General features: G+C 37.5%; 23 protein-coding genes, 12 long non-coding RNA genes and 1 pseudogene across 60 annotated transcripts in view; 20 read left to right on the top strand and 16 right to left on the bottom strand.

Annotated features, from left to right (window-relative positions):
- The first annotated feature begins 3,913 nt into the window (after positions 1 to 3,913).
- Positions 3,914 to 14,205, top strand: LOC139114836 (uncharacterized). Its single transcript, XR_011547961.1, has 4 exons — positions 3,914 to 4,311; positions 4,825 to 5,097; positions 5,807 to 5,867; positions 6,591 to 14,205. It is a non-coding gene; the product is annotated as an uncharacterized lncRNA (long non-coding RNA).
- Positions 14,206 to 34,580: 20,375 nt separating this feature from the next.
- On the top strand, positions 34,581 to 35,399 carry LOC139114835 (uncharacterized). The gene is made up of 2 exons (XR_011547960.1): positions 34,581 to 34,720; positions 35,189 to 35,399. It is a non-coding gene; the product is annotated as an uncharacterized lncRNA (long non-coding RNA).
- Positions 35,400 to 54,871: 19,472 nt separating this feature from the next.
- On the top strand, positions 54,872 to 100,482 carry LOC139114844 (uncharacterized). Its single transcript, XR_011547974.1, has 7 exons — positions 54,872 to 55,190; positions 84,699 to 84,882; positions 85,233 to 85,389; positions 95,922 to 96,084; positions 96,477 to 96,644; positions 99,685 to 99,866; positions 100,387 to 100,482. It is a non-coding gene; the product is annotated as an uncharacterized lncRNA (long non-coding RNA).
- On the bottom strand, positions 87,048 to 90,870 carry LOC139114833 (uncharacterized). 4 transcript variants are annotated; one of them, XR_011547956.1, is made up of 3 exons: positions 89,944 to 90,659; positions 89,324 to 89,430; positions 87,048 to 88,505 (listed from the first exon to the last, which is right to left on the bottom strand). XR_011547956.1 is itself a non-coding variant. In XM_070676780.1 (3 exons), exons 1-3 carry the CDS (start codon positions 90,862 to 90,864, stop codon positions 88,197 to 88,199), a joined length of 453 nt encoding a protein of 150 aa, XP_070532881.1. In that variant the 5' UTR covers positions 90,865 to 90,870; the 3' UTR covers positions 87,048 to 88,196. The 4 variants fall into 4 exon arrangements, 2 of the variants coding, with proteins under 2 accessions (XP_070532881.1, XP_070532882.1); XR_011547957.1 differs by having other exon boundaries at positions 90,168 to 90,659; XM_070676780.1 differs by lacking the exon at positions 89,944 to 90,659 and adding an exon at positions 90,828 to 90,870.
- LOC139114834 (uncharacterized) lies at positions 88,374 to 94,305 on the top strand. 2 transcript variants are annotated; one of them, XR_011547958.1, is made up of 4 exons: positions 88,374 to 88,516; positions 90,845 to 90,952; positions 91,535 to 91,639; positions 93,800 to 94,305. It is a non-coding gene; the product is annotated as an uncharacterized lncRNA (long non-coding RNA). The 2 variants fall into 2 exon arrangements; XR_011547959.1 differs by lacking the exon at positions 88,374 to 88,516 and adding an exon at positions 89,784 to 90,027.
- A 10,031-nt stretch (positions 100,483 to 110,513) lies between the features above and the next one.
- Positions 110,514 to 202,406, top strand: LOC139114841 (RNA polymerase-associated protein CTR9 homolog; annotated as a pseudogene).
- Positions 111,629 to 119,230, top strand: LOC139114840 (uncharacterized). The gene is made up of 8 exons (XM_070676787.1): positions 111,629 to 111,932; positions 112,441 to 112,620; positions 112,991 to 113,841; positions 114,200 to 114,437; positions 114,917 to 115,013; positions 115,270 to 115,580; positions 117,167 to 117,421; positions 118,030 to 119,230. The coding sequence occupies exons 3-8, from the start codon at positions 113,408 to 113,410 to the stop codon at positions 118,582 to 118,584; spliced, it is 1,890 nt and encodes a 629-aa protein (XP_070532888.1). The 5' UTR covers positions 111,629 to 111,932; positions 112,441 to 112,620; positions 112,991 to 113,407; the 3' UTR covers positions 118,585 to 119,230.
- LOC139114839 (uncharacterized) lies at positions 119,497 to 126,598 on the bottom strand. Of its 2 annotated transcripts, none has more exons than XM_070676785.1 (4): positions 125,907 to 126,598; positions 122,982 to 124,115; positions 122,117 to 122,299; positions 119,497 to 121,154 (listed from the first exon to the last, which is right to left on the bottom strand). In XM_070676785.1, the coding sequence occupies exons 2-4, from the start codon at positions 123,028 to 123,030 to the stop codon at positions 119,497 to 119,499; spliced, it is 1,890 nt and encodes a 629-aa protein (XP_070532886.1). In that variant the 5' UTR covers positions 123,031 to 124,115; positions 125,907 to 126,598. The 2 variants fall into 2 exon arrangements, with proteins under 2 accessions (XP_070532886.1, XP_070532887.1); XM_070676786.1 differs by having other exon boundaries at positions 119,497 to 121,151; positions 125,907 to 126,398.
- Positions 202,407 to 262,583: 60,177 nt separating the features above from the next.
- On the top strand, positions 262,584 to 268,892 carry LOC139115043 (uncharacterized). The gene is made up of 3 exons (XR_011548024.1): positions 262,584 to 262,692; positions 266,008 to 266,970; positions 267,354 to 268,892. It is a non-coding gene; the product is annotated as an uncharacterized lncRNA (long non-coding RNA).
- Positions 268,893 to 277,386: 8,494 nt separating this feature from the next.
- On the bottom strand, positions 277,387 to 285,889 carry LOC139115042 (uncharacterized). Its single transcript, XR_011548023.1, has 5 exons — positions 285,770 to 285,889; positions 283,940 to 284,167; positions 281,716 to 281,785; positions 280,464 to 280,600; positions 277,387 to 279,190 (listed from the first exon to the last, which is right to left on the bottom strand). It is a non-coding gene; the product is annotated as an uncharacterized lncRNA (long non-coding RNA).
- An 11,799-nt stretch (positions 285,890 to 297,688) lies between these two features.
- LOC139114017 (uncharacterized) lies at positions 297,689 to 298,846 on the bottom strand. Its single transcript, XM_070675491.1, has one exon. The coding sequence runs from the start codon at positions 298,844 to 298,846 to the stop codon at positions 297,689 to 297,691; it is 1,158 nt and encodes a 385-aa protein (XP_070531592.1).
- Positions 298,847 to 310,344: 11,498 nt separating this feature from the next.
- On the top strand, positions 310,345 to 311,884 carry LOC139114832 (uncharacterized). Its single transcript, XR_011547955.1, has 3 exons — positions 310,345 to 310,502; positions 311,325 to 311,464; positions 311,665 to 311,884. It is a non-coding gene; the product is annotated as an uncharacterized lncRNA (long non-coding RNA).
- A 19,463-nt stretch (positions 311,885 to 331,347) lies between these two features.
- Positions 331,348 to 344,629, top strand: LOC139114830 (uncharacterized). Of its 2 annotated transcripts, XM_070676777.1 has the most exons (11): positions 331,350 to 331,796; positions 337,445 to 337,476; positions 338,279 to 338,345; positions 338,469 to 338,558; positions 338,786 to 339,558; positions 340,057 to 340,139; positions 340,502 to 340,609; positions 341,503 to 341,713; positions 342,066 to 342,134; positions 342,810 to 342,905; positions 343,719 to 344,629. In XM_070676777.1, exons 1-8 carry the CDS (start codon positions 331,414 to 331,416, stop codon positions 341,623 to 341,625), a joined length of 1,659 nt encoding a protein of 552 aa, XP_070532878.1. In that variant the 5' UTR covers positions 331,350 to 331,413; the 3' UTR covers positions 341,626 to 341,713; positions 342,066 to 342,134; positions 342,810 to 342,905; positions 343,719 to 344,629. The 2 variants fall into 2 exon arrangements, with proteins under 2 accessions (XP_070532879.1, XP_070532878.1); XM_070676778.1 differs by lacking the exon at positions 338,469 to 338,558 and having other exon boundaries at positions 331,348 to 331,796.
- Positions 344,630 to 344,728: 99 nt separating this feature from the next.
- LOC139114831 (uncharacterized) lies at positions 344,729 to 347,771 on the bottom strand. 2 transcript variants are annotated; one of them, XR_011547954.1, is made up of 3 exons: positions 347,501 to 347,771; positions 346,423 to 346,551; positions 344,729 to 345,959 (listed from the first exon to the last, which is right to left on the bottom strand). XR_011547954.1 is itself a non-coding variant. In XM_070676779.1 (3 exons), the coding sequence occupies exons 1-3, from the start codon at positions 347,703 to 347,705 to the stop codon at positions 345,453 to 345,455; spliced, it is 837 nt and encodes a 278-aa protein (XP_070532880.1). In that variant the 5' UTR covers positions 347,706 to 347,771; the 3' UTR covers positions 344,729 to 345,452. The 2 variants fall into 2 exon arrangements, 1 of the variants encoding a protein (XP_070532880.1); XM_070676779.1 differs by having other exon boundaries at positions 347,505 to 347,771.
- A 32,586-nt stretch (positions 347,772 to 380,357) lies between these two features.
- On the top strand, positions 380,358 to 381,239 carry LOC139114016 (uncharacterized). Its single transcript, XM_070675490.1, has one exon. The coding sequence runs from the start codon at positions 380,358 to 380,360 to the stop codon at positions 381,237 to 381,239; it is 882 nt and encodes a 293-aa protein (XP_070531591.1).
- A 9,184-nt stretch (positions 381,240 to 390,423) lies between these two features.
- LOC139114828 (uncharacterized) lies at positions 390,424 to 395,357 on the top strand. Of its 2 annotated transcripts, XM_070676776.1 has the most exons (5): positions 390,424 to 391,922; positions 392,998 to 393,562; positions 393,924 to 394,061; positions 394,426 to 394,470; positions 394,909 to 395,357. In XM_070676776.1, exons 2-5 carry the CDS (start codon positions 393,175 to 393,177, stop codon positions 395,355 to 395,357), a joined length of 1,020 nt encoding a protein of 339 aa, XP_070532877.1. In that variant the 5' UTR covers positions 390,424 to 391,922; positions 392,998 to 393,174. The 2 variants fall into 2 exon arrangements, with proteins under 2 accessions (XP_070532877.1, XP_070532876.1); XM_070676775.1 differs by lacking the exon at positions 390,424 to 391,922 and having other exon boundaries at positions 392,050 to 393,562.
- A 302-nt stretch (positions 395,358 to 395,659) lies between these two features.
- LOC139114015 (uncharacterized) lies at positions 395,660 to 399,151 on the bottom strand. Its single transcript, XM_070675489.1, has 4 exons — positions 398,706 to 399,151; positions 397,942 to 398,208; positions 397,447 to 397,512; positions 395,660 to 395,858 (listed from the first exon to the last, which is right to left on the bottom strand). The coding sequence occupies exons 1-4, from the start codon at positions 399,149 to 399,151 to the stop codon at positions 395,660 to 395,662; spliced, it is 978 nt and encodes a 325-aa protein (XP_070531590.1).
- A 7,115-nt stretch (positions 399,152 to 406,266) lies between these two features.
- On the bottom strand, positions 406,267 to 413,382 carry LOC139114827 (uncharacterized). Of its 3 annotated transcripts, none has more exons than XM_070676773.1 (5): positions 412,496 to 412,783; positions 411,129 to 411,532; positions 409,750 to 410,262; positions 408,466 to 408,631; positions 406,267 to 408,069 (listed from the first exon to the last, which is right to left on the bottom strand). In XM_070676773.1, exons 1-5 carry the CDS (start codon positions 412,615 to 412,617, stop codon positions 407,547 to 407,549), a joined length of 1,728 nt encoding a protein of 575 aa, XP_070532874.1. In that variant the 5' UTR covers positions 412,618 to 412,783; the 3' UTR covers positions 406,267 to 407,546. The 3 variants fall into 3 exon arrangements, with proteins under 3 accessions (XP_070532874.1, XP_070532873.1, XP_070532875.1); XM_070676772.1 differs by lacking the exon at positions 412,496 to 412,783 and adding an exon at positions 412,999 to 413,382 and having other exon boundaries at positions 406,269 to 408,069; XM_070676774.1 differs by having other exon boundaries at positions 406,269 to 408,069; positions 412,492 to 412,629.
- A 110,201-nt stretch (positions 413,383 to 523,583) lies between these two features.
- On the top strand, positions 523,584 to 525,678 carry LOC139114014 (melatonin receptor type 1A-like). Its single transcript, XM_070675488.1, has 3 exons — positions 523,584 to 523,779; positions 523,959 to 524,252; positions 525,644 to 525,678. The coding sequence occupies exons 1-3, from the start codon at positions 523,584 to 523,586 to the stop codon at positions 525,676 to 525,678; spliced, it is 525 nt and encodes a 174-aa protein (XP_070531589.1).
- Positions 525,679 to 547,237: 21,559 nt separating this feature from the next.
- LOC139114825 (uncharacterized) lies at positions 547,238 to 1,061,372 on the top strand. 3 transcript variants are annotated; one of them, XR_011547951.1, is made up of 9 exons: positions 547,238 to 547,397; positions 1,012,316 to 1,012,336; positions 1,014,525 to 1,014,629; positions 1,028,303 to 1,028,584; positions 1,031,461 to 1,032,396; positions 1,033,358 to 1,033,464; positions 1,034,399 to 1,034,463; positions 1,035,044 to 1,035,207; positions 1,042,980 to 1,043,114. XR_011547951.1 is itself a non-coding variant. In XM_070676769.1 (8 exons), exons 1-8 carry the CDS (start codon positions 1,035,188 to 1,035,190, stop codon positions 1,058,816 to 1,058,818), a joined length of 1,665 nt encoding a protein of 554 aa, XP_070532870.1. In that variant the 5' UTR covers positions 1,035,054 to 1,035,187; the 3' UTR covers positions 1,058,819 to 1,061,372. The 3 variants fall into 3 exon arrangements, 1 of the variants encoding a protein (XP_070532870.1); XR_011547952.1 differs by lacking the exons at positions 547,238 to 547,397; positions 1,012,316 to 1,012,336 and adding an exon at positions 1,012,367 to 1,013,210; XM_070676769.1 differs by lacking the exons at positions 547,238 to 547,397; positions 1,012,316 to 1,012,336; positions 1,014,525 to 1,014,629; ... (2 more) ...; positions 1,033,358 to 1,033,464; positions 1,034,399 to 1,034,463 and adding exons at positions 1,047,129 to 1,047,259; positions 1,050,749 to 1,050,874; positions 1,052,588 to 1,052,681; ... (1 more) ...; positions 1,056,410 to 1,056,527; positions 1,057,981 to 1,061,372 and having other exon boundaries at positions 1,035,054 to 1,035,207; positions 1,042,980 to 1,043,188.
- Positions 570,412 to 571,889, top strand: LOC139115041 (uncharacterized). Its single transcript, XR_011548022.1, has 3 exons — positions 570,412 to 570,654; positions 571,218 to 571,383; positions 571,757 to 571,889. It is a non-coding gene; the product is annotated as an uncharacterized lncRNA (long non-coding RNA).
- Positions 615,080 to 625,669, bottom strand: LOC139115040 (uncharacterized). Its single transcript, XR_011548021.1, has 3 exons — positions 625,394 to 625,669; positions 616,599 to 616,754; positions 615,080 to 615,832 (listed from the first exon to the last, which is right to left on the bottom strand). It is a non-coding gene; the product is annotated as an uncharacterized lncRNA (long non-coding RNA).
- LOC139114822 (uncharacterized) lies at positions 627,691 to 682,147 on the top strand. 2 transcript variants are annotated; one of them, XR_011547949.1, is made up of 3 exons: positions 627,691 to 627,804; positions 681,578 to 681,711; positions 682,061 to 682,147. It is a non-coding gene; the product is annotated as an uncharacterized lncRNA (long non-coding RNA). The 2 variants fall into 2 exon arrangements; XR_011547950.1 differs by lacking the exon at positions 627,691 to 627,804 and adding an exon at positions 680,626 to 680,715.
- On the top strand, positions 668,988 to 672,661 carry LOC139114820 (uncharacterized). Its single transcript, XR_011547947.1, has 3 exons — positions 668,988 to 669,174; positions 670,464 to 670,671; positions 671,632 to 672,661. It is a non-coding gene; the product is annotated as an uncharacterized lncRNA (long non-coding RNA).
- Positions 678,394 to 680,538, bottom strand: LOC139114821 (uncharacterized). Its single transcript, XR_011547948.1, has 2 exons — positions 680,348 to 680,538; positions 678,394 to 678,803 (listed from the first exon to the last, which is right to left on the bottom strand). It is a non-coding gene; the product is annotated as an uncharacterized lncRNA (long non-coding RNA).
- Positions 709,420 to 735,437, top strand: LOC139114826 (uncharacterized). 2 transcript variants are annotated; one of them, XM_070676771.1, is made up of 12 exons: positions 709,420 to 710,706; positions 711,895 to 712,439; positions 712,808 to 712,929; positions 713,298 to 713,626; positions 719,098 to 719,883; positions 720,855 to 721,041; positions 721,600 to 721,857; positions 722,274 to 722,445; positions 727,041 to 727,188; positions 730,539 to 730,610; positions 731,856 to 731,983; positions 734,203 to 735,437. In XM_070676771.1, exons 5-7 carry the CDS (start codon positions 719,464 to 719,466, stop codon positions 721,827 to 721,829), a joined length of 837 nt encoding a protein of 278 aa, XP_070532872.1. In that variant the 5' UTR covers positions 709,420 to 710,706; positions 711,895 to 712,439; positions 712,808 to 712,929; positions 713,298 to 713,626; positions 719,098 to 719,463; the 3' UTR covers positions 721,830 to 721,857; positions 722,274 to 722,445; positions 727,041 to 727,188; positions 730,539 to 730,610; positions 731,856 to 731,983; positions 734,203 to 735,437. The 2 variants fall into 2 exon arrangements, with proteins under 2 accessions (XP_070532872.1, XP_070532871.1); XM_070676770.1 differs by having other exon boundaries at positions 713,295 to 713,626.
- On the bottom strand, positions 910,087 to 917,684 carry LOC139114817 (cation-dependent mannose-6-phosphate receptor-like). 3 transcript variants are annotated; one of them, XM_070676762.1, is made up of 3 exons: positions 916,928 to 917,684; positions 911,524 to 911,766; positions 910,087 to 911,107 (listed from the first exon to the last, which is right to left on the bottom strand). In XM_070676762.1, exons 1-3 carry the CDS (start codon positions 917,034 to 917,036, stop codon positions 910,950 to 910,952), a joined length of 510 nt encoding a protein of 169 aa, XP_070532863.1. In that variant the 5' UTR covers positions 917,037 to 917,684; the 3' UTR covers positions 910,087 to 910,949. The 3 variants fall into 3 exon arrangements, with proteins under 3 accessions (XP_070532863.1, XP_070532864.1, XP_070532862.1); XM_070676763.1 differs by having other exon boundaries at positions 917,549 to 917,679; XM_070676761.1 differs by having other exon boundaries at positions 917,080 to 917,667.
- On the top strand, positions 917,812 to 931,260 carry LOC139114819 (dolichol phosphate-mannose biosynthesis regulatory protein-like). The gene is made up of 4 exons (XM_070676764.1): positions 917,812 to 917,957; positions 918,357 to 918,446; positions 929,736 to 929,838; positions 930,614 to 931,260. The coding sequence occupies exons 1-4, from the start codon at positions 917,955 to 917,957 to the stop codon at positions 930,661 to 930,663; spliced, it is 246 nt and encodes an 81-aa protein (XP_070532865.1). The 5' UTR covers positions 917,812 to 917,954; the 3' UTR covers positions 930,664 to 931,260.
- Positions 935,965 to 944,663, bottom strand: LOC139114816 (uncharacterized). 3 transcript variants are annotated; one of them, XM_070676760.1, is made up of 4 exons: positions 944,538 to 944,663; positions 938,450 to 938,767; positions 937,571 to 937,669; positions 935,965 to 937,051 (listed from the first exon to the last, which is right to left on the bottom strand). In XM_070676760.1, exons 2-4 carry the CDS (start codon positions 938,745 to 938,747, stop codon positions 936,855 to 936,857), a joined length of 594 nt encoding a protein of 197 aa, XP_070532861.1. In that variant the 5' UTR covers positions 938,748 to 938,767; positions 944,538 to 944,663; the 3' UTR covers positions 935,965 to 936,854. The 3 variants fall into 3 exon arrangements, with proteins under 3 accessions (XP_070532861.1, XP_070532860.1, XP_070532859.1); XM_070676759.1 differs by having other exon boundaries at positions 944,542 to 944,644; XM_070676758.1 differs by lacking the exon at positions 944,538 to 944,663 and adding an exon at positions 943,623 to 943,884.
- On the bottom strand, positions 947,141 to 951,692 carry LOC139114814 (myeloid differentiation primary response protein MyD88-like). Of its 3 annotated transcripts, none has more exons than XM_070676753.1 (5): positions 951,483 to 951,692; positions 949,601 to 949,780; positions 948,826 to 948,879; positions 948,388 to 948,480; positions 947,141 to 947,759 (listed from the first exon to the last, which is right to left on the bottom strand). In XM_070676753.1, exons 2-5 carry the CDS (start codon positions 949,617 to 949,619, stop codon positions 947,563 to 947,565), a joined length of 363 nt encoding a protein of 120 aa, XP_070532854.1. In that variant the 5' UTR covers positions 949,620 to 949,780; positions 951,483 to 951,692; the 3' UTR covers positions 947,141 to 947,562. The 3 variants fall into 3 exon arrangements, with proteins under 3 accessions (XP_070532854.1, XP_070532853.1, XP_070532855.1); XM_070676752.1 differs by having other exon boundaries at positions 949,601 to 949,739; XM_070676754.1 differs by having other exon boundaries at positions 949,601 to 949,706.
- Positions 953,220 to 980,870, bottom strand: LOC139114815 (uncharacterized). 2 transcript variants are annotated; one of them, XM_070676757.1, is made up of 9 exons: positions 980,706 to 980,870; positions 980,130 to 980,243; positions 975,090 to 975,218; positions 973,400 to 973,680; positions 973,082 to 973,129; positions 972,147 to 972,262; positions 971,848 to 971,998; positions 954,498 to 954,596; positions 953,220 to 953,981 (listed from the first exon to the last, which is right to left on the bottom strand). In XM_070676757.1, the coding sequence occupies exons 5-9, from the start codon at positions 973,107 to 973,109 to the stop codon at positions 953,791 to 953,793; spliced, it is 585 nt and encodes a 194-aa protein (XP_070532858.1). In that variant the 5' UTR covers positions 973,110 to 973,129; positions 973,400 to 973,680; positions 975,090 to 975,218; positions 980,130 to 980,243; positions 980,706 to 980,870; the 3' UTR covers positions 953,220 to 953,790. The 2 variants fall into 2 exon arrangements, with proteins under 2 accessions (XP_070532858.1, XP_070532857.1); XM_070676756.1 differs by lacking the exon at positions 980,130 to 980,243.
- LOC139115039 (uncharacterized) lies at positions 999,286 to 1,003,222 on the bottom strand. The gene is made up of 7 exons (XM_070676946.1): positions 1,003,114 to 1,003,222; positions 1,002,793 to 1,002,940; positions 1,001,805 to 1,001,878; positions 1,000,901 to 1,001,194; positions 1,000,645 to 1,000,695; positions 1,000,142 to 1,000,168; positions 999,286 to 999,680 (listed from the first exon to the last, which is right to left on the bottom strand). The coding sequence occupies exons 3-7, from the start codon at positions 1,001,818 to 1,001,820 to the stop codon at positions 999,643 to 999,645; spliced, it is 426 nt and encodes a 141-aa protein (XP_070533047.1). The 5' UTR covers positions 1,001,821 to 1,001,878; positions 1,002,793 to 1,002,940; positions 1,003,114 to 1,003,222; the 3' UTR covers positions 999,286 to 999,642.
- On the top strand, positions 1,021,220 to 1,025,507 carry LOC139114813 (uncharacterized). Its single transcript, XM_070676751.1, has 4 exons — positions 1,021,220 to 1,022,531; positions 1,022,686 to 1,022,945; positions 1,023,332 to 1,023,426; positions 1,023,547 to 1,025,507. The coding sequence occupies exons 1-2, from the start codon at positions 1,021,247 to 1,021,249 to the stop codon at positions 1,022,886 to 1,022,888; spliced, it is 1,488 nt and encodes a 495-aa protein (XP_070532852.1). The 5' UTR covers positions 1,021,220 to 1,021,246; the 3' UTR covers positions 1,022,889 to 1,022,945; positions 1,023,332 to 1,023,426; positions 1,023,547 to 1,025,507.
- A 5,450-nt stretch (positions 1,061,373 to 1,066,822) lies between the features above and the next one.
- LOC139114824 (uncharacterized) lies at positions 1,066,823 to 1,092,013 on the bottom strand. 2 transcript variants are annotated; one of them, XM_070676768.1, is made up of 8 exons: positions 1,091,788 to 1,092,013; positions 1,085,578 to 1,085,803; positions 1,082,995 to 1,083,276; positions 1,082,324 to 1,082,386; positions 1,081,414 to 1,082,042; positions 1,079,382 to 1,079,532; positions 1,076,279 to 1,076,371; positions 1,066,823 to 1,069,404 (listed from the first exon to the last, which is right to left on the bottom strand). In XM_070676768.1, the coding sequence occupies exons 1-8, from the start codon at positions 1,091,896 to 1,091,898 to the stop codon at positions 1,069,214 to 1,069,216; spliced, it is 1,746 nt and encodes a 581-aa protein (XP_070532869.1). In that variant the 5' UTR covers positions 1,091,899 to 1,092,013; the 3' UTR covers positions 1,066,823 to 1,069,213. The 2 variants fall into 2 exon arrangements, with proteins under 2 accessions (XP_070532869.1, XP_070532868.1); XM_070676767.1 differs by having other exon boundaries at positions 1,082,995 to 1,083,280; positions 1,085,579 to 1,085,803; positions 1,091,788 to 1,091,985.
- Positions 1,092,014 to 1,092,210: 197 nt separating this feature from the next.
- Positions 1,092,211 to 1,118,190, top strand: LOC139114811 (uncharacterized). 4 transcript variants are annotated; one of them, XM_070676747.1, is made up of 15 exons: positions 1,092,211 to 1,092,440; positions 1,093,119 to 1,093,204; positions 1,094,408 to 1,094,540; positions 1,100,268 to 1,100,294; positions 1,105,702 to 1,105,811; positions 1,106,215 to 1,106,306; positions 1,106,875 to 1,107,007; positions 1,108,521 to 1,108,602; positions 1,109,502 to 1,109,705; positions 1,109,981 to 1,110,044; positions 1,110,726 to 1,110,969; positions 1,111,636 to 1,111,765; positions 1,112,018 to 1,112,162; positions 1,113,071 to 1,113,154; positions 1,115,684 to 1,118,190. In XM_070676747.1, the coding sequence occupies exons 1-15, from the start codon at positions 1,092,343 to 1,092,345 to the stop codon at positions 1,115,834 to 1,115,836; spliced, it is 1,785 nt and encodes a 594-aa protein (XP_070532848.1). In that variant the 5' UTR covers positions 1,092,211 to 1,092,342; the 3' UTR covers positions 1,115,837 to 1,118,190. The 4 variants fall into 4 exon arrangements, with proteins under 4 accessions (XP_070532848.1, XP_070532847.1, XP_070532850.1 ...); XM_070676746.1 differs by having other exon boundaries at positions 1,093,095 to 1,093,204; XM_070676749.1 differs by lacking the exon at positions 1,092,211 to 1,092,440 and adding an exon at positions 1,092,684 to 1,092,784.
- A 15,785-nt stretch (positions 1,118,191 to 1,133,975) lies between these two features.
- The window catches only part of LOC139114823 (CUB and sushi domain-containing protein 1-like), a 74,701-nt gene continuing 55,243 nt past the window's right edge, over positions 1,133,976 to 1,153,433 (bottom strand). The window contains exons 9-10 of the mRNA XM_070676766.1: positions 1,136,341 to 1,136,475; positions 1,133,976 to 1,135,496 (exon numbers count right to left, since the gene is read on the bottom strand). Coding sequence (XP_070532867.1) covers positions 1,135,489 to 1,135,496; positions 1,136,341 to 1,136,475 — 143 coding nt within the window. The 3' untranslated portion in view covers positions 1,133,976 to 1,135,488. The remainder of the gene's footprint in view (positions 1,135,497 to 1,136,340; positions 1,136,476 to 1,153,433) is intronic.

The raw sequence follows: 1,153,433 nt of genomic DNA, 5'->3' as shown, positions 1-1,153,433 counted from the left end.
AGACAGTCAAGATACTTTGGCAGAGTATAGATGTTAGTCCCTTTCATTGGTGGTGTTGGAAAATTGTTCGGTGAGAATTAGTTTATTCTTATGCCATTTTATTTACACATATACCATCCGCTGTTTGAAGACACTATATTTCACAAGTTTAATAGGGCATAGACCTTCGTTTTTCTCGAGGGTGTATGCTTAAACAGCGTCATGCCTAATCAGTTTTAGGGATGAGACCCAGTAAGTATGTTGTATCATTTTCATTGCGAAGAAATTACAGCCATTGACAGTATGATGTCATATTAGTGCAGGAAGTAAATGGAAGTTTTAATTTATTTCGATATCATACTTTCACGGGACCAGCCTATGTGTTGGATGTCAGGGCTACTCATTTTGATGGGTGTTTCTTTGATATTGGTACAACAGTCAAATACATGTACTTCATGATTTTCCTTTGTGTATTTTTCAGTTAATCATATGGTACCGTATCGTGACGTATTGTGTCAGATGGTCGATGCGCGTTAAAGACAATATATTCCTGAACATTGAGCCTCCATGCTTTCATTGTGGTGAAAGGAACGCACAAGCATCATGATGGGCTATTGTCGGCGGCTCCTGCATGTATACAAACTCGAAGGCAAGTATAGATTTAAATATAAGTGTGTCAGTGTGTGTGTGTATTTTGTCCTTAATTGCTGCTACCGTAATTATTTTTTCTGGTCAAATTGATAGGGTTTTTATGCTATATTGTCTGTACAGTATCATGAATTTAAAATTTAGTTCTATGGATGCTGGACAAAATTACCTGTGTTTGGTCTGAGTGTTTCGTTTACAGCGGTTAGCTCATGTACCATGTACAACATACTCAATACCCTTGTCTTTGTCAGAAATGCACTTTGTTGCCGTTGGCCGACCTACCTGACAAGTGAATTAACTGGCTTCACTTTGGTTGCCTTCCAATAAAATCAGTCTGTTTGCATAGTCAACTGATTTGGCTTGGATAATCAACTGGTAGGGGTTGTAAGGAAGACATTATTCAAACTTTAATGGTTTCAAAACAACTGTTAGGGGTTGAAAGGACGGCTTTATTCAAAATTTGATGATTTCAAAACAATGCATCCACTTGTTGTTCAGAAATTGCCATGAACATGTTCTAGTTTGGCGATCATTTTTAGAAGTGTTTTCCGAGTTGAGTTTGTCGAAAATTATTGAAAACAACTCCACATGACAGTATTATCTTACTTTCTAGCCATTCCTTGAAGTTGCAGTGGTGTAAGTACTAAATGAATGAAAAATCGCAATTCTAAAGTCTCACAGTAGCATGGCGACTATTTTCACTTTACCGAACTTTGAAGTCTGACATTGAAAATGAGGTCGCATGACTATATGTATGGCACAAAAAGTTTTCAAGTACAATATTCTCAGCACCTAAATTCAATCATGAAATTTATGTACTGATGTTTCATCAGGTTTGGTACATTTTCAACATTTTGAAATTAAACTCATCAAAGATAATAACAAAATTGTTTACGGAATGCAAGCAATATAAACCATAACCCTTGAACTTTGAATTAATTGTGTTTTATTTTGATAAATTCCACAAGAGAAAAGCATTAGAGTCCATACATAAAGATTTCATACATGACACCTTGTATGCAAAGTTTCTGTTACAGTACGTCCTTCAATCAAGATATATAACACATAGATGTTTGTAAAATTTTGATTTCTGTGAAGATTATTGCCAATTCTATCTTAAGCAACATATGCATGCAATTCCAATTACTTTTTAATTATCGATAACTGAGGAAAATTAACTAATATGCTTGTTATTTTCATATAAGATTGTCAGGAATGAAAATGTGAGAAGAATGATGCTTGGTGACCATCAGCTTATGTTAATTTATGTTAATTTATGTTAATTTTATGTAATTGTATGCAAACCATGACTCTTTCCCCAAATCCAGGCAGAACACTGGCCGTAACCTTTTATGATATTTTTCAGAATGAGTTTTGTACCCAAATCAACTAAAGTTTTATGTTCTACTTTTCACATGCTTGTTGAAATGGCCAGTATTTGGTTTGCCACCACAGCCAAAGTGTACTCGTGCAAAACATTTTTCAAGTATATTCATGTAGCATTTTTTTTAACTCGCCCAAGGCAATGTTTTTTTCGCTTTTTAAAGCTCAGAAAAGCTCAGTTCTGTGTTTATGTCACTGACATCCAATAAATATGCAAATAGATATTTCATCAGGACATATTTTAAAGCATTGTAACAAATTGCTTATGTAGAAATGACAAATGTGGGATTTGTTTTCTACCAATGTGTAGAAAAATCCTTGAAAAGCAAATAAAAACAGCTCCAGAAAGAAGCTGCAACCATCACAGATTGAACACAGACATAATTTGTCTGAATTTCTTGCTCTGTTGATCCTGAATATACAGTATATTCCTATACCGGTATTTGAAAACAACCCTACAATTGTGAATATTATCATCAAGATGTTATTTTATTTAAACTCAAAAGGCTTCAGATTTGGTGCATCTAAGCAAATGTCATTTGTTAAAGGCACATGAGCTGTAACTTTTGACATTATTTTCATGATTTTATATTTAGATTACAATTAGTTAATAGAAATGTTCTCAATCAGAGATGTATACTCAAGTATAATTATCCACAGAGTGGGACTGCATGGAGAGGTTTCAGAAAGACAAATAATAAAGGAGTGCTGCACCCAAATATAGATACCTCCATACAAGTACATGATAAACAGCGGAAATGGTGCATATACACATTTGAATCTTTACAAATACAACATGGTACAACCCATTGAAAGGACAGAAAAGGGATTCACTCCTCTTTGACAAAAAATTCTGTTTTTCAAATAAAATGGCGAGACATTGAAAATGGCGGGAAATTTAAAACGAACGAAGGACTTTTCAATTTCTTGCCTATTCTGCCACGAGCAAATATTTTTGAGGCACCATAGTTAATGACTATATCGTTAAAGGGACATAAGCTGTATATTGTGGCAAGTTTTTAAGTATTCTGCTTCTGTATATTAACTACCGTGTCTGACCCTAATCTGTTTTTCAGGCTGAAATTTCGAGTATTCTTTTTGTCAACAGAGCTTGTATGTGTGTAGTGATCATTGTCTATTGTTTACAAATGAATTCTAGTCCGGACTTGAATACAATTTTCAACAATAACAATGGAGGTTATACTCATATAGGTTGTGTTGATATGCTAAATACTTGGCATTAAATTATAATTCAGGGATTCAATTCAGAAAGTATAGGGAAACCACAAAACAAAAGTTCTGAAAAAATAGCCACAAGATACAGCTTATGGAGCTTCAAATTTGCAGATTGCAATGAATATCTCAGGAAATTGGAAATACTTTGAAGTTGGACAAAATTTGCAGAGTTGCAGTTAATGAGCCTTTAAAAGGGAGAGTAGCTGTAAGTTGTAAGGATATTTTTACTATTTTTGTTCTGTGTGTCAACTACAATGTCTTGTTCTACTCGTGTTGAAATGTTCTATATTCATCTTGTGAACAAGCTCATGCAGACAACATTGTTATTATTGACAAGTGAATTTCAGTCCAGACTACAATTCAATTGTAAACAATGACAATGCAACTTACACATATACAATGTATAGACTATTTGGACAGGCTGAATTTGAACATGCTGTCGGGAGTGAAACAAGAAATTGTAGTGTAGCTGATACATGGCTATACAAAAAAATTGAAAAATTATTGAAGAAACATGCAGCTACTGCCCCTAGCACTTTGGTAAAAGATAAAAACAAGTCACAATATTAAAAATAAGTCTATTCTAACTATTGGTCTTCATTGATGAATACAGTATCATAAAGTGAAATAATTATTGTAACTTTTCTTTCTGTTCTATCAGGGCATTCACAGAAACAGTCGTCTATCGATATGTACAGGACAACCTTTACCATTACACTAGCTTTAAGGCTTGCTTGGAACTTTTTCATAAGCTTACTCGACATACCGGTAAACTGGAAGGCTTAAATGTCTTTCTTCTGTCAGAAGTGTGGTGATTGTCCAGAAGTTGTTGTGTGTGATAGAACAACTGTGGGTATGAACAAGCAACTCCTCAAGGCCTTTCCTGATTGTGACAGCTAGTGTTGATCATCTCCCACCAATAGCCGGAACAAAGCATGAGGATTCGAATATCTACCACCTACAAGTGAAGAACTGTTTAAAGCTTTGAGCTTCTTTCCAAACCTTCCAGGACTTCATGGGAAAAGGAGTAAAAGGGGCATATTTCTTGACATGGCACACCTATTGGTCTGTTTGTGTACTCTTTCTATTAACAACTTGTGACATGTTTTCAAATTTTCATCGCATGAAACAATTTGTTGTCTTATTAATCTCATCAGGAATATGCCTCTTAAATTAAGAATAATTGCAATATTATAGTGTTAAACAGTTATTAGTTCCCCATCAAGACAAAATCCATATTTTATAGTCATTTCTATATAATTCTGTGTAAGCCTATGTATAGGCATGCACAAATGACATGAAAAATTGGACCAAAATGTGAAATTCAGGAAGTCAAATACCCAGACTAACTCGATATTTATTTTTCAAATCACTTGATGACCAGTAGAGAAATTTGTTGGTTTTTAACCAACAAAACCAGAGTTTCATTTAACAAACTGGCAGACCATATCTGTGAATAGAAGATACCATGCATAATTTACAAGCATAATTGCAGAGTCATTGCTCCAATACTTGCTAGAAATTGAATATTGATCAATATGACTAATTGTATTTATCCTTATTTATTTATGTGCTCAGGAAAGGTAACTATGTATGTGATCAAATGACAACCCAAGCATGCAGATGAGTGGCAGATTCTTGCAACAAGCTGTCAAATGGTCACCCTTCACTATAACCAGGAATATTTACCGTCTACTGTGAGCACAAAGTCTGCCTTGGATTTGAGGTTATGAAGACCCATGAGTCACCAGCTGTTCCAAACACAATCCTCAAGCAGTGATTCAGAAGAGCACCTAGAATAGCTACAGTGTATGATAATGCCTGTAGATTGCACCAGTATTGCTCTAACAGGTATAAAGTGTTGTGTGGTTAACCAGAAAAATTGAAAAGTGACCTTTAAGTGCTGCACCAAATTTGGTGAAACTTCAATGTTGGTGATGTTGATCATGCAAAGATCTAACACTAGAGAAAAGACATTTAGTAGTATCATGTCAATTGCTAATTATGGTCATGGTTGTTGTGGTTTTTTTTTTTGGGGGGGGGGGGGGGGTGTTTGTTATATGTGCCCAATAGTTATTTTCAGCTCTCTGTTATAACTGACCAGGTGGCAATATAAAGAAGCTGTGACTTTTTGCCTCAATCTATTTTACAGAAATCATTGTGATTTATGGTTGGTGAAAACGACTTTTCCTGACTAACCAAACCTAAAGGAAATGCATATGACAATATCAGCCATGCTAACCTTTTTCAGACACACTTGGTTACATTATTGTGAAATCTACAATGTTGTACAGTTTAGAAAAGGTTTTCCATTTTGTGTCCAAAATCCTCTTCTTCAAAGTCACCCACTGGTCAGACAGCTTTAATATTTGTTACATGGAGATTTCCAGTTCTCTTACACAGCCATGCCATGTCAAATACAGTATTACAGTAGAGCTGCATCGGTCACTTGTTCACAAATGAAATGATATGCAGTATGCTTGACAATGAGTATTTTTCATTTGTATATTAAAACATTTATGATAATTTAATTACTCCATTTATCATCTCTTTCTTACAGAGAGCCAGAGTTCTTTCGAAACACACTCTTTCTAATTGATGCACTGGTGCAATCATACTGGGTAAGTTATATTTTTGGTCATGAAATTTGAAAAAGATGATGTAGATTTTCCTAGGGATAACCTAGTATTGATTTGTTGAAATTAAAGCTCCATTAAAAGTAACTTGGGGTATTTTTTTCAGTATTTTTGTTCCATGTGGCAACTGCAGTTTCTGATTCAAATCCTTAAAGCATGATGAAATACACAGTATTTAGCTTATGAACACAACCTGTATATGTACATTCAACATTGTTATTATTGAACACTTAATTCAAGCCCGGACTAGAATTCATTCGTCAATAATAATGGCCATTATACATATAGAGGCTGTGTTGACATTGGACCACAAGGAATTTGCATCTTGATAATGAGATCATACCATTCAATGTAAGGGGTACCATGGCATTGCCTCGTTGCACAGTGCCGGCAGCTTGACAACCTACCACCCCTTGCACTGAATGGTACAGTCTCAAAATCAAGATCTTGGGACGTGAAGAGTTACACGTCTGCCAAGTATACTGCATAATCTAAGTGTCAACTTAGGTTGTTCGGGAAAACATTGTATTCAACAATGTAGTCATAATAGTATTAAACTTTTAAAAAGATAAGCGTTGCCATAATTACCAATGACTTTGCAGGTTACACAGGCAGTAGCAGGTATACGGCTACAGGAGTTCGACAACTTGCAGATAAGCATGTAAGAAAACAATTATTAATCCAGTCTATTTTTTCTCTGTCTTGTAGATACTCGACTGGGTACAACATGAACACATACTCAACCAATGAAGAACTAGTCAAGCTTAACCTTTTGAGTGCTGTAATTTTTCCCATCAAAATTGTAGTGCAACATTTTACCAATTTTTATGAACTTTTGCTGTAATTTTCTTGATAAGTTTTTACCAAATAGACATCACACTTTATTTGCTACAGTTTTTAGTCCCCATGGACACCGTCCGGGGGGACTTATAGTAGTTTGGTCATGTCCGTCCATCCGTCCGTCCGTTCACGCAGATATCTCAGAGATGCCTGGAGCGATTTCATTCAAACTTGGTACAAGGATTACTTCATATGTCATACAGATGCACGTCAATTTGTTTTCTAATACAATCCAATATGGCCGCCAGGCGGCCATTTTATTACAATTTTTTCATGTACAGAGCCATAACTCAGACATGTTTCAACCGATTTTATTCAAAGTTGGTACAAGGACATTGACCAATGTCATAGATATGCACGTCAATTTGTTTTGTGATAGGATCCAATATGGCCACAAGGCGGCCATCTTTTTACGATTTTTTTCATGTACAGAACCATAACTCAGGCATATCTCAACCGATTTCATTCAAAGTTGGTACAAGGACATTGACCAATGTCATACATATGCACATTGATTTGTTTTGTGATAAGATCCAATATGGCCACCAGGCGGCCATCTTGTTACGATTTTTTCATGTACAGAGCTATAACTCAGGCATATCTCAACTGATTTTATTCAAAGTTGGTACAAGGACATTGACCAATGTCATAGATATGCACATCAATTTGTTTTGTGATATGATCCAATATGGCTGCTGTGCGGCCATTTTGTTACGATTTTTTCGTGTACAGAGCTATAACTCGGCATGTTTGAACTGATTTTAATCAAAGTTGGTACAAGGACATTGACCTATTTCATAGATATGCACATTGATTTGTTTGTGATACAATCCAATATGGCCACCGTGTGGCCCTTGTTTTTCAATTTTCCATGTCCTGAACCATAACTCAGACATGTATCAAGCAAATTTATTCAAAGTTGGTACAAGGACATTGACTTATAGTATACATATGTACTTCGATTTGTTTCTCGATATGGTCCGATATGGCCACATGGTGGCAACTTTGTTATGGTTTTTTTCATGTCGTGAGCCATAACTCTGGCAAGTCTCAACTGATTTTATTCAAAGTTTGTACCTTGACATTGACTTATGTCATACATATACCTAGTACGTGTTGATTTTTTAAACAGTAAGATCAAATATCGCTGTGTGGCGGCGATTTTGTTACGATTTTCTCATGTACTGAGCCATAACTCAGACATATTTCCACCAGTATCATTCAAAGTTGGTACAAGGACATTGGCCTATTTCATACATGCTCGTCAATTAGTTTCACGTCATGTAGCAGTATCATGTCAATTATTGAAGTTTCATAATTAGGCTGATATGTCAAGAAATACTGCATCAAATTTCATGAAACTTTGAACAGATGTTAAGCTCACATTGCTTTAACAGTGAAAAAGACATTTATCAGTGTCATTTTAATTAATTTGTAATTGCATATGTAATGAACTTTCCTAAGTAGAGTGATCTATCCACAAATACAACGTCAAATTTGATGAAACTTGATACAGATGCTGATCTCATAGTGTTGTAAATCTAGCATTAAACTTTATGAAATATGGTACCGGTGATAATCTATTAGTGTTAGGATAGTATGAAAAAATGTTTCGCAACATCCTGTCAACTAATTCCCAGTTGACTCATTTAATGACCTTTAGAATAGTGGCCTACATTGGTTTTATGTTTTCATTACCATGGAACTCATTCTTGGCCATTGAGTGCCATCTGTATCAAAGTACTTTTATCACAGACCTAATGAAGAGGACTCTATCCTCTCTGAGGACCTGTAATCAAAGTACCCATTTACAAGTGGGGACTGTGTCATGAACGATGACTTGTTCATAAAATTTTTGGAAAATTTGACAAAAATTGACAGGACTATAGTTTGTATGGATGACAAAAATTGACTTTGGCGCTCAAAGAGTTAATTCACAGATATGTGAACAGACTTAGGGAATGCTACAATGTCCAGAATGAAGGCACAGCTATCCTATATGCTTCCTTACAACTTAAAAGTTTGTTTTTTCATATTGCTCTTTATCTCAGTTTTAAAAATAGGAAGGTTCTAGGATCATTTATTAGACAGTACACTCAGTGTGAGTTTTCAGACAGGCTAGTGAATTTTGCCCAGAGCAGTTTCATAAATGACCAGCACTACAAAATCTTATACCTTTCGATACTTTATTGTATTTATCCTCAAACTGTTAACAGGATGGAAGTGGTATTTAGGGGTCAAAGTTGCCAAATTTTCTACCCCATGTGGAGTGCGTACTAGTATTTGGACTAGCCGTAGTATCTAAGTATCATAGTAATCGGACATCATATTTGGAATGTGATTAGGAGCTAAAAATTGATAATTTAGAAAACTAATAGATACATATTTGGAATGTGATTAGGAGCTAAATATTGATAATTTAGAACACTATACAATGTCATTTCGTGATAATTACCACGTTTAATCCATGGACAACGCAACAATATTTTGACATATGTGACGCTTACCTACCGTACATGGGTTGTCTCCGTCTGTTGCTTTTGGCACCTCGTATTATATGGTCTGGCTTACTTAGCCAAGTTTGTAGTGCCTTCAATAGCTTCTAACAAATAAAAAATACCCAAAACGAGACAACAGCATCACCTAACTTAATATGTGGTCACACGACTTGTAAAACGCTATCAATACGGAGCAAAGTGAGTACAAGGAACAGCATGTCATTAAATGTCTGAAAACGTACGACATGGTCTGGAAACTATCACACTGAGTGTAGTAAAATCTGAACACAGTCTGTGACATCAGCACAGAGTAACAAGTGTTAACATTTGTTGCCAGTAGCTGGAGTTTGTTCACTACACTAGGTGTTTATGAAGCTATTACATATAGGGGTTTTGATTGACACATATATAACTAACAAATATGGTATACCTGTTTGAAGACACTGAAAATATGAGAGAGCATACAACAAAGAAAGAAGTTTGTATTGTATAATTATGTAGTAACTCTTATGTGGGATTAGATTAGCTATTAACAGATGTGGACAGACTGTTAGGGGTTGAGAAAATAGAGCATATTCCTTTAAGCCAGATGTTAAAAACTTTATTTCATTCATCACCGAAGTACTGCACAATATAGTCAGGTCACTCCATGACAAGCAGAATATGCACAATTACAACAATACATTGTTGATTGATTGTTCATTCATTTATCACAACAAAAAATTCTATTTGAGGCAAGGTGGCTCCACAGATTTCTGTACACACTTTTACATAGTTATGAGTCATTTTCAAATGCAATCTGGGGTTCCTTTTTGTGTTACTAGATCTAGAGTTGTCCTTATACACAGCCACAAGTTATATACACTGAACAATCCACTTTAAAGTCTCCTGTAACCGAGCTATGTGACTGGCATCCTTCACTAACTCTATACAGTGAGTTGTATCCTTCACTAACTCTATACAGTGAGTTGCTCAAAACTGAAAGACAGTGTTAATATTATCCTCATCTAAATCTAGAACGGCGGTGAATTTCTCATACTTTTTCGGGTGTTGGTAATGAAATCGCAGAATGTCAAGAGGATGGGTAATTTGTCTGGTATGCAGATGTGGAAGTTCTCTGATAAATCTATCCAGTTCACCACACTGCTTCATCGTCTGCAGTTTCCTTCTTTTCAGCTTGGTAGTTTGGTATTGCTTACTTTTCACACTCTGGATGCTTTTCTTTGAGACTGTCTCACTTGCAGTAGTAGAAAAACAAGAGTTTAGTGTACTAGTGGACTTACAACATTTTATGTTTACAGGCTTGACATCACTAAGCCGGACAGCAAACTAGCTAATCACCCAGCCATTGGACTGACTTAGACTGTATTTAGTAATTACCTGCACAGTTGTTCACTTACAAGGGGAAACCAAATCTGGATGGGTGGTAATATGTTTTACGCACAATCCCTCACAAACCATTGGGATTTTATGTCTAAGGAGGTAAATTACTGGGAAAAGTCTCAACATATTCAGCCATATGGTTGGGTAATTAGCTAGGTTGCTGTCCAGTTTAATGATGCCAAGTCTGATATTATAGTTTTTGTTTTGCAATGCAATGAAAAAAATTTCTGCAGTTGTGTAAATTTTGCACAAAATCAACAAAAAAAATCGTCACAAATTACAAACTACTCTTCCTTTAATTTAGGTGTAGAGGCTCCTTGGATCGTTATATTTTGATCAAATTTACTTTCCTTTGTTAAGTATATTGGGGAGAAAACCCCCAAAAATGGTGTATTTATTTGTTCATGATGAATTGTGCAGTACAAGAACAGTGACCAAAACAATCAGACTACTCCTGAAATTAATCAGTTTTTTAAAAAGACAAGACTTTCAGAGCTTGCTTAGCAAATTATGATTTATGTGACCTCAGGTTCAAATTTAGGTTCAATCCTTGAAAGTAGACATGAAAGTTGAAATTATACTGCTGTGACTTTGGAGGTTTCCCACATCAACTTGACCTGTGAAAACATTGAACTCACCTCTACTTTCCATTCTTATCTCCTGTCCATGATGTGGAAATTTCATCTTGCTGTGACTGATGATATGAAAGATAGTGGAATTGGTTCTACTGTTGAAGAGTTTGGAGTGCTTTGAACATTGCAATCTGATGAAATAAAAGGAAAGGGGATTGCTGTTAAAGATTGATACCATGTTGCTGTGAAAGTTCTCTATAATGATCATACTTGTGCAAACGTGACCGTTGTAGCAAAGAAGCAGGGAATTTTGACAAACTGGAAAATTCATGATGTCACATGTAATTTCTGTCTTTATATATTTTCTATGTGTGAAAATTGACAATATTGCTAATGATTTTAGTTTACCATTATAAGAGTGCACCCCCAGACAGGATTTAAACCTGCATTGACTGTACAAATATATGCAGCTTGTCTTTAAAGGGAGTCAGATATTTGCCACACAATGCATGTGTATTTGCCAAGACCAGATAGATTAATTGTCTGTAAATAAATTGTTGTAGCTGATACTGTGGCTGATATGCTGTGGTGTACCTCTGCTGATTTGACAACCCATTGCTGAAGACATGCTCTGGTCAGTCATTGTTAGTGGTATGCTCTGACTTCAACAAAAATAACAACACATGAGAGATATGATAACTTGTAATATTTTTTGTTATTTAATATTTATTGTATTTGAATGGACAGCAACTCTAATTTTGTATAATTGTTTCTGCTTGTATTTTGTCCTCCTAGATTTTCTTGTTCTCTCTAAACCATGTTGAAATACACATTATATTACCATGCCCTACCCGACGCATTTTTGATTGGTGGAGCTGAACCACATTTCTGACCACAAATACACAGTAATGGTTTGTTTACATGCCCTTGAATATGAATAATAAGATTGACAACTCATAAGTATCATAACTTTACAGCTCAAACATAAATCATAATCAATCACAAAATAAAATGGAGCACTTGTAGGTCAAGTTGAGATACTCTTTTCTGAAAACATCTCCGGGTTTGCCATTTTTTACAGCGTGCTTGGCAGTTTGTATTTGTCGTGTATTGCTCAGTTTCTGGGGCCCAGTTGTCGTTCGCTCCTGAAATTTTCGGAAATTTTGACGGTTTTCTTGGGTTCGCTGATAATATAATGGAAATAACAGACTCCGCTCTGACCATTAACGTTTATTTGTGGGCACGGGCTCAAGGAATGCCAAATTAACGGGCTCGGCAAGCCTCGCCATTAATTTTTGGCTTTCCTCTCGCCCTTGCCCACAAATAAACGTTAATGGTCAGCGCGTCACCCGTTATTAGCTCCGCTGTCAGCGACGCGGAGCTTATCAAATAGGTTGATTTTCCTCCGTCGTCCGTCGTCCGTCAACAATTGCCTTCTCCTCTGAAACCGCAAGTCCAATTGCTTTGAAATTTTATATGCAGCTCACTTGGGGTGACCTCACTTCAGTTTGTTCAAATCGGGGTGAAATTTGCATATTTGTATTTTTGGGGTATTTTTTGGTGTTTTTGGTAAAAAATCTTCTTCTCTGAAACCGCTCGTCCGATTGCTTTTAAATTTGACATGCAGTTTACTAGGGTGACTTCAGTCAGATTTGTTCAAATCGTGGTGAAATTTGCATTTTTGTATTTTTAAGGCAATTTTTGTCATTTTTGGTAAAAAAATCTTTAAAAATCTTCTTCTTCAAAAGTACCAGTCAGATAGCTTTGATATTTGGTACATATGTCCCTAGAGATGATCTATTTCAGATTTGTTCAAATTGTGCAGAAATATGTAAATTTGCATTTTTAAGGCAATTTTTGCCATTTTTGGTCAAAAAATGTATTTCTCTAAAAGTACTGGTCTGATAGTTTTGAAATTTGGTATACAGGTTTCTATAGATGAACTAAGTAATATATATTGAATTTCTCATGAAATCTGCAATTTTGTATTTTTGGGGCAATTTTTGCCATTTTTGGTCAAAAAATGTGTATTTCCAAAAGTACTGATCTGATAGCTTTGAAACTTGGTATATAGGGTTCCTACAGATGAACAAAATAATATTTATTGAAATTATGCTGAAATCTGCAATTTTGTATTTTTGGGGCAATTTTTGCCACTTTTGGTCAAAAAATGTGTATTTCCAAAACTACTCATCTGATAGCTTTGCAATTTGGTATACAGGTTCCTACAGATCACCTTAATGATATTTATTGAAATTATGATGAAATCAGCAATTTTGAATTTTTTGGTCAATATTTTCCATTTTTGGTTAAAAAATATGTGTTTCTCAAAAAATACTGTTCCAGCAGCTTTGAAATTTGGTAAACAGGTTTCTATAGATGAACTAAATTTGATCTTTTGAAATTATGATGAAATCTGCAATTTTTATTTTTGGGGGCAATTGTTGCCATTTTTGGTCAGAAAATTTTATTCTCAAAAAACTACTCATCAGATAGCTTTGGTTGACATGTTCTTAGGGATGATCCGATGTGATATATGCAAAGTATGATGAAATCTTCAATTGTTTATTTTTGCAGCTATTTTAGCCACTTTTTTCTGGCCACTGCATTGAGCTATCAAAGATTTCCACCTCCTTCATCAACATGTGTCAAAAATAGTTATTCTCTACATAAACACAGCGGAGCTATATCGGCCGCTAGGTCGCTTGTTTTTATAGTACTCGGCCATTGAGTGTACACTTATGTTCAGCATGCTTTACAACAAACTCATTGATATGCAGGATGAAAATCATCAAAAGTTAAAGCTGTACTGTCCTTTTAAAGCAAAAAAAATCTGTTTTAAAAGTGTATTATTTTCTGATTTATTTTAAAATCAGTTTTGTCATGTACATTTATCTTTCCTATTTTTCCAGTAGAATGATATACTTTCCAATTGAATTTTGTTGGAATATGACCACAAGACCAAAATTAAGTGTGCTGTCACTACATCATGAAAATGGCACTGAATAAAAGTTTTCATTCTTACCAGTATTGATGGTTTTGTTTGTTATGTGTTCTACTCCTGCAGTTGTGAATGTACAGTTGGGGACCAATCCATTTGAAATGTCGGAAACAAATAGCTGAAAAGAATCCATAAGTGAGTCACAACAGAATGGCTAAGATATGACCTTTTGTGTTCTGTGATATCAAATAGCAAGCCAATAAATTTCATTAGCTATGCAAATATTGTGTTATCATTGTTATCAAATCAGATAATTTCTGGTACAAATCAGTTGAAGATATATTACTGAGATATGGTTACTGTGTTTGCAACAGGACACAGGTGGAACTTGGATGTGATTATCTGTTTACCCTTTGAGTGCCAAAGTCAACTTCAGTTGTCTTTATAGAATGCAACATAGCCAGCAACTCTTTTTAGATCTAGAAGATTTTTTCAGACTTTTCCCAAAATTTTGGTCAAAAATTTTAGCCATGGAAAGTTTGTGTCCATTTGGTCCAAAACTATCAAAAAATTACAGATTCTGAAAGTGTTATGAATTATTCTGAATAATTCATAACACTTGGTAAAATGTTGCACCCCTTACGACTTCCTCAGTACTCGTACAATCTTCAAGACATTATTTCCGACCACAAACCCTAATTCATTGTAATCAGGTAAATGTATGGTTGATTTATGAGTCTGCCTCCAAACTTGAACAATACTCCTTTGCCGATGAAGCTGAAGGGCTGTTGATGTTGGTGGTATTTCATTCTCTGAATGTATTCTGACATGTATTAATTGTATCTCTTATTTGATCTAGCCATTTGCAATGTAATTCAGTTTCATTTGAACATACTCTGTAGTATTTAATGCACTTAAATAGGTCAGCAGGACTTGTATTCTCAGATGCAAATTTTGCATTATGGTTTTTTGTAGTATATAATGATTCAATCAGTAGGTAGAATGGTAAGAGACCAGTTTCACCACTGTCATCAGTCAGACCACCTTATAAAAGGATGCATGTTGGTAAAAGGTGTTAGAAGAAATGATGCCTTTCTAACCCCTAGACAAATGACATGTAGTCACACCCTGATGATATGTAAATAGCCTTCGCGATACTGAGGGTTGGACCATTTGATATCTTGGGGGGGGGGTCTGGAAGATTTAAGAGGTTGCATTTTTTCATGCCTGATCCACTGTTAAATTTTTTTTTTCACTCTCTGATTACCGGTAACTATTTTCTCGCACTCCTCATTTGGATATTTATTATTCCCGACAACAAATGGTACAGTCAACTACTGTGCGGGGTAAAATGTTGATGCATGCAACAAAGGTTAACCAAGAGGTGAAATATAAATTCATAATTCTGTATATATATATATATATATATATATATATATATATATATATATATATATATATATATATATATATATATATTATATATAATATATATATATATATATATATATATATATACAAAATGTATACAATGTGCCCTCCCGGTTATCACCATAATTGCTTTATGGCAACCTCTGAACTTGGGCACAGAGCATATATATATATATATATATATATATATATATATATATATATATATATATATATATATATATATATATATATATATATATATATATATATATATATATATATATATATATATTTATATTATATACAGAATTATGAATTTATATTTCATAATATATATATATATATATATATATATATATATATATATATATATATATATTATATATATATATATATATAATATTATTATATAATATATATATATATATATATATATATATATATATATATATATATATATATATATATCAGGGCTCGAAATAATACCTGTCTGCCTGTCCCGGACAAGTGAAATTTGGCCTGGGACAAGTAGTTTTGAAAAGTACTTGTCCAAGTTAACAGGTAGATTTTTTCAGCCTGCAACCAGTATTTCAACCTATTGACTACAGCAAATATTCATAGGTTTAAATTTATGTATCTTTTAAAATTTTGAAAATCATTATTTGGATATTTACCTGTCAGAAAAAAGTAAAAGAAAGTTTGATAATATATAACCACTGTTTACAGGAGGCAGCCATGTTGATTTATCTAAGGTCAAGTCTCAATTCTCTTAGATTGGGAGATTCTCAGAGCCATCTCGACACCGATGGCGCAATTACGCCATTTTGCATACAATACAGACGTGAGTTTGTTGAATTTTCCCAGATTCACTCACTGTGTTCTGTCAAAAACTTCCTATCAAACTAATGACATTCAATTTCTCTGGACATTGTCTCAGGTGAGTTGAAATTGGTATAGTTTCTTAAAATAAATTATGCCATTTTGGACAGGTACTTTTCTCACTGGGACAGGCACTTTTTATTTTGACTTGTCCAGTGGACAGGTGGTTGAAAAAAAGTATTTCGAGCCCTTTATATTTATATATATATATATATATATATATATATATATATATATATATATATATATATATATATATATATATATATATATATATATATATATATATATATATTATTTTTGGGTTATATTTTAATTATTCAGTCATTCTGTGTGTTAATGAAAGTGTTGTCATGTCAGTTGTAAAATAGGAACTTAAAAATGTCAATTCTCAGTGTCAATTACAGTATTTTGAATGAGCTGTAAATGTATTCCGCACTTTGTATGCATAACCAGATGTCCAGAACTGTGTAAGAAAAATGTCATTGTGAAATATTAGTGCATGTTGCTTTCTGATACTGAATGCTCATTGAGGAAACAGAAAAGTATCAGGAACTTGTCATGCTTTTCATATGAACTGCAAATTTCATAATGTTTAATACACATTGCAAAAGCCAAAACAGACATTCAATTTACAAACATCAAGATATTTCTTACATAAGCTTACCGGTATATCTCTGTTATATTAAAGTATTGCCCCTGAAGGGCGCGACGAAAATATTAAACATCCTGATATGTCTTATGTATTTCTGATATATGAAAGTCATGCGGCTGAAGGGCATGCTGAAAAATATGTTTGATATTTTAAAGTACTGCGCCCGAAGGGCGCTCCGAAAAATTTTAAGAGGGACTGTGTCATGCACGGTCCGGACCGTGTGTCATGATATACTGTCAAATCACACGGAACTCTGCCGTCCTTGTTTGTTTATTTGTATTTGTTGACTTGTGATTTATACAATACGAAATCAATAAAATCTGTGATCACATAGTTGAAGTGGCCACTGAAAAGCAATCCCAACATAGGTAAACAGATTGTCCCTGTACAGAGCACGCCCTTTGTCAACCATGCGTTGAATTTACACATTGTGTATTGTCACCAGACCAACAGAATAATACTCAACTTCACACTTTGTCAGAGGAAATAGCCCACTGAAACCATGAACAGGTGTTATTCTGGTTCAACCCGTTCACACATCTTTTACTACAAAGACTTCACGAAACTTTCATTGTACAATCATGGAGGTATAACAAAGTACATGGTAGTACAACAATTTTTCAAGCTTCTGCCCATGAAGTGAATGTGTTAGTCGAGGATCTTTCGTTGTCATGGCAAAATCCAAAAACAGAATGCGACTTATTCTGAGACTCTCAGTTCATAAAAGAGTCAAAATGCTACCACGTTTGCGATTACTGTACTTGAGATTGGCAATTAGATGGGAGGATACATATCAGTGAGTGATTTTGAGACCGCGTCCGAAACTCTTAAACGGCAAATATAAATGGACAGTTCTTGCGACTGACATGTGACTGATTCCCTGACGTGACGAATGCACATGTAAAAATTACAACAGAAAACACATTAAAAGTGAGTGTAGAAGTGTGGGTTTTAGTCAATGTGCTCACGTTCTGCAAACATTTAGGCTTTTTGTAAAATCTCCAGTCGAAACTGCTAGACTTATACATTGTAAACGACAAAAGCCTCATTGTACGGTAAAATACTCGACAAATACTCGAACTTCAATCCATTGTACGTTCATGAGTGTACAGAGGAAAGACGAGTTGATATTATTCAATAGAAAACAATATTCATCACAGTACCCATTCTAAAAGTTCCCCCACAAACGTGCTAGGCAGGCCTGCATGTAGCTCTGCGTAGCAGGGCTGTGTGTTACCGGCGTTATACGGCCTCCCCACCACTTAACGCCGGTAACACACAGCCCTGCTACGCAGAGCTAGCCTGCATGACCAGAATATGAAGAAATTAATAATTTTCTCTGAAATGGCGTCGCTTGAAGGATATGTAAATATGGTTTCCCTGAATACTTGTTCATCAAATGTTTGTTAATGTAATGTTAATGTATAGTATAAACGTTCACAAAAGGTGAAACAGCCTTGAAAAAAACTGTGGCTAAATTTAATGAGTAGCCGCGCTGACCATGGATCATGGACCATGGATCGATGTTCCAAAATATTAAAATTGAAATGATATAGATTGCCGTCGGCAAATTGTCGATTTATATTTTGATTATTCGAAAATTAGCTGGCCATGTGAATGGCTAAAAAAAACCATCGTCGTAAACCACATGCTTCTTTACGGCAACAGCTCAGTTTGCCTAGGTCAGCGGAGCGGAAATTATTGCTCTGGCTCGCGAGAATGAAAAAAACACCCCGCCCGTAAACTATTCCCCAAGTCATGAAGTTTCTAGTTTCGCTGGATCTTTGAGCTGACGGACCGGCTTGCCATTTTATGTGCCCGTGTCAATTCGGCAAAATATTGAGCTAGCTTCAAGGGCAGATCGATTGCTCAGAATTCACTTGACCTCAACATGGGGTCATAGCGGTTAAAGTCTTTCCACTACGCGAAAACTGATACCCCATAAAATGATTGTAGCCACGGCAACCACAAGAGTACTGCCATCTGATCTATGCGCCAAATTTGAGACACAATAAACACGCGACATCTAAAAATAGATTACAGCCACGGTCCCTAGGGACCATGTCACAGCACCCTTACGGAAAACCTATGTCCACAGTAGATGAGAGTAGATCTACGGACCGTCTGCAGTAGACTTTATGTAGATCTACATCAGGGTTTTGTAGATGAACAGCCACAGCAGTTTGTCTACATGAAGCTTTGTCTACAGATATTGTCCACACCAGACATGACTATGTCTACATTTCGCACTAACTTCATCTGCGCTTGATCTACACTGATCTACCATCCAATCTAAGGGAGTTTCATCTACAAAATTCACAAAGACTCATCTACTTCTACTTCAAAAATCACCATCTTGTCTACATTTAATCTAATGTACTGTTTCTTGCTGTATACTATGTCCAACAATCCAATCCCTTCAAATTCTATGATTGGCAAACTGCAGGCTCCATGCGAGAAGGCATCAGTAAAAGACAAGACATTTTACCTTACATTTGAATATAACACGATTGGAACTAATTTGGGATAATTGGATGGTGAAGTAATGTCTATTTTATCTGCAAATGTAAGCTCATCTGCTTTTTTTTTAAGTTACACATTTGTTTTTATGAGTAATTTGTAATATTGCAACATTCAGCTATAGGGCACCTAACATTTTGAGAAATTTGAAAAATATGAAAATCCAATTATCCCAATTAGTTCCAATCGTATTATATATACTGTACAACAAGGGAGAAGAAATTAGTGAATTAATTTTCTTTTCATCCTAAGGCACTCCTGTTTAACTCGAGGAACACAAATGCAAAATATCACAGGGATCAAACTACAATTTTGTGGTAAAGTTAAATATGTAAAAATTATCCAGTAATTAATTTTTCAAAAAGTGACTTTAAAGTGAATCTAATAAAAAAATCAATGTTTTCATTGATACTTTCTTCAGATGGGTCAATACAGTAGCATCTAACCAAGGGCCGGACCCTGATCTAATTTGTAAGTTTTGTTTTTGGAGTTATGTGACTAATTACAAAACTTCATAAATATGCAAGTGAGCTATTTGTTAACTAATAACTTTATTTCCTCAGCTTCATATCCAACAAACAATCAAACGAACCTGTTTGATATCCCAGCTGCTTTTAATTGTAAAAAATAAAATCAAAACTATCCTCGTATAAAACTTTCTGAGTATCATTGAGTCACTTCTGAATCGTGTGAAAATCAGCAGCCACGGCCCTATCTCTCAGTCAACTTACAAATAATTGTATTGACATTGTTATCATTGCCACATACGTAACAGATAAGACTACATTACAGTGTTATTTTGGGAATGGCATTTCAGTACACATGCATAACACGAGTTAGCATTAAAATTACCAGTACTGCTTTAAAGTCCCAGTATTTGTAACTTTTAACAATTTTTTTCATATTTTTGATTAAAGTGACATCCTCAGTATGTGAAAGTAGATCATAATTAATACTGAATCGCATGGTTTGCATGCCAAGCCCGCCTCACGATTAACAGTAAAAGGAGTGAAAAATGACTTCTTGTCCGGACCAGAAGTCAGCTTTGTTGACACACGAAACGAAACGTAATCACACCACCGCGCATGCTCAACCACATCTACGCAAGTTTTACTGTGGCGTCCGTAGAAACCATACGCTCTTCGAAAAGGTCTGGTCACAGTCCCTCTATCCACTGTGGTCTGGTCCATCGAAACTGGAGACTCAGCTAAAAACGCGCGAAAGTTGGGTGAAATACCGGAAAGATATAAATATGTAAGTGTTTACAGATTGTTCCGACTATAATGAGCCGTGCAAACAAACGTCTTGAACAGCTAAACTAACGACGGAGGCAGTCGATTGTAAGCTTCATGCAAGGCACTGCACGTTGTGACCGATGGTACGGAGATCAAGTTTGCTGAATGAATTGAGAGAGAAAAACATATATGAATAAAAATTCAGCACTTCACCATTGTAATCATTGAACTAGTCGTTTCTTCCATTATGGAGTATAATGAAAATTTCGTTGAAAATAAATGACGGGACCACAGTCCCTCTATCCACTGTGACGGGACTGATTCTGCTCCGTCTGCTCAAACGAAGTTTTGGCCGGCTACGCTGCAGGAAACACAGCCTATAAACTTCGCATATCGTTGCCGTATGGCGTGATTGAAAACGCTCAGAAAGGAAAAATTATATCTTGAATGCAGTACAAAAGTCTTACTTATTAAATTTAAAAGTATTTCAAAATAATATCGAACGTAACGGGTATATAATCCTCACAAGGACTACAGTAGTACAACAAGTATCGGCTAGCTGCGATGCGATGGAAGTTCAAACACAAGAGAGAGCCCGGCCTCACTGCAAAGTCGTCCCCTGCGCACCCGGCCCGACAGCAAACTAACCTCTTGGTTTTTTTCTGTTGTTTATATTTTTGTATAAAATTCATGATACATATCTGACTTTCACAACTGTACAATTTGCTCAGGCTGTAGTCTACAGACGATCGGAGGGAGCTAAGGCAGGCCCCAAATTTGCATGGACAATGCCGGGACAATATAGACGCAGCTCGATGAGAAAGTCATTCACATAAACCTAAATGAAGTGATCAATACAAAACTTTTAAACATCACTGGTTCTGAAAATTTATGATCAACGGTTCTGACCTACGGAATTTACACTGCGACGTTGTTTTTTGTGTGTTTGGCCAGCTACTAGACCTGTAAGGCTGTACTACATGGAGGTAGTGGACTGCACAAGTGCAGCGGGGCCGGGCCGAGATTGGTGTGGGGCCTGCAGCAAGGTAAAATTGACAGCGTCCATTGCAGAATGCCTGCGTGTTATCCTTTGTCGTTTGGGAGGAAATTTACCGCTGTATTCAGAATGCCTTTTTACCAGACTGTATAAAAGCTCAGTAACTGATGCATCAAGAGCCAAGAGTCTGTAAATTTCTTAGCAGTAGCTCCATTGTTTTTTTCTAAATTTTCGCTGAGATACAGCAGTGCGTATACTGGTCCCGATCGTTCTGACTCAGGCGTTCACAGCTGTTTAGGGAGTCGTCATTATTTACGATCTGGGGGTCGTAGGAATTACATTAGAAACTCCGAAATTTTGAGTTGCGCCCCTGCCAACCATGATGACTTTGAGTAACCCCCTCTCTAACAGAAAGTTTGGCTTACCTGAGCCCATGTAATAATATGTAGATATAAAAGCTCACCTAATAAACAGTCTCTGACCATATAGTATTGTTAAATTTGGATGGGTAGCATGTCATTATGGTATGGTTAAATGTCCAAATGGTTGTTGAACTCAAGTCAAATAAAATATACATTTCTATGATAATATAAAGGATGATTCACGACAGTTCAGTTTTGTCCTAGATCCAGTGCACTTATAGTGATATCTGTCGAGAACATTTCTCCATGACCCAGCCTCTCCTTCCAACCCTGGTAACGACTGCAGAAAACTACTGTGTGACATCATCATCACCACTGTTTATCCTCATCTTTAATGTCGCTCGTGCCATTGCGTACATGAACAACGATATCATTCTCATCGTCACTATCTTCTCTTTCATAATAAGTATTGCTAGTAGTAGCACCTACTTGTAGTTTTTTGCCTTGCTTCATCTAGTTGATATTTATTTGTACTGTGAGAGTATTTATTTTCTTTTTATTTAATATGTATCAGAGTAAAATATATATAATCAACTAATCATTATGTCATTGAGGACAGAGTAAGACAAAGAAAAAACATTTTGAGCACCCCCTTATAACTTTCAATTTTTGAATGACCCCCAGGTCGTAAATACTGACGGTTCCCTTACTTGCTGCCAAAGGCCATCGCGTTCACTGCATTCGACAGCCTACCATACATTGCCAAACTATGTTGCTTCGATTTCGCAATCATCTTGCCGCTAAAGCGACAATCAGCTGAAATTTATTACTTCAAGTTACTCAATTTTGATAGCTATTTGCCTACAGAAGTGAGCCAAGTGTATGTAGTGTCGTCTTGATTTTACATCGGTACCCGGAGTTCTAAGTGACCAACTGCAGGGTGCGCATCGGTGCACTGCCGACTGCAGTTTGAATAATCCGTATATAACGCACACGGTACCAGAATAGAATGTTAGCCTCCTCTGCCAAAGTTCTGTATCCTCTGAAACACAGTAGCAGTACGTATTTGAACGGAGAAGAACAAAATAAAACCATTCGCAGGTCATTCAGCCGGCGACCATGGGCGATTACCCTGGCACTGGCGTGGCATGGCAAGGCCCCAGGAGTGTTGCAGGCTTGATGATGTCATCAGTATCGGCGTTCTCGATCACGTGCACAGCCTACAAATTGTCAACAAACCCGCGCGGCAATCCAACTCGATCGGGCAATATTTAGCGTTTGTATGTCACTACAGGAGCACAAATTTGGCTTATTTCTTTACTGAACAACATTTCACGATGGATGTAAGAGAATAATATGTAATTTCGAACATAAAAAAAGGTTAAAAGTTACAAATACTGGGGCTTTAAGTAGTTTCTTCACCTGAGCGACGTATTTTCTTGCATTTTCATGGAGAGTTCGCGCATGGACTGATCTCCCCACCACCTTTCAGCCTCCACCTCTTGCTCTTTTAGAGCAAATGACCTTGTAACTGGCTTCGATTTCCGGGTCAACTGTGAGAGTTGACCTTATGCGCATGCGCAATCAGAAGGCGCCATGTTTTCAACGGTTCAGCATATCAATGCATATCGGGGAGAGAAGCCAGCCTGCTCACCATTCGTACTTCAACAAATCTTATTTTTCAAGCACATTTTCGTCATCTGTACACCTTGGAAACAATGTGACATCAATTCTGATATGCATAGAAAGTGTTCCGATCGAGAATTACATCGGGTTGAGACATAGGTTGGCATCGATAACTTGACGATGGCAGTGCCTCTACACTGCCAGTATACAGCTGTACTGGTACTGCGGTAATGCAACTTGTAAGGTAGGCCCGTGAGGTAGGGAAGGTTTGTTGATCGCCTGTTTTAATACCACGACCATATGAATTTTGATTGTGTAACATGTAGAATATTTCAGTTCTAAATTTTTTAATAAAGCGTCGTTGAATGTACTGAAATGCTTTGTATGCAGTTTGTTCTGTTAATCATGTAATGATGTATGTACAGTTGAGAAAGATTTGAAAAATTTGAGTAGGCCTAAGCATGCACAATGTTCTACTCTCTATTTCGACCTGAATACCACTCATGATCGGTCATTGAATGATTGATTTTTCCAGCGTGAGATATCTCATGTTATGCAAAGGTCCATTGATACCATGGTGCTCAGTGAAGTTGCCGGCAAATTACATCAAGAGGACGTTGTTGTGATATGCAATATTGTGATACTCATCATGAACTGCAGCCCTAGCCTGTGCTACACCATGGCCATCGGTCAATTTTTAAAGTCTAAAAATTGATTGACATGTTAACATACTTACATTTTCATTTTCAACACTTTTGCAAGATCTTCATGCCTCACTAATTTCTTGTTCTTTGTCTAAGCTACATCTTTTAGTAATTTATTCCATCTACATCTTGTCTGCCTTTCATCTACATTTTATCTACTCTCTAAACTATGACCTGATGATTAATATGCACAAAAGTAGACGAAGCAATAGATCTACATCTTGTCTACATTTCATCTACCTGAGATCTAAATTTCGTCTAATTTTTCATCCACATTTTGTCTACATTTCATCTACTCTCTGAACTATGACCTCATTAGTATGCACAAAAGTAGATGAAGCAGTTCATCTACTGCCCAATTAAAATAAAGTCTACTGTAGATCTAATGTGGACTAGATGTAGATCTCAATTTTCCGTAAGGGCACAGACCCCCTGCACACTCATTGCGGCACATGTAAACTGGAGTGCCAAAAAAACAGAAGAGACAATTTGGCAAGCTTGCCAAAGGTTTTCCTTTCGGCAGAGCCCCTCGACTTGCTACGCCGACCTAACCAAGCCATGTGGATACTGGACGATGCAGTAATTTCTCGAAGTAAACAAGATATACGGATGGCATTTACTTGCTCCGCAAATAAAGGCATGCAGTTTTTGTATGCACTTTTTAACGATTTAGATACTTGGCTTTCCAAGCTGAAGGTGCATGAACATCTCCCTTTGAATTGAGTATACATAAGCTTATACCTTTCTCGCCTTTTAACACCTTTTGGAAGTCAATTCTTCCTGACTCCCCGTCTGCATTTTGCGGGTATCATCAAGGGCTCGAAATTAACTTTTTCCCTGGTAGTCCACTTAGGCTACCATTTTCTGAAGTTGGAAGCCCAGTGACAATGGCTGGTAGCCCATGCATATTTTAGTTCAGGGGTATCTTTATTACGTGAAGTAGACAAGAACAAGCTTTTTTCAAGATTCTGCCGGTGAAGTGAATTTTCTAGTCATTTGATGTGAATACTGCAAGGAAACAGGCATAGTGGGCGATAGTAATACTCAAAAGTTTGGTAACCTGTTGACACCCACTTTCACTCTCAGAGTTTTATGCAAATTTGGATAGTCGTCATGACAACAACACAACCTTCTCCGCACTGAGACATACTGTAGAAAGGGTAAAAATAGACCATGGGCTTCAGTAGGGAGGAAACATATTTTCGTGTGATTGTAATCGATAAAATTATGATCAAAATCACGGTCCCTGGCGAAATGCAATGAAAATGCGTTTCCATTGGCCATCATTTCCTGTGCCTGTCATTCAAGTACGTCAGAGTTCAGATACTAAAACTTGGTTGCAAAGTTCCAACACATGGCCGGTCGTCTTCGTAGTTTGCATAGCCAACTGAAGTCATGCCCTTTCTGTGTCCAGGTGGATTTGACTGCATTTAGCTCGTCCCGAAATGACGGAACGGACATGGCATGCCAAGTACTGACTGAATTTCATGTCCCAGGCTTTGGTAGTCCGTGTGGGCTACCATTTCATGGATTTTGGTAGCCCAAGAGAAAAGTTGGTAGTCTGTGGATGCGGGACTACCGCTAATTTCGAGCCCTGTACAGTTCTGTGTTTTTGCAGTACTTCTAATGTGTAATGGTATTCCTTGTAACATTTGAATGAAGTACACTATGTATAGATGTACAGACTTATTTGATTGATATTAATTTTAAAGATTATGTCGTCCTTACCCACCACTTAAATCACATGGAACTCAGGTTATGTGAAATGTAAAAATTGTACCGACTATTAAAGCAACAAAATATAAGGAAATGTGTCGAAGCCAATAATCAAAACTGAACAAAGTTGTATTTTCTTTGTATCGTGTAGTTTTCCAAAAAAGCGATGGGTTTCTCTTCACTTTGCGAAAACAGGTATATTTCAGTGAATTCGTGTTTACATAGGACGGTGAAGTAAACAAAAAAATCGTATGCTTTCGATCTTTCCAATGAGTCCCTTCAACGAGAAGACGAGAAAATTCGGAATATTGTAGATATTCTAATCAAAATCTTTTGCCCGAAATTTGCATTGTGACGCGCAAACATTGTCGGAGTGATTCAATCTCTAGTCCTGATTGGCTGCTAAAGATTGTCGCCTCAATCTAGTAAAAGTAGCCTCACTCTGATTGGTCGACGAAGATAATTGCCTCGGCAACAAAGCTCTTTGTACTGTAAGTACTCGAGAATTAGAAACAAGACTGTCTGTAAAGACTTTGGAAGAACATGCCTAACCTGCAATTGAAACGACACACACTCCCTCTCTCTCTCTCTCTCTCTCTTAGCTGCAGTACTGTAGTTCGAGGTTTTGCCTGGGTATTTGGGTCGGACCCAAATACCCAGGCAAAACCTCGAGCTACTGTACTGCAGCTCTCTCTCTCTCTCTCTCTCTCTCTCTCTCGTAATAGTTATTATGCAAATATATTAAAATCAGATATGCGCAAGCGCACTGTCAGCTGAAAGAATTTTCTGTTGAGTCCGGTCGATGGGCGCCAATTTTATGGAAATCCGGTCACGACATGCGACATGCGACTTCAAAACTGCGACCTGCGTCCTGCGCGTTTGAAACATGCGACCTGCGACTTCGGCATTTAGACGTAGGTGTAACCTGCGACTTCACAACAGCGACCTGCGTCCTGCGTATTTGTCAAACTGCGACCTGCGACTTCACAACTGCGGGTTTAACAACGGGGAATCTGATTTTTTAAAAAATTGTCTCCATTTTATGCCACAACTTATCGTATAAAACCGTGCCCCCCCCCCCGGCCGAAGAAACTGACCAGTCCCTTAGTACAACATTTACAGTCAACCTAACCAGCACTAGCAACGCTCAAAATATGCCCTCAAACAAAAATCCTCATAAGCGTCCAGAAACTCCGGTCGATGCTGGGTCATGTTGACACCACACACCGGATCGCTCACTATAGAGTCAGTCAATAGTGACTAACTCTCTCAATAACAAATCTGGCTTCTCCTCTTCGAGGACGAAGATGACTTCATCACACAACCAAACGGATGGGATACAAAACAAGAGAGCGACTGATGAAGGAACCCCATTTTTGGTTCCGAAACACCGTTAAGACGAATCACTCAATCAACAAACCGGTTTACCGGGGACCCAGATAACATGACTAGGGTCAAAGCACTATCGATTCACCGGTGTCTCGCCATGTATTCCACACAAAATAAATGCAATGATCCTTTTATTCACCATTTCGTAATATTAAACAAATTGGTAGAGCCGATGTGTGGAGTTGCCCTCATTTTCCTTTACATTTATAAAGTCTAGGGCTGGGTGGGGTGCATGGTCACTTAGGGATGGACCATTAGACCTTGGGAGGGGGGGTGGTCACAATGAAATTGTGAAAATTTTTTTTTTACTATTGTAAATTTCTGAAATTTTTTTTTTCCAATTGAGATTAGCTGTGCAATTTTTTTTTTTCAGAGTAAATTTTCAGATTTATAATTTTTTTTTAGTTCGTCACTGTCTGAAGATAAAGCGGCCACGCAAGCGGTCAGGGGGGGGGGGTTCAGGAGAGCGGTGTCTCCCTGCTGCTGTTGGAGCTTTTTTAAAAAAATAGAGATTAAAATGGTGTTATTTGGTGGCACTTGGGGAGTATTTTTGTGGGGGGTGGTCAGGAGGGGGTGTCCCCCTCCTGCCGTTGGAGCTTTTGAAAAAAAGAGATTAAAATGGTGTTATTTGGTGGTACTTTGGGAGTATTTTTGCGAGGGGAGCTCAGGAGGGGGGTGTCCCCCCTCCTACTGTTTGAGCTTTTGAAAAATAGAGATTAAAATGGTGTTATTTGGTGGCACTTGGGGATATTTTTGCGGGGGGTGGTGGTCAGGAGGGGGTGTCCCCCTCCTGCCATTGGAGCTTTTGAAAAATAGAGATTAAAATGGTGTTATTTGGTGGCACTTGGGGAGTATTTTTGCGGGGGGTGGTCAGGAGGGGGGTGTCCCCCCTCCTGCTGTTGGAGCTTTTGAAAAATAGAGATAAAAATGGTGTTATTTGGTGGCACTTTGAGAGCATTTTTTCGGATTACACATCTTCCTCTGAAACATGGTCTTCTTGCTCCTCAGTAGCTTCCTATAGTTTTGAAAATTGACTATTTTGGTTTCCCTGGCTTCCTTTCTACTGCGTGGTAAAATGGCTACATTCACCCCACCAAACATCATGCATATCTCATGATTTACAATTGATTTTGACAAGCTGAGAAGCTAAAATAAGCTAAATAATATAGTTAAATTTGTATATTTGTGTTTTTAGAGCAATTTTTGCTCTTTTTTGATCAAAACATCTATTTCTCTGTAGCAGTATGTCCAAATTGATTGGATGTGTATAGATGTGTTGAAATTTCAATATTTGTCTTTTTAGGGCAATTTATGCCATTCATGGTCAAAAAATCTGTATTCTCTGAAAGGGCTTGTCCAATTTCTTTGAAATTTGCTACACAAAAACGATTATTCATGCAGATTTATTCAGTATTTGCTATCGAGAAACTTATAAAGTTCAACCCCTTTTGTGTGTTTTTGTGTTGGGATTTGTTGGATAGTGGCATTCTACGTAGTGTATTGTTGAATGTTAAAACATGTGTTGCTGTTGTTTTTTGAGGCTGTTTTTTGAGAAAAAAAGAATTGAAAATGCCTTTTTAAAAGCAAAATAATACATAATGACTTGATATGTTGTTTTATCATAATTGACGTGTTTCTACTTGTTCACCCATTCTTGCATTCATCATTGCAATAAAATGCTGTGAAAAAATGAAACTGATGTGGCCTGCATCTGTTTACCTTGATCTTAAAAGGCAAATACATTTTTCTGTCTTGACAACCATACCATAGTTTCAATGTTTTACCTAGTGTACCTGCTTGGTTTGTACGCAGGAAACAAGTAGAAAACAGGTTCTATAATTTCATAATTTTCAAGTGATCAGAATACAAAAGTCCTGAAAAGATAAGATAATCACAACTTCCAGTATAAGGGATACAGTCACTCTAAATGTATAAATTAAAATTAAAAATGTGCCGGGAGGATGTACTAAAAAATACAGAAAGTTGCTTTCTGTCGGTAAAATCTAAAAAAAAATCAAAATTTTAAAGACTTTTGCAGATTTTTTTTTTTACGCCTTTGTCTTCTTATTATTTTTTTTTTATTTTGCAAACTAGTTTGAAGATTTTTTTTTTCCTAACTTTCTGCTCTGAATTTTTTTTTTTCTGTTTTTGACCACCCCCCTCCCAAGATCTAATGGTGCGTCCCTTAATAATAATAATAATGTTTATTGCGCAACAACACACTTAAGAAGTGTGGTAAGGCAAAAATACCTGTACAGTTCAACGAAGTGTGGTAAGGCAAAAATACCTTTACAGTTCAACAATACAAGGATTAACAAACACTGGTTGTAGCTGCTGCTGGGGGAGAAAGTAAGGTACTTGAAATATACTTAACAAGGGGTAATTTATCTGACTGACTAAAGATGTAAATGAACTTCTCTTTCTGGTCTAAGTCAACGAAACCAGGACTGCACATAGTTATTGAGGAAAATAACATCTCTCTGTAAGTGCTATATTTTGGACAGATCATTACACAATGGAATTCATCCTCTACTGAAGATTTACAATACTTACAAAATCTCTCATTTGCAGGGACTTTTGGGATTGATCTCCGACCTAATTCAATTTGTAAGTTGTGATCAGAGATTCGAAGTTTTGTAAGCCACTTCCTATAAGTAAAATTTCTTATATCCAATAAATAATTTTCAAAGTGAAAAGAAGTTTTAAATTCTCTATATGTTCTGAGTTTATTTTTCCTGAACCCGGGTTTCGTGAATCATTATGCAAATTTCTGAGCCAAGTCTGATGATAACTCTTACATAAATTATCAACAACAACACTTACTGTGGAATTGATATTACATACGGAAGTCCATACATTACTTTCACTGTAAGAATTCAAAATGTTATACACAAAATCAGACCATTTTGAATTAAACCTCGATGATATGTATGCAGACTTAAGTAAAATGTCATCGGTCAAAACCAGTCTATGCCAGTACTTGAGCATGTGTTTTTATTACTTGGATATCTACCAAGCTCTCCAATAACACCAGCATTTGAGGCATGTTTAGAAACTCCTAGAATGAATTTATAGAAAGAGATACTGACATCATCAAGAAAATTAACTTTGTCATTAATTTCATGCCCCATATTTCACAGCCATAAGTCATAATAGGTACAATTAATGTATCAAAAAGTGCTAATGCAACTTTTACAGAGAGTGAACTATTCTGAAATAGACCCTTACGAAGGCTAAAAAGTGCTTTCATTTGCCTTCAATTTAAGATTACGAAAATTACCTTTGAATTTACCATTTGGAGTAATGACAAAACCAAAGTAACAGTATTCTTTCACTAAGTCAAGTGCTATTCCATTGTAAGTAAGGGTAACTCCTTTTACAAGATGATTACTTTTGTTAATACAATTACTTTTGTCTTCTTTATGTTAATAGATAATTTCCAATTACAGCAAAAATCACGCAGCTTATCAAGACATCTTTGCAAGCCAGCTCTAGTTTCTGACATCAACAGGAGATCATCAGCATACATCAGACAATTTATATGGAGTGAATTCAAATTAATAGGACAGTCCTCATCATCACCAAAAATGCAAGGAAGATCATTTACAAAAACATTAAATAAAGTTGGACTTAAATTACAACCTTGCTTGACACCTATTTTGGACTCAAAATCACCAGTAAGACAATTATTGCTTTTCACACAATATTGAACATTACTATACATTGACTTGATAATGTTATAAAAATTGCCATCAATTCCATATTTCTTCAATTCCAAAGTAAACCTGTACGCCAAACTCTATCAAACGCCTTCTGAAAATCTACAAAACAACAGTAAAGATATCTCTGACTGGGATTACTGCTCGAATGACAGGATTTAGAATATACCTGCCTTTCGATAGCAGAACGTAACACAAAGAGATTGTCAGCAGTTCTCCTCTTTGATCTGAAACCAGACTGGAAAGGTGAAAGAGAGTTATTTTTGCTTAAGTAATCGATAAGCCTATTATTCAACACTGAAGTAAAAAGTTTTGCCAAACAACTATTGACAGATATCCCTCTATAGTTAGATGGATCACTTGTATCTCCAGATTTGAAAATTGGGACCAAAATTGCCCTTTTCCAAGCATTAGGAAATCTACCTGATCTGAGAATGGTATTAAAGAGTATGCAAAGTGGAGTAAGTAAACAAGAACCCCCATATTTTAACATTTCATTTAAAATTCCATCTGTACCTGGAGACTTCCCAGATTTTAGTTTACGTAAGGCTTTCAAGATCTCTGAATCATTAATAACAGAATTAAGAATAACATTTTCATTTTCTTCATTAGCTGCCTCCATATTATGCAAGTCTTTACAGATATGGCTAGAAAAATTGTCGTTTTCTTCCATAGAAAAGTCTCCCAATTGCTTAAAGTGAGCAAACCATTCGCTTGGAGAAATAGAGGAGTCAATTTTCATCTCACTTTTTGTACCTGAAATATCTTTCCACAATTTCCAATATTGATCACTGTTCTCAGAATGAGCATTTTCTAATTTGGCAAGTTGATCACGTTTAAAAATAGCTTTTTTATATTTCAACAATTTTTTATAATTTTTCTTCAGTGTGAAACATCTCCCTCTAATAAACGGGTCATTTGGATAGCGGCCTAGCAATTTACAGCAATCCTTAAAATCTTTACGAAGTGAAAAACATGATTTATCAAACCATGGCTGTGTAATACGCCTTGACTTCTTAATTTTCACTTTGGGAGTAACTTTACGTAAACAACAATTTGAAACTTTGTGAATGATACCCTCAAACCTTTCCAGAATGTCATCACAAGTTTGAGACGTAGAACAATTATTGTGAAACATTCTAAATTCTTCTTGAATAGATGAACTTTGAAGAGTTTCTAGAAATTTTTGTTTGGCAGAATCATTCCAAATGTATTTGCTAGGACATGGTTTACACTCAACATCTATTGTAGGCTTTACAATATTTCTTACATTTATAGAAAAACCTACCGGGCAGTGATCAGAGTAATGTGTGAAATCATAAACTTTAAAATAATCAATAAGGTCAGTGAGATTCTTTGTAACAATACCATAATCTACCGTGCTAAACCCTGTTCTTTTGTAACAGGTTGGTTTACCATACAGATCACCTGTAGTTCTGCCATTTAAAATAAGAAGACCATTTTGAATACAAAAATTAATAAGGTGTCTGCCGAAAGAATTGACACTACATGTACCATCATCTCTAGAAATTCTATCCTTTATGAAGTCAGGCAAATAGTCACTTGGTGTAGGACAGTGGTTAATATCATCATATTGAATATAATCTGGCAAATTACCTGTTCTAGCATTGAAATCTCCTACAAGAATTATGTCGCCTGAACACGAAAAGTTAAGAATTTCCGATTGTAGAGTTTCAAAATAATCATTATGTATATGCATGACAGATCCTTGTGGAGGTAAGTATACACAACATATGAAAATATCTCTTCTGAATGAGAAAAAATCCTTATCAAGTTTAAACCAGAGAAAGTCAGAAATATTTGACTTCAGATTTGTAATTCCAGCCTTTAGGCTTGATTTAAAATAAACAACTGATCCCCCAGCAGCACGCTTACTTCGCTTATGTTGAAAATTTCTATCAGATCTGAAATAACAATAGCCATCTAGGGCAACATTCTGTGACTTCGAAAGCCATGTTTCTTGTATACACATAACATCAAACTTATTAATAACTGAAATGAAATCATCATCTCTGCATTTGTTTGATAAACCCCCTTGAATATTCCAACTTCCAATAAGTAAAGACAAATTCTTTGAGTCTTTTCTTAATACAACACTATCAACAGTATTATGCCTTTGAGTAGTAAAACACATGGCACCAACGAAAACGAAGTGTCAGTTTGTAGCCAAATAGAGATGTAGTAGTAACACTATACCGCTCAATAGAAATTCGGCAAAAGTTTAACAATAGGACAAAAAGCAGTTTATCAAAGAGTAACTCCAACACTTTCACACCATAGTGGCTTTTATCAAAAACAGTTCCAGGACAAAAACATAAACAACCTGGAAAGAAAGAAGTGCTGTAACTACGTACAACAGGTTTTAATGCAGTTAATTCAGTTAAGTAATGCAGTTAATATCTGTATTATATTTTGACAACATTACCAATCACGAAAATTCTCATTGCGCCAGTAATCGAGCTATGTGAGAGGTCTGAAATCGGCAGTCTGCGCCCCCAAACTGCGCTAGCGCATTTCAATTTGCGCTATCAATCTGCGCTCCCATTCTGCGCTATCGATCTGCGCCCCTGTTCTCCAAACCATATGTGCTGTGAAAACGACCCAACTAGCACAAGAACGTACTACGTCGATCATGATTTTACTATTTCCATCATTTGATTTTTTGATATGACATTGGATCGAGATATGGTGCTGCAGGCCGTTTAGGGAGCTGCATTTAAGACCCTGGTAGCGAGTCCTGTATCATCGATGGCTGCCAGACCTGCGTGGAGATAGAGTTGACCTTTCAAAATTCTGCCTTCTCGACATACACCTACGTACTTTTTTGACTTTCCAAACATGTAAACTACATGTATGAGTGTGATAGAAACGACACATGTGCAACCACTTAACTTAACCAAGTCTCCGCGGTGTGAAACAGTCCCGACATTTACGTCCCTCGGACTGGCACTGTCGCTCTACAAACCCTCGCCCCGTCCGGCTCATTCATTGATTCGGATGTGATACATTGTGAATGAAAACTCAATTTTATGAAATATAAATATTGTAGAATCAGTAGACAGTCCCCTGTAAATCAAATAGGTGTGTACATACAGGTTCAGTAAGGTTGTACTTTCACTCGGCCGCTAGTTGACAGGTTCACAATCGATGTGATTGTGAGTGCACTGAACAGCTAGCAGTCTGAAAGCTAGGGGTGCAATTTGCATATGCAAATGCCATTTCCTTTCGAACGGCACTCAGCAACTCAGTCTACACTGTGACCGTTGGCTGGCTAACACAGTTTTTCAGTCGCTCCCAAATCCTCATTTTTTCGCCGATAATTATCATTGGAGACCAACTTCATCTCTTCAATTGGATTTTCTGAGAAGGTAAGTGACTTTTCGGGGCTCTGTTTGAAAAATTAAAGTGAATTTTGCGATTTCAGCGATTTTTCATAGTACGATGTTATATGTCGAGCGCGGACTTGTGTTGCTGTACCAACTACGGTAGCATGAAATTATGGCCCAAAATCAAGCATAGTTCGTGGAATTATACTATAAATTAGCTTTTACCGCAGAATTTTGTCTGTTCATGCCAGGAATTTGATGTTGGGCGGCAAAGTTCGCCGCTGTGTTTTGCCGCTAAAATCCAATATGGCGCCAAATCAACATTAGTGTACTGTACGTTTACACGTACACTGTGTACTCGCATACGCTCATAGTGAAATAAATCCCAAAATGTGCGTATTTTTAGGTCAAATGTTACTTTACAAACTATCATAAAGTGACACTTTTAGGTTGTAATACGTAAAATTCGTGTCACAGTTGTTTTTAATTATTTTCGTCTTTTTTTTTCAGGGTCATCACAGTCCGAGGATGGCTTCGAAGCTTCCAGCCGGGGCTTCCCATAGAAAAACTTGTGCATGTGACCTCATGGTTGTTCACTTTTAACTTTTTTGACGTAATTTTCGTGTCTGATTTGTCTCAGTTTGTTGCAGTCAAGTCTCTGAGGCTTAAGTATTGATCAAACTTCAGGTTTATTTAGAATAAAGCTGTTGTCTTTGCAGTATATTGAATTCAGAACTTATTAATTTTCTTTTTAATTTAACCAACACAAACCAACCGACACGTTCCAATATTTATTGAGAAATTCGTGTCACCGAGCGGCACTTTCAAAGGCTTCATTAAAGGTGAACTTCTCTGATATGCTTGCACATGCAACAACGACATGGACTTCATTGAAAAGGTCAACTTTCTCACACGCAAACTTCAACAACAAGATTATAGAAAAAAAAGATATATTCTCGTATAAAGAAAGATGTTAATCTCACCAACCATCGACGATACCTCACCGATAAAGATAAGAGGAATATGACATAAGAACAAAACTGGTTTACACAACGACCTTCAGTCCATTCATCAAAACCAGGCAAATCAAACAATGTCTAACAAAAAATTGGAAAATAATAGAAGCCGATCAAACACTGGTCAAAGTTTTTCCAGAAAAACCTATCATAGCATACAAAGGAATAAAAACTTAAGAGACATCCTCGTTCAGGCACAAATCAAGCACGAGGATAAAATAAACACGAACGGTCAGACCAACAAACCACTCAAAGTTCAGACCACAACATATCCATACTAGCATCTCTAGTTGATGAACAATCGCTACTATCAAATTAACATGTGGGATAAATAGCTCCAACACATAATCGGTTCTTTCCCGGGGACCCAGATCACATGACCAGGGTCAAAGCACTATCGATTCACCGGTGTCTCGCCATGTTTCTCCATATCAGTAAACCACATTGATCGAATCAATATACCGCATCACTATCAAAGGTAGAAAACGATGTGTAAAGTTGCTCTCATTTTCCTATATATAGAAACAGACTTCAAGATACATAAAACAATTTATAAATTCTAAAATTCTGAGAAAAAAATATACTTAAGAACTGTAGTTGTAGTTAACATAAAATTATTCTCGTTTGTAGAGGCCATCTAATCTGTGGTGAATGTATAATGCCCACTGTAACAAGTACTAGAAAACGGCATTCATAGGTGAAATTTTTAGACGAAGTTTCGCCAAGGGTCTATTGAAAAGTGTACCATTTCCAGTAAAATAGCTCTGTGAAGTTAAAAATTGGTATACACAATCAATTGTTACTGAAAAAGACACTGCTGAAATTTGATCGGTGTTCAAGACCCGGAAGACCATTTACTAGCCCCGTTTCTCCTTCATAGACAGACCCAAATCGTGTTATGCAACAGAAACTACTCAGTATACACATCGACAATCTTTGAAGGTAGGTTTATTTTTACATGACAAACTGTTTATATCAGAAACAAATTCCTAAAAAACACATATTACCTATAACATTCACTCAGGTCCGCGGTATAGCGTGAATATAGGCATGTTTAGGCGACCCATGCTTGTGTGACCCCTGCGTACTACTGCGACCGTTGTTTTGAAATGAAAACGAGGCTATTTTTCTGAGGGCGCTGTTCAAATTACACCCCCAGCATTCAGACTGCTAGGACGTATGTGTTGTCATGCTGAACTGTGGCCCACGGTTAGTGGTTTTCAATGTTAAAACTCGTTGAAGTGCAAATATGTGCATAAAACTAGCCGTTAAAGGATGACCGGTCGATGAAAATACGAAAAGTTTCCATGCAATATGCATTATTCACACCGACACGGCTTCATCAACTGTCCCCGTACTAAAGGAAGATGACACGCGTATTTTATTCAACATATTCGGTCACCTATTCGGTAATGACGATCTCCTTCAAATGTTTTACCAGCCAAGCCTTTTTAATGAGCTTACTGTTCTGACTGAGAATTCAAAATAAGTTCGAACTAAATTTAACTTATTCCAACTTAAAGTCGACCGTACATCGGTAGATCCTGCACGCTTGGCTGACGGATATTGATCGGAGTGCAAGGGGGTGGGGGGGGGGGGGGGGGTGTGGCCCTATATACCGGAAGGAATGAAGTAAACCAGTTCAAGTGACCTGAAAATGTACTTCCAGATGATTACAAGACGCTTGCGACGCTTGATCTCGACCAACATGCCACGATTTTCGTTGCTCGATAATCCGGTCCTACATTCTCTCCAAAACAAAGGACGAAAACTGCCAGGACTTTCTTTTGGGGAAAAGTGTTGGGTCACATCGTACCGGGAAATTCCTGAAATATTACTAAAATGGCAAACTATCAGCTAAAATCGGTACTACAAGAACACATATAATTAAAGTTTGAAAAAATAATACGAGTCAATCTCTCCCGTTGTAGGAAAGGGCGACAGGTTTGCAGCGCGGTGCAAAAGCTATTAATTATAAGAAAATACAACACACATTTTATATTGTCAAGAGTTAGATGTGTTCGTTCCATCTTGAGGTAGGAAAAATACAACCGATGTTGGCGCTGACATGAACTTGACAGTCATTTTTCACAAAGAACATGCATAAATTGCCGCGCGAGACAGGAAGTAGACAACGTGAGTCAAGAACAAGTGAATGTCCAACGCGATTGCGCGACGACAGCACACAGGTCTCGATCGGATAGCCTTTTTTACACAAGTTTCGACATCTTCATCTTGACTGTGAACTCTGGTAACCAGATTGTAACTGTTGAGACAACAGTATACAGTTAATCTACTAGTTAAACATTCGAAAATTGGATTTAAACCAGGTTTAGCAAAGATGTGGTTGCGGTTTTAAATTGCCGTCTCCGGTATAGAAATAAACACATGCACCACGGTGTTTGGGTCAAGTAGGGGTAACTTTATTACTACTAGTCAAAAGTCTATATTCCACAGAGTGCCGTGACCACCCCGAAAAATGCTAGCAAGTGGCGAGATTACAGAGTTGTGGCTGCCGGGGTGGCCACTGGCACTACCATTATGTATTAAATGTTTCTAATAACTATATTGCTGAAAACGTCACGGTTATCTTCCATTCCGACGTCTTGTACTGTTACCAGATTTCAGGTAACACTGTTTACCACACGATGGATCTTTATTGGCTATTGACAAAGGTTGAGACGACCCATAACTAGCCAAAATTAGCCAAACCACCATAAACCACCATAAACGACCCATATCATCAAGTAAACGACCTAAAATAAGCACAGGGATGAAATATGTCTCAGATTTCTGGAGAAACCGCCCCAAAAACGGCGAAAACCAGCCGGCATTTTCGATCATTGCAAATTCCTATACATGCCATCAACGAGTTAAGGGGTTCGGTTTGTTTCTTCAATAGAGGGCGCTGTGCAAGATTGTTACTGCTTTTACAACGTAAAGTGTAGCACAGGGAATTTCCCCGTTGTCGTGTTTAGTGGCTTACCAAGGAATGAGATCAAAGTTTTTAGTTTATTACATTTTTACAGCTCATTCACATTTTTTTGATACCAACATTAATTTATTTGAATAAATTCTACAAACCAAATATTAAGATAACATGTGCCGTGGCCCTGGTTCCATACATGTACATACACATACCTGCATATATGTGCATGCATGCATGCATGCACACAAACATATATATGCGTGCATGCAGGTTACCATGGAAAGTTGAAGATCTAGCAAATAACAGATTAAGTGGGTGGTCGCTTTAAAAAAACAGCGCCCTCACATGGCCATATTGATACAAGGGCATATTAGGGACGATTCAGAATTTACTTCCAGGGGGAGGGTGGAGGATTTTCTATTTTCTCGGTGATTTTTTTCCATGGCCCCCCCTAGTAAATTATAGAAAAAATCTATGGCCCCCCCTCATCTTTCCTGTTTTTTTTCCATGGCCCCCCCTAATATATACATGCATGCTTATACATTATAGACATATCCAGTCTAACAAGTTGCAGGAACTGTAGTGGACATTTAATCGATGATATAACAAATCATTTCAGGGTTATGTGACTATAAAAAGAAAGATTTGCAGGGACTGCAAGTGGCACACTTTTGGAAAGGGTAGCAATAAACATATCTGGTTGTAAATTTCTGAAGAAAAGTTAATTACTAAATATGAATACTTTTTTCGTTATGTCTCACTGATACATATGATGCACACAAAGACAAGCAAAGATGTCAGTTAGAAATGGTGAACAGAAAATCAGAGGAGCAGATAATTGGCAAAGTGATATATATCTTGACGTTTAATGGTACATCTCATTTGCAGATATCCAGATATTTCTGGAAAGTGAGATGTACATGTACATGCACAGGCGTTCAGCATACATTTTCATTTGATGATGCTGAATATTTGCAGACTCACGTGTGAAAGTTTTAAACATTAGGAATTAAAATTGGTGAAAGCCAACTTGCTTTTAATTTTCTCTTTTTTCTAATTTGGTTGTCATAAAACCAAGTAGCTGCCACTGAAAGCAACAATGCTGAGGAATATTTTAGAACATTTCTTGAACAAAACACCTTATCCAAACATGAATTCACATGTTATTCTGCTCATTCCATTCACAATCCAATGTTCATATTAAAATGCAGATAACCCTGTGTAAGTCAAAGTTCACATTTTGTCAGCAGTATTTTTCAAAATTGACAGAGCATTCATATTTCAAATTTTTTAACAAACTTTAATTTTAAAATAGTCATGATGCGCATGTTTTCAGATGACACGAAACAATACATGTTAATTTGTTTTTTTGCCTTTTCTGCCAGCCGCCACTGAGAAATCTTTGATTATACATATCAGAATGAATGGGACACAAAAGTATTAGCATCAATACACAATGTGTAAGCCTATCCACATTTCTCCTAGCCTCATACACACTGAGATCACTTCTTGGACTACAGCAAATTACTTGTGTACACAACATTTCAACAATCCGACACCATAGCATTGGTGCAGTGCCACATGATCTTCTGGATGCACATACAGGATTATTGGAAAATCAACCCTTTTGTAAATTTTCACCATATATTTTGAGAGTAATACATAATATTTTATTTTCAACATTAAAACCTATTCGCTGAAAAGCACCTTGAAGATGAGACGGCCATAAATTTATTTTCAAAAAAGTTTATAGTAGATGTAAGCACTGTAAAAAGTTATGTAGAACATTAAAAAATTTAGAAAGGGTAAAATTGATGAGAATGAAACATAGAAAAAAGGAGCAGAAAAGAAGAGTAGCAGTAGCAGTAGTTTACTCAAAGGATGAAATGGGTGTATATTTGGGGTAAAAAACCTCAATTTTTGTATTAATGATAAAAATTGATTTAAGTCGAAAACTAGACAGTATTTTCTGAAATGTAATATTTCACTTGAAAGGAAAGTATTCATGTAGAAAAAAACAACTATTTATTTGGCATTATCCATCTTCATAATTGTAGGGTTTAAAGACTGACACTCTAATAATTGATTAAAATCATGATCAGCAAAATTAAAATGCCTCCTATTCAAAATGCCTCATATTAAAAATGTAAGAGCTTTATTGCCAAACAAAACCAATTGATAGTTGTTGTGTTATATAGCATTTAAAAAACATAATGTGAAATTTCAGAAAATTTGACCCAGCTGGAGTGGAGTTAAATTCGTTGGAAATTTTGAAATTGGGAGGCAAAAGAAGCCAAGAAATCAGGTGATTTGCATACATTTGCATAAATTAACACTTCTTTATCATGCAACTTTCAACTGCTTTACAAGCTACAAGGTAAACCCAACCTTAAAAAGACATTTGCTGTAATTTTTAGCATTTGTTCAATGTTCATCTCTGTGTATCAGTATTTGTTTGTTATTCTATCACTACATAGAACACCCAATGCTGTATTTAGCAACATACCAGTGTGAACATAAATGACCATTGTTATTGTTGATAAATGAATTCTAGTCTGGACTTGAGATCTCTTTTCAACAAAAACAACCCTGACTGTTCACTGTATGGTTTGTATTGACATGCTAAATACTGGACATTTCATAACGCTTCAGGGAGGAGAACAAGATACTGCAGTAGATGCATAAAACAAACCACTGTGAATATTACCGAATTTGGCAGCTAAAGGAGTTTAACTAAACATGTTGAGTTTATCTGTCACCCAGGTAGCGTCTATGGTGCTCTTTTGTAGAGATCAGAAATTCTGGGCAAATATTGAATTGATGTTTTTTTTCCTTGGCCCCCCTAAAAGATTGTGGTATTTTTGTCTGGCCCCCCTAAATTTTCTTGGGAAAAATGGGTGGCCCCCCCCTGAAAATCCTCCACCCCCCCCCCTGGAAGTAAATTCTGAATCGTCCCTTACAGGAAACATGCATGTCTACATTTATATGTGGAGATCCGACACACACACATACATACATACATACATACATACATACATACATACATACATACATACATACACATATACATGCATGCATGCATATACACACACATACATACATACATACATACATACATACATACATACATACATACATACATAGGCAGGCTGACAGATAATGAATGTAGACTCGGACTCTAAGCACGTGGCATTATCAACATCACGCAGGACTTTCAACTGCATAAAGGTTTTAATTTCAAAAGTTTGAAGCTTTAATTTTTTTCACAAACAAGTCATCATCAATAATACAGCTGCATCCACCTGATAGAGGTGTTTGAATTATCATGGTGACTGAATAACACATGTAGTAGACTTGTGCTTCAAAATACATGAAACAATAAAAAAAATTCTTCATTCACTTGGCTGGATGTACTCAAAGTGGATCCATTTTTCAATTACACATATTACCCACAGCAGACATGGCATTAAATGGCAAGATAGAACTGCTTTGAAAAAGCTCCCTCCTTCGGTGAGCCCAGTTACGATGCTGAAGTTATTTTCGTTTTCAGTTGTGTCATCGAAATGAGCCCCACAACTTGGTAATTGATAGTACCAACAACATGGCTGCCCGCAATTCTGTCGACGGTTTCTCCAGAAGGTGGAGTTTTATTGTATCCCTGAATACCTAGAATGTTTGTTTTAGGTCGTTTACTTGATGATATGGGTCGTTTTTGGTGGTTTATGCTGGTTTGGCTAATTTTGGCTAGTTTGGGTCGTCTCAACCTTTGTCAATAGCCTTATTGATTTAATAAAGTAACCTATAGAGATAGCTGATTGACATCGTATATAAGACAGGTGCCTCTACGGCGGTAAAACTAATAGTTTATCCCTATTGTAAATCCGGTCCCCCGAGAGTTGAAATGTCCGACTTCTGCATGGTCACCGCGCCGTGCAGTGTAGCGACAATGATATGATTGCAATTTCGTTTGAAGTTCTTTTACATGTATGTTAACGCAAATAAGGTGAAAAATATCAATGTTTTGCCAGTATCTTGTTATACGGGACGAGATTGTGCTGCTCTTGTACTACATGAACTTTGATCGAAGTGCGTTGGCCGTCTTTTGATTTTGAATGTCGAAAATTGCATATGTTACCTCTCCTAAAGCCTTGTGAACTGCGATTTGTTTGCATTTTTTCACGATTTTACTTTCTAACAAAAATAAGTTCACGTAAAATGTACTGATAGATGCGTAGGGAAGTTTTATTAGTCACAAAATTTGTACTGTGTGTACAAGTTTGAACAATTATTATAAATAATGAACGGTTGCTGCTCTCATAAAATTGCCGCTGCTTGGACGTGCATCTATAACCTTCCAAGAAACAAACATGATGTAATTTACTGACATGAGTAACACTGGATTCCCTTGTAGCTGATTTCCTTGATGTTCTGGTTGTAAGCTTTACTCTCTCCCTTACATGGCTAGTTTTTGAAAATGTCGGGAAATCAAAGACGATGTAAAAACTGCTCAATTCACTTGCTCATTCCGACATAAACAACAGTGTACTAGTTTATCAACATATCATGTAGTGAGTAGAATTCAAAGAATATCCAAATGTCGAAACATTAAAATGAACACAATATCAGAAGATTCCTTTCACAAAAAGATCAACTTCAAGTGATACTTTTGAAGATTTGAAACCGAGTACGTATACCCTACTTCACACCTTGTCAGTCTTACGTCATCGACAAGTCACCCACTGGGTCGGCAGGCTTGACGTCATGGACGTAGACTTGTCAATCATCACGGAAGTCGCGAACATGTATGATCTGTCGGGTTCAAACGTTTCTGTGAACATGAACAGAAATTCTCAGTATCGACAAAGAAATCGTCAAAAAAGAAGTTGAAAATCGTGATGCTAACGTAAACATAATTTTGTATCCACTTGTGCCATTCCATGTTGCAGGGTTGCGTCGCCAGCCCTGCCACTCACTCTGCTGTGCATTGTTGGACTCGGGGAAATAGTCGCCGTCGACTAACAGCAACGTCTAACCATGGGGATACTAATATAATTTTAGTCAGAACTTGACTTTGAGCTTTAAACTACTTGATAACTTCCCGAACTCCTTATACGAGAAAGAAAATCATCTAATTTTTACTACTTCACATATCTTTTGTGTCGGATCCACTGTCCACAGAATGTATGTATGTCGTGATTGTACCGGAAATATATTCGATCTTACATTACTCATAACCAGTCGTCCTGACAATACTGACATACGTCAAAGTTTTTAAAAATACATTACGAAAATGCTGAAAAGTTTTCTAATATTATGAAAAATAGTGTTGCAAAGTGTTGGCAATGGCATGATGGTGGGAGGCAACCGACAGCTATAAAGTTACAAGTAAATACAAATATATTTCGACACTGATATGTCCTACGATCTGGCTGGCAGCTTTGTCAATCTGTGGCAAAGTGCCACGGATTTATATCGCGTTAGTTTCGTAAATGTCGCAGCTACAAAACTAAACTTACAACATTCCATAGATAGCGCAGAATGTGGGCGCAGATCGATAGCGCAGAATGGGAGCGCAGTTTGATAGCGCAAATTGAAATGCGCTAGCGCAGTTTAGGGGCGCAGACTGCCGATTTCAGACCTCTCACATATAGTAATCAGTATGAATATAATTGCCATAGATGTATGGCCTGTTACGGTATGGTTTATACATCTGGTTATCACGAACATCAACTGGTCTGAAATGTGATGTGGATCTATACCTATGGGAAGGGGAGGCGTAATCACCTCTATGAAATGCTCTTACACACTGTTTGATGTCACCCACCAAGAGACTAGTGCCTCGTGAATTTATGTGGATTCCATCCCTGTGATACATATCACTATTATTACCCAATCTGTAGTGTTCAACAAAAACACATTTGTCAATATTGGAACATGCATTCTTGACCTTTCCATTAATAACCTTGATTTGATCATTCAATAACTCATATTTACCATGAAAAGGTAAAATACCTGACACTACAATAAGTGCCTTGGGGCAGAAATATTTAATTTCATTACACAATGAAACAAGACCATCAACTATCATATCATCACGCATGCTACCAACATCGTTTGATCCTACATGCAATATTACAATCTCCGCATCAACATTTCTCATGTTTCTAATACGCGCATGGGCTTCATCAATATTTGAGACTCTCAATTTAAGAGACTGCTTATCTTTATACAACAAACGAGTGTTAATGTATTTAGTGATAGAGTCTCCAAGTACAAGAACGCCACAGTTACTCTTTGCCCCGAATCGCGAATGACGTGGACTCGATCTGACGAACTGAGCGTGACGATCTGTGGCACTGTGCACAAAATTACCTTCAACGTCGTAGTTTTGCTCTATACGCGTATGACTCGGTCTGGTTGAAGTTGAGGGCTCATGGCGCTGACTATCGCTGATATTGGTTAGACTTGATGGAATGGAGGGCACAGTCCCATACATTGGTTTCGCTGGACCCTGATTCAATGTGGTATTCAACGCGACCGCGGGAGGCAGAGGACACACAGTCTTGTTATCGGGTGTATTTGCCGTGGTTGGAGAATTACCCTTCATACTGTAGCGACGATCAGCGGTAGGTGATGGCGGGTCTCGAGTTACACAAGCATGACCAGCTGCTTGACTGCCGTCTACACTTAATCGAAGTACAACAACCACAGAATACTTCTTTAGGCCTAAACGGCTATTGACAAAGGTTGAGACGACCCAAACTAGCCAAAATTAGCCAAACCACCATAAACCACCATAAACGACCCATATCATCAAGTAAACGACCTAAAATAAGCACAGGGATGAAATATGTCTCAGATTTCTGGAGAAACCGCCCCAAAAACGGCGAAAACCAGCCGGCATTTTCGATCATTGCAAATTCCTATACATGCCATCAACGAGTTAAGGGGTTCGGTTTGTTTCTTCAATAGAGGGCGCTGTGCAAGATTGTTACTGCTTTTACAACGTAAAGTGTAGCACAGGGAATTTCCCCGTTGTCGTGTTTAGTGGCTTACCAAGGAATGAGATCAAAGTTTTTAGTTTATTACATTTTTACAGCTCATTCACATTTTTTTTGATACCAACATTAATTTATTAACTTTCTTTTGCAGGTGGATTCCGGGCATGTAAACCACTGAAAATGTCAGATTCGGTACAATTACCTTCAAACCTACACATGAGTCATTGGTCATGTTGGTTACTGCATCACAGGTCCATTAGGCATAGGATTTGTGATAATTTTTTCCTATAATTATCATAAAAAATAATTATGAATATTAATAAATTATTAATATGAATGTTACAGAATATTAAAACTTTTTTACACACAATGTCGTCTACTTTGTGTAAATGCCATCTGGACACTCCATTGTTGTGATAATTATGATTATGAATAAATTATGATTATGATTAATAAAGTCATATTTTATACATTGTAATGTGAACAACCCTCTGGGAACCCTCATACAGTTTCACAATCTATGCCAAAATATACAAGTCACAACATTGCCCAGGTTCAGTCTACGGCGAGAGTTACCATTGCCCAGGTTCAGTCACGGTCTACGGCGAGAGTTACTACACAGTGTATATAATGAGAAGGTAGCCAGCTCCACTCGACAGTAAACTGACATACCCATGAATTACCTCCGTTTTCTTCACTTCTGCATGTTGATTCTCAAAATTTCTCCCGGTGTTGGCAAGTCCATAAATCAGCCATCAAATCTACCCAGTTTTAGCCACTTAGACGGAAAATTTGTGAAGTTTGAGGCTTCGAGAAGGTATATATCGCCAATGAAATGATGCTGCCTTAGCGGAATCGACAGCATCCGGATCTTTTAGGGCCGTTTGCGAAATTTGAATGTAGCCGCCAAGCGGGGCCGAGGGCGGAGCCATGATTTAACGTTATTAGATATGCTGACATAATTGATCGTACGGCCAATGAACGCTCGTGACCTTTTTTACACATGAAAGTTACACTTACACTGTACGATTACTTTATGGTCTGTCCAAGGATGGAGATGCCTCAAGTCAACGGTCCAAGCTATGTATGTGTGATTACAAACGGATGACGGGTTGCAGATGCGTTTGTTTATGATAGATACCCGGTTGACATTGTGAAAATATGTTAAGTTCAGCGACTTGGCGAGGAGACCTCAAAACAGCGTACGTACGTACAAATACGCAGTCACCTTCCAATTGAACTTGTGATTTTCAGAGATTTACAATGAAAATACAGGCAGCGTTGACTGTCGTCTATTTTGCTGCCCAACAAAATATTAAAAACGCAGTCACGGACGTGTTTTACAGACAAAGCACAATGTACCTTGAAATCGATATCTTTTTTATTGAAAAGGCGTGCGCGTGCTGGCGTTACGAGGACCTGTTACTTTTTTATGAATATGTTAGACAAATATATCCATGTCTTGCAAAAAATACTGAGAAAAATTGAAATTTTAATAATATTATCAATAGTTTATTACAGAGCTTCCGTTAACGCAAAATCCTGCGTATTTCAAGCATGTTATTACTTTGAAGTACGCAAAGTAAAATGACGTGTGCGTAATCCGATACGCATTAAAAAGCGCAGTCTCTGTAACAAAGACATGAGCACACGTAGTTTCCCTTCAATGTGAAGTTTATCCAGGACGAAAAATAAATTGTTTGCTGATAAAAATGTTCATAATTTAGCAATATTTTGTCCTACATCCTGTCAATCACGTTTTCCTTCAAGTCTGTACCAATAAAAATGTAACAAGTTCAATAGAGTTCCGAGTCGTCGTTATTGCAAAAAAATGTGTTTTTTTTTCCGCTGCGCCCAATGCATACTTGTAAATCCTGAAGATCTCCTAGTCGAATATCAAGTTTAAGTTAATGCTACGCAGACTTAAAAATAATAGTTTTATGCCGGTCTGCAAACTTATTCCAGAATATTGCAAAATTGGCCATAATTGCAGCCGTGATTCCAGTCTCATCTGTCCCGTGTGAGCGCGTGGGTTCAGTACCCAAAACAGGATTACAAAATGGAAACGTAGCTGTCTAAGTGACTATGCCTGATCTAAATGATCTGATGGCGATAACCATGGAAGGCCCGAGACTAAGTGAATTTGACTTCAGAGCAGCGATGATAGGTCAAGCAGCGAAGGCAATAGTGGGAAGTTGTAGTCTAAATAATTAGTAAGAAATGAAAATCGTCGACAGAAAATAGAACAGAACAAATTGTGAAACTAATATCAAAGAAAAAACATTGTCACTGATGCATGATGTTGTTTATTGAACACTTTATTCATTGACTTTGAACCGGTTTTCGATATCGCGTAGACAGTTGTTATATATAGGTACTTACATGTAGTCATGTTGTACGCATTTTTGGTACATTTTACGCAAATAGAAAAACAATTTGCGAACAGCCTTACGCAGATTTGGAAATCCTAACCGAAGCTCTGCAGTTTTATCACACTCAGAAACTGAAGCGAGGACTTTCTGTGTCTTTGGAAAAAAACAATTGACGCTACACACGGAAAAAAACACTAAAATTTTGAAACGAGAACGGGCAAGAAAATGTCAGCACGTTTGTAAGCCTGAAGTGTTAGTCGTGTTCCTTGCTATTCAAGGTATTTGTGGGTACGATGTGCACATGGCGGAGGTTCTTCGGAATAGGTGGATACCGTGGAAACCTAACTGTGATATCGCAGCGGCGAACTCGTTCAAATCAAAGGTCACCGCCACGGTCAAATATCACAGCTAATGGAAACATTTTAATTGCTACGGATTAGTCGCTGATGTGTTTGGCGGAGGAGGGGCAGAGGAGTCGGTCACAGTTGATGACGGTGTGCTCACTGTCGTCGGAATTTGATCATCTGGACGTTTGTAATGGACGTACGTGATGACGGTGTCATCAAATAATATGGATAAGGTGTATATAATGCTGGCAAACACGATCGCAGCAATCTATTGAGCTGCCTACTGCGGTGTTTGTTCAGTTGATGCTGTCCTCGTTTCGCTGAAGCTACCACCTCCATTGATCGCATACCCAGTAAGCTGCTTTGGAGCAACCTTACAACTGCCAGAAAGTTCGAAAAATACATCGTCCAACTAGAGAAATGAAACTCATTCCACGTTTTGATGTTGATCAGACACATGTACATTCGGGTCAACTGATGAGAGGTCTAATCAAAGGTCACGAGCGTTCATTGGCCGTACGATCAATTATGTCAGCATATCTAATAACGTTAAATCATGGCTCCGCCCTCGGCCCCGCTTGGCGGCTACATTCAAATTTCGCAAACGGCCCTAAAAGATCCCGGATGCTGTCGATTCCGCTAAGGCAGCATCATTTCATTGGCGATATATACCTTCTCGAAGCCTCAAACTTCACAAATTTCCCGTCTAAGTGGCTAAAACTGGGTAGATTTGATGGCTGATTTATGGACTTGCCAACACCGGGAGAAATTTTGAGAATCAACATGCAGAAGTGAAGAAAACGGAGGTAATTCATGGGTATGTCAGTTTACTGTCGAGTGGAGCTGGCTACCTTCTCATTATATACACTGTGTAGTAACTCTCGCCGTAGACTGAACCTGGGCAATGGTAACTCTCGCCGTAGACTGAACCTGGGCAATGTTGTGACTTGTATATTTTGGCATAGATTGTGAAACTGTATGAGGGTTCCCAGAGGGTTGTTCACATTACAATGTATAAAATATGACTTTATTAATCATAATCATAATTTATTCATAATCATAATTATCACAACAATGGAGTGTCCAGATGGCATTTACACAAAGTAGACGACATTGTGTGTAAAAAGTTTTAATATTCTGTAACATTCATATTAATAATTTATTAATATTCATAATTATTTTTTATGATAATTATAGGAAAAAATTATCACAAATCCTATGCCTAATGGACCTGTGACTGCATGAAAACATTTACAATATGTAACACCCTCCCCCCCCCCCAAAAAAAAAAAGTTTCGAGAAACAATTTCGATGAGATTTAGAAAACTACAACGAGTACTCTGTCAAGTCAAGAGAATTGTCTTGAAATATCATTCTGATGGTGTCAAATAACGTTTGGTTGTTCTCTCAACAAGACAACACAGTTGGATGACTTCCGGTAAGTTCTGACAGAATAGATGGCATTGATGGAAATCATTAAAGAGTCTCTCTTGGAGCAAAAAAAAGCGCAAAATCTTCCAAAACATAGTTAAACACTAAAAATCGTAGAACTTAACCTTTTTTTCACTCACCTGCACATTATTGGCCGTGTGAATGAGAGTCTGGAGACCACATGTTTTCGAAAATTCGTCAATTATGCCCCCACTAGCACTGCACTGCACAAAGTTTGAAAAGCGCCCTCCTTCGGTGAGCCCAGTTACGATGCTGAAGTTATTTTCGTTTTCAGTTGTGTCATCGAAATGAGCCCCACAACTTGGTAATTGATAGTACCAACAACATGGCTGCCCGCAATTCTGTCGACGGTTTCTCCAGAAGGTGGAGTTTTATTGTATCCCTGAATACCTAGAATGTTTGTTTTAGGTCGTTTACTTGATGATATGGGTCGTTTTTGGTGGTTTATGCTGGTTTGGCTAATTTTGGCTAGTTTGGGTCGTCTCAACCTTTGTCAATAGCCGGCCTAAACTAGGTCATTTCGATCTGTGAAATAGCCACCACTTTAGGAAACACCATATAAAACAACATGCTTGTTAAAGTAGGCTTATCAAAACAAATTTTATTCATGAAAATCGGTGATCAGTTGAGCATTGTCCCATTGAAACCGGACTTTGAAAGCAACCGAACAACAAGTAGGCCAACACAGCTGTGTCATCGAAGCTCATCTCTTTCCTAAATGACACCACCTATCACTGATATTACTTGTGACTGCTTTTCATAATTTCAATAAACACCAAATACCTAAAATCATGGATCAGGTCGTGATCTCGCAGATCGCAGTTTCAAACTCGCAGGTGGCAGCTAGGCCAGAGCACCCGGAAGTCGCAGGTTGCAGTTTGACAAACACGCAGGAAATCGCAGGTCGCATGTCGCGACCGGATTTCCATACAATTTCTACCGCTCGCCGGCCTATTTTCGTGAGCAGCGCAGCCAGCGGTAGAAATTGGGCAGGGGCCAACCTACCCTCTGGTTACGGTTGCGTACTTACGGGCTTGCATCGCACAAAAAACCACGTCGGTGATTGGTCAGTGAATCACACAAAAGAATCATACAATGAGATAAATGTGCAAATCGTATGTCATTGTATGATTGTATTGTATGATTCATGAAAGATATACAAATACAAATACATATACATATCCGAATCGTGAAGATTTGTATTTGAGGCATTCTAAATCTTTATCACGATTTGTATTTGTATCTCATTTGTATGATTCTTTTGTGTGATTTGACCAATCATCAACGTTGTTTCTAGTCTGGTACTACAAGCCTGAAGAGCGACATTTACCTCACAACAGGCTCTCTGGTTGTTTGTTTGTTTCTTTGTTTGTTTGTCTGTCTGTTTATCCGTGCTTTTATATTTGTTACGTATGATTATTGTCATATACAATAACGCACAAATAAAGAGTTGTATTTGTGTTCATATTTGTCATCAAAGAATGTTTATTTGTTTGTTTGTTCACAAATATAGCCAATAAATGATACTTTAGAAAGTTTCTCATACAATCCCACATATGAAATAAAGCACTTCCCACCTTTGCCATGAGGAGTCAGCACTCATGTGTGTCCACCACTCTCTCTAAATACTCACCTAAGTTATAGAAAGGGTGAGTATTCAGAGAGAGTGGTGGACATACATGAGTGCTTACACCTCATGGCAAGGGTGTAATATGCTTTATTCCATATTTTGGATTGAGTCTCTGACTGTTGTGACTGTTACATGTAAGAGAGGCTGTCTAGGCAGTACCGTTACGTGCTTGACCGACCGACAAGTTACTGTGCAGCCGTAAGGCTGCCCTCACAAATAATGGTGGGGGGGGGGGCTTTAGGAATATATTGAGATTGGAATTTAATATTTTGACCCCCCCCCCCGATACCCTAATATATTTTCAAGTTCTCCCGTCTATATGATAAAACAATTTCAAGCCCCCTCCCCCCAATTATCATATAGCCGTATATTTATTAGGGATGCATGCAAAGAAAAAATAAATATGATTTTAGCAGTTCTGCTCGCAGATGTTCAGCACTACCTGTTATTAGCAGTAATTCCATTTAGTCACATTTTTTTCATTTCATTTTAATTTAAGTCTTAACTGTACAAAGTTTTACTCGTGTGTTATACTACAATGAGAATGTGAACATTTAGTGATAATTCTCATATGCCAGAATTCAAAAATCCTTGAATACTTTCAAGTCTCCTGGTCTTCCATGTGTTGCTGTCTGGCCTGATCTTGTGTACGAGTATGTTTCTCTGTCATGGGCGTCACATGACCCGAACTCTGCTTCAGCTACTTCATAGTCAGAGTTATCTCTGTCACTGTTGGTATGCAGTGACAGTCACACTGCCAGTAGGCAATAGCAGGGCAGTAGCTGTATTAACTTTGATAATTTTGACGATTTTATTTTGTTCAGTTTTCAGTTTTGCCAACACAGCCTGTGAGTATGTACCCCGCTTTTGTATCATTGACAAATGACTCCAATTCAGTTATCATCCATATGCAGGCTTTTGTCGACAAACTGAATATTGTGTGTTTCAGCAACCTGTAGGGAGACAGCAAGAAACTATTTTGGTAAACTGCATAGATATATTGAAAATATTATCAACAATTGCAGCCGTTGCCCCTATACTCGTTGCCTCCTTGGGGTTTTTAACGAAAATTCGTACGTTTAGATTTTTGCGAGACAAAAGTAATGAAATGTGACAATGGTTCTAGATCTTGTTTAATTATTACTAACATTGGAACAATTGGATGATATTAAAATGTTATTAAATTTTCATTAAATTACCCACCAAACCTTTGAATCGTAAAACAAGGAAACAAAAAAACTTTCAAGTACCCCCTCTACTACCTCCAGAACTTTTTAACCCCCTCAATTCCTCCAGTCCTCCTGTTTTTTGTAAACTCAGCCTAACTATATTGACTTAATTTTTCGGGTTCTGTAATACAACCTGCATGAATTTTGCATATGCATAAATACTTATCATCATTTACAGACTCCAGTGTAGACTTGCTTCAAGTCTGTGGGCATATTAATTTAGGGAGCCGTCATTATTTACGGCCTGGGAGGGGGGGGGTGGAGGAATTGCTTTCGAAACTCCAAAATTTCGAGTAACCCCCCCCCTGCCAACCATGACGTGTTTGAGTAACCCCCCTCTCTGCTACAGAAAATTTGAGTGACCCCCCCTCCCCCCCAAAAAAATTGGGAAAGTTAAATATCTATACAGTAAAATGGATTGCTGCTGCGACAGGCCCTGTACAGACCCTGATTAAACGCTGTGGTATAGGTCTTTGTCGGAAGGAGGTTCCAATTGCTGTGGCAGGGGCTGATGTACAGGTCTGTATCCAGTGCTCTGGTGACATGCAGTTATTCTGTAGGATTTTTTTTCAAGAGGGGGGAAGATGTGGTGCGAAAGCACCACAAGAGACCGCATAAGCGGTTGCGGGGGGAGGTCAGGAGGGGGGTGTCCCCCTCCTGCCATTGGAGCTTATGAAAAATAGAGATTAAAATGGTGTTATTTGGTGGCACTTGGGGAGTATATTTTTCGTATAAAAAACTCAAAGGAAAATAAATCTGAGACAGTATTCCAAAACTTATATTTCAGTTCACAGAATTCAACTATATTTTTTGAAACCGAAAAAATAGCGACAGACATACATTTATTCACATTTATTATTTATTATTATTTTCCTGCAATGAAAGATGGCTTTGTTGTCAAGGCATTCAACTGGTTTTAAACTTTATAGCATCAGAATAAGCTTGCTTTACACATTTTCCCCTATCGGTAACCTATACAATGTAGAATATAGAAAGCAGACGTTTCTCATTAATGATCAGGCAAGTATATCAATCTTTAATCAGGAAATACTGAAAAATGTACTCAGTACTAGCCTCTAACATAAGGCTTGCCACGTCGAATAGCTGATCATTCTCGTCTGAAGATCACAATAACGTGAAACACATAGTGTAATGAGATTTTAGTTTCTACTTGAAACCACCTATATTATGATTTATATATATATATATATATATATATATATATATATATATATATATATATATATATATATATATATATATATATATATATATATCATGTGTGTGTGTGTGTGTGTGTGTGTACACAAATACCGGGTATGAATATACATATCTTTACTATTATTGTTGTATTAATTCGTAACTCCACTAAATGCTTCAATACATGTCAACAAAATTGAGTAGCCCCCCCTTTCTTGTTCTCCACTTTTGAGCAACCCCCCCTTGTAGCTTTTGATTTTTTGAGTGACCCCCCTCAGATTCCTCCGACCCCCAGGCCATAAATAATGACGGCTCCCTTATCAAAAAAAGAAAAATTGAAGAACTTTACGTCAGCAGACTGTCGCATAGCTGTGAAACGCAGCTAACTGTCTGTCTACAAACCCCGCCACGGATTTCCGTAGCGGGGTTGACCTTTTGATGAACCGCATAGACGCACGCTACCCCGCCAAGGATAGCTGAGTTTCCACAGCTAACTGTCGCACTAAGTGTTAGGCTGTTTTATATATCGTGGGATGAACGCCTTGGCCCTGCCAGTAACTCAGCTGCCGAGAAAAGCCAGGCGACTGGGGGCCAGTCCAACATCGCGAAAGATAGGAAAGGTTACTTATCTCTCGCGATGTTGACCAATCCTAAAAGCCCTGATAAGTCCACGGATTATCATTATTAGTTGTGTTGACTAACTATTATAGATGTGTATATGAGAGATAAACGTCCTTGTAATGGGGTGTAAATTAAATAAAGAGTCAAGAGGCTAGGTAATGTTATATAACCATTTATTTTATTTACTCCCATCAGTCAGAGCATGAAGACACAGTCGCTCTATCCATTGAGGGACTGTGATGAAGAAAAGAAGAGAAAATGATAGAGGGAACAATGAGAAAAACTCAATAATAAGCTTAAATAGTGTCTGGGCCGCCTGTGGTCTGAATGACAAAGAGTTTCGAGGCGGACAATTGGCGCATGCGCATTAGGAGCAATTTACATTTTGCACTGAGATGACTCGCACGCACAAAAAAGAAACTGGTGCATGGTGCATGGTGCTGCTGCGTTCCAATCATTGTCGTTTCGTCTTTTAGAAAACAAAAGGTGTGAATAATTTCAGCTCTCCTCATTTACACCCTGTCGCCAGGCGACACCAAGACCAACAATCAAAGCTGCGGTTTAGCCACAGCGGGGAAAAATCAGACATGCACTATGAATGATGCAGCGATTCTCGGACGTAAAGTCGTAAGTTCCTGTAGTATAGTGGTAAGGCCAACTCAACGTCGCGAAGCGTCATCAACTTTCCAGGCAACGTTTCATCTCCCATTTTTAGGTGAGTGTAAACTTACATGCTATGACTTTCTTCAGTTAAATCTCTTTTTTATGAAGCTACAGTCAAACTTGACTGTGATGCGGTCGTTTGGCGATTCCAAATCTCCGTCGATGTGCTTACAAGTTTCAATCCTGCGATTCTAAGACGCGGGGTCAGCAACATGAAATGGTCCTAATTGTCGGAGGGGATCTTATAATCAAGCCTCACCGTGTTTTCCACCAACAAATTTGAACATCACGTGACAGTATACCTTTAAAGGTAGTTGGAGAATAAGATAAACAGCTTCTTGAGCACTTATTTCACCACTACTCAAGAGACAATTTTTGATATGACTGACTTGCTGTTCAATATCCATATTTAATCCCTTTCCTGGCGTCTTTACATGCCCTGTCCATCAATGCACTCATTCCTCTCTCAGCTTTACTCATGTATGAGACAATATACATTGCACAGGCATATGGATCAAGGATATATTGAATATCATGGTTAGCTCTCCATGCTGGTAGCAAAGCTTTCGTGTACGCATTCATTCTTATTTCTGATTACCTTCTGAAGGAACATTGTTGCTGCAGACAGTGAACTTTGATTTGAATAGCTTTGATAGTCATCATTCATGGGATATGTTTAAGTCAACAAGGAACTGATCAAATGTTATCTTTGCCTTCTTTCATGTCATTAATTAAGCACCATTTTTATTTTGTCATACCGTTTTTTTCACATTTGTCATGTTCATCTGCATCTGGTTCTAGTAGATACAAAATAACAGTTTCAGACATTAGTGGAATTGGATAGCCAAAATCAACAAACTGCTTTACCCTTCTGTTGACAAGTTTTGAGTGTCTGTGCAATTGGAATTTGAGTAGATCAGACTGGTCATGAGGTATATTAGCAGAACAAGACACATACCGGGGTACTTGTCAGTGAATTCTGTAATTTGTTCATTTGATTGATCATTATGTTTAGGAGCATTTTCCATCCAGACAACCATATGGATGTGTGGGGAACTTCTTTGTTGAAATTCAACCCATAACACTTTGACATGATCAGTGGGAGCATGATGACTTTTCAGAACTGTATTTATGACTTTTCAGAACTGTATTTATGAATTCTTATACTCCATGATCAAAAAATCTTGCACATGTCACAGGGTCAGACTGAAGTAATCTAGTTTTAGTTTTCCAATCCACAGAGTCAGGTTGTTCATCACTGTAGTCTTTCTTGTCAATTAATTTACCAAGAATCTAACCCTTTACCTGCTGAACTTCCCCATGGGAATACATGTTATACCGGTACACTGAATAGCCTGGTAAATTTAATGTGGTAAGGGTGTACAGAATTGAAGGCATGCATGTACATCATTTCTTTCAAATAATGTCATCATATTATACATCAAATTGAAGCTCAGAAATTTTCAATTCCACTACGATGTCATTTTATTTCAACAATGTAACATTAATCATAAATTTCAAGGATTTTGACCCAAAGTCTCGAAAAATTGTATAATTTTACAACTGGCAGTTACATAATCAATGGGCACTCACTCACTGGGGCACTCACACGGTAAAATTTGGAAGTCCAATCACATGAACACATTAGCTGTGAATTTTGGGGTAAATTCTGCATTTTTCCCTCTAAAAGTTAGCTTTTAAAATGCCAGTTTTGGTAAAAAAATATCATGTTGAATTTTAAAGATTCTTGTACATGAGTTCTTTCAAATAATGTCATCATATTGTGCATCAAATCGAAGCTCAGAAAATTTCTAATTTCAATATGATGTCAAATTATTTCATCATTGTAACATTAATCATAATTTTTAAGGATTTTGACCCAAAGTCCGTAAAATTGTATAATTTTACAACTGGCAGTTACATAATCAATGGACACTCACTTGCAGGGGTACTCACATGCTAAAATTTGGAAGTCCAATCACATGAACACATTAGATGTGAATTTTGGGGTAAATTCTGCATTTTTCCCTCTAAAAGTTAGCTTTTAAAATGCCAGTTTTGGTAAAAAAATATCATGTTGAATTTTAAAGATTCTTGTACATGAGTTCTTTCAAATAATGTCATCATATTGTGCATCAAATCGAAGCTCAGAAAATTTCTAATTTCAATATGATGTCAAATTATTTCATCATTGTAACATTAATCATAATTTTTAAGGATTTTGACCCAAAGTCCCGAAAAATTGTATAATTTTACAACTGGCAGTTACATAATCAATGGACACTCACTTGCAGGGGTACTCACATGCTAAAATTTGGAAGTCCAATCACATGAACACATTAGATGTGAATTTTGGGGTAAATTCTGCATTTTTCCCTCTAAAAGTAAGCTTTTAAAAATGCCAGTTTTGGTCAAAAAATATCATGTACTGACATTTATGTTCAACATATAGATATCAAATTCAAAAGATTCATGTACATCAGTTCTTTAAAATTATGTCATCACATTATACATCAAATCGAAGGTCAGAAAACTTTCAATTTCAATATGACACTAAATTATTTCATCATTGTAACATTAATCATAATTTCCAAGGATTTTGACCCAAAGTCCCGAAAAATTGTATAATCTTACAACTGCAGTTACATAATCAATGGACACTCACTTGCAGGGGTACTCACATGCTAAAATTTGGAAGTCCAATCACATGAACACATTAGATGTGAATTTTGGGGTAAATTCTGCATTTTCCCTCTAAAAGTAAGTTTTTAAAAATGCCAGTTTTGGTCAAAAAATATTACGTATTGACCTTTATGTTCTACATATGAATATCGAAATTAAAAGATTCATGTACATCATTTCTTTCAAATAATGTCATCATATTATGCATCAAATTGAAGCTCAGAAAATTTTCGATTTCAATATGATGTCAAATTATTTCCACATTGTAACATTAATCATCATTTTAAAGGATTTTGACCCAAAGTCCCTACAAATGTATATTTTCCAAGACTTGGAGCCACATTATCACTTATTCTAGAACCCATGGGTTAAAATTTTGAAGTACATTCACTTTAACACATATGTTTTGATGTGCATTCTGGGGTAAATTATTTTTGACAATTTCTTTTATCTTAAGGGCTCTCTATATTTGTCAACATGTGGCTAGAATGTTGTCAGATGTATAAGACAGTTGGGCAGTGCTGTTCTGTTCAGGGTTGTAAATTTCTCAAGGGTTCCCAAGTCACATGACTAGGCTTCCCTCTCTCATTAGCATATCAATGAAATCATCTCAGGAGACAAAAGAATTGATATATATATATATATATATATATATTTGGGTTCTAAATTTATGCCTTGAGGGCTAGTTTTAGTGATCAAATTGTAAAGAGAAACACTTGCAGGTTTGTAATTTGTAGTAGGGCTGTCTTTGCATGAGGATTGGTCAGGCCATCGACTGCAAAAAGAGACTGGCCAGCAGTACTAAACCTTGTGTCTGAAGATATGTGTCTTGTCAATTGAACCAGCACAATATGTAGTGCTTGCAAAGCATTTTTGGGAATTCAATTAGCCTGTGACATATATATCAAGCTGTTGAAAACTATAGCAACACTGCATGTACCCAGTACACTGACATCATCAAAATATCATGTCCATTGTCCTGTAATCTTGGCAACATCAAACTGCTTTGTGGTTTCTGCATTAACCAGGGCTCGAAATTAGCGGTAGTCTCGCGTCCACAGACTACCAACTTTTCCCTGGGGCTACCAAAGTCCATGAAATGGTAGCCCACATGGACTACCAAATCCTGGGACATGAAATACTTGGCGTACGTGCAATGTCCATCGCTTTCGGACGAGCTGAATGCAGTCAACATGCAGTTTCATTTGTTTGAAGCAATTGTCCTTTCATCTGTGAAGAGTTTTTTCTGGTGACTATTACAATTTTCACTGCTATGTTGTTGTTTTTACAAGATGCAGAGCGTTTGATACTAGAATGTTGAGTTGCTTTTCCGTGCTCAGTCTTTGCAAGTCAGTTCACACTATTGATCGGCAGCATACAAGACGCACTTGTGTCAAGTTTTGGGGTTTTGATGTTGAAATTTCACTCAAAATTCCATTGAATATAGCATACTCAGGAAGAGAGCACAAATTTCATTGCATAATTACCTCAACTGTTACAGTCAATTATTAAAAATCTTATTACAATAATTGCCCTTTGAAAATCTTTATATTTGGACCAGTTGCCATCATGTAAAACAAATGTTATATCATTTTTGGCAGTCAACGTAGCAATCCTACGTGTATACATGTATGGAAATCACTTCTAGCTTGCTCAATAATTAATGTCAAGTCTCACCAACATATTGCCTATTCGAAAATCATTGTACATTTTGTAAAAGTTTCTGAAGCAAGAGTTCATGATCAGATGTTTTTTCATCAGAAATTCCAGCATTTTGTGCTATGATATTATCCATCTACTGTTGGTTTATGAGGAGAATTGGAATGCCATGGAGCTTAGACAATTCTAATGTTAGGGACTGGTCAGTTTCTTCGCCCGGGGGGGGGGGGGGGGTCACCCTGTTATTGACTTTGGTGATAGGGGTCACCATGTTTTCGAAATGCCCAATAGGGGCAGTGTGTTTTTGAATTTCGACACCGGCTCATACTTGCCTGAAGTGCACCGTGCCAGCCACAAATTTCATTCAGTTGCATTTTTTGATGCACCCTTTGGGCGCGTAACTTTAATAATAAAAAGACATATTTTTCAGAGCTCCCTCAAAGTGCGAAACTTAAATATATAAGACAATATCTCAGAGATAGCTGTATGTGTAAAATTTTTCGGCATGTCCTTCGAGCGCGAAACTTTAAAATATCAAACATATTTTTTAGCATGCCCTTCTGCCACATAACTTTCATACATCAGACATGTATGTATATCAGAGATATCTGGATGTTTAATATTTTTTGGTAGCCTTTTGGGCGTAGTACTGTAATATATGTCAGAAATAATTTGATGTCTGCAGAAGTTGAAAGTCTGTTTTGCAAAGTGTACTAATCATTATGAAATCTGCGGTTCATATGAAAACCATGACCAGTTCCTAATACTTTTCTGTTTCCTCTATTAGAATTCTGTATCAGAAAGCAACATGCACTAATATTTCACAATCACTGAATCACATTTTTTCTTACAACAGTTCTGGACATGTGGGTTATGCATACAAAGTGTGGAATACATTTACAGCTCATTCAAAATACTGTATTCAAACTTTAGAATTGTTCCTATCTTACTTACAACTGACATGACATACAAAATAACTGAATGTTTAAATTTACCCCCAAAATTATATATATATATATATATATATATATATATATATATATATATATATATATATATATATATATATATATATATATATATATATATATATATATACCGTATATATATATAATTTATATATATACCGTATATATACTATATATGTACTGTATATATATATATATATATATATATATATATATATATATATATATATATATATATATATATACGGTATATATATATACCGGTATATATATATATATATATATATATATATATATATATATATATATATATATATATATATATATATATATATATATATATATATATATATATATATATATATATATATATATATATATATATATATATATATTAGAAACTGGATGGATTGAAACACTTCCACGCTGGGTTGTTCAGATCATGATGTCTTTATTGTACCTCCTCAAAACACAATGTTTTGTTCTAAAGTTAGAGCTTCGTCAGGTGTATACTGAAAATGGAATATACAGAAATGAAGTTGAGATAAGTACACCTTACAAAGATGGGATTGTGTGATGCGATACTAACTAACTTGTTTGTCTGAAAATATACATGAGTAAAGAGTGTAAAGGGACTGACCTGGAGGTTACAAGGAAAAACGACACTTGTTGGTCAGACACCTATAGGGATGGAAAGTGGCCTGCAGATGTGTTAGCGTACATGCTTTTATACACTAACCCTGATGTGTGGTGGCGCTGTTTGAAGCTCATTTGAATATTGGGTAGACATTCATGCCGGTAGGAAACAGTGTGTCTAGTTTTTTGATCCACAGTGATTCAATTCGTTTTCTTAATTTGTCATCTTATTTGTTTACTTGTATGATTTCTATGATTGTAATATCATTTATGTCGTGTTCGCTGGAATTGAAATGAATGGCTACTGGAGTGTCTCTTTTCAGATGATGAATTGAGGATAGGTGATTGTTGAAACGGAGACGGAGTGATGTTTTTGATTCTCCCACATATTGTTTAAGGCAGCATTTGCATGTCAGTAGGTAAACAATACCTTTGGAAGTGCAGCTAATGTTGTTTCTTATTTCGTAAGTGTTGTTGTTTACTGTGCTGTGGAATTGTGTTGTGTCTGATGTGTGTTTGCAGATGTTATATCCCCTGGTGGATTGACACTTACAGAGAACACCACATTAACCCGTCAAGCCATTTTGCAAAATGCCTAGTGAGACAGGGAGTCATTTGGCCAGATAACAAATAAATTGGCGATCAACTTCACTGGTTGGGTACAGCAATTGCAAACACTAAAATCAGCGGGTAATCTCAATCCGTGTCAATAGACCTTATTCTTAAATGGCGGACGAGATCTCGTTTAGCCCGAGAAAGCGCGTGAGTTGTGCTTTGGGGGGCAACTTTACTTCCGGTTTACAAGTCATGCATGGCATACGACAGTGATGAGCAGAACACAGCCAATCTTTAAAAAGTGTATACTCTGACCTCCAAAATACTGAAACGGTGGAAGGCGTCTGAGCTGAAAGCATTTCTAAAGGATCGCAATATATATCTCTCTATGGTTCGATCAATTTCAAGAGGACTGGACGAGAGACCTTAAGCTTAAATGTATTCCTAGTGATTTTGGCATGGAGAAAATGAAAGAATGGTGACTCCATGCGGCAATACAAAACTCTGCGATCCTATCGACTGTTCCATGCAGGCTATGTACAAAACATAGAAGCTAACAATCAAACTAGATTTTGATGTAATAAAGGGAAAGCGGCTCCCCACATCGCCTACACTATTTTTATGTTCTCTGTTTTCATGTTTGATTTTGTGTGTTCGGCTATTGGTGTAGATATAAGCCATGGCTAGACGTAGCCGTAATCGGGCTGTCAAATGACAGTGTGATCATTTGACGCTACGTTTCGAAACAAAATATTTCTGTCATACATAACAATCTATATATCGGGTATAATATTGATACTAGACAACACAGGAAAGACTTGCTTTGTGTCGTGGCACGCCAGATTTGTGAAATTGCCGATTTACCTCAGGCTGGGACTCTAATAATCTATACTAGACAATTCCAAAATGACTTTGCCTTGCGTCTAGACACACCCGATCTGTGAAATCACAGATATTTACTTCATCTTTATCGGCAATTGGGACTCTAATATCGATACTAGAATGACTTGCCTTGTGTCTCTGGCACGTCTGGTCTATGTAAAATTGCCGATGAATATTAAAAAGTTTATGAATCGGTGAAATGACATATAAGACTAATCTCTTCTTTGAAAGTAGCCATATGCGCTACAGGAATCGTGTCCACCCATGACTTCCATATGCACTGTACGCACGCATGGCTTCCCGGAAGTAACGTTGCCCCCCAAAGCAAAACTCACGCGCTTTCTCGGGCTAAACGAGATCTTGTCTGCCATTTAAGAATAAGGTCTATTGTGAATTATTCTTCATTCGATACAGTTTATTTTCTAAGATACACCATGAGAGAAATGGTTTGTACCACTGTGTGATGTTTACGCAGCCTGTAGTATCAGTATCCATTTATAGCCAGAGTTGGGCTTGAACCTGCTGACTTTTGTATAACAATCACTGTACCAGACCACTGAAGTTGACCGCCAATTTACTTGTTATCTGGCCAAATGACTCTCTGCTTTACAAGGCATTTTGCTAAATGGCTTGACGGTTTAATGTGTCGTTCTCTGTAAAGAAACCGGCCGATTACCTGTGTTGGCGTCGGTAATATCTGATCAAACCAACAGGTCCCAGAGATTTACATTACGTCGATATAAAATTATCGGTTTGTTAGGTATGGCTTGTTTGCATTTGGCTGACTTGTGTAATATGTGGAAATTGGAGTTCATGATGTGACGCAAATTAGGGTTGCAGGGATTGAAAGTGGTGACAAAGGGGAAACGGGAGTCTCTTTTTAGTTTATGATATTGGAGTAGAGTCGATCTGGGGATAGATCTGGCACGATTTATTTGTTCGGTGGGTAGGTTTTCAGGGTAAGCCCGTTCCATTAATGCTTGTTTAAGTGTGACAAGGCGTACATTTCTCCATGCTAACTCTGAGCAAATGCGACAAATGTGTATAGCAAGCCCATATGGAACGCCGAGTTTTATATGCCTAGGGTGGGATGATATGAAATGTAAGTATTGATTTGTGTGGGTGGGGTTTTTCATACAAGTCTGTCATTATTCTACCATTTTTGTTGGCATGAACTTTAAAATCAAGAAAAGGAATGGACGTTTGTGAATGCTTCATCTTGAATTTTATGGTATGATGAAACGAATTAATGTATCTGTAAAAATCCATGATGGCATTTAAGTTGACAGTGAATAAGCTGAATACATCGTCAATGAATCTGTACCAGAGAGAGAGGGGTACATGTACTCGGCACCTCCATAAGGAGTTTGCTTTCCAGATCTCCCATGAAAATAATGGCATACATGTAACTTGGGGCCATTTTCTGGCCCATTGCTGTACCATGAATTTGTAAATAGTGCTCATTGTTAAAAACAAAGTTGCTGTTGTATAGAACTAATTTGAGGAAACGTATCATTGTAGAGGTTGGTGGGTTTTGAATGATTCTTTGATCGAGGGCTTTCTGACAAGCCTCGATGCCTTCTTCGATGGGTATACAGGGCTCGAAATAATACCTGTCTGCCTGTCCCGGACAAGTGAACTTTGGTCTGGGACAAGTAGTTTTGAAAAGTACTTGTCCAAGTGGACAGGTAGCTTTTATCAGCCTGCAACCAGTATTTCAACCTACTGACTACAGCAAATATTCATAAGTTTAAATTTATGTACCTTTTAAAATTTTGAAAAGCATTATTTGGATATTTACCTGTCAGAAAAAAGTAAAAGAAAGTTTGATAATATCTAATCACTGTTTACAGGAGGCAGCCATGTTGATTTATCTAAGGTCACGTCTCAAATCTCGTAGATTTGAGTTTGAGTTTGAGTTGAGTTTACTTCATCAGATGAAAATACTATACATAACAAGAAAAGAGGAATGTTTACATAAACTTCAATCTAATGGGGTCACGGAAATAGTTCAATCAGAACTAGTCTCAACCGTGACCAGTGTAGCTATGATTATCTGTTGAAATTAATACAAGGACGTGACTGTGTACATATTATAAAGAATACAAATCTGGGTAGAAAGAAGTTAATTGATTATACATAAAATCTGTTAATGGACATTATATTACCATGCCCTGCTCGTCGCATCTTGATTGGTCGAGCTGAACCACGTGACTGACCACAAATACACAGTAATGGTTTGTTTATATGCCCGTGAATATGAATAATAAGATTAACAACTCAAAGTATTGTAACTTTACAGCTCAAACGTAAATCATAATCAATCAAAAAATAAAATGGAGCACTTGTAGGTCAAGTTGAGATACTTTTTTCTGAAAACATCTCCGGATTTGCCAATTTTTACAGCGCGCGTGACAGTGCGTCGCGTATTGCTCAGTTTCTGGGGCCCAGTTGTCGTTCGCTCCTGAAATTTTCGGAAATTTTGACGGTTTTCTTGGGTTCGCTGATAATATAATGGAAATAACAGACTCCGCTCTGACCATTAACATTTATTTGTGGGCGCGGGCTCGAGGAAAGCCAAATTAACGGGCTCGGCAAGCCTCGCCCGTTAATTTTTGGCTTTCCTCTCGCCCTTGCCCACAAATAAACGTTAATGGTCAGCGCGTCGTCCGTTATTTCTATAATATTCGTGTACAAATAAACTAGCTGATATAAATAAATAAATTGTATCAGTAAAATGGTAAACCAGAAACAGGAGGTTTAATGGTCAATACATGTAGTGGAAGATCATGCATGATCCACTAATGATGAAGTAGATGGACTTTCAAAGTTTGTTTAAATGTATGTCTACAATTTATACGTTTAATCACAGGCGACCCGATAAGTTCTGAGTTTTTCACACTGTTTTCTCTATCATTTTCACTTCTTTCTTCATGCTCTGAATGATCGGAATATATAAAATAAATGGTTTATATAACCTAACCTAGCCTCTGTGACTCTTTATTTATTTTACACTCCATTACAAGGACGTATATCTCTCATACACGCATGCTGTAATTAATTAGTCAACACAACTAATTATGCTAAACCGTGGACTTATCAGAGGTTGGTCAACATCGGAAAGATAGTGATGTTAATGAAAAAGGAGAAGGTATGAAGATCTTGGGAAACATGTCCCGAGGACGTCCGTAAACCTAGTGGACGCTTATATATTCATGATATGCGCAAACAAACACTGCTCATTATTCAAAAATAAACGGGAAGTTAGATCGAAAGGAACGCTGGAAACGCGCATGCTTTTCGTTGCCAAGCGCCAAATTCTAACATAACTAATTATGGTCCTGCTCCATGTAACAAATGCCACCCAGAAAGTATCGACCGACCAAGCAGAAAAAGATCACCGGAGTGGCCGTTTCATGAGTTTTTCAACAAAATTATATAGATGTATGTTTCACGTCGTCGTTTTCTGGGAGTGTATATACCAAGTATAATTTACAAACCGCGTCGTGATTCAAGGCACAATGGTGACACATTAGCAACAGCACGCACTGGAGAATTTTTGCCAGCACTGAATTTTTTAAACCAGTCACCTTCATTTCTCTGCACTCGCTATTAACTCCATGTCTACCGGTAACATATCGTTATTTACTGTCTCAAAGTACGTACCAGCAACAGGCCTTTGACGTCAAAGTCGGTTGTTTTCTGGTATACGGTAGCAACCAAGCTCATGACTAGAATGACTCTACGGCGTCAAAGAGTTAATCTCGCCGGTTACTTTTTTCGCCTAATAAAAGAGGGTTGGTCGCTACGGAGCTAGTTTCTAGCTCCATGGTTGCTACTAGTCTAAGGAATTCATCGATTTTCAATCGCGCCTTATGCTGTTAGTGCACAAAATTCCCGAAAGAAGCGGCGCACGGGCTATAAAACTTCTTTTGTACTGTTAGGCTAGCTTTGGGTCCATAGCTGTGGTGTTTTCGGACGGGATTTACGGTCAAGTGGGAACGTCCATGTTCTGCCCAACAGCACGCTTGTCGCAACTTTGTTTGTCGATATTTCGAAAATTTTCCACCCAAATTGCCAACACTCATCGACAACATGGTTATTAGGGGCCTACCACTACCAGGAATCCGCTCAAAAATCACCAAACTATCGCCGTTTTCCAGCTTTTTCCGACATGACTACTCGCAGACCGTTCTTTTTCTGGCGTACAAGCGATTGACGAGGCTCAGTGCAGCCCGTCACTAAAGTCACGTCAGCTGTGACCTCGCAACATCGAAACACAAACTGACATCACCGATGATGTCGGCCACTACGTTAAGAAGCCTGTGAGAATTTTTACCAGCTCTGTGAATTTTTTAAACCAGTCACCGTCATTTCTATTCACTCGCTATTATCTCCATGTCTGCCGGTAACATATCGTTATGGAGAAGTTTAGTTACACGTAATTACGTTCCATCATCAGCTGATCAGTGATAACCATACGTCGCGTACGTGTAGAACATAAGTTCGGAACGGCAAACAACACCTCTACACATACAAAATGTCACAATTACGTGTAGTATTTTTTAGATATTCTTGATTATTTCCGCGAATTTAGACAAGAAACCTTGTAAACTATCATGGAAAACATCTTTGATATCATAATATTTCGTAGAGTTTGCACCAGCGTAAGAAGTACTTGCTATATGATTTCCTTACATGGACGAAATGTTGTTGTCTCATTCCACTTGTTATCTGACGCCGCCCCAAAGAGTTCTCCAAACCATATAAAAAACTGTATAAAAGAAAATCGGCTGATTTAATTCGAGGATACGAGCTAGAATATTCCTCATATAAAAATTAATGTTTCTTAAAACCATGTCAAAACTTAAACGAATTTCCAATGTTTGTGAGAAAAAATACAGCAAAATTATTATTAAGGCAGACCACCGTCCCTCCACCCACGGACGGTGGGCAGACAAAACCTTAGCAACACCACCCGATTGAGAGAACCACGTACACGAACTTTGACCCTATTCAAAATCAGACTTGTCCCTGGGAAATATGTTTACAAGTTTGCCCACATATAAACGTAAAGGTCAAAGGTTTCAACTTCCGACTTCCTGCTTTACGGACGTCCTCATGCCATGAACTGCAGGCAAGGCACTGGCAGGGTTTGCACTGTTCGCGACCATTTAAACGTTTGAAATTAGAGTAGCTGACTCTCCTCGGCCATCGAAATACATTGGCTGCAGTAGATTGTGGATAAATGGTCATGACTGGCTGCAATTTGGTAATTTCTGGACACATTTCAGGAGAGCTTCTTACCTTCCCGTTTGAGTAACCATTCCTATCTTTCGCGATGTTGACCAACCCGTGAAATCCCTGATAAGTCCACGAATTAGCATAATTAGTTGTGTTGACTAATTAATTACAGCATGTGTGTATGAGAGATATACGTCCTTGTAATGGAGTGTAAAATAAATAAAGAGTCTCAGGTTAGGTTAGGTTAGGTTATATAAACCATTTATTTTATTTATTCCGATCATTCAGAGCATGAAGAAAGAAGAGAAAATGATAGAGAAAACAGTGTGAAAAACTCAGAACTTATTGGGTCGCCTGTGGTTTAATATGAGTGGAGAGTGAATTCCAAAAACTTGTTGCTGCATACCTAATTTGGTGTTTACTTAGTGAGGTTGATCTGTGGTTGGTAAAAGTTGTCTTGAGTAGAAAAACGGGTAGGATAGTCATGGGGAATTGTGTTGACGTAACGACCTTTGACGTAACGACCTTTGTCTTGGGCATAGTGAGACTCTCAGAGCTATCTCGACACCGAGGGCGCTGTCATGGCATTTTGCATACGATACAGACATGAGTTTGTTGAATTTCCCCGGATTCACTGATTGTGTTCTGTCAAAAACTTCCTATCAAACTAATTAAAAATGAAATTAAATTTCTCTGGACATTATGTCTCAGGTGAGTTGAATTAGTATAGTTTCTTAGAATAAATTACGCCATTTTGGACAGGTACTTTTCTCACTGGGACAGGCACTTTTTATTTTGACTTGTCCAGTGGACAGGTGGTTGAAAAAAAGTATTTCGAGCCCTGGTATATTAGGGTAAAGTGAGATGACATCAAATGTAACCATTGTACTGTTTGGAGGAAAATGCTTGAGTTCTTTGAGTAACTGTAAAAAGTGAGTCGTGTCTTTAACATATGAAGGCAACTTGGCAGCTAAAGGCTTAAGATGGTAGTTGATGAATTCAGAAATGCCTTGCGTGGGATGATTGATGGTAGAAATTATTGGTCAAAATGGAATCCGTTGTTTGTGAATTTTCGGTAACATGTAAAATTTGCCTGGTTGGGAATTGTTACAGATGAGAAAATCACGTGTTTCACTGCGGGTTTTTTGACAGCTGATTTGTTCCGTGCATAGTCGTCCTAATGAATTATTTATGAGCTCTCCTTACAGCACTGGCGCCATATTTAAAATTCGCTTAGGAGCTCCGTAAATATTGTCACACCACACACGAGAAACATAGCTACGGTAAGAAATTATACCATAGATATAATGTTAAACAATTGAAGTATATGTTTAAGAGAGCCTTTTCTTATGTCACACACTTGTGAAGCTTTTTGCCGTTACTGCATTGGCTGTGTACATTGCTCAGCTGTACACCAGGCATCGCTAATTACGTAGGCATCGATAATCAAGAAAGTTATTTTCAATCGAAATAAACCAAAAGTGAAAAATATAAAACGATACGATTTTTAGCTCACATTTGGTTTTACCAATGTGAGTTTATCGTATAGGCTAAAGTTGATGGCGTCTGTATGTATGTGTGTATGTATGTATGTATGTATGTATGTATGTACGTACAGTATGTCCGTCAACATCAAAAACACACAAACCGCTGCACGTTTCAGCTTGGTATTTGGTGTGTGGATGCATCCTGGGCTATAGATAAGATTTTGTTAAAATGAAGTCTGCATTGCCAAAATTATGCAAATGAGCTTACAAAATGTGAAAATGGTTAAGAATTAATAACTCAAGAACTGCTTTTTTGAATGCTTTGAAAACTTGTGTGCAAGTACCTTAGGTGAACCTTATACAGTTTTATGAATATTGTGAAGATATCCTTAATTTTGTATTTTTGCTGAATTTTTTTGTGATTTTTCTCATTTTCAGTAAAAATTCTTCTTCTCTGAAATCGCCAGCCCAATCGCTCTCAAATTTGGGTTGTCACTTTGCAAGGGTGTTACTCTTCTAATTTGTTGAAATTATGACAAAATTAGGAAAATTACTATTTTGGAACAATTTTGTCATTTTTGGTCAAAAAATTTTAGACAGTATTTCCTTTTTAAAACCCCTGGACAGACAGCTTTCATATTTGGTACACAGATGTACAGAGATGACAATAGTTAGGTATGTGGAAATTGTCCTGAAATATAAAAAATTGTATTTTTAAGACAATATTGTCATTTTTGGTCAAGAAAACTTTATCTCAACATTACTTGTTTGATAGCTTTGTAATTTGGTATAAAGTCCTCAAAAGATGTTATTAGATAAATTTCCTACTCAAAGTGTTGGGAAACCCCAAAATTTGTATATTTTTGTTACTTTTCTCAGTTTGTGACCTTAAATGACCTACACCAACCCAGGGTATGTTGTGAGACAATTTTGAAGGCTGTGAACATAATTTTGTCATATTTGGTACCAATGTGTAGGAAAATTTGATCCAGAAAACAAAGCTGAGGTGATATTTTTCATTTTGGACCAATTTTTGCAACTTTTCTATGTAAGACATACAAGAACTGATGAGAAATTTGGATCCAGGATAATTCCAGATGTTGTAATCACCACCCACAGTGGAAGGCATTTCACTATCTGTAACTAACTTAAGTGCTGTGTACATTAGAATGATAACACTCATGGCATTAATTAAAAATCTCCAAGGTTGTAAATGTACTTCCTGTCATTTGGTCTTATGTAATACCAAGGGGTGGAACATTTGATATTCAGGAGGGGGTAGGGTCTAGAAGATCGATGATGTAGCATTACTTTTTTACCAGATCCCTTGTGCATTTTTTGCCCGCTCCCACCTTTTCTTTTTATCAAGCCTTCTCTGTTTTTTGTTGTTGACATTTGCTTATGTATTTAGGATCTGCTTCTCGCATTGCTATAGAAGTTGATATATGCATGTTCCTAAAGATGACCTCCAGTACCTAAGTTGGAGACCTTATTTGCTTTTGTCATTCTTGTTTTTCCTGGTTTAAATATTTCTCGAATGGACCAATTCAAACCAAATGTGAGCACATAGTGTCCGTGACGGTATTTTTGTTATGATTGTCATGAATGTGCTGTGCAAGTTTGGTTGCAAAACTTGGCGAAATAAAAAATTTCAACCGGCGAGTTTTCAGTAATATTGGTTGAGCGCGAGTGCCAGCGATCGCACCACAGTAAACAACGGGAACGGCAGAGTAAATTCGACGCAGAAATCTCCTTGTTTCATTTTCCACAATTTTTAATATGTGGTTTTAAGGTTCGATACACGCTATCTTATGATGATTTTGAACAATCGTATCGTTTTAGATTTTTGAAAATGGTGGTTTTTATTTCATAATGTGATCGTTAAATTACGATGATAGCGGCAGCTCGAACACGTAACTGTGGCGACCATAGTAAACAATGGGAAATCTAACAACGGCAGAGTCAATTCGACGCAAATAATCTCCTTGCTTCAATTCCACAATTTTTGATCTGTGGTTTTAAGGTTCAATACACGCTATCTTATGATGATTTCCAACAATCGTATCGTTTTAGATTTTTGAAAGTGTCTTTTTTTATTTCATAATTTGCATGTTCAATTATCGTGTGAGCGCCGGGTCATCCCAGCATCTAAGTAACCCAGAAGTAACGATAACAACTCGGCTAAACATAATTTCATAACTCTAAAGGACCCCTACCAACCTCAAAGCCATGTGTAACCGTTTAGAATAACATTCAAAAACAACCATTCATAAACTATTTCATTGGTTTTTGTTAGGTAGACTAAGGGTTAGACATGTTGACAGCCTGTCTACGAGCCTTGAGAATTAGGATGCCCCAGCCATTAAAGCGAGCTCAGCACTTTAACATTGGACAGTTTGCTGTAGAAAAGAAAAAAATACGTCAAGCATGTGAACAACAGGCACATTATGAAACAGAGAGCAATAAAAGCATCACTAGAAAGAAAAGGTTCAGTATAGGAGAATGGGCCAAAAAGCGAAATATAGTAGCTGGTGCACAAGAGAAAAAAAGAAGCATAGATAGTCGTATCCAAGTTTCTAAGAAAATGCTAAAGCAAGCCAAGCAAAGACTTGTTAAACTGAATAGAAAGATGGTTAATGTAAGACAGACAGAGACTAAGAACGTGAGAGTTGTGGGCAATTAAAGTGTAAATATTTATACATACACATGTGTGTATGTATGTATATTGTACATACTAATACATAGAATTATTTAATATAATATTAAAATGTATAATGTGATATACTATTACACACACACACACACACACACACATACCGGTATATATATATATATATATATTATATATATATATATATACCATACATATATATCATATATATATATATATATATATATATATATATATATATATGTATGTACTATAGATAACATATATATATGTATGTACTATAGATAATATATATATATATATATATATATATATATATATATATATATATATATATATATATATATATATATATATATATATATATATATATATATATATATATATATATATATATATAATGCTGACACCAGTTCAACATGCATATTGCCCTAATTGAAATTCAAGTGTCTTACCAATTATATTGATGGCCATTTTTTGTTAAAATTATTTATCTAAACAACAATTGTTTGAATACAATCTTAAGTGGCCTCTATCATGCATGTAGACATATTGATTGTTATCGTTTAAAGTAAGTTTAAAAAGGATGCAATTAAATGACAGCAGGTAGTGAGGATGTTTATTTGAAATTTTCAGATGAAATGTTTTGAAGAGGAAATCAGTGGTTTGTATGAATAAGTGTCACGTGACAGCAAACTTAAACCTGGAAATAGTGAACAATTAAATCTGAGCAGAACCAAGCAGTATAAGCGACGGAGACTGACTCTTCAGTGTGCAGAAAAAATTCATTCTTCTGAATCAGTGTGCTCTTCTCAAGGTCAAAGTTCATCCAAAGCTTCTGATGCTGCTTTGCATGGTCTTTGGCATTCACTGATCACTACAGCTTCACCAAGTCAACTACAACCCTATTTGTCTAATTCATCCAAAGTGATAAATTATGTTCTTCCCTCTGTTCTCAAACCATCAAGCAGAGATTTACAGAATGATGAGGGTAATATGATTAGAAGTTTGAAGTGTCTGTACAGAAATACATTGCCATAAGGAGAGCCGAATTGGATTATATACCGGTAATGCAGAAATATAAAAAAAAACTGACTCCATACAAGAAAGTGATATCCTTCATTACAAGCCTAGATATAGGTGATCTAATTCCGGTTGTAGTTGAAGGCAAAGCTGTTGGTCTTAAACGTCCAATAATGCCAATGCTTTTGAAATTAGCATAGTTATATTTAAAAATGGAGGAAAATAATAAATGTGACCTGTGTTGGTTTAGGCAACCCAATTGTTTCCAAAGTGCTCTGTGGTCAGATGCAGCTCCCTTTGGCAAGCGCATAATCAGGCCACAGCCTGGCTAATTAGCTTTCTTAATGTTTATACCCATAGGCTTGCTAGTCCTGATCATAACTTTTTACTACTTTGGGCAAACCTCAAAGAAGATGATGAGTACTAGTACATGAGAAATTATGCTGAGAGTATTACCTCTGAGTTACAAGCCATCATTACTGAGAAATATGACATTTTGCAGCACAAGGTGTCATTCAGAGTTTCCCTTCTACCATTTGACATGAAGGGATTGGCCTTTAATGCTTCAGGGGAGTTTAGCAATTCTGCAAAGTATTTCTCATCTTTTGCAAACGTTTCCATGAGTACACTAAATGCCTCATTGGGTCCAAACAGTAAATGGCATAAATGGGATTATGAAAAATGAATTCTTGATGCAGCAGCTGTCAGTAAAATGAAGAGTACTCAAAACAAATCTATCAAACCCAAAACAGCAAGGGCAAAAATAACAGACTTCATTGCAAAACGCTAGACAGGAATTTGTACCACCCCTTGGACAATTTATCAATTGTGCTAAAATTGAGCCGCTTCATTGCAAGAATAATATCTGTGGCAACAATTAATACTTCTGCATTTTACTGACAGATGCTGTATCAAGAAGTAACAAGGAATTTTTGTGTGGGGGTGTGAATCTGAAAACACTGCCAAGCAACTGTACAGTGTACAAGTTCTTGGAAGTGCTGAAGTTTAAAGTAAGAGCTGTACAATAAAATAGTAAAGATGTACAAAGATGATTCAAATGCATCAGTTGCGAAATTTGACTTTAGATTCACTGGAGAGGAATCTAAAAAGCTATGTAGAAATTACATACATTTGGTGTTCACTTTGTGTAGCAGTCAAGATAGTGACAAAAGAAAGTTCCGCCAATCAGTGTTGGTGTTTATTGATATGCTGTTGAGAGACATGACCTCTCCCATCTGCAGGTTCAATATTATCAGAAATAATGCGATGGCATTGGGAAGGAAATTACACTGATTTTCAATGCATACTATCTATTTTTGAATATAAATTCAACTGTTTGGCACATAGGTCACATAGTCCCTTTACACACTGAAGAAATTCTGGAAGAATTTGGTCATGGCCTTGCATTGAATACAATGGAGGGCCGTGAGTCAAAACATCAGCGATTAGCTCTGTATGCAAAGAAGTCAACCGCTCAGAACAGATGGCAACTAGTCTTTCGCCATGAGTACATTATCTTATACTGGCTTAGGTTTAATGACATGTCTAACACATACAGAAGACGCCGCAAAGCCATGATGAAACCAAAGAGAAAGACAATTACATTCCAAAAGAATGTCTTAATTGAAAACAAAACTGTTTGCATTTGTGGTAACAAAAAGGAGCTGACGGAAAATAAAGTGTGCCATCTGTTCTGTGTGGATCATGAATGATATTGTAAAGTCATGTGAGAAAGGACTCATCACAGCTAGGCTAAAGAAAGTGTGTGGGTAATAATAATGTACACATGCACACTTGTGTAGAAGCAGACTGTATCATGTATTTAGGCCAGAGAAAAAAAAAATCTTGTTCATCGGATTTTTTGGACCAAGTCCCAGGAGCGGCGAGCGAAAATTTTTTTTTTATTTTTTTTTTAGGCCGAAGGTAAACGCGGTTCTCTGGCATTTTTGCACTGATGCAGACAAGGCAAAATTATTGTTTCCCTTTTTACCAGAAATATCTCAGACAAGAAACACTGATACTGGTAACTGAATTCAATACTATATTTCCCAACAATAACATAGGCCATTACATTCACAGTTAGTGTTTGCACAACATATTCTTAGCATTTCAACATTCTCTCAGAATAAAACTGAAATGTACAGCAAATCACTGAAATCCAACAATTCAGTATTGTCCTTTAATATTGTCCTGGTGGGACCTAGCATCTGAGTTTTTTTCATTTTACTTTGGCCCCATGTTTTGGCCTCTTTACCACTGTCTCTACACATTTTACACAATGGTCTAACAACATTGTATAGTCATCATTCAGATTGTACTTTAACATCGACGCAACCATGTGTTTTGTCATTGCCGTAAATTTTTATACTTTAGATGCAATTTTCATTCAATCGGATGCACCGTTTATCTGCTGTCACGATCTTGTTGAACAAATCGCCGAACGTAATATCAGGACAAACACTGCACTGAATAGCGTCTCTGGAACTAACTGTTGGCCATCACGTCAAATGTTGGCGATCAAATTAATACTCATGATGTGACATGTACTAACCTTTACAAAACGAGCAAATTTCTGGCCAAATCGACCCACTTTGCGTCATGATTCGCCAAATTCAGACGTAACAACAACGTGTTGGCAGTCAACTAAGTCCGAACACGAATGAAGTCTCATTCAAAATCCCGTGCCAGCGAAAACCCGACACAGTGTACGGCGCCACCAGCGGCAGTACTAAAAATATTTGTAATGCGGAAGTAAGAATTTGCCGCGATCAAAAAAAATTCCAAATATGCCAAAGTACAAGCGGCGATTCCGATGAACAATTTATTTTTTCTTCCTGGCCTTATCACTTAAAATATACTGTAAAATAAATGTTACAATTTTCACTGTAGTCAATGCATGCCCATGATCAAACTCTTTCAGAATTTCCTGTTCTTTGAATTTATTATGTACGCTAGTACATAACTATATTTCTAAGGAAATTAATGTTTTCAGAATGTTTGAAACTTCATTAAAAACATGGCAGAGTGAATAAACTCTGTAACTGAATTAGGTGAGTTGAATAAAACTTGAAAAAATTTTTAATTACATATTGGATAGAAATAATTTTTTAAAGTTCTGTGAGTGAATAAACTCTGTAATTGAGTGGAATAAAATTTTGAAAAAATGTTTAATTACATGTTTGATAGAAATGAATTTTTAAATTTCTGTGATTGAATAAACTGTGTAATTGAGTTGAATAAAATTTTGAAAAAATGTTTAATTACATGTTGGATAGAAATAAATTTTTAAAGTTCTGAGAGTGAATAAACTCTGAAATTGACTTAAATAAAATTTGAAAAAATATTTAATCACATGTTGTATAGAAATGAATTTTTAATTTTCTGTGAGTGAATAAACTCTGTAATTGAGTTGAATACAATTTCGAAGAAAAGTGGAACTACATGTTGAATAGAAATAAATTTTTAAAGTTCTGTGAGTGAATATACTCTGTAATTGAGTTGAATAAAATTTGAAAACAATGTTTTATGACACATGTTGGATAGAAATAGATTTTTGAAGTTCTGTGAATAAATAAACTCTGAGATAAAATAAGGTAAGTCAAATAATATTTGAAAAAAATGTTAAATTAATTTTGGATAAGAAATAAAATTCCATGGTCCCACATTCAACAGATAATTCTTGTACACTCTTGATTTTTTTGTAGACTCTTCACACACTAAATGGAACAATTCAACGATTTAAACTCAGTGGCCATAGAACAGTTAGCCACATAACACTATAGAAATAAATAAACGCTGAATCCTGAAATTTACTGGCAGTGTCTCAGTATTCATGAGTCCAACTGTAATCCAAAAATTCCTGTCACTGCAAGTGCAATTACTGTCCATGTTGAGGGACCCCGTGAGCGTTTCAGTGACCATAGTGGAAGCTAATACTGGCAACTTCTCTGGTGCAGGAATATTTAATTACAAATGGCTGGTTCATATCCGCAACAAGCCTTTCACCCCAGATTATCTTCTTCATCACATCATCTGAACTGATCTGTTCCCCCTCAAGTCTAGCTCTCGTTATCAGGTACTTGGCCTTAGTCACCATAGTCATTTTCAGAGTGATGGATGCTGATGATGTGTGCTTTTCAATGCCCATGCTGTTACGGGTCGCATACCTATCAACCATGCAAAACACTTCCTTTGGGAGATTGCAAGTGAAGGTATTTTGCCAGGGTGATCGCACAGACGGGTTGAGACGCAATCTGCTACAAATAGCCATATTCCAATGAATCATATCTCTCGAGCGAAGATTGGGTGGGTACGTGTTCGCCAATGTAACTCTTGCCTGGTGCCTAGATTCTTTTCTACAACACTCTGGGCTAAATCTCGCAATTCCGAAAACAAATTCAGTACAGCGTCATACTCTGTCATACTCAAACGTTCCTTCCTGGTCTCCCTTTCTGCATTTTTTTAGAGCGCTGACTACATTTGACAAAACAGCTCTGGGCGCTGCCATGTTGGTTGCGCTTGCCATCGCTCAACCGATGGTGGCGCTGTACTGAACAAATAGCGTGTGTTTTTCCCCGTAGTGTTTGTTTGGATATATTACCTTGGTGGAACTTGTCATTGATAGCTGCTTTAATGGAAGTGTTGATACGATTCGTTGGATCAAATTTGAGTCTTTTATAGTGTTTGTGATTGTTCAAAATACTGTTTGCTTCTGCAATGGAGTGGGTTTTATCCATGATGACTATAGGGGATCCCTTATCAGCAGGGTTTTATGACCCAGTCTTTCCTGCCTGTGATGGATGTAAGTGCGATTCGTTCTTCACTGGTGAGATTGTCTCTAACTTATTGAAGATGGAGTGGTCTCTAATGTCGTTATTGGTTTCTGTGATGAACATTTCGAGATACTGGTCACGGTTAGGTGGTGGAGGCAACAAGCTTTTCTAACGAAATATGTATATATATATATATATATATATATATATATATATATATATATATATATATATATATATATATATATATATATATATATATATATATATATATATATATATATACGCACACACACGCACACACACACACTGAATTATTGACTTTATATTGCACCTTTTGTTTTACCTATATATATATATATATATATATATATATATACACACACACACACACACACACACACACACACACACACACACTGAATTATTGACTTTATATTGCACCTTTTGTTTTACCTTTGTTGCACACAGGGGGAGTCACCCTGTTTTCAAAAGTTGGAATAGGGGGCCACCCTGTTTTCGAAAGTTGGAATAGGGGGGTCAGCCACTTTTTGACATCGGCAAAAAATAATCCAAGGTTGTCTTCATTGGAACACCAAGCAGATAAAACATCCATATGAGCAAATTATTCTGTCACTGTCACAGAACGTCTGCAATACTCTCACTCGTACTTCATGTGTCAAAACTTACTGTTCAGTACTGCCACGCACATCATTGCTGTCATAGTGAACACAAATACAACACAATCCTGCAACGAATGTACACAGAATGGCAACAGAAATAGTCTTTTAATGGAAAGATCTCTATAGACGGGTAAAGATCCAGTTTGGAAATTTGAATGAAGGGCTGTCCTTAAGGTCTCTTGAAGGACAAGATTCACTGTGTCTTAAATTTTATAGTCTGCTGCAGTCAAACTATATATTTACACACTGTTGTTTATTTTTTCACTATTGTAGCTTTCTTAAAGGTTTTTAATATCTGAAAAATTCAAGGAATTGAACCAATATCTCTAAATGGTCATTTAAGTTACAGGCTGTCTGAAAAAAAATTGATTTTTAAAACAGTTGACTGCTGTGTTTCACATATGTAAAATTGAGAATGAATCTGAGCCAATTATAGTACATGAGGTATGAATTAGGTTTACATGTATTGCCTCCACAGTAAAATTGTCTGTATGTTCTGGCCAGAGTCATGTGATACATATATTTTGTGTGAGTAGAAACATAAAACATTGTAACCATTATGGGCGCAATGTGTGTGTATGCATTTCAACCATGCTTTATGCCTGCATATATCATTCCCTCCAAACCATTGATCAAATAACAAAACAGTCTTTCCAGATCTCTTGGGAATTTCACCAACATGTAGCTATTTCACCGCATGCTTGCCAAGACTCTGATAAGTCGTTGCAAGTGCCACATACATGTGTTTAGAGCATGTTTACAATCATACTTAGTTACCATGGCAACCTGATGTATCTTCAAGAATAAAGAGATCTCAGCAGATGAACAAATAGAATGAGAAAGTGTAGCATACATAGTGCATTCATCTGACATGCCAACACATTTCCATTTTGACCCATTTCTCACAAACCGCTGTCAAGGCTCAGCCATCCCTAGCTACCGGTAGCTATAGCCAATCAGAAAAAGATTTGAATATCATATTAGAATACTCTGATGTGAATGACAATCTTAAGTTGTGGCAGACAGTGGTTTATGAATATAATATAATAATATCTATTTGTGATGACCTCATGTATCAGTGTTACAGGCAGAGCTGTAACATGTATGTCTCTTGCTGACAAGATGAAATTTTGAGCATGCCTAGAGAATTACATGTTGTTGTGCATCTAAATTTATTCAGGCAATGAACAATGTGCTTCAACTGTATCGAGCATAAACATTTACCAGCCGTTTGAATGAGAAAATATGATGAGATACCTTGCTAAGATCATTTGATTTATCCTAATGCATTTAAAAAACAAGATTGGACCAAAATGTGGCCACCTTGATTTAATTGCAAAGGTATTACACTGATTGGAAGCAATTAAATTCTAGGTGTTGGTTTCATTCAAACTGATGACACAATGTCCGAGCTAATATCTGAAAGACCAACATTTATTATGGATTATCCATGGAATGGAAAGTCAATATCCTCAAATAATTTAAATGGACAAAGGAATTATTCAATATTTTGAGTGAGAGTAATCACATCTTTTGGACCAATGAGATGGATCCGATAGTCAGCACAATCTGGTAACTTGGTATCAATATCGTAATTTAGAACAAAGAAATATTGGATTTTTACGTATCAACTTTACTGTCAAGTGTTGCTGTTTGTTACTTCAGGTGCCGCCAACTGGTAAATTTCATGAATTTCTCAAAATCATCACAAAACATGTTTTGAAGGCTGATATACTGATTTTTCTTATTTTTGACCTTGACCCAAAATTTGGAGGGGAAAGTAGAGCTGTTCGTTACTGCCCTCCCACTGGCATACACGGAAAATATGCCCTCCCACTGAATTTTGATGCCCACTGCCCTCCGGTATCTACAGTCTGCCCGCTCCCCACTCCCCACAACAATTCAAGCTCCCCGCTGCCCTCTCCCCACTACCAAAATTCTCCATTGCCAACTATATGCCGACTAGGCAACCTAGATTAACACAAAACCATGCCAGTAGTTAGCAGTATACTTGGAATATTGCTCCCCTCTAAGTTAGGCGCTTAATTTCTGCTCAAGTTCTATCAACCGCGCCGCTTTCCCCTCCCTCTACGTATTTTCCGGTGCCCACTGTCAAAAGTTTTCTCCCCGCCCGCTGAAAGTAATGAAATTTCTTCCCCGCCCACAGTAAATATCGATATTTTCTCCCCGCCCGCTGATTAGTTTTGTAATTTGCCCGCCCGCTGAAGAACTTCGCACGAACACCTTTTTGCACGAACAGCTTAGTTGGCGGCACCTGTTACTTTGTCTGATATTGTATTCAGAATTTTATGTATCCAAGGTCAAATACCCAGTATTTCAAAGTGTTCCCAGTACACTGTTCTGAGTCATCTTCTGTCAAGAGATTTGCAGTTCTGGACATGAGAAATGATGGACAGGCATGTGATTAATCAGCTTGGTGGAGGATGCGTGAGAGATGCTGTTTATTTGAGTGGCAATACCATGTGAAGATAGGACCAATTATTGACAAACCAATAGCTGACAAAAAAACACAGTAACTTGTGATCTTCAACTGAAAGACTCAGTTCCATGGTTTAATAACGCCATGGTTTTTTGCTCACGTGTTCACACAGGTGAGCATATGGTTTAGCCATGTCTGTCTGTGTGTGTGTCTGTGTGTGTGTGTGTGTGTGTGTGTGTGTGTGTGTGTCCGTGTGTCTGTATCCCCATTATCTCAAAAACGGCTGAACGTATTTCAGTCAAATTTGGTAGACATCTTCAGAATTTAAATGGCTAGAACTGACAAGGTTTTGGTTGGCTTGGCTTGAATATTAATGAAGTTATCACAGTTTTAATTTTTCTGATACATGGTAGTCTATGGGAAGCATGATGACCATGGTTTCTGTACATCTCGACCCCTAACCAACTCGACCCCAGTCAACTCGACCCGCTACCAACCTAACCCTGGAATTGGTATATAGGGATAACTTAGCATAACAATTTTTTTGACAAAATGTCATGTGACCACGATGACCTTTGACGTTGAATATACGTATATGTCCATAACTAAGTAACCACAAGTGCTACACCCTTCATATTTGGTATGATGGGACACCTTATGACATCACATCCTGTACCTTATTAATTATGTGCATATCTAATTCTGAGCCAGCCAATAGAGCTGGAGGTCTGATTTTTGGTATATAGGGATAGCTTAGCAATACAATTTTTTTGACAAAATGTCACGTGACCTCGATGACCTTTGACCTTGAATATACGTATATATCCATAACTCAGTAACCACAAGTGCTACACACTTCATATTTGGTATGATGGGAGACCTTATGACACCACATCCTGTACCTCATTAATTATGTGCATATCTAATTCTGAGCCAGCCAATAGAGCTAGAGGTCTGATTTTTGGTATATAGGGATAACTTACAAATACAATTTTTTTTTGGACAAAATGTCATGTGACCTCGATGACCTTTGACCTTGAATATACGTATGTGTCCATAAATCAGTAACTACAAGTGCTACACCCTTCATATTTGGTATGATGGGAGACCTTATGACACCACATCCTGTACCTCATTAATTATGCACATATCTAATTCTGAGCCAGCCAATAGAGCTAGAGGTCTGATTTTTGGTATATAGGGATAGCTTAGCAATACAATTTTTTTGACAAAATGTCACGTGACCTCGATGACCTTTGACCTTGAATATACGTATATATCCATAACTCAGTAACCACAAGTGCTACACGCTTCATATTTGGTATGATGGGAGACCTTATGACACCACATCCTGTACCTCATTAATTATGCACATATCTAATTCTGAGCCAGCCAATAGAGCTAGAGGTCTGATTTTTGGTATATAGGGATAGATTAGCATTACAATTATTTTGACAAAATGTCATGTGACCTTGATGACCTTTGACCTTGAATATACGTATATATCCATAACTCAGTAACCACAAATGCTACACGCTTCATATTTGGTATGATGGGAGACCTTATGACATCATATTCTGTACCTCATTAATTATATGCATATCTAATTCTGAGCCAGCCAATAGAGCTAGAGGTCTGATATTTGGTACACTGGCATAAGTATTTGATAGAAGTTTTATGCAAAACTACCAGGTTGAAAGGATGACTTTTGTTGATCATAATGCTTTCAATGGAGTTGCAAACATGTGGCAAAGGTTCAAGTTTACACATAACTGCAATATATAATGAAACACGTGAGCATTTTCAGTTCATATCTGGTCACAGTCTGACTTAGTTTCACTGTTGTATGAAGACAATACCGGTATTATATCTATACAAGTTTTATTATATTGTAAGGAAAATTGAAAAGGACACAAATTTTCACTTGTGGATTTGCTAATAGATGTTAAAATGCTATGCAAAATTTGCCCACAGTCAAATATCCCACCTTGGAAATAGACTCGCCAATAATAATTACACTGCAATATTCCGATCTACTGTCATTTGTCATCTTCAATACATGCAGCAATTTCATTTTGTCATATGGCATGACCCTGTCAGCCAATGAGACATGTGAATCAATACATGCACCAATTTCATTTTGTCATATGGCAAGACCCTGTCAGCCAATATGAGAGACGTGAATCAATACATGCACCAATTTTATTTTGTCATATGGCAAGACCCTGTCAGCCAATGAGAGACCTATAGCTGAATTAATACATGCACCAATTTCATTTTGTCATGGCAAGACCCTGTCAGCCAATGAGAGACGTGAATCAATACATGCACCAATTTCATTTTTCATGGCAAGACCCTGTCAGCCAATGAGAGACGTGAATCAATACATGCACCAATTTCATTTTGTCATGGCAAGACCCTGTCAGCCAATGAGAGAATAGATTCAATACATGCACCAATTTCATTTTGTCATGGCAAGACCCTGTCAGCCAATGAGAGACGTGAATCAATACATGCACCAATTTTATTTTGTCATGGCAAGACCCTGTCAGCCAATGAGAGATGTGAATCAATACATGCACCAATTTTATTTTGTCATATGGCAAGACCCTGTCAGCCAATGAGAGACGTGAATCAATACATGCACCAATTTTATTTTGTCATATGGCAAGACCCTGTCAGCCAATGAGAGAATAGAATCAATACATGCACCAATTTCATTTTGTCATGGCAAGACCCTGTCAGCCAATGAGAGACGTGAATCAATACATGCACCAATGTCATTTTGTCATGGCAAGACCCTGTCAGCCAATGAGAGATGTGAATTAATACATGCACCAATTTCATTTTGTCATGGCAAGACCCTGTCAGCCAATGAGAGACGTGAATCAATTTCATTTTGTCATATGGCAAGACCCTGTCAGCCAATCTTCAGTTTTGAGTTATAGCCATGATCCACGGCACGATCCTTGCTTCTGATTGGTTGACAGGATGCTGCCACCTGAAAGGATGGCATGCCGCAGACTACTATGTATTCATACCAATCCAAATTTAATTCAAACGGCACATCTTCAACTTGCAATTTATACAACATTGGAAATCAAAAGTCATCGTCATTTTCTTCCATGATTGCTCTGGAACAACAATGTGCAGAATGTTTTCACGAGTCAGGGGCTTTGCTTGTCTCTTTTGAGTAAGACCAGTTTCCTTTTCTTCATTTTCCGAGAGTACTATTTGTTGTTTTGGTTGAGCAATGGGCATTTGAAAATTTTTGAAAATTGTCTTCTGATGACAGTATGTACCGGTAGCTTCTGACTGCCGTCAATGGGTGGCAGCTTCTCCCGGTTATCGATTGTTCATCAAATCCCCATTTACATACCGGTACTACACTATAGTCTCAACATGTAATTTTACTGCTTTAATTTGTGATGTTCGTGTTTGAGCCTCGTAGTCAGTGACTTGTGATGAAGTACTCAAGAAAGTCATGCTGTTGCCATGATTAAATTAATCGGTTTACCCCATAATGGAAAGTGAATTTTGAAAAAAGTAAAAAAGTCCAAGCAATTATTGAAAAAAATTTTCAAATCAGAGTAAGTTAATATGAGAAGAATATTGTAAGGTTTATATGAATTGTTAATGTTATTAATGATTACAGTGACAAAAACAATGTCAACTTTTTTCTTATATAAACAATTTTTGTTATTATTTCTATTATATGTATCATGGTGACAGACAGCTCATGTCAAGTAATTGACATAGTAATCTATTACACCTGGTTAAAGATGATAAATGTGCATGTACTACCTTTGTGCACTGACAAGACCATCCTGTTGACAATGTACCTTTTGACCTTTCCAGGTTGGGTGCCAGGGACAACTGATGCCAACCAGTGGGTGCTTGTCAACATGGATGAACCTCACTTATTGATTGGTATTGTGACCCAAAGCAATCTGGATAAGATTTCTGGGTGAAGGCGTACAAAGTTTTGTACAGTGGCAATAATTCCACCTGGGTGACCGTGCAGAATGGTGGTTCTGATGCTGTAAGTCAAGTGTCAATATTCTAAGTTCCTGTCTTAGAGAAAGATAATATTGGAATTACATAACAAATTTAACAGATTTTGCAAATCTCTGAATTTTAAAACAACTTTCATTGAAGAACAGATTTTTTCTTAAAAACGAAATTGGCGATAAGTAAACAAAAGTTGTTTTGAGAATGTGCTTGAGATGTTCATTTGTGGCATGAACATAGTAAAGATGAAACATTGGAAAATGAAAAAATAAAACTCATACTTTTACAATATAGTAGACAATTGAAATAAAATACAAGACCAGTAAAACAATTTATATTCTTCAAAATTGTTATACTTGTTATTTTTAATTTCTTCTGTAGAATTTTACCGGAAACACACATGCCAATGGATACAAGAGAAATCTCTTTGATTCTCCTGTGTCCGCACAGTACATTTGTGTCAAATCCACAAACGTGGGAAAAAGGCAGTGGCTGGAGGTTTGAATTCTTGGATGCACTCCAGCCAGGCGACTGCTGCGTAAGTTCCCCAATGTTAAAATCAGGTCATGTTCTTGTACAGAAACTAATTACCACGTCAGTGTAAGTCATTGAATTTGTAGAAAGTTTATTTATTCCTTCCTGTAAAATAGAAGACGTACAGTTTGTGAGAGGGTGATTTTTCGTACTCCACAAAAAAGCAAGATTGTCATGCATTAAACAGGGTGAAATAACAAACTTAGGCTGTGCAGATTTATAACTTTACCACACTACAGTTGAAATGTTCAGTTTTTTCAGAGATATTTTATGTATATAAAGTTATTACAACTTAAAAATTCTCGAGTACGTTAATGCAGGGGCGGCGCTTTGCAATATTAATTATTTATGAGCATATATTAACTATTCATGAGCTACGAACAGTAGGTTATGAATATTAATTTATCACTTGACCTCTGCACCTTGTACTGTAAGTAACTTATGTCAACATTGCACACGCCAGCGTACTTGAGAACTGCACAACTTGAGCACTTTTCCAAGAAAAACACCAATTACCCAGGTATTTTGTCTTATCAAGATGCCTGATACAACAAAGAAGAAGGTGCTTGCTTTCAAGGTAAGTTTAGTATGAAGTTCTTCGTTATCTTGTTCCGGGTAGTCGCATGCTCTCTGTGGTTTCTCTGGATCAACTAACCAATTTTTTCGTCATCGGGTAGCCCCCTCCTGAGCCTGTTGGTGGAAGATTCCGCTTGTGAATTTATTCATACACGTATCCATGGTCTACATGATATGCAGCAAGAAGTGCCCGACTGCTGAAAGCAGTGACGTTTGTGCAAAGCAAAGCTTGCCAAAGTATCATTTGCAGTGTATGGCCATGTACTTGTGACCGAGCTGCTAGCCCTCATCGATGGTGGTATGAGCTCCTGTACCCCCCTCCTCAACACTCATACACACACACACACACACACACACACACACAAATCTATTAATTCTGCCCTAGAGGTGCTTTGATGAGTAGGCTCAACCATGATCCATCTATTATTTAGGCTCAACCATGATCCAGCTATTAGTTAGGCTCAACCATGATCCATCTATTAGTTTAATAGGTTCAACCATGATCCATCTATTAGTTAGGCATAACCATGATCCATCTATTAGTTTAATAGGTTCAACCATGATCCATCTATTAGTTAGGCACAACCATGATCCATCTATTAGTTAGGCACAACCATGATCCATCTATTAGTTAGGCTCAACCATGATCCATCTATTAGTTAGGCTCAACCATGATCCATCTATTAGTTAGGCACAACCATGATCCATCTATTAGTTAGGCACAACCATGATCCATCTATTAGTTAGGCTCAACCATGATCCATCTATTAGTTAGGCTCAACCATGATCCATCTATTAGTTTCCCACCTTTTGTCCTTTTCTTCATAATTCTGTATGTCATCATTAGCAAAATCCACACAGCATTATCATAACAATGTGAAGTTCAATATTGTACACCCAAACCATGATAGCTGACAAGAGACAACTTCAGACAGTCATCAACGTACATGTTACATTTTGCCAGCATATTCTTCTAAATTGCTGAGTGGTAATTTGTGAGTGTGTTGTGTGTGTGTGTGTGTGTGATGGTCCCCAAGCCTTTGAAAAAGTGTTTGGCTCAAGTAATAACAAGTGCATACAGCTCGATTTTCAATACAATTTCACTTACTTTTTATTTGATGTTTTCTACAGAAAGTGTTCTCTCAGGAGCTTAAGAAGTACAAATGTACAACTCATAATCAACATGTCACTATGACTACCATGAAAAGGTATGTGTACATATTATCAATTTATTATTTAGTTCAATCAATGAGAGTCATATTCAATGATACCTTTCATGAGATTTACACATATCAAACACAAAGATGTTTTCATACATCTTGCCAACACAATGAATTGACTTGTCTCAGAAGTAAATTTATATTACAAGGAGGAAGGGAAGGTACTGTAATTATACAGTGAATAATCAAAAGTATTTAATTCAATTCTGGTTTGAAAACCAACTGGCAGCCTGAAAAATTCCCACTCTTAGAGTCTACTTAGATATCTTAAGTGTGAAAATACACAGAAATAGTATAGACAATGATAAGAAATATGTACATTCCTTAGTACCATTACTATTATATGTAGCTTAGGTTCAGATCTATTGACTTGGACCAGGTCAGTCCTCTGACAACATTCAACAGCTCAAACCCTACAGTCAGACCAACACAAGGTGTCAATCCCTCTGACCTACCCCAACAAAATTAAGATTCAAGGCTGTCTGTCATAATTTTTCATATAAAACAAGTGATTTACCATCAACTGATAACAAAGACTCAGACACTTGTTTATGCAAATGCATACATAAGTAATCACCCATTGACACAACTGGCGGAGTCTACGCTCCTCTACCCTCATTTCACATTGGCACACAACTTGTTTAACTCAAGTGTGAATAACTCAAGTCACACTAGATTAATTTGAGTCAGCTCAGAGCTGACAGTGTCTACTACAGGAATTATGACAATTACAATACCAGTAGTATACAAAACCCTATTCACAGGGTATAACTTTTGTTAATTCTGATCAATATTTTATTTCCCAATGCTGAAGAAATTTTGATGCAATTTCCCTTTTCTGGTGTATGTCATATATTTCTTTATTTTGTTTGTAGTTAACAATACTTGGTAGCTGTCCACTGTGATCTACTCAAAACTGGTGCTCCCATTTTGTAATTTTCTGAGAAGCTTCTCTGTGATATTTGAGTAATTTAGTAACAATGACTGCTTTAGCTGTTTTGTATTCCTTATACATTTAATCATTGCAAGTATCAACTTTGTTTCTACACTTCGTAAAGTGTTCAACCTCTGTGATGTTTCCCAGTATAGACTGAAGATATTCAACAGTTTTGCTTGTTTTGCTCACTGTATCTTGCCTTTTGTTTTCAGGTAACACTGACGATAGCTGTGTTGCATCAGGTGTTCTTGCATTCACAGTGCTGGGTGCTGTTAATGTGCCTGGAGGTGACAGGTCATCATCACAAGTACCATCATCACCATCATCATCATCATCATCATCATTATCATCATCATTAATTGGTCCAACAGTATCTTCTGTAGTAATCTACATGTAAGGTAAGTGTTTTTCTTTTGGTTATTCTTAAAATAATGGGTGTAAATTCTGAGACCTTTTCAGTAGTTTTGTTCAATAAGACTGTTCTTGAACATGACAAAAAAATCAGTTTGACTTGTCAACATTGTTTATGTGTAGCTGACATTGTTATTATTGCTAAAGGAATTCAGGTCTGGAAATGACTATGTATGTTACAGCTTCACATGTGTTGGCACTACCACAATAATACATTTTCTAGAGACACAAAGAATTGTATGGGACAAAAGTAAAAGTAAAAATGCACATTAAAGCTCAAATATCTGTATGTTTTGAATATTTTTCAGTATTACTCATATTTCTTGTTGGCTCTTAAAGCGGTATTAAATGTAGTAGCCTTCAAGTATAGCCCAAGTGCTCAAAATTAACATTTTTACTGCTCAAAGCATTGTAATTGTATTCGAGTCAGGACTTGAATTCATTTGTGAATAACAATGGTCAGTAAACATACATATGTGTCGTTGACAAGCATAAAACTTGAATTATACTTCTAGGATTTTGTAGATAGAACTACAGGAACTGTAGTTTATTTACACAAAACTCTGAAACATCCAAGTTACAGATAGTTGCCCTTTAACTACCTCCCCTTTCTTGGGGGGTGGGGGGAGGGGGGGTCTGCTATTTGTATGACATATGCATCACACAGGCTAGTGTACATATAGCCAAAAGTCAATTTGATAGTAAAGTAATGTACAAAGAATGATATACCAGTACTGTGTTCAGTTGTTTTGAGTATGGAGCAAAATAATAATGGACATTGTGAAGAAATTTACCTCTGTCATTATACCATACGGCTCATTGTCACTAGTAGTTGTTCTGTAACTTTCTTCTGCTGTGTCATCTGTTGCTACAGGAAGTTCATCCTGTTCTTCATGGCATTCTAGAAGTATGTCAAAATTTAAAATTATACAGTTATATTTTAATAACTCTGCAGAGAATTATAATGAATACTAAATTCAATGGACAAAATCTAATGGGAATCTCTCTGGCATTCTTCAATTTTATATCATACTTGAACCATTTTTGTTTAAACTTTACACAAGGTCATGTCCCTTGGTGTTTTCTTGTTCAGAGTGATAACTCGATCAGACAAACAATTGTTTTATAGTCCGTGGAGGTCAGAAGCAGAGTGTGTGGGAATGGAGGCCAATTTAAATTAGCAAAGTTTTGTGCTTGTATAACCAATTCATTAACAGTATTATACAGTACTGACAAAGTATTGTTCTATTTTGTCATAATTTTGAGTTTAACTTAGACAATGCACAGTATATCAGATTTTATCACATGCACAAGCCAAGTTTGTCGTCTCCGAACAAAAAATACGGGATTTATTCTCTGGTCGTTCTACGTCACGACAACCCGCGTCTATGTCATCAATTTTGGTGCGTCGGACCTTTTTTTGTCGATCTTCGGTGTGCTCGTAAATATGTAAACAAACAACATGGCGGCCGATGTTTCTCCCACGATCAAAAGTCATGTAATGAAATCGATATTTTCACAGACTACGACATTACTAATCCGAACAATGTAAACACAAGAGTGTACTGCCTGTATATTCCGAAGGAACTACGCGAATAATTTGCGGAAACAACGAACTCGAAGCTGGTCGCGTATAACCTGTATACCGTGGGTTCCGGGTTCCGTACGCATTTCAAACAGGGTCAGGCGCGACGTTTACTGTGTTTGAGCCGTCGAGATTCAGTCGATATTTGTTCCCGAAAAATAGCGTATCTTCGTCTGTGATAAATTTCTAGGACTATGCTATCTTTGAAATAGAGTATAACTTTGCGTGTAGACCGAGAGCTGTCATTTGCTCCACACATGAACGAACGTGAGCGCTAACGCACACGACGAACGACTGGAAATGATTGACAACTTGTGTACGGCGTACTGATATTTATTCCTAAAGTAGTTCAAAAGTTTAAACGCGGAATCGTCATGGAAAACTTATTTTATTTTGCAAAAAATAACGAATTCTTGGCTTGTGCATGTGATAAGTATATTATTCCCTAATATTTTTCTTCGTTCAGCTCGGAAAATACTCGTGACGTAATGACCGTGTCACCACTCGTCTTCGACTCGTGGTGACACGGTCATTACGTCACTCGTATTTTCCTTCGCTGAACGAAGAAAAATATTAGGGAATAATATCTAAGTATATTGTAGATTACCAACCACCATGTACATGTGTGAGGTCAAGAGTTTCAACCAGTCTGTCATTAGAATATACCCTGACACGTCTAAGTGGTATGGTTATTTGCCCTTTCTTCACCTTACCTGTGATTTCATTCCAGGTCAGCTTCACAGAGGTCATGACATCACTGAGAGTGGATGACCTGAAGTGTTTGAGTATTGGACCCTCCTGCAAATTATTGTGGATGAATGCAGTATTACTTAACCAGGTAAGTATATTTGTGATGTTTGTCAATTATTTTCAATACCATTGAATCTGACACATCTACATGTATGTACATGAAACAGCAAAGTATTTCATTGTAATGATTTTTATCATGATTTCTTTACAGTCATGGTCAACCAAGTCCGTTTTGTGCTGAACAACTGCTTTCTAATTAGTTTGCTTTTCAAATGTTCATGACACATTAAAGGACTGATCATTACATATGTATATTTCTGAATGTGATTTAATTTCCAAATTTCTGATAAGCAGATCAAATTTCTCCAGCAGTTGATTGTGATACTCACTGGTTTACTGTCTTGTTTGTTAGTCCCATCAAAGAATTCAACTACATCATCTCTCTGGCTCCACCAAATGTCTGCTCCTCTAATGATGTAGTCACTAATTCTCTCCATGTGAGCTTGTATCAAGGCATGCCTTCTCATCAAGTTCAATGGAAAGATTGTATTTCCACCAAAGGAAAGAGACTTGCCCAGTTTTGAAATTTCAGAATCAAGTGTGGGAGATGGAAGTCTTGCTTATTCTTCTGCATGTAATCTGATGAAGACATTTCCAATAATTTCTCCAGGCCGTTTTGAAGACGTTGATTTGGTAATCCTGCGGATGGTATTGAAAACCCTTTCCTGGCTTTCAGTGTTGGAGGAATGAAGGGAAATGATCCTGTACTGCTCTGGTAAGTGAACAACCACATTATGATAATATCTTCCTGAGAAATTTTCTCTGTGTCATGGTCTTTGGTTTACTTATTAATTTGATGCACAGAAGTCCATGTAAGAATGTGATGTTGTACAGGTGCAGGACAAGTTTTGGGCATCTGTACACGTCATGCAGGTAGGAGATGTGACTTACTTCAATCAGAGTTTTCATTAAGGTTGATATATCTTTACTTACTTTGCCTCTTACTTGTTTGTCTTCTATATACTTGGTAACTAGAATAACTGCTTTTCTTATGTCAGATCCCCGTACTTCATCTGCATTGCCTAATGCTGCCTGAATAAACTTCTCCAACTCATCTCTTTCCACTTTACTGACAAGATGTGGTAATTCATCAAGGATGTTCTTGGCATTACCTTTGATGTCGTGTAGTGGTTCGGTCTTTAGAGTCTCATAGTTTTTGTAGTTATATTGCTTAATTCCTCATCTTCATTCTTGTAGAGAAGTGCATGAATCAACTCTCTGCATACCATGGAGTACCTTGTCCAGTTTTTCTTTGAGCTCATCTTTCAGTGCTGTCTCTTCATACTCCTGACCTGACTTGAGAGTTCTTTTCTCAGTGAATCAACCTTCAGGTTTTGGTATGGCTTTACTTTTCCTGGGTTTTTTGTCTTCCAGGTGTGACCACTGGTGACCAGTTCCTTTTTTTCTGACATTGAGAGGTGTTGAATTCTAAATGCATGCACAAGATCATTATTCCGACGTACATCAATACCACACACACACACATTGATAATGGCCACCTTTCTGTTGACCCTCTTCAAACTCTTGTGCCGGACCATCTCCATGGAAAAACCTGTCGATGTCATCAAATTTCACACGAATTTCATAAGTGGACACTGGTGTTGTTGAAGTTTTCAAGTCCTCTATACGGTTGTCAATGTATCCAAGTTGTTCTTCATCTGTTGGACCTGATCTTTCCATGATATAAAGATGGGGTTTTTTTAACAATGGCTTGAACATCAACATCTGTACCATGGATCTGCTTACTGCACGGGTGTAGAATGTGGCTGGGTCATACAGCCAGGTGACCATGAATACAATGTGTGAGTGGTTTGCTATGCTGCCATGATCATGCCACCTCTTGAAATGACGTCTCCGCTGCAATGTTTTTAGCTTTTCTCTTAATTGGGTTGTATTATAACTGTTGTCATATTCATTTATATCCACAAGCCGCTATTTCAGTTCCTCCTCTTCCAGATGGTCAAAATAATCATCATTATTATACACCTACTGCCGTAACCTATGGGAGTTTGACCGTCCAATAACTTTCCGTATTTTGTATAGTACGCGGAGTCCCGAATACGGAGACGCGCGACGCGCACATTTTCAGGGGTTTGTAGCAATTTTATTTCAACAATCGCGCGCGTTCCACTCATATCGCGCGTGCCGCATCCCTCAAAATTTACCATAGAATTAGTTTATACGGACGATTAATGGAGGGAGGTGTATAGTAATAGGGTTATACACAAAATACGGCCCTGTATGGACTCGGGCTCAGTGAGTGACGTATTGGACTCGCCTCCGGCTCGTCCAATACGTCACTCACTGAGCCCTCGTCCATACAGGGCCGTATTTTGTGAATAACCCTATAGTATTTGCCCGCAACACACCAAGTTTCTCCTGCCTCTTCAATTCTGTTGTTTGTATCTTCCTTAATGGTGTTTTCCTTGCAAATACCGTGAAGGTTTCTTCCTTCAGGTGGCCATCTTTATCAATTGTTTCTTTTAGAAATGTTTTTGGTGCCACCAGTTCACCTATTTCAACCTCACCATTGAGGATTTTCATTTTCAGGGTTTCCTGCAGTGTTTTAGCACTCCTTGGTTGGGGTACGGTCACCTCTCCCCCTGGTCCCGTCAACTTTTTTCTTCTTACTCTCCTTTCATATTCTCTGCTGTGGACTTCCTTTGTTGTTTTAAATTTGTTTACATCAATACCCTGTGACTCTGCATATGCCTTTAAGATTTGACCAGCATTATGAGCAATTTTGGTTGGATTGCCAAGACAGCTAGGTCACATTGTATTTTCTTCTCAGGGCTGACCAGTTGACATCTGCTCCCTCTTTATATTCAGACATTTCTTTCATGAATAATGCTTTATCCCATCATCTTTTTTCCAGATGCCCAACCGCGTTGCGAGGAGACTTCTTGCCCAGTTTTTCCAGCTAATGTGTATTAAATACTCTATCAGTAGCATCATCAAGACACTCATAATGGTTTGCAAGACGAGTAGGGTCATAACTGGAAAATTACTGACCAGATGCAAGAACATTTTGCAGATCTTTATCATTTCCGTTAGTTTATCTTCTATTTCTTGTTTGTACAGTCTCTTTCTTTTTCTGTTGAGGTCTTTTATCTGATTTGGTGTTTTTCTCTTTTGAAGTTGTGCTGAGTGTACCTTTGTTAAAGCCTTATTAAACTCAATATTGTAATTTTGCTGAAATGCACTGTTCAGTTTGTCATATATATATCCCGCTACCCTAGCTACTTCTTTCTGCATAACTTTTGGTGATTTTTCATTCATTTTGGGTGATGTCATGGTGGTTGATGATAAGGCAGCAGTGTCTTCACTTATCACTGGAACAACTACTTTTTTCCAAAAAAAAAGACGTTAAGTCTGTAAACATCAGCCTCTGTTGTCTTGCAAGCAGTGCAATCAAAAGCAGTGTGTCTTCGCTTCCTGTAATCTGGCAAGCCTTGCCATGCACTCAATGAAAAATGTGTCAGAAAACGTTGTTTTTCTCCACTTGCATTGTACTTTTCCCAATTGCCTTTTACTGACAGCATTTTTTCAAAAGTTGGAATTTGCCGCCGAAATTTGTCCCTGCTAACTAATGTACTGTGATGAATATGCATTGTCTTACAATATCGTCCATACCTTTCCTGCATGCTGATATTTTTAGATGGTTGACACACCATAGACTTCTTACTTGTCATGACTTCCTTTGTACTTCGTGCAGCAATGACAATAAAGAATCCACAACACACCATCATGACCAAAATATCCAGAAATTTACATCAAAATGCCAACGGAAAAACACTCTGTAGCAGACAGCTTTTTATTAGCAGCAGACAGCTTTTTGAAAAAGTCCGCCAAAATTCTAGCAAATCTTGTACTTTATGCAAATGGTATGTGTAAAATAGTATGCAAAATAGCCATACGCTTGCATTGTGATGTCATGCATTGACCAGAATTTTTGACGAAAATCGTATATTTTGTGTTTTTCATGATGATTTGAGTTTGAAAATAACCATCACAACACCCATTGTACGTGTAAATGACCAGTTATTTTATTGCAGATTTAAAAAATGAGCGAGAACATTGCTAAAATATACTATACCTATTTCGTAGTTTTTGTTAATTTGCAAATAATTCCACTGAAATCGCCTGGCTACGCAGAAACATTACCCGTAAGGGTATATCGAAAGGGAAATCACTGGGCGCAGCCATTTTTGTTTTGGCTTTCTTAGACACAGAGCATGCGTACTGTGTAGCCTTGTTACCAAGGAATTCGGTCGTACGATCGCTAAAATCTCCAGGTCAGAAGTCTACACGTTTTCATGAATTCCAACTGCAAAACAACATTTTGAAGAAACATATTTTCCATTTAGGTTTCTAGGGGAATCTTTTATGGAAAAATGTACTGGCAATGTGAGGCACGCATTATTGTTGTTTGAAAATCAACCCGTAAAATGGAGATACCGCGAATACTTCAAATCGTAAGGAAATAATCTACATTTGAGAGGTATTAATCATAAATGCTCAAGTGCCATACAAAAAGCGAACAGAATACATTCGTCTGTACTCAAAAAATCAACTGTTCAATGGAATATATTTCATTTCACAGTTGGAATTTGAGGTATAATAGCGTTCACGAAATGTCTCATTTTCGGGGGCAATTTCAAGTCACGTGACAACATAACGATGACATGCCATCAAACCAATCGTTAAAGCAACTAATATCCTACATGCATGGGAAATTTGGTGAAGATTGGCCCAATGAATTGTGAAAAAACCCACAATTTTCGTATGTGGGTGTTAATGCACAGTGTCCGTTGCCATCGTTCGACGTTCAGTGCCCATCCCATGCATTAACGTACTCAAGTTTGAGGTTTGTTCAGATGCAGTCATTTAACAACTACATCTCGGTCAACAATAGTATATTGTGATATAGAGTACAGCAGTACAATTTTCTCTCCACAGGCAATGACAATAAATGGTACCCCATTTTGACCTTGCAGATGACACTGAGTGTGTGAGTTGTGAGACCGCGTACTACTGTCTTGGAGATGGTATACAGCGTCCCTGTGGTCAATGTGACCCCCTGACAACAACTGTGACAGATCACCAAGTGAACATTCCTTTGGGCATCCGTCAGAATGTGTCTCATGTCCCGTTGGTTGGGTAAGCATCTTGGTGAAATCACTTTTAAACAGAACTGAAAAATGGATAGAACGGCAACTGCTTTGTATGAGACAAAGTTGAAGCAATAGTTTGTAAGCTGCTTTACTCAATTTTTAGAAAGATGATCATACATTTGTAACTGCACCAATTTGACCAGCAGACTTTGACAATTTTGCAGAATTTGAGAAAAAAAATCACCAAAAATGACAAAGAAGGATGAGTTTTCTTGTCTTTCTTTATTCACTTGTTACTGAAAGTACAATTTTATTATATACCAGTACTGCAATGGACATTTTGTCTTGGACTTTTCTAGTATTCATCTCATGAACTGATTCTCTAAACAACTAAAAGGTATATCTTTTGACAGAATCTCTTTGTCTGAATATTCACAGTTGTGTGTGGATGGATATGCCACCAAGTGCCCAACCTACCACCATGCCCACTGCAATGAAACATCTGTATGCCCATCGACATGTACACTGTGTGACCAGGTACAGCTTGTTTCAGTGGTGTACTGACAGTGTGCGGACAGGGTACCTACTCAAAGGGTTACGACACAGGTATGGATAGTACAAGATAGATAACACGTATTATGAAAGATTGTGAGAACAACAGCTTCTTGACATGCAGCTTAAGACACTACCAGTACATACCAGTAGCATTTTGCAGTGCATTTCATGTTATTCCTAGATTATGGAAAATAATCTGAAGTTGTTTTCATGATCTTTTTTTCTTCCTTTGTGAAATCAACAAAGGTGTTCATGCTAAAAACAGAAAAGAAAATGAAAAGAAGATGTATGACTTTCCAGAAAGTTAGTCCTGACAATGCCATCTAGACATATGGAGATGCGGAGATGACATTGTTCAAAAAAAAAGAACCACATTGAAAATATCACAAAACCAATCAACTCAAACCTGCAATTACAAAATGTTATTAGAATAATTATAAGATTGATTACCATAGTTACAGTGCAAAGAATGATAGGGCCTCCACTTTAGCCAGATGTGCCCTACCATTAGCATTTCTTTATGAGCAAGGGCAAGAAAGAAACCAGAAATTAATGGACGAGGCTTGCCAAGCCCGTTAGTTTGGCTTTTCTCTCGCTCATGCCCATAAACAAACTTTAATGGTTAGGGCACATTTCCATTAATTTGTCAACAAACCCAAGAAAACCACCAAAATTTATGAAAATTTCCTACGCAAAAGACAACTGAGCCCCAGAGCTTGTATTACACAAATGTTGTTATGCATGCTGTAAAAATTTCATTAATTCGTAGATTTTTAGTCCCCACGGACACAGTCCGGGGGTACTTATAGGTTTGGTCATGTCCGTGCGTGTGTGTGTGCGTCCGTGCGTGCGTGCGCCCGTGCGTGCGTGCGTCCGTCCGTCCGTTCACGCAGATATCTCAGAGATGCCTGGAGCGATTTCATTCAAACTTGGTACAAGGATTACTTCGTATGTCATACAGATGCACGTCAATTTGTTTTGTGATACGATCCAATATGGCGGCCATTTTATTACGATTTTTTCATGTACAGAGCCATAATTCAGGCATATCTCAACCGATTTTATTCAAACTTGGTACAAGGACATTGACCAATGTCATAGCTATGCACATCAATTTGTTTTGTGATACGATCCAGTATGGCCGCCAGGCAGCCATTTTATTACGATTTTTTCATGTACAGAGCCATTACTCAGGCATGTTTCAACCTATTTTATTCAAACTTGGTACAAGGACATTGACCAATGTCATAGCTATGCACATCAATTTGTTTTGTGATACGACACAATATGGCCGCTGTGCGGTCATTTTGTTACGATTTTTTCATGTACAGAGCCATAACTCAGGCATATCTCAACCAATTTTATTCAAACTTGGTACAAGGATATCGACCTATGTCATACACATGCACATTGATTTGTTTTGTGAAACGATCCAATATGGCCACCTTGTGGCCATTTTATTACGTTTTTTCGTGTCCAGAACCATAACTCAGACATGTATCAAGCAAATTTATTCAAAGTTGGTACAAGGAGATTGACCAATGTCATACTTATGCATGTTAATTTGTTTTGTGATACGATCCAATATGGCTGCTGTGCGGCCATTTTGTTATGATTTTTTCATGTACAAAGCTATAACTCAGGCATATTTCAACCGATTTTAATCAAAGTTGGTACAAGGACATTGACCTATGTCATACATATGCACATTGATTTGTTTTGTGATTCGATCGAATATGGCCACCATGTGGCCTTTTTATTACGATTTTTTCATGTCCTGAACTACAACTCAGACATGTATCAAGCAAATTTATTCAAAAGTATTTTTATCACAGACCTAATGAAGAGGACTCTATCCTCTCTGAGGACCTATAATCAAAGCACCCATTAACAAGTGGGGACTGTGTCATCAACGATGACTTTTTTTCGGACAAAAGTGTCCAAACTTGATCCACAAGTGACAGGTGTCCCACTTTATTTTTTGCTTGCTTAAGATCTTTGTAAAAATCACAATTTACATTTTAGCTGCAAAGTTACAATGTTTACGATACTGTGAGTTCTTAATATCATTACCAGTCCGGGTTATGTTCATAGAGAGGATATTACGATTGACCAATCAGCGAACCTGCCGCTGCCAACGTCATGAATAATTAACCATGCAATCCTTGGCTCGCAGATTGTAATGAGTTCGAAACTTTCGGCCAGATTTCACCCTTTATTTTTAGCACTGGGTAGTTTTTAGATGTAGACGTTATGCACAATGTTCAGTACGGTCGAGATGGCGACTGACACTGATGGTTATTACATCAAATATTACTTCTTTGGATGATTTTCCTGGCCAGGTACCGCTCCTAGAAATCAGGATTTGACCCTTGTAAATTTACAGCAAGTTATTTGTCGCCAAATATCGCCTAATTTTGGTCAAATTTAATTTAACCTTTCCATCTGTAGCATGGAGAATGTTTCAAGCTTTGCAACGATGGGTCAACTGTTCTTGTCAATGATCGGAGCACGATGGAGCATGATTTTTTCGATCACCATGCATTTCCCTGTACAATTGACCCTTCGCTCAGAAAAACGTGTGCAGAATCAATCACCGAGAAGTTAACCAGAAGCTGGTAAAGAGTACGAAAAACGTCCAATAACTCTTTGTCGAACATGGTCTAGGGTAAAGAAACTCAGAAAACTATTCCTGAAGAAATCCTTACAATTTTTAACACGGTAGAACGTCGCAAATTGACTCGACACCTCCGGGTAGCCAACATTCTCATTCGATTGGTCACGGTGGATCTGTCAGGTCAGATCGCGATCTCAGCATAACATTTCAAAGTGAACCCACTTAACCTTTAACCGTCATTACATATACAGTACGTGATTGGTTCTTGCCTTAACCTCATTACATATAAGGTACGCCATTGGCTTTTCCCAACTATCCTCTATGTGGACATAACCCGGACTGATTACCAGTACTATGAATTTTTAGTCAGTCACATGGTTTAGCTAGACCAATTATAATTCGACGGACATGGCATGGTAATATAAAAGTCATTCTAATTTAGATTGCATATTTTCTCTTTTTGTGTGGTGATAGAACACTGTATTCTATGTGAACCAGGCTCTTACAACAACCTGACTGCCCAGGCAGAGTGCCAATGTTGTCCATCTGGTTATACCAGCACCAGGGCCAAGGTGAAGTGCGCCCCCTGTGAGCCACATGAGTGGTCAGCTGGAGATTGCACACTTTGTAGATCATGTAGCTGTCTGTCTCACAGTGTTAGTTATTCCCCACTTCAGTATCCTCCCATCACATGACCATGTAGATGTAGATGCCCCAACTGTAGTACAGGAAGCAATGGGTTGAATCACTTTGTTAATGAGGTCTGAGAAGTAACACACTATTGTTTGTTAATTGTCTTATGATTACCAATATATATACTAATAATGTGTGCCAATTATTTGATAAGTTTACTACCATTTTAATCTGTAAATAAAATGGAAAAATTTCAAGTAATGTGAATTTATAGTGCACATGGCAATTAATTCAACTAAAATATTCCAGCTGGTGAATACTTTTATCTGAATTTTTGTTGATTTGCAATTTATGGTTTTGACAAATGTTTATGTATTCTTTGCATTGCTGCTTTCGGCATTGCTAAACTTTCGATAAGCATGGCCTGTTTATTCAAGATAAGTATGATGTGAGACTGCTATTGTTAAAGTATAATTAATTTCAATAAAACAAGCTCAATAGCAGCAAACTTCTATACATGTACTCTTTGCTGTGTCTATATAGGCCCATGCCTGGCAGACCCTGGTCCCTGCTTTGATGAGACTGTTGTCTGTGTGAACACTGGCGTGGAACACACCTCTGTGAATGGATTTACTGGTGATGGTGTCAATTGTAATGACATAGATGAGGTAAGGAAATCAGAGAGAGAGACAGAAACAGAGACAGACGAGATAGACAAACAGAGAGGGAGAGGAGGGAGATGAAGGAGAGAGGAGGGGGGCATTGGGATGGATGTGGGCATGGGTGGGGAGGGAGACCAATAACTGACAGAGGAGTGAGAGGTAAATTTTTCCACATTTTTACAGTTTGTTTCACATGTTTGATGTGTTATGTGATTGTTGATCATAATATCCCCTGGATGCTGTATATTAGTCTGACCGTACATACCATGATGACCAAGAGAGCCAGATAAAATGATGGTTGTAACTGGGTCTTAAATCCCAAATTGGTCCAGTGTATTTTTGGGGAATGTACGCTTAAATTTACTGTATTTTGTATTTACCCAGTGTGCTCATCACAAGCCATGCTGGGATCCATCCACATGTCTCAACTTTGCTCCAGGATTTGAATGTGCTGGATGCGCTGATGGCTATGAAGGCTACACCCCTCATGGTATTGGATATGAAGATGTAACAGCTGGTGACCAGGTAAAGTAACCAAAAATCTTAGGATGCACTTTAAATCTAATGAGAAATCGTGAGTTATGTCACTGAATCCTTCTAAGATGTTGTAAAAGCATATTGTCCATATCTGGAACTTTTAACGTGATTGGAAATGGTTTCATGTAATAGGTACTCTGCTACACGTTACTGTTTTCGTCATCTTCATGTGAAGTTTTAGAAATTTATCTTCTGTACTTCCAATAGCTAGAATAACAGTATTTTTGTGATCTATGCATTTGCATTGTGTAAATTATATCCAGCTTTTCAGCTCCACTGTCAGCGACACAGAGCTTATCAAATAGGTTGATCTTCCGTCGTTGTCCGTTGTCGTCGTCCATCGTTTGTCAACAATTGCCTTCTCCTCTGAAAGTCTGATTGCTTTGAAATTTTATATGCAGTTCACTTGGGGTGGCCTCACCTAAGTTTGTACAAATCTTGGTGAAATTTGCATATTTGTATTTTTGGGGCATTTATTGCTGTTTTTGGTAAAAAAATCTCCTTCTCTGAAACTGCTTGTCTGATTGTTTTGAAATTTGATATGCAATTTACTTAGGGTGATTTCAGTCAGATTTGTTCAAATTGGGGTGAAATTTGCATATTTGTATTCTAAGGCAATTTTTGTTGTTTTTGGTAAAAAAATCTTTAAAAATCTTCTTCTTCAAAACTAACAATCAGACAGCTTTGATATTTGGGACAGATCCCAAGGGATGATCTATTCCATATTTGTTCAAATTGTGCAGAAATATGCAAATTTGCATTTTGTAAGGCAATTTTTGCCATTTTGGGTCAAAAAATGTCTTTCTCAAAAAGTGCTGGTCTGATAGCTTTGAAATTTGGTATACAGGTTTCTATAGATGCACCAAGTGATATATATTGAATTTCTGATGAAATCTGTAATTTTGTATATTGGGGGCAATTTTTGCCATTTTTGGTCAAAAAATGTGCACTGCGGGACGAACGTATGCCTGAATGTTTCGTATTCCGCGAAGCATATATTCCACCTGAGAGCGCTTTCGGCCGGTTGCTGGTGACGATAGCGAACATTGTATCAATTTATTTTCAATAGAATATCGATCGAAATCTGCTGGCGTACGGGCTCATGTGTCGAGGTCAAATCATTAATATGTCCACATAACCCGTATATATTGACTTAGATAGCATAAAATCAACGTATCTGTTGGTTTCTTGTACTTAGATTGAATCGTCGACACTTTTTTACAGTTTGGGCGATGCGTTCACATTTTGGCGCTCTTTGCAAGTTTGGCGCCATTGTGAGCTGAATATGATCTGCGAGTGAGCACGACAACAATGTATCAATTTCCGATAAAAGGATATCGATCAATAACGTTCACTGCACGATTACAGTGGAGATTCTGCGCCCGTTCTCCTCCGTTCTGTGTAATTTTTCAAATTTACTGGAATTTTCATCGTTGATTTTCGCCAAAATTTGGTATAAATTACAACAACATGACATGCATTTGGTCTGTACAACTTACGAGACGCATACTGATAAAAATGCGTCAATTTAAGGCCCGTGTTCTGCATATGTACACGCCGTCAGCTCGCCAAATCATTGACGGCAACAGTATATTTCAGTGATCGGAATAAATAAAATTCAAATAAAACAATTTTCGTGAAAAAATTCAAAAATCTAAAACGATAGGAATTTTGTATATTAATCAAAGGATCACCATGTCAATTTTCATCATTATTCGTTCAAAATTGAGGAATTTGAACCGATGAGAAGTGTGCAATCTGTTCGGTATATTACACGCCATTGTTTTCTTCGGGAAATAAAGCTTATTCGCCGCATCGTAAAATGAAAAATCTATCTGAAAAAACCCATTGGTTTAACTTTTTCATTTCGCTGTAATTTCTTACGATATTTAAAATAGCACATCTCATGAAGGTTAACTAAAACTCTATCGTTTTACTTTTTTGAGTTTCCCTCTTATTTTTATGAAATGACGAGTTAGCGATCGTTTGGCTGTTGACTGTGTTTTCACCTATTTTTGCATATGAATAATTATCACATTTGTATTTTCATAATTCCTTCATGAAATTATTGCCAAAACATCATAATGGAAAGGTCAACATATGAGGAAATTGAATCTGCAACTCTTCCATCAATATTAAGCTGTGCAGCTTGGAAATTTGGCGAAATTTAATACATAGCGTCAAAGGCGGATTTGACTCACTGTACGCGTACACGACGTATGTGTGGCGAAAAAGTGACACGCTAATATGAAACAAAATGGGGGGCCTTTGGCCCCGCAGTGGTGTATTTCCAAAAATACTCATCTGATAGCTTTTGAATTTGGTATACAGGTTCCTACAGATAAACTAAATGATATTTATTGAAATTATGATGAAATCTGTAATTTTGTAATTTTGGGGCAATTTTTTAGCTCACATTTGGTATACCAATGTGAGGTAATCGTATAAGCTGAATCAGTTCATTTGCATCCGATTTGCATGTCTGTATGTATGTATGTATGTATGTATGTATGTATGTATGTATGTATGTATGTCCGTCCACATCAAAAACACCTAAACCGCAGCACCTACTGTCTTAGTATTTGGTGTACAGGTGCACCTAGGGGTGTAGATGTGAATTTGTTCAAATGAACTTGTCAGTGTCAAAAATATGCGAAAAGAGGGGAAAAAAGGAAAAACCCTGCAAATTGCTATAACTCTGTAACCGTTGGTCAGATAGGGTTGAAACTTGGTGTGCAGGTTCCTTTAGGTATTCTAAATTAGGTGTTTAAAATTTGGGATGAAATTTGGATGTTTCTATTTTTGGGGTAATTTTTTCAGTTTTTAGTCAAAAAAATGTTTTTCTCTGAAACCACTCGTCTGATTGCTTTGAAAGTTGGTATACATGTTCCTCAGGATGACCTTAGTCAAGTTTATACAAATTGAATTGAAGTTTTCATATTTGTAATTTTGGGGCAATTTTCCGAATTTTTGGTCAAAAATTTTTTTATTCAAAAACTACTTGTCTGATAGCTTTGATATTTGGTATACAGGTTCATAAGGTTGATCAAAATCAGTTTTATGAATATCGTGAAGATATCTCAAATTTTGTATTTTTGCTGAATAATTTGGTTAATTTTCTCATTTTAAGTAAAATTTCTTCTTCTCTGAAACTGCTAGCCCAATTGCTCTCAAATTTGGATTGGGTGTTTGCAAGGGTGTTACCCTTCTAATTGTTGAAAGTACGACAAAATATTACTGTTTTGGAGCAATTTTTGTCATTTTTGGTCAGAAAATCTTAAAAAATATTTACTTCTTAAAGCCCGTGAACAGACAGCTTTTATATTTGGTGTACAGATGTCCAGGGATGACAATATTTAGGTATGTGGAAATTGTCCTGAAATATACAAATTTGTATTTTTAAGACAATTTTGTCATTTTCGTCAAGAAAACTTGTTCTCAAAATGACTTGTCTGATAGCTTTGTAATTTGCTACAAAAGTCCAGAGGGATGTTATTAGATAGATTTTCTGCTGAAAGTGTTGGGAAACCCCCAAATTTTTATATTTTAGGTAATTTTCTCAGTTTGTGACCTTAAATGACCTACACCAACCCAGGATATGTTGTGAGACAGTTTCAAAGGCTGTGAACATAATTTTGTCATATTATTCTTGTTTTTCTGGTTTAAATATTTCTTGATTTTACCAATTCAAACCGAATGTGAGCACACTGTCCTGACGGTATTTTTCCATTTTTGGTCAAAAGAAGTGTATTTCCAAAACTACTCATCTGATAGCTTTGAAATTTGGTATACAGGTTCCTACAGATGAACTAAATATTTACTGAAAATATGATGAAATCTGTCATTTTGTATTGTTGGGGCAAATTTTGCCATTTTTGGTCAAAAAATGTGTTTCTCAAAAAGTACTGGTCTGATAGCTTTGATATTTGGTATACAGGTTTCTACAGATGAACTTAGTAATATTTATTGAATTGCTGATGAAATCTGTAATTTTGTATTTTTGGGGCAGTTTTTACCATTTTTGGTCAAAAAATTCACACTATGTTTTCATCCATGCCAAAATGTCGCAATTAGTTTGGGTTTTTAGCTACTATAGACTATAGTCTATAGAAGCTATTGGGATGGGTATCCGTCCGGCGTCCGTCGTCAGTCTGTATGTATGTATGTATGTATGTCCGTTTATGAGGCGTCCGTCCACTCAAATATCTTGAGAACCGCAGTACTTACTGATTTGATATTTCTTGTGTAGATGAAAAATATGATTTTGAGAAACTATTTTTTTTAATTTTTTGATATTGTTGAAAATAGGCAAATTAATGCCAAAAAAGGTGTTTTTGGTAAAAAATCTTCTTCTTCATAACCGCTGGTCAGACAGCTTTGTTATTTGGTATACAGGTCCCTAGGGATAACCCAACTTAGATTTGTTCAAATTGTGATGAAATATGCAAATGTGTATTTTTAAGGAATATTTTTGTCATTTTTGGTCAAAGTTTGACTTACATTGTATGTAATTCTTGTACTGTATAAACCCTATCAATTCACCCAGAAAAAAATAATGAATATGATTTTAAGTAATTGAACTAATTAGGAAATCATCAAAGCCAAAATAATTATAGTGTGGAATTATCAGAAAGTTCAACTTTTTTTGACAGTTCATAGTGAATTGAGGATTAAAACATGTAAAGGCAACTTTCCTGAATCCCAACTTTGATATATTCTGAACCACCATTTATGTTATCCTAAAGAAATTGCTCATAATAGTTTGTCATGATAGGGTGGTCAAATAAATAGAGACAGAGAAAGTTCTAATTTCCATTTATGGTGACTTGGTAAGGATAAAATAAGATTACTTTTTGAGGAAAAAAATAGAGTGGTCAATTAAAAGATTGGTCAAAGTGATAGGGTTTTTATGGTAAAGCTGGGCTGTAAGATTCCTCATGTGCTATTTATAGCAGTTATGCAATCTGTGTAAACAGTGCAATGAAAGTGTAACATGATTCCTTATAATGCTTTTGATGACCTTGAACTTCTTAAGTTTCAAACATTTGTCTCTTCAGTGTGCTTTCTCTGAGTACGTACAGTCTCAACTTATTCAACAGAACTTACTTACAATGTTAATTTGAAAGTTAAAATGTGCTTGGTTAATAGGATGAAAATACTGATATTAAAAAGATAACCAGCTCAAGATTCTTTATAACCTGACAGATATGCTGTTTTTTTATGACGTAAATCTTGATTTAAGCAAGTCTTGTTTACTTTAATTAGAATGTAATTAACTCTCGTTTATTTGCTATTATAGACTAATATAGTCTGATGAAATATGCAAATCTGTATTTTTACGGAATTTTTCCATTTTTGGTCAGGCCATCCTGAAATGAGCTATCAAAGATATCCACCTTCTTCATCAATACATGTGTCACAAAAGGTTATTCTCTGCATAACACAGCAGAGCTCTGTCAACTGTTGAGCCGCTTGTTTTTTCAAAACTGCTGGTCAGACAGCTTTAATATTTGGTTTACATGTCCCTAGGATGACCGTAGTGAGATAATTTCATACAGTCAGGAAATACTTAATTTTGTATCCATGTCTATAGTAGCTTCAGGGACAATGGCCCTATGTTTTGCTAATGAGTTTTTCCGCCGTAAGACAATGCGTGTACCTTCAGTGTTCCTTCATTCAGGCCGTAGGATCAACGACATGATAACCCAAAATTTAGCAGCAGAAAAATACCACCAGTAAAAAAATTTTGGTGGCAGATTGGCATATTTTGGTGGCAAATGCTGCCATTGCCACCGATTATTTCGAACATTGCAGTAATCACCAGGGATACAGCCGATGTAACCGTTGCCTAGATATCCATAGCGACACGTACCGCATGTGTTACTGCCCTGTTAATCAGAAAAGGATGGAAAAGATTGGAAAAGCATTCATGCATGCCAGAAAAAATTATCAGATAGATGACCAATATTTTGTCTGTCAGATAAATTGTCATCTATGGTAACATCCATTAATCTGATGGATGTAAGAGTTTACTTTCTATCCTGTTTGTATTCTCTAAAGCTATATACACTCCACAAGGAACAGCTACAGTTACCATCTTTTGTCAAACTATCTTCTCCTACATAATTAGATATTATTCCCTAATATTTTCTTCATTCGGCTGGGGGAAATATGAGTGACATAATGACCGTGTCACACTTTTCTTCGACTCGTAGTGACAAGTTGTAAAATTGAGAAATGAAACTGATGTTGATAAATGACGACTTACAATGGTATTGGTAAAGATAGATAATCCATCACAGGCACTGTTTCCACTAGTACAGGCATCAATATCAGAACAGTTCTGTCGGAGGGAACAAAAACACAGCAATCATTGATATAATCACAATATGCATTTCAACATCACAAAATTGTTCTTGCTGTTGTAAAACACAAAAAGTCGTAAAAATAGAGTTTTGCGACATGTTCTCTCTGACGTACACAGAGTGAACTCACTGTTTTCTATGTGTGCCGAAAAGTGGTATGCCCTTGACAGTGATTGCCATTCTCTTTGTGCAGTGTATGACGGTTGATCGGCTTCATGCGATAGTGTAATTGCACTATGTGCTTGGTAAATGAATGTAAACTTATTTAGAGCCATGGATCTCTGCAATGCTTACTGTTCAATTAATTAATCAACCCTCGGTTGAAAAAGTACAAGTTTACATCGTAGTCGAAATGGGCTCAGTCGACCAAGGAGGCCACATATTGCCGTAGCTCTGCATGGCATGGCTGTGTGTTACCGGCGTTATACGGCCTCTCACCATATATAACGCCGGTAACACACAGCCCTGCCATGCAGAGCTAATATTGCAGCTGCATAGTGCATGAGATGCAGACAGTTTCAAATTACGTGACCTTGGTTGTTAGGGATCAGCTCTCACTTACAGAAAACAAATCTGCACTGAAGAGTAACAAAAACGTAACTTGAATCTGCTTTCTTCAAAAATACATTTATCAAAATAAAACTTTGAAAGGCTGTGCTCAGTGAGTAAACATGTAAACAGGTTGCAAGTGCGTATGCATTGGCAGATAAACACTAGCAGAGCAGTTGTTTGTGATCTCAGCTTGATAATAAAGAGCAGCAGCCAGCCATGCACATTGTAAATTAAAGACATTATTTAATGGAGAAAATCTGAAAGTCACACAATCTTATAGATCTTATGTAAATATTTTAATTTGGATTAGGTTGTGGAAAAATTCCATATTCAAAGATGTTTTCTAGATGACAAGTCTATAGAAAAGACTAAAGTATTCTCACATTTCTTCTGCTACATTTCAGATTTGATAATAGTCCTTCATTTTAACAAGATGTAGTTCATGTTTGAATCTGCTTTTTCCCTCTTTGAATTCACTTAATATGCCCAAAACTCTTGCTGGCATGCACCATTTTACAAGTGGTATACCTACAAACTGATGACGTCAAATCGCCATGCACGATACACAGTGGCATAATTACAAGGCATCTGTGTTTTGTGTACGGCGATTTGACGTCATCAGTATGTGGCTATACCACTTGTAAAATGGTGCCCTCTTGCTCTCTGTTACAAATTACTAGTACAGTTATTAGAAATTTAGGGCAAGTAATTCTTCCTCTCGGGCAAAAAATCATTTGTCCCACGGCTAGTAAGTTTGAAAAATTTTTTTGAGGCCTGCAGTATCGGTTGACTTTTTGTGACGTGTACTAACCATATTTTTAGCTCACATTTGGTATACCAATGTGAAGTTTTCGTATAAGCTGAAGTCGGTGGTGTTTGTATGTATGTACCGGGGGTATGTACGTACGTATGTACAGTATGTCCGTCAACATCAAAAACATGCGAACCGCTGCACGTTTCAGCTTGGTATTTGGTGTGTGGATGCATCCTTGGCTATAGACAGGATTTTGTTCAAATGAAGTCTGCTTTGCCAAAATTATGCAAATGAGATTACAAAATGTGAAAATGGTCAAAAATTAAGAACCACTGTTTTGATTGCTTTGAAAATTAGTGGGCAAGTACCTTAGGTGAACCTTATACAGTTATATGTATATTGTGAAGATATCTTGAATTTTGTATTTTTGCTGAATGTTTTGGTGATTTTTCTCATATTAAGTAAAAGTTCTTCTTCTCTGAAACTGCCAGCCCAATCGCTCTCAAATTTTGGTTGGATGTTTCCAAGGGTGTTACTCTTCTAATTTGTTGAAATTATGACAAAATTGGGAACATTACTATTTTGGGGCAATTTTTGTCAGTTTTGGTCAAAAAATCTTAAAAAATATATTCTTTTTAAAGCCCCTGGACGGACAACTTTTATATTTGGTATACAGATTTCCAGAGATGACAATAGTTAGATATGTGGAAATTGTCCTGAAGTATACAAATTTGCATTTTTATGACAATTTTATCATTTTTGGTCGTTCTCAAAATTACTTGTCTGATAGCTTTGTAATTTGGTATAAAAGTCCCAAGGGATGTTATTAAATAAATTTTCTGCTCAAAGTGTTGGGAAACCCCCAAATTTGTATATTTTAGGTAATTTTCTCAGTTTGTGACCTTAAATGACCTACACCAACCCATATGTTGTGAGATAGTCTTGAAGGCTGTGAACAAAATTTTGTCATATTTGGTATCAATTTGTAGGAAAATTTGATCCAGAAAACAAAGCTGAGGTGTATTTTTTCATTGCGGACCAATTTTTACAACTTTTCCATGTAAGACACACAAGAACTGTTGAGAAATTTGGATCTAGGATAATTCCAGATGTCATTATCACCCCCACAGTGGAAGGCATTTCACAATTTGTAACTAACTTAAGTGCCTTTTAACATTCAAATGATAGCACTCATAGCATTAATTAAAAAATCCCTAAGGTTGTAAATACATTTCCTGCCATCTGGCCTTATGTAATACCAAGGGGTGGAACATTTGATATTCAGAAGGGGGTAGGGTCTAGAAGATTGATGAGGTAGCATTACTTTTTTACCAGATCCCTTGTACATTTTTTTCCCCACTCCAACCTTTTCTTTTTATCAAGCCTTCTCTGGCTATTTTTTGTTGTTGACATTTGCTTATAATATGTATTTAGGCTTGTCCCATTGCTATAAAAGTTGATATGCATGTTCCTTAAGATGACCTCCAGTACCTAAGTTGGAGACCTTATTTGCTTTTGTCATTTTTGTTATGTTATGGTAGAATGCCTCTGTCTACATCAGGAAATTAAGACACGAAAAGGAATTTTAAAGGTTGAACTTATTGATAACATTGAAACAAAATGTTTCAATCATTGTGCTTCCAAGTTTGATAATGGAAATAACATTTGTGCATCAAAATTTGGTGCATGTTTTACTCATCACCGTAATCTTATTCTTACTATTGAAAATCAGTTATTTTGCCATTGTTGATATTGCAAGAACATGATTTCAATATTTGTGTTCATACAGGACTATAGCAAATGCAGCACTTGGCTCTGCATGCCTTCCATGGCACTGAGAATGAAGGCATCCAAGCAGAGAGTTGTTATCAACTGGCCAGGTCATTCCATGTACAGGTAGGCAATATACAGAATTATTATATTGACCAGATAGCTATTATGTGCATTTGTATCACAGTTTATCAATTTGCCAGATCATGTCATATACAGTGTTCCCTCTAAGGTTTTGAGTGGGTGAGCAACTTGTTGCCTGAAGGGCATGGCGGCCGCCCTAGCGGCCGCGGGCGGATTGTCCAGAAGGGGGTGTCCCCCTTGTGGCCAAAGGCAGGAAGCAAAAATTTACATTCGTGTGTGCTTTGATTTAAACCCCTTTTTTTTGCTTTTAGAGAAAGGAAAGGACACTTCACAACCTTCTGTTTATTACTAATCCAACACAGCCAAACTGAATTTAATGGACTTAAGGTTCCAAGACAAGAAATTGACCATTTTAAACTAACAATTCTCTAGTGTTTAATAAGCTCAGAACCTCCGTAAATTGTATATTTTCGGAAAGCCTAGATATAGGGGAACATTTTGGTTACCATAGTGTCACCATTGTTTACATAACTATCACGTGACAGGTAATTTGCATAACCTTTCAAAAATCGGTTTTCCCTATGTTTTGTTTCAATGCTTTGAGATATGTGGCTGAAATTCATGTGAGTGCAAGCTATCCTACAGGTCTTCAAAAGTATGTCTCAGAATTCTTTTAAACCTCCTTAAACAGTTTTTATGCCAGAAAAACTTCCAGAGCAGTGAATTTTACCATAGTTGATTTCTTTAAAATTGTGCTCCAAGAAAACTAAGCAAGATATAAAAAATCCGAGACACACTTTGAAAGAGCATTGTGACAGCTTGCATTCCAGCAAGTTTGAGTCAGATATTTTGAAGTATTGAGACAAAACACAGGGGCTCATAAGTGGCTATATAAGTCAATATTACAGCGTTTTTCTTTCTTTTTCAATGTTAAAAATAAACTAGCTGAAGAGCACAACACTTGTGTAGCTGTCTTTTGTGTAGCTTGTATTGGCATGTATAGTGCGCCCTCAACAGGGAGTGTGATCATATGTAAATGCGACCTTTAGTTCCGTGACCTCTAGCCATGCCTACTTCCTGTCCTCGCTATGCTTACTGTACTAATTTCCCAAGGGGAGCAGCTCTTCGCCAAGCCAAGACCGTCTGCGCCGCTAAGTACCTGGTTACTTAAAATGCATCATAAATATTCATATATTTATGTGGGCGAGTCTGCATTAATGAGCGTCAAAATGCACCAGGGTTACCGGCGACCTCAAGCATGGAGCAACATGATACGGCTCTGGCGACTATTGTTGTTGGCAAAAACTCAGAGCAAAGAAAGTCCGGTAGAGTATTTACGGAAAGAGTATCAAAGGCGATAAGATGGTAAGTGGCATTTGATGCTTGTACCATGCCATGTACAGCACTGTTTTACCCATTTAAACATGCAGGAAGTGTCACAATTGAGCGACCGAGCCCGGCTAATTATTTCAGTGTAATTCAAACGGGGGTTCCCATTTCATCAAATGAAAACAAAATTCAATTACTCACTGGGGTCATATTTTGAATGGGGATGTGGCGGAACCGAGTACCTGCATTAGCAGTGCATGTCTGTTTCACCAGGAGCATCTGATAACAACAACATCATATGTAAAGGTACCACATCCCTAAAATAGATTTTCTATATCCGGTTAACAATAAATATACTTTAGTTACAGAAGAAAAGAGTATTGTAAAAAAGTGTCCAGTGGATAAAATATCTTTGACTTTAGATGTATGTTTTTAAATGACAGCAGAAAGCAGTGTGAATTTATTTATTTGTAACAGTATTGAGGACCAAGTGAGAGAAGTGAAAATATTTCCACTTCAATATTTTTTATTATTGTCCATATAGGATCTATGAAAACTATGAGTGTGGCAGTGAGCAGTCTCCAACAAATGAGTTGTATAAATGTTATGTACAACACACTGAAGATCCTGAGAATGTGGTACCTAATGTTACCTTTGGAAGTTTGCTTCGAAGAATTCTCCCTGGAGTTAAAAATGAAGTATGTCAACAAGGTGGCAAACGCATGTATCCTTTTAAGTTTAAAGTGCACTTAGAAAAATTGTGTACATGAAGTAATTTTGCCTGAATTTGTGACAGACACACTGTACTAATCACCAACAGAGTTTCATCCCTGTAACAATGATGGGAACTATAGTCATATTGGCAATATGGAAGTTCACAGCTAAAATTTGAGCAGCAAATTAAAAAAAGAGAGAGACAAATGTACTATTTTTGTTACGTGTACATGTATTAGCAATGTATTACAAATGTACACATGCATGTTGAGGATACCTAGGCTATAGTCAATAAGTTTCAACTTGTATTAAATTTTCTTGTATATATTCTTCATGTATAAATTTTATAAGTGTTCAACCTTGACTTCTGTAACAATTAGACATTTTTACAAGAACATCACCAGGAGGACAGAAAGGAAGAGTGATGACATAACATGGCAGCATTTACTGCAGTTCAAACCAAAACATGGCTGGGCAAACCACTCACAAGGGACCAAAGCAGAATTCATTCTCTTGGACAAAGACCAATGCAATGGTCAAAGGGTGATGAGGCAAATCACTGTAGATGAAGACTGGAGTTGGTCATTGAAAATTCTCAATCAACAGATTCGTATTGAGAATTTAAAGCTTCCTTTGTCATGGCCAAGCTGTTTGAATGAAATTGAATTCATGTTTTTGGTAATGGCAAATGTGGATCTCTGCTCGGGCTTCAAAACACTTTCAGCAAAAGAAACAAAAACACAGCAGGAGATGTCACAGGAAGACCAGAGCAGTGGCTGACAGTCCAAGGCCATGAGATGAAACACCGGTCAGTTGGTTGCAGCATGATCTTATCCATGGGTGTCAACAATAAAATGTGCAAAGAATGTGCAACTCTTAAACACAACTCTGGTAGGTCTCTCAGTAAACCTACTAAAGAAGTGTCACTGAACTCATTGAAACACAAGAGAGAATCATACATGAACAGAGAGGAACTCCTTGCCAAACTTGATCAGGAAAGGAAAAGCAAAAAGAATGCAAAACGAAGAGAGGAAACTCTTCGTATGAAGCTACAGTCAGAATTTCAGAAGTTTAGTATAGAGGATGACCGAGACTTTCGCATAATCTTTGATGCCGTCAGTTCTGATATCACAGATAAGTGGAAAGATCAAGAAGACATGATGATTCTATGGGACAGCCAGAGAAAGGCGCTGCAGTCTAAGGGACCTTCAGGCCGTCGTTGGCATCCAAAGTAAGTTATGATTAAAATGAAAGGTTTAAAACGAACGATATTAGATTACATTGTAGGTGAGAAAATAAAACTAATATGTGTAACAGTATCATAGCCTCATGTGCACAATGTTCAAAATGTTTTCAAATAATATGCAGCAAATTGTTACTAATAAGGAAGCGCTGGAATTCACAGGAGTTATATCCCTATTCATCAAAAACTTTTGATGGGGAAAATGGGCGGCCATGATCAGTGAATAGCAGCAAGTCAATTTGGCCTGTGGCTAGCTATTAAGAATGAGTCCATCATCAGATTGTTCCAGTCCTAGTCAAAATAAGCAGTGCAAGTTTTAATGATTTTTCTCCCTCTACATTTTCAGGGTGATACGAGTATGCTTGTCTACGTGGACACGTAGTCCAAAGGCATACGAGACGCTAAGGAAATCAGGCATGCTTATACTTCCATCTGGAAGGCTCTTGAAAATGTATAAGAACAGTGTATCGCAGAAAGCTGGCTTTAATGATGATGTTCTAGAGTGGATGGTGGCAGAAGCCAAGAAGACATTAGGCCCTGAAGGATATGATGGTGGAATCATTTTTGACGAAATGCAAATTCAAGTGAGCGTAAAAAGTAGTCCCCACATCACCCTCACCCATAAACTGTAAATGGTATGTGTGTATATGTGTCTCTCCCCCTCCCCCAAATTAAGTGATGGAATGTCACATACAGACCATTTACAACAAAATTTTACTGATGGAATTCGACCCTTAAGATACAAGTACTGGTATACCAGCACCAGTCACTTCTATTGCCATGTGAAGAAGGTCAATATCAATTCTTCATCTGAAGGGTAAATTATTTTGATTTGAGTGAGGATGGGTTTTGGAGGGGTATCCCCTTCCCACTGCGTAACATTGTGTGTTGTGTGGGTCAAAATATTGGCTTCTTCTAAGACAAATGTTAAGTTAAATTTTTTAAAAATTCGAAACTGCCTATTGTAAAAATATTTCCACCCAAAACCGTTTTTGGTGATGTGAAACAAAAACTTAGGTATCCCTACAGTCTACAATAGATATCTTTCTGTTTGTTTGCTCAGGAAGATTTGCAGCTCCAGCATGAAGGTGATGAAACCAAACTTATTGGCCTTGTTGATCTTGGTGATGAGAGTGATCATATGAAAACAGTTATAGCAGGCAGGTACAGTACACTATTACCTTGTTCTTATAAGTATATTACCAAGTAAACTCCAGTACAGTAATAGAAAAGTGCATATTTTCCAGAGATGTTCAATCCAAGTCTCTTTTAACATGGTAAATTATACCAAGGGACTTTGACAGACAGACAGACAGAGTGATTGGTTTTGATAGGTTTCACTGTCAGGAGTATTGCAGGAGACTGTGAAATATTGTTTTTCATCCTCTAACTTATAACTCATTCTGTTTCTCTTAGGAATTGACAAAGCCCAAATTGCAAGCCATGTGCTGCAAATGGTGTTTCTCGGTAATTCAGGATTTCGATTTCCATTTGCACATTTCCCAACTCATGAGGTGGATGCACCATCACTCTACATTGTATTCTGGCAAGCTGTCAAGTGGCTTAAAAGAGGTGGTTTCCATGCTTTATATGCTTGCTGTGATGGTGGACAAGCTAACAGAAGCTTCATCCGCATGCACTTCAAAGAGAAAGATCCCATCAAAGAACAATTCACAACAAGAAATCTAGTTACCAGAGAACCATTTGTTTTCTTTATGGATCCCTGGGTAAGTTCCTTTGGTGGAATATTAATTCTAATCAGTGTTGATTTATGAATTTATAAGAATGCACTTGCAAGTGCTAGAGATTCTGTGTTTAATGTATTTATCATTATTTTAAGGTGGTTGGAAAGGCTAGAGCGTCAGTTATAAATTTCAACAAAACTATTAAAATATAAAAGTAGTCAACATTCTCTGTGGAATAAAAAAAACTAGACATTTGGGCACAAAGGCATTGCAGAGTTATAGCCTGTTAAAACTTCTGAAAAACTGACCAAATAATAAGAAGTTGGGGAGTCCTTAGTGTATTAACTATGGTAGAGGTCCCCTAGCTTTTAATAAAATGTTTGAAAAGGGAAAGTCATTATTTGCTGTTTTTCAGGAAAGTTTGACAAGGCGGTGCTGGCATTCAGAGTGAGTGACTGCTATTGTAAATGCATTTTTAGATTCTTTGAGTGTCAAAGAGGTGTCAAAAGAGAGATTAACCAAAAAGACTGCTCTATGACTTCAAAAGAGGGGTGCAAATATGGCTTGTTTTCAACATTTTTGACAGAATAACAGTTTTCCTACATAATTGTATACCAAATTAATCCAACTTTGAAATGAGATATGGACATGGAATTTTTACAGCCTATTAACAAGGTTACAGATAAGATTTGCACGGCACAATTTTCCTGTATTTGAAGTACTTTTTGAAAAATCACATTTTGAAATTTGAAAGAATTTTTAATAATTTTTTGATATATAAACCCATGTAAAATCATAAAAACAAATTTTATTTACAAATCCTGCCGTACAAATCTTACAATAAAAAGTGTCAACATATTTATAACTAATTTGGAAATATTAATACTATCCAATTATTATTAAATTCAAATATGTAAAAAATATAAGAAAAATTAAATTTTAATATTTACTGGTGTCATATTTCAAAATCATGGCTGCAAATATACAATTTTTATATTCTTTGGAGAAAATATTAACTAAGGGAGTTATCCTGAAAATTTGAACTAAATATCTGGATTCTAACACTTGAAACTTGACATTAACTCTGAGAAAAGAATTTGTGCAAAAATAGCCTTTCCAACCACCTTAAGTGGTCACATGATGTCGTTTGTTTAACCCTTTCACCCCCAGTTCCCTGTATACAGGTCCAACTTTACCACAGAAAACGATGGATTTGGGAAAAACCATAGCGGTGAAAGGGTTAACATGTCAATTTCCTTTCTTATCCTCTTTTATCTTAACAACTTTTTGAAAATTTACTATCCCATTATATCCTTGATGGCTAATTTTTGTGATCATATTTAAAAAGTAGCTATGTACATACAGATAGAATAATAATTGACATACACATATTGATAGTTACAATCAGTCACTCTTTACTAAAACTGACACTTGAGTGTATATAAGTTACATTTACAGTAAAGTGAAATGATAGAAAAGACCACTATTACTAGCTGAAAAATATTGTATATTTCATCTGTATATAAGTCAACATGCCATTGTTTGATATTATATCAGCAGTTACATAATTCCATTGTTCATAGAGTTGGCTTGAATACTAAATCCTTTTTATTTTGTCTGTACTTTAGCATAACTTCAAGAAACTGCGCAATGGTATAGAGAAGAGTTCGGTCAGTGATAGAAGCACTCGCTATCTGAAACTTGGTGACGGTCACATCTTATGGTCCACATGGAAAGCAGCATACCATTTTGACCAGAACACACACTCACTGCCCATTCACCAACGCCTGAAACCAGAACATCTGGATTTAACACCAGCACTGAGAATGAGAAATCATCTAGCAACTGACTTACTTGATAAGACTATGCTATACCTAATGACGGTAAGGAATTTTCTTACAAAGAGTGATTCTTAGTGGATTATGTTGCATCATAACAGGGCAGAGGAGGAAAGGTGACATATTGAGAAGGTTTTAATCTATGCATGATAGAACTTAGACAATTGAACTTGTCTTGTATTATTTCTATTGTCTTAAAAAATACACTCGGTATGGTCATGATATGATTCCTCTGTTTTGCTCAATAAACCAGCACCACCTATCTCAGTAGTAGTTAAAAGCAATACTGTTAACTACTGATGCTCTAAACAGCTTAGTACTCTAAGACTTAGTTGGAGAGTTGTGATACAGGATTACATCTTAAACCACACTTTTGATGATTTCTCATAGCAGGCGTGACCTTTCTCACCCCTACAAGGCGTGAGTTTTGTCTAATCTGACTGGATGACTGAGTCTGTTAAGGGCTCACTTAATTGGTAGGCATTTGCTATGTGGGTGATTGTCATATTTGGCCTAGTTGTTCCCATTTGCACATTTTTGTCACATATAGAAATTTAAGGTAAGTTGTCTGAAAACAAAGTCTATCAACAATTTGTAATAGTGATTTATCAAATTTTACATGAAATATTGACAACAATTTTCTTCCCATTCAGGCATATCAACATCATATATCAATCAGTGGTGCTTCAGCCGGCCACCTGGAAAACGTCAAAGCAGCAGCAGAATTTCTGACTCATACCAGCACAATGGTTGAAACTTTCAGTGACCCGAGACGATTTGTATCAGTGACAGATGAGAGACTCATGGCCAATGACAGATGTCTTGAGTGGTTATTGCAATGGGAAAGGAATGTCAAAGAAAGTAACCCCCAGCTCAACAGTGCAGCAGTGAACAGAATGCTCCTCTCAGACAAAACCAGGTTTGACTTGTGTTCAATGCTTGTGGGATTCAAACAAATCGTAAAGATATCCCTCGACAGACATGTCCGGGCCTCTGTCAGTGCTCTGAGAACAAACAGCAACTTGGTGGAAAACATCTTCTGTCAGCAACGTGGGATGAATGGCCAGAATGACAACCCAAGATATACACAATACGGACCAGCCATAAATGCAATATGCCTAGGACAGACAACTGTTACTTCAAAAAATAACACTGGCTATATTGATCAATTACCGTTTTTCAAACCAGGAAGACTCTGTCCAAAATAAAAAGACTTCAGTTGCTGATAGGGCAAGCAATGAAATAAACACAAAATAGAAGGTAGCGCCAGAAGATGTGGAGCTACATAAAATGATACTACCCATCAACGATAAAACCATAATTGAGGATTTTGAAAAGTCCTAATTATTAACCATGAGAATGGGTTTTACATTCGTACCATCAATGGTTCAATTAATATTTGGTTTTAACTGGAATTATCTTTGGGTACTGGAAGCCCCATTGTACAGAACTATTTATTTATCTGATCAACTGTGTACTCATATGTTCCCTTCAGTGTTTGTTAACCAGCTTACTGTCGTCCCTCAGTAAGCATGACATTGTTTTGCTTTGAATGAAAGTCATGAAAAAATGCTACAAAATTCTGTACACAGGGACTTTAATTTTTTAGCAATTCAGAGTAAGATTTTGTAAATTGAATGAATTTCATTGAATGGTGAAAAACCTCAGTTGCTTTAGCTGTGAATTTTTAAAGCACAGAAAAAGTCGGGCCAAAGTAAGTAAATTCTCTGTTTTTTGTCTTGACAGTAGCTGGCAGAATATCACATATTGCACAACATGGATGTAAAATGAAGTTTCTACTTCGTTCATGAATAGGCACTCACATTACATGGAAATACTGAAGTAAATTTAAAACGTGCAAGTGTCTTATTTGCTTGAACTGCTTATCTGCATTGGATGCAAAAGAAAGAATTTAATTTCTCTAGCCAAAATATATGGACTCTGTAAATATCTCACCCCATCAAATATATTGAAATCAAAAGCAAAATGGCTGAAATTATCAATCAACAAGGGTAGGCATAATAGCAAGAATATAACACTTTCAAGTTAATTCAAAGTATAAAATTGTTGAGAAAAAGCCCTGCGGGAACAAAGTACACTTCATTTACAACCCTGGTTGTTTAGTTAAAGCGTGGTCGCTTTTCAAGTGGCCCCAGACCATCTAGATACTGCTGTAGTGCCGCAGTGTTTAATATGCACTGACTTTCTTTTATTCTATTCACAAGCTTGCTATTCATGGTGCTCTTAGTGTGACTTCGGACATAGGTCAAATTGTACAGAAGAAAGAACAGCTTCAACTCTTGTTTTGTGTATATTCTTTCTTCAAAGAATTTTGGATTTGCTGTTACTCTAGACTGCAGCAATGTATGTGAAAACATTTTGTTATCACTACTGTCTGAGATGAACTGTACAACACCTATTTTGTTCAATTTGGTCAGTGAAGATTGTTCTCTTTGCATTACTCTCTTTCGGTGGGCAGTTGTCTTCTGTACTTTAAAATCTCGGCGATGGTCGCGCAGGAACTGACCAGTCCCCATATTGAAGTAACGCTTGACCACATCAGAGAACAGGGCATAAGCACAAGACTCAGCTTCTGATGTCAGTGTTGCATCATGGGATGTATGTACATCTTTAGCTAGCATCTCCTCAGGGATCTCCAATGCCTTAATAAACTCTGCTTGCATACTCTTGTCATTAAGGACACTTGTGACTGTGTTGTTTATGAGGTTTTCTTTATGCCTATCTAAGTTACTTTGTGTTAAGCATACATTCCTCATGTCCTCTACACGTAGAAAGAACATAAAGGCCTTGTCTGTGATATGAGTGAGCCCATTTCTCCTGTTTTGTTTGTGCTGCGTGAATGAGAGTGTCTCTGGGTAAGCTGTATTGGTGGCGATTGCTGCTGCTGGAACCGTCACACTATCAAGCAGCACTTTCTTTGTGTATGCTCTTCGAAGATTTCTTCTCACCTCAGCATCAGTCGAGCCTATGTTTCCTTTCAGATACCTTCTGTTTTTCTCTCGTTCCTTTGCTACCGTCCATCCACCCACAAATCTCACTTTACCTTTACCTTCATTTGTCATGTTTTCTGAACTGTTCCTGTGGTCTGTTGAGGTGGTCCTTCCTGCTGACATCTTAAGCCTGACTGCTGTGGCAAGTTTCTCCACAAGTTGATTTCTCAAGCTTATGCAGATGTCTGCTAAGCATTCATAATGGGTATCGGTTAAGGTCAGTGTTCCACACAGTTGCTTAAACTCACATTCAAGGTTTTCATTGGTTGTCACATACTCATGAAAATCACTGAGATATGAGACAAATGTTTTCTTGTTGGCTTTTTCCACTGATTCTGACTCGCTGTTTCCTTTTATGAGATGGTAAATTCTCGACCACTGGAGGGAGAGAAACGCTCTACTGTGATGCTTATCTGCATTCTGCAAGCTTTGCAAGAGACAATTTAGGTTGTGTGGGGATGATCCAGGTATACTGGCAAAAGACGAATGGTCTTCAAGAGTGTTGAAGAATTCCTCCACTGAAAAATCCTGCGGTAAACTTGAAAGTTCACTGTCATCCTTGAGTAACTCTGCAGCTGCTTGTAGGTCTGTAGTTTCTCCATGATCATCATTACAGTGACTGGTGTGATTCGGAAGTTCATTGAAAACTTGTGTCACAAGGACATTGTCTTCGTCACATTCACTATCACTGTCACCAAGAGAATTGGACGCACTGGGAAGGAGTTCATCCACTTGTTGAACTGGCTGTTGCTCACCTGCGCAATCTACTGCAATGGAAGAAAAATTCAAGCTTATTATTTTGTAACTTCAAAGTAATAAAAACAATTTTATTGCACAGCAATACAAAATGAATGAACATGGTTCAAAATCATTTTTCACGTCCCATCTGACTATTTTGGACAATTTCATGTTCATTGGTATCAATCTCATTGATTTTTGAACAACGACTGTATTGTATTCAATATGCGCCCTGTACCTGCGACATACCAACACAGAAACAGTTTGTAAATGCCTGTCATTATCCATAGTGCATCAATATATCTTGTTTTACATATCAGTATATATATTTCAATATAAATGTTCATATAGGCATGTAAGAGGTAGTAGCCGCCAAGATCACTGTGACCTGCTTACTTTCTCAAAATTTTCAGCACTGTATCGGGTAGTGCCTAATTTAAAGGGACATGAGCTGTAACTTTGGCCATTTTTTTCAGTTTTCTGGTTCTATGTATCTCAACTACAGTTTATATTCAATTTCCTCTAGCATGATGAAATACCCAATATTTTACTTGTCAACACAACCTATATGTTCGCAATGGCCATTGTTATTGTTGACAAATGAATTATATTCCGGACTGTACACACATAGGCTCTGTTCAAAAGTTGAAAACTTGGTATTACATCATGCTTGAATGGTTCACACCAGAAATGTAGTCGATACACATATACAAAAGTACCAGAAAAATTCTCAAAAGTTACAGCTCATGGAGCTTTAAGTACTATTCCATGAAAATGAATTGTTTTGAAACCTTCCATGTACTTCACAAGTTCATTGTGTAGGGCTGACACACAATCATTGCTGAAATGTATTAAATTGACACAATTTCCAGACGTAGTGTTTGCTCGAGGGAATGCTGATGATGGCACTTAAGGAATAAAACAAAACACTAATACTCATGCCTTGTATAACAGTCAGCAAAAGATGTATATGTTCATATAAAGTACACACCTTGTTCCTGGTTTATCTTTCTACAGCATTGTAGAGAAGGATCAGCTGGTTCATTGCTTTCAGTGGCATCCGTCATGAATCTAATCACCTCAGCATTTGGTTTAATGAGGTATTCTGGTTTAAACCCAACCACTCTAAGGCCTTCTGTTGACTTCAGTCTGGAAAGAGCAGTGTACAGTTGACCTGTGAATAAATACAACAGATATTAGATTAACCAGAGATTTTGTACCAACTATCCGATAACTTTAGGTCAGGTTTAATCACAGAAGTTTGAGAATTCCCATTTGAGTAATGGCTACTGTATGGCCATGTATTAAAGGGACAGTTACTGTAACTTTTGAGGATTTTTTTATTTTGTACATTGTATATCAACTACAGTTTCTTGTTGTACTCTTTAAAGCATGTTGAAACACAGTATTCAGGTTGTCAACTCAGTGTGTATATATTATTGTTGACAACTTAATTTAGTCAAGACTAAAATTACTGTCACGACTATTCACTTGTCAACAATAACAATACAGTCAATACATGTACAGGCTGTGATGACAAGCTGAATTGTGGGTGTTTCAGTATACTTTAGGGAATATAACAAGAAACTGCCATTGACATGCAAAACAACATGAAAAAATCCTCAAAAGATACAGCTAGTGTCCCTTTAATGCAAGATAAATCAGAATAATGGCTACTTTGCAATCGAAATTTTTTTTTGCATATATGTTATATTGCAAACCAAGGCTTGTCTTGCTGAAGCATTACAATATAACCAGCAAATACACTGAAGTCATCCCCCCACTCGATGACTAGAGATAGCTCTGTCATTAGTGTAAAACTACAAAACTGCAAATTTTAAGTGAAGTAATTTTACCTGGGCTAAAAATCCCACGACAGTGAACTTCAGCTGCCTTGAGTGTCATCCCTTGAGACTTATGCACTGTAAAGGCCCAACTTAATTTCAGGGGCACTTGTCTCCGCGATGCCAAGTACCTTATTCGTATTATCAGGGCTTGGCACTGTCCATAATCGAGGTGATATAACTTCTTCAGTGCCGACTTGAGGAAAATGAACAACTGGGTACCCACTGTCACTAAATCCAGTGACAGTCCCTGTCATCCCATTTTTCAGGCTATCAGTTAAGTTATATAGCAGCATGACGGGTGCATTGACTTTGAGGTACAAGTGTTCTTGCACAACAAGACTTTCATTCAACAACTTCTTACTACCCGAATCTTCAGCTTTGTAGTGTTTCATACGTGTATGTCCATCAAGGTGGTGGAGTTTATCCATGTTATAATAATCGACATCCAGGTTCTGAGCATAAATTCGTGGGATATACTGGAGTCCATGATCAGCTGGGTTAAGGGGTGTTGTAAGTTGAGATAACTGTTCAACTGTCCCGCCAGACAAGTCCCCCCAGGCAACACAATGTAGTGTATCTACAAATGCTTGATCTCTTGACGAAAGACTTCATCCAAGACTACTGTATGAGGAAACACGGTATTCCATAGTGGTGATGTGAAGCAAAAGTCCCCATTGTCATAGTGACTGGGTACTGGAGGTAACTGGAGGAAATCACCACACCCAATCACTTGAAGACCTCCAAAAGGACTGGCATTGTTTCTCATCTTCTGGCCAACAAAATTGAGCAGCTCAAATGTCCTTCTGCTTAGCATAGACATCTCGTCGATAATTAAAGTGTCAGTTTCTCGCCATCTTGCCACCACACTTGACTGCTCAGAAATATGCTCTAGAATAGCCTCTGGGTTTCCTCTTGCATCTCTTATACCTGCAAAACTGTGTATTGTTTTACTGTTCTCATAAAGAGATGATGAAATTCCTGTTGTTGATGTGACAGCCGTTTTCTGAGTTAACAGGGAACTTAACTTCTTAACCAATGTTGTTTTGCCTGTTCCGGCAGCACCCGTAAAGAAAACATTGTGGCCACCAATAGCCAGAGATGCCACTTTGTCCTGAGCTGAGATTTCCATTGCGGACACCAAAGCTTCAGTGAGGAAAAAATAGAATAATTTTAGTTTGGACAAAGACACTTTGAATAATGTTCATCATGACTGAATAAATGTACAGTATGCACTAGCATTACAAGACAATGTAACTAATAATGTGTTACAACAAAATCTTAATTATTACAGCATACTCATACACACGAGGTGTTGTCAGTACAGGAGCTGTTTTTAATGAATTGCAGCTAAAATTATGGCAGTGGTCAACAACAATCAATACTACCAGTATGCAGCTCCACTATTAGACAGGTGACAGACATCAGTGTTTGAAATAGCACCTGTTCGGCAGTCAGAGATGGTTGTTTCCCCACAGGACTGGTGAAACTCAAAAGTAACCAGCCTGGTGGATGGATTGAAATGAGCGGATCAGGGTCACTAGTTTTGGTTTGGTTCAGTCAAAGATTTAACAGGCCAATTGATAGAACACAATATAGAATACAATAAAGATGTACAGTATATATTGTAAAATTGACAGTTAGTTTACATTTGATGGATGGAAAGATGACTTCCCCATTCCAATTTCTTTTCCTCTAATGTTTATTACTGTATATAGTTGTATTTTATTATGTTGAATTGCAGGGTACATACATTTAATATCAGGACAGGCAAGTTTTTACCAGGACAGGCAGCTTTATAAATTTACCAGTCCTTGTGACTAGTACTTATTTCTATGAATTTCAAACACTGAAGACATTATAAATTAAACACATTTATGTTCATTTCTAATTAAAATGATATTTGCGAGATGCCCTATCACATGATCACATGATCACACATCATATTTGTGATTAAATCCTTGAAAAGCAAGCACACCGGTGTAAAACTAAAATCACACATTTGACGTGTATTTTTATAACAGTATAGATTTCAATACATTATCAGACTAAATAGGAATATATTAGGTATAAACTAGGCTATGAATATACCCGTGAACACACAATATTAGAACATTTGCTATTAATCTCTATTGAAAAGCATTGAAAATAAAATTCACCTATTATAGGTAAATTGTATGTCTAGTGCACTGAGGTAAAATGTTTTTTATTTACCCCATACTCAGCGCAAATAACTAATTAAACACTAATACTTTTGCCTGTGATATTTGGAAGAATATTTGTGACAGAAATGTAAGAAGTGGATGCAAGCTTCTGCAAGGTATTGTTGCATACATATGAACTTTGACCTTTACAGACAGCCGGCACAATACTAGTTTTTTTTTCTGTTGGGTAATTTTTTAGGATTTCAAAAAAATTGGACAATGTTGAGAGTGGTGTTTCAAAGTTTTACCTGGTATGGGAGAGAGAGGGGGAGTACTTAGAAAAGCGACATCATGAAAAGTGGATGGCCCGGTCAGATCTTCACCCAACCATACCAGCACCAACCCATTTGTGAACTCAACACTCTATGTATAAAACTATAAAAGTTACTAGTACTTTTATTTAGTATGCAGCTTAATCTGAACAACATATATATGCATTATTGGATAAGAGGTTGAATGGGCCACAGTGTGTGGAAGGACTGTAACTGGGTAACCGTTCAGTTCATAATGTACCATGGAGGTAGTAGCAGACTACCTCCATGCTTATACTATGCATGCATACACAACGGGCAACACGACTCAATCAAATCCCGTGCACTTTTCCTAGTGTTTGACCGTTGCTGCTGTTTTAAACAGAGTTTGAGAAGTACTGGTGTTAGGTGATAACGCAATCTCGACTGGCTTTTTAGCCTCCCGGCGATAAAATGGGAACAAAATAGGCATACAAACTTACCTGTTGCTGTACCACTGAGGTGATCTGCCGGCTGTGTCACGTACGGGCCATGTGCAATACATCGTGTTTGTAAATATGTTTATTTCCTGTTTATTTCTTGCATAAGGCACGCCCCACCACTCTTGAACGAGCCGTCACTCACCAGATTACGTCCTCATTATAAAGTATAATCAAGTTGCCCGCACATGTACTTCACGGCGCACATGGGTCGCTTCGGACATGGTGCTGACAGCGTCCAATTTTCTTCACATTCTACATTCACGAAGGTTCATTTTTAGACTTGAGTGACATTGTCAGATCGGTGTGCCAAAACAATGGCCGTGTCCGTGAAAAAAAATTACCAAGATTTCATGTTTTCGGAGATTCACCATAACAATCATACTGCGGATATGGCCGGATCTGCCTCCCTTGGGAAATTAGTACAGTAAACACACCGACGTCAGTAAACACAGCGACGTCTGTACGCATGGCCGGCCATATGGAGAGGGAAGTAGGCATGGCTAGAGGTCACGGAACTAAAGGTCACATTTACATATGATCACACTCCCTGTTGAGGGCGCACTATACATGCCAATACAAGCTACACAAAAGACAGCTACACAAGTGTTGTGCTCTTCAGCTAGTTTATTTTTAACATTGAAAAAGAAAGAAAAACGCTGTAATATTGACTTATATAGCCACTTATGAGCCCCTGTGGACAAAACATAGGGAAAACCGATTTTTGAAAGGTTATGCAAATTATCTTGTCACGTGATAGTTATGTAAATAATGGTGACACTGTGGTTACCAAAATGTTCCCATATATGTAGGCTTTCAGAAAATGTATACTTTACGGGGGTTCTGAGTTTAATAATCGTTAGAGAATTGTTAGATTAAAAAGGTCACATTTCTTGTCTTGGAACCTTAAGTTGTCTACAACAATGTTAACAATGCACTTGAGAGTGATTGTCTCATATTCAATCTGAATATTGAGTGTTTGAACATACCTGAGAAGAACCTGTGGTTGATACACAGATGAAAAACAATTAAAGTATTATCAGAAGTTACAGCTACTGTCCCTTTAATATAAGTTTATTTTCAATTTCAAAATGCTACAGATGCAGACACACACAGTAACAGTATCAGCAACATGTGTATCTTTCCTATGATGTCGCTTGAGGTACTCCTTCAGTAGGGAAGCCAACTGAAATTTTGAAATGTTCAATCTGCATTTTAATTAATGTAGTTTTTTAGATTTCAATGAGAGAAGCTAAACATTTTTTTAATTTTCGAAATTGGATGAACGGTTACAATTTTATAGCTTTTTAAAACATTCACTTTTACTCTTTCTGTAGAAAGACAATACATATAATAACAATGGGAACAATTGGACAAAAATGAAGGAGTTTTAGCTGAAATTTACAGTAAATTTGCTGTAACTTTGTTAATAAAACATCTTTTTGTACCAAATTTGGCATGGAGATAGATTTCAATGGCACACACAAATGTATCCTAAAATTACGCGATTACGATGGTGGCCATATTGGATTTATCCATGGCAACGGATGAACGACACTTAACGAGAAATGACAAAATGAAAATATTGAGCTCAAATGGCATAAGTGATATATCAAATTGAAGGTCTTTTGAGCTGATGACACTTTTGAATAGCTCTACTGCATTAAAACTACCTACAAAAAGTATTTTATCCAAATAAAGGCTTTCAAAACATCACCACTGGGCCATGTGGAGTTTTGACATTATTTGGTAAAGGCTTCTTCAATTTTATCAGTTTCTGAACAATTTGAAACTTAGAATTTAATTTAAGGATTATTGGTTAAAACTATGTTCCAAAATTATTGATCATCTTTAAAATTCAGGAGTAAATTGAATGAGAAATCGATGTTTGGAGGTGCTAAAAATTGCATACTTGTCATGGTAAAGTTATCAGCAACTAAGATGGTCTCATCATACCACCTGTCAGACATGCAAATTTCCTTTGTTACAAACATTTAAAAAATCAATACCCTTTCTTTTGCCAACACAGATGCAACTTATTCCCTTAGTTTCCTTGAAAATATTGTGTATGGCTGTCAAAAATCTATGTCGACAAAATCACAAAATTGCTATCTCCTCTGCGCAAAAGGGATTGATCTTCTCATTATTCACCGTGAGAAATTAGAGAATTATGATTATCAAAACTATGGTCCCAGAATTTTGATATATGGACCGAGCTGTTCTGTGTACAGAAGAAATTTGCTCCAGTTCAATGAGTGATCTCCGTGTGTACGGATCATGGAGAATTGTGGGTAGCCTCACTTACTGTGAAGCGTGGTCAATATCTCCGTCAATAAATACGTGAGCTGTTCAAAATTTCTCATTTTTCTAGCAAAAATTCAAAAGAAATAATGATAAACTGCGTACTAGAGGACGTTTCACTGAGAGTTGGTCGGGTTAGGTCTCGGAAAAATCGCTCTCAATTTTTTGTCTCGGATTTGGTCATATACACTGCCCTATGTGGTGAAGAACCTTATATCGCGAGAAAGAGCGAGATCTGGGCTTTCAAATGAGTATTCGATGTAAGGGATGTTTTGATTGGCTCACCTTCAAAAATGCGTTTCAAAATCAGCGATGTAAATATTAGGTGCTGCCATGTTTCAGATCGCCGTTCCCGGTACCGTTTCTAGCTCAATTTTGCAGTTTATTCAAAAAGTAAGTAGTTCATATAAAGAAATAAAAAACATATGAGAGAATAGCTGCATTTTTAATTTTTAGCCTCATGTATTTTTTTCCACAATTTTCTTTCCCGTTATCGATGTTTTTCAATTTTGAACATGACTAAGTCACTGGTGATTGAGTGTCAATTCAGCACGTCCTGGGTGACCTGCTGGCCTCCCTACGTCCTTCCATCCTTTGTCTGGACATTTTTTCCAACAGCAATCATCATCTTTGGCACTAGATCTTCTACCGGTTCTACAATTAAACTGATCAATCAGAAATGACATTGGCACAATAAGGGACTGGACACAAATTACAGGGGGGGGTGTGGGCCGGTGTTTTTTGGGGGTGGGTCGCCATTTTTCGCGCAAGCATTTTTGAAGGGTCATAAAATTTTGTGCAAGCCTATGGGGGAGGGTCACCTTTTTCATGCATCAAAGCAGAAATTGCATGTGCACGTTATGGAATACTGAAAAAAGAAAAAATACCTCCTGGCACTTTCATTTTCTGCCATTACCATTTTCGGCGCGCCCTTCGGGCGCAAATTTCAGGTATAATAAACAATGTATTGATGATCCAAGCAGCCACATTGATTTAAGTTGTTATGATTTCTACTTATTCAACACTATTTTGCATAACTGTCACCTATAATGACTCTTTCAATAACAATTTGGGAGATTACTTATTTGACATCATTCTCCCATTGACAATACATTGGGTATAGGTCGGTGTCAAACGTTCATGTCGCTGTATGTACATTTTTTAATTTTTTTAGGACATTGACAGAATACAAACTGTTCAAAATAGTGCATAGTGTCATCAATAACAACTGGAAGCTTCAGGTCGAACAACTTTTGAATAACAATTTAGGATCAGATAACCTATGAGTTATTTGTAGTTTCCTCATAGCCTACAATGTATAGTGAATCAACATTTTGGTGAAATTCCAAAATTAAATTTCTTGCACAACCATTGACTTGAAACCACTTTAGTCTAATCATGAATATTAATACTAATAATTAGGTGTACATAAATGCACAGGTTTACCAAGTTTTGTATTGGAAAAAAATTATTCATAGTTTCATCATAGACTGCCATGTATAGTGAATGGACATTTCAGTGAAATTCCAAAATCAAATTTCTTGCACACCCATTGACTTGAAACTACTCTAGTCTAATCAAGAACATAAATATCAATAATCAAGCATACATAAATACACAGATTTGCCAAGTTTTGTATTTAAAAAAAAATTATTCATAGTTTCTTCATAGACTACAATGTATAATGCACGGTACGTGAAAGTACCCATGATGCACTGCGATTTGTACACACGGAGATCGGCCTGCCCGTCACACATGCATGCGTTATCCCCATTGCGCGTATGCACCCATAGAAACACGATACATTACACATGCAGCTACAGTCATCAGCACGTTGCGATCGCCTCGAAAATATTTAGACTGACAGTGGAAAGTTTTTCTTGTATGCACGTATATGTATTTATCATCGGTCAGAGACATGTACGACACGGTTTTTGTGGTTTCAGTAGATATAAGGATGCAACTTTTGGCACAAATGCGGCGATGTCTTATACATTGATAGCATGCATTACCGAGTTACTTGTCAGCTCTGCGGCTACGCGGTGACAGAAAGAGAAACACATTTCGGCGAACGCAAGCTGCACTGAATCGACACCCCTTCCAAACCAGCAAAGCTGTTGACGCCGGTTGTGAACGTTTAATGGACCGCAATTTTCATCAAGCGATCGTTAAAGTTCTGTAAACACTTCAGTATCCTGTGAGCGTGCAGTAACATGTATACTGATAGCGTATTGCGTAGCGCCTTTGTACTATTGTAGTTTTACGTACGACCAGTGTTGTTTACATCAGCCGGTCCCCGGCGCGGCAGAAGACCGGTCCCCGGCGCGGCAGAAGACCGGCAACCCTATAAACGCGTCGTATTACGACGACAAAAATGTGTTGTCAACAGTTGGCAATGCAAAGCCACGTTCCTATCTGTTCTAGTCTCTACAGTTCAAGGACCGTTCAAAAATGAACACTGATTCATATCGAGATCGATCGAGAAATTACATACCGGTACACAATACACAGATACAGCCATGTCATTTGTATTTGTTTCAGCGCCGTGTCTCGTACGATTTTAATCCCGGCACAAGCGAGCGTAAGCCTGAGTACATACAGTGCATGTGCATACAAAAGCAAAATTATCACATGGCAAAGTACATTTTTCATTCCGATGTGACTGTCCGTTGCCAAACTCTATCTCCTCCCTCGATTTTGGGGTCAACATAGGCAAGCAGTATATCGTTGGAATCGTATTTAGTTGCACAACAATCCAATGTTGATCATTTTTCAAAATCCACGTTTGTAATCGAGAAATAGCCAAAATTCCGTTAAAAATCTCATTTTTCACCGAATATTTGCGCTGAAATTTCCAAATATCGGTCAAATAAAAATCTGAGAACATAATTTTACTCGGAGCAAGCATGGCAATGGCGTATGCACTCTTCCAGGCATCATTGATAAAAAACCAGAGAAGAGATAGCTAAAAATAACCCCAAAAAGGCAAAAAAATGAAAACTCAACGACAATTTTCTATGATATGGATCTTTGGATAGAAAAATGCTATAAAGATCCGGAAAAAAACTGAAAAATGTACGTCTTTCGGTCTATCACATTGACGTAACTGCGAACGAGGATAAAAGTCATGTGTACGCATTCGACCTCAATTTCCAGCTGGGGGCTATTTTTGGACAGCTTTAGTCATAATTATAATGGCGCCCTCGGTGGTAGAATGGTGATCTCTGTGTGTACGAATCGAGTTGCATCATGGGATAAACCACGTACTGTGTAATGGATCCACATTTCATGCGAAATTCCAAAAACAAAGTTATTGTACACAGATGCACGTGTTACCACCCTCTTCTAATCAAACACAATTATGTCAATTATTCAGGGTCATATATACACAAATAGTGCATATTTTTTAATTCTGAAATTTTTTTTTTACAGTCTTGTCATAGACTCCCATGTATAGTGGATCAACATTTTATGCGAAATTTCAAAAACAAAGTTATTGTACACAGATGCACATTTTACCACCCTCTTCTAATCAAGCACAATTATGTCAATTATTCAGGTCCATATATGCACAAATAGTGCAACTTTTTAATTCTGAAAATTTTTTGACAGTTTTGTCATAGACTCCCATGTATAGTTTTGTCATAGACTCCCATGTATAGTGGATCAACATTTTGAGAGAAATTCCAAAATCAAATATCTTGTTCACATGTGCACTTGTAAACAACCCATGCTAATTAAGTATATCTATATCAGTTATTAAACATCTGTATATGAACAGATATAGCTAGTTTTATACTGGAAAATACACATTCGTAGTTTTCTTATAGTCGACTACATGTATAGTGAATCAACATTATCGATAAAATCTAAAAATTACATTTTTTGTACAGGCATGCACTTTTTACCTGCCACTTCAAGCAAAGTACATTTACATGAATTATCACACACATATGATTTGATATTTTTTGGACAACGCGTTATATCAGCCACATTTTGCCTTCCTTTCGGGAGGGCGACTTAAAAAGTATAGCAAGTCAGAAGGGGGTCTTTAACACATTGCGGGTTTTTTTGGGGGGTATTGAGTAACAGGGGAGGGTCACTTATTTTCATGCACGGATAAGGGGGAGGGTCACTAATTTTTGTGCATGAACTTTTGAAGGGTCACTATTTTTTACGCAGCGGTTTTTCGAAAGACACCGCCCCCCCCCCCCCTGTAATTTATGTCCAGTCCCTAAGATAGAGTGATTAAAAAACAACACAAGCAGAGCTAAAACAGCCACTCAAACCCTAGTTACTCTATGCAACAACAAAACAAAATCTTTGGGTAAGAAAATTATGGTAAAGGGCGACGAATTCGGACGCGCACACGCTTTAGAACGTTTCTGCTCCAGCCTGTCGCAAATGGGTTACTTTGTAGTGCATGTAATTAACATCACCTGTCATTGTTGAAATTGCGCTTTTACCTAATTTTTTGACCCAGTCTCTTAGAAATACATGTGACCTATAACCTTGTCATATTTTGACCCCCTAGGAAGCTGAATGAGCGAAAAATTAACATTTCTCTCCCATTTACATGGCGCATATTACCCATTCACCTGGAGATATTGTAAAAAGTAGCGTGATGACACCCTTTTATTAAAAGTGTAAACTAAATGGTATTATGTCAGGAGTTTATTCGCCAAGTTTGGTCAAAATGACACCATTCAAAGCAACAGGACGAAAGTTCGAAAATTATGTAGTGATTTAATTTCGATATCGTCATTTTGTAATCGATACTTATGTAAAAATTTCTTTACAAACATCATGAAAACTATACATTCGATAGATATGGATCTTAAGTCTTGGTATTTATTAAAATTAACTCATTTGCTAAGCTTTTTAGTCCCCACGGACACCGTCCGGGGGGACTTATAGGTTTGGTCGTGTCCGTGCGTGTGTGCGTGCGTGCGTGCGTGCGTGTGTCCGTGCGTGCGTCCGTCCGTTCACGCAGATATCTCAGAGATGCCCGAAGCGATTTCATTCAAACTTGGTACAAGGATTACTTCATATGTCATACAGATGCACGTCGATTTGTTTTGTGATACGATCCAATATGGCTGCCAGGCGGCCATTTTATTACGATTTTTTCATGTACAGAGCCATAATTCAGGCATGTTTCAACTGATTTTATTCAAAGTTGGTACAAGGACATTGACCAATGTCATAGATATGCACTTCAATTCTTTTGTGATACGATCCAAAATGGCCGCCGTGCGGCCATTTTGTAACGATTTTTTCATGTACAGAGCCATAACTCAGGCATATCTCAACCGATTATATTCAAACTTGGTACAAGGACATTGACCTATGTCATACATATGCACATCAATTTGTTTTGTGATACGATCCAATATGGCCGCCAGGCGGCCATTTTATTACAATTTTTTCATGTACAGAGCCATAACTCAGGCATGTTTCTACAGATTTTATTCAAAGTTGGTTCAAGGACATTGACCAATGTCATAGCTATGCACATCAATTTTTTTTGTGATACGATCCAATATGGCCGCCGTGCGGCCATTTTGTTACGATTTTTTCATGTACAGAGCCATAACTCACGCATATCTCAACCAATTTTATTCAAAGTTTGTACAAGGACATCAACCTATGTCATACACATGCACATTGACTTGTTTTGTGACACGATCCAATTTGGCCGCCGTGTGGCCATTTTATTACGTTTTTTCATGTCCAGAACCATAACTCAGACATGTATCAAGCAAATTTATTCAAAGTTGGTACAAGGAGATTGACCAATGTCATACATATGCATGTTAATTTGTTTTGTGATACGATCCAATATGGCTGCTGTGCGGCCATTTTGTTATGATTTTTTCATGTACAAAGCCATAACTCAGTCATATTTCAACCAATTTTAATCAAAGTTGGTACAAGGACATTGACCTACCGTATGTCATACATATGCACATTGATTTGTTCTGTGATTCGATCCATTATGGCCACCATGTGGCCATTTTATTACGATATTTTCATGTCCTGAACTACAACTCAGACATGTATCAAGCGAATTTATTCAAAAGTATTTTTTTCACAGACCTAATGAAGAGGACTCTATCCTCTCTGAGGACCTGTAATCAAAGCACCCATTAACAAGTGGGGACTGTGTCATCAACGATGACTTGTACAAGTTATAAACTTGTCAGTGTATGTTTCATGTACGGCCATGCATGTCAATAGTTACTAGCTTTCATATGAAATTGAAAAAAAGAAAAGTTTCAGATGCATATTCATGCAACTTTTGCCTAATAACTGCAAGGTGTTCTGTAATTTCAACGTTACTGTTTTACCCCTTGTCGTGTTACTGTGTAGATTATTTCAATATCATAATAATAAAAATATTAGTAATCATCATCATTGAGATAGCATTTTGCTGTTTTGTGACAAACTGTTAGCCGATATAGCCATCCATGTACAATAAAAGCAACAATGGAAAACAAGCATATGTCCACATTTGAATCTTCTGTAAAATGCATATTACAGAGTGGGATAAACGTCAGTTAGGGCGAGTGAAAATCCCAGGAGACTGTGATACCGTATCAGGTAATCCGTCATGAAAATTACTGAATTGTCACATGAGGCTGATATCGTAACAGGTCATATTGTGTGTAAAAGTTATTCATTTAATCCTTCTATTCATGTTACTCATGCTTAAAACTGCGATTTTTCCAATGTGTCATGAAGGCTGTATATGGAAACAGAGATTTGTATTACTAGTCGTGTGGGTGAGATGATCTTTTGATAAGACTGTTCAGGGAAGCCCCACAATGCCAAAGTTTACTTGATAGGCCTGATATACATTGTGACTTTTTCAGTGCCCCAAAGAATGAAAGATTAAAGCTGCTCATTTTTATTGGACACCGTGGTGCGAAGCACCAAAGGTGTCCTATGTCGCCACAATGTCTGTGTGTGTGTCCGTCTGTCCGTCCGTCCGTAGACAGATTTTGTTCCACTCATAACTTAAGAACCCTTAGGTCCAAAGTCAGCAATTTGGTATTTGGTATTATCATGATGAGACTTAGATCTGATTAGATTTTGGTGGGTGTGGCTTATTAATTAATTGCTCATTTGCATATTTTATGAATTTTTTCGTTCATGCAGATATCTCAGAGACGCCTGGAGCGATTTCGTTCAAACTTGGTAAAAGGATAGTACTCTACCTCATACAGATGCATGTTGATTTGTTTCACAATGCGATCAAATTTGGCCGTGTTAGAGGACTTTTTAGTTTTCACCTCCATAGACTCCCATGTATAAGGCAGTCCATAGACTCCCATGTATAAGGAAGTCCATAGACTCCCATGTATAAGGCAGTCCATAGACTCCCATGTATAAGGCAGTCCATAGACTCCCATGTATAAGGCCAAGAAAAATAAAAATTTAGTTTCTCATCGTATTCATATTGCAAAAAGGATGCAGTGACACAGTTTTTAGTCCCCACAGATAAAGTCCAGGGGGCTCATAGATTGGGTCATGTCAGTCCGTTAGTCCATCCATGTGAGTCCATCCGTTCACGCAGATATCTCAGACGCTTTGACAAAATGTCACGTGACCTTTGACCTCAAATATACATATTTGTCCATAACTCGGTAACCACAAGTGCTAAACCGTTCATATATGGTATGATGGGACACCCTATGATGCCACATATTGTACCTCATTAATTATGTGCATATCTAATTTTGAGCAAGCCAATAGAGCTAGAGGTCTGATTTTTGGTATATAGGGATAACTTAGCAATACAATTTTTTTGACAAAATGTCATGTGACCTTGGTGACCTTTGACCTCAAATATACATATTTGTCCATAACTCAGTAATCACTAATGCTACACCCTTCATATTTGGTATGATGGGACACCTTATGACGCCACATATTGTTCCTCATTAATTATGTGCATATCTAATTTTGAGCGAGCCAATAGAGCCAGAGGTCTGATTTTTGGTATGTACGGATAACTTAGCAATGCTATTTTTTTTGACAAAATGTCACGTGACCTCAATACCTTTGACCTCAAATATACATATTTGTGCATAACTCAGTAACCACAAGTGCTACACTCTTCCTATTTGGTATGATGGGACACCTTATGACGCCACATATTGTTCCTCATTAATTATGCACATATCTAATTTTGAGCGAGCCAATAGAGCTAGAGGTCTGATTTTTGGTATATAGGGATAACTTAGCAATACAATTATTTTGACAAAATGTCACGTGACCTCGGTGACCTTTGACCTCAAATATACATATTTGTCCAAAACTCAGTAACCACAAGTGCTACACCCTTCATATTTGGTATGATGGGACACCTTATGACGCCACATATTGTACCTCATTAATTATGCACATATCTAATTTTGAGCGAGCCAATAGAGCTAGAGGTCTGATTTTTGGTATGTAGGGATAACTAAGCAATACAATTTGTTTGAAAAAATGTCACGTGACCTCAATGACCTTTGACCTCAAATATACATATTTGTCCATAACTCAGGAACCACAAGTGCTACACCCTTCATATTTGGTATGATGGGACACCTTATGACGCCACATATTGTACCTCATTAATTATGTGCATATCTAATTTTGAGCAAGCCAATAGAGGTAAATGTATGATTTTTAGTATATAGGGACAGACTATAGGATAGAAATTTTTTGACAAAATGTCATGTGACCTTGATAACCTTTTACCTAAAATACACAATTATGTCAATAAATAAGTAACCACAAGTGCTATGTCCTTTATATTTAGTAGGATGGGAGACCTTATGACAACACATGCTTTACCTCGTTAATTATGCCCATATATAATTGTGGGCAAGCCAATAGAGCTAGAGGTCTGAATTTTGGCATATATGGATTAATTAGCAATACAATGGGGTTTTTTTTCAAAATGTCACATGACCTTGATGACCTTTGACCTTGAAAATGCATATATATGCATAACTCAGTAACCACAAGTTCTTTACGCTTCAATTTTGATAGGATAGTAGACCTTAAGATGTCACATCTTGTACCTCATTTATTATGCACATATATGTATTTCTTGGCAGGCCAATACAGCTAGAGGTCTGATCTTTTTTCCCGATTTAGAACCAGAACTTAGACATGCCTCTTGTTTCAAAATGGGAACAATGACATAGACCTATGTGTCCATAGATCTGAACATATACACTCCAGTGATACTTCTTAATGACCTCATTTCCCTGCCCCATCAAGACTAATACTCCTATTACAAGTGGGGACTATGTCATTGTCAATGACTTGTTACTTCTAGAATATACAGAATATTATCTCACATAGTGAGTGTCTGAATATTATTCTGAATTGTATTCCAAAGCACATTCTGAAAGGACTCTTCTGGAATATACAGAATATTATCTCACATAGTGAGTGTCTGAATGTTATTCTGAATTGTATTCCTAAGCACATTCTGAAAGTAACTCTTCTGAAAATTTCACATTCTTTGCCACTGCACCATCTCCCTAATACATACTGATGACCCACGGTGTCCACTCAAGTCTCACTTTGATCTGTTATGTCAATAATAAAAGTAGATGAGTATTGAGCGACTCAAGACTGTGTTAGCCTCACAGATAAGAGACTACCTTGGTGGGCAAGATACAAGGTTGGCTACAGTACATGACATCTGATACTACTGATCCAATGAGTTCACATCCTATTTTAACCTGTTCCCTTCTCTGCCATGGTGGTTTTTAATGGCATATTAAACTGTTGTAAGTTTATTGAAGTGAAAGTGAAATTCTACCAGTCATACATTATGCATCATAATCATGAAAGTTGTGAACACTTAAACTGCAAATTGTGTACAATGTGTATTTGCCACTGATTTTATCAGTAGTTAAAGAGTATTGCCACCTTTCAAGTGTTCATTAAAATATGGGGAAAATTGCTGTTTTTACCATAATTTTATTTTTGGCAAGAAATGTCATTACTGTGCATGTACATGATGAAAATCAAACAAAAGTATAAATTACACTATGGACATTCAAATAGATAATCTAGAACAATATTTAAAAGTCATGTAAAAATATTTTGATCATATTTGTTATGACACTGGAACTGCAATGCTAATCGTGTAACTTTCCTACAGTTTGTGCAGTGCTCAGTATGTTTTCTGTCATGGGCAAAATGCAAGGTCAGATACATGTAAGCCATGTCAGCGATATCTCCCTCACAGTTGTTGTGAAGCTCTTGTTGACACTAGTACCAGATAGGACAAGCAAGGTCAGATATGATTGGACTCCAATAATTTTATAGATGACAACTTTTTGATCTAGTGTCAGCTGGCTTCTGTAAATGTTCAGCAATGGATTCCTAATGTACATCTGTTCCAGCCATACTATCTGTCATGTTGCAGCTTCTAATGGCATAAACACTGATTACTCCGACATAAAAATAGATGTCTTTTTATTCCATCATTTGTGATCTATTATTTTATATTGACATGGATGATATCAATGCCCATGCTTTGCAAAAATCGACTACTGGTGGGTCATTCTCTGTGGCATAATTGGAACTCCAATTTTCTCAAATGCTTTTTTCTTCCATCAGCAGGTTTTATTTTGTTAATTTTTTTCCTATTCTGGATGAAGGTTTGTATTGTAACTGTCTGAGCCAAATTTGTGTGATTTAACCTCACGGCATTTATCCTAATGTTACAATATATCACTGCAAAACCACTGAAGTGTAGTAATCTTCTAACCTGTACAAATTGAAGAAGGAAATTTTTCCTGTACAGCGATTTGATTTTCAATGTGTTGTCAAATGAATTACAGTGGAATTGAAATTTTCATCTATTGGGGCAGGGAACTCACTCCGCTGTCTGGAACATGTTTATTTCCCATGCTACTTTGAACTCTATGTCAGGTCAAGTTGTTCATACATTCTCCAAATCAGGCCAAGACAAGACTGATTGTGACTATCTGCCATATTTGGTAATCTTTTGAGACAAAATTGACCATATTCATCACAATTAAACTTGTATTGTTGCAAATTCATCAGCAAAGCCATAGATTGAAGTAATCTAATCAATAGTATGTAATGTTCTGTGTTGTCATAAATGTGTAAAATGTTATCATGATGCTCTCAGGTAGAAAATGTCATGGTAACCAGGAAGTGATGTACATGTACATGTAGTACAAACCAACGTTAGCATTGCTTGTTAGTTTCAGTCATTGCTGTGTGAAATGTCTGAAAGTCAAAGTCAAATGAACATTTCTACAGTGGTAAAAAGTCCTAAGTTAGGTATATATTGAAATAAATAGTATGAAAGTTGTTTTAGGTTAAACAGAAAGATAAATACAGTAGAGTGTATGGTAGTGCACAACACTCCTCTGGTTAAACTTTTTTGTTTTTACAGTCCATCAGTTTTTACCTTCTCGTGTCTATTTATAGACAGAAAAGGTATTAGAGTTGATTTGTATTTGTGAAACATTTCTAAAATTATTGATGTCTGAAACAATTGTCGGGTAAATTTTCAGAAAATATCACAAAGACTAAAAAAAGAAGTCAAAAATACCTAAGTCTGAAACAAATATTAGGTCACTAGTTATTTAAAAAATACCATAACAACCGACAGAAATGTCAGTTTTTTGCTGTTTATTCAGTCAGGAGCTTACCTAGTTTCTATACAACTTGTAAGGTTTGATGTTATCATTTATGCATAGTGTAAAAAAGTTTATTTCTTTCAGTGTTCTGATTCCAATATATTTCATGTATATTGGTGTGTTTATACAGGGTAAGTACTGAACAGCAACAACATTTGTGATAAATTTTGGTGAGAAGTTGATATCTCAGCATTTTCAAATCGTGGAAGCCAACTCAAAAACAGTCTTACTGCCATAAGCGAAAAGCTTTAACAATGCAAAGAAAAAAACTTTTGCCTCAACAGATTGAACCAAAAAAGAAGCAATTGTTTAGAAATACGAGAAAGAAATTCAAAATATTGATTTAATCTTGCAGACATATGTAGTTTTCAATTGGTATGGGGACAGGCATGAAAAGATGACCTCTTATGTACCGGTATTTACGTGAAAATTGGATCAATCAGCAATTTTCAGCCAATGGTGACTAGGTGATTATCCCGCCACTGAGGGGAAGTTAGAGAAATTGCCACCTACAGCTACCATTAGACTGTAAACTAATACGCCTTCACTGATCAGCTGAAAGCTCTCACAGAAAAATTGCTGGAATCTTGGGTTAATGCCTGCATTGCGGGTGAAAGTGGGACAATATGGTAGAAGGGACTTTCTCTTAAATTTCAGAGCCTTTTCAATTTACGTCCATTTTAGTATATAGCAAGTCGGGAACTTTTGTCAATGGCATCAAGGTACAGGCACACTGAAATCAGGGAATCAAGAACAATGAGACCTTAAAGCCATGGAAAAATGATAAACTCACATCTGTACCACTATCAATTTGTAGATCATTGAACCAAACTTCTTCTCAAATATCAAACTTTTATGTATCGTCTTTGATGACATGTTAATATTGTTACCATATTTAAAAAAGTAATCCAGCTGGAAGGTTTCATATGCATATAACTTATTAAATTCATATCAGCTATGTAAGATAATCCTTACTACAAAGCACATGTAGAGTATTGAGTGGTATGTTCTGATACTCTTGTCATATTTTAAGTTTTCAGTTGTATCAGCCTAGCCATGCAGACATGTCTATTTTTCAGCTTGGCTGATATCAGAGAAAACTTCTGCCCAAGGCTAAGTGCAGATCTATTTTTCAGCCTCGGGTGATGTTTCTGAACCTCTCTGCCCCCTTATCAGTGTTCTGCCAAGCTTTTGCATCAGTGGGGTCTGAGGGCCCATGGAAGCTCAAAAAGTGGGTCGCTGTTGCAAAAAGGGGGTCATTCTCAAGACAGTTATACACTTTATTACGTGCCATACCCGTGTTGTTGTTTCGAAGTTCGAACTCGCAGATTCCATGAGTGCTGCGGTTTTATGGTCCTACCTACAGTCTACAAGGCGAGTAAGTGTACTCGTTCGGAAATTCATGTTGTCTCGGGTCATCGTATTTCGTTTATTATTATGCTTTATGCATACTTTGCAAGTCATTTGGTTGTTTTTGGCATCGAAGTGGAGCAAGCTGAAATCACTTAACCATTTTTCATGAAGACGTCGAACATGCCTGCGTGACAATTTCAAAACTTGCGTATGATATTACGCAACTGAGTTTTTATTTGCGTAAAATGTATTCAAAATGCGTACGGCTAAGGAATCAGTATCTGAAGTGAGTTGAGCAGTCTTTTCTGTAGAACTTGGAGGGTTTCTTGTAATGCGCATGCTCTATTAATAAAAAACAACAACCTGGGGGGCTTCAAGGTGTAGCTGAACGCTTGCCATGCCGTGATGCAAGTCCCGTATATGATCGTTGAGCAGCCCAATGAGTTCATGTTCAAAGGAAAGACCTTCTGACTGTGAAATTAGTGTTTTCAAAGGGCTAACAAAAAGCAGATACTGTTCAAAGTCCAGCGGGACCTCTCAAGAATGCAACCCGACAGATTTTAAATGGTCATCCGTAAACACTTTCCAAATAACATGCGACGTAATGACCATTAACTGTATTGTGTTACCAGCAACATAGACTCGATCGACTCTAGAATTTCTTGCATCTGTAGTGCCATTGTCTGTACAGAACTGATTGACGTGACGTTTTATGATGATGAAATACAATGTTGCATAAAGTGCTGCGGTCTGCTAAAATCTAAAATGTTGCAATATCATGATAAATGTCACTTGCAAGCAGGTGCATATGTTCTTAATTTTTGTCCTGCATTGAACCACATTCAGGCAATACAATGCAATACATGCAGTGCGGCAAGTACGTCGTGTCATGGGGCGGCATTTCTCAATGCGTATTACTTTACGCAGTCATGATTTTTTTTGCGTATTTCAGAACAATTTTGCGTAAAATACGCAGGATTTTGCGTTAACAGAAACACTGGCCTGCCTCAATGAAGGCTGAGTTTCCGATGCATGGCTGCTCAATGTTTTGAGACTGCTCTGTTTCTGACTGATGCGTTTCCAATGTGGATGGCAGCGGCGTGCATTGGTTTTCAGTTTCCGAGGATATAAACAGCTGAGACACGATGTCATGTTCGATCGTATTGTCTTCACTCGTCCGGTTGTTGGATTTGCCTTTTTAGGGCGGAATTGGTCCAAAGAAACTAAGAATTGTTCTGCCTCGGTGTTTTGATTTATTCACGGAAGCAATTTTCCTTTCCAGAAAGTACTGTGAGGCATTGAATTTAACAGAGACACTGACTGGCTGACTTGAATCTAGCCAATGAAAACCTAGTTCACGATTATGCAAATAAAAAATCACTGAAGGTTGCTATGGAAGCAACACGTCTCATGTTCTCACGAGCAGCATGCACGCATGAGCAGCGTGGAATGTCTACTTCCCCGTTTGGCCTTTCGCGTATAGTACGTAAATAAGTGTATTTTTTTTACCAAAAGTTTAGAGGGACTGATGGCGCGCTGCGCCTTGCGGACCCGATGATTGATTTTTTTGGGGTCTTCAATTTTATTTTTGCGGCAATGGCGCAAGGCCGCGGCCTCGGCAGAACACTGCTTATGGTCAGTTTACCTCCAGTTTGAATGGCTACTTCACTTTTTCAATTTGCTGTCTGGGAGCAGTATAACACGCTGACAACAGAACCTTTGTTGTTTTCATGCTTCAAATTTTAGACTAATTAGTGTATGATTGTGTTTTTTCCCAGCCTGAGTTGTGTAAAAATGTACTCAAGTGTGTAAGCTCTTTGAGTCTCTTGAAGTTAGTCAATATGAATTTAATAATGTCTAGAAATGTTCTTCCTATGAGAATATGGTATGTTTCAAATGCCATCTGTTACAGTGGTTTGCTTTGAAGCATTGGCATTTTCTAAATTGAGGTGTAAAACATGCATCATAGAGAGTCAAGGTGCATATTTGGTGACATAGAAATACATGTAGATTTATGGTGCCTAGTGAATGTTGATTGCTCAATATAAAAGTACCGTATAGTGCAAGTACATTTGATGATATACATACTATACAATGCAGTTTTGTAAGTCATTTGATTTTGCTGTTTGAAAATTCAGGATTGCTATTTTCTATCTCTCAGGCAGCCAAACTGACAAATATGGTATAGACATCCATGCACATACAGAAACACATACCTTTCATGTTAATGGATTAAAGAGGCAGTATAGCTGTAAGCTTTGATAATATTCATAATGCTTTGTTCAATTAAACAAATAAATTTTCTTATTATTCTCCCAAAAATTTGTTGAAATATCAGGTATTAGTCTTGCCAGCACAATTCATTATATACAATATACGACACAATACTGTTGACAAATGAATTCTAGGCCATACTAAAATCAGTTATCAAAAATAACATGAACAAACACGTCTTGCCTTACAAGTCGAACACTATGTGTTTCAATATGATTTTGGGAATAGAGCGAGAAACTATTTTACGGACAGAACAAAAATCCCAGCAAATACATTAAACAGTTCTGCTAATAGAGCTTTAATCCTGTCAGTGAAGAATGAATATGTCAGATTACACATTGAAGGGTGTAAATTGTAATTATGTAGACCAATGTAGATGTTTTGTTTACAATATTAAAATATGTACATAACTGATAAGGAAGCTAACAATGTGAACTTTATCAGACGGATGCAGGTCAGAGAAAAAGGCAATTCCTCACAGGAAAACACAAAGTTGTGAGTGCATGGCTTTGTAAGTTGTGATAGTTGTGTCTCTCATTTCATCAGTTATTCATTGAAATCCAATTACTGTCACTGCCAAGACTTAACTAACTCCATCAATCTTCAAACTGATCTCAGCTGATGTTTATCATTTTTTTTTATGATTCTCAAATCTCCTGACATCAGTGAATTTTCATGTAAGGATATCTTGGCTCTTTTTAATGTGTTACCAGACTTGCTCCAAGTCTGGGGACATATACCGGTGAATATCAAAACAGAATAAATTGAAGGGATAAACTTTAGCAGACTTTTTGGATGGTGGAATGTGCCAGGCCAGCCAGTAACTGCTGCCGAGAAAAGCCAAGCAACTGGGGACCAGTCTAAAGTGTTACCATAGCATCACAGTTATTTTTTAATGCCAACATTTGCGTAAAGCATGAACATGTATATAAATTATCTGACCTCTTTCTTGCATCAATGGCCACGATTGTACAGGTTACTCTGTGTTTACAATTCCGTAGTCATGATGTGTGAATTTGTTTGTAATTGTGACAAAACTTTTGAGTGAAAAGTTTTGTTGGGTTGAGAGTAGCATTATAGACTGCATTCCCACATGTCAGATGACTACCCTGCATGGAAGAGTTATTTCCAAGACTAATCATGTGCTTCACTGGTCAACATTGACAAAATATAGTCTTCGGCTTTGAGTTGAAATGATTCATGCTGACAGAATGAAATAGAATGAATTGCTGAAATACCTCGAGAACATTATTTATGGAGTTGAAGATAATGGATGTTCCTGAAAGTGAGAACACTATTTGATTTCAAATTTGTAGTGCTGGGGTTTCATATTAGCTGTGATCCCATTGACTCTGCTAATACAGCCATACATGTGAACTGAGACTTGGTTGGATGGTGAGGCACTCCTTCATCAGAACTTGCATGGTATACACTTCCACCAATATCTTAGATGGTATTTGTGATTGGCAAATCTTTGGTAATGAGACATCAATTCTTGTGAGCATTGCTTCAGAGCTTCTACTTTGTTGCGAAACTATGCAAAACATTTGATAAGTCCCTGTTGACTAGACCCTATTGCTAAAGTTTTGGAAGTTCTGCATGGCTATCGATACACAGATTTACATCGCAAAAGTAATAATTGTATACATATAAATGCTGTCATAATATTCAGTCTTGGGAAATATGAGTTCAGAATGTAGCTGTGCATTTCAAGTTGTATTGTAAGTAGTTCCTTAGATGAGAAATATTTGAGAGTGATGTAAAGGATCCAAAAAATCATCAGTAGTCTATTAATCAAAGGTTTTCACCTACATGTACTTTACATCACAGTAACAATAAAAGATACACACTTTTGACTTCTTTGCACTTTAAGTATCTCAAACTTGCTCTGTCATTATCAAGGGCACTATACACAAGACAGAAATGTTCAACTTCTGGGTAAATCACTGTCATGCTAAATGTTTATATTTTTATACCAGTATTCCTGTATTAAACCATTGTTGAATTCTCAAATTTTTAGGATTATTTTGGGAATGACCAACAAAACAGGAAACTTTAATCCCAGAAGAAATAAAATACCACTTGACAAAAACCACATTGATCAAGTACCAAGTACGGTATTCATAACAATTATTGTGAAGCACAAAAGAACACTATTTGTCCAATTACAGAGTGTTTATTTTGATGGCCATGGACCGGTACATGCATATACCAGTAAATCAAATACAGTTATCAACGCTGGCTCTGATATCATCGTATGCAGAGATTGTTGTTGATTTAGCATAGTACACCCATCCATGGTATCATGATCAAGTTTGTTCTCAGTAACCATTAAACAAGAATCAAGAGGGATATTATATAAATATTATATGCAGTAAGGTTTAAGTCAATGAAAAAACATGGCATTTGAACCAATAAACAACAGTTCATACTGTTTTGCTGTAACACAGATCCAGCATGATGCCTTACAACCATTGAAAACATTGTGGTTCAAACCATGATAGTGAGAGCATAAACATTTTCTAAACTTTTTGTTCATGATCACTGTACTGCCATGGCTGGTATTAAATGGTAGTCAAAATGACCCCTCTGTGACACTGATGATAGTCATAGCCTTCCAGTGCCGGAGATTCTTAGGAGCTGATGTGATGATGTGGTCTCTACTTTGAGATTGATAAACATCATCGGGTTGTTTCCATTTGAATGAGACACCACCTGATACTGATTCTTTATGATCAGTTATCAAAGGTTGTGGTACACTCTTTTTAATCATTTCAGCTGAAAATGTATTGAAACAGATGCTAGGTAAAATTCCTGTTTTTGTACATGTTGCCCGTATCCATGGCAACTTGTCTAAGCTGATTCTAAAATTGCCACCGGCACAATAAATATTCTGTAACTGCTTCTGTTGTGAGAGTACATAACATCTATCACACTGGTTTTTGTTCTGTTTTATCGGTATTGGTACATCAAGTCATGATTAAACTTGCTCAAAGAGATGCAGACATGTGTACTATATATGGTAGTGCAGTGGCTACCATTGTTTGTGAAAAATAGTTCATCTTTGCCTGCGGCTTCCAGTGCTTAAGTTTGCATGCGTCTGTCAGTAGATGAGAAAAACACTTAAATAAAATAAATTCCTAGGTGATGTTGCAGAATTTCAGAAAATGAAACAGATGTTCTTCATATGCACAGTGTCATCCCATGTGTTTCACTTCTCCAGTAAATTTATAGGTTTCGGAAAGACAATTTGCCTTCTGCCACTGTTGCTGTAAATATACCCTTAATGGTCTAATTTTACAGAACAGTATGTTTTCTGCATGTCAAAAGCAATGAATTGTGTCCTGATGCCTGAAGTCAGACATTACTGTGAAGAAGAAAAAGAGCGAAGTAAGGTTCCAGTAGAATAGCAGGAGTTGGACGCCAGCCACGCCAGAATTCCAAATTAAAGCCAGTTTTTGTCAGCAGACTTCCAAATTAAAGCCAGTTTTTGTCAGCAGGGTTTTACTCCAGTGGAGTAATGTTATTATTCCCGGCAAACATTTGCTATTCTGCAGTTAATGGTCTAATACACAAAAGCAATACACATTGCCGGCTCTCAGTCTGAACAGTATAATGTGGTAGCAGTCAGCAATAGAGTCAATGCAATGACCCATGGTGTGAAATTGTAGTAGACAAGGACTGTTCTGTTACTATTCGGTATTGTAGGCATATCTGGACATGTACACCTTGTCTGGTTCAACAGTCCTTCTGAAGAGAATTTGTTACCGTTGTGTGCTCTTTCCTGCCTGAATTGTGTCCTGAAAACAAAAAATTATTATTTTTCTAGGAGGAGGGGGCAGATATTCTCAACTGCTTGATGGAAGGATGTTAGCTGATGATGTCATGCATGACAACGTTGGTAAACTGATGATTTCACAAATGTATTGATGGACTTCTACAAACTGGGGTCCAATCAAAATTAATAAATTTACATGAATAGAAGTTGTTCCCATGGCTCAATCACAAGTACAGAATAATGAGCTATGAATACTTAGCTTCACAGGAACACAGATCACCAAAAGCTCATTTACTCTGAAATTTGTTAAATGCTTTTCAGATTTACCACTTGGGCTCATTTTAAACCTTTTGGAGTTTTCACTGTCTTAGTTTTTTGAAAATTTAAAAACATTTATTTTTCTCTTTAGGGTTAACTCAGAGATGGTGGCCATTTTGAATTTAAAATGTTGGTAAGTGTCAGATAATTTTTTTCTCGATTATCAAAACTTGCTTGGTGACCCCCGATTTTGATTCTTTTTTTTTTTTGAAGAGAATGGTTGAAAGTTGCCTGAGGCAAGTTTGAGCAAAAGTTTAAGTCTGACAGTTTGGAGGTGCATAATACCTTAATGCATTATTTATGGAATTGTTGAAGAGATAAATTTTCTAAAGCAATTGACATTTTAGAAGACAACATGCATTTATTTGAATTCTAAAGCACTTTTTATCACGTCTTTATAGAACAATAAAAAAGTGGTTAGGGTAACAGTCTCACTATCAGAGGATGGTGAGTTCGAGACCGGGTTCAAGACCTGGTAGGTCCAGAGTAATGGACTCGCTGTCGGAGGATGGTGAGTTCAAGACTCCAGCATGGTGTTGTGCCCCTGAGCAAGGCACTTTACTCCTCTGTGCTCCATCGGGGATTAGTGGGTTATGCATACCTCATCCTGTAATTGGGTTAACGCCCGTTGGATGATGGACTGATAAAAAAAAAGAAAGAAATAACATCAATGGTAAAGTTTGAATGATTCACATGTAATACGTGCAATCTAAAACTTGCAGTTGACTGGAGGAATGATGTACCACACCAACTAACATTGCTCATTCAGATAACTGCAAGAAGGTGATTGGTTAAAATGATTGAAATTCAAAGGATGTCAGTCACTCTAGCATCTAAATTAATCACATTATGAGAGAGAAAATAAAAGCCGCAAAATGAAGAATGAAAATGAAGAATATAATAAACTTGAAGACTGACAGACATTTTCAAGAAATTGAACAGTTAATTGCTTGGCATTACTTTTGCCCATTGTGGACTTCTCTGACATTATCATGAATATTGTCATGTGACATTTCAAGCACCTCTTTGCAACATGTTAGTGAAGTACATACAAATTAAGCGATTACACATATCTACGCCAGAATCTCATAAATGAAATTGTAATTCACTGAAGTGAATGATTGCACACGGATCATAAAATGTCATTAGTGACTCTAAAGCGAAGTAACACTCCTTCATGATTTGTGGCTAAAGACATCATAGTATGTATGGAGAGCTCCATGATATTAAGTCTTATGAAAAAATCTGAGATAGAAATGTTTACTCAGACATGATAAAAATTGGTATGTTTCCATTGGGTCAAATTTTGCATTAAAGTTTGGAAACATTTCTGCCATATTTTCTACATCAAAGTAGAATTGCATTAATTTCTACCATTCATCAAAATAGTAAAAATTAATTTTATGGTATTTAATTATTCTATTGATCAAGTGAAAATATTCCAAAAAAGTTGGAATGTTTTGTGAATTAGATGCATTCAAACCAAATTAATATATATATATATATATATATATATATATATATATATATATATATATATATATATATATATATATATATATATATATTATATATATATATATATATATATATACAGGGTTCGAAATTTATTTTTTTGTTTGGTGGTCAAGTTTGACCACCAGATTCAAATTTTGGTGGTCAATTGCAAAATTTGGTGGTCAAAAAAATTGATCATATCAGAGTAAATCTTGTGGAGGTTGGGGTCCATGGGGTTGAATAGTGGGGTGTACATGCTGTTTTGAAACCATTTCACCATGCTGCTACACATGTTAAGTTGGTTTACATGTATGTTGGATGCCCAGTAAATCCACTGGAAAATTTTCAGTCATTTACAGATCAACTTGACTGCTGCATGAGTGACTGACTGACTGGTTATATGCAAAGGACTTGAGTTACAGATTTTAAGTTTTGACAGAATTACTGTGTAATAAAGAATGACAATTACTGCTGATAACATGACAATTATTGCATTTTTTTGGATTATTATGAAGTTTTGTAAGAGTTTTGTACATTGATCTGTGTCACTTTAATGACTAGACGAAATTTGCTAGGAGATGTTATTCAACGTTTGCAGACTTTATCACAATAATCATAGCAGTAAACAGTAAAACAAAGAGAGACATTGTCTATCCAAAGGAACACTCAGTTGAGTAGTGGAGTGGGGTTGAAGGACTGACATTGAACCACAATGTAGGGACTGTGATTGAACAGACAAGACATGTACTGCAGTGTTTCATCTAGGATGCTACACCAGGGGGGGACTGGTCCCCCTCTGCAGGAATTTTTGAGGGGGATTTTAAAATTTTGGGGGGGGATTTAACTAAAACATATAATCACGGCTTTACACGTAAGTTTTAATGTTGCAATGATGTCACTTGTGATGCCCATACTACAAGCCATAAATCACTTGCTTACACAATCCAAGATGCTGGCTGCAAAAACCATCCTATATAAGATGTTTTCAAAAGTCAACAAATTTGAGTATCTCTGTTGTGAATGTATGTAGAGCTTAGAAGAGTGGCGGTTGGCTCATTAATATTAATAAGCATTAATATTCCTGGAAAAAATTGTAGCGTAATTTGTACCGGTATGCTACAATATTCTGTATGTTTGTTAACAGCCAGCCATTTCCACTGTATATGAACCTTCAAGGGATTTTTTCATTTTTAAATGATTATGAACTGTGTGCACTTACACAAAGCAAGAAAAAATCTTTAGTAGTTATAAAGGAATGTTTTCCTATCTTCTGAAAAAATAACATATATTTGTTTGTCACGTTTTTACTGTGCTTATATCATCCCTAACCACCGTAGAGTTTGGATCAAGATTGCCCTATACAAACCAGTTAGCTGCATTTTCTAGTGACCTAGCTGGTCCTGTAGTCTTGTGCGCAGACTCAGTAGAGTTAAAACGAACAACTTAGGAGGTCTCTGTCTGCCGTGTTCTGAATGTGGAGTTTCTCGATGTCAGATTCGCTCCAATTGCTTTTTGTCAGTCATTTTAAAGTACGAAAATAACAAACAGAAAGGTTGGTTGTCACCAACAGTTAACTTTAGGGTTTATTTGCCCGAAAAGTAAGTCAATGTATGTTCACTGAATTCAAAAACCGGCCCCATTGACACTACAGCTTGCTTGTGACTCTTATTGCATGCAATCCCATCACAGTGCCAATGCCATCACTGAACTGAAAACATTTCTGTAACAGTAAAGTCCAATTTCCGAGTCAATTTTTGCTACCAGAATTATGTTCATAGTGTTACAGACATTCATACTATGCACAAAAACTTCAGTTTGTCTCCTGTTCTCGATCGTACTGAGGTAATGAGACAAGGGCAATGAACTTTTGTGAACGTAACTCTCAATGGGCTGACAGGCTTTCATATGCAAAATCAGTATACGGAAAGTACAAAAAGTATCAAAATCGAACTAAAATTAGTTCCTTTCATGTAAATGTTCTTGCTACACTATACAATGCCTGTTGCCAAAGTATTAACAGGTGCTGATAATGGGTCAAAAGTATCGAAGTGTGACACCCATGATATTTGATATGCCATTCCAGCCAGCTCAGTGCAGTGCGCGATGGGTCGCCCCTTCTACGTACAATTGGCGGCGCGCAGCACACGAAAGAGGGGGAATCGCGCAATCGCGCAGCCTAGATGAAACACTGATGTACTACTTAAACTGCTAAAATATCTATCTCTGGGGACAATATATTGTTTCTGGATACTCCTAGCAATAAACTGTGAGAGGCATGTAAGATTTACAGCTCTGCAGTGCACTATTGTGACCTCCAAAAACTTGGTGGTCAAGATTGACCACCCAAAATAGAATCTGGTGGTCCAAATGAGATAATTGGTGGTCTTTTGACGCATGACCACCGGGTATTTCGAACCCTGATATATATATATATATATATATATATATATATATGTATACATGTATACACCTTTCTCTGTCCAATATTTGATGATGTACATTCTCTTCAGTGGTCATCTTGTAAACTTTCAGTCATAAATCTAAAATTCTATCTATGTGTCCCTGGATACCTATAACCGTACTCTTACACCCTTCAGTCATGCAGTGTACTGTACATTCACTGTACACATACCCCTCTCAGTCCAACGTTATACCCCCATCTGTAGCCGTACCATACACATATAAAATTACAAACTTGTCCACATGTTACAGGGCTGGCTTTTCACCCTACCAATGATGCAAAACACACATATCCATTGTGGTGTGTCACATATGCCATGTACCCACACGTAAAGATGTACAATCCCATTTATATGTTTCTAACTATGATGTACATACAGTTCCAGTAAACCTACCAACATAATTAAAGTCAATCTAAATTGATATCTCGTAGGTGTAACCTTCTCTCATATTCCCTTTGATCATTTTCCATATTTCCTCTGTGTCAATGGCTTATCATTACATGTAATCCACAGTGGTACAATGACACGTAATGTGCATCATATACAGTATGTGGGTTAAGCTATTAAAACTGCCCACAGCTCTGTCTGTTCCAGATACACTCATAGTAGCACGTCTGGTCACGTTTCAGACTTTCTGCTCATTTATAATTGAAGATCTGCATCATCTGAAGTACTGTGGTAGACATCAGATCACAGTATAGAACAGTTTTGTTCCAGCTGTTTGCTTCAAGTTTTTCTATCATTTCAAAATGTGTGGAATTTTTAAAAATAATTGTGACTGAGAATAAAAACTGAATCATATTCATATATCAAAGGATGGTGTAATGAAGAGTGTCATTTTCAATGAAACTTCCCTTTTTCAAATTAAATAGTAGAAATCTTTAATATTCTGATTCCTGTTGCCTTTCAGAATGATACTCTATTTATGATATTGTCTTTACTTTCATTTGTTATTTCAGTGAAATCATGATTATTTACATTATTCATTATCAAAGTACCCCAGTAATCTAGTGTATAGCTGGTATAGGAATACATGTATTTTGTGGTTCCATAGACAGTAGAAGTCTTGCTGCTACTCTCTATGCTAGTTCCATATGTGTACAAGAAAAGAGAACATACAATTTCAGTGAAAGCGATTACTAAATAACATAAAAACAAATAAAACCGGATGATCATAGCATGTTTTGATGATAAAAGTCGGAGTCAATATCAGTTTTGTCAGCAACGTTCTCAGTACAATCACATAAAACGTACTCTACAATAACACATATGGTGGTTTATTGTACAGTTATCTGCAGCAGTGATCAGCGTTGTCCTGACAACTCATAAAGTCTCTAGTGTTGAGATGGCTAAGATACTGAAAATCACCAAATCTACTCGGCGTACTCCCTGGCATATGGTCTTGAGACATTGGATATCTTTTGAAGCAGTGATGCCGCTGCGCTATTTATTATTAATAATGCAAAAACCAGTAGTGTCAGAATTCGAATATCTTGAGATTCTTGATATCAGCAACTCAATGAACATAGTATGGGTAATTAGTCCCCACGGACACCGTCCGGGGGGACTTATAGGTTTGGTCATGTCCGTGCGTGCGTGCGTGCGTGTGTGCGTCCGTCCGTGCGTCCGTCCGTTCACGCAGATATCTCAGAGATGCCCAGGTCAATTTCTTTCAAACTTTGCACAAGGATAGTACCCTACCCCATACAGATGCACGTCGATTTGTTTCACAATGCGATCAAATTTGGCCGTGTTAGAGGACTTTTTAGTTTTCACCTCCATAGACTCCCATGTATAAGGCAGTGTCCATAGACTCCCATGTATAAGGCAGTCCATAGACTCCCATGTATAAGGCAGTCCATAGACTCCCATGTATAAGGCAGTCCATAGACTCCCATGTATAAGGCCGAGAAAAATAAAAATTTAGTTTCTCATCGTATTCATATTGCAAAAAGGATGCAGTGACACAGTTTTCAGTCCCAACGGATGAAGTCCAGGGGGCTAATAGATTGGGTCATGTCCGTCCATGAGTCCATCCGTGAGTCCATCCTTTCACGCAGATATCTCAGATATTTTGACAAAATGTCACGTGACCTCGGTGACCTTTGACCTCAAATATACATATTTGTCCATAACTCACGAACCACAAGTGGTACACCCTTCATATATGGTATGATGGCACAGCTTATGACGCCACATATTGTACCTCATTAATTATGCGCATATCTAATTTTGAGCAAGCCAATAGAGCTAGAGGTCTGATTTTTGGTATGTAGGGATAACTTAGCAATAAAATTTTTTTGACAAAATGTCACGTGACCTCGGTGACCTTTGACCTCAAATATACATATTTGTCCATAACTCAGTAACCACAAGTGCTACACCCTTCATGTATGGTATGATGGGACACTTTATGATGCCACATATTGTACATCATTAATTATGTGCATATCTAATTTTGAGCGAGCCAATAGAGCTAGAGGTCTGATTTTTGGTATATAGGGATAACTTAGCACTACAATTTTTTTGACAAAATGTCATGTGACCTCGGTGACCTTTGACCTCAAATATACATATTTGTCCATAACTCAGTAACCAACCACAAGTGCTACACCCTTCATATATGGTATGATGGGACAGCTTATGACGCCACATATTGTACCTCATTAGTTATGTGCATATCTAATTTTGAGCAAGTCAATAGAGCTAGAGGTCTGATTTTTTGTATATAGGGATAACTTAGCAATAAAATTATTGTGACAAAATGTCACATGACCTCGATGACCTTTGACCTCAAATATACATATTTGTCCATAACTCAGTAACCACAAGTGGTACACCCTTCATATATGGTATGATGGGAGACCTTATGATGCTTCATACTGTACCTCATTAATTATGCATATATCTAATTCTGAGCAAACCCATAGAGCTGGATGTCTGTCATACATATGCACATAGATTTGTTCTGTGATAGGATCCAATAAGGCCGCCATGTGGCCATTTTATTACGATTCTTTCATGTCCTGAACTACAGCTCAGACATGTATTAAGCAAATTTATTCAAAAGTATTTTTGTCACAGACCTAATGAAGAGGCCTCTATCCTCTCTGAGGACCTGTAATCAAAGTACCCATTAACAAGTGGGGACTGTGTCATCGACGATGACTTGTTATAATTGCTTTCATTAGTTTAAGTGAATTATATCATTTTTATTTATTTCTAACGATGCCATTTTAACGTCCGTTTCCATGGAAACGAGCGTGGTGACCCCCATTTTTTATTTTATTTTTGCACTTGCACAACTTCCAAGAATATTTGTGCAAAGTTTCAAGAAAATGACACCACAACTTAATTTTGACGTAATTCGTAGTACTTCACCTTAACATTCTGCATGCGATAGAAATTTTGTTTGACAACTACTTGTCCATCACAAGCTGGTGGCCTCCAGCTGGTGGACTATGCCAAACTAACAGTAACGTCACTACATAGGTATGTTCGATACTACTACAAACTGCTTGACTGAATTCTAGCATATGATGTGCCACTATATGCTATGAGAGGTGCAAATCAACTACTACTAAACGATCTTAAACATGTAAATTTGGCAAGAATAATGAATGACATATCTCGCAAAAAATTCAGTGAATATATCGATACTCACTTGCAAGTTACCGTGTTGCGATGTCGCTGACTTTGTCCTAAATGAAATGTTCCAACTGTCATCTACCATGAAGTGAAAAAACATCCCCAGCTACCATGCCAGCTCTTCATTTAGCAGTGGGTCCGAAATCACTTAATTATCTGTCGCGACACTTTGAACTTTATCTTGGTCATTTGAAGGCCTCATGATGAGACATGCCTGATTGCCTCACAGGGGCAGCCATGTCCGTATATGTATATGCTAATTTATTGAGGTACGTAGTCACAACGTACAACAAACGTTGGTGGCAATTGCGCTGCCAACGGGCGCTAAACTCGAAAGGCAGAAGTAAAATCTGTGCTGAGATCACACATTTCCCGAGTTATCGTTTCCGAAACTAATACCGATCGAAGTGACCGAGACTAAAGTTGCGCAAAACATGAAATTTCACTGCAAAAGCAGTCGAAGACACTGTGCAACTAGCTTGCAAATAAGCCTTAGTGGGAACACTGTACGAGGAATGGCAATATGTAGAATATATTGCCCTGATAGGTATATGCTACGCACTTTATCTGCTTGCTAAGTCATTCCATATACAGATAAGCAATATAACAATAATTTGCGCTATAAGGGTGAATATTCCCTGCTCGTATGAATTATCAGCAAGCTTGGTCATCCTATATACAGGTAGACAATGTAAGTGGTATGTTGCCCTGACATGGTGAATATTGCCTACTTGTATGAATTATCAGCAAGCTAGGTCATTCTATGTACAGGTAGACAGTGTAAGTGGTATGTTGCCCTGACATGGTGAATATTGCCCACTCATATGATTTATCATCTAGCTATGTAACTCTATGTATATGTACGTAATGCAAGGATGTTACATCACACATGATTGAGTTTTATGAAGTTTTATTTAGTGGCAATTAAGTTCTTCCTTTCCAGATCTCTCAAAACCTCTTTGTCTCACAGAAAACATAAAAATGAATGAATGGCATAGAAGGGGAAAGGAAAGGAAGATCACAGCTTGAAAATGTTGGTAATTAAAGGTTGTATACAAACTTGAAAATTTGAAATTTCATCTTGTGTAATGTTTTTCCTACAGGATGATTAAGACAAAGCATTCCAATACTACTACCAAGCCACACAGTTTGCCTCGTCACAATTTGTACTGCCATTCTTTGGACTGGGACAGATGTACATTTACAGAGGAGACACTGAAAATGTGAGTATATTGGTGAAAACGGTTGGACTGGTTCCTGTAATGAGTTGACCGTATTCCAAAATGACACTGAATGCCTGTCATTACGTTCTGTGAAGAATCATGAAATTTCATCTTCAAATTTTACCACGAAATCTGACAGGATTCAAATCAAATACAGTGTTGGAGCCTACCGTACAATGTGACCTGCCCACAGAAACAATGATTTTGCTCAGAAATGCAGTGATTCTGTGAAGGCTAGTACCTAAGATAATTTTACTAAGGCCTCCTTTAGAATATCAATACGATTACATTGGAGGTCAGCAGAAATGATATTAGGGTTCCAACATCAATTACATGTACTTTATCAAAAATTCTTTACTAATGATAGCTATACCCTAGGAGATAGGTGGCTTTAATCAGAATTTTAGGTGAGGAAGGTTTGAAAAGTCCATTCTATGTAAAAAAGGGCGCTGATTCCAAAAAAAGCAGTCTTTTGACCCCACTCAAGACAAAATGCCATTTTGGCCACTTTTTTCCTCAAAAAATGGTCATTTTTGGTCAAAAACTGAAAATCATTTGATTTTTTCACATTTGGAGATCAAATGATGTATGAAAAGTTCATTCCATGTAAAAATGGGTGCTGATCTCAAAAAAAGCAGTCTTATTGACCAAACTCCAGACAAAATTGCCATTTTGGCCACTTTTACCTCAAAAAATAGTCATTTTTAGACAAAAATAACTTAAAACGATTCGTTTTCTTCGCAATGATAGATAAAACGATGTGTGGAAAGTTCATTCCATGTAAAAATGGGTGCTAATTTCACAAAAAGTAGTCTTATTTACCAAACTCAAGACAAAATTGCCATTTTGGCCGATTTTCCCTCAAAAAATGGTCATTTTTGGACAAAAACGGAAAACCTATTGTTTTCTTCACATTCGGAGATCAAATGATGTATGAAAAGTTCATTCCGTGTAAAAATGGGTGCTGATTTCACAAAAAGTAGTCTTATTTACCTAACTCAAGACAAAATTGCCATTTTGGCCACTTTTCCCTCAAAAAATAGTTATTTTTAGACAAAAAAACTAAAAACGATTCGTTTTCTTCACGTTTGAGATAAAACCATGTCTGGAAACTCTGTTCCATGTAAAATCGGTGCTGATTTCAAAACAGACAGTCTTATCGACCTCACTTAAGACAAAATTGCCATTTTGGCCACTTTTCCCTCAAAAATGGTCAATTTTAGACAAAAATAACTTTACATGATTTCGTTTTTTCACATTTGGAAATAAAATGATGCATGGAAAGTCCCTTCCATGTAAAAATTGGTGCTGATTTCAAAGAAGGCGGTCTTATTGACCCCACTCAATAAAAAATTGCCATTTTGGGTACTTTCCCGTCAAAAACGCCTTTTTAGTAAAAAAAATAGCCACATCTTCATGATCTGTATTTGTGACTGTTAGTTTCGTTCCTTTCAAAATAAATGGCAAGCAATCGTCACCAGAAATTAAAACTTCTCCTTTCCCGTTACATTATCTGTCTGTCATCTTCATTTTTCTCATTGTTAATATGATCACTCATCATCATCATCATCATCATCATCATCATCATCGTTGTTGTTGCTGTGGTCATCATTGTCGTTGTCATTGTTGTCGTCATCGTCATCTTCATTAGTGATATCTTGTGGTTGAATGATCTGAGCAAGAATGGTTGGCATTTGATTACCAGTAAACCAGACTGGTAGAAAAACTCCATCAACCTCTTTCCAGCCATGATCTGTAGGCTCAATGTTTTCAAGAGGATCTCGTAGATGTGCATGCTTCCATAGATATGCCACATAATTGCATCGTTTTAATTTTTGTTCAAGAACATCTTTGCATGGTGGCAGCATACTTGCATCAATTCCCTTTATTTTCCCCAGTGGACTTTCTGGATTGGTTGGTTTATATTTCATGAGAAAGATTTTCAATCTCGCCTCATTCACAGATGATAATGTTCCCTGACCATAGAGTGAACATACATATCGCTCTATCAGGTTATCGTCATCGGCAAAGTTTATATTCTCTCCAAGAATGCCGAGTCCTTCAAGACAGAGAGGATTCTTTGCTGCTTTCTTCCATGGGTTCACCTTTCCCTGCCTGAAGAAGGGTGATGTGTAGTCACATCCTGTCAGAGCATGGTAGCCCGGTAAAGCCTTGCAAAGAACTGGGCCAATGTGATTTCCCAGTGCTGTAATATTGACATACCTTCTAGTGTTATCACTTGAATGTCCAAGATCCATCCACAGATTGGCATTGAGTTGTCTGGCATGGAACAGCAGGTTGACCATAATATCAGTGTCTGTTGCCCGGACGACAACATTCTGTCCTGGTATTGCTCTCGATAATATGTTGAGATGGTACACTAGGCGGGTATCGGCCTCCACATGTGAACATATATATTCAGGTGCCTCAGTTTGTTCAACCATATCTGTCAAAGTAGCTGTATATTGGATGCAGTGTCCCTCATGTGCAACGATAACTCTCTTTTGCTTTATGATAGATGCATAACTGTTATTCTTCCATTCTTCAATGAAGAACTTGAGAAGAGCAGTTTTAAAATTTGCTGATCTCAGTGCATATCTGAAATCTTTCGGACGTAACTGATCTGCACCAGTGATGTGAAATGATGCATCATTTGCACCTCTCATATTTTGCTCAGCATTCTTTATACTTTTCACATAACTGTCACAGACAAAGTGAACTTCACCTGCTTGTACACTGCATATGATCCGCAGGACCAGCTCAGCCACTTTTCCAAAATTCAATGGCAGATCAGAAGGTAATGACTGGATTATAAACATTGCGTCATAGAGAATCGTGTCAACTCTTGTTGGCTGTGTGTGTCGAATCATACCTTCAAGATGTTTGGAAAGTTTATACTTTGGTGTCTTCTTCATTGTGCCATAAATGCTGGCCAAAGAGAGAGGAACTGGGGTTAGTGGAAAAGGAAATACTTTCTCAAGCTCAATCTTACTTGTACAAGCAAGGTAAACCAACCTGCCAAGCAAATCCCGTGTTGTCTTCAATTCTACAACCTTTTCATCTTTACCTCGTACGTTACTCTTGGCAGCCGCACTTGCAAAGTTTCTCACTTTCTGTCTTGGCAGTGGTCTCTCAAATCTTGAAGGATCTTTTAAGTATCCTTGAAGAAAATCTTCTTTCCACTTTTTCCCAAACACAAAGAGATTTAACATGTCATCTTTTACATAATCTGGCATCTTTTTGCCATCTGCCAAACAATACAGATTGCTGTCTTCAATCAAGGACTCAACAAAAGGATTCATAGTTGTCTCGATCATTTTTGAAATACATTCCAAATCTTTGTGGAATTTACTCACTTTTGACTTCCGTGTTTCATGGGAGGACTAAAATCTTTCTTTATGGCAGCTTTTCAAAAAGATATCCTACAATGGTACTTCTGGCCGATCTAGTAACTGTCCATCGTATGGTTGCTCCTTGACTTTGATGGAATGCAGAGATTCCAGTCTGTCGTGATGCTGCATCAGCATTTATCGTGCTCTCTAGCACTTGATCCACTGGTTGTCTTGCAAATGAATTGGATGACAACCTCACAGATAAACCACCCCTTTCAAGTTGTTCTCTAATGCCAGGGTGTGTGGTATCCATATTCAAGAGCCTTAGATAGTACAAACACATATAGCGTGCATAGTTATGGCGATTTGCTGCGAAGAAAATGTCAATCATTTCCCCAAGCATGAAGCAGAAAAGATCAACATCATTTGTTCGTACAGCTCTACTGAACAACATGTAGATATCAACCATATCAATATAATTTCTCCAAAACTGAGCATTAACACCATGTTTTCAGCTCTGGTAGCATCACAGAATCTGTCATACCTCCTCATGAATGCTATGTACTCATCTGTTTCCTCCAAACCTTTCATTTTCTCAGGGGATGGTGACGATTGAACAACCTTTAGACCTTCAACCAACTGCCCATAACTATCATTGCTTCTTCCAGTTGTAAAAACAAATCTAGATGCTTGCTCGCCATCGCATTTGAAAGGAGAACATGCATTCTTCTTGTCTGATTATAGTGCTTTCCTGATTGAAATGCATTCAGAGAAACCCTTTGTAAGGGCACCACTCTCGATAAAAATGTGGGCTGCACCTGACCAATCCATCAGGTACCCCACTGCTGACAGATAGCGAAGCATTATATGAAATGCCCCAAAACAGACAAAAATATTGTCATACTTAGGTCTCATGCTGTCCTGCAATTGTGAAGCAGATTTGGCGATAGCTAAGTCATATGTTGTTGCAATGTAATCTTCCTTACACTCTTCTGCAACGGTTACATTTCTTTGCATAGTTTCATTCACAACGTCATGCCTTGTAGGCGGGGCTCCGATATTTGCCAAATAGCCTATTTTTTGAGTTGGTAGATCATCTTTGGTTATTGTAGAGTTCCAGCCAGACCACATTGGTACTTTTTTGTTTGTTTTGCAAGATATTATCCATGCAACATCTCTTGAAAAACAGGAATGGTAGTTTACAGGCCTGTCCACTGTAACTATACCAACTGATAGTGTGATATCATAATTTTTTTTCTTACTGGTTCGAGCAATGTATTTGGAATGTCAAGGCTTCTTTTACTTTTCCTGCTCACAGAAGGAACTGTATCCATGGTGCATTTGAAGGTGTCGATGAATGACCTGATGATGGTGGTGAGTTAGTGATGGAGGTTGTGGTTGTTGTATTGGATGGTGGCAAAACAACGGGAACTTTATTTTGGATACAGATGCCATGTGTGTCATGATACGTTGATTGGTCGTAGTTGTCCCATGCTGTTATTGTGCTTAGCCCCTTTTTTGCTTCTAAGCCGTCAGGAAGAATACAATTCTTCTCAATAATTGTTGCTGCAATCTGAGTCTCATATTCTTCTGCAGTATGATATCCTATACAGTGGCCAAGTGATTAACAATTTCTTGCACCTTTTGGAACCAGTAATACTTCTCAAGCCCATGCCCAGAAGTATGTGTTTAGCTGGTTTCACTGTTCCACGAGTTACTTTGTAAATATCATCTTCAGCTGATGATTCAATATACCTCTCAACTCTCTGACCGGCTTCGTCTTTTGAGCCAGTGTACAGAATCCTATAAAACTGCAATAGTTCAGCAGGTATATCTGTACACTGGCCATTGTGAATTGCTTCCACTGTAATGGGATTTGGGAGTTCATTCTCACAGAGTTTCTGGATCTTTTCTCTGAGGAACAAAGCAACATTTTGTATTTCATTTTCCACAGCATCCTTTGCAAAAGAGAGATATGTACCCTGCTTCTTACTTTCTTGATCAAGTCGAAGCTTGCTTCCATAGAATTCTTTAATTTTGGACAAAAGATGGTATGGTTCTGGGTTAGGCTCAACTAATCCTTCTTCTTTGAGGAATTCAATGTAGGTTTCATTGACATTAACCAATTTCATTCGTGAGTCTTTCAAAAAAATTTCACAGTTTATATATGACAATAACTTTAGAAAAGCATTTTCCCGTCTATTTGTATTTGTTGTGCCCATCTCGTTTTCTTCTAATTTAGTTGCTTTTGAAATATACCTTCTTCTGCATGTATTGTGATATTTGACTTCTTTAGCTATGAAATCAATATTTCCAAATTCACGGAGGAAAGGCTCATCTTTTAGTTGCCTCGCTGCATTTAAAATGCTGTCTTGTCCTGGTCTAGTCACACATTCAGATAGTGTTTCAAAACCACCGGGAAAATGCTTGCGATCTAGGCCATTGCAGAAAATACACTTGCTTTGAAGCACTCCGGTAGTTGTAGTAGTTCCCACTGTTGATTTCTCCACCCTAGATCTAGTTTCCACAACATCAGAAAAAGTTTTTCTTTCTTTTGAATGTACCTGATATGATGTAAAGTTACTGTAACAACTACTGTGAAAACATAATGTGGCAATGGTTCAACTTCAAAGTTAATAGAATCACATAAAACAAGGTACTTTGATCTCTTCTGATATGCTTTCCGTAATTGAGCTATCTCGCCTGCTGTCTCCCATGTCTGTTTTGTAAAATGAGTTAATGCCTCATTTAAATGTTCTCTATCACCACGCACATGCAGCACACACTGCAAAGGCAACTCTAGATTATCATTCATCTTATTAAAAGACAGGAAGGCTGTTTAATAAAGAGAATATAGTATGGAGGGATAGACTTGAAAGTAGACACCTACTTGATTTCTTTTTACAAAGGTACTCAAATATCGATCCACTGTATTTTGTTTTTCAATTCAATCAGTTAACAAATTGTACTGTATACTCTGAAGATTTTTTTATATCTCGGAGCCACAAAGAGTTACTAGTAACTTGTTACTTCATTTAATAGCTGTAGATTGTTCTGATACAGGATTTTAGAGAAATTATCTGTAATTAAACTTTTATGGAAGCACAAGTGTACAATACGCCTATTATATCAGCACAGATGATGAAAGCTTTTCTCTCAGCTCTGCTTCATCAAAGCCAACACGAGTAACTTAAACGAGAAGAACATGAATATCTCGTAAAAATCTCTTGAACCTTATTAGCATTCAAATGTACTTGTAATTTTTCGTATAATGTGAATGTTGCTATACCTTTCTTTACTTTTTAGGAATAATGAAACAACACCAAAATCCGAACCACATGGCAAAGAAATCAATCTTTCATCACAAAAACTGCTAACATTTGGCGAACAACGTCATTCTATGTTCTAAATATAACCTATCTGATGTGATATATTACTTTTTTAATTAATATCGGTCACCGACCGGTCTTGATCCGACACTGATTTTCGGCACCAATTCGCCTCGCAAATAGTCGCACATAGACAAACCTAATACGCCTCACTGACGTCACCAAAGTGAACTCAGTGGCGCACTGTTAGAGATGTTGCTATCCATATGAGAGTCTATTTACGCAAGGGGATAATTCACACTTACGCAACACACACGAACAGAAAGCACAAAACAATCATACAAAACCAGAAACAGTGGGTTTACGCCAAACATCGGGGAGCTTTTTAGTCCACCATGACAGAAATGATAGTGGTCAAACACACGATTTAATATGCATCAATAGATCTCCAATTGTGAAAAAAAATATTTTTTTCCTTAATTTCTTCTAAAATGATCTTTTTTAACAAAGAATTGGTAAAAATGGCAAGTAATAAGACTGCTTTTTTTTGAATCAGCACTATCTTTTACATTGAATGGAATTTCCATACATCATCTGCTCACAAAATTTGAATAAAACATTTTTTTCAGTTTTTTTCTAAAAATGACAAGTTTTTTGAAGAAAAAGTGGCGAAAATGGTAATTTTGTCTTGAGTGGAGCAAATAAGACTGTTTTTTTTCAATCAACACCAATGTTTACATTTGAATGGATGTTCCATACATCATTTGATCTCCAAATGTGAAGAAAACAATAGGTTTTCCGTTTTTGTCCAAAAATGACCATTTTTTGAGGGAAAATCGGCCAAAATGGCAATTTTTGTCTTGAGTTGGTAAATAAGACTACTTTTTGTGAAATTAGCACCCATTTTTACATGGAATGAACTTTCCACACATCGTTTTATCTATTATTGCGAAGAAAACGAATCGTTTTAAGTTATTTTTGTCTAAAAATGACTATTTTTTGAGGTAAAAGTGGCCAAAATGGCAATTTTGTCTGGAGTTAGGTAAATAAGACTGCTTTTTGTGAAATCAGCACCCATTTTTACATGGAATGAACTTTTCATACATCATTTGATCTCCAAATGTGAAAAAAAACAATTGATTTTCAGTTTTTGACCAAAAATGACCATTTTTTGAGGAAAAAGTGGCCAAAATGGCAATTTTGTCTTGAGTGGGGTCAATAAGACTGCTTTTTTTGGAATCAGCGCCGTTTTTTACATAGAATGGACTTTTCAAACCTTCCTCACCTAAAATTCTGATTAAAGCCACCTATCTCCTAGGGTACTAGTCTCTCGTCTATAGCAATATCCCATTGCTCCCCTCTTGTAATGTACAGTAACCAAAGTGTCAACACCCCAGAGGATGTAAAATAAGGATGCTGGTCACTCATGTCTTTGCAGGCTGCTCAGTGTTTTGAGAAAGTTTTGAAGTCACAACCAGGGAACTATGAAACCATGAAGATTCTTGGATCTCTGTATGCAAGCTCACCAGACCAGGAGAAGAGGGAGATCGCTAAAGGTCACCTACAGAAGGTTGTGGAACAGTTCCCTGATGATGTAGAAGCCTGGATTGAATTATCACAGATACTTGGACAAAGTGATGTACAGGTGAGATTTCGAATTGATTCATTCAGTACAGTGGTACAACATGTGTCCCATCAGCATATTTCATAGGTATTATCAGTGTGTAAAGGGTTTGTATTGGATGTTTTTGTAAATCTGTGTACACACTGTTGGCTTGTATAAGTTTGCTTTGGGTCTAATCAACATAAACTGGGTGTACTGTATAGGTCAGTAGTGGTGTATATTTAGTTATGGCTGTGTTCATGTATAGTTTGATGCAGTCACTAAGGGATAATAGATATTGTTTCCCTATGTCTGTCTTTATTTACATATAGTAATACGTCTTTTTACCAAATATTTTATTATAGCAATGTTTACACATACCAAGGGGTGACAAGTTGATAATTTAGGAGACTATCTGGGGTTTACTGTTCACTGAAGTTGACAAGAATTGTCTTGATGAAATCAACATTTTGGCATTTTAGTGAAATCCTGAGTGTAATAATCATATATCAATTATTTTGAGTCAGTATTAAATTCAAAGAACTTTTATGATATTTATATTCAGCAAGCACAATTAAAGTCAGTGGCTTTGGACAGCAATGCATCTGAAGGAACAAAACACGGGAGTTGATAGGGTAAGGGTAAGCCTAGGGGTGCATACATGTTGCATGTTACATAAACTAGAGGCTGAAGGGAAAACCCCTGAAGCCATGGGTAAATTTACCAATGACATTGTCCCAGATGTTGTTGTATCAGCAGTATAGATCAGACACTTTGGTCGTAAATGATTTCAACTTGCTTCAAACTTTGCTAACAAGCGACAAGTATTCAAAAGATTTGTGTCCACTATGATCTCCTTTTTGAACCTTAGGTGCCTGTGTTTCTGATCCACCCAGGGTGCTCTCTCTGCCCACAGTACTGCCACCAGAATCCTCAAAGAGAAAGTCCAAGCCAATATCGACGTGCCTCCTGAGATTCTTAACAACGTAGGGGCCCTGCATTTCAGACTGGGAAACCTCAAAGAAGCCCAGAGGTACTATGGAGCTGCCCTGGAAAGATCCAAGAGCAAGGCGCAGCATGATGAGACGTACTACAGCGCCATCTCTGTTATAACGTCTTACAACCTGGCTAGACTTCATAAGGCCACGTATGCATTTGATAAAGCAGAGAGACTCTACAAGAATGTCCTTAGAGAACATCCCAACTATGTTGATTGTGAGTAATGCTATACACTGACATTTTCCAAACATATGTGTTGTTTTGTTGATCAGCCATTACACTATGTACATTCTTCTTACTCCATCTAAAGTTTTGTGAATGTCAGATTTTGGTATTTTGGAAATATTATTTTATGAAGTAAAATGGCAGCTTATGTGAGACAGGTTAGTCTTTTCTGTTTAAAAAAACCCAGAAGTATGTGTTAGAATAATCTCATATTCAAGGTTCTTTGTTGCCAGAAAAAAAATCATAGCAAGTCTTGTTGTTATAGGCAATACCCTTACCGAAAATTATTTCTACTGCAAATTTGCCGTAAGTTTGCTGCAAATATGCAGCAAGCATATAGCTTGCAGGAAGGAGTTGCAGAAGTTTGCAGCTAGCTGTGACCCTCCTGCAAACCCTTACATCATTTTGCAGCAAATTTGCGGTAAACAACTAAGTTGCTGCAAATTTGCGGCAAACAAGTACATTGCTGCAAATATGCAGCAACACATGATTGACATATTGCCCACTATTTCATTGCCAGGGAGTACACGCTACACACTGTGTACAGTTGCACTTCGTTACCAGTCATATGTAAGCAACACAAAATTGATCTTTCATTTATATTTCATGTTCATTTATTTCATAACAGACAATCCACTTTTTAAATTATAATAACTGGTAATGCTAGATAATGAACAGCTTCAGTTAAGCTGGTGAAAGCATTGCATGGATATAAGAGTGCATCTATAGTATATACTGTAGTGACACAATGTAATAAAAGTACCCTTTGACAATCCGGTTGGTTAAATTATGGTTGGATCAAAAACTGAATTTTTAGGGAAACAAATTTTTTAAAACAGGGACTTGTCTGTCTTGCAAGTTACACCCTGTATTTTCTGCGAATGATACCAAAATGCAATCAGTTTGGAACGAAATGCGCATCTGATTATGGTCTGTAAGGACACGTCGTAGACTTTTGTTACTGCAAATCTGTACCTAATGACCCGCTACTACCTCCGAGCAGAGTAGTGGCTGTGCTCCAAGCTATATCCCATCAATAGTATACGGTACGTACAATGCACTGCAGCTTACAGTCTGTGTCCTATCGATGCCGCTAACAAAATATCGCCTTCTGATAACATAGGTCGAGGTATAAAGGCTTGTGTCCATGTTTTCAGCGTTAGAGTTATATTGTCGAGCACAAATTTGAGGTTAATTTGCAGCAAATGTGCAGTAACATGCAAAATAATTTGCTGTATTATTTTCAGTAACATTCAAATTAATTTGCCGCCAGTTTGCTGCAAGGATTGTGCCGCAAATTTGCTGCAAAGAGTTTGCAGCAACGTTGCGGCAGGGACTTTGCTGCATATTTGCAGCAAGTTCACAAGAAACCTAATTTGCATCTGAAAAATGAACCACCCGCATATTTGCGGCAAATAGTTTGCTGCAAATTTACTGCAAAGCTTGCTGCAAATTTGCAGTAACAGTTTGCGGGAGGCCTAAAATTTCGGTAAGGGATCCTGTGCCTGTGAAAAACACACATTGCTTTTGAAAGTTTGAATTTTACATAGATGAAAACACTGTAAATGTTTCAATTAAACTTCTGTGATAGTCTGCCTACACATTCTTATTTCCGATCATATGGTTTGTGTATTAAGAAAGTTGCATCAACTGTCACTATAATAAACTCATTTATTCATAACTTATGCCATTGTCTTGTGATTGTAGGTTATCTGAGACTGGGATGCATGACCAGGGACAGAGGTCAAATCTTTGAGGATTCTGATTGGTTCAAAGAAACACTACAGCTTAATCAGGTAATTTGGAGTGGCGGTCAGTCCCAGTGTTTTTTAAATTCAGTATGATTCCACTTGTGATATCATATCACAAAACTGTCACTGTATGGAGTACATGTACATCATTATAGCTCAAAAAGTCCCTTGAAACCTTTGGAGAATCTTTAGACTGCCCTCTGGAGGTGTAATAAGCAAGTATGCCAGCCAGCAATCTATTAGGGTTTCAAATAATTTGTAGCTTTTCATGCTTAGTTTAGCGTTACGTAGACACTCAGTTTTTAGGCCTTTTTGTATCAGTCTTATCTTCAATTTCACAATTCACATGAGCACTTTTCGAAAATCAGGTTACATTAAAGTTAATTGTCACTGATAGCCCGACAATTTTCCATTCGTGTTTGTGTTTCAACAATTAAATTTTAAAAAAATAAACCAGCGAAAGCTTTATTTACTCACAGTCCCTCTATCCACCGGTCTGGAAATGTGGCTGGTTTCTTTGTGACACTCCATGATATGAACAAACACACGATTCACACCTTAAACAAAGGACACCGACAATGTTCAACTGGCAGTTATATCAATGTCGCTACCCCACGATCCTATGACAGCCGCAATGTGATCGTTCAAAAACATGACGTTTGTGGGTTGTTATTTTCAGAATATCACAAAACATTACAACTTGTTCACTTTAGAAACACTAAACAATTTATTTTTTCATTAAATGGGTAACGTTGCCCCTCTAGATAAAGCTTGAAAGGGACCACACATTATGATGGCATTATGATCACCATCGAAAAACAAAATGGCGATGTACTGTTCGCAAGTGTCATGACGGTCGGCCAAGATCAAGAAGACAGGCAAAATCAACTGAATATTAACATTGACAGTGGAGAAGTTCATTACCAAACCTGTTATTGTGTCGACATATTATATATTATAGCCCAAACATGGGACTATGTGCCCGAGGGTAGGTGACCATTTGCCCGACGTAAGGAGGGCAAATGGTCTCCTGCCCTGAGGGTACATAGTCCCTTGTTTGGGCTATAATGTTTTTATTACATGCCTCTCTTACTCAGTTTGCACCAAAAATATTTACGTTTATTGGCAAATTATAGTCAAATGCTTTATTTTCATTTTAGACGAAAAACAGTTAAAAATAGAACGATTTTCATCATCGAATGGCGCATTGATATATTTAAACTACTGTTATGCGGTTTATCAATATTTTTATGCGAAATTTTTCCAAAAACCGGATTTTCTGTGCAAAACATGAAATTTCAAGACTTTTACATCCGAAAGTTTTCAAGTTGAAAATAGTTCCGGTTCACTTTCAGTCCAGTGATGACTATGCGGCCCGCGACGTCATCGGCGAGTTACCATTGAATCCTATGGAGCGCGCGACGTTCGATATACGAGGCATGTAATAAAGTATTTTGAGTGATATATTTCCACATTTATGCACTGTTAAAAGGCATATTGATGCCATATGGGAAATATGCGACTAAAATCTACATGCATTCCTGCAGTTGTCGTTCCTATTCTACTCAGTTAAAAGACATGATTCCACAGAATATAGCACAATATCACAATATTTAGATCATATTTGGGGGCACTGACTTGTAGCATTGCAAGAGAAAGGGAGGACAAATTTTCCGGTGTGATTCCAGCCGTTGCTTGTGCTTTGTCAACACACTTGAAGCGATCAACCCCAGAAATTATGGCTCACTATCATCATTTACGATGGGAGAAGGATCACAAAAAAACACACAGCAGTTTCAGGATATGGTTATTTCTGTCTTGGTGTTGTAGATAGATGCAGAGAACACTTTATAGTGCCAAAAACATTTCAAGTTATTTCCGGCCATGAAGCAATAATTTGATTTCTTAAAAAGAAACAAATAACTCCTGTAGATATAAATATTTTCCATTATACTGACAAAATTCTATTTTAAAAGACAACTAGACTTTCGTGATAATGTCATATCTCACAATCAAATTGTCAATGCTGCTTATGGGCATTGTCTAAATTTTAACAAGTCCATTGGGAAATATGAATATTGTTAACTTTTCAACAATTCCTACATCTTGCTTCAGGATTATCCAGATGCCTGATCCTTGATCGGCAATCTTCATCTGGCTAAGCAGGAATGGGGACCTGGCCAGAAGAAGTTTGAAAGAATCTTGAAACAGCCAGCTACATCGAGTGATGCGTATTCCCTGTTAGCTCTGGGTTACAGACTCTGTACCAGCCGACAAGAGACAAGGAAAAGGTTTGTACTGTACCCTATCATAACAGTACTGAATTAACTCTGTTACTACAATGGTTTGACCCAAACTCATAGTTATCATTAGTGAGTTTGGACCTATTAAAGGGCATTTGGGGGTGAACAGGTTAAATCTGTCTCCGGTTTGATATTAGATTCTACTCAGTCATTTTGCCATACTTAGGCTGTTCAGCATGAGTGTAACATTCGACAAAAACATGGCACACCATACCGTCAGACACAAACAACAGAAAGTCTCATTAGATGTGAAAATTCATAAATACAGTGCATGCTGTCTACGTGTACCCTTCATAATAAAAGTAGTTAGCTTGACACTTGAATAGAGCCAGTGTCATGTGAGGACATTTACAGGAAAGTGGCGTGAAGTCATGTTACATCTCACCACAATGTACAGTATCCCATGGGTGTGTACAAAGTGTACATATTCACATCATGCCCTTATTTCAGGCAAGAATCAGTTGACATAAATGCTACTTATTGATTGACTGATTTATATATTTTTTTTTTCACTCACAGGAAAAGAGGCATCTAGACAGGGCCCTGGCCATGTACAAGCAGGTGTTACGAAATGATGGAAAGAATTTATACGCTGCCAATGGCATTGGATGTGTTCTGGCACAGAAGGGATTTGTCAGGAAATCCAGAGATGTCTTCTCACAGGTACAGCGTGATAAAAAAAAGTATGATTGAACATTTTAGACATTGTTGGAACCACTTTTACAATCCCAAACTTTTATTTTTGACTGGACACAGTTGCATTCAGTGGGCATTAATTGTGCCAGTGTGTGTACTAGTTGTATTCATTATTGCTGGCACTTTTGGCATTAAATTACTCATGTTGGTTGTGAATTTCTTCCCTTCCTTGGCCACATACCTATGACAGTTTACCCTTGACATCCTCAGATCTATGCCTTTTGTTTCCTCATGAGTTTGTTACTGGCATGTGGTATGAGAATTTTGATATGCTTCATGTCATCGAGTTCAAAATAAGTTCGCTACAAAAGCGGGATGTGTCTCAAATTATTTCATGTCTACCTGTAGGTGAGAGAAGCCACAGCTGATATGTGTGACGTCTGGCTAAACCTGGCCCATATCTACGGTACGTGGAACAGAAGCAGTACATCAGTGCTATCCAAATGGTAAGATGTCAAAGAATTCAAATTTCTTCATTAGATTTTGTCCAATGGATCATGATTATTCATGTTAAATGTGATTGTATGATGCAATGAATTTGGACATTGTCATGTTTTTCAAAATCTATTAGCGTTGGTTAAATATGCAGGTAGCCAATACTGGTTCACTCATTTATGACGTGTCCTCGTTATTATTTGGACATATTTCTTGTGATGCCAACAAACAGTAATTTTAGAACCACTGGTTTCCAACTGCCTCCACCATTAAAATAACTTTGTATGAAGTGTTCATGATTGACCCTTCTCTTCCAGTATGAGAATGCTCTGAAGAAGTTCTACAAATATCACAACACAGAAGTCATGTTGTATCTGGCCAGAGCGTACTTCAGAGCCGGCAAGTTAATGGAATGTAAGAAAGTACTACTACAGGTGAGAACACAGCACCCTTTCTCTCTGTGTGTGTTAACAGAGTTAGAAAGTTAAACAGGAAGTTACAGGACCGTGGGCATGGGATTACTGATAACAGCCTTTTGCATACACTGGGCGGGAGTTTTTGAATTCTCATAGTATTGCTTTGACCGGGTGATAAATTTGAATAATCATGATGGGCACTTTCATGACATGTGCAGAGAGGGGTCAAATGGTTGTACAGGGAACACATTTTGAAACATATGCTTCCCTGACAAAAAAACGGTACAATGTTTCAGTTCTTTTTCGGCTCAAGTTTAGTCGCTATATATTCACAGACGTCATCTGCAAGATTTAATGACAATGCATCACCTGAAATATGGCAAAATTATGGGATTCACGGCACGTCCGATCAGTAGCGTGGCTTTTTCACATTTGCAGATTTACGGTAATCCGGTTTTTATAGGGGAAGTTCCTGTTGAAGACAGTTTAATACCAGGATCAGTCTATTTGTATATGTGTTGCTTTATAACGTGTCATGTTATTGTACAGATTTCATCAAAACAGGGCAAACATTACCCCCACAAACTGAGTGCAAACACTGATCCAAGGATTTCATGTAAATACCTTGATTGGAAGAGACATCTCTCAGACAAGTTCTGTTCATTGATTCGAACTGGTGTCAACATTTTGTAAATATCAAACTGCATGATTCTTTTCCTGATTTCTTTTTAACTTCCATTATAGTGAAACTTTCAGTGCATTGTATGTTGCTTATGCTGTATTTGAATTAATATTCATAATCTATTTACAAAATTATCCATGCACTCTGTATTTAATCGGAGAGATTGTGGACAAAAGTCAAGATCACATAAACTCATTAGCTAATACAAATTTTGACTCATATCCAATTAATTCTTCTACCGGTAAATATCTGAAATCTTATGCCTGTAGACTCGTCGTGTGGCACCCAATGACACTGTGATTTTGTACAATGTTTATCTGGTAATGCAAAAATTGGCAATGGGTGTCTTGAAAGATAAGACGAGTAACCTGAAAACTGTACTCAATGCTGTCGGGGAGCTGGAGTCATCTCATTGCTATTTCAGTCATCTCAGCAAGGTTGGAGACCGAATGAAATTTGATTTGAACCAAGCCAACGTTGAAGCAAGGTACGTTGAATTTCTGTTCGACTTAAAAACCTTTTTGGTTCTTTCTTATATCTGTGTCAAAAATCAATGGCTCTTTTCTTACATGCTCTAACTCATAGTTGCTGTTAAGGTGAATTTGTCTAATGGTCTAATCCAATATGGCTAACTTATGAATCTTGCAGGAAAGCTCTTACACATAGCTGTTGCTAATGTGAATTTGTTTTGTGATCTAATCCAATATGGCTAACTTGTGACTCTTGCAAGAAAATTAAAAGATATGTTTATATCTGTATAGTTATATGTTGTGGGCTAATCCACATCCATGTATAGTGGTTATTGGTGCTGTTTTAAGATTAAAAATTCAGCATAACACAGAATGTCAAATAGTAATGCCAAGTTCTTCAACGTAAATTCAAACTTGACAATCATTTGTATCAAGTGTCTTGTGTGTACCTTTGATGTCAGGATGCATAACAAGTAATGATAGATTTCAATCAGAAGACAATTTCAGGTCTGCAAGCTTGTCTCTTTATGCCATTCCTTTTGTAAAAAAGACAGCATTGCAGGAGATTTATTTCATCCTCTCCATTGTCATTTTGTTTTTCTCAATTGACAGGCAGTGTAATGATTTGCTGAGCCAAGCACAGTACCACGTTGCCAGGGCTAGCAGACAAGACGAAGAAGAGAGCCATCAGAGCACAACAAGAAGCTGAGAAGGAATAATTGAGAAAGAAACAGCTTGAAGAGAAGGTGAGAACATCAAATTGCTCTCTTATACACCACATTAACCCGTCAAGCCATTTAGCAAAATGCCTAGTGAGACAGGGAGTCATTTGGCCAGATAACAAATAAATTGGCGATCAACTTCACTGGTTTGGTACTGTTACAGCAATTGCAAACACTAAAATCAGCGGGTAATCTCAATCGGTGTCAATCGGGAATTATACTTCATTCAATTCAGTTTATTTTCTAAGATACACCATGAGAGAAATGGTTTGTACCACTGTGCGATGTTTACGCAGCCTGTAGTATCACTATCAATTTTATGGCCAGTGTTGGGCTTCCTGCTGACTTTTGTATTACAATCACTGTACCAGACCACTGAAGTTGACCGTCAATTTACTTGCTATCTGGCCAAATGACTCTGTTTTACAAGGCATTTTGCTAAATGGCTTGACAGTTTAATGTGGCGTTCTCTGTAACTGCTGTGAGATCCAAAATATCAGTGAACTTGACAGCTCCATTACCTCTTAGGAATTATAGAGTTTGTTGAACTACTGTTTCTGAGAAATATGTAAATATTTTACAATAGTAACAGGTGTGTATTAGCTACTGAAAATTGTGGATTCAATAAATTTGAAAAGCCAGGTAGAGACTCTGCCCTGATGGTTGTAAGAAGTTTCAGAGGACATGGGTACTTAGAGTATTTAATATTGAGTAATTGCTCAAATATAGAGGGTTTGATAACTGTGTGAGTGAAAAGACTGGTGTGTTTATATAAATCAGAACTATTACACACAAGTGTGTTGTCATAGAAATTTGAACAAAAGGAGAAAAACAGGCTTTGTGATTGGTTTGTGTGGATGAGAGTAAGTCAGCGTCTTGTCAACATTCTATCTGTATCATTGCACAGCTTGCCAAGGAACATCAGAGGGAACAGCAGACCCAGGAACTGCTGGAGAAACGTCAGCAGTTTGTAGAGAAGACCAAGGCAGCCTTGGTCTTGCCAGATGTGGAGGAAGAAAAGGGCAGAGGCGGCGGAAGACGAAGGGTGAGTCTTGATAACATGAAGACAGTTTTTTTGTTGCTTTGCGTTTTTTTGTTACAACATTTTTAATGCATTGAAAAAAGCAAAATAGAAAGGAGCAAGAAACATCACACAAAGAAACTAATGAGAAAGAAAAAGGACAAAGATAGGAGAGAAGGAACATAGACAGTTTAATCAACTGTTCTATTTTTAGCTCATATTTGGTATTTATATAAATACCCAAAAGAGCTTATATGGTGAGTCGGTGGCGTCTGTATATGTCTGTCTGTATGTATGTATGTATGTATTTATGTATGTGCGGATGTACCGGTATATCTGTCACACGCAAAAGATCCCAAACCGCAGCACCTAACATCACAGTATTTGTACAGGTAGACCCAGGGGTTGAGATGTGACGTTGTTCAAATGAACATGTCAGTGTCAAAAATATGCACATGAGGTAAGAAAAAGGGGAAATCCTACAAACGTGCGGGAGTGGTGGCATTAACTGAAACAGCCCTCACATCTGAGTTGGAGATTCTTTTATCTCTAACCTATTTGTATGCAGTGTACCTATTACCGGTATGTGTAGGAATGGTGGCAGTGACTGAAACAGGCTACTCCACTGACCTTTAGTCATTTCCTGTCATTGTTCATGAACTGATACAAATTGGCAGACCTGCTGAAACCATGAAGGACTGTGTTGAAACATTCCTCTGCTAAGCCTGTTCCTAAAGTTGACCTCCAGTACCTAAAGTTTCAGAACTATTTACTTTTGTCATTCTTATTTTTCTGGTATAATATTTCTTGCATGGACCAATTTAAACCAAATGTGAGCACACTGTCCTTGACGGTAATTTTATAAATTAGAATGAGTATGTGGCAATGACAAAATGTTTTATTATACCAATCACATGATGTGTTAAACTGCCACCAGATTTTCCATAATTGCCACCTGATTTCATATCTGGTGGCAAGCTTTTGCCACAAGAAATAAAAAAGCATTTCTATCCTTGTACTGTGAGTTTGGTCAACGTAACTGTGATGTCTATGCTACTTGCATATCAACAAGGCCTGGCACATTTGTTTGTGAGGTATGTCTGTCTATAGTGACATACATTCTATTCTTGTATTACTGCCACACAAAATTGTTGGTTTTCTGTCTTATGTAATTTTAATAAATATATTTATAAAGATATTGCATATTTTTTATCGTTATCTTTGTCACTGCTCTTAATTTTAGTATTTTATGTAATCTTTACAAAATACTCTAGTGAGAGCATTGTGCCAACATGATCATGTGTGTGTGTTCAACAACGTAGGTAATACGTTACTTTTGACTTCTTGTTCAAGAATTCCTACACTCCAAGGTCACTATTTCAATGATTGGAAAGTTATCTTTTTCTGAATCCAACATTTTCAGTATTTATTAACTCATGAGTCACTTATCAAGAATTGCCAGTTCATTGAAGGATAGGCAAGGGAAAGTTACATATTTCTTTCAAGCATTAAGTCAGAAAACCCAGTTTTACACACTTTGCAGTGCTATGAATCAAATGTAACAATTACAGGTCAAACTTGAGTTTTAGGATGAAAAGTTATAGTAGAAGAGAAAAATCTCCTATCTGGGATATAAACTTGACAGTTAGTTCAGATGAGGTCACCCGCAACCTTTAAAGGCTTTGCTGAAAGTGTCATCTAGTTGTGAATACTAACAATGACTTTCATGAACCGATCATTTGATTGTCAGTCAGTGATATGTGCTGATTTCAACTTCTTAATAATCTTTTCCAGAGTAATGATGGCTATGCCAGTAACGGAGTCTACTGTAAGCTGGACACAGACAGTGATGGGTATCCGGATGAAGCTGTGCTCTGTAACGATGAAGGATGCCAAGCTGACAACTGTGGAGTCATTCCAAACAGTGGACAGGAAGATAATGACAATGACAAGAGGGGTGACATCTGTGACATTGATGATGATGGGGATGGTAGATTTGACATTGCTGTAAGTGGACTGCTGTCAAATTTGTATAAAGAATATTTTGAATTCCATGTTGTAATAATACTATGTCTCTTATCTTTTGCACCCCCATTTCACTGTCTAGAAGTCCAATTTTACATAGAAAACAATGGGATTGGTTCAAACCACGGTGGTGAAAGGGTTAATAAAGCTTGTTTCTAGGCTTTGCATGATAAAGCTGCATGCTTTCCCAACCAGCCTGGGCCTGCCTTATATTTCTGAACTCTTTTGGCCAGTTAAGGACTTAGAAGTTTCTGTGCATCAGGGTTGTACCAGTAGATGCAATGTGTAAAATTTCCTTGCATCAGTGAGATCATTCTTGAGTCAGTAGCAAGTCATGTTAGTTAAGCTTTAACAATACGCACTGTATGTTTTTACTAATCACTATACGTGGTTTCACTTTCACCTTGATCAGGACAATTGCCAGTTTGTGAAGAATTTCGACCAGACTGACACAGATGAAGACAGTGTAGGTGATGCTTGCGATAACTGTCCAAATGATGAAAACCCGACTAACTGGACACAGATGGTGATGGAGATGGTGATGAGTGTGATACTGACGATTACAATGATGGTAGGTAGTGTTCAATCTTAGATGTCAAAACAGGGGGCCACTCTTGACCCCTACTCCTGTCCCAAGGGGGTCATTTTAGGAAATTGGGGGCCATCATCAACACATGTAAACCCTTGAATTTTCTGCAGAAAACACTATAGTCTATCAAGTCAAGAAAAGGAGAATAATCTGTTGCTTGTATTTCTACTTCCAATGACAGCATTGTGCATAGGCTGTTGTGTTTGCTGTCTTTGGTGAAGGCAAGTGAAGTTTAGTGACACAGACAGTATTGTGCATCTCTCCTAGTACCCAGGGTTTCATTAGGGTCAGGGTCAAGGACAGTACATATCTAGAGACCCCTCAGGAAACGTTGTATTAATTCACATCCACAGATAAATAACCACTTTTATTACATGCCTCATATAGTATATAGTAACTCGTTGATGACATCGCGGGTCACATAGTCATCATTTGACTGAAAGTGTGTGGGAACTATTTTCAACTTGACAACTTTGGGATTTAATAATATTCAAATTACGTGTTCTATATAGGATATTTGATTTTTAGAAAGTTATGCATGAAGAAATTGATAAACTGCATAACACTGATTTAAGTGTATAATGTTCCATTTGACAATGAAAGTCGTTCCATTTTTTTTACAGATTTTTGTCTGACATGGACATAAAACAATCTGATTTTCATTTACAAATAAACCCAAACATTTTGAGTAGGTATTTCTTAGAGTGTATAGATGACGGCCTGAAAATTTTCCTTTTTTCCACTGGTCCCAGGACCAGTAACCTGTATTTTTTTACTGGTCCTAAGGTAAAATCCAATGGTCCACAAAAATTTGCATAACAATACGAAAATGATTCATTTCTCTTACTCGTGTCATATTTGCTTTATTCTATCTGATTTTCTTGGGATGCACATGCAGCAAAGACTTTGTCAATCTTTGAAATACAGACATATTGCATCTACATCTACATTGACTTGGCAGATTTCTCAAGTTATTGTTCAGTAATTTCATCTGTCCCTTTTTACTGGTCCATGGACTTTTGAGGGGTAATTTTCTACTGGTCCTGGACCTCTGACCAGTGCCATTTTCAGGTCCTGTAGGTATGATGAAATTTTGTTGTTTCTGGCAAAATACAATGGCCTTCACAGGGTTCGATACTTGTGTAAAATACACACTATCTCACAGGACCAGCAAAAATTTTTATGTAGTGGTCCTGCCAGAAATTTGGTAGTCCTTTCTGATAGTGTAGCAAGTGCTGCTCTACTGTCCTATGACAATCAAGCATGGGAAGTCTAAGCAATCAAGCTTATTGGGGTGAGGAGAGGAGTTTCGAGAACTACAGCATCCAGGCACGTAATGAAAAAAGGAATTCAAAGTACTGTAGTGTTCTCTCATGCAATTTAATCACAATTTTGACAGCAATACTGCTGAATAAAACACCAAATTCAGAAAAAGGGAATATTGAAAACATAATACTTGACCAAACATGATTCTTGTGGATTGTAGTAGTTGTACCCCTTAAATTTTTAATATTTATTAGGCCTCGGTATATGCAGAACACAACACATTACAAGCAATCTGTGAATGTACAAATTCGTGTTCAGAAAACAATAGACAAATTTCTTCAATATTGGGCTCCCATGGGTGTGAAATTCAGAAATTCCCTTCCAAAAGCAAACATAATAAAGTACACAGGAACTGAATTACAGTATGGCAATAAACAATTTTATTCAATAAGTTCACCATGTCAAACATGCACAACTGCTGTTTGTACCACACCTACTCCACTTTTTAGCTCCGCTGTCAGAGACGCGGAGCTTATCCGATAGGCTGATTGTCCGTCGTCCGTCCGTCCGTCAACAATGGTCTTCTTCTCTGAAACCGCAAGTCAGATTTCTTTGAAATTTAGTATGGAGGTTCATAGGAGTGACCTCACTCAAGTTTGTTCAAATTGTGGTGAAATTTGCATAATTGTATTTTTGGGGCATTTTTTGGTGTTTTTGGTAAAAAAATCTTCTTCGCTTGTCCGATTGCTTTGAAATTTGATATGAAGTTTCCTTAGGGTGACTTCAGTCAGATTTATTCAAATTGTGGTGAAATTTGCATATTTGTATTTTTAAGGCAATTTTTGTCATTTTTCGGTAAAAAATTCTTTAAAATTCTTCTTCTTCAAAACTACCTGTCAGATAGCTTTAATATTTGGTACATAGGTCCCTAGGGATGATCTATTTCAGATTTGTTCAAATTGTGCAGAAATATGCTAATTTGCATTTTTAAGGCAAATTTTGCCATTTTTGGTCAAAAAATGTATTTCTCAAAAAGTACTGGTCTGATAGTTTTGAAATTTGGTATACAGGTTTCTATCGATGAACTTAGTAATATGTATTGAATTTCTGATGTAATCTGTAATTTTGTATTTTGGGGGCAATTTTTGCCATTTTTGGTCAAAAAATGTGTATTTCCAAAACTACTCATCTGATAGCTTTGAAATTTGGTGTACAGGTTTCTACAGATGAACTAAATGATATTTGTTGAAATTATGATGAAATCTACAATTTTGTAATTTTGGGGCAATTTTTGCCATTTTTGGTCAAAACATGTGTTTCTCTAAAAGTACTGGTCTGATAGCTTTGCAATTTGGTATACAGGTTTCTACAGATGAGCTTAGTAATATATATTGAATTTCTGATGAAATCTGTCATTTTGTATTTTTGGGGCAACATTTGCCATTTTTGGTCAAAAAATGTGTATTTCCAAAACTACTCATCTGATAGCTTTGAAATTTGGTGTACAGGTTTCTACAAATGAACTAAATGATAGTTATTGAAATTATGATGAAATCTGCAATTTTGTAATTTTGGGGCAATTTTTGCCATTTTTGGTCTAAACATGTGTTTCTCAAAACGTACCGGTCTGATAGCTTTGAAATTTGGTATACAGGTTTCTACAGATGAGCTAAGTAATATATATTGAATTCCTGATGAACTAAATGATATTTATTGAAATAATGATGAAATATGCAATTTTGAATTTTTGGGGCAATTTTTCCCATTTTTGGTCAAAAAATGCATTTCTCAAAAAGTACTTGTCTAACAGCCTTGAAATTTGGTATACAGGTTTCTATAGATGAACTAAATTTGATCTTTTGAAATTATGATGAAATCTGCAATTTTTATTTTTGGGGGCAATTGTTGCCATTTTTGGTCAAAACATTTACCGTATTCTCAAAAATTACTCATCAGATAGCTTTGGTTGACATGTTCTTGGGGATGATCCTATGTGATACATTCAAAGTATGATGAAATCTTCAATTGTGTATTTTTGCAGCTTATTTTAGCCATTTTTTCTGGCCACTGCATTGAGCTATCAAAGATTTCCACCTTCTTCATCAACATGTGTCAAAAATAGATATTCTCTATAAAATACAGCGGAGCTATATCGGCCACTAGGTCGCTTGTTAACACTAGTCCTCTGACACAGAAATTTTCTGAAATGTTACGTGCTTTCTGTTCATAGTTAATTCTGTAGTTAATATCATCATCTGATTCATCACAATAGAAAGCATCTACAGCACCAGAATCACGATCATCATCGTTAACATCGTATTTCCCTGTTAGCTAAAACTGCTCACTCGTGGCTACCAATTCCTGTACCTGATCATGCTCCTTATCACCCCACTCCACAACATCATCAATAACATTGCTGGGACTTGGCTTTTTTGTATCACTTTCATTAATACAAGGCTTTCTTCTCCCTTTGAACCAAATGTTGATTGATTTACATGGATCAAACGTTTGAATACTCTCACTCTCAAGCTGCACCATCATGAGATCTGACAGGATGGTGTCTATCAATCGACTTCTCCAGTCTGTTTTGACCATCTTCACAAGGGAAGCCCCCTTTCAGCTTCTGCTGAACTTGCAGGTATGGATAAAACCAGCCAAAGTGCAGTTGATCTGTTGTCAAGTCACAACAGAGACATTGCTGAATCTGTTCAAAATAAAACAAAAAAATAAGCTGCAGATGTAAGAAACAATTTCAAATAGAGTTTGCCCATAAAGTAAAATCCTGTTTAGTCACATTGTTGGATGATTTGACAAGATTAGCACATATCTGGCATGTAGAAAGTGTTTAAATCTTGTCCAGTCAGGAAGCAAACTATCTCCACCCTCCTGTGGCAAAGAAGGCCCAAACTGTTCTGTCAGTAGTGTCAATAAGTGGTTACCAAAGTCTACAAAGTAAGCATTTAACATGATAAGCACTCAAAATATTTAATACCATTAATGACAGAATTTGTAGATTTGAAGACTTATGCCTACCTGATATAAACAACAGATGGTCACTGAAAAGCATAATCTAACAGTCATCACACTGTCACATGGTAATATATCTGTTATGTAATTTTTTGAAATTAGTGTTCACAGTACAAAAATAGCAAGTTTTGGTAGGGCGCACAAAATGAATTTAAATCACTTTTTATTGAACTGCCATTGACAAGAAAACTGTCCATGTGTTATTATTTGTTTACTTACTAGGAAATGAATTCAATTCACCTTGTCAGTAGAGTATTGGGAAACCAAACATACTGATAGAACACTTCATGTAAAGTCATGCCATGCAAAATTATACAGTATAATAACACATTGACAAATTTTACCTGGTTCATCTTGGTGAGAAGAGGCCATGCATGCAAATCAGCAATGGATGTTGTATTTAAGATTTCCTCATCTACCTCAAAATGATCAGAGAGTCTTTCTATCAACTTGTGAAGCAGACTTTTTCTAGCTCTTGTGAAACTAACTACATTCCCTGAGAGCATCTGGCCACTAAACTTTCTACCTATCACCTGCATAAGTTTCAGACCATCACTAGGGTATGAGAAACTGGTGAGTGAATAATTATAAAATCTAATCTTGCCAAGACCTTGTAGCTGAAGTGATAACAGCTGTATCTTTCTTTATCAACAATTACTTCTGACACTTGTATACAACACATATACACATCAACAACCATTTGAACACATATGGTGCAATTTGTAGCAAGCGAACATGATCAATTAGTACAATACTGGTAGCTAGGTAATTACTCATCTCTCCTTGTAAGATTCTAAAATTGCCTCAGCTGAATTCAGCTCACCAAGGATGGACCCAACTGTTGTTGTTCTGTCTTGGAAAACCAGTGATAACATTGACAAGCACATGGTTATATCCCATAGTAAAAACAGAAAGTATATTCCATTTTTAGCTCCCATAGCCATATGTATATATGGCAATGGAAGCTATTCTTATAGGCTAGGGAAATGTCTGTATGTATGTATGTCTGTATGTCTGTGTGTCTGTATGTCTGTATGTCTGTATGTCTGTCCGTCAACATCAAAAACTCCAAAACCGCTGTACATTTCATCTTGATATTTGGTGTGTACATGGATGATGGGCTGTAGATGAGATTTTGTTCAAATGAAGTTGTCATTGCCAAAAATATGCAAATTAAGTGAAAAAATGTAAAAACAGTCAAAATTGAAAAAACTCAATAACCACTGAGCAGATTACATGAAAAATTAGCATTAAGTACTTTGGGCTGACATGAAATGATTGTGCACATCTTGGGTCAGTATCTTGGACTTGCTATTTTTCATGAATTTTTTTGTAATTTTCTCCCATTTTTGGTCGAAAAATCTCCTGCTCTGAAACCACAAGTCCGATTGATTTGAAACTTGGTATGGAAGTGCATAGGAGTGACCTTTCCCAAATTTGGGCAAATCGTGGTGAAATTTGCATATTTTTAGTTTACACGTCCATAGACTCCCATGTATAAGGCAGATCTCCATAGACTCCCATGTATAAGGCCACGAAAAGTAAAAATTTAGTTTCTCATCGTATTCATATTGCAAAAAGGATGCAGTGACACAATTTTTAGTCCCCACGGATGAAGTCCAGTGAGCTTATAGATTGGGTCATGTCCGTCTGTTCGTCCATCCGTGAGTCCATCCGTTCACGCATATATCTCGGATATTTTGACAAAATGTCATGTGACCTTGATGACCTTTGATCTCAAATATACATATTTGTCCATAACTCAGTAACCACAAGTGCTACCACCCTTCATATATGGTATGATGGGACAGCTTATGACGCCACATACTGTACCTCATTAATTATGCACATATCTAATTTTGAGCGAGCCAATAGAGCTAGAGGTCTGATTTTTGGTATATAGGGATAACTTAGCAAAACAATTTTTTTGACAAAATGTCACGTGACCTCGGTGACCTTTGACCTCAAATATACATATTTGTCCATAACTCAGTAACCACAAGTGCTACAGCCTTCATGTATGGTATGATGGAACACCTTATGACGCCACATACTGTACCTCATTAATTATGCACATATCTAATTTTGAGCGAGCCAATAGAGCTAGAGGTCTGATTTTTGGTATATAGGGATAACTTAGCAAAACAATTTTTTTGACAAAATGTCACGTGACCTTGGTGACCTTTGACTTCAAATATACATATTTGTCCATAACTCAGTAACCACAAGTGCTACAGCCTTCATGTATGGTATGATGGGACACCTTATGACGCCACATATTGTACCTCATTAATTATGCACATATCTAATTTTGAGCGAGCCAATAGAGCTAGAGGTCTGATTTTTGGTATATAGGGATAACTTAGCAATACAATTTTTTTGACAAAATGTCACGTGACCTCGGTGACCTTTGACCTCAAATATACATATTTGTCCATAACTCGGTAACCACAAGTGCTACAGCCTTCATGTATGGTATGATGGGACACCTTATGACGCGACATATTGTACCTCATTAATTATGCGCATATCTAATTTTGAGCGAGCCAATAGAGCTAGAGGTCTGATTTTTGGTATATAGGGATAACTTAGCAATACAATTTTTGACAAAATGTCACGTGACCTCGGTGACCTTTGACCTCAAATATACATATTTGTCCATAACTCGGTAACCACAAGTGCTACACCCTTCATGTTTGGTATGATTGGACACCTTATGACGCCACATACTGTACCTCAATAATTATGCGCATATCTCATTCTGAGCGAGCCAATAGAGCTGGATGTCTGATTTTTGGTATATAGGGATAACTATAGGAGAGAAATTTTTTGACCAAATGTCATGTGACCTCGATAACCTTTTACCTAAAATATATGTTTATGTCAATAAATAAGTAACCACAAGTGCTATGTCCTTTGTATTTAGTTGGATGGGAGACCTTATGACAACACACGCTTTACCTCATTAATTATGTACACATCTAATTCTGGGCAAGCGAATAGAGCTAGAGATCTGATTTTTTGGCATATAGGGATTAATTAGCAATATAATTTTTTTTTCAAAATGTCATGTGACCTCGATGACCTTTGACCTTGATTATACATATATATGCATATTTCAGTAACCACAAGTTCTATACCCTCCAATTTTGATAGGATATTAGACCTTAAGATGTCACATCTTGTACCTCATTTATAATGCGCATATGTATTTCTTGGCTGGCCAATACTGCTAGAGGTCTGATCTTTTTTCCCGATTTAGAACCATAACTTAGACATGCCTCATGTGTTTCAAATTGGGAACAACGACATAGACCTATGTGCCCATAGATCTCAACATATACACTCCAGTGATACTTCTTAATGACCACATTTTCCTGCCCCATCAAGACTAATACTCCTATTACAAGTGGGGACTATGTCATTGTAAATGACTTGTTGAGATAATGGTTGTATCACAGTATTCGATATATCTAATTCTGTATTTTTTCCATTTTATATTCTGAATAATTACATTAAACATATTTCACTGTCTCCAGTACATTTCATTTAAGTATTTTCACTTCATGCACTTTATCCCTTTCACACATGTTCAAATATCTGACCAGAGAACAAACACTAAATAGTCCAGGATGGGAGCTACAGTGTCATTGACGCTATTTTTACTTGTCAGTAACTGAAGAAAATTCCTGGCTCCAGCTGCAGAGTCTTTCCTACTGGCTGCATCACTGATATTATGGATCTGCAAAATAAAAATACATCCCCACTACATTACAGTTGACTCACTACATAAAAAAACCCCAATGGAACAAGCACTGATACGGTGCCTTTTTCCAAATTATCACTATCATACTTTGATGGATCACAGAAAGGCCCGTACTGATATGTCCTTCAGGGGGCCAGGTTTATGTGAGAATGTTTGGATCATGATTAAATTTCAGGAAATATATTGCCACAAGAAACTGAAACTTATTCACCTTCCTCCTTGTGTACTTTTTTGTAAATTATTAACTGTGATAATAACAAATTTTAATAAACAGTCATTTTAATGAACAACTTATAAAGATATTTCATTCAACTGTTCTGTTAAATTGTAACAGTTACTGTAAATCACAAATTAGGGCAATTTAATTGTAACAACCTGTTGAAGATGAGTAACAATCAGTCCATATCCATCAAGGAGGTTACGTATGGGTCTCTTTGTGCGGGGCAACCAACGTGTACCAGACACTCAAGTTGGCATCAAGGGTTTTTTGCCATGTGCTTCAAATGCCACTATAAGGTTGCTCCTGTTTAGACTGCTGTTTCTATAAAAGTAGTACAGATTGGTCATCAAGCCATCAATTTTGTAATACAGTGGTATTGATTTGCAGGCATCTTTTATAGGCCAGCTCTAGGTGGTGTGCAGAAATATGCATGACAAGTATGAATGGTCAATGCATGTAGATCATCCTGGAATTTCTTCACCACCCTGCCTTTTTTGCCCACCATAATACTGGCTCCATCTGACCCAAAGCCTATGACCTTCTTTTTCCAAGTTTCATCTCCCAGTGTTGTTGATAGTAACTGTGATATTGCATTGGCTTTTGGGATATTTCTGATGCCAATAAATTTGGTGGACACAACACCCAAATGGCACGACCTTATATACCACACTTCGGCTTCTCTGTGTTAGCTATCAGTTGAACCGTCGAATATTATTGACAAGTATCTAGCATCACTAAGAACTGAGGACAGTGTGCGCCATTCCCTATCAGCAATAACACCAACAAATTCTCATGCTCTTATGTCATTTCTGTGAGTAGAACCAATATTCAATCCTTTGGCTTCATCTAAGTCACACAGCCGTGAGAAATCAGAAAATTGACGGCCATGTTTGGCAAGAACATGCGAGCTTTTGAACATGATAACAAGTCTGTTAAGCACGTCTTTGTTCAAGGAGATGAGTACCTTCTCCATCACAGTCTCACCTGATTTAGCCTATTGAGCTTTGAATCTGCCGACATTCTTCTTGTGACAAGAAGAATTATCATATGCCTTTATGGAGTTCAATTTGAAGTTAGTACATCCAGACACAAATGTGCCAACTGCTTTGTATTTCCTACAAACTTGACAGTACATTTTCTTTACTGTTGTTAACAAAATATGCAAGCCATGCATATTTCTATTTCCATGCTGGTTGAAATTCACAAACTCTGACAGTTGAATCATACGCTTAGTTTTTACTGCAGAACTTATAGTCCATTTTTTTTGCCTGCAGGAGGAGTGTATCCCATCAAAAACGTTCCATGATTAAAAATCGTCGGCATTTAACATACGCTCAAAAAACAACACCATGCATGACATGTGCATGACGCCATTTACGACCAGTGCACATCTAGAAATGCATATCTAGAAGAGCGCCACCATAGGCGTAGCAGTCCTTCAATACTGCGCTAACAATTGCTAGCGATTGGCTGATTACCTTTATTTGTTGTTAAAAACTTTGCTGAAAACATCACTATCCCATCAGACTACCCATAAAAACATTTTACTGGTCCTGGACTCGGGATAGTGGGCCAGCGTGAATTCTAACTCTGGTTCATGTGAGTCTTATAACTCTGATATGGCAATTGCTACGGATGAATTTGAGGTGATGATTTTCTGATTATGATATATAATATATTGATATCATTCAACTGTTAGATGGCCCAGGTTGTATAGGAAAGTGCTAAACACCATGGCTTTCTGTTGATTTACATGGCTTACAAGTCATGGTTCAAGAAATATTGAAAGGATTGGATCCAGAATGTAGTGACCTACAGAGAACACATTGTCTGAATTGGAGGAATTACATGTGACCCAGGCCCAACTAACTGTGTGTAGCATATAGATGGGTATGACAAGCTGTAGCCACATGATTTCCCAGTACATGGGTGTGTTGCAGGGAAATTTTGTGGTTCAATGTCACACTCTACTGGGGGTTTCCCATATGTCATCATGATTTGTACTCAGAGAGTCCTCAGTGAAATCTACCACGTCTCTTATGTGTACACATATTTTCAGACTTGTTTTACAAATTCTGAAAACATACTTTTAAAGACACCATTCTTCTCAATTCTCTCCCATTTCAAATAATTTAGAAAAGTACACTTGATTGAGAGAGACGATAGCATTTTTGTAAAATTTTCCACTGATTGTCTTCAGCCAGACAGTACTGTAGATTTCACGTAATTCATTATGATTTGTATCCTCATAGATTCCCTGGAGAAGTCTACCAGGTCTCCCATGTGTAGACAAATTCATAGACTACGGTAGTAGTAAACATCTGAAAACGTACTTTTTAAAGGGACAAAGTTGGCCATTTTTCATGAATTTTGTGTGATGCAAGATAATTCTTATATTGTTTGACTTGTTGAAAGATACTGAATAAATGGGTGACCTTGCATATATTTGACCCTGGTTTTAGACACATTAAATGAAACCATAGCGAAAATGGATTAATGGTCATGACCATTAATTCATTTTCGCGATGGTTTCATGTATTGTGTCTAAATCCCGGGTCAAATATATGCATGGTCACCCATTCATTCAGTATCTTTCAACATGTCAAACAAAATAAGTAGTATCTCCTATCAAACAAAATTCATGAAAAATGGCCAACTTTTTCCTGTAAGTACACCAAATTCTCGATGTTCATTTTAAATGATTTGGAAAATTATGCAAGATTGAAAGAGGAGATGTCATTTTTGTAAAGTTTTCCACTTATTGTGTCTTCAGCCATACAGAATAATGTAATGCAAAGTAGGGAGACTACTTGCACCTTCTTTTTGAAATAAAAGGATATTGATTATTTCCCAGTGGAAATGATAAAAGAATATTGCATGCTAAGTTTTCTCAGAGAATGACCCCTTCAGTTTGTCATGACTTGCTGCCTAAAAAGTATGGCATTTGTACTATCTACAGAATATGACTTATGGTTGTTCAATTGTTATTTGGAAACTTTCACTGAAATATCTAAACATACTTTTGTTAGTTATCATTTAACAATTATTCTGATGCTGCACATTATTGCTTGCATACAGAACTGAAAAAGTTATAGGAAAAGTTACCTTCAAGGATACAAATCAAGGAGAATTGTGGGTAATTCATTGTACTGAGCTATACAGAATAAAATGATGAAGAGTAGGGAGACTAGTTGCACCTGTTTTATGAAAGAAAAGGATATTGATTTTTCCAAATGGAAATAACAATAGGATTTTATATTCCAATTTTCACAGAGAATGACCCCTTCAGTTTATGATAGCTTGCTTCCCAAAAGTATAGCCTTTGTAGTACCTGCAGAATGCGACTCAATGGTTATGGAATGTTTTATTTTGGAATTTTTCTGAAATATCTTAACGTACTTTATTAGATATAACTAATCAATTATCTAAAGGTTTATATTGTTGCTTTCAGGCAGAACTGAAAGAGTTATAAAAACTCTAACATTGTGTGTACAAATCGAACTGAATTGTGGGTAATTTATTGTGCTGTATGATGTCACATGCTACAATAATTTGCATGAAACTGTTGCTGCATACTTGTGTCAGAAACCTGCAGAAAACATTGCTCGAGGACAAATTATCTGATTCAACTAATTTTTGGTAGATTGTTTCTAAATAGTAAGACTTGAGTGGTACTTAGTGTTTAGCTTGCACAGTTTATGCTAATTTTCATGATTTATGATTGCAAAAATCAGATATTCTGACAATGACTGTGTAAGATATGATAGGTCTTTGTAGAGATATTTATCATAACATCATATGATGGTATTGATGGATATACATGTACAGTAAGCAGTGCTGTGTCCATTTATTGCTAATATATGCATCATTAGTTCAAGTCCCTAATTTGCATGTTATCTGATGACTGTGTGCAGGTGTACATGTACACAGGTGGTTGGTGTGTATGTAAATTCACTGTACATGCATGCCTCAGCTTTATTATTCAAACCTTTCATTCCTGTTCACATGCTGTCAGTACTTTGGTGGAGCATGACCAACTTTGTGGCTGTCCTTCTGTGTTACCTGAATTACCATCCTAGTAAAGGCCTGTATTTGTTATTGACAAGGAAGATATGAGTGAAGCAGTTTCCTGTAAATCTGCAATAATTGCAATAATTAGGGATACTCAGTGTGGCCAAAAGTGGGACCCAATATGGTTAAAATGGCTGAAAGATGACAAACTGTACAATGAGTCCAGTGAAAAATGCATTTAGTTTCCAAATTCTTTCCATGAGAATATTGTAATGAGGTATACTCAGTGTGGCCAAAATTGGGACCCAATATGGTTAAAATGGCTGAAAGATGACAAACTGTACAATGAGTCCAGTGAAAAATGCATTTAGTTTCCAAATTCTTTCCATGAGAATATTGTAATGAGGTATACTCAGTGTGGCCAAAATTGGGACCCAATATGGTTAAAATGGCTGAAAGATGACAAACTGTACAATGAGTCCAGTGAAAAATGCATTTAGTTTCCAAATTCTTTCCATGAGAATATCGTAATGAGGTATACTCAGTGTGGCCAAAATTGGGACCCAATATGGTTAAAGTGGCTGAAAGATGACTAACTGTACAAGGAGTCCAGTGAAAAGTGCATTTAGTTTCCAAATTCTTTCCATGAGAACATTGAATATTCTGGTCAGTGACAGTGTGCACTGGTAAAACCATATTGATCAAGTATGGCACTATTGCAACCCATATACTTCCTGCTTTGGGAAATCTGTCGGCACTAATTTGCTCTGTATAGCTGAGTCTGTTCATAGCACAGAACCATATATATATATATATATATATATATATATATATATATATATATATATATATATATATATATATATCTCTAAGTATACAGATGTCCTTGAGGGAAATTACAGTGCTCAATGCAAAAAGCAGAGCGTTATAAATAAACAGATTACTTCAAGTACAAAGTAATGAAATCTATTACTTAAGTTTCATGCATCTTGCAATCCTCAGATAGAGGATTCTATCTGAGGATTGCAAGATGCATGAAACTTTAGTAATAGATTTCATTACTTTGTACTTGAAGTAATCTGTTTATTTATATATATATATATATATATATATATATATATATATATATATATATATCACATTAACTAGGAAGTTTCATATTGTTTTATCAATTATTTTACTCAATTAAGGATGCAAGTTTGAACAGATGTTGATCTCCAAAGATTTGATTCCACAGAAACTATAAAGTTTGTCACAACAAGTACCATATCAAATTTCGTCTCACTTTTACTAAATGTATCTGATTAATCACACCCCTCCCTGCAAATTTTGTTAAACTTCTAAAGTTGCTACTTTTATAATAAGGCAGCTTATAACCATTCATTTTCACCAACAAGAACAAAATTTACTGCACTCAGTTTTACCTTAGAATAACAGTCAGTACAATAAATTCACTCAGTACAACACAAGTACCAATCAAGGTTGCCATTCTAAAAATTTCTCTGCTCTACATATTGGCAGTATTATGAAGCATCTCAATTGTTTAATTATATCTGGTAAAAATAAATAATCCAAAAAAATCAGGCTGCAGGTGTACATCATAGTTTGTAGGAAACCTGTCAAACTGAAAGGGGCATTCTCTGAGAAGTTACAAAATAAATTTGTCATTTTTATTAGGGGAAATACGTATTTTCTGGTTTCATAAAAAGATTTGACTATGGTAGTACCCTGCTGTCCCATTACAGTTACACTATTCTTACTGGACAAGGACTATCTGTGGAAAATTATACAAAAATGCTTTTTCTCTCATTCAAACGTAACTTTCCAAATAGTATACATTGTCAGAATCTATAAATCTAAATTTGTCCCTGAACTTGTCTACCCATGGTAGGCATGCTAGACTTTCCAGAGGAATTGGAGGGTACAAATCAATGAATCATGGGATATCTTTAGTACAATACTTTGTAACAAATAATCAATCCATGTAATGTGACACACTTCTCCTTGGTTTATGTACTCAGACATCTACTATAGACTTGTTCAATTTCATTAATATCTGAACAAATTAAAACTTGAAAAAGTTTGTTCACAGATTATGGATTGTGTGACAATTTCTGGAGTAAGTTGGATAAATTGCCAGTGTTTGTAGGTGCTAAAATTGACATACTTCTCCAGGCACACAGCAACAAAGATGGTCTCATCATACCATTTCTGTCATGGACATTCAAAATAATGTGCAAACATATGTTCAACATCTTGCCTTGCTCACCTTGATAAAGTCATTTACGACTGTTAAAAATGATTGTTGACAAAATCACAGTGCCGTAGAAAAGGGATTGATCTTCTCATCACTCAAAGTGGGAAATTAGAAAGAAATGAAAATCATAACCATTCTGTTTGTTTTTTGAAATATGGATAAAAAAGATTTTGTGCAATAAGTGATCTCATTGTGTACATGTCAAGGAGCATTGTTTACTTGATGTACCTGTGCTGCACAGTGTAACAAACTTGAAAACATGCTCCACCCAGAGTTAACCCTTTGAGTGTTGTAATTTTTCCAACCAAAACTTTAGTGTAACATTTTGTCAATTTTTATGAATTTTTCTGTAAGTTTTTTGATAATTTTGGACCAAATGGACATCACATGTCTTTGACTACAGCTTCTTATCAAGAGTTTGGGAAAAATCTAAAAAAATGAGTTGGGTATATTTTATAAAGGTGGCAAAAACTGACTGGTGCTCAAAAGATTCAATGATAGGTGACTAGATTTGGTTTAGTGTGTTGTGCCTTGCCCAGCATGCATGTCATGACACCAGCAAAATTGTGAAAAATTATCTCCAGTAAGGATTTCAAATTCTGTTTTCCCAAAACTTTACCCCATGGAGTGCAAATACATTTCGTACTGTCAAAATTCAGCATACCAATTTAGTGTGACCACATATGGTCATATAGGGCAAGGTTATGCAGTGGAGATTACATGTAGTATGACTCTTTAGTATGAAAAATGCAAAAAAGATTGAGTTGGGGAGGGAAAAAAGCATGCCAAGTGTGAATATGCTTACTATCAACACAACTACTGTGGTATGAATTGGGCAGGTGTCATAGTTTTACTAATTACAACAGACTACCATAACAATCTAACACTTGTCTGCATTTTCATTCAATCAGACACTATTCTCACTAAAAATTCTTCAAATCTAAGCTTAGAATGGAGCTTTACAATTTATTGTAAATAGCTTGTAAGTCAAGGGTTAGGGACAAGGAAGAGAATGAAATCACAAATACCTGAAGTATTTACAATGTTAAGATACTTAAAAAAAGAGTACAAATTTGCACATGAATTGGAAAGGTAAAGTCGTCAGCATGCTTTTGTAGAATGGATTGGAAACCTTGGACAGAATTTGTAGAAAATGAATAAACATATCCCTTTCAGTGATATTGCAAGCTAAAAATAGAGCAAACCAGTCTGTTTTTAAGTTGAGTGCTGCAAACATAAACTCAAAAATGAATTTTCAGTCTCCCCTACAGTTTTGTGTATGCATGCTTTTTAGTCCCCACGGACACCGTCCGGGGGGACTTATAGGTTTGGTCATGTCCGTGCGTGTGTGCGTCCGTGCGTGTGTGCGTCCGTGCGTGCGTCCGTCCGTTCACGCAGATATCTTAGAGATGCAAGAAGCGATTTCATTCAAACTTGGTACAAGGATTACTTCATATGTCATACAGATGCACATCAATTTGTTTTGTGATACGATCCAATATGGCCGCCAGGCGGCCATTTTATTACGATTTTTTCATGTACAGAGCCATAACTCAGACATGTTTCAACCGATTTTATTCAAAGTTGGTACAAGGACATTGACCAATGTCATAGATATGCACGTCATTTTGTTTTGTGATACGATCCAATATGGCCGCCAGGCGGCCATTTTATTACGATTTTTTCATGTACAGAGCCATAACTCAGACATGTTTCAACCGATTTTATTCAAAGTTGGTACAAGGACATTGACCAATGTCATAGATATGCACATCAATTTGTTTTGTGATACGATCCAATATGGCCGCCAGGCGGCCATTTTATTACGATTTTTTCATGTACAGAGCCATAACTCAGACATTGTTGCAACCGATTTTATCAAGCGTTGGTACAAGGACATTGACCAATGTCATAGATATGCACATCAATTTGTTTTGTGATACGATCCAATATGGCCGCCAGGCAGCCATTTTATTACAATATTTTCATATGCAGAGGCATAACTCAGGCATATCTTAACCGATTTTATTCAAAGTTGGTACAAGGACATTGACCTATGTCTTACATATGTACGTCGATTTGTTATGTGATACGATCCAATATGGCCGCTAGATAGGCAGCCATTTATTACGATGTTTTCATGTACAGAGCAATAACTCAGACATGTTTCAACGGATTTTATTCAAAGTTGGTACAAGGAGATTGACTAATGTCATACATATGCATGTCAATGTGTTATGTGATACGATTGAATATGGCTGCCTTGCGGCCATTTTGTTACGATTTTTTCATGTCAAGGGCCATATTACTCTAAGGCATATCTTAACCGATTTTATTCAAAGTTGGTACAAGGACATTAACCTATGTCATACATATGTATGTCAATTTGTTTCTTGATATGATCCAATATGGCTGCATGGCAGCCATTTTGTTACAATTTTTTCGTGTCCTTAGCCAAAACTTGGGCATGTCTTAACTAATTTTATTCACCGATTTTATTCAAACTTAGTACAAGGACATTGACCTATGTCATACATATGCACATTGATTTGTTTTATGATACAATCCAATATGGCCGCCGTGTGGCCATTTTTTTCCGATTTTTTCATGTCCGGAACCATAACTCAGACATGTATCAAGCAAATTTATTCAAAGTTGGTACAAGGACATTGACTTATTTATACATATGTACGTCGATTGGTTTCACGAGATGGTCCTATATGGCCACATGGTAGCAATTTTGTTATGGTTGTTTCATGTCGAGAGCCATAACTCTGGCAAGTCTCAACTGATCTTATTCAAAGTTGGTACATGTACATTGACTTACGTCATACATATCCATGTTGATTTTTTAAACAGTAAGATCAAATATCGCTGCATGGCGGTGATTTTGTTACAATTTTCAGATGTACAGAGCCATAATTCAGACTTATTTCCACCAGTATCATTCAAAGTTGGTACAAGGACATTGACCTATTTCATACATATGCTCGTCAATTTGTTTCACGTCATGTAGCAGCAACATGTCAATTATTGAAGTTTCGTAAGTAGGCTGATATGTCAAGAAATACGTACTGCATCAAATTCATGAAACTTTATACAGATGTTAACTGATGTTAAGGTCACATTGCTTTAACATTGAAAAAGACATTTATCAGTGTCATTTTAATTAATTTGTAATTGCATAAGTAATGAACTTTCCTAATTAGGATGATATAGCCACAAATTAATACAGCGTCAAATGTGATGAAACTTGATACAGATGTTGATCTCATAGTGTTGTAAATACTGCATCAAACTTTATGAAATATGGTACCAGTGATAATCTGTCAAGTGTTAGAATTGTATGCAAAAATGTTTTGCAACATCCTGTTGATTAATTCCTAGCTGACTCATTTTATGAACTTTAGGATGGTGGCCTACATTGGTTTTATGTTTTCATCACCATGGAACTCATTCTTGGCCATTGAGCGCCATCTGTATCAAAGTATTTTTAACACAGACCTAATTAATGAAGAGGACTCTATCCTCTTAGGACATGTAATCAAAGTACCCATTAACAAGTGGGGACTGTGTCATCAACGATGACTTGTTTGATGTACAGTTAACAAAAGTGAAATAATATCTTTTTAATCGTTTACTGCAACCAAAACAGCTTTGTAATGGCTATGACTACATGTAGGGTGTCCAAACTATTTTTAAAAAATGTTTTAACAAAACAATGATTGTATTTGATTAAGGTCCTGGTGTGAAGTCAATTTCTGGCTAAAAATCTGGACTACATAACATAACCACAATTTGACAGTCATTAGAAATGCTACTTTTCAGAATTCTTTCCGAAGAATTTGCAAATGAGAAATAGAGAGCCATCAGTCCTAAAATTTCAACTAACAAGGGTTCTAAGGACGAAATGATACTTCACTGTTAAGAAATTTGAGAAAAGAACTGCAAAAAATAAGTCTGTGGTCAAATAAACACTCTTACCAGTAGGTAAACATTGAACCCACTACGGTGAAACAAGATTTTCCTCACGCTGACCTTTGTGTTTATCGTATCATGGATACAAACCATTGTTTCATTCATTAATGACAGGTGTTCACCTGTAACCGCGTGGTGATCAAGAGAGGTACTGACGTACCCTTACTTCCTGTCACCTAAAATTCCTTGGAGCTAATTTATGCTGGATAGGTGAGCTCTTTCCCCATCGAGAAACTATAGAATTCAGTGTAAACAACACTTTGCCAGCAAGGCCATCTTTGCCTCTCGCTTGCAAACTCATAATTGTTTAAAGAGTCAATTTCACCAGCTGTTCAACAAAAGAAAAATGGGTTTTTACCGAAAATTTTGTCACCAACATTTACTTTACTGTTAGGACAATGTTCACTGTGAAAGCAAACAATTTCTGTCAGGGCGATCTCTCACAGCCGAAATACGCGAATGATGGCAATGGCCAAGATGGCGTCCGTCGTCGGAGTGTTGATGAAGTGGCTTTGTAAACTTTGGAGTTCTTTTGTCGTTGTCTTGTTCATAGACATAAATTAGCATGGCCGTGGCATAGTTTGAAGTAATTTCTACAAGTAGTGATTAGTTCTATGTAACTTCATGCTGTGGATTTCAAATATGTTCATTCAAGATTTGTCGTGTTGCCCCATTGTTAAGGAATAGGAAGACCTCTCAATTTGACACCCTACTACATGAACAAGATCAGTATTCTGCACTGATATCAAAAACTTGACAAGCACTCAGAAAACATTTTTACCAAGGTGATTTAACTTGTTGCCTTTTTAGATTGGTGACTTGCAACTGTAATCCTGTGTCCAGTAGCTTGTTTGTTGTACACAAATTCTTTTCTTAAAGAGAGAGTCAAATTTGCATATGTAAATTCCAGACATGAGAAAGAAGCCTAAATTGTCTGTTGTCACAATGTCTGTGTGTATGTGTATTATTCTACCCATCCATTGAAGGTTGTTGTTCCAGTCATAACTTAGAAACCATCAAAATGTCATACAAATTGTTACATAGTGCAATCACTGGAAGATCTGCCGGTAGATCTGATGAGATTTTGGTGGGTGCAGTCTGCAAAATTTAACAGTTATATCTACATGAATGACTTTGCATATCTTGGTACACTTCAAGAATCACTCAACCAAATTAATGTGAGTTTGCAGTTTACTTAAATTTTTTTATGAGCTAACTGTGACAGTGGTGAAAGTCAAGTGGACATATGTATCACTCACAGATCACAAGTTCATTTGCATATTTAATGACTTTCTGTAAATTTGGTCCTCATACTGAATGTACTGATTCTACATTTTTGAAAGGATATTTTGGTATTTCTAAGAGTGCCATTGTTTAATTTCTTTAAAAATGTTTATGAAATGCAGAGGTTTGTATATTATCAATTTGTCTGGAAATTGAGAGGCATTCCTTGTAAAACGCAGTGCTGCCAACCTAATTTGAATTTTGTCCTCTGCTCTTGAGTAATTTTAACTTGACAAACAAAATGTAGTCAGCGAAGGTGGTTTGGATCCACTAAAACCAAATATTTGTGAGTTGCCTCATTGTGGAGCAATTGCTATGCAAATGGTGGCTTTGCCATGGATTTAGACTGGCCAGCTGTAGGACTTGCTGTGTGTCTACATGTGACATCAATGTTGGTTTGAGACTGTAATACAAAAGAAAATATTTACAGTTTACCTTTCATTGTGATACGCAATGATATCTGTAGTGAAAAATAATTTTGAAGAGACAAACATACAATTTGTAGAGTTTGATTTGCTTTCTCAATATGCCATTATTCATGCAAAGTTTTCAAGTTTTTATACCGTTGAATGAGGATAAAGATGACATTCCATATGTCTAGTATGCGAGTGCAATGAGGCTTGAGGTTTATATACTGGTATTGAACTCTGTTAACCTTCATTGACATTATATGTGGCTTCACTTACTGTATACACACTTAGGCAAGTCACTTCCTGCATTTATATCATACTCCTTGATTCTCTTTTGAGAATTTCATTCAAGTAATACTGGTAGGACTTGAAGGCGTTTCCAAAATTTACTAAATTGTTTGTGTGATTGCAACAAATTTTAATTTCAAGGTTGCAGAGAGTCTAGTAACCGCAATTTTTTATGTAACTGTAAAAATGGGATTTCTTTTCTTAGAACGTCTCGGAAGTAATGTGTCCTGGTTCACATGATTTTCCAAAAAGCAACAAATTGTGTAATTTCATCGTTAAAATGATTTGTGATTTTTTTTGTGAAAATCACGTAAGTGTTTATACGGGACTCTTGATATTTTTATTGCATTATTCTTATCTTGGCAAACTGCCAACAAGACAAACCATTCGTATAGATTTATAGGAGTGACTTTATTCAGATCTGATTACAGAATTTGCATTTAAATTTTTTTTCCAGGGAGATGGGGATGGTAACTTATTTTCTGACCAAATTTAGTTTTCTGATAAGCATTTGATAACACAACGGGTGTTTAGCATCAAACTTCACTATATTTTTCATTCAGAATGCTGTATGTGATTTTTTTGGTCACTGTTCAAAGATATAACATAATTACAACCTCCCATCGTTGTTACTTCTTGAACAAACCTAACAAGAACACTTCAGCTCCAACTACAAGTGTCAAGTGATGGGACATATGTGATAGGTGTTCTGTATATGCACACTAAATCAGCCACTACATTTCTTGAAAGTTTTTGAGAGATATTCCCACTGAAAAGGGACTTTTTGATCAGTGAGATGCATTGTTTCCATATTTGTCTGTTTGTATTACATTAGAACCCAGAGGGGTTACAACATTAAAGAATATCATGATTGTCCTGTAAATTACACCATGTATCTGAGAAAAATTAGTGTTCCTGGCCTTTTGAGATATGTCGCATAGAAAAAAATCTTATCCTAGGATTCATTTTTGCGTAAAATACCAGCCTTTGCAGAAGTAGGAAGCTGATTGCAATTGAAACATTGTCATGCCCTTTCAGAGTAGATTTTCAAAACAAAGATACAAATGAGTTGCTGACCGCTGACCAGGCGGTGAATGATTACTTGAGGATTTTTAATAAATACTCTGGAGTGCATATTTGTTTTGCAGTTTCCTTTGCAAAGAAAAAGAATTACTTCATTACATCTGGCACAGCAAAACCACAGTTTTGAAATACATTTTTGTACAGAATGGTTTTAGATATTCTTTCATTAAAATTTTGAAATAAATTTTCTTTCATTTTAACACCCAAGTCAATAGAACTGCCAGACCCTACACTGCCCATTGTCAAGCTTGTACTTCTGATACCACAGAGGGCGCTTCCCCAACTACCGAACATCAACCAAACCCTTTTGATTTACTGTACCTGGTTTGTTGAGCCATTCACAAGAACTGTCATTGCATGTGGATAAAGTATGACCACACTACACTCTCACCCAGCGATCTATTTTGATCATGTATTCTGTAACAGGTCAAAGAATGCCTCTGTAAATAAAACTGGTGGTAAAAGTGGCAATGCTAAATTCTTATAGTTCTCACATTAGTGCATATTGACATTGAATGTATGTGATGTGAATTCTTTATTCTCCTTTGGAAGTTGTTCAGTTGTGCAATTTGTTCAGAGATTAATTCGACAAACCTGTACCTTTAAGTTAGCATTGCTCAAAACACAGCATATTTTGCTAAGTCGTTCAATTTTCATTTAATTGTGAATCAAAGATTAAAATATCAGTTCACCTTTTAGCATGACAAGCAGTGAAAGAAGTGTGAGTGTATGCAAATTGTCCAATTTCATGCGTTTTACTCCTGTTAAGATTTCAAAAAGAATTCACTCCACTCTGGCCAGGTCAACTTTTATGAAATTTTCACACTACGTTCCATATACAATATAACAAAATGATAATTTTGTTTAACAATAAAGTTCTTCCATTTTGAATAAGGTCATTTTAATTACGATTTAAATCATCGCTATTTAAGAATGAGAATAGGTTGTGAAAAACAAAATTGTCAGATTTTTTCCTGCATATACCAGTATACTACTTCAGTTTCAAATAAGATATCGAATTTCATTAACTGGGATGGAGTTTTTGGACTTAATGTTGGTCATTAATACCAAAATAGGTTTTCTACTGCAAATGTATTCTCCCTTCATCGTTAATGTTAATTATTACTATCATACAAAATTTGAAATTCATTTCATCTTTGACAAGAAATATTGCTTTTGAAAAAAGTAAGTGCAATGCCACCTTAAATGAGTTGCACAAAGCATTTCAGGCACTGAACTGAAAGTTTTGATTTTATTTTTATTTCCCCTGTATACTGATGATTGTTGCATTGCCATCATTTCAAACTGCATATCCCTGATAAAGCAGAGTTGTAATCATTTTAGTGTTTGAATTTGTGGATAGTTGACATTCTATATTGAAAAATGTGGCATGTTGATTGACAAGAGATCATGAAAGTGCTGGATGCTGTATTTATTGGAAAAATGTGTGTTCCTTTATTGACATTAAGATTTACTCTTCTTTTTGTTGTGCGTAACAAAAAAACCGGTAAAGTTAAAATATAAACAGTTAAACGCATGAAATTTCTGATCCATTGTTGAAATTAGTTTATGTTAATACTAGTGTTCTTTAAGAACAGCACAGAATGAGATCTCATGCAAAGTCAGAGTTCATTTATAAATTTTATTTTTCACAACAGGAGAAACCAATTGAAAGTATTCATGGAGTAGTATATGCTGCAATATCACGACTGACACAGGACACAAATGGACACCTGCAGACTACAGTCGGAGCCTGTCTGTACCAGTTACTTCAATTTGGTTTTACTGACACATTCAATGTACAGTGTTTGAGATCAGAAAAAGTGATAAATCACTGAACATCAACAGTTTTTGACTGAATTGGTTGATTATGCAGTGTTCAAATAAAAATTTACAGGTCAAGACGTTTCATTTAAACAAATCAGAAAAGTTTAAAATAAGAAATTACTGAGACACTCTGAGGTGACTAAAAGCCCCAGACGAGAAGTGGTTGTTTGTATGCTAGACTATTTTTTTTTGAAATTCAGTTTTTCAGATAGCAATGACTTTTAAACATTTCAATAGTCATTAGTTTGACATGGTTTCTTTCCCTTTAAGAACAAGAGAGACGCCTGTATCATACTGAAGAATGCAAATGTTCAAATTACGGTAGAATGCACCCATTGCCTCAGGGACAGATATTTGTATTGTCAAACTTTTTCAATTCTTTTCTGATCTACCACTTGTGCGGGCTCATTTCTAAGCTCAGGGTAAGAAAAACTTTCACCTTCTTAGTTCTTGAAAATAAAGTTTTCTCCATGGAGTTAACACAAGGATGGCGGCCATTTTGAATTTCAAATATCGGTAAGTCCTGGGCAATTTGTTTTTCTAGTTCCAATATTTGGATGGTGACTCTTGATTTTAAAAGTGTATGGTCCAATATTCCTAGATGAAAATATTAGTCTTTTACTTTTGAGGTGCTTAATACCTTGAACTGCATATTGGCAAATTTTTTAGAGTTCACTCAAATCTGCCAAGTTTTACTAGCTGAAGTCAGTTCATATAAACCTCCAAGAACAGTCAGTGTGAAGTTTACCCAGTTCATTTGGTCAAAATACAAGATTAGTAGCGGCAAATTATTTGATTTCAATGACAAATACTGGTTCCAACATGTGTATAGTATTCTTGCTTTTCATGAGTATTCTATGTAAGTATAAAGTTTGCTTTTACTACCATTGGACACTGTAGTGGAGAAAAGACTGTCTTCAGATCATTTTTTAATTAGAAATATCCTGAATTTTGCTTCACTAAAAGCAAGGTATTTACATTCTGTAAACATTTAATAGACTGCAGTGTTGGCCTTTTGTGCTTTCATGACAAATTTTACTTCAGTTTTTTTTTTGTGTGGGGCGAATTGCCTAGAATAAAATTATTTTCAGTCAGTACAGATGACGGTGAAACTTCCCTTTTCAGGACATGATACCGTTGCTGTACAAACTTGATTTTCAAACTTGGAGAATGTAAATTTGGAATTAAAGTGTGCAATTTTGTGGGGTACAATCCTTTTCAGACAAAGATCAGAAAAATTCAGATCAGTTGTAAACGATATCAAGTCTGAAATTAAGTCTTAATTTCAAAGGACTTCTTCCTAAAGTAATTCCAAAGTCAGTGCAATATAACTTACCATACTCGCATGTTAAAAGCCCCTGCTCAATTATCAGATTTATCTAATATAAATATTTACTTGATGAAATATTCAATGGCAAACAAAAGAATGACAAACTGTTAATGGGTTGACACATTTGCTTATGCAAGAGCCTGGGATTGAGAAGTCTGTTTACCATGTCAACTTGTATTTCTTGTAAGTCAGGATTTATGGAAAATACCATTTGTTAGTGCATTCAGATGCTTTACCAATCCCTGAATTAACATTACAGACAATTCCAAACTTGGCAACACCAAGTTCAACCTGACTATGGATCTGCTCAACTTCTCAGTAAAACCTGAGAATCAAAACTGCTTGTTTGATGAATAAATTTGTTACTCTGATGATAAATATCAGTTACTGAATGAAAATGCAAAAATGTTTGTCTAACAGAATTTGTCGCATGAAGTTGGTTTTCCATCTTGAAAATAAGAATGGCAAGTTTAAATACACAGGAAAAATTTTGTAAATCATCATAATTGTACTCTGCAGCTTGACCAGTGGTGTATTTTCTGTTCATCTCAATATCTTCATTGTTTAGAGACCTGTAATGTTTAAAGAAATCATCATTAAACTACAACTTTATAAAAACACTTGAGGTAGTCGTGATTGTTGTCATGACGATGTGACAGGGGGTCATGCAGAAGTGATTGTAAAGTAAATACAAGCAAAATTGTGTCAGTGATGTAGGAATGAGAAAGGAAATCTCAGAACTTTGATTGCTCTTTAAATTAGACCTGTTATCGAAATACTTTTTTTCCAAAAGCTATCAAAAAAATGACAAAGCAAGTGAAACTGTTCATATTTTATGTAAGACTGCAGCAATTTGGCAGATTTGACTGTTCTACATATTACATTACAATTTTTTTGACAAGATGAAAAGTCACCAAATCAAATCTGAGCAATTGTACATGTCCTGTCTCTTCCCTCATGAATTGAAGCATAAAACACACCACTCTTGGTAAAACCAAGTGACGTGTTCTTCAAAGTGTATGATTCTATGATTGGAGTGGTATAACAACTGAAAGATTTAAACTAACAAGCGATCTCAGCCAAAGTAGTCATGGAATAGTGTATGCTGTAAAGTAAGAAAACTGGAAACTCTACAAAATGTTAAAGTCTGTGGATGGCACCTGTAATCCCCCCTCCAGGTGCCATCATTTTTTATTCAAAAACGTGTACACAAAGATTTTGGTGGGCAACATCTTAGAAATCATGTCAGGATATGTTCTAACATGTTATCTGTACATGCTGTAACAATTCACAACTATGTCAATGCTATTCTAAGATGGAGTCAGAGACAGCTAATAGAAAAACACTTGAAGTACTGTATGATTTATAGCTGGCCTGTCACAGAGTCTCACAACAAATCATATATGGAGACCATGTCAGACAACATCCATTGTGGATGTATAGGAAGGGGTTACACAGCCACAGTGTCTATCAGGACTAACAGATGCCAATCAGGACAAGCAGATACCAATCAGTCTTGAAACTTAAACACATGCATTTGGTTTCATGGCTTTGCTAGAGAATACTGCGAATAATTGTGTGTAGATTTTACGCATACATTTCTTGGATGAGAGGGTCACTCTGAATTACTTTTGTTAAACTGCTTTTGTGTCTTTTGTTCAGTATTTGAATATTATGATAGTTCCAATCAGCAGTAGCATTCTTCCTTTCAATCTTCCAACCCATCAGTAGTATTAACAAAGATTAATCAAACCTTTACCAAAACCATGGACATAGCAATGGAAAATGTATATATTTTTCCCTTGGTTCCCGGGAAGCCCTAAAAGCCAAATTTGATGTGCACAGTGTCTGAGAGGACCTTTTTTATTATTGAAACCATACAAGCACAGCTAAAAATGAGGAAAACTAGTTTTTGTTAATTATCATTTCACTGGTGCAAAAACACCTTTTATTTGAAAACCTGTGACAGGAAGGAAAATAGATGTGCCAATCAGTGCATGCTGCTTTCTCATACAGAGTTCTCATTGAGAAAACAGTAAAGGATCAGGTTTTTGCCATGCTTTGTGTGTGAACTGCAGATTTCATAATGATTAGTACGCTTTGCAAAACAGACTTTCAATTTGCAAACATCCAGATATCTCTGATATGTATCTCTGTATACCCCTACATATTAACTTCAACTGAAAGATGCAATTGAACAACATCACGACCAATAAACATTAACAACAATACAAACAACAACAACCAGATTTCTGGGTTCACTATGGTATGAGCCCATTCCAATTCAAAAACACACTGACTCTCCCTACTGAACATTTCAAAAGCATGGTAACCCTCCCCCATCACCAAAGTTAAAACCAGGGTGACCCCCCCCCCCCCGACAATCAACAACCCCACCCCGGCTGAAGAAAGTGACCAGTCCATAACTATCAAGGGCAAAATGTCATAGCTACGATCATTCGACATTCAACTGGAAACCATACTGTGAAGATCCCCTCTACATGACACTGGTACCAACTCCCTACCCATATGAACTGTACTGTGCGTTATCGACGGGAGCCGGCATTGGCAACAATTTTAATAGAATAAAAAACGCTGCATTTCGTCGCAGTCTGCAAAGTTGCTGTCAAAATACCATCAAGAACCATTGCTTTCATGTAAATCATTTGCAAGAGAACGCAAGTCGACTTTCTTAGCGAAGCAGTAAAAATATCGGAGAAAAGTGCCAAAATGTTGCCTCGTTGCCGAAACCGCCGTAACGGTCAAAATTGAGCTGTAGTGAAGGGACGATGAAACTTTGAAAATTTTCGTGTGGGTTAGGGAGCCGTCATTATTTACGGCCTGGGGAGGTCGGAGGAATTGCTTTAGAAACTCCAAAATTTCGAGTACCCCCCCCCCCCTGCCAACCATGATGTGTTTGAGTAACCCTCCTCTCTGCTACGGAAATTTTGAGTGACACCCCCCCCAAAAAAAAAGAAAAAAAATTGGGAAAGTTAAATATCTATACAGTAAAATGGATTGCTGCTGCGACAGGCCCTGTACTGACCCTGATTAAACCCTGTGGTATATGTCTGTGTCGGAAAGGGGTTCCATTGCTGTGACAGGGGCTGATGTACTGGTCTGTGTCCAGTGCTCTGATGACATGCAGTGTTCCCCGTAGGTTTTTTTACAAGACGATGAAGCACCACAAGCGACCGCACAAGCGGTCGCGGGGGGAGGTCAGGAGGGGGATGTCCCCCCTCCTCCCCTTGGAGCTTTTGAAAAATAGAGATTAAAATGGTGTTATTTGGTGGCACTTGGGGAGTATTTTTTCAGATTTTTTTTGTATACAAAACTCAAAGGAACAGAAATCTGAGACAGTATTCCAAAACTTATATTCCAGTTCACTGATTTCAATGAAGATTACATTTTTTGAAAACGAAAAAATAGCGACAGACATACATTTATTCCCATTTATTTATTATTATTTTCCTGCAATAAAAGATGGGTTTGTTGTCAAGGCATTCCACTGGTTTTAAACTTTATAGAATCAGAATTAGCTTGCTTTACACATTTTCTCCTATCGGTAAATTGCGTAGCCTCCCTTCTTGTTGTCCACTTTTGAGCAACCCCCCTTGTAGCTTTCGATTCTTTGAATGACCCCCCTCAGATTCCTCCGACCCCGCAGGCCATAAACAATGACGGCTCCCTTACGCGTAAACGATAGAGTATTTGAAGGAGGGCCACAACTCTGTATGCTGTCACCAATACTCCATGTCATGCGTCATACGAAATAGTTAGGCCCCGAGGACATGATACTTGTGATTTACTGTAAAACCATTTAGTTTATCGTCAATCATAGAGTTCGTGAATTTCAAAGAACAAAATGACGTTTGATCTGGAGCGTGAGGTGACGCTTTGGTAGCTGCATTAATTACAGCCCTAGAGCTAGCTGTGATATTGCGATTAAGATGCGCAATTGTGTCTGTGATGCTTTTCTAAATTCCGCATCTTGACTATGGTAGCAAATCTAGATATAAAGGTGGCTAAACACTGCTAAACAACTACCTAATTATAATTCTAAACCTTATAAACTGCCATTTTAAACTTTATGAATTTAGGGCATCTAATTATCGTTCTAAACTTCAAAACTTCGCCGCTCTTAAGCTCTGGCTCTCTGGCGGACCTAGAAAAAATATTTGGATGATATATTCAATATCGTACTGTTCTAATTTTTATAAATTTGCCGCTATCTAGCTCTGGCTTTCTGGCGGATCTAGAAAAACGTTTTGTATAGACATGTCCGACATTTAACGCGTCTAATTATCGTTCTAAACCTTATAAATCTATCTCTGGCTCTCTGGCGGACCTAGAAAAATTTTTTGGAAGCTATATGTAATTGTTTTGTTGAACGAACCCCAATAAATATCTCTTTTGGAAGACGATGGAATGTCAAGGTGATAAAACGGCGTGGGGTGCTATCAGAAATACGAGACAGTACTGAAGAAAAAACATATGTTGAACCCGGAAATCATATATTCTGAAAGTGATGGAATGTTGTTCTCCAATGGTGATCATTGTTTTATGGGAGTCTTAACAATGAAATAATTTTCTGTAGAACATAGAAATTAATATCTTATTATTGAACGCGATGGGATGTTGTTCAGAAATGGTGAGGGGTTTCCTGGAATTAAGACTTGTAGAACAAAGAAAATGATATGAGATATTAGTAAGGCAACAAAATGGACTTAATGCAATGATATACACGTTTTTGATTGATTGATATATAAAAATCGACGATTTTGCCAGACCTACTGCTACCAACCGCAAACTGAAAATGTAAAAATCGACAAAATCGGTGAAAATCAACAATTGACACTAACAATAATACACAACACATAGCTATCTCCCGCCATGGCGAGTTCTGGTTGCTCAGGAGAAAGCACGTTATTTGATGTTCTGCTGATGACACAAGAATGGAAACAACAAGGCAATGTCAAAGGTCAAGTCATAACCGAATATTCCGAGAACAGTGACTAAAAAATAGTATATGGCGTATAGTATGCCTGAACTACAAACATCGTCATTTATCATTAAAATGATACAGCTTCTATTGTTTGCCTGTAAACTGACCCAAACCATCAAATATAAAGCATAGCCATGACAGGAGAAGATGACGTCACTGATGACGTAAAATGCATGTCGACGTCTCAGAAAGAAGGGCCTGAAGTGCAAAAAGTTTTCCAAGAACATGTCGGATAAAAACGTTGGTACATCATTTTGTTGTTATCTGCTTCCCCCCAAGTGTTTTTAAGTAAAAAGTGTTAGCTTGTAGGAGCAGTCTTGCAGAACCAGGAAAATACTATCAGTTTCCATAATAGGCAAGTTTTAAAATCCAAAGCTCACTTGTCCCATTGACCTCCGAGAATAGTACCTCGACTCCATTGCAACGGGGAAGAAGTTGACCCGGGGAAGTTGAATGTCACAAAGTAGAGAAATGTGGCAGTGAGCAAGCATTAAAAAAAATCTTTGCTATCGAAAAATTGTGAATGTTTTTTGACCATCAAAAACAAAGACTGTCAAACAGCCACCGCAAGTGTTTATGACAAATAAACTAGATATGTGACATGAAAAGACGAATGTAGATAAATGTAACCATACTGCCACATTTCAAATGACCAAGGAGCCCCGACGATCGCGTCTATTTGTGCGGATTATGCAGTGGTGTGCATGGTAATGCTAATAGCCTTTATCAAACGTGGGATAATTTGGAAAGTTTAGAAAGATAATTAGATCGGCTTAATATCGGATATATCCCCGAGTAAAAGTTTGGCTTGGGAGGTCCGATCTAAACTCCAGCTACATGTGGGCTAACTTAGAAAGTTTAGAACGATTTTTAGATCTGCTAAATATCGGATACTTGGGCTAATCTTAGTAAATTTAGATTCAGATTTAGACAAATCTAAATTAGCTTTCTGAACTTCAAGCTCAACTTTAAAAAAGATAAAACACAAATATCGCAGTGTCACAGCTACCCTGGCATGGCATAGAGCGTGCCGTGCGCTGCAGCTGCTCTATCTCGCGTGAGCTGTTGTTGCATAGCAACAATTAACGCACTGACAGCAACAGCCAACACGAAAGAAACCACAGCCCCATGCTAAAATTTTTGCAGTGACATCGATGGTAGTAGGACCAGTAGGGATGGGGAGAGAGAGCAACAAAATGTGAGAGAGGGGGATGGATGCGCTAGCGTCAGTACGTGCGGTTGGGCGTGTGTGTACGCACAAGTGTGGCCTATCTTCCATATTGTGTACACGCATGTGTGGCCAATCTAACTATGGACGTTACGTCCATGATCCGACATATCGTGTGCACAACCATAGACAGTAAAGGGGGAACCCTCTACTGTCTATGGCACAACTAGAGTAGATTACATAGCACACGTGTAATTTTTATTTCAATGGAGAGTCTAGCAGTTTTTCTACATTCCGAATAGAAATGCCAATTATCTGCTTTTGAACAGAGTCTGTAAAATGTATGTACAGTCAGTCAACATTTAGCAATTTACATTAAAACATGCAGCCCCTGCTCTTAAACCAAGAGAACTAGGTACAGGCCACTTATCGGATAGAAACAAAGTTAATGATTTTCTTTCAAATTTCTATAAGTTTGGTTTTACGACTCTATATGTGACAGAAGATGTTTATGAAAAATGTATTAAATATTATATTTATAATTCGAAAAGTCATATCTATATAACATATCATCATATATATTTATTATATATAACCTTAGATATAATTTGAACTGTTATACAGAGGATGTATTCGACAGTACAGGTAAAATCAAAACCACAGAGCAATAATTCATGGGGAGAATCCATAATTTTCTTTACACAGAGGTCCTTGATTCTTTGCATTCACATTTCAGTGCAGTGGGGTTTTAATGGTTGCTGATCTTCAAGCCTACCACATCCATGCACAAAAATTGATGACCCCCTTTATTCATGTACAACGTAAAATTACCCTCCTTTAAAATGCCGCATGTAGCCTAATGATGACGTCCCCCCGTCCTAATTACACAGACCCCTCCTAGTAAATTATGTACAGGCCCTAAGTCGAAATGAAATCCGATGAACTGGAGCGTTTGCGTGACATTTTATGAACTCGATTACAAATCACAACCTCGTGTAATTATAGATAGCGTTCAAAATTTTCGGCGGCATATTATGTAAATTAGTATACAACACACAGGTGGTATGACTGAGGTATTAAACATGGCGATAATGACCGATATTATGTAACTCCTATGTCAATAAAAGATGCACATGTCAGTCTGACAAACTTGTGTGCTGGTAAAAAAAACGGAACTTCGCCGTCGTGACAGGGTTTTTCAAGGCCTGGTCATGACGTCATCGTACCTCATGAATATATGATATTGACAGGATTCTTGCCCGTAGCCAGGCAGCGCACAGCCGATTTCGCGCACACATTACCTAACAGCTCTTGCGAAACATACATTCGGTTATTTTGAGAGTGTAATTAAGATGATCCCGGTGTTATATCGAACTTTGGCCGACAATTCTTTAAGAAGTTCTTGATATCGGTTTGAATTTTGAACAGTGAAAAGGACAGATATTGAATTGATAGTGCTTCCTGGATCTTTATGCCAGTACAGGGCAGATTAAATCTATCTTATGTATGTTCCAATTTTCATCAATAAGCTTACCGGATGTGATTAGTGGAAAACGGACCTTGAAGAAGCTATGAAATCACCTCACGATATAGGACTAAAAGCATGCATGAATGCATATAGGGCCTACCTGTAGTTCTATTTACTTCTGCACGTCGTAGTACACTACCGTTGTCCATTCCAATTCCAAGTTTAACCCATTGGCATATCATTTGTGAATAAATTCATCTGTTCATAACCCATTATTGCTTCTGACTATCTGGATTTAAACTTCTTTTATAGATATAAAATTTTCTTTCTAAAAAGGTCCCTTTATAACATTTCCTTTGGATTTGACCAAAATTGTTTAATCCTCATTGCATTCTAACTACGCTGATTATGATCACCAAAATAAACAATTTCCGCAAGATATCCTCATAGCAACACATCTGACTGAAATCGACATAGGGAACATCACTAATCAATTGCATCAAGTCCTTCTACCTTTGAAAGAGTTTACGGTGAGGGTCAAGGCTAGACTTGATTTGAACCAGTAAAATATAAAACAGAAATCGCTTAGAACAACCTATCATACGTCTTTTATAATTTCACCCGTGGCCTTTCGACTTTGCAAGTCAGGACATCGTCGGATTATTGAAATCGATTATGGCAAACGCATCGAAATAGAGTCTGCGCAGAGTCTCCTAATCGGTTGGCTGAAACTCAAATCTTCTTGTCGCATCATTACCAAACAGCCAATCAGGTAAAAGACTTGCCTTGTTGTGTCAGATTCTTTGAATTGATGTTATCTCACGAAAACACTGAAGGATGGAGTGTGGCGTAAGATAAACTTCGAATGTGTCTTGAGGACAGATGTTCAGACTAACATGCTTATGATACTTTGCCTCTCGTGTCTGCTCGATTTGAAAAAGCTCTTGAAGTAAAAAAAATGTCCAGTATTATTTTTTTGATTACATAAATTTCCTTGTTAACATCGGGATGGCGGCATTTTTGCTCGGTAAATTTAAGGCCATTCGTTTCTCTGGTAAAACAATTTGCACGCCAACTCCCAGATTTTTACTCTTATTTGAAACAGAGTGGTCGTAAGTTTCCTTGAAAGTTTGAGCCCCTTTCACCACAATGAAAACATGGAGGCTCAACGTCAGGGATATATTGTCTTTAATGCGCATCGACCATCTAACACAATACGTCACGATACAGTACGATACGATTAACTGAAAATACACAAAAGAAAAATCACTAAGTATGTGTACCTGACTGTTATACCAATATCATAGAAATACCCATCAAAAGCAGCCTTCACAACCACCTCACAGTGTGGTCCGCCCGAAGTATGTCATACCGAAATAAATCAAAACTTCAACCTACTTCATACACTAGTATGATATCATCCTTATAGCTTACTGTCTATGGCTTTCTTTGCATTGAAAATAATAAAATACATTAAATCTGGTGCTTTCATAATGCGTTCTTACTGGGTCTACTTGTCCTCTGAACTGATTAAGCATGACCCTGTTTAACTTGTAAAGCAGTGTCCTCAGACTATACTATGAAACAGAGTGATATATGTATAACAAATGACATAAGAATAAACTAATTCTCACCGAAACAATTTCCTAACACCACCAATCAAAGGGACTAACATCTATACTCTGCCAAAGTATCTCGACCGTCTTATACACACTGGAAAAGTAAATAATCAAAAGTGGCTTATAAATCAAATACACACAAGTAGTGGCAAGGCATTTACATACGGCAAATACACCAATTTCAGCATGTGAAACTTTCAAGCAGAGCTTGGGTAATGCAGACACAGTAACAAATTTGCCGCACAAACTTGTACTAAAATGCCTGATGGGTTGCACAACGCGAAACCCATACTCATATACGTAATTTTGAATGTCTTTTAGCGTAGAATGTAAACACATAAATCATCCGTGAAACTGCCATGAGCTGACCGGAGCTAGTCACATGGCCGGACCCAATACACAGAAAAAATCGCCCAGAGACAGTATCGTCACATGTACTCTCAAAAACACATCATAGTAAACACCGTTGAATATTAGACTATTACATACCATTACTGTATCTTGAAACCTTTAACTTGATGCATCAAACCATCAAGTTTACAAGTCGAAGAAACAAATCTGTTTCACTTCACACAAAAACAAAGAAAGCATGGCGCGCTGACCAGGGGTCAAAGGTCAGCACAAACCAAAAAGCATTGAAAGTTATAGAGAAAAGAGGGCGCTATACTACAAAACTTTACTTTGAAATTTGGCCTCAACACTCCCGCCCCTGAATTGCGACTCTAGCAATTCCAAATATACAAAGAGACCAAATTTTTGGCTGTCAATAGTCAGATGTTCAAATATATCACACAATCCGAAGGTATTTATTTCATCTCTGCCTCAACGAGAATGCACAATTTTGCGACTGGTCTTTCTAGAGTTGATGTCCTTGTCTTCACTCTGCATGACCTCACATCTCCTTTCTTGTCTTTGAAAGTCATCTCAACTACTCCCATCAGCCAACTATTTCGGGGCACGGACTTGTCAACAATGAGCACAATATCTCCAACTTCCACATTGCGTCTTTGTTTTTGCCACTTGGATCTCTGCTGTAGAGTAACCAAATACTCCTTTCTCCAGCGGAACCAAAATACATCCACCAAGTATTGAGCTTGACGCCAGCGCTTTCTTGCATAAATGTCATTCTTCTCAAACACTCCCGGCGAACTAAGTACTTTCGCTTGTGGGTGTATTAGCATGTTAGGTGTCAGCGGCAACAAATCATTAGGATCTGATGATGTTGTAGTCAATGGTCTATTGTTGATTATGTTCTCAGCCTCACAGAATACAGTACTGAGCGTCTCATCATCTACTATACGGGGTTGTTCTCTAAACAGACTGAACAAGATCTTCCTGGTCGTGCGGATCATCCTCTCCCACACTCACCAAAGTGTGAGGCTGTAGGGGGGTTGAAATGCCACTCAACTCCTTCTACGCACAAACACATCATTCATCTTGGACTGGTCTAACCTTTCAAGCATCTGTCTCAGCTCCTTCTCTGACCCTACTAGATTTGTGCCGTTGTCAGAACGGATACTCCTGACAGGACCTCTTCTTGCCACAAATCTACGAATTGCATTAATGCACGCATCAGTCTCCAATGAATGGCAACTTCTAAGTGTACAGCTCTCGAAGATAAGCAGGTAAATATAACACCATACCGCTTCACCTCAGATCTTCCTCTGCGCACCATTATAGGACCAAAATAGTCCATACCACAGAACGTAAATGGTGATACCTCCGCCTCAACTCTATCTGCTGGCAAGTCGGCCATCATCTGTTCACAAGGCACTGCTTGATATCGCCGGCATGTGACACAATTCCTAACAACTCTCTTCGCCAACTGGCTCGCTCCATAAATCCAGTACCTCTCCCTCACCTTTGCCAATATGGCATTTCTTCCCAAATGGCCAACAGTGGAATGGGCATCTTTGACAATCATGACTGATACCTTTGCGTGCTTTGGTAATACTAATGGATGCTTTGTCTCATAGGGTAGGTCTGCTTTATTGAGTCTACCACCAACACGGATAAGACCCTCATCAGTCAACAAAGGATGGTATTTGAAAAGCGGACTTCTCTTAGAGACTGTCTTGCCCTTGGACAGAGCTTCCATCTCTTCAGTATAAGCCTCATTTGAATGGCCTTCACTACAGCTACTTCACTCTCATTTAACATCTTTGGAGTCAAGCGCAGAAACAGATTCTTCAACTTTCTCTTCTAATCTCCCAATCAACTTCAAAAACTTCTTCTTAGCCAAGATGACCCAGGACATCACTCTCTTTAACTTCCACCAACCAGAGATTCTTGTCACCAAAGAATCAATGACTGAAGTATCATCAGACTGAATGGTCACACAGCTAGTCTTTACTTCTGGATCATTCTCCTCCATCTGCATGGAAATCACTTGCTCCGGCCATTCATCTTCCTTCTGCCACAGATAGTCTGGTCCGCAAAGCCAATCACTGTCATTCAGCTCTCTGGTCGTCTTAACACCTCTTGATGCCAAGTCCGCAGGATTCACCTTGGTATCCACATAGTGCCACTGCTCAGGAACTGAAGCTTCTCTGATGATCTGCACACGGTTTGCAACAAAGGTGTGGTACCTTGCTTTATCATTCATGATATATCTCAGAACTGCTGTGCTGTCTGTCCAGTACAGAGTCTTGTCAATCTGAAAGTCTAACTCTCTTTGAACTATAGCGACCATTCTCACTGCTAATGTCGCAGCCGTAAGTTCCAATCGTGGTATAGTGACCTTCTTCAAAGGAGTCACTCTTGCCTTGGCAAAGACAAATGAACAATGTATGTCTCCATTTGCATTGACCTGTCTGATGTAGATAACACAACCATATCCGATTTCGCTGGCATCAGCAAAGGCATGCAACTCCCTGTGTATCACCTTTCCGAATTCTGCTGGCACATAGCATCGAGGAATCTTTACTTCTTCCAAGTCTTGGATGCTCATTTTCCAGGCCTGCCACTTTCTAAATATATCATGACTTGGTTCGTCATCCCATCCAGCTTCTTGTTTGCACATCTCTTGAAGTACAGTCTTTGCAGGAATGAGGAGGGGTGCTATAAATCCAAGAGGATCATAGATCGAGCTTAATAAAGACAGCATGGCCCTTCTTGTCCCCTCTGTTTTCCTTATTTGGCACCTAAATTGGAACTCATCCGTCTCTGCATTCCATAACACTCCAGTGTTCTCTCATAGGAAGCTGCGATGATTCCAGGTCTAGGTCCATCAGCTCTTTAGCTCGATCCATCACTGGGATTTCCTTCAACACCTCTCTCTTATTACTCGACCACTTGGTTAGGTTAAAGCCGCCTTCCTTGCACAAAGTCTTCAGTTCACTTACCAAGTGAATGGCTCTTTCAACATCTGCAACTGACTTAAGTCCATCATCCATGTAGAAATTATTATGTAGAGTGTTGACTGCCTCTGGACTGGCATTACATTTGTTGTCTGTACCAGTTCTTCTGAGGCTATAATTACAGCATGATGGTGCAGATACCGCTCCAAACAGATGCACACCCATACGGTACACCTTAGGCTTCTGACTCATATCGCCCTTTGGCCACCATAAAAATCTCAGCAGGTCTCGTTGACTCTCAGGCACCTTTCACTTGATAGAACATGCACTCAATGTCACTCGAGAAGGCTACTGGATACTCACTAAATCTCTCATCAGCACTCCCTGAAAATCATTCATCAGATTTGGACCAGGAAGCAGAACATCATTCAGGGATATCCCACTGCACTTTGCCGCGCAATCAAACACAACTCTGATCTTATCCGGCTTTCTTGGGTGGTACACCCCATGATGTGGTATATACCATTCTCTTCCCTCCTTTGGTTTCTCTCCATCTGATACTTCTTCTGCATATCCACTGGCAATTACTTTCTCCATAAAGTCTATGTAATCTGCTTTGAATTGGGGATTCTTACCCATTTTCACTTGCAGACCTTTCAACCGTTGTTCTGCCATCTGTCGGTTATTGGGTAATCTTACATTTTGATCCCTGAGAGGAAGATCCACCTGGTAATGACCATTAACTGTCTTGCAAGAACTATCCATCACCTCCATAAAACGCTTGTCTTCCCAGGACATCTCTCTTCTATCATCTACTCTTCTCTCTGGGAAGTCATAGTTCAGACTTTGTTTATACAACTTCTCAAGACTACTGTCAGCAAGGACAAAATTACTACAATTCTTCTCCTTTCCAGTCTTCTTAACGCCCCATGCAACCCATCCTAGAGGAGTCTTTGTAGCATAAGGACTTCCTGGTGGGCCTGTCTTCACATCTATAGGTGCATAGGCTGCTGGAACATTGTTGCCAATAAGCAGATCAATATTGCTGTTGATCTTCAGTCTAGGGAGGTCTATATTGCTGAGGTGTTCCCAGGTTGAAATATCCCTCTGTGAAGGTATGTGCCATTCCTCAATGGGTAAACTTGCCTTTGTAAATATAGGAGGCAGTTGCACTGGAACCCCTTCACCATTGATGGCCTCTATCTTCATACCAGATATCACTCGTGTTGGAATTTCACATGGAGCACCCATTGTCCTCATGGTAAGAGTCATCCTGTTACCAGCTGCCTGCAACTTCTGCGCTAAACCTTCAGTGCAGAACGATACATTGCTCCCAGGATCTAAAAATGCATTACATCTTTCTGTCTTAGACCCTAAAATCACCTTCACTGGAACAATTGGCATAGTACAACCAGCACCACTTGCAGCATGAGCACTCATTGGCTGATCAGCAGTCATTGCACTTTTGGTAGGTTGGTTGTCACTCTTCTGCTCCTTTTGTTGATTGAAGTCATGTAAAACTTTGTGGTGATTACCATTACACACTTCACAAGTTATCTTTGATTTGCATCTAGTTGCAACATGTCCCTTTCTGAAACACTTGAAACACACTTTCAATTTTCTCACCAGGTCTCTCCTGTCTTTCAGGGTCATCGTCTCAAGTTTTGAACAGCTGGCTAGGCAATGTGGTCCATCACAACACCAACACTTCAGACCACCATTCTCAACATTTGTTGCAGCAACAACCTTGCGCTGTGTGCGGTCCCTTTTCTGTCTTTTGTCCGAAACCAAGTTATCTCTCCCATAAATTGGATCATTAAGCTTGGTGCTTCTAACTGGAAGAACTTTACAAGGTCATTGAAACCAATTCTCTTGCTTCTCACGGAGACTGTGGACAACACTTCTCCACCGATCATGCATGTGGATAGGCAACTTTTGAACAATGTGCTTCAAGTTCTCTGAATAGTCAAGCACACCAAAACTGCCAACACAACGGGTAGCAGCTTCACATTCTTTCAAAAACACTGTAAACTCATCAAGGGCTTTTGGATCGTCTGCTCGAATAGGTGGCCAGGATAACACCTTCTTCACATATGAATTAGCAATTATCTCAGGATCACCATATCTTCTATTCAGCTCTTTCATTGCAGCTGGGTAGCCGATATCAGCATCAAGGTATGAGAAACCAACCACAATACGATGAGCTTCACCTGTAGTGAATTGCTCTAGATAAGCTATCTTCTCATCATTTGAGCATAGTCCCTCTATCCTAAATTTAAATTGACGCATGAACTTGTTGTAGGTTAAACAGTCACCGTCAAACTTTGTTATTTCAAGTTTTGGCTTCTGTATTTCAATCAAAACATCGCTGAGCACCTTGTCAGAGACCTTTGATTTCTTAGGCATCACTTCAACCTTTGACATTGTCTTTTTTCCATACGGTCATTCTGATGACGCTGGTTTGAAGGCTCATGCTTTTCACTTGTAACATTGTTCTCACTGTTTTCACTGCCAACAGACTGGCTGTCAATATCACTTTCAATTTCGTCTAGCAGCTGACTTTTAGCTCTAGACACTGCTAACTTTGTCTGAACCTCATGTGACTCTGCTTGGTGCTGTAGTTCTATTTCCAACAACTTCAACTTCCTTTCCAGAGCTTGCTTATCTTTTATTAATTTCTCTCTTTCTTGTAACTCTAACTCTTTAGCCTTTTCTGCTAACTTCACTGAAGACATCTTGCTTTTCATTGATGTTTTAGAATTTGCCAAAGATCCTGCCTTGGTGACTGAGGACCCTGCTGGTCTGATAGCTTGTTGCTCCTCTGACTTACTTGAAAACCAGTTCTCTATTTTGGATTTCACATTTGTTATCCAAACATCCTTTTCTTCATACCAATGTTCAAAGTGTTCAGCACAAGCATCTTCCTGCAACAACGCACAATACTTATCATTGGCATTCAAAAATTGCTCATATTTATCCATCCACTTAGTGTAAGAGTCCTTGGCACTTTCTATTGGCGGATTTTCTGCTATCAGAGATTTTATCTCCTCTGATACAGACTTCAGACTTCTCCATGCTTCTCCAAGAGCCTTGTACTTTACCTCTTTGGCATACTCTTGCCCCTTGGGAGTTAGCGTCCTAGATCTTTTCTCCTCTTCCATTTTGAAGAATATCCCTCCAACAGAATTGTTTCGTTAATGAAGATGTACGCCCCTTTCACCACAATGAAAACATGGAGGCTCAACGTCAGGGATATATTGTCTTTAATGCGCATCGACCATCTAACACAATACGTCACGATACAGTACGATACGATTAACTGAAAAATACACAAAAGAAAAATCACTAAGTATGTGTACCTGACTGTTATACCAATATCATAGAAATACCCATCAAAAAGCAGCCTTCACAACCACCTCACAGGGTGGTCCGCCCGAAGTATGTCATACCGAAATAAATCAAAACTTCAACCTACTTCATACACTAGTATGATATCATCCCCACAGCTATTGTCTATGGCTTTCTTTGCATTGAAAATAATAAAATACATTAAATCTGGTGCTTTCATAATGCATTCTTACTGGGTCTACTTGTCCTCTGAACTGATTAAGCATGACCCTGTTTAACTTGTAAAGCAGTGTCCTCAGACTATACTATGAAACAGAGTGATATATGTATAACAAATGACATAAGAATAAACTAATTCTCACCGAAACAATTTCCCAACACCGCCAATCAAAGGGACTAACATCTATACTCTGCCAAAGTATCTTGACTGTCTTATACATACTGGGAAAGTAAAATAATCAAAAGTGGCTTATAAATCAAATACACACAAGTAGTGGCAAGGCATTTACATACGGCAAATACACCAATTTCAGCATGTGAAACTTCAAGCAGAGCTTGGGTAATGCAGACACAGTAACAAATTTGCCGCACAAACTTGTACTAAAATGCCTGATGGGTTGCACAACGCGAAACCCATACTCATATACGTAATTTTGAATGTCTTTTAGCGTAGAATGTAAACACATAAATCATCCGTGAAACTGCCATGAGCTGACCGGAGCTAGTCACATGGCCGGACCCAATACACAGAAAAAATCGCCCAGAGACAGTATCGTCACATGTACTCTCAAAAACACATCATAGTAAACACCGTTGAATATTAGACTATTACATACCATTACTGTATCTTGAAACCTTAACTTGATGCATCAAACCATCAAGTTTACAAGTCGAAGAAACAAATCTGTTTCACTTCACACAAAAACAAAGAAAGCATGGCGCGCTGACCAGGGGTCAAAGGTCAGCACAAACCAAAAGCATTGAAAGTTATAGAGAAAAGAGGGCGCTATACTACAAAACTTTACTTTGAAATTTGGCCTCAACAGAAAGTTTGAGCAACGTTAGTTTTTTCACTGAAGAAGCGCATACTACCTATTGTAAAGTCAGTCCTTCCCCGTTCATATTTCTTTATTTTCTGTAGTAATTCTTTTTCTTGTCCCGAAACACCTGATAGACGGACCATGACCTCATGATGTTCATTTGCTGTTAGAACTTGATATATGCATTCTACAGTATCGCGTAATAATGATTTTGTCGGCTACACAAGTCAAATTACTGACTGTGAGGGTCAGAGGCATATCTATTGGAAGTCGACATAGTGGAGTGTGTGAAATGTACTACACTGCTGGTTGCATGTTGAATGACAAACACGTTTGAACCGACGCCATACTGACTACAACGGTTATCTCATGTTTCACCAAACTCTTAAAAAGCAGTGGACTTGTCTCTCTTACCTGTGAAATTTACAGTCGCCAGTAGTTTCTTCAATACTTGAAATGACACAATGTTCTTTCTGTCTGTTGGTCTCTTACTGAAAGTCCGTGGGCGCAATAACATTACAGGACGACTTTCGCCGAACTGGCGCTTGTTAAGACGACACGTGGCAAGTGTGTATGGAATTGATGTGCATGTACTCAAGCCCTAATTAGCATTTTAAGGATGCTGAGTCATCAATTAGCTAATCACCGGTGGAACTGATGCTCCTAAATAATTGACCAATCACAGGCGCCTATGCCACGTCCATTAATCGCATGCAGTTACCATAGTCGACCATAATTCAATACATTTATATGTGCTGTGTTTTATATTCAAATCATTACATTGCATGGCAACCTGTTCCAACACAAGATTTCCATTCTAATTGATCTATGAAAATTCTATTTCTTATCCCAAACGCCAAATTTGTTTGATAAAGGAAAGGAAAACAGTAACGTTAGTTACGGGTGACAGGTTTTGATTCGAATTCTCCCAGAAGATCTAAAGTACGACGTTTCACGATTTTATCGTGACGCTGAGATTATGTTAACTTTAATAATATGATTTTATCAGTTGTTTTAGGAATGTTCACTAACAACAGCTACAGAGCCAAAACCTGACAACGGTAACACTAAGTCAACTGAGCAGTAAGATACTTATTGAAATCCGGTCACGACATGCGACATGCGACCTGCGACTTCAAAACTGCGACCTGCGTCCTGCGAGTTTGAAACATGCGACCTGCGACTTCGGCATTTAGACCTATAGGTGTAACCTGCGACTTCACAACAGCGACCTGCGTCCTGCGTGTTTGTCAAACTGCGACCTGCGACTTCACAACTGCGATGTAAATAGTAATAAAGGGAAAGTGGCTTCACACATCAGCCATCTCGTCTTGTATGTGCTTTGGTGTGTTTAGTGTCTGAGTTGTGTTTTGGCTGTTAGTGTGAAAATTAACAAACGAGTCGTTAATTTTAAAATAAGCCATGGCGAGACGTGGGCGTAGTCGAGTGTGTCTTAGACAACCGTGATCCTTTGACCCCACGTTTCGAAACCAGTTCGGTCTCTTCCTCAGTCGCCTATGTATATCTCTTTCTTATTTTTATATATGATGTTGATCTCTTGTTTTTCTAGCCGCGAAATTAGATATTAAGCTTATGTTTGGATCGTTATGTGTATATTTGTTTCTTGCCTTGTTTGAAATGCCGTGGACTTTGGCCTGTACCAGTATATCGCTAATCATTTCTTTTGTATGCGATGATCGGTTGTTGTGGAAATATTTCATTCAGGCTATAGTGTTTCGTCCTTGTCTATGTGTTCCCAGTTTTCGCACATTGCTGTTTTTATAGCTTGTGTTCTTATATATATTGTTGCTATAGTTTTCGTTGTGAAGACTAGTGTTTCTTTGTTTCTTCGTTTGTTCGCTTGTGTTCTAGTTGCGTAATTCGTGCGGCGAACTGTGCTTGCGATGTGACTGGACATTTCCTGTTGTTTTAGCCACGTTCGATTAATCTTGCATTAAGGCTGGGTGGGGTGCATGGTCACCGAATCGAAGTACAACAACCACAGAATACTTCTTTAGGCCTAAACTAGGTCATTTCGATCTGTGAAATAGCACCACTTTAGGAAACAACATATATAACAACATGCTTGTTGAAGTAGGCCTATCGAAACAAATTTTATTCATGAAAATTGGTGATCAGTTGAGCATTGTCCCTTTGAAACCGGACTTTGAAAGCAACCGAACAACACATATCAGCTGTGTCATCGAAGCTCATCTCTTTCCTAAATGACACCACCTATCACTGATATTACTTGTGACTGCTTTTCATACTCTCAATAAACACCAAATACCTAAAATCATGGATCAGGTCGTGATCTCGCAGGTCGCAGTTTCAAACTCGCAGGTGGCAGCTAGGCCAGAGCACCCGGAAGTCGCAGGTTGCAGTTTGACAAACACGTAGGACGCAGGTCGCAGTTTTGAAGTCGCAGGTCGCATGTCGCATGTCGTGACCGGATTTCCATTGAGCAGTAAGATACTCCATATTGATAAAAATGTTCGCATTTATGCTGTTTATATTACCCGAGAGAGGGCGAAAACGCTCTACAGTGTCCGATGTCCAGTGATGCTATGTTGGTTGTCAAAATTCTCATCGGGAGCACATGCCATCAGAGAATTAGATGTTAAAATTTAAAGCCTCGCATGTTGTTAATACACATGTTTAAAGGCAAAAGGAACTTAAGTTACGTTAATTCTGTTTTATACAAATTGTGAGCAACAAAATAAGAAAAGGTGTAGAGGCCAATGATCAAAACTGCTTCTGAACAAAGTTTTTTTCTTCGTATCATGTATCACGGCTCTTTGTACTCTATGTACTCGAAAATTAGAAACAAGCCTGTCTATAAAGATTGTAGACAATGGGATGAACGTACCGATTCAACAGGCATTGGAAACACCTCTCTCTCTCTCTCTCTCTCTCTCTCTCTCTCTCTCTCTCTCTCTCTCTCTCTCTCCTATTGTTAATGTATTAACATATATTAAAGTAAGTTGCGCACAAGCGCACTGTCACTAAAAGAACTTGTGCCAGGGCCGGCCAGGGATCGACCTGACTGAACAGCAAGTTAATACCGATCCATAACCTGTGTTTCAAATTAGTACTCATTGTAAACTATTGGCAGTTCTTTGTAGGGCTTCTTCAACATCCTGATATCTCTGATATATGTCTTGTATATTAAAGTCATGCACCAGAAGGGCATGCTGAAAAATGTCTGATATATTAAAGTAATGTACTCGAAGAGCACACTGAAAAATATTGAACATAAAGATATCTCTGATATATGTATGCCTGATATGTTAAAGTCCAGCGTGCTGAAAAATATGTCTGATTATTAAAGTTAGGCGCCCGAAGGGCGCGCCGAAAAATGCAACTGAATGATGAAATTTGTGGCTGACACGATGCATTTTAGGCAATAATGAGCCTTTGTCAAAATTCAAAAACACACTGACCCCCCCCCCCTATTAGGCATTTCAAAGACATGTTGACCCCCCCCCCCCTTATCACCAAAGTCAAGAACAGGGTGAAACCCCCCCATGAATCCACCCCCCCCCGCCGAAGAAACTGACCAGCCCCTTAGTCAATGTGCTCAGAGATAAAGCTGATAAAGCTGATATCCACGCTTACCTGCTTACTAATACTACCGCCAGACAGACAACTTCACTGTACTTCTGCTCAGATTTCAGAGAAATAAGCCGCTTACGACATGGCAATGGCTGGGTAGAGCCGCTGGCATGCATTATATGCTTGGCGCGGGGCGGCGCGGGGCTGTATGTAGTGAGTAACGTGCTTAGTTAAGTTCATCTCAGGTCAACGAACGTCTCCTCACATCAGACTGGCACGCGACGCACTTCAACGGCAACTGCGCCACGCGACCATCGTTTCCGCATCGCAACTATCCCCTTGGCAACTCGCCCGCTTGCTTCCCGATCACAGGCGTTATGTTGACTTGGTAGTTTGTAAAAGTGTCGTTAATGCTACGTTCCGACGTTCCGTTCTGTAACCTTATAAGGCTACAGAACGTCGGAACGTAGCATCAACTACACTTTTACAAACTACCCAGTCAACATAACGCCTGTGTTTCCACTTCTCTCATTGAAAACACATGCATCTCGATACAGTTTTTTGGGGGCATTTAAATTTTACAATCAACAGTTTGGGGGTCAAATTTTACAAAAGTTTGTATGGAATAATGGCAAAAAAACAGACTTTACCGAAAATATGAATATGGCTTTATTCTGTCTGAACAGGCAATAACAAGTAAAAATGAACTTTTGTTCACAAAAATAAAATTTTCAAAATGAGTGTCATGGCAATTAATGTTCATGATATAACTTTTATGATACTTTGAAAACTGGAAAAAATAGCCCAATTTTTTTGAAAATATGGTGTAATATGGAGTGTTTGCTGAGATTTTTTAGACTTTGTAATTACACACATTTGAACAAACTGGATTAACAAACATACATACTAGTAAGAACATCAATGGGACAAGTGTTTTTTTTATAATTTATTCAGACAATCTTGGACTGTCAAATTCACCGAGGTAAACTGCATTTTTCACACTACTCTGTTCTAATGAGTCACTTTGACTGATGGATAGTAAGCCAGTATATTTTCTGTCGACTATTCATTCACTAGTCAGAGGACAATGGAATGGTGTGTCATTGACTGTGTATCAGTATCAGATGAGATATTGTGAAAATGTACATGCTCCTACTTTTGTCTCCAAGAATAAAGTAGAGGGATTCATTAGGAAATGTAAAAAGGGGTTTACACATAACACTTTGAAACAATATACTGCTGACATTTTTATTTCATTTTCTTCAGAGTAACTTGTTTGATAGTAAAAAACGCAAGTGAAGACAGAATGAGCTTTATTGTATGTGATTTGTAATTGAGAAACAAAAAAGGAAAGATAACTGGTATTAATACAGTACTTTGAAAACACATATACTGCCTGCAGGCTTTCTTCAAATGACGCAAATTATGCCTGGTATAAAGACTAGTTTCAGAATGGACAGGCATGCACCAAGTTAGCTATCAAAATAAGCCTATAATTCCATACAACGTTGCTCTAAAAGGAGACTATTGCAGATGAAATCAACCGCGGTATGAAAGATTAAATTCATAACTTTATTAAAGAATTTTAACTTAATTGGTTAGAAGACTGAAACCTCAGTTTGTCTTCAATATATTGAAACAGCTAGAAAAATTGAAAACAACATTCAGGTGAAGCTTTTCACTCAATGATTTTCCCTATCATCTAGTACTGCAGACATATCTGAAGATCCACATGGACGAGGCACCATGGAAGTGCTCCTATTGTCAATTTAAGGCATTCCAGGAAAAGCTAATCACCACACTAATGGAAAGCCTTTTAGAATTGCATTTATTTTGGAGTTTTTGTTTTCTGTATGAATAAGTAACCACTGTATCTCTTTTTCTCTGTTGAAAAATACAAATTTCATAAAAACAAGCATTGAGCATCAGCATGTTGCAATTTTTAAATTACAAAATCACTGAGGACATTTGTGTGATCCATTTTGAAAGGCTGCAACATCAATCATAAACAAGACAAATGACACTCTGTGTTGCAGCAACACTTCTGATGCAGCTACTTATAATGAATGATAACTTCTGGTGGTGAAGCAACACACCAGGTGATGAACATGATAAAGTTCATCATGCTTCCCTGATCACAGTTCAATTTTGACATTCAACTTGCAAAACTTTTGGCTGAAAATTTACCTTATGAAACACTGTAAATAGTATGTAAGGCATTGTGTAAATTAGTCAAAATAGAGGTCCTCTCTTTCACCATCCTGTAAGGCATCATACATATATCATTTCATTGGGCAAGGGGCTGTCACCTTGCAGTAGGCAAGTTCAGTTGTGCTGTTGACAATATATGTAGAGTTGGGACGGCTTCTCTCTGACGCTCCTGATACATTATAACACATTGGATTTACATTTGCCACTGGTGTTTCCTGGTTTCTGCTCATTCATCAATTCATTCTGTGCTCTTCATGGTACAGAGGTAACTGAATTCTGACTTAATTACTAGCCACAGCACAGCCATTTTGTGAGTTTTTGTCCGTTCTGAACGTATCAATACAAATTGTCCATGGTGATAAGATACTTGTGTCCAACTGGCATTTTGCACATCTTGATGTGTTGACTTGCATATTGCCTGATGGGTAAATATATGGGAGTTCTTTCAGATGGCCTGATGTGCATATTGTCATCATAATTAATGGAAGCAAATCAGATCTTGACTGCTGAACATCTTCAAAATATTCATTCTCTTGATGAAGCACAAATTTGTCTACTTCAACTTGGCTTATTATGAATTGCCAGGAATAGCAACTGAAACTTTACTTTGATGAACTTTAACCTTTCTCAGAAACTGACTTTTCCTACAGAGAATGAACTCAAATTGGCAGTAACAACTTCGTTTTTCTTCTGACACAATATAGTGCTCTACATTCTGTTCCCTCATTTTCTGTTTCAATCCCCTCTTCTGGTAATTTTCTCTCAGCTAGTTGCAGAAAGGAGTCAGGAATAGTTTCAGTTTGGACAACTGCGGGGGCGCTGTCACTACAGCAGACATAAACCTGGTGAAAACAAAGATGGTTTATCTGCTGGTTTTCTGTGGCTGATCAATGCCTATATACAGTATAATTCACTATTTGGATAGTAAAATTCATCAACCGGAAACTTAAGAAATTCTTTCATGAGGCACAGTCAACTGCGACTTTGCTCTTCAGCAAAGTGGACAAGATGAAAAATATATATGGTCATGAATGATAAAAGTGTTGTCACAATACACACACAGTTTTATTTACAGTTTTGGTAAATCTGTGTTTGTACTTACGTGCAATGAAAATGACAGCAAACAAAATTTTGACCATACATATATACAATGTTTATGAGTGTCAAACGTTCTATCTACCCAGCTGTATTATTTATGTATAAATATCAACATGTAGTATACCTGACTGAAATTAGTTCCTGTTTCAGAGAAAATATAATTCATATTTTAATGTGTTAAGATACAGGTTCATACAAGTACTTTCTGAACAATAGGAGAATGGCAATACAGACATAACATGTATGGTAATAATGCAATATTATATGCATCATCCAGTCTTCATCATCTGCTGTGGACAGGAACAGACTACCCACCTTTCCAGAATGTGTCAGTGTTGATACACAAATTGACAGAGAGCTAGCACTGCCAATGCAAAAACATCTACATCGTACCAGACAAAGTGTCGTTCAGTGCCAGTATTTTGGATGTATTTTATTATCATTCAATTGAGTTGTATTCATTAGAATGCATTGGTGTTTGAAACCAACATAGTGAGTCCATCACTTACTGGGTACTATTTCACTGAGCACACTCATAAATGAGCCTCATTGTAAGTACAGGTAGCCACTGTTAAATGTGCAGTACTGATTTCTTACACTGCAGACTGAGAATTTACAATTCACACACTGCTAGTAATTTCCTGTTTGCCAAATATGTGATGACAGTGAAATTTTAACCAATTACAACTCACCGGATTTTGTATTGTTGAGGAAACCCATCATTGTATGCCGGTAACCATGACACCAAGGCTGTATAGATACCTGCTCTTGTTGTGGTATTTGTAGTTGCATATGGTGTGATACCTACGGTGGCCCTTACACGCCACGGAACTCTATTACTTTTGAATATAAACTCTAATTTTTCTTGACAATATCTTTAATATTTGTAAGAGATTTTATTTCTCCACCGCAAACTTTTAATTTGTACGGGCAACTTTATCTTAACATTATCTTAACTTTAACTTCTCGAAAGTATTTTTAGTTTTAACAATAAAGAAAATATGTTTCTCAAAAGTATTTTTTATTTTGTAAAACAAACGTAAAATTTTTTCAAGATAACAGAACTCCCCTACACGTCATGGAAATTTATTACTTTTGAACATAAACTCATATTTCTTGGCAATATATTTAATATTTGTAAGAAATTTTATTTCTCCACAGCAAACTTTTATTTCTGAACAGGGAAACTTTATTTTTGGGGTAAACTGTTTTTAAAAACTTTTAACAAAAACACTTTAACTTTTAAAAAATAACTTTAACTTTGAACAAAATATTTGTTTCTCAAAATGTTTTTTATTTCGAAAAGAAGTAAAAATTGTTCACAGCAAGAGTTTAAGATTTTTGCTGAGCGCGAACTGAGTTACTTAAATGACATAACCTTATGTTTTTAGAGCAGAAAACTTAAATTCTTAAAGAAAAGTTTTATTTTTCAAGAGTAAAATTAATTTCTTTATGGAAAAAAGATTTTCTCAGAGCAGCAAATTGAAATATAGTGAATAAAACTTTTTTCTCAATGGAGAGAAATTATTTTCTGAAGACAACAAAACTAATTCCTTTAAGATATATTTTCTACATATGAGTGTGGTTTAAGAATTTGGTAAAACTGAACTGAGAAAGAACGAAAAAGGGATGAAAAAGTCAAACTTACTTTTCTTCAGAGCGAAATTTATTTCTAAGAGGAGAAATATTTCATGTGAGGGCGCAATTACCTATAATGCATAGCAAACTCTTTCTAGTGAGAGTAAACATATTTTTGAGAGGAGTAAAACATTTTTCCGACGAGCAAAACTATTTTAACGGCGGCGGAAGTTAAAGTATCCCACCATGCAACACCCAAGTTTGATGACCCAGAGTCTCCGAGTTGGTAGCCGGTATCAGACAGTTCGTGTTCGTGTCGGCTACATGGACGATCTGCTCTCCGAGACAACCATGACTGACTTCATCGGCTATACGGGCAGGCCAGCCCGGCCCTACCCTGCCTGCGTACGATGCTGTGTGTTGGGGCCGTATAACGCCGGGAACTCACAACATCGTACACAGGGCTACGGGCACGCGGGTCAGTTGCCACTTGTCTGAGTCCCCGAAGAACGGTTTTATGTTTGAGTGATTCGTCCTGACGGCAGACGGTGTGCGACGGGACCGCATTGGGGTCTTCACTGCATGGCATAGCCCTGTGTACAGGTCTGTGTGTTCCACAGACCTGTACGCAGGGCTATGCATGGCAGGGCTGTGTGTTACCGGCGTTATACAATGTGTGTGATATTCATCTTTTCTAAGAGGAGAAGCCAGATTCGTAATTTATAGAAACTGAAACTGACCGAGCCCGCCAGATTTGACCACAGTCGCGGACTGGTTTTGACTTTCACGTGTGGTTGCGGGGTCAAAAACGTGAAAGTCAACCAGCCCGTAAAAGGCATATCCCGTCCGAAAACACCACAGCTGTGGACCCACAACTACTGTATTGAACCACGCTCGACTGTGGTCAAATCTGGCGGGCCAGGTTCAGTTTCAGTCGAAGACTCTATCATTACGAATCTGGCTTATAGAAAAGATGACTATCACACAACATAACATTAACAACACAGCAACTGATGAAGGAATAGCTCTGCATGGCAGGGCTGTATGTTACCGGCGTTATGTGGTGGGAGGCCGTATAACGCTGGTAACACGCAGCCCATGCAGAGCTAATGAAGGAACCCAATGCGGTCCATCCCGTCGCACAACGTCTGTCTGCAGTCAGGACGAATCACTCAAACACAAAACCGTTCTTCGGGGACTCAGACAAGTGGCAACTGTTGAACTGACTCGTTTGCGTGCCCGTGCCCATAGCCCTGCGTACGATGCTGTGTATTCCTGGCGTTATACGGCCCCAACACACAGCATCGTACGCAGGCAGGGTAGGGCCGGGCTAGCTGCAGTACAGTACGGCAAACCGTCCGACCCAAAAACCTCGAGGTACTGTACTGCAGCTAGGGCCGGACTAGCGTGCCTGTATCGCCGATGAAGTCAGTCATGGTTGTCTCGGAGACTCTGGGTCATCAAACTTGGGTGTTGCATGGTGGGATACTTTAACTTCCGCCGCCGTTAAAATAAAGTTTTGCTCGTCAGAAAAATGTTTTACTCTTCCCCAAAATATGTTTACTCTCGCTAGAAAGAGTTTGCTATGCATTATAGGTAATTGCGCCCTCACATGAAATATTTCTCCTCTCAGAAATAAATTTCGCTCTGAAGAAAAGTAAGTTTGACTTTTTCATCTTTCCTTTTTCGTTCTTTCTCAGTTCAGTTTTACCAAATTCTTAAACACACTCATATGTAGAAAATATATCTTGAAAGAATTAGTTTTGTTGTCTTCAGAAAATAATTTCTCGCCATTGAGAAAAAGTTTTATTCTCTGTATTTCAATTTGCTGCTCTGAGAAAATCTTTTTTCCATAAAGAAATTAATTTTACTCTTGGAAAAATAAAACTTTTCTTTAAGAATTTAAGTTTTCTGCTCTAAAGACATAAGGTTATGTCATTTAAGTAACTCAGTTCGCGCTTAGCAAAAATCTTAAACTCTTGCTGTGAACAATTTTTACTTCTTTTCGAATAAAAACTGCTTTTGAGAAACAAATATTTTGTTCAAAGTTAAAGTTATTTTTTTAAAAGTTAAAGTTTTTTTTAGTTAAAAGTTTTTAAAAAGTTTCCCCGTTCAGAAAAAAAGTTTGCTGTGGAGAAATAAAATTTCTTACAAATATTAAATATATTGCCAAGAAATATGAGTTTATGTTCAAAAGTAATAAATTTCCATGACGTGTAGGGGAGTTCTGTTATCTTGAAAAAATTTTACGTTTGTTTTACAAAATAAAAAATACTTTTGAGAAACATATTTTGTTTATGGTCAAACTAAAAATACTTTCGAGAAGTTAAAGTTAAGATAATGTTAAGATAAAGTTGCCCGTACAAAATTAAAAGTTTGCGGTGGAGAAATAAAATCTCTTACAAATATTAAAGATATTGTCAAGAAAAATTAGAGTTTATATTCATAAGTAATAGAGTTCCGTGGCGTGTAGGGGCCATGGTATGATACCTGTATGGATGCAAGAAGAGAGATTCTGTAAAGTACTATTATAGTGTGTGTAAATATGGAAAGTTTGTGGAAATATTTTCCTGTTACCGAATGTAACTTTCAACTGAAACCTTACCACTCACATTTACTCTCTACAACAGCAACAATCACAGTATCACTTCAGAATTACAAAGTAATTTCTTGAAAGGAGCAATATTCAAACACAGAAACATGACAGCTAAACTTGCTGATTTTCCCACAAGTGCGCCCTCTACAGAACTGTTTAGGCAATTTTTACTGAGAGCTGGAAATGTTGGAATATATTTGCATCATCAAATTCCATTGTAGAATAGTTGGATTAAAATGCATGATTGCCTCACAATACTTCAATCAATTCTCTATACACTATCCACTTAATATGAAATAAACTCCTGAACTATTCCATCTAAATGGCCTGTTATGAGGAACATTACTTGGACAAAACAAGAATCAACTTTACATACCCATAATTTTAATAATAAGTTCTATGGCAGGAACATTACAGCGGTAACCACATTGACAGCTAGACTCTCAGTGTTAACCATGATCCTCCTTACACAGACAGAATATCGTCCAGCAAACATCATTCTGGCGAGTGTAATCAACAGGCTCTGTATCCATCAGCCTGCTTGGTTTAAAAAAATTACAGGTGTGTAAAGGACAAAAGGTGAATTACTGAATCCATGAGAACTTTGTGAAAGATTCATTAAAAGAGATCTGAAGTTTCATAAAGTGCAAAAGAAGATGATTCATTCTTAAAGAGGCATCTGTGACATTTGATCTTCTGCTGTGGAAAAAGCCAATTTTTATATTCATTGAAATGCTAAAAATATGCTAATCGCATTGTAATGACATTTTGCAATATTGTGAAGTATAATTATGTGTACATACTTAAAAATTAGGTTATCTTCAGAAAAGCAGAACAAGAAACCTTGATTAAAATACAGCTCCCTTTTCATTTTTGCATAAAGGTAGAATGCATCTCAGAGACAGATATTTAAACTCTAAAACTTTTTACAATACTTTGTTGGTCCACCACTTGCCAGGGCTCATTTTGAGGCTCATTGATTGTGTAAGGTTTTCATCAGAAATTGAAAATTGTAAATTTTATTTTTCCCCAAAGAGTTAACACAAGAAGGGTAGCCATTTTGAATTTCAAGTGACTGTATGGATTGACAACAACAAACTACAGTAATCTTTGGAGAAAATTACATAATGTGCTGAGAGTGGAATTTATTATCAAATCTTTGATTTTGAAATATCCAGAGCTTGGACATGGCAGCTGATTAATAATGGAAAATGTTTTATCATAATCTGGACTTTTTTCACTATCTTCACTTGATTCCTATTTCTGCTAAAAACACAATTGGAACTATTTTGAGATAATTGGATGGTGAAGTAATGTCGATTTGATCTGCAAATGTAACCTCATCTACCGCACTTTCTTTTAAAGTTACATACTTGTTTTGATAAGTAATTTATAATATTGCAATATTCAGCTCTAGGCCACCTAACACATTTGAGAAATTTGAAAATATGAAGATCCAATTATCCTAAATTAGTTCCAATCGTGTTTAAAATGAAATTTGAGCAGAAATTTTCTATGGTTAAATGCTTAATAAGGGAGAATTCTTTATCTTCAGCTGAATTATCATGCTGTATCACAGGGTTTCTTTCTTTTCACCCATAAATTAAATGAAGATATCAGGCAATCTATTGTCTCTTATCAAGTTTGTGGATGACATGGCGTTAGCTGCCGGAGTTTTGGTATTGAAAAGTTAGTGAATATATGTAACAGTTATTCTTGGAGATTGGTGAATGAATACAGAGGTCACTGAAGACATTTTGTACACATTTCACTTTCTTACGTTTTCATTGATATAATTTGACCAAAACCAAATAATTTCAATTGCAAAACGTGAACTCAGTTGGAAGGGAACAGTTTCAAGGCATGTTGTTTTTATCATATTTGTCAGTCACAAAATTTATACATATTGACAACTTGAAGCAATCTACTTTCTACTTATCAACTGAACCAAGCAAAATAATCTGGGATTAAAAAAGATGCTTATTACATACATGTGCCAGAGTCCTGAACAAGTCTTTCAACTCCAACATGTTGCACACTGTACAACTCAATGATGACATGATAGGTTTGTAGTAAACAGTGTTCTGACATGGCTTTGGGAAATAAGAGTTTATTTCAGTTTAAATAAAAAACAGAAGAATAATATGATGGCGTAAATTGCTCAGTATTGGCACTTTGATCTGTTCAAGTTTGGTTCTCAGTTTCATTCACAATGTTGGCTTTTTTAATAAGCTAACACTTGCATCAAATACTTCTGAAAAAATATTGACTTGATGTTGCTTGTTGTGACAGTTACTGGTATTGCAATTTGATAAACTTTAACGCAAGGAATTGTACAATGGTTCATATTTTGAAAGGACTGTACAAAAACTTGCATATTTATAATACAGTTAACCTCAAAATGCATATGAATGAAAAGTCTGACTTTACAAAATGAAAGAAATATTTGTTAGTAATATGAAATGCAACGTCTGTGGAAAACAGGGCCATTGCTGGGGATGCACTGAGAAAAGAGAATAGGATATGAATGGAGGCCCTCGACCAATTTGTTTTCAAAAGGTGTAGTGATGTGTTGAAAGGATGAGAACAATAATTGTAAACTGAAAAAAATATCTGAAAAAGTGTTATATTTAAAGTTGAATGTTGAAATGTGTAAAATTTAAAAAAATATCTAATGTAATATTTTGTATGTATTTATGAAGTTCGATTAAAGTATTTTTGCATAATAATGATGTGTCGTTTCTTTTACCAGCTGTATGCTGCTTTGGTGTAGTGTATCTGACTCATGGGTAGAAAAACGCTTCTTTCTCAAAACTATTTTATAATCACTTGATATAATGATATCTGCAATTTATGGAAAAATCATGCTTGCTCCAATGAAGGAAAAAGCAGTGGCCTTTTCTTTTGACCTATTTCCGGCAATAAAAAGAAACTAGTGAACAATTTTTTTACCACAGCGCAGAGTTTTGAGAACAACCACACCTTGGTAATTTTTAACATGACACCTGTTAAGTCTTTGTTCTTGCAGCCAACTCCTCTTTGACTATTACCCTGGTACTCTTAGACAGGGGGACCTCTGAGTTCCCTCACCTTCTTGGCGGCTTGCCTTTTGCATGGTCCTGTCTGGGGGTGCCCCACCCTTTCTTTTTATCACCCATGAATATTCTGACTGGATAGGTGTAAAAAGTGAAATTATTTTGAAAAGTATTTTGTCATGTATCTCGACAAATTACCCAGCAATGGGAGTGTGAATATCCTGCGGATATAAATAGACAACCAAGAGGAGGCTACACCTGGATATCGCTTGGGGGCACCCCTGGACAGGTGCAACCTAGTTCAAATCTCCAACAACTTCATAGAGTTACAGAGGGTGCTTATAAAGCTTTGCCATTCCACCTATATGTTAGAAATCCAGATAAGTTTATTGAAAGTGAACTGCACAATCACATTGATGAATGGGATAAAATCTCTGAAACTGCTGACAATAGACAAGAAATTCTAGATTGGTTATCACATGGTGTAAAGATTTCAGATTATTTTCAACATTTTGAAAGGACTTATAAGGGGAAGGAATATGATCATCCTTTCCCACCGCCAAGGTAGTTTGCCAATTACCCTGAGAGCAGAAATTTCAGAAAATTCATCGCAAAACCTATATTGGACAGATTAGAAACTGGTGCAATTTCCTTCTGGGCTAAACTAGGACATGACTCTCCACCTCATATCATGATGCCGATAGTGGTTGAACCAGAAAAGCCTAGAATGTGTATAGACCTGCATTTCCTGAACCTCTAGATAAAAGATATCCAATTTAAGCTTGATAAATTAACAGATTTTCCTGGTTATCTGAATCAGAATGATCAAATTTGATTCAAATTTGATGATAACAGTGGATATGATCATATCCTAGCCGCAAAACAAGCTAGATCTACAACACACATGAAATTAGAGATCTTTACTGACGCTGGTTCTTATAAGTGGGGAGCGTTACTTAATCCTTGGCCTAATGTCCAAAATGATGTTCCTGTAGAGATTCATGACATGTGGGATGAGCAATAGAGAAAAGATTGTATTAATTTGAAAGAGGCAGAAGCCCTTCATCACACTGTGGTAGCTTAATTGGGAAAGGAAAATTAAAAATACCAGACTAGGCGTGTACTGGTATCATCAATACCAGACCATACCTTTTTCAAAACCTCTCTAAACACTCAGAAGAATTGCAAAAAATTTGGTGCTTTTTATGGTGAGTAAATCCTAACACGGCCCTAAAATAACGTTGAATTGTGGGAAAGCATGGGTTCAGATTCTTCACTCTTGCTCAAAAGGGTTGAAAAGAATCTTAATTACAAAACAGTGACCAGATGACTACGGTAGCTTGGCAATCATGAATTGTGAACAGCTGGGTTTTTCATGATCTAAAATTGTTGAACTTTTATGCACTTTTTACATGCAAAATAAGCAATTGAGCAAGATGATGAATGACCATGGAGGTGAATGCAAATCAGTTGAAGATAACAACTTCTACAATGTATGTCCAAAATCTGAAAACAAAACAAGACAGATGAGTGGACTGAACAGCTCACATAAGCTACAGTGGGGTAACCTATCTTCATACTGATCTTGTTCCTTTGCTGAAATTTTCAATCCAAGAGAAGACAGCTGGCAGTAGAAGCTCACTTCTAGTTTAAAGCAAATTGTTGTACTAAGTTGTAGAGTCAAAAGGCATACAACCAGTACATACAGAAGGGTATGAAGGTGACAATTTCTCATCTACTGCCATGCAGCTTACCCCCAGACCAGCACAAGGAAATGGAAGATCAAGTTAGTAGGATCAAAGCCAATTTTGTTAAGGAAGCCACTGAAGCGTCAAGCCAAACTGTTCATACACTAACAACAAGTGGACTAACTACAGCTGTGAGACAACCCCAGCTGAGTCCGATCCTGAACCTGAAAATATTGAAAGTGAAAGAGAGAGTACTGAAAGTATTGCTGACAGTGCTGAAACTGAAACACTAGACGATGAATTAAGTTACAATAGAAGCCATTGAAAGTAACATTGTATACAAACAAGGAGACACAGTCATCACAGCGTATGAAGACAACTGATATCCAGGCAGCACATGTATAATTTGTGTGTATCCTGATAACACAATGGACATCATATACATGAAACAACAAGGAACTGCATTTTCATGGCCTGTTACTGAAGACATCCAAAGGACCCACCCAAAATTTATTATCTGGTCATTTAAGTGGTCATATATCCACAAAATTACAGCCGGAGATTTTTTTCTGTCAAAGAATCCAAACATATTGGTCAGCAATATAACAAATATTACAACAGGTACTCTGTACCATTGCAGCATCCAAAGATAGGTTGAGGAGAATTATAACTCTCACAGCAGGAATTGACTGCATCCAATATGACTCACCCTCAACATGTACAGAAAATATGTGTGTTATGTAAGGTAGACCCATTTCATCAAGTTGCTTTATGTGTTACCTGCTGAGTGATATGCAAAAGCACTGTCAAATATTTATCTGACTTCAGCATGATGTATTACAAGAATTCTCACCATTTCCCTTGAAAGGCTATAGATTAATTTCAAAATAGTGAATGTAAGTACTATAAATATTGTGATTTGAAATTTCACATCACTGCTTTTGCAGTGATGTGAAATCTATCAGATTAGTAGCTTTTGGATGATAAAAATTTTGACCAAAAATTGGGAAAATTGCCCAAAACTACAAATATGAAGATTTCACCAAAAAGACTGAACTGACATCATGGGAGGTTTTTTCGAAAAAATTGGTCAAGAAATTAGGAAATGGCAGTAAAAACATCCACCTGAATCAGCTAATTTAAACCTGTAAATAACTTTTTATTGAAAAAGTGATTATCGTACATGCTATATCACCGGATTTTTGAGGGATTGACTTCACATAGCCTGTGCAGAAGGCCCGATCTCAAAATGGTACCGTCAAGAGTTGTTTACATCTGGGGAATTAGTGTCATCTGATATTCTTGAACTTGACTGTGTTCTGCTAGGGTGGAACATGTATGGCTCATCGAAGATGGAACTGCAAGGAGGCGTTTTTGAGAGTATGTAATTTCGGAAAACAGTGAATAATAATCATTGTTTGTTTAAAAGAGTTCACAGAGTGTAATTTACGGTCACAAAGTAGGCATTGCTTGAGTCTGAGAGAGAAATTTGATCCAAAAAGACAAATGATAGCCGGCTTTGTGCAGGGTGATGGACATCGCCAGATTTTTACAACATAACAACGTTTAGCGATTAAATTGAAATGTAATTGAGTTTTTCACGTGACTTTGCCATAAACATCAGTAAGTACAAGGTTCCATTCATTAAAATTTAGCAACATACGCGAGACTTAGTGAGAGTAGTTTTCTGCAAGAATATAAATACTGCCATAGAGGCATTACCCCAGGTTATTGTATTGGAGTATCATAGGTTTAATTGAAACAGTTAACTTAATATCACATTATCAGTTCATTTTGAAAAAATATTTGAGTGTGGGGAGAAAATAATCAAAATTCAAACGTAAGCTTAAATATCAGTTCATTTGGAAAATTTGAATTTCAAGAACAAATAATTTCCAACAAGGATATTAGTTCATTTCTAAGGAAAAATAACAATAACTTTTAGCAAGTTTTCAGAAATTTTGCTTTATGGATTATTTTTCTTTACATTTAATTTACAACTGATTTTTTTTCTCTCTCTACAACCAGCCTTCAGTATGGCTGAGCAATCCGGTGTATTCACTCAAAATGGTGTAGTATTGTCCAATGCAAAAAGGATAAACAATTTTCTACGAGAGGAGTTGGGGAACGCCTCTGTGAAAAATTACCTGCCATAAAAGAAGCTGGTTTGACTGATGCAAATTTATATGCCAGGTGCAAAATTTTTGCATGACAAGATCACTAAGATGAACAGTAACAGACAGCATGCAACAAAACAAGAATTTATGAAGACTACTTTTTCTGTGAAAACGTTAACAGCAAACCATGCACCCCTACCCACAGATGTGGCCACTACTGCTGCTGAAAATCAAAGTTTGAAACGATCACTGGATGTTGGAGAGAGACCTAGCGTGGTGTCATTAAAGCTGAATATGAGCACTTGCTACAGATACTAAATTCTCTCACAAACCAGCTGTTTGCTCTTCACCCGGACAGGCAGGATTTATCTGAAGAAGTCAGTAGATTGCAACACCTGTACCAAAAGAATGCTGAAACACTTGAACAGATACAGGTGAGGTTGATTGCCATCAAAACTAAACAGAGTTTGACAAACACATAACATGTAAACAAAAAACTTAAACGATGCAATGATAAAATAGCAAGCCTGAAGGAAGAAAATGAACATCAAAAAGATGAAGTGCAAGGCTTACAACAGATGTTAAGTGATGACAGAAACCAGATTATGGAAATTAACCAATCACTTGACATAAAATGTAAAGAGCTTGACACAGTAAACAGGAAGTTGAGAAACTGAAAGCAGAAAGACAAAAGCTTCAACATAGAATATGCTACAACAAAAGAAGAGAATGAATGACAATGATGATTTACTTGTGAATGACCTCCAACAAAAAATTACGTGGTTACAGAAAGAAACTGTTGAACTTGAACAGCTAGCTGAAGTTTTACTGCACAAGGACATTGTAACATTTTGTGATGGCAAATACGTGCCACAAATATGTTAAGTGGTGATGGAGCTACTGTCGTTAAATGTAAGCATGAGTAATATAAATGAATGACCACTGTGTTCAAAAAAAGTTGTAAAATATAGACATTTGAAGGCTTCCGAGTAATGCTCTCAAGTCAACACTGTTGGTAGAAACAAGCACATTGCAGCAAACCAAGTTGCTGAGGCATTGTCCCAAAACCTGCTTGCACCAGGATGGAACTAGAAAATTCCACAGACACTACCAAGGATACCAAGTCACCCTATCTAGTGGATGAACAATGACGCTTGGCATGCACCTAGATGGGAGACAGTATAACAGATGATGTGATGCAGTCCTTTGAAGATGCAATTAGTGACCTTGATGATACTATTTCTATGGATTCTGATAAGGAAGCTAACATAGCTGAACTGGTAACTTCTATTAGGCTCAGTGCCATGTCTGACCAGGGACCGACATCAGGAACTTTTAACAGGGAGCCTGGCACTCTGAGAGAAGTTGCTGTCAAAAGTAACACAAGATTGGGATGCACTGTCCGCATCTTAGCAGGGCTGAGATGACAAAGTTTTTAGTTTTTTCTGTAAAGTTCATGTGCTACCAAAACTTGCTGCTGAATCAAACAAAGTGCTCAAGATTTGTGAGAGTATTACCCTTGATGACTACAAGCCCAAACATGCGATAGTAACAAGTGAGTGTGGAGCTGCCAGACTCATACGTACAGCTGTCAAAGCATTCCATCTGAGGGGATGTGAAGAAGCGGGTGTTGCTGCACATTTTGCCGTGCACCTTGCATCTCTGAATGAAAAGATGCAGATGATACCATAAAAGGGCAACTACTTTAATGTACTGTACTGCAAAGCAGCAGCTGTCTACTACCATGCAGACCATTTTCTCCAGTTTGTGGCATATTGGCCAAATCCAGATAGATTACTGTCTGCTGTGGCTGAAGATCTACCGGTACATGTGAAAGTATTCAAGCAGAGATCCATGCACTGGACCCTATTGGAGATAACTTGAAAAAGTAGACAGTATCCTTGACTTAAATGTACATCTTTTCCAGATGAAACTTTGCCTGGAAAGGTGGACCAAAGATTCAAGTTCTATTCTGGATGGGGAAACTTTGTTTTCTCCAGAGGTTTCTCCCATCCATAAGGATTCTCTGTATGAGAAACTGATGGAGGAAAGAGGTGACACAGAATTAGATTCCATGACAGTCCATGCAGACTTTAGCATTACTTATGCACTCATTGCTGATCATTTTGGAACGACAGAGCAAGGATCAATTACCCAGAGGAAAATATCTTCACAGAGGAGAAAGATCGTGTCGCAGCTGTACCAACCACCTATGTAGCTGGGGAAAGGGACTTTGTGATCTTGCACTTGTTAGTCCGCATAAAGCCAGCAGCAAGTACTTTGTGCAACAAAGTGATGGTGATGTGGGCCAACAACAAAACTGGAACAGTGGAAGCTGGCTTGATGCCATGGACAGTGAAAAGAAAGAGCTACTGTTAGAAAATGCAAGGAAGGGTGTACACACTATAAACAACCAGATATGAACTGAAAATGCTCACGTGTTTCATTATATACTGCAGTTATGTGTGAATTTGAACCTTTGCCACATGTTTGCAACTTCACTGAAAGTATTATGACCAACATAATGACCGATAATCACCACATTAATTCTAAAAGGCCATGAAGTATACAAATATGTAATTAGCTCACATAAAAATATTAAATTTCTTTGACTGCTGTCATTGTATCACCACTTTATATAGCAAGTGTAATTACCTTTGGCCAAGTCCTTCAAGCCATATATGCCGAGCTGTGAAAGCTCATTAGATATGCAAATTATAAATTAGCTGACATGAAAATGTGAAATGACTTTCAATATTGTTTTAACCTGGTATAATCATCAATGTATATGGCATGTTTTGCCAACTTTGATCAAGTAAATCCCAGTATATATCTGTAATTAGAAAAGATCATTGAAAATGCAAATAAGGAATTGGCTGAAAAACAAATGCTTAATGACTTTCAATAATGTTGTATCATAGTATCGTTAATGTATATAGCAAGTTGCGTCAACTTTGGTCTTGTCAATTCAGATGAATATCCCTAATTAAGAAAGTTCATTACATATGCAAATAAGGAATAGGTTGAAGTAAAAATGCTTAATGATTTTCAATAATGTTGCATCATAGTATCTTCAATATATGTAGCAAGTTTTGTCAACTTTGGTCAAGTCAATTCAGATATATATCCCTAATTAGCAAATTTTATTAAATATGCAAATTAGGAATTGACTGAAGCTAAAATGCTTAATGACTTTCAATAATGTTGTATCATAGTATCTTCAATATACATGACACGTTTCATCAACTTTGGTCAAGTTAATTCAGGTATGTATCACTAATTAACAAAGTTCATTAAATATGCAAATTAGGAATTTGCTGAAGAGAAAATGCTAAATAACTTTTAATAATATTGTATTATAGTTATAGTGTCTTTAATGTACATGACAAGTTTCATCAATTTTGATCAAGTCAATTCAAATATATATCCCTAATTAGGAAAACTCATTTAATATGCAAATTAAAAATTGGATGAAGTAAAAATGCTTAATGACTTTTAATAATGTTTAATCATAGTATCTTCAAAATACATACCCAGTTTGGTCAATTTTGATCAGGTCAAATCAGATATATATCCCTAATTAGGAAAGTTCATTAAATATGCAAATTAGCAACTATCTTTCATGTCACCCCTTAATGCTTCCCACTGCTAATATATCTTGGTGTGATCAACATTTGAAGCAAGTCTCATCAAATTGTGTGCAGTCGTTCTCAATGTATAGCCGTTGTTTCTAAAATCATTAATTATGCAAATGAGCAAAAAGTAAGCAAGCCACACCCAACAAAACTTATACGTTCTTGCCATTTGCAAACTGAATCTATGTACCAAATTTGATTTTGATCTGATGAGCTGTTTTTGAGATATCGAGTGCACAGACTGACAGACAGACAGACAACGCTGCGACACACACGTGAGCAAAAAATATGATCAGCATATAGAAACACTTAAAACCAGGAAACTATATACTCAAGTCGAGAAGCAAGTAGAAAAAGAAAAGACCGAAGAGAAACAATATGCAAAGAAAGTTGTGCTCACAAATAAAAGAGACTATGGACATCTGTTGAAGATCACCTTGTAAATATGTTTGACAAGGAGCAGCATTCATCAGCCATAAATTTACGACTCAATTTTCACAAATCAGTGCTGAAGTCCAATGGACTTAAACAGCTTTTCTAGCAATCCCACAAGGGTGTCCAGTAGTACTCAATGCAACAGTTGGTGAGTAATTTGGAAACTGTAATAAAATTAAATCAAGCACTTAATTCTATATTAGAATTTGGTAGCGCCAATGGCAGCACCCAGAACGTTTGCTCTCTGGATATTGCAAATTTTCACTATATTGTGGCCAGCCAGTAGTGTGAATTGTTGCAGTCCACTCCATGAATGTCCAAGGAACATATTGAGACCTCTAGGTGAATATAATCTCGACTCTTCATCGACTTATTCCAAGAAACTTCTGGTAGGATTTTGTTCACAGAAGCCATTGCCTGGACCTGACCCAACAACTTCACCTCTACCACCTGTTATCTTCTTGTACCCGCATTCTTCCACACCCGATGACATGATGCCAATTCTGAAGTATACTCGTGCAATGCTGCTAGCGATGAAGCCTCAAACCAAGGTATTTCAACCTATCCAACCACAGGTGATGTCTGTTTTGAGACAATTGAGAATTAATCGAATTCCTAGTACAAAAAGAGGCTGCAAAGCAGGTGTCAATCACCAAAGACCTATAAGATCAGTCATTGGCCAGCGTCCTTTGATTAATAATGCAACATCTGGTGTAAATTCACAAAACCTCTTTGAAGTTCCAACTAGCAGATGGGATTTGCCGACATTGCTGAATACTAACGTGCGATGCCTGACAAACAAACTTGACGAACTACAGGTGACCCTGCAAACTAATGCAGTTGATCTGGCCTGCATAACAGAGTCTTGGTGCACAGAATTGATTCCTGATGAAGCACTAACAATACCCGGGTACACTTTGGTAAGACACGATCGAAAAGAGCGGCGTGGAGGTGGCATTGTTATCTATGTGAGGTCTCACATCCCCTTTAAATTTGGTCCAACCTGGAAACAGACAATATCGAGTCTCTGTGGATTACTATGAGACCAAAACGGCTACCTCGTCAATATTCGAATATAAACTGTCGGATCTATCTACCACCCACCAGGTGATAGTCATAAACACATGAATAAGCATATCATTGACTCTTTGGATCATGTCCTTTCCAAGCACCCGACCAGTGGTATTATTGTACTCGGAGACTTTAACAAACTGCCAGAAAGTACTATCAAACGGGCTCACCAACTCAAACAAATTGTTGCTCACCCAACCAGAGAACAAGCAATACTTGATAAAATTTTCACAAATATGGAAATGTTGTATAAGTGCCCAGAAATTCTCCCTCCTCTTGGTAAGTCTGACCACAACACAGTGTTACGTGCAGAGAAAACGAACAAAAGGGTGAACTCAGCAGTTAACGTTTAGAGCAAAATTTATTACGAAAATAAAACTAATTGCTAAGTCAGGGATAGAGTACAAGCTTTAAAAGTGTACAGACTACTTATCTCAGCTGGGACGGCAAAGCTCCAGTCTCAGAGTTGTAACAGTCAGTTGGATGAATGAACAGTCCTTGCAGGCTTGAAGCTGCACAAAGTCCACAGTATAAATCCAGCGTTGGCAGTGAAGGTCTTGAAAGGTCTTGAGAATGACTACTGCTGGAGTTTAGTAACACACAAGAGACACGATCCCAAAAGTCTGACTGGAAGCTGTGCACGTCCCTTTTATAAAGGCATGTAAGAACAATCTAGAACTTTTATTGACATGCTAATTACTGTTCTAAAATTATCTCCCTTACACAACTAATCAACTTTCCAGAACATTCCAAACATGACTAATTGAATTCAAGGTTGTGAGGTCATCAAGGGCAGTGACCTTGGGAATGTTCTAGACTAATTGAACTCAGGTCATGATGAGTGTGGGGGAAATGACCTACATAACACACCCCCTCTTCAAAAAAAAAGAAAATTTTTCAAAGAAAAATCTTTCTTTTGCAAATGTACTCTTGAAAAGGATTTAAGTACTCACATTTTGTTTTACTCTAAAGTAAAATTTCTTGAAAGTGAACAACAATAAACTCTAAATACGAGAGAGACAGTCTGCAATTAAATTGTCTCTGCCTTTGATATGTCTAATGTCAAGATTAAACTCCTGTAACATTAAACTCCATCTTAGCAATCTCTGATTTTTGCCTTTAAATTTCTGCAGAAAAACAAGAGGGTTGTGATCAATATAAACCACTATTGGCTGATTTGAAGAAGTAACATAAACTTCAAAATGCTGTAAAGCTAATATCAAAGATAAACACTCTTTTCAATTGTAGAGTAGTTTTCTCTGAGATTTGTTAAATTTGCGTGAAAAATAGCAAACAGGATGATCTATACCATGACTATCCTCTTGCAATAAAACAGCACCAGCAGCCGTATCACTAGCATCCACAGCTAATTTGAATGGCAAAGTGAAATCTGGTGCAGACAACACTGGAGCACTTTGCAGTATGGCTTTAAGTGTATCAAATGCCTGTTGGCATTGCTCTGACCAAACGAACTTTACTTTCTTTTTAAGTAAGTTAGTCAAAGGCTCAGTAATTGTGGAGAAATTTGGACAGAATTTTCTGTAGTAACCAGCCATACCAAGAAAGCGCATCAGTTGTCGTTTGCAGTTTGGTATGGGAAAACTTGAAATGGCACTGATTTTGGCATCAACAGGTTTTACCTCACCCTGTCCTACAGTATGTCCGAGGTAAGTTACCCTTGCCCAACCAAACTCAGATTTGGCAAGGTTGACAGTCAACATTGCTTTACTCAGTCTCTCGAAGAACTCCGCATGAGCTTAATGTGTTCCTCCCAGGTGTCACTATACAGGATGACGTCGTCAACGTAAGCTGCACACCCGTCTAGCCCGGATATGACGTCGTTGATCATCCGTTGGAACGTTGCCGGAGAGTTCTTCATTCCGAATGGCATCACCTTGTACTGGAACAATCCGTCTGGTGTAACAAAGGCGGATATTTCACGAGCACGATCCGTCAGAGGGACTTGCCAAAATCCCTTCAGTAGGTCAAATTTTGTCACATACTTGGCTTTTCCCACTCGGTCGATGCAGTCATCAATCCTCGGGATTGGGAAAGTGTCTGTCTTTGTTAAAGTGTTGACCTTCTAAAGTCCGTGCACATACGATAACTGTGGTCTGATTTGGGAACAAGTATGCACGGCGAACTCCAGTTACTTTTACTGGGTTCAATAAAGTCATTGTCCAGCAGGTATTTGACTTCTTCCTGGAGATATTTTGCTTTTGTTGGATTCAGTCTGTATGGATGTTGTTTTACAGGCTTACTGTCCCCAACATCAACGTCGTGATAGATGACGTTTGTCCTCGTTGGAACATCTTGAAACAGGTGTTTATATTCGTGGAGCAGTTCTTTCACCTGTTGTTGTTGTTCTGGCTGGAGGTGTGCCAACTTTGTAGACTCCAGCTTCTCCAGGATTTCTGAGTTCTGAAGCTTGACCGAGCCCAGCTTTGAGTTTAGAGTATTTTCACTCAAGTCAGTTTCAGTATCACTATCTTCATAATGGTTTGAACTGACTGCACTGACAGGCTGAGTTATAGTAGGATTATCCCTATCCAAATATGGCTTAAGCATATTTATGTGACATAGCTGTTTTTGTTTTCGCCTGTCAGGTGTTATTTGATGTAATTTAAATCACTCAATTTCTTATCAATTAGGTATGGCCCAAAGTAACGAGCATGGAGTGGTTTGCCAGGAATTGGAAGTAGAACAAGAACCTTTTGACCTGGTTCAAACTTCCGTTTTGAGGTGCTTTTATCATATTTGATTTTCATTGACTGCTGAGATGACTCAAGATTTTCTCTGGCTAATTCACATGCTTTAGAGAGTTTTGTACGAAAATCTGACACATATTGCAAAATATTCAGACAATCATCATCGTCTGATAGGAATTTCTCTTTAACGAGCTTAAGTGGGCCACGGACTGTATGTCCAAATACAAGCTCAAATGGGCTAAAACCAAGAGACTCTTGAATTGACTCTCTAACAGCAAAGAGCAGAAAATGAATTCCTTCATCCCACTGTCTCTCTGTGTCAAAACAGTAGGTCCTAATCATGTTTTTCAAAGTTTGATGAAATCGCTCAAGAGCACCCTGACTTTCTGGATGATAGGCGGATGACCTATACTGTTTAATGCCTAGCTGATCCATTACTTGTTGAAAAATACCAGACATAAAGTTGGAGCCTTGATCGGACTGGACACATTTAGGGAGGCCAAATAAAGTGAAAATTTAACTAAAGCTTTCACTATAGTCTTTGTCTTTATATTTCTCAGTGGTATGGCTTCTGGGAACCGAGTTGATGTACACATTATTGTCAGCATGTACTCATTTCCTGATCTTGTTTTTGGTAGGGCCCAACACAGTCTATTAGTATCCTACTAAATGGTTCTTGAAATGCAGGAATTGGCTGTAAAGGGCCTTTGGAATGGTCTGATTTGTTTTCCTACCATTTGACATGTGTGACAAGTTTTACAGAAATGTGCTACATCCTGCCTAAGATTAGGCCAATAAAAGTGACTGAGAATTTTATGATAAGTTTTCCTTACTCCCAAATGACCAGCCCAGGGCGTTTCATGGGCCAGGCGCAATATTTCAGCACGGTAGGGCTTTGGAACCACAATTTGATGTTTTATAGCCCAATCGTCATCAACCAAAACATCTGGAGGTCTCCATTTACGCATGAGAATACCAGATTTTGTATAATAGGAAACAGAGCTATCTGAAGTTTTATCTTCATCATCTACCCTGTCAAACAAAGACAAAATATCTGGGTCTTTGTGTTGTTCTGCAATGAGATTTGATCTAGAAAATGTCTGACTTTGGTCAGCAGAAGTTTTACTGGAAGTTTCAAATCCAGGAGGGATAACGGAATGATCCGTGTCAAACACCTGACTGAGAAGGTGTCATTTAAGTCAACATCTGTGACATTATTTTTGAGAGTATTTTGATTCTCGGAAGTTTTCTTTGACATGGCTCGAGTAATGGCACACGAAGGAAATAAATCGGGTATCTCTTGTTCAATTGGCTCTGGATCTTGATCTAAACTAGGATTATCAGTCACAAGTGGATTAGTAATGACCTTGTCCCCAGCAAGGTCGTTCCGAGAAGAAGGTGAATCCCTTCAAAAGGCAAAAAAGGCCTAATACCTAAAGTCACAGGTCCAGAAACAAAGTCCGAAGACAAATAGACATTATGGAGAGGAACAGGAATGTAGTCATTACAATCTACCCCCTTAATAAGAACTTTAGAACCTGAAAATGACTTTTCAGAAAACGGCAGGGTATCTGCCAACAAAAGAGACTGGGAAGCCCCGGTATCTCTTAAAATTTTGACAGGGGTAGCGGAAGAGAAATCACTAGAAAGTGATATAAAACCATCATGAATAAATGGTTCGAAAATACCCATAATGCTATCTTGAGAAGAATTGACCTTGACCTCATTAATTGGGGATAAGAGGGTTTAACCTCAGAAAATGTGTTGCACACATTATTAGACTCTAATTGAGTTGATGAAGAAATAAAGCCGGTTGGCTTAGATCCACTTTGACCACTTTGACCTTCACGTTTTCTTTTCAATTTGAAACACTCTGACATTAAATGGCCGTCTTTCTTACAATAATTACAAGAAAGTGTACCGAACTGTTTGTCAGAAGGAGATTGAGACTTGGGATCTGATGATGTGGGAGTGTTACTTGAATTTTGTGAACTGTTGTCATTTGATTTTCTACTGTCCTTTGAAAAATTCTTGGATGAAAAGGAGGAGTTAAATTTACCTGCATTGTTTCTGTATGAAAAGGACTGGGATGGTTTGCTGAGAAATGAAGATTTTGGGTCAATGAATAATCATCGGCCAAACGTGCAGCAACCTCTAATGTATCTGCCTTTTGTTCATTGATAAACGTCTTGATGTCACTCCGGATGCACCTTTTAAATTCCTCAATCAAAACAAGTTGTCGTAATTTGTCATAATTCTGACTGACCTTTTCCGAAGAACACCAACGATCAAACAGTTGTTCTTTTGTTCGAGCAAATTCAACATAAGTTTGATCCTTCACCTTCTCACAATCCCTAAATTTCTGACGGTAAGCTCAGGCACCAACTCATAACCCTTGAGAATTAATTCCTTCACAGAATCATAATCTGAAGCCTGCTCTACTGACAACTGAATGTAAATTTCTCTGGCTTTACCCACCAAAGCACTCTGCAAAAGCATAGACCAGGACTCCTTAGGCCAATCCAGACTCTGAGCAATTTTCTCAAAATGAAGGAAATATTTATCAACATCCTTTTCTTGGAAAGGGGGAACTAACCTGAAATGCTTAGTGATGTCAAAATTGTCTGAAGGGAAGAATTTTCCTGACTTTCCAAGCTCTAAACGTCTCATTTCTAACTGCAGTCGGTGTTCAGCTAATTCTCTTTCCTTTTCTTTTTCCTCTCTTTCTTTCTCCTTTGTCTTTCTTCCATTTGCAATTCTTTTTCTTTCATTTCCAATTCCCTCTCTTTCTGTCTTTCTTCCATTTCTAATCTTTCCTGCCTTTCTTTTTCTTTCTGTCTTTCTTCCATTTGCAATTCTTTTTCTTTCATTTGTAATTGCATTTGTATTTTTTCTTTTTCTAATGCCAATTTTTTAAGCTCCAAATCTGCCTGATTTCTAATTCTAATTTTTTGAGTTCGAAGGAAGACTCAGGCTCATAATCTTTTAAGGCAGACTCTTCAAAATGGCCAGAATTAACTAAATGTTTTGCAATCTTGAATTGAATTTCTCGCTTGCGCATAGATCTTTTGACATCTACTTTAAGGAAATTGGCCAGTGCTATGAGGTTGTCTTTTCTGAGGGAATTAAATGTGTCCTGATCAAGGTCATCCATAAATTCGTCTGGCTTAAATTCCGCCATGATTAAATTTCGCTGAGTTCACAGTATATAGTAGTTTTGAAAAGGCTGTCAAAATGTGTCAAACGGCTCAAAATATTCGTCTCCCGGACGAGCCCCCAATTTTGTTACGTGCAGAGAAAACGAACAAAAGGGTGAACTCAGCAGTTAACGTTTAGAGCAAAATTTATTACGAAAATAAAACTAATTGCTAAGTCAGGGATAGAGTACAAGCTTTAAAAGTGTACAGACTACTTATCTCAGCTGGGACGGCAAAGCTCCAGTCTCAGAGTTGTAACAGTCAGTTGGATGAATGAACAGTCCTTGCAGGCTTGAAGCTGCACAAAGTCCACAGTATAAATCCAGCGTTGGCAGTGAAGGTCTTGAAAGGTCTTGAGAATGACTACTGCTGGAGTTTAGTAACACACAAGAGACACGATCCCAAAAGTCTGACTGGAAGCTGTGCACGTCCCTTTTATAAAGGCATATAAGAACAATCTAGAACTTTTATTGACATGCTAATTACTGTTCTAAAATTATCTCCCTTACACAACTAATCAACTTTCCAGAACATTCCAAACATGACTAATTGAATTCAAGGTTGTGAGGTCATCAAGGGCAGTGACCTTGGGAATGTTCTAGACTAATTGAACTCAGGTCATGATGAGTGTGGGGAAATGACCTACATAACAACAGTCATATGTCTACCTGAACCACAAGTAAATTTCAAACCTGGGAAGGTGGTTCGAATGATGGTAAGATCCAACGATCCCAATGGTAAAGCTATATTTGCACATAAATTACAACAAGTGAATTGGACTCCTCTTTATCATTTAGAAACATGTCAACAACAGTTTGATTATTTTTACCACACTATTAACTCCCTTATGGATGCGCATCTGCCTAACCGACAGGTTAAGAGATGCACTACCGATAAGCCATGGATCACTGATAAATACAGAGATCTCATTTTACAGAGACAAGCAGCATGGAAAGTAAACGATAGCATCAGATTTAAACAATGTAGAAACAAAATTAACCGTTTATCAAGATATCTGAAATCAAAATACTATCATAACCAGGTAGAAGATCTCCACATGACTAATCCTAGCCAGTGGTGGAGAAAGACAAAAGAAATCATCGGAAAAGGGAAAAGAGGGGACAACAATTTGCAGTCCCTGGCAAATGATATATGTAATGGAGATACTAAACAACTAGCAACAAAGATCAACTCATTCTTCCAAACCGTAAGTGCACATCTCTCACCACTAAGCTTTTCAAAGGTGGCTAAACATGAAGGTCAAATCCCAAATAAATTCATTATTTCAGTGTATGAAGTTGAGAAAAAATTGTCAGAGATCAAAGTTAACAAATCTATGGGACCAGATATGATTCCAAATTGGATATTAAGAGACTTTGTTGATTCCCTTGCCAAGCCCATATGTGCCATTTTCAATAGTTCAATTCGTGAGGGATATGTACCAACGGTGTGGAAGTCTGCAAATGTCTGTCCCATCCCTAAAGTTAATCCCACGTACCCTTTCTAAAGACTTACGTCCCATAGCTTTGACACCTGTATTGTGTAAAGTACTTGAGTCATTTATTGGTAGATGGCTTCTTGAAGTGGTTGAAGACAAAATTGACCCAAAGCAATTTGGTGCAGTTAAGGGCACTTCAACAACACATTGCTTGATAGATATGTTCCATCAGTGGTACCTAGCTGCTGAACAAGGCAAAACAACACATGTTGTTCTCTTAGACTACTCAAAAGCTTTCGATCTTATTGATCACAATATCTTGATCAAAAAAATAGAAGATATGCATGTCCTGCAATTTTGGTTCAGTGGATCGCTGCTTTCCTTTGTGATAGGCAACAGCGTGTTATACTTGGAAGGGAGGTCTCTGACTGGATAAAAATTCATGGAGCTGTACCACAGGGGTCGTGGCTGGGTCCCTTATTATTTATCATAATGATAAGCGATTTGAAACCACAAGCCCTGACTTACAAATTTATGGATGATACTAGTATGTCAGAGTCATTTCTTTATCAAAGCTCCATGCAGGAGGCTGTAAATTATACAGCTAAATGGTCTAAGGAAAACAATATGAAACTGAACCCTGATAAAACAAAAGATTTGTTAATCTGCTTTAAGAAGAACAAACCAGACATTCCCCAAATTTTAATAAATGGTACAATCATAGAAAGAGTAAGGGTCCAAAAACTTCTTGGGGTTATGATAAATAATACACTTTCATGGTCTGACCACATTGATTACATCTACAGCAAAGCGTCCAAACGCTTGTACTTTCTCACCCTTCTTAAAAGATCTGGGTTGAGCACCAAACACCTGTTAACATACTATACCTCAATTATACGTCCTGTAGTTGAATATGCATGTCCATTATGGCACAATGGTCTTACATTAGACCAGTCAAATGTTCTTGAATCAATACAAAAGAGAGCATTTAGAATTATATTTCCACAGAAGTCTTCTCAAGAATCTGTTCAAACTAGTGTCAACACTCTTCAGCACAGAAGAGACATGTTATGTAAATCTTTCTTTCAGAAAATTTGTACTGATGGTGATAGATTGAACTACTTGATGAACCCTGGTACTACCAGAAGGACTCGCCACTCAAAACAATATGCTACTTTTAGATGCCGCACACAAAGATTTCAAAATAGTTTTATTCCATATGCTCTCAGTAACTATCAGAAATAATTTTTTTTGTCAGCTCGTAGTTTTGGTGTTACCACTTTCTTCCTCATCACACATATTTGCAAAGTGTTGCAATTTTTAATCAACCATGAGTAAATGACCAACAAGTGATTTTTATGCTTATGGTTCGCTAGTTTTACAATTTTTTATAATGCTCACATTTTTAACTTTCTTACTCCAGTTTTATATTGTAGTTTTTTTGTGATTTTTGATTTATTTTATATCATTGTAACAATTCAACCTGTCTGTACTTGTTATGGTATTTTGGTTGCAAAGTCTAATAAATAATAATAATAATAATAATAATAATTCTGTGCAGACCACAGTGCCAGATTCTGCAATGAGGCCAGCTGACATCAAAGCAGAACACTTTCAGGTTGAAAAAGTAAATCAAGTAAATCATTAGTCACTTTTAAAGAAGTTGATTTCTCGTAAAGTACCAATCTTTATTGTGAGATTTCTCCTTGTTTGGTATAGGACTCAGTGTATATTGTTACGTGCAGAGAAAACGAACAAAAGGGTGAACTCAGCAAATAACGTTTAAACAAAATTTATTACGAAAATAAAACTAATTGCTAAGTCAGGGATAGAGTACAAGCTTTAAAAGTGTACAGACTACTTATCTCAGCTGGGACGGCAAAGCTCCAGTCTCAGAGTTGTAACAGTCAGTCTGATGAATGAACAGTCCTTCGGCTTGCAGGCTTGCAGTTGCACAAAGTCCACAGTATAAATCCAGTGTTGACAGTGAAGGTCTTGAAAAGTCTTGAGAATGACTACTGCTGGAGTTTAGTAACACACAAGAGACACGATCCCAAAAGTCTGACTGGAAGCTGGCACGTCCCTTTTATAAAGGCATATAAGAACAATCTAGAACTTTTATTGACATGCTAATTACTGTTCTAAAATTATCTCCCTTACACAACTAATCAACTTTCCAGAACATTCCAAACATGACTAATTGAATTCAAGGTTGTGAGGTCATCAAGGGCAGTGACCTTGGAATGTTCTAGACTAATTGAACTCAGGTCATGATGAGTGTGGGGGAAATGACCTACATAACAATATTTATTCGTTGGGGCGACAGTGTTTCATCTGGATTCACAGTTTCTAACGGTGTGAAAGGGGGAGTTTTATCACCTCAACTCTTTAATGTTTATGTTGATCAGTTAGGTATTCTTTAACAGGGTGTTATATAGGGGGTACATGTTGCTTCATAAACCACCTCATGTATGCTGACGATATTTGTTTGTTAAGTCCCTCTGTCAAAGGGACACATACGCTATATACGCTATATAGGGTATGAAGTAATTATGGTGATATGTACGACATTACTTTTAATACTGAAAAGACTGAATGTTTATGTGTCACTACTGACAAGTCAAGTACTGTTCGTTTGCCCACGGTGTATCTTAATGGTGTTAAACTTGTTTTCGTAGAGAACAAAAAATATCTTGGTTATATATTAACAACCCACTTCAGAGACAATGCTGACATTGAACGACAGAAAAGATCGTTCTACGTTTCATTTCAGCTAATATGCATCTCAGAAAATTCTCCTCAATGTTCTTTCTATGTTAAATGTACGATATTTAAGATTTATTGTCATCAATTGTATGGGGCACACCTCTGGTTCAACCATACTGCCAGAGCCCTAATAAGTTGAGGGTTGCCTACAAATATATATATATATATATATATATATATATATATATATATATATATATATATATATATATATATATATATATATATATATATATATATATATATATATATATATATATATATATATAAGAGTGTGAGTATGTGTGAGTATGTTTCTGGAAGTGAAGTTTAGATTTTACCCTGCAAGAGAATTGCACCAACAAGCATTTCTCACAGGAATGCATGACATGTTCAATGCATCATGGTTAATTTCTCTCAATATGACAGAAAACTGTGTATTCAGGCACAGAAAGTTCAGCTTTGTGTCACTTTTTTCTTCTTAGGACTATAGAATGGTATATGTTCACAGAGAACGTCTGTATATGTATATTAAAGTCATATTATTACAGCCTTTGAAACAGTCTCTCAACATATCCCAGGTTGGTATAGGTCATTTAAAATAAACAAATTTGGGGGTTTCCCAAAACTGTGAGCAGAAATTTATCTGATAACATCCCTCAGAACTGTTATACCAAATTACAAAGCTATCAGACAAGTAATTTTGAGAATAAGTTTTCTTGACCAAAAATGACAAAATTGTCTTAAAAATACAAATTTATATACTTGAGGACAATTTCCACATATCTCACTATTGTCATCCCTTGACATCTGCATACCAAATATAAAAGCTGTGTGTCCCGTGGCTTTAAAAAGAAAATTTTTTTAAAGACTTTTTTGACCAAAAATATCAACAATTTTTCCAATTTTGTCGTAATTTCAACAATTTAGAAGGGTAACACCCATGCAAACATCCAACCCAAATTTGAGAGCAATTGGGCTGGTGCTTTCAGAGAAGAATAATTTTTAACATAAAGTCAGAAAAATAACAAAAACATTCAGCAAAAATACAAAATTCAAGATATCTTCACAATATTCTCAAAACTGCAGCTGTACAACGTTTATCTAAGGTACTTGCACACAAATTTTCAAAACAATCAAAACAGTGGTTTTTGAGTTATTAATTCTTGACCAATTTTCACATTTTTAAGCCTATTTGCATAATTTTGGCAATGCAAACTTCATTGGAAAAAAATCCCATCTATAGCCCAGGATGCATCCACACACCAAATACAAAGCTAAAAAGTGCAGCAGTTTGGGAGTTTTTGATGTTGACGGACATACTGTACGTACACACACATACATACAGACGCCACTGACTTCAGCTTATGCAATAACCTCACATTGGTATATCAAATAGGAGCTAAAGATCACAAAAAATTCATTAAAAATTTGCAATTGCAGACTTCATCAGATTTCATCACAATATTGATATGTTTGACTCATACCATTACAAGGTACCTGTATGCCAAATGTCAAAGAAATCCCATAGGTAGTTCCTGAGTTTTTGGTTTTACAATTTTCAATGTTTTTGGGCTCATTTGCATTATTTTGAAGCACGCAAACTCATCTGAACAGATTCCCCCATGTTCAGGCCATAGTGTATCTACATACCGATTATGATACCAACATGACAGACCCAGTGATTCGCGAGATATTTGAGTGGACGGACAGACAGACACAAACATACATACAGACACATACATACATACATACATACATACATACATCCATACATACAGCCATACATACACATGAATCGTCATACAGAAGGAACATTTTAAGGTGCAATATGCTATTACAAACAGTAACCGATCAAAAACTGCTCAGCTTTATCCTGATTTCGATCGTCGTACGGCACGGAGCTCACGCGGAGAGGACGCCATTTTGTTAGTATATCCCTAGAGTAGCCATGTCAACAGTTGTCGCGCGCGCGACATCGCTGTCCCGCCACGCGCCACTACCTGTTCGGTGGAGACTGTGCACAGTGCCGGCGCCGTGCGAACGGCAGAATGTTTGCTAGAACTTGACCAAAAAAAATACCATGGGAAAAAATTATAAGACTCAACGTGATATTTTCGTATTTTGCAACCAGAAATACCCGTGTTCCTCGAAGCCCTTCAAGTTTTTACGTCGGCAAGGCGGGGAGCGGCAGCCATTTTGTTGTTTACGTTGTTTACCAACAAACTGCTAATGTAGTTTGGGAAAACTCTAAAACTGATGACGTTCATCGTGCATATCTCGACGTTTACCGTGAAATATCACGGCTGATATTTTACGGTGAACGTCACTAGGATGTAGCAATATGGACATTGGTATATGATAATATCTCTATGCGCTTACCACGGTTGACAATTGTTTACTGAGCACAATGTAATGCAGCAGTCATTGTAATCCCTGAGGAGCCCCACCTTGGGCAATACAGGACAAATGTGAGGGATTAGACCATGTTTGTCATGAAACTACGCGCAGCAAAGCCAGTGCATAGGTAACTGATTGTAATACAAACACTGATAGTAATTAATATGTAGTCTAACTGCGCCTTGTTTATCTATACTTTGTCGCTGTCAGTAAGAAATCTCAGCAGGGTGGCGTTAAATGGTACTGTCTTCAGGAAGTCCATGCCAAGTTGATTTCTTATGTTTGGCAAGGAGACTTCTCATATCTAAACCAAGCATCCCGTGGTTTATTAGCTCTTTATCAGTAAAATAAAGATGCCGCTTCTATACTTTAAGGTTTTCTAGCCTACTTGTTGCTATTGTAGTTTCTGTTTGTATTACAATCAGTTATCTATGCACTGGCTTTGCCGCGGTTGTATGCCAAAGGGGGGTGGGCAACTGCCTATTGATCCCCCTGGACAAGCACAGAATTTATGAATGCCCCATCCCTTGGGATGGGGCAAATGAGGGATATTTACTAGTTTTAGGTGGGGATTTTTGGAGTGTCTCGCCCTAGGGGATGGGGCATTTGACAAATTTCATAAGACCAATTTTCAAATGCCCACAATGCCCCGAGGTGGGGAGGGTTGTGACATTGACTGCAGCATAATTAGTGTTCGCGGTGACTTTTACTCCTCGCGTACGGCATACGCATTAGTCTGCTAAAATTGCGTAATGGCTGTATTTGTGAGTGCGTAATTTCACTTCCGCACTCGATTGATGGAAAAAAACTGACTACAAAATACAATGTGCCGTTCAATAAACCTACACTCATATTCGGCTTGTGCGATGTAAGATTTATTTTAATGAAAACAGTTTAACGAACAACTTGAACAACTGGGCATTGTTTCAAACATGCTGAAGCGTAACAGCACAGGGTATTTTTTGGTAACCGGTGCATCATCATCACGGCTCAGGGCTTCACTGTGGCGCTGATCCCCTGTTGTTGTATCGGGACAGTATGTCGTGGATTCCGAGATGGGTTCAACTTCACTGCACTTCTCCGTGTTCTCCATGTTGGGTTGCCAGGTAGTGTCTTTCGAATGACCCTTTGAATCATTTTTTTTTTCACGGACTTGTAGAGCAAAGTTGAAAGAAAATAAAGTTGTCTGCCCCGACGCCATGCTGCATGTGTGCTTTGATCAAATTTGGGGACAGTGAGATGCGATGAGAGTGCACAGTTGGCATTTAATTTGTTGCAACATTTCTGTCAATCACTCATTTTATGTTATAATTTTCAGAAACTATCGCTCGCTTGAAAATTAGCGACGTAATTCATAGGCACAGCTGACATGATAACGTGCCTTTGAACTAGGATGCCGATTCTTCAGACCACGCCCAAAAAATCCGAAACTTTCCACACAAAATGAGTGATTGACAGAAAGTGTTGCAACAAATTTAATGTCAAGCGGGCACTCTTCTCGTCTGGTTATCGCTTAAGCTCCGTTGCGGGGGGTGCTTTCGGAAACATTTTACTGTTATCCTTTGCGTATGGAAAACGCATAACAATGGAAAAAATGCGTAGAGGGTCAATTTCAATGTGTAAATACGCATGATTTTTGCGTAAACGCGAACTCTGATAATGATGTGAAAATCACATGTAAATCTTGATTTGCCCAGACAAGAAAGTGGGGTTTCCCATGATGAAATATGTAGCATTGACCGGACCTGATTTTCACAATGAATAGAATAAATATTTGACAAACAAACTTGCTGCTTAGCATGTTGTCATTTTGTAGATAATGTATTGACTGATTGAATGAAATGGCAATGTTAATTGCATTATAATTTCATAAAGCTATGAATTAAGGTACGACAGTAGCAGAAAACTCGTTTCAAATAGGATCAGGAACATTCTGTATGAAAATCAGGAAGCTTAAAAGTTTAGGTAATCCTATTTACACTGAAGCCCTTTTGCCCTTGGAGGCCACAAAGAGTCTATACACTGCTAGATTTTACTATCATTCCTAGAATAATGTAACCCCCTTTGCAGCCAAGACAAGGACAGAATGTGCATTTGATATGGATTTGTATTAGAATTCATCATCAATTATTTTCACCACAGAAAAACTTGCTAAACTTTGACAAAAACATTGACTCATAGTGTCAAAAATGCAATAAAATATTCTTTGATATGCGAAGTAAAAAATATCACCTTCAAAACAGTGAAACCTTTTCAACACATTTCCTGTTTGATTTCAAATCCTTTGTTGGGTGATTATAATGCATCAACTTTGTCACCTCTACATCTATAACATGTAATTATAACTTTAAAAAAATTCAAAATTTGAAGTCTGTTTAATTAAAGGGGTAGGTTGTTTATCAACTCTCATAATCTATAACTATGAACTGATTAACTTGATAAAAATTTCAATAGAAAACAAAAAACTGGTAACATTTAAATACTCAATGTCAGCAGAGCTTATCCGAGAATCAGGGATTGTCAACTTTCCCTTTACAGAAAACTGGCATCCAGTGTTCGATATTTTATACTAACCTCATGCAAAACATGTCAATGTTGTAAATCAACATGTAAAAATGAGAATTAAATGACATGCTCCAGTAAGGTTTTGATTGTTGTTTATCCCTGTCACAATGAAACAATTGGCTTTTCCAGATCAGTGATCATGATGGAGAGACTATAATACTCGATGGCCATAGCTTATTATTACGCGAAAGATGGTTCAGACCAACAGTAGAATGTTGATGCCTCTTCGATAGGAATGACCCTCTGGGTGGTAACACATCCCCTCGATCATGGCTTTCCAACAATTACATTTATGCTTTCGCCTAAAAGTTATCGTAGCCAGAACATTTCAAGCACAACTTCAAACTTAGGCGTTCTTTTATTTGACGTACGATACTATGAAGCACCTTGTTCACCTTATCTGATCACAGTCACCTGTGGTCTATTCCACTCTGCGTCTATATATGCGCCCCGTAGACGTGTGTACATAAGCCTGAGAATAACACACGTCTATATGGGGAGCATATATAGACGCAGAGCGGAATAGGTGATTGTGCATCTGATCAAATAAATCACAATTTGAATTTGAATGTACTGTTTGCCATTCCCGCTAGGCACTACCACAGGCGTGATGTTTTCCGGGTAGTTTCTATAAGTGTAGTTTATACGTTTTGACGTTCTCTGTAGCCTAATCACGGTGATTAGGCTACGGAAGAGAACGTCGAAACGTATAAAATATAATTTCTGGAAACTACCCAGAAAACGTCACGCCTGTGGGCACTACTTAGACATGTTAGAGGCAGGCGAAGATAGGGAACTCACCGATGAATAATTGTGACCCCCCAGTAAGGTCATGATTGAACAAACTTGCTTTGATGTCGGAATGAATATAGCCAGAGTGAGATATGGATATTAAAGTCACGTAACAAATGTAGAAATTCCATGGCAGATTCAAGACAGACCCATGCACTTCTTGGCACTAAGGTCACAGGAAAACAATTACATGTAACCATAACATATCCTATATTGAGATGACCTCTAAAGTCTAGATCTGTGCTTGTATTGTTTACTACTGCAGTCCTCAGCTTGAATGAACATTTTCGAACAGTTCAGCGTTGTAAAATTACTATTAAGACCATTTTGAATACACCAAGTCACAAGATGTCTACCGTAGCTTATAGTTTCAATCGTAGCACACCCAAAACAGCAAACCATTGATTGACTCATAAATATATACCATAGACCCTCCAGAAATTTCTCGAGGGTCTATGATGTAACACAATTGCGTAACATAACATCTACTCACATAGACTGGCGTCGCAAGAGAGGTCCTCACTCAGTGCTGCGCTTCTGGTTGTAGGTGAAAATTACATGAACATTCATGACTTGGTCTCATCATGGTCATCCGCTGTGTCGGGGAGGGGGGGGGGCAATGTCTCGTCCCTTTTCTTCAGTGGCCTAGCGATTGAAAAAAACCGCAACACAACAAACAAAAATGTAAATACAGCAGTAAAGCCGTACTTAGTTTTTCTTGGAATCTGTTTACAATTTTAAGGACTAGTGTTTTGGAATTACGTTTTCTATGAGTACAAGCGGAAGTATTTCAGACAGTCACTAAAAATCCCTGCTAAAAAACCAATCCCAGTATTATTACTAGTGACTACTAGTAATGTGACGGTATGATGCCTTCAGCTCGGGCGTCATCAATATTACCGTCATGAGCACCATCCCTTGGGCGGGCAACAAATCGTGATCTTGCCCTTGCTGGCGTGTGTTATTATTTAATTATGTATTGGGGGATAATTTAATTAGAGTCCAGACTGACAGTCAGCTGTGAGTAATACAACTGCATGGGCACAGGGTGTGTCAGCAAGCTGGATACTGGACAGTTCAACCACAGGCATGATGTTTTCTGGGTAGTTTCTATGAGTGTAGTTTATGCTACGTTCCGACGTACCCTTCCGTAGCCAAATCACGATTAGGTGATTAGGCTACGGAAGAGAACGACGGAACGTAGCATAAACTACACTCATAGAAACTACCCAGAAAACATCACGCCTGTGAGTTCAACATGCTGCAGGGAGTAGAACACAGTTGTATAAACTGAACAAAAATATTGTCAAAATTATCAAAGTTAATACAGCTACCCCCCCCCCCCTGCGGGCAGTGTCACTATCAGGTACTGCCCTGCTACTGCAGTGTCACTATCACTGCATACCTGATCTGTAATAGAGATAACTCTGACAGTGATGTACATGTTAGTTGAAGAAGAGTTTCGGTCAAATGACACTAATGACAGTGAAACATACTTGTTCACAAGATCAGGCCAGAGAGCAACATATGGAAGACCTGCAGGAGACTTTTAAAGTTATCGGGGATTTGGAATTCTGGCATATGAGAATAAAGAAAAAAGATAGGGTCACAGTTTCACATTCTCATCATAAAATAATACCAAAGCAAAACTTTGAACAGTAAAGACTAAATGTAAAAATATTTGACTAAATGAAATTATTTATTTTTCAACCAACCAAATTTGCCATAATTACACTCAAAATTTCAGAGATGAAAACATTCAATTGATGGAATATTTTAACCTTCCAGTATTGTCAATTTAAGTTGAGTAGCACCTAATTCATATTTGTTTTGTACTTTTGAATCAAATTTTGGTAGGTCACCGTGCTAATGTTTTTACAATATGACAGTTAGCCAGACTTCATGATTTGCCCATTCTCTCATGATCGTCATTTTGTGTGCTCTTCGGCAGGAGCGATCGACCTGGCCAGAGTTGGATTAACTCATGTTGGCTTAGACTGATAAATCAAAAAGTTCACTGATGCGTTTAAAATGAATCAATTTAAGAACTTGCCTTAGGAATATGACTTTACACAAACTGCTAATAACAGGTAGTGTTGAACACCTGCGAGCAGAACTGCGTGATACATGTGGATTTTTTCTGCGCGCACATCCTTTACTGATAGATATCCGGGCTTGTGACAGTGGAGGGGCCTTGAAAAGTTTTGATCTTATAGGGGGGATTTGGAATTTTCTAGGGTATTGAGGAGGATCTGAAAAAAATAAGATTTCAATCGCGATTCGATTATTTGTTAAGGCAGCCTAAATTAGTTGATGGCTTCACAAGTCAGTTGCAAAATATGACATACGCCTTCTTTCAGTACTTCGACTTGAAGTAATTGTGCACAACAAACAAAGTACAACTCCTACGTAAAGTATGTAAAATATTCTTATTTCTGACTGAAGATATTTCACAATCTCAAATATGGATATTTTACTTCTGGTGCACATGATAAGTTCACCGAGTGCAGTTGGAGATGAGCGGGTAACTCACGGCCACAGGCGTTATGTGGGCCGGGCAGTTTGTAAAAGTGTAGTTTATGCACAGGGGGCAGATGAAAGTCCCCTGGGGTGGGGAGGAGGTTTTCTTTGTTCAACGGTTTACCTTTAATATTTGATTTTATTAATTTTGACTGTGATATTTCAAATAAAGCTTTCGACTCCAAACTGTCTGACTGTGTTTCCAATTCCTTATCTCCTCTTCAACCAGTGCACATACCACTCTAATTGCTGCGCAAACATTGCCAACTTGTTAATGACTGAGCGTATCAGCGGATTAGCTTATTAAGTCAACACCACAGCCGTCCCACACGTAGTGAAATAAGGATTTTAATGCGTGTGGGACGGCTGTGGTGTTGACTCAATCACTTAATCTGCTGATACCGACAGCGGATTAGCAAGTTGGCAATGTTTTCGGAGCAATTACAGTGGCGTATACACAAGTTGGAGAGGAGATAAGGACTTGTCGGTAATATATAAAGCAGTCAGACGATGTGGAGTCGAAATCTGTATTTGAAATACCACAGTAAAATTAATAAAATTACTTGTAGTAATAAAGAAAGCAGTCAGACGGTTTGGACTTGAACTTTATTTGAAATATCACAGTCAAAATTAATAAAATAAAATAAGGTAAACCGTTGCACAAAGAAACTCCCTCCCACCCCAGGCTGTCAGGGGACTGATTTCTTTCCCCTATGGTTTATGCTACGTTCCGACGTTCTGATACGTAGCCTATAGCACTTACTTAGGTGGCTACGTATCAGTATGTCGGAACGGTAGCATAAACTCACAGCATAAACTACACTTTTACAAACTACCTGATCCACATAACGCCTGTGCTCTGGTCTGGTTCCCTGACCCATTTCCCCGGTAGAGGGCGTGGGGAAATATAGGTTCCCCACGCCCTCTACCGGGAAATGGGTCAGGGAACCAGACTAGCCTGTGCTCACGTCGCATTCATTTACATACGTGCGATGATCACCATGGGAAGCTAGCTTTTCCTTCTTGTTGAGGAAAATCGTCTCCACTATTTGCTTTTGTTGTTTTGGTTTGCTTTTTGTATTTTTCTAATGCGTGACCCATCAAAACGCAGGTGTTACTGACTGTAATCACAGAGTAACAGAGTGGCAACAGCTAGAAGCGGTTACGTAAGCAATCCATGTTTGCCTCGCCTCACGAAGCTTTTGGCTCTCTTTTCCGAAGAGTGCCGACCATGCACCTTCGGTAATTTTCGGATTTTCACCAATGGTTCTACTCCGGAATAAAAAGGACGCGATGCGTTCTACAGACTCAGTACGCCCAAATAATCACGTGATGCCGGTACAAACAAACCCACATGTGTACTAACGCGTATGGAAATACACGTACGTCAAAGCGCGTTTGCGCACATGGCTTTGTTTGTAACGTGGGCGAATCGAATTCCGGGTTTGACCTATTGTTAAGCGAAAGTATGTTCGACAAAGTTTGTGTTGTTGTTGTCGTGTGGTGCTGATCGGAATTGATGTGCTGGCAAAAACGGGAGTGTTTTTTAGCTTCAGGAAAGTGGGTTTTACCGTTTTAAAAATTCCTCTCATATTTTTATGAATATATAATGAGTGTGTTTGACCCAAATTTGAAAGTCTTTTATCGATACTGTCTGGTTTTACTCAATGGTTTACGGTCAGTCATACCGTCTTTTACACGTGCGTCAAGAAAGGACATGTTTATGAAACTGCTGGCGTGTTATGTTTTGATTGGCGTGAAGCAGTGTTTCTGGCCTGAGAGCTCACAAAGTAACTATGGTTGCTACGCGACTGGCACTACGATGCCATCTCGTCGTATGTTTCGCATAATCTCGTGTAATTATCAACCACAAACAAAGCCTCCAAAAAGTTTAACACCTTTGAAGCTCATTTTAATATGAAAAGCCAACAGTCTACCGAGACGACCATGGAACAAAAGGCATGCAAGTGCTGCCACTCTGTGCTGTAATGCATTGCATGAGTAAGCCGGGCGGCTAGCGGCTGGGCATCCGTGTAATCACAGTCGCTCGAGAGCTATTCAGCTCTGGGACTATTCGCCCCATAGACGAGTGTACATACGCGAGTTTCTCGCTTATGTACACTCGTCTATGGGGCGAATAGTCCCAGAGCTGAATAGCTCTCGAGCGACTGTGGTGTAATCGTAAAACTGAGAACTCTGTACACGATGGGTGTGCTTGCACCTGATTGAACACAATATGACATTTTTAATTCCCATTTTCACAATTAAGTATAAATATAGTCAAATCGTTACGATAAGATGAGAGCCGAGCTGGCCAAGCGCTGCAGGCCATGATCAAAACAAAGGAAACGACGAACCTTTAGTGTAACGCTGTTTTATTGGCTGTACCAGTCAGACCCAGGTCAATGGGTGGTACACTCCTTCTGATTGGCCAAAAAAGTTCATCGTCAAGAGCTACAGGTTTTGTTGTCATTTCTGATCACTGATTCTTTGCGGCGCGGCGACGGCAACAGCGTGATCTGAGAGTCTCCACGTTTATCATCAAAGAATCCACCACCTCGTTTAAAAGGTAAGTGAAACGGTCAGATTGAGAACGTGAAAACGATATGTCTTATTCCGCGTTATTCGGGAACTGCTCCTTGCATATGTTTTGCGTCAAAACTCACAATTTTGAAATTTCCGCTTGGAAATCTGCAACAACAGCTAATTCTCGTAACGAGGCATGCGGTTCTGCTGGCCGTGACAGAAATAGTGGTCCATCATACGAAATAAGGGAGCATTCGTTATTTACGGGGAGGGGGGGTTGGTGGAAATCAGGGGGGGGTTGACTTTTACAAAACCGCTTTTTAGGGGGGTCAAATTTTACAATCAATGATTGAAGGGGGGGTCAAATTTTACAAAGGTTTGTATTGAGTTATGGAGAACAAAATTGACTTTGGAATTTCACTGAAATGTTGCTTGTGTAACCGATGTTTCGAGACGGCAGAATAATAACCGACCGAAGCTCAGCCAAATTTATTTCTCTAGCAGGGCCAACAAGTCCGAGACTGGCGTTAACCTCTCTAGAGCAGCAACAAGCATGTATCCTGAGTACAGGTCTGTACGTGTGTTCCTGGCGTATACGGCCTCCACCACAGCCCTGCAACGGTCTGTGGAGATAACTGGGGTCTCTGCAGCGAGATTCAAAATGGGATCTCCATGGGTAAACAACTTGTCGAGTATGTTATGTTTCAGAAAATGAGTGGTTTTGGACGTTAGGAGAAGTCAATCGCATCTTTTCTGGGATTGGTTAGGAGGTAAAGGTAGGCAGGGAAAGGATTTTGCCCCAATAGAGCAGAATTTCGGCCAAAAAGACCGTTTAGTCTTCATTGCGGTCCAGATCCAGGCCGCAGAGACCTCAAGTCTGTTCAAAGACCATTGCAGGGCTTTGGTAGAGGCCATATAATGCTGGGAACACACGTGCACACACCTGTACGCAGGGCTACACAGCAATGGGCATGAAATGAGGACCAACACACAGTCATAATGTAACAAACAACTTCTGTATTACTATATTGTGTCAAATATCGGGGTGTACATAAAAATAGTAAAACCGTACTTCAAAACTATAAATATTACTCCATGGTAACAGTAACCGTACTGATCGACCTCCCGACGGCAGAGTCACACTTTCAGAACAAAAACTCTGTTCAAACCATTTCTAAATGCTTAACAATTCTATGGAAAACAACCGCAGAGGTACCTCAGACTTGACCACGCGGCTGGGAAACACAAATAGTTCACACGCGACTTTAACTAATGTTCGATGATGAGCACAATTGTAAGTCCCGTGTAATGTCTGCACATGAAAGTCGGCGACAACACACGCAATTCACTGCTAAGCAGCGTCCAGTTCAGCTACCACGGGAGCAGCCATCTTAGAAGTTAGATCTTTGTTTACACTCCGGTCGGGACATGCCGAACTAATCTGAAGTCTTCCTCTGCTAACTCCGCACATCGACAAAAGTTCAGTGGAACGATCATAAATAATGTTATCATGACAATCTCAGACATCTGACTGAACTCATAAACGGAATAAAGTTCACAGTTAACACACAATTTGCTGCAGAAAGATCAGCTTTCAACTTGTGGTGATATTATCATCTTAGCGTGCAGTGCGTATATTGCAAATATACGGCACGGCTTTCACTTGTGTGAGCAATGTTCGTTCCATCAACTAAAGTAGAGGATGGCGTAGGGTTTAAATAAACAGTCCGATCCGCATAAAATTCGATCTCTGCCACTCACCGTTTTCTTTACATATCTGCTGACTTGAGTAAGACTCAAAATAGAGAAATATCTGACTTAAAAAAGCACACGCTGACACTCAAACCTTCCAGTGCCAGTGCAGCATGCAACGTAAAACACTCTCTGAAAAGTTCCCGTCTTGGACTCCCTAGGTATACAGTGATAACACACAAGAACTCCCAGGCAAAATAGAAAATACACAGGTCCTCCATACATAATCTATGAGAAGCTATGAATAATTTCTTTTAAATACAAACTAGCTAAATCTGTGTATTTATAGACTCTTGATTATTGATATTAATGTACTTGATAATACTAGGGTAGTTACCAGTGCATGTGTGGGCAAGAAATTTGATTTTGGAATTTCACCGAATTGTTAAGTCACTATCTTGTCAGAGGAAACTATGAATAATTTTTTTCCAATAAAAACTAGTTAAATCTGTGTATTTATGTACGCTTGATTATTGATATTAATTTACTTGATTAGACTAGGGTGGTAACAAGTGGATGTTTGTGCAAGAAATTTGATTTTCGAATGTCACCGAAATGTTGATTCACTATCTTGTCTATATGGAAACTATGAATAATATTTTTCCAATATAAAACTAGGTAAATCTGTATATTTATCAACTCTTGATTATTGATATTAGTGTACTTGATTAGACTAGAGCGATTACAAGTTCATGTGTGTGCAAAAATTTGATTTTGGCATTTCACCAAAAATGTTGATTCTCTAGTATGTGAGGAAACTTTTTCAGCCCGGGGCCCCAGGGTGCGAAGGGTCAATGAATCAAATCTGATGAAATTTTTTTTTCATGGGGGGGGGGGGGTCACATTTTACAATTGATGAATTGAGGGGGGGTCAAATTTTAGAAATCTGATTTGGAGGGGGGGTCGCTTTTTACGTTTCATTTGTCGCTCAAATTCCCACCACCCCCCCCTCCCCGTAAATAACGAATGCTCCCTAATCGAAGCTTCGTGAACGGTCGATGACAGCAATCACATATTAAATATATCTTGATTAACGTGCACATTCGTTCATACCGGTATGTAAAAGGTGCGAACATGTGATACTGGGGCCTTTTATTCTTCATCATGGTTTCGATATAAAAATAGCCGCGTAGGCTAAAAGTGTAATCATGGCCGCCGTTGGCCGCATCCTATCACGCGCACTTGTTTCTGTCCACGACAAATAGAAATACAGTAACATGGTAAAATGCATTCGAGTGGAAGCTTATGAGTCATAAAATCAGACTTTTTACTACAAAATGAATAATATTTTCTTTCGCGTTGTTAAGATAACACTGCGTCACTTTGATATTTTACAATACCTGAAGAAAAGTTCGAAATGCGACGACGCATACACAGCGGGGTGGACGATTATACCATTGCCGGTTCGGCCGTAATCTCGCAAAAAAAAAAAGAAACCTAGTAAACCATGGATGTGTTTCTTTACATATCACTCTACGTGGAAATTTGGCCTCTCTGTCTTTATTTTAGTTGGCAGTGTGAAAAGTTCCCTTGTGAATGTTCATTTTGCAATGTAACATTCTATGGTTTTAAAATTTCCTTCTTTTTCTTCTCCTTTTTTCAACAGCCGAGCATGGAAAACCTACTGAAAAAATCTTACTTTTCAGCGTTTGTCAAATTTAGAATTCCAGACAGATTGGTCACTTTTGGGTCTTTTGTCAGGTGTGTAAATATCATTTGTAGTCTTTTTTCCATACGTCCTTACAATTAACACAAAAATCTAACCCTTATTTCATTATTTTAATTCAATTAGTCACTGAGTAATTCTGTGATCAAATTAAATCTTTATGATAAATTTTGGCATAAAAATAGCATGACAGTTTTATATCAAATTTTAATTTACCTAAAATATTGGTATGCTTAGATTTTACTGTCAATTTATTTTGTTCCAAGCAACTACAGCATGCTTTCATTTACAATAAAATATTTTGTTGTGCATAGTTGTCTTGATATATACATGAAATATCATTAACCATCATTGTATATAATATTCATCTGCAAGCAAATTTGACAGTGAAGAAAACTTGATTATTAACAAGAACTTACCATGATTCAAATTTAGTTTTCAAAATATTCTGAGCATGAGATTTGCAATGCTGAGAATACAAATGAATAAACTTTCTCTATGTGATATCACTATTTACAGTTTGATTTAGTTCTTTTCCTTTTTTATAAAGTAGATGCTAAAAATAGAACAATTACAGAATAAAACCTTTCCATATTCAAAATGTGGCAAATCAATCAGTTTGAAACCGTGTATGGCAAAGGACCCTAAAGTGACCAGTATGGAAACAAAAATTAGCAATTTGCAATGTTGCTGTTGCTGTTGCCATAGCGGCACAGTCAAAACAAATAAGCATAGTCACCTTTCAAAACAAACCTACAGAAGTTCTGAGTAAAGTTACACTCCCCTGAACCCACCACCAGGGATACAACAATTCATGCACTTGACTTGCATCCAGACATCCATACAGCTGTGTCAACTTACACAGGCCTAGGGGGTCTGCTGTCCTCAAGACAAACAGAAATGGTGAGTTTATGGTATTTTATCCATTTATTTACTCATTTTGCTTATTATGATGCCAAACGTATTATGCAGTAAATATTCCCATATTTTCCTATCATTTCATTTATCTCTAATTATAATCTGTTCCGTGTAAAGCTTAGGATGAACATTTTCAATTCTTAAAAATGTTTTGTCAGTAATTCATGCAAAGAGCTTTGTGTTATAAATTCAGGGTGATAATCTGATTTTATTCAAAGTGTTTTAAAATGAAGTGAAGCTAACCTAGCCCTCGATTCATTATTCTTGTTTTGAATGAATAAGGTCATAGAGTTTCAGAAATAATACATCCAAGAAAAGATGAGTTTGATGAATTTTTTAATGGCAGATCTTTTGTTTTTTTGTTTCAGGAAACCTTCAATGAAATGTGAAGTTTCTGTAAGTCTTGAAATTTGTGAGTAAAGATTGAAAGGTTAACATATTGTCCTGAGTTGTTAAGAGAGGATACAAGATATTGCTCAAATTTTATCAGTATTGATATCCACAAAACTGACATTCAGAATTTTTATCCTATAAAATTTATTGCATGTTGGAGCAGCAAAGTAAGAAAAATTAGGAGATACTCTCAAAATTAAATGTCAGAAGTTCAAAGTATTCAGCAATTGGGAATTGGCTAACTTCAACACTGTGCAGAGGACACTTTGAACTTTTGTTTTTTAGTTAACATATCCAAGTTATAGAATCACAGCTGTTCATTGTATCCCAACTTTTTAGTAACTTATCAGCTGCCATATTATAGTTTGGTATGTGCACAAATATAGCAATCAAAATAATGTCATTTCAAAAAGGATGTTACCAGAATTTAATGAAATGAGGACCTAATGTTTTAATGAGCAGTTTAATTGATAAAATTATGATCAATTTTCCCACAAGGGATTTCAGAAAATGTCACAAATATGTGAATGAATGTAAGAATGAATGTTTTAAACCAAGGGACGGAGTAATGGCTACTGTCTGATGCATGGTATCTGATGCACATGCAAAACAGATATGGTATTGCTAAAAATGAGATTAGTTTTACATTTCTGACATATTAGTGAAAAGACAAACACACATCACTATATATACACTCACTGTGCACTGTGAATCAGGTGATATTTATACATACTACCGATGGTAGACAGTAAAAATTGCTTCATTCAGGGTGCACTTCAAAGCCAGTTAACTCAGCCTGATTCTAGAATCTGTTTTGTATCTTTTCCAACATTAGGGGAAGGCTCCATTAACTTTGATGGTACCTGAAACCCGAGTTGCTGCCTGCCAACTCGGGTGACAAACAGAAGACTTTTAATCCCCAAGGTGTTTATTTTCCATTGTTGCGATTATCTAATCGAGCTGGTGCTCTGATAGGAACGTCAGGGCTGTAACGACTCACTCAATACCACGGGCACACACATATGCTTGCACATGGAACTATGTTGACAGGAAAAAGTGAACTGCCCTCTTTTCAATGCAAGTAATCTAGTTTCTTCTTTAATTTAGGCTCTAAACTAAGTTTTAGAAATATGGTGAAACAAAATATCGTTCTTCGTTCATTTTCATTTAAGTTTCCTATTTTCGGACGCTTCACTTCAGTAACGCGCATTGATCATATCTGCAAATGTGATCAGAACAGCATGGAACGTTCTTTCCACGTGGCGAGATTTTTCTTGCACTTGCAAACAACGTAACGAGTGAGTAAGGACTCCAAGAGCTGCGCGTATCCTGTGACATTACATCTCCTATAGAGCGAATTTAAGTCAATGAATTGCTAGCCGGATCCGTCTGTAAACAGTATGGCCATTTGTACATATTATAAGAAAGGAGAAATAGCAGTTGACGAGGCCGGTCGGTGGACGGCACAATTTTCAGTGATTTAATTCGCGGTATTAATTTCACAATAAAACGAATTCGCGAGCTACTATTGATTTTTGGTGATGTTGAATATAATTGAAAGAGAGAGTTAAATTGCAGTGTTCAAGTTTGATAAAATTCCAAATTGACGACACCCAACGTCAACCTGTACGACACCGTGTGTGTACAACACACCTGCAGTCGACTAGTCGATTGTGACACAGTAAGCTTACACACAATGCAATATCGGTCGACCCACAGTCCCTCTATCCATGCATTTCTGCAGTTGTCTTTCCTATTCTGCTCAGTTAACAGACATGATTTCACAGAATATTACACAGAAAACATAATTGGAGGCACTGAATACTAACATTGCAAGAGAAAGGGACGACAAATTTTCCGGTGTGATTCCAGCCGTTGCTTGTGCTACGTCAACACACTCGCAGCGATCAACCCCAGAAATTATCGCACACTATCATCATTTACGAAGGGAGAAGGATCACGAAAAACAAACACCGGTTTCAGGATACAGTCGTAGATAGACGCAGAGAACACTTAAAAGAGCCAAAAACAGCGAAAATTCGAGAAAAGCGTACACACAATCGGGGGGACTGTGGCATGCAGGACAAACCCAAGCTACCCATTATCACTTGACTGCCCCTCGTATCGCGGTTTGGCTGTGCGGTCCAGGTGATTGACACCTTTTACAATAGGCGTTTCCAGACCGGTGGATAGAGGGACTGTGGTCGACCTGAAATTTGACACTGTGATCGACGTAGCGTTTCAAAAGTACGCAAAATGAGACCAAGTAATTTTGTTTGTTTATTTAGATTTGATCTAAAACCTCCGGCAACCAACAGACAAAGTCCTACTCTTACGCAGAAAATCAAAGTTTTCAAGCGTAGACTCCCGCGTAGACTTTTCCTTCCGCTTAACCACGGCCCCTCCACAAAACGCGATGTCGATCTATGATCGACTATGGATGGATTGACGTGGCGTTTAAAAAGTATGAAAAATGAGACTCAGTAACTTTTGGTCGCTTTACATTTGATCAAAAACCTACCCATCAGACATGGCCATACTCTTAAGCAGAAAACAAAAGTTCTGAAGCGTCGACTTTCTCTTCCGCGTTTGAGACTTTCTTCTCTTTCGCGTTTGAGAGAAACAAACGTCGGCTTTATTCGGAAATGGCCGGCTATTGGTGGGCGTAACGTCAGTCCAATGGTAAGCTGCACCCGATGTGAACGTCGGAATAATTCGGGCTGTAGTCGGGAAAGCAAGGATGACCTCGAGAGCGATTCCCAGTACAGTACACGTTCGCAGATCGCGGTACTACAGGCTGATACTAGATAGCAACAAGTTCACCGCGTAAATTGCTAGACTACATATAGCCACATAGGCACTTCTGAAATGTTATCTCCGGCTTGCAAGACAACAAATATCAAAATATTATTATCAAAACCAGAATTTCGGGGCTAGAGAGCGAAACATTGCTGAAAAGTAGCAGGCCAAAATACGGAAGTAGCCGGTCAATTTGGCCGGCATCCGGCTAAAAATGAACACGCGGATTCAAACAGAGAGGCTTGTTGCGATGGACAAGTAGCCTTTGGCTTTTGACCAGAAAAATAAGTGAGTGTTCATTGATAATTCAAAGACTGGATCCGTTGACACAAAAGTTTGCTCGTGACTTTCATTGCATTGCATGCACCTTTCCGCAATATGAGTCTGAACTGAAATTGAAAGAGTACGTTTTAGTAAAAGTCCTGTTTTGTTTATGCTGATTTTCGCTACCGTACTTTCTTTTATAGAGGTATAAACATTCATACAAAAATAGCTTTTCGTATGCAAAATCAGCGTACGTTAATTAACTGCTAGTATTGTTTTAAACAGCATTTTATTTGAAAGGGATCTATAGTACCATCGTTTTTGTAAACTCTTCATGCAATTTTATGAACTAAATGATGACTTCAAAGTAACAGCAAGTGCTGGACGGCACTTTTAACGCTGGTCGGAAATCATGAGTGCCGGACAAGAGCCGTCACGGCGTGGGCCATGCTAAAAGTAGTTCCGGCAGTGTTAATGTTTTGTTTACACTAAAAGATAATCTGTTCGCATATAATGACATAGAGATTAATCCTCTGATAACCAACTCGGGTTACTCGGGTACGTCCAAGTTAATGGAGCGTTCCCCTCATGAAAGATTTTCCTGTCAAGGGTATGATTTCAAAAGCAATCAGAAAGAGATTGAGATTGAGAGTTCAAATAATTCCTCTAACTTTTGAAACTACACAGAACAGGACAGCTGGTAAAACATCTCAATGAAAATAGTCACAATATTACATTTTCAATAATTTCATTATCTATCCATCCATCCATCCATGTCAGTATTTCTCATGGCCATTGTTGATGCGGATTCATGAATCAAGTTAACACATACAATACACCTTTATTTTTACAACTTTTCCACATAAAGAAATAGATATCCTTGTTTTGAAAAGATATTTTGTTAAATGACTGAAAAAAAATAAATTCTTTGTGAATTTATGTTCAGATCATCAAAAATTCAAAACTTCTTTCAAAATCATCACTTATACAGCCATCAGCTGATGTTTTCTGAATTTCATAGTTCATTTTCTCAAATTAATGTCACATAATTTTCACATGTCTGTCACTCTGCAAGCTTCCCTATGTTGACATTTGTATTTTCCTCTGTGAGATTTCTCACTTTGTGACATTAAAAAATATCAAATTGTTCAAAATGTGAACATGTTTTGGAATATGCCAAAGTTGATACCTACACTTTTATTCAAATTTGTTTACTTATCTAATAGTAACAGACAAACACAGTGACAAATGTACTTACTTTTCGTTTGTTCAGTTTTAGGGAGGTATATTACATTTTACTTTTACTGGATGTACAAATTTCATCTTCATAGGAATGGAAAAGTAATTTTGATTCAGCATTTATGTTTGTAAAATATGTTAAAAGAAATGTTTTAATTATCACTGAGATAGAAAAATGCCATTTGGGTTTAACGAATTTAACATTTAATGTTTATAAAATCTCTCACCATGAATCATTTCATTTTCAATTTGATTTTATTCTTCCAAGTAGGAAAAAAATGTAATTACCCTCCCATCCCCAAATTACCTTTCAATCTTTATCACAATTAATATTAATACTCAGGGCCCTGTATTGCCAAATTCTCCCATACTGCTCTCTATTAAGACTTATCAAAATGGTATTATTATACAAGCCATTTGAAAATCTGCATTACTTGTCTGTGATGTGTTGGAGAAGTGTATGTAGACCAATCCCTGAGGTAGTGAAGGAAGCTCAGCTCTGACTATGCATCATACATATATTCAGCATGGAAATATGTTTAGAGAGTCTATTGATTTGAATGGATTTTCTGTGGAAGACTATCCCAGTGGAATACTATCCCAGTGGAATACCATCCCAGTGGAATACTATCCCAGTGGAAGAAGAGCTGAAGGATTGGTTACACCTGAAACGACCAGGACCAATAAGTGTAAGCTGATTGAATGAAACCTGGCTGATGTATGATATTGTCAACTCATCGACAGCCAGATGGAGATTGGATCATGGATACATCAATTGTGTCATGGAAAAGATTTAATAGAGATTTGGTCCATTTAGGAATTAAGAGAAGGATTACCGTGGCAACAGTGTTGTGATTCATTTTCTTTAGGGTAAGGTGGTAAAGACCTTTCCCCAACGGTGGGTCAAGTGCTGGTAACCTCTGACCCCATAAATATGTGTTACTTTTTACAGAAACAGTGAACCATGATGTCATTGGAATCTAATGGCTATTCAGATGATAAGTCATGATTTGAGAACCAATGGGTACGTGGTAAAGATCTACCCCAACGGTGGGTCAAGTGCTGGTAACCTTTGACCCCATTAATATCTGTGTAAATATTGAAATGCATGGTGTGCTATAAATACTTCCTGGAGATCTGTTTTTGTGAATGTTCATGATCATGGAATTTCAGCTCTCTTTCTTTGGACATTGAAAGGGTGAGTAAACACCCTATTGCTGGTCAGAGCCTTGGTCAAATCCTACCTCCCTGCCTTCAGAATATTTCAATGTTTGGCACGAAGGAAGGGTTGGGTAGCCCGCTCCCAGCACAAATTTTGAAACTTTTATATAGGAATAAAGAGAGTGCCATCAAATAAATTTACATAATATATTATTATATAATAAATCATATTATTTCATTGAAATTGTTAATTTATTGTTAGAGTTTATTTATTTAGTGTTTGATTATTTCATGAAAGGAATAAATTTCTCTTATGAATATGAACACAAAGTTGTGTCTTCTTTGGAATTTGTTTTAAAAATAATGCCTTTCTGTCATGCAAATGAGAAAAAACTTATGGTGGTTGCTTGTGTGGTGGAGGAGCCCTAAGTGTAAGCTTATTAGTCCCCAAGACGAAGTCCAGGGGGACTTATGGTTTAGGTTCCGTTGGTCTGTCCGTCTACGCAGATATCTCAGACATGTCTGGGCCAATGCCTTTCAAATTTGGTACAAGGATAATACACTATGGCACACATATGCATGCTCATTGTTTTTGGTGTGACACGCATAATTAGTGCTAATTTACATAATTTATGATCTTTGGAAATAGCTCTAAGAGACTGCACAAAGTTTGATGACACTTTGTACACATATTGGTCATACACAACCCTAATAGCACACAAAGACATTTCTCAATATTATGTCCATTAATTGCTAATTTGCATATTGTTTTGAATTTTCATAATTCTGCTTATATTTCAAAAAATTCTGACTCAAATTTGATGAAACATTTTACAGATGTATACATACCAGAGCTGTAACTTTGAGTGAAGGCATTTATCAGGATCATGTCAATTAATAGCTAATTTGCATATTTGATGCAAATTAGCTATTAATTGCTATTTCTTCGGCTCAGGCATCATCAATATTACTGTCATGAGCACCATCCCTTGGGTGGGCAACTAATCGTGATCTTGCCCTTGCTGGCATGTGTTATTATTTAAATAATGACGTTTATCAGCATCATGTTAATTTATTTCTAATTTGCATATTTAATGAAGTTTCCAAATTAGGGTGATACATCCAGAAATCCTGCAACAAATTTTATGAAACATGGTACAGATGTTGATCTTTCAGGAGTGTAAAGTGAATAGTGACATCCTGTTGATAAATTATCTATTGACTTAATTTTTAATGACTTTTTTGTGATTAGGGTGGTAGCCCACATTGGCTGAACAGGAAACAATTTAATGAGAGATCTATATTCTGATTGACTGCACTAAATCTGTGATGACACTTGCCATAGATGTTGATCATACAAAGATATACCAGTCAAGAAATGCGTTTTAATTTTAGCAGTATCAATAACTAATTGTAGAAGTCTCTTCTTTACTGAACATGAGGACATTTTTATTCACATCTGGCATGCTGACTTTTTTTATGTCAAGAGCCATTACTCAGACATGCCTGGACCGGTTTCTTGCATATTAGTTGAATTTTGACATTTAAAAAGCCAGGGCATGACATACCTAATTCTGTCCAACTTGGTAAAAGGACATAACCGTATGCCATTTATACTATTACTGATGTCTACTTGTTTACAATCCAATCCAATATGGGCATCAGTCACAGACATGGCTTTGGTACCCGCATCCCTTTCTTCGTGTGCATCATATTGACTCCAATTTTTAGTCACTTCTAGTCACAAATTCCCAATTACAAGGGGGACTATGTCATTGTCAATGACTTGTTAGTTCCAGAGACCAGCTCTGGAACTGTTAGTTTTTGCTCACTTTCCTTCTTTCTTTCTTTCTTTCTTTCTCTATTTCCGGTATTACTACCATAGAACATGCTATACACAAATTTTACCTTAATTACGTGTCATCGCTCAGCTCGGACGGGTTTCACGGGCATTTCTTGTTTGTTTTTTATTTATTTTTATTTTGCATTGCACAAATATCATATTGCGTTCAGCTATAAGAAAAAGTTCCCAAAACAAAGGCACTAGACCTGTCAGCTTTTAAAGCTCCATAAGCTGTATCTTTTGGCTATTTCTTTTCAGAACTTTTGTTCTGTGGTTTCCCTACACTTTCTGCATTGAATCCCTAAACTGTAATTTAATGCCAAGTATTTAGCATATCAACACAACCTGTATGAGTATCATCTCCACTGTTATTGTTGAAAATTGTATTCAAGTCCGGACTAGAATTCATTTGTAAACAATAAACAATGGTCACTACACATTTACAAGCTATGTTGACAAAAAGAATACTTGAAATTTCAGCATGACAAATGGATTAGGGTCAGACACGGTGGTTTATTATATAAGCAGAATACTGAAAAACTTGCCACAAATTACAGCTTATGTCCCTTTAGGTATATGTTCATATATTCTGGATACATTTTCTGACGAAAGAGAACACTTTAATCTCGATAAAAGGCTGTATCATATTCTGGGTACATTTTGTGACGAAAGAGTTCACTTTCATATCGATAAAAAGGCTAGAAATCAGGTCAATTTTATGAAGTTTGTTGCTTAGGAATGTATGTTAAAGAAAATGTAATTAAGCACAATTGTAATACAATTATTGCTGAGCAGATGATGCTTTTCTCTTAAAAGTGACCCATGGCAACTTTCTCTCCAAAAACCTTTTCACCAGTCCGATTGATGTCAAGTTGGACCGTTAGTGGAATGAAAGACTTTAGAAAGACTGAAACACCGCTGGGAACTTCAAAGCTACTAAGCGTACAATTTTAAGGACTTTTAGATTGGCTCTAGTAGAATTCTGAACAGAAATCGGCAAAATTTGGTGATAATTTTCAAAAAAATGCTGCCAAAATTTTCATGTTGAGGGCACACTTTACTCTGCTTGGTGCTGAGTCAGGTGCTGAGCCACGAGCCCAGTCAATCAAACTAGAAGTATCACTTCTGGCTGATTTGGACCATACCTACATGTTTTAATGGGTTAAATAATAAACGGGGCCGCACTCACACCTACAGAAAAGTACAAAAAGCAGTATTTCCTGGACATTCATGTTGTGATCATAAAAGAACTAGCAGGATGCCATTTACATGAATGCACAGCACACAGTGGTCAACATTTTGTTGTAGTAATCTTTATTTTCTTTGTCACATGATTAGTTTTTGAAAATGGCGGGAAATCTAAAATGATGTTTAACATTTCAATTTACATGCCACTTTCAACACTTACGACAGTGTTACACACTTATTCAGTCTTTAATGGGTCTTATTCAAAGAGAACTCTTAGAAAACGGGATATTTTGAGATCAGTCTATTACCATTTGCAGCTACAGGGGCTTTAACAACAAGATAGTTTCTCTAAAATCAGAAATAATCTAGAGACTTGGAGACTCGGTTCAAGTCTGTGATTTAGAATGTGCTCACGTGGTTCTCAATAGTGCATTCGATCTTAATTTTGTCGCATTTTGGCGATATGTGTTCCAACTCATGATCAGATATTTCATAGCAAATAATTTTCATACCAAATTTCATAGCAATAGAAAAGTGCTTCTTTGGAAGATTCAAATATAACTTCAAAGTCATTACATTGCGATTTTGTCGTAATTTCCAGTAATCAATTTGCAAACATCCCAAGGGGACTGTAAACAAAATATCATTGCAAGTTTGATGTGTTATGATATTTTTGTAAAAACATGACAGAAGTTAAAGAAATTTCAGACAACAAAAGGACACAAAAGTAAAAATTAGCTAAACAGCGTCAGCATCACTTGATTCGAGTGGATGATGAGCAGAATATCAACAAAAATTCAAATAAGTGACTGGCTGATATAGCTATGCTGTTAGTGTTTGCTTTAATCAATATTATTATTTTATAAGGTAATGAACTTTGCGCTAAAAAAGCAGCAATTTACACTTTCTCATGCCAAATAATAATAGGGCTGGGATTATTACTGTAAGATTAATGAGGATACTGTGGAAAAGATACACAATGAGTTTAAAAGTGTAAGGCCAATTGTATCAGAAGAAAGAATGCTTTGATATAACATGAGAAATTTACTTATGCAAATTCCATCATCATTTAAACAATGTGGAAAGAAGTAATCCCTGGAAATTTACTAGCCAAATTTGATTTCCATTGGATGAACAATTTGAAGGAAACAACCATATGAATAAAATTTAGTGGAAAAAGAGAAAATTCTAAAACCGAAATATTTTATTGGCTGAACAATTTCAAGAAAACAACCATATTGGATGAAAAATTTAAAGGAAACAAATATATAATAAAATTGAGTGGAAAAAAATTCTAAAACTTAAATATTTTAGGTAGTTTGGTAGAAACAAGAGGTTTGGTAGAAAAAATTCTTGATTAAAATGACAAAAATTGCTGTAACAATACAAATTTACATATTTCATCATATTTCATCACATTTTGAACAAATCCGAAGGAATTCATCCCTAGGGACCTGTATATTATATGTTACAGCTGTCAGACCAACCATTTATAAAGAAGATTTTTGCCTAAAATTAGCCTCCAAAATATAAATTTGCATATTTCATCACAATCTGAAGGAATTCATCACTGTGGACCTGTACATTAAATATTAGAGCTGTCCGACAACCATTAATAAATATTTTTGCCCAAAATTAGCTGCCAAAATATAAATTTGCATGATAAGCTCTAAGCTGACAGTGAAGCTTTAAAAGCTGGGGTACTCTGATTTGCATGATTTGAGACTGCAGATGAAGCTTGGCGTCTTTATCATTGTAGATAAATTCTTAGATTTGTTAGGTGATTCCTGAAAATATACCTTCAAGCATGTTCTAATTTTTGAGTTGTTTTGAAACTCATGCTTGGTTGAGAGATGAGTTTAATTGAGAGAAGAGATAGCAAATCAGCAAACTTTTCAAAATACAGCATAGCTTGCCAAACAGAACAATGATAAAAATCTGATGTATGAAACAAAAAAGTATTTATTTTTCCAAACTTTACATGATATCATTTCAATGAAGGATGACTTCCACTATTCATTATTGACTACCCACACTTTGATATTTGTCAGACCTCCTGAACTTGATTTCTGTGTTTTTTTAATTTCCATGCTCTCACTCAAAGTCAAAATATACTTTCTCTACATACTGTGAAAAGTCAATTTCTGTATTTATAGCGAATAAAGGATCAAGTAGCCAATCTGATATGGTATGATGAGATACACAGGGACTTGGACAATTTCCATATTTGGTTAACATAGAAAATTTTAAAATACTGAATATTTATACCTAAGGACATGATATACAGTGTCATGTGATATCTGTGTTGAATATGACATGTACAATTGGTAAAAGACACATGAGGATGAATAATATTATAAAATACAATTTACTAGAACAGTTACTGCTGGTACTTTGTTGGTAATCTTAAACTGACATACCATGGAGGATAATAACTCTGGTTGAGAATAGCCATTATCTATGAGTACAAAAGATAGCCTTTCTTGATATCATCACTGTAATTATGCAAGAATTTGCAGTTTGAAATCTCTCTCTGAAAATTTAGATGACCAATGTTTAATTTCTTAACAGTAACTCATCAAGTATTTATAAAATGATAATTAATCATACTCACACAGATTTATAAATAATGGTGTTCATATGCAAGCAGCTTCAAGGTCAAAAGTACAGGTCAATTAAAGGTTACATGTACCTGTTGCATGACTACAGAGCTACTTTGTTTCATTTCAAAAAAATTCACCAACTAATGCTTCTTTGTGTAATCATAATTGTACTTTGTTTGTTTTGAAAATCATTATCCAATACAATAGACTGATGATTTTTATGATGAATGAATAAATCCATGAAGGATTTACACAGTGTTATTGATATGTAGATCTTTGTTTCATTGAATATTTGCAACAAACTGAATGGATGCTGTTTTTCAGACACTGACAAGGCTTAATGATGTGTCATCAATAGATACATTGATCAGAGGATCTGGGTGAACAGTACTGAGTGTGACAGGAGTTACAGGGAGATGATGGATTTCAAGACAAAAATCAACATGGTTACAATGGCAAGTCCAGCTGTATTGTAATATTCAGTCTGAGACAAAGAAGAATTTTGCAAGGTGTTCCATTCCAGATTGGCCTATCAATGTTTGATGTGAAATGTCCAGTATCAGGTCTGATCTACCATCCATAACACCGAGTCCATGGTAAAACATCACTGTATACAGAATTTATCATTCTTAAAACCATCATTGTCTCTGAAAGTAATGTGTTGCTGTCCCTTTGATACATTCTAGTTTTCACTCTGTACAGTTTTCAACCATCTCTGAAAAATAAGAATAAGAACTAGTTATTGGATTCACTTTCAGGGAAATGTTTGACACATCAAATGCTTCCATCATATTGGCTATTACTAGTCTCCCCAACATTACTTAGTTGCATTGAGTTGAGGAATAAATGGCTGTTGTAACCAGGTTGACAATGATATTGTCAACCACTTGCCAACATGGCAGTGTGTTGAGGCAATCTTCTGCTGATGTGCAGAGTTGAATAAGCTGTTTCTCTGATTGGCCCATTGTCACTATTCACATCGACTTAGGGAGGCTATTTGTATTGTTTTAATTATATTGGTAAGATTCAGCTATCCAATTGGGATAAGAGCTTATTCAATGCTGCACATTAGCCCGCAATCTTGGTATTCAAATCATTGGATGGATCATGTATGAGAGAATGAGGAAGAGTGCTATTAATCTGAGATGCCACTGTGTTCACCACAAAGCACTGAATTAACTCATTCATAGCAGCAGGACAGATATATATGGTTTCATGAATAATAATGATGTATTGTTGTGCAATATTTCTATAATTTGCTGGTGTTGGGGAGTCACTAGTACATTGCTAGCAGTGCAAGAAACCCATTCAGAAAAGTCAAAATTCAAGCCAACATAATACACTGCTATATTAGTGAAGTACATGATAGTACACTGCCATTAAGTTCAGGCATAGAAATCTGGGTAAATACACCACCACCATAGTGGTTAAAACGTGACATGTGTGTTTTTCTGACAGAGGTGTACATTGGGTCACTGCAGTCATTTCACAATCACTACCTTATATCAGATATCCACTTTGATAAACTGATGCTACTGAAATGTTAAGCTCCGGCTTATTATCTTCACTGCACATTTACTCTGACCATACAAATTATGGATAAAATGACATGAAAGTACATGGGTATTATTATTACAGTAAAGCAATTGATGGTAGTTGTGATGGATGGACTCGGGACACTATGTTGTCTGTCCCAGAAGTGAGTGAGAACTGCAACTGTTTATTTCTCAAAGTGAACATAGAGGGCGGTATTACGGAAATAGCAATGCACAAGTATTTAGGTACATACATTACAGGAGTGACACCCTTTAGTTTCATGTTGCTGTGGTTACTGTTGCCATGGTATGAGTCTTTATCTTTTAAGCTGCATTGATTATATCTTCATTTGTAATGAAGAGCACTCTATACAATAGTCCTCCAGCCTGTTTGTCACTTTAATATTCTCACAGAAATCATGTCCTCTCATAACTCTGAATCACAGTTGTTACCTGTAGCTGGTTTACATTCACATCCTATGAATCCATTATGACCAAGACTTTCTAATAAATCCAGGATGTACTTCAAATTGATTTTCACCAGCACTGTCTGGTTCACCTCTGTCAGGTACTTGAGATATGTATGTGTCCTGTAAATAAACATTTAATGTAATCTTTCTTGTCATCTGTTGTACCCAGAGGATGAAGGAGATCCATTGATTGAGGCAATGTATCATCAGACTTGGATTCACAATGTCACTGTGAGGTTGCCTTTTCAATTCTGTACAATTCAAGTTTTGTTCTCCATCAATCTGCATGTACAATATTGCAAGTAGTGCTAATTACTTTGACTGTCTGCTCTTTGTACTTTTTCAAGAATAATTTCTAGCAAATTGCACTGCCACGACAATCATATTCTGATGCACCATGGGAAGAAGTCTGAGTCAAGTTCTGTCTGTACAATCATGAACATTGCATAAATCTTCATATGAATTATAAATCTATGCAGTAATGAAGAAAATTGGCACAAAGTTTACTGTGCTCTCAGATGGGAATTTCCCCCTTCTTAGGCTCCGTAACTTGCATTAATCACCATCATACAGTATCTCTGTCCAATGTCATTATTTTCTGAAGGGTTAAAGCAGTGACTGTGAAATGAATCACTTACTGATTCCATGCCAACAACAATAACTACAAAACAGAAACATGGCAACTCCACATACGGAGAATTGTTGCAATTTGAAATCATGTAACTGACAAGTCGCTTGCTTCACTGCACATCACATGAATTGTGCTATAGGGCCAATACGGTGAATGAACAAAGATTTAACAGTAGACTATACTATCAATGGGTAGAGATATACGGATACTAAAGTGTACAGGATCAATAGAAATTATAAAGCCATGATTTCCCATCAGAGAATAAAATGGACAAATTTAAGCATTCAGCACAACATCAAAGTATCAAAAATATCTATTTTTAAAGATATGTGTTTAACAGATGAAACCTTGAGGAAGATAGCTTGCAAATAGAAAGTGTTTCAATCAAATATTATTCTTCAATAATATCTGATCTTGTCAATATTGTATGAACTCAGCATAAACTATTGAGAATGAAATGAATTTTACATACAAATGATAGGTAGATATTCTCTAAATGAAATGAATATTACATACCAATGACAGGTAGATATTCTCTAAATGAAATGAATATTACATACCAATGACAGGTAGATATTCTCTAAATGAAATGAATATTACATACCAATCACAGATAGATATTCTCTCATCAAAGCAGTGAGATTACCAGCCATCTATTGGGCATAATACAATTCCTGTCAAGAGAAAATTCATAAATACATTATTCATGTGCCATAACAAATATTTTCCAAAAAAATCATAGTCTTGTTATTATTCATATTCTGATACCGGTATAGTCTTTATTCAATCACTGATAGAATACAGAATATCTACAGACCTTCAAATTCATTTTGTAATTGTTTTGCAATTTCACACTAACAAATTTGTGATCTTCAAAAGTTCATTGTTATTCAGAGGTGCAGGTTATGCAAGTGTAGCTGACATTTTCAAGAACAGTTTCTACTGTTGCTTATTGGTCTTGTACTCATTTCTACCAAAGACCTAAACTATCTGAAGTTTAAGATGCAGTGCAACTTTATAGGTGAATAAGTCAGACCAAAGACATCTGCTAGGCAGGGCAGAGAGGGAGCCCCAAGTCTTCATGACAACCAAAACCTTGAAAAGCAAAAATTTAAAAAAAATACTACTAATTCTCAGAAGTTCCTCCCTGACAATTGATTTGACTTAAAGGGTCAGTAACTCAATTTTGATGACTTTTTTGCAAGTTTCATTTTTTACATCAACTACATGTACAGTGTCTTGTTCTTCTCACCAAAGCATGGTACATGTGTAAACTGTATTGTTATTGTTGACAAGTGAATTCTGGTCCATGCTAGAATTCAAATGTAAACAACAACATTACATTGTATATTGACAAGTAAAATAGTGGATGTTTCAACATGCTTTGGGGAGTAGAGCAAGAACTTGTAATTGACATACAAAACAAAATGGAGAAAAATTATCAAAATATACAGCCACAGTCACTTTAAAGAGAGAAACCTATGTGTAAGGCAAGGCGTACCAAGATAGATCCACTGTATCTGTCTGTATAAGAAGTGTACAGTGTGGTGTGTGCAAGCTTTCAGGCAGAAACTATGGTTGAAGTTTAAAAAGAAAATGAATAAGGATAATCAAAAGTTAAAGCTACTGGCATTACAAAATAATGCTGATCCATGTATTTCATGCCACCAATAAAATTACAAATAAAATCTTACAGAAATTGTCTCTAGGAATCACACAGTAGTATCAACTTTTCTTTACCACTTAAAACAAAATGATAAGTCAGAAGTATGGCCAAAACCAATGACAAGGAAAGCAAGAGTTGAATGAATTGATATACTGTAGTGTCTTATAATCAATTTACACTTTAGTTTGTTGCCATAGAGATTGGGGGGGGGGGCGGGCTGGGGGGCTTGCACCGGCTATTTTGCTAAGAATTACTTGGAGTGCCAGGTAGCTTTTTCTGGTGTGGTTTTCAGTTTTTTACCATTCATTTTACAATTTTTCAATTCATTTTACAATTCATTTAATACAATAGAGGTGCAATTGTTAATTGAGTGTTTGTCTTTCCAAACACTCAAATCACACAGACACACATATCATGCAGTAGTGGTGGTGAGGTCATTCCTTTCAAAAGCCTTGCCATCAAAATAGTTCAGGAGAATTACATGAAGGGCATCAGCTGGGCATGTCAGCAAATATTTGTCTATGAGTGCATTCCTTCACCAATGTACCGGTAGAGTTCATTCAAGTTTTTGACTGGCTGTGTTTTAATACCATTCATCATACAATCATTCTGTTCTGCATTAGGGGTTAAAGTCTGCATTGATGTACACAGAGTAAAATCATGATAGTTTTGAAACTTTAAAGTCAAAGCAGCTTTGTCATTACATGAAGCACTTTTATCAGATGAGAATGGTCCAATTTCTGAACATTTCTTGTTTTTTTTGTCACAGACATGCCATAGATGTTCAAAACTAACGAGGAAAAAACCATAAACTTGGTCAGAACTGTATATTTCATAAAATATCTGAAACCTTATCATGACAATTGTCAACCAATAAAAGTTCCATACCATTTATTATGTGTTCATTTTTCAATCATAGCCAGAAATAAACTTGCCTAACAGGCAGAATTTTAAGGAAGTTCTTCTCTGATACTTTGTAGACTGCTAACACTGAAGGATAAGATCTTGAAGCAGACACAAAATGACATCATTCTCTAAAATCAGTGGATCCAGTTACATTTATACAATGTCATACAATTGCTTGAGTTTGGTATTGTCTTTGACTTTTTCATTCACCCACGGTGAATTTGCCAGATGATAACAAGGATTACCGTCAACCTACCTGGAAAATCATTACCAGGTAATTTCCATGGACAGCCAATCTCCAGGCAGCCCTTCACCATTCCATGTCAGCTGATGACTCTCCCTGCTCAGAAATTTCTGCATTTCAATCTTAGTCAGCAAGGTGAATTCCATCCACTAGGCTGTCTTGCTGTCTTCTGATTCAGACAAAAGATGCAATGAGTGCAAGTTTCCATAAAATTTTCCACTCTTCCATAAATTCTTTGACCTGCAAACAAAGAAAATACAGCTTCATAATCACAATTATGCAATATCTAAGGCTTGACCTTGCATATAAAGGTATTAAATGCATTAATTTGCACACTCTAGCCTGGTTCTCCAATTTTCAGAAACACAACTTATAGCACCTTGAACAAAAACTACTCATGGGAAGTACATTTCAAAACCAAACGTGCAAACGTGTCATCTAAAATTGTCTAGGATTGTGCTAACTGGTTAAATATCAAAATCTGTGACAGCATGAATCAAGTCTACTTTCATATATAATGAGAACAGATATTAGACATCAAGAAAAAACTTTTTGATTGTAAAAGAGTGTTTCTACATTCTCAGGTTACATAACAACTTTACCTTTTCATTGTCATCTCATAGAGGACCAAATCCTGATGACACCACAATACGATTATTAATATGCAAAAATAAATATTTGTCCAAAATTTTGATATGAATTTGGTACTCTAAAAGGAATGTTTTAATTGGTACACTGTCGTCAGTGATATTGTTGTTGAGACTAGAAAAGTACATGTCAAATGATCTGCCCATAAGTTAGAAGTACATAAAGACAGGTGCATGAAAACAAAATATGTTTGAATTTCTGTCAGTAGCAATCAATGTGTCACACTCAATTATATCATACCAGTATATTGATGGTGCAAATACTGCGATCTGATTGATCGAGACGCAAAAAGAACCATGGTATATTGGTGATATACCACGGCTAGCAAACGTATGAGCTCTAAGCTTGAGCAAAAATCCACTTGTGATGTTCCATGCCAGAATTTCAATATACTGTCATGATATAATAGCAATAAATCACACCCAGAGACAGTATACAACTCAATTTTGACCAGTTCACGACATATACCGGTATGCACTCGCTATCGCTTGTGCATATATGTCGTGAACTGGTCAAATCTCGTACTGTCGCTGGGTGTGCTTTATTGCTTAATAAATAAATCTATGACTGTGTCCAGCACTATCACTATAAGTTACAGCTTTGCCATAGAAAACAAAACATGGGCCAATAAAACTATTTGATGACAGAACGGTAAGAAACACCAAATCTCAGCGATGCAAAAACACACATATTGTATTTTTCAACTCTTTCGTTGTTTCTAGAAACTTGATTTTTCTGAACAAAAGCAACCTGATGAAGGGCAGGATGACCGAATACGACTTTTATGAAAACACTTGCCCCAAATGTAACATTCATCTGTTGTAACAATTATGACCACAGCACAATTGTCTTGTACAATTCTAATGATATTACGCTCAGGAACACTTTTAGACACACTGGTAGGATGTGACAGTATGCTGATGACACATCAACTTTAAATCATTTTTATAAAGTCATGCCAAAATGTTATTTAATGTGGAGTAATAAAATCTGTGGACATTTTGCAGAATGCAGAGCCATTCAATGATTTTGTGCTTTGTTCATATGTTTTTGAGTCTTGTAGAATTTATGAAGATCTTTGATTATCACCTTAAATACTCATGAATACACTTTGCATACATAAATATCACTGTGTTGCACTTGAAGCATTATTAGACATATCTGATTGATGCATGGCACATTCCAGATACTGACCTTGTCCTGGAAAGATCTTCATTCTTGTGGAAAAGTTCTTCCACTCCATCTTTGATATTAGGTGTAATTTTTCAGTATACATGATGAAATCTATTCCTTTACACCACTCTTTGCCTTTTGATTCCTGCAAAAGAAATGAGACTTTATTCAATTTGGGAAAGACTAGTCTGCAATCACAACAGATTCATTTATTCATCATTCATTCTTCTATAAATCACAGATCTGTTTCAACTGAGCAGAAAACCTTTGTATATGTCAGTTTATCACTTTGTCATAGAAAAATGACTGGGACCATTCTGAAGTTGCTGTTCCAAGGGGCTGTAGATAATTAAAATATGCACATGGTAACTGCAACTTCTGTGTTTAGGGAGGGGCTAAGGCTGTATTTTGATTACAAACATGGGGCCCGGGGGCACCAATGTCCTGTGTACCTCCTTAGTGTTTATTATTTGCCATAAATGTGAAATTGTCAAAAAGTCAAATTTTTTGGACATAAATGAAAGTTATTTGAACTGGTTGGTTACTGCTCCAGCATAAGTTCAAGCGTGGAATCTAAATATCAACATCTTTGATACAGTGTTTAAACTCATGCAAAATCGCTACTGGCCAAGCGGGCCAGTAACTTATAAATTCACTGGCCCGAAAGGAAATCAACTGGTCCTGGGCATAATACGGAATTTTTATTTGAAGGAAATACAGGGCCCTGCTGTAGGTGGCTCAATATTCAAATACCTGTACATCTTTCTCGCTACTGATATTCACCCACGAGGCGAGGTTCATCAAAACGATGCTGCCATTTTGACTAAACGAAATCTCGAACCTACCCCAACGTGACCCCAACGCGTAACAAATGGAAGATGTTGAGTAGCGCCATCTATCTCGTAAGTCGCGAGAAATGCGTAGCTGTAAGGCTTTCGCTAAGTAATTTCACCGTTCGATCTTTTGAGATTTTACCTGCCAATTTTTTCCTAAATTTTGATTTTCCTAAATTTTGATTACTTGAGAATTTAACAGAATAGGGTAAGAGTATTAAAAATTGCTGACCCCCTTCTTTATTTAGAGCAGGACACTCGGGTCTGCTTCTTTCACAACTTACTGGCCCGGCATGAAAACAGCTGGTCTGGGCTAGCGGGTTAGCGTGATTTCGAACGCTGCTTTGATATGTGTGAAAGTGAATTAAGAATAAGAGATGGGACTCAATAGGATCAACAATATCTAAAACGGGAAATAGTGAACTTATATAATGCAGAAGGGGAGAAAAATTTAGCCACAAACTATTGTACCATAATGGACAATGCCTAATCTAAACCAAATTGAATTTAGCATGATGATTTTTTAAATGCTACAAAAGTTTATCAAAACTTTAATTGTTTCCGAAGTTCGTTTCGTAGTGTAGCCACAGGTCTATGAATAGGGGTCCCCCCCAACGGTATTTATTAAGCATGGATCACCAAACTTCATCTTAATGAAATTTTTGTTTATCGACACCACTATTGTTTTTTGTTTTATGTCATTTTCAAATTGCAATTAGCATGATGATATTTTAAATGCTACAAAAGTTTATCAAAACTTCAATTATTTCAATTTCAATTTCAATTATACTTTGAGGTATTCATAGTATTAGAGTCCACTACATTCAAGCATAGTGATGTTGACAATTACATGCATGCCAGTGCACAATTTCAAGTAGCCACAAGGAAATTCTGATGGTCTTTTAGTGGAAATATATGTAACAACAGTGAAACAACAACATTACTTATTGTGACCGAGCTAAAGTGCAATCTTAGATCATGTATGATCACGCCAAATTGCCATGTCGGATCATGCCATGATTCTGAAATACACGTACATCCTAAGTAAATCAATCAACATATAAGCACACACTGTGTTTAGCGATCAAAGTCAACAATGATGTCAAAATCAACACACAACTGACGAAATTACCTAAAATAAGCAGCAGAAAATTCAAAAGTTATCGCTGTGTAAAAAGGACTGCCACATCCTCAACAGCAAAAACGACGCCAACTAGTTATAAGCGCATACTAAGCGTGGCCTCGCTCTGACTCAGCTGTATACTATGGGCCGATGGATTGTCTTCCTCGGTAGAACTGATATGCTACCGCAAAAGAAATGGATTCGCCAGTACAGGGTGAGTACCTTGTACGGAGGCCATCATTCTTCAGTCGATCAAGGAGCCTTTCATTTTCATTCAGCCAACAAGCTATCTCTATGGTAACCAGCATCAGCTAAGATTGACTAAGACATCCTCTCTGCAAAATTTAAAGCATTCAATTAGTGGCTGTGAAATGCTCTCTTTATCAGTTATCAGTTCTGTTGTTTTATTGACACAAAGAATGGTTGCTATCTTCAAACACATTCATTTGAATCGTGTCTAGATACATGAATCTTGTTTGATGGCTGCATTTGCTTTGAATATCAATCACTCTCAATGGACTCACATAGATATTGATACCATTCTACAAGTAAATGTACAACAATGAATGTTTCTCATACAGGAAAAAAATGAAGGGACATTTTGAGTTGAGTGGTAATATTTTCTGTAATTTTGCAATTTTGAGTGATGGCATCGTTAAACTCATAGGATTGTGAAGTTTTTCATTTCATTAAAAAACATCAATTTAAGGAAAGAGAATCAATTCTTTGCACTTTTGGAGAAATAAAACCCTTCAAAGGTCGAGCACAATTCTACCTAAAAGATGACATCTATGTCAGGGGTTGAAAAGCAGTTTGCAAAAATATTGCAAAACCACACAGATATAGGTTACCTGTCCATGGTAGTTAAGCCCTCCAAATTGTCACTGAACAGGGCGCCCTCTCTGGCACTGACATCCACATTAATAGAGGTGCCACTGAAGAACATTCTCAGCAATACTAGTGATACAGAAACAGTGTCTTTGTTCAACCTGAAAATGACATATATGAGATTAATTCTTACTGACTCTGTGAAACCTTGTATAGAACAATCCTGCATGAATTTATTTAATCATATATTTCTATAATTTCTGAAGATCTTTTAATCAAAGGCAATTCAAAAGGTTTGACAATGAGACATCGAAATGTGGTTGACATGTACTGAAATAAGTATTTTGGGAAAACATCTGAAATCAAATAGGGCGATAAAATTCTTTGGCCCAAGTAAATAGCAACAGTGTTGAATGTAATGCAGATAATATATCAAATTGGATCAGAAAAGACAAACACATCAAGTGTACAGTATGTGAGTGCTTGATAACGAAAATCAATATCCACCTCTTGAGAGTAAGTTTCAGTCCATCTGTGATGTTTTATGAAAATCTCTACATCATCAGGATGAGCTGGGGCCACAAAATGACCTAACAAAACCTCTCATCAACTGTCTGAGCTATATGGCATACCGTATATTACGGTGTCTGGTATGCAGCCTGTAAGAGTTGTGTTGATCCATCTACTGTTGAACATGATCTCTCATTCATTCTTTTGTACAAAGCTTTGAGTACCGGTACAACACTTTGCCTACTAACTACATGCTCTGGTTTTTTTTTAAGATGATAAAAATTCAATACGTGGTATGTTTCCATAACTGCATGTTACAGTACAAGCATTATTCAATGAGATATTTGTTGTCTTCTATCAAAGATAGAGGAGACTCATTTATTTCTTACAAGAAATTTGAAACTCAAAATTCAGTCACAATGTCTACAGTACTGCTTTTGTCTCCCTCAAAGCAAATCCTTGCATGTGGTCCAAATCAGGGAACTATCTACCAACACACACCACATCAAGTATTTAAAGCAATAAAGCATATCCAGCAATGGCATAACAAGAGCTTTTGACCAATTCATGACATATATGCAAGAGTGACGATTGAGTGCATATAAAAAGTGAACTGGTCAAAATCGAATGGTATACATGTACAGTCACTGGGTGTGATTTATCGCTATTATATCATAACAATTATTCAGGCATGGAACGTCAAAAAGGATTTTTGATTAAGCCGAGAGTTTGCACCTGTGCCAGCCATGATATATTGCAAATATACCACTGTTCTTTTCACCTTTCGACCAATCAGATTGCTGAATTTGCACTATCAATTTATTGGTGTGATTAATTTCTAATATTTTGTGTACATTATTCTATTCACTTTATTTATCAGCTGGCAATTTCCCAAATTCTTAGGTGAAAGCACAGTCCCTTGTGGTTCAATACACGGCCAGGGCTGCTGTATGCATTAGAAAAGTAGGAAGTTGGGAATAAATTTCTTACAACAGTTGTGGTACATTTGAAAGTAGCAGTGCTGGTATAAGCCATCTACTGTCAGTCTGCGATTGCTTGAAACATTTAAATTATGGTATTCTGATTGAGCAAATGAGTGTATGGCAGTTGTTGTTAGAAAGGGTAATTGCCATACTGGCACTCAGTGTACGTAATATTTCATTACCCACTATAACAGCTATACTGGCACTCTGTGTGAGTAATATTTCATTACCTACTGAGATGGATTGAATGGTGCTGGCTTGTACACCATGGTGCTGTCAGTTCTGCACAATAACAGCAGAGCTGGGGGTACTCTAAACTTCCTAGCTGTGAGAGATTCTGCATTTTGGGTGAATAGTCCATACTCCTGGTCCAGTGCTTTGGTGATCAGATCCACCATTGCTTCCTCTGCAAAGAATACAAACAACAACATTAAAAGTTACAGCTGATCAATGAGACTTTTATAAAAATGCGATCTAAAGTTTGGGCTACTTTTTCAAGACAAAAGGAGGTTGTTCAAAAAATAAGCACCTGAATAAGACAGACTATTCCTCATGATTTCTGTCCTAATTTTTCACAAATACAAATTGTTTATCGAAGTTGAGTGCATTGACCATGACGAATGGACGTTTGCAGGTTGAAAAAGATTCTGCAGATATTTGGGAAACGTGTCATTGACAATTTGGAACATCTGGACACCTTTGTGATATTTTAAGCGATTACTTAGTGGAAGCAGTCCAAATCTTTTGAACAATGGACTGGTTTCTTGGTCCCATTTGGGCCCACATACCAAACAAATGGCTTGTTTTTGTAACTTTCGACTGGTTACATTTCCCCAAACAACAGAGCAATATTCCAAAGGTGATTCAACATAACATGTATAGAATGTATAAAAATGCCCATTTCTAATTCCAGAAAAGCTAACCTTTAGTTTAACCTTAAAAATCAGAAAGAGAAAGTTCGGTTTTGGTGGCCTTGTAGTAACAGAAAAATTCTGCTGTGCATGTGCATGTCTGTAACTTCAAATACCATTTATGGATATCATTCAAGGCAAGAGTCAACATATCCACTTGGTGAAACAATAACATTATGTTGAGTTCACATCGTCTGTACAACCAACTTCAAACTTTTGAAGATAGTTCAAAACCAGCTTTCAATTCCTTTGTCAAATTATCCATGGCTATGCTCATCCACTGAGGTCTATCTTTATTAACAAAGAATAATGGGCGTTGAACTAAACTTTGAGGAATATTGGGAAAGAGGGTGCTTGAAAGCAAAACACTAAGCTTTCATAAAGATAATGGACATGGACACAGTAAAATACTATTTTACTACACAATGTATTTGCTGACTTAAACATCGTTGGGAATAGGGAATCTGATATTGTGTTTGGGCAAAGATGCTGACATGCAGTAATTTTCAATTCCAGAACATTCACTCACCTGTAGAGTACAATGGGCTGTAGATCATTAGATGTGGCATGTCTCCGTATGACATCAAAGCTTTCTGACAATAGAACAGTGATTAGTACAGCAGATTCTTGTTGCACTGATTGTCCAACTCCTAAATGCTCTCAGTGTATGACCCTGGAATCAACCTGTAATATATTGGGATATATTACTAAAGATTGGTTCATCCAAGAACTACTAGACAGACACGATGCTCTGGTAAACTGAATGTTCCCGGGCTAGGAACTGTTTTATTGAACTGTACTGCGCATGCTCGCAGGCTCGTGCAAGAACTCAAAGCAGAATACATCCAATTACATATTCAAAATACTACACTGCTTTCCCCTCAAACATTTGGCTGTTCAGTAGTGTAATACAAAACCTCACAGATCAAGTCTGATGACGGGCTTTCTCACCCTTTGAGATCTCCTAACAGGTACACAATGAAATGGAGACTTTACAACACTTGGACTGACTTGATCTGGTTTGTAACTCTGAATAATGCTTTCTGTCTGCTTTGATTTATCAGCACCTGAACTAGTAACACTTGTCTTTGTTTGTGTTACCTCTTGGTCAATGAACTCAGGTATAACAATTTCTGGTTCAACAACATCTGACACATCATCATGTGCTTTGATCAAATGATCAATATGAACATATCTCTTTGAATGGCCAATTTGCACAATGTAACTCCTTGGACCACATACTTTTACAATAGTACCAGGAATCCACTTTTCCAAATAGGAATTTGGTCTTTTGTTACGTACTCTTACTCTATCATACAACTCAAAAACCCTATCTTTTGTAGACTTATCATGATAGAATTTCTGTTTCTCTTGTTTATGTTCGACAAATTTGGCAAGATCTGGCTTTACCAAACTCAACCTTGTTCGCAATTGTCTTTTCATCATTAACTCAGCTGGTGATACACCCGTAACACTATGTGGTGTTGTACGATATCTCAACAAAAAATTTGCCAATCTGTGTTTTATAGACATACACTTGATACCTTGAAAAACCTGTTTGAGCAATGCATTTTTGACTGTTTTCACTGATCTTTCAGCTGCACCATTTGACTGAGGATGGTAAGGAGGAACCAAAGTATGTTTAATACCATTTAACTCCATGAACCTCTTAAACTCAGCGGAAGTAAATTGTGGGCCGTTGTCAGAAACGACTTCCTCAGGCAAACCATGGTCAGCAAAAATCAGGCGTAATTCATCAATTGTACGTTGACTCGTAGTGGAGGTCATATGCTTTGCCTCAATCCACTTTGAATGACTATCAACTAGTATTAGAAAGAAATCTGTACCCTTCTGACAAAAATCAATATGTACACGCTGAAATGGTCGTGTTGGCCACTTCCATGGTATTAAAGGAGCACTAGATGGGGAATTTCTCACACTCTGACAAACAGTGCATTCATTCACCATTTCATCTATTTGCTTATCCATGTTGGGCCACCATACACAAGTACGTGCTATAGCTTTGGTACCGCACACACCTGGATGCTCCCAGTGCAATTCCTTCAACATTTTCTGTCTGAAAACCGAAGGAATTATAACTCTGCTTCCCCATAAAATGCAGCCTTGCTCAATAGACAACTCAAATCTACGTGTATGATATGGCTTGAGACTTTCCTCAATACCGCTGTCTGACCATCCGGTCTGTACAAACTGATACACTCTACTCAGAACTGGGTCTGTACTGGTAGCTTTCACTATATCAGTAGCTGTTATTGGGAAATTTTCATCTACAACATTTATGTGGTATATCTTGCTCTCACTTGCTAGATCAGAATTCTCATGTGGTAACCTTGAGAGTGCATCACAATTAGAATGATCTTCAGACTTTCTATACTGTATCTCATAATCATATGCAGACAATATTAATGCCCATCTTTGCATACGAGCTGCTGCCAATGTTGGAATGGCTGATTTTGGACCCAGTATTGCCAACAATGGCTTGTGGTCAGTAATTAATGTAAATTTTCGACCATATAAGAATTGGTGAAACTTTCTCACTCCAAACACAATCGACAATGCCTCACGTTCAATTTGTGCATAATTTTTCTCACTTTTGTTTAACGTACGGGACGCATACGCAATCGGTCTCTCTTGACCGTTATCCATGACATGGCTAATGACAGCTCCTACGCCATAGCTACTAGCATCGCATGCTAGTCTAAGCTCACGCTTTGTATCATAATGTACTAACAATGCATCACTGGTAAGAGCAGTCTTACAAGCATTGTATGCTCTTTGGCATTCTGGTGTCCATTTCCACTGAACACCTTTTTTTAACAACTCATGAAGTGGTGCTAATATAGTTGCCAATCCTGGCAGAAACGAGTGATAATACTGAACCATACCAAGGAAAGACCTTAGTTCCTGAAAATTGCTTGGAACTGGTGCCTTTTTGATGGCATCAACCTTTTCATCAACAGGATGTAGCCCCTCAGCATTTATCCTAAGTCCAAGGTATACAACCTCTGATTGCAGAAATTTGCATATATCAAGCTTGAGATGAATGTTATGATAATGTAACCTCTCTAGAACCTGATCAAGGATATTTAGATTTTCTTTCCAGTTACTTCCACCAATCAGTATATCATCCTGTTTACAAACACACCTGAATACCCTGCAAATTTGATCCATTTTGGCCTGAAACAATTTTGGCGCAGACTTAACACCATAAGGCAATTTTGTATATTTATACAATCCTTTATGAGTATTTATAGTCAAATACTCTTGACTTTCTTTACCAACACTTAACTGTGCATACGCATGAGACATATCAAGTTTTGTAAAAACTTTAGAACCAGTAAATTCAGTATACAAGTCTTGTGCAGTTGGAAGTGGATATTGCTCATCCTCAACAGCTTGGTTAATAGTTACTTTATAGTCTCCACATATTCTCACAGACTTGTCTGCTTTTGGGACAACCACAATCGGACTGGCCCACTCAGATCTCTCTGTTTTGACAATTACACCATGTCTCTCAAGTTTGTCTAACTCTTTTTCAACTTGATCTTTGAGTGCATATGGAACTCGACGTGGCTTGATGAAAACTGGTTTGGCATCATCACGAATGGTAATGTGTGCTTCAAACCCCTTCATGCCTTCATAACTATCATCAAACAATGATTTATGTTTGGCCAAAAGCTCGTCAAGTTGTTCTTTTGCATTTTGGTTGGTGTAAGTCATAGTATTTCTTGCAGTAACACTGAAAATTTTACTGGGTGATTATGGCTTTGCTATAATCATTGTTAACGTCTGGGAGGACACGGGGAAAGGGTTTAGACTTTGACATGTGTGGGTCACCATGCGCCACCTTTTACCACTGGCTGGATGCACTTGTGACGTAACCTTATCTACCAACTGCCCCCTTTACCGTTATCTAAACAATTTGCGTCACCCTCTCCACGTCACTATCCATGGCGCATATCAGTATGAGCAAAGCCATAGCTCGTCCATTTCAACTTCTGCCACGCTCAAGTTCACACCACAAAATTCACCATGCCAAAAATGAAGAAGAGCAGGGGCCGCGCCCGAGCGGCCACCCGTACACCGACGAGGTCGAAGAGACGCCCAGCGCACCTCGACGAACAGCTACTCCAGCCAGTACCGATGGAAACCACCCCAACCAACCCTGCCGGCGTCGTGCCGACTACCGCCACAGCGGCAGCCGACCCAGGCATACCAGACCACGTACGTCGCCAAACTAATAGAAACCAGCATTGCAAGCGCCATTGACTCAATCCGACGCGAACTACGGCAACCAACTACAAACACTATCCCACCGCCCGACCTGCAAGTCCAGCCAACTGATACAGCCGTTGGTGCACTATCATCCGCTTCAGTCATCGTCGCAGGACCGACGACGCTCGCCGCTCCATCCTGCTCCGTGGTTACTCAAGTCCACCCAGGTAATCATCCCGCTAATCACGCTAATGGATATCAACCCGCCATTACAGCTGCCCCACCCAACTCGACCACCGCTGCTGGCGCTACGCACATCCGGGACTACCCTACCGATGTGGCGCACCTCATAACAACAATCCCGGCAATATGGCTGCGCCCTACGTTCAACCCGTCCAGCGAGCTGGCCTCAACGCACCGCCATGGCGCCCACCTACTAGAACAGGGCCAACTGGCAAATCTTCTGCAGCAATACCCCAGCCGACCTACTACTGCCATATGTCGACCAATCAACACTCAACGCCTTGGCTAACCTCGGTAAATTCATCGAACTTGGTGACTTGCATCCTGATGCCCTAGCTCCCAACTCAACCTAGGCTACCAAGACACAAGTAGCTTTCGATCCGGACAACCTCGGCGTAGCCACGTTCACAACCGAGGTGAAGCGGAAAATTATCGACAACTTTGACACCTGGCTACAGTGCTTCCTCGTCTTTTTCTCATCGAACATTCTACTACCCACATCTAGCGATCCCCATGGTCACCTACCTTCGTTTCATCGCCTCCAAAGCTGCCGCCTACAAGCCGGAGGCCTGGCTCGCGTACGACAAATTCTTCCACCTGAACGCTGCCCGCTACCCAGACAGGGCCAACTGGAGCAAACCAAACCCAGACCTCAATTCCAGCACTTCATAAACCAGCCACACCTCCTGCGTCCTTCCTGCTTCTCCTGTGGCCAACATGGTCATTTGAAGACTGACTGCCCAAACCTACGCAGCAGCGACACCAACCCATTCTACTGGGAGAACCCAGCGAACAAGAAACAGTATGACCAACCTCAGCTATGTCGATCTTTCAACCGAGGCTCATGCAAGACCCCCTGCCACTATGGCAGGATACACAAGTGCTCTGTGTGCAACGCAGCCGACCATAATGCTCTGCACCACCACCAAAGCGACTATCAAGAGACCCCTCAGCCCGTCCAAGGGAGCGACCAGCCACACAGTGACAATCGCAATGCTACAGCCGACAACGCCAATCAATCTCACTAAACTCTCAGCTGGCCTGCGCGACCCGTGATAGTCGCCGGTTTTAATTTGGGGGGCATAGCTTCTGCAGTGACGCCGCCACAACCACTGCCGAAGCCAGCTTACCTGACTGGCTCAAAAGACACTGAGCAGATGGAGGAGCGACGCGTACCAGATCTACATCAAGACACCACGGGAGACCCTCTACGTAACACCGAAGGTACTCGCGGCTGGCTAACATTTGACGCAGGACTCTGTTCTCGCTGGACAATTCCAATGATGGAATGGCCCTACACGAACTATAGAGACATGAAACACTAAGAACAATGAACACATACTATGAGACATTTCCCAGTGGCGCATGGTCACCAGGGGGGGGGGCTGTGTTACTGCCGCACCGCAGCCATACATGCCCGCGGTTTGGCCATAATTTGGGGGGTACTGTCATGGGTCTGCTGTGGGCGACCGGTAACACGTTGCCCGATGCACGGTACCCAGAGCACGGTACCGCCATCCAGGCCGCTATGACGCCTCGTCGCCCCTGCCATGGCAGTGCATGCATAACCCCGGATTTCGGCCAAACACTTGTCTCCGTGTCATTCCTTTGCGTTAATGGGTGATTATGGCTTTGCTATAATCATTGTTAACGTCTGGGAGGACACGGGGAAAAGGGTTTAGACCTTGACATGTGTGGGTCACCATGCGCCACCTACTACCACTGGCTGGATGCACTTGTGACGTAACCTTATCTACCAACTGCCCCCTTTACCGTTATCTAAACAATTTGCGTCACCCTCTCCACGTCACTATCCATGCGCATATCAGTATGAGCAAAGCCATAGCTCGTCCATTTCAACTTCTGCCACGCTCAAGTTCACACCACAAAATTCCCGCCCACCCTCCGCAAAAGAAAAAATAAATAAATAAAGCCTCGCTGCAGGCTAGCAGCTCACAATAAAAGATATTGTACGTCTATATACTGCTTACTCTATACAATAAAGTTCCAGGGGGGTACTGTCATGGGTCTGCTGTGGGCGACCGGTAACACGTTGCCCGATGCACGGTACCCAGAGCACGGTACCGCCATCCAGGCCGCTATGACGCCTCGTCGCCCCTGCCATGGCAGTGCATGCATAACCCCGGATTTCGGCCAAACACTTGTCTCCGTGTCATTCCTTTGCTTTAACCAATTTAACTTGACTTTTTGTAACCAATTTCTACCCAAAAGTGTAGGTTTATTGTCATGATTTGCTACTATCATGAGCAATGTCATCTTTTGACCCTGGTATCCACATTACAGCTCATCTCACCAACAATGTCGAGCATTTTGCCCGTATAAGTTTTCAGTTCCTTCCTTGAGGGTGAAAGAGGCACATGTCTAAATTTCTCATTGTACACATTTTTGCTCATGATCGAGAAATCAGCAGCTGTATCTATCTGCATTAGACATGGTACCTTATTTACACACACTTCCACAGTGTAACCTTTCTCTCTTGTAGGTTTACCTGTGTTCATAGAGTACAATGAATATAAACCAGCATTGTTCTCATCATCACTGTTACCCGTACAATTTTGTACTTTCCCTTTTGGTTTGCTTTTCTCATGTATGTGGGATTTTACATGTTTCCCATTTGTATTCGCACGGCTACGACACACAGATGCAATGTGACCAATTTTCTCACATTTGTAACACTTGGACGTTTTAAATTTACATGTATGTGGAGCATGATTGCCTCCGCATCTATAACACACTATTTGTTCATTAGTCTTAGAGTTATTGACCCTTGAAGTTTCCAGCTTGCTGACGGTACCGCTGTCTTTGTCTGGGTTGCCACGTACATTACTGCTGGCAGGACGAAATTCCCTAGTTTTCCTTTCTGCCATCTCCATCGCCGTTGCAATTTGGCAAGCACGGGTAAACGTAAGGTCAACTGTGTTCAACAGCTTGTTTTGAATCCTCTCATCGATTAACCCACAGACGAATCTGTCTCTCAGTGCTCTGTTCAGAAAATCGCCATAGTTGCAATGCAGCGAAAGTTTTTTCAAGGCAACAATATAGTCGCTTATCGACTCACCCTCTCTCTGGTTGCGTGTACCAAAATGAAAACTCTCAGCTATCTCCAGTGGTGCTGGGTTATAATGGGTCTCAAGAGCTCGCACAATTTCATCAAGTGACTTGTCTTTTGGCTTTGACGGCGACAGTAAATTCTTTAACGTGGAATACACTTCCGGTCCGATTTCTGTTAGGAAGATTGCTCGTTTTCTATCTCTAACAGTCTCATTATTGTCATCGTGACCCTCACCTGGCTTTTCCACGATACCATTGGCAACAAAAAACATTTCCATCCGTTCGACATACGAACTAAATGTCTCTCTCTCTGGCAAAAATTCGCCGAGTTTACCAATGAGACCAGTCACTCCCGCCATTTCTACGCAATGTAACCAGTTGCTGCCCACTCGTGCCGTCGTTGGGAAAATTTACCAAGTCTTTCTCCAACGAAAAATCTAGTGTAACGTCCTGGAATTTCCTCGTGTTACTCACTACACGTAGAAAGTCCCCATCCTCGTCGCCAATGTAATATATTGGGATATATTACTAAAGATTGGTTCATCCAAGAACTACTAGACAGACACGATGCTCTGCCGGTAAACTGAATGTTCCCGGGCTAGGAACTGTTTTATTGAACTGTACTGCGCATGCTCGCAGGCTCGTGCAAGAACTCAAAGCAGAATACATCCAATTACATATTCAAAATACTACACAACCACACCCTAAAATGGACAACAATGATCAGATTGTAATCATTATTATTAACTTCTATACACCTGTCACAGAGAAAGTCAAGTTTTCTCACACCTAGAGAAAATATATTCCACACAACATGTTTACAATGACAGCAAATGCTATGTAAATGTAGATTTCAGATCAGGTTATTGAACATGTAAGCTAACACCAACACACAGCGCCACTTGGTTAATGGTGAGTGTTCAAAGTAATGTAAGATAGCAGTTTGACATTTGTGAATACAAGTCATAGTACATTGTTAGAGCAGGACAAGTCATCGTTGATGACACAGTCCCCACTTGTTAATGGGTACTTTATATTACAGGTCCTCAGAGAGGATAGAGTCTTCTTCATTAGGTCTGTGATAAAAATACTTTTGAATAAATTCGCTTGATACATGTCTGAGTTACCATTCAGGACATGAAAAAATCGTAATAAAATGGCCACACGGCGGCCATATTGGATTGTATCACAAAACAAATTGACATGCATATGTATGACATTGGTCAATCTCCTTGTACCAACTTTTAAAAAATTCGCTTGATACATGTCTGAGTTATGGTGCTGGACATGAAAAAAACATAATAAAATGGCCACACGGCAGCCATATTGGATCGTATCACAAAACAAATCAATGTGCATGTGTATGACATAGGTCAATGTCCTTGTACCAACTTTGAATAAAATCGGTTGAGATATGCTGGAGTTATGGCTCTGTACATGAAAAAATCATAACAAAATGGCCGCACGGCGGCCATATTGGATCGTATCATAAAACAAATTGATGTGCATAGGCCATGACATTGGTCAATGTCCTTGTACCAACTTTGAATAAAATCGGTTGAAACATGCGTGAGTAATGGCTCTGTACATGAAAAAATCGTAATAAAATGGCCGCCTGGCGGCCATATTTGATCATATCACAAAACAAATTGACGTGCATATGTATGACATAGGTCAATGTCCTTGTACCAAGTTTGAATAAAATCAGTTGAGATATGCCTGAGTTATGGCTCTGTACATGAAAAAATCGTAACAAAATGGCCGCCTGGCGGCCATATTGGATCGTATCACAAAACAAATTGACGTGCATATCTATGACATAGGTCAATGTCCTTGTACCAACTTTGAATAAAATCGGTTGAAACATGCCCGAGTTATGGCTCTGTACATGAAAAAATCGTAATAAAATGGCCGCCTGGCAGCCATATTGGATCGTATCACAAAACAAATTGACGTGCATCTGTATGACATATGAAGTAATCCTTGTACCAAGTTTGAATGAAATCGCTCTAGGCATGTCTGAGATATCTGCGTGAACGGACGGACGGACGCACGGATGCACGCACTGACGCACGCACAGACACACGCACGCACGGACATGACCAAACCTATAAGTCCCCCCGGACGGTGTCCGTGGGGACTAAAATACAAAAAAGAAATTTAGGCATTTTTTACACACCCATGGAATAGTCACCAACGGCAAGATATGCTAACTTCTTTGCCAGACTTAGTTTTCTTGGACTTCTGTGCACCAATGTCAGGTATCATGGCCACCAGTTTTAAGTATGCATGATGATACATAAAAACCATTGTGAACAACACCAGCACTTTCATCACCTTCTCTGTGGATGCCTCCTTTTACTCTGTGTCAGCAACCTGGTAATCTTGGTTGAGTTCCTGATGGTACCAAGCAGCATGTTGAATTACATGAGGTCAACCAATACATGAATGGAATTTCCCTTGTAAAATTATGAAAATGATGAGTGTTCGCTTTGAAATGTATGGTAGTGACAGTCAAAAATATGAAACGTAAGACCTTCCATTAATAATATTATTTGCTGCCGGCAATGCACACGTTTGCCATATACATGATCTCCATGTAGAAATTACTAATGTAGGAACGAGGTTATAAATAAATACAATAAATGGAACGTATATAATCAATATAATTTCAAAATTGGAAATATTCTACATATACAATATATTTGGTTATCACATTCTGACTCAATCTTAAGGTAGTTGCATCTCAAAAGTAAATGATTTGAACTTTTGCTCAAACTTTCCTTAAGGAATCTTTCAACCATTCATTTCAAAATCAATAATTAAAATTGGGGGTCACTGTGCAAATTTTGGTACTAGAGAAACAAATAACTCAAAGATTTACTGATATTTGAAATTCAAAATGGCCGCCATCACTGTGTTAACTCTATGCAGAAAAATAAAATTTTTCGAATTCGAAAAAACTATGCCAGTAAAAAGTTTCCTTACACGAAGATCTTTAAAATTAACTCCAACAAGTGGTAGATCAGAATAGAATTGAAAAAGTTTGAGAGTCCAAATATATGTCCTTGAGGTGCATTCTACCTTAAACTAGGCATCTTTCTCTCTGCCCTATATATTGTTGATTTACCTTCATGTTGCTGACGTCTGCTATGGACTTCCCATCAGTCGGTGCAATTGCCTGTCTGGCATCAGAGATGTCCTGCAAGGCTCTGTCCAAAATATCTCTGGCCAACAACAGCTGATATTTGGCATTCTGTTAAAGAATGGTTGATGAGTAGACTGAAGTGGGTGCCTTGGCAACTTCACTTGTGATGCTCTTGGTGGGAGATTTACAGCCTGTAGAATCTGAGGAAAAAAACTTTTTTAAGATAAAAAATAAAAAAGCAGCAACTCAGTTTAGGTTATTTCCTCACTTTGACAATCATGCAATAAAAAGACATCTGAGATTGTGCCAATAATGGAACTAATCTGTTGATACGTTACTCTGTAATGAATTTTACAAGTGTAACACAAAGCACCTTGCAAACCTCTGTTTAATGTCTTCCCCTGAAACCATGAGCAGTTTGTTGAACAGGACTTATATCAGCAGTATGACTGAACCAATGAAGCGCGACTATCAACTTTAATAGACAAACAAAACATTCTGTTAAGACTCCACCACACAGGTATCTATCTCACCTTTTGCCATTCCAGATGACACAGACTGCTCCTTGATAACAGTTGACATGTGGCCTGTAACTGATCCTGTATCTACAACTGGTGGACCAGGCTTTCCATTTTCCTTGCCTGACAACAAGATCACACAATGCATTTTATAGACATGGTACCATTCCATGCACTATACATGTACTCATTGTATCCATTGCAATCACAGAAACATGAATTAGATGGTACTCTCTTGCTTATTCTTGATAAACAAGTTGATTTTTCTCAACTCTAATCCATTCATTTACTCAAATCTGCCTAAGTCACCTAATATAATCTATGAACTGAGGTGAATGATATTATCAGCTGTGAGATTTTTGACAGGTAATGAAAGAGCTATTAAACAGTATCATCAATATAAACATAGCACATGTGATATGACTGTGATATTGTCTGTTACAGATTACAAGCATCAACTTCCAGCAATATTGTTTTACAGTAGAGATCTGGATATGTCGTTGAAACTTTTAAAGACCTAACTATGCAATCACACTATAAGGATCCCCTGAAAACTTACATTGGTCCTGATACATCAATGACATACACATACCACTGTCAATACCATGTCAGTTTTATCTTAAAGTTACAATGGTATTTGTCAGAATATGCTGTAGTACTTGTAGTAACATCATTAATTAAAATTATACCACAATGATGTAACAGTATCATAGAAAAGATAATGAATAGATTATGATCATGTCGTAATGTCAGCCATTCAAAGTACAGAGAAATTCACGATGGTGGCAGAAATGTTTTTAATCCAAGGTAGTCAAGGAGTGCATGAATACTACAGTCAGTTTACAATAACAACTACAGTATATCACACATTTCATTTTCTCCTACCTTTCCTGGGTTTTCCGTTCTCTGCAAGTATTTGTCACTATCAGCCAAACCAGTCTGAAATTTCTGGAATGTATTTTACACTTGTTTCACAGGAAGAGGGCAGCATCAACAACCATGTCTCTGTCTACTTGTACCTTCAATTCAGAACAACATACCACTTGCTGTAACTGCTTTTTGTGATGTATAGGATAAAGCCCGAGTACGAGGGCTCTTCTGGTATATAAAGTCCAACCCAACGATAAATTGTCGAGGCCGCAGGCCAAGACATTTTATCGTAGGGTTGGACTTTATATACCAGAAGAGCCCGAGTACGAGGGCTTTATCCGACTTAAAAACTATCGCCCCTAACTGATATATTTTCGTTTTCAATGTGTTTACGTCAACCGTCCCCTTTGTCAATGTAACATGTTTAGGATATGAATTAAAACTTTTATTTGTGAAATAGCCTTCCAATGTAATGGAACATCCTATAAATGCCCTAGGGCACATTATATAAATGCCCTAGGGCACAGCAGATTTTGTGTTGCAGCTGATTTCCGCTGTGTTACCAAATTTGAATATTAAAACGTACCAGATGTCTACAGAATATGACATGTTCACTTTTGATTGGACAGTACTTTAAGGTAGCTACATACCTTTTAGACACTTTCAGATTTTTATTTTTTTCTCAATTGAACACGTCCCAAACCCCAATAAAGTATACATTTTCTGAAAGCCCTAATATAGAGCTATCCGATTAAGCACAGTACACGGTCATTATTTGCATAAGAGTCACGTGACAAGCGTTTTGCTGAAGCTTCAAAAAACCGTTTTTTCCCGCCTTATGCAAACACGCTGCAAGATTTCCGGTTAGAATTTCTTCATTGACAAGCCTTGACAATATCCTTCAAAACGGTGTCTGCGATTTTTTCCCGGAGGCTCCATTCAAATTATATGGCGTGATAATTAAAATTCCTTGAAAAGCACCTTCATCTAAAACCTTTAAGAGCGCATTAAAAAAAACCAAAGGCATATAAAGAAAATCCCAGACACGGTTTTGAAGGATATTGTCAAGGCTTGTCAATGAAGAAATTCCAACTGGAAATCTTGCAGCGTGTTTGCATAAGGCGGGAAAAACCGGTTTTTGGAAGGTTCAGCAAAACGCTTGTCACGTGACTCCTATGCAAATAATGACCGTGCACTGTGCTTGGTCGGATAGCTCTATATCAGGGCTTTCAGAAAATGTATACTTTATTGGGGTTTGGGACGTGTTCAATTGATAAAAAAATAAAAATCTGAAAGTGTCTAAAAGGTATGTAGCTACCTTAATACGGCGCTGTCATTCGTTTCTGGAATTTGGTGACCAAGGCTTTACGAGTAAATAAAACACCCTGAATTGAGTACTCTGATTGGTCAATCAACAGTAGATAGTTTTTATGTACAAAATAAAACACAATGCTTTTTCTAATTCTTCTTGGTATTTCTGAAATATCAAATCCTTATCTAAATCAATGCTAACCCTCTGTGCTGTTGTAGAGTCTTTGCATGATAACTTACTCCATCGGGTTATCTGGTACAACTGAGTACAGTTACTATGAGCAAGATTGATCTCATGTTGTCATGGTGACTCAGTGCTGCTCCAGACCTCTGAGATGATGTTCAGTAACAAAGTAAACACAAAAAATTATCATTGGTGTCTGAAACCCTGCCTTTCCAAGAAAGTGAGACAAAGATTCACTTATAGTCCATCAAATATAGGCACTGTGATTTACTGTACACATTATCTTTTGATAACTGCAATCAAAACAAAAGTAGTCTTAAAGAAGTACTGGATTTCTACAAACATTAAAATATGGCACGTAATCACCACTGTGATTCCCAAGCTTTTCCTTATTTGAATCCAACAATTTGATAGAAACATGGTGTTTTTGGTTCAATGATTGAGTCACAAAGCTTGCTTTCAATGTTTGAATCAAAATGGCAGACAATTGACAAACATAGACGAGAACGAACTGGAGCTGTAGTTACAACCTCCAGATGGAAAATTATAATGGTCATTCCTTCATAGTATTGAGTCTAGAGGAAATTTAACAGTGTTTTCTAGGGGTTTGTTTTGTACCTTGTCTGAAATGGTCTAGAGCAATAGCATTATGCCAACCCGTACGAAACAGATTTTTTGCGGTAAGCATACTGCAAACACTCTATTCATCCTGCGCCGATAGTCACCACTAGTGGTGCACTTGTGGTGATTAGCAATCTTTCTCTTGGTATGTCTACCACAAAAATAAAGTAAACAAAGTTGCAGATTGCTTTGTGGTATGTTTGCCATGAAAGGCTTACGTAAATACAATGGTCACAGCACTGTACAGAATGGCCTAAGAATTAAAGGCTGCACGGTTAGGCCTACAGGGTAAAGTTAACTTGTGCAGCCAAATGACATCTACGAACGTGTGCCCAGCTGGCTTCTGCAGATGTATATCATATGCATGAATAAAGATATACATGTTTGCACTCTAATTTGATAAAAAAATAGTATATTTATTGATTTTTCAAAACTGGGGATGTTAAAACGTGTATAGGCTACACATTTGTAAGACAAATCTTAGTCAGTTTCCAAGAAATTAGGAAATTCACATACAAAAGTACCGGACTCTCTAAATGATACTTCTATACACAGTGACAAGATTTTACGAATCCAGATTACATCAACAATAGCACATAAAGGTGCGGGATCGCTGGATTGCCAAAATAGCTTAATTTGAGCTATTTAGCAGCTAATAATATTGTGTGATCGAGGCGAGAAAAGTGACGAAGTTGATATAAGACGGGTATTCTGTTGATAACAATGTTGTTTCATACTTAGGCCTAAACTGTAGGCAGCCACAAAAAAATTCCATGAAACCATTTTCCCTGTCCATTGGGTAACGTTTTGAGCCAATGATCTGCACGAATCATGGCAGCAACGAAAATCTCTCGAAAATCGGCCGTAATCCACGAAGGAAAAGAACTTTGCCACAGTTTGGGTAATATAATAAGCGGACAGGGCATGTCAGTCACCGCGGTCCGAGAAAACTCTCATTCTATTTTTGTCTTTCGACAATTATTTTCCGAAGCCATCATATGATCAGTTTAGTTACTCAATCGCCGACTTAGAAAGACGAGGGAATTATTAGTCGTATTGCCATCCACTTTACAAATGATTGACATCTAAACCTGCCGATGGACGTGTACACGTACGTACGTCTCTCCAGAGAAACGCGCCCGAACAAAAATCTAAGAAATTGTTGACTGGTATGTTGGATTTTTTGTATCTTACGCCTGTCGTATAGAACACAGTTTTCATCAAAATTGAAGTCCCGTATCTCTGGGAAGAAGGCACACTATAAAATAGTTCTAGTATAGTGCCATGCCTATGAGTTTCAAGTTTGCACGGTTAGCCCCACAGCGCCACTGCTGTGCTAACTGCTAGTAGAACATAGTGTGGGGATATGTCGGGTCATAGCCACTGGTGCTCTCAATACACTTTTGCTTGGATAGTCCGTCGAAAGCTGCAACTTTTCAATGAATTACTTTTCAATGAATTACTTTTAAAAAAACTTACGTACGCGCGCGTACAGCGATCGCGATTGCGAGGACTTTGTACCGGAAGTAATAGTATCACGCCTGATGACATCATAGATCATGTGAAGACTTCGTTGTGATGGTCAGATCAGCGGCAAATCTGATATCAGAACGGCAGTTACGACACAGTTACGAGTGGAGTGATACGTACCGGCCGCCGCGTACTATGCATATAAGAAGGGAAGTTGGGAAACGGAATGGCCGTTTTACGCACCCCTCGCCGAGTTTGGAGGCCGATTTCCCTCACAATAAGCCTCAACTATATACTAAACCAGCATCGATGGCCTCCAATACATCTTAGAATTCATACCTACAAGCCTCTTTGCGTCAAAAACGACCTTCTGTCCGTTTTTGGGTGCGATTTCCGTGTTTTTTGACGTGATCGCACACTTTCATTCTACAGCTGTGGGCGGGGTCAGACCAGCCGCGCTGTGATTGGCTAATTTTTTTCCGATCGACCCATGATGACCTCTCTTGTTTTGATCGCTCGTTTGAGGCATAAATACGGCCCGGTGGTTTTGACGGGTTCGAACTCATGAAGGCTACTTCACATCTGCTCTACCAAAGTTGTTTTATATTACGATATGGTGAATAACAGGATCATTGTAGTTATTTTGTTTGGAATAAATGGCGAGACACTGGCGAATCGATAGTGCTATGACCCTGTATAGTAAAAGGAAAGCAAATCCACACGTACACATCGTCCGCGTCCATAGATTGGTGGTTTGCGTTTAATGTATAAATGTGTAATTTTTGTTTCACTGTCTTGTATATAGAGCCGATTTCAGCATTTTTAATAATCCCAAGCGCGCCGTCCTCCCTGTCACAACGCTTGTCCCACTGCGAAACACACATCCTGTGTAGAAAAAAAACACCAACAAAACACTGCAGACTCACTAGAATGCTTGTACAAAACAGACAGCCGAGAGACACCGAACGAAGTTGATACATCAACACAGATGAGCGGCAACTTAACCACACAGTTGGAAGTCTCAAGTAAAAAACAGTTGGTGAAATCATGTACCTTCACGTCTCAGAACTCGACATCACAGTACATTCGCGCGCGCAGTGAGCACCGTACATGATTCAGTGTCTTCACCACACATCATAACGGGCACATCACAGACAGTCAAATCCGCCTTCAACTCTATGTTTAAAATTTCGCCAAATTTTCTCCCTGCACAGTTTAATATTGATGAAAGCGTTGCAGATTCAATTCCTTATATGTTGACCTTTCAATTATGACATTTTGGCATCTGAAAATAGCTATGCGATAATTAATTATTCATATACACAATAGGTGAAAAACACAGTCAACAGCCAAACGATCGTTAACTTGTCATTTCATAAAATAAGAGGGAAACTCAAAAAAATAAAACGAAAGTTTCATCAGCTGTGTTATCTCAAACACTTTAAGAATTAAAGCGAAATGAAAAATTAGATTAATGTTTTTTGGGTTTTTTTCAGATATATTTTTCATTTTACAACGCGGCAAATAGGCTTGATTTCCCATAGAAAACAATGACGTATAATACACCGAACAGACTGCACACTTCTCGCCGGTGCAAATTCCTCAATTTTGAACGAATAATGATGAAATTGAATGAATAATGATGAATTTCTCCATGAAAATGTTTTATTTGCATTTTTTATTCCGATCACTGAAATATACGGACTGTTGCCGTTGAATTTGGCGATCTTACGGCGTGTACATATGCAGAACAAGGGTCTTAAATTGACGCATTTTAGACCAGTATGCGTCTCATAAGTTGTACAGCCTAAATATCTGTCATTTTGTTGTAATATAGACCAAATTTGGGCGAATATCAACGATAAAATTCCAGTAAATTTGAAAAAATAAAACAGAACGGAGGCAAACAGGCGCAAAGTGTCCACTGTCATCGAGCGGTGAACGTTATCGATCGATATTGTTTATTGGAAATTGATACTATGTTGTGTTGCTCACTCGCATGACCTTCCCAGCCAAAATGGCGCAAAACTTGGCCAATGTGCACCAAAATGTGCTGAAACATAAACACATCACAAAAACTGTAAAGAGTGTCGACGATTCAATTTAAGTTCAAGAAACCAACAGATACGTTGGTACTATGGTATGCAAGTCAATATATACGGGTTATTGTGGACATATTCATGACGTGACCTGAACGCATGAGCCGATACGCCAGCAGATTTCGATCGATATTCTATCGAAAATAAATTGATACAATGTGTTCGCTGTCGTCACTAGCAACCGGCCAAAAAGTGCTCCGAGGTAAAATATGCTTCGCAGAATATGAGACACTCGGGCATAGTTTCGCCCCGCAGTGGTTGTAGCTTTTGAGTAACGGTGTAACAGTCTTCTCGAATAGGCCTATCAGCAATCCCTTTCTATAGCCTAATTTTAATGTCTCCGCTAGGTGACAAGATACCATACGTTGTGAGTTCGAACCAGATTGAAACCACCGGGCAGTGAGCGATCTAAACAAGAGAGGTCATCATGGGGTCGATCGGAAAAATTAGCCAATCACAGCGCGGCTGGTCTGACCCCGCCCACAGCTGTAGAATGAAAGTGTGCGATCGCGTCAAAAAACACGGAAATCGCACCCAAAAACGGACAGAAGTCGTTTTGACGCAAAGAGGCTTGTAGGTATGAATTCTAAGATGTATTGGAGGCCATCGATGCTGGTTTAGTATATAGTTGAGGCTTATTGTGAGGAAATCGGCCTCCAAACTCGGCGAGGGGTGCGTAAAACGGCCATTCCGTTTCCCAACTTCCCCTTCTTATATGCATAGTACGCGGCGGCCGGTACGTATCACTTCACTCGTAACTGTGAGTTACGACCCTTCTGAATTGCTGAGTGCATTGTCGCTGTTTTTTCACTCTATTTTTGACAAAATTTCACTGAAATTTGCCATCGGACATCGCCGTGACAGCTTCATATACGCTAGCTATGAATGTACAACCTATAGGCAATGTAGTCTGGTTCCCTGACCCATTTCCCCGGTAGAGGGCGTGGGGAAATATAGGGTCAGGTACCGGGTAGCCATCTTGAACAGAATTTTGTTCAAGATGGCGGAGGTTAGTCACCTGACAGAACATGCTACAACATATATGGCTGCTACCATGAAAACGCCGGTCAAAATTCGACTGGATCAGAATTATGTTCGAACACTGGTACCCGAACCAAAAACATTGGCACACGAGACGGGAAGCATAAACTGAAAGGATTAATCCATAAGTACGGGGAAATAGAGGTGATTGAAGGCTGGCTGTGATATCGCAGCAGTACTGTGTCGTGACCCCAATGACCAGAGCACGTTCGATACATGCCACAAGTACTGCTGCGATATCACTGCTAATTGAAAGCAAACTTTGTTGGAACTGTGAACGACCATTGATTTCGAACGATAGAATGGTGTCCGAATTTCGTGAAAAATGCCAGGCATCATGTCGACGTTCGTGTGCTAAATCATAGTGGCTAAATCATGGAGGTAAAAAGTCTTTCTTTCTACCCCTCCACGGCTTTGTGGTACAAACAAGAAGTTGGTGTCAAGTGAGCCTGAAAGTGCGAAACCCAAGAAACATGAGAAAAAGTTAAAAGTGTTACTTTCATCCAATCACAGCTTGTTTTATTTTAACCCAATAGTGTCCATGTTTACATTAGCCGGTACCTGACCCTAATTTCCCCACGCCCTCTACCGGGGAAATGGGTCAGGGAACCAGACTATAGGCAATGTTCAAGACGCGTTAATTTTCATGTCACCGTCGTCACAATCAGCGTGTGGAGATCCGCACTGAACAATGGTCACCATTTATAATATACTAGTAACACCCTGAGGATCAAGGCGATCGTTTGAATTTCGGTAAGTAAATTTTCGATTATCCTTCTCTGCAACGTAACGACGAATTTTATCTGTTTTTGTTCTGTGCAATTCTCGAGTAACACTGTCCAATTGTCTGAATAACTCCCAAGGTTGAACGTTGGTTAACAGTGTATACAATTACAAAGCAGTGGCCTTCATCTGTTCATGCCGATAACATGTATTGATAGTTTCTATGTCTGAGGAATACATACTTTGAGACACTCTCTTGCTTTGGCGAGGGCACAGTCTCTAGGGGACTGTGGCCAGGGTGAAACTTTTGCTTATATGTATACAAATTTCCCTCGATGTACGATATAAAACAATGAAAAAACAATATATTTAGGAATTGTTGGGTAAGAATTAAGTTCTTAAACTCTGACCTAGTATTGTTTGTACATGTGTTTGATGTCATGAAATTTAGTATACGTCTATTTATAAGATCATGCTGGACGTCTCTGTCTTTGACACTTAAGTTTCTTTTTTTGAAGTCTTCATTGATGTATTTTGACATTTGTTCAACGTTACCTGTTAATATTTTGCTGGCATTATATTGTAAGGCGAAATCCGAATCAATGATTGATTTACGATATTTCATTCAAGTTCTACATGAAATCTTACAACACAAAACATGCATACAATATTTTCAGTCCTATCTTTCTGTAGCTGTGGGTCACTGGTAGTGTCTTCCTCCCCATCTAAAAGTAATTTAGATATAGTAGTACACTAGTTTTCATGTCACATGTAGTCAAAATCACCAAACATAATCGCTTGGACTTTTTCCTTTACATTCCTTTTTATGCCATTGCATTTTCTTATTTGTAGCTGGAAGTGATGACATGTCTTTGTGGCAACGGATGCTGAGAAAAAGCAATGCTGATGACAACTCTACATCACCAATCTCATAAACCCACATTGGTCCCAAAAGAGTAACCAAAATTGCCAAGGCCTGCAACTATATAAGTGTAAGTACCATTTGAAATATCTTAGTGACCTGGACTCCATTTCATGATATGTGCAAGACTCATTGTGAAAGGTATGTCAAGGCAGTTGCAATTACATACTGACTGGCAGATTGTTCTCTTGGCATTTTGTCTACTGTACTGTGCTAGTATATGTGATTACATTAATGTTTCTTTTCTTGTTTTTCTTTTTTTTGTTTTAGCCCTTTCTGTAGTCTACGGAAAGTAAACCAAGACACTGAACAATCAACTGGATCAAAAGTAACTTCCCAATATATGGTTGGATATGCCAACACAAGATGCCATGGACTAAGGGAGATATCCTGTGAAAGAACTGTTGATGAACTTCTGATTTCTTTTGTTTTGTGTCATTTGTTAGCATTTCCATCTGCAATAAATGTAAGGTAGGAATTCAATGAAAAACCTGGTAAGATTTTCTTTTTTTTGTGAATGTGTGTGAGTGTTTGTACCTGTGGCTACATTCTGAAAACTTACATGAGCACAAGAATGAATAGCTAGAGTGTGAGTGGTCGTGGCAAAGTGTGGGTAGGGGTATGCTACTGGGGGGGCCTACCCATGGGGTCAGCTTCAATAGCGGTATGTATACCGTAAATCCTGTTTGTGGCAAGTATACCGCAAAAAAAATTCTGCAAAGCCTAAACTTTTGTGGCAAACATACCAGGACATGCATGAGTGTCGTGGTAAGCATACCACAATATGTGCGCCGCAAAATCCATCAACATGCGAAAATCTCAAGCTATGCGTAAGTTTACCACAACTTGTTGTGGTAAACTTACCAGGCAATTATGAAGACTTTACCAGAACTGTTCGCTGCAAGGCTTTAATTTTCGTAAGGGAATGGGCAGCAAGTGAATTTTAATGTAATTTGCCTCAATTTTTTTAACCAATAATCAATGAATTGTTTTAACTTCTTTCAGCCTCATTTTTTAAACATAGGGCCAAAGTCCCTGAAGCTACTATAGACATGGATACAAATTAAGTATTTCCTGCCTGTATGAAATTATCTCACCTAGGTCATCCTAGGGACTTGTAAACCAAACATGGGGCCCGGGGGCACCGACGTCCTTTGTACCTCCTTACTGTTTATTATTTGCCATAAATGTGAAATTTGGCAAAAAGTCAAATTGTTTGGACATAAATGAAAGTTATTTGAACTGGTTGGTTACTGCTCCAGCATAAGTTCAAGTGTGGATTCTAAGTATCAACAACCCTGATATGAATGTGAATTAAGAATTAGAGATGGGACTCTGAGGATCAACAATATCTAAAACAGGAAACGGTGAACTTATAGAAGGGGAGAAAATTTAGCCAATGGCTAATCTAAACCAATTACTTAAACTGGACTGTTGGCATTGATTACACATGTATTTATTGTCCATCATATAGAAAATAAATTTGGGCCATTGACTAAAAACATTTGCTTGTTACACTCACCACACTTGTACTTAGTACTTGGAGTGTACACCTATCTACAATACAATGATAAAAAGTTTGGACTCTGTATGTCAACAGTGCATCTTTAATGTATGAGACTAAATAAGCTTACCCCTCAAGTATGTATAGGCCAAAAACAATATTTAATTTTGAATTATGTAGTGCAGGGAAGGACATACAATATGGTGAAAAGCAAATTAAATATAAAAACTGAATATACAATTATATGGAAATGTTGTTTTACAGTCATGAGTATCTGGTGTGTGCCGAGAGACAAATATTAAAATTGGACAGTTTCATCCTGACCACAGTTTGTCTGACTGGTTGTTTCCTTCTGATTTTCTGACACGGTGATAGGTACAAAATATTATGCTATTCACAATAGTTATACAACATAGCTTGCATTTTGTTCACAGTAGAACTGAGTTTTACATCCCAAGATAACTTTCTCGTAAACCGTAAATTCTGGCTTCTGGCAGCTCAAACGTCGCAATACTACACTTTTTTGATATGATATGGAGTGACTTGCACACATATGCAATATGCAGTGACTATATTCATAGTAAGAGTCTACTACCGGTACATTCAAGCATAGTGATGTTGACAACTACATGCATGCCAGTGCACGATTTCAAAGTAGCCAGGAGGAAATTCTAATGGTCTTTTAGTGGAAATATAGGTATCAAACGACAGTGAAACAAACAACATTAGTTATCGTGACCTTGCTAAAGTGCAATCTCGGATCATGTATGATCTGATGATCATGCCAAATTTATACCATGTCGGATTATGCCGTGATTCTGAAGTGCGCGTACTTCCTTAGTAAATCGGTCAACATAAGCATGCACACACTGTCTTTAGCAATCGAAGTCAACAATGATGTCAAAATCAATGCACAAATGTCGACATTACCCAAAATAAGCAACAGAAAACTAAAAGTTATCGCTGTGTCGAAAGAACAGTACATCAACATAAAACGACGCTAGTTTGTTATGACATGGAGGTAGAAGGACAGAGCGTTCCCTCGCTCTCACCCAGCTATTAGTACGGGCCGCCGGTGGGATTGCCTCGCTAAAGCAATGGATTCGCCGGTACTGGGGAGTACCGAGTACGGAGGCAATCATTCTTCAGTCTATCGAAGGAGCGTTTCGTGCCAAAAATACATGACAGCAACAAAAGTACCATCACTGTGAACTTCATATTTACAAAACATCATCAAATACATGCTAAAAACCCCAAAACGTCAAAATTCGCACCAACAAGATGGCGTCGGTTTGATTTTTCAAAGTCCTTGCAAAACAACGTTAACTTGTTATATGCGCATGCGCATATTAAGGGGAGACCCATTTGATTTCGGGGGGTATGCAGGAAGTGGGTATAGGAAAGTTTTTTGTCAGAGAGACAGCATTTTTTTATTTCTACTGTCAGACCTGCATCAATTTTTTTTCAAATGGAGTAGCAGTGAATTTTCAAATTTAAGCCAGTGTTTCACATATCACAGGATGGTTTTATGTATTCATTTTACATTCCAACAAATGAAAAAAATACCGTCAATGACGCTGTACCTTCTCTAATGTGTGGCCAGGTCAGGTAATTGGTTGTTGGCATGGAGTTGTTGGTAAATAGTTGATGATGTAGGGGCATGAGGTGGGATATGGACCCAAAGAACCCAAAAGATGATTAAATACATCAATCAAAAAAATTCTAAGCTACTGTATAAACTGCCTAAAGATAGTTCAATGTGGAAAAAAGTTAAACAATTCAGAAATAAGAATTAACAGTCCAAAATAGTAATGACGCACTTCCTTACTGACCTGAGTGCATGTGAAATACACAACCTGGCATCTGTAAATTAAATGTATACCAAGTGATCATTTTAAGTCACTTTTAACTGTTTTTAATGGATTTTCCAAAGAGTCCTGTGGAAATTATGAAAAACGCTTATCTGGTCTTGTGTTTGTATAACCTCATGGCTGATAATTGTCATAGTATTGAAAAAAAATTGAAAGTGAAGAAATTACTGTTTTTAATAGGCATATTTTCCTTGAAATACATGACCGTGTAAAGAATATATGCTAAAAGTGTTTAAGAGTAAATTTCTTTTCAAAAAATAATTTAATTTGTGACCAAAGGATTTTTATTCTTTGAGTTTACAAATTTAAACATTGCAATTTGTTCAATCATCTTGTGCAGTGCAAAATTTATAAAATGACTGAAAAACAAAAACCAGATATGAACTGAAAATGCTCACGTGTTTCATACAGTTATGTGTAAATTTGAACCTTTGCCACATGTTTGCAACTTCATTGAAAGTATTATGATCAACATAATGAACAATAATCACCGCCGAATAATTCTCAAAGGTCATGAAGTATACAAATATGTAATTAGCTGAAATAAAAATATTAAAGTTCTTTGACTGCTGTCATTGTATCACCATTTTATATAGCAAGTGTAATTACCGTTGGCCAAGTCCTTCAAGCCATATATGCCGAGCTGTGAAAGCTCATTAGATATGCAAATTGTAAATTAGCTGACATGAAAATGTGAAATGACTTTCGATATTGTTTTAACCAGGTATAATCATCAATGTTGTCATGTTTTGCCAACTTTGATCAAGTAAATCCCAGTATATATCCCTAATAAGCAAAGTTCATTAAATATGTAAATTAGGAATTGACTTAAGTAAAATGCTTAATGATTGTCAATAATGTTGTATCATGGTATCTGCAATATATGTAGCAAGTTTTGTCAACTTTGGTCAAGTCAATTCAGATATATATCTCTAATTAGGAAAGTTCATTAAACATGCAAATTAGGAATTGGCTGAAGAGAAAATGCTTAATGACTTTCAATAATATTGTATTACAGTGTCTGAAATGTACATAGCAAGTAACATCAATTTTGATCAAGTCAATTCAGATGAATATCCCTAAGTAAGAAAATTCATTTAATATGCAAATAAGGAATTGGCTGAAGTAAAAATGTCTTTTGACTTTCAATAATGTTATATCACAGTATCTTTGATGTATATAGCAAGTTTCAATGACTAAAATCAAGTTAAATTGTATTGCTAAGTTATCCCTATATACCAAAAATCAGACCTCTAGCTCTATTGGCTGGCTCAGAATTAGATATGCACATAATTAATTAGGTACAGATGTGATGTCATAAGGTCACCCATCATACCAAATATGAAGGGTGTAGCACTTGGGTTTACTTAGTGATGGCCATATATGTATATTTGAGGTCAAAGGTCATTGGGGTCACATGACATTTTGTCAAAAAAATTGTATTGCTAAGTTATCCCTATATACCAAAAATCAGACCTCTAGCTCTATTGGCTGGCTCAGAATTAGATATGCGCATAATTAATGAGGTACAAGATGTGATGTCATAAGGTTTCCCATCATAACAAACATGAAGGGTGTAGCACTTGTGGTTACTTAGTTATGGCCATATATGTATATTTGAGGTCAAAGGTCATCGGGATCACATGACATTTTGTCAAAAAAATTGTATTGCTAAGTTATACCTATATACCAAAAATCAGACCTCTAGCTCTATTGGCTGGCTCAGAATTAGATATGTGCATAATTAATAAGGTACAGGATGTGATGTCATAAGGTCTCCCATCATACCAAATATGAAGGGTGTAGCACTTGTGGTTACTTAGTTATGGCCATATATGTATATTTGAGGTCAAAGGTCATCGGGGTCACATGACATTTTGTCAAAAAATGGTATTGCTAAGTTATCCCTATATACAAAAATCAGACCTCTAGCTCTATTGGCTGGCTCAGAATTAGATATGTGCATAATTAATAAGGTACAGGATGTGATGTCATAAGGTCTCCCATCATACCATATATGAAGGGTGTAGCACTTGTGGTTACTTAGTTATGGCCATATATGTATATTTGAGGTCAAAGGTCATCGGGGTCACATGACATTTTGTCAAAAAATGGTATTGCTAAGTTATCCCTATATACCAAAAATCAGACCTCTAGCTCTATTGGCTGGCTCAGAATTAGATATGTGCATAATTAATGAGGTACAGGATGTGATGTCATAAGGTCTCCCATCATACTAAATATGAAGGCTGTAGCACTTGTGGTTACTGAGTTATGGCCATATATGTATATTGAGGTCAAAGGTCATCGAGATCACATGACATTTTGTCAAAAAATTTGTATTGCTAAGTTATCCCTATATACCAAAAATCAGACCTCCAGCTCTATTGGCTAGCTCAGAATTAGAAATGCACATAATAAATGAGTTGCAGGAAGATGCTAAGGTCAAAGGTCAAGTGGAATCCCCAAAATTGTGGAGAGCAATTTGGTCCCCTACTGGCCATTGTCCAATAGACGCTGGCTGTCTTGGACTTTAACATAGGCCAGAATAAGCCATTGCCATAGCTTAGCTGCATAGGTATAGGGGAGGTCAAAGGTCATAGAAAAATCAGAAAAATAATACTTTAAAAAGCTTCTTCTGAAAATTGGCAATACCTGTGACTTTGATATTTGGCATGAAGGAGCAAGGCTATATTAGGTCTAACCAGGATTAGGTTGGTAGCGGGTCGAGATGACTGGGGTCGAGTTGGTTAGGGGTCGAGATGTCCAGAAACCATGGTCATCATGCTTCCCATAGACTACCATGTATCACAAAAATTAAAACTGTGATAACTTCATTAATATGCAAGCCACGCCCACCAAACCTTTTCAGTTCTAGCCATTTGAATTCTGAAGATGTCTACCAAATTTGACTGAAATGAGTTCAGCCGTTTTTGAGATAATGGGGATACAGACACACAGACAGACACACACACACACAGACATGGCTAAACCATATGCTCACGTGTGTGAACACGTGAGCAAAAAATTGGCAGAATTACAGTCTTTGTGATGTAAAATTATGGGTTGACATCACGATAACTGTTAATCTGTTTGAACTACTAATATACTATAATTTAAAAAAGAAAAGTTCATGCAGAAACGGTAAAATATATTGTCAGCAATGTAGTGTTAATTTGACTTTACATCAAAATATGCCTTTGCTGGATACCAATATATAGGGCGAAATATCAGCCATGTTCAGCAAAATCCACACAACAGCATTGATCCTTTTCTAATTTGATTTGATTTGCTTATGTTATCCTTGTATGACAGTCAGTACAATATGGAACTTGAACACAACACAGTGAATAAGTATGCTGTAAATGAAATGGTGTGGCTGCATCCACATGCAGCAAAGGAGTGCCTTTGTCTCTCACCCCTCATTTCCAACCTGTCCCATCCCTGAAAAAATAGTTTGGTCTTATATTTATAATGTTAATAATTTCTGTATTTGTTAAAATGTGCGCATCTCAAAAACTTTTGATCATAAACATTTTCATTGTTTTTTATAGCTGACCAATCAGTTAACCTGTTTATTTTGAATATTTGCGCATTTTTCCTCAGTATTTGACATTTTCTGAATACCTTCTTATTCAGTTTGGTTTGTCATTTTCTAAAAGTTTAAATGCTCCATTGTGTGGTCAAGCTTTCCACAAGCATCAAATGTGGTACTTCATATAGGAGGGTCTGCCTCTAGAGGGCGGGCATCATGAACAGTGTTTGTTAGTTAATTCCTCCACGTAAACTTCTGATTGTACTGTAAACATTGAACATGGCCGACGTCCGATTTTCCTGTCTAAAACTTTCACTCATTTTCGTTCATATGACTCTGAAACTCCAGGAAACGATTGGGAAGAAAGGGTTATCTTGAAATATTGAGGTACTCGCCGATATTTTGCAAAATTAAATGAGAAAAAATGCAAGGAAAATGCCGACAGGCTTACACAATGACAGTTTTCAGACTCGGAGGCATATGATCATCTCTGCAGATTATGCAACAGGCCCAGATCACATGAGGCCATGAGGGGATATCCACGCAACTCAGTACCAAACACTAGCGCTCACAGAGTGAGCAAACACAAAGTGAGTACCCCTAACGTCAGCTCAGTAGTCTGTAATAGATTATAGTCAACTAAGAAACCTTGGAGAAAGGCTTAACACTGTGGCTATGCCGCTAAGTCCCTTTTGATTTTTGTCATAGCTCAAAATCGTTCTCCCACACCTCAACCTGAGCCATGAACACCCCCACCAGTTTATGATATGACCCATCACAATGGCATGACGTCCACGGATCTTGACAGATGGAAGTCTTGACAGACGGAAGTTCTTGACAGCAGCATATTGGTTTTCAACTCTAATACCTTCTCTGTCTATAAATAGACACGAGAAGGTAACAAAATGGAAAGTCTAGTATATATACAACTTTAAATTGTAGAACACTTTTTTGGCAAATCAACTGTGATCAGTACTATACCTGCTTTTCTTTAAAACAGTCAATTCCTTTTAAGTTCTCAGGGGGGATGTTATCTTTTGTGGTCAGAGAAACAAGGCTCACACATTGTATTTCATTATATTTGTTGTTCCTCAATTTTTCATTGTCAACTTGTAATCTTTCTAACATATTTATATTGAGAGAATAATGTATTGGTTTTAACACTAGTTTATTGACTCCTGTCTTGTGTTTTAAATTTTCACAATTTACAGGAGTCAAATAGTCCCATCTAGATATTGCCTATACCATTGAGATATTGCAACAGAAATCCTGAAATATGATTTCTTGGGTCAGAAAAGGGAAGGAAAACATCGAGTGCACTGAGGTGTAAAGTAGTAAATGCTTATATCGTAAGCGCTGAAAAAAACACATAAGAATTGCTTGTGGTAGAAACATTTGCGCTGCCTATGGCAGCATGCCAGCAAAGAATACATGAGGATGAAGTTTCTAAATTTTGCTCATTTCAACTGCATTGTGACAATTGCTTTTTTATTTCTGTCTGTTATGAGAATTTTTTTTTCTCAAGCCATTACAGGCTTAGTTTTTTTCTTTATTTCACCTGGTGACATTTTTTTTCTCAAAATCGTCCATACCCCCCCAGAAATCAAGTGGTTCTCCCCTAAGTGAGCCCCTGACCTATACGGGCCAGTGGATTGCTTCCTCAGTAGAACTGATATGCCTGCCGGTACCGGTGTTTATCGCCTACGGAGGCCATCATTCTTCAGTCGATCAAAGGCGCCTTTCGTACCAAAAAATACACGACAGCCGCAAAAGTGCATCACTGTCAACTTCGTAACTATAGAACATATTGAAATATACAGTGAAACGTTCCTAACGTAAAAAATGTGCCCCGACCGAGAAACAAGATGGCGTCCACCGATTCTTCAACTCAGATTTTGTCCTACAGTTGTGCGCATGCGCAGAAGGTAGCTTTAGCGAAAGTGAGTCAAAATCAAGTAAATATAAAATAAAAATGGATAAAAATATTGTTTAAAAATAATGCAAGGCATGTATCACCGAATTTTGAACATTTCTGACGGCATTTCAACTATACGAACACCTATGCCAAATATCACAATAATCACATCAGTGGTTTTGAGGAAAAATTGAAAATAGTGGTTTTCACAAAAAAGCTAAAAACGTGACTTTAAAATGATTCAATCAAAAAAAGAAATAAGACCATTTGAGATACATGCCTAATTGACCACTAGACCAAATTTCAGATAAAGTTACTGAAGCGTTTCTGAGATACCTGCGTCCACAGCATACGGCCCACTGTATGCGACAACAGAGGCCGCATCATCACATTAGTATTTTGTGCCCACAGGGCACAAAGGACTAATATTAAAGCTGTCTGACCAGCGGTTTTGAAAGAACAAGCAACTCAACAGTTGACAGAGCTCTGCTGTGTTATGTAGAGAATAACCTTTTGTGACACATGTATTGATGAAGAAGTTGGATATCTTTGATTAACATTGTAAGTGAGTTCTGTTGAATAAGTTGAGACTGTACATACTCAGAGAAAGCACACTGAAGAGACAAATGTTTGAAACTTAAGAAGTTCAAGGTCATCAAAAGCATTATAAGGAATCATGTAACTTTCATTGCACTGTTTACACAGATTGCATAATTGCTATAAATAGCACATGAGGAATCTTACAGCCCAGCTTTACCATAAAAACCCTATCACTTTCACCACTCTTTTAATTGACCACTTTTTTTTTTTCCCTCAAAAAGTAATTTTATTTTATCCTTACCAAGTCAACCATAAATGGAAATTAGAACTTTCTCTATCTCTATCTCTATTGACTATTTTGAGCAATTTCTTTTAGATAACATACAGGGCACAATAAATGACGGTTCAGAATATGTCAAAGTTGGGATTCAGGAAAGTTGCCTTTACATGTTTTAATCCTCCAAGATGGTAAGCATTTCACTATGAACTGTCAAAAAAGTTGAACTTTCTGATAATTCTACACTAAAATTATTTTGGCTTTGATGATTTCTTAATTAATTCAATTATTTAAAATCATATTAATTATTTTTTTCTGGGTGAATTGATAGGGTTTATACAGTACAAGAATTACATACAATGTAAGTAAAATTTTGACCAAAAATGACAAAAAAATTCCTTAAAAATACACATTTGCATATTTCATCACAATTTGAACAAATCTAAGTTGGGTTACCCCTAGGGACCTGTATACCAAATAACAAAGCTGTCTGACCAGCGGTTATGAAGAAGAAGATTTTTTACCAAAAACACCTTTTTTGGCATTAATTTGCCTATTTTCAACAATATCAAAAAATTGAAAAAAATGGTTTCTCAAAATCATATTTTTCATCTACACAACAAATATCAAATCAGTAAGCACTGCGGTTCTCGAGATATTTGAGTGGACGGACGCCTCACAAACGGACATACATACATACATACATACATACATACATACATACATACATACATACATACAGACTGACGCCGGACGGATACCCATCCCAATAGCTTCTATAGACTATAGTCTATAGTAGCTAAAAATTAAAATTATTTTTCTGTTTAATTATTGGAGTGATTAAGGTAGACTATAGATCGACATAAGACACAAATTTCAAACATAGGGCCAAAGTCCCTGAAGCTACAATAGACATGGATACAAAATTAAGTATTTCCTGACTGTATGAAATTATCTCACTAAGGTCATCCTAGGGACTTGTAAACCAAATGTTAAAGCTGTCTGACCAGCGGTTTTGAAAAAACAGCAACTCAACAGTTGACAGAGCTCTGCTGTGTAATATGTAGAGAATAACCTTTTGTGACACATGTATTGATGAAGAAGGTGGATATCTTTCATTAACATTGTAAGTGAGTTCTGTTGAATAAGTTGAGACTGTACATACTCAGAGAAAGCACACTGAAGAGACAAATGTTTGAAACTTAAGAAGTTCAAGGTCATCAAAAGCATTATAAGGAATCATGTAACTTTCATTGCACTGTTTACACAGATCGCACAATTGCTATAAATAGCACATGAGGAATCTTACAGCCAGCTTTACCATAAAAACCCTATCACTTTGACCACTCTTTTAATTGACCACTCGATTTTTTTTTCCTCAAAAAGTAATTTTATTTTATCCTTACCAAGTCAACCATAAATGGAAATTAGAACTTTCTCTATCTCTATCTCTATTGACTATTTTGAGCAATTTCTTTTAGATAACATACAGGGCACAATAAATGACGGTTCAGAATATGTCAAAGTTGGGATTCAGGAAAGTTGCCTTTACATGTTTTAATCCTCCAAGATGGTAAGCATTTCACTATGAACTGTCAAAAAGGTTGAACTGTCTGATAATTCTACATAAAAATTATTTTGGCTTTGATGATTTCCTAATTAATTCAATTATTTAAAATCATATTAATTATTTTTTTCTGGGTGAATTGATAGGGTTTATACAGTACAAGAATTACATACAATGCAAGTCAAATTTTGACCAAAAATGTCTGGATTTAACACATTTGTAGTCACGTGAGAAAAGAATCTCATGCCCCAAGGACCTGGGGTCACATTTCTCACACGCATTGGGGATATTTTGTCTCACACTTGCCTGCGGCTCGTGTGAGACAAACTAAGGTTCACCTAAGGTACTTGCACACAAATTTTCAAAGCAATCAACACAGCGGTTCTTGAGTTATTAATGCTCGACCATTTTCACATTTTTTAAGCTCATTTGCATAATTTTGGCAATGCAGACTTCATTTGATCAAAATCCCATCTATAGCCCAGGAGGATGCATCAACACACCAAATACCAAGCTGAAAAGTGCAGCTGTTCGCAAGGTTTTTGATGATGACAGACATACTATACGTACACACATACATACATACATACATACATGCGGTACATCATAGACCTTAAAAACGGAAGGACAGGCAACTAGCTATTTTCTTTCATGTAATCCTGGTTATAATCCGTGAAAAACTTGAACACTCATTATCATAAACAAACGTAACTGTTTATCTCTCGTATCGCAAGCTCACGGAAATTCCCGTGATTTGAGAGACTTGTCAGACGCGAGATTATGTTAATCACTACAACATTGCGATCAGCGCAAGCTCAAGCTTTCGTGTCTAATTTCATGTAAACAACAATGGCTGATTGAGTCGGAGACGCGTGAATTTAGTCCTAGTTTTACAAATGTACGTATGACTTCCTCCCAAAAATACTAGTTCAATCCACGAAATATTATAAGACACGTAGAAATGTACATTAGCACTGTCATGCACTATTATTACAACAGAGAAACATGAGACGGCAAGAAAAATACTCAGAGGAAACGCACAAAATGTCGTGTTGTAAACAACAATGGCCGATTGAGTCGGTGACGCGTGAATTTAGTCCTAGTTTTACAAATGTACGTATGACTTCCTCCTAAAAATACTAGTTCAATCCACGAAATAAGACACGTAGAAACGTACATTAGCACTGTCATGCATTATTATTACAACAGAGAAACATGAGACGGTACGAAAAATTACTCAGAGGAAACGCACAAAATGTCGTGTTGTAAACAACAATGGCCGACTGAGTCGGAGACGCGTGAATTTAGTCCTAGTTTTACAAATGTACGTATGACTTCCTCCTAAAAATACTAGTTCAATCCACGAAATAAGACACGTAGAAACGTACATTAGCACTGTCATGCATTATTAAGAGGGTAAAAAAATTACTTAGTTGAAACGCACAAAAAGATCGTCCATCAACAGCAATCATGATGGCCGATCGAGCTGGAGATGCCTGCACGTGAATTTGGTACAAATTTGGTGAATTTGGTACAAGTTTTACAATGTAAACATGATTTGCCCCGCAAAATACTAGTCAGTTGACGAAATACCTAACGTTGAAACGTTTACTATCATTGACATGCATTATCATTACAGCAGAGAAATATGACAGGGTATGAAATTTTCAGTTGAAACATGAAGTCGCTTCGTAAACAACAATGGCCGATCGGGCTGAAGACGCACGAGTTTTTAAAAATACTACAGTGCCGAAGTGCAAGAAGTACATAATAAAGTAAAAGAAAGTTTACAGCATTACACATGAATCAGAAATAAACGGAAGAGTTATCAGGGGTGTACAATGATTAGATTGCAAAATTAACTTTGCCGACTCGATCATGAATTGACGGGAATTACAAAAACAACAACAATAATATACCTAACAGTGACTCATCTGTCGAAAATGGTAGCAAAATTGTCTGTAAAAATCAATGGGTAATACAATGCTTGAAAACAACGTGAACTAGACCCCGGAACAGAACGCGACTTGACTCGACAGCACAGGTATAGCGTCCAATTCTGTGTAGCTCCAGTGCTGCCAAGACGTCACTGTGTCATCACGTGACGTGTTTTGCGTTTACATAACTGCGCAGAGGATTATAACCCAGATCGTACGGGTAAACATGCAAGTTTCTTTGTCTTTTCTGGCAGTTGCCTGTCCTTCCGTTTTTAAGGTCTATGGGTACATGTACATCACACACACACACACACACACACCACACACACACATACAGACGCCGCCGGCTTCAGCTTATATGACAACCTCACATTGGTATACCAAATGTGAGCTAAAAAATCATAATGGGCACTTTTGTGACATATGCAAAGAGGGGCAAATAGTCATACAGGGAACACATTTTGAAACATGTGTTCTCCTACAAAAAAGGAACATTTTTTCAGTTTATTTTCAATTTTCAAGTTTAGTCACTGTATATTCAGAGATATGATAAATATGCAAGATTCAATGACAATGAATGCCTTAAATATGGCCAAATTATGGGATTCTGGGAGTAAACACGGAACATCTGAACAGCAGCGTGGCTATTTCACATTTGCATAGATTTACGATATCTAGCTTTTATAGGGGAAGTTTCTGTTTAACATTGCAGTTGTTTCCTCTTTATTGGATAACTTTACAGTGAATGTTGTCAAAATAATGCTGTCTAATGAAGTATGAAAATCATTGAAACATTTGGAAAATTTCTAATATGTAGTGTAAACTATGGTTAATGCATTTTGTATTATTTTTGTAGTTTGTAAACATGTCAAAAGAGATCTTTAAGTCATTTAATAAACAAGAAATAAACACTTTGAAAAGATAGACAGGCCAAAGGTTCAAAACAAGGACATGCATTAAGGAAGAACACACCTTGGGGACAGATATTCGGACTTTCAAATTTCTACAATTCTTTTCTGATCTAGCACATGTTGGGCATCATTTTAAAGCTCTTGGAGAAGAAAACTTTCACAATCTAAGCATTTTGAAATCGTAAATTTTATTTTTACTCCACGGAGTTAACACTTGGATGGCCGCCATGTTGAATTTCAAATATCGCAAATGTTCAGTAATTTTTATCGCTAGTTCCAAACTTTGCACGGCGACCCCTGCTTTTTATTGTTGATTTGGGAAGAGAATGGTTGGAAGTTTCAAGTTTGAGCAAAAGTTAAGTCTCTCACTTTCAAGGCCCATACTACCTTAAAGAAACTGATATAAGGATTTATCCCGGTGAAGATGTTTGGCTTTTACGGTAGCAGTAAACATATAATTACCTTGATATGTTCTAGTATTACTTCCACCAAAGCATCAATGGTTTCCCCCTGTTCATAGTTTATGTCCACTTCACAAATTTCACCATTGAACTCTGTGACATGTCAGCATCTTCTACTCTGGTTGCCATGCCAATAAGCGTTCTGCTCTGCATGAGCAACTCCAGACAGGCTTGCCTCAGATGATTGTTGATGACTGTGAGGTGTACGTGTGTCCACAACCACCACCTTATAAAAGAAATAACAGATACAGGCTGTTTTTCTGACACATTCTTACAAACCTAGTCTTTTTTCAGTATAAATACCGGGATACAGCAACTTTAGCAAAAGAAGGAAAACTTAGATATATTGCTGTTCTTAATGCTCTGCTTCCTGAACTGTATGACAGTCCTTTGTCAAGATGACAAATCTTCCACCTTGGTCAAACCCTTATAGGACATGATTATCAATCCAAAATATCCTTTGTCCCCTCTTTTACTATCCCTCTATCCAAACAAGATTGACGAAAGGATCTTTCACCCACTCTGATCAGAATTTCCATGGATCACACTAACATCAACAACACCTTTGACTGACTGACTACTGTAATTCACAATGTCAGACACTTGTAACAACATAAAGTCACAACTTTGATTGCAGTGTGAAGTACAACAGCTATTATATGTACAGTCACCATCTGTTCATAAGCTGACAGTCTCAGAAAATTATTTGTGACATAATATAGTTTTTGTACAGTTTGATATACTTTGCAAGAGATTAAAATGAAGGGTACTTTCATTTGTACAATTGCCATCTATGAATGGATGAAATTTCCATGAGATTTCAATTATTAATTTTCATGATGACACAAAGATCAAATGAAAGTCTGAATTCAAGGCAGTTTTTGTAAATAGTGAACAAGATTCTTACATTATGTCATCCTGAAGATTCATAAGAAAAACGGTTTGGTGATTCAAAATGATAATTATTGATCAAACCATTATGGGTAGATCAACAATTACCACAAACTAAATCATATATATATATATATTGATATAGCAGGGTTTTCTCTCAACTGCACAATTGCAAAAATTGCACATTTCAAGCCAATATCTGCCCTTTAAAGTTACTGACAGTGCAAAAATCACACACAAAACACAGGAAGCAAATACGCTCATATAATGGTGACCCAAGCGCACTGTGTAGTGACCTGTGAATTTGGTGTTGTTTCTGCCCCCCTAAATGGCAGGTCTGCCCCCTAATTTTGATGACTTGGGCAGAAATCGCCTGCTTCAGTGAGCATGCAGAGAAAACACTGATATAGAAATAGCAATGTCAATTATGAAGAAGTATTAAAGATCAGACCTGTTAAAACAACAAAGTAAATTGTTCCATGCATTTAATTTGCCTTGTTCAACTATTACTGTCAACAAACTTTGCAATATTTACCAGACACATGTGCAATGAGTGTTTAGTAATGTGTACCTGTACTGATATAACTGTAATATTTCAAGTCCATTTTCTCAACAAAAAACAAATAAAAACAAGTGCATTTATAAACTGTGCCTGTAATGAGTATAAAATATTTTTAAAATTAGACACAGTACAGTATGCAAGAATCACTTATGGTAGTGTAACTGCTTTAGCACATGCAATGGTTATGATACATAGAACTCTTAATTTGACAACAAGCTTTACAATGAATAAGAATTTAACTTTCATTGATAATGCAATTTATTATCAGAAAAACATGCAGGTTCAGGGTACTCCAAAGTAAAATACTTTTACTAGTTCTCAGATCATAGTATCTTTGCAAATATACTGTGCAGCACAAAAATACACAAACACTATTCCTACTGTGCCAGCATGACACAGTCCTATACTGTCCATTTTACTGTCATGCTGATAATTCCACCATTCTATGGTAAATACTAACAGACTGATAATTCCACCATTCTATGGTAAATACTTACACACTGATAATTCCACCATTCTATGGTAAATACTTACAGACTGATAATTCCACCAATCTATGGTAAATACTTACAGACTGTAATCCCACCATTCTATGGTAAATACTTACAGACTGTAATTCCACCATTCTACGGTAAATACTTACAGACTGATAATTCCACCATTCTATGGTAAATACTTACAGACTGATAATTCCACCATTCTATGGTAAATACTTACAGACTGTAATTCCACCATTCTATGGTAAATACTTACAGACTGATAATTCCACCATTCTATGGTAAATACTTACAGACTGATAATTCCACCATTCTATGGTAAATACTTACAGACTGATAATTCCACCATTCTATGGTAAATACGTACAGTGCATCTTTAAGATTACTCATTGTCTTTGGCTGCAGGAACTCTTTTGGTTTCTTCCTGGTTTTAAACACTGCCGTGTTGTACACCATATCACCAACCTAAAATGAAAATATTGATTATCAATATGATATAATATTTCTTATTTTTTTTAATGTCCATTAGGTTTGTGAGTAAAACTGATGTTGATGTGAAATGGTATCAACATACAGATAATCATTTACAAAACTAAATACTCTAATACTGTACATGTATGCAGGTATGCATGTCTACAATGAAATCTTTCCTTACTGACAGGGATTTTTCATGCTGGAAGTTACTAGTTGGATAGAATATTACCTGTTTAGTAAGAACATGTCTATAAGATTTTTGAGATATCCTTGAATGTACTCAAATGACAGATTTCATTGTACCTTTTCATTTGACAAGTTTTTAACATGTGTCACACAGCAGGATAAGGCAGTTCCTATTGACTTACACACCGGGCAACTCATAACTGCACTTTAGTACATTGTTTTTCAAAAGGAAAAGTATTCTGATCGGCACTCATTCACTTCAAGGAAATTGATATAGAATAGTTTCAAGTGACATTCCATTGAACGGTTGCTAAAAATGTTTCTTGACGGAAACCCTGTCAAAATTCAAAATGCATATACCGGTACAGCCATGCATGGAATGGTAGAGTTGTGAGGAAGTTTCTAAATGTCAAATCAACACATTATTTCAAGAGCTGTTGACAATAATGAAATGGCAAACAAGCTTTCACATAATTTCATTAGTTGTGTCCTCACAATACAGTAGTTGCTAGGCATGTATACAGCTCTGCTTGCAATGTACCAAAATCAGTAGGTAACATCAAACCATGGATGTTATGTCTAATGTAGAGGAGTGACAATTATATCTGCTGTGATTCTTCTAGACATACCTTGACAGCAGCTTGTCTCAAGACAGCTTGAAGTTTCAAACAAAGCTGATGCTGAACTCATTTTTTCAAGCTGACTCAGTTCATTTACTTTCCCAAGTGCACTTCTGGCAAACACCTGAAGTTGAAAAAATTAAAATGATAAAAAAATGTGGATAAAACACAAGGTTAGCTGTTAAAATGACATGGTATTATTTACTCTGACAAAAAATACATGTTATCTTGTAGCAAGTTGCAAATTTCATCTTCCTATCTCTGCTTTGCCCTATACACAGACCACATTCAGTTAGAAAAACAGGAAGTGACAGTCTTTCACAATGAGTATCCTACCAAAGACAGTACCGGTATATGAAAGAAATGTTTTGATGTATGTAGAAAATATTAATTACTTCATAATTCAGTTTTGTAGCATTTACTTGTGGAATGTACTTGTATACTAATACTTTCACATTGAAGTTCTTCACAGAACTGAACAAACATTTCATTCTACAGCTGCAGACATTGAAAATATTGGAGAGAATGGAAATGCATACTAAAAACAGAGAGCAATCAATTATTAGTAATCCCTTACAAAATATCTAATAGTAACCAAACGGGGCAAAAGTCACAAAGGAATCAAATGGGATGATGTATTTGCAGCATTTTGGTAGAAATTGTAAACATAGTCCCATATATGCATGTTTATTATCTTGTACAATTGTATGCCAACCCTGTGGGACAGTTTAAGTCTGTAGTCTCATAGGATTCCTATGGGTTATTTTTGTATGGGGCAAGGAGCACAATGTAGTTTTTCCTTACTCTTATTGAAACGTAAAGGCTGTACTATGGTCAAAATGACCTCACCTAGGCATGATGAGCAGCTTTGGTGTCACTGTAACATTGACATACCGGTACAGCAGTGGACAGTGTAGTTCCCCATAGCAAATACTTGACATCCATCAAAGGTATGGATGCCTCCATGCACATGCAAGCCCAGAGTAAGTATTCTAAAACCTGTAATGTGATGAAAAAAATGTTATCAACCTAAATGACAATACACTTTTCCTTCCAAATCTATTTTATCTAAATTAAAGACAGTAATGGAATACATGAAAATTGTCCAAACAATTTTACAAATTAAAAACATTTAGCATTTAAAGCTGCAAGCAGCATTACTGGGTCCCAAGAAATTACGCAGTGATTGTGATGTACATGTATTGTTGAACATTAAAGCTTATTTTAAGTTTTGGCACAATGCAACATGGCCCATAAACCAATGAATGACCCTAAAGCTTTATGTAAATATGAAAGTACACACAATAATGATACGAGTAAGATTTCAGTCCAAATGGTACATTGGTTCTGGAGAAAAAGATTTTTTGAACATTATTCACTGGTAATTATATGTTTTAAGCAAAAACCATATGGCTGCTAAACAACATGACTGATCCACATTTGCTTGGTACACTACATGTCCACACACCAGTGATGATATCAGTGAAATTTCAGTTCAGATGGTGAATCTGTGGTGAAATGATTTTGGAAAAAAACCGAGACAGCCACCAAAACACGACTGCAATGCAAATGCCTTTCACAAACTTGGTAGTGCTCACACTAGTAAATGACATGAGTAAAATTTCAATTCAAATGGTCTGTTGGTTCTTGAGTAATAAGATTTTTATAGATTAAATCAAATTTTTGAAAATCCAATACGGCGGCCAAGGTCACATGACTGCACACAATTTTATTAGCAAATATTAAAGAACAAAGGAAATGCATGCCAAACACTAGATTTCAAATTGACCTAACCTCTAGGTCATCAAGAGAAGGCATTTTAGGTTTTGGAAAAATCTAATAGTCTGGGTCATTTCCAAAATTGGCGACGCCATACCATATATTTTTTTTTTCCTTTCATTAGCCAATCAGCGGCCAGCACACAATCAGTGAAAATTGTATTTCCTGGCAACCTCCACATGCGCCCATAGTTATGTACGCCATACTGTGTTGAACTCTATCTTGCTATATACTCCTCTGCTTCACCATTCATATAACTTTTTCGTGTATTATCATTGATCCGTGTCAAAAATATTGTCAGTTGTGAAAGAGGGGTTTTGCCAAAACACTAAGGATTGCACATTTCATGGGAATATCCAATGTTATTTGTGAAATAACAATTAAAGGGATATAATCGTCACGTTTGCGGCTGTGTGATATGGGTCCCATACTACGGCGCCGTTGATAAGGTAACAGCTCCCAGCATGCCTCGCGCTTATCCTAACTTTTAAAATGGCGGCTTACCCATCCCGTCCAGTGTTCAAACCACCGAAACTGGTGACAGAGGCCGAAGCGAAAGCCTACAAAACGAGGGACGCAACAAAAGTGTATCTGGGAAGATCTTACCCCAAGTGGATAGATGCGAAATCCTTGAACTATAACCAAGAATCTAACGCTGTGTTTTCATTACATTTACTCGAAATTCATCGCCTATTTTGCCGAGAATGTAATCCTTTACCACATAGTGAACGGGAATGTACATGTTTACCGAGAAGTACGGGCAGGAGATCCATAGGAGAAAACTGGGAAGAAGGTCTCCAATCAACGACATTGATAGCAGCAGGACTAGGACAAGGAATCCAACGTGCAGGAAGTAATATTTCCAACACAGAAAGGTGAGTCTTTCCTGGGACGGTAGCTCTGCGTTTCAGGGCTGTGTGTAGCCATGGATGTAAAAAATAGATGGTGTAGCTGCAGTGTACAGTAGCTCGAGGTTTTGCCATGGTATTTGGGTCGTCCGACCCAAATACCCTGGCAAAACCTCGAGCTACTGTACTGCAGCTAGGATGTGTGTTACCGGCGTTATACGGCCTCCTACCACCGAGGAGCTACCTGCGGTTTTGTCTATGGCAATCTGCAGGGTTTTGGTGGGGTGGGAGGACGTATAACGCCGGTAACACACAGCCCTGCTATGCAGAGCTACTGGGACGGCATGTTCACCGTGTACGCGTACACAGACTGTCACAGTGTGTGCGATATTTCTGTGTTCTCCCTCGCTTATGTTGTCGCTCGTAGTTGTTGTGTGACATGGACCCGGCATGGATTGCCATGGAACATTGGCTTTGACTGTTCCTTTTTCAATTCTCCACCACAAAAACCACTTCGATACATTTCAACAGGCTATAATTGTACAACTTGTGCAGCTAGCCGGACGATTTGGCAGACGGCGCTGCCATAGCCGGGCACCGTCACACGCAATATACGCGAAACTTTACATGACTGTTGACACTTTGTGAAATTTACGTGTCAAGAATCCATGTGTATGGCGATGTGGTAATAATCTAATGAAGTACCAGTGCGGACGCACATAGGCGATTTTTCCGTTGTTGCTAGGCGTGTCTATTCCAGATTCTGTCGTCGTTAAGGCGAGACGACGGGCGCCACCGAGTAGAAGCTGACTGACAGGGCGACACATCAGGTAAGCTGAGCTCTCCAAATTCATTAAATTTTGACCGTTAAATTAGATAAATAGGTTTTAAGTGCATTGGTTCTAGTAGATTGATGGTCCGACAGTTGTTTGATGGCTTTTCCCTAGAAATTTGACATTTTTTTTTCGGAAATACGGCATAAACTTTCAATGTCCATTGTGGATGGGTTATGACATATCTGGCAGAAACTTGCGAAATTAATACCGTCGTTTGAGAAGTTAACATTTCCGTCTCATGGGTTTAATTTCTAAAGTTTTAGTAAATTTATTATCCTTACTCATCATTTAATGTGCTGAAGCAAAATCGGACTTGGGGAAGATCAGATGGCATTCTGAGAGCGATTTATTTTCAGCTATGTACGAACCGGAAGTGAAAACAAAGCAACCAAGGAGGCCGTACAACATGTCTGGTAATCGATTGCAACTAAAATAATATTGTATGGTTTAACGGAACTGTTATTTTGCAGAACATCTCTTTGGGATAAGCGGAAAATCTTCCTCCGTATCTGACAGTTTCATTAGTTTCCATTGCAACATTCTGTGTAGAGAAATAACATTCCTTCCCTTTCATAAAAAATATTTTTACACAGATCTGATGGCCCTGTTTGATATGCTAAAAGCTGCATTCTAAAATATAAAAGCATCTTTTTATGTGTAGGATAAAAATACTTGTGTCAATAATGTGTACATGCATAAAACTCGTAAGGCTGCGTTCACAAAAAACGGTTAGGGGGCTGGAGGAATTCGGGGGGGATTCGAAAATTTTGGGGTAGTAGAGGGGGGACTTGAAAATTTTGCTCTACCTGTAGGGGGGACTTGAAAATTTTTTGGTTCCCTTTTATGTTTCACATTTTCCAATTCAAAGTTTTTGTAGGTAATTCAATGAAAAATGAATACCATTTTTATGTCATCGAATTGTTGTAATGTTGGTAATAATTTACAAAATCTAGACCCATTTTGTTAAATTTCATGACTTTTATCTCGAAAATATCTAAACATGCGCGATTTGTCGTAAAAAGCCAAATGAGCCTAGTTATACAGGGCAGAAGCTGCAAATGTTGATGATTTTTGCGATATTTCTATGCAATATATCAACTACAGTTTCTTGCTGTCTCCCTACAGCATGCTCAAACACACAATATTCAGTTTGTCGACAAAGCCTGTATATAAAAATATGTATTTGGTGACAATTTAATTACAGTTCAGACTGACAGTCAGTGATACAAATGCATGTACACATACACAGGCTGTGATAGCAAGCTGAATACTGGACAGTTCAAGATGCCATAGGGTGTAGAACAAGAACTCGGTTGTATAAAGAACAACAATATTGTCAAAATTATCAAAGTATCACTATCAGATTCTGCTCTGCTACTGTAGTGTCAATGTTACTGCATACCTGAGCATGCAGAGATAGCTCTTGACTCTGATGTACACGGTAGTTGAAGAAGAGTTTCGGTCAAATGACGATCATGACAGTGAAACATAAAGGCCAGAGAGCAACATATGGAAGACCAGGAGACTTGAAAAGTTATCGCGAATTTTCGAATTGTGGCATATGAGAATAATCAAACATTAAAGAAAAAAGATGGGGTCACCATGCTTGATTTTCTATATTTTCACATTCTTGTCATAAAATAATACAAAAGTAAAACTTTGAACAGTGAGGACTTAATGAAAAAATATGTGACTAAATGGAATTATTTATTTTTTAGCCAAATTTGCCATTATTACACCCAAAATTTCAGAGATTAAAACATTTATTTGATGGAATTTTTTAGCCAACAGTATTGTTAATTTTAAGTAGCACTAATCATATATGTCTTGTACTTTTGAAACAAATTTCTGGTAGGTGACTGTGCTCAGTTTTTGACAATATGGCAATGAGCCAGAATTCATAATTTGCCTACTCTCTCATGATCGTCATTTTGTGTGCTCTTCGGCAGCAACAATTGACCTTGCCAGAGTTGGATGACAAATTCAAAAGTTCACTGATGCCTTTAAGATGAATCAATTTAAGAACTTGTCTCAGGAATATGACTTTATAAAGTGCTAATAGTAGGTAGTGTTGAACACCTGTGAGCGGAACGCCGCAATACGTGATTTTTTCTGCATATCCTTTACAAACATGTGGGATTGTGATAGTTGGGGGAACTTGAAAAATTTTGATCATATAGAGGGGGCATTTGAAAATTATTTAGGGTGTTGAGGGGGATCTGAAAAAAATAAGATTATTATCGTGATTCCTCCAGCCCCCCCCCCCCCCTCAAATCGTTATTTGTGAACGCAGCCTAAGTCTCAAGCTACCAGAGTAAATGACTAGGTGTTGGAACAGTTGATGATGTGAGAGCTCTATGTGATCTATGCAGTGACAGTTACACATGTATCTAATGACTAAATATCGGTAGGTTAGTAGACCTGACTGTGTTGTGCTCAGGGATATTAGCTGAGAAAAGTCTAATACACCCGGGAGGATAACCACTGAGTAGGCAGACGACCTGATTGTGTTGTGTTCAGGGATAGTAACTGAGAAAAATCTAGTACACCCGGCAGTATAACCACTAAGTAGGCAGATGACCTGACTGTATTGTGCTCAGGGATATTAAAGGTATACTGTCACCTGTTCCAATGTTGCCAAAGTTACCATGGAAAGAGAAAATCTAACCAATCACAGATTTTAAGCGGGTGGCCGCTTTTAAAAACAGAGCCCCCACACGGGCATTTTGAATACCAAGGAACGCCCCTTTGAACATATATGGGCATATTTAGATTACGGGTGACCGTAAACCTTTAACTGAGAAAAGTCTAGTACACCAGGCAGGATAACCACTAAGTAGGCAGATGATCTGGCAGTCTAACAGTATAGTGTATACAGAAATCTTGGCCTTGAATACAGGAATACTGCTAGGTAGGTGAGAAGTGACTTAAACAGATGCAGGGATGTTGTATATTATTGATACACAATAGAAAGAGAAAGTAGAGTAGTAGATAACGAACAATATCATTATATTAGGAAATCACTAATAGCAGGGAGAACTTACAAGTACCTATGAAGTGAATAGGGTATTCAGGGGAAGGTATGCTCATTTACATAATCATATTACATGTATAGCAAGAAAATAATTGATTCAGTTGATACTAATGTAATTTACCACGTTAATATGCATTTACATTAAGAAGACCCAAGGTGTATTTTTTTTAATTGGATACATACCTAAAAATGTTATTTATACTTCCCATTAAAAGTATTGTCATAACATTTGTTTTCTACTTGCAGATCACGGCACATCTATACAGTGAAAGAACTGACACAGCAAGTGCAAGAAGAATGTTTTGCTTTTTTAATTTAATTTTGCAATAAATGTTAACCTTAACAATATTCTTGACTGTCCTGCAATTTTATTTAGTTGTGGCAATATGGAAGCTTGGAATAAGTGTTGTATGTGTTTCAAAAAATGTCTGGGTGTAGTACCCTTTGATAAATTACAAAATGCATGACACAGAAATATTTTATTCTATCTGAAATGAATACCAAGATGACTAAACCAAAGTCTCAGCAGTCCTGCAATCATTTTTGAAGGCAATATATGTCTGATGTGTGCTCAGACGTAAGAGCAAATAATACCTGAAATATACAGTAAAGCCACATTAGCTGTATCTTTTCTACACATGCACTTTGCAATGCTCACCGAAGTATATTATCTGATTTTCAAAGATAGCTTTTGCATTCCCTGTCATTACTTGAATCCATATTTGGAAGCCAAAATTATTGTATTGTTACAAATCTAAATTGTACATTCTTCACCAAATTTAAAAACTTTTTCATCACATTTTGGGAAGAACTTTGGCTTTAGTTACTTTTGATTGTAAATCATATGTAAAATAATCCTAAAATACAGCTAATGTGCCTTAAAACAAAACAAATTTTTCCTTAAAAAAGTATGTAGGTTGTTTTACAATGATCAGACGTAAGCTTACTTTGTTAAAAGAAAGGAAAAAATCATTTATAACAAGTTACAAAATGGATACGAAGCATCATTTCTGAACTAAAAGGCAATGATGATGAAAATGAAATTCTAAAAAAACGACAGAGATGGCAAAGGTTATCGGTAGAGGGCGGCTTTATTTACTCGCTAGGTCATGGTCGATGATGTTTTGGGCACAGTTTAAGTTAACATTTCCGTCTCACGGCTTTAATACAAAAACCGAATACGTAGTCTCACAGCTTAGGATCTGCGCTATCGATCACTGGCCAAATCTAACTTGGGGACGACAAGGTGACGGAGTAAAACGCTAAAATTTAGGGCGGTGTGAGTAATTTTGAGGGTAGGAACGCACGCGACGACTTTGTTTTTCACCATATTTTTTCACAAAATGGACAATTTTGTGTCGAAAGTCTGTACCGCCCTAAAGGTTACGTAGACATCTTTCATAGTATTCAGTTTTTACGGCTGACGGAACACAGGTAGACAGACCCTAAGCGAAAAATATCAATGGTTTCAATTGCAGAATGCGGCGATATAAATTTGAATTTTTTCGTTCCATACCCCCCACGTAGAGAAGTTCGATTTGGTGCGTTCCGACTATGTGCGTCGCCACTGTACATAATTTCCAAGTTGATTTTGAACAAATCGATCAATCAATCAAAACGTGTCCCAAAAAGTTGGACTCAGTCCATTTATATTTCATTTGTTGATTTGTTGTTGTTGTTGTTGTTGTTGTTGTTGTTTGACATTATTGGAAATTACTTTGTGCAAGTAAGCTTATATTGTAGAAAAGTGTCTCCGTGTTCAACAGATTACAAAATGACCAGTTATTGTTGACTATTTTTTGTAGTTTTCCTACACCAATTAAAAGCAGGGAATCAGGTATTGTATGTGCAAAACAGTGTGTGTGTGTGTGTGTGTGTGTGTGTGTGTGTTGTGTGTGTGTGTGTGTATATATATATATATATATATATATATATATATATATATAGTTATATATAGTTATATATTTATATATATAGTTGTAATGTACATTTACATTTGTTTGGAAACAGAGCTCAAATAAAGACTATAAAATTGCCCAGGATAACTCAATTTTGATAATCTACTGTTAGCAATTTTACATATGTTTTGGCAAGTAAAATGTGAGCTTACCAAAATGGCATTTGCAAGAGTCAAATTTGAGCCACACAAGAAAATATATAAGAACACATGTAGATAAAAATAAGTTGCATATTTTGACTAGCCTATTGATTAGAAAACCAATTTTCATGGCTTTGTAAACAGTAAATGAATACTAAAATTTTTTTTAAACTTTAAAATCTGGATGGTATACATGTATAAATTTATCCTTTTCAATGGAGGATTAATTTGCATGTATTTCGTATATCAGAACTGTTAGCATGCTGTGTAGATCATTTTGATTTTTATGTTTAAAATTTTACAATAATTTCAATCAATTATTTTACCTTTTTTATGGGTATGTACTATACATTCCTGTTTTTTTAATCATAAATAGCACTTTATATTATTAATTAATAATCTAATAATTTGCTTATACTTTTATGGGCAGACTATCAATGTACCATTGAAAGAGAATTATGGTACTACACATACAACAATGAAATACAATAGAATACTTTGTGTATATTGAACGAATGTCAAATTTTGTTTGTAATTTCAGATTCAAGCTTTCTTCCTCTTGCATCGTCTACTCCTATGCAAGTAAAATCATGTGGACAATCTGTGAGGTACAATACTTGATTTTTTCACTGAAATAAATGTTGCGTTGATATTTCACAGTGATATCATTAGCATCTACTCTTAAATTTCCACTGATATTATAATGTATTATAATATTTTACTTGTACCAGAATTGGCTGTGACAGTGAATCTGAAGACACACATACTGCCAGTGAAGATGAAGACGAAAGAGAGTTTGCTGTCTCTTTCAGAACTCTAGGGTTAGTTACCCTCCTTTGGGTGCTGATACATTTTATTATCTTTTTTTTTCCCTGGACGTAATGTAAGATAGCTACTCAATGTCAACTTTCCAGGCAAAAATGTTGATTGATCTCTCTGAGTTCCTTTGTAGTCTTTTGAACTTAAAAATGCACGCTATACTAATTTGCAGTTGTTGTTGTTGATATTGGCTATTAGTAAATTCATACTTATTCAATCATTTCTTCAGAAATGACAAGAACATGTCGCTTGAGGAAGTTGTCTTTGATACAGAACAGTATGGAACAGATGACAATGGTGCTGCAGAAGCTGGAGATGATGTGACCAATGCCATGGATGTAATTATTGCAAAGAAGTGCCTGGCTTTTGTTCCAGCAATACTTAACTTGCTGAAACGTGCCTATGGGGATATGTGTGCTCGGCAGGGATGTCAAAGGAGACTTTTATACAGTACAACAACAGTAGGCACTGCACTTACTGTTGTTTGGAGTTGTTCTGCAGGTCATCTTGGTGGAAGATGGCAGTCTCAACCTCGTTTTGATGGCATCTTTGCTGGCAACCTACAAACTGCTGCCTGTATCTTACTGTCTGGGAATAGCTTCAGGAAGATTGAACTGCTCTTTAGGTTTGCCAATATAGCTTGTATCTCTGCCAGTACATTTTTACGGGTACAAAAACTGTATGCAGCTCCCGCCATTCAGAAGTACTGGGAAGCCATGCAGTTGGAGTCAACAGGATCTTTTCATGGACAGAAGGTGGTTCTGTGTGGAGATGGTCGTAATGACTCACCAGGACACTCAGCCCAGTATCTGTCATATAATGTGGGTGACACATCCAAGCAGGTTATTCTCCACACAGAGACTGTTGATGTGCGAGAAGTTAATGGAAAAAGTCCAAATATGGAACGTTTGGGCTTTGACAGATCTATGGATAAGTTGCCAGGAATGCTGGACATTGGAGAAATGATAACTGACGCTCATACACAGATAGCAGCAGCCATGCGTAAGTTGTGGTCAATATGTATATTGTTAGTTTGTGACTGCTTTATTTGAAACACCAATTTTCACTGTATAAAGGGAACTATGAGCACACTTTTTATTTGACTGAACACCACACTGTAGTATACACTGTTAGTGTGTGCTCCACATGTCACCTAAATTTCAGTGTAGTGGTGTATGCACACAACCAAACACAAACTTTCTGTAAATGTGTACAAAGTACAAGAATGGTACAAATGGTAATGGACAGATTTCTCTAAACTCTAATCATACAATCTTTGTCTCTGTATTGCTGTGTAGCTGTTATGCAATAGTCTTCAGACAATTCTGTTTGCAATTATTATGAGCAAAGTGTGTAATTTGATTATCTGCCTAGGGTGTCATAATTCTGGTCTTCAAAATACATGTATTACTTATAGTGTTATACAATAACAGCATTTGTTCATCCACTGAATTATATATGTTATGTTATGTTGACTAAGCATTTTTTACCAAATTTCAGGACACTGTGAAAAATATTCAGAAATCAAGCATTCTTGGGACATATGGCATGGGGGCAAAAATATTCACAAGAAAATCTTAGAGGTGAGATAGTGTTAGATTTTATTTACATGATAGTGCATTGCAAACCTACTGGTAATATTGTTCATCAGATGAGTTTATTTTCAGTATTTGATTATCAAATTTAAGTGTAATGTGAAAGAAAACTTGTTACACTTTTAACTTGCAGTATTTGTTAGTTTTATAGTATTTGCTAATGAAAGTTGACATTCTGAATGGAAAGTTTCATTTATTACAGCAATAGACTGCTAATAGGTGCAAATAGTCATGAAACTTTTCATTGTAATTTTAAAAATGTAAATGAAAATATTTTTGAAAACCAGACTCTTTCTTTCCAAAGTAAAACAAGAAACAAAACTCTTTAACATTGTCTAATTTTTTGGCAGGCATCCAAACAAAGAGCTTGCAAGGATCTACTACCCTGGGCAAATGCATTGAGGAATCATTTTTGGTATGCCGCAAAGGAATGCAATGGCAGTGAGAGAAAGATGAAGGTATGTTGTTTAATGCTGATTTTATTTCCTGCAATGACAGGGCTCGAAATTAGCGGTAGTCTCGCGTCCACAGACTACCAACTTTTCTCTGGGGCTACCAAAATCCATTAAATGGTAGCCCAAAGGGACTAACAAAGCCTGGGACATAAAATTCAGTCAGTATTTGGCGTGCCGTGTCCGGTCTGTCACTTTAGGACCAGCTAAATGCAGTCAAACCCAGCTGGACACAGAAAGGCCTGAAGAAGACGACCGTGCGGCGGAACTTTACAACAAAGTTTCTATATCTGTACTGCCATACTTGAATGACAGGCACAGGAAGTGATAGCCAATGAAAATGCATTTTGATCATAATATATCAATCACAATTACACAGAAATTATATGTCTCCTCCCTACAGACAGCCCATTGGCTATTTTTAGACCTGCTACAATATGTCTCAGTGCTGAGAAGGTCGAATCATTGTCATGACGACTATCAGAATTTGCATACAACTCTGAGAGTGAATTTTGAGTTGTCAATAGGTCACCAAACTTTTGAGTATCACTAACGTCCATTATACCTGTTTCCTTGGGTATTAAAGGTGTGCAACATTCATAGCAAATGACTAGAAAATTCACTTTATGGGCAGAATCTTGAATAGCTTTTTCTTGTCTGTGGTTAATGAAAAAAGATATCCCTGAACTAAAGTATGCATGGGCTACCAACCATTGTCACTGGACTACCAACTTCAGAAAATGGTTGTCCACGTGAACTACCAGGGAAAAAAAGTTAATTGCGAGCCCTGAATGATACCCTGCAACAGATACACAGATACCCTGCAACTGGCAGTCCTCAATTTATGTTAATCTTTATAATACTTATGCAAGTTTGCATTTCTTTGTATATTCTTTCAGGCCATTTGGTTTGGCATACTTCACCATGTAGTTGATGAACATGAGTGGATTCTCGATCATGATGGACATATGGAAAGTGTGGACATGGTCCGCTCAGTGATGGTGAACGAATACCATGGTTGATAAAAGGGTCACCGTCACATGTAGCACTGCGAAAGATTGTAGAAGACAAGCGTCTAATGAAAAATATCCCTTACTATGTCAACTTTCGGTAAAAGTTTATATTTGTAGTAATGAAAATTTTGTCTATCACTGCAATGAAAATTTTCGAAGTTCAGAACATACATGCCACTTATGCAAGTGTCAAATTAGTATGCTAAGAAATTTATTTGTTGTGATTTTGCTGTGAAATCAGTATTTGTCATTCCATATCACCAGTATCCATAACAAGCCTGTATCACTTTACCACACAGCTTGATTTACATATACATTTACACAGAAACAGCATTTCATTCAAAAATATACAAGTGAAAAACGATCTTGCTTGTTTTGGTCTAGGATGCGTATGATATTTAGCATTATTACTGCATGCAAATTTTAAATGTATCCTTTTTTTATTTCAGACATACTGGATTCTTAGAATCCTTCCACAGCCATCTTTTGATGTATGCACCAAAGCGCCTTTCATATTCGTAAGTGTTTATTGCTTGTTTCCTCAAAATTTTAAGTCCAAACTGTTACATTACACTGAAATGTAGCGTTCACAGGGTTTAAGCTGTATTGCATGGAACATACTGTTGTTCAGTGGGATATGTCAGTATTGTCAGATGACACAAGATAGTACAAATAATCTTTGGTGAATCATATTACTTTGAATTGCATAGTTATAGAATCTCATGGAAAACACATTCTACCAATACAAGTAAATTCTTTGTTCTGTGTCAAATCAAAATTATGAAAGGTATATGGCCCAGAAGATCAAAGCATACTCTTACAGTTCACAATATTTGACAAAGGTTTTAGTTAAGGAATAAAGCTAAGCTGTACTTCCCTATCAAAATTCAGTGTGTGTGGTCATTCTTGGCAGCATAAAAATGTACCTACTTCAGTATTATACACTTTCTACTGTAGTGTGCATGAACACCATTCCACTAGTATATGTGGATCATTCCTTTTGATCATGAATTCCGGAAATGTTTTCTACGTATGTTTTTCGGAGACGATGACATTTCCAATGACCTATTGATGGAAATATCATTTATAAGTGGAGATGTTATTTCTATTCTCTTACCACTGTAAGTCTTATTATTGTAATCTCGTATCAGGAATGTAGTATTCACCAATATCCATCTTTACAAATGTTTCAGTTTTGTTGGCTACAAAGCACGGACAGTGTTGGCTGCTATAGACTTCAACAAACATGCAAATCGGCAGAAAGAAGTTGCAGTAGATGGACAACAAAGGTAATGTACCTGTACACTGTCATTTTCAAGGTTGCCAAAGTTTTTAAAGCTGTAGTGTCTTTGAGTCTTCCAACAAACCCAACTTAGAATGTATTTGTTTACTGCTCTTGCTGAGTTTGGACATTTTCACATCTGAAAATGAACTCATTCTTCAGCAGTAAACCATGTTCATTGTACATGCATGAGTTTGTTGACAGCTGAATACTATGCACTTTATCTAAGTGTATTGATTGGAAGCAGAAACAACACTCAACACGTGTCTTTTCATTATATGTGTGTTTATGACTTTTTTCGTTTGTGAATTCATTTACATGTTTGTGTTTGGTCATGTATGTGTATGTTTTTCTGGTATTGTGTTCAAGATATGCATTCAGGTTTGTGCATGATGTGTAATTTTCCTATGACAATTGCTAGCCACTATTGAACCCTCAGGGATGGGGGGTGGGGGCACTCTTGATATTTTCATATGGGGTTGTGCCACCTGAGTTCAATACATATACCCATGTATATTCAAAAAATATGACCCATTGTTGTTAGGAATTTCTTTGATAAATTTGGGTAATTTTCACCTTTCTTCTGTTACATGTTAAGGTTTGCCTTTTTATCAAACAATGTTTAGGGGTTTTTGTATGAAAAATCAACCCATAATTAGAGATTTTTTCAGAAAAATTGACCCATGTTTAGGGATTTTTTCATGAAAAAGTTACCCATTTGGGTGGCACATACACATACACCTTTTTTATGGGAGTACCCCCCCTCCCTGAATAGAACCAAGGTCAAATCACTGATAAATATCATTACATTCTTTTGCAGGTACTATTGCAAGTATTCAAAGATGTCAAAGAGGTTTTATCCAGTACCTGTGGTAGCCAAAAAGAAGTATGACTACATAAATGACATTCAGCAGCAGATTTTTGAAATGCGCCTTGGAGTAGAAGGTCATTTATCTCAATATGTTCCACCAGCTGAAAATGATCCCTGTCATCTACATACCAGACTGTCAATGATGAACCCTCCAAATATTGCTGACTTAGTAGAGGCTCATAAGAGCAGGTTTGCGAAGTCCACAACATCAGAAGAGTCCGTCTAAAGGAGATCTATCTCAGATACGAAGGAACATCTTGCCTTATACATTGGACATTGGACACTCTCAATAAACACAGATTCAGCAGTTTACGTACATTTGTGAAAATGACAACTCACACTTTTGTGCACTAGCAAGGATGCACATGTTGTATAATAGTTTGTGTGACAGTTTCTGTAGGAAATATTCTATTTTCTTGTCAAGACATTGTCAAAGTTTCTCATCCTGTGTGTTGTTCCTGAACAACAAAAGACAACATAGACAAATAGACAAATGTCAATCTATCATAAAACATGATTTATTCTCATGCATTTGAACATTGCAGCAGATACACATGCTACATGTTCTTTTCAAAAGGAGTAAAATTCACCAAAATAAACTCAATGTGTTGGCATCATCTGATAATTTCTGTGTTTGATATGACATTGAAACAGTGTTTTGTCAAAAGGACAAAACAGAATGTCAGAATTTTCACAAGTCCATACTAAATGCAGCCAAGTGTTATAGCATGATCTTTTAACAAAACGAAAATCTCTATATGGTATTGAAATACCCTGTTCTTGATCTGTATATGCAACTATATTGGCTATGGAATTTGTTAGTGTTAATTCACTGGTTTGAATAAAAACTAAAAATCTAACTGTTTGTTCACTAATGTCATGGATTTATTACAACAGTGTATCAAAAGCAACATTTATCTTTTTGCACCATAATGTTGATTTTGAACAACCATGTATGACCAGAAGTACCAGGATGTAAGATCAAGAGTGGTTCATGAAATCAAAAGTGGCACTCAACCCTAACTGTCACTAAGAGACGTATAACGAAGTACAAAAAGAAAATAAAACAAAATATAATTTTACAACAGCATAGAACTTCCGTTATATATGGCAGCAATGACAATTTTTTTAAGGAGAAATGTTGCATACACGGCAGGCAATTGTGCATACATGTATCACTGAAAAATAGCTGTAAACATTTTACTCACAAAATATAAAGTGGTAATGGTATAAAGTAAACATTCATTTCAAAATGTCACCACTTTTTGATAAGAAATTTCCAAACAAGCAGTTTTGGAAAGATGAATTTTGATGTACACAGAGTTTACATGTGTCATGAATATGTAGGGACTGCTATCATGTTCTGGGGAATACAAAACTTTAGAGTTGGTGATTTTTTGCCGTGCATGCATGCATGCATATGTACACTGCCACATGTATACATCTTTACATCATACAAATATGCCTGTATCATGCATGTATGCACACATACATGCATGTATGTGTGTAAGTAAATATGTATGAATGTGGCAGTGTATATACATATGTATGGTGTGTGTACATACATACAACACACACACACAAATATATGCATTCTAATCCTGTACAAACAACTGTTGCAATTTGTAGAATCTGATATAAACACCCTTTCTTGAAACTCAATGGTCAGTTAATAAATTTGCCCTAGTCTTGTATTTCTCCATCCCTATAGCCAACATATATGTTATTTGGACTTGGAAATTTTCTTCTGATCGCCCAAACACAACATGAAGGGACAACACGGCGGTTCCCAGCACCCAGCCTGCCATGTTGCCAGTAAATATACTGTCGATATGCAAAGTGACGAAAACAGGCGTTGTCTCTCTGATGTTCCTCAGCATATGTGTCTGCATTCCAACGCATTGCCAGTTCCAAGACATTTGCGTCAAGGACAAGGTAGTTGAACAAGCCTTTGTTAGTGATGCATCCTTGACTTTGACGTGTAGCGCAGCATTTTTTCTCTGCCTGTGTGGGCATATCCTGACACTGACCACACTTGCACCATGGAGGACTGGAGCCGGGGTTAGGTCCAGGTTGAGGAGCCGGGTAAGGTAATTGCTGCTGCAAATCAGCCCATGCTCCAGGCTGTCGCCTTAGCAGTTCTAATGTCAAACATTCCAATTCTTCTTTGGTTTTTTGCTGTACAAATTCCTGAAAGTTTGTAAAATCAAAAAGTTTAACTAAAAAATTTGCCAAATATCAAGATACACTATTGTTTTGATGATTAATGTACATTTTGGTGTGTCATGTTCCAAGTTTAAAAGATTTCCAATCCTTTACCAAAGTGGCATGGGCATATATTTGAAACTCACATTTTGCAGACAAATTTGTTTTTCTGAGCAAGCAACAAATCAACATTGACACACTTTGCTCTGTCAAGTCTGGGCAAAACTGCTCTGTTTATTGAGTAACTTGAAATAGTGCTAATACATTTGATAGATGGTTATCAAGGAAAGCAGGCATTTTATCAGGAAATCACAAAATGTAAGAACAAATTATAAAATTCATGAGCACTCTATAATGTGACAAAATTTACACAATGTTGCAAAAATTCAAATTCATATCAAGTATATCAAGCAGTGTTTTATATATATATCAATAATAGGTCAAACACCTTCATTTGTCTTTCATTTTCTTCCATCATTTCTTCTGCTGTTAGATGGTGAGACTCATGACTTTCCCTAGACCTTTTCCGTGATGTGTCAGCTGATCTGTCCTCCTCATCTTCTTCTGATGTTGAGTCCTGCACAAACAATATCATCACAGACTGCATGTAAATGTCATAAAACATGTCATTCAGAAAAAAATCATGGGTACATCTGCTGACATTACTTTTAAAATTATAGTAAAGGGCTCATATTTTATTCCTAACTTTGTATTACTTTCATTGGGAGAAATATCTCCTACGCGAGGGTTGGTTGTGTTGTTGTTCTTGAAATGGTGTTCCCTCCATGAGATACCACTTCTGATGAACAGTTAGCATTGACTTTCACTTACATGTATTCAATTTCTCATTGATCAAGTCCCTAAAAGTACTGATTTTTATGCATGTGTCCAGTTGTAGCGTATCTGCCATTAGTCTGTCTGTACAAAACTCAGAAAATTACAGAACAAATACAGACATGTTTGCTTTTGCGTCCCAAACACTGGTAGCCACAGGCTCTTGACTCAATGCAGGCGAACCGCTAGCCGTCACTGATGCAATAAAATACAAATCAGTGACGACTAGCGGTTCGCCTGCATTGAGTCAAGAGCCTGTGCTGGTAGCAATGGCGCGAGTTTTGTGAAGGGCAATATACCACACAGAACAGCACGGGTCTATAGCTCTGTACTTATCTGGCACATAATCCTACATGATGTTCAAACCCTCTACCTTATTTTCGCTGCACAAATGCAACATCGTGATATGTAAATACAGTCGCTTTCAGGCTGCAAGTCTCCTCTGCCAGCTAGCATACGCACCACACGCTACCACGGTTTCTGCATTCATTCTCGATCTCATAGACAGTTTCAAAGTGGTATAAGAAAGCGCGTACGTACGCACAGAGGCTTGTAGCCTACCAAACAACTGCATTTTCAGATCTTAGTGCACCCTTTCTAAATAAACAAGCAAGTTTAGGATCAGGACCCCATAAGAATATAGTGTGCAGACAATAAAAGACACTGAAACAGCAGTGAACTCTAATACTTACTTACGGGCAGTCTATTCACACATGCACGTTTTTTTCCGCAAGTGCAAGCTCTATTGCAGTATTCATCCATGCTTTTGCATGGACATGCACCCCGTCCCCGTTTCCGAGCGCACACTCCTGAACAGTTGCACGACCTTGGCTCATTTACTCTAAGAAGGGCTTCTTCCACCTCTGTCAGTGCGAAGCTTCCATCGGCCGTCGCCATGTTTTGGGGAAATTAATGTTTGTAAACATCAATATACGCGCAGCCGCAAACGTGACGACTATATCCCTTTAATCGCGCCGTATTCTACCATAATGTCAAACAGTTGTGTTGAAACTCTCTCAACAGTCCCATTTTTAGTCTGGCTTGGTCAACCAACCCATATACATATACCGGGGTATTGCTGTGATCCCCGGACTCTGGCCTGAATTCCTGCAAAATATACGGTACATCATGTACCTAGGCTTTACAGATCTTTCAGAAAACTCCATTTCTATCGGAGATGGCAGCGATCAAAATTCTACCTATTCTGTTGAAATGTCAAACAGTTGTGTGGCCACTCTGTCAACACACATTTTCAAAATAATGTACCATTTTCAGTCTGGCTTAGACAACCATCAACTTCATATATGGCTATGATCCCTGGACTCTGGCCTGAAGTCCTTCATGCCGGTACTGGTACATGTAATATAAATCGTGCACCTACACAGATCATTCAGAAAGCCCCATTTGTATCGGAGATGGCAGCGATCAAAAATTCTACCGTATTTTCTCATAATGTCGAACAGTTGTGTGGCCTCTCTGCATACCATTTTAAGTCTGTGTCAGACAATACTACCACAACATAGGTATCATTTTAAAGCTCTGACATTGCTCTTACTTCTTGTAAAATGCCATATGCGTACCTACACAAATAACCCTGAAAATAGTATTTCATAGAGATGACGAACCTCTACAAAATGATTCTAGGCACTAGAGAGAAATCAATAAACTTGGGGTAGAAATGAATTGTAAATATTTTGATTATTTTTTCACTTATTGGACTCACTGTTGCTATGATCTTCTGCAGAACACATGGATTATGTTGACAATCGAAATTTGTCGATATTCATGAGACAGAGGCTTACGGTAATATTAAGGGGCAAAAATTTGCCGATCCTACATGTACTTGGTGCGAATGTCTCTCATAAGTTAGAGAATTTCTGTCTCAAACTTGCCTCCGCTCGTATGAAAAAGAAATTCCCTAACAAGTGTGAGACACTCCATGTTATCCCATTGGGGTGTGGAATTACCTTTCTCACAGACCTTCAATACTTGAGAAAACTGCAGTTATTTTCAGAAATCACCACTGTCATCAATAACTTTTTCTGATACACAAGGAACCAGGATAAACAAACAAACAGATAAACAAATCACTGAAAAACAACCAAACCAACAAAACACAAGTAAAAATAACTAAATAAATAATTAATATACATGTACAAAACCAAAACAAATAAATACATAAATTAACTAAGTCATTAATTACTCAATAAATATAAGAGAAAACAATATATTCAATAGGAAATGAAATAATTAACCAAACAACACATACAACACATGCAAAATTTTAAGTCTGTAATACTACCCACTATACTCCCATGCCCATACCATGCCATGGTCAATGATATAATTTTTTCCTACAACAAATCAATTTACCGTCTCACTACGGATGAGAAAAAATCCAGTCAGGAAGAATATGATATGGGGCTATACTGTATTTAGGGACTGGTCAGTTTCTTCAGCCTGTGGGGGGGGGCCGTTGGATTCATGGGGGGGGGGGGTCACCCTGTTTTTGACTTGGTGATAGGGGGGGGTCACCATGTTTTTGAAATGCCCAATGGGGGGGTCAGTGTGTTTTTGAATTTTGAAACAGGCTCATCATTGCCTGAAATGCTAGTGTCAGCCACAAATTTCATCATTCAGTTGTATTTTTTTCGGCGCGCCCTTGTGGCGCGTAACCTTAATAATCATTCATATTTTTCAGCACACCCAACTTTAACATATCGAGCATACATACATCAGAGATATCTGCATGTTCAATATTTTTTAGCGTGCTCTTCAAGCTCATTACTTTAATATATCAGACATTTTTCAGCATGCCCTTCAGGTACATGACTTTAATATACGAGGCATATATATCAGAGATCTCAGGATGTTTCATATTTTTCGGCGCGCCCTTCGGCGCCATACTTTAATAAATCAGAGATATCTTGATGTTTGCTAAGTGAAAGTGTACCATTATGAAATCTGCACAGTTTCACAGTGTTTCAGCCAGCGTGCGGCATTGCGACATTTGACGCAATTTTTTTTGTTTTGTCCCGATAAAATAACCGTTGTGGGTCACCATGACGCAATCTGAGTAGGCCATATTTTTGTGGCTATTGAATTTTTAGACAGTGCCTCCTGGACAGAAAACTACAGCTAACAATAAAATGTTGTAAGATGTTGAAACAGTTTACCCTCCTTCCTACAAAGTTGCAATGTATTGAAACAGTTTACTCTCCTTTCTACAAAGTTACAAATTCCCTGGTACGTAAAACATTGTTGCTGTTCGATACTACAATACATCACCGATGTACAACTTCGCGTCCATGAATACACTGAGGCTTGGTTTTGCATAGATGAGTACTGCGTACCGGTCGTCCTTGAGTTCAAGTTTTACCTACATTGCTTGCATCAAAATTTGGCTTGCAGCAACTCAGTTTGATAGTAAAAACCATAATTTCTGAGGAAACTTTCACAAACAGAGTCATTGTACAAGTAACCAGATATGAACTGAATGGCCCTCGCGTGCACATTTTGTAAAGTACTTCTTGGGGTATTGGCTTTTATGAAGAAGGAAAATGTGTCAATAGATGACAAAATTTGTTCCCGAATTTCTCAAAATTAGAATAGTTGGACGATAAAATCACTTGCACAGTCTTTAGATGGTTGTAAGGTTGCTGTGAACTGTGCCTATGACAAAGATAAAATAATGATGGCGTAAATAAAACATACATACAGACATACATACATACATACAGATGACGGACGCCGTGTCATACTATAAGCACACATTGGTATACCAAATGTATGCCAAAAAAAATAAATAAAAGCAAAATCAGCTTATAAACATTGGAAAATTTACAGAATTAAAACTTTTACAAATCATTTACATTACATCGTTTTTATTCCCGAAATTAATCCAATCTATCTAAATTGACATTATCCCCACTGTATTACGCAATGAAAAAAAAAGAAAAGAAACCATTTGAAAAATTATGATCCAACAATATCTGTCGATGCAAGTGCAAATGGCTGAGCAGGCTCTTGACTGGCAGAGGTCGCGTTTGCGTATAAATTCTGCATATTTCACATAAAATTGCCATGTAGAACGAGTTGACCTACTTCACAGTATCTCAATGCGCCCAAAAACGATACAATCATCTGTGCCGCGCCGTGTAGCAGCAAAATGAGTTCGTGACCTTTGAAGTACGCGTTTCAAAAAATAAATACCCATGGGAACCTGCTCACCACGCCCACGCAACTCATGTACAGCTGACTATGGTGCACTTGTCAGGCGATGGTCGATGATTCTGGTTATTGCCTATATTGTCAAGTTCAATGCCTAATTTACGGAAACATGAACTCTGTCTAGTGTATTCGAAGCTCTGCGTACAGGTTGTGCACACGGCCTCTACCACGTGGTGTCCTGTGGACAGTGTGGTACAAGCCGTCGGCCTACCACCGTACCGCCGGGAAACGCAGACCTATTGTACGCAGGAGCTAGCCTACTGCTGCTGATTTAACATCAATGCCAACATGGAAATCTCATGAAAAATTTGTCATTGTTGGTTCTGTAGCTAATACAATCTTGAAAAGCAACTTAAAAGACACAGACTGTCAATACGTCGCCATAATATTATGCTGACCTCAGGGGAACCATGCCGGAATATAAATTCGCTGACACACACACAAGATTGAAAAGTGTCACTCTACATCTCATTCTCAGAGAAAAATGCATTGATCAAATATTATGACGCTTACCTTCGATAATCTAGCTTTTGGTTCGCTATGTCCAGAGTAACCCACACGATTCTTAAAGTCAAACATCGACACGATGACATCAACAGTCAAAACTCAAGATTAGCGATCAGCGCGGCCGAGTGACTGAATTCAGAAATCACTTTGTGTAAAATGTTTTAGTATAGCGCCCTCAAACATACTTATTTAGCGTCCCATAGACTTATACAGGCCACAAATTTTCTTTACTCATAACTTGATAAATTCGCAAAGCACAACCACCAAAAACTAATCAGTTCTTGCAAATTTGAAGAACAAATTGTGTGCGAAATGTGATTGGAATCTGCCAAGCCGTTTTGAGATATCGTGCTAACAGACAGACAGACACACACACAGAAACGCCTAAACCATAACCTCGCTGTGCGCATGCGCACGCGAGGTAAAAAGGAGACAAAATGAGGTTTTCTGAAAGGTCAAATCTGGGTCATTTCACGTGATGTCATGAATGACGACCCCTTAAGTACACAATTATGGTTCAAAAGAAACCACCTAGGGAGGGCAATAGGTACAATCTTATGTAAAAGAGAAATTTCTTGGTGCCTTCCAATTTAAATGGCATTTAGCTTGACTGTCAGTTTTAAATTCTACTTTATTAAGAGTCATGGCAAAGGGAGATTGTCAACAGTACTTGCAGTAAGCATATTCATTTTCAAATCTTCACATTTGAGAGCTGCAATTTTGCATGGTAACTTAACATCAAAGCAACAATTCAAAAGTAGTCTTCGAGCTATTAAAATTGTCAATTTGGCATATTTCAAACTGCTATAACTTATACAAGAAATGGTGTGATTCTGAATGATTTTAATATTTCTGCAGATTCCACCAGTTTAATGATATAATAGTGAACATCACTAGACATTTCTTGATGATATCAAAATATAAATGAAAATATTTCTGGGCTAAAATGTATCATAATCTTTGAAACAACGATTACTCTAAAACATTGGAAATTAAATGAACAATATCATTGTGTATTGTTTTACAGGATTTGGGTTTGGCCAAACCTTTTTTGTCTCAAGAAAAATACTTATGCTTAAGATGCTATTGAGCCTGCTTGATCACAACTATGACACAACACCAGGGCCTTAAACACCACAATAATTGTATCTACATTGCCACTATGCTACCCAATGCTTTCTTCTGCTTAGAAAAATTTTATCTGTGTGGCTCACAAAATTTTCGTCATGACTTAAAAACTGCATAAATTTGCCACATTAGGAGCTTGTATTAAGTTGTCATTCTGTGAACACTGACAGAATGCTGCAGAAATATTCTGTATCTTTGGTAATATACACTTCACATTGCCACCTTATTTTATTTCTGGTGGTAAAAGTACCTATCACTTTAATGTCATAAAAACACAGATAATTAATGCAATAAAAACTGAACAAATATTTCTTTAATGTAAAATACCCGGTACAAAACATCTTCATTTGAAAAATGAAGAACTCCTGAATACCAAGAAAGTTGTTGCCACACTTGAGATCATAAACTGCCCAAAATTTGTTCAAAGTGGCTACAAGATTTTGATTTGGCTAATGAGTTGGCTAATCATCTTGGTGACTCAGGGGGAGCCCTACAGTTTATGTGCATACCACGTGGTAGCAGTAAACTTAATGATACTGCACGTTTCATGTTGGCACAATTTTGCACAACACCATTGGCCTACTATATATACTTACCGTTAATGCACTCACCTGACTTGCCTATTGAACACCAAATATAGTACCAGGTCATAATGACACATAATGACACTGTACTGTTGTTTTATTGAAATACATTACATGTCCCCCAAAAATTTCATTTGTCCCCCATTCAGACCTACTATGGGTCACTGTGTCCCCATGCAAGCAAAAGCTGGCTGAAACACTGATTTCATATGAAAAGGATGACAAATTCCTGATACGTTTCTGTTCTCTCTATGAAAATTCAGTATGAGAAAGCAACATGCACAAATATTTCACAATATATATTTGATACAAGACTTATTTTAGAGATAGAAAAATAGTGTAAATGACACTGTGCTCCCATTTTACAGAAATACTAAGTACTAGTACACACATGACATTGCATTCTTACAGGTTGATTACTAAGAAAATTCCATTGTAAGTCCAAATTAATCTAATACCCCAGCAATATGAAATGCTCCATCTCATAATGACTTTTACATATCTGAACAGAAAACAACCCTAGGATCAAGACTACTATGTTTTAAAGCAATCCAACAAATACTTTTGGGGAAAATGAGTTTTCGACAAAATATGGGAAAAATTGCCCAAACAATACAAATATAAAAATTTCACCACAATTTGAACGAATCTGACAAAGGCAAACCCTGGGATAATACATACAAGTTTTCAAGGCAATGGGATGGGAGCTTTCAGAAAATAAGATTTTTTGACCAAAAATGGGAAAATCGCCCCAAAAATACAACTGTCAACATTTCACCACAATTTGGAGAAATGTAACTAAAGTCACTATAAAGAGCCTGCATACCATGTTTTGACCAAATCTGGTCAGTGGTTACAGTTTTAGCAATTTGCAGGATTCCCCCCCCCCCCCCCCCCCCCCCCACCCCCCCCCCACATTTGCATATTTTGACTTTGGCATATTCATTTGAACAAATTCACATCTCCATCCCTGGGTGCAACCTGTCCACCAAATACTAAGATGGTAGGTGCTGTGGTTTAGGAGTTTTTAATGTGGATGGACATACATCCGCACATACTAACATACATACATACATACATACATACATACATACATACATACATACATACATACATACATGTATGCATGCATGCATGCATGCATACATACATACATACAGACAGACAGACAGACAGACAGACAGATAGACATGCATGCATACATTTATTTTTACAGGTTTTAACCTCTCACAGCCGCCAAACCTATCAATATCAGCTTGTTCAACTTGATAGCTGGTACTACTGCTTATAATAATATAAACAAGAGTTAATTACATTCTAATTAAAGTAAACACGCCTTGCTTATCAAGATTATTTTTAAAAAAAAACAGAATATCTGTCAGGTTATAAAGAATCTTCAGCTGGTTATCTTTATCAGTTTTTTCATCCTATTAACCAATCACATTTTAACTCTCAAATCAACACTGCAAGTAAGTTCTGTTGAATAAGTTGAGACTGTATGTACTCAGAGAAAGCACACTGAAGAGACAAATGTTTGCAACTTAAGAAGTTCAAGGTCATCAAAAGCATTATAAGGAATCATGTACCTCTTTCATTGCACTGTTTACACAGATTGCATAATTGCTATAAATAGAACATGAGGAATCTTATAGCCCAGCTTTACCATAAAAACCCTATCACTTTGACCACTCTTTTAATTGACCACTCTATTTTTTTCCTCAAAATGTAATTTTATTTAATCCTTATCAAGTTGACCACAACTGGAAATCGGAACTTTCTCTATCTCTCTTTATTTGGCCAACCTATCATGACAAACTATTATGAGCAATTTCTTTTAGATAACATACAGAGAACAATACATGACGGTACAGAATATGTCAAAGTTGGGATTCAGGAAAGTTGCCTTTACATGTTTTAATCATCCAAAATGGTAAACATTTCACTATGAACTGTCAAAAATGTTGAACTTTCTAATAATTCTACACTAAAATTATTTTGGCTTTGTTGATTTCCTAATTAATTCAATTATTTAAAATCATATTAATTATTTTTTTCTGGGTGAATTGATAGGGTTTATACAGTACAAGAGTTACATACAATGTAAGTCAAATTCAGTTAAATATCAATTACAGTCTAACATTGCATCATTCCTATAAATAACACCTCAGCCTGGAACAGCACAATCATAATCTGCTCATTCACACAGGCAGTACTTGTCTTTAAATGAATGACCTACTACATTTCACCTGTGTACCAAATTTGAAAGCATGGCAAAAAGTACAACAAAATTTGCAAATTTCGCCTTTAGTTCACTGAGTCATCTTCAGGTCACTCCTAGGAACCTGCACACCCAATTAGAAAGTAATGGCATACACAGTTTCAAAGAAGATTTTTTTGACCAAAAATTGCAAAAATTGCCCAAAAATGCAAATATGCAAATTTTGCCATAATTTCAATGAATCTTATTTTGGGTCATCACAAGAAACCTGCAAACCAAATTTTAAAGCGAACAGACCATTGGTGTCAGAGGAAACAATTTTTTACTGAAATGGCAAAAAAATAGAGAAAAAAATTCATTAAAAATAGAGAGCAGCCAATATTGACACCAACTCCATATGTTTGAATGAGTGGGGCCCAAGGTACCTAAAAACCAAATATGACAATGATCGGAAGAGTAGTTCCTGAGTTATTGATTTTTGACCATTTTCGCCCTTTTTTCTACCTCATTTGCATATCCATGAGACTAACAAGTTCATTTTAACAACAGCACATCTAGACCACATATGGCATCACTACACCAAAAATCAGCTTTATACGTGCAGCAGTTTGGAGTTTTTGTGTTGGACGGACAGACATCCATACATACATACATACATACATACATACATACAGACAGACATCTCACATACAGACTTTTTTCAACCATATAACCTCCCAATTGCCATATATGTATGGCAAATGGGAGCTAAAAATGACAAGATATCTTTCCTTCTCATTGATGCAATTATTTTCCTTTGTGTCACAGGTTTTCTGTAGAAAGATGCTTTTTTATGAACAAAATAACAGTTAAAAAAGGCAGCTTTTGTCATTATTAGCTGTGCTTTTATGGTTTCAATGTTACAAGAAAAGGTCCTCTCAGTCACTGTTCACATCAGATTTGGCTAAAAAAGCTCTCTATGGCTCCTCAGGAGATTTAATTGGATGGTTGGCAAGTCTTAACACCAATCAAAGTTTTTGATTCACTGCTTTTTCCTCTTTGATATTGATGATTGACATCCATTTCTGTACAACAGTTCAGGACATCTGGTTAAGCATAGAAAGTGTGAAATACATTCACAGCTCATTCAAAATACAGCTCATTCAAAATGTACTGTATTCAAACTTTAAGATTGACACTTTGAAATTCCTATCTTACAACTGACATGTCAACAATTCTTTAAAACATAGAATGACTATTTAAAATATAAATATATGTAAAATGTAAAATATAATATAGGAGGGTTTATTGCAAAAAGGATAACGGAAACGCCAACAAAGTATAGAATAAAGCACAAAATGAAACGGCAAATATAAAGCAGTAAAGGGCATATAACTAGTGCCCTCGCAGATCTCAAACTAAGTACTATCAAAACTTACAATACAAAGCAGTCAAAATAGAAGTAGCAAACTAACCTACGAAAATTATGAGCAAAATATATGGGAGAGGGCCCCTTCAGTCAAGCAACCGAGCAACGGTCATTGGTGACCTTGGGGTCAAGGTCTGAATGACCTTGAGATGAATCCATCCTGAGAGGCCGCAAATGTGGGAAAGGAGTGGAATTCCCGAGAAAAGGGGGTCAGGATGGAATCCAAAGCCCAAACGAAGGAAGTATGACTGAAGTGACCCCCAAAAGGAGGGAAGATATGGAGAATGATGTTAGTAAAGGGGGTTCTCGCACCCAGGGGAACACCGCAGTGGTGATACGGCCTGGGGGGGAGGGGGTCCTGGGGGACAGGTAAACTCTACGAGCCCAGGTGGAAGCATGATGAGACGGAGACGAGGTTCTCGCACCCAAGGGATCACCGGGGTGGTGATACGGTTTGGGGGGGGGGGGGTCCCGGGGACAGGTAAACTGTGCGAGCCCGGGTGGAAACATGGAACGAAGACAAGGTTCTCGCGCCCAAGGGAACATCATGGTGGTGATACGGCTTGGGGGAGGGGTCCTGGGGACAGGGTAAACTGTACGAGCCCAGGTGGAAACATGGATTGAACAAGACAAGGTTCTCGCACCCAAGGGATCACCGTGGTGGTGATACGGCTTGGGGGAGGGGGGTCCCGGGGACAGGTAAACTGTGCGAGCCCGGGTGGAGACATGGAATGAAGACGAGGTTCTCGCACCCAAGGGATCACCGCGGTGGTGATACGGCTTGGGGGAGGGGGTCCCGGGGGACAGGTAAACTGTGCGAGCCCGGGTGGAAACATGGAACGAAGACAAGGTTCTCGCGCCCAAGGGATCACCGTGGTGGTGATACGGCTTGGGGGGAGGGGGTCCTGGGGGACAGGGTAAACTGTACGAGCCCAGGTGGAAACATGGATTGAACAAGACAAGGTTCTTGCACCCAAGGGATCACCGTGGTGATGATACGGCTTGGGGGGAGGGGGTCCTGGGGGACAGGTAAACTGTGCGAGCCCAGGTGGAAACGACGTACATGTAGGAACGTTTGGTGACAGAACACAGACGTGAAACACGACGAGACATGTGACGTGTGAGTCATAATGCAATAAACGAGGCTGACTTGCAATGACGGATAGACAGCCGTTAAAAAATGTTTGAGTGTTCGCAGAGTGAGTCCAGAAATAAACGGGGTGGCGCCATGAGAATTAGGAGGCTAGCCGTCGGAAAGCATGACGCAAGGAAGTTTCTGATATTCTTATGTAAAGTCGGTAGCAGTTGCTGGACCATCTGCCCAATGTCTGGATCAGGTGGTCTGGGATTTGTGATGCTGCGGCTGAAGTGGCTGCCCCAATGCGGAAGGAATGGCCAGCGAAGAAATCCGGTCGAAGGCCGATACGTGATAAAACAGTCCGCAGAAATGTTGTGAACGTGTTGCGGTCTAATGGTGTTCTTTCTGGCAGGAGGAAAAAAGGTTCGAATGCACTGGGAGACATAGCTTGACGGACAGACATGAAACGGAGTAGTGTGGAAACAGGACAGATCGCGGTACCCGTGGGGAAGAGGCGCAGGTTGAAGCCGCGGCGAAATTGGTCAGTTTTTGATGACTTCAGTCGTACTGACAGACAGGAGACTCGTCCGTTTGATGCAGTGGTGGTGACGTCCCCGAAGCAGAGGTTACGCTGAGGGTCAAACTTATGGGTGGTGGATGTGAACTCGCTACAGCGTAGAAACCTGAAGAAGGCAAGGAGGAATGCCGATTGCAACAGAAGGTCTACGTATGGCCGAATACTCCTTCGTTGAGGATGTTGCACATGCGCCGTAGAATGTCGGTCGTAATGGGGAGGCGTGGTCTTGTGCTTGAGCCTTTGTACACGATGGATATTTTGTAATCTATTGACATTTGCGCCAAACACTGTGACAATGATCACTGTGAAAATATTTCCACACTCAGTACATCAGTTCTTTCAAAATGAATCCAGATGACAATTGTGAGGGCTTAGCAACAGTGTAATGTTACAGTTGACAGTATTAATTCGAAACTACTGGTCAAATTTCCTTCAACAAACCCTTCAACATGTGAGAGTACAGACTGTGTCAGATGAAAATTAAGCTAGATTATATCTGCTAAAATACCCTGCCACACTGACTGCATTAAAGTTCCCCACATAAATCTGAAAAAATGCAAAAATAGTGACAAAACCATCAAAAGTTACTGTAAAGGTGCAAATTTTAGTAAATAATTGAATAGAATACAGCAGACACATTGTCGAATCTCTGATTCATCTGTATGGCATGTTTAAGTCTTCTTCTTCAAAAAAATCATTGTCCATCCTGAGATGATCATGACCCTCCTAGCTGAAAAGCTCCATTTATATGAAACACTTCATCTGTGTGGCGTGATTAAATATCTTTCTTCAAAGTGGTTACAAGTGGAATAATATGAAACACCAGAAGTACAAACAAATCACTGTCACTTTTGCTGTAATTTTATCAGAGATGACAAGTCTGCCAGAATGATCTTTTCCAATGGCTGCCAAAGTTACGAAAGCCCAATAAAACTAACAAAAACAAAATAATACAAGACTGAACAGCTTCAACTACCCTTGTTTTAATCATTGCCATTGGCTATATTTTAACTCAAAAACTTTCAATTAGGAGGGAAAGGGGTTTTTCTCAGCTATATATCTCTGAGCAAATTGACAAACTGTAGACAACTTTAAATTGTAAACAAAGGAACAAAAGTGCATCAGTGCATGACCTCATTCACTGATTCAGTGAGCAATATTTTCTTGTCTTGTAATTGACCTGATTAACCCAAAACAAACGACATCCAAGGTTGTTGTACGAAATTAACAATATTTCTTGAGAAAAAGTTGAGACATACATTTTCTGATTTTTTTTGAAAATGCCTCTTTCCAAATGGGTAACCTGCGTTAAGTTTTACTTTGAAAGTTTGAGTGCTGTAGGCCAGGTCAAGTGGGCAATAACCGTGTTTTTTAGTTCAACTCTTTGTAGTCATCAATTCCCGCTCTCTGAACAACAATTGAATGGATGGAATATTCAGAAAAAGAAACGAAAAGTTTAAGGCAAAAAGTTTGCATTATTATACGGTAGAGCCAATGAACCTGCTCCAACCGTGCACAGTGTGCACAGCAAGCCAATACTTTGTAGGCGCATATCCGGTACAGCATAGGCTCAACACTCTCAACAAGTTGATCAGTCATGTGGCCATGGTAACGGTCCTGTGGGACACTGTTTCTTGTAAGCAGGGTTATTTTTAGCACTGACGGAACAAAAGACTCAAGTTTTATAGCCACTCATTTCCGGCAATAGCTGGACCCAGTGCAAGTCCCTATTTCGGACGTATATCATGCGAAAGTATCATGTCAGAAAAATGAGAATACAGAAATAGAGAGGGTGTACTGACATGGCAAAACAAGAAATCAGAAAACGAAGGAGATATACAAGTTGCTTGTAGATGGTAAAATATAATGAAAGTTGTAAATAACGAATGACCATCACAGAGCGAGCGGCAGCGGTGAGAACAAACCCCTTGAGTGTTGTAATTTTTCCCAACAAATTTTACTGCAACATCAGTTGGTGAGACCAAAACTTATCCAGACGCCGTTTAAAGGAATAGATTGATGGTGCTGTGACGTGACAATATGTTCAGTTAGTGGGTTCGATCCAAACGTCAACTATGCGATTTGTGAAGAAGTAGTTATTGGTGTCAAGATTGAAATGCTGCTTAAGGATGTACGATCGGAAAAAGTAAAAGTAATGTCATTTTTTTCAAATGAGGTTTTTTGAATACCTACATATGAGAGTAGTCCAAAACTTGGAAAAAAAGATGGGGTCACCGCGCTTGTTTTTTTACAAAATGACAGTAAAAATTCGCAGTTTTTCACAAAATCACTAAAATCAATAAAACAGGTCATCATTTTCATATTTATATCATAATTGCATTTTCATGTTTACACTTTAAAAGAATAAAGAAATTATAAACTTAAGCTACTTTGAAGATTTTACTTACATTAAAATTGAGTTAATTAGTCATGATATTTATTTTTTAACCAAAATTGCAACAAATATGCCCCAAATTTTAGACATGGGAGAGGGTAATTTATTAATTATTGATAGTTTCTACTAATGTCAATTTCTCAAACATTGCCAAATAATAGCTCTTTTTGTGAATTTTTCAAAACCACATTTTTTTTAGTAGGTCACCGAGCTCGATTTTCATAATTTTGCAAAATCTAACTAGGATTTATAGGTTCTGGCGATAAACAATGCTCTCCCGGATTCGTCGCGCGAGGGCGCTCTTCAAATGCTGCTGACCTGCAATGGCTACCTGCAGTGGCCTTGTCCAGGCATGGTCATGATTCAAGCCTACCTGTAAACTTTAATGAGAGGGAAATGATAGAACAAAGCAAAGACTTTTAGGTTCTTCAATTTTAGAGTCTATATATCAATACAGCACACAAAAAATCACGTAATATTTATTGACGTGACGCTTATCGGTGGGGATTAGGCTGACTTCGCTGCAGGCTAAGTTTTCACACACTACGTGGAGCCAGGAGCCGAGGCCGTACGCGTGAACTTGGCGTTTCCCTATACACGATGACAATCGTAAAGGCAAGCCCACAACTGACACAAGTGTCAAGATTTTCGTCTAGTACACTCAAATCGACAATGCGACGGCCATTCTTCCATTCTCCGGTAGGTCTACTAGCGACATGCTATCATTGGGATTATAACCACTACCTTATCTTGTATAGCGAATCAGACGTCACACTTCTGACTTACGCTGTACACGCTACGGTCATGTTGCATTTTTTTTATCTCTTTGCTGAATTCTCGTACCTTCCAGCGTGTTTTGAGGGCAAGCTGAACATTTTCTCGTCGCGATTTTCCTTCAACTGCAGACGACATTTTGTACAACGCAAAAACGTTCGGAACGTCACTATGCGCGCGTGGTTACTATGGATACATTTCTGCGCGGAAATCGGCGCAGTACGCTAATATTTTTCCGATCGTACATCCTTAAAAGTAACTTGAGTGGATAGCCACGGGTTCTTTCTGCAGTATTACGTGGTCATATTTCCACATGTGAAGGTCATATTCATACATGTATGCTCTTGAATAAGCCCCCCCTACTGATCCAAGATACCTGTAACCATGGATGTAAAAAAAGACATCCATGCTGTAACTGTGTGCGTGTGCTTGTTGTTTGATCAGTGATCCCCCTCTTTCGCTATACTCGGCCATACTTCCTCCGGCGCAACTAGGAAATTGAATGATGGTAAAGGGACCCTTGAAAGTTTATCTCTCGCTTCACGGCGTTGCATGGCGTCGGAAAGATCGTGCCTGCACCGTGTTCATATTCAAAGCACAGTCCGGCGGTGATTCAAGAGACTCACGTGATCTGTCAGATTCGACCACGGTCCTTCCACTAAAAGAGGTGCCGTGATTCACCATGCAAGCGTATTTGACGGGGATTTGGTTACACGAGGGTTAGATCTAGACACGGTCCGGTCCCGGACCGTGTCCAGAGTAACTGTGGTGGGGAACACAACACGTAGCGTCAGTTCACAGTCAAGCTTGACTGTCAAGCTTGACTCCTGCAGTACAGTAGCTCGAGGTTTTGGCTGGTTTTGGGCCGTCCGACCCAAATACCCAGGCTAGGCAAAATCTCGAGCTACTGTACTGCAGCTAGACTGCATAAAACGTACACTCACCTAAAATGGGTGCCTGTTGCCTCAAGAAGTATTGCCTGAGATGTCCATCAACCTCCGAGAATCATCGCATGTCTATATTTTCCAGTGTTGAAGCGCAGTGGCTAATCCGTGGCTTGTTGTTAGCAACACAACATGTGACAAGGTGTGAATGACGAGAGTCAAAGGTGTCAATAGCTACGACAACATGAACTTGTTCTCCACGCTTGTTCTCATTCTCTGAGCGTCCGAGTACCCAGCATGCAATTATTTAGTTTCCTGCCCCCTTTCTACCGCTGCTGGCGCTACACTCGCGTAGCCGGGTAAATTCGTATACCATACCGGCATTTGTATTTCAAAATTCTCGCCCCATTCCTGAATAACTTTAGAGGGAAAAATAAAATAAAATGTTAGATTTTCACGTTGGCAGCTTCAATTACTCAAAGAACTTAATAATGAGTCACAAAAACCAGTAAAGTAGGAAATTATAGTAAAACTTTGAGGCGCATACTCACAGCGCCCTATCTACTAATGTCTAAAAGCGCTGCCAACTATTGAATTGCCTGTGCTTTAATGTACATGTTGCATGTTGAAGGGATTTTTATTGTCATCGCCTACATCTCTTGAAGTTGTATTGGGAGAACTTCGCATTTGTTGAGCTCGAGAAAATCCTTTCTATAGGGCAATTGTAAAATCCATAAACTTTATAGTGATTCTGCTGGTGAAGTGAAAGTTATGGAAAATTGTCCTGTATGCTGATCTTTTTAGGGCAACCCCATTATGTTGTGCAAAGCACAGACGAGTGTGTTTCATTTAATTTATGAATATGAATTCAAATTTTTGCATATTAAAGAGATGATAAAACGTGATAATCTACATATCAGAGAAATAAATATTATCTATTTGGTGTACTTTATTCAAGTGTGACAAGGAAAATCCGTTATACTTGAACTGCAAAATTAGAGAACACCTCGGAAATGGATACACTATTCACCTCTTTCTGAGGTGTCTGTGAGACTCTTTGTCTCTGTTTGTCTATCTGTCTTTCTGTCTGTTTTCCCCTCTCGCTCTATCATATCCATCGAACATACGTGGACTAAATAAATTCTCTATCCCTGTCAAAGCCGGGAATGCTGTCGTTAATCTTTTGAGTGACTGAGGTGTCATATTTGGCCACAATTTCGTCATATCGACCGTAGAACTTTTTGAAAGTCCTAACGAAACTAAAACTGGGTAAAAACTGGGTTATAAATTTAAATCTATGGTAAAACATTCTTCTAATCCATATCCCCAAAGAACAGTCTGCTTCGGTATGTTGTCACTGTACGGCCAGATCTGGTCACTGCTAATGGTTGTAAATCATCCTCAGAATCAGTGCTTTCTCTGGACCCATCAGATGAAAATGAATCTGATGTTGAAGACTCTGAAAATCAGCAATTACATCCTCATTGTCATTGTCATCACTGTCTTGATCAGTAGTCCGCCTCCTCATGCTGACTTGTATCATTGTCCTCAATGTAAGACTTTGCAATATTGGCTTTAATCAGTCTAACTTTATCTGCCTTAGCAAACCTTATGAATTCAGCCTGTGGTGCTGAACATACTTGTCTAGGACAGAGACTTTCTGTTTAGCGATTGTGTCATTCTCATACATCTCATGCCAGTCAAAGTCTTCATATACCTTCCTACTGTCTTGTGCACTTTGTTGTTGTCTTTCCTGTGCCCGTTTCTCTCTTTTTAGTTCATGTACTCAAGATGCTGAGTATAACTCTTGACTAGAGAGATTGGAGTAATATACTTCACAGAAAATGCATCAATGGCATCTGTATTCCCAGAAGATATTTCCCCTGAAAAATAGTACAGTTGATACTACTTAAATATAACAATGCACAAGATAAACTAGATTAATACATGTATATATAGTATGGAAAGCCGTCACTGTCTTAGGGAGGTGTTTCCAACTCAATAATGTGCATTGGCATCGTTATTATACCATTAACATTATGATGATGTTCATTTACTCTATTGTGATGCCGATTTACAAAATAGTGATGTCCATTTACATCTTGATGATGTCAATTTACATTATGATGATGTCCATTTACATTATGATGATACCCATTTACATTATGATGATGTCCGTTTTCATTATGATGATGTCCATTTACATTATGGTGATGTCCATTTACATTATGATGATACCCCCTTACATTATGATGATACCCATTCACATCGTGATGATGTCCATTTTCATTATGATGATGTCCATTTACATTATGATGATGGGCATTTACATTTTGATGATGTCCATTTACATTATGATGATGTCTATTTACACCATTGTGATGTCCATTTATATCATGATGATGTCCATTTACATTATGATGATGCCAATTTACATTATGATGATGTTCATTTACATTATGATGATGGGCATTTACGTTATGGTGATGTCCATTTACATCATGAATATGTCCATTTACATTATGATGATGTTCATTTACATTATGATGATACCCATTTACATTATAATGATGGTAATTTACATTTTGATTATGTCCATTTATATTATGATGATGTCCATTTACATTATGATGATGTTCATTTACATTATGATGATGTCCATTTACATTATAATGATGGTCATTTACATTTTGATGATGTCCATTTACATTATGATGATGTCCATTTACATTATGATGATGTTCATTTACATGATCATGATAACCATTTACATATGATGATGCTCATTTACATTATGATGATGCTCATTAACTTTATGGTGATACCCTTTTACATCATGATTTTACCCATTAACATAATGATGATGGGCATTTACATCATGATGATACCCATTTACATCATGGTGATGGGCATTTACATTATGATGATACCCGTTTACATTATAATGATGCCCATTTAAATTATGTCGACGCCCATTTATATTATGATGATGCTCATTAACTTTATGGTAGTGGCTATTTGCATACCATTATAATTATTGACATTATGTTTATTCTAAATTTCAATATAAAGGAAAATGAGGGCAACTCACACATCGGCTCTACCGAGTTTGTTTAATATTACGATATGGTGAATAAAAGGATCATTGCATTTATTTTGTGTTGAATACATGGCGAGAAATCGGTGAATCGATAGTGCTTTGTGATCTTGGTCCCCGGTAAACCGGTTTGTTGATTGAGTGATTCGTCTTAACGGTGTTTCAGAACCAAAAATGGGGTTCCTTTATCAGTCGCTCTCTTGTTTTGTATCCCCTCCGCTTGGTTGTGTGATGAAGTCATCTTCGTCCTCCAGGAGAAGCCAGATTCGTTATTGAGAGAGTTAGCCACTATTGACTGACTCTATAGTGAGCGATCGGGTGTGTGGTGTCATATTATAATTAACATGGCCCAGCATCGACCTGAGTTCCTGGACGCTCATAAGGATTTTTGTTTTAGGGCATATTTTGAGCGTTGCTAGTGCTCGTTATGTTAACAGTAAATGTACTAATTTGACAACGATTAGTTTATTTTAGGCAATTAAATCGATCATCCGAACTTTTGGTTTTGTGTCAATTTTTCCACAGGGGACTCGTGCTTGTTGTTTATTTGTGTCTGTTTGTTTGTGTGTATGTGTATGTGTTTGTGTTTGTTTATTTGTTATTTTTAATAAAACAACAGCGAAAAGCTGTTTTGTTAATATTGGTCAATAAAGAGTAGTTTACTTATTTGTTTGTTTATTTATTTGTTTGTTTGTTTGTTGATACGTATTTCCGATGGTTAGGGTTAGGGTTAGGCTTAAGTTAGGGTTAGGGTTAGGGTTAGGGTTAGGCTTAAGTTAGGGTTAGGGTTAGGGTTAGGCTTAAGTTAGGGTTAGGGTTAGGCTTATTCACTCCCTCAATATATAGAGGGAGTGAATAAGCCTAACCCTAACCCTAACCCTAACTTAAGCCTAACCCTAACCCTAACCCTAACCCTAACCCTAACCCTAACCCTAACTTAAGCCTAACCCTAACCCTAACCATCGGAAATACGTATCAACAAACAAACAAACAAACAAACAAATAAATAAACAAACAAATAAGTAAACTGCTCTTTATTGACAAATATTAACAAAACAGCTTTTCGCTGTTATTTTATTAAAAATAACAAATAAACAAACACAAACACATACACATACACACAAACAAACAGACACAAATAAACAACAAGCACGAGTCCCCTGTGATTTTTCATGGACTTTGTAATAGATTTCGGGTCGATATTGGTGCATGTTTTCCGGTGTTTGAAAAGCATGTTGTGAAAGGCTGTTTCGAGAAATAAATCTTATTTCTCTGTGTTTAGCCATTCCCAGGTTTCATGGTTTCGTTAACAATATTTGCTGTAAACGGCCTTTGAAATCGGTTTGGTCTGAGGAGAGTATTGGTTTATTTAATTCATGCCACCAACTTTGATTACTTTAATATGGCAGCTTTCTCAGTTTTTGATTTTCTTTGCCAGATGCTGTTTTTTGTATTGATCAGCAATCTTTTTAGCTTGGTTGATTGCAGTACCAATTCGATTACAGATTGCATCTTGGTTTTATACGATAAGTTGTGGCATAAAATGGAGACAAAAAAAATCAGATTCCCCGTGCTATCGTGAAACCTTTTAACTGTTTGAGTGATATGGGCAAAGTGTGTTTGAATTAACTCACCGGACTTTTCGGTTGTCGTTCCGGATATCGACGGAATGCTTACTCCTTCACATGTTGGTCAAAGTTACATAACGAGCTATGATTTTGTAAGAAAGATTTGTTTTAGATGCTCGTTTTATAGACCATGAGGAGTGTCGTTAGAAAACGACTCGAGGGTTGATCCCAGAAGTAAGCTCAGCTGCAGTGATTTTCAGTTCACTCTCCTGTGTTGATAGAGTCCTCCCTTATGTGCTCAGTTTAAGCGAGTAGGCCGTACATACGGAGACATCGCTATCTGTGCTCGTCTCAAACTGTTTGAGCTTGTTCTATTTGTAGCAAGGGAGGATGTGATTACTGGTTTGAGTATATTTACATTACGTCAACGTCAAAGTGGACCGTTATCTGATAGGTTAATTGGTTTCAGCCACTAAACTTTGATGAAGTTTATTTTGTCCCAATGATTTCCGTGTAAGAGCCATGGTTAAAATATGAATATATTTTTACACAAAGATAATGGTTGAAATCACAGTTACGAGTGTAGTGATACATAGCGGCCGCCGCGTAATGCATAGAATAATTCTATGCATTACGCGGCGGCCGCTATGTATCACTACACTCGTAACTGTGGTTGAAATGATCCATGTATTTCCTGTTTTTTTTACTACGTTACATATGAGGTAGTCGATGGATACCCCGGAGGGTATTCTCGTGTTTGCTAGCCCTCGACTTAGATCACAAACGATCTTTTCATAAAACGGAGTGTCCGTGCTTGTAAAGTTACCTAAGAAAGCAATCAATAGCGGCAATGACGCTATTTCCAGGGCGCCGGAGGGCTAGCGCCTACTACTAATGTTGGGGGCTTTTGGCGGAAATCGGCTCATAGCCAGTCAACATGGGAATAAAGTTGTTGACCTTGACCCCCAACACTTGTGTCTGCCTGTATGTTATCAGTATAGGAACAATAATACTTGTTTTATTGTAGTTTAAATGGGCCGGGTTCGAGGCTGTGAGTAGGACGGTCTACGGACGAGGCTAGCTAATAGTTAATCAGAACTGGCTTCAACCCCAGAGCGTTCCCCACCCTCCCTCCCTACCCTAATAGCTTGCAATTGATTGATTCTCTCTCTCTCTCTCTCTCTCTCTCTCTCTCTCTCTCTCTCTCTCTCTCTCTTTCCTTTCGGCTTGTCGTCTTTAGAGTATGTATCTCATTACGCGTAGAGTGGAGTCAATGTCATTGTCGCTAAATGAGTCCATCACTCCATAGTCGTCGGACCGCCATATCTCCTTCTCCGATTGCGGTTTTTCTCTGTCACAGTGAAACAGGACCTGCCTCTGTTGTTGGAATCTTGGCGTAAGTGTTTGCAGAGATAACTCTCTCAAGATACTATCCATTCTTACTGGATACTGTGTTGAGTATTACTCTCGATCTCCGACAAAAGTTTCAGCTAGTTTAAACGAATGCGCATGTCTAAGATTTCGCATGGGGTTCTGGGAAATTTGACCATCATAACGAAGTAAATGGCCCACATAACGAAGTAGATGGCCCCCATAACGATGTGATAGAGCATCACCACAAATTGTACGGACATCATCATAAAGTTATGAGCACTATCATAATGTAAATAGGTATCATCATGACACAAATATGGATCATCATGATATAAATGGACATCACAAACATGTTAATGGCCGTCATCATAATGTAAATGGACATCAACACCATGTAAATGCCCATAATCATAATGTCATTTGGTATCATCAAGATGAAAATGCCCATCATCACGATGTAAATAGACATCATCATAATTTGAATGGACATCATTATATTGCAAATGGGCATCATCATAATGCAAATGGGCATCATCATAATGTAAATGGACATCATCATGATATAAATGGACATCATCATGATATAAATGGACATCACCATGATATAAATGGACATCATCATTATGTAAATGGACATCATCATTATGTAAATGGACATCATCATAATGTAAATGGACATCATCATTATATAAATGGACATCATCATCATGTAAATGGACATCATCATGATATAAATGGACATCATCATTATATAAATGGACATCATCATTATGTAAATGGACATCATCATAATGTAAATGGACATCATCATGATATAAATGGGCATCATCATTATGTAAATGGACATCATTATAATGTACAAGGGTGTCATCATAATGTAAATGCCCATCACAATAATGTAAATGGGCATCATCATAATGTAAATGGACATCATCATAATGTAAATGGACATCATCATAATGTAAAAGAGTATCAGCATAATGTAAATGGACATCATCATAATGTAAATGGACATCATTATAATGTAAATGGACATCATCATAATGTAAATGGACATCATTATAATGTACAAGGGTGTCATCATAATGTAAATGCCCATCACAATAATGTGAATGGACATCATCATAATGTAAATGGACATCATCATAATGTAAAAGAGTATCAGCATAATGTAAATGGACATCATCATAATGTAAATGGACATCATCACGATGTAAATGGACATCACTATTGTGTAAATCGGCATCACAATAGAGTAAATGAACATCATCATAATGTTAATGGTATAATCATAATGCCAATGCACATTGTTGAGTTGGAAACAGCTGCCTAAGACAGTGACGGCTTTCCATACATGTACCATTTCAAACAGTTACAAATAGTGATTAAATTATGTGTAATATGTAATTGAGTATTAAAGCCACTCAAAACCTTTTCAAAAGAGTCTTTTTAACGGAACTCTTGGATGAAATTCATCTATTCCGAAGAGTGTTCCCTCATCATTGCAATTTGGGGTTTCACTAGGTGATAAGTAGTGGAATCAAGGTTTCTTTGCCCTATCTGGCACTGATGTGTGAACTCTTTCTATGTTTGTAATGCTATATTCTGCATGTTCACTCATTTCACCTATAACACAATGAGAAGAAAAACCTAAAAATGTGTAGTTTTCACAAACATCTCTCATCAGAGTTGATACTGTAAGTCCGTCATGATAATTGATATTGTGAATCATGCACAGCCTTACCTCAAGTCAACTGCCAGGAATCTAATTTTATATAAACTGCCATGGATAGACAACACAATTTGGTTTTTGATGACTGAGAGTGAAAGCAATAATGAAAAAAAATTATGTTTAATACATGTCATTTATTGATCATATTTATAACTTCTAGACGCATATTGCATGCAGTACCCTGTGCCCAGCCCTGCGTACGATGCTTGTGTTCCCGGAGTATAGCGGAGGCCATATAACGCCGGGGGTTCCCAGACACTTCGCACCAAAACCACTTCGCACCATACCATCTCGTCCCATACCATTTCGCACCAAAACCACTTCGCACCAAACCAACCTCGTACCAAAACCACTTCGCTTCAAAAGTCATGTCGCCCCAAACCATTTCGCCCCCAAAACAATGTCACTTTGCCCCAAACTTATCGCCAACCGGTGAAGCTGAAAATAACCAACCACTTTCATCGAAGTTTTCATCACCTTTCTATCATCCTGGGACTGAAATCTTGAAATTGTACACATTTCGAGAAAATGACATCGTGCAATTCCGCGCGCGGCACCTGAGTTGTAGCATTGAGTAGTTTACATGTTTCTTTTTTCTAATTTCACCGTTTATGGTTTCATGCAAGAATAAATGGTTCGTGGTAGCCAAAATGTCCTGAAACATTAATGCTTCCAAGTTGCAGGTAAAAACAAGATTATAATACATCGTGGCATCGTTATTTTAGAACGAGTTGATGGTACTATACTTTGGGCGAAGTGATTTTAGTACGAGGTACTTGGGGCGAAGTGGTGTTGGACGAGGTAGTACTTGGGACGAGGTGGTTTTGGTACGAAGTTGTGTGGGGCGAACTGGTTTTGGTGCGAAGTGTCTGGATCCCACGCCGGGAACACACAGGATCGTAACAGGGCTACACTTCGCCCCAAACTTATCGCCAACCTGTAAAGCTGAAAATAACCAACCGCTACCATCGAAGTTTTCATCACCTTTTTATCATCCCAGAACGGCAATCTTGAAGTGTAAACATTTCCAGAAAACAATGATGACATCGTGCAATTCCACGCTTGTCACTTGAGTTGTAGCATTTCGTAGTTTGCGTTTTTATTTTTCTAATATACCTACCGTCTATGGTTTCATGCAACATTAAATTGTTCGTGGTAGCCAAAATGTCCTGACACATTAATGCTTCCAAGTTGCAGGTAAAAACAACGTTATGATACACCCTGGACGAGTTGCTTTGGGCAAAGTGGTTTTACTACGAGGTGGTATACATACTTGGGGCGAAATGGCGTTGGACGAGGTAGTACTTGGGATTAGGTGGTTTTGGTACGAAATGGTTTTGGGACGGAGTTGTGTGGGGCGAACCCCACTGACGAAGAGTATTCATGATAGACTGTCTATGCAAATAGTCACAGCTGTAATACACAGTCTGTTGTTCTGACATGAATGAAGTGTGAAGTACAGTACAATAAAAAAGAAAATATATATAGACTCTCTTTCAAGACCTCGTCACTTCGCTGACATGATGTAATGGCCATGATAAAGCATAGACAGTAGAGGGCCTAGGGTATGTCTTGTCCCCCCTACTGTGTATTGGGTGCGCTGTTGTCAGTAAGGAAGACTTGGCGAGGAGTGAAGTGTGAATCGCTATGCGACTATCTGCGCATTTTGCATGGTTATTTTGCACATGCGAATCGACGAAATCTGGAGGGTGAGACTACAGAAAAAGACGACTGGACCCACAAGAAGGCTTTTCTCGGTCGTATACTGTAGTTTCTGGCAATGTGGGTTTCATTGCTTCAATTTTGCCATTACCTCACCCATCAACGCAACAGAAGTTTATTCCTTCAATTTACTATGTTTTGATATCTATATGCCCGAAAACTTCGGGCAAGTTTACAAAAATTGCATACATACAATTTATAGTAATATGAATAAACCCACCGATTTTCAGCAAATCTACTCTAAAAGCACACAAGGTAGAGGGACTGTGCTATAAGTGTTCGTTTCATGACTAGATGCATGTATATTACTATGAGTGTCGGACGATTGAAACACAGCTAGATACTGATTACAACCACTGCACTGACACGGTTACTAAGTTTTCTACATGGTTTACATGCGTCTATGTGAGTACAAATCAGTGCATTTATTGGAATAGGAACATCCGAGGAGTTAGCGGGCCACGTGAACGATGTACTGACCGGTTTCCATAGTAACCCGGTCCGATGAAGCCCTTCGACGTTTTCGACGTCAAGGGTAGGTGTATATCCATGCACGCAAGCGAAAAGGCTGTGCGCATTTCTATCAACGACCTCCCGCTCCTGTAGTAGTACAAGCTGCTGATCTTCTTGATGATTTCTGTGAACAAAGCCAGCCAGTGAAGTAATGTACTGTGATTGAACCGGATGATAATACACTTTACTTCAAAGGAAACCGGTATTGCTATGTAGTGCAGATAAAAAGGCCATTCTGAATTTTACAGAACTGACATTTTCCGATGCTAACGGCATTCACCCAACGCATACGTATAACTTTCAAATATTTTATACCAGGCAGGACAGAGAATGCTCTATTTGTCGAGAATTTGGTCATAAGCCACCAGTATGTCCTCTTAAACCACCTCCGTTCTGTTTGGGTTGCAGGAAGCTGGCCAATGAGTTTCGAAGTGCCCTTTAAAGGGAAAGTAATGCTATCACTGTAGGAAATTTGGACACATAGCTAAGTAGAGCTTGTCGACCGTTTTGATGAATCATTTTCAAGTAATGCAAAAGAAGCCAAGAAGCTTATAGACAAGGCTTTACATAAGAAAGGAAAGACAAGTTCACCGCAGTTACAAGAGCAGAGAAGCGAAATGGTTCAAGTAACAGCGGACTTACACGGTGATGCGTAAACAGTTCCTCCACAAACGCAAGTGATGACTCGCGATAAAACAGTGTAGATCTCCGGAGACATGCAGGAAAGGTTAAGAAAAAAAGACAGGTCTTAAGAAATATTTTACTGTGAGTAGGTTTTTCAGAAAGAGAGTGAAATCTTCAAGCACACTAGAATCTCCGTCACCGTCTCAACCTGCTTACAAAAGGAAGGGGAAAATGTGTCCACAACAACGACTGGTTCTTCTTTCAGTAAAAAAAGTGTATCAATGTGGAAAGCTGCATTTTGTTGTGATATTTTGGTGTGTTTCTTTATACCTTATATTTTTTTTTTCATTTTTTTAAAATTTTGTTCGCTTCTTAAATGAATACTTTTATTTCTGCAATAAACGTAAGAGGCCTTAGAGAAAACAAACAAAACCATCTATTGTTTTTAACTGGTTAAAGAAAAGTAAATTTCATGTTGTGTTTTTACAAGAAGTTTACAGTTCAGTAAAAGATTAAAATCCATGGGAGAAAGAATTGAGAAACGGGAATGTTTGGAGTCACATCCCAATGTAAATCCCCATGAAACTACTCAATATTACTCCAAATTAGACAAGTCAGTTTGAAAAATACATGTATTTAATTATGAGAATTGTCAATAGATTCCGAATCGATAACAGTGAATTCTCTGCTGTGCCAAGTCCACAGGCGCTCCTTAGCTGGGTAGTCTGCTAAGTAGATCGATTTCCGGATCGATCTATTGATCCCGTAGTCGATATGCCCGCCACTGCAACCTAAATACTCACGGCCAGTTGACAAATCGGGTGTGTGGTTTTTTGAGTGATTCTGTTGCACACCTTGTGAGTATTTAGGTTGCAGTGGCAGGCATATCGACTACGGGATCAATAGATCGATCCGAAAATCGATCTACTTAGCAGACTACCCAGTTAAGGAGCGCCTGTGGCCAAGTCCCTGGCCTTGAAGAATACGTTTTACATGTTTACAAATTCCTGCAATGTTTTGACTTCAATCAATATTGTACAACCAACGCATTACAAAACCAACTCCGGGGAATGAAAAACTGGAATTTGCATTGTAACGCTTGACAGCGTTCCTCTGTAGCTGTACATGCAGCGGAACCCCAGCCTCACTTTCAGATTTTGACCTATTGTCATGGTTACCAGTGGTGTTAGTGGCTGTCGCTGGAACTCTACCGATTTCCTCAAGGTTTTGGGTTTCTTCATCCATCCGAGGTGACTGCGCGTCAATGCCATGGTGATTTCAGGCCTTTGCGTACCGGTACATTTCCACAAGTTTCTCAACCTTTGATAGAAGTTGTCCCTTGGTTGTCAGTTCCACTTCGCGATACTCAGTTCGTATCTTTGTCATGTCACCTTTCAAACGGTCACATCGGGCAGAAGCGCGGGCTACGCTTTTGTCCAGTATTTGCATATGGCAAGCAAGTTCTTCGTCTTGCTTGAAGATTTCAGGTTGGCTACTGCCAACAAAAGATTGCATCTCCTTGACTTTGTCTGTTTGATCGGCGACTTTAGAATCCACTTTGGCCAGCCTGTCCTTAAAACCACTGATTTTGTCAATGACTGTACGTCGACAGTTGTACATCCTCTGACAACTGACGTAGGTCTCTTGGAGGCGATGATAATAACCCACTACATTGGAGGGAAGTCTGAGTATCGTGTCAAATAATTTGAGAATGTATACTAGCGTTTTCAAAAGTCTCACACCATAGCTTTCAGTGGAACTAGTAGACGATTCGTCATCACGGCAGAGTTCGGATTGGTCGTCGTATCTTGTTTCTCTTTCGGCATCGTTTTGTTCTTTCACAATATCACCGGTCGTCGGTTTACCATTTGACACTTCTCCACGTGCGAGAAGGTTGGAGGGAGAGTTGTTGATGTCATCAGAAATCGTATTTACTTCTGTCTTAACGTGTTCTAGTGTGGTTTCGATAGCTCTTACAATGCTGTCTGGAATATTCACGAGACCCAAAACAATTTCCTCCGGTGAGACAAACATTGGACCAATCATGAGCAAGTTGTGGGCGATAAGGCTCAACAATGCTATTGGTCCAATATTCACGTGTTCATTTGCAAAATCTCCCATCGCTATGGTGATTGTTGCAAACAGCAGTCGAGTCATAATCCACATCGGAACGTAAACCGGTAAGAACGTCAGTAAGACGCATCCTGAGAAGACACGGAAACCAAAGTTGCAGACATCTCTAACGACGCGCGCCACAAACAACAGAAAAATCAAATACAGCAGAGAAATCCTACCAAAAATGTTCACAAATACCCCCACTACTGGCATGTGATTTAGGACAGGGTATACTGTATTCCTAAAGTATATCACGACAAGGACCAATAGTTTCATCGGTTCAATGGCATGCATTTCAGTTTTTTGACGCGTTATGTATGAACGATAACGTGTCTGAATTGTCTTCTCGAAAAATTGTGAACTGATCCATAGAATTCTTTCGTCATGGAGAAATGGAATCATCATTGTCATGGTTGCGGCCAATGAGTGAACGGCGACATGAAAACGCGCGCTTCGGGGAAAACATGACGACACATTCGCGCCTAAACTGCTGTATTTGGTAAAATAAGTGAAACTTAGGAGGTAAGACGAAGACTGATGTGAATCACAGTTACATGGGATAGAGTAACCGTGTGTGATTGTTTTATCACGGTAAAACATTTAAGAAAGACTCCAGGAAAATCTTCTAAAGTGAAAAGCGCAGGAAAATCGCCACAGCGTTGCTTAAGGTAGAACGCACTTCGGGGACAGACATTCGGACTCTCAAACTTTTACAATCCCTTCTGATTTACCACATGTGGGGGTTCATTTTAAAGCTCTTGGTGTAAGAAAACTTTTCACCGGCTTAGTTTTTCGAAATTCGAAAATCTTTATTTTTCTCCATAGAGTTGACACAGGGATGGCGGCCATAGAGTTGACACAGGGATGGCGGCCATTTTGAATTTTAAATATCCCTAAATCTTGGGTTATTTGTTTCTCTAGTACCAAAATTTGCACAGTGACCCCCGATTTTGAAAGAGAATGGTTTGAAAGATTCCTTAATGAACGTTTGAGCAAAAGTTTAAGTCTTTCACTTTCGAGGCGCATACTACCTTAAGGTTGGCATCACCACAGCCGCTTGCACGCACGAAAAAATCGCACGTACTAGTTGAGCTAAATAACTTGTTCGCTTAGACTTTGAATGTGTATAATACTATGGGTTATCAGCGTGAGTGTTTGGAAAAGAAAAGCGGTCATCTCAAATTTTATGATATAATCAAGATACGACCACGATTCTAAGTGTGCACGCCGTGCAATAGAGTAGATATCAATTTTGGATTTTCAAAAAGTAATAGATAAAGAAAAAAATCATTTTCTCCTCAAGTTTCAGTATGAGTCCTTACAAGCTGGCGATTACTGTGACGATTTGTGATATTTTGATATTCCACCTCTGGACATCACCCGTACAGTGAAATCGTGCGACTAAACTAACCCATGAACTTGTAGTCAAACTACCAGTATATGATATAAACGTACGAGAATACAGTATATAAACACCAGTTTACTTTTTATTGTGCATATGTTTAAATAGTAAAACATAAATTGTTACGTTGTTGAGACTGCGTATAGGGTTTCATTTGCCGGACTGGTTTGTTAACAAACAGGGTGCCGGATTGTACCAGTAATGTGCATTTTCATCGGGATTGTGCTAACAGCCAGTCTCAATTTTGAGCTAGAAAAACTCTTTTCAGCAAAATTATGAATGGTAGACAGGAATTTTAGATCAACAACAATGACGTTTAAAATATTTTCAATCAGTTTTTTTTTTTTATAAAACTAGTCTATTTTCTATATTATTCGCCTTTTAACGTACGTCGCAGCACAGTGTATAAACGTCTTTCTGACTCAATGATGCTTTTTTTTTTTGGAAATCAATCTCCCAGTCCGGACTTAAATTCAGTTGTTCTCTGTAAAACACTATTACCTGACCACGAGGAAGGCTATGATGCTCAAAAACATTTTATTAACCTAAGGCAATTGCGCCGGTTTATTACCCCGAGAGGCCGTGTGTTACCGCAAAGACATCGCTTGTCCCCGAGGCCGAACGAGGGGGGTATAGCGATGTGTTTCTGGTAACGCTCGGCCACAAGGGGTAATAAACGTTTGGTATAGCCCGAAAAAAGACCAGGTTATAATTGCTTTATAACACACCACATGTTCATGTTAATTTATGAATAGTTTTTATGTGTTTTGATATCACGCTCTGCAACAATCCATTGTCACAAGTTTACTTGGCGATTTCTCAACAGCGGTAACAGTTATACCATTTTTTTTTCACAAAGTATCCTAAGCATACCTAGCAACTTCCTTGGTTGTACTCGAATCTCTAGATCTGTCTTCGATGAGCTATTCAAGTTCCAACACTGTTAGAAATGAATATATTACTGTTTAGAGAGAGGCTCGTCGCGCATCCCATGTCAGGGCTCGGAATTAACTTTTCTCCCTGGTAGTCCCATTGGGCTACCATTCTGAAGATGGTAGTCCAGCGACAAGGTCTGGTAGCCCATGCATGAATGAAGAGGTTTCTTTTTGTAAAGGATATTTTTATTTATTCTAGACAATGAACGATTTATTTTGCATGATTCTATCCAGGAAGTGAATTTTCTAGTCATTGACATCAATACCTGCAGACCATAGCCTCAGGAGAACGGTTATAGCATGTGCAGTTGACAACGGTGACGCCACAAAGTTTCACGAATGATTCACACACACCCAGAGCTTATATGCAAATTTTAATGTTCGCAATGACAACGACTTTTCTTGAACTTTTAAGTAACTTTAACTAGAGCAGTCTCTGTATTGTGAAACTTTCTATGTTTAGATTACAAAATTTCCAGTAGCAACTTGGAAGTGAGGACTGACAGTATTTGCCGTTATTTTATGAAAAATAACAAATCTCATACGACATCTTTTTAGGCTATTGCTTACTTGAATAACGTAACAAAGGTACTTTTCCAGACTGTAGGGAGCGATTAACGGTTTGTGTACAGAATTAAATTATTAAAGAATTTCTTCAGGAAGGCTGTGGGAAGGGGATCAAGAAGCTTGTTTGACTTTATGATGAGAGATAGTTCTTCGGCTCTGGTCGAATGGAAAAACAAGAAACTGGATTTACCAACGATATGAACATTTAAGAACTAAGAATCTAGTCTGTACAAGGATTTATATTCTTGCACACTACAAAGATGGAGGTACAAGCGAGATTACTGTATTTTCTTGTTAAGAGTTTCACTTTTTGTCGTTGTTTTGCTCATTTTAACACTTCCTTTGTTGTGTTTCGCACCTCCTGCACCCTTTTGTTCTCCTGTGTACATACCTTTTTACAGTGAATAATTATGTGGGTACGTTTGTTTTGGGCCACAGTCCTGTGATTCAGTTTTTGCACGGAGCACGGTTACCGTACCCAAACGTGCATGGGGATACAAGCAAGATGGTCTTTGCTTAGATTTCTAGTTTTCGAAAACTGATACTATATACCACTGATCGAATTTAGGAAGACAATCTATTGCTGTAATGTTTACCATTGAAGATCGAAACGGCGGCTACCGTCTTGCAGTACCGACACTGATAGTTGCAAAGGCGCCTGATATATTCATGAAAGCAATAATACATTACATTTTATGCAACAACTTCTCTAAGGCTCAATGTGTTCAACTTGAATTGTGATAAATCAAAGACTTTTCCATCTTAATACCGTATGGTTGGAATAATGGAATCAAATGTAAGCATTAATTTGTCAAAATTGGTTAAATTGTGAATGATCAAGGGTGGAGGTGGGCTGAACCATCGTGGCGCAGTGGTAGAGTCCAAGCCTTTGGAACCATAGTTCCATGAATTAGAGTTCAATACCTGCACAGGCCCACCTTGATGCAGAGACACCTGGCGCACCTCTACTTATACAAGCTACCAAAGACAGAGCAAGACGAAAACCTGGCCCGAATACGGCCCCGAGCCCCAGGTTTCCATGGTTGGTATAGTTTTTTTTCTTTAAAATATAACTTTAATAAAAACTTTTGCTTTTATTCTTTGGAGGTAGTAAGTTATAATATATACTTTGTTCTGCTTTCATGACCCATTATCATTATCACTTTGAAAATGTGATGGAAAAAATGTGTGCAAAAGTTGGAACAACCAGGAAAACTCTTTCCATGTAGGATATCCCTATCTAGGCTAGCTATTGATTAAGCAAGAAAGTACCGTTACTGTATTACTGACATCAAAGACATATTTTCAAAAAAAAAAAAAACATTTGAAAATATGACCAAAAAATAAACCAACATCACTGTTGGAAAATATATTGTTCATGGTTCCAAGAATCAAAGGAGATAGTGAAATATAGTCACTTTGGAACGGTCTTTTTGAAACAGTTGCGACGTTTCGATCCGACTACAACGGAGCTTGATCACGCAATGATGTTAATTATTCAGCGTTAATATGTCTCTGTAGCTGGCGGAATAATATGTCCGTAAATTGATGGTAATTGATAACACCAGCGTGAACACAGATAGATGGGTTGTCAATCTAAGCAACAGACAGCTAAATGCTAGTGAAATTTCTATTTTAAAAAAGGACTGAACTTTGCTATAACACCAACCAAGGTGCCAGTTGCTGAGATCATCGCTGGTACAGAGTCAGTATGTAGTAAACTCTCAGAAACCAAAGCGGCTGAGTTAAGAAGTGAAGTGGTACGAGTTGTAAAGCGGGCTAAAATACCCAAATCTAACATCACGAAAGAAGAGCGTCAAGCCTTGCAAACCTTACGTAAAGACGAGTCCATCATTGTACTACCAGCTGACAAAGGCAGGGCAACAGTGTTAATGAACATAGCTGACTATAAAACAAAATCAATACCCTATTGTCTGATAATAACACCTATAAGACACTGAAGAAAGACCCCACTTCCAAATACAAGACCGGATTAGTAAACATCTTGAGAGACATAAGGAAAGAAGGAAACATTAGCGACAAACTTTACTGGCAATTGTATCCCGGTTCTGAAGAAGCACCCAAACTATACGGAACACCAAAAATACACAAACAAAATGCACCACTCAGACCCATTGTGTCTACCTGTGGCAGCATTACCTACAACGTTGCCCGCCACACCACTTGTCGGCAACACAGTACACAGTGTTAAAAATAGTAAAGAACTGGTGGACAAACTGAAAGATCTACGAATTTCACCCGGTCAAAAACTGGTTTCTTATGATGTCACAGCCTTGTTCACTAGTGTCCCAGTCGAACAAGCACTAGAAGTTACTAAAAACAAGCTGGAGGCAGACAACGCCCTCGCCGACAGATCAGAACTCACCGTAGAACAAATAATCAAGCTATTGGAGTTCTGTCTGAAAACCACGTATTTTGTGTACGATGGGACATTCTACCAACAAACCCATGGAGCCGCCATGGGGTCACCTGTGTCGCCTATTGTAGCGAATTTATACATGGAGTATTTCGAAGACCGTGCTATCTCTACAGCTCCCTACCCTCCATCATTGTGGCTGCGATACGTGGACGACACATTTGTGAACACAGAAGAAACAGCTGTAGACTCACTGACACAACATATAAACAGCATAGATCCACATATTCAATTCACCATAGAGCCGGAATCAGACCACAAACTTCCTTTCCTCGACCTCTGTATTAATGTAAATGATGACACTTCCACCAAAATTACGATATACAGAAAACCAACCCACACCGACCAATATTTGAACTTTCAGTCCCATCATCCCCTGATCCACAAGAGATCTGTGGTCCGCACGCTGACCAACCGCGCACTCCAGTACGTCACTACATCTGACGATAAAAGAGCTGAATTGCAACATATCCATGACGCTCTGAGAGCCAATGGTACGAGGAGTGGGCACTTGACATACCTACTAATAAGAACAGAACTCCAGCTAAGAATTCAAATATAAACCGTGATGGCAATCCAGCTACCCGCATCTCAGTTGGCCTACCATACCTAAGTGGGTTATCGGAACATCTGTTCAGGCTATTCCAGTCATATGGCGTTAACTTGTACCACCAACCTAGCAATACCATGCGCAGTATCCTGGTGCATCCCAAAGACAAAACACCGAAGGAAATACTATGTGGTACAATATACCACATCACCTGTGACCAGGACAGTAGTCACACATACATTGGAGAGTCAAAACGTCCATTGTGTGTCCGCTTTAAAGAACACACCAACAGGGAAAAGACTACTGGAATTGGGGAGCACTGAAACGCCACTGGTCATAGCGTTTCCTGGCATAATACCAAGGTCCTAGCCAGGGAACAGGACTGGTTGAAACGTAAAGTAAAAGAAGCCATCTACATAAAACAACGGAGGCCAATCATGAATAGAGACCAAGGATATCAATTACCATCAATTTACGGACATATTATTCCGCCAGCTACAGAGACATATTAACGCTGAATAATTAACATCATTGCGTGATCAAGCTCCGTTGTAGTCGGATCGAAACGTCGCAACTGTTTCAAAAAGACCGTTCCAAAGTGACTATATTTCAACATCACTGTTGTGTAAATCAAAGTCTTGAAATGTAACAAATAAGTCTACTTCTATGACTTCAACAGAACTGTCTGTACATTAATTGCCGTGCCTGTTAACTGAACTAAAAGCGATATATGTGGAGAGTGAAAACATTTCATGATACAAGATACCAGGGCTACAGTTAAACTTGGGAAAAAGTCTCTGCGATAGTGTAGTCCAGGCATGCAGTGAAACAGAAAGTGTGACACGGTGATATATTCAATTACATCATATGCCATCATCAGTTCGTATAGAACTTGAAGATGAATTCCAACCTATGATTCGGTTGGCCCTGTTACCATGTCCTAATATCTATCCAACAGTATTAACAAAAATGAATAAAGATAGAAACATCAAAGTAAGACTAAATTAAGCTTCATTAAACCAAGGTAAGTTTACTTCAAGTTGAGATCGATGCAGTCGTTGAAAGTAATGCTTGAGTCAAGGACGATGTTAAAATCTCTGATAAGTTAAGCGTCTAATTTTCGTTGTCATTTCTGTTAATTGCCCTCCCTGATCCCCTTCATTAATTTGTCCTACCGATCACCGATGCGGGGGCATATAGCCTTGACCAAATAACTCGTTAGCAGCTCTTATGATATGCTAACGAGATATTTGGTCAGGGCGATAAGCCCCCGCGTTAATGAAGGGGAACAGGAAGGATATAAACTGTTTTCTTTGAAATACTATGACGAGTTAGCGATGGTAAAGTAATAGGTACACACGTGACACAGGTAAGGCTTATATAATGAAAAAAGGTCAAATACACGACATTTATTGATCATATTCATGACTTCTAGACGAATAATGCCTGCAGTACCCTGTGGTCTATGTGAGTGTTTTGCTTACGCCGCTGGCGTACGTAAGGGAATCATACACAAGTAAACTTAGTTTGACTTTTGACCATATGTTGATCATTTATGTAAGGGTATGGAGGTCGTACACTGTACTAGCTCCATGGGTAGCTATACATATCTTACACCGCAAACTTGATAGACTCGGGATTGGTCCCATTGCATTTCTTAGATGTAAGTGTAACCTTTCTGAAAGAACATAGTGCAACTAAATATTCTTGTTAAAAGTGTTTGCACTGTGACCAAAAGGTGATAACCCTCGGTCAGTCTGCACACGGTCCCTGGTGGAGGGACTGTGGTCTGCACAATTCAGCGTCCGACGGCTTAAATGACGCTTCCAACGACGTGTAAAAGTTGACGTCATTTGTCAGCCGTCGCAAGTGACGCTTTGATAGGGATGCAGAAACGATATCCATGAGACGTATAGTGCATTTACACTACAACAACATGTATAAAATAAAAGTAACATTAACGATCGTAATACGTTGTTTCAAAATATTATTTTTACAAAATACTATTCACTGCGATATTTTTTCCATGGATGAACCTACTATACCAGTAGGTTCATACTTTAGATTAAAACTTGCAGACCTGACATCAGAACAGTAACTGAACACTTTTGATTTTGATCAGGGTATGTCAAAAAACATAAGTCAACTTCTCATTTGCAATCAATTTCAAAACTGTATGATGATATTGTTGAAGCTTTGAGGGATGCTGGTTTGCAAAGCAATCCTTCTAATATCCAGTGTAATAATGGGGCTAAATCAATTCCAGGTTGGAATCAACATGTTAAAGATTATCATGCCATTGCTCGTGATGCTTTCCTGTTGTGGCGGGACTCTGGCAGTCTCAGACAAGGTCCGATTTTTGATCTCATGAAGACATCACGTGCTAAGTTTAAGTATGTTTTTAAGATTTGTAAAAAATAGCGAGTCTTAAATGAGAGCTAACGCCTTGGCGGACAACCCCTGTAATAATAATAATAACAAGCGGGTTTGGAAGCGTGTTAAAAGTAAAAAGAAGTCTCCTTTATCATCAACCATTGATGGCTGTAATGGGCAACATGACATTGCTAATTTGTGACGTGACCACTTTGCAAGTCTGCTTTCCTCTGTCACCAACAACAGTAATGAGTGTTTTGTGAAAGATATTACTTCGATTCTTTCATTCGATGAGGATATGATTGTCACTCAAACTGCCATTAGAAATTCCATTGCAAAATTGGCCAGTGTTAAATCTGCTGGTCCAGATGGCATTACAGCTGAGCATCTAAAAGTTTGCGCATTCACGCCCGCATATTCTTCTCTCAATGATGTTTACTGCAGCGCATATTCATAGTTACTTGCCATCTTGCATGATGGACACCACTTTGGTTCCACTTGTAAAGAATAAAAATGGTGATGTTACTAATTCTGGGAATTATCGCCCAATTGCTATTGCCACTGCCATTTCTAAGATTATGAATTATTCATTCTTGATAAGTGTGATAGTCTACTGTACACAAGTGATCATCAATTTGGTTTTAAAGAAAGTCACTGAACTGATATGTGTGTATTTATTAAAAGAAATAATTGATTTTTATAAACGTCATAATTTTCCTTTGTTTTCTTGATGAGACAAAAGCCTTCGATAAAGTGAATCACTGGACACTATTTCGCAAATTGATTGATAGAGGTTTGGGTTATCGATCTGCGCATAATGAGATCTGCATAATGATCTGCACTCCCATTCTGCACTGTCTATCTTTCTACACTATAGGAAAAAATTGCGGCTGACTCGCAGCGTGTTTGCAAGGTTATATCTGATTGGTCGATTGTCACTATTCACAGCAACTTAGGGAGTTTATTTGTATTGTTTTAATTATATTGGTAAGATTCAGCCAACCAATAGGATAACAGCTTCGAAATCACTGCAAGTCGGCCCAAAAATTGCGAGACTGGAGCGAGAAAATGACGCTTTCTCGCAATTGGTGAGAATCTCTTGTCATTCTCACTGCAGTGAGAAATGCACTGCTTGGTGAGAATGGAAATTCTCACCAAGCACTGTGAGATTGGTGATTTTCATGGTGAGAATATAAGAATTCACCGGTGAGAATCAACCAGACTCGTTGTTCAGGGGCCGTCATTGATACATTATGATCAAAATGCAATGAAAATGCATTTCCATTGACCATCATTTCCAGTGCCTGTCATTCAAGTACGTCAGTTCAGATATTTGACATTGCACGCCAAGTACTGACCGAATTTTATGTCCCGGTCTTTGGAAGTCTGTGTGGGCTACCATTTCATGGATTTTCGTAGCCACAGGGAAAAGTTGGTAGTCTGTGGACGCGGGACTACCGCTAATTTCGAGCCTAGATTAAAGGGATATAGTCGTCGGAACTGCGCTCAAAGGTCGTATGGGTCCCATACGACCCATGGCAAGAAGATATCCAAGGCACAATGGTGATTGAAGATAATTAAAACATGTCTGTCATCGTATAATTTAAATGTTGCAGCTATGATGATGAGGTCCATCTTGATATCGTGCACGAAATACATTGTTTGTAAACAAGAAACTTGCACAGGCGCAGTTCCGACGACTATATCCCTTTAAGCTTATCCAACCAACGCTTTACGCACGTTCCTGTGTGTAAAATCATCATGCTGACGTCACTGATTAATTCCATTTGGCATAAGAACTTTCTAGTTTGAGTTGGGGGGGGAGGGGGAGGGGGATTCCCACAGAGAATCAACACATTACGCGCATTTGTCATGTGTCAGCTTTACATGTAATTTTCGACGGCTCCAATAGCTTTGGCTTCATGCTGAGTGATATGGCTCAGTTAATGAACAATACAGTGGTAAAACCGAAAACAAACTGCGAATTCAACATTATACCATTGTACATTGAAGTTTCCTTGCAAGCATGAAGATGCTAAACACAATCGACATTCGTCTTAAAGGTTGGTTTTCCTGTTAAAGGGGTCTATTTTATTACGCCTCGCGCATTGTTATCACAAACTTCATGTAAACAGGTTTCATTCATAAAGTCAATTAAGTCGCGTGCAAGACCGTAAATTCTTGTTACCATGGGTGTGGCACTGACTGCACTGTCCGCTGCCACGCGAGTGGTAATAGACACTTCCGCTATTGCCACGCGCACATTGCAATGGACACACCACAGTCACTCGTGATCAGTCTATTCCGCTCGGCGTCTATGCCCCCATAGACGCGTGTATATATGCCTGACTCGTGATCAGTCTATTCCGCTCGGCGTCTATGCCCCCATAGACGCGTGTATATATGCCTGACTCGTGATCAGTCTATTCCGCTCGGCGTCTATGTCCCCATAGACGTGTGTAAATATGCCTGAGTTTTCTCAGGCATATATACACACGTCTATGGGGGCATAGACGCCGAGCGGAATAGACTGATCACGAGTGACTGGGGACACACTAGTACACTCCGTTTCTACCCAACATGATGGTGGTTAGGGACTGGTCAGTTTCTTCGGCTGGGGGGGGACTATTTTTTGCCGACGTCAAAAAGTGGCTGACCCCCTATTCCAACTCGAAACAGGCTGACCCCCCCTATTCCAGCTTTCGAAATCGGGTGACCCCCCCCCCCCGACAAGGTAAAACAAAAGGTGGAATATAAATTGAATAATATATATATATATATATATATATATATATATATATATATATATATATATATATATATATATAATTTAAACATTCAGTCATTCTGTGTTTTAATGAAATTGTTGTCATGTCAGTTGTAAGATGTAGGAACTTAACAGTGTCAATTCTAAAGTTTGAATACAGTTTTTTGAATGAGCTGTGAATGTATTCCACTCTTTTTATGCATAAAGCAGATGTCCAGAACTGTTGTAAGAAAAATGTGATTGTGAAATATTAGTGCATGTTGCTTTCTAACACTGAATTCTCATAGAGGAAACAGAAAAGTATCAGGAAGTATATCATACAAGTATGTCAGATATATATATATATATATATATATATATATATATATATATATATAATATATATATATATATATATATATATTATATGTGTGTGTGTGTGTGTGTGTGTGTGTGGTCTGATATATCAAAGTTTTGCACTAGGGTGGGGTTCTGAAAAGTGTCTTATTATTATTAAAGTTATGCCCCCCGAAGGGCGCGCTGAAAAATGCAACTGAATGATGAAATTTGTGGCTGGCACAATGCATTTTCACAAGTATGAGCCATGTTGAAATTTTACTCCACTGAGAAGCTCAATACTGTTTGGCAGTAAATATTCATCTAGAATGTAACAGAAATTTCAGCGCCTTTTTAAAACATTAAAAAAATATAAAAATTTTATTGTCAATTTTTTGGAAAATTATCTTTCGCTTCACCAAAAACACCTTACACATCACAACATTAAGTGTTAAATATAAAATATGAAAGTGTCAATCGCCTTAAAAAACAATGAGATCTGTCTCCTGTGGACAAAGGTCTGTATTCAGTATAGTTACAATAGCTATAAGCAATATTTTGAAAAGGTTCTTTTGAATTACAATTACTCTGTATTGCCGTTCAGATGGCATCTTCTCAAAATGTAAAAGGTGAGAAGTGTCACTGACAATTGCATTGACTTTTCTATGAATGGTGATTATACAGATCACAGAGTTGATTTGTTTCTTGTATATTGTTTTTCCTGCAATGTTTATGACACGTGTTAGTTTATTTCTATTGCTGACACTCAAATTACCATACCACTCTGTAATGTTACAAGTGAGAACACTCTCTTCAAGGCTTTCATAGACCTTTTCCACCACTCTGACAAACCTCAAAACTTTTCAATCTCCTCAAAGAAAACACATGCTGCATAGTCTTCTTGACTATGTACCAATAAGTATTTTCTCTGAAATTCAACCATTCATCTATCTGTGATTGAAAGCATTTAAAACACTCAAGAATTTCAACAGACTTTCCATTCACTACAACCGGTTCAAAAGTAGAACCCTAGAGTACTGGTACTTTTATCTATGATTAGCTCCATAGTTTTACGAACATTTATTTCCAGTAAACTTGACTTACACGAAGGTCGCTACATAGTCGAAATAAATCTGTTTGTTTGGTGACCATTCTTTCAAAAGGATTCCTACTAGTGCCATGTCTCCAGTGCATTTAAACAAATTTACAAATGAAGTTTACTTTACCACGTTTCATTGATAACATGCAACTGTGAGGAGCACCTGTATTCAAAACAAGTGTTTTTGAGATCATGCAATCAATCAACACCCTTTATGGTCTATCATGAAGAAAATCTCAAATCCACAGGATAATATATTCATTCACATTTACATCAAGCAGACGTTGCAGACAAATGTGAGGTTGCATTGTATTGAATAATTGAGCTAAAATCAATGAATAAAATACGCACCTATGATTTCAAGGATTGCAGGTGATTTGCAACAATATTGAATAATATAATCGTAGCATCTTCAGTCCCCCTTTAGCTTTACATGAAAACTGCAAAGGATCTAACCAATCTGAGACTGATGATACCAGATGTTCACTGACTACTCTTTCTATACACTTAGCTGGCAGAGAGACGAGGGCAACGGTGAAGTCATTGAGTGAGTTTTTTATTTCGGTACAGCAATTACAGTCGACATGTTACATGTATTCAGGACAATGCAACGATTAAAACAAATGCTGGAAAAGCATTTTCATAACTTGTTTCAGTTGCATTGCGCACGTTTTCAACACTTTACCACGTAAACCATCAGGTTCAGGTGCCTTGTTCGGACGAATATTTGCAAGGCATTTGAACTACCTCATCCTCTGTCAACTGTACACGATTGATGTAATGGAATATTTCACATATCCTGTCACACTCTCTGCTGAAATCCTTTGTGTCAAATCTATTATAAAAAACATTCAAAATCATTTGATTAAGTTTGACTGTTCGAATAAGTTTGACTGTTCGAACAATTTGTGGGTTGCTTTTTCTTTGCCTTCCCATCATGATGTTAACTTCAAAAGCCTGTTTTGCATTTCTGCTGATAAAATCACTCCTCAATCATATCCTCGTATTGCAGTTTAGCTTTCTGCATTTTTTGTCCAAATTCAATCATCTTTTCTCGAAAGGCCTGCAAGCCGCCTGTGAGAAACTCAAATTTTTTGTCATTCAGACAAACTTTAAGATCTTTAGTTTGCCACGGTCTGCTGTTTGGAAAAACTTAACTGATTTTGAATTAATGATATAATTTTTACAAAAATTGAAATATAGGAAAGTGCAGTATATATCAATTCATGGATATCAACACAAGAGTAAAAGAATAATTGCCAGTCTATTGATTCAAAACAATATCTTCATTCACCTATACTTTTCTCCATCTACATTGACACTGACTTTGATCAGGCTTTTCGACATTTCAGTTTTTGTTTGTATTTTGGTAACAGATATATGACATTGTGGTCCGCTTTCCCAGCTTCATAAGTATTGTCGATGTTACCATGACAACAACTGAGAATTATAGTGGGATCCATTATGTAAGAGTACCTCAAAATGCTATCTGCGACTGGAAAGTGCGAGTCGCAATATTGTAGCAAACTACTATCTGCGACCGTCGCATTTACTATCTGCTACCGGTCGCACATGCTATCCGCGATCGTCGCAGATACTATCAAAATACAGTCTGCGACATGTGCACGAAAACGAGCGACCGATCTGAGAGTCGAGGGTTTTACGGGTATAACCATTGCCTAGCTATCCAGCCAGGGCCGCCATGACGTTGGATATCGTTGGATCATCGGCAGAGTTACTTTCCTTTTTATTCAATACGCTCAGTAGTGGAGACTTGGGCGGTAATAAAGATTTATCTGACACATAACTATACGTCTGGAGTGTTATTTTTTGTTGTAGAAAGTTGCATTTCTATATACTTAAGCTCTCGAGCCCTCGTGCCAAATGAAAACGATCATAAATTGTCACTTTTGACGAGCCATAGACCACGGGCCCGGGTCGGGCGGCACGGTTGGATCATTACTGTGTACGTATATTCACACTCAGTTGAGACTTCAGCGGTAGTAAATATTTTTCTGACTCATTACTATCAGTTGGGCGTTTTATTTTCTTGTGGAAGTTAGATTTCCATTCCTCGGCCCTGGCCCTCACGTCAAGTGCAAACGAAAATAAAGTATGGCTTGTCCCCGTTTTAGTTCCAGTGCGTAACCATTACGTATTTTAGCCGGGCCGTCGCGTTGGCCGTCGCGTTGGATCATTTGCCCCACCCGACTCGCATGACAGGGTACTTATCAGTACGCTCAGTCGAGACTTGGCCAATTATAAATATTTATCTGACTTGGTTATATCTGTACGTTTGGTGTCTTTTTTATTGTAGAACATTTCATTTCTGTCTCCTAGAGACAAGTGCGCAAACGAACTTGTATGGCTTCCTTCCACGAACGTTTACGGTCTACGTCTCCTTCATGAATTCATTGACCTGGTTTGTTTTAAGCCAACGTGCCATTTACGGGGTGCGCAAATAGAATTCGAGAGCAGGGCTTATCAAAATTTAGATTAAAACGAATTTCAACAGTACATACTTGGGGTATCGAAATATTCGATCTTTTTCCCTGAAACTGATGGCCGCCGCGCCGGCCGCTGTTGTGTTGATACTAACTATGGACTATGGTAGTTTCCAACTTCGATTGAATGCATGCATTCCCGCTGCCGCGCGAAAGTTTTTACTTGGCTACGATTGTGGGATTTCTACGGTACAACGCCCAAAGAGTGGAATCATTCACACTTGCAAGAGTCTTTCAAATTACGACGACTTTGCGTTTTTAGACCGTCTTTTTGTTACCGACGGGAGCGGGGCGGGAGCTTTTAGCAGCTGTGTATTTCATTAACACGTCTTCATCAGGTCATACGTCATGGGCATTATCGCGGGCAGAATACTGTCAATCAATACCCGCTCACTTCTGATTGGTTGCCGACATTCATTATTTTATTGTTTTCGGGTTACTATTTACACTTCATGTGGTACTCGTATCGTGTCAAATTTTATGATTCTATCACAAATGTTTGTATTTCCATTCATTTTTTATGTTTTCGTAGAGAAATCAGTTTTAGTTACTTGTCTCGTGTGTCCGATTTCCTGACATGACCTTGACGTCGCAAAACGACAAGTCCTGGCGCTTATTTTTTTTTTTTTTACGGTGCCGTACTATTTGTTCAAGGAGTGGTCGGCGCGCATCTCGGCCCGTTACATTTGGAAATTAAATAAACCAACTGTAAGAAATGGATATAAGTATTATGACCATATCTACGTGAAAAATGGGTGAAGAATTCATTTTATTTTCTCTTGTGCAACTTTGAAGGCGGCACTCTTCTGCGGAATAGTGCGTATATTAGTAGCGTTGCGCGCGCTGCGGATGACCGAGCATCACATAAAATAAAGTTCGATGAAGTGTTAATTTTAGATTCCGTTGTTGCGATCACGGAGTCGATGGCAAATCGCAAGTCTAAATCAATCGTTTGCTAGTTCTTGGAACATGTTCAGAAACTCTGCTCCCCACTTTTTATCATTTTATTTCAAAGGAAATAAACGCAAATAATTGTGCATGTAGAAACTAAAATTGTTTGTCCTTAATGGTTAGCCGAGTAAAATCCTACTACCACGAAAACGATTACAAACGACCGTCGGGACATATTACTATGAAACTTTAATGATTCTTTTAGTGATATAGCGGTACCACTCTTTGAGATTGGGGTGTTAATTGACTTCGCGTGAGATGTGAAAAGTATTATTAGCGCACAGTCCCTCCACAAGGAGAAGGACTGTGATTAGCGGTAACCGTCACTACTGAAAGCCGGCATATCTATCACAGACAATTACAGAAGAACCGCCTTTTCTTTGTTTGACAACAGGTTTACAACTTCCCTTCAAGTGCGGCTTGAATCTCGCGAATGTAAACAATGCATTAATTGATTAAGTTGACAACTTTCATCACGGGTGTCAGGGTTCTTTAGCTGTTAACATGTTTCATTGTTTTTCTTGCTGAACGAAGTTTGAAAAAGTGTATAAATACCCATGTCACCCATAAGCTGGATATCATTCTGCTTTAAGATTTGATGTTGTAAACAGCGTTTTGAAGAGTTACCACTAGTATTCCTTTCCAGACCACAAGACTAGTATTCCTTTCCAGACCACAAAGACAAGGTAAGTTTCACTGAACATTATTTAAGGGTACTCGCATTGATCAGGGATGGGGTTGGGGTAGTGGAAAGGAGGTTAACAGTAACTTAATTTCCAGTTAAAGTAAGAATTTTTAACAAAAATGTTGCTGTAAGCACTTTATTCATCTTTGCTGGGTGGTGTAATTTTGATATGATACATTGATGATAGTTGACATCGTTTGATGAAAAGCTAATATGCTTCGTTTTTGAACTTGACCTTTCACTTAACCTCTTTCGGCTTTGTAATGGACCCATTTTAAAAACTTCAAAAGAATTTAGCTCAAAAACATGCCAGTAGAATTGCATCAAGTTTTCACAAGCAGTTCTCCAGATATCGTACTCTAAAACGGTATTTTGCTTTGTCGTTAAACCATTAATATCGGCAACAGGGGTTGAAACAATCATAGTTGGAAATGTTTGCATTTTTGAAAAACGATGTTGTTAGATTGTATTAATCGAAAACGGGAGCAGATAGCGAAAAACAAAAAGACCACTTTTCGTTAGGTTAACTTTTCTTTTTGAGTAAACAGCCTTGGAAATCGGACATCGCCTGCCCAAGTAAGGAACGGACCATTTGATCTTGGGAGGGGTGGTCACGATCGGATTCTGATTTTTTTTACGTCTGAAAATTTCATTTTTTTTCCAACTGAGGATAGATTTGCAATTATGTTCTGAATAATTTGTTTTCATTTTGGAAAGAAGTCTGAATTTTATTTCCCTCAACTTTTCTGTTTTGAAATATTTTTTCCCATTTCTGACCACCCCCTCCCAAAGTCTAATGGTTCGTCCCTGTCAACACTGAAAATGGCGTTTTTAAAGAAAAATTGGTTTTTATTTGCAGTATACAAGAAAAAATAGTATAAAATAAGAAATTAAGATACTCAGCTTTCTGAAAATATATGGTATGTGGGAGTTTTGCAGGGTCAATTGATACATAATGTACTTTTGAAAAAATAAGCTATAGTCTGGGTTACTTGCTACCTTAGGTATAATTGTTAAACGAAACTGTGTTCTTCTTTCTATTCTGACATTTTCATGTTTATTTTTTCTCTCTCTAGAATTCTCATCATGCCAAGCCTTACCAAAAAGCAGACTGAAAGCTGGCAAACACTAGTGAGACAAACAGATTCATATGTGAAGAAGACATGCTTAGAGGTGTGTGTGGTGACAACATATTTTGATAAAATTACAAGAAAAAAGCAGTTGTTGGTGCATGGACTGATGGTTTCCAGCAAATGGTCAGGGACAACTTGACAGAAGTGTTTGGTTTGCGATCACCTGAACAGCAACCAGTCTCCAGATGTAGCAGCTCTCAACCACCACTTGATCCATCGCCTGTTTCCAAGCCAGACCTTCCTGACATTCGTCATACACAGCATGGTTGTCTCAGCAAGCTGCCATATTCAGCCCTACGACTACTGGTGCCGACGTTGGTGGTGAACACAGTGAACCGAATGCAGCCTTTGTGGGGAAAGCCTGACATGTCACCACCGTGGTGGCCTGAAAGTGTTCCCTATTGTAATCCATCGAAACGACCTAGAGAGATTGAGGGGAGCTGGACAGAGATGTTGCGCCTGGTTGCAGAACACTGCTATGATTTCTACAATATGCAAGACTTTACAGGTGAGTAGTTAATTTATAAGTATATCTTAGGAAGAGTTATCATGCTTTTGAGTGTTTATGGCTTCTAAAAAATTATTTTTGAGTTGCCATTTAAATAGACTTAATTTTCCATTTTAAACTTGCCAGGCTTCCCACAATAGAGTAATAATAAATTCCAAGAATTATCATATACTGTGAGGGCACACTTGGGCACAAAAAGGTGTCATTAACAGGTCAAATTCTATTGAATATGCAACTCAATCAAATGTGTCCTGATTAGAGAGAAGAAAGGTGTCCATAAAGACATTTTTTTGTATTTTACAAAATAAGATTTGGAGAATGTTATAGCAATAGTTCAAAATATCATTAACATCTATTGCAGGTAATACCAGTTCACCAGTTGCAGCTCAACCAAATTCTGACAACAGTCCTCAGCAGTCTCATCTTTCATCTAGCCCACAGCAAACTGCCTTGCAGTTAATACAGTGCTATGACTCAACATTGAACCAAACAGACCCAGGTAAGCAGATAACTTTCTTTGAAGTTTTTGTTTGTTTGTATGTAGTATGTACGTTGAGGTCTTAACTTATATTTTTTTTGAATATTAAAAACATTTTCTAATTTTTTTTATGGATTTTTTTGCTGAGAAACCCCCTTGTCTGATATTTTACAACAGGGATGTTTTTATCAGTTCTTGTTCAATTTCCATTTTTTTGTAACAAAGCTTATCTCGGGTCAAAGGTGAAGTAACAGTGCTAACTAGTAAAATGCTGTACAATTAAACTTGTCATTTCAAGGGTTAACTTGGTGCAGTTTACTGGTACATAACACCTTACGTTGTACATTCATTCATTCCACTGTTGTTCTTACTTTGTCTCTTACAGATTCACTCCCGTTGTACGAGACCACTCTCAACCAGAATGACCTTGGTGAGGAAACTTCTTGACTTATTAAAAGTTTATTTCAGAGAAGAACAATGACCACCATAAAATACAAAATTTCACATAAAACAATACTGAAAAAAAACTTAATATTTACATAAACAATAATGAAAGAACATAATATTTACAAAGTATGGGCAAAAGTTTCATCAATGGTATAGTTTCTTTACAAGCAAAAATAGTATACAATGTAAATTCCTTATCCAGTTTTTTTATCATTTCATGCACAGGAAATGATTAGTTCATTAAACAAAAAATTACAATGTTCTTGCACCTCTCTAATACCACAGCTTTTTGAAAAGAAATGTTACATGGGTTGTTCACAGTCAAGTCTTCATTTGAAAAAATTGGTTTCCTATCATGGTTAATTTTGTGTCTTTTAGCTAATGAAATTATATATTACTCACTAAAAACATTTTCTTGCAGATTTACTTGACTTCCACTCAACACCACAAACACCGTCAGATGTACGGAACACCCTGCCAAGTATTGATATCAGCTACGATACCAGTATTGACACCAATGCATCACTTCTTCAAGCATCAAACCAACTACAAGCACTACAAGTACAACCATCAGCACACCTCAACATACAACCACATCACACCGAGAGAGAGCCGACACCAGCTACACTCCCAACAGAACCACCAACGCTGCATACAGAAGAATCACCAGTAACAACACATGCAGAAACAGATGACACACTACCACACCTAGATGCAGACTCTGTACAGCCAACACCAGAATCATCACAACCACCACCCTCACAGCAACCTCCGCAACAACACACATCAGTTCTTCGGAGAAGTAGACGAGACTGTAGGAAAACTGCAAAGGGTATGGGGTATGCTGATTGGCTCGGGAACCGAAGATGACAACTGTTACAACTTTATAGTCAATTTTCATTACGGTATCTACAGTGAATCATACAACATGTGTTTTATTTTATATCTTTGAATGTGAACAATGAGTTGCTCAAAGCTCTACATGATTGTAATTTTGAATTTAGTGCTTCCTTTCATGTTTTGAATTACATGTACTAGTCTTTTTAAATGATTAATAAAACAAAAATCTTAACCCTTGCTGTACACTTGCAATTATTTTGATGTGGAAAATTGACAATTGAGATATACATGCTGATTGCATTGGTATGCAAACACACTGAAGAGATTACCAACTATCCACTGAGTTCAACTTTCCTGTTAATAATACTGAGAAAAAGGGCAGCATGAAAAACAAAATTATCAGGCAACATGTATGCAAGCTGTGACTTGATTCTGGATATAGATGCATTCATCTGTTCACATATCTGTGAGTTCAGTTCAACAATCTCCTTGTTATCCCTGTATGTCTTCATGTTGTACCCTGAAGAACATCTGATGGAAAAGAGCAAAGACACAAACATGTAAGAACAAGTAACCGTCGGTGACACAGTCCCCGCTCGTCTATTTTTTTTATCTTCATTTGGTGTTCAGTTTGATGTGCAATGTGTTGATGCATCTTGCATGTGGTATATGAATGCGAAAGGAAACTGCTTTGTGGTGTCATCAATAAATGACCTATGTTTGTTAGTACTTGGGGAATGATCACTGTCAATGTATGACACAGATCTATGCCCTTGTAACCAATTTGAATGAAATCAGTATAGAAATGTCTGAGTTAAAAACATGAAAAAATCATAACGAAATGGCCACCACGTTGCCATATTGGATGGCATCACAACAGAAATCAAGATGCATAATGTATGACATAAATCAATGCCCTTGTACCCAATTTGAAAGAAATCGGTGGAGACAAGCCTCAGTTATGGCTTAAAACACAAAAAAAAAAACGTAACAAAATGGCTGCCTGGCGGCCATCTTAGAGCGTACCACGTAATCAATCGACGTGCATCTCTATGGGGTAGGGTACTATCCTTGTGCAAAGTTTGAAAGAAATTGACCAGGGCATATATGCATAAATGGTCGTACAGACGTACGCATGGATGGATTGACATGACCCAATCAATAAGTCCCCACAGACGAATATAAAACTGTCACTGCATCATGAGAAACTAAATTTTTATTTTTCTTCGCCTTATATCGAGTCCATGGACAACTTCCTCATACATACAAGTCTATGGAGTAATTGCTTAACCATTGTAGTCTATGGAGAGTGAAACTAAAAAGTCCTCTAACACGGCCAAATTTAATTGCATTGTGGAACAAATCAACGTATATCTGTACTGGGTAGGGTACTATCCTTGTGCAAAGTTTGAAGGAAATTGACCAAGGCATGTCTGAGATATCTGTATGAACTTGCTTATACATTGAAGTCTATGGAGCAATTGTTTAACCATTGTAGTCTATGGAGAGTGAAACTAAAAAGTCCTCTAACACGGCCAAATTTGATCGCATCGTGAAAAAAATCGACGTGCATCTGTATGGCGTAGTGCATTGCCTTTGTGCCAAGTTTGAACAAAATCACTTCAGAGGTGTCTGAGAAACGGCTGAGGACGGACGGACGGACGGACGGACGACGACGGGACCCATTCTATAAGTTCCCGCCGGACTTCGTCCGCGGGGACTAAAAAAGGCTTAGATGGTTTCAGAGATACATTTCACATCTGACCACATTTCAAAATCATGTAAAAAATGAATCGTAAAAAAATTGGTTCCACACACATGCCCTTTCCAAATAAACAGTTCCTTGTTCAAACAGATCTATTATTTTGAACAATAGATGTGCCCATGTCCAAAATGTTGTCCCTTTAAAGGGGCACTATCTGTAACTTTTGGCAATTTTTCAATATTTTTGTTCTCTGTAGTTGACCACAGAATCCTAAAATACCCAGTATATTGTTTGTAAACATAGCCTGTATATGATTAGTGACCATTGTTTTTGTTGACAAATGAATTCAAGCCCAGACTAGAATTTAAAATACAACTTTGAGAAACAGGGCAAAAGTACAAGTTTATAGCTTACCCAGTATGATTACACCAATGTAGTCTATCTACCAGGAACATGGTATTCTTGAAAAATGCTGGTTCCCTGAGGATGTAAAAAAAGCAAAATTAGATAAAATCTACTGTGATAATGTGTCTTATCTTACGGGTAAAAACACCGAAGGCCTTTTGACATTTAAACAACCAAATGCCAAAAAAACAAACTGAAGACAAGTCGTATTGACCGTAATGTGTATTAAACTGATGCTCAAAGCAAACAAAAGATATAAAATACACAGTTGGTTGTTGAAAAAACTTATTTTGGGTAACCAACACCCCTAGAGGACATTTAGACAAAAATTTCTTGGACCAAACTCTACCTTTAAAGGACTGGATTTACTTGTCATACCCTAGTGCACTGCAGAATATTTCTTAAACAGGTAAATATTGATTTCTGCCAATCTTTTCAAACATTGGCCCCCTTATGTAAACATTGAATGAATAGCAATGCATTTTCTATTGTCAGGAAACATACCTATTTAAACAGTACTGAAGTTTACAAGCATTATCATAAATGACAATCTTTGGTGCCTTGGAAAGTCTTCGTTTGAGGATCCTGAATGCTACCGCTGGTGATTCATGCTGTTTCATGACTTCAAAACCCAAACAGATTTTATGTTGACAATAAACTGTAAATATTCCAGGCGACAATGTTGGATGACCCTTGGCAAATTTGTTGCATGTGTATGTAGATCGACATGGTTGGTAGTTGGTATTTGCATCAGCTGAGTAGTTACCAGGTCTACAATAGGGGATAAAAAAGTACATAATATGATATGTATCACATTGATTGAAATTATGACAATCAGTTGTTCACATTTTTCTGCAGAATACTAAAATACAGATTGTTGAACTTGTCAACGTAGGCAATGAGTAATGAGATATTTTCAATCTGTGCGATGCCCACCTATCAATTTCTAATTAAATATACAAACAATAATAAACTGAGTTATTTTAGGGTAAAATTAATATTTTTGATGACTTATTATGCTAGCTACCTGTATTTCATTGAACTCTACATGTAAGACAAATACATTAATTAGCAACTTACGTTGAGACTGGGCTAAGACTTCATGCAAATTTGCCCATTTTGTGTGAATATCTACCATTTTCTGTTTTAAGAAAATTTGTGTAAACCAGTATTCAGTATTCTTCAAAACTACTTGTCTGAAATCTCATCAAAGTTAAAGGACTGACTTCGGATATGGCGGTTATGATTTTGAATATGTTGACACTTACCCATGCAACTGACGTGCATTCGGGAAAAAGCTCAATCCTTGGAAGAGGTCTGGTTCAGTTACAGGAAGATACGGATTGTCCAGGGGCACAGACTCTGGTACCTTGCACCGTCGCAAGACATCTTGAAGAAGGCGGCGGATGTCATTTGGTATATGACCATCAATACGGGTATCTTGTATGAAGTTCAGAAGGATCGGTGCTTCACACCCGAGGAGCTGCAGTTTCTCACGTTGATGGCTTTGGAATACATCTAGTCCCTGGATAATAACCTCTTTGATGATATGTCTGGCCCGTGAAGTTTCATTGAGTTGGAGAAGTGCAGTAGCTGGTGTATTTCGAGAGAGATCTAGGAGGAATGAGCGGTACTGATCTGGTGCAGTAAGGGACGATTCAGAATTTACTTCCAGGGGGGGGGGGTGGAGGATTTTCAGGGGGGGGCCACCCATTTTTCCCAAGAAAATTTAGGGGGGGGCCAGACAAAAATACCACAATCTTTTAGGGGGGGCCAAGGAAAAAAATCATCAATTCAATATTTGCCCAGAATTTCTGATCTCTACAAAAGAGAACCATAGATGCTACCTGGGTGACAGATAAACTCAACGTGTTTAGTTAAACTCCTTTAGCTGCCAAATTCGGTAATATTCACAGTGGTTTGTTTTATGCATCTACTGCAGTATCTTGTTCTCCTCCCTGAAGCGTCATGAAATGTCCAGTATTTAGCATGTCAACACAAACCATACAGTAAACAGTCGGGGTTGTTTTTGTTGAAAAGAGATCTCGAATCAAGTCCAGGCTAGAATTCATTTATCAACAATAACAATGGTCATTTATGTTCACACTGGTATGTTGCTAAATACAGCATTGGGTGTTCTATGTAGTGATAGAATAACAAACAAATGCTGATACACAGAGATGAACATTGAACAAATGCTAAAAATTACAGCAAATATCTAGCATCATCAGGTTGGGTTTACCTTGTAGCTTGTAAAGCAGTGTAAAGTTGCATGATAAAGAAGTGTTAATTTGTGCAAATGTATGCAAATCACCCGATTTCTTGGCTTCTTTTGCCTCCCAATTTCAAAATTTCCGAAGAATACAACTCCACTCCGACTGGGTCAAATTTCTGAAATTTCACATTATGTTTTTTAAATGCTATATAACAAAACGATTATCAATTGGTTTTGTTTGGCAATAAAGCTCTTACATTTTAAAAAGAGGCATTTTGAATAAGAGGCATTTTAATTTTGCTGATCATGATTTTAATCAATTATTAGAGTGTCAGTCTTTAAACCCCTACAATTTTAAATGAGGATGGATAATGCCAAATAAAATAGTCATTTTATTCTACATATACTCTCCTTTCAAGTGAAATATTACATTTCAGAAAATACTGTCTAGTTTTTGACTTAAATTATTTTTATCATTAATACCAAATTGAGGTTTTTTACCCCAAATATACACCCACTTCATCCTTTGAGTAACTACTGCTACCATACTAAACTTTAGAGTCTCTGCTTTTTGAAAATATATGGTATGAGGGGGTTTCCTTGTCATCTTTGATGAGAAATATGCTTTGAAAAAAACTGTGTTGGCAACATGCAGCTCCACCTTAATTCAAAACAAAACGACTTGCTACTCTGCCACTTCTTAAAGTAACATGGTCACGTTGGTTCTCTGGGATTTCGTCAGTTCAGTGTCTGTGTCACTATTATATTCAGAACCAACACCATCATCATCACTCTCAATGACTCCATTGACAGAGATTTCCAATTCAGAGTCACTGCTATCTGACTCTGACTCATCTGTGACATAAGTTGTTACATCTTTCCCTGACAGTTTTCTTAAATTGAATGAAGGTTGTGCATGTATATGTGCGTTATTATTTGAACTTTTTCAGCTTTCAATTTTTTTTGTTTTGGTAATTTATGTTTATCAAGGTATTTATCTAATTCTTTTACGTTTAAATTTAGTGAAGGTTCCCACTCAAGAGCAACTTTAACCAGTCATAGTCCTCGTATTTTTTATCCTCTCTTCTTTTCTGCTCCTTTTTCTATGTTTCATTCTCATCAATTTTACCCTTTCTAAATTTTTTAAATGTTCTACATAACTTTTTACAGTGCTTACATTTACTATAAACTTTTTTGAAAATAAATTTATGGCCATCTCATCTTCAAGTTGCTTTTCAACGAATAGTTTTTTAATGTTGAAAATAAAAATATTATGTATTACTGTCAAAAATATATGGTGAAAAATTTACAAAAGGGTTGATTTCCCAATAATCCTGTATGTGCATGCAGAAGATCATGTGGCTCTGCATCAATGCTATGGTGTCTGATTGTTGAAATATTGTATACACAAGAAATTTGCTGTAGTCCAAGAAGTGATCTCAGTGTGTATGAGGCTAGGAGAAATATGGATAGGCTTACACATTGTGTATTGATGCTAATACTTTTGTGTCCCATTCATTCTGATATGTATAATCAAAGATTTCTCAGTGGCGGCTGGCAGAAAAGGCAAAAAAACAAATTAACATGTATTGTTTCATGTCATCTGAAAACATGCGCATCATGACTATTTTAAGATTAAAGTTTGTTAAAAAAATTTGAAATATGAATGCTCTGTCAATTTTGAAAAATACTGCTGACAAAATGTGAACTTTGACTTACACAGGGTTATCTGCATTTTAATATGAACATTGGATTGTTGATGGAATGAGCAGAATAACATGTGAATTCATGTTTTTGATAAGGTGTTTTGTTCAAGAAATGATCTAAAATATTCCTCAGCATTGTTGCTTTCCGTGGCAGCTACGTGGTTTTATGACAACCAAATTAGAAAAAAAGAGAAAATTAAAAACAAGTTGGCTTTCACCAATTTTAATTACTAATGTTTAAAACTTTCACCGTGAGTCTGCATTCAGCATCATCAAATGAAAATGTATGCTGAACTTGTGCATGTACCGGTACATGTACATCTTACTTTCCAGAAATATCTGGATATCTGCAAATGATGTACAATTAAACTTCTAGATATATATCACTTTGCCAATTATCTGCTCCTCTAATTTCCTGTTCACCATTTCTAACTGACATCTTTGCTTGTCTTTGTGTGCATCATATGTATCAGTCAGACATAACGAAAAACGTATTCATATTTAGTAATTAACTTTCTTCAGAAATTTACAACCAGATATGTTTATTGCTACCCTTTCCAAAAGTGTGCCACTTGCAGTCCCTGCAAATCATTCTTTTTATAGTCACATAACCCTGAATGATTTGTTATTGTTACGTGCAGAGAAAACGAACAAAAGGGTGAACTCAGCAGTTAACGTTTAAACAAAATTTATTACGAAAATAAAACTAATTGCTAAGTCAGGGATAGAGTACAAGCTTTAAAAGTGTACAGACTACTTATCTCAGCTGGGACGGCAAAGCTCCAGTCTCAGAGTTGTAACAGTCAGTTGGATGAATGAACAGTCCTTGCAGGCTTGAAGCTGCACAAAGTTCACAGTATAAATCCAGCGTTGGCAGTGAAGGTCTTGAAAAGTCTTGAGAATGACTACTGCTGGAGTTTAGTAACACACAAGAGACACGATCCCAAAAGTCTGACTGCAAGCTGTGCACGTCCTTTTATAAAGGCATGTAAGAACAATCTAGAACTTTTATTGACATGCTAATTACTGTTCTAAAATTATCTCTCTTACACAACTAATCAACTTTCCAGAACATTCCAAACATGACTAATTGAATTCAAGGTGTGAGGTCATTAAGGGCAGTGACCTTGAGAATGTTCTAGACTAATTGAACTCAGGTCATGATGAGTGTGGGGGAAATGACCTACATAACACACCCCCTCTTCAAAAAAAGAAAATTTTTCAAAGAAAAATCTTTCTTTTACAAATGTAATCTTGAAAAGGATTTAAGTACTCAATTTTTGTAACTTTACTCTAAAGTAAAATTTCTTGAAAGTGAACAACAATAAACTCTAAATACGAGAGAGACAGTCTGCAATTAAATTGTCTCTGCCTTTGATATGTCTAATGTCAAGATTAAACTCCTGTAACATTAAACTCCATCTTAGCAATCTCTGATTTTTGCCTTTAAATTCTGTAGAAATACAAGAGGGTTGTGATCAATATAAACCACTATTGGCTGATTTGAAGAAGTAACATAAACTTCAAAATGCTGTAAAGCTAATATCAAAGATAAACACTCTTTTCAATTGTAGAGTAGTTTCTCTGGGATTAGTTTCTCTGGGATTTGTTAAATTTGCTAAATTTGTAAAAAATAGCAAACAGGATGATCTGTCCCATGACTATCCTCTTGCAATTTGGTATTGGAAAACTTGAAATGGCACTGAATTTGGCATAAAGTATGCATGGCAAAGTCCGGTTATTTGTATTGAGTTCTATAAAGTCATTGTTCGGCAAATACTTGGCTTCCTCCTGGAGATATTCCGCTTTCGCAGGATTCAGTCTGTCTGGATGTTGTTCCACTGGATTACTGTCGCAGACATCTTCGTTATGATAGATGATGTTTGTCCTTGTTGGAAATATTTTGGAACAAATGTTCATATTCGTGGAGCAGTTCTTTCACCTGTTGTTGTTGTGACGGCTGGAGGTGTGCCAACTTTGTAGACTCCAGCTTCTCCAGGATTTCTGAGTTCTGAAGCTTGACTGAGCCCAGCTTTGAGTTTAGAGTATTTTCACTCAAGTCAGTTTCAGTATCACTATCTTCATAATGGCCAGAACTGACGGTACTGACAGGCTGAGTTATAGTAGGATTATCCCTATCCAAATATGGCTTAAGCATATTTATGTGACATAGCTGTTTTTGTTTTCGCCTGTCAGGTGTTATTATGATGTATTTAAATCACTCAATTTCTTATCAATTAGATATGGCCCAAAGTAACGAGCATGGAATGGTTTTCCAGGAATTGGAAGTAGAACAAGAACCTTTTGACCTGGTTCAAACTTCCGTTTTGAGGTGTTTTTATCGTATTTGATTTCATTGACTGCTGAGATGACTCAAGATTTTCTCTGGCTAATTCACATGCTTTAGAGAGTTTTGTACGAAAATCTGACACATATTGCAAAATATTCAGACAATCATCATCGTCTGATAGGAATTTCTCTTTAACGAGCTTGAGTGGGCCACGGACTGTATGTCCAAATACAAGCTCAAATGGGCTAAAACCAAGAGACTCTTGAATTGACTCTCTAACAGCAAAGAGCAGAAAATGAATTCCTTCATCCCACTGCTTCTCTGTGTCAAAACAGTAGGTCCTAATCATGTTTTTCAAAGTTTGATGAAATCGCTCAAGAGCACCCTGACTTTCTGGATGATAGGCGGATGACGTATACTGTTTAATGCCTAGCTGATCCATTACTTGTTGAAAAATACCAGACATAAAGTTGGAGCCTTGATCGGACTGGACACATTTAGGAGGCCAAATAAAGTGAAAAATTTGACTAAAGCTCTCACTATAGTCTTTGTCTTTATGTTTCTCAGTGGTATGGCTTCTGGGAACCGAGTTGATGTACACATAATTGTCAACATGTACTCATTTCCTGATCTTGTTTTTGGTAGGGGCCCAACACAGTCTATTAGTATCCTACTAAATGGTTCTTGAAATGCAGGAATTGACTGTAAAGGGGCCTTTGGAATGGTCTGATTTGGCTTTCCTACCATTTGACATGTGTGACAAGTTTTACAGAAATGTGTTACATCCTGCCTGAGATTAGGCCAATAAAAGTGACTGAGAATTTTGTGATACTGAGTTTTCCTTACTCCCAAATGACCAGCCCAGGGCGTTTCATGGGCCAGGCGCAATATTTCAGCACGATAGGGCTTTGGAACCACAATTTGATGTTTTATAGCCCAGTCGTCATCAACCAAGACATCTGGAGGTCTCCATTTACGTATGAGAATACCAGATTTTGTATAATAAGAAACAGAGCTATCTGAAGTTTTACCTTCATCATCTACCCTGTCAAACAAAGACAAAATATCTGGGTCTTTGTGTTGTTCTGCAATGAGATTTGATCTAGAAAATGTCTGACTTTGGTCAGCAGAAGTTTTACTGGAAGTTTCAAATCCACGAGGGATAACGGAATGATCCGTGTCAAACACCTGACTGAGAAAGGTGTCATTTAAGTCAACATCTGTGACATTATTTTTGAGAGTATTTGATTCTCAGAAGTTTTCTTGGACATGGCTCGAGTAATAGCACATGAAGGAAATAAATCGGGTATCTCTTGTTCAATTGGCTCTGGATCCTGATCTAAACTAGGATTATCAGTCACAAGTGGATTAGTAATGACCTTGTCCCCAGCAAGGTCGTTTCCAAGAAGAAGGTGAATCCCTTCGAAAGGCAAAAAGGGCCTAATACCTAAAGTCACAGGTCCAGAAACAAAGTCCGAAGACAAATAGACATTATGGAGAGGAACAGGAATGTAGTCATAACAATCTACCCCTTAATAAGAACTTTAGAACCTGAAAATGACTTTTCAGAAAACGGCAGGGTATCTGCCAACAAAAGAGACTGGGAAGCCCCGGTATCTCTTAAAATTTTGACAGGGGTAGCGGAAGAGAAATCACTAGAAAGTGATATAAAACCATCATGAATAAATGGTTCGAAAATACCCATAATGCTATCTTGTGAAGAATTGACCTTGACCTCATTAATTGGGGATAAGAGGGGTTTAACCTCAGAAAATGTGTTACACACATTATTAGACTCTAATTGAGTTGATGAAGAAATAAAGCCGGTGGGCTTAGATCCACTTTGACCACTTTGACCTTCACGTTTTCTTTTCAACTTGAAACAATCTGACATTAAATGGCCGTCTTTCTTGCAATAATTACAAGAAAGTGTACCGAACTGTTTGTCAGAAGGAGATTGAGACTTGGGATCTAATGATGTGGAAGTGTTACTTGAACTCTGTGAACTGTTGTCATTTGATTTTCTACTGTCCTTTGAAAATTCTTGGATGAAAAGGACGAGTTAAATTTACCTGCATTGTTTCTGTATGAAAAGGACTGGGATGGTTTGCTGAGAAATGAAGATTTGTGGGTCAATGAATAATCATCGGCCAAACGTGCAGCAACCTCTAATGTATCTGCCTTTTGTTCATTGATAAACGTCTTGATGTCACTCCAGATGCACCTTTTAAATTCCTCAATCAAAACGAGCTGTCGTAATTTGTCATAATTCTGACTGACCTTTTCAGAAGAACACCAACGATCAAACAGTTGTTCTTTTGTTCGAGCAAATTCAACATAAGTTTGATCCTTCACCTTCTCACAATCCCTAAATTTCTGACGGTAAGCTTCAGGCACCAACTCATAGCCCTTGAGAATTAATTCCTTCACAGAATCATAATTTGAAGCCTGCTCTACTGACAATGAATGTAAATTTCTCTGGCTTTACCCACCAAAGCACTCTGCAAAAGCATAGACCAGGACTCCTTAGGCCAATTCAGACTCTGAGCAATTTTCTCAAAATGAAGGAAATATTTATCAACATCCTTTTCTTGGAAAGGGGAACTAACCTGAAATGCTTAGTGATGTCAAACTTGTCTGAAGGGAAGAATTTTCCTGACTGTCCAAGCTCTAAACGTTTTATTTCTACCTGTAATCGCTGTTCTTCTAATCGCAATTCTTTTTCTCTCTGTCTTTCTTCCATTTCTAATCTTTCCTGCCTTTCTTTTTCTTTCATTTGTAATTCCATTTTCTTAATTTCCAAATCTGCCTGTATTTCTAGTTTTCTTAGTTCAAAAGTAGACTCGGGCTCATAATCTTTCAAGGTGGATTCCTCAAATTGGCCTAAATCAACTAAATGTTTTGCAATGTGGTACTGTATTTCCCGCTTGCGCATAGATCTTTTGACATCTACTTTAAGGAAATTGGCCAGTGCAATGAGGTTGTCTTTTTTGAGGGAATCAAATGCGTCCTGATCAAGGTCATCCATAAATTCGTCTGGCTTGAATTCCGCCATGATTGAATTTTGCTGAGTTCACAGTATACAGTAGTTTTGAAAAGGCAGACAAAATGTTGTCAAACGGCTCAAAATATTCGTATCCCGGACAAGCCCCCAATTTGTTACGTGCAGAGAAAACGAACAAAAGGGTGAACTCAGCAGTTAACGTTTAAACAAAATTTATTACGAAAATAAAACTAATTGCTAAGTCAGGGATAGAGTACAAGCTTTAAAAGTGTACAGACTACTTATCTCAGCTGGGACGGCAAAGCTCCAGTCTCAGAGTTGTAACAGTCAGTTGGATGAATGAACAGTCCTTGCAGGCTTGAAGCTGCACAAAGTTCACAGTATAAATCCAGCGTTGGCAGTGAAGGTCTTGAAAAGTCTTGAGAATGACTACTGCTGGAGTTTAGTAACACACAAGAGACACGATCCCAAAAGTCTGACTGCAAGCTGTGCACGTCCCTTTTATAAAGGCATGTAAGAACAATCTAGAACTTTTATTGACATGCTAATTACTGTTCTAAAATTATCTCTCTTACACAACTAATCAACTTTCCAGAACATTCCAAACATGACTAATTGAATTCAAGGTTGTGAGGTCATTAAGGGCAGTGACCTTGAGAATGTTCTAGACTAATTGAACTCAGGTCATGATGAGTGTGGGGGAAATGACCTACATAACATTATATCATCGATTAAATGTCCACTACAGTTCCTGCAACTTGTTAGACTGGATATGTCTATAGTGTATAAGCATGCATGTATATATTAGGGGGGGCCATGGAAAAAAAAACAGGAAAGATGAGGGGGGGCCATAGATTTTTTCTATAATTTACTTGGGGGGGCCGTGGAAAAAAATCACCCAGAAAATAGAAAATCCTCCACCCTCCCCCTGGAAGTAAATTCTGAATCGTCCCTAAGTTCATTTCCATTGTTGCTTATTCTTTCAATGACATCTGCCAGAGACTGCAGGTGGCTAAACTTTCTGAGAAGTGTTATCAGGTGTATATACTGTTCTCTGTTCAGTGGAGTTGGTGAAAGATTTGACAGATTTCTTTGCTGATGGAGGCCTGAAAACTGATGTAGAAGTTTCCTTGCTTTGCTGCTTGGGATGTACACCCGGTCAGTATGCTTGCTCCCTTGGATCACAGGTAGAATGTTGACATCTTCTTCATTGAAACCTTGTAATAGCTGTTTGTGAAGACCAAGTGAAGTGCCATCACAAATAACAACATCAGGATCACTGCCACAAAGTCCACAGGCAAACGATTCAGTCCAGTTGATAGCAAGGAGTCTCGCATAACCATTCCATCCAAGGCGTAATTTGTGAAGGGGTAACAATTGCGTAGATGACAGCTGTGAGTGCTTGTGTGTGTAAGCTCTGAAATATTGCACAGACAATACAATGTTACTTTTATTTTCTTCTTCCAAAGGCCTATTTTTCTCATCAAAGACAAAGTGGAAAAACAATAAACTGTATATCTTTTAAAAGTTGCAAATGTAAAATCTAAATGTGACTTTCGGTATGGAGGTTTTACTTGTCAATCATTCAAGCAAGCAATATTTGTGTAACCTGAGATGTTGGTTTATTTTGCCGTTTGACAGTACAAAAACATTGGTCAACACTAATTTTCTTGTTGTGGAATTAAGACTAAAAGCCCAATGATAGCTAAGGCCAAAAAAAAAAATAATTGTGTGTTTCCTGTAACATGCTCTGAAAAAGGTGATAAAATGTTGTAAGGTGTCACAAAGAATTACAAGGTTAGAGAAAGCTTACCGATGGAAAGCAGCCAGTGGATTTCTTCCTTCCACCATCAGGTGAAGGTAACTCAGTAATAAACCATAGTGGATAAAGTCACGGTTATTGAGGTTAAATAAAAGATCTTCTCCACCATCATAAAATAGCTTGCAGCCACACCCACCAACACTTGGCCGATAACACACTGTAAATGAGAATTAGAGGTAATTAGAATGGTTATAGTCCCATTTGATAAATAACTGAAATGGTGACATGTCTAACTGTCATCATACCTTGCTATCTAGGCTTTACAGATTATTCACAATATCCCTAAGGGGCCGTCGATAATAAAAGCTGACGCACGAGAAACGTAATTCTTTCCTTTACGGGGGGAGGGGGAGAGAGCTCATTTCGTTTTGCGTGCGTCAAAATCGCATAAGGATTTTCGTCTGTTGATTTCTACATCATGACCACTTGTGCTTGTTGCAAAAATCATGCGGAGCTGAATTTAAAAAGCGAAAAAAAAGTTTAAAAAATCAAACTTGTATTACAACAGAGACACTGTCGTAATCTTAGTTTTTGAATTGAAAATTGATACTTTTCTGTATGGAGCTATGCAGTGCAGTGACAGGTGCGATGCGCGGTGCAGTCAGACGACATTTTGAGCGTGCGTCACCCACGTGAGACTGAAAGGACAAACTACCCTGTTCGGAACTCAAGTCTTTCAGCTGTTTGACAGAAGAAAGTGTGACTTTGCAGAACGCAATACTACCTTCGCGTTGACAATAAAATACGGAGACAAAAAAGACAACGAAAAGACACATAACGTGAAATAAAAACTTGTATGCTTTCTCAACGTGTACGTTTAAACATTTTGCTATGTGCGAAATACATTAAAATGTTCTGTATCTTTGAATGCGAATCGCGTATTAGTAGAGGTTTCTTATGTACTTACGGTATTTTTGCATGGGCCTGCCGATCGGAGAGGTGCGTGTGGGTTTGTCAGAAACGGCGTAAATATGAAACTGATTTCGCATAAGAACTTTCGTTTTGAGGGGGGAGGGAGGGGGTTTGGGGTAAAACGAAGGAATTACGTTTCTCGTGCGTCAGCTTTTATTATCGACGGCCCCTAACTGTGCTTTACCAAAGCTTAACAGTATTATTACCCAACCCTAATAGCATTGAGAACAAGTGTCATTTATACACAACAATCTGAAATTTGTGAAACAACAATAGTTTGTATGATAAAGTATTTTGACGGAATTTTGAATGAAATACCCATATGAACAATACACGCCACTTTACGCAGGGGATCAAACTGACCTTTTATGTTTTCAAGTTTGCCATCAGAGTAGACACTTGTTACAGTGCAATTTTCCTTGAATATGACTGCTTCACCAATACACCATCCATTTGCTACAGGGTCATCCTCATCCCAGGCACACCCGTGAGAACAGAGATGAAACTCTTCACCAGAGGGTGGAATAGATGGAACTAAATATTGGGGAAAGGGCATCTGTCCTGATTCTTGCAGATCATACACCAGTTTCATCTCACTCGGTAGAGGATGTGGTATTTGACGATAGGAAATGAACTCAAAGTTGCTACTTCTGTGTCCCTCTGTGTCAGTCTCAGGCGATTCTTTGTCTTGATCTCTAACCCAATGTCTGTAAACTTCGACATGTTCACAGTCTCGTGTGCCATATTTACATGTCATACATGCTAGCTTCTTCCCAGCTGCAGTTTTCTTGAGATTCACAAGATGAGTATCTTGCAGTGTAACAGCTGCTAAGAGTGGTTCATCTTGTAAAAGCTCAACAGTGCTGGAGACAGAGTCTGAAATGCCAACAAAATTACAATATTTATTAATCTTGTGGGTGTTAATTGGTTTATGATTTTGTTCCATATCAAGCAAGAGATGTACCTTTTAATCCTATATTAGAAGATTTAACCCTATGACTTATGTGGCCAATGTATTCCTATTTATCGGGCCCCCTTATTTAAGGTTGAGATCTACATTCAAGGGACAATTCTTGCAAATTACAATTTTTGGCAGCTATTGATTTGACAAAATGTGATCTACACTACGGTAAAAAGCAAACTGCTATAACACAAGCATTAAATTGTGCTAGTCAGCAAATAACAATTGCATCAAAAGCTGAAACTTTAGGGTGATTTTAATTAAAATTTACTTAGAAAATAAAAAACAAACAAACAAGACAAATACTTGCAATACAAATCAAACAAATTGATCAGGATGAAACTATTAAACAAAACACCTGCACTAACTCTTTAATGTCCCGTTGAGAAATGTAACACAAGAGAAACTACAGTTTGATAATTCAAATGCCAAGCTCTATATTTTCATCTATTTTTCCTTACATTTAGGAAAAAATAGATGAAAATGTTGCTGCCCTCACATTTGAAGAATGACTAGTGATTGGGCACAATGACGCCAAGACTTTTTGAATTCACTTTTCAATGACAACAATGGTGCTTATATAATTTCCATTGAAAATTCAAATTTCCTACAAAGCCTCATGTCACAACACCCCATGCAAAATATCTGATTAGTTACTAGAAATATAAATTTTCTTCAGACTCTGAATCAGACTTATGTAAGTTAGCAAATGTAATATTTGCATTTACAGTGCTAATACAGCTACATGTGACAAACAAAAATAGGATAAATGCAGGCTTACCATGTGTCAAGTTCTGCAAGGAATTTCCCAAGGATGAGTCTGGAAATAGTACATTAATAGCATATGAATGCCTACAGTACTTTGTTACTTCAGAAGACACAAAATCCAGAAAATTTTCTTGGATACTTGGATTGGTACTCTGCAAACGCTTTTGATGAATGATGCCATCATCACAGTTGCAAGATAGTAATGCAGCAGTCTGTCTTCTGTCAGGGCTGTGAAAGACCAAGTTCCTTTTGACAAGATGGTACTTTCCCTTGAGTAGTACACCAGTGGACACATCACAGTCTGCAATAACATACTCATTGCCACTGGCCAACTCCCATTTTTTATTGAAAATCAGAAGCTGATGAACATATTCTTCCTTGGGACTCAGGGAGTATGAATCTTGACTACTTGTCATTCTGTGGAAATTGTAAGCAAAGAAATGCAATTCTTTTAAAACAATGCTAAAAAGTGTTCATACTAGGTACACATACAAATCTAACCCTAAAATTTAACTAACACACACAGCATGTTTTTAAATTTATTTATTTATTACCTTATTTATATTTCACTGTAAATCCTGTAGAAAGTTGATCCTAGATGCATTAGGTTTATATTGCTGATTTGAGTGCAAAAAGTGAAAAGGCTCATGAAAACAGATGTACTCCAGAATTTTAGAGCTGTTATACTAATAATATTTATTTTATTGCTTGCTGTATATAATTATAAGAGGAAATATACATTTATACTCACACTCATGTAAAGTGGAATGTTGAAAATCATGGTGTATAGGGGATTGGAACATTTATTATAAATGAGTACATAATAATTAAACTATTGAAATATAAGTACAGTTCTGTGTGGAGACCAGACTTGAGTGCATACTATTTTTAACTTTTCATGACTACAAAATGATTATAAACTTGCAGATTTTATTTTGCTTTAATATTTACAGGAAGCTAAATGAAAATTTTGTTCAAATAAATATGACAGATTTGAGAGTCACATTATTGCTTTTAGAATGTTGTTTAGGCATACACTACTATATTACCAAATAAATATTGATTGACTTGATTTTACACAAACCAGCTCCTTGCACATACACATGTACTGAGAGATAAGAGAAATTAACCTCTACATGTACAAAGAGGAGCCAGGTTGGATCTAACTACCCAAGACGCCCGAGGCATGCACGGCGCAGCTGCTATGACATATCAACCTAAAAACTCACAGTTTGATAGATCGAGCCGAAAAACGAGCTTGGCAGACTACCAAGCTAATAAAATTAAAAAGCATGAATTTAAATAATACAGCATCGTCGGCCTTTGCATTGAAATGAATCAGACTTTTCCAATTCGAAGGACGAAAACGTACTTACTCACGATAGAATTTTTATCAGCAGCGAGCGATTGTTAATGTCTGCCATGGGGTACGATCGTGGTATAACTAGTTGTTGGCGCTGCGATCGATCGCCGATCGCCAGACACGAGAAAGTCACCGCCATATTTACTCAATGAAAAGAATGACCTTGGGGTCAGCAAGTTACATTTCCGGTTTACCGGTAAAACTTTGCCAAGTAAACTGATCGATATGCCTTATCAGACAGTGAATTCCGCGACCAAAATACACATTTAATTGAAAAAAATAAAAGTATACAAAAAAAGTACAATTCGAAAAGTAGATTACGTTTCAAAAGACATGCAACTCCGCGCGCTCTATGGTGACCTTTGTGTCAGCAAGATGGCGACGCTGTATGTTATACAATGCGATGCTGACATTTCCACCGCGAACGAAAACGTTTTGGGATCAACAAGAATGCAAGATTACCACTACAAGCCGAAAGTCGGTGAATTAATATTTCAAGTAAATAACCTGAAAGGCTTACCTCATAGGTCGTTTTCGTGCAGGTCCGGGTTGCTTTTCTTCAACTGTCGACGACTTGCGTTTTCGTCCGAGAAGCGTTACTGTTGATGACATCGCCGTGTACTGGTCGACAAAAGATTGCTTTTTACGAAGAGGAGTTGACATGACGGAAGACATTGCGAAGTACAAGGCAAAATGGACAATGTGACCCGTTGATCTTTATTTATAAGTATTCAAAACTGCAGTAAACGGTCCACCAATCAAAATGTATACGGACGTACTGAATAATTGTTTTCGTGTCGCAGACTGTATTTTGATAGTATCTGCGACGATCGCGGATAGCATGTGCGACCGGTAGCAGATATTAAATGCGACGGTCGCAGATAGCAGTTTGCTACAATATTGCGACTCGCACTTCCTAGTCGCAGATAGCATTTTGAGGTACTCTTACATACCTTGGATATCCCGGGTAGGCTAAACTGGCCGTTTTGTTTATCGCTATTATTGCCTACTCCCACCGTACCGCCCATCGTCTGTAACTTGCACGCGATGTTTGCACACGAACGAACGCCCAATGCCAGTCACTCAGAGTCGTCGGTTTTCTTGCTACCCAAGTTGAAATATATGCAATTATGAATGTCATTTTTGAAAATTCACTAATGCATGCAATACCAATTACGATGAACCCACAATTTATTGTTGTTGACATTTGTCAACAGTGTTATAAATATAGTGCTGCAAAGTCAGTAGTAGGGCCTACCCACGTGAAAGACGTTTTGAACTCGTTCCCGTACTTGCTATATTCAAGCTGAAATCAGTCAAGTCATTACGTGTTTATTTCGCATATTTGCTATATTTTAGCACCCGTACTCAGAACCCCTCTTTGACATTCTGTTTGGCATGTTTCTACGTTCATTTCGAATCCTATTTTGTCTTTTTTTTTCAACGCTCAGTTCGACGCTGTTTTTGTTTTTCCACGCTCAGCTTGACGCTCACTTTGTCGATTTTGGGACCTACATTACGTCACTCGTACTTTGAAAGTACGGCACATTACGTCACTCGTACTTCGCTCGTACGAGCTCGTAGGTCTGCTCGTAGTTCGTCCGTTTTGAGACGATTAGATAAATGCCAAAAGACAGAAAACCCGGAGATGATTTCTAAACTTTAAAACTGACACAATATTGCACAACCCTGTTTCAAATCAAACTGATCATACAATCCCTGGATGTATACAGAAGTGACATTTTGGTGATATTTCTGCATGAATTATATCTTGAAATATAAAGTAAACTTGAAACAAAGACGTTATGTATGCTGCTGATCAACAACATAGTGTAAACTGTGAACCAGTATGTATTGGATGGCCATAAAAGCAATTAACTCAACATTCTGATATCAAACACTCTGCATCTCATGAAAACAACAATATAGCAGTGTAAATATTAATTCAGTCACCAATATCAACTCTTTACTGAATGAAGGATAATTGCTTCAAATAACTGTAATTTCAGTTTTACAGTACGCAACCCAACATCATGAACGAGAATGAAAATAAACATTGGCAGATGTGAATTTGGAGTTGGACTATACTATTTAGGTAATGGGGGATGGAGGTTCACAAAATTTTCCATTTTCCGTATATGATGCTGTCATTGTTTATCAACATGAAGCATGTTTTAATGTAAGTGTAACTGCTGTACAAAGATATCATCAGATAGCTGTACTCATAAAACTAATACCATAACCTAAGTATGATCAATGGTAAGCAGGGTTCTGGTCAAATTTGGTGCATTCTTGTGTTGATATACAACCCCATTACATGAATTCATTAAATATACCAATGTGTTTAAAATCTGTAAGTCAAGCTCACCAAAATGTTAGAATAGTAAACCAACAAAACAATGTACCTCCTAGTACCTGGTTACATCAAGTTTTGTTATTCTTGAGATATAGTCTAGTAAAAAATAGTGACAATGTCACTGTTTGCTCCCATATAGTTATCAAAACAAGCCAACAATTGTATGAAACATGGACATACATACAGACAGACTGACATACACAGACTGGCACAGAATGATGACATTGGCCCCCAAGTATGCCTTGGCCCATGGAGTGTGATGAAGATATAACAAACAGCTGAATGTAATGATGAAATAGTTAAATATAGGCCTATACCGGTAGACACTCAGGGTGAATATGTTACATCAATTTGATTAGTTTCTTTAAATTTCCTTTTCTACTTCTGTGATAATTTTTAAGACAATCAATTGCAAGTCAGTTTATGTATTGACAAATATGTTATCTTTTATAAGCACACGGCCAACTTTTCTTGATTTTTATTGTCAACCTTGTGGAAGATTGGCCTTATTAGCTGAACAAGTTCTCAACAGTAAATAAAGTTTAACTGCATAATAACTTTGCTTGATTTGTTATGACATTAAAAAATTGCATTATAATCACGCATATCCCCAGAAACGTCTTCATACGCTCATGACAATTTATTTATCATAGAGTATCTAGTTTCTCTTACACTGAGACACCCAAGAAATTGTTGCAAAGTGTGTTCACATATATGTATCATACAAGTGATAGCTGGAACAAAACAACTTAATCTGCCACACTGTCACAATAAATGTCTCAATTACATCTCACGAAAATGTATTTTGATTGGAAATATAAAATTCCTGGCTGTATGTTATAAAGATATTATCTCCCAGTATTTTGTAATGAGTGTTATGTCATCAAAGAACACAGTTTCCCCTAACATAGTGGCAGCATCCCTCTGAGCCAGTAGTTGAGGGTCAGTCAAGATAGGAAGTAAAGAACATGGTGTGACGGAAAGTAATGCATCACGGCTAGTGTACATATTTTTTCTTTATTATCCAGACAACTATTAACAAGAGACAAAGTTTACCTTTATATCTACAAGAAACTTTTAGTTGGATAACTATACACAGGGCTCGAAATTAGCTGTAGTCCCGCGTCCACAGACTATCAACCTTTCTCCTGGGCTACCAAAATTCATGGAACGGTAGTCCACACGGACTACCAAAGCTTGGGACCTGAAATTCAGTCAGTATTTGGCAATCCATGTCTGGTCTGTCACTTTGGGACGAGCAAGATAAATGCAGTCAAACCCAGCTGGGCACAGTAATTGGCCGTAATATGACTTTGTTATGGAAATTACAAAGACGGCCGGCCGTATGTGCGGTGGAAGTTTATGACAAAGTTTCAATATCTGAACTGACGTACTTGAATGACAGGCACAGGAAACGATGGCCAATAAAAATGGATTCTCGTTGCATTTTGATCAATTATGTATCAATTACAATGACACGGAAATTATGCCTCCTCCCTACAGAAGGGCCATGGTCTATTTTTAGCCCTGCTACAGTATGTCTTAGTGCTGAAAAGCCGTGTTGTTGTCATGTTGTCATGGTGACTTTTAAAATTTGCGTACAACTCTGACAGTGAAACAGGTTATTAATAGTATAGGTCACAAAACTTTTGAGTCCAACTATCGTCCAATATACCTATTTCAAAAGACTAGAAAATTCACTTCATGGGCAGAATCTTGTAAAATAGCCTTTTCTTGTCTGGTTAACTAAAAAGATACCCTGATCTAAAATATTCATGGGCTACCAGCCACTGTCACCGGGCTACAAACTTCAGAAAATGGTAGCCCAAGTGGACTACCAGGGAAAAAAGTTTATTTCGAGCCCTGTATGCATCAGTAAAAGTATTATTAATTTTAATATTAAAGACAGCTAACAAGGAATGTAATTTGTAAAATAGGTATTTGTATTTACTTTGTGAAATTTACTTGTAGAATGATATCATAAGTTTGGATTTCTCTCCAGCTCACATTCCCATGTGACAAATTTCAGTTTCCCAGTGGCTATTTTATAGGGCTGGCTGAGTGTAAGAGGTTGCTATCAGTTTATCTAATTTGGTGATTTCTAACTCAAATTCAAACTCACAATGTACTGCCTTGTCACATATTGAACAAGTCAGAGTCAATACCACTTTGCTAAATCCCCACCCTGAAAATAAGAGTGATCAACAACAAGAGCTAAGTTTTTACAATTTCTGACTGCAAGCCGTCCACACTGTATAGTTCATGAAGCACTCACGCACAAATATTTAGTATCAAACTTCAGACATAAACTCCATGTATGTTGAGATTTAGTACTGGACCAGAGCTTGACGACTGATGGTAACACAGTCATGTTTATTTGTACTAAAAGTAAGACAAACAGTATAAAAACACTTGCCTGTGCTTCCCTAGCAACAGTTCAAAGAGAAGGAAACAATGCATCAAGGGCTGGTAGGTCTTTCTGCATATTACTCCGTCCAGTTATTATTTACACCAGCTATGGTCAGTTACATTGGTCAAGACTTTCACCAGTAGTTGAATGATGATCCGGAAATGCTCTTGCTTGTTGTCACGTCTCATCTAAATTACCTGCATGAAAATTGAGTACACAGCAACAAATAAAATACCTATTCCTTTTCTGTACCATACATATTCTGAAATTTGATTTTAAATTGTGTTTATCATGATCTTTTGCACAATAGCCATTTTGCTAACACAAACCAATACATTTAAATTCAGAAATATTTTTCATATAACAGTATAAGAAAAGTGACATATTAAGCAACGTAAGTAAATTAATTAGTTACCTTTGTTTTTTGTTTGTACAGTGCTGCCATACACTTGATCAGTTATGAAGATATGAGCAACGTTTCAGTTCAAATGGTGCATTTGTTCTTGAGAAGAAGATTTTTGAACATTATTTGCTGGTTATCATAGCTTTCTCGCAAAAACCGAAATAACTGCCAAACCATGTGATAGATCCATATGCCTTTTGCAAACTTGATAGCACTTACACAAGTGATGACATGAGTAAAATTGCAGTTCAAAAGGTGTTTTGGTTCTGGATTTTAAGATTTTTGTAGATTAAATTGGATTTTATGAAAAATCCAATATGGCGGCCATGTGACTCATTTTTTAGCCTTTCGCAAAAAATGATAGTACCGGTACTCACTGTAGTGATGACATGAGCAACGAAATTTCAGTTCAAATGGTGTGTAGGTTCAAGAGCTTAAGATTTAAATTTGAATTTACAAAAAAATCCAATATGGCGGCCAAACCACTTGACCCATCCAAAAGCCTTTCGCAAACTTGATAGTACTCACTTATATAATGACATGTTTAAAATTTCAATTCAAAAGGTCTGTCGGTTCTGGAGTTCAAGATTTGTAAAGATGAAGTTGGTATTTTTTGAAAATCCAATATGGTAGCCAAGTTCACGTGACTGCTAAAAATTTTATTTGCAAATTGTCAAAAAGAGAGGGCATTCTTGCTACATACCAAATTTCAAATTGACAAACCCCCCAGGTTACCAGGGATAGCCACTTTTAGGTTTTCATAAATCCAATATTACCACCGGGTAAGGTGACTAATAAAAAATTCAGGGGTTAGGTGCACCACTTCTTGTTGGCCCTGATTACTGTACCAAGTTTGAGAAGTGAACATGCAGCGGTTTTTCAGATATAGGCTGGCAAAGAATTGACAGAAGAAGAAGCAAGAAGAAAGAAAAAGCAGCAATACCACAGTAAAACCAGTTGATAAGCTTGGGCCCCTAATAACTCCAATGAAAAATAATAGGGGCCCAGCTGATATGCTTGGACCCTAAATACCCAAATGAAACCTATAGGGGCCCAATCAGAGGTCAAAGTGCAAGTTTAGGACAAGAAAGAAAAATTAACCAAGTTTTCAAATATACTAAGATGTGCAGTTTTCTTATGCCAGAGTTTTAAAATGAACCCCCACAAGTGGTAGATCAGAAAAGAATTGTAAAAGCTTGAGAGTCAGCATATCTGTCCCCAAAGCACATTCTAGTCCTTAAATTGTTTTTATTATGATATTTTGCATAATTGCCATTGTATAAACACAAACCCATATATTTTTAGACAGAAATATGTTCATATAACAGTAAGAAATGCAGTCTGTCAAAACAATGTTAGTACATTTAATACTTAGCTTTGCTCTTTTGTAGAAGAATGCCGTACCCTTGACGACCATGGATGAGTCAGTCTGCCGGTTGCTTGTCAGATTGTTGGTCTCCCACCTAAAAAAATGCAAAAAAATGGATTTTTGTCACTGTCAATTTGCAATAAAAGTGCTTTGGGTTGAACTGTGGTTACACTGCAAGAGGTGTTGAAAACAAAGTAAATTGTGATAGTCAGCAGAGCCCTGATTGCAATCATTTCAAAAAATCAAGTCTGTGCAAGTTGTAATATTGTATGCATGATATTATGTGAAAACACCAAATGCCAAAAACACACTATCTCTTCACTTATGAACCCTTTGCACCCTGAGCCCCTGGTACTCTGTGATGTCATCGGACATTTCTGTCCGAGCCAGGTTCAAAGGGTTAAAATTACATGTTTTGACCAAATGATATATGGCCATATGATTTATATATTGGTAAATCAACATACTGGTATCTCAGCAATAATCTAATTTCCAATTGGATTTTTACACTTGCATTTTTGGTTTATCACTATATATACTGATGTATCAGTATACCATATGATGATTGACATATTGGACATTCTTGGTCATCATGTGTTTCTAATTTGCAAGCCAAACTCCATAAAGCTAATTTTCTGAATTAACAGCATGTACAGTACCGTAAATTCTTGCAGCAATCAAATTATTTGAATATGAAACCTGATAATTCTTATTTTAAGTAATCTTGGAAATGTGATTCAGTAAACTGCAAACAAATGAAACATACCTTTGTGTTCCTATATATTCTGAAATTCTATTTAAGGTAGTATGTGCCTTGAGAGTAAAAGACTTAAACTTTTGCTAAAATTCCTCAAGGAGTATGTTAATAATTCTCTTTCAAAATCAAGAATAAAAATCAGGGGGCACCGTGCAATGTTTGGGACTTGAGAGACAAATTAACAAAGATTTACCAGTATTCTAAATTCAAAATGGTCACCATCCCTGTGTTAACTCTATGGAAAAAATACAATTTTCAATTTTCAAAAAACTAAGACAGTGACGTTTTCTTGCGCCAAGAGCTTTAAAATGAACCATCACCAGTGGTAGGTCAGAAAAGAATTGTAAAAGTTTGAGAGTCAGAATATCTGTCCCGAAAGCACATTCTACCTTAAAGTGTTTTTATTATGATATTTTGCATAATTGACATTGTATAAAGAATAGACACAAACTCGTACATTTTAAAGAGGCACTCCCACTTGGTAACATTTTTAAAACACATTTTTTTAATACCAACGGTCGATATTTGACGTGGCAACTGCACGCGGATCGCGAGATATCAATAAAAACATGTCATTTACCAAGCGTATTTTTCACATCCCGAAGTTTCTGATTATGACCTGAAATCCCCCAAAGGTTTGTTGTTGTGCTGATGGACGATATTCTAGGGAGTCCAAAAACATTTGAATGACGCTCACTGTGAAGGCTTTATATAATTATAAGCTTACATCATTATGCCTTTACCTCAGGGAATGTTTTTTAAAACTTCACCTTAGTTTTTGTCGTTTTCATTATTCTTAATCAGCTGTATTATATTTTTAACCAATACCACATATATATCAGTTTTTACATGTAAAGTATTAGCCGCCTGTGATGACTACATTTTGTCATCTGCCACACAGTTACTCGTGGTTCGATACATAGCGGCCGCCACATGGTATGCGTCTGCATACCACACGGCAGCTGCTATGTATCAACCAAACGTAACTGTGCTGGTCACCTATGCGAATTCTGGTAGAATAAGCAAACTTTGTTTTTCGGTTTTTTGCTGAGTCAGTGAGACTCGGCTTTCTTCCACGGGACATGACTGATCACCAACGCGAGGGGTACTGTGGCGTACAGAAAGCAGCGTAAGCGTAGACTCGTACCGAATAGCTTAGATGACAATGGCCCCAGTGCCGAACGTTCGATGTTCGGAAGCTGAATTTAGATGGGCCACTGGAATTCAAACTTTTACTTTTTTGAGGACATGTTTTTATAGATATCTCGCGATCCGCGTGCAGTTGCCACGTCAAATATCGACCGTTGGTATTAAAAAAATGTTTTTTAAAAATGTTACCAAGTGGGAGTGCCACTTTAAGACAGAAATATGTTCATATAACAGTAAGAAATGCGGTCTGTCAAAACAATATAAGTTAATACTAAGCTTTGCTCTTTTGTAGATGACTGCTGCAAACTTGAATACCATTGATGAGTTAGTCAGATTCTTGCTAACCTAGTTCCAACCTAAAAGAATGCAAACAAGTGGATTTTGTCACTGTCAATTAGCAATAAAAGTGCTTTGTGTTGAACTGTGGTTATACTTGGAGGAGGAGTTGACAACAAAGTCAATTGTAACCGTCAGCAAAGCCATGATTGCAATTACTTACAAAATCAACTCTGTGTAATTTGCAACATTTTTATGGATGATATTAGGCTAAACAAGTCATCGCTGATGAGACACAGTCCCCGCTCGCACCATTAGTTGATATGCACATGCACACAGCAATACAATGTCTGTGTGCTAAGTTTGAATGAAATCTGTGCAGGATAGTTAAGTTGTTATTCAAAGACATGAAAAAATCGCAACAAAATGGCTGCCCAGCAACCATATTGGATTGTATCGGAAAATAAATTAAGGTGCATATGTATGTCACAGTACTTTATTGGTGTACCATCATTGAATGAAATGGGTTCAGGGAGAGTTGAGTTATGGTTCAAAACCATGAAAAAAATCGCAACAAAATGGCCGCCTGGCGGCCATGTTGGATGGTATCACAAGATAAGTTGACGTGCATATGTATGGCATAGTACTCTATCTGTGTACCAACATTGAACAAAATCAGTTCAGGGATAGTTGAGTTATGGTTCAAAAAAGTGAAAAAATTTCAACAAAATTGCCGCCTGGCGGCCATATTGGATGGTATCACAAGATAAGTTGACGTGTATATGTATGGCTTACCTGTGTACCAACATTGAACGAAATGGGTTCAGGGATAGTTGAGCTATGGTTCAAAAAAGTGAAAAAATTGCAACAAAATGGCCGCCCGGCCGCCATATTGGATCGTATCACATGATAAGTTGATATGCGTATGTATGGCATAGTACTTTATCTGTGTACCGACACTGAACAAAATCAGTTCAGGGATAGTTGAGTTGTGGTTCAAAAAACATGATTTGATTGTATCACAAAACAAATCAATGTGGATGCATGACATAGGTCAATGTCCTTGTACCAAATTTGAATAAAATCGGTTGAGACGTGCCTGAGTTATGGCTAAGGACATGAAGAAACTGTATCAAAATGTCTGCCATGTGGCCATATTGGATCACATCATGAAACAAATTTCATGCATATGTATGATATAGGTCAATATCCTTGTACCAACTTTGAATGAATCTGTTGAGCTGTGCCTGAGGTATGGCTCTGAAAAAAATGAAACAAAATGGCCGCCATGCAGCCATATTGGATCATATCGTGAAACAAATTGACATGCATATGTATGATATACCGGTAGGTCAATGCCTTTGTACCAACTTTGAATAAAATCGGTTGAGATGTGCCTGAGTTATGGCTCCCTACATGAAAAAATCGTAACAAAATGGCCGCATGGCGGCCATATTGGATTGTACCACAAAAGAAATCGGCGTGCATATATGACATTTGAAGTAATCCTTGTACCAAGTTTGAATGAAATTGCTTCAGGCATTTCTGAGATATCTGCGTGAACAGACGGACGGACGCACGGAAGGACACACGGACATGACCAAACCTATAAGTCCCCCCAGACGGTGTCCATGGGGACCAAAAAATCAACTCTGTGCAAGTTGCAACATTTTGTGGATGATATTGAAAGAGGTAAAGTAAATGAAAACAAAACAATTTCATATGCACCCGCTCACTTGCCCTGTCCAAAATGCATTCACCAGTTACAAAGTTAAAACATATTTTTGACATGGGCTTTAAACTTGACAATTTTGTAAATGTTGCACAAAACCCATACACACAAGCATACACATGCATTGATAGTAAATAGGATTGAAGAGTGTGAGTGTTTTCTGACTGTGGGGTGTGAATATTTTCCCTGGCTGTGAGATGTGAATGTTCTCTGGCTGTGAGGTGTGATGACTGTACCCTGACAGTGAGGTATGAGTGTATTTTGAGAAGAAGGAATGAGTGTACTCAGAGAGGGATATTTGATTCTACTCAGTGAGATGTTAGTGTATACTTGGAGGGTAAGATGTGAGTGTTGACTTACATCACTACCTTGCTGATGGTTACACCTGATAGTGTTGTTATCTCCTCATTTAAGTCATAATACATTAAGTTCATGGTATATCCACACAGTTCAGCACAAAACACTGAATTTCAATATACAGTTATGATATAGTAAAAATAAAGCACTTCAGCAACAGATAATTACAACTTGACCACTTCACTTCATACATGCACTTGCTATCACTCATGCATATATGTTGTGAACTTGTCGTAATCTTAGGGTATACCATTGGTGGGTGTGGTTTAAAGGAGAAAAAGTGGCATCTTGTAATCCCAATTGATTCAATAGTCTACTTGTACTCTTCTGCAAAGGAATGTCAGAAAGTGTTGTTGGCAGCAGATCAAGGAAATCTGCACACTGTTTATGATGGGATTATAAAACTACATAAGAAAGACTTTCAATCAGGGGGTTATAAGGACTAGCCTATAGCTAGTTGTGACTCTAACTGTGAGCTACCTTGGTCTAAAATCCTAAAATTAAGTCTCAACAGAGAGTTTGCGAGGAGACAGTAAGAGCAATAATTGTGACTCTGTCTATTGTAACTGCCACGCTCTAATATGAAATGCAATCAGGATCTTAAATAAAGGATGACAATATTACATAATATAATGGAAGAATCAGTCTGCTTCCTATCAGAATTAATTGATCTAAGAGTGTATTTGGTGATATTATCACATCATCAACTTCTGGTACACATCAAAGCAGTATTTATCACATACTCAGAAATGAGATGCAGAAAACTTAACACAGTTTTGGACAGACTTGTCCTTGTTCAACGAATTTCTGCTGAAGGTCACAGGAACATGAACCACACTATACATTAAAGATGAAAACACCTACCAGTATTGGAAGTAACGGATATTAACATTTTAATAAGCATAAATGCATGGCCAAAATAGGTTCTGATTTACTTATGTGACAGCTCAAATAGATACTTTAAATAAAATTAAATGTCTTTGACAATAATTATCACAAAGCAATAATTATAACCAGAAATTGAAGAAATTGCATTTTGAACAGCAACACTTTGGAAGAAAGATGATTGATGAGAACAGATTTTTTAGTTTTCCTATGACAATTTATTACTTTCACCACACTGTATTTATATTATATCCTTTTCTACTTTTCAAGCATTATCAACTACTGTAGCCCCAAAAGGAGGCAGTCTGTGTATCCCTAAAATGATTAAATATGTAAATACAATTCTCCAAGATGGGCACCCCAGTCAAGCAAACTTATTCTGTACCATTATTAGCAATATTTAAGCCCGGTTAAGCACACTTACCCTGTACCCTTTCTTCTTATTATTATTATCTATTTATCTATTTATTAACCCATTTATCTATTTAGTATTTTTATTATTAACAATAATATCCAAACTAAACTGTCCTAGAGAAAGTTGAAATCTGCAGCATGTACACCTTACTTGAACAGAGATTTATGCATTGGCTGAGTCATGATATGGGAATGGCCGGATCTCCAAGGATCTTCTTTATGGAGAACTTGTACAAGGAAAACTTTCTGCAGGCAGGTAATAAGATGTCTACACAAAAGAGACCTGACGTCCATTGGCATTTATCTGAACACCTAGGAAGCTATACCTCCAGAACGATTGGCTTGGAGATAAACGGTGCAAAAAGGTCTCTCGAAATTTGAAGAGAAACTTGCTCAACAAACTGAGGCAACAAGACTGAGGAGAAAGGCCCAAAGACCAGACAGACAGACCAAGTTAGCCTTCAACTGCACTGAATATTGATGCTGGTGAAGGATAATCAGGATTTCAAGGTAGTAGCATAAAACAAATTATTTTGTTATGAGTCAGATTGGAAGGAGGGGGGGGGGGGTAAAAGGGAATACTTCCAACAGATCATTGATCACAATAAGTTACTGTATTTTGACCACTTTTTCATATGAGACTGCAACACTTTAGGAGAAAAAAAAATTGTCAAGGGTCATGTTAAAAGACATAGAAAGGAAAACAGATTGACTCAAGGAGTGGCTGGACTATCTCCTGAAGAAGCTAAGTGTCTTGCTTAGGATAGCTGACGTTGGAATGACAACTTTAATGGATCACAAACAAGAAAGACATGACTTACAGGTCAAAAACATATAATTAATGTTATCTTTATATTTCATATTTATCATTATTGTTAGCTATTATTATATTATATTCATAAGAGCTATTATTATTATTATCATTATTATTAAGGTGCAAAGACTTCATCTTGACATGACACAAATTATACAGGCACAAGGAGGATGTGAAATGGACAATGTTACTACACTCTATTACACAGTCAAATGTGGCAGTAAGGGTATATTATAGCAACGCATAATATATTTGAATGTCAATTTGTATCAAAATAAATGCCCAGGATCATAATATAGAAACGTCTCAACTGATTATCTTTGTTCAAACTTTACATAAGTATACACATGTGAATGACTAGAGTACAGATATTGCTAAGGTAACACAATGAGAACATTAAAAAAATAAAAATTAGTTTAAAATTTTCACTACAAAGAAATACTGACAGCTTGCATACACATTATACAAACATGTAATAAAAAACCAAAACCTGAACAAGAATAACTGATAGATTATGAAAAAACTAAATGTATTGGTATATGTGTTTCACATATTCTTTTAAGGTGTCCCCACTTAAGAATAGTCTGTCATCCAATATTAGCTTTAAGGTCATCCAGGCAGCACAAGCCCTAGAAGAGTTTCTTGCAGTGTGATAGTTTAGTAAGAATCCTGGAATTTTAAAGTCAACTTAAGTTTACAATCTTGATTGTTTTTACACAAAGGTGAAGAGCCTTTGCTATCATCGAATGCCTGAAAATCACTAAAATCCTTCATTGAAGGGACTTTGAATGTTTTCTGTACATAATGCTATACAAGGGAGTTGACAAATTTCTGCAGGGCTGTAGCCCATCTTAAATAATCGTACATTATTTATCCACATTTCCTAACCCTTCTTTAGTACATTTTGAGAATGCAACTAGTCTGTAGAGTTTCTATCAGATTCACATTTACCACCCATGGTAATATTAGTCAGAAAGTACAGCAAAGTTCTGGACCACGGTCATTCTGTTTCAAACTCACTTCTGCATATATATATATATATATATATATATATATATATATATATATATATATATATATATATATATATATATATATATATATATATATATATATATATATATATATACCGGTAAAAATATATAGGTAGGTTAAGTTGTACTCGCTGGTTGAGAAAGTGCTTGATGCGATCATTCCACAGAGCGATTTGTACTTCAGGGATGACTGGAGTTACAAGGTAACTGAGTTGTGACTCTGACTAGGACAGAATCAACATTAGGACAGAATCAACATTCAAAAGCCGTTACACCAACCACAGAACAACCACAAGAAACAGGCTCACAGCACCGAAATTTCAAAGCACATATGGAAGCTAAAACAAGGAGGACGACCATTCACTATCAGCTGGTCCATCGTCACCAGGGCAACCGCATATACCAACGAAAAAAACGCTGCAACTTGTGCCTCGCAGAAAAACTCTGCATAATCAACGCGGACAAGAACAGTCTACTCAACAAAAGGTCAGAACTTGTCTCCAAATGTCGTCATGAAAAACAAATTTTACTTAATGAACTATTCCTGTAATCCAACGTAGAAAATGGAACTGCCAACTACATATCAACACCTTCGAATTCGTCACCTGCAAGCCAACGAACTTATGTACGCCAGGAGCTATAGGATTGTTCAGTTGTCTGATGACCACATAGAGCGTGAAACTCAGAGTCACAACTCAGTTACCTTGTCACTCCAGTCAACCCTAAAGTGTGTGTGTCTATATATATATATATATATATATATATATATATATATATATATATATATATATATATATATATATATATATATATATATACACACACATCCAAAGTATACAGATATCAGTATGTCAATAAAATAAAAGCTTTACTGTCCACAGTTGAACATCTAAAAAAGAATGGAATTTATTCTCCTTGAACAATGCTTTAAGGTGAAGGGCGACGAATTCGGACGCGCACATGCTTTAGAACGTTTCTGCGCAGATTTAACTCTAGCCTGCCGCAAATGGGTTATTTTGTAGCACATATATTTAACATCACCTGTCATTGTTGAAATTTGCGCTTTTACCTAATTTTTTGACCCAGTGTCTTAGAAATACATGTGACCTATAACCTTGTCATATTTTGACCCCCTAGGAAGCTGGTTTTTATTCAATATGAGCGAAAAATTAACATTTCTCTCCCATTTATGTGGCGCAAATTACCCATTCACCTGGAGATATTGTAAAAAGTAGCCTGGTGACACCCTTTTATTAAAAGTGTAAACTAAATGGTATTATGTCAGGAGTTTATTTGCCAAGTTTGGTCAAAATGACACCATTCAGAGCGACAGGAAGAAAGTTCGAAAATTATGTAGTGATATAATTTTGATATCGTCATTTTGTAATCGATAGTTATGTTAAAATTTCTTCACAAACATCATGAAAACTATATCGGTACATTCGATAGATATGGATCTTAAGTCTTTGTATTTATTAAAATTAACTCATTTGCTAAGCGTTTTATAATTGCTTTCTTTAGTTTAAGTGAATTATATCATTTTTATTTATTTCTAACGATGCAATTTTAACGTCTGTTTCCATGGAAACGAGCATGGTGACCCCCTTTTTTTATTTCATTTTTGCACTTGCACAACTTCCAAGAATATTTGTGCAAAGTTTCAAGAAAATGACACCACAACTTAGTTTTGACGTAATTCGTAGTACTTCATCTTAAGCTTTATTGTATTTTGTATGGAATCAATCATATATTGCTTTGGAACTGCATGCCAATTTCGACACTGATCTACAGAGATCCCGTGAGGAGTACGGTGCCCAGAGTATCAGAAATTCGCTATGCAGTTAACATAATGTCCCCATGCTGGCAGAATATTGATAGAGAAATACACTTAACTGAGTTTTAGTTTTCAGGAATTTTTTTTTACTTTTTTTTTTTTAAAAGAATTTTATCCTAATTACTATCAAACTAAATTTAATGGACAAGTCCTGCTTACAATATATTGTCATGCTGGTGAAAGCAAGTTGTAATTGGCATTTTGGTTTAAATATCTCTTCTACTGAAAATGACTTTGAATGACTTCTTTTAGTAGAAAATTCAAACAAAATAATAGGCAGATATGACATTATTTCACTGACATGGTGACATTGTGCAGCGTGGGGACTTTGAGATACAGCAGGTAGTATATACATTGGAAAGACAGTGGTTGATGTCTGAAAATGTTTTTTCTAAAAAACCTCATGTAAGTTTCTACCATTTGTGAACAAATCTTAAACAAGGATGATGCCAAAGTACTTTTACTGTGAAGAATTGAAATGGAGTCTATATAAGACTTAAACTGATCCAGGAGTGGACAGTTCAAACATAATAACTGAATAACAGTATCTATGTGTAATTAAAATAACAAGTTGTGTAAATGAAAAACATTTGACTTGTTATTGAATCAATTATATTAAGGATTTCATTTGTCAATCTGTAACCCTAATTCAGCATGATTTAAAGTTGGTAAAACCAGTATCGCCTCTGAAAACACTTCTTATAATGAACTGTACAATTAACAGTAGTAGTACAGTAACGTTCCTTTTCTACACTGTAATATGACTTTTAACTGGTCCAATAATCATTTCCATTTACGGTAATATGCTTATGGTCAGCAAATGTTAGTCAATTGTTGTGGTAATTATTGCAGTAAAAAAAATCAATATTTTTAATGAGAAAAAGACAGTGTGTATGTTAATTCAACCTTGTATTTGGAAACTCAAATCAGCTCCAATTTATCTAAATGTAGATTACTGACTTATGTTAATGTTTACAAATACCTTTGTCACTTAATATCTTGTGAACATAAAGATAATGACGATATTCTGGCACAGACCCGATTCTTATACGCTGGAGGTAATGCTATCATTCCCGATTTTAAATTTGCTTCTTTGTTGGTTAAGTGTCATTTATTTTCTGTTTTTTGTGATATTCCGTACAGTTCTTACTTATAGTGTAATTTTTCTATAAAAATGTTTAATAATGCTGGGAGAGCATATTCTCAGATATTTTGTAAACTAACGAGTTTCAATATAATAGTCATGTTCAAAGTAATACTCTTTTACTTGTTAATCTCCATGTTTTAACCTTTGATGAAATACTTGGGAACAAGTACAGTTTTCTGAGCAGATTGCATCTCTCTAGTAATGTGATTGTGTCCTCTGTGCTAATGTCAATTTTTTTCAGATAGTTTGTTATGATATGTTCGGCGTCAAAGACTATTATAACTTGTAGCTTTTTTTTCCTTACATACTATGGATTATTTTTTATTCAAAATAAACAATGATAATAATAACATATTACCAGGTCCATGGGACGTTTGTGATTAACAAAGTTAAGTAGGACCATCCTGAACCACAAACAGTTACATGTAGTGGTGGTACCTGGGGCATTTCTCTGGTAATGTGATTGTGTCTTCTGTACTCATGTCAATTTTTTTCAAATAGTTTGTTATGGAATGTTTGGTGTCAAAGACTATTATAACTTGTAGCTTTTTTTCCCCTTACATACTATGGATTATTTTTATCCAAAACAAACAATGATAATATTACCAGGTCCACGGGACGTTTGTGATTAACAGAGTTAAGTAGTACCATCCTGAACCACTAACAGTTAGTGGTTACTAGGGCCCACCATGGGTAAGTCCAACCTGATAGCATTCTATACCCATCAGAATTGATCCCAAAATGTCTAAATCAGCTGCAATGATACAGTATAAGAATAACTATAATAAGTCAAAGTTTTATGGCACTTTCAAAGGTTTAAAAATAACACTTGCTGTATCTTTATGAAATTTACTATTGTCATTAAAACAACATGCTTCAAGATTTGTCCAATTTACTTAACATTATGTCTGTAAGGATGGTATACTGTTTCTTCTCATGTCGAGACTGCCTGTACACCAAGTGGCATGGATGAGTTGCAAATTCAACATTATACTTCTGCCAGGTCTATCACGTACCCGTTTGATATATACATTGAATATTAAGACTTAAACTCATCCAGGTGTGGACACTTCAAATATAATAACTGAATAACAGTAACTTTGTGTTATTGAAATAATAAGTTGTGCAAATGAAAAATATTTGACTAATTATTGAATCGATGATATCCACGATTTCATTTGACAATCTCTAACCCTTATTCTGTAATGGTAATCTATCACCATGATTTAAAGTTTGTTAAGCCAGTATGGCCTCTGAAAACATACTTCTTATGATTCTTATTTAAAATGTATAAAAATAGCTTTTGCCGTTTCCTTATAAAACTTTACCATGGTTGAAAAGAACCTGCATCAAGGTTGCCTAATTTACATAACGTTATGTCGGTGAGCATGGCATTCTGTTTCTTCTGTTATCAAGATTTCCAATATACATAATTATGAAATGTTACTTCTTCACAAAGACAATTTTCACTGAAATTACATGAAGTTATATATGTTAAAGCTGTACAGCAATATGCTGTTGTAACTAAGACCAATTAATCTACCAAATCCAGAGACAAAGTAGGCTTGTGCACTGTAACCGTATGTTGTTGTTTATGGTTTCAATAACACACAAAGCATCTCTCGTCATACAAAGACAAACTTTGTTGAAGTATGTATCACACTCATACATTTTTATATAATTACAACATACAGACGTCTTTCACAACGTCATCAATAATTTGTAGCCATTTATAAGAGATACAAAACACACATACACACAAAAACGAACTGGTAAGAGTTGAAATCTTTAAACACAGACATACACTGGCTACATAATTTAATCAATGACATTGCAATGCATACTCATATACACAGACTCACCCAAAACATACATCCACACAGTAGTGTGTCCATTCATTGCAAAAACATGCAAGTTTATGTAAACTTTTGCACTCTATAGCATACACACTCATCTTACACACTTCTATCAAAGAAGCACACTTCCCCTCATCAACACCTTGGAGACAGACACAGACTCACAAAGGCACAGAAACATACATACATACATACATACACACTGAGATTCAAGTTACTTTACAAAGCATCCAGCAAAGAAAACATTTGTTTTTCACATTCAGCTAGGAAATGCCACATACACGTCAGACACACCAAGCAAAGATGTCAGTTCATTGTAACACTTACACACTCATGAGCAATCTCACTTTTACAAACACCTCTTCTCTTCTCTTTGGCAAACATATTTTACACACAGTCAAATACACAACCCACACACACACTTGTATACAACCCACACACACTAATATATTGTTCAAACAAATGCAGATATTACACTAAGAGAAATACTTGTTGAAAAGGACTTGCAAAAAGTTAGTTTGAATATGATCTATGGGGACAAATATGTCCCAAAAACAATGCTGAATATGGCAGAACCTATTGGTATCTGTACTTGTGACATATTGGTATCAAGATAATTATTATTAAGTATATTCTTTTGCCTTATTCAAAATGTACTTCAAATTTAAAGTCCAGCTGTATGTGAGTTTCTACCCTGAACAATATCTGTAGGTGAAACAGGTAGAAGTGAACTATGGTAATCAAGGCAAATTGTCATCAATATGAAGTATCATCTTGAGGAATTGTTGGCAACAATCAATATCTATTATGACAAAAGATGTCAATTAACCTGGCTTATGTTGAAACTTTCTTATGGATTTAAGCCAGGTTAACTTGACCACTTATTTTTTTTAAGGGATCCCTGTGAAATCTAGGACCCATATTTCTTTTAAATTGCAGCAGTCATCTCTGACGTTCATGAAGCTGTATGAGAAATTTGACAGCAATATCTGTACATAGCAACAGGAGTCACTACCACAGACAAAGCTCTGATTAAATTTTTATCCTTCAAATTTAGAGGTAATTTTGTATCATATCTGACATAGCTCTGCAGTCCTTATTTGCTCTGGCTCAGACACATTACAACAGAAGTATGCATCTCTGTGATCATTCTTCTCCATTGGGACTGGAGCAATTTACGTTGTATCCTTCCTCTGTTAAAGGCGTCCTGCTATCAAGAACATATACAGCTGGTTTCATTGTCAGAATATTTCTTGTAATTTGTTGAGCTTAATCAGTACACTCAGCAGTGCATACTGGTTACTGGGCCCCAGCAGAAGATTGGTACTCAGCACATAATGGTGCAGGACTTTTCAAGGAAAGTCAACTGATTGACTTAATGCATTCTAAGTCAGTCTCCTCAAAGAAGTTGCCAATGCTTGTTTTAAACATAATACAAGCTCTTCAGATCTTCTTGTTAACATCATCAACTAGTGTTCTCTCCTTTGTCCAATTTGGTTTCAGCAGTTCAAGCACATGTGTCCACAGGTTGGAAATACATTCCGGTGTCCTGCATATGCTGCATGCATATCCTGTCCACTTGGTTGGTTTCTTGATATGCTCCAATTGAATAGTCTCACTGGTTTGACTTCATATCTTTTGGATGATAGTAATTCCATGGGTTTCATCACGATTTTGTGTTTCACAGTTATATCATTTTGTAATGTTGGTGAAATGAAGGTCTACGTCAGATATTCAAACATTATGTTGTTAGCCAATTCCATTACCAATGTAAATAGCCTAATCGCCCAGATATTGCACTTGTAGTCTTTAGACGTCATTGTGTCATCACAGGGTCATGTTTCTGTACTTCATCCAACTGTAATTTTAACGTTTGATTTTAGGCTTGTCCAAGCTGTGACCATTTGGTTCTAACTTACATTGCTGATATCCATTACGATACATGTTCTCTTGATAAAGCTCATCAAATCTGCGGTGAACTCAGTCCATTCTAGGGATTGATATAATCGACTTCAGTGTCACTGCAATGTGTATTTTTCTTCATACCATTTCTAAGGTCTTTTGATTACTCATAGATATTGGCAACAAGAGCTGGAAACCCGTTGTTATCACAGTAGATGCTTTACCTCTGCTGCCATCACAAATACAGGAGCCGGTACACCATCTGGCAGAATATCTCCATGATGAGTCATGTTGACCTTGTACTTGAGCAATGTCAGATTTTTTGTGGCCTTTAAAGCACAATTTGTTGTAACCAGATCTAAGACAAAGCGATTTTTTGGTAAATTTCAAAGGTGTTCATGAATTACTCAGAGAGCTGCTTGATACATTCAGCGGAGGCCATAATAAGCATCCATACAATTCCTTACACACAAACACATACATGTACCGTACATGCATACACAAACAACAGACACATACATATATCATAGGCATATATATAACACAGACACATACACACCTACATACACACATATATTAGTACATATATTTATGCATGCATGCATGCATACATACACACACATACATACTTACATACACACATACATGCAAATGTGCACACATGCACATATTCACACAAGTACATGCATACCTGAACATACACTTCCTATCTATGCACAACAGATATATAGCAAAAAATAAAATTATGCATAGAGTTGCCCATTCATACAATCCAATAACATACAAAAATACACTCATAGATTGTAGATTGAAACACATACACAAAAATATAGATACACACACATACTGACGTATGGTCCACACATATAAAACCCCACACACACACAGTTCCATAGGATACAAATGCACAAGTAAACCCATGCTTGTCTCTGAATTGGTAAACTGAACATCCACATTGTAAGCCAATTAGAGGACAGCATATCATATTTTGAATTTGTTATTTTCAGCCTGGCATATAAATTATGGTAATCCTGATGCTTCATGATTTCTAATCTACAGATGTAGAAAAAGACTGAATGGTATCAAAGATTCCATGTAGAAAATGTTTAACACTTGTTAAAGCACAGGTCATGTGTCACCAAGAGGGCAAGTTGGTTAAATTATTGTGGCATAGCATCTACTATAATGACAGAACCCCATGACCTGTGAGTGCAAGAGCGCCGTACTAGCGGTAATTGCATGAGTGCTGAGGTGTATTCGGCAGCAGTCCTTTCACGAGCGAAGCTCATGAAAGGACAGCCAAATACCGCTAGTATGGCAAGCTTGCACTCACAGGTCACTGGGTTCTGTTATTTTTACATATGTTATATCTTTTACTTGCATCATTCATCGAGAGAATTGACAATTTGTTGTGCGTACTACTTGTCTGTCAAAGCTCTAGCTTGACCCTGTGGAGTTATATAACATTGACATCACTGTAATGAGGCATCAAATCAGCTTTCACTTTTCATTGGTCAACGCAGCCACATCCTCTATTTTGATTGGCTTAACTATTGTTTACTTGTTTATCAAGGATGACGTCAAAGGAACGTCGGAGAGCTTGAACTCTGCTTGTGATTGCTCACACATTTGTGATTGTTCAAACAAAGAGAACTTTGAAAATTGAACGCTTTTATTACATTTTGAGCTTGAAATTCTTCTAAATGGTCGATACAAATAACATTTCAAAGATTTTTACGGGAATTGGAAGGGTAAGATACGGCAAACGTAACTAGTCAAATGATCACACAGTTGCGTGTGGTTCGATACATGATGGCCGCTGCGGCCGTGCATGGCCATGGCGGCCACCGTGTATCGAACCACACGTAACTATGGCTTTGCCGACATTGCCCGTTGTTAATGTTTTTGCTTTGCTGACCAAAAACTGCTCTTCCAGATAACAAAATTCATCCTCACACTACGGTAAGTACATTCAATTTTCTTGGTCGTAGTTTTTTATCGGTACATGTCATCCATTTTACAAATAACTAGCATTGAACCGAAGTGAAATGAATTCTTGTAGACCACAATTTTGTGTTTACAAACAAAAATAATTCTGGGTCAAAATTGGTAAATATTTAAAATAAAGAAGTGGCATAATGTTTTTGGTATTGCACTGCAGTGCAAATACAAGTAGTACGCTCGCATTGATGCAAGTAAACTGTGGTACATATGTAAATGTATCATACCATACCAAGTAGGCAAAAATATTCATAAATCTTGGCTGCATACCACTTTTACTAACTTTGCATATAGTAAGCAAAAGACGTGGCAGTAAAAGGTTTAAATTGCAACTCCTCCTAGAATTTAACAAGAGTAAGCGTACAGGCAATTTTCTTATGAGAGAAATAATATGACATGTTGTAAATAACATAGCTATCACAGACATTGTTAAGGATCAACGATGCCAAATCCTTCATTATTTTTAGCAAAGAGTGAAGCAAACCAGGATGTAATGATGCAAATGTTCCCTCTACTACTTTGTAATGGTAAAAATTGAGTGAAGTCCTTTTGCAGCTATTGAGTTCATGATAAGAATGACGTGATCTGTGAAATGTTTTATAAAACTGCAATCGAATCAATCTATGTTCAGTATACATTGAGGGTAACCTTTTTCTTTTATGACCTGATAGTGATTATGTTATTTGTTAATGACATGATACACAGTACCAACTGTACAAACCTTTACATGAAGATACTGTCAATCAACAGTGTAACTTGAATTCCAGATTTAGTTTTAAGTGATTACCCAATTAAAACAACTTGTGAATAGTGTAAATAAATGAGTTTGCACTCAAGAATTTCAGCATAACTACACTAGGAGTGGTCATAGTTCCGACAAAGTCTTATCAAACTTTTGAATCCCCTTTTGATAAAATCACCTCATAAGTGTGCAAAGGTTGTAACTGCCATTTTGGTTGGACTCTATACTCAAAATGACCTAGAATGACTTGTTAAAGTGGTAAATTTGAACACAAGAAAAGGCAGATTACATATCATTACACAAAAGCAATGACATTGTGCTGCCTGGAGAATTAGGTATGGCAAGTAGTAGTCTTTTGTAAAAAAGTGGTTGATTTCTGAACAGACATGATATGAAATTATGTAATATTTAAAGCTTTATCAATTCACTCAACGATATAGCCTATTGTTACAGGACTCAGGCAAGAGAAAGTCTAGTGGACTTGATTTGCATATCATGTAATAATTTTGCAATGTGATGTGGCTTTAAATGAAAAGTCAAATAATTAGTGAGTTGATGGTATGAACAGATGGGTACAAGATAAAAGGAATCCTACACCATTCTGTAATTACCACATAAGCATGTCTTTCTGATAAATCTTCGGAAAGCTAGGAACAATACATTTGTTAGAAATTACTTAAACGATGTCATTATTAAAGTGTAATTAATTTGCCATTTCTGCATACTGTGGCAAACAACTTTTAAATCAATTAGTGCATTTTCTGCTATGTGTGTAGACATTCTATTCTATTATTTTCTATTCTATTCTATTCTATTGAAAGTTTTCAATACAATATAAAATTTAATGTTGGCATGAACTTTGATAAGAACTGAGTGACATATAGTTGGTTTCAATATGGAAAAGTCAGTGACATTTACCTAAGAAGAATTATCACATTCTCGTATACCCCATCTCAAAAGCTATAATTTTATTTAGACACATATATGCCGTGACTATAAACAGCTGGACCAAGACTCTAAAGTGAGCTGACCTTTGTGTACACTAGAGGTAATAACAAATGCAACGTAACTTCCTCGGTCTGAGCAGAACATGTGGAAATGACATGGAGATTTTGTCGATTTGGACAATCAAAATATTGTTTGGAACTTCATTCTCAAAGAAACTGTCGACACGGAATGCCAAATTTGAAATGTCAATGGTGAGGAGGTGAACGCAAGGATTCAACAGCAGCCCGGAGCCAACGTCACGTAAGACAGCTGCAGAATGAGCGATCCGATTGCAGCAGAGTGGAATGTAAACAAATCATGTAAATAAAATAAACGCTACGAAATTTCCAAACTCAGAAGGAAACAAGAATGTTAAAGTACCTCACTAATTTATAAAAGACATGTTTTGTTCATTTAGTTCAAAATGAATACACTGCATTTGACTTTCAAGGTGTAAAAGAGTCTAAACTTCACATTAGCTGGTGGTCGTTTGCGAACTAAGGATCATCCATTATTACGCATTCATCGGATCGTACCTATCGAAAACAATTATCAGTGTCTCATTTCGTGTAACATTTAGATTGCTCAAAATCAAGAACTCACACTAGAAACCACACTTTTGTGACTGCTTTCAAACAACTGTCACAAGTTTGCATACTTATTTAACAATAGGACATTTATTGACGAGGTTAAGTTCAGGAGGTACTGCTCACGATAGCCGCCATCTTGACTCCAAACATTAATTACTAGTTCGAAAAAAACACTCGATATTTTAAGCGGCATTATGATATGTAGTCACCAAAAACCTGCCCACCAATTAAAAGCAGGTTTAAGCCATACAATGAGGATAGTAGTAATTTTAGTCTTTAAACGTACACCAAGAAAAGAGTCTAAAAATCGAATACTTTCCGATCACCATACAGGCAAAGGAGATCAAACACGAACGCAAAAATCATTGCAAATGCTACAAGGAAATGCTGCTAACTATAAGGCAACACTCACCCGAGACAATGTACATTTCTGCTCACTGTAAGATGATTCAGACTCAAAAGGTTTGCTGATTTTACAAGAAAATGGCTAATAACTGGCTATAAACACAGAGCACTGCATTCGAAAATGGCGCAAAACGCTCAGCTGATCGCGTCACTATGGACTGACCCAATCGTCATGGTGATTCACACCTTTGACAATGGAAATTAATATGTGCTGCCAGACCGGTGATAGAGGGACCGTGGTTGTATAAAGAGTTGCTGTCTGCTAAAGTCTATAATGTTGAAATGTCACTTTGTAAGCAGGTGCATATGTTCTATTTTTGTCCTGCATTGAACCAAGTTCAGGCAATATTATGCCCGCCAAGTACATCCGTGTCGTGGGGGCAGTATTTCTCAATGCGTATTAGTTTATGCAGTTGTGATTTTTTTGCGTATTTCAGAACAATTTTGCGCAAAATACGCAGGATTTTGCGTTAACGGAAACACTGTTTAAATTTTGTAGTCCCTGTATGTTGCATCAATATTTCTGTTTTGATGAATTGTTAATCTTAATTCCTTTAGAAATAAACTATAAACTTTATAATTTACTTGTTTTGTAAGTTGACAGACTGTTTGTGAGTTTTGCAGTGATACATTGCGTTGGTACCTATGGTAATATCATAACCATTCACATGTATTCCTTACTTAATAAATGTTTAACACAATGTTATCATACTTTCTAAGAAGTTGAACTTGTGCAAGGTAAGCAAACTTCGGCACCATTTTACAAGTGGTATAGCCACAAACTGATGACTTCAAACTGCAGTACACAATACACAGTGCTGTAATTACAAGAAATTCTATGGCGATTCTATATCACTTTTATTGAATTTTGTGATCAATTTCAATAGAATTTCTACAGAAAATTTTCATAAGGTAGACAATGCCAAATACATCTGAGTTAGAACCTGGACATGTAAAATTTGGTAAAAAGCCAAGTACATGTAGCCGCCATATTTGATGACATTGTAAAAATCTATAAAAAATAATCATGTGTCTTTAAGAACACCATCCTCTTTTAACTTTTGCGTATAGAATTATGCATACTTTAATATAAACAAATGTATATATTTACATACATACAGATTTATATGAATACATATTCACATATTTACATACATACATATTCACATATTTACATACATACATATTCACATATTTACATAGATTTACATAAATACATATTTACGTATTTATATACATACATATTTACATATATACATACATGTACAAATACGTTGAATATATACAAATCAATAACAGATAAAAATATTTGTTTATAGATGGATCAAAAAAGCGAAAAAGATGGCTGGACACAGACAACCTTACAAAACCATTGCCTAAGTAGATAAAGAAATCATCCAAAGGAAGAGAAAAGCTTCCTGTCATAAGCTGCCCCTCCATTATACCATGCTAAATCTTCATCTCTGAAGCTGTCTTTTCTTGTACTAAATTGGACATCACAGTCACTGAAATGGATGGCCCCATAATCAAATGTTCAAGATTGCTGGCAAAACTGTTCAGAAATTTATTACTGCATATACATTGATGAATTAGTCATCCATAGTATGAAGAAAAACCACTGACATCTTCAGCTTCCCTTAATGACAATTTACAATACTCAGAAAGTCTGTGGCAGATGTCTAATTTTGACCAACATTACAAATCCTGAACAAACGAAGCCAATGAAGAATTTATGATAACCAGCAACCTCTACAGACCGTTTATGTGTGAACAGAATGTCCCTTGAGAATATACAATTAACCATTTGTCACATCTGTGCTAGAAGGTGACTTGCCATCTGATGCTGAGTTAGTATAACCAAATTAATGGGTTCTTACAACACAATTAACTTGAACATTAAGGCTGCAATTATTATAATTTCAATAATTTTCTGACACACCTGTCCAATATAAAAATTTCCGTGTGACCTTATTATGCAGATATGGTGAATTGTTGAAATGAAGATTAAATATTCACGCTTGAGGATGTATATTTAAGGCTATTTTTTTACATAAAAGCAATCTTCCTGAAAAAGTTTACAAGATTACTGTATGTGTGGGCCAAAAGAATGACTATATTAGGTTTTCTGCAAATCAGGGCTACATTAGATGTTAGTATTCTTAATGTTCTATGTCCCTTTTTATACAATATTATTCTATGACACTCTCTCAAAAGTTGAAGGAAGTAATATTTAACGATAAGTTTTTTTCTCCAAAGTGCTGCTGTTCAAAACCTGCAGGGTAAATAAATTTGACATGGATCTCTGCATCCTTGTGAAGTGGATTATTCTAACAATTTTTAACTGGACCAGATGTGATGTTACTGTGTTCCCATGATTTGAAACAAGGGTCATTATCTGAGTTATTGTCTGAAGGGGAAATTTGATCGTTTCTTTTATTTGGACAACACTGTACATAGTGTTTTACGCAGCACCTATCAGAGTTTAGTCAACAGAGAGGCTCTTTAGTCTAATGAAACCATACAGAGTAAAACTATTTTGTAATGACACAGCTTTGGTAAGTATATACAATCAAACTTGTGTTCTGACTCCGCTAGTTTTTGACAACACTTGTAATTAGGTAAAGACAGGCCAAAAACTCCCCAAAAACACAGCCCTGACAGCTCATTGTTCCACAATGGAAAGGTCATAAGTGTCCTTTGTTATATAACACATGACCCATAGCTACTTGAGTTAATGACTATATCTATGGGAGGTCAATGGAGATACCGGTACACTAAACAGTGGGCAACAATAGCCCTTCTTACTATGACTTGGCAGATGGGAAATTGACACTGTCTGGCCAGAAAATGGTAAACCACAAACTGACTGATTGAGTCAGCTACCACAGATGAGAATCAGTTGTTGATCTTGGTTTAACGACATACGGTAGAGGACTATTGCCAGCGGAACAAAATATTGTCTTTGATTGCATCAGGTGACAAATATTAGTTAATATGGTGAATTCATTGTTTTGTTACATGACATTCAACATTTTGCAATAGAGTAAGATTTTGATGTGGGTAATCATGGAAAGTTTTACCCTCTTAATGTGAAAGTTATCTCAGCCAGGAATTGTGGATTTGTGAATTATTAATGACTGATGTATAAAACATAACCCATAGCTACTCTTGTTAATGACTATCTAGGGGAGGTCAATGGAGATATACTGAACAGTGGGCAAAACTCAACATATAGAATACAGGGGATATTATTTTTTCCTTATGAGAACTCAAAAATAAATTGGGCGGGAGTTTGCAATGACACTCTAAGATATCCAACAAGTAGCAGTAAGGAGTTTACTTTGTATTGGGACTAAGGGGCGCAGAATATTTAAATTGGGGTTATCTTTGACCACCGAGTTTATTTTTTGGAAATGGACATGAGATTCAGAAAAGGTAGTCTTTAAGTGCAAACAAGGGCAAATAGAGTTTTCACATTGGGATGTTCAAGTAAAGGAAAGTGATGTTTAATAGGTAACGACAAATTTTTCCTGCATATAACAGACCAAGTCAAGTGGATGAAAATACATGCGGTTAAATGGGCTAAATTGCCTTTTTTAACTATGACTTGGCAGATGGAAAATTGACACTGTCTGGCAGGAAAATGGTTAACCACAAAACTGACTGGATGAATAATTCACCACAATCGAGGGTCAGTGTTGATCTTACTGTCAAGACACATGGTAGTGGACAATGGCCGACGGATATCAAATTATTCTCTTTGATTGTGTCAGATGACAAATTCCAGCTCATATGGTGAATTCATCGGTTTGTTATAACATGACATTTTACAGTGGAATAAGGTTTTGAAGTGCGAATAATTTAATATCTTGTAGGGCAGTTTTAAATGCAAATAACATGTTCACAGTTAACTCATTTGTGTTACCATGATTGAGGAATTGAATAGGACTTCAGATGTAGAAAGGCTTAGCTGTAAGTAGTAACAAGGGCAGCCATTTGAGAATTTTCATGTCAGAACATTGAAGTCAACAAAAATAATCGTGTGTGGGAGTCAATGGTAAATTCTCCTTGCACATAACAGACCAACCAAGTGGGTGAAAAAAAAGTTCTTACAATTGGCTCAATACCGCTTTATACTGACTTGGCTGATGGGAAATTGATACTGTCTGGCAGGGAAAATGATAAACCAAAAAACTGACTGGATGAATAAACCACCACAAACAATAATCAGTCGTTTATCTTAGTATCAGGACATATGATAGAGGGCTATGGCCGGCAGAAATCAAAATACTCTTGTTTGATTGTGTCAGGTGACAAATACCAGCCTGAGTAATATGGTGAATTCATTGTTTTGATATGACATCCAACATACTGCAATAAAGTAAGATTTTAATGTGGGTAGTCATAGGAAGTTGTATCCTTTGAATGCAAAAACAATCTCAGCCAGGAATTGTGGATAATTTAATGACTGGTATATAAAAACAACACAATCCATAGAGTTTATGACTATCAAGGGGAGGCCAATAGAGATACACTGAACAGTAGGTGACACCCAATATATAGAATACAGGGGATAATATTTGTTTTCTTATGAGAACTCAAAAATAAAAAGGGCAGTTGTTTGCAATGACACTTTAAGGTATCCAACAAGTAGCAGGAATTAAAGGTTTTTATTTTGTATTGGGACTGAGGGGCGAAGAATATTTTAAATTGGGGAGATCTTTGACCAGATAGTTTATTTTGTTGAATCGGACATCAGATTCAGATTATGTTCAAACGAGAGCAAATAGAGTTTTCATATTTTAATGTTAATGTCAAGGAAAGTAATATGTTGAATAGTGAACGTCAAATTCTTCCTGCATATAATAGACCTAGTCAAGTGGGTGAAAATAGTAGTAAATCATGCTCAAAATTTGTTGCTATGAAGTAGGGTTTCAAGACCACGATCGTAGAAAACAATATTAGCTGCAGAAAGGGTAGCTGAAAGTTGACACAAGCACCATTAGCCAGATTTCTTGTTGAAATGTTCTACTCTGCTGTAACAGACTTAATTCCTTACGTGCCAGACAATATCACTTCCCCATCTGCCAAGTCAGTAAAAACCAGTATTGAGACAAAACACATGTATTTTACCAACTTCACGGCATGTTATGACATTTTTAGTCTGTAAATATCATATTTATTGTATCTATGCTTAGGGGCCTTCAAATGTTCTATATTTTGTAATATGAACCATATGGGACATGTTTTGCTTCACTGGTTTTCACCAACTTTACCTGATGATGAAATATGAACTTGGCAGGAAAAGTGTTAAAAAGCTTTGTGAGTTAAAACACATGTAACTTTGTCTCAATACCGCTTTACTGATTTAGCAGATTGGAAAGTGATACTGTCTGACAGGAAAAGAATTAACCTCAAAACTGACCGGTTGAATAAGTCACCAAAAATGAGGGACAGTTGTTGATCTTAGTGTCACAACTGATGGTAGTGGACAATGGCTGGCGCAAATCAAATTATTCTCTTTGATTGTGTCAGATGACAAATCCAAGTTCATATGGTAAATTCATTGTTCGTTATGACTTCTAACATTTTGCAATTGAGTAACATTTTGATGTGGGGAGTCATTTTATATCTTGCAGGGCAATTTAGAATGCAAATAACATGCAAAAAGTTAAGTTTGATCCATTTGTGTTATGAAGTAGGGTTTTGAGACCTAGATTGTGAATTAGGACAACAATGCAGAGAGGGTAGCTGAAAGTTGAAACAAGCACCATTCGAGAGTTCTCATGATGGAATGTTGATCTCAGGAAAGTACTTATGTTTTGTAGTCAATGGGAAAATCTTCCTGCACAAACCAGAGCAAGCCAAGTGTGGGTAAAAAAACCAAGTGGTAAAATTGGCTTATTACCATTAATGGTTTGGCTTATCCGAAGTTGATACAGGAAAATAATTAACCACAAAACTGACTGATTGAGTCAGCTACCACAGATGAGAATCAGTTGTTGATCTTGGTTTAACAACATATGGTAGAGGACTATTGCCAGCGGAAAAAAATATTGTCTTTGATTGCATCAGGTGACAAATATTAGTTAATATGGTGAATTCATTGTTTTGTTATGACATTCAACTTTTTGCAATAGAGTAAGATTTTGATGTGGGTAATCATGGAAAGTTTTACCCTCTAAATGTGAAAGTTATCTCAGCCAGGAATTGTGGATTTGTGAATAATTAATGACTGATGTATAAAACATAACCCATAGCTACTCTTGTTAATGACTATCTAGGGGAGGTCAATGGAGATATACTGAACAGTGGGCAAAACTCAACATATAGAATACAGGGGATATTATTTTTTCCTTATGAGAACTCAAAAATAAATTGGGCGGTAGTTTGCAATGACACTTTAAGATATCCAACAAGTAGCAGTAAGGAGTTTACTTTGTATTGGGACTAAGGGGCGCAGAATATTTAAATTGGGGTTATCTTTGACCACCGAGTTTATTTTTGGAAATGGACATGAGATTCAGAAAAGGTAGTCTTTAAGTGCAAACAAGGGCAAATAGAGTTTTCACATTGGGATGTTCAAGTAAAGGAAAGTGATGTTTAATAGGTAACGACAAATTTTTCCTGCATAAAACAGACCAAGTCAAGTGGATGAAAATACATGCGGTTAAATGGGCTAAATTGCCTTTTTTAACTATGACTTGGCAGATGGAAAATTGACCTGTCTGGCAGGAAAATGGTTAACCACAAAACTGACTGGATGAATAATTCACCACAATCGAGGGTCAGTTGTTGATCTTACTGTCAAGACACATGGTAGTGGACAATGGCCGACGGATATCAAATTATTCTCTTTGATTGTGTCAGATGACAAATTCCAGCTCATATGGTGAATTCATCGGTTTGTTATAACATGACATTTTACAGTGGAATAAGGTTTTGAAGTGGGAATAATTTAATATCTTGTAGGGCAGTTTTAAATGCAAATAACATGTTCACAGTTAACTCATTTGTGTTACCATGATTGAGGAATTGAATAGGACTTCAGATGTAGAAAGGCTTAGCTGTAAGTAGTAACAAGGGCCAGCCATTTGAGAATTTCATGTCAGAACATTGAAGTCAACAAAAATAATCGTGTGTGGGAGTCAATGGTAAATTCTCCTTGCACATAACAGACCAACCAAGTGGGTGAAAAAAAAGTTCTTACAATTGGCTCAATACCGCTTTATACTGACTTGGCTGATGGGAAATTGATACTGTCTCGCAGGGAAAATGATAAACCAAAAAACTGACTAGATGAATAAACCACCACAAACAATAATCAGTCGTTTATCTTAGTATCAGGACATATGATAGAGGGCTATGGCCGGCAGAAATCAAAATACTCTAGGCTTGTTTGATTGTGTCAGGTGACAAATACCAGCCTGAGTAATATGGTGAATTCATTGTTTTGATATGACATCCAACATACTGCAATAAAGTAAGATTTTAATGTGGGTAGTCATAGGAAGTTGTATCCTTTGAATGCAAAAACAATCTCAGCCAGGAATTGTGGATAATTTAATGACTGGTATATAAAAACAACACAATCCATAGCTACTTGAGTTTATGACTATCAAGGGGAGGCCAATAGAGATACACTGAACAGTAGGTGACACCCAATATATAGAATACAGGGGATAATATTTGTTTTCTTATGAGAACTCAAAAATAAAAAGGGCAGTTGTTTGCAATGACACTTTAAGGTATCCAACAAGTAGCAGGAATTAAAGGTTTTTATTTTGTATTGGGACTGAGGGGCGAAGAATATTTTAAATTGGGGAGATCTTTGACCAGATAGTTTATTTTGTTGAATCGGACATCAGATTCAGATTATGTTCAAACGAGAGCAAATAGAGTTTTCATATTTTAATGTTAATGTCAAGGAAAGTAATATGTTGAATAGTGAACGTCAAATTCTTCCTGCATATAATAGACCTAGTCAAGTGGGTGAAAATAGTAGTAAATCATGCTCAAAATTTGTTGCTATGAAGTAGGGTTTCAAGACCACGATCGTAGAAAACAATATTAGCTGCAGAAAGAGTAGCTGAAAGTTGACACAAGCGCCATTAGCCAGTTTTCTTGTTGAAATGTTCTACTCTGCTGTAACAGACTTAACCCCTTACGTGCCAGACAATATCACTTCCCCATCTGCCAAGTCAGTAAAAACCAGTATTGAGACAAAACACATGTATTTTTACCCACTTCACTTGGCATGTTATGACATTTTTAGTCTGTAAATATCATATTTATTGTATCTATGCTTAGGGGCCTTCAAATGTTCTATATTTTGTAATATGAACCATATGGGACATGTTTTGCTTCACTGGTTTTCACCAACTTTACCTGATGATGAAATATGAACTTGGCAGGAAAAGTGTTAAAAAGCTTTGTGAGTTAAAACACATGTAACTTTGTCTCAATACCGCTTTTACTGATTTAGCAGATTGGAAAGTGATACTGTCTGACAGGAAAAGAATTAACCTCAAAACTGACCGGTTGAATAAGTCACCAAAAATGAGGGACAGTTGTTGATCTTAGTGTCACAACTGATGGTAGTGGACAATGGCTGGCGCAAATCAAATTATTCTCTTTGATTGAGTCAGATGACAAATCCAAGTTCATATGGTAAATTCATTGTTTGTTATGACTTCTAACATTTTGCAATTGAGTAACATTTTGATGTGGGGAGTCATTTTATATCTTGCAGGGCAATTTAGAATGCAAATAACATGCAAAAAGTTAACTTTGATCCATTTGTGTTATGAAGTAGGGTTTTGAGACCTAGATTGTGAATTAGGACAACAATGCAGAGAGGGTAGCTGAAAGTTGAAACAAGCACCATTCGAGAGTTCTCATGATGGAATGTTGATCTCAGGAAAGTACTTATGTTTTGTAGTCAATGGGAAAATCTTCCTGCACAAACCAGAGCAAGCCAAGTGTGGGTAAAAAAACCAAGTGGTAAATTGGCTTATTACCATTAATGGTTTGGCTTATCCGAAGTTGATACAGGAAAATAATTAACCACAAAACTGACTGATTGAGTCAGCTACCACAGATGAGAATCAGTTGTTGATCTTGGTTTAACAACATATGGTAGAGGACTATTGCCAGCGGAAAAAAATATTGTCTTTGATTGCATCAGGTGACAAATATTAGTTAATATGGTGAATTCATTGTTTTGTTATGACATTCAACTTTTTGCAATAGAGTAAGATTTTGATGTGGGTAATCATGGAAAGTTTTACCCTCTACCTCTAAATGTGAAAGTTATCTCAGCCAGGAATTGTGGATTTGTGAATAATTAATGACTGATGTATAAAACATAACCCATAGCTACTCTTGTTAATGACTATCTAGGGGAGGTCAATGGAGATATACTGAACAGTGGGCAAAACTCAACATATAGAATACAGGGGATATTATTTTTTCCTTATGAGAACTCAAAAATAAATTGGGCGGTAGTTTGCAATGACACTTTAAGATATCCAACAAGTAGCAGTAAGGAGTTTACTTTGTATTGGGACTAAGGGGCGCAGAATATTTAAATTGGGGTAATCTTTGACCACCGAGTTTATTTTTTGGAAATGGACATGAGATTCAGAAAAGGTAGTCTTTAAGTGCAAACAAGGGCAATAGAGTTTTCACATTGGGATGTTCAAGTAAAGGAAAGTGATGTTTAATAGGTAACGACAAATTTTTCCTGCATATAACAGACCAAGTCAAGTGGATGAAAATACATGCGGTTAAATGGGCTAAATTGCCTTTTTTAACTATGACTTGGCAGATGGAAAATTGACACTGTCTGGCAGGAAAATGGTTAACCACAAAACTGACTGGATGAATAATTCACCACAATCGAGGGTCAGTTGTTGATCTTACTGTCAAGACACATGGTAGTGGACAATGGCCGACGGATATCAAATTATTCTCTTTGATTGTGTCAGATGACAAATTCCAGCTCATATGGTGAATTCATCGGTTTGTTATAACATGACATTTTACAGTGGAATAAGGTTTTGAAGTGGGAATAATTTAATATCTTGTAGGGCAGTTTTAAATGCAAATAACATGTTCACAGTTAACTCATTTGTGTTACCATGATTGAGGAATTGAATAGGACTTCAGATGTAGAAAGGCTTAGCTGTAAGTAGTAACAAGGGCCAGCCATTTGAGAATTTTCATGTCAGAACATTGAAGTCAACAAAAATAATCGTGTGTGGGAGTCAATGGTAAATTCTCCTTGCACATAACAGACCAACCAAGTGGGTGAAAAAAAGTTCTTACAATTGGCTCAATACCGCTTTATACTGACTTGGCTGATGGGAAATTGATACTGTCTGGCAGGGAAAATGATAAACCAAAAAACTGACTGGATGAATAAACCACCACAAACAATAATCAGTCGTTTATCTTAGTATCAGGACATATGATAGAGGGCTATGGCCGGCAGAAATCAAAATACTCGTGTTTGATTGTGTCAGGTGACAAATACCAGCCTGAGTAATATGGTGAATTCATTGTTTTGATATGACATCCAACATACTGCAATAAAGTAAGATTTTAATGTGGTAGTCATAGGAAGTTGTATCCTTTGAATGCAAAAACAATCTCAGCCAGGAATTGTGGATAATTTAATGACTGGTATATAAAAACAACACAATCCATACGAGTTTATGACTATCAAGGGGAGGCAATAGAGATACACTGAACAGTAGGTGACACCCAATATATAGAATACAGGGGATAATATTTGTTTTCTTATGAGAACTCAAAAATAAAAAGGGCAGTTGTTTGCAATGACACTTTAAGGTATCCAACAAGTAGCAGGAATTAAAGGTTTTATTTTGTATTGGGACTGGGGGCGAAGAATATTTAAATTTGGGAGATCTTTTGACCAGATAATTTATTTGAGGAATCGGACATCAGATTCAGATTATGTTCAAACAAGAGCAAATAGAGTTTTCATATTTTAATGTTGATGTCAAGGAGAGTAATATGTTGAATAGTGAACGGCAAATTCTTCCTGCATGTAACAGACCTAGTCAAGTGGTGAAAATAGTAGTAAATCATGCTAAAATTTGTTGCTATGAAGTAGGGTTTCAAGACCACGATTGTAGAAAACAATATTAGCTGCAGAAAGGGTAGCTGAAAGTTAATTGACACAAGCGCCATTAGCCAGTTTTCTTGTTCAAATGTTCTACTCTTCTGTAACAGACTTAACCCCTTACGTGCCAGACAATATCACTTCCCCATCTGCCAAGTCAGTAAAAACCAGTATTGAGACAAAACACATGTTTACCCACTTCACTTGGTATGTTATGACATTTTTAGTCTGTAAATATCATGTTTATTGTATCTATGCTTAGGGGCCTTCAAATGTTCTATATTTTGTAATATGAACCATATGGGACATGTTTTGCTTCACTGGTTTTCACCAACTTTACCTGATGATGAAATATGAACTTGGCAGGAAAAGTGTTAAAAAGCTTTGTGAGTTAAGACACATGTAACTTTGTCTCAGTACCGCTTTTACTGATTTAGCAGATGGGAAAGTGATACTGTCTGACAGGAAAATAGTTAACCTCAAAACTGACCGTTGAATAAGTCACCAAAAATGAGGGACAGTTGTTGATCTCAGTGTCACAACTGATGGTAGTGGACAATGGCTGGCGCAAATCAAAATTATTCTCTTTGATTGTGTCAGATGACAAATCCAAGTTCATATGGTAAATCATTGTTTGCTATGACATCCAACGTTTTGCAATTGAGTAACATTTTGATGTGGGGAGTCATTTTACATCTTGCAGGGCAATTTAGAATGCAAATAACATGCAAACATGTACAGTTAAGTTCATTTGCGTTACGAAGTAGGGTTTTGAGACCTAGATTGTGAATTAGGACAACAATGCAGAGAGGGTAGCTGAAAGTTGAACAAGCACCATTCGAGAGTTTTTATGACTATCAAGGGGAGGCCAATAGAGATACACTGAACAGTTAGGTGACACCCAATATATAGAATACAGGGGACAATATTTGTTTTCTTATGAGAACTCAAAAATAAAAAGGGCAGTTGTTTGCAATGACACTTTAAGGTATCCAACAAGGAGCAGGAATTAAAGGTTTTTATTTTGTATTGGACTGAGGGGCGAAGAATATTTTAAATTGGGGAGATCTTTGACCAGATAGTTTATTTTGTTGAATCGGACATCAGATTCAGATTATGTTCAAACGAGAGCAAATAGAGTTTCATATTTTAATGTTAATGTCAAGGAAAGTAATATGTTGAATAGTGAACGTCAAATTCTTCCTGCATATAATAGACTTAGTCAAGTGGGTGAAAATAGTAGTAAATCATGCTCAAAATTTGTTGCTATGAAGTAGGTTTCAAGACCACGTTTGTAGAAAACAATATTAGCTGCAGAAAGGTAGCTGAAAGTTGACACAAGCGCCATTAGCCAGTTTTCTTGTTGAAATGTTCTACTCTGCTGTAACAGACTTAACCCCTTACGTGCCAGACAATATCACTTCCCCATCTGCCAAGTCAGTAAAAACCAGTATTGAGACAAAACACATGTATTTTTACCCACTTCACTTGGTATGTTATGACATTTTAGTCTGTAAATATATTTTATTGTATCTATGCTTAGGGCCTTCAAATGTTCTATATTTTGTAATATGAACCATATGGGACATGTTTTGCTTCACTGGTTTTCACCAACTTTACCTGATGATGAAATATGAACTTGGCAGGAAAAGTGTTAAAAAGCTTTGTTGGGTTAAAACACATGTAACTTTGTCTCAATACTGCTTTTACTGATTTAGCAGATTGGAAAGTGATACTGTCTGACAGGAAAAGAATTAACCTCAAAACTGACCGGTTGAATAAGTCACCAAAAATGAGGGACAGTTGTTGATCTTAGTGTCACAACTGATGGTAGTGGACAATGGCTGGCGCAAATCAAATTATTCTCTTTGATTGTGTCAGATGACAAATCCCAGTTCATATGGTAAATTCATTGTTCGTTATGACTTCTAACATTTTGCAATTGAGTAACATTTTGATGTGGGGAGTCATTTTATATCTTGCAGGGCAATTTAGAATGCAAATAACATGCAAAAAGTTAACTTTGATCCATTTGTGTTATGAAGTAGGGTTTTGAGACCTAGATTGTGAATTAGGACAACAATGCAGAGAGGGTAGCTGAAAGTTGAAACAAGCACCATTCGAGAGTTCTCATGATGGAATGTTGATCTCAGGAAAGTACTTATGTTTTGTAGTCAATGGGAAAATCTTCCTGCACAAACCAGAGCAAGCCAAGTGTGGGTAAAAAAACCAAGTGGTAAATTGGCTTATTACCATTAATGGTTTGGCTTATCCGAAGTTGATACAGGAAAATAATTACCACAAAACTGACTGATTGAGTCAGCTACCACAGATGAGAATCAGTTGTTGATCTTGGTTTAACAACATATGGTAGAGGACTATTGCCAGCGGAAAAAAATATTGTCTTTGATTGCATAGGTGACAAATATTAGTTAATATGGTGAATTCATTGTTTTGTTATGACATTCAACTTTTTGCAATAGAGTAAGATTTTGATGTGGGTAATCATGGAAAGTTTTACCCTCACTCTAAATGTGAAAGTTATCTCAGCCAGGAATTGTGGATTTGTGAATAATTAATGACTGATGTATAAAACATAACCCATAGCTACTCTTGTTAATGACTATCTAGGGGAGGTCAATGGAGATATACTGAACAGTGGCAAAACTCAACATATAGAATACAGGGGATATTATTTTTTCCTTATGAGAACTCAAAAATAATTGGGCGGGAGTTTGCAATGACACTCTAAGATATCCGACAAGTAGCAGTAAGGAGTTTACTTTGTATTGGGACTAAGGAGCGCAGAATATTTAATTGGGGTAATCTTTGACCACCGAGTTTATTTTTTGGAAATGGACATGAGATTCAGAAAAGGTAGTCTTTAAGTGCAAACAAGGGCAAATAGAGTTTTCACATTGGGATGTTCAAGTAAAGGAAAGTGATGTTTAATAGGTAACGACAAATTTTTCCTGCATATAACAGACCAAGTCAAGTGGATGAAAATACATGCGGTTAAATGGGCTAAATTGCCTTTTTTAACTATGACTTGGCAGATGGAAAATTGACACTGTCTGGCAGGAAAATGGTTAACCACAAAACTGACTGGATGAATAATTCACCACAATCGAGGGTCAGTTGTTGATCTTACTGTCAAGACACATGGTAGTGGACAATGGCCGACGGATATCAAATTATTCTCTTTGATTGTGTCAGATGACAAATTCCAGCTCATATGGTGAATTCATCGGTTTGTTATAACATGACATTTTACAGTGGAATAAGGTTTGAAGTGCGAATAATTTAATATCTTGTAGGGCAGTTTTAAATGCAAATAACATGTTCACAGTTAACTCATTTGTGTTACCATGATTGAGGAATTGAATAGGACTTCAGATGTAGAAAGGCTTAGCTGTAAGTAGTAACAAGGGCCAGCCATTTGAGAATTTTCATGTCAGAACATTGAAGTCAACAAAAATAATCGTGTGTGGGAGTCAATGGTAAATTCTCTTGCACATAACAGACCAACCAAGTGGGTGAAAAAAAAGTTCTTACAATTGGCTCAATACCGCTTTATACTGACTTGGCTGATGGGAAATTGATACTGTCTGGCAGGGAAAATGATAAACCAAAAAACTGACTGGATGAATAAACCACCACAAACAATAATCAGTCGTTTATCTTAGTATCAGGACATATGATAGAGGGCTATGGCCGGCAGAAATCAAAATACTCTTGTTTGATTGTGTCAGGTGACAAATACCAGCCTGAGTAATATGGTGAATTCATTGTTTTGATATGACATCCAACATACTGCAATAAAGTAAGATTTTAATGTGGGTAGTCATAGGAAGTTGTATCCTTTGAATGCAAAAACAATCTCAGCCAGGAATTGTGGATAATTTAATGACTGGTATATAAAAACAACACAATCCATAGCTACTTGAGTTTATGACTATCAAGGGGAGGCCAATAGAGATACACTGAACAGTAGGTGACACCCAATATATAGAATACAGGGGATAATATTTGTTTTCTTATGAGAACTCAAAAATAAAAAGGGCAGTTGTTTGCAATGACACTTTAAGGTATCCAACAAGTAGCAGGAATTAAAGGTTTTTATTTTGTATTGGGACTGGGGGGCGAAGAATATTTAAATTTGGGAGATCTTTTGACCAGATAATTTATTTTGAGGAATCGGACATCAGATTCAGATTATGTTCAAACAAGAGCAAATAGAGTTTTCACATTTTAATGTTGATGTCAAGGAAAGTAATATGTTGAATAGTGAACGGCAAATTCTTCCTGCATGTAACAGACCTAGTCAAGTGGGTGAAAATAGTAGTAAATCATGCTAAAAATCTGTTGCTATGAAGTAGGGTTTCAAGACCACGATTGTAGAAAACAATATTAGCTGCAGAAAGGGTAGCTGAAAGTTAATTGACACAAGCGCCATTAGCCACTTTTCTTGTTGAAATGTTCTACTCTGCTGTAACAGACTTAACCCCTTTCACCAACTTTACCTGATGATGAAATATGGACTAGGCAGGAAAAGTGTTAAAAAGCTTTGTGGGTTAAAACACATGTAACTTTGTCTCAATACCGCTTTTACTGATTTAGCAGATGGGAAAGTGATAATGTCTGACAGGAAAATAGTTAACCTCAAAACTGACCGGTTGAATAAGTCACCAAAAATGAGGGACAGTTGTTGATCTCAGTGTCACAACTGATGGTAGTGGACAATGGCTGGCGCAAATCAAATTATTCTCTTTGATTGTGTCAGATGACAAATCCAAGTTCATATGGTAAATTCATTGTTTGTTATGACCTCTAACGTTTTGCAATTGAGTAACATTTTGATGTGGGGAGTCATTTTACATCTTGCAGGGCAATTTAGAATGCAAATAACATGCAAACATGTACAGTTAAGTTCATTTGTGTTACAAAGTAGGGTTTTGAGACCTAGATTGTGAATTAGGACAACAATGCAGAGAGGGTAGCTGAAAGGTGAAACAAGCACCATTCGAGAGTTTTTATGACTATCAGGGGAGGCCAATATAGATACACTGAACAGTAGGTGACACCCAATATATAGAATACAGGGGATAATATTTGTTTTCTTATGAGAACTCAAAAATAAAAAGGGCAGTTGTTTGCAATGACACTTTAAGGTATCCAACAAGTAGCAGGAATTAAAGGTTTTTATTTTGTATTGGGACTGAGGGGCGAAGAATATTTTAAATTGGGGAGATCTTTGACCAGATAGTTTATTTTGTTGAATCGGACATCAGATTCAGATTATGTTCAAACGAGAGCAAATAGAGTTTTCATATTTTAATGTTGATGTCAAGGAAAGTAATATGTTGAATAGTGAACGGCAAATTCTTCCTGCATATAACAGACCTAGTCAAGTGGGTGAAAATAGTAGTAAATCATGCTAAAAATCTGTTGCTATGAAGTAGGGTTTCAAGACCACGATTGTAGAAAACAATATTAGCTGCAGAAAGGGTAGCTGAAAGTTAATTGACACAAGCGCCATTAGCCACTTTTCTTGTTGAAATGTTCTACTCTGCTGTAACAGACTTAACCCCTTACGTGCCAGACAATATCACTTCCCCATCTGCCAAGTCAGTAAAAACCAGTATTGAGACAAAACACATGTATTTTTACCCACTTCACTTGGTATGTTATGACATTTTTAGTCTGTTAATATCATGTTTATTGTATCTATGCTTAGGGCCTTCAAATGTTCTATATTTTGTAATATGAACCATATGGGACATGTTTTGCTTCACTGGTTTTCACCAACTTTGCCTGATGATGAAATATGAACTTGGCAGGAAAAGTGTTAAAAAGCTTTGTGGGTTAAAACACATGTAACTTTGTCTCAATACTGCTTTTACTGATTTAGCAGATGGGAAAGTGATATTGTCTGACAGGAAAAGAATTAACCTGAAAACTGACCGGTTGAATAAGTCACCAAAAATGAGGGACAGTTGTTGATCTTAGTGTCACAACTGATGGTAGTGGACAATGGCTGGCGCAAATCAAATTATTCTCTTTGATTGAGTCAGATGACAAATCCAAGTTCATATGGTAAATTCATTGTTTGTTATGACTTCCAACATTTTGCAATTGAGTAACATTTTAATGTGGGAAGTCATTTTATATCTTGCAGGGCAATTTAGAATGCAAATAACATGCAAAAGTTAACTTTGATCCATTTGTGTTATGAAGTAGGGTTTTGAGACCTAGATTGTGAATTAGGACAACAATGCAGAGAGGGTAGCTGAAAGGTGAAACAAGCACCATTCGAGAGTTCTCATGATGGAATGTTGATCTCAGGAAAGTACTTATGTTTTGTAGTCAATGGGAAAATCTTCCTGCACAAACCAGAGCAAGCCAAGTGTGGGTAAAAAAACCAAGTGGTAAATTGGCTTATTACCATTAATGGTTTGGCTGATCCGAAGTTGATACAGGAAAATAATTAACCACAAAACTGACTGATTGAGTCAGCTACCACAAACGAGAATCAGTTACTGATTTTAGTCTCAGTACATATTATACAGGACAATGGCCAGGGGAAATCAAAATGATCTCTTTGATTGCATCAGATGACATATTTAAGTTTTTATGGTTAATTCATTGATTTGTAATGACATTTAACATTTTGCAATGGAGTAAGAAATTGGACCAGGCACGTCTGAGATATCTTACTAGACGGACAAATTGCTGGACAGACAGATGCATGGACAGACAAAGCCAAACTAATAAGTCCCACTGGAAAAAATTTAAAAAGTTAAAGGAAATTAAAACTACCTTTTGGAAAGGTAACTGAAGTTAAAATTTGCCAGGAGGCCGAAGCCACTTGCTCCTACAACTGAAACAGGATAAATTTCCCTATACAGCCGCTACGGAAGCAAGCTTGGGTTACATTACCGTAAAGGTTAGCCTGGCCGGCGATGTAAAGAGACGCCTCCCCAAATAAATTTGGTGGGAACAAACATTGCTGTATAACATGTTTTCAATCTGAGTTGAACTCACAACCTACGCTATCCAGTCATATAGGAGAGATGCAACAGATATAACAGCTTAATTTCTTCGACAGACATTACATTTTATAAATCACAAGGCAGCATTGAAGGCATATAAAGGCAAATTAACAATAAACTTCATTTGTGTTTATCATGATATTGTGGAAAAGAGGTAGTTTTACTTGAAAACCAGGGACATTAGAGAGTTTCAAGTTGGAGTGTTAAAGTCATGGGAAGTAATTATTCTGGACACACTGTATATAGTCTGGACACACAATCATAAATTGTTGCAAAAAGGTACTGATTTCCATTGCCCTGTATTATTTGTCCAAAATATATCTGTGTAGTTGGGCAGTGTTAGAATGCATATAAACATGATGTTTATGGACTTACGCTGCTGTAACAGACTTAACCATTAACCTGCCAGGCAGTATCACTTCCCCATCTGCCAAGTCAGTAAAAAGCCAATGGGCTTGGTATGTTGTAGCATCTAGTTTTCACCAACTGTACTTGATGGCGAAATATGAACTTGGCAGAAAAAGAGTGAAAGCCATGTTGGTGAAAATACATGTAGCTTTGGCTCAATATCACTTTTACTGATTTAGCAGATGGGAAAGTGATACTTTCTGACAGGAAAGCAGACAATACTTGCCAGATGATAAACAACTACAAACTAGAATCAGAAAGACAAAAATATGTGGACAATAATCCAAGAATGACAACGACACCAAATTTTGTGGACTTTTATATGGACAGATTGTAGAGGATCCTTATCAGGGCAATAAGCTAATGTATTAAGAGGCTATACAATGTAAAATTGAATGTAGACATTGCTGATAATTGATGTAATTTGTTGTATGACCTTTAAAATTGAAGCACCTTTTCATGAATAATTCCTCAAAAATTACACTGTCAATTGGAAAACATTCTGTTTCAAAAGTATATGAGCTGTTGATCAACAATTTCATAGAAATGCTAAGGATTTAAAGAGACACGTATTATGGGGGTCACTAGAGCTAAACAGCTAGTCATAAGTAATTTGCTCAAGAATAGACAGAGACGGAATCTTGTAAATAATTCATTGTGGGCCAAAGCAAGATTTTGAAGCTTTTACTGAAAGGTTAACATAATCTTTTAAACAATAAAACTTACAAATATATTGATGGCATCAAGAGAGTATATTCAGGTTTTATGCTGGGCACTAGGAATAAAGCATGCAATGTGTAGTAGTTGATTTTTGCTAGGTTTTAGGAATACAGGGCATATAATATTTAAAGTGGGAAGATCTGAAAAGTGATCTGATAATCTGTTATCATTAGAAATTGGAGAAGTCGGGCAATGATTTATTTTTGAATGGAAGTCTATCTATTAGAGAGTATTCTTTGTACTGAATATATCACATTCACATTCAGGTTTAAATTCAGTCACATAGGAACGGACAGACCAACAGAAATAATAAGATAGTCTGTCAGTGTCTCTCTATCTCTGTTTGGTCTATTTGTATCAACCTTGACTCTAATTCTAGGCAATTAAACTTACAGATATTTAAACCATGCCATAGGTGTGCTTAAAATTTGAGCCAGGGGAATACGCATAGAATAGACAGAGATAGTAAGACAGGCAAAGAGAGACAAAGACATACTACCTCTGTGTTCTCTTTGTATCAACCTTGACTCTAATTCTAGGCAGTTAAACTTACAGATATTTAAACCGTGCCATAGGTGTGCCTAAAATTTGAGCCAGGGGGGATACACAGAGAACAGACAGAGATAGTAAGACAGGCAAAGAGAGACAAAGACATACTACCTCTGTGTGGTCTCTTTGTATCAACCTTGACTCTAATTCTAGGCAGTTAAACTTACAGATATTTAAAACATGCCATAGGTGTGCCTAAAATTTGAGCCAGGGGAGATACACAGAGAACAGACAGAGATAGTAAGACAGGAAAAGAGAGACAAAAACATACAGAAAGAACAGACAGAAAGACAGAGACAGAGACAGACCCAGTTTTATTACAGTTGGTCTGCCTTCCCTCCATCTTGCCATGCAATATGCGCCTCTTCAATAATCTACCAGGGGACCGAAGGGGATATTTTATGGTTGATTTGCTAGTTTTATTGATAGGCATAATGCTGGTTTGAAATCGAGCTTAACTACCTCTCACAAGTGATTTAGAGGGGGTAAATAGGCAGCAAGTTTGTAAATATTTGAGATACTTGTAAAACCTGAAAATACTCTCTGTGTGATTACCGTAATTTTAATGTAAATAATTCAGTTGTGGGGTTAAACAATATTTGGGAGGTTATTATGCAGGACAAACTCAAATGTTTAAGCGTATAAAACAAACAAAATACTGAAGGCAATAGCAACAGTGTAGTCAGTTTTTTGCCATGTATTAGGGATATAGGGCACACAATAATTGAATTATGAAGATTTGAAACATTTGGTCTTCATGGGCAGGTTGACAGCGGTGAATGGTGCTGACAATAAAAGGACATGAAGCTTACACATGCTAATATCTACTCATTCTTGTAATGTCATTAATGTTTGGGGAAAAACTTTGCTTGGACATTTTGTCTTTTTTTAGGAAATGGGCCAAAGGAGAGTTTTCTAGTGTGTGGTGGGCAAAAATAATATATGAGCTGACAGTGCAATTTTGGAAAGGAAATTTGGCATCCACCGATTAGGATTCGCTTTTCTCAGGGAACTTGCCAATCGGAACCAGTAAAAAAATGGAAGAGTTTCCAAGTTTGTGTTGCGAGACCAATTTACAGATAAAAGGTAGAATGTTTAATGATTTCACAAGAAAAAATGAGTGGACTGCAATAGCCTTAATTACCACAATGATGGAGTTCTTTAAATGATCATCTACAATCTGTCCATTAACTGGTAAATGTGACAAAAATATTCTTTGTAGCTTGTGGGAACTAGCCTTATTCAACCTAAAGGTTAAAGTATATTTATCAGCACTTTTGAAAAGATATCATGAAGACATTTGACGTGCTCATGTAGGTCACAGAGTGTTGTTCTCACAGAAAGTTAAAAGGAAATTTATCAAGGCATGTCTTCCTAATGGCTCTGGACATTGTGGTAATATGGGATAGTGACAGAAAACAAATTGAAGTGCACATGTATGCTTTACTTTATTATCCTTGTGCCAAGTTTAAAGAAATTGGGTCATGTGTGTCTGACATATCTGACAAGATGGATAAACAGATGGACAAACAAATGGAAGACAGACGTAGGGGAACAGAGCTGAATGTATGTCCCCAAGGACTTTGTCCGTAGGAAGTTAAAACTACCTTTTGGAAAGGTAACTGAAGTTAAACTCTGCCAGGAGGCCGAAGCCACTTGCTCCTACAACTGAAACAGGATAAATTTCCCTATACAGCCGCTGAGGAAGCAAGCTTGGGTTACATTACCGTAAAGGTTAGCCTGGCCGGCGATCTAAATGTTACGCCTCCCCAAAAATTTCCAGTGGAAACAAATATTGCTTGTATGAATACCTTTGTCATGAATACAGACATAATATTTTATAAATCTAAGGCAGCTTTGAACGTATACAAAGGCAAGCAAACATTTATTTTTTCATTTGCGTTTATCATGATATTGTAGAAAAGGAATTCATATTTAGAGAGGTAGTTGTAACAAGGGACATTAGAGTTTTCAAGTCGGAGTGTTGAAGTCATGGAAACAAACTAGAATCAGTTGACATTAGTGTCAGGACAGATGGCTGAGACCATTGGCCAGTTTAATTTACAATGCTCTCTTTGATTTTAGCCAGAAAGGTATATTGTAATTGAGAAAATGCCCGAGTTTAGATGATACGAAAAGATCATGAATGATTCCTCAAAAAATGTTTGGCACTCAAATAACAACACAACAAGGAGGGGATTGGCAACAGAGCACAACAGTAGGTCACAATAAGTTTGATAGTGGGTAGATGGATAGCAAATTTGTAAATGATAGAACAACCGTTTTCATTTTCTTTGTCATCTTGCAGATATGCGATTTATTTATTAATTACTATCAAGATTATTAAGCCTGTCTGCAAATTTTTAATAATTAACAGTAACTATACTTGCATTTAGCAGATTGTCAGGGTAGTAGTAACAGGATATGGGAACACATTAAGATCACATCAGGGTATGTAATATTGTCATCCATTTTTAACTATAGTTCCTGACTTGGACTTGTTGACTCATCAGACTAGGTATTGTTATTTGAATGATCTTCTTTCCACTCAACTTACCTTTGCTGACTTGTCGGACTGGGTATTATGGATTAAAACAATCATCTTTCCAGTGTACAAGTGACATTTTAATTCATGCTAGCGCTGAATCACAGATTACTAACATATACATATATTGATAATTTGTCCAAAGCAAGTCATTCACTTAATTCTTTTAAACTTCTGTCCTTAAAATTGTCCAAGGGTGGTGGGTACGAAGTTCACTATCTGCAATATCGCAATATAATCTACTACAACTAAATTTGTCACATTTAATTTAATTAAGTGTGAATGGTTTTTGATTTGAAACTACTTGGAAACTTTACTTAACCCAAAATATCCAAGATAATGTTAAGTCACTTATGATATCCATTTGCATTGCCATCTTATGTTATTTTCATTCTGAACAGCACATTTGGAGTCCAAAAATGTAACGATGTACGAACAGCTTCAATTTGTATATAGGCCATCTAAGACACATATTAAGTGGAGTATCAAAACAGTGCACACAGCAGATTTCAGGAAGTCCCATCATTACAAATCACACAGGTCTGTGTTAACGTTACCATCCATGAGACATCAACTACCAGTTTGGCAGTGGTTCCTCTTCTTTGCACATGCTATCTGGAAGTCCCTGGCTTAAACCAAGTGGTGTAAATAGAACCCATTGTGTGGCTTGATAGGAAACATATTAACCATGGAGCTATACCTGAATGGCAAAGGAAATAATATTGCTTTTTACAACAGCAGCATCTTATACAATGTAAAATACAAACTTAGGAAATCACACTGCTCTTGGCCAGCAGCACAAATAGCACATAATCATGTAAAAGTGTAAACAAAAGTATTTGTTCAGTGTTAAAGCACCAGTAATGCTAATTTTCTACCATTTTTTAAGTTGTGTTTGAAATGGTATCTTCAACTTATAAACATATGATGCTAAATAACAGTTTGCATATTCAACCAGCAGTGTTCAAAAATAATTGTTGGCAATGGTGGCAATTGCCACCTAATTGTATTAATTTGCCACAAAAAGATCAAGCTGGAGGTAATTTTTTAGAACTAATTTTCAGCAGACCTTTTGGTTGCATTAAAAACAATGCACAACATTACACTGTATATCGAAAACTAACAATAAACAGTTGTAAGCTACTGAAACAGTTTACTCTCTTTCCTACAAAGTTACAATGTACTGAAAAAGTTTACTCTCCTTTCTACAAATTCAAAGATTAATTGGTATGTAAACCAAATAATCACAATCACACCAATCCGTAATCTGATTAGACTTGGTCAAAATTCATAATACAATAGTTGTAAACATAGACACAAAACAGCACAGAACATACAGTAAATAACAGGTACACAAACAAAGTCAAATTCATGAAAGAAAGATATGGGGACCTCTGGTCAAAAGACCAAGAAGCTGTGCTCTCGCTGTCACTCGTAACGTTCGTTAATTACCAAAAAAAAAAAGAAAATTTTATGAAAAAAAATAAATGTCTGATCGGCCATTTACGAATAATTTTGTTATTTTTGAAGCCTAATTTTCGGTTAAGATTGTGAATTTTGGGGAAATACTGTCATATCTTGTCTTTCAGAAACTGCTCTGCCCCTATCATCGGCGCATCGATACATGGTGATAGCTTTGGACTTTGACCTGTGCTAACATGAGCATGCGCAAAAAGGTTTCAAGATTCCCGGGTCATGTACTCAGATACTGGTGTCATGCATTATGGTAGTTTTGAGACACCCAAATACTCACATGCTGTCAACTTTCTGAATGGATGGTTGAAGCGGATCAAGGGAGGCAGACAGTTACAAATGCTTTAGATGGATAGTATCCTCAGCTGGGAAAGAAAGTTAGGGATAAAACGGCAACTGATAGGAAAAAATAGCGTCAATGACACTGTAGCTCCCATCCTGGACTATTTAGTGTTTGTTCTCTGGTCAGATATTTGAACATGTGTGAAAGGGATAAAGTGCGTGAAGTGAAAATACTTAAATGTAATGTACCGGAGACAGTGAAATATGTTTAATGTATTTATTCAGAATATAAAATGGAAAAAATACAGAATTAGAAATATCGAATACTGTGATACAACCATTAACTCAACAAGTCATTAACAATGACATAGTCCCCACTTGTAATAGGAGTATTAGTCTTGATGGGGCAGGGAAATGTGGTCATTAACCCTTTTCCTGCCAAGTCGGTGAAAATCCGCTTGAAATTCGGTGTAGCCAGAATCTAAGCACTGGTGACCGTTATTCTCCCAACCCGGTGGAAATCGGGCCCTTTTTGGGTACCCCCTTTCCTGCCAAGTCGAAGGCACTACGTTTTGCTATCCCCTGTGCGTTTAGGGGTCATCCGAGGAGAGGTTTTCTGACAAGGAACGCCTTTTCCCCTCGAAATGGGTTCGCAGGGAGTCGATAGACAGGGAAAGGTGCAGAAACCTGTCCGCCAGTCCCCCACACCCGAGGGGGGCTGGGGTTTTTTTTACCGCTTTTAGCGGACTTGGCAGGATAGCATGGTGACGTTTTCTGGCGGAGTTGGACGTACTTGGCTGCCTGGCACTATAGAGATTGCTGCCGAACTTGACCAACTCGGCAATGCTAATCTAGAAGGCGACCTCTTGCAAACGACTTGGCAGATATGCCGATGGTGCGAGACGAAAGTCACTTATTCAGTTGTGCGTGACTGAAAATGAGAACGTATTTTTGACGGGACGGCTCGACTTGTTCCTCCGATGGAACGGATATGAACGACTCGGAAATACCATTACAAACTGGTGTCCGACGTACTAAACTGGGCTTCAGCTCTGCAAGTTCAAGCCAGGCAACGTCCTTCACCGCCTTGGCCGTGCCATTCAATGGACGTAGCTTTGGATTTTTTATTTATTCCATCGTCCGAAGTATTGGCTCTGGTTTGCAGGCAAACGTATCCTCTTGCCGACGCATTAGTAACTACGTACGCTGTTTGCGTACAGAGAATTCAAAAGGTGACATAAGGTCAATATGCTACGGGGATACCGCCTGCAGTTAGCAGGGACTGCTTTGTTATGCAAACCAGCTAGCAGTACAATATGGCTGCCAGGCATGTGGACACGTCGATGGCTAGAACAATGGAAGCATATTGCGTTGCACCCGTGCATCGCAAAAGTGAACTGAAGACTTGGGTGTAGTGACTGGTTATCACTGGTTAGCTGCAGCCCAAGCCATGTCGGTACAAACCCGTACCTGACTGAGGACCACTCGATTAAGTCAGTAATGAACGGTAACACTCGTAAGCCAACTCCCAACTGAGCTGGCTAAACTACGGTGAGCTGTGCTTCAATGGCTCAGCCATGTCGTTAATACAACGGCAAAAACGTAGTTTTTGTGCTACACTGCCAAGTCGTTTAAGGTACGTATTCAATTGACCCTACCCTGGGGAAACAGGACAGGTTTGACGGTGCTTCTGCAACCCTAGCACGACCCTCAGGGTCTCTGACTAACAGACGAGTGAGGTGATGTTTGTGCCTAGCGGACGTGCGTAATACTGAAGGAGTTTATTTCCAAAAAAATAAACATGAAACGGCAATAAAATGACGCACTCCCAGGGGCAAACAAAGCCGGTGACCTCAATTTTTTTCTGCAGCAACCCTTGAGCTCCTTCCCCTGTCTACGGGCATGTAGAAATTATCGAAGTCTAACACGTATAAGTACGGCTAAAACTACCCTGAAAATGGGCGATTTCTGCCAAAATGCCTGGCAGGATAACATGCAGGAGAGCCAATCTTTTGCAGGCACATATTATGGGGCGGTTTTCTACTGACTTGGGAGGATAACGGACAAGGGCGCTCGGCAGGAAAAGGGTTAAGAAGTATCACTGGAGTGTATATGTTGAGATCTATGGGCACATAGGTCTATGTCGTTGTTCCCAATTTGAAACACATGAGGCATGTCTAAGTTATGGTTCTAAATCGGGAAAAAAGATCAGACCTCTAGCAGTATTGGCCAGCCAAGAAATACATATGCGCATAATAAATGAGGTACAAGATGTGACATCTTAAGGTCTAATATCCTATCAAAATTGGAGGGTATAGAACTTGTGGTTACTGAGATATGCATATATATGTATAATCAAGGTCAAAGGTAATCGAGGTCACATAACATTTGAAAAAAAAATTATATTGCTAATTAATCCCTATATGCCAAAAAATCAGACCTCTAGCTCTATTAGCTTGCCCAGAATTAGATGTGTGCATAATTAATGCAGCAAAGCGTGTGTTGTCATAAGGTCTCCCATCCTACTAAATACAAAGGACATAGCACTTGTGGTTACTTATTTATTGACATAAACATATATTTTAGGTAAAAGGTCATCGAGGTCACATGACATTTGGTCAAAACATTTCTCTCCTATAGTTATCCCTATATACCAAAAATCAGACATCCAGCCCGATTGGCTTGCTCAGAATTAGATATGTGCATAATTAATGAGGTACAGTATGTGGCGTCATAAGGTGTCCAATCATACCAAATATGAAGGGTGTAGCACTTGTGGTTACTGAGTTATGGACAAATATGTATCTTTGAGGTCAAAGATCACTGAGGTCACTTGACATTTTGTCAAAAAAATTGTATTCCTAAGTTATCCCTATATACCAAAAATCAGACCTCCAGCTCTATTGGCTCGCTTAAAATTAGATATGCACATAATTAATGAGGTACAATATGTGGCGTCATAAGGTGTCCCATCATACCATATATGAAGGGTGTAGCACTTGTGGTTACTGAGTTATGGACAAATATGTATCTTTGAGGTCAAAGATCACTGAGGTCACTTGACATTTTGTCAAAAAAATTGTATTCCTAAGTTATCCCTATATACCAAAAATCAGACCTCCAGCTCTATTGGCTCGCTTAAAATTAGATATGCACATAATTAATGAGGTACAATATGTGGCGTCATAAGGTTTCCCATTATACCATTATGAATATATGAAGGGTGTAACACTTGTGCTTACTGAGTTATGGACAAATATGTATATTTGAGGTCAAAGGTCACCGAGGTCACGTTACATTTTGTCAAAATATCTGAGATATCTTCGTGAACGGATGGACTCACGGATGGACGAACGGACGGACATGACCCAATCTATAAGCCCCCTGGGGACTAGAAACTGTGTCAATGCATCCTTTTTGCAATGTGAATACGATGAGAAACCAAATTTTTATTTTTCCTGGCCTTATACATGGGAGTCTATGGAGAACTGCCTTATACATTAGAGTCTATGGAGAACCGCCTTATACATTGGAGTCTATGGAGGTGTTAACTAAAATGTCCTCTAACACGGCCAAATTTGATCGCATTATGAAACGAATCGACTTGCATCTGTATGGGGTAGGGTACTATCCTTGTGCTAAGTTTGAAAGAAATTGACCAGGGCATGTCTGAGATATCTGCGTGAACAGACGGACGCACGCACGCACGCACACACGCACGCATGCACGGACACACAGACACAACCAAACCTATAAGTCCCCTCTGACACCTAATGAGGCACATAATCTGGCACCATGCATAAGGTCTACCATCATACAAAATATGAAGGCTATAAGTTCCTGTGGTTACCTGTTTATAGACATACCGTATATTTGAGGTCAAAGGTCATTGAGGTCATGTGACATTTTTATTGTAAAAAATTTGCTCACATAGTTATCCGTGTGTACCAAAAATCAGATCCTATAGGGCTTTGGCCCCTAATTACCAAAAAAATTACAACCATGCAAAGTTCACCAAAAGTTGTCGACACCTAAATAGAATTGCCTTTGGTCAAGTCCTTCAAGCTATATGTGCACAACTGCAAAAGCTCATTAGATATGCAAATTATAAATTAGCGTACATGAAAATCCCAAATGACATTCAATATCGTTTTAACCTAGTATCATCAATGTCCATAGCATGTTTCACCAACTTTGCTAAAGTAAATCCAGGTATACCGGTATATCCCTATAGGAATACAAATCAGGAATTGGCTTGTACAGCAGTCCTAAGTTACCTGATTTTTTTTGTAGTGATAAATTATGCAAATATATGCAAATAATCTGATTTCTTGGCTTATCTTTTCTTCCAATTTCAAGATTTCCAAAGAATTTAACTCCACTGTTGCTGGGTCAAATTTTCTGAAATTCTCACATTATTTCTTTAAATTCAGTACAACAAAGGGATTATTTAGTTTGGCAATACAGTTCTTAATTTTTGAATAGAGGCATTTTAATTTTGCTGATCATTGTTTTAATCATTTTTTTCTAGTGTCAGTCTTTCAACCCATGCCATTTTAGAATGAGGATTGACAATGCAAAATAGAATACATTACAGGAAACCTCTATTAATTAACTTTGAAATACGCCATTTCCCTACTTTGTTACTAGGGGATTAATTTCACAGACCTGCCTTTCCTACAATGGCACCAGCTGGATAAGATCAACTTAACAATGGAACATTAACACATTGGCGGATTAAAAGTCTTCTGTTTGTCACCCGAGTTGGTCAGCGTGGACCCGGGTCTCAGGTACCATGCAAGTTAACCCTTTTCCTGCCAAGTCCATATTTCACCATCAGGCAATATGGTGTATTTTAACATAATACTTTACATTTGAAGGCTGTTGAAAACATAAATACTTTAAACTTGATTTTTTTTACTAAAGATGCTATAACACACCAAGCCAAGTGGGTGAAAATACGTCATGTTTTGGCTCACTACCACTTTCCCTAATAAGTCGTTTTTTTTCTACATACACTCTTGTTTCAAGTGAAATAATACATTTCAAAAAATAGTGTCAAGCTTTTGATTTCAATTAATTTTATCATCAAAACCAAACTGGAGGTTTTACCCCTTCATCCTTAAAGCAGGGTTAGCGGTAGGATTTTCAAGTTAGTAGCCACACTTACTCAGTGTGGCTAATTTGGTCCTAATTTTATTAGCCACACGTAACTTTCATTAGCCACACATACTAAATGCTGGTAGAAACATGCTTCAGTCTTCAAGTTTTGATGTGATACATTCATAAATGCATACACATATACATACATACATATATACATACATACATACATACATATATATATATATATATATATATATATATATATATATTTATATGAGATACACGAGACTATACATTTCTTTTTTCACTGCAAACGCTACACAGACAGTAGATATGATGTTTAAGTAAACTAAACATTTTTAAAAACACATTCAGAGACACACAAGACCTTATAAACATTTTTCAAGAACAGTCAAATCATCATTATGTGATTAGGGAAAATTGTTTGAACTCAGACCAAAATAAAAATGAAAAAGAGTAAAATATTGATGAACATGTTACATCCTCATCTATATATACTCTTTTGTTGTGATTTTGCAAAACCTGTATTGCACTTTATGATCAAGATCCCCAATGCTATAGGACTTCAATAAGGCTTACTTCACTTTACTTTACATGCCTACCCTAGTTAAACCCCGATACAGAAAGGTGATGAGCGTATAATAGATCATTACAGTTAGTAAAATTACTTTTCCGATCAGTAAAAGTATTAAAAAGGTGTTACAACAATGAGACATTGAAGTTCCCGCGACAGCATCGTTAGGAAAATGGCACGTTTTGCCAGTACCTTCATGAATCTGTGTCCCTCCGTACCCCCGTTACCTAAATAGAATAGTCCCACTCCGCACATCCGCCATTGTTATTCTCACTCAAGGCCACGATGCGACGTTGGTTTTCCTTCTCTAAATATGCAATTTCATTTGTTTGACGCTATTATCCTTTCATCAGTGAAGAGCTTTTACCGGTGACTATTACAACTTTCAATGCTATGTCGTTGTTTTCACAAGATGTAGACCGTTTGATATTGCAATGTCGACTTGCTTTTATGTGCAGTCAATGCTACTACCTCCATGCACATGCCATGCCAGTTAGTTTACGGTTCACACTATGCTGTTGATCGACAGCAACACGACGTCTTTGTTTCACGTTTACTTTTTTCAAGTTATGATTAATGTGGAAATTTCACTAAAATGTCGCTGATCCAGGGATTGTCTAATCAGTTTGATTTGATACTGCGATATGAAATACTGTGTCAATAAAGCTCGGAATCGTCGCTGAGTTTTGCTGCTTTTGGCTATGGTTGTCTATCCTACTATCAACGTGATCGGAATGCCAGTTCATGGAGATCGAGATCGTGAGAATGTAGTTGTAACTGTTTTCTGTATGTTGTCTTCCTTTACAATTTCAAGTAAGTGCTTTAAATAAAGTTTTTTTATGTTGTCTTTAGCATATCAGTGGAAAAGCATTAAGATTTGGACTGTTTAGTTTTATCAATTTCGACTATAGAAATCAGCTGTCGCCACGCTTTTGAGATCGTGGCGATTGCCGATGGGTTTTTGTTCGCCACAAACAAGTTTTAGTCGCATTTTGCGACTGTGGCGACCTCTACCGCGAACCCTGCTTAAAGTGAACTTCTGCTACCATATTTAACATTAAAATATAAAGTATGGGGGGGTTTGCTTATCATCTTAGATAATAAATATTCTTTGAAAACATAGCGTCAAGTGACACTGTGCTCACATTTGTTACACATGGCAAGCCAGAGTGAGTGTATACACAATATTTATGGACCTTGAGCTTGTAATATTCATAGCAAAGTGCATTTGAAAAAATTTTGATGCACTGTCCATTGATGTATGAAAAGGTTGGCAACTGTTGCAACTGTTGATCGCATACACTTAGGCAATACCATGCAACCTAGTATATCATTAGTGATACAATCTGTCATACGAAAGTAAAGGTGTCCTCTTATAATATTGTATTGCATAGAATTAGTGTAGACAATATTTGGTTTCTCTAAGGTCTATGGTTGCACAATGCAAGACTATTACAGGTAACATGTAAGAATGGGCATTTTGTAGAGCTTCCACTGGTCATGATGCTGCCACACCTACATGATAATGGTATATCCCAAACTGCCACCAGATAAACCCTTTTCCTGCCAAGTTGGTGAAAATCCGCTTGAAATTCGGTGTAGCTAGAATCTGAGCAGCCACGGCCGTTATCCTGCCAAGGCAGTGGAAATCGGGCTACTTTTTGGTACCCCCTTTCCTGCCTAGTCGACGGAACTACGTGTAGCAAACCCTTGCTCACGCTAGGGGTCGTTCGAGGACAGGTTTTGGGCGAGGAACGGCGTTTGCTCTCGAAATGGGTTCACAGGGAGTCCAAGGACAGGGAAAGGTGCAGAAGCTACCCAGCCAGTCCCCTACCCCGTTGGGGGACTGGTTTTTTTGGGGGGGACGAGTAGCGTACTTGGCAGGTTAGCACGGTGACGTATCCTAGCGGAGTTTGGGCTAACTTGGCTCTGAGGCACTACATAGATTGCGGCCGAAATTGACCGTCTCGGCAACGCTAATCTATAAGGCAACCGCCTAAGACCGCCTCAGCTGGCGGTGCAATTTTTGCCAATGGTGCGAGACGAAAATCACGGACTTAGTCCTGATTGACGGGAAGTGCGGACGGATTTGACGGACTCGGCTTGATTAGTCCCTGACATGGAACTGATCGGAACGGACTTGAGCGACATTTGTGAAGGGTAACCACCGCTTTTAACCGACTTGTTACCTTTTCGAAAAGACTACCCAGTCAGATGTCGGACGTTGTTGGCTGCACTTGGCTCTAGACGTTCAAGCCGTGCAATGAAACACACCGCCTCAGCCTTGCCATTCACGAACAAAGCCTCGAAATTCCATCCCATTGTTCAACGACTTGGCGGCTGCGGTTAGGTGCGTGAACCGTTGTTCACCGACTTGTTACGCCTATGTTGTCCCTGTGAAGTTCGGCTAACGGCCGAGTCTAACGGGAGTTGGCAGACCTGTGTTTGGTTTATACCGTAGTATGACCGACTCAGGTAGAGGTACCTGTCGGTATATTCCGAGTTTTACGCACTCGGGCGTCAATGACGGGTTGTCATCACCGCTGATGACGTAGACGTGCTGGCCACGTTATTTGAGACTAATAAATACGCCAAATTCCACCAGCGATATATCGCTAGAAAGATCGATAAACACTGGCGTAACGCTGACTACCGAGAGGTGCAGGCGTTCATTGGCGTCTTAGTCTGTATGGGTATCGACCGTAAATCATCAGTGGAGGATTATTGGTCTAGCGATCCATTTCTGAGAAACCAGGGTATTTCTACTGTGATTACCCGCAGTCGCTTTCAGCAGCTTATGCGATATTTTCATCTGGCAGACCCAGAGAACGATCCACGTCGTGATCCTGATGAGGCACGCCGCCGACGTCGGTGTCAGGAGGATCCCCTTTATAAAATCAATCCATGGATGGAGCCCATAGTTGACAGGTGCGTAAATAATTATAAGATGGGTAGAGAGATCTCCATCGACGAGGGCATGGTGCGATTTAAGGGCCGTTCTAAATTTAAGCAGAGACTACCCGCATAAGCCTGACCGAGACGGTTTTAAGATATGGCAGCTGTGCGACTCCAGCACTGCATACATCACTAACTTTGCACCGTACCTAGGTGTGAAATTTCGGGATCGGACTGATGGGAGACGGCAGGAGCGAGGTGTGGTGAAAAGAATTACGATGGAGCTGGTCCAGCCATTTTGTGGATATAATCACAGCCTATTTTGTGATAGCCTGTTTAGCACGGTCGTTACTGCTAGAGAGCTGATGGAGACTGGGATCTACATGGTCGGGAGTTTTAACCGCCGTAATCGTCGCACCATGCCCCCTCAATTAATTCCGCCGGGTAAGAGGAAGCGCCTTCCTCTGTCTGTTGGGGATATGAAAGCCACGACCAGAACGGACTCTTGTCTTAACATCACTGCTTATCAGGATAGTAACGCTCAGGTGCTGATCTTGAATACGGTCTATCCACCCTTGGAGTGCGTGCCAGTGGGGGAGGGAGACGAGCAGCGACAAGTGCCTCTGTCGCTGTATAATTATCGCCGGTACATGGGAGGTGTCGACCGAGCCAACCAGAAGCGCAAGTACTTTCACACTGGGCGCAAGAATCACAGATGGTGGACATATCTGGCATGTTACCTGATTGATGTTGCCCTGGTAAATGCATATATATGCTTCAAGCATGTACACCCTGATAGTAAGCTGACCCATAAGATGTTTCATCTGCGTGTCGGGAAACAACTCATTGGCGGTTATTGTGGGCGATCGCAGCCCAGTGTGAGAGAAGTCGAGGCCACCGTTTCTCTTGCCTCGTACATAAATCCACAAAATCAGCTGATGCACGTTGTCAGCCGTTTGGAGGGGCGGCAGAAATGCTGTAAAGTATGCAGCAGAGAGGGTAAGACCACTGCGAGCGGACGACTGTCTGAGACGTCCAAAGGATGTAGTCTGTGCGGGGTTCATCTTCATGAGGGCGAGTGTTTTGCGGCTTTTCATCATCGCATGATGCTACGAGGTAAGAGGAGCGTTGGCGTGCAGACCTCTACTCACACAGCCCCGACGACACCCATCAGCAAGAGAACCCGACGTAAATAACGGACAGGGGATAGCTTCGCCTCACAGTGGCTTGACTGTATTCTTAACACGGACCATGATCACATTTTGAGCACGGTTGTGCCGTTTGTCTGTGCTTTACGATCCCGCTAATTGTAAATTGAAACACGGATTATTTTGTACAATCCCCCGATTGTAATCTTTGTAACACGGACCATGCACTCGGACGTCGAGACAGACTCTGAGATTTATTATTCGGCATAATGTAAATTATTCCCGAATAAAATACTATCTATGATCGCATATTTTCGTTTGTTTTGTTTACACGGATTATTTTGTACAATTCCCCCGATTGTAATTTTTGTAACACGGATCTGCCACCCCGATTGTAATTTTTCAAACACGGACCATGCACTCGGACGTCGAGACAGACTCCGAGATTTATTGTTCGGCATAATGTAAATTATTCCCGAATAAAATACTATCTATGATCGCATATTTTCGTTTGTTTTGTTTTTACCCCCACTTTCGTTTTTGGCAGATCCGTAAGGACGCTATAGTAATGGATGAACGTGCGTTGTATCACGTGGGAGGGGCAAAGTCCAACGGAGGCTGTGCTCGTGCGACGTAGACGTTGTACCAACCATCTGTCGTTTGGGTTAGTGCGTAGAGCAGTTGCACTGTCCAGAGCTAAGGTGGTACAAAACTGCACCTTAGTAACAACTGCACAACTAACCTGTTAGGAAACGGTAACACTAACGAGCTAAGTGTGCACTGAACTGGCCAAACTACGTACACGCTTTCCTTCAAAGGCGAAGCTATGTCGTTGACACTACGTCAAAGCAGACTGCACTGTGGGACTCTTCCAAGTCGTTCAAAGTACGTGGCCAAGTGACACAACCCAGGGGAACAGGACAGGTTTGAGGGTGCTGCCGCACCATAGCACTAGCCCCTGGGTCTTCTACTAACTCACGAGCGAGGTGATGTTTACCCGGTGTGGACGTGCGTGACGGCGAACAAGCTTTACTTCCGCAAAAGTAAGCTAGAAAAGGGCATAAAAGTGCACGTCCCCCGGGGCAAACAACACCCAAGACCTCGTTAGTTTCTCGACACAACCTCATCAGCGGTTGCCCCTCTATACGGGCATGCAAAAATTTTTGAAGTCTAACACGTATATGGTCGGTAATCGTACCCCGAAAATGTGGTATTTTCCCGCCAAATGCCTGGCAGGAAAGCGTGCAGGAGAGCCAATCTTCTGTAGACATTGAAAAGGGGGCCGGTTTTGACCGACTTGGCAGGATAACGGACAGGGGCGCTCGGCAGGAAAAGGGTTAAACAAGTATTGCAGTATCATAGACAAATGGGGCAACTTCCAAGCACAAACCTATCAAGGAGCCTGTGGCATCACATATGTACATCTGTTTTAAAGCCAAAGTCCAACCGAATTTTAAAGCATCAAACCAGGAATTTGTATAGAAGCCATTACTTGACTTACACGGACAATAGATTTCATAAATATACAATAAAAAAATGGAAAGAAACAGAAACCTTTCAAACCAAATTTCCAAGCACTTTTTCGTACAAAATTGTCATATTTACATCTACAGATATAAGAGTTTGTGATTAGTAACCTGACCTTGTTTACTGTCTACACAGAAGACACTTTTTGTGAATATACTTATGTTATCCTGAATCTTGTAAATGAAATGCAGGTTGTTTAAAAGATCTGTATACCACTTCTTGTAGATACACTCATGGTGACTTCAATGCAACACGTTTTGTAAATATGGTACGTCGGCTGCCTTGCCAAGACAATCTGACCGATGTTTACTGAGATTTTCACTAAGTTTACACTTTTGATCATTAGCATTTTATTTGGTAATATTGATTTCATTTGGCAAATACTCATTTACAGTTGAGCATGTACACACAGGTAAAATGTGCAGCAATTCTCAATTTGTTGCAACTGGACCAGTGACGTCATAATAACATATTTGGCACATTTTTCAATCAAACAGGCAAAAGTTTACCAGATCTATACCCCAAAACGTCTTTTAAACACAACAAATAGATATTTCCATGACAATTGTTTTGTAAAACAGTGTGTCAGCTGCACTGGTTAATATTACATGTAACAATAAACTTCTGTCCTTCTAATTCGCTCATATTTACTTAGCCAAATTTCATCAATATTTTGAACTTAAAAATTCAAAGTTGACACCTGCTAACTGATTTGTAATTCCTGAACACAATACTTTAGACCAAAAATTGAAAAAAACCTCAAACTACATACATAACAATTTTATGGTATTTGACAAAAATATCACATACACTGTCCCAATAAATGTACCAAATAACAAAGTAATGACTCTCTCAACAATAGCAATATTCAGTGTTGGCGCTAGGAATTTTTTCATTGTAGCCACAGTCTGTTAGTGTGGCTAAAATGATCAAATTTTTTTAGCCACAAGCAATTTTTATTAGTCACACCAAACAAATCAATTTCACATACAAACTGCACAAACCCTATTTTCAACAAGTCATTGTCAATGACATAGTCCCCACTTGTAATAGGAGTATTAGTCTTGATGGGGCAGGGAAATGTGGTCATTAGGAAGTATCACTGGAGTGTATATGTTCAGATCTATGGACACATAGGTCTATGTCATTGTTCCCAATTTGAAACACATGAGGCATGTCTAAGTTATGGTTCTAAATCGGGAATAAAGATCAGACCTCTAGCTGTATTTGCTAGCCAAGAAATACATATGCGCATAATAAATGAGGTACAAGATGTGACATCTTAAGGTCTAATATCCTATCAAAATTGTAGCATAAAGAACTTGTGGTTACTGAGTTATGCATATGTAGGCATAATCAAGGTCAAAGATCATCAAGGTCACGTGACATTATGGAAAAAAAATTGTATTGCTAATTAATCCATATATGCCAAAATTCAGACCTCTAGCTCTATTGGCTTGCCCACAATTATATATGTGCATAATTAATGAGGTAAAGCATGTGTTGTCATAAGGTTTCCCATCCTACTAAATATAAAGGACATAGCACTTATGGTTACTTATTTATTGACATAATTGTGTATTTTAGGTATAAGGTTATTGAGGTCACATGACATTTTGTCAAAAAATTTCTATCCTATAGTCTATCCCTATATACCAAAAATCATACATCTAGCTCTATGGACTCGCTCAAAATTAGATATGCACATAATTAATGAGGTACAATATGTGGCGTCATAAGGTGTCTAATCATACCAAATATGAAGGGTGTAGCACTTGTGGTTCCTGAGTTATGGACAAATATGTATATTTGAGGTCAAAGGTCACCGAGGTCCCATGACATTTTTTCAAAAAAATTGTATTGCTAAGTTATCCCTATATACCAAAAATCAGACCTCTAGCTCTATTGGCTCGCTCAAAATTAGATATGAGCATAATTAATGAGGAACAATATGTTGCGTCATAAGGTGTCCCATCATACCAAATATGAAGGCTGTAGCACTTGTGGTTACTGAGTTATGGACAAATATGTATATTTGAGGTCAAAGGTCATTGAGGTCACGTGACATTTTGTCAAAAAATTGTATTGCTAAGTTATCCCTACATACCAAAAATCAGAACTCTGGCTCTATTGGCTCGCTCAAAATTAGATATGAGCATAATTAATGAGGAACAATATGTTGCGTCATAAGGTGTCCCATCATACCAAATATGAAGGCTGTAGCACTTGTGGTTACTGAGTTATGGACAAATATGTATATTTGAGGTCAAAGGTCACCAAGGTCACGTGACATTTTGTCAAAAAATTGTATTGCTAAGTTATCCCTACATACAAAAAATCAGAACTCTGGCTCTATTGGCTCGCTCAAAATTAGATATGTGCATAATTAATGAGGTACAATATGTGGCGTCATAGGGTGTCCCATCATACCATATATGAAAGGTTTAGCACTTGTGGTTACTGAGTTATGGACAAATATGTATATTCGAGGTCAAAGGTCACCAAGGTCACGTTACATTTTGTCAAAGTGTCTGAGATACTGGTATCTGCGTGAATGGGTTGACTCATGGATGGACTCACGGATGGACATGACCCAATCTATAAGCCCCCTGGACTTTATCTGTTGGGACTAAAAACTGTGTCACTGCATCCTTTTTGCAATATGAATACGATGAGAAACTAAATTTTTATTTTTCTTGGCCTTATACATGGGAGTCTATGGACTGCCTTATACATGGGAGTCTATGGACTGCCTTATACATGGGAGTCTATGGAGGTGAAAACTAAAAAGTCCTCTAACACGGCCAAATTTGATTGCATTGTGAAACAAATCGACGTGCATCTGTATGAGGTAGGGTACTATCCTTGTACTAAGTTTGAACGAAATCGCTCTAGGCGTCTCTGAGATATTTGCGTGAACGGACAGACGGACGCACGGACGGACGGACGGACGGACGCACGGACGCACGGACATGACCAAACCTATAAGTCCCCCCGGACGGTGTCTGTGGGGACTAATAACGTTTGTACTTTATTATCCAAATGTTGGGCCGGGGCTGTTGTACATACACTTTAATTCCTCAACAGATAAACTTCTGATCACATTTTCTGCCAATTTTATAGTTGCAGATAATAGTGACCAGGAGCACAGTAAAACTCCAGGTCCTTTGTGAAAGTTGTCTGTCCTTCAATTGAAAAAAATATGTATTAACAAATATTGGCCGTAACTTCCTTTCAGATCTATATTATATGAATGCTGGTAAATAAATTGACCCCTCTCTTTATAGACAGGGACAAACAAACTTTTGTTTATTTTTAACTTTTATTATGACACAAACAACAAATAGGTCTACTAGAGTTCTTGGAACAAAACTTGCACAACATGTCATGAAAAAATCATCGAAGTCTAATCATTGGCCATAATTGTTCCTCTTTTTTATTTTTTACATGATTTAAAAACTGCTGTATATACCGTTATCTGGTGACCTTCACAAAATTACAGTGATTGCCTGACTAGCATGTTCCAAAAAGTATCAAAGAAAACTATTGGTATTAAAAATTGCTTAGGTTTTAAGACTTAAGGTTTTGAAAATAAATGAAATTCGCAAAGTCAGTGAAAAATCAAAAGAGCAGTTCAACAGTACGACAAATCTATGATCAACCGACTCGTCTGTAGTCTCACATTTATACTTCCATGCACAGACAAAAACCTTGTTCGACCATGGTCTAGGACCATGGTTCGTCTGTCTATGTTCTATTCATGGTGGTTTTCTTATTTCTTTGTTTTTTTTGTAAATTAGAAGCTATTTTAAACCCACTACTTTCCCAGCTGAGAACAATCAATAAACTCTTTGTAGTTTGCAACCGTAGCTGCCCGCAAGCCGCATCGCATCGTACCGTGCATTTCGTAACACATTTGCATTGTTTGTGTGTCTTGAAACTACCCAAACCGTACATGGACCAAGAGTATACAAACTGGGGATCTTGAAACTTTCGCGCATGCTCATTTTCGCCCTGGGCAAAGTCCAACGCCATCACTTCAGTCTCATACTCAAGAACTCTGCCGTCGATCATCGGTCGTCGACGTACAACAGAGCAACAAATAATTTTGTTCAAAGGCTAGATATTTGAATGACTGAATGAATGACTGAATATTTAGATAATTGACTGATCTGAGGGTTATGTTGAATCGTTAAAAGTGACAGAACCGGCGTGATTAACGATGATGCACGCTGTTTTTTGCTGCTATGCTGGCGTGAACTCACAGTAACCCTTCACCCTTGCACCCTGACGCGACGTACGTCATGTATGTGGTTAAATGTTTCGTACGATGCATGAAGCGTTTACAGTGAAAAATTTGGATAGCGGAAAATAACGTACACTTATTTGTAAAAACGACTAGTTGTTAGTATAGTAGACTCCATAAATAATCCAGTACATATTTTGGATCGATCACAATAAACACCCGCATGTCAAAATTCTTGGCCCTTCGGGAAAACAGTCGGTCCGGGATCGCAGGACTGACGCGACTTTTGAAGACAACGTCTTGCGTCAATGATCCCAAAACAGCACCCGTTCTCGAGCTTTCGACATGCATGGCGAAGGCGTAGCAATTTTTTTCGCCACAACGGACATTTATTCGCAATTTGCGACTGTGGCGAACGTTAGCGCAAACCCTGAATATTGCAGATTAAAGAAAAATAAAGTTTTTTCTAATTCTTTTATCAACATCTACAAGATTCCATTCTGTTATAGATCACAATCTACCGTAAGCATTCCATATATTGAAGATGGCCAAATTTAATGTGGAAAGTATTAAGTTATAAGCTCAAAAACTTTGTCTTGGCCTACTAGTGTGCGTTGGCCCGTGGGTAGTGATAAAGATATAACAAACAGCTGGTATACAGGCACTCAGGGTAAATGTATTACATCAATTTGATTAGTTTCTTGTCCTCTTTCCACTCATGTGATAATTTTAAGACAATCAACCCGCAGGGCAGTTTATATTCATTGACCAATATTTTATCTTTTACAGGCACCTAGCAAACTTTTCTTGATTACTCATGAACCTGTATACCAAATATCAAAGGTTTCTGATGAGCAGTCTCTGAAATGCTAATTTTTTTATCAAAAACGGCAAAAAATCGCCCCAAAAATACAAATTTGCAGATGTCATCATAATTTATCAGCATCACATTTTGAACAGATTTTGAGAAACAAAGATTTTGATCAAAAAAGGCAAAAACTTCAAAATTGCAGATTTCATCAATATTTCAATACATCATAAATAAGGTAGCCCCTTGGAACCAGTATACCAACATATCGAAGCTCTCAGACAAGCAGTTTTGGAGAAACAAATGTTTTGACCAAAAATTGGCAAAAATTACCTTAAAAATACAAAACTGTAGAGTTCATCATAATTTGTATAGCCCATATACACCACATTTTGATCATCCCTATGCACATTTATACCAAATATCAAAGCTGTCAGACAAGCGGCTTTGGTAAAATAAATTTTTGACCAAAAAAATTGCCTTAGAAATACAAATTTGCATATTTCTGCAAAATTTGAACACATTATGTAAGCAGGTGCATTCATTGTGTCTGTATCAGTTTTTCTAAATGATCTTCACCATAGTACCATTACATGCAGCTGCCCTTTCTAACAAACCAGGCCCTTTTTAGATGATGATAGTTGTAGATGGTGATACTCTAAAATACATTTCAATATGGCCTTGTTTTCTCATGATCAACATCAGCATCCATCAGGGCTGCTTTCCTAGTTTTATGTACAAGTTATGTAAATCCTGTCTCTACTTACCTCTCTTATCGATGTGTCCCAGGAAACGGTTGCACACATCTAGTTTTACTGTCCATATTCTTTGCATTCAGCTGGTCTGTAACCTTGTCCTAATGAGGAAAATGGAGTATGTCATAATGTTGGTATTACACAGACTACTTTGTAGGGTTAAGCAATTATAGTAACAAGTATACACAACAATGTCACGCTTTTATTTCCAAGAAGTAAAGTGACCAGAAAACAGTTCACAAATATCGCTCAGTCATTGGCCTGTTGCATCAATTTATACTATTTTATACCTAGAAAAGGCAATGCCTTACCAGATATGGTAAATTCTAAAAAAATACCAAAATTGACAAAAACTGCTCCTAACTTACCAAATTCCAGATTTCATCATCATGTGAATATATCATATTTAGTTAATCTATGGGAAAAGTAGACCAAATATCAAAGCTATCACACCAGTACTTTTTAAGAAACAATTGTTTTGACCAAAACTGTGAAAATTTTCCAAAAAATACATAATAGCAGATTTCATCATGACTTGAATACAGAACTTTTGATCATTCCTGTAAACCTGCATACCACATATGAACGCTATCTGATGAGTAGTTTTGGTAATACAGTTTTGCATATTCCTGCACAATTTGAATAAATCTTAAATAGGTCATCTGAGGGACCTGTATCCCAAATATCAAAGCTGTCCAACCAGCAGTTTTGAAGATTTTTCAATATTCTTTTTAACCAAAAATGACAAAAAATTGCCTTAAAAGATACAAAGTTGCATATTGAATCATAATTAAACAAATCTAAATAAGGTCATCCCTAGGGACCTGTATATCACATATTAATTAAAGCTGTCATATCAGCCGTTAAGGAGAAGATTTCTGTCCAAAAGTAACAAAATTAGCCTAAAAAATACAAATTTGCAAATTTCATCACCACTTGAACAAATCTGGTTAAGGTCATCCCAGGGGACCTGTACCTTTAATATTAAGGGAAATGGACTGGCTATTTTAAAAAACAAGCAACCTAGTGGCCGATAAAGCTCCGCTGTGTTTATGTAGAGAATAAGTATTTTTGACACATGGTAATGAAGAAGGTGGAAATCTTTGATAGCTCAATGCAGTGGCCAGAAAAAAGTGGCTAAAATAGCTGCAAAAATACACAATTGAAGATTTCATCATACTTATCGGATCATCCCTATGAACATGTCAACCAAAGATATCTGATGAGTAGTTTTTTGAGAAAAAAATTTTCTGACCAAAAATGGAAAAATTTACCCCAAAAATTCAAAATTGCAGATTTCATCATAATTTCAATAAAAATCATTTAGTTCATCTATAGAAACCTGTTGACCAAATTTCAAAGCTATCAGATGAGTAGTTTTGCAAATACACATTTTTTGACCAAAAATGGCAAAAATTGCCGCCAAAATACAAAATTACAGATTTCATCAGAAATTCAATATATATTACTTAGCTCATCTGTAGAAACCTTTAAACCAAATTTCACAGCTATCAGACCAGTACTTTTTGAGTAACACATTTTTTGACCAAAAATGGCAAAAATTGCCCCAAAAATACAAAATTGCAGATTTCATCATAATTTCAATAAATATCATTCAGTTCATCTGTAGGAACCTGTAGACCAAATTTCAAAGCTATCAGATGAGTAGTTTTGCAAATACACATTTTTGACCAAAAATGGCAAATATTGCCCCAAAAATACAAAATTACAGATTTCATCATAAATTCAATATATTACTAAGTTCATCTATAGAAACCTGTATACCAAATTTCAAAACTATCAGACCAGTACTTCTTGAGAAATACATTTTTTGACCAAAAATGGCAAAAATTGCCTTAAAAATGCAAATTTGCATATTTCTGCACAATTTGAACAAATCTCAAATAGATCATCCCTAGGGACATATGAATCAATATAATAATAATTAAAGCTGCAAGCAGCGTTGGCGGGGCCCAAGCGGATAACATGGTTGAAAGATCTTGCACTAATGATATTATGTGCAAAATTCGATCTTAGAAAAGTATGATTTTGAAAATCATCTCATAGTTACTGTACGTGTCAGTGGGAATTGCATGTTTTACGTAAAATCCAATATGGCGGCGAAATATGAAGGATGTAGCACTTGTGGTTACTGAGTTATGGACATATACTCATATTTAAGGGCAAAGGTCGTCGAGGTCATGTGACATTTTGTCAAAAAAATTGTAAAGCTTAGTTATCCCTATATACCAAAAATCAGACCTCTAGCTCTATTGGCTGGCTCAGAATTAGATATGCGCATAATTAATGAGGTACAGGATGTGGTGTCATAAGGTCTCCCATCATACCAAATATGAAGGCTGTAGCACTTGTGGTTACTGAGTTATTGACATATACATATATTCAAGGTCAAAGGTCATCGAGGTCACGTGACATTATGTCAAAAAAATTGTATTGCTAAGTTATCCCTATATACCAAAAATCAGACCTCTAGCTCTATTGGCTGGCTCAGAATTAGATATGCGCATAATTAATGAGGTACAGGATGTGGTGTCATAAGGTCTCCCATCATACCAAATATGAAGGCTGTAGCACTTGTGGTTACTTAGTTATGGACATATACGTATATTCAAGGTCAAAGGTCATCGAGGTCACGTGATATTTTGTCAAAAAAATTGTATTGCTAAGTTATCCCTATATACCAAAAATCAGACCACTAGCTCTATTGGCTGGCTCAGAATTAGATATGCACATAATTAATGAGGTACAGGATGTGGTGTCATAAGGTCTCCCATCATACCAAATATGAAGGCTGTAGCACTTGTGGTTACTGAGTTATGGACATATACGTATATTCAAGGTCAAAGGTCATCGAGGTCACGTGACATTATGTCAAAAAAATTGTATTGCTAAGTTATCCCTATATACCAAAAATCAGACCTTTAGCTCTATTGGCTGGCTGAGAATTAGATATGCGCATAATTAATGAGGTACAGGATGTGGTGTCATAAGGTCTCCCATCATACCAAATATGAAGGGTGTAGCACTTGTGGTTACTTAGTTATGAACATATACGTATATTTAAGGTCAAAGGTCATTGAGGTCACATGACAATTTGTCAAAAAAATTGTATTGCTAAGTTATGCCTATATACCAAAAATCAGACCTCTAGCTCTATTGGCTTGCCCAAAATTAGATATGTGCATATTTAATGAGGTACCGGATATGGCACCATAAGGTCTCCCATCCTACCAAATATGAAGGATGTAGCACTTGTGGTTCCTAAGTTATGGACGTATATGTATATTTGAGGTCAAAGGTCATCGAAGTCATGTGACATTTTGTTAAAAAAAATTGTTTTTCGTAGTTATCCCTATATACCAAAAATCTGACCTCTTGCTCTATTAGATTGCCCAGAATTAGATATGACTCTTACATAGGCCAGAATAAGCCATTTGTATAGCTTAGCTGCAGAGGTATAGGGGAGGTCAAAGGTCATTGAAAAATCAGAAAAATAATACTTTAAAAATTTTCTTCTCAAAAACTGCCTGGTTAATTTCCTTGAAATTTATTATATAGCATCTAGTAGTGTGGCCTATTAAGTTTGCGAAAAGATTTTGGTGTTAGTTCTGGAGAAGAAGTTTTTGAATGATTAAATTGCGATTTTTCGAAAATCCAATGTGGCGGCCAAATCATGCGACCGATCCAAATGTCTTTCGCAAACTTAAAAGAGATCACTCTAAGGATGACATGAGTAAAATTTCAGTTAAATCGGTGTGTTTGTTCTGGAGAAGAAGATTTTTAATGATTAAATTGCGATTTTCGTAAAATCCAAGATGGCGGCCAAATCATGTGACCGATCCAAATGTCTTTCGCAAACTTGAAACAGATCACTCTAAGGATGACATGAGTAAAACTTCAGTTAAATCAGTGTGTTTGTTCTGGAGAAGCAGATTTTTAATGATTAAATTGCGATTTTCGTAAAATCCAAGATGGCGGCCAAATCATGTGACCGATCCAAACGTCTTTCACAAACTTGAAAGAGATCACTCTAAGGACGACATGAGCAAAATTTCAGTTAAATCGGTGTGTTTGTTCTGGAGGAGAACATTTTTAATGATTAAATTGCGATTTTCGTAAAATCCAAGATGGCGGCCAAATCATGTGACCAATCCAAATGTCTTTCGCAAACTTGAAACAGATCACTCTAAGGATGACATGAGTAAAATTTCAGTTAAATCGGTGTGTTGGTTCTGGAGAAGAAGATTTTTAATGATTAAATTGCGATTTTCGTAAAATCCAAGATGGCGGCCAAATGACGTGACCGATCCAAACGTCTTTCGCAAACTTGAAAGAGATCACTCTAAGGATGACATGAGTAAAATTTCAGTTAAATCGGTGTGTTGGTTCTGGAGAAGAAGATTTTTAATGATTAAATTGCGATTTCGTAAAATCCAAGATGGCGGCCAAATCACGTGACCGATCCAAACGTCTTTCGCAAACTTGAAAGAGATCACTCTAAGGATGACATGAGTAAAATTTCAGTTAAATCGGTGTGTTGGTTCTGGAGAAGAAGATTTTTAATGATTAAATTGCGATTTTCGTCAAATCCAAGATGGCGGCCAAATCACGTGACCGATCAAAATGTCTTTCGCAAACTTGAAAGAGATCACTCTCAGGATGCCATGAGTAAAATTTCAGCTACATCTGTATGTTGGTTCTGGAGAAGAAGATTTTTAAAATTAAATCGGTATTTTTCGAAAATCCAATATGGCCGCCAGGTCACGTGACCAATCGAAATTTGTATACCCAGGTGCACGAGATCTCATAGGTACCTATTAGCCCTGCAAGTTTCAGAAGTTTGCGGTAAGCGGTGTTTGAGTTCTAGGTCGACAAAAAAAGAGCGGAAGAAGAAGAAGAAGAATTAAAGCTGCAAGCAGCGTTGGCGGGGCCCAAGCGATTAACCTGGTTTCCAAATCTTCCACTGATTATATTATGTGCAAAATTTTAGCTTGAAAACAGTCAAGTTCTTGTAAAGAAGAATTTTGAACATCATCTCACATTTATCTGTTCCATGCAAAATACAATATGGCGGCAAAAACATGTGAGCGATCTAATTGCCTTTCACAAACCTGAAAGAGCTCTCACTAAGAATGACAAAAGTGGAATTTCACTTCCATCAGTGTTTTGGTTCAGGAGAAGAAGATTTGTAGAGATAAATTGCGATTTTCAAGAAATCAAATATGGCGTCTTAAACTGAGCACGGTGACCTACCAAAAATTTGTTTCAAAAGTACAAGACATATATGGTTTAGATACTACTCAAATTTACAATACGGGAAGGTTAAAATATTCCATCAAATAAATGTATTAATCTCTGAAATTTTTGGCGTAATAATTGCAAATTTGGTTAAAAATAAATATTAGTCATATATTTTTCATTTCATCTTTACTGTTTAAAGTTTTACTTTTGTATAATGTTTTGACAAAACTGTGAAAATTTAGAAAATCAAGCACGGTGACCCCTCTTTTTTCTTTAATATTTGATTATTCTCATATGCTAGAATGCAAAAATTTCATGTGTTCTTCCTTGTGTTGCTTTCTGGCCTGATCTTGTTTAGGTAATGTTTTACTGTCATGAGACACAAACTCTTCTTCAACTACAATGTATATCGGAGTCAGAGCTATCTCTGTCACTGCTTACGTATATACTACAGTAGCAGGGCGGTATCTGATAGTGACAGTTGCCCATAGGAAGAAGTTGTATTAACTTTGATAATTTTACACTATTTTTGTTCAGTTTATCATACAACTGCGTTCTTGTTCTACTCTCTACAGCATGTTGAACTGTCCAGTATTCAGCTTGCTAGCACAGCCTGTGTATGTGTACCACGTATCAGTGCTGACAACTGACTGTCAGTCTGGACTCTAATCAAACTATCACCTAAATACATATTTATATATACAGGTTTTGTCGACAAACTGAACATTGTGCGTTTGAGCATGCTGTAGGGAGACAGCAGGAAACTGTAGTTGATATATTAGATAGAGATTGCAAAAATCATCAACGGTTGCAGCTTCTGCCCTGTTACTAGGCTCAAGTTAGATTTTTTTACGACAATCACACATGTTATGATTTTTTCGAGATATAAGTCATGGAATGTGACAAAATGGTTCTAGATTCTGTTAAATTATTACTAACATAACAACATTTGAATGACATAAAAATGGTATTCACTTCATTAGATTAGGCCTACCTACAAAAAAACTTGGAATCGGAAATGTAAAACATAAAAGGGAACCAATAAATTTTCAAGTGCCCCCTGCAGGTAGAGCAAAATTTTCAAGTCCCCCTCTACTACCCCCAAAATTTTCGATTTCCCCTTCCTGAATGAATACCTCCAGCCCCCCCCCCCCCCCCCACCACTTTTTTGTGAACGCAGCCTTTGTAAAAAACCTGCAATCCCTATCACTGCTGTACTGTACATATCGCACTATAACGGCACGAAACCTGTTTCAGCATACCAGTTTTTCAAACGAATTATACGTAGATATCCATTTTCATAGCAGTTCAAAAGTAAAATACTCAAAGACTTGACAAATTTGTGCATGTTAGACTTTCGATACATTTGCTTTACGCTTGAATTTAGCATGGAGCTTTGGTAGCTCCATGAATTTAGCAAGCGATGCTCGGACAGCGCACAGCGTATCGATGACACTTGTTGGGTCAGGGGTCATCACCAAAAAAGTCAGTGCGTATCCACGGCCAGGTTGAATCATGCCACGGATCGCGGAAATCACGGATCATAAATCCAAATGTTCATGTCTATTACTTAAACAGAACCCTAAAATATAAAACACATAATGTTTTGATATGGAGAAACATCTTTTTGTTTCACTGACGATCAAGTTAAATGCTCAAATATCGCGACAAGACTTGCGGATTTGCACAATATGAATGCGGAAGTACGTCGACTGTACTCGGCGGACGAGCGGGCGCCTTCTCTGAAAATCTGTTTCCGATATAACGTCACAATAGCTGAAAAATCTTGCGAATTCATCTTCAAGGAAGCCAATTCACACAAGTTTCTAACATCAGTAAGGATATTTGCTTATTGGCAGCTATACACCATCAACATTTTCGCCGTTCAGGAGTGCCTTACTCGCTCTACCTTGTTAAAAAAGCCGTATGCTTTGGCTGTTTAACATTACCCATGGAGATCGCCATTGTGAATTAATCTCGCCGCAGAGACTCAAGTTAACCACAGACCGTTGCCAGGAACAAACACAGCTGAACGCAGGGCTACTTTTGCACTAATAAACTTCACAAATTAAGGAAGTACATGTTTACTGAGTGTTCCCACTGTAATAAGTTGTGCAAACAATTCTTCTGAACAGCTACACTATCAACTGAAATGGTCACACCTATTTAGACCTAGAACTATGGCAAGAGCGTCCAGCTTTGAATAGCAATTTTACCGACAGGCTGTGAGTAACAGCAGCCATTTTAAAACTAGTTTCCTTCCCAACTGACAATAATCAATAAACTATTTGTTGTTGGTAATTGCGGCCGCCTGCTAGCCGCATCGTAGACTGTGATTTGTGAATATTTAGTGGGGTGAAGGCGATGTGAGACACCTGAGTGTGGTGAACGCGATAGGCGGGGTGAGTGCTATATAATATCCGGAATCCCGAGGACACCGCGTAATTGCACTTTGATATGATATCCGATATTTACGGCTATTAGACTATACAATACCGAAGTTAGATTGGCTCAACTAGATCTATAAGATGGTGAAATCTCCAATCTATATCGGATATTCACCCTCGATTTGACAGAATCTAGTATCGGCTGGTATCGAAGTTACAGTCGGTCCTTCGCAGTCGGGTTTGTAAGGTAAGGTGATGAAATGTCCGAGATATATATATATATATCTATATATATATATCTATATATCTATATATATATATATATATATATATATATATATATATATATATATATATATATATATATATATATATATATATATATATATATATATTATATATATATATATATATATATATATATATATATATATGTAACCGGGTAATTAAACTGACAATTAAATTTAGCCAGATAATTAAACCCGACCAAGGTTCATATCACACAATAAACAAACCAGGAAAGAATGATTATCGTACAATTTGCGTTGCAGTTTATATTAAGGTTTATTTCACTACAGCTAAAATCTCTACTACTAACGATAATAATAATAAAGAATAAAAACAAGGGTCTACAATGATTAAAACTGATAGCAGTATTACTGGAAAATAATTTCCAGGCGCAAAATCTAAAGTTCATCCACCATAATAAAGTTCCAGATAATTCTAAAATGGCTGTTGTCTAGGGTTCATTCACTTAGCTATTGTTCATATGGCTGTACAATGGCTTCTCCGTAAGTTGTAGGTCAATGTCCGTCCGGTTGCTATGACGATGATAGTCTATCCAATAGGAAACTACGTTACACACACAGAGTCCTTCCAGCCGCTCCTCCCTGGGGATTTGTTATTCCAACCCTGGTAGCAATACTCGAGTTGATGATTGACTCGAACAAATTCCAGGCACTCCTTGGCTCTTCACTCGGGCCACACAATAGGAACACACAGGAACACACGCAGCCTACCAGTAATTCATTAACTGAATCTCCTCTGTAAAGCACAGTCATGTAAAAAACCAACCACGTTGTCTGGGAATTTTTTCTTGGCAGTAAAACGGATAATAATTCCTAAACGTACGTCCACACCAAAGTACTGTTTTCTAGCCGTGAAAATCAGTAGAGCATTGCAATGCATTGTGGGCGAAGACGCTATCAATGAAATTCCACACATGTGTCATCACACTCAAACAACACGCAGCAGATCTAATCACATGACTTACAATCGTAACCGGGGTTACATATATGATATTACCCGCGATTTGACAGAATCTAGTATCGCTTAGTATCGAAGTTAGAGTCAGTCCTTGGAAGTCGGATTTGTGAAAACCTGTAAGGTGGAGAAATCTCCGATATATATGTCGGATATTTACCCGCGATTTGACAGAATCTGGTATCGTCTAGTATCAAAGCTAGAGTCAGTCCTGGGAAGTCGGGTTTGACAAGAAGTGTAAGGTGGTGAAATGTCCGATATACATATCGGATATTTACCTGCGTTATGACAGAATCTGGTATCGTTAAGTATCGAAGCTAGAGTCAGTCCTCGGAAGTCGGGTTTGACAAGAAGTGTAAGGTGGTGAAATCTCCGGTATATATCGAACATTTACTGGCGATTTGAGAAAATCTAGTATCGTCTAGTAACGAAGCTAGAGTCAGTCCTTGAAGTCGGGTTCGACCAGAACTGCATGTAAGGTGGTGTATTCTTCGATATATATCGGACATTTACCCGCTATTTGAGAAAATCTAGTATCGTCTATTATAGAAGCTAGAGTCAGTCCTTTGAAGTCGGGTTTGGCAAAACCTGTAATGTGGTGAAATCTCCGATATATACCGGATATTTACCCGCGATTTAACAGAAAGTATATAGTCTAGTATCGAAGCTAGAGTCAGTCATTGAAAGTCGGGTTTGACCAAAACTGTAAGGTAGTGAAATCTCCGATATCGGATATTTACCCTCGATTTGACAGAATCCAGTATCGTTCAGTATCGAATTTACAGTCAGTCCTTGGAAGTCGGGTTTGACCAGAACTGCAAGGTGGTGTATTCTTCGATATATATCGGATATTTACCCGGGATTTGACAGAATCTAGTATCGTCTAGTATCAATATTGGAGTCCCCAAATCGCTGATAAATATCTGGTAAATATCGGCAATTTCACAGACCTTGTGTGCCGAGGCACAGGGCAAGTCATTCTAGTATTGTGTGCTATTTATATTAGAGTCCCCAAATTCCCGATAAACATGCAGTAAATATATCGACGATTTCACAGATCTGGCGTACCGATGCATAGGGCAAGTCATTCTACTATTGTCTTGTATCGATATTAGAGTCCCCGAATCGCTGATAAATAAAGGGTACATTTCGGCGGTCACAGACCGGGCGTGCAATGGCACACAGCAATTACAGTGAAGTTAGATCAAGCTGCAGAACTTCATTAAACAAGGTGTTGTTTTAATAGATGTGTATCAGCGATTTTTATGACATTTACAGCTGGGCTTGATGTGGTCTTGTTTACATTTTTAATCAGGTACATGCTCTCAGTTACACAACACACCAGGGCCACTCCATGCATGTCAGATAGAGAAACATAAACAAATCACCACACCTTGCAATGTCATGTATCTTTCTTTTTTATTAGTGATGAACAAGTGAGCGTGTATTGAGACACCTACATATAAAATTACCCAAATAGCTTCATTTATGATCCTTGACACTCACATATCAGCTGTGCGTAGACCCCAGTAATTGTGCCCTGGCGGGACCTTGTCTCTTATTCAGTCAATCACAGCAGTCGGCCACCCCTTAAAGCTAGTGGCACACTCCTCTAAGTACTTCCGTGGCAGTATACTCGACAAAGTCACCCGGCGTACAAAAGCTGGTCGCCAAAGTTGCCTTAAACAAGGCGCCGATATTAGGGTTCGTGTGACTGCTAGCTGAATTTGACAGCGGGCATTGCAGTCTGAGAAAGATATGAGGTAAAATTTCAGGTGAATCTGTGTGTTGGTTTTTGAGAAGAAGAGTTTTAATGATGAAATTGCGATTGTCGCTATATCCAATATGGCAAACAAACAACTTGACCGACCCCAACGCCTTTCACAAACTTGAAAGTGCTCACACTAAGGGTGACAGAAGTAAAATTTCAGTTGGATCGGTGCGTTGGTTCTGGAAAGAATAGTTTTAAAGATGAAATTGCAATTTTTCACAAAATCCAATATAGCGGCCAAAGCACATGACCGATCCAAATGCCTTTCGAAAATGTAAAAGAACTGCCACTAGGGATAATGAGTGTAAAATTTTAGTTCGATCTGTACATTGGTTCTGGAGAAGAAGATTGCTAAGGATTAAACTGCGATGTACATAAAATCCAATATGGCGGCCAAATTACGTGACTGATCAAAATGTTTTTCTGAAACTTAAAAGGACTACCACTAAGGAAAATAAATGTGAAATTTTAGTTCAATTGGTGTATTTGTTCTGGAGGAGAAGATTTTTAAAAATTGCATTACGATTTCACAAAATCCAATATTGCGGCCAAACCACGTGACCGATCGATATGTTTTTTGCAAACTTGAAAGAGATCACCCTAAGGATGACTTGAGTAAAATTTGAGCTTAATCGGTGTTTTGGTTCTAGAGAAGAAGATTTTAAAGATTAAATTACGATTTTTGCAAAATCCAATATAGCGGCCAAACCACGTGACCGACCCAAACGCCTTTTGCAAACTTGAAAGAGATCACACTTAAGATGATATATGTGGAATTTTAGTTGAATCGGTGAATTTGTTCTGGAGAAGAAGATTTTTAGAGATTAAATTGTGATTTCACAAAATCAAATATGGCGACCAAACCACGTGACCGATCAAAATGATTTTTGCAAACTTGAAAGAGATCGTTCAAAGGATGACATGAGTAAAATTTGAGCTTAATCGGTGTTTTGGTTCTGGAGAAGAAGATTTTTAAAGATTAAATGAGTATTTTAGAAAATTCAATATGGCGGCCAAGGTCACGTGACCGCATGCGATTTTATGTGCAAATTATGAAGACCTTAGGTCATGCTTGCTATATAAAAAAATTCAAATCGACTAGACCCCTAGGTCTTCTGGAGAAGCCATCTTTAGGTTTTTGGAAAATCCAATATGGTCGCCAGGTCACGTGACCAATCAAAATTTCAAGGGTCAGGTGCACGAGTACTAATTAACACCTACTAGCTCTGCAAATTTGAGAAGTTTTCATTCAGCCGTTTAAGAGATCTAGGTCGACAAAGAATCGGCAGAAGAAGAAGAAGAATTAAAGCTGCAAGCAGCGTTGGCGGGGCCCAAGCGGATAACATGGTTGAAAGATCTTGTACTAATGATATTATGTGCAAAATTCGATCTTGGAAAAGTATGATTTTGAACATCATCTCATAGTTACTGTACGTGTCAGTGGGAATTGCATGTTTTACGTAAAATCCAATATGGCGGCCAAATATGAAGGGTGTAGCACTTGTGGTTTGTGAATATTGACATATACTCATATTTAAGGGCAAAGGTCATCGAGGTCACGTGATATTTTGTCAAAAAAATTGTAAAGCTAAGTTATCCCTATATACTAAAAATCAGACCTCTAGCTCTATGGCTGGCTCAGAATTAGATATGCGCATAATTAATGAGGTACAGGATGTGGTGTCATAAGGTCTCCCATCATACCAAATATGAAGGGTGTAGCACTTGTGGTTACTGAGTTATGGACATATACGTATATTCAAGGTCAAAGGTCATGAAGGTCACGTGACATTTTGTCAAAAAAATTGTATTGCTAAGTTATCCCTATATACCAAAAATCAGACCTTTAGCTCTATTGACTGGCTGAGAATTAGATATGCGCATAATTAATGAGGTACAGGATGTGGTGTCATAAGGTCTCCCATCATACTAAATATGAAGGGTGTAGCACTTGTGGTTACTGAGTTATGGACATATACGTATATTCAAGGTCAAAGGTCATCGAGGTCACATGACATTTTGTCAAAAAAATTGTATTGCTAACTTATCCCTATATACCAAAAATCAGACCTCTAGCTCTATTAGCTGGCTCAGAATTAGATATGCGCATAATTAATGAGGTACAGGATGTGGTGTCATAAGGTCTCCCATCATACCAAATATGAAGGGTGTAGCACTTGTGGTTACTGAGTTATGGACATATACGTCTATTCAAGGTCAAAGGTCATCGAGGTCACGTGATATTTTGTCAAAAAAATTGTATTGCTAAGTTATGCCTATATACAAAAAATCAGACCTCTAGCTCTATTGGCTGGCTCAAAATTAGATATGCGCATAATTAATGAGGTACAGGATGTGGTGTCATAAGGTCTCCCATCATCCCAAATATGAAGGGTGTAGCACTTGTGGTTACTGAGTTATGGACATATACGTATATTCAAGGTCAAAGGTCATCGAGGTCACGTGATATTTTGTCAAAAAAATTGTATTGCTAAGTTATGCCTATATACCAAAAATCAGACCTCTAGCTCTATTAGCTGGCTCAAAATTAGATATATGCATAATTAATGAGGTACAAGATGTAGTGTCATAAGGTCTCCCATCATACCAAATATGAAGGCTGTAGCACTTGTGGTTACTTAGTTATGGACATATATGTATGTTTGAGGTCAAAGGTCATGGAAGTCATGTGACATTTTATTAAAAAAATTGTTTTCTGTGGTTATCCCTATATACCAAAAATCAGACCTCTGGCTCTATTGGATTGCCCAGAATTAGATATGACTCTTACATAGGCCAGAATAAGCCATTGACATAGCTTAGCTGCAGAAGTATAGGGGAGGTCAAAGTCATTGAAAAATCAGAAAAATAATACTTTAAAAATCTTCTTCTCAAAAACCGCCAGGTCAATTTCCTTGAAATTTCATATATAGCATCTAGGTAGTATTGCCTATCAAGTTTGCGAAAAGATTTTGGATCGGTCAAATTTTATGGAAATGGGACAGTAAAAAACATTTTCATTTCAAAATTGTAGCCAGGTCACATGACTAATTAAAAATTCAAGGGTCAGGTGCACGAGTACTACCCATCACCTGTTACCCCTGCAAGTTTGAGAAGTTTTCGTTCAGCCGTTCGAGAGATCTAGGTGAGCAAAGAAATGGCAGAAGAAGAAGAAGAGGAAGTCAGTAGAACTTGAGCAATAACAATAGGGTCCCAGCCGGTCGGCTTGGGCCCCTAAAAAGAGGAAGAAGAGGAAGTAGTAGAACTTGAGCAATAACAATAGGGTCCCAGCCGGTCGGCTTGGGCCCCTAAGAAGAAGAAGAAAGTTGAACTCCTATAAAACCAATAGGGGCCCAGCCGGTTGGCTTGGGCCCCTAATAATAATATGGTTTATTGCTCTAGAAGGCCACCGGCCCAAATCGCATACATCACAAAATATACAGAAAATAAGTTACAGTAAACAGACACAGAGATAAATAAATCATTGATAAACAAAAGAAGAAAGGAAATACAATACTTCAAAAATACTCTTTTCTCAAATTAAAAGCTTTGTACACAAATATAGCAAGGTTTGAAATTATAACTTTGTTATCAGATGACATAAGAGAATAAAATTTTTCAATTGAAGGTTGTCTATATGACCAGACTGGTAAATAGGATTCTCTTAAATTCTGATAAAGGGGACAGACAGATACAAAGTGAAATTCATTTTCAATTTCTGTCGAATCGCAAATCTTACAGGTGCGTTCCTCAGGAGAAATACCACGAACCCTACCCTCTTCAATTTCTAAACCAAGACCCGAACTCCGCAAACAAGCAATTGATCTTCTAAATTTCATATGCATATCAATAAATAAGTAATCTTCTGGTAAAAAGTTTAACTTAAAATTTCTATAAAGACGAAGTTTATCTTTGGTACAGACTTCTGACCAATATCAAAGCTATCTGACAGGTAGTTTTGAAGAAGATTTTTAAAGATTTTTTTACCAAAAATGACAAAAATTGCCTTAAAAATACAAATATGCAAATTTCACAACGATTTGAACAAATCTGACTGAAGTCACCCTAAGTAAACTGCATATTAAATTTCAAAGCAATCGGACAAGCGGTTTCAGAGAAGATTTTTTTACCAAAAACACCAAAAAATGCCCCAAAAATAAAAAATGCAAATTTCACCAAAATTTGAACAAACTTAAGTGAGATCACCCCAAGTGAACTGCATATAAAATTTCAAAGCAGTTGGACTTGCAGTTTCAGAGGAGAAGGCAATTGTTGACGGACGACGGACGACAACGGACAATCAATCTATTTGATAAGCTCCGCATCGCTGACAGCGGAGCTAAAAATTGAACTGGAGAAATTTAATGGACACAGGATGATAGGCGATGCCACACAGCCACCTATTACGTAAGTTCTGCATTACTGGCAGCACAGCTGATTAGGAAAGTTCATTGAATATGCAAATTAAAAATTATTTAACATGACACTGAAACATGTCTTCTTTCACTATTAAGGCAATGTGAGCTCAACATCTTTACCACATTTGATGAAATTTGATGAAGTATTCTTGATATATCAGCCTAATTATGAAATTCATTAAAGATGCAAATCAGCAGCTAATTGAGTGATAAGGCAAAATGTGTTTGCCTGCTATTACAGCACTTTGAGATCAACATCGGTATCAAGTTATATTGAAGTTGCTGCAGTATTTCTGGACATATTTCACCAGTTATGGTGAAATTATTGAATATGCAAATTAGCAATTCATTGAAGTGATACTGCTTAATATCATCACACAGAGCTACAGTACTGAGTTTCATCAAATTTGAGTTAGTGTTTCTTGACATGTTAGCAGAATTATGAAAGTTCAATAAATATACAAATTAGCAATTAATTGACACAATGCTGAGATATGTCATTCTGTACTATTAGAGCCCTGTGTGACGTACATCTGTATAATGTCTCATCAAATTTGGCACCGACTATCCAGAAACAGCTCTTTTTCATAAATACCTTATTATGCAAATTATTATTACTTATTATGCATGCCTTACCCAAAACAATGGATGAGCATACGAATGTCTTAGTATATTATCAATGTACCAAGTTTCAAAGATATCAGCCATGGCATGTCAGGGCTCGAAATTAACTTTTTCCCCTGGTAGTCCACTTGGGCTACCATTTTCTGAAGTTGGTAGCCCAGTGCCAATGGCTGGTAGCCCATGAATATTTTATGACTGACTGGATAGCTGGTAGTCCATGAATAATTTATGATATTTTATATCCCTGTTCTAGTGTTCAGGGATATCTTTTTTACGTGAACTAGACAAGAACAGGATTTTTTCAAGACATCTTAAACACACCTTTAATTACCCACGGAAACAGGTATAATGGACGATAGTGATACTCAAAAATTTGGTGACCTATTGATACCCCCTTTCACTCTCCGAGTTTCATTCAAAAGTTGATGGTCGTCATGACAACAACACAACCTTATCAGCACTGAGGCATACTGTAGCAGGGCTAAAAATAGACCATGGGCTTTCTTTCTGTAGGGAGGAGGCATAATTTTCGTGTAATTTTGATTGATAAAATCATGATCAAAATCACGGTCCTTACGAAAATGCAATGAAAATTAGTTTTCATTGGTCATCATTTCCTGTGCCTGTAATTCAAGTACGTCAGAGTTTAGATACTGAAACTTGGTTGCAAAGTTCCATCGCACGGTCATCTTCAAAATTTGCCAGCTTCAAAATTTGCCAGTCATGCCCTTTCTGTGTCCAGCTGGGTTTGACTGCATAGCTCATCCCGAAATGACGGGCCCAGGCTCTGGTAGTCCGTGTGGGCTACCATTTCATAGATTTTGGTAGCCCCAGAGAAAAGTTGGTAGTCTGTGGACGCGGGACTACCACTATTTCGAGACCTGCATGTCATGTCTTAGATATCTGCATGGACCCACAGAGCCAAATCTGTAAGTCCCCTCAGCCTCTGTCAGCGGAGAATCAAAAAAGCATGAAACTTCTCTTATTGAAGTCGATGATTATTTTTGTAAACAAAGAAAAGAATTTGAAACGTATTTGAGTCTGAATATCTGTCCCCCAAGGTGCATTCTACCTTACCTGAATGGCCCATGCATTACAAGCAAAAAACTAATTACTTAATATTCTACATTTATACAGCCTTAGAATAGAGCAAAGGTCATATGGGACCCATACGACCAATGCAAAACATTGTATCCAAGCTACGATGGTGATTGATGAAAGTTAAAATGTGTCTGTCATAATCTACATCGTATAGTTTAAATGATACAGCTATGATGAGGTACATCTAGATATCGCGCACAAAATACATTGCTTTTGAACAAAAAACTAGCACAGGCGAGTTCCGACAACTGTATCCCTTTAATTTCATTGAAGACTTTTCTAAAGAGGATTGTAGCTCACGTGCTCTGCACTGGCTTTTTCTGTTGTGTTGGCTCACGGGCATTCTGTTCTGTAGATGATGGAGGCCTAATGACATGAGTTGACATGAATACTCCAAGATTTGGTGAGGTAGCTTTAATTCAAATACATTCAGTCGTTGGCATTTCAATCTGAATGGCATTCAGTTATCGATTTTCTTACACATCTATCTGACAGCATCAATTTAAGTTCGCATAACCATATAAGCTTAGCTTTAGTTTATTTTTATTTAGACTATCAGAACAACGGAGTGCCCGTTGTACGCTGTGTAGCGCCGCCTACACGGCTAACTCTAGCTCTGTGTGGCAGGGTTGTGTGTTACCGGCGTTATACGGTGGGAGTCCGTACAACGCCGGTAACATACAGCCCTGCTACGCTAAGCTAGGCTAACTCGAAAAAGTTGCACGGCCGGCAGCCGGCAGTGGAATTATTGCTGCCTAGGTTCGCGGTGCATAGAGATACACTTTCTAGTAAGCCCGCCGGGAATTTCGAAAAATAGCAGCTTATCTTACCAGGCTCTTGACATTAGTTGCTACATCGTTTGGTCATCACGCTTGGTTATGTCATGGAGGAGCTACCAACATGGTTATGTCGCCCGTTGCTGTTAGAGTAGTTGTCACTGTCCGAATAACGTGCACACCTGGTTTTCTATTGCGTCACATCAATTCATAGTCATGCAACAAATGCGTATCTGAGATTACTGTAGCAGCGGGCAGGAGACAACAATGCGGGTTGGTTGGTAACTCTTCTGCTTAATGTTGCAACACAGCAACGGGTAAACTTGGTTTCCGTAGACATTTCGGGGATAATTTTCGAATTTCTATTGAAGCGTGAGATGAGACGTGTATGGGATGTCCTCCGAGGTCGCCATATTGAAACACTTGGGCAAAACCATTTGAAAAGGGGGTAGAGGGTTGGGCTGTTGTCCATGCATACTCTCACTGTCAAGGTAGATGACGCGTCGTATGTAAATTAAACAGCAGTCATTTCGTGGAACTTGCGACAGGTGCAGGTGTTTCCTACTTTAAACAACAGCATTTCTCGCATCGCATACGTCGCATTCGCCACAAACTTGGAGGTTGCCAATTGATCAGTGCAACTGTGTATTGAAAAAGGAGATAACTTTGAGATCAATTTACTGTAATACGTGTTAGAATTCACTAAGGCCTAAGCTTATGGAAAGCAAAAAAAATTATTTCGTATACATTCTGACAACATACAGTATGTTTTATGAAAAGCAGTGTGTCAATTTCCTACAAAATTCATATTTATTTATTTATTTATCTATTTATTTATGCATTTGTTTACATATTCTACATATTGATTATTTGATTTTCGTTGGCAGTGTTCCACTGTATTCTATCTAAAATGTCGAATTTTAATATGTCTGCTCTGTGAAAAGTGAGCCGTCACTGAATGTATGTCATCATCTGCCTTCTTTTTCCCATTTACTGAAATTAATATTCAATCAATGGACGACACAGTCAACTCTTTGATGAGCAAAGTCGTCGCCAGTTTCCCCAGCTTGACCATTGAAATCGTTGCACGTTTTGGAGGATAGCTTCGCTTCGAAGTCCCATAGTGGTAGGCCTATAGGGCTTACTTGTCACCTATTGCCCGCTCACACAATTCTAATCCTCGCATTTTTTGTATGAATTGCCGGCCTCTCATCCACCCCGGAAACCTGTCGCCCCATGCTGACTGATAGATTTTCAACCACAATCACCTGTGGTCTTTTCCGCTCCGCGTCTATGCACCCCCATAGACGTGTGTACATATGCCGGAGAAGATGATGTACACATCTATGGGGCGCATCGCTATCGTGGGCAGTAGTTCATAGGTAGCGAGTTCAAGAGTGGCTTTCATATTCGCAACGCACATCGCGTATCGGTTTGCAAAGTTTCTGATTTAAGATACGCCATCTTACATGCATTTTCACACAGTCACTTTGACAAGAGAATGTTGCTTTTATGTCTGGTTAATGGCACCAGCAATGTTAAATTTATCAGTCAATGATTGTTGTGCTAAATTACACACTGCAAAGAACGGATACATTGATTTACGATTTTATTACTAACTAAAGGGATCGGCAAATTAAAACATGTTGCCCCCCCCCCCCATATAGTTTCCGGAAGTACATGTAGTGATGCTAATTTTTAGTTTGAAGGTAAAATCCCTCCAATTCATTATATTTCTCTTAGCCTTCTGACTAACACTCTGTTTTACGAGATCTGTTGCATGTACCGCTCCTGCGTGGTCAAACCAAGTGTTGACAGAATGGATGTAGTATCGGGAATTAGGCGACAAATGTGCTCGGTAAAAGTTTGGCAATACCGAACACTAAAATTGCCGAGGACTAGAAACGTCGGACGGTGGGAATTTGATGACAGGTGTACCCGATAAAGAGCAGACATTTCCATACATGCGTGAATAAGAATGACAGCGGCGGGATGAGAGTAACTGATTGTCCGGTAAAGACCGACAATCTTCGATACCACAAGTACGGGTATTTGAATGTCGGATGGCGGCGATTAGACGACAGGTGTGCTAATTTAAAGGGCGACAATGGCCGTCAGCGGACAGTTAGCGAAAGCTTTACCCGAAAAAGGATTGACAAACTGCCGTACCCAAAGTTCGTGAAATTAAGTGACTCTGAGCGGGCAGCTTGCGATAAGTGTCCGATAAACAGCTGATTATCTTTCGTACCTAAAGTGAGGGAATTTCAATTTCACAAACGGACAGAAGCCGACAAGTATGCCGCTGCAGTACTGCCAATCTCCCGTCAGAAAAGTAAATACAGATAAAAATGTTCAAATTTTATTGTGCATCTACATTTTCCGCAGGTAGTAATATCTCTACCTGCCAAACATCAATTTAGATTAATTTTATATTCACCTTTCAATTAGATAGTCAGCAAAATTAAATGACGGAAATGCCTATTGATGTGTGGTAGTGGCACTTGTACTTCCCTGCGGCATGCAGTTGACGGCCCGTGCTGATAGAAGCTTAATAAAGTCTCGTACTGCTCTGAGTGGTCAAACCGAGTCTTGACAGCATGGATGTAGACCTATGTTGTCTTGTATGTTGAATTAGGCGACAAATGTGTCCGATAAAGGTTTGGCAATACCGACCAGTAAAATTGCCGAGGACTAGAAAGTCGGATGGCAGGAATTTGGCAACAGGTGTATCCGATAAAGACCTGACAATTTTCCGGACATAAAGAGCGTGAATATGCATGTTAGGCGGCGGGAGCAGGGTACACAAGTGTCCGGTAAAGACTGACATCTTACGGGAATACGAATGGCGGCGATTTAGGTGCGCTAATTAAAGGGGCGACGAATTTCCGGTACTTAAAGTGCGACGAATGGAATTGCATTCATTGGGCTGCTGGGAACATGTTTTCTTAAAAAGAGGTTGAAAATTTCCCGTACAAAAAGCGCGTAGATAGGAATCGCTGTCAACGGGCAGCAGACCACAGATGAGCCCGGAAAAGGGTCGACATTTTCTGTACCAAAGAATATGGATTGCCAATGGCAGTCAGCGGGCAGTTAGCGAAAGATTTACTAGAAAAAGGATTGACAATCTGCCGTACCTAAGGTCCGTGAAATTGAATGACTCTGAGCGGGCAGCTTGCGATAAGTGCCAGATAAACAGCTGGCAATCTTACTTGCCTAAACTGCACGAATTTGGATAGTCACAAACGGACCAGAAGCAGACAAGTATGCCGCTGCAGTACTACCAACCTCGCGTCAGAAAAGTCAATAAAGATAAAAATGTACAAATTTTATTGTGCTCTTCTTCTTAAAGTCCTTTTAATATTGTTTTCCCTATTGAATCCCTCATCAGTAGAAGCGACATCATAGTAAGCAGTGCATCTTCTCGATTGCGTAAACCTCGGATAACTGAGTCAAGCATGAGGAAGTATTAATATCGTACGTCATCTGGAACAGAAAGAGACTAAACTCCTCACGTTTGGCGCCCCTAACGTTTAGGCAAATGCCACATATGTGTCTTACAACTCTTAGAGTTTGATATTAGTAGTCAACTTGTACTCTGGATCCTTGACTTTCTAACAAATAGATCACAAGGGTTTTTGTCAATGGTCCCATGTCCCCTTTGATAAAAACAAATACCGGCCGGTTTTCCTCGGGGTTGCGTTCTGTCTCCTTTGTTGTATATCCTTTACACTGACGATTGTAGAAGTACACATGAAGGTAGCCATCCTGTAAAGTTTGCCAACAACAATGCTCTGCTTTCACTTCTACAGGGATCAGAATGCCATCATGGTCCCGCTCTTGGCGAGTTTGTTGAGTGGTGTGATAATTCTTATCTAAACTTAAATGTTAGGAAAACTAAGGATATTATATTCGATTTTAGAAAGCAAGAATTAACGCAACCCTGCGACAAGCATTGTTCACGATCAAGAAGTTGCGATCGTCTCTAAGTATACATACCTTGGTTCCATACTTGATAACAAATTAAAATGGGATTTAAACACCGATGCTATCTTGAAGAAAGGGCAACTGCGTTCATTCATGGTTGACAGAGAAATCTTATCCCTTTTTATAAAACTTACATTGAAAGCCGCGTTATTTTATTCTCGTTCATCTTAGGTTTCAGAATCTGACAATTAAAAGAAAAAGTTCACTTGATAGAATTGTGTCACTTAGCTCAAAATTAATTGGTATACCCCAGAGAAATCTGTCATCATTTTATGATCTGCAAGTACTTAGGAAAGCCCGCTCAATTGTTTCATCCAGTAACCATATCATTTGACAGAATTCGACATACTTCCCTCTGGTTGGCGTTTTAGATGCCCGGCTTTCAGGTCAAACCGGCCATCGCTGTGCGGCTTTTAAATGATTCGTAAACTGTTTTCTGTGATTTTTTTTGATAGCGTTCTGTGTCCATGTACTTTTTGTATATTTTTGATAATTTGATGTACTGTATTCAAGCTACACTTTTTAATTGCCAGTGTTTGGGATAAATAAAGTTCTATTGAATTGAATGGAATGCTGCTTTGAACTTTATTGAATAGATACACGTTGATAAATACTACGTTCGTGTACTGCAAATTTACATGTACATTGATATGTCCAAATGCAAGGACTTGAGAGATAGCAATTTGATGCTGAAACAATTTAGAAATAGCACAAATTCGTCTTGAATAAATACTGTATTTTTGCATTTGTGTTTCGGATAAAGGACTTTTCATTTATTCCCAAACTTAAAGCTCCGTTAGCCGTATTACATTTCTTGGTCGTATTCTACTTGAAAAATCATGTGTTCAGCTTCCTAACACAGCCTGTATGTGGCTATAGGACCCGACTTTATCGTTGATAACTGAACTTTGGTCAAGATAAGACTTATTTTGTTAACAAAAATGTTGTATTTTACAAACAACCCGTTGTGTTAAAGGATAGGTCGTTGCATTTAGGATTCAGGGTAATTTAGGGGAAATAAAAATGTGTTTTAAATTACAAAAATACTGTCAAAGTCCACGCTTTTCCATGTACAGCGTGAAATAATACTTTGTACTTGCCCGTGTAATTATGGAATCTTAAAAGCTACACTGTGTTTTTCAATCTGATCCTTATTCACGATTTAGAAACAATGGTATTTGATTTAGGTCAGGTGGAAGATAAAAAGTTGTAAAATACTGTTTACAGGTCACTAGGGCAGCATAGCAATTCGTGAGTTCAGTCTCTTTTTATCAGATAAAAAGTCGATTGAGGACCACACACACAGCCTCATGACAATAAAAAAGGCCGTATAAGTGAGAAAAATATTATTTCACAGCGTTGACGTATCTTCCTAGCATTGCGCGAGCCATTGCAACCGATAATTGTTCTGACAACAGGGCACGAAGAAAACGTCGCTGTGATCCATGGGAACTTGCTAAGGTCGCTGCACTTTCAATGTCTTTGAAGCCATATGTTGAGAGATAACCTTCGTACAGTTGTCTGAGGAAGTAATCCGTACCTGTTGCAGGCACGAATTCTGTAAGGGGAGTAAAAAGTTGTACCAGAGTTACTACTGTGTCAGTCTAGAGGTATTAGAGACAATATTTGAAATATCTGAATTCTCAGTCAGTGTGAATGAAAATGCAATTGAAGTTGAAATAGGCCACGAAAGAAATTGTTCGTGATTACTGCAATATCGATGTTGATGTCAAAGGTCAAGTTCTGACATCAAAGCGAACAGTATTGCCTTGCTCGATTAGTAAGATTCACTCAAAGATAATCAGAAATTCGTCTCGCCAGTGTCCTGTTTTGATAGCTACCATGTTAAGTTTTCTTATGAAGGAACAATGGTCTTTTGACTATTCATTGCGTAAATAGAATCTATATTATGACTATGATAAAAGCATTCAATAGTGCATATTCGATCAATGTGAAGTGCTATGGTAACCTCCATCAGCAGGAATAAACGTGATACCACAAGTCCGAATTCAAGATGTTTGCGAAAAGACGACGTTTTAAGCAAGATAAAGCTTTAACCGGATTCAGAAAACGCCTTTTATCCCTTGATCTGTACAAATATATTAATACAGCGCTTGCCAAGCATGATGAAAATTGCACAAATTAACCAAATTGAGAAGACAAACGGGATGTTTTATCACGTTGTCCAACCTTGCACACCGGCTACTTCGATACCTCTTTTCTGAGAGTTTGGCTCTGCCAGAGAATGTGGTATAGACTAGACTCTCCACAGTCGCTGTGCCTTGTTTTGTGCGCGCCCACGATGGGCCTGCATTCGAAGACTACGCAGTGCAGCCAGCAGCTGTGAGCACGCCCTGCAAGACACAGCGACTGTCAGTTCTTGCAATGATATGAATATTCATAAGGGTAGTGACCTCCAAAGTACACCTGTCTAACTGGGCGGAGAGAATATATACTAGTAGCCGGTAGACCTATATACGTGGTATGTTTTTATTTTTCAGCGAAGATAAAACCTTGCATATTCAAAGTAAATTTCAGGCAGTATCGGACACAGATGATGACATTCTTGAAAGTCCAACAAAAATAAACCAGTCCAGACAACATAATTTAAACAGGTGCCGGAAATGTTGTAGACCGTGATAAAAATGATGAAACTGATGAAAATATTACAGCGAATGCCAATATCGTAGCAAATTCTGGTCGTCGATGATTCTGAAAGTGAGTCTGGTTACAGCGATCATGAAGCCAACTCCGTGGAACAACCTTTATTGTCAAAATGTGAGACGGTCCCTTCTCAAGAAAAGCGTTTCATTTTTCTTGAAAATATCAAAAAGTTAAAAAACATGTGAAGAGATGTCGTGATTTTTGCCCTGATTTTGATAATCTGCTTCAGACGCTATTGATCGCTTTGAAGGCTCCTTCAACTGATAAACAGTTAAAGCAAAGAATTTGTGAGTTGATGGACAAATTAAGGAACGATATGAAAAGGAGGGGTCTAAAACCCTTTCTGTAATTTTGTCTGGTTTTTATCTTTCTCTTTCATGATGGGGTTATATTTCACAATGTTTACCTCTTTACTCCTTGTTTTGACTCGGTTGCCAATTCTCACTACCAACACCAGGGGTTGCAGAGATCGTTACAGCATTCTCGAGACTTTAAAAACCCAGTTTGATTGCGACTGAGTATTTCTGCAAGGGAACATATACTGTGTCACAGACTGTGTTGAGAGAATAACCTTTGTGGAGAGTGTTGTGGCGAGGTTATATTGAATTCTCGCACTTCAATATGACTTCAATATCTTAATTCAACGGTTGATATTTTGCAAAGCAATGATATTATCCCAGGTCGCCTTCTTCATGTTCACGTCAAACTCAATAGTCATGGGTATCACTTTATTAATATTTATGCTCCTAGTGATGGCCAATCCCGTCTTGTTGTTTTCCAACAGCTTAAACGCGATTCATCAGTCATTCGATCCCAACATCCTTGGCGGTGATTTTAACTGTGCCGTCGACCCACATGTGATAGACACATTGGCCGAGAACCACATGGCCAATCTTCAAACTTTCATCTGAAATTACTGAAACGGTTCACATTAGTTGACACATGGAAACATCTTCTTCCTAACAACCGTAATTACTCCTACTATGTTCACAACGCGCATGCGCGAATCGATCGTTTCACATTAATATATATGTCTCTGACAGGATTCAACTGTAGCGATTAACCCTGTTACTATTTCAGACCATAGTGTTATTCATCATCTTCGCTTTACCGAAAGAGAAAACAACACCAAAGTACATGTTGGGCGTTGAATACATCTTTATTAGATGATGATGCTTATAAAAGCCTCTGATCAATGGATTTTGGCGGGATTGAAGATGTAAACATCAGAATTCCACTCATCACACGAGTGGTAGGGTTCTTGTTAATTTCAAATTAAGCGTATGTCACATGAGTATAGCATTTGCCGTCGGCAAAATAAACTGAAAGTCAAACAAAACCTTCAAAAAGAGATTTTCTCAATATTGAAAATATGTTCTCGTCCGGGAAAATGCATTGTTCAGAATATGAACAGAGAAAGGCACGGCTTGGTGATTTATTCAGAAGAGAAACAAAAGGTGCATGGATACAATCCAGATTTCAATACATTAACGAAAATGATAAATCAACGCGCTACTTCTATGATTTAGAGAGACATAGAAGTGCAAGGAAAATGATCAATCATGTCAAACTTTCAGATGATGTCATTACCGAGGACCCTTCAGAATCTGTCATTCGCACCGCCACAAGGGATCTTTATAAAGCCTTGTACACTCCTGAAGAAACAAGCCCTGATAGTCTGCAAAAAAATTGACCGGCGTTCAAAAATTAAAGGATGACACTGAACAAGCAGTCGACTTGCAAATTACTTTCGAAGAACTTTCTCAGGGCAGTTGGTACTGTATAGAACCATACGTCCCGTGGTATTGACAAAATTCTACAAATGTTTCTGGAATATCATTGGTACTGATTATTATGATGTTTTCTTGAATTCTTTACAAACTGGACAGTTACCGCTATCGTGATCACTGATCACTTTGTTGCCAAAGAAAGATGATAATGGTCTTCTGAAAAACTGGAAACCAGTCTGCCCTCTTTGTACAAACTATAACATTTTTTCAAAAGCGCCCTCGCTCTCTGAAAAATGTAATTGGCGAAGATCAGACTTATTGTTCCAGAAAGATCAATATTTGATAATATTCATCTTAACCGGTATACACTCCATTATGCAAATGAGCAACAAATACCATCGGCTATCGTTTCACTGAATCAGGAAAAAGCTTTTGATAGAATACATCAGGATTATTCGTAAAATATTTTACAAGCATTTGGTTTTGGTGAAAACTTTCAATTAATTGTAGAATTGTCAGCAAAACACTGAATAGGTTTACGTGGTGAACAAATCACTTAAAAATATCAAAATTAATAATTTAATTTGTTTTATTTATTCTGAGTACCAAGTCTCACAACAAGTTTGAATAAACACAACGATATCACAATAATTCACAAAAGTACAATTGCATTGATAGTATTACAAAAACACAAAGTATTATAAAATTTTAATCATGATCTTACTGCACAGTTTTCATTTGGTCGTGGCATTCGTCAAGGATGTGCCTTGTCAGGACAGCTCTACGCTATTTGCATTGAATCTTTATTACACAAGCTACGTACGCGTGCAAATGGGGTTTCGATTGGATTACAGGTGCCATGCTCAGAATCACGGAAAAAAACATTCTGTCTGGGTATGCTGATGACATCAGCGTCTTTGTTACTCGCAATAGTGATTTTCATTCATTGTCTTATATTGGTTAATTACTGTTTTGTTGTTTTCTGCGAGGAAATGACATCTGCATAGACAGTAATTAAGTACAAGTGAATCGATTTTATATTGAAAGTGGAAGTTCTATTTCATTGTTTGCTCATATCCACCTAATTTTCATGGATCATCTTTTCAGTAGTTGATATCGATTTAGTATACACAATTATCCTTATCGCCTAGATGGACAAAGGCATAACCGGTGAATGTGAACTCTCAGTAGAATTATGATTCGCCATCTTGAACCGCTTGATTCTCAAATAGCTATGATACTCTGACTTGTCCGTTAGATAACTTCTGAAAGCAGTAACATCATTATATTCTGCTCGATTAAAGTCGATGTGCCTCATTGTACCCATCAGTAAAAGCCAAGTCCAGGAAAGCAATCCTATGCATAACAGGTTTTGAAGAAAGCAAAGAGGTGTGCGCTGAACTGAAATTTATCTCCAACAGGCAATATCACCTCATCTTGCGGGCGGTGAAGCGTCTTCAAATTTGATATATAATATGTCCTGTCGCTCTAGACTGAGTCTCAGACTGTCACCATAGACGGATAATACGAACGGTAACTTTGACTGTGTTTTCCTGCATGGTATCAAGCACGTATCAAACTACTGATCCCGAATAAAAGCCAATTGAATGTTATCAATATCCTATGATTGTTGTCTCACTGGTTCCATAACACGGAATCTTACAATGTCCAACCTGCGTCATCCTATACATTATTATTTACCACCAGCCCTAAGTTACCATAGAGCGGCGTTGAACCTTTCCAAAACACAACTACCCTTCTCCACTCCCTAGTGTATACCATCTATAAAGCGCATGACATAACTAACTGGTTTCATTCCAGGTGTTTCAGGCGCACCGCTGATCATACCAGCATTTTCAATACCACATTATATCCCAGGAGATAACATCAAAATCTGCATTGATCTCATAGTGCAATGATAATCGACTGAATTAACTGAATTTGCATTACTTTGAAGGACATATTTCTTCAGCTGTAGAACGTATTATTTGGTCAGAAAGCCCCCCCCCCCCAAAAAAAGCTGTAATTTATGTGCATGCTGCAATCATGAAGTTCGTCGAAGAAGAAAGTATAGCTTTATAAGATCTTGATTGGATATTTCTTGTAAAATGACAAACCAATTATGCAGCATACGATTATTACAGTCGACACCTTGTTAGTAATACATACATACACACACATAAACACAAGTATTCAGTTCCCTTTTTATTGTTGTTGATGAGAGCCAGTCACTCTACACACAACTGATAGGGCCGTTTTTCAGCTTGCTGATTCACTTTTAAAATATACACGTATACTGTATACATCCATACATACACATACATACACATACATACATACATACATACATACATACATACAACCACACGCACACGATATAAATAGATAAGTATGTATTCTGAGAGAGAGAGAGAGAGAGAGAGAGAGAGAGAGAGAGAGAGAGAGAGAGAGAGAGAGAGAGAGAGAGAGAGAGAGATTCATCCTCAGCAAATATCCGAAGTTTTGATGACGTCAACTTAAACAATGTTTAATTGCTGAATTCACGATTGTTTCTTCTTCGGTAACAACGGACTCATTGTCTGACAAATTGTATCACCAGGATTCTCACCTCACAGCTGCATGACTGATAATTATTATGATTGAGTGGATTGCGTCAAACAAGTTTTGCCATCTCCCCTGTCCCTTTTACGAAAATTCAATTGCAAAATGTCCTCTAATTACCTCCACTAACCTGCCATTTCCCCACATCTTAAGTTATTCTGCCTTTTAATTGACTCCCTTACCATCGGCAAAAACCGATAACCCTAGTACTTGTTTAATACCCCGGCTCATAAAATGAGGCTAATAATTTGGAATAGAGAAGTTTAATTCAATATACCTACCGTTTTACTATTGGCAGGGACAACACACAGCACATGAAGTTCAGATTAAGTGAAACCGCTCGGAAACTAGAAAGATTTACTATAGAAGGCAAGATAAAGCCCAGACGTACCATGACTACGGGAAGAACAGATCACTGAAAACAATAAATTTATTCAAATGCCCTGATCAATCGAAATCATCGATAAGATTCACGCAGTTGCCTGCCTAGACTCGTCATTCTTTACCTATCTGGAGGGAACGCGTAAAAGGAAAAGTTTGTTTTATTTTACAGTAATAGCTTCAGTCCAACTTATCTTGACCTTGTAATCAGGGCATCATCAATCGTTCCTGAACTTTGAACTTCCTGTTTCTTTGTAAGAGACGGTATGACACCTGATGGAATGATTTGCATATGTATTGTTTACCGTCAAGTGTGATTTCAATAGAGAAAGGAATTTTCCCCGGCAAAACGAGTTTGAATTCATCGACTTCTGTGATGGAGAGTGCGTTAGGCCGGATGGCTTCTAAAACCTTCGGCAAAGGTCATAACAAGTGATAGAAAAGTTTTAAGGTAAAAATGGACCACTTTTCCTCTTTGATTTGAAGAACTGTGTAGGATACAACTACTCAAATATCACTCTGATAAATATTGTTGTCATAATAATTTTCATATCTTATTCATAGTATTTTTAATAAATCTAGGCTAATAGCGTTTTATTTTCCAAAAATTGAACATCTATTAGCGTTTACAGTTCACAAAATCCTAAGACGACACACTCAACATCAGGAATCCCCCCTCCCCGGAGAGCCGATACGGATTCTGCCCTTAAAAGCAGCCTGTTAACTTTTTCTCTCCAAAACCGCTTTCACCAGTCCAATCGGAGTCAATTTTGACCGTTAGAGGAAAAGTGGATAAAATACAGGTTTTTGTTTAATTGCGCTTGATTTAAAGCCTGTATAATCGCCAATGCCCTACAGATCATTTGGGTTGTACTTATTTTACAAATCTGTTGACTTAACAACACCCTTGGTTGGCATTATGACGAGAAATTGACAAAAAAAATGATAATTTTCAAATTTTTGACCAAGAATTTCTTACGTTGAGGGCGCACTTTCAGTTGCTCAAAAATAAGGAAGTCGCCATTGAATCTGTAGGAGGGGTTTCGGAAAGTATGGGTGGGATATCAGGTTTTATTCGCGTTGTCAAATACAAACGTTCTTTTAAACATGCCACTACCACAGGGAAGTGGAGGTAGGAGGTGGGTATTTTAGTTATAAATCTATGGCGCAAAAAGTGACAAATTATTATGATTTGTATTATTCATTACTAAAGCAATGTTTTATGAACAGGTTGTTATAGCCTACACCATTGATAAACACAGAACCTGCAAAAGGATAGAACTGTTTATGAGTAGCTATGTTCTGTTTTATTTTAAATTTATATTAATATCACACGAGTAAGATAAGATAACGCAACCTTTTGACTTCATAATCAAAGTACCCTTCCGTTTGAACCATCGGTAAACTCACATTGCAACAATATGAGACGTACGGTAAGTAACATCAATTCTCCTGTATCAATAACATTCTATCTGGACTAACCTGAAAGACAAACAAAACCATAATACTCCTAATCTGTCTCTATTCCTGATGTATGTAAGGCCAACACTACAGAAACAATCGCTATTGCCGTTCGGAAGACATTGTCGTTTTCAAACTTTTTTAAGTTACGGGAATTCATGAGAGATTCCACGCAATTGCAAATATTACATTTATCTGCAACTTTTATAAAATATTCCTTCAAAGTAGACATTTTTGAAATGTATATCTGTTCCAATCTAATATTCCTACTCATAGACCAAGCGCACAGTAATACATATACTGCAATTGATATCCAATGTACACCAGTACACGAATGCTTCTGAGTAGAAAATTGTCGGGATGGCTGCAAGTTATTATTTAGTTAAATTAGCAGAAAATTGTTACAACAATATAATGTAGACCTTCAATAAATTCCATGTAATGTTTTAAACGTCCGGGCCGTCTGAACAGCAAAGGCGATAATTCCAATAGCCTACCTAAAATTCCACACTGCAGACCCTACAGGCTTCCAAGACGAAGAGTTAAATTGCCCCTTGAAGAAACAACATCGTACCTATTATGGACAGAAAATGTCGCCACCAAAACAAACATCTGAGATTTGTTATGTAGGTCATTCCCCCCACACTCATCATGACCTGAGTTCAATTAGTCTAGAACATTCTCAAGGTCACTGCCCTTGATGACCTCACAACCTTGAATTCAATTAGTCATGTTTGGAATGTTCTGGAAAGTTGATTAGTTGTGTAAGGGAGATAATTTAGAACAGTAATTAGCATGTCAATAAAGTTCTAGATTGTTCTTATATGCCTTTATAAAAGGGACGTGCACAGCTTCCAGTCAGACTTTTGGGATCGTGTCTCTTGTGTGTTACTAAACTCCAGCAGTAGTCATTCTCAAGACTTTTCAAGACCTTCACTGTCAACGCTGGATTTATACTGTGGACTTTGTGCAGCTTCAAGCCTGCAAGCCAAAGGACTGTTCATTCATCCAACTGACTGTTACAACTCTGAGACTGGAGCTTTGCCGTCCCAGCTGAGATAAGTAGTCTGTACACTTTTAAAGCTTGTACTCTGTCCCTGACTTAGCAATTAGTTTTGTTTTCGTAATAAATTTTGTTTAAACGTAAACTGCTGAGTTCACCCTTTTGTTCGTTTTCTCTGCACGTAACAAATTGGGGGCTCGTCCGGGAGACGAATATTTTGAGCCGTTTGACAACATTTTGCCTACCTTTTCAAAACTACTGTATACTGTGAACTCAGCGAAATTCAATCATGGCGGAATTCAAGCCAGACGAATTTATGGATGACCTTGATCAGGACACATTTAATTCCCTCAGAAAAGACAACCTCATAGCACTGGCCAATTTCCTTAAAGTAGATGTCAAAAGATCTATGCGCAAGCGAGAAATACAGTTCAAGATTGCAAAACATTTAGTTAATTCTGGCCATTTTGAGGAGTCTGCCTTAAAAGATTATGAGCCTGAGTCTTCCTTCGAACTCAAAAAATTAGAATTGGAAATACAGGCAGATTTCGAGCTAAAAAAATTGGCATTAGAAAAAGAAAAAGAATTACAAATGAAAGAAAAAGAATTACAAATGGAAAAGGAGAGACAGGCATTAGAAAAAGAAAAAATACAAATGCAGTTAGAAATGGAAGAAAGACAGAAAGAGAGGGAATTGGAAATGAAAGAAAAAGAATTGCAAATGGAAGAAAGACAAAGGGAGAAAGAAAGAGAGGAAAAAGAAAAGGAAAGAGAATTAGCAGAACACCGATTGCAGTTAGAAATAAAACGTTTAGAGCTTGGACAGTCAGGAAAATTCTTCCCTTCACACGGTTTTGACATCACTAAGCATTTCAGGTTAGTCCCCCTTTCCAAGAAAAGGATGTTGATAAATATTTCCTTCATTTTGAGAAAATTGCTCAGAGTCTGAATTGGCCTAAGGAGTCCTGGTCTATGCTTTTGCAGAGTGCTTTGGTGGGTAAAGCCAGAGAAATTTACATTCATTGTCAGTAGAGCAGGCTTCAAATTATGATTCTGTGAAGGAATTAATTCTCAAGGGTTATGAGTTGGTGCCTGAAGCTTACCGTCAGAAATTTAGGGATTGTGAGAAGGTGAAAGATCAAACTTATGTTGAATTTGCTCGAACAAAAGAACAACTGTTTGATCGTTGGTGTTCTTCTGAAAAGGTCAGTCAGAATTATGACAAATTACGACAACTTGTTTTGATTGAGGAATTTAAAAGGTGCATCCGGAGTGACATCAAGACGTTTATCAATGAACAAAAGGCAGATACATTGGAGGTTGCTGCACGTTTGGCGATGATTATTCGTTGACCCACAAATCTTCATTTCTCAGCAAACCATCCCAGTCCTTTTCATACAGAAACAATGCAGGTAAATTTAACTCCTCCTTTTCATCCAAGAATTTTTCAAAGGAGAGTAGGAAATCAAATGACAACAGTTCACAAAATTCAAGTAACACTCCCACATCATCAGATCCCAAGTCTCAATCTCCTTCTGACAAACAGTTTGGTACACTTTCTTGTAATTATTGTAAGAAAGACGGCCATTTAATGTCAGATTGTTTCAAATTGAAAAGAAAACGTGAGGTCAAAGTGGTCAAAGTGGATCTAAGCCAACCGGCTTTATTTCTTCATCAACTCAATTAGAGTCTAATAATGTGTGTAACACATTTTCTGAGGTTAAACCCCTCTTATCCCCAATTAATGAGGTCAAGGTCAATTCTTCTCAAGATAGCATTATGGGTATTTTCGAGCATTTATTCATAATGGTTTTATATCACTTTCTAGTGATTTCTCTTCTGCTACCCCTGTCAAAATTTTAAGAGATACCGGGGCTTCCCAGTCTCTTTTGTTGGCAGATACCCTGCCGTTTTCTGAAAAGTCATTTTCAGGTTCTAAAGTTCTTATTAAGGGGGTAGATTGCAATGACTTTATTCCTGTTCCTCTCCATAATGTCTATTTGTCTTCGGACTTTGTTTCTGGACCTGTGACTTTAGGTATTAGGCCTTTTTTGCCTTTTGAAGGGATTCACCTTCTTCTTGGAAACGACCTTGCTGGGGACAAGGTCATTACTAATCCACTTGTGACTGATAATCCTACTTTAGATCAGGATCCAGAGCCAATTGAACAAGAGATACCCGATTTATTTCCTTCATGTGCTATTACTCGAGCCATGTCAAAGAAAACTTCCGAGAATCAAAATACTCTCAAAAATAATGTCACAGATGTTGACTTAAATGACACCTTTCTCAGTCAGGTGTTTGACACGGATCATTCCGTTATCCCTCGTGGATTTGCAACTTCCAGTAAAACTGCTGACCAAAGTCAGACATTTTCTAGATCAAATCTCATTGCAGAACAACACAAAGACCCAGATATTTTGTCTTTGTTTGACAGGGTAGATGATGAAGGTAAAACTTCAGATAGCTCTGTTTCCTATTATACAAAATCTGGTATTCTCATGCGTAAATGGAGACCTCCAGATGTTTTGGTTGATGACGATTGGGCTATAAAACATCAAATTGTGGTTCCAAATCCCTATCGTGCTGAAATATTGCGCCTGGCCCATGAAACGCCCTGGGCTGGTCACTTAGGAGTCAGGAAAACTTATCATAAAATTCTCAGTCACTTTTATTGGCCTAATCTCAGGCAGGATGTAGCACATTTCTGTAAAACTTGTCACACATGTCAAATGGTAGGAAAGCCGAATCAGACCATTCCAAGGCCCCTTTACAGCCAATTCCTGCATTTCAAGAACCATTTAGTAGGATTCTAATAGACTGTGTTGGGCCCCTACCAAAAACAAGATCAGGAAATGAGTACATGTTGACAATTATGTGTACATCAACTCGGTTCCCAGAAGCCATACCACTGAGAAATATAAAGACAAAGACTATAGTGAAAGCTTTAGTCAAATTTTTCACTTTATTTGGCCTCCCTAATGTGTCCAGTCCGATCAAGGCTCCAACTTTATGTCTGGAATTTTTCAACAAGTCATGGATCAGCTAGGCATTAAACAGTATAGGTCATCCGCCTATCATCCAGAAAGTCAGGGTGCCCTTGAGCGATTTCATCAAACTTTGAAAAACATGATTAGGACCTACTGTTTTGACACAGAGAAGCAGTGGGATGAAGGAATTCATTTTCTGCTCTTTGCTGTTAGAGAGTCAATTCAAGAGTCTCTTGGTTTTAGCCCATTTGAGCTTGTATTTGGACATACAGTCCGTGGCCCACTTAAGCTCGTTAAAGAGAAATTCCTATCAGACGATGATGATTGTCTGAATATTTTGCAATATGTGTCAGATTTTCGTACAAAACTCTCTAAAGCATGTGAATTAGCCAGAGAAAATCTTGAGTCATTTCAGTAGTCCATGAAAGTTAAATACAATGAAAACACCTAGAAACGGAAGTTTGAACCAGGTCAAAAAGTTCTTGTTCTACTTCCAATTCCTGGCAAACCACTCCATGCTCGTTACTTTGGGCCATACCTAATTGATAAGAAATTGAGTGATATTTAAATTACATCATAATAACACCTGACAGGCGAAAACAAAAACAGCTATGTCACATAAATATGCTTAAGCCATATTTTGATAGGGATAATCCTACTATAACTCAGCCTGTCAGTGCAGTCAGTTCAAACCATTATGAAGATAGTGATACTGAAACTGACTTGAGTGAAAATACTCTAAACTCAAAGCTGGGCTCGGTCAAGCTTCAGAACTCAGAAATCCTGGAGAAGCTGGAGTCTACAAAGTTGGCACACCTCCAGCCAGAACAACAACAACAGGTGAAAGAACTGCTCCATGAATATAAAACACCTGTTTCAAGATGTTCCAACGAGGACGAACGTCATCTATCACGACGTTGATGTTGGGGACAGTAAGCCTGTAAAACAGCATCCATACAGACTGAATCCAACAAAAGCGAAATATCTCCAGGAAGAAGTCAAATACCTGCTGGACAATGACTTTATTGAACCCAGTAAAAGTAACTGGAGTTCGCCGTGCATACTTGTTCCCAAATCAGATCACAGTTATCGTATGTGCACGGACTTTAGGAAGGTCAACACTTTAACAAAGACAGACACTTTCCCAATCCGAGGATTGATGACTGCATCGACCGAGTGGGAAAAGCCAAGTATGTGACAAAATTTGACCTACTGAAGGGATTTTGGCAAGTCCCTTTGACGGATCGTGCTCGTGAAATATCCGCCTTTGTTACACCAGACGGATTGTTCCAGTACAAGGTGATGCCATTCGGAATGAAGAACTCTCCGGCAACGTTCCAACGGATGATCAACGACGTCATATCCGGGCTAGACGGGTGTGCAGCCTACGTTGACGACGTCGTCCTGTATAGTGACACCTGGGAGGAACACATCAAGCTCATGCGGAAGTTCTTTGAGAGACTGAGCAAAGCAATGTTGACTGTCAACCTTGCCAAATCTGAGTTTGGTTGGGCTAGGGTAACTTACCTCGGACATACTGTAGGACAGGGTGAGGTAAAACCTGTTGATGCTAAAATCAGTGCCATTTCAAGTTTTCCCATACCAAACTGCAAACGACAACTGATGCGCTTTCTCGGTATGGCTGGTTACTACAGAAAATTCTGTCCAAATTTCTCCACAATTACTGAGCCTTTGACTAACTTACTTAAAAAGAAAGTAAAGTTTGTTTGGTCAGAGCAATGCCAACAGGCATTTGATACACTTAAAGCCATACTGCAAAGTGCCCCAGTATTGTCTGCACCAGATTTCACTTTGCCATTCAAATTAGCTGTAGATGCTAGTGATACGGCTGCTGGTGCTGTTTTATTGCAAGAGGATAGTCATGGTATAGATCATCCTGTTTGCTATTTTTCACGCAAATTTAACAAATCCCAGAGAAACTACTCTACAATTGAAAAGAGTGTTTATCTTTGATATTAGCTTTACAGCATTTTGAAGTTTATGTTACTTCTTCAAATCAGCCAATAGTGGTTTATATTGATCACAACCCTCTTGTTTTTCTGCAGAAATTTAAAGGCAAAAATCAGAGATTGCTAAGATGGAGTTTAATGTTACAGGAGTTTAATCTTGACATTAGACATATCAAAGGCAGAGACAATTTAATTGCAGACTGTCTCTCTCGTATTTAGAGTTTATTGTTGTTCACTTTCAAGAAATTTTATTGTTGTTCACTTTCAAGAAACTTTACTTTAGAGTACAACAAAAATTGAGTACTTAAATCTTTTTCAAGATTACATTTGCAAAAGAAAGATTTTTCTTTGAAAAATTTTTTTTTTTTGAAGAGGGGGTGTGTTATGTAGGTCATTCCCCCACACTCATCATGACCTGAGTTCAATTAGTCTAGAACATTCTCAAGGTCACTGCCCTTGATGACCTCACAACCTTGAATTCAATTAGTCATGTTTGGAATGTTCTGGAAGTTGATTAGTTGTGTAAGGGAGATAATTTTAGAACAGTAATTAGCATGTCAATAAAAGTTCTAGATTGTTCTTATATGCCTTTATAAAAGGGACGTGCACAGCTTCCAGTCAGACTTTTGGGATCGTGTCTCTTGTGTGTTACTAAACTCCAGCAGTAGTCATTCTCAAGACTTTTCAAGACCTTCACTGTCAACGCTGGATTTATACTGTGGACTTTGTGCAGCTTCAAGCCTGCAAGCCAAAGGACTGTTCATTCATCCAACTGACTGTTACAACTCTGAGACTGGAGCTTTGCCGTCCAGCTGAGATAAGTAGTCTGTACACTTTTAAAGCTTGTACTCTGTCCCTGACTTAGCAATTAGTTTTGTTTTCGTAATAAATTTTGTTTAAACGTAAACTGCTGAGTTCACCCTTTTGTTCGTTTTCTCTGCACGTAACAGATTATTTACGAGTCAAATTTCGACACCACCTTAAGATAGATCGCACCTCGGGGACAGATATTCGGACTCTTCATCTTTTGCAATTCTTTTCTGATCTACCACTTGTGGGGGTTCATTTTAAAGCCCTTCGTATAAGAAAACATTTCACCGGCTCAGTTTTTTGAAAATCGACAATTTTATTTTTTCTCCATAGAGTTAACACAGTGATGGCGGCCATTTTGAATTTCAAATTTTGCAAAATTTTTAGTAATTTGTTCCGCTAGTTCCAAAATTTGCACGGTGACCCCTAATTTTTATTCTTGATTTTGAAAGTGAATGGTTGAAAGATTCCTCAAGGAAAGTTTGAGCAAAAGTTTAAGTCTTTCACTTTCGAAGTGCATACTACCTTAAAATATTTTAAAAAGTTCCCTCAATTATTTTGTCACTTCCAAAGTCCCGCTATCATTGTGGATGAAAAGAAATCTTGCACGATTTCATCAATATATTTGACTGTTGCGATCTTCATAGTCGATTTCCGTTTGTGCTGCTATGTTTTGGAAGTAGTCCGATTTGGGCAAAAAAAGACTCATTATAACTAGCGACGAAGGCGTTTTGCGTACTTAGACGTACCAAGACTCATTGTATACGTGTGTATCGGAAGTCGTCTGCATGCGTCAAAAAGCGTCTCTTTCAAAGTCCGTCACGAACGAGAAACACCGTCGTTCACTTTAAACATTGGCTTTGGCAGTGATGAATACCGCCGCGGCAGGGGGCGCTACCCAACCACCTGTTGATATATTTACTGGTACATTCAATACTAAAAGTCCAATGAAATGGACTTACACACCACGCAAATTACGAACGTTTAATAAAATCAATCCTGGTTGTCCCTCGACATTACAACGCATTTGTTTCCAAGATCTATTACCCAAAGAATAAAAGCATTAAAATTTGATCTTCAGAAAGTTCGTCTTGTCATCGTCCCTCCAACCAGACCGTGGTACCACATCCACTTAATTTTATACTGCCTTATCAATCACTTCAGCTGCCTGTCACTGAAATTCATGTTTACAATCTGCAGTATAAGCAACTGTGGGACTACACTGAGTTTCAAACTATCGGAAGAATTTTCAAGCTTCTTAGTAATAGCCGTACAACAGAACTAGCGTCACGAAGACTACAGTCGCTTGTAGTTAGGCAAAGGGCAAAGGCCGTGAATAGAAAAAAGTTGTTTTCCGCGTACCAAATCCAAATCGATCGTGACACAGTGATAATAATGGCCGAGGCTCAGCCCCGGTGGTCACGGTGGCAGTCCCCGGGTTGGTGGGTACCCATGCGCGTTACCAAATTCACGGAAAAGGGGGTGTTTTTCTTCAGTCATCTCGGAGATTCTAGGTCCGTGAAATCGAGAAAAAGGGGTACTTTTTCAGAGTAACCTCCGAGATTAGGGGTAGTCCTTTCATAATCTCCCTAGGACACTAAATCTGGTCTAGTTTCACTCACAAAGAAAATGAAAAACAGTATACCGTACGTTTGTATGTACATATAAAATTTCATCATTAAGCATCTTGTACATACTCTATCCTGATAACGTCATCCTCTAGACTTTCCATCTTTTTTAGTCTTTCTTTATTTCCTTCGGCAGTTTGTCTAACTTCATCTATAGCATCTTCCATGTTATTAAGCTGAGTTTCCGTCTTTTCCATCTTCTTGTGTAAAGACTTCGTGTCTCTTTTTAACTCTCTTATGTTGATTTGAATGTCCTTCAGTATATCTGTTAACGTTTCATCTGTGTTTGCTGCCGATCTGAGTTCGCCAGTTCTTGTTAGAGTTGCTTGGCGGGTCTCCGGTCCAGGGTTCAACTCGATGTCTCCAGAAAGCTGCAAGAGTCTGCTAACAAACGGATTTCTTGTGGCACTCATTTTGGTGTATGTTTGAGTAATGCCAGGGGAAAGTGCGTTCAGTTGATCCGTGAAGCCATTGCAAAGAGAGTCTACTCTCCACAGTGTACTCTTGATTTCTGTTGTGTTCAAAGTCAAACGATTTTCAAATTCAGCGGACTGGAATGTTGTTATTCTACCGGCTACAACCATCCAATGGCGTAGCTTTTCAGTGCCATGAACAATGGTATATGTAGATATTGTTATGTAAGTACATACCAATATGCAGCATGACAGGCGGTAGACTCGCAGGCGTATGGCAAACAAAGAACTTTCCTGAAGGCGTCTATAGCATATATATAAACAAAACTCAGCTCTTTACTGACTCAAATACTCACTAACCCCATCAAAACCAACACTGGCTTGAGATGATACATCTTTCTTTACAGTCTGGTTACCCCATCCATTCAGGTGAAAATATACACAAAATCAGCATTTTTGGACTTTTAAAACATAATAATAGTCTAAATCTAAAATGAAATATCTAAATCTAAACAATTGAAATAAAGAGGGACATTTTTTGTTTTCATGTGAGAGCGAGTAACAGTTAACTGACTATTATGCAAAATATTTGACCACTGTACTGGAATATCCAACCCCTACAGGTTACCTGTGTGGAATATTTGGTCATGAGAAGTACGATGATTTTGACTGTTAAGCCAAAAAATATAATTTTTCTCGTCCTAGGGTGGATTCGAAAATGATGCATTTATGCATGGCAAATCCCTCCCCTTTTGAGGGGGTGATTCAAATATGCCAACCATAAAGTAAAATGGTTGTCACTGAAAGAAACAAACCTGAGGGACATCTCAGAACATTTATTGAACATATCAACTCATCCATAGCACGAATTCACATGTAGATGTTATGTTTCTGCTAGTTCCATTTTCACAATTTACAATGTACAATAGTGCAGATAATATATCCTGGGATTGAAACCCAGGACAAGTCCAAATTAACATTTTGTTTAATATCAGTGCGTGTTTTTATTTCAAAGTTGACACAGCATGCACTGTTTAAATGGCAATTAAGCGCATTGTTGTCTAACAATAACAAGTCTATTGCTCTTTCTATTTTTTCATTTTCATAATATTTCTTTTTTTTAAAACTTAAAAAATTGTCACACATTTTTTCATATTATAAGCGTATAAGTCATATTTGCCAAAGCCATACAATATTCATATAGAAAACTGGACAAGTAGAATTCTGATGTCGGTCCATTCTTAGTCTATGACGCAAGAGTCTTGACTTCAGGCTTTAGATAATCATTTAGCCTAAAATCTAACGAATCTAGTTATCATATAATATTTAGTTATCAAATGTCACGGACTACACGTCTGGTATATGGCCATCTTGTAAAACGCTGCCTCTTGGCGCTGGCTAGCCACCCCTTTGCAATAATTGGTCCTGCCGTGCCAGGTAAAACAAATCACAAAGTTCTGGGATGTTGCCATATTGCATACTAATATACACACACTTCGCGGGCCATGTTTTCTGAAAGAGTAAAACAAAAAAACTTGTTCATATTTCATGATCTCTGATAGGCAAATTAGATCTTATTTTTAGCCCTGGACATATTAATGGAACATTGTCCCGGACGCTTTTGCACTTAGACACCCAATAGAAAAAACCTGGCGATCACACCTATGAGGTGCAACATTTGCAACTAAAAACCTGACCAGAAAAAATACAATAGTGATACGAAATGCTAGACTTTAATAAAACTTCAAAAGCACTAGAGAAAAAAAAACACATATTAGCTGATCAAAAGAACCTGATGACCTTACAGCATGGTTTCATCTTTTATTTACACTCATACTTACAGGCGGCTGACTATACAGATCTACTCATACAGATACTATGCCTATGGTAGGTTCTCTTGGAGAGATTATTTCAAATGATTGGCCAGGTCTCATCAGCTACAGCAAAGTATTTTTAGTATCTCCCTTTTCTGTGTTTGGTATTTGATTTTATTCATTGAGAGTTTAAACCGTTAGATTAGGCTAGGCACGGTCCCTTCAGGACCGTGGATTAGGTTAGATTTAAAACCGTTGTCCATGATACAAAGCACTGGCCAGGGCAGAGGCGCTTCGATCGTCACTGATGCGAAACCCCCACGATGACGATACAATATGTAAGAAGTTGTATTATTGGGGTTTTGCGAAGCGAAGATCGAAGCGCCTGTGCGCCAGGATTTCCATAACATTATGTCATGCCAAGCCTGCTTCACATTCCAACAATGAGTTCGGGGCAAGAGAAGTCCCAGCCGTGGCAGTGCTTGTTGCACACTTCATCTGGACTTTAACTATTCTTACAACGTATAGTATAACAGAAACATAATATCAAATAAAGCAATGATCACATTCTATACTGGACTCAAGATAGCCTTCTATCTATATTAAAGGCGTCACCCGCACCGAACAGAAAATTCATAACATTATAGAAATAACGGGCGACGCGCTGACCATTAACGTTTACATGTATTTGTGGGCAAGGGCGAGAGGAAAGCCAAAAATTAACGGGCGAGGCTTGCCGAGCCCGTTAATTTGGCTTTCCTCGAGCCCGCGCCCACAAATAAACGTTAATGGTCAGAGCGGAGTCTGTTATTTCCATTATATTATCAGAGAACACAAGAAAACCGTCAAAATTTGCGAAAATTTCAGGAGCGAACGACAACTGGGCCCCAGAAACTGAGCAATAAGGGACGCACTATCACGCGCACTGTAAAAAATTGGCAAATCCGGAGATGTTTTTAGGAAAAAAGATCTCAACTTGACCTACAAGTGCTCCATTTTATTTTGTGATTGATTATGATTTACGTTTGAGGTGTAAAGTTACGATACTTTGAGTTGTTAATCTTATTATTCATATTCACGGGCATGTAAACAAACCATTACTGTGTATTTGTGGTCAGTCACGTGGTTCAGCTAGACCAATCAAAATGCGACTGGGCAGGGCATGGTAATATAATACTCTATCGGACTCATAGTCACAACCCACGGCACCAACTAAACCTCACCTTAGGTACCGTTCAGTTTTTACGGCCGGGGGGTGGCCGGCAAAATCCAGGGGGGGGGGGGTCATCAAAATTTTGGAATCCGCAAAGGGGGGGTCATCGCTTTTTCACTGGTAGGAAAGGGGGGTCACCACATTTTCAAAAACATAATACCAACAATAAAGTTCACTTTATGCCATTGCCATGATCGACCCTCTTTACCGGCAGGCCGCCTTCGGCGGCCCACTACAATAAATATACATTATGTATTACCCATGACCCTCTTAACAGGCAGACGCCTTTGGCGGCCCACTCCAATTAGGTTTACTTCATGCAATGGCCATGATCGACCCTCTTTACCGGCGGGCCGCCTTTGGCGGCCCACTACAATAAATATACATTATGTATTACCCATGACCCTCTTAACGGGCAGACGCCTTTGGCGGTCCACTCCAATTAGGTTTACTTCATGCAATAGCCATGATCGACCCTCTTTACCGGCGGGCCGCCTTCGGCGGCCCACTACAATAAATATACATTATGTATTACCCATGACCCTCTTAACGGGGCAGACGCCTTTGGCGGCCCACTCCAATAAAGTTCACTTTATACAATGTCCATGGACATGAGTTGTCTATGGAAATGAAGTTAAAAATTGCCTTACAGTCGTCCTAATTAACAGACGTTTCAATGGATGTGGCTGAGAAGTTTGTGCACTGGCATCTCTGCTACACGAATAAAGTGCGCGGCGTACCGGAGTTCAAATCCAAACCATGCGGATAAATTTGACATATGGGTTTTAGTTATTTTTAAGCGGGGGGGGGGGGGGTCATCAATTTTTTTCGTCTGACAAAGGGGGGGTCATCTTTTTTTCACGAAAAATGCAGGGGGGGTCTATATTTTTTTGAACACCGGCGACAAGATTTTGCCGCCCCCCCCCCCAGCCGTAAAACTGAACACTCCCTTATATAGAAGTAAACGACCAAAATATAAATTTCCCATGTTACCTATCTCGTTTCGCCTTTTTCTACGTCACGTAGCACTTATATACTATTGTCTGTAAAGAGACACCATCTTCTCGTTTTCTAATTTGAAATCATGTAGAATGGCGTTACAGAAAATTCTGACCACCTTTCTTTTATATTTGTGCAAGGGTATTTTACTGTCAATTTATATCTTCTTTATCGTAAACAATTCATATTATTTGCTGTGTATGCACTACACTTAAGTATTAGTGCATAATATCAGTTGCTTCTCTCGTGAGAACATGCTACCCAACAATTATCTTATTATCATAAGACCTGATTTTTCTATATAGAACATATAATTAAACATTTGAAATCCCAAAGTTGTCATGTTGCCGATGACGTCATCAACGAGTTGCCATTGAATCATATTTAGCGTGCGGTGTTCGATATACGAGGCATCATTTGATTTGCCAGGAAACGGCAGCTCAAGGTAGTATGTGCCTCGAAAGTGAAAGTATCAACCTTTTGCTCAAACTTCACTCAAGGAATGTTTCAACAAATCCCTTTTAAAACCAAGAATAAAAATTAAGGTCACCTGACAAATTTTGGTAATATGGAGAACTTGAAAGAAATTACCCAAGATGTATAGATATTTTAAATTAAAACTGGCCGCCAACTCTGTGTTACCTCTATAAAAAAACCCAAAAAAATGTTCGATTTTCGAAAAACTAAGACTTTGATCTTTTTACACAATGAGCCATTTGTTTCATTGAATGTCAATTGAAATAAGCTATCTACGACACCAAGTGTCTATAAAAAATCATTTGAAGTCCAACAATGAATTTTTAGTTGGCATATACTACTTTCGATAATGTTCTGATATCAGCCCGCAAGGAATTATGAACAATATACGTCGATGTATTGTGAATTTCTTAGAAAGATAAGACTCGGTTATTATGTGTATGTAGGGAAATTTTTATTCAATCAATAATACATGGCAACACCATATAAGAAATACAAAGAATTCTGATAAGCATATGAAATGCTATTTTAGTTACTTAATTCTTAATATGTGCAACCGCTGTGCGTACAATGTATGTCACACAGTTGACAGTTAATCGTATCTGTCGGAGCAATTTCTTTTCTTTGACGTGCGTCAAACATTAGCTGAACCCATTAGTTTGTTTTTGCCTGCGGCACTTTAACAACATGGCTGGCCCGCACGACTCCGGTCTTGCCGTAATCGTCGCAGAAACGATTTTATATTCTACCATCGCCTTCCTAATTATCAGCACTAACTTGTTGAACATTGCTGTGCTCAGCAGAAACAAGATTTTATCAATCGGAGGTCGCTGCTTCATGATGTCACTAGCAGTTGCTGATCTTGGAGTGGGATTGCTGTTCGGTACAGCTTTGGTTGGATGCGTGACCCGGAAAGCTTTGATTGATTCTGTGTTCTCAGTTTGTTTTGTCTTAGGTGCCCTAAATCAAATCGTATATTTTCAGCATCCACTATCTCCTTGGCACTGATCGCTGTGGACAGATACCTTGCCATCTCACGACCTATTTATTATCTCAATGTAGTGACGAAGAAGAAAGCAATGGTTGTGACTCTTCTAGCGTGGATTGTGTTGACGTTGTACGCAATCGTTCTTGGATTGATCGACGGTAACTTCTACAGATACAATCCTAACACCTACTTATGTACGCCATTCTACGACAGGCGACAAGTGGTGCTCGTCTCTTTGATTACCCTATGGATTATCCCATTTGGACTTATCATTTTCACCTACACTCGGATTCTTGTCTTTCTGAGGAACCGCCGCAGACATGTTGGCAATGAAGTGGTCCGCCATGACAAGCGTGACAACTATCTAGGTAATGGCTCTACAAACCAATCAAGAATAAAAGCAGTGAAAATGTGCATCTCCATAACAGCTGTATTCTTAATAACATGGGTTCCTTATGGAGTGTTGTTGAGGTATAAAAACACGTCCGGAAACAAAGCTGAAGACACGTCTCGCTGGATACATATTTTTGTCGTCTGCTTACTGGCCTCAAACAGTTTCTGGAACTTTGTCATCTACAGTGCCATGAACAGTTCATTCAGGAGAGCAACCTTCGTTCTGTTAAACAAGTTGTCATGTCGTAAGAAAACGTCACCTGTAAAAAATATTACCATTAACACTGGTGAATCTGCGAGGGGTTTGTAGACATGGCATCGGAAAGAAAATGAGCTATATTATAAATGGAGTTTTCGCTTTCTAATTTTATAGCTCATATATCAAGGTCAACCCTTTCTTCCTTCATGTCGTGCAAGTAACTTCTTCACATAACGGTGAACGTTTTCTTTTCAGCGCGTTGTGGAAAGCCCGCAAGATTTTCCTCGTAGACTTTAGATAGGGATTTTCAGAGTTTAATCGCAAGATCTAAGCGAAGTAAACCAACGTGAACAAAGTTTACAATCGATTAGCATGGTAACGAGCATAGTATTTACAGCTTTGATTACAGAAAGCACTATCTGTGAAGCAAGTTTTGTGCCGGACAAGCTCTCATAGCATTGCTATAACCACATGCCAACGGTGAAACATAGATTCATTCTCCTTTCATCGGTAAAATGAAAAGAATTTACTGAGAAAAACAACCCGTTTAGACATTTTTACTGGAGATCATCGATTCATATTTCAAAAGAAAATTCTAAGTATTGTTTTAACTTGACATTGTAAATGTTTTTGTGTTTCTCTTTTAAGAAACTTTTTCTTACGTTTATCCAAAAATGTTGTGTATTCAGCTGCAAAAATAAATAAGACTTTATAAAAGGAAAAGTGGTCTACTTTATGAGTTCTAGCACTTTTCGTCGAGCTGTAATTGCATTCAACCATCAAAACAATCTCAGCCTATAGAAAAATAAAAATCTAAACACACTTTGATAAAATTCGAGGCGATACATTCATTTACACTGCTGTAGCTATTCTAGATACTAGTAGTAAGCTACACGGACACAGCCCTGTTTTATCTGATCAGAAAATGTCAACTCTTATATATAACTAGTGAAATGTGTATTTCTCGGCAAAAACAAGGCCATTAGAATGTTTTGCAGTCATAGCGTTGTACGTGGATCAGCGCTTGTACGTCGGGCTGCACATTTCCGTGTGATATTTTAAATTAATAATTTTATGTTACCTAGATTGATATAGAATATCCTTCCCTTCAAGATAATGATCTTTCCGAGAAAGATGAATCTTCAAAATGCTTATGCTGTATTCCAGAGGATCCAGAATCTATAGAAAGTGAGAACTCTTAAAGAATTTTGAAGGTTAATGAAAAATCACTGCATGACATTAATACATTACTCTACACTTTGAAAATTAACTTGAATTTACGAGGATAAGGCACGTTTGCTGAATGTTTAGTCCAAGTATTGTACATCAATTACAATCTATTGAAAAGATAAAACAGCAAGTGCCGCTGTACAAAAGACTGTGACTAGACAGACCACTCAACATTGGGATATGTCGTACTCTTGGAAAGCTGTGAAATAAGGACAAGTTCCACTAACCGTTTCTCCATTTGTTGCGCAAACTTGCTAGCTGCACTGGTTGCTACACAAGCTGCGATAAGAGGTCAGTCATTTCGGGAAAATACTTTCAACGTGACTAGCCATCCTATTCCACGGTAACGTGACAGCCCTTAGATTTAAACCATCGGCTGGCTATTGATTAATTAATTCTTTTTTTCAGTGCATGAGTAGTACCTATGTGGGACTTCCATAGTGCTTATAAAAGTACACATGAAGTAATTATCCTAATAGTTAAAGGAACCGTCATTATTTTACGGCTTCGGGGGGGGGGGGGGGGGGTCTGAGGACTTTCATTGGAAACTCCGAAACTTCGAGTACTCCACCCCACCCCCGCCAACCATGATGAATTTGAGTAATCCCCCTCTCTAATTCAGAAATTTTGACTTATCCCCCACTTAGAAAGGTTAAATACAATACATGCATTTGTAAAATTTCCAAAAACTCAGCAATATTAAAGACGTTTCAAATCCTGATGTACCCTGTTAGATTATCATCGGTTTTCTCATGACGTTATAAAAGGTGAAATGAACAAAATGAAATTCAAAGTAACAACGAAATACAGTTATGAAAGCTCACGCTATAACCAATATCCAACCATACGACCAGTGTTTAATTTGGATGGGTATCATGACAGGTTTTTATCTAGAATATCTGACTGGGCAGATGAAAATACAGGGGAGGGGAAAAGTGTCAGAGGGGATGTGCTCTATCTGGCATGGAAATTTTTGAGAAATTAATGTGTAGAATGGTGCAATCTGAGAGGTGTTCAATTTATTTCTTATAAAATTTGAGTAACCACTTTCTCCCTCTTCACATTTTGAGCATCCCCTTGAAGTCTTCAATTTTTTGAGTGACCGCCTCACATTCCTCCGACCCTCCCCCTCTTCAGGCCGTAAATAATGACGGGTCCCTAAGAGTGTGTAAATATCTCAGGACAAAGTTATTACAGAGTCGTTGAATGAACTTTGGCGGGAGCTCTGATCTTACTGTGGTCTTACTTATGAAGTAGATAACGTGGACCAGATGGATGAAAGAGAATATTTTAATATGGGATGGAGTGAAAGGTATTATTACGGTCATCTGGAACAATCCATTTGTGAAATAGAATTCTGCAAATCGTAGATGGATCTGGGACGACATAAACCCGACGGTCATCGACTAAGCTGACGAATCCAGTTAGTTTTCTCTGTCTGACGAGCCGAAACAGGGCTGTCGGTTATGGCGGGGCAATTCCATGACAGTTTGAGTACTAGTAATCTTGATCTACCATAAAAATTCGCAAGAGGTTCTAATTACTATTAAAATCCTCTAAATTTCTACATAACTTGACAAACTTTATTAAACATAAAGGCATTGTCTCTCAAAGAAAAGATTTTAGACCCATAGTGCAAAGGAACTGATACATACTGTGATTAGTTTGATTGAAACGGGATGCAACTAAGTGATGCTGTTAAGAATTGGTATATCGCTATTTTAAAGTATAAGCTCGTGTTGGCTTTCCCCGATAAAGATCGACGTCCAGATAATTACCTTGATAAGATGTTGAGTGTGTCATGTTAATTGTGCAATATGAAGGATACTATGATGATTTTTATATAGGTGAAAGTAATTTATCAAAGAAGATTTCGGTGTCACGATGCTGATACGCATAAAAGATTATTCAGTATTGATTGAAGTCAGTCACAACTCCATAGATTCAACGCATATTCGGCTTTCAATAGATTCAATTATTGTTATTATACTTTATTTCAGGTCAACAAAGACCCATATCCAACAGACAAATAAGAACAAAGGACAAACAAAAAATTTTACACACCGAAATTCTGCTTATACATAATAATTCTAAAATGAGTAAAAAAGGATGAACGCAAAAAAGCATCAGAATCTATACACTACGAATTAATTAGCCAAGTGTAATGGCATACAGCAAATACTGATCATAATTTGGAACGACACAGTGAATGGATACTTGTCAAGGGACAATAGGAGATGTATCAAAATCAGAAAAAAACTGCCGATCCCATGTATGATGTCATTCTCAGTGTAAATTTTCAAAGCGTCACCAATTCAAGATATTGAAATTATCACTTTCTTCAAATAATGAAATCGTGGGGAGTTCCCCTTCCTCCTTTCGCACAGGTTTGATGCAAATCTAGTTAATTATGCAAACTACACACCGATGTGCTGATCAAAGACATATTCACAGTCCATGGACATGAATAAGAACATTTGCACATATCAGGACTTCTGCGTATGACAAAAAATAAATTATGAAGAAATGCCGTGTATACTGCAAGAAAGTCTTCAATTATAAAGATTGATGACAACTGCACACAAGGTCACACTAGTCCATTATTTACATAAAGGAACATATTTCAATTACGGTGTCAGTTTTCACTGACTGCAAATATCATTCGCAGAGAGCTGATTGTGAAGTGAAAGAAAAGATTGCAATGCTTTTATTATTAATGCCCATGGCATACATGTACGTGCGAACAATACAAATCACAGCTAGCTTATATATCACAGGATAAAATCGAAACTTTACATTCCTTATGTAATTGCATAAATTTGCATAAAGTTGGTCAGCTCATGTACACACCTGTATGCAATGCATGAAGATGTATATACAGGAAGTCAGCGGTGGTGATATATGCATCTTTATGCATGTTTATTAAAGGGTTTAATGGGACATTAAAATTACGCACCTTTATGCCGTCCAATAAAGTTGAAAAAAATTTATTTGTTTGTTAAAGAGTGTGAGATCACAACGGGGATGGCATCTTGCCTTGGGGCAATCTCTACAAATGGGACTGGGATACGTTTTAGAGAATGGCTGGGTGTATAGTGAGAAACAGCAAGTCACTTCTCTAGTTAACTCAAACGATGAAGGTTACATCCATGATCAAAAACACCTGAAAGGGCCTAGGGTTTGCGCTGTGCAGTACATCCACACTGCAGTGGTATACGTATATACAAATCATCATCCTTTGGTTCATAGAATTTTGCAGCATTCCTTTTATATTTCAACTGAAATAAAGCTTGTGTTTTGTATACCAGGGTATATGTTGTTGCAGTCATGAAGAAAATGGTAACGGGTCAGGCAATGACACTTCATGTTTGACTCTGATTCATTGCTCTATTGTCTCAAGGTGTGAATAGCCACACGTCATTAAAGCAATGTTGAGCTCATGAAGGCCCTCTCCGAGGAATAAATATAATCTGTTTTCTTCAGTCACTGTTGCCAGAAAGTTAAAATAAGAATAGATAAAATTCGTATAGTGAGGTGAGTCACGATTTCAAACCCAAGAATTTACACTTCTCTGGCTTTGCATCATTCATATGAGTGATCCTCATTACCAAAAATCAATTCCTAAGTTGGTGACTTCTGTGCAAGTCCCTGTTGAATCCATAGGATCCTTAGGCAGAAAGATTAGGTAATGAGTTTAGCCAAAACTCACTATACACGCACATGAAATGAAGAGCCCCATCTAAGTGACAGGACTGACCACAGTAATTCCGACTGATCCATTTGCTCAGTTGGCAGAGCATCCGACATGTATTCGGGAGATGTGGGTTCGAGTCCCGCATGGGTCACTTTCCATTGCATTAACTACAAAATAAATAAAATTCGTATAATGCGGTGAGACACAATTTCAAGGCCTAAAAATAGACTTGGTTCAAGTTTGGCTGTTTTATGTAAAGATTTAATTGCCATGACGGGGCATACCCGTAATGTACGTGTCTTGTGACCATAGAGCTCCTTTTTTAGCTCCATGCTTGCACAGACCCAGCTCTGGACACTGCCATCCTTTGACGCTACGTTTTCTTCATCAGTCGCTTAAATTCATTTTAGGAATGTTCGATTGATTGTATGTGTTACCATGATTTTCCGTTGTGACTGAAGTCTGTTCTTTAAGTAGGGAACAAGATTGTCTACGATTGGTCTGACCACAGACGTAAAAAGAAAGACTTGTGTATGCTCATGCAATTCGGAGTTCGATCTATTGTTGCTTTTGCAAAGTTTGGCATTTATAGGTGTGTCGCTTATATTTCTGTTCCTTTTTGTATGCGATTATTGGTTAGTTTTGGAGCAGACTTTTTATTGCTTCGTCTTTTTTCCAGTTCACTTCAGTTTTCTGTTAGGGCTTGTTATACTCTCATAATTCTGATGTAACTCAGACTGGATGTTGTTACGAAAACTAGAATATTGTCCGTGGTTTGTTTTTTCCCGTTTTTTTTCAAGTTGCCTACGTCTTTGTTGATGTTCTGTTTCTCCGGTAATGCATTCTATTTCACTCTTTTTGTATCGTCTTTCTTGCAATTTAGTATGGTAACAGTATGAGTGTCAGAACGCAGAACTCCTCACCAAGGAGGGCGCACTACACAATGCACAATTACCACTGAATCGTCATGTTTCCCATGCACAGAGCGAGGAAACGAGATTCAATAGCAGTATTCTTTATATTTTCTTACATTGTAATGGGCCATTGATGAGCCCCTGTAGTCTGAGATGTTTCTATATAAATACCCTACCCCAGACGACAAATTAATGCCAGTCAGTCATGGTCTATGTCCCAGACTGCCAATGTGACAATACCATTAATTTATCAAATCTTCCCCTTTCGAAGCGAAATGTGCAAATATATTAGTCATTTTATCCTGATAATTTAGTGTAATTTTCATTTTAAAATGGTCGAACCCAGGCCCCGGTATGCACCCCGTGGCCGCAATGTATACCCCCACATTGATTTACCTGTTAGAATTCTTCATATGCGCCAAGAATGTACTTTCTCGCAAATTCAGAAAAAAACGTTATTATGAGCCCTAGAGGAACGGCATAAACAAATAAAACATTTTAAAATAGTACCAGCATACACTTATTTGTTGCAAAGCTTTGAATCATGTGACGCTATCCATCAATATCCTCAGTAAATCTACTTTCTATGAAGGTAAAGACTAATATTATATTTTAAGTAAACGTATTTAGTTGGCTAAGTGAGAGCAAGAAAATGCTCCTGCATCGAAGCCGGATTTCAAAAATTGAATAAGGACAAGGTGCTCTGCAATATGTGCTTAACGACTATTATATGTGCCAATAGCATGGTATGCATGATATAGATCAAGAGATTTTCTTCTAGCAGAGAGTTTTCTAAACAAAGAGGAAGTTACAGGACCGTGGGCGCACAATAGGGGATCACTGATGACGAAGCCATTGCATACACTGGCCGTGAGGTTTTGAATTCTCACAACACTGCTTTGACTGTATGATAAATTTGAATAATCAGGATCGTGACATATGCAAAGAGGGGTCAAATGGTCGTACAGGGAACACATTTTGGAACATATGCGTTCTCCGACTAAAACGGAACATTTTTTTCAGTTTATTTTCGACTCAAGATTAGTCGCTATATATTCACAGACATCATATGCAAGATTTAATGACAATGGCAGCCTGAAACATGGCAAAATTATTAGATTCTTGGATCAAACACGGCATGTCCGACAAAAAAGCGTGGCTATTTTAACTTTTGCAGAGATTTACACGGAAACAATCAAATTGACTCTGGTCTGCCTAGTTAAAACACTCTGGATTAAATTTAAACCGTGTCAGTTAGATGTATCCGCTTTGACTGTCTTTAGAACTTATACCCTCCGTTCTAATATTAATTTTAACGTCGTCATCGTTACTTCAGTTTGTTTTGAATTTGCATACCGACATAGAAATAAAGATTACATCATTTCTCGAAGGTCTATGATTACATATCTGTCACTAATACGATCAAACACAATGGACTTTAGTTCATTCTTTGGGGCAATTATAGTTATGTCGTCTAAAATTTAGAAAACCGATCGGAAAATGTGAATATATATAACACTATCACCGGCTATCGGAATTTGTTAGGGTGAGCTTTGTTACAAGTTATTTGTCTTTTGACGTGTTTGTTTCTAGAGAGATTGTTACCCCCACAGCAAATTTTCGGAAAGCTTTACACACATTTCACGCCATTCGAGTGTTGTAGTCGTGTCGAAGTTACTAAATAAGTCAGTACAATGAACACGATTATCAACACAGGGGAAGGTCAGAAAATGTTATAACACACCTCATACGCAGTCTGTGTTCTAATACGTCAATTGATAGTCACGTGAGGTGCGTTCTTTTTGTGATGATACACGTAAACGACGTCATCAGGCATCATTTGTCGAACTGTTGCCTGCTAGGCGTTAGTTCATAAAATGATGCCCTCTGACTTCAGAAACGACGTTTGCGCATGCGCGAAATGGAAGCGAACAAAGATGTCGTCTGCGGCCGATCGAAACGATAGTCGAGCAATTTCTCGGTTTATCCTACTTTCCAAAGAAGAACTGAATGCTCTGCTTTCCAGCAAGGACTCGAAACGGACGAAAGCGACAATCAAAGGTGAACGTTTTGAAGAAGTATTGAGACGCTGTCGGGAAAACGTTTTCTTGCCGAACTATATACTCCAACATATTAGCCTACATGCGACAAGTTTTGTAGGCCTATATGGTAAGCTTACGTGCATGACTGCGGATGAGGTGTGTTATAAAACACATATTGACTGACCATGAGGGCAACAGCAAACGTCTTTAACCCCTATGGCGTGTGAGTAACCCCGAAAAACTCACTTTCATTCGGTCGAGTTTGGTTTTTGGGAGTGACTCACAGTCCCTCGGTCGGGGTTACAGACGTATGCTGTTGCCCTCATAGTCAGTCAATATGTGCACTTCCATCCTTATAAACTGAAATTATTTTAGGACAATTCATATAGCTTCCAGTTATTACGGATAATTAAAATTCTTGCCCGCAAAAGTAACGCCTTATTATTACTAGTACATAGCCTACACATTTTATTTTGATACCATGACTTTGCGTTGCAAAAGGGCCTGCCTATCTCTCCTACATTGCGTTTTCTATTGCTGTTTCAGTTTAGTCAATAATTTCTAGCTGTTCTTGATGGATCTGAGGTGAAAGACCTTTGGTAAGATGCATCGTTGGCCGTCTATCAAGTTTTCCTTGAACGGATGATTTTAGAACCATCTTCAAGACTTGCCCAATGTCTACGTTACAAATATGGCCAACTTGATATCAATCAGATCGCGTGTGACGTCATCATAAACTGGACCGATACAAGTGTATCTGTAAGATGGAACCAAGAAAATGGGGTAGCAGAGTTAGGAGGACGACATGTGTACAAGCCTTATTTGCCAACCATAATTATAGGATATTATCTGACATTCAACAAATAAACAATGAACTTGCCTACCCTCTGTGAATGAAATTGGAAAACACTGTAATAGGTAGAAAATAATCCCCGGCTTAGTGGCGAAAGAACAGGTAAAATATTGATGATAGCTTTGTTGAATGCTTTAATTTCTCAGTACTTATCTGACGATCACGTGAAAACCCAATACCAAGTAGATGTCATGTTGACTGAAATGTATGTACTAGTATTTCTTTTCATGGTTCCAGTCTGTTTACATTAAAAAAATTAATTCCAGTTGAACACAAACCATAGCATGTATATGTGTCTGAATGTTCGTCGTACCGTGGCCGAAAACGACACAAACCCTCTTCAGTTTGTAATTGCGTCGTTCTGTTTGATCTGCACTCTTCAGTTTGTAATTCCGTCGTTCTGTTTGAGCTGCGTCGTTCTGTTTTGATCTGCACTCTTCAGTTTGTAATTGCGTCTTTCTGTTTGAGCTGCGTCGTTCTGTTTTGATCTGCACTCTTCAGTTTGTAACTGCGTCGTTCTGTTTGAGCTGCGTCGTTCTGTTTTGATCTGCACTCTTCAGTTTGTAATTGCGTCGTTCTGTTTGAGCTGCGTCGTTCTGTTTTGACCTGCGCTCTTCAGTTTGTAATTGCGTCGTTCTGTTTGAGCTGCGTCGTTCTGTTTTGATCTGCACTCTTCAGTTTGTAATTGCGTCGTTCTGTTTGAGCTGCGTCGTTCTGTTTTGACCTGCGCTCTTCAGTTTGTAATTGCGTCGTTCTGTTTGAGCTGCGTCGTTCTGTTTTGATCTGCACTCTTCAGTTTGTGATTGCGTCGTTCTGTTTGAGCTGCATCGTTCTGTTTTGATCTGCGCTCTTCAGTTTGTACTTGTGTCGTTCTGTTTGAGCTGCGCCGTTCTGTTTGACTCTACGCTCTTCAGTTTGTTTTGAGCATAACAAGGAAGTACTGGAGCAAATATTTTGCAACAAACATTGGAGAATACCATAGCAACGTGGCATCGTGCGCCTGGAGTCATAGTTAGTAGAGGGAGAGCAACTCCACACATCGTTCATAGAGGCCTATTGGTTGTTTGCTTTTAATTCAGTAGTGTGTATTTTGTGTTTCACTGTCTTGTGTACAGAACTAAATTGGTACGGCGAGACATAGCCCTGCGATGAGATCAAAATTTTTGGAGTCAAAATATTTTCAGGTCCCCCCCCCCAATAGGCAGAGTAAAACGTTCAAGTCCCCCCCTCGACTACCCAAAAAATTTTCCAATCCCCCCTGAATTCCTCCAGCTCCCCCCTCACCATTTTTTTGAACGAGGCCTAATCAACTCTAGTCGATCAACATCACGTTTTGTGGAGGGCCATGGTTGTGTATGTTTTCACACTTATTGTATTTCCTCTCATTAAAAACTCTCTGCCTCAATGTCGACTAATGCATTGTAATCAAAGAATTTAATGCACAGGTATTACAACATTGAACTCTTTATCTTTGTGAATCAATATTGTTCAGCAGGGAGTCCTAATTTGTAGAATTGTAGGGGTAAATCTGCAATCGTGAGTGATGCACAGAATCAAAAATGCCAAAAGTCACAGCTAATGTCCCTTTAAAGGTGTGAAAATGTTTGTCTTTGTAGATATCAAAATGACATCAGCAATAACAGTGGTTGTAATATGTAAGCGTATGACATTTTTTCATGACATCAAATGTAGGGGTAAGCCTGAAGACTATTAGTAATGATCACAGACTACCAGTTGTATTGTGACCTGCTTTCTACACATTTCCTTTTGAACGTCAATTTTGTGAAAAATGTAAACATTGATATTGGGTTTTGGGTTAGTAAGAGTGTGTGTGCAGCATAACACTGGTTATTTATGTTTACCAATTTTCAGTCCCTCCAATGTTGGTACCTGTATGGGAGTGACATCGCCACTAACAGTTCTTTCCTAATCTCTTTCTTCACAGGGTCAGCAGTCATGAAGTTGATTTTGATGTAAATCATGTGTATCAGTACAATTTACAGAAAACAGGAAGATACTTTGAAGTTGGTAGCACGTACATCTTGGCCGACTGTGACAGTAGTGGAAACTTGCTGAAACATTACATTACTGTTCAGAGACAGCAGACACATACAGAAGATGTATCTATTCAACATTATGTGCTGAGTTGTGAGTGTTTATAAGGTAACTTTTGAGAATAGAAGACTCAGTTCAACGAACATGATAGAACATCAGGGAAGCTGCATTCACTGCAAAGTAGCTAAGAAACTCTTTCGAGGTCCAGTTGTTGGTGCCCCTGTTGACGATGAGCCCCTTGTGAAGATTCTGTCTGAAGAGCCTTTTCTTGCTGCTGTCAGGGATACCGATGATGTAGCTAGCTGTGGTGACATTTTCTAATTACTCTAGGCAGTTGCAGTGTATGCAGTGCAAATATGGCAAACATTCGTGTCATCATGTGGAAATGTGTAGAGTATGGTTGGCAGATAATGACTGTGGTCCAGCAGAGGCTTTTGAAGAACCTCCTAGAAGCAATTTTAAGTCAGTGTCCCACAAGAGAATATCATATCCATTACCTGAACAGTTAAAGCAAACATTTGCAATGTATGAGAGTGGCATGAAGACATTTCCAGTCTTTCTGATTCCAAGAGTTGATCCAGACTTCCCAACATGTGTTAATGGTCACGATTGGGACACTTCTGACCCAGTACAAATGGAATGGATACTTGGCAATGCTACAATCCATAAAGAAACAACTTCCATAACACATGCATGGTCAGAGGGTGAAAGTAAACAAATTCAAGGTAAGCATTATTGTACCAAATCAAGATAAATGAGCTCTGATAAGAAAGAGGTTTCAGCTATCCTTATGATGTAGTAAGGTAAATTTTTAATGACACCTGCATCTGGTCAAGTATTTGATGTTTTATATATGCCTTTAGGTTCAGAAATATAGTGATGTTTTATAATAGGATGCATTTTTTGTCTGTCACTATCGAGCGCAACTTGATATTTTGCTTCAACGAGATAATAAGACAGAAGTGTATTTGCGACCAACACTGATAAACCAACATACTCATCCAGTTTTCCTGTCAACAGCACATCAATAACAGCTGACTGTTTGAAAAACAAAAATGACTTTCAGACCAAGTTCAACAATTTGAAGATTGATTTTGTTGAACATCATCAATTTTCTTGACATTTTTAAGAAAGTAAGTGCCTCAGACATAAATTTGGTCAATGAGGATTTAAGAGATAAAGCACAGCATGCAGTATGTTACAGTGAGGCTATCAAATGTACATTTCGCAAATAGACATATTTTCATTCTTTTGTTTCAACAGACTGATCGACCCATACTTACACCGAAAATCGACCTTCCTGCAACACTCTGTCGGTTGAGACTTTGTTTTTATTGATGTGAGCAGATGATTATACTAGGCTATTAACACAGTAGGGATGTAATTAAATCTGCGACATTGTTTATATCAAAGCAGGCAGCCAGTCTCAATGAGATAACGCCGGGGAGATGATTCTACAACTGACACAAAGCACAGACAACTTAAAAAAATCATCAGAGTTTGCAACCTTGTGGTTGAGTTTCTTTGTGCTTTACAATAAATAAAAACAAAACAAAAAAGTTTGTGTGGAAAAAACTATTTATTGTGGAAACAATTCACTTTTACTGAAACAAAACTGCAATCACTTCACATGTTCCTGCAACAATACAGCCACCACTTCTACACATAATTGAGTTGCCCCTTGAAATCCTACACCATCCCTAGACTCAGACAAATATCACATATTTACTGTAAGCGTTACATGATTAGTATTTTCACAGTCCCTCAACAGAGGGCTGCTGTAATTTGCCATAGGCAAACAGACTAAACTCTGAACTATTAACCCATCAGTAAAATCAATATTACTACTCCCAGTTCTCTTCAGACTTTTTAACTTTGGGACATATTGAACATTACAAAATTCAGTAAGCATGTACTGAACTTTGTCTGAACTTTGTTTTAGAACGTCTTTTGTCAGCTTTGTTTCTCAGAACATATTGGCCAAAGTTGTCCAGTGAACCTTTAACGACATCTTGTCACAAGTAAAGAACTAGTATGGTTTGATACAAATTTTATCATTTTGTATAATATCCAAGTATTATGTATTTCTGCATCAAAAGAAATTGCCGAGTTCTGGCTTCCATATGATTTAATAAACGATGATGAATGACACATAAACTTTGTTGTTTTTACTCAATATAAAACACAGAAACTCTGCAGTGGCATTGTATTTCCAGAAGTTGTCTTGGCTTGGTGTTAAGTTACAGAGTCATCTTTCCGCCTTTTATACGCTATCTCATTGAGACTGGATGCTTGCTTTGATATAAACAATATCACTGATTTAATTATATCCCTGCTGTGTTAGCCCAATAAAATCGGCTGCTGGCATCAATTAAAACAATGATTTAACCCATAGAGTGTTGCAGGAAGGTCGATTTTCAGTGTATTTGACCGTATGGTGAGAAACAAATAAAATGAAAAAGAAAAAGCAATATAACTGTACTGTTAAACGGGGACTTCAATCATACTGTGATGTTGTCTTTTCTCGGAGTGGTATAAATCAAATGTGGATATTAAAAAATTCGAAGGAACTCTTGGAAAATTTGAAATCAAGATCTGTTTCAAAAATAACATCTATTAAAACTTTCGATTTTTCCACATTGTATACCACAATACCACATGATAAATTGAAAGAACGCTTGAAAAACATCATCAACCAAGCATTTTTCTACAAAAACGGTTCACGCCGTTACAAATATGTGGTATTAGGGTATAATTCTACATATTTTGTTAAAAATACAACTAATGCTAAAGTGTTTTATACCGAGAAAGACATTATCAGTATGCTTGATTTCCTCATTGACAACATATTTGTTGAATTTGGAGGACACATTTTCCAACAGTGTATAGGAATTCCCATGGGCACTAACTGTGCTCCCTTACTTGCCGACTTATTTCTGTTCTCATACGAGGCAGAATTTATCCAGAACCTTATCAAGCAGAAAAAGGTCTCTGTAGCTCGTACTTTCAACCTAACATTTAGATACATAGACGATGTTATTTCATTGAATAACTCTGAATTCAGTAAATATCTCGCTATGATTTATCCTCCAGAATTGGAGATTAAAGATACTACAGAAACGGCCTCTTCTGCTTCATATCTGGACATTTTACTTGAATTTGACTCCAATGGTCACCTTTCTACTAGGCTATATGACAAGAGAGATGATTTCAACTTTAGTATAATTAATTTTCCACACCTCATCAGTAATATTCCACTCTCACCTGCTTATGGGGTATACATTTCCCAGCTTATACGATATGCAAGAGCATGCAGTTCATATGGTGATTTTGTAGAGAGACATGGCCATCTCTCTTTCAAACTGTTAAATCAAGGTTACACCAGAGCAAGACTTGTCTCTACATTCAAACGCTTTTTTGGCAGGTATCGCAAGCTGGTAGATAAATACAATATCTCTCTTCGACAAATGATCACTGATGGCATCGGTGACATTGGGCCTTAGTTAGTGACCACTACCTATCTGACTTACAGATTGATATATGGCGGGTGCCACATGTGGGGCAGGATGCGCTTACTATTTTCGAAACACCTGACATCACTTCTTGTCTTTTGGCCAGAGGTCCATATATCTTTCTTTCATGAATTTGACTTTGTTTGTACCGTCTATTACTGTCTGTTCTGTGCTGTTTTGTGTCTATGTTTACAACTATTGTCTTACAAATTTTGACCTAGTGTTATTGGATTATGGATTGGTATGATTGCGATTATTTTCTCACACGTATTCAATTTCCTGTTTTTAACAAATATTTTTTTGCAGTTTGTTACAGATTGTGTTGTGGCACCTGCAAATTGCGGATGTTCTATGATGGACAAGAAGACCTCGTATTCAACCTGAATAATAAAGACCTTGTTCATTATAGCCTTCTCTTGAATTATCTACATCATATGCTTGAGGGACGAAATCCATTGGCTGCTTGTCACAGGTATGACATCGAATTTTTGGATATAGATCTTTGATAAATAGTAAGAGTCATGGGCAAAGTTGCTATCTTACCGTACATGCATTTGGTTCCAAAATTGCTATATGTATATATGCTAATAGAAGCAATTCTCATAGGCTAGAAATATTTCCATGTATATATGCATGTCCACATAAAAAACTTGAAAACTACAGCTCCAACAATTGTAGTATTTGTTTTGTTTGGAATCTATATTATAGTGGATTGAACAGTGACATTGACACTATTTATTTATACAGTATGAGAAGCTATTTGTTTCATTTACTAATCATGTTGCAATTGTGGTCGTTACATATTTGCTTACAGGATACTTGTGATTAGTACAAGAAAAGTATATACCAATGACCAATATACCAATGAGCTCAGTATATACATGTACAGTACCATCTATTAATGGAATCAAAGCATTAAATAGAAAAAATTATAAACAACAAAATTTGTCACTTTCTCTAAAATATAGCACTGAAACAACAGTATACATTGTCCGATGTTGTTGTGGTAGGTCTGTAGTGACAATTATATTTTGATCTTTGTGTCATTAACAAGTGCTCTTTTTGACTCCCATCCATTTCATTTCTATTTACAGAGCGTTTGCTAAAAACCATGCAGTGTTATCAAATGCAACTCCACTCCATATCCAGAAATTACGTTTAGCATGGAATGCATTTGCACGACTGCTCGACATTGACTTTACAAGTGTATTCCAGTGCCATACCTGTGGTCCAGTGCCTGACATAATCATTTGCGATGGTACTTCAATTGGCTGCAGAAAATCATATCTGAAGCCATATTTGATATCTCAGGATACACCATCCACTGAGCCAGTAAGAGGAAGTCAACACAAAGATAGGACACTGTTGCTGCAGAAGAAGACACGGTTTGCCTTGTTTCAGTATTCACAGACAAAGGCCTCTCTTACCCAGGGTGAATTTAATTCCATGATCAGCCAGTTGCATAAAGAAACGAACGGCAAACCAATTGCAGACTTTATTATCCTGTCAGGTGACAACAGACAACCACCAAATTATTGCAGGGACATTTTAAAGGACTTGAGTTGCAATTCTCCAGTTTGTGCCCTCGCTCAATCAAATGATGTTGGTCGAATTATTAGTCTACTGTCACAGGCAGGTAGTGGTGCCATCGGTAGGATATTGTCTGCGCTGAAGAGAGGGGTGCCCACCATCGGTGATTGGCTGTATCATGTGACTCAGCTTTACAGGCCACTTCCAGGGTGTGTGTATGATTTGTTACTGCTCATCTCAAGATGCATAGCTGAAACCTACAACCATGAATGTGACAACAGCGTAGATGATAACCCAGCCAGTTCAGCACATGACGACCTGATGTACTTTCCAGCTCTTCCAAGGCTTCACAGGTATTTTGACTAAGAATATTCTTATAGACATTTTGATGGAATATGATCTTATGATATTGTTCTATTGGTTGTCAATCATCTTCAAGTTGTCTCATTTTGATTTTGTTACATTGATGCAATTGACAATACAGTAATTGTATATACATTTAGTCCAACAAAAAAATGAAAAGCTTCATTAAAGATGACAATCAGATGAGACACTGGAACGTACTTTTTGAGGTTTGAAGCTATGCTCTGATGATGCAGTTCATTCGGGTTTGACACAGCTTCAGTGTTGGATTTGAATATTGACTTTTGATCCCCAAAGTTTCACTTCAGTGTGGCAAACTTTAAACTTTAATGTTATTTTCATAGTTTATTACTGCCATATAATCCTATTTAGAAGGAATGCAATGCTTCTCTGTTGCATCTAGGAATAAATCAATCGTTAGGATGACGGAATCCTACTCCAGTCAGAACGACAACTTTATGCTGAAAATAAGTTAATAAAAGTTTTTCACTGCAACCTACCAGACGTCGAGCAGCGGCTATCGCCCAGCTGATAATTACACAACCAATAAATGAGATATGAACTGAAAATGTGCCACAGTGGTTTTATAATTATATTGTGCATATGTGTGTATGGTGCTGACTAATAGCTCAGACTTTATCATCAAAAATAATTTTTTTTCTTTCTTTTACCTTTGTTTTTAGAAATAGGAAATATGCAAGGGATTGCAACAAACCAGACACAGATGCCTGTAAGAAATTCAGCCGTGGCCATCCAACACTGTCACCTGGGATATTTACATTATTTTGCCCTCACAAGATATGTTATGGATTTCAACTTCTTCTTTCACACGAGTCACCAGAACATCCATTTAGTATCTTTAAAACAAGATTTGAAGTAGCTCCGAAACTCATAGTGTATGACAAGGCATGCAAACTACGTCAGTATGGCTTGAACATGTAAGTTATGTGCAGTACTTCTATAGAAAGATAAAGTCTGCAAATACGGTACAATTAGAGGGACCCCTACGACCAATGTAAACTGTGTGTCTATGGTATCTTGGCCATTGATGAAAGCTAAAGCATGTTTGTTAACAATGAATATTGTAACTTTAAAATGTTGCAGCTAGGGTGACATGATGCATCTAGATATCATGCATAAAATACAAAGTCGCACACCCACAGTACCAACTTCTCTGTTCAAATCTGCTGTTAGAGTCAAAGTACAATAAGGGAGAAATCTTAATTTTGTATAAGGCTTTATGATAGGAAATACACTCAAAATTGAAATCCAGTTTGATCCAAGTGAGGACAACAAAAAAGTGATGTATCACACCTTTTACAAACAGAAAAATGTAATATTACTAAGCTTTTCTTATTTTTTGCATTTTGTGATGTGTGAAAATTTTCAATTTTTTATTTTTTCACAGAGAACCAGTTTTCTTTCAAAACACTATATTCTGTGTGGAACGACTACATTGGAAAAATCATAAGGGGTAAGGGCCTTTCCTAATAGCTAATACATCAATGATTTACAGCACACATTGGCAGTTTTGTGTTTTGCCCAGCTCATTAGCAAAATGGCGGCTATGCTTATCAGTGGGGTGGTGTATGGATTTTAGGCCTGTTTTCAAACTTTGTGAAGTCATTACTCAGTCTCGGCTAAATGTATTGGACTAAACTTTTCACAGGTTACAGTATATTTACTACAGAAAACCATGGGTTATTTATTTCTTAATTGTTCCATTTGATCATATTCATGATCATGCTATCTTAAAAGGATATGTCAATATTGCTTACACCATACATGTAAACAATAAAGACTGAAATCCCTAACAAATTTTCATATGTGCATTTCTTTCAGATGTTCTAGTGGCTATGATCTGGACACCCATGAGAATCGTTATGATATCACCAGCATTAACTCGCAAGTGAATGAACAAGCAAATGCAATGCTCTGCCGTATCAAGGCACAGGTTTCATACATGCTGCCAGATAACTTCATGTTTCATACAAGTCTGTTTTTGGCTTTGCACAACATGGATCAACTTGCAAAAATACAAGAAGTTTCTGTACCAGCTATCAGCAATGAGCTATTAGCAATATGTGATTTATGGGACTGTTGTTTGACATGGTCTTACGTGACATATGGTACTGTTAATTTAATTTCTGGTACACAGGTACATAGTATGGCGATATACCTTTTTTAGCTACTATAGACTATAGTCTATAGAAGCTATTGGGATGGGTATCCGTCCGGCGTCCGTCATCAGTCTGTATGTATGTATGTATGTATGTATGTATGTATGTATGTATGTATGTATGTCCGTTTGTGAGGCGTCCGTCCACTCAAATATCTTGAGAACCGCAGTACTTACTGATTTGATATTTGTTGTGTAGATTAAAAATAGAATTTTGAGAAACTATTTTTTTTAATTTTTTGATATTGTTGAAAATAGGCAAATTAATGCCAAAAAAGGCGTTTTTGGTAAAAAATCTTCTTCTTCATAACCGCCGGTCAGACAGCTTTGTTATTTGGTATACAGGTCCCTAGGGATAACCCAACTTAGATTTGTTCAAATTGTGATGAAATATGCAAATCTGTATTTTTACGGAATTTTTTTTTCCATTTTTGGTGAGGCCATCCTGAAATGAGCTATCACAGATATCCACCTTCTTCATCAATACATGTGTCACAAAAGGTTATTCTCTACATAACGCAGCAGAGCTCTGTCAACTGTTGAGTCGCTTGTTTTTTCAAAACCGCTGGTCAGACAGCTTTAATATTTGGTTTACAAGTCCCCAGGATGACCTTTGTGAGATAATTTCATACAGTCATATATCCATGTCTATTGTAGCTACAGGGACTTTGGCCCTATGTTTTATGAAATTTGGTTTTTTGTTTCAAAGGCCGTTTTACTGATGCCCTCTTTGTGATACAAATTTGCAATTGTACCGGTATGTGTATTTAGAAGACAGGCTGTCAGCAAAATAGCCAATAGTATCCTGTGTCGGTAGCATGCAGGTATATCGATTCCCATACTGTATGACTCATCCACATAATCTGCAACACTATATTTTCAAAAACAGGTCCTTTTTTGAAATGTCAACATTTTCTGAAAATCTTTATTGTCTACTGTCACACATGAAAAACTTGTACAGAAAAGCAAATCAAAAGATCACTAAATACAGGCCAAACAAATTAAACTATTACAGGTTTCTCGCTTTCTTCTGCCTGGACTGGAATGTAGTAGTGTAGTCTTGCAGTCTCTGGGTCATCTTCCTTTGTCGTGAAGATCTTCTTGGTGACAATTCTATAGTTGACAGCGACAGACAACTGGGATATGCATCAACTGAGGAGTTTGGTGTGCTTTGAATGTTCAAATCAGCTGAGACAAGATACATTTGGAAATCAGTCAAAATCAGTCATAGATATTGCACCTGGTATGTTTTCTCATAGTGTGACTTGCAGTGTAATTTCTAATTAGTAATATTAGTAAAGTCAGGATGTCAACAATATAGTTCCCAAGATCCATAATGACATAAGAGACCAGTCTAAGCTAGCCAAATGTTTGATATGACTTTGCCTGTATAGTGCCCTGGATCCATAATGACATAAGAGACCAGTCTAAGCTAGCCAATTGTGTGATATGACTTTGCCTATATAGTTCCCTGGATCGGCTTACACTGATTAGCGGAACGGAATGAGCGGAACGGAACGGAATAGCCACACCAAAAAGAAAAGTAGTTTCTCTTAATTAGAGTCCATTTTTTTTCGTTCACTGAATTTTGGAGCGGAACAGCATGGAATTTCGGATCTAAAACAGAAATTTGGATTTAAATAAAATATCACTTTTCAACCCTTAAAGTAATGCATCTGTTTTTCGAAGTTTCTCTTGCCGTGATGAAAATCGTGAATAAGACTACTAATAAGAATTTTATTCCATAGAAACACACTTCAGGAACTGTGGTAGAACAAGTACAATAAATCAAACATTACACATATAATCAGGCAAGACTGCTCCCGAGACTGCTGCTGGGAATGAATAAGACTACTGGACTGAAGCTATAATTCAAATCTGAAACTACACCTGAATCCAAACATCACCCTGGATATCGCATATGCTATATGGCTACCATGAGGCATGTGAGATCGCGCACAGGCGTTCTGTTGAGTGGGTAGCTTTTAAAAATGTAGTTCTGCTACGTTCCGACGTTAAGGCTACGGAAGAGAACGTCCGAACGTAGCATAAACTATACTTTTACAAACTACCCACACAACAGAACGCCTATGAGGTGGCGGTCTGTGTAATAATTCACCTCGATGGCATGGCGCCTAATTACATTTTTGGCGCGGAGGTGAAAAAAAGAGGGAGGCGGTGACGGATCGTAACTTCTAAAATGGATACATTGAACTGCATTGCTGATTGTTTGTGATTGGCGCGGATGCCACTTCTTTTTCGTTTTTTGTTGCCAAGGGTCTGCAGACTTACGGGAGCACCAGTTGATTTAGGGGATTGTGAAAATGGAGGTGTAGACAAATTTTTTTTCACCCATTATGACGGCATTTTTTTTCAAAAGCATGCTCGCGAAACAAATTATTTTCTGCACAACTGAAGGCAATGCAATATATTTCATTTGTTGTCAAAATGAAGTGCACGTGCATATGTTTTGCATGTCAAAGTTCATTCATGCAACCTGTAATCTTTATTGCAGAATTTTGCATATCTAACCACTTCCCACGTTAGAAAATTTTTAAATATCCAGATCTCAAAGATCAAAATACTAAGGTCGGTTCTAAACATTCATTTTTAGCTCCCATATTAGCATATATGCAAATGGGAGCTATTCGTATAAGGTGGGAAAATGGTTGTCTGTATGTATGTATGTATGTACGTATGTTTGTATGTATGTATGTATGTATGTATGTATGTATGTATGTATGTACGTATGTTTGTATGTATGTATGTATGTATGTATGTCCGTCCTTATCAAAAACACGAAAACCGCAATACCCACCGTCTTCATATTTGGTACAAAGGGGCATCCTAGGTTGGAGATGTGAATTTGTTCAAATCAAAATGTTTGGATCAAAAATATGCAAATGAGGTACAAAAATGTGAAAATCCATTGAGCTGCAACTCAGGAACCAGCAGGCAGAATGTGTTGATATTTTGTGCATAGGTAGGTAGCACCAATCGTTTACAAAATGTTAATTTTTACAGGGATATCTTTAATTTTTGTATTTTTAAGATTTTTTTTTTCATTTATGGTTGAACAACTGTGCTCTTCAAAAATACATGTTGAATAATAAAAGGTTTAGAATTGTTATACCTTCTTGCCAGTGGGATTGCTCTTTGTTAACTATTTGTGGGTAAAGTTTAAATTTGGAAAGTCAATTTTCTTGATCAATTTATTTTTAACTGCGTCATTGTTGCTTATGCAAGTTCAGCCTATGTTCTATTGCGTAATTGCTGTTACGATGATAGTGTAGGACCCTATTGTTGCATGGTGAAACGATACATGTAAGGAGGGAATAGTAACAATTAATGTAATAGCCAATTTGCCAGCGTATGCACCATCGTCTAAAACAAAGTGAACGACGACGAGACGAGTGTGTTAAAGTCGACTGTGAGGAATCCGGATTTTTTCCTGCCGCTGGCGCATACTTTACGATTGAGGAGGTAAGCTAATCTGTATGTCTATTAATAGCTGTTTTCAGATGTATGTTCTATCATATTTGTACATTTAGAAGTGGTGGATTGTAATTTGTGAATGATTATTGTGGCCTGTATACGGGCACTTGCTGAATCTCTGTTGTTTGTGCGGCTAGCGGCTGTGAAATTGTTCAAAACGGCATTGCCGTGTCCACAGGCGTACGGAATGTTTCCTAGATCGTCGTCGGATGGGAAGTGACGGACACTGCATGCACCGTGAGGCCGAAGGCCGAACCTCGGTACTGTATAACAATACCAAGGTATGACGCGGAAAAATCGACCGGTGGCCGGAAACAAACGAAATAAAGCATCTACCTCAAAAAAATTACATCGACCGGTCGGAAATACCTTCAAACTTTCAAATCTTTACTCTGGTTACAGCATTTCTTTCAAATCTGCCAGTTATGGGCGATAATTAACTGTCCGGCGAGTACTCGCACTTGCATTGCCACTTCGCCATTTTGAATAGCTTTTTTACTCCCGAAAGCCTTTGCGAGTGGATGAGTGACCCCGTGACCCCACAACCGCTAAATTCAACCGTTAACCGTTAGGTAAATTTTATACTGTCAGTGAATGCAACTTCAGCCATCTGGCAACAAGGCAATCAACGTAAACGATGGAAAGTTTATGCTTGTGAATCCCGCCATCTGACATTTGTAAACAAACTCTTCACAGGGTCACTCGTCCACTTGCAAAGGCTTTCGGGAGTAAAAAGCTATTCAAAATGGCGAAGTGGCAATGCAAGTGCGAGTACTCGCCGGACAGTTAATTATCGCCCATACTGGCAGATTTGAAAGAAATGCTGTAACCAGAGTAAAGATTTGAAAGTTTGAAGGTATTTCCGACCGGTCGATGTAATTTTTTTTGAGGTAGATGCTTTATTTCGTTTGTTTCCGGCCACCGGTCGAGTTTTCCGCGTCATACCTTGGTATTGTTATACAGTACCGAGGTTCGGCCTTCGGCCTCACGGTGCATGCAGTGTCCGTCACTTCCCATCCGACGACGATCTAGGAAACATTCCGTACGCCTGTGGCCGTGTCAAGATGTTCCTAAATGACAAAGCGGATTACTTGTTGTGAGGTTACATCTAGTGAACTGTGTAGCATGTATTTTGATGTGAATTTGAATTTGATTTAAGTCAAAACGGCATGTCGATTATTGATGCCAGACTGACGTCTGTTATAAGCCCTAGCGAGTAGCGTTGAATGTCTGTCTGTTCAGTTGGGAGGCGTTTGTGGTACTATACGTCTATCGTCGGTAAACTCGCTTTTGAAGTAGCGTGATTTTCATCAGTAAATGTCCCGAAATGACGGGGCGGATTACTTGTTGTGAGGTTATTTTTAGATTACGTCCAATCCGCATGTCGACCATTTTCATTTTGATGTCTGACTGATTCTGTGTGATTTTCATCAGTAAAGTCGCTTTTGAAAGGGCCGGTGTGATTTTCATTTTCTGCGTAAGGTTTACAGTGTTTACGCACGGTGCGGTCATCCGCGCAACATTACCTCTACAATCAGCCTGGTATCACGAATATCTCGATTATATTTTAGTAGATTTTTTAACTGATGTTTCGCAGCTTGAATCCTCCTAAACTTTTCAATTTTCGATTGAGTAAGAAATACTGGCCGAGACCAGCAACTAAGAACACGACGATTCAATTTCGCTGCTGCGACGGGCGGTCGGCATTGTCCTGATGAAAACAAAGTCTTGCGAGATCAAGTCTGCCTAGGCTGTGTAAAATGCATTTATACATGTGCTTACTGCGCAGTTCACCGAAGTGTTCAATGCGTGAAAAGATAAGCATCCCCGTCAGCGCGTCTGACTGCAACTTTTTATGAGCTGTCAGGCAACTTGTCACATGAAAAGTTTAACGCGCCAAACCCAAAACATTGTGGCGCGAAACCAAACCGCAAAGTCAAAGACACGCCCACCATGATAATATTCTGTTGCACGCTTTCAAGGCTTACAAACAGCTTCGACGGCCACGTTCACGTCAGCAGACCGGCATAATTAGCGACATGGCAGAATATAATTTTGTAAGTTTAACTGGATGGAGATTGAAAAGGGGGAAAACGACCTCCCGAGATTTGCAGAACTGTATTGTACAGGAAATACTGCTGCTTGGAGATCCAGTTACTGGTAATTTTTCTCCATTTCGCGAGGTCGCTGAAAAGTTTCGTTTTAGTGATCAAGGGGTACGAAAATTATGGCGCCGCTTTGTATCATGTAAACCAATAAAGGGAAACAGGGGATCGTACCCGAAGCTTAAAGATGGTGACATTGAACTGGTTGAAACATTAAAACGCTCTCGGCCATCTATGACGTACAGGGCTATTCAAGAAAAGATAGCGGAGTATGGTGATATCTCCATCAGTACGATTGGACGAGCTGTGAGAACACGTCTATCGGGTGGGCCCTGGACGTTCAAAAAATTGACGCCAGTTGCTTATGAGAAATTCACTGATGCGAATATTGCCTACTGCAATGAATTCGTGAACTTTCTGCACGAACAAGACCCGCACAAATCCAGATCTTTGATGTGGCTGGTATAAAATTGACCCAAGATCTCAACCCCAGATATAGTCACGCTTTGCGTGGCCATATGAGATCTCCTGCCGTAACTTTGCATTTGATGGTCAGTCTTGAGTACAACAAAGACCACATTTCTCGAAAAAAATGATACATTTGGAGGCGTGGTTTTAAAAAATTGTTTTGGCGAGTGGATGTTTTTGGTTTCGCGCCACAATGTTTTGAGTTTGGCGCGTTAAACTTTTCATGTGACAAGTTGCCTGACAGCTCATAAAAAGTTGCAGTCAGACGCGCTGACGGGGATGCTTATCTTTTCACGCATTGAACACTTCGGTGAACTGCGCAGAACATTCACGTGTGACGTCAAAACTCTCGCGAGAATAGCTGCAGTAAATTCCGGAAGTACATGTAGTTTTAGCGGGTCATTGTATGGGGTGAGAACACCGCCAAAATTATCTTGAAATATTTATTTAAACTTATCTTATCATTATTATTCCATTTATTTTGGTGATTTTGTGATAATTATGTAAATATTGTGCCATTATTATGCAATTATTTGATCATTATTTGGATATTATTTTGATATAATAAGGAACCTATTTGGTAATTCGGTTGTTGTGACATTATTTGGCATTGATGTCTTGATTTGGAACTTATTTCACAATTATTATGCCATTATTTGGTGATTTGGTCATTTTTATGTCATTATTTTGTCTTTATTTTTCGATTATTTGGTCATGATTATGACATTATCTTGATATTATCTTGACATTATTATGAATTTATTATGTTAATTCGGTTATTTTGCCATTATTCGGCATTGATGTCTTGATTTGGAACTTATTTCATCATTATTTTGCCATTATTCGGTGATTTGGTCATTTTTACGTCATTATTTGGTCTTTATTATGCGATTATTTGGTGATTATTACGACATTACCTTGACATTATTACGAATTTATTATGTTAATTCGGTTCTTTTTCAATTATTCGGCATTGATGTCTTGATTTGGAACTTATTTCATCATTATTTTGCCATTATTTGGTGATTTGGTCATTTTTACGTCATTATTTGGTCTTTATTATGCGATTATTTGGTGATTATTACGACATTATTATGAATTTATTATGTTAATTTGGTTCTTTTTCAATTATTCGGCATTGATGTCTTGATTTGGAACTTATTTCATCATTATTATGCCATTATTTGGTGATTTGGTCATTTTTATGTCATTATTTGGTCTTTATTATGCGATTATTTGGTGATTATTACGACATTACCTTGACATTATTATGAATTTATTATGTTAATTCGGTTCTTTTGCCATTATTCGGCATTGATGTCTTGATTTGGAACTTATTTCATCATTATTTTGCCATTATTAGGTGATTTGGTCATTTTTATGTCATTATTTGGTCTTTATTACGCGATTATTTGGTTATGATTACGACATTATCTTGATATTATCTTGACATTATTATGAATTTATTATATTAATTCGGTTGTTTTGCTATTATTTAGTATTTATGTCTTGATTTGGAACTTATCTCATCATTATTATTTCGTTATTTGGTGATTGGGTCATTTTTGTGTCATTACTAGCCATTATTATGCGATTATTTGGTCATGATTACGACATTATTATGACATTAGCTTGGCTTTCAATTATTTGACCTACTTTATTATCTGAACTCATTATTTGACCTGCATTTGAACCCTACCCAGAAATCATTGCACATCACAATGGCGGCTGTGATTTGGTCGGTCTCCTCGGACAGAGAGAAAAAACCGGGCTTTGCGTAAGTTTTAAAGTGCAGCTCAGCATATCGCGTATCTAGAATAGTTGGGCGTGCTCGAAAACAGAGGTCGACCACGATTTCGGATTAAAAATCGATTGTTTTCGGCGGCGGAACTGGGCTGTGGTGGGGGTAGCCGACGGTGGCATGTCTCCATAGCTATACTATAGGCTAGGCAGTTACAGTCCCTCCATCCCCAGAGTAGAGGGACTGTGGTTACACCTAGCTCTCTGCGTAGCAGGGCGGTGTGTTACCGGCGTTATACGGCCTCCCACCACATTAGGCAGGCCGTATAACGCCGGTAACACACAGCCCTGCCATGCAGAGCGAGGTTACACCCAACCTGCCACGCATAGCCAGCGTGCGAAATTCACGCTAACCCCGTGGCCTAAGACCAGCTGTTTTCATGCCGGACCAGTAACACTTGACAGATGTCCTGCTGTTCCTAAAGACGAGGGACAGTAACGTTAAACTTTTCCTGTATGTACAGATGTTTACCAAAATGTTTTGCTAAGCTAAATACCCGACAAAATTATTCAAAGATACGAAATTTATTCTTTCAAGAGATTTGCAAAACGCGATTCGCAAATAAAAGTTAACAGACTGATCGGCACGACGTCAAAGCCAAAGACCTTAGGCCTAGGGCCCACCTCACGTTTTATCGCCAAAGTAATGAGTGGCGCTATGCAATATCCTGATTTGTAAAGCATTTCATTTGTTAGGTTCAAGATCTCCTTGTGGTCATAATAGCGTAATTGTTTTATAGCGCATCGACCGTTTTGCATGTGTCGCGGTAAACTGAATTTCGAGGACACTGCAACATTGGACTTTTGGACGACACAGTATCGAAATTAGAATTGTTTGGTCAGATCGTGGACCCCGCGAGAAAAACTACGTTTTATGGTCAGATATGTTAGATGGTGAAATCTCCGATGTTGGATATTTACCCACTGTTTTAGACAAGTATCGTATAATTTAAGTCAGATTCGGACTACGGAAGTCGGGCTTGGCTAGACCACTGGACCAGTTTTTACACATAGTGATCTCCCAGATAAACATCAATTATTTGCCCACGATTTGACAAGTATAGTATCGTTAAGTATCGAAGTTAGAGCCATATTGAGGAAATCGGGTTTGCCGGGCGGGTTTTGCAAGATCTGTGAGGTGGCAAATCTCTGACATATATATCGGACATTTGTACGGAATCGCCGATAAACATCGGAGATTTTACATAGATCAGACGTGCCTAAGACACAAGGCAAGTCATTCTAGTGACCATATGGTCCCAATCGCCGATAAATATCGAGTAAATATATGTGATTTCACAGATCCGCCGTGTTGAGACGCAAGGCAAGTCATTCTAGAATTGCCCAGTGTCGATTACTATAATTTAGAGTCCCAAAATCGCCGATATGTATCAGCTTGAAGTAAAATATCGGCAATTTCTCAAACCCGGCGTGCTGCGACAGACGGCAAGTCATTTTTGTGTCGTCTAGTACCGATATTAGACCCGATATATAGATTGTGTATGACGGAAATATGTTGGACGTCAAACTTCAATACCAGAAAGTAAATGTCCGACATTTAACATTGTGGAAAGTAGTTCTGACTTTGATGGCTATTTGCCTTAGTCACAGTTAAGGAAGCCACAGTCCCTTTATGTGGTTAAGATTACATTTTAAACATATTCGTGCCATTATTGAAGCCTTTTCATCCAGATGAGTCCAGATGAGAATTATGAAAAAAAATGAGAAAGCAATAGGGCCTACTTTTCTTTTATCTTATTTTAAGGCCATTTAGAGTTGCATCTGTATGCTACAGTCTGAAAAGCCGGTGATAAGTATCAAGGAATATTCGTTCAATGAAGATGTCTTATCATACGTATGCCACATTACATTTTTGTTTGTCAGGAACTATTCTCGAACATATGTTATTTTTATCGTAAACTCATAAGGGCACGGTCGCTAACCTAACGACTTTTTATTGCGTTGTTTGTCATGAAACTTTATGACTTTTCCCCTGTAAAGAAGTATGTTGATTCGTTGTTAGGACTCCAACCTTTAAAACTGTATTGTCTCCCTATGCACGATTTTGATTCTTTCTTTTGTTTTCCCTTTCGATTGTGCGATGTTGTTTTTCTTCCGCAGAGCGCGATATTAATAGCGAAAACAATTGTTTTTATCAAGTCCACACGGCCGAACATGCAGTCGCTGTTTCCTCAAGCTGCAAGTTGTACGTATTTTTTGCTGTGTTGATTAGGCAAATAAAACATACTGCATACACCGAAGCATCGCCATACACATAGCTGTTGTGCCGTGTCTTGTACAGTATTATGACATTGGCAATTATTAAAACAAATAAACATTTACTGCAAGGAGTATTTTTGAAAATAACATTTCGGGAAGGACGGTATGCGAGGACTTGAAACACACTCAATTTTTATACCACGGGCATATAGGAAGAAATTAAATATTACCTGTAACCGTAACTTCAAAGATGCATCAGTTATGGAAAATTCTTGGAAATGTACGAATATATTTTACCTTTTGGAAGTTTTATATTGAAATACTCACGGGAATTAAATTTCCTCCCTGCTTATTGTTGACATTTTTGCAACCGACTCTGTCCATATAAATTGTTTGTCAAATATTGTACGATATCATTCCTGTTTGTTAAATTTATTTAATTTTACATATAACATCGTCTAGAAAAATGATTTCAAAACCTTACATCTCAATATCTCGGCTATAGCATGTATAGAGACGCGTTGTACTCAAGTACAAATGAAATATATACGATCACCGGCCCAACTCAAATCATATTGAAAAGCCGCAATAATTTCTACATTTGGTGAAGCCAGTTATCAGAAACGGATTTCTTTTAAAACGTTCAGAACTATACAAGAAAATTAAAAGTAAGTTCTGATAATCGGGTACAGTGGAATCGGAAAGTTCCGCCCTGTTTAGGCCTACATCATGCCATTCTAATCACCTATAAATGATTTAGGCCTATTGTAATTTAGCATAATATATATATCACATTGATAAATCATGGTTTATATATTTCAATTACAAAGGTTCGACGTTTTCTTCAAAAAAGGAATCGTTCGGAATCACATTGAAGTTTTCTAAACACAATGTTTAGGACAAAATTTTAAAAAGACGGCTCTATTAAAATTGAGTAAGCTCAAAAATGCTGCCTCGATGCGTATAGCCTAGCTGTGGGTCCATAGCTGTGGTGTTTTCAGACGGGATTGCTGCCTTTTACGGGCTGGTTTGACTTTTACTATTTTAACCCCCCACCACAAAATCGTAAAAGTCAAAACCAGCCTAAAGTTTAAAAGGCAGGAATCCGGTCAGAAAACACCACAGTGGATCGACCCACAGCTACGTATAGCCATGGGTTTCATAGACTCAGGCAGATAGGCGTGGAGGTCGAGGCCCCCAGCATTGCTGTGCCCTATGATGTAAACCGTGTCGGGCCGATTTATATGATAGAGTTCGGGTATTAATAACACCTTTTAGCTCTACGCACAGGCACCACCGTAGTTGATAGCGTTTTTAGTGCCCTTTTCTACGACACTAAAAGCGCTATCAACTACGATGGTGCTAGTGGCTCTACGAGAGTCTACGTGGCAGGGCTAGGGCTGTCGACAGCCCGCTGGCTTCCAGTATGGAGCGCCCAGTTCCGCCGCCGAAAACAATCGATTTTTAATCCGAAATCGTGGTCGACCTCTGTTTTCGAGCACGCCCAACTATTCTAGATACGCGATATGCTGAGCTGCGCTTTAAAACTTACGCAAAGCCCGGTTTTTTCTCTCTGTCCGAGGAGACCGACCAAATCACAGCCGCCATTGTGATGTGCAATGATTTCTGGGTAGGGTTCAAATGCAGGTCAAATAATGAGTTCAGATAATAAAGTAGGTCAAATAATTGAAAGCCAAGCTAATGTCTTAAAAATGTCGTAATCATGACCAAATAATCGCATAATGATGGCTAGTAATGACACAAAAATGACCCAATCACCAAATAATGAAATAATAATGATGAGATAAGTTCCAAATCAAGACATAAATACTAAATAATAGCAAAACAACCAAATTAACATAATAAATTCATAATAATGTCAAGATAATATCAAGATAATGTCGTAATCATGACCAAATAATCGCGTAATAAAGACCAAATAATGACATAAAAATGACCAAATCACCTAATAATGGCAAAATAATGATGAAATAAGTTCCAAATCAAGACATCAATGCCGAATAATGGCAAAAGAACCGAATTAACATAATAAATTCATAATAATGTCAAGATAATATCAAGATAATGTCGTAATCATGACCAAATAATCGCATAATAAAGACCAAATAATGACATAAACATGACTAAATCACCAAATAATGGCATAATAATGATGAAATAAGTTCCAAATCAAGACATCAATGCCAAATAATTGAAAAAGAACCGAATTAACATAATAAATTCATAATAATGCCAAGGTAATATCAAGATAATGTCGTAATCATGACCAAATAATCGCATAACAAAGACCAAATAATGACATAAAAATGACCAAATCACCAAATAATGGAATAATAATGATGAAATAAGTTCCAAATCAAGTTATCAATGCCGAATAATTGAATTAACATAATAAATTCATAATAATGTCAAGATAATGTCGTAATCCTGACCAAATAATTGCATAGTAAAGACCAAATAATGACATAAAAATGACCAAATCACCGAATAATGGCAAAATAATGATGACATAAGTTCCAAATCAAGACATCAATGCTGAATAATGGCAAAGAACCGAATTAACGTTATAAATTCATAATAATGTCAAGATAATATCAAGAAATAATCGCGTAATAAAGACCAAATAATGACATAAAAATGACCAAATCACCTAATAATGGCAAAATAATGATGAAATAAGTTCCAAATCAAGACATCAATGCCGAATAATGGCAAAAGAACCGAATTAACATAATAAATTCATAATAATGTCAAGATAATATCAAGATAATGTCGTAATCATGACCAAATAATCGCATAATAAAGACCAAATAATGACATAAAAATGACCAAATCACCAAATAATGGAATAATAATGATGAAATAAGTTCCAAATCAAGTTATCAATGCCGAATAATTGAATTAACATAATAAATTCATAATAATGTCAAGGTAATGTCGTAATCCTGACCAAATAATTGCATAGTAAAGACCAAATAATGACGTAAAAATGACCAAATCACCGAATAATGGCAAAATAATGATGACATAAGTTCCAAATCAAGACATCAATGCTGAATAATGGCAAAAGAACCGAATTAACGTTATAAATTCATAATAATGTCAAGATAATATCAAGATAATGTCATAATCATGACCAAATAATCGCGTAATAAAGACCAAATAATGACATAAAAATGACCAAATCACCTAATAATGGCAAAATAATGATGAAATAAGTTCCAAATCAAGACATCAATGCCGAATAATTGAAAAAGAACCGAATTAACATAATAAATTCGTAATAATGTCAAGATAATGTCGTAATAATCACCAAATAATCGCATAATAAAGACCAAATAATAACGTAAAAATGATGAAATCACCAAATAATGGAATAATAATGATTAGATAAGTTTAAATAAAGATTTCAAGATCATTTTGGCGGTGTTCTCACCCCATATCATTGAGCTACCGGTCGGCGAACGACTAAAACGAACCAGTGTTTTTCTCTTGTTTTTCTACCTTGTCTAGATAAAAAAATATTGTTGCCTTTATTGCGATTAATCAAGGTACTCTTTCGCCACTTCGGTTTTCAAGTTTTGATGCTGGCGACTGCGCTATATAAATAGAGTGCATATGATTAGGATGAAGTGTTTATGTGTCGATGTCGCGTCGTTGAATATCGGCACAAGTCAGTCGTGTGTAGTCGATCGGTACGTTTGTATTGTACCCGGGTATTGTAGCACCAGTTTGTGCATCAGTTCATGCAATGAAAGGTACATGACTTGTGGGTCTGTAATAATGTAATGGAGGGTTCGAAATTCGTTTTTAGCTCATATTTGTTTTTTTTTGGGGGGGGGGGTTACGTAGCTGTTGTTGGTAAATTCTTTCATTGTCAAGTTTGGTGTGAACAAGTTTAGTTTATTGTTTCATTTACGGTCCCCGAGGGACCGTGTTTCATTCTCCAAAATTTTTGTGAAAAGATGGTTGTTCTTGTTCTGACAAAGTATAGTATTTTCCTAAGTGTGTACTAGTGATGAAAAAATGTCAATCAGCAAATAGTTTATAGCCACATTTTTAGTTGTAATTCATACTGGAGGAAACCTGCACTTTGAATTATAAAACGTGTGTGACCATAATTTACCTTTATCAAACCTGCATTTTGGTTGTTTTGGTATAACAAACATATCCCACCATACATTTCCTGCTAAATTACTCTGAATATTTACCCACACCCACTTCATATTTGATAATTAAGTCCACCCAACATCCACATGTAATTGTAACTTTAACTAACTGTTTTTAATATCTCTTCTCATTTCAGATGCACATTTTGCAAACAGCGGCAAGGCCCATCATCACGAAAAGGTGTAATTCTTAATCTCTCACTGGAGAATGACATGTCCTCAACCACCTACAAGATATACCCAAAACAAGCAAAGATCCTATCAAGAAAACTCAAAATCGACCCTTTCAATAACAACTACAACAAGAAGTAGCAGCATTTTGTGATGGCCGAGAAATTAATTTCAAGGCTAACACCACCAATACCATCATTGCCATTAAGAGCATAGAATCTACATAAGCATGAAAACATCCAAATATTTTCTATAAGACACAAACACCAATTCAAATTCAAATAGTCACTATTACAATCATTGTTTATGCATTTGAAGACAAGTTCATTTATTTTATATAATAGTGCATATCCTCACAGTTAGTATTATTGTATTTTCAATAGTTACACATCAAAGCCCATACGCTAGCCCCCTATTAGTTTTGAGAAAATCTTATTCTTTCTTTCTTTCTTTCTTTATTATTCTTCTTTCTATTGTTTGCCAGCCCACATCTAAAAAAAACTGTATGTACACTTCTCAAACGTAGCAGAGTGTTTAGAGGCGATGAGAGATGGTGAACCAAATTCTTGAAATTTTAACAAGTTACCAGATTTTACTTTTCACAAAACCGAACAGGGCTTCTCCCAATGACTTACAGGTCTGGGCAGTGTGAAAGTTTTATACAGCACGCATGACTTCAAAATTTGATTTTCCAATAATAGCAACTTAATCTCTTAAAAATCTTAAATTCCAGAACAAAAAAAATTGATTGTGCTAAAATTTCACTCAAATCCCTGGCACCCATATTAGTTTTTACAAAATGCTTGGCTCTGCCAACTCTGCTTGCAGCTTTTATTTACACTTTGTTCCTTGTTTTTATTTACTCGGTTATCACAGTGTTATGTTATGCTTTTTATTTGTCTATTTTTTTTCATGTGGCAGATTTTAGAAAAAAAAATTCATATTCAGTATCTAATCTGCATTTTTTTCATTTGATTTGTTATATTACTTTTTTGATTTACTCACATTTGGTATACCACCACCACTACAGAGAACTTATATAGTAGGTATGTGGTGTCTGTATGTGCCATTGTAATCTACATGTTCCAAGGAGTATACTCATTCTGACCTATCACACCAAACTAACTGTGAGCCAAGTTTCATTGATGCTCTATTTAATATTTGTTAAAGTGTATAACTAAATAGTTTTGTGTACTTAGTATTTACAGATTATTTTTACATTATATTTATTGTTATTTTTGCCATTATAATATATTTATCTTTATACAAGTGTTTTTTGTGAAGCCATACAACTTCTAGCCAACGTTCTTTTGATAATTCACAGTTATTCAATTGCATTGTTTAAATAAATATATTACATTCCATTACTGCTTCATAACTTGTGTGTGGTTGTGTATGTGTGTATACATTAGAATGCATTATATATATTTTATCAATATATAAAGTTTACCTACACCAAATCAACCAACATGTCCACAGTCCTACCCACCTTTCCATTCTTCATTAAAATACTCAAAAATAAAGAAAGGTCTTTTATGTTGATTTTTACATTACCATGAAATAGTGAGCATCTGAAAATATCTGTATTGGTAACATACAGCTCCACCTTAGGTACACAAGAATAGGGAAAGAAAATATTTGGGGAAAATAAAGATGTCATCAAATTTCACTGAAGAAAAAAACAGCCAGAAAAGGTTTAACAAAAAAAAGGAACAGACTGAAAAAACGATAAATCGAGTAATAACATAATGCGCTAGCTCATCAATCTTCCAGGACACCCCCCTAATTTCAAATGGTCCACCCCTGAAATAATACAATTACTAACAGTGCAGTGTATCTATATAATAATAATAATATAATAATTTAATTCTTAGAAGAAATGCACTACACATACGTCTCAGTGCCTTTAACACAACAAACAAAACAAAAGACAAAAACAAAAATCCATTACAAGAGTCACAAGTGGAAAAAGTCCAAAAATCCAAAAGTAAATGAAAAAAGTAAAAATTCAATAAAACGCATTAAAAAGCAGGCAAGCAAGCAAAATGACCCGTACAAGACTCGTACGGCATTAAAAATTCACCATGTGGAAAAGGTCAGCAAAAATGCAAAAATGTTAAAAAAAAAAAGTCGCAGAAACGAATAAAAAACAGTTCCAGATAAAAAAAATGACTGATCATCCCTAGCATGAATAATACTGGCTAAAAAGGTAAGCCTTTAAACTACGTTTAAAACAGTCAACACATGTAGCATTGCGGATCTCGGCCGGCAGAGAATTCCACAGAGACGGTGCAGAAACAGAGAAAGCCTTCTGACCATAAGACTTATTAAATTTCCCATAAGGTGGCACTAATCGCAGAGAATCGGCAGATCTTAGATCTCTAGCAGGGTTTAGAGCTCAACCAGGTCAATCAAATATAGTGGTGCAACACGATGAATAACTTTATAAACAGTCAGCATGATTTTAAACTTGATGCGTGCCTCAACAGGTAGCCAGTGTAGATCGATTAGTACAGGTGTGATATGGTCGAATTTACGGGTTCAAGAAATAAGGCGGGCAGCAGCATTTTGAAGTGATTGAAGGCGTTGAAGTTGAATCTTGTTGATGCCGTATAAAAGACCGTTGCAGTAATCTAGACGAGAGGTGATAAACGCGTGAACCATTTTTTCCGTTGTGGACTTGTCCAACAGCTGACGGATCTTGCCAATCCTGGACAGAGCATAAAAACCATTTCTGCAGATATGACTAATTTGGTCGCACATAGAGCCAGACTGATCAAGGGTAACGCCAAGATTACGAACGGTAGCAGATGGAGCAATATCAAACTCGCCAATCCTTAGGCTTGGAAGTTTCACTACATCAGATCTCAGTCCGGACGAAAATTGAACAACCTCCGTCTTGTCATCATTAAGAATTAACATATTTGATTTCATCCAGCCGCGAATGTCATCAACACATACTTCAAAGGCAAAGTAAACTATTATGAACCTTTAATATGTTGACCTCATGTATAGATATTTATATTTATATATATATTATATATACTCTTTCATTGTTGTTTTTGCAAAACCTTATTGTACTTTATGATCAAGATCCCAACTGGGATACGATTTCAATAAAGGCTTACTTACTTACTTACTTTACTTACTTTACTTCAATAGACCCTTGGACTTCATCTGGTTTATTGCAAACAACATAAATTTGTGTATCATCTGCGTATAACATGTGGTTGAGACCATGCTGTACAATGATATCTTCCAGTGGTGCCGTATAGAGGGTGAAAAGAATGGGACCCAAAACAGAGCCCTGAGGAACGCCACTTTTCATATGTGTACTGGATGATGTTACAGATCCCACTTTGACACACTGAGTGCGATTGTTGAGGTATGATCTGAACCACGATAGTGCTGTGCCGGTGATACCAAAACGAAATTGAAGTCTATGTAGAAGGACTTCATGGTCAACTGTGTCGAACGCAGCCGATAAGTCCAGCATAACAAGGACGACGTCTTTCTTGTCGTTGAGGGCGAGCATGATGTCGTTGTGTACACGCATAAGGGCCGTCTCTGTACTGTGATGGGCGCGATACGCGCTTTGGAACTTGGTAAACAGACAGTACTTTCTGAGATGAGTATTCAGCTGGGCAGCAACAATCCGCTCAAGTACTTTCGATAAGAAAGACAAATTTGATACGGGTCGATAGTTCTTAAGGATATTTGGGTTGAGGTCTGTTTTTTTCAGCAATGGTCGGATGATAGCGGACTTGAAGTGACTAGGGACGGAACCCGATGACAGTGACGAATTGAAAAGATGTGTCATGAATGGCAATAGAGCATCTGCAAATTTCTTGATATATTTTACAGGCAGTACATCCAGATCACAGGATTTCGAAGATGCTTGTAATATGATGTTATTCACCTGGTCTGTAGTCACCTGGTTGAAACATGGTAGGGTGTGTGATGGTAAGACGTTGTCATTATCAATGTGGGGACTTGGTAGGCCTTCTCGAAGTCGCAAAACCTTAGAGTTAAAGTAATCCAGGAATTCAGATGGAAGTGTCGCTGTGTTGAATTGGCTTGGTAGAACTTTTCTGATGATTGTCTTCGCGTCGGATAACTCGGCAATGATGTTAAAGAGTCCCTTGTCGTCTGCTTCTTGGATACGAATGCGATGGTAGTCGGCCTTGAGTTCATCACATCGACGAAAATATTCTTTTCGCTTTGTGAGAAAAATCTGACGATCGATCTCAAGATTGGTAGAACAATATTTTGTCTCCAGCCGTCGTACAATTTTCCTCATCATCAACAGCTCTTCACAGAACCATGGTGCCCTTACCTTGTCGGTAACGATTCTCGGCTTAATAGGCGCAATAGTGTCCAATACGTCTATTACTGCGGCATGGTAGAATGTTGACAGGTGTTCAGTGTTGCTATCTCGTGAATAGTTCGAAAGCTTGGCGGTGATTTTTTCTTGCAATTCATCAGGGTTTATAGTCCGGAGATTGCGACACGAAATCGTAATCTTCTTGTTTGCTGGGCGTCGTACATCCAAACCAAACTTTATGAAACTGTGATCAGAGTGCATCGAATTTGTGACATTAACGGAATGAAGAAATTGATCTGTCGTTCGGGTTATAAGCAGATCTAGGATATGACCCTTGTTGTGTGTCGACGTGAGAATGTGTTGGTACAATCCCATCGAGTGCAAAAGATTGGTAAATCTTACTGTATCTGGTGCATCAGTGTCATCTAGGTGAAGGTTGAAGTCACCAGCAATGACAAGGCGGCAAGCTGATGGTACGACGGACTCAAGTAGCGTAGAGAACTCGGTGAGAAATTCGTTGAAGGTCGAACCATTTTTCTGTGACTTAGGCGGACGGTAGATTGTGATGACACGCAGAGACTGACTAGAAGCTTTAAACAGAACATCTAATGATTCAAAAGATCTGAATGAACCCGGTTGTTTCTCTGCAGCACGCAAATTTGACCGAGCGATCACAGCAACACCACCACCTCTACGTCCGGAGCGGGACTGATGATATACGTTATAGCCAGTGATTGACGAATGAAATTCAGCGAGTGTTGGATCAGATTGACTCTTCAGCCAAGTTTCTGTGACGACAAGAATGTCTAAATTATCTTCGATCAAGGATGCAATAATGGCACCTATTTTCCCGGAAATTGAACGTGCATTCCAAAGAGCAGCATTCAGTTGTAGTTTTTGGAAACATGAAGACAACATCGGAATTTTCAATGGCGCTGGTACTCGTTTCTCAACAGGTGGTTGAATCGTACGATGCGTAACAAGAGTATTGATAGATGTAGGCTCACCGTATGCAATATTTTGTCCGGAAATCTGCCGAAGTACTCTTGGTCTAGAAGTTATCCTTGGAGATCGTGGAGTTCGATCACTTGTAAGAATAGTTGGGATACGGTATCGTGGTCTAGGATGTTTCAGCCCGGCTTTTCTTCCACGGGGTTTCACTAGAAGCGATGCAGTGTTACGCAATGACGAACAAAGGCTTTTACGTAAGGGAGAACGGAGACAGCCATGCTGAACCGCGATGAGAGATAACCAAATATTACAGTCGTGGGTGAAGAAGAGACCGTCTTTCCAAAATAGTTCGATGCTAGGACATTTAAAACACACACGGTGAGAAAATCTTCGCTATCTCAATTGAAGATGTCAAGTTAGGTCATGATCTGAAAAAAAAAGTTCACGACAGTTTAAATTGTTAGGTTGATCTCAATGCCATCATGCTTGTGCAAGTAAGTTTTGTAAGTTGTTACAAAAGTGAACCCATCAGATGAACTGGAAAAAAACAATGATTACTTATCCCTGTAATTAATGGGTGTTCATTTATATCTCCGTGTATCTAGTGTAAAATGTAACATTGGTTGAATCTTATGTATTTCAGTCAATGTCATGAAAAGGAAAAGTTGTTGTGTGCATTTGATTGTCTGCAATTATCACCGTACCTAAAACATTTTCACTCTGGGTGCCAGTATAATTAACTCTTTAGCTCATATTTGGTTTTATATATAAATACCAAAAAGAGCTTATATGATGAGTCTGAGTGGCGTCTGTATGTCTGTATATTTGTGGGTATGTGCGGATGTATGTCCGTCACACACAAAGGCTCCCATACCGCCAAAGCTACCGTCTCAGTATTTGGTGTACAGGTAGATGTAGGGGTTGAGATGTGAATTTGTTCAAATGAACACATCAGTGTCAAAAATGTGCAAATGAGGTAAGAAAAAGCGAAATCCTGAAATAGGCTTGAAACAGGCTTACTCCACTGACTTGAGTCATTTCCTGTCATTGTTTATGAACTGTTACATATTAACAGACCTGCTCAAACCGTAGACAGTAGAGGGGAGGAAGACCGTCTATGGTCAAACTAAGGGGGGGCTAGCTGCCTTTCTGCTATGCATGTTGCTAAAGTTGACCTCCAGTACCTAAAGTTTCAGACCTTAATTACTTTTGTCATTCTTGTTTTTCTGGTTTAAATATTTCTTGTTGTTTTTCAGGTTGTACTGTGCAGAAATCATTGTCATAACATCAACGTAGAATTTTCCTGCACTGAACAGATAGAAACAACGTTTATTGTTTATCTTTGGTACCCATACTGGTATGTACCAATTCTGATCAAATTTGAGCGACACTGTATAATTGCGGTATTTTTTATCATTACATCCAGCTGTCACTCTCCATGTCCATGTCATCGCTCTATTCCAGTCTGTGTATGTCAGTCTATCAATTATTATTGTTTTATTATTATTATTATACATCTTTATTTCAAACTGAAATCTCCATATCAGGAAAATTCACCCTGGCATATATCCTTTGCACAGAAGTTTACAATTACAATGCACTTTAGTAAAAAACCAGACAAACAATGTGGGCAAAATGTCATTCAACTATGTTTCTTACATTTGTCAATTTGTTTTCATAACTATATGGGAGCGACAGTGATATTGTCACTATTTTTGGTAATTCCAGCACCTCGCATCACATTTTTGCCTTCCTCTCAGGGAAGTGGTAACATTTCTTTTCTCACTTTGGGGTTTTGCAGAAAATTATTTTATCATTCTCCGTGGGGGGGGGGGGTTGACAATATTCCCCCTCCCGAATCCTCCAGCCCCTCCTTTAGAAATCAAATGATTCTCCCCTCAATCTATCGAATGACTAAACAACTAGGTCGAAGGACATCAGTAATACATACAAAAGGCATCGCTCATACTTACATACACAGTCGATCAACGCGTTAACATGAAACTACGGCCGTTTTGCAATTTAAGTCATTCTTTTGTGATCAGTTTTTGAAGGCAGGTAGTGTTTACACCCCTAATTGTCGTTGTATGCCGTACACATGCAATTATTGTTTGAAAAGTATGTTGAGCTATTGCGATCGTACAAAACAGAGTGCACAACTACATGTTGGCCACAGACACGCCCTCTTTTGGGTTGACCACCCCTCCACACTATGGTACTGCCCTCTATAAGGCGTGATTCACGGGCTACGGGTTAGATGTAAATTTAGATGTAGCTTCAAATTGAAATTACAGCCTAGTTTCCCTTGGTATTTGACATAATTTTCATTTTGGAAACTTCAAAAATTAAGGTGCCTTACTTGTAGAGTTGAATAAATGATATATTTTATTTAAATCAAAATGTCTCTCTTAATTCCATTCTTTTCCGCTCAAAAATTTTGTGGACGAAAAATGGACTCTAATTAAGAAAAAACTAATTTTTTATTTGGTGTGGCTATTCCGTTCCATTCCGTTCCGTTCCGCTCCATTCCGTTCCGCAAATTAGTGTAAGCCCCCTGGATCCATAATGACATAAGAGACCAGTCTAATGTAGCCAATTGTGTGATATGACTTTGCCTATATAGTTCCCTGGATCCATAATGACATAAGAGACAAGTCTGAGCTAGCCAAATGTGTGATATGACATTGCCTATATAGTTCCCTGGATCCATAATGACATATTGACCAGTCTAAGCTAGCCAAATGTTTGATATGACTTTGCCTATATAGTTCCCTGGATCCATAATGACATAAGAGACCAGTCTGAGCTATAGTCCAGTCAATTTAGGGTTTAACCTAGGACTAATTGCAACAGAAATTATTTCTTCACCATAACCTTAGGAAATGTCTCATTAATGACATATTAAAAGTATAGGAAAATATAAGGGGTGCAAATTGGTTAAATTTGCATATATTCAAATTAGCTATATATCGCCTTTAAAATGACTGCTATACTCACATTCTGGACATGTAAACTGAATTCAAGTGACTTTTTTCATTGCAACACAATTTAGTAAGGTTCAACAAGCTATTTTCTAAATGTCTTGAACAATAAATATTATGCAAATTAATTAATTTGCATATATTCGCAGTTTTTCCACTATTTCAGACAAAATGAATGTTTAAGCTCATATTTTAACAATTTTTTTTCTCTATGAAATTGTAAAGGTTTTGCAAGAATTACCTAAAACAAATGAGGTTAACCTAATTTGCATGCTAATTATGTTAATACAAAGGCCTAATTTGCATAATTGACACAAACTGTCTTCTGAATACAATAAGACTACAATAGCTTCCATTGACATTTTCTGGTATTCAGAAATGCAGTGAATAAAGAGAAGAGTTTCAGAGCATTACTATTTAAATAAAGGGAATCAGAATTCTTTCTTTGGATATTCTTCTTTCTTTTACGACGATAAGGTGATTCATAAAAAATCATGGACGTGTTCAATAATTTGACATCAATTGTCATTTTCAGTCATTTTATCCTACAACATGTTCGATTGCAGTAAATTTTTGAAGGAATATTTTATGCTTTTGGTCACTATCTTCAATGACGATGGAAATATTCAGTTACTAATAAATGGTTCCCCACACTTAACAGTTGTGTCTGTGAATCATCTTTCTCATTATTAAACTATCATTAGTATAAATACGAACATCTTTGAATCACCATGATGGTAGTGGTGATGACAATTATTATGATGGTCATTATCATATCAAAATTTCTTCCTCTTCCTCTCTGTTTACATCTTCCTATAGGTGGTTCATTTGTTTACAGCCAGAATCCTTTCCTTGACAACAGAAAGTCTAGATTTTGCTTTGTTCTGGGGTTATTCATGCTGCTGCAGTTCATGGTAGAACCCATAAGTATGGGGAAGGGCAACTCAATGAAAAGATGTGAAGCATAGGATGATATAATTGTACTGCGAATCATATCAGATCTTAGATGTGCAAGTATCACTCATGGGGCTGTTATGTAATGGACTTCCCATTTGCAGATTATTAGACTTTTGTATTATCACCAATAAGATCGATCACTTAAGGAATTGAGAGTCTGGCCAATCTGAGGTGAGACTTCCATAAGGTTCAAAATACAGGATAACCAATTTTATGATAATTTGATGTCCAAATTTGATATCCTAATTGATAAACTCGTTAACGGCAGCTTCTGTGATGCAAATCCCTTCACATTTTGGTTTTCTTGTTTCACGGTCATGAAAATTTGGAAGAGCAGCTAGACCATGTAACATTATGAAAATTATCTAGATTTGCATTTACCAGTGATTTAGATTATCATGATTCAGTCAACAGATTTTTTTCAGTTTTTCCTTATAGCTATGGCTATGGCTGTGTACGGTAAGATTAAACAGGAAATCTCTCTCTTCAGTCCATTATATGATTTTATATTATTTTCAATTGTTGTCTTCAAGAAATTTCAAAATTTGAGAAATGCAGTGTCCTTTGATTATTGTAATGTCTTTCAGCTGATAAAGGAACAGTTTCCTTATCCATATTTCATGATAATTGGCAATATAGTATAACAATTGTACCTCTACATCATCATGATCATTATAATTTATTTATCATTATTATCATAAATTTCTGTATGTGGCATGAACAGGCAAGTTGCACGCAGTCAAAAGTATATCTGATTTACCAGTGACCACACAACCTGGTCTTTAATTACATTTTACCAACACTTAATCTATATTAGTAATACGGGGTAAGGGTGAAAATAAAAGAAATAGAGCTGAAACACAAATTTTCTTCAGCCTCGCTTAGTACAAAGTGTTGGTTATTTGGCCAAGCATTTTGGTATGCATTAAGAAAATCCAAATCTTCCAGTAAGTTGCCAATGTTATTGACATTATGCAAATTCTCTAGATAATTGAAATGAACTATACGAATAAATCATTGTTTATTTTTACTGGGCTTTTCATTCTGTAGGCCCTATTTGTATATAATCATTACAATGAGTTAAAATACACAGAAAATAAATAACCACGTCAATTTCTTTGTACTGAGCCAAATGTTCATTCAAGTTATAAAATGGACATCTTTCGATAGGAAGAATTTAAAGTATTAAATAACTTAAACAAGTAGTGTCTCTTAATGTAACTTCTCATTTTACTGATAACATAATTAATTAAAATAAGTTGACGTCAATTTGAAAAATTAAAGAAAATTATTTTAATGGTCATCATATAGGATTTATGCACATGAGGAATCGCTCAAAATTAGGTAAAATATATTTAGCAATGTTAGTAAAAACTTCCAATCTCTCTTTACGATATTGTAAAACATTTCAAGTTTCAATTATTACATTTAATACAGTGTAGGCATTTCCTATAAAATCTTTTAAAATTAGCCCTTTGTACAAGACTTTGAATATACCTTTCTTGGACCTTTAAGTATTTAAGGTGAAGAAATAATTCATATTCAAATTAGAAAAGGAAGTGACATGGTTGACTTATTGGACAAATGCAAATAATAATTTTTTTATCGCTGTAAGATATATTTGAAAACATTCCCTGAACTAAAAACAAAAAATGATGTTACATAGTCATTACAATGTCAGCTTATCTCTTAAATCACTTTCGTAAATAGATTATCAGCACCAGGTTTGTATACCATCTATGACCCATTTAGCATTTGGGTAAATTAGCTGTCTTATGCACAACTTCATTAAATGCACTTTTCGCGATCCCTGGGATCGCCTTTGTTCTAATCTGTATGAGAATGATTGAGGTGTAATAGCCTTTTGTTTTCCATTGAAATTGTAATCTGGTGGGTAAATTTTCTGATGAGAAAATCTGGTGCCAACACAGGCCTTTAAACTTGCGATATGTAACTTTCATGACCCTACTAAAATTTACTTCTAATGATCTCCGTTGTTTTTTAACATTATATATAGTCATGTATACTATAGGTCAAAACAGGGAAAAGTAAAGTGGTAGTAGGGGCGCATTGCAGTTATGTAAAATGAGGAGTCTTAAATGATTTTATGCATTGCCTACAAACACAAAAAGTACATTAAATAATCAAATTGCTTGAATTAAATATCAATTTGCTGAATATATTTTAAGAAATATATTAACAGCAACTATTTTGTTCCCTTTTCTAAGTTTTATATTTATTCAAATTATGCACTGTCTCCCCTCTTAATAGTCATTTTGTTTGTCATTCTCCACATTCAATACAGAGTGGAAACAAAAACTACTTGTTGTGTAGATTAAATATAATTTTTAAGTGAAGTGCAGTGGCAGCTATACTTGATTTAGGCAAATTAGAATATTTCTCGGGCGATAAAATGTATTCAAAATATTGCCTGGACAAATTTAAGATAATGCATACATTACTTGAACATGATGTCGCATTTTTCTCAATTCAATATGCATATTTCTTTTATCAGTGAATGTATTGCTCCCATTATCCGTTTATATCTATACATATTAGGTAATGTTATACCTCTTAGATTGTATTGGACTTTTAGTATGTCATTCTAGGACCTCTCTAAAATACACAAAGAAAAATTAAATTCTATTGCTGTCAGAAGTAGCTTATATAGTTACTAATTAGGGACATACAAAGAAAAGCGAAGTGTTGTGGCGGCCATATTGGATTTATGCAAATGAAGAATATTTCTATGACGACAAAATATTTTAATCAACCTTGCCTGAATCAAACACAAGGCAAATAAGCCAAAAATCCGCATATATCATGTTTAGCCGAATATTTTTAGTAGCAACATTCTATCAGCACCTAGTTAATAACCATAATCTTTTTACATATATGCAAATTAGGCATTGTTTACATTTCTAGATTGTACGAGGCTTTTAGTATGTCATTGTAGGACTTCTCTGAAATACACAGTGTATAAATAATTCTATTGCTGTCAGACTTAGCTTAAAAATAGTTATTAATTGGGAAAAATACAAAGAAAAGTGAAGGTTGTGGCGGCCATATTGGATTTATGCAAATTAGGAATATTTCTATGACGACTAGATATTTCCATCAACATTACCTAAACCAAAACAAGGCAAATAAGCCAAAAACCTGCATAACATATCATGTTTAGCCAATTATTTTTAGAAGAAACATTCAATCAGCACTAAGTTTGTACCCATAATCTTTTTACATATATGCAAATTAGGCACTGTTCTCAATTCTAGATTGTACTCGGCTTTTAGTATGTTATTCTAGGACTTGTCTAAAATACAATGTGAAAAAATTATTCTATTGCTGTCAGTATTAGCTTAAAAATAGTTATTAATTCGAGAAAAACTAAGAAAAGTGAAGTGTTGTGGCGGCCATATTGGATTTATGCAAATGAGGAATATTTCTATGACGACAAAATATTTTCAACAACATTGCCTAGACCAAAAAGGAGGCAAATAAGCCAAAAAACCTGTATCAAAATCATGTTTAGCCACATATTTTAAGTAGAAACCATCTATCAGCGACAATTTTATACCCATGAGCCCCCTTTACATTTATGCAAATTAGGCACTGTTGCACCCTGAGATTTTATTATACTTTTAGTATGTTATTTCTAGGACCTTTCCAAAATGCATGGTGAAGAAAAAATTTCTGTTGCAATTAGTCCTAGGTTGACCCCTTTTTTGGCGTAGATTGACTGGACTACTAGCCAAATGTGTGATATGACATTGCCTATATAGTTCCCTGGATCCATAATGACATATTGACCAGTCTAAGCTAGCCAAATGTTTGATATGACTTTGCCTATATAGTTCCCTGGATCTATAATGACATAAGAGACCAGTCTAAGCTAGCCAATTCGCCGTTTTCATGACCCCTATGACCCCAATACGTCACTTCCGGTTGAGGCCGTTGGTATGGGGATTACCCAAGCTAAGATGGCAGACGACACTGTATGCATAGATCTTACCGAGGATGATATTCCTGGTGCTAGACTATCTGTTTCGGACCCAGCTAATCTGACAGTTAGGCAACTGAGAAGAGGGTTACAATGTAGAAGAGGGGCGTCTATTTCAGGGAAAAAATCAGAGTTAGTGAAAAGGTATGTGGATGTTTACGTTGTCGTAATGTCGTCTACTGGTTACATTATTACAGGCGATATCGATATGTTTACAAATGTCATTATCGGTTATTTCCCCTGGGGGTTCATAAATCTGTATGATCTATGTGTAAAATATTTGTTTGTGATTAAAATGTTTGCACAACTCTAAAAATGTGACCATAAGCTGCTGTTGAGTTCAGAGAGCAACATCATCAAAAAGTGAACCCGATACCGGCCATCTCGATGTTATGCAACAGTGCCGGTTAGTCACTCACATGCTGTTGTCGTCCCAAGAGTTTTTTTTTGCGTCGTGTGGTCAATTTTACAGAAAGTCTTCACATTTTTGGCAACAGGGAGCTTAAACGGGAACCTGATCTGAACATGCATTCGTCGATGTGTTTTGTTGAAACATATACCATATTGGTACGGATTTGTATGAGCTGTCAACTGCATTGCCGTTTCATTGAACCAGACATTGTACACTGTGATCTCCAATCAAAATAAGCGAGTTTGTCTTAAAGTTAGATGTATCGATTTCATGCTTTTGTATTCATTTTATTTAGAGTAAATGACTACATTGCTGGTGGATTGGATGGTTTCCTTGTTGATCCTGATAACGGAAGAAATGTGAAAAGAAAGCTCGAAGCCAGGGGTATTGATCAGCCTGCAACTCTGAGTACTGAGTTTACTGTTCCACCCGATAAAGGGTGGGTTAAAGACTTGACCAAGGTAATTGACATTTCCTCATTTACTTACAAGCTTAGGGCCTGGACAGATTTTTGGTCAGGGGGAGGGGATTCATGGGGGTCACCATGTTTTCAATATTGGTGGTATGTGGGAGTCACTCTGTTTTGGAAATGTGAATGGCCTCACACCAGAGCATGATTTATAGTTCTGTTGATTAGCCGTTATTTTGTATGTTACATGTTAAGGCTATGGCACCTTAAGGGTTAACTTGTGTTATCATCAGTTATTTGCTAAAGAAAACTGAAGGGTCTATGAGAAAAAAGTGGACATTGTTTTCTTAACATGAATGTTTTTTTGAATGTAAAACATCTTCTCACTGTATTTTTCCTTTATTTTGTCACTGTCAAATATATAGGTACCAGCTATTGATTTTGGATCAATGTGGCATTTTCTTGTAAATCAACCACACCTACAGGAGAAAGCCAGGGGTACAGACAAGCAGTTTGGTAAAGGATACAGAATTTATCGTGCCGGTCATATACAATCTGTAGAATACCACCCAATGTCAGAAGAAAGTCCATTTGTCTATCTGAAAGCTTCCATACTTCCATCAATGAAGAAAGCAAATTACAAACATATATCTCCATCAGAAAGAGTAACTTGATGCTTCAGTCAGCTTACTGTACATGTATAGCAGGTTTGTCTGGCCTCTGCTGTCATGTTGCTGCATTTTGTATGGATTGTCAGAGAGCAAACAGAAACATATATCTCATGAAAATGAGGAAATCACATGTACATCACTACCCCAGCAGTGGAACATTCCCTCAAGAAGAGTCAAGCAGAAAAACATGCCAATCCAACAAGTTGTATTTGTTAAACACAGGCCAGACAAGCCCAAAACAACAGCAAGGAGAAACCACCACCTTGATCCGCGACAATCACATATGCAAAAGAATAATGCTGAACGCGTTCTCAACCTCCGGGGAAAGTTGGATGTGTTGAAATGTCAAGGGAAATCATCTGGTTTTCTACATGTTTTGCCATTTTCGACATCAAGGCAAGCTGCAGATTCTGATCATCCTTATTCGTTATTGTCGAAGCCAGCCACCACTGATGACCAACCATACTCTGATACACCTCCAGATGCAGCAACCACAATTCTACCTGTACCTGTAGCAGCATTGAGTGGTAACCAAGCCAAGTCACTTTCAAGTGTAGATGCCAATTCAGCACAATCATGTAGCCACAGTCATCAAAACACAATATCTGAATGTACATAACCCAAACTTGATAGACAGACATTCATTTGCAATCAGAAGATTAGTATTGATGAAGCAGCCAGCATTGAAATAGCTACCCGGGGCCAAGCTGATAATGAGAACTAACTGGTACAAACATCGACAAGGGAGAATAACAGCATCAGTTGTGGGAACCATCATGAATAGAAGAAAAAATACACCACCAGGTAATGTTGTCAGAAAAATTTTAAGCTATGACAAGAGGCAGTATACTCCAAAGTCATGTCAGCATGGTCTTGTAATGGAGCCAAAAGCAGTAAAAGCTTACACGAAACACATGATAGATAATGGCCACCAAGGACTTACAACATCAGAGGCGGGATTGGCAGTAGCACCAGAGTATTCCTGGTTGGCAGCCAGTGTTGATAGACATGTCCATGACCCAACCAGTTTGCCAAGTGAAGGTTGTATGGAAGCCAAATGTCCTGTTTCCTCATTACCGGTATCTCACCTCTGTGATGAACGTGGTTCTGTTTTCTGCCTGAGGAAATCATCTGATGGATCACTTCACCTAAACAGGAAACATGCGTACTTCTACCAAGTCCAGTGTCAGATGGCAGTGACAAAGAGGCAGTGGTGTGATTTTGTTGTCTACACTGAGTCAGGAAGTGGAGAGGGTGACATCTATGTTGAGAGAATTGCATTTAATGCTGAGCTGTGGAAGGAAACTATTTTCCCTAAGCTTCAAAGATTTTATGAGTTCTTTGTGGTGCCTGAAATTCTGAAGATGCATTCAAATGATGGTGCCATGTTTTGTCAGATTCTAAGCTGTGAACAATTCACTGGTGATAAAGGCAGATAATAAGGGCAACAAAATTAGCCATATTCATGACCTCTTCATGACCTCATATCCTTGTACTTCTGTTGCTACAAATCTGTCAATTATATACATAAATTATTAAACTATTATTATATTATATCATTTACATTTATAAACTATTTACTTAATTATCTATATATAATGAACTATTTTAATTCAGTGCCAGTCAATTATATACATATAATATTATATACAACTATTTAATTAATTATCTATATATAATGAACTATTTACTTAATTAAATAGTTGTATATAATATTATCTATATATAATGAACTATTTTAATTCAGTGCCAGTCAATTATATACATATAATATTATATACATATAATAAATTATTCAGACAATTATTAAAGAAAATTTTAAAATCATAAAACATGAATTTTGACCAAAAAGAATTCATACAGATGCAGCTCATGGACATAAGAATATATATGCCAATGGCTTTAGCACAATATTTATTATTTATTTGGGTTGATGCAATTTTCACAACAATTTTGAAAAGGGCTATCAATGCTTTTGTACTGCTGGTATGAAAACGAAGAGAAATGTACCACTGCACTGAATGTATCATTACAAGCAAACTGTTTCACAACAAATCTACCAACCACATACATACAGCTAAAAATATCACAAAGTCTTGCTGGGTTAATGGAAACATTCAATAGTCATTTATTGTAAAAATTTCTGTTACAGCTTTAGATACTTTCAAATTTATAGTACTGAAAACAAATTTTTCACATTTTTAGTTATAAAGAATTACATTCAGATTTTAAAAAATTTAGGCAGTTCATGAAATGTTCAATAAAACTCTCTGAGAGATAGATTTGGTCCATTTTCACATTTGTCAAGTCCCTGGTTTCAGTACCGGCCTAATTAACAATATCTGTGACCTCTGACCCCTTCAGATTTCAAAATGGAAGACGTCGCATGGAAAGCAGAAACAGTTGTATGTTTATATTCAATAAATATTTGTCATTACTGGAACACTATTGCTTTGTTGTTTTTTACTTCTGGTATGAGTGGTGGGAGAAAATTTGTTAAAACTGCACATACATAGAACATTTGATTTGCAAGCGCATATAATGAGACTGGAATTGGTCAGTCAAATATGTGGTAATTTTTTATCCTTTCCATGCATCTCTCAATGTGTATCCTAACAGCAGCAATACTACGTGTTTCTATGACATCCTCAACTGACATCTGTTGTCCTGGAGTAACAAATGGAGGCATGTTCAAAACTGCACCTTTGGCTGCAAGTTCATCCTGTATATTGAACCCCTTGTCTTCCATGACTCCATCCCCTTTCTCAAGTTTATCTGGTAGCCCACTAAAAATGGTGAGTTCCTTGTCTGAAACTGACCCTGAAAATTAAAGAAAATCAATTTTATGAAACTGGCATTACAAAAAATCAGTGGCTAATGAAATACTTCAGCCTTTAATTTTAAAGAGACAAAGTCACTCACTTATGACAGTATTTCGATTATTTTAGTTTCTCTTGATATATCATTTACATGTATTCTGTTACTGAAATATGCCCTATCACTAGATGTTACAAGTCAACTCTTATCCTGTACATGGCCATAACATATGAATGCTACAATGACATAATTTTTGGTACGTATCAAAAATTAGATGATGGAAGTAATCATGCATTACATATACATTACAGCATGTGAATTGAGCTGTACGGTGACAATCAGAATTTAAGTTCACTTCTGTGAGTAGAACACCAAAAATAAGATTTCAAAAGAAACTAAAATAATCAAAATTATGTCGAATATGAGCAACTTTGTCCCTTTAAATGGACAAAGTTGTTTTATTTGACCCTTTTTGATATCAAGGACATGGGTAATACTTGCATAAAAATATGTATGAAAAATGATGTTATTACAGAACCATAAATGTGTAAGACATTGCCCCTTTGCTGTACGAAAAGATGTGATTTTATGTGTAACTCTACATGAACATGACATTCCAACTTTCTTTTCCGTGACAAATAATTATTTAGCCACCCATCACCTTGTTGATCTCACCTAAACAATAGATATGTCATACATGTACAGCTTTCGTCTGAATGAATGACGACGTCAGGTTGAAGTATCAGAATTATAAAAAAATTGAAATCTTGGGGGTGATTTTGTACATATTACAAAAACTTTGCTTTGTCGGCTGTAATGAAAGAACAACTTTATTGATATTTAAAGGGACAAAGCCACTCATTTTTGACATAATTTCAATAATTTTAGTTCCTTTTGAAATAAAAATATTTATTTTATTGCCACAAATGTGATGTAAATCCTATATTTACAAGCAAGCAATAAAAATATTATTATTATTATTATTTATTCTGTTGTGTTCACTGAAATAGGCTCAATCTCTGGTAGACGCAGCTCAACTCACACAATGTACATGAACATAAAGCATGATTACTTCCATCATTTCATCATGGGTATGTACCAAAAATAATATTATAATAAATTTCATGTGTTATGGCCAAGTCCAGGGTTAGAGTTGAATTGTGACAACTGTTGATTGAGCTTATTTGAATGAACAGAACATCAACATGTCAAAAGACAGTAAAATACTTGAAATAACATCATAAATTTGTGACTTTGTCTTTTTAAAGGCAGAGCCTCCATTTTAAAGGGCGCCAATCTATGGCGCCATTCATTATGTAAGTAGACACCAAGCAGGCAACATGTAGGCACACGCTCCAGAAAATTCCACATTTTATTTTTTTTCCGACCGCAAAAACACAGACAGACTGCCCAGCGGTCAGTGCGAAACTGCTGCTGATCGAACTTTGTGGTAATATTTAAATTCTAACGTGACTGGAAGACGTTTTTTAGGAAATTCGAGCGTTGTTGTTGGGGAATCAATGACCGTTGGTGATTTGAACCGACTGTCAATCAAACAGTTATATAAGCTCTGTTTGCAGGATTAGCAAAAGGTGATAAAAGGTTGACATCAGTTTGTGTAATTAATGTTATAGAAATCAAACATTGTACTGGCCAAGGATTGAAAAAGTGCGGCTTTAAAGCCGCACTTTTTCAATCCCAGGTTCTCACATTAGTAGAGTTCTCCTCCAAGTCAGACACTTGGCCAGTACGATGTTTGATTTCTATAACATTAATTACACAAACTGATCTCAACCCTTTGTCACCTTTTGCTAATCATGCAAAACAGAGTTTATACAAGCGTTTGATTGACGGTCGGTTCAAATAGCCAATGGTCATTGATTCGCCACCACAAACGCTAGAATTTCCTAAAAAATTGTCTTCCAGTGGCGTTAGACTTTGAATATAACCACAGAGTTTGATCGGCAGCAATTTGCGCAGACTGCTTGGCAGTCTGTCTGCGTTTTTGCGGCCGAGGAAAACTAAAATGTGGCATTTTCTGGAGCGTGTGCCTGTGTGTTGCCTGTTTGGTGTCCACGCCTTTAAGATACCAGCAAAAACAACTAAACACAAAGTGATCTAATGGCTGATAAATTTACGCTGTTATTTATTGCTCAGACATAAAAATCAGATTTTGCAGATAAGCATGCCAATAAACACTGTAATACATACATGTATTGTATTATAGACCAAACATGGGAATTTATTTGGCAAAGGCAGATGATCTGTATGACAATTGGGAGAAAACTGCTGAAAAGTAAACAACAAAACAAACCTGTATGAAGGTCAGAGACAAATGAAACTGCCCCACTCGGAGTGATGCCAACCAATCCTTTGACAGTGTTTCGGCTCTTGTAACACGAGTAAGTAAGAGGCTGCAGGTCTGGAGATGATGGCTATTCCATCTGAATCTCTGTCGCATCTATCACAACTCTTGTAGTTGGATATTTCTCCTTGAAACAAGATGGCATCATCAAGTACGTCAACAAGCTCTCTTGACGGCCATATGTCAACCTCCTTCAGGTCATAGTACATAAGGTCGATCCACTTACTGCATATTCTTGACACTGTTGATACTGAAATCTCAAAGCGTTCAGTCATGTCTTTCTCAAACAGCCCAAGTCTCAATCTACACATGACCAAAAAGAATTGATTCAAAGGAGTTAGCTTGTCCCTCGGCGATGTTATGTGGTTTACAGACTCTCCAAAATATTCAAAACATATTTTGAATCGTTCGAAATCTGGAAATCCTGTGTAAAATGACACATCTTCATCATTATTTTTGAACTTGTCAACACCGAACCTGTTTTCCCTTGATTTTGCCAACCCTTCCTTGAGCTGTATGTATTCTCGTAGATGCTTTTCGTCACGTTCTTTTGACAGTCTTATCGCATTCTTGAGATGCCTGTTCTCACTCCGGAGTTGTACTATTTCGTCGTCGCGTTGCCTCAATAATTGCGTCATGTTTGACAACTGTTTACGCAACTCAATGACTTCAGCAGATGGCTCGGCTTGTGACACGTCCGTGATAATATTATTTGAGTCAATCGACGATATTTGATTCTGTAATTGGTGAACTCCCAGCGGCTCTCGCTCCTTGGGGGGTTTCCATGGTGGCTCGATTTTTGTCCATGGGAATATGCTTGGCAGTTCATCGTCATATTTTCGTCCGCCTTGAAAATGGACACTACAAATACGGGTATTTTGCGACTCTACCTTAAGAGTATTGTTCCTTAATTTTCGTGTGGGCAAGTCCACGGAAATTTTGAGATAGCGATGAAAATAGCGCCCTCAGTGGTGTTTTTGACAAATTTCAGGCTTATTGTTATGATTTCTATTAGCCCCAGAACTCCTCATATTACCACCAAATGCTTCAGCCATTATTCACAACAGTCTGCATTTTGATTCAGGTAGAAAAATATCTTTACAAAAATTCTTGACGTTAAAGTTCAAACTAAACAAGCATCCATGCAGATATCAAAACTTCAAGGTCTGCACTATTTTTCTGCCGAACTAGCTTCGTGAATTAGTGATCTTGTGCCAGCTGATAATCGAACATGGCGGGGGCATACCAACAGCCGCAACCGGAAGTGACGTATAGGGTTCATACGGGGTCATGTGTGATATGACTATGCCTGTATAGTTTCCTGGATCCATAATGACATAAGAGACCAGTCTAAGCTAGCCAAATGTTTGATATGACTTTGCCTATATAGTTCCCTGGATCCATAATGACATAAGAGAACCAGTCTAAGCTAGCCAAATGTTTGATATGACTTTGCCTATATAGTTCCCTGGATCCATAATGACATATTAGAGACCAGTCTAAGCTTGCCAATTGTGTGATATGGCTTTGCCTATATAGTTCCCTGGATCCATAATGACATAAGAGACCAGTCTAAGCTAGCCAAAAGTGTGATATGACTTTGCCTATATATATCATGTATATCTGATATATAAGGAAGCTGCTGAAGGGCATGCTGAAATATACGTTTGATATTGTAAAGAAATGCGCCCAAAGGGCGCCCTGAAAGCTTTAAGGTAGTATGCACCTCGAAGATGAAAGACTTAAACTTTTGCTCTAACTTTCCTCAAGGAATCTTTCAATCATTCTCTTTCAAAATCAAGAATAAAATTCGGGGGTCACCGTGCAAATTTTGGTACTAGAGAAACAATTTACCCAAGATTTACCGATATTAGAAATTCAAAATGGCCGCCATCCCTGTGTTAACTCTATGGGGAAACATAAATTTCGAAAAACTAAGCCGGTGTAAAGTTTTCTTTCACCAAGAGCTTTAAAATGAACACCCACATGTGGTATATCAGAAGAGAATTGTAAAGTTTGAGAGTCCGAATGTCTGTCCCCGAGGTGCGTTCTACCTTAAACAAATTTAAAATTCAACCATTAATTTTTTGGACAAGAAAATGAAAAACAAAAATGTCATTAATTTATGATTAAAAAAACTATAAAGGAGACTCCTGGCTTCTGCACACAATTCAACCTTAGATAATTTGCTACTCTACTCGTTGTGTGTATCAAGATGGGAATCTCTGACTGCCCATGAAGGGGAGCCGTAAGGCAAAGGCCTAGTAGATGCCGAACCATCACTCATTTCGTGTTTGACCCCCCCCCCCCCCAATTTTGTTCAATTTCCTTCCGAGTCTCTTGTATAGCATGGAAAATGTGTCGTTCAGAAACTTAAGCTTAACTCTCCAGAGCAGGAGTCTTTTCCTTGGTGGTTTCGCCTTTCTGGTGGTGCCCAACTCGTCATCTGACCAGTCGAACTCTGCAAATATGAGTCGCTATCCTCACTAGACTTATAAACAGTGTGCATCACAGCTTTCAGCTTTTCTCTTGTCTCCTCATCAATATTGAAGAACACTTCTTTGAAATTCCCCTGCGCCTCATTAATTTCTGTGAGAAAAATATACATGATTTTATTCCCTGAACAATACTTCTGCTGCATATATTTTTTGTACTAAAAGTTAATATACTACTCCTGAGGTCAGATAATTCGATTACATACTAGTACTGAAGTAAATCTAATTTCCACTAGAAGTATAGTTGTTGGATTTGGGAGTACACTGTGGTAAATGTAAGGCAGGTACAGTAAGCCACAATATTTGTCATCATCGTTCATAAATATTCATCTTCTCAGACTATAAGCTTATCCAGTTATGTCAATTACTGTGTCTCGAGCAAGAACTTCCTCTACTCCCAAGGTACATTATTTCCACTGTCGTATGTGTTGTCCCAATCGTTTTAAAGTAAAAGTATAAGTGTGTAGGAGTACTATGGTAGAATCACAAAAAATTATGTTTCCCACGGGGAAGTTTCAAAATCCAAAGTTGAAATGTCACTTGTCACATAAACCATCGAAAATAAATAATATCAAGCTAATTATCGGACATATCGTTTGGGGAAATACATTTATCACCGATAAATATCTGGTTAAATATCGGCTATTTCACAAACCCAGCATCACGACACACAAGGCAAGTCATTCTGGTATCGTATAGTATCGATATTTGAGTCCCGAACGAAATCGTCGATATGTCAAACTTCGATACCAGAAGATAAATTTCCGATATTTCAAAATTGTGAAAAGTTACACCTTCATGGTCAATGAAGCAGTCTGTTGCACTGCCATCACTGTCTGTGTTACCCACACATCAGGCAAAAATGGTACCATTTGTTCATCCACTTTTGTCACCAAATATACTTGAATATGGCTGCCATGTACCCGTGACCACTTTATTGTCCAGTTCAAGTTCTGTCTTACTCCGTTACATACACATGATAAAACGGTTATTATACCATGCATCAGTGTTAAAAATAATTTTACTGTCGGGTCCCCATGAACACGATTAGCCTGCGATTCCGATATAGAACTAAAACAAGCATTAATATTTCGACTAGCACCCAGTTCATTGGTCCAGTTTTTAAACGCCGGTAAGAAAAACAGGACACAAAATGACTACAACAGATCATTTTTTACATTACAATATTTTATCCCCTTTTTCAAAACTTTCCAGTATGGGCATATCATCTGTTTTATACTTACTGTGGCATGTCATCAGTTTACTGGGTGAATGAGCTGCATGATGAGTTTGACGGATTCCTTTCAGTCTTCAGGCAATAAATCGGACTTGTTTAGGTAAACACCAGGTCATATAGAGCAAACTGCTCTACTAAGTTGTTGGGTAATTACCTATATGTACCTTGGTGTGCCAATTAATTACTACTTCAGAACAGTGGTCTAGTAGAACGTTATCTAAATCCTGACAGCGGAGTGCCGATAGTGAATCTTACATTTATTTCAGCACACTGTTTTTTTTCTCTTGTACAAACGAATCTCAGTTTGCATCAATTTAATCAACATTAAAGCGGCCAAGGAGTATCCACTGGGGACCCAGAAGTCTGGTTGTTGTTGTTTGTATTGTTGTTTGTGTCTGTAAGTTGTGTTGTTGTTACTAATGACAAAAGAAATGTGTTGTTGTTGCCTACGCCATGCCCCCCAAAAAAACCGTTTAAACTCAACCTGACTACCTGTCCGCATTGGAGTTAAGTTCTACCAATATCTAACATTGAGAGTCGCGCACTGTGGATGGTTAAAAGCAAGTAAAAGTCACAGGTGGTTGTGTCCCCCAAAACCCAGTCGTTCGACTTTATTCGCCATTCCGAAGTTTCACACAAAGGTTCATCTAAGTATTTCACACCTCTATAAAGCAAATATATAATTGCATTCTGTCTATACATGGAGCTAAAAACGGAGCCCCATGGGCTATATAATGGCCATACCGCTAAACCACTTACTACCATTTCTCCACTGACCATGCTGGTTAATGCTGTTCGTTTTATGACTGCGAGAACATACAGGCGGTTAGGCGTTGAATTTCACCCCAGTCCCTCATCGTCACCTAAATTAATGTTCCCTAAAGTTGAGAGATTTGTTGCACGTATGTCCCGGAAAGAAAGTTCAAAACTTTTCCGTGAAATTTTTAGCGTCGGATTTGCGCCTTTTCAACTTACAACTATCAGGGAGGTAAAAAGGTATATTACCTCCATGCCATTCCGTAGGTAGTAGGTAAATAGACGCATTTTACTGTTGAAATTTCGTGAGTTGCCACTAATTCATGGTCAACGTGACAGGAAATAAAAAGTCTGGTATCGTCCGTCTATGAATACAAATCTGTTCGTCGAGCTGGATCAATACTCATTATAAAAATAGAAAGCTTCAATTTTTGTACATCCATGGTCCAACCAGTCCCTACTTTTGAGTTTCCAGTCAGATAGATGCAACAACTGGTGACGAATCTAAAGTTTTAATTTTGTCAAATGAATGCGGGAAATGTGGGAAGATCGTAGAGTGATTGTATATTAGCGATGGTTTTGACCTTGCACGATTTCAACTAACTTGTGTCAAATTGCTGAAATTAACATCGGCATCTATCTAGTCAACTGCGTTCGTGGAACGAAATACCAGTAAGTGTTTTCCCGAGAGGATTTTAAAGTATCAGCCCGATATCTTCAATTTTTTGCCGATATCTTATTAACCAGCCCGATAACCTATCCGATATATTTACTGTACCTTCCTTTCAACTTCAGTTTTTGACATCGGCCACGGCTTCTTTATTCGTGAAGTAAGCGTCTTTTGTACTAAACAATGTAATATCGTATATATCGCAATATGAAAGCTTGAGCGATTGACACGACAATGCAATCGCGAAGTTCGCGGTGTGAATGAGATATCGGCTGAAGCAAAATAGACGTTGGGCAGAGCACTGATCCTCTTTTGGAAGGACCGTGGTACTGACATCTCTTTCCGACGTGACAGGCATAATTTAAGCTGATCACCAGTAAAAACGATTGGTATTGACCACTCATTAAATTTGGCCGCAGTTTTTCAGAGCTGTTTCACCTTTTATGAATTAAGGCCTATATATCTGCCGAAGTAACAATTTCGCTAGCATAAACAGATGCACCCAATGGAAACTAAACATCGTTTCAAGCGACATCGTAACTGAGCCACCGATTTTCCCCGTCGTATGAAACATGGCTATCCGAGCATGAATAGTACCTTAACCCTATGGGTAACCGACCAGTGCCGAACAATGCCGGAGATCGGCCGAGTAATATTTCCAGGCTTCGTGAACACGGAAAAGAAAATCTGCTGTTGAAAATGTTACAGACTAAATTTTCTTTGACTTACCGATATTGTTTTTGTAATTTCGGAATCTGTACAAAAGTCAGTGAACGAAAGGGCTGAACTTTTCAAATCTGTGTAAGGGTTAATGATCATTATGAATTTTCACACATCTTAATACAAACTTCGTTGTTATGAACATTTAATGTATTGACGTCATTGACACCTAATTATCAAGGATAAAGATGGACACTTTTATTAGTGACATCTAGTGACACCTAATTATCAAGGACAAAAATAGACACTTTTGTTTGTGACATCTAGTGTCAAGGCAGTAAAGTAAATTCTTATAGTCAATATTTAAAATTCCAGACAGGACCCTGGGACGATTACGTAAGGGAAATGTTGTATAACGATGATGTCACTTATGCAGATCATGTATGATTTTATATGATCAATAGCCTATCAGAGAAAGTTTAGTAATGTATTTCTTGATTTGTAGCCAATCAGGAAATATTAGTTGATTAGTGATTGGAGGATTAACTAATTTGATCTAATTAGGATGTTAGGATTTCTTTTTAAAAAGGGATGATCACCCACTATTTTCAGTCGGAGATAGCTGGGCATCTGATGTGTAAACTTTACACTTCAGTAATAAACCACCATCATTGATATCCAACAACTCTGTGAGTCTCTACTCTGTCAAAGATCTCGAAGTACCTCTCAGCAGTGAGTACGCTCCCCAGACCGGCGAGTACGACTATAACAAAAACGTTGTTTTCGTGCAGCTTTGTCGGACTATGTCTGGTAGGCAAGCAATCGATAGAGTTTTGAGCTATTATAAAATAGAATAGCATAGCAACCCCTGTCACGTGGTCAATGCGGCAAATTTCAGAACAGGTACTGTAATGAAGGTTATTTTTTATTGATGAAAATGAATAACTTGACTTTATTTTTTCTCTGTAACAGTGTGTCTTTTTCTGTACACTTTACTTCTACTAATATTCAACGCGTGATGTAATATAAAACTATCGGAAAAAACTTCCCGGTAGACTATATTAGTCTAAAGATGAAGGTTCGAAATGAGGCTGCACTACGGAGCAGAGCTATCGTTTCGGTCTGTACTAAAGCAGTTGTTTACCTGTTATTTTGGCTATTTTGGTGCAAAATTCAGCCATTAAGTCTTTGATAAGAGGCTTGTCGTTCGAAAGAAAGAAGTTCCGAGGAAAAATCTGAATACAGCGGACAGAAATTTGGTGGCACAAGTTTTGAACTTTCGGGCTTGAAGAACCGGGCCGAGAGTTTTTGACAATGACAAGTGGGCAAAATTACGTAAGGTAACAGGTGCTGAGCGGAGAAGCAAATACCAGTGAAGACACACACAAGGAAGACAACGTCAAACCGGTCTTCTTGAAACATCATGATGTTAGCAGTGCCGATCCCAACACCTCTTTTTTATCAGGACCTGAGCTAATTAAAGCTATGGCAGAAGTGATCGATCCTGTAGGTATCACCGGAATTCAACGAATCAGGGGGCTATGGCGACTGTATGTGCAAGACAACGCGGACAGAATTATTCTTCTGACTAATGGTCTGAATCTCCGCGGTAGGAAAGTAACACTTTACGATGAAAATCCATTCATCTCATAGAGAAGGGAGCTTTTGGACCGTATTGTAGTCAGAAATTTACCATTGTCAGCTGATGATTCGATAATAGTACAGAAACTTCAGGAAGTGGACATAAATGTAAAGTCGATCACAAGAGCTAAGTGGAGGATCGACGGAAAACTAACAAATATCGATAACGGAGACCGTTTTGTCTTTGTTGAGAAGTTGAAAAAGCCAATACCATCGGACTGGCAAGTTAGAATGGGGAACTTTATTGTAAATCTTCTGTATAGAGAACGACAAGACAGGAAATCCCTCGAAGAGCAGAGCAAAGAAACGTACTGCTATAATTGCCTACAGTGTGGTCATGTAAAATCAGTATGTCAAAATCCTGTGGTATGTAGGCTTTGCAAGAACAGCGGACACATGCGATCAACTTGCCCAATGAACCAGGTGGACTTTCAAAGAGTGGCCAGGAGCCCGGAGAAGTCTGAGAGTGAAAGTCGGGCAGAAGCTGATACAGAAGAAACTACAGTGAGCGAACAACCGAGAAAGGAGATCGCAAAAGGAATTTGCACGGTCAGAAAGGAGCAGTCGATTCAACCGAAAATTACAAGCTTTGTAGCAGATACGAGCAAAACAAGAACAATAGCGGGAACAGGTGATGCAAAGCGTAAGCATGCCAGCACATCAACAGAGTTGTCGACATCGACTCAAATGTCAGATATAGACGCTGAGTCCGAGAGATCAGCTTCTGAAGTAGCTGCTAATGATTTGCGCGGTGCAGAACAAAGGCGAAAAAAAGAAACGATGAAGAGAAAGAAACCTCAACGTCAACGTCAAAGAAGGCGATAAAAGCTTCAAGTAAGATTTTTATTCTAAAAACACCATGCCTATGTTGCAAAATGACTTGCATTTTCTGACGTTAAACTGTAGAGGTTTAAGGGCACGTGACAAAAGACAACAAATATTTCAATGGTGCCGAGAGCAAAGAGCGGACATTGTTATATTGCCAGAAACCTATTGGGACGACGATATTTTGAGAGAAATTAAACAAGAATGGAAAGGTCTGATTTTCAATTCGTTCGGTTCACATCATAGTCGAGGGGTGGCAATCATGATAGATGAAAAGTTCGAAAGTGACGTGCTGTATTCAAAAGATAGCTATGATGGTAGAAAAGTGCTTGTCTCCCTAGAGATTAAGGGAGAGGTGTTTACTATTGTAAATGTTTATGCTCCGAATCAATTCAGAGAAAGAGAGCAGTTTTTCACTTCCTTAAAGCATTGGATTGATAAACATGCCAATAATTTATTATACACCTCCCTCCATTAATCGTCCGTATAAACTAATTCTATGGTAAATTTTGAAGGATGCGGTACGCGCGATATGAGTGGAACGCACGCGATTGTTGAAATAAAATTGCTACAAACCCCTGAAAATTGCGCGTCGCGCGTCTCCCGTATTCGGGACTCCGCGTACTATACAAAATACGGAGAGTTATTGGACGGTCAAACTCCCATAGGTTACGGCAGTAGGTGTATAATAATAACGGTTATGTTCTGATAGGAGGAGATTTTAATACAGTATGTGATGCAAAGCTTGACTCAAGAGGATCAAAATGCCACACAGTGCAATCACAAAAGCTATCAAAAATAACGAAATCTTATAAGTTGTGCGATGTTTGGAGGGAATTAAACCCCAATAAATCGCAATTCACGTGGAGACAAATGACAAGAGGTCTTGCGAGTCGATTAGATTATTGGTTGATCTCTCAAGAGCTTCTGTCCTGTGTTAAATCTGCTGACATCCGCCCTGCAGTAAGGGCAGATCACAATGCCGTCTCTGTAAAGTTCGTTTTGCAGCAAAGTCACAAGGGCCCAAGGTACTGGAAATTTAACACCAGCTTGCTTCAAGAGAAGGAATATAAAAGTAAAGTGAATGGGGTTATAAATAACACTGTCGCTAATTATATAAAAATGAAAGATACGAGAAAATTGCTTGATTTAATAAAAATTAAAATCCGTGAAGTCAGTATCAAATATGCGAAAGGGAGGGAAAAGAAACGGAAAGACAGGAAAATAATTCTCCGGGATAGAATAGAAGAACTTGAAAATTTGATTTTTATGGGAAAAAACAATAAGGAAGCTCTTCTGAAAGAATATGAAGATAAAAGGAGGGATCTAGAACAAATATATATAAACAAATTACGTGGGATTCAAATTCGCTCCAGGATAAAGTGGTACGAGGAAGGTGAAAGAAATACCAAATACTTCTTGGGATTGGAAAAGAAGAGATCAAGAGAAAAACAAATTGATAAATTAGTATTTAAGGATAGAATAGTTACAAAGATAGATAAAATATTAATAGCAGAAAAAACGTTTTATGAAGAATTATATACATCAAAAAGTGCCGACGATGCAGATGTTAACACATACATAAATTCCATCTATGTCCATTCTAAACTTACGCAAAAACAAGCACTAATGTGTGAAGGGCCAATAACTGAAAGGGAATGCATGGAAGCTCTGTCTCAAATGAAAAAAAATAAAACGCCAGGTCCGGACGGGATTCCCATTGAATTTTAAAAAGCGTTTTGGGAAAGTTTAAGCACAATAATAATAGATGCATTCAATGAAACACTGCATGAAAACCCAATAATACATACTGTATTTGCATGGATTATTGTCTGTATTTTAGCTGAAGAGTGCATATACAGATGAATACAGTCAATAATCCATTGCTTGTATTCAGCAAGCCTGTATTCATGTGGATTCATGTGAATTCACGTGTATTATTCTATAATACAGGTAATTCATTTGTGTGAATTTATCTGTATTATTGCGTTTTCATGCAGTGAAAGTTGTAAAGAAGGAGCATTGACACTGTCACAATATAGTGGTATTATTACACTTATCCATAAAAAAGGGTCACGACTTGATTTAAAAAACTGGAGGCCAATAACCCTACTGAATCATGACTATAAAATATTATCATGTGTCTTAGCAAATAGAATGAAAAAGGTTCTACCAAAAATAATCAATACAGACCAGGTGGGTTATATCAAAGGGCGTTTCAGTGGGCAAAATGTTCGTCTAATCCAAGATATTATAGATTATTCAGAAAAGAAGAAAAAAGGAGTGATTTTATTCTTAGATTTCTGCAAGGCATTTGATACTGTAGAGCACAATTTTATGTTCACTGCCTTGGAGAAGTTTGGTTTGGGAAAAAACTTCGTAAAATGGATTAAAATAATCTATGCAAATTGTACCAGTTCAATAATTAATAATGGCTGGATAACAAATCTTTTAAGTTACAAAGGGGAATCAGACAGGGATGTCCTCTTTCGGCCCTGCTATTTTTGATAGTTGCTGAAATTCTCGCACAAGCGATAAGAAATGAAGAAGATATTGGTTTTAAAGTTAATAAGACAAGCATTCAAATAACACAATTAGCAGACGATATGCAAGTATATGTTAGTAAAGAAAGGTCATTAACAAGATTGTTAAATATAATTGACGAATATGGAAAGTACTCGGGATTGAAATTAAATAGAGACAAGACTGAAGGATTAAAACTTGGAAAATGGAGGAAAAGAAATGATTTAGGTTTGATTCCATGGCAAGAGAAACCGATTAAACCACTTAGGGTTTACTTTGGATATAAGAAAGATGAAGTGAAAAAATTAAATTGGGATAACAAACTTGACAAAATTGAAACCTTACTAAATGGCTGGAAGAAAAGATTCTTGACAATATTTGGGAGGATTACAATCATAAAAAGTCTGGCAATGGCAAAAATATTATACTTGGCTTCAATGATCGACACCCCTGAAGACATAATAAAAAGGCTTAATTACATATTTACAGATTTTGTTTGGAACGGTAAAAAGGGAAAATTAAAAAAGAAATTATTATTAATAAATATGAAAAGGGAGGTCTTAAAATGGTTGATGTCAAAACAATGATTAAAGCGCTCTTGTGTAGATGGGTTCAAAGATTAGCAAAATGTGGGAATGAATCTTGGAAAGCTGTTGCTGAGTATCACTTTAAAGACTTTGGTGGTACATCATTGGTTTTTTCATATAATCTTGATCTGAAAGGTCTTTGTTTTATAAAGAAAAGATTACCAGTATTTTATGCCAACGTTTTAATGAGCTGGTATAATGTTGTCATGCAAGATGATACATCGAGAAAAACTCCAAATGACATAGGTGAACAGGTCATTTGGGGAAATCGCTTCATTACATGTAATAAGAGAGTCATGTTTTTCGTAGAATGGATTGAGTCAGGTTTTATCTATGTGGCAGATCTATTCGAAAATGGTGTTTTTATCAAACAAAACAGTGTGTTAAGGGGGAGACCCACATTCGCAGACACTTTTCTTTAACCTGATTTTTCACCATTAAAATGAATCTTTAACCCAACATGTAGTATATGTTTGGGTAGGTCGACAGTTGAAGATTATAAAAATTGTGAGAATATTTCAAAACCTGTTTGCGTGTGTTTGTTTTGCTCAAAAATGTGTGTTTTTGAGTTTTTTCACTTAAAAAAGTATAAGTACGAGAGGGTGATGGCCATTGGTAAGCCGTTTACTGCAATCGATAGCAGGGTAAGGTGTGTAAAAAACCGTGTCTTGGATTTTTGATACTCCGCTTTGTTTTTGCACAATTAGCCTTGAAAGTGAGAAGTGGTGGATTCTGAATAAATTAACGGCTTTTGTCCACGTTTGTCACGATATCTTTTGTTTTCGGAACATTATCGGAATTCTGAGACATGGTTTTGTAGAAACAGTCACTAACTACAACCTGTGCAAAGATAAGGCTAATCCGTCAACGCGGCGCCAAGTTACACTCTCCAGAAGTTGCGATACATTGCCAAAAACGGAACGGAGTAAATCGCAGAAATGTGTATGCGACCCTTCGAGTCGCACAAAGTCAGCTAAAATTCCGGTTCGCTCACATTTTCGGTGGAAATTCCCAGCCCATAATGAAGTACAGGACTTTTTACACAATTGTCTGAATTTGTGGTATGAATGAAATGATACATGACGTGAAAATTGGAAGAAAATGAACACTGAAACGGCCAGTTCGCGGCGTAAGCGTTAGGCTTTATTTACACAACTGTCATTCCGAGCTAAATCTGGGGATAATCTTCTTACAATCTTACAAACTAGCGTATTAACTGTGCACTGTAGTGTACCAGTTAAAATTTGATTATCAAGCGAAGAAATGGCTGGCTGCATATATACTTCGTAAACTTATGTGAGTTTGCATGCCAAGTCCGATGACATCGTGTTTTCCTCTCTTTTGGTTGCGCAACCGTCACGGCGTTTTCAGCTTCCTGCCTGGAGAGAGACACGTGACAATGAATTTACAATGTGGTACATACCGACAAAGACGAATTCATTCAGACGCCGTGTTGCGTACGTTAGCTTTTACGTTCCGTACTGCATGTTGAAGTACGACCACAGTCCGCCTTGTACATGGCATGGAGCTAAAACGGACAGCTACATGAACGCGGTTTCCGACCTCAGAAGCACCAGTGCCGGGCTAACTTTGTGTTGTGCCATGTTAGAACCCATCGTTAGGCTAAACTAAATATAACACCTGGCAATATCTGGTATCTAAAACGATTTCCTGATAGAAAGATAAAAAGTTGGCGAAAAACTGAAATAAATTGAATCTGACACGAAACTTGAACAATTCTAAAAGCAACTTGTTTTGGCTTCGCGAGTGCCATGGAGGCGAGTACCTAAAACAGATGTGAATCTCTGACCACGCTGATATTAAACTGAATGCGTCATTCTAAAACCGCGACGGTCGAATTTTGTACAAGTAATGAAATGCATGAACTTCAATCAAACAGTTGAATATCGCGTTGGCTGATGTGTGGAAACGAGCATTCGTCGTTCTCCGGTGGCGACTGTCCGTTGACTATAACAGCGACGATAGACAGGCCAGCAGCACGCTGTTTTTCAGCGTGATTGAGTTTATCCACAGGAAAAAGTAGTTGCTGATTCAAAAAAAAAGCACGTTCACGGTTGTTTATTTTTTTCTCAAATTCATGAAAAGTATTCTCTCATTTTCAATTTTGGCTTCTTTAAATTTATTGCATAAGTTTATAATTACCTAATAACAATTCAATCGCAATGATTTTTAAAGCTATACCGACATGAATTTGTGCTGTGAAATATCGCATACTTTTCAATCGAGATTGATTTCGACCCTGGACTTCGACTCACTTCATGAGCAGTCCGCCAATAAAAGTTCAGTTGATCGAGACAAATCATATATGCTCTATGATTAGCTCCGGTACAGATTAAAAACAAATGCTAGGTCAACATTGCGTTTACATTGTAAATCACGGCATTCTAAACTACATGCATTACCCGCATCACGTTCCCTCTGTGTCCGCATAGAATTTACAAAACAATAAGCTCACGTTTCCAAACCGGGCAGAGCAGACACAGGCGCGATTTTCTCGTTAATATAAAATTTCGAACTGTTGGCATATTTCTAATTTCTACTGAGAGGAATGTTGCTCGCCCAACTGTCGAAACAAAAAGACGTCGCAACCATTTTCACAAAAAAGATAGAAAACTTGTGGTGACGTACAGGAACGTAATCTTCATTGCATGCTTTACGTGTAAACCGTAACGTAGCGGTAACAATTTTGGTTGCCGGACTTCACTGGGCATTTGCAGACGTTAAAAATCATCTGACATTTTTATCATCAGTCGCAATTAGTTCGGAGCGGGATTAATTTTGAATGTCGGCCTTCATATAAGGTGCAGACAAACATGTAAACTGTTATCAGAAAAAGACGTAATTTTTGGATTTTTGGAGTAGCCCGGTTTGATTGGGGCGGGGTCAGTTTGAATGTCAGACTATACTTTTCATTGAGTCCACGTCATTTGTTAGCGGACACAAATGTACGTTTATGTTTTCGGCGGCGATTAATTTGAATGCTGGACTTTATTTAGCAAACACGTAAAGACAATGACCTACTATTTGGATTTTCGGCCGTTATTTGTTTTGTACGGGAACAGTTTTATTAAATACGTGTTATAGGAAAACGAGGTAAAAATTACGTAAACTACAATGAGCAGCCTCTCTGTTGTGCGCAAGATGTATCACCAGTTTTTGTTCGAAGCTCAGTATAGTCACGGTCCGGACCGTGGTTTAGTGTTGAATGAGTAAGCGTTCTGCGTTACATTCCTCGCTTGCGACCATTTCCAGTTGACACCTTTTCAACGCATCAGAAACTGGAGTTTTAAGCCTGACTGTAACTCTGACAATTTTAACTGTTCTCTCATTCCCAGCCATATGCTTGATATTTCGCTTTTGTGGACCATGCTTTTGCAATCGACGGCCACCTTCAGCATGTTCAGTAGCCACGACATACTTCCTGCCGGCAGCTGGGAAGAAGACTGACGCATGCGCACTCCTCCGGACGGAATTAGCGCAATCTACTTTATGCTCGTGAGATAGCCTTGACTAATCTGGAAACCGTTAAGACACAAGAAAAACACGTCACGCGAACTGGCCTACAATGTTCATTTTTGTTAAAATCTAACTCATTTCCGAGTATGTTATGGTTTCAAACTTATCGTCCACTCAAAGGCCATATTAGACAGATTCAAAATTTACCATAAAACAAAAAATGACCAAAATCACTCAAGGAAGGTGGGTCTATAGCAAGAAACAGTGGTTAATGCAATATATTACTCTGAAAAATGCCATACCACGTGAATGGAGAAATATCATGTTGATGGCTAAGAATGCATTATTTGTTCGAAGAAAAAACAAAACAACACTGAGAAAAAATTATCAAGGAAAATATAGAGATGTATACCAATTCACATGCAAAGATTTCTACTGGAATCTATTGGAAAAAAGTGCTGTAATTTCATATGCACCTACGATCTGGACCAATAGATTAGGAACTACATATAATTGGAAGCTTATTTGGACAATAAAAGTGAAAAACATGGTTGTAAAAAAAATATCCCAATTTAATTATTATCTGTTACATGACAAAATACCACACAAGTTAAATTTATGGAAATGGAAAAAAGTACAACACCCACAGTGTGAATTATGTCATATCGTTGAAGACTGCCAGCACTTTCTCTTTGACTGGATTGTAAGGATGTAAATAATTTTTGGAACAAATTGATGGAAATATTGAATAGGAAGTATAGAATACAAATAAAGCTGATGTGGAAGCATGTAATATATGGATATTTTTTAGATTGTGAACCGTTAGCAATATTCAATCTTGTTATAATGGTTTCAACCTTTTGTGTGTATAAAGAAAGAATTGTCAATCAAGGAAACATATGGAGATTTCTGAGAGAATAGTTAACTTATATCAATATGATAAGGAAAAATAAGGATCTTGAAGAACTTGTGAATTTTTTCTTGAGAGATAATACAAGTAGTAGATGACAACAGAATATTTAAATAAGTGATCTAATGATATGTAATATGGAGAAAATTGAGTTTTTGAAAGGTAATTTATGTTGATGATGTATTGATGATGAATAAAACTTTTATTTTAAAGGAAAAAATTGTTAGTCTAAAGATTTACTGTCGCTCACATCCATGGCGATGACTGCGTATACTTCAGATGATGGTGGTTGCTGGTACTTTGTTGCTGGTCCTGAGCGTCGCCTCCGACGGACTGTTTTGATTTAGCTTTATTTGTGAATCGGATTTCAGAAGTTCCGATATGTCTGATTTCCACATACCGCATAACAGTTAGGACATTTGACGTCATTTGTCCCTGGTCAACAGTATGCAAATACCTCAGATGACTTCAGAGACGCAACCGGCCCAGCCTGACCAGATGCCTACAGGCGTCCTGCAGAAGTAGAAAAATTCGCGTATTTTTCACATGTCACATCGATACAATGCATAACGTAATGTGACAAAACAACCTCAAGTGGAGAAAAGTTTTTAAAGAGTGTTGCTTGGGATTGGCATAGACTCTTTAACCGGTTTAGTATAGGTAGAGTGTGTACGTTGAGGAGAATGGCATTGGTCCAATAATCATGTCGTCCTTGTAGAGGTTCTTAGGACATCTACATTACGTTTAAAACAACAACAACAAAAACACAATAGTTATGTTCGTTGAATTTACTTGTCAACAACAACAACAACGCGACTAATAAACATAAACGATGTAGTATTACAAATAACAACCAGACCGCTGGGTCTCCTGTTGTGTATCATCAGGTGCCAACTGGTAAATTTCGTCAGTCCTACAAAATCATCACAAACATGTTTCGAAGGCTGGAATACTGATTTTACATATTTTTGACCTTAGCTAAACTTTTGGATGGGAAAGTAGAGCTGTTCGTTAGAATTCTCCCACTGGCATTTGCAGAAAATATGCTCGTCGAAAATACACTGCCCCAAAAAACCGTTTTGTACTGTTCTCAGCTTTGCGCGTAAAAATGTTAATGACAAGTCTGCGGTTTAGGAATGCTACTGACATTCCCCTGTAACACTTTCTGTAAGCGGCGTTTACAAATTTATTAATGTATTTAGTTTATTTAGTTACGTATTTATTTATTTAATACCGTATTCCTCCGATTCTAAGACCCCGCCCGTTTATAAGACCCCCCAGGATTATTTTATCAATTCGTAATTAGCTGTTAGTTCGTTTATAAGACCCCCCAGGGGGTACACCCGAATTTTGACTGGAACAATAGAGCCATTGTCATGTAATGGGACCAGAATATCCATAACACCTACGCTGCTTATCAAAGTCACAAACAAGTGTCAAAGTGAAGTATCAAACCTCACACACACGCACACTATTGTTGGGGTTTGGAACATGTCAATCGGGAACAGTTCTATCATTTCCTGACGATAAAACTACACTTGGATTTTACTACCTAAATGAACAATATAAAAGAGTTGGATTTTTTAGCGTCTCAATCTAGTACAATGTCGTCTTTTCATTACTGTCATTTTGCTACCATCAAAATAAGCAGATTTTTCAACATCTGATTATGTACGAATCGGACATTTCGATGCAATTTGGCTACCATGAAATGAACATTTAGGATCGTCGGGTTTTCGGACTTGTCGATCAAGTACGATTCGCTCATTTCATCACGATCAAACAAACACAATTTACACTCATACAAACACAAAAAAGTTTGGGTATCAGTAGTTCTCTTTTTGGAGACTGTTGTGGCCCTTAAAAGGGCCGTTTCATTTTTTTGGTCAGCGGCATGATTTGGTCTGTTTTAGTGAATATGAACGGTGAAAACAGTACCTCGGACTGATTGCTTTAGCAGAGGTACAGCCGCATTATTTGCCAAAACACCGACGTGACATTTCTCTGCCATGCCAACTCTTGGAGAATGGATGAATGCTTTCTTCTTTGCCTTCAAGTAGTATTTTTGTTGACTGACACGTCACGATCGATGATATTCGAAAGTAACCGTGCCCAGTATGAGTGCTGCATCTCGCTTCAAACTTTCAACTTTGCAACCATCTTGAACAACGGCTACAGCATTTCGATCGTGTATGTTGTCTGCATCTTGGCGAAGTTCATACGGCAAACCAAGTTCCAGCTGATTGCGACGGTAGTTAGGCATGCCGACAGCGAAAATGTTTTTAATAATTACTTTTTTTCTTGCCCATGACGACCATGCACTGTCTTATGACTTTTCAGAAATAAAGTCTACGATAAATCGACGCATTTTTATAGGATCTTGTGACGATGTCGGGAAATCCTTTTGTTGCCGTTATCAATAGAAAATTTGGGACGTGTGAATGACACGAGCTTTGAACTTGCTTCGCTCAACTTTTACACTTTTGTTTTCATACTACTGAGGCAAAAGACTACGGCACATAAAAAGTTGCTCTTTAAAGGTGTGCTTATAAAGATTTTTTCAAAAGTTTTCTATCAGGTAAGGTATCTTTTGTGATCATTTTGAATAGCTGCACGTTTCTCTTACAAATTTACCATTAAAGTATAAGAAGATTTTTTCAACAGATTTCTATCACGTAAGTTTTCTTTTGTGATCATTGTGAAGAGCTGCAAGTTTTCTCTTACGTTCAACTTTACCGTATAAGCAACCAGTGAAAATAGAAATATCATTGGCATCGTAAAATCTTTCAAAAAGACTTAGGGGCGACGTCAAAAGATCGATGTTTGAAAAAAAAACTTAATTGCTTAAGTTTGGGGGTGGGGGGTTTTGGGCCAATTAATTTCTGTGCAGTCAAAAACGATTTAACGTCTTTTTGGCAAATTTTACGATTTCAAGGCTGTTTTTGTATGCTAAAACCGATCAAGTCACCTGTATTTTTGTTACTTCATAATGGTTTTTAATTTTTATTTAATTCGATGGTACATTGGTACGTCGTTTGGAATAATCAGTACAGGGTATGAGTCTGCAATGTTTTTCAATTTTAGGTCAGTTAAGTTAGAAGGGGGGTGGGGGGGTCTGAGGCCAAACTTAAGCAATTAAGTTAGATTTATTATATTGAACTTTTGATGTTGCCCTTAATGACGACGATATCGACTTCGACTGGTTTGACTTAGATGAAGAGGGCAATTATTGTGTTGACAAACGAAACGCCATATCCAAGTTTCTTCCGCGCATGAACTGAAAATTCTTTGAATTTCTTCCGTTTATGTTTCATCAATTTTGTAGTTTTTCTCATGTAATGAAGGTATTTATTGTTTGAACGGCATGTGTGTGTGTCTTTCCTGAACTAGTCCCAGCAATGAGTAGAACGATAGTGTAACAGATTTTCAAGATTATGCACGCTTTCGAAGTCTTGCGAGGGAAAAATACCCAACTTCATAAGCTTAAACGGCCCTATACACTTACTGTTAGAACAAAAACGTGCATGATCGTACCATATTCCGAACAGTTGATCATAGATGACTGAATTCCACATCAGGAGACATTTCGGTCATCGATACAAGTTGGCTAATAAAAAAACTTCAGGGTGTATTGCCAAAAATTCAACACATCAAATATAAAGCAGATTGGCGCAGCAATCTTTCGTCTCGGCCAGCCGATGCCTCAACACTTTACCTGTTCGAGCCTGCCTGTTCGTAAGATCACGTTTCGTTTCGAGATACGGTTAGACTTTTTGAAACTAGGAGCAAAATAATAAAACTCACGACGTACAGTAATTGATCGTTTATTTTAAGGAGTACAGTAAATGAAAATCGTACATAGAAAACATCGGACGGACACCATCCCACTGAACAGAATTTTACCTTGACCTCATGCACTGACACCTTTGACCTATTGCGTAAATTGACCAATCACAGCCAGCGGAACTTCAGGGACTTTCCCTTCACTCATTGTCTGACCTTTGTGGCCATGCTATGGGGAGCTAGCTGCTGCTGAGGAACGTACTTGTTCTACAAAGTTTCGTGGTGATTATCTATTCACGAAATACAAAGATTTATTGCTATCGTATTGTTTAGTAAAAGAAGGTATGGCAAATACGTTATATTTCAAGACTTGTGGATCTCCATTAATTTATACTTGTACAGATTCGACTGCCAGTATCTACGCAGCATGGCATGAGTCGATATCACATATCACAAAGTGTGAGTTGTCTGTAGCGTGAATCAAAAAATCATTGGCATAAAAATGTGCATAACATTGCATAAATTAGCATAAATTAACTTCGACGTTCGATTTCGCGGGTGACATCCGTTTATTAGACCCCCCATGTCTTTTTCGTTATCTTTGGTTCTGAAAAGGGGGTCTTAGAATCGGAGGAATACGGTACATTCAGTCAGTCGGTCATATTTATACGGTTAATTTCTCCTTTTCTGATTTTCAGGGGTAACCAGCAAAATACGCCAACATTTTATTTCATCTTTCATAATTTAGATTTATTTCACGAGATGCTGTAGACGTACAGTTTTGCAGACTGCCTTCAATTTGACATGCCCTCGCGCAGACCCATAGGTCTGTATGTAAACTAGCTATTAAGATCTGTGCTTTGACAATTTATTGTAAATGTACGTGACGAGAATATCATATTTGAAAGAGCAGATCTTAAAAACCAATATGATATTGGAATTTCACCCAGTGATTATTTGTAAAGTTCAGAAAGGGTTCTTTGAAAGTTCAAAGGTCAAATGGGAAATTATAAGTCAATTAAGATATTATTGATACAGACTGTGACACTTGGGGGTCGGTCGCTGTTTTTTGAGCATGAAAATTGGGGTAGTTAACTCTTTTTTTGCAAACACTTTTGAAGGGCCTAATTTTTCAGCCAAGGGCCATAGGGTGCGAAGTGTTAATGAATCAAATCTGATGATTTTTTTGGGGGGTGGTCATATTTTTACAATTGATGAATTTGGGGGATCGAATTTTAGAAATTAGATTTAGACGGGGTCGCTTTTTACATTTCATTTGTCTCTCAAATTCCACCGGACCCCCCCCCCCTCTCCCCGTAAAAAACGAATGCTCTTCAACGGCTTACCGTTAGGTTTCTACGAGGCTATTTTAGTTCAAGGGATACAGACGTCGGAACTGTGCTCAATGGTTGTTAGAGACCCATACGACCAATGTAAACACTGTATCCAAGGTACGATGGTGATTGATGAAAGTTCAAACACGTCTGTCATAATCTACATCGTATAATTCAAATGTTGCAGCTATGATGATGAGATGCATTTAGATGTCGTGCACGAAATTGTTTGTGAGCAAGAAACTCGCACAGGCGCAGTTGCGACGACTGTTTTCAACAAACACGAAACTCTTGGCTGACAATTTAACCAAAAAGAAACTCACATAAACTTTGGATTGTCACGTGTATTACCTATAGAAGATTTAGAGAAGGAATATCGACAACAACAAAATGTCGATCACTGCCTCAGAATAAAAATCTCTCTCTCTCTCTCTCTCTCTCTCTCTCTCTCTCTCTCTCTCTCTCTCTCTCTCTCTCTCTCTCTCTCTCTCTCTCTCTCTCCGAGTTCAAATCAATGCGAACACCTCTGATTGCGTAACATAGAACTCATATTCTGCCAGTTTCAACTTTGCTCCGCATTAGAGTTATTGGCGAAGCCCTAGACGAGGTGTGGCCAAGGGAGTGATTAAATTACAAATTTTGATTGGTTAAAAATTGTTCCGTAACCGCGCATGAGCACAGTGTCAGTTCTCCTACTATCAACAAACAGGCCTATCTTGGTATGGGATACGAAAGTCAAGTTATAGACCCCATAAAGCCGCAGTATACCTTAAAGTTCTAAGACAAGAAATTTACCTTTATCATCTAACAATTTTCTGGTAGTTTATAAGCTCAGAAGCCCCGTAAATATACATTTTCTGAAAGCCTAGATATAGGGAAATATTTTGTAACCACAGTGTTACCATTATTTAAATAACTATACGTGACATGTAATTTGCATGACCGTTCTAAAATCGGTTTTCCCTATTATTATGAATTATTGTGCCAAGAGCAACTCCATCTGCACCGCTATCTGCTAATTCCAGAAAACTGAAAACTGTTTGTTGGCAAGGAAATATGCATGACAAGGGTTCCTGTGTGGGGAGTTTGACCAAGTCCAACAGAGTTTAACAAAATTGATTGCTAGGCGGCGACGAACAGTAGCATTAGTGTTTGATTTTTAACCAATAGCTACAGTTGTCATTTGTCGGAGAACCTTTGTTGTTAGCATGTGGTGAATATGGAATAAACCTTTCGGTTTGGAATAATCTGAGTCCGATTCAGATATAGGCCGATGATCCTGAAATTTCTATACTTCTTTGACTTTAGCAATTCAAAGATTGTACTGATAACTTAGCTCCCAGCATTCCTTGGACGTGTTCTTATTACTGGGATTAAGTTGACAAGCACTTAGCGATCATGGTTTTACGTAATTGATCGGAGTTCGCCAATCCTCTATCAAAACTGCGAATGTACTGATTTGTCGGCTCATCCGACGCCATGGTATAGATAAGCACAACGCGAGCCTGTGGCCAACTTTGGCACCATCGGACTTCCTAACCTAGGCATATTGATAAAATGTAGACTTGAATCCTGATTTTTAACTCTTGTTCAGCTTTTGACTCACCATTCTGTCGAAAATGCATGAGTAATTTGTAATTGTATTGGCAATTAAGCTTGGTAGATTGTGTCCCTGTTTTTGATGTACAAAGCCGCATGCCATGATGGTGTATATGTGTGTCCGTTGCAATAGTTGCCGACTATTATACGTACTTCGATGGACATCAAAACGTGTTCAAACGCACAGAATATTACGAACTAAGGCCCACAAGAGCTAGAAAATAGACCTTTTCCCGGTTATCCCACAATGCATTGCAGTGACTTTATAAAACACCGTATATATGCTCAAAACAGCGAAAACATGATGATTTGTTTTGTACAACGGATTGTTACAGAAGAATGACACAAATTTGCAGTACCAAATAATGCCCCGTGTATAATCTAACCATCAGCGACGAAAATATAGGTCAGGGTGTAGGCCTAATCTGCCATAGAGTTCTATGAGTAACGTACCCTGCGTGTACCCTACGGCTAAAAAGTTCTATCAGTTCTATGCGTAACGTACGCTTTGTATACCCTGGCGCGCACTGCATCATGGAACCGGTAAAAGAACTATATCGTACATACACTCTGTTCTGCCATATGTAATCAAATATGAGCAAAGTGTCATTGGCACTTTTTCTTTCAGGGAGCGTTGCTATAGTTTGCTACTATACGACTTCTTTCAAGTTGTTTCTTTTGTTCTATAATATCAACCATGGTGTCTCATATTCTGGAAATCTCTTCACTCTAATTTTGCTCTTTTAGAGGTCCACCACGATGGTTAAAGGGTTGAAACTAATGTTGTAGGCCTACTACCCTAAATGAATTTTAGACCAAAAGTTCATGTATTGGTATGTCTACTTTATTCTTTTGCATGATATGTCGACCAATAGAATCTGGGAATTTCTGTCTTTAGAGGGAGGCAGTCGTCGGATGCGCGTGTGCGACTTTCTTGTTCACAAACAAGGTATTTCATGTATGACATCTAGATGCATCAAGTCAACATAGCTGCAACATTTAAATTTTACGACATTCATTGTTAACATATTTTAACATTCATCATTCGCAAGCGTAATGTAGATACAGTGTTTACATCGGTAGTAGGGGTCCCTCAGCCTGGCAACCTTTTAGTAGAGTTCCGACGACTGCCTCCCTTTAATATACCGAATAAAAATCATGAAAACATGTCAAAAGATCCAGCTGTTGTCCCTTCCACATGAAGCTGTACCCACAAATGGGAAAAGCAGGCTTCTATATACGCAAAGCATGATGGATGGTAACATTCTGGTTACCTGCTAAAGGTTTTGATTTACTGTTGTTCTCTCTTTGATATGTGATTGATATCAACTTATGTACAATGGTTCTGGGCATCTGGTTATGCATAAATAGAGTGAAATACATTTAAAGCCAATTCAAAATACTGTATTCCCACTTTAACCCATGTTGAAATTCCTAAACCACAACTTGCATGTCAACAATGTCACCTAAACAGAACGTTTAAAATAAAACTTCACAAATAAGCCCTTACGTCTGAGGCATTCAGTCAGTGTACACTGAACGATAGCTTGCCATAAGCTACAAGCTTTTCATGTGTACCGTTCAGTCCTTAAACCATGACTAAAATGTTTGAGCCACAAAAATAAAAACATTTCCATGCAGAAGAAAGCATATGGTAGCATAGTGACAGTGTACATACGATTATTATGGTATTTAAAGGCCCTGGTGTCTTGTCATATAGTTGTGATTGAGCAGGCTGAATGGCATCTCGAGCATAAGAACTTGCCTGGGAATATGGCTCTACAAACTGCTAATGACAGGTAGTGTCGAACATCTGCGATCAGAACTGCCCAAAACATGTTTATTTTTACTTTTCGTGCATAATAAATATGCGGCAATACAATTATAAGGGAGGGGACTTGAAAATTTTTATCATATAGACGGGGGAACTTGAAATTTTTTTAGGGTATTGAGGCGGATTAAAAAAAAGTAAGATTTCAATCGCGATTTATCCAGCCCCCTCCCTAAGTTATTTGTGAACGCAGCCTTGGATATCATTCCAACAGACAGACAAGACATCGGATCAGACAATCGCCCAGGGTTGTGAAAGTTCAAGAGAGTTGCGAGCTGAAAAAAAAAAATTTCAAAGTCGCCTGGCACATGGCATCGCATATATATTCTAAAAATACATTCATTACGTGTGATAAGACAAAACTTCTATGTACACCGAGTGGCAGATGAAGAATACGAAATTCCTCCGATATTTTGAGATATTTTCCGTTCATTTTTCTCTCAAAATTGACCTGATCATGTAATTAACCCGCGGTACCTTGATTAACCTGAATCTGGTATCCATTGGGAGAACGCAGGGAGGGCTTGTTTACGTTGCGTAAAACTTACAAACGTATAGTCTTTTACACTCAGACGCTTGATGTCCTCCCTTAAGGTGACCGCCCTATGTTCCGACACCCCTATGTTCCGACAACTCTATGTTCCGACACCCCTATGTTCGGACACCCCCAGCTATGGAAAGGTTCTGCAGGAACTAGTTTTCCGGTTGTCAAGTCCTATTTACTGTGTAATAGGTAAATATGTAAAAAAGTTATAAATGTTACTGTAGACGCCGGTTTGCCGCTGGTTGGTGTTCTCCAATTCAAGAGAGTGATGGTACAATATAATAGACGAAAAATCGTACAAGTTTGCACCGGAATAAAGATTTGATCCATTCCTGATGATCCATATTTTTATGATCTACTCTTTCGTAAAATAATGGGAGTTTGACCTCTACAAAGCGATTACTGTGTCATATTTATTTGCGAAATAAAGACCACACTGCATTTGATTGTATAGTAATACAGTAGAATCCACATATCATCTCAACATGTTCGTGTCATAGGGACACCCTTCTCATCCAGATTAGCATTATGAAAAAAAAAAGAGAAGCAATTAGGGCCTACTCTTAATCCGTTATTTTATTTTACGGCCAGTTGCATCTGTGAGCTACTAACTGAAAAGCGGTACCAGTAAGTATCAAGGAAACATTCGTTCAATTAAGATATTTTACCACGATATATGTTGATACGTTGAGAGGTACTGAAAGGACTCTTGTTTTGTTTTTTCTGTTTTCCCTTTCGATTGCGTTGTGTTATTTTTCGCAGAGGGAGATATTAATTGCAAAAACAATCGTTTTTATCAAAGCCACACAGCCGAACATGCAGTCACTGTTTCTTCAAGTTGCAAGTTCTAGATGTGTTTTGCTTTGTTAATAGGGCCCAGTATCAGATCGGGCAATTAATAAAGCACATATAGGCCTAAACATTTACTGCAAGGATTTTTGAAAGTGTTTTTGAAAATACAGTGTCGGGAGTATGCAGGGACTTTAAACCCCCTTTAAACACGCTCAATTGTTTTGTCATAAAGGAAGAAAGGAAGAGACTGAATATCACCTGTAAGCTTATGTCAAATATGCATCTATTATACAATCCTTGTAAATGTACGAATATTTTACTTGCGTTTGGGAAGCTTTACATTGAAATATTATCACGAGAATTACTTGAATGTTCTCCCTGTCTATTGCATGGTTCCCATTTGTTAAATTTAATTAATTTTACGTATAATATCGTCAAGAATATCTATGCTATCCACATTGACGGGTTGTTCTCAAATAAAAATGGAAGAGCAACGACCAAAATCAAATCCACATCAAAAATCCCAAGAGCAATAATACATTTGGAGAAACCAGTCACGAGAATGTGTGTCTTTAAAAACGTTCAGAACTACACGCAAAGAAATTTAAAAGTAACTTCTGAACATATATCAATCATGTGTTGAATTAATTTCAGCCTATTTCTGGGTTTGATTTTCACAACGGGCACAATCTGATGCAGTGGACGTGCATTGTCTGTTTTGAAATCGGTAACAAATTCCACCCTGTTTACATCGTGAAATCCCTTTCTGTTATTAGCCTAAGTATAATCACCTCTTTTGGATGTAAATATCTGAACACTATGGTTTGGGTACAGACCGCTCAGCTCTAATTGAGTATTTTTCTGTACATTTATGTTTTTAAATAGAACTGAACATACTTAAATTGAGTAGAAATGTACACCCGCCCTCTAAACATGGACTTTCCGATAGGATTTTACACATTTTGACACTATGTGTCGGAACATATACGGGATGTGTCGCGTATCGGAACATAGGGTTTTGGGAACATAGGGGTGGAAGTGGAACTCCTCGAGAGCTGACAACATCTGATTCGACAACAGCCTTGCTCTATCACAATGGGGCCAGAAATAGTCTTCAATAGCCGCATCATTACAGTTCCTGCAAAAACTCTACCCGTTGCAATGAGCAAATGACTTTCAAAAACCACGTTGTGCCGAACACGTATCGCTTGCAATCACCTCCTGTCACCGAAGTGTCGGACGTAAAAGAAGAGTCGGTGTCAAGTATTTTACGCCGTTTACAGGCGGTTGGGTGGCATCCTAATCAAAGCATCGTGTTTCTGGTGTTTGTTTGTTATGCATTCGCTATTGTTATGATATAATAAGACAACAAACGATGACAATGTATACCTACACGGGACATTCAAAACTCCTCTGCAAGGCGCCATGTTGGTCAGAGGTCCGAAGGTCAGCAGGTCAAGTTCACGGAACGCAACATAACACAGTCCCTCCACTCATGCCATGGTAGACGGACTGTGAACACACGGAACAGAAAATACGTGTATTTGTCGACGTGAACATTTGTCTTTTTCTCCATGAAGTGAAAATGTTAAATATTTGTGTCCAAAGTACGACAATAAATCAAACAATCTCTGCGACCGGTCGTGGATCAAAATGTCGGAGAAAAATGTAACACTTTACAGCCACGACCCACGACCGATTTCGAAGGAAAACCTTTGGAAATATACTTTACTTTCTCTCAGTGTGTATGGCCACGACCCCATGACCGGTTCTGAAAGGAAAAACTTCGAAAAATACCTTATTTTCTCCCGACATGCATCGCCACGACTCCACGACCGGTCGTGAAGGAAAAACTTCGAAAATATGCTTCATTTTCTCTCAGTGTCCATGGCCACGACCCCACAACCGGTTCTGAAGGGAAAAACTTCGAAAACTACTTTATTTTCTCCCAACATGCATCGCCACGACCCCACGACCGGTTTCGAAGGAAAAACTTTGAAAAACTAATTTATTTTCTCCCAACATGCATCGCCACGACTCCACGACCGGTCGTGAAGGAAAAACTTTGAAAAACTTCTTTATTTTCTCTCAACATGCATCGCCACGACCCCACGACCGGTCGTGAATGAAAAACTTTGAAAATATATTTTATTTCCTGTCCATGTCCATGGCCACGACCCCACGACCGGTGGTGAAGGAAAAACTTCGAAAAACTACTCTATTTTCTCCCGACATGCATCGCCACGACTCCACGACCGGTTTCGAAGGAAAAACTTTGAAAAACTAATTTATTTTCTCCCAACATGCATCGCCACGACTCCACGACCGGTGGTGAAGGAAAAACTTCGAAAAACTACTTTATTTTCTCCCGACATGCATCGCCACGACTCCACGACCGGTTTCGAAGGAAAAATTTTGAAATAATACTTTATTTTCTCCCAACATGCATCGCCACGACTCCGCGACCGGTCGTGAAGGAAAAACTTTGAAAATATATTTCATTTCCTGTCCATGTCCATGGCCACGACCCCACGACCGGTGGTGAAGGAAAAACTTCGAAAAACTACTTTATTTTTTCTCAGTTTGCATGGCCACGACTCCACGACCAGTCGTCTTCGGAAACTTTGAAAAAATACTTTATTTTCTCCCGACAACCTTGGCCACGACCCCACGACCAGGGATGAAGGAAAAACTTTGAAAAAATACTTTATTTTCTCCCGAAATAAAATACATTCGTTTCTCTCAGTTGCATGGCCACGACTCCACAACCGGTCGTGATAGAAAAACTTTGAAAAACTTCTTTATTTTATCCCGACAACCTTGGCCACGACCAAACGACCGGTGGAAATTGAAAAACTTTGAAAAATACATTCTTTTCTCTCAGTTTGCATGACCGCGACCCCACGACCGGCCGCGAAGGAAAAAAATTGAAAAAAACTTTGTTTTCTCTCAGTTTGCATGGCCACGACTCCACGACCGGTAGTAATTGGAAAACTTTAAAAAACTTTATTTTCTCCCGACAACCTTGGCCACGACCCCACGACCAGGGATGAAGGAAAAACTTTGACAAAATACTTTATTTTCTCCTGACATGCATGGCCACGACCCCACGACCGGTGGTGAAGGAAAAACTTTGAAAAACTACTTTATTTTCTCTCAGTTTGCATGGCCACGACCCCACGACCAGTGCTGAAGAATAACTTTGAGAAACTACCTTATTAGGCTATGTCCTGACATGCATGGCCACGACCCCACGACAGGTGTCGAAGGAAAAATTTTGAAAAAACACTTTATTTCTATCCATTTGCACAGCAATAACCCCACGAGCTATCGTACGACAAAGGGATACAGAGAAGCTGTGCATGTTGTTTAAATATGATTTAGCATATTTTATTTTCTCCCGACATTTATCGCCACGAACCCAAGACGCTAGTGATTTCAAAACTTTCAAAAAGTACTTTAGTTCAACCCATGTGCATCGCAACGACCCAACGATCTATCCATCTCCATCTATCCGTACAACTCCGGGATGCAGAGAAGCTGGACATATGAATAAACTTTTTTTTTTCGGTCAGTATCAATCCCACATCCGGGTATTTTTAAACATGATCTCTTCACACAAGGCGCATAGCATTGTGCAGCAGTTCACGACTGATAACGGTCGTACGACTGGTCGTGAAGCGTGCTCATAAAAATCGTTGGTTCATTTTGGGCCGGGTATCGCTAGATGAGAGTATGATCTGACCATTTCCCGAAAGGTTCGTGGTATAATCGTATTTGCTCTAAGGCCGACTGAATCACTGTTTGATTCAGAACAATGAAAACTTCACTGAGGTTTATTTCTATAATAAGTAAAACATGTTACTTTATTTTAATTTTTATTTAGTCCATCATCCAACAGCCGCTAGCCCATTTACAGGATGAGGTACCAACAACCCTGTACCCCTATGGAGCACTTGCTCAAGGGCATGAAGATTCAATTTATTTTAGACATTATGTTTGACAGTGACTCAACAAATCAAGGGCTGGTATAGTCTATGGCCAGTAGAAATGGTTGCAGGGAGTAAAGATGGCAATGGATGGAGTAAAGATGGCAATGGAGTATAAATGGCAAGTGCACTTGCCATTTATACTCCCTTGCCATCTTTACTTCATTGCTGTGTACAAATATACTTAATTGCTATCTCCATAATACTCCATTGCTATTTCTATTCATTACTATATGACAAGAGAGAGGTTTTTGAAAGGTACACAATGGATTCTAAACTTAATTCATTTGATCTAAGGCCAATTCATTTAGATTATATACTGTTTTGACTCAGAATAATGAAAACTTCAATGAGGGTGTTTTTTTTATAATAAATAAAAAAATGAGAAGAGACTTCTTTCGGTCGGTACATTATTTCTTTGTTCATTATATTTCACAAGGATTTAATTTATTTTGGAAATACATGTAAGTTTGACAATGACTCGACAACTCGAGGGCAAGTATAGTGTATGGCCGGTAGAAATGGTTGTACGGAGTATAGATGGCAGGAGTATAGATGGCATGTGTACATGTCATTTATACTCCACTGCTATATATACTCTTTTGCGGTCTGTACTTTGTTGTCATCTATACTCGATTGCTACCTATATACCGTATGATAGGTTCTGAACTGAATTTCTGATACGGAGCTTCATTGTACAAGCTGCACTGACATATTTTTTATACACCAGAGGGACAATGAATAAAGACGATTACTGCTATGAGTTAACGGAATCATTGACAAATTCTGCCAGTCAGTGACTTTGGTAAATGGATGCTTTGAGTACAGTTGGCAATTGCTTTCAATAATCAAGATTACAAACTAGAAACAATGCCTTTCACTTTGGGCGTTTTGCAAGAAAAAAATGTTAGAAATGGATCTGAAATATATTAAAGTATTAGTACATTACAGAGACAAAACAAACAATAAAAACAATGAAAACATGACTGACAACACAAAAACCTACCAAACTTCAGAATGTGAGTTCACACAAAAATATCACGGATCAACCAATCGCCAGTATAGCTACGGGACCCGTGCCACTACCCATGCACTGTACACCCTGTGAAGTTCATACATAGAGATCGATCTGGAAGACTGGTGAGCTTAGGTGCACACAGTGCAGTGGGTTCTGCAATGAAATCAAACATTGCATATCCTTTTGCAATTTCATGTAACATTAGGAAAACGATATTTTTTTCTGTTAATAAAAGTGGAGTATAGATGGCAAGAGAACATAGATGGCACCTTACACTGCCATCAACACTCACACTGGCAGTTATTTGCATAACAATGGAGTGATATGTCAGTGTATGTGTCAAAGGTCAAACGGAGTGTAGATTGCAACGAGCATAGATGGCAGAACACCGGCTATACCTAGCAACCAACAAACCTCACAGAGACAATCATCTCGCATAGCGTACTGGTTTTTATGGTGGGTTGTGTTCATATTCGACAATAAGTATCTAATTTTATGTTTTAACAAACAATCCTATGTTATAGTTCATGTTGTACAATTTTTTACTCGTATAAAGTTCCGTAGCTGCCAAAATGTGTGCAGACGGTTTTTGTCGTGAACGCCTTCTGCAGGTCATTTTAAACAGGATGTTAGCTTATTGTAAAGGAGAGAGTTAAAACAAAAAAATAATTTACAAAAAAATTGACCAAACAATGGGTTATACCAGGACCATATAGTGCCTGCAAGTGGCTTAAATCTTTTTTTCACATAATAGTTGTTCAAATGGTGTATGACCCGTTACGAATGGAAATTTTGAGTTTAACATTGGACAGAAATGTTGGACAAAAATGTTGATGTCTCCAAAGTAAAATGGGTAATGCCTGTCACATTTTTATGACATACCCAAATTGCTGTCAACTGTGTTATCAGCTGTTACAAGCATTAATATTTAGATCAAAGTGATGTAGATTCAGTCATGACTATTCACATGCACTAGAGCATAGTTTCATCATTTACAAGGAAGTATGCCAAATCTGAGTCTCTTATGTGTTCGCTTTAATCAGTTATGAACTCTTTTTTCACCGACCACAAATTTTTCAATAGAAGTAAAATTTGCTTTTTAAAGTATCGCAATTCATTTCACTTTTTTTTTATCTAGTATAAACAGGTATCATCATGTAAGTGTAACAGTATCTCATGGTTACAGTCGGTATGTCAATGTGGACATATTGTAGGATTGCAGAAATCGTTCTTAGGTTTTTCCAAACCTCATTCTCAATTTGAATCATGAGTAAAGCACCAACCCTTGCACTAATGTGATCGAGTAGAGACCAATTAGTATAAGCACTGTCACTGTTTCTGGATGTTTTTCAGAGAATAGGATACAAAACAAACTCAGCAGAAACAACATATAGGCAAGTACAGCTTGCTATGAGAGGTCAACAGTGTCTGCATTCTGGCTGAAATGTTTCCCATTATATCATTTGGTCAAACTTAAGCGCCAGTATTTGCATCATTTTGCCATCTGCCTAAAGTTTACAGAAATTGTGCAATATGTGATAGGTAAAATTATTGTTTTCTACTGATAGCATCAGTAGAACACATATATGACTAAACACCAGCCACAATGTTCTTTCCATGTGAACACAAAATTTGATTTATAATTACAGGAAAGACTGCCAGCCCGTCTGATGAGGGTTATGTGCCAAAATCAATTATTAAACAATCAACATCAAGGACTACCCTTACCAAAAAGATAGCGCTATTTATAGTAGATATAGCGCTATTTTTGTAGGTTCTTAGGAGTTTTTGGTAGATCTCAAGAGGTGCTAAATAGGTGTCAGTTTACTTGTAGGTCTTCAGGAATAAGTCTCACATCTTCAAAAGAGCAAGTTAGTCCTCTTAAGAACCGGAAAGCATCAAAGAAGCCAAAAAGACGAAGAAGGTTAAGTTTTTCCAGAAGAGGAAACCCAGGTCTGAACTCACTATTGTCCCTCCAGAAAGAGACACTGAATAGTTGTTGAAACAGAGATTCATGAAAGAGATATTGAATACAATAAACAAGATTGTACATTAACAATAAAATATTGTATTTATTACACTTGTAATGCACATTTACATGATAATATAAATTATCTTTGTCTATTTTTCATATTAGGTATTCAAAACAGTTCCAGATATCAGGTTCCTACACATAGCTTTTTACTTGTACACAGCCATGACACATGAAGAATCATGTCAGAAATCCAGAAATGAATATATTTCTGAATAATTGGTTCTGCCATGCACACTGTGCTGTCAAAGTGAAGGCACTGGTTGTACATTTATATATACAACAAAATTACATTGTTTGAAGAAATCAAAGCACATGATTTAACAGGATAACCTGGGTGAAATAAATCTATGGCTGATTTCAAGCATACTGGCATTTTCATGATGACATCGGCATTGCCTGCAAACATAAATGATTTATCCCCATTCAAATTTTCTGAAATTTTCACATTATATTCTTTATATGCTACATAACAAAAAGACTATTTTGTTTGGCAATAAAGTTCTTATATTTTGAATAAGATGCAATTTACATTAATTTGCTTACCATGATTTTAATAATTTTTTTTGAGTGTGTCTTTAAACCCTTGTCATTTTATAATGAGGATAGATAATGACAAATAAAATGGTCGTTTTTTCTATATATACTCTTCTTTCAAGTGAAATCCTTCATTTCAGAAAATAGCATCAAGTTTTTGACTTAGATTAATTTTTATCATTAATACCAAAATTGAGGTTTTTACCCCAAATTTACACCTACTGCATCCTTTGAGTAAACTTCTGCTACCACACTAGGTTAGGCTGTATTGAATTTTGCAGCACATACTTTGTTCTTTTCTGCACTATCAATAATAACAATAATAATAATAACAACAACAAATATACTGAGTCCCATTCCAAATACATGTATATTTTTATTTTTCTTCATTTTTAGCTCATGTGTTTACACGTGGGCTAATGTCATAGCGATGTCTGTCTGTCTATTTGTGTGTGTGTGTGTGTGTGTGTGTGTTAGTGTGTGTGTGTGTGTGTGTGTGTGTGTGTTAGTGTGTGTCTGTCTGTCTGTTTACACGATAACTCAAAAACGCCTGGACAGATTTAAGTCAGATTTGGCAAACAGGTACCATATGCTACTTGCAAGAACTGATTAGATTTTGGTTAGTGTTGCTTGCATATTAATGAAGTTATGCAATATCATTTTTTTCCCGTACAATGGTTTCCCTATGGAGACGGTAATGACAGTGTAGGCATATATCAAGAAATACTGCACACAATTTCATGGAACTTTTCACAGATGACAATCTCAGAACATAATGAAGATACTGTGAGTGTCATGTCAATTATCTGCTCGTTTGCATATTTAATGAACTTTTGTTATTAGTGATATAACTCTGAAATTCCTGCACCAAACTTGATGATATGTGCAAAAGCTTCTTTACATATTTTATGAAGTTTTATAATTAGTCATATAACTCTCATATAACTGCACCGAATTTGATGAATTCTGCTGCAGATACTGATCTGACTGATATCTGACTGGCATAAAACACTTAGTAGTGTCAAGTTAATTAAGGGTTCATTTGCATATTTAATGAACTTTGTAATTAGGTATGTAACTCTGACATTATGGCACTAAAGTCAGTAAATCTGGTACAGATGTTGATCTGATAAATATCTAATTGTACTGATAAGCGTTTGGCAGTGTCAAGTTAACAAATAGCTAATTTGCATATTTTATGAAGTTTTGTAATTAGTCATATAATTCCAAAATAACTGCACCAAATTTGATGAATCTGCTGCAGATACTAATCCAATAGATTTCCAATTGTGGTGTAAAGCATTTAGTTGTGTGGAGTTAATTAAGGGTTCATTTGCATATTTAACAAACTTTGCAATTAGTGATATTACTCCAAAATTACAGCATTACATTTGATGAAACTTGCTACAGATATTGATCAGATAAATATTGAATTGTACTGAGAAGCATTGGACATGTCAAGTTAATGATTAGCTCATTTACATATTAAATAAAGTTTTGTAATTAGTGATTTAACTCTGAGAGTACTGTGTGAAAGTTGATGAAACCTGCTACATATAGTGATATAACAGATATCTGATGGTTCTTATTACACGCCTCACACAGGTGTCCATTATATTGGTATGAATCGGGTTTATTGACAGGAATATTGAAAAACATGCAATAAATCCTCGTCAGAGATAGTTATTCTGGCAGTAGACCATATCGTGGAGTTAATTAAGTAATATCACGTGATCCTGTTAGCACTGTCAACATTGGTTCTACTTCCATCACACCTGTCTCATCTGCGCGCAACGTTGGTATGATCTTCGACAATAAACACATGTTCAGTCAGCACATCAGGCAAACTTGCAAGTCCATCTGCAGTCACCTCCGCCGCCGGATTGGTTCTATACGACGCTATCTTAGTAACGAGACATGTCAAATTATCATACATGCAACTTTATCAGCCAAACTCGACTACTGCAACTCCCTTCTGTACGGCCTTCCGGATAACACTATTTCTTTACTACAACGAGCACAAAATACTGCAGCCAGGATAATCATACGCACCAGGAAATTCACACCAATCACTCCAGTTCTGGCCCGTCTCCATTGGTTACCACTTCGTCTCAGGATTGACTACAAGATTTTGTTGTTAACGTTCAAAGCTATCCACCACCAAACGCCTGCATACATCAGTGAGGCGTTATATTCCCACACGCACACTGGCGTTTGGCACACTGCGCTCCTCTACCAAGAAACTTTTAACTTGCACAACCTACAAAAACATAACCTATTGTGGCCGTGCCTTCTCTCACACTGGCCCTAAACTATGGAATGCACTACCACTTGACATCAGAGAATCTACAAACCTAGAAACTTTCAAAAGAAAGCTGAAAACACATGTTCACCAGAGCATACAGTGTGGCTTAACCATTGAGCGTCACAGAGCAAAACTTCTGTTTTGGATTTTGGCACTATATAAACTTTTGCTGATTGATTGATTGATTGACCGTATACGGTATACGTCTTGTCTTATCAGAAATCTGTCTTCCACTCTGCGTCGTGTGCTCAATTGAACTGCTGTCAGAATATACACTGTCAATCTTTGTTCTTGTGTTTTGGTTTGTGATTAATCTGAGTTATGCAAATGTTGCGTAACATCTCCTTGCTCGTTGTCGTTTGAGACAGGTCAAAGGTACAATTGATTTGCTCGTCGTCGTTTGAGACAGGTCAAAGGTACAATTGTTTTACACAATTTCATAACAGTCAAAAAGTATGCAGTAATTTATGTCATACTGTATTATTTCATGCGTCCAGTAGTGTCTGATAAATGTCAATACATGTCGAGTTATCAGCAGTCAATTTCAATGCTTGATAAACTAAGTTTGTAATTTTGTCAAACTCAAAATCTGTACAAGTCATTCATATAACACATCATTCCTTCCATTCAGGGTCACATTAGCACACGTTCTTCTGTTGAGTAAATGCTAAAATTTTCTAGTCTGTTCACCAGATACCAACACGTGAGCACATTCAGTTCATATCTGGTTTAAATATTAAATCATCATCATCATCATCATCATCGGAGCCTGAGGACCCTTAGCTGCAGTACAGTAGCTCAAGGTTTTGCCTGGGTATTTGGGTCAGACAGCTCTTGCCGTCCGACCCAAATACCCAGGCAAAACTTTGAGCTACTGTACTGCAGCTAGAGGACCCTTAGCCCTGTGTATAGGTCTGTGTGTTCCTGGCGTTATACGGTCTCCACCTCAAAAACAATCAACGTTGTGGTGAGAAGGCTATCTTGGAAACATCTGGGCTGTTGAATCCAGAGATGTCAGACAAGAAGCTGTCAGTAAAATCATCGTTGGTGAATTGTCATTTTAATTTCTTACTTGTCGCATAGGCACAAGTAAGAAACTGAAATGATATTCCTAACCAGTTGAGGTAAACTTCATCTATACAAAATTTACTTGAACACAAATAAATACTTATTCTATTAATTTCTTTATAGAATTAACAATCTGAATCAGACCTATTTATGCATATCAATGACTATTAACAAGTGTATGAGTGAGCAATGTTTTCTCCATGACTGCCATAACCTTTGACCTCAATGTTTCTCACACCTTGATGCCAAAAGAAATACTCTTGTACCGTGATGTACTTCCCATTCACACTCAACTTTGATGAAAACTGAACATACCAATTCAGGTTTATGGTCTATCTAATATTTTTGTGTCTACAGAGTGAAATAGACGAGATGAAAGATGCCATAGATACTGGTCTGCCACAGATGATTGCATCAAGTGCAATGAAAATCACTCCACTGAAGTATGATCTAAAAAAGAGGATTTTGTTACAACTAAACTAATGACTGTGAAAAGTTAACTAAGAAAACTGGAAAAGAGTGTTCTATTCTTAAGTAAGTCAGCTGGCACATTCAATGCGTTAATCAACGATAATATACTTAATGTCAGCAGATTGCTTAATAAGTTATCACAATCCCAGCATTTTGTTGCCATCTAGAATGACATGCATTAATAAAACACAGCATTAGTTGGTAAGTCAGAATATTGACTTTGAGCTTGACTTTACACAATGTACAATAGAGGTGCTTGAAAAGTAATCAAAATTTGGCAGTATAAATTTTTGCTTTAAGTTTGGTATCATATTTTAAAAACATTTTGTCGAAACATGCTTATATAAGGGTTTTGTGTATTACTTTTCTGCAGGAGTAAAATGGCATCTCACATGAACAAATTTGAGTGGGAAGCCATTCTGAAGGAAATGAAGGACCGAGTTCCAGACTTGGATGTTTTCGTTACAACCACTGTCCCAGTCCATAGGGAAAGTATTAACCTGAGTAGATGTGGTAATGCTAGGATCTACCCTATATGTACTGTGTACGGCATTATGATGCAACAACGGAATCGTGAACTCAGTCTGCTTAAACCAACGAATATAATGCTAATGAGTGCTGGCAAAGTAGACTCTAAGGTATTTACCAACAGTTTTTGAATTTACCAAACATTTTGTAGAGCCAAATTTCTAACAATCAATTAGAGTCCACCATTCGACTGATTGTCAGAGTTTCACTGAACTTGATAATTAACAATAATAAGAATTCTATATGAAGAAATATTGAGAATACATCAAGCAATCACATTCTTCAGCGTAAAATATCTTACATTTTATTATCTCATTGGTAATTGTGTGCATATTTGTTTTAATCTTGTACTCTTACTTTGGTGAAACGTGGTCAAAAAATTTGATTATCACTACCAGCTATAGACATGGATGTAGTCAGAAACCTTGGTCCGCATATGCTTACTAAAACACCATGAATATTGGTCATGATCTCTGGGCTGTATTGACATCCAGGAACAGAAATGTCTTTTACTTCATACAATTGATGTTACTATTTCATCTTGACGTAGTGTATATGGCCAAGATACACTGAATGTTGCATGTAAATGATTGATCATCCTTCCGGTGGAATTCGAAATACCTAGGTACTCAATCTGTCCACTCTCAGGCACAAAGAATATATCAACGTGATTATAAACTCGTGGTGCCAAAGTAATCCCTTTTGACAGGTTTGTGTCTGCCTTGATTGTTGTTTTGTACAAATGCTAGTCTTTGATAGTCCTTCTAACATACACTATGGATGAAATTTTGCTGAATAGTTCAAAAGTCTGAAAATTGACCCAAACACAAAGTAATCAGAGGGATTAACTTATGAAGTTGCTTTTGATCATTAACAAAGTGCATGTGTACAGCATATATGTCTTTGTGCAAGGGTGCTCTGCTGCTATAATGTCCGGCATCTGCTATATGTAATTGTCCATTTCCTTTGATTGCAGACTTATGAACGCTTCAACAGAATGGGTATCAGCCTGGGTTGTCATCAACAGCTCAACATCCTGGAAGAAATTGGAGGAAGATACCAAGATGACATCATCAATATAAAAGTCTCACAGGCTGAAAAATTTCAGAATAAAGATGATAATCTTGACTTAAAAGAAAATGTCACGCAGATTCTGGTTAACAATAAAAATCGAGATCATCACTGGTTTACACAAATTTTGATATTTGAAAGAATAGATTTTTCATCTTTGTCAAATAACACACCACAAGCTAACCTGAAAAGTATGCCTCCTTCATCCTTCATACCATTAATAGAAGAGAAACAGATCTTCAGATCAAATTTGATTGTTCTTGTATCAAGAATTATTGTGAAAAGTTTGCAAAAATTCCAATGTCTTTCCTCTGTTATTCCTGGCTATATAATTCACATATATTCAAGAGAAATGGAGAAACAATCTAGCATGTTTAATCTCCCTATACAGTTTAAAGATGAGAAAAAGTACAGTGATGTGATTGATATTCAGGTTTATCTTAAAGAATTCCTTGCAACAATTTATGACAAGGCAGGCCAAGATCTTGCACAGGTACCATTTGGGGGAGATGAATTGACATGAATTCGTACTCATAAGAGCAAACATATCCATGCTGGAGCCCATACTCCTACTGACAGGTTAGAGCATGTAAATCCAGTTGTCATTGAAAATTGGCATGTTACACGTGCATTCTTGTCAATTGTTTGGGAGGAGTTGTACAGGCAGGATTCTTCAAGGGATGCTGGTACCTTTAAGTACTATAAAGAACTCCTGCAATGAAACAACTTACCGGCTGATGTCACCAGAAACTATGATGCGGCTAAGCAGTTTCTTATCCTAATGGTGAATGCCTTCATTACGGAAGCTGCTCTTGAGTTCTTCAGCATGGAAAATACTACCAGCCAGCCACTTGTATATCACCCCCCAGTAGCATCTGCATCCATACCTGTGAAAAGAAATTACATTGACACAGTGATTGGAAGGTTTGTTGATGAGTTTATTCTCCCAAATACAGCCACTGAATGGGACTTACAACGTAATGGAGGAGCTATGGCAGGACAGCCAACTTTACCAGAAAGAGAAGATGATATGCTAGACCATGGGTACTGTATAACACACCATCCATCCCATGTTGATCATGAAGATGAACACCAGCCAGTTCAAATGATGCATGATCACAATTATACAAGTGAACATCCTATTGGAGTTACAAAAATCCCAGATGGTGATGTTGATAGAGTTCGTCTCTACAAAAAAACAGTTCTTGAACTTGGCATGATGTTTATCCAACTATATGACACACATAAGGAAGGTGATGAGGACAGAAACATAATCAACTGGAAGTACCTGCTGATGTATTTTAAATCCAGGAAGGGTCATCAATCCAATTACGCCATCGAAGCTGTCAATAAAATAGCTCAAGTTCAAGCACTGCTATCTCAGCAAATGGCACAACGTGTGTTATGGGGGCGTTTTGTAAATCAGAGAGGAGGAGCCGGTAATACATGTAGTTTCCCTTCTGATTTACGGAATGAGCTTCATAACAACTTTTTCAAGTCAGTGGTGAAGGCTATGGGGGCTCAGAAGACCAAAAGTGCCATTCTTAGAGCTTAAAAGGCAGCTACTGGTCTCTATGATGTAGCCTGTAATTTGGATGATATCGCCATTATCAAACAGAAAAAACAGACCATCCAATAAAATGTGACACAGCAGACTTAAATCTTGTGCTTGATGATCTACGGATGTTGAGACCATACAGGGTGACACCAGGGAGGAGGCATGAAAACTTTCTGCACATTGGGCTGAGTCCCTTGGAAAGACTCAACATGCCTGATCTGTATGCTTGGATACAGAGGAAAGCAAATGAAATTGCAGATGACCAAGGTATTCCCTGTGATGACAGCAGTGACAATGACACCTGTATAATTTGGTACATAAATCTATTTTGGGATCATTTTAAAATTGTGTTCTAAATTAATAATCTTAACAGAGGAGTGCATAGGCATATATAATCAAATCTTTATTGGATGTTTTTGATGTTATGAGACCAGTGCCCAATTCAAAGTACATGCATGACTGCGTGGTCATGATTTGGCTTATATAAACTTCCTTCCTCTTTAGTAGATGTACCTGTGTGGGAATACTTGGCTTTTTGAGTCATAACATAACTGCAAACAGTTTAATCAGTAGTTTTGTTCGGATGTTGGAACATAGAGTGACTTTCTTGGTCTTTCAATGTCAAAACTACCATGCATTATTGTGCAGTAATTTTGTCACTATACAGTAATTTTGTCAATTTTTGTTTATGGTAATCCATATCTTGTGCAACAATGTGGTATACGTACTTAACTCAATTTACCACTACTTTTGCATAGTCTATAGAGACTTAATTTTCATTATTTTTGTAGAAGACTGTATATCTGCATACCAGATTACCCGGACAAACATGCCAACTGTGAAATGCAGTAACATTTACCTGCTAATCGATCATAACAAATATATTGTGTAATTAATTCTACACATAAATGAAAAATTAAAATTTTTTCTGTAAAAAGTGTTTTTAATTAATGTCTTTAATTTATGTTTTAATTAATGTCTTTAATTAATGTTTCACTCTTAAGAGTATAAAGAATTTCATGTACAATGTAATGATTTGCTCAGTATCTAGAGAATTATATTATGATAGCTTTAACTGTAAAAGGATAAGACAACACCATGGATAAAAATTAAATTTGAATGATGCAATAATTTTTCAATATTTGGTGCAATTATGTACACAAGGAAATGACAAAAAAGTTTAAAAAAAAACTTAGTTCACATAGTATAAGCTAGCTTTTTACATGTTTTTATAGTTCAAGTGACAAAATCCATTTATACTGGTATATGATTGATATCGGAAAGATGTACAGAATTCTCAAACATTAATATGTCTCAAAATCTACAACAAGCATATATCTTTAATCAACTGTAATCACTTTGCTTTGCAACAATAAATGTACAACTTTTTTAAAAATAGATCACACAAAACCCTGTTCACAATTTTTTATTTTAATTTCATAGGATATCTTTATTACGAAGTATGACACTGCAATGAAACAAAGCACATTTTTGGACACATACAGCTCAGTATTATTATTCTAAAAATGTAGTATCAAACAAAACACATTCATGTAAGTTACCAAAATTGTCTGCTGTCAACATATTTATCACACTTTCACAATATTGCACAACAACACACTTCGGAAAGTGTTGTATAGCATGAACAAAACTAAACATTGCATAAAACATTGTTGCCAATGCCTTTACCTGCAGCTGCTGGGGGAAACATAGTGTTTGTAATATATTTCATGAGAGACAGCTTATCATCTGAACTTAAGATGTACAACAACATATCTCTTTTATTCAAACCATCCTCACTGGAGCCAAAAGTACCTGGAAGGTCATTTATGTTAAATAACGTAGGGCTCAGATTACAGCCCTGTTTAACTCCCACTTTTGATTGATTACAGCATCATGAGTTCAATCAGGCAATCAATATATGATAATCAAATGGCTAAACATCTTCCATTTCTACACCTTCATATGAGGAACAAGACTAGCATGTGCATGAATTTTTACAAACGGAACAACATAAATGCTTTGGTGAATCTGATGGAGGCTTTCAAAATCAAAATAGCTCAATAAAAATTCTCGCAAGCAGGAAGTGGAATTTTTACAATATTGCCACATAGCATTTGACATGTCCCTATTTGATGCAATATCACTGTTGTTATAGTAAATCACTGCCCTTGCAAAATTACCATCCCTTCCTGCCCTACCTGTTTCCTGATAAAACTCTACTGTCCTTGGCACCCCAATATGTATCACTTGTCTAACCCGCTGACAATCAAGACCCATACCCAAAGCTACAGTAGAAAAAACCAGCGCTGAGTGGAGATGAAGAATCCATGAGAGATGAAAGAATTTCAGTCTTCATTGCTTCAGTTTGTGGAGCATGATACTGATTGAATAAACGGTGTTTAGGAAGAGATGGTCATATATTGATATTCTAATTGTGTGCATACTGTACTGGCCGAGTTCCATTAAGGTGCGGAATTGTGTTTTATCGTTTTTAGAAAGTTTAGCTTGAAGTTTAGAAAGCTAATTTAGATTTGTCTACATCTACATCTAAATTTTCTAAATTAGCTGAAAGTTTAGAAAGCTAATTTTGGCTTGTCTACATCTACATCTACTGTAACAGGGCTCGACGTAAGGTCAAATCATCCACTAGCCCGAAGGACTAGTAGCAGTTCATTTTTAGTAGTCCTAAATGAAATCTACTAGTCCTGCTCAAGCAAAGCCAAATGTTGCTCTCATGTTGTAAAGAGGTGTATATATGACCATTCTCATATTTTTTGTCGCAAAGGTTTTTAAACCCAATAACTAACTTTCATGCAAGACTAGCACATTTGCTTACTGCAAAATGTTTAACTTTGAATCATATATAAACCACAAAAATAACCTGAATGAAATGTCCTGTGTAGGAGGAGAGGTCATAAAAATAGCCTATTGCCATCAAGAATAAAATCAGAGGTAGGGATGAATTTGTTGGAAAATCCTTCATAGCTCAGGTAGTGCGCCATTAATTTGCAAAGAACATGATTGTTCATGGTGGGGACAGATTTGTTTCTCCAGAACTGAAATTCATACAGCCATTCACAAATGTTCCTGTGGAGTGCCTTCATATTTTTGACATATATCACATTTTAAATTGACCAGTTTGTGGGGAGGACCTCTCATTTGTAATAATGGTTTGTGAAAAATTTTGTTTTTAATAGTAAAAATATTGCATTTTACCATTTCATGTGCTTGTTTCTTTTATGAGTTTTTGCCAGTTACTGGTAACAAAATGTGATTAGCACAAAAATAACCAATGACTCCCAGAAGTGTTCAACAGTCTGATACACCCATTTCATACGTTGTTTATTCACTACTGTTTTAAGGGTCACTTCACTATTATTGCCCCATAATTTACTTATTGCCCCAATAATTTACACTTTTCCACTAAAATGGCAAAACAATAAGTTGCTAGCACCAAGTTATTATCTGTGAGGACTTCCCTCACCTGTACAAGCAGTAGCAACTTGCCATAGCACTGTTTTGGCAAGCTAGATGGCTCTTTTTAAGATCAGCTTCAATTAAGCTAGGGGGTCTTGACTATATATGGAGGTCAGCATGTGGAGGCATTCTAAAGCAGGGTCAAACTGGCTACGAACTATCGGAGGTGTTGTTTGGGAATGCCCCTGAAGAAATCTTGAGAAAAATCTTCTTTGAAAGGCAAGGATACAGTGTTTGAACGAAATTGTGGGGTTGCTCATGTTTTTAGGCGAAGTGATGAGCTTCAAGCAAACCAAAATACACGACGTGCAGACAATTCCGTTTGATGCTCAGCGTTGCATTGAGCCATGTTTCCCGGGGCCATGTTACTGGCATGTACAGTACAATTTGATTCTCCGTAGCAGGTAAACTGTTTCATTTTAAGTTGGTGATCAATAAAGTTTGCTTCACTGTTTCACTGTCCAATTTGTTTGGGTAAAAGTTAGTTTATTTTTATATAAAATTATCGAGGCTTGGTTCATTCTTATCGAATGAGTGGCCCGGCGTCCCATTAGTTTTGTAGCGATAAACTTTCCTGGACAGCTACGAAACTTGAAAATTGCACTAGTCCGCAGGACTACCTCCGAAGACATTTTTACTAGTCCTCTTGAAAATTTACTAGCCTCGGGCTAGTGGGCTAGTTACTACTCGCTTATGTCGAGCCCTGCTGTAAATGTACTAAATTAGCCTAACTATCCGATATTTAGCCGAGCTAAAAATCGTTCTAAACTTTCTAAATTAGCTCACATGTAGCCGGAGTTTAGATCGGACTTCCCCAGCCAAACTTTTACTCGGTGATATATCCGATATTTAGCCGAACTGAACTGTACTATCAAAATTAGCCCAAATGGAAAGCTTTTATGGGCTTTCTGGCAGACTAAGAAAAACATTTTGGGGTGATATATCCGATATTTAGCGCGATAATTATCGTTCTAAACTTTATAAATTTGATGCTATTTAGCTCGGGCTTTCTGGCAGACCAAGGAAAACATTTTGGGGTGATATATCCGATATTTAGCGCGATAATTATCGTTCTAAACTTCATAAATTTGATGCTATTTAGCTCGGGCTTTCTGGCAGACCAAGAAAAAATTACGGTGATATATCCGATATTTAGCGCGATAATTATCGTTCTAAACTTTATAAATTTGCCGCTATTTAGCACGAACATGGAAACCCAAACTGTTGTGATACCAGTTTTGAGCAAAAAAACCTACCCTTTCTGATACCTAGTTGTGGAAACGCAGCTATCTCTTGGCGGGGTAGCGTGAGTTGCTATGTGAGTGGCGGGGTTGACCTTTGACCCGCATAGCAACTCACGCTACCCCGCCAACAGATAGCTGCGTTTCCACAGCTTATACCATACAATGCCATACGTATACAGATACGACTCACTCGCCTTGCGTACCAGGGGTACCAACAGTCAAACCGACAGATCGGAAATATTGATGGTAGATCTGGGATGTAGATACATGGGTTTCCAGTGTTGACAGCATGATTTTTTAACAAATTTCAGTTTGTGTTTAAAACCGGACCCTTTCTCATACCAACACCTCGTGAAAAGTATACCCTTTCTGATACCAAACAGCGCAAAAAAACAACCCCTTTCGCGCGGACCCTCCCCGTATAGCCATCTATGGGAGTTACCCCCCCCCCCGGGCCGGCAACACGTTTGATAAGGCTATTAGCGTTAATTTGCACCGTTAATCTGCACCAAATGGACGCGATCGTCCTGGAAATAAGATTATCTCAACACACCTTGGTCATTTGAAATGTGGCAGTATGGTTACATTTATTTATATTCTTCTTCACTTTGCATATCTGGTTTATTTGTCACGGACACCAGCGGTAACTATTTGACAGTCTTTGTTTTAGACGCACAACAAAAAATTGACAATTTTTCTTCAACAAGATTGTTTCAATGCTTACATACTTACTGCCACTGTTCTCTACTTCCCGACATTCAACTTCTTGCCAGTTGCAATGATCAATCATATAGGAGGTACTATTTACGGAAGTTTGGGGAAAAAGTAACATTGAGATTTGGATTCTAAGACTTTCCTCTTATAAATTAACAACGTCAAGCCCATTCCAACTTCTGGCCTATTCAAGTTGTCAATTATATACGAGGTACTATTCAATGAGATCTATGGGACAAGTCACTTTTGAGCTTTGAATTTTCAAACATACCTCTTGGGGAAACAAATAGTACTTTCCTGGTTCTACAAGACTGCTCCTACAAGCTCAAACGTTTTTTCGATCAGCCAGAGCCCTATCTAAATAGCGGCAAATTTATAAACTATAGAACGATAATTAGACGCGCTATAGTATCGAACACATCACCCCCCTCCCAAATTTTTTCTCGGTCCGCCATAAAGCCCGAGCTAAATAGCGGCAAATTTATAAAGTTTAGAACGATAATTATCGCGCTAAATATCGGATATATCACCCAAATTTTTTTTACTTGGTCGGCCAGAAAGCCCGAGCTAAATAGCATCAAATTTATAAAGTTTAGAACGATAATTATCGCGCTAATTAACGTTTTTCACCCAAGGTTCGACATTCGAAATTACTACAACTTACTGTGAGCACTTGCCGCCCTGGAAGATATCCTATAATGCATTGCTGTAAGGCCAACGCCTAAACCGGAAATAGGCTCATTTGGCGTCAAGACACCAAGGCGAGCGGATCGGCTTCGCTCATCAAATCTTGCCGCATATGGCAAGCAATTGCGATAATGACGAATGCCTTATTTCAAAAATTAGTAAATAACATGCTTTATCCATCCCCACTTCAGTGAGACACGTTCCCTAGTCATTAAATGACAATGGGGCCGTGGTACCCCAGGCCTCCCACAAGTATCAGATTGCTGTAGCGAATGCGAAGCAAGCAGCTTTTCTCACAGAAACAAGTTGAATATTAATGTACTCAGTAAAACGTTGTCAGGTACATGTAACATGAACAGTGACTGGGGTCGAAGTGACTAAGGCACCTGGATTGATTTGACCACAAACAACGGCAAAAGCCCGAGCTAAATAGCATCAGCTTTATAAAATTTAGAACGATAATTATCACGCTAAATATCGGATATATCACCCCAAAATTTTTTTTCTTGGTCGGCCAGAAAGCCCCAGCTAAATAGCATCAAATTTATAAAGTTTAGAACGATAATTATCAGGCTAAATATCGGATATATCACCCCAAATTTTTTTTCTTGGTCGGCCAGAAAGCACCAGCTAAATAGCATCAAATTGATAAAGTTTAGAACGAGAATTATCGCGCTAAATATCGGATATATCACCCCAAACTTTTTTTTCTTGGTCGGCCAGAAAGCCCGAGCTAAATAGCATCAAATCTATAAAGTTTAGAACGATATTATCGCGCTAAATATCGGATATATCACCCTAAATTTTTTTTTCTTGGTCGGCCAGAAAACCCCAGCTACATAGCATCAAATCTATAAAGTTTAGAACGATAATTATCGCGCTAAATATCGGATATATCACCCCAAAATTTTTTTTCTTCGTCGACCAGAAAGCCCCAGCTAAATAGCATCAAGTTTATAAAGTTAAGAACGATAATTATCGCGCTAAATATCGGATATATCACCCTAAATTTTTTTTTCTTGGTCGGCCAGAAAACCCCAGCTACATAGCATCAAATCTATAAAGTTTAGAACGATAATTATCGCGCTAAATATCGGATATATCACCCCAAAATTTTTTTTCTTCATCGACCAGAAAGCCCCAGCTAAATAGCATCAAGTTTATAAAGTTTAGAACGAGAATTATCGCGCTAAATATCGGATATATCACCCCAAAATTTTTTTTCTTGGTCGGCCAGAAAGCCCCAGCTAAATAGCATCAAATTTATAAAGTTTAGAACGATAATTATCGCGCTAAATATCGGATATATCACCCCAAAATTTTTTCTTGGTCGGCCAGAAAGCCCCAGCTAAATAGCATCAAATTTATAAAGTTTAGAACGATAATTATCGCGCTAAATATCGGATATATCACCCCAATTTTTTTTTTTGGTCGACCACAAAGCACCAGCTAAATTGCATCAAGTTTATAAAGTTTAGAACGATAATTAGACGCGCTAAATATCGGATATAACAACCCAATTTTTTTTCTCCGACTGCCAGAACGCCTTGGCTAAATAGCGGCAAATTTATAAAGTTTAGAACGATAGTTTGGTAGTTGTTTAGCTGTGTTTAGCCACTTTAGCTACATTAGCTCCCATACTCAATACATGGAGTTTAGAAACGCATCAGTGTAAAAGACACAATTCCGCACCTTACTCGCGAACTGCCCACTGGCCGACTTCTCTTGTATTCCTCAAACACTGTAAATCCAGAAATGTGTCAAATCAAATCAACATACCTATCTGCTACCACCGTACGGTACGTTCGAAAACTGAGCTAGTTCCAAAAATTTTGACACTTACCTTCAAAATTGTTGATCATACTATCTGTATCTTACTCGTTCTTTATGCATTTTATACAAGAAAATGTCATCAAAATTTGGCCGAATATACGATGGTACTATCAATGAATCCATGCTGGAATAATGCCAAGGTCATACATGTCGTCGTCTGCTGGCGGCCATTCTGCATGTTCCGAGGAGAAACGCTGTCGACAAATCAGATCTCCCTCACTTCGAACACGACTTCATCAGCAAACCTGAGTATATTGTCGTCCGAAGTGGATTTCAAGATGGAGAGAGCCAAAGGTCATAGACGGCGCCCTCTGGAGAGGCAACATTTTCACTTGTAACACATCTCATCCGCAGTCTGTATTCTAATTCGCCAATTGATAGTCACGTGGGATGCGTTCTTTTTGTGCTGATCCACGTAAACGACGTCATCGGGCATCATTTGTCGGAACTGTTGCCTACCAGGCATCAGTTCCGAAAAATGATGCCCGATGACGTCAAAAAAGCATTGGCGCATGCGCGAACTGGAATGTAAACAAAGATGTCGTCTGCGGCCGAGCGAAACGATAGTCGAGAAATTTCTCGGTTTATCCTACTTTCTGAAGAGGAACTAAATGCTCTGGTTTCCAGCAAGGACTCTAAACGGACGAAAACGATAATCAAAGGTGCATTGAACGTTTTGCAGAAGTATTGCGACGCTGTCGGGAAAAACTTTGTTCTTGCCGAACCGCTCCAACGTCAAGAGTTGTGTGAATTGCTACGTAATTTCTACGCAAGCTTACGTCGTAATGATGGTCAACTCTATGCGAAGAAATCGATGTTAAGCATCAGATATGGTCTACAGCGCCATTTTCAGAAGTCATCGGACTTTGATATCGTTAACGACGATGATTTCAAGGCTGCTAACGAAGTATTTAAAGCTATGCTCGTCAAATTAAAAGCGGAAGGAAAAGGCTCCGTGCAACACAAACACCCGATCACCAAAGAGGACATGGCGAAAATCATGTCATCTTCCGCAGTCGACCAGTCAACGCCTCGAGGCCTGCAGAATAAGGTTTTTATCGATATCATGATTCATTTATGCAATCGCGGTCGAGAGAATCTCCGTGTCATGACGAAATCGCACTTTTGCACACAGACGGATTCAACGGGACTCAGATACGTCTCATTTTCCCGGGATATGCAAACAAAGAATCACCGTGGTGGAATGGATGACAGCGAAGCTAGCCAAGAAGGTAGAATGTATGAAACACCAGGGAAATACACCTGCCCGCTGATGTCTTTCGACGCGTACGTAAAGAGACTGAATCCATCATGTGAAGCTATGTGGCAGAGACCCAAATTGATGACCAAACTTGGCGTAGATGCAAGTATCTGGTATGACAACATGGTAGTTGGGAAAAACACACTCGGAGATAAGATGAAATATATTTCAATAGAAGCGCAATGTTCACGTATATACACAAATCATTGTCTCCGTGCAACAACCGTCACAACCTTGGATGACGAGGGCTTTGAAGCAAGGCATATAATGAGTATCAGCGGACACAAATCTGAAACTAGTATCCGCCAGTATGCAAGGGTTGGTGAAGAGAAGAAGAGGGAGATGAGTAATGTGCTGTCCTCCAAAATCCAAGGCAGTCCGTCAACATCCGAAGAATATCCTCCCCTTCAAATTGCGCCGACACCAGGCTCTCCAATCTTGACACCATCACAAGAAGACCACATCCTTGGCGATCTCACCAACTCTCCATTGTTTCCCATCAATATTCAGTCACAACAACAATTAAAAAACAGTAAAACTGTGAGTTACAACTTCCATGGGTGTGTTGTACATATCCATAACCATCAAAGTGAACAGTGATCAGCACATTGCATTTACTGATAAACTGCAAACAAAAGTAGTTTGCTGTTAAGTTTGAGTTTCCATGATTGAAGCATGACTTTATTGTAATGTTTGAATTCCATGTAACATGGTTTGAAGTTTGAATTAATGTTCAATTAAATGTATAAAATATTACATGCTACAAGTTTTGTGTATGGTGCGTTCTTATGCATGGCTGCGGATGAGGTGTGTTACAAAACACATATTGACTGGCCATAAGGGCAACAGCATACGTCTTTAACCCCTCGGGCCTGTGAGTCACCCCCAAAAACAGACTGTTTCCCTCGGCCTACGGCCTCGGGAAACAGTCTGTTTTTGGGGGTGACTCACAGTCCCTCGGGGTACAGACGTATGCTGTTGCCCTCATGGCCAGTCAATATGTGTATAATGTTTCATTCGTAGTGTGCACCGTTGCAACAGGCCAGCTCAGTTCACCCCCGAATGTTATGTCAGCTGATGTCATTTCGTCGCCTTGGAATATAAGTTTATTCCTATATTGCAGTGATGTGGAACAGAAGCAAAGTGTCTGATCACATACGGTAAGCTGAGAATAGATTTTTTCTATGACTTGGTAGGGACATGGGCAAATTGGCTCATATCTTGTATTGTAGGAACACAGGCGCTCCTTAGCTGGGTCGTCTGCTAAGTAGATCGATTTTCGGATCGATCTATTGATCCCGTAGTCGATATGTGAGTATTTAGGTTGCAGTGGTGGGCATATCGACTACGGAATCAATAGATCGATCCGAAAATCGATCTACTTAGCAGACGACCCAGCTAAGAAGCGCCTGTGTGTAGGAATGCATGGGTAAATAAATGTGATTTCACTTACCCCCTTCTCTTTCTTTCATTATTGTGAAGTACACGGCTAATAAATAAATAAAAATATCCACTGGTTGAAAAGGGGACGGTAAATATCCATACTTACGCGGTATTCTCGTGCTGGTGAGAAGCGACAGCAAGAGAATGTATTGCCCTGTCGACGTACTGTACGTATGGTTTTAGCTAGCTCTGCATGACAGAGTAGCACTGCGTAGCAGGGCTGTGTGTTACCAGCGTTGTACGCCGTTATACGGCCTCCCACCACAGGGAGGCCGTATAACGCCGGTAATACACACAGCCCTGCCATGCAGAGCTAGGTTTTAGCCAGCTCAGTGTTATACAGGGAGTGTTGACACAGGCATTAGGGACCGTTCAGTTTTTACGGCCGGGGGGGCGGCAAAATCTTGTCGCCGGTGTTCAAAAAAATGATGACCCCCCTGCATTTTTCGCTAAAAAATGATGACCCCCCCCTTTGTCAGACGAAAAAATTTGATGACCCCCCCCCCCCCCCCGCTGAAAAATAACCAAAACCCATATGTCAAATTTACCCGCATGGTTTGGATTTGAACTCGGTACGCAGCGCGCTTTATTCGTGTAGCAGAGATGCCAGTGCACAAACTTCTCAGCCACATCCATGCAAATGTCTGTTAATTAGGACGACTGTAAGGCAATTTTGAACTTCATTTCCATAGACAACTTATGTCCATGGACATTGTATAAAGTAAACTTTATTGGAGTGGTTCGCCAAAGGCAGCCCTCCGGTTAAGAGGGTCATGGGCCATTACGTAAAGTCAACTTTATTCTAGTGGGCCACCAAAGGTGGCCTGCTGGTAAAAAGAGGGTCGACCATGGCCATTGCACGAAGTAAACTTTACTGAACACGGCCGCTGAAGGCGTTCGGCCGTTAAGATGGTGATGGGGTATTACAATAAAGTCAATTTATTGTAGTGGGCCGCCGCAGGCGGCCCGCCGGTAAAGAGGGTTGATCATGGCCATTGCATGAAGTAAACCTAATTGGAGTGGTCCGCCAAAGGCGTCTGCCCGTTAAGAGGGTCATGGGTAATACATAAAGTATATTTATTGTAGTGGGCCGCCGAAGTCGGCCCGCCGGTAAAGAGGGTCGATCATAGCCATGGCATAAAAGTGAACTTTATTGTAGGTATTATGTTTTTGAAAATGTGGTGACCCCCCCTTTCCTACCAGTGAAAAAGTGATGACCCCCCCTTCTCGGATTCCAAAATTATGATGACCCCCCCCCCTGGATTTTGCCGGCCCCCCCCCGGCCATAAAAACTGAACGGTCCCTTAGCGTCTTTCCATTGTTACAAACAAAAGATGGTTTCCAGGCAAACAAAGAAGGTGTTAACTGGCCCACTTTTCATTTGCATTTGCATAAAGTAAGAGATCTTTAGTCTTTACATTAATAATCTCAACTTCATTTGTATCTTCCTAAACCCTGCATAAGTGCATTGAGTCAAGTGAGGTGATCATTGATTTCAATGTTGTAATGTGACGTTTGTGGCCTGTAAGTGTCGTGTGAAGTCTGTATGGAAATTCATTTCGATATTTTCAAGATTATTTGAATTTTTGTGAAAATCCAAACTGTAACAATTGCTTAGGGACACATCTGTAAGGTAGATTTTTGTATAAATTTGCATGATTTATTAGGGCTCAGTTAGGGCTGTACATGTTTTGTCAAAACATGTGGAAGTGAACCTTGGGAAATAATGAAATCTCAAATTTGAAGTTTATGAAAACTTTAAGAATCATGGGTATAATATAAGGTTATTCCCAAAATACCAGGATTGATGTCCTCGTACATCGTGCAGCTTCAGTATTGTCCTCGACACTACGCGTCTTGAACAATACTGAAGGTGCACGATGTACTCGGACATAAATCCCGGTATTTTTGGAATAACTTTATTATTATACACCAGTCCAACTTTACCTGAAAAAAGTCGAAATTTAGGCGTTTTTTGGATGCTTCTCGCACACTGCACTGAGAAATTGCGAGCAGACCAGGAACACGTGGCTCTTTTGCTTTGACAATCTAGTTTGCTGTTTTAATCGGAAATTGAAGTAGTTCTTAATTAACTAATCTTGCGGATCACTGGTGACAACATGAGTGTGTTCAACTTCCCTTTCAATGCATATTTCCTGAATTTCATATGTTGTCATTGCATGGCAGTGTGGGTGCACCAGTAAAGTTAACACATAATTGTACTATAAATGTACTTGTTTATGAAAACACATAAATATGCTTGTTCCATCACTGTCGGGTAGACCAACATCATTGTGACCATGCAAATCAAATACAAAATACTGATCTCATTGACCTCGCATGAGTGCAATACAGTAACCATTGACAATCAGTAATAATTTACCAGTTGTTGTGAATGCTACTTGCATATAGCAACCTTTAATTTCATACTGTTTGGACATCAAGTCTCCGCATCACAATGTAACATACCTACAAATATAGTCTACTTTTTTTGATGATGTATTTTTTAGAGTTAATATCCCCTTAAGCTAGGTAATTCATCAATCATGAGCATGTCTGAATGGAAAGATTTGGTGTTTCACAACTGCTGGATAACACTGTCGTATAAATTATCACCTAATTGTAAAATATAATCAAGACAGTTTGCGGATGTAATGTATTGGTCATAGCAGTTACAAAGGGAAATCAATGCATTACAAATGCGGTACATGTACATTGTTTATCCCTTGATTCATAACTGAAAAGAGCTATGATGAATGCTTCCTGTAATGACATATAACACATAGTAATCAGTACACTGCAGCTTTATATCTTTGGCATGTACATCATTACAATTGCTTATTTCTTGAGGTGTAAAACATAGACCCTCTTAATTGTAGCTGATGTTTTACAACGTTTAGTCATCCATGGCCAGAAGTCGGGATTTTTTCATTTTTAGGCATTTTTACATTTTAGTAGTGCATGTTTGACATGTTAGGTCGGAACTAACAGCTGAACTAACGTGACCAAAAAAGCCAAACTTGCAAACCTATCGTGTATCGTGCAGACCCAACATATCCGCACCTATCGTTTCTAAAATGTCTAACGTGTATGCCAGGTTGGAACTAACGTGCCTAAAATGCCAAACGTGCAAACCTATCGTGTATCGTGCAAACCTAACGTTAAAGAACCTATGTCTAACATGTATTGCATTTTAGGGCGTACAAATAAGTCCTATTCTATCATGCCAATCGTGCAAACCTATCGTGTATCGTGCACGCCAAACATGGATGCACCTATCGTGTCTAAAGTGTCTAACGTGTATATCATGACTGCACGATTGACATATGGTACCATTCGACTTATCTGGACATACACGTTAGACATTTTAGACACGTTAGGTCCGTACACGTTGGGTCAGCACGTTACACGATAAATTTGAACGATTGGCATGATAGATTTTGACTCTTGGACAACCTAAAATGACATACACGTTAGACATTTTAGACACGTTAGCTCCGTAAATCTTAGGTTGGCACGTTATACGATATGTCTCAAGATTCACGTGATGGCCTACAAACACGATAATGTCTAAGTCTATCATGCCAATCGTGCAAACCTATCGTGTAACGTGCCGACCTAACGTGTACGCACCTAACGTGTCTAAAATGTCTAACGTGTATGTCATTTTAGGTTCTCGACATGGGTCAAAATCTATCATGCCAATCGTGCAAACCTATCGTGTATCGTGCAAACCTAACGTGTACGGACCTAACATGTCTAAAATGTCTAACGTGCATGTCATTTTAGGTTCTCCACATGGGTCAAAATCTATCTTGCCAATCGTGCAAACCTATCGTGTATCGTGCAAACCTAACGTGTACGCACCTAACGTGTCTAAAATGTCTAACGTGTATGTCATTTTAGGTTCTCGACATGGGTCAAAATCTATCATGCCAATCGTGCAAACCTATCGTGTATCGTGCAAACCTAATGTGTACGGACTTAACATGTCTAAAATGTCTAACGTGCATGTCATTTTAGGTTCTCCACATGGGTCAAAATCTATCATGCCAATCGTGCAAACCTATCGTGTATCTTGCAAACCTTCCCCAGCGAAATGTCAACTGTGGTGTACCATGGTCAACAAGTTATTTGATGGTTTTTGATGTTTGACCATGAACTACCATGGTTGGCCATGATATGAGACCACAGTAGGCATTCCAATACTATGGTCTACCACAGTTAACCACGGTCTATCATGGCTGACCTGTTTATGGATATCGGCTACCATGGTTGACCATGGTATTTGATGACTCATGGTAGTTTAATTTTGATGCCCAATTTTGATCATATTGATAATAGGCTGTATGTATATACACTCCTATATTTACATAGTTGATTCTCTTGACATCATTCACAGTTGTTAGAGAGAATTAATGTCGTTGCCCGGGAAGCTTAGACCAATTTGCTGTATTCTTGTTCATGTCAGAAGACTGGACAGATATCGAGCTGAATTTCTTGGAATTATTGACATGGAGGGCATGAAAGCACTGCTGCAATGGCAGGAAGTTAAGACTATCTCAGTCTCACTCAATGTTTGCCTCGAAACATGATATCAACATAGGCAAGGTCATAGGTCCATTGTCATTGGACCTTTGACCCTTTACCATGATGTCACATGTCATAAAGCAATGCATTTGATTGGCTCATTTGAAGCAGCCATCTTCAAAATTCACTTCAAACGGATTGTCTGTTCAGTGAACAACTGGAAAAGTAGCTTTGTTTTTAACATCGATTTTGGAGAAATTTTGGATTTATTTGCTCATCGAACATTCAGGGAAACACTCAGAAGATGTTGGAGGATGATCTTTGATAGAATCTGAAGGGCTTGGCTGTTATTGCAGTGGACACTATAATGGAGACTAAGTTGCTGATCCTTAAGCGAGTCTGTCAAGTTATAATGACACCAGTCAGGGATCACTGGTGTTTTGCAGAGTTTTAGTGAGGTTTATACCAAGATTTTTTCCGTTCTGACAATTTCTACCCAAGGTTTTGATTCAAAAACCATCAAATACCATTTGACGGTGATCATGGTTGACCAAGGTTAATAACATGGTCAACCACGTTTGATGCCCATGGTCAACCATGGTTAACCATGGTTAACTACCTTGGTTTACCGTGGTTGACCATGGTTGGTGACCATGGACAACCATGGTAATTTGTGCCATTTAACAAACATGGTCGACCATGAACTACCAAGGTTGACCATGGTCATATGACCATGAACTAACATGGTAGTCCATGTTAGACCACCGACACTTTCGCCGGGGTAGCGTGTACGGACCTAACGTGTCTAAAATGTCTAACGTGTATATCATGACTTTACCATTCAACTTATCTGGAGACCCTAAAATGACATACTTGTTAGACATTTTAGACACGTTAGATCCGTACTCGTTAGGTTTGCACGATACACGATAGCTTTGCATGATTGCCATGATAGATTTTGACTCGTGGACAACCTAAAATGACATACACGTTAGACATTTTAGACACGTTAGCTCCGTGAATCTTAGGTCGGCACGTTATACGATATTTCTCAAGATTCACGTGATGGCCTACAAACACGGTAAGGTCTACCTCTATCATGCCAATCGTGCAAACCTATCTTGTATCGTGCAGACCTAACGTGTACGCACCTAACGTGTCTAAAATATCTAACGTGCATGTCATTTTAGGTTCTCCACATGAGTCAAAATCTATCATGCCAATCGTGAAAACCTATCGTGTATCGTGCAAACCTAACGTGTACGGACCTAACGTGTCTAAAATGTCTAACGTGTATGTCATTTTAGGTTCTCCACATGACTCCAATTTCTATCATGCCAATCATGCAAACCTATCGTGTATCGTGCAGACCTTACGTGTACGGACCTAACGTGTCTAAAATGTCTAACGTGCATGTCATTTTAGGTTTTCAACATCGGTCAAAATCTATCATGCCAATCGTGCAAACCTATCGTGTATCGTGCAAACCTAACGTGTACACACCTAACGTGTCTAAAATGTCTAACGTGCATGTCATTTTAGGTTCTCCACATGAGTCAAAATCTATCATGCCAATCGTGCAAACCTATCGTGTATCGTGCAGACCTTACGTGTACGGACCTAACGTGTCTAAAATGTCTAACGTGTATGTCATTTTAGGTTCTCCACATGACTCCAATTTCTTTCATGCCAATCATGCAAACCTATTGTGCATCGTGCAGACCTTACGTGTACGGACCTAACGTGTCTAAAATGTCTAACGTGTATGTCATTTTAGGTTTTCAACATCGGTCAAAATCCACCATGCCAATCATGCTGACCTATCGTGTATCGTGCAAACCTAATGTGTACACACCTAACGTGTCTAAAATGTCTAACGTGCAGACTTTTGCAGTGTTTAGTCATGCAGGTTTGCCTTACACGTTTGGGTTCTATAATGTACAATGGCATACAACTCCCCATAGCACGATAGCTTCAACAATGTGAAATGTGCATTTTTACCAACTACTGGCCATAGCTCCGTTTAGTGCTGTCATTTCTTTATGTTGAAAAAGTGTTGATTTTAGATGCACCATTCATGTTTAAACAAGGAGTTGTAGCATTGGTATCAGGTTTTTTGTATTGATTGCCCTTGTAATATTGATTATTCTTGCTTGGATACATGCTAGCTTTTTGTTGCTAATCTTGACAAGAAAATTAAAAAATAGCGCCAATGGCACTGGATCACAACTGGCACATTGTGAAACTACTCTACGGTATCTCTCTGTGCACCTGTACAAAACCCTTTTCCTGCCGAGTCCCCTTGTCCGTTATCCTGCCAAGTCAGTAGAAAACGGCCCCATAATATGTTCCTGCAAAAGATTGGCTCTCCTGCACATTATCCTGCCAGGCATTTTGGCAGAAACCGCCCATTTTCAGGGCAGTTTTAGCCGTACTTATACATGTTAGACTTTGATAATTTCTACATGCCCGTAGACAGGGGAAGGTGCTCAAGGGTTACTGCAGAAAAAAATTGAGGTCACCGGCTTTGTTTGCCCCAGAGTTGAGTCATTTTATTGCCATTTCATGCTTATTTTTTTTGGAAATAAACTCCTTCAGTATTGCGCATGTCCGCTAGGCACAAACATCACCTCGCTTGTCTGTTAGTCTGAGACCCTGGGGGTCATGCTAGGGGTGCAGCAGCACCGGCAAACCTGTCCTGTTTCCCCAGGGTAGGGTCAATTGAATATTTACCTTCAACGACTTGGCAGTGTAGCACAAAAACTACGTGTTTGCCGTTGTTCTAACGACATGGCTGAGCCATTGAAGCACAGCTTCCATGTAGTTTAGCCAGTTCATTTTGGAGTTAGCTTAGGAGTACTAGTGTTACCGTTCATTACCGACTTAATAGAGCGGTCCTCAGTCAGGTACGGGTTTGTACTGTCATGGCTTGGGCTGCAGCTAACCAGTGATAACCAGTCACTACACCCAAGTTGTCAGTCTCACTTTTGCAATGCACGGGTACAACGCAATATGCTTCCATTGTTCTAGCCATCAACGTCTCCCCATGCCTAGCGGCCATTGTACAGCTAGCGGTTTGCATAACAAAAGCAGTCCCTGCTCAGTACAGGCGGTATCCCCATAGCATTGACCTCATTCTCGGTACGAAAACAGCGTACATACCGGTAGTAACCAAGTCGTCAGCAACAGAATACGTTTGCCTGCAAACCAGAGCCAATACTTCGGACGATGGAATAAATAAAAAATCCAAATTACATGGAGTTGATGACGCCCTTAAATCGAAGTTACTGTATTATTTATTGGTTTTGTGAAAATTTGCATGAGTTACAAATAGCAAAAAAAGCTTTTGCGAGGTGAGTGATCACAAAGGTGGCACATCTGTAAAAATCATCCTTGGTGAACTTCGCCTTTGAGGAAGTGGAATGATAAATGAGTTATAATGAATGTGAAAGTACTTCAGTTTGTAGAATTTTTTGTGAAGAAAGTTTTAAGCGAAGCAGATACTGAGATAATTTAGGTAACAAAATATAGGCCAAATCTTGGAAATTTGAATGACGTAATACATTATTAAGCTACGCAAACTTGAGGCAGACTTAACAAAATGCAAATGAAAAAATGTGAGGCAAAATAAACAAAGTAAAAATCACAATAAAGCTAAATAAACAGTGGAATGAAATAAAACTCACAATGAAGTTACTAACTATAGATAAATTTCTAAAATCAAATTGGTAAAAATAGGGGCAAAAATATGAGTTCCAAATTGATCACAATGTAAATATATCGGTAAGAGCTTGAGGTATTCCTCCAGACAGTGTTGAAAGCTTTTCAAAGCTAACAGTTGAGTAGTAGTCGACAAAGAACTGTCTGATCCAAGAATGGCTGTGTTCGCGCTGCCCATTCGCCACGTTCGCAAATGCGAATTGAAATCAGCAGTGGCGAAGAAAAATCGATCCTAATTCGCCACAGTGGCGAATGTGATTTTTGTTGAAAAAATTCCGCAAAATAAGCAAAAACGTGGGGTTTTTTAGTCTTTTGTTGATCTGCGCTTCTCTTTCGGCGATTCGCGAAAAAACTATGTCTACTTCCGTATTGTTCTCTCCGACGTACGCAATTGCACTCGAGCCAAGTCTCGCGAGAGATTTGACATCAATTTGTATAGTGTACAGCATGCACATAAATGACTATCGCGAGAATTGAAAATGCAGGCAGACGCAATCGAGCCCTAGTCTCGCGATAAATTTGACGTCATTTTGTCTAGTGTGCAGCAAGCAAAGCGAACACTCGCGAGAATTGAAACTTTTGCTACAGCAGACACATGCATTTTAATCGTGGTCACAAAGTTCGGTGTTGAAATTTATTTGCATCGTGGTCTAGACGTTACGTGTTGCGCATTTTAATCGAGGTCTTATTTTAATGGTGGTCGATTTGCATCGCGGTCCTCATGGTCCCCTATTGATGTTCATTAAAATCGCCATCCCAGCGACGCATTCCGTGTTGTTGTCGATTTGCATCGCGGTCTCGACGTTCCGTGTTGTTCATTAGAGAGATTATAATCTAATTACGTGTACGTCTGAAGGCACACAGTGGCGTACGCGTATCCATGCTCAGTTGTGATTTTTTTGGTTGATTTTGCCGTATTGTTTTTTCAGAAACATACTAAATTCGGCTAAGTTTTAAGAAACAATTAAAGCTCGTTATATTAAATTTAACAATTTTCTGTAATACAGTTATTTATGTGGTCACGGTCCCGCCACAGGAGGGACCGTGATGTGGTTTACGGAAATTTTTGTGACAGCTTCAGGTAAAAAGTTGAATTGGACAACATTTCATTTATGTCAGGAAATCATAGCACGTACGTCTTGTGCAGGTGAACTCTACGGAATTTTCTGATATCAAAGATGTTTGCTAATTTACAATGATACTCATACTAGTACTTAACGAGATTTCCTGTCTAAATTCCCGCAAATCACCAAGAAAATCTAAAAATTACTACACGTAATTAAGACTACATGTGGAAGTGTCGTTTGATGACGTTCCGAACGTCTGTGCCACATGACGTGACAAAGACGCTACGTGTACTGATGGAACGTAATTACGTGTAACCAAACTTCTATTTTAATCGCAGTCCGAACGTTCAGTGTTGCTGTCATGCTGTTGATTTGCATCGCGGTCCCAACCTTCCGTGTTGCAGTTCATTTTAATCGTGGTCTCAACGTTGCGTGCTGCTGTCGATTTGCATTGGGGTCGAGCCCTGCGTACGATGCTGCGTGTTCCGCTACAGCTAATCGCCCCGCTCACTCGCTTTGTGGTGAGCGGGGCGATTAGCTGTAGCGGAACACACAGCATCGTACGCAGGGCTACATCAGGGTCCAGAATCAAGCAATTTCCAGTGTTAAAATGAAGACAATTGGATACAAGGTTGATGTGTTGATAGTTTATTCTTGTGCATGCAACCGACATTGGAGATTATAGCATTATAGAAAGCTTTGTTTTCGTAAAAATGTGTGGCTAATAAAATTTGTCTGTGGCTAATAAAATTTGAAACTATTCGCCACAGTGGCTAACAGCTTTCCAAACCCAGCGCTAACACAGAATGGCAGCGAGTGCTCACAAAATATAAATGGGCAGATGTCATTATAAATTGTAATACATCAGCACAATGAAATTGAAGGACTTGAATTACAAATTTTAAAACATGAGCAAATTGTAAATGAAGCAATGCCTAGGGACGTTGTATTCAAAGTAGCTAGTACTGAACTGTGTTTGGATTGGTTTGAATCATGAACAATTAAGCCTCTGAAATGTTGATGATTGTGTCTTTGTCTATAGTTTGATTTTGTATGTGAATGGTAGTAAACACAGAATGTCATCGAGAGTGGCTGTGGTGGGGTCGACATGTAAAGCTGATAGTAGACCTGTCTTTTTTGATGAACAGGTCCAGGAATAGGTCATTATCTCCAGTGGCGAAAATTTCTTGTTGTTCCTCCAGGGTTTCCAAACAAATGCCCTGTATTATCATTGTCGAGGATTCTGTCATCACAGGGGATAATATCTATGGAGAGAATAAAGTATGATGTCATGTGAGAGAATGGTAATTTCTGGATTTGGAATGTGGCACTTGGATTTATAAATGGATAGTAGCTGGTCATGTGACTAAGTTAGGTGACAAATGCTGAGCTCATGAGGGTGATAACAAATATGAGAAAGCTAAAACATTAAATATTTTGTTTTTATGGATTTTATTACCAAAAGAGCGTGAAAATCTCTGATACTTTGAGTCAGTGCATCCTGCTTATTTGTGGCATTCATCAAAAACACAGTGCTAATACATACAGTCAAAGTATTGGTGCAAAATGTGGTGGTGTCAAATGATTTTTTGGTTTCAAAGATTAGGTGGTGTGAAATGTGGTAGATTGGAAATAATAACTAACCTCTAATTCATCAGTGTAATTTACTGAGAGGTACTGGTCTTGGTGTATGAAGAATAATTGACTGTAACTCTTTTAACAAGATGTTAACACCCACTTTTATTTATAGGCAAAGTGGCCATGTCTCGCCATAAGCTTGCGTGAATTGAGCCTGTTTCATCTCCTACTGTTATATCAGTGATAGATATTTCTTGGCCACTCTTCATTTTCACTAGTTTGGGCATTTGGTGCTAAAATTAGAAGAGTGAGATGGATTAAATATTTTATGTGGGTTATATTGTTGTGTGTATTGATAAGTGAATGGAGAATAGGAAAGGAACCTTTAACGAGCGAAAATATTGCTATATATTTTGGAAATCTCATAGTACATGAAAGCACAATAGTGTTTCAATTGTGTATATTTATCGAAGCATGATGTAGGGGAGTAGGTGGTATGGACTACACTAAAGATATGTTAGGTAGTCTATGAAAATATGTGTAGATAAGGTGTGAGAATATTGTGTGATAATTGTCTGAAGTATGGTCATAATATTGAGAGGTTTTAACAGCATTGATGAAAAGTGTGGCTTCAATTGTGATTTGAAGGCATGAATTGAGGCTGTGACATTGGTATTGTAGTTCATTGCCTTTGATACACTGATGTGCAAAGTAACATTTGCACACATGTGTTTTAGGTTACAGTGTTAAGAGTTGTGTGTGTTAATAGGAACCAATGCTGGACAGAAAAGAAAATTGACAGTTTGGCTCAATTGTCGGCACATAAAAGTTGTAAAGGTGTAATTATTTGTACACAACATGCATGTGTGTAATGATTGAAGTATTTTAGAAATGTTAATGGAGGGAGTGATAATAATGAAGTTTAATATAAAGATGTTTAATATAAATTTTAGCAAATGGTTATCTGGAGCCTAGAGAGGTATATGTATAATCATTCATGAAGGATTTTTTCTGTAAAAATGCACTCTCTGCATGGACCGACTGAAATAGGATAATCGGATGATTATATATGCTACGGACATTGTTACACAGGTAAAATTGCAGTTCCCTGTGAATGTTTGAATTCCCCCATCTCAGTGGAGTGGCACACAATTGTTTGCATATGTATAGTAAGCGTACAAATTACAATTTATTTTGTCCGGTAGGTGGGCAGTAGGCGGGACGTTCAAGGTTGCAACATCACGTGTGTTGTTAAAAGTTACAAGTGGTGAAGTCTAAACTTATAGGAATAAACTCACAAAAAATTGTTATGATAAATTATGTCTGAGCATATTAACTTACCCGGATAATTGTACCATCGATGTTGTGGTACAGGTGGTGTTCGGCGATTGTGATATATATTGTTGTCACTAGGTGCTCGCCCCGTCATCAGTGACATCAGGCTGTTGGCGTTTGAAGAGATCAGTGGCGGTACGGTGAGTGGCGTGCCTTTTGCAGCTAACTGGGTGTCGTTATTGATGGAAATCCTGTTGGTCCTGACGTAGATTTTAGGTCCTATTATCAAAGTCTTCCCTATGTGGCTTTGGATTAGGGACAATTTGTCCCGTTGTGTCAGCCATATGTACAGGACCGTGGCTGCAGAGTGGTCGCTACCACGGCCCGTTTGTACTTCTCCATGCCTTCTTCATAATGGATTAGCTTAACTGTGATTGCCACCTGATGGTAGCGATTGTTTTCTTTTTGTGATAAATCTTGTAGAGACAATGATGGTGGCATCTGCATATGAAAAAGATATATTAAACACAATGAATTATTGTAAAACAAATGGCATGGAGAGAAAATCTCAACGTGCCAAAAGGTGAGTATATTTAGTTTTACAGTGTTAGTGGAAAGTGGTGAAAAGATAGTAGTAGTAAATTGGCGTGGTATTGCCATCACAGGTATGTCAACGTTTCTACAGCTGTTATTTCACTGTTGAAGTCTGGAGAGAAAATTATGTTTGGAAGTATGTCATCATAATTGACAATGAATTGAAGTGTTTCTAGAAATGACATTACCGGTAGATCACCCTTAATTTTGTAAATTGCACATATTGATTTTGTCTCTTGCACCAGTGTAATAAACTCGTAGAGTACAATAGGAATTGTTTGAAATTGTTGCGCCAGGTGGCAGTAGTTCTTTTTCTGTGAGGTCAGATAACAAATTTAAATGACTCATTACATTTTTTGGGGGAAACTGTATTACATATTTTGGATGCTACGCAAGACTGAGCATGGTCCCAAATTTGCAAAAATTGCATTGAGCAATTGAGAATTCCAGAGGCATGCAGCGTTTGCAACATCATCAGAATTAGTCTGAACGACAAAATGGTTATGGGGTGGTAAAGTGGCTCTTAGGAAGTGTCCTAGTCTGACTAGGCCATGAAATGCGGGTTTCACTATAAAGTAAACAACCATGAATTTTTTCAGGGTATGCTGCATAATTGGGATACAAAGAGTAGGTACGGTGCAATGCTGCACTACTTCACTGAAATGTTGTCTTACTGCACAATACACTTAAATGTAAGTATATGTAACTTATGGAGATATACACTGACCGTACGGAAGTAACTGTTAGAAATTACTTTAAGCACACGGCCTTACATAAAACGACTTGCAGTATATATTATGGTAACTATATCGGTTATATCTTACCTTGGTTGCTCTGCGGTATAGATTAAAAGAAGAGGTTGAAGTTGGTGTAGGCCTACAGTTGTTGTGTTCAGTTTGAAGACAGCGTGGTTTCGACGTGTACACTGAGTTTGATTGAGTGTGTTGTGTTGTGATATATATGGCATATATGGCATAAGTTTCAAAACATTAGTTAATTATTAAAGTGATCAAAGTTAGATTAGTCTATGACGATGATAGACAATTGTGGCAACATTTTGTCAATGTTTTGGGCGAATTGTACACACACTTGCAGTAAGTTTGTGGGGTACGTTGAGTCCAAAACCGCATTGCACTTTGAGCGTGAGGCCTTGTTGTTCATGTTGTCACGACTGCTGCTATTTCACTTTGACGTATTTCATCAAGAGTATCACCTTGAGATTTGTGAATAGTTTTGGCATCAGAGCTAGGGTGTCAATGGAAACTGAATTCTCATGAGGTAGACATGTTTGTAGTGTTTACTTGTAGGGAATTGGCGTTTGATATCAAATACTGGCGTCCACTGTTTATAAATAGCTTGTTGATGCAGGTGTCTGTATTTGCGTCTTCTTAAGAGCCCAACATTTTTTGTCATCAAATTCAACCCAAATTATACTTGGTCTGTTGTCTGATGTCCCTGTCATTCTACCGTTTATTTGTTGCACAACACAACTAGCACCATTTGTCATGCCATCTTCAACATCAACATTAGCAGTGAGATCATATCGTTGTCCAACAGCTATAGGTGCTTGTGATAATAAGCCACAGGTTTTCGTTGAATCTTTTGGAACACTTTTCAAGATCTGTATTTTATTTGTTGCTATACATCACCAATAACTGTATTGAGAGCAGGTACAACAAGTTTATGAGTGATAGCATTCTGAAATACGGTACTTCATCGTTATGTGATTGCACCATTGCATTGGTTAGTGTACAAATGAGGCACAGATTTATTAAGAGTATGGTCACTGGAATCTATAGTTCTGCAACTCTGAAATATCTTGTTCTGTATGATTTCTTCTCATAATCTATTCAACAGTTTTGCAAAGTGTTCGTCATCTTTCTGTCTCATAATCTCACAGGTCGAGTAGGCATTATTTGTGATGATTTTTCCTATTATTATCATAACAAATGAATGCGAATATTAATAAATTATTAATATGAATGTTACAGAATATTAAAACTTTTTTTACAAACAATGTCGTCTACTTTGTGTAAATACCGTCTGGAAACCCCATTGTTGTGATAATTATGATTATTAATAAATTACAATTATGATTAATAAAATCAGAATATACACATTGTAATCTGCTTATGTGAACAACCCTTTGGAAACCCTTATATAGTTTCACAATGTATGCCAAAATATACAAGTGACACCATTGCCCAGGTTCAGTCTACGGCGAGAGTTACTACACAGTGTTATACACTGTGTAGTAACTCTTGCCGTAGACTGAACCTGAGCAATGGTAACTCTCACTATAGACTGAACCTGGGCAATGGTAACTCTCGCCGTAGACTGAACCTGGGCAATGGTAACTCTCGCCGTCGACTGAACCGGGCAATGGTGTCACTTGTATACTTTGGCATAGATTGTGAAACTATATTATTACACCTCACTCATTCAGCGTGCACTGCCATTGGTTAAACACGACTCACGTGACATGTAAAAGAACGTGATGATGCCCTCTGCGAATGTGATGATGCCCTCTGCGAACTTGATGATGCCCTCTGCATTTGATATTACATGGATGACGTCATTTTACTTACTGCGCATCCTTTCTGCGCAAAACAAATTGTCGTTCGCTTGTTGTACTTCGCAGTTGGCAACTTATGGCTGCGAAATGTCATGTAGAGCTATCACCGGCACAGTTAGACGATATTTTGATGCAAGTAAACAGCAAACGAACGAAAATTGCAACAAGGAATGCAATTTCTGTGTTCAGCGACTATGCAAGCAACAAATTTGGATACGCCACCGAGGAGATCGGCAAACTTTAGCGGCAACCCTAGACACTGACAACATTTTACGCTGAGGTCCGGACTCAGAAGGCGAACTGTACTCGAAGAAGTCTTTGTGTTTTTGTTTCTTTGCATGTTTGCTTTTTCGGTGTAATAAAAATAATGACACATGAGAGCTACGGCGAGGGCATCATCAGTATTTCGATCATGACCACCATCCCTTGGGCAGGCAAAAAATCGTGATATTGCCCTCGCTCTCATGTGTTATTATTTAATAAGGGTTTCCAGAGGGTTGTTCACATATGCAGATTACAATGTGTAGAATATGATTTTAATAATCATAATCGCAGGGTTCTCAAATTTTTTTGAAGTAGGCGGAAAATTCAGAAAAGTAGGCGGTTAGCTTCTGTGTGCAATCAAGTTGCCTGGGTGGGGGGGGGGGGTGGTGTTAAGATTTTTTTTTTAAATTCGAAGACATGTCTGAGCAATTTTATGCATTCTTATACAGTGTATGAAAGGCTATTTCAACATACACACAGGGGAGGGTTTCAGGGAGGGGGTCTCCCCTGTGTGCAACAAGGTTTTTAAATTTTGAAGACATTTTGGAGTAATTTAATGCATTCTTGTAATGTATGACACACCATTTCAGCATACAGAATAATCATTATTAAATAAATTACAATATGCATGTTTTCATGGGATAAAGTTTTAAAAAAATGTCAGAAAAATTAATTTGGTATCACTCAGGCCTGTCATCAACTGCATTCAGTTGGCAAGCATAATAAATCACTTTAATCACTTTATTGCATAACAACACGCTTCGGAAAGTGCGGTATAGCAAATACAAAACTAAACATTGCATAAAACATTCTTGTCTATGTCTTTACCTGCAGCTGCTGGTGGAAACATAGTGTTTGTAACATATTTCATGAGAGACAGTGTATCATCTGAAGTTAAATAACAGCAAAATTTCACCAGACTGTTGTGTAGAATCATATTAGCTCATGACTTGAACAAATATTTTGAAATACATCTTAGAATAGGGTTTTCACAACCCAGAAAACGATCCGCTAGAATCCTGACCAATCTGGCTGTACAAAGACTTTTACTGAATTAAATAAACTTGACTGAAGATACGGTAAAAACAAATAGTTTATTCAATGAATTATAGGAACACAATTTTCAGTAATTTTAATTCACTTTATCAATTTCACAATAAAACGAATTCGCGAGCTGATTACTGATTTTTTGGTGATGTTGAATATAATTGAAAAAGAGAGCTAAATTTCAGTGTTCATGTTTGACAAAATCCCAAACTGACGACACCGAACGCCAACCTGTACTACACCGTATGTGTACAACGCACCGGCAGTGGATTGTGACACGGCACACGCAACGCAATATTGGTCGACCTGAAATTTGACAGTGTGATGGACGTAGCGTTTCAAAAGTACGAAAAATGAGAACAAGTAATTGTTTTTTATTTAGATTTGATCTAAATCCTCTGACAACCAACAGACAAAGTCCTCTCTTACGCTGAAATCAAAGTTTTCAAGCGTCTTCTTTCTCTTCCGCGATGCACACAACCACGGCCCAAACGCGATGTTGATCGACTTAAATATTGACACTATGATCAGATGATCAACCATGGATGGATTGACGTGGCGTTTCAAAAGTATGAAAAATGAGACTCCGTAACTTTTGGTCGCTTTACTTTTGATCAAAAACCTACCAAACCCATCAGACAAGGCCCTGCTCTTACGCAGAAAACTAAAGCTCTCAAGCGTCGGCTTTCTCTTCCGCGTTTGAGCGAAACAAACGTCGGCTTCATTCGGATATGGTAGGCTATTCGTGAGCGTAACGTTAGTCCAATGGTAAGCTATACCCGACGTAAACGTCGGAATAATTCGGGCTGTAGTCGGGAAAGCAGGGTTGACCTCAAGAGCTATTAAGCTTACTAGTATAGTACAACACGTTCGCTTTTAAATAGCAACAAGTTCACCGCGTAAATTGCTCGACTACCCCTTACAAAAAAGTCCTACAGGATCCCTGTAGGACCCAAGGATCCCTGCAGGAGTCCTATAGGGCTACCTCCATCCTATAGCACTCGTCCTATAGGACAACGCCTGTGCTGTAGGATTTATGTGTCATGTCTTACAGGTTGTACTAGTCCTATAGGCTCATATTTGTGCCATTTAGGACACCCTACAAGATGATTCTGCCTGACTTTTAGGACTGTAAAACTGAACAAGTAATGTTTGAGTAATGTTTATAATTATAATTATTCCCTTACAGAAAATAGTCTGTAGAATTTCACACATTCTCATATACCCTTTCTAAAAGCTATTTCTATTTACACACACATGCCAGGAACATACCATATTCCTTTTGCCGTTTGTACATGTCATGGCTGTACACAGACAAAGACTCTCTTTGTTAGATCCAAGGTCAAGTGAGCTGACCTGTGCCTTTGCTTTGTTATGTTATATGTAAATAGTTTCCTGCATTTACAATGGGCTGATTACATAATAGTACAGCCACGCATTATTCATTTGAACTTGAAGCAGTCCACAGTGCACATGGCTCTTATGAAAGTTCAACTCCAAATTGCATGGAACATTAGGATCCAAGGTCCATTACCAAGATTCTAACAGTGTTATGGAGAAGGGAGCTCACTAATATGTCACACTGTTAATCGACATTGCAGCATCAGCTGAACTGACCTCTAATTACGTGAGTTAAGATACACATCTATTCAGTTAATAATGCACTTGGCTGAGGTGACAATAAGTCAAAGGTAGGCCTTGCATTCATATGTATAGGTTGCTTTATATTTTGTAGTCCCTGTATGTTGCATTGATTTCTGTTTTGATTGATTGTTAATCTTTATTCCTTTAGAAATAAACTACATGTTTATAATTACTTGTTTTGTAAGTTGACTGACTTTTTGTATTTTTGCAGTTATTCATTGCATTGGTACCAATAGCAAAATCAGAAGGAGTTATTCCTTACATAACAAAATTTCTGCACTCTTTTACAGAAGTTTGTTTGCCTTGTGCGAGTTCAATCTCTTAGAAAGTATGATAACAATATGTAAAGCATATTCTGTACCCTATAGGGCTCCCTACAAGACCCCCTATAGGGTTCCCTATAAGACCCCCTATAGGGCTGCCTACAAGACCCCCTATAGGGCTCCCTGTAAGACCACTATAGGGTTCCCTATAAGACCCCCTATAGGGCCCCTATAAGACCCCCTATAGGGTTCCCTATAAGACCCCCTATAGGGCTCCCTATAGGGTTCCCTATAAGACTGCGTTCCAAAATCCTGTAAGACTACTACTGCCTGATGTCCTATAAGACCCTACATGCCTCTACCCTATAGGACTGGTATAGGATATTTTTGTAAGGGACATATAGCCACATCAGCACTTCTGAAATATTATCTCCGGCTTGCAAGACAACCAAAATATCAAAATAATATAATCAAAACCAAAATTTCGGGGCTAGAGAGCGATACAGTGCTGAAAAGTAGCCGGCCAAAATACGGAAGTAGCCGGTCAATTTGGCCGGCATCCGGTTAAAAATGAACACGCTGTAATCGTAATTTATTAATAATCATAATTTTCACAACAATTGGGTTTCCAGACGGTATTCACAAAAAGTAGACAACATTGTTTTTAAAGAAAGTTTTAACATTAATAATCTATTAATATTCATAATCATTTGTTATGATAATAATAGGAAAAATCATCACAAATAATGCCTACTCGACCTGTGATAATCTTTGTTTATTCATGCATGGTGAAGTATTCTTTCCACAAGCATTGCCCATAGTCTTTTGTTAAGTCATTGAATATCCAGCCATCCATTACTGGCTTGACTTGAAATAAATCACCAACAGTTATTATTGAGACACCACCAATTGCTTGAGTGTTACCCTTTATTTGCTGAACACGTAAGTTTATGAAATTGAAGAGTTGATGTCAAACCATGCTGATTTCATCTATGATCACTACTGACAAGTGTCAATATTTGGTTTGTATATATAATCCTGACGTGCAGGCACTTTGAATGCTGCATGAATAGTACTACCATTGATGTTATAGTATGGTAGACAGGGGTCAACACTAGGATCATACATACAAGTTTTCAAGGCAATGGGATGAGCGCTTTCAGAAAAGAAGATTTTTTGACCAAAAACGGGAAAATCGCCCAAAAAATTCAAATTTGAAAATTTCACCACAATTTGAAGAAATGTAACTAAGTCACTATAAAGAGCCTGCATACCAAGTTTCAACAAAATCTGGCCAGTGGTTACAGAGTTTTAGCAATTTGCAGGATTTTTCCTTTTATTTCCCCTCATTTGCATATTTTTGACTTTGACATGTTCATTTGAACAAATTCGCATCTCCACCCCTGGGTACACCTGTCCACCAAATACTAAGATGGTAGCCTGTGCTACGGTTTAGGAGTTTTAATGTGGACGGACATACATTCGCACATACTGGTACTAACTAACATACATACTCGTACATACATACATGCATACATACATACATACCAGGTAGATACATACATACATACATACAGACAGACAGACAGGCATGCATACATACCGGTACATTTATTTTTACAGCTTTTAACCTCCAACAGCCAACCAACCTATCAATATCAGCATATTCGACTTGATACTACTGCTTATAATAATATAAACAAGAGTTAACTACATTCTAATTAAAGCGCAGTGGTCGTCACGCTGCGCATCCTCCTGAGGGGTCCCCCTCTGTTGTAAACAAATCCAAGAACGCCGCACATGTTACGGGTTGATTGTAATGTTTGCGATATTGCCGCTTGTCAAAATGGCGGCTGATCTGTCACAAGCATACCAACTAACCAAATATAACACGCAATTAATCTAGTTAAATATCTGCTGAGTATTGAACAATAATTGCACGCTGGATTGAGATCACATTTGCTCATGATTTTCTTGAATCAGTTGAATGGGGCTCGGCTACTGTTATCGCTCATGCCATAGAGCTAGACGTACGCATGTATACGCCAACAGACTATCAATGACTGGGCTCTAGTTTTCAACATCCCTAGCAAGGAGCAAAGAGCTTTCATTTCAAGAGGCCCGACAGGAGACAACAACTCAAACTACAGAAATCTACAGCTCGCAGAACAATGCCCTCTGCAGCAAGAAGCATCTCTGCATCTGTTCCGTTCCGTGGTCTGTATGAACGTCCGTGTCAAACCGGGTATATGGCGCGCTACACTCGGCTGTGGAGAATCCAACTCAACTACAAAGTTTACCCCGTTTTGGGGTGCAAACGAGAATTCTGAGTACAGGTATCAAGTCAAGCGAAGAACCTTTCATAGGTCTTCTTGTTATGTGGGGGTTATCTCACTTGAACAGAAAGAGGATTCAAACCTACCCGGCATGCAATCAGGAGGTACAACAACGAAGTTTGCCCAGCACCGGTAGGCCTACACCAGCTAGCGGTTGGATCACTGCCATGACCATGCACAGGACCGGGGCACAGGATCTCTCGATACGTCTATGCACGGTGTAGCTGTGCAATTTTCCTGCAAAATGCCGCGAAAACCCGCTCGTTTTGTCTATTGTTTCCTGTCATTTTACAATTGCTTACCACGTAATACTAGGAGAAGTAAGACATGGTGATCAACAGTTGGTTGTGGGCCAAGTCGTCGCGGGCCGGTACGTTGTGGGACCGGATTCTCTATATCCGTGTACGTCAACGCGGTGACCGTCTCCCAACAACATCTCCCGTGTTCTGCTCTGGCTTGCCGATCATGGTCTTGAGTGTAATTTTTGTGGTAGGCGTTGTGCTTGTTGCTGGTCTATAATATAGGCAATGTTGATCACTTTAGTTATGTATTCTCACTGTACTGTACATAGCATTGTGTACAACCAGCGTGATCGCGCGCGATCAAACCTTTTTGTTCACTGTGTCTGCGTGCATAAACTCAGTGACATAATGTGCTGAGCGTAGTGTCTCAATGTTCGTAGCTATACACGAGTTTATACACAGAAATACACCACTGAAGTTCGTTTCCGATCTTAATACTTTACTATTGCATGATGTTGAGTCTTACAAGGGCGTTAACAAAGTGAGGGACCGCTCCCATCTCACTCCGATTGAAGTTGAGAAGACTTATGTTTACAAAAATTTATGTTTATCAACAAAAAAATCACGCACGCGCAGCGCGACGACCACTGCGCTTTAAAGTAAACATGCTTTGCTTATCCAGGTTACGTCATAAAAAAGCTTATCTGTCAGGTTATAAAGAATCTTCAGCTGGTTATTTTTATCAGTATTTTCATTCTATTAACCAAGCACATTTTAACTCTCAAATTACCAATGCTATTTTTTCACAAACTAAGTCCTGTTGAATGAGTTGGAACTAGGTACTCAGAGAAAGCACAGCAAAGAGACAAATGTTTGCAACTTTAGAAGTTCAAGGTCATCAAAAGCATTAGGGACTGGTCAGTTTCTTCGGCCGGGGGGGGGGGGGGAGGTGGATTATTTTTTGCCAACGTCAAAAAGTGGCTGACCCCCCTATTCCAAATTTTGAAAACAGGGTGACCCCCCCTATCCCAAATTTCGAAAACAGGGTGAACCCCCCCACGCGACAACTGTAAAAAAAAGGTGGACATAATATATATATATATATATATATATATATATATATATATATATATATATATATATATATATATATATATATATATATATATATATATATATATATATATATAGAAAACTTGATTGATACACACTACCACACCCAGTTGTTTGGTCCGAACGTATTTTAATGAACTTGTGACACAACGTTTCGCTCCAAAACTGCTCACGTCCTATTGATACTATATATATATATATATATATATATATATATATATATATATATATATATATATATATATACACACTGTATGTAGATATTTTATATTTTACATACATTTATATTTTAACAGTCATTCTGTGTTTTAATGAAATTGTTGACATGTTAGTTGTAAGATAGGAATTTCAAAGTGTCAATCTTGAAGTTTGAATACAGTACATTTTGAATGAGTTGTGAATGTATTTCACATTTTCTATGCTTAACCAGATGTCCTGAACAGAAATGGATGTCAATCATTAATATCAAAGAGGAAAAAGCAGTAAATCAAAAATTTGATGGGTGCTAAGACTTGCCAGCCATACAATTAAATCTCCTGAGGAGCCATAGAGAGGCATTTTAGCTAAATCTGATGTGTGCAGTGTCTGAGATGACCTTTCCTTGTAACATTGAAACCATAAAAGCACAGCTAATAATGACAAAAACTGCCTTATTAACTGTTATTTTGGTCATATAAAAAGCATCATTCTACAGAAAACCTGATACACAAGGGAAAACAGTTGCATCGATGACAACGAAAGATATCTTGTCATTTTTCTATCTCTAAAATAAGTCACTGTATCAAATATATATTGTGAAATATTTGTGCATGTTGCTTTCTCATACTGAATTCTCATATAGAGAACAGAAAAATATCAGGAATTTGTCATGCTTTTCATATGAAATGCAGATTTCATAACAATACCCTTTCACTTAGCAAACATCAAGATATCTCTGGCATATATCTTTGATTTATTAAAGTATGGCGCCCGAAGGGCGCGGAGAAAAATATGAAACATCCTGATACCTCTGATATATATTTCTTGTATATTAAAGTCATGCACAGGAAGGGCGTGCTGAAAAATGTCTGATATATTAAAGTAATGTGCTCGAAGAGCACGCTGAAAAATAATGAAAATACAGATATCTCTGATATATGTATGCCTGATATGTTAAAGTTGGGCGTGCTGAAAATATGTCTGATTATTAAAGTTACGTGCCTGAAGGGCGCGCCGAAAAATGCAACTGAATGATGAATTTTGTGGCTGACATGATGCATTGTAGGCAATGATGAGCCTGTGTCGAAATTAAAAAACACACTGACCCCCCCCCCCTATTGTGCATTTCAAAAACATGGTGAACCCCCCTATCAACAAAGTCAAAAACAGGGTTACAACCCCCCCCCCCCCGCCATGAATCCCCCCCCCCCCAGGCCAAAGAAACTGACAGTCCCTTATAAGGAATCATTTAACACTTTCATTGCACTGTTTACACACATTGCATAATTGCTATAAAGAGCACATAAGGAATCTTATAGCCCAGCTTTACCATGAAAACCCTATCACTTTGACCACTCTTTTAATTGACCACCCTGTTTTTTTCCCCCAAAACGTAATTTTATTTTATCCTTATCAAGTTGACCATATATGGAAATTGGAACTTTTGCTATCTCAATTTATTTGATCAACCTATCATGACAAAACTATTTTGAGCAATTTCTTTTTGATAACATGCAGAGAACAATACATGACGGTACAGAATATGTCAAAGTTGGGATTCAGGAAAGTTCACTGCAGCCTTTACATGTTTTAATCCTCCAAGATGGTAGGCATTTCACTATGAACTGTCAGAAAAGTTGAACTTTCTGATAACTCTACACTAAAATTATTTTGGCTTTGATGATTTTCTAATTAATTCAATCATTTAAAATCATATTAATTTATTTTCTTGGTGAATTGATAGGGTTTATACAGTACAAGAGTTGCATAGAATGTAAGTAAAATTCAGTTAATTATCAATTACTGTCTAACATTGCATCATTCCTATAAATAACACCTCAGCCTGACACAGCACAATCCTAATCTGCTCATTCACACAGGCAGTACTTGACTTTGAATGAATGACCTACACTGTAGCTGCAGTTGTATTTTTAGAAACATGTCCGCGGCAGGAAACAGGTGTTCAGAAAAATGTAACTGTGGTCATGTGACGAGCTTCAGTGGAAATTTGAAGTGATTCTAAGACTTGATTGTGGTGCTTTATGGTATTGCTGCGATCTATCTCTCTATGAATTCTCTCTCTGAATCCCTATAGGTGTAAAATTGTCTGTACAAGTCAGCTCAGCAATATAACATAGAAATGTATGTAAGCTTCTGTCCATTCTAGTCTTTCAAATGCAGTGAATTTCCATGTAACAGAGAAAGCACCAAAAAATCATACGTCGTTGAGTGAATTAAGAAACAAAGATTTAAATATGAAACCATAATTCATCAAGAAATTATGAACACACTGATCCTCAACTACCATGTTCCTCAGAAAATGATCAAAGCTTCATTCTTTTTCTCATCAAATATTTGAGTAACTTCTTGTGGCAAAGTGAGACCTAATTGTGACCTGAATAGTCTCCAGTGCAGAATTTTCAGTTTCTTTTCTTGCTCACCTGAGTTATATTATTGCAAGCTTGGAAGAATATACCACTCCTGATCCATATGACTGTTTTGTTTATGATTTGCAGATTTATTATAATGCAAGCAGCATATACAGATACATTAACTCTAAGTCCCCTCTATGACAGTAAATCTGCTCATCAGTTCAGTCAGACACAGACAGTGCTGCCTTACAATAATTCAAATTTTATTTTGAATGTGATTTGTAAAGGCTGCAATGGGCATTCAGTTATAAATATATAAGGCTGGTTCCAATGGCCAATCATAATTTCTCCGCAGGTGCCATGTGTACCGGGGTATAGTGCTAAACGGAAATGCATTTGTACATTGAATTGAGTCATTAGACAGGTTTTCAGAGAACTCAGAGATTATAGCCATTGACCTTGTATCAGTGTGAGAATTTCTTGATTAGTGTGAAGCAATGAAGTTATCCTGGCCTCCTATACACAGTATATGAATTGTTGAATTTGGTGTCATCACTTGTGCACCGCATGCGTGTATAAGCTCTCTCAGTTAACAGCTGACTGACAATCCCCGTCATCTCAGCACAATTCTAGCACAGCAGGTAGTCATGGCCTTGGGGATTGGGTCAATTGTACCGGTATTAGCAAAAGCCAAGGACAGCGATTAGGTGATTGTCAAGAAGGTTGACTCAACTCCTGCTGTGAAAGACATTGATGTTTGATGCTGGAAGCATATCAGATCATACCGTACAAAGCTGTTACAGTAATGCTTTCAATATGCAGTGGATATTTATACCCCTTCTCATGGCAGTATTGTCACAGATTTTAAACCATAGAATTCTAAGTTATCGAGAGAGAATGCTCTCTTTTGATATTTTATGCACCAGTTGCAATTCAAGAATACTAACCCAGTTCACCGCTGTGAAATTGTTATAAGGATATCACTGAATAGTCATTATTTGCTACTTGTTTGTGCATGCATGCATTCATCCCTATACCAGTATGTCAGTGATTCTCAACTGATGGAAAGTAGAAAACTGGCAATACTACAAGTACATGTGCTGTTTTCAAATACATCCATTGTCATCTGAGAGCAGTACATGGTGAAGTTGAAATGCTTTTTAGTGCATTTGGTGTTTTGCCATCTCTTCATACCTAGTTGCCAGTTTTTATAATTCTTTACAATGTATTATTCCTTTATTTTTACAGACAGACCAACACATTCACATGGCATTTCAAAACTCAACTGTTGAATGCCAGCAGACTGATGATATGACTCCGAATACCGGTACTTTAAAAAATTTTGAATATTTGTAGCATGAGATTACACGTTATTCACATTGTGATTGTGAAAAAATAGGGATCAATATATAAAGTAGTGAGAGGCTTTACAAGGCTTCTCATCCATTGTATTGATGTTTTTGTTTTGTTTTTAATTCCTGCTACCTTTTATAATATTGATTGTATTTTACCCAGTGTCTCTGATCACACTTTTTGTGTGGATTTAGTCCCTTTATAAATGAATAAATTATTATTATTATTATTTATATTATTATTATTATAACAACAAAGCGGAAATCACAATTCAGACAACAAAACCATGTATAACTTCTCCGACATGAATCAAAACCAATATAAATATGATGACCTCTTTCCCCGCAAATTTGCACATCATTTTCAAATTTAAGTTAAAAATCAAACAGGTCATGAGCAAGCTTAAACATTCGTACAGAAATTAAAGATATTATTCTATACAAATGTGTTCTAAACTTTATTAATATTAGCTAATTACTTAGCAGCAGCTGCAGTTTGTAAAATCAACATCATTACATCCTTATTATCTTGTTGTATGAATAGATACATACACATGTGAGATTAAGTCAAGTGTAATGATAAAATACCTTTTTGCAACAGAGCCATTTTAATTTAAATGTGCTGCCGTCGTCATTCTCAAAACAAAGCTGAGAGATTTATAACGTGTGTGCTGTCGTGTGTGTGGATGTCATTTACCTGAAAATATGTGGTGAGCTGATCAGAGCTGACATGATACTGATAATCAACAAATTGTGCAAAGTAGGATTCAGCCTGCAAATTGGAACGTGACTGGCAAAAACTGTGTTTCTATTTTGAGACTTTTAAATCTCAGATTGTGGTGCAGATAGAACATGTTGACTGTGAAAAGCCTCAGATAGTGTACTATACCTTGTGGTTGCAGTTCACAGTAACACAGCTATTGAACAGAAAGCATTGGTATTAAAATTCATAGGTGTAGGTAACGCTGTTATTACATGTGTTGTCACTCATTACCGAACGCTATCTTTCTTTCCTTCATCCATTATTGCTATGGCTGCGCTGTTATATTATCTTACTGTTGAGTTGAAAAAACTGAAATTAGCTTATGGTACATTGGTGTGTACTGTAATGTTGGAATATTAGGAGTGACATGTGTCTTCAGAACCAATGAACATGATTGGTGCTTCAACTTGTTTGTGTGAGTGCTGCATATATGGAAAGTTGACCTCATGACTGTTGCAAATACAAAACACCAGAGGAAATGCTACATCTACCATTGTGCTTCATGCGTACTACTCTCTGACTCATTTTTAATCATTTTCCACATAAGCTATGAATTACAGGTAAAATGCACACAGAGTATTTCATATAGGGAGGTTACCATTACAGGTAATTATGCAAATATATGTAAATGAGAATATCTAAATGGGCAGTGATGTCGGATGAGTTGAATGTGATAGGAAGGTGTTCACTGCATTCTATGGGAAACCCATAAAATCAAAACGATAAGTTATTGACAAAGGCTTCTCAAAAGCTTTTGTTTGTTGTAACAATGGCGCAGTGTGTATAAAATTGTACTCAGGGGACGCCATTGGATGTGAAATTTTGCCTTCAGGTTTCCATTAATTGAGTCACCAAGCAACATAGCCTAGATCCTTTCCGTCCGTTGCCTCCGTACCTCCGTCCCCACTACCGTCTAGTCTCGTGAGCAGTATTTCGAGCTGGAGTTGTAAAAACTGCTCATTTGAATGTCAATGGTCACCAACTGAGACCATGATGTCACCAGCGTCCCTTTCAAAGTCAATCACTGAAAATGACCCTCTCATGATTGGCCTATAACTTGGTTGGGCAGAGCTGCAGTGTCAACACAATTAACATATTTGACGTCATATTAATTAGCTCTGCCCAACCAAGTCATAGGCCAATCATGAGAGGGTCATTTTCAGTGATTGACTTTGAAAGGGACGCTGGTGACATCATGGTCTCAGTTGGTGACCATTGACATTCAAATGAGCAGTTTTTACAACTCCAGCTCGAAATACTGCTCACGAGACTAGACGGTAGTGGGGACGGAGGTACGGAGGCAAGCGGACGGAAAGAATCTGGGCTACAAGCAACACAGCTAGATATAATGCATCAGGATGACGGTATCTGTACTGATGTTATCATCTAAAAACAGTCTCTTTATCATCGAAAATCATCAATAGCATTTTACAGATGAAAACTTAATAAGTTTTGGAGTTCAGAATTGCCATACAGGCTGTTTGTCCGTGACTCAATTGGATACTAGAATAAATGGAGATTATATTTCATTCTAAAAGTACCATGCACTCTGATTAAAGTGATTGTATTTCAGTTGTAAAATATCGAATTGTGGAAAATGCTATTTGATCGCACACAAACAATCATACCTACCGTATTTCTGACACCACCGAATTTGGTTATAAATGAAGTTATATTGTTTTATAATGTAAAATTGCCAGGGGAAATATCTGATTCCAAGAAAGAAATCAATTTTGTCACCTACAGAAAATGTGTAAAATTTATTACCCTATTAAATGTGTCTCTTCAGTCATCTGAGGAAGTTTTTCATTGTATTTGTTGAAATAAACTCTTCATTCTGCACACAAAAACAGTGATAGGTCATCAAAAAATGTTGTGAGGCAAATGTGAAGGAACACCAGCTGTAATTTTTATGATTTTTCTCTATTTTTGTTGTGAACCCCAATAACAGTTTCTTGTTCCACTCTCCAAAAGCCTGCAGAGATACAGTGTGTCAACTCAGCCTGTGTAGATCCTGGGGCTCAGATGGCATTGTTATCATTGTTATGGTTATTGTTGACAAGTGAATTCTTGTCCTGACTAGAATTCAAAGGTAAACAATAACAGTGCATTTTTACATGTATAGATGCTCTGTTGACAAATAGTGGATGTTTCAACAGGCTTTGGGATGTAGAAAAAAAAAACTTGCAATGGACAAAATAAACAAACAACAAATAGAGGCAAAGGTACTAGCTACAGACCTTTTATAACGTGTATATGTACTACCTAAAAATATATGATAACACCTTATACAACTACGGAAGGGTCCATGGAAACAAATGTTATTAATTCCTTTCATTTAGATATTACTGGTAGATAGTTCTATGATGTGAGATCTTGTGTATGGATTCAAAAAAATAATTGGTAAAACTGAACTCTGAGTTAGGTTACCTGAAAGTCTGTATTTTTCTGAATGCAAGTAAAATGTAGCTCGCCCCTTCAGAACTATATTACTAGTGAACATCCCAAGAGAGCCATGTCTTGCACTGTTACCTATAATAATATTGAGTCTGACACACGGATGCAGACTAAAATCTCACACATATTAACAATCATCAACCTTTTAGAATGAGTGAAATAATACATCATGTATTACACTGTGCAATACATATATATAATAGAGGACACTATAAGTATCAAGGGAGGAAAGGATTTATAGTGCCACTTTTCAGATACCCTTTACAGAAGGAAGTACCGGGCATGAAAATATTATTTTAAATGGCATATGATTGCATGAGATGTGAATTTCACCGCAGATTGACACTGCACTCTGAAACTGCAGGCTTCTGAAATAGTTGTAATCTGGATCTACCTCCAGATTATTGATTCAGTAAGTCCCTAGCATTGAAGTCAACGCACAGACCATACCGGTAGATTGCTGTAATTGATGTGATAAGAAATGGCTTTTGGTGATTTCATGTCATTGTGTGATTACATATAGCCAATGGCTCCATCACAGTCATGGCTTCCTCCAGAGGGCTCAAACAATGGCTTTTAAAAAAGGCTATGCTTTTTAAAGTGTGCCACAATTAGGATATTGATTTAGTAAATCCGGTTCAGCATGAAATTCCATAATTGATACTGACAGATTTTGCTTCTTAACGTAGCCATGAGTGCAAGCAGTATGTGTTGTTGGTCTGGTCATTGTGATCAGACCCAAGTTGCCTGGTCATTGTGATCAGACCCAAGTTGCCTTGACAAGTTTTGTAATTGTGCTTTATTTTCATCGCCATGTCCTGATAGTGATTATATGATGTGCTGTATTGGCTGATATGTTTATCCAAAAGTAAAGGACAGCATTAGTCATAATAGAGCAATCCTTATCAACTTTGAACTTGAAGATATTTCTGAGAAAAGCAGAAGTTAAATAAAATTCTTTTTCTTTTCTCAAGAACAAGACTGAATGCTAGTGGAAGATCTCTGTTCAGTGACCAATATTGTGTGAGGCAAGAAAGCGTTCTGATAGAGGGCGCTGTTTCAATTTGCAGAGTACAAAATGGGTACTTTCTGAGTGAAAGGAAAGACACATACATTCAGCTGAGCAGTAAGATATGAACTGCATTTTAGTGGATTTTTCCGATTGTTGATGTTGGAAAGGGATAAAAATAAGCGTCCAATGATACTAAATATTTTCTTGTGAAAGGAGGAATGGTAACAGTACTTGAGAAAGGTCATTCTTTTTTTGGGGGGGGGGATTGGATTGTCTGGTGGACTCTTTTGGTACAAATTGATAAATCAAATCAATGTGATGTCTCCTTGAGGTAAAGGAGCGGTCTAGAAACCAAACAGCCTACCCAGAAAATGTAAAAGCCATAGGCTGCTGATCAGTCCTTTTAGGATAATATCTAATTTACAACTACCGGTATGCCCTGATAGGCAATTTGTAAGGTGCGTGCCAGAATGGCCATTTTGGAGGGAATAATCTGGTAAAATTTGAGAATTGGAAATAGCAGATTAGCTTGAAGCCAACACCCTAGCTGATAAACCTGTGATATAACAATAAGCAGTTAGGTCGCAGAAGATGAAATCATTGAAATGTCAGAGACTCGGAGGAACTAAAACTGTAACGATAATCTCTTATCGCTGTGCCAGTTATCCATATACCGGTATGTGAGCAAAACTTGTGCAATTCAGGGAATCCTAAGATAGCAGAGTCTTTCTGCAAACAGCACTGTTGATGAAGAGATGAATAATTCAATTACTTTCACAGAGTGGGGAGTAATCTGTGAACTGAAAAATAGCTTTCTGTGGAATTATTGGGTAAGAGAGTGGATGAAGTGTATCAGCAGTGTGTAAAACACTTGATTCAGTTGACTACAAGTGGTGGATAACTCCTCCCTGAGTACATTTGCCGACAAAGGTTTATTTAATGTCATTCATTTGCTGAATAGGGAAAGTGATCAATACCCAAGCAGACATTTTCTCAACCAAATGTTTGCAGGAAAAATTGAAATAACTTTTATTGAAGGAGAAATACCCACTTGAAAAGTACAGGCTTTGGTGTTGTGTGGGGATTATGTTGACAACCTCCTTTGCCCTCCAGTTGACTGTTTGCAATATTGAAACTATTAAAAGCTTACATTTTATTCCAACAATTACATCTCTCCTTCTATGGCTCATAATTGAAAGAGAATTTGAATAGGTATTTATGGCTTAGGCATGTGTAAAATGTATTTTACTGTATCTTTTTAGGTAAAGAATCTTTTCAGTAGTCGAGAGTAAATGGCAATTTGGACCATAACACTCAGTATAGGGAAAATACCTGGAATTTTGATTGTTATGATTTAACCCTTTGCACCCTGACCCCCTGGTACTCTATGACGTCATCGGACATTTCTGTCCGAGCCGGGGTTCAAAGGGTTAATATGAGAAATGCATTCCTTTAATAAATTCACACTGTGAAATATGTATTTAGAGCAGCTCCAGTTTCTCTGGTGAATAGACGATATGCGTCTATATGTTTAGGGTCAGAGTTCAAGTGTTTGTAGATATGCACTCTCCAGTTTTTTGCTCACGTGTGAACACGTGAGCATATGTCGCAGCGATGTCTGTCTGTCTGTCTGTCTGTCTGTCTGTCCGTCTGTCTGTCTGTCTGTCTGTGTGTCTGTCTGTCTGTGGGTCCATTTTCTCAAAAACGGCTGAACGTATTTCAGTCAAATTTGGTAGACATCTTCAGAATTCAAATGGCTAGAACTGAAAAGGTTTTGGTGGGCGTGGCTTGGATATTAATGAAGTTATGAAAGTTTTAATTTTTCTGTTACGCCGCGTATGACAAGTGAAAACAATCGACTGTTTGACGGCGCTGTGAAAAGTGCTTGTCCAGGTTGGCTACAGCTGGATAGCTCTGGTTTCAACCACGGTCCCTCCGTGTTTCAACCTCGTATTGAACATTAAAATATGATATTTTATTACTCATTCAACTCACTATTCAAGATAAAATATCGTTTAGCAAATTAGCTTTATCCAATTGGTAATTGATTGTTTCCCTCGCTGCTCGATCGCCAGAAATGAGTACATACATTCTTAGCCCTGCGTACGATGCTGTGTGTTCCGCTACAGCTAATAGCCCCGCTCACCACTCACCCGCTCACCACCGGGGCTATTAGCTGTAGCGGAACACACAGCATCGTACGCAGGGCTAATACGTTCTCTACCTAGCCTCATGGCATGGAAGTGCTGATGAATAATAACTTTGGGTCAAAGGTATTGAAGTGTCCAATCAGGTTCGTGCACAGAGTCCAAGGCCATGACCTACTTCATGTACTTCTGCACTGTTTTGATTTTGCTTCGCCAAGAAACGTATTCGTCATTGTCCATAGAAGTATGTTTGCTCTCCTTTGAGGTTGTTTGTGAAACAAATTCCGGGATAGGCCTTGGAATGCATACGATCGGCATCGCGGCAGTGCATGTAGCTAGCCCTACGAGTATGGCGAGAGTGTCCGGCTTTGGCTACGCCGCCTCCCACCTCCGGTAGGCGGCGTAGCCCCCGGCGTAGCCAAAGCCGGACACTGTCGCCATACTCGTAGGGCTATGCATGTAGCGTACCATGCTTGTGTAACTGCCGAGCTCAACGTGCATTCACGGTTGATACTCGTGTACAATCATGATGTGTCAATTCTGATGAAGATTCATAAGTCTTACTTTTGCAGTCTTTTTTCCGTACGATAATCCCGACAATACGTGTTACTGTTAGACGAGGTGGCCATTTTATGATAAGTTTCAATACTGCACAGCTACATAGCGTCACTATCGTGTGATCGAGGTACTAGCGTTGTTGAACGGGATACAGAAACTCTGCAGAGGGAGAAACGATCGTTGACATGAACAGTCAATGTACTTCAGCACGTAGTCCGCAGATAGCGGATCGAGAAAATAAACGTGTCCCAGTAAATAACGGAATATTTATGTACATTAACTCGATATTAATCAAATTTCCAGCTCATCGCAAAAAATGTATTGCAAAGATTAATTTGTCACTGACAAATACTGCACTGTATGGAATACAGTCTGTAGAATAGTTCAACTTCAAGTGGTATTACCCGAGACAAACACTTGTGTTGTCAATTTTGATTTCATTTCATAAACTTCATACTTCATCGAGTATCGTGTATTTCAGCCTTTGTGAAGCCATTTTATTGATATTTTCAATTTTTGTCTTGGCTTTGTTGTGGAACATGTTGAATCGTCTCCGTGGACATGTAGGCAAAAGTGTGACGGGGTCGAAGTGACTTGGGTACCTGGGGCCGACCAAAACCAGTGTGAATTACTGGGGTCAAAGCGGACAGCGGCCGGGATGACGTGTTCCCCAAGCGAGCTACCTTCAGAAGTCTGTTTCATCGCAAAAACGTCAACTTTTAAAACCCGTCATTTATTTACTGATGTTATTCTCAGCATCACAAACATATACGCCTCTGCTATGTATCACAGCAAATAGTTATATTTGAGCGCCCCGTAAATGGGATCCTCGTTTTTTTGCGAACCCGGAAGTGTGTCTTGCTCAATGCATTTCCTACCCATAGCGAGGGAAACTGCCCGCGTTCCCATGCTCCCATGCACCCTTTTTCAATGCCAGTGCAACGCCATCTGTGCAAAATTTGTGGTGGTATGCTCCCGTGTTATGGAAAACCTCTCTTATTATAACAATGACGTAGTTGACTTTGGACTTCGATTTCGTAAATGTGATGTCCATGCAGTGAGTTTGGGTTGGCGCGCTTATAATGCAATCTTCGCCCGCCTGCGGTCCGATATCCCGCATTTATTAGCGATATTTATCTGTTTTGACTTGACCAAAGTTGGCAAAACTTGCTATGTACATTAAAGATACTATGATACAAGATTATTGAAAGTCATTTGACATTTTTTTCAGCCAATTCCCAATATGCATATTTAATGAACCGTCCAAATTAGGGATATATACTGGCATTTACTTGATAAAATTTGGCGAAACATGCTGTGTACATTGATCATTATACCAGGTTATAACAGTATTGAAAGTCATTTTGCATTTCATGTCAGCTAATTCATAATTTGCATAAATAGCTAACAAGCTTTCACGGTTTGGCATATAGAGCTTGAAGGACTTGACCAAAGGTAATTACACATGCTATATTGTGATACAATGACAGTACTCAAAGAAATTAATTATTTTTATTTCAGCTAATTACATATTTGAATACTTAATGACCTTTAGAATTGATCTGTGGTGAAATTCATTGTGTTGATCATAACACTTTAAATGTAGCAAAGCATGTAGCAAAGGTTCAAACTTGCACATAAATGCAATATATAATGAAACACGTGTCAGCATTTTCAGTTCATATCTGGTTTGTCAAGGGAGTTTTGGCTGTGTTCGTGGTTTAGGCAATGGGCCGTCATGCACTGGTCAGTAGTTTGACTCAGGCAAACCTGGCTTGCACAGAACCATCATGCATGTGTCAAAACAATGTGAACAGATGGTTTATTGAAACTGTATGCAGATAAAATGGATGATTGGAAAGCTTTTCATTACATCTCCATGTGTTACACTGAATGGTATACTTACAACAACAGTGTCAGTCTCTTGTATGGTTTATTAGTCCCCCCGGACTTTGTCTGTGGGGACTTATACACATAGATTGGGTCATATGTCTGTCTGTCCATGCGTACGTCCGTCCGTTCACGCAGATATCTCAGACAAGCCCAGTCAATTTCTTTCTAACTTTGCACAAGAATAGTACCCTACCCGATGCATGTTGATTTATTTCTCAATGCGTTCAAATTTGGCCATGTTAGAGGACTTTTTAGTTTACACCTCCATACACTTTAATGTATGAGGCAGTTCTCCATAGACTCCCATGTATAAGTCAGTTCTCCATAGACTCCAATGTATAAGGCCAAGAAAATAAAAATTTAGTTAGTTTCTCATCGTATTCATATTGCAAAAAGGATGCAGTGACACAGTTTTTAGTCCCCACGGATGAAGTCCAGGGGGCTTATAGATTTGGTCATGTCCGTCCGTGAGTCTATCCGTGAGTCCATCCGTTCACGCAGATATCTCAGACATGACAAAATGTCACGTTACCTCGGTGACCTTTGACCTCAAACATACATGTTTGTCCATAACTCAGTAACCACAAGTGCTACACCCTTTATATATGGTATGATGCGACACCTTATGACGCCACATATTGTACCTCATTAATTATGTGTATATCTAATTTTGAGCGAGCCAATAGAGCTAGAAGTCTGATTTTTGGTATATCGGGATAACTTAGCAATACAATTTTTTTGACAAAATGTCACATGACCTCGATGACCTTTGACCTTGATTATACATATATATATCAGGTATGTAAGGGTGCCGGAAATCGACAAGTGCGGGGCCAAAGTGAGGGCCAGCACAATCAAAGTGCGAGCGAATGTGAGGGCTTGAAGTGAGGGCTCTCACAATCGAAGTGCGAGCAAATGTGAGGGCTTGAAGTGAGGGCTCTCACAATCAAAGTGAGAGCGTATTTGAGGGTTGAGACTTGCGAAAATCAGTACTAAATTCACCTTGATCGAATGAAGACTTGTGATCAAAGTCACTGCTAAAAGCGCGATACGATCTCCACTTGAGTGTAAACGGCGCAGCCCTGTGTATGAGCATGCATGGAGCTACAGCATCGATCGAAGCTTCACGATATGAGCGAACCGCTAATAAAGTACATGACGTCCCTGACGGAAAAAACTGTCAAACACCGTAAAAATATGAATGAGGCATTTTGTAATCTTTACATCGTTGAGTTTCTTTAAGAATATAATGTCTGGCTGATTTTTAAAATCGGCGACTGACTGATCGAGCAGGGATCGCACATTCAAAGTGCTTGTCAAAGTGAAATCAAACGCTATATGTGCGACAGGCAGAAATATTAAAACATCAGTCATCGCCATGATTAGGTTATACACTGTCAGGACTGAAAAACACTTTCTTGTAAAGCTTTAAACTTGAGATAAGCCCATCGGGGATTATCGTTATTGAAATTAATGCCATGACAATAATGACACACGACTGATCACGTCGTTCAAAATCTCAAGTGTCTCTCGACACTCATGAAGGCGCGACTTTGCACAATTTTTAAATAACGGGTATTTATAATCTAGTATCGAAGTTTCACATACCGACAATTTTGGGACTAAGAATCGATACAAAAATCGAATGAACTGCGGTTGTCCCATGGGAAGCCGCGTCTGTGTAACCGCCGATGTTCACCGGCGTTTTTAGGGACTGTAATATCGATACTACACGATACCAGAATAAATTGCTTGGAGCCATGGCACGCCCGGTCTGTTAAATCGACGATATTTACCCGATATTTATCGGCGATTTGGGGATTCTAATATCGATATTAGACGATACTTGAATGACTTGCCCTGTGCCTCGGCACGCCGGATCTGTGAAATCTCCGATATTTACCCTATATTTTTCGGCGATTTGGGGACTCTAATATTGTCGGGAATGGAAATCCGACAGAAATAATGCAAAACAGATAATATATTTCCTGTTTATTATCCAGGTTCTGTACACATACTAATGACGATTTCACAGCGTCAGTTTATGTATTAGTTTATTTGTTAGTTAAATGAAGCCATAACATGCAAATCTGACCTTTCCGTTGTTTTTTATTTTATGTCGACTTTAACATTTAACTTTGGTCGTAGACCCTCGAGAAAAACTGTGATCTTCATCGTTACCAGAACATTCACCATGACTGGTATCAAAAAACCCTCAAAATTCTGTGTGTCATTACTCGGAACGTGCCTTGCAAGAGCAAAGTGTACATATTCAGAACGTCAGTTTGATCGTTAATGAGATTCAGTGTTAAGTACGAAGTATTGTTGTCGGGGACCGCTTGGCAAATAAACGTAATATATTCCAAGATAGATCGCACAAAAAAAAACAGCAGTTGCCTGTCCCGTTTTTCTCGAGGGTCTATGGTTTGGTGTATATATAAGCTTAGAAGTTGAACCACGGAATAAAATGTGTGTTGTAGCAGAATTACAGAACACATCGTGTCTGCTTGTCTGTCCATCAGTCACACCAAGACGAATTTCCCTTCGCCACAAATATCGATACTAAACGATACTAGAATGACTTGCCCTGTGCCTTACAGTTCTGGCCAAACCCGACTTCAAGGACTGACTCTAGCTTCGATACTAGACGATACTGGATTCTGTCAAATCGCAAGTAAATATCCGAATGTATCAGAGATTTCACCACCTCACACTTCTTGCCAAACCCGACTTCCAAGGACTGACTCTAGCTTCGATACTAGATGATACTAGATTTTGTCAAATCGCAAGTAAATAGATATCGGAGATTTCATCACCTTACAGTTCTGGTCAAACCCGACTTCCAAGGACTGACTCTAGCTTCGATACTAGACAATACTAGATTCTGTCAAATCGCAAGTAAATATCCGATACATATCTAAGATTTTACTACTTACAGTTCTGGTCAAACCCGACTTCTGAGAAATGACTCTAGCTTCGATACTAGACGATACTAGATTTTGTCAAATCGCAAGTAAATATCCGATATAGGCCTATATCGGAGATTTCACCATCTTACAGTTCTGGCCAAACCCGACTTCCAAGGACTGACTCTAGCTTCGATACTAGACGATACTAGATTTGTCAAATCGCAAGTTAATATCCTATATATATCGGAGATTTCACCACCTTACAGGTTTGCGTCAGGGTAGCGTCAGGGTTCAGGTGTCCGAATTTAATGTGTTCATCGGGTCGATGGCATGTTCAAGCCGAAAATACCGTGATGTAATATTTTTAGACTCATACTCTCGCCATTGCTGCATTGGTAAGGTTGAAAAAATACGCGGAGTCTTTGAGGTCGGCAGTAATGCTCTGTCTTATTTATTGTTGACAGTACAACCGTTTTCAACGGTGAGTTTTAGTTACACGTTCAGTATTTTACGCGTGCGCCCCTTCGGAAGCAAAAACTTCCGACTTTTATACAAGCTGATAACTTGCTCCAGACCATGACAATAATTAATTAAGTGTCTAGTTATGACGTTTGACCAATTTCAAGATTAAACTGCAATGATCATTTCGACCACACCCGATATTGACACAAGAGAGAGAGAGAGAGAGAGAGAGAGAGAGAGAGAGAGAGAGAGAGAGAGAGAGAGAGAGAGAGAGAGAGAGAGCGAATGTTACGTATTTTACTGGGAAATAGCCACTGCGTTCAGTTGAAATATGTTTCAACACCACCTTTCTTACGATCGACTAAGTCTAGGTTGTTGTAAACGTAAATGCACAAATGTCTTTGGCATCCTACATGCCTGTCACAGAGTTTATGTTTATCTCAGGCTGATTCACGATGCATGCATAGGACGGTGATGCATATTCGTTTTACAGCAAGTGATTCGGTCGCGATGTGTTGCTCGCCGATAGATTGCTTGTTCTAATCATCAAGTCGTTGGCTTAAAAGTTTCAGAGCCAGACGGCACAATCATTTCCGCTACAGACAATCAACGTATGAATGTGATGCAATTCAGGTCGCAGAGCTTTCTGATTATATAGTATGAAACAAAGGAGACAGTCAAATTTCTATCTAATGACTGGTCAATCGCTGACTACACAGAGATAGCTATGATTTCTGTGACAATATAATTGACCATGGGATTGATTCAGTGAACAACATTCAGGGCTCGTTGACCAAAATGGCATTCTTTATTGAGGTAAAATATCCATCATTGTTAACAAAATGTAAAGGTTACAAGCATTCATGACCCCTGATATTCTGATGAAATGATCTTTTGAAATGATTATCAAACTTTGTGTACAGAGAAAATAAAAAGCATACTGTCATACAAACGTAAAAAGAATTTGTCATTTGCTGTTGTCTGATTTCTCAGTTTTAGTAGCTATTGAATTTTTTTTATACTCAAAAAATCAATCATAGAAAACCAGACAAGTCTCCAAAAATACATTTTCCCATGATCTTACTTTATCTGGTGAACAACAAGCCACTCTAAAATTTCTTCAAAAAAGTTTCCTCTTTCTTCGAAAATTCTCCGGCAAAAACTCCGCATACGACGTCATGTCGGATCAGTATCAGAGTTCACGTGCCCAGGTCGTGAACTGGTTTAACTGAAGTCACATTTATCAGTCACGCTATAGTCGTGAGCTTACAATGGTACCAGAAGAAGTATCGCTCGCTTGAGTTGCATGTATTTATAATAAAAAGGATATCTGTGATATTTGAAATGCAATGACTAACAAACACGAAAAGGTTAACGAAAAAGACGGAAGTGATGTAATGGGTCATGATCTGTACGCAGGTCATTGTGTACTCGTTCCGCGCTCAGCCGTTCAACTGTTCACAGAGCTGTGCCGCGCCGCGACCTTGTTCTGGAGATAGTAAGTTTTTATTCAACGTTGAAAACGACTTTGACTCTCATTTTTCGTATGTCTGAGCCCGAATTTGATCGGTTCAAGGCGCCCCTCACTTCAAGCCCTCACATTCGCTCGCACTTCGATTGTGAGAGCCCTCACTTCAAGCCCTCACATTTGCTCGCACTTCGATTGTGAGAGCCCTCACTTCAAGCCCTCACATTCGCTCGCACTTTGATTGTGCTGGCCCTCACTTTGGCCCCGCACTTGTCGATTTCCGGCACCCTTACATACCTCTATATATGCATAACTCAGTAACCACAAGTTCTATACCGTTCAAATTTGATAGGATATTAGACCTTAAGATGTCACATCTTGTACCTCATTTATTATGCGCATATGTATTTCTTGGCTGGCCAATACAGCTAGAGGTCTGATGTTTTTTTCCAATTTAGAACCATAACTTAGACATGCCTCATGTGTTTCAAATTGGGAACAACGACATAGACATGTGCCCATAGATCTCAATATATACACTTCAGTGATACTTCTTAATGAGCACATTTCCCTGTCCCATCAAGACTATTACTCTTATTACAAGTGGGGACTATGTCATTGTCAATGACTTGTTCTCTCTGTACCATGTTTATTGTCGGTACAATACATATGACAAGGGACTTTAGTGGAAGGATGTAATACCATACCCTCATGCTTGGTATAGAGATTACAATAAAATGAAAAAGTTAAGGAGCACTGGACATTTAGTAAATTGGTATTACCATATGCTATGCATCACCTTGTTGTGATATCTATTTCCAAGCTATAACCTATTGATACACTGTTTTGCCAAAAAAAGCCTTCCCAATTGTTTTTGGACCAATGAAAAATTCAGCCTTGCTTTTAAGTAAGGTACTGTTAAAGGCCCGTGAGCTGTAACTTTAACATTTTATTTACCCTAAAATAACCCCCAAACGTCTCGAATGTTGATTGAATTCTTGCAATTAAGCGATATACCCTTCAACTAACATACTAGGACAATCACAAACGACACAGAACGCAAGGAAATTCACGTGATATCGCCTCATTTTAAATGTACCGCCATTTCGCAAAAGCAGTCACGTGACCAAGAACACAGCAAATGCAACGTCACACGGAGGACGAGAGCGGGATCTTGCTGTGTGATACTGCGCGATGTGGGAGCGTGACCCCATTCGCAACTCAACAACAATGGAGTGTACACATGAGGTAATGTAAGCTTATGTCTATTTTGTAAACAAACTCACGTGTTTTCTGCCCCCTCAAACGTAGTATTTAATGCTGATTGTTCTCCAGTTCGATGTTTCATTTGAACAAAGAGGGTGTTACAACAGTTGTAGGCATAAATGATGCGATTGAAATGACAAGGAACTAGAGCTTGTTTGTGAATTTGGCCCCCGCCAGGCGGCCGCTGGTCGCAGTCCGGTAAAGCGTACGGGTAGCTGCCCATAGCGTACGCTAGAGTCTCGTTGTGGTTCGTTGTTTCGCATGGATTTCCAGAACTAGTAATTCGTTTTGAATCTGGGTTTACCCAAAATGGTTTTCAGTTAGCGATACTCCGTTCGGGTTTTGTAATTACGAACGTATTCGCTTATATTTGGCTTGAGTGAGCCATGCGGTTGAACCATGAGCGGCATTGACCAAATGCAGTCGATCTTATTTCTGAACACTGTCAATTTCCGAGCCATTTTGCAAACGGATTACTTAATTTACACAGATTCGGAATTATTGTGAGAATAACCTTGAGTTTAACAAATGCCTTTCGTGTGTTTTTAGTCAGCTCTAATCGAACTGTTGAGACATACGGCCCCATCCTACTTCTATGTTTGAGAGGACGAGTTTATAGACTATTAGCAAGCTTCGTGATGATTACGGTAGCATTACAACCATGGAGGTAGAAAGAAAGGTACAACAAGGCCGTGTGATGTGTACTTTAACTGTAAACTTATGCCTACTCGTTTTAGAAAATTTCTTTTCAAAGCGATGAACTTTGAGCGTGGAGAAAACGGCGTTGTTCGCACTTGTGACTATAACGTTGCTATGGTGATACCAGAACAAGGACAAACAGCTGTTTTATTGTGATTTGTATTTTCGCCATGGCTTTTGATTGAAGTACAATTTGCTGGGAAATTTGAAGGGTAAACAACACATTTTCAGTGTATTTCTTGAGGGTCTATAATACAACATAAATGACAAAGAAGGTCCTTTTATGCAGTGGCTTTGAAAATGTCAAATATATATGTTATGCATCAAAAGCATATTTCCTTCCAAATTTTTAGTCTGACTTTACACATCTTAATTTCCACCAAGAGTTAACCCACAGTTTACTTGCCATGTTATGGTCAAGAATTAAAGTAAAGTGTCGACTACTTACTTTGCTTTGTTTAGAAGAGAAGATGGTAACAAAGAAAAACTCAACACTGACCAGTGACCGGCAGAGTGCAGTATATCTACATTTGAATCTCCTTTGTAATTTTTCTGATTCTTTCATTTTGCAGACATCACCGACCGATTCTACTGATAGTTCTGTAATAACTGAATCCCAAGCAAGAAGAGGGAGACAGGGGTAGAGGGAGAGGCACAGGGAGAGGGTGAGGACAGGGACGCAGAGGTTGGGGCAGAGGAAGAGGGGCTAGATGGGGCAGGCTTGTGACAAGAGCAGATGAGGCATTGCGAGATGTGCAGCAACGGAAAAATACTCTTCATGTAAGTAAAATTTTTGCTTTGTATACACACCGCGATAATGAGGCATACAGATTGACATCAGCATATAGCCATCACAATAATATCATCTTATTTTCAGGAGATGCTGCAGAAAATGACACCAGAACAGAAGCATGATCTTCTGTTGCAGGTGGTTGAGAGGGACACAAGTTTAATATTTGACTTTGCAGTCCTATCTGAACAGGCTGGAGGATCCCATCCTGGACCTTCACAAAGCAGTCAAGATTGATGTGTCCGTCAAAATTGTCGGCAGATGCCAACCCTTGCTGAGAGAAAATGTTGTGGGGAGGGAGGTGCCTGGGCTCTGTATCTCCAGATTGCTAGTCGGTATGTTTATGAACTGAATGCAAACAAGCAGACATTTGCCATAAAATTTTCTAAGAAAATCATCATACAAGTTATTAGGGTATTCCTACTTTAACCATATTGTCCCTACCCATGGTCATTTATGGACTGAATTGTCAATTTAATGCAATAAATCCAATCAACTGCAAGTCATCCTTTGCTTTTAGATCAGATCTGGTAAAAAGTCTTGATGCATGTGTAATAATTGTTGTAAATGTGATTAATACCAACTGACTGAGATGGAAAGCCATGTGTACTGGGCAAATTATTTATGTAATGACTTTTGGATACGTAATGCTCTTGAGTGTTGAGAATGTACTGGCATGGTCACAGAGGAATTCTAAAATGTAAGACGAGACTGTTACATGTGTACATAAAAGTCCTCATTTTGGTATTTCAAAGGAAGAACACCTCTCAGAAGATCAGCATAGCTACTGTAACAGTGTTACTGTTCTTCCAAAAATATTTTTGAGACAAGCAAACTAGTACAAAACTCAGAACTTTGGGAAAGGAAGTAGAGATCAATGAGAATTTATCCAATAATGGCAAATATAAACAAAAGCAATACATATTGAAACAAATATCATATTTTTTCAGGATTTCAGAGTTATCTGCCTTGATGAAGGAGTCCTTGCAGTTGCTAGAGCCTATCGGATGGATATGATGGCCACCAATGACTTTGATGACTACCACAAGTGCAACAGGCCTGCTGCATACCAGCAATTTATTTTGTGGGAGCATGGGAAACCTGGCGCAGGAAACTTCAGAGTGATACCAGGTTGCTGTGTTTGGGTAATAAGAGATAAATATCCTGATCAGTTTGGTCAATATACAGGGTTCATTCCAACACATTTTGCGTAAAGGGAATTGCAGGCATCAATTTACAAGTGATACAGCCACTAACTGATGAAGTCAAAACTGCCATACACGATACACAGTGCCATAACTTTCAGGGCGTCTGTGTCTTGTGTACAGTGATTTGATGTAATCAGTTTGTGGCTATACCATTTGTAAAATGGTGCTGAATTGCATAATTGTGACAAAATGATAACAAGATATATAGCTCATTTAACCCAAACACAGCAGCTTGGTTACCTCCCATTTGGCACAGTACTTGATATTTCCTATACACATTAATCATGATTTATACACTCAGACTCTTCAGCGAAATCTACAAAGTCTCCCCTGTGTACACAAATTCACAGACTGGTTTCTTTAATTCTGAAAATGTACTTTTAAGGACACCATTCTTCTAAATTGCCATTTTAAATGACTCAGAAAATTATGCTTGATTGAGAGAGGAGATAATATTTTCATAAAATTTCCACTGATTGTGTCCTCAGCCATACAGAATGTGGTTGAAAGTAGGGAGACTAGTTGCACCTGTTTCATGAAACAAAAGGATATTGTTTCCTCCATCCACCAGAAAGACAAAAGAAATTTACATGCTGACTTTTCTATCTAAGAGAATGACCTCTTCAGTTTGTCATAAATTGCTCACCAAAAGTATGGCATTTGTCTAGAGGGTTTGCCTTATTGCTTTCAGGCAGAACTGAAAAAGTTACAAAAATTCTAATGTCGTGTGTAGAAATCAAACCAAATTGTGGGAATTTATTGTGTGGTGTATGTATATTGTTACGTGCAGAGAAAACGAACAAAAGGGTGAACTCAGCAGTTTACGTTTAAACAAAATTTATTACGAAAACAAAACTAATTGCTAAGTCAGGGACAGAGTACAAGCTTTAAAAGTGTACAGACTACTTATCTCAGCTGGGACGGCAAAGCTCCAGTCTCAGAGTTGTAACAGTCAGTTGAATGAATGAACAGTCCTTTGGCTTGCAGGCTTGAAGCTGCACAAAGTCCACAGTATAAATCCAGCGTTGGCAGTGAAGGTCTTGAAAAGTCTTGAGAATGACTACTGCTGGAGTTTAGTAACACACAAGAGACACGATCCCAAAAGTCTGACTGGAAGCTGTGCACGTCCCTTTTATAAAGGCATATAAGAACAATCTAGAACTTTTATTGACATGCTAATTACTGTTCTAAAATTATCTCCCTTACACAACTAATCAACTTTCCAGAACATTCCAAACATGACTAATTGAATTCAAGGTTGTGAGGTCATCAAGGGCAGTGACCTTGAGAATGTTCTAGACTAATTGAACTCAGGTCATGATGAGTGTGGGGGGAATGACCTACATAACACACCCCCTCTTCAAAAAAAGAAAATTTTTCAAAGAAAAATCTTTCTTTTGCAAATGTAATCTTGAAAAGGATTTAAGTACTCAAAATTTGTTTTACTCTAAAGTAAAATTTCTTGAAAGTGAACAACAATAAACTCTAAATACGAGAGAGACAGTAAACTTCAAAATGCTGTAAAGGTAATATCAAAGATAAACACTCTTTTTCAATTGAAGAGTAGTTTCTCTGGGATTTGTTAAATTTGCTAAATTTGTTAAAAATAGCAAACAGGATGATCTGTCCCATGACTATCCTCTTGCAATTTGGTATTGGAAAACTCGAAATGGCACTGAACTTGGCATAAAGTATGCATGGCAAAGTCCGGTTATTTTTATTGAGTTCGATAAAGTCATTGTTCGGCAAATACTTGGCTTCCTCCTGGAGATATTCCGCTTTCGCAGGATTCAGTCCGTCTGGATGTTGTTCCACTGGATTACTGTCGCAGACATCTTCGTTGTGGTAGATGATGTTTGTCCTCGTTGGAACATCTTGGAACAAATGTTCATGGATTGGTTCTTTCAGCTGTTGTTGTTGTTCTGGCTGGAGGTGTGCCAACTTTGTAGACTCCAGCTTCTCCAGGATTTGTGAGTTCTGAAGCTTGACCGAGCCCAGCTTTGAGTTTAGAGTATTTTCACTCAAGTCAGTTTCAGTATCACTATCTTCATAATGGTTTGAACTGACTGCACTGACAGGCTTTGTTTTAGTAGGATTATCCCTATCCAATATGGCTTAAGCATATTTATGTGACATAGCTGTTTTTGTTTTCGCCTGTCAGGTGTTATTATGATGTAATTTAAATCACTCAATTTCTTATCAATTAGATATGGCCCAAAGTAACGAGCATGGAGTGTTTTGCCAGGAATTGGAAGTAGAACAAGAACTTTTTGACCTGGTTCAAACTTCCGTTTTGAGGTGCTTTTATCATATTTGGTTTTCATTGACTGCTGAGATGACTCAAGATTTTCTCTGGCTAATTCACATGCTTTAGAGAGTTTCGTACGAAAATCTGACACATATTGCAAAATATTCAGACAATCATCATCGCCTGATAGGAATTTCTCTTTAACGAGCTTAAGTGGGCCACGGACTGTATGTCCAAATACAAGCTCAAATGGGCTAAAACCAAGAGACTCCTGAATTGACTCTCTAACAGCAAAGAGCAAAAAATGAATTCCTTCATCCCACTGCTTCTCTGTGTCAAAACAGTAGGTCCTAATCATGTTTTTCAAAGTTTGATGAAATCTCTCAAGAGCACCCTGACTTTCTGGATGATAGGCGGATGACCTATACTGTTTAATGCCTAGCTGATCCATTACTTGTTGAAAAATTCCAGACATAAAGTTGGAGCCTTGATCGGACTGGACACATTTAGGGAGGCCAAATAAAGTGAAAAATTTGACTAAAGCTCTCACTATAGTCTTTGTCTTTATGTTTCTCAGTGGTATGGCTTCTGGGAACCGAGTTGATGTACACATAATTGTCACATGTACTCATTTCCTGATCTTGTTTTTGGTAGGGGCCCAACACAGTCTATTAGGATCCTACTAAATGGTTCTTGAAATGCAGGAATTGGCTGTAAAGGGGCCTTTGGAATGGTCTGATTTGGCTTTCCTACCATTTGACATGTGTGACAAGTTTTACAGAAATGTGCTACATCCTGCCTGAGATTAGGCCAATAAAAGTGACTGAGAATTTTATGATAAGTTTTCCTTACTCCCAAATGACCAGCCCAGGGCGTTTCATGGGCCAGGCGCAATATTTCAGCACGATAGGGCTTTGGAACCACAATTTGATGTTTTATAGCCCAATCATCATCAACCAAGACGTCTGGAGGTCTCCATTTACGCATGAGAATACCAGATTTTGTATAATAGGAAACAGAGCTATCTGAAGTTTTACCTTCATCATCTACCCTGTCAAACAAAGACAAAATATCTGAGTCTTTGTGTTGTTCTGCAATGAGATTTGATCTAGAAAATGTCTGACTTTGGTCAGCAGAAGTTTTACTGGAAGTTTCAAATCCACGAGGGATAACGGAATGATCCGTGTCAAACACCTGACTGAGAAAGGTGTCATTTAAGTCAACATCTGTGACATTATTTTTGAGAGTATTTTGATTCTCGGAAGTTTTCTTTGACATGGCTCGAGTAATTGCACACGAAGGAAAAGGGCCCGGAATTTCTTCCTCTATTGGCTCTGGATTCTGATCTAAACTAGGATTATCAGTCACAAGTGGATTAGTAATGACCTTGTCCCCAGCAAGGTCGTTTCCAAGAAGAAGGTGAATCCCTTCAAAAGGCAAAAAGGGCCTAATACCTAAAGCCACAGGTCCAGAAACAAAGTCCGAAGACAAATAGACATTATGAGAGGAACAGGAATGTAGTCATTACAATCTACCCCTTAATAAGAACTTTAGAACCTGAAATGACTTTTCAGAAAACGGCAGGGTATCTGCCAACAAAAGAGACTGGGAGGCCCCGGTATCTCTTAAAATTTTGACAGGGGTAGCGGAAGAAAAACACTAGAAAGTGATATAAAACCATTATGAATAAATGGCTCGAAAATACCCATAATGCTATCTTGAGAAGAATTGACCTTGACCTCATTAATTGGGGTAAGAGGGATTTAACCTCAGAAAATGTGTTGCACACATTATTAGACTCTAATTGAGTTGATGAAGAAATAAAGCCGGTGGGCTTAGATCCACTTTGACCACTTTGACCTTCACGTTTCTTCTCAATTTGAAACACTCTGACATTAAATGGCCGTCTTTCTTGCAATAATTACAAGAAAGTGTACCGAACTGTTGTCAGAAGGAGATTGAGACTTGGGATCTGATGATGTGGAAGTGTTACTTGAACTCTGTGAACTGTTGTCATTTGATTTCCTACTGTCCTTTGAGAAATTCTTGGATGAAAGGAGGAGTTAAATTTACCTGCATTGTTTCTGTATGAAAAGGACTGGGATGGTTTGCTGAGAAATGAAGATTTGTGGGTCAATGAATAATCATCGGCCAAACGTGCAGCAACCTCCAATGTATCTGCCTTTTGTTCATTGATAAACGTCTTGATGTCACTCCGGATGCACCTTTTAAATTCCTCAATCAAAACAAGCTGTCGTAATTTGTCATAATTCTGACTGACCTTTTCAGAAGAACACCAACGATCAAACAGTTGTTCTTTTGTTCGAGCAAATTCAACATAAGTTTGATCCTTCACCTTCTCACAATCCCTAAATTTCTGACGGTAAGCTTCAGGCACCAACTCATAGCCCTTGAGAATTAATTCCTTCACAGAATCATAATTTGAAGCCTGCTCTACTGACAACTGAATGTAAATTTCTCTGGCTTTACCCACCAAAGCACTCTGCAAAAGCATAGACCAGGACTCCTTAGGCCAATTCAGACTCTGAGCAACTTTCTCAAAATGAAGGAAATATTTATCACATCCTTTTCTTGGAAAGGGGGAACTAACCTGAAATGCTTAGTGATGTCAAACTTGTCTGAAGGGAAGAATTTTCCTGACTGTCCAAGCTCTAAACGTCTCATTTCTAACTGCAGTCGGTGTTCTGCTAATTCTCTTTCCTTTTCTTTTTCCTCTCTTTCTTTCTCCCTTTGTCTTTCTTCCATTTGCAATTCTTTTTCTTTCATTTCCAATTCCCTCTCTTTCTGTCTTTCTTCCATTTCTAACTGCATTTGTATTTTTTCTTTTTCTACTGCCTGTCTCTCCTTTTCCATTTGTAATTCTTTTTCTTTCATTTGTAATTCTTTTTCTTTTTCTAATGCCAATTTTTTTAGCTCGAAATCTGCCTGTATTTCTAATTCCAATTTTTTGAGTTCGAAGGAAGACTCCTCAAAATGGCCAGATTAACTAAATGTTTTGCAATCTTGAACTGTATTTCTCGCTTGCGCATAGATCTTTTGACATCTACTTTAAGGAAATTGGCCAGTGCTATGAGGTTGTCTTTTCTGAGGGAATTAAATGTGTCCTGATCAAGGTCATCCATAAATTCGTCTGGCTTGAATTCCGCCATGATTGAATTTCGCTGAGTTCACAGTATACAGTAGTTTTGAAAAGGTAGGCAAAATGTTGTCAAACGGCTCAAAATATTCGTATCCCGGACGAGCCCCCAATTTTGTTACGTGCAGAGAAAACGAACAAAAGGGTGAACTCAGCAGTTTACGTTTAAACAAAATTTATTACGAAAACAAAACTAATTGCTAAGTCAGGGACAGAGTACAAGCTTTAAAAGTGTACAGACTACTTATCTCAGCTGGGACGGCAAAGCTCCAGTCTCAGAGTTGTAACAGTCAGTTGGATGAATGAACAGTCCTTTGGCTTGCAGGCTTGAAGCTGCACAAAGTCCACAGTATAAATCCAGCGTTGGCAGTGAAGGTCTTGAAAAGTCTTGAGAATGACTACTGCTGGAGTTTAGTAACACACAAGAGACACGATCCCAAAAGTCTGACTGGAAGCTGTGCACGTCCCTTTTATAAAGGCATATAAGAACAATCTAGAACTTTTATTGACATGCTAATTACTGTTCTAAAATTATCTCCCTTACACAACTAATCAACTTTCCAGAACATTCCAAACATGACTAATTGAATTCAAGGTTGTGAGGTCATCAAGGGCAGTGACCTTGAGAATGTTCTAGACTAATTGAACTCAGGTCATGATGAGTGTGGGGGAATGACCTACATAACAATATAACCAGGGGGAAGTCTCATGAACTCTACTGTTTTAATTTGTTGACCTCAACATATCTTGTTTACCGTACCATCCATTTTAAGTGTTGTGTGTCAAGTAGTTGTGGAGTACAGTTGGCTTTGGCCAAACAACTGTATCACCCTTTCATGGTGATGTGTATTGGTGTGCCATATTTCTCATTTCATGTACAAATTTGAATATCTGCTTCCATAAAATTCATCAATGGCTATCTTCATGTCTACGGAGCAACTGATGTGAATTTTTCACGTAAAGTTTTATATTTACACTTATTGTTGTACACATTTATTTGCATACATGTTATGTATTTACAGAGACACTCGTCCAATACACAGGATTTTGCAAGTCCTGGGGACAGACATTCCTCAATGTGACTAGACATTCAGTGCAATCATTGTCCTAATTTTTTTATTTCTTTCCTGCCTGAGTTCCCAGTAAAGTACCCGAATTCACCCTATAAATAGGGGTTAGACCTGAAAGGGATTTACCCTAATTTTACATGAATTTTTTCTTATTTTGAATGTTTTATCTTGCATGCTTACTGTCTCATTTACTGTAAAAAAGGTGAAAGCTTTTTTTAAGATTGAAAACAGTGACGATGTGTTGAATAAAAGGTAACGTTTTAAAATGTATACAATTGTGATGCTTTTTAAGAAAGTTTACATCTCTACTACGGTAAAAGGGAAAATGGTAAATGTATCCATATAGAGTACTTTCTGTACATCACAACTTGGGCAGCTACAGCATACTGAAGACACCATTCAATTCACAACATTGCATGGTAGTTTGCAAAACCTGAAACTGAAAGGAATAAAATGTTAGCAGACTGAATGATGAAAATTGAAGAAAAAGGCTGAACAATCTAAACATCTGGCATTATCAGGTTTTTGATTGTCACCATGACCGAATGGCTGAAGTAAGTCTACAATCATGAGGTTTGAGTGTCCATGGAAAAACAGAAAGTGGTTACTTTACAAACATGTTTCTATTATATTTTGGATCAAGACAGATACACTTGTAAAGCAAATGGAATTTTTTACTTTGCTTGAAAGGATCGGTAGTTACACCTTAATTGAATCATGTTGAATACAAATCTTAAATCGTCACTTCCTACTACCATAGACCCTCTTTTTTTAGTGCCTGTGCTACTACTAACAAGTATTTTCTGACTCATTAAGCAAAGATGTATCCATAGTTCGGACAATTTATACAGAAAGGTTACACAACAGGATAAAATTATTTATTTCCCATGACCAGATGAAACTGATGATGTGCACGAAATTTCTTGCTGTACTGGCTCAACACAGGTGCAGCCAATGAACAATGCACTTTTAAAGGGGTCTTTACTGTGACGAGATATATTGTGCATTACAAGTAATGTGAACTGACTAATTTTAAGTCATGAGGGTAATTAATTAGCTGTTCATAATTTCCCCTGTCACTGAAAATTTTTCGACTTGCTCTCCCGCACTCAAACTTCATTTTTATCCTCTCCCCACTTATTTTTGCCTGTTTCCCCTCCCCACTGTCAATTTTTGAAGCTCCCCTGCCCTGTGGCGGAAAAACTGGCCTATTTCCCCTGCCCTGCAAAAAATCACCCCTAAATTTTGTCACTCCATTTCCCCTGCAGACATGGAGCTACCCTACCCTGTGATGAAAAACCTGTTGATTTTCCCCAGCCCTGTGAAAAAATTTCCCCTGAAAACATAATGGCTCAACTTCCCGTCCCCGTTTTGAAAGTAGCTCCCCCTCTCCTCGTTTTTCGCAAAGCCCTGTCCCCGGGACAACCAACCGATATCTGCCCTGCCCGACAAAAAAACTAAAATTTGCTCCCCTGCCAGCTAAAAATATGTCCCCTGCCCAAGCAAAATTAATAGTTCCCCTGCCCTCAAATATTGCTGTAGCTCCGTTGGCTGCACCTGTCACCACATGTTACGAGAGGCGATGTTTGCCAACTCGTCCTTGCGCTTAGAACTGGCGGTATTAAAAACAGTAGCAATAGCAGTCGCTTGGTCCGGGGAGGACAGTGACTGTTTACTTCGATTCTTGTTGTAACTGCGACAAGATGTGTGAAACGATTCAGTACGTAACTGCGTTGTAACCTTACCGTACGCGAGTATGAGATTTTGTTGTGATTTTCTTTTCAAGCTATGGTATTTCCTAACATTTGGAGAGTCAAAAGTTGATCTTTCAAGGCTAAAACGTGACCTTCTTTGAATATCAATACATGTACAGTGAATTTATCAAGGCATCGTTGCACAACCCATGGTGCGTCAAGCACTCGCACGCACTATTCGACACGGTATATTGTGTACAGTCACTCGCTGTCCGGTCCTAATACTTACCAATCAATTAACTCCTCCGCCAAATCGGGATTTGCAAGCCCTGTTTTTTCCACTAACTGAAGCCATCTCCCGATCTGGTTTTCGATGTCTAGTTTGCTACGGCGTTTAGACGCATTACTGCGCTGTTGTCTCCGTTCCTTGTCAGAATCCGATATGACCGGGCGTACGTTTCCCACTGTGAAACGCCATTTTCTTGTGAGGAATCTAATGCGCATGCGCAACACTCACACTTTATGTGTACTCTTGCGAACTCAAGCCATGGGCGCCGCCATAATCGGGTGCGGCACCGTTTTATATTATTTGACTCGTTCAAAGTTACACGTGTGATTTGAGTACGTGGCCAATAACTCGTCTTTGCACACCCTTCAGTAAGTTAATCCACATGAACTAATTATAATTTGAATGTAAAATCATGGAAATAATGCAAAAAGTTACAGCTCATGTGCCTTTAATATCCTATGGTGACATTTTGTTACATTATAAAATAACAACTTAAACAGCATGGTTAGGGAGAAATGGTCCTTGAATCAGTGATCTAGAATTCTCATGAAAACTATTGTTGCAAAAATAGATAGAAATAGACTGAAACGCATAGCATTGAAGCCAAAACATTGCGGTGGTATCTTTTTGTGATAAGCAGAGTGCATGGCTTTGTTCCTCTTTTTAGTCCCCATGGACTTTGGACAAAGTCCGGGGGGACTTATAGGTTTTGTCATACGTTTTGTGCATACATGTGTCCGTCCGTCCATCCGTTCACTCAGATATCTCAGAGATGCCTAAAGCGATTTCATTCAAAGTTAGTACAAGGATTACTCTTTATATCGTTCATATGCACGTCAATTTGTTTTGTGATACGATCCAATATGGTTGCATGGCGGCCATTCTGTTACGATTTTTTCATGTACGGAGCTATAACTCAGACACGTATCAACCGATTTTATTCTTTTGATAATTTTCAACCAAACAGGCAGCACTTTTCACAGCCTGCAGTTTTTGATCAAGAATTTTGGAAAAATTTGGAAAAAAAATGTTTGGACTTGAAATCAATTGTCTTTGTTATATTTTATGAAGGCAACAGAAATTGACCTTGGCACTCAAATGGTTTAAACTGTCATTCCAACATGTTACGTACGTGTTTTTAAAAATGATGCCTGCCATTATACCATTGGCTATGATTGCACTGAGCATAGGGTCTGTGACTTATTGTAGTGCTGTGATTTACATTTTCAGGAAAACCACTGTCTTAGAATCAAGATATTGGGAGATTACCGGTACTATTACTGTGTGTCTGGACCGCCATAGCCTAGGCCAAATCATGCCCACTGCTGCGTAGAAATGGGATTGGATATGATTGATGCCATAACGTAAGTACTTCCTTGTAATTACAGTTTATAACAAAGTAGACAACATTTTTAGCAAATTTTTGAAGAGTTTTTAATATTTTTAATTGATCGATAAATGATAGAAGTACTGATTCTTAATACTGGCTGTGCTGATGTACAAAGCACTACCTATACAATCAACATTCAAAACCACTTGGTTACATCAAACCTCCAAAAAATCATGAGGTTCAATAAGAGGACCAAAGCAGTACTTGTTGTAAACACAAGTCCATCACACAGTCTGCTGTGTAGGGGTGTAATTTGCATATGTTAATGAGATTTCCTTTCAAATGAAATGCGCCCTCTTGACATAATCATTGTCCGTTGGTAGCTGCAGCAGAAGAATTTTGTTGGCTGATATCTCGACAGCTCGTCATTTTTTTGGAAGTCTGTAAGAGCGAAACGTTATTTCTAGGAGGTAAGTGTATACCAGGGTGGGTTTTTGATAGAGGTACAGAGTTTTTAATCATGTGTCCAAGATTTCATGGTTGGACTGCACTCATCCGTAGTGCAAATTTACCATTGTTCAATTTACAGAATCTTATGCTAAAAGTTCCAAAATTCACATATTTACAAAGATTATTTTGTTTCAAGTTGAAGAAGCCTATTAATGGAGTCTTAGAAGGGGCTATTAACACTCGGGAAATCAAATATGGCTGCTGACCTTGAAGACTTGTGCATGCCAAGGATATTACTTTAATACAGACTTGTATCATTTTCTAAATTTGATTGTAGTCATTTTCGTAAGGTTGGGTGAAGGTGCAACAACAAAAAACAATGTCAATGTCTTTTAACTTCAATCATTTTTGTTTTGTAATCTTTTACACTGAATTTTCCATTGGTAAATATTGGCAGGAAAATCAAGCATTGGTAAATTTGACTTCAATGAAGGGTTTTGCTGAAGCCACACATTTAAAACTGTTTTTAGATTTTGATATTAACTTCCTATCAATGATTTTTATTCTAATCTGGTTTATTTCTGTCATATTGCAGCAACTGGATTTTCTGCTGTCTTTGCTATTTGCTGGTGACTGATGCTTGGACAGTTGGTGTAACTTGATCCTGAGGCCAGGGCTGGAAGTTTGTAAGTGTAGCAGAAACTTTGGACTGGCTGGTGAATTTCATCATTGACCTTTGGACTGGCTGGTGAATTTTGTCACTGACTTGCAGAGTGCCTAGTTGAATGTTTTAGTCTATCAATTTCTATTACTGCAAAGTGTACTTCAAACCGAAATAAAATTTCAGGGGTCAAGATTTACACAATATCAGTTTCCTTGGAGTATTTATATCAGGTGACCTGGTTTGTGTAATTTACAATTTATCAATACTCTTTGCATAGAACCTTGACAAAACTTTCCTCAAGTCTCTGCTCTAAGTGAAAATTTTGGTGATCTGCTTTTCTTTTGTGAGAGTTCATCACTCTTAGCATAGAACCTTGAGTTTTGAGTAACGTTTTCTCAACTTTCTGCACTAAGTATTAATTTGGTGGTCTGGTTGTCTTTCAGGATACTTTATCTCACTCTGTGAATACCTCAGTGGCTTGGTTGGTTTATCTATCTATCTAAAAACTTCAGTGATCTGGCTGGTTGTCTCCTTCAGTGTGAAAACTTGAGTGGTGTAGTTCAACTGTTGGTCATCTTGTCAGTTTCTAAATCTCAGAACACTTCTCGTGGTGTGAGGAAATTTCTTTGAAAGTTTAGAACTAGCCACAAAAAATAAAGTTGAAAAGGGGGCTCTCTATGTCTCTTGAGAAAAGTATTATGTGGTCAAAAAAAGTAAAAAGAAAATGCCTGAATGTGACAAACTGTTGAAACACACCAGTCAGGTTTAAGTATCCTCCAGATGTAGGTATTATGTTAGAATATTTCAGGGAACAGGGAGATCATCCCAATTTGAAACTAACAAAAGACAGCCCTGTCTGCATGTCTTGTTACATGAAATTATACCATGTGGTGGATACATTAAAACATCAAAAGTCTGGAATTATTTCTAGCAGCGATGGATTAAAAGCTATTGTTGAGTCAATGAGAGAAAAAGTACAAAATTACTCATGCTCAGGGAATATAAAGGAGATAGCTCTTACAAAAAGTGGTTTGTTTGTAGGCAAAAAGTTGATCCAGTTCTAGTTAGTGAAATGAAAACACATTATGATGACACCATTTCAGATTTGAACACCAAGGAAGGACACAATGACCAAACATTGCCATTTTTCACTGGTAAATCTACTGCGTCCCTCAAACTAGAGCTGGGAAAACTGTTTGGGCATCATATTTCATTTTCCACCGTGAAAACTGGTGGATTTGTTCAGCGCAACTTTGGTACTCTGATTTTGAGGTATGGGGCAAATGTTAGAGATATTCTCCATTGCCAATATTACAATTCGAAGAACAATATCAGAAAACTGGAGGAAAATTTTGAACGCCTAAAAAAGGATTATGCAAGGGACACACTGAATGAAAGTCCAAGTACTACTTCTGTTCTGCTCTGTCAGATTGTCTTTTCAAGCAGGCAACAAAGTTCATCGAGAAATCTAATTTATCACCAAATTTAGCAAGTGTGGAGTTAAAAGTACTTGTGGAAGATACTGACCCATTACTTTGGAATTTTCTCTTTCTTATTACTCATAGTAAGAAAGAGAGGTCACAGATGTTCTGCAATAATTTTTCTTTGAGCAAACACTACCTTGGTTTCCTTGAACCTGGCTCAGTCAATAAACATAGAAGATTTCTGCAATTTTTTAGTCCCCACGGACACCGTCCGGGGGGACTTATAGGTTTGGTCATGTCCGTGCGTCCGTCCGTGTGTGCGTGCGTGCGTGCGTGCGTGCGTCCGTTCACCCAGATATCTCAGAGACGCCTGGAGCGATTTTTTTCAAACTTGGTTCAAGGATAGTACCCTACCTCATACAGATGCACTTCGATTTGTTTTACAATGCGATCAAATTTGGCCGTGTTAGAGAACTTTTTAGTTTTCACCTCCATAGACCCCCATGTATAAGGCAGTCCATAGACTCCCATGTATAAGCACAGGCAACCCATAAAGTATTACTGAGATTTTCACACTGGCACAGGCAACCCATAAAGTATTACTGAGATTTTCACACTGTTTTCTCTATCATTTTTAGTCCCCACGGACACCGTCCGGGGGGACTTATAGGTTTGGTCATGTCCGTGCGTCCGTGCGTCCGTGCGTCCGTCCGTCCGTTCACGCAGATATCTCAGAGACGCCTGGAGCGATTTCGTTCAAACTTGGTACAAGGATAGTACCATACCTCATACAGATGCACGTCGATTTGTTTCACAATGCGATCAAATTTGACCGTGGTAGAGGACTTTTTATTTTTCACCTCCATAGACTCCCATGTATAAGGCAGACCATAGACTCCCATGTATAAGGCAGACCATAGACTCCCATGTATAAGGCAGACCATAGACTCCCATGTATAAGGCAGTCCATAGACTCCCATGTATAAGGCAGTCCATAGACTCCCATGTATAAGGAAGTCCATAGACTCCCATGTATAAGGCAGTCCATAGACTCCCATGTATAAGGCAGTACATAGGCTCCCAAGATAAATAAAATTTAGTTTCTCATCGTATTCATATTGCAAAAAGGATGCAGTGACACAGTTTTTAGTCCCCACAGATAAAGTCCAGGGGCTCATAGATTGGGTCATGTCAGTCCGTGAGTCCATCCGTTCACGCAGATATCTCAGACACTTTGACAAAATGTCATGTGACCTTGGTGACCTTTGACCTCGAATATACATATTTGTCCATAACTCAGTAACCACAAGTGGTAAACCTTTCATATATGGTATGATGGGACACCCTATGACGCCACATATTGTACCTCATTAATTATGTGCATATCTAATTTTGAGCGAGCCAATAGAGCTAGAGGTCAGATTTTTGGTATATATGGATAACTTAGCAATACAATTTTTTTGACAAAATGTCACGTGACCTTGGTGACCTTTAACCTCAAATATACATATTTGTCCATAACTCAGTAATCACTAATGCTACACCCTTCATATTTGGTATGATGGGACACCTTATGACGCCACATATTGTACCTCATTAATTATGTGCATATCTAATTTTGAGCGAGCCAATAGAGCTAGAGGTCTGATTTTTGGTATATAGGGATAACTTAGCAATACAATTTTTTTGACAAAATGTCAAGTGATGTCAATGACCTTTGACCTCAAATATACATATTTGTGCATAACTCAGGAACCACAAGTGCTACACCCTTCATATTCGGTATGATGGGACACCTTATGACGCCACATATTGTACCTCATTAATTATGCACATATCTAATTTTGAGTGAGCGAATAGAGCTAGAGGTCTGATTTTTGGTATATAGGGATACCTTAGCAATACAATTTTTTTGACAAAATGCCACGTGACCTTGGCTCGTTAATTATGCCCATATATAATTGTGGGCAAGCCAATAGAGCTAGAGGTCTGAATTTTGGCATATATGGATTAATTAGCAATACAATGTTTTTTTTCAAAATGTCATGTGACCTTGATGACCTTTGACCTTGAATATGCATATATATGCATAACTCAGTAATCACAAGTTCTTTACGCTTCAATTTTGATAGGATAATAGACCTTAAGATGTCACATCTTGTACCTCATTTATTATGCACATATGTATTTCTTGGCTGGCCAATACAGCTAGAGGTTTGATCTTTTTTCCCGATTTAGAACCATAACTTAGACATGCCTCTTGTTTCAAATTGGGAACAATGACATAGACCTATGTGTCCATAGATCTGAACATATACACTTTAGTGATACTTCTTAATGACCTCATTTCCCTGCCCCCTCAAGACTAATACTCCTATTACAAGTGGGGACTATGTCATTGTCAATGACTTGTTATAATTAATATTATCTACGGTATTTTACATGAAGAACAATGAGTGTGTATATCCATTACATTTGATATTGGCAGATAGTGTAGATTCATACTCTGGGTCTACAAAATTATCCGCTCTGTAGAATTCTCTTGGAATCACTTGTTCAAAGACAACAACAAGGCAGCACATGACTGAGTTGTTTTTGATATTGCAGATATAGTTTTCAAGTACTTTTACTGAGGATGCCTTTTGTGTAGTATCTCTTGATAACATTGACATAGGTCAACCACATTCACCTGTCACTCCAAACTTTAGCAATAGAGGCATCCATGCAACTTCATATCAAGCTGTCGAGCCTAAGCCACTGACAGTCAAAAATGCAGGTGATGATTTCATTCGTGGGAGTTCACGGTACCGTACATTTTCAGAGTTGAAAATGGTTTCTGTTTGTCAGGATGCAAGTTCTCTTTTTCAAAGTATCAGTAGCTGTTGTTCTAGTAAACTTAGAAAGTGTAGTAGAGCAGGTAATGGTTTGCCCACTGATAAGTCATTATGTGATTTCGAATGGACACCATCATCATGTAAAATAAGAACTATTTTGTCCTCAGTGTTAGATGATGATCAGGCTTACAATTTTTTTTTGGAAAAACTATCCCATTAAATGAACTGACATTTCTTCTCACACAAAATTTTCCTGATTTTGGATCAAGGGCTGTACAGCTTTTGAATCCTACTATATCCGGTGACTACACAGAATTGCTTTGTTTTTCATTTTTAGCTACTATAGACTATAGTCTATAGAAGCTATTGGGATGGGTATCCGTCCGGCGTCCGTCGTCAGTCTGTATGTATGTATGTATGTATTGTCCGTTTGTGAGGCGTCCGTCCACTCAAATATCTTGAGAACCGCAGTACTTACTGATTTGATATTTGTTGTGTAGATGAAAAATATGATTTTGAGAAACCATTTTTATTAATTTTTGATATTGTTGAAAATAGGCAAATTAACGCCAAAAAAGGTGTTTTTGGTAAAAAATCTTCTTCTTCATAACCGCTGGTCAGACAGCTTTGTTATTTGGTATACAGGTCCCTAGGGATAACCCAACTTAGATTTGTTCAAATTGTGATGAAATATGCAAATGTGTATTTTTAAGGAATTTTTTTGTCATTTTTGGTCAAACTTTGACTTACATTGTATGTAATTCTTGTACTGTATAAACCCTATCTATTCACCCAGAAAAAAAATAATTAATATGATTTTAAATAATTGAATTAATTAGGAAATCATCAAAGCCAAATAATTTTAGTGTGGAATTATCAGAAAGTTCAACTTTTTTTGACTGTTCATAGTGAAATGCTTACCATCTTGGAGGATTAAAACATGTAAAGGCAACTTTCCTGAATCCCAACTTTGATATATTCTGAACCAACATTTTAATATGTTATCTGAAAGAAATTGCTCATAATGGTTTGTTATGATAGGGTGGTCAAATAAATAGAGATAGAGAAAGTTCTAATTTCCATTTATGGTTGACTTGGTAAGGATAAAATAAGATTACTTTTTGAGGAAAACAATAGAGTGGTCAAAGTGATAGGGTTTTTATGGTAAAGCTGGGCTGTAAGATTCCTCATGTGCTATTTATAGCAATTATGCAATCTGTGTAAACAGTGCAATGAAAGTGTAACATGATTCCTTATAATGCTTTTGATGACCTTGAACTTCTTAAGTTTCAAACATTTGTCTTTTCAGTGTGCTTTCTCTGGGTACGTACAGTCTCAACTTATTCAACAGAACTTACTTACAGTGTTAATTCGAAAGTTAAAATGTGCTTGGTTAATAGGATGAAATTACTGATATTAAAAGATAACCAGCTTAAGAGTCTTTATAACCTGACAGATGTGCTGTTTTTTTGTGACGTAAATCTTGATTTAAGCAAGTCTTGTTTATTTTAATTAGAATGTAATTAACTCTCGTTTATTTGCTATTATAGACTAATATAGTCTGATGAAATATGCAAATCTGTATTTTTACGGAATTTTTTTCCATTTTTGGTCATGCCATCCTGAAATGAGCTATTACAGATATCCACCTTCTTCATCAATACATGTGTCACAAAAGGTTATTCTCTACATAACACAGCAGAGCTCTGTCAACTGTTGAGTCGCTTGTTTTTCTAAACCGCTGGTCAGACAGCTTTAATATTTAGTTTACATGTCCCCAGGATGACCTTAGTGAGATAATTTCATACAGTCAGGAATACTTAATTTTGTATCCATGTCTATAGTAGCTTCAGGACTTTGGCCCTATGTTTAGTGAAATGTCCTGTGCAAGTCTACTCAGTAAGTGGAGAATTACTGTGTAAATTTGGCACTGTGTTTTCAGGAGTAGAACCACTGTACGTTGTACGCAATTCATATGGATTTTTCAATTTATTGCTGTCAACTGATAAGGTGTCTGATAGTCTGGACTTCTATGATGACAGTGAACAGTTTTTTCTCAAACCTTGGTATGTGATAAATATTAGACTTATTGATCCAAATATTTTATCAAAGTCTATGACTGAAATATTTGGTGATAATGTTTTTGCAGTGAACAGGGCAATGTACCTGATAATGGTGATGTTGATGATTTGCCACCAAAACTGAAGAGAATGAAAATTGGAATTAGTCTGCAATCATTCAAAAATTCTCTGGATGAAAATCAGAATTTTCTTCCAGAAACAAGTGCAGGATTTACTGCTTCTTGCACTAACATGACACTTGATGATTTTAAACTCTCTGATAATGAACATTCCATGATACAGAAACTTAGTAGTAATGTGTTTCTGTACTGCTTGCAAAAAGTCTAATCATGTACTAAACAGAGACTATTTCCTGCCAAATCTGAGAAATATGCTTTCACAAGTCAAATCATAGACCCTCGAGGGTCTATGGTCAAATCAACAACTGAAAAGGCTAATTTCGGAAATCGCCGTCGGGTTGCACAATTACGCTGTACGGATCACGAACAGATACTTTCCTGAAACCTCCCTGCGGACTAACCGCCGTGTGCTAGGTATCTGCTAAAGTGCGGGTTGCGGGTTTCAGAATTATGGCTAGATGTCAAATCTATGTAATATGGCATTTATTATACATGTATAAGAAATAAAACCTTTAGAAGGTGTCTTTTATCAATAATCATGATCAGGTCTATCATACTGAGTATGTAGCTGACATAAGAACTGCTACTGCATGCCCTAGATCAGGGGAGTATTGAGTGTCCGGCTGCAGTCATATACAATGTACCTTTTGCACGTGTTTATGGGACATTTTCAACTCTGACTGATCAAAAGTCCTCTACGCTATAATCCTCTGGAGCATGATCTGGTTGGAATACGAACGATACCTGGTATAGGGAATACGGCCGACAGACCGCTATACGCTATTGTATTGATGCAATTTTATTCATTATCGGAAACTACGCCACCAACGGCGATCATTTTAGTTGCCTATCGTTCAGTCACGGATATATATATAAAACACCGGAGTTTCACTCAGCGCACTTTTGCAATAGGTTTGGAAATTTTTATCGAAATAATTTGTTAAGCTAGACATTACAACCAAACTGAACTTTGGAGACAAAGGTTACTGATCAGCCCAATCATATTTTTCTCTTAAAGGGTCAAAGTCACTCATTTGAATATAATCTATCCAAGAAAGTACAAATGACCAAAATTATGTCAAATTTACTATTCATGTATACAAATTTATGGATGGATTTCCCTTATCAGTTCTGCATATGCAGAGGTCATATTTAGGATCCATCAGTATAGCGAAGCATGATATATGTTTTATGTGGACAATGCATTCTCAGCCTGAATTTTCATTTTGACACGGGATGAACTGACATGATTGCTTGAACGAATCAAATGCTTTATTTGACTAAGTTATAAAGTGAACATTCCATTTTATTTGTAACTTATGGTAAGAAAAAACTATAGAAACAAACAAATGTATGATTCAACAACAGATGCAAAGATTGGGTCAAAAGACCCCAAAATTTGGTTCATAAATGACCGTTATGACCAAATTAATTTACCTTCAGATTTCAAATTATGTGACAGGGTATAAAAAATGTTGATGGACAACAGATGGACACAGTACTGACAGAGGTTACATGCATATTTGTGCCTCGTCATATGGCATCTAATAAATACCCGCAACACTTACTCCTTGCTAGACAAATGTGAAAATCCAGCTGTCTAGTAACACTACTTTTTGTTCAGCTGAACTGTTTGCCTGTATGGTAGCTGGGATAGTCACAAACAAAGGATCAAAATTTGCATGGATATTTTTTACACATGCTGTGCTTAAATGATAATAAGCATTGTGCTTTTCTTTCTTTCCAGGTATAAACATAATGGTATAAACCATTCTTTAGTTGTTTTGTTGTAATGTGGTCTAACTTCACGATGCTTAATAATAAGATCATAAGGTGCTTTTTTATTGTTCTCACTATATGTGCCATTATAGCCATATCATTTCGAAATTAAACCCTGCAAAAAAGTTATCTCATATGGTTCATTTTCTGTATCTGGTGCTGTTTGTAGCTTTAATGCCTTCACGCTTGATGATGAAACCGTTATGTGTGATGGATTGTTCTTGTTCTTGGTCAACATACTCACAATTTCCCTCAACTCTCGTTGAGTATAACAATACTACAACATTATTCTATCAGTTTCCCTATAACCAATACTTAATAGGATGAAAAGACGATGTTTACATGCAACAGGGCCTTTCTGGACAGAAATTTGACTCTGGGCAAATGGACATGTGCACATTGGTGACTCATCAAAAGTAACAAAATAAATATTTTCACCACCTTCAATGCAAATAGTTGCTAGTGATGGAGAGTTAATCTCAGTATCAGTCAACTTATAGTGGCACATGTTCTTTACTTTATGTAGAAAAGAATTAAAATTCTTACTGGCAGTTGACCTTGTTCTCCCTACTGGTCTGATATCACCATCTTTACCCTTATCAACCCTGTGTGATGACATTGGATCAGCTCTAAATATATTTGTTATCGGTGCAAGTGGAGCACTTTCACCATCATGTTGTTTATCTGATTCATTTAGAAGAGCGTCTACCCTTTTCTCATTCTTTTCTTGTGTTTTTAATTTCATGGCATATGATGGCCCAGTGCCAGACTTCGCAGTACCAATACAGTAACTTTTAATGAGCTGAGCATACTTGAATGACTCAGAAACATCAAAGACTGCAGTTTCTGATAGTGTCAGATTTGATCCACCAGTCAGTGCCATAGAGGCATGGCAAGACTCTGCTAAATTTGTACTAGGACTTGAATCTGCTTTTGGCCTACATGTATATGCCTGTGCTACATGAGATCGGCGTTTATCCCACCAGTGTAACCAACGCATTAGACCTGGTTTCTCACTCTCTTTTATGAACTCTTTAATTCTTTTGTACCAAGAATTGCAATCATTAACTGTTGTCAAATATATAGATTAGCTTACAAGTGATTTGAGGCATAGTTAATATATAACTAGTTTCAAATCCTGGTGTAGCTTTCTGGGGGGGGGGGGGTCACAAAAGATTTACATTCATTTCCATGTTGAAGGTCTTGAAGTTCATTTCTGATTGTAAATTATAAAGGTCTCGTTTGCATTACAATGCTTTGCTAATCTTTGACAGCTTCCATGTAAGGGTCATCTTGGAAAAGTCACATTTCCATTTGCATCTTCAGAAAGCCTTTGCATTCAACCGGGTAAACCTTTGACCTTTGTAGTGCCATCTTTTTATTAGTAATAAATACCCCCACTGTTCCAAGACACTGGTCTATCTTGTGTATCTTAAAGGCGGAGCCTCCCTTTAAAAGGACGCCAAGTTATGGCGGCGTTCACTGTGTAAGTGGACACCAAACAGGCAACATGCAGGCACACGCTCCAGAAAATGCAACTTTTTTAGTTTTTCCCGGCCGCAAAAACACAGACAGACTGCCAAGCAGTCAGCGCGAAGTTGCTGCCGATCGAACTCTGTGGTTATATTCAAAATCTAACGCGACTGGAAGACAATTTTTTAGGAAATTCAAGCGTTTGTGGTGGGGAATCAATGACCATTGGCGATTTGAACCAACCATCAATCAAAAGCTTGTATAAACTCTGTTTGCAGGATTAGCAAAATGTGACAAAAGGTTGAGATCAGTTTGCGTAATCAATGTTATAGAAATCAAACATCGTACTGGCCAAGCGTTTAAAGCCCCCACTCAATTATCAGATTTATCTAATATAAATATTAGTTACGTGATGAAATATTCAATAGAAAACAAAAGAATGACAAACTGTTAATGGGCTATTGACACATTTGCTAATGCGAGAACCTGGGATTGAGAAGGGCGCCTTTAAGCTGTGTGACCCCCCAGCCAACTTGCTCTCACTTTGCCTTTGGTCCAGTGTAAGCAGGATTTGAACTCTGTGACTGCTGTATTTTTCTCAGGTTGGCCAATTAATAAGTACCTTTCACATGCCTATTTGCATACTGAAGAAGGTGAAAGCGACATGTAATAATATTATTTTCACAGTATACCTTCCCATATTTATTTTCCAGCCCAGAATGCAAACCGCCACCTTCGTCTAGCATGAAGCAAGCTGCTGGTTTGAACAATTCACCATTAGAAAATTGACATATCATCTCATCTAGCTTGTTCAAAAAGACTTCAACAGTTTTTGTGTCTTCATGCTCACAGTCCATTCGGGCAATCCATACAATACGTTTGAGCAATGTATGATACATACTGATACTTAGACTTTTTAGATTCTGTCCTTTCATCTTCACTGTATTTATTTTGAAGTCCATGAAAGTCCATTCATTTCCCATGAAATGCTCTATATCCATCATATTCACTGCTGTCTTTAACCTGTCTTTTGATGACTTTATTACGTATTATAATTCTCAGGAGTGTCTGTCTGGAATTCCTTTCTCACTACTACCCCATTTTCTATCTTTGACAGTATAACATACCACACACCATTCCTTTGTTCCTTTATTTGGTATTCATACAAAAGAAATTCATCTTCATAAAGTGTTACACATTTATCTTGTAACTCTGCTAACTTTCTTTTACAAACTTGTGGCCCAAGCACCTTTGCTTTCAGGTTTCTACTCTGGTGAGAGTCAGTTAAGTTAAAGGCTGTCTCTTCAACTTCTTGTTTTGTTTCAGCATTCTCAACAACATTCATGAGAAAACGCGATGAAACAACACATGGCTTCTTATCTGGATTTTCACTCAGAGAAGATTTCATACTACCAGGCAGAGTGGGCTTTTTTACTGCCATGCAAGGTGTTCACCATAGTGATACACATGTGACAAAGTTGCTATTTTTGGGAAATTCCCATATTTTGACTGCATTACAAGAAATGTGTGTCATTTCTTGCTCACATTCTTGGCATAGGGATGATTTGCCAAAAGTCAACTTATGCTGTGTATTATGTTTATCATAATATTTAAAAAAAGGGACAATCCTCATTCATACATCTATAACCTCCTTTACAGTTAGCTCTTAAACGTTTACCATCTTTATATGAAAACCCTTTTCTGAATGACTTGTTGTATCTACCCCAATTTCTGCCATCTACGGTACTCTTCATTTTGTTCCCCAGCGTTTTAACATAGGTCAGTTTATATGCACATGTCCCATCAATGTCAAATGGCAGTTTTGGCACTTGCACTGGGGTGAGACCTTAGCTCTAGGGTAGACACAGTTCCCCTACAGGTACCAGGTAGATTGTACATTTTCCTCATCAGAAGAATCACACATACTAGTAGTAGAGGAATCAGAAGTACCATGCATGTACATGTGTGATACTGACTTTGTTGATGTGAGATCAACATCACACACATGAGAATCACCCAGCAATGAAATCTTCCTTTTCGGCTGTTTATTTGACTTTTGTCCAAATGGATCCGTGTTTAATGATTCATCAGAATCTGATTCTGTAGACAGCACAACATTCTTCCTTTTTTTAGACCGTTTTCTTCCTGGACAAATATTTTCATGAGGTGTGAAAAATAGTTGACAAGACCCATCTGCTACTACCGGGGTATACTATAGATGTTTATTCTTCCTAACGTTTCGGACGTACATGGACGACCTTCATCAGAGGCTATATAGACACAATGAAAAAAAGGGAATGAAAATTACATTTTGTTCTACTCGGTCAATGAATATGATAACAAGTACGCAGATATTTAGCGTATATTACGCACTGTAGAAATGTTTCAGTAGCATGTAAAGTCTATGGTAGAAATGTGACTACTGTAAAAAAGGAACAAACAAAAAATGAAATAGCTGAAAACGGCAATGAAGTTAGTAGGGAAATTGAACAATGCAATGTATTGAAAGATGGATACTGTAAATTCCTATAAGAAACCAGAATGAACAAGTTTGTGGAACACGTCTGTTCGGTTTGAGCTGTGACAGTGAACAAAGAAAAAGGAAAAGTGGGCTCCCTATGTTTCAGATGAATGGTGGGGCCCCTAAGTGGTCGAAATTAACTACCAACCTTTTTTGTTAATTCCTAGAGGATGGATGGTGCCCAGATTATAGATATATTTTATTTCCATTTGTTTTCTGATTTTTGTTTGTGTTGATGATATTTTGCAGATTCCAAACATTAATATTATGATCTTTTATATTAAAGTGTTCGCTTACGAGCGTGTCTTTTTTTGTTTTGATGTTATATACATGTTCGTATGTCCGTGTTTTTAGATACCTGCCAGTTTCTCCGATGTATACAAGTTTATCACATTGTGAACAGTTGATGCTGTATATGATATTGCTGGTGTTGCAGGTTATATTGCCAATGATAGGGTGAAGTGAACCAGTTTTATTGTCTTTGACTCTGTCTGTGTTGAGGATGAATTTACACTGGTTGCAGTGGCCGCATCTATTGCATGATTGTGGGCTGAGTTTTGTGTCTTTCTGGTTGTTGTTAACTCTGGCTCTGACGAGAATTTTACAGAGATTGCTAGGTTGTCTGTAAGAAACTATGGGTGGTTTGCAGAAAATGTCTCTTGTGTCTAGAGTTGCCTGGAGTATGTCCCAGTATTTGTTGATTATTGCAGGTATGTTTGGTAGTTTGGGGTTGAAAGTAATTACAAGTGGTATTCTGTCCTCGGTACGGTAGTTGGTTTGCACACATCACGTCTGGGTTGTAGCAATTGTGATCTTGATTTGAGTCTAGCGCCCTCTATAGCATTCTTTATGACGTCATGATTGTACCCGCTATGTGTTAAATGGTTGTGAAGGGCCTCGCTTGCTGTATCGTACTTGTTGGTGTCACTGCATATGCGTCGGTATCTGAGGGACTGGCTCCATGGTATTGATTTGAAAATGTGTTTTGGATGGCAGGACGCTGATATGAATGTTTGTCGGTGGGCTTGGTGTATATTGTGGTCGCTATTTTGCTGTTCTCGTTGATCATTGTTGTGTCCAGGAATGGCAGTTTCTCTGTACTGTAGTTTATTGTAAATTTCTAGTCAAGTATTTTTCACACCTCATGTATCCATTATCTACAAGTACCCGCTGCAAACTTCACATATGGACTGTGGTTGGACTGACGCACTTGATATTCACTGGACTGACCCACTTGATATTCACCACTATAAATATTTTCATCTGAATTGGAGTCCGAACTGATGACAATAACTTCATCACCCATTGAAGAATCTATTGAATAGAATACAAGATAATGTTATTGTCAAGAATTCATTTTGATTTTTTTAAAGTTCTGATTGCCAAGTATGCAAATTTGTAAAAAACTATGAAGCCACACCTATGAAAAACTAATCAGTTCCTAAATTTGATGTAAATTTCTGGCATTCTTGTATCATGCTGACACGATAGTACTCGCAAACACAAGACTTCACACACACACATTACATACCGTATATATACACTCAACGACAACTGTAAGGTGTGAACACGGGGGTCAAACAAACCCAGTAAGCAAGAAATTTATATATATATGTATTTAATACAAGCTTAATATTTACCTGAGCTGATGATTATCGGTACTACACTTCCCAGTGGGGTGATTTCACAGCAGTACCCTGCACTGGTGCTGGGAGTAGATGTTCCAATTAATGCAGTCTCATGTTTAACCATGGGCATACTACCTACTTTCTGTTGCAGTGAGAGTCTCTTTTCCAGACAGACAACTTCCAGATGCTGCTTCATTTTCTGCTGGACAGAAATTATTCAGTAAAATTAATATTTTTCGCTGAGAGAAATTTTGTGTACTCCTTTGTATGAATAGCAAAAATACAGATAGATATATTGTTCATTTTAAAAGTTGACTGATAATAATTTCATAGCAAAAAAACGAGGAAATAGTCTGCTACATTTGTCCATATACATGATCTATTGATATTCTTAGAAATACTGTGATTTCTCATGAATCATAATACCAATGTGTGCCAATATAAATTTGCACATGTGCCCAAACAATAAAAAAGTATTTTCCTAAAACTTTTTACAGCCATAAACATTTTTAGCTCCCATTTGCCATACATATATGGCAATTGGGAGGTTATATGGTTGAAAAAAGTCTGTATGTGAGATGTCTGTATGTATGTATGTATGTATGTATGTATGTATGTATGTATGTATGGATGTCTGTCCGTCCAACGCAAAAACTCCAAAACTGCTGCACGTATAAAGCTGATTTTTGGTGTAGTGATGCCATATATGGTCTAGATGTGCCGTTGTTAAAATGAACTTGTTAGTCTCATGGATATGCAAATGAGGTAGGAAAAAGGGCGAAAATGGTCAAAAATCAATAACTCAGGAACTGCTCTTCTGATCATTGTCATATTTGGTTTTTAAGTACCTTGGGCCTCACTCATTCAAACATATAGATTTGGTGTCAGTATTGGCTGCTTTCTAATTTTAATGAATTTTTTTCTCCTTTTTTTGCCATTTCAGTAAAAAATTGTTTCCTCTGAAACCAATGGTCTGTTTGCTTTAAAATTTGGTTTGCAGGTTTCTTGTGATGACCCAAAATAAGTATCATCGAAATTATGGCAAAATTTGCATATTTGTATTTTTGGGCAATTTTTGTCATTTTTGGTCAAAAAAATCTTCTTTGAAACTGTGTATGCCATTACTTTCTAATTGGATGTTCATGTTCCTAGGAGTGACCTGAAGATGACTTGGTGAACTAAAGGTGAAATTTGCAAATTTGTGGTACTTTCTGCCATGCTTTCAAATTTGGTACACAGGTGAAATGTAGTAGTTCATTCATTTAAAGTCAAGTACTGCCAGTGTGAATGAGCAGATTATGATTGTGCTGTTCCAGGCTAGGGTGTTATTTATAGGAATGATGCAAGACGGTAATTGATATTTAACTGAATTTGACTTACATTGTATGTAACTCTTGTACTGTATAAACCCTATCAATTCACCCAGAAAAAAATAATTAATATGATTTTAAATAATTGAATTAATTAGGAAATCAACAAAGCCAAAATAATTTTAGTGTAGAATTATTAGAAAGTTCAACATTTTTAACAGTTCATAGTGAAATGTTTACCATTTTGGATGATTAAAACATGTAAAGGCAACTTTCCTGAATCCCAACTTTGACATATTCTGTACTGTCATGTATTGTTCTCTGTATGTTATCTAAAAGAAATTGCTCATAATAGTTTGTCATGATAGGTTGGCAAAATAAAGAGAGATAGAGAAAGTTCCAATTTCCAGTTGTGGTCAACTTGATAAGGATTAAATAAAATTACATTTTGAGGAAAAAAATAGAGTGGTCAATTGAAAGAGTGGTCAAAGTGATAGGGTTTTATGGTAAAGCTGGGCTATAAGATTCCTCATGTTCTATTTATAGCAATTATGCAATCTGTGTAAACAGTGCAATGAAAGAGTTACATGATTCCTTATAATGCTTTTGATGACCTTGAACTTCTTAAGTTGCAAACATTTGTCTCTTCAGTGTGCTTTCTCTGAGAACGTACAGTCTCAACTTATTCAACAGAACTTACTTGCAATGTTAATTTGAGAGTTAAAATGTGCTTGGTTAATAGGATGAAAATACTGATAAAGATAGCCAGCTGAAGATTCTTTATAACCTGACAGATATGCTGGGTTTTTTTTACATAATCTTGATAAGCAAGGCATGTTTACTTTAATTAGAATGTAATTAACTCAGGTTTATATTATTATAAGCAGTAGTACCGGGTATCAAGTTGAACAAGCTGATATTGATAGGTTGGGCGGCTATTGGAGGTTAAAAGCTGTAAAAATAAATGTATGTATGTATGCATGTCTATCTGTCTGTTTGTCTGTCTGTCTGTCTGTATGTATGTATGTATGTATGCATGCATGCATGCATGCATGCATGCATGCATGTATGTATGTATGTATGTATGTATGTATGTATGTATGTATGTATGTATGTATGTATGTATGTACGTATGTATATATGTTAGTATGTACGCATGTATGTCCATCCACATTAAAAACTCCTAAACCGCAGCACCTACCATCTTAGTATTTGGTGGACAGGTGCACCCAGGGGTGAAGATGTGAATTTGTTCAAATGAATATGCCAAAGTCAAAAATATGCAAATGTGGGGGGAAAAAAGGAAAAATCCTGCAAATTACTAAAACTCTGTAACCACTGACCAGATTCGGTTGAAACTTGGTATGCAGGCTCTTTATAGTGACTTTAGTTACATTTCTTCAAATTGTGGTGAAATGTTGAAAGTTGTATTTTTGGGGCGATTTTCCCATTTTCGGTCAAAAAATCTTATTTTCTGAAAGCGCTCATCCCATTGCCTTGAAAACTTGTATTTATTATCCCAGGGTTTGCCTTTGTCAGATTCGTTCAAATTGTGGTGAAATTTTCATATTTGTATTTTTGGGGCAATTTTTCCCATTTTTTGTCAAAAAATCATTTTCTCCCAAAGTATTTGTTGGATTACTTTAAAACATGGTAGTCTTGATCCTAGGGTTGTTTTCTGTCAGATATGTAAAAGTCATGAGATGGAGCATTTCATATTGCTGGGGTATAAGATTAATTTGGACTTACAATGGAATTTTCTTAGTAATCAACCTGTAAGAATGCAATGTCATGTGTGTACTAGTACTTAGTATCTCTGTAAAATGGGAGCACAGTATCATTGACACTATTTTTAAAATATATGTCTGCTTTACCTGGAAAACAGTCTTCTAAGGTCACAACGTTCAGATAAACAGATTCTTTGTTGCCAAAAAATTGATGAAGGGTCTTTCCAGCTTGACCACTGGCTAGTGACAGTGTTGGAGTTTCCAAGAAACAATCCAGTTCCACAAAATCAAAAAGTGCCTGTACATAAGATGCCATCATTGGCTTTTTCTTCCTAAAGAAACACACCAGGATGACGTCCCTGAAAATAATTGTAATTATTGTGATTAAAATTAGTACATGCATTCACTGTGTATGCAGGCAACACATCATGTATCTGCAACTTGAATTTGTGATGCAGTGAAGAATGCTGTTATGAAGCAAAATTCTCCAAAAAGAATAAATTAAAACCTTTTACTGAATATTTGTAAGCAAGGTACTCAGACAATGGAGGGTTAACTGTTTCGGCCAGGGAGAAAAGAATATTGGCCTCTAATTTTTTTTTGTGATAAGCTATGGAAGTGGTGAGCAAATTTATTATTATTGTACTTGGGCCTCAGCCCAAGTACATTTGTTTTCATTCCGTGGGAAAAAACTGTAAGGTATAACCATTTCTGGCTGAGACTAGGGAGGGCAAAATGTCTTGGCTTCATCTTTCTTGGCATAATAAATGGCGTAATGATGTTAACTGAATGGAAGTGCTGCTCTCAGCCAGTCTTGAATAAGTGAGATGTGAATATTAATGCTTCTCTATCTGAGTTTTTGCCACAAAATCTTCTGAATATAATCAAAATGTGCATCGAAATGCAACAATTAATGCACCCTCCGTTTCCTAGGCGATGGCACGACCCTTGCTACACCCACTGGACGAGCCAAAGTGGGAGGGGTAATTTCAGTTTGGTCGAACAAGAGGGCTCGAGACCAGAATTTAACATTTAAATTTGAAACATGTTTAATCGCTGACAAGATGTGGACTAGTGTTAATCAAAGTAAAATTGTGAAAAGGAGAGGTTTTATATCCCGGACACGATGAAAAACATTACGACTGGAAACTGTACCCCCAGTTGAGAATAGTAATGCCCACAGCGATGGAGAACACTTATCCTTGAGCTGAGAAAACCAGACCATCATTTCGAAATAGAGCTGCAGATTCGAGAAGCTCGTTCAAAATAGCTAGCTACACCCCATAAAGGGGTGGTTTTGAGTTTTGAGGGCAAATTTCGCCTCCTTCATTTAGAAATCGTACGTTTGTTTTTCAGGAGAACACACCATTTGACACAAAATTTGCATGTAAAGGGGTCGCCAGTAAGCACGTGGTCAAATCTGACATAAGAAACAATATGAAATGTTGGGTAAAGCCAGTCCAAATAAACTGATTTGAACTTTTGTGTTTTGTAATTTATACCACTGCAGTAACATTACCTTTTTTGACAACATCACACAATGTAATACGTTTTGAATCTGAATACTCCGACGTATTCTGTGTCTCCTTTGCTAAAAAATACGGTATGCCGATTACCATGTAAGGAGATGTGACGTCAAGACAGATTTGTAGTGCGTTTGGTCCTGGATGGTGCACGAAGTTTTGTCAAGGTAGCTTGTGTATTTATTTCCTAAATGGGAGAATTAGGGTCGATCTATACGAAGGCCGAAGAATGTTATGATACTCTAAGCAAGCTGAACTCTAACGCGAATGGTTGGATAATTTGGATCTCGTCTCATTAAGATTATTTGGCGGTCAGTATTGAATTTCAACTGCGTCACAAGTTTGCGAAATGAGTATTCCGTCGAACGGTCAACGAACGATATTTTAGAAATCTGGAGACATGGCACATCGCATTTTTATTTTAGTATTTTATATTTTACAAAAGATTTAAGAAGCAATGATTTTGTCGAAAATTCTGAAAAAAATATAGGAAGATTTGATCGCGAACACATTTTCACTTGGGGTCAACTAGCCCTGCGTACGATGCTGTGTGTTCCGCTACAGCTAATCGCCCCGCTCACCACAGCCCTGCAAAGACCCGTACGTACGTAGGGTCGGTGACTTCAAATCCATTTTGGGACTTGACGTAAAAAGCCAAATTACTGCCGAAATTCAGCGTTCTTGGGCCCAAGTCGTATCCCAGCCTACCTCAGCTACTCGATCGCTTCCAAAAATGACAGTCTTTATTCACTTCTCGTAAATAACCGTCGATGTCGGCAACTCTCTCGCTAGGGACCGTGGTTAGCTGTAGCACATAGCATCGTACGCAGGGCTAGGGGTCAACATGGGGTTGCAGCCATGTTGCCTCAAAACTTATTTCTGTCTGCACTCAAAACTCAAAAATGTCGGATATGAACCTAAAAATCGATGTAATTTTGTCAAACTTCGGCAAAATTTCACCCTATAGACAAAATTTCATCTAGGTAAGGTAAATTTACTGAAATTTGATCGACAAATAATCCTGAGCTTGAACGTGACAGCTCGCCTTCTCCGGGAAGTCAAGCATGCAGCTGCCTTGCTGCGAAATCGAGCCCTGCCACTCCTTGACGTGTTCTGCTGGGAGTGGGGCCTACCACTCCAGTGACCAAGCTACCCGAGTGGCAGAGGCTACGGATTCGCAGCAACTAGCTGCCCATACACAATTGCCCATATGGCCAGGTTTATGAGATTGTTTTCAGGCGACGGCGACAGACCGTACGGGGATCTGGATATGAACCTACCGCCGGTGTAGCTGTAATAACTGTTGCGTTGTTTTTAGTGCCCACGGACGAAGTCCTGGGGGAGTTATAGGTTTGGTCATGTCAGTCCGTCCGTCCGTCCGTCCGTTCACGCAGATATCTCAGACATGCCCTGGTCAATTTCTTTCAAACTTTGCACAAGACTAGTACCCAACCCCATACAGATGCACGTCGATTTGTTTCACAATGCGATCGAATTTGGCCGTGTTAGAGGACTTTTTAGTTTAAACCTCCATAGACTCCCATGTATAAGGCAGTTCTCCATAGATTCCCATGTATAAGGCCAAGAAAAATAAAATTTAGTTTCTCATCGTATTCATATTGCCTAAAGGATGCAGTGACACAGTTTTTTGTCCCCACGGATAAAGTCCAGGGGGCTTATAGATTGGGTCATATCCGTCCGTGAGTCCATCAGTGAGTCCATCGGTTCACGCAGATATCTCAGACATTTTGACAAAATATCATGTGACCTTGGTGACCTTTGACCTCAAATATACATTATTGTCCATAACTCAGTAACCACAAGTGCTAAACCTTTCATATTTGGTATGATGGGACACCTTATGACACCACATATTGTACCTCATTAATTATGCACATATCTAATTTTGAGCGAGCCAATAGAGCTAGAGGTCTGATTTTTGGTATATAGGAATAACTTAGCAATACAATTATTTTGACAAAATGTCACGTGACCTCAATGACCTTTGACCTCAATATATATATTTGTCCACAACTCAGTAACCACAAGTGCTACATCCTTCATATTTGGTATGATGGGACACCTTATGACACCACATATTCTACCTCATTAATTATGCGCATATCTAATTCTGAGCAAGCCAATAGAGCTGGATGTCCGATTTTTGGTATATAGGGATAACTATAGGGTAGAAATTTTTTGACAAAATGTCATGTGACCTCGATGACCTTTTACCTTAAATATACGTTTATGCAATGAATAAGTGACCACAAGTGCTATGTTCTTTATATTTAGTAGGATGGGGAGACCTTATGCCAACACACGCTTCACCTCATTAATTATGCACATATCTAATTCTGGGCAAGCGAATAGAGCTAGAAGTCTGATTTTTGGCATATAGGGATTAATTAGCAATACAATGTTTTTTTCAAAATGTCACGTGACCTTGCACTTGGCAAAATGCTTGATATACAACAATATATATACACAAATACTGATTCTGTACATGTGTTAAATACATTAAGTATACAGTACGTATGCTAATAAAATGCAAAACTACAGTGTACACTTAGTGTGCAAAGATCTGCATTACGTATACTCATGATCTTCATAGAAATACGATACGCATATCAACGTATTGGAATGTTCCATATACAAAAATATATACGCTGCATATGCAATAAGTATTGTGTTCCATATACGTCAATATACATAAATATGCTAAACGCATATCAAGCATTTTGTCCAGTGTTGATGACCTTTGACCTTGATTATACATATATATGCATAACTCAGTAACCACAAGTTCTATACCCTTCAATTTTGATAAGATATTAGACCCTAATATGTCACATCTTGTACCTCATTTATTATGCACATATGTATTTCTTGGCTGGCCAATACAGCTAGAGGTCTGATCTTTTTTCCCGATTTAGAACCAGAACTTAGACATGCCTGATGTTTCAAATTGGGAACAACAACACAGACCTACGTGCCCATAGATCTCAACATGTACACTTCAGTGATACTTCTTAATGACCACATTTCCCTGCCCCATCAAGACTAACTCCTATTACAAGTGGGGACTATGTCATTGTCAGTGAATCGTTTTACAACAGCTTGCATGCATGCATGCAATCACTTCAGAATCTGCGTCTGGATACACCAAATTAGTGCTAATCGGCCATTTTCTTGACTATGTTAATCGATAATCCTGCAGTGTTAAACAAAGCAAGTCTACCAATTGTAAAAATGCAGTGTCTGTTGTGGTGACATTTTGCTAATTGTAATAAAAATAACCTTAAAAGCCAATTATGTTGTGTTTTTCAGTTCCTCTCATTGTTCATATAGAATGGCAAATTAACCATGTTTCACTGACAATTTCCATTCAAACAACTATTCAACTTGTATAGATAATGAATATTTTGCAGTTACCTCTCAGGGCCCTCTAACTGGCTCTAATAAAATCCTGTAATGTTGAGTTTGCTTCCCAATGCCAGAACAATTCACTTAGGGACGCACCATTAGACTTTGTGAGGGGGTGGTCACGATCGGATTCTGAAATCTCCACCAAAATATAGTTAAACAAACACCATGTTATTTGTGCACGTACTAATATTTATTAGACATCTACCATCGAGAACAAAAGAAATTGCTGTAATTTGAATATTTAAGGAGTTTAAGCAATTTCCACTATAAATAAAGAACCCCTGCCTCAAACTCCACAAAAGTTGCTAGACATATTTTGCTGTTGTCATGCCATTGCTTCGTTTAATAACCAGTTAATCAAATGCCTAATTGACAGGAGGAAATTCAAGACCATATTTGAATAGTAGTATATATTGTCCTCAAAATTACTCTATCACGGCCCAAGTACTCATTGCCTTCAGCAATACTGCCTTGTTATTATTATTATTATTATTGCGATTTTACAAACCAGTAAAACTGGGATATTACTGCTGAAAAGTCGACGGCCATTGCAAAACATGTCAATACTATCGGTAGTGTTAGTAATCAGAGCCCGTCAGAGCCAATCGGCACGGCGGTGATAAAATTGTTATCCAAGTCCCGCAGGCGTGAAAACCCAAGAAACTGAAGGGCGCCATCACCGAAAATTCCAAAAAAATGCAATGCGGAAGTATTTTTGCCACATTTCCGAAAAAACAACAAAATCTGCAAAACTAAAAGCGGCGATTCAAAGGACCAATTTATTTATTCCGAGCTGCCTGGCCATTACAAGTAATTAGGGATCTGAAATCACTTTTCTTTCTTGCCATGGATGTGTGGGAAATATACCAGACTGACAAAAAAAAATTCATGCCTCAGAAATATCGCCAGTTATCGCGGAATGAAAATTACATTTCTCGCATGAGGCCATAGGAAGTAAATTCTTTGTAATACATCCATTCACAATTCGGTTCTAGGGCAACACATACAGAAAATTAAACAATGCCTACTTAAATAAAATGTGTAAGAAAAGTTTTGACTGAAAAAGGCGTAGAAGAGATGCGTATTTAAATGCCATGTATTTTTCATGAAATAATCTTTAAAAAGAAAAAGACGTACAACAAAAACTTAGCTTACTTTGCCGTTTCAGTTCACCCGAGGTCGCGACCGCAGAGAACGACATTCCGCTAACACTTTATGCGATAATTTCAGCAGGAAAAACATGCCGGTGCGTTGACTTATTTTTAGGAATTGATCTAATAGGAATATTTTTGGATGAGTTTGTGTTCTGCAGCTCTCAATAATAGTGTATCTCAATCATGAACGAATTCTATTTATGACTTGCCCCTGCAGTATGATGCTTTTACTTTACTTTATTGCTCAACAACACACTCAAGGAGTGTGGTAAGGCAAAAATTACAAAACTCAGCAAACACTGGATGAAGCTGCCGCTGGGGGAGGAACTAAAGTACAAGAAATAAATCTGGCAAGAGGTAGTTTATCTTTGTGAGTAAAGATATATGATATGATGTGATAGTCGCTCCATGCATTTGATCAAGCGTGACTATGAAAAGTTTCCTAGGACTATAATCGTGTTAAACGGCATTGAAAACGATTTTGAAAATTGTGCTCTTATTGACGGTTGAACTTATTTGAAGTGTGAGAAGGGCATGGCATTCTATGAAAAAGTAACAAATTAGGCATGTCAAGTTTTGACGAACTGAAGTTCATCTCCCAGTTCATCTGTGCTGTCAACAATTCAAAATTTACTTTTAAACTATTCGTCCTAATCATAACATAAAAAGTTGAAATAGCAATTTGTTGTGAAATCTGTTTTGTGTTCATATTATTACTCACCCCCATCTTCAGTCATTTCGAGCGCTTCGAATTCGATCGGCAGTGCGCTAGCACTGTGCATGCAACGGCGAATAATGGATGGGAAATGGACTACTCTGATGTTGGTGGCGCTTTACAAGATTTAAACTCAAATAACGGCATTATTCAAGAAGTTCACGGCTTTTATTCTATAAACAAATACATAGATACTATTTTAGCCTTTATTCTAAATACTAGCGAAAATGATACCAAAAACCCCACATTTTTTTCATGCCCACAACCCGCAGCCCGCAAAATAGCGCATCCGCGTGTGCTAACAACATCACGTTGATTTGGGTCACCTTAGCCTTTACAGTGGACGGTGTGAGGCACCAAACTCATGACCGGTGACATTTTTGCCAGGGGGTGTTAAAGTTGGGTTGGTCACTATTGTGTGCCTGCTGTTGTCTATGCAAGGCTTAATCCATCATAGATGACACCTTGAACTATGGTCACTGATAACACCGCCATGATTTGTGTCAAATTTTATTGTCTAATATGGGCAGCTAGGCTGACCTGTCATAGTAATTCTGATGGAGAGTCTCTGTCTGAATAACTATACTGTGTGTGAAGAAAACAATAGTTTAACGCAAAGGAACGACACGGAGACAAGTGTTTGGCCGAAATCCGGGGTTATGCAATGTACTGCCATGGCGGGGGCAACGAGGCGTCATAGCGGCCTGGATGGCGGTACCGGGTTATTGTTACCGTGCATCGGGCAACGTGCTACCAGTCGCCCGCAGCAGACCCATGACAGTACCCCCCTGGAACTTTATTATGTAAAGTTAGCGATATAGAGACATACAGTATCTTTTATTGTGAGCTGCTAGCCTGCAGCGAGGCTTTTTTTTTTCTAGTGGAGGGTGGGTGGGAATTTTGTGGTGTGAACTTGAGCGTGGCAGAAGTTGAAATGGACGATCTGTGGCTTTGATCATACTGATATGCGCATGGATAATGACGTGGCAAGGGTGACGCAAGTTGTTTAGATAACGGTAAATTTGAAGGCGGTTGGTAGATAAGGTTTAACGTCTCCAGTGCATCCAGCAAGCAGTAGAAGTAGTGGTGCATGGTGACCCATACTTAGCAAGGTCTAAACCCTTCTCCCCGTGTCCCTCCAGACGTTAACAATGATTATAGCAAAGCCATAATCACCCATTAACGCAAAGGAACGACACGGAGACAAGTGTTTGGCCGAAATCCGGGGTTATGCATGTACTGCCATGGCGGGGGCAACGAGGCGTCATAGCGGCCTGGATGGCGGTACCGGGTTATTGGTACCGTGCATCGAGCAACGTGCTACCAGTCGCCCACAGCAGACCCATGACAGTACCCCCCAAATTATGGCCAAACCGCGGGCATGCATGACTGCGGTGCGGCAGTAAAGCAGCCCCCCCCCGTGGTGACCATATGCGTCATTGGGAGATTTCTCATAGTATATGTTCATTGTTCCTAACGTTTCATGTCTCTATAGTTCATGTAGCGCCATTACATCGTTGGTATTGTCCACCGAGAACAGAGTCCTACGTCAAATTGTTGGCAAGTTGCGAGTACCTTCGGTACTACGTCGAGGGTCTCCTATGGTGTCGTGATGTAGATCTGGTACGCGTCACTCCTCCATCTGCCCAGTGTCTTTATGAGCCAGCCAGGTAAGCCGGCTTCGGCGGTGGTTGTGGCGGCACCACCGCGGAAGCCGTGTCCCCAAATTGAACAGGCGACTAATATTGGGTACATCTCTTTCCATTCTCTTGCCATCCCATGGCAGAGGTGGCACGACGAATGGGCCAATTGTGTGGGCCAGGTGCAGTTCGTTTGTTATTGCGGTGGAGACGGTATCCGGGTTGATCGTTGCTGACTGGCGTTGCGGGTGTAGTGCGGTGTTTTGTTTTCACTGGAGCTGATGTCGGCACCATGGGTGAGGTCGTGGATGAGGCTGGCTGTGAATTCTTTATGCTGGTGGTCGTGCAGGGCAGCTGGAAGCTTAGTGAGGTTGATTGGGGTCTTCACATGACCATGTTGGCCACAGGCGAAGCAGGAAGGGCGCAGGGGGTGTGGCTGGTTGAGGAAGTGCTGGAAATTGAGGTCTGGGTTTGGCTTGCTCCAGTTGGCCCTGTCTGGGTAACGGGCAGCGTACAGGCGGAAGAATTGTCGTACGTGAGCCAGGCCTCCGGCTTGTAGGCGGCAGCTTTGGAGGCGATGAAACGAAGGTAGGTGGTCATGGGGATCGCCAAATGTGGGTAGTAGAATGTTCGATATAAGAAAAAGACGAGGAAGCACTGTAACCAGGTGTCAAAGTCATCGATAGTTTTCCGCTTCACCTCGGTTGTGAATGTGGCTACGCCACGGTTGTCTGGATCGAAAGCTACTTGTGTCTTGGTACAATGGTAGCCTGGGTTGAGTTGGGAGCTAGGGCATCCGGGTGTAAGTCACCAAATTCGATGAACTTACCGAGGTTAGCCAAGGCGTTGAGTGTTGATTGATCGACGTATGGCAGTAGCATGTTGGCTGGGGGTATTGCTGCAGAGGATTTGCCCGTTGGCCCGGCGCTAGGTGGTGGGCGCCATGGCGGTGCATTGTGACCGGCTGGCTGGGCGGGTTGAGCGTAGGGTGCAGCCATATTGTCCAGGTTGTTGTTATGAGGTGCGCCGCCATCGGTAGGGTGATGTGCGCAGCGCCACCACTGGTGGTCGAGTCGGGTGGGGCAGCTGTAATGGCGAGTTGATATCCATTACGATTAGCGAGATGATTACTTGGGTGGGCTTGAGTAAGCACCGAGCTGGACGGAGCGGCGAGCGTCATCGGCCCGGCGGCGATGAGTGAAGCAGGTGATAGTGCACCAACGACTGTATCAGTTGGCTGGACTTGCAGTTGGGCGTCGGAAAGGCGCCGGTGCTGTAGTGTTGGTAGTTGGCTGCCGTAGTTCCCGTCGGATTGAATCAATGGCGCTTGCGATGCCGGTTTCTATTAGTTGGCGACATATGGTCTGACATACCTGGATCGGCTGCCGCTGTGGCGGTTGTCGGCACGCCGCTGGCAGGGTTGATTGGTGTGGTTTCCGTCGGTACTGACTGGGGTACTAGGTATTTGCCGAGGTGCGCTGGGCGTCTCTTCGCCCTCGCCGATGTACGGGTGGCCGCCTGTGCGCGGCCCCTGCTTTTCTTCGGTTTTGGCATGGTGAATTTTGTGGTGTGAACTTGAGCGTGGCAGAAGTTGAAATGGACGATCTGTGGCTTTGATCATACTGATATGCGCGTGGATAATGATGTGGCAAGGGTGACGCAAGTTGTTTAGATAACGGTAAATTTGAAGGCGGTTGGTAGATAAGGTTACGTCTCCAGTGCATCCAGCAAGCAGTAGAAGTAGTGGTGCATGGTGACCCATACTTAGCAAGGTCTAAACCCTTCTCCCCGTGTCCCTCCAGACGTTAACAATGATTATAGCAAAGCCATAATCACCCAGTAGCTTTAGGTGCCCGTCCCAATGTTTGTTGGCACAGGTAATCATCATGCCAACTATCATGTAAAGGGTTAGTGCAAGATCAATGCACACGTGGATGTGAAACAAACGTGAAGTGTGTGGTTTGGAACTGTAAATAGCAGTGTTTTAGCCAGGGTGCAGTTCTAAGCATTGGGGGCTAAAACCTCAAACATGTCACTGCATCATTTTTTAGACACCTGGGATGAGAAACACTATAATTGTTTTTGTGGCCTAAGCCTTGCTCAATATAATATTTGTACAAATTAGAATAAATTATGCTCGTCCTGCAGAAAACATGGGACACTTAAGTGAAGATCCATTCTCTACATATCCTTTGCTTTTCTTCCTTCTCATCTTTAAGACTTTATATATACAGAAATTATGTATACAGGTTGTACATGGTGGGAATTCTTTTTTAATTTTTTAAACTAGTGATTTGTTGCAAAGTAACAAACCACAGTGCACCGACGTGCTTTCAGTGTATGTCCTTTAGGTTTTTTCCCTTATTGTGACCACATAGAATGTTTCTGTTTGATTTCAGATGGTATAAATTTACACCAGTGGGATGATTTTGAAAGCTATCTTAGTGCTAAACAATCTGAGAGATCAACCATTGATTTGACACAACAGAGCAGTACTTGCACAAAGGTGGAAATTCTTGATGATTCTCGTGAAGTATCCAGTGTTTCAATGACATCAGGTAATTGTAAAATATTTACCTACTCTGCAAATAGGTCACAGAAATTTCTAGATCCTTTTTATAATAGAAGGGAAACTGTCTAGTCAAGGCTTGACTTTTATGATGTATGTCAGGATAAACAGTTTGTGAAAATTGTTTTTTATGAGCACAATCTCATTACACGAAGGTCCAACAATACTTTCTGTAAGTGTTCATCTTGGTTAATCTCACAAAGGCTAACTTATTTATGTTCTGGATCCAGTGTGGGTATGTGGAATTTAAATCATCATTGTTCTATGTTGGACACTTGTATGGCTTCACACTGCCAACAAGAAACCAACTACAGAGAAAATTGGCAAGTGTTTGCAGTTCACAACATATTTTTAACATACAACATCCAACCACTTGTATGGACTATGAGGTTATTACGAAAATACCGCAAAGGATGCACGAGGACATTGGCGCAGCGTATCGCCCGACGCGAAGCGGAGGGCGATGCGAGGCGCCAATGTCCGAGTGCATCCTTTGTGGTATTTTCGTAATAACCTTATTATTATACATCTTACATTCCTGATCGGGGCATCAAAATGTCGGAGTAGTGACCGTTTTCGTGCAATGTCAACAATTTTTCTTCCGATTTTTTCGCGCCAGTGTGGAACGCTGCCTCGGACGCGCTTCTGCAAGTTTTGGAGTGTGTGCAGTACACACTGACGTACAGAGCGCGCGCGAGACTTGTTCTGGCACTCGTCCAAGGGGTCCCTTGAAACCGTTCTACAGAGAACGCGCAGATACAGCCGCAGGGAATGGGGCGCCTTGAAACCGTGCCGTACGGAACGGACGCGAGTTCCGTACGGCTTTTTAGCGCACGCTAAATTCTATTGTTCTCGATGGTAGATGTATAATAATAATAAATATGCACTACCTGTTATATATTAGTTACTGTACTCGCTAGCTATCATATTGTCTACACATTGTTAAAGTAATACATATTGTGTTTGAATCTGGCAAGCTTTATGAGCAGTTCTTGATTAGCAAATAGTTGTGTCAACCTGGAAGCCATCCCTCACTTAAATACAAAATATTGAAGTTGTCTGTTAGATGCATTTAAATGTTATAAATCATAACGATTCAAACAGATTTCCAGCTTAATCAATGAACTATCCTGAAAATAATTCTGACAAAAAATTTTTCCTAATTTTCCTTACTCAGTTCTGAAGAATGGCTGTAGTTCTGGAAGTAATTTCCTACAAGGATGTATTGGATTGGAAGAGATTATAGTGACCCAGTTCTTGTATGAACTACTGGGCACTTAAAGCACTAAAAAGCAGTATATTTTGGACTACATTATCTCAAACACGCCATCTATTCCTGATTTATCAACTCGCTTCTATGTTCGTGGGCTCCCTGTATGCAAGCAAACGTGGTTACTTGTTCATGGAATATCTTTTACAGTCTGCAGAACTGTGATGAAAGCATACAAAAAGGGAAAGATCAGTCTTTTTTCCTCTGGTCGTTGTGGACGGCTTACTGTCGAATCGTTAACAACTCTTTGCTTGGTTACATTTATATGTGATGCCTGATACATGTCAGATACACTTACCATCCTACTTAACACCATGGGCATGGTTTATGATGACTTTGCTAAGGAGGAGCATTCCAAAGCTGCAGTACAAGGCTCTCCATTCAAGTTGGTCTGCAGATCGCAGGTCTACCGTCTTTGGAAGGAATATTGCAGTCATGTTCATTTACCAGCAGTAAGTCCACTATTTGACCATTTACTGATGATGGCAATGTACTTTATTTTTTACAAGTCAGAGAGTTACAGCTGTTGCAAGTCAAGAGTTATAATTTCTTTGGACATGGGATTTTTTGAAAATTATTCTATTTGCAAATAAATGATATACAGGGTGAAAATATAATTTGCCATAGGTTACCATTGTTTGTATAATGATTTTGACTTTGGAGGATTGATACATTTTCAAATATTAATAGGGAACTGTTACATGTGGTACTTGTATTCATAAAGAATGTTTACATGATTACATATCATATTTCATCCTTTGCATACTCAAGTTACAAGTGTAGTTATGGCTAAATGTGTCTTTAATTTAATTGTTTAAAGGAGAACAGATTAACCAAATGTGATGTGTGTGTTGCCATGAAAGAAGAGAAAGAAAAGACTCTTGATCCTGAGTTGAGACAACAAATAGACCAATTATTGGCAGAACACAACAGAGTTAATATGTAAGTATGGTCATTTAATTCTGTTAAACTCTTAATGTCTTGAAGTTCAATGACTGACATGCCTCACTCAGTTCACCAGGTTCATGTTAAAGGGCCTATGACCTGACCAACCCATCTTCATTGCATTAGCAGCCTTAAGTATAAAGAATACGTGAAATAAATTCATTATTGCTGATAACCATATCGTTAACCATAAAATAAGCACTTTTTAACCCAATCACGGTGATTTGAAAGAGCCCGCCAAAAGACCGGAAGTGCTCTTTGGACGATCTCGCAAATACGGAAGTGACGTACGCGAAGCCGAGCCCAAAGTTGAGCCACAGACAAGGATAGTTTAATAGCCATGCCAAATTATTGCGTTGCAGCAGGATGCTCCAAGCGCTATAGTGATGGTGTGTCACTGTTCAAGTTTCCAAAGGACCCGGGATTATGTGACATGTGGGAAAAGCAAGTTTAGCGCATGAGGGACAAGTGGACACCCACCCACAGATCGGTTGTGTGCAGTGATCATTTTGATGTTTCTTCCTTCAAATCTGTGCCAGACCTGAAAGCTAAACTGGGATTCAAGGTGCAGCATAGGAGGGTACTAAAGCCGAATGCCGTACCCAGTGTTTTTATTCGGCCTGGTGCGGAATCCGTAAGTCGAGATCCCAAACGGAGAAAATCGACAGCTGTGGAGAAACTGGCCGGGACAAGGGTAAGCTATTTGTGACACTGTGTGCGCAGTTTGTGCGCCATTTTGACTGCCCGATGGTTTTGATGCGTGCCTATTTCCAGTTGATAGTTGAAATACCACATATTACAATAAAATACAATACTATATATATTAATCTTTACTGGGAAATTACTGAGACTAATTCCAAATCAATACAGACACAATAGTCAGACTAAAAAAACACACAAATACACAAATGTAGACGTTATTTTAAAAATCCATTCATGAGAAATTGTAGTTTAGGTCAAAAACATGAAAGTCAACTTTACAAAAATATTGTAAATTTTATCCTTGTAAAGTAAAGTAAGCCTTTATTGAAATCGTATCCCAGTTGGGATCTTGATCATAAAGTACAATAAAGGTTTTGCAAAAACAACAATGAAAGAGTATATATAATATATATATAAATATAAATATCTATACATGAGGTCAACATATTAAAGGTTCATAAAAAATAGTTTACTTTGTCTTTTTCATTTTGTCTTGTCTGAGTTTAAAACATGTATGTATGTATTTTCCCAATTCACATAGTGATGCTTTATCTGTCCTTGAAAAGATGCTTACAAGGTCTTGTGTGCCTCTGAATGCGTTTTTACAAATGTTTAGTTTACTGAAAAAATCATGCCTAATGTTTGTGTATCCTTTGCAATGAAAAAGAAAATGTATCTCATCTTCTACTTGTTTGTTTTGGCAAATTGGGCATGCTCTGTCTATGACATCAAGGTTTCTATATCTACCTGTTTCTATGTGTAGTATGTGTGCACTAATGCGTAACTTGCACAGGGCTGACCTGTGATCTGGGTTTTTTATAATATGAAGGTAGCTTTCGAGAGAGAAATCTTTTTTCAACTCTCTGTATGTGCGAAGTTTATTTTTATGGTGCCCTTGTCTGGTATCATCATGAATCAATTCAAATGCACATTTTTCAAATAGCTGTTTAACTTTTACATTAAAATTAGTTTTAAACTGTTTGTCATTTTCTATCTTTACATTCATGGCATCTCCAATATTTACGAGCAGCAACGATTGTTTAATTCCTGACACCCAATTATCTGTATGTGCATTGTCCAGTTGACAACCCAGATCATAAGCCTCACGAGTCAGTGTTGTATCTGCTTTCTTACTTATTTTAACCAATATTTGACCATTTGTGTTATGCTTGAAACAATTAGAGGATATCTACCCAGTTCCATTAAACATGCTATGTTGGATGCTTTGTTATTCACTTTAAGTATGTGCTTGCAAAATTTAATGTGCAACTTTCAATTGTGTTTGTTAAGTTTGTGAGTATGGTTTTTGCATTTGTGCATATGTCTGCAGTCCATACTTCTGTACAGTATATCAGAATAGGTTTTATCATGGCATCAAACATTTGTAAATGGACCTTAATTGGAATATTTGACTCTGCAAAGAGTAACTGTCTCAATTTAAAACATGCCTTCATAGCTCTGTTTTTCAAATCAATTTGTGCTCTGTTTAGTTTTCCTGTAATATTTAACTTTATGCCAAGGTAAGTATATGTTGACACATTTTCCAACTCATTACCATGTATAGTAAATTTAAATTTGTTGAAAATTTCCCCGATTTGTTGAAAACCATGATTTTTGATTTGAGAATGTTTATGCCTAAATGCCATTTTTCACAATAATGCCCTATTGAATTTATAGCATTCTGTAGCCCCGTAGGTGTCTCAGATAGTAGAAGTAAGTCATCGGCATAAAGTAAGACATGATAAAGTACTCCGTAATAAAGTTGGTGGGTCATTGGTGACACAATTAAGCGAATCTTTTATGTCATTAATGTATAGGTTAAAAAGCAGTGGGCTTAAGCCGTCACCTTGCCTTATTCCTCTCTCCATGGGAAACTGTTCAGTGAGTCCCTCTTTCACCCTAATGCAACCCTTCGAATTTAAATAAATTGACTTAATGATGTTATAAAATTTCCCTGTGATACCATACTTTATTAATTTGTGTAGAAGCCCCACATGCCAAATTGAATCAAAGGCTTTCTGAAAGTCTATGAAACAGCCAAAGATATATTTCCCCTTACTCAGATACTTTGTAAGTAATTGTTTTAAAACAAATATATGATCACATGTACTAAACTCTGGCATAAAGCCAATTTGTTCCCTAATTATAAGGTTTTCATTTTTAATATGAGTAATTAGTCTTTGTTTTAGAACTGAAGTAAAAAGTTTACTAATTGTACTTAGCAATGTTATCCCTCTGTAATTTCTCGGGTCATTTTTGTCTCCTTTTTTATATATCGGTACAATAATGCCTGTGTTCCATGCATCAGGAAAGTGACCGCTAGCTAAGATTATGTTGAAAAGAGTTTTGATTTGTTTAATTAATACATGTCTACTTGCTTTTATCATTTCATTTGTTATTTTATCCATACCTGGGGCTTTCCTGTTCTTTAAAGTACTGATGGCTTTTTGAATTTCTAATTCAGAAATGGGTTTGTCCAAAGCTGAGATCTGTGTTCCCAGCCTCTGTTGATCTATCATGACATTCTCATCTATTAATGGCAAATCTACCTTTGTATTAAGTGCCTTAAAATGACTGTACCACCTTTCTTTTTCAATTGGTGTGTGTTCACTGCTATTATTTTGTGAATCTGATTTCAACTCATTAATCAGCTCCCAGTACTTATTTGGGTTTGATTTCCCCAAGCTGTCTAATTTGTTTAAAATCTGACTTTTAAATTCTCTTCTCTTTGTTTTAACTAGACGTTTATATTGTTTCTTTAAATTGTAGCACGAGCTCCGTAATTCAGTATTATATGGGTCTCTGCTCAACTTAGTTGATAATTTGTAAACATCATTTTTTAAATTACCAAGATCATTGGTATACCACTTTGGTTTCCTAGAGGTGCTTAACTTCTTGCCCTTTTGTTCCTTTTTTTTCCTTATAATGCGTTTATGGAGACTAGCTCCTGCTGTTTGTAGGAATATGTTTGATAACATTGCACAAGCTGTATTAACTGACTGTATTGTGGCATCAAAATTTGTTTTGTTAAAATTATTAATGAGTGATGCAATGTGTGGATTATGTAATGCTTCATAAAAGTAATACCTAGAGTCGCTATCCCATACAAAAGTAAAATCATTGCTACGTCTATCTTGATTAATTTTATATTAGTATCTACATTATTTAAGTAGGCGTTAGTTTGTAACTGAAATTCAGTTTGGCAATGATCTGATATAGAAATGTTAAGTGGGTGAACCTTAAAAAATAGAATTTTGCTAAATAAGTTAGTACTGACGATACTATAGTCCACAGTACTGCTGCCATGCCTTTGGTGACAGGTGAATTTTCCAATACTGTCTCCAATACATCTCCCATTAAGAATTACCATATCGGTGGCCATGCACAGATCTAAAAGTTGGTCACCATAATAATTTTTCATTGAAATATCCTGTGAATTTCGTTTTTTGAATGCGATGTCTGCATTTGATAAATGATAGTCGTCTTGTTCATAAATTGCAACCTCCTGTATATTCTTAGTACGTGCATTGAAATCTCCAGTGAGAATAATTGCCCCCTTTTTTGAAAATTTTGCAATATCTTTTTCCAACAGCTGAAACTGGTTTGACTCTTTCCAGCTAAAAATACTTGACCCTTGTGGACTAAAATATAGGATACAAATAAAGATATCATCAACTAAGTTAAAAAATTTACTATCTAAACGAACCCAAATAAAATCTTCAGAACTACTTTCCATCTGCGTAATACCAGCAGTAAAAATATCTCTAAAATAAAATGCAACTCCTCCAGAGGGTGAGCGTGCCTTTCTATGTTGTTTGGTTCTAGCCGAGTGAAAATAACTATATTTTGAAATATTAATATTTGAGTCAACTCTTGTTTTTGTCTCTACTAGACTTAAAAAATCAAACCTTTCTAAACTACTTAAAAAACTGCTATCTCTAACTTTCTGTTCTAAATTTCCATAAATATTCCATGTAGTAAATTTCAGTGTACTTCTCGCTATTGAGGAACACACCATGTCAAGAGTTCAAAAGTAGTGACAGTGAAGTTAAGTATTGTGACATAAAGATACCTGATTCAAGGTCCTCACATATCTAAAGGACGGATGTCAATGATGTATTCAATTGTTGATAAAATTCAATATGTTCGTCAAAAACTCCCTCACGAGGTGCTTTCCTTTATCGTTATTGCTGTTGCTGTTGTGATTGTTGTTTGCATTGTATTTGTAATTCCAGGAGCCATTAGTGTTATACTCTCTCCCTCGATTAGTGTATTTCTTTGGAATGTGCTCTTCTCCAATCCTTGGATTTGGCTGATTGTTACCCATCTGTGTCAGAATAACTTTGTAGATGCTTCTCTTCATGTTTGCCACCAGGAAAGCAGTGCCTTTGTAATTTGGATGTACTTCATCTTCAAACAACTCCAATCTAATATTATTCACTCTGTCTAGGAAATTGTTTTGTATGAAGTGTAGGTTTTGTGAATTGTCACTCATGAAATGGAGAGTGTCATTAAATTCACTGCTGGCGTGATTGAAGGTATCATTGCCTAACCTCGGTAAAATGCTTGATATAAACACTTTACTTTTTGGATAGGTTGCTCTAGTTGTGTCGATTAGATCTTTATACTTCTTTTGGCACATGTCATGTGGTGTCCCGTTTGCAATGTTATTTGATCCAATGTGCAGCACAATGTTTTGTGGGTCTTTTAGTTTGGCAGCCTTGATGAAAGCATGGGCGTCATCTATTCCTTTTCCATGAAGTGTTTTCACAAACGTCTTTCTGATTGTTGAAAATTTCTGTGGGTCAATGTATTTAATGGTCGAATCACCTATAATTACCGTGTTGAAGCTCCCTTTTCTGGAATAAGCCAAAGAGTCTGAATGGGCTGGCCCAATTGATGTGTACTGTGTTGTGTTTGTACTTCCTCTGTTTACAGCTGAGGATGGTGTGGATATGTCTTTCATTACACTCTGCTCTGTGGACAATGATGATGAACTATCTGAGTGTTCACTGGAGCCAGAAGGGTTCTCAGAATCATTTAAGATGTCATAGTAATTACTGACTGGAATATTAGCAGTAACTCTATCATCTGTGTCATCTGATGGAGTTCGGATCTCAAGCTCCATATTTTGCAAGTGTCTTTTCTCTTCACCACAATTCAGTTTTATTGTTTGAGTTGAGACATCAACATTGTCTCTTTTCTTCTGTATATTTTCATTGACAGTGGCCTTCAAGATGTCAAGAATAGTATTCTGGGTCTCCTGTATTTTCATAATGTTCTTTTTAACAAATGCGACGTCTTTGTTGGTATTATTAATAGATGTCTGCAGTTTTCCCAGAGCTGCTGTCACATCACTCATTTCTCGCTGACATGCTTGTATGATCATGGGTCACAAATTTGAATGTGCAGGTAAATATTGATTTTAATCTCGGTTTTAACATTTTTACTTCTGTTCAACAGGCACTCAAACTACGTAGAATGTAAAAACATCTGAAATTGGGGTCCAGACAGATGCAATGCCAGTACCAGTCGTTGTAGAGAGTGTACATGTAGGTTCATCTGTTGACACAGCCTGTGATGCACAACAGTCATGGTGCAGATGTGATGAGCCTGCCAGTCCATTAAATGCAGCTGATCACCGAAGTCATGATGATGACTTCATCCCATCTGACAGTGAGTCCAACAGCACTGTTTCCAGTGTTTCCAGTGTGTTAACAGATGACAGTACGCCGTCTGTACATGGTGACCAGAAGTATATCATTTTCTGGTTGTGTTGCTTTCATTGATCAGGCTGATCCACTGTCCAAGGTGTGGTGAGGCTAACATATGAGACAATCACAGACATTGAAGGGGACAATGCTATTGCTGGTGTTGATGTGTACAGCTTGCCAACACAAGACAGGGTGGAACAGCCAGCCATATATCTGCAATACACCAGCTGGCAATATTTTGCTGTCGTCAGCTATATTGACTTCTGGTGCTCTGGTCAGCAAAGTTTTGCGGTTTTTTTCTCACATGAGGGTTGCTGCTATAACAACCAGAACATTCTTCATACACCAGTCCCAGTTGTTGCTGCCTTCAATTAGGAATGTATGGGCTGATCAAAGGACATGGCTCCTGGCATCTCTTCAGGCCGATCAACGAGACCTGGTGCTTGGTGGTGATGGCCGATCTGAGAGCCCAGGTCATTCTGCAAAGTTTGGTTCGTACACTGTCAATGCAATCATCAACATGCAACTGGTTCAGGTAAGTTTTCAAATGTGTGAGATACTTAATGCCTATCAAGGCATTGGACTCAATATCAGTTGACAACAAAGTCAGAGGTAGATATTGAGTGCATTTCTTTGTAAGCATCCACCATCTAAAATACACATGAGTGTGTCTCAATCGCCTATAAGATTTGCCCCTCCTCATAAAGCAACTGTATACTTGATATTTATTCAAAGGCCAGGTTGATATCAGAGTTTTCTTCAAAAATGGTACACTGTGTAAATTATGCAAAAGGGATTTGCATGTACCGGTAAATCCATTTCATTGAACCAACCAATGTGCCCTCTTTGGTTGCCCTAGGTTTCATAGATGGGCGGGGGGGGGGGGGAGTTCAAGGCCATGTTTGGATACTGTGACACTTCTATGGCCTCTCACATTGCTGCCATGGTGCCACCTGTAGAAAAAATGGCAAACACGCCGTATTATGCTGTGCTCACGTACAGAATTCGGAAGAGCACCTGAAATGACGTACTAGTGCTTGAAAATAAAAAATACATAATAATTACCTACTTTTACTCTAAAATGTATACATTACTATAACGACATAATTTCAGGTAGTTTTCTGTGTATGGAAAGTGAGCACAGCATATTGCAGCGCGCTTGCTGTTTTTTCTATGGGTGGCACCATGGTAGCGGTGTGAGAGGCCATAGAAGCGTCACAATATACAAATGCGGCTTAGAACTCCCCGCATATGGAACCCAGGGCTACCTCTTGGGTATACACATGCAGTAATCCTGTGAAACAACAGACATGTTGGTGTAGTTCTCAAACAATTTACCTAATCTTCCCATGCATCACTCTCTGCATGTATAAAGTCTGTAAACCAACCAATGAATAACAAATACACTGACCCAAATAACTTGCTTAATCTGATGCATTAAATCATCTTTATGTAAATTTTGTCACCAACCTTCAGAAACACATTGTGAATTTTTATTTGAAACAGAGCAATGAGGTTGGTGCAGCAGTTAGAATGGAAAAGGAAGGGCTGATAAGATCTCTGGCAGATTTGGAGGGAGAAGGCTTCACCATTGGCACGATTGTGACAGACAGGCATGTCCAGATCCGAAAGTGGCTGCGAGAGAACATGCCCAATGTCGAACACCTCTCTGCTGTTTGGCACATCGCTAAAGGTACTTGAAATACTTTGTATACATACTTTTCCGTGATAACCTTGTCACCACAAGCGTCTGAAGTCCCATTGCAGTTCTGCTTGCAGCTACAGCTGCACCGCTAATGAGTTAAGGTACTGAGCTGCCGTAATGGTACTGCCGAGTACTTGTTTTGCACATTGACCGTGGCAGATAACGTTTAGATAGCTGACATGGTCAGTCCGCAAACTAAGTGTCCTTTGATCTGTCATGTGTAAAACAGTAATGACATCAAAGACATTAAAAACTGGGCTTACAAACGGTAGCCTATCACAATTCAATGACGTTGTGATATTTCTAAACGTCATCACAAGTATCAAAACAAGTTCTATCACTCTGCAAAAGTTGTTTCTTTGTTTATTTGGATTTACATTTCAAAACGAGTGATAGAACATATGTAATAAGAAAAACAAAAGCCCCTGATGAGATTGTGAGCATTCACCATACCCTGGTATTTACATGTGTATACTTGTGTTTGTGTTGCACTCTGTACTTTCACTTGCTCCACTTATGGAATAAAATGGGGTTTTTTTATTAAAGGACTAAAGAAGAAATTGCTTGCAATTGCCAATGAGAGAGAATGTCGAGAGTTACACCCGTGGATACCTAGTGTCATAAATCATTTGTATTGGTGTGCAGTGTCTACCCCTCCAGGAGAACCAGCAACTGTCGTGGCGAAATGGGTCTCTGTTCTCAATCACATGGTTAATGTTCATACCCACAACGATGCACTCTTTCCATCATGTCTCCATGGATGCTTGCAAGGCTGAGAAGCTAGAAAACAATGGCTGCAGCCATGTAAGTATGGGATATGTGGTATGTAAATTCCATAGTTTAAAAGGGAAAAGTTGCTCTCTTTTCGCCCAACATCATCTTACTTTAACTTTTAATCACATCCAAAAAAACTTGTTTTTGTGCTATTTACAAATTTGCCACGGCAACCACTACGTAGCAATTTGAATCCTTCAGTATTATGCTTTAATTTGTTTAATAAAATCTTGAATAACAGTACCAAATTTATCTGCAACTTCAAACAAGTTACAGAATTTCAAAACAAAACTAAACTTTAAGGAGCATTATGAGAAGTGATGGCGCTGCAAGTCATGTTTGTAAATTAACAATGAATATGATGTCTATGTGCAGGTATAAATTTAATTACAGAATAACTGTTAGCAATTTAACTGTCCTATTAATTAAATTTATCCACAATGCAGGTTCTGTGACAATGGTTAAACTGGAACGCCTTCTTACATCCACTGCACTGTTGCGAGATATCAGACAAATGTCAGGACAGGAGCAAACATCTTCCCTAGAGGCTTTCCACAGTTTGCTAAATCAGTTTGCACCGAAAATGTATTGCTTCTCATATCATGGACAGTCATGCAGGTATGACCAGAAATATAACTGGACAATAGGATATTAATGTGACTCCCAGTACCAGTAGTATTCAAACAAACAAGGTTGAATTGCAGTCCCCAAATTGTTTAAATATGTTACAGACAGAGTCCTACACCCTGTCTGTAAGTTAGGCCATCAATATGGTGAAATAACTAGTAAAACAAACATTGATGTAGCAAGATTGCAAGTAATTTGACCTGTACTTGACTGGTTTTAAACACAGTGTGAAGCTAAGTACTAGGTTTCTGCCAACTGATTTAATGACCACTCTATCTGATTACAGGGTGGTAATGTTAATGCCAAGAATAGGCTCATGTAAAGGATCACCTGATGTTTAGAAGTGTTTTCAAAGTGCCTTTGAACCTGCAGTCAAATAAACAGCCAAATCACTTTTACGGTACTCTTACTAAATGTCTGGTAACTTTGCTACTCATTTCGCTATATTCATGGTGACCTTATAGTTATTACTGTGTGTACCGTACTCGTCCGAGTATAAGCCCCTGCTCATGTATAAGCCCCCCTACTGATTTTAGAGGATTTTAGAAAATGCATTACATCCGTGTATAAGCCCCTACCCTATAACTCAAATACAGAAAGGTTAGGAGAGTATATTTGGTCATTTAACTTTGTAAAATTACTTTTAGATAATAAAGAAACTATTAAAAGATGTTAAAACAATGGGAAACTGGAGTTCCCTTGACAATATCGTAAGGAAAATGACACGTTTTTCCAGTACTATCTTGATTCTTTGACCCTGCTCACCCCCGTCGCCTAAATAGAATAGTCTCACTCACGTCCGCCATTGTTTATTTTCATTCACGGCCACGATGTTTTCATGCTTGAAACATGCAGTTTCTTTTGTTTGAAGCAATTATCCTTTCATTTGTGAAGACGTTTCCTGGTGGCTATTACAATTTTTACTGCTATGTTGTTGTTTTCATAAGATGTAGACAGTTTGATACTGGAATATTGAGTTGCCTTTCTGTGTAGGCAATGCATGCCTGTTCACAGTACTGTTGATCAGCACTATACATGACGTCTTTGTTTCAAGTTTTGGGTTTTTTTTGACGCTGAAATTTCACCAAAATGTCACTTCTGCAGTCAGAGATAGTACAATCAATTTCTTTGGATGTGTAAGTCGATTTTGAAAGCGAAAGAAAGATCGAGTGGTGTTGAAAAAAATCGTGCATAAAATTAGCATAAATTAAGCGTCCATGCCAGATAATATGGGGTTGCTCGAGTATAAGCCCTGTGCTCTCGCTGTCGCTCGTAACTTTCGTAAATTACGAACAAAAATGAAAATTTACGAAAAAAAATAAATGCCCGATCGGCCATTTACGAACGATTTTGTTATTTTTGAAGCCTGATTTTCGGTCAAGATTGTGAATTCCGGGGAAATACTGTCATATCTCGTCTTTCAAAACCTACGCTGCCCCTATCATCAGCGCATCGACACTCACACATGGTGATAGCTGGCTTTGGACTTTGACCTGTAATAACATGAGCATGCGCGAAAAGGTTTCAAGATCCCCGGGTCTTGTAATCTCATAGTGGTGTGTCATGCATTACCACCCCTAGTCTGGTTCCCTGACCCATTTCCCCGGTAGAGGGCGTGGGGAAATATAGGGTCAGGTACCGGCTAATGTAAACATGGACGCTATTGGGTTAAAATAAAACAAGCTGTGATTGGATGAAAGTAACACTTGTAACTTTTTCTCATCTTTCTTGGGTTTCGCACTTTCAGGCTCACTTGACACCAACTTCTTGTTTGTACCACAAAGCCGTGGAGGTAGAAAGAAAGACTTTCTACCTCCATGATTTAGCCACTGTGATTTAGCACACCTCTTAAACCTCTTTTAGAACGTCGACATGATGCCTGGCATTTTTCACGAAATTCGGACTCCATTCTATCCATCGAAATCAATCCTCGTTCACAGTTCCAACAAAGTTTGCTTTCAATTAGCTGTGATATCGCAGCAGTACTTGTGGCGTGTATCGAACGTGCTCGGGTCATTGAGGTCACGCCACAGTCGGCGATGACCTCAATGACCCTAGCGCGTTCGATACACGCAACAAGTACTGCTGCGATATCACAGCCAGCCTTCAATCATCTCTATTTCCCGTACTTCTCGATTAATCCTTTCAGTTTATGTTTCCCGTCTCGTGTGCCAATGTTTTTGGTTCGGATACCAGTGTTCGAACATAATTCTGATCCAGTCGAATTTTGACCGGCGTTTTCATAGCGCAGCCATATTTGTTGTAGCATGTTCTGTCAGGTGACTAACCTCCGCCATCTTGAACAAAATTCTGTTCAAGATGGCTACCCGGTACCTGACCCTATATTTCCCCACGCCCTCTACCGGGGAAATGGGTCAGGGAACCAGACTATACCACCCCATTACGGTAGTTTCGAGACACCCAAACAGTCACATGCTGTCAACTTTCCGAGTGGACTGTTGAAGCGGATCCAGGGAAGCGGGCAGTTACAAATACTTTGGATTGATAGTATCCAGTTGGGAAAGAAAGTTGGGCATAAAAACGGCAACTGATATGAAAAAAATACGAAACAATGAAACCGCCGAGCTAGAAGAGATCAAGAACAGTCAGCCTGAAAGACAGTCGAACTACAGTACAGCAGAACTGCAGTCCGGGCCGCGCATGGTGGAACATGTACTGCACAGTGTTTTTCTGTGCATGGAGGTGGAAGCGAGCCGGAAATCTTAGATGTCATAGATTTGTCATTTGACGATCTGCAAATTGAATTTTTCAGTCAGCTTGCCATTTTAATAGGTTTCCTTCAAAATATTTTACAAGAAACTGTCTCAGCAAATGTTATGAATACTGATAGTTTTCTATGATCCAGAGAAAATGCTGTGCACAGTCCCATGACCAAAAAGTTTATCCAGACAAAAAAATAAATGACGATCATCTGCAGCGTTTTAAAAGTATAACTGTCTCTAAGAAAACATTAGCAGGATCACCAGTCTCAGTTTGCGTACTTAAATTTGATTGAGATGAGACAAAATTTGTGCGAAACCACAGACTGCCAAATGTTCTGATCAGTGGTTGTTTAAAAAGAATTTTAGAGATGAACATGGCATAATGACTGCAGCTATAGAGGCACCACCTAGTACCTATGGGATGACATGCATACTTTGAAAGTAAGAGCTTTCCAAATATGAAAAACAAGGGACAGATTTTCTAGCATCTAAAACTTGTGCAAACACTGATAATATTTGATAATATTAATGACCGCTTCATAAATTAATATATATATAATCATCAACCACTGACTACACACACAAAGGGAGTTATGATTTGTGTCACAATATACTTGAACATGTTATGTTGTGTAATAAAGATAGAGTAATTGAATAACATTCATTGGCCGTTGACCAAAATTACACACTTTATTGAGACAAGGAAGAAATTTCAATGTTACAAGCATTCATGACCCATGATGTACTGTGTTATTCAATAAATCTTTTGAAAATGCATATCAAAATATGAGTTTTCATTGTCAAAAAACTAAAAGGGATTTTTCATTTCTTTTGTCTTTAATGAAATCATTCATCATTTCTATCCCCTTAAATCATCTATTGAGTACCAGAAGTGCTTGTTGAAAGTTGGTGGTTCAGAATAACATAATTTGTGCTTACTAATATTTTTTGAACCAAATTCGTAAATTTACTAACAATTTCGAAAGGCCAGGGAGAGCACAGAAGCCCCTCCCCTAGTTTTACCGCTGTCTAGTGTTGCCGAACCGGGGGCTTATACTCGGACGAGTACGGTAATAGTATTTGTAGTTCTTGCCTGACAAAATACCTAATTGGGACTTATAGTTTGGGTACTTACATACTTGTTTGTGTTTGACTGCATGTGCACCCATCTAAACAATTTTCAGATTTGCCCGAACAGAATGCGTTCAAACTGTGCATAAGGACAAGACCTTGGCTTACATTTGCAATTCATTTTGTTTGCTGATCTAATTCAAGGGGGCCAAATGGCAGCCGTTTGGTTTAAATTGTTCCATGTTCTGTGCCACTACACACATTTCTTGATAGACTTATTTCAAACTTAACTGCAATCTAGTGAAAGATGGCTGTGTAGTTACCATTTTGTCTCGATTGATCTCTGTCCTGTGCTATTACATAGCCATACCTTGACAGAATCCAAGTATAAAGCTTGACACAAGGACAGGTTACCAAGCCATACATGTGCATTTAGTTTATTTCACAATAAATTTGATATAGCCTACTGGTAAAGCCTTTTTGTTTTAAATATTCTATGTCAAAAGCTGTTAAGCAGCGTGCCTTGACAGAATTATTTCTTACTTAAACAAAAAGGCATGGCATCATATCATGTACTTATCATGAGCTCATTGTTTTTCTGGTAGGTCAACTATTGTGATATGATCAAATTCTTCATTTTGGAGTTCTAATCATTGCATTATTAAAAATGTTTTTTTCATGATCTTGTGGGGACTGTGACATTTACAATGTCTGGTTGTTGATATATAGAGATAAAACACTATTAGAGTTGTTGTTTCATTACTGCCTACATTATAATTTTGTGACTCCCAGGACACTGCTGGCCATATTGCACTTCAATGAAAATGCCGGACACAACCAACAGCATGCAGAAGGTGATGAGGCATGATATAGACTTCAATTTCCTAAGTGGAAGAAAGGTGGTTATACAGTGCACAAGATACTAGAAAGCCATCTTTTGGTAAACACTTTAAAAAATCTCTTTAAAAACCTTGTCATAATCAGCAGGACATATATTAGACTTCTGGTTCAGTGGAAAACTGTGTCACCAATGATGACTTGAAGTCAATAAATGTTTTCCAGGCATTTTTGACCATTAATTGACCTAAAGGTACAAAGTCAAATGGCATCATTGGATCCAATAATCCCGAGTGATAGAGAATGTGGAGTATATCTAACTAGTTGATTTATCCAGTGTCATCTTTTATCAAATTTTCAACTTCTACAAAAACTGCTGTTAAGATACATTTAGTCTTGATATTAGGTACAAATGACCAAGGGAAAACATTGTTATTATTTGTTCAAATCATGATGAAATCTGTAATTTTGTATTTAAAGACAGTTTTTGGCATTTTTCATCAAAAAGAATTATCTTCATAACTGTTGGTCCGGCTACTCTGAGATTCACAGATACATATGCAGTATTTCGCCAAGGTTTTAGATTAGTGGGGTCTATCAGGTCATATACACTCAGAAAGTGGGGTCATATATGGCAATAGGCAGTTAATCTCATGAAAATTGAATACATAATACAATACACTGCATGAGGTGGCACACCTTTATTTTTATTTTAACAATAAAGTTAATCAGTTACTGAGTAACTTTTTTTAACAGTAAATTCAGCATTTGATATGGTGGTATAAGATCATCAATTACTATGAATTCAACATTTGAATGACAACAAACTGGTAGCCACCAGTGAATAAGTGTTACAACAGTTTACTTTATTTGATACACTATAAGGCAAGAGAAGAAAAATTCTTGTTCATCGGATTTTTTAGACAAAGGTTCAGGAGCGGCGAGCAAAAATTTTTATTTTTATTTATATTTTTTTTGGCCAAAGGTAATTGCGGTCCCTTGGACATTTTTGCCCGGATGCAGACAATTAGGCAAAATAATTTTTTTTCCTTTTAGAGTTTGGTAAAGGAGACAAGTCCGGTAGTCTACGGTTAGGCCTTTATTAAAAAACCAACATTTCGACCACACACAGGTGGTCTTCTTCAGGGTCTAAAATAATAACATGAGCGGATAAAAAGGATTAAAAATACAAAACCAACAACGATACAACACAGTAAAATGAAAAGAGAGATATTGCGTACAAGAGATGTAAAAGTAAAGCTGGGCTTAGCGCGTATCATAGGAAATGTAAAATCAATGAAACAAGTTTAAAAAATATGTAAAATCAAAAGCGGGATTCAAACATGTAATAAAAAGTGAAGGCAAAACGAGATATTGACAGCAAACTGGTGTCTGGAAAGCAGTATGAACGAAGAAATAACTTACAATACTGGAGAGCTGTAAAAACCGATCGCACTATGATGGTGAGAAAAGGCGAATTTAGGCTAACCAGAAATATATCAGACAAGATATACTGATACTAGATATTAAATTCAACACTGTATTTCTCAACAAAAACATAGGGAATTACATATTCAGTAAGTGTTTGCACAACATACTGTGAACCGGGAAATTATCCGCGCAGTTTTATTTTCGCGCAATTTCGCGCTCGGTAACAAGCGCGAAATTAAAACTGCGCAGATGAATTGCCACATGCGACAATACTGAGCACTTCCGTATTGTGTACGTACTGTTTGTAACACACGCAAGCACACACACGTTACGAGATGGGACGCAACATTGTATTTTATAACACGTTCTTACAGAGAAATCATGCCTCTTTCTTTCATGCATTAGTTTTACATCATCGTAAGGTTATTGGTGAATTATGTTACCCTTTTCGTTTTAGAACTTCAATTACCAGAGTACTAGAACTAGTATTACTGTCTTTCATTCTTTATCTTTTTATCGACATTGACTACATCATCGAGACTACACACACACGCACAGACGTTCTCACAACGTAACGAAATAAAACTGCCACAACTACTGTCTCTGTATATGTACTTGTATTTATTGTAAATGTAAATTGAGAGCGCAGTTGTACATTCTTATCGCTGAAATTACAGAATATTCTATGAAAAAATGAATCATTTGAAAAATATCAGGTTAAGTAAAAGTTTGAAGTTTACATTAATACTTGCAAGGAAAAGAAATTGGTTGAAAATACTGCAGGTAAATTTGAATTCGTCCGGTAGTATTGCACTACGTCAATTTGTTTTCTAAAAGTCCATCGTCCTACTCGCAATCGCGCAAATCTCGCAAACGGTCAGTGATGCCAGCATCGCGAAAACCACCTAAACACAGCTCGGGACGGGTGCTCAGGGAGTCAACAGCATTAACTAACCACTTGGCATCAGGTTTGTCTGGCGCTGGATCCATTGTCGGTATGTGTGAAGTCATATTCTACACTGGACGTTTGTGTGGCTTCATACCTCTGCCATTGATAGATCATCCACCTACAGAGAAAATGGGCAAGCTAGTGTGTAGCATTTGTTGTGCTCTAATCCACGTTGACAGGCTGAACTTTATTTGTCAATGGTTTGAAATGAAAATTTATAAAGAAAAATCCTCACTTCTAGTCCCTTTAGTATGATAGATAGATTCTTTATTTCAGTACTATTGACCTCCAGCCATGAAGTACAAACATTAGCGATATATTGTAGGGATCACTAGTAAATAACATTTTATACAACATTACAAACACTGGAAAAGTTACAGATTGTTTCCCTGGTTAAAGCAGGGTATTCTCCCTGAGTTGTGTGGCATAGAAAATGTATCTGCTTAAATTTCTCAAAGTAGCACTAACTATTACAAGTGGAAAGAAGTATCGCAAATTTATATACAAGCGGTGGATTAAAATAATATGTGGCAATATATTTACACCTTAAATCTCTATACTTTGGGCAGACAAGTAGAAATGGAACTCATCCTCGACAAGATTCAAACTACACATTTCACATATTCGATCAATTCTTGGAATATTATTCCATCTGCCAGTCTCGATTTTTAAAGTGTGTGCGGAAATTCTAAATTTTGATAATGCTATTTTAAATACAGGTTTATCAATACAGTTCAAATATGGCTCAAAAATAAGTTGTTTTTTAAAGGTTGAATTAGTACTCCGTTTCTTTGATTTACTCATATCCTCTACCCATGATTGCATGTCCCTTTAGGAGAGATTTGTTGAGTGACCTACATGTAGGTTATTGTAGAATGAACACATACGAACCATTGGCTAATTTTGTTACATTGATAATGTAACACATTCTACAAGTGGTCAAGCAATAAAAGTAAACTTCCAGTGTTTTAGCATTAAATTATAAGTATTTGTTATACATAATAAACATTCTACCCAATCCAAATGAAATTGCATACTGAGGTGTTAATTCAGATTATCTTCTTCTCTAACAGATATTGACCAAGTGTTCAGTGTACATGTATTATCTAACAAAATCAAACATGCAGATGTCATCACTCTGGACAGTAAGTACTTTTACAGTTACTTAGGCAAGAATTTGACATCAAGATACAGCCACATACATGTATAACTAATATACATTTGTTAGCTACCAGATTAGGTTTGCTACATTGTTCTTTGCTGGAACATAGGTACTTCACTGCACTGTGAGTTTGAAATCATACATGTTTTTAAAACAGAAGAGATTAGTTTCCAAACATCGTATTGTTTTTTTTATTTAGATTTTGCTGCAAATTCATTATAATGTTTACAACTGAAAGAGTTAATGCAGAATCAATAGTGGCAAGCCTAATCTAGTAATAAATGTGTATACAGCCATGCTTTGCACCAGATTCTTTCTTAAATAAACAACATTTTATAAATGTGCAGTGAAAGTTTAATGGCATCATATGGTTCTTGTGCAATTACTAGTAATCTACAAGTTGTATTTATGCTGCCCCATCATAATTTTGCCCAGGGAGCCTTTCCCATTGGTCAGACAGAGCATCTGTCATTTCACCAATAAATCAATTATTTTTATGTTCAAATTCCAGATCTTATGAATGCATTTCTGGATATCTTGCAATCAGACTACTCTGAGACTGGTTCTTAAGTATGATTGCTGAGTGAAACATACGATATCCGTGAATGGCTGAAACCACATTGTGTACATTGTGTATTTGAAACTCACTGAATCACTGAACAACTGCACACTGACAACTGAGTGCTTGCAGCAAGACATGATTAAACATGCAGTGAAACATTTAAGGATCTTCACCATTAAAAGTGTACATTGCTTATCCTGCATGGCTGTATAGACACTGTTCCATAAAGTTTTGACCTCTTCCAAGTTTTTATAAATACTGAGATCTTGATGGGTGGTGCCATTCATGTAGATAAGTATAACAGTTTTCACTTACATCATGGCAATGTTTGTTTGTCATTGGGAACCAAGGTGTGATGGGAATAGATTATTTTCTCTTATGGTCTCAAACTTAATCATCTCTTTGCATTTCAGCAAATTGGTTATTTTCTACATTTTGAGTTATCTGATATCATATTGTAAACAGTGATTTTACGCAAGTATCTCATATATTTATGATATCACAAAAATGTGACTTTGCCCCTGTAAGGAAACAAATTATTCTAATATTTTGATTATTTCTGACATCAAAATCACATGTTAGCCATAGCTGCAATAATTTCCTGGTGTGTTTCATCCAGAACACGAAATGTTTCAGCTTACATATGCTTCATCCTTCTCATTACAGGAAAAATTGAGGATGTGGGAAAAGTCATAAATGGAAAGGTGATAGACTTCATCTCTCCTGCCTGAATTGTGGAGGCTTTCACTACACCGGACAAAGCAAAGCCTGCAGTGAAGGAACAAGCTATAAAGGTACTGACCATTATTCAGGGAAATTGCACCTTAGGGACAGATCTTCAGACTCAAAAACTTCAAAGCTCATATTGAACAGTGAGCCTTGATTTCTTTTCTTGATTGTGAAAGAACTGAAAGAATCACATTATCAATTCTGCCTTCCTGCCAAAGTAAAGAAAGCCAAATTTAAAAGAAGAAACAGTTGGTTCTGATCAGAAGCAAACCACTGTGCTAATAAACATGACACAGGTAAAATTAGTTCCGAATTCAAAATGTTTTTTTTTAGTATGTGAAGCTCTCATAATTATTTGTCTCCACGGACACCGTCTGCGGGGACTTATAGGTTTGGTCATGTCCGTGCGTGCGTGCGTGCGTCCGTTCACCCAGATATCTCAGAGATGCAGGAAGCGATTTCATTCAAACTTGGTACAAGGATTACTTCATATGTCATACATATGCACGTTGATTTGTTTTGTGATACGATCCAATATGGCCGCCAGGCGGCCATTTTATTACGATTTTTTCATCTACAGAGCCATAACTCAGACATGTTTCAACCGATTTTATTCAAAGTTGGTACAAGGACATTGACCAATGTCATAGATATGCATGTAAATTTATTTTGAGATACGATCCAATATGGCTGCTTTGCGGCCATTTTGTTACGATTTTTTCATGTACAAAGCCATTACTCAGGCATATCTCAACAGATTTTATTCAAAGTTGGTACAAGGATATTGACCAATGTCATAGATATGCACGTCAATTTGTTTTGTGATACGATCCAATATGGCCACCGTGCGGCCATTTTTTTACCATTTTTTAATGTACAAAGTCATAACTCGGGCATATCTCAATTGATTTTATACAAAGTTGGTACAAGGATATTGACCCATGTCATACATATGCACGTCGCTTTGTTTTGTGATACGATCCAATATGGCCACCAGACGGCCATTTTATTACGATTTTTTCATGTACAGAGACCTAACTCAGACATGTTTCAACCGATTTTACTCAAAGTTGGTACAAGGACATTGACCAATGTCATAGATATGCACGTCAATTTGTTATGTGATACGATCCAATATGGCTGCTGTGCAGCCATTTTGTTACGATTTTTTCATGTACAGAGCCATAACTCAGGCATATCTCAACCGATTTATTCAAAGTTGGTACAAGGATATTGACTTATGTCATACATATGCATGCATGTCGATTTGTTTTGTGATACGATCCATTAAATTAAATTAATTGGCAATTTGCATTTACATGATGAACTTTTGTTTTTAAGGTGAATGTCCATAAGCACTGCATCAAACTTTATAAAATATGGTACCAGTGATAATCTTTCAGTGTTATGATAGGATGCAAAAATGTTTTGCAACATCCTGTTGAGTAATTCCTAGTTGACTCATTTAATGACCTTTAGGATGGTGGCCTACATTGGTTTTATGTTTTCATCACCATGGAACTCATTCTTGGCCATTGAGCGCCATCTGTATCAAAGTATTTTCATCACAGACCTAATTCATGAAGAGGACTCTATCCTCTCTGAGGACTTGTAATCAAAGTACCCATTAACAAGTGGGGACTGTGTCATCTATGATGACTTGTATCAAATTAATTTTAGCAGTCAGAAATCTGGCCTATGTATTAGGCACACATCATTTAAAGTTTTGTTACGTTGTATGGTTTTAGAAAATGTGAGACATCATCTATTTTGAACATGAAGCATATTAAGTTGCCATGAGGTACTAATGTTTTCTTTATGTATCAGTACCCATATACTGGTTTAGCCAGGAAGAATAAAGGTGCTACTTCTACTAGCCAGTTTGGAAATTTTTTGAAACCATAGCAAATACATACTTCTGCATTGCAATTATTGTCATTTGTTTATTATTAGAGAATTTCTGTTGTCTGTATCTTTACAGTGTTTTTGTTTTTTGTCTAGGAGTATGTGGAAATGCTGTCAAAATTGCCTGTATATGTAATGCTTATGTCGTTGTAGACAGACTGCAAAATCTAGACTCTAAACTCTCAGTAATAGTGTAACCAGTTGGAGATTTTAATGGTTTGGAGAAAACTAAAATAAAATCTGCCTCCGTAGCTTCACCAACATAATCTGAGAAACAACCAATTTTTTTCTGTCTCCTCACCACACCATACAATATGTGTTTCAAAATGTGCCTTACATTTTAAGAAATTAATACTTTGTTGTTCTTTTTAAAATTTAGTCCTGCGTAGCTTTCCCGGACCATTGTTGCAATTCAGAAATCCACAAAGTTTTTACCTGTCATCAAACATGCTTGGAATGAAAACAGCAGAGAGCACTGAAGTGCAAGGAGAAAGATGCAATTTTGTGGTCTGAGCAGCAGAAAAGACAATGCCATTGTACCATGAAAATATACATGGGATAAGGGTATTGTGTGAGAAACAGTGAAAGATGGTGATCTGAGTAGCAGACAATGCCATTGTACCATGAAAATATCCATGGGATAATGGTATTGTGTGAGAAACATTGGAAGATGTGATCTGAGCAGCAGAGAAGACAATGCCATTGCACCTGGAAAATATCCATGGGATAATGGTATTGTGTGAGAAACAGTGAAAGATGGTGATCTGAGCAGCAGAGAAGACAATGCCATTGTACCTGGAAAATATCCATAGGATAATGGTATTGTGTGAGAAACGGTGGAAGATGTTGATGTTAATGGACTTGAACTTTCCAAATACCAAAAGTTGTACACAGTGTAATTTATGGATGAATCCATAATTTAACCATAGTAACTGCCTATTATAATCAAAACATTGTACACCTTTGAATAATATTGATCACGCTTTGATAAATGAGCATAAATTGATGTACAAGATGGCAATTTTCTATCTATTATCATTCAAGTCACTGAAAGTTTTTGTTATTTCATGTAATTAATAGACAACCCAGTCATCCAAATAGACATCAAATCAGGTCCAATAATCGTTATCATTCAAGGTAACTATGAAAATTACCAGGTCCAAGGAACATATAGATGATGACAAAGGCAATGGGGTCATCTTGAACCACGAAATAGTGGTGGTACCAGGTGTCCGGAATGGGTAAGCGTACCCTGCTAGCTAGCCGCACCCGTCAAGATTGACCCAAAGCGACAAATCCATTGTTATTTGGTGAATTCACCAAATTAATTTGTGAATCAAAATTTGGTATGCTGTCACTCATCATTTGAGAAACAGACAGGTCATATTTTGATACAACATCTCTGTATCTACCGTAGAACTTCTTAAATGATTTCACTAATCTACTTTCTGAGAATCCTTGCCTCACTAACTTTTGAGCTAATAGGCTGTGTCTAACTCGAAAGTCTTCATATGAATTGCATGCTCTACTGTATCTAAGGAGTTGTGAAATATACACACCATAAGCTGGAGATGATGGTATATTGCTTGACAAAAAGGGAAAGTTTATGATTTCGGGTCATTTCTGGGCAATGCATGATACATCTATAAAACATGAAAACCTTGTATGGATAGGCCCACATTTGTACTTTTGACAAGTATGACCATTCTCTACTGAGATGACCAACATTGTTAAACCCTTCCACTACAATGGTTTGGCCCAAACCATTGTAATCAATAGTTATTGAAGACCAGTGTGCAGGGCATTGGCCTGAATAGGTTAAATCTTATGATTCTGATGTGATCCTCTCTCTCTCTCTCTCTCTCTCTCTCTCTCTCTCTCTCTCTCTCACACACACACACACACACACAATCAAAGACGGAGCTGCTTCAGCTGTTTCAGGTTGTTTCTTTGGTTATCACGCCCTCTTGCCGTACATGCTACCAATGCCGCACATGCAAAGCATCATTACCTTGCCCAACTAATTACAATTATGGAGCTTCCGTGGATTACGAGGGGGTGGACCATGTAGCAATGTATTTAGAACTGCAAATAACTGAAGAAAAATTTTAACTTTTAAAACAGCTGAGAAATTTTTGTTTTCACTAACTTCACTTGAAGTTTTCAGCACTCTGCCTTAAGAACTACATGCATTGAAAAAGTGCTATATTGTCAGTTTAGTAGACAATGGCATTTTACATCTTTTTCCTTGTATCTTTTTCCTTGTATCAAATAAATATAAAAATTCAACTTATTGATAGAGCCTGCAATGAGTGAACCATTATTGAATAGCCCCCAAAGTGTAGAGGTAAACGAAATTAAGTGCTTCAATTTCTTCATCATCACTTCCCCTGGAATCTAAACTAGAGATTTCGCCAATATATATATATATATATATATATATATATATATATATATATATATATATATATATATATATATATATATATATATATATATAAAATGTGTGTTTGTGCACACACATATATAATTTATATTTCACCCTTTGTTTTACGTTTGTCACGGGGGTCACCCTGTTTTCAAAAGTTGGAATTTAGGAAGTCAGTCACTTTTTGATGTCCACAAAATATAATCCTCCCCCGGGCTGAAGAATGTCCAGTCCCTTACTTGTTGGCTGCAAGTCCGCTGTGCGCCTATGCTCCCATAAACGTGTGTACGTAAACCTCAAACCAACAGTGGGTGTATTTTCACACGTCACGTAGGTCTATGGGTCGCATGGGCGCTGAGAGGACTTGCGGCCAACAAGTATTAAACTGTGCTCTCATCAAATGGAGTTGGCAGAGACCACACACGGCTTTCATTATTCAGTTATGTCATTAATTGCGGTAGTGATTAATCTGATGGTCGGCTGATGGTATTGTGAATGTAATACAGACATATAATAACAGATAATTACTGGAGTTGGCAGCAGTGGCGTGCCATGGAGTGCATGATATCACTAAACGCCGCAATCCGATATCATGAAGTGCATATCGACGGATACATATGATACCATCTACACAAAAATACGACATGGGAGTTTCACTTATAGAAGAGAGCGAAAACAAGAATCACATTATCGAGTTCCCTGTGATGTTACTACGATTGTACCCATGGACTCTGCATATGTAAAAGTACAGAATTCTGCTATCTATTTGATGCTGCAGTAAACTTTAAACCTGTCTAAACAGAACCGTTCAGCGACTGAGAAAATTGTTCGGTTTTGAGAGGTGTCCGGTGTATGTATAGGGGTCATTTTAACGTAGGGTTCTTTTGTAAGGGTTAATTCAGTTAAGACAAGTATCCAATTTAGACAAGGTTCGGTTAAGAAATGTTTCACTATATTGTGATATTTCCAGTAGGCATAATGGTCAACGGTCCTCTTCCCCCAATGAACATTTTATTTGCAACCTCTGGATACTTGACCACACACTGTCATCATTGACTATAAAGACTGCCTGATGAACCGGGTCCATCTAGTTGACCTTATCAGCGGATGAAATCAATCAGGAAACATCTGATAATCACAGTGTTGTCCTTAGAAGCAGGGTAAATAACCGCCTGTTTTGCTTTTTTCCCGGCTACTTTTAACGTAATTAGATTATTTTTTATAGACCTATTAATTTCGAGATCGCACTGGCAGCTGTTAGACGGCACACGTACAATTAGCAATTTCGCAACCCCTTTACCCACTTGGAACTGCACAAACATAAAACAGTTTCTAAATACCCATTTGTGGCTTTTTGAGCCCAATCTTTTACTAGTTTAATAGTGTGATTGGCTGGAGGACGCACTTGTGGTGTTGCCTTTGTTACGAGCAGCGTGATTGATTTGATTAGTACGAAGGTCATCTTAGGTCATCTTTAACGAAAATGTGGCGACGGCCGCTGGCACCTTGCCGATGGAATATTTTTTCCCCGAAGAAAACCCGCTCAAACAGTATACTTAAGTCCAACAATGCGTTTAGTTTATGTATGAAAAACTTCAATTTCGCTGACTTTGTGAGAGAAAAGCACCGAAAAGATGTAATTTGATCGACAATTCGAAGTTCACGAGACTGGCTAGTTTTCCGCCACCGCGCTGGCTGGCAACGTCAGTCGTCACGAGTATAGTAATCTTCTCAACAAATCAACTTATTCTTAGAGCATACCGACGAATTTTCTAGATTTAAAAAACGAGCTAGAACTGAAAATTTTTTAGAACCGTTTCATTGATTATTTTTACGTACTAGAATCCACGGTCACAGCCATGTGTGTTGTCGATCGTTAAAAGCGCTGATCGCGATTTCAGGTTTGTTACTAAATATAGCTGCACGCGTGCAACTTTCGGACAACGTTGCCTGAAATTCGGACAGCTTGTAGTCCAATCCATAAATTCATACGAATAAGTGTGACTTTTAGTCGCCATTGTAACACTGGCTAGGTTTTATTGTCGTCGTTTATGCGGAAAATGCGGACAAATATTTATTTTTGCATATTAATGAGAGAAAAAGAGAAGAACATGACATCATTTGCGATCAGTGCTATTACACAGTCGCAGGCTGTTATGTTTCCGAGCGTTTTACGCTGTTCTCTCTGACAGCCTTGTCTTCCTACTGATACGCTATACGTGTCTCCGTGTATACGCACTGATAAAATTAAGGGTATGATGTCAGGATATTTCATTTTATTGGATGTCATTTTTAGATAAAAAGGTTCATCGACAGAGTATGTTACTGAAGGACAACGTCAAAAGATCGATGTCAGATAAAAATCCCAATTCTTTAAAAAGTCCGACAAAAACGATATTCTAGTTTGATTTGGTTGAATATTCTTAAAAAAAGTGATGATGTAATTACATATTTTGCTCCCTACATTGCCGTAATTGCAACTGGAAATTTTTTCTTCTAGTTGTATGAAATTGAAATTTTTATTATCGCAGTCCACCCGTCTACTTTCTTAAATTACCTGGCTATACTTTTCAATATAAGGACAACACTGCTGATAGATGATGTGCATGTCATTAATAATATCAGGGAACGTTGACAGACTGATTTCATCCCCTTTATGGTCAACACGGTAGATCGTTAGGCAGTGGCTGATCAACAAACAATAGCTTGTAATCAATGATTAGAGTTTGCATACTAGACAACATATAGTTCTTATTGGGAATTTCAGAGATATCAAAACGATACGTGAATTTCTTTTTTTTCCCTCTCTCTATGATCTGTGATCTGTCCACTCTTTTCAATTAAGAGTCACTGTCCATGTGAGCTAAGCCTCTTCTGCAAACTGCATGGACATCACAAACATTGACAAATTTTTGGATTGAATTACAAACATTACTCATTTTGATCGGAGACATTTCCTAGATGTTTAATAGTACTCAAGAATGCGAATGTTTTGATAAGAGAAATTTAATTTCCTGGACTAAGAGAGCGTTCAGTTATTACAGCCGGGGGTCACCTCAAATTTGAAAACTGCAAGGGGGGTCATGTATTTTTCAAACAGCTCAGAGGGGGGTCACTTAATTTTCATAAGTATCCGTCCCGTCAAAAAGCCGTTTCAGTGTTCAGAAATATTCTGAGAGATAAAAATGATTCGCTGCATGATTTCATTCTCTGAAGGCATTTAACTGTAAATCTGAACAAAAGTATAATTATCTGTCATATGAACATCTTGCCTTGGCAACTCCGAGGCTTGTCTTATTTTAAATCGAGCTCACTGTGAGGGCAATAAACATTTCATATTACTTACATATTAGAGATATAGCAAGTTTTGTTAGGGAATATATTTAACATTTACTTGTAGACTACTAAGTACCATGAAAAGAAATTAATTTTTTTGGGGTGAAATTCCAATATCTTAATTGTTGTCCACATCTTAACTTTCAAATACCCTATTTGGATCAAGTACATTTGTATCAATTGTCAAACACTTATACACATAAAGCAAAGATTAAGTTAGTTTCGCATTGAAAAAAATTATTCATAGTTTCCTCATAGACTCCAATCACATTTCAGTGAAATTCCAACCAATTTCTTGCACATATCTACTTTTAACCATCCTAGTCTAACTAAGTACTTTAAAATGAATTATCAAACATCTATAGATACACAGATTTAGCTAGTTTTGTATTGGAAAAAAATTATTCATAGTTTTCTCATAGACTACCATGTATAGTGAATCAACATTATCAACAGCTGATTATCGATTAAATCCAAATATCAAAATTTTGTACACACATGCTTGCGTAAAAATATTGCGATCCACCTGTAATTTCTGTCCAATCCCTTTGGGGGGGTAATTTCAAAATTATAGCAAGTCAGAAGGGGAAATTCGATCATTAACACCTTGTGAGTTTGTAAGGGAGGGGGTCATTTGCAAGGCTCTGAGACTCTTTTTTGGGGTTTATTGTTTCCCCTCCGCCCCGAGGTGTTTGAGTGTGAAGGTTTACTAAAGCAATGGGGGTCATGAAATTTTTGTCATCTTAAAAGGGGTTATCAATTTTTTGGTGCAATGGGTAAGGGGTTCACTTGAAGCGCAGGAAGAATTTGCCGACCAATCCCCGGCCATAATAACTGAACGCTCCCTAACGTCGCTCGAAAATTGACGAACTACAACCAATTTCATAGAAATGTCCAATAATTCACTTTTTCTGACCTATTGTGCACATTGACTTCAACCTATAAATAAAAATACTCTGTGGAGACACTCATCTGTTTCAGTAACCGATTGTCAAGGAAAACTGAACTTAATTTAAATCACTAAACACTAGTTTTTGTCTCTAAAATTTGCGGTTACAGTACCACAATTTTCACCGGCAGAAAATGTCCGTGACAAAAATTTGTGTATTCAGATCGCAAGCTGGGCTTTGAAGCACGTCCAATAAAGATGTATAGTGCTGTACAAGTGAACAGTTTGAAAGTTCAACAAACACCGGGAGTTTAGTTGTTGCAATGACGAAACAGAAGACAAACACGGAAGCAGTACTGAAAACGTCATCTTAGTTATTACCACGTCATTGTCTATACGAATATCATGGAGGGAGATAAAGGAAAAATGTGAAATGTAAAATGCAGCTGGAAACTTGAAATAATGGGCAATCGAACAGGAATCCTTATATTTTGAATTCGTTTCCCCCACAAAAAAGTTGTCACGTGATCAAACATACTAAAATGACTTCAGAAGCTCCATTCCGTCGTAAGGGACTGGTCAGTTTCTGAGGCCTTTGGGTGGATTATTTTGTGTGGATATCAAACATTGGGTTATATATATATATATATATATATATATATATATATATAATATATTAGCTGTGCTTTTATGGTTTCAATGTTACAAGAGAAGGTCCTCTCAGACACTGTACACATCAGATTTGGCTAAAAAACCTCTCTATGGCTCCTCAGGAGATTTAATTGGATGGTTGGCAAGTCTTAACACCCATCAAAGTTTTTGATTCACTGCTTTTTCCTCTTTGATATTAATGATTGTCATCCATTTCTGTACAACAGTTCAGGACATCTGGTTAAGCATAGAAAGTGTGAAATACATTCACAGCTCATTCAAAATACAGCTCATTCAAAATGTACTGTATTCAAACTTTAAGATTGACACTTTGAAATTCCTATATTACAACTGACATGTCAACAATTTCATTAAAACATAGATGACTTTAAATATGAATATATGTAAAATGTAAAATATAATATATATATACGTATATATATATATATATATATTATATATATATAATTATGTCCACCTTTTGTTTTACCTGCGTCGGGGGGGGGGGGGTCACCTGTTTTTGAAATTTGGAATAGGGGGGGTCACCCTGTTTTCAAAATTTGGAATAGGGGGGGGGTCAGCCACTTTTTGACGTCGGCAAAAAATAATCCACCGCCCCCCCCCCCCCAGGCCGAAGAAACTGACCAGTCCCTTAAGATCTCGTATCCAGGCTAGCCGGCAGCTTGATGCTGCCCGAAAACAGAAGTAATGGGAGACTGTAGTCGAAGTAACGAACCTGTGCGACCGGACCATGGTTACCACGACAACGACCTTGTTCGATCGTTGGACTATTATTCTCCCCAAAAGAGTGAGAAATCAAATATCCAAACGATCTGTCTTCCTCGCTAGACGAGACAGTTGACTGAAATAAATTTATCATTTACAATATAATAAATTTCCATGATATCGCTCTTTTTCACACGCAGAACGACTTCCTATTGTGCTTATAATCGAATCCCGTCAAAAACTTGAAGCACCGCTAATCACTGCCAATGGAAAAAAAGCGTTCTCGCGTCCAAGCCACGTCACGAGATATTTCTCGTGATCTCATATTCCAGTATGGCGGCCAAGAAGGTAAGCACACGCACTTCAACAAATGATCGCTTTCAAGTTCATGTACACCAGTAACTGTGAACTATTTATTCCAAAGCTGTGTGAATTTAAACTGCAACAGTGCTAGTCAAAGGCTTTAAAGTTTCAGTGTTGTTTCTGATATCTTTTTGCGAGATTAATACAGTTTTCAAATGTTTGCGTAAACAATAACAAATCGGGCGAACAATGCTACTGTCTGAGTTTTGTCACCTTTAGACGTCGTCTTGTTATAATTTCCGCCCGCGTTCTGCTCGAAATTAATAATATTGGCCGCAGTGACGTGGTATGTTTCTCCTGTAACTATCAACATTCAGGCAAGTGTGAAAAATTGACTCGGACTGAAAACGTTTCAGATAAGGGATTGAAAAGAGTTGCGAGCAACAAAAGGAATTCAATTTCAATGACGCAATAGATGTATTCGGCTTCAAGTACAAGTGCGCCATCAGCGACAGTATCGGCACTTATTTGCTATCCAGCTCGTCTGCAGAGCAATGTGACTCGTGCTACCACAGGCGACCCAATAAGTATTACTGAGTTTTTCACACTGTTTTCTCTACCATTTTCTCTTCTTTCTTCTCTGAATGATCGGAATAAATAAAATAAATGGTTTATATAACCTAACCTAGCCTCTGTGACTCTGTGACTAATTAATTACAGCATGTGTGTATGAGAGATACACGTCTTTGTTACTCCTATATAGTAAAATCTTTTGCCGGTGCACGATTGTAATCTCGTTTCTTATTTTGCCCCGTTCTCGGGCTATAGGTCGAAGAACGGCGTGATTCTGGGGTTCCAGGTTCTCTACGATTTCAGGAATACGGTGGTATACAAATTGTGTGATAAAAATCCCGAAATTTGACTAAAAATGCGATTCTTTAAACTCCCGTTTCAGTCTCGCGAGAGAGATGAAATTCTATTTATTCCGTCAGTCGTCGGCACCCCCGTTGGAGGTTCCGGTGGTAAATGGTTGATTTACGCGATTTTTGCAAAACAAAATTGGAGTCGGTAACCCTTAATTTGTATGTTATTAAATTTAGAATATTTTCATGCGCTAATTTCTTCGATTTTCGGCAGAAATTGCACTTTTCTGTATTTTTACTCGGTCGGTCGAGAGCGTGAGTGACGCTCTTCCATTTACTGCCTGACACCATTTTCGAACGCCATTGATACGTGACCCCCGTCGCTTACCCTATGCAGTTCTGTGCTTTTATGGTGCAGAAGGAAAACAAACAAATGGCTTAGAATTGGCACATCTTGATTGATTTAAACTCTAAGGTATATTTCAAATCTGTATGTTTATCAATATTTCGCAGTTTGAATGAAGAATTACCTGCGCCTAACGACGAAAAGTATAAAACTCGACATGTTACGAGTGTATCGGTGTGCGCCCCCCTGGCGTGGTATTACCATAGGAGTCATCGAACTCTAAACAGAGTTTACGCGCGGAAATGTATAAAATTTGCAGACGGACAAGCGGGAAGTTTTCGTATTCTGCGAGCCAAACATCACAAGTTTACTGACCCGGTGACCTGCTGAGGTCAGGTGTTCAGCGGGGCAGCGGAGCGCGGAGCTAGCTACGTCTGCGGTGGGCGGGGATACATACGCAGTTCTGCTGTCGCGTGTCGGCTTTCATACGACTACTGAAGTTTTCAAATTCTGACACAAAATGTATTATTATGCAATGATGATTATATCTTTGCATTTTTCACAAATATTTTCTAACTCTTGCTGACTGGTCATGTACAGTACGCGTTCAATTACCGTGTAACGTACCGTATACGCGTTTCTAGTACGAGTAGTGAAGTGAACTGATATCGATCACAGGTGCAGGTACACTAGGTGGTGCGTAGAGCGCCACGGTTGCTTTGATGGTCGATCGAAAGTGTGAGGCCGAGGCCGAACCTCGGTACTGCTTTACACCAGTTAGTCCGGTCCCGAGGTTCGGCCTCAAACTTCGATCGACTATCCAACTTGAAACAACGCTGCACATGCGTACCTGTGGTCCCGATAACAGTGATGGACAACTTTTGTTGTCAATGAAATGAGTCCTGAAAATGGTCGGCCGATATCGTTTTTTGTAGTTTTGATATACAATTTATCAAACTTGCTTCCTGATTTAGTTCACACACTGTGCTTATCGTAAACTAAAAGGCATATTCACGACTCAGTCAGAGTACAAGCTGCAAAAACAGCCATGTACGCAACATTGATAAAATTTGTCCGCATTTCAAACTGCGTGTCCGATGTCGCGCGCGTACAGCTATATTTAGTAACAAACCTGTAAACGTGAACAGCGCTATTGCATCTTTCTATAAAAGTGTTCCAAAATAGTTGAGATTCAACACTCTACTGGCACTTGATCTCAATAGTAGAAACATGCGTCTATTTTTATAACAACAGGACGCTTAGGGCCTAATAGGCAACCAAACTCGATAAAATCCATTCATCTGTTTATTCAATTAGGCCTATTGCCTCTATTTTCAGCTGACATTATGTATATCAGGATATCTAAGAAAACTAAATATACAGTCTCACTTAACTTTTAATGCATAAATCTCACAAATACGGTAAAAGTTTTATGTAGATTTAAAACCTGTAACGAGCGAAGTTTCAGGATAAGGAGTTTGGAAAATGGGTGGGTCGGATCACCCACTGAGTACGAGTATGTAGATTTGTTACCATCAGTAAGATTATGACAGGACATGTCGACAAATATAAAGTCATAAAAATTTTAATGAATTGATCCTTTTTCAATGATTAAACGTTGCATAAATTACAACTCACAAAAAACAACATGATGATGAAGCAAAGATTGAATGGGGGAAATGAATGAAAGTTTCAGGATGGGTTTTGAAAATTGGTAGGTTGGATTACCCACTGAGTATACATGTAGGCCTAAGCTTAGATTTGTTACCATCAGTTTTTATGACAGGACATACCAACAAAAATATATGACAGAAAGTCATTGTCATAAAATTAGGCTTTAATGAATTGATCGGTTTTCAACTGATCAAGTATTAGGCCAATAAGCCTTACATTTATAAATATAACCCACAAAACGAAAAAAAGATAACGATGATGAAGCAAATATTGAATGAGGGAAAGTTATGAAACATTTTCACAAAGCTATCCAGGATAGACCTTTGAACTGTTGTTTGTTGACAGTTATAATTTTCAACACTTCTGTACAGTTATAATTTCAAACACTTCTGTGTCATTTCAGGTCATAAATTCAACACTTGACTCGTTCCCTTATCAATGACTCGCATCATCCTCTGCATAATTCATTCTTCAATACAATATAGCTGTGGCACCCCCACTCTCTCAAAACAATTTATGGCACCTTCAAGAACCAGAAAACGGTGTAGCAAAGAGTGTTGTTTGTTATGATAAAATTTCAAATACTACATTCGTGACAACTGAATGCTGACAAAATAAGTAGAAATCAATAATTATTGATACCAGAAATAAACCAGTGTATCCAGAAATACCAAGTTCTACTTGAATTTTCAGGGGTGTCTAGAAAAAAAATATTGATAAGCATTGATCATTTATATTGCGTGGTATGCTTTTCACTAGAATGGAAGTAAGGTGACATTTTAGTATGATTTAGTGTAGCTGTAAATATCATGTTGCGGTATCGGGCCACAGTTTGAAATGATAACACAGGTGGAAATTGGCAAGACTAAGTTCTATAAATTACCCTATTTCAAACGTTATCCCTCAGCTACAACATCATGTATTTACCTTGAAATTCAAGATTCTCGCCCATCTAAATCTAAACTTTCTAGTCACGAGTTACCTGAGCCCCTCCAACGGTAGAGACACATTAGACACAAGATGCTGGGGAACAAGAATTTGATTTATTTGATCATTTTTCCTACCTCCCCTGTTTTATATTTTCAGACAATTAAATAAAGATCACCGTGGAAGGGATTGAGATAATTTTGAAATCCCAAACTCTTGCTGTATATCAAAAACAAAATAACTGTAAAAAAGCTTATCATGTCATTGTCTCCAATCAAATTCTGTAAAACATTTTTCCCAATATGATTTTTTTGTGAATATGCAACTTTGTAGTCGAGGCAACCGCTCACAATGTGTTAATGTGGGTCAAAGATCAAGCCGACAAAAACAGGAAAATGTGAACATTTTTCTTAAATCATGTGTCAAAACTGCATAATCTGATGTGAATACTTCAATAGAAGTGCCTTGGGGTGGGGGTGTGCTCTAACATATCCACTTCTCAATCATTTTGGTAGCGCATAAAGCTCATACACAATATAATCGGGAACTATTTCATTTAGCAGGATTCTGCGAAGCATCTGGCAATGGAGTGTAAAATAAATAAAGAGTCGCAGAGGCTAGGTTAGGTTATATAAACCATTTATTTTATTTATTCCGATCATTCAGAGCATGAAGAAAGAAGAGAAAAATGGTAGAGAAAACTGTGAAAAACTCATTAATACTTATTGGGTCGCCTGTGGTGCTACGCGCGTTCAAGACAGGGTACTCTTTTTTTCTGAATGTTGCATTTGCATTCAGAGCGATCCTCAGGGCAGGCCAGGGTACCAAGCCCACTGTTTGCAACAATGAATATATAAACAGTCTGCAAATAAATAAATGGCCCGCCATATTTCTACTGTACAACTGTTACTGCAATATTGAGGAGATAAAATTTGTGACAGCCATAATATATTATTGTATTGCAAGATCACTGGCTATCAATCAATCAATCAATCAAAAACATTTATAAAGCGCCAGGATCAATAACCATGTATTTTCAAAGACGCTGAGTTTTTAAACTCAGTGTTCATGCGCTTTGGCAAATAAATAAGTCTTGAGTTTTTGTTTAAAAATGTGAACACTTTGGGCATGTCGAATGTCACAAGGTAGAGCATTCCAAAGTTTTGGTTCTGTGATGGAGAAAGCACGTCCGCCATACGTTTTAAGTCTGTAGTTGGGTACACACAGCAGGTTCTTAGAGTTGGAGCGTAGTGAACGACGGGGTTTATATGGCTTGATCAGATCCTGAATGTAGACTGGGGTCAGACCGTTGAGAGCTTTGTAAGTTAGCAGGAGAATTTTGTAGTCAAGTCTGTACTGAACTGGCAACCAATGAAGACTGCGAAGTACTGGTGATATGTGATCTGTTCTTCTTGAACGGGTGACGATTCTGGCTGCGGTATTTTGAGCTCGTTGAAGCAGCCCGATATTGGATCTGGGCCCGGGAGACCGTACAGAAGTGAGTTACAGTAATCCAATTTTGATGACAATACAGCATGCATTAATACCTGACAAGTTTCCTTGCTCAGATATTTCCTGATGGATCCGATTCGACGTAGATGGGCATAAATTGACTGGCAGGTTGTTTGGATATGCTTGTGAAACATATGGGTATTGTCAAAGATAACTCCAATATTCCGGGCTGATTTGACTGGCGTAATAACATTTGAGCCAATGGTGATTTGACTGACAGGATTTTGAGAATGGTCAAACTTCGAACGAATGAGAATGACCTCTGTTTTTGAGTCGTTGAGTTATAGCATGTTTTGTGTTATCCAGAGTTTGATGTCACAGATACTGGCCTCAATAGAGCTGACAGTGGACAATGAGTCATTGTGAAAGAAAGACAGGTACAATTGGTTGTCATCTGCATACTGGTGAAATTCCAAGTTATGTTGACGAATGAGTTTTCCAAGTGGAGAGATGTATATATTAAACAAAAGTGGACCGAAGACTGACCTAACTAACTAACTAACTAACCAAGGCTAACTAACGAGGCAGTGAATAATTAAAACGCGTGCACATTAGAAGGGGTAAAAGCAACTTCCATGTTTAGACATAACTCAGGCATATCTCAACAGATTTTATTCAAAGTTGGTACAAGGACATTGACCGATGTCATACATATGAACATCAATTTGTTTTGTGATGCAATCCAATATGGCCGCCAGACGGCCATTTTGTTACAATTTTTTTATGTCCTTAGCCGAAACTGGGGCATATCTCAACTGATTTTATTCACCGATTTTATTCAAACTTAGTACAAGGACATTGATTTATGTCTAACATATGCACACTCAGTGTTTTGCCCAGAGTGCATTCTTGAGACTTTTGACGCAAAATTAGCAACAATGTCCCGCAAAAATACTGGACATGGGTCACAGGGACGCACTAAAATCAGGGCTAGAATGGTAGGTCCAGCGTCCACAGAGAGACTACTTTTTTAGCTACCAAATTACACACTTGAATTGATAGCCCATACAGTTATTGCTTCTCTATTGAGAAAATGAAACATTTAAAATGTAGTCTATTTTTTTCGTCACAATGTAAACACTATTGGAAAATCAGTTAGTCTGTTACAGTCTACGATTCATGGTATGAGCAAGGCGATGTGTGCGTCCGGCCACTGGGTCCTGCAGCCTTGGGGACAAACTCAAATACCGGGCCACGTACGATCCCGATAACCAGAAAATGATTTCAGAAGCAGAAGGCTTGTAAAAAGAACAACAAACTTTTCACAAAGCAAGTTTTATTGCCCCCAACTTTGACGTTTACTTGTAAAGATATGCTAGTACAGTGAAGTACAGAGAATCAAATTGTCAGTCACTAACTATACTAGCCCGGGCACATGGCATCAAACGGAATTGACTGCACGTGTATTTGGTGTACTGGAAGCTCATGACTTCACCTAAAAATATCATCAACCCCAAAATTTTGTTGAAACACTATATCCCTGACTTTCAAAGTAGTAATTTGCCTTAAATTTCCCTTGAAGGAGTTAGTTACCATGGAAAGAGAAAATCTAACCAATCACAGATTTTAAGCGGGTGGCCGCTTTTTAAAAACAGCGCCCTCACATAGGCATTTTGAAAAACAAGAAACGCCCCTTTGACCATATATGGGTATATTTGGATTACAGGTGACTGTATACCTTTAATCCCTTATATACTCAAGACCCCCCAGCTCGATTGTAGCTGATCTTAACAAGAACCACCTAGCTTGTCAAAACAGCGTTATGGCAATGTGCTATTGCTATCATGAGGATCAAGGAGTTCTCTCAGATATTTGTGTTTTCAAACTATATTTTTTGCAATTTTCAGAAAAATTGTCAGTCATTGGAGCAATTATAAAAAAGAAGAGAATTTATAGCAGTAATGAAAAAAACCCAGGTTACAATGTGCATCAAACTATTGTCTTCAACCACTTCTAGTTCTGGAGTCATAAGTGTAATGAAACATCTTCTTTATTTCTGTTAAACACATGTAATGCAGTACCTGGCAAGAATCCCCATAAAAGAAAAATGCGTATGAAATTGATTTTATCATGATGATGTCTTTTTTTACAATTCAAAATTGTAAATACAACCAGTTAAAATGACTTTGTCACAAACCATTATAGGAGCTAGACGTCCAGCAATCTTAATTTTAAAATGGTATGTACATGTATTCATGATATCAAATTTTCGATGGAAAACAACAGCCATACATGTTTACAATACCTTTCTGCCTTGGTGACTTTACTTTGCTTTGCGTTCTTCGCTCACACATTGACCCCCTATTGTAACTCAGTGTCCCCCTTTTTTAACAATCATGGGACACTGTGTCCCACCTTTACAATTCCTGGGCAAAACACTGCACACTGATATGTTTTGTGATACGATCCAATATGGCAGCCGTGTGGCCATTTTTTAATGATTTTTTCATGTCCGGAACCATAACTCAGACATGTATCAAGGGAATTTATTCAAAGTTAGTACAAGGACATTGACTTATGTTATGTTATACGTGCAGAGAAAACGAACAAAAGGGTGAACTCAGCAGTTAACGTTTAAACAAAATTTATTACGAAAATAAAACTAATTGCTAAGTCAGGGATAGAGTACAAGCTTTAAAAGTGTACAGACTACTTATCTCAGCTGGGACGGCAAAGCTCCAGTCTCAGAGTTGTAACAGTCAGTCGGATGAATGAACAGTCCTTGCAGGCTTGCAGCTTCATAAAGTCCACAGTATAAATCCAGCGTTGGCAGTGAAGGTCTTGAAAAGTCTTGAGAATGACTACTGCTGGAGTTTAGTAACACACAAGAGACACGATCCCAAAAGTCTGACTGGAAGCTGTGCACGTCCCTTTTATAAAGGCATATAAGAACAATCTAGAACTTTTATTGACATGCTAATTACTGTTCTAAAATTATCTCCCTTACACAACTAATCAACTTTCCAGAACATTCCAAACATGACTAATTGAATTCAAGGTTGTGAGGTCATCAAGGGCAGTGACCTTGAGAATGTTCTAGACTAATTGAACTCAGGTCATGATGAGTGTGGGGGGAATGACCTACATAACACACCCCCTCTTCAAAAAAAGAAAATTTTTCAAAGAAAAATCTTTCTTTACAAATGTAATCTTGAAAAGGATTTAAGTACTCAAATTTTGTTTTACTCTAAAGTAAAATTTCTTGAAAGTGAACAACAAAAACTCTAAATACGAGAGAGACAGTCTGCAATTAAATTGTCTCTGCCTTTGATATGTCTAATGTCAAGATTAAACTCCTGTAACATTAAACTCCATCTTAGCAATCTCTGATTTTTGCCTTTAAATTTCTGCAGAAAAACAAGAGGGTTGTGATCAATATAAACCACTATTGGTGATTTGAAGAAGTAACATAAACTTCAAAATGCTGTAAAGCTAATATCAAAGATAAACACTCTTTTTCAATTGTAGAGTAGTTCTCTGGGATTTGTTAAATTTGTGTGAAAAGTAGCAAACAGGATGTCCCATGACTATCTTCTTGCAATTTGTTGTTGGAAAACTTGAAATGGCACTGAATTTGGCATAAAGTATGCACGGCAAAGTCCGGTTATTTTTACTGAGTTCGATAAAGTCATTGTTCGGCAAATACTTGGCTTCCTCCTGGAGATATTCCGCTTTCGCAGGATTCAGTCTGTCTGGATGTTGTTCCACTGGATTACTGTCGCCAACATCAACGTCCTGGTTGATGACGTTTGTCCTCGTTGGAACATCTTGAAACAGGTGTTTATATTCGTGGAGCAGTTCTTTCACCTGTTGTTGTTGTTCTGGCTGGAGGTGTGCCAACTTTGTAGATTCCAGCTTCTCCAGGATTTCTGAGTTCTGAAGCTTGACCGAGCCCAGCTTTGAGTTTAGAGTATTTTCACTCAAGTCAGTTTCAGTATCACTATCTTCATAATGGTTTGAACTGACTGCACTGACAGGCTGAGTTATAGTAGGATTATCCCTATCAAAATATGGCTTAAGCATATTTATGTGACATAGCTGTTTTTGTTTTCGCCTGTCAGGTGTTATTATGATGTAATTTAAATCACTCAATTTCTTATCAATTAGGTATGGCCCAAAGTAACGAGCATGGAGTGGTTTGCCAGGAATTGGAAGTAGAACAAGAACTTTTTGACCTGGTTCAAACTTCCGTTTTGAGGTGCTTTTATCATATTTGGTTTTCATTGACTGCTGAGATGACTCAAGATTTTCTCTGGCTAATTCACATGCTTTAGAGAGTTTCGTACGAAAATCTGACACATATTGCAAATATTCAGACAATCATCATCGTCTGATAGGAATTTCTCTTTAAAGAGCTTAAGTGGGCCACGGACTGTATGTCCAAATACAAGTTCAAATGGGCTAAAACCGAGAGACTCTTGAATTGACTCTCTAACAGCAAAGAGCAAAAAATGAATTCCTTTATCCCACTGCTTCTCTGTGTCAAAACAGTAGGTCCTAATCATATTTTTCAAAGTTTGATGAAATCGCTCGAGAGCACCCTGACTTTCTGGATGATAGGCGGATGACCTATACTGTTTAATGCCTAGCTGATCCATTACTTGTTGAAAAATACCAGACATAAAGTTGGAGCCTTGATCGGACTGGACACATTTAGGGAGGCCAAATAAAGTGAAAAATTTGACTAAAGCTCTCACTATAGTCTTTGTCTTTATATTTCTCAGTGGTATGGCTTCTGGGAACCGAGTTGATGTACACATTATTGTCAGCATGTACTCATTTCCTGATCTTGTTTTTGGTAAGGGCCCAACACAGTCTATTAGAATCCTACTAAATGGTTCTTGAAATGCAGGAATTGGCTGTAAAGGGGCCTTTGGAATGGTCTGATTCGGCTTTCCTACCATCTGACATGTGTGACAAGTTTTACAGAAATGTGTTACATCCTGCCTGAGATTAGGCCAATAAAGTGACTGAGAATTTTATGATAAGTTTTCCTTACTCCCAAATGACCAGCCCAGGGCGTTTCATGGGCCAGGCGCAATATTTCAGCACGGTAGGGCTTTGGAACCACAATTTGATGTTTTATAGCCCAATCGTCATCAACCAAAACATCTGGAGGTCTCCATTTACGCATGAGAATACCAGATTTTGTATAATAGGAAACAGAGCTATCTGAAGTTTTATCTTCATCATCTACCCTGTCAAACAAAGACCAAAATATCTGGGTCTTTGTGTTGTTCTGCAATGAGATTTGATCTAGAAAATGTCTGACTTTGGTCAGCAGAAGTTTTACTGGAAGTTTCAAATCCACGAGGGATAACGGAATGATCCGTGTCAAACACCTGACTGAGAAAGGTGTCATTTAAGTCAACATCTGTGACATTATTTTTGAGAGTATTTTGATTCTCAGAAGTTTTCTTTGACATGGCTCGAGTAATGGCACATGATGGGAAAAGGCCGGGAATGTCTTCCTCTATTGGCTCTGGATTTTGATCTAAACTAGGATTATCAGTCACAAGTGGATTAGTAATGACCTTGTCCCCAGCAAGGTCGTTTCCAAGAAGAAGGTGAATCCCTTCAAAAGGCAAAAAAGGCCTAATACCTAAAGTCACAGGTCCAGAAACAAAGTCCGAAGACAAATAGACATTATGGAGAGGAACAGGAATGTAGTCATTACAATCTACCCCCTTAATAAGAACTTTAGAACCTGAAAATGACTTTTCAGAAAACGGCAGGGTATCTGCCAACAAAAGAGACTGGGAAGCCCCGGTATCTCTTAAAATTTTGACAGGGGTAGCGGAAGAGAAATCACTAGAAAGTGATATAAAACCATCATGAATAAATGGTTCGAAAATACCCATAATGCTATCTTGAGAAGAATTGACCTTGACCTCATTAATTGGGGATGAGAGGGGTTTAACCTCAGAAAATGTGTTGCACACATTATTAGACTCTAATTGAGTTGATGAAGAAATAAAGCCGGTGGGCTTAGATCCACTTTGAACACTTTGACCTTCACGTTTTCTTTTCAATTTGAAACACTCTGACATTAAATGGCCGTCTTTCTTGCAATAATTACAAGAAAGTGTACCGAACTGTTTGTCAGAAGGAGATTGAGACTTGGGATCTGATGATGTGGGAGTGTTACTTGAACTCTGTGAACTGTTGTCATTTGATTTTCTACTGTCCTTTGAAAAATTCTTGGATGAAAAGGAGGAGTTAAATTTACCTGCATTGTTTCTGTAGGAAAAGGACTGGGATGGTTTGCTGAGAAATGAAGATTTGTGGGTCAATGAATAATCATCGGCCAAACGTGCAGCAACCTCTAATGTATCTGCCTTTTGTTCATTGATAAACGTCTTGATGTCACTCCGGATGCACCTTTTAAATTCCTCAATCAAAACAAGTTGTCGTAATTTGTCATAATTCTGACTGACCTTTTCAGAAGAGCACCAACGGTCAAACAGTTGTTCTTTTGTTCGAGCAAATTCAACGTAAGTTTGATCTTTCACCTTCTCACAATCCCTAAATTTCTGACGGTAAGCTTCAGGCACCAACTCATAACCCTTGAGAATTAATTCCTTCACAGAATCATAATCTGAAGCCTGCTCTACTGACAACTGAATGTAAATTTCTCTGGCTTTACCCACCAAAGCACTCTGCAAAAGCATAGACCAGGACTCCTTAGGCCAATCCAGACTCTGAGCAATTTTCTCAAAATGAAGGAAATATTTATCAACATCCTTTTCTTGGAAAGGGGGAACTAACCTGAAATGCTTAGTGATGTCAAAACTGTCTGAAGGGAAGAATTTTCCTGACTGTCCAAGCTCTAAACGTTTCATTTCTAACTGCAGTCGGTGTTCTGCTAATTCTCTTTCCTTTTCTTTTTCCTCTCTTTCTTTCTCCCTTTGTCTTTCTTCCATTTGTAATTCTTTTTCTTTCATTTCCAATTCCCTCTCTTTCTGTCTTTCTTCCATTTCTAATCTTTCCTGCCTTTCTTTTTCTTTCTGTCTTTCTTCCATTTGCAATTCTTTTTCTTTCATTTGTAATTGCATTTGTATTTTTTCTTTTTCTAATGCCAATTTTTAAGCTCCAAATCTGCCTGAATTTCTAATTCTAATTTTTTGAGTTCGAAGGAAGACTCAGGCTCATAATCTTTTAAGGCAGACTCTTCAAAATGGCCAGAATTAACTAAATGTTCTGCAATCTTGAATTGAATTTCTCGCTTGCGCATAGATCTTTTGACATCTACTTTAAGGAAATTGGCCAGTGCAATGAGGTTGTCCTTTTTGAGGGAATCAAATGCGTCCTGATCAAGGTCATCCATAAATTCGTCTGGCTTGAATTCCGCCATGATTGAATTTCGCTGAGTTCACAGTATACAGTAGTTTTGAAAAGGCTGTCAAAATGTTGTCAAACGGCTCAAAATATTCGTATCCCGGACAAGCCCCAATTTTGTTACGTGCAGAGAAAACGAACAAAAGGGTGAACTCAGCAGTTAACGTTTAAACAAAATTTATTACGAAAATAAAACTAATTGCTAAGTCAGGGATAGAGTACAAGCTTAAAAGTGTACAGACTACTTATCTCAGCTGGGACGGCAAAGCTCCAGTCTCAGAGTTGTAACAGTCAGTCGGATGAATGAACAGTCCTTGCAGGCTTGCAGCTTCATAAAGTCCACAGTATAAATCCAGCGTTGGCAGTGAAGGTCTTGAAAAGTCTTGAGAATGACTACTGCTGGAGTTTAGTAACACACAAGAGACACGATCCCAAAAGTCTGACTGGAAGCTGTGCACGTCCCTTTTATAAAGGCATATAAGAACAATCTAGAACTTTTATTGACATGCTAATTACTGTTCTAAAATTATCTCCCTTACACAACTAATCAACTTTCCAGAACATTCCAAACATGACTAATTGAATTCAAGGTTGTGAGGTCATCAAGGGCAGTGACCTTGAGAATGTTCTAGACTAATTGAACTCAGGTCATGATGAGTGTGGGGGGAATGACCTACATAACATATGTTATACATATGTACGTCGTGGTGTGGCTGGCGATTTTGTTACAATTTTCTCATGTACAGCGTCATAACTCCAGCGTCATATTTCCACCAGTATCATACAAAATTGGTACAAGGACATTGACCTATTTCATACATATGCTCGTCAATTTGTTTCACGTCATGTAGCAGTATCATGTCAATTATTGAAGTTTCGTTATTAGGCTGATATGTCAAGAAATACTGCATCAAATTTCATGAAACTTTGTTCAGATGTTAAGCTCACATTGCTTTAACATTGGAAAAGACATTTATCAGTGTCATTTTAATTAATTTGTAATTGCATATGTAATGAACTTTCCTAATTAGAGTGATATATCCACAAATACAAGGTCAAATTTGATGAAACTTGATACAGATGTTGATCTCATAGTGTTGTAAATACTGCAGCAAACTTTATGAAATATGGTACCGGTGATTATCTGTTAGTGTTAGGATAGTTCTGCATCCAAAAGAACCATATTTCTGTATTTTAACAGTTGATGAACGAATGGGCAGACAAAGATGCTGACATTATTCTAATGTTTTTATAGTTTACAGATCTGACTATCGACGGCAGGATGGAAGAAGACGGACAATATGAAGCTGATACATAAAGGTAAGTATACCTTTTACGTTGTTGGTTCATTTACTATTGGGAGTGAATAATAACCAATCACTGAATATTTCTTCTACAGATAGGTGTCACCATGAAGAAGTACCTGTAATTTTTCCCACCAAAATTTAGTGCAAAATTTTACCAATTTTAATCAATTTTTCTGTAATTTTTTGATAATTTTGGACCAAATATATCACATTTCATTGGCTACAGTTTTTTATCAACATTTTGGCAAAAATATGAAAAAAATTGATTGGGATATATGGTTCTCTCTGTGGCCTCTCAGCTAGGCGACTGATGCCGTATGTTGTGGGTTTGAATCCGATTGAAAACTAGCCGTATTGTAAAGGTGACATAAATTGACTTTGGCGCTTAAAGGGTTAATCTATGTTTCATATTTATTGACAGGTGCTGTTAATGAAGATTTCATGGTGGAGGAGTACTATTAACATATTTTTATTTTCAGGTTTCACTGGTAATAACATTGTGTAATATTCACTATTTGATGAGAGTGACATTCAGTTACTTCGTGTTGGCTGGCCACGAGTAACTGGATGTTATTCTCTGTTGTGTATTAATTCTTGTATGGTTTCAATTGTGATGGGCAAGATATAATTATAACATTATAACATATATAATTATATGACTGGAAGATGGAATACTGGTGTAACTTTTTTTGTAATTTTCGAAATTTGTCCAGAGTGATGTCCATTTACTTTGGTATTGGCTGGCTACCAAGGAAAGTGGACATTATCTCTGTTGTGTAATAATCATACTACCACTGACTTCTTTGACTTAAGCATGTTTTGACTTGAACATATTGTATTCTTAATATCTTCTTGTTTGTTCTCTTTCAAAATTTTGTTTATTTTTGTATCAAATTTATGAATAAATGCAATAAAGGCAATGCTGCCCAATCTCTTTACCCTTCTCTAGGGAATTTATACAATAAAGGCTATGCTGCCCTGGGGAACTTTTCTTTCTTTCTCTTCTGTAGAATGTTTGGCCATTGTGTAGGTAAATTTGAATCAAATTTTTAGAGACCCCGCAAAACTTCCAAAAATAGATCATAGTAACTAAACCTACGTTCATCTGTGATCTGGTGATGCCTGACACCCACAAGCACATTAGTGAATGTCATCGGGCATAGTTTCTCAGTTTTTCTCCTTTTCACAACGGAAAAGGTTTTTCTGAGTTTTCTGGACAAGCTAATGTGAATTTCGATCATTTGTTTTTTCCAACATAATTTAGTTCCCATTTGATACATTCTGGCTCCAAAAACACAACAAAAATTTTCTCCAAATTTAGAAATTGTCACTCGTAGACTTCACAGAATTTGTACTTGATGAGAACGCTGATGGTTAATGCATGCAAAGTAATGGCGCCATACCACTTATAGTAGCACAGTAAATTTCACATGCACATATAGTTATTAGGCACGTAAGCTCTTCAGCTTTCTCATTGAGTCTTAGACTTACAGAGTCTGGGTGAAAATGTTTCGTTTGGCTCAAACAATTATATCTAGTCAAGATTTTGGCTTCCAAATTTACTGTGTTTGGCAATTATAATCATCATTTGACTCAGTGATTTCATGCTGTCAGATAAATTAAGAGTGGTTTCCAGAACAGCTTACACAGCTGGGCAGTGCAAATCCGCTGCCATTCAGCACTATATGACAGCTTGTAATCACTTCAAATGTTAAACCTCCAAAAATACCATTACAATTGGTTATTTTCAAATCCAACCATGCATATTGATATGAAGGGACACAAATCTGGTCATAGTGTCTGAAATTCAGTAAAATTGGTACCAAACTGTAATTGATAGACATTAATGGCCTATAATTCTTCTTCTATTCTGTTTACTTTTCTCCTTTATGTACCTTCTCTAGCGTTTCCTTGATTTCTACAAATTGTTCTCCTCTTACTCAGCACGGCAATGGAAGTTGTGAAAGTATCAAAGAATATAGAACAGTAAAGTCTTTCAAATGTGGCATTTTGATATTTAAGGTACTTTATCAGTAAGATACCAGGTTTTAAAAATGTAAATAGTTTTTCAAAAAGAATAAATTGGAAAATTGGATATTGAATTTCAGTTCAATAGAACATACAGAGAATAAACATTTGTTGGTTTGTATATTTTTTGTACAAAAATGGAGAAGAAAAAATATATAAATGAAAAATAAGTTTGTCAAAAAACCTTGTTCCCAAGTTTATCCATGTATGCCTAAAATCAGACCTCTAGCTCTATTTGCTAGCCCAGAATTAGATGTATCCATAATAAATGAGGTACAGTTAGTAGCTGGTCACGTGAAATGTCAAAAAACTTTCCCTCCATACATTTCCTTATATACCAAATATTAGATCTCTGGCTCTATTGGCAAGCCTAGAATTAGGTATGTGCATAATTAATGAGGTACAATATAATTTTAGGGTCATATGACCAGTTGGCTTGGTAACAAAATGAAAAAGGACTGAGTTTTAAGAATTTGTCAAATGGCAAGTCATTTTGGTGTAACTGTCTGCAATCGTAAGCCACGACACATGAAAGTAGGTCAAAGGTCATTCAAGGTCATCCAAAAAATGTTGGTTCCATGCTTAGTCATATAGTCAAGGAACCAAACCTGTAATCCCTTTAGCTCCTGAGATACATTGGTATTGCATAATTAATCGGGCGTGAAAAAAATAAATGTAATCACTTAAAAATCTCAAAAATGACAGGGTCAATGACCCTAAAAGTTTGCGTATGGCATCACAAAACTGTGCTCTTCAAAAAGTGCTGATATGACGTCAAAACAAATTCAATGATCCAAATCATACAAGGTAATAAATTATCAGGTTCTTTTGTATAAAAAATCAAAAAGAAAATATTAACAAGATAATGAAGGACCCTCTTGAACCACGAATGCAATCACAAGTGGTGGTACCAGGTGTCCAGAATGGGTAAGCGTACCCTGCTAGCATGCTACACCCGTCAAGCTTGGCCCTGAAGTGTCGAAATCAATGGCAACTTAGTGAAGCTACCGTACTATAAGGTCAAAGTTGGGGATACTGTAACGCATCATTTGCGTAAAAGCTGTGTCATATTTGGAAACCCTGTCCTAATTCTGCCATAGAATTTCTCAAAAAGATCTTGCAAGTCTACTTTCCAAGAAGCCCAGTCTCACTAACTTAAAAGCCAATGAAGCATGTCGTTCTCGAAAATCATCATATGACTCGCAAGCTCTACAGTATCTAAGGAGCTGTGTAACATAAACACCATACTGTTATGTAGGTCATTCCCCCACACTCATCATGACCTGAGTTCAATTAGTCTAGAACATTCTCAAGGTCACTGCCCTTGATGACCTCACAACCTTGAATTCAATTAGTCATGTTTGGAATGTTCTGGAAAGTTGATTAGTTGTGTAAGGAGATAATTTTAGAACAGTAATTAGCATGTCAATAAAAGTTCTAGATTGTTCTTATATGCCTTTATAAAAGGGACGTGCTCAGCTTCCAGTCAGACTTCGGGGATCGTGTCTCTTGTGTGTTACTAAACTCCAGCAGTAGTCATTTCTCAAGACTTTTCAAGACCTTCACTGTCAACGCTGGATTTATACTGTGGACTTTGTGCAGCTTCAAGCCTGCAAGCCAAAGGACTGTTCATTCATCTGACTGACTGTTACAACTCTGAGACTGGAGCTTTGCCGTCCCAGCTGAGATAAGTAGTCTGTACACTTTTAAAGCTTGTACTCTATCCCTGACTTAGCAATTAGTTTTATTTTTGTAATAAATTTTGTTTAAACATTAACTGCTGAGTTCACCCTTTTGTTAGTTTCTCTGCACGTAACAATACGCTGGAGCAGATGGAATGTTGCTGGACAATTAGGGAAAGTTTATAATTTGAAAATTACAATCATCTGTCTTGCCATATAGCTTTCTGTACAGAGCATGTCATCTTATTTGCATAAACAGATCAAGGTATGAAGCTCAATTTGCACTTTCTGTTGTTGCTAAAATGTTTTGATTGGTCAAGTATATGTAAACGGGCAGAGAATGCAAAATTTAATCCAAGATGGCAGCCAGGTCATGTGACCAACAAAATTTCAAGGGTAAGGTGCACTAGTACTCATAGAACCCTATCAGCCCTGCAAGTTTGAAATGGCTGCATGCAGCAGTTTCTGAGATCTAAGTCGATGAAAAGTTTACACAAGAAGATGGAGTTGTTGCTGTAGTTGTTCTTGTTGTTCTTGTAGGACGCTGAACTCCAGTAAAACCAATAGGAGCCCAAGATGGGCCCCTAAAATGTAGTTTTCATTAAGAATAAATTTGAAACTTGGATATTAATTTTAAGTTCAATAGAATGAACAAGGAATAAACATTTGTTGAATTGTATGCTTTTATTTTAGCAAAATGGAGCAGGATAAATAAATGTATCAATGAAAAACAAGTCAATGTTACCTCAAGTATGACTTCATTTGTCTTGGAATAGAGGTTTGTTAAAGTTTAAAGTAACTGAATTACCCCATATCTAAGTCAGGTTATCCATTGATTTGTCCTAGATTCCACCATTTCACTCATCCAATGAGCTGTCTGAGATTCTATTTGCCACAATCTCCTTACCCTATAGGCTATCTGAGATTCCAGCATCTCACTTATATAATGAGCTATCAATCCTCAAATAATGAATGCATAGACAATAAAATTCAATACAGCAGCAATATGCATCGTTTGCAGGGCCCGAATAATCATTGTTGCAAGGGTCATTCAGTCACAGTATGGCTGTCTTGACATATGTACACTGCACAGAGGAAACTTTGGCAAAATTCATCACCATTTCCTTGTTGCTTTGCGTGTAGTCATTGTTGGCAGGGAGGATGTATAAGTTTTCCCTTCTCTTTGGATATGGCATTGGTAATTAGGGTTGATTTAGTAATTTGCTGGCTGCGAGTTACAACAATACTCAGCTCACTTATCGATGACATCGCTCCTCGAATAAGGGAGCCGTCATTATTTATGGCCTAGGGGTCTGAGGAATATGAGGGGGGTCACTCAAAAAAAACGAAAGGGGGGAGGGGCTACTCAATTTTGTGGATATGTACTGAAGCATTTAGTGAAGTTATGAATTAATAGTAAAGAATAGCAATATGTATGCTTGAGATATGTATGTTCATACCCGGTATATGTACACACACACAATATATACATACATAAATATATATATATATATATATATATATATATATATATATATATATATATATATATATTCTAAAATCTCATTACATTGTGTGTTTCCTGTTATTGTGATCTTCAGACGAGAATGATCAGCTATTCGACGTGGCAAGCCTTATGTTAGAGGCTAGTGCTGAGTACATTTTTAGTATTTCCTGATTAAAGATTGATATACTTGCTTGATCATTCATGACAAACGTCTGCTTTCTATGTTCTACATTGTATAGGTTACTGATAGGGAAAATGTTTAAAGCATGCTAATTCTGATTCTATAAAGTTTAAACCCTGTGGAATGCCTTGACAACAAACCCATCTTTTATTGCAGGAAAATAATAATAAATAATAAATGTGTCGCTAATTTTTCGTTTTCAAAAAATGTAATCTTCTTTGAAATCAGTGAACTGGAATATAAGTTTTGGAATACTGTCACAGATTTCTATTCCTTTTAGTTTTTTGTACGAAATAAATCTGAAAAAAATACTCTCCAAGTGCCACCAAATAACACCATTTTAATCTCAGAGCTATTTTTCAAAAGCTCCAAAGGCAGGAGGGGGGACACCCCCCCTCCTGACCTCCCCCCGTTGCGCGGCCGCTTGTGGTGCTTTTGCACCACATCTTTGTCCTCTTGTAAGATATGCCTACGGAGAACACTGCATGTCGTCAGAGCACTATATACAGACCTGTACATCAGCCCCTGGCACAGCAATGGAACCTTTCCGACACAGACCTGTACCACAGGGTTTAATCAGGGTCTGTACAGGGCCTGTCGCAGCAGCAATCTATTTTACTGTGTAGGTATTTAACTTTCCCAATTTTTTTCTTTTTTTGGGGAGTGGGGGTCACTGAAAATTTCTGTAACAGAGAGGGGGGTACTCAAACACGTCATGGTTGGCAGGGGGGTTACTCGAAATTTTGGAGTTTCTAAAGCAATTCCTCCGACCCCCCCCCCCCCACCCAGGCCGTAAATAATGACGGCTCCCAAAGTAAAGTGACCCAAATCAAGTAACGGCTCCCTTAGCAACTTGCAAGCAAAATCTTGTATTCTGGATCCATTGCCAACAGTACTCTTAAAACAATGCAATGAACAAGTGGTTCCAGCCATTAGTAATATCATCAATAGGTCTTTGCTTTATGGCGAATTTCCAGATTCATGCAAATTGGCAGTCGTACGTCCTTTGCTCAAGAAGGCAAACCTGGATCCAAACATCTTTAATAATTATCGCCCTGTATCAAATCTTTCGTTTCCTTCAAAGCTTTTTGAGCATACAGTTTCTACTTATGTCACCACAATCTGTTTGCAGAACACCGGTCGGCCTATCGAGCTGTGTACATGGCAGAAACTGCTCTTCTTTAATAGAATGCAAAATGATGTACTGCGTTCTCTTGATAGACGCAGAGATGTTATACTGAGTTTACTTGATCTATTCGTGCCTTGGACATAATTGACTATAACATTATTTGCTTCACTGATTGCGTTACAGATTTGGTATTTCAGGAACTATATGGGATTGGTTCAAATCATATTTGCGGGGTCGTATACGCAGTCGGTCTGTGTTGAATCAATTGTGTCGGAGGCACAGTTCCTGGAATGCGGTGTTCCTCAGGGTTCGGTCCTTGGGCCAATACTTTTCAGTTCATACATTACACCGTTAGAGGACATTATTACTAAGTGTGAGCTTAATTGTATGATATATGCAGATGACACCCAATCTTATATCACTTGCGAGGGCGATCGGGTTCCTATCGACATTATCGAGTCTTGTGTGAAGGATATCCGAGGGTGGATGGGAGGATATATGCTAGTTCTCAATGACCGCAAGACAGAGATTGTACATTTCTCACCTAAATTCACAGGTGTCGGCCTAGTAACTCGATGTGATATACAGATTGGTGATGATACCAAACAGCCTTCGAACACAGTTCGTAATCTTGGTGTTACCATGGATACAGTCGGTAGTATGTCGGCCCATGTTGTTAATATTTGTAGGTCAGCCTCCCATGCGTTGTGGAAGATAGGGAAAATTCGTAACATCTTAGATCAGAGCACTACGGAGAAACTTGTTCACGCTTTCATCACGTCTCGTTTAGATTATTGTGACAGTTTGTGTTTTGGCGTGCCTGCCTATGAAATTCAAAAGCTTCAAAACAATTCAAAATTCTGCAGTTCGTTTAGTTACTAGAACAAGAAAAACCGATCATATCACACTTTATCTCTATAGATTACATTGGTTTCCAGTTAAGCAAAGGATAGAATTCAAAATTCTTAGCATCACTTTAAGATTCTCAATGGTCACGCTCCAAAGTATTTAGGTGAATTGCTTACAGTCCTTGACACTCGGCGCACACTTAACTCTCACTCCAGTGTTGTAAATTTATATCAGCCAATTGGAAACACAGTGTATAAAGGTGATAGGGCTTTCTCAATTTGTGCACCTCACTTATGGAATTCTCTGCCATTACATATTCGAGTGGTTCAATCATTGAATGATTTTTAAAAGTAAACTGAAAACTCACCTTGTCATGTCTTTTTATTCGTAATTTTCGTAGTTTTTATGATGAATTTTTATGACATGTTGCTTTTTACCTTTGCTTTTTTACTGTGTGTTTAAAATAATTTTATGTTTCATCTTTTTGTTTGTTGATTTTAAGTGTAAACGCATTGAGATTATTTTTAATGTAATGCGCTATATAAGAAATAAAAGTAAGATTCAGATTGATTAAGGTAGCGGTAAAGGCTAGAGCGTCAGTTATAAACTTCAATAAAACTATTAAAACATAAAAGTAGTCAACATTCTCTGTGGAATAAAAAAAACTAGACATTTGGGGTCATAGGCATTGCAGAGTTATAGCCCGTTGAAACTTCTGAAAAACTAACCAAATAAGAGGAAGTTGGGGAGTCCTTAGTGTATTAACTATGGTAGAGGTCCCCTAGCTTTTAAAAAAATGTTTGAAAAGGGAAAGTCATTTTTTACTGTTTTTCAGGAAAGTTTGACAAGGCAGTGCTTGCATTCAGAATGCGTGACTGCTATTGTAAATGCATTTTTAGATTCTTTGAATGTCAAAGAGGTGTCAAAAGTGAGATTAACCAAAAAGACTGCTCTGTGACTTCAAAAGAGGGGTGCAAATATGGCTTGTTTTCAACATTTTTGACAGAATAACAGTTTTCCAACATAATTGTATACCAATTCAATCCAACCTATGAAATGAGATATGGACATGGAATTTTTACAGCCTATTAACAAGGTTACAGATAAGATTTGTACGGCACAATTTTCCTGTATTTGAAGTACTTTTTGAAAAATCACATTTTGAAATTTGAAAGAATTTTTAATAATTTTTTGATATGTAAACTCATGTAAAATCATAAAAACAAATTTTATTCACAAATCCTGCCGTACAAATCTTACAATTAATAGTGTCAACATATTTATAACTAATTTGGTAATATTAATACTATCCAATTATTATTAAATTCAAATATGTAAAAAATATATGAAAAATTAAATTTTAATATTGATTGGTGTCATATTTTAAAATCATGGCTACAAATATACAATTTTTATATTCTTTGGAGAAAGTATTAACTAAGGGAATTATCCTGAAAATTTGAACTAAATATCTTGATTCTAACACTTGAAACTTGACATTAACTCTGAGAAAAGAATTGGTGCAAAAAAAAGCCTTTACCGCTACCTTAATATTTTGATTTGTCATTGACATGTACATTATGAACAGTAGTTAGTTTTGCTTTAATTCATTCTAGTTTGTTTGTTGCTATGGGTGTGGTCGTTGTTGCTAGGAAGTAATTGCTTGTTTGTTACCTGGACAAACCATCGCCATTCACTTGGCCAAGAACGCAGCATTTTAGCAAAGACCGCAAAGTCTGTGCTGTGCTGTTCTAAGACCGGGCACCTTTCATTGCAACGCACTGCCTGTAGGTGTTAAGGGACAAATCTCCTGACATGTTGGAAGGAGGGAGATCATGTACTCACTTAAATAATGATATGAGCATAGCATAATGTGAGCTTGCATTTAAGTTGTTGCGTCTGGACAATATCATTTTTAAACATAACTCGTGATATATGTAGCTATCTTAGCAGAAAACAATATGGCTGCCAACCCATAATATCGGTCCCAACTTCTTTTGTAAACTTGGTACCCTTACTTATGATGATGTGAGCAAAATTTCGATTTATTTCATTAGTTGCTTCGGCAGAAGATGATTTTTGAATGTCATATTGTACTTAAATGGCAATATAGCCAAACCACCTGTCTGATTAAAACAACTTTGCAAGCCTCTATGTGCTGACATCATTATAATTTAGAAAAAATTCGGCTAAATAGGTCTGTTGGTTCAGATGATTTTAATATTATTTCATGTTTACTATAAGTTTTTCTTAAGTGACAATATGTCTGCAAAAAAACCACAAGACCAATCCAAACGCTTTCAGTACATTTGCAAGTACTCATGCTAATAACAATATGGACAAAATTTCATCAGATTTCCTCAAGGATCCTTTTACAAAACTCAAAAATCAAGAATAAAAATCGGGGGTCAACGTGCAAATTTTAGTAATAGAGAAACAAATTTTCCAAATTTTCAAAGATTTAACGAAATTCAAAACGGCCACCATCCCTGCATTAACTCTATGGAGAAAAATAAACTTTCCATAAACTAATATGGCCATATAAGTGTTTCTTATATCAAGAGCTTTAACGTGAGCCCCACAAGTGGTTGATCAGAAAAGAATCGTAAAAGTTTGAAGGTCCGATTATCTGTCCCAGAGGCGCGGTCTACATTAACATGCTTTGTATGATGTTGAGTACATCACAATGAAGCTGTGGTGAACACAATATTCTACTAAGGCCAAAAAAAAAAATAGTTTGTTTCTCATCCTAGGCATCTTGCAAAAATGATGCGGTGACGCGGGGTTTTTTTTTTGCTGCTACTTTTTTTTTATTCAACCATCAACAACACGCGCTTACAACATGAGAACATAGAAATGCATGCAGAGATAAATGCACAGCAAATTTTTAGCATATCAACAGTGCTGCTTTTTGAATATTAGTGCAGAATGCAGTTTTGATAGCTTTCAATGACATAGTGTACAGTTCTGAATGGAGAATGTTACAGCACTGTGTGATGTTCAATGTTCTATCTAGTTCACGGTTTAATTTGTTCTAAGTTTTGTTTTGTTTTGTTTTTAATTTTTTTTTTGTTCCCTCTTGAGATGCAAAAAAAAGGTTGATGCGGCGGGTCTACATTGACGCGCGCGGGGATGAGAAACAAACTATTTATTTTTTTTGGCCTAATACTATAACAACAACATTATATTTTATTTATGTTTTTTCAAAATGATACGATTGGAAAACTTCGAAGATCTCTATTTATATTAAGATTACAAAATTTCTAGGGTCTATGGGCTAACAGGGATTAATCGGCAGGGCAAATATGTAAACTGTGGCAAATCAGGATCCATTTGTAAATTTTACCCAGTATTGAAATTGTCATGTACAATAATACTATAAAGTCGTGTCTGGAGTAGTTTTTGTCCAGTGTACAACACGAAAGGCGCCTTAGCTTTGTTCTGCTATGCTAATTCTCTGTGTAACTCCAAGGTGACCATCCATGTTACGTCATTGCAAATGCTGGTTGAAAACATTTCGACGTACATGGCGGTCCTGAGACTAACCCGGTTCAATATTTTCATTTGACGCCAGGTAATTTGTGAATTGTTCGTTTTCAAGTACTATTAAATACTCTAAGATATACGCTTTGATGAAAATCTCAATTTGTCAGAGGAAAGTGCAACAGAGTTTTGAAATTCCTTCGGCATTGTGATGGATATTCAAACACACAGGGACGGGATTATGAGTGAATTTTCATCAATGCAACAATTCGTTTACACTGGTGCGAATTGCGTTAATGAACCCATGTATACACGCATTACATGCCATTGAGCACAAGCAAACTAGACATTAATAGTCTAATAATAATATTAGATAATATTAATAATATTGATGATATTGTTGTAATTATCAAAAATAATAAATCCTAATTATGAAACATTGATATCACTAAAACCTAGTTAGTATTTCATCCGGGTTGAACTTCCTTTCTGCAGAGCAGAACTCGATAATTGAGTTGTGAATGACATAGGCGGCCGGCCGGACGGCCAGGGCGTCCAATATCCGAGGACTAGTAGGAGTGTATAAAATATACTCCTAGTGTATTGGATGCCCTGGCTGGCCGGAAGGAAGCTCAACCCGGATGTAATGCTAACTTGGTTTAGTGATATCAATGTTTCATAATTACGATTTATTACGATTTATTGTTTTTAATAATAATAATAATAATGATATCATATTTTAGATTATTGATGTCCTTTTCGCCTGTGTCTGAGTCTCAAAAAGATCGAAGCAGCGTTCAGTTCGACGCCATGATGAAAAAGCCTTACTTCAAGCACGGTCTCGTCTTGCTTTAGAGGGTTATTTTTGCCGGTCGTAATTTTGTCATCTTGTGCTTATTTTGAACTTCTTCGCTACATGAACAGCTGATTACACTATATAAACGATAGTTTATATTTCTCTTTACTATATATTTGTCATCTATGGACAGACAAGAACTATCAAAATATGTTTAGATTTTTCTAATCTAGTGTAGATGAAACAATTCTGCGTGGTGCAGAGCAGGTTGTATCCATCTATTTTCTATTTGAGAGACACGAAAGTGGAAATGATATTGAAGAAATACGACACTTACTTTGTTATTTGTATAGTTACGAAAGTAACTTTCTTTACCTCGCCATGTTAATGACTTTTTTTAAAATGCTAGGATGTTACTTTTCAAGAGTGATTTAGACGTTATGTGTGTTATTGTTCTCACTACACCCAGCCACTGAACGTAAGATCAAGAACCTCACTGGAGAGGCCGGGCCGTTAGGCTCTGAGAGGCTATGCTTTGTCGGCTGGATGCTACGTATTGTATCGTGTGCTAATTATACTGCGATTGTGACGACGAGGGTACGTGAAGGTCATTTGAAGAGAGTGTGCCTTGTAAGGGTAGCGTCTCCCAGTAACAGCATGTTCATACTAGCTTGTTGTACAGATCTGTTTGTAAAATGAGTTTACATCAAACCAAAAATTTTATTAATTTGTCAGATAGTTGTACTGTATGCACCTAGCCCCACAGTTCACAGTAAGTGAGGCTACCCACAATCTCCATGATCAGTACGAAGATCACCCATTCAACTGAAGCAAATCAAATTTCTTCCGTAGAAAGAAAAGCGCGGTCCATATTTCAAAATTCTGACAGCAGTTTTTTGATAATTAACTCATAATTTTGTAATTTCCCACTATGAATAATGAGAAGATCAACCCCTTGTCTGCAGAGGAGACAGCAATTTGGTAAATTTAATAATAAGTTGCATCTGTGTTAGTAAAAGACAGGGCATTGAATTTTTTTAAATGTTCATGACAAAGAAAATTTGCATGTCTGACAGGTGGTATGATGGGACCATCATAGTTGCTGATAACTTTACCCTGACAAGTGTACAATTATTAGCAGCTTCAAACATCGACTTCTTATTCAATTTACTGCTGAATTTTTTGGAACATACTATCAACAAATAATCCTGAAATTAAATTCCAAATCTCAAATTGTTCGGGAATTAATAAATTCAAGAAGCCTTTTGCAAACAATGTCTGAGTTCAAAAATCAAGGGGAATTGTGGTTAGCTTCACTGACTGTGCAGTTCCGATCCAGACCTCCGATTGCGTGGCGTGGACGACAAAGAGCAGCCTTGGCTTTTCTAGTATGTTATAGCGTCGGTCATATTCATAGAACTAGGTGTACCCTTAGTTTTTCATCTTGATTTTATTTCTTAACTGATATACAACTTTATTAATTTAGGGATTTTTCTCAATGACGCATTAACCAGTTCTTGTTATTCGAAGATCATTTCATGAAACAAATAATTCTGTTCGAAACCTTGGAATGACATGGAATGAATGATTTTTCTCAATGACGCATAAACCAGTTCTTGTTATTCGAAGATCATTTCATGAAACAAATAATTCTGTTTGAAACCTTGGAATGACATGGAATGAATGATTTTTCTCAATGACGTATAAACCAGTTCTTGTTATTCGAAGATCATTTCATGAAACAATTCTGTTTGAAACCTTGGAATGACATGACATCGTTGAATATATTGTAATTGAACGAATAAACCACCGCAAAATATAGCATTTGAAGTAATTTTAAGCATGATTTATTTCGAAGCTTATATGTAGAATTTTGCGACACGTATGAAAATAAAATAAGCATAGAATGAATGACTTAAACAATCGTGCACGTTTTATAAACGCGATAAATAGGCAAGTGGTCAGTTAAACCTACGAACCTAAAGAGACGTGTCTGCAAAGTTTTCATTTTTGATCAAAATTGTCGTTTGATTTTCTTGTCTGTCTGGTAGTAATTTACAACAACATTTCTCATTCTTGTCTGTCTAGAAGTAATTTACAACTAGATTTCTCATTCTTGTCTAATAGAGGTTAGAGATGGTGAGAGGAGATATTCTCATCTGCATTTTAAAAAGATTAGAGCTGCGAGAACATTGTTTTGGTATACAATATATCAAGACAACATAGCCTATATTTTTCTAAACACACAACATTCTCAACAGCTGCACCTTAACAGACTGAACAATGACAGGGCGTGCTTGATTTGTGACATTATGATTCAAGAGCTTGTGACCTCACTTGATATATACTGTGCCAAGAACTCGGCAAAAGTTATGCAAAACAAGTCAAGAAAATGGGAAAAGTTTTTGAAACTATAATAATGAATGGTTGGGAAATCTGCAATTCCAATGTTCGTAGACTCTTACTTAGCAAACGTGTCATATATTCAAAGATATATCTTCGGTCAAGGTCAGCTTTGAAATTATTTGCACATAGCATTACAAAGCCTGTGATCTGATCGGATAGTAGCCTGAGGACAGTAACCGTCTGTTCTTTTCATTGAATTTCTCTTGCATTATAGTATTGGGACACCGTTTCGAATCTCCCACATAGTTGAGCACGAACTTTTATAGCATACAAAATAAAGTAGCTTCTAATATGTATAATCGTACTTGTGGTTGCCCCATTGCCATTATCATGACATGTGGGTTTTCGGTTGATATTGGTTTTAAACGATGAACTCGAGTGGGGATGCTGTCAGTATCCTCGGTTTATCGTTGAAGTATTATAGCTGAATTTTTATCACAGTCCTAGTCGCTGGACAAATTATTTGTTCACACGATGACGTGTCAGTGAAGTTCAATGCTGATTCATATTGTGTTCTGTTCTTAATACATGTTTAGCAAAATTATCGTTGGTACGATGTCGTAATTTTAGAGTCAGTATAGTACTGGTGCCGTTCATAAAAATGAAACAAGAATTGTGACATACACGGAAGGTCGGTCTCTTTGAGTAGAACAAATATAAATGAGACTTATGGCAGGGAAATTCGGTAAATAACGCCAAATAATCCCATTCCTTTCCTTGAGCGAGAGACATAAGCACCTCAACAAACTAACCTCAATTTCGTCCTTCCTATTACATCTGACAACAGTCACGTATAATTACACAAACTCACATATTATCTATTGTCCGGAACTGCGCTCAAAGGTCGTATGGGACCCATACTACCAACATAAATACTGTATCCAAGGTACGATGGTGATTAATGAAAGTTAAAATATGTCTGTCATAATCTACATCGTGTAATTTAAATGTTACAGCACAGAGTAACATACACAGAGTGGCAACACCTATTGTTTAAGGCGTGAAGCGGTTACGTAAGCAATCCATGTTTGCCTCGCCTCACGAAGCTCTTGGCTCTCTTTTCCGAAGAGTGCCGACCATGCACCCTTCGGTAATTTCGGATTTTCACCAATTGTTAAGCGAAAGTATGTTCGACAAAGTTTGTGTTGTTGTTGTCGTGTGATGCTGATCGGAATTGATCTGCTTGCAAAAACGGGAATGTTTTGAGCTTCAGGAAAGTGGGTTTTACCGTTATAAAAATTCCTCTCATATTTTTATGAATATATAATGAGTGTGTTTGAACCAAATTTGAAAGCTTTTATCGATACTGTCTGGTTTTACTCAATGGTTTACGGTCAGTCATACCGTCTTTTACACGTGCGTCAAGAAAGGACATGTTTATGAAACTGCTGGCGTGTTATGTTTTGATTGGCGTGAAGCAGTGTTTCTGGCCTGAGAGCTCACAAAGTAACTATGGTTGCTACGCGACTGGCAGTATGATGCCATCTCGTCGTATGTTTCGCATAATCTCGTGTAATTATCAACCACAAACAAAGCCTCCAAAAAGTTTAACACCTTTGAAGCTCATTTTAATATGAAAAGCCAATAGTCTACCGAGACGACCATGGAACAAAAGGCATGCAAGTGTTGCCACTCTGTGTATGTTACTCTGTGGTTTCAGTTATTGTTATGTAGGTCATTTCCCCCACACTCATCATGACCTGAGTTCAATTAGTCTAGAACATTCTCAAGGTCACTGCCCTTGATGACCTCACAACCTTGAATTCAATTAGTCATGTTTGGAATGTTCTGGAAAGTTGATTAGTTGTGTAAGGGAGATAATTTAGAACTGTAATTAGCATGTCAATAAAAGTTCTAGATTGTTCTTATATGCCTTTATAAAAGGGACGCGCTCAGCTTCCAGTCAGACTTTTGGGATCATGTCTCTTGTGTGTTACTATAAACTCCAGCAGTAGTCATTCTCAAGACTTTTCAAGACCTTCACTGTCAACGCTGGATTTATACTGTGGACTTTGTGCAGCTGCAAGCCTGCAAGGACTGTTCATTCATTCAACTGACTGTTACAACTCTGAGACTGGAGCTTTGCCGTCCCAGCTGAGATAAGTAGTCTGTACACTTTTAAAGCTTGTACTCTATCCCTGACTTAGCAATTAGTTTTTTTTTCGTAATAAATTTTGTTTAAACGTTAACTGCTGAGTTCACCCTTTTGTTCGTTTTCTCTGCACGTAACAAATTGGGGGTTGTCCGGGATACGAATATTTTGAGCCGTTTGACAACATTTTGACAGCCTTTTCAAAACTACTGTATACTGTGAACTCAGCGAAATTCAATCATGGCGGAATTCAAGCCAGACGAATTTATGGATGACCTTGATCAGGACACATTTAATTCCCTCAGAAAAGACAACCTCATAGCACTGGCAAATTTCCTTAAAGTAGATGTCAAAAGATCTATGCGCAAGCGAGAAATACAGTTCAAGATTGCAAAACATTTAGTTAATTCTGGCCATTTTGAGGAGTCTGCCTTAAAAGATTATGAGCCTGAGTCTTCCTTCGAACTCAAAAAATTAGAATTAGAAATACAGGCAGATTTGGAGCTTAAGAAATTGGAATTAGAAAAGGAAAAATTGCAAATGGAAGAAAGGGAAAGGCAGGAAAAATTACAAATGAAAGACAAAGAATTACAAATGAAAGACAAAGAATTACAAATGGAAGAAAGACAGAGAGAAAAGGAGAGAGAATTGGAAGAACATCGACTACAGTTAGAAATGAGACGTTTAGAGCTTGGACAATCAGGAAAATTCTTCCCTTCAGACAAGTTTGACATCACTAAGCATTTCAGGTTAGTTCCCCCTTTCCAAGAAAAGGATGTTGATAAATATTTCCTTCATTTTGAGAAAATTGCTCAGAGTCTGAATTGGCCTAAGGAGTCCTGGTCTATGCTTTTGCAGAGTGCTTTGGTGGGTAAAGCCAGAGAAATTTACATTCAGTTGTCAGTAGAGCAGGCTTCAAATTATGATTCTGTGAAGGAATTAATTCTCAAGGGCTATGAGTTGGTGCCTGAAGCTTACCGTCAGAAATTTAGGGATTGTGAGAAGGTGAAGGATCAAACTTATGTTGAATTTGCTCGAACAAAAGAACAACTGTTTGATCGCTGGTGTTCTTCTGAAAAGGTCAGTCAGAATTATGACAAATTACGACAGCTTGTTTTGATTGAAGAATTTAAGAGGTGCATTCGGAGTGACATCAAGACGTTTATCAATGAACAAAAGGCAGATACATTGGAGGTTGCTGCACGTTTGGCCGATGATTATTCATTGACCCACAAATCTTCATTTCTCAGCAAACCATCCCAGTCCTTTTCATACAGAAACAATGCAGGTAAATTTAACTCCTCCTTTTCATCCAAGAATTTCTCAAAGGAGAGTAGGAAATCAAATGACAGCAGTTCACACAGTTCAAGTAACACTTCCACATCATCAGATCCCAAGTCTCAATCTCCTTCTGACAAACAGTTCGGTACACTTTCTTGTAATTATTGCAAGAAAGACGGCCATTTAATGTCAGAGTGTTTCAAATTGAAAAGAAAACGTGAAGGTCAAAGTGGTCAAAGTGGATCTAAGCCCACCGGCTTTATTTCTTCATCATCTCAATTAGAGTCTAATAATGTGTGCAACACATTTTCTGAGGTTAAAGCCCTCTTATCCCCATCCAATGAGTTCATGGTCTATTCTTCTCCAGATAGCATTATGGGTATTTTCGAAGCAGTTTTTCAGGATGGTATAATACCACTTTCTAGTGATTTGTCTTCCGCTACCAATGTCAAAATTTTAAGAGATAACAGGGCTTCCCATTCGCTTTTGTTGGCAGATAACCTGCCGTTTTCTGAAAAGTCATTTTCAGGTTCTAAAGTTCTTATTAAGGGGGTAGATTGTAATGACTACATTCCTGTTCCTCTCCATAATGTATACTTGTCTTCGGACTTTTTTTCTGGGCCTGTAACTTTAGGTATTAGGCCTTTTTTGCCTTTTGAAGGATTCACCTTCTTCTTGGAAACGACCTTGCTGGGGACAAGGTCATTACTAATCCACTTGTGACTGATAATCCTAGTTTAGATCAGGATCCAGAGCCAATTGAACAAGAGATACCCGATTTATTTCCTTCATGTGCCATTACTCGAGCCATGTCAAAGAAAACTTCCGAGAATCAAAATACTCTCAAAAATAATGTCACAGATGTTGACTTAAATGACACCTTTCTCAGTCAGGTGTTTGACACGGAGCATTCCGTTATCCCTCGTGGATTTGAAACTTCCAGTAAAACTTCTGCTGATCAAAGTCAGACATTTTCTAGATCAAATCTCATTGCAGAACAACACAAAGACCCAGATATTTTGTCTTTGTTTGACAGGGTAGATGATGAAGGTAAAACTTCAGATAGCTCTGTTTCCTATTATACAAAATCTGGTATTCTCATGCGTAAATGGAGACCTCCAGATGTCTTGGTTGATGACGATTGGGCTATAAAACATCAAATTGTTGTTCCAAAGCCCTATCGTGCTGAAATATTGCGCCTAGCCCATGAAACCCCCTGGGCTGGTCATTTGGGAGTAAGGAAAACTTATCACAAAATTCTCAGTCACTTTTATTGGCCTAATCTCAGGCAAGATGTAACACATTTCTGTAAAACTTGTCACACATGTCAAATGGTAGGAAAGCCGAATCAGACCATTCCAAAGGCCCCTTTACAACCAATTCCTGCATTTCAAGAACCATTTAGTAGGATTCTAATAGACTGTGTTGGGCCCCTACCAAAAACAAGATCAGGAAATGAGTACATGTTGACAATTATGTGTACATCAACTCGGTTCCCAGAAGCCATACCACTGAGAAACATAAAGACAAAGACTATAGTGAGAGCTTTAGTCAAATTTTTCACTTTATTTGGCCTCCCTAAATGTGTCCAGTCCGATCAGGCTCCAACTTTATGTCTGGTAGTTTTCAACAAGTAATGGATCAGCTAGGCATTAAACAATATAGGTCATCCGCCTATCATCCAGAAAGTCAGGGTGCTCTTGAGCGATTTCATCAAACTTTGAAAAACATGATTAGGACCTACTGTTTTGACACAGAGAAGCAGTGGGATGAAGGAATTCATTTTCTGCTCTTTGCTGTTAGAGAGTCAATTCAAGAGTCTCTTGGTTTTAGCCCATTTGAGCTTGTATTTGGACATACAGTCCGTGGCCCACTTAAGCTCGTTAAAGAGAAATTCCTATCAGACGATGATGATTGTCTGAATATTTTGCAATATGTGTCAGATTTTCGTACAAAACTCTCTAAAGCATGTGAATTAGCCAGAGAAAATCTTGAGTCATCTCAGCAGTCAATGAAAACCAAATACGATAAAAACACCTCAAAACGGAAGTTTGAACCAGGTCAAAAAGTTCTTGTTCTACTTCCAATTCCTGGCAAACCACTCCATGCTCGTTACTTTGGGCCATATCTAATCGATAAGAAATTGAGTGATTTAAATTACATCATAATAACACCTGACAGGCGTAAACAAAAGCAGCTATGTCACATAAATATGCTTAAGCCATATTTGGATAGGGATAATCCTACTATAACTCAGCCTGTCAGTACCGTCAGTTCTGGCCATTATGAAGATAGTGATACTGAAACTGACTTGAGTGAAAATACTCTAAACTCAAAGCTGGGCTCGGTCAAGCTTCAGAACTCAGAAATCCTGGAGAAGCTGGAGTCTACAAAGTTGACACACCTCCAGCCAGAACAACAACAACAGGTGAAAGAACTGCTCCATGAATATAAACACCTGTTTCAAGATGTTCCAACAAGGACAAACATCATCTACCACAACGAAGATGTCTGCGACAGTAATCCAGTGGAACAACATCCAGACGGACTGAATCCTGCGAAAGCGGAATATCTCCAGGAGGAAGCCAAGTATTTGCCGAACAATGACTTTATCGAACTCAGTAAAAATAACCGGACTTTGCCGTGCATAATTTATGCCAAATTCAGTGCCATTTCAAGTTTTCCAACAACAAATTGCAAGAAGATAGTCATGGGACATCCTGTTTGCTACTTTTCACACAAATTTAACAAATCTCAGAGAAACTACTCTACAATTGAAAAAGAGTGTTTATCTTTGATATTAGCTTTACAGCATTTTGAAGTTTATGTTACTTCTTCAAATCAGCCAATAGTGGTTTATATTGATCACAACCCTCTTGTTTTTCTGCAGAAATTTAAAGGCAAAAATCAGAGATTGCTAAGATGGAGTTTAATGTTACAGGAGTTTAATCTTGATATTAGACATCTCAAAGGCAGAGACAATTTAATTGCAGACTGTCTCTCTCGTATTTAGAACTTATTGTTGTTCACACTTTTAAGATTACATTTGTAAAAGAAAGATTTTTCTTTGAAAAATTTTCTTTTTTGAAGAGGGGGTGTGTTATGTAGGTCATTTCCCCCACACTCATCATGACCTGAGTTCAATTAGTCTAGAACATTCTCAAGGTCACTGCCCTTGATGACCTCACAACCTTGAATTCAATTAGTCATGTTTGGAATGTTCTGGAAAAGTTGATTAGTTGTGTAAGGGAGATAATTTTAGAACTGTAATTAGCATGTCAATAAAAGTTCTAGATTGTTCTTATATGCCTTTATAAAAGGGACGCGCTCAGCTTCCAGTCAGACTTTTGGGATCGTGTCTCTTGTTGTTACTAAAACTCCAGCAGTAGTCATTCTCAAGACTTTTCAAGACCTTCACTGTCAACGCTGGATTTATACTGTGGACTTTGTGCAGCTGCAAGCCTGCAAGGACTGTTCATTCATTCAACTGACTGTTACAACTCTGAGACTGGAGCTTTGCCGTCCCAGCTGAGATAAGTAGTCTGTACACTTTAAAGCTTGTACTCTATCCCTGACTTAGCAATTAGTTTTTTTTTCGTAATAAATTTTGTTTAAACGTTAACTGCTGAGTTCACCCTTTTGTTCGTTTTCTCTGCACGTAACAGCTATGTTGATGGGGTGCATCTAGATATCATGCACGAAATACATTGTTTGTAAGCCAGAAATTCGCACAGACGCAGTTCCGACGATCGTTTCCCTTTAACCGTGGAGTTATATGAGTCAAATCTATCCATACATTCTACTATGGTCTTGAACCATTTCCGCTGTCCCACGAGCATGAATATTGTTGTTTTTAACGTTAATTAAAGGTACTTCGTAGACATTAGGCTACGGAATATCTGGTTCACATCCAAATTCTTGACAGACTTAGATTTCCCTTATAAAGTTGTTTTTGTACTTTTACCGCGTATATTCTAACCACTTCAAATTTCACTTGGTGATCATTGTCCGTTTCAGGGACTGGACGTAAATTAGCAGGGGGGAGGGCCGGGGGGATTTGGGGGAGGGTCACAAATTTTTGAGCCTCTGTTTGGGGGAGGGTCACAATTTTTTGAGCTCCTCTAAGGGGGAGGGTCACAAATTTTTGGGCTTGTTGTCGGTGCACTAAAGGTAGAAAGCAAAATTGTTTGTATAGACAATTATGCTCACATGACATCACTCGCACACTGCCTCTTACTTTCTATTAAGTGCTCATTCCCAACTCTCTGTGCATCTCTTCCCCACCATTATCTTAAATAGGATTGTCTCTCTTGTTGCTATTCTTATCGCCATTAAGTTTGTAGCAAATCCAATCTATTGTTCCTCAGCTAACCTGTGGCACTCTGGCTGCCCAGTGTACATGTAGTGTGTTTCGTTAATAAACATTGGACAGTGTTTTTGCTAAGATTGGGGAACATTGGGAACCCTGGTAAAATTTCTGTTGTCCGCTAGTATGACTGCACTGATATATCAAGGCTAACCCTGGTAAAATGACCGGGGAACCCCGGTAACATTTACCTAGGTACCGCCCATAACAAAAACAATGCTGGATATTACCACAATATCTTACATTGTTCCACTGATGTAGTCAATCTTGAACCTATACCTATTTGACAATATTATTTCTCATTCCACTTTTTGTTGATCAACAAAAGTTCCCTCTCTTTCATAAGCCACTTCCCTTTAAAGTTTAAGGCCAAGCTCCACCCTGCATCAGTCACTTTATAGGTACATAAATTTTAGTTTTTAGAGATACATGTACTATTGTTTGAAATTAAGAGTAAGCTTTGGTGTGATAATTAATAATTTTGATTCCAGAAAAGTGATTTTAGTATACTTAAATATTTAGGTACAGTCATCTGATTGGTATGGCTACTTGTGGCATTTTTCAAGTTTATATTGGCTTTACCACGTGGGTACTATCTTTGGAATGGATAGTGTTCATTTGTGTTGTGAAGGCAGATACTTATGACATTTGTTGAAATTTAATGTGGGTAATTAATACAGTGAATTAGCCATGTTGATCACGTATTCAGATTGAACTTGATTAAATATGGTGATATCCCAATGTCATTTCAGAATATGGAGACTTGATTGGTCATGAAATAGTGTTTGACACTTCTGTGTCAAATCAGGATCAGTCTATCCTCTATTATCTAGGCTGCTTTCTGTGATATGTTTAAAATGCAAAGAAACGGGGCACAAAAATTGACAAAGTATTGTCAATGTTAAAACACCATAATATCACACTATAGCATTCAATCCATGACCATACTTTGAATTGTTTGCTTAAATTATTGCTTGAATAGGCATAGCCTTTCTGTTGACCTTTCCCCACAAACAGGGTAACATGACCAAAACTTCTCATTGTCTACTGGAACACAATAGTACATTTTGTAAAACTGGATTTGATATGAGTGCAATGAGCACATGTACAGGTATTTTCAGTACACAGGTCTATCAGGAATATTATAAAATCCAGTGAATAATGGGGTCATGCACACAAGTAGTTCTATATCTGTATCAGGAACACATTTTAAATATACATTGTACTTTCCCATATTTCCTCTCCATGTAGAGATTGAACTGCTCAATACACTGTACATGACCATATATCATTGTTATGGAGATCAGTGTCACATTGTGTTTCCAGTATTCCCTCAATTGTCAATGTGATACATTCCAAAACTATGAATTTCACTGATATTTTGATAAATATTATAATTCCTTAGAAAAACTGGCAGGCACATGCATGTGCATTAAAAAAGAAAACATTTGAAGAGCATTACTTATCACAATCACTCTTAATGGAGTATAAGTGTGCTCTATTCCATTATAAGCCAATTTGGGCATTCATTATTGGAATTATTGGACAGTCTGTTGAATCATAACATTCCACATCTGCAGTTCAAAGCCAAAGTGAAAGGGTACATATTTACTGCCTACTTTACATGATATATGCCATTGACTTGGTGTAGCAGTCTAAGCCCTACGAGAATGGTAAGAATATTCAGCTATTGGCAGCTTTGATTGCCTCCAACAACGGCATACTAATCACACAGGTGCAACCACAGTCGCAACGCGAAGGCCTATGCACCCGGTAGAGAGAGAGAGCTCTTTGGGGTAGTCTTTGCGTAGCGACGGTGGTACACATATCCTCCTAGCGTACGGCAATATTGCCGTTGTACCTCAATATTTGGACTGCTGTTTAGGTAGGACGTCAACTTGATCAAACCCTAAAATCTAAAAGCTTAAACTCGAAAAAAGGCAAACCCTTCAGTTTCGGAACTGTAGCTACATAAAGCAATATATGGTACCACGGTCTTACCAAAAGAGTGTGGTAGCTCCTAGCTTTGCATGGCAGGGCTGTGTGTTACCAGCGTTATACGGCCTGTGGTAGGAGGCCGTATAACGCGCGCTGGTAACACACAGCCCTGCCATGCAGAGCTAGGTCCATGGTGATACTGATACGCTCCTGCTTGGGAAGACAACACCAAGACTTGTGAATTGTAATATCAACATCCTTCTGATCCTTAATATATGTTTCATAAGCCAATAAGTCAATCATTTAAACATACAGACCTTTATTTCCTGAAAATGATAGGCTAAAATGTACAGTGCACGTCCAGAGAACTTCTTGGTACAGCGCAAAACTTGTAAACAAACTTGTATGCGTTGAAGGTATTTGAATATTTTTAGAATGATGTTCACAGTCACACTTGGAAGTAGTGACAATTTAGTCAAGTTGTAAGTGAAACATATTTGTGAAAATCATCATTAAATTAAGTAATTTCAATACTTAAACCTCAATCAATTTTGACAGTCGGGAAGAACGGACAGAAATAATTGAGTGAAATTAATGACTTACATGACGAATCTCTGACTTAAAATGACGTTGAAATTACTGTCATTTTCCAGAATACATGTACGTACCAAGCTTGCAGGTCAAGTGCAGAGGGTCAAGTATGATGTGAAATAGGCCCAGAAGAAAGTTTTTAAATAGCTTTAAAACAAGCGGACTGTCAATCTTGTTTAGTGGTCATCTAGTACCAAGACTTTAACTCTTTTACATAATGCTATGCTTGGTGTCTACCTCCATGGTGTACAACATACTGGTACATGATTCAACACCCAGCAGAAGACTGCACTTTCATATTGGAAATATTTGTGAGTTCACATGGTGGTGTAATCTCACATCCCTGTTCAAAAATGGCTAATATTATGATACTTTGGACAAAAGCTATTTTTGTCAACATTTTACAGTACTATCTTGTCAATGCACCAATTCTAAAAATATTCATTGCTACCATTGTAATACTTCAACAGTGCAATGGTCATGCTGCTTGACACTTGAATTAAAAGAATCTCTACTAGATATGTACCAAGTTAAGGGGACAAAGTTGCTCATTATTGACATTATTTTGCCATTTAAATTTCTTTTGATAGATTATTCTCACTGAAATATGCTCACTCTCTGGTTATTGCAATTCAATTCTCACTTTTTATAAGGCACATTAACATGTGAAATTTACTGTGACAACTTTTGGTTTAAACTGCAGATGTGGAATGTTATGATTCAACCTTAAATTAAATTATTAAGTGACCACATGTTATATCCATGCATGCATATGAGCTGAGCTGTGACAACCAGAGATTGCAATTAAGCCCATTTCAGTGAGCAGCAGAAAAGCATATATATTCAACGGAAATTAAAATGACCAAAATTTTGTCAAAAATGAGTGACTGTGTCCCTTTAATGGCCAACGAAAATGGCTAAATTCCATGTTTGCTGTTTTGTTAGTTTTGCCTGTCAGTCACTGTAATTTGAAACAATGGTGTGGACAAGATGGTTTTGTTGTTTACTTTGCAGGTCAGAGTTATATAAATTCATAAGATTTCAGTATTAGCTGCTGTACTTTTAGCATGATATGCTCTGTATTGATTCAGTTTGTCAGCCTAGCTTGATGACACTTGAGCAGTGGTGTCATTTTTTGTGTCCACTGAAGTCTTAAACTGTTTTTTGTGGTTTGTTCCACATTTACAAGTGTGCTGACAAAGTGGAAATAGAGCATTTCATCAAACTTGTGCAGAAAATCAAACAATGAATTAATTTAATCATAGAGTTTATCCTATGGTGTTCCCCAGAACAATCCACCCATACCACACTGGAAACAAGAATACCAGTACTCCTTTATCTGGTGATTGGTTTACTAAGTTAACCTGTTCACCCCCAATTCCCTGTAAACAGGTCCACACTCACCATTGATAACAATGGGATTGGGCCAAACCATGGTGGTGAAAGGGTTAGACAGTGTAAGAGTTAAACAGTATATTAAACCATTATCATAACAATCAAAATGCATATTGTGTAGGCAGAGAAATCAGGGGTTTCCTTTTATTAAAAGTACTGAAAATCTGTAGCATAGAATTATCGATATTTTTTCTACAAGATTAGTTTTACCCATGCTGGTCAAATGGGACTGACACCATGTCATTGAAAGTATTCTTAGGTAAGGCTGACATCCATACCTAGACTTGTTCTTGTCACAAGAAGAAGCAAATAAAACATTTTCAGACATCCCTTGCTGGTATCCATCTATATTGCCCTGTGTTGTAAATCCCCACCTCAATTTTTGATTGTTGAAGATTCGATCAATTTGTAATATTCTATTTTTTTGAAACTGGGGGAGGGTCACAAATTTTTCAGCCGTGCTTTGGGGGAGGGTCATAAATTTTTCAGCCTTGCTTTGGGGGAGGGTCATAAATTTTTGGTCACTCTCTTACGAAATCCCCCCGGCCCTCCCCCCCCTGCTAATGTACGTCCAGTCCCTCAACAGACGCTGCAAGCTTTGTGCTCTGACACAATGTAAGATGTAAACACTATTGATGTCCTTCAGAGTCAAGGCAGGCAGACCATTCACCTAACAAGGTCAGTGATAGGTTCATGGTCAGGCGTATCGAGGCGCAACATGTGACTGAGCAATCCTTATGCAATCAAATATAAAGGTTAAAATAGGTAACAAAGTAGGGCATGTACATTAAATGCAAGCAAGAGCTTCAACGAGGAAGACTGTCCTGCAGATATAAGCACCAGGAGTCACAAATCGTCACAATACTTCAAACACTTTTGCCAGCTAGAAAAACAGCGACAAAATGAGTATTCATTGTTCACGTATATTTTTGATCGGGATCTCGGTTAGTTTACTTTTGACCGGCGTATCAGGTGAGTAGGACTTATAACCGTTAGGGCTAGTAACGTTGTCGATGGCACTGCGGTGAGTAACAATGATGCCTGCACAAGGAATACTCGTTCTGATTGGATTGATATATACGAAGATCTGTGTAAAATATGCTGCCAATAGTGTAATATCAGCCTACGTAGCATTCTCCATATCAGCAGAAAGCGTGAGAATTTTTATCTTTAGGAACTATATAAGCAAGTAACTGGTCTAAATTGTAACTCATTTTCTAACTCACTGAAGAAGAAGTGAAATGATAGACATTATCTAACTGAATATGACAACATGGGTGCCTGAGAATTTGCCAGGCTTATCTAGAAATGGACTGTAAGGTGTATCTCGGAGGTTTCCCAGCATAGACACATCGAATTACAAGGCAACACGGTACATACAAAAATGTACAAGTGTTTGATAGATTTCCTAGATATTTCGACGCTGATGACTATATAGGAGACTGTATATATCTCCGTATACTAACCACCTTTTAACAGAGACACTGGCAGGTATGAAATACCAAAAGTCTACGATCCGATTTTGAGGTCGCGGCAACAAAAGGTTACGAGGATGAGTTCAGGTTAATCTGCTGATGAAGTTGTTGTTGTGCAACTGAATAAGGGACTGGACATAAATTACGGGGGCGGGCGGTGTTTTTTGGGGGTGGGTCGCCATTTTTCGCGCAAGCATTTTTGAAGGGTCACAATATTTTGTGCAAGCCCATGGGGGAGGGTCACCTTTTTTTCGTGCATCAAAGTTGAAATTGCATGTGCACGTATTAAAGAATATGGAATACTGAAAAAAGAAAAAATACCTCCTACCACTTTCATTTTCTGCCATTTCGATTTTCGGCGCGCCCTTCGGGCGCACGTTTAAGGGCATAATAAACAATGGTATTGATAATCCAAGCAGCCACATTGATTTAAGTTGTCATGATTTCTACTTATCCAACTCCTCTATTGTGCATAACTGTCCCCTATAATGACTCTTTTAATAACAATTTGGGAGATCACCTATTTGATATCATTTTCCCATTGACAATACATTGGCTATAGGTTGGTGTCAAATGTTCATGTCATGTCACATGTCACTTTAAATGCTTCATAATGCTACATGAAGGATACTTTACTATATAGTGTATGCACATATTTTATCTTAAGAGATGTAATACAAAAAGGGATATTTATGCATTTCTTCCTATTTGACATAAAAAACAAAGTCATTAAAATTTTTCATTTGTATTCCATCTTTTGTGTTTATTATCCAAATAGTTTTGTACATCTCTTTCCTAAAAACTGGTCAGATATCAACAGTAGTGCTACGCAACAACACAAGGGGAACCTTTCAATGTAAGCCAGGTTTCAGTTTAAAACATATAGCATGCACCTAATCACTGCCTTACTTCAGCCAAAGGCTGATAGGAATTGTTCATTGCCCTCAGAGAGTTTATTTTATAAGGAGACAAGCCTGTAGAGAATTGCGGATGCCAGAATCTCATGTGACAGATAATAAACTTGCGTTCAGATAAAAGTGAAATGACTCAGAAAATTAAATCATGCAGAGAATTATTTTCTTTCCCAGAATATTTTTTCGCACTGAAACGGCTTTGTGATGGGACGGATACTTATGAAAATCAATGAACTCTCCCTCTGTGCTGTATGAAAAATGCATGCCCCCCTTGCAGTTGTCAAATTTAAGGTGATCTCCCCACCCCAGGATTCTCCCGACTGACCCCCAGCCTCAAGAACTTCACATTCCCCAAGACCGCAGCATCACTTTCTCTCACAGGCGCCTGGCAAGTCACTTCGCCAATCCCCATGGTACAACATAATCATAGGGGATTCACGCAGTGACTAGCCATGCAGGTGCCCATGCTTTACCTCACCACATTTTTGTTCAACCACCATACCTTACAACACATGCCATTGTTAAGAAAATTGCAATTTTCAACTTACGTGTTACTAAGTCATCCACTACCGTACGATATATCACTTTGATATACTTACACTGATCATGTGTTGGCACCCTCATATAACAACATGAGTTCAAAGTCGATAGCAATCAAGGTATGGATCATTTAAGGTCACGGTTATACCTAATCAGTGTTGTTGCCAGGGCAACACACTATTGAAAATCGTCTTTCAGAAAGAATGTCATATCTTTGTAATTATAAAAGTAAAAAACAATATCAGGGGCCTAAACTAAACTCTCGCAGCCCTGGCCCGTGAAGGTGAGAAATTTGAGACTAAGAAGATGCTAATTGTATGCAAATCATGTATTCATATGTACATGAAGTCCCATGCATGCATGCTAAGTCAGAGTTTTTACTATGGTTCAGTTGATACCAGTTTTGAACAATAAACTTCAGTTTGGATTGAGTCAGGGTCCTTGGTTTATCGTTAAGTATTTTAGCTAACTTTTATCACAGTCCGAGTCGCCGGACAACTTCTTTGTTCACACGATGACGTTTCAGTGTTCAATGCTGATTCATATTGTGTTCTTGTTTTAATAATGTTTAGCAAAATTATCGTTGGTACGATGTCATAACTTTAGAGATAGCATATTTACTGATGGCGTACATAAAAAATTAAACAAGAATTGTGATATACACGGGAGGGAAGTCTCTTTGGGTAGAAACAAAAACGAGACTTGCAGCAGAGTAATTCAGTTAATAACGCCAAATAATCCCTCGCTGCTTCCCTTTAGTAGAGATAACAATAACCTCTGCAAATTAAATTCTATTTGGCCTTGTATTAGATCAGACAAACACGTATGATTACGCAAACGCATATTATCCGCCTTATGAAGTATTAACCGTGGAGTTATGTGAGTCATATATATATATATAATATAATATATATATATATATATATATATATATATATATATATATATATATATATATATATATATATATATATATATATGTATGTATATTCTACTATAGTCTTGAACCATAACAACGACAAGCATAGATATTGTTGCTTTTAATTAAACGTAATTCAAAGAAATTAATATCCGGTTGCCATCCAATTCTTTATTATTTAAATTTCCCTTTTTCTTTTGTTTACCATACTTATTCTGTATATTCCACCCTCGCTTGAGTTTCACTTGGTGCTTATTGTCCGATTAATTGTCCGTTCCAACAGTTGGCAGTCTGAGCTTGGTGCGCTGACACAATGTAAGATGTCAACACTATTGATGTCTTTTACGGTCAACGCAAGCGGGTCAGTGATAGGTTCATGGTCAGACGTACCGAGGCGCAACATGTGACTGAGCAAGTTCTAAGTAAATGTGAATATTCTCTAATAACGAAGCATTAATGTATGTGAAAGATATTTTACATTGTACCGTTAAATGAGGGGCACTGAAAGAATGGTACTGAAAAGCGAGGCCGAGCGATATGCGGAATTTAGCCGAAAACAAGAAATTTTTGAGCGAGTGATTCATCGGTGATGTACATCTCAAACTCTGTTGACGTCCACTCACGTGTTATTTGGCATCCAAGTTTCTTTCGAGAATTTATGGGTTCACAGGGATTAACCGGCGGGGCAAATATGTAAACTGTATTAAATCAGGATCTATTTGTAAATTTTACCCAGAATACACTGAAATTGTCGTGTACAGTGGATACTTTGAATAATATTAAAGTCGTATCTAGTGTAGTTTTTGTCCAGTGTACAACACGAGAAGCGCCTTAACTTTGTTCTGCTATGCTGATTCTCTGTGTGACTCCAAGGTGACTATCCATGTTACGTCATTGCAAATGCTGGTTGAAAACATTTCCACGTACATGGCGGTCCCAAGGCTAACCCGAATCAATATTTCATTTGACGCTTGGTAATTTGTGAATTATTCGTTTTCAAGAGTTATTAAATACTCGTATATATACACTTGAGGAAAATCTCAAAATTTGTCAGAGGGAAGTGCAGCATAATTTTGAAATTCCTTCGGCAAGGACGGAATTATGAGTGAATTTTCATCAATGCACCAATTCATTTATGTTGGCGCTAATTGCGTTAATGAACGCGTGTATACACGCATGACGTGCCATTGAACACAGGCAAACTAGACATTAGGCCTAATAGTCTAAAAATATTTTTGTAATTATTAAAAATAATCATCCTAGTTATGAAACATTGATATCACTAAAACTGAGTTAGTATTTTATCCGGATTGAGATTCCTTTCTGAGGGCGTCACATATACTAGGAGAAGTAGGAGTGTATAAAATATTATATATTATAGCCGAAACATGGGACTATGTGCCCGAGGGTAGGTGACCATTTGCCCGACGTAAGGAGGGCAAATGGTCTCCTGCCCCAAGGGTACATAGTCCCTTGTTTGGGCTATAATGTTTTTATTACATGCCTCTCTTACTCAGTTTGCAACAAAAATATTTACGTTATTGGCAAATTATAGACGAATGTTTTATTTTCATTTTAGACGAAAAACGGTTACAAATAAAACGATTTTCATCATCGAATGGCGCATTGATATATTTAAACTGCTGTTGTACGGTTTATCAATTATTTTTATGCGAAATTTTCCAAAAACCGGATTTTCTGTGCAAAACATGAAATTTCAAGACTTTTACATCCAAAAGTTTTCAAGTTGAAAATAGTTCCGATTCACTTTCAGTCCAGTGATGACTATGCGGCCCGCGACGTCATCGGCGAGTTACCATTGAATCCTATAGGGCGCGCGACGTTCGATATACGAGGCATGTAATAAAGTATATTGGCCGCGCTGGCCGGCCGAAAGGTCACCTATGAAAGGAAGCTCAACCCGGATGAAATGCTAACTTGGTTTAGTGATATCAGTGTTTCATACTTACGATTTGTTATTTTTAATAATTACGGAAATGATGTCATATTTTAGACTATTGTTGTCTAGTTCGCCTGTGCCTGAGTCTCACAAAGATAAAGCAGCGTTCATGATGATAAGCCTTACTTCAAGCACGATCTCTTCTTGCTTAGTGGTTAATTTTTGCCGGTCGTAATTTTGTCATCTGGCGTTTAGTTAGAATCGCGCATAAACCTAGTTATAAAACATCTTCGCTAGTTTTACAGCTTCTTACACTATCTAAACGATAGTTTATATCTCTCTTTACTATATATTTGTCATCTATAGACAGACAAGAACTATCAAAATATGTTTAGATTTTTCTAATCTAGTGCAGATGAAACAATTCTGCGTGGTGCAGAGCAGGTTGTATCCATCTTTTTTCTATTTGAGAGACACGAAAGTGGAAATGATATTGAAGAAATACGACACTTACTCATTCTCTTTGTTATTTGTATAGTTACGAAAGTAACTTTCTTTACCTCGCCATGTTAATGATTTTTTTAAATGCTATTCAAGAGTGATTTAGACGTTATGCGTGTTATTGTTCTCACTACACCCAGCCAAGACACGTAACGTCAAAAACGTCACTGGAGATTCGAAAAAAGACATTTATGCCTGAATAAATGTTTAGACACATGGCATAATCACATACTTACGCCATAAAGCTGTTTCATGTCTGCAGACTTGCCTAATGTGTATGTGGCGGCTTTATGTCACGACATAAACGCATTAATGTGCACTTTATGCGTACATTTATATGTTCACATAAATGTATAAATTAGACATATTTATTCAATTATGTAAACATAATCGTGACTGTATTCCGTCTGTACGTCATATTTGGGACAATGAGTTACAATCAATCGTCGTATATGTAACATATTTGTTATACAGGCAAGCACAAATTTGACATATTTGTGCGTGAACAATCACAAAGTTGACATACTTGTGCATGTTTTTGACAAAATTTCATATTTCTTCTGGCATATGCGGCTATAATATTCCATAAAAGAATTATAAACATGACAGAAAACTACATTTATATCAATACATATTGGCGTACCTTTGGCTTAAAGGTAAGCTTCTGTCAAATTTATGTCATGATTAAACTTGCCGTGTTCAGATATTTATGTTAAATGCTTTGTGCCAATATTGCGGCAGAATTGAATTTAAGTCATAATAGTTCGCTAAACTGCGACTGCGAGTCTGTAGCTATGCTTTAGTAAAAACACAACACAAGTTTACATAATTTAGGAATTTATTTCTTCATTTTGCCCCAAAACTAAATTGTTTACATAAGTAAAAAGAATATGAAAGCTCTTCAAAAGGGAAATGGCATCCTTACAAATCGTGACCTATCGAATTCCATTGTCTTGACAGCATTTTCTCACTTTTCGACCGTTAAGACACAAAGTTTGTCACACACACCCTTTAAAATTTACACATGAGCGTCGCATGAAGAAAGCACTAACATTTGGTTCGCTACCCGCGCTTCGTTGAAGTACATAGGGACATTTCGCTGTCAGACCTAGGACTCGAGGAAGCCGATGTTTCGGTACCAGGAAAGCTATAGTTACCAGAGCTGAACGTTTCGTGATGTCATGTTTAATGATACATATACGCGTCAGTGAAAAGAAATGGTGACATGCTGCAGGAAAAGGTTGTGCCCAGCATTGAGAATGTTATTGTGAGTTGAAAGTTATCAGGAAAATTCCAAAAAGAGCGCCCCCTGTCGTTTAAGAATTTATCTATTGAGAAACGAGGCAAGAGATAGATAAACTCGAAAGGAGTAATGGAAGGGGAAAGTGCCAGTCAGGGAAAAATAGAGCCAACATATTGTTTTCAGTAATGGTGTATAAACATTAAAACATCGTTGCCAATGTCTCTGAGTGGTTCAGAATATGTCCGGCCCATATCCGGCCTATAACCCTTATCAGTAAATACAATGTTGTTGGACATATTTATACATAAAAACTATCCACTGTTGATTGACCAATCAGAGTGCTCAATTCAGGGTGTTTTATTTACTCGTAAAGCCCTGGTCACCAAATTCCAGAAACGAATGACAGCGCCGTAGTAAAGTACTGTCCAATCAAGAGTGAACATGTCAAATTCTGTAGACATCTGGTACGTTTTAAAATTCAAATTTGGTAACACAGCGAAACCAGCTGCAACACAAAATCTGCTGTGCCCTAGGGCATTTATATAATGTGCTCTAGGGCATTTATAGGATGTTCCATTACATTGGAAGGCTATTTCACAAATGAAAGTTTTAATTCATATCCTAAACATGTTACATTGACAAAGGGGACGGTTGACGTAAACACATTGAAAACGAAAATGTATCATTTAGGGCGATAGTTTTTAAGTCGGATAAACCCTCGTACTCGGGCTCTTCTGGTATATAAAGTCCAACCCTACGATAAAATGTCTCGGCCTGCGGCCTCGACATTTTATCGTTGGGTTGGACTTTATATACCAGAAGAGCCCTCGTACTCGGGCTTTATCCTATACATAAAATATATATGTTAAATTAGCATAGATAAGGAGAGTCGGTGCTACTAAAATGGGTATAAGTAAAGTAAGCAATAATACATTGAAAAACGTGCGAAAGAAATCGTTTTCTACAGTGATCGACAGTGGATACGTTTATAGCAACGTGTTACATTCACTTTGAAATAGAGATTACAGACGACAATATCATCTTTGCGAGAAAGCTTTTCCGAATATCATTGAAGAAATGGAAGTTATAACTGCCTAATCTTTCATGCACATTAATATCTCTATGGATGATTATATTCGTTGTCAATTGCCCAAGATGGCGCATTGGTTGGTACAGTTCTTCGAGCTGATACTGAATCATGTGGACGTAACAGCACTGACAAGGAAGAACGACGTCTCTCAGAGATATTCGCCAGAAACGTCCTATCTAATTCTGACTTGTACGAAGTTAGTTTTCTTGACTGCCATAACAGGCGTTTCACTCTCCGTGGCACTGGTCCTCGCTGAGTCCTTGAAGCTGCATTATCGTCATCTTCCTCTGAAGATATGTAATCCAGTGACAGAATTTTTTTCACCTTCTCTTTTTTCGATCCTTTCCAATTCACCATCCCTATGGCCTCTTCTCTCTGTTTAAGTTTCTGAAAAGTTTGTATAAACTGCTTCTTAGAGACCTGTACTTCACCTCCTTCAACTTCCCGGTTTGCACGTCTTATGAGTGGCAATGTTGTTGTCAATTAAATGCAATACTTTTTTACAAAGCATTAAATGTACAGTATGCTGAAAGTAAACTTGAACCATTCTTCATGAAATCTGTCGCCGAAAGTGTGAGAATACGCCAACAATTTAATTCTGTTTACCCTCTCAATAATAAATATAAATATTATGATATCTTTCTTTGAATAAGGACGACATGGGCTCTTTCGGTTTTTGTCTATTATTCACATTTATTTACACCAACAGTGACATGCAGAAAAAGGTTTTCTGACACCCATTTTACTGTTCATATTTGTCAACCACATCGTATATATATAGCAGTAAATAAGAGGATAAATAACTAAATATCTGCTTACTCTCTTCATTCTCTCATGACGGCACACCTTTTTTCCTGTGACTTTCGGTCTTGCCTTGTTTTTCTCTTGTAACGAGATCACGCCTTGTCCTCAAATAAGTATACGTCGCTTCTATGTGCGAAAATGGAATAAGAAATGATAAAATGCCATTTATAACACAGTCACATATCTGCTGGGAATCTAAACACTACGCATGAAAAGAAATCTATTTTTGATTAAATACGTTTAACTTTAACAAACACAAGCATTCTCGCGGTTCAGAGGCTAGCTTAATTCCTGATCCACGTACCTACTCAACGGTCAATCGGTAAATGGCAAAACCAGAAGCTGTTGCTGTGACGAGATACGTTTACGATACGTATACGGTGCAAAAATAGGCTTTATTATGATTATCATTTACACACATTGAATTTCAGCAGGACTCCAAGAATTTGCGCCGTACAGGGACAGTATTTCATTCTGTATTTTAACGGCTATCTCTCGATTCTCTGAATGCTCATAACTATAAAAGATAAAAATATTCAATTTTAGAGGACTGTTAGCAGTTAATGCATCTCCATCATTATCACATTGATCGACCAAGCCACCCTTTCATTTGATACTGTAACCTTTTGTGTTCAGGTATTTCAGGTTTTCCTTTCCATTGTAGATTTCTACCTCGATGCAATTACTTGTTCGTCAAATATAAGAAATACGGTGGCCCCTAAATGCCACGAAACTCTATTACTTTTGAATATAAACTTTAATATTTCTTGACATTGTCTTTAATATTTGTAAAAGATTTTATTTCTCCACCGCGAACTTTTAATTCTGTACGGGAAACTCTATTTTTGGGGTAAACTGTTTTTAAAAAACGTTAAACTAAAAACTTTAACTTTTAAAAATAGCTTTAACTTCAAACAAAATATTTGTTTCTCAAAAGCGTTTTTTATTTTGTAAAACAGATTAAATTGTTCAAGAGTACCAATTCAAAACTCGTTTAAGATTTTTGCTTAGCGCGAACTGTGTTACTTATATGGATGATATAACCTTATGTCTTTAGAGCAGAAAACTTAAATTCTTTAAAGAAAAGTTTTATTTTCCAAGAGTAAAATTAATTTCTTTATGGAAAAAGATTTTCTCACAGAGCAGCAAATTGAAATACATTGAATAAAACTTTTTTTTTCTGAATGTAGCGAAATTATCTTCTGAAGACAACGGAATCAATTCCTTTAAGATATATTTTCTACATATGAGTGTGAAATAAGCATTTGGTAAAACTGAACTCAGAAAGAACAAAAAAGGAAGGATGAAAAAGTCAAACTTACTGTTCTTCAGAGAGCAATTTACTTCTATGAAGAAATATTTCATGTGAGGGCGCAATTATCTATAATGCATAGCAAACTCTTTCTAGCGAAAGTCACATATCTTGGGGAAGAGTTAAACATTTTTTTCCGACAAGAGCGACAATTTATTTTAACGGCGGCGGAAGTTAAGGTATTCCACCATGCAACACCCAAGTTTGATGACCCAGTGTCTCCGAGACAACCATAATTGACTTCATCGGCGTTACGGGCACGCTAGCCCGGCCCTGCGTACGATGCTGTGTGTTCCCAGCGTTGTACGGGCTGGAGGCCCGAGTAGATCATTGATATTTTGTGTGGAATATATGGCGAGACACGGATGAATCGATAGTGCATTTGACCCGGCTTATTTGACCTGAGTCCCCGACGAACGGTTTATGTTTGGGTGATTCGTCCTGACGGCCAACGGTGTGCGACGGGACCGTACTGGGGTTCCTTCATCAGTTGCTGTGTTTTTAATGTTATGTATCCCCTCCGTTGTGTTGTGTGATAGAAATCTTTTCTAAGAGGTGAAACCAGATTCGTAATTGATAGACTCTTCGACTGAAACTGAACCGGGCCCGCCAGATTTGACCAGAGTCGCCGGTGGTTCAATACACGGTGGTTCATCTATTAGTGTAGTTTATGTACTCCTACAACGTTCTCTTATATGGGAATCGTGGGATAACTTCACTTCCGCCGCGAAAAAAAAAGTATTTTGCTGTCTCGACATATATTTTGTCTTCTCAAAAGAAAGTTTGCACGCTGAAATCTGAAACTGCGCCCTCACATAATGAGATACAGTAGAACTCTTTATACTCGCCCTCACCGAAGTTGTGCGACTAAAATTAGATTAAAATTTAGTAGTGTAAAAGAATCACAACTTTTTTATCACAAAGTTAACATATTTTTTCAGATTATGAGAAATTTATTTCGGGAAGATATTGAAATTTTAGTCTCGGAAAAACTAAAATTGGCTTTTGAAAAATTAACTTTTTTCTTCTCTGAAATGAATATCTTTAAAATATGAGTAAAGTATAAATCTCACAGCTATTAATATAGCTGTTTGAGGTTTACTCTTCAAAACCAAAAAAAATATCGTCACTGATTAAATGGTCAGTCTTCAGAAATAAATTTTGTTTTTAGGTAATTACAACTTACTCTTGTAAAATGCAACAGGAAAGATTACTTTAAATATTAAACATTAATCGTTGTAAAGCATTAACTTCTTACAAGACATTAAAATTTACTCAAAACAGAATAGCAATTTTTTTTAAATAATTAAAAGTGCTTAATTTGAAAACAAAATTAGGCAAAGTATGTTGGAGTTGTACCCGCAAAAGTTAGAGAGTTTTGTATGTTAAAATTACGAGTTGCGTCCACAGAATTTGAGTTTTGGGCTCGTAATAAGAGTTGCGCCCACTAAAATTAAAGTTGTACAGTCGAAATTAGAAAGTTTAATCGTCATAAATAGAGTTTTGTCCCTCACAATTACATTTGCATCCAACAAAATTTACGTTTGTCTTGGGGAAATAAACTCTCATAAATATTAAAGATATTGACAAGAAAAGTAAGAGTTAATATTTCAAAATAATGTAATTGCCTGTGACGTCTAGGGGCACCTTAAAGACAGACGTCGTGTTTAGATGAGAATCTGACATTGAAAATAGTTTGTCGGCAGTGAGTTTGCAAAGAAATTGATTAATACAATAACTCTCATCGATTTAGGTCGAAAAGTTCTTTTTGTACTGCATGCTTCGATCTGGATTAGCGAATGCAAGTGTTCTGTGTTCTTGTGTATAATGTATAGAACGTACAATTAGATATTATTCCCTAATATTTTTCTTCGTTCAACGAAGGAAAATACGAGTGACGTAATGACCGTGTCACCACGAGTCGAAGACGAGTGGTGACACGGTCATTACGTCACGAGTATTTTCCGAGCTGAACGAAGAAAAATATTAGGGAATAATATACTTATCACATGCACAAGCCAAGAATTCGTTATTTTTTGCAAAATAAAATAAGTTTTCCATGACGATTCCGCGTTTAAACTTTTGAACCACTTTAGGAATAAATATCAGTCCGCCGTGCACAAGTTGTCAATCATTTCCAGTCGTCCGTCGACCGTCGTGTGCGTTAGCGCTCACGTCAGTTCGTTCGTGTGTGGAGCAAATGACAGCTCTCGGTCTACACGTAGGCTACCTTCCGCAAAGTTATACTCCATTTCAAAGATAGCATAGTCCTAGAAATTTATCACAGACGAAGATACGCTATTTTTCGGGAACAAATATCGACTGAATCTCGACGGCGCGAACACTGTAAACGTCGCGCCTGACCCTGTTTGCAATGCGTAAGCTTACGGAACCCACGGTATACGCGACCAGCTTCGAGTTCGTTGTTTCCGCAAATTATTCACGTAATTCCTTCGGAATATACAGGCGATACACTCTTTTGTTTACATCGTTCGGATTAGTAATGTCGTAGTCTGTGAAAATATCGATTTCATTACATGACTTTTGGATCGTGGGAGAAACATCGGCCGCCATGTTGTTTGTTTACATATTCGAGCACACCGAAGATCGACAAAAAAAGGTCCGACGCACCGAAATTGATGACGTAGACGCGGGTTGTCGTGACGTAGAACGACCAGAGAATAAATCCCGTATTTTTTGTTCGGAGACGACAAACTTGGCTTGTGCATGTGATAATAAAAAGTATGTCAAAAGTGGCAACCTTAACTTTTCTTTCACCTCCGCGCGATCCATGTTTTTATGACAATAAGGTTTAGCGCCATCAACGATGACGTAGTGCCAACTGGTGGTAAGATTTGGTACTATTGGTCTAAACGTGTATGGTATTTTTCAATATTAAATAAAGATACATGGTAACATACCTTTTGTCTGTAAAACCACTAAACTCTGTGTTGAACCGTAGCTGTTAATAAAGTCTTCTAACCGCTCTCTGTGGAAGATGAGTTCATAGGTAAAATTATTATTTATTTTTTTCTGTAAAACAAATACATTTCCTTATTCTTCTCCACGAGGCATGTTAGTAGTTTATAAAGTATTACTGTTCTGAATCGTGAGGTTCATTTTAGATCAAAGTAATAGCGAGCATTGCATATGTACAGGCTGGTTAGGCTGCGTTCACAAACAATGGTGAGAGGGGGCTGAAGCAATCGCGATTGAAATCTTAAATTTTTGCAGATTATCCCTCTATAGCCACTAAACATTTTCTAGTCCCCCTCCCCATCAACATGATTTTTCAACCTCCCCCTACATTATCATATAGCCGCATATTTATTAAAGGTGTACGCACAGAAAAATAAACTTGTATCAAGCAGTCTTGCTCGCAGATGTTCGACATTTCCTTTTATCTGCAGTTTGTAAAGCCATATTCCTATAAGGCAAGTTCTTAAATTGATTCGTTTTAAATGCATCAGTGAACTTTTTGGATTTATCAGTCTAAGCCAACTTGAGTTAAAGGGACAAAGTCGCCCATTTTTCATGACTTTTGTTTGATACTGTTACGTGCAGAGGATACGAACAAAAGGGTGAACTCAGCAGTTAACGTTTAAACAGAATTTATTACAAAAATAAAACTAATTGCTAAGTCAGGGATAGAGTACAAGCTTTAAAAGTGTACAGACTACTTATCTCAGCTGGGACGGCAAAGCTCCAGTCTCAGAGTTGTAACAGTCAGTCGGATGAATGAACAGTCCTTGCAGGCTTGAAGCTGCACAAAGTCCACAGTATAAATCCAGCGTTGGCAGTGAAGGTCTTGAAAAGTCTTGAGAATGACTACTGCTGGAGTTTAGTAACACACAAGAGACACGATCCCAAAAGTCTGACTGGAAGCTGTGCACGTCCCTTTTATAAAGGCATGTAAGAACAATCTAGAACTTTTATTGACATGCTAATTACTGTTCTAAAATTATCTCCCTTACACAACTAATCAACTTTCCAGAACATTCCAAACATGACTAATTGAATTCAAGGTTGTGAGGTCATCAAGGGCAGTGACCTTGGGAATGTTCTAGACTAATTGAACTCAGGTCATGATGAGTGTGGGGAAATGACCTACATAACAATACGAGATACTACTTATATTGTTTGACATGTTAAAATATACTGAATGAATGGGTGACCATGCATATATTAAACTCCAGTTATTTAGACATGATACATGAAACCATCGCGAAAATGAATTAATGGTAATGACCATTAATTCATTTTCGCGCTTGTTTCATTTAATTTGTCTAAAATAGGGGTCGAATATATGCATGGTCACCCATTCATTCAGTATCTTTTAACATGTCAAACAATATAATTAGTATCTCGTATCAAACAAAATTCATGAATAATAGGCGACTTTGTCCCTTTAATCCAACTCTGACCAGGTCAGTGGCACCAGCTAAAGAGCTAACAAAGTGACGATTATGACAGAGTGTGCACATTGTTAATTCCTGGCTACATTTTGCCAAGTTGTGATAAACTGATAAACGGTGAAGGCCTTGTACATTTCTTTGGTACGGAGCTGCCTCGATTTCTGTTCTGTTATATGGAATCCATGGCAAAAGAACCTAGTTGATAAAGTTGAAGGTGTTCAAAAGAAATTTGTCAGATACTTATGCTTTAAACAAAACATACCTTACTGTTCTTCAGAGTATAGAAAGTTATGCACATTTTTCAAACTACCTCCCCTTTTTAATCGTAGAAAAGTTTCTGATCTCTGTTTTTTATACAAATGTATTCATTCTGTGGTTAACAGTTCTTATTTAACACAAATCCAACTAAATGTTCAACGAACTTTAAGGTTTAACTGTCCGTTTCGGGTACCAGCAACCAGAATTAATGTTCGCAAGTATTCTTTCATTCCACGTGCTCTGTCCACTTTTAACGAAATTGCAAAATATAATCCAAATATTGATATTTTTGACAGATTTAGTCTTTTTAAAAATAGTGTAAAGAATTATTTTTATACATGATCTCGTTTGTGAATCGCAATTGTCTGTTTTTATTGTATATATTGTTTTTATTGTTTATTTTGTGTGATTGTGCTTGTATTTCTTTTTATGTCGAGCGGAGCCTGTAATTGGGATTTTATTCCTGTTGGTCTTCCGAATAAATAAAATAGATAAATAAATAAATAAACTGAGCACAATGACCTATACCGAAAAAAAGATAATTTTCAAAAGTACAAAACATGTATGACTTAGATACTCTACAAAATTGACAATACAATATTCCATCAAATAAACGTAATCTCTGAAATTTTTGATGTAATAATGGCATATTTGGTAAAAATAAAATATTTCCATTTAGCCACACATTTTTTTTCATTTAAATTACAGTCTATGCTGTTGAAAGTTTTACCTCTGTATTATCGACGATGAGAATAATATGAAATTTGTTCACTGCATGAACTTGAATTGAATGGCTTTGTGAGTTGATTTTAAGTGATTCTCGTGAAAACAGTGGCTTTTCAGTGTACATTACAAAATGTATGTATGTGTGGAAAATCAAGCATGGTTTCCCACCTTTTCTTTAATATTTAATTATTGTAATATTACAGAATTAAAAAAAATCCCTAATAACTCTCGCTGTATTGGTCTTCCATGTGTTGCTTTCTGGCCTGATCCTGTGTACAAGTATGTTTCAGCCCCCCCTATACACAGAACAAAACTTTCAAGTCCTCCTCTATAAACAAAAGACTTAGAGGCCCCCTGAATTCGTCTATCCCGACCTCACCAGTACTTGTGAATGCAGCCTTAAACTGATAAGTTGAACACAAAGCATTTCAACATGATTTCAGCAGTAGAACAGTGACATGTACACAGCATGCAGGTATGTCAAAAATTGTGGCTTATGTTGCTTGAAAATGACAGGCATATAATTAATTGAGATCGAAAGAGGGGCAAATCGGAAAATACAAAACTCGTGGTCTTTCAATATCGTTTTCCATCTTTTTAAAATTTATTACAATCATGAAAATGTCATTGTTCTCAAATTCAAATCATCAGTGTGGTCACACATAGGTCTAAGTTCATATCAGACACACTCACACACACAAACAACAAACACGGAGCATATATATATATATATATATATATATATATATATATATATATATATATATATATATATATATATATATATATATATATATATATATATGTATGTATGTATGTATGTATTGCGCCTGCAACTTAGAATATAGATCAACATGTCTGTTCCAGGCATTCAAGTTTGATCTTTTCTCATCTGTCTGATGTTCTTTATTGAAATCTGGACATTCAATATAATTAAGGAACGTTATAGAAAGCCCACTAACAACAAAATCTAATCACAATACATGAATTACGTCTTGCAGAGATTTGTCTGGCATATTGTATGCATTACGTAATTTATCCTGTGTACTCGCGTCTTTCCGAAGGATACGGTTTCGTTTACTGATGCATTTTATCGGCCGATCACAGTCTATACGAAGAAACCACGTGAGTCTTAAATCTCAACCGAAACTAAGTATTGCTTACAGAACTAAGAATTCGAACGGAGCGGATAGGAGATAGATCTGTGACATCCCGAGGTAAGTATATATTACCCTGATTACTGTGCACAATTTTAATTTTTAGCGAATGATAATGAGTTGTAATTTGAGTAATAATTCAAAGAAGACAAATTATGATTTTTCCCAACATTGTACATCCACGTCCTATGGGTATTTTTTGTGTATAACCTTCCCACAACTTTTCGCACTGAGGCAGGAATTGATATTAAGGTATACATAATATAAGCGAAATATGCAGGATTTGTCGTCATGTTGCATTTCTTTCCTTCGGAAACCTTGTACACATTTTGTTCAAGCTTATAAGTAAAAGTCATCGATAAACAATTCAAATACACCGTATGAGAGATTCCTCACAATGTGTAACTGCAAGCGGCTAAACACGACGTATTATGACGATTCGTCTGAGGAGGGACCTTTCACAGTAGGTTCATTGTGTCAAATAATACTTTTGAAGTAAATAGTAAAGCCGTTAACAAATGTAAAATAGACACTCACCAACAAAAATCCTGGTAATACGCCAAACTCTGCAGTATTTTGATGATTATAAATATTTTTAGCCTGATGCCTGACGAAAAGTTGCTTTTTTTACGCGCAATTTCTTCGAAAAGTGAATTCTCGGCCCAAACTCCCGTTCTCGTTCTCGTTTCATTGACAGTAATTTAAATATTTTGACTCACCGAACAATCAGAGCTGACTGCTACGTCATGCTTTCTTCTTCTTATTTTCTGTTTTGGACTTCTGTCTGACTTTCGTTTCTCCAATTCCTCCGACACTTGTTGACACTTCTTCGTCAGATCGTCTACCTTCCTCCTTAGTTTTCTATTTTCCTTTAGCGTAAAAAAACATAGTTTGAATAAAATCGTTATCTTCTGGGGATGAGGCAGTTAAGGGGGAACCGTACGACATGGGCTGTGAGTTAAGTTTACTTTATTTGAAGAAATTATGTGATCTAACACTATAGTATTGATAACAGTGGAGCGTGTATACGTTACCTGGACTCGACCGTCTTGATACCGTTTTCTCATTGAATGAATCGTCGGTCGAACTGCCGTCTGTATGTACACTTCTCATGCTTTCATCACTTTCTGACTCCGAGCAACTTGCAGCGTCTGCAGTCGGATTAACACTTTCTTCGTCATCATTCGCAAAATTTCCTTGGCTTTCCATTCTTGAATTCCAACTTTACATGTGATGGTGAGACCAGATCTCCACGCACGTATTTATACGATATATTTGCGGCAAATTTTAGCGCTTGATTTTGGCGCCGTTACCAAACAAGGCATCAGACATTACGTGGTGAGGGAATATTCAAAAATGAGACTCAAAGCAAGTCAACGATTGGTCGTCCGTTAGACATTGATATCAAGCTCTTGGAAAAATTAGAAGTGGATTTGACACAGACAAGGTCTCGTGTAGGTATTGGTGCCTGGCATCGATTTAGATAATAAATTTACTGTACAGTCTAAGAAATGTATCAGAAATGAAACGTTGTTTTGATGAGGTACTTAGCAACTTTTTCAGTATATCTCAATTGTCAAATCCAACTTTAATTGCGAACAACACTAAACTGTACTTTGAAATTGATGTACAGACGTGCACTGAAAGTATGGGACGTCGCCATCAACGCGTCCGACTACAGTGTTTTATATCAATTAGGAAACATTTTGACCGAAAAAGACGACGCAAGAGACCAAAACGTTCAACAAACGAAATCACAAATTGCCGTGGAAGCAGGAATGTTGAATGTGCGAAATACAAGTAATGTTGTACTTGAGTATTGATGCATGAAAATACATTCATACTGGACAATACAGTTTTCCTGAATTAGATATAAGTATTAATTAACATATAGATCATCACATCGCTCATTGACTTGACTATTTATATCATGATTTATCTGGTTTCAAACTGGTAATGTATCTACATGTTGATTTTTCAACAAACCTCTAGCTTCCTATTTCTTCAAATTAGTTTGCATTCATTGGACAAATGTAATTTTGCTCGTGCATCACTTGAAAAATGTGCGATTAGGACTTCAATATTGCTATTGACCGAATGTTTGACATTGAAATCTGAGTATCATTTGAATGTCGGCGCATCGCATCGCATCACATCAAAGCACGGTATCGTGCACTGTCCAAGTCTCTCTACACATCTCCTCCGCAACGTCGTCTATTATATCTCAATAGACAAATTAGAGTACCAAGACCTGCTACTTTTCCCTGTAAGCCGAGAACAATCGCGATTATGACCTCTTCAATGTGTACTTTGTGAACTCGGAGGCTGTGGGAAGGTGAGGCAAAAGAGCCAGGCTGAGACGCATGACGCCCACGGTATTAATTAAGCGATCGAAATGATGTAGTCCTTTAATATTATGACCACTCAAATTCATGGAATTTAAGATAACGTATGTCAATATTCTCACAATATTTCCTTTTTCAAGTTTCGGTTTTTTATATGGTTGACACTGAAAATAATTGCGAGTGATCATACAATCCACAAACTTAAGAAAATACACATAACTACCCTATGAAGTCGCAGCTAAAGACAGGGCTCTGGTGATACATCATATTATCGATTTTGTATACTTTTGAATTCTATTTCCACATCCTATCACCACTGCACCGAATCACCTGGAAACAAAATTAGAAAACCTTCGCCTCTATGAATGAAATATTCTGATGACAGATTGAGCAAATATCCGCAATGCAGAAGGCACCATAAATGTATTTATCACATTCAGACGGAATCCATTGGACGCATTATATAAAGTGATGGAACGAAATGTCTCAACTTATACATCAGTGTATCTTTGTGACGTAATCCATAGAAAGGGAAAGGTATTTTGGTATACGTCTGTTTGAAATAGAAATACAGTTGGCTTCAAAATGTCAGGGATCGTCAGATCTCGTATAATTGCCAATCTAATCCCACCAGTTTGATAGGAGACACTGATAAGAAAGTGGAATGAACTTTACAGTTTCCCGCTTTGAACTTATGAGCCTCCCATATCAAATTTTCAGTTCGTTTATTAAAAGTTTTCGGTCTCATGAGTCGATGATTTCCATTAAAATGTTGACTGTTAAATGTGAAAAGTTGTGGCTAGATGCGTTCGTTGCGACAGTAGAGGAATACCCCTCTGCTATCGTTGCTTTGATGCGAAGGAGCACTCGGCTCTTTTTTCGCGGTGCGATACCTTCAGTCATAGACACAGAATGTGGAAAAGAGGTGCTCAATCGAGTAAGACTATTCAACGATGGTGCTGTTTCTCGTAAATGAAGTAATGATGATATATACTTCTTTGGGTAATTTTTAGATTGTCGACGGGCACTTGTGCCACTGTGTGCTGGCTTCAACACGAAAGTGTGCATTTCTGCTCTATTTTTTCAAAATATTCATTCCCCTGGCAATTTTTACCTTAAATCGATTTGTAGGATAGAAACTTTTTTAGGTCAAAACCCCCCCACCCCCAAACTAAAAGAATTAAGTTTTTATCCTTCATTGAACTTCTGACGTCGCCCCTTACATTTGCATTCCTTTGCTCTATGGTCGATGTAACCTACTATTTGCAATATATACTGAAAAACGGGACCATTTTCAGTTCATATCTTCTATTTGTATGATCCTTTGAATGACACTAAAACGTTGGAAAGCCATGATTAGTCCGAGAAACAGTATTTGTTCTTAAATTATCTCACAATACTTAATATGTTCATTAATGACAAACTAAAATATATGAAACGGACACAAACTAATCATTGGCAGTATCATGGGTTTTATTTTTAAAATATTAAGACTTCGGATGATAAATACAGAACAGCTTTCTTCATCAGGCGTTCAAGCGAAGCTGCACTTCATCACACTGAATTCCAAAAAAATGACATGTCGCTATTGTATATAAAAATGGATAACAAACAAATGTGAGACAAGTGGACGATTTACAAAAGACCGACGAGCTTTCCCTTTGACCAAAACTCATTTTCAACATGTGTAGGGTAAATATTTTGTGTCAGATTGCACATGCATGAAGGTTGAAAATCTGCATGCAGTGTTTATGTATCGTGCCTGTTTTTTGGCGCCAAAGTGATGATTCATAATAGTCCAGTCAATCTACGAGATTTTGGCACCTAACCCACCACAAATTGCAACAGAATTTTTTTCTTCAGAATGCATTTTAATGAGGTACCCAGAACAACATATTAAAAGTTTACTCGAATCCACCTTGGGGAAATATGTCTAATTTGCATAAATCAAATATGGCGGCCAACCATCCAACAAAATAACATAATTGGCTATATATCACATATTAAACAAGCTATTTCAGTTATTTCAAAGTCTGACACTAGTTATTTGGCTCAGGGAATCATTTTAGAGGTATAATGTTCAAATAGGCACCTCGTTAATTTGCATAATTACAATATGGCGGCCAACATTCCTACAAAATACATTTTCGGTCATATACACGTATTAAACAAGCTATTACAGTGATTTTAAAGTTAAAAGTATATTCTTTGGCATGGACAAACGATTTTCGAGATGCTATGATTTGCATAGATAATTTGTTAATTTGCATAAGTCCAATATGGTGGCCAACATACCTACAAAAGCATTTACTGTCATATACCACGTATTAACCCTTTTGGCGCCAAAGTCTATTTTTGTCAACTTTATAAAATGTACCACAGTAAATTTTTCTGCTTTTTGCTAAAATTTTGATAAAATATGTAGCTGCTGAAAAATGATATCCATTTGGTCCAAAATTATGAAAAAACAGTACAGAAAAGTTCACAGAAATCGGTAAAATATTGCATTAAAATTTTGGTGTAAAAAATTACAGCAGGCAAAGGGTTAAACAAGCTATTTCTGTGATTTTAAAGTTAAAAGTATATTTCTTTGGCATGGTCAAATGATGTTTGAGGTGCAATGATTTGCATTGGCACTTCTTTAATTTGCATAAATCCAATACAAAAGAAATTTTCTGTCATAAAATATATTGAACAATCTATTTCAGCCATTTTGAAGTTTAATTATATTTCTTGAGCATGAAGAAACACCTTTTGTGGTTCAATGTTTTTAAAGGATACTTTGATGATTTTCAGAAATTAAATATGGCTGCCAAATTAATGCCCAAAAAGCTTGTAATATAAATAAGGTTATGGTAGAGATTTTAGGAACAGGAATATCAAGAAAAAAATGTCAAAAGGGCACTGCAACCAACGCACTGTATTGTGCAAATATTCTTCCAATTTTTATTATTTGTAAACCCAAGATTAGAAATTGGTTAGGTTCACCGTTTAGCTTGGCAATCAGTCGTAAGTTGTACGATATAGAAGGGTTAATGTTTGCAAATGTATGCAAATCACCCGAATTCCTGCTTCCCTTTTATCTGAATTTCAAGATTTCCAAAGAATATAACCCAGTTCTGGCTGGGTCATATTTTCTGAAGTATTCACATTGTGTTTTTAAATGCTATATAACAAAACAACTATTTTGTTTTGCAATAAAATTCTTACAGTTTGAATTAGAGGCATTTTTATTTTGCTAACCATGATTTTAAGCACTTTTTTGAGAGTCAGTCGTTCAGCCCATGCCATTTTAGAATGAGGATTTACTCTTGTTTCAAGTGAAATATTACATTTCACAAAATAGTTTGTACGGGTTTCCTTGTCATCTTAGATGAAAAATATCCTTCGAAAAAACTGTGTTGGCAACGTGCAGCTCCACATTAAGTCCTTGAACATTTATTTTAAAAATGTAGAAAATATACAATAAATTTACTTACAATAACGATCCATTTAAGAATAAAAGTTATTTTAATAGGTGTCTGTGACACCTGAATTCGTTAAAATACCCCATGAATATATTGTTATTTGATAAGAATGTTAAAGCAAATTTGGTAGACTTACATATGACTTCCGAACGGATTAAAATACGTATATGTTGATGTGCGTTTACTATTGAGGTGTAAGAAAGTCATGCAATTTTAATTATTTTGTGATATTTCTAAATATGACAACCGTTTATGATTGTTAGTCATCTAATAATAATTTCTTTCTGAATATAACATTGGATTCATCTGTGTACGGCATTATTTGTGATTTTTATAGGTGCTTCATACTCTACAGTGTTAAAACATGTAATCTTCAATGTTTACTGTTTTAAAAAAGTCGTGGACAAAATATTTAGTTTCTAATTTAGACTGAACGCCTTCCTTATGGACGACTGCATCTTTGGTACATCCCCCTAGACGATAGGCAAGAAGTCATCACATATAACAGCAAAAATACAATAAACTCAACGAAGATAATATCAACACAAAAATAAAATAATGTGACCCAAATAACACATGCCACAATACAGACAAATTAAACAATGTCGGACTCTTAAAAACTTGATCAACACACAAACTCACAAAAATTGAAAATTGCATGCTTAGCAAAGACTTAAAATTAATTCAAACAACTCATTAGCCCAACAGAATCCAACTGTTACACGATACAAACATGTACATCTGGAAAAATGACACTTGGAAAAATGACTCAAGATGTACTTCTTTGTACTGGGTAATAGTTGGATTATGTGTTTGGATTAATTGTAAGTCGTTGCTAAAGCATGCAGTTTTCAGATTTTTTGAGTTTGTGTGTCCAGAAAGTTTTTTGAATCTGACATTGTTTGTAATATTGCTAAGTTGTGTGTATTACGACATTTTTTATTTCGGTCATATCATTTTTTCTGTTTTTTAGCTTTGTTGTGTTTATTGTATTTTGCTGGTATGTGTGATGACTTCTTGCCTATCATCTAAGGGATCCTACAAAGATGCACCCTCCATAAGAAGGGGGTTCAGTCTAAATTAAAAACTTAAGATTTTGAACACCCTTTTTTAACAGTAAACATTACAGATTACATGCTTTGACATTGTAGAGTGTTAAAGACCCTTACAAATTTCGAAAATGCCACACACAGATGAATTCAATGTTATATTTAGAAAGAGAATATATCATTCAGAAGACTAACATTAATTAACAGTCGTCATACACAGAAAAATCAAAATTTTTTAAAAATAAATGTCCAAGGACTTAACAGTTTCTTCTTGATAATTTCCTAGTGCTAAAAACTATAGCAAAACCGTTATTTATGTTAGGAGTTATTAAGCCATGGGGCATTAATATGGCAGCCATATTTAATTTATGCAAATTATCAAAGGGCCTTTGTAAAAATTGAGCCACTAAAAGTGTTTCTTCATACCCAAGAAAAATATTAAAACTTTAAAATCAAAGAAATAGCTTGCCTAATGCGTCATATATGACCGACAATGTCCTTTGTAGGAATGTTGGCCACCATATTGGATTTATGCAAATTAACAAATTACCTATGCAAATCATGGCATCTCGAAAATCGTTTGTCCATGCCAAAGAAATATACTTTTAACTTTAAAATCACTGTAATAGCTTGTTTAATACGTGGTATATGACCGAAAATGTCTATTGTAGGAATGTTGGCCGCCATATTAGAATTATGCAAATTAATGAAGTACCCATATGAAACATACCTCCAAAATAATTCCCTTGGCCAAATTACTAGTGTCAGACTTTGAAATAACTGAAATAGCTTTTTTAACATGTGATATATAGCAAATTATGTTATTTTGTTGGATGGTTGGCCGCCATATTTGATTTATGCAAATTAGACATATTTCCCCAAGGTGGATTCGAGTAAACTTTTAATATGTTGTTCTGGGTACCTCTCTGAAATGCATTCCGAAGAAAAAAATTCTGTTGCAATTTGTGGTGGGTCTAACCCTATTTTGACTGGACTATAAGCCGTTCATTGAGCCTATGGACAAATAACTAATTTCTACAACCAGTCATGGAAGAGTATCATGATTCACCTTATATTTTCAGATATATACCTCTAGAATATTCTTTTGACGTTCCAACACCCATGTCTCCTTCTTTGTCCTAACGGTGACGGTTGAATTCTCTCTTACTCGCTTATGTTCCTTCAATTTAAGGAACACGCACGATCCTTGCCAGCATATATCTTTGATTACGGACATGTGTACCTATGTCAAAGAGAGAGACTTTTCATTACGACAGAGTCATCCAAAGTGCTTGTTTAAATATTATGTTTCCATGACGGACAACATTGAAATTCATCACAAAATAAAACCTTCCTCCTGCTAACAGTTTATTCAATATGTAGTTGCCCTTTTATGTGGACTTCTGCTAGTTTGTATCAAGTCTTGGTTTTGATGGTCCCGTTTTTCTATGCATGCACGAAAGTGATGAAGAGGTCATATTTAATAAGTATAATACAGGCTGACCAAAACGTACAACAACGACGCGTCCACGTTCAATCACTTGTATGGTTTACGACAAGGCACAAAATGTTCTAAATGATTTGATTTTTGACTTGTTAAACTAATATACATGTAAGATGAATTAAAAAAAAGAGCTCTAAACTTACCGTCATTTCTACTGTACTGTGGATATTCTGATATAGTTCATCAGCTATTTCTTTGACGCTTCCATTTAACGATAAACCGTTTATGAAAGGAATTAGTCCCTGCAAATTTACCGTAGAGAAATAGCACTCGTGCACATAGTACGCCATGCTAAAGAATGGATTGGTTTATCTGCAATGTGAAGGTTCCGTTTCAAATAGGAAGCGCAACATACGTCTGGAAATTATCAACCCATGTCAGACACATCCAGACTCTCAAATATTTACAACACTTTTATGGTCTGCCACATGTGGAGGCTCATTTATTGAGTTGGATTTAAGGACTACTTTTCTTGAAAATCAAAATTTCATTTTTCCCATAAGGTGAATGACTACGGCCATTTTGAATTTTCATGTGTCGGTATAATGTCATTTGTTTCTCTGGTACCAAAATTTGCACGGTGACCCCTGATCCTCATGCTCTATTTCGAAAGTGAATGGTTTAATGTTTCTCCGGGAAAGTCCCAGCAAACATTTAAGACTTTCGAATTTGAGGCGCGTACTGCCTAATTTTCTGCCTCAAACATAGTACCTCCACTCATCAAACGCTCATACGAGCAAGCTACCGTATCAAAATTTAATATTCAATAGATGAAGCCGCCTGTCTGTGTCCCTGATATTAGTTTCGATTTTGTTAATTGTTCTCCGTATTGAGCATCAACCACCTGTAATTTTCAGACACACAAACTATCCGACACTCTTATAAGAGTGAGATCATTTACAAACACCTTAATTTATACAAAGATCGGGTTAAACTTTGCTTTGGCACAGAGTAAAAGTAAATAAAAGTCTTGGAAATTTTAAAAAGAAAACATAATGTCATCACGTTTTGTCCATTCCCTTATTTTACCTTATGGCGAAATCGTACGAATAATAAATAAATATATAAATTAATTAATTAATTAATTAATTAATTAATTAATTAATTAATTAATAATATTAATAAATAATTAATTAATTAATTGCACCGTTGCTAACAGGTTCTAACAGGTTTACTTGTAAATACAAATCGACAAACACCTCTCAGATTGAACCAGACTACACCATTGCACACATCAATTACTCAAAATTTCAAAGGATCTAGGACAAAACTGAACTGTTGTTAATTCATCATTTATTATCACACAAACATATGTTTTAATGGACTTCTGGCTTTTCAGATACGATTTGTGATGCAGAGCCGCACAACCTAACAATACTCTGTAAGCTTTGGTACCGAATTATAATCTCGTTTTTACGATCGTCCAACTGATACATGGACGAAGAAGAACAACTCAACGGAATTTGACTCTTGCTCATCAGAGTCGTCTTCAGATTATTAACATACGGAATTAGAAGGCAAGTAGAGCGATTGATTAAATGTTTCATGAGAAAACAACACAGATTGGGCAAACATAGTATCAATTACAGTGTTGTCAAAACAAAACATTACACCTTGTGTTTTAAATGTTGTGACAAAAACCCCAGACCATGCCGGAAAATGCCGAGAGAGTTTGACCGGTTAAGAAGGGCTTGACTACGCAGTTTCTGCGTAGTGAAGCTTCATTACGTATTCATGGTGACCCCTGGCCAGCTGTCAATATCTTCTGGGGCTTTTGTCTTTTGGCCTGCTTTGCATATGCGTCGTTGGACACGACCTGCCAATCACCCAGGTAATCAATTAAACTATTAATTGACTGTTTACCGACCCAATTAACACTATCCAGCAGTATCAGTCATATTTTAATCGCGTGGCCCGGGTGGGCACAACGTTGGAACGCGTGTATTTCTATGTGTACGTTTCACTTGTGGTGTCGTTTGTATCATCGTGCGTTTGAAGTCCTTGTTTCACCTATAGCATTACCTTCAAAGTGACAGGCTTACTATTAATGTTCAGTATCATTGCACCGAGTTCTGCCCACAGTGAAAACCACCTGTTTTGCCTACTAATTACTGCCCGTTGCTGCCCGTCCTGAATGTAGCCTATCTATAGCTACAGTAATCAGTCAATATATAATACCCCGCGCCTTATAATTTTTATATAAACCACAGTCTCTCTATCCACGAGGGACTGTGTATAAACTTATAAAATCATAGTCCGTGCCGTAAAATTGTTGACTTTCGATGCGATATACAGGTTGATCGTTGAATCGCACCGGCGCATCCATGTTTACTTGCCCCATAAGCTTACTACTCTGTAAAGGGTGGGTAGATGGAATTCCTGGGCCAAAAATGAACACCGGGGCGAAACTTTTTTTGAACCCATGTGAAAACATAAATCATTTATCAGTTTTGATATATACTCCTAAATTGTAAGTTTGATCAAAATCGAGACCACATTCAAGGGCTATGCAGACTGTCCATGTACGCACACACAGTGACAAGAAGGCGGCAAACACCTACTTACCAAGCACATCGAATCGGCGAAAAGAAGCATAAAAAAGCTATCGGCTCATCGCCAAAACAAACGCACCAAGCGCTAACAAAAACCTATACCAAGCGGCCCTTTTCAGGGCCACCAAATACTCCAAAAAGAGAACTACCAAAAAAAACATAAAATGACATAGAACACACAAACACTTAAAAGAAATAACAAAAATCGTACACATAAAAATAACGTAACAGAAAAATGGCCGTGGAAATAAATCAGCTATTTCCAAAGAAAAGCCGACAACAACATGAAATTCAACAACAACCTATCATCGCTCAAACTATGAAACTCCGAAAAATAGTACTAGGCAAAGGCCTTAAAATTAATTCGGACGCCAACAAAACCAAACAGAATAAAACCACCTCAGGATTTCAACAAATAAAGTCGTAAAATGTGACTACGCTACATCGTGAGACACAAACAATCGCAACAACACAAATTCAAAGAAAAGTCAAATTGGGCTCCACAAACAACAAAAACCAAAAACTTGAAAGCTATCTGAAGCTGCTAAACTCGCACTTCTAGAGATACCCTTTCAAACAAGGAAACAAAACATGTCGCGTGCTAAAAGAATCGCGATAAACCAGCTTGCAAACAATAGACAAATTTCGGGAAAAAAAACCTCGACAAGGGTCGGGTTTTCGTCATTGTCAACACAAACGATTACGTACTCGAATGCGAAAGGCAATTACGCAACACTCAGTATTATACACAACAAGCCAGAACAAACAGTAAACAAAGTAAACGAACTATGAATCAAAATGTACGAGAACAAGCACATCAACCAGGATACTGTGAGTATCTTGATCCAATAAACATAAAATCCGTACCCCCAGTGGTACTTATTGCCTAAAAATTCACAAACCTCCGCAAAAATCTAAAAGACACACCAGTCAAAACAAAATTTACCGAAGTTAAGAAACATAGAACAAACAAAGCGAACCACCAAACGGACTCACAACGTGACCAAAATTAATATACTTGCCTCGCTAATCGAAAAGCAAGACTACTAAAATGCATTAAAATAAATTTTCACAAAACACAAACTAAGGAAAGAATCTACACCGCGACTGATGAGAAACCACACCCGGGTTTCGAAACGCAAGCGTCAAAGGGCGACTCTATCAACTTTTGTAACAACATAGGTCCGGCTGCGTCTCGCCATAAGCTTTCCCCACACAAACAAAACATTACCGTACACACTAATCCAAACTTCTCTACAAATATCCAAAGCGAAACAACATTTTTATTAACACACACAATCGGATAAGAATGTAGGAACACATTTTCGAAACGAATCAAACACAAACTCGACACAAAAACATTTAGGATAGTTAGGTGGGGAGCCTCTTTCACATTTTTTACATCTCGCTATACTGTCTATGATTCTAAAAATAAAGTCATCTGCCACTTTTTCTGTATACGCGGTTTGGCAAAACTCATCTCTTCAATCGAAAGTCGGGTGATTTCATGGTTCTTTGGGGTACGTCGAGCTTAAGGAATGTGGTTATATTCGCGATGTTTTATTCGAAATTATTTACTTCTTCTAGGGCAAATGCACGTAATTCATGCTGTTGCAAATACTGGCCGCTCATAAACAAGACAATAAACTCAATATCTGTGCATCTTTACTTTTATTGTCAAAGTACCACCGACACCCACAAAAAAACCAAATGGTTCAGTCCACGCGTGGGTTCAGTCCAGGTATTTGCAACGCCAGTCACCTAGGCGACGGTAATCCGCACCACTTATCACCATCGGGAAGGTACTCCTCCCCCTATACCACTGGCGATCCCACCCTCAAGGCACTGCGTCATTCGACCAAGCATTGTTATTGTAATTTCCTGCATAAAATTAACAGCGAGGTCAACCGGTCAAACTCTCTCGGCATTTTCTCTCATGCAAAGAAAGTGTGTGTATACGCATGTGTGTGTTGTGCATATATATATATATATATATATATATATATATATATATATATATATATATATATTATATATATATATATATATATATATATATATATATATATATATTATATATATATATATGTACTTGTGTGTGTGTGTTTATCGAAGTAATGGTATCCTCCAGGCATATTACATTGCTTGATGAAAAAAGGAGGGCATTGTAAATAAAAACACAAATTACTTCAAGTACAAAGAACACGATTTGAACTAATATGAGATAATTGGATCTATATTTTTTTCAAATTTCTCAAAAGTGTTAGGTGCCCTATAGATGAATGTTACGATATTACAAATTACTAATAAAAACAAGTGTATAACTTAGAAAGAAAAGCAGCTGAGGTACATTTGCAGATTAAATCGACATTACTTCACCATCCAATTATCCAAAATCAGTTTATATACAAACATGAGATTTAAAAGACACTAGAACTTGTAAAAAGATCAACAATAACACGATTAATATTATTTAAAACAGGCATCGCCCTAGTCGATATAATTGAATATTTGTACACTAGACACTTCGATTGGAAACTCTGAATAAATGCCAGGACCTAGGACGCCTTGCTCGGGGGGGGGGGGGGGGGGTTAACTAAAAGATAAACTTTCTGGTAATGTTCGGACATTCAGCCATAAAACTGACACATTTGTGAACAAAACAAAGATCTAAAATTTGACGGCTCTGCAGGGAGGCGTACGATTAAAACAATAACAAAGATTCAAATAACTATGAATATTATACGCTAACCCTTCCTCGAAACACGAACATGTTGTAAATTTCATTTGAACCCGTTCAATTTTGTCAACAGATACGATTTGTGATGCAGAGGCCGCACAACCTAACAATACTCTGTAAGCTTTGGTACAGAATCATTTATATATTCATATATCTTTATTTCTGTCCCTTTAAGATTCTGACACGGATTCCATGCCTGCCAAGCCGAAACGATTTTCCACAAGCACGCCGGACCTTCTATTCTGCCAAGTGTCACAAGATGGCAGTAGAGGAAGCTTGCGAGCAGTGGAGAAATAGGAATGTGGCAGATGGAAATTATGCCGATATATACGATGGTGCAATTTGGTCGAAGTTTCAACGGTATGCAGGCCGTGATTTTTTTTTAGCTGTTTTTAATAATTATGCTTTCATGATTAATATTGACTGGTTCCAGCCTTATAAAAGACGAGCAGACATATATCACAAGATGAAAATCCAGATTTATGCGCAGCTTAAAGGTGACATAAAGTTGCATAAAGTTGATCTTTAATCATCTTTATGCAGCATAAAGCTAGAACTTTATCCACCTTTATGCTGGTGCATAAAAGGGTTTAATGGCCGACTAAATTTAGTCACCTTTATGCAGGATATTACAGATGCATAAAGATTCACATTTATGCATTTGAGGAAAACATCTGATGCTCTATTTATGCATCTTTATGCACTGCATAGGTAACACCTTTAAATCTTTTGGGTCCAGATATCAGGCTGCTTGTTTTCAAATTCATCAGCTATTTATATTGGTTCGTACTTTCTTATCAACTTATTTTGTTTTCTTTGTGTACTGTCAGTATTACTTTAATACCCAGCATTCTGGTCTTAAGCATAGCCAATGTATATGTGGAAAACATTGTTAATTTTGAAAAATGAATCTAAATCATGATTAAAATTCAATTTTCAACTGTAGCAATGTTATAAAGTCAGTGATGATCAGATGCATAATTTGTTGTACTTGAGGATTCACTTATTTACCAACACAATTAACATCAATGCCGTACTAACTGCTTTGAATCCTATAACCAATCTAACACACACAAAAATATCTAATAAAGCAAGATCTGAGAATAGGTATCTGGTTTAATTATGTTTATTTGAAAGACTTAAATTGCAGACTTCATCCAAGTTCAGTGTATCACATTGATTTCATCTGTAGAAACCTGTTACCAAATATCAAAACTATGAGAAAAGCACTCTTTGAGAAACACTTTTTTGACCATAAATTGCAAAAATTGGCCCAAAATTACAAACTTGAAGATTTCATAATAACTTGGAATATCTCACAGTTTGCTCATCCCTTTAAATATGTAAACCAAATATCAAAACTGTAATTGCTGGTGGTGAAATAAATTTTTCGATCAAAAATTGACAAAATTTTCTTAAAAATACAAATTTGCATATTTCTGCACATTTTAGATTGAAATGTCATCCCTAGAGACTTATATACCAACTATCATAGCTATCTGACCTGTAGTTTTGACGAAGATTTTTTAAGATTTTTACAACAAATTACAAAAATGGAACAATGCTAACTATAAAGTCACTTTGAGTGAACTGCATATCACATGCAGTTTCAGAAAAGAATTCTTTATCAAAAAAAGCAAAAAATACAAATTTCCCAGCGATTTCAACAAAGTGTAGTCAGACTTGTAGTTTCAGACACAGGCTCTCCTTAGCCGGATAGTCAGCTAAATAGATCGGTTTTCAGCTCAATCTATCGATCCTGTAGTCAATATGCCTGCCACTGCAACCTAAATACTCACAAGGTGTGCAACAGAATCACTCAAAAAATACACCACCCGATTTGCCAACTGGCCGTGGGCTCAAACAAAACGTTCAGAACTACACTCCCATATACCTAAACACGGCCTGCAGAACGATTTTACCATGTGACGTCATATCTTCTACCGCTGATTGGTTCAACAATACATCACCAGTGACGTCTTGCTGTGACCTTTGTTTTGGTCGTTGATTAGCCAATCATTGGTAGAATAAATGACGTCATATGGTAGAATCGTTCTGCAGGCCGTGTTTAGCTGAGCTTGGCCTCAAAACACTGTCTATTTCTTCAAAATGATGAAAGTAACACGTTCATCAGCATGATTTTTTAGGAGATGGTTAACTTTGTGATCCGACTAGGTATATGGGAGTGTAGTTCTGAATGTTTTGTGTGTGCGCACGGCCAGTTGGCAAAACGGGTGGTGCATTTTTTGAGTGATTCTGTTGCACACCTTGTGAGTATTTAGGTTGCAGTGGCAGGCATATCGAGATAGATCGTGCCGAAAATTGATCTATTTAGCAGACTTCCCAGCTAAAGAGTGCCTGTGGTTTCAGAGAAGAAGTAATTGTTGGTAAATGACAGAGGGAAGACAGAAAATCGGCCTATTTGTTAAGCCTAGCATTATTGACAGTATATTATTTGCTGCCCCTCCACATTTTAATTAAATTCAGTCCGATGTAGAGCTGTCCGTGGTGTTTACATTGTCCTGTGCAATTCTGGTCGGTGTGGAGCTGTCAGTAGTGTTAACATTGTCCTGCACAATTCTAACGGCCCATGGCGCGGCATCCTCGGGCTCCGGCCTGATGGAAGCTGGCCCCTCAATGCGAGGTAGCCTCATTCCTCTCTGCCTCAGCGTAAGTGTTTTTTCATACGCAGTATGAAGCTGCCTCTTCATCTTTTTAAGTTTTTTTCTTTCCCACGTCAACGTTCTGTGAACATAAGCCGTGGTATTTCCACTTTCGTCTTTCTCACTATCTTCAGAGGATATATATTCCAGTGAGAGTATGTCCTCGGCCTTTTCCTTTGCCTCTTCCGGCCAGTCCACTAGGGAAAGTCCCAATTGTAGATGCTTTAGTTTCTGTAAATAATGATAAACAGAATAAATCATCTGAGCTGTGACACTATTTATATTGTTTCCATATTTTTCACGACTTTATAAATTATCACTCGGTAAGATTAAAGGGAAACTATCTTTACCTTAAAGATTCCTTAGCTATAACTTTGGTCATTTTTTTATTTGTTTGTTCCGTGTATCATCTGCAGTTTCTGGTTTGAGTCCCTCAACCATGGAAAATTCCCAATGTTTAGCTCATAAATATACCCTATATGAGTATAATCTGCATTGTTATTGTTTAAATTTTGTATTCAGGTACGGACTAGAATACATTTATCAACAGTAACAATGGTCGTTTTACATACACAGGTTGTGTTGGCAAGCAGGACACCGGGCATTGGTCATGATGATCGGATTATGTAAAATTCTGTAGTTGATACATTGAAACAGAGTGGTGAAAAATTAGTAAAAAGTTACAGCTAATGACCCTGTAAGTTTTTTTGTTAAAGCACTGTGTTGGCATCAGAGTGTCTTGCAAGGGAATTTACTTATTAGATTACAATTTCAATAGGAAACAAAATGCTATGTCATTCCACAATCCTCTTACAGATAAAACAAATTTGACCCTATGAATCACGTCCCTGGCCTTTAAGAACTCTGTCTCTTCTAGTCAACCACAATTATGTGGTCTTATCCCATGAAATCCTGAAATGCCCAGTATATTGTTCATAAACAAGCAACAACCATGATTGTTACTGGTATATCTTTATTTAGGTATGGGTTTGAATGCAATTTAGGATAACAGCAATGGTAATTACACAAATTGACTGCGCTGAGAAGGTGAAACTCTGGTGTTTCATATTTTTGTTGGGAACTGAACAAGAAAAGGAAGTTGCTACATGGATACTGAAAAACCAAGTTAGTAAGTTAGGTGGTGGAGTTAAAAAAAATCCCTGCTATTCTAAGCAAGTATTTGGTTTACTTTTTAAATAAGAGTAAATATTCCAATGATAATTTAGGTCACAATAGTGAAGCTGTTTGTTCTCTGGCTTGTTTACGAGCAACTCCCATTTAATCACAGGCCAACATTTGAGAAACATTTGGTTGATTGACTTTCAAAGGAATGTCAGTGACATCATCATCTCTACAGGAAACCATTCACTTTTATATGAGCTGATTTGCATTCTAAGGTGCTAAACATGGACCTTGAGGCTAGACGAAGTGGGTTTGAAGGCACAGAGGCCATAAGTGAGGAATAGGGTCTAGGGTATTCAAATTCTGGTGCTGGAGAAACAATTAACCCAAATGTTTGAATAAAGGTAGAACACGCCTCAGGGACAGAAATTCTGGCCTTCAAATTTTATCAATTTTCTTCTGACCTATCACTTGTGGGGGCTCATTTTGAAGCTCTTGGCAAAAGAAAAGTTTTCACTGTCTTAGTTTTTGAAAATCGAAAATTTTATTTTTTCCCATAGAGTTAACACAGGGATGGATGCCATTTTAATTTCAATCTTAAGAAATTGCAAGTTATTTGTCTCTCTAATACCAAAGTTTGCACGGTGACCCCTGATTTTTATTCTTGCTTTGGTAAGAGAATGGGTGAAAGTTTCACTGAGGAAAGTTTGAGCAAAAGTTTAAGTCTTTCACTTTCGAGGTGCATATTACCTTAAGTCTCATTTTTTCAATCAGAATTTTCCCCCTATATAGTCAACACAGGGGTAGTGGCCATTTTAAATTGCAAAAATCGCGACGAAATCTTAGATAATTTTGCCTCGCTAGTAATATATTTTGGTAAGAGAATGGCCGGAAGTTTCGTTAAGGAAATTTTGAGCAAAACATTCAGTCTTTTACTTCCAAGGTGCATTTGACTGTAAAGATAACTGTTTGTTATTAAACCTTTAGCATAGGGAAAAGCACAAAAGTCCGTCCTCAGGGGTTTAAGTGGGGGTAGGGGTGTCAGCACAGGGCTGGATTGTCACAGATTTGCTGAAAGGTGTCTTTGTTTTGAAAGTAAACACCAAACAAATAGGGTAACTTGAAGCCTGTGCGTTCAATTTTCGAAAGATGGAAGCATCGAGAGAACAAGATACTGTGACATTATTGACAAAAGTCTTCCATCCGTAAAATCTGCCAATTTCCTTTCCATCAAATCAATGAGATATACATTCGTAATCGCCAGTCTCCGTGGCCACTCGGACTCATCAGACCCAAATTTAGATTGATAGTTCTTTAATACTTTTCCTTGCACTTTCAAACAGCTATTTCAAATAGCACGCCAAACTGAAACACTTCCGATTTTCCTTCTGCCGTACTCACACCTGTACCATCGTGGCACCTTTGGTTACAATTGGCCGAATAAAACGATCGCTGTTCAAATCCCCAATCACCATGCATTCAAGTTGTCATGCAAAGATTTCATGTTTTGTAACATCGACCCTAAAATAATAAGGATTGTTGTACCATTCACTATTACCTTCACGGCCATTATATCTCTGCTTTCATCCATTTTTTATCGCAAAGGCAAAGCCACAATAAAGGGCGAGAACGTGAAGCAGCTAGTATCGACAGAGTTAACGAGTAGAGTGCTTCATTTCACGTCACTGCATAGGTTATAGAGAAAAAAAATGAGACTGCTGTAAAGGAGTATTTAGCCGCAAAGGTAAATGCTACGACTTGTTTTTGCGACAAAAATAACGCCAAACAGAGAAATTTCAAAAGGAAAGTTTGTTTGGTTTTTCCCTCAACAATCTCGCAAAAACCTAAGCGCTGGTCCCATGGTCTACAGCAAAGTCTTTTGGGGTATTTTCTTTTTCTGTGTTCACTTTCCAATTTATTCCTGGTTCGATTTAAGCGGCATAAGGTATGGCTGATTTAACGCACTTGCTAAGCTATCTACTGTCATATCAAGGAGAGAACGTCAGGCACCTATATCAGTATATACTGGTACGGCAGCCGGCCCGGCTCCACGTTCAAACAATGAATCCAGAACTATCCCTGGCAGTGTCTATTGCACATAACAGTCAAATAGTCAATGTCAGCAATGGTCTTGGATCCATTGTCATAAAGGGGAGCATGCTGCCTTTATAAGACGTATACAGGTGCCTGTCGTCCTCTCACTTACACCTGGACACGATAGTATACACCTTGGCATGTGCGTTTCTATCAGACTGGGGCCAAAAATCCCTCCCACTTTGGGTATCATAGCATCCCAACTTTTCGCCACATTAGTACGCGTACATAGAATAAAATCCAACTTGCGAGTCATACTGCAAATTTCGCCGAATTTCCTCGCTAAATATTGATGGAAGAGTTGCAGATTCCATTTCCCTTATTGCATTTTCATTATGTTATTTTGCCAAGAAATTCATGGGGAATTTCTGAAAATACCTAAGCAATAATAGTAATAATGGAAAATAGTCAAAAACACAGCCAACAGCCAAAGTAAATTTCCCTCTTCGCCCAGCAGCGGAGCGGATAATGAATATAAATTTCTTAATCGTGCCCGCTACGGGTCAAATGAGGACTGAACGTTTGATTCGCCCCACAGCTTGATGGAGAAGAAAAAAAGAACAGTTATTCGTCAGCGGGCGAAATCCGTCATCCCCAAGGATCAAGGACATGTTAAATAGACGAATTTATGACGTAAAGTTGCAGGGAGAACGGCATCGGAATTTTTACTTGCCCAGAAAGCTTGGAAATGACAAGCCCAAAAGAAGTTCGGATTGACATCGGATCGTGGCACTCAAGAACCACCGGTGTATAACAGAGCTTACCCTAAGGCAACTTGATTTATTGCCTGTGGTACAAGACGACTCTCTTAATTGATTATATTTTTTACGATATTTGTGCAAGGAATATAATTATGACATATATGCCTCTAGCCTTGGTGTATCAAAGCTTGGCAATTGCCAAAATTCCCTCTTTTCCCGACCAATAGTGCGTATATGAGGCCTTCAACTGCGTTTGTAAGGGTAGAACGTTCATTTGTACCGATTCTTTATGTCAATGTATCATAAATAACAGATTCAAATATTCTATGTATTCTATTTATGCATATAAACCACTTTCTAATTTGGTTTTAATAGCCTGATAGGTGGGGCGGATAAAAGAAATTTTGATTCCTTATTCGCACTGTTGTAGTGCGAACAGCCACTTCCTTTTCGAATCTTTGCTTTATGATCATGACACTGGAATTATACAAAAATAGTCGCCTACCCTAAATCAACTTTTGTTTACAGTAGTTACGAATATCGTTAGCTGATATTATGTTGAGATAATCAATTTACTTTTTAATTACCGATTTAAGTCTTTCGTAATGCTACTAAAGGGCTACTTGTAGCTGGGTGTTTGGTTGACCTGCTGTCCTATTATATGTGCAGTCGCCACATATCGGAACATCAGCGCTAGCTGTAACGTTTGACTGTAATAGCTTATTTTCACTCTGTTTATTACCATGGAGGCATAGGACCTAATGTAAATTGACGTTAACATGAATCTGTTTCAAGCCTAAGCTGCAGAACATGAATCCGTAGTCGGAAATTTAGCACGTTGGCACATGGCTCTTGAATAAAGCTAAACTGTTAGGGTATATCCTGACATATGCATCGTTGTCACACAGTCACAGTCCCTCTATCCACTCTATCTATAGAGGGACTGTGACTGTGACTGTGACTGTGACAGAGTGAATGCTGGAGGCCTGGTTTTGATCATTTTAAACGAAATGACACTAACTTATCTGGATAATATGGCTGATACTAAACTTGTACATTTATGTTGCAATGGGAACATTTGATGAGGTATGGTGTCCTGTCAATCTTCAAAAGCGCGACTGCGGTTTATGTTTTAGATGGCTCTATATCGTTTTTTCATAAGGCGACAATTTTCTACCCGATGACTGATCCCTAATTGTAATATAAACACTTTCAGAGTATGTAACAGGACAGATTTTAATCAATCGCTGGTGCAAATTTCAAAAACTTCATGTAAACGCACGTCAATTAAAGCGATTCCCAAGACAAGAAACCTGTTCACCCTTTCGAAACTGAGAAAAATGCAAAAAAAAGAAAATAAAAAAAGTTTGTCTGACTCTTTTAGCGCTCATAAGGAAAACAGCGAAATCCATAAGCCCTGTTGGTGATAGATTACGTTGCATTACGGAATAACTGAGCAGAGGAGGTGGACATTACAAAAAAACACACAAAGACGAACGTGGTAAATCGTAAAAACTTGAGTATTTTTCGGTCCTCTGTTTTGACATACAGTGAACAGAACACTATGTACGTTACGCAATATATGACGTCATGGACGGTCTTTGTATGGCTTACATTGTTACGTAAATATCCCGACAAGAGCAAATATAACAGGCATGTTATCAGGCTAAGCCTAGTAATCTCCCGCTACATCTAACTAACTGTTTTTGACAAGATGGTAAAGCGGAACACTCCTGCATCAGCAGCCTGAGAACAGACGTGCGAAAATGCGACCAAGCAGAAGTAGAGAACGCGAACGATTAGAAAACGTGGGCTAAGAAACCCTACGGAGAGCAGAGGCAAGACTTGTTGTAATCATTACGGCAGTGTTTCAGCTACCCGCTCGCTTAATCGAAAATGCCCGAAAATCGAAAATGCCCGAAAAATGAAGCTTTCGTGAGGGTTTTACATTAAATTAGCCAAATTTTCAAATCAAAAACTGCACCATGACATCACAACTTTGTCCGTTCGCGCGGTGACCTGCATACAACATGCGACGTTATGCTAAAGTGGCCTATTATGTCATGAGATCCTATATGTAACACGTACAGTAATGAATAAAATTGTGATGAAATAGCTCACATACACAACTCACCGCAGGCACAGCAAGATTATGAGAGTTTAGAGGCCAACAGCTAAAATGTTCGTGGTGCATTGCTGCCAACGAGGACACTATCTCTCCTGACGATTAGGGGTCAGAAACTTGTCTGACTATTGACCTCGTTAAAATAAGTTTGAGAGATTTTTCAGTGAACTGTGACGTGCACAAATTTCTAGAAAATTTTTAGCGCATTGTGACATGACATCGTCTACAGACTCAACAGAGAAGGCGACCGAGCTTGCATGTGTGGACGTACGTACATCTGTCGATCGATCGAGTCGGCGAACTTCCCATTTCCACTTCCCATTTGAAGTCCCATTTGGACTATGAAACCAAAAGTTTTTTTTTCTCTGCATCAAAGGGGCGTAACGCTTTTGATACATAGTACTACCTACAGGGGGTTCATTTATTATATACTGTTCAAATGTTAATAAAATTGGCCCCTACGCCAGACGTTGCGATCGATTCAGTCACTTGCTGATTTAAAGGAAATGTCAACAGATTATTTTGCACTGGCAGTTGTTTATATTGCATAGGCATTGTCCTATACTATTAACCAAGTACAGTAGTCATTTCGCTGTCGGAATCCGTTGTTTGAGATATGCAAGCATTTATGTTGTTCGGTCAGATTGGACGGGTAAGCTTACATTTCCTGGTATACATTCTGCACCTGAAGTCAGACACCACGGAGACATCTGTACTGCATTGGGTATGTGGCGCGATGACAGTTGAGATGAAAAATTTCCAGAGTTTTTCTTTACTTCAAATGTTCGAAATTAATTCACTGCCATTTTGTATCAACCTTGAAAAAGGGAGGGAAGCCAGTTAAAGTATAGACACACGTTAGAGGATACTTATTTTAAACTCACTTTTTCTCAATAAATTTCACTTTTGGACCCCACACATTATATCTTTTCTGTTAGCCCTATATCTCAACATTATGAAAGATATGTTTATTTTCCAAAATCACTGTGTCTGTGTCCATTTCTCTCAAAAATATGCGTTTTTGAGTTTTTTACCTAAAAACATTTTTCTATTCCCTTTAGTTTCAGCACAATATGGTGTGAAAGTAACAACTCTGGGTTATGAATAAATTACCGGGTTTCGTTCACTTTAGCAAGAATTTCTATTGTTCATTAAATTTTACCGAAAATCTTAGACACTGTTTTACAGATATGTATTGCTTCTGTGACCTGGTCACAATCAGTCCGATCTGTGCACCCTACTCCAACCTAATTTCCTTTGAAGTTAAGCTTGTCAGGCCAAAATCGGAAGAGAGATAATCAAAGAATTGTGTAAACACCCCTATACGTACAAACATCGCTCGTTGATATGACTTTCCAGGCGATTTTATTCATGTTCATGAACTTGCAACAAGCAGGAGACTAGATGTTTGTATTTTACATCAGATACCCTTCCGAAGATCATAAATGTCGAGAAAATCGGGAGAAACACACACAAACTGTTGAGATATACGAGTAATGAAGATGGTTTATTTACGTAGCAAGACTGCCACGGCTAATCTGTTATTTTCTCAAATTAGAGTCTAAGCTTGTTGCCGTAACTGTAAACGGTTGTCAAGCTCTATCAATCCGTTTCTCTTTAGTTAAGAAGTATCTTTTGAGCCCGTCGGAGGCGAATTGCGTTATTTTACGTTTGCGAGAGTCTCAGTCACGGAAGCCATGGCGGTGACTATTCAAGTTTGTCATTCGGCCCGTGCGCCTGTTGAACTTTCCCTGGAAGATGAAAATTTATGCAAATTTATGCTTGACACGTCCACCAGTTTCATCATAGACAGTCCCCCCTCCACTGTCTATGGTTTCATTAACAAATTTGTTCACTTATCGCCGAGTTTATACGTCTCACCATGGAGGTACTACCTACATGGTCTCACTCACATGCGTTATGAGGACCGGGTAGTTTCCAAAGTGCAGTTTATGCTATGAGTTTATGCTACGCTCTGACGTTCTGCTATGTAAGCCTATAACAGAACGTCGCAGCGTAGCATAAACTCGTAGCATAAACTACACTTTGAAAACTACCCGGTCTACATAACGCCCGTGGTCTTCCTCGAGTGAAGTTCGAATGCACTTTAGAAAAGACCATTCACCTGGAATACGTGATGGAATTTTCATTAAGTCAAAATTTGAAAAAACAAAAACAAAACCTGTCAATGCAGCGAAGATGGTATTGTAGAAATATTTGCTTGGTAGAAAAAGTCCGCCACGGTTCTCCGGCGTGTCGGCTTGTTATCTTACAGTCAACATATTATAAACCATGTCAGACTCGTTCTTATCGATTGACTGAGGTATGTTGGCGGCCTTATTTAACTACAGGAGGCTATATCATATCTAGAGTTGCGACAGGCCTGTGATCTAGGCTTTATCCGATCAGCTGATCTTGGCGTTTCACACTTGATCAAAACCCTATAGGCTATACCTTCAAAATGACAGCGAAAAATACTGCTTTTGTCACTTCATTGATGATGTGTTCTTTGATACGTAGTAATCCCCTACCACAGCGAGTTGAATGAATATGTTACTGTTCTTGCAATAATTAATCATTTTACCATCAAGGAAGTTATAATTTCAAAACGAATCACAATGATTGCTATCATGCCAAAGGAAATAAAGCTTCGATGAAAAAAAATAATTGGTAAGTGGTCGTTTTGTCACCAAGTCGTTTCACCCCTCAATTTTCGGAACGAGGTTTTCTTTCCTTCAATGACTTTTTTTCTCGTCATCGAAAGTCACTCTGGCTTTGACGTCATCGGACATTTATGTCCGAGCCGGGTTCAAAGAGTTAAGAGTAGGTCGTGTTCTGTTGTTGGTGTGCAGTGCTAGCGATGAGATTTGAGTTACTGAAGAGAATGACTGTAATTTTTCATGGAACTAAACATGGTTTATTCATGGATGTAAAATAAAATTTACATCCATGGTTTATTAGAGGACGTAGCATAACAAAGCATTGTTTGCCGAAAGAATTTCTCTAGCCTTAACTATCAGATCAGTCAACAAATCATCATGTAAATTGGCCTTTGTTGTCTCTCTGTTAGTCACGAATAATTATGCAAATAGTCATGTCAATGTGTCCGGTGTTTATTTCCTTGCAGGTCTGCAGTGTGCTCGCCATGTCCATTAATTGTTTGGATTCAGTAAAGTACACTTTACGATAAAAATCTGCTAGGGCCATGCCATTCCTGACTAGGTACATAGATTTAGCACTATTTAATGAGGCCTCTCAGGGATTTGTGAAAAATAGACCTAAAATTTGCCACAAACTTTTCACAATACCCATTAGCTCCATGCAATGCCTTAAACGATTAGTGGCTATTGCAACGATTAGTGGCTATTCCACCTTGCAACAGTAGAGCTGTGGACGAAAACTATGCATAAAGTGACATTGCCAACGTGTTACTATTTCCTTCAGGACAGCGACAACAGATAGAGTGGTATACAAAAGACAAGCTTTATCTCAGTTGAACTTGGCACTAACAATTGAGAACTGTAAAAATTATGAGAACTAAAGGTGTGAGACCGTCTTCGCCAGTATTCAGGGAATGCATGTGGTAAACTCATGGTCTTTCCTGATTGGTTTGATCATAGATGTCCATTGTTTGATTTAACCAAAGAATTGATCATAGCATTAACAGACCGGATATTTCTCACCATGCTTCAAAAACACTCCATTTCTAATGCGAGGGTGAAGGCCCGGGTGTCATCGCAAATGCTTTCCAGTGTTGTAAAATATTCCTGAACAATATGCAACTTTATTTGATTGCATAAAGGTGCATAATTTTAGTGAGCCATTAAACCCTTTTATACAAGTGCACAAAGATGCATATAAGCACCACCACTGACACCATGTTTACACACCTTTATGCACTGCATAAAGGTGCGTAAAGAACTGACCAACTTTATGCAAATTTATGCAATTGCATAAAGAATGTTAAATTTGGCTTTTCATCCTGTGATATGTGGGGGCAATTTATGCTATTCTTCTTAGTCTGCCTCGAAGTGTACGATTCAAAAGAGAGAATTTGATTCTTACAGGACTCATTCCCCCTCTGTCGAAGGAACCAGATTCTTTGAATGATTTTCTGAAACCTTTCGTTGAAGAAATGAAAAAATTATGGAGAAGTGGTGTTGTAATGAATACATTCAAACACCCTGAAGGGGTTAAAGTGCGTGGAGCCATCCTTTGCACGCCCTGTGATCTCCTCGCAACGAGAAAATTGTGTAGATTTTTAGGTCATAATGCAAATTATGGATGTTCAATGTGTTACAAGAAATTTCCTGGCGGGTTTGGAGAGTAAAAGAATAATAGTGGCTTAATTAGGGATCAATGGCCAAAACGAACCCATCAAATGCACATGACGCACGTTCGCAAGCTGAGAAAATGCAAATCCCTTGCAGCATATAAACGAATACAGAGAAAACATGGATGTAACTATTCAATTTTTTCAATTTATTTATTTATTTACTGGCTGGGAACAACGGGCTTTCGCCCAATTACAGTTCCAGCAAAAGAAAAAGAAACTAACAAAGAGCACAACAATGAAACAAAGACAGTAACAACACAGTTAAAAAAACCCAATCATTGGTAAAAAATACAGATCTAAATATTCAATTTTGATGGAGTTAGAATATTTCGATTGTGTAAATTTTGGTGTTGCTGACCCTCTCCACAATCTCTTTGAGGGAACAGCTAAGAAAATGTGGAAAATTTGGACATCTTCTGATATAATCTGCAAGAAGAAAGCACGCCTTGTGGATGATAAAATTCGACTTTTGAATGTAACGAGCGATTTTGGAAGGGTTCCAAACCGGATTTCTTCGAACTGGGGAAATTACACAGGTGAAGTTTGGAAGAACTGGGTACTTGTTTATTCAATGTTTGTTTTAAAGGATGTTTTACCTGAAGCACACTATCGATGCTGGCAAACATTTGTCCTGGCTTGCAGTAAAATCATTAAACCGTACATTTCAAAGGCGGATGTGGAGACAGCTGACATGCTGTTTATCAAATTTTGCCGAACATTTGAACGACTCTATGGTGAGATGTCAGTAACACCTAATATGCATTTACATTGTCATATCGCTGAATGCATTAAAAACTTCGGTAGTGTCTATTCTTTTTGGTTTTTTTCTTTTGAGCGTTACAATGGCATCTTGGGCTCATTCAACACTAACAATAAGAATATTGAATTACAGGTTATGAGGGAGTTTAATACAAATGCATTTTTGTTAAGAAGAGCGTTTGACTTGCCAAAAGAGTTCGAAGGTTTTGATCCGTCATTACTCGGACTAAACGGTAAGAGAAAACAAAGACAGCAATACATCGAAGAAAAAATTAACATTCTTAGAGGTCTTGAAACAAATGTCACAAACTGTTTACAGTTTTGGAAAAACTTGGAAGCCATCATCTTCCCAAAAAGACACAAAATAGATGCTTTTGACAGGGACGAAGTAGAGCTACTAAAATGTGTGTAAAATAAATTGTACCCAAACATAAATGACAGTGACCTTACAGATGACAAGGTACCTCGAGCATATTTAAAGTATGGCTACCTTGAGATTGGAAGTGAGTTATTTTCTTCCCAACTTGAATACAAAATGATCAATTATTCTAAAATTATGGCATCTTGGTGTTGTGACAATGGCGAGATTGGGGACGGTCTACTCCGGCCAGGCCGAGTTAAGTATTACATCAGACACACCATCTTTATAAACAATGAATTTGTTCCACATGTATTTGCACTTGTCCGATGGCTTAAACCATACGAAAACAGTTGCGGTTATCTCTCACCACTGTCAACTTGGTATAACAAGTCATATGAGACCGGTCCGGCAACATTTCTACCAGCTCAACGGATATATTCAAAATACGTTGGCTCTGTTCAAAATCATGGTAGAAGTGAAATATTAGTTATAACCCCTATGTATCGAAATTTTCACCTGTGAACATAAAACTTAATCTCTGGCAGTCACAGGTTATTTTTAGATAGAGGGACTGTGCCTCAATGTTTTCAGTCTCGGCAGTGACAGGTCAAGCACCTGCAGTTCAAAAATGTCCCATTTTCGCGTACTTATGTGTTTGTGAGCAATGTCATTCAAGTTATTCAATCGATAAATATAGATGAACAAAGGATGGCAGTTTCATTCAGCTACGTTGATGGGGGACGTTGGGGGACATTTTTGAAAATCGGTTACCCTTCCAAATTGTATTCGTTTTAATAGCCTGGTCAAGCCAGCGAAATTGATGATCGCCGAACTGTGGATGGTTCAAAGACTTTGGAAGTGCAGATTTTTGATAAAGAGCTATGTTTATTGACTGAATGTTTCCAAGTTGTCTTTCCCGGGGTTGAGGCATTTATCAAACTTCATAAGATTATTTCCAAATACCCCACACTAGGGTAGTACGTGGGAAGGGTTGACATTGACTTTGCACTTTCCACTGTCCCTTATAAAGTTAAACCACATCGTAAATATGTTAAGCTTCAGCATACAGGTTTTAATACAGATACACTGCTGTTAGTCAAACACGTGTATGTCACACATTCAGAACCGACCTAGACACATTGGGCACGGAGTGAAATCAGTTACTTTGCACGTCGCCTTCAAGTTCAACTTCGCATTCCGAAACTTCATCATTATAGTACATACAGTGATAATACCAACAGTACCAATGAATTGTCCCCGGGAATATACCAATGAATGGGCGCTCAGTTATGAACACGGACTAAATGTACGGCAAAGCGAACATTGAGGTCTAAATCAGCTTGAAATTGATGTGTAAACAACCTATTTACCTTCGCTAAGTGATCGGTCCCGGTGTCCTGCTATCTATCCTGCTGCCATCTATCCTGACATTGCTCATTTGCATACATAAATATGCATGTTGGGGCAATTGTTATGCAAATGTTGGACCCCATTCAATCTATCATTCCGTTGCGACGAGTATCATGCTGCACTGAATGTACGTGAAAACGGTGTTTTATCACCATTTCACAGATCATTTGTGATAATGATAAATGAAATTAGGTGCTTCAACGTCGCGAAGACGCCAAGATAAGTCGTTTTACTCAAACAGAGGATGTGATGTGAACCGGGGATGTGATGCAACTTGTGAATGAAACCATACACTTTTCACAGACGCAGCGTGCATTTCTTCAATAGATCCAGTGTATGCAAGCTGACGTTTTTGCGCTCACCGATATTTGGCTGGTCACCAGTTACCGAATCAACTCTAAGAGATCTAGAGATCTTTCACAAAATTCGTAAGTACATGTTTACCATCTGCATGTCATCTTTACATCCAATTGACCGATCGATGAGACGACGCCTCGTCGATCCTGCGACCTCTTATAATATAAGCATGGAGGTGGCAGAGACCTAGGCCTACCTCCATGATCCCTCCATGATATAAGCATCTGTTGGTAATCATCGTGATTTATCATTTTTGAGATTTTTATGGACTGATTCTACGGATACACTGTGATTGTGCAGAAATCAATGTGAAGAACAAGATGTGCGGTAGATCGTTTGCGTTTGACTGTGATTTTGCCGCACTTTAACACAAATGCTGATAAACAAGCAGCTCTTTTACCCTTTTATGAAAAGTGTGAAGTCGGCGTTTTTGTGACACCTGCAGCTCAACATACTCCGCAGCATTCAAAGAGTTCAGTTCCATTAGGCCTTTGCTCAAACGATTGATACAGTCACATCGTGTCTATTCATTCATTGTTTTTCCTTTTCTGATCTTTCGGCACGTGGGGTAGGTTTGTCAAAATGCGATCAACAAGTTTAATGATGGGAGTGTGGCAAGAGGAACGATTCTAATACTTTACGGCCCTGATACGGCTTTTGCGGCCCAAGGTCGTACGGCGGAAGGGCCCGAGCGTGCGAGGGCCCGTACGCCGTACGACCAAGGGCCGCAAAAGCCGTATCAGGGCCGTAGGCCTAAAGGTTTTATCATATACCTTATGGAATGATAAATGTGTAGTTTACTATATTTAACATTGTTTGGGAGATAAAAATGCGTGCGATATCAAAAATCCATCGCCATTTGTGTCAGTTTTCATAAATACGATGGCCGCTTCCCGTCGCGGATTGACATACATAATGACGTCATTTGTTTACCTGCAGAATTCTAGAACGCGCAAACCAATATGCGTACTATTCTTGACCGCGGAGTGACGTCACTTTCACCGCACGCACGCGAGTGAGGTGAATTGGGATTTGACTATACAGGACAGTGAACAATGCAGAAATTATGTGACAAAGGACAGAACTTAGTGTTTATCATTGACATAATGTTGAAACTTTGAATACTGGTGTAAAGGTTGAAAAATCCACACTTCAATATTTTGTTCTCACGGCAGTATGACGCAAAAATGACGTGAAAACACGCAAGTTCCCGGATGTCCGGGTCAAGAATTACGTGACCAACAGAGATCAAGGCTGAAATCGAGGTGTAAGAAGGACAAAAACGTGATGTCAATTTATTGTAATTTATAGTGAACAGGCACACACTTAGTATACAAAGGATTTCACAAGAATAAAGATGGACGTCGGATAAAAGCTCCACTATCGCCACGCGCAACTGCGATCTGAGCGAGCAGACGTTTTCCAAATCTCGCGCTGGCTTTGTGTACGAATGGAACGTTTGCGGATAGCAACGCGCGTGTGTATATAAGTATTCCCGGTTATCCCACAATGCATTGCAGTGACTTTATCAAACATCGTATATAAGCTCAAAACAGCGAAAACATGCTGATTTGTGTTGTACAACGGATTGTTATAGAAAAATGACACAAATTTGCAATGCCAAATAATGCCCCGTGTATAATCTAACCATCAGCAACGAAAATATAGGTCAGGATGTACCCTGCCATAGAGTTCTATGATTAACGTACCCTGCGTGTACCCTACGGCTAAAAAGTTCTATGCGTAACGTACGCTTTGTATACCCTGGCGCGCACTGCATCATGGAACCGGTAAAAGAACTATATAAGTATGTCCGTGTGTATATAAGTATGCCCGGTTCTGAGATGAGCTGTATTGGCATACACAAGGAATTTGTTGATAACTGACAATTTAATTAATACAGTCAATTTTGAAATTTACTCAAAACTTTTGAGACTGAATTTTCAACTTTACTAAGAATTTTCGGAAGCTAGAGGGGAAACAGACATACCAGTGTGATGGGCGGACCAGAAAGTCCATGGAAATCAAGCAGGTTGTTCTTACATGAATATTGCTGTTTGGTGTGTTGATTTGTAACATGTACACTATGCTAACATGTTTCAACACCCAAGGAAACATTTGCAACTTTATAGTCAATGCGACATATTAATAAAATTATTTTAATTTTGTATCGGAATATCACAAAACAATGTTGTGATCATCGCAGTCCAGCTAGCTGTTATGAGTAAGCATGTGTACTTCGCTGGACCGATCAAGTTTCTGCAAAAAATCATTTCACCATCAATGACAACTTGAAGCTAAAAGTGACGTCTTTAATAAATGTGTCTATTTAATATCCAAAGAAAATCAAGGCTATCAATGACACGAAGAAAGTTTGTTTAGAATTATATTTTCGTTTTAAACTACAGTTCTTTGATGCAGTGTGGTTGTCTGGCAATCCATCATCACAGCAGATGTAGTGCATCCAATACACAGTCCACACTGTTCAATCATGCGTGCTTACAATTGGGTCAGAATTTTGTAGCAAGGAACATACAAAATCTTGCAGATAAATCAATTTGGATGATCTATGTTGATCTATGCAAATTCCAAGTTTGGTGGAAATGTGAAAATTATGTTTTTTGCCTTCATGTTACAAGATGACATGTTTACCAAGCTGGACGCTCACTGCTAAAAAAACAATTCACAGTTCCTAAATGTTTCTTAGTTGATAATGTGTTCACTTTCGGAACTTGTTGATAAACCCACAATTACAGTTGATGGTTTCTAACAAAAGCTTTGTTAGAAAGGGTGTATATCAGTGTTTTAATTAACTGTAGTGAAAGTAACATGAAAAGAATTGCACATATTTTGTGTTACTTTTATTGTATATTTTATCAGTTTACTAATGTTTTACCTTTGAGTTCATAATTTATGATCATATTTTTCATTTTAGATAGAATTAAACAATACTTTTGTATAGAAAGTTGTTTGTTTTTATAGCACTATCTTTTATAGATCGTCTAAGTATAATCTCCGCAGTATATCATGCAGACTAACTCATAAAGCTATATTGTGAGCATTTTATTTATAAAAGACAGTTACTGTATCTTCCATGATATTTTGCCAGTATATTTGCTCTCGGTATTAAACAAATTTATTGTTCAATCCTCCTAAACTATACTGAAACGCCAAATATTGACGTTATCAATACAACCTGTATGATGAACATTGCTATTTTTGGCAAATGACTAAAATTCAAATGCTAACATTAACAATGCCTTTACGCAATACTATATTGACAAGCTGAAAACTGTGCTTTTTAACATGCTTCTGGATTTGAACAAGAAACTTACATAAATGCACAAAGCAAAAATACGTTAAAATAATTAAATTAAGCTACTATTTCTTTAATTGATACCTTAATTATTTAAATATCTTTTACAGCCAGAAAATGTGACTCGAGTTTTGCGTGAGAGTGTTGTCAAAGTCACAGAAGGAGTGTCCTAAACTGTTTCTAAAAACTAGGCTAGGGAAATCATGTACAGACACTAACCCCTGTTCACAGAACAAATGTCACAACATCTACTCTCTCAGCAGAAAAGTAACGGCTGTTGAAATTGATGAGTTTGGTGAGCACACACACACATTAAAGCAGAGCTGGACTGGACAGACACACACACACATCAAAGCAGAGCTGGACTGGACAAACAGACATCTTCAAAGACAAAGTAGAATATTTACACAGAGAAATAAATGACTCAAAGTAATTTTTCTCAAGAGTAATTTTATAAATATACTACAATAATTTATTCCAACTTTACTCTGTTACAACAAACAAACAAATTCACAACAATTTTTTTTTCTTTTTCACATACTATTCATTTCAGATACTGGTATATCCAAATTCATGGAGACCTACAGGTCAAATTTTCCTGAAGAAAGTGTCTTTCCTAAGGATAAATGCAGATCGTAGAGGATTTGTATTTTTTCAGAGACCAAGGCATTGAGCAGGTCCACCATAGATTTAATCACATCTTGCCAAATTATTTGTGTATGCCTGGTGACAACTTGAGGAAACTTGAGCACTTTGTAAAGGACCATCACATATGTACAAATCCACTGCATGAAAAGCCACAAATAAAGCGCAGAGGATCATACCATAGAAAATAAATGTAGGACTCATTGCGGTTTGGGCCGTCAGACAGTGAAATTTGTCATCTTTGTGTAATAAGGAGTTAGAATAGGTCAAACCCGGAATTCGAATGGACTACAGTACAAACAAACCCACGTGTGTAAACGCGCATAGACGAACGTGTATTTCCATGCGCGTTAGTGCACATGTGGGTCTGTTTGTATCACGATCACGTGATCTCTTGAGCCTATTCCCTGATCACTGCGTCTCACGTGACTTGACTAGACGCAGCTTCACTCTCGGAACCAGAGTTCTTATCGCCGAATCGAACACATCAGGAATTGTGGGTAATACGCGATAAGATGACTCTGCCTGGAGATTGGACGCAGCTTGTCACTGAGGCGGGGACCAGCCAATTGAGCCTACTGCATCTGTAGAACGCATTGCGTCCTTTTTATTCCGGAGTAGAACCATTGTATGAGTATGCAGCAGGCCCTCAGACAGTGAAATTTGTCATTTTTGTGTAATAAGGAGTTAGAATTGTATAAGTATGCAGGCCCTTACATAAATCTGTGTAATAATTGTTCTAATTAATGTTCATAAATACAAGTTAAGACTTCTTTCATGAAAATACGCTTCCTTCTCTATGTCTTTATTATGACCTGTTAAAGAGTGTGTATAGGTTTATGTATTTATTTGCAGTAGTGCATATGGATTACAATACCTGTAATTAAAACCAACATTATGAAATGGAAACTGTGAAAGAAACAGGTCATGAAGTTGAGAAGAAATTTGGAATTTTCCATGGGTTAGCTAAAGTTGATATCTTACTCGGTAACCCATAGTTTAAAGCAATTGAAAATGTTTTAATTATATTTACTAAAAGATGTATTTTCCATTGTAATTGCTGCAAAAGTTTACCGAGACAAGTGGAATGGTTAAATAAGTTGAGATACGAGTATGAGTCCGAACACAAAAAGGCTGCGATGACAAATGCAATAAAAAAAGAACGCGTTCGATTTAATGTTTTTACTGGCAGGCAGGTACCTGTTTGTAGTATTTGGTGGCCTTGAAAAAAGCCGTTCGGTTTGTGAGCGATCAATATGATCACCCTAAATCGGAGCTTGGAAACGTAAACATATTCAAATATTTCCGCAAATACGATGTTGAAGGTAGTATGCGCCTCGAAAATGAATGACAAACTTTTGTTTAAACTTTTCTCGAGGAATAATTAAACCATTCTCTTTTAAAGTCAAGAATAAAAATCGGGGATCCTTTTCAAATTTTGGCAGCAGAGAAAAAAGTACCCAAGATTTACCGATATTTGAAATTCAAAATGGCCGTTCATAACCCGGTGTAAACTCTATTGAGAAAAATAAAAGTAGATTTTTGAAAAACTAAGACGGTGAAAAGTTTCTTACACTAAGAGCTTTAAAATGAACCTCCCACGAGTGGTAGATCAGAAAAGAATTGTAAAAGTTTGAGAGTCTGAATATCTGTCCCCGAGTCGAGAGTAAGTACCTTTAACTGGAGGCGAAATACCTTATCACCAAGCTTGTGTTCCTGAATGTACAGTTGCCCAGGACGCGTTCCAAGATAGCTCACCTAACAAATATTGGACGGTGGGAATTGGAACGCAAAAATTCCGAACCATCCAAGTCGACCATTTTGTCACTTAACAGCAACTGTGATAATGTGTGCCATTAACAGCTGAAATACTTGAAGACGTCCTTGGGCGCACCATCCAAATACTAATAATATTTTGCAACAATCATGAATGACGCCATAGAGATTAGTTTAACTGTATTGTGTCCTCAAACTTTAGAAATTAAAGCTAAGTAGTTATAAAACACACATAAACAGTAATTTTCCTAGCACATTCTACAACATTTTTTAAAATTAAGAAAACTTAGTGGACTGGTAAAGCCCGATGAAAATTCAAAACACAGTAAGATGTTTTCCATGGCACTCTTCAAAAACGCGCGCATGGGGATGCGAAACAGATAATGTAATTACTTTGGCCTTAGTTTAGTGCATTGGATCGGAGACCGAACACGAATTACACGTTATCATTCTTCCCAAACAAAATTTTAAATGACATTTTCAATGTTTGCTGATATGGAATAATTACTTCTATTTTCCGAGCCAGGGTTTAGATTATACTATGGACAAATGGATCACTCTCGTGAACTTTGATTTGATTAGCCTCAAAAGAAAAACCCTTGCAATATTGCAAAACATAACAGCAACCAGTATGAAATGAATTCTGTGAAATTGTTGACAGCTTTGAAAATTACACTCACTACTGGTCCACTTTTACGCAATCCGTGAAATCGTAATTACACTCGTATTTTCAGGTTTTCACGAATGCAATAAATTACCGAATTTTCTTCGAGTTAAACTAAATTTGATCCAAATATTATGGAAATGTAAGTTTTACATTAAGTTTAGGTGCTTCTTGTATTGATGGGTGGGTGTTCATGTATTTAATTTGCATCTACAGGGCGAAATGATCCAAGAGTCATACACTTGATGGGGAAGCTGGCCGCAGAATTGCATTTACAGTGTTTGACTTTTTTTAAAACAATAAAATCAACTCATTACTCATGAGTTTTTAAAGTGGAGAAAGCACCATACATTTTTCTTTTGTTTTCTCTTTTATTTCTTTGATGATGACATTTTTCTACAGCTATATTCAAAACATGCGATATTATTATGTAATTCCATTTGCGTAAATGGATATTATAATGTAAATTGGCTGCAAATTTATTGCTCTCCTTCGAAATTTTAAAGGCATGATTGCACCAAAACATAGTTAAAATTCGCCCCCACCCCACCCTCAGCAATTTTGGTCAGGCTACTTTCGTGCGAACACCGTCACTGCAAAAGAGGTTGGTCACAGGCGCCAATTTGTTGGGTAGTCTGCTAAATCGATCGATTTCTACTTGATCTATCGATCCCGTGCTCGATCTGCCCACCACTGCAACCACCACTTCCATATTGTGACGTAGCCATTCGATATGACTTGAATTTAGCTTTTACTGTGACCTAGAGTGACCCCTTCTACACGTTGGGCATCGTGAGAACGATTCCCTTGTTTATCTTTGAGACTCTTTTGATGTAACCGTTCATCCGCCTTTAGTGAACGTGTTGTTTTGACAACTACTTAAGTCATTAGCATTGACCGGACGCTATGTTGACAGATGTACTGATGGGAGCGACCTTCCTGTCTTTCACTACTACCGACTTTCTTTTAGTTAATTATAGATGCATACTAAAGGCATGACAATATGCAGATTTCGAGACGATTTAAGTTGTACACATTCCAGACAGAGAGACACTTCACTTCACTTCACGTCTTGACGCATTCCTGTACAGAGATGTAGACGCTCTGAGACTTTGACGCACTGACTTTAGTGAGAAGTCCAGTCTGTTTGACTGTGGTGGACCACGTCTTTGTAGAACCTGTTGCGACACCCGATGACGACGTTGGCCGTGTCCGACGCCTATTATTATTAGACTAGTGCGAGACATAGAAGTTTTATCGTGTAACCTACGTTACTCAGCTGAATAAAGTGCTACGACTTAGAGTATATTTCTGTGCACCGTTGCCGTCTCTTATACGTCTACTGCCCGACGTTCCTTGCCACAGAGTGTGCGTCCGACAATAGCTACATCACAACCACGCTACGTGACAATATAAATACTTCTAAATAGGTTGCAGTGGCGGACAGATCGAACAGGACATCGATCGATCTAGCAGACTACTCAACCCACGGGCGCCTGTGAGGTTAACTGAGTACTGAGATTCATGTGATAATTTGTTTCGGCTGAAAATTGCAGGAAGATTCATGTGACAAGCTGTATTTCTCTAATCGAGAAATACGTATATTGGCGGTCAAAAGTTTGTAGTTAGAATACAACTTTAAAAGTTGAAAAATTGAAGACCAGGCTGCAGAGATACCGCAAATAAATATGCACCTGAAAGAACGGTTCTCCCACATCGCGTGGCGAACTTCATGCGCCCTCTGGTGAGCGAGACTGTGCGAGATCCACTTGTTTATGTGAGAATACCGACATTACATGCGTATGTGAGACCACCGCGATTCCAAGTTCCGTTGGGCGTTTCAAGATTTCGTTGAACAATTTGACGTGAACTTTCCGGACATTGCTGATCTTTATTTCTGACTTACATTGACCTCTAATTAAAGCAACTTCTGTGGTGTGGATGCTGCATGCCTTTCGCCCGGCCTCTCTGGAACTGTGACATCGAATGCTCCGAGGACTGGATCCGTACCTCTCAAGACATGTCTCGGTAAGTTCTTCGCATCCAACTTTCAATTTTGATAACACCACATAATAGTAGTGACTCACTGTGAGTAGCTCTATCTTTCGCTGTGACGCAAAGCTATAGTATCATGAAACAAATCAACGTGCATTATGTTTGTAAAGTGCTATATCTGTGCCAAGTTTGAATGAAATTGAGCCAGTTATGTTTGAGCGTGGAGGCTAAAAATGACCTGCGTCGATGAAGTTGAATTTTTATGACCCACCGGAACACCAACATCATCAACTTTCCTCTCCAAACAAACAAACAGTTTCCAAGCTAATCTCCGCATTATTACATTTACTAATACAACAGATAGTGTCCAGTCATTCATTTTCACCAAAACTTATAAACAGTAGATTACAAACAAATACTTGGGGTAAATCAATGAGAGGGGCTTGATAATGAGAGGATATTAGAAATTTAAAAGTTGTTTCCAGATACAGCTTCAGGTGAAACAGGGATAGATATACTTGTTTATGCTGTTAGACTCTACATATGACATGTACAGTGTAATTTAGAAATTGTATAGCTTATATTTTGATGAATTTTGAGATACATTTTTGTATGATTTCTCACTCTTCATTTCTTGATTTTTTCTCAACGGCACCACTGTTTCATTCGTAGTAATGTACTGCATGGACATTGATTCAAATTCATGAACCATGGTGTCAGTTAAATTTCAGTATCATTCAATTTGATGCGGTGCATGGAAAACAAAACACATCAAATACTTGGCATATACCAGGGTTCTGCCCAGAGTTCCAAGTGTGCTGGACGGCTCATTAATATTCATGAGCATAATATTCATGAAAAACTAACATTTATAGCTTGTATTTTTACCTTCTTAGGGCTTGATATACAATAGTAGCCAATTCCACTGTACCTTCAAAGTATTTTTCAGTTTTAACTGAACAAAACAGAAAGAAAACAATCTTTAGTAGTTGTAAAGGAATCTTTTGAAGCTTCTGAAAAATAATGTACCACTTTTTTGTCATCATTTTCCTGTGCTTATATCATCCCTCACCACTATGAAGTTAGGATTACCATTGCACTGTACCAGCATCCAGTGTTTTTTCAAATGACCTAGGTGGTCTTGTTACTGCTCATGCGCAGACTCTATAGAGTTTAAACCAAGAACTTAGGGGTTGGCTAATCGGCCATAGTTTTGAAAGTGGAATTTCTCGATGTCAAATTCACTTCAATTGCTTCTTGATAGTCATTGTAGAATGGGAAAATTCACAAACAGAGAGGCTTGTTGCCACAGACAAGTAACTTTTGGCTTATTGACCTGAAAAATAAGTGAGTGTTCATTGATAATTCAAAGACTGGATTCGTTGACACCAAACTTGCTCGTGACTTTCATTGCATGCAGTCTTTCCACAATGCCACTCATTGAGTTTGAACTGAACATTGAAGAGTACGTTTTAGTTAGAAGTCCTGTTTTTTGTGCTCATTTTCTCTTCCGTACTTCATTTTTGTGGTGTTATAAACCTTGATACAAAGCAAAAAAACTTCAGTTTTTCTCCTTCTTTCGATCGAACAGAGATACTGTGTGACAGGAAAACCGTGTCTAGTTCATTAGGGCGATGATCTTGTGAACGTACGTTCAACAGCTGAACAGCTTTTCATATGCAAAATCAGCGTACGGTAATCAACCAGTGGTATTGTTTAAATAGCATTTTATTGAAAGGCATTCTATAGTACCATTGTTTTCATCAACTCTTCATGCATTTTTATGAACTGCTTGACCTCAAAAGTGTCACTCATAGACATTCATGTTGATTGTTCAAAGCATTCAACTGCAAGTGCCGGTCGGTCACTTGTCAATGCTGGTCGGAAATTCTGAGTGCCGGACGGGCCCGTCCAGCGCCGTCCGGCGTGGGCAGAACCCTGATATACATTACACAAAGGCAGATCCATTAAAACTTGTTGAAGGATTTCATACATTGGATGTGCCAACTTGTATTGCAACCATTCAACTACGTGTAGCTGTGGAAAACCAGCGTAAAGTTGGCGTCATCCTCATCCTCAGCCTCAGGTGACCTTTCTAGCTGACGCTGAAAACGACGCTGCTCAGCGTCAGCTTCAGCGTCGTATCCGAAGATTGCCGAAGTGACGCTACCCGATGACGGATAAATGATAAAATTCGCCCATAACTTAAGAAAATAACAGCTCCATTCTTTCTCAACTTTCTTTTGAATCGTAAAAACTGGTTCGCAGGTAATTTTTAATCGTTAAAATATCTCATACAGGCTAGTTTTTTGGAAATGTACATAATTTTCAGTCCATGGCTCCGTGGATGTGTTTGTTGGTATCCTCTCAACTCTTGCGTTAAGATTTTCCAAAAATTGGTGCAAAAAGGTACACATGGTCCGAAATTTGTAAAAATCGCCACTATGAGAGGCGATATGAAAGCCCTAATTATTCAGAGGATATATAAAATAATTAACTTGCAGAACTATGACTTGAGGCCTGAAAAGTCAACGCCACCTTTGAACTTTAAATTGAAATTAAGGGCTAAGAATGTTGCATTGTAACTACATCGTGAGAAGCAGAGAGTTTACTAAATATTATGAAATACAAACCCAACTGTGTTCTGATTAACATTTACAGTGATATGAAACTTGGAGCACATTTTTAAAGTCGTTTTTACGCTTACTATTCCATCAGACGCATTTGGGAATAATCGGATCTGACGCCGGTGAAGCTGACGCTGTAGCGTCATCCTCATCCTCATTTTCGCGTGACCCCTGAGGCTGAGGATGAGGATGAGTATGACGCCAACTTTACGCTCGTCTGTGGAAACCCAGCTATTTGTGGCAGGGTAGAGTGCGTATATGCAGGTCATCAAAAGGTCGAACCTGCCACTGATAGCTGCTGGGCGCCTCATAGCCAATATGGGTAAATTACTATGACCCAACTTGGGTCACAACTTTGAACGGCAAAATAAACCAAAGTGGGTTTTTAGAGCTACTGGATAATACATATATGCTTGAACAGATCTAATCATACTCTGTAATGAGACAGTGTACATGTACTATTGTCAACAGTTGTGTTCATATTTACTATTTGATTGTTCTGCCCTCAGATAGATTTCCAGAGATCAGTGTTAACCGTCGTTCTGTGAATCTTTAAATTTGAAATAAAATCAGGTATTTTTAAATTTGCTTAGAGTGAAGTCATAGTGAAAATATACAATACAGATGAAATGACTTAACAAATAAGTGAAATCTTTTGTTATCAATTCAAAATACTAAATTGGGATTGCCCTGTGTGGAAGTTGGTTGACAGTTAGTCATCAAATATTAACCAAGTAAGGGGAATGAAATCATGATTGTTCAAGTAATAACTAATATTTATTTTACTTTTCCTTTCAGGGACACCATGCATAACATCAGCAGGGTGGAGACATGGTGCTGTCTATGGCCAAAGGTTAGTAAGGGATAGGGAATCAAGGTGGGTGGGTACCGTGGTTTGGGATGTGGGGGGGGGAGGTATATGATATGGGGCCTTGGAATTGATATTATGAGGGATAGGATAAGATTTAGAGGGGTGATGTTGGTGAACCTTCCTTAAGTATGACCGATTCCCGTAAATGATGTTCTTGTCAATATTTCAAATCCATTTACTGTTTTTGAAACCTGACACAAGATGCGCTGCCAAAATTTTCCTCAGAAATTATTTGCCCGTAATCAAACAAACAAAAATTTATATCATGTGTTTGAGCACCCTTCGGAACATTTTCATAAACTTTCTTTTTTTGTATGTTTTCCATTGTTTGGCATATTGAAACAAAATTCTGTTGAAAGTGCCACATCATACCATTAATTTTTATGTCATTCTTCATAAATTAATATAATTTTGATATTTCAACAAAAATTACTCCCCCATTCAAAACTTTACCATATTTCTATATATTTGACCAAATCTAATCTCTCTTACACCAAAGCTCCCCCCGCTTGATTTCTATGTGTTTGACCAAATTCCCTGTATTATTTCTTTGATTATTCACTGTTTAGTACCAAAAACCAACAGACTGCCTGACAATGCCACATATAACTAATTTTAAGCATCAATTGTCAAATTTTCTTTCACATTTCAATATTTCTCACAAGAACTACCAATACCTAATTCAAAACTTTAATAAATCAATGATTTACTGTTAAAATTTGGAAGATTCCTCTATACCAAAATTTCCCAACTTACCCAGTCACTCTAAACCAAATTGTGACATGAAAATGCCACAAGATGCCTTATTTTATGCAATAATTATCACAAATTTGGCCTTATTTTATCACAAGTGTCAAAAATAATTTTCATTGATTAAATTTCATGATCTTCCTGAATACCAAATTTCCCCCACAAAATGTGACATGACTTTTTCACTTTTATTTTTATCAAAATGTAAAACCAAATTATAAAGAAAATGCCACATAATGCCTTAATTAATGCAAATATTTCAAGGTAATATGATTTTTTTCTTTGCTCAATATTTCATTTGTCTGACCCTCTGTCTAAAAATTTCACAAATTGCAATTTATGATTCATGATTAATACTGCAAAATTACCCCTGAGTGTGTCATTTTCACAAATTTGGCTGCAGTTTTTCAATTTGTGCCATTAAACAACAAAAAAATATACATCTTCCAAATTTCATACTGTTGAAACAAACCATCTGTAATATTTCTTTTCATTGAAAATTGAAAACTATTGAAAACAAAATATTCATTGAAAAATTTTTTGAAAAATGTTTTTGAAGAATACCTACAACTGTTATTTACAATTGGCATTATTTAAAAAAAAAATTTGGTATGATTCTGCATCATACCCTTTGTTATTATTTACATCATCTTGATCATATTACATAAAATTATATCTGAAAAATTCTAACAATATCCCTTTAAACAATTGATGGTTAATGTTCTGAAAAATTCCATGCAATAAAATGTGATTCCAATAATTCTCACAAAAATTGACCATATTTCCAATAAACTTCATACACATTTGAATAATGTATTTTTATTTTGATAAACATTCTGGCAAAACTTCCCTGTGCATGTGGGCCTCGTTTGACACAAAAATTGTTGCACAATGTATGGATGCATGGCTAAAGCTTTGTGATTGGTGTGACTGTACAGTATAGTGGATTTCTTGTGATATTTTTGGATGTGACTGTCAATCATGACAATGGGTAACATTGAGACAAATGGCTCTTATTGAATACTTGCCAGCCTACATTTTAGATCAATGTAAAGTATTCAATAAAAAAGTTAATTGTCTCTTTTGATCATGTTGTTATTGTTGCTTTGACTTTATTTGTGTAGCTTCTCAAATTGTTTTGAAATTGGCCCTTGTAACGTGGTTGGCTATTGCACCCTCAGACATCACCTGATTTCCTTCCGCTGTACATGTGATACCTTTTGCAGAACTTTAAGCATACATCCAGCATTGGCAACAAATCTATTTCAATTTTTCCATTGTTTTGGCATGATTACTCTCCTAAATTTAGAATGTTCAATTTTTCAAATTCACATGCACATTGATAAATTTATCTACATATTTTCCCATTTACATTAACCATCAATTGACAAATGTACTCTTAAAATTTTTTAGCATTTTCCATAACCTATCATAAAAACATCCCAAGTCTCCCCATGACATTGTATAATTTACTTTTGGCTTGTTTTTGTTTTAATACCTTAAATTTTGACCCTGTCCCTTTCATAAAAAAAGACCAATGAGATGATGCAGGATCATTCCTCAGTCCAATCATCAAATTAAAATTCCCCAATTCAAATTTGATTATGCATTTTATCTGAACAATTTTGTCATTTGGCTTATTTCCATTTACTAAGTACTTTAATTTTCATCAGTCGTCAAATTGAAATTGACACATTCACTTTATTATGACCCCCTAAAAATGTGTAATTTGGCCTATTTGAATTCAATTTGTAACCGGATGATTCCTAAACTGTTCAAAATATTGTAATCCACTCATCACACAAATTGTCTTATGTGGCATTTTCACCCGTCCCAACCTCAAATGTAATTTTACATAATTCAAGTTTTCATTCGGTACAAGTCTGGTTCCCTCCTGCTTATATATGAATGATCAAATTAAATTGATTATCAATGGATATTTGTATCTGTCAAGGTCGTGTGGCATTTTCATGTTCCCTGCCATTGAACTTTATGAAGTCAATTTTTAATCATGATGCAAATGAATGACATCACTTGACCCATTCTGATTCCACCATTTGGGATATGAACTGTTCTTAAAAATTTGATTGTCCTTAAGGGCTTTAAAATACAAATTCCCCAAGGTAATGTGGCATTGTCACCAGTCTCGTTATCCTGTAAACTCCCTTTTGATTTCATTTGACATTGTTTGGCCTATATCAGCTTCAAAAACCTGATATGTGAACTGTTCAAATTTGATTGATGATGTGGCATTTTCACCCTCTTTTTAATTAAAACTCTTAACACTTTTTTTATTTTGCAATATGACCCTCCGACACCTATTTAACATAAGCAATAATTGTTTGAAAGCAAACACCCCAATTTATTCCCCAAATAAAAATATGTTTTCACGTTTTTTTCCATTTGCCCTATCTTAAACTGACTTTTCATTTATTGTGTCATACTTACAGAAAGTCTCACAAACATCAGGGGGTTTGATTTTATTGGGGTAATTGGATGAGGGATTGGTGTGGGTTGGGATTATGTTTTGTTCTCTCTGCAGGATGGAAGTCTTACGGTTCACCGATGAAGAAGAAGAAGAAGACATGGTTCAAAGAAGAAGACGAAGACGAAGACGAAGAAGAAGAAGAAGAAGTAGTAGAATGGGTTTGGGGTTGGATTATGTTTTGTTCTCTCTGCAGGATGGAAGTTGTACAGTTCATCGAAGAAGAAGAAGAAGAAGATGACAAAGAAGAAAAGAATGGCACCACCGATGAAGATGTTGGAACAATTGTTTTGAATTTGTTGATTTGTATGACAATTTATTTGTAAATTAAATTTGTATATCATGTATTTGTATATTGAATAAAGGCACTCTGCCCATATTAAATAAAGGCATATTGCCCATATCTTTCCCTACTCTTCTTCTTTAGAATTTTCGGCCATTCATTAGGTAAATTATTTCAAAAAGTCAGTGAAACTACCGAAATTGGAACACAGAAAACTAAACTATGTTATTTTGTGTTCCGGAGCTGCCTGCAGAATGTTGGTTTTTTTTTCCCTCTCAAAAACGAGAGGTTTTTTTTCGTTTTGTAGATGGCTCAGTGTATTTCGTTTGGATGTCTGTATAACTTAGTTGCCATTTAATACGTTCAGGCCCCAAAAGAGACCACCAAAAATGCACAAATCAATTTTTCAGAGACTTCATAAGACTTTTAACTTGGTAGGAGCGTTGATTGAATAGTGGCGCCACTGCATGTTAGGCACTTAACTGCACAGCACATAGGCACAATAAATATCTAGGCACAATAAATATCATTGCATTCAACGTTCTCATCAAGTTGGAGACTTGAAAAGTCTGTCTGAAACTTTTGTACATTGTCGTTGGCTGAGGTCAAGCTGAATTTTCGTTTATAAATTAATATTGTTTGGCTTAATTGACATTTTTCCAATGATGCATACAGTCAGCTTGATACGGGTATTATTTAGTATTAGCCTCTGTGCTGGGCAGTGCAAATCTGCTGGTACCCCAAGTATGACAGTATATTTATCATTGGTAAATGTTAATATTTGTAAAAGACCACTTGACTGCAACTGAAAATGCATGTTGCAAATCCACAATTAGCATATTGGCATGAAATTGATACAAAATTGGTCTCACTTAGAAAAATTCATTTTGATAAATTGATATTAGAATTGGTAGACACTTGCTATACTGGTAGTAGGCTTAATCAGACTATGTAGGAGATGGTGTACCCTCCGTGGCAAAATCCAGAAAAACCTGCAAAAATCACTTAAGGCAATATTAAAAGGTCATTTCTGACAAAATGACATTTTTAGTCCCCACGGACACCGTCGGGGGGACTTACAGGTTTGGTCATGTCCGTCTGTCCACGCAGATATCTCAAAGATGCCTGGAGCGATTTCATTCAAACTTGGTGCAAGGATTATGACCTATGCCATACATATGCACGTTGATTTCTTTTGTGGCGGACATTTTGTTTCCTGTATTTGATGTCGGTGCGTATGTTCACACAAATTTCTCAGTGATACTGTGAGCGATCCCATTCAAACTTGATACATAGATTACTCTATATGTAATACACATGCACATTGATTTTTTTGTTTTGATAAGGTGTAAAATGGCTGTGTGGCGGCCATTTTGTTTCATTCACGTAAATTTCTCAGTGATGCATGGCCAGCGCGATTGTATTGAAAGTTGGTACATATATTAGTCCATATGTCCATATGAATGCAGATATTTGAGATATGTCTGTGCCAATTCTTTTTAAACGTGGTAAAAGGATACTGCACTATGGCATACATATGCAGGTCCATTTATATTGGTGTGGCATGCATAATTAGTGCTAATTTGCATTGGTATATATATTAATCCCTATGTCATATATATGCATGCCGATTTGTGTAATGATTTGATCATAAATGGCTGTGTGACGGCCGTTTTCTTTCCTATATTTGATATCCATCCACAGGGTTGCCAGGAATGATCCACAGGGGTTCCAGGATGGTATTAATATTAATGCTATGTCCATGCATAGGGGCTCATGAATGCAGATATTTGAGATGTGCCTGTGCCAATTCTTTTTAAACTTTGTATAAGGATACTATACTATGGCATACATATGCAGGTCCATTTATATTGGTGTGGCATGCATAATTAGTGCTAATTTGCATAATTTGGGATTAGAACACTGTTTCTGGTACAACTGCCAAATTTGATGAAATTTTTTGCAGATGTTTTTCACACATATGTCAGTATTTCATCAATTAATTGCTAATTTGCATATTTGATGAATTTTTGTAATTAGGATAATGTCTAAAATAAACTGCAACAGATTTAATGAAACAAATGGTACAAATCTTCAGCACACAGCCCTACAATAATGTACAAAGACACTTAGCAGTATCATGTTAATTAATTGCTAATTTGCATATTTCATTCCTTTTCCTAATTAGTGGGCTATCTCCAAAACAACTGCTTTAAATTTTATGAAATGTGGTGCAGATGTTGATCTGTCAGTATTATAATACTATGTGAACACATTAAGGAGTATCATGTAATTTAATTGCTAAGTAACATATTTAATGCACTTTCATAATTATTGTCATATGTCAAGTAATACTGAATCAAATTTAATGAAAGTACAGATTTTTTCCTTCCAGTAGTCACACGGCGTGCAAAGGTATGTAGCAGTTTCTTATCAATTAATTTCTTATTTGCATATTGAATGAATTTTTGTAATTAGGCTGATATGTCAAGAAATAGTGCAACAAATTTCATGAAACTTGGTATAGATGTTGAGCTCAAATTGACATTTATCTGTGTCATGTTTATAAAGTTTTAATTTGCATATCAAATGAACTTTCTTGATTAGAGTGATATGTCCAGATATGCTGCATCAAATTTTATGAAACATGGTACAGACGTTGACCTCTGAGTACTGTAATACTGTGTGAAGACATGAAGAAGTATCATGTCAATTAATTGCTTATTTGCATATTATTATTATTATGAATTTTCATAATTAATGTGAAATATCTAGAAGTGTTGCATCAAATTTGATGCAACGTGATACGGATGTATATCTTCCAGTAGTGTAATGATGTGCAATGTCATGTAACAGTATCATGGTGCAGATGTTAATCTCACAGTACTGTAATACTATGTGAAGACATTAAAGTGGCACGTTGGCATTAAAAAAATGTGTTTTAAAAATGTTACCAAATGGGAGTGCCTCTTTAAGAAGCATCATGTCAATTAATTGCTAGTTTGCAAATTTTGTGAACTTTCATAATTAAAGCAACATGTCTAGAAGCGCTTAATCGAATTTAATGAAACATGGTGTATATTTATATCCTCCAATAGTGTAATGGCGTGTAAAGATATTTAGCAGTTTCATATTAATCAGATGTTGTGCTCTCAGAATGGTCATCAGTATCGTCAGAGTGGTTTTACATTTTCACCACCATGGAGCTCATTCTCGGCCATTAAGCCTCATTTGTATTGCAGTATTTTTAATCACAGACCCATGTTAATGAACAAGACTCTATGCTCACTCTCCGAGGACCAGTAATCAAATTACCAATGAACAAGTGGGGACTGTGTCATCAATGATGACTTGTTGAAAGTTTGCCTCTGTGAGATAAAGTCATTTATGCACAGTGCAGATTTGAATATCATGGAAAGCGACATTTGTTTGAAATCAAAGTCATAAAACAATCTAGAGTTTGGCCATATCATTTTCATAACTATTATTACTCGGTAATGGACTACCTTTACAGTTGTAGATATTTTCAGAGTCAATTCTCTTTGATTTGTTTTCACTTGTTTGAGTAACAATTTTGTATTTATTCTGTCTTGTCTATTTCAAGATGCCAGTACATTTATGTATTATAAAGGTGAAGCAAAGTATAAGTAACTATTAGTTATGTTTGTATCATTTTAGTCCCTGCGGATGAAGTCTGGACTCTATCTGTCCATCCCTCCGCGCACGTAGATATCTCAGACATTCCTTTCCCAATTCTTTTCAAACTTGGTGTAAGGAGAGAACACTATCGTGTACAACTGCACCTGGCGAGGTAGCCATTTTTTGTGATTTTTTTAATGACCAGAGCCATTACTGAGACCACGCCCTGACAATTAATTTTGTCAGTGTCTTTGCTGTTGTTGTTGTTTAGTTTGTTTTGAATGATAACGATTGCTGCAATTGATTTGATGTCATATTGTATACTCTTACAAAGTAACAAAAATATCTATTCGGTTGAGACTATGTCATTGACATTGACTTCTCTTCTCTGTAGAAATTGAGATGCAGTATCCATGGTAACACAATAAAATGAAGATTTATAAATATGAAAGGGACGAATGAAATATTTACATGTAAGAGGACAGATATTGAAATTGAAAGTAACTTTTGAAGGTTGACGTTTTGTATTTCTGATTTGATTTTCTATGGCAAGAGTAGACATGAATTGTCTTCTGATTTTGACAATGGTATTGTAGATTTTGTATGAGACAAGATATATTGTCAAAAGCCTTATGTGGTTTCAGTAAAATACCTCACATTGAGCATTTTTTTTCATGATTTCCAAATGATTGATACAATCGTTTGTCAACAGTATCAAACAATAGATTTCATCATAACTTTTAATACACCAACATGGAACACAATGTTTATATGAACAGGCTCTTGGATAAGTCTCTTTTTAACAGTTTCTGTTTAAAAATTCGTGATTCTTTTTCCCGCTTTTACTTAACGTTTTCAAAGCAGGAGCTGTAAACTCAGTGGCAATACTGCGTACAAACAGTGCTTTATAGAAGCAGCAGTTGCTATAAACGTAATGATAATTTTTTCGAGAGTGCACGTAGAGAGCGTACATCATTGCAACACAGGCACTATGGTTGTCCCTTGCAAATATCAGCCATTAAATTAAACACCCCGGGCAAAGACAGAAATGCCAAGTGTACATAGCTGCAATTTTTAAAAGTGGTGACTGATAATGTTAAACTAATTGGCATTTAGTAGCTCTAACGTTTGTCCGGGCCACTGCTGAGAGTGAGCTTTCAACTTAATACCATCTAGTGTGCGCTGCCAAATATGAAGACAGTTGTGGAGCAAGCTCACATGTCCTTGGTCATTTGAACATGATATGTACATTATCTTTTCTGATCTTTGAAAATACTTCATTAAAGAGAACAATAAAACCGGAATAAATTTACATAACTTTGTGAAGTTTGTCTTATGTACGAGGGAGAGGACTCTAATCACCTCTTTGCCAAGCCTGCAGAAAAACTGATCTCAATTTATTGCAGATGCAAGGCCGCATTGTGGAAAACGTAGAAAAAATGATTTGTTACTGCTCCAGTGAGGACAGTGCATTTGAATGGTGATATTGGTTAAGGTAATATGCACCTCGAAAGTGAAAGACTTAAACTTTTGCTCAAACTTTCCTCAGTGAAACTTTCAACCATTCTCTTAGCGAAGCAAGAATAAAAATCAGGGGTTATCGTGCAAAATTTGGCACTAGAGAGACAAATAACTTGCGATTTCTCGATATTTGAAATTCAAAATGCCCGCATCCCTGTGTTAACTCTATGGGAAAGAAGAAAATTTTCGATTTTCGAAAAACTAAGACGGTGAAAATCTTTCTTTCGCTAAGAGCTTCAAAATGAGCCTCCACAAGTGGTAGGTCAGAAGAAAATTGATAAAATTTGAAGGCCTGAATGTCTGTCCCCGAGGTGCGTTCTACCTTAATGATATAGATTGTTTTTCAGAAACTACAAGTAAAGAATGCTGTTCTAGCCATTCATTTCGCCGCAGGTCAAAAAAAGGTAGGAAGTTCCTACTTTATATATATATATATATATATATATATATATATATATATATATATATATATATATATATATATATATATATATATATATATATATATTTGTGTGTGGGTGGGGAGGGGGGGGGTAAGTAAAACCAGATTAAAAATTGGATGTACACATCCAAAATGTTCATTTGCAGCTGTCGAGCCAATCGCTGAAGTGCAGTATAGTTTCATAAATTGTTGTATCCAATAACAACGAAATGATACAGGTATATATCCAAGATTGAAGAGACTATTATCTGAGAAGACATTATGTGGTTCGTTTCGGTTACAGGTAAAACGTTAGAAGTACTGGCTGCATCGGGAAAGAGTACGGTATACACATCAGTTGGGAAGTTGGAAAGGGAAATTATGTCAGCATGTTGTCAACGATAAATTGCGATGGAAACTCACATGATCACACTAACTGATAATTAAAATATCAAATCATGACTGCATTTTAATCTTGTAAAGACAAAGTACGGCAAAAAATACAGACAGTATTGAAAAAAAAATGAACAACACGCATTTGGTGGACGACCACAACATAAAGCAGAAGACAACTAAGGAAGTACACACCTCAAAGTAAGCTTCTTAAACCTGTTATCATGTGAACAGGCTTTTTTGAATCTGAATGTCAGGATTTCAGGATTACCGTGGATAATTTGGACAAAAAGGCAGAAGCCAAATAGTCACCCATGTTTGTGTTCTGTGGAAAAAAGGTAAAGCGGCGATTTTTCTGTAAACACCATATTATCTTTGTCTATTTTTCAAAGTATACTCTAAACGATTCTATCTCCATTGTGTGTTGTACAACTAAACGGACGGTCGTGAAGTTCACGTGCGTCTGTTGTGAAACGTTACTATACACGTCGCTCACTACACAGTCACCTGTGGCTAGGTACACGGTTGACTTGGTTCAAGTGAGTGAATTTTTAAAAACGAAAATCATTTATAATAGCTTCTCTTGTGTCTCTCTTATTTCGTACAAACCTATTCCGACTTTGGCAGCCCTGCGCAGTAGTGAGTTAGTTTCTGCAGGATTCACCGGTGACTCCCGGTGAAACTCTCCAGTATAGCATTCACCTATTCATCGCGTCCACTCCATTCATGCGTTTCACATGAAAATAAAACACAAATCGTCGCGTCCACTCCGGACCACTAAACCATTCAAAAATCACAGACTTGAACCAAGTCTACGTACACGGCAAAGGCCCCTGTAACACTGGAAAAAAGGTTACAGGGCCTTCGACGTATATAGGCACAAACGTCTGTACATGTAGCTCACTAGACAGCATGTGTTGTACATTTTGCGGCCGTTTAATAGGACTATTAATGCTATGAAAATTTGACGTAATCTGGGATATACGATTTTTCTGTTAAATGTTGAGAAATGTTCTATCCTAACTTTGCTATTGATTGAATGCTCGATTTTGTAATTAGAGTGTTCCTCTAAAATGACGATTACTGCGGAATGAGGCTTTCAAAAACGTGACCGCAGAAATTTATTGTGTAGTAGATAAAATTAATGATATTAATCAGATGTTATCATCATTTTCATTCAGGAAACCCTCTGTGGGTGCATTTCACATATATTGGCCAAATCATATTCCAATCATGACTACAGATATACACCAAAAGTAACGTTTCTTTACTGAAATTTGCTGTTTCGACTTGTACAAATCTCTCCTCGCATCTCTGCTGTTATTGTCGTTTTACTTTCACGAGCAAGGACGATTGCAAACCGCTCAGAGTAGGTTGAAGGACGGAGAGAGGGGAGTCCGATACGCACGGTATTGCTTGGGCAACAAAAATAAGCAGGCTTTATATTAGGACTTATCATACCGTATTTACCGCTTTTAGTCGTCCGACTGAGATAGTGTACACACAGTGACTTTCACAGCCGCGTTACTTTCTTTTCTGAAACTCATCTTTACATCCCGACTCGACAATAGCTTCAAATATTATCAACAAAGAAGATAAACGAACGCAGATCCCACCACCAACAGGGCTCAAGTAATAGGGGAGAGTATACTTAACATTTTGACATTTTTCGACATGTTTTGTATTCTTAAGACTTGCCACAACGTCATCAAATCGCCTAGCAACGAATTTGGCTCTGGGGACCACATGACCAAACGTGAGCCAAATAGAATAAGATGTTCGGTTATAGTCTTTAAGGCTAAAAAGCCAAACACTAAATACACACTATTACTTTCGTTAAATTTAAATCACACTTTTAGACCAAATGATATACGTTTTCATCAAATTCAAACGATTCAATGATTGAAATTATAGTCTAAGAATGGCTGCATTGTGTACGTCGAAAAAAAATGGCAAGTTGCTAGCTTGTAAAAGCGTGTCGTCGTGACGTGCTTTATAGGAAGGAAATTTAAATGTTAGCAAGAAACCTATATGGCGATATGTCTATTTGAAATGTTTTTATTGTTTGGTCACGAAACGTCACGGATTGTACTAAAAAAGAGGGTGAGTTCGTTTACAGATAATGTGAAGACGAAACCTGTAGATGTTACAAAAAAGGGTGCGGAAACAGAAGTCATTCCTCTCAAACATCGCAAACGTTAGACTTGAGTGTCTATATTCGACACAAAACTCATTATTGTGTGGCTATATACCGTAAAATATGAAATACAAAGTAAAGAAATGCATTTGAAAACATAACCCTTTACCTCCCGGGCTTGTTAAGTCGTAAATCACAAACTTCAACTTTTAACCATTTTCTTTTTAAAATCAAGAATAAAAATCGGGGGTTACCGTTCAAATTTTGGTACTGGAGAAATAAATTACCCAATATTTAAGGATATATTGGCCACCATAATTATGTAATCTCTTGGGAAAATTCAAGTTTTACAAAACTAAGCTGGTCAAAACTTTATGTACTTCATAAGCTTCAAAGTAAGTCCAACAAGTAGTAAGCCAAAAGAATATCGTAACAAGTTTGAGAGTCAGAATATCTGTCTCGAGGCATATTCTACCCCATGTTCAGTTCGACCAAAATAGCAGCAATGTAACGAAGAGTTGAAAAAATACTCGTGAAATCGTAATGAAAGGCCTTTTTTTCCAAACAATTGAACAAAACACTTAAAAATTTAGTATTGCTTAGTATCTTATTGAATATCTTCACCACAAAAGGAACAAAACTTCCCTTTTTTCTGCACACGACGAAACCACAGAAAAGTATTTGCAGTGAGACTATATTTGTGACATCACAACATCAAAAGCCGTTTCCGCATAACAGTCATATTTACTACATTTTAGCTAGTGCCATAAGTCGATTTTTGTTACTTTACCATTTCAAAATTAATGTTTACATTGTTTTGCAACTGAATTCGGCTAACAACATCGGAAAATACACATTTGCACAGAAATTATTGTCTATACATGAAGCTGTAGCTGTGATATTCTGTGATGTAGTTCATAGCAATTTTATGGACATTGTGGCGGGCAATCATTTGTTGATTGAGGAGGGTCTAGACGTTCATCACATCATTCCAGTAGTTCAGACTGAGTCTAATGGGATGGGTATATGGCTGAGATAAGTATTTGACTTCATTTCTACAGTTTAAAGAACGCGATTGGAACTAATTTGGGATAATTGGATGGTGAAGTAATATCTGTTTAATCTGAAAATGTAAGCTGATCTGCTTTCTTTTTACATTACACAATTGTTTTTATGAGTAATTTGTAATATTGCAACATTCAGCGCATCTAACACTTTTGAGAAATTTGAAAAATATGAAAATCAAATTATCCCAAATTAGTTCCAATCGTGTTTAGGGTGATTTCATGAGGATATCAATGCCACATTTAGTTAGGTTTTGATTTCTTTGAAGGTCAGCAAGATTTCGTTGATAATTGTCCGAGAATTGTCCAAGAAATGTGTTTTTGGTTTGTCAGTCGAATAGTTAGGTGATGTCATGATACATTCATTGGCAAAGGATGGTAAATCGCAGTGTTGTTCACTGTGGCACTTAGTAAACCTCAAATGAGACAAACGTAAGTAACTTTTATCAAGAAAACATTTTTGCAAAAAGTGCAAGACTTCATCCCATCACCATCTGACAGTTTAGATTTTTAATTCACAATGACAGCTCATCAAAATTTCCACTATTGCTACTTTTACGGAATGAGATATTTAAAACTCTGCTATTGTGAAATATTCCGTTCAACATATTAACAAAACAGATATACGTCTTTCGAAAAGTTATTTAATCTAAGACAATATGGTGGGCAACACTGTCAAGTGACCATGATTTGTTAAATGTACTTTATACATCGTATCTCCAAAAATTGGACAAGAATGGAAACACGGGTTTCACTAATCGACAAAAACCTCGCAAAAACCTCGCTGGATGCACAAAGTTATTCAATTGCAATCATTCTAAACTTAGTCTGGGACCTCTCCTCGTTTACGATATACGCTACGCTTCACTGTTTAAATGTAGTGTATACCGTAGCCATGGAGAGGTCCCAGACTTAAATCTTAGGTCGTAGTTATAAATGAACGCATTGACAACTTTTTACTACGTGTGTGACGGCTGTGGTGTTGACTTATGGATGTACGAGCGGTACGCGCGCGTGGAATTTGTCACTTCACATAGGATTACATTGAAATTTGCTGGAAAATCAATTTCTACTGATGTCATTTCATGAAAATTTGCACAAAGCTCAGTCTAGAGAAATTAATAACAATGATCAAATAAAATTATATGGTCACCGCGCTAAATTTTGAGATAAACAGCATTGAATTATTTCGTCCATAGAAAATGCATTGGTGAAAAAATGCTGACTCAGCATTTTTTCTCACAAATGGCAAAATTCATGGTCATTTATCTCACAAACGAGCGCGGTGACCCCTATATTTTATCACACATTTTGATAATACTTACAAAGGAGAATCCAAAAATTGACAATTTAGAGAAATGACATTACTTTTAATTTTACCGATCGTACATCCTTAAGGTGAAGTACTACGAATTACGTCAAAATTAAATTGTGGTGTCATTTTCTTGAACTTTGCACAAATATTCTTTGAAGTTGTGCAAGTGCAAAATAAAAAAAAGGGGGTCACCTCGCTCGTTTCCATGGAAACGGACGTTAAAATGGCGTCATTAGTAATAGATAAAAATGATATAATTCACTTAGATTAAAGAAAGCAATTATAAAAAGCTTAGCAAATGAGTTAATTTTCATAAATACCAAGACTTAAGATCCATATCTATCGAATGTATAGTTTTCATGATGTTTTTAAAGAAATTTTTACATAAGTATCGATTACAAAATGACGATATCGAAATTATATCACTACATAATTTTCGAACTTTCTTCTTGTCGCTTTGAATGGTGTCATTTTGACCAAACTTAGCGAATAAAATCCTGACGTAATACCATTTAGTTTACACTTTTAATAAAAGGGTGTCACCACGCTACTTTTTACAATATCTCCAGGTGAATGGGTAATATGCGCCATGTAAATGGGGAGAAAAATGTTACTTTTTCGCTCATATTGAATAAAAACCAGCTTCCTAGGGGGTCAAAATATGACAAGGTTATAGGTCACATGTATTTCTAAGAGACTGGGTCAAAAAATTAGGTAAAAGCGCAATTTCAACAATGACAGGTGATGTTAAATACATGCGCTACAAAGTAACACATTTGCGACAGGCTGGAGTTAAATCTGCGCAGAAACGTTCTAAAGCGTGTGCGCGTCCGAATTCGTCGCCCTTTACCTTAATCAATTAATTCGCTGATACGGATAGCAAATTAGGCAGTTGGCAATGTTTTTTCGGAGCAATTACAGTGGTGTACACGCGTTTGAGAGGAGATATGGACTTGTAGTAATCACGGTCCCTCTATAGATAGAAGGACCGTGTAGTAATAAAGAAAACACTCAGACGGTGTGGAGTCGAAATCTTTATTTGAAAAACCCCGTCAAAATTAATAAAATTATTTGTAGTAATAAAAAAATCAGACGGTTTCAAGTTGAAATATATATGTATTTGAAATATCACAGTCAAAATAAATAAAATTAAATAAAGTAAACCAATGCACAAAACCCCCATCCCTCCCACCCCTACTGTACCCTATGGTAAAGTTTGATCTCGATAAACCCCTTGCTGTCCACCTAGTAGAAATACCGAAATATTTGAACTACAGAAAACTAATACTGACACCTAAATCTGAAAGTGCAGTGCAGTGCAGTGTGTGTGTGTGTGTTTGTGTGTGTGTTCTTGTTCTACTCCGTACAGCCTGAGCATGTTGAACCGTTAAGTATTCAGCTTTCCAACACAGCCTGTGTGTGTGTACGTATACTGTGTGTACATTTGTATCATTGACAAATGAGTTTCAGTCTTGACTCTAATTCAACTATCTCCAATACATATTTATATATACAACCTTTGTCGACAAACTGAATATTGTGTGTTTCAGCATACTGTATGGTGACAGCAACGTGAAGAAACTGTATTTGACATATTGCATAGAAATATTGAAAAAAAACATTAACAGTTGCAGCTTCTGCCCCGTTACTAGGCCCACTTTTTATGTTTTTCTTTTACGAAAAATCGCACATGTTTAGATTCTTTCTAGATAAGTCTTGAAATGTGACAAAATGGTTCTACAGTTCGTTTAATTATATTAACTAACATTTGAACAATTGGATGCGTTATGTAGGTCATTTTCACACACTCATCATGACCTCAGTTCAATTAGTCTAGAACATTCTCAAGGTCACAGCCCTTAAGGTAGCTATATACCTTTTAGACACTTTCAGATTTTTATTTTTTTCTCAATTGAACACGTCCCAAACCCCAATAAAGTATACATTTTCTGAAAGCCCTGATATAGAGCTATCCGACCAAGCACTGTACACGGTCATTATTTGCATAAGAGTCACGTGACAAGCGTTTTACTAAAAACCGGTTTTTCCCGCCTTATGCAAACACGCTGCAAGATTTCCGGTTGGAATTTCTTCATTGACAAGCCTTGACAGTATCCTTCAAAACCGTGTCTGGGATTTTTTTTATATGCCTTTGTTTTCTTTAAATGCGCTCTTAAAGGTGTTAGATGAAGGTGCTTTTCAAGGAATTTTAATTATCACGCCATATAATTTGAATGGAGCCTCCGGGAAAAAATCGCAGACACGGTTTTGAAGGATATTGTCAAGGCTTGTCAATGAAGAATTTCAACCGGAAATCTTGCAGCGTGTTCGCGTAAGGCGGGAAAAACCTGTTTTTGGAAGGTTCAGCAAAACGCTTGTCACGTGACTCTTATGAAAATAATGACCGTGTACTGTGCTCGGTCGGATAGCTCTATATCAGGGCTTTTAGAAAATGTATACTTTATTTGGGTTTGGGACGTGTTTAATCGAGAAAAAAAATAAAAATCTGAAAGTGGCTAAAAGGTATTTAGCTACCTTAATGACCTCACAACCTTGAATTCATTTAGTCATGTTTGGAATGTTCTGGAAATTTACTGAGTTGTGCAAGAGAGATAATTTTAGAATAGTAATTAGCATGTCAATAAAAGTTCTAGATTGTTCTTATATGCTTATGTAAGCACATGAGTATAAATACTGGGACAGCAGGCTTGCAGTCAGACATTTGGGATTGTCTCTCTTGTGTCTCGGTCCATTTTCAAGACCTTCACTGGCAAGTGGCAACGCTGGATTTATACTGTGGACTTTGTGCAACTTCAAGCCTGCAAGCCAAAGGACTGTCCATTCATCCGACTGACTGTTACTGGAGCTTTGCCGTCCCAGCTGAGATAAGTAGTCTGTACACTTTTAAAGCTTGTATTCTATCCCTGACTTAGCAATTAGTTTTATTTTCGTAATAAATATCGTTTTACATGTAAACTGCTGAGTTCACCCTTTTGTTCGTTTTCTCTGCACGTAACAAAATTGGGGCTCGTCCGGGAGACGAACATTTTGAGCCGTTTGACAACATTTTGCTAGCCTTTTCAAAACCACTGTATACTGTGAACTCAGCGAAATTCAATCATGGCGGAATACAAGCCAGACGAATTTATGGATGACCTTGATCAGGACGCGTTTGATTCCCTCAGAAAAGACAACCTCATTGCACTGGCCAAGTTCCTTAAAGTAGAAGTCAAAAGATCTACACGCAAGAAGGAAATTCAGTACAAGATTGCAAAACATTTAGTTAATTCAGGCCATTTTGAGGAGTCTGCCTTAAAAGATTATGAGCCTGAGTCTTCCTTTGAACTCAAAAAATTGGAATAAAAACTCAATAACTCAATAAAAATAACTGGACTTTGCCATGCATACTTTATGCCAAATTCAGTGCCATTTCAAGTTTTCCAATACCAAATTGCAAGAGGATAGTCATGGGACAGATCATCCTGTTTGCTATTTTTCACGCAAATTTAACAAATCCCAGAGAAACTACTCTACAATTGAAAAAGAGTGTTTATCTTTGATATTAGCTTTACAGCATTTTGAAGTTTATGTTACTTCTTCAAACCAGCCAATAGTGGTTTATATTGATCACAACCCTCTTGTTTTTCTGCAGGAATTAAAAGGCAAAAATCAGAGATTGTTAAGATAGAGTTTAATGTTACAGGAGTTTAGTCTTGATATTAGACATATCAAAGGCAGAGATAATTTAATTGCAGACTGTCTCTCTCGTATTTAGAGTTTATTGTTGTTCACACTTTCAAGATTACATTTGTAAAAGAAAGATTTTTCATTGTTTATTTTCGTTTTTCTTTTATTGCTTTTGCTGGTTTTTAGTATTTGTTTGTTTCTTTTAAAATATGTAAATCGCACTGAGACGTATGTGTAGCGCGTGTAAGAAATAAATATTATTATTATTATTATTATTATTATTATTATTTAGAAAATTTTTCTTTTTTGAAGAGGGGGTGTGTTATGTAGGTCATTTTCACACACTCATCAGGACCTGGGTTCAATTAGTCTAGAACATTCTCAAGTTCACTGCCCTTAATGACCTCACAACCTTGAATTCAATTAGTCATGTTTGAGATACAATCCTTGAAATTCACTGGCGAGAATCATTAAGACTCGCCGTTCATTGGCGAGAATCAGCAAGACTCCCCATTCATTGGCAAGAATCAGAATTTCAATTCTCACTGTACTTGGTGAGAATTTCAATTCTCACCGGTTAGAATTTGTTCTCACACTTGATTCTCGCCAAGGAGTGCATTTCTCACCAATCTCCAGTGGAGATTAAATTTTCTCACCGATAGCGGTGAGAATAAGAACAGATTCTCACTGATTGCGAGAAAGCGTCATTTTCTCGCTCATAGTCTCGCAATTTTCCCTATAGTGATTGCTCGATCAATAGAGCGATCGACGGTAACTCTTTAAAATTTTTGAATTATAAAGTTGAACCTAGTCGAGAATTGTGTTTGTCAGAACCGGCAAATCGACTTCAGGTTAAGGGACTCACACGAGAATGATGTCTGCAGTGAATGGTGCCTAAAGACAGTACGAACCGGCGAGAATATTCATGACAGCGGAGTGACATCATTTGGTGAAATGCACGTGAGCAAGGTGAATGAGAGATCAGACAGTACAGAAGAGGGAGTGATACAGATATTGTGTGAAAAAAGCAGAACAAAGTTATGTCATCTATGTATGTTGATACTTTGAATATTGGTTTGGTGGTTGAAGAATCCAAGCCTCCATTATTTGTCTTCACCGCTCTGTGACGCAAAAATGACGTGAGAACCCGCAAATACCTTGATGGTCTGCGGTCGAGAATTGTATTACGCATAAAGAGTCTTTTGAAACTAGGGTTAAGATGGTAATAGAAGCAAACATTAGACTTTAATACAATATAGACACAATTTCTTAATTCAAGTTCAAATTCTGTGAAACAGAGAACTTGTTGCGACCAATACGTGCACGGTTTTCCAAGTCGTCATTGTCTTTGACCATTTGACCAATCGTTTTAATTTGTCAGTTCGACTCAGAAGGAGACCAAGCGTTTAAAAGGATGAAAAATTTCCTTGATTCAAAAATTGTCTGTAAAGTATAGATGTTTTGGCACTACCTGCCTCTGTTCCATCTCAATAACTTCCTTTCGATCACAAAATCCAGTATTTGTACTGTGCGCATCGAACTACGAGCATTCAGTTATTCTGAATTGATAGTGTAATAAGCGTAACAGAATAATTTATACACCCAGTTGACATAAACATTACTTCGTATTTTTGTGTTTTGTTGCCGCTTGAGAACTTACATCGTGATTTAAAAACAATACTAGCCTCTCAAGAAATGGGATATCACTATCACAGAAGAGAAATGATACCACTATGGGAAAAATTGCGAGACTGGAGCGAGAAAGTGACGCTTTCTCGCAATTGGTGAGGATCTCTTGTCATTCTCACAGCAACCGGTGAGAATTCAAAACTTCTCACCGATGAGCAGTGAGAAATGTGCTCTTTGGTGAGATACTAGATTCTCACCAGCGAGAATTTCCATTCTCACCGGTGAGAATCAAGTATCTCACCAAGGAGTACATTTCTCACTGCTCACCAGTAAGAATTCAAAAATTCTCACCGGTAGCAGTGAGAAAGACAAGAGATTCTCACCAATTGCGAGAAAGCGTCACTTTCTCGCTCCAGTCTTGCAATTTTTTCCTATAGTGTAGAGGTTCTCTGGTTCCTTTTATTACCCAGTCGAACATTGTTTCACACACGAACATACACTTGGTAATTTTTCGCCGCAGAGTTCTTTATCGCCGCCTATTTCCCCACAATCCTCTAACGTATCCTAATTGCGAATGACACTCGATACGTAGCTATGACTATCGTGTACACCGACAGTGCGGACGCAGATCATACCCGAGACTCGCAAAATCTATTTTCCTGCGTGGGTCTTATGGAACGTGAAATTAAAAAAAAAGTCACTAAATCTAGCGCTACACATTGTAAAGAATCTTCGCCTATAGTTCATCGAGAATTCAACTTATCTTACTTATAACCAGGCGAATTGAAAGATACCGGTATTTACAAAATCGTACATCATTCTGTGTCTTATTACTTTATATTGCAGAAAAATCTCGATGTCAAAATGATGTCTCGTGCGTTTTGACAAAAATACAACTCATTCACTCCTGAATTTTCCGTCCATGCTCATAACAATTTTCTTTTCCAAGTTTGATTTTGTCACTGTCCTTTTGCTCAGACATCAAAATTATACGCCGTGTCCTCAGTTTTGGCGATAAGACCGTGAGACGGAAATGTTAACTTAAGGGGAAACACAACTCCAGTCAATTTTTTGATTTTCGTATTCTCCAATAACCATTCAATAGATCCTGACTTGAATCGCTGTTTTGAGTGCTCACATTGGTGTGAACTACTTGGCATAAAACTTCCACTGATAGCCGAGATAACCAATGGGCGCGAAGAGGCTCATGGGAGCTGCTGGTGTGACGTCATCGCCGATACGGAAGTACTTGAGAGCTCCGCAACCCATAGAGCTTGTATGCCTGGCCAAGAGTATCGAGAAAAAAAGAGTTCAACTATTTATTTCATGCTTTGTGTCATTACTAGCCTTTTTTTCGATTTTTGTTTGCAAACAAAATGGTTTACTGTTTTGCAGCTGGTTGCACTAACGATTCTAGGAAAAACAAAAACAGGGCGAGTTTTTATCGGTTTCCAAACTTCGAATTTTACCGACGTCAGTGGCTGAGGAAAGTCGGCAGGGGAGAAAATTTGCTACAGGTGACAAAAGACGCAAAATTGTGTTCTGCCTATTTCCAGGAAGAATGTTTTAAACGAGATTTTAAGGTAAGATTTAAAACAATTGCATCTTTTATGTTTTTCAACTCAATTTGCAAAGTTCGATTTACCCGCCATTGAAACTGTGCGTTTGTCACCTACTTTAAATACCAGTGAAATGTAAGTTATGTATTCATGTGTAGTTCTGTTCTGTAATCAATGAACAGCAGAATCTTTCTTATCTGGTTTGTACATTGAAAAAATTGTAATTGTCATCTTTATGTGTTATCAGTGAGTGCGGTCGCGGTAACCTTACCTGCACTGGACAATGTTTTTCTGTAATGCGTTTACGTAAAAAACAACGAAAATGTTACTATGTTAGCATCAGTCAATTTCTTAATCATAACGGGAAACGCTACATATTGTTTTTAATGCTTTGAAACAGTACGGCAACTTTGAATGAACGCATAGGCCTATGATACACCTTTGACAACTCCAAACGATGAGTACCGAAACCCTTGATTTTACTGCCCCTTTCAAAGGTGTCAAAGTGTGGCCAGTTTCCTGTCAAGGAGGTCTGCTTTCGCTAACTGAGACTCTTCGCACATATTCAATTCAATTCAATTCAATTCAATAGAACTTTATTTATCCCAAACACGGGCAATTAAAAAGCGTGGCTCAAATACAACATCAAAAATATATAATACAAATTTACAAAATGGTAGGAGACGCAGGACTATACAAAAAACAGTTTAGGAATCATTTAAAAGCCGCACAGCGGTTGGAATGAATGACAACTTGCGCCGGTTTGACCTGCAAGCCGGGTATCTAAAACGCCGACCAGAGGGAAGTGTGTCGAACTCTGCTGATAAAATGTGATCACTAGACAAAAGAATTGAGCGGGCTTTCCTGAGTACTTGCTGATTATAAAACGTAGAAAGACTTCTCTGGGGTGTACCAATTAGTTTTGAGCTAAGTGAAACAATTCTATCAAGTGAAGTTTTGTTTTTAACAGACAGATTTTGATACCAACAAATGAATGAAAATGAGATAACGCTTTCAATGTAAGATTTATAAAAAAGAGATAAAATTTGTCTATCAACCATGAATGAACGCAGTTTCCTTAAAAAGTACAATCTTTGCTGCCCCTTCTTCAGTATAGCATCGGTGTTATGATCCCATTTCAATCAATCGTGGGTTTGAATACAGAGAATAGTTTGTTTTGTGTATCGAGGTGAGAACAAAACAGAATCCAAAAAGAAATACACATTATTCACAATCGCTGCACTTCAGCACTTTGTATAGATCTGAAAATTGGTTCTTCGAGATTCGGAGAATAAAATTAATGTTCCAAGGAATTTATGCACAGACCACGGTTTCGCAGGGAGGGACTGGGGTCAGACTTTACTTTTTCAAAGTCTTTAAGCGTTGTCAACGTCCTTTATTAAGCCACGGGGCCGTAATTAAGGTCTATTTTTAGATTTTCTTTCCATGTCCTCATTACCTCGCGTGCGCATGCGCGCAGCGAGGTTATGTCGCAGCGATGTCTGTCTGTCTGTGTGTCTGTCTGTCTGTTGGTCCATTTTCTCAAAAACGGCTGAACGTATTTCAGTCAAATTTGGTAGACATCTTCAGAATTCAAATGGCTAGAACTGAAAAGGTTTTGGTGGGCGTGGCTTGGATATTAATGAAGTTATGAAAGTTTTAATTTTTCTGTTACGCCGCGTATGACAAGTGAAAACAATCGACTGTTTGAGGGCGCTGTGAATGTGCTTGTCCAGGTTGGCTACAGCTGGATAGCTCTGGTTTCAACCACGGTCCCTCCGTGTTTCAACCTCGTATTGAACATTAAAAATATGATATTTTATTACTCATTCAACTCACTATTCAAGATAAAATATCGTTTAGCAAATTAGCTTCATCCTTGGTAATTGATTGTTTCCCTCGCTGCTCGATCGCCAGAAATGAGTACATACGTTCTTAGCCCTGCGTACGATGCTGTGTGTTCCGCTACAGCTATTAATAGCCCCGCTCACCACAGCCCTGCAAAGACCCGTACGTAGAGTTGGTGACTTCAAATCCATTTTTGGACTTGACGTAAAAAGCCAAATTACTGCCGAAATTCAGCGTTCTTGGGCCCAAGTCGTATCCCTGCCTACCGCAGCTACTCGATCGCTTCCAAAAATGCCAGTCTTTTATTCTTTTTTCGTAAATAACCGTCGATGTCGGCAACTCTCTCGCTAGCCCTGCGTACGTACGCAGTGTACGCTGTGCATTCCCTGTGTGCGTTCCTAACACACAGCGTACACTGCGTACGTAATACGTTCTCTACCTAGCCTCATGGCATGGAAGTGCTGATGAATAATAACTTTGGGTCAAAGGTATTGAAGTGTCCAATCAGGTTCGTGCACAGAGTCCAAGGCCATGACCTACTTCATGTACTGCTGCACTGTTTTGATTTTGCTTCGCCAAGAAACGTATTCGTCATTGTCCATAGAAGTATGTTTGCTCTCCTTTGAGGTTGTTTGTGAAACAAATTCCGGGATAGGCCTTGGAATGCATACGATCGGCATCGCGGCAGTGCATGTAGCTAGCCGTACGAGTATGGCGAGAGTGTCCGGCTTTGGCTACGCCGCCTCCCACCTCCGGTAGGCGGCGTAGCCCCCGGCGTAGCCAAAGCCGGACACTGTCGCCATACTCGTAGGGCTATGCATGTAGCGTACCATGCTTGTGTAACTGCCGAGCTCAACGTGCATTCACGGTTGATACTCGTGTACAATCATGATGTGTTCAATTCTGATGAAGATTCATAAGTCTTAGTTTTGCAGTCTTTTTTCCGTACGATAATCCTGACAATACGTGTTACTGTTAGACGAGGTGGCCATTTTATGATAAGTTTCAATACTGCACAGCTACATAGCGTCACTATCGTGTGATCGAGGTACAGCGTTGTTGAACGGGATACAGAAACTCTGCAGAGGGAGAAACGATCGTTGACATGAACAGTCAATGTACTTCAGCACGTAGTCCGCAGATAGCGGATCGAGAAAATAAACGTGTCCCAGTAAATAACGGAATATTTATGTACATTAACTCGATATTAATCAAATTTCCAGCTCATCGCAAAAAAATGTATTGCAAAGATTAATTGTCCTGACAAATACTGCACTGTATGGAAAAAACAGTCTGTAGAATAGTTCAACTTCAACTGGTAGGCATAGTATTACCCGAGACAAACACTTGTGTTGTCAATTTTGATTTCATTTCATAAACTTCATACTTCATCGAGTATCGTGTATTTCAGCCTTTGTGAAGCCATTTTATTGATATTTTCAATTTTTGTCTTGGCTTTGTTGTTGAACATGTTGAATCGTCTCCGTGGACATGTACGCAAAAGTGTGACGGGGTCGAAGTGACTTGGGTACCTGGGGCCGACCAAAACCAGTGTGATTACTGGGGTCAAAGCGGACAGCGGCCGGGATGACGTGTTCCCCAAGCGAGCTACCTTCAGAAGTCTGTTTCATCGCAACTTTTAAAACCCGTCATTTATTTACTGATGTTATTCTCAGCATCACAAACATATACGCCTCTGCTATGTATCACAGCAAATAGTTATATTTGAGCGCCCCGTAAATGGGATCCTCGTTTTTTTGCGAACCCGAAGTGTGTCTTGCTCAATGCATTTCCTACCCATAGCGAGGGAAACTGAGGACGCTATACTAAAACATTTTACACAAAGTGATTTCTCAATTCAGTCACTCGGCCGCGCTGATCGCTAATCTTGAGTTTTGACTGTTGATGTCGACGTTTGACTTTAAGAATCGTGTGGGTTACTCTGGACATAGCGAACCAAAAGCTAGATTATCGAAGGTTAGCGTCATAATATTTGATCAATGCATTTTCTCTGAGAATGAGATGTAGAGTGACACTTTTCAATCTTGTGTGTGTGTCAGCGAATTTATATTCCGGCATGGTTCCGCTGAGATCAGCATAATATTATGGCGACGTATTGACAGTCTGTGTCTTTTAAGTTGCTTTTCAAGATTGTATTAGCTACAGAACCAACAATGACAAATTTTCATGAGATTTCCATGTTGGCATTGATGTTAAATCAGGAGCAGTAGGCTAGCTCCTGCCATGCTCCTGCGTACAATAGGTCTGCGTTTCCCGGCGGTACGGTGGTAGGCCGACGGCTTGTACCACACTGTCCACAGGACAGCACGTGGTAGAGGCCGTGTGCACAACCTGTACGCAGAGCTTCGAATACACTAGACAGAGTTCGTGTTTCCGTAAATTAGGCATTGAACTTGACAATATAGGCAATAACCAGAATCATCGACCATCGCCTGACAAGTGCACCATAGTCAGCTGTACATGAGTTGCGTGGCGTGGTGAGCAGGTTCCCATGGGTATTTATTTTTTGAAACGCGTACTTCAAAGGTCACGAACTCATTTTGCTGCTACACGGCGCGGCACAGATGATTGTATCGTTTTTGGGCGCATTGAGATACTGTGAAGTAGGTCAACTCGTTCTACATGGCAATTATATGTGAAATATGCAGAATTTATACGCAAACGCGACCTCTGCCAGTTAAGAGCCTGCTCAGCCATTTGCACTTGCATCGACAGATATTGTTGGATCATAATTTTTCAAATGGTTTCTTTTCTTTTTTTTTCATTGCGTAATACAGTGGGGATAATGTCAAATTTAGATAGATTGGATTAATTTCGGGAATAAAAACAATGTAATGTCATAAAAGCCAATACCCCAAGAAGTACTTTACAAAATGTGCACGCGAGGCAATTCAGTTCATATCCTGATTTATACATGATAAATCAAAGTGAAAATGGCTTCCTTGCCCTGACAACATTGTTGTCGGTATTTTACATATATACCGCCCTGTAACACATTTTCTTTTAATTTCGCTTGTTTATTACTTCTTAGCATTAAATCCATTATACTAAACGTCGCCGGGAATTGAAGGAGGATGCAGTGCCTACAAATTTCTCACACTGGGCGCTGCCACCAAAAAGAAGAATCCACAGTGAGAAAAGGCAGTCAATGAAAGAGAACGATCAGGTAAATCACCATACAGCATCATTTATCGACGCATTTTGCTGTATTTTTGAATGATGTGTTCATACTGAAAGCAATCTACATCTTTTTTGCAGATTATTAGCCAGGTACTGACTGCTGACAATGTTGACCCGCTTGTTGCCGACAACAATGACATGATCATCGATGGAACTGTTGATACGGATGGCGGTGACAAAGAAATACGGGTGGGAATTCGGCAAAAAATTCTTTTCTCTGTTTTCGCAAAAGAGGGTAAATTTTATCGTCGAAAAGATAATTTGTTTCTATAATCTCGCAATTTGAATCTTACATGTGTCTGTGATTGATGACGTTGGTACACAAACCGAACCATTCTGTACGTGTACCTGTGGCAATGACACGCTGCAAAGGGCTGTCAATGAGATTCTTACAAAGACATTCGTGCATTTAGATCATCGGTACTCTAATACGACCTTTTTACTGAAAAGGGCGAAGAAGTTCCCCAAGTCTGATAAAATGCAACAGATCATGTTATCTACGGTAACATTGCAACTAACGCTGATGTTGAACTTGATCCACCAGTGTATGATCTACCGTAAATGGACATCAATGATGAATGTCCAAAGAAAGATTGTGTACAATCGAGCATCACTGAAGAAAAAAACGACTGCCTCTTAAATGTCTCCATGTCAACAACCGCAGAACAACTTGAGTCGTTCAGCATCGGCAGCGAGGGCAGTGAATCTGAATCTGAATCTGAAACCGAGGCCAGTGATGTCGAATCTGGGAGGAAATTTCATCAAGAAAAGAAGTATATCGTATTTGAAAGATGCCTCGAAGACCTGTTCAAGAGACGCGTGGAATGCGGAGAGAAAGTTATCAACATGGCAACCAGTACACAAGGATCAATGCTAAATGTCAACATGACATGTACACGTCAGGTGCCGCCAACTGGTAAATTTCATCAATTTCGCAAAATCATCACAAAACATGTTTTGAAGGTTGATGTACTGATTTTACTTATTTTTGACCTTCACCTAAATTTGGGGGGGGGGGGGGGAAGTAGAGTTGTTCGTAACTGCCCTCCCACTGGCATACACGGAAAATATGCCCTCCAACTGTATTTTGATGCCCACTGCCCTCCAATATCTATGCTCTGCTTGTTCCCCACTCCCAACTACCGAAATTCTCCGTTGCCCACTAGATGCCCACTGGGCAACCGAGATCAACGCTAAACCGTTCAAGCAGCTTCAGTATATCTTGGAACATTGCTCCCCTCAAGTTCTATCATCAACCACGGCTTCTCCCCCCTCTATGTATTCAGTTTCCGGTACCCACTGTCAAAAATGTTCTCCTTGCCTGCTGATTAGTTTTGAAAAGCTGTCAGGAGATGACAGATGCGACTCGCCAGGCTACGGCGCTAAATGCGGATTGTATACATTCCTGGAACAATCTCAAGGTAAAGTGGTTGACTTAACAGTTACGCAAGTTTCGCATGTAGCCGATTCAAATGCTACGGAGAAGACAGGCTTCACAATAACACTAGACCGACTTCTAGCCGCTGATGTTCAATTGGTTACCGTGGCAACTGACAGGCATATGCAAATTGCAAGTACCATGAGGAAAGACTATACAGAAATATCCCACCATTTCCTGAATGTGTGGCATGTCGCTAAGTCCATCGCCAAACGGTTAACAGAATACCCAAAGAAGAAGAAATACAAACTCTTCAGCCCTGGGTACAGTCCATCTCAAACCACTTATGGTAGAGTTCTGCTACGTGTGATGGAAATCCACAAATTCTAAGGGAGAAATGGACATCCATTGTTCATCACACCACGAACGTCCATAGATGGGATGGGTGTATATACACTATAGCTGTGCCCATCTTCCATACTGAGGAACGATGAGGGCAATGTGGCTGAAACCAGGCGAGCCAAGCCATGAGGTTTTGAAGGAGGTTGTCTTCGATAAGAGGATACTGTCAGCCGCAGACAAACTGTCAGAGTTCTGTCACACTGACAGTTTGGAAGCGTTTCTTTCATTGCTGACTAAGTATTGTCCGAAGCGGCAACATTTCTCATACAGATGTAAATATGATTTCACTAATAAAAACCTACTTCATCTCACGGTCAGCCCGTCAACCAAATAGAACTACTAACACAATTGGAACAAATTTGGGAGAAGTGGATCTTTCTTTTTTTCAAATTTCTCAAAAGTGTTGAGTGTCCTTTAGCTGAATGTTGCAATATTACAAATTACTCATAAAAACAAGTGTTTTGCTTAATGGTATATTGTCACCTGTTCCAATTTTGCCACAGTTACCATGGAAAGAGAAAATCTAACCAATCACAGATTTTAAGCGGGTGGCCACTTTTTAAAAACAGCGCCCTCACATTGGTATTTTGAATACCAAGGAATGCCCCTTTGACCATATATGGGCATATTTAGAGGTGACTGTATACAGGTGACTGTTTACCTTTAAAGAGAAAAGGAGACGAGCTTAAATATGCAGATTAAACCGACAATACTTCATAATCCAATAATTATTATGTTTACTGCTAAAATTGTAGAAATTGCTCAGTTCGCTGAGTCGTTTGCGCTAAACTACGAGAAAGACGGGGGACTTCTATGTATGTGTGTAGGGTTTTCGACTATATCAGAAAATATGAATGTAATGATTAAATCCTATGATTTCAATAATTATCTCACAGGTATGGTCGCAAGAACGCAACTCACTGCTTTAGATCACAATGCAAATGTCGGCAGGAACCAGGCAAGGATAGTGAATGGTGACAGACGAGGAGAACTATGCGTCCAGGTAGTCCTTACAAATCCCTATAACAACAGCTAAAGCGCATGCGTGAAGGTTGCCCTCTAAAGACAAAACTCATTGTAGCGTTTATCAAAAAATCTCATCCTCAAATTTTTGCGCTGGAGAAAGTATCTCCCCTATAAAAGTGCAGGAAGTTAAGCATAAAAATGAGGCGATTCACTGAAGTCTTGTATCTCTGAAATGGTTATTTTAAATTTACAATACACACGAATGAACTATCACTGATTGTCACCGTACTGTACTTGCATATTGAGGCAAACAGGAAACATATGAATCACAGCTTCAAGTCTATACCTCAGCTCATTTTTAACAATTGTTGTTTTAAAAGTACAGATTAATTATTGATTAGGTTATGCGATTTACCTAACTAAATACGTATTTTTAAAAAGTCTTTTACAATTTGATGCAATAAGCATCTATTTTTAGGGAAATTTAGATGAGCAAATGGTCTGCTATTTAAAACATCCTCTCAGACTGCCATGCAAAAAAAAGCAATACGGATAATGTATTTGCTCTACGCCATTGTACAGGCAGAAATATTGAGGCATAAGACAAGGAAAACTGTACTTCCTTTTTGTCGATTTTTCGAAGGCGTTTGATCGAGTGAACCACAGTCTGTTGTTGTATTTGTAAGCACACACCGCTAAACAGGATAGGCGTTCAAGGAATTTTAATATGCAACCTTGGACAAATACAAAACAGTGATAACCTAACTACGGAAAATACAATGTCTTAAAAGCAAAACTATGAAAGTAAAAACTAGGCAAAACTTATGTCACAACTAAGCACAAAATAACTCAAAGATTGGGTGAGGGGTCTCCGCCAGTCTGCTTCCGAGGCAAAGGTTTGGGTTGCAAAGTTGTGTTTGCACACCTTTGGAAAGCCGAAAGTGAAAGTGCTTCCACCGGGCCGGTGGAGACCACCTTCTTGTGTGGGGGTACATGCAATGGACGGCCCACATTGGGAAGCAGACTAGTGGAGCCAAGGAGGAGATGGGGATGGTGGCGGGATAGCTTGGCAGACAGCCTGATGGCCTAGAATGAATGAACTTGGACCAGGAGCTTGAAACAAGGCAGAGGTCAAGTGCTGTGTGCAAGAAAGATGGGTAGCTAGATAACGGGTGCTAAGATGTCTACGTCAGTAAGATGGGTAGTTAGATAGCCGGTACTAAGATGTCTACGTCAGCAAGATGGGTAGTTAGATAGCCGGTACGTGGGGATGTCTACGTCAGCAAGATAGATAGCCGGTACTAAGATGTCTACGTCAGCAAGATGGGTAGTTAGATAGCCGGTACGTGGGGATGTCTACGTCAGCAAGATGGGTAGTTAGATAGCCGGTACGTGGGGATGTCTACGTCAGCAAGATGGGTAGTTAGATAGCCGGTACTAAGATGTCTACGTCAGCAAGATGGGTAGTTAGATAGCCGGTACTAAGATGTCTACGTCAGCAAGATGGGTAGTTAGATAGCTGGAACTAAGATGTCTATGTCAGCAAGATGTGCACAGTGACTTCGGGACATGTTTGTTCTGCGGCGGGTGGCCTAGCTCCGTTGACTTACAAACTAGAATTGTATTAACACAAAATTCCTTATTAAGCTTAAGGTGCTGAGGGTCAAAGGTAAAATCTATTGTATTTTGTATTCTATGTACAGTGACATCAAATCATGTGTCAAAGCATGCAATATCACATCAGAGTCCTTTGACTGCCCAGCTGGTGTCAGACAAGGGTGCATTTTAAGTCCGGTATTGTTAATTTTTTCATTGATGAATTGAATTCTATGCTTATGTCATCTGGTCAACTTGGTGTTCAATTAACACAAGATTTCAAGATGACCTTTTCGCTCTACTTTATGCTGACGATGTAGCCATTTTTGCAGAATCTGCCAGGAATTTGCAACATTTAATTGACATATTACATAGGTTCTGTATCAAATGCCGTATGCAAGTTAATTTGGACAAAACTCAAGTAATGATTTTCAACAATGGTGGTCGCAGATCACGATGGGAAAATTGGCATTTTGGTACAAATCCTCTCTGAGTTGTTTCATATTACAAATACCTGGGTTTATTTTTTCATCCTGTAACAACTAATCCAAAGCCATCTACAATCTAGCAAACCAAGCCAGTAAATCGCTGAATCAGTTATCAATTGCTAGACGGAAGCTGGCTCATTTTGATTTGTACTCTCATTTTAAAGTTTTCGATGTCATGATATTGCCTATTTTATGTTATGGTTCTGTAATCTGGGGTTTTACTTATCATGATGTGTTGGAAAAGGTACACAGAAAATGGTGTAGAAAGTCTTTAGGTGTACCAGGCTATACAACAAATGAAGCTGTGTTGGGTGAATGTGGCAGATTTACTGTACACTTTTACACTATAAAGCGTTGCATTCGCTATTGGCTTAAATTACTTGAGATGCCTCAAGACCGACTTCCAAGACATGCGTACACCATGTTATGTAATCTTGATAGCTTGGGTAGGCATACGTGGGCAACGTCTATAAAGAATGTTCTATTTTCATATGGTTTCGGTTACGCCTGGCTTGCCAGGAGATAGGCAATAAACAACAGTTTCTATCACTTTTTGATACCAGACTTTCAGATGTTTTCAGACAACTTCGGAATGGTAAACTTTCTTTGAAACCAAATCTCCGTACATACATGCAATTTCAAAGTTTGCTCGAACCAGAGAAATACCTTATGTTACCATGCACTCGTAGCTTTATACAATACTAGTTTTTGCTTGTTTTCGCTGTTCTACTCTTCCTCTAGTAATAGAGGAAGAGAGAAGGTATAATATGGATGTGACTTTAAGATTTTGTAAATTATGTTCACACAGAGATGTAGAAGATGAATACCACTTTCTTCTGGAATATCCAGTTTACACAGATCTTAGAAAACAATACTTATCACTTGCTAATTTGGAGTCTTTGTATTTTGGTAAACAAAGCTTTTAAGCAGAGAACGATAGTCTCTCATATCTAGTTAATTCATGATTGGAACACTTCTATTTGTACTGTATATATTTATGCGTAGTCTACTTTTTGTATATGATCCTAAGATATTTGTTTTCTTATCTCATGTATAAAAAACTTCGATAATCCCCCCCAACCTCCTGCATATGGGCCGGAGGCCTTGAAACGCAATAAACGAATCTGCAATCTGCAATTTGCACATTGTAATAATCAGGTGAAGGTTTCGTTGTTTCGCTCGTATTGCACTAATATGTATTGTTCTCAGTTATGGTGGCAATATAGTGTAAAGAATATGCACAATATAAGAGCGGCTTTTAATAATGCCTTTCGTATTCTCCTGAGTCTACCCCGGGATTGCAGTGCTAGAGGGATGCTTGTATCAAATAATGTTCCATCTTTCGACTCTCTCAGACGGAACCTATATATTTTATAAATTCTCCGTCAGACTGCATAATAGTAACAATAGCATCTTGAGGAAAATAGTGAGCTCCGACGTATTTGTATTCTCAACGTTTCATGAGTCTTACAGAAAGACCATGTATCTTTTACATCGGTAGTTGTATCTAGCTGGTCTTTTCGACACAAAAGCTTTAACTCTGATTGCGCTTTGTACCTTTTACTTCCCTGTTTTTTAAACCTCCTTTTCTTTCTTTTTATAGTTCCAATTGTCTGTTTTTTGTTCTGTTAGATAGGTGTCTACGTGATTTTTTTAGTGTCATATGGAATGTAGTTTACAAATCCTGATTTAAAATAAATAAATAAATAATAATAATAATAATAATAATAATTAATAAAGTATTATATAGAAATAATAACGCGAATAATAATAGGTTCAATTTCCGTGAAATTTTCACCATAAGGGTATTTTGGGTCGAAAAGACCAAATATGATATCGATTTCACTGCCCCATGTTTCCATGGTAACAATTTTAGGGGTTGAAAATTTCAGTTTTTCTAATATCCCATGAAAAATTACTTTGATTGATATGAAAATTATCTAGCGGGGGAGTTCGGGTCAGAGAACACAAAAACCAGACTTATTTTAATGTTTCGAGTTGCCATGGTAACTATTTTGGGATTGAAAATGTTACTTTTTCCCTAATTCGTATTAAAGAACGATTGATTGATTTTAAAATTTGATCATAAGGGTTTTTCTGGTTAGCACACCAAAAAATATCACACTCATTTTAATGTGAGATGTTTCCATGGCGACCATTCAGGAGTAAAGATTACCAGTTTTTTAAAGATTCAACCTAAAATCCGGTAATCAACAGAATGTGTAATATCAAAGGGATATTTTGAGTTAGAAAGACCAAATATCCAGTGCAAAAATCCAGTAATCAACAGAAATATTATACCAAAGGGTTATTTTGGGTTAGAAAGAAATATATTATCAATTTTTACTGCCCTGTGTTTCCCTAGTAACCTATCTGCATTTTAAAATTTCATTTTTTTTCCAAATTCCATTAAAGTAATCCCAGTTACTATGCAAATGCTCTCCTTAGTGTATTTATCACAGCATGAACTCCATGTTCATTTTTGTTTTATGTTGCCTTGGTAACCATTTTGGTAACCACAGTTTTTTTATTTAAAACCATAGACCCTCGAGAGGGTGTATGTTAAAACATAATTCACTGTTTTTTATTTATTTTATGGATTTCTAAGTAACAACAAAGAAATTTGTTCTATAATAATAATAATAATAATAATTGTAATTTCTTTGCCTTCATTCTAGGATGAATAGTAAAGATAATGTATATTGTGGCCATTCTGGTCAAAATTATGTTTTCCGTTAATTTTAGTGTGTTAGAATTAATTTTATATAGACCAGAAATAATTTTTGAAGTATTTTTAATTTTGTTTCATGCAGTCATCCCAAATAAGTGTTATATAGTACAGTACTAACTCATTATGCATCGAATTATGTTTATGCCTTCAAATTAATTTTATGTGCTAAAATTAATTCTACTAGTATCTCAAATTAATTTTATGAACCCAATTCCCCTTATCACCCAATGTACCATTATTTATCACAGGCAGTAACAGTAGCGCACGGTTTTTTTATTTAAAACATAATTCACTGGTGCTTATTTATTTTATATATTATAATTAACGACGTATTAATATTCATTTTATAATAATTTATTTTGATTTCTTTGCCTCATTCCAGGAAGAATAATGACGACAAATTATTTCTGATTTTTTAACTAAAGTAAAATTATGACCATGTATACGTAGTGGTGCATTATTTTTTGTGTGACCTGACATGACCCCATAAACTCTATGATGAGCAAGATCTCCCTTTTCCATGGTAGCAATGGCTAAATTTGAACATGGTGCCTGTATACCTTTAAACACTTTTTAAAACCCAGCAGGCCAAGACGAGGGGGAAATATCACAAGTTAAATGTTTCATGTTTAATACTGCCCAGGGCTCGAAATTAACTATTTTCCCTGGTAGTCCATTTGGGCTACCAGTTTCTGAAGTTGGTAGCCCAGTGACAGTGGCTTGTAGTCCATGCATATTTTAGATCAGGGTTATTTTTTTCGTGAACCAGACAAGAAAAGGCTATTTTACAAGATTCTGCCCATGACGTGAATTTTCTAGTCGTTTGCTGTGTATACTTGCACACCTTTAATACCCAAGGAAACAGGTATAATGGACGACAGTGGGACTCAAAAGTTTTGTGACCTATAAACAACCCGTTTAACTCTCAGAGTTGTATGCAAATTTTAAAAGTCGCCATGACAACCTGACAACAACATGACCTTTTCAGCACTAAGACATAGTGTAGCAGGGCTAAAAATAGGCCATGGCCCTTCTGTCGGGAGGAGGCATAATTTCTGTGTCATTGTGATTGATACATTATTATCAAAATGCAGCGAGAATGCGTTTTTATTGGCCATCGTTTCCTGTGCCTGTCATTCAAGTACGCCAGTTCAGATATTGAAACTTTGTTGCAAAGTTCCACCGCACGACCGGTTGTCTTCATAATTTCCAGAACAAAGTCATATTATGGCAAATTTCTGTGCCCAGCTGGGTTTGACTGCATTTATCTAGCTCGTACCAAAGTGACAGATGCATCTTTCAACCTTTCAGCTTGGTGAAAAACGCATTTATTGATTCGCCAAAGGCCTGTGGATTCGCTTATTTTTGCACAAGTGCTACATGGACATAGGAAAAAGTTCGACTCACCCTAGCCCTCTCGATAACCACGGTCCATGATGAGAGTTCTCGAAACAAAAACGGTAGCCGTGCTCGATTACAAATATCTTCTCATTAAATTACATCATTGTTATACAAGAGTTAGCCTTCCAAAGTCTGTCACCTGTTTTTTTCAAAGTTTGGAGAAGGGCGGCATTTCCATCTAAATGACTGAACGACGTGAAATTCTATCGCATATTATCCGGCAATATGTACAGTACTGTCGGTAGAAATACTGTATACGCTGCAGTTACGTAAGCTTATAAGCTTATACTCCACAAAATGGCCACAGGCGGCGTGAACTTTCTGAAATGATTTCCTAAACCTCCTACTTGGTACCTTAGACACTCACATGTGATATCCTGAAAAGTATTCTCTGCAGTTATTCCATCATTTTAAAAGCTCAACGACACGATAGCACGAGATCGGAGACGTTCTACTGTCACGCCACGCACTCTCAATTGCGCATGCTCTGGGATTCGCGTCGCGTCTCTGAAGGGCGCTCGCGTATTCCAAGAGAGAAGAACGCGAATCGCAGGGTGTGTGCCAGACTACACTGCGAGGGCGAAACATGCGAAAACATGCGAAATACAGAAAAATGTTTATTCTGCAATGCCAATATGACGCTTACGAAGTAAGTCTGAATAAGTTTTAAATTATACATCAGAATGAATCCATTGTACATTGGTACAGTGGTACGTTTATGAAAGAATTAGTACAGGACACGTGTTTAAAATGTTTTTCAATTTTAGGACAGTTACGTTAGAGTGGGGGAGGGGGGGGGTCTGAGACCTAACTTAAGCAATTAAGTTAGATTTATATAATGAAATTTTAATGTTACCCCTAATGTATGGAAAATATTCGTTCGGTGGTCGCAGCATAGCAATTTCACTGCAGAGAGAGAGAGAGAGAGAGAGAGAGAGAGAGAGAGAGAGAGAGAGAGAGAGAGAGAGAGAGAGAGAGAGAGAGAGAGATTGCTAATTTATATTGGAAATCTTTTTCATAGTCGTGACTTTTGATGGAAGAAAATTAAAAACAAAATTAAATTGAACCGATTGAACGTGTATCCGTAAAGTTCGCACAAAAGTTAAAAGTCTAGGCCTGCTGGTATCGCGTAAACTGCTTAGTGTCACTTTTCCGACAAGCATTACCCCTTGGCTTAATGATGTCCCCCTCTCTTCGTACAGTATGATGCATAATTCTGCGCTGCACGTACAACAATTGGAAGTCACCCCTATTGACAAAATTAAAATATACAACACCTCTTTTTCAGAATTCCCACACAGCTTCAATGAACTGTTATTAGATTTCTATATAATACTTATAGCCCCTAAACTTGTAATAATAATAATAATAATAATAATAATAATAATAAGCACCTTAGAACAATAAACAACAATAAACTGTATTTCAACTTGATAGCCTTGATAGGTATACGTCTCTTTTCACAAGTGTCGAGCACAAATAAACTTATACACAGAAGACAAAGTACCGGGATAACAACAACATTACGACACAGACGGTGTTACATGTAAAAGTGTCGAGCTTTGTCGATAAAATTTGTAACGAACCTTCTTAAAAACTTTAACATTTGTACAGCTTCTTTGCTCAGGCAATTACTCTAAAAGACTGTTTTAATAATTCGGTTCTTGCAAATGGAACTTGTGGAGCTTTTGACAGATCTTAAAGATCTTTGTGGATCGTACTCTGTTATCATATCCTGGATGTATGGAGGGGACAGGCCACAAATAGCCTTATGAACAGACACGAATAGGTTGTACTTCGCTAGCGGATACCATTGTAGAGGTGTAAACATTTTGACGGATGGGGTATCAATGTCACGATTCAAAATCAGTCACATTGCCCGCTTTAAAAGACAGCTCAAGCGATCCATATCCTTTTGACTACGGCAACCCAAGCCGAGCCTACTTAACATCTATAGCCACCGTGCTACTCCTGTAGAATTGTCATTTTGATGACATGTTGTTTACCTTGCATAAGTTAATTCACACAGAAGCTGCAAATATAACGAGTCAGGAATTCATTTCACAAAATATCATGTAACAATTACCTTTCAGCAAAGTCCAACTTTTCACACCCATATTCTATTTTAATAACATAATGGTTGCTTCAAACATCAGCAGCACTACATGCAAGCCATTACAATGAGATATGCAGGACTGGTATTGTGGTTAGAATAGATAATTTAGCACATTTTCATATGTAGATCAGGGGCAATATTAAGGAAATTCATTGATTACACCTTTTTTTACTGTATTACTGGATAATCCACATCAATTCCTTTCAGTTCAATTAATGCATCATATGTCGTACTTCTAGTGTATGAAATTTGTACATGTTTTGCCTATTATCCATTCCCATGCTGCAACAAGTGGTAATCTTGTTCACACGACTAACCCTGATCTACATATGAAAATACGCAAAATTATGTATTTTAAGATATCAAAGGACGTGCACAATACACAGGAAGGCCCCACATGAGGGTAGACCATGGCCTTAAGTATACCAAAGAAAAACGGACTTACGTAATTTCCATCTGTGAAACATGAATATTTGTCGAGGATGGGAGCTACTACTCCATGTCTCAAAGAGGAAATCCACTGGCGGCGGTAAGTCTCTCTGAGGAGCACCTCTATGTGATATTTGTTTGTGTTTTTCTGCCATTCGTGTTCAGTTCATCAACAAGGCTGGCAACATCTTCATCAGTGGGAAAAGTTTCACCGGAACCTGCAAGTGACTGAGCAGACGTGTTCGTTGTGCCGGTCTTTTCCTTTTTTACTAGTAGCGTAAGATTCTTGGCCCTTACGTATTTGATCCCAACGAGTTTGATTCCGACGTAAGTGCCTTGTCCGCGCACTTAAGTGTTTTGGTGAACAAGAACTGTAAGCAAGAAAAAATTGATGTCTCATGCTTCTTTAAAGTAAATATTGTGAAGAAAATTCTGGGATAACCGGGAAATGGTCGACAGGTGGTTGAACTAATAGAGCAGGTGAAGTCTTAGAGTGACACTACATATTATGTAGTTTGAGTGGAAAAATCACGCCAAACTTGTAGTGAATTCATCCCCAGTTTCAAAAAGGTGTCAAATATTTCAATATTGACAATAAAAAATCCAGTGCATATAAACATCATGGAAAACTACCCCTTTCACATTATTCTGCTGAGGAATAAAAAGAATGTGATGCATTCTGCAGTCTCAGTTCGCCCAAGAGATCATGTGGTAACACAAAATCCATGTGTACAAACCCGTATGGAAATGGACATTCATGTAAATCTATGCGCGTTTGTGCACATGGTTTGCTTTGTACCGTGGTCAATTTAAATACTGGGATTAACCTATGTTTTATCTCTGATGAACAGCTGCGAAAACACTGAATCTATGAAAACCCTTAACGTTGACAATCAGGGATACAGTAAGAATTAATTAAATTTACCTGGGATTTGAACTTAGAATAATTATCTGTAAAACTGCTACAAAGCAGTACTTAGCCATGGATGTTCACAAATATGAGCAATACACGGAAATCGTGTGTAGAGTTGTTTCCTTATTGATTATATTCTGCGCTGTCTGACCATGTGGTAAGGTAATGCTGAGCTGCTTCATCGACCATCCTCCGCCATATTCCTTGTACATTTCCATTTTCAAGTTACAATAATATATAGTCAGAGAAGTTTGGCACCGGCGTAGTTTCTACTACCCTTCCAAATCTGACATAAAATAACCAGGATAAGAAGCAAAGAATCAGGCAGGTAAATGTAATCACCAGGCCATACTCTTTATGTCTGTTTTAATCAGCTCAGAAAAACAATTTACATCTGACTACATACATTCAGCAGCAGATTGCACACACATCAACTAAAACATTGCTATCATGGAAAGTGAATTCCTCTCAGATGATGAACGGGTCCGTTTATGACGCTATCTTTTGACATTTGGGGTGATTTTTGTTGCAGATAAGTTTTTTGACGTTATTCTAGTCAGACACTTAAACATACAGAATCATTGGCTGTTAGTACTTTATGACACCACCATTGTAGATAAAGCAGAAGTACTTCACTGACTAATCAAAGGAAATGCAAACTCTATGTAAAAATCTAACAGAACAACATACATGTAAATAACTTGTCACATCAAACAAAAATCATCCAAAAATGTCAAAAGATGGTGACTGTATCTTCAACAAACACTTATTTTTGAAATTCTTGAGTTTTTCATTAAGGATGACATCCACAATGTTTACGTAAATAATGTGTATGTAATGTCCTCTATTATCTTGGATAGTTTGGAAAGTGAAGACTTCAAGACAACAATAGAAACGTACCTAGAGGGAGATTCTACAGGTTAGTACAGGGAAGACGTACTCAAACTTCCCGCGTCCCACCCCTCACAGTTAATAAGATATCTATAAAACAAAAAATTATTATGAGCTTGCATTAAAGCCTTCATAGAGTAGAGCTACGTAATAATTTCATAAACACGACTGGAACTAAATTAGATCTTTATATTTTTGAAATTTCTCAAAATTGTTAGATGCCCTATACCTGAATGTTGCGATAGTCGTAAAGGAATTGTGTAACCTATAAGTAAAGCAGATAAGCCTTCATTTGCAGATTAAATCGACATTACTTCACTATCCAATAACGACAATGGCTCTCGGCTTAATTTAACTATTGAGGTAGTCTCTTCCTACCTCCATCATTTAACTCAAATTCCCAATATGCAGGATGGCTACAACGAAAAGTGACCTTTCCAGATACTAATTTGAAAATCATTGCCATATCTTGCCACCTTAATTTAAAAGTATTGAAGTTCAACAATTCTTGTAAGATATCTTACCTTCTTTTCAACGCCTTTTCTGCAACAATGTGCATGAAGTTTAGCAAGCTTCCCATACCCTTTCCTGTGTTACTTATGCACCACACAGTTAACGCCTTCTTTTGCGCTTTCGTAACGGTCACGTCCATACATTAAAAAGTGGCGCGAATATGTGGAGTGTCAAATTTTCGACAGCTGATTCAGGAAATCTCCTGGTCAGATACCGCAGAGTTTCATTGTCTGTAATATGCGCAAGTAGCGCGAGTAAAGCTTTGAAGAAATTTAATATACAGACAACAGCATTGTCTGTGATGTCGTAAACCACCTTCAATGCCATCAGGAATATCGCACAACATTTCCAACGTCGGAGTTGATAATATCCTCATTAAATTGACTCTCATTTTCGAGGTCATTTTCATCTTCATCTCAAATTTCAGCATTGTCATCTGTAGATTCATCGGCAATGTCTTGGAAAGTGTCAGGTTCTTTGTCAAAATACTCACGATCTTCGTCATCTAGGGACGCTAGGCTATCACCAAGTTTGCTGTCACGTTTTGGTGGCTATCGCCTTTTCGTTTCCGATGAATAAGGAAGAAATATCAAACAATCCCTTTAATCACTTTATTGCATAACAACAGACTTCGTAAAGTGCAGTGCAGCAAAAATAAAACTAAACATTGCATAACAATGGCCAAAGTGCCTCGTCTAGGCAAAGTCATTCGATACCTTACTTTCCTGATAGATTTGGGTATTTGCCCTGGATTAGCTATTCACCACGTTAGAAAATAATTGGTAAGTGGAGCGCGGTAATTTTGAGCGCCAAAAGTCTCTTTGGAGAAAAGGGCTACTTAGTATGCATTGTGCCCTGGTAGATAACTTTGCGTATTGACATACAATGTTTTAATTTGAGGAATTGCAATATGTAATTTCATCTAGGGAGTCTTTTTCCAAATTTCGCGCCAAGAACTTGAAGACTTCTCTGCAGTTTGTGTCTTAGTCACATCGAAAACTTTCCGCAAATTGTTTGTAACAATCCGATAACCCGTACATATCTCAGGACATCGTGAGTATGACTCAACAACAACAACGAACAGCGAAGAAAGGTGTAGTTTGGCAAATGTCTCGCAATCTTGGAGGGACCGTGCTTAAAGACACCAAAAGAGGTAAGTTTACATCCTAAGTTTATATCCTTCGTTTATATCCTACGTTCTAAAGTCATAAAGAAGGATTCTATATTGTTGTATGTATGTATGTATTGTATGTATAACAGGTACCAGACTTTGTTCGCCTTATACTTTTAAGTAGAAAACATTACGACAACCAGCGCTTAAAATCTCTCTTGTGTTACAAAGGTGGGTATGTGATGTATTGATATCACGCATAACGTATACCCAGTGATACAATTGCTGGCCTATAACACTCATCACTCTTCAAAATATTAATGCGTCCAAATTCATTCGGAGAGGAACTATGGTAGAATGACGTTTGAAAAAGTTACGAAAACTGAAGAAATTGTTTTATGTAATATTTAATATGAATAATATACTTTATAACTATGCACACTTTTGACACTGGGGGCGCCATTGATGGTGAGAAACAAATAATTTCGTGAAAGTTAGGGAAAAGTCATGGTCGTAGAAACAATTCGTTTTCAAGCACATTTAGATGGTATTTTTGCGCCCAATGCACCCCTCAGCTGATTCAGCATTGGTTCATTACGACGTAATACTTTGCCCAGTCATTTTCTGTGATATTTGATACCTAACAGTTCTCGATAACCTATTATCCGATTGCTCTTTTCGCAAAGGCGGTATGCTCAGTAGTAGAAATTGTGAAGTCAGTAGAGGAGTGGAGTGATTAAGATGGTGCTTGCCAATGTTAAAACTTGTATTTTGGGCGTGTGTGAACAAAACCCTGCCCGGAGTACTCCCATAGAAAGGTGTACAAGTATGTGTTGCCTGAGTGGGTCACTTTGTCACCGTTTTTTGTGTACAATGAAGTCGATTTTGATTTCGGTAAGTTTGTGTATGATTGTAATTGAAGTAAATGAGATAGTCGTGAATTGTGCACTTTAGATGTAATCAATACATGTCGTTTGTATAGTCTCTGTAGGTCTGAGCATTTTATCTTTATTTTAGCGGCGAGCTCACACCAGGAATAAAATTAAATAAAAGTTCTGATACATAAAACACTTGCACGGTGATAATATGAAATATTTTTTCAGTGTTGATGATCAAGCTAACGGGAAGAAAATTCAGACTACAGCCGATGACATTCTCTCTGCATGTAATACTAGACAGATAAAATGATAGAAGACAGCATTGCGTAAGGGTTGGACCATCTGATAGCCTGGGGGGGGGTCTGGAAGATTTTGGGGGGGTATTATTTTTTTCCAAATGTTCCACTGGATGTTTTTTCCCCTTGTGAATCCTGGCAATAGTTTTTGCATTCTTCCTTCAAAGAATTTTTTAATGCAGCGATGTTGCAAAATCAATCTGTTTGTCATACATCAACGGACTTGTACATAAAGGACTGGTGAGTTTCTTTGGCCTGCTAAGGGGGTGGTGGATTATTTTTTGCCGACGTCAAAAAGTGGCTGACCCCCTATTCCAACTTTCGGAAACAGGGTGACCCCCCTTGTGCGCGACAAAGGTTAAACAAAAAGTGGAATATAAGTTGAATAATTCAGTGTGTGTGTGTATATATATATATATATATATATATATATATATATATATATATATATATATATATATATATATATATATATATATATATATATATATATATATATAATTTTGGGGTATATTTTAAACATTCAGTCATTCTGTGTTTTAATGAAATTGTTGTCATGTCAGTTGTAAGATAGGAACTTAAAAGTGTCAATTCTAAAGTTTGAATACAGTATTTTGAACGAGCTGTGAATGTACTCCACTCTTTTTGTGCATAACCAGATGTCCAGAACTGTTGTAAGAAAAATATGATTGTAAAATATTAGTGCGTGTTGCTTTCTAATACTGAATTCTCATAGAGGAAACAGAAAAGTGTCAGGAACTTTTCATTCTTTTCATATGAACTGCAGATTTTATAATGATTAGCACATTTTGCAAAACAGACTTTCAATTTACAGACATCAAGATATTTCTGACATATATCTCTGATATATATATATATATATATATATATATATATATATATATATATATATATATATATATATATATATATATATATATATATATATATATATATCTGATGTATGAAAGTCATGCAGCTGAAGGGTATGCTGAAAAATATTGTTTGATATTTTAAAGAAATGCGCCCGAAGGGCGTGCCGAAAAATTTTAAACATACAGATATATCAGATATATGCATGTCTGATATATTAAAGCTTTGCACTAGGATGGGGCTCTGAAAATATGTTTTATTATCATTAAAGTTACGCGCCCGAAAGGCGCGCCGAAAAATGAAACTGAATGATGAAATTCATGGCTAGCACGATGCATTTTAGGCAAGTATGAGCCCACGTCGGAATTAAAAAACACACTGACCCCCAATTGGGCATTTCAAAATAGGTGACCCCATCACCAAAGTAAAAAACAGGGTGACCCCATGAATCCACCGGCCTCCTAGGCCAAAGAAACTGACCAGTCCCTCATTCCTGCTAATTTTTAAAAGTATCTTGTGCGAATTATCATAACCAAGCCCTCACCCAATATATTTGGTCACACTGAGATAAATGTTACACCTTAATTCCAATTCGATACAGTTATTTCCGCCATAGTAATGAAAAGATACTGGACCACGTCCCAAATGAAATGGGAAAATTGGACATTTGGTATATTGGAAATTGAAAAAAACGGAAATGTGCATTGTTGGAAATAGAGTTTGTCAGAGGGAAATTTGAATTTTCAAGATGACAAAACAATTTGAAAATTGAAAATTAGCTCCATTTCGATTTTCTTTTTTGAAAATGCAAATTTGTTTATTGATTGGCCGAATTGTGCCACGGATTGTATACACACCTATACATATACAGTATACATACCTGTTTCCTATATTTCAATCTCAGCCCAAAGATTTTAAATTTAGAAATAGGCCTAAAAGTTAATAAATCAAGATGATAAAACCATTTGAATATTGAAAATTAGTTCCATTTTGATTTTCTTTTCTGAAAATGCAAATTGGTTTATTAGTTGGCCGAAATGTGCCACGGATTATAATACTTGACGATGACAGTTTTGTTTTAACATCTTCTGAAATTATGTCATTTGACTTGTCAGTGCAATCTCTCCATGTCGCAATCATACCAGAAAACAAAATTATTTATTGGTCAACACGCAAGAGATGATATGCATGCATCTACAGAGTGTGTTCACTTATCTAAAATCAGGGAACGATTCAAAAAGTCAAATGTAACTGAAAATTAATTTCAAGAGGCTTTTGGAAAGACTTGAAGGGTGCACAGAAATGAAAGAGTTACATCCCAAAAGGTTCTTGCTGATACTGTGATAGATTTTTTTTCCTTCCACATTAGCTTGCCAGCTTTTTTTTTCATAAGTCATCTAAGGCAGAATTTTTTTTCCTTGTATCTACTGGGAATTTTTTTTTTTCGAAAATCTTCCAGACCCCCCCCCCAGGATATCAAATGGTCCACCCCTTAGTATAGGTTACAGCAACATCAAACTTATATCATCTTGCCGAAAGTATCTTGGGACAGTAGTTCAAAATAATTGATTCTGCAGCTAGCTAAGCAAAATTAGAGGTTTTTGTAAGAAACCATAAAAGAACAGACAGTAAAATTGGATTGTATATAAGCTTAATGACGCATATTCAAGAAAAATGTTCTATTGTCGATATTTACAGTGACAAACAAAATTCTCTCATGCCCCTCATAGTCGCTGTGAAGACCCACTGTCGTTCGAAGAAAAAGCTTGATGGAGAACTTAGTCAAAAAGTCACTAAGACTTAGAGAATTTACTCCAGTAAATTCAATTATTATAACAATGTATAATTTAACAAGACTGACTGTTGCTAGAGACAAGCTATGAAAAGTTAGACGACCATTAGGGACACTATTCATGACATTCTGACAAGGTTTCATAGGTTTATGACATGTCACCTTGCCACTTCCTCACTCAGTATTTAACGAGTGAATAATAATAGTCTACAATAAGCGTTTGTATTCAATCTCTTTATTGTTTATGTATGCAAATACCGATGTTTCGATAGGTGCAAACTGGCTTAATGTTGACAAATGATTTCGACAGGTTTTACCGACATTTTCTTCTGCTGCATGTGATCATGGGTAACTTTTTGTAACAGTGCATACATGATTGACCAAATACAATCAGGAAAGGTAAATTTTACGATTTAAACAATTCTTGACTGTCACTCTGCTTCCTACCAAACTAGATAAATTTACTATTGTATAGACTTTTCGCACTTACAAATTAAACTTGAAAGTCACAATAGCATGTAGATTCGATTCTGGGAATTGATGTTTTCGGCATCCCCTAAACCACACTGAAAACAGTGATTTATTTTGAGCAGAAATGATATGCCAAATCTTTTCAACATTCTCTTTAATTCTTTATACTTCAGAAACTTCAACGATAAAAACGATTTTAACAATGGAGGAAATGGAGGAGTATAGCGACATTATGAAAATCGCTTACAAAAGCTCAGATGAGGATGATACTGATTCAGTGGAGGGTGAGGTGACTAAAACACTTTTCAAAATCTCTTCCATGGCGATCTGGCTCACTTTCTGATTGTTTCAAAAAGTTGGATAACGTTTTCAAAGAAAACGTGCAGACATAATGTCAAACAAAAGCGTGTAATTCTGAAAGGTGTTTCAAACAGTTCCCCCCCCCCCACGCAGGATATGTTAGCATCGCCAAGGCAAGACGACATAGGAGGTGCCATTAACATCAGCAATGGACAGGCGGTGGCAGTGACAAAGATAGTGATGATGACGACTTCGATATTGACTTAGAAGATTTCGATGTCAATTCACAAAGTATGAGTAGTCCTCATAATGAAGATACTCGTCACACTCGCGCAGGTGCTAAAGTAAGGGGAGGGTGTAATTCAGCCAGGGGAAGAGCTTATAGTGCTACTGCTGCCATAGTTAGCAAAGAAATTGTTAGCTACTGACATTCTTTTGACACTACAAAGTACCTGAATTAAGTACACACCTTTGCCAAATGTAAGGGCAAATGAGAGTAACGTATAAACAATTAAATTAGAATCTCTATATGAATCTATCAATCAACCTATTCGTGCATAGCCTATATAAATGCAAAAATAAATGTCTATTTGCTCTACCTCAGTATCGGACAGGAAAATGCCCTATCTTTAACAATTGTTTCAATATTCACTCTTTGAAAGTGTTTTCTATTTTCTAAATCTTCTAAAACTAATATTGAACTTTGAAATTTTCATGGCATAAATTGAATAATTGTTATAAATCAGCAATGCTTTCTTCTGTACAACGTGTACGTTCATGTAAGGAATGATACATTCTGCTTGAAATATTTTGCATTTATGTGCATTGTACTTCATCTTAGATCACGTCTGTTTTGTAGATTTTTAACTTGGCAAGTCAATAGTCTTAAACTATTACGCTGAGTACAGATTAAACAGTTGTGATAATGGCACTTTTCCCTATTGGGTCATCAAGGCATGTACACCTGTTTACTCTTTTAGCGTTTGTAGACAAAAACAAACAAGAGCAGAGCGACATTGAAATAATGATAAAGTCAGTGTAAAGTTAATTTCTTTTCTTGCATTAAAGGTCAAATAAATGATAGATTTATTGATTGGCAGGTCTCATAATTCGAAAAAATAGCCTCAATTATAAAGTACGTTGCTAATTTCAGTAAAAGTAAGTTAGCCAAGGAGTGTAAAAGTTAGGGCTATTTTTGACCTGCAAGATCCCAGAAAAAATTCTTACTGTTACAGTACTGCCCTCTGTGTTTCTTTTTTATTCATTTCTTTTGTTTTTAAGTTGTGTAAGTATCCCGATAGTATGAGAGGGCGCTCAATAAACGATACTGGAATGACGACGTGAGTAAATCATGTAAACGTTGACATGCACCGTATGTCGCTATAGTGGCAACACACTGCTGTGACGAACACTTACTCTAAATCGAATTCTTTTCCCCTCTGGTTGATCGGCATCCGATTTGATGATGAGTTCTAAATATACCAACTAAATCAAAGTAAAAAAGAGCAATTGTTCTAGATCAAAAGTTGCTTTTAAGATGTGTCATCATAAATGAAAATTATTAATTGATTAATTGTAGGTCAAACACTTTATGACTTGTAGCATTCAGTTTATGAACACAATCATATGTGGTAATAAAGAGAATATTTTATATCGAAACAAATACGTGGCGTGTTCTTTTTTTTTGGGGGGGGTGGGAATTTTCATATCCAGTTACTGTAGTATAGCACTAAATTCTGTCAATATTCGTATGTGGAAAATTAGTATTCTAATAATATTCTGCCTAGTAATATCATCAGAATTCGCTTATGGAACAAGGACAGTATGCAGTATGCATCCGTATCCATCCGTATTCAGTTCAGAATGTGATTTGAATATCCGCTGCTGAGTGGTACGAATTCTTGGCACGAACTAAGCTATTCTTAGATAACAGTTTTTTTAATAAATGTGGGCCGAATATCTTTGAAAAGTGGATTTTGCAAATTGTATGCTGTTTCCTTTCTGATCTATCTGATATGAATATGTCACATTTGGCGCAGTGTTACTGGTTGAAGTATGGAGGTAGATCCATGGCTATGGTGATACACTTTCACAGGTTCTGCAATGCATGCACTTATGCTCCAAAGCATGTTTTAACACTCCTGAGATGTTCATTTGAAACAGCATGAAGAGTAAATTGCAAAATGGCAAGAAACGACATGGTAAATCTTTCCTATGGAAGTTCATGCTTGTCTGGAGGTTCAAACCTGTAAGAAAAAATGACTGTTACTCCATAAATCTAATGCAGAAAGTAAAATTTTCTTTCTCATCAATGACTTTGGCCATGTTTACAGTGTGGTAAATTTTCGAATGAGTGATAATAAAAGACTATTTTGAAAAAAAAATTCCTTTTCTCAATAACCTCTCCACTGACACAATAATACTGGTAATACGTAAAATAATACAATTCACTGTTCAGACTTTATTATTCAACATACTACTCCATTCTGGGAAAGATTTCATAAAAAGTAGCAGCGATTGCCTATAACACTGTTGACATATGCACTTTAACGCCGCAATTTTCAATCCCAGGTTCTCGCATTAGTGGAGCTTTCCTCCCAGTCAAACACTTGGCCAGTACGATGTTCGATTTCTATAACATTAATTACACAAATCTGATCTCTACCTTTTGGCACCTTTTGCTAATCCTGCAAACAGAGTTTATACTGACGTTTTGATTGACAGTCGGTTCAAATCACCAATGTTCACTTAATTTCCTAAAAAATCGTCTTCTTGTCGCGTTAGAATTTCAATATAACCCCATAGTTCGATGGGCAGCAGTTTAGCGCTGACCGCTTGACAGTCAGTCAGCGTTTTTGCAGCCGGAAAAAACTAAAAAGTGGCATTTTCTGGAGCGTGTGCCCGCATGTTGCCTGTTTGATGTTCACTTACACAATGAACGCCGCCATTGCTTCGCGCCCTTTTAAAGGGAGGCTGAATGACAGTTGCTTAGTTGTATTTGCAACTTTTGATACAAGGAATCAAACTGACTGACAAGATTCACCTAAAATGCAAATAGAAATTTTACAGCTTTGATGCACACAGAAATTGTTCTGGATAAAAAAAAGTTATAGGATATTGAAACTTAAGTATATCATTAGCCCACAGTATTCGTCTGCATAAGTCACCTCAACTTCAAGAACACAGTGAAAATATTGTAGGTACAGAAAAGCAAACAACCTATTTGCACAAAGGTAGCCAGCAAATTAGTATGATACTGATAAAGTGATTCCTATACATGTATCAATAAACAAATGGCCCTCTATCTATGATGTATGGACACTAATGGCAAGGGTTTTGACATTTATGTGCAGAATTGCTGTATTGTCACATTGGATCACGTTGTGACTTAAGTGACAGTGCATAATCAAGTTTTGTAAATGAAGCCTGTTTATTGTAGTATCATTACGTTTTTCATGCATGTTGAGGAATTAAATTAGATACACGTGATAATCGGGAAAATTCCCTTCAAATATCAAATTGTTGGTATGTATAAACAATAACTTGGTTATTATTCAATAACACCTGTTCCTGGTTTGAAATCAGCATTTTGTCATTTGAGTTGTGCCAGACACTCCATTTCACCTTTTGTTTGGTAGAGCTAAGACACAGAATTGAAATGTTCATGTGGGAGAGACTGCAATACGTACAAGATGATTAGCCTCATGCGTACTTCTACAGTCATCGGTGTAAAGGATATAAAGAAGAGGAGAAAGGACACAGCCCTGAGGAGACCCAGTTGAAGTACGCTATGTATCAAATTGGACATGCGACCGTTGACAAACACTGTTTGTGATCTACTGGTAAGAAAATCGATAATCCAGAGCACTAGTTGGTGACCAATGTCAAAATTCAACTGAAGTTTTTCTGTGAGAATGTGCTGTTGAATAGTAGCCTATATGTATAAAAGCACTTGAAAAATCTTCAAAGAGTATTCTAGCATGTGCATCTGGCTTTTCTAGATGTTTATAATGAAAAGCTTAGCATCTTCTGACACTTTTCCAGGACGATACGCAAACTGAAGAGGGTCGAGTTTGTGTTCTATCTTTAATATAAACAATAATGAATTTTATTTTTTTTAGTGTTTTCATAACGAGAGAAGTTAATGCAACGGGACGAAAATCATTTAACTGTTTAGGGTTGTTTTTTAGGAACTGGAACTACGTTAGAGTGTTTCCAAATAATTGGAATAGTAACAGTGTCAAGAGAGATCTGCAAAAGGTGTTGAAAGACCCCACTAAGCTGATCAGCACAGAACTTCAAGGTGCGTCCACAAGTGCCATCAGGGCCTGGGCTTTTATTAAAGTTTAGCGATTTTAAGATTTTAGCAACCATTCCTTGAGTAATGACAAGGGAATAGTCAGATGACAAAGACTTTTTTAATGCTGGCAATTCGAGAAGAGAAATCAAACTTTTCAAAGCGAGTGAAGAGTTTATTAAAGGCGTATGGTATAGCATCATCATCGATACCTTCAACACCGACCTTTGACCTATTAGTGTCGCAGGCCCTGTTGACTGCTGCCATGTTTTTAATACTATGCCATGTGGCTCGAAAATTACCTAAACTGACTTTGAATTCAATTTTGTCCCTACAGTTTAGCTTAGCATGTCTGATCGCGTTTCTAACTTCTCTGTTTGCATTCTTTTTCTCAACTGGAGTACCCAGAAAAATGCTCTTTTCTTTTTGGTAAGAATCGACTTTAGGTCTTTTGTCAGCCAGGGTTTGTTATTAGGAAATATTGAAAACTGTTTTGTTGGAATACAAGACTCCACACAGAATGAAATATATAATGAAATGACATCTTCAAGTTCATTAAAGTCCGTACAGATGTGGTAGAACATCCTCCAATCCGTGCAGTCAAAATAATCCTGTAAACAAGCAATACTGTCTGACGACCAGATCGTCACGCCTTTCACCATCTTTTGAACTCGTTGTATGACTGGTTTGTAGACCGGGGCAAGCGATGGCAATGCATAGGATTTATAATCACCTGGCACTTTACCGAAGCATTTATCGATGGTTTTATCTCGCCGAGTTAGACATGTAACATACTGATGAAAAGTTTTCAAACTCTTATTGAGGTCACTGTGGTTAAAATCACCAAGAATGAACTTCGGAGCGTCCGGAGATATCTTTTCCAATTTCTGAACATTTGAAACAATATGTTTCACAGCTCTTGAAGCATTTGCTTGTAGGTGAATGTAGACTAGAGTGAGAAACAGTTGTGAAAATTCTCTTGGCATGTAGAAGGGCCGGAGTGAGATCGATAACAGCTCAATGTCAGGTGTACAACGTTTCTCACCTACAACAATTGTTTTACACCATCTCGCGATCGTTTACATAAAAACACACTCCACCTCCACGATCTTTACCCGTTATCTGTTGATCCCTGTCCAAACGAATCGGTGTGCTAAAACCGTCGATAGCCTGGTTCTTACTCTTGACATTACCATCCAGCCAGGTCTCCGTAAAAGCGAGAACACATGCATTTCGATATTCATTCATGTATATGGAAGTTCCTATTTTTTTACTTGTGAAAGCACTCTCTCTCTCTCTCTCTCTCTCTCTCTCTCTCTCTCTCTCTCGTGATTTTAAAAACATACAGTGCTTTCCAAACCCTCCTGATTGACGGTACAAGATTTTCGTCTGGCCTCAGTATCAACCGGCATAGTTTATTTTGCAGTATGTTTGTGACAGTCAGTTCAAGGTAGTATGCGCCTTGAAAGAGAAAGACTTAAACTTTTGCTCAAGCCAAGCTTCCCAAAACGCGATTGGAACTAATTTGGGAGAACTGGATCTTCATATTGTTCAAATTTCCCAAAAGTGTAACGTGCCCTATATGTAAATGTTACAGTATTACAAATTACTCGTAAAACAAGACTTAGAGTAAAACTTTGAAAGAAAAGAAAATGAGCTTACACTTACAGAATAAACCGATATTACTTCATTATCGAATTATCCCAAATTAGTTCTCAGGGAATCTTTCAACCATTCTCCTTCAAAATCAAGAATACAAATCAGGGGTCAACGTGCAAATTTTGGTACCAAAGAAACAAAATAGCAGAGCTTTACGGATATTTGAAATTCAAAATGGCCGACACCCCTAAGTCCTGTGTTAACTCTATGGATAAAATAAAATTTTGGACCTTCGAAAGTGTAAGACGGTGAAAATTTTTCTCACACAAAGAGCTTTACAATGAACCACACAAGAGTTATATCAGTAAAGAATTGTGAAAGTTTTAGAGTCCGACTCTCTGTCCCTGAGGCGCATTCTACCTTAAGCTGAGCCTAATCAATCTGGTTAAATGATTTTCGTGCTGACATGATGTGGTGTGATTAGATAGTATACGTCCTCAACAATATTTCCCTATTTGGAACATATTGCAATTCATCTTTTAAACCTGTTTTCGGGAAATAAAACGATATGAGTTGTTTCTCACCTCTGAATTTTAGGTCGTGATAAACCACTTCCTTTACGATACATCTCTCTAACTATCGTCTACATTTATGTTTTTTTTTCTTGCAACAAAAGACATTAGATACAACTTCGGCTGAACTAGATTCATCTTCATTTCCAGAGTTTTTCCAACAATGAAGAAATAAATCAGATTTTGCTTACTATTTTTGAAATAGCCAATGTCATTCTATTGGAAGAAGCACGTATCGATCTTTAACGACTGAAGGAAACCGGGTGTCTATACTGCGACTACAGCAAAAAAGGTCAAACGCAGAGATTTTGTTAAGAGTTATGTGTTCAAAGTTCTGAGCACTGCTCCAATATTTCAACATACAGTAAAATGAATTGCCTTTTACAGTAAATTGAACGTTTTGCCCGTCATTGAGTAAACAACGTCAAATGATCATGATGAAAAATGTTTAAGTGACATCTACATAATCCAGAATTGTGTCAATATAATAATGTCATAACGAAAGTGAGTTGTTGGACAACGTTTGTTAAGCGTTGGTGAATCTTGCAACGGCAGGTAGGAAATACGCCGTCATCGATCTTCATCAGAGTTAGGTGTATCTTGATTTTGAAAATTCGTTTGATGTCACTTGTAAAAGTAAGGAAAGGTACATGTATTTATTCATCAAAAATCGAGGAATGTAGTAATCAAATCTAGAATTTAATTATTTACCCCGGGATTGATTTTGGTGAAGAGGAAGAATTGTGTGTCAAAAGTAACGATTTTCATTTCATCGTGGATTAATTTTACATTACATTTATTTTATTTTCTAAAGCGCCTTTTCTATCATAACGATATTCAAAAGCGCTGCACAAATACAACAAGTTTAAATCAATTTATACAAGTCGTATTAAAAATCAGTAAACGTAAAAAAGTTCATCTCGCCTGACAATTTAAACATCACAGCAAGTATTTTAAAAACTTACAAATTGTAATATTTTTAAAAAGATGTGCCTTTAGCATACGCTTAAACTGGTCTTAGTTGTTAAAACGTTTCAGCTGTTCGGGAATAGAATTCCAAAGCTTGGGTTCACAAATGGTGAATGCCCTATCATTCATCTTATTGAAACAATGTGGCACAGAGAAATTCTGACAGCTATTTGTTCTTAAATTATACCTGGAATTACGTTTAATATAAATCAAATTTATCTGTGATGTACTGTGGTGACTTGCCTTGTAATGCAACGCGTTCGTTACTTGGCATTTGTTTTTTGCTTGAACGAGGATGTCTTTTATTTTTTCCTTTTATATGTATGATACATTTTTCTGGAAATGTTGTGGCCAGTGTTTGACCGCCCTAAACCTGAAGAATGCATATTTAAAAATCAAAATACTTTGGAATAAAAATTCCTTCCGACCTACCTACCCTATTTTTGAAAACCGTTATCGGAACAACACAATTTATTTATTTTTGGCCTCAGCATTGTGCATTAATTTGTTGGTTTTTTAATAATAATAATAATTTTTACTGCCAGTCGATAAAAGAATCGAGAGGAATGTGCCTTGGCGTTGCTAAAATCACTTTCACATAAAAAACTATCAACATATAAAAGCCATAGCACACTATCACATACAAAGCTAAAATACAGACTTTTAGAAGTTGATACAATCACACAAAATTCATAAAAACTCAGAATAACATCATTAAAACAATATCTCAAATACGACAGTTTTGAACTGCTTTTGGAAAGAAGCTATGTAAAAACCGGTTAGTTCTACATTTAAAAGACCTGAAACGTTTCCCAGAGGGAAGCAGTTTGAAAAATTGATGTGCCGGATGAGTTATGTCATTGATGATTTTCTTTGATCTGCGTAGAAGGCGAACAGAATAAAGTGACTCGACTGACGGTAGTTCACAACCAATATTTTTTGAAGCAGTCTTCACTATTCTTTCAAGACTATTCCTATCCTTCTGTGCTGCATTACCGTACCAGACAGTAATAGAAAATGTAAGAATACTCTCAATAGTTGCTCTGTAAAAACGAATAAGTACATCCTGACTTAACCCAAATTTCTTAACTGTCTTAAGAAAAATAGACATTGTTGCGCTTTCACCGCCATGGCATTTATGTGGGTATCCCATCTCAATGTATTCGTAATTGTGGAGCCTAAAAGGTAAAAAAATCCACCAATTCTGTCAAGTTGATCTTTAATTTCAAGTGAAACTATAGAGCCCGGATTTCTACGAAAGTCGATAATCATTTCTTTGGTTTTCTTGATATTTAGCTCAAGATTGTTATCTGAGCACCAGTCGACTAACCAGGCAACCTGAGAGCGATAGATGGTTTCATTGCCATTTATGATGCCCTATAGCTGTAGTGTCATCTGCAAATTTTAGAAACTTTACAGAGTCATCATGGAAAACACAATCATTAGTAAACAAAGAGTACAACATCGGTGATAAGACACAGCCTTGAGGTGCACTGGTACTAAGAATAATGGAGTTTGAAATTTTGTCACCAAATTGAACACTCTGTGGTCTCTTCAATAAAAAGTCGAGGAGCCAATTGACACAAGGACATATTTAGATTGAATGCTTTGAGTTTCTCAAATAGCTTCTTTGGAACGATTGTATTAAAAGCTGAGCTGTAGTCAATAAAAAGGATTCGTGCGTATGTACCAGGGGATTCCAGATGTGAAGAATAAAATGCGAACCAAGAGCAACGGCATCATCAACTGACCTATTTGCCCTATATGCAAATTGGAATGGATCTAGAAATGGACCAGACTGTGACAGATTTAAGATATTTTAATACAAAACGTTCAGAAACCTTCATAATGACAGAAGTCAAGGCTACAGGTCTGTAATTGTTCAGACATGAAATTTTCGTTTTCTTTGGGACTGGCAAGATTATTGATGATTTGAAACAAGTGGGTACTTTACACTCTTGTAAAGAAACATTTAAGATGTCAGTAAATATAGGGGCAAGTTGGTCAGCACAATATTTCAGAGTTGACATACTAGATACGTTATCTGGACCTGCAACCTTTTCTGGTATTCTGCATCAAAAATGAGTTCCTGACTTCACTTTCCTGTAAAATGAAATGCGGAGAATGATACTCTGAACAAATACCTGTGAGAGAATTTTGTTCTGAATCAGTATTCTTTGAATCGAAACGACTGTAGAAATGATTAATTTGTCAGGAAGAGAGGGGTCAGAATTAAGCGTGGGACTACTTTTCTTTTTCCTAAAACCAGTAATTTTTTCAAAACCTTGCAAGAGATTTTTTGTGTCATTACCCGAAAACTGTACTTCCAACTTGTCTCTGTATTTGGCTTTTGCAGTTTTAATAGCTTTCCGTGCCTCATACTTAGCTGTTTTGTACTTTACATGTTATCAAATCACCAGCTTTGGAGGCAGTATCTTTTTCTTGCAAAATTGTCTTTAGATCCCTGGTAAACCACGTTCTTAGTTGATATGCAAATACTCTCACAGAAACTAGCATACGAAGCAATAGTGTCTGTACAGTCATCGATATTATCACATGAGTCTTTGAAAACATTCCAGAATTTGAATATCGATTTGAACCGCCACAGCGCGCACTTGAAAACCATAGAATATGTATCACATATGATTTGACGGATACGACGAGAATGATTAATTACCGAAGAGAACCGGCAACATAAAGACTATGATAATCTTTTCAGTTAATTTGGTGTAAGGAACCATGTCTTTGTATTGTTAAATCAAGCTTTATCCCATTTGAATTAATAGAGAGGTTTAGTTACACGTAATTACCTGTACGTCTGACGGCGCGCAGTGGCGTACGCGTATCCGTGCTCACGTGTGAATAGTCTCCCCAATAGAGAGGTTTAGTTGTGCGTTCCCGATTATTTTGCTGCATATTTTTCTCAGAAACATGCAAAATTCGTGTAATTTTTAAGAAACATGAATTTCGATTAGTGAGAACCACTCTTATAGTAGCTAGTTGTACCCTCGAACTACCTTAAATCGGCCGATTTTCTTTGATACAGTTATTTATGTGGTTTAGAGAATTCTTTTAGAAGGCGTCAGACAAAAAGTGGAATGCGACTACAACATTTCGTTCATGTAAGGAAATTATGGCAAGTACTCCTTGTACAGTTGCAAACTCTACGAAATATTCTGATATCAAAGATGTTTGCTAATTTACAATGATACCTTTTGAGTTTGCTTGTCTAAATTCGTGGAAATCATTGAGAAAATCTCAAAAATACTACACGTAATTATGACTACGTGTAGAAGTGTTGTTTGACGTTCGGAACGTCTGTGCTACACGTACGCGACGTCTGGTTATCACGTGACACTAGACGCTACGCGTACTGATCGAACGTAATTACGTGTAACTAAACTTCTCTATTATCATTCAAATATTACTCGACTCATATTTTTTACGACACAATCATATGCCAACAAGACTTATAAAATGCTTAATGGCGAACTTTCATAATTTCGGACATTGATTTTATTAGAGAAATAACATGTATTATTTTTATTGTTAACAGGTACATCAGTTGCCTATGAACGTAAGTGATTCTAAGTCTTACCTAATTTGTGCTGTAAAAAGTGTTATATATGTTTAATTGATGGTTACACCCTACCATAGCATTGCTGTGTCCTCAGGAACATATTTCTTTCATCGGAATGTAGGCTAACAATCGTGACACTGATGATTCTCTGTTGGAATATCTTCACACCCCTCTTTAAAATATTTACTTACCCTAACAGCTGTCTCACGCAAACTTTATCTCCAAAAACCCTTAAACCGGCCTGAAAAGAGCCAATTTTGATAATTAGACGAACGATTGCTGTTAAAGACTCGCATTTTGCACCACCTTCCGTCATATCTATATTAAAGCGCAGTGGTCGTCGCGCTGCGCATCCTCCTGAGGGGGTCCCCTCTGTTGTAAACAAATCCAAGAACGCCGCACATGTTACGGGTTGATTGTAATGTTTGCGATATTGCCGCTTGTTAAAATGGCGGCTGATCTGTCACAAGCATACCAACTATTCAAATGTAACACGCAATAAAAGGTCAATTAATCTAAGTTAAATATCTGCTGAATATTGAACAATGATTGCACGCTGGATTGAGATCACATTTGCTCATGATTTTCTTGAATCAGTTGAATGGGGCTCGGCTACTGTTATCGCTCGAGCCATAGAGCTAGACGTAGGCATGTAGGCCTATACGCCAACAGACTATCAACGACCGGGCTCTAGTTTTCGACATCGCTAGCAAGGACGAGAGCTTTCATTTCAAGAGGCCCGACAGGAGTACAAAGACAACAACCCAAACTACAGAAATCTACAGCTCGCAGAGCAATGCCCGCTGCAGCAAGAAGCATCTCTGCATCTGTTCCGTTCCGTGGTCTGTATGAACGTCCGTGTCAAACCGGGTATATGACGCGCTATGTACACACTCGGCTGTGGAGAATCCAACTCAACTACAAAGTTTACCCCGTTTGGGGGTGCAAACGAGAATTCCGAGTACAGGTATCAAGTCAAGCGAAGGACCTTTCATAGGTCTTCTTGTTATGTGGGGGTTATCTCACTTGAAAGAGGATTCAGACCTACCCGGCAATCAGGAGGTACAACAACGAAGTTTGCCCAGCACCAGTAGGCCTACACCAGCTAGCGGTTGGATCACTGCCATGACCGTGCACAGGACCGGGGCACAGAATCTCTCGATACGTCTATGCACGGTGTAACCGTGCAATTTCCCTGCCAAATGCCGCGAAAACCCGCTCGTTTTGTTTATTGTTTCCTGTCATTTTACTATTTCTTACCACGTAATACTAAGAGAAGTAAGACATGGTGATCAACAGTTGGTTGTGGGCCAAGTCGTAGCGGGCCGGTACGTTGTGGGACCGGATTCTTTATATCCGTGTACGTCAACGCGTGCTGAGTGTAGTGTCTGAATGTTCGTAGCTCTACCCCGGAGCTCTACGCGAGTTTATAGATAGAAATACACCACTGAAGTTCGTTTCCGATCTTAATATTTTACTATTGCATGATGTTGAGTCTTACAAAGGCCTTAACAAAGTGGGGGACTGCTCCCATCTCACTCCGATTGAAGTTGAGAAGACTTATGTTTACAAAAATTTATGTTTATCAACAAAAAAATCACGCAAGCGCAGCGCGACGACCACTGCGCTTTAAGTGAGCGACTACAAAAGCATTTATTTGTTTAATTCGACTGAACACACTAAACTGATTACGTAGGCAAGCTTTTCGTCGGTATATTGCTGAAAAATTAAGCGAATTTGTGAATATTTTACTAAAAAATTTCATGACGCTGGGGGCCCCTTCAACCGACAGAAGTAAGGGAACAGCCCTTATAATTATCGGCAGTTGCTGAACCCTGGGAGAGCGCTTTGAAAAACTCCTATTGTCTAGTTTACATCAGATATGATTATTTGTCCGGAATTAAGCAGCTAAACATGACAAACTACTCACCACGTTATTTTTTAACGACGGGAAACGGTTTTTATCCGATAAAATGCAAATGTTTTTCTTACAAAATATTTTGTCCTCCATTATAGCTCATGGGCATTGCCAAGCTGTTCGATATTAGTCACGGAGTGTCAAATTGTATAAAAAGTTGTTGAATAATAAACATTCAAGGGTATATTATAGGAATATTGATTTTTTCTGCGAATAATAGCTTGACAGTGACAGACGCATGACACAGTGAGTAATTGTCTCTAAAGCTTACCCAATAATTTGTTACCCGGCATTTGTCAAGTTTGAGAAGGCGTGTCGTTTCATTGCAGAAATGGTATTTCTGTAGAAATTGTCAAAAGTTGTTGTGATCGAGCATTTGTAAGGAGAAACTGTGAAGGTAAAAATACAACGTAAACCGTTCGCTCGGGATGATCATTACATGTTTTATTATTATACATCCCCGATACAAACACAGGGCACAGAAATCAGTCCCTGGGGTGGGGAGGGATGGTTTTTTGTGCAACGGTTTACTTTATTTGATTTTATTAATTTTGACTGTGGTATTTCATATTAAGATTTCGACTCCACACCGATTGACTGCTTTATATATTACCGACAAGTCCTTATCTCCTCTCCAATTTGTGTACATAGCACTGTATTTGACCATTGTCTCTAAATAACTGTCCAATGTACAGTATGCCGGCTGTTATGAATTCTTTGAAAATTATTGATTTCCCGGCAAGTACAAGTATAATTTTTTGATTATTCCAAATTATTTAAAATTTGTTCTAATAAAACCTTTCAAGTAAATTTTCAAGTTTCTTCAGAAACATGTTACAAGTTTGGTAAGAAATTCAACAATCAGTTGATAATGATAAAGCTTTATGAGAACAAATAGGTTGTTTATTCTTCCATGTTCTATGGAAGATATTGATATTATCTGGTGTTTTTTGTGCCATGAATCGAATCTTTATCATCTTGTCTTTCCTAACCAGGGCACAACATTAACTTTTCTTGACTTTCATATTCAATAAGGAGTCATTTAATTCGCAGATTAATAGACTCTTATGTTCTTCCTCCATTGTCTATACCTGATTTTGCTATCTCGATATCGACTGCGTTCGCAGTTGTCCTGAAACTAACGTCATTCACTAAAATAGTTTTCGGACAAACTCAAGAAATTTGACAACTACTAACAAATAGTCGGCAAAAGTTACAGAGACTAGCAATAATAATTATGGTCATTTTACCGTCTTTAGCTAAGCGGATTCACTTAGCGAAAGGAGTACTGTACATATAAATTCGATCGGAGGTCCCATTGTTTACCCTACGACATGAGTGTAGTATTCCAACAAGTGCGATCATAATCTGACACTGTTCCGAGTGGCCTATCAAAAATCACTCTGCTTTTACATTGTTCGGATATTTTTTCTACACTTTTTGACTTTTGATCGGCGGCATCACATGTACGGTTACACCCGTCACCATACACAGTTCGAAATTTTTCCAGGTAAATTTGTATATTCCAAGTTTGTAAAAATTCTCATATAGTTTCTTCGTTTTAGGAGTATTTTATATAGATTGTTTAACTAGATTCGTTCAATTTCAAGTAGTTAAGGTCTACAATTGAAATTTTTGGTAGTTCAGCTTGACGTTTTAGTTTCGATTGTTTTTTTACAATATTTTGATTTTGTTTCTTTTCTTGATATCAATTTCCCCGAATTTTGTTAGCTGTAGTTTAGTTTTAATCTTTTCTTCAAATTTTGTGAGCAATTTGTTGTCAGTGAGTTCGTTAGCCCAATGTCGTCATGTAGTCAACACATGGAGAAAATTCCTGTTAGAGCTTCCGAAACACCCGTGGCAGTCCGTGAACGGAATCACCGCTGACCAAGAGACAATAGTAAACGTTGTTCCATTGACCACTGGAGAAGGCCGAACTCCAGACGGCATTTGCAAACATAACGGAGAACTTCTAGGAGGACGGCACAAATTTTCAAATTATGACGTAATGGTAGAGGTAACCATAGACAGTCGCGACTGTATATGAGGTAACGAACGTCTTTCTGGTGAAGAATGGTCCTATCAGTAGATGTGAAACGAAACAACTCACAACACAAGTGCGTGTATGAATCACAAATTGTATGAAAAGTTAGATATTTCGTGGGTCAGAGTGAAAGGTTGAGTTGACGCCGATAGAGTAGACGTAGGGCACAGTTGACTGAGATCGGGTCAGTTTGTGGTCTTTTAGTCTAAAAACCTCTAAAGATTTGAATAATCACCATTCGGCATTTTGGGTGCTTTAACTCATTTTAGTCAAAGTAATTCAGCAAGAATATACGCCAGATTTCTTGTGTCGTTTTCGTCACATTTGCGTATACGGACGGTTTTCGATTAAAAACGGTCAAAATATTCAGTGCTTGTAAATGTGTGCAAAGTTTATTCAGTGACTGTTTACGCCTTTAACTTTGGTCCCTCATTTAAAACTAACAAATCAACGTTGTTTTTTTTTTCACTGTGAGGTGAATGGACGTTGGATGTATATGCAATTTTGTGTTCAATATGATACACTGAAGCTGTTAGTTCACTCTTAGTGAACTTTTATACCATGTATACACACAGGCGCTTGCACATTGCTGGATAATAATCGTATTTAATATGTAGAATGTCTATATACGACTTGATTATTCAATAAAAGAATCACCCGTACGTGATATTGTGTAGGCCTGTAGGCCTACATGTTGACTTGCATTGCGAGTTGTACCTATGGCTGCCAGGCTCGGGCCCGGCGAACGCACTGCATAATCATCAATGTGTAGAATGTCTACATGACTTCATTATTTATTAAAGAATAACGGTGCGTGATATTACTGTACATGTCAGCTTGCTTAACCGAGCGGCTGCAGGCTGTAGAGCTCTGCAGGGCTTTGGCCTGTTGTCTACTGCTGCACAGACAGGAAGTCAAGGCGTGAAAGTAATTCACAGCCCGATTTCATAAATCAGTGAAATTCACGAACTCTGAGCGTTCCGGTGATAAAAACTGGTCAACGGTGGTCAGATGGTTGCATAAACAATCGATCGACTGGCCTCTTTTGCCTAAAATCTTACCTTACCCTATGCTACTGGCGAGAAATTGTCCTGAAATTGGCTGGGCACACCAACCCAGCGCCGGCCATTTGAATGAGCTGCATTCAATGAGAGAAGAGCAATGACGTCATCTGCCAAGGGTTGTATGCACTGGCGCATACATTGCATGCAGCTTATTCATTAATTAATTTATTAATTAATTATTATTAATTAATATTAATTAATTAATTAATTAATATTATTATTATTATTAATTAATTATTATTAATTTATATTTCTTTAACCTGAGTTGACAGTTCTGCTGGTGGATATTTACTTGTCCCCGAGTCTGTCTGATAGCTCAGTAAAAAGCTTCGTGCTTTTCCGATTACTATATATGTGTGTACTGTGTGTGTACTGTGTCTGTGTACTGTGTCTGTGTGTCGTCTGCTCCACGCATACCGTGTTGTTCGGTCGCGCACAGAATTGAAACATCTAAGTCGGTTACTGTGACCAACTCTTTTGGGTTGGAAGCAGTGGCCGACTGGTTTTGTGTGAGGCCTAGCAGCTAGGCGATGTTGCCGTGAGTGTGTGGAGGTTCGAATCCCGTTTGGGTTATAGTATAATTTATATTTCTTTAACCTGAGTGGACAGTTCTGCTGGTGGATATTTACTTGTCCCCGAGTCTGTCTGATAGCTCAGTAAAAAGCTTCGTGCTTTTCCGATTACTATATATGTGTGTACTGTGTCTGTACTGTGTCTGTGTGTCGTCTGCTTGCATACCGTGTTGTTCGGTCGCGCACAGAATGGAAACATCTAAGTCGGTTACTGTGACCAACTCTTTTGGGATGGAAGCAGTGGCCGACTGGTTTTGTGTGAGGCCTAGCAGCTAGGCGATGTTGCCGTGAGTGTGTGGGGGTTCGAATCCCGTTTGGGTTATAGTATAATTTATATTATTCAAAATGGCCGGCGCTGGGTTGGTGTGCCCAGCCGATTTCAGAACGATTTCTCGCCAGTAGCATCACAGGGAACTTAGTAATCTTGTTGTTGTTGTTGTTGTTGTTGTTGTTGTTGTTGTTGTTGATGGTGGTGATGATGATGATGATGATGACGATAATAAAAAATATTAAAAAACAATGTCTCATTCCTTGCTGTTGTTTGTCGATGTTGTAGATAATTGAAAAAGAAAACTGTAATCGTGATCAAAAAAACGACGTAGGTCGCCCAACGTCACTCCCGTCCTATTAGTTAGTTGTATAATAGGACGGGAGTGACGTTGGGCGACCTACGTCGTTTTTTGATCACGATTACAGTTTTCTTTTTCAATGATCTACAACATCGACAAACAACAGCAAGGAATGAGACATTGTTTTTAATATTTTTTATTATCGTCATCATCATCATCATCACCACCATCAACAACAACAACAACAATAACAACAACAACAACAACAACAAGATTACTAAGTTCCCTGTGGTAGCATAGGGTAAGGTATGATTTTAGGCAAAAGAGGCCAGTCGATCGATTGTTTATGCAACCATCTGACCGTTGACCAGTTTTTATCACCGGGAACGCTCAGAGTTCGTGAATTTCGCTGATTTATGAAATCGGGCTGTGAATTACTTTCACGCCTTGACTTCCTGTCTGTGCAGCAGTGGACAACAGGCCAAAGCCGGGCCAAGCCCCGCAGAGCTCTACAGCCGCTCGGTTAAGCTAGCCGACATGTACAGTAATATCATGTACCGTTATTCTTTAATGAATAATGAAGTCATGTAGACATTCTACACATTGATGATTATGCAGTGCGTTCGCCGTGCCCGAGCCAGGCAGCCATAGGTACAATGCCAGTCAACGTGTAGGCCTATAGGCCTACACTAATATCGCGTAGGGTGATTCTTTTATTGAATAATCAGGTTCAATATAGACATTCTACATATTAAATACGATTATTATCCAAGCAATGTGCCAAGCGCCTGTGTGTATACACCATAGAGTGCTCTGGAGTTTCGTCAGCTTATTAGTGTAGGAGGCACTCTTCTTCGTTACACTACGAGGATTTTCGGCTCTTTAAGGCCAGGCTCCACCCTTATTTTTAACACATTTTGACAATGGAAAATTTGCCATAATTTTACTAAAAATTGTTAAATATTGTTGAAATTTGGCAATATGATGTAAAAATAATTTCTCCAAAATGTGATGAAAGTTCAAGGCTGTTGACCTCATTTGACCTCTGAAAATATGCAAATTAGGATGTATATGGCTTCAATCTATCAAACACCATTTTTTTTGAGTTACTTCTGATGTAAATGATCATTGTATGTGTTTTGTGACTTGCAGGTATTTAATTCAGTATTTTGATGTTTACTCAACAAACTCTAGCAAATTTCAGCACACAGTGATAAACATTTATCATCATATTCAGGAAAATTCTCTGTCCTGCATAGGTTATAAATAACCTGCAAAAAATCAAATTTTGTTGAAATTCACTGCAATCGTGTCTTTAATGTGTAAACATTACGACTTGGAATTTTAAACTTACGTTACATTCATCGACAAAATATACAATAAACACATTTTTCAGGTTCTCACTAAACTCATTTGCATGATGTCATGTGACAAAGATGGCTGACGTACAATAATTGATTTTCAGTAAAATCGCAATATCTCCAAAATGGCTCAACCGATTGTACTGAAACTGATCACACATGTACAAATGCCTATTGTGCTTCAATCAAACTATTATTTTGTATGTTCATTAATTTTTTCAAGAATTAGAGCCATTTACACAATAAGCTGCATCTGGGATTTGCAACAATGTTGCGCAATCTATCATATTTTGAAAATATGTGCAACGAACTTAGTTCATTTGATAAACTGGTTCATAATGGATAATCACTGCAAATTTTAAGTAGATAACATTAAAATGTCCAAAGATACTGTGCACACCTTGTGCAATGGTTGTTGAAAAATGTCATTTTGAGAAAACTGCAATCAAAGTTTCGTTACACTTTTTCCAGTGTTTCAAATTCACAGATATTGTACTTAGGTCAAATATACACTTACAGTAGATAGTTGACATATTTGTGAGCTGAAATTAATATCTAAGATTATCAGTTGCAGGTTCTGGGTGAAAAATATCATTAAAAGTCAACTAAAAATCACCAGCACCATAGTCTGGATCATCGCGCTGAGCTGCTGCATGAGCAGCACGAGGACGTCGTGCATTGATTATGTCAATTGCTCCAGGAATATATCCCCTATTGACCCTCTTTCTATCAAGGGCGTCTAAACCCTGTGCAGTGTAGTAGCCAGGTCTCAGTCTCATTAAAAAAATGTCAATCGCCTAAGTTCTCCCTCATTGTAAACTACTGTTGCATCTACAACAGCAAGCTCCAGTCTGCGACGTCTGACGAATCTCTCCTTCGGGCACCGATCCCATATGAGATTATGAAAAGACTCATTTGTGTTCTGAGTTCCTCCATGTACACACTTTCTCAGCAAATTATAGTCAGACAGTTTCTCAAAACTGGCCTAATTGCATTGCAAACAAACTTAGGAAAGGCATTTTTATTTGGGTCACCACGTCCAGATTGGGATGGACACCACTCGCCGCAGTCAGTGTGGTCTCTGTTTCGGTGTTTCCATATTGCCCAAACAGATTTACGCATACCTTCTAAATTACCAGCATTATCCCGTACTGCACCTCCATAATGGCCCTGAATTCGTAGAATGGCTTTCCTTGTCAACCTCTGTGCTCCTCCGATACCGGAATACGTCTTTCCATTTTCAACAAACCGTTTTCCCTTGTTCTTGGATACCATATCAAGCAATTGGCGACCCATGCGCTTCTGTACATGGCCACAGCACTCAAGTTTATTAATTCCAATTCCAGGATATATTGGTGGGTTTGCATTTGCTACATGGGAATATGATTTACTGTCCCCATCTCCCAAATAGCCAGTATAGCGTAGATATCTACTATTGACTGAGCGGTGAAAAATAGCTTTGACACCTGTAGGCTCCCTTGCACAAGCAGATCAAGTATGGTTTTGGCAACAGTCTCCAGACTCAGTGTGTCTATCATACCAATCACGAAAAGTTTGCTCATCTAGTAATAATTTCAACCATGAACAAACTAAATATACAAGGAATTAATAGAATACAGAAAGTGCGAGATGAAGGGAAATATGTTCAAAATGAGTTCAAGGTACATGCTTATGTTAACGAAGAGAAAGCACGTATTCAGTTTGACAGTAACAATAATAAGTCTTATAATTAAATTTAATGTAAATTTAAAATCTTGGACGGCGGCTTTGACACTGTATAGGAGAGGGCGTTAGCAAATTTTAAATACCCAAAGACACTAACAATTCTGCTTGAATAACTAAATATAAATTCAATTTCCGAAACTGGTACATCGGTCGTCTTCGTCAACACGTAAAAAACGCACCGCTATTCCATAGGCGTTGTACCACAGGGAATTCAGTAATCTTGTTGTTGTTGTTGTTGTTGTTGTTGTTGTTGTTGTTGTTGTTGTTGTTGTTGTTGTTGTTGATGGTGATGATGATGATGATGACGATAATAAAAAATATTAAAAAACAATGTGTCATTCCTTGCTGTTGTTTGTCGATGTTGTAGATAATTGTAAAAGAAAACTGTAATCGTGACCAAAAAACGACGTAGGTCGCCAAACGTCACTCCCGTCCGGACGGGAGTGACGTTGGGTGGACGGGAGTGACGTTGGGCGACCTACGTCGTTTTTTGGTCACGATTACAGTTTTCTTTTACAATTATCTACAACATCGACAAACAACAGCAAGGAATGACACATTGTTTTTTAATATTTTTTATTATCGTCATCATCATCATCATCATCATCACCATCAACAACAACAACAACAACAACAACAACAACAACAACAACAAGAAGATTACTCAATTCCCTGTGGTTGTACGCAACCTCCATAAACGGCATTAGATGACGAAAATTAATTGGGTACGAGCCTAACACCAAAATGGTGGATTCGAGCCTTTCTATTCTCTGTTCTCTTCCAGCAAAGCTTGGTGATTTTCACGAAAAGAAGCCATTGAGTCGTTGATATTCACCTTATCCTAACGTACTTCTTTTAACTCAGCCTTCAAATCACGTTGTAAATACTTACAAATATATGTAACATTTGGTTGCCTACCACATCCACATCCTGTACAGTAGGAGTAGGACTTGATGGTTCACTACCAGCAACAGATCGTCTGATTGTACCAATACTTGTAAGAGTGGTTTGCCTTCTTGGACCGGGATTCAACTCTATATCTCCGCTCAGTTGAAGCAACGGGTAACACAGAGCTTCACTGACACTTCCTTTGTGCCTGCCATATTTGCACATGTTTGTTGAATACAAATAGATGGAAATTTTGTGTTGTCTCTAACCCTGAGAACACATCTCTGACCAGCAAAGATTATAATTAATACTAGAAGGCTTGCAAAAATTGCTTGTCAAATTTACCCAGTTTCTTCCATCCATCCTTGCAAATTTTCCAAAGCAATGACCAAGCCATTTGCTGCCAGCATTATGGAAGTAACGACAATGCAATAGCATGCTCGAGCTCACCTGTACAAGAATCCATAGGTCTTGTATAACAGTATGTAACAGAATATCTCTGCAAAAAAGTCTATGACTTACAGGCACTGACTGTTTTCTCAAAGATTTTTACCCTTTTACGAGAGATTTTAACTCTTTAGGAGAGACTTTCATCTTTTTTATTCATCTTTCTGAAATGTCCAATGATCTGTGTCTAATCATAAATGCCAACATAACATTCCAGCTGTCATATGACATTCAAACATACACAGTGTGGATGAAACTGCTAAATTCACATATTCAGTTAAAGGAAACCATCGGTGAGTTGAAGGGATTTCATTTGTGACGTACTTGATGCAGCCCAGATCTCCCTAACAAGACCTTTACAATTCAGAGTCATGTTCAAGCAGAATGGCAAGACACATATTTTTCATGAAAAGTAAAATTTTGATTTTTAATCAAAATTTGTGATTTCTCCTGAGGGTGACCAATATGTTAAACTTATATTCAAAGAGAAAAAGGACACATTCTTTCACCTATTTGGTACTTCTGGATTTGGAAACTGCATTTACATTCATATCTGATTTCCTTTACTGTTTGCGCAGTGACAAATTTGTATTTATTCACACTGTCATTTGAAGTACACCAGACTACATTATCATTGCACACATCAATTTCTCAAATTTTTCCATGCAAGATAGGGGCAGTCCCCTCTCACACTTTCCCCCTCAGCCTCTCGCATGTCCCCCCACCCCCTTTCGTATTTTCAAATTCTGCCAAGTCAGATACCGCAATTAAAATCCTGTCATGATACCCATCAAACAATATACTTTATGGTTTGATACTGCTATAGCGTATGCTTTTATATATTTTTATGTTGTTGTGACTTTGAATTTCATTTTGTTCGTTTCACCTTTCGCAACCATTATAAGATAACCAATGATAATCTAGCAGGGTACACCAGGATTTGAAAGGTCTTTACTATTGCTGCATTTTTTGTAAAGCTTACAAATACATGTATTGATATTTAACTTTTCTAAGTGAGGGGGGAGGGTCAGTCAAAATTTCGGAGTTAGAGAGGGGGTTACTCAAATTCATCATGGTTAGCAAGGGATGGGGTTACTCAAAGTTTCAGAGTTTCTGATGAAATTCCTCCGAACCCCATGCTGTAAATAATGACAGCTAACTTACTACTGTTACATCTTTGCGCGTCAAAGACCGGAAATCAAGGGCTTATGAACATCTCCGCGTGATGGAGTCATCACCCGGTTACTACTGTTACTGTGGTCTATAGCTGTTGTCCTTGGTGACAATGTGAATTAAATCAATAGTTCATTTACAGGTTCACATTCTGAATAGACAAGGGGTTACTAGTATTCTCTCTATGCAATGTCATGTAGGGGTTACTGTCGATCAAAGTCATCAGTCGTCAAAACTTTATATGTAAAAGAGTAAAATTTAGAACAATAGTCCGCTGATATTACAGAAATATGTTTCAGAAACTTGGAAAGTGCTGGTTAGACATAATCAGTAGATAACCACTGCAGACATATCGGAAATACTGCCTAAGCTCTTACAAAGTGGAACAACTCTAGCACATTTAAAAACTTTCAGAAAAACAGAATGATGCAATCTCATAATAAATAAATACATCAAAATGTAATTTAAGGTAGATGCACTAATTTTTAGAAGTTTAAAATTAACATTATCAGCATTAGTATACTTGGCAGTTAACAAATGATGTTGACACAAACTAACTGCTCAGGGAGGAAATTCAAAACAAAGCACATTGACCAACAAGTCATGTACAAAATCTTACAATAGTCATTGTTGTATCACTGGCAATTGACACATGATTAAAGTTCTCTTAAAAGTAAGATTAAATTCATCAGAAATATCACCATGGTTACTAGAATTCATGTCATCTTGAAAACCTAGAATGTTGATACTACTGTATTATAAACATTATATTTTGCAGACGGTTTTGGCTTATTGTTTATCTTTCCGGCTTCACACAACAAGACGAACAACAGTATGCCTGTTTCATCTGTGATAACTCCAAAATCTCTGACAAGAACCAGTCCTCGAGTGAAAAGATTCAGTTAGTTTGCAGAAAACATTCATTATTCAGTGTCTGCATGGAGCCAGCTTTAGATTCATCAACAATCAAACACATATTCAGTAAATCCATAATTTCTTTAAACAAAGCAACCTATACTTGGCCATTGTTACTATAATCTGAATGGAAGGACAGCGTTCAATAAATTGAAAGGTAAAACAATAATGATGATTCTGTGATATATACATTCCACATGATATCCCTCACCTGAGTATCTTTTGTTACTATTCATAAATTTGTGGTCACTGGCTGTATTTTACTCCCCAACTGCTCTTGGTCTTCAGAGAGGTACTGGTATTCTTCAAACTATTGACTACATGAGACATTCAGAGTTCGTTTGTGCTACATAGACTTTATTTCTTAATTTGTCCATGGGGATTAAAAGCAACAAACTTTTCTGAAATCAAAAGGTCAGTGTTGAGTAAAAAATGCCATGGCAATGAAATTTGTAGTATAACTGTCAAAAATCAGAGTTCCAAAGATGAAATAAATAATAGCTACAAACAATGATATGCCTTGAATCAACTAGCAATGTGAACATTATGGACTGGCAGGATAAAAAAACCACCACAAATATGGATTGTTCTATTATGGAGCAGGGGCTACATCGGGGCAGAGCAGGGGCTACACCGGGGCAGGGAAATAAAAGTACAGGACAAAAATAATCATTTTGCCTGCCATTCAATCAAGCATTCACAGAAATATCCTAGTCTCATTATGTCAACGCATTCAATGATTTTTTTCCTTATCTGAACAGAAACTTCAATGACCAAACAATGCACATCATAATACCTACAAACCCCTTACAATAAATACAACCACTACAGCTGTCCATACACAAACACAGACCTCTCAACCTCCAGAGTGCCAATGGGCAGTCCCAGACAACTCCCATTCTTCAAAACAAGGCTGAATGAAGACTCCTCTAAATCTGTAGTTGGTCAATCATAAACAACTTCACCGTGACATCCAGTTGTTCAAGTCAAAGAAGTTGAGTTGGGCATTTCTTACTTAAGCTAAAAACAAGGGTAGGGTCTCAGATGTGCAGCGTTGTCAAAAATTCTCTTCAAAAAGTGGAGGCTCTAACACATGAGAGATGTGTTACACTTGGAAGCATACAGAAATATCACTAAATTTGTAACTATGCTGATATGCATTTGGATTACAAAACTTTTTAAAACTTTACAAATGGCTTTCACAAGCTATCATATCCTTCTGGTTGTTTGGTTTTGCAATTTGATGATACAAAGCCACATCCATCTTTGATAAGTCCTGGCAAAGATGACCAAAATTCATAATGCGGAATCTGATCCATTCCTTGTGCTCCATAAACAGTTCTTTGGAAGAGAAAGCCTGAAACAAAAAGTACAGAGAGATTTCTTGAAGGATGTATTGCCATATATGTATGTGTATGCAGTCTGGGAAAACAGTGGCACAGCAAAGAGAGTTCAGTATACCTGTGGTCATTAAATGCGAGGAGAATCTTTATAAGCAATATTTCAACTACTGTACTAGTCCCTAGTTGTATGGATTGCATGGCCTGTGAACTGAGTGTAGAACATACATGTACAAGGCAAGACTGATACACATATGATCATCAGTTATTTGTGTCACAACAATGGTTTATGATTGGGGAATTTTGCTAACATTTCTGTCATAACCCCTTATATAACTGCATTAACAAAATGAAGAGAATTACAAATGAAACGACTTGTCCCCATCCTCCCCCAATAAACTCTTCACCATTATGCCTGAAATTTCCCACTCACCAACTCCACAGTACAGTATGACTCCACTTAGTGCAATTACAATCAACATGGTTCCAATGCTGACTCCATGTGATGGCTCTGATGGTGGTGGACTTCTTTGCAGACAACCGTACTTTGTTTCAAGAGTCATGTTGTAGTATTCTGGTCTGTGTGTGTCTCTACCATGAACTAGGAGCCTGTCATTGGTTGACTCAATGCACCTGACGACAACTGCAGTCAATTTCAAGGCAATTCCATTTTCACCTATGATATCAAGAAGAAAATATCAATTTAGATGTTTTTTCCAACATTTGTGAGTACATCTGGACACTTTTTGTACAGACATTTGTACAGACGGAGCGATTGACCCTGGCCTCTGGGTCTATGGTTAAAAGTGTACTTTTAAAGGCCTGCGTTGGCGTCAGATTGTCTTGCAAGGAAATTTATTTACTAGATTAAAATTTCAATGGAAAACAAAAGGCTATGACACTCCATAATCCCCTTAGAGGCTAGAACAAACTTGATCCCTGGGATCGAGTCCCTTGCCTTTAATCATTTATTATTTAATCGTTTGCTAAATCACTTCTGAAGTCTCCAATGTTAATGTTTATTGCATGGTTGGAGTGGATGTTGTACAGTGGGAGTATCATACTTCAGCATACAGTCAACTACTTGGATTAACCAAACCAAGTGAATTGAACATTTTCACATAAAATAAAAAGAAAAAAAGAACTGTAGCAAATGATTTCATTTTTTTTAAATTCTCAAACTTGCAGGATACCTTTAGGTACTGCTATGTTTCTAAGTTTCTTGAAGTATTCCTTCCAACATATTGACATGTCAACAAAGCAGATTGCAGCCCGGTTTTTATTACATACTTCATACCGGTATATCAAATGTCATGATCCATATGATACAATGCTAACTTGTTGATGACATAGAGGGCCGCATACTGTAGTCATCATTTGACAATAGTTCAACTTGACATTTTCGGGATTTAAAAAATACATGTTCTATTAAAATAGAAACTAGTGTTTTCACAAAATTATGCAAAAAAAATTCAATAGACTACATAACAGTGATTTACATATATCAATGCACTGTTCAATGATGAGAATAGATTTTCGTCTATCATGGAAGTAGAACATATCATTGTCATTTGTATGTAAACTGAAAATCTGGAGAGAAAACTGCGTAAGCGAGGCATGTTATAAAAAATTATAGCTCTAACAAAGGACTATGTACCCTCAGGACAGTAGACCATTTGCCCTCCTTATGTCTAACAAATGGTTACCTACCCTCGGGTACATAATCCCATGTTTGGGCACAGGGTGTTGTCTAAATGTCCGTTCCCAGGGGTGGGTAGGTGTTTCGTTGTATTGCTAATAAAGATACATGTATATTCTACCAACCTTTGGTGTTTTGGTCTTAAACTTAGCACTGCCCTTGACAATCTTGCGTTAACGTTTTATCAACATGCTGTATCTATTATCTGATGAGTTTGAGTGCCTAATTGGCCAAAGTAAGCAAGGGTAAATTACTAAGCTGTGGACGCTGTCACCAGATTATCACCGGATTAAATTTGACAAAGTCAACAACGAACGCGCCAAACTGTACCTTACTGGCGCGTTCGTTGTTGACTTTGTCAAATTTAATCCGGTGATAATCTGGTGACAGCGTCCACAGCTTAGTAATTTACCCTTGCTTACCTTGGCCAATTAGGCACTCAAACTCATCAGATAATAGATACAGCATGTTGATAAAACGTTAACGCAAGATTGTCAAGGGCAGTGCTAAGTTTAAGACCAAAACACCAAAGGTTGGTAGAATATATCTTTATTAGCAATACAACGAAACACCTACTCACCCCTGGGGACGGACATTTAGACAACACCCTGTGGTTTGGGCTATATAATATACATGTATAGTGTTATGCAAAACATGAACATCATACAGCATAAACAAGGCCCTTTGATACATGTATGTTCTCAATTTCTTAATCTTTTTTTAAGTATAGAAATCACAAAAGGTTTGGAATCTCAGGATCCAGCGCTTCTTATCTGGTTTGTTTTTCATATCAATTACAGTTTCTTGTTCTACTCCCAAAGGAATGTCGAGATGCAATGTTGTGCTTGATAGCTTAGCCTCTACATGTACATGCGTGTACTGCTTTGTATTGTTGATAAGATAATTATGGACTAGAATTCATATGTAAATGACAGTTACATAGGTGCCTTCAACATGTTTTGTGGAGTAAAACAACTTGCTATTGACAGTACAAAACAAATTTTGAGAATTGAAAATCACCAATGGTTACAGCTACAGTACTGGACCTCCAGGTAAAAGCAAAAGCGAATGTAAATTTGCTAACATGTGTTATATAGTGCATACATCCTGCAATGAACATTTATGTATTTCAAGTGTACACATATTGCAACAAAGTAAAAAGAAAAGCAAAGAACAATACCTTCAGTCTACAAACAGATCTGTTTCTATCTCCATGGTTTAACCATGGAGATAGCACAACAGACCCACTGATGTAAACTTTAAATTGATTTCTCCACACAGAATACACAAATGTATATGTACACATTCTTTTCATGTACTTTTCAGTTACTTTTAAAACCAAAGAACCATATATTATTCTCAAATGTTTGATAATTCTTTGTCTTAAATTTCTCAAACACTGACAATCGCAAGTATGCATAGGTGGTTGTATGTATGATGAAAATACTGCTGGGGTTCCATAAGGTTTTGCATTATCGCCAACTTTATTTTCAATTTCAATTTACATTGATCACATGAGGTGCAATGCGGCCTTAAGTTGCTTTTCTAAATTTGCTGACGATATGGCTCTCCTTCAATTGTTTAAACGGGAGCGTTGCATAGCTTAATACTTCAATAATTGAACCTTTACAGAAGTAGTTGCTTCTAGCATTTTAGAAATGAATTTTGGTAGTTAAGAGAAAGGAGCTTGTGGCCAGTCACAAACTGATTTATAATTTTACTAGAATTACAATTTATAGAATGCTGTTGAAATTATTTTAAGTATCTTGGATCTTATCTGATGAAAAGCCAAACAAAGCTTAAATCATTTGAGTTAGCCAGCATATTCTACTATTGGTGTACAGATCTCCCATTGACAGTGTTCTCATTTCAATTTTGTCCTTTTCATGGTCAATTTCAGATGTTCCCTCTCGACGGGTCTTAAAGGATTCTGACTGGTAGAAAAGGTCCTTTCAGAAAGTCATTTATGTCTACAGATATGTCAATTTTACACTCTTTTTAAGTTTTGTGTGGTTTTAGTGTTGTTAATTAATGTTTTAAGTAAGGTCGATGAGTCTACATGTAAAATTGGGGAGTTTTTGATAAGGTATTTGAATTAAATTGAATTAAACTGCATACAGGAAGTGCATTCTTTTCAAGAACTTGTTTTGTTTTATTAAATAATTCAAAGTCATTAATTCAGTATCAATACATGCAGATTTGCTGTTGGGTGTGCATGTTGATACAAGCTAACTGACTTATATATCGTTTAAAGCCATACATTCAAATTTATATTTCCTACAATGATTCCTTACCATTCTGTCCTGTATGTACCGGTATATTAGTTATTGCATTTTTTGGTGTTTTACTCATTGTGTCTTAAATTTAAATGTAGCTGAAGAAATCAATGATCCCAAATTACTATATAGAATTTCTGGGTAGGAATTAAAACTGTGGCACATTGTGGTCAGTTGATATTCCAAGTTATTAATTCAATAGAAAATAGAAATTAGGCTAATAATCAATTTTGAAACTTTCCTTCTCGATGATGAAGCGCCATTAAGTACTTTTCGAAATGAGCAAGTTTTCAACGCTGGTGAGATGATGAGAAATTGGTAAAAACCCTTGTGAGGATGGTACTTTGCAGCCAGTCAGTATTTCCATATACAAACGTCATCGTAAATGCTAGTTATCTTAGAAAAGTGCCTATTTTCATTTATGTTAGGCAACTCAGTGCAGTGTGGTGTTCACCTTTCAAAACTGCACGTGGGAATTGAAGACCACCATTTTCTGATTTCCTATTTAAGTTTAGGTGTGGTCTATGCTAAGGAGAGGCGGAGGACGAGATGAGTTGTCATGACATCTAGCTTGATGTCGAAGCATTCCCGTGAATATTATGATTAGGCTAATCATAATTTCATGAATGTTTCATTGTTACATTCCTGGCACTTTGTGACCAAATTATAAATCAGCCTATTCCTGACCGTACTTTTTTGGAAGTATATCTGATATAAATGAATGGATTGACATGATTGAATTGCTCATTTTCTCCAACATTATGTATACTAGCATGCCCATGCAACTTCTCCGGTGCAGATATATGAAGTTGATCAACATGCCGCGGTCTATCACTCCGGTACAATACTAGCGCTCCTTGCGTACCTTGTTACCATGATGCGGGAACCAATAAATGGTACATATTTCAGAAGACTAATTTAAATAATTTTATTCAGCCACAGGAAGTTTTCCTATATTAAAATGTCATGCTGGTCAAGATATTCAATATCGGGACTGTTAAGTTGTTCACCTTGACTGAGTTCCTGCTGCTGCTCCCATTTTACACTGAACCGTTGGCTGTCTAAATTGAGTTGCCAACACTCAGCTGTGATCATCTGCTGAGTGATAATATCCACCAAAAAAGACAAGTCTGCGAAAGTTGAAACATTGTCTGGCGGGAGGTCAGACTTGTAGTTAAAACAATGACACCACACCAGATCCAAACACACCATCGGCACCACGCTTGCTGATATTATAAGTGATATGTCAACGTCACTGTTTGGTTCATTGGCTGTTTCGAGGTGTCCTTTATTTATGTCAGGGGGTACCCCCTATACATGTAGACCACGCCTAAACTCAAATAGAAATTAGGATATTGGATCGAATTTGCAGTGTGCTTTTCAGCATGGCATATGGCTATGCGGACATAAATGGAAATGTGATTTGACAAAAGACTTTTGGAAAATTAAGAGGAAAATAAATGGGTATTAGCTAAGCAGAATTTTGAAAAAGATATGATTTTAAATACTGAATGAAGCTTTCCAAGCAAAATTCTGATTGGCCACAGTGTACCATCCTCATAAGCTTTTTTACCTATTTCTCACACTTTGACTTGAGGCAAAATCTAATATAATTAAAAAAGGGCAAAAATGCACTTTATCTGCTCGCCTAAAATATTTGAAATTTGATAATTACCCTTCATTCTATTTTCCAAAGGAATACCTAAATTAGAAAATTGACTGGCCACGAAGTGCCACGGATTGAATATAAACTTTTCACTAATTTGTGAAAATGTCGTGTGTTTGCTGGATGAAGGTTGTTCTCAGTTTTTCAGTTGACAGTAAAGGGAAGATCAAAAGACATAAAATAAAAGAAAACTGACCATTGTGCACGAAAACCATCCAGGAATACACAGGTACATGTACAAAACCAACGTAACAACACCATGCTGCATGCTTTACCATTGTGCATTTGGTGAATATCCATTCCATTAGACCAACACCAGTGACAAAATGAAAATCAATTTTCACATACTGTTATTATAGATTAGGGTGACTGAGTTGTTTTGTTCGAAGTAAAGGTATTCCGGCTGTGGTTTTCCACAACTGAAGTACGTGTCCTGTTCCACTGCGTATCGGCACATCGCAACATCCGTGCAGGAATCGTTCGCCGGCTCACTCAGAGAAAATCCCAGACATGGATCAAACCAGTATCGGTCTCCGTCGCTGCCTGTTATATTGCTGTACTTAGGCTTGCTGTTATTTCCTGCAAGGGCAGTTAAGTCTAACTCAGCACTGCCGTCGGACAAACTACACTTACATGGTCCTTTGCTCACACAGGTGGTAATGGGATTCCGAGTTGTCTCGCCGAGATGCGTACATAGAAGTAAACATTGCAAAAACAGTACGATCATCGATTTCTGAAGAGTTAAGGGACACAACGACGGCCTGAGGAAGTTATTCATCACTACAAAAGCAATCAAAACTTATCCAACAATGCAGACCTCTAGTATAGAACAGACTGCTTCTTATTTTCATGAAGGCAGCGACACAAGGTAGAGCGACGAATGTCTTCGATTCATTCAACACAAAGCAGAGGTCTCACAATACGACAGCCATTTTCAAATACGTATGCAAAATATTGCAGTACGAAGTTCGATTCCGGTGAGGGCATTTATTTCAGTATAATTCATGTGAAGATAAATACCAAATATATGTGTATGGAGGATTTAAAAAGAACACAACTTTTTCGTGCGATTATTTGTTCCAGTTTCTTTGCATGGAGCAAATAGAATGCGGTTAGTGAACGTCACGAAAGTGAACACACAGACTACGAATATCTGCCCCTCTACTATTGTGACTCGGTTGAAGGAAGACTGGGGCATGGCCTGACCTCATGAGTGTAGGAACATGGTCAGTATGATCCCCGTCAACTGGACCTTAGGGAGCATTCGTTTTTTACGGGGGGGGGGATGAGGTCGGTGGAAATCAGGGGGAGGTTGACTTTTGCAAAACCGTTTTTTTTTGGGGGGGGGGGGGTCTAAGCATTGTTGTTGTTTGTGATGCGATCGACTTCTTTTGAGAATGGTTTCATCCACAGAGCTAGGGAAGTGAAAGGAGATTGAGAAAGATAACTAACTCAGCAAGCAGCAGGACACATGATAAATTACAATTCTAAGTTCCTCACTGTTTTCCTAGAGATGGGCCCATGTGTACAAAGCAAAGGTTTTTGATAGATACTTATCAGTTTGCTATACATCAAACATTTAGTCCTCCACTCTAAGATTTCATTATTTCATTATGTGCATGCAGGCCACTGGTGCTGACCGTGTGGCTGGTTTGGGCATGGTGGCCCTAGCTGGAGCTATCTTCCTGTATTACACCGTTTGGATGATTATACTGGTATGTTACTATGGGTTACTGGTCATTGTTCCTGTTTTAATGTGTTCTTAGTGAGTGTCTTCATTAAATATACAGATACTTCAAGTGATTGAATGATTAGCGTGGTGTAGCATTTAATATTGACAGACGCAGACACACATATTGAATAACACATTAGTTACTTCAAGCACAAAGTAATAAAAGTAAATATCTCTAACTTAAGTTTCATACATCCTGCAATCTTCAGATAGTGTCTGAAGATTGCAGCATTCATGAAACTTAGAGATTATTGCAGGACGCATGAAACTTAGAGATCATTATACACATACATCTGTAAGCTATGTAGTTTCATCGTAAAGTTAGTTTCGGTATCAGGGGATGCGGAGTAGCTTTGACACAGAGTACAACAACTTTCGGTGTTATTGGATGCCATTTGACCTTTGACTTCAAAACACCTTTACGTCAACATTTGGAAATAGGAAGAATGATTTTAATTTTTTGACAAATAATATACTTCTAAACATTCAGTATTTCATGAAGTTAGTAGTGGTCAATCCAAAACCTGTGAATTTGAGTGAAATTACACTGCTGACCTACCATGTGCACTGCACAGCTGCTTGGGTTGAAATTTCGTTCTGTGCATTTAGCAGACATGCTGAGCGCGTTCCAATATATAAATATATATACACCTGTATTTTATATATATATATATATATATATATATATATATATATGTGTGTGTGTGTGTGTGTGTGGTGTGTGTGTGTGTGTGTGAAACGATAGAAACAACATCATCTTGTTTACGATCATGATATTATGCGTACAGTACAGCAGCAGTACAGTACAGCTGCAGTTTTTTTGTATCTGTTTCAGCGACATACATACATATATATATATATATATATATATATATATATATATATATATATATATATATATATATATATATATATATATATATATATATATATATATATATATAAATAGATAGATAGATAGATAGATAGATAGATAGATAGATTTATATATATAAAACTTTCCTTGGAAACAAAAACACAAATTACTTAAAGTAATAATATTTGTTGTTTAGTTTTAAGTTTCATGCATCTGTATGCAAACAAACAAAAAACATAAATATACAAACAAAGTTTGTTATTGACAAGCATGAGCACAAATACAACTCTATATAGATTTTCAGAGTAACCATGGAAATGGGGCACTCGCTCTTAGAAACACGCAAGCAGTGCTGCTGGCACTGCTATCGGCACAATTGAATGAAGTGCATTGTGTTTATGTCTCACCTCGAAATGTCAATTATCTACCAGAAGAGAATGAATTGTAAATAAAAATACATTTACAGTGGTTTGCTTTGAAGCATTGGCATTACGCGAACTAGACATATTGTCTAAATTGAGGTGTTGTCAACACTGTCAGGTGTAATTATCAGTAGAGCAGTAATTCCAGTCAATTACAGAGAAATCAACTCTGCCAAAGTTGAAACATTGTCTTGCAGGAGGTCAGACGTAGTCAAAACAACTACGGTACACCTGAAAGCAAATGATATTACTCGGACAGTGCAGAGATATACGTGGTGGTGGTGTTTTGAGTACAGTGACAGTGACTGTGTTTGATAGCGTTTCAACTTTTGCAGAGTTTATTCCTTTATGATCAACTCTATTACGCTTAGCTGATAATTACGCCTGACAGTGTTGATAGCACTTCAAATTAGACAATTTGTTTAGTTTGTCTTTTGCCATTTGGTCAACGCAAACCACTGTACTATTATCTAGCAATCATTATCCTCAACTACTGCACACATAAAAACAAGACTCCTGGTAAGGGTTCAAGGACATTCATGAGGACATACCCTGTACCCCTCCAATGATAATGAAATAATCTTAATGAGGAATAAGCAGTTTCATCACTGCAAAACATGGGAATTAACAATTGAAAGAGTTTAAAAGCTTTTTCCATCTATAGCTAATATATTCACAGAGCTAATTATGTATATGATTTGTTGTCTCGTCATCTTGGATAAAGGAAACCATTGGTGATTTGCAATATTTTACTTAAGGAACTTAATGTAAATGGGGGTACAAATCTTGCAAAGTAGCATATTTCATGAAAGCAGGAAAAATGCATTTTCATAATGTAACAAAGTTTCAAAATTTTGACTATTTTAGTACCTTTTTGTGTGACTGTACTCATAGTAGTGAAAAAGAGTGGCAAATAAGAACAGTATTACATGGAAGGTTTGATAGTATTAATGATTTAAAGTCTTGAAAGTTGTAAAAGTTGTAATGCAATAGCTTTTAAAATGTCCACACTTATTTTCCTTATCACAACCATGTATCAACATCCATTCAGAAAGGTTGATCACTTTTATAATGAATGAAATCCTAGAATACAAATGTGTTTGTGGCTGTCCAAATAATTTTCAAAGAGTATGTAATGTTAAAATAGACAAGAAGTACCGGTATATTCCCTGATATATTTGGCATCTGTACAATGAAGAAAGGGAATTAATTTCTCTTATCAAGGAGCAGATAAGTATACCATCCTATAAAATAATATGCATGTACAGAAATGTGGCATAAACACCCATGTACCTTGATGTTAGTATTTAACAAAGAGACTTGACTAGATATTAAGGTGAGTCCTGCCAAACTTTGCCTCTATACATTAGCCCAAAGAGTGCAGGATCCATGCTCATTTGAATACAGTTGTTTAAATTGGCAGTATAATGTCATTGAAAACTTTAGTAAGATCATTATGGGGAAGAGGGGGACTATAGTTTGCTGAATTCCAAGGTTGAAACACAATCCCCTCTTTCGAGGTAAAAATCATTTCTAGTATGTCTTATGGGGTGAGAACACCGCCAAAAATTATCTTGAAAAATCTTTATTTAAACTTATCTCCTTCATTATTATTCCATTATTGGTGATTTGGTATTTTTACGTTATTATTTGGTCTTTATTATGCGATTATTTGGTGATTATTACGACATTATCTTGACATTATTACGAATTTATTATGTTAATTCGGTTCTTTTTCAATTATTCGGCATTGATGTCTTGATTTGGAACTTATTTCATCATTATTTTGCCATTATTAGGTGATTTGGTCATTTTTATGTCATTATTTGGTCTTTATTATGCGATTATTTGGTGATTATTACGACATTACCTTGAAATTATTATGAATTTATTATGTTAATTCGGTTCTTTTGCCATTATTCGGCATTGATGTCTTGATTTGGAACTTATTTCATCATTATTTTGCCATTATTAGGTGATTTGGTCATTTTTATGTCATTATTTGGTCTTTATTACGCGATTATTTGGTCATGATTACGACATTATCTTGATATTATCTTGACATTATTATGAATTTATAATGTTAATTCGGTTCTTTTGCCATTATTCAGCATTGATGTCTTGATTTGGAACTTATGTCATCATTATTTTGCCATTATTCGGTGATTTGGTCATTTTTACGTCATTATTTGGTCTTTACTATGCAATTATTTGGTCAGGATTACGACATTACCTTGACATTATTACGAATTTATTATGTTAATTCAATTATTCGGCATTGATAACTTGATTTGGAACTTATTTCATCATTATTATTCCATTATTTGGTGATTTGGTCATTTTTATGTCATTATTTGGTCTTTCTTATGCGATTATTTGGTCATGATTACGACATTATCTTGATATTACCTTGGCATTATTATGAATTTATTATGTTAATTCGGTTCTTTTTCAATTATTTGGCATTGATGTCTTGATTTGGAACTTATTTCATCATTATTATGCCATTATTTGGTGATTTGGTCATGTTTATGTCATTATTTGGTCTTTATTACGCGATTATTTGGTCATGATTACGACATTATCTTGATATTATCTTGACATTATTATGAATTTATTATGTTAATTCGGTTCTTTTGCCATTATTCGGCATTGATGTCTTGATTTGGAACTTATTTCATCATTATTTTGCCATTATTAGGTGATTTGGTCATTTTTATGTCATTATTTGGTCTTTATTACGCGATTATTTGGTCATGATTACGACATTATCTTGATATTATCTTGACATTATTATGAATTTATTATGTTAATTCGGTTGTTTTGCTATTATTTAGTATTTATGTCTTGATTTGGAACTTATCTCATCATTATTATTCATTATTTGGTGTTGGGTCATTTTTGTGTCATTACTAGCCATTATTATGCGATTATTTGGTCATGATTACGACATTATTATGACATTAGCTTGGCTTTCAATTATTTGACCTACTTTATTATCTGAACTCATTATTTGACCTGCATTTGAACCCTACCCAGAAATCATTGCACATCACAATGGCGGCTGTGATTTGGTCGGTCTCCTCGGATAGAGAGAGAAAAGCGGGCTTTGCGTAAGTTTTAAAGCGCAGCTCAGCATATCGCGTATCTAGAATAGTTGGGCGTGCTCGAAAACAGAGGTCGACCACGATTTCGGATTAAAAATCGATTGTTTTCGGCGGCGGAACTGGGCGCTCCATACTGGAAGCCAGCGGGCTGTCGACAGCCCTAGCCCTGCCACGTAGACTCTCGTAGAGCCACTAGCACCATCGTAGTTGATAGCGCTTTTAGTGTTGTAGAAAAGGGCACTAAAAACGCTATCAACTACGGTGGTGCCTGTGCGTAGAGCTAAAAGGTGTTATTAATACCCGAACTCTGTCATATAAATCGGCCCGACACGGTTTACATCATAGGGCACAGCAATGGTGGGGGCCTCGACCTCCACGCCTATCTGCCTGAGTCTATGAAACCCATGGCTATACTTAGCTGTGGGTCGATCCACTGTGGTGTTTTCTGACCGGATTCCTGCCTTTTAAACTTTGGCTGGTTTTGACTTTTACGATTTTGTGGTGGCGGGGTTAAAATAGTAAAAGTCAAAACCAGCCCGTAAAAGGCAGCAATCCCGTCTGAAAACACCACAGCTATGGACCCACAGCTAGGCTATACGCATCGAGGCAGCATTTTTAAGCTTTAAGCTACTCAATTTTAATAGAGCCGTCTTTTTAAAATTGTGTCCTAAACATTGTGTTTAGAAAACTTCAATGTGATTCGAACGATTCCTTTTTTGAAGAAAAACGTCGAACCTTTGTAATTGAAATATATAAACCATGATTTATCAATGTGATATATATATTATGCTAAATTACAATAGGCCTAAATCATTTATAGGTGATTAGAATGGCATGATGTAGGCCTAAACAGGGCGGAACTTTCCGATTTCCACTGTACCCGATTATCAGAACTTACTTTTAATTTTTTGGTATAGTTCTGAACGTTTTAAAAGAAATCCGTTTCTCATAACTGGCTTCACCAATGTAGAAATTATTGCGGTTTTTCAATATGATTTGAGTTGGGCCGGTGATCGTATATCTTTCATTTGTACTTGAGTACAACGCGTCTCTATACATGCTATAGCCGAGATATTGAGATGTAAGGTTTTGAAATCATTTTTCTAGACGATGTTATATGTAAAATTAAATAAATTTAACAAACAGGAATGATATCGTACAATATTTGACAAACAATTTATATGGACAGAGTCGGTTGCAAAAATGTCAACAATAAGCAGGGAGGAAATTTTAATTCCCGTGAGTATTTCAATATAAAACTTCCAAAAGGTAAAATATATTCGTACATTTCCAAGAATTTTCCATAACTGATGCATCTTTGAAGTTACGGTTACAGGTAATATTTAATTTCTTCCTATATGCCCGTGGTATAAAAATTGAGTGTGTTTCAAGTCCTCGCATACCGTCCTTCCCGACATGTTATTTTCAAAAATACTCCTTGCAGTAAATGTTTATTGTTTATTTGTTTTTAATAATTGCCAATGTCATGATACTGTACAAGACACGGCACAACAGCTATGTGTATGGCGATGCTTCGGTGTATGCAGTATGTTTTATTTGCCTAATCAACACAGCAAAAAATACGTACAACTTGCAGCTTGAGGAAACAGCGACTGCATGTTCGGCCGTGTGGACTTGATAAAAACAATTGTTTTCGCTATTAATATCGCGCTCTCGAAGAAAAACACATCGCACAATCGAAGGGGAAAAACAAAGAAAGAATCAAAATCGTGCATAGGGAGACAATACAGTTTTAAAGGTTGGAGTCCTCACAACGAATCAACATACTTCTTTACGGGGGAAAGTCATAAAGTTTCATGACAAACAACGCAATAAAAAGTCGTTAGGTTAGCGACCGTGCCCTATGAGTTTACGATAAAAATAACATATGTTCGAGAATAGTTCCTGACAAACAAAAATGTAATGTGGCATACGTATGATAAGACATCTTCATTGAACGAATATTTCCTTGATACTTATCACCGGCTTTTCAGACTGTAGCATACAGATGCAACTCTAACTGGCCTTAAAATAAGATAAAAGAAAAGTAGGCCCTATTGCTTCTCATTTTTTTTCATAATTCTCATCTGGACTCATCTGGATGAGAAGGCTTCAATAATGGCACGAATATGTTTAAAATGTAATCTTAACCACATAAAGGTACTGTGGCTTAACCTTAACTGTGACTAAGGCAAATAGCCCCTCAAAGTCAGAAAGCCGGGTTTGAGAATGCCGATATTTTACTTCAAGCTGATACATATCGGCGATTTTGGGACTCTAAATTATAGTAATCGACACTGGGCAATTCTAGAATGACTTGCCTTGCGTCTCAACACGGCGATCTGTGAAATCACATATATTACTCGATATTTATCGGCGATTGGGACCATATGGTCACTAGAATGACTGCCTTGTGTCTTAGGCACGTCTGATCTATGTAAAATCTCCTCATGTTTATCGGCGATTCCGTACAAATGTCGATATATATGTCAGAGATTTGCCACCTCACAGATCTTGCAAAACCCGCCGGCAAACCCGATTTCCTCAATATGGCTCTAACTTCGATACTTAACGATACTATACTTGTCAAATCGTGGGCAAATAATGATGTTTATCTGGGAGATCACTATGTGTAAAAACTGGTCCAGTGGTCTAGCAAAGCCCGACTTCCGTAGTCCGAATCTGACTTAAATTATACGATACTTGTATAAAACAGTGGGTAAATATCCAACATCGGAGATTTCACCATCTCACATATCTGACCATAAACGTAGTTTTTCTCGGGGGTCCACGATCTGACCAAACAATTCTAATTTCGATACTGTGTCGTCCAAAAGTCCAATGTTGCAGTGTCCTCGAATTCAGTTTACCGCGACACATGCAACACGGTCGATGCGCTATAAAACAATTACGCTATTATGACCACAAAGAGATCTTGAACCTAACAAATGAAATGCTTTACAAATCAGGATATTGCATAGCGCCACTCATTACTTTGGCGATAAAACGTGAGGTGGCCTAGGCCTAAGGTCTTTGGCTTCGTTGTGGCTATCGACACGATGATCGTGTCGGTAAGCAAGAATAAAAAGCAACTTAGCGACACGATCATGATAATTTGCGATCAAATGCAAATTGTACACTTATGTCACCATTTTGCGTTATCAAGTGGTCTCAAATGTACGGCTTTCGAGTTGAAATAAAGTTTCCTCTTGTGACAAAAAGTGTGTTCTCCATAATTTAGCCTTAGGCCCACGTGTTCAATTGACAATTGAATTGCTGGCATCGCTTGCTATAATCCACTGCAGTTTTATAATAAACCACCAATTAAATCGTGTTCACGATCTCAATATTTCACGTTTTCGAGGCTCAAACTGCCAAAAAATTGAATTAGAGAGCATAACAAACAAAATCGCAGCTTGAAAGAGACAACAATACTTCTTTTATTTATATTGCTTATTTTCTCCTCCGGGTATGTCGATATCCCGGTGGCACACCGCGAACGCAGAAGGATTGTACATGAACGATGGAAGCTAAAACTCAGGAGACGCACGTTCGAATCCCGGTCGGAAGCACATGTGTTTTACCCCTCTTTATTTTCTGTCAGTTACTTTCTAATTTTTCCCTTCTCGCTCTTTTACACTCCTTTCCCATTTTTTCTATTTTCTCGCTAAATTCATTGCATTTGACATCTCCGCGGATCCACTGCCAGTAATTTGAGTCAAACTAACAAAACCCCGCAAGCAAAGCGCCACAGTACGTACACAGCCGATGTATGGAACTCACCATCACTCCTTTGCGACATTTCCAGGATAAAAGATGGCCGTCAAGTTTGAAACGTCGCGCGTACTTTTTTTTGCATTTTAGCTTTAATATATGTAATTTAGGGGTTGCACGCCGTAAGGATAGAGTCGCCATTGAGTCGCAGACATAGTCACCCAAACATGCAAACCTTCCTAACTCCATGACCAGACCGAGTACGCCCATATTTTTTTTAAGAAACATATTTTCTCTATATTCAATATTCAAATTTTCTAATTGAGATGATAATTAAAGTTTTGAGATGTAAAAAACTATAAAAAGGACGTTTCAGGAAAAGCAAATGATCTTGCAAATAAGTAAGAAAAACCGCTTATTTGCACGATGATCGTGTCTATAAGAAGCATTTTCCGCCTATTTGCACGATGATCGTGCAAATAAGCGGAAAATACTTCTTATAGACACGATCATCGTGTGGATTATCCGTTTGTTTTTCTTATCTACACGATGATCGTGTCGGTATGTGTTGTCCTTTATCAAAACGATGATCGTGTCTTTAAGAAGCATTTTCCGCTTATTTGCACGATGATCGTGTAAATAGGCGTAAAATGCGTCTTATAGACACGATCATCGTGCAAATAAGTAAGAAAAACTGCGTATTCGCACGATCATCGTGCAAATAAGCGGGAAATGCGTCTTATAGACACGATCATCGTGCAAATAAGTAAGAAAACTGTGTATTTGCACGATCATCGTGCAAATAAGCGGAAAATGCGTCTTATTGACACGACCATCGTGTGGATAGGTAAGAAAAACCACGTTATCCACACGATCATCGTGTCGGTAAGCATTTTTTTGGGTCTATTCACACGATCATCGTGTCGGTAAGCATTTTTTTGTTGTCTATTCACACGATGATCGTGTCGATAGGCGCCACCCTTTGGCTTTGACGTCGTGCCGATCAGTCTGTTAACTTTTATTTGCGAATTGCGTTTTGCAAATCTCTTGAAAGAATAAATTTCGTATCTTTGAATAATTTTGTCGGGTATTTAGCTTAGCAAAACATTTTGGTAAACATCTGTACATACAGGAAAAGTTTAACGTTACTGTCCCTCGTCTTTAGGAACAGCAGGACATCTGTCAAGTGTTATGGTCCGGCATGAAAACAGCTGGTCTTAGGCCACGGTTAGCGTGAATTTCGCACGCTGGCTGTGCGTGGCAGGTTGGGTGTAACCTCGCTCTGCATGGCAGGGCTGTGTGTTACCGGCGTTATACGCCTGCCCAATGTGGTGGGAGGCCGTATAGCGCCGGTAACACACACGCCCTGCTACGCAGAGAGCTAGGTGTAACCACAGTCCCTCTACTCTGGGGATGGAGGGACTGTAACTGCCTAGCTATGGAGACATGCCACCGTCGGCTACCCCCACCACAGCCGAAAACAATCGATTTTTAATCCGAAATGTGGTCGACCTCCGTTTTCGAGCATGCCCAACTATTCTAGATACGCGATATGCGAGCTGCGCTTTAAAACTTACGCAAAGCCCGGTTTTCTATCTCTATCCGAGGAGACCGACCAAATCACAGCCGCCATTGTGATGTGCAATGATTTCTGGGTAGGGTTCAAATGCAGGTCAAATAATGAGTTCAGATAATAAAGTAGGTCAAATAATTGAAAGCCAAGCTAATGTCATAATAATGTCGTAATCATGACCAAATAATCGCATAATAATGGCTAGTAATGACACAAAAATGACCCAATCACCAAATAATGAAATAATAATGATGAGATAAGTTCCAAATCAAGACATAAATACTAAATAATAGCAAAACAACCGAATTAACATAATAAATTCATAATAATGTCAAGATAATATCAAGATAATGTCGTAATCATGACCAAATAATCGCGTAATAAAGACCAAATAATGACATAAAAATGACCAAATCACAAAATAATGACAAAATAATGATGAAATAAGTTCCAAATCAAGACATCAATGCCGAATAATGGCAAAAAAACCGAATTAACATAATAAATTCATAATAATGTCAAGGTAATGTCGTAATAATCACCAAATAATCGCATAATAAAGACCAAATAATGACATAAAAATGACCAAATCACCAAATAATGGCATAATAATGATGAAATAAGTTCCAAATCAAGACATCAATGCCGAATAATTGAAAAAGAACCGAATTAACATAATAAATTCATAATAATGTCAAGGTAATGTCGTAATAATCACCAAATAATCGCATAATAAAGACCAAATAATGACATAAAAATGACCAAATCACCAAATAATGGCATAATAATGATGAAATAAGTTCCAAATCAAGACATCAATGCCGAATAATTGAAAAAGAACCGAATTAACATAATAAATTCATAATAATTTCAAGGTAATGTCGTAATAATCACCAAATAATCGCATAATAAAGACCAAATAATGACGTAAAAATGACCAAATCACCAAATAATGGCAAAATAATGATGAAATAAGTTCCAAATCAAGACATCAATGCCGAATAATTGAAAAGAACCGAATTAACATAATAAATTCATAATAATGTCAAGGTAATGTCGTAATAATCACCAAATAATTGCATAATAAAGACCAAATAATGACGTAAAAATGACCAAATCACCAAATAATGGCAAAATAATGATGAAATAAGTTCCAAATCAAGACATCAATGCCGAATAATGGCAAAAATAACCGAATTAACATAATAAATTCGTAATAATGTCAAGATAATATCAAGATAATGTCATAATCATGACCAAATAATCGAAAAATAAAGACTAAATAATGACATAAAAATGACCAATCACCAAAATATGGCATAATAATTGTGAAATAAGTTCCAAATCAAGACATCAATGCCAAATAATGTCACAACAACCGAATTACCAAATAGGTTTGTTATTATATCAAAATAATATCCAAATAATGATCAAATAATTACATCATAATGGCACAATATTTACATAATTATCACCAAATCACCAAAATAAAAGGAATAATAATGATAAGATAAGTTTAAATAAATATTTCAAGATAATTTTGGCGGTGTTCTCACCCCATAGTCTTCCACCATTAATATTGGATATTTTTTCTTCTTAGCCATTTGTAGACGCAGAACACATAATCCACCAGTATTTCCTTCCAAGAGCCTATGCAGTTATCATTCCCATCATGGCTGGGGTCGTAGCCCTTGGCTTTATTGGTACGTTGAATTTGAAGCTTAGAAATTTAATCAAACATTCCCTTGTAGAGTCATTTTTTTTAAATATAATCTTAAGGTAGAATGTGTCTTTGGGACAAATATTCAAACTCTGAAACTTTTACATCTCATTTCTGATCTACCATTTGTGAGGGTTCATTTTAAAGCTCTTGGAGAAAGAAAACTGTTTAACATATTAGTTTTTCGAAAATTGAAAATTTTATTTTCCCCTATAAAGTTAACACAGGGATGGCGGACATTTTGAATTTCAAGTATTGGTTATGTCAGGTAAATTGTTTCTCTTGTACCAAACTTTGCACAGTAACCTGTGATATTTTTTTGGATTTGGTAAGACTATGGTTAAAAGTTTTATTTCAGAAAGTTTGAGCAAAACAAGTCTTTCATTTTCAAGGTGCATACTACCTTAACTTAGTATAGGGCTCCAATAGTATTAGACAGGACAACTTTTGATGTTAATAAAGTAATGTATGTAGTCATGGATTGTGAAATTGAAAGTATCTTGATAGTAGACGAAAGAATATTCAAAAATTTCTGCTGTTAAACAGATTCCATGCTAATTGTTTTTCATTTGGCCGGTACTTTATATACCAACAGTTTAAAAGTCACACAGAACAATTACTTTTTTTCCTCAACTGTTTTTTAGAATTCATTCTTATGTCATAATCAAGCAAGGGGATCTTCCGCCACTCCTACATGATTCTGTTTCCAATGCTGTCCTAATAAGTAACTTTGCGGTCATCTTCCACTTTTCTTGCAGGGATGTTCATGATAGTGGTTACAGCAGGGAAAAAGAAGAAAACAAGCTAAAAATTTTCTTCTGCTATCGTCTATTCCCAGAAGACATTTATTTGATCAAATTTAGGTACTTGAGTATCAGTCCAGTCAAGCAGAGTAGCAAGATGATTTTTAAAAAATTATGTAACTCAAAAATCAGCCATCGTATCACAAATGAATGATGAATATAGACAAGATTGCTGCATCACACACAGAAAAGTATGTCACAATTTGGATTCCTGAAAGGAAGTGAATACATGAAATGAATTGGCCAGGTTACAAGAGATGACAAGAATAGGTTTGCAATGAAGCTGGCAGGTGCCACCAGTCTAAAACTGCAGAATTCGTTTTGTATTTTCACCATCTTTTTGAATGTGACCTCACAATGAAGCAGAAGTCCCATGAATATAATATCTAAAAGTCTTCAACTTCAACACATTGTGACCTCTCTATCAAACTGAATGAACTGCAGCTGAATGTACAAAATCTACATTTGAAGCATTGTGCAGAAATTTTGTAGTCCTTGCACTGTCACTGGATATGAATTTGGGCGCTGTCATTTCTGATCAATAATCCTTATTTTAATTTCCTTTTGCTCAGAATAAAAGAAAGGATCATTGTCAAACATCATATTTGTGTCGGTATAATTTTGTCTATGACAAAATTTGTACAATGTTTAGTGTAAATGAAACCTTGGACAAATGCATCCCTGTAATAGATAAAGTTTTAATATCAACAGTCTCATAATAGATATTTGAGAACAAACAAGCTATATGATGCTTGCCCATGGGCCCATACTACACAAACATGAGGTGTGTGTATGTGTGTTGGGTGTGTGTTTGTGTGTGTATATATATATATATATATATATATATATATATATATATATATATATATATATATATTATACAGTGTTTTCTCTGCATGCTCACTGAAGGGGGCAATTTCTGCCCCATTCATCAAAATTAGGGGGCAGACTTGACATTTTAGGGGGCAGCATTTTTAAAGCTTACTTATGATATCAAACAACATATCCTATTAAAACATGAACATACAATGGCACTGTAGTATCCATGGAGACTGAACTACAACTATGTCCTTTGCTGTTCTTTTTCGATGCGTACACTCCACGTTATGCACGTCACCAAAGTTGAGTGACAGGCGATATATTGTCTTTTCCGAGGCAGTATTCTGGCCAAAAATAACAGGAAATTTACAGTTCACTACACTATTATATGCGCTTGGGTCACCATCATAAGGGCGTATTTGCTTTCTGTGTTTTGTGCGCGATTTCGCGCAGTCGGTAACTTTTAAAGGGCAGAAAATGACTCAAAATGCGCAATTTGCGCAATCGCGCAGTCGAGAGAAAACCCTGATATATATATACACAGTAAAAATATATATATATATATATATATATATATATATATATATATATATATATATATATATATATTATATATATATATATACACAGTAAAGCCTGTCTAAAATGAATCCTACAGGGACTTAGAATTTTGTTTGGTTTGGAGAGGTTCAGTTACAAGAGCGCTCTCTCTCTCTCTCTCTCTCTCTCTCTCTCTCTCTCTCTCTCTCTATATATATATATACAGCAAAAAACAGGATGGTTGGACAGTCTCATATACATTACGTTTACTTTTTTGTATGTGTCACACAAGTTTTGTAGATAACATTGTAGATAAAAAGAACCGACTCATTTGTGTGTCTGGATAGAGCACACAAGGGAATTGCTAAATTACTAAGCTACTGCAGTGAACTGCAATAAAACTGCTCACACTAATTAGTTTCAGCTGTACCCAGCTTGCAAAGTCGACAACATTGTATGTCCCATGCAGACAGTTTGTCTGGAGAAGTTGAAATAAACAAGATTTGTACATGGACCATGTGCACGGTTTAAAATGTTACATTGTATCTTAATCTTGAACACAGGGTGCCAATCGTAAACTTCTATATACAACCCCAGACAGAGCTAGTTTTGCCTTTGGACGAGCAGAATTTTTTTGTCTGTATCAAGTAACCTTGGTCAACACTAAAGTGGCCACGGGTGAAACAGAAACTGCCCAGTTATAACACACTACACGCCAATCTGCCAGCTGGCTACAGCTGAAACTAATTAGTGTAAGCAGTTTTATTGCAGTTCACTGCAGTAGCTTTACTAATTTAGCAATTCCCTTGTGTATTCTATCCAGACATTCAAATGAGTCGGTTCTTTTTATCTTCAATGTTATCTACAAAACTTGTGTGCCACGTACAAAAAAGTAAACGTAATGTATATGAGACTGTTCAACCATCCTGTTTTTTGCTGTATATATATATATATTATGTGTGTCTTTGAGTAGAAAGTAATAATATCAATCGAACAAATTTTAATGTTTTCTTCATATTGCTAGTAGTTCGAGGTTTTTTCAGTTTATATAGAAAATATAATCCGTATTCTGAAATTCCAAGCTTTCTACTTTCTGCTCTATCAGTATAACCTTCCTCATGTAAGATCTTAATACACCCGTGGCCACTTTAGTGTTGATTAAGCCTGTCTGGTGCAAGCAGAAATTCTGTTTGTATAAACGAAACAAAGTGGTGGTCGGTGTAATAAATGTAAGGTTCACTATCGGCACCCCACTGTTAGGATTGAGATAACGTTCTACTAAAATGTCTCGCCTGCCCAATTCAATCGATGACAACACTGCACTGTAGACACGCTGAAGTCTGCACTCCGACAATGAACATCAATAACAACGGTCGCGAATATCATACGGGAAAATCCTTCAGTAAGGACGTGGGCAGCTTGATTGTTCAAAATATAAGACATTGTGGTGCCAATTTGGCATCTAGCGAGGTACCACGAGGAGCTACAAAAAACAAGCGAGCGACCGTTTTAAGATAAGCGTAGAGGGAGCCAGAAAAGTTTGGAAGAGATATACATGTATCAGGACAGGTTCCCTTCAACCGGGATGAGAAAAGTGCCGTTCATGGTTACACACATGTGAATACATGAACATGTAAAACGCTACCCCGACTGTACTTTACTCTTACCTTTCCGTACCAAGTGAAATTGGAGTAAGTTTATTCACGGTTTGTAGGAAAGAAACATGGCTTAGTGCAAGTGAATGTTTATTTCGAAAGTTTTGCAGTCAAGACTGGCGATGTCTGTAATGTAATTGCTAACATTTTCAAAGTGGCATTTTCTCAATTCCCGCGCCTGAACAAAGTCCGAACACTGGAGACTGGAGACTGGAGCGACAAAGTGACGCTTTCTCGCAATTGGTGAGAATCTCTTGTTATTCTCACCGCTGTCGGTGAGAAGTTTTTAATTCTCACCGGTGAGCTGCGAGAAATGCACTCCTTGGTGAGAATAAAGTATGATAACAGATTCTCACCGGTAAGACTTGAAATTCTCACCAAGCACAGTGAGAATGGTAATTTTCACGGTGAGAATGTATCATACTCATCATTCACTGGTGAGAATCAACCAGACTCGCCGTATCGGTAAGAATCAACCAGACTCACCATTCACTTGTGAGAATCAGCCAGACTCGCTGTTCACTGGTGATAATTAACCAGACTCGCCGTTCATCGGTAAGAATCAACCAGACTCACCATTCACTTGTGAGAATCAGCCAGACTCGCTGTTCACTGTTCAGCAGTGAACAGCGAGTCTGCTTGATTCTCACCAGTACATGGTGAGTCTGGTCGATTCTTACCGATGAACGGCGAGTCTGGTTAATTATCACCAGTGAACAGCGAGTCTGCTTGATTCTCACCAGTAAATAATGAGTATGATACATTCTCACCGTGAAAATTACCATTCTCACTGTGCTTGGTGAGAATTTCAAGTCTTACCTGTGAGAATCTGTTATCATACTTTATTCTCACCACGGAGTGCATTTCTCGCAGCTCACCGGTGAGAATTAAAAACTTCTCACCGACAGCGGTGAGAATAACAAGAGATTCTCACCAATTGCGAGAAAAGCGTCACTTTCTCGCTCCAGTCTCGCAATTTTTTCCTATAGTGTAATCTGAAGAGCGATTTTCAAATCTGAAGACAGCTACTGTGAAGTTAAGTGAAGTGATGCATGCTCAAATATGAAGAGAGATGATATATTCTAGAGAGGGATTATCAAATCTGACCGGGGGGATTTATATTTCAAGGAGAAATGTTCAAACTGAAAGGGATGTGATATTCTGAAGACGAATGGAGTCGTTATCGGCTACGGTGTATGATAATCAGTGGTTCTTCCTAATGGCTCTTTGCAGATGACACAGTCATATTCTTTGGATATTCAAATCAGCATGATCAAATAAGGCAGTACATTGGTTGTTTATGCCATGCTGTCAGTGCAAATGTTATGTTGATAACGTAGAGGACTTTACAGGATTAACAGATTGATGAGGATATTGATGTCCATATATTATTAGCCAAGTAAGGTACTTGATATAGAAAGCAAGTGGTCCCGAAAAAATTAAAACATCTACTGCATTTCTTATAATGTATCTATTGATAATGATCTTCGACGCTAATGAACATGTGTTCAAAACAAAATAAAAGCAAAAAACTTATTGAGAGTCGTTTTCAAGGTGATTTTCCTTGCTTGCCGATATTTTGTCATAGTGAAAAAGATATGAAGAGAATAGTCGTTTTGGTTAATGTAAGTCATGAGAGGTGTGTTGATTCACTTTTAAGAAATTACAAAGAAAATGTTTATATTTCAGTTATTGAATTTATTGCCATTAATATCCCTTAATAATATTAAATTATTTTACCGAGAAACGTTTCATATTTGAGTATATCTGTAGGATAGTATATAATGGTTACTGGTGCATGTCACACATTCCTGACATGTATATGTCCCATTGACTTTTCCATGCATCATTTCACAGAGTGAAAGCTTCAAAATGATGGTTTAAGGTAACGTGCGTCTCGAAAGTCAAGGACTGAAACTTTTTAAACAAACTCCCCAAAATGATTTTCAAACTGTCAACAATGCTCACACTAAAAAAGTCTAAAAAATAAGGGCACTGTGCAAAGTTTATAACAGGAGAAACAAATTACTCACAGTAACTATAATTTTATGTTTGAAATTCAAAATGACCCCCATGCATGTGTAAACTCTATGGGAAAAATAATTTTTTTGAGTTTCAAAAAAGAAGGTAAAAATTTTTCTCACTCCCAAAAGCTTTGAAATGAGCTTCTGTCACTCACTTTTCGTGACTTGTAGTTGTCGTCAGGACGTCACTCACTCAAAGTCATACGGCCGAAAGGTACTTCGGGAATCGTAATACTTTCAGTAGCTGGAGCGCACACCAAGAAGTCGATTTTACTCACCACTTCAGATCTTTATTACAAAGGAAGAGCGGCACCAAGTCCGTACTCAGGATACAATGGTTGATCGGAAAAAATTCTCCGTACTCGCGTCCCAGAATCAAGATTAAATCGTCCCAAAATCGTTCTAGAATCTTAAAATCATTGGCTTTTATACATTTCATTCTAAAATTATAACACGTGTTCATGACTTCACGTGACATAGATTCATTTCACGTGATGTCACTCGTGTACTTTCAACGTGAAGAGTTATAAAATCATAAATGTCGGTAAAAGGTCAAAATGTCATCAGTCCGGAAAATCAATGAAAAATAAAAGATTCCGAATATCTGTCCCCGAGGTACATTCTATATCAGCCTATTTCAAATTGAACTAAAAGTAATTTTAATATTCTTTGCATGATCGTTGTATCTTTCCCAGAATTTGAACAAATTTTATTTTTCTAGTGTGAAAATGAGTTTGAGTGACAGTGAACCAGTATGTTTCTATGTTAATATTGCTCGGTGTCTTATGTGACTAGGTAAGACGTATATTTGTATTGAAGCCAACATAAGAAAATACTATAATATGCAAGCCCATCTGCTCATGAAACTGTATTATTTCACAGTATCTATGCGCTGTTGTAAAATAAATTGCAATCTTATGTCAGATTAACATCATATTCCGATGTAAGTTATAACGGTGTTATTTGTCTAATAAACATGAACACCATCGGAACTAATTTCGCATTGTTTTTATTTTCGGAGAGGACGGCAAAAAATTAACAAAAATTTAACCGAAGAATACTGTAGGTTCGTATGGGAAATATCTCAAGGATAGCAAAGCAATACGCTAATTTTGGCCAACCTCTTCCGAGATGAGCCTCCTGGTTGACAACGTTTTCTCATGAAGGTTTAATGATGGCAGCTGCTTGAGTTAATTTACAATCTACCAGGATGTCATACAGACGTCCTACAGTTGCATTTTCATTTGCTGACCAAGCTGTCAAGACATGATCCGTCGGATCATGATGACGTGCGAAGTTCCTTCTTAATGTATCGTTATAACCTAATTTATCAGCTACAAGTCTCCAATCTTTGCCTGTCAAAATAATAATAATAATAATAATAATAATAATAATAATAATTATAATTATGATTAATGCACTACATACTTGCATGCTTCCTTTAAGTATATTTGCAACTTAATTGCACCCTTGCCCAATCAATTTAATCGCGTTTTGAACGAGATTCGAAACTGCCTAGAAGTTGTCTCCGCTTCAACAGTGTTTGAACGATACAACTCTAGTCCCTTTTTGTATTGCTGGCAGTTGAGTCGAGCAGCCGATTGCTTTTACTTTTGAGGTGATTAACATTTGCTACAGAACTGTGTTTAGTGTCAAAAAGGAAAACCTATCCTATATGGCTTTTTTTTGGTTTTTGTTTCTAGGCCTACGTGAATCATTGAGCAATGTTCAGGGTAAGTTTTATTGTAGAAGTTTTCGTGCTTCCTGAACTTTGGTTTTAGAGATTCGAAAAGTTGATGGTGCCGAGGCCAAACATAATGAGTTTCGTTTTCCAATGGGCGTGTTTAAATATCACCGGTCCCTTACAAACTCACCTGCTTCATTTTCCACATTCAGTTCCAAGCAAAGGTCGTGTCGATCTGAAAAACGCAGATCACTAATTCTCTTACTTCTCCAATTCTCTTCCCCTGGGTCTAAGAGAAAATGCAGCATATTAATATTTCAACAAAAGTACCGGTATATGAGCTCGGCATTCATGGATAAAAATACATGAATTGACGTGAGTATAAATATGATATCTGAATTGATTAACCTATTTGTGCCATTCAAGTATAAGTATAACGCTCATGACTTTGTCACATTCCGTGTGATTCTTCATAAATTTTACAATATTTTGTTTAATCGTGTCCGAGATTTTGCAATATTTAAAGATGGTGCTACACTCCATTTTAGAATTAAAAAATACTAAAAGCTAAAGATAATAATATAATAATAATAATAATAATAATAATAATATTGGGTTCTTATATAGCGCACATATCCACAATACTACATGTGATCAAGGCGCTTTTTTACAATTATTATTACCCCTGGTCACTGGACCTAATATGATACCACTCAACTCCCTGGGGAGCAAGCAACAGCTCACATGTGCAGCCAATAAGCGCAGCAGAGCTAAACACACACATTACAACCTCTGTCCTACCAGGTACCCATCACTCCTGGGTGGGGAGAAGTAATGAGGAATAAAGTGCCTTGCCCAAGGACACAACACCACAGCCATGCCGGGGCTCGAACTCGCCATCCTTTGATCGGGAGTCCACTGCTCTAGCCACTGGCCCATGATGCCTCCTGATCACACCAGAAAATCAATGTACTCACAAAAATGTACGAGAATCATTGAAATCGTTGAAATTATTGTAAGATATTCTCGAATATATTGTGACACTGACTTGTAATAAGGTAAAATTTACCTTTATCGGTGACCGATAACTCTTTGAACTTCTCGTCCAGATTTCCTACATCACCCATGTATTTTTCTCGAATCTTATCTGCTGTCTGTCGATTTCCATTCTCCTTTAATTTGTGATAAAGAATTTTCATATTGGCATCTCTTCCTAATTTGTTTAACCACTTCATCAGCATCTGGTGCTTTACTTCAGGTGCATCCTTGTCACGATATTCAATTCCATCTATTTCAACATCAGTCAGTCCTAATTTCCTTGCCAGACTTTTACATTCATCCACCTTCAAATCGTCGGCTGTAGTCATTAGTGCACTCTTCAAGTCATCTGTGAAAAAATGTTGATCTAGTGATGCTATAGACTGTAAACGCTTCACTTCCACTTTGGCAACAACAAATTTTTTTAGACTTTTCTAACTTGCATAGAGATGAGTAATATTAATATCATTTGCCAATCTTTTCAGATTTTTCAGCATGACAACAATTACATATTGCACCTAAGCTACACGCTAATCTGAATACATAATAATTTATAATATCAAAGGAAGTGTACCATGATAGGCTAGCAGGCTGAGGACGTTAGTTTCACGATTTGTATGTTTTATATTTTTTTTCCCCTTGTACGATATGTACTTCCCGATGGAAATGTATAATGTTTGTGTGTTGCCTGGTAACATTAAAAATGTTCTGCAAAAATCAGCAAGGCCTATTTCTTTCATCTCACTCTTCGACTTTTCAGCCTTGAAAGTACTTTTGACCGTGCTCTCAAATTGTCCTACATGCCATAACGGGTAACTTGCCGTGCAAAGGTCGACGTTTTTCGACGTAACAGTCTACCGAAGGAATTTTTGTAGTGATAGATTGTTGGTTTGCCTTTCCTTTCACGGAAAACACATTGCAATAACTCCATTTCGCCTCTACCCTCCAACAGACGCAGCTGACAAGGCGATTTCGAAATATTATAATGATTATAATATTTCAAATCGCAAATGCAAGGTGGTTTACATGGAAATATATTCTTTGTTATTTTAACAAAAGATAACATTTCAAGGGACAAACTATACGAATCTGTGAAGACACGCAAATGAAGGATTTAAATATGGTTTCTAATATCAGCGACTTGCAAGGTGTGCCATGGAATGTTATTTGTGTTTCAGGAGATAGGAAGCTGGTCGGCATGGTCTACTTTTGTCTTTTTTCTTTGGTGTATTGTCAATTGTCAATCAAGGGGCTTAATATGCATTGATTACTGTTGAAATTAGAGCGAATAATTTTTGGACAAACAAGTAAAACGAAGTACCAAAGCTAGAATGGCACGCATCTTTGGAGCCAATAAATATTTCCGTAGGCCAAGATAGAGTGAATACTATTGTCAACTGAAAATTTAAAAAATCCACCCAAATTATTAGCTTTCGTCGATAGCCTCGAGACCAGTAAATTCTCGTTGTCGGTAAATTCATCGAAAGTATAGGTGATATTGATTTCGTTGTCGCCATAGAGATTGTGAATGCCTCTAATAAGTATTCCACTTCCATCAGAAATACTATGGCCAAACCATTTTTAAATGAGTATCTTTTCTAGATCGTCTTTTGCCGATATATCATGTTATAGAATATTCAATCTTCATTTCCTCTTTCGACCATTTCAGTTGACTTTGTCATCAGTAACACAATCTGCAGCCAAGTAAGTTGTCAGTCTTGGATATAATTCACACAGTATAAAGATACTGTAGGTTTTCTTGCTAAACCATGGCCTGTGATTTTTAAATTGCATTTACGAACAAGTGTAGTGCCACCTGAATGGAATGCAACAAATGTTACCATTCTCTTCAAGTCAGCAGTACCTAACAATTTTAGATTTATATTTATGTTGCATTGCCAGGTAAACTGATATTTACGCCATCACAATATTCTTAGTGAGAACTGATATGGCTCTCGCGCAAAGCATAGTACATCAACTTGAACCGGTTACCTTGATTGCATTTATGATTATATATCTAAAGTCAGATGCCCACGGTTATACTTTTCCTTTGTTTAAAAAGAGGCGTCCGATACGATATTTTATAGTATAACCAAATTCAAAGGAATGAACTTTTTCAATAAGGTGATCATAAACAGGTGAGCCACCTTCTTTAACTTTCTGATTTTCATGTCGACTGTATGTCAATTTTGACATCAAACAAATTTTCTACTTTGCCAAACTCACAGGAAAGGATATCAATAACCTCACTCATGGATTTCCTTGAAAAAATCATGAATGACAAAGGCTCCTAATGGAACTTTGTGATACTTATGTTCTCCTTCCAAGAAATAGATCCATTTACTGAAACATACTGATCGTCGTCAGAAAGACAACTCTAAAACCCGACAAGTTACACCAGTGTGTTGATAATTGACATTCTCGTCTAGAAATGTTACGCCATGTCAGATTCAAGGTCAACGCCACAACAAGTATTTTGTTTTATGCCACTGTTAATTAGTACAGCTGTTCTTTGAATTTTGTGATATCATTTGAGGTGGGGCAGTTTAACCTATTCAGATACACTTCAATTGCTTCATTTAAGAGCTGTTTGTATTATTCTCAGTGAGCTTTCGAGAAATGGTTATAATTTTGTCAATCAGGATCACAATTGTTATTTTCCCTACATTGGAACACTCTTGAATAACGGAAGGGAATATCGTTCCTCAGCATTTCGAAGATATCCTTCAACGTTACAAACCAACAGATCAGTATTCCACATTCCATTCTTTTTGTGTATCTTTTATGGTCTTCCGTAGAAATCAGTCTCTTTATCTAAGGGAGTTAGCCAACAAATTAACTAATTAACAGTTTAACCAATTGGTCAATCAATCAATTGGTTCTCCTTCCACGATTAAAAAAAAGATTTATGCCAAATATCGACACCCTCCACTCTACTCCCGACCCCCGCAAGGATAATTTTCCTCTGGCCCTTGAAGCATTGCAGGTAAAGGGCATTTCATATGTCACTTAAAACTGAGTTGTTACTTAAGCAATAAAGCACACCCAGCGATGGTATACCACGAGATTTTGACCAGTTTACGACATATATACACGAGCGATAGCTCGTCCATATATGTCGTGAACTGGTCAAGATCTTGTGGTATACAATCGCTTTGTGTTGTGTATTGCTCGGTATTCGGAGCCAAATCGACATGCATGTTTTGAACCTGTGAATGTTTCTTAGGCGAATTCGGCCTTCTTTCTTTGTCTTTGTACCTAATGATTAAACCACGTACCAGTTGTGTCCACAACAGTATCAAGAAGTACAAGGGACACCATATTACCAGGCAGCGAACACTGCAGAACGAGGCTTACACAAGGACAGAAGGCAACCAATCACAATGCCGTGAGATGAACATTACATGGTAATGAGACCAAGCACTGTGGCCGATACATGTGTCCAGGACATAAATCGTATGCCATTTTGAAACGAGACTACTTGAAACTGTGGATGCGTAAACTCAACACTACAGGCATTCTAACGCATACCACCACACCAGCTGCTCCCCAAGCATTTTAACACGCAACCACCTGCTGGTATTGCAACTACTGCCTGCAGGCAAAAATTGACGGGCTTTATTTCATGTAACTTCTTGCGAGAGTCCAACGTTTCCCAACTGGCAACAATGGTTACTGGACAAACACCATTGAGTGGAAGAATTAGAAGGTAATTTGCAGAAAAACACAATAGTTGTCCGTGTTCACCCTTATATGTTTGGTCATCCGTTGGTGCCGCTACCTTTTTGACAAATGCAAAAGGGCTTAAAACTGTCACTGACATGTCGGCAAAAAGAGACGGACTACAGTATCGTGAGCAATGGAAACCTTGACCACCTGTGCTGCGACATCACGAGGATGTCCCATGTAATGTTGTCTGTGGCGACGGGGGAGAGGAGATGTCGAACAGCCTAGTTCAGTCCCTTTGCAGTGTTGCCAAGTGATGGCACTGCAGTTATCTTCATCTATGGGCTTAAATATAAAGTCTTTATGAATGTTCATTATTTATTTGCATATGGTAGAGTGATATCACTTTGTGCTAAGGCTTTGAATACTGTCCTCGACCCTATTTTAAAGAAATAACGGCGTTCCTCCTCCTATTCTGATGTGGGAATAAAGTCACCCATTTGATACCACTGCATGTCCGTCATCAAAATCTGTACTGATAACACTGTCGTTGACCCTATTGAGATGTGAAAATATTTTCCCTCATCCCAGTCTGCAATGAAAGCACTGTAAATTACATCTCTTTTGGTGGTATTCAGAGCTCTAGCTGTGGGTCCATAGCTGTGGTGCTCACAGACGGGATTCCTGCCTTTTACGGGCTGGTTTTGACTTTACGACTTTTAAGCCCGCAAAGTCAAAACCAGCCCGTAAAAGACGGGAATCTCGTCTGTAAGCACCACAGATATGGACCCACAGCTGTCAAAGTTACAATTGTACTTGCCTGCAGCTCTGAAATTATCTTTCTTGACATTGGCCACGTTATGAGGGGTCTTCAACATTATTTTGGGTAGAGATGTCCATGTCGGCCACTTTTCCAGAAACCTCACCTGCTTCTTCTGAGCCAAACTTGTGGAATTTATAGGCCCGCACCTATACTAATACATCGTACGCTTCGGTATTGTCCGAGACGCGTAGCGTTGAGGACAATACCTCCACTGCACGATGTACTCGGACATAAATCCCGGTATTTTGGGAATAACCTTATAGGCCTATTACTCCATTTGCAGGTAGTTTCCTGGTAAGCTCTTCGACACGCACCATTTGTTTCATATAATCTTTTGAACATATAATGTCGTATTGATACAATAATAGTGCAAAGGACTAAACGTTTTTTCTGCATGTTTTGTAAATGTGCATGGGGACCATATGAGGGCGCAATGAGCGATTTTCCAATCATCGGCACAAGGGTCCTTGGTAGTCTCGGGTCGTCTCGTTGGGGTCGAATTTTCCGGTATAGCCTGTACTCAATGGAACATGGAGCATGGGGCGGGCTGTTTGTCCGCTCGGGCGCTCCATGCCTTCCCCGCCGCCACCATAGAAAAGCCCGATGAGCGCGTCGCACTTTCGATACGCATCACATATAACTCTAAAACCGCCAAAACTATACCGGTCAAAAATGATCAAAGATAAGAATCGATTAAACGGCAACTGACAAATACCTTCTGGTTGTATAATTACAAAGTCGAGAAATATTCGAGCAATAGCTGCCCATCGTGAAATCAATGCTGACGTGCAGTTGGCTCGGAAGATTATATCTGACTGGTCGATTGTTACTATTTTTGTCCTTGAGAGCATTCTCCACTACAATAACTTTGTCCTTTGCTCCATTTTGCAGTGACAACACTGTCCCTCACCATATTCTACACCATTAGCGTTGTCCACCATCCATTTGTGCGCTTGAAATTCTGTCACTGACCCGATTCTGTGGTGAAAATACTGTCCTTCACCCTACCCTGTGTATGTCCTTAACAACATGACCTTTCACACTAGTACGCCCCTATGAGGAAGTCAGGAAGAATTTTCTTTAACCTAAATGCTGCAGTATTTGACGTTGATAATAGTTTCTCTGCTAACCTCTATTACCTCGTCATTCCAAGAAATAATATTACAGGTTTCACTGCGACATTAAAATGTTCTTGTGTGTCTGTCAATAGCCATGTCTAAGGACGTAACGTCCAAGTCTTGTCTAAAACTATAACAAATATGGCGGCCTTCCATATTATACTGGCACTTCGACAGAAAACTTCGAATACGAGTATTTTGCGATTGCCAGAAAGACACGATGGTTCAACTTAACCTTTTCGAGACTGTTAATTTGCGAGAATTCGATGGAGTTCTGGAACTTCTGAATGTATCTCGATATTTCATCTTACAAGACCAGTGATTTGTTCTCAGTCTGACTACTATCACTGTGTTCAGTTTGCGGACGGTGGTCAAGCTTAGCAATAGGCTGTGACACTACTACACATAAAGCCCGGCCTGCCGAGTCTAAGACTAATCAGGCCAACCTTGCAGTACTCGCTAATGTTTGTCTAATTTTACACTACAAAATATAAAGCACAAAACTATCGCACCTACCAATTGCCTTGGATGCCATTGTGTAGTTTTGAACCTTAGTGTTCAATAACCCAATGCCCTTTTTGTGGTATAAATTCCTTTAGAAACACAGGCTTACATTGTGTATGAGTATGCGACCCGTTGGGTTACGCTCAGTTGTATCTCACTCATAGGGAACATTTATGTAATGTTCTGATGACAGAAATGCAGATTTGAGGAAAGAAAATTTTAGTTTTGACCAGATTATTCTTTTTGTAATGACTTTATAAATTGGCGTTAAACATAATGATCATAGTTGATTTATTGACGGTGTGGACTGATATTCTATTGACACACCTATTATTTTTTACCGTTCAAGCGCTTTGTCCATGAATTGTCTGAAAAAAAGGTGTGCTTTCGATGTGAGAATTGCCTAAACGTATTAAAGCCTTAGTCTTTTATCAATGTTCAGTATAGTTTCCTTAGGATCCACCTATTTTCAAGCTATTCTGTATCCTACTATCTCAGACAAGTATTCTGCCTACACACTGATATTATACCCGCCCACGCACTGGCCCCGGACACTGCCTGTCGAGAGTAACAATTTTTAGAGCTGTGGGCTGCAGGTTGCAGGCTGCCAACTACAGTCTCTGGACATCGTGGACCAAAGTCCGAGTGGTGTATAGTGTTGGCATAATGTCTGTCCATTCGACTGTTTGTTTGTGTCACTGTCTGTCCGTCCGTCCATAGATGGATTTTGTTACGGTCGTAACTTGAAAACTATGCATTGTTCAGTGGATTTCGTTCCAGTCATTGATCGAACGTCATAGACAGTGGGGATATGGCCGAGCGGTACTGTCTGTGGCTTCGCTAGGTGACTGGTTGCTGTATAATGTGAGTTCGAACCCGATTAAAAACCTACCATAGAATGTCGTACATAGCATCATGGAAAGGTCTACATCTGATTAGACTTCGGAGGGTGTGGTCTGCATACTTAACGGTCAATTACTCCACCAAATTTTATGAAACTATGCAAGTACTCAACTGTCTTACGGTCATTTACATATTTAGGCTATAGCTTTTGACTTGACCTCTGCCATTCATTGATCATACCTAGTGTAAGTTTGATTAACAGTGCAATGTAATTAATATCCATATTAAATGAAAATCTGTTATACGACCATGTATCAAAACTTAATGTACTGCATTTGATTGAACGCCAAAGGGTACATCGGTTGTACTGAGATTTATTTATGCTAAAAGTTTGATGACCACAAAGTACTGATTAATAGTTTGTTTGCACATACATGAAATTCCGCAATCAGTCTATATTTCATAAGTGAATTTACTGAAGCTACAGCAGCTATCATGACATCACTGTTGCCATGCAGAAAGTCCGTTTTAAGTAGAAAGTTATACCTGAGGTGAAATCTTGTGTTGGTTCACTTAGTAAATTGCATAAAGCTATAGGCTTGCCTTTTACTATTTCGAAGATAGAAATACTCTAAAGAAAACAGTTCATTTGTACAAGAAGAACTATTAGATGTTTTGACCTTATTATTTTGTAAAACAAGTGGCAAAAAGCAGTTCTATATGACAGAGAAAATGACAGATAGCGACCTTAAACATGAGTTCAGTTCACGAATCTCACGAACTCTCATAATAAAAACTAAGTCATTACCAAACTAAATTGACAAATAATAAAAAGGAAATGGATAATCATAATTCTCCACAGTATAAAGAGTTGTTTTACTTTATGGTTTAACGATACGACAATTTGGTATCCTGGCAAAATAAAGTAATCAGTGGATTGTTGTTTCTGTGAATGTACTTTTGCTATCATCGCTCAAATTCTTTATTACGTTTATGAGACGGTGGATTCGAAGGTGAATTTGAAAGAAAAACATAATACGCAGTTCCTAAAGGAGAAATTTTTAGTCTATTCAGTGTTTTATTCTTGTACAATGCTGAAAAGCTATGCTTGTTTTACCTCCTCTTGAATTGCTGGTGTTGCCATATCAACATAACAGTCAGAGGTTAAATTTACTTTATGTCTGTGAAAACTGATAGTAATATCAAGTACAACAGCTAGCCCTGCGATGGGAAGGTTAGTCATTAATAAACAACACCATGCTCTGTCGAATCGAAGTGATATATATATATATATATATATATATATATATATATTATATATATATATATATATATATATATATATATATAATATATATATAAACTCTGGTATAGTTTTACCGTCCCATACAAACGCCTTGGCCTTTTACTGAGTTATAATAATGCCGATCTCAAAATGAAAGATGTCGATGGGTGTCATTTAGTACTCTATGGCTGTAAGAACAAAAAGTGACAGGTGTTGCAACCCCACTATAAGTAGTGATGAGCGTGGCAAAACAATTATTAACCTGTCGGTGAAGGTTTCCAAACTAAGTTTGGTCAATAAAATCAGATTATCGCGTTCATATAAAGTCAGAGTTGATAATTTACCAATGAATGGTATTTACGACATTGGACATCACTAAAACATGGCTTGAAATGTTTCTCTATTTGTTGTAGTGAAAACATTTTAGAAAAGAGTGCTAAGTGAAGATGTATATTCTACTTACATAAGGAAGTACTGATGAAGTATGGATACACCTAAAATTATAAAATTTATTCTTTGAGATTAATAAACTAATTTTGTTGCAAACGTTGCGATACATTGTCAATAACGCTTCAAATTTGTTGCCTGTAAAAAGAAATGATATTTGTAGCTATTCACTTTATGATTCTTTCAGCGATTCATGAAATTATTTGTCATCAAATTGAAGGGAAATCATGTGTCAACATTACAATCACATAAATGTCAACTCAAATCAAACTGCCTTATACATGCTATACGAACTTTCTGTAGACATACTACAACACTGAGTGTATGCTTCATTTTTTCACAAAGATTCCCTCCCTGAGTTTCTGGAATTTCAGTTATCCAAACATTACATTAACAAATCTATCTTTGAGGAAAACTTGTCCATTGTTTTTCATTTACTGGAACATTTTTTTTTTCTTTTACAACATGTTTGCAATGCCAGACATATCATTTTCCATGAGTATGTCATATAGCCTCCCAACTGTTGCATTGTCTTTAGTACTCCATTCCTTGAAGACTTCTTCCATTGGTCCAAGTGTTGCCTTTGTTCTCGATAAAGCCTGCATCTCTGTGTAAGAAATTCCTATAGCATCGGCGACCAGTCTCCAGTCTTTACCTGTAATCCAAATACATTGTCACATTATTTCGATTGTAAAGAAAAGCCCATCGTCCCTCTATACATCACTGTATTCAAAATCATGACAAAATAAACAGAGCATCCAACGTTATTATTCTTAAAATTATAAAAAGGTAGATCTTCTAATTGTCGATATTCAGCATTGTTAATATCCTGCCTGATGGCTACCCATATAGACACGGTAGATTCTCTACATGACAGATTTCCTAAGGTGGATATCCTGGCTTATGGATAAGCTACTTGTTTAAATAAATTATTTAACCAGATAAAGACACAAATTTAAGAGAAGAGTAACAAGGGAAGTATAGTTTGAGCCACAGAAATAGTCACTAGGAATAATCTTGGTGGATTTGTACATGACAAATATCCTCCATGCTGGGATTTCTACATGACGGATATCCTATATGGTGTATGTTGTACCTAAAAGGTGTCCCATATAACACACATCTCACTTGATAGATAGCTGGCACAGAAACATGGCCTTCTCACTATCATTGTTGCCGCCAATCTCATTTGGGTTAACTGCCTTTTAAAAAGTGAATAGAATCATTCTGTCACGACTCTTTGTTACTCTACTTTATTGTAAATATTAGCTGATCATACTTACCTGTCACACGTTCTATGTTTAAAATTAGACAAAGATCCTTGTGCAGTTTGAAACTTATCGTACTCAGCCTTGTGTCTCTGTTTAATTTTGGACCTATGCAACGAAAGTTTACAAAACTTTTTCGTCAATTTCGTCAAATTGAACGAGAACCACACACCTCCTCAATGGCATGAGGAGTTATTCTGTCTAAAAGTTCCAATAAAACGGTCCGATTTGGGATTGCCTTGTTTTTCTTCTCAAGTTGAAGTGCATACCTTATTTCCATTGAAAGTACGCGTACTAAGTCTATTGAACTACGTAACAAAACTTACGTCCCATTCTCACCTAAAGTCTCTCTCTCTCTCTCTCTCTCTCTCTCTCTCTCTCTCTCTCTCTCTCTCTCTCTCTCTCTCTCTCTCTCTCTCTCTCTCTAAAATATCTCTAAAATCTCTCTCTCACCTGATATCGTTAACTTTGCAGTCTTTTTCGTTAATTTACTTACACCAGTGTCTTCTACGGAACATATCGAGAGAAAAGTCAAATTACAGTGTACATTAAAATACGGGTTTGATGAACTCTTTGCGATCACGATTATGTCGCATGTTTGGGGAGGGTACAACTCTCATCCTGTGTAGCATATCATGTCATCAGTACAGACTAAAACATATACAGCGACTTCACAGTCACAAGCTGTAACCAAACCGTATTTCTGTCGCCAGCTGTTAATGTAAGCAGTACAATTAAGAAAATTCACACAAAGCAGGTTGTAATTTGTATGTGGTTGTTCCAAGGACGTTCTCCGTAACATGTACGTAGTAATATTGCAACCTAGTCCAATGACTGACCGTTCATTTTATATCGCAAGGTTGCAGTGCATGGTTTCATCACTCTGCTGGAATAATACAAATAAAAACCCTGAAAAGTTTTCTACATCGACATTTCAGAGCCACCAAATTTACTAAGTCCAGCTTAAAAAAAAATCCTACACGATGAATATCACCTGTCTTCATCAATTGTTGTGCCCCCATCCCGAAATCTAGCTTTGGATCATAAATTTAGACTCCAGAACTCCCATTTAAAATGTAAGTGAACAGGCGATCTGCATTTCGGCATAGCCGATAAACCGCCGATCGAAAATAGTAAAGATAACAGTGAATAAATAAATAAATAAATAAATAAATAAATAAATAAATAAATAAATAAAGATAAAAAATAATTTTAACAACTACAATACCTTTGTCTTTTCCCGCCATTTCTATAAAAACTTGACTAGCCTTCTTTTAAATTGCACATTTGGTGTATAAATGACTTCTCTCTTCTTCTGTATTTCTGACCGACAGCTGCGTAGTGTTGAAGTTTCAAATCAAAGAGACCTATATGTGAGAACATTTATTTGCTCTTCACTGAAGGTTTTCTGGATTAAAATAGAATATTACAGATGGAGGCTTGGTTCCGAGGAAATACTCTTTGCAATCCATACATGCACCATTCTTCATGATGTTTGGATTCTCTTGTCTTGTATTTACAGTATTTACACCCTTTGTTTCACTTTACTAATGTTGTGATTGCTTCAGTATTACAAATGTTGCGTGAACGTATCACAGCTTGTACTGATGCCATGTTGTGATAGTTATTATTATCCCAGGGCTAAATTGAGTGCATAATAACTCAGTGGTTAATTACCGCAAGAAAAGAAACTCTATGAGCTATTTTTGCCAACAGAAGAATGAGTTGAACAAGAACTTCCTTTAATATGATTGAGCTTCGTAATCCTTCCATGATATCTTAAAAAGTACACTGCCCCGATAGCAAATAGGTCAGGTCGATAGCTATGATATCGCAGGTGCTCTGGCGATGACCCTTGACCCGACTGCGCTCGATACGCGCACACCACAACCAACGTAAAGTTGGCGTCATCCTCATCCTCATCCTCAGCCTCAGGGGTCACGCGAAAATGAGGATGAGGATGACGCTACAGCGTCAGCTTCACCGGCGTCAGATCCGATTATACCCGAATGCGTCTGATGGAATGATAAGTGTAAAAACGACTTTAAAAATGTGCTCCAAGTTTCATATCACTGTAAATTTCAATCAAAACACAATGGGGTATGTATTTCATAATATTTAGTAACCTCTTCTCTTAATATCCGTTTATCACGATGTAGTTATAACGCAACATTCTTAGCCCTCAATTTCCTTAAAGTTCAAAGGTTGTATGTTTAATACGTTGACTTTTCAGGCCTCAAGTCATAGTTATAACAGTTAATTGTTTTATATGTCCTCTGAATAATTAGGACTTTCATATCGCCTCTCATGGTGGCGATTTTTACACATTTCGGACCACGTATTTTTTTTTTTGCACTAATTTTTGGAGAATCTTAACGCAAGAGTTGAGAGGATACCAGCAAACACATCCACGGATCCATGGACTGAAAATTACGAACATTTCAAAAAAACTAGCCTGTATGAGATATTCTAACGATAAAATATTACCTGCGAACCAGTTTTACGATTCAAAAGAAAGTTGAGAAAGAATGGAGTTGTTATTTTTTTAAGGTTTGGGCGAATTTTATCATTTATCCGTCATCAGGTAGCGTAACTTCGGCAATCTTCGGATACGACGCTGAAGCTGACGCTGAGTAGCGTCATTTTCAGCGTCAGCTAGAAAGGTCACCTGAGGCTGAGGATGAGGATGAGGATGACGCCAACTTTACGCTGGTCACACCACAGCACCGCTGCGATATCATAGGTAGTCAGGTCGGGACCGGGGGTCGGGAGTCATTTGGTGGGTGTGTCGTTGTGTCTGGGTGACGTAAAGTAACTTTTTTTAGCAAAACTACATTTAACTCATTCATTGATCATGTTGATTTGACCCAATGACAAAAATCGCTGACTATAGAGAAAGAACAACAAAGCCAAACAAACGTTATTGAAACTAGTGGCTTGAGCATGAGTGGTTTCCATCCTTGTACAGCAACAGAGTCCTAATCAGCCTGATACTTGATGTACAACTCTTAGTCAATGAATTATTGTCGGAATTGACAGTAGTAACAAAAGTTATGATGCTGAGTGATCGGTAAGCGGTTTGGTAACCGGTACAGTGCTCTTATACATACCTATCTAATGATTCACAAACGGAAACGACAGGAATAAGCTTACAGTAGACTTGTTAACAGTCTCCCGAGGCAGATTATCATCGCATGAAGTCAACACGTTATTGTTGTTGCTATTACACGTAGGAATCTCACAGAGGCTTAGAGATTCTCATGGTCTTCCGTGACGGGAGAAACAAGCGGAAACATTTCAGGCGAACCTGTGCCGCTACTTACAGGTCAAAAGCCAAAGGGTATGGGTCAGACTGTCATGTAATGCCAATTGTGATAGCATGGTATATCATAGATGGTGAATGTACTAGCACAGTTTCTCCGTCCTGCGGCATTTTCGATCCGAGTGCGATTTAATACACAGACATACAGAATTACAGTAGAAAACACACATCAGTTGCCAAAACGATCAAATTCGTAAAATATAAACGAAACAAGATATAAATCATTCAGCACTGAATCACTTGACTAAGGGGCCATCGATAATAAAAGCTGACGCACGACAAACGTAGGCCTAATTCTTTCGTGGGGGGGGGGGTTAAAGCTCATTTTGGGTGCGTCAAAATCGCATAAGGATTTTCGTCAATTGTTTTCGAAGTGCGACTTTGCAGCGAGAACGCAATACTATATTCGAGAACAGAATGACAACAAAATACGGAGACAAAAAAGACAACGAAAAGACATAAATGTGAAATAAAACTTGTAAATTTTTTCAACGTGAAACATAATTTTATACATGAAACATTTTCCTACATGCGAAATACGTTAAAATGTTCTGTGTCTTAAAAAGTGAAACGCGTAAGAGTGAAGGTTTAGTAATTAATGTGAGCTTCCGGTGTTTTTTCATGGGCGTGCGGATCGCAGAGGTGTGTGTGGGTTTGTCAGAAACAGCATCATAATATGAAGTTGATTTCGCATAAGAACTTACGTTTTGAGGGGGGAGGGAGGGGGTTCCAAGTAAAACGAAGGAATTGCGTTTCTTGTGCGTCAGTTTTTATTATCGACGGCCCCTAACTTGATGGGGGCGCTACCACTGAAATATAATTTATCTTGGTTGGATAGTGTAGAGAGAAACTGATATCTTCTCGTTACGTGAATTTGATACTTGGCATTGATATTAAAACGGTGGGTAGGAGAGGGCTAGGGAGATATTAGTGGAAAGTTTGGACTTCGACATTCAGTCTAGCCAGACACTTCAGCAGCCTACAGACGGGGACGTCCAAGTTATCATCAAACAAAACTTTTTATATGTTTGCTTATTGAGGGAATGAACGAAAGTGGTGAAGTCCGACATCACTCCGTGGTCCTGTGTTTTGCATCGTTTCGGAAACAGGTTTCCAGAGCATCCTTCTGGCTGATCCATCATTTATGAATGAATAAAGTGACACGTACTTATTTTATTAGAATGAGAGTATAGGGAAGACAGAATAGTTATCACTACACTGCCCTGTCCCGTCATCGAAGTACAGTACGATAATGAACAGACGATTCAGATAACTTATGTCTTCAATCACCTTTTTCAAGCTGTCTTGCCATTTGCACTTCAATACGTCAATACAATCTATGCTGGGGTTTTGACTGATGATATATTGTATGTGGTAAAATGGCAAGTAACATACTCTGCATACTGACAAGCACGTGACTGCTAGGAGGAAACTCAGATACCTCCGCTTGATTTTGGACCACTTGGCGAATGTTGTATTTCATACTCTGGTGAAATTCGATATTAAATTCGTTACTGCGAATGACTCAAGTGTATTTTCAACATTTGTTTATTTACAAATGGAATGGAAATTGCGGATCAACATTAAATTGCTTTGTCATTTCTATCAATATTCAAAACCGACATCTTTAACGCAATGCACACATTGTCTTACTTCAAGTAGGATATACATATACTACAACTATAGTATTCTGAATGATGCTCCGACAAAGATTTCCTGGTTTGGGCTACTCTTATTGATTTGTCTCAACATTATATGAAATTTAACCTGATGTAGTAGTACTAATACTGCCGATGTAGTCAACCATCATGGTAGACTCAGTGCGAATAATATTTCAGTTCAGTTTAATTTCTATGCAAGCAAATATGTTGCGACAGGTGAGAGAAATAGATGATGCCAATATTTTATGTATTTTGATATGGTCTTATCAACAGGAGACTCCAGGAAAATTTAGTTCACAACTGGAAATATCGGCTTTTTTCTGATTTCAGTGGCAATTAATAGCTATCAACAGAAAGCCATCCTAGAATAATGTTTCTTGACATGAAGCATAGCACTATTCGGTCTTGCTAAATTGAGTGTTTGAAGACAACTATTCACAGATAATCTGCATACACTGGCATACCAAGTTCAACAAGTATTGTGTACAGGTTTCCGATGGTAGCGTCGTCACGCACATCCCAAGCTTTGAACACTCTTTCCATTGGTAATTCAGTTTGTCCGAATAACATTATTGTAGTTCCATCAAGCCCAATCCTATCTGCAACGGCTCTCCAGTCATGAGGGTCTAAAAAATCAAAAGAGCGTGGACATTTGTAGAGGAGAAGATATTTGACGAAAAACCAAAGTTGTGAGGTAATACAGCCAGTTTTGTTTAAAACCTCTACTGCTGCGTATTTTGTAGTTTACTTGCTAAGTTTGTAATTTACAATATAATGGGCACTGGTCTTTTCTTTACCAATGTACAAGATACGCCCACTGTTCTTTGATTGACACATGTACATGTTTTTTGTTGATCAAAATTTCACGAAAAGCTGCCACTCCAGTCGTTTCCATTACATTGTAGGCACTAATTTGTCAATTGCACAATAAAATACGAGCTAAAATGTTTTGTTGCGACTCTAAGATTGATGCTTTAAGTGTCTGTCACGTGTCGAAATCCGAGACCGTGCTCAGCGAGATTTCAAAATACAGACTGTCATATCACATTAATAATAATTACGTCTGTGTTTCATACAGGATGTATGCAAAGAAATCACTTTTTTGCGCAATATGTTACTTATGTGATCCATGGTTACAATACCTGCCGCATTGGAATCCCTTACACTCAACACAGCTATCAACTTCTGTCTAACTTTGAAAGGCATATTTAGAAGCCTAGCTTCATCATCACCTTTCGGACCTTTATGGGTAAAACAATGCAGCATCATTCAAAAATTAAACGCTTTTAAGTGGAATTATATCCTAAGGTTTAGTTTATGTCAACTGAAATTTGTCGGCGCAAACTTTGCAGGAAATTATTGCCTTTTTTTATCTTACACTTAATGGTTTATCTTATGAAAAGCTTTAACTTCAGTAGTAAAGTAAACGTGGACAACTGGGATTAAGTAAGAATTTTACACCCCATTTTATTCATTTATCTACATGAAGCGAAGGAAAATTTAACCATCCATGTAACTAAAGTATGACCCTGACCTATATATGAACTCACGCATGCGCAGCAGTGCATTGTCCTGAACTAAGCAGGGAAATTCCCTTCTGAGCATGTATAAACATGTACGGGAAATTCCGTGTGAGTCATCACCATCAAACTAGCCTATATAAAGGACCCCCGTTTCAGTCCGGCCGGCCGGTCGCGGAGTCTAGCTGATGTTGAACACGAAGTTCCTATCGGTACGAACTAACTTTCATATCCATTCAATCCATAATATCGTAGATATCGCTCCAGCGGTGGACTAAATCCTTCTTGTTTTTGTATTTCTAGCGCCTGATGAAATATGTCCTGAATAAGTTCTGACCCCGGGGCCTCCTCGTTCCGAAGGGTTGCACCTTTTTCTTGTATTTGTGTAAGCAGCTGTTTATATTGAACGTAATAATGTTTATACTTCTCTCTTCTTTTTGATACACCAGTTTTCCTTGTATTACATCAATAACGACACCAGGTATAGGAGTTAAGGCTAACAGTACCGGAACTGTCGGAATTGCTGCTATTACAGCAGAACTTACAAGAATTCCCTTAGTAATATTAAGAGCCATATCAATTCGACCCATTAATTTATAACTTCGTCGATATGCAGCACTTGTTCTTTCTATGTAATCAGCCAATTGTTCAACGCTTTCAACAACTGAGATGTGCATTTTTACTGTATATGTAAGGGGGATAAAAAATAATTGTAGTAATATAGAAAGACAATATGGCAGAAGGAGGAGAAGATATACCACTCCAGGATTTCAATGATGCAAATTTGAATGATGATGATGATGCTGAAACATCTTTTATTGACAATAATACCCCTGCAGAAGACGATACTTTCCAGGCTAGCTTAAGCGACAGACCCGCAGGTGAGTTGTTGATTGGACAGAGAGGGCAAATTACAGAGATAATGGCTAACAAATACTTAGATAGTAATAGGATTACTGATGCGCATAAACGAGAATTAATGCATACGAATGCTAGTATTAGGGATGGAGAGCTGTATTATCGAGACGCCAGGCTGACATATAATAAAGGCACGAAGTCTTTAATGCCCTCCTCAATAAAAGGTAAGGGAGCTGCAGAATTTAAAAGAGATATATTAGAATATCCACCAGAAATGGTAACACAATTGACTGATAATGAAGCGAAAACATTAATGAACAGGCAGGCCGATAGACTGAAACCCTACGACATTGGACGACTCAGAGATAGAATAACAGATTTACGAGTAAATTTTAGCGATAATGCCGATGAAATACATACTATAGAAAATAAAATCGATGAATGGAATAATCTAAACCCTGACTACAGAGCTTTTGTTGATGAATTAAAGATGGCGAATATGCGTCTTAATGAGCTTTCAATGAAAGAGATAAAATTACGTCAGAGCAGACAGAACTTACACCCGAACTCAGAACAAGACTAGCTAAAATTGATGATCGAATTGAAGTACAACATGATATGATCAGTGGGGCACGTGAAAGACTGGCGTCGACTAGGTCTCTTCGTGATGTAATTTCTGATCCAGAATTATCACTGAGACTGAAGCTAGCAGAGTTATTTAAACGAAATGGTATAACAATCGCTGCAATACTGACTGCCCTTGGAATGACAATATCAACAATTGCCCTGGCTGTGACTAGAGGAGGAGGAGGAGCAGGAGCAGGAACTGGCGGGTCTGGTTCAGGTCCACCCAAAGTATATACAAAGCGAAAGAAATTGTAAAGCAATTTGGCGAATGGTTAAAAACCTTGGCCGCAAAAAGTGCTGCTGCAATACCCGGTTTAATCGGTTCCCTTGTCAGTTTTCTATTAAAACAGCAGGATCGGTGGTCGGATTTGTTGGAGAACAGCTATGGATATTTTAACTGGTTTAACATTAGTCATTATAAATAAAATTATGTATTAATATGGCATCAACATGTTTGGTGAAAAGAATATTGCAAAGTTTCTTTCTAAAAATAAAGACCTGTTTGGTTTCTCTGTCGAATTGGAATGGTGCAAACTCCGGCGGGTAAATCGACATATCCTTCGAGCAAATCCAGGTGTCCGACTCAAAGATGATAATCTATATCATAACATATTAGCTTTCGTGAAGGAATGTCAAAAGACTAACTTCTTTAAGCGACTAGAATTCATAACGTCTTTCAGGAGATTGACAATGATGATATGGAAGCCATCATTTACAAGAATATTGGGTCCTTCAATTGATTCGCGACACAGGCAATCGATTTATCTTTCAGGCAGACGGAAATATTTATGTAAAGATGTGATTTTTCTTCTAAGTTATTATATACACGAAGTGAAATGTAAGATGTGATTTATTTTCTTTTTTTCTTCTACTATATACATTACACGAAAATGGGGTACGATAGAACATTATTACCGAATTTCACCAACCGAATACCGAAGGGAACGAAGTCAGAAAGAACTCATCATGTGATTGCTCATAATCCAAGTGAGGCAGATCCAGGCCAGACACTTATCATACGATGTCCGAAGTTAGAAAGCGGAGTACTCTTAGTTCCAGATACTTTCGACCTGGTTTTTGATCTCGAAGTAATGGGAGGTGGAACTACCCGTGTAGTACAAAATGTTGCAAAAAATTTGGTGGAGAGTATGAAACTCACATTTGAGGGCCAGGCACTTTCCGATTTGAGTAAATATAACCTCATTGAATGCTATCGTGATCTCTTCAAACATAAAAAGGAGAGATCGAACATGACACTGTACGGAATTCAGAACGAAAATCTAAGAAAATTGAGAAGTGGCGCGGCCGATGCAGATGCCGCCGTCGTGGGCGATAATTTACTTTTGACACATATAAAACAAAATATGCTATTCGTCTCACTCATCCCCTCATAACAGGTCATGGAGTTGCATATCCAAAAGCGTTAGGGAGTCATATTGAATGGGAAATTACGTTGGCACCCGCCCCCCAATTACTTGTCAGTAATAAACTGATTACAACCAATTATAAATTAAAAAACATTCAAATGGAATACGAGACATTTCTGACCTCGATCTCGCGAGGTCAACTGCTGGTTATTACAACGGTGGAAAAAGTTACCTTTACGAGCATATACATTATTTTAGAACAATCCCATTCAAAGAATCGGACACGGTTATCAATGAAAATATAAATGTACCACGACGTAGCATTAGAGGTATCGCTATACTCTTCACTAAAAATCAGAATCAGTCAGAACTGAACAGTGAACTTTTCTTTAACCCATCCATTGAATCTGTGTCTGTAATGATTGAAGGCATTGCAAATAAAGTGTACGCTCAGAAGATGATACCAAGACAATTTTGGCGAGAGGTGCGACGGTATTTTGCTGAAGATAAAGATTGGTGTGAAATTGATATAGATGAGGCCGATTATTTGAAGAATAAATTCTGTCTGTTTATCGATCTGCGTAGCTTTAAAGATATTGAGTTTCATGGAAATGGTTTAAAAGTAATGAACACAAAGGACGGAATTCAACTTGAGATCCTGAAGAAAGATACCGCGTGGGGTGGCGATGACGCTCACAATGATAATATATTTGCCCACATTTATGTTATCAGTGATGCCCTGGTCTCTATTGAAAATAGTAGATTAAAGTCTTTACAATTTTAAACCCGTCGTCCGTCCTATCGGCCATGTTTCTGCCAGCCATTCGCCCGTGTCTGGATTGTATAACTGCACACGTTTGATATCATTTGGCGCCATCATGATTTTACTACGCTTTTCACTACGGATTTCTCCAGCCTTTTTCCGTACAAACTGTACAAATTGTGCCGGCTCCGGCTTCTTCCCAGTTTCAAATAGATCTTTATAATCTTCAAAGTTCAAATGTTTTCTAACACAAACATCTTTCACCCCTTTATTTTTTTTCGTCTCCGAAGTTGGAGTTCGAAAAGCATACACTTTCGAGCGTATGCCGACAAAATCAAGAATAGGTTCACCATTCAACTCATCTTTAAATTTACCTATCACTTTTTTATTAATCTTCGGAAAGTTGGGGTCACTCATCCCACTAGTATCATATATAGACTTCTCACCATTCTTTTCCACATCTTCCGACTATATCATTGAAAGTTACGGTCCGGGTCCGGTATCGGTACACTGTAAACAAAACTGTCAGTATCCATGTAGGCTAATCGTATTCCAGGGAACTTGACCCGAAAGTAATTGTAATGCGTCTCATACATAAGCAGCTTAGAAAGTTCCAGTACTGCGGCGCCGATGAAAACTGGTTTTACATATCTATGCTCATCCGTTTTCAGTTCCAGTAGGGCACTGTCGCAGGAATCGCCATCCTCTTCGGAAGTTATGAAAGTTTATGTTTCATCTTTGGATTATACTTCTGAATCTTTTTACGTCCACTATCCGTGCCGTTCCAGTCCGAAACAAATTTAAAGTCTCTGTACTTTCGAACATCTTCTATTGTCTTACCGAACATTGCATTATTCATCAGCTTATAGAAATTCTTTTCGAAATCTGTCCCTTTGCCCTCATTTTAGTGTTAAAGTCAATATATTTCGCGAGACATGGAGCTTCATCGAAAGCAAGCACCCGATAAATCTTTTTCAATCTCATTCCCATCCGAAGATAGAATTCCAGCAACTTGTAGTGTAAGACATAGGACTCTCTATCCATCACACTTGTAATCAGTCGACCGCCCTGCCTCGGAAATTCATAGTGATGCGGTGCTAATGGCAAATCGCTGTGTTCTTCATGTAATTCGGCTGGTATTCTAAGTCTACTTCTAGAAAACTTGGTGGAAAGGTGGAACCAGGTCCCCACGCTCCGCCCGCCCCCCCGCTCCGCCGCCCCCCTTCTTCCCATTCCTCCCACTCTTCCATCGTCATCCAATGAAGTCCGCCCGTAGGCATTGCCTGACTCATTGCCCAGCCGTAGAGATTGTTTGCATCGAGATATTTTATTTCGGTCACCGGCTTCTCTGGATCGTAACTAACGTAAGTATTCCCGCCGGCGGGGCCAGCGTAAGCAGGATGATTTGTCTGTAAGTAATGAATATTACACTGGCTGATACCGCCTCGAATTCCCCGTTGTACGAAAGTCATCTGCTCAGCATCTTGAATGAGTTTAAACTTATTACCCGTGTAAAGTAACATAGCATCCCATGTCAAGCCAGGCGCTGACATGTAATGGGCCGGATCTAACTTATATGCTTCTAAACATGTGTCACGAAAATTTTCAAATATATTTGCAAGAAGTAGAACGTCAGTCTCACAATAGAATTCCATATAATCACGAATCGTCTTACATCCAACTTCGTCCCATACTCGCAATGCATGTTCGTAATCAGACTCAGAAATCCCCTCTTCCGTCAATTCGCTATAAAATTCCCCCTCTCCGGGAGCTCTCCTCTCCCAGTCTGTCAACCGAGTCTAAATATTCGTAGGGGAAGAAACCTTTCGCCCTTTGAATGTCCGGGTACGTAAGTGGTACTGCCGTCCATCCGTGGTCCGGCACAGTTTTTGCCAACTTCGCCAATGACCCCATCATCAGCTGAGCACTGTCCATAAACTTTATAGAAAAGAAACGTCTCTTTATCTCCCTCTTCCCTCCGGCAACAACAATTGAGGCGTGAAAAATAAATGTTTTCGAGAGACCCATAATTCCTCCATTGCTCGTCTTAGCTATAATTTTAGGCTCTGGTCCCCCTCCGGCGTCGATTTCATGTAATTCTTTCAAAATAAAAGAACCATCGTATCCCTTGAGGTTGTGAAAGTAGATAGGAATGGTTCTCGACGGCCGGCATCCTTCGCAATAGAAGGTCGCCTCCTCCTTCACTACTCGGTATCCTGCCGGCTCTCCACATGCAATACAGACTGGATCACATCCGTCGCGCCGGTAATTAGAAGGATCCCTCATCGGTATTATTTTCCAATAATACGATTTAGAATAATACTCGGCCCGTTCTTTCATATCCTTTAGAAAGTCTGTAACACAGGAGAGACCTGTGAATGTTCTTTTACCATAAACATGGGTCGGCCCCACCCCCGTTCCACCATAACATACGAAAGACAAATTGGAATGTGCCGGCCGGTCCCCTTCTCAATAATTGCCTCAGTATCTGCATAGACGACGTAGGGAGAAGGAACCTTCTTCCGATGTCCTTCAAATTGACACACTTCCTTAGGAAAATCTGGCTGGGCAGTGTCTGTTCCACAGTATACCTGATGTATTTCTAATTCTTCTGTTGACTTAAAACCTCTTTTACAAACCGGGCAAATACACTTCCGTCTGCGCTCATTCTTTCGATTAGTACGAGAATACGAAGGCGATTTTCCGCAGTAATTGGTACGAAGTGAGAACGGCCGCCGTCTTCGCCAACTATCAGAAGATATTTGCTATTTGATTCTATCACCTTCGGAACGGGCTTCACCTTCCCCTATCGGAACGGTTCCGTCAGGGGCTCCGCCAGGGGCACTATATAACACAGTTATGTCGGACGGGGAGCGGGATCATTTTCGTAGATCTGAAATACTTGAAGTTTGATGCCTGGATTTTGCTGCTCGAAGCGCCTGAATACAGTCAGATCGGCGGGCGTGGGCGTGGGAATACCTTCCCAACAGTAGTCAGCCATAAATGGGGCGTACGTATTCCATTTTCTCCTTACCTGACCACATTTCTTTTCACGAAACTCGGGGTCGGCCAACTTTAAACTTGCTACGATGGCGTATTGAAAACAGTTCTCGCTGCCCGAAGGTAGCACCAGATCGCTAACACAATGCTTATTTTTTAACCATCTGGGAAGTTGGACTCGTTCCGTTCCCGTAGGAGCCCCAGCCCCGAGTAAAACTTCTACTAGAATTACTTCAAAATTAAGTATCTCCTCGAGAACGAGACCAGAACCCTCAACATTTTCAATTGTATCAAGCATACGATCGTAGCGATCTATTAATTGTTGCCCCACATCCGATCCCGATCCTCTTACATCTTTTGTGTATGTATCATTTAATTTAACATACAATGAACGCGGTTGTGTATTACCAGTTTTCGGATCCGATAATTTGACTTCCATTTCGGTATAAACAGAGTACATCTTTCGTTCCGTTTCTTTGACCATACCTTCAATATCCACCAGCTCCCCGATATCCTTGACTCGCTTGACTTCAGGAAATTCTTTTCGTAAAACTGCTCCCTTGAATGCTGTATGTAATCGACGGGCCATAATAATCTTTATGATATATACTATCCTAAAATTTTTTAAAATGAAAAAATAATTATTCTATGATAGGTCATCAAAATCCACTATAATATTTTTGGCAGCATTTATTTGTTTATATATCTCGCCTAATCTTTCTAAGTCGACTAGTTCTTCCGCATCTTGAATTTCTGGTTTATTAGGCGCAGCACAAAATATTAATCTCTCAACAGTGAAAGAAAGAGCACGCTTACTTAAGCGCGGTTTAAATGCTAAGAATTCTATCTTACTACCTTTTCGGATATTACGAGGTACAATAGCAGGATTTTCTCGGACTGGCAATGGACTCACTGTTTTAAAACCGCAATCAATTTCTTGTACCATATCAATACATGTAGCGAAATCGTGAGCCCCTCTCCCTGTCCCTCTTTTAAAATACGCCACTGGCTGAGGCCCCTCGCTCCCTCGCTTCTGATACACTTTAGATGGATTGTAAAATCCGGTAGTATTCTTGGAGTGAGCGGCCAGGCTTGCAGCATAACTTTTAGCAGTGCTTGCATCGAAACTTTCACCTAGGGTACGGAATATTATTAAATCAGTAAACTTTTGAAGACTCGGTTGCCAACGAACACACATTTCATCGCATGTAGCAGGATCACCTCCCGAACCATATTTAGGTCCGATGTTGAAAACCACTTCTAGCTCACTGTCTACTATATAATAGGATCTACCAATGATTCACCAAATATGAGTTTCCCTTCGTCACTGATTTGAATATTCTCTTCTCCGGTTTCAAGTATTTTTATTGCAGTTGAAATAGAAAGGATTGTCATTGTCTTATCGTATATATCTTAATAAAAATAATTTAAAAAATTTTTTTCTATGATATAGTATACTAAAATGTCATACATATTCATAAATGGACCAACTGGAAGTGGTAAGAGTTACGATGCAGTAAATTTGGCGGAGGGACCGGAGGTGTATCACGTACCAGAATTTGACACTAGTTTTTCCAGCAACATTGCCGACTTTTATAATGGGCTCCCACGTTTCGATTGCCGATTTTCAGAATCAGTTTATAGAACATACTCTTAGTTTACAATGTCAGGCTGGGAGGAGGAGGGAGGAGGAGGAAACCTCCTCCCCCCTCCCTTCAGAACAATACATTATTTGTGACTCTTCCATAATTCAACATCTGACTTTTTCTCGAATCCGGGGCGTTTCCACGGAGTCGGAAGAAAAAAAGATTGTTTCTAGAGCATTTGACCATTTACCCAGTTTCATTATCATATTCAAAGATATGCCTTGGGATTATTGCAGGCGGAATGTGTTGACTCGAGCCAGGTCGTACGAAATAGCCGCCTTAGAAGAACTAGAAGAGATTCACAACAAGTTCAAACAGACTTTCTTAGAAATTTGCCACGACTACAGACTTCCATGTTTGGTAATTCGGAACGCTCTTACCCCCCTCGTTCTCAAGAATATACTTAATCCAACAATTGATACCGAGACAGTCGGGCCAGTAGAATATCCACGAGCTTTTGACTTTGGAATTGCATGGAGCGGCGGCCCTTCGGCACGCGATAGCTGTGGCCAGGGATTTTTAATAGACGGTTTCGGGGAGGAGGAACTTGAAAAAGCTTACTATCCACCTAATCAAGAACAACTAGAACAACCTCGAGTCTCACTCAAGAACATACACAAACTTCTTAACGCTTGTGAATCTGTGTATGCTTATAATGCTCCGTTTGACCTACGAGCACTTGACATTATGAAACCCTACGGTTCCGAAAGGTACTTTGAAGTTACTTGTCTATGGCTCATGTCAGTTGTGTACATTATACTTCAACCAGAACTTATAGATAAAGCTGAAAAAGGGGGACTCGAAAGAACGGACTGTGGTAACATGCGCAGTCGTTTTGAAGATCTTGCAAACTTAATATGTGCCTCCGGAGGAACTGAGGGGGTACCACCTCATCCACATACGGCCGAAAAAGATGCAATAAGTGAACATTACTTACGACAGTACATGATAAATACTTGGCCAGGTGGGGGGTGGAAGTGGGGTGGTAAACTGACACTTTCGGCTTTCAAGAAATTAAGACTTTTTCCATGGTACTTATTGAATAACTTTCGTAAATACTTACGTTAGTACTTAAGTAGTACTTGACAAGTACCATGGACAGGAACTTACGTAGTACTTGACAAGTACCATGGACAGGAACTTACGAAGTTCTAATAACATTTTCCTCTGGCTCCCAACTATTGAAACTTTCTGGATAACCTTTCCATTTTATCAGATAATATTTCTTTCCTCTAATTTTTTTCGTCTTCAAAATTCGTTCTACTCTGTACAGCTCGTCGCGTTCTGAAGGTGCGCTCTGAAGTTCATCGGAGTAGAAGTGCCAAGTATTTCCTCTCCATTCAGATCTTTTATTTTGTAAACTGGTGGCGTTCCCAAGCCAGCTGCGTACACAACTTTTGAAACCACGAAAATCTCCTCTGTCCAATTTGGTAAATATCCTTTCTTGAAAGTGGTCTTGTATTTTGTAATTCGGACACGTTCTCCCGGCTTGAATTCAGGGTTGGCTCCCCCGGCTGCCAACTCAGGACCGAATAGTGTATAAAATGCCTGCCAATCGTTCTCCTCTGTTACGTCCCTGGGTTTCATTTTGATACTTCCGTGAACGGTGTTATTGTAATTCTCGAGAAGTTCTGGTAAAATAGAAAGCCATTCACGTGTCTGTCTGTATGTAAAGTATTTCCACATCATCGTCTTAAGCGTCCGATTAAAACGTTCAACGACGCTAGCTTTTTTGTCACTGTAGGTGTGAAACCAGTGAATTCCCGACTCCTCCAACCACCCCTGCATTTTTCGGTTCGTAAATTCCCGCCCCTCATCTGTCTGAAGTTTGTCGGGTCTTCTCCCAGATTTCTTAATCACGTCTTGTAGCGCCTCTAATGTATCATCAGCCGTTTTTGACTGTATCGGCCTAGCCCATGCGTATTTACTGAGAACATCGATTACTGTTAGCATGTATCGAATGTTACGGTTCTCTTTTGCGAATGATGAAGGGAATTCCACGAGATCAGCTTCCCACTGAGCGTCTATCGATGTTACGAAAACGCGCCGGCCCCTTCGGAACGCGCCACGAGTACGAGGGACCGTTTATGAAGATTATAAGTTAGCTGAGTTTTTAACCAGTCCTGTACCTCTTTCTTAGTAACGTGGAGTCCACTGGCGCGTGCTGCGTCATACAATTTTTGTACACCTCCAAAACCAGTTTTCGGGTTGTAATATAATTCTCTAAGAGTGCCTTCAGCGGAGCCTTCGGCTTCAGCTTCCATAATTGCTATATTATACGAAAAATTTTATGTCGTACGGATGCCGTAAATGAAATACTAGTTTACTGAATGGCCTACTTTTCAATTGTCTGACCAGGTCCGTGGCCTCCCGTTCTGACACCTCCATTCCATATTCTTTAATAATAGTTTTGTTGTCTGTCTTGCTCGGTGTGTAAAAAAGTACTAACATCTGTATGTTTTCCCTAAATGGTTTACTAATACTAGTATATTGTTGAGTCAGAACCCAGACAGATAGTCCGTCGTGTCTTGCGCTGAAACCAAGTTTGACTAAAACGTCACTGCGCTTCTTCATATCTTTGGACGCGGCGCAGTCGTCGAGTACTATTAAAGTGTTTGTACCGACCCATTCGTTCCGTACGAAGGCTAGTGTATCATCCACAGCATCGAGTCCGACTGGAAACACAAACACATTGTCATCGGTGAAAATGAATCTTTTATTATACGTTTTATTGTTCATGAATGTCGGACAAATGAAAACTATATATTCGAATTTTCCTAGGTACGGACCGGTGAGGAGATCCATTACATATTCCGTTTTGCCAGAATTTGTCGGTCCAGTTACAATCATGTTGAATGGTACAGTTGCATACATCGGATCTATATACTGTACATTAATGTAATGAATATTGCTAAAGATAACAAACCAATTTTACCATATTCATGAATAGGGTCTGCGCCGGTCACTGCTGCTGCCCGTTCCGAAGCGTTCCGAAGGCCTTCGGGGACCGAGTCGTGTCATTGTGAGGTGGTGGTCCTCCGGGCTCGTCCTGCCACTTCACAGGATCCTCCCTCCCTTCCATCTCGTGTATAGCACTTTCTCGAACTTCCGTGTTTATATCACCATTCACCCGAAGGACATAGATTCTGTTGCGTATTGCAATTCATTATTATAACCTGAGATTGCCGGGCCCGAAAGGATGACCATCTCAGACGGTAAGAGAAGTAAATTGGGCGAGACTGCCATATCAAGTTTCGACACCAGTATTCATTATTGTGTCTTGATATCGCCGATAACTGATTACTTTGTCGGTATTGCGAATTTCATCTTCGAGGAGAACCCGAATTCTTTTCGGACTTGCTGTGCACTGCCAGTATCGCCCACAATGGTACTGCGAATATTGCTTGTGCGCCGAGTATGCAATATACGTAGGCTTCAGACTTTCGTTGAGGCGAGCGAGACCGGCCTTTGTTAGTCCCGAGTCTCCCTTCAGAGGAATGAAACTATTGTATTGTCCCTCCGATCCATCATTTCGGAAGAAATAATAGTGTGGTCTGTCTTTGTCGGGCAGTACATGTTTTTTCTTTCCAAAAATGGTATGTGTATAGAAAACGCCTCCGTCGGAGGAGAGGAAAAAGTCCCGACCGTTGTATATCGCTTTTGGCTGTCTAACGGGCCCACGATTAGTGTAATATTCATATCCATAACCAAGACCCTTATTTTGACCTTTTCGATAACGAAAGTCGGACTTCGTTGGGCTTATATTTCCAAATTCTGTACATAGAAGTTCATATTGGACGAGATTGTACGGATTGTCGCCCGCTTTGAAGGTGGGGGTATCGTCTGGAAGTGCAACGCCCATTTCGTGAAGGATACGACGTATTGTAAAGTATACATGGAAAACGGCAGAATGATCGTATTTGCGGAGGAAAATCCCCCCCTTCGGAACCGAAGAGAGGGTGAATGATATACCACAACCAGTAGTGCTACACCATACAGCGAAATTCAGTTGCTGGTCCCAGTATTTCATGTTTGGGCTGCCCAGCCAGACATTACTTTCTTTAGCTGTTCGATGAGTGATTACGTTATCTTTAAATATATCCCGCGGATGAAAAGTAAATTTTTCTGTCGGCGTTACATATATTTCTAAGTCCATGAGAATAGGTTTTATTCCTCCATTCGGTTTGGAAGGGGGAGTATCAGCATGCTGTACTGTGGTATGCTCGTCTTATTCAATTGAAAAGCAACTGGGAATAAGTCTGTACTCATGATTTGTGTTTCTATATACAGATAGATTTAAATGGAGGAGAATTTTCCATACTTCGGAATCCCTATCGGAATGGTACTAACATTCCAGACCATGTTAATATTATATTTCGGATTCAGGTTTAAACGAATTTTTTATTTTTTACTAAGAATAGATAACATACTGCAAACAATGGAGAATTTAATAAAGTCATCGGCAGCGGCAATACGCGTTCCGAAGGGTCTTCGGAACTACCTTCAGACGCTCGATCCATAATAGAAACAAAGCGTGAAAAAATACTCTGTGTCATCGCAAGTGGACAAAGTAAGTTATTTTTTGGTAAGGAGATTTCAGTTGCTGACGTAGAAAAATGGGGAGATGAAACAGTGAATAAAGCATTTAAAGTTTATGAAGCGAAATACAGTTCTCTTATAAGTGATACCATCACTCAAAGTTTCATAGATCTAGGAGCCCGCGCAATCAGTCAGGTAGTTCCAATCGATGACCGAGATAACTATGCCACTGATCTTAAAAAGGATTTTATTCTAAACAGTGAAATAAAACGATTATCAGGACGGATAGCGTACACGTGGGGGCCCATACTTGCTATAGTTTCCACCGGTTTAATTACAGGTAAACATTTAAATTTTAAAAAAATCGGGTTTAATATAGTACCTGAAATAAATGGATTCAACTTCGCCGACTCAGCAAACGGAAACGACCTCCACACCGCAAACGACGACCTTCCCGACTCCGTCACAGCGCAACATAGAGAAAGTTACAATGCCACCGAAGCATCCAGGGAGAGTTGCTGCGGGCAAGCGACTAGCGGAATGGAACAGGCAAAACAAGGAGAAGAAACGCCAAGCAATGGTGGGGGGAGAGGGGGGGAGGGGGGAGCGATGCGGTAGCGGCAGACCTACCGCCTACAATGAAAGAACAGTGTGATAATAATTCACACTGGTATAATAAATGTTATCTTGTTTTAGGAATTGTGGGAGTTTCATTGACTGCATTAGGGCTATATTGGGGCGTGCTCGACATACCCCCTGTCCCCCCGGAAACCGCGGGAACCGCTTCAGAAAGCGAAAAAAACAGAGCACGTAGCAGCTCCCTCCGGAACAGTTCCGACAGGGGAGGGGGAGGGAGAGGGGGACCCAGCTCCTCTACATTGTATGAGATGGATTAACTCCCCATATTTTTTATTTTATTTTTTTATTTTATATACTAGTCAGCAATCATGGATATTAAAACAGTTGTAAACACAATGTACGATGGTATTGTAATCGCAGGACTTGCGATGGGATATCTTATGATCTCCAGCAAATTTCTGAAAATAGAGGTTGGCGATCCAAGTCGACCAAATTTAACTCGATTGGCAAAATTAGGCGGTGCGACTGCTGCCGCGGTTGCGACCAAAGATCTTCTTGAACAGAAAAATATTATTCCTGCAGAACCTTATACTTCGTAATAATAATATTCATCGAACATTTATACTTAGTAATATATACATACAACGTACAACAATGATCATTTGGATTGAAAGCAAACAGGTGAACCTGTTACTGTTAATTTTTACCCTTGTATTGACACGACACAGTTTACGAAGATAAGACTGCTAGAGTGCGGACTATATAATTCATGGCATAACATAACATCGACGAATAATGTAATAAAATATCAGAAGGTGACCAACCGAAGAAGACTAAATCAATACGTCCAGGTAACTACAATATCGATACGTTAAACAAAGCAATCGGGTTGAAGCAAAAAATTAATTTTGAAAAACATCTGCCGACAAACCATGTTTATCTAACTTTGGCTAAAGATGTTAAAGTTTATTTCAATGCTACAGGTAGCTTTGCCAACGTAGTTGGTTTTTCAGATAAACCTGAGGACAACCCAGTTATAAAAAGTACTATTAGTCCGAAGAAAGTGGATTTCTTAACAGTCACTAAATATATAGTTCATTCAGATGTAGTCGATGTTACTGGAAATTATGTTTCATTTGGTTCGGGTGCCTCCGGAGGATACATACAGGGGAAAGTATCGAACTGTTTACAAATACTTCCCATCCGGGATACGAGAGAAATAAGTGAAAAGGTTACTTACGATTTTAAAAACGGAGCAATTTCTATGCCATTGAGAAAAGGGGAGATTACATGAATTCAATGCGTATCTGGATAACAGATCAGGATGGTAACATGATCGATTTCAATAACTGGCCAATTAGCTTTTGTATTGAATTATTGTAGCCGTTCCGAAGCGGGCCCGGTGTAACCCTATCGGAAGATAAACCATCCCACGACTAATCCTCCAGCAATATAGATCATCTCATATTTCTTTTGCTCAGGGCTGGGTTGATAATAATCTGAGAATTGAACTGCCCCTTCCGTTCCGATAGGGGAACGGCTTTGCACCGCTTCTGCTTCTTCCAGGATTTCTGCATCTGTATCTCTTAATTCTACCGCAGCATGCGCGTCCTTTGCTTGATTTTCTCTTTCCCAGTCAGCCTGTAGTAATCTTTTTTCTGACCAGACGTTGCGATCATGTTCAAATTTTTCTAATGCTTTATCATGTCGGACCTTTTCTCTTCAATAAGAGCGTCACCATTCCCAGAAAGCTTTTGTCCGATAATATTTCCTCCTGTGAATGCCGTTGCATTTAATACAGCACCGAGAACTGTCATTCCTATAGCTGAAGCCATGACTGTGTATTGTATATTACAAGGTATTATTTTAATTTTCACTGTATATAGGTCCCTACGGAGTATGTCTGATCCAAGTGGCTTCGGTCTAGGTACAATTCGTATGCAAAATCTTGAGCTTGAAGATCTGAGTGATGTTAAAGTTAACAATAATACTAAGATGGCTGCTAATCATAATAAGGATTACGTCCTTCGTTATAAAGACCGCGAAAAATATTTCGTTTTAGCCAATGCCGCGGCGCCACCCCACGAGCATGCTGTAGAATTTTCCGAACTTAAAGACATTGATGAAACTGTAATTGACGCCACAAAGGCTTCGAATGATCCTACTCCTTTTGCTCTGACATGGGATTCGGCTAGTCAGAAATTCATGCCTTATAATGTGCCGCGTAACATCTTAGATATATTGGATAGTGAAATTGCAGGAGGTGTTGCTGAACCACCAGGAACTCCGAATGTGATTTATTTTGATAGCAATGTAAACAAATATAAATTGTTAGATTTTCGTAGTTGGCTTACTCCTACAAATCCATACATTGCACTTCTTGGTATACCGATTCACCTTAAAATTAGTCCTCTTAATACAATAATGAAGGCAGATAATACACTAAGAAGGTGGATAAACGAGGGGGAGAATTATTGCTCGTATACAGCTAGCGGAGTTCCAGTTAGATTATTTTGGGACACAACTTTAAAGAAACTGGGTCTTAAAAGTGTCGGTGATGAGGCAGCTGTTCTCACTTTACAGACAGTAAATCAACAGATGACTGATAATATGAAAATACTTCAACATGGTACAGTTCTCATTAGATGTGTAAAGTTAGCTACTGGAGATGAATTTGACGATTTGGTTGGATATTATGCTATGAAAACAGATAACAGAACAACTTGTGATATTATCATAAGTATTGATAAAGATCGGGGAGGGGAAATGAGTATTGAATGTTTTGTTGGTGGGAATAGAATAGAGAACGACTTAGGAACTACATTTGTACGTAGAGATAAAAGAGTGAACACTTTAGATATCAGTACCATTCATCTGAAACGACTCATATTATTTGAAGTAATGGTCTTTCGTCATATTTTAAGTTCAGAGGAAATTACTAAAATTTTATCTATCGGGTGAACAAGTTCGCACCGATAGGAACTCCGAGTTCAGACCTCAGTCATGCAGTAGGAAAAATTCACATCAGCTAGACTCCGCGACCGGCCGGACTGACAACGGGGGTCCTTTATATAGGCTAGTTTGATGGTGATGACTCACACGGAATTTCCCGTACATGTTTATACATGCTCAGAAAGGGAATTTCCCTGCTTAGTTCAGGACAATGCACTGCTGCGCATGCGTGAGTTCATATATAGGTCAGGGTCATACTTTAGTTACATGGATGGTTAATTTTTCCTTCGCTTCATGTAGATAAATGAATAAAATGGGGTGTAAAATTCTTACTTAATCCCAGTTGTCCACGTTTACTTTACTACTAACTTCAGCAGAGCAGTGTGGTACTTGGAAACCCATTAAGCATTGATACTACACTGTTTTCGCTGTTTTGATTGTAATCTTCAACTCTACGAAGTATTTTCACGCTTCTTTCCTGAGGATGCCACAACTTTTTCCACTCCAAACCTTTAAGTAAACATTTGTCTTGCGTTGAAGGATGTATTGCTTTAACAGATGCTAAAGTCCATAGCAATTAAACAATCATAAGAACTCAAACAGTCTTTCATATTATTTTCTCAATATATCAGAATTCTTACCTGCTGTTCCTGATGGAAAGTGTTTTCTCAGAACTTCCCCGATGTCTTTCCGTCCTAAATCTTTTTCAAGCACTTTTACAAGATGGCGTCCTTTAGGTTGTGGATTCATCTTTCCCCAGTAATCGATGAAATTACAAACACTATACTTGTTCTGCGAGGAATAAATAAACAAGTGAGAGCTTGAAGTACCACATTGAAATTAAGGAGTTATATCTATATATTTCGGACAATTTTTAAAGATCAACAAATACATGGCTTTTTAAGCGACGAGATTTGGCGGTATTTCACCTTTTACATACCTCACCAAGCTGCTGTACTTGTTCATCGGACAGAGGGAATGTACTAACTAAGGAACTGAACTGTGATTTAGTGAACTCTGATAGGCCTTTCAATTCTCTGAGAAGATCTTTTGGCTCTGTAGAAGAATAATACAAAGAACCTTTACAAAGGAAATATTGAGCGTCAAATATACCTGTTAACTTCTGGTTCTCTTAATCTGATGTGGCAGCTGAAACACTGCATATCTCGTGACCATAGAATAGAAATCACTAAACAGTGTCAATAGCAATCATTCCTGAAGTTAACAATTGCGCAAACAATACTATGCGTCACCAAAACACACTTGTTCCTTGGTACAAACAAACAATACTATGCGTCACCAAGTCAAAAATCGAGTTTAGAAGACAAGTCAAATCATTGAGGTAAAACTTAACATAATTTGTTTCGATGAATTCTCAGTTGACATAGTCGTGCTGCAAACTACAGACACAAATAACAGACACAGTTTTGTAAAGTGAAATGTTTTCCAAGAAGACTTGTTGTGGTATTTTATGACAGATAAACATAGGTTGATATATAGCCGTGGAAATAATATCTGAATAATGCAATTGAAATTCATTTCAAAATACATAATTTTCTGTCCCTGTTCACATATATTTAATTTAAGGCTTGTCTGATTCTACATAAACACAAGTTGGCACAAATCTCATAAACACATAACATGGAATATATTATTGACACATTTGATGGAAGGACTAAGGATTTTAAAAGGCTCTTCCTGGCATGGGGACATTATATCTGATCAGTAATACACAAAACCTTTAAAGTGTGGCTGCTACAAACGCGAAACTAGTTTTAACTCATACATACAAATTAATGATGGCGCCATGGCAGCGATGTAGATAGTACAAACATACAGACGCCATCAAAAGGATCACCAGGTTAAGTTACATACCTGAGGAAGCAATGCTCATTGCTTGCATCTTTCCTGCCAGTGAAGAATCTGTCATAGGGAAGTAAACACTTGTAAAAAGTGAAGTGAAAACATTACATCAAGATTCGTCCATATTATACCATAGACAATGGTCACTCCAATAAACTTTTGAAATATTTTATTTAAAGACAGGAAATAAGCTTAATTGGCTAATTGCATGGGTTCCTGATGATGACTGAGCATTGTCTGGGTACACTTTTACAACGTTATGATAGTAATTAAACTTTGTAGTATTTGCAGTTTGACTGGTTTGGTAAGATTGCTTCAAACGTTACTTACCATTTCTTTTTTCTTTCAAATGTTGTTGTAGGTTATCTACAATTAGCTGTTGTCCATTTTCCTGTAATGCTGTTTCGAGAGTCGTCACAGTAAAGGACCTTCCTCTCTTATGCCAGCATGCTTGTAACCAACCGACCTTTTGGGATGCTATGTCGTTGGAATTCTCTCTAGCTATAGTGTCGAATTCTGGATCCGTTAATCAAGCTCCCGACAAACTGCTTTACATGTTGGTACATCAATGCTCTTGCTGATATATCTGATGGCTATTTTAACCCTTTCATCTGTAAAGTACAAACATTAATGATTACAGCCACATCGGCATTCCGATCTTCCATAGTTACCTTGACTTCTCATCAAACAGAAACAAGGAAAATGAAATGGTGACGTAACTTCAGAAGAAAAAGAATCTGACATACCAATCCGATATCATCCAAGGAAAAATGAATTTTAACCGGAGTACACGGAATTTTATGATGGGCAGACCGCAAAATATTAAAAAGTAAGTGAGTAAGGTAAGTAGATAGTTTGGAAATGAAGAGTAAAATAAATGCAATCAATGCAGATAAATTTAACCAATTACACGTTGTATCTTCCACATTTTTCGCAGAGAAAATAGTTCGTATTACAAGCTGAACCTTTGGTCATTCCTCATTTTCCAAGTATGGCAATCGCACATAATCAGGTGACGGATTTTTCAGTGGGATTTATTAACAGAATGTATCAGGAATGAAACTGCAAGGCATTGATTGTCGAATATCACCCATACTTAGTTTGCATTGCAAAGAATTCTCAAAATAATGCTTTTCCCGCTAAGACGAATGTGTTTCATGGCGTCTCGAAATAGGAAGTGTTGCTTTGAATTGTTTTAACGCACTCAGATAAAAAAAGATAAAAAAAAAAATCCATCAAAAAAGTTTGGTTATATTACTCGCATGACTTTCCTGATTTTGAAAATGGTTCTAGTCAGTTATCAGAAACAAGTTTTTAATCTCAGGTACTTTTATTGGTTCATAAGGATCTTGTCTGTAATAAATTCGTTCACAGCAGAATAATGTGATAATACCGGTATAACCTCTGAAAATATCGAACTTATCCCTGCAAAATTTCAAGTTAATATATGAGGTTCTATTCTGTGTTTTGAAATGAAATCGTTTACTCAAGGTATCCAACGGTGTGTTGTTGAAGTCGATGCTTGCTCTCTAAGATCGGATTAATCAGATCTCCTTCGTCATAATTTTGATTGTGGCTTATTCAGTCATTTCCACAGCATCTCAGCTTCATTTACTCTAGACTGAAGTATTGTTCTGCTCATAGACTGTAACAATCACATGTCACAGGCTGTTTCGGAAATGATTGTCAACCCGAAGCCTGATTGCAAATGCGTTAAAGTGTATTCTTAAATGTGCCATTCCTAGTTCACCGCTAAATCCAAGATTGGTAAAAACGGTGTTTAGTGACCAGAGAGAGAAGAAATTGACTAGTCGGGAAAGGAACCGGAACTTGGTCAAGTGTTGCTATAGGTGAAACCTTTTCAAGCAATCCTTAAGATGTGACCATTGCTCTGATCTGATGCTCTATATTCGGGAAACATCAGAATAAACTGCACCATACTTGAAGAGTATCTTTAACTGACATTCTGGAGGTAGGACTAAATAAAGTCGATAGATTTTATATCACTAAATCTGCTTACCTGCCATGGTAACCTCTTTGCGTCGTTTGGTCGATATGCAACCGTCGACCAGCAACTGATATATTATTCAATTGACTGTAGAACACTTGAGGTAACGACCCGTGCTGATGTCTTTAACTTTCTCGAGTCCTACATGAACAGATATCATTGATGTCATATGACTGTTTTAATGTTGTATTCTTGGTTTGTTGTATCTCATACCAAATGTTCGATGACAATATCACCTAGAGTTTTAACTAATACTTGAAACCTACAAGATTTTGGTAGAGTGAAGGCGTTTAAACTGTTTGAATTTCTTTTAAATAAGGTTTATTTTCCATTTTGAGATCAATTTAAAGAATATCTGCTGTTCATCGTTAATAGCAAGAGCATCATCATACCTTCATTCAACAAATACTGCATAGAAAAACTACGGGCTTACTTGACGGTAACTGAACTTCTTCACAGAAACAGTGCTTACGATGAGAGCAAACGGAAAAAAAACCTTTTAAATAAACATTAAAAAGTCTACTAAAAAAATTGGTACTTTTGCAAAACTTATTTTAAAAGCTGAAAAAGCACTGCAATTCTTGTTCCCAACTGAAGATGTTTCAGTTAAAATAATTCACTGACACATTATTTTTCATTTTTTCTTCATATTATAATTTTACAATTCAGCAAACGATGCGGGAGGTATCAAGAAAACAACAGTGATGTTTGTTTCTTCGCTGTGGCCGATATTCTGATGCAAAGTAAGATGCCTTTTTTTGTGAATTCGCTAACTTGATCGTGGAGATCAGTGTTCAATATTTCTAACGAGTTCAAAGTATATGATATCCATGAAGTAGTCATCTTGCTCTCATCACTATCAAGTAAATGTGGGGTAGAAATGTGATCTGATGCTGATGCGATCGATCTAAAGTGAAGAATGTTTGCCATACTTTCTGGCGCTGTGGCTTTAGTGCATCGTTTACTGTCGACTCTGACTAAGTCTGACTAAGTCGACTGACTAAGTCTGACTAAGTCGACTAAGTCTAAGTCTGACTAAGTCTGCCATTTACAAACTTATCTTCGTTGATTAAAACGAACTGAAAACGTTTTAAAAACTCTAAGCAAGGACAGCTTTCGCTGTCTAAGGTACAGCTCGCAAAGTTGCCGGTTGTCCTGTCGATACACACAGCACCATTCAAAATTGGTTTATTGAGATGATGAGTCAATAACAAGTAGACGTAACCCCATTTTCAAAGTCTCAACACAGATGATTGTGTACATGGTACAAGCTCAGCCTTACTTTAATGGAAAACCCAAATTTTGACAAAAAGCAATGTGTATCAACTTTACGATAAATGTTCAGAACTGCACACGGCGGAATATGATTCTGCTGCGAAAAATGATGACACATCTGGTTTAGCTCGAGGTCCGCAAGAAACAAACCGTTTCCTTTTTTTAAAACTGACCTTCAAACAAAATATTCCATGTACAGCTAAATTTTATGTGCGACATGCGCGTGACACTGTGAAGGCCGAGTTACACGAAGCAACTCGCCGAGCAACTCGACGAGCAACGCGGTAGGCAACGCATCAAGCGACGCGACTGGAACAGTTACACGAGGCAACTCGTTAGGCAACTTGTCGCTAGTTTCCTTACAAAAGATTACGGTGAGCATGCTTGAAGAGCGGACTGTGTTTCGTGGTGGCCCATTATCAAAACGGTTCTCTAGATCGTGGCAAACCGCAATATGACTCGACCACAGAAATAGTAATATTTCAAATCGTCGAATTAAAGGAAACTCCTACTAAATAATCTACAGATCGGATTAATGAAGGATATTTTCGAAAAATCTTACTAGAAGTGTCGTGATAATCAACATATAAAAACTCTAACTAAATAATTGTACAGCTAGAATTATTTCGAATATTCTTATAGAGACATGTTCGTCATGTCGAGATGGCTTCACGGGTATGCTTGATTGGTAACATAGGGTAAGGACAGAATTAACAGAAGGGTGGTGCGATTGAAATATTAACTGGTTGCCTTGAAAATGGTGACTCTCCTCCAAGCTTGCGTACGAAATTGTGGCCTTCCTCTAAATTCATGAACCCCCCGTCTTGATTTTAATGCCAGAACATATATAAAAGTGATAATTGTTATTTTCTAAGAATTATTAATAGTTCAATATTAACGGGAAAATGTTTTTCCCCACCCGGGCCATAATGGACGAAAGAAAACTTTGTACAAAATAATGTACAATACAAAGCCGAGTACACTATGGAGTCACGAAAAGTTTACTTGAGTCCATGATTGTCCTGCAGGGGGTACACTATTTTTGGTTAATAGTTTTGGCATTACCAGGGAATTTATAAAACATCTGAGGCCACAATACGAGACATTTGGATATTTTATCAGTAATTATCTGGGGAATAACGTCACAAATTCTCTGTATTGACAATGATGTGATTTAATTTTATCTAAAGATTAAAATTTTACGGCACAGTGAAACAGCAATAAGCTCAAATCAGAATGAGAAATTTCAAAATCAACTTTTCCGCGACACTGTAAAAAGGCTAGCTTGTGGTCATGAGGAGGGTGGTCACGCCGGCCGCGGCCTTCCATTGTACTTGTAGAAACTTGAAAATTTGGCCATTGAAATGGTGTCATTTTGTGGCATTTTCGGTGCATTTCAGACATGTAAAAGCCATGAGTATTAGCTGTTCTGCAACACAAAAATGATGAATACTTTGTGACAGATCATGGTGCGATGCAACGGTGTAGTGTTTAGGGACGGGTGTCGTCAAATTCGTTCAATGACAGCAATATCGGTCAGGTATCGATTAAAGCCCGTCCTGGAATATGCGTATCAGTCATCATTAATGCACCAAATAAGGACATAGTTTTTAAATAAATAAAAAAAATAACTTAGATATTTTAGGTTTGCCAAAAGTTCTTATAACACGTAACCCGACGTGACAATCGTGTGAATGATGGCATATTTTATTCTGGGGAACTTTGAAATACCGTCGCTACGAATAAAATTTGAATTAATAAAATACATTAAGTTATTAAAATACAAATTATCAGCCCATGGTTAAGATTAACGGTACGAAATATTGTCGCACAATAGGTCATGTATGTTCATTATTCTAGCAATTTCAGCTTACCAGCGAGCGATCGTTGAATCGCACAGTCTACGAATCCATGAAGCATAGAATGCATCATGGAGGGCAAGACTGATGTCGGACATCTTGAGCCTTCCATGTTCGTAAGTTCCAATCAATGTGAGTCTTTTTATTCTGTCAGGCCCATTATTCCATAAAAAACTTGAAAATTGCTTGATTGATCGGCTTCAAAAGTTCATCAAAAGCACCAAGAATTAACAATACGTAAAACAGTTTTAGAAGAGCTACTAATTGGATGATAGTGATTTTACCATACAGACTTAGCTTACGCTTTGACCAAAGTTTCAAAACGGTCTTAATCCTTTCGATTTTTTTTCTCCCAGTTAGCCTAAGTAGAAGTCTTAAACGGTCGTAACCAAAGCAAATGCCTAATATTTTTTGGATGAAGATTCCAATTCAAACCAGCCGAGGTGTCGCGTCTATTTTTCCATAAACCGAGCCATAGTGCTTCGGATTTACTAACATTCACTTGAAGGACAGACACTTGTCCAAAAATCTGAACCATGTGAAATTCTGTGAAATTGGGAAAACGTTTCGCAATTCGCCTCCACTTATCTGCCTTGAAAAAGGCAATTTTTGTTCTCTTTAGTAGCCCTCAGGCTCCTCATGGAGAGAATGACCTGGTGTAGGCGCAAGCATAATGACACTTGATACATTCGTCGTTTCGCAAAACATCTCGCAAATTGTCCGTTTTGGTGTACAATTTCGATTAATTGATTAATTCTTTGGTTAAGAAAATATGTTGACATTTTTTTGATGTATAGGCCTAAGAGGAAAATACTTATATCACGATGACGTGGCAACGATCGAGCATATTAGTCAGAAAGTTTTACTTCCACATTGTCTTTCGTCAGGCTGATTGTATTCTCTGTGTCGCCCCGACCTGATCGATGCGTTCTATACGTGTAAATATCAGTCCATATATAAGGACAACAGAGAATATTGATGGCTCCTGGAAATTATCATTCAGCAGTTTATCTAATATTGAAGCGGTTATTCACCAGTTTACCGAAGATTGAAGTAGAATTGATAGAGAGGGTCGATATTGTTTGGATTTGTCTATAGATTGATTGATTTATTGACATATTGATTGGTTGATTTTTTTACAGTTTATAGTATATTTCCTGTTCGAGTTTTGTAAATTTATATGTACTAACTAGTTACAATCGATGAGCCCAAACAGAATCACTGTTCTGCGCGTGAGTAGAGGTCAAAGGTTTCTTCAGGCGACGCGACCAAGTGTGTATACACGGGGCAACTCGTCCAAGCGACGGGCGACGCGTCGCCTGAAAAACCGACATGTCGGTTTTCCGGGCGACGTCGCCTGACCACCTCGGGCGACGCGACGATATCATACAAACGAAGCAACACGACAGGCAACTCGCATTGCCTGTCGTGTTGCTCGTCGTGTTGCTCAACGAGTTGCCTCGTGTAACTCGGCCTTGATAATGTTACCCTAAATTTGACACATGTGGACAATGTAGATACGTTTTATATTTCGGCCCATCAAAATACACTTTTTTAGTCAACAGACGTCCATTCTTCTGATGTTTACTTTAAATATGCATTGATGTGAACTTTGTGTATCTATAAAAATGTAGTACTTATTATAAATATCTGAAATATCTGAAGTAGATTGTTACAGCTATTACACATCGTTTCCACCTGTATTTTTAGATGTGAGTCCTTTTACATTTACTTTTCTTCACTTAATCACGATAAGATTAATGTCATACATTTTCAGTCTTGGTAATAGCGTTTTCAATATTTCTAGAATTCTATAACGATGAGAAATGCGGGCAGAAACGGTGTCTGAAGTTTGTTCTGCAAAGACGTTTTCTTACTAGCGGTATACCACTAGTACTATAAATGCCATTCCACTTACCCGGTAAATAACAATTGGCTCTGAGTTGGTTGAGTGCACTGAAGCGAGTACTGGGCTATGGTTAGAACTCAGTTCAAAGGTCAAACATTTTTAGGTCAACTGTGGTAGTTTTTGCTGCAATGTTTAAGTGTTAAGCATTATTGCTAAAACTGAATGTTGAACAATGCACAACGAATGAACCTTTAGTGTGCGCTCGTTCAAAACACTGAGTCTTTGCCTCAAAATCAATGTGTACAGTGTAGAGAAGGTGTCCAAGTTGACCTCTACTGCCATATCCCTTTGGGTGAATACCGGGAGTGACATAGGCTTGGAAATGTTCAATACTACCCTCAGATGTGTAACAAGATGGTATAAGTGTAAGCAAAAATGCGTGATTCCTTAGCGGGGACTTACTATAACTGTATGACTACCAACTGTTACCCAAGCATAGTTTCCGTTTAATAAGGCCGTGGGTTCCGCGTCTGCAAGCGAATGCCGATTTTCTCTTTAACAGTAAATGTAAGGTTTTAAGGCACGATTGTGACTCGCTGGTTGACATATATTGAGAGGCTTCCAATAGAACTTTTAAATACTGACCTTAAACTCTAGCGAGTTCCCAGGCAGAAATGTCCATATCAAAGGACAACTGGACGCTCTGGACGCTAAATAACACCAGCAGCAACAAGTACGAGAGCTTGCTGGCTCTGTGGCTGGCTGTAACCCGGAAATGACCTAAATTTTAGCTGTCGGTTCTTTGAAATGGCAGATATTTGCAATGAAGTGAGCATTTTATACTTCCGGTTCGAATTCTCTTTGCATTAAAATAGAATACTGGCATGAAGAACATGTTTATCACATGACTTTTTTTTTTCATTTGCCATGAAGATCACGGTCATTGATCTTTATTTACCATGAAGATCAAGGTCATGAAGATCAATTGCTTTTTTTATCATGGCCAAACATGTCAAGTCCTGCAAAGTCAGTAATATCATATCAGGTCAGAAATCTTGGTGACCCCTAGGCTCCTTTACACAAACATATTGAGTGTCCCCTGTGATCTTTACAATTATAGTTTCAAGCATCTTGCAATCTTCAGAAAGATTTAACTTGTCTTATGCCGTTTCTATCAGTTGTAAGGTTGAGACGTTTCATACCTTGCGGTCTCAGATGGATGTGAAATTCGAAGAATGAAAAACGTTTTGATAGCAAAACTCTGAAACCAACTAAACAGCGTTTGTTAAAGAGTACAACGCTTACATGGAATCCATGATACATCCATGTCATAGTGTGAGTGTTGTGATATATCTATGCGTGTCTTTCGATTGATCGTATAACTGTATATTGCTGACTTTTTAGATGACAGACGTTATCTTCAGATACTGTGCTTGCGTCCAATAAGGCTAAGGAATAATGCTGATGAGATGTAATCATCATTTATTAAAACTCAGAGAAACATATAGACTATCTATCTTTCTCTATGATTAAAATAAAGATGTTGAAAATACCTGAGTTTGTGCTCCTCGACATCCCAGGGATCAAACTTCGACATTTACGCTTTAACTCTTGGCTATTTCGTTGTTACGATAACTCTACACTGAATGGATGTAAACTTTATTGACAGATTGAATGCTTGGTATTTCAACACGAGTATTGAAGCAAGAAACTGAGGAACGATACAATATATGGCTACGAAAAAGCCACAAAAGTTACAGCTTCTGGAGGTTTACACGTGCTTTTCAGCTATCATTGCAAGACCAATGTCGTTACACGATCTTAATTCGAACAGAAAATAAATTACTTGTCATAATCATGTGATTGCTCGGAGATAGTAAGGACAAAAAAATTACAGCAAATTGAACTTTAAATGAGCTTTTAACAACAATTACATGCATTTAATAACCAAAAAACTTTGTAAGCTTACTAAAGTAAAACTAATGGTTGTAAAAATTCTGATGAATTTACGTCCTGTATATGTATGCATGCATTTTAGACATAACATTTTATTTTGAGCAATCCTGGTGACTCCACGAAAATGTTTGACTAGACTAGAGGAAGCGACAATATAATACATGCGTTTATATATATATAAGTAGTAAAGTAAACGTGGACAACTGGGATGAAGTAAGAATTTTACACCCCATTTTATTCATTTATCTACATGGAGCGAAGGAAAATTAACCATCCATGTAACTAAAGTGTGACCCTGACCTATATACGAACTCACGCATGCGCAACAGCTGGCAGCTTGCGCAGCAGTGCATTGTCCTGAACTAAGCGGGGAAATTCCCTGCTGAGGCATGTTTATACACGTTCCGAAGGTGTACGGGAAATCCGTGTGAGTCATCACCATCAAACTAGCCTATATAAAGGACTTTACACTCGTTGTCAGTCCGGCCGGCGGTCGCGGAGTCTAGCTGATGTTGAACACGAAGTTCCTATCGGTACGAACTACATTTCATATCCATTCAATCCATAATGTCTTAAATATCTTTCCAGAGGCGGACTAAATCCTTCTTGTTTTTGAATTTCTAGCGCCTGATGAAATATGTTCTGAATAAGTTCTGACCCCGGAGCCTCCTCGTTCCGAAGGGTTGCACCTTTTTCTTGTATTTGTGTAAGCAGCTGTTTATATTGAACATAATAATGTTTATATTTCTCTCGTCTCTTTGCTACACCGTTTTCCCTTGTATTACATCAATAACAACACCTGGTATAGGAGTTAAGCTAACAGTACCGGAACTGTTGGAATTGCCGCTATTACAGCAGAGCTTACAAGAATTCCCTTAGTAATATTAAGAGCCATATCAATTCGACCCATTAATTTATAACTTCGTCGATATGCAGCACTTGTTCTTTCTATGTAATCAGCCAATTGTTCAACGCTTTCAACAACTGAGATGTGCATTTTTTACTGTATATGTAAGGGGGATAAAAAATAATTGTAGTAATATAGAAATACAATATGGCAGAAGGAGGAGAAGATATACCACTCCAGGATTTCGATGATTCAAATTGAATGATGATGATGACGCTACTGCTGAAACATTCTTTATAGACGATGATAATGCTCTTGCAGAAGTCGATCCTTACCGGGTTAGCCCAAAGGTTGATCGTTTGACTGAACTTAAAGCAGATGAAAAATTAAGAATGTTAATAAATTCTTAGATGAGAATAAAATTACTGATCCGGATGCACTAAATGTATTGGCTATGGAATCTGAGGTTAGGGATGGAAAGCTGTATTATAAAAACCTCAAGCTGTCTAAAGATAGAGGAGGTGGATTTATAAGCTGTCCACATTAATGAGTTTAAAAGGAGGACATGAATTTATTAGAGAAGTATTAGCAGAGCCCGAATATGTGAAACGTACATTGCATTCTGAAGATGTGAAAAACGATAAATACCGGCTGAGAAGATGTCACCAAAAGACATGGGTATATACAAAGATAAACTGACAGAGTTACGGCAAGATGCTTCTGGTAATGCACACAAAATACAAGCTTTTGAAAATAAAATCGAACAATGGAACAATCTAAACCCAGAATATAGAGCTTTTGTTGATGAATTAAAGATAGCAAATATGCGTCTTGATGAGCTTTACAGTGAAAGAGAAAATCTGTTAGAGCAGACAGAACTTACACCCGAACTCAGAACAAGACTAGCTAAAATTGATGATCGAATTGAAGTACAACATGATATGATCAGTGGGCACGTGAAAGACTGGCGTCGACTAGGTCTCTTCGTGATGTAATTTCCGATCCAGAATTGTCACTCAGGCTGAAGCTGACAGAGTTATTTAAACGAAATGGTATAACAATCGCTGCAATACTGACTGCCCTTGGAATGACAATATCAACAATTGCCCTGGCTGTAACTAGAGGAGGAGGGGGAGGAGGGGGAGGAGGAGCAGGAACTGGCGGGTCTGGTTCAGGTCCGCCCAAAGTATATACAAAAGCGAAAGAAATTGTAAAGCAATTTGGCGAATGGTTAAAAACCTTGGCCGCAAAAAGTGCTGCTGCAATACCCGGTCTAATCGGTTCCCTCGTCAGTTTTCTATTAAAAACAGCAGGATCGGTTGTCGGATTTGTTGGAGAACAGCTATGGATATTTTTAACTGGATTAACATTAGTCATTATAAATAAAATTATGTATAATATATGGCCCCTACGGAATCAACATGTTTGGTGAAAAGAATATTGCAAAGTTTCTTTCTAAAAATAAAGACCTGTTTGGTTTCTCTGTCGAATTGGAATGGTGCAAACTTCGGCGGGTAAATCGCCATATCCTTCGAGCAAATCCAGGTGTCCGACTCAAAGATGATAATCTTTATCATAACATTTTAGCTTTCATTAAAGAATGTCAAAAGACTAACTTCTTTAAGCGACTAGAATTCATAGCTGTATTCCAGGATACTGAGGATGACCAAGAGGCTCATCATCTCCAAGAATATTGGGTTCTTCGATTGATTCGCGACACAGGCAATCGATTTATCTTTCAGTCAGACGGAAATATTTACGTAAAGATGTGATTTTTTCTTCTAAGTCATTATATACACGAAGTGAAACTTAAGATGTGATTAATTTTCTTTTTTTTCTTCTACTATATACATTACACGAAAAATGGGGTACGATAGAACATTATCACCGACTTTCACCAACCGAATACCGAATGGAACGAAGTCAGAAAGAACTCATCACGTGATTGCTCATAATCCAAGTGAGGCAGATCCAGGCCAGACACTTATCATACGATGTCCGAAGTTAGAAAGCGGAGTACTCTTAGTTCCAGATACTTTCGACCTGGTTTTTGATCTCGAAGTAACGGGAGGTGGAACTACCCGTGTAGTACAAAATGTTGCAAAAAATTTGGTGGAGCGTATGAAACTCACATTTGAGGGCCAGACACTTTTCGATTTGAATAAATATAACTATTGAATGTTATCGCGATCTCTTCAAACATAAAAAGGAGAGAACGAACATGACACTGTATGGAATTCAGAACGAAAATCTAAGAAAATTAAGAAGCGGTTCGAACCGATGCAGATGCCGCCGTCGTGGGCGATAATTACTTTTCGACACATATAAAACAAAATATGCTATTCGTCTCACTCACCCCCTCATAACAGGCCATGGAGTTGCATATCCATCAGCGTTAGGGAGTCATATCGAATGGGAAATTACGTTGGCACCCGCCCCCCAATTACTTGTCAGTAATCAGTTTATTACAACCAATTATAAATTAAAAAACATTCAAATGGAATACGAGACAATTTCTGACCTCAATCTCGCGAGGTCAACTGCTGGTTATTACAACGGTGGAAAAAGTTACCTTTACGAGCATATACATTATTTTAGAACAATCCCATTCAAAGAATCGGACACGGTTATCAATGAAAATATAAATGTACCACGACGTAGCATTAGAGGTATCGCTATACTCTTCACTAAAAATCAGAATCAGTCAGAACTGAACAGTGAACTTTTCATTAACCCATCCATTGAATCTGTGTCTGTAATGATTGAAGGCATTGCAAATAAAGTGTACGCTCAGAAGATGATACCAAGACAATTTTGGCGAGAGGTGCGACGGTATTTTGCTGAAGATAAAGATTGGTGTGAAATTGATATAGATGAGGCCGATTATTTGAAGAATAAATTCTGTCTGTTTATCGATCTGCGTAGTTTAAAGATATTGAGTTTCATGGAAATGGTTTAAAAGTAATGAACACAAAGGACGGAATTCAACTTGAGATCCTGAAGAAAGATACCGCGTGGGGTGGCGATGACGCTCACAATGATAATATATTTGCCCACATTTATGTTATCAGTGATGCCCTAGTCTCTATTGAAAATAGTAGATTAATGTCTTTACAATTTAACGTAACCATGACCCGTCGTCCGTCCTATCGGCCATGTTTCTGCCAGCCATTCCCCGTGTCCGGATATATAGCTGCACACGTTTGATATCATTTGGCGCCATCATGATTTTACTACGCTTTTCACTACGGATTTCTCCAGCCTTTTTCCGTACAAACTGTACAAATGTGCCGGCTCCGGCTTCTTCCCAGTTTCAAATAGATCTTTATAATCTTCAAAGTTTAAATGTTTTCTAACACAAACATCTTTCACCCCTTTATTTTTTTTTCGTCTCCGAAGTTGGAGTTCGAAAAGCATACACTTTCGAGCGTATGCCGACAAAATCAAGAATAGGTTCACCATTCAACTCATCTTTAAATTTACCTATCACTTTTTTATTAATCTTCGGAAAGTTGGGGGCCACCATGGGTCCACTCATCCCACTAGTATCATATATAGACTTCTCACCATTCTTTTCCACATCTTCCCGAACTATATCATTGAAGTTACGTCCGGATCCGGGGAGGGTATTGGCACACTGTAAACAAAACTGTCAGTATCCATGTAGGCTAATCGTATTCCAGGGAACCGCTTTCGAAAGTAATTGTAATGCGTCTCATACATAAGCAGCTTAGAAAGTTCGAGTACTGCAGCGCCGATGAAAACTGGTTTTACATATCTATGCTCATCCGTTTTCAGTTCCAGTAGGGCACTGTCGCAGGAATCACCATCCTCTTCGGAAGTTATGAAAGTTATATGTTTCATCTTTGGATTATACTTCTGAATCTTTTTACGTCCACTATCCGTGCCGTTCCAGTCCGAAACAAATTTAAAGTCTCTGTACTTTCGAACATCTTCTATTGTCTTACCGAACATTGCATTATTCATCAGCTTATAGAAATTCTTTTCAAAATCTGTCCTCCCCTTTGCCCTCATTTTAGTGTTAAAGTCGATATATTTCGCGAGACATGGAGCTTCATCGAAAGCAAGCACCCGATAAATCTTTTTCAATCTCATTCCCATCCGAAGATAGAATTCCAGCAACTTGTAGTGTAAGACATAGGACTCTCTATCCATCACACTTGTAATCAGTCGACCGCCCTGCCTCGGAAATTCATAGTGATGCGGTGCTAATGGCAAATCGCTGTGTTCTTCATGTAATTCGGCTGGGTATTCTAAGTCTACTTCTAGAAAACTTGGTGGAAAGGTGGAACCAGGTCCCCACGCTCCGCCAGCTCGGCCACCCGCTCCGCCTCGGCCCCCTTCTTCCCATTTGTCCCACTCTTCCATCGTCATCCAATGAAGTCCGCCCGTAGGCATTGCCTGACTCATTGCCCAGCCGTAGAGATTGTTTGCATCGAGATATTTTATTTCGGTCACCGGTTTCTCCGGATCGTAATTCCCGCCGGCGGGGCCAGCGTAAGCCGGATGATTTGTCTGTAAATAATGAATATTACACTGGCTGATACCTCCTCGTATCCCCGTTGTACGAAAGTCATCTGCTCAGCATCTTGAATGAGCCCAAATTTATTACCCGTGTAAAGTAACATAGCATCCCATGTCAAGCCAGGCGCTGACATGTAATGGGCCGGATCTAACTTATATGCTTCTAAACATGTGTCACGAAAATTTTCAAATATATTTGCAAGAAGTAGAACGTCAGTCTCACAATAGAATTCCATATAATCACGAATCGTCTTACATCCAACTTCGTCCCATACTCTTAATGCATGTTCGTAATCAGACTCCGAAATCCCCTCTTCCGTCAATTCGCTATAAAATTCCCCCTCTCCGGGAGCTGGTTCTCTCCCAGTCTGTCAACCGAGTCTAAATATTCGTAGGGGAAGAAACCTTTCGCCCTTTGAATGTCCGGGTACGAAAGTGGCGCCGCCGTCCACCCCTGGGTCTCCGGCACAGTTTTTGCCAACTTCGCCAATGACCCCATCATCAACTGAGCACTGTCCATAAACTTTATAGAAAATGAAACTTCTCTTTATCTCCCTCTTCCCTCCGGCAACAACAATTGAGCCACTAAAAATAAATGTTTTCGAGAGACCCATAATTCCACCATTGCTCGTCTTAGCTATTAATTTGGCTCTTGTCCGGGACCCTCATCTATTTCATGTAACTTTTTCAAATAAAAGAACCATCGATCCCTTGAGGTTGTGAAAGTAGATAGGAATGGTTCTCGACGGTCGACATCCCTCGCAATAAAAGGTCGCCCCCTCCTTCACTACTCGGTATCCTGCCGGCTCTCCACATGCAATACAGACTGGATCACATCCGTCGCGCCGGTAATTAGAAGGATCCCTCATCGGTATTATTTTCCAATAATACGATTTAGAATAATACTCGGCCCGTTCTTTCATATCCTTTAGAAATTCTGTAACACAGGAGAGACCTGTGAATGTTCTTTTACCATAAACAGTGGGTCGGCCCGGGCCTCGTTCCGAAGGTCCCCACCCCCGTTCCACCATAACATACGAAAGACAAATTGGAATGTGCCGGCCGTCCCCTTCTCAATAATTGCCTCAGTATCTGCATAGACGACGTAGGGGGGGGACCTTCTTCCGATGTCCTTCGAATTGACACACTTCCTTAGGAAAAACTGGCTGGGCGTCGTCTGTTCCACAGTACACCTGATGTATTTCTAATTCTTCTGTTGACTTAAAACCTCTTTTACAAACCAGGCAAATACACTTCCTTCTGCGCTCATTCTTTCGATTAGTACGAGAATTACGAAGGCGATTTAACGCAGTAATTGGTATGAAGTGGCACCTTCGGGCTTCGCCAACTATCAGTAAGATATTTGCTATTTGATTCCTATCACCTTCGGAACGGGCTCCGCCTTCCGTTCCGTCAGGGGCTCCGCTACAGCTACTATATAACACATTATGCGGGGGATCGGGATCATTCTCGTAGATCTGAAATACTTGAAGTTTGATGCCTGGATTTTGCTGCTCGAAGCGCCTGAATACAGTCATATCGGCGGGCGTGGGCGTGGGAATACCTTCCCAACAGTAGTCAGCCATAAATGGGGCGTACGTATTCCATTTTCTCCTTACCTGACCACATTTCTTTTCACGAAACTCGGGGTCGGTCAACTTTAAACTTGCTACGATGGCGTATTGAAAACAGTTCTCAGCCCCCACCGGTAGAATAAGATCGCTAACACAATGCTTATTTTTAACCATCCGGGAAGTTGAATCCAGCCCCCGGCCAGCCCCGAGTAAAACTTCTACTAGAATTACTTCAAAATTAAGTATCTCCTCGAGAACGAGACCAGAACCCTCAACATTTTCAATTGTATCAAGCATACGATCGTAGCGATCTATTAATTGTTGCCCCACATCCAATCCCGATCCTCTTACATCTTTTGTGTATGTATCATTTAATTTAACAGGCATATACGATTTGTGTATTACCAGTTTTCGGATCCGATAATTTGACTTCCATTTCGGTATAAACAGAGTACATCTTTCGTTCCGAATGGACCATACCTTCAATATCCACCAGCTCCCCGATATCCTTGACTCGCTTGACTTCAGGAAATTCTTTTCGTAAAACTGCTCCCTTGAATGCTGTATGTAATCGACGGGCCATAATAATCTTTATGATATATACTATCCTAAAATTTTTAAAATGAAAAATAATTATTCTATGATAGGTCATCAAAATCCACTATAATATTTTTGTCAGCATTTATTTGTTTATATATCTCACCTAATCTTTCTAAGTCGACTAGTTCTTCCGCATCTTGAATTTCTGGTTTATTAGGCGCAGCACAAAATATTAATCTCTCAACAGTGAAAGAAAGAGCACCTTACTTAAGCGCGGTTTAAATGCTAAGAATTCTATCTTACTACCTTTTCGGATATTACGAGGTACAATAGCAGGATTTTCTCGGACTGGCAATGGGACTCACTGTTTTAAAACCGCAGTCAATTTCTTGAACCATATCAATACATGTAGCGAAATCGTGATTTCTCCCTCTCCCTCTCCCTCTTTTAAACTGAAATTTAAAATACCTCATGCCCGGCTGAGGCCCCTCGCTCCCTCGCTTCTGATACACTTTAGATGGATTGTAAAATCCAGTAGTATTCTTGGAGTGAGCGGCCAGGCTTAGAGCATAACTTTTAGCAGTAGATGCATCGAAACTTTCACCTAGGGTACGGAATATTATTAAATCAGTAAACTTTTGAAGACTCAGTTGCCAACTGACACACACCCCATCACATGTAGCTGGATCTCCTCCCGAACCATATTTAGGTCCGATGTTGAAAACTACTTCTAGCTCACTGTCTACGTATATGAAAGGATCTACATATTCACCAAATACTAATTTGCCTCCATCATCAATTTTGATGTTTTCTCCGGTTTCAAGTATTTTTATTGCAGTTGAAATAGAAAGGATTGTCATTGTCTTATCGTATATATCTTAAAAAAAAAATAATTTAAAAAAAAATTTTTTCTATGATATAGTATCCTAAAATGTCATACATATTCATAAATGGACCAACTGGAAGTGGTAAGAGTTACGATGCAATAAATTTGGATCCGTATCACGTACCAGAATTTGACACTAGTTTTTCCAGCAACATTGCCGACTTTTATAATGGGCGTGTCACCCCGTTTCGATTGCCGATTTTCAGAAACAGTTTATAGAACATACTCTTAGTTTACAATGTCAGGCTGGGAGGGGGAGGGGGGGCCTCCCTTCAGAACGCTACATTATTTGTGACTCTTCCATCATTCAACATCTGACTTTTTCTAGAATCCGGGGCGTTTCCGTGCAGCGGAAGAAAAAAGATTGTTTCTTTAGCATTTAACCATTTACACAGTTTCATTATCATATTCAAAGATATGCCTTGGGATTATTGCAGGCGGAATGTGTTGACTCGAGCCAGGTCGTACGAAATAGCCGCCTTAGAAGAACTAGAAGAGATTCACAACAAGTTCAAACAGACTTTCTTAGAAATTTGCCACGACTACAGACTTCCATGTTTGGTAATTCTCGAACGCTCTTACCCCCCTCGTTCTCAAGAATATACTTAATCCAACAATTGATACCGAGACAGTCGGACCAGTAGAATATCCACGAGCTTTTGACTTTGGAATTGCATGGGGCAGCTCACGCGATAGCGGCAGCCAGGGATTTTTAATAGACGGTTTTCCGAAGGTGAACTTGAAAAAGCGTACTTCCCACCTGGTCAAGAACAACTAGAACAACCTCGAGTCTCACTAAAGAACCTACACAAACTTCTTAACGCTTGTGAATCTGTGTGTGCTTATAATGCTTCGTTTGACCTACGAGCACTTGACATTATGAAACCCTACGGTTCTGTAACACCGGACTTTGAAGTTACTTGTCTATGGCTTATGTCAGTTGTGTACATTATACTTCAACCAGAACTTATCGATAAAGCTGAACAAGGGGACTCGAAAGAACGGACTGTGGTAACATGAGAAGTCGTTTTGAAGATCTTGCAAACTTAATATGTTCAGGACTGAGGGGCCCCCACCTCATCCACATACGGCCGAAAAAGATGCAGTAAGTGAACATTACTTACGACAGTACATGATAAATACTTGGCCAGGTGGGGGGTGAAGTGGGGTGGTAAACTGACACTTTCGGCTTTCAAGAAATTAAGACTTTTTCCATGGTACTTATTGAATAACTTTCGTAAATACTTACGTTAGTACTTACGTAGTACTTGACAAGTACCATGGACAGGAACTTACGTAGTACTTACGTAGTACCAGCACAGGAACTTACGAAGTTCTAATAACATTTTCCTCCGGCTCCCAACTATTAAACTTTCTGGATAACCTTTCCATTTTATCAGATAATATTTCTTTCCTCTAATTTTTTTCGTCTTCAAAATTCGTTCTACTCTGTACAGCTCGTCGCACCACGTTCTGAAGGTGCGCTCTGAAGTTCATCGGAGTAGAAAGTGCCAAGTATTTCCTCTCCATTCAGATCTTTTATTTTGTAAACTGGTGGCATTCCCAAGCCAGCTGCGTACACAACTTTTGAAACTACGAAAATCTCCTCTGTCCAATTTGGTAAATATCCTTTCTTAAAGTGGTCTTGTATTTTGTAATTCGGACACGTTCTCCCGGCTTGAATTCAGGGTTGGCTCCCCCGGCTGCCAACTCAGGACCGAATAGTGTATAAAATGCCTGCCAATCGTTCTCCTCTGTTACGTCCCTGGTTTCATTTTGATACTTCCGTGTACGGTGTTATTGTAATTCTCGAGAAGGTGGGGTAGAATAGAAAGCCATTCACGTGTCTGTCTGTATGTAAAGTATTTCCACATCATCGTCTTGAGGGTCCGATTAAAACGTTCAACGACGCTAGCTTTTTTGTCACTGTAGGTGTGAACCAATGAATGCCTGACTCCTGGAGCCACCCCTGCATTTTCTGATTAGTAAATTCCCGCCCCTCATCTGTCTGAAGTTTGTCGGGTCTTCTCCCAGATTTCTTAATCACATCTTGTAGTGCCTTCAACGTATCATCAGCCGTTTTTGACTGTATCGGCCTAGCCCATGCGTATTTACTGAGAACATCGATTACTGTTAGCATGTATCGAATGTTACGGTTCTCTTTTGCGAACGGTGGAGGGAATTCCACGAGATCCGCTTGCCATTGAGAGTCTATCGATGTTACAAAAACGCGCCGGCCGCCCCGGAAGGCACCCCCACGAGTACGAGGTACCGGTTTATGTAGATTATAAGTTAGCTGAGTTTTTAACCAGTCCTGCACCTCTTTCTTGGTCACTTTCAGTCCGCTGGCCCGTGCTGCGTCATACAATTTTTGTACACCTCCAAAACCAGTTTTCGGGTTGTAATATAATTCTCTAAGAGTACCTTCGGCTTCAGCTTCCATAATTGCTATATTATACGAAAAATTTTATGTCGTACGGATTCCGTAAACGAAATACTAGTTTACTGAATGGCCTACTTTTCAATTGCTTGATTAGGCCCACGGCTTCCCGTTCTGACACCTCCATTCCATATTCTTTTATAATAGTTTTGTTGTCTATCTTGTTCGGTGTGTAAAATAGTACTAACATCTGTATGTTTTCCCTGAATGGTTTACTAATACTAGTATATTGTTGAGTCAGAACCCAGACAGATAATCCGTCGTGTCTTGCGCTGAAACCAAGTTGGACTAAAACGTTACTGCGCTTCTTCATATCTTTGGACGAGGCGCAGTCATCGAGGATTATTAAAGTGTTCGTTCCAGCCCATTCTTTATGCACGTAGGTTAATGTATCATCCACTGCATCGAGTCCGACTGGAAATATAAACACATTATCATCGGTGAAAATGAATCTTCTATTATACGCTTTATTATTCATGAATGTTGGGCAAATGAATATCACATATTCGAATTTCCTTAAGTACGGACCGGTGAGGAGGTCCAACATAAATTCTGTTTTGCCAGAATATGTCGGTCCAGTTATAATCATGTTGAATGGTGGGGTTACGTATATTGACATTTCCTCTGGATCTATATACTGTAAATTAATGAATCTCTTCTAGTTCTTTTAAGTTACTGGTTCGAGTTAGATGAAACCCAGTCACATCGACAGCATCTGAATGAACTATATAGTTAGTGACTTTATTCCAGTACCTACAATAGTAATGAATATTGCTAAAGATAACAAACCAATTTTACCATATTCGTGAATAGGGTCGCTGGTCGTAGATGCTGCCCGTTCCGGGGAGGGGAGGGGAGGGGACCGAATCCGAGTCGTGTCATTGTGAGGTGGTGGTGACCTCCGGGCTCGTCCTGCCACTTCACGGGATCCTCTCCCCTTCCATCTCATGTACAGCACTTTCTCGAACTTCCGTGTTTATATCACCGTTCACCCCGAAGGACATAGATTCTGTTGCGTATTGCAATTCATTATTATAACCCGAGATCGCCGGGCCCGAAAGAATGACCATCTCAGACGGTAAGAGAAGTAAATTGGGTGAGACTGCCATATCAAGTTTGACACCAGTATTCATTATTGTGTCTTGATATCGCCTATAACTAATTACTTTGTCGGTATTACGAATTTCATCTTCGAGGAGAACACCGAATTCTTTTCGGACTTGCTCTGCACTGCCAGTATCGCCCACTATGGTACTACGAATATTTGCTTGTGCGCCAAGTATGCAATATACGTAGGCTTCAAGGCTTTCATTGAGGCGGGCGAGGACCGGCCTTTGTTAGTCCCGAGTCTCCCTTCAGAGGAATGAAACTATTATATTGTCCCTCCGATCCATCATTTCGGAAGAAATAGTAGTGCGGTCGTTCTTTGTCGGACAGTACATGTTTTTTCTTTTCCAAAAATGGTATGTGTATAGAAAACGCCTCCGTCGGAGGAGAGGAAAAAGTCCGACCGTTGTATATTCGCTTTTGGCTGTCGAACAGGGCCACGATTAGTGTAATATTCATATCCATAACCAAGACCTTTATTTGACCTTTTCGATAACGAAAGTCGGACTTCGTTGGACTTATATTTCCAAATTCTGTACAGAGAAGTTCATATTGGACGAGATTGTACGGATTGTCGCCCGCTTTGAAGGTGGGGGTATCGTCTGGAAGTGCAACGCCCATTTCGTGAAGGATACGACGTATTGTAAAATATACATGAAAACGGCAGAATGATCGTATTTGGGGCGGAAATTTCCCTTCGGAACCAAAGAGATGGGCGAATGATATACCACAACCAGTAGTGCTGCACCATACGGCGAAATTTAATTGCTGGTCCCAGTATTTCATGTTTGGACTGCCCAACCAGACATTACTTTCTTTAGCTGTTCGATGAGTGATTACGTTATCTTTAAATATATCCCGAGGATGAAAAGTAATTTATCTGTCGGTGTTACATATATTTCTAAGTCCATGAGAATAGGTTTTATTCCCCCGTCCGGTTTGGAAGGGGGGGTATCAGCATGCTGTACTGTCGGTATGCTCGTCTTATTCAATTGAAAAGCAACTGGGAATAAGTCTGTACTCATTATTCGTGTTTCTATATACAGATAGATTTAAATGGAGGAGAATTTTCCCGGAATCCCTGTCGGACGTACTGTTAGGGGTACTAACATTCCAGACTATGTTAATACTTTATTTCGGATTCAGGTTTAAACGAATTTTTTATTTTTTACTAAGAATAGATAACATACTGCAAACAATGGAGAATTTAATAAAGTCATCGGCAGCGGCAAATATGGCAGCGCCCTACCGGAACGGTTCCGAAGGGGCTTCGGCGCCTTCGGACAATAATCGATCCATAATAGAGACAAACGTGAAAAAATACTCTGTGTCATCGCAAGTGGTCAAAGTAAGTTTTTTTGGTAAGGAGATTACAGTTAGAGAAGTGGAAACGTGGAAAGATGAATTCATAACACGAGCCTTTAAAGTCTATGAAGCGAAATACAGTTCTCTTATAAGTGATACCATCACTCAAAGTTTCATAGATCTAGGAGCCCGTGCAATAAGTCAGGTAGTTCCAATCGATGATCGAGATAACTATGCCACTGATCTTAAAAAGGATTTTATTCTAAACAGTGAAATAAAACGATTATCAGGACGGATAGGTACACATGGGGGCCCCTGATTGCTCTAATTTCCACCGTTTAATTACGGGTAAACATTTAAATTTTAAAAAAATCGGGTTTAATATAGTACCTGAAATAAATGGATTCAACTTCGCCGACTCAGCAAACGGCTCCGCCAGGGACTCCGTCAGAAGCCCCGCCGACGACCCCCACACCGCAAACGGCTCCGCCGACTCCGACACAGCGCAACATAGAGAAAGTGACGTTACCGGCCGAAGCATCCAGGGAGAGTTGCTTCGGGAAGCGACTAGCGGAATGGAACAGGCAAAACAGGGAGAAGAAACTAAAAGCAATGGAGGGGGGGAGAGGGGGGGAGGGGAATGATGCGGTAGCAGACCTACCGCCTACAATGAAAGAACAGTGTGATAATAATTCACGCTGGTATAATAAATGTTATCTTGTTTTAGGAATTGTGGGAGTTTCATTGACTGCATTAGGGCTATATTGGGGGCGTGCTCGACATTATTGTTCCGTCCGGAACTCCTCCAGAAAGCGAAAAAAACAGAGCACGTAGCAGCTCCATCCGGAACAGTTCCGACAGGGTTCCGAGAGGAGGGGAGGGGGAGGGGAGGGAGAGGGGGGTGTTCCCAGCTCCTCTACATTGTATGAGATGGATTAACTCCCCATATTTTTTATTTTATTTTTTATTTTATATACTAGTCAGCAATCATGGATATTAAAACAGTTGTAAACACAATGTACGATGGTATTGTAATCGCAGGACTTGCGATGGGATATCTTATGATCTCCAGCAAATTTCTGAAAATAGAGGTTGGCGATCCAAGTCGTCCAAATTTGACTCGATTGGCAAAATTAGGCGGTGCGACTGCTGCTGCGGTAGCAACCAAAGATCTCCTTGAACAGAAAAATATTATTCCTGCAGAACCTTATACTTCGTAATGGGCACCTTCGGAATAATAATATATTCATCGAACATTTATACTTAGTAATATATACATACAACGTACAACGATGATCATTTGGATTGAAAGCAAAACAGGTGAACCTGTTACTGTTAATTTTTACCCTTGTATTGACACGACACAGTTTACGAAGATAAGACTGCTAGAGTGCGGACTATATAATTCATGGCATAACATAACATCGACGAATAATGTAATAAAATATCAAGAAGGTGACCAACCGAAGAAGACTAAATCAATACGTCCAGGTAACTACAATATCGATACGTTAAACAAAGCAATCGGGTTGAAGCAAAAATTAATTTTGAAAAACATCTGCCGACAAACCATGTTTATCTAACTTTGGCTAAAGATATTAAAGTCTATTTCAATGCCACAGGTAGCTTCGCCAACGTCGTTGGTTTTTCAGATAAACCTGAGGACAACCCAGTTATAAAAAGTACTATTAGTCCGAAGAAGTGGATTTCTTAACAGTCACTAAATATATAGTTCATTCAGATGTAGTCGATGTTACTGGAAATTATGTTTCATTTGGTTCGGGTGCCTCCGGAGGATACATACAGGGGAAAGTATCGAACTGTTTACAAATACTTCCCATCCGGGATACGAGAGAAATAAGTGAAAAGGTTACTTACGATTTTAAAAACGGAGCAATTTCTATGCCATTGAGAAAAGGGGAGATTACATGAATTCAATGCGTATCTGGATAACAGATCAGGATGGAAACATGATCGATTTCAATAACTGGCCAATTAGCTTTTGTATTGAATTATTGTAGTCCCGAAGCGGGGCCGGTGTAACCCTATCGGAAGATAAACCATCCCACGACCAATCCTCCAGCAATATAGATCATCTCATATTTCTTTTGCTCAGGACTGGGTTGATAATAATCTGAGAATTGAACTGCTTGCCTGACGTAGAGTTGCTTTGCACCGCTTCTGCTTCTTCCAGGATTTCTGCATCTGTATCTCTTAATTCTGCCGCAGCATGTGCGTCCTTTGCCTGATTTTCTCTTTCCCAGTCAGCCTGTAGTAATCTTTTTTCTGACCAGACGTTGCGATCATGTTCAATTTTTCTAATGCTTTATCATGTCGGACTTCTCTTCAATAAGAGCATCACCATTACCAGAAAGCTTTTGTCCGATAATATTTCCTCCTGTGAATGCCGTTGCATTTAATACAGCACCGAGAACTGTCATTCCTATAGCTGAAGCCATGATTGTGTATATTACAAGGTATTATTTTAATTTTCACTGTATATAGGTCCCTACGGAGTATGTCTGATCCAAGTGGCTTCGGTCTAGGTACAATTCGTATGCAAAATCTTGAGCTTGAAGATCTGAGTGATGTTAAAGTTAACAATAATACTAAGATGGCTGCTAATCATAATAAGGATTACGTCCTTCGTTATAAAGACCGCGAAAAATATTTCGTTTTAGCCAATGCCGCGGTGCCATCCCACGAGCATGCTGTAGAATTTTCCGAACTTAAAGACATTGATGAAACTGTAATTGACGCCACAAAGGCTTCGAATGATTCTACTCCTTTTGCTCTGACATGGGATTCGGCTAGTCAGAAATTCATGCCTTATAATGTGCCGCGTAACATCTTAGATATATTGGGTAGTGAAATTGCAGGAGGTGTTGCTGAACCACCAGGAACTCCGAATGTGATTTATTTTGATAGCAATGTAAACAAATATAAATTGTTAGATTTTCGTAGTTGGCTTACTCCTACGAATCCATACATTGCACTTCTTGGTATACCGATTCACCTTAAAATTAGTCCTCTTAATACAATAATGAAGGCAGATAATACACTAAGAAGGTGGATAAACGAGGGGGAGAATTATTGCTCGTATACAGCTAGCGGAGTTCCAGTTAGATTATTTTGGGACACAACTTTAAAGAAACTGGGTCTTAAAAGTGTCGGTGATGAGGCAGCTGTTCTCACTTTACAGACTGTAAATCAACAGATGACTGATAATATGAAATACTTCAACATGGTACAGTTCTCATTAGATGTGTAAAGTTAGCTACTGGAGATGAATTTGACGATTTGGTTGGATATTATGCTATGAAAACAGATAACAGAACAACTTGTGATATTATCATAAGTATTGATAAAGATCGGGGAGGGGAAATGAGTATTGAATGTTTTGTTGGTGGGAATAGAATAGAGAACGACTTAGGAACTACATTTGTACGTAGAGATAAAAGAGTGAACACTTTAGATATCAGTACCATTCATCTGAAACGTCTCATATTATTTGAAGTAATGGTCTTCCGTCACATTTTAAGTTCAGAGGAAATTACTAAAATTTTATCTATCAGGTGAACAAGTTCGCACCGATAGGAACTTCGTGTTCAACATCAGCTGGACTCCGCGACCGGCCGGCCGGACTGACAACGAGTGTAAAAGTCCCTTTATATAGGCTAGTTTGATGGTGATGACTCACACGGAATTTCCCGTACACCTTCGGAACGTGTATAAACATGCTCAGCAGGGAATTTCCCCGCTTAGTTCAGGACATGCACTGCTCGCAACTGTGCGCATGCGTGAGTTCGTATATAGGTCAGGGTCATACTTTAGTTACATGGATGGTTAATTTTTCCTTCGCTTCATGTAGATAAATGAATAAAATGGGGTGTAAATTCTTACTTCATCCCAGTTGTCCACGTTTACTTTACTACTTATATATATATTATATATATATATTATATATATATATATATATATATATATATATATATATATATATATATATATATATTATATATATATATATATATGAAGTCTATAATATTTTAGTATTTCCTTGTCAGTATTCCCCATACCCATGGAAGCTTAAGTCTTTCTAAAGATGATTGTATTTCAGTGTAGCAATTACATGTACATTGAATTGCTATGTAATAGTTTCTTCGATTTGATTGTTGAATTTATCCATTTCACTGGCTTTGCCTAATTCAGATTGGGTGAGTATTAGCCTTTGTCGTTCGTGAAAGATGGCTGGATTCTTAATACAAGCGAAACGCATTCTTTCTCTCTGTATCTCTCTAGATATTTTCTATTTTTTTCAAGCAAGGCTTGGTCCATCCATCGATAAAACACTGTTCCCTCTTTCAGGGACGCCAATGTTCCTATTTTTCCTGGTTGTCTTTCTTCTGATCCCTTTGATCTGTAGAGTGGTTTGAAACAGGGCACGGGAATGTTAGAATTGCTTGTTGCAGTGTAGAACCCCATTGGTGATATTTTGAAGAAAATTATTGTCGTGTGTAGCATTCGTCAGTGCCAAATACCTTGGCGAATCAGACTAAACCACTAACGGCGACTAAACTAGTTGACAAAGATATCTTATTTAGCAGTTAATTAACAAATCCTATTGCTGTGTGCTATCGTTAATTACAAGTCCATACAGTTGAAATATACACCAGCGATTCTTAGGGCAATATTACAATAATTTATCGGCATTTTTATTTGATGCCTCACATATCCTATAAAAATTTATACAGAAAATTTGGTATAATATTACGTTTTCTGAAACATTAAAAATACCGCCAAATAGAAAACTTGGCAATGATGCATATGGCAGTCGGTATGGTTATCATTACTGTACTCCAAATAACGGCTTGCGTTTACCTTCTTGACTGACAGGATCTCCTTTATCTGCAAAGCAGACATGACCAGAGAGATTAGTATTTATTAACAGGATGGTGTACTTTAATATATATATATATATATATATATATATTATATATATATATATATATATATATATATATATATATATATATATATATATATATATATATATATATATATATGTGTGTGTGTGTGTATATATATGTATGTATGTATGTATATATATATATATATATATGTGTGTGTGTGTCTGTGTGTGTCTGTGTGTGTCTGTGTCTGTGTCTGTGTGTGTCTGTGTGTCGCGCGCAAGAAGTTTAGATTCTTTACCATCAGTTACATGTTATATATAAACATTTCCGGATGTTACCAAGTTCTTGTATGGACCATTAAGCATTCACCATAAATGCAAAATGATCACATATGCTCATTAAGGTGCATCCGTATTTTTAAATATTAAAGTGAGACAAAATCAACAATATTTAAGAGCCTGAAAACATTACCTGAAGTATTGTTTTGGTTAAGCCGACTTTCTTCCGTAGAAATAGCTGTATCTGTGTTGATTGAAACGTAAAGCGTTACTGTCACCATATAAATGGACGAACATTGACATTACATGTACATATCCTCGTAATATTGTAGAAATGCAGAGTAGTGCTGTGGTTGATGATACGAATATAAGAATGTGATCGACCGATACGACAAAATATTGACTTCATAAAATCTTCCCATTTCAAAAATAGTCCAAGGTGTACTTACTGCAAGGCATGTCTTTCAAATATTCATCTAATTGCTGTATAAGGTGTATCTTTTCACATTCCTTCAATGCTTTCCTAATATCCCCAAGGGGGTCAGCTCTCTTCTCTGTACCGTTCAGTATCCATTCGCACTTTTGTGTTTCTACATCATTAGCATGTTCTCTGGCGATTGTATCGAAGGCCACTCTCGTTACGTCGAGTTCACGACACACCGCTCTACATTCAGCAAACGTTAAGTTACGAGCGACGAATGTGGCAACCCTCTCAAGCTTCTTGTTCTTATCCACATTTTTATCTTGTGTAAAAAAAATTAAAGATAAACTGCTAAATCAAACTGCTATTATTAAGCCATATATTTCAAAATATTGGGAGAAAAGCGAGACGAAGAGACTCCTAAATTGGAAGAAATGGTGGTTCTTTTGGAATGGCATGAATCTTTTTTGACAATTTTTGACACATTTTTGCTGAGCATGTATGTTATTTTTCATATATGCAAAATTCAATATGGCTACGAGACTATTTTAGCAAATAGTATACTAGGTAGATATTTTGTCATTTTGACCATCCCTTGTGAAATCTGATGGTCAACCCAGACATACATTACAGTCCAATGATCTGAGCGTCCATCATAATATGCATGCCGTAACACATATCCATGTACAAACTATGATTCAAACCATGAGCTAGGTGAACACAGACAGACACACTAACGGTGAACCATTGTCTTAGAGATCCTTTTGGAAGTATTATAGGGAAGACTTAATGCAGGTCTGGTTATTTTAATATTTGAATTTCGTGCGTCATATACTTATTGATAACAAAATTTGTGTCTGTAGCGTGTTTCGTACAAGTCTGTGAAGGAAATGGCCATTTGCAATCTTCCGTCAAGATATTAAAATACGTACCATTTCCATCTGCCATTCTTCACTGGTCTATGGAGTCCACTTAGTAGATTGATATTTCGCTTGCTCCAAAAGTACTGTGAGTAGAAGTGTCATTATTCATAATGAATAAAGTTTTAATGATTTGTGCAGCGAAATCATATTTTGGATGCCCAGTAAATGAGTTAGCCCAGTAAACTATTGCTGTAAAATTTTCAGTACTCTTTCAATACCTCAAGATGACTGGTAAATGTGACCTCTGACTTCTGAAATACTTGGCTGTTTGGTCATGCAAATAAATACTCTATGAAGACAAGTTTTCAGTTTTTACTGAAATGTTAAGTTACTGCCCACAGACATAATTTGTTCATCCCAAATCTGGATACAGACAAAAACCCAGTCCCTATTAATACAATTTTCAAGGAATTGATTTTTACAGGTAAGGTAAAAATTATGATAAGAAATTGACAAATTTCCAGAAGTAATGATAAATGGACACTTCTTTTACAGTTGATTTTACTGTCCTTACATTGAAGAGCTATGTTTTCCATGAGTACACTGCACATATAGCCATCATGGTTATTTTACATGGGCGGCTACCATCCGATTTTAAAGAATTCGTGTTGTAAAAGGTGTTTTTACAGGTAAATATTCTGTTCTAGCGTATCTAGGCTCGTTATACTTTGTTGGTTGCCCCTGACATTTGCGTATCAATTTACGAGAGGCGTCATTCTGCTCTTCGCACATATCATGGACATGAAAGATCATTTGAAGGCAGCTTTAATGTCCGAGATCCCTCATGATGATACTATATATTTAACGAGTTCATAATGTTCTTAAGTTCAAGAAACATGGTGAGAACGACAGACAGTTATTAATGCATGCAACGGTCTGAATGTTGTACCTTTTTTCATACACCAGTATAACGCATCCATAAGGCCCTCGCTTGCTGTAAATTTTGTTGTTCCCTCATAGACAATTTCAAGCGTACTGGTCTCATGGTGACACTCACCTTCAGTGTGCAGTGTTTCCGCACAAAAAGAGGTTAATTTCCATCAAGCATCAGCAGATGTTTTCACACAGAGAGACGACGACAACCAATGGCCCAGCTGTACCCGGAAGTGACCCCGTGCTCTCTGAAGAATTTGTTGGTCAGAGGCCTGGGGACGGACAAAACACTGATGTGATCATGGTGAGGGCGCTACTGCATTACGCTGCTCATTAATTTGTTTGAGGAATCTGAACGGTTATAAGTTACTCCTCTTCTCTGCAGTTATGAAATATGCCACTAATTGGTCTTATGTAAACGGACTATAAGCTTACTGCACTGTACCTTAAAGCATTTCCTGTTCTGTGCTGTTATCCTCTGTACAGTATTGTGGATTTGATTATTGGAGGTTCCTGACATTTAACCAACCTGCCATTCATTCATTTATGCCAGTGAAGCTTCTCCGCTGTAATAGGTAATTTTCTGTATTCTAAATCTTTATTTTCGGAGCATTTGCCGTCACATGTTCATAGGATACACAGTATGAGTGGAAGAAATAGAGACATTGGGTTGCACATTGTACTCATCTCCGTCGTATATAATATATTCAGAATTTCCAGCTACATGAGGCAGTCAAGTAGAGCATTATTCCAAATTTGAATTGTATTGTTTCATTGACGTTATGGCTTTTCACGGAGTAAAATAAATCTCAAAAGACAAGCAAATCATTCGAAGGACTTTTTCACACAATGTCATATTGATGGCTTACAATAAATGCAGATAACTGCGTAAACAGCCTGGGTGACTCCCCGAGCGAGACAAAGGCAAAACAAAAGTTGGAATATAAATTCAATAAGTCAGTATATATATATATATATATATATATATATATATATATATATATATTATATATATATATATATATATATATATATAGTCAGAAGTAGTTAAACATTTTAAATTCACTCGGATGGAAATAAGTACAGCAATGGTGTAAAGTAACGTCATGCAAGTGCAAGCAATAGATCATTATGGATTCTCTATGATTGTGTCATATGAATGATGAAAATATGACATCAGCAGGATTAGTTTATAACAATTAATATACAGCAAAGAAATAACATCATCAAAATCTCCTAGGTGTTCATCAGTTATTTACCAAGGCGACTGTTTCGGGGATTTGAAAACAATACAGTCAACTGCCTTGGCTCCCCAAGCAGTACTGATCAGGTACCACCACACCTTAAGTTATTCTGAGTCTGATGTTATATATGATGTCTTTCGGTGTCTTGACATAGCTTTATGAAACTGTTTGATGATTTTATGTTGTTGTCCTCCTTGAGACAACATCCTGTTGTACAGGCTGGCAACTTTTGAAAGAAAATCTTCTATTAGAAGTGTTGCACGAGCAATGCGGAGATATTCTGACAATACAGTACCATAAAAAATGTAATATATATATATATATATATATATATATATATATATATATATATATATATATATATATATATATATATATATATATATATATACACCCTTTTTATGCATAACCAAATGTCCAGAACTGTTGTATATGTTGTAAGAAAAAATGTGTGAAATATCAGTGCATGTTGCTTTCAAATACTGAATTCTCATAGAGGAAACAGAAAAGAGTCAGGAACTTGTCATGCTTTTCATATGAACTGCAGATTTCATAATGATGAGTACACTTTGCAAAACAGACTTTCAATTTCAAGATATTTCTGACATATATCTCTGACATATTAAAGTAACGCGCCCGAAGGGCGCGCAATATATATTAAACATCCAAATATCGCTTATATAATGTCTGATATTTGAAAGTCATGCGGCAGAAGGGTACGCTAGAAAATATGCCTAATATTTTAAAGTAATGCTCCCGGAGGGCGCGCCAAAATGTTCTAAACATACAGATATCTCTGATATAAATATGTCTGATATATCTTAAAGTTACGCGACCGAAGTGCGCGCAGAAAATCATGAAAATTCAGCGGTTTCATTAAGAGCCGGCGAAATTGACCGGTTACTCTCACGATTTCGCTGGCTACTTTTTGGGAAATTTGAACTCTTTCATAGCTAAAATATTTTTTACCTCCTTAAATGGTAAGGACAAGTTTCACAAGCTGTGTAATCAAACCTTTCAATGGCCTTTATGTGAAACAAAATTTAGAAGACGAGCGACTACTACGATCGCCTTGTACTACGAGCACGGTCTTGCGTATACTGCCTCAATAAAAATCGGAATTGCAATTGACGATTCTATTGGCTACCTGAATTGCTGATTCCTATTTGGTGACCTTTATATACGCTAATGAAAACGTGCATACTACACCTGTCGGCCGTAGTTAGCTCAACTCAAAATGGTCGATGAACAAATGAAGACGGATCCGGAAGCGATCGCAAGGTCAAGCTTCGCTGTACGATCCTCGGTTTTGAAGTGGACCAAGAAACAAGAGAAGTTTAATTACGTGGATTTAAACTGTTTTCGGAGGCAATGACCTGATTTTTTTCTCACGAAAAACTTTCCGATTACAGTTGGAATTTTACTATGTAAGCCGATGTGCGTTGCACTGCGGTAGGCGTAATTGTGAAGGAGTTTAACCAGCTGGACGTATGATATGTTCTGCTCTTCGGTCTATCGACGCCAATGAGAACGTCGCCCGGAGTGGTTACAATACGATCAGACCTCTAAATTCACTTCAAAAGCGATCGTCAGGTTAAATCCAAATGTGCGCTTCTGAACGTACAAATTTCCATATCCTATATCAAGGTTCTTACTTTGCATACCCATATAGTCAAATAACCTTGAGGATCTTTGATTCTATTTGCGAAATATGGTAATGATTGTCATTTTTTATCATTATTTGCTATATAAATTATCCTCTTTACCTCTCCAGTGGTATCAAAATTCTTCATCTGCAGATTTCCATACCAAACATCAGGGTTCTTAATTTTAAGCATAACATTTTGAGTGTTTCATCCTGGATGGCATCAACAAGGGGGATTTCCCCCCTACCCCAGACAATTTTGGGGGCATTTCACCAGTTCATGTGTTCTACTTGTACCTCTAAGGTGTGACTGGCACCATTTCATGGAAGGGGGGAGTGGTCCCCTTGACAAATTAATTGGGGGTGCCAACATTTCAACAGAGGGGGAATCCCCTATCCCCCTGTCTAGATGTAACACTGTATAATATCATCTACATATCAAATTTATATCATTAATAATAGTGAATTATTATAGTTTACCTCCTAAAAGCATAGAGGCTCTAAAGACTTGTTTTCTTTGTTCAAATTATCGTCAACATTACCACATTTTATCATTTTTAATTATGAATTATCATATTTAGGCCTAATCTCCCAGGAAAATGGCTTTTATGATATGAACACAAATTGCCCTGGAACACTGCTGACAATTCTCCTGAAAATACTAGAAATTCAAGTGACTGTAAGCTGTAAAAAGTAAATTTTAGCTCATTTTTCAGGGTTTCCGGCCTTCGCCCGGCTCGGACCCTCCCCCGACGACGACCGCTGTTGTGGTCATGGCAGCTGCAAACCGCCTACTTTTCCATTCTAGCCCCCTACTTCAAAACTTAATGAAACCCCTGAAAATGGAACTACATGATGAAATTTGTAGCTGGTACAATGTATCTTAGGAAAGTATGAGCCCGTGTCGAAATTCAAAAACACGCTGACACTCCCTCCCCCCATATTTGGCATGTCGACAACATGGTGACCGCCTCCCCATCACCAAAGTCAAAAACAGGGTGACCCCATGAATCCATCGCCCTCGGCCGAAGAAACTGACCAGTCCCTAAAGTACAAGAAATAAATTTGGCAAGAGGAAGTTTATCTCTGTGAGTAAAGATATACATAAACGTTTCTCTGTCGAATCAAGAAAGCCAGGATGTATGCAAACTGTTGGATAAAATAAAGTGTCTCGATAAGTTCTGTGTTTTGGACATTCTGTAACAAAGTGAAATCCATCCTCAACTAAAGACTTACAATGTTTGCAGAATCTTTCATTTACAGGAACTTTTGGAATTGACCTTCTACCAAATTCTACTTGAAGGTTGTGATCCGAAATTCTAATTTTGTTAGCCACTTCCTCCTATCCACTTAAATCATTTTGGTAAATAATTCCGAATCGTAAGTAAGTAATTTATTGCGTTTCAAGGCCTTGGGCCCAAATGCAAGGAGAACACATAGCTCTCAATAAAGTTATCCATCACACAAATACAGACATGAAATAAATGATACAATATTTACAAAATACTCACAAAAATAAATTGAAGATTAAATTCTTCATACTAATAGTTGCAGATGGCTGCTGTTTTCACAGCCATGGCTTTGTAGATATATTTACAAATATTCATTAATACCTGGGGATCTTTAGAACTCATAAGCCTTTTGAATTTATCATAGTTTGGATCAAGAAGGTATATGGTGGTAAAAACTTAACTCTAATACTGTCGTAAAGTGAACAAATTAACAGAAAGCGATACTCGTCCTCAACGTCACCGGAGTTACAGATCTTACAAAATCTACGTTTCGGTTCTATTCCTTGATGACGACCAACTTCTACCTCTAGAGGGAGAGACGAGCATCGAAAACGAGCTAGTGCGTGTATAAATTTTACATTACAAGTCAAAGTTAAATACTTTTCAGGTTCAAGAAGACTTTTAAATGTGCAGTAAGTACGTAATTTAGGTTTGCCTGTTGCATTGACTGACCAATGTTGTTTACAAATATCAACCACCCTAGAGTGAAAACAACTGAGAAAAACGTTCTTATTCCCTACTTCCTGAGCAATCCAGGCATAACCAAATCCATATGAATAAAGAATATTTTTAACTGAAGTGATCCATGTGTGCCTTCCTAGGTTATCTAGAATTCTTAGCATATTGTAAGCATGTCTTGGGAGTCTATTTGTAGGCATTTCGATAAGCTTTAGCCAGTAACTTTACATTTGCGTAAAGTATGTGAAAATATCGGCAAACGTCCACATTCCCCTATAACTGCTTCATTAGGAGTATTATTTGGAACCGCCAGTAGTCGTCTGCACCATTTTCTTTGAATTTTTTCAATACTGTCATAGTATTGGAATCCCCAGATTTCTGCACCATAAGTCAAAATTGGTATAATCATCGAATCAAATAGTCTGAAGTGAACCTTAAAGAAAAACTGTCAAATTTTCTACTAGCTATTGAGAGAACATTCATTGCTTTGTTTGCTTGGCTAGCTAGGTCGAGACTGCTTTCGACCATACATTCGTAGATGATAATAACAACCCTAGATATTTGTAATAGGGAACTACATCGATTGCAGTATTACCAAAATACCATTTCTCTAGAGGCGACTTCCTACCGCCTTACGGAAGATAACAACTTTCGTTTTGTTTAAATTAACTTTCATCTGCCAGTGCTTACAGAACTCATGCAAAATGTTAATAAGGTGTTGTAAATTGGCAATCGAATCTGCAAAAATTACAACGTCATCTGCGTAAAAAAGTGCAAATAAGTCGTACATATCTTGTGTCAGTTGTATTCCTATCCGCCCGGCAGAAAACAACATTGAATTGAGTTCTTCTATAAAGAGTGAAAATAAGATCGGACTAAGGATACATCCTTGCTAACACCGTTAGGGCAGTGAAAATAATCTGAAGTGACATTATTTGATCTGACACACGCTTTGACTCCACTGTACATGGACTGTAATATACGGTACATTTTGTCATTTACACCGAGATATTTCAATTTATACAACAACAAAGAATGGTTAATTGTATCAAACGCCTTTGCAAAGTCAACAAACAAGCAATAAAGTTTCCCTCTTCTGACACTGAGATATTTCTGAATAATGGCATGGAGGACAAATAAATTGTCGACTGTGCTGTGATTTTTACGGAAGCCAGCCTGGCAATCTGAGAGAAGATTCGCGTCTTCTACCCAATTTGTAATTCTCTGATTTAAAACAGCAGTGAAAATTTTACCTAATGCATTCAAAAAAAGAGAGATTCCCCTATAATTGTTGACATCGCTTTTGCAACCTTTTTTGAAGAGTGGAATAATTATTGAGATAGACCACTCATATGGAAAAGTACCGGAGTCAAAAATGAAATTGAACAGTTCAGTTAAAAGAGGCAAAATTACATCAGTAGAAAACTTGTAAAACTCGTTGGGGATCCCGTCTGGTCCCGGGGCTTTACCGTCTTTTAGACTCTTCAGGCATTTCAAGACTTCTTCCTCTGTAAATCTAGAATTAAGAGATTCATTGAGGCCTGTATCGGAATTTACTGAATCATCAATATTGTTAAATTCCTCTTCAAGAGAGGTTGACAGAATATGTTCAGTTACTGTGTTATCTATGCTATTAAGTAAAGAACTGAAGTGATTGTACCATGTCTGAATATCAATACTCTCATCTCGGCCACGTCTTTGATTTAGCACTGATTTCAAAGCTGACCAAAAGTCGTTCGCTCCTTTGGAGCAAGCTTCATTTAATTGGCTCCTAATACGGGCCTGGTATTCTCTTTTACTGTCTCTACAAATCTGTCTAAATCTGGCTTTAGCTGTCATGTAATCATTTAAACAGCATTTGAACCAACATCTCTGAAAAGTTTTAGTTTCGCATACATGACACGCTTCGACTCATTACACGCCCTATCAAACCATTGTGGCTGACTGCCAGTATGTTTGAATGGTTTACTTTTGCAGAGACCTTCAGAGCCACGGACATTAGCGCTTCATTCAGCTTACCAATGGTGTCTTGAAAATTGGGCAAAGAATTTTTCGCTTTTTGCAATAATGACTGGACGCTTGCAGACATAATATTTGGCCGAAAAGAATTCTTACAATTTTCTGTCCAGCGAAAGCGGACAGATCCAGAAGTTGAAGTGGACGGATGTTTTTTATTCTGGTGCAAATGAGTGTTCTTGGCTGCCTCCAGTCTGCAAATGAGTGGAAAATGGTCAGATTCAACCCGTGGCAATACATTAAAATAAGTCACGTAACTAAACATTTCAGATGACGAAATTATATAATCAACCACGCTACAGCCATTGGATGTCACACAAGTGACATTCCCAGCTTTATCGTCGTGTAAGCGACCATTCAAAACGTGGATGTCAAAACACTTGCATAAATTTAACATATCTCTTCCTGCTTCATTAACATGCTCGTCTTTGGAATTTCTTTCCATCTGGAAAGTATCTGGTTCATAGTCTAAAATATTGATTGGTACATGTCTGATTGAGTCATGAACGACAAAATCTGAGAGTGACCCAGTTCTGGCGTTAAAATCACCACCCAACAAAACCAGTGATTCTGGATTGAAAGAACGAAAATCAGTTATAAACGCTTCAAGTGCATCGAATTTGTCTGTCTTATCGTCTGGTTAAAGTAACAGCAGCCATAAAGAACGTCTTTGTTGAAAGGGAAGAGCGTTTTATTGAGATGAAGAAAAATGCAATTTTCATTAGAACTCTTTATTTCCTTGACTTTGTTTGCAATATTGTGGTGAACGTAAACCGCACTTCCCCCACTCGGACGTCCTCTCTGGCTGCGTCTAAAAGCTGGAAATTTATAAGAAACATAACTATCTAAGAAATCGACAGAGTCTGTATCGCAACAGAAAGTTTCTACCAACCCAATTATGTCAAAATGTTTACAAAATGCAAGAAATTCAGAAACTGAGCGTTTAGCCTTTAAACCCCTGATATTCCAGAACAGAAATGAAATGTCAGTTTTCTTTAGGCCCTGGCCGTATCCCTATGGTGTGAGCGTGTGTGACTTCACGACTTGCCCCGTTGATTCATCGACTTTATAAATGGTCTTCTGGCCGTTAGCTGCGGTATGAATCAGTTTATCAAAACGGACGAGCGCTTTAGAACCAACATGTTCGTCTAGCAGGATTTTACGGTGGGTCAGCAATTTGGCGCGAATATTACGGACTCTCTTCGTGAAGTCTTCCCCAATACTGATACCAGAGTTGCGTAATTTACTTGCCTTCGAAAGAATAAGGACTTTGTCTTTGAACTTTGTCAGCATTGCTATGATCGGCTTTGCTCCACGTGTTAACGGAGCGTAGTTCAAACGGTGGCACCTTTCGAACTGAATATCTTCTGAAATTTCCAGCTCATTTTTCAGCACATCTTTGACTTTCTCCTCAGCTTCTTCCCAAGTTTCATGAGCGTTTCCTTGCTCCAAGCCGTAGAACAATAAATTGTTCCTTCGACTCTGGTTCTCAAGCTTGTCTTTGTCTCGTTGGATTTGTTCATTTTCTCGTTTCAGACCTGCAATTACTTCTTTAAATTCGTCGTAAGATTTCTGTTTTGATTCGAGTTCTGAAATTCTTACTCTGTTATGGTCAGTCGACTCTCGTAATTCGTTCATTTCGTCTTCTATATTGTCCATTCGAGACTGCAATCTGTCAAGTTTAGCGTTCATTTCCCTCGAATCATGGAGAAGTATATCGAGTCTTTCTACGATACCTGCGATATCATTTTTTGTAGCAGAATCTTCTCCCGAACCTGTGCTCTGATTACCGGAACGGAGATTAGGACCTGGATTTCTCTCCACATTTCCACCGATGACAAGTAGACTGAGAAGGCAAAGCTTTATAGTCAATGACAGCTTGCAATTGACCAGAGGTATCTGCAGGGCGGCCATCTTTGGGAGAGTTTGCTGACGTGTCGGGTCGCCGCCAGCAAATTTCCCGATTTTCACGCGATACTGTTCCGTGGCGATCCCCATTTCCCTGTGAGTACTTCAAACAGGTATTCTTGACGTTCAGGCAACTTCAAACACCACCAAAGAAACTTTTTGAGACATTTATCTGGACAAAGTTACGGAGCTGACTATTACACGTCTGCACTGTGCGACCGGTAAATAATTCCAAACCCAGTCCATCACATTTTTAACCTTTCATCTGGAAAAAACAAACGTCTGTAACGGAATAGTGACGGATTTTCAAACTCCCTACTTACAGATCTTTTCATTTCTTCTTACATGTATTTAGCCACAAACAGGTATTAGTTTGCCATCTGTTCGAGATTCTCAATGATAATTTAACGCCTTCTACATAGTGTTGTATTTCGCTTCGGTACAACAAAATCTGCAACACTGTTGTCGTTTGCATGTATTCTCGGCTAGTAGGCTACTTCTGCGTGTCTGGATTTGTTGTATAATCCCAGAAAGCATTTCTAAATTTCATTGGGAAGTAGTTCACTATTTCAATTATAAGCAAAATTTGGTGAGTAAAGCTTATAAGCTTTTAATTAGCTCAACGTTTTTAATCAACTTCAACCCTGACAGAACCCTATCTCTGTAATACCCCTTCAATATTAATCATTTGATTTGGTGTGCTTCATCTTTTGTTTACCTCCTTGCGATGAAATCGTCGCGAACTGACGAATATGACCTTATGTGACCTAAGTCTTGAGCATGCGCAGAGCAGTCAAGCACCAGTACTTGGTGCTTCCTACCTCTATGGCATGGTTCGATCTCGGTTCGATCCTCTCTGGCCAGTTTTAGACAAGTCAAAATGTGGTAAGCACATACTGTTTGTCTTCTTGGCATTTAAACATATCAAACAAGCTTTACATATGGTCCACATCGGCTTGTGATTATGAAAAGAGGACCCGTTTATATACCATAGAGGCTGTTCGGCGTACACCGCTGCTGTACCTACGTGTTAGTTTTGCTGTTACAACTGCGAGTGCGAGTACATTTCCTCGTTTTCGGACATTTTCTAACAACCGACGCATGCCTTAGCGCCTCTGAGGAGTGGCAAGCTTTTGTCAGAAGTGGGTATCGATGGTGATTTGAAAGAAGTGTACATGTTTGGATACGCACTATTTTGAAAAAAAATAGTATCGTATCCGTGAGTCGACAGTATATGGCTAGACTCAGCAAGATATCCTACCTCCATGATATATGTGATGCCATCGGGGTGACGCTTTGGACTTTGCTCTAAACATAAAACAAATCTCGGATACCCATGGAGGGCCCTTGGAGCAGAGCTATACACCTAGCCAGTGTTGTTTCTGGCAACGACATGTCAGCTGAGGACTTCCGTTGGTTTAGTGGGAGTTGGGAATCTGTGATTGTGCGTGCCTGGCACTTATAAGAAATTTTCAGAGGGGTTAAGATTAATAAGGAGTAAGACGAGAAAAATGAGAGAAATCGAGATTTTTCACTCTTAATAATCCTCAACCGAAACACTAAGCATTTGATTCTCGCGGCACGTGACATGATCGTTCTGCCATGAAGCTAGAAACGGACTAGCTCCATGGTTCTGCCCAAGGCACCTGTGTGACTTCCCAATGCAGCCCATTGGAAGAATCCTGTGGAGATCTGTACATGTGAAGCTCACCTACATGGTTGAACGAAATTAGTAACACAGTAAACGCAATGTTAGCAAGTATGTGGTATTTGTGGCATTACTACTACACACTCTAACCAGTATCAACATTGATGCAACTTCCTTTCTGTCATTTATCATTTCATCAGGTTTTGACAAAAGATTTATCGGAAAAAAGTTGACAAATTGCTTTGAATTTAATTAGAAGTTTCAATAGATACATATATTCACATTTTCATGTTCAAGTATCCAGATAGTGTAAAAATTAGTTACCTGTCACATGATAGTTATGTGAACAATGGTGATGTCAACACTATGGTAGCCAAAATGATCCCCTATATCAAGGCTTTCAGCAAATGTATAATTTACAGGGGATGTGAGCTTATTAACCACCTGAGAAATGTTAGATTAAAAAGGTCAATTTCTTGTCTTGGAACCTTAAGATTTGTAGAAATTGTGCAGAAATATTCAAATTTGTATTTTTAAGGCAGTTTTTATCATTTTTGGTCAAAAACTTATTTCACCAAAACGGCTTGTCTGACAGCTTTGATATTTGGTATACAGCTTCATAGGAATGATCAACACGTGATATATTCAAAATATGATGAAATCTACAATTTTGTATTTTTGGGTCAATTTTTGCGATTTTTGGTCAAACAATTTGTTTCTCAAAAAGTACTGGGATAGCTTTGATATTTGGTATACAGGTTCCTACAGATGAACTATACTTGATATATCAAAATTATGATGAAATCTGCAATTTTGTATTTTTGGGGCAAGTTTTACCGTTTTTGGTCGAAAAATTTGTGTCTCAAAAACTGCTCATCCGATAGCGTCGATATTTGGCACACAGGTTTGTAAAGGTTAGCTTATGTATGATGCATTGAAATAATGACGAAATCTGCGATTCTGTATTCTTTAGGTAATTTTCGCCATTTTTATAGGCATCGATGGCAGTTTTCTATTCTGGGTATTGATGAATGTCAGTGTCTATTGGGGCTCTGTAAGAATAAGTCATACTGAAACAGTTCTTCTACCATAAGAATACACTGTATTACAAAAGGACCTCTGCACTCACTATATCTGGTATTATGCTATGTATGTCCATTCTATAGTAGCTTCAGGGACTTAGGCCCTATGTTTTAAATAAAAACTTTTAAAATGCTGTCACTGACAAGACTACAAACAGTTTGATCATGACGTAGTCTATGAATGCATGAATATAATCCACTATTTGTATGAATCATTACAGGCCAGCATTTGTAGCTTAATGTTCTGTTGAAAATGATTAGGAGGGACAAGTATATTTGTTATACATTGACAGAATTTATCAATGAGAAGACAAGGTGTCACTGATGGTATCTTGTTTTTCAGGCAATGAAATAGAGCATTCAACAACCTAGTCAGCTGTTCCAGTTATCCAGTTCAATAATTACCAAGTCAGCTGTTTAAAGTCATTAGCAAGCATGGCAAGCAAAGGTTGGTATATCGTGTATTTCAATGATTCCTTTGAAGTGTACTCAACTTCTGCAGTTTTTCAGTCATCCCAGCATACAATCCTTCAGACAGCTTTGGTAAACCCTGTCATTTTTTTGTAAAGTGACATGATTTATAATTCTAGGATTATTCATTTATTATTTTCTATGATTTAAAATGCAGTAACAGTTACATGCAACTTTTCAGGGATAGTTTCTTTAATTGCCTTCAATCTAGGGTAATTGGTCAACATTACAGCTATGAGCACCATCCCCATGGCAAGTAAATTGTGATTTGGTCCTTGTGTTTTTGTGGACATATCATTTTTGATGACAGGATGTGGGGACTTTAAAAAGTGGGTCATTCAAAAAAATCAAACCAAGCTATGGGGGACCCTCACAAACGGAGAAGACATATGTCATCTCTACAAAATGTATAAGTTAGTTATGAAATATGAATTGGTGTTTGATCAGACTTTTGCTTCTATTCTGCAATACTCAAATCACTGAACCAGGTCCGAGAGGGTAAAGCTTCCTTTCCAGTCTGCAGAACATGTCCAGTGGCATATAAATCACACTTTTCACAGCTCTTTTAGTCCTTATGACTTAATTATACTAAGTAATGTACGTAAAGAGATGGTTGCTGACTTCCTCTGCCAGTCCTCTCTCCATGTCTGTAAAAACTCTGTTTTATTCACTCTGAGGATCCAATTTGCCATATCTCCACTGCTATGCTGGTGATTGATAACTTGGCCATCAAATCAACCTCGTTTCATGCCCTATGGCATGAAACAATTGAGCTTGGACCATGGAGAAATAATATATGTTGACCAATGATATGTTGACCAGAGAATCTGATCAGGTCACTTTCATCCCTGTCATGAATTAACTGCCAGTACATACTGGTATGCATATCAGTAAATGGATTCAAATTTAGCACATCTTAGAGGGATAGATGTTCATAAGCATATTAATATTATATACCAGGCTCAGCCCTTGGAGTCGCGCCTTGGGTGATTTATGATAAAATATAATTAATTGTTACTTCATATACGTTTATATGACAACTATGCCCACTTTCCCTCTGATGAAAACAGTTAACGTACGTACACTGACGTACACGACGTCAAACCCTGAAGCAGTGCAGGAATAGATTTTCTGTAATGTGTAAAAATGTTGGACAAAAATTGGCAATTTTTACCATGATAACAGCCTATTGTGTTAAACAAGGTACGTATGCCATCGTTACCATTGCAATGGTAACTGCACTGCCCACCTTCCACTTGCAAGCTGAAAACTAGAGCGTTCCGTCTAAAAACTGGCAATTTTTGAATCTAGTTATTGACACAGGGGGCGCTTTTCTAAAATTCAATCCCAGCATTCTTTACGGCAGTCAGCAGGGCTGTGGTTGGCGGCAGGCGGCAGCAATGCACGGGCCCGGTCGGAGTTCGTGGTCTTAGATGACAGGTGCTCCTGTACAGCCCCAGCACGGAATGCTGCAGAATGGTGGTGTGTGGGTGGTAGGTATTCCGTTATGGAACATGTTCCGAAATGCTGGTCTATAGTTGCAAACAAAATAAAGTGCTGTTTGGACAATTAGTGCGTGGTGAACTGCCCAGATGGCAGAAAGAACTGAATTGCGAATTGGCAAACGGCTAATTTATAATTTATAATCCTGGGGAATAGAAATGTCCTTTTGGCACAGTAATGCTTGAGATGCGTAACAAAGTTGGCTTTCTGGTGTCTGAAAAATGTGCGGTAACAATCACTGATAGATGGTCAGGAAGGTGAGCACTGTGGAAGTTGAAACCCAAGTCGTGAAAGCGAAGAGCTGAGCAGAACAGTGCTGGAAATTTTGACCTATTTGAACCCTTTTGGATGTTTGATGATGCACAGAGAGGGCATCTGGATGGTCATGAGTGTTGGCCAGAAGTTTGAAGTCGCAAACACACAGGTTGTAGGCAGAGTTAAAGGAGCATCGGGGCACATGAGTGAAGGAAACCATAGGAGGCTAAAAGGAACGCAGACTCCAGCAGGTCTACATGGTCCATGCATGGTCAAGCAGAGCAGCAAGCATGGTTGAACCAGAATTACAAATATCTAATTGGTAGCCTTGGACATGACGATGGTCCTTGCAGATGTTGAATTTCTTGTGAGGTGTACTGGAGGCAAAGATGGCAGAAGAAGCTGCTCGGTGGAAACATGACATTTGTGTCCGTTGAAAACTGAAGCCAAGCCTGCATTTTTTGTTGAATATGAGTGAATTGTCCAGATGCCCAGTGAAGTTTGGTTAAAAGTGACGACGCGATTGGTGGTAACTCACTGGGTGAGTTTACTAGCACATACCGTAGGTGTCAAAGTTAAAACATGAAGCAAGCCAGAATCTGAGATGACATGAAACGGTTGACCAAATCCAGGCAAGGGTGGTGTTACTGGCATTCCCAGTGGGTCACATTCTTAGGTTTCAGAAACGTAGACTGAGAGTATGTAGGACGCGCAAAAGAGTCCATTTGAACTAAGGACACATTAAATGAGTCTGTGTGACACCTTTGCTGTTTACTGTCACATTGTCTATATCAGCGAGATGATGAAAGTCTCATGCTAAGCTACATGGTGTGGACGTGAAAGGAGCTGCAGTGGGTTGTAGGGCTTAATTGTTAAACGGTGCATATGTAGTTCTAGCTGAAAGGAACTGTTGCTTGTTGTGTGTAGACATGAAAGCTCAGCTGCAATGGGTTGTAGGGCTTCATGAAATGGCGCATCTGTAAATGAAACAACAGAAACAAAAAAACAGATTTTTAGCTACTATACGGTAGACTATAGTCTATTAGAAGCTTTTGGTATTGGTGTCTGTCCTGCGTCAGTCTGTATGTATGTATGTCCCTTTGTGAGGCGTACGTTTTACGTATTTGTTGTGTAGATGAAAAATATGATTTTGAGAAACCATTTTTTTAAATTTTTTGATATTATTGAAAATATGCAAATTAGGGCCAAAAAAAGGCGTTTTAGGTAAAAAATCATCTTCTTCATAACTACTGATCAGACAGCTTTTTTATTTGGTATACAGGTCCCTATGTATAACCCAACTTAGATTTGTTCAAATTGTGATGAAATATATATGCAAATCTGTATTTTTAAGGAATTTTTTTGTCAAAACCGCTCGTCTGACAGCTTTGATATTTTAGTACACAGGTTCCTACAGATGAACTAAATGTGATATATTGAATATATGACGAAATCTGCAATTTTGTGTTTTTGATGCAATTTGTGCCATTTTTGGTCAAAAAATGTGTTTTTCAAATACTACTTGTCTGATGCCTTTGATATTTGATATACAGGTTCCTGGGGGTTATCTTTGTGTGATATATTGAAATTTGATAAAATCTTCAATTTTTGTATTTTTCGGTCAATTTTTGCCATTTTTGGTCAAAATATTTGTTTCTCAATATTTACTCATCTGATAGCTTTGATATTTGGTATACAGGTTCCTAGGCTTTACTCAATGTAATATATTGAAATAATGATGAAATCATCAATTTTGTATTTTTGCAGCTAATTTTGCCATTTTTAGTCAGGCCATCCTGAAATGAGCTATCAAAGATATCCACCTTCTCATCAATACATGTTTCACAAAAAGTTATTCTCTACATAACACAGCAGAGCTCTGTCAACTGTTGGGTTGCTTGTTTCTTTCAAAACCGCTGGGCAGACAGCTTTAATATTTGGTATACAGCAGGTCCCTAGGATGATTTTTATAGTAAGATCAGCTCATAGAGTCAGGAAATACCGGTACTTATAATAATTTTGTATCCATGTCTATAGTAGCTTCAGGGACTTTGGCCCTATGTTTTAATGTATGTGCTCTGTTGAAGAGCAAATGCACTGGGTCACGTCTAAGGTGTGTGAAAAAAAATGCCTGGGAGATCACTGTTTGCAAGGTTGCCATATCAACAGACTGAAAGAAACACTGACAGTAAAATTAATGCATACATTCGCCCGGCAAAGCCAAGTAACATGAGCAGCAAACTAAAGCACTACAGAAGGGTAACCAGTACACAGATGCTGGCAGTTTCGATCTCCCATTTAAAGATATTACCAATCCAACAATGTGGACCATTGACATGTGAGCATGAGGAAAATGACGGTCTCCATTGACAAGTCAACCCTGATAGACAAAAAACATGTCATCAAGGTGTGAAACGGCAGACTGATAGGAGACAGAGAACAAATGTCTGTTCTCTATCTCTTGCTGTTGATCATCTCTATACTCCAATGAAACAGCAACACCTGGGAGTTTGGCAGCAAGGGAGATTCATCGGGTGGTATCCAGTGGCTGCAATTGGTCCACCATTTGCTGGCATTTAAGCTAATGTCCCACAGAGTGGTGAAGAAAGTTAATGACGTATGCCAGTGTTAAATCCTTCAGAGAGGCCTGTGATCAGGTATTCGACAAATTTTGTCAGGATGATTTGACAGTTTGGCAGCCAGAGCGTCAATATTGATTGGTGTTGATGGGGTACCATGCAGTCAAAGTCTGTTAGTTTGGTCTTTAGGTTGGCATTTTCCTAATGTACTGATGAGTGTTTGGATGAGTGGCACGTTAAACACTGTGGGAAAGGCTGCAGTTGCTTCTTTGAAGCAATACTTGGAATTAAAGCTGTCACAGATTTCTTTAGCCTGGTAGGTGACCGGAGAATATTGAGGTGCACAAGAGTACATCGCGACACAACCAATTGATCCACTTTGATACCAAGAGTGCAGCTGCCTTGACAGAAAAATTGTGATGGTATCCGTAATGAAAGCGTTTTGACATGTTGACAATGTCCGTGATGTACCAGGGGTATGTGTCAAGTTCTGCTTGATGACGATTAGGGAATGATTCGCACATGACATTATCCCGCTGTCCTGGAAGGGTTTTTAGTGACTGACCTTCGTTCCTGATGATAATATGCCATTCGCCATGGTGATTGCAATTGTAGCCAGGTGAAGGTAAGCAGGCGAGATTAACGTCCTTTCTGAAAGAAATATCCCCATGAATTTCAGGAGAAAACAGTTTGACATTGGGCAGTGGTTCTGAAGGAATACTGCGGCCATGAAGGAGGTTGTTAGCAGTAAAGTTCAAGGCAGACGGAATCGGAACAGTGTTTAACCCTGGATGTGTCGCTTGATGGAAGGATTGTACGTTGACTGGATGCCGCCATTTTGGCTCTGCTGATGGGGGCTGTTGTTGTTGCTGGAAGTAGAGGCTTGTCCAAGTGTTCATTGCCTCTCAACTTCTTTGTTCATTTTGGAGGATGCATTGTGAACGTTGCTATGTGGTGAGATAGAATAGGATTATGCATGGAGGACTGGATAATGGAACAAAGGCGAGCAGCAGAGAGTATTGCAATAGCATCGCAGAAAGTCTGAATGGCCTAGAATGAATGATCATGGACATGGGGCCTAAAACAAGGCTGCTGAAATCCTAATCCAGACAGTTTTATTTGAATACAAATATATACCGGTATATACAGTACAGATATCAGCAAATTTGTATTAAGATATCAGCAAAGTTTGTATTAAATGGGGATCTGTTGTACCCCTGTTTGTAATGTTTAACCGGTGTTCGGCAAGGAGGCATTCTCTCGCCACTTTTGTTTAATGTCTATATTGATGAGCTGAGTTCTCGTTTGTCGACTTGTATAATTGGTTGTTTATTTGGCGGTAGAATTTTAAATCATATTTGCTATGCTGATGATTTAATCATTTTTAGTCCCTCAAGCAAAGGCTTGCAGAACTTATCTATGTCTGTGAGATCTATGCTAGTGAACACGATATTTTGTATAATCAGAAAAAAACTGTCTGTATGATGATTATTCCGAGTGGGTTTAAACTTCTGAATGTGCCCGTTGTTCATCTTAATGGGTTGAATCTCACTTTGTAAATTCATACAAGTATCTTGCGTGTGTTATTCTAAGTAGTTTTATGGATGACGATGACATAAGCAGACAAGTTCGTTTACTTTATATCCGTGGCAACTTTCTTTTCAGAAAATTTGCATATTGCTCTAGTCAAGTTAAAGTTAAGTTATTCAAGTCTTTCTGTTCAAATCTATATTGTTGTCATCTTTGGTCAAATTTTAAATTAAGTTCATAGTCTGTGGGCCGACCCGGGCTATTGTTTCAAAAAAGTTCTCTGAACTCTAAGGTTTAATCCCAGTCAGCCCGAAATGTTGAGTTCCCACCATAAAAGAAATAGAAAATCGATAGTTTTACTAACTCAGTTTGTGCGGTTTCGTGAAATTAGGCGGAAAAGTTAAAAATATATAATATATTGCTAATAAGTGTCAAAGGTCATCATCAATGTTAAAGCTTGTGAGCAACAAGCGTTTCATTGGCGGATTTGTCAATAAGCCAATCACGTAGTCCGATACATACAAATCCAAAATGGCTACCTCACAAGTAGGGAGGTGCGTGTGTCACGTCCAGTGACATACAAGACGAGCCGATCAAGGCTTTTACTGAAATTGGATCCTGAAGCAAGAGATCAGACCGGCTATCACCTTGTATGCTATCAGCGTTTCACTAGTAAACGCGGCTTGCACAGGCAGAGAAACGCAGAGAGAAAGGTAAGCTACGTAAAATGCTTGCCACAAGTGAACCAACGGAACTGAATGATGACAGTGAACAACAAGTGTCTCCCGTAAAGCGTTACTTAAGGTCAAACCCTAGTTCAAGTTCTATTTCGTCAGCCAAGCGGAGAAGTACCGGTAAACACGTACTGTCAGAGATGTGTATATTATGCAAGGGTGAGAAACGAAGGGTTGATCCGATTTCAAGAAAGAGGTCAAATGAAAAACTTGTCACTTGTGAAACCGACGGACGACGTACATTCCTTAAAGCTGCCAAATTTAAGAAGGACGAGAAACTTCTACTGCAATTGAGAGGTCAAGATTTGGTCAGTATTGAAGTGAAGTATCACGAATCATGTTACCAAAGTTATGTCAGATGTGTCACTTATTCATACCAGAAGAAAACAGAGGAAGAAAGTGGTATCATGTATGCACCATCCTTCAAAAAATTTTGTGATGAAGTAGTGCAGAGGAGACTAATAGATAATAATGAAGTTGTTCCAATCAACGTGTTGAGAAATATCTTCGTTAAAATGATCAATGACATTGAAGATATTGATGCATCATCATACAAAAAAGTGTATTTAAAAAAGAGACTCAAACGACGATTTGGTGATAAAATCAAGTTTCTTCGACCACACATGCACAAATGTGAACTGGTAATGGCTCACAAAGAATCAGATTCAGATGGCCGGATCCTGAACATTACTCATACAGATTCTGAAAGCGAAGAAGATGAAGCAGAGTCACAGTCACTAACAGCACACTCTAACAGTCAGCAGCATGAAATGCTTGAGATGATTCACTCTGCCATGAATATTCATGCCACTCTAGAGAAAGCTCAAGGTGTTGCAGAGTGGCCTCCTCGGGCAGAAGATCTAACAATCCAGAGAAGTAGAGATATTGTACCCACCAAACTTTTTAATTTCCTGGCATGGTGTACTGGCCTATCACAGGACTTCCATTCACAAGAACGTGTTGATGTCCAAGCTGATGTTGAGAACAAATTGTTATCAATTTGTCAGGACATGATGTTCTTGTCTTCTCAAGGACGGAAACTCACCCCTAAACACTTGTCACTTGGTATGGCAGTTCGTCATGTGACTGGATCTTCATCATTGATAGGATTGCTCAATGGTTTAGGGCACTGTGTTTCACACTCAAAGGTGTTAGAGCATGACACAGCACTAGCTATCCAACAACTCCATGGCGATGGTTTGCCACCAGGTTTTTGTCAAGAAGTCTTTACAACATTGGTATGGGATAATAATGATTTTGGTGAAGAGACACTCAGTGGTAAGTACAGCTGATTACTCAGGTCTCAAATATCACTGTGACAGTAGTTCTGCATTTGTTTATGTATTTGGTAATCTGTTACTGTTAATGTTATCTTTTTTTTCAAGTAGATCATAAGTGTTAACAACATCTTCTGATACAATTTCTTTTTCAGGGAAAGGAACAACTCACAATACAAATGGAATTATAATTCAGAGGAGTCTTGGAGATGATACAGATGACAATGACAGCAACCCTTTGATATCAGTAACAGTCACCAAGTCAAAGCAAAGGACGCTTCAAGTTCCACCCACCAATATTATTGAATACCATGGCAGACCACGCCATGGCCCTGCACCGTCAGGTTGTACATTATGAACTATAAAATCATCACAGTCATTGTCTTCAATGGAGGCATGGTCAAACATTATCGTTGTAAGTAGCACAAATAAATGCACAACTCATTTACATATCAAACTTTTACATGCACAGTCCCATACATTCAATGTGTTTTTTATAAACCCTTCCTTTCATTAAACAATTTGAAAAGGTATGTAAACAGTAAACACAAGACATTTTGCACATGCCCATCATAGTATCAGTACTCCTATTTATATCCCCTCTATTTACACATTAAATTTTCCCATTGTTCAACAACTTAAGATTTAATGCACTGTGACATTCATACTTGCATTTCCCAAGCATTATCCAAATAGTGCTGACATATGGGACAAGAACTGTTGTAGTTTTACAATATTGTTACGTCACTACAAATTTACACTGCCCCTAGAGTAAAGCCATATTTTTCAATGTACCTGTAGGTTCTAATGTGGATGAAATTTTCCTGAATCAGGGCAGAGAAAAAGAAATCCCATTGAACAAAGACTTGGCATTCTGGTTATGCAAGACTGTACAGGTTTGTATACTTTGTAACTATATTGAGTATTTTCAGAAAACATGTCAATTGTATGAATTTGATAAATTGTTTTGTATATTTGCCAATCATACTGTGTTACTTTTATTTTTTACTTTTAAGGTTGAGGGAGAGGAATGTAACCTTTTACCCTCATGGACTGGATTTAATCAGAAACTGTCAGGCAGTGTCACCCCACCTGTCAGCAAAATTGGTTATCTGCCGGTGATTGACGCCAGTCCAACAGACAAGTCTACCGTAAACACAATACTCAGTAGAAGTGTTGACACCGCCAATAAGCTCAGCCTGCAAAGTATTGTTGTCACCATGGATCAAGCAATTTACTCAAAAGCACAAGAGATACGCTGGCAGAATGAAGAGTATACACAACGTCTAATTCTACGTCTTGGAGAGTTTCACACAGCTATGTCATTTCTGTCTACAATAGGAAAGCGCTTCAGAGATGCTGGATTAGAAGATATAATGATAGAATCCGGTATTTTAGCCCAAGGCTCTGCCAATGGTGTTATGAGTGGCCATCATTACAACAGAAGTGTTCGCTGCCATAAACTGGTGTTGAAGCTATGCACCGTGTGCTGTCCTAGTCGAATGCCATGGCCTTAATACAGATGCAAAGTAAAGTGCAAGCTACTTTTGGAGAATTCGCAGCCAGCATATTTTACCAGTTGAGAGCAATCGCGTCAAAGTATGGCGCCACAAGAATAGACTTCGTCATTGATCAGTACACAGAACCATCCATAAAGAATGCAGAAAGAAAACGTCGAGCCACCACTGGTACCTTCAATGAGATTCGCATCACACGTCCATCCCTGAACATGCCAAGGCAATTAAAAAATTCCTTGCGTCTGGTAAGAATAAGGAATCTCTGCTACTCTTTCTGTTTGAATCATGGAAAGAATATGAATCAGAGTGCCTGCAGGGTATCACCATGTATGTTACCAAGGGTGAGCTTTGCTACAGATTGCGTTCAGCAAATGGTGTCATGGATGTAACTGAAGTACCAGAATTGCAGTGTGACCATGAAGAGGCTGACACAAGACTATTACTTCATGCTGAACACGCATCACACTCTGGGGAGGTAGACAACATTGTCATTCGCAGTCCTGACACAGATGTCTTCATGTTAGCTGTGAGTTGTGCTCATCAATTACAGAGCCAGCTGATATTACATCAAACCAGCAAAAATGGTCAGATAATACACATCAACAAGGTAGTAGAGGCATTGGGAGATGAAACTGCACAAGCTCTGGTTGGTCTTCATGTATTCTCAGGTTGTGACAGTGTAAGTGCTTTCAAAGGCAAGGGTAAGAAGAAGATGGCAAATATGTTGCTGGCTAATGATAACTATACAAGTACATTCAAAGAACTTGGGGCAGCATGGACACTTTCTGATGAACTGTTCACACAAATAGAATCATTTGTGTGTGATGTGTATGGCCAAAATGGGTGCAGTGATGTAAATGAAGCAAGATACAATTGCTTTCGTCTTGGTTCACAAAATGATGGTGCCCTCCCTCCTAACAGAGATAGTCTGAAATTGCATACACAGCGTGCAAACTACCAAACAGCAATCTACAGGCGATGTTTGCAAGCCAAAATGGATGCACCAAGCCCACATGGACATGGATGGATAGTGCAAGACTCAGATGTATCAATCCAGTGGATGACACTTCCCACTGCACCAGATTCTGTTATCAACTTTGTGAGCTGTAAATGCAAGAAGTCCGGATGCTCGTCAAGATGTTCTTGTAGAGAAGTGGACCTGCTATGCACAGAGTTATGTCAATGTGTTTCATGTTCAAACTCACAGAACGATGAGGAAAATGGACAAGGAGATGACAGCGCTTCAGACATTGACAGTGACAGTGAATGAACTGACAGATTGCGTTTGAAAGATGAAACCACATGTAATATTAATTTTACCGTACAGATTGCGTTTGAAAGATGAAACCACATTCAGTATTAATTTTACTGTCTTAGATGATCTTCAATTAATGTACACTGGTGAAATTCTACGGTCATTATCTGGCAAGTGAAGAGGAAATAAATCTTCATATGAGAAAGCAATGAAAATTTCATATATTTTGCACAGTAAAAAACTTATTGTTAATTTTGTATACCGGGTATGGGCAAATCCTTCAATAAGCATCACCATAGAATGCATTGGCATGATCATGTAAATTTTTCTAATTGTGCAAGAAAAATCAATTTTTGGTCAAAATTTACACTGTTCAATGAAAATTACCTACTGACAACTTTGAATAGACCATTCAAATATATCTTTCAATTACATAGTACACAATGCATTGGCACATGTATCTTAATTTTGGGGTAAAAACCTAGAAATAAATAGTTTTTAGTACAAAATGATAAACTGTGTCATCAAGATTATATTGCCAGTAAGTAAAGTAGATATTGCAGTAAAAAATATTGGTGATTGAGTTAAAGAAAATGCACCTGTGCTGATATCTACACTTTGGGGAAAAAAATTCAAAATTTCAAGTTTTTGGTAAAAAATTAGTTTTTTTGTCAATATTTCACATTCCAAAGAATTATTTGTTGATATCTGGAAAACAATATGCAGAAAAAAAATCATTACATATCAAAGATCACACACTTGAATGGATTTCCCTCCTTTCAGGAAAAACATGCGAAAAAGCATACTTTTTGGTCAAAAATCTCACTTGTAACCGCATATTTTTGGGAAAAATTTTTTTTCCGTGTACACACACTATTAACAAATATTTGAAGCTCATACCAAGTATTTCAAAGACCATAAACAACTCAATGCTATTTCTAGAGCCTTTTTCAAGGTTTGGCCCACAGACTATCCTACAACAAAATTCGTGTTGCATATAACAACTGTTTCAGACGGCTTTTTAATCTCTCTAGGCGATGTAGTGCTAGTACTATGTTTGTTACGTTCTCTGTGTTATCATTTGGCGAGTTAATGCGTAAGTGTGTTCATAATTTTATCAGTAGAATACAACAATGCACAAATTTTACGTCAAGAATATTTATAATTGTACATATATAGATTCATATCAGTGCAGGCATTGGAGAAATATTTTATACTAGCTAGTATGTTTTGTCGGTTTTTGAATGTGAACAATTGTACTTTTCTGCTACCATTTTTTCCTTTTTTAATGTAACGTCTATGGGCCTTGAGCCTGATTTAAATAAATAAATAAATAAATAAATACAGTTATATATATATATAATATATATATAATATGTCATGTTCGTTCAGTTACACTCAGAAATCGTTGTGTACAGTACTGAGCTGTCCAATGCCAACAGGGTACACTGCTGGCATCTGTTGAAGATGTCAACAATGCTTTTAATTAGGTTTCAGTCCCAGCAGTATTGCAAATTTAGCTGCAAACGGACTTGAATGTAATGTTGTGAACGACACTGCTGATTGAGACTGTTGCCTTGAAATGTTCTGAAAGCCTGTGGATCACAGTCACGACTGTGCTGTGGATGATCATGATCATGATCATGCCGTGGTTCATGTTTATTATTATATTGATGGCAATCACAGGAGGGAATCGTTCAGCCAGCCTTTGATGAGCCATCATAAAATTAAAGCACATTTTTGGGGGCAAAAAGAATTAGTATACTGACAAAGTAAGGGTTATGCTTCTTTCGGACGTCAGCATTTCACTGATGTGTAATGGGCGATATTGTTGAGTTCTTGTGATAGCACACTACTGCGTTGAAGCGAGCTTATGGTATAGTGTAGGCATCAAGGCGAGCACACACACAAACCTACCTTCTACCTAATGCGAATTGTCACGAGCATATTCTCATAAAAATATGAAAAAAAACCCTTTCATATCTAAATAGTGGCAGTGCAGTATATATTCGCCCGTTATACTAGGGTTTGTATCTATTCAATGTTATTTATTCGAGGATTTTGTTGCATTAATAATATTGTACCGGTACATGGTAGGTGATCAAGTGTGCACAGCAAATGTTTGATCATTAGCACCTTCTGTGCGTCACTTTGTGATTGACAGCAGTTTGAAATGGTCAACAGCTATGTTGTTGACGCCACTGACCATGTACTGAAACGAACTTTTCATCAATAACTCACTTGAAACTATAAAATAGACAGTATTTTGCTCACAAGGCTATGTCCAAAGTATTCACCAAAGGTACTGTGATGGCACAGAGCTATATTTACCGGTATCTGCATGGAAAAGATTTATGCCAGTTTTCTGGAGCAGTTGCTTGCATTGCTTCCATGTGTCAGTCATTCAAAACAATGAACCCACTGAAGTTAAGCTGCCTTTCATACCCAAGGAATGGCTTAAGTTTCATGCATCCTGCAATCCCCAGACAGAAGTGAAAAGATTCCTAGCTAGGCACTCTGATTTACATGACGTCCCAATGAGATGATGTCCAAATTATGTCCCAATGAGATGATGTCCAAATTATATGTCCCAATCATAAAGTGTCGAGCTAGGAATCGCTTCACTTCCGTCTGAGGATAACAGGATGCATGAAACTTAAGTAATAGATATCATTACTATGTACATTAATTTGTGTTATTTTATAATATATACGGTATGTGTGTGTGTTGTGTGTGTGACACACACACACATTATATGTGTGTGTGTGTGTGTGTGTGTGTGTGTAACACACATGTATGTGTGTGGATTTATTATCAACCAAATCCAGCACAAAGGATTGGAAACATTGGAAAGGCAATATGACTATGACGTAATAACAAGAGTCATTGATGCTTTTCTTAAAATATCTTATTGGAAAGAGCAAACTCATGTACACTGTACATCTCAAACTTATAGATAAATCTAACTTTGCCATACATACTGATTTATTTGCAATACAGGTGACGCTGTCATGAAAGCTATCAGATTTACTGCAAAGAAGTTGACTTTGCCTGACTGTAAAGATCTCTGTGGTTTTTTAGAAATAACTGAGGTAGAGATTGATACAATAATGCAAGATAATCAAGGTGATGCAAGATCTCAGAAACATAAGATGCTGTCTAAGTGGAAAGAAAAATATGGAAAACAGGCAACGCTGGAAAAGTTTTTGAAAGCATTGGAAGACAGTGAACTTACAGAAGTTAGAGATAAACTTGTTGATTGGCTGAAAAATGAAGGATATAGTAAGTAGCAGAACAATTTATATGTGTCATGTTTCAACCATCTCATATATCAAGACAACTTCATTCACAACCTTTTGTGTAAAATTATAAGGCTTCCATCTGATTTTACTGATAAAGATGCTGATTGGGCCAAAACTTTCAACATATCTTTTTTGTACTGGTACAGGCAACACAATTTATTGGTGTAATGATATATATAATTGTCAAGTATGTTTATAATGCTATTTTGACTGTTGATGTTGGCATGCTAAAAACATCTTTACGTATCTTTGTCATAATCATAAAAGTGCTAAGGTTATTGAACAGGGATGAATACAGTTGATCATGATATAAATATAATGAAGAGCTGGTACAGGCAGGAATGGCGACTAAATAATGACAAGCATGTTGTATCACCTTGCTGTATGCTGTCAGTAAAAGCCATCTGTGATTATCCAATGGATAGAATATTTATGTTGAGAAAAAAGTAGGAGTGTATACTGGTTGTTTTTAAAGATTAGCAAAAGTTTCCCATCAACCCTACTATTGTTTCCCAGGCATAATTGAAAAAACAAAATATTACTATCTTTCAATGATGAGAATTGAGTACTATGAGTAGCAACACACTGTACTCATCCGAGTATAAGCCCCTCCCCTACTGATTTCAGAGGATTTTTAAAAATGCATTATATCCATGTATATAAGCCCCTGCCCTAGTGTAACCCAAATACAGAAAGATTTGGAGAGTATATTTGGTCATTAAACTTGGTAAAATTACTTTTAGATAATAAAGAAACTATTAAAAGATGTCAAAACAATAGGAAAGTGGAGTTCCCTTAACAGCATCGTAAGGAAAATGAAATGTTTTTCCAGTACTTTCTTGATTCTTTGACCCTGCTCACCCCCGTCCCCTAAATAGAATAGTCTCACTACACATTTAAGTCAGCCATTGTTTATTTTTATTCACGACCACGATGTTTTCATCCTCTAAACATGCAGGTTCTTCTGTATGAAGCAATTATCCTTTCATTTGTAAAGACTTTAAGCCGGTGACTATTACAATTTTCACTGCTATGTTGTTGTTTTCACAAAATGTAGACAGTTTAATACTGGAATGTTTAGTTGCCTTTCCCTGTAGTTAGTTAATGCACACGCCCTAGTTCACATTACTGTTGAACAGCAGCATACATGACTAAATTCTTTGTTTCAAGTTTTTTTTGGTTTTATTTGGATGCTGAAATTTCATCAAAGTGTCACTTCTGTATCCAGAGATTGTGTAATCAATTTCTTTGGATGTGTAAGTCTATTTTGAAAGCTATGGAAATATCGAGTGGTGTTAAAAAAATTGTACATAAAATTAGCATAAATTAAGCGTCCATGGTAGATAACAAGGGGTTGCTCGAGAATAAACCCCTCCCCTAGTTTTACCGCTATTTTGTGTTGCTGAACCGGGGGCTTATACTCTGACGAGTCCGGTACTAAGAGCTAAGTAATGCAGTGAGTCACTTATTAGGGTTCCTCCAAGCAGCTCACTGACACACGTATCTCACTGCAATATGATAAGACTTTTTTTCATGACCACATACTTTCTGCCATTGCAAGCCTACAATGCTTGTGAGTGGGTCATCAAACTTCATGGCCCAAATGTTTACATTTTTTTATCAAGATTTGCAAGTGATAAAGTAATAACGTTATTACGATAAAATTGCCAAATAAATTGAAAGGCTTAATGTTTTTTTTTCAGTAGGGGGGTGTGGGGGATGGGGTGTGAAAAATGTAGATTCTAGTAATGAATATCCTTTGATAGAACCATCATGAATTGTGTCAAGGGTCACCCTCCTGGTGCAAACAATGCTTGATAGGCCGGCACAGTAAGCTGCGATATGCATATCAGACATGAGACCATAGTGTTGACCTTTGAACTTTGAAACCTGCATTCGGCAGATGCTTGTATGGCTTGAGCTTGGCTTTGAAATTTTTTGCAAAGATCAATGTCTACTTGAATCAAAATAGACTGTGAAAGATGTCTTCAATCATATTCTGTGGTCATATTGTGAGGCTCATGATTATATTAGAGCCATGAGCCTTAATTTCTGCAAATACACCACTGAGGGTGCTATTCTCATCACTACCGGTAGCTTAGATATACGGTAACTCCAAATTGCGATGGACTTGCCAACTCAAAAATATGGCTAACTGGAAATTCATTACTTGTCTTGTGCTACCAGCAAGGCCATCAACACACTTCCAATCTTTTTATTCTGTGTAAGCTTATCCCTATCGTGATATTACAAGTGATTGGCGTAATTTACTTCGCAATCATTTTAAGTTTGGTAGTTGTGGTGCTTGTTGGCAAATGAAAGTCCATATTTGATTAATCATGGTGAACATGGACTGTTCTTGACAATGACAGATGACAATCTGCAATAAGACAATACTGTTACGTTTAGTTTCATGAAATGTTATTTAGCGGTTGACAGTGGGAAGTTGTACAGTGTTTACTTTCACTTGTAAGAGGACTCCTTAAAGCCCTATTAGCTGTATCACCTTGCAATTATTTACAAAAGAAATACCATCCAATAATGAGTCACTTTTATTAGCAAACTGCTGTGTTTGAAAATTACAGATGAAACCAAATTAACCGCCAGCATCAAAATATCTCCTCTTCTAAAGTTGGCTGTGTTATGTTTTGAATGTTCAATATGTCACTGATGAACATCAATGGAAGAAACAACAAATTATGCTGATGATGAGGTGCGTTAATAAGTATCAGCCAGGAACTCTCACATTTATTTATATTGCTTTTTGCGTGAATCAATTAAGAAACCGACAAATTCATGCCCTATTCTGAGTTCCTCTACGTAAGACATCAATATTTTTCACTCATAATTCTTCAGGTCTGCCAATCGCTCAAGAAACAGCAAGTGGCACAGACCATCGAGAAGCAAGTATGCAGTCCTCACATGTACCCAAGGAAAGTCCAACATCCTTTACACACTCAGCACAGCAACAAATTCCTCGTACCGCAAAAACTTGTGCTGATCATCAGCCCACTGATTCAACTGTTAATACCAGTGATAGTCAAGTAGCTATTGGGCAGAACACATCAAGTAAAAGAGTAATGTTCCCAGTCAGTCAGCATTTATCTGATGCACAAGCAGTTGTAACAAGTACCGGTATATGTACTGATACTACAGTGACAAATGCAAGTTCTGCAGTCAACCAAGGACCAGATCAGAATATTACATCTCAAGTATCTAATAAGGCATGTACAGATCAGTCCATGACGCAAAGTGGCAGAAACTACCAACAACCCAGCCAGGAGGCACTGTCTGAAGAATCTCAGCAGGCTACAGTACAGTCAGCTGTTCAACAAGAGGTTTCTCAAGGCAGCTCCTCATCAGTCCATCAGGACATTGAGCAGCAAACTAGAGAAATGGTTGATCAAGGAAACCATCAATTTGTACAAACCACCACAAGTACAACTGGGTCATCTTCAGGCATTCAGGATTTAGGCAACCATGACATAGCTGCTGGACTTGCTATGTTATCAGTGGGAGAAACACAGGGTGCTGGCCATGCAGGACAACATCATACTGTGACTCAGGAATCAGACACAACCTCGCAACATGAAATAGATGGTAAGGAATCAATTCCAGCATATTCAACAGAAGAAACCCAATCCAAACCAACAGACACATTCCAGCACTGGAAAGATTCAAAACTTGGACACAGGCTGAAGATGTTTACACGTGAGGAAATTGGCAGTATCATTAACTGTCCTGATGGATCAAACATCATTGAGAATGGAGTTTTTGGAATGATTTATAAAGGCAAGTTTTCACCCCAAAACAGTATTTAATAAGTAGGTTAAAAACAAAGATATTTATGTCATGAACTTTGACTGATATACAGACTTTTTTCAAAACAACAAACATGTTTGGTGACTGAAATGTAATCAAAATGATTTGAACTGTTAGAATGATGACTCTGAATATGTAATATTTAAGCAATAAATCACACCCAGCGATGGTATACCACGAGATTTTGACCAGTTCACGACATATATGCACAAGCGATAGCGAGTGCATATATGAAGTGAACTGGTCAAAATCGAGTGGTATACCGTCACAAGGTGTGATTTATTGCTACTATATCATAACTGTATATTGAATTCTGGGCGTTCACATCAAAGACAGATATTTCCTTAAGCTGAGAGCACGCTGTATGCCAGCCATGGTATATTGCCAATATACCATGGTTCTTTTCGAGTCTCAACCAATCAGATCGCTGTATTTCCACCATCAATGTACTGGTATGATATAAAACTCAATATCCTGACTGTATAGTAACAAATCATGTCACTGTATATTGCACAAAATCAAATTTCTCTTATATGAGTGCCTTGTGCAGGAGACTATATTTGCCTGAAGCTCTGTGCACCTATGTTAGACCTACAAGGTTGAAATTTAATGTACGGTATATGGAGGTCCTTCAAAAATCTTGGTATTAATTCAGATATTATTAATGAAAGAATAACAAACCAAATTAATGGTATTTAAATCCCTTGCTGAATGCCTATTGCTACAAGCTGCAGTCATAAACACATGTCATAAACACAAGAGAAAATTTGTCTGAATTTCTGTTATAGAAGCTAATGTCATGAACATGGTAGTGATTTTAGTAGCACACCCCATATAGGATCAGCTCTGCTGCAACTGTTACAGTAAATGTTTTATGAGTGTTACTGAATAGTGATACCTTAACAGAGTCATGTTGTTTGCTTATTTACAGGTCCATTTAAATGTAAAATGGTTAAATGTTCAAAGATACTTGATGTTGCTGTGAAAGAAGTTAGAGTAAATAGTTTGACTGATGAAGGTGAAAATGACTTCAAAAAAGTAAGTTGTAATTACAGTTGTTCTGACAAACAAGCCAAGATGGATATTAAGTTGATTTTGATTAATGAAACATACTCATAGTTGAATTCATTGTGAAAAGAAACTTAAAATCAGAGAAACTGTACTACCGTATTCTATCAAGTAATAGTTGAGTGTGTTTCATTGAAAATTAGCTGTTTAAAGGACCATTTGAGGAATATCTCCATCAAAGTTTGAAAGATACTAAAACCCAACACTTTCTTGAAAACATTTGGCGCTTCATGTTTGCATAATTATGCTACATGCAATGTAAGAGTGATTTTAAATTTGCAGATGTATTAAATTTTGATAGTCAGTACTATATATTTACAGTTACATTTTACCTGTTCATTAAGAATCCAAAATATTATTTCACAGAAGTATATCATATCCTACATCCGTTCACTATTCCAACTGGCATGCAATATCAACAGTGAATTGCTACAGATAACTAACTAACTACCATTGAATTTTCAGTTGTTCCTGAGCAACCTAGCAAATATTTGTACCATTTGAAGAATTACAATAACTCACATTCCACTTTCTGCATATACATTCTATATCCCTTGGCAGAAATAGTGTTGACAAAGTCTCATGAAAATCACATGGGACTCCTGGATGTTTGCAGAATTTCAGTGGTACTTTTTAACAAATTGGGAAAGTAATTTGCAAAATATTATTCGTGAGAAATTCTAAGTCAATCCTTTTAGGACAGACTTGAGTCCCATGGCAGTCCTCTAGAACTTCTATGATTGATATCATATTATTTAAAGATTTTCATTGATTTCCTGAATTGCAAATTTGTCAAAAAGATATTTGATGGTTATACCGTAGGTGTATTGAATAATGTTCATAAGACTTAATTGCATATATATTGTGTTTGTCTAACTTGTAATTTATACTCATTTCTATACAGCGGAGTGTTGCCAATTTGCGACACCCTCATATTGTACCCGTCATTGGTATTTGTGCAGAGCCAAGGTAATTATCTACATCTTTTTGTTTTCAATTGAAACTACCATCTCTGCTAAGCTGAATCACAGCAAAAAGTTCATCGATTGGGAATTGAACCCATTACTGACTGAATTTTGAATTCCCTGCTCTACATATATGTGCTAAAGTTTTGATTTGGAAGTTTTAATTGATCCTTTTATATTTTAGTGCAATGAAATTTTGAATGAGATCTAGTCAAGAGTGGATCTCCATTACAAAGTTTTGTAATATTCCAAAGACTAACAACAAAAAGCATAAAGTTTATCTCCGTGTGCAAGGTCTGAAGTGTTTATCGGTGCAGTCATATTAGATATACATATCAGAATCCATATGGTCATCTTTGTGTTTACTATAAATTAGGCAAAAGTCATATTATTTTTAATTTAAGATTAGTAAAAATTGATTCACTGTATTTGTCAGATGGCTGTAGTGAGTAAGTGTAAAGTTGTGTATTATCTATATACCATATCCCTATAAGACTGTATAAATGCTTTGCAACTCTAATATGCCTATAAAGCTATCAATGTATACTTTGCAACTCATCTACCGGTATATTCATTTATTGCAGTAAACTGCTGTTTATAGTGTATTCATACCTAGGCAGCAACCTAGAACAAGCCCTGAAGACAATGGTTGAGAGAAAGTAGCCAATGAAAATTCCCTGGATCAATACAAATGTTTGCAAATTGTCACTCAGATTGCATCAGCTCTGATGTATCTGCACAGACAAAGGTAATATTTTTGACCTTTCCATTTAGTCATAATAGTTTCTTACATAATATGTAATTACATTCAAGTTTGTAAATTACACCATTGAAGAAATTTTTCCAACATTTCTTGATTTCAGGAGTCTGTCCTGTTGAAAGTTTAGACCTGATGTTAATCATGCATTGGTAATAGAAAAGATATATGAACCAAATACCAGTACCATAGTACCAATCAGCAATACCCAATAAACTGTCACTGATACATGTATCAGGGAATTATACTACTAAAGCTACCTTCAAGACACATCCACCTACACTGTGTGTTAGGTCCAAAGGATTTAGTCATGAGTCCCATGACATGTATGACAAACATACAGGTACCGGTAGTAGCCTTTTAACTGAATATATGCTTGTTATGCATCCAAAATATTCTTGGAGGATATACATATGGTACATTAATATTTCCTTGAGACCTTAATGTCATTTGAAATTGAAGACTGTTTATTTCCCTGTTTGACGTTCTGCTCATAACACACCTACACACACCATTTATAAGCAATATTATGTTAATTGTCAGTGGAAACTGATCCCTCCCACTCCCACTGTGTTACATTGTCAGTGGTTTAACTAATCCCGCAATGCCTCTCCCACTCTGTGTTACATTGTTAATAGAAACTGATCCCTCCTCTCCCACTGTGTTACATTGTCAGTAGAAACTGATCCCTCCCTCCCCCAATGTGTCAGATTGTCAGTGGAAACTGATCCCTCCCTCTCCCAGTCCTTTACATTGCCAGTGGAAACTGATCTTTCCCTCTCCCACTGTGTTACATTGTCAGTGGAAACTGATCCCTCCCTCTCCCAGTCCTTTACATTGCAGTGGAAACTGATCTTTCCCTCTCCCACTGTGTTACATTGTCAGTGGAAACTGATCCCTCCCTCTCCCAGTCCTTTACTTGCCAGTGGAAACTGATCTTTCCCTCTCCCACTGTGTTACATTGTCAGTGGAAACTGATCTTTCCCTCTCCCACTGTGTTACATTGTCAGTGGAAACTGATCTTTCCCTCTCCCACTGTGTTACATTGTCAGTGGAAAACTGACCCTTCCTCTCCCACTTTGTAACATTATCAGTGGAAACTGATTTCCCCTCTGCCACTGTGTTACATTCAATGGAAACTGATCCCTCCCACTTTGTAACATTGTCAGTGGAAACTGATTTCCCCTCTCCCACTGTGTTACATTTTCTCAGTGGAAACTGATCCTTCTGTCTCCATACTGGTTTATTGTCAGTGGAAACTGATCCCCCCATTCCCAGTCCTTTACATTGCCAGTGGAAACTGTGTTTCTGGTTCTGGTGTGAGCGAGACACACATCGTGTCCACGTCGTGTCTTGCTTTCTTCGACTTTTTTGTGTTTATCTATGCCAATTCGTTCTCTAATGGGATTGAGATCTGTATGAAGTATTAGTGCGTTGACCTGTTGTATTTTGGACATTGCCTTCCTTCTACTTGGGGAAATTTCGAAGGATTTTGTCTACAATTTGCTGTCAAGACACACGAATGGTGGATTCTAATTTGCATCATAATGTCGACCGATGATAGACAGGTTTTGGTGAGTGAAGATTCTGCCACTGATTCACAAGACAGTAATGATGATGATTGTGAACAGTTTCCATCTCAGAATCGTGAACTTTATCATTCGAAGCATACTAAATACGCACTTGATAAATTTCATCGACTACCAAGATCAAATTGGGTCGCAGATCTTTGTGCAAAACGAACAACGTTGTCGATGAAATTCATAAGTTACGTAATGACCTTTTCAACCTGGCACAAAAGATACCTGCCTGTCCAGCTGGCGTTCTTGCACGCAGACTCAACCGAAAAAATTCAAAATCCACAGTCAGCGAGAAACTGCTGGAGGATTGCTACGACATTTGCAAGTACCTCGACGAAGAAGACCCTGCGGTTATTACCCCATTACTAAAACAAGGGCATACAGCTTCGAGTCAAACCATGCATCTTATCTTCTCTGACGGGGAAGAAAACGAAGACCATTCCGAGCCTCCCAGCGACGTTTTGAATGTCCATACGGAAAACACGTGTACAAGAGATAATATCGCATCGCTCATGGCAGAAGTTCTGGCATTAAAACAGCAACACGAAAAAGACATTGATGACCTAAGAAAAGAAATTGAACTACTCAAGAAGTCTTCTAGCAAGATCAAATCAGAAGTGGAAAATACGAAGTCAGCGGTGTCCAGTTTAACGAAAAATATCGACGCTATTCGAGGTGAGACTCAAGCATTTGAAGCAAATTCTAAATCACAACTGAAGCTCATAAATCAGCAAGTGAAAGAAATTCAAACGGACTTAGACATCCAACGTAGCTCGAATGAACAGACTTTATCGAAACTGAAAAGCCTAGAAAAGAAAGTAACTAAACATTCTCCGCGTCAACCAGTAGATGTATCCACGTCGCCTAGTCCGTGCCTACCATCTACCCAGTTATCACGTGTATCTGACCAGGCTATGAAGCCTAATGAAAAGACAACAACATCTGCTGAAAGCATCAAGGCGAGCACTAACTTAGTGGCATCACCGGGAAGCGACATCTTGATTTCGTCTGGTGTTGAGCAGACTTCTGCGCCAACGAAGAATCTCAATTCGCAGGATTTGCCAAACAGTGATAACCCAACCAGTGCGCCAGGTCCACTACAAAGAAAGTCGACATCGTATGCTGCGTCAGTGTCGGCGACATCCGCAATGGAAGCCCGATCATTACCTGTACCTGTGCGTTAACAGATTCGTCTACTATCGCAAGGAACGAGGAGACTTCGAAAATTAACACTGATATTGTATCTGAATGGTCTGAACAGACCACTTCTGTTCGTCCACGTGGCATACGTGACAAGAACTCTACCGACAACAGCCTTACTGATTTGAATTTGAAGGTGTTACCAGTGTTCGCTCAAAGACCCGCAGAATGTACGTTGGAGGCATTACGAGGACACTATCGTGAACAGATTGAGAGACATTTGATCAAAAACAACATTCAATTTACTATGATAAGAGTTATCACTAGCAGACGCAAAGGAGCTGTCGCTGCCAAAATAAATGTATCCTTTAATCAAGTTAAACTTCTCCTTGCCGACAACTTCTGGCCACCAAATGTCTTCTGTAGGCCATGGCTGGTAGAGCAAAAGTTCTCCGAACAAATGAAATCAATAATGCACAGATAGATAAAACAAGTAATGATTATCGTAGAAACACTGATGAAGGCTACTAAAAGCTTGATTCAATTAATTTTGCTTTTTTCTCTCCTACTGTTAATGACTTGTCCGTAACACAACAATATGCATTGCGATTGGGTTGCTGGAATGTCTGTGGTGTTATATCTACAGTTCCTTACCTTACCAAAATTTTGCAAAATATCGATATTCTGGCTATTACTGAACACTGGCTTTTTCCACATTCATTGAAATTTCTGAACACTGTTGATTGTAATTTTACTTCATTTGGAGCCTAACTGACAGAGCTCTAGATGCTAGCACTACCGACTTCTCTTTACGTGGACAAGGTGGGGTAGCTTTCCTCATTAGAAAGTCCATGTTACCTTCTGTTGATTATTTAAACTTAGAAGATGACCATGTCATCGGTCTGCGAATTATCTGTAGTAACTGTGAACGTCTGAAAAAATGTATTTTTATCTTTGCTGTGTATCTACCGCCTGTTAATTACACGGTAGACTCTTATGTCGACTATGTTCACTTTTGGAAGATCTTTACTCGACATACTCGCCTGTTGGTGACGTCATATTCCTTGGTGATTTCAATGCTAATTTGTTTGGGCCTCGTATGCCTGGTTTCCCAACCTCAACACGTGAAAAGACACTTAGTCAATTTATAGACTCATGCAATCTGCAACCAGCAAATCTCTTCAACTCATGCACTGGTCCAGTCGAAACGTTTTGCTCTTTTAGTGGACGGAGCAAGTCGATCATTGACTTTGTCCTCTTTCCACTTCACCTTATCGATTATTGACAATGTGTAAAGTACTTGATGACGACACTTTAAATCTTTCGGATCATTACCCAATTTCTCTGTTCTCTTAGCTTATTCATTACGAAAAAAAATTGGAATTTTGCTCCTTCCAGAAAACGCTTAGTTTGGTCAAAACTAGACCGCATCACAATCACAGAATCGTACACTAATTCACTACGTAAAAAATTAGACACTTCCGACTTCACTGAACAAATACTGTCTTGTCCAGTTGACATTGATCGCTACTCATCAAAATTAATTAACGTTCTACGTGAAACTGCCGACAGCAATATTCCCTCCACTCGTTTCAAACCATACTTAAAGCCATATTGGAAAGATGTGCAACCCTTTCACAAAAAAGCGTGGGAGTTGCGTAATAAATGGATTCAAGCTGGAAGACCGAGAGGACTGCAACATGCTACTTTCCGCAATTATAAAGAATCAAAACGAGAGTTTAGGCGTGAATTGAGACGTCTACAAAGAAACGATGAACTGAAAAGTACGAATTTATTGAAAATTCTATCGAGCTCGATCAAGCACTCTTCTGGCGCAATGTCAATTTGTGTAGGAAAAACAACTGCGATAGTTTTCCTATCTTGAAAGTGAACGATACTACAATTTCCGAGCCTGTTTCTGTTGTTAATGCTTTTGCGGAACACTTTAAAAAGTTGTACGAGCCAACAGAAGATGACAATTTTTCAAATGATTTTGAAGCTCACATTGATGACGTACTTGACAACCTTGTAGAAGAAAGCCATAACAATACCGAGATTATACTTTCAACACCTTTCTCAGTTGAAGAAATCTTATGTGCAATCAGGAAGCTCAAACGTGGAAAAGCTGGAGGACCGGACTCCCTAACATATGAACACAACTTCTTGATGCGCCTTTTCAATGCAATGGTTACTGTCGAATATATTCCCTCCTCTTTTAAGTCTGCGTATTTGGTACCCATTTTTAAAGGTGGTAACAAAAGCCGTTTTGACGTCTCCAATTATAGGGGAATCTCATTACTCCCATCGTTGCACAAATTATTTGAATTATGTATTTCTCAACGCTTACAGCCTTGGCTAATTGAAAATAAAATACCGCACTCCCTACAAGCTGGTTATCAATCCGGCCAAAGCAACATTACTGCAGCTTTTTGCATTCTTGAGACAATTTATCACCATATTGAAAGACGCAGTAAAACATTCATGTGTAGCCTAGATTTTCATAAAGCTTTTGATTCTATATGGTGGAATGGTTTATTTTACAAGCTATACACCATGAACCTCAATGCAAAACTTTGGCGAATTCTGCGTACCATGTTTCATGGACAAAACTGTCAAATCGCTCTTGGTACTTATGTATCAAATAATTACCCAATTTTCCAAGGTGTAAGACAAGGTAGCGTTCTTTCAACTACCTTATTCTTAATTTATGTAAATAATTTGTTTGTTGAACTGGAAAATACTGGTTTAGGATGTTATATTGGTTCGTCATTTGTAGGGTCACCTGCCTTAGCTGACGACATTTCGATTTTATCGACTACACGCACTACTTGCCAGAGATTACTGGACATAGTTTGCAAATATTGCTCCAATTGGAGATTAAAACTCTCGTTGTCAAAAAGCAAAATCATTGTTTTTGGAGAAAGTAAAAGAGAACGCAAAAGACTGTGTAAGCATAGAAACATTTCTCTGTATAACTGTCGTCTTGAAGAAGTCAATGACATCACTGTTATTGGCATGCGAATCACAAACACATTATCAACAATGGAACGTACACTTTCAGCTAGTAAAAAAGCTAGATGTTTAATTAATTCTTTACGTAGTGTTGGCATTGGACCACACGGTCTAAATCCTATTGTAAGCACGGAAGTGTGGAAACGCATGTGTCTTCCAGCAGCCTTACATACTTGTGAGCTATGGACTATTACTAATATTGAACTGCAAATGCTTGAAAAGTGTCAGCGTTATGCTGCCAAAGTTATCCAAGGTTTACCTCCCAGAACACCCACTGACTTAGCTTTAAGTGCTTTAGGATTGATATCAGTTGAAGCTTACATGGATAATTGCAAACTGCGTTTTTTGGAATGCTTTGTAACTGTGATAATTCAGCCATTAGAAAATGTATATTTTTACAACGTCTTTTTGAATTTAAGCTTGCTTCTGTTCAAAACTCTCTGGGATTTATTCCTGATATTACGAGAATTTTGTCAAAATACAACCTTTCTGTGTTTTTTGATAAATTTTGTGCAACAGGGTATTTTCCTCCAAAAGCAATATGGAAAACTATTGTAAAGGAGGCTAATAATGAAAGAGAGTATGCTGCTTGGAGACAAAGGCTTGAAGGAAGAAAAGATTTATCTCTCTTTTCTCAACAACACAAAAATATCAAACCTCTTTATTTATATACTGTATTACATAATCTCCCGCATCACAGGTTTACTATTTATAAAATTGTAGCAGCTCTTGCATTACCAGCAGAACTTCTATGTACGAAATGTCAGTGTGCTGTTGAAAATTATTTAACCCACTTGCTCACTTCCTGTATAGACACTACTGAATTGAGGGGTGCTTTTTGGACAACAGTATTTGATAAGGTTAATGTACATTTTGCTGTCACTTTATTTAACTTAGATGATATTGGGTTTGTTTCTTGTATTTTACAAGATAACAACCACAACTTTCAACAACCACACGAATATGAAATATTTCAAGAACTTACCTTTGATTTTATAAGTGCGTGCTTGAATGCTTGGTAAGCGTCCAATGTAGTAAACAAAATACCGTACATCGCAAATGATAACTTATATCTTTTCGATGTAAACGAGCTTTAGATGTTTGAACATTTTAGCTTATTCAGCTGAAAGAACGATCTCAAATGTAATTACCTCTTTATTTTTTTTCATTTAATTTGCATCTGTATGAGTTTATTTGTGTGTTGTAACACTTCTCTTTCTTGAGGAGGAATAAAGAAACAACAACAACAACAACAACAACAACTGTGTTACATTCAGTGGAAACTGATCCCTCCCACTCCCGGCACTCTGTTACATTGTGATTTCCCCTCTCCCACTGTGTTACATTTTCAGTGGAAACTGATCCTTCTGTCTCCATATATTGTCAGTGGAAACTGATCCCTCCCTCTCCCAGTCCTTTACATTGCCAGTGGAAACTGATCTTTCCCTCTCCCACTGTGTTACATTGTCAGTGGAAACTGATCTTTCCCTCTCCCACTGTGTTACATTGTCAGTGGAAACTGATCCCTGCCTCTCCCACTGTGTTACATTGTCAGTGGAAACTGATCCCTCCCTCTCCCAGTCCTTTACATTGCCAGTGGAAACTGATCTTTCCCTCTCCCACTGTGTTACATTGTCAGTGGAAACTGATCTTTCCCTCTCCCACTGTGTTACATTGTCAGTGGAAACTGATCCCTCCCTCCCCCGATGTGTTCCATTGTCAGTGGAAACTGATCCCTCCCTCTCCCAGTCCTTTACATTGCCAGTGGAAACTGATCTTTCCCTCTCCCACTGTGTTACATTTTCAGTGGAAACTGATCCCTCTGTCTCCCAGTCTGTTACATTTTCAGTGGAAACTGATCCCTCCCTCTCCCACTCTGTTACATTGTCAGTTGAAACTGATCCCTGCCATTTCCAGTCTGTGGTACATGTCAGTGGAAATTAACTTATCCCTCCCTCTCCAGCTGTGTTTACTTCTTAAAGTTGTAAACCATTAGAGTCAAACTTTGAATATAATCTAATCCTTTTCAAGCCCTCAGATCATCCACCTTGATGTCAAACCTTCAAACATCCTTTTGGATTCATCATTCAATGCAAGATTGGCTGATGTAGGTTTTATCAAAGACTATGATTTGTCTAGAGCTGCACTATCATTGCCTGGCACTCCTGGATATCAAGACATATCCATGCTGGAAGAGTGGCCTTTCAGACCTACAAATGACCTCTTCAGCCTTGGTGTTGGTGAGTTACACTATGGAATATAAGCATACCTAGTATAAATTACTAAGTATACATGTACCTGTATATACCGTATTCCTCCGATTCTAAGACCCCCTTTTCAGAACCAAAGATGACGAAAAAGATATGGGGGGTCTAATAAACGGATGTCACCGCGAAATCGAACGTCGAAGTTAATTTATGCTAATTTATGCAATGTTATGCAAATTTTTATGCCAATGATTTTTTGATTCACGCTACAGACAACTCATACTTTGTGATATCGACTCATGGCCATGCTGTGTGGATACTGGCAGTCGAATCTGTACAAGTATAAATTAATGGAGATCCACACAAGTCTTGAAATATAACGTATTTGCCATACCTTCTTTTACTAAACAATACGATAGCAATAAATCTTTGTATTTCGTGAATAGATAATCACCACGAAACTTTGTACAATAAGTACGTTCCTCAGCAGCAGCTAGCTCCCCATAGCATGGCCACAAAGGTCAGACAATGAGTGAAGGGAAAGTCCCTGAAGTTCCGCTGGCTGTGATTGGTCAATTTACGCAATAGGTCAAGGTGTCAGTGCATGAGGTCAAGGTAAAATTCTGTTCAGTGGGATGTGTGTCCGTCCGATGTTTTCTATGTACGATTTTCATTTACTGTACTCCTTAAAATAAACGACCAATTACACGTCATGAGTTTTATTATTTTGCTCCTAGTTTCAAAAAGTCTAACCGTATCTCGAAACGATCTTACGAACAGGCAGGCTCGAACAGGTAAAGTGTTGAGGCATCGGCTGGCCGAGACGAAAGATTGCTGCGCCAATCTGCTTTATATTTGATGTGTTGAATTTTTGGCAAACACCCTGAAGTTTTTTTATTACTTGTATCGATGACCGAAATGTCTCCTGATGTGGCAATTCAGTCATCTATGATCAACTGTTCGGAATATGGTACGATCATGTACGTTTTTGTTCTAACTGTAAGTGTATAGGGCCGTTTAAGCTTATGAAGTTGGTATTTTTCCCTCGCAAGACTTCGAAAGCGTGCATAATCTTGAAAATCTGTTACACTATCGTTCTACTCATTGCTGGGACTAGTTCAGGAAAGGAACACACAAATGCCGTTCAAACAATAAATACCTTCATTACATTAGAAAAACTACAAAATTGATGAAACATAAACGGAAGAAATTCAAAGAATTTTCAGTTCATGCGCGGAAGAAACTTTGGATATCGCGTTTCGTTTGTCAACACAATAATTGCCCTCTTCATCTAAGTCAAACCATCGAAGTCGATAACGTCTCATTAAGTCTTTTTGAAAGATTTTACGATGCCAATGATATTTCTATTTTCACTGGTTGCTTATACGGTAAAGTTGAACGTGAGAGAAAACTTGCAGTGCTTCACAATGATCACAAAAGAAAACTTACGTGATAGAAATCTGTTGAAAAAATCTTTTTATACTTTAATGGTAAATTTGAACGTAGAGAAAACGTACAGCTATTCACAATGATCACAAAAGATACCTTACCTGATAGAAAACTGTTGAAAAAATCTTTATAAGCACATCATTTAAGAGCAACTTTTTCATGTGCCGTAGTCTTTTGCCTCAGTAGTATGAAAACAAAAGTGTAAAAGTTGAGCGAAGCAAGTTCAAAGCTCGTGTCATTCACACGTCCCAAATTTTCCATTGATAACGGCAACAAAAGGATTTCCCGACATCGTCACAAGATCCTATAAAAATGCGTCGATTTATCGTAGACTTTTTTTCCCGAAAAGTCATAAGACAGTGCACGGTCGTCATGGGCAAGAAAAAAGTAATTATTAAAAACATTCTCGCTGTCGGCATGCCTAACTACCGTCGCAATCAGCTAGAACTTGGTTTGCCGTATGAACTTCGCCGAGATGCAGACAACATACACGATCGAAATGCTGTAGCCGTTGTTCAAGATAGTTGCAAAGTTGAAAGTTTGAAGCGAGATGCAGCACCCATACCGGGCACGGTTACTTTCGAATATCATCGATCGTGACGTGTCAGTCAACAAAAAATACTACTTGAAGGCAAAGAAGAAAGCATTCATCCATTCTCCAAGAGTTGGCATGGCAGAGAAATGTCACGTCGGTGTTTTGGCAAATAATGCGGCTGTACCTCTGCTAAAGCAATCAGTCCGAGGTACTGTTTTCACCGTACATATTCACTAAAACAGACCAAATCATGCCGCTGACCAAAAAATGAAACGGCCCTTTTAAGGGCCACAACAGTCTCCGAAAACAGTACTGATACCCAAACTTTTTTGTGTTTGTATGAGTGTAAATTGTGTTTGTTTGATCGTGATGAAATGAGCGAATCGTACTTGATCGACAAGTCCGAAAACCCGACTATCCTAAATGTTCATTCATGGAAGCCAAATTGCATCGTGTTCGATTCGTACATAATCAGATGTTGAAAAATCTGCTTATTTTGATGGTAGCAAAATGACAGTAACGAAAAGACGACATTGTACTAGATCGAGACGCTAAAAAATCCAACTCTTTTATATTGTTCATTTAGGTAGTGAAATCCAAGTGTAGTTTTATCGCCAGGAAATGATAGAACTGTTCCCAATTGATATGTTCCAAACCCCAACAATAGTGTGCGTGTGTGTGTGAGGTTCGATACTTCACTTTGACACTTGTTTGTGACTTTGATAAGCAGCGTACTGCGTAGGTGTTGTGGATATTCTGGTCTCATTACATGACAATGGCTCTATTGTTCCAGTCAAAATTTGGGTGTACCCCCTGGGGGGTCTTATAAACGAACGAACAGCTAATTACGAATTGATAAAATAATCCTGGGGGGTCTTATAAACGGGCGGGGTCTTAGAATCGGAGGAATACGGTATATACAGAACCATATTCTTGTAATACCATGTTTGTTCTATTGCCTTAAAGTCTGTAAAACACCTAAAATCAGTCTGTGTATATTTGAGTTACTCACAGGCCATTGGGGAAACAAGCATATGGTACTGTTTCTAGAATATTGCTGGTGAAGATGTGTTTACGCCATACCTCATCCATTTTATCACTGAAAAATAGAGAAATTTCTCTGCTATTAAAGTTATCCTGGTTGTTACCCTTCTATCAGTTAAAATATCCAAAAGTATTGATGGGTAACCTATAATATTAGCTACATTCTACAGGTAACAGTGCCAACATAATGCAAACTGCATAAACCATAATTAATTGGGACAGAATTTGGATTAGGTGTTTTACAAAAAAATCTGTAAGATATTTGTGTCAATCATTTGCAGTCTTATATTTTTATGTAGACATGTCCAGGTATGTGTAATTTGCCAACTAGATGCACTCATTGAGAAATGAAAGTATTTTTAAAATAGTGAAGAAACTTCGTTGAATTGGTGTTAGTGTATCATGCAGTGGATATTGTGGCCATTCTAATCTCTCTTCCACAAAGAGTTTCCCTAAAAAGGAGAAGATTATCTTAAATGAAATTAGGAGAGATAATAATATTTCATAATAATTAAGTCTGCTAGTAGCATTTCAACTCCTTACCTATGTTATGTATGTGCCATTAAATATACAATAATCTCAAAAAGGTTTGACCCATGGTATCTTTGCTTACCTACTATGCCAATAACTCACATGAATGGAATCTCATTTTCCGTTTTCATTTACATCTGTTTGAAATTATATATTACAAGTTGTAATGACTTATGGCACATTGTGGAGGGACCATGCTTGTACTCCATGACGTAGTCTCTCAACAAAACTTCAGATCAAATCATGTAATGTAGCTACCAGGGTCGTGACTTCACTAAGTGACGTGCAATAAAAAGATAATTTGATTTTAATTCATCAAACTAAAGTTGCAGTGATATTAGTGAGTCACATTACCACTGACTGTTGAAAATTGTTTCCATTCTTGTTGATGTTGCTTGTAACTGGTATCTGCAGTGATGTTACAAATGTTAACTGGAATGCCAGCCATCATCAAAGAACGAGACAGAAGACAATGCTTACATGCATATTTACGAAACAAGGGGTGTTTTAAGACCAAAGGAAAGCTATTAGAGTTCGTTTTAAAGGTAATTAATGCATTATAAACTCATTAAAACCTAATTATTGAATGATATAATGATATCTGTGTGTAAGTATATTTTTAGCTATTTCTGTGTTTCTCTCTTAAAGTTCAAATAACTTTTGATGTACAGTATTTTCCAGTGTTTTTTGTCCTGTCTATAAAATACAGTTTCTTGTTTAAGTCTCAGAACCAATTCAAAATGTCCATGCACAGTGTTCAATTTACCAGCAAAACCAGTATATGTCCAATGTTATTGTTGGGCTAATGAGCAGCATTGAATAAGCTGTTATCCAATTGGGTAGCTGAATCTTACCAATATAATTAAAGGTATACAGTCACCTGTAATCTAAATATGCCCATATATGGTCAAAGGGGCGTTCCTTGGTATTCAATCAACCCATGCGAGGGCGCTGTTTTTAAAAAGCGGCCACCCGCTTAAAATCTGTGATTGGTTAGAATTTCTCTTTCCATGGTAACTTTTGCAAGATTGGAACAGGTGACAATATACCTTTAAAACACTACAAATAGACTCCCTAAGTCGCTGTGAATAGTGACAATGCAGAGAAAGAGCTTCTTTAATGCTGCACATCAGCAGTTATTGTTGACAACTGAATTGTAGTCAGCTTAAGACAACTTTTGTCAACAATAACATTGCATATTGCATTGTTTTGTGTTTGCAAGGCTTCTACTTTACTTTTCAACATAGATTAGGAAGAAAACAAGGAACATTTTGAAACAAAAATATAATGCAACTATCACACCGAATAATATCACAGCCATTGTCACTCATCAGGGTGCATTGTATATAACACAGCCTTTTTGTCAAGTATCTGTTTTGCCGAAATTTAGTTTCCAGTAATATGTTGACCTAAGACTAAAATATTGTTAGGATTTATTTTTTGAATATAACAAGCAGTCATAAGTTGTTTGAGAAAGAATTGTAAATGTATGCAAATATATGCAAATCATGGCTTCTCTTATCCTGTTTTTAACATTCAAAAGAATGTAACTCCACCGTGGCAAGGTTTAATTCTGTGAAATTTTCAAGTTTCAAATATCTTTAAATATTGTTCGACAAAATTAAATTTGTTTGGCAATGAAGTACCTATAGTTAACCTGAGTGGACAGTTCTGCTGGTGGATATTTACTTGTCCCCGAGTCTGTCTGATAGCTCAGTATAAAAAAAAAAAGCTTCGTGCTTTTCCGATTACTTCATATGTGTGTACTGTGCGTGTGTGTACTGTGTCTGTGTGTCGTCTGCTCCACGCACACCGTGTTGTTTGGTCACGCACAGAATTGAAACATCTAAGTCGGTTACTGTGACCAACTCTTTTGGGTTGGAAGCAGTGGCCGACTGGTTTTGTGTGAGGGCTAGCAGCTAGGCGATGTTGCCGTGAGTGTGTGGGGGTTCGAATCCCGTTTGGGTTATAGTAAAATTTATATTTCTTTAACCTGAGTGGACAGTTCTGCTGGTGGATATTTACTTGTCCCCGAGTCTGTCTGATAGCTCAGTATAAAAAAAAAAAGCTTCGTGCTTTTCCGATTACTTCATATGTGTGTACTGTGCGTGTGTGTACTGTGTCTGTGTGTCGTCTGCTCCACGCACACCGTGTTGTTTGGTCACGCACAGAATTGAAACATCTAAGTCGGTTACTGTGACCAACTCTTTTGGGTTGGAAGCAGTGGCCGACTGGTTTTGTGTGAGGGCTAGCAGCTAGGCGATGTTGCCGTGAGTGTGTGGGGTTCGAATCCCGTTTGGGTTATAGTAAAAATTTATATTTCTTTAACCTGAGTGGACAGTTCTGCTGGTGGATATTTACTTGTCCCCGAGTCTGTCTGATAGCTCAGTATAAAAAAAAAAAAAAAAAGGTTCGTGCTTTTCCGATTACTATATATGTGTGTACTGTGCGTGTGTGTACTGTGTCTGTGTGTCGTCTGCTCCACGCACACCGTGTTGTTCGGTCGCGCACAGAATTGAAACATCTAAGTCGGTTACTGTGACCAACTCTTTTGGGTTGGAAGCAGTGGCAGACTGGTTTTGTGTGAGGCCTGGCAGCTGGGCGATGTTGCCGTGAGTGTGTGGGGGTTCGAATCCGTTTGGGTTATAGTAAAAATTTATATTACAGTTACAGTGAGAATATTTCAATTTTGTTCATCACAATTTTAGTCACCTTTGTGAAAGTCAGTCTTTGATTCTTGCCATCAGGATAGATAATGCAAACCGAAATTGTTATTTTCTCAACATAAAGTCAAATGTTTGATACTAAACTTTATAGGGTATTCTCCTTTTTGAAACTATATAGTACCGGTATATAGGGTTTTCATATTATGTTTGACGTGAAGGGTTAATCAACAACTATCTGCATCAATATTGGTACCTTTCAAGTGCATTCCTATTTTACTGTGCACTGACATATATTTAATAATTCCCTATGGACAAAATAGTTTCACAGCATATAGACAATTGACAAATCTAACTGTATGCATACCTACATGTACCAATATTATCACTCTTTTATACACTGTAGATGATAATCCCAGAATCTCTCATAGTGTTAACCATCCCATATGATGTACTCTTGAAGCCAATATAAGCTTGTCACGCAGAATATGCACAGTAAACACACAGTAACATGCATAAACTCTAAAGCCTTGAATCCCATTGAATCGCAACATCTCAGAAATAAACAGTAAGTGTTAGAAAGTACCAATACATGCATTACTATCTTGTTGGGTTGAATATAGTGGATTATTTGCATTCCAGTGATGCCAAAGTTTGTCATACATGATCCTGAAACGTGTAATGATTATAAGTGTATTGATCACATTATTGTGACCCACGTGCTTGTCAAATCATGTGGTATAATTCACATCATCTACCTTACTGCATAGTGAAAATTGCTGATCAATTTCATTTACTAGTAGCTCTCGAAGAGTGAAAATTTATGAAAATAGTTCATAGTAATGAAAGATCTTTTGTTCTCACATTCCTGGCTGCTGGGAGTGCGGGATCGAGAGTGTGGGATAAATCGATCCCACACTCTCAGAAACCGTCCCACACTCTGCAGTAAATATTACACGACCTCTGATTGGATGATAAGCAGTCTGTTTTGTTCCACGCGCAAAATGTTATCCAATGGCACGACGAGTAACATACGGACTAGAACTACAACGTAAGCAGGTCAAAGTACAGCGGCAGACGACAGAGTTGTCACGATTTTTGATAATATTGTACGTGTCCAATATGAATTTAACGCATTTTGTGGTCATGTGAGAAAAAGAATCTCACACACCAAGGACCTGGGATCAGATTTCTCACACTCGTTGGGGATATTTTGTCTCACACTCGCCTGCGGCTCGTGTGAGACAAAATATCCCCAACTCGTGTGAGAAATCTGATCCCAGGTCCTTGGGGGTGTGAGATTCTTTTGGTCTTCCTCCGCAGAGAGTGCACTATATAGTTTCATAATTCTTGTTTGTTTTCTCTTTATAGGATGTATGGCCCTCCAGTAGTGGTGACAAGGAACTCACAAGCAGCTTTGCTAAGTTAGTTGATCAGTGTTTACAGCCTTTTCCTGAAGAGAGAATTTCAATGGATCAGCTCCATGAAAGCATGAAGGTACAACATTATATATATGATATTACCTGACAGAGTATCCAAGAACTCAGTCTTAATTTTTATCAACACAGAGATGTTCTTATACCAGTAATACCTACATGGTTGCTCATTGTGAGAAAAATGTATTGATGTTCAGATTGTGTGACGGACTAAACTACTATATGGATAAGATTTTACTCACTGCATTTGTTTGTCTATGTTTCAGTTTTCTTTCATGGCACTGAAGGTTTATGTGTAACTTTATTGCTGACTTTTGATTCTATAGTGTAGATTCTAACCCCCAGAATATCAGCAAACAAAAATACATGAGGTGTGAAAAATAGTAAGTGCCCATCTGCTACTATACAGTACATGTTTGTTCTTCCTAACGTTTCCGAACGTAAATGGATGACCTTCATCAGAGGCTATACAGACACAGTCAACTATTTTTCACACCTCATGTAACCATTATCTACAAGTACCAGCTGCGAATTCCACATGTGGACAGTGGTTGGACTGATCCACTTGATATTCACCAGTATAAGCAAAAATAATCAAAACGCAATCAGAACTACCGGTAATTTCAGAAAATCCGACCAAATTTTGGAATTTCTTTTTAATTTCAAAATTTTTTTTACCAGATATCAATGTTACTATAATACTGAATATGATTGTACCATAACTTTCCACATAAAATAATTTATATTCACTAAAAAATAGAGCTGAATTTTTGGATGAACAGGTTATTCAGTAAAAAAAATTCAGCTGAATTTTCAGACCAACATAAAGTTCAGTAAAAAGATTTGCTGAATTTTTAAAAATCTGCTGAAATTTTCAGCTGAATGGAATTTTCTAACAATTTCTAAAATTCAGCTAAATTTTTGTCTATATTAAAAAACAAGATATGCAGCTGATTTTTCAGATAATATCTAAAAATCCACCTGATTATTCTGTTTATAAAGAAATATTCACCAGAATTTTTCAGCTGTGGAAAATCAGCTGAAAAATGCAGCTGAATTTTTTACAAATTATGAGATCCCCAGAAAATTCAGCTGAATTTTTTGCTGATCACATACTTTTGGAACTGTGTGGCACAAATTCTAGGATTACAAATTTAAATCTAGGGTCATATTTGTACACCTCCTACAAACACCACTCATGACATAATATGGATTCAAGTAAGAGTGGTATTACTTTTCAGACTTCGGAATTTCGAAATTATTTCGGATTCTGTTTCAACAGTTATAGTAGAGCCAATGGGAGATACCATATGTAGTGTGAAGAACTTGCCATATTATACTGTTGATGAAGTTGTGATAATTGGTTTGCATGTATAAAGGTTTAATTGGGCTGATTTTCTTATTTGGTTTTGAAGCTGATGTCTTTAAAAGGTGAATTGGTACCATTGGATGGGAGTGAAATCTGATTGATAATTTATTGATTTGTCATCCATGTTTGTTTTAGTGTAATGTTCAATTTGGTGATTAATCCAGTTATGTTTTTCATTCAAAGTATTCATGACTTTAATAGTCAGTATCTAAGTAAATATTTGAATTATACATGTATAACAGTTGGAGTAAACAATATTGTTTTGCATGAATGGCGTAGTGGAACAAGATCAGCAACTAGGTTGCTAGCACAAAGACAATAATAGGTAATAAATCCCTGTGTGAGAAAGTAAAAGCTAAAATTTATAGGGCTTGTATTTTGATCATCTTCATTGTTTTTATTTAGAACTTGGTGAATAAATCTGGTTGTGAAATGTACAATGAACCAAAAGATGAGATGTTGAAGGATCTTTGTGTTGCTTGCCATTTAAATGAAAAAGGTAAGAAATGTAGTAACTAATATAGAAACTTTGAGAGGCTCAGAAAACAGTGTACGTGTACTTGATGTCATAAAATGATTGAATTTTATGTCTCCTAGAGAGTGTAGATGGCTTAAAACATAGAAAAGTAGATTCAAATCTGAATTAAAGGTGAAAACATAGTGTCTAGCCAAACCATTGCATTATGAACATATTGCTATCATAATCTGCATGTAGCATTCCCAGTTTGACAGTTTGTGCACCAATGAGCATTGGCATTGTAGGTATGACATCATCAAGTGATGACATATCATAGAAAATAAGTATGCATCATTCATACATGTATACTGCATGAAGCACTTTGTACAACAAGCTTATTCAGTAACTATCATCACTCCATATGTCACTGTTATTGCATTCTGCTACTGAAGTCAGTGTTCCCAATACTATCTGCTATCACCTTTGCTCTATTAAAGACAACTGGGTCAGTTTCTTCAGCCTTGGGAATTATTTTTTTAACATTCTGTCATTATTTTGATGAAATAGATGACATGTCAGTCATACGGATTTCAAATTTTCAATTTTAAAGTGTGATACAGTGTTTTGAATGAGCTGTGAATGTATTTTCACACTTTCTGTGAAGTAACCATATGTCCAGAACTCTCGTACTGGTGATGTCAAAATGAGGACAGCGGGTAAATCAAAAACGTCACCGGGTAATTAAATTGTTGCCAGCCATCATTGAAGTTATGCTTTGCTCACAGTAGATATTCACCATGTCTAGAATATTCACAGATTCAATTTACAGATTCATATACTTTGCTGGTCTAGAATAAATTAACCCGATAGTTTGCAGCTCAAGGAACTATGCATAGCCAGACACTTTAGTAGTCTCTATGTTGAACTTTGAGCATAAATGATAAAATTGCATGTGGATAAACTTCCTGAATGGGTCACAATTGATTATGAAGTAAATTGTGGCATACAATGTCATGATGTTACCATCTCTCTACTGATAAATGTACAACCAAGCACTGAAAGGTACGATGAATGATAGCTTTTGATGGAAAATGAAAAATCATCACACTTATAGTGTACTTCAGATGCTAATGTACAGTGTGTTTTTTCCATGTTTCAAAACCTTCAACACTGGACCAGATGGTGTTTGAGTTTTGCCGCAATCCAATTTGATTGACATGACACAACCGCTGCATTAAAAAAAAATGAGACAGCTAGCAAACCCCTGTTTCTTATCTCATGATAAGCACTTTCTGTGTGAACTCTGAGCTTAACTGCTGATAGCTAGCTGTATACTTCCTGATAGAAGAGGGAAGTTAGTCTCCAATGTCAATTATGCATGTCATTGAGGCTAAATGTCGACACCGTGTACCGGAAACCTACCTGTGCAATAACAGGAATTAAGTTGCAACCCCAACAAACCCAAGTTTTCAATAGCAAACTCTGGTTTTAGTTTTAATGGTCGGTTGCCTCATGACTAGATTGTAGATAAATGCTCTGAGTTTTTCACTGTACTTTTTTGTACTTTTTTCATCAATATCAAGCTACTATAGATAGCTAGATGTTCTGTAAATAGGTTCCTGCTACACTGTGGAAAAAACTACAATTTAGAGTCACTGACTTAGACATTGTTTAAGCCAAGCACAATTCAACATTTATCCCAATGTATGCCAGTATATTTTTGTAAGTAATCTATTTGGATGATATCATTAGTACAAAAGTACAAATGTTTTGTTCTGTATCATTTTCAGTGAATGACTTCCCTTTGCTAAGCAAGGAATGCAGTGACATGTGTAATGTTGTGTGTGTACAGTGTCTGATTGATTCACCAAAGAATGAGTTAGTGTGCCCAAGACATGGTGCAGCCCAGCCACCTATTGGTAAGTATAATGTACAATTTTACAAATGAAAAATAAGAACTATGATAGTGTCCTTAGACAAGTATCCTATTCACTTTAGTTCCTAATGTTTCTACTTTTATTAATTATGGATTGGGATTGGCAAAGACCCCAGGGGTGTTAAGAGGTTGACATGGTTATAATGAAGCATAGGGTATTTGCTACCTATTTTACAGAAACCAAACCCATGTAAGATTACTTTAACCCTTTCACCCCCAGTTCCCTGTATACAGGTCCAACTTTACCATAGAAAACAATGGATTTGGGACAAACCATGGTGGTGAAAGGTTAAAGACAGTAGTAGGCTCAATTTGAGACCATGTGATATGCATGTTAAAGCCATTATAACATAATTATATACCACATAAGTTTACTTGCAAGAGAGTGCAAGTACATACTGGTATTTGCACCACATTGCGATGCAAAAATTATGCCATAATCATATTTTAATGAACACTCACAACCTGGACAACTTTTGTTTGTAAACAACTATTATCTTATAAGCAAACTGCAAATGGTTGTCAGCAAGCTGTATTAACTTAGCAAGAGAAACAGCCATCAGAACAGAAGATTTTAAAGACGATAGTTATGACAAATGTTACTGTAAATTATTTTTATCAAAAAGAGAAGGTCACACACACACACTAAGGTTTTGATATATTTAGACCACAGTGATATCCCTTATACCTGATTGAATTGCCTTTCGCAATTAAACTTAAAAGTAACAAAGATGTGAGTGAATTTCTGTTCAAATGGCTGATTCGTTCTGGAGTTGAACAATGTGGATTCAATTTGATTTTTCGTTGAAAAATCTAATATGGCAGTCAGGTTCACCTGACCACTCACAATTTTATTTGCAAATGTCAGTAGACCAATTTGAAGCATTGCACATAAGAAATTTGAAGTCAATTTGCCCTGTAGTTTTAGAGAAGATGCCAATTTTGGATTTTTATTTTTATACAATTGAATATGGCTGGCAAGGTCATGTAGTCAACTGTAGTTCAAGTATACTAAACACCAGTCATTCCTATGTATTCTTTAGACAAGGTGTGAATTAAGTTTCATATATACTAGCAGTAGTTTCTGAGCATTTAATTTGCAGAAGAATAATAGGTGAAGATGAATTAGAATCGCAATAAAACCAATATGGGAGACACCCATGCACAGTTTGCTTTGGCTCAAATAGGATTGAATCTATTTTATACCATAATCATGAAGTATTTGTCTCACCAATGAACCCTAACTAGAACCCTAACAGAAAAACTGACCTGTAGTACAAATATACAGCCATTTCAATAGTACACCAAATTCTTTTCAGGAGACTTGATGTATACCCTGTAATCAGTAATCTTGTCAAAACATGCATGTAGAATAATTTAAAAAATGTTTTAGGATCATATAACTTATAATGATGCAGGAAAGAATCATCAACTGAATACTTACACCACATCAAGAAGCATTTAGAATGATGTATCAAAGGTATTGTTTAATAATGCCCGTATGGTGGACAGAGTTTTACCCACTTGGGGTCAATGCAGTTAGTAACAGTTGATATGAAAGACATGGTTTGCAAAAGATTGCATCTTACTTTATGATACTATCAGGTCAAGTGAGTATACCAAATTCTCTGTTTCTGAAAGATAAGGTGGAGGACTGTGGTTTTTAAATAGTCATTGACAAGTAATGCACTTTGCTGGCTTGACCTAACTTGATCCAATAGCAACAAAGCAGGAATAGAGGTGTGTGATGCATATTTCTGTTTCTAAACCATATTGGACCTCCAAGATAAGTATATTACTAATAATTACATGTATGTGCATACTGCCCCTTCAGGTCACTCTGAGAGTTATGCCATGTTCATTGGAATAAACATTAAAGCAGAAGATAACTTCAGAGAAGATGCAAAACAAATGCACAAGGTGTTCACAGATCCTAAGATTGGTGCAATCAGGTGAGTTGATTTAAGATAGATTAAAACCCAGAATCCAAATGGACCATGGTACAAACAAAGCCATGTGCATAAATGCTCATAGATGTGTATTTCTGTACACATTTGTACACATGAGTTTGTTTGTATATCTCTGTTCAGGGCACACTGTTTCTGCACAACACTTTTTTTTTTATTCTGAAATAGAACCATTGATAAATTTCTGGTTCTCCTTAAGGCATAGTTTCAAGAACATCTATGTTGGGCCATTTTAAGGGTCAAGATGTAATTCTCTTTCTTGGCAAAGACTCTTACAAAACTTCATAATAGTCCAAAAGCTACAATAATTGTCATATTATCAGCAGTAATTGTCATTTCTTGATTACTCCGTTCGTAATTCTGTCCAAACTTAAAATCTGTAAAACAAGTCCTTTGCATATAACCAGTCAGGTCAGTCACTCATATAGCAGTCAAGTTGATCTGTTGTGAAAATACTGAAAATTTTCCAGTGGATTTACTGGGCATCCAACACACATGTAAAGCAACTTAACATGTGTAGCAGCATAGCGGAATGGTTCCAGAACAAGATGTACATCCCACTATTCACCCCTATGGACCCTGACCTCCACAAGAATTACACTGATAATGACTAATTTTTTTTTTACCACCAAATTTTGCAGTGGACCACCAAAATTTGAATCTGGTGGTCAAACTTGACCACCAAACAAATAAATAAATTTGGAACCCTGGGTTCTATCATGATGCACTGTCAACCAGCACTGTAATCTTCAGCAGCGTAGATGACATGAAAACACTGCACCCTATGGGACTGGCAGTGGACGATTGACAGGTGTCGGCAAAACATAAAAATTTTCAATGCGTTCGTTTGTATGTTTTTGGTATAACTGTACTTGTATCCAAGTGCAATGCCCATGAACTGCAAACAACAAAATTTTGACCATAATCACAATGATGTTTTGGAGTGCCATAAGTCTTATTCGCTTACATGTAGGTGTTTTACATGTATATGAACATACCAACGAAGGTCACACATACCAGTGAAGGTCACGCGTATGCGTAGCTGTAAATAGTTCGGTTAATATAATTTGTATTTTAACATGTTAAAATACAGGTTCATATCAGTACAGTCTAAACAATAGGAGAATGGCAATACAGGCATAGCATGTATGATGTATTGCATAGCATGTATGATAAAGACTATCATGCTCTGCTGACTTGAATCAGTCAAGACAGAGTGTATTCTATGATCTACAGACTTCGTACAGAATACCAGTGTTCCAGTGTAAGCAGGTTAATTAGTTTGATTTCAGTGAAGAGGTCAAAATTTGAAGCCACACTGACTCAGTAGGAACCACTGATAGTTTAAGAGTAATTTTGTTTGTACACAGAAAAAGTGGCAAAGTGGCACTCACACACCCTGTGTCTTACTCTCAATTCTTTCTCTTCCTTCAAATAGGGAACAGAATGCCATTTTAATGACCAGCTGTAAAAGTGATCATGTGAATGATCGTCTGATTCCCACTGCAGAGAATATTCTCCACCAGTTGAGTTGTTTAAAGGAGAAAATGGAAGGAAAAGATGAAGTCAGCTTTCTGTTCTACTTTTCCGGACATGGATCTGAGAATGGTTCAAGTGTGAAATGTAGTAAAGGACAGAACTTAGAGGCAAGCCAGCTACGATTAGCCATCCATGATATGAATTTCACTCAATTACTGATCATTATGGATTGCTGTTACGCTGCCAAAGTTGGTCCACTATCACCCCCATTATTGAAGTCGTTCACAGAAGGATATGACGATGATGACACGAAGGACAGCAAACATGAGAGTGAGCTGGAGGAAATGGGCATACCAAATTTATTAAAGGCAGAAATCACTATTGATGACAAAACACTGAATCAAAATGAATCTAAAAAGTCACCTTCAAGACAGTCTCCAAACTACAGTGCAGTACAATGGTCTGCAAGCAAGTGTGATCAGACGTCTATCGGTTACCAGACAGGACTCAGCCTCTTCACGTCACATATAATTGCAGGTCTACGCGCATCAGGTGATTGTCAACTCAGAGCTACGAAAACACATCCACAGTCTACCAACCAGTGTGATAAGTGTTGCAGTCACAAACAGAAAATGCAACGTCAATCATATGTCACATTCAATGAACTTAGCAAGTATGTATTCTGTCATGTTAGACAACAACTTCAAAGACATCATGAACAATTCGACCAAACTCCCCATACTGTGGCTGAAGAAAACATACGGTATAATAGGAAAATGGCATACTGCATATCCTAGATACAGATTGATCCTGTATAGTATACATACCCGGTAGATTAATCCTGTAGATACAGGTTGATCCTGTATAGATATAGATTAATCCTGTTGATACATTTACATGTATAGTGCGCCAAAAGTAAATACATAACAAATTGCAATCGTCTTCACTATCAAAGTGAAACAAAGTTGTGATTTTCAAAGAATAGTAAACTTTTATGGCATAATAAATTGTGCATTGGCTTTATGAGAGTATTACTGAGCAAAACTGAGAATAGAATGTTACCGTAATGTAAGATAAACAAGAAGTACTTTTACCAAGTGTGAGAACATCTTTTGCTACCATATAGTCAAAGACATGGAAGCAACATGTGCCTTATTGAAACTTTATTTATATGTTTTCCATGCTTGGGTACATATTTTTCAAAGTATACAAGTGCCTCCTGAATGCCAGAAAATTGCTGTGGTTCAGGGTCATTTTGGAGCAAGGATACAATATGCATCACAATTTTGTACAGTGTTTGTATATGTAGGTGAATTTATATATTTAATAATCTATATTACTAATAATTTATATTAATAATTTATATTACTAATAATTTATATAATCATTATTACTAGATACAACTTTTACCCTTGATTGTTTAACTAAAAAGCACCTTCAGGCCTAAACCTCTATATATAGGGGTAGCTCTGGTAAGTTACCAGAAAGTCAGGCCTGAAAGGGTTAAGAAAATTTCACTTGGCAGGTATAAAATTTTCAAATCCTCTGCAATATGATTGTTTAATAAAATAAGATTGTGAATGATTTTAATGCTTTTAAAGCAGTAATGACACTGAGAATCTTTGTTGTTGTGAAATAGACATCATTTTCTCATGTAAAATTGTGCAAATTTATTGATAATAAAAACGCATGGTATTAATACACAATAATACATACACGTCAAGCTCCTTGTACATACAGATCATTCAATCTATCAGAAGTTAATTGGCAGAACATACATCACTGTTTCATGATGCAGAATTCTATTACTTTTTTATTGTCCAATCATGTGACACTGTATTAGCAAAAGCAAGTAGATTGATATACCGGTAGTTTTGTAGAATTTTGCCTTTGAGTCGATGTTTTTACCATCATCATCCTAATATCTAAAAACATGTCATCCAGAATCAATGTATTTAATAATATGTGGTTGAGCTCATCAAGAAACCATTAGCTAAGGTTTACAGTGTTTGACATACTTTAATTTTCCTTTTTTATTTGAAAGTGATGACACTTTTTTACCAGAATGTTACTTGAAAAAGGAAATTATGAAGCATCATTTATCACCATGGTTTTCAGTCAGCTTGAAAACCATTAATACTTTGTTTTCTTATTGTGTACATACAACAGTGTATTCATCCATGTAATATGTTACCCTATTGAAATCCAAATTTTGTTTTATATGTGTATGGTGTTAATTTAAAAAAACATAGAAACTCTATCAGTTTGTCCATGATGCATTTTGTCATGAAGGAATCCTGAGAAATATTTTTACGGTGACATTGTTCCATTTATTTGCTTTAAAAAGTTGAATGCTACATTATAAAGTCTGTTGACACAATCTTAGTGTATTAAAATAATTGACAAAGATTTGAATCAGGGAAAGCTAGTTTTATTACTCCCAACCGACACTCTCTGGTAAACTTCTATATTGGGCACTGTCTGTCTGTCCATCCATGTAGATATCTCAGACAAGCCTTGGTCAATTTCTATCAAACTTGGCACAAGGATAATACACTAGAGCATACATATGCTCATCAATTTGATATTTTATACAATCTAATATGGCTGCCAGATAGCCATTTTGTCTCTATTTTTTCATGTCTGAAACTGTTACTCAGACATGCCTCAACTGATTTCGTTCAAACTTACCAAAAAGACAATACACTGTTACTAATATATTCACATGGAATTATTTTGTGGTACAATCCTTTATTGCCACCAGGTGGCCATTTTGTTTCAATTTTTCATGTGGAAAGCTATTACATAGACATGTCATAACTTTTTGACATTATGGGCCAGGGGCCATAACAAAAAGTGGAAATTGGTAAAGAATAAGAACAACCACTTCGTTCTTTTGTCACATTGTGACTTTTGTTTAAATAATGTCTTGCAATCTTTGAAAGAGTTACAAGAAGTTATTTTTTTGTTTTGGGACATGACTTATTTGAATCTTTGCATCTATTTCCTCACTCAATATGCTGAAACTTAAAAGCTCATACTGAAAGCTGATTTTCATGAAGGTTGTATATCTACTAGGATTTGGTTATAAGGATAGATACATTTTGTGATGGTTTGCTGATTAAATTACAGGTAACTTACAACTTTCACAATGAAATCAAAAGAATAGACTGTGCAATTCACTGTAATAACAAAAGCAAAACTTGAAAAAAGTATATTTGGTTATTTCATCCAATAGTATTAATTAGACCTTCTCAATGGCAAGCATTCATCTAAGCTGGTGCACAACAAACCTTTAAGGTAGCTACATACCTTTTAAACACTTTCAGATTTTTATTTTTTTCTCAATTGAACACGTCCCAAACCCCAATAAAGTATACATTTTCTGAAAGCCTGATATAGAGCTATCCGACCAAGCACAGTTCACGGTCATTATTTGCATAGGAGTCACGTGACAAGCGTTTCGCTGAACCTTCCAAAACCGGTTTTTCCCGCCCTATGCAAACACGCTGCAAGATTTCCGGTTGGAATTTCTTCATTGACAAGCCTTGACAATATCCTTCAAAACCGTGTCTGGGATTTTCTTTATATGGCTTTGTTTTTTTTTAATGCGCTCTTAAAGGCGTTAGATGAAGGTGCTTTTCAAGGAATTTTAATTATCACGCCATATGATTTGAATGGAGCCTCCGGGAAAAAATCGCAGACACGGTTTTGAAGGATATTGTCAAGGCTTGTCAATGAAGAAATTCTAACAGGAAATCTTACAGCGTGTTCGCATAAGGCGGGAAAAACCGGTTTTTTAAAGCTTCAGCGAAACGCTTGTCACGTGACTCCTATGCAAATAATGACCGTGTACTGTGCTTGGTCGGATAGCTCTATATCAGGGCTTTCAGAAAATGTATACTTTATTGGGTTTGGGACGTGTTCAATTGAGAAAAAAATAAAAATCTGAAAGTGTCTAAAAGGTATGTAGCTACCTTAACTGTAACATGGCATAGAAATCATGTAAGTATAATGGTACTTCAAAATGTATTTGCCTGTAAAAATAGTCATGTATTTGGTTTGCATACTTTTGTTGATTCCAAGTCACAGAAATTGTCATTTTACCATGTGTAATGTTGAATGTTCTGCTTTGCAGCATAGACATTTTACATTTTTATTGATCAAATGAAAAACTGAATTCAGAGAATAACATCATACTGTACCAGTTGATTGTATAATTTACTTTTTACCACAAACCATTTCATAGTTAAGGTGTGCTTATTGCGTTTTTACTCCTTAATGGTGTTGTTAATGCTTGATTATCAACAGGACTCAAATTTTAGATTGACCAGTATACAGACAGTTTTAATTGTGTGATTCAAATATACAAGTTTATTCTTATTGTAAGCAGTCTACTCCTTTGGTAACTTACGCCTTTCATTGACTAAAGTTTCAAAAACCCTGAAAAAGTCACCAATGCCACTTTTAGTACATAGACATCAGTGGCATTGTGGTATAAATGTATAGCCTTTTTAACCCTCTAGTGCTGCAATTTTTCCCACCAAAATTATATGTGCAACATTTTACAAATTTTGTGAATTTTTCTGTAATTTTTTTGACAATTTTGGACCAAAGGGACATCACATTTATTGGCTTCAGATTTTTATCAAAATTTTAGCAAACATTAGAAAAAAATTGACTGTATATTTTGATATAGGCGACAAAAATTGACTTTGGCGCTTAAAGGGTTAAGAGACTGTGTATATAATCAGGGATATACAGCAAATTCTGTCTCTTTGTCATGTGGTTTGATTTTCAAACTATAATCATGCAATTGGTGCTACACGCACATTTCTTTCCAATTTGTTGACTCCATTGTTATGAAGAAGGATATTTTACCAAAGAATGTTTCAATCTCAATTTTCATGACATAATTTTTATTAATGTAGAGAAATTTTGGGATTTTTTCCGGACACATTTGACTGCATGACATCCAAAGGGACTTTCCATGTAGTCAAGTTCAAGGGAGTTGTCTAATCAAAATATACATTTGGTACAACACATTAGATAAAGACATATGCTTGTCACTGATTTATGGTGTTTGGTCATACAATATTACATTCAGAATGATATAGCAATAAAGACACTAGCTGTTATGTGTAATTCTTTCATGTCTAGAGTAAACACCTATGACCTATGACCTGGTCATGAGGGCTATAGCGCCAGTTTATTAGATAACCCCTGTGGGACATGTGTTACCACATCGCTACTTTCAGAGGCTGTAGGCAGAACAAAATGTCTGAGGTAGCAAGAAACACTGGTTTTGCAACATGTCTACCTGTTTTCACTATAATTTTGAATACTCTGAAATACAAAGAAACAAAATATTTGTACATGTTTTTGAAACATAGCATTATAACCTCTCTCTTAGATTAATACAACATCATTATGGAGAGCCAAAAAAAATGCAGTTGCTTTGGTTAAGGTGCTGTTTGGTATGAATTAGTTCTGTGCAAAAACTTTCACCATGCTTTGCTGAACATACCCTTTTGCACAAAGTTTGGACCTCATGCAAGCTTTTTAATGAAATCTTGACAGTAACTTTAATGAAGAAAGTATAGCAGCTTTCCCTCACATTGTGACAGTGTTTATTTGTCACAGCAAAGCAAGTCAGAAGAGGAAAAATCCATTTTGTCCAGAGGTCTCAAACTAAATTTAAGATTCAGCAGAAGGGTAATTTTTGACACTTAAGCAGTTTGATGTAGTTGTCATATTGTACACTACCAGCAGCTGATGTACATGTACATCCATCTGTTCCATTAATTGACATGAAGATGATTTACACACAATGACAATCACACCATTCAAATGAGTTGTATCCATGGCATACACATGAAAAGCTTCTTAAAGATTAAAGTGGCGTTGCACTTAACCAACATACTTTCAAAGCAATATTCCTTATCAAAGATGAAATGAAAAACCCTTCATACTGGACATTTTTGTGCATTATCTATTCTCATTTAAATGGCAGGAGGTTATTCAGGATACGCAAAATTGAAATGTCTCTTATTCAACATATAAGAACTTTTCTTGCCAAATATTGTCATTTTGTCATACAGTATTTAAGGAATGTAATGTGAAAATTTCGCAAATTTGATTCGCCAGAGTGAAGTTAAAATTTTTGAAGTGCTGAACACAGGAGGAAAAGGAAACCAGAAATCATCCTATTTGCTAAATTTATCTACACTTCTTTCATATCTAATTTATGACTGCTTGTCATGCTTAAAGGTGAATCCAACCAATAGTTGAATCGTGTGTTAAAAAATTCATGAAAATTGGAATGACTCTTTGGGAAAAATGTGATTGAGCAAAATCAATGTTGAAGGTGCAAAGTCACTTTAAGTTAACATTTTGTTGTCTTCTGAGATGAACTTTGTACTTTGATTGCCTATAGTAATACACTTAATTTAAAGAAATCTGAGTAAAGTCTTTAAAATTTGTGAATATGAACAATCCCTACATGATTGTCAAAATATTTCTACATTATGGCTTTTGTATAAATGACAAATAAAGCATTGCATACAGTGTCCTTTCATTGACAATTGTGTCTTCTTGAAATCACCATTCTTTGTTCTGTCACTGTCACTGTCACATTGGAATAAACACATACCATGTGATACTGCTATGCTTTGGTGAATGAAAAACTATACTCTACAGCAGAGGATCTGTGTTAGAAGCATACCATGATAGATTATGTACACTCATTGAGTACACTTAGTACACTAAGCAGCACTGTGATATTTTCTGGCAATATTGTTGCCCAAACAACTGATATTTCCAAAAGTTCATTCGTTCATGAAGCAATACAAGTTTTGCAAATAAAAATTGAAATATTGGTTGGAGTTACTTCGAGTTGTCTCAGCTGTACCTGTTCAACATTCATACATGAATTTGTTGGCAATATGGAAACCTGTCTCCCCTAAACAAAACTGAGAAGATATTGTCAATGACACTGTACTCCCATTTTACAAAAATACTCTGTACTGGTACATGCATGACATTGCATTCCAGAAGAATAATTACTAGGAAAACTCCACAGCAAATCAATCTTATTCCCAAGCAGACATAAACTGCTTCATCTCATACTGTTGAAATTAGACTGCATGAGGTCAGTTCAAACTGAGGAATTGTATGCTGATTGATTCTTGAAGATGGACTTTGCTAATATTTCGTGGCCCAAGTCTATCAGCTTGGCCCCTTGGTTTCACTGGGGGGTTTCCGCTTCTCCTTCCGTCATTCTTTGCCAGCTTATATCTGGAAAACTGCTGCATGCACACTTCTAAAACATGGCACAGTAATCAGGGCCAATGAGAGGTGGTGCACCTGATACTTAAATTTTTTAATTTGTCACATGACCTTGAAGCAATATTAGATTTTTTTCAAAACCTAAGGATAGCTTCTGCTGGTGACCGAGGGTCTGGTTGATTTGAAATTTGATGTACTAGCAAACATACTACCTGCTCTCTGATATTTGCCAATAAAATTTTAGCTGTCACCTGACCTTGGCCATCATATTGGATTTTTCTAAAAATCCACTTTAATCTATAAAATATCTTATAATTGAAATTTTACTTATATCGTCACTAGTGTGAGTGCTATCAAGGTTGAGAAGGGCGTTTGGATCGGTCAATACATATGGTTTGGCAGTCATCTTGGTTTTTGCAAAAAAACTATGATACCATGATTGAATATTGTTCAATATACTTTTCCAAAACTAATTCCCCATTCAAACTGAAATTTTACTCATACCATCACAGGTAAAAATGGTAAAAATTGCCAAAAAAATACAAATATACAAACTTCACTATAAGTTTACTAGGTCATCTTCAGGTCACCTCTATGTACTTGCTCGCTCATTTGAAAGAAATATCAAGGAAGAGGAAGTTTTGATCAAAAATAGTAAAAATTGCCCTACCAATACAAATATGCATGCATAGTTCACCATAATTTAAATGAATCCTATTTTGTCATCCGTAGCAACCTGCAAACCAAAATTTAAAGCAATCAGACCATTGGTTTCAGAGATGAACATTTTTTTGATAAAAAAGGCAAAAATTGAGAAAAAAACTCATTAAAGGGACAAAGTCGGCCATTCTTTCATGAATTTTGTTTGATACGATATACTATTTAATATAATATATTGTTAGACATGTTGGAAGATACTGAATGAGTGGGTGACCATGCGTGTATTTGACACCGGTTTTAGACACAATACATGAAACCATTGCAAAAATGAGTTAATGGTCATGACCATTTATCGTGTCTAAAACCAGGATCAAATATATACATGGTCACCCGTTTATTCAGTATCTTTCAACATGTCAAAAAATATAAATAGTATCTCGTATCACACAAAACTCCTGAAAAAATTGCCAACTTTGTCCCTTAAAATAGAAAACAGCCAATAGTGGTATCAAATCAACATTGGCCTAAGATACATAAAATAACAAAATATGACTGTCTCAATGATCTGAGGAGTAGTGCCTGAGTTCTTGATTTTTGATTGTTTTTCCCCTTTTTTCCCGACCTCATTTACATATTTACAATGTCTGCATGTTCATTTTATGAACGGTACACCACATACATGTATGGCATCACTACAATAAAAAATTAGCTTAAAACATGCAGCAGTTCTCAACTTTTTGCCAGTTGCCATATGGCAAATGGGAGCTAAAGACTGCAAAAAAAATCTGACATTGATACAATGTAGGAGTTTTGGTCATAGCTTTTAGAAAGCAATCATGAGTCTTTGTCAAATATTTATCATGACAGATCAAATTTACTGAAACATTGATACTGAAACAGATACATTGTCCACATCATTTAATTCCACTTCTCATTTATGATTTCTTAAGTTGATTTGCGTCTGATGTAAATAATCTTGTGGTAACCTAAAAACCTAAAGAGTTCATGCATAAAAAGCTTATTTCCTTGAAAAACTTCACAGTTCCCTCTAACAAGCTGAAGAAGTCTATTCAAGCCATAATTCTTGGCTAAAGACATGTAAAATCTTACCTGTCATGGAACACTAAAGATGAAAATTTAATGTAAATTGTTGCACAAAGATTGTTAGTAATAATTTGAGGCTTGAAGCCCATGATTATACTATCTTTAAATACAAAATGAACCAACACACTTGAATCATGTTATTTGATGACAATATTCAAGATGTTTTACATAAATGAAAATGTAAAATATTTGCTTCTACTGTAATGAAATTAAAGTCTGTAATTTCCATGCGAAACATTCGCATTTAGAGGTTGCATGACTTGCAACCTTTAGGTAAAGGGACACTATGCAGTCACTAGATTTAACATTTATTTATGTTTTTATCTGTCACTGGAGAAGTACAAATCTCTGTTACTTTTGACTGTAAGATGATTAGTAGATTGTTTGTCACACACTCATGCTCTGTTCTTGTATAACTTGATACAGTTTCTACTATAGCATTTACATGTACCGGTAGATATAGGATTAAAGAAATCCATGAAATGCAAATAAAATTGGCAATGCAAATGAATTTTGGTCATAATTTTGGTAGAACTTTTGATACTGCTTCTAGAAACACAGATAATGTGGAATTTCGAAATTTTGAACCAGCAGATTTTGGGGATTGCAGGTACAGAATATATTCAAAATTTAAGCGAAATTATAAAGAGAACAAAATTTACTATTATAACTGCAGAACAGGGGTTAACTAAACTAACCATAGTTATCTGTACATAGATGGTTAAGTATCTTGTGTGAAAACCTAGTTATTTGATGTTTTTGACTAATTTTGAAGTTGTATATGCATTTCTAAATCTAAGATTATTTACATGTAAAGAATATCATTCAGCCAATGAGCAGCAACCAAGTATCGATATCTGTACTTTGTGATGTACATTATCTTGCATAAAACTAAAATAACAAAAAACTTCATTACCCTTGAGAAATCCTTTGAATGCCTCAGCTAGTATTGTGTTACACAAACTCATGATTTTGTACCTTCTACTGTATAGACTCATTGACCTTTACCCTTGAACATACTGGTATCAAATTGACATGTATGAGTGTTTACATGTTACACACATCAACTACTTCCTATAAAATGTAATCAATGTACATTGAGTTCATTTCTCAAAATATCATAATTCTTGCACTATATCATATAAAAATTGTCTATAAAATTTGAGAAAATTCACAATTTTTAATGTCCTTGGACTTGACAGATGATCATGTATATGTACATAAATTTCTCATACACATACTCCCTACATGTACATCAATGTATTCGAAGTTACGACTTAAAAGTGAAAGAAATTACATTTGACATTATTTACATGCCCTTCAGGTAGATTAGATTATGAGGTTCAGTCAATAATGGGTCTCTGTTAACTCCCATACAAACCACATCTGAAGGCGCAGCGTTGACTAGCTGTTCCCAAACAAAAAACTTGTTGAAATCAATCATATTGACGTATGGGTTGAGTTTATTGACAGCATCTTGGGTAAGAAGACTGTTGATATGGCTCACGGAGTGAAGGAAAACATGTTTGTTATTATGTAACTGCCAGTGGACATATTTTCCATTTTAATAAGGTTAAACTTCATTTTGCATGTTTTAGAGGGATGCCTGCTTTCCCAATTGTGGGCAGTTTTTTCTTTGACTTTACCTGGTCATTTCACTACAATAACCTTCAGTGTGTCTTCAGTTGTGATTGCTTTAGAGTTGGCGGTGACCCATACAAGTGAAACTTTCAGTCTGCATGTATCAGTAGAGATATATGAATAGTTTGTGCAGTGCAATGAGTCATCTTGAACTCTAAGAGTCATTACATGTATACATAAATTCAAATACAGCTGCCACACTCTGGTACAAGCTGTAAAAGCCATTGTACTTTGTATTTCAGTATTTTAAAATTTATCCATTGTCCTGCATGTCTTAGCATCAGATGGCGTTCACTTTATTCACCTACATGAACAATTGCAATGGGTAGTGCTCTGCAGTTCATTTATTCTGCTCATTTCATGAGCAATCATATCCTGAATAAAATAATGAAATGCACACCTCACTGTGTATTTAGCAAAATGCCAGCATTTATGCATATTGTTATGGTGTTCATAAGGATGCACTGGGATTGTGATCACAGTCTGAATCACCGGTTGTCTTACAAAAAATCAGCATACTGTGGCATGTCCAGCTTGACCAGAATATCATAGAGTTTTCCAATTGTGGTGTTTTCCTTGACTTCCCAGTCAGAGAGTACTCTTTCCATAGGATTGGGTACTTGGTCATAATACTGCATAACCAGAGGCTCAATACCTAACTCATCAGCAACAACCCTCCAGTCATGCAAGCCTGAAATAGCCAACAACAAATTCTCAGTAATGTTTGCTTTTTCAAAATAAAGATTGGAATGCTATATATCTACTGTAGTATGGGAGATGTGTTATGGACATCCTACTTGTATTCTGTCAATGTTCAATAAAAAGTGACAAAGTCTATCCAGTAATAATCATGATGAATAGTGCATTGAAAAGAGTTGATATGTTTACAGTAACAGTGGCAGTTACTGCTGAGTTTGAAGAATCACTAGCCATCATGGTATTGTAAAGACAACCATTTTACATTTTTAATTGTTTGTGTTTATATAAGTTCCTATTATGATCATTGAGTGGGATCACTTTATCACTCAACTTAAAATTAAAATCAATAGCATTTTACGTTACATGTTACAGAATACAGTACGTCGGTTTCGAGTTACCATAAGACCATGCAGTAATTCAAGGATTTTAAGCTTTCGCCACAAGGGGCACTCTTACTTTGACCGGAAGTGAGGGCTACTTTCTGGACTCCAGCCTGCGTACATTGCGATAACACAGACTCCGTATCCATAACCTAAGTTTAGTCTACTTTCATCTGCTCTGTTGAAGCAAGTTTGTATATCATGTAACCGTCGATCGTTCCCTATCATTCTCAAATGCAGCTCCAAAAGAGAAAGAAAAACGCCTGAGATCGACATGGATAAGGATGATACGACGTGAACTAAGCTGGGTACCTAACCGTTTTCACAGTTACATGTGATTTATTCCGCTCTCGGACTAGCGCCCCATAGACATGTGTACATATGCCTGAGAAAAAGAAAATCAGGAAACCAAATGGCTATTTCCTATAGTACGGTGGCCCCTACACGCCACGGAACTCTATTACTTTTGAATATAAACTCTAATTTTTCTTGACAATATCTTTAATATTTGTAAGAGATTTTATTTCTCCACCGCAAACTTTTAATTTTGTACGGGCATCTTTATCTTAACATTATCTTAACTTTAACTTCTCGAAAGTACTTTTAGTTTTAACAATAAAGAAAATATGTTTCTCAAAAGTATTTTTTATTTTGTAAAACAAACGTAAATTTTTTCAAGATAACAGACTCCCCTACACGTCATGGAAAATTATTACTTTTGAACATAAACTCATATTTCTGGGCAATATATATAATATTTGTAAGAAATTTTATTTCTCCACAGCAAACTTTTATTTCTGAACGCGGAAACTTTATTTTTGGAGTAAACTGTTTTTAAAAACTTTACCAAAAAAACTTCAACTTTTAAAAAATAACTTTAACTTTTGAACAAAATATTTGTTTCTCAAAAACGTTTTTTATTTCGAAAGAAGTAAAAATTGTTCACAGCAAAGTTTCAGATTTTTGCTGAGCGCGAACTGAGTTACTTAAATGACATAACCTTATGTTTTTAGAGCAGAAAACTTAAAATCTTAAAGAAAAGTTTTATTTTTCAAGAGTAAAATTAATTTCTTTATGGAAAAAAGATTTTCTCAGAGCAGCAAATTGAAATATAGTGAATGAAACTTTTTTCTCAATGGAGAGAAATTATTTTCTGAAGACAACAAAACTAATTCCTTCAAGATATATTTTCTACATATGAGTGTGGTTTAAGAATTTGGTAAAACTGAACTGAGAAAGAACGAAAAAGGCATGGAAAAGTCAAACTTACCTTTCTTCAGAGCGAAATTTATTTCTGAGAGGAGAAATATTTCATGTGAGGGCGCAATTACCTATAATGCATAGCAAACTCTTTCTAGCGAGAGTAAACATATTTTGGGGAAGAGTAAAACATTTTTCCGACGAGCAAAACTATTTTAACGGCGGCGGAAGTTAAAGTATCCCACCATGCAACACCTAAGTTTGATGACCCAGAGTCTCCGAGTTGGTAGCCAGTATCAGACAGTTCGTGTTCGTGTGGGCTACATGGACGATCTGCTCTCCGAGACAACCATGACTGACTTCATCGGCGATACGGGCATGCCAGCCCGGCCCTACCCTGCCTGCGTACGATGCTGTGTGTTGGGGCCGTATACTATAACGCCGGGAACTCACAACATCGTACACAGGGCTATGGGCACGCGGTTCAGTTGCCACTTGTCTGAGTCCCCGAAGAACGGTTTTATATTTGAGTGATTCGTCCTGACGGCAGACGGTGTGCGACGGGACAGCATTGGGGTTCTTCATTAGCTCTGCATGAAGGAACCCAATGCGGTCGGTCCATCCCGTCGCACAACGTCTGCAGTCAGGACGAATCACTCAAACACAAAACCGTTCTTCGGGGACTCAAACAAGTGGCAACTGTTGAACCATGGAGGTAGTAGAGAAGGAGTCACAACTAGGCGGAGATCAAAGGGACCATGTGTTTTGCCGCTGTTTGCCTTACAAACTACTCCATTAGCACCAACGGGACTTGCGAACGCGTTTTCTCGGATTTAGTAAACAAGATTAAGTTCGTTCGGGGTCGTTCGGGTGTTTCGGCCGTCCCTCGGCAGTTGACAGATCTTCAAACATGGTGTCACGTGTCCAAGCGTCGCGTCGGGAAGTTCGAGTCGTTCCACTGATTTTGATGTACACGATGTTAAAGAGGTCGAGGAACAGATAATTGAGGAAGGGAGCTTTGGTATCTGCAAAGGCGCGGAAACTGAGTTGATCATAGCTTGCGATTACAAAAAAAATGACATACATCGTAGAGCAGCATTGTTAACACGCCAACTTTTTCCAAATCCAGTTCTTGGTTCTTGCCGTGTTTTATCATGTTGTACTGGCATTAATGATAAGGTTAAATAAGAAAGCATAGCTTTTAACTGCTACATCCATGACTTTTATGAATGGTCGCGATATAAAAACAACACGTACGATGCATTGAAACAAAGCGTCGCAGCGTCGCCTATGGCGTCCCTGGCGTCGCGTCATAAACACCCGGGAAACGCTACAAGTTTAACCCACGCTCACGGCAGTGCTGCAGTCCGCTGCACCATACTCAGTACATGATTAAAAAGTTCGTGATCAGAACTTTCATTCTAACAAGGAAAGGTTCCTGCGATCGAATGTAAAGTATATAAAAAACGACGTTAAAATTACCAAGATTTTGAGAATGAAAAACTTAAATTCCTTGTAACTTCACTTTTTGTGGACGGAACGTGTCGGTTCTTACACTATCATGACGCACTTGACCCAAGCTACGCAAATACAGTCTTTGCGCATGTGTTATGACACTGTGGAGAAACTGAGTCGCATTAGCAAACCTAGGTCAATTTCACTCGGTTCGGTTGCGAAGGTACCGTCGGCAACGCAGATGGCGGGAAAGGGTTTTAAACAATGGACATAAAGGGATTAAACCAATGGTGAACAATAGTAATAAACGTAATTATCTCAGTTGTGACTCCTTCTCTACTACCTCCATGGTTGAACCGACTTGTTTGCAACGCAGATGGCGGGAAAGGGGTTTTAAACAATGGACATAAAGGGATTAAACCAATGGTGAACAATAGTAATAAACGTAATTATCTCAGTTGTGACTCCTTCTCTACTACCTCCATGGTTGAACCGACTTGTTTGCAACGCAGGATGGCGGGAAAGGGGTTTTAAACAATGGACATAAAGGGATTAACCAATGGTGAACAATAGTAATAAACGTAATTATCTCAGTTGTGACTCCTTCTCTACTACCTCCATGGTTGAACCGACTTGTTTGCGTGCCCGTGCCCATAGCCCTGCGTACGATGCTGTGTGTTCCCGGCGTTATACGGCCCCAACACACAGCATCGTACGCAGGCAGGGTAGGGCCGGGCTAGCTGCAGTACAGTACGGCAAACCGTCCGACCCAAATACCCATGTAAAACCTCGAGGTACTGTACTGCAGCTAGGGCAGGGCTAGCGTGCCTGTATCGCCGATGAAGTCAGTCATGGTTGTCTCGGAGACTCTGGGTCATCAAACTTGGGTGTTGCATGGTGGGATACTTTAACTTCCGCCGCCGGTAAAATAAAGTTTTACTCGTCGGAAAAATGTTTTACTCTTCCCAAAAATATGTTTACTCTCGCTAGAAAGAGTTTGCTATGCATTATAGGTAATTGCGCCCTCACATGAAATATTTCTCCTCTCAGAAATAAATTTCGCTCTGAAGAAAAGTAAGTTTGACTTTTCCATGCCTTTTTCGTTCTTTCTCAGTTCAGTTTTACCAAATTCTTAAACCACACTCATATGTAGAAAATATATCTTGAAGGAATTAGTTTTGTTGTCTTCAGAAAATAATTTCTCTCCATTGAGAAAAAAGTTTCATTCACTATATTTCAATTTGCTGCTCTGAGAAAATCTTTTTTCCATAAAGAAATTAATTTTACTCTTGAAAAATAAACTTTTCTTTAAGAATTTAAGTTTTCTGCTCTAAAAACATAAGGTTATGTCATTTAAGTAACTCAGTTCGCGCTCAGCAAAAATCTGAAACTTTGCTGTGAACAATTTTTACTTCTTTTCGAAATAAAAAACGTTTTTGAGAAACAAATATTTTGTTCAAAGTTAAAGTTATTTTTTAAAAGTTGAAGTTTTTTGTTAAAAGTTTTTAAAAACAGTTTACCCCAAAAATAAAGTTTCCGCGTTCAGAAATAAAAGTTTGCTGTGGAGAAATAAAATTTCTTACAAATATTATATATATTGCCCAGAAATATGAGTTTATGTTCAAAAGTAATAATTTTCCATGACGTGTAGGGGAGTCTGTTATCTTGAAAAAATTTACGTTTGTTTTACAAAATAAAAAATACTTTTGAGAAACATATTTTTTTATTGTTAAAACTAAAAGTACTTTCGAGAAGTTAAAGTTAAGATAATGTTAAGATAAAGTTGCCCGTACAAAATTAAAAGTTTGCGGTGGAGAAATAAAATCTCTTACAAATATTAAAGATATTGTCAAGAAAAATTAGAGTTTATATTCAAAAGTAATAGAGTTCCGTGGCGTGTAGGGGCCACCGTACTATAGGGATTATGCCACCATGTCATCTTCGACGTTCGATTTTACTGTGAAAATTAGCAAGTTCATCTATCATGTAACGTCGATCGTTCCCTATCATTCTCAAAATTCATACCTGGTACTTAATTTGCTTCAAAAATGCTCGTTTTGTGTGTTTTCGGCCAAATTCGACGGACACATCGCCAAAACATAAGCATGAGCGACATTATTCGACATTATTCGAGTACAACAACTGGGGCGAAAAGCATAATTCTTCCAGATCAACCAACGTACTCGCTAAACGAAACAGCAACAGTCTCGATGTTGGCGTCTCGCCAACGCATGTAAAACGGGAACTTGCCTCGCTACTCGAAGAGCAAGATCACTAAAATGCATTAAAATAAATTTTCACAAACACAAACTAAGGAAAGAATCTACACTGCGACTGATGAGAAACCACACTCGGGTTTCGAAACACAAGCGTCAAAGGGCCACTCTATCAACTTTGTCACACCATAGGCCCGGCTGCGTCTCGCCATAAGCTTTCCCCACACGAACAAAACATTACCGTACACACAAATCCAAACTTCCCTACATATATCCGAAGCGAAACAAACATTTTTATTAACACAAACAATCGGATAAGAATGTAGGAATACATATTCGAAACGAATGAAACACAAACTCAACACAAAAAACATTTTGGATAGTAGGTGGGGAGCCTCTTTCACATTTTTTACATTGGTTTCTAATCCAAGGTCAATGGATTTCTCAGCAAGCTCTACCAACTCAGCCTTTTTAGCTTTGGAAGGAGGAATCTTCCTTGCTTTTAAAATTCTCGTAGCTCTTTCATGTTCATTCTGTGGACGTCTGCACGGGTGATGTTGTGACTTCCCTCCATGACTGTAATTTTAGCCCCCACTTTTGCGAAATCTCGAGCGCCCTCATGCGACCGATGTTAAAAATTTGCGTGTTTTCTGATAACTCAAAACCGACGTAGTGTGAATTGTATCAACGTTTCACTAGGTTATGCGTCATGTGTTATCATTGATTTCTTGTGAGTTTTACAAATCAACCTTAGGTATTATCAAGTAATCATGATTGGCAGGGACTCACTCCCGTGATACAGAACAAAGAGAGATCAAACATGACTTGGGTGTTATACCTAGCCCACTACAGTGTTCTGGGCTGATGCTCATCACAGTAATATTGAGCCTTTGGCTCAGACATCATCAATTTTACTGTCATGAACACCATCCGTATGCCGGCAACAAACATTTGCTCTTTCTCTTACTATTGTGTTTTATTATTTGACTGTCATACACTTGATGCATTACTACAATCTTTGTGGTGGTTATTGAAATGATTACCCATAGTGTTTGTTAGAATGTTTACGCAGAGAAAGCCAAGTGTACAACTGAAACAGCACAGTAGATTATCAGGGATTATCAGGCTATGAATAAAATACTGCAAAGAATGTAACAGAGCACTTGTGCTGAATATCAACTGACACAAAATGGAGGGAAATGTTTGGTCCGTACTTTGCAGTAGTTTTGTAATAACCTCATTATTATAAACCTTACACCATGTACCAATGACTTGTATGTCAAATGACAGAAAAGTGACCATTTTCATGCACTGTCAAAATTTTTTTTCCCAATATCCAGTGGCAATATGAAGCATGAACTTAGATGTACTTCTGACAGCCAGTGCAATTACAGGTTAGAAGCAAAAGATAACTCCTGGAAATGATACAATAGGCACCTTGAAAGTGTCCAAAAGTGAAGCACTTAAGGCAATGCTAGTTGCACCGTTTTCAGTACCTGGGTATGGTAAATCATGTGCAATGAGAATTCCGCATAGTTTTCTTCAGTGCTTCTAAATTCTACCGTACTGTTCTCTATGGTAAATGTATAATTTATACGATGTATATAAAACTTACCATCAGGAGATTTTATGTTCAGTGCCATACACAAATATCGCCGATATTTATAATTCATGTTCATTACTCTTTTATTGGCATCCTGTTTAGGACCTTGACAAAGAAAGAAAATTACCAAGTTTCATTAATATGCTTCATATAACAAGATATATATTCATTAACTGTGCATCTTTTAAATCAGAGATATACTTTCAAGCACGAAATTGTTGATTTCTTGTTCATATCAACAAAAAACTGTCATATCAATGATGTGCGATGTATTCATGTCCCATTGATGATGTGTATAAAATACATGTACAGTACCTATAGGTGCATTTTCTAAATTTACAATCATTATAGTCCTATCCGAAACTGATCTGCTATGCTGTATACCAAGTACCCCATTTTACACTACTATGGGTAAGGCTGCGTTCACAAATAACGATTAGGGGGGGCTGGAGGAATTTCGATTGAAATCTTATTTTTTTTCAGATCCCCCCCTAAGTACCCCAAAAAAATTTCAAATGCCCCCCCTCTATATGGTCAAAATTTTTCAAGTCCCCCCCCCCCACTATCACAGGCCCGCATATTTGTAAAGGATGTGAGCGCAGAAAAAATAAACATATTGCACCGTTCCGCTCACAGGTGTTCAACACTACCTGTATTAGCACTTTTTATAACACGCCACATGCTCATTCCGTGTCGCGATTCGCCAGAAAACGTCACGTGACGAGAAAATAGATACGTCTAGTCCCCATCGGATCGACAAAAGTGACGTCAGAGGGTATTTTTGAAAAGCTATTTCCCTAGGGAAATAGTTGTGACCAAATTTGGAAAAGTGCCCGGTCACGTGACCGTAGTGTCGTCTGCAGCTTTGCAACAATGGCGGGTGACTAGAACGTGATGTGCGTCCGGGATAGGTGACGACACATTCTCTAAAACAGATTTTCCAACATTTTCCGACATTCGAACAGCGTAGGAACGTGAACAGCTCATCGACGGAAAAGATTAAAGTGCAACTAAGGATGTCGCTAGGTATGCTTTGAATATTTTTTGAAAGAAAGTGGTACCACGTACAACTCAGTGAAACCGCTGTGGGAACATCGCCCATACAGTAAACTTGTCACAATGGATGGTTGCGGTGCAAAATATCAAAACACATTAAAAACTATATAACAATACGACATGAGCATGTGGTGTGTTATAAAACACCTATAGCCTGGTCTTTATTCGGGCTATAGCGCCCGTCTATTACCCCTCGTGGCCGTGTGTTACCAGAAACACATCGCTATACCCCTCGGCCTACGGCCTCGGGGAATAGCGATGTGTTTCTGGTAACACACGGCCCCTCGGGGTAATAGACGGGCGCTATAGCCCTCATGACCAGGCAATAGGTGTTTACTATAGTCATATTCTCAAGGCAATTAGTTCTTTAAATGCATCAGTGATTTTTTTAGATTTATTGGTCTAAAAGCCAACTTGAGTTAATCCAACTCTGGCCAGGTCAATTGCTCCTGCTGAGGAGCACACAAAATGACAATCATGAGAGAGTAGGCAAATTGTGAATTCTGGCTAATTGCCATATTGCACTGTGACCTACCAAACATTTTTCCAAAACTACAAGACATCTATGAATTAGATGCTACTCTAAATTGACAATACTGGAAGGTTAAAATGTTCCACCAAATAAATGTTTTAATCTCTGAAATCTTGGGTGTAATAATTTCAAATTTGGTTAAAAAATAAATAATTCCATTTGGTCAAATATTTTTACTTTTAGTCTTTACTGTTCAAAGTTTTACATCTGTATCATTTTATAACAAGAATATGAAAATTTAGAAAACTAAGCATGGTGACCCTATCTTTTTCTGTAATATTTGATTATTCTTATATGCTAGAATTCAAACATTACTATGTGTTCTTGCATGTGTTGCTCTCTGGCCTGATCTTGTGTACAATTATGTTTCACTGTCATGAGCGTCATTTGACCCAAACTCTTCTTCAACTACCATGTACATCAGAGTCAGAGCTATCTCTGTCAGTGTTCAGGTATGCAGTGACAGTGACACTGCAGTAGCAGAGCATTAATGATAGTGACACTACCAGTAGGCAGTAGCTGTATTAACTTTGATAATTTTGGCAATATTTTTTGTTCAGTTTTACAAATTTGTTCTAGTTCTACTCCCTACAGCCTGTTGAAATGTCTAGTATTCAGCTTGCTATCACAGCCTATTTATGTGTACCATGCATTTGTATCACTGACAACTGACTGTCAGTCTGGACTCCAATTAAATTATCACTAAATACATATTTATATTTATATATACAGGCTTTGTCGACAAACTAAATATTGTATGTTTGAGCATGCTGTAGGGAGATAGCAAGAAACTGTAGTTGTTATATTGCATAGGAATATTGCAGAAACCATTAACAGTTGCAACTTCTTCCCTGTTACGAGGCTCAAGTTTGTTTTTTTAACACAAATCACACATTTAGATTTTTTCGAGATAAAAGTCATGAAATGTGACAAAATGGTTCTAAATTTTGTTAAATTATTTCTAACATTAAAACATTTTGATGACATTAAAAATGGTATTCATTTTTCATTGAATTATCTACAAAAGCTTGGAATTGGCAAATGTAAAACACAAAAGGGAACAAAAAATTTTCAAGTCCCCCCCCTATAGGTAGAGCAAAATTTTCAAGTCCCCCCCCTCTACTACCCCAAAAATTTTCGAATCCCCCCCCTGAATTCCTCCACCCCCCCCCTAACCGTTTTTTGTGAACGCAGCCTAACCAAGCATTGACTATAGTACACATGTATGCTAACACACTATCTGTGCAGAAACTGTATGGAAAAAGTAAAGTACATTGGTGGAAATGGTAGACAAAGAAATCATACACACATGTAGGAATATAACATGAACTGAATGCACAGCCAATCTACTCAGGTTTGTACATTTGAGATGCCATGTCCATTTCAAAAACAAGATAAGTGTTTTAAATTATGTGTAGGCTTTACCTAGAGAGTAGTTGAAAGATGCTTTCAATTTGGATTGAGCATATTCTCCATGCTGTTATACAATGATGCAAGTATACATTGATACAAAGTCTTCACACATACCTGCCTTTCCAGCTGGGAGGCAGGCTCTCAGCTTTTCTCCGATATCCTCCCTCTCCAATTTTTTCTCTATAACTCGAACTAATTCTTTTTCTTGACACCTTGAATCCATTTGTGACCAATATTGATAAAACCTCCACACAGACAGCTTGTCCTGTGAAATACCGGTATATTGATTAGAACAACATCTAAAATAACCTAGATATACAATACCTCAATGATAGTTATACTTCTGTATTCTAACACGATTCTGAGGCTGAGGCTGAGGCTGAGTCTCACTTTACAAAGACAGAATTGCTACATGAAAATCAATATTTTTTGTCTCTGATCAATATCTTTATTAAATCTGCACCTAAAGTAAACTATAGAGACATGTAGTATGATGTACTGTTGCATCATTAGTAGAAAACAACAGCCTGTCAGGTCAAGGTTGTAGAATCTATTTGAATAATGGCCAGAGTACCGTAGTCTGGTCAACTATTTCACACTAACTTCTGGTCAAAGAAAATACAACTACACAATCCCACTGTTGTAGGATATATCAGTGTGTATTACTTTACAATGAGAAATATCATCATCAGACAACCTTCTGCAAAGTTTTACATAAATATGCCTCCACTAATATGAAGTAGAAAGGTTGTAAGCTTTATGGGACAACACCTTAACATATTGGGGAAACAGAAATGAAAACAAAACAGAAAAACCCATTGCAATGCTCAAGTACCATAGATGCTCATGAAAAAATCCTATGAAACTAAAGCAAGACTTATGAGATGCTCAGGGAACCCACTTTTAATATCATGACATATTTGGTGATGATTTTTGATCTTCTCTGTATTTTGTCAACCACAAAGAATTTGCTGTGTCTTGCACACTACAGTAGGATGCAATTGTCCATGCATGTACCATAGCTTATTTTTGGGTGTTAGGAACTCATTCAAAGGTTGTCTAATTATACATTGTGTACAGAGCTTTGTTAGGATTACCCGTATGTCTATTCATAACTTGCCCTACACAGCATAAGTACATGTACCGTACCTTGTGTATCAAAACCGTTTAGACTTGTCCTTAGTCTGTATATACACTTTAAGGGGTCAAGATACTTCGCACCAAAACCAAGCTGCTCTCACAACTTCATCCCAAAACCATTTCCTAACAAGACCAACTCGTTCCAAGTACTACCTTTTTCATGCCATTTTGTACTAAAACTACTTAACCCTAAAGTTATAGTACCATCATACTACAAACTCGTCCTAAAACCACTATGTATCACAGTGTTGTTTTTACATGCAACCTGGGAGCATTACTGAGTCAAGACATTTTGGCTACCATGAACCATTTATCTTTAATACACAACACCATAAACAGTAGAATTAGAAAGAAGAAAAAATGTAACCACAAAAAAAACTAAAAAAGCTGGTGCCTTGTGCAGACCTGCCAAATGTCAGTTTTTCAAAGTGAACACAGTTTCATTGATGGATCAGTGATAAAGAAATTGAAGCAATACAACCCAGCAAAGTGTCATCTTGAGATGGTACTGTAGGATGACTGCAAAACATGTTGAGCCAGTAGCTAACACATCAAGGAAATTATAAGATACTTGTGAGCTAGTTAATGAGGGAATGGTGCTGAGAAGTAAAAGGTCACACATACCCGGTATGTGCAGCCCCTGAAGCCAGTCATCACAATATATTACATCCAGCAGATATGAAATAAAGGTCAAAAGTCTGTATTTTGACGCACACCTGAGTAGAGGTAGTTGTAAGCATGTTGCCAGAAAATTTCCATCCAAAGTACACATTTCCACTTAACTTTTCAAAAAATTAATTCTTGTAGAGAATAAGTCAATCTCTCTGACAGAAACTTTCTTTAGGTCAAACAACAACCTTAAAACTAGCAGGACCAATTTTTGGTATTTGACATTGTCTCTAAACAAATTTAACAACTTTAAACACTTTTTTCTTTTCAATGTTACAAAAAAAATTGACTGGAAGAATAATTTATCTATGATTCTTGAAACTTTGGAACTTCTTACCTTATCTTCTTCAAGTTCTTGAATTTGTTCTTGTGATAATTTAAGACTAGTGACTAAGATGTTAAATTCCTCAACTGTAAAAGGATCCAATTCTTTCAGCTCATCAATCATTGCTGGGTTTAGGCCTGCACTGGTAGGAGGGTTCCGATTCACTGGTGCCTGGACCTGACATGGAACTTGCATGTGTGTGTGGGTAGCATATTGACCTTGCACGGCAGCTGGAGATGAATAGTAACCCTGCATGTGTCCCTGAGCTACAGGTTGACCATAATGGTACATAGGTGCCTGGAGAGAATATTGACCTTGCATGGGCATCTGGAGGTTATAACCTTGCATGTGTACAGGAATTTGATGTTGACCATGGACTGTTGGCTGCCTATTGTTATGACCTTGCATCATGTGTACAGGAATTTGAAGTGGATTACAGAACGTTGGCTGCGTATTGCCCGTTTGGTCATTTGGACCAGGCTGAGGGACAGCTGCTGGTGTTGCAGATGATGATGGTTGAATACTGGGCTGTGCTGGCTGGAATCCATAGGGTAGTGAACTAGACACTGCTCCCTGTGCACTGGAAGCATCTTCTGGAACACTTGTAGGAACAGACTGAAGATTATGAGTTTGTGGTGCACCTATAAGAGGGATATTTATTTTCATCATAATCATATTTTTTACCAAAATAAGATGTTTTGTGAAACTTCTTTCAAGACTCAATACTGTAGAATTACCGAATTTATTCTTTTATAATTACTGTTTGTTTTTGCTTTTCTGTTGCATATTATACGGTACTCTAAATGAAACTAATTTATGATATATCACTCATGACACTCTAAATGCCTATTGCAAATAACAGGAGTTAGAGAAGAGCAAAACCTGAGAGAAAAATTCCCAGCTAAGTATTACCGTAACATACCTGTACTACTGATATCAAGCCTCTGTAATTGGCCATGTAGAGTAGCAGTACTATCAACTGTGTCTATGTGGGTGACAAAAACCAGAGAAAACATAGTGATAAATTGGTATACATGTAAATTATTTTTGAATTTGCAAGTGAATTTTTTGTGTAATAGTAGCAGTGATTGCCTTGTTGCAGGGCATTGTTTCACAGTCAAAATTGAAACAGCATTGAGTTTGGCACTTTTTACACTGTTGAAGTTGGATAGTCATTAAACAGTTTTAGAATACAGACTTCTTTGCTAGATAAGCAGGTATTGTAGTTGTGAATTTGAATGTTATAGAAAAAATATCAGTATTGTTGAAACTTGCTGGGCTTTTAAGAGTAAGTGTTTCTAAATGCCTTACAATACCTCCATTTAGATGTGGATGCAATGATATTTGATTAAATTTGTTCCATTACAGGGCTTTCTAAGAGAGTCTGCATTAGACAGTGTGCATCTACTCCCATCAGGATACAACATAAATAGTACCGCAGTTCAAAAACCATTTAGTACCTACTTGTAACAAATACTGACTTAGCTTTATTTTGTTTTGTCTGGTGTGCATTATTTCCATTCAACCAAAACATTGAATCCTGATGTACAAATTATTTTCAATAATAATGTTTGAATGTTCTACTTCACTCACCATATCCCTTCTTTTCCAAGTGATCCAGTAATTCTTCTGACTGGTTTCTGCAGTGATTCTCATCAAGTGCTTTTCTCAAAGTGTCTATGGTAGCCCTGCTTGCTGATTTCTCCTTCCATCTGCAAAACATCCTAAACTTCTGTGTTTCTACATCATTGACGTATTGACGCTCTATTGTATCAGATTCAACATGTGTAAGACCAAGATCACGGCAGATGGCTCGGCACTGAGGAACTGTTAACCTCTTGCTGATGAACTTGATGGCTTCATTCACTGTGTCAACTGCAAGAAATGTACATTTATATACCGGTATGGTTGTGGCACTGATTGAATGAAGAGCTATGGTGCAGTACCGTGGTAGGAGAGCCTCTCCTGTCTATGACAGTGACAGTGACAGTTGATATTTGGTCTGTTCACCATCTTTCCATTTATTTTTCACACCTGGTCCGTTGAAATAACCCTGGGCCAATATTAAGCTTGTTTTAGTAAAAGTGACTTTATCAAATACAGATATTGCAATGTCTCTTCTCTTGTTTCTTCTTTGCTGGTATCTTTTCTTAGTCTGACCAACAGCAAATGTTACGTTCAAATTTAGCATACATGTACCACGGTACATGTATATTGCCAGACAACCAACCAGTGAGAAAGTATCTTACAATCCGTATCAGAAATATGTTACAATTGTACTGCTCGCAAATGACGTCACTGTTCTCTCTCATTAATATGCATAAATATTTGTCTGCATTTTCCGCATAAACGACGAAAATAAAACCTGCTAGTGTTACAATGGCTAATTCATATAAATTTATAGTTCACACTACCGGTACAAGCTGATACAACAGCCGCACATGCAACAACAAAATTTGTCTGAATTTTAGGCAGCGTTGTCCAAAGTACGTTGCTCGCGTGCAGCTATATTTAGTAACAAACTTGAAATCGTGATCAACGCTCTTTTCCATGGTTTGCTTGGTATAATAGTGAGCTTACTGTTTCCTATTTGTGGTCAATGAGGGGTGAGATTTTTAACAAGATATCCTAATGGTGATTGGTCTGATCATAGACCTTCGAGTAAAACAGGGTCTATGATCTGATATACAAGTATTAGTAAGAGGTATGGGACAACAGCTATTATAGAATTACTATTACATTTACAGCGGGAAAGGTAGCTATTTGCTCTGCTTCACTGTCTGTGCTTGAATGCAATGATAAATAAGTCAAGGAATGGTTGTAGTGAATTGCAAACATCTCGTTAAAATCAGATTTATACATGTAGATAGTGGTCTACCTCTCTGTATTGTTACATATGATAAAGGTTGGTAGAACGTTCAAGGACAGCTTGGTTCATCAAATACAAAGAAGACTTGCACCATAGATTCATCACAATGTAAGATATCTTGATAAAGACAAGAATCAACATCGGTGCACCCTACTTTCAAAGTATAAAAAAAAATTCAAGATTTCAAGCATAGGCCACCAATGTGCTCTAAGGGGCCTTGGCGCACAGTAAACAAAACTAATTGCATTTGGCCTCAACCCCCTCCCCTCTCCTAGATGAAAGTTTGGAAGTACGAAAATCTAACCAAGTCTCATTCTGTATCTGCATACCAACAATCGGTAATTATATTACCATGCCCTGCCCATCGCATTTTGATTGGTCGAGCTGAACCACGTGACTGACCACAAATACACAGTAATGATTTGTTTACATGCCCGTGAATATGAATAATAAGATACACAACTAAAAGTATCGTAATTTTACAGCTTAAACGTAAATCATAATCAATCAAAAAAATAAAATCAAGTACTTGTAGGTCAAGTTGAGATACTTTTTTCTGAAAACATCTCCGGATTTGCCAATTTTTTACACAGCGCATGACAGTGCGTCGCGTATTGCTCAGTTTCTGGGGCCCAGTTGTCATTCGCTCCTGAAATTTTCAGAAATTTTGACGGTTTTCTTGGGTTTGCTGTTAATATAATTGAAATAACAGACTCCGCTCTGACCATTAACATTTATTTGAGGGCGCGGGCTCGAGGAAAGCCAAATTAACGGGCTCGGCAAGCCTCCCCTGTTAATTTTGGCTTTCCTCTCGCCCTTGCCCACAAATAAACGTTAATGGTCAGCGCGTCGCTCGTTATTTCTATATTACGTAACCATGAAATCATACATAAGCTATCGACCGTCCCCTCCCCCACCCCCAAAAAACCTTCTAAAGTCAATCTATGTTCAGCGCCAACTCAACAACGACCCAACCAATAGAATGAAATGAGACAGTGTATCAAAAACAATAGTTACATTTTTTTACTCGTGCATTTAATCAAATGTATGTCATAGGAATGCAGGTCAGGGTGTAGCGCCATTGCCGTACTGGCCTGGTACACGCCAAACAATATAGCGCAATATTTTGCGATACATAAAAACGTGTAGCGAGATGTTGTGATATGAAAACTACATGGTGCAATTTTTGCGCACGGTAATTAAAATATAGCCAAAACCCTGTACCTAAACACAGAAGTTGCATTTACTGTGCGCATGATTTAATTATCCATGGCCCCTAACTTTTACACTGGTGAAACTACACTTACCTTTTCCATAATCTGTCACAGTGTTAGAATCTAATGCTACAGTTGGCAGTCCACTTTCTTCTCTAAGTTTCACTGCAATGTCAGGGTACAGCTGATCACAGACCCTGACAAAGCTTTGGAAGGCATGTGGGCCTTTTCGTAGGAAGAAATCAATAAATCTTCGTGTGCTGTCTTGAGGTGTGAGGAAGATATGAGTGATCCATTGTTCATCTTCTTGGCTGAAAATCTGTTTTGAGATAAAATATCATAAGACAGTAGGCAAGTTGATTCAGCAGCTGATTAACTATAGCATGCACATCAAATGTAATTTAGAAAAAGTGATCAACTTACTGAAAGATACATAAAGTGTGTACTGTTTTGAGTTTGTTAATAAGTAATAATAATAATAATAATAATTTATTCATTTATATTGCACTTTTTCTAGTAATCTGATCAAAAGCGCATTACAAAACATAACTGGAAAAAAAAACAACATAACAAATTAACATAACTTGGCTTCATCATAAAGAAAAATATTTCCATGAAGTGAAAACAGTGTCATATTACACTGCAAATGCCTCACTAAATAAGTAAGTTTTGAGCTTTGATTTGAAGGCATTAATATTTGGACATTGTTTGATATCATAGGGTAAATTGTTCCACAGAGCTGGTGCAGCAACAGAAAATGCTTGATCACCACATGTCATTAAATTTGAACTCGGTAATGCTAACAAAGAGTAACTAGATGACCTTAAACCTGGTCTAGCTGGTAAATATGGACATAACATGTCACAAATGTAGGCTGGAGCCTGACCACAATGTGATTCGAACACAATGAGAAGAATTTTAAAAATAACGCAAGTACCAATGTAACATACAATGTCTAAAATTCCTCATTTACAGAGAGTGAAATATTTCAGTCCCTGCCTGACGAAGTCTTTAACGGAAACTTGGTTATGTGCGTCTGTCTGTTGGGAGCCATAGTATGATGACTTACAGCTGCAAGTCAACATCTTTTGCAATACAATCAAATATACCGTTACATGTATATGCCAGGTAGTACATGTACCGTACATGAAGTTTTATTTTAATTTTTGCCAGTCTCAAGCAAATGCCAAGACATGCCTAGACAGCTTTAAGTCATTTGTTATCAGTATTATCCACAGCTTAAAAAGAGGGTGACCAATTTACATAACAATATATAATTTGCATATTCTTTTGTTATGAAAATGCATTCTTTTATATTATTATTTATCACCTACATGACTGTAGGCCATACACCATGCTTTGGTATCAATACTGAAGCAAACTTTATCATTTTTCATGCAGTTTTATAAGATTTGCATCATTATACATTAAAAACAATCAATCATAAAAATCAGCCCTACATGTATAGGGCTCAAAACTAGCAGTAGTCCCTGATCATGCATTGACAACTAAACCTTGTCTTGGGACTACTAATTTCCTGAACTTGCATCCTGTTTGACTGCCATGATCATGTGTCGCTCTTTGGTTTACTCTGTTTCAGATATCTTCTTGGGACTATTAATTTTCTGAAATTGTTGTCCACTCGGACTTTCAGGTGTACAAGTTCATTTCGAACAGCGATTGATTGGCACAGGTTGTGCCAATCAAGATATAGAATATTACAATCAAATAAATGATGGGTATACTTGGTCGAAATCCTCTATTTACAATTTGACATTGGCTTTGAACACAACTTCTTGAAACATAATGATACCATGTACCACAGTCTCTCAATAAACGGTTGAGAATCCCACTCTGGTTCTTTTGTTATAGTGTAGGTTTTGATTGGGTTATTTGTTGATTTCCCTAATGGGGATAATCCCTGATAATTATGTGTGTGGCAGAAGGAGTAAACAGTTACAGCAATCAACATCGCATAAAATTAGTGTACACAGTAACAAATGTTTCAACATAATGCTATCCTTTATTGAAATCTCATCACTCACAGGATTTGAATTATAATAACAAGAAAAGTCTGATGGATATACAATAAGAGTTTTAAAATAGAAAAAAATAATATATAAAAAAATGTGTATAGTAGTAGTAGTTATATTTATTATAGTGACTTATGACATCACTAATACAAAGAACTGATTACAAGTCATACATTATGAGAGGTCATCCAGCCCAATGGGCTTACAAGTCACTATAAAGCAAAATTAAGTACTATAGAGGGTCTCAGGACGAAGACAATAATGAACTAGAGTTAAAACTAATAAATAATGTAATCAACATCTCATTCGTGACAAACTTAGGAAAGAAATATTTGCAGCATACACTGCGTCAACTAATTGAATAAAGTGTTGCGTCTTTTCTGAAACGCTTTCTTGATATATTTTGCCGTTAATCTGGCATTATTCAGCATAAGATAACATAATTTTTGCATATCATCAAAAGAGGAAAAACCTTGATTTGTTAACTCAACCTCGTGATACAAGTGTTGACGATGATCATTATACATAGGACAGTGAAACATAAAATGCAGCTCATCCTCGATTGCATTTAAATCACGGTATAAACAGAAATGAAAATTGATAAATATATATTGATATATACTTATAAATGACTAATTAATGCACGTTTATATAAACAGAATACCAAAGTTTGCACTCAATAGTACAGGCTGGAGCAGAAATGTATCACATGTAGCTCTGAGGCTGCTGGAAACAATGTTCGATTTTGCTTGTTCAGTCTCTCATTTTAAAGGATGAACTTCAAAATTAATGCTAACAGCTGTCTCTAATAAGTTCACTTAGGTCTGATTGTCTCTGTATGGGTTGAAATTAGTGGAAATTTAATGCACTGAAGAACTCATTCCTGATGTAATTGTTCTATGAGACCGGTAGGCCGAGGTAAACAGACCGTTCTGTGCAAATCTCAGGCCTATGGGAAACAATAGTATATGCTGTTACCAACAATGGCCAATTAATATGTGTTTTGTAACACAGACTATATCCAATTTATTTACTGAAAAACTGAGAAATTGATCCTCTAGCTGCTATCACTTGTGTCAGTTGCAGATGATGACGACATATTTTTTTTCATCTTCTAGAATGAATGACACTGTACATGTATGTTTGTTGGTAATTCACCATCACTATAATTAAAGTTGATGGAATCTCTCACATTTCAAATACCTTTCATTAAAAAATAGCTCAAAACGATTTTCAACGGGTAGTTAAACCTGGTAAAATGTTACCTGAGTTACAAATTCATTTCATTGGGCTTCCCCTTGCTATTTCAGTGCAATATAAGAAGACCAGGGCCCTGAGGGGACAGCAGAAGTGTTACCAGGGTTCCAGGTTACCAGCCCTATGTGGCAATAATGTTACATGTATGACACTTGTTGCATTAGATATGCATTAATTTGCTGAAATTTCTGTAGGAGAAAAATTGTGACCAACATGAATCATTCGTCAGGGGTGAATTTGGAAACAGATCTACATAAACAACATGGGGCATGCCAACATATTAGAGCTTTAGTGGGGGACTTAGAATACATGGATGTGGAACATTTTAACTCAATGTTTGCAGTGCACTACTTCAGTAGTATTGCATTGGGAGCCGGAGTTCTGCCATCTATACTCATTGCCATCTACACTCCGTTTGACCTTTGACACATACACTGGTACATCACTCAATTGTTATGCAAATAAAATATCGCATTCAATCTATACTGTGCCCTTGACACGGCTCAGGAAAATCGGGAGGAAACATCTTTTACAAGTTGAATTTACGATGAACGGGCTGACTTGCCCAAGCAGAACCATGACAACGACTCAACAAAGTGAGGGCTAGTAGGGCCTATAGTCTATGGCCAGTAGAAATGGTTGCAGGGAGTAAAGATGGCAATGGGTGGAGTATAGATGGCAGGAGTATAGATGGCAAGTGCACTTGCCATCCATACTCCATTGCCATCTATACTCCATTGCTGTTGATACTTTGTTGTCATCCATACTCCATCACTATCTATACTCCAATGCTATCTATACTCCATTGCTATCTATACTTAATTGCTTTCTATACTCCATTGCCATCTATACTCCAATGCTGTTGATACTTTGTCATCCATATTCCATCACTATCTATACTCCATTGCTATCTATACTTAATTGCTATCTATACTCAATTGCTTTCTATACTCAATTGCTTTCAATACTCAATTGCTTTCTATACTCTATTGCTGTTGATACTTTTTTGTCATCCATACTCCATCGCTATCTATACTCCATTGCTATCTATTCTTAATTGCTTTCTATACTCAATTGCTATCGATCTATACTCCATTTCTATTTATATTTTTTAACCTTGACGAGAAAGAAGTTTTGAAAGGTACACAATGAATTTTGAACTGAATTCATTTGCTCTTAGGCCGATTGATTTTAATCATTCACTGTTTGATTCAGAACAATGAAAACTTCACTGAGGTTTATTTCTATAACAAGTAAAACAGATTTCTTTGTTTTAATTTTTATTTAGTCTATCATCCAACGGGCGCTAGCCCATTTACAGGATGAGGTACCCACAACCCTCTACCCCAATGGAGCACTGAGGAGTAAAGTGCCTTGCTCAACGGCCTGAAGATTCAATTTATTTTAGACATTATGTTTGACAGTGACTCAGCAAATCAAGGGCTAGTATAGTCTATGGCCAGTAGAAATGGTCATGGTTGCAGGGAGTAAAGATGGCAATGGATGGAGTATAGATTGCAGGAGTATAGATGGCAAGTGCACTTGCCATCTATACTCCATTGCCATCTATACTCCATTGCCATCTTTACTCCGTTGCTATTTCTATTCAATGCCACGACAAGAGAGAGGTTTTTGAAAGGTACACAATGTATTCTAAACTTAATTCATTTGATCTAAAGGCCAATTCATTTAAATCATATACTGTTTTGATTCAGAACAATGAAAACTTCAATGAGGGTGTTTTTTTATAATAAATAAAAAAACTGAGAAGAGACTTCTTGGGGCTGGTACATTATTTCTTTGTTCATTATATTTCACGAGGATTTATTTTGAAAATAAGTTTGACAATGACTCGACAAATCAAGGGCAAGTATAGTGTATGGCCGGTAGAAATGGTTGTACGGAGTATAGATGGCAGGAGTATAGAGGGCATGTGTACATGCCATTTATACTCCACTGCTATCTATACTCTTTTGCTGTCTATACTTTGTTGTCATCTATACTCGATTGCTACCTATATATGATAGGTTCTGAACTGAATTTCCGATACGGAGCTTGATTGTAAAAGCTGCACTGACATATTTTAATATACCAGAGGGACAGTGAATAAAGACGATTACTGCTGTGAGTTAACGGAATCATTGACAAATTCTGCCAGTCAGCGACTTTGGTAAATGGATGCTTGGAGTACAGCTTTCAATAATCAAGATTACAAACTAGAAACAATGCCTTTCACTTCGGGCGTTTTGCAAGAAAAAAATGTTAGAAATGGATCTGAAATATATTAAAGTATTAGTACATTACAGAGACAAATAAAAAAAACAAAAAACAATGAAAACATGACTGACAACACAAAAACTACCAAAATTCAGAATGTGAGTTCAAACAAAAATATCACGGATCAACCAATCGCCAGTATAGCTACGGGACCCGGGCCACTAGGCCTACCCATGCACTGTACACCCTGTGAAGTTCGTACATTGAGATCCGATCTGGAAACTGGTAAGCTTAGGTGTGTGCAGTGGGTTCTGCAATGAAATCAAACATTTTATTTCCTTTTGCAATTTCTTTAACATTGGGAAAACGATATTTTTTTCTGTTAATAAAAGTGGAGTATAGATGGCAAGAGAGCATAGATGGCACCTTACACTGCCATCAACACTCACACTGACAGTTATTTGCATAACAATGGAGTGACATGCCAGTGCATGTGTCAAAGGTCAAAAGGAGTGTAGATGGCAACGAGTATAGATGGCAGAGCACCGGGAGTAAACCCTTCCACTGTGACCACACACACATACACACATACACACCGTGAGGCTGCTTGAATGATAATTTTTTAGAGCAACGACTTACTGGCAGTTAGTCTTATAATTCTTGTTATACTTATGATATGCAGAACGAGTGGTCACTTTGTGACAAGCGGATTTCTGTTCAGCCACTATAATCGTTACAATACTACAAATGGCAATACAACACGGAAGTTGGAACTAACAAAATGCGGGCAACTTACGTCAGGCATGTATTCTGTCGTTTTCTTAGCATCCAAGCGCTCTACAAGATAAGGCTTTAGACGTCTCAGTAGCTGCCTGTGTTCGTCTTTCATGCCTATGCCAGACATCATGCTTTGCTTTGAGAAGGGAAACCCCCAAACCCACAGCACACGACTAGTATCGACTCGACGGTCTCGTTACGAACTCCTCAAAATAGTAACATGGGGAACCTCGCGCTAGTGAAGCATTTACAAACTGTCGTTCGTCTTCAAAAAAGTCAATTTTATTTAAACTATGCAGGTATAAAAACACATAATATTTAATTAACATAATATAAAACACATTAATATTTTTAAATAATAAAAATATCGGTGATTTATTCTCTCCCTCTATGACTTTTAGTTGAAATGTGTTCTACAAATATTTTTTAGTTCAACTTCCAGTTGAAGGCCATTATTTTTGTAGGCTACACAAATGCCGATCTGTACAGCGATGTGATCCACCACGTTCCTGATCGCTTGTTCTTGCAAGTTTTCCGAAATGACATCGATTATTTTACTCTCATCTGGAGAAGCATGTTTGCGTTTTCCTACATATGGCGAGCACTATACGGGGGTAAAAATACAGACGCGTTGAATGCAGTGCGTGTGCCGGTCTATGGACTTGTAACCAGGTAAGTCAAGCAAGCCATACCATGAAGAAGTCAGTCCATAGTCTGTCTAGACTACTCGTCTAGTATCTTGCCGCCGGATTCAAATTTCAAGAGGCGAAGTGCAATTTACTCATCGGTTTGTATAAAATATGATTCAAGTTGCTTACGAAGCAGAAAGTAGGTGATTGTGAAATCCACCTGACCGCCCTATCTATAAAAACTGTGTGAATAAGATGTTTCGATGTTTAGTCATTCTATTTTTAGTGATGTCATAGTCATCTCGCGGTAGGACTGGCACGGAACCGCATCGACATGGCTTTGTGTAGTCGTAGAAAAACAGAGAACAATGTAGGCAAATTATGTTCGTAAGTAAATTGTCAGTTCTTTTGAAATTCTCCTTAATTATTTGGGCAAATACTACCGTATCAAGATATGGTTTCCCTTGAAAGTTATTTAATTGTACACAAAGTGAACAATACAATTATAACCATGACGATAACCCTGTCCATCCGATCGTTTGTCATCATTTTCATGACACAAAGACTTTGCGAGAGGGCGATTACAAAGGAGGGGCGTACTGTTTGCCAAACTGTCAATGGATCCTTGCTTCTTTTCTCATAGTCTAATTTAAGAAATTACCGAATTGAGTTGTTTCTTTAAATTGTCCTGACACAGAGAACTTTTTGAATTATACGAAAGATACAGTACTGGCAGAGAGAAATTGGCTACGGCAGAAGTGTTGAAAGCTCTTCATGAGATACAACTGTTTCCTTCCAAGTCTCAAGGTAGGTCTACATGTATGCAGAGTGTTTGTTCATGGTCAAACCTGTGACAAAGAATGTATGTCTATGTCCTCAATCCTTAGTTCTTTCACTAATAAATATTTTCATCAAATTCCTGTTCACTGTTTGGTTGAAAACCTTTGTTTTTCCTTTACAAATTACTGGTAGTCAATTTCTTAATACATAAATGTGCATAAAACCTAAAAAAATATAAACTCTTGATGTAATTTTAGTATTGAGTTTTCCAGAATAGATAGAAACAATTCAGTATCCAATCTATCATTGATATTGATGTGTACTGACCATGAGATTGTCCACATAGTCAATAGTCAACATATGCACCTTTTCAGAGTGATTCATATTTACATGGTTACACTCTTGGTGCCTGTTAATCAAACATATATACTGGTTACCGGAAAATACAGAGTGGCGGACTTAAAGCCTGTCAACATTGTATTAAAAGTAGTTCACCTTGACCCCCCTCAACACTTCATGTCTGTATTATTATTACGTATTATTATTATTATCAACATTGTTGGTGTTGTTGTTGTTGTTGTTGTTTTATTGGTAGTGTGGCCAACATTTAATTAAATGCATTGTGACTTACAACAATTTTAGAACTAGATGCAAGTCTAGAGATGCAAACGTTAACATTAGCAAAATTGATATCAATATGAAAGCAGACTAAAGTATACTTGAAACTGAGAAAACCCATCATGCTGTGAGCATAATTAACCCTAATTAATTTCTGGCCTGGCTCTCTGGTAACTTAGCAGAACTACTAGAGGTTTAGGCCTGAAAGGGTTAAGATGGACAAGGATACCGTACATGAAGACAAGCTACCTGTACAAAACCTCAGTTCAGATTGTTGCATTTTTTCAATGTGCAGTACCTTGCTATCACAAGTGTTCTTACACTTCCATTTATTACTTAAAGGCATGGTTTAGGCGTTAGATTGTCTTGCCAGGAAATTTGGTTACAAGATTACAATTTCAATGGAAAACAAAATGCTGTGACACCTTCATAATCCTCTTACAAACTAGAACAAACTCGATCCCTGGGATCAAATCCCCTGCCTTTAAGTCGAATAAAATTGTTCCATGTGTGTACTGAAAGGAGCATGTGTAAAATCTCAAGTTGCGGAATGTTGTTGAAGCTATAAATCATGACATTATTTTGAATTTTTTCTTGTGTTTTTCCATGTAGTGCGTTTACTGCTGGAGAGTGCAAGGGACAGTTCAACTCATAAAGAACTGAACAATACACTGACATTTGGAGAATTCTGTGTGTTAGTCACTGAACTCAGGCAGCAGAAATACAATCAATATTGCATGAATCGGTAAGTATTGTCTTTAAATAATGATGAATTAAAATAAAAATTGTACAAGTATAACATGTAAAGTTAACATATTACTGAGGGGTGATATTTTATGTCCAGAAGACATACTGTACCCCATGGCATAATTGCAGTCACGTATTGTTATATTTCTTTGATTTGTGAACAGTGAGCAATGCAATTGTCATGGTACGTTTGGAAATAAAATTTGCTGGATTAAAAAGTAGATACATGTACAACAGATTGCAGAGTGTAACACATATTCATAACTCACATGATTGTCACTGTTTTGCTGTGCTGACCAATGCAGATTACTTTACATGCATGTATTCTGTGTGTTTGATTATGTCATTACAGTATGAATATTTTACTTTTACACTTAGTTCTTGTAGTCCAGAATATTTTAACAATCATGAATGTAGTTCAAACTGTAAACCCCATTAGTAAAGGTAAATGCCGTTGTGTAAACATTGTATTGAGTGAGAATCATGAATAAAAAATTCATTTTGTGTTTGCTTCTCCTACAAACCCGGTATTGCTTTCAATAGCCTAGGAAGTCATGTGCAAAAATAGGATATTACATGAGAGTATCCTAGCAACAGCAGAGTCTGACATTATTATTTTATGAAATGTGAACCTGCTCATTGATAAACAGAATGTTTGGGTATTGTGTTCAAGTATGTACTCAAAATGTAAATATTGAAATTGCTACGTCAGCATATCCATGGCATATACCATATGTCTGTACATACGGTACATTTGGCCATAACGGTACCTGTTATCATGACTCAGTCAAAACATATTACTGCAATATGTCATGGCAGCTTTAATTAAGAAATAAAGCATTGGAGTGGCTTCTATATACCCGGTAGTGTCTTCATACCACTGTCAGCTGATTCACTGTATGGGAGCTATGAAATGAGAAAGGAAGAAACTACAATATTTTAAGCAAGATAGTGATTATGCATTTACTGGCACTGTGTAAGTGTAATCTATACATGTACCGGTACATGTATAGTGGCTATGAAACACTGAATCCTTGACAGACATGTTCTGGTTTTCATTTTGCTGACAATGATGAGTGAGACATGAATGCAATTATGGTTGCATTCCTCATAACAGCTTATTTTGCTCAAAATCACTTTTGAGCAAAGATTCATTTCAATTTTAATTACTTTCTTAACCCAAGGTTAAGATACTCTTGGGTTCACCTTTTAGCATGACAAGAAGTTGTAAAAAGTGTAAATTTTTGTGAATTTATACAAGTCACCAAATTTCCTCTCCTGTTTTTCCTCCCGTTTCAATCTTTCAACCCTGCCATTTAAGAATGAGAATAGAAAATGCAAAGCAAGATAGTCATTTTTATTACCTTCTCGTGTCTATTTATAGACAGAGAAGGTATTAGAGTTGAAAACCAGTATGCTGCTGTCAAGACTTCAGTCTGTCAAGACTTCCGTCTGTCAAGATCCGTTGACTTCATGCCATTGTGATGGGTCATATCATAAACTGGTGGGGGTGTTCATGGCTCAGGTTGAGGTGTGGGAGAACGATTTTGAGCTGTGACAAAATCAAAAGGGACTTAGCGGCATAGCCACAGTGTTAAGCCTTTCTCCAAGGTTTCTTAGTTGACTACAATCTATTACAGACTACTGAGCTGACGTTAGGGGTACTCACTTTGTGTTTGCTCACTCTGTGAGCGCTAGTGTTTGGTACTGAGTTGCGTGGATATCCCCTCATGGCCTCACGTGATCTGGGCCTGTTGCATAATCTGCAGAGATGATCATATGCCTCCGAGTCTGAAAACTGTCATTGTGTAAGCCTGTCGGCATTTTCCTTGCATTTTTTCTCATTTAATTTTGCAAAATATCGGCGAGTACCTCAATATTTCAAGATGACCCTTTCTTCCCAATCGTTTCCTGGAGTTTCAGAGTCATATGAACGAAAATGAGTGAAAATTTTAGACAGGAAAATCGGACGTCGGCCATGTTCAATGTTTACAGTACAATCAGAAGTTTACGTGGAGGAATTAACCAACAAACACTGTTCATGATGCCCGCCCTCTAGAGGCAGACCCTCCTATGTGAAGTACCACATTTGATGCTTGTGGAAAGCTTGACCACACAATGGAGCATTTAAACTTTTAGAAAATGACAAACTGAATAAGAAGGTATTCAGAAAATGTCAAATACTGAGGAAAAATGCGCAAATATTCAAAATAAACAGGTTAACTGACTGGTCAGCTATAAAAAACAATGAATATGTTTATGATCAAAAGTTTTTGAGATGCGCACATTTTAACAAATACAGAAATTATTAACATAATAAATATGAGACAGGTTGGAAATGAGGAGTGAGAGACAAAGGCACTCCTATTGCTGCATATGGATGCAGCCACACCATTTCATTTACAGCATACTTATTCACTGTGTTGTGTTCAAGTTCCATATTGTACTGACTGTCATACAAGGATAACATAAGCAAATCAAATCAAATTAGAAAAGGATCAATGCTGTTGTGTGGATTTTGCTGAACATGGCTGATTTTAATATTTTGCCCTATATATTTGGTATCCAGCAAAGGCATATTTTGATGTAAAGTCAAAATTAACACTACATTGCTGACAATATATTTACCGTTTCTGCATCAACTTTTCCTTTTTAAATTATAGTATATTAGTACTTCAAACAGATTAACAGTTATCGTGATGTCAACCCATAATTTTACATCACAAAGACTGTAATTCTGCCAATTTTTTTTGTTTTTCAGTCATTTTATAAATTTTGCACTGCACAAGATGATTGAACAAATTGCAATGTTTGAATTTGTAAACTCAAAGAATAAAAATCCTTTGGTCACAGATTAAATTATTTTTTGAAAAGAAATTTACTCTTAAACACTTTTAGCATATATTCTTTACACGGTCATGTATTTCAAGGAAAATATGCCTATTAAAAACAGTAATTTCTTCACTTTCAATTTTTTTCAATACTATGAAAATTATCTGCCATGAGGTTATACAAACACAAGACCAGATAAGCGTTTTTCATCATTTCCACAGGACTCTTTGGAAAATCCATTAAAAACAGTTAAAAGTGACTTAAATGATCACTTGGTATACATTTAATTTACAGATGCCAGGTTGTGTATTTCACATGCACTCAGGTCAGTAAGGAAGTGCGTCATTACTATTTTGGACTGTTAATTCTTATTTCTGAATTATTTAACTTTTTTTTCCACATTGAACTATCTTTAGGCAGTTCATACTGTAGCTTAGAATTTTTTGATTGATGTATTTAATCATCTTTTGGGTTCTTTGGGTCCATATCCCACCTCATGCCCCTACATCATCACTATTTACCAACAACTCCATGCCAACAACCAATTACCTGACCTGGCCACACATTAGAGAAGGTACAGCGTCATTGACGGTATTTTTACATATACTGTAGTTTCAAATGAGATATGAAATTTCATAAAATACCGGGTAGTATCAAGTTTTTTATTTAAATTAATTAAAGATATATATATATATATATATATATATATATATATATATATATATATATATATATGTGTGTGTGTGTGTATATTTATATAAGGGGGTTTAATGTCATCTTTGATAAAAGATCTTGCTTTTATATTGTTTTTACAAAAAGTGTGTTCAACACCACCATAACAATTATAATATGTCATTTAATGTACTGTTAGTATTTTTTTGTCAAATTTTAATTGATGAAGAAGTTTTTGATGAAAATGTAAAAGTAGTTGTTTCCATTGCACTAAAATATCATAACTTTGAAGTGTTTTCCTATTCATGATTACCACTAGGCCTTTGGAGATAACCAAATCACTACATTTTTGTAGGTTAGAAGGTAGCAGTTTACAACTCAATACATCCATTTGGTGATGAATTTGTGCAGAATATGTTTTATAGTTTCAATAATTCATGTGTCATAACATCTTCAGCAACATATATGAAACACACTGTGGAGAGATAGCCTGCAAGTCATTTTGCCTAAATAAAAATTAATGATCATATCAGAAATGTGAATAAATTGAGGCAGTTTAAAATGATTCTTGCTAATACATCATTAATATCTGTTAATATCTGAGTGAATCAGAAATCAACAGCTGGACCTACACGTACAATGTACTGTAGTACAGGTACATGTCTTTGGAAGAGATGAATCATTTTCTAAATTGAAATATGTCTACATATATTGTTATCTAAAGTTGTCCACTTACTCAACTACTACTGTATGGTTCATTGTACATTGTGATACCTCAAGAACCTAAAAGATAGAAATTTTGGTGTTGTTCAGTAATACTATGGTGTGAAAGATTTCATTGAGGGATTTTAAATTTGTATTACGGGGGTATTATTGTTCCCAAGGAATGAATACCAGTAGCAGGTATATCACTGATGAAATACAAATGTATGCTCTGACAAGTTACATATTCATAGATTTATTCTTGTCTGTTTTCTAGTATACATGTAGAAGTTTTGGTAGTAGCTTATTATGTGAATTCCACAAACAGCTTTCTTAATTACGTAGGAATCTTGTCATAGAATTATTAGCTTATTGAAATACTTTTGCGAAACATTTTCAACTGCTGACAGGTATGCTTTGGGATGTTATATCTATATCGGTTTATTCCCAACTGGTATTTCATATTATTTGAAATGATGCATTATAAACTACAACCTTCAGGACTTGTATTTACAGTGTACATGTAGCAATGTTCACTATCTCAAGATTCTTAAATTGTCAAATAATTTTCTCAAAGTAATGCCAAATATTTCTTGCTGAGTTTGTATACTGAGTGATGCAGTGTTCACATTTTGAAAGAATCTGTAATCTAAAGTTGTTTAATTGTCACACAGAGACAGTAAAACCATTCCTTATGCACAGAGAAGAGTCATTCAAACAGTATTGTCTTGACAGTCCTGACACTCTATATAAAGTATATGCACTGCTCATTAATAATTGTCTCCTTACAGAATGAGCTTCAAAAAATGGAAATGCTATTTGATGATTTATTATTTGTTTAACAATTGACTAGTATTAGTAGTAGTGTTTATTGGTGGAAGTGAAAACCAATTATAAATACAGGAATCCCCATACGCTGTCAAATCTGTGTAAAAATATACGGTTGCAGCCATTTCACAATCAACCTATAAGTATACCATGTGTAGTTACAGTGGCAATTTAAAGCAAGTTAATGAGGTACTTTCTGTTCTGTTCTGTTCTACCAATATATGGTTTCCTGGCTCTCGTTGACTGTGTTCAGCAATTTCAGACGTATTGAGACAATACAATGTACCGGTATTGTACCAGTACATGCAGAATTTTTCTACATTTTACAGTTTATAGCCTGTTGAATGTTATTTATACAGTATTTAACAAGTTTCAGGTAAATGGTAGGATTATGTACTGTATGTGATTTGCCCTGAAATGTCACTAATTTGAAAAGACAATTAGAGATTACCTATTCAAATATCAGTTGACACATTGTTCAATAAATCAAATCGATTCACAAATCACTGCGTTTAATGCAATTACATTAAACAATATGTAGTTGCTGTGACCTCAGCATTAGAAAGGTCACCAGTTCACCAGTAGTTAATCATTCTTATATCTGAGTAACTTTACACTTATAGGCTGATCGATTTCATCTTGAAATTTCTCCTAACTCTAATCACTGTTTTTATTTCTTTTCCTTTATTAGGCAAAATAAAATGGGATGTGTTCATGGGTAAGTGATTTCCATTGTTACAAGGCTGAGATTAGATTTAGGGCTAACCTTTGCAGAAATTCCAGCTTAATTTTACTGTACATAGAACACATTACATGTTGGTTATTGTGACAAGGGGAAATAGATGTAATATTATCTATCATTCACTCATGAAAAAGTGTCAAACATTAAACAGCAGAATGTTTTATTCTCTATTATTGAGGAGTTAGGTTGATATTATCATGATCAGCATATTTTCCAAGTTCTCAACAGAACATGTAACTCTGACTCATTAGACTTCTTTTTATAGGATAATTTGTTCTTATACTGTATACATGTATTTTTTTGTTGAGCCAAATAAAAAATAAGTACATTCTATGTTTAAGTAGCAGGTAAGAATTTAAAACACACAAACAAAAAATCAACAAATTTGCCTTTATTTGACATTTTCTTATCAACATGTGTATTGCTATAGCTGTGTGTGTCTAGAGTCTTTTGTCAGCAGATAATTCAATGATCATTATACATGTATAACTGCCACAGAAACATTTATTTTGCATATAAAAGTCATGGCTTGATTTTGTGACAGAGTATTGCCAATGATTGAAAATACTGCAATTAAATTTTGTGGCTGTTTTAAAAAAACTGTGAAAGCAAATAGAGAGTTTGCGACATGTACAATGTATGAGTGCATGTACAATGTATGACTTGCGTTCTTCCCTGTCAGTTGGAACACGCACACGTACTTCAAAGACGCGACGCAAATCCAAGGGTCTGGATGTTCTTGCAAGCGACCGGTCGGATTTCTGCCTGATCCGGGTACTTTATAGAACTCCACACATCCGTTAATCAAAAAAAAATGACAAGTACCATAGCCAAATAAAATTAAAAATGACAAATAAAAACATACCGCGTATATAGGTCTACTAGCTACTTGTATAATATTCACTAAGCCCAGTTAGATAGGTTTATCTTCAGTAGGTAGTAAAGGGAAAGCAACTCCACACATCGTATGAAATTGTGTATAACTGTTCTTTTGACATCACCACCCTTATGAATATTCAAATCCGTGCAAGAACCGACAGTCGCTGTGTCTGGCAGCGCATCCTCTCACACCTGCACAGCGTAGCCTTCAAATGTATGCTAGGCCCATGATCACGGCACGCACAAAACAAGCACAGCTACTGTGGCAGGGCTCGAAATTAACTTTTTCCCCGGTAGTCCACTTGGACTACCATTTTCTGAAGTTGGTAGCCCAGTGAGAATGGCTGGTAGCCCATGCATATTTTAGTTTAGGAATATTGTTTTTCATTAACCAGACAAGAAAAAGCAATTTTTCAAGATTCTGCCCATGAAGTGAATTTTCTTGTCATTTGATGTGAATACTTACACCCCTAGTACCAAAAGGAAACAGGTACAAGGCCACCCCCCCCCCCCCACCCCCCCGAAAAAAAAAAATGTTTCTGGTCCTTCACATTCCGCAAAAGTGATGCGGCGACGCGGTTTTCTTTTTTTCCTTTTTTTTCTTAACAATGCTGGTTTGGCACTATTGATACAACAGTTATTGTCTTTTATCACTGGCTGCATAATACTTCCGTTTTCTGTTTAGCATTTTTGGACATGCAAACAGGGTTCCTGATTAGTATGTAACCCAAAAAAGTGCCATGACAAGCAGGTTCTGAAATGACAAACGTGGTGACCAGAAACGATCTTTTTTTGGCCTAAAGGACAACAGTGATACTCAACAGTTTGGTGATCTATTGACAACTTGTTTCATTCTCAGAGTTGTATGAAAATTTTGATAGTCACCATGAGAACGACCACGACCTTCTCAGCACGTCAAGACTAGACATACTGTAGCAGTGCTAAAATAGACCATGGGCTTTCTGTAGAGAGGAGGCGAATTGCCAGTGATTGATACGTTATGATCAAAATGCAATGAAAATGCCTTTTCATTGACCATCACTTCCAGTGCCTGTCATTCAAGTACGTCAGTTCAGATATTTGACATTATTGCACGCCAAGTACTGACTGAATTTTATGTCCTGGTCTTTGGTAGTCCGTGTGGGCTACCATTTCATGGATTTTGGTAGCCCCAGGGAAAAGTTGGTAGTCTATGGACGCGGGACTACCGCTAATTTCGAGCCCTGTGTGGAGAGTCTATGTATGACCATACAAAATATACATGTATTATGACACATGTGTTAGAAGCAGTTTCTTCAAGAAAATGAATTTCTTGTCATTGTCGTAAGGAGCAGTGTGACTAATCTTCAACTGCATACATGTACAGCCTTTGACTTCTTTGACTGCGATGAATGCTTTGAAAATTATTGATCTCTTTAGTGCAGGAAAAGTCACAAGGTTTTCTCATTTGACAAGCATTTATACTGCATTGTGTTTTTGTAGTTCTTATTTCAAGTGAGTCAAGAGTCTGTCTTTATACCAGTACTAGTGTATTAACTGCATTTCTTTTTGGTACAGCCAATTTACCACTGATTTATCAGCTTGTAAAAGAAAATATTATGGTATTGAAATTCTTCCAAATTATGAAAAGAAATACCCAGTAAAAGAATGCATATACCGGTACATATAATACTGAAACATGAAATTGCAAACTCTTCAATGAAAAAAAAATGACAAAAACTATGTACTGGTACAGTGTATCGTGTATGAAAGAAGAGCAGAATAGTGAAAATCACACACATTATGAATAGTACAGTGTATTAATGATGTACACACAGAGAATCTAGACTGGCATTGGTTGCCAAGGATGCAATAAGAGTTTCAAATATTGCTAAATGGTGAAAAGTTGCCATGGTATTAATGAAGCTGTGATCTATCACTGTACGGATGAATACAACTAGAATAAATGGATGAATGGTTACACCATTAATCTACCAATTCAATATAAAGTCAATCAATTATTTATTGCACAGTACAGTGAGACAGTTCTTTAACATTTCAAAAGTAAAACTGAAAGCCGGAATTGCTACTGCATACATGTATATGTAATTTCAGTTCAATTTCTACCCTGTGGTAAAAATTTGCCACCAACTTGCTCTAAATTATCATGTTTTTCTTGTCTGCAGAATGAAATTTCTAGAAAATGTATGTACTACCTTATCAGAAGTGACTATAATTTATTTCAAGGTCTCTGTGTTTTCTCATCAAAGAAGAGCGGTGTGAAACTAAAGATATTCACAGTAACAGTTTTCATATGACATTCTCAAGTCAAATGTCCTGATGAAGTCCTTTCCTATAAACTCTTTGATATTGAGCATACATGATGGTACATGTACATTTGTAAAGTCGTTGCAAAGCCTTTGTCCTTCTCTTGATTCATCTGTAGATTAAACAGATTCCTTGTGTCATTTCTGATGGCTTAGGATTGTATTACCATGGAAACAGACAACGTAATCAGTAACTTTACCCGTATAGGCTTCATTGATCTCAGTAGATTTTATGCAGTTACATTTGAAAATTTGTATCAAACAGTCTAATACAAGTACTGCAATTGAATTCTACTCACAAACCTATGAAATTCAATTGAGCTGCTCAAATTAGCAAGCAGATACACATGCATTTTAAAGAACTAATTCATTTTTAGGAAAGCTTTAGGCAATGATTTCAAAATAAAATAATGGGAGGTGTTATGATGAACTATTGGCTGGTGATTAAGTGAAGCCTTTTTTGCACTTTAATTGCACTCATGTTGAGTTGAAAGGACATGCAGTATAGTATTATCATACTGGCAATGGTAATTAGGGGCCCAAGCCAATTGGGCATGGGCCTCTATGTATTTCCTTTGTATTCTTCTTCAATTCTACTTCTGTAAATTTTTGTCGGTTATAATCTCTGAGACTACTGCTTGTATCTTTACACATACATGTACATGTACCGCGACTTCAACTGATTACAAGTCATTTGCAGCTGTATTAGATTTTGTGAAAATCCACAAAATCGTATATTCTCAAAAATTACAGGACAAGTTAACTTCAGTGTCTTGTGTAGAATGCTCCCACTTTGTCTGGTGGACTTTGCAAATCAAAGTACCCACAGTCACATGACCTTATCTGCCAAATTGAATTTTTGAAAAATTTTAGTTGAATCTACTAAAAATTCCCTATTCGCGAACCAGCAGACCATTTCAACTGGAATTTTGCTCATATCATTATCAGGGTGAGTAAATTGCTTGCCTTATTTCTTTCAATGACCTATAACCTATTCTCACATAATTCAGTCACTATGAGGGCTCGATGTTTGGTTTTTGTTGGATATTGGTATGGAGCCAATCTTTTTTCTCTAAAATGTCTTCCAGTAACTTTAAGGGTCAGGGGTTGTTTCCTTCTGTATTTTGATCATCATGCAAAAAAAAAAATTCAGAAGTATTGAGATGACCTTGGATGACCTTTGACCTACTTTCTTATATCTCGGCAACTGTAAAGGGTAGAGTTCTATTTTCATCAGATGATGTCAGACCAGTATGAGACAAACTTTTTTCCCTCAAAAGTTGGTAACCTTGGATAACCTATGAGCAACTTTCATGTATGACAGCAACTACGGTTACAAGAAGTTTTGTTTCTATTGTATATAAGCATTTATGACCTTTGACCCACTTTCCTGTATCTTGGCAACTACAACAATTATATGTATCATATTGTAAACAGAAGGTTACTAGTTATTACTTTCAGAACAATGTCACCTTATTAATTATATTCATATCTAATTTGACATAAGGACTTACAGACTTGTATTGCTTTGTTATGGAACAGAAAAGATCAACAACAACACAGCTAATCTTTTCTTGCAAATTATAATAGTGTCATGCTTTGGCCCTGGTAACACTGCTAGCAGCTTAAATTGACATTGTCATTTTGATTGTAAAAAAACTAATGGAAGACTTATGCAAAACTGTTTTTACATTCTGAAGTGTATGACATACACTGGTTGTGATGCACTGAGAATGACAAGCTAAAAAATCACATCTGTAGAAGAATTCTGACCTGGCCTTACACACAGCGTTCAGTCTTACTAACAACATTCTTAAACTCCTTGAGTTAGCACTGGTAATTCATTGACATTTCTTTGTGTCAGCTCTATACCAGTACTATACACTTGCATCTGCCACTTTTACTCAATTCAATGAAAACTAACTTGAGTCAGTGATGTATGTGTGTATTTCAATTCAAAGTCACATTGCTTATGTATGTGACAAGTATTTATATAAACATGGCTTGATACTATGAGTGTTTGTACTGTACCAGTTCATTTATAGATCTGCTACCACTTTGTCATTCATGTACTCTCCTTGCACAACTCACTTAGCAATGATTGGAATCACAGTCAATCAGCTGATTATTGACCAGAAAAAATGTGCATGTATCAATCCACTGGGTTACAATTTCTGCTTATTCTGTCTGACCTGTAGAAGTCCAGTGATTTCATCAACAAGTGGGAAAACTAACAGTGGTGTGAATGGCTCAGCCAAGAGGTCAATCTCCTCATCTAGGATTGGTCCTCATCAGTCAACATTTGAAGGTCAGCATTCGTATATACAGTGTGTATCTATTTCTATGATGAGACACATAATAAATGGATACATGGTGTCCATCTTACTGTCTGAGAGTAAAGCCAATATAAATACTGCTTTCAAAGCACTTGTGAGAGAAATACCGTATATGCACCAGTACTGTACCCTACAGAAATCATCAGCTGTATCATCATAACGCTGTGTCTAACCAAGTCCCAAACTTTCTGTGAAGCCTTAGCAAAAACTAGTGAGGACATACATGTAAAGTACCAACTATACAATACATGTAGATAATTTCAGTAAGCCTGAATAAGCACACTGTGAAATGCATAATTATATGTTCAATTATGCATGTATAGGTGTTTAGTTTTGTCTCAGTGTTTCTGACATATTGTTTTTTTCCTGTTCCAGTATTTTTAGGTGGTGCTTGCAATCCTACAACTTGGAGACAAGATATAGCCATACCAACTCTCAAAAAATATGGAATCACATTTTACAATCCGGTATGTTTCTACGGAAAACCAACATTTTTATAGCATTGGTAGACAAATCTTGCTTTTAAAATTAAGACACCCTAGTTTGCAATATAATAATTGAACTGGCATATCTAGAATATTGTGGGTGCACAGACATGCAGGGACAGGTTCCATGCTCTAGACTATTACCAGCTCCTGAAAAATTGCAAGTCTGAGAAAATTAAGAATAATCATCATGCTTTCTAGAGCTCACCTGCAGGGGATCTTGAAGTGTGCTTAGTAGGTTTATATGCTGAAACAAATTTACTCTTCAAATTCAATGGAAAACAACAAAACCTCTGTAATTATCTCATCACCTGAACACCATATATTTATGATAAAAACTATGCCAGTAATGTGTACCAGATCATTATTTGTTCATATACGGTAGGTCATGTGTAGTTATTAAAGTAACCTACCATTGAGAAACATTGATATTCAACAAAGTTGAAGAAGAGCTATGCTCAGTTCAGTGAGAAAGGAAATGTCCACAAGTGCCAGGTACATAGTGTTGTGAATTTGACATTTGAATGTGTTATACTATCTATTTAAACAGCAAGTATCAGAATGGAGTCCAGAGCTTATTGAAATTGAAGAAAGGGCCAAAGAGTCTGCAAAATTGCTGTTGTTTGTGTATGAAGAAAAAACAAGAGGAATAGCTTCATTAGTAGAGGCTGCTTTTCTATCAGGTAGGCACATGTAGATAATTAGTCTCTCAATTCATTTCTACTGAGACCTGTTTTCCAAATTCAATAAAAGACTGTCCCTTGACAGTTATTCCTTGTCCATAATTCAAAAAACAACTTGGTAATCAATGAAGCATTACTTCAGAGACAACAAAAGCTATTATTAATCTATGAATATGTCATCTTCTCACAAAGATCATCAAATGATTATCATTAAATGACAATTAAATGACAAAGACACTTGATATGATGTGGTTGGAAACTAGAAATCCAGTGATATGAGTGATACAGATAGATAGTCGCATATTTTACCACAGCCAGTATTTATTTGCTGTGACACATCATGATTTGCATATATGACAGTAATCACATGACACAGATTAGAAAATGTATTTGAAACTCAAATTAATTACTCTGATATTTAACAATACAAAGTACAAGTATCAGATAATTTGTCAGTAAGCTTTGAAATTGCTAAGCAGAAAATGAAACAACTGTTCGTAGCTTTTAGAGAGCAGGCAGGATATAAAAAAGAGAAAGATGGCCATGACGATCAATATCCAACAAAGCTACACAGAGAGTGTGGCCAGATAATCTAGGTTTTTGAATTTGCTTTGATGTCACAAAACCAAAGTTGTCATCATTGTAAATTCATCTACATTCAATTACAGCACTAAGATTGAAACCTGATACTCTTAACACCTACTTTCTTAATATTTTGTTTGAAAAGTTAAACCAAAAACAATAGCTTGTGCATTCAAAATTGCTGTCAACGGCTATTGTGCTAATCACAATGTGAATTGCACAGATACAGCTGCAGGGGATGGGGGGCCTTAAAACCATACTTGTTACGGAACGGGCGTTTCATACATCCTTTTTAGCATGCAAAATTCTATTGTTCTCGATGGTAGATTTATAATAATTATCGATATCCTACTTTGAAATGTTATTTTTACTATAGACAATAATGAATTTTGATCTGAAGATTGAATTAAGCCGAGGGCAATTTCAGTTATGGAAAAACGGCGTTCTTGGTGTGAGTGCTTTCTTGGACCAAGCTTGATTCCTAGTAGTCAATACTGAACGTCTTGTGTTCAGTATGTCACTGTATGATATCTTTCACTTGAAACAAAGATGCTTAATGGTTGGAATAAATTTGTGTAGACAACAATAAGCAAAATTTATTAGTGAAACTGATCCATGTTTGATTAGGTGGAGTACAGTAGATACTAATCCGAAAATCAGTTATCCTGGGCCCTCGTTTCAAGTACCAACTTGACAAGAAGTACAAAGAATATGTACAACTAAGCTATTATTAAGATAAGTAAGAAAAGAGAATATAACTGTACTCGTATGAGACTGTATCTAGTATAACTTGACTATTGTCCAGTTTTATTCAAAGTTGCAACTACAATATTATAAAACCTCTTTGTTGAACAGAAGATTTTATGCTGTGATCTACAGATTTCTGACTTGTCTTGAGACAGCTGAATTTTACTTCTATGTTATTTTTCAGGTGCAGAACGTACAGTCTTTGTGGTAATGCTTGGTGTGCCTAGACATAACAGTGAGGTGAACGGAGAACTTGTAAGTGAAAGGTAAGTTGTCAAATGAAAATACTGTGCTGAAATTGCATGTATCTGAAGAGAAATGTGTTATTATTATTATCATATTCTCATTATAGCATTACTGTTCTGTCAACGGTTGTGAAATATGCAAATTTGTTGTCAAAGACTATACACGGTGTTTAGTATGAAACAGACTGTAATGTGAAATGCCACATCATACAGAGCAGGATATAGCATAGATCAGTACATGTATGACATAATAAGACTTTGTATTAGTTTACATGTATCAACTGTCTGTCAAACTGCCATCATTAATGCAGTCATGTCTATTGGGCCAGTAGCTGAAGTTTTTGATGAATTTTTCTTTCGTTTTGTTATTAATGCCATCTGCAGTTCTTGTTCTAGTCGCTAGTAATGTTGAAACACCTAGTATTTAGATTCTCAATTAAAGAAGTGGGGCTCCCTGCCATGGTTTTCAGATACATGTCATATACATCACTGAGCATGTGTATGACATTCTATGAAGGACATGATCATGAAACCAAAGCCTGGTCTATATTAGAGAGATTTTGTTGAACACATTGGTGGTATGATTTGGGTGATGATTTGAACATTGGAACACATTTGTAGAATGACTGAGGTAACAGCATCCTCTGATATTTTACTCCATGAACCATATTGAAAGGTGCAAAATTTTAACGAAGAATTTGTGGTAAAAAATACAATAGATGAAATGTGGTTTTAATGATTTTTTTTTTCACTTCTGGTCATGATGTCATTGTACCTCATTAGTATGTAATATCAACAGAATTCATGCTCATTTAGATCAGTCTGTATTTGGTGTACAGCCAATCGTGCATACAGTGAAGGAAAATATCAACAACATTTTGCTGAACATGTCATTCCAAATTTATGATTTCTCTTGCCAGTGAATTTGAAGACCTGGAACGAGGACAAGCCTACCTGTGTGATTTGATAGAAAGACAAGGACTGCCAGTCTTTGGAGACATTCCAACAGCCTTATTATGTGCCAACAAAGTACTCAAAGAGGGAATCCCAGTGACAGAGCTATCACCACAAGATGGCGCTTATCCTGTCAAACAGCCAAATGGAAGACCTGGTGATAGGTTAATGTAAGTCAGCATTGGACAGATTGATACATGTCATTTGATGTATTAATTATTTGTATATTCTAAATTTCTCTATTGTTTTAATAGTCAGACCTAAATGTATCAGTTGTGCCATTTAAGAAACAAGGGTTAACAAGGTTACCAGTTAATGCAGTCATGATAGCGTCAACCTCGATGGAGTCTGGAAAGGTTGATATTTGCAGTTATTTCTTGGAATATCAAGATATCTCTTCACATCTCACTTTAAACTGTGTCTCACCTCATCTTATTTGTTTCAGTGCTTTAAGGGAAATTTTTAACTCCTATGATCATAAAAAGCAGGGACAAATCAATGTAGATGACGTAAGTATCAGAAAATATTGTCTTTTATAGATGAAGATGTTGTTGCATTATGTGAAATTGAATGCCTGTGTATGTGCAGTAGGTATATTGCCTTGGACAGTAGCTGTACATATAGTGTAACAGTTTGGTGCCACTTACCAAATCAGGAATGTTATCTTTCATCTACACATGCTAATTTTTTTTGTCTGTTTATGGTAAGTTACACAGTGTGTTTATGTCAATCCGTTTTCTCCAAGTTTACATTTTGAACATGACTTTTTTGCTTCTGACAACTCCAAACATGAAAAATCAAGATCAAACCAATATTGAGAGTGAGTCTGATTTAATATTCCTACTCAGGTTATTACCGTAACTGGCTCTGAATAGATGACTTAAAAGGGGTATTGGCAGAGACTTTTATCTTCAGTATTATCAACTAGTGAACACACTTCTTCTATTATAAAGTCAGGTAGTTGTGAATTATAAGCCATTTAAAGTACAGTGAAATATAAGATTCCATGGTTTTAATAAAGTTCAGATTTCTCTGCCATTGACCTGTCACTGTCAACTCTGACTTCCATCAACAGTCACTCAAAGCATTGTGGGTCAGTAGATATTCCATTGTATTTACAATTGTAAATGTCACACACCTGAGGTACTCTTTTAGTTGTAAAATATAATGTGTTTTGGTTTTATTCACAGATTTACTTAGCTGTTAAATCAGCAACAGGTCGGGAAGACCTTGGGGCAGCTGACTTTGACTGTGTACGCAGAAAATGTTCATGTCGAGGTGATACCGACGCCATTCAACCAATCAACAGTCTTTCTTTTGATGAATTCTGTTGCCTGGTAACAGAGTACAGTCATACTTGGCCATCTTTCCATGAGAGGGGATGTCTTTCATACTATCTTCAGTCTCTGAAGGAAACTGCAAATGATTTGTGCAGTAAGTATCTTTTTTCTGTTATTCCAGCACAATACACAAGAAAGGCTGTTGTGTATTCTGCAGATTCTACAGACCATAAGTCTTGGCCTTTATTCTGAAAACCCTAAAACCCCAGTAGCGTCATTTTCAACTATTTTTTCAGTAATTTTGTAACATTCAATAGCTATAAACAATGCAGAATGCATTTCTTGTAATGTGCAATATTAAAGTATTGTTACAGTGGACAATTTAATTCCTGTCTTGATCTGAATGCATTGGACGATAACAATGCAGTGAACACACGTGCAGTCTATGTTCACTGGCCAAGTACTTGGTTTTTCAAAGTACTGTAGGAATAGACAAAGAAACTGATTGATATATGGAGCAAAACCACTGAATGGTTTGTCAAAAGTTATAGTTACTTGGCTGTTAAGGAATGTAATCACCACAGAAAGAACTTGTAAGAGCGTTTAATGGTATAGCAAAATGTCAGTAGATTATGAATTTCTCAGATCATCAGTTTTTTTATTGCTTGTTTGACAAAACTGGTCACATGTAGGTATTTTGGCAGCTCATAAAAATACTTTTCAAGTTTTGTGCACATTATAATTTATTGGTGTAACACTTTATTACTAATGGTAGTAGTGCTTCAATTACAGAGGTTTCACATGAATTTCTTTATTCTAGGCTGGTTATACAGTAAACAGAACAATGGTGAAATTTATGAGGAATTCACACCAATGAAACGGGATATATTTCTTGGAGGCAGCTGTTCTGACAGTACATGGAGAGAAGACATTGCCATTCCACTTCTCAGGTAATCTAAAATGAATGCCTTGATTATGTCAACATTTACCACTCAACAAAATCATCAAAAATGTAAATTTAGAAAAGATATATGGCTCCTACACTTAACCATACTCAACACTGTTGTTATCAATTGCTTAGATAAGAGTTTGTACATACGGTATACATGACTGAAGGAGTCTAGTTTATCCTGAATGAATAAATACCATGAAGACATTTGTGATTTATGATGCAATGAAGACATTTGTGATATATTACACAGGAAAAGAGGACTGACCTACTACAATCCCAAGAAAGCCAGGTGGAGTATCAGATACATCCCTTTGGAACATGAAGCCAAGGAACACTGCAGATGGTTACTCTATGTTGTCACAGATACAACCAGAGGTGTTGGTTCTATTGTTGAGGTTGGTGAAAACTTCCTATATGTTAAAGTGCCATCAAGTGGCAGCTATTGGCATTTGTTAATTGCATTTTGCCAAAATTTACCATTTCAAATAAATTAAAATAAGCATTTATTATTCTACGTTTTGATTGTATGAATAGCAAAGATTCTTTATTGATCGTTCAAAGAAATGACCATGTATTAGTGCATCTATCCATACACATGACATGAGAGCACATACCTTTAAACAAATGACATGGGAACATACACCTTGAAACAGATGACATGAGAACACACACCTTTAAACAAATGACATGAGAGCACATACCTTGAAACACATGACATGGGAACATACACCTTGAAACAGATGACATGAGAGCACATACCTTGAAACACATGACATGGGAACATACACCTTGAAACAGATGACATGAGAGCACATACCTTGAAACACATGACATGAGAACACACACCTTTAAACAAATGACATGAGAGCACATACCTTGAAACACATGACATGGGAACATACACCTTGAAACATGACATGAGAGCACATACCTTGAAACACATGACATGGGAACACACACCTTGAAACAAATGACATGGGAACACTCACCTTGAAACAGATGATGCATGTTCATGATGTCTTTTTATCTAGATTTCTGCTGTTTATTGAGTAACGCCATGTATAAATGCTATCAAAATTGTTCTTCATAAATTTGACTAAATTCACGAGTTGTTAACCATTACAAAGTTGTTGAATTTTTATACCCCAAGTCATGCTAGAATTATCGAAGCTTAGAAACAATCATGAACATGAAATCAATTTCTAATACATTACTTATACATAGATGAATGCATAGAAATGTACTATGGTTGCTTTGTTTACAACTTAATCTCTCAGTCCACCATATGGATTTCTGATTGCAGGCAGCGCACTACATAGGGCAGGGTAGGAATGTTATACTGTGTTTACAAGAACTCACTGAATCAACTGTTGTTAAGGGAGAAAAGGTATGTTATTCCAGAATATCCTGGCTGTAAATTACAGTTTTTATGACTGCATTTCACCATATTCTTTCAAGTTCATGTTCAATCCCATTATTCATAAACAGTGAGTTAAAGACGCCCATTGATTATAAATACCAGACTACATGAAGGGACGCTCATTATGCAAAGAGACGCCATACGAGTAGCTTGAACTGAGAGGTCCAGAAATTGCGGGTTTTTGCATGTTTTTTTATGAAAAATTATGAAATGAGAATGCTCTACAGCAGGGTAAATACGGTACCTCTTATCAATTCATAACGACTCCACATTTTTCAAACCGATAAGTTTTTGGGACAATTTTAGTGAGTAATTGTGCGTGGCCTGTGAGAACGTCGACCCAGGGGACGCCGATGGGGATTTGAATATCACTGTCAATCAAACCTAGTAAGACACAAGTTTGCTGGATGTGTACCTAATGTTCATTAGTGTTCGCCTTATCTGCAAACGTTGACTAAAAATAAATAAAATATGTGTCAAGATTTCTGGTGCCGAAAGATGTGCGCAATAGTTTCTTCACTGTTCTCCAGCTTTTGTACCTACCCGCCGCATTTCTGGGGATAAAAAACGTGATCAGACTACATTCAAGTGGATACAATCTTAGTAACCGTAAAAAAGAAAATGTATTATCAGAGTTCTCTCTTTCTGGAAATTTTGGTGGTCCTGAAGAGGGCTGTTTGGTTTGGTTTTGTGGCTTCTACCCTACACCCAATGATGACAAATGTGTACGGTACACAAAGCATATTTGGATATAACGATCAGACGAGAGAAGTCACGCAAAATGGCATATCAGTTTTCTTCATGTGATGAGTACATCATTTGCCTGCATCAGATGCTGTTTTCAGGCCAAAAATCGCTCATCACGCCAAGCATGTGTCCGGTCCAGGATGTCCCTATACTTCCGACAGAGTCAGAGTCGGATAGACACGTTGTCATTGCCAAACTAATAATGCTAAACTTAGAATGACAAATCAAGAAAATAATATTAAATACCCTGGCACAGAGGTTTGAAGTGGTATGGTATATGTGTATAGTTTCCAATGGAGTGTCGTTTGTACCTCCATGAGTCTACTAATAAACCAAATGTTTATTTAAGACCATGGAGCTAAAAAAGGATGATTTGACTTCCTCTGTTTTGTTCTGTCGTCCTCTGTTGTTCAGTCATCACTTCGAGCGTAATACGTATCCACGTGAGCAAGTGCCATCATATCGATAACCGACATGATGCAGTTCCGATAGTATCTGTCAAAGTTTATTACGTCTTAGAAATGTAAGAGATTTCCAGTCTGAGTTTGGAATGCATCTGATTTTTGTACATTTTTGGTTCTAATGCAAATGAAGTCTCGCAACACAAAATGGCAAATAATGTAATACACGATAATCTGGGCTTGCTTTCTGACTTTTGACCGCCATCAAAGTTTTAGGTTGGCTGGTTTAGTACATCAGGATCACGGTTCAATCTTCAGAAATACTTGTTTTATGTTATTTCAACACTGATGTTTCCAAATTTAATAAAAACATATTAGTTCTAAGAATTAGAGAGATTCGATGCAGATCATGTTTTTTGCATACCAGTATATTGACTTGTAGTGGTAATTTTTTGGGTCGAGGACACTGTCCGCATCTGGTGCCAAGCGACACACTGCTGGATTTGGTGAAATCTGTAACTCAAATGCACCAAGTATGGTGAAAACACCTCATGCCAAAATTTACGTATTCCAACATGCTCATCGACGTTTGACATGAATATCTTATGTTTTTAAATCTACTAATATAGCAGCGTTTGACGCAAAACAATGAAAACGATACTATGTTGGCAGGGTGGAGCACCCACCAATGCGTGAGCCTGGGATTGAGAATGGCGGCTTTAAATTAGTGAAATTAGGTATAACTTTTGACATTCAATGTCACTTCAGTACAATATGTTGAAGTGGAAGTTTTGTATCTCATGACTTTGTGTATATGACTCAGTACCTGTAAATCTGAACTACAATATCCAGTGAACTCACAAGGATTTATGCTTAGAGCTGACTAAATTTGTAACACTGGTGTTGAAAGTCATATTGTCCGGAGTTTCAATTGCACACCAAAGTATTTGCTCACATGTAGTGAGATAAAGAGTGGAAGTAGCACAAATAATTAATTGCCAATTTATTAATATCTATGACAACAGCTCTGAACTAAAGATTGTTCATTATGTCACTAATTCATTTGTTTCATGCAGGCTTATCAAACCACAGGTAAACCATGACAAAACTTCAACCAGATTATTAAACTTACACGTTCAAAGATGTGCAAACAGCGCCCTCTATTTTGGGATGTATTCACACCTACATGTACATATCATGGTACTGTTTTTATAATATTATTGACATAATTTCTTTGGCATCAGGTTAAAAGGCCAGGCTTATTTGATCCTGAAACAAATGAATGGAATGTTATTTCCTTATTCCAGTTTTTTCTATAGTTTTTCTGACATCTTTTCTTTCATTATAGTTGTCAAGTAAAGCAGTTAGAGACTACAACAGAGGAAGAAAGTATTTGGCCGATCTTGCAAACCGAAGGAATGTTCCAATATTTGATGATGTTGCTGAATCTGTTGAATGTATTATAAACAAGATTCAATCGGAAAGTCATCACAAACCTTAACAATGGACTTATTCAAACCCTAGTTTGTACAACATTGGATTGTCTCAACCTAGAATACGATGTGGAATACGGTGTACAACATTGGATTGTCTCAACCTAGAATATTGTTGGTTGGAGGAAATACGGTGCACAAAGTAAATTTAAGATGGGTAATTTTGTCTCAGGTTAAACTTTTTGTAAAACACATGTTGTATGATATTTTGTAATGACGTTTGATTGTATTTCTTATGGAACACTGAAAGTTTGTATCGCCTGAGTGACTTGCCAATCTGTTCATATGCTTTTGTCTTCCATTATGCTAGGTGTATTTTAAACACTGAATTCGGCGTGCAATTATGAATATTCAGATGTACATTATCATAGAATGCTATTCTGTACTTACTGTAAATGTCACTGTCACTGCTGAATGCAGTGTGTGGTCATCTAGGCGCCTGATTCTCTCATAAAAAATCTTTCTAAATCAAGTTGTTTCTCAAGGCACAATTAGCTAAAGTTTTCATATTTTGTCTGAAATGGCGGATATTCTGGTGTCATTAATTACTTCCAAGTGCAATAATATTTATAGTCGTTTGCATTTTCGTTTGATATCATTAATGACCTCGCAGTGTATAGCTGATTGGCTGTATTTTGGTATGACATCATGGATGACCCGTCATTGCATTGCCGTCAACATTGACAGCAAACATAGTGACCCATGATGATGAAATTTAGAGTACATTTGATGAAATGAAATTACAGTGCTGTGCAATGACACCATTTAAGGAACAAAGTCTCTCGTTTCTGACCTTTTTTGATATCAAGAAAACATGGATTTTTCTTATTCCAACCTGCTTTCTTATGACAAACAATGCCACAATGTAAGGGAAAGCTGCTGTCAATATTTTATTATAAAAGCTTGCATGAGGTCCAAACTTGTAACAGTGTATGTTAAGCCATGCGTGGTGAGAGTGATACACAAACTAGTTTTTTGGTACAGAATTTTAAAATGTTTCACTGAATGTTTAATCTTCTCTGGCTGTAAGTAGCATTGAGGTTGTGCACTGTTGACCAGTATCTCAGGTGCATCATGCTGCAAAAAGTCAAACAACAGAAAATACTTTTCATATCAAACAAAATTCATAAAAAAGCTAAAAGAAGAGAGACTTTGTCCCTTTAAGATGTCTCCCTGACACACATCAGTGATAGCATAAATACATTTTCTTCTGTCACACTCCTTCATTAATAAATCAGCTGTAATTTCATGATTGTCATCATAAGTTATCGTCAGGTCAACAGGGGTCAAGTCTGTCACTCATCTGTATTTACATCCTTGACAATCAGTACCAATGCATCACAAATAGAATACTGAACTTTACTCATGCTCCTCCACTGTATATAAACTTTAAGATGTTTGGATGGGGGAGTAACTAATAATTTGCTCTACTAATAATTGCAATTGCACATTGGAAATGTTTGTTGTCATTGCTAAGCACAAAATTGTGGAGAAAGCTTTGCTTTTCAAGTATAAAAAATTTAAAAAATAAGTGATAATACAAGAATGGATTGAAAAAAATTGTTATCATGTATGAATTTTGTAATCATTTTATGAAGACAGATGATAACTGTCCAGGAAAGATGTTACACTCTCATCAAATCTATCATTTAACAAATGGAATGATGTACTGTTAAAGTGGAAATGACTGGTTATTATTTAATGTCTTTGTGGTACACAAATACATTAGCCAAGGCAACCAGTCACTCAGTAGCATTTTATCAATAGTTGCATAATTTCATGACTGGTCGTGTCATTTGATGATATCAAACCAATCAGTGTTGGACTTAAGTCATCAACAACTGCAATGACATAGTGTTATATGGTGGTCAAACATCTGCAAGATTTTTGTTCACAAAGGCCTTACCATGATATCAGTGTCAGTAAACCATGACTGAAATCATAGAATTTGATATTGGAAGGCTGAGCAGGTTATTTTCTATTGTTACAATTAAAAACGATGTAAATTTTACATTGAGATGTGATCTCATCATTTTTTAAATGTTTGTAACTTATGCAGATATTGTGATATCCTATACTTTTTAACAAGAAATGGAATGTTACTGTACTAGCATTGGTCTTCAGTCTTTCAAATGTATGTCTTTAGAGTTTTGAAAAAAACATCCAATAAGGTCAACCTCTATGTATGTGCATTGTTTTTGGTGTAGATTTGCCAAATTGAATATGATTTTAAACTGTATCAACCAATCATGGCATTTTCTTTAAGCACTTACTTGTGACTGTAAATCATCCAAGAATAAAAACTTGCAGTTTTCTGTCATGAAATATCGAATTTCCATGATTCGAAATGTCAAACCCTGGATGTAATGTTTCTCAGGGGTCGTGTATAATGGGCAGGAGAATGGTATGAACATGCCAATATATAATGTAACATTTATTACTAAATATTCATATTTTGTAAGTATGTAAAGTAGCTTTTTCTTCTGTAGGCAGTTCAGCTTTCAGTTTATAATGCACTGCCAAGTGTCTGTGGTCACTTTTACTTGTAGATTTTGAAATTTCTCAGACAATCAAAGCAGTAGTACGTTTCAGCTGACGTATTTTTCACTTTTCAATACATTTGTACCACCTTGATTTCTTACTGCAGTGAAGACACCTTAGCACAGAGCATGTTCAAAGTCAAAATCATTCAAACAATTAGAATCAGCATGAAAGTTTCCAGCAATCCAAAGTAGAATGTTAAAATGTAAATTTCAAAAGTCAGGGTCATTTAATATGCTGTCATTTTATGACTTCTTGTTACAGAAACAGATTGTCATGATGTGCATTTGCTAGAATATACGTGTAACATCACAGTGAAAAGACCTAAATATGTAAGGCAGGGTCATTTACCCAGCAAGATGTAAGGCAGGGTTATTTACCCAGCAAGATGTAAGGCAGGGTCATTTACCCAGCAAGATGTAAGGCAGGGTCATTTACCCAGCAAGATGTAAGGCAGGGTCATTTACCCAGCAAGATGTAAGGCAGGGTCATTTACCCAGCAAGATGTAAGGCAGGGTCATTTACCCAGCAAGATGTAAGGCAGGGTCATTTACCCAGCAAGATGTAAGGCAGGGTCATTTACCCAGCAAGATGTAAGGCAGGGTCATTTACCCAGCAAGATGTAAGGCAGGGTCATTTACCCAGCAAGATGTAAGGCAGGGTCATTTACCCAGCAAGATGTAAGGCAGGGTCATTTACCCAGCAAGATGTAAGGCAGGGTCATTTACCCAGCAAGATGTAAGGCAGGGTCATTTACCCATCAAGAGCACTTAGCTGTTTTCTATTGTAGTAAATACTGATATCACCTATACGGATCTCAACATGGAAGTGTCAATAATATTTGGACATCAATTTAGACGAATTGGAACCAAGAAAATACTCTTAAGGAGATGTCTTACAGTAATCTGTGAAAGTTTTACACTTTTGTTATCAATGACAGATTATTTATAATGTCTTATTACTGTGAGTGGCATTCACCAATCACTCTTCACTTGTCCTAATTCTGATCTGGTTAAAATCACATGTAGAGATGAAACACTTCAACTTTGTTTGTCCTTTGCTATTCTTGTTTACTGCTAGTCGTCCCACTGTATCTGTTCCACTTCAATAAGAGATAGCATTCAAATATCTTGCAATCAACCAACCAGCAAGAGGTTTACAACTGACATTTGTTATGGATTGTAGCATTGTATTTCAAAACACAAGCTGATTGGCTCCTTCAAAGTGGAAGATTTAAATGCAGTCTACTATATGGCAGTGGTTCAAATGTAGTATGGTGACTAGCAGCTAATGAAAACAGCAAAGAACAAATGAAGGTGGAAACATCACCATCACTACATCTGATTTGAATCGTTTATCCCAATTCTGAAGTTTGTACAAACTTCAAAGGTATTGTTCATTTTGAAACTTGGCCTTAGTACATTGTGAGTGAAATCCTATCTTTAGGACAGTGAAAACAGGTACAGTTTTGTGTTAACTGAAGTACACTTTTCTTATTTCTCTTTATAAGCAGTTGAAAACATTGAAAAGTCTAATGTATATCTGCATGTTGTTTCATCTATTTATCTTGAAGGCCAAAGGTCATGTGGCACATCACAGTTGTAGTGACACATTGTCAGTTTCAGTGTTCATTCATTTGTATCCTTGTTTTGAAGCATAACATCCAATCTTTCTGGACACAAATCTACAGTGGTCTTGAGAAACAGTCAGGATATGTCAAACCTAGATGGCTAAAACCTTTGTAGTGAAAGGTTGGTAAGTAGTCTGTTGCCATCTTTTTGCAGTCGGACTTTGTGTAATATATTAAATCTCATGTAGTCTGCTAGCCAACTCAAAGATCTAAATATCCAGCATTTTAAACCTGTTCTTTGCCTTCATGCAGGTGAAGGACATAAATCAATGGATTGTGTGATTGATGATATAAAGCAAGCATTGGATTAGAAAAGAATTGACATGTTGATCTGCTACACATTGTGATCTGTCATAATTGACCACATTGTAAAACAAAAAGAATAACGTAAATTTTAAAATTAACAGAAACAGAATTATCAAAAGACCCACTTCCCTTGTTTTATATAACTTTTATTTAAGTCTATCTTAGGTATTCATCAAACAAACAACATGTAGGAGAAGACACTCAAAAAACTCATGAACAATTTTCAATTTTATCTTTCATTTTGTTTTACTATATCACATTGTTTACCTGTTTTGGTGTGACATTAAATATGTTTGCTAGCACCGTGTAAAGTATTGACTATTTAAGCAAGAAACAAGATTATTCATCAATTTATTGTATATATTTGGAACTTTCATAGATGTTTATATTGAAAATATTTGTTTACCTGTTTTGAAATGTCATTGTTTGCAAAATATTAGCAGCAGAAAGTACATTATTTTGTTTTAGTAAAATGTACCTGTTATGGTTTTGTGCTCAGTTTTAAATAATAAATTAACTTTTGAATACAGAGCTGTATATGATTATCTGTATGATTCATTGGTTTAATTGACCTCTAAGTTCTGCTACTTGAGTAATACAGTAGACTGGGCTTGTAGATCACCTGCTATAATCAGCTTGAATAATTAATTATATATTACTCTTTTCAGTTTACCAAAAACCGCATTTTAGAAAGATGTTGTTCCAGAAAAGTTGCTGAAATTAATAGTTTTAACCCAGCCCATTTAAACTACACTATAACAAGTATTATTATTCACGAAAGTCTAAAATTAATTCCCTAGACTTTAAATCTCATGGAATTTGAGAATCCCTTGAATTTCATTGGGTACCCTAGTTAAGCAATTTCATGAAAAATGTTGCATCATGGGTATGTATGTTTAAACTTCTGATTTTGTGATCTCTTACATTCATCTGTTTTTTAAAACTTGTCAAAGGTCACAACGTGACAAATACAATCAATTTTCAAAGTACATTTGCTGGAAATTGCTGGAAAATTGCAATCATTATCAAAGTTTGTATCAAAGCCTGTGCCATCCTTTTAAACTTTGGAGAAAGGCAAAGCATTGGATATCACAGTATATTCTTTCCAATGAAAACATTGATAATGGTTTAATATGAGTGCAATCAGCCAGTTTGAGGAGTGCTCAACCGATTGCCATAATTTCTGTTGAATTTCAAGTGTTTCAGATTGAAGAACACTCCCAGGAAAAAACTTAAAGAGTTTCCATTGGTGTTTAAATGTGAGTTTGTTGCTCTTTTAAAGAACTTTTACCGTAGAACATGTCTTTTAGCTAGCATCCCTATTTAGATTATTTACCAACATGTAAGTTCATCAAGTCACTAATTTAAGACACTGCTTACTTCAAATTTTCCCTGTATTTACTATGGTTAGAATGTCATGACATGACATGCCATTTGAATGAAAATGTGGAAATGTTAAAAAAGATGCAGATAATTCAGACTGTTGTACAACATTTCAATAACACGTTTATCAACAAACTTCAAAAATACACCAATGGGAGGCATCCAAGCTTTGCTCTTTCCACCTCCATGGTCACATGACCTTAATTTCTGGTTGAATCAAGGTACTAACTTGGTAGTTAGAGGGTTGCAGTTGGTTGAACAAGAGAGCTGAGCAACTTTGATTTCTTGCCAGAATCAGATAGGGTTTTCATCAATAATTGTGCAAAGATATGGAATAAATCAAAACACCATTGGAACTAATTTGGGACAATTGGATGGTGAAGTAATGTTGATTTAATCTGCAAATGTTACCTCACCTGCTTTTCTTTTGTTAGTTACACACTGTTTTTATGAATAACTTGTAATATTGCAACATTAAGCAATAGAGCACCTAACACTTTTGAATAATTTGAAAAAATTAAGAACCCAATTACCCAGAATAAGTTCCAATCATGTTTCAACTTAGGTAAGACACTTGGCTAAAATGTGAAAACACAAAAGCAATGACTTTTATGGAAGTATGCATCACAAAACTGAAAGATTTAAATTTCACTCAATCTTTCCTCAAGAAACCTGAAACCATTATCTTTCAAAGTCAACAATAAAAAGAAGGCGTCACTGTGCAAAGATTACTATTCATCTATATTTGAAATTCAAAGTTGTTGTACATAAAATGGTGATCAGGGTTGGACAAGAGTGAAAAAAATCTGCAGTAAGATAGACCTCTTATAAATGTCTCAATAATATCCTTATTCATTTTTTTTCCTTTCAGCATGTTATAGGGTACTGTTAATATCCAAATAGAAGCTGCATTCCACAGTGAATAGCTATACCCTGAATTTGAACCAGTGTATCACACGAACTTTTGAAATATAAGGAATCCCAAGCACTTCTGTAGCATATAAGCTTACATATGAAGAAACTGCGTTTTGATTTCTTTGAATTAATTTGCACTTCTTTGCATTAAGTAGTGAACAAAATTTAAATTTTTCATATTGGGATATTCACTTGTCTATGTTGACAAGGTAATAATTGGAAAACAATTTGTGTCTAAGATATTTCGAGTCTCTGTGAAAACTTTGTAAACACTCAAAGTGTCCACCAAATAACCCTATCTATTTTAATAATAATTCAAACTTTTCTGTATTAGGAGGGGTACCCCCCTAACTACCCAGAGTAACTGGATTTAAGGTGGTATGCACATCGAAAGTGAAAGGCTTACTCCCAAACTTTGCTCAACTTTCCTCAAGGAATACTTCAATCATTCTCTTTCAAAATCAAGAATAAAAATCGGAGGTCACCGTGCAAATTTTGGCACTAGAGAAATAAATTACCCAAAATTTACCGAGATTCAAAATGGCCAATGGAGAAAAATCCAGTTTTCGATTTAGGAAAAACAAGACGGTTAAAAGTTCTGTTACACCAAGAGCTTTAAAATGAATCCCCACAAAGTGGTTGATTAGAAAACAATTCTAAAAGTTTGAGAGTCTGAATATCTGTCCTTTAGGCGCATTCTATCTTGTGTCATTTGCGCATTCCACAACGTATGTGCATTTGCAATCCTTAGTCGGTTTGTACCACATGCTTTATAGCCTACAAACTTAATCACTAACAGTGGTATTGGTTTTCTTACAGATGGAGACCTCGATGAATTCTTATTTGTCTCCATTAGTAATTTAGCTGCAATAAAGGATGTTTCTAATTTCTGTTCAACTTTAACTTCCTGAAGCACATTCTGTTTGCTTGTAAACTTTGTGCTGCTTCCTATTCCGTTTTGTCACGTCGCATAAAGAAAAGCATCTTTATAAAAAAAGACAATAGCATATACTGGCATCTCAGCGTGTACATGCGCGCAAAAATAGATTCCTGAAAGGGGAACTGAAAAAAAGATACCAGAATTCTCACAGGTGAAAACAATAATTGAAGATGAAGCAGGGAGAAAAAAATAATGCACCAGAGTCAAATACAAGTCGTCCCCCGAATATCAGATGGTCCAACACTAAAAATTAGCGAAACATCCTTACAAACCATGGTGAACAGTTCAGTAGCCTTGATGAAGTATCATCGTCATTGCCAACGCGTTATATTAGAGAAGTAATATATTGTCAGATGTATTGTCCTAATCTGTATGTGTTTAGCATGAAGAACTTTGTAAGTGCTACTCATTCGTTCCAAATTTAGCCATATGCCATGCCAAATTGCTGACATCACCATTGGCACCAGTTCTGTTTCACTGACCGAATCGGCACGCAATATTGGCATCGAATTTGACAGTCACCTCTCTTATCGGAAACATATATCCACTACATCACGATCCATTCACTTCCATCTTCGAAAAATTGGACATATCCGACATTATCTCACCAATGATGCGTGTCAGAAACTTGTTCAAGCTGTACTTTTATCCCAACTGGATTACGGCAATGCACTTTTATATGGCTTAGCAAACGATCACATCAAACCGCTTCAACATGCACAGAATACCGCTGCAAGACTCATCACCCGTACCAAGAAACGAGAACATATTGCACCTATTCTAAGAAAGCTTCATTGGTTGCCAGTGCAGTCCCAGAATACGATTCAAAGTTCTTTATACAACCTACAAAGCGCTCAACGGTCTGACACCAACTTACATTACAGCGACCTCATCCAGGAAAAGCAAACTACAAGGACTCTGCGTTCATCTGCTAAATGTCTATTGAAGGAACCAAGCTACAAACTTGAATCATATCTTGGACGAGCATTCTCATGCGCCGCGCCTCGATTATGGAATAAACTTCCTCTTGAACTAAGACAGAAGCCCTAAGTCACTAGCTTTAGAAGTAATTTTAAAACTTACTTATTACTGAAGCGTTTGCTTCAAAACTGTTCAGTGCCTCTGAACTATGGATACATAGCTGGCGCTTTATAAATTATTTGATTGATTGATTGACAATCACTCAATTGTTCTTTTTATTGAAGACAAGACGACAAGCGAGGTCATTAAAAATTATATCGTATATTAACAGAAAAGACACCTGGTTAAACTCACAATGCAAAAGTATGATCCATTTTGTTTCATATTTGTCTATAGTTTTCCTGTATTTTGCAATTTTACATTCAACAGAACGAACTTCTGCTATCTTATCTATGAATAAACGATAGTTCGGAGAATGGGAATTAAATCTAGCTGTATAAATGAAGTATTTTTCCAATAAAAGTAAATGATTCCAAAAAATAACATCTTTTGAATTGAATTGCCCAAATCTGAGCCAAGGACTACTGTTTGGCAATCCAAATGAAGTGTTTGTTTTGAATTGTTTGACCAAAATATCTCGAATTCCTTCCAAAATTTGTTCACTTTTGTACACTCCCAGAGTAAGTGCTCTAGCGTTTCAGTATTCTCACAACGATCACACAGATCATCAGGGCGTAATTTTATGGTATGGGGGAATTTTGAAATAATTCTATGCAAAATTTTATACTGAAAATTACACAATTTCTCTTCCATTGTAAGTTTCTATTGTAAGCTTTTATTGTATTACTCCTGCTCCAAATTATTTTCCAGTCAGGAGAAACCTTATACAACCTTTCATTGTAAAGCTGACTTATGGGGAGGTACAAATTTGTTTTTGACTCGCTTCTCATAAACCCTTTCAACAGATCCAGCGCCAAGCGGGCAAGTTTGATCCTGCACAGATACACGTCTGGTGACTTCTGGGAGGTACAAATTTGTTTCTGACTCGATCGCTTCTCATAAATTCTTTAAACAGATCCAGCGCCAAGCGGGCGAGTTTGATCCTGCACAGATACACGTCTGGTTCTATAGTAATGTTTACATGATTCTGGTATAGCATGGGTGAGACTATGGTATTTAATAACTGACTCTTGTCAATGCCATATTTTGTCGCAAAAGTGTCCCAGAGGTGAGATATTTTCCATCCTGAGAAAGTAGATCTAACCCTTGTCATACTAATTCTTAAAAATACAGAATGTCCATCGATTAAAATATTCTTATCATTCCAAATAATTTCATTTTCATAACAGCTAATATCATCAGTTACAGTTCTCAAATCTCGATAATATTTTAATATATCGCTGTAATATTCAGGCATAGTGAAAGGAAAACGTTAATATCATAATTACACTGTAGTAATAAATCTAACCCTCCAATTTTCCTACAAAGTAGTATTTCGGAATCTTTGTCCATTAACGATTACAGTTTTTCAAACGTGAAAGAATCGACAATTTAAACGCTTTATCAAGTAGCTCACAGTCAACCATTGCCACGCTACCTTCATCATACTTTCAAAGCAAAGTATTGCGTTTTATCTTTTGGTGTTTTCTGTTCCAAATAAATTAAACCAAAAATTTATTGGCTTGTAATAAAACGTTCCTTGGGACGAAAACTGCACTCATTATGTAAAAAAGCTTTGAGGCTCCGTGATATTTTGCCAACAGAGCTTTCCCTCTCTGAGTGAGTTTACGAGAAATCCAAACATTCAAATTTCTCTTCATTTCCCGAAGCTTATGATGAAAGTTTAATTCTTCCATATCATTTTTGTTGTGGCCTAAACACATCCCGATAAGTCTGATAGGAAATTAAAGCTTGTTAGCTTGACATCATAGCCCTGGAAAGAATCTGACTTACATTTTCCAAGTAACATCATTTCTGTCTTATCACGATTCATACTCAAACCTGAACAATTTTTTAATTTATCCACTAGTTGCATGGCGTTATCAAGTGAGTTTCTATTATTTAACAAAAGAGTGGTGTCATCGCCAACTGTGAGATAAGTTTACGTTCTTCACTCCCGTCAGGGAGGATTAAACCAGAAATATTATTACCCTTACGTATTGCATGAGCTAACAACTCAATAGCAATTACGAAAAGGGCCATTGACAAGGGACATCCCTGTCTTACTCCCAGTGAAACATTAAACCAACCAGTTGAATAACCATTGTTTAATACACAGCTGTTTATATTATTATAGACAATTTTACCCATGTTTTCAAATCAGGGCCAAAATTGTACAGGTCGAGAGCTTTGTCAAGCAACGGCCATTCCAAAGAATCAAAAGCCTTCTCATAATCTAAGGAAAGAAGTATACCCTTCCTATTTTTGGCATTAAAAATAATGAATGATATCGGAAATAAGACGTACGTACTTGATGAAAGCTGTTTGATTTTCGTGAATTATAGAAAGTAAAACCTTTTCTAAGCGCTTGGCTATACATTTGGCTGCTGCCTTGTAGTCGGAATTTAATAATGAGACTGGCCTCCAGTTTTTAATATAATTTGGGTCTTTTCCGGGTTTCGGTAAGAGAGTAATGGCAGCTTGTTTCTGCTTAGACGTCATTTCTTCTGTACGAAAGGCTTCGTTTAGGACCTCAACCAAAGTATCACCGATTTTCTCCCAAAAAGAAATATAAAATTCCAATGGGAGTCCATCACTCCCAGGTGTTTCATTCTTAGGCGCCGACTTCAACACCTCAAGAACTTCATATTTGGGGGGAGGGGAATCACTCTTGAAAATCCCTTGAAAATATTTACTTTAATGGAATAACTGAAATACATCCAGGTGTGACATTTCAAAACTTGGGAAATGTAGAGTGGTGGATTCCGGAACAGACTTTAGCATACCGTTCAGAAACTACAGTACAGTCCAGCAAACGGACTATATGCATGAACGTAGCCTTGGTTTCAAATGTGTACCACGTCGACGTTCATATATATACGTGTAAATCCATGCGTGTTGTAATTACATTTATGTATGTATACTCAACCCATCTTATTCACTGTGGGCCAAAATGAGTAAAAATGTTTTAAAGGTAGGGGACTAGCCATGGATAGCGCAGTATCCGCCGATTGCATTTTTTTACATGAAGAAGTGCAAGAAGACATCCTGGTAATATTGTCATTTTCTTGAAACTTCTTTTAAAAAAACTTGGAATAAGAAGTCATTTTGAAAACTATATTCAAAAAGTGGTGTCACCGTGCTACATTTCAAGATAAAATGCCAAGATTATTACTTTCAGTACAAACGACCCTGCAAAAATGCTGACTCACCAGTTTTTGTTAAAGTGCTTTTGATAAACATATGGTAGTGTAATTTCATCAACCTTTCAGCAATACTAATTTTCTTCATAAAATCTAACGGGGATGTGTAAAAGATATTTTCAAACTCCACACTGCAGGAAATAAAGAAACTAATTGGATTATGAAGTAATGTCGATTTAATCTACAAATGTTATCTCATCTGCTTTTCTTTTTACATGACACACTTGTTTTTTAATGATAATATGCAATATTACAACATTCATCTAACACTTTTGAGAAATTTGAAAAATATGAAAATCCAATTATCCCAAAATAGTTCCAATCGTGTTATGGCTGAAATTTATCGTAGAGCAGTTAAAACAGTTTGAAAAGTATGAGGTAGGGGTATTTTGGGATCACTTAACTCAAATAGTTTGTTTTTGTTGATATAACTGACCAGAGCACAACATATATATAAATTAGGAAAATGACGATATTTCTTATTTTGATTCGATCCCGTCCTTAAATGTGTAAACTAATAATTTTACATTTGGCGCCTCATAGTCATGCTGACGTTAGGCACATTCCTATCTGGTTTTAGTCCTTGTAGCAATTCTAAGTCCAGTGCTGTAATATTTTTGATACAGCTTCAGCAGCAAAGAAAATTCCAGTTGACTTCTTAAGAGACACGTAGAGAGAATACTGTTATATGAGGTCACACACACAGTATGCAGACACATCTGTCGCCAACAAAGTTCGCTCGTCATTGATTTTAGAAGAACGAAAGTTACGACGATCGGATCTACCAGTCAGATAAGATCTGAACCAAAGAACAGCATCGTGACTCAGGCCCAATGAAGATTATTTAATAGGATCCCATAAACCACGGAATCGAACTCTTTCTGAAGGTCATTAAGCACTATCCCCGATCGTTTTCCCTGGTCAATTTGGTGTTAAATGTAATGGGTGATGTAAATCAAGCATGTATCAGTTGAGTACCCTTGTCTAAATCCTGATTGAAATTCATAGAGTAGGTAGTTGATCACCTTCGACTGTCAAATGTTGTATCACTGGAAAATCTCCCATCACTTGATATTAGAAGTGCGGATACAACGGAACCCACCACTTGTGTAAACTCAGTGGACATATGTTTGTGCAAAAGAAGTTTTATACTTCAACAGGCTGTCTGATAGATATCTCGAGGGAATAAACATATATCTATAGATGCTTCACAGTGTAATATTACATGGTTAATTCCGATGAAATCATATTAAACTTTGTTTTACAATGACGTTATTCAAAAACTTGGACATGCAGAGTGTTTTTCGAGCGAAACTTTAAATCCGATCACATAATTTCCGGAAGAGTTGTACAGCAATGCCAGAAACTCGTTTCTTGTTTTGAATATTAAATGAATGCAGACAAACCAAAAAGTGGACCTATCTACAATATAACAAATACGGGCCTGTGCAAATTTTGAATGCGCTCTTAAGACGCGTAGGCGTCGAGAAAATGAAGCAAGGGCCGATGGTCTGACTGCTTCATTAAGGTAGTATTCGCCTCAAAAGTGAAAGACGTAAACTTTGCTCAAACTTTTCTGAATGAAACTTTCAACCATCCTCTTACCAAATCAACAATAAGAAAGTCAGGAGTCACAATGCAAAGTTTGGATCTAGCGAAACAAAATGACCCAACATTTTGTGATATTTCAAATTCAAAATGGCCGCCATTCCTGTGTTACCTCTATGGGGGAAAAGTAAATTTTGGATTTTCGAAAAACTACGACGGTGAAAGTTTTTCTTATTCCAAGAGCTTAAAAATGAGCCATAAGTGGTATGTCAGAAAAGAATTGTAGAAATTTGAGAGTCCGTTTATCTGTCCCCAAGGCGCGTTCTACCTTAAAATGTAAAGATCATACTATGCATTCTGGAAAAAAGTTTGTTCCGTGAGCAGCTGTAACACACCTCTTTCATCCCGTGTCAACTGTGTCTCAGGTAAACAGGAAATTTCAAACGTGTGGAAAGATCATTTCTGACCCTTCTTTTATCTGTCACAAATAATACAAACGAGAACTTTGTATCGTCTTGGCTAAAATGCCGATACTGTAAAAAGTGAAATGACAAGAATTTCAGTAGCTGAAATCATTGCACCAATTTTAAAGTTGCCCGTTAGTAGGACCGTTGATGGCCATTCATCCGAACATGAGCGTTTACATGCTATGTTGGCTTTAGCTTTTCTGCTATGCTGATGCATGGATATGAAAACTATCCTTGTTCGCTCGTTAAAGACAAAACTGGTGATTTGACTCGAGGAGACAACTATAGACCAATAGTTATTAGTGCTGTGACTTCTAAATTTTTGAATCTGTAATTTAAGAACGTTGTAAGAAGTATCTATGCTCTAGCGATTTTCAATTTGGCTTTAAACACGGTCATTCAACCGACTTTTGCATTTATGTTATGGAATTTGTAATTAATTGTTCTGTTCTGATCAATTATGTTATGTTTATTTATTAAAGTGTCATGTGTGGTCTTAAGGTAGCTAATACCTTTTAGCCACTTTCAGATTTTTATCTTTTCTCAATTGAAAACGTCCCAAACCCCAATAAAGTACACATTTTCTGAAAGCCCTGATATAGAGCTATCCGACCAAGCACAGTACACGGTCATTATTTGCATAAGAGTCACGTGACAAGCGTTTTGCTGACCTTCCAAAAACCGGTTTTGCCCGCCTTATGCAAACACGCTGCAAGATTTCCGGTTGGAATTTCTTCATTGACAAGTCTTGACAATATCCTTCAAACCGTGTCTGCGATTTTTTCTCGGAGGCTCCGTTCAAATTATAGGGCGTGATAATTAAAATTCCTTGAATAGCACCTTCATCAAACACCTTTAAGAGCGCATTAAAAAAAAACAAAGGCATATAAAGAAAATCCCAGACACGGTTTTGAAGGATATTGTCAAGGCTTGTCAATGAAGAAATTCCAACCGGAAATCTTGCAGCGTGTTCGCATAAGGCGGGAAAACCGGTTTTTGGAAGGTTCAGCAAAACGCTTGTCACGTGACTCTTATGCAAATTAATGACCGTGTACTGTGCTTGGTCGGATAGCTCTATATCAGGGCTTTCAGAAAATGTATACTTTATTGGGGTTTGGGACGTGTTCAATTGAGAAAAAAATAAAAATCTGAAAGTGTCTAAAAGGTATGTAGCTACCTTAAACAGCTTGGTTGCCTCACTCAGCCCAAAATGCTTACAAGACACTAAGACGGTAAATAAAGTACGTATGAATAGCTCGAAACAAAATGAAATTTAAGTATAAGAAGCTTCTCGTCCTATTAACACGATTGGAACTGTTTGGGGATTATGGATGGTGAAGTAATGTCGATTTAATCTACAAATGTAATCTCATCTGCTTTTCTTTTTACATTACACACTTGTTTTGACGAGTAATTTGTATTATTGCAACATTAAACTATCTGGCACCTAAAACTTTTGAGAAATTTAAATATTATGAGAATCCAATTATCCAAAATTAGTTTCAATCGTGTTTATTGAAAATGAATAATAAATATAGGATGCCAAATTGGATGGCATCTCACTCATTAAATATTTCAGTTTCTGTCGTACATCAAACGAATCAAATACAGAGCACAAATTCTGGCTTTACAGAACAACTGTTTCCTAATAACATTGTAAAGTGCACAGTCAAAAATAAAATGGAGCTCATCTTCTACTACATTTGGACAAAAATCACATAGTCTTTCCTCTTTAGGCACATTCGTGTAACGCCCAGTTTCAATTTTCAGAGGTAAGATACCAACTGTTACTTGTGTTATTAAAAAGTGATCTTTTTGATCTAGAAATGGGAAATCGTAAGCATTTTTCATTCCATATTCCGTCTTAAACATCAAATATGTACGTACTTTGGGCTTTTTACTCACTTTGGACCTCATTTACTAATATACAGCGTTTTTAATGCATATTTAATGAATCAAAACTACAAGCCCCTAAATACCAATTTTTTCCTACAAACCAATTTCTGAAATAATTCGAACATATCTCTAGCCTAGTTTTTAGATTTTAAACTGATATCCCAAGTACAAAGTTGCTTAATCATTCTGTCATCAGGCATAACTACAAATCAATCTGATTAAAATGAGATGTAGAGTACGGCGACGTCTATACTTACGCGGTATTCTCTTGCTGTCGCCTCTCACAGCAAGAGAATACCGCGTAAGTATAGACGTCGCCGTATTCTACATCTGATTTTAATCAGATTGAACTACTATTCCAGAGTCTTAACATGTTTAACTTATCTCCATTTATGGCAAGTACAGGGGCAAAATTTGTGGACGCCAAGGAAATATCTAATCGCCCTGTTTTGAATTGACTCACATTTTGAAGAACAATAATCTAAACTTTGAGTACATGTTGTATAAGAGTGAAACACAGTTGTAAAAGTGTTATATCTAAAATCCTTAAACATGTGTATCTTAGAAATATATCTGATCCCAAAGCTCTACATGCAGCACTTGCTAGAGTTTCAGTTGTCACTTAAAAATTTAAGAACTTATCAAAAACTAAACCCAAGTATTTATACTAAGAAACTACATCAAGATTTGAACCACCAAGTTTGTTTTCATTTGTCCCTTATTTGGAAAATAAACAATTTGTGTTTTGGACTTTTTCATCATCATGCGCCACCTTTTTTATTATATTTATTCCAATAGTCCCGTTCATGCCTCTTTTCTTGATGCAAACAAAGCCTTTGACAGAGTCAACATTGGACTCTTTTCAAAACATTGATAAATAGCAAAACGCCATGGTATTTTATTCTCATTATCATATTTTGGTATCGCAAACAACAATTCTGAGTTAGATGGAAAATGCGTACTCCAATTTTTCCTCTGTAAACAACTTGAATGGCATCAGGCAGGGTAACATCCTATCACCACAGTTGTTTAATTTGTACATTACCGATTTTCACAGATCTGAAATGTTATAAAGATTGCAATATTGCATGTATTTCATTCAAAGTAAATTTGACTTTCGATTGACATGGTTCCGCCTGTCTATTTAACTTGTAAGAAATTAAATGTTGTGCGGAAACATACTTACCTAGGATATGTAGTCATGGATAATGTATCTTTGTGGAGGGACCGTGGTTTTTGCTATTGTTGTTTTATTCGAAAAATTTTAATCTGCAATAATGATGTTAAAGTGTCTCAGTTTACCTACCGCACCAATATGTACTGTTAACAGTTATGGAGGCAATATAGTCAGAAGTGCATAAACAATCTCAGAGTTACCTACAACAACGCTTTCCGTATTCTCACGAGTCTGCCACGTGACTGCAGTGCCGGTGGAATGTGTGTGACAAATAGAGTGCGATCATTTCAAGCTCTCAGACGAAACCTGTTGTATGAATTTTCAGTTAGGTTGCACGGTAGTGATAATTTGTTGACTACGCTTTTGAGCTCTGATGCATTTGTCCGATCAAAGTTCCAAATATGTTACAAAAAGTCGATGTATTTTGGGGTCTTTAATTTGTCCCGGTTTATGGTACTGTCCGTCTTTGTGAAGTTTTTAAAGTGTATTTTACTGTGCTTTTATTATTTGTATTCTTTTTTATACATCTGCGGTTATCCTGAAATAAAGTAACAAAAATTAAAGAATTGAAATATTTCCGCATCACCATGTTCCGAGTTGTCTTTCCTGTCTTCTTGCAAGGAATAATATAGAAAGCAGTTTAGAAAAGCACATTTTTTTCCGGAAAATTGATAAAAATATATAGATACGTGTCTTTAGCAGACGTTGACCATTGAAACCGATAGCTTCATTTCGAACATTTTAATCATACATCATCAACAAATTTGGGCGTGAAATGCCAAACATTTCCTCTTCGGTATTTTTGTTCTCATTAGCCGAGCTGAGGCGACAAGAGATACCACGCATAAACGCCTTCGCCCATCGTTCAAATGCCACAAATTATGTCAACCAGTCTACAGTGTTTTTATGCTTATCAAGTATGACTCTATATTTACCAAATCTAAATCTACATTTCGTCTTATCGACGGCCGTTAAGAATCCAAGTATTTCTACGAGATGTGGCCAAGATTCCAAACTGCACTATATACAATTTATTTGTAATAATAATTCACAGCATAAAAAACATTTTACTATTTAATCTTTATTATCAATATTTACACATTTGAATTACTTTAATAACTTCTACTAGGTAGACTTGAAACACTACTCGCAGACATCGTCACAATTTTTATCTGTCAACAAAATTATTTGTATTTACACAGAATAAAAACCCATAATAGTTTCGCAGCGTTCCCCGTCACCCTTTCTATAACCATAGACCCTCGAGAAAAACTATAACCTTGCACCGCGATCGTCCTTCCCCTTAAAAAGGACAGATTTCTTCTTTTCCCCTTTCCCGAAAAGTATGTTGAAATATCATATCCCTGTGAACAAAACGCACCATGTTACTATGGTTGACGAATAAATTCTTGGTCAAATCAACACTCAGTTGTCATCATAATTAAGATCGGGCATTGTAAATATACGGGCTGGACAACTTGGACCATAACAAAACATTTCGGAGAACAACAAGATGTATTCTACAAAATACTGATTATAATAGCTGATAGGGTGTTAATGCATAACATTATCTTAGCCAGCTGACGTGTCAAAGTGAAAATAATTGCGAAAATTACCACAATTAGCGTAGGCAACAAATGGTACGTCTTGAATTTTGGATGTGATGAATCTGATTAAAACAAGAGGCAGAGTATCATTTTATTATATTATGTTAGTTTTGAGTCGGTAACTTTAGATAAACAGGTTTCAAATATTTTGTTTCTGGAACATTCAATAGAGAAAAAGGTTTACGCTAAATGATATGATTGCTAGCAATAGATATCAATAATTTTTACATTTCAACATTGTAAATTGTATGTATATAGATGAATGAATGGCTGGATATATGATTCCGTGTTAATAAAAGTGAATACCTACGAAAACTAACGAGTATAAATTATGGACGGAACAGGTCAGAGGTCAGTCTTTATGTTCAAGTAAGTGAAAATATCGAAGATCCACAAAATATTCTTAAGAGTCTCTGCGTGAGGTTAAAATATGTCAATATTATAATTTTGCCAAATCAACCCTGATTTGAGTGTCGAACAAAAAATTGGCTATATACAGACAAAGTTTGCTGAGATCTGCAGAGTGTGCTTCAAGACATGTCGGTTCATCAGTATTCCATCTCTTCTGTCCATAGGCAGAGTTGAAGCTGTGTACAATTGAGTACTATATCAACAAATGATTTTTTAGTCCAAGATTTAGGTAAATTTGAAAGTAAATGACCGAAAAAATATCTGTAAATTGATGGAAGGAATGTCGACAGATGACCTTGTCGTTTCACTAACTGCAGATATTCTAGCAGCTTGCCGTTCAGAGGCTGGGACATTCTAAACTTTATTGAACAGTCTCGATCAAGATTTAATTTACTACGTAAAATTCCAACACTTTCAACTAAACTTTAAAACGTCCCAACGAGAACTACTATAATTTTTAGAATGGTTTCGAGGAGATAATTTTGAAACATTGTAGGAACTGGATCGGGTTTAAACGGTTTGTGTACATATGAACTTGTCCTTGTGAACAAAACAATCATGAACCTGAGAGAGAGAGAGAGAGAGAGAGAGAGAGAGAGAGAGAGAGAGAGAGAGAGAGAGAGAGAGAGAGAGAGAGAGTGTTAAATGAAAACAACCTTTGTTTTCATTGTTCGTAATCTACAGATCTACTAAAACCGTCTAATTTAACATTGCTAGGCATACAGCTAACGTAAATGACAACAGTAAATGACAATAGTAATGTACGGATTTCTTGCTGTACCGTTGTTTTCATATGCCGACCTATATACAAAAAATTGTCAAACATTAAACATTAACGATGACAATATTTACATGACACCTGTGCTGCCCTAGACAGTCGACAGTCCCTCGTGCGCACATTAAGTTCGGGAGGGGGGATCGCAAGTGTAGCGACGGAGGCGCGAGCCGCGAGTGCCGTATAAAGACACATGAATAGCAACGCAATCCGTGCAACCCAGGACAATCTGTTGTGTCTAGCAGCTAGCGGTTATGCTTACGGCATTCCCCATCCCTGTATGCGCGAGAGACAACATCAATAATAGTAAAGAAAAGACAACGGATTGTAGACAGTCTAGCCCTGCGTACAATATTGCGTCTTCCCGGCGTTGTGCGGCCTGTGGTGGGAGGCCGCCGTATAACGCCGGGAACACACATTGTACGCATGGCTATTAGTGCTGCCCCCGCTCTACACACGCGATAATGAAAACCTTGTTTACATCAGATTATTTTGAATTTATTTTGAATTGGTTTACCTTATAGTGTCTAAGTATGTATACAGACTATCAACATAGTCTCAGCTGACTTGATCATACCTTACCATCGTTTTGTCACAAGCTTAAATATAATTCTCTGATGATGGGAATCTTACCTGATTCATTTTCGTAGAGAGCGCTAACTTCTTCCGCAGAAAGTTCACGATAGAATACCTGAAGATCACTCATTCCAGCTTCACCACGCACAGTAGCGTTGAATGGGGCGCTGTTTGATCCACCGATAAAGAGGCCTAGTTTGAAAGGCAATTTTAGCAAATTATGATTTTGTGTAACCCCAAACAGAAGAACTAAAAGCAACGACAATAAACAAACCAACACACGGAGAAAAATTACACTGTAATTATACACATCGAGTCACAAGAGGGACTAAGGGAGCCGTCATAATTTACGACGGGGGGGGGGGCCGGAGGAATTTCATCGGAAACTCTGAAATTTCGAGTACCCCCACCAACCACGATGAAATTGAGTAACCCCCCTCTCTAACACAGAAATTTTGACTGACCCCCACTACAGAATGTTAAACATCATTGCAAGACGTGTTTGTAAAATTTACAAAAATACAGCAATAGTAAAGACGTTTCATATCCTGGTGTACCCTGCTTAGCTGCTAGATTATCATTAGTTATCTAATGACGGTACTGGCAAAAAGAAGGTTTACAAAGTCAATGAAGCAACAGGTGAAATAATTGACGTTCAAAATGCGACGAAATAGCGGTGTGGTCAAGGCCCGAGTGTCACTGATCTGTCCATTCTAATTTGGAACATTAGGGGACTGAAAACGAAAACTTCCATTTCAGACTTTGTATCGTTATGTAAAGATTATGATATCATTGGTTTCACTGAGACATTCTGTACAGAGCTTGATTCAGCTGACTTTCTAGAAAATCATAAAGTGTTCAGATCTCATGCCTCCAAACGCAGACGTAAAGGCCGTCCCAGCGGAGGAATAGCAGTGTACATTCACAGAAAATTTCTCAGCAAAGTGCAGGAACTTCATTGTAATATGAATGACTGCATTTTTCTCCGCCTGGATAAAACTATTTTTCCATTCCATAAAGATGTAATTTTTGCTTGCTGTTATGTCAAACCAGATGAGAAATTAGATAAATAGTCTTGAACAAGTACTGGCTGAATTACGCTGTACATATCCCGATGCATATTTCATGTTAGGAGGTGATTTTAATGCTAGAACTGGTACTTTTGATGATTTTATTGTAGACGATTCGATAGATCATCTCCCTATTGAAGCATCTGACTACACACCAGATAATTTTCAGATGTCACGAAATTCTAAGGATGAGGTGATAAACGAAGCGGGAAAAGCTTTGTTACACATGTGCAAATGCTTTGACGTACACATTGCAAACGGGAGATTAGGTGAAGACAAAGAGGGTCATGTGACATGTGTCACAGCCAATGGGTGTAGCGTTATAGACTACATTATTATGTCATCAGGTATGTTTACACATGTAAGCTATTTTAATGTTATTCCTCGTACCGAATCAGACCACTTCCCGCTCACCTGCAAATTAACAACCTCAGATTCTAAAACGCATACGAACCGTCAGAGACAGTCTATTCCAACCTGTAGTAACACCCGTTATCACTGGTCAGAACAAGGCTCCGTTTCCTTTCGACAAAATTTGGTTTATCCAACTTTTCAAGCACAGTTACAAGAAGCAAAGGACGCCTTTCCAAACCCCGAGCAAATTATCCACAAAATTAATGACGCCCTTCAGACGGCAGGTATCGACTGTCGCAGAGTTAGCTCAGCTAGCCGTAAGGTTTCACAGCCCCCTTGGTTTGGAACTTCTTGCAAACAAGCAAAAAGAGATATGTATGAGAAACTCAAGCAGTTCAGAAAGTCGGGGTCAAAGGATTCGTTACAAGATTACCTTGACGAGAAAAAAAGTTCAAACAAAAGTGTAAATACAGTAAGGAAGAGTATAGACGTAGTATTAGACAGCAATTGAATGAGGCAACTTCTGACGGTTCGAAAGATTTCTGGTCGATTTTGAAAAGAGTTATTTATAAGCATGGTAATACAAACGACGAAATCGATATACAAACTTGGTATCAACACTTTTCTACTTTATTTAACGAATCATTTAATGGTGGCAATGAGAGTGATATCTTTAACTCAGTGGAAGATGAAATCAATGCCCTTAGTAATCTTACAGAAATACCTGCCAACTCAGAGACTGGTAACAGTACTCTATTTAACTCTGCAATTACAGAGGAAGAGGTTCTGTTAGCCTGGCGAGTTTAAAAAACGGAAAATCTCCTGGCCCTGACAATATTCCAAACGAGTTTTATAAATTCTCAGCTCATGTGATATTACCAGTGCTAGTAGAATTGTTCAACGTAATCCTTGATACTGGTAATTTTCCCTCCCAGTGGACGTCTGCAATTATCATTCCAATTTTTAAAAGTGGCTGTAGGAACGAAGCCAACAACTATAGGGGAATTTCACTTTTGAACTCGCTGGGTAAGATTTTTACGTCAATTTTAAATCGCCGTTTATCCAAATGGTCCGAAGAAACTAATGTTTTGTCAGATTGCCAGGCTGGGTTCCGCAAAGGCCACAGCACCATTGATAATATTTTTGTACTGCATGCCATGATACAAAAGTATCTAAGCTTCAGACGTGGCAAATTCTATTGCCTATTTGTCGACTTCTCCAAAGCCTTCGACAGAATCAATCACTCTCTACTCCTACTAAAACTCAAGTCATTAGGAGTTGATGGTAAAATGTTTTGTATTTTGCGTTCAATGTATACAAATATCAAAGCATGTGTCAGAGCAGGAAATTTCACTTCAAACTATTTCAAATGCCCAACAGGTGTAAGACAAGGCTGCATCTTAAGTCCACTGCTATTCTCATTTTTTATTGAGGAACTTAGCTCAATGATTTTCAATTGTGGCCGTACAGGCATTCAGCTAACTCAAGACATGTATGATCTTTTCATCCTTTTGTATGCCGACGACATAGCTATTTTTGCAGACTCTGTAGGAAACTTACAGCTACTTATCAACGTTCTTTCTGAGTTTGTAATAAGTGGCGGATGGCTGTTAATCTGCAAAAAACAACAATTGTAATTTTTCGAAAAGGCGGCCGAAGAGCCCGTAATGAGGTATGGTTTTTTAACAACTCTAAGATTGAAGTAGTATCTTATTATAAATATTTAGGTTTAGTTTTATCGTGCCGAAACATTTGGACAAAAGCTGTTTCTACTCTTGCAAGTCAAGCAAGCAAAGCCTCTTATAAGTTACTAAGTGCTCGAAACAAACTAGGGTATATCTCATATAAAACCCATTTTAAAATATTTGATTGTATGATTTTGCCCATTCTATGCTATGGAGCGGAAATATGGGGTTACCAGTACTATGATATAATTGAAAAGGTTCACAGAAAATGGTGTCGCCGACTATTAGCAGTTTCTGGTAATGCCACCAATGAAACAGTTGTAGGGGAATGCGGTCGTCTGCCTGTCTTTGTTTCTACACTGAGACGCTGCATTGGCTACTGGCTGAAACTGACTGAGATGCCAGATGACAGACTTCCCAGGCATGCATACGTTATGTTATGTAATTTAGACAACTAGGTAGATACAATTGGGCTACGTCAATCAAAAACATTTTATTTTCTTATGGGTTTGGATTCGCATGGTTATCACAGGAAGTTGGAGACAAGAATGTTTTTTTATCATCTTTTACTTCCAGAGTATCCGATATATGCAAACAAACATGGTCATCCAGTGTAAGAAGTAAACCAAAGCTACGCATCTACAATACATACAAAAGCTTACTAGATCCAGAGAAATATTTAACTTTAAGATGTAATAGTAATTTATTCACGCACTGGCACGTTTTAGATGTTCAACTCTCCCTCTTGCAGTACAGGAAGGTCGATATCAGAGTATTCCCTTACATCTAAGAGTTTGTCATTATGCGATATTGGGGCTGTTATATATCATTTTTTATTGATATGTCCAATTTATAACATCCTCAGAAATGAGTATCTATTAAGTGACACATATATTGAGCCAAATTTTGATAAATTTCAGAGGTTACTAAAGTCAACGAACTCAGATGTACTTACAAACATTGGTAAATTCATTTATAAAGCAGCAGAATTGAGAAATTCCATGATAAGCACAGTGACATAGTGTTATCAAGCCCTTTTTATAATTTCATGGTTTATTCAATTATTTACTTATCTATCTGCATCTTTATATCACTCATATATATAAATGAAATGTATACATTGTGTCTGTGTGATTAAGTAACTTTTTATAAGATATTTTGTAAGACCCTTGCATTTGGGCCGGTGGCCTTGAAAAGCAATAAACATTATTATTATAATGACGGTTGAAAAAGATGAAACCAACAAAATGAAATTCAAAATCACAATAAAATGTATTTATAAAAGCTCACGCTATAACCAGTATCCAACCATATAATATTGTTTAATTTGGATGAGTATCATAAAAAAGGTTTTCACTAAGATATCTGACAAGTACAGCGGGGAGAACATGTGGGAGGCTGAGCGGGAAAATGTCAGAGGAGGTAATGTACTCTCCCTTGTGTGAAAAAAGAGAAATTGATTAGTGCAACGGTGCAGTCTGGCGAAACATGAGAGGTGTTTTCAATTTGTAATTTTACCAAGTAAAACTGTGAGAACACATATCTCAAAGGGGAGAGTGCAAGAGGGGGACTTCCCCTCTCGCATCGAACATTTTGAGAGATTGATGTGTGAAACGGTGTAATCTTTTGCACTAACAAATTGAGTATCCCCTTCTTTCTCTCCACATTTTGAGAAATCCCCCTTGTAGTTTTCAATTTTTGAGCGACCCCCTCATATTTCTACAGCCCCACAGGTCGTAAATAATGATGGCTCCCTAAGTGAATATTTCATACGCAGTGACCGTATGAAATGGCTACACTACGCCTTAAATCCAACTCATCCGTCCGAAACTGCCTGAGATCAGCCTACAAACGTCTCTGTGCGTATTTCAGTATTCTGAAAACGTCATGTTCAAAGTTCTGAATGGGGGAGGGTCACTTTTTATAAACCTATCTTAGGGGGAGGGTCACTTTTGACAGAAGCTGATTTAATGGCCAAAACTTTAATGGGAAATGAATATGAAATGACCAACAAAATACGTACACATTATCCACAACTTTCACAAACAAAGAAGATGCAGTGGTATCCTACAATGTACATTAAACACCTTGAACAATTAAAACTGATAATATACAAGAGAAAAAAAAATACATGTGCAACGGGTGGAAAAGTGTATATCAATTATCAAATGTACATAAATGCAACGATATTCTCAGTTTTATATTGGAAAAAAAATGTGCATAGTTCTCTCATAGACTACCATGTACAGTAAATCAACTTTTCAGTGAAATTCCAAAATCAAATTTTTTGCACAACCATGGACTTATAACCACTCTAGTTTAATCAAAAATATTAATATAAATAATCAAGCGCACATACATGCACAAATTTACCTAGTTTTGTATTGGAAAAAAATAATTTACAGTTTCATCATAGACCCCCATTGCATAGTGAATCAAGATTTCGGTGAAATTACAAAATCAAATTTTTTGCACAACCATGAACTTGTAACCACTCTAGTCTAATCAAGAACAATAATGCAAATAATCAAACACACACAAATGCACAGATTTATCTAATTTTGTACTGAAAAAAATATTCATAATTTCATCATAGACCGCAATGCATAGTGAATCGACATTTCAGTGAAATTCCAAAATCAAATTTCTTACACAACCATAGACTTGTAACCACTCTACTCTAATCAAGAACATTAATATAAATAAACAAGAGTACACAAATGCAAAGATTTACCTATTTTCGTATTGGAAAAAACTATTCATAGTTTCATCACAGACACCATGGATAGTGAACCAACTTTTTAGATGAAATTCAGAAATCAATTTCTTGTAAACAAAGGCACATTTTACTTCCCAATTCAAGCAAAGTACATTTTAATACATTATCAAACATATATAATATACAGATATAGCATGTTTTGTGGGGGAAAATTGTCAATAATTTGCCTGATAGACTCCATGTATGCACTTAATCAGCCACATCTTGCCTTCTTATTGTTGAACAAAATATGGTGACCCTCCCTCAAATGCATGAAATACCATATCTCTTTAAACATTCTTGCGTGATAAATTGCGAATGCCCCTCCAAAAACACCAGCCTCCCCTCTGTAATTTGTCCTTAACATAACAATTGAACCAATTGGTATAAATTAGCTGATACTGTTTCAGTTATTCCTAGGGAGAACACCGCAGTGGTTGAGGGGAGGGTCAAGTTTTAGAATGTTGGACAAGGGGGAGGGTCACATTTCACGGTATAGGTGTGCGCGAAATTCCCCCGGCCCAACCCCCTGTAATTACTTATCAGAAACGTGATAGAAAGCCCTTACGAGGTCACGTAGACTAGCCTACGAGTCGCTTTGCGATATTTTTTTTTGTTCATTTGTTTTTAAATGAGTTAACAAAGATTCTCAACTGATATTTTATCTTTAGTTCAGTTTCGGATATTTACTTTCGTTGGGTTAATTAGGGTTAGTGCTCGCTACTAGTTCACATCAATCTGAAGCGTCCAACACGTTTGGAATTAATTTGGGATAATTGGATTTTCATATTTTTCAAATTTCTCAAAAGTGTTAGGTGCCGTATAGCAGAATGTTGCAATATTGCAAATTACTCATAAAAACAAGTGTGTACTGTAAAAAGAAAAGCAAATGAGATAACATCTGTGGATTAAATCGGCATTCACTATCCAATTATCCCAAATTAGTTCCAATCGTGTTGTCCATTTCTCTGGTGCTAGAGTAACTCCAAACGAAGTTCGCATACATTCATTGATATTTCTCTGACATGATTAAGCCGAAAGACGTGGAAGATGTGTGGAGGTCACGCCAAATCGTCGATAGCGATTTACTTTGCAAATTTAACATAGCATCAAAAATGCCACTTCACAATAGGCGAGATATGTCAATAAACGCTATCCCTCCCTCGTCAACATTGAATGACGTTGGTGAAACATGTACTGTGTCAAACAAATGACTGTTTTTACAACTAGGAAAATTGTTGTTGTTGCAAAGAAATACTTTTCGTCTATATTTACAGTGACTGTTATCTCACTGATGACGGAAATAAATGTGTTTTTCATTTGAATATTTTTTGCTCACGTGTTCACACACGTGAGCATATGTCGCAGCGATGTCTGTCTGTCTGTCTGTCTGTCTGTCTGTTGGTCCGATATCTCAAAAAACGGCTGATCAGAATCAAATCTGGTACATAGATTCAGTTAGCAAATGGCAAGAACTGATTAGTTTTTGGTGGGTGTGGCTTGCTTACTTTTTGCTCATTTGCATAATTAATGATTTTAGAAAAAACGGCTATACATTGAGAATGACTGCACACAATTTGATGAGACTTGCTACAAATGTTGATCGCATCAAGATATATTAGCAGTGGGAACCATTAAGGGGTGACATGAAAGATAGTTGCTTATTTGCATATTTAATGAAATTTCCTAATTAGGGATATATATCTGATTTGACTTGATCAAAATTGACCAAACTTGGTATGTATATTGAAGATACTATGATTAAACCTTATTGAAAGTCATTAAGCATTTTAACTTCAGCCAATTCCTAATTTGTATATTTTATGAACTTTGCTAATTAGGGATATATATCTGAATTGACTGGACCAAAGTTGATGAAACTTGCTACATATATTAAATCTACTATGATACAATATTATTGAAAGTCATTACGCATTTTTACTCCAGCCAATACCATATTTGCATATTTCATGAACTTTTCTAATTAGGGATATATATCTGAATTGACTTGATCAAAATTGATGAAACTTGCTATGTACAAAAAAGCCACTATGATGTAACATTATTGAAAGTCAAAAGACATTTCTACTTCAGTCAATTCCTAATTTACATATTAAATGAATTTTCTGAATTAGGGATATATATCTGAATTGACTTGATCAAAATTGATGAAACTTGCTATCTGCATTAAAGACAATATAATACAATATTATTTAAAGTTATTTAGCATTTTCTCTTCAGCCAATTCCTAATTTGCATATTTAATGAACTTTCCTAATCAGTGATATAAACCTGAATTACCTTGACCAATGTTGATGAAACTTGTCATTTACTTTGAAGATACTATGATACAACATTATTGAAAGTCATTAAGAATTTTAACTTCAGCCAATTCCTCATTTGCATATTCAATGAACTTTCTTAATTAGGGATATATATTTGAATTGACTAGACGAAAGTTGACGCAACTTGCTATATACATTAATGATACTATGATACATCATTATTGAAAGTCATCAAGTATTTTTTCTTCAGCCAATTCTTAAATTGCGTTTTCAATGATCTTTTCTAATTACGGATATATACTTGGATTTACTTGATCAAAGTTGGCAAAACATGCTATGTACATTGATGATTATACCAGGTAAAAACAATATTGAAAGTCATTTCACATTTTCATTTCAGCTTATGTATATGTTCATTTTACACAATTTTACCTGATCTAATCGTAGTGAACATTGAAAGTGTGATCAAATTTAGCATTTATTTGTAAGCCATAACTTTCAGCCAATTAATTTTTCAATATTCAAGTGTATAAATGTCAAAATTTTCCTAGCTTAAGTTTTAACTTTATCCCTGATCTATCAACTTTGTGAGTAATTTTGAGGGTAGTAAAACACGCGACGACTTTTGTTTTTCAGTATTTTTTTGATAAAAATGAACAATTTTAAGTCCGTACCGCCCAATAGTGTGCGTCGACATCTTCCATATTTTCAGTTTTTTTACCACACAGGGAACATAGGTAGACAGACCCTAAGCAAAAAATCTCCGAGGTTTCAAATGCAGAATGTGGCGATATAAATTTGTGGGTTTTTTTCGTTTCATATTCCCGCGTAGAGCAGTTCGATTAGGTGCGTTCAGATTATGTGAGTCGCCACTGTACTATGTTGAGAGCACACGAAATTATCTCGTGCGCACAAGAAAAGATCTTGTGATCACGAGAAACTATTCCGTAATCAGAAGATCTTTCCTTGTGCTCTCAAGATCTTTTCTTGTGCTCACGAGAAACTATCTCGTGATCACAAGATCTTTTCTCGTGCTCACGAGAAAGATCTCGTGCGCACAAGAAAAGATCTTGTGAGCACGAGAAACTATCTCATAATCACAAGATCTTTGCTTGTGCGTACAAGAAAAGATCTTGCGATCACAAGAAAAGATCTCGTGCGCACAAGAAAAGATCTTGAGATCACAGGAAAAGATCTTGTGATCGCAAGAAAAGATCTCGTGAGCACAAGAAAAGATCTTGTGCTCACGAGACAGTTTCTTGTGAGCACAAGATAACTTTTTTGGTTTTTGCTTTCAAACATGTCCCTTACGGGCTTTCATAGCCTGGCAGGATAAGGATTGAAGCCGTGCATTAAACATACAACATATGATATTTCCATGTTTATAAACACTGAATCTTTATCAATTTGAATTCATCCAGTATCCTCCAGCAGTGATATGCAACAAAGGTAAGCATATCACTACAAGAAAATGCGGGGACGTTTGGAACCAGATATTATTAAATTCACCGCATTATTATATACTGGTATGTGTGATAGATGGCTAAGCAGCTGTAAAGCTGTAAATATGAGGGAGCGGGAGGGTTGTCCTCCTTCTCATACAGAAACGTTTGAAAAAATACGTTAAAATAACGTGATTTCGTGATACCTATAATAACTGTAACACATGAATATATTTTCATGACTTCCCTTTCTGTATGTCAACTTTTGCATCCTTTCATCATGTTTGTGTGACCCCCTCTCATTCTTTCGACCCCCTGCCATAACTAATGACGGCTCCCGTAGATCATCTTTGCCAGAATCCGACCTTCAGTTACTCTCAATTGCGACACCTCAAACCTGCGTTTGCGCTTGATTTGTGCCACAAACGGCCAAACCGCGAACTGCGAGCAACCGAAAGTTGCACTTTGAGGTCTGGCATGCGCGAAATTAATCGTCAGTTGATTGGGTATACACTTAACTGAGATCAATTTCATTTTAGGCCATATCGGGAGAGTTTGACATCAATTTTAACAAAATTATAACATCTGACAACAACAACAACAACAACAACAACAACTATAACAACAAATAATTAATATAAGTATTATATAGAAATAATAACACGAATAATATTAGGTGAAATTTCCGTGAAAATTTCACCATAAATAAGGGTATTTTGGATCGAAAAGACCATATATGATATAGATTTCACTGCCCCATGTTTCCATGGTAACCATTTTAGGGGTTGAAAATTTCAGTTTTTCTAATATCCCACGAAAAGTTACTTTCATTGATATAAAAATTACCTGGTGGGGGCGTTCAGGTCAGAGAACACAAAAACCAGACTTATTTTAATGTTTTGAGTTGCCATGGTAACTATTTTGGGATTGAAAATGTAAAGAACTATTGATTGATGAAAAAATTGATAATAAGGGTTTTTCTGGTTAGCACACCAAAAAATCACACTCATTTTAATGTGCGGTGTTTCCATGGCACCCATTGAGGAGCAAAAATTACCAGTTTTTCAAAGATTCCACCTAAAATCCACATCGGCGTAAACTACACGCCTCTTTACGGCAACAGCTCAGCGCTACCCGTCAAGAGACCGTGGTTGATTACGCAGAGATTCGCGGATCTATCGCTGGTTTCCAGCGCTGGCTGAACGGAGCCAATCAGAACGTAGGTCTCATAAACGCGCATAAATTATTGTAATGAGCAATACACAACGACTTTAATAGGCTGATCTTGGTGCTCACCATCGGCACCACACAGCGTTCACTGTCGACGAAGAGCGCGCAATGTGTAAATGTTTATGTTTTTGGACTCAACCGCTCTATTCACACCAAAAAGACACCATTGATAAATAATTTACAAGGAAAAGATGGGTTTCTTTGCTACCAGGCATGGCAGGCCGTTCCGGCACATCATGTTTCATGAGCGTTCTATCGAAGAGTATCGCATAACTGGAGCAGCTGGCCCCACGCCTCGCTGTGCACAGTGTCCGACCCAGGCGTAGAACAACACCGCTGTGTAAAACCCGTTGGTAAAAACTATTGATCATAAATCTACTTGACCACAAGTTATGTATAAACGTTTATGTATCGATCTCTTCATTTATGTTCACACTGAAAGCTTTCTTATCGTGCTGTGGGTATACATGGAGCTAGAAACGTATGAATGGTATATTGGGCCCTTTCATTTGAGCTGGTGCTCCGCGATACAAATCACAAATGTACGCTAGGCTCCCGATCGTCTCAACACTGCCGAAATCACAGATCTCGGAAAATTGCGTAGTTGTTCAAGTCCGATTATGTTTCATTAATTCATCACAACAGTTACGCTAACAACAGAATCAAACCAAGAGAGGTTTAGTTTGTTCAATGGGTTTGCAGTTCACCCGGGTGCGATAAGTATATGCGACCACGTACACTCGCTCAGTGTGACATGGTGACAGTTTTCGGACAGGGTATAGTGAATTTCGCCCAAAGCCGTTTCACAAATGACGAGCAGAAGTACGAAATCTTATTACCATACCCTTCGAAACTTTATTTTGTTTATCCTTAAACTGTTAACAGGACGGAAGTGGTCTTTAGGGGGTCAAAGTTGCCAAATTGTTGACTCCATAGTGAGTTCGTAGTAATCGGACTGCTATCGCAGTAATCGGACGTCGTATTTGGAATGTGATTATAGGGGCTAAATATTGACATTTTGAAACTTGAAACCCGCGATTTTCAATTTCAATGTGTTTAGAAAACTGTTTGTAAAAAGTTTGTGATAAATTAGTTACGTTCAATCCATGGACGACACAACTATATTTCGACGTTATGTAGCTTACCGTCGGACATGGGCTGTCTCCATGCGAAGTTCTAGGGACTGGTCAGTTTCTTCGGCCTGAGGGGGCGGTGGATTATTTTTTGCCGATGTCAAAAGTGGCTGACCCCCCCCCTATTCCAAATTTTGAAAACAGGGTGACCCCCCTATTCCAAATTTCGAAAACAGGGTGACCCCCCCCCGGGGGCGCGACATAGGTAAGAAAAAGGTGGACATATATATATATATATATATATATATATATATATATATATATATATATATTATATTTTACATTTTACATATATTTATATTTCAAATAGTCATTCTATGTTTTAATGAAATTGTTGACATGTCAGTTGTAAGATAGGAATTTCAAAGTGTCAATCTTAAAGTTTGAATACATTACATTTTGAATGAGCTGTATTTTGAATGAGCTGTGAGATGTATTCTAAGCTTTCTAAGCTTAACCAGATGTCCTGAACTGTTGTACAGAAATGGATGTCAATCATTAATATCAAAGAGGAAAACGCAGTGAATCAAAAACTTTGATGAGTGTTAAGACTTGCCAACCATCCAATTAAATCTCCTGAGGAGCCATAGAGAGCTTTTTTATCCAAATCTGATGTGTACAGTGTCTGAGAGGACCTTCTCTTGTAACATTGAAACCATAAAAGCACAGCTAATAATGACAAAAAACTGCCCTTTTTAACTGTTATTTTGTTCATAAAAAAGCATCTTTCAACAGAAAACCTGTGATACAAAGGAAAATAATTGCATCAATGAGAAGGAAAGATATCTGGTCATTTTTCTATCTCTAAAATAAGTCACTGTACCAAATATATATATTGTGAAATATTTGTGCATGTTGCTTTCTCATACTGAATTCTCATAGAGAGAACAGAAAAGTATCAGGAATTTCTCATCCTTTTCATATGAAATGCAGATTTCATAATGGTACACTTTCACTTAGCAAACATCAAGATAGCTCTGATTTAAAGTATGGCGCCCGAAGGGCGCGCCGAAAAATACGAAACACCCTGATATCTCTGATATGTATGCCTTGTATATTAAAGCCATGCACCTGAAGGGCATGCTGAAAAATGTCTGATATATTAAAGTAATGAGCTTGAAGAGCACGCTGAAAAATATTGAACATACAGGTATCTCTGATGTATGTATGTTTGATATGTTAAAGGTGGGTGTGCTGAAAAATATGACTGATTATTAAAGTTACGCGCCCGAAGGGCGCGCTGAAAAATACAACTGAATGATGAAATTTGTGGCTGACACTAGCATTTAGGCAATGATGAGCCTGTTTCAAAATTCAAAAACACACTGACCCCCCCCCTATTGGGCATTTCAAAAACATGGTGACCCCCCTATCACCAAAGTCAAAAACAGGGTGACCCCCCATGAATCCACCGCCCCCCCCCAGGCTGAAGAAACTGACCAGTCCCTATAGCGCCCGAATTAGCTTCTACCGAAAAAATAACTATTCAAAACGGGACAGCAGCGTCACCTAACTTAATATGCGGTATCATGACTTGTAAACCGCTATCAATACGGAGCGAAGTGAGTACAACGAACGGCATGTCTTTAAATGTCCGAACTGAGATTGTCCGACAATAGTCACACTGAGTGTACGGGGACGACCTTGCAGTGGGACCGGGCCGGGTTCATTGCTGGCCGCAGTCTGTGTACATACCGAAGCCATAGTATTCACATGGTGTCGTCGTTGCTCTCGATCATGACAGAAAAACTCAAAATTTTGAAAGCTGTCTTATTTAATGCAACATATATCGGAAGAGATGCAACGGAACCAGAGGATCTCAGGCCCTGAAAGCTCGATTGTGTACACACAGACAATGAGGAGATTACGACCCGACATGACTTTGTAAAACGGATTCGTGATTGGCTAATTCTGATGATATGTTCTCATGAATAATTAATTAATCCCCATTCATACTTCCGCAGTTTCCCGGGGTAATCTGCCAGAGCTTGATTTTTGCGTAGGTCAGCGGAGCGGAAATTATTGCTCTGGCTCGCGAGAATGAAAAATCCAGTAATCAACAGAATGTGTTATATCAAAGGGATATTTTGATATAGAAAGACCAAATATCCAGTGTAAAGATCCAGTAATCAACAGAAATATTATACTAAAGGGATATTTTGGGGTAGACAGACAAAATATGATGTCCATTTTTACTGCCCTGTGTTTCCATGGTAACCTATTTCCTTTTTAAAATTTCAATTTTTTTCCAAATTCCATTAAAAGTAATCCCACTTACTATCCAATGTTCTCCTAAGTGTAGTTATCACAGCATGAACTCCATGTTCATTTTTGTTTTATGTTGCCATGGTAACCATTTTGGTAACCACAGTTTTTTTTTATTTAAAACCATAGACCCTTGAGAGGATCTATGTTAAAACATAATTTACTGTTTTTTATTTATTTTATGGATTTCTAAGTAACAACTTTTAACATTTGTTCTATAATAATAATCGAAATTTCTTTGCCTACATTCTAGGAAGAATAATAAAGATAATGTATATTGGGGCCATTATGGTAAAAATTGTTTTCCATTAATTTTAATAGCAAACAATGTCGTCAGTTCCTGTGCGTCTGATCCTTGGAAGTCATCTGTCATGGCGGCGTTTGGTGTTTAAGGTGTCGCGGGAGGTTTTGCCAGTGGCATTCACACATTTGACGTCAGGATGCCAGTTTTTTTTCAGAAAATCCCCATAGTGTAAGTTATAATAAACCCCCGGAAATAAACCTCGATCTTTTATTCAAATGTTACAAAACGGCACGAAGCTGTGAAAGATATCGGGATTTGATTTCATTCATATGTTGTCGTCTGCATGACTTCCTTGGCATGGCTTCCAGTCACACATAGCCGGAAAAAAAAGATGAAATGTGCTGTGCCGAGCGAGCTTAGAGGATATACTGTGCAGTTATTGTGATTTTGCATATTCTCAAAAATGATTCAGGCTACACAGTGAAAATCCATTTCTGTTTTTTGATGACTGGTAGAAATGTGGGCTTATGTAGCACAGTGGCAGTAAAGACATTGCATCCATGATAATTAAGGGACTGGTCAGTTTCTTCGGCCTAGGGGGCAGGGAGCCGGTGGATTCGTGGGGGGGGGGTCACCCTGTTTTTGATTTGGTACGTGATAGGGGTCACCATGTTTTTGAAATGCCAAATAGGGGTCAGTATTTTTTTGGATTTTGACATGGCCTCATAATTGCGTAAAATGCATCACGTCAGCCACAAATTTCATCATTCAGTAATTTGTTGCAGCTTTCGGCACGCCCTTCGGGCGCATAACCTTAGTAATCAGACATAATTTTCAGCACACCCAACTTACATATATCAGACACACACACACACACACACACACACACACACACACACACACAACACACACACACACACACACACACACACACAACATATATATATAGACATATATATATATATATATATATATATATATATATATATATATATATATATATATATATCAGAGATATCATATCTGTATGTTCAATACCCGGGTTCAATATTTTTCAGTGGGCTCTTTGAGCGCATTACTTAATTAATCTATCAGATTAGTACGCCCTTTCAGCTGATGACTTAAATAAGACATATATATCAGGGATATCAGGATGTTTCAGATTTTTCAGTGCGCCCTTCGGGCACTACACATTAATAAATCAGAGATATATGTCAGAGATATCTTGATGTTTGCTAAGTGAAAGTGTACCATTATGCAGTTCATATGAAAAGCATGACAAATTCATGACAAATTCTTTTGTTTTGTTGTATGTGAGCCACGTCTAAGACACAACAAAAGAACCTTTTAAGTCTCTGCTAAATGTTCAATGAATTAGTCAAATGTCACCTCAGATGCCACCAGAGAACACCATTTCCACTAAAAAATTCCATTTTTCGCCTTGCGAGAGGGGGGACACCCCCCTCGCGCTCTCCTCCTCCCTCGGTCGCTTTGCTCCCTCGCAGTCCACCCGTCTACTTTCTTGAATTACCTGGCTACTTTTAAATATAAGGACAACACTTTCCGAGCATAAGTTACATGAACCTCTGAATGTGAGTTTTAAACAAATAAATGATTAAGTGGTGCCACACCCAAATGTGGCCACCCCATGTGAATTTTCAAACAGACAGTGAAACCAGTGCATGAACCTATAAGAATTTTACAGACCAACGTGTTTCCATCCAATAGATCTCATGGGACAGAATATACTTCACTGAGACAAGGTATTCTCTATTTTCATAGTAATATGTGAAGTATTGGAAAATTGTGGGAAATTTAAGATTAACTTAGTAGACTATTTAAACTTCCTGGCTATTTTGTAACAAATTATTGTTGTCATGACAGTAAAAGGTAATATCACTTTTTTTAGAAATCAAATAATATCTGAAATTATTGGAAATATTTGAACTTGAACAAATTCAATGACATTGCAGCTCACGGCCCTTTAATACTTTTGTTTGCTAGTATTCTACTTGACAACTGGTCAGCTTATTTTCTTTTTGATCGCTTCATTTTTCCCTAACAATGGGTCTTTTTTTGACAATACACATGGGTAGATGTTTTAAACTTGGGCCGCACACCCCTGTTTGAAAATATTGATAGTACACCCCCGGGGATATTACGCTGAACTAACGATATATTTTTCGATTTTGGGCGTATTCCGTATAGCGTATTCATAACGTACTCATGGGTTAAAAATACGTTTTGGGTATGCTAGACAATTATCTCGACTCATTTAGACGTATGAGTAACTTATAAGTAACGTGTGTGAACGTGTGTCAACGAGCGCATAACCTACGTAAAACTTGTGGTCCGCGTGTGCGGGACGTATGAGCCATACGCTAGCATACGTAGAAAAGTTTTGTGCATGCACAAAAGTTTTCGACGACCTCCCCGTACTATGACTTATACCAGCGTGCTTCAGCGTGCTCTTAACTTATACCAAATGTACCCATATCGTATTCGACGTACGCCAGGCGAGCGTATTCGCCATATTGTTCATACGTTGGTATACGCTGGCTAAATCGTAAAGGTGTGACAGGGCAATTACTAACTCATTACTACTGTCACTCGTATTATCGAAAATTCTTGTACTACCTTTGACCACGGCCTCACAAACATCACTATATGGTGACGTCAATTCA

This window comes from Ptychodera flava, chromosome 16 (assembly GCF_041260155.1).
Source record: "Ptychodera flava strain L36383 chromosome 16, AS_Pfla_20210202, whole genome shotgun sequence".
Taxonomy (NCBI): Eukaryota; Metazoa; Hemichordata; class Enteropneusta; family Ptychoderidae; genus Ptychodera; species Ptychodera flava.
Note: the sequence above shows the minus strand (reverse complement) of the source record. Positions and strands in the feature narration are given on the sequence as shown.

Bases quoted from the DNA above. Each gene is read 5' to 3' on its own strand.
- LOC139114833 (XM_070676780.1), bottom strand. From the start codon at position 90,864: ATGACCTCTGTGAAGCTGACCTGGAATGAAATCACAG. The intron at 89,431-90,827 runs GTAAGGTGAAGA...ACATACTTCTAG, and splicing joins GACCTGGAATGAAATCACAG to AATGCCATGAAGAACAGGAT. The intron at 88,506-89,323 runs GTAAATTTCTTC...CCTTACATGTAG, and splicing joins CGTATGGTATAATGACAGAG to ATTACTACAGAAGATACTGT.
- LOC139114840 (XM_070676787.1), top strand. From the start codon at position 113,408: ATGAAACACCGGTCAGTTGGTTGCAGCATGATCTTATCCATGGGTGTC. The intron at 115,581-117,166 runs GTAAGTTCCTTT...TCTGTACTTTAG, and splicing joins TTTTCTTTATGGATCCCTGG to CATAACTTCAAGAAACTGCG. The intron at 117,422-118,029 runs GTAAGGAATTTT...CTTCCCATTCAG, and splicing joins CTATGCTATACCTAATGACG to GCATATCAACATCATATATC.
- LOC139114839 (XM_070676785.1), bottom strand. From the start codon at position 123,030: ATGACACTCAAGGCAGCTGAAGTTCACTGTCGTGGGATTTTTAGCCCA. The intron at 122,300-122,981 runs GTAAAATTACTT...ATTTATTCACAG, and splicing joins TCGTGGGATTTTTAGCCCAG to GTCAACTGTACACTGCTCTT. The intron at 121,155-122,116 runs GTGTGTACTTTA...CTTCCATTGCAG, and splicing joins AAAGATAAACCAGGAACAAG to TAGATTGCGCAGGTGAGCAA.
- LOC139114017 (XM_070675491.1), bottom strand. From the start codon at position 298,846: ATGGCGGGAGTGACTGGTCTCATTGGTAAACTCGGCGAATTTTTGCCA.
- LOC139114830 (XM_070676777.1), top strand. From the start codon at position 331,414: ATGGCGGCTTACCCATCCCGTCCAGTGTTCAAACCACCGAAACTGGTG. The intron at 337,477-338,278 runs GTATTGTATGTG...TTGTAATTTCAG, and splicing joins AATTAAAAGCAGGGAATCAG to ATTCAAGCTTTCTTCCTCTT. The intron at 338,559-338,785 runs GTTAGTTACCCT...TCATTTCTTCAG, and splicing joins GTCTCTTTCAGAACTCTAGG to AAATGACAAGAACATGTCGC.
- LOC139114831 (XM_070676779.1), bottom strand. From the start codon at position 347,705: ATGGCGACGGCCGATGGAAGCTTCGCACTGACAGAGGTGGAAGAAGCC. The intron at 346,552-347,504 runs GTAAGTAAGTAT...TTGTTTGTGCAG, and splicing joins CATGTGTGAATAGACTGCCC to GACTCAACATCAGAAGAAGA. The intron at 345,960-346,422 runs GTGTTTGACCTA...ACAAACTTTCAG, and splicing joins AAAATGAAAGACAAATGAAG to GAATTTGTACAGCAAAAAAC.
- LOC139114016 (XM_070675490.1), top strand. From the start codon at position 380,358: ATGCACCACTCAGACCCATTGTGTCTACCTGTGGCAGCATTACCTACA.
- LOC139114828 (XM_070676776.1), top strand. From the start codon at position 393,175: ATGGTCAGGGACAACTTGACAGAAGTGTTTGGTTTGCGATCACCTGAA. The intron at 393,563-393,923 runs GTGAGTAGTTAA...CATCTATTGCAG, and splicing joins CAATATGCAAGACTTTACAG to GTAATACCAGTTCACCAGTT. The intron at 394,062-394,425 runs GTAAGCAGATAA...TGTCTCTTACAG, and splicing joins ATTGAACCAAACAGACCCAG to ATTCACTCCCGTTGTACGAG.
- LOC139114015 (XM_070675489.1), bottom strand. From the start codon at position 399,151: ATGGGTGGCCCCCCCCTGAAAATCCTCCACCCCCCCCCCCTGGAAGTA. The intron at 398,209-398,705 runs GTAAGTGTCAAC...CCCCTATTGTAG, and splicing joins AATGCACGTCAGTTGCATGG to ACCTGGTAACTACTCAGCTG. The intron at 397,513-397,941 runs GTATGTTTCCTG...TTACATCCTCAG, and splicing joins CTTCAGTACTGTTTAAATAG to GGAACCAGCATTTTTCAAGA.
- LOC139114827 (XM_070676772.1), bottom strand. From the start codon at position 413,153: ATGTCTTCCGTCATGTCAACTCCTCTTCGTAAAAAGCAATCTTTTGTC. The intron at 411,533-412,998 runs GTAAGCCTTTCA...CAATTTCCACAG, and splicing joins GCACGAAAACGACCTATGAG to AATGACAAGTAGTCAAGATT. The intron at 408,070-408,465 runs GTAAGCTTTCTC...GCAATATTTCAG, and splicing joins CCACTGGCTGCTTTCCATCG to AGCTTACACACACAAGCACT.
- LOC139114014 (XM_070675488.1), top strand. From the start codon at position 523,584: ATGGCTGGCCCGCACGACTCCGGTCTTGCCGTAATCGTCGCAGAAACG. The intron at 523,780-523,958 runs GTACAGCTTTGG...ATCTCAATGTAG, and splicing joins TGGAGTGGGATTGCTGTTCG to TGACGAAGAAGAAAGCAATG. The intron at 524,253-525,643 runs GTAATGGCTCTA...GCTGTATTCCAG, and splicing joins CAAGCGTGACAACTATCTAG to AGGATCCAGAATCTATAGAA.
- LOC139114826 (XM_070676771.1), top strand. From the start codon at position 719,464: ATGAGACAATCACAGACATTGAAGGGGACAATGCTATTGCTGGTGTTG. The intron at 719,884-720,854 runs GTAAGTTTTCAA...TATTTGAAACAG, and splicing joins TCAACATGCAACTGGTTCAG to AGCAATGAGGTTGGTGCAGC. The intron at 721,042-721,599 runs GTACTTGAAATA...TTTTTATTAAAG, and splicing joins TGTTTGGCACATCGCTAAAG to GACTAAAGAAGAAATTGCTT.
- LOC139114817 (XM_070676761.1), bottom strand. From the start codon at position 917,509: ATGAATAACTTCCTCAGGCCGTCGTTGTGTCCCTTAACTCTTCAGAAA. The intron at 911,767-917,079 runs GTATGTGAAAAT...TTGATATCATAG, and splicing joins CACCCTAATCTATAATAACA to GTGAAAATGGAATTGCCTTG. The intron at 911,108-911,523 runs GTGAGTGGGAAA...TTTTTGTTTCAG, and splicing joins CATACTGTACTGTGGAGTTG to GCTTTCTCTTCCAAAGAACT.
- LOC139114819 (XM_070676764.1), top strand. The intron at 918,447-929,735 runs GTATGTTACTAT...TTTTCTTCTTAG, and splicing joins CCGTTTGGATGATTATACTG to CCATTTGTAGACGCAGAACA. The intron at 929,839-930,613 runs GTACGTTGAATT...CTTTTCTTGCAG, and splicing joins CGTAGCCCTTGGCTTTATTG to GGATGTTCATGATAGTGGTT.
- LOC139114816 (XM_070676758.1), bottom strand. From the start codon at position 943,758: ATGCTCTCAAGGACAAAAATAGTAACAATCGACCAGTCAGATATAATC. The intron at 938,768-943,622 runs GTATTTGTCAGT...ATTTTTTCACAG, and splicing joins TGTAATTATACAACCAGAAG to ATGACTTGAAGAGTGCACTA. The intron at 937,670-938,449 runs GTAAATTTTACC...ATTTTCTCTTAG, and splicing joins GTTATCGGTCACCGATAAAG to ACCCAGGGGAAGAGAATTGG.
- LOC139114814 (XM_070676753.1), bottom strand. The intron at 948,481-948,825 runs GTGAGAGAGAGA...TTCGTTGCATAG, and splicing joins TGCAAAGTTAACGATATCAG to GTCCAAAATTAAACAGAGAC. The intron at 947,760-948,387 runs GTAAGTATGATC...TTTGGATTACAG, and splicing joins AAACATAGAACGTGTGACAG to GTAAAGACTGGAGACTGGTC.
- LOC139114815 (XM_070676757.1), bottom strand. From the start codon at position 973,109: ATGCAAGCAATGAGCATTGCTTCCTCAG. The intron at 971,999-972,146 runs GTATGTAAAAGG...TATTCCTCGCAG, and splicing joins AAGTACAGCAGCTTGGTGAG to AACAAGTATAGTGTTTGTAA. The intron at 954,597-971,847 runs GTAAGAATTCTG...TTACCCATAAAG, and splicing joins CTTTCCATCAGGAACAGCAG to GTCCGAAAGGTGATGATGAA.
- LOC139115039 (XM_070676946.1), bottom strand. The intron at 1,000,169-1,000,644 runs GTAATGTTTTCA...TCTGCTTTGCAG, and splicing joins TAACCAAAACAATACTTCAG to ATAAAGGAGATCCTGTCAGT. The intron at 999,681-1,000,141 runs GTAAACGCAAGC...ACCACTCTACAG, and splicing joins AGATCCTGTCAGTCAAGAAG to ATCAAAGGGATCAGAAGAAA.
- LOC139114813 (XM_070676751.1), top strand. From the start codon at position 1,021,247: ATGCTTGCCACAAGTGAACCAACGGAACTGAATGATGACAGTGAACAA. The intron at 1,022,532-1,022,685 runs GTAAGTACAGCT...TTTCTTTTTCAG, and splicing joins TGGTGAAGAGACACTCAGTG to GGAAAGGAACAACTCACAAT.
- LOC139114825 (XM_070676769.1), top strand. From the start codon at position 1,035,188: ATGTATCTGCACAGACAAAG. The intron at 1,043,189-1,047,128 runs GTGAGTTACACT...TGGTATCTGCAG, and splicing joins CCTCTTCAGCCTTGGTGTTG to TGATGTTACAAATGTTAACT. The intron at 1,052,682-1,054,429 runs GTAAGAAATGTA...TATCATTTTCAG, and splicing joins TTGCCATTTAAATGAAAAAG to TGAATGACTTCCCTTTGCTA.
- LOC139114824 (XM_070676767.1), bottom strand. From the start codon at position 1,091,898: ATGATGTCTGGCATAGGCATGAAAGACGAACACAGGCAGCTACTGAGA. The intron at 1,082,387-1,082,994 runs GTGAGTGAAGTA...TCACCCACATAG, and splicing joins CTTGGAAAAGAAGGGATATG to ACACAGTTGATAGTACTGCT. The intron at 1,076,372-1,079,381 runs GTATGTGTGAAG...TTCTTTGTCAAG, and splicing joins CCTCCCAGCTGGAAAGGCAG to GTCCTAAACAGGATGCCAAT.
- LOC139114811 (XM_070676746.1), top strand. From the start codon at position 1,092,343: ATGTTTGCGTTTTCCTACATATGGCGAGCACTATACGGGGGTAAAAAT. The intron at 1,093,205-1,094,407 runs GTAGGTCTACAT...TTTTCCATGTAG, and splicing joins GTTTCCTTCCAAGTCTCAAG to TGCGTTTACTGCTGGAGAGT. The intron at 1,113,155-1,115,683 runs GTATGTTATTCC...CTTTCATTATAG, and splicing joins CTGTTGTTAAGGGAGAAAAG to TTGTCAAGTAAAGCAGTTAG.